The 1,105,996-nt window shown below is 38.3% G+C and overlaps 7 protein-coding genes and 1 long non-coding RNA gene across 16 annotated transcripts; 3 read left to right on the top strand and 5 right to left on the bottom strand.

Moving 5' to 3' along the window:
• The first annotated feature begins 169,006 nt into the window (after positions 1 to 169,006).
• On the top strand, positions 169,007 to 277,052 carry PRKG2 (protein kinase cGMP-dependent 2). Of its 2 annotated transcripts, XM_027598907.2 has the most exons (19): positions 169,007 to 169,137; positions 178,880 to 179,353; positions 207,121 to 207,287; positions 211,313 to 211,426; positions 212,839 to 212,944; positions 216,411 to 216,474; positions 223,136 to 223,213; positions 224,800 to 224,894; positions 228,806 to 228,874; positions 239,840 to 239,938; positions 241,301 to 241,454; positions 243,428 to 243,564; positions 245,694 to 245,783; positions 247,830 to 247,971; positions 264,013 to 264,176; positions 267,457 to 267,579; positions 268,524 to 268,586; positions 272,898 to 272,964; positions 275,099 to 277,052. In XM_027598907.2, the coding sequence occupies exons 2-19, from the start codon at positions 178,893 to 178,895 to the stop codon at positions 275,192 to 275,194; spliced, it is 2,289 nt and encodes a 762-aa protein (XP_027454708.1). In that variant the 5' UTR covers positions 169,007 to 169,137; positions 178,880 to 178,892; the 3' UTR covers positions 275,195 to 277,052. The 2 variants fall into 2 exon arrangements, with proteins under 2 accessions (XP_027454708.1, XP_027454710.1); XM_027598909.2 differs by lacking the exons at positions 169,007 to 169,137; positions 178,880 to 179,353; positions 207,121 to 207,287; ... (5 more) ...; positions 228,806 to 228,874; positions 239,840 to 239,938 and having other exon boundaries at positions 241,311 to 241,431.
• Positions 277,053 to 302,982: 25,930 nt separating this feature from the next.
• Positions 302,983 to 331,863, bottom strand: BMP3 (bone morphogenetic protein 3). The gene is made up of 3 exons (XM_027600045.2): positions 330,994 to 331,863; positions 314,783 to 315,693; positions 302,983 to 307,809 (listed from the first exon to the last, which is right to left on the bottom strand). Exons 1-3 carry the CDS (start codon positions 331,301 to 331,303, stop codon positions 307,618 to 307,620), a joined length of 1,413 nt encoding a protein of 470 aa, XP_027455846.1. The 5' UTR covers positions 331,304 to 331,863; the 3' UTR covers positions 302,983 to 307,617.
• A 55,905-nt stretch (positions 331,864 to 387,768) lies between these two features.
• CFAP299 (cilia and flagella associated protein 299) lies at positions 387,769 to 950,257 on the bottom strand. 3 transcript variants are annotated; one of them, XM_027600046.2, is made up of 7 exons: positions 950,027 to 950,257; positions 922,924 to 923,054; positions 745,572 to 745,662; positions 595,676 to 595,771; positions 465,166 to 465,308; positions 406,305 to 406,434; positions 387,769 to 389,955 (listed from the first exon to the last, which is right to left on the bottom strand). In XM_027600046.2, exons 1-7 carry the CDS (start codon positions 950,135 to 950,137, stop codon positions 389,860 to 389,862), a joined length of 798 nt encoding a protein of 265 aa, XP_027455847.1. In that variant the 5' UTR covers positions 950,138 to 950,257; the 3' UTR covers positions 387,769 to 389,859. The 3 variants fall into 3 exon arrangements, with proteins under 3 accessions (XP_027455847.1, XP_027455848.1, XP_027455849.1); XM_027600047.2 differs by lacking the exon at positions 595,676 to 595,771; XM_027600048.2 differs by lacking the exons at positions 387,769 to 389,955; positions 406,305 to 406,434; positions 465,166 to 465,308 and adding exons at positions 592,137 to 592,281; positions 592,612 to 592,675.
• On the top strand, positions 576,164 to 576,670 carry LOC113925362 (40S ribosomal protein S24-like). Its single transcript, XM_035726137.1, has one exon. It carries the CDS (start codon positions 576,176 to 576,178, stop codon positions 576,494 to 576,496), a length of 321 nt encoding a protein of 106 aa, XP_035582030.1. The 5' UTR covers positions 576,164 to 576,175; the 3' UTR covers positions 576,497 to 576,670.
• On the bottom strand, positions 785,526 to 786,232 carry LOC118356715 (60S ribosomal protein L9). Its single transcript, XM_035726136.1, has one exon. The coding sequence runs from the start codon at positions 786,205 to 786,207 to the stop codon at positions 785,629 to 785,631; it is 579 nt and encodes a 192-aa protein (XP_035582029.1). The 5' UTR covers positions 786,208 to 786,232; the 3' UTR covers positions 785,526 to 785,628.
• On the top strand, positions 950,218 to 977,920 carry LOC113925363. 4 transcript variants are annotated; one of them, XR_003520993.2, is made up of 6 exons: positions 950,218 to 950,338; positions 961,171 to 961,339; positions 969,363 to 969,477; positions 971,839 to 971,976; positions 977,187 to 977,290; positions 977,671 to 977,920. It is a non-coding gene; the product is annotated as an uncharacterized LOC113925363 (long non-coding RNA). The 4 variants fall into 4 exon arrangements; XR_003520992.1 differs by lacking the exons at positions 971,839 to 971,976; positions 977,187 to 977,290; positions 977,671 to 977,920 and adding an exon at positions 959,040 to 959,090 and having other exon boundaries at positions 950,286 to 950,338; positions 969,363 to 969,648; XR_003520991.1 differs by lacking the exons at positions 971,839 to 971,976; positions 977,187 to 977,290; positions 977,671 to 977,920 and having other exon boundaries at positions 950,225 to 950,338; positions 969,363 to 969,648.
• Positions 977,921 to 992,705: 14,785 nt separating this feature from the next.
• On the bottom strand, positions 992,706 to 1,012,861 carry FGF5 (fibroblast growth factor 5). 2 transcript variants are annotated; one of them, XM_027599529.1, is made up of 3 exons: positions 1,012,265 to 1,012,861; positions 1,004,742 to 1,004,845; positions 992,706 to 993,313 (listed from the first exon to the last, which is right to left on the bottom strand). In XM_027599529.1, exons 1-3 carry the CDS (start codon positions 1,012,623 to 1,012,625, stop codon positions 992,966 to 992,968), a joined length of 813 nt encoding a protein of 270 aa, XP_027455330.1. In that variant the 5' UTR covers positions 1,012,626 to 1,012,861; the 3' UTR covers positions 992,706 to 992,965. The 2 variants fall into 2 exon arrangements, with proteins under 2 accessions (XP_027455330.1, XP_027455331.1); XM_027599530.2 differs by lacking the exon at positions 1,012,265 to 1,012,861 and adding an exon at positions 1,001,321 to 1,001,392 and having other exon boundaries at positions 992,877 to 993,313; positions 1,004,742 to 1,004,802.
• A 59,428-nt stretch (positions 1,012,862 to 1,072,289) lies between these two features.
• On the bottom strand, positions 1,072,290 to 1,092,260 carry PRDM8 (PR/SET domain 8). Of its 2 annotated transcripts, none has more exons than XM_027597285.2 (6): positions 1,092,142 to 1,092,260; positions 1,079,999 to 1,080,248; positions 1,078,841 to 1,078,972; positions 1,076,350 to 1,076,570; positions 1,075,110 to 1,075,341; positions 1,072,290 to 1,074,696 (listed from the first exon to the last, which is right to left on the bottom strand). In XM_027597285.2, the coding sequence occupies exons 4-6, from the start codon at positions 1,076,566 to 1,076,568 to the stop codon at positions 1,073,060 to 1,073,062; spliced, it is 2,088 nt and encodes a 695-aa protein (XP_027453086.1). In that variant the 5' UTR covers positions 1,076,569 to 1,076,570; positions 1,078,841 to 1,078,972; positions 1,079,999 to 1,080,248; positions 1,092,142 to 1,092,260; the 3' UTR covers positions 1,072,290 to 1,073,059. The 2 variants fall into 2 exon arrangements, with proteins under 2 accessions (XP_027453086.1, XP_027453085.1); XM_027597284.2 differs by lacking the exon at positions 1,092,142 to 1,092,260 and adding an exon at positions 1,091,481 to 1,091,806.
• Positions 1,092,261 to 1,105,996: the final 13,736 nt, after the last annotated feature.

Genomic DNA, 1,105,996 nt, shown 5'->3' with positions numbered 1-1,105,996 from the left:
CTTGGATACGGTCACCTTACCTTTGCCTTTGAAGGTTTTCAGCTTTGCCTGTCCACTCGACCTGGCTCTGGCACCCCGGCCGGTGCCTCACCCGTCTTGTGCTTTTCTCCTAGCACACTTCTTTCTGTGCTTTTCTTTTTCTAACTGCCGCCCATCTGCCTCCTGCACTTAGAACCTCAAGAAACCACAGCCTACCACTGGGAGCTGAGTCACTAAACGATGAGGAATGTTGAGCTGTGGATTATTAACATCCTCTACCTGCTGCTGGGGTAGATTCTGTTTGCTTTGTGACTTGTCTCAACAAAAGACAGTGCCTGCCTCTTTTCCAAACATATCTTACTATCCTGACTGACAGTGCATAACTGGGGGTAATTTTCTTTTGGAGCTAAGCATTCCATGGAATTCCTAAATTTGTTGTCTGGGGAAAAAAAAAAAATGTGAGCTACTTGGAAACTAGTAACCAAACATAAAAAAAGATATTCTGAGAGCAACTCTGTCAGTTTTACCCTTGAGACTTTTTTTTTTAAGATTTTATTTTTAAGTAATCTCTACCCCCACAATGGGGCTCGACTTACAACCCCAGGATCAAGACTTGCACACTTGACCCCCTGAGCCAGCCAGCTGCCCCACCCTGGAGACATTTGAAAAGGAAAGACGTTTGCCAGATTTGGGCTTCGAGAGTTTTACTAGAAAATTAAAACTTCCTGGATAAGTCAAGCCATGGGTTTTTTTCCGGATTTGAATGATCAGATCATCCCCTCAACTGTCTGCTTCACGTAATCAAGATCACTGGCTCCACTAAATGCCAACAAAAGAGATGTTGGGGTTTGAAGGTTTATGCATCCGAACCTAGAAGGTTAGGGACCTATCATTCAAAACTAGCAGATAAGGCTCCATGCAAAAAAGCCACTGCCCTAATACTACATTAAAAAATCAACTCCTCCTAAAGGATGTATATATACTTCTTTAAAACTTAATGCAATAAGGAGGTTCCCAGGCAGCTAATTCCCTTTTTAGTGCTAGCAGCCTTCAACAGGCTTAATTCCCACTCTGAAAACCTAAAACCCTGCTTCCTTTCTCTATGATTTGCTCTATTAAGAGAAGAAACATCCAAATGTGTGTGATCACATTCTGGACAGTCTGAGAGATCTATCTTAGAATACTGTTAACTGTTAGCACACCTAAGTTTAAATATGCACAGAATCCAACCTTTTTTATTTCTAGGCAATGGTTTTGTAGGTCATAATTTAGGGCATTAAAGAGGAAGAAGGGAACTGATATTTCTTAGAGTCAAGAAGAAAATGATGTACTTCTCGAAGGGTGCCAAACCAATGGGTTTTCTACCATGAAACAAAGTTTGCATTCTTCCCTCTTTCCACCCTACACTGCTTGGAGAAAATGATAGCTTGAAATCATCTTTCTCTGGATGAACTGCTGTGGGAAAGTAAGTTCAGCACAGTATATTGTCAACTTGGTTGAAACGTGGACTTGGAGGACCGTGGGCATTGTTAAATTTTTTGCAAAGCAATTATGAAATCTCCTAAGGGCATGTGAGTGGTGTGGGGAGTTAACGTGTGCTCAGTAAGTGTGCTGAATGCACAGGCAAGCCAATTAATCAGTCTGGTTATTGGAGATTCACCGGTTTTTGCTTTCTTTGGGTTGACTAAATAGCGAACGTACCTCTAAGACATTTGGATTTTGGAAATAAGTATAACTTTAAGTAATTCCGGTCCAAGCTCATCAGTGCCCAGAGATCAACAAGGTAAATCCAAGGCATTGAGGTTTGTTTTTATTATGATGATGCTTAATTAGACTGCTAACATCCCCCTGTGTTTACTGGTACCAATAATCGTAATAAGAAATCCACCTTTAAAAATAATATTAATTGGGACCAAGATTGCTCAGGGTTCTAGGATAAGTTGGAAATCCACTCTGTGAGAGTATTAGATGAGCCACATGAGAACGGAATGCTAAACTGCACCGTGCTGAGATTTGTGGGACTTTGGGGAAGTCTCCCCACCTCTCTGAACCTCAGTGTCCTCCTCTGTACGTAATGGGTCTGGACTAATTGATGTGGGATGGCCATTCCAGAGCTAAGAGTCTGTGGTTTGGGAAAGCCCTTCTCAGCCTGCCCCACTGAAAGGTGAATTAGCAAGTAAATACAACATCCTGCATCTGTGCCTGCAACCTTCTCTTCCCCCCCTGCCTCTTTTGTGTTTTGTGTCATTGTGTTTGAAGACGGAGGGATCGGAGGCTAATTGCTACTCAGAGGAGACAAAGGAGTACTAGAGGCTCAAGTCACTCCTCCAGTGGTTCCCCACACCGGGAAAGAGCTCTCTATAGTGAAAAGTGCCCGTTAGACCAGAAACCAGAAAATATCCTTTGTGCAAGGCCAGTGGAATGATTTCAAAGGTGCTAGATTAAGAAAGCACAGTGTCTGAAGATGACAAGAATAGCTTTGCTGTGTAGACCAATCTTTGCCACAGCAGCTGCTGTAATTGTGCTTGTTTATGTAGATAAAATCATAAAGAAATTGCCTGTTCACACCTAGTCATTTACAAATGAGTCACGCTTTGGCTCAAAAGACCCAGATTCACACAAGTGATGGTCAGAGCCCGCTTCAGCATTTTGTCAACTTTCATGTCTTGGGCCAGAGGAGCCCTCCTCGGTGGTAAGCAGCAGAATCTGACTTACCTGTTAGAGGAAGTCCCACGCTGAAGGAGACAAGGAGGGACACACACCAGTCCCCTGAGGATGGACACCTTCTTCTTTCCTGAAGCTACCCATGCTCCAGGAATCCTAATCCAGGAAGACCTCTGCCATGGAGAAAAGATCAAAGGAAGAACACAACAGGCATGAACTCAGAAGAGGGAGAAAAAAATGTAGGGAGAGGGGGGATCTGTACATACAAAGCTTTTGGCAAGTTTAAGAAGAGGTGTGATATGAGCAGTGTCAGAGTTTCTGAGATGCTCAGAAGATGTAAACGCTAATAAAACAGTGAAGTTAGGCAACATGTGGGGAAATTACAAACTGCTTGCTATCAAAATAGGTATTCTATGAGTGAATAGACCTAGATATGTAGGAGGATTGCTTTTAATTATAGTCACTTACTTAACTGACTCCACACAATTTTATGAAATTCTGGAAAATGGGCGTCATCGATCCCTCTCCCCTTACCCAAAAATGATCAAGCGCTTTGTCGCAGGGCAACGAGAAGCTGGCTGGAGTGCTTGCCTCTCAGCCAGGTCGGACCTAGGAGGTAAGGCTAACCCGCGGGGTTTTGGGGTGCCCCCCAAACGCTCGAGCATTGTGAAATGCTTTCTCTCCTTCAGACTATTCTCTTGGCTCACACATCAAGCCAGCCCTGCTGTGCTGTCAGGTGCACAGTGGAATAAATGAGATCCCTTATCTCTGCCCTTAAATTTTATAAGGCGGTGAGGGTGCAGGCTAATTACCAAAACATTCTTATACGTGGAATGTCCTAGGTTCGGAGAGTTTAGGATATGGTACAAACAGTTCTTTGGTTTTTCTCCTCGAGTTATTTTTTCAACCCATAGCTGTCAATCTGGAACAAGTCCGAAGGGAGTTTTAGTCTGCCTCATCCAGCCCTATGTGGCCTTCAATTTCCAGACTCTGTCCTCAGTGGAACTCTGGGTTCTAGCAGAGATGGAAGGAATGAAGGAAAGTAGTTGTATTACTGCTAAGATTGTCCACCTCCTTTAGCACAATTCCCAGGTGCTTTTGTATGTATTGAGCCTCTCTTTTCTTTGCCTTAACAAAGAGTCCTATCAAGTATCTCTACCTGGAATGTGCCTGGGCCCCAGAAGGTCAGTGGTCACGTGGCTCAGCGGATTGCGGGATGAATGGAGGAATCTCAGCCTTGCCCATGACAGACAACACTGTTCCCAATAAGGCTGGTAAATTCCCAGCTCCCATCCTATGTCCTGAACTTGCTTTGTGTCCTGGAGCTTCCCCTCACCCCTCTCTCCAAAGCAAGGCATCGCTTTCATTAGGGTTTACTGGTCTAAGCTAGCAATTGGAAGGTTTAAATTTGTTAATCTAATTCATTCTATTAAGTGATTGACTAAGAATCATTCTATGTTAGCTTTCTAACTGGTAGAATTTTAGGGCATCCAGTAGAGGGAAATTTAACAATTTAGGCAGTGAGGGGAGACATGAGGACGAGGAGAACTTCTAAAGCCATATAATATAGGAGTTTTAAAGGTTTTACCAAGCAATTGATTAATTTAGCCATCAAGCTTGTTGGTGAGTGGCCTGGGACCCGAACCACAATCTGGGACTGTTCCCTTGCACTAAGCAGATGCCCGCTTAAGGCAGGCCAGCCTGCCTGGGACTCTGCCCAGGTTCCCGTCCTTAGCAATTCGTGCTGTTTTCAGCTATTCCGGCACTTTGGAAGTTACAGATTGTCTAGCTGTCAAGAAAACAAAGGGAAAATCTCATCCAAGATTTGGTGAGTTCCTAGGCACGCTTCACCCTGTGCAAAGTGCCAGAGATACCGAGGTGTGAATGAGACCCAGCACCTACGCCGTTGCTTTAAAATCCTCTACCAGCTCGGGAGGGCTCCGCTTCTCCTGAGAAAATCAACCTCTATAGTGTAACCGATGTCGGGAGCTCGTCTCTCCTGGACGCTGCACCTGAACGTTTTATTTTTATCTAATTAGTTTGGGAGATCAGAGCCCTTTGCAGGGCGGATGCAAGCCTGAGATTTTACAAATGTCTGCCTGGGGAGCTCTTACTCTGTGTAGGTCCAGGGCCACGTGTATCCTTGTATACCGCACGGGCAGAGGAGGACAGCTCCGGACTGAAATCCAACCAGCCCCCACCCACCAAGCTGTGTGGAGCCTCCGTGGAGGCAGCCTCCATCTGGAGGACAGGATGCTTTGGTGCCATCCAGCCTCCCCACGAGTCGCCTTTTCCGACCGGCACCGAGGCCCTTGATACACTGCCAGCATCCCTGCAAAAGGGGCATGGATGAAATGCTCTATTCAAAGAACCAACTCGTGTTTGTGACGGTTGAGGTAGGGTTTAAGTTGTGGCCTGAGAGGTAGGCGGGAGCCAGCTGGACGAAAGATTTGGGCTCTGTATTGAGAAATTGCACTTTTCCCTAAATGTCTATGTAGAGCCACTGAAGGATTTTCGGCCGTGAGGTGTCGGGCAGAATTTTTCTTAGAGGTGGATTCACCTTGAAGCTTCAAGCCCTCTCACTTGTACAACCCCTTTGAAGACCCTGGCCCTAATTTTATATTGAGTCTCAAAGTCCTTGATCTTAAAGAAGCTTCCCCTAAAATGATATGAACTCTAGGTTCCTACAAGCCTGGATCCACATCTTACTGTCTCCCGGACTGCAGACCTCGTACATTATACCTCTACTTGGATGGCCGTGTCCAAAATACAAAAGCAAAAAAATTGGGAATTTCTCACCAGTGGTGGTCATCGGTGCTAGTCACTGAGTCTTTCCAACTCTGATTTCCAGGCAAGTGGTAGGATTGCACTCCCCATCATCCCCTTTTGAAGTGAGGCCGAGCTCTGTGATTGCTTTGTCTGATAAACTGGGAGTGGAAGTGACTTCACTTCCCAGCGGGAGCTTTCAAAGCCAGAGTTCAATTCATGGCGCTCCCTTCCAACTGCTGTGGTGTTGGAGGAAAGGTGCCAGGAGGAAGCCTTGGCCCTTCTGGGTCCCCGAGTGAATGCTCCAAGCTGAGCTCCCTGCCAACAGGCAACAGACATGTACTATGAGTGGGAGAGAGTGTGTGTGGATTGAGCCAGGGAAGCCTGGGAGTCTGTTTGTTACCAGAGCAGCACCTAGTCTACCCTGATTGATGTACTTCCCAGATATGTCCTTCCTGTTTTTCCCTCACTGCAAACCTCAATTCAGTCCTCTGGGTCGCTCAGGCCAGATCCCTCGGCCACATCCTTGCTCTCTCTTTCTTCTAGTGCACGTCAATTGTCCTGTAGCCTGCACCTTCAAACAGCTAGAAACTGACTACTTACCACTGCTACCCCTTCCACCAGGTCAAGACACCATCATCAACAGCCTCCCCAACCCTGTGTGGCCTATGTACCCCATCTCAGCTAGGGTGGTGGTTTAGGACACAAGTCCATTTATGGCACTCATCCCAATGCCCATACTACCACAGTGGTCTCACATCTCACTCAAAGCAAAATTTTGAGGTCCTGTAAGATTTAAGCCTGTTGCCTTTCTGGCCTCCCCTCCTCCCCTTCTCCCCTCCTGCCCTACTCTGCTCCCCCCCCCCCCCCCCCCCCCCCCCCCCCCCCCCCCCCCCCCGCTCAGGCAGATCCAGGCACACACTCCTTACTAGTCCGTACACACATTGAGACTTGTCCCAACCATCCCCTTGGCCTGGAGCCCTCTTCTCCATCAGCTTTATGGCTCATTCCTTCTTCACCAGCTCTGCTCAGATGTTTCCTTCTCAGTGAGGCCTTCTGGTTGATGCCCTCTTGTGATACTGTGAATTATAACAAGAAATATATACTTGGTTTTCTTCCCTTCCTGGTTTCTGACACAGAGGTCCTAAACCCTTGGAATTTCCTAAGCGAGGAGAGTGAGCAAGGTGTCTTTTGTTATGTTAATGAGGTCATTTTTGGAAAGCATCTAAGGAAGGAGGCTGGTTGCCTGGAGAACCAAACTTGTGGTTAGAGGGTTGGAACTTTCAGTTTCACCTCCCCTGACCTGGGGGAGGGGAGAAAAGCTGGAAGCAGAATCAATCACCAATAACCAAATGATCTGATCAAGTATGCCTAAGTAACGAAGGCTCCATAAAAACTGAAAAGGAAGGGTTCAGAGACCATCCAGGTCGGTGAGCACATGGGGAAGCAGAGAAAGTGGTGTGCTCTGAGAGGGCATGGAGGCTTTCTCATGGAGCCCCGGCCCTACACCTTGCCCTGCATTTCTCTTCCAGCTGGCTGAGTTATATTCTTTTATATTCATATTCTTTTATAATATATTATTATATTCTTTTATAACAAACCGGTGATCTATTAACTGAAATGTTTCCCTGAACCCAACGAGGAGGTAGTGGAAACTTCAGATCTATAGCCAATGGGTCAGAAGTTCAAGTTACAACCTGGACTTGCGATTGGCATCTGAAGTGGGAGCGGCGGGCAGTCTTGCAGGACCTAGCCCTTAACCTATGCGATCTGACTTAGAATTCACTGAATCGTAGGACATCCAGCTGGTTTTGGGGAATTGTTTGGTGGTGTGCCACCCACATGTTGGAATTAGTGATCAGAATTATTTTCCCTAAATCAGCAGCCCCCTCCCAATGTATCTTTAAGTTGGGAATAACACATAATCAAGCTTACCACTACATGCTAGGTTCTCTATTAAACTCCTGGTAGAAATAAACTAAGTTACTTATAAATATCCTATGGCATGGAAACCATTCTTACTCTTATTTAAGGAGTCGAGAAAACGTGGCACAGAAACGTTTGCAAGTTGCTCAACATCACAAAACTGGTAAGTGACACAACTTAGATTTATCTGTGTCAGACCAGAAAAGCCATGCTCTTAATTGCCATGTCATTTTGCTTCTTCGATTAGGAAAATTCCAAAGATATAAGAAAACTTGATTTTAGCAATTTTTAAAATAAGTCTTTCTGTCATCCTATCAGTGCACAAATGGAGACCCTCTCATAGCACAGTACAGCAGAATTCAGAGCTTGCTGGGCAGGGGCTCCCAGAGTATGGCGTGAGGTCAATGTCTGCTCACATACAGTTGCTCAGGGAGTGACGGTGCTCCGACTCTGTCCTCATTTTGTTCTCATTTTTGTCATTGACCGGCACGACGCTTGAAAAGTTCACAAGACTGATGGAGTTTTCGTTTTGCTGCGATGACAAATTAAACCAAACCAGATGAAGCTTGACAGACTGACGTTAGGTTTAAAACTCACTCTTGTAAATTCAGGTGGAGGAAGATGGGTCTTAACAAAAGTTCATGTAAAGGGCGCTAGTGATTTTAACTGACATGTATCTTCATTGGACCAAAATGGGTATTTGTAGTAGCCACTCCAGTCTTATTAAGACAAATCCTGCATCCAGATGGAGGAAGACTAGAGGTCTATAGTCAAGGGCCTGCTAATCCACGTCTGTTTTAGGTCATCTTGTTGTTTTGTCACCCCATTGCTTTTAATTTTTTATTTTTTTAAAGATTTATTTTATTTAGAGGGGAAGAGGGGCAGAGGGAGAGGGAGAGAGAATATCTCCAGCAGATTCCACGCTGAGCACAGAGCCCCGTGTGGGGTTCCATCTCACAACCCTGAGATCATGACCTGAGCCGAAACCAAGAGTCGGCCACTTAAATGACTGAACCACCCAGGCGCCCCTGTCATCCTATTGTTTTTAGTTCTGAGTGCCAGGTTTGACGAGGGACATCGACAAACTTGGGAGCACCAAGAAGGCAGTGATAAGGATGGTGAAGTTTTAGAAATCAAAGCCATGTGAGACCCAGAGTTACTGAGCCAGAAGGGAAGACTTGGTGGAAAGGAACCACTGTCAGAAGTCTTCCTCTATTGTGTAAAAGGGAGGAATTAGGGGTCAAAAGGAAAAATCGCCAGGAGGCAGATTTCAAGTCAATGAGAAGAATTTTTTAATCAACAACTATGCCCTGTGTCTCTCATGGTTACGAGAGATAGTTCAGTGAATAGTAATGTGACCATACCCCTGCCTTCAAAGTGCTCACTGACCAGTAAGAGAACCAGTCTGCTGACTTGTTAGTGTTGACTTTGCTCAATTGCAACCACTGAAGCTGCTGGGGTCCGCAGGGCACAGAGAGAAGTGGTTGATTCCCTCCCCGTAAGTGGTCAGGGACACAACAGAAGCAATTATTAAGCATAACGTAGAAGCACAAGGATGCGTTCTGCAGGGGGATATGTGCTAGGGGTATGCTCCCAGGACAAAGCAGTAAGGAGGTTAGGGATATCATATAAGGATCGGAAGAAGCCAAGCAAAAGGGCAATTTCAGGTGAAGTCCCAGATTCAGACTGATCCCCATGCCCATGAGGAGCTCTGGAGCATAAACGACACTCAGAGTTTGTCCTTCTAGAGCGGAAATAGTGAGCCTTTTGTACTTTTACAAAAGGCTCTGTCACTGGTACCCTGATGGAGCAGGGGGTGGGGGTATAAAACTCCCAGCATATGGGCAAGAGGCGGGGCATCTCCAGTACAATCCTCTGAGGGGCATAGGTGCTGGGTGTGGGTCATTAGCAGAACGTGCTAAAGTTGAAGTAAGGGTACAAGATATGGAAAGGATCACATATAGCCAGGGGATCTGATTCCATACCAGCAGTGTCTGCCATTAAAGATCTGGAAGGGAAGGCCTTGTAACCAAAAGAACTCGCTGAGCAAAGGCACCACAACTTATGTGTGCTTAGAGAAATAGATGCAGCATCACTCAACATAAAGGGTGAATAGAAGATAAGGAGGAAAAATGCTAAAGTACTTTGCGGTACTAGGGAAAAAAATCTAGCAAGTTAGCTCAAGAGAGGCAGAAATCTCAAGGAAATCTAGGGGGAAAAATCCTGTAATATATTGACACTTCACTGACGCTGATTCAGGAAGGGGATTCAGGATTCAGGATGCTCTGGGGATCTCACATGCAGGAGATAATATCCAAGGTCGAGAATCTCTTGGCCTAGGTAAACATCACTGACCTTTTCTGAGCAGAACTTTTTGAATCAGCACACTTCTTAATCTGCTGTAAGCTTTGGGCAGGTACCAGACCCTGGTGCCCAGCAGCTGTCACTGGGAGGACAGGGAGAAATATCACAGGGCACATTTTGAGGGAATGAAAGCAGTGGTCCATGGTATCGATGCTGTGACTCCCCAGAATAAAGTCTCAGGAGCCGGGTCAAGAAGAAACTTGTGCCAGTCAGCCATGGCTGTATAACACCTACAAAGGGCCAGGACTAGGGCCAGGTGAGGGAGGCCAGTATGACATGTTGGGGTACAAGATGGCACCCCCTCTCAGTGTTGTGAAAAGGTAAGGGAGAGCCTCCTTACGGTTTGCACTATAGCTACCTCACTTACTTTACCCTCGTTCTGATCTTCAGCCACCCCAACATTTCGTGGTTTGACTCAGGAACCTATGGGTTCAGTGAGCCGAGCAGGGCAGTTCTGCTGGTCGAGGCTAGGCTTGTTCACATGTCTGTGGTCAGCCGGATTTGACTCGTTGGTGACGGCCCTGGCTGGAATGTCTAGAACGACTGGACACTCTCTCCAGGTGGTCTCTGGTCCACCAACCCACTGGCTTGAGCTCGTTCACATGGACTTCCAAAGGTCCCCAAGAAGAGCAAGGAGAGGGCACCAGTGCCTTTCATATCTCTGCATGTAGCAACTTAGCGGCTGTTCCATTGCTCAAAGCCAATCCCGTGCCCAAACCCAGACTGAAGGGGTGGAGAAATGGACTCCATCTCTTGACTTTGCAAAAGGGCATCCATCCGGGGAAAGGAAAAATCCGTGGCTATTTTTCAATTTACCAGAACCTCATGTGCCAAGGAAAGGAACTCAGTTTCTAATCAATAGTCAAGGGAGCCACTGAAGACTTTCAAGCCACAGAGTCCTATGATCAGATCGGGTGGTGAGAAATGTCACTCCAGCAGCAGCGAGAAAGAAGGAAGGTTGGCAGAGAGAGATGGGATGTAACGAGACCAATCGGGTGCGGGCGAAAAGTGACAAAAATCTAGAGAGCCACAGTGAGGAGAAAAGGCAGGATCAGGAAGATCTAACCAACAGAATGATACCATTGGCATGCTGGAAGAGAAAACGGTAGGGCTGTAGATGAAAGCCATTCCCAGATCAGGGTTCCCCCGTTTCAGCCCAGCTGTCAACGCTTCCTTCTTCCTGGGGTCCTTCCAGCCTTTAATTTCAAAACTCCTTCCCCCCGACTCCTGCTCACACGCCGCTGCCCATCTTGCCTCCTGATTCATCAAGGAAATTGAGGTCGATGGGAAAATCAACCCAATTTCCACCTCACTCCACCGACCACCCACCCTCCTTTCCGACTGGTCTGTGTGTTTGTACCCAGCGTGACCATCTGCCAGGGCTCTCTGGGGACAACCTCTTCCTGCCCAAGCTTCAGGGCTCTTCCTGCAACCTCCTCCCCTCTTCCCCACTTGCCTTAGGTTTTGCTCCATCTCCTTTTATGAAAGGTTATTGCCCCTGGTCTAAAATTTCGGTATTGGGGGACAAAGGACATTAAATGTATTATAACGTATGATGGATAGGCCTGCTTTCAAAATTTCCTTATGGGTACAGCCAGTAAATAGTCAAGCCCTTCAAAACCAGTTTAGGCATTTCATCCCAATAAGGCGGCCAATCGGGAAGTTCCTTTGTGCCCGGTTCCCACTTCGAAACTGTACGCAAGAGGGTTAACCCTCCCCTGAGTCCACACAACCCTATTTTTCTTCTGGGTAGCTCCGGTATTTTACCTGAGACCATAAATTGTCAGTGAGGTGCTCTGGGGCCCCCAAAAGATGGAAAGGCTGGAAGAAGATCAGAGAATAAGGGCAGACAAGACTGAGGGAGTGGGCGGGATTCATTTATGTGGAAACATGAAAGCAGAGCTAAGCAGGCAATGACTAATGATATGATAACTGTCTACAAACACCAAGTGCATATGATGTGGATGCCAAGAAGTCATTGCCTCACTCAGCACAAAGATACAATCTGGGCAGCAACACGGTACACAAAAGAGATAGGGCATCCTCATTTACAGTCACAGAAAAATAAAGAAGAATAGCGATCAAAATGATTTCCTGAAGACTACTTCCTTTCTGTGAGGACAACTACTCTTCATTCATTCATTTCTTTCTTCACTAAACTTTAAGTACTCAAGGAGCTATAAAGAAGCCATCTCCCCAGCTTTCCTGATTCCCACCTCAGAGGGCCTAGCCTCTAGCCTTTCCTTCATTTACCTCACGGCATGGCCTTCCTGAATCCTCTCCATTGTTTCTCTCCAACAGCGTTCAGCCAAAAATTATTGCAAAGACGGCCAAAGCAATAGCATCTTGATGTATAACTTAACTCGTCTCAGAAAAAACTCTACACCAGGCTTGACATTGCATTCAAGCCCACCGCCCATCCTGGAGGTACCCCAGCCTAGAGACATGAAGGTGCAGTGTGGGCTCTCACCGCTCCTGAAAGCTTGCCGAGAGTTGTGTCAGGGACTCTGGAGTCAGCACACTGCTCGCAGTATTCTCCCCTCACTCACTAATTCTCCCCTTCTTCTATGTGACACGGACTCCCCCCTACTGTCCTCATCTTCATGGATGCTCACATCACAGCAGAGGCCCTCCAAGGAAATTTATCATCAGCATCCCTGAAGCCAAGGAAATCACAGTTTCACAATTATCCGTTCTGCAGACACGGCACTAAGCTCTTTGCTGAAAGCTTAAAGCTGGCCTCACAAAGAGGGCCTAAGACGTGGTCTCAGCTTCAAGGAGCAATCTGAGGGCTGCTTCTACCATTAGATCCATGAGTTATGACCTACATTCCACAGAGTGTCCATGTCTAGGGGTGTGTGCGCTGTGACAGGTGGTGGAGGATCATGGGAGTTGCATGTGGAGACAGGACAGAGCTGAACAGGAAGAAGTTGGTTGTTTCAGAAGCTATTTGAAGGAGCAACCCAAATTGTGGCAGGCTGAAGCTTAGAGGTGGAAAATTATGAAACTTATTAGAGAAAATGTGAGTCCGTGAATCCCGTACTAGTGGGACCTCTGAGAGAGGCCATGGGTCGAATGAATGGTCAGGGCATCCCACTCACGGCATCTTGAACACCACACCACACCACACCACACCACACCACACCACACCACACCACACCACACCACACCACACCACACCACACCACACCACACCACACCACACCACACCACACCACACCACACCACACCACACCACACCACACCACACCACACCTGGGGATTACGGATAAAGGCCTAGGCTGCTGAACTTTCCAAACAGGATTCCCAACTTCCAAGAAAAAGAATGGGTTTTAGATATTCTCGGGGTCTTGATTGCCATCAGGTGGTGGAAACAAGGATAGCTCTAAAATAATTGTCACAGGAACTCATTTTCCTAGGTAGCAGGGAGGCTGGAAGGTCTTCAGTTTGAAAGTTACGATTGGGTTTAAAAGCTTTTACTTCGTTAGGGTGCCATCACAGTTTGGGAACTTTTCCTCTTTTTGTATGTCCTGTATTGGTTGTCTTTCGATTTGCACTTCTGGCTCCATCGTCGGATTCCTCCAGTTTTAGGTGCTTGGCCGCGGTATCGTTGGGGAAATGCTGCCACCCTGTGGCAGATATGAAAAGAAGCACGGAGCGCTCCAAGAAATTGTTGAACTTTGCGAGGAGAAATTTGGACCCGTTCAAGTGGGAACTTAGCCTTAAGCAAAAGTGTGAAGCCAGCAGGATAGACCTTTGATATTTCTATCCTCCCTTTTGTAGGGAAAGAACGTAGACTATTTTTGAATTATAGATTTGTCACTTTTGTGTGGCCATAAGTAAATGAATTCCTTAACCTCAGTTTCCTTCTCTGTAAAGTGGACACCATAATGCTTACAGAACACAACAAATATTGTTTCCCTTGATTATCTGCCTCCATTATCACAGGGGCTTCTTGTATTTTTCTATCCTCCTTCCCCCAGGTAGGAAATAAATGCCCTGCTTATATTAATTTACACCGAAGTATCTGTAACCGCTGTGCTGTTTTGGGGTTGTATCAGTCCATAAAATGTAGGATGGCAGAAATAAATCTTTATTTTTATAACTGAACATAAATTTCTATTTTTTCGAGGGCAACTCGGTAGAACTCCAGCAGAGCTGAAGATTCATTTAGCTGAGTTTCTGCTTCAAGCCTCTGGTGCCTCCCGCGGGTTACGCTGTATGGGTTAGCACTTATTCCGGTGTTCGTCTTATGCAAAAGGCAGATCCCGATGCAGGGGAGCCCACAGGACCCACAAAACACAGGTTTCCCAGAAAAGAGTCCAAGGACATTGTTTAAAGCCTATCTCCTTAAGGATACGGAACCCCTGCTTGTCTATTACATTTCTTCCTGTTTCTTTACAGTGGTAAGGGGAGAAATAGACAATAAAACTGGGGAAATGCTTCTTATGAAATCATGTTTTTAACGATTAAAAAGAAATAGGGCTACTGATTTTCATTTCCCAGAGTAAACAACTTGAAAAATGGTAACCCCATACATTGGAAAGCTAGGAAGTTCCAATACGACTTAGATTTCCCGGAAGATTTTGCTCATTTCCTGCAGGTGCCGCCCGCCCTCTTTAATGGTCCTGGAGTTAAGGAGAAACACAGATCCCCAAACTCGCCCTGCCTGGCGGATCACGGATCACGAGGGCTCTGGATTTTCTGGGGAAAGGCTCCCCACCTCACACGTGGCCGGCAGAGGGAGCCCTGGAGCTTTCTGGGCGACAACGCTTTGCCTCTACCAGGGATCTCCTTAGACCCGCTCCCTTTCCATTGGCCCAGGCCCTTTCTCCCCGCATGGTTCTTTCTTTACTTATCTTCAATTCACAACACGTAGGAACTCCTTTTCAGCTTGAGAGGGATCAGTTGTATTTACAAATATATCTCTTAGGAAACAGAAGGCCCCCCGCCTTGAGTTTTGGGTAAATGTAGAAGAAAGACCAATTACATACTAGAGCCATTTCTGCGTCAAGTGTGGTACTTACTGACAGGCGAGGAACGTGTTTAGATGGAATTTTCAAAGAGCCTCTGAAAATGACCTTGCAAAGTCTAGAGCAGTAGGTAAGGTGGGTGGATATCATGGGAGTGTGTCGCTACCTGTTACCTCATCGTGTTTTGTTAGCACACGTAACGGTATCACCTTCAGGGAAGGGATACCTGGTCTCCATTATTGCCTTGGATTCCTTCTTGTTTGCAAAAGATGTTTCCAAATATCTCAGCGGGCCCACTCTTGGGTGCTGCTTACCTTCAGCCTGTTACTCACAAGTCATATGGAGGAGCGTTCCTTAGATGATCCTCTTTCTTAGTGACAAATGTGGTTTGCCTCCCCCTCAAGGCTATCTCTGCACGCAAAGCGTCTTCCAGCTCCTTGGAAACATTTCAGTCAGATGGTCATTCACGCAGGTGGTATGGACAATTCCTTTTTTATGATGCTGGGGTAATGAAAAGTCAACCTAAATGAGCAAGGTATGTAAAACATGTACATATGTGTTCACATGCATCCCAGATTTTCGTCCCATGATCTGGCTCTGGGTCTGAGTCTTTCACCATGAACATGAGGGACCAACTCTCATGGCACTTCTCTTTTCCAATGCTTTGTAACAAAATTATCATAAACGAGTGACCCTTCCCTGAAGTTCATGGATAGGTTTCAGACGACCTATGACCTTCTGAAATGGAACGTAAACTGTATGTGTGTGTATATTTTGTGTGTTGTTATATATACTTTTCTGAGGAGAAAGTCCATGTATTTTCAAGAGTTCTCAAAAGGATTCATAATTCCCCAGTGGCCCTTCTAAATGGCGTTCCAGAGTATAAGAATGTGGTCCCTTAAACCAATGAGTTATCTTCTTGGGATCCAACTGTTCCCTCTGCTGACAGGAAAAAAATAAAACAAGTTAACCAACATCCATGGAGCATCAACTACATGCCAGGCATGTCCAGACAGAGTAGCTCACCTAACCCTCTCAACACCCACGCAAGGTCAGTGTCGTTCTCCTGTTCGCGAGCAGGGCAGCGGAAGCTCCCCAAAGTCACATAACTTGCCCAGCGACACCTGGCATTCAAACAGGCATTCCAGGCGCCAAGATGCACATCCCAGCTGCTACCCCAGGGCATTGATTATCCAGAGGCCTGAGCCTGGCTTGGCCTGCTCTCTCTCCTTATTCTTGTTTTTAGCCACCCTCCTGTTCTGTGAAAATCAACCCATTCCTATCTGATAGGTGTCTGACCCTTTCCTCACCTGTTCTTTGCTTACACGCTGGTCACACACAGTAGCTCTTGCATCAAATCTGCCCTGCAATTATTTTTTATGATGAACAATGTTTTACCAATATATAGAAACTGGAATGGTTCATAGGGACGTTTGGATTTCTGAGCGCCTGGGTGGCTCAGCTGGTTAAGCGACTGCCTTCAGCTCAGGTCATGGTCCTGGGGTCCTGGGATGGAGCCCCACTTCGGGCTCCCCCTGCTCAGCGGGGAGCGTGCTTCTGCCTCTGCCTCTCCCTCTGCCTGCCTCTGCCGCTCCCCCTGCTTGTGCTTTCTCTCTCTCTCTCTTTCTCTCTCTGTCAAATAAATAAAATCTTTCAAAAGAAAAGAAAAGAAAGTTTGGATTTCAAACCCCTTTGGAAAAATCAGAAGATCCAGCATTACCAAGCCCACGTTCTCTCTTGATAAATGCAAGGTGGAGGAGAGTAGTGGGGGCCATGCGTTCTCCATTCACGAAGGTCCTCACCACTCCCTCTGAGCTCTCCTCCCTGGCCTGAGCATCACTCTCCTGGGTCACCTGCTGGGGGCCTTCGGCATCTGAGTGTTCAACTCCTGGCCCCTCCACCCTCTCCCTTTCCTCCTCTTCCTCCCCCCACCTTCCATACCTGCCCAGCTAGGGGCTCTCCCTCCCCACAACACACACCTTTCAATTCTCCCTGGTTTCTATGCCCTCTTTCTCAGCTCATCTCTTCCTTCCTTCCCCCTCTATCCTGGTAAAGAACCAGAGACAGACAGAGACAAATGGAGACATAGAGCTAAGGTACTAAGAGGGACGAAGATGGCCCATGGCTCCTCTCTAGTTGATTAGTTTCTCTCTTCTAGTTCCCCTTTAAAAAGAAAAGGAACAACTTAACATACATAAGTATTTTAGATGGCAGTTTTATCTCAACTGTCTTGCCTCGCAAAGACAAACAAACAAAAAAGAGCAAACCGGTCAGGTTGGAGGTACTGAGGAAAGAGCTGTGTGAGTGTGGATGGTACCTGTGCCCTGCCCCCTCGCGGACACCGTGTGCCACCAGGGCACGGCTGGCTTGTTCTGGGACACTGTGCGTGCAACTCTTTAATTTCCAACATTCCACTCTTTGAGTTCGGCTTTCCAAATATGACTGGATATTCCACTGTGTGGATGCATTTAGGGATCTTTTATGTAGTATAAGTTGTGCTGGAGTCCCGACACGTTGCCCTTTCTCCTTTGCAAGTCTGGGAGCAAGAGATGAAGTAGAAGATGATTTGAGGCAGATGGAGACATAGTGGTACTAAGGGCCCCTCCTTGATGGCAAGAGTGCATTGATCAAGTTCTCCAGGATCAACATTCCCACCCAGTCCAGTGATGTTGAAACGAAAAGGTCAAGTCCTACAGGGGGGAGGGTGACACATATTCCTTGGGAAGAAACCCACAAGGCCCTGCAGGCAGCCGCCATCCCTGCATTGTCAACTTCACACACTGTGTGGCCTTCAGCACGCCCCTCTTTGTTCACGTCCTAAGTAGTATTTCATTCCAGTGGGTTTGGTGAATGGAAACATATTTTCCCATTGGACACAAGCACCCCACTTCAGAGACGGTTAATCAGAATGCCTGGGTGGTCTTTGGCAGATCGTGGCTCTTACCCCTAAGGTTATTTATCCATAACAATTTCTTCACTACCTTTCCCATCACTGATACACATCATACATTTAAAGAGACCAGCTAGTCCAGTGACTCCCAACTTCAGGACAGAGGACAGCTAAGTGAATGCGTGAGGCCAGAGGACTAGCACTGCCTGTCCTAATAGGCACTGACGATGTAATAGATAATATTTTAGATTTCAATGGGCTTGAGAACCACTTGGTTTGACCCAATGTAGCTTTTCACAAGTTTGAGCTCTTGGGTGGGCTCATTGTGTGCAAGAACCCAGCTGGGGAGCAGCGGGGCCCACGGCTCCCAGGCCTGAGCTCCTCGTGCATAGCCTGCTACCTGAGTCAGGAGGGGAGCCCTTGGGGAATCCCTCGGCAGTAGTCCCTTTAATACCTCTGCAGCAATAGCGATTGTGGTGTTTGTCTAAAAGCAGTTCTTGTTTTCTTTCTCTTTATTTTCCTGTGTGTTCTGAAAACGGAAGACCAAGGCAGAGAGGAGTCGGTGCGGGTGGGAACGTATCCATACTGTGGTTTCTTCTCTCTCTTAACCCCCTTCCCTGTGCTTGGAGGCCACAGAATGGACGTTATCCTGCTAGTTAATAAAATGTACCTTTCAGGTTTTGTGGAGTCTGTCTCTGTTCTCATAAAGCCTTTGACTGAGGCCACGGGGCTACGCTTTGGGGCCTTCAAGAATGGCATTAGCTCTGGTAAGATTTCCAGCCCTGCCACCTCCTTGCTCTGCCCTGTCTCCTCATGGACTGTTGCTCACTGTGAAATCATGCATTTACGGAAGGCTTAGATGACCTTGAAGAGCTCATCTGAGATCCAGGAGTCTTGATTTTTATCCTGGGACCTGCCACCAATGCTTTCTAGGGCCTTGGGCAGTTTATTGAGTTTCTCTGGTTCTCTCTTTCAGGCATTCATATATAGGATTGTTAAATAAAACATTTTCCCCTTTTGAAAATGTTAGCTGCTTCTTGTAAGGAATTCAGTTCACATATTTAAAATATCTACTGCATGCATGGAAAACATTCTAATAGACACTGGGTGAGGGTGAAGGCAATGGAAAGTCAAGAAAGGAACTGAGAACTTTATGAGGAGGGTGTTATCCCCATTTTACACATAAGGAAACGGAAGCTCGTAGAAGTTAATTAAATCACACGAGGCCAACCTAGGAAGATCTGGCATTCGAACACAAGTCAATTTAATATCAAAGGCTATGTCCTTTTCGTTGTCCTATTTTTGCCACAAAGATGGTTGGAATATGGCTTCTGTCCCCAAGGGGCTTTCCGTGTAGAATGGGTGATAATATATACACAGTAACAATTTAAAGAATAGTCTTTAAATTCCGCATCACAGCAAAAACACAGGTCCATGGGAGAATGATAAATGCAAAAACTACTTAGGGTTATGTTTGGGTCTTTGTTATTGGCTATGTTACCATAGTTACAGCCTGAGCCTCTTATAATTCTGAATTAAAAGCTGCACTGACGTATAAGAGGATACCCTGACGTTAACGGGTAAATCCATGCCACGGATGACAGCAGATGCTGGTGTCATAGATACTCAAGGAGCTGTATGCATTCCAACAGCTGTGAGGATCAGGCACAGGGGCAATTCGCTGACTGTACCCCATCCTCTCTACCCACAATTTAGCCCTCTTATGGCTCAGGGACATAGTCACCTCCTCTAGGAATTGGTGCTGATCTGGGCTTGGCCTGCTTATGCTACCTAAGGACAAGTTAACCCCATTCCCCAAATGTGGGAATGAAGGACTTCAGATGTCCCACTGCAACATTCTGGAAGGAAGCATTCAGGCTCGGCAAAGGTTAAACCCCAGGCCAGATTCCAGATTTTTATGCTCTGAAGCTCTATGAGAGAGTTATTACTGCGTTCAGAGAATAAGAATCTGGCCCAATAAAAACAAACCAATTTATAACTGTTACAGACACATTCCACTTGTAACTCTCCACTAAGAGGCATTACATGCTAGATATGCATGCAACCCAGTGACCATCGTTACTGCCAGACCCAAAGCAGATTCAGCTGAGTTTTAGATACGGCATTCTTGGGATCAGACCCACCGGGTTCTGGGTAACCAGAACACTGGGGATTAAGAAACACATGTCCCAACTATAAGCCTTGCCAAATGTTTCCACAGCACAGACATGGGATCCGGCTTGTGCGGAGGGCAGGAGGGGGCCCCCAGCTTGCATCACATTCTTCCAGGCTTAATCTACTCAGCAACCAAAGTGGAAACAACTTTCTCCCCACTCGTGGCCAACGGAGTGTGCAATATGGTCTCATGCCATCGTACAGCAAGCAGGCTTCGCAGTAACTAACTCTGCCCCGTGTTCCTCCTGGCAGCCATTTAGGACCTTGCTGAGGGCATGGTTTGGGGGACAACGGTTCTCTAAAAGGAAGGAGAACCTAATATGCGCCTGGGAAAAGGTAAAGCTTTGAATGCAACGACAGTTTAGTTAATATTTATGTTGAAATTGCTTCCTTTATTCAGCTGAATAGGGTAGACGCTATAAATGTGGCCCAATAATATAGTACATGGGGTTCTGGAGATTTTATTCAAGACTATGACCTTGTCCCTTCAAGTGTGGCCCAATTTGATGGACAGACACTGGCCTCTTCTCTGCCTCTCTCCATGACTTTATTTCCTGGAACAAGGACTGGGAAAGGCAGCTTGGGCTGCCTTCACGAAGCTTGACAACGTGAGGATTCTAAGTCGGTTCCAGGGATGGGGCCAGGAATGTGGTCTGCAATGGTCATGCTTTCTTGACCCTCTCAGCCAGCCCTAGAGGAGGTTTTTTCAAAGATGAGTAGCAAGTGTCAACTAGTGTTTGTTTAGTAGCTTTGACACTAAACCCATGGTTTCAAAAATTATTTCTAACAGGGGCCCCTTTGCCATCTAACTGTAACTTCTTATGTCCTAGCTCTTCTTTCTTCCGAGGTAATATAATGGGATATCCTGGAAGAGACCTGGACTTAACTGTTTTTCTAAATTCTAAGGAGAAACCAAACAAAATGTCATTTAACATTTTTAAAAAATATTTTATTTATTCATTTGACAGAGAGAGAGAAAGAGAGAGCACAAGCAGGGGGAGCAGCAGAGAGAGAGGGAGAAGCAGGCTCCCCGCTGAGCAGGAAGCCCATCCCAGGACCCTGGGATCATGACCTGAGCTCAAGGCAGACGCTTACCTGACTGAGCCACCCAGGCGCCCCATCATTTCACATTTTTAAAAAGTATTCTCTGCCTTATTAGAAAAGGCATGTTGAATTTACCTTTGGAGCATACTCTCCTTTTGTTCTGGACAAAACTAAAACAAAACTGAAATAGTTTGTAGGTAGACCAGTTTCCTTATGTAAAAGTATCCATCACTGTTTTGGATGAAAAAATAAATGCAGGGCATCAGCCCAAAAACTGAGAAATTAAATGTTCTGTCGATAATGCAGCCAGGGAACTTGAAGTTAGTAACATTGTCTCTCTGATTTCCTGCTGTCTCCGAACCATGGAGAATGAGAAGTGTCTGGCACAGAAAAGGCACTCAACATACCCCTGTTGACCAATGGACTGACCTGTTGTTACCACTTTGGAAGTTGTTTGGCTCCTTTGCTCCAGATCGGGGTGGTCTCTCATCTTGAACTGCAGTAGGGTGGGCTCTACCTTAATTAAATGGTATGTGTTCCTCAAGTCATGTGCAACATTAATTCTTATAAGATAATCATTTAAAACGCACCAAGGAAAAACCTTTCAGAGAATCCCACGGAGAAACTTTTGTGGTTATTATCTTAGAAAGATGAAGGTGGAATATACTTTATTTGTTTTTGCTTTTGTTTTTTTAAAGCAGGTTGTTTTTGCACTTAGGAAGGGCTACTATCGCTGATGTGATCCGTAGTCTCTTCCCTCCCCAAAGTCTTGTTTTCTTCTTACGTGTGTATTATTAGAAATGACTACCTCACCATACTACTTTCCCTGAATATCTCTCCTGAGTTCTTGCCTTATTCCCAGGAGAATCTGTTCTGCACGTATGCAACTTTTGTTCACGATGGGGAGCAATCTCTCTCCAGCCCCTCTGGAACATTGAGAGGAAAAGGTCCTGCAAAGAGATGATGAGTTTTGGGCTGTTCTGTTCTCTAATAGCCTCTATATGAAGGTAGTGAGAAACAGAGGGCAAGCAGGTAGAAAACAATTGTAAATTGGAAAAAAAAAATCATTCAGACCCCTAAGGAAGAGAGCCCAAGTAAATATAAAGCCTCAGGACAACTGAAGTCACTGTGTAGATTTAATTAATCATTGCATTCAGTGAAATCTTGCCATTTGCAATGACATGGATGGAACTAGAGAGTATATTGTTAAGTGAAATAAGTCAGTCAGAGAAAGACAAATACTCTAAGATTTCACGCATACGTGGAATTTAAAAAACAAACAAACAAAACGAGCAAAGGGAAAAAAGAGAGAGAGAGAAAGAAGAGACAAACCGAGAAACAGACTCTTAACCGTAGAGAACAAACTGACATTACCAGAGGGTAGGTGGGTGGGGGATGGGTTAACTCGGTGATGGGGATTAAGGAGTGCACTTGGTGTGATGAGCACAGGATGATATATGGAAATGCTGAATCATTATATTGTACACCTGAAACTAATATTACACTGTATGTTAACTATATTGGAACTTAAAATTAAATTAAATTATATTTAAAAAACCATTGTGGGGTGCCTGGGTGGCTCAGTAGGTTAAGCATCCGACTTTGGATTTCGGCTCAGGTCTTCATCTCAGGGTCGTGAGTTCGAACCCCATGTTGGGCTCCATGCTGGGCATGGAGCCTACTTTTAGCGTACTCATACCTAAAAGATATAATGCTTTACTGAGGGAATGTACTGCAGTCAAATATATGGCATCTCAAGTAAAAAGAAGAAGGAGGAGGAGGAGAGGAAGAAGAAGAAATCCTATAAGCCAAAATTAATAAAGTTGTTTGGTTACATAGTACTCATGGTTGCCTAAATGTGTTTGTTTTTAAGCACTGTTCTTTTTTTCAACTACAAAAGAATCTTCTCATAACAGCTATTGATTACATGGGTTCGATACCCTGTAGGTCTAATGTTTCCGGAATCGCTACAACTATGGATACCAATAGCCTAATGGATCACAATTGTTGAGCTCCCAAGTTAAGTGTGAATCCAGTTCCTTTGCCTGTGGTATCAAGGGTTTCTACTGTCTGCTGCTTAAAAATATTCAGCTCACAAAAAGCGGTAGCTAATGAAAGGTCGAACAAGATAGATAAAAAATGGATCTGTACCTCTGAAACAAATAATAGATTCTATGTTAAAAAAAAAAAGAAGACAGCAGGAAGGGAAAAATGAAGTGGGGGGAATCGGAAGGGAAGATGAACCATGAGAGACGATGGACTCTGAGAAACAAACTGGGGGTTCTAGAGGGGAGGGGGTGGGGGGATGGGTTAGCCTGGTGATGGGTATTAAGGAGGGCACGTACTGCATGGAGCACTGGGTGTTATAAGCAAACAATGAATCATGGAACACGACATCAAAAACTAATGATGGAATGTATGGTGATTAACATAACATAATAAAATACAATTTTAAAGAAATGGATCCATTTAATTCCTCTGGGCTCAACATCAACATGTTTTGGGCTGATAGGTAAATATTGACTAGAACAGACCTGAGAGCTAAGAGAAGCCAGACATGCCGAAAAATCTTTGCCTTATTCCCAGGGCAAAGGCCACAGTTCTTCTTTTTCTTAATGATAACACAAGGCTGTTGGAAGTCAAGCATCACATGGCAACAGTGTCGTGCTCCCTTTCCCTCTGTAGGACATGGGGATAGTCCTGTCACCTGCCTGAGACAATGACCCAAACTCATGAAAACGGGCAGAGAGAAAACTCAGGGAGGGTGGCGTCGCGGTTAAATAACATGCTATAAACAAGGACTGGAGCTGAATAACTATCCAGAGGTAACTTTTATCAGTAGGGTACATTTTTAAGCCAGGAACATGGAAAGTTAGTTCCAAGATGACTATCCTATACTCACTTTTAACAAATTTGGTTTTACAAATTCTGCTGCAGTATAGCGAATTGTCCCTCGTCTGTCCCTGAATATGAATTAATGTATGTGGTCTGTCGAATGGATGCAGTAAGTGGAAGGTAACATTTTGCAGCCAATTACTCTGTGCTCCTTCTCCAAATGAAGACCCGATTCCCTGACTGAAGAATGAATACCAGTAAGAGAGAGCCCTATTCAGCAACAAAGGCAAAACCCAGCGTACACAACTAATGAAAACAACAGCTAACATTTATTGCACACTTCTTATGTAACAGGCACTATTCTAAGTGTGTTACACACGTTGTCTCACTTCATCCTCATTTGGTCCTAGAATGGAGAGGGGCCAAGGGGAATTAGACCTCCATGCTATTGCTCACTGTCTCTCACTGGTCTGGGGCTAGACTGTATCCACTGGCCCCAGCCTCGTTCTGGAACACTTGGGGTGCCATCTACCTGGTCTGCTTGCCTTCACTGAACATGCCGTGTCCAGGTTGATTTTTCTGAAGCCAGCACAGGTCTTAGCTGGATTAGAAGTGAAGGCTCACTTAGAGCAGTTGAAGCAACTGAGCTTGTCCAGAGAGTAGAACCGGCTAGGGCAGATATTTGATTTTAGGCAAATGAGCAGGACTCAACAAAAAAAGATTCATGAGCAAAATTGGGGGCCAGAGTCAGAGCTCCTTTCTGAGGAATGAAGATGGTGGTTTCATAGGCAATTCAGGAGGACTGTGTGGACTAGATCAAAAAGTGCTTAGAGGGGAGGAGGGTGGGGGGATGGGTTAGCCTGGTGATGGGTATTAAAGAGGGCACATTCCCCATGGAGCACTGGGTGTTATGAACAAACAATGAATCATGGAACACTACACCAAAACAAATGATGTAATATATGGTGATTAACATAACAATAAAAAATTAAAAAAAAAAAGTGCCTTTCTCACCCAGGAGATAAAAAGGGGGAATATGGCTCTAAGGCTTGAGGTCTCACCTGAGGAAGAGCAAGTCTGAGGTGGGGAAAGAGGGAGAGTGTAAGGAGAAACGGCATGCCCTTGATGCCCTTGGCCCACATGTCTTACTTGTACTTTTCTAATATCTTTTTCTCATGTCCACACATTTCCTCAAAGCACTTTTTTGGACAAACGTGCCTCTCCGACTCTCCCATCCCACCATATACCTTCAATTCTGATGCCCAGAACCAAGTCAGAGAAAGCAGCTTCACGAATGGTCTGAGAACCTGCCCTCGCCTAGCGCTGTGTGAAATGCAAATCACCTGGCCCTGACGGTGAGCTGGTAAGAAGAAACTAGAATCTGTGCTTGAAAGGACTGTGAGCTAAAAACCACTTAGGGTCTGTGAACTTACCATTTCTCTGCTTTGGGGCAGGCTTTCCTTCCTTCCCTCCTTCCTTCCTTCCTTCCTTTTCTTCTTTTCTTTTTTTTAAGATTTGTTTATTTATTTGAGAAAGAGAGAGTGAGCAGGGGTAGGGACAGAGGGAGAAGGGTGACAGAATCCTCAAGCAGACTCCCCGCTGAGTGCAGAGCCCCAACACGACACAGGGTTCCATCTCATGACCTTGAGATCATGACCTGAGCTGAAATCAGGAGTCTAACGCTTAAGCGAATGAACCGCCCAGGTGCCGCTGGGGTTTTCCTTTCTTATCTCTGGTCATTCTCCCACTGTTGTTTTGTAGTGAAATTCTTTCACAGACATTCTAATCTTACCTCAGTTGAACTGAGGCACTGGGCTCCGGTGAGGGGAGGTCACAGAAAGGGAGCTGCTTCTGTGACCCCCGCCCTCCTCGCATTGTAGTGGGTGCTCTTGTACAAATAGGGGCTTGATGTTTATGGTCTAGGGAGTCCCCTGCTGTAATCTAATGTCTTTCAGGACCATTTTATTAGTCGTGGAGGTTAAATGTTGGTAGCATCAGTTAGAAAAGGTGAGGTCAAGGAAAATTGAATTAGCTGACTCTTGACTACTTCCTGGGTCGGAGGTCACAGGGAACGGCTTGGATCTAAAGCCAGACCTAAGGAGTCTGAGTTCAAATTTTGGATTCCTCAACCAGTGCACTAGACACAAGCAGGAGAGGAGAGTATGACAAAGGAGGTAAGAGCCCAAGCTTAGAGTCGGACAGGTGTCATCGGAACCCTGCCCTTAATACCTATATGGCCCTGAAAAAAATCCCTTAGTCCCCCTGCCTCAGTTTCTTCAATGGAAAATGAGGATAAAAAGTTACTATAGAACTATCATAACAATTAAATGAGGTAATATAGGTCAAAAGCTTAGCCCAGACTGTGGTCCATAATAAAAGCTCAGAAATGGAAATATTTATTTACCGTGTACCTAATAGAGATGTATTGGGATATACAATGGTTACTTGTTGAATTTAACTGAATCCTGGTTTTTTAGTGGACGCATTCAGCCAGCTTAGTGAAGTGGTGAAAATTTAATACAAGTTTCTAGACATGTTTAGAATCAGTCTAGAGTAATGAGAAGCTGTCGCTTGCTCCATTAAATAAGCTCATTAACAGCCCATGAGTCATCATCAGGGTTTAATATGTTTGCGTTTTGCACAGACAAATGGAACTTCAAACCAAAAGGCAGAGTAAGCCGAGGGCTTGATGGCTACAGTTGGTTTCCAGGCTCTTTGTGCTGCTAAGGATGTGCGGGCTCCCACCTTCGCTCTACGTGTGTCCTTCCGGAGAGCCAACTGCCAGCTCCAGGCTTTAATGGCAGGAGGGCAAAAACCACACAGCCAGGCTAGGGTCACACAGGCCTCGGGCCCTCACCCCGACACTTCTCTGCTCTTTCAGAAATAGTCCCTCCTTGCCTTTAAAGTAGTGACATAACCTGTTCAGAAATAGGGAAATCACTTCTTGGGTAAACTCAACAATCCAAAAGGACACAAATAAACTGCCAGTAAAAGAAAAAAATTAAAAAAACACTTAAAAGGGGTTTTCTTAAGAAAAAGAGACAGCTCAATCATCCAATTAATATTATTATTGTCTTCTGTGTGCTAGGAGCTCTGAATATGCAAATCTAGGTTAAGTGACAAAGGACTAAATAGACAATACATTCTATGAATTTAGAGGAGGGAGGAATGGTGGAGCAGGCAATGGCTTGAAAATGGCCCTACTTCAGCTCTGTTTTCCTGCCTTCCTGCTCCTTCAGTGCCCCAGTCAGTACACACTTCGGCCCGAAGAGCCAGGATGGTTGGGGAACACCTCTACGCCACAGCCAGTGATTGAAGATTGCTGCGGACCCTTAGTCCTGAGCTTGCAGTCCTGGAGGCCTCCCCAGTCCCTTGGGTGGGGCAGGGGTGATTTGCACAGGCTCCTTGAGCAAGAGAGGACTTGACGTGGGTTTTGAAGGATGGATGGCCTTTGGGAAAGGAGGAAGATGGAAAAAGTTATTCCAGCTAGGAGAAATGATCAAAGTAAGCAAAGTTGGAAAAGTGGAAATGATACATTCTGGGAACACTGAATAAGTAAGTTTTTTTTTAAAGATTTTATTTATTTATTTGACAAGAGAGGCAGAGAGCACGAGTGGGGACAGAGGGAGAGGGAGAAGCAGACTCCCCGCTGAGCTGGGAGCCCGATGTGGGGCTCGATCCCGGGACCCTGGGATCATGACCTGAGCTGAAGGCAGACGCTTAACAACTGAGCCACCCAGGAACCCCTGAATAAGCAAGTTTTATCCATGGTAAGTTCCAGTTAGGGAAGTAGTCTTGGTCTTTGCCCTCAAGATGTGACATATGAGGGGCATATGAGAGATTTGCGCCACCCGCCTGCCTCTGGGATCCATGCTTCTTGCCTTCTCAGTTTGGGGAACCCCTGATCATAAGGTGCCCTTGGTCTCAGTCTGGCCAGGCCATTCATGTGGGAGCAAAGAATGCAGAGAGCTTACTATGCAGAAGGGAAGAAAAAGGGGGTTATGGGAAGAAGAGCATATTCATCGATAGGTTTCTGTTGGTAATCCCCTTTTGCTCCCACTAACATATCCAACCTCTAGTTGATGCCTTTGTGTTTTAACGAGATTCTGACTTTGGTATTGGTGAAGAGACTCAGGAAAAGCTTAATGAGTCCACATCATACACACAATGATTTCATGAACTAAGAAATAAATTACTCCCCAAATTATTTTATCATGCCTTATTTGGTCATCATGAAGCTGTTGATGAACTTCCTTCTACGTGGGTGAGAGCAGAATGTTTGAGACACAGGTGGCCACAAAACCCGGAAGTGCAAAATTATCTACAAGGGATCTTATTTATTTCTTAAATGGTGGTTCTTTGTTTTAAAAGCAACGCATTTATAGGATTAAAAATTCAAAAGATATGAACGGGTATGAAAAATCCCCTTCATTTCTTGATCTTATGCCACCCAGTGTTCCTCCTCAAAGATAATGATGTTTCCATTTTTTTTGGTTCATGCTTCCAGATCCATTTTATATGTGTGTGTGTGTGTGTGTGTGTGTGTGTGTGTGTGCAGAATTTCTATCAAAATGATATTTAAGTGTTTTTCAAATATTTAAAATAAATTTTAAGAATATACCACTTAAAGGTTGAAGAATTACTAGTTTTAGAAATTTGCACTAACCAGATCTGCAATGGTGAAGGAAAATAATCAATATGAATCCAAATTGGACGAATTATGAGATAAGATTTTCAGCCTAAGGGGGGGAAATGTCAAAAAAAAAAACAAAAACCCAGCTATAACTTATTTCTACCCTGACAACTTCTTGACAAGTTAATCTGAGGAAATCCAGAAGATGCAGAGAACATTACTTTTTTTGTATACTGTATATAGTAAAGTTTATAAGGAGAAAATGTAGGGTATGGGCTTTTGGAAGATGCGGCTCAGCACTTCTCAAAAATAACTGAACATTATAATTGCCTGGAGAGGTTTTCTGTTTGGTTGGTTGGTTGGTTATCTTTTTTAACTCAGAAATTCTGATTTAATTGGGCTGGGATAATTTTAAAAACTGCCAGGTGATTCTAGCGTGCAGTCAACTTTAGTTGGAACAAAAGACAGGCAAAGGACCCCAGAGAAGGGCCATCTCCCCTGGGCTTAGACCCCAGGTATGGAGTCTACACCCGAGAGCCTAATGATCATATTTCAGTGACTCTAAGATGTACTCCACAGCCTCTACCCATCTCTGCCAAACTTATCATCTCTGAAATTACGATGCGATGCCATCAGCAGGCCAGGTGCCTGGCCAGACTGAACATGTCCATCACCGCCTGTGGCCAGGGTGAGAGCAGCTTGGGGGCAGATGCTCGGACCGGTATTGTACTCCTTTAAAAAATGCGGCAATATTGTGTGTAACACAGACTTTTACGACTGTCAATCAAAAAGTGATTCAGAAAAGTCAGTTCTGAAAGAGAAGGAAATTTGCAAATTACATCACCAGTTTCTTTTGCAGAGCTATTTCTGCACAAGAGTAATATATGATAAAATCTGTTTAAACAACTCAGAAAGAACTTTTTAAAAAATATAAAGAGAAAAATTCCAAATAAAAGTGTGAGTCATAATTTAATTGGTAGCAATTTTATTTCCTTTCTTAGTGGTGTATAATGTGATGGTATGTTTTGTAACCAATGGTAACTTAGATTGAATGAAATATGGTAACAATCCAATGTTGGAATACCTATGTTTTCAAAAGAAAAAGATTATTGATTATAAGATGGACAACACCCAAGAAACACCTTTATTTCTGTACTCTTCCCCCCTATGATAACAAGATCTTTATTTAAAAATTAGCTTCTCTCTTTTGTCTTGACAAGACTGTTTCTGCCTGCCAATTGGCATAGGACTCTCTATCCAGGTAGTGTTTTTTTTCCCACTCTGCCTTCATCATCCTTTGTCAACATTTGTTTTTGTTTTTGTTTTTTTAAGATTTTATTTATTTGAGAGAAAGAGAGAGTACAAGAGGGGGAGAAGGTGAGAGGGGGAAAGGGACAGAGGGAGAGGGAGAAACAGGCTCCCTGCAGGGAGGCTGACGTGGGGCTCGATCCCAGGACCTCGAGATCATGACCTGAGCACAAGGCAGATGCTTCACTGACTGGGCCACCCAGATGCGTAATGTTAACACTTGCTTTATGCAGAGGCACTAGCTGCCTTTAGGTGTCACTTGAAGAATGCTGAGAAGTTTGTCCTAAACAAAAACACTATCTCTCATCAATACTCTTTAGAGTAAAATAGAGTAAATCAAGAATAGAGTAAAATCAAGACTTTAATGATATACACTCTTTGCTTTAGGTGAAGCCATTACCATTGAATGCTGTTCAACATATGCTTGACAGAGGTAGTACACTAAATATTTCTTTCCCCACTAATAACTGAGCAAATTAGTTTATTGGAGTATTTCAAGTGTGTGGTTATTTGCAGATAGGGTTTGATACAGGAGAAGGGGAGAGAGAAAGAGCAGAGATGTGTCCAAGGCACTGGTATGCTGGTATATGTTTAACAACTGGCTACATCTCCAGAGAGAAAAACAACCCTGATCTATAGCATTTGCCAATTTCCATGATGTAAATTCCTCTCACCATGACTAATCTCTAGCTACAGTGTGATGTCATTGAACATGGAATTGAGAAGAGGTCCACAGATTTGGCTCACATGAGCAGATAGAAGGTGGTCCCAGCACATCCCTAGAACACCTGGGGAAAGCTTCTCTGATTATCTGGGAGATAGAAGAAACACAGGGAAACTGGGAAAGCTCTTCAAGTGGATAGAAAGATATAGAGGGCAAGTAGGAGAAGAGAAGGTTCTGTGGCTTCCTCAGATGTGTGGAGGGGAGCCATGTTTAAGGTATGTGCTTTCTGCCTCAGGAGACCTCCTCAGCCTATTCTTCGTCCCAGCTCTTCGAGTGTAATGGACACAGAGTTGGAGTCTCACCATTACTTTTTTTAAAATCAAAAAAAATTTATGGGGTGTTCTCATGAATTCGTAGTTCAATGGAGAGTGGTTTATTTCTCCAGCTAACATCTGTAGAATTGAGTCGTAAATCTGTGTATCTGCAGTATCCAGTTACCTCCACACACACAGCAGACATGCAAGTATTTTTGGCTTCTGATCAAATAAATTAGAAGATTCTCATATTTATGGTCCTTTTGAACATGTGATTCCTTCTTATTTATTTGTGGGGGAAAAGGCAGATTACAATTAAATTCAAAGAAAAAATATTCTGCACTTTTTCTCTTACTAATGGTTATTCCTTACAAGATAACATGTGTAACGCTCTGCTCTTCGAAAGAGAAGGCATCTTTGGGAGACTTAGGAGGTGCCAAACATTTCAGACTTTTGAAAAAAGTAATGAAATAGTACTTGAAATAGGCCTTCTAGACTTTAAAGAAAGAATAAAATTTTCCTAGAAAGAGACTAAGGTTAAAGCTGCATCAGAGATTTTGTTTTCCTAATTATTTCTAATTAGTTATGTGTCAATGTCATGTGTGTCCTGTGTCAACCACTTAGTTCTTCCCCTGAGATCAGGCCCCCAGTCACCCGAAGTCAGGATCCTCTGCTCAGGAAGAAACAGTCTTATTGATAATGATGTGATGGATTAAAAAAAAAATGAGTAATAAAAAAGGGTTTAAGTAAGAGATGTAGAGAAGTAATTATACTCTCTTTAGCATTTTTAAGCAGAAAAGGAAATTTTAAGTCTATAAATTTGTGATGCCACGTGAAACTTACATGTGGGCTCAGATTTAAAAGAGTAATTTTTGTCAGGTTTTTCTCATTTAATGCTTTTCCCTGTCCTTCGCATTGTTTTTTCTCTCCCAGTAGATAAGGACCTCTGGCCCAGGAGAGCCTCCTGGATGGTCAGTGAATGTTTCTGCACCTTTGTCTTAAGAGTAATTTATTCATTTAGACGTCATTAGGGCTGTTCACCCACCAAAAATTATTTGTTGAACTTGGAAAAGTGTTAGGATTTTGATGGGTCTCAAAAATATTTGTAATAGTTTTCCCCCCTTGGTTTTGTTTTTTAACAAAAATGTCATGCCCCAGCAGCCATTTGATGGAAAAAAATAAACAAATAACAACAACAAAAGCCTGAAATATAAATTCTGGTGGAAACTCTAATTTGCAGATTGTGTGTCTGGGTTGAGTGAATCTTTGTTTAGCTAATCAAGTAGAAAATATTAGGCTAGGAGTTTTCTGGAGATAAAATTCATTAATCTATGAATAAATAAGACAAATCATTTCTAGTATCAGAGCCAGATGACTATTTAAATACATATATATGTATGTATTTCATCATATGCGTTTTTTTTTTCTGTGAAAACTTCTTATTGGCTAGTTGCACTGGTGAGCACTCCATAGCCCTGATTTGCTAGGATGACCTTGTCCTCCACTTGGTAATTTTTGTCAATACTTTTGAAATACAAATATAGTTACTTGTAACTACATGAACATGAATGCCTTCTGACAACAAAGCAAAACTTTCCCCATGATGGCTGACTTCCTAATTCCCCAGGTTTCCTAGCACAATGAATGGGTGAGGGATATACAGACTTCACAGAAGGGCAGGGTTGACGAGTCTGGTTTGCATTTTTGAGCTGAGGTCAGTGTTTTATATTTCTCTGTCTTCCCAGGCCACCTCTTACTCCCTTCTCAAGTTACTACCCACTTCAGCCATGAGGTCCATTTGCCTCCAAAGTGTTTATGGGGCACCTGCACCTGAGAATTTGATAAGGAGTTCCTGCTGTGATAAAAAGTGCTCTTAGGTCAAATGTGTAGTGGTAAAATTAATTGTTCTGAGACTGTGTGTCTCAAGCCATCTATAAAAGCCATATTATTTACTGCCTAGGATACCACCTGTGTAATGCAGCTGTCTCAACCATTTCACACACACACACACACACACACACACACACACACACACACACAGAAAGAGAGAGATTGGGAGAGAGAGTAAGAGAGGGAAGGAGGGAGAAAGAGAGGGAGATTATATTCAAGGGGAGGTTTTATTTGGGTTAAAGCCATACTCTGTGGAGGTTTTGTTTTTCACCTAATTGAAAACATCTACAACTCATCTGCCAAAGAACCCCGAACAACCTGGAGATGGGGGCCTCTTGTCTCTAAACCATGAATCACTGATGATCTTGCCTCAAATCTAGGCCCATGTAGAAGGTTCTACTTATCAAATGAAAATAGTAGCAAACAGCAGGAACACTGAAGTGACAGCTACTTGATTCTCAGCCAGAGAATTGTCATTAGGCTTTTAGTCCCAAAATGTTTCATGGAAGTAGCTGAAGTGAGGCTAATTTTAAATATCTCAGGGAGCTCAGTGAAAGGTCTTTCCTACTTGTACTCCCGGGTGCATGGTTTACATTGCTATTTGTAATTTCCTTGCCCTCTATACCCCACCTTCATTCCTTGTTATAGATTTGAAAAGCAACAAGGACTTTTTCCATTAATTTATCTCTATTAATTTTTAAATCTTAAGTTAATTTATCTTTGAGATCTAGTTTCTTTCATAAGACACAAATAGATCAAAGATCATTCTGAAGCCAAAAGAACAGAGGCTGAGGAGGTTACCATTTCTTCAGCCCACATCAGGGCTTGGCAAACTGTGGACCACAGGGCAAATCTGTCCCTTTGCCTATTTTTGTAAATAAAGTTTTATTGGAACACAGCCATGCTCATTCATTTACATGGTATCTCTGGCTGCTTTTAAGTTATAACCGCAAAGTCAAGAAGTCGTGACAGTACACAAAACTGAAGATATTAGCTTTCTGCTCTTCATTTTTTTATTTTTTTAAGGTTTTCTTTTTTAGTAATCTCTACACCCAACGTGGGGCTCGAACTCACAACTCCAGGATTGAGATTTGCATGCTCCACTCTCTGAGCCAGCCAGGCGTCCCAACTTTCTGCTCTTTATAGATAGCATATGCTGACCCCTGGTCACTATGGGTTAGTGTTTGAGGACTTTCCTGGGTGTTGGAAACAAGCAAGCAAATGGTCAAGACTCCTGAGCCTCTGAAATAAAGTATAAGAGAAATCTCCTGGAAATAATGGCATCAGGACAAATCTGGCCTTATACATCAGTGGTGAGCTGTCTGTGAGAACTCACCTGCCTGGGTATATTTAAATGTGGAGAGGAGATTTTGGATGATATTTCCCAAACGTTGTTGCGTAGACCATTAACCTCCTTCAAAAGCTAAATCATTTCATGACAAAGGGATCCCCTCAGGGAAACAAGTTTATTAAATACTTGGGCTGAACAGACTTCAGGCATTTTCTACACCCAAAGACCTGTAATTCACTAACGTATTATGCGATATAAGAGGAGTGTCATGTGCACGGTATTTCTGAATCTTACCTGACCTTAGCAACTCTCTTGGAACATCTAGAAATATCGTACGGGCTACATTTTCTCATGGAATACATTTTAAGAATCCCCTCTAGGGTCTTAGCACACATGAAATCTGAGCATTTTTCTTTCTTCAATATTGCTCCCATTCTCTTCTCCAGCTGGCAGAGTTGATGTTCACCAGGTACACAATGGTACAGCCTGTCCAGTTGTTAAATGTCTTGCAATACTTCTGTACCAGTTGGCAAGTGACAGCTTCTCTGAGCCCTCAAGTATCCCCCGTGGCCCTGGCTGTCTGGCTTCTTCTTTAAGATCTTCCAGACTTCTGCTTATAGAGTCTTACCATCTTCTTACATACTCACCCGATGCTTTGTGTGTTGTATGAACTCTAAAAAAGTTTGTAAAACTGAGTTGGGAAAAGTCCTCATTCATTTGATCTGCTTTTCATTTCATTCTTCATTATCTGCTGGATTCTCTTGCCATATTCCTTTTGAAACTCTTTGAGAGAGCTAGGCAATGCCCTTTACGTGTTGGGCACAATGTATCATGCCTTTTAATAGAAAGTAAATGTGTTCTTGAAAGAGAAGTACTGTAATCATCTGCATCTCAAGAATCTGGTGTAATTTCACAGACTAAAAATAATTTGGGGTAATCTTATCATTGATTTTTTATATTTTATCCACGTTTGGCTCAACATCTTTGGCAAAATATGAATTTGGAACACAAGGAAGGGATAAAGCCCAAGTTGGATGAGTCAGCATTTCTCGTGATATCTTGTTTGTTTTTTATCATCTGAAAGATGTATCTCCATCACTTGTTTGGTGAACCCACCCTTATACCAGTAAAAGTGATGTTTCAGTTCTTTCTTTGGACTTCTTAAGAAGCTTCTTAAAAGATTCTCAAGGATTTCTCACTCGAAGCATACAAAGTGGTTGCCAAAAGAGTTCATTACCACTCTTTAGGTGTTACGTGCTGTCCTAAAGAGATTAAGACATGGTTTTAGTTAAATCTCATTTGACTGCCAGGTGATAGAAATCCATTTCCAACTATGTCATCTGTAAAGGGAATTCCATGTGAGCCCAGGAATTAACTGATGGTTCTTAAGTTCAGGAAGTTAGCGAAATATCACGAAGAACAGGGACCAGGAACTGGACAAGGACCAGGAACCCAGGTAAGGAGCTTTCGTTTTCTTCTTCCTTCTCTTTCCCTCTCTCTTTTCCTCTTCGGGCAGCTTCTACTGCCTTGGCATGCCCTGCTTTGGCATTTAATGGGGGCTAAATATCATTGCCCACTTTTATCTCCTCAGGTCAAGTAACCAACCTAGATTTCCTGGGGTTTCTTACTTTCAGGCCATGATTGTGGAAAGATTTGTTTGTGTAAGTTAGTTTCCATTCAGCAATAGAGTCAGGACTAATGTCACCCAGGACATATGTGGCCACTTTGAGACTCCTTGCTCCTCTGTCTAGGTGGCGTTGGCAGGAAAGTGCAAACCTCGTCTCTTACACTTATGCCGTTTAGTGTAATAGCAATCCTACAAGGTAGGTGTTATTATTTCTATTTTTATTGAGGAGGTAACTGAGGTTCAGAGTGACTAAGTGACTTCCTCCGGATCACAAGGTCGAGGTCCTAAATCAAGCCTGTCTGACTCCAAACCTGTTCCCCTCACCTGTTTCCTCTCAGTTCCTGACTAGAAAACAATGAGCTTCAGACAGGAGACAATAACATACTTGGACAAATAGACTGAATACTCATCTGATACTATAGGGGTTGTGATGGTAAGATCACCATTCCCCACTTTTACCCCCCCTTTCAACCAAAAGTAGAACCAAGGAAAAACAAAGAGCATTTTCTGGGACTTGTCTCAAGGGCAAGTGGCAGAGCCCTTGGTCCAGAGTGGCATGGACTTGGGTTATGCTTCTGAGGCGTCCACAACACCTTCTCATTTCAGAAGCTGGCTGTAACTCTCAGACACCGGCTGAATCATGAATCTATTCAGGACCATGTCAAAAACAAAAAAGAAAAAAACATATAACAAATTTAAAAAGATATTATCTGGAAGCGATTTTTTTTCTCATCCATGTTTACCACTATACCTTCATAGGTAGAAAAAGGAGAACGGCTTTGTATGGCTTACCAATGCAAATAGGCTCCTCAGATTGTCCTGATAGTACACACACTCTTCGGTCCCTGAAAGCCTGACAGTAGGGTTACATGTGGTCTCAATCATGGGTCTCACTCACTTGAATGTTTTGCTCCCTTTCACATAAACAGGATTTCAGCCAGTTTGTGACACTCAGCTAAACAAAGAACTACCCCTTCTTGCTTGCCTTCACCTGGCCCTCATTTCCCTCTCTTTTCCCATATTTCCCCCACAGGAATTTCTCATGATTTTCTCCTCTCTCAACTGGCAATTTTCTCATATTTCTCATCTGCCATGTTTTGTTCTTCATTCATTTTTTTTTAATCCAAGGGGTCCTAAGGCATGAGCTTCCGCGTAAATGTCACCCTTAGTTATTTATCCTCATTTAATTAGAGTTTGTATAAAGCGACTCAAGGATGTAATTTGGCCAAGCTGCTATTAGGCATGTTTCTGTCATTCCCGACTAATCTCCCGGCCTCCCTAGTGAGGCGTTTTTTTTTTTTTTTTAACGTGCGTCTGGAAGTTCACATTGGGGAATCCTCCAACGACGCCTCACCACTGCTGTGATAGCTCCAGACTCCTCATCTGCCTTGCAAAGCATGTAGGCAGCAAATCACAATCACCCAACTATTGAAAATACAGACTTTTCATTTGTGTGGTCTGGGAATTATCAATCGACAACTGTTGGTTGAACACTTACCTATGTTGTCCTCAGAACTGTGTGGAAAGCCCCTGGTGACCAAAAGGTGGGGGGTGGAGAATAAAACACGGTCTTGTTCTGAGGAAGATTACAATCTAATAAGGACACTACTAAAGGGACACAAAAAGACAACTCACGATATAAGGCAGCAAACAGCAGGTGCCAAAAGAGAGGTTGGATCATTAGACGTTTTCAAAGACCAGAGCAGGAGAGAACTTCTGGTCAGGGTGGGTAGGGAGGGCACTGGAGGACGTCAGTAAGAGTGAGGATTGAAGACAGAAAAGCATGGATCTTGTTCAAAAGAATGTGCTAAGTGCTTTCTCTAAAATGGATGGATCTGGTGGAAATGAGTGTGAGAGGAACCTATGGAGGTATTTGGAACCTTGGGAATAGAATTGAAGTTAAAAAAAGATAAAATCAGGATTTATCCTAAAGGCCACCTTAAATTTAAATTCATGAATATTGTGTGATATGATCTCTTGTTCTCCTTCTCTCTGCTACCTCTCTCTCTTTTCCTCTCCCTTGCATTTATTCTATATATGTACAAAGATCTGGAATAATATTCATCAAATACTAAAAATGTTTATTTTCAGGTGGTAAGATTTGGGATCATCTGTGGGATTCCTTTGTACTTTCCTTTTCTGCTTAAAATTATCATGAATGTGTATCGTTTTTACAAAAACAATGAAATCATCACTCTAAAAAAATCCTAGATGAAGTCACCTGCAAGGAAGTTGCCAAATGACATTCTGAGTCAAATATGCCACATAGAGTGCGGGCCACAGATGGATAATGCAGTCTGATTACATAAGCACAATGACCCCAGGTGGCAGTGGAAAAGTCTTCAGGCTGAATTCTTTGTAAGGGTTTTTACATTTCATCTCTGAGGCCAAGTCAAATGACTGAACAGGCTGGCTGAAAAGTGAAAACTGAAGTGTAATTCTTTAACATTGGGAAGTTAGGTAGGTGTCAATTGTCTTACTAATTTTCTAAGCTTTTAAAAACAGGTCTTGGATTCACCCATCTAAAAACTTTCCACTGGGACACCTGGGTGGCACAGTCAGTTAAGCATCTGCCTTCAGCTCAGGTCATGATCCCGGGGTCCTGGGATTGTGTCCCACATCGGGCTCCCTGCTCAGCGGGGAGCCTGCGTCTTCCTCTCCTGCCCCTCTCCCTGCTCCTTCTCTCTCTCTTTCAATATAAATGGATAAAATCTTTAAAAAAAAAAAAAAACAACCAACTTTCCACTTGGCCTCTTTCTTTCCAGGGGAAAATAAAACAATTGATGGGCAAACATTAAATGACATGCAAATTTAAAACATTTTTAACTACACTGCCTTACATGGGACTTCTTCATCTGCTCACTCACAGTAGTTTGCAAATATGCTTAAGAGGTCCTGGGAACCCCGATAGGGTGGTCAATGCAGATTTTGATTTCATGCCTAACTTCAGGGGAAGTGAAAAAATGTGATATCATTCAGCCCAAAACTGACAAATACTGCAGACATTCTACTGTGTGTTGACTGTTTCAGGTCAAAGGGAGAGAGAGATTGACATAGATTCATATATATTTTAAGTCAGAATTCATCTTAAGATTTTCTTCTTTGTTCTAAGGCATTTGTCATTCAATTGGTTTTTGAGAAAATGTATGTTCGTAACAAAGTCTATTATTGCACAATTTCAGTTACATTGTCAGTTAAACATTTCACAGAAACCTGCCTTCAGAGATTACTAAATAGGTAAAAGCCTGACACGCATACCACTTGACCATAGTCTAATTTGTTCTATACCTCAGTGCCAGTGTGTCTCGGAGCTCTGTAAATTTTAACACTTGAGATTTGTTCTGCTTTCTGATCAATATTAAATTTGCATTAGCCAAACAACACTTAGGTGATTACAAGACTAAGAAAGGAAAAAAAATGGAGACACTTTAGATCATGTACAGGATTGTCATATTTAATTCCCAAAAGATCAATATATAGAAGATTGAGTTAGTAGAATCAGTGGGTATTACATAAGCTTCACTGAAAACTTAATATAAACAAAAACTCTGAATACTAAATGATGATCTGGATAGTTTTTTTTCAATTCTTTGATTTGCTTTGTTAGTGAAAAGGGTCCCATCTATAAAATAATTGCATTTTAGACCTGGAAAGGACCTAAGAAATGATTTCATTCAACTTTTCAAGGATACATTATCTATGATGATTTCCCAATTCTCCAGTGAGAATTCATCTAAAAAATCTCATTGTTGATTATAAAACTATTAGATGCTTACTAAAGAAAATCAGGTAAATACAAACTCTTATTTAAATCTGGTTGATTTCCTTTCAGAAGTTTTCCATATGCCTATTACATAACGTCTTATCACAAAATCCTTAATCCTAAAATGTTTTTTAGGAGCTCTTGGGTGGCTCAGTTGGTTAAGGTTTGACTCTTGGTGTGAGCTCAGGTCATCAGGCTCCTTGCTCAGTGGGGAGTCTGCTTGAAGATTCTCTCCCTCTGCCCCTTCCTCCACTTGTGCATGTGTGTGTATGCGCTTTCTCTCTCTCTCTCTAAAATAAATAAATAAATCTTTTAAAAATCCTTCTAAAATTTTAGCATAGCTTTTCATTAGTTGGATGAATCATAATCAATTTAATAATTTCATTACATTTTTAGACATTTAGATCTTTTCTGAATTTTTATTATGATAAATGAAGCTGTACTTACCTCTCTTTGTATGCACCTTTGATTGTATTTCAAAGTTAATTTCTAGAGGTGGCATTCTTGTCAGAAGGTAGGGATTGTTATTCTGCTTTTCAGAAAATACACTCAATAGCTGCATCAAGGAGGTTTATCTCTCTTGACTACATAACTTTGTACTTTCCTGAACTTTCTTAGTCGTGTTGTTTCAGGTTCTATAATCAGCTGAGGACCTGCCTACATTATTGTAGAGACAAGGAAACCAAGATCCGGTCTGTGCAATCATACGAAACCAAGATCCACTGTGTATTGAATTGCCCAAGTTCACAGAATTCGTGGCAGAGCTAAGGTTAGAACCAGACTCTTTGACTTCCAATCTGGTGCTCTTTTGCTATAATTCTTTACCTATACTTTAACCAGCTATGTTTATCATTATGGTTCTAACTACATTTTTTATTCATTTTTTTTGTTTATTTATTTAAATAATCTCTATACCCAACACGGGGCTGGAATTCACAAGCCTAAGATCAAGAGCTGCATGCTCCACCAACTGGGCCAGCCAGGCACTCCTAGCCATTTTCTTTTAAGATGTTTCTAGATGGCCACTAAGATGCCATGGTGCTCACTGTTTTATTCTGTGCCTTCTCCTTTATATATAAAGGAGAACTTTCCTTTCCCCCTACTCATCCAAGTACCAGAGGTTCTAATAGCTTGCAACATCAGTATCATCTCATTAGCTTGTTAGAAAGGCAGAATCTCAGGCCCTCGCTGAGTCTAATGAATCAGAATCTGCCTTTTAATTAGAACCCAGGGTGGTTTGCAAGCACACTAAATTTAAGAACTATTGTCCTAAAACATTTGGGTCATCCTTCCTGCAACATGGCAACCATTTTTCAAAACTCTTATAATAGAGGGAAATGAAAACATATATTAACACCCTGAGTTGAATTGATGGGTGATAATACTTTTCCCCAAAAATATGATTAAATAGTTCCTGGACAGTCATTATAAGTTGGACCAGATGTAAAACATTTATTACTTATAGGACAATAATATGCTCTAGGATTTTTTTTTTTTTTTGGCTCTGGAAACCCATTTCTTTTATAAAAGCAGCACATTTGATCACAAAATAAAGGAACACGATACAAAACAGAAATAAAAATTTTTAGTTTATTAGGAAAATATTTTTTTTTTTGGTAAAACCAAGCATCTTCTGCCATCTTTTGAGGATATTTCTGTAGGAGCTGAGTTGACAATGTATCTTAAAATATACATTCGGTGAAGTTGGGGAACATATTTGCCCCCTGGCCAACCTTTGTATTGCAAGCAGAAGTATTCTTTAATGTTCCAGATCCTAAATTTTATTCAAAATTATGGCAATTGCTCTTTAAAAAGTTGTTGTCAATTTGATGATATAAATGAAGGAGAAAATCTTTGAATGGAGAGCTGCTGTCCTTCATTATCTTGCTGGGGCCTCCTTTGTTCCACTCAGTGATCACTCTTGAAGATGCATTTTGTTTTTCCTTCGCATGGCTTGTGTGTGACAGGGACACTTATAAATGGTTCATTGGTTTTTAATAGATCCGGATCTCTGTTTGACCCATTTCTAGGGGGAGGTCTAATGCCCACTGACCTCCTAGACAGTTCTCTGAGAAACACTGATCTGCCAGCTGAGGTAGAGAGAAAGGGAGGCAACTGCAGAGCGTACCAAGCCATCAACTAAAGTCTTTTCAAGACTTTCAAGGAGTGGGAAGAAGCTCTAAGTTCAGAGCTTTTGACTTTTAAAGATTTGGTGAAAAAAGATCCTTGAAATTTCAATCATAGAACACAAGATTGAACAGAAATTATAGCAACTCCCAACACTTAAGAAAAGTTTTTTCTGTTTTTTTTTTGAAGTATAAAGTCACTTTATAGGATTTAATGAAAATTTGCTGTACAAAAAAAAAAAAAAAAACTGCAACAAAAAACCCATAGTTGAAAAAAGAAGTTGTTTTCCAAGTATGAGTTCCACTAATTTGGACTTATGAAATCAAATAAGTCATGTGATGAACATCAAATTATCCCCCCTCCCCCGTCGCCCCATTCCCACCCCCGACAAATGTATCTTGGACTCAATCTTAGTTGCCTTTCTAGAGAAAAGCAAGTTAAACGGTTTACTCACAAAAACTAACTTTTCCATTGCAGCCCAAACTTCTTTAAAGTATAGAATAGTATTTCTGGCTTACAAAATACAGAGAAAAAAAATAATTCTAACATAAGTTTTTTTTATAATTAAAACCAAAGGGAATTTTTATCCCTCAATTCCACTCTTTGTAAAAATTGATTTCTTCTTTACAGTGTTGATAATCAATAAAAGCCTTTACTCGAACTCCCCAAAGTGCCGACAGTAACCCAGCCCTTTGATAAATCTAGGGACTCTCTCAAGGGTTTCCAGGCAAAACCACCCCACCACTTTTATGATGATATATGAGGGTCATATACAGGGACTTACCCGACATCCTCTAAATTAAAAGTCATTGGAGCAGGTAGTTTAAGGAACAGATTTATAACAAGTTTCAAATGAAACAAAGGTATTCCTCACAGCTGTGAGCCATCTGCAACCAATTTGCGCATACTTAGAGTATATTGAAGATAAATATTATCCCCATACCCCCCTCACCCCCTCAGCACATACGGAGACTCATATGATATGCCACCCAGAGGAACCTTAATGTTTCCAAAGCATACAGCTGTTCAGCCTCTCTTTGGCCTTTCTCTTGTAGTTCATATCAATTTCAAATTATTACTACACTTATTATGTAGACCCTCACATTGTTGTTTAACCTGAAAATGCTGGCTAGAAAATTAAGGATAATTTAATTGCCCTGAGTTTCACAACTATGACTGATTATTCAATGTGGTCACAAGTAATATTAGAATCGTAGTCTGGATAATTTCCCGTAAGGATGCAGAGAGAAATGTGAATACAGAGCAATACATCCTAGTGGTCCAGAGCAGGGCTTGGGGCTGACAGACAAGGCTTTCTTCTGGCTGTGCAACTTTGGCCTCCATTTCCTCAACTATAACCTGAGGGTATAAATATAGTTGACCCTTGAACAACATAGGTTTGAACTGCTCAGGTCCACTTCTACACAGACTTTTTTCAATAAATATATTGAAAAATTGGGGGAAGATTTGAAAAAACTTGCAGATGAACCACTGTAGCTTAGAAATACTAAAAATATTGAATAAAATGTATTATAAGAATACAAGATGCAATACATATAATATGTAAAATATGTATTAGTTGACTGTTTATGTTATTGATAAGGCTTCAGGTCAACAGTAGACTATTAAGTTTTGGGGGAGTCAGAAGTTATATGTGGGTTTTTGACTGTATAGGGGTTGGTGCCCTTCATCCTGTGCTGTTCAAGGATTAACTGTAGTACCTACTTCACAAGGTACTTGGAAAGATTCAATTATGATAGTGCATGGAAAATCTTTAGTAAAATCTCCAGAAGGTATTTAGCATTCAATAAAGATTAGTTATTATTATTATTATTTTATGAATGCTAATATATTCAAAGTTACTTTTATTAACCATGGTGATCACATAACAAAATATTAACATGTGAATAATTTTTGATCTATCACCTCAGAGCACTGCACAAACTAATATTTATTCCAGCATGCATTTCCCATGTTGTCCTTCCATAGAACATTGGCATCCTGTAAGATATAACAGGACACACACACACACACACACACACACACACACACACACACACACCTGTCTCTCTTGTTCTCTCTGAATAAACAAGATAGAAATATGCTAGGCTGAATATAATTAAAAAGTCTTTCCTGCAGAACCTCCCAGAGTCTTTAGTGTACTGACTGTCACTGTTAGATTCAGCAGGATAGGGGTGGTGACGGCAGTGGCAGGGGTGGTATTGATAGGAGATTAGTCTACGTTATTTCTCAATCTTATTAGCCAAAGAACACTTTTTTTTTCCTTCACAAAAATACTTATTTTGTGGTTTATTAAATGGTCTGAAGTTAGTCAGTTTGGGTTGCTATAACAAAAACAACCACAGCCTGGGGTGGTTTAAACCACAGAAATTTATTTCTGACAGTTCTAGAGGCCAGGAAGTCCAAGGTGAAGGCACCAGCAGATTCAGTGCCTGGTAAAGTTTCATTTTCTGGTTTATAGAAGGCCATCTTCTTGCTATGTCCTTGCATGGAAGAAAGGGTGAGGAATTCTCTGCAGTCTCTTTGATAAGGGCATTTATCCCACTCATGAGGGCTCCAGCCTCATGACATAATCACCTCCAAAAGGCCCACCTTCAAGTACCATTGCCCTGGAGATTGGGTTTCAACATATGAATTCTGGGAGGACACAAACATTCAGCCTATATCAGTGTGGTATAAACATGGAATACTTATTTTTTTTAGTTCCCTCCTTCAATCGCATACTCCAGGCCATAATGATATAGTGAGATCCCACAGCCTTCTGGTCATTCTAGTTTAATCTGGTCCAGTTTAAAACTTCAATCTCATACCCAGTGCAGCACCATTCTCTTCCCCAGCACAGGCATTCTGGTGGTCTGCCTTTTCACCTCTCCTTCTCGGTTCTATTTTATCTGCGTTGGGATAGGAAAACATTTGAAGGTTACAAAGTGCAATTTGGTGGCGGGGGTTGGGGTGGGGGAGACCTGGTTCACTGTGAAGCCCTATCAGTGACCTCACATGATAGGCATTCAAATGTGAATTCTCTCATAAAGCTCCAGTTTACATTCTCTGAGATGTGGATCTTCACTACATGATGTATTGATGAGCTCTTGGATTGATCTCTTCCAATGTTCCTAAGTTCCCAGCTGCATGGCAGACCCTACAGCCTCTCGCTTCTGGGGACTCCTCATCAACCAGCTGCCCTCTTAGATGGGGCACTATGGCTCAATCTAGTGATCTTCCGCGGAAGTGAAAGTTGTCCCACTACCCACCTCTCCACCATGGCTCCTCTCAGATAGCCACAGCTGGCTGACCAGCAAGTTCACTGCCTAAGTAGACATTTCGCTAGGGAATTAAAAGTCCATCTTTCCTTCTTAAAAAGCACTGCCAGTCTCTAGGGAATCTTAACTAGTACTTCCTTTACTTGGTTTTTGTGGTGAGGAGGCAACTGCTGTCTTGACAGGGAGGAGAGTGAAGAGCTATGGTACTGTGGGAAGAACTTGATACTTTAGGCTCTTGAACCTATACTTTCCCTCTTCGTCCCCTTCCCTCCGTATTCTTCACGCATAGAAAATGGGTTTGGGCTTGGATGATGCCAGTTATTGGAGGTGGTTCAGCGGCCACTTACTAAGCCCTAGAAATGGTGAGAATCTGGTCTCCAGTTGCTTATAATTCTCTTTATTCTTTAGAATGTGGATTATTTCTGGCTTTGGGTCCTGTTCAGCAGAGAAGTCTGCTCAATGTTCTGTAACAATTGTGCAGTTCTTACAGGACACCGGGGGTCTGTGAGACACAGTTAGTAAATGTTAAATTCGAAGTTTCATGAAGACAGGGTGATTGTCTTGTTTCTGTTTGTATCTCTTAGTACTTAACAGTAAATGTTTGTTGAATAAACAAATAAATGAATAAAGGATCCGACTTAGCCATTCTTTAGATTTTAATATGGATAAAAACTACTTAGGGATTTTGTTTTTAATACAGATACCCAGGCTTCCATGGCAGAGATTCTCATTTACTGGATCTAGGGAGGTAGAATATACTTTGAGAAATGCTGGCTAGCCCATGGGTAGGTTAACCTTGTATGGTTCTACACCACTGGGTAATGATTGCTTAAATGCACCTTTGTAATGCTCCTTTCAGCCACTCTCTCTTGAATGCATGTGAAAAAAATATATATACAGACATGCAGGCACAAATACACACATCACATGTAGGTAAGAGGGAGAGGAAATAAGATACAGGACTGATGCCCAAATCAATACTTTGGGACTCATGAATGTATAACTTCATGGAAAATGTCATTGGGAAACCCTATAACCATTTCTGACTTTTACATACGGGTTAAAGTTCCTTTCCTTACTGTGATTAAATCACAGGTTGGAATGCTACAAATCAAGATTCTTTAATTCCCAGGGTCCTTGTCTGTGGTGAAACCCAGGAAGGAGTCGTGGGTGGGGCTGGGGTGCTTCCACTTTGCAGGTGGTACCAGTTATAAGAATGAATTACAGATTTGACTCTCTAGAGTTTTCAGTACAATATATTTTATAAGCATGAAATAAAAATTGCAACCCCAATACTTCCAAGAAGTGGTTATCATCACTGCAGATAAAGAAAAATCTATTTAAACAATACACTAAGGGTATGTAAACCCAAAGAACCTGACTTAATCTGGAAAGATTTGAATAACAAGGGTAATATTTTTAACAGAAATGAACTCAATAGCTACAACTTGTCTTATTTCATATATTTCTTTTAAAGATGTTTTTATTGAAATACACATATAGCAAAATACACTTCCCATACTTGTTTTTATTCTCAGTTGCATAACTGAAATTCTTTTAGAAACAGAATAAATATTCTAAAAATATATTTGTTATTTGAAACAGTTTCCATCAAAACGATGTAATATGTAGTCGTAGAGGCTAATTTCACCAGATTAGGTTATTATTTTGTAAGTCATGCTGTTTTCAGGTGTTCTCTAGAAAGTGAGGGGACTTACAATATTTTACTATCAGATAAAACTCAGTATTAGGGAACAATCAGGCAAAATATAAGTAGAGGAGGGTATGATTTCAAGGGTTTAAAGTTATGAACTTTCCAGAGCAGGAGTCAGGAAGAACCTACAGTCTTCAAACTTACGAGTTATGAAACAGCCCCAATAGCCCTTTTGCCTCAAAGCTACTGCTTAGAATAAAAGCTATGACGATAAGAAATAAATTCAGGGGGGTTGATACCAAATCTTTCATAGATACAAAGAGAGATGCAAAAATTTATAGCATGACGTAAATTATGGGATTAAAAATACGTCTTCTTACATCAAAATAAAAAGCCTTTGCACAGCAAAGAAAAAGACCAACAAAACTAAAAGACGACTACTGAAGATGGGGAGAAGATATTTGCAAATGACAAATCTAATAAAGGGTTAGCAGCCAAACTATAAAAAGAACTTATACAACTCAACACCAAAAAAACAAATAATCCAGGTAAAAAATGGGCAGAAGACATGAATAGACATTTCTCCAGAGAAGACATCCAGATGGTCAACAGACATGTGAAAAGATGCTCAACCTCACTCATCATCAGGGAAATGCAAATCAAAACCACAATGAGATATCACCTCACACCTGTCAGAATGGCTATAATCAAAAACAAGAAATAACAAGTGTTGGCGAGGATCTGGAGAAAAAGGAACCCTCATGCACTATTGGTGGGAATGCAAACTGGTGCAGCCCTTGTGGAAGACAGGTTGGAGGTTCCTCAAAAAATTAAATTACTTTACGATCCAGTAATCATACTACTGGGTTTTTACCCAAAGAATATGAAAACACTAATTCAGAGGGATATATGTAGGCCTATATTTATAGCAATGTTATCTACAATAGCCACATTATGGAAGGAGCCCAAGTGTCCATCAAGAGATGAATGGATAAAGAAGATATGGTATCATCTCATACATATGATGGAATATTATTCAGCCATAAAAAGAATGAAATCTTGCCATTTGCATCAATATGGATGGATCTAGAGAGTATTATGCTAAGCAAAATAAGTTACTCAGAGCAAGACAAATACCCTACGATTTCACTCATATGTGGAATTTAAGTAACAAACAAATGAACAAAAGAAAAAAGAGAGAGACACAAACCAAAAACCAGTCTCTTAACTCTAGAGAACAAACAGATGGTTACCAGAGGGGAGGTGAGTGGGGGCATGGCTGAAATAGGTGATGGGGATTAAGAGTACACTTACCTTGATGTGAACTGAGTAATATATGGAACTGTTGAATCACTATATTGCACACCAGAAACTAACATAACACTGTATGTTAGCTATTATTAACTCTACTGGAATTAAACTTAAAAACTTTTTTTAAATAAAAATATTTTACATTAAAAATATTTTTCTACCAAGAAATAAATTGACAAAATTAAAATCTTCTATTGTAAAATGAAATGAGTCACTCGTAGTTGGATATTCTCCCGTGTCCCCTCACCCCTCAACTTCTCTCTCTTTCCCCTTCCCTCCCCTCTTCCTGCAATATCAGGTTATTAATTTCTATTTGGACAGACTTAAACCAGTGTAAAGGAGAGACTACAGTCTGCATAATCGAAATAAACCACTACTTCATCTCTAAGTCCCTAAGTCCTATAAAACAGGTCTTTTTCTGTGGAGAGTCTACATTAATACCTCCTGTCTCTTGGGGATGTGTGGGAGTGGGCAGGGAGAGAGAGAATTTGGGCAAACGGATGAGGCCAGGCATTTTCAATCACTTCTGAAATCTACCTAGGGCGGGTATGTTTATATGTTTATTTGTTTAAAGGGTTCCTGAACTTTTAATTCCTTTCAACATAGAGCTCCAAATTATTCTAGAGGGACTATAGAAAACCTAGTTTCATCTAGACTCCAAGGTTAGCCTTCAAACATCAGCAAGATATTTTGATTATCTCTCTAATGTTTCAGATAAAGAGCTGGGCCAAAGGAGAGGTATCAGAATCCCCATAAGGGCAGGACATAACTTCTAGAGCCACTTCTCTAGGACTCTAAACCCCAATGGCTTGCTAGCATTGTCCAAAGCTTGGCATTATTTATTGGCTCTAGGGGGTGGCATCTGGCACACCTCTGTTGTATATTTTATATTTTGACCCAACTGCTTCCTGAAAACGTTATGATAAAAATTGGTGGGGTTTTTTTGTTTTGTTTCGTTTTCTACTTTTTCAAAGAGAATGCAACATAAATGTTGTCAATCTCAAAAAAAAAAAAACAAAACAAAAAGAAAAACAAAACCCATCTCTCTGCCTGGGCATAATTTCTAATACTGAAACTAGACATATTCCCCACTTCATTACCTTATGCTGTGTTCAAATCCCTACCAGGATCCCAGCTGGGACTTACAGAAAGGTGTTAGCTTACTGAGTAAGGAAAAAACCAACCTCTTGTGGGCTATAAAGCCATAGTTTACAAACCTCAGGGATTCTTATATAATGCTGAGTGATTTATGAATGTGAAAGGGAAATTTTAAAGTGTATTCTATCTCTAGAGCTCTCTGTAACTGTTAGAATGAAAAAAATTCAGGAGCCCAGTGAAATGTTTCAAATGTTCACACTGCTTTTTTTTTCTTTGACTCGTTAATAGAAGTATTCATACAACAGAAAACATAAAAACACATAATAATGGAAGGCATAATTATGACCCAAAATTACAATTGTGAATCACTATTAGGCATACGTTTATGTGTCCCATATGATGCTAATAGCTTTCTCTCGATGGTAACCAGATACTTTTCTGCTGAATTAACACAAAGACATCTTGTCTTTTACTGCCAAATTTCTTTTTCAAGTGTACTACCCCAATCCATTCCTTTCTAAGTTTTCATTAATTCACAGTTTTAGGTCAGTTCCTAATGATCCAGTATAGAATGATGACTTGATAAGTATTCACAGCCTGGATTGTTCTTCTTTCTGATTCCTCAGATGAGTCTGTGTCAGTAAGAAATAGAAAGGAGCTAGAATTAGGCTGGATACTAAAATGAAATTGGCAAATAAAGATTTTAAAAGTCTGCCTACGTGTGTCTTTTTTTAAACTGATATATGTCTCTAAAGTTGATAGCCAAATGTAAATAATTTTTTGGTTATTCAAAACCTGAATCCAACAAAGAGACAAAGTTAAATCTTATAATTTAATCAAATAATCAAATAAATACACTTTAATTAAATATACTTTAATCAAATAAATACACTTTATCAAACTGTTTTCTATTTCTTCAAGTGGGCACAGCTTAGTAAGATAACTTTTACCAAATTTTCAAATGAGTCAAATGCTAACCTTTGATTCTTGGCTCCAAGTATAGCCTTACTTTTGTACGTGCTCTGGATGACTTAGAAGACAGTTTTGTATAACTCAAGTGAAAGCACAGGGCAGTTAAGGGAATATTGGTAAACTTCTATAATTTATATTTTGGTTTATGGATGTTTCTGTGTTACGGACTGAATGTATGTATTCCCTCCAAAATTTGTATGTTGAATTCTTAGCCCCATAGTGATCATATTTGAAGATGGGGCCTTTGGAGGTGATTAGGTTTAGATTATGTCATGAGGCTAGGACCGTCATGATGGAATTGGTGACCTTTTTAAGAAGAGGAAAAGAGAGAAATCTCATTTTCTTTCCTGTACCCTGAGGGAAGGTCATGTGAGGACACAAAAAGAAGGTGGCCTTCTGCAAACCAGGATGAGGGCCCTCACTAAACACCAAATCTGGTGGTGCCTTGATCTCGGACTTCCCAGCCTCCAGAACTGTTTAAGCCACCCAGTCTATGGTATCTTGTTATGGCAGCCTGAGCAGACTAAGACAATCTGTTAGGAATGTATTATTCAGTTATAACTAACTAGGAGAGTGATGTAGTCTAAGTGTTTGACAGTAAGGTTTTGATTGCCTTGCTGGGGTATCCATTTCAGAGACAGGCATTTTGAAAACACACATTGCCGGCTGTAAGACACAGCTCCTAGCAAAGCAATCAGGTAAGGAACTGGGCCAATCACACTCATGGAGCTCCCCTTTCAGAAAACCCTGGGTGACGGAGACAACGAGCTGCTTGGGTTACTCTGCCTCTACTCTCCTCTGCCCTAATTTCCCACTCTTGTTCTTCAAATTAGGCAATAACAGGTGACCTGGGGAAAATCTCAGACACCCCACCCTTGACCCTCATTAAGGCAGACTCCCATGTCCATGCTCCCTCTCCCACTCCCACAAGACGTCTCCTCTGTGACCCTTGGGTGTGCTATGTACCCTCCAGCACTTGTGAGTAATAAATCTTGTTCCATAAAGCACCCTGATAGTTTTTGCTGTAGTGTATCCTGCGATCATTATGAGCTATGGGGTCAGCCTAGCCACAACATCGGCCCCTGTCAGGGCTCTCTAGGAGTAATACAGTCCCAGATGAGTGCATCAGGTATTCTTAGCTGAGAGTGTTACCATCAACAGCCTGAAACTCATAAGTGGCTTCAACATTAGGGTTTATTTGTCTTACAAGAAAAAAAAAGGCCATCAGTGAGTCACTTCACCATCTCTAACATTTAAGTCTTCATTTCCATGCCTGTTACCTCACAGTCACAGGATGGCTGCCACACCACCAAGCCTCTTCTTTGTGTTCCAGGTGTGAGCAAAGGGGTAAAAAGATGGTTGGGGTCTATCCTGTCTTCCTGACGAGGCCTTGCCTTTCTCCTTGGGAAAGGGTGCCCTCACCAGGGATTTCTAGCTCTCATTGGCTAGAACTATGACACGTGACCACTTCGAGCTTAAAAAAAAAGCTGTGTTTACTTATAGATTCAGGAATCTTCTAGTAGGAAAAATATATTTTACCCAAGTACCCCCTGGACAATCTGCATCCATCCATGCCCTTCTACAAATAAATACATTCTATACTGAGTTCATTTATACCCTCTCCAAAAGAAAGAACCACAGGACCCCAGCTACCGCATTCCTTTTGAAGTTGGTGATCCTCAGGCAACATGTAGATCCGTCAGATCTATGTGTGACTCCACTGTCCGGGGAGGTTCCTCACCCCGCTTGGGTCGTGTTGACCCCCTGAACTTCGGATGTGCCTTGAATATGTGAGGTGTCCGCAAGCTACACCTACCCATTTGTATCCTTGATGTCATCTACAAACTTTGTACTGTTGTCGGACGCTCTGGTAATAAAACTGAAGTGAAAGCAACCTTGAACTGGGTCCAAATCAGAATCTTGCAAACTTAGACCAGACTTTGTGGTCTGGCCTAACTCGCTGGCTTGGTTTTGCTGTGTCTATGAACTGTCAAAACAACTGGTGGATTCAGTGAAGAAAATAATCAGTGAAACCTGCTTGACTGAACTGTGGGTTACTTCAGTCAACCTGGCCCATCTTGCAACGTCACATAGACACAACTTCAGAGGTCTTTTTGTTCTGATACACAAACTCTGGAAAAGCCACAACAAACAAGCAAACAGGTAGATAGTATCTCGAATCACTTACAGCTTTCACTCATATTTCCTTCTACCATGGGACTATTTAAAGGACTGTTACCAGCCTCTCTATTCCTCTGGCAAAGCCCCCACTTCTTCCCTTAGACTCAGAAGAATTCCAAAGTACTGGGCTGCATGCCACATTTATATTTCATTGTAAAAACAACAGTGCCGTCTAACTTACGCTCCCTCTGTGACCGGTAAAAGGAAGGCCCTGCCTATAGGGCACACATTCATTACCACCACTGTCTTCTCTGCATACTTTACTGCCTCTACCTAGTTCCTTATCAATGGCAAGAGAAGCAGTAAGAAATGCTTCTGCACCCAAAGCTGATAGAATGAACCCTGTTTCATTTGGAAATGTCTCTCGGTCATTTTGAACGCATATCCCAATCCGGTCACGAGGCAGAGATAGTGTATGGCAGCCCATGTGCGTTCAATAAATGCAGGAAAATTATTCTTAAAGGATCCACTGAGTGGAGGTTTGGCCCTACCTTTGTATGTCTCTGGGCAATGGAAGAAGGTGAGGCTTCTGGGTTCTCAGGACGTGCGGCTTGAGCAGAGACTGCATTTACTTGAACCACTAGGGGGCAGCACGGCATAGAAAGTGTGGAGCAAGTAGAGGACTCTTGTCTGGTCTAAGGGACGTCAGGAAGGTTTCTGGGGGCCTAGGGCCGACAAGGAAGGAGTCCTTAAAAAGCAAACAATCAAAAAATAACCTCTGCAATTAGCCCCGTGAAAAAAGTTAAACAGATATGCAAAGATTGCCACATTTCTTTGGAATTCATGCGGCCAGCTAGAGAAAAGTAGACGACCGTATTTAAATACTCATCCCCCATACCAGTAATGGAAGAAGGAATCAAACACTCGTTAAACTGAGAGCAAGGTACCAAAGACAGGAAGAAAATTTAAAATATAACTTTACTCATTTGGACACTTCAAAGCATTTAGAAACTTTTGAGCTAGGTTTATACGCTGATTCTATCATTTAGGAGTTTTGTGACGCCGGGCAGTTTAATTCTGTAAGCTTCAGTTAGTTTGTTCATCTGAGAAATGGGGATAATAGTAATAGCTACCTCATTGAGGGGCTGAGCATTTAAATGCAATAATGCATCAACTCAGCTAGTTAGTCCCCATAAATGTAGACTCTGTGACTAAGGTGATCCCACAGCTCATTGTGGGGAATACACTTTGCCCTTCCAAAGTCTATTAAAATCTGGAATCAGGATCCTATGGAAGATACAGGCAGGAATAAATGGGCCCGGCAGGAGAAGGAAGGAGAGGTGACAGCACAAGTTCCGAGGCCAACAGTCTTGTCTTCCGGGGAGTAGCGGCGGGAGCCTCTGGCAAGCTGCCATGCTCTGGGAAGGACCCTGCTGCCGACGCTGGTCGGTTAGCTCTGTCCTCCAGGCTCCTTGCAGGGAATGGGCAGGCTGGGCGCACAGTGCAGAGGCGGCCGGAGGGAGCCAGAGCTGCTGACTGTACTTCTCATCCCTTTGCCTATATGACGTTCTGCTGAAAAAAATACCCATTTAGTTCTTCTGCTTATTTTTTAAATTGGATTGTTTGTTGTTTTTGCTCTTGAATGGTATGAGTTCTTTATAACTTTTGACTATTAGCCCCTATAGGATACATGGTTTGCAAATATTCTCTCCCATTCTATAGGGTGCCTTTTTATTTTGTTAATTGTTTCTTTTGCAGTGCAGAAAGTTTTTAAGTTTGATGTAGAGGGAGGATAAGCCAGACAGAGAAAGACAAATACTGTATGATAGCCCTTATATGTTGAATAAAGAAAACATGCAAACTCAAAAACAAAACAAAACAAAACAAAAACCCCCAGAGACTGGGATGGTCATTTCCAAAGGCGGGGAGAGTGGGATGGATGCAGTTGAAGGGCTGATACTTGCAACCAGTAAATAAATAAGTCCTGGAGACCCAATACGCAGTACAGTGATTATGGACAAAACCATATTATAAACAATTAAGTTTGCTAACAGACTAGATCTTAATTGTTCCCACCACTGGAAGAAATTATAATTACGTGATGATGGGGGTGTTAGCTATTGCTACAATGGCAATCTGATTATAATATAAGTGTATCAAATCAATATGCTGTGCACCTTGCATTTACACAATGTTTTGTCAATTTTATCTAAATTTTTATTGTTATGTTAATCACCATACATTCCATCATTAGTTTTTGATGTAGTGTTCCATGATTCATTGTTTGCGTATATCACCCAGTGCTCCATGCAGTACGTGCCCTCTTTAATACCCATCACCAGGCTAACCCATCCCCCCCTGCCATGGAAATTGCCTCTAGAACCCTCAGTTTGTTTTCAGAGTCCATCGTCTCTCATGGTTCATCTCCCCCTCATCTATCACAGTTTTTTAAAAAGGAAAAAAAAAAAAAAACCCGTTCTGTTTAGTGAGAAGCTGCAATGACAGGAAAGGGAGAGTGGGCAGCTGTTTTTAGTCTCACTTCCCTTGGGACTCTTCTTCCTAACTCCTTTCTCTCTTGCTACTTTTAGTCTTGCTTCCAAGCTTGTCAAACTCCTCATCCTGCTGACAAGCCTTTCTTATTTATTTATTCATCCATCCAACAAATATTTGGGAATAGAGTGATGAATGGAGGTCAGAGCCCTGTTCTACTGAAACATACTTTCTAGTGGTTACATTGCAGGTAAAGGTAGAAGTTGAGGACACCTGGGTGGCTCAGTCGGTTGAGCGTCTGCCTTAGGCTCAGGTCATGACCCCATGGCCCTGGGATCGAGCCCCATATCCGGCTTCCTACAAGGTAGGGAGCCCGTTTCTCCCTCTGCCCCTCCCCCTACCTGTTCTCTCTCTCTCTCTCTCTCTCTGTCTCTCAAATAAATAAATAAATAAAATCTTAAGGAAAAAAATGTAGAAGTTGAGTGCATAAGCTGGGGCCATCCGGGATGGCTTCTCTGAGAAGGTGACGTTAATGCCAAGACCTGAATGATGACAAGCCATCCTCATGCAGGTCACAGCACTCCAGGTGAGTGCAGAGTCCCAAAGTGGGCTTGCTGCATTTGGGGGGTGGAAACAAGGCCCAGGGGGGTGGGGAGGTAGGCAAGGGATGACCTCAGAGGCTGGCTCATTGTGTCAGGCTTTAGAGGCCAGGATAATGAGTTTGAATTTGCTTCTAAAGAGAAAGAAGAGTGCTTTTCATGCCTTAGGAAACGTTTCCTCTTTCAATGTCATAGATAGTATCTTATGCTTTCTATCGGTTTTGCAGTTTGGCTTTCTACTGGCTAAGCTTCCTTTCTCTCCTGTTGTGCTGAACCTTGCAAGAGGCAGGACTCCGGTGGGTGGAGCCCATGCTCGGCAGTTGGGTCATCTGGGTCAGGAGCTCCCTGATGTCAGTGTGGTCCGGCTGAAGCTCTGGCAGACACGTTTTCCTGCTTGTGGGGGGCTCCTGGGATCCCACTCTGAGCACAAGGAAACATAAGAAAGCAAGGACCTTCTGTAAAAATCAAGCAAAGCCACATACTTTCTCTGTGACCAGTAAGATTTATTTCAAAAACAATTAAATTAACTATTTCTTATTAGTTAAGCAGTACTAATAGCTAACACAGGGGTTGCGAGAGGAAGATAGAGAGAGACATCTGAGTTTCCTGGCATGTGGAGCCACAACAAATGACTTGCTCAAATCTCAAGTGGCTGCATTTTTCTTTTATAAGGTGCAGAAGGTCACTTTCCCCTTATTAATAATGTATTATGTGCCCTGGAAGGGGGAAGCTTTCCAGACTCTGACAATAAACTCAGCCCTAGTCACTCTGGTTCCCTGCCCCACCCCGCCCCCAGCATGGTGCTAGTAGCTTTCGTCCAGAGTCAAGGCAGGGGCTGCGAGTGAAGCAACGTTACTGGGAACTGGGGCATAAAAGCCTCCCATTCTAGCAGAAATAGAATTCTTATAGCCAAGTATCTTATCTTGCAAACGACTAGGCTTCTGCTTCCTTTCATTCATTTAATCATATTCATTGAGCACTTACCATATGACAGGTACCGAATGAACAAGGTTAGACAAACATACTTTCTGTCTTTGTGAAACTTCCAGCCTATATAGGGACTTCGGCCATCAGGGACTAGGCAGCTCGAACAAATGCATGTGGGTGGTCGACTGCTATTTTAAGGACGGTATTAAGTAATGACACTGGGACCCAGCGCTGGGGGTCAATAGAGTGGTGGGGTCTGTGGCAAACTGGAGTACTTACCCAGTCTGAAAGAGTAGATGTTACTTGCTCTAGCACATGCTTGCTGTGTAACAAGGGCCCGACGTTGCCGAATCTTTAACCTGCAAAGAAGTAGGAAATCCATGTTTTTACACAAAACATGTTGTTTTAAAAATGTAGGCAGTTAATTTACGTTTCTGTGAGGAGCAAACAAACAATTTTAATTAGTTGCTTATCTTAAAAATTAGTAGAGTTTACATAATAACATGGATTTCCTACTTATATCTATATACATAATTCAGATTTTTGTCAGGACCCAATAAAACATATCTATATGTATATATGTACAGCTGTAGACAGATATAAAGATATATATTTTTATTTATATATTTTATTTTTATATATCTTTTTAAATAAACCTTTATATCAATATCTATATCTGTATAGTAAATATGACCATTGAGCCCCTAGTTGCATCCTCCGATTAGGAGGAATAAATTTTTTTTCTGATATACATGTTATATATATATATATATTTTAGAGGATATATATAGAGGATGTGCATATATAAATATATACATATATTTAGTTTAGAGGAATAAAATTTAATATCACAGTCTACTTCAATGAAAACACACTTTAATTCATCTTTGACTTACTGACTGCCAATATGAACTTGCAAGGCTCTGATGAAAAGTGCAGGGCAAGATGTGGCAAAGCAAGAAAAGAACAGCTAAATAGACACATTCATTAAGAAGCACGTGGGAAGCGTCTCTAGTGTGAAAAGGCCGTAAGGAGAAAAAAAAATCCCACCTACTTGAGTCATTATGTGCAGGAGACCGTCACAAATATGCCTCTCAATAGCATGGCCTTACCTTCTCTGTATAGAAATGGTCTAGCCACAAAAACAGACACATAGATCAATGGAACAGAATAGAGAGCCCAGAAATGGACCCTCAACTCTATGGTCAACTCATCTTCGATAAAGCAGGAAAGAATGTCCAATGGCAAAAAGACAGCCTCTTCAACAAATGGTGTTGGAAAAATTGGACAGCCACATGCAGAAGAATGAAACTGGACCATTTCCTTACACCACACACAAAAATAGACTCAAAATGGTTGAAAGACCTAAATGTGAGACAGGAGTCCATCAAAATCCTAAAGGAAAAGACAGGCAGCAACCTCTTCAACCTCAGCCGCAGCAACTTCTTCCTAGAAACATTGCCAAAGGCAAGGGAAGCAAGGGCAAAAATGAACTATTGGGACCTCATCAAGATAAAAAGCTTTTGCACAGCAAAGGAAACAGTCAACAAAACCAAAAGACAACTGACAGAACGGGAGAAGATATTTGCAAAAGACATATCAGATAAGGGGCTAGTATCCAAAATCTATAAAGAACTTATGAAACTCAAACCTAAAACTCAAACCTAAAGAACAAATGATCCAATCAAGAAATGGGCAGAAGACATGAACAGACATTTTTCCAAAGAAGACATCCAAATGGCCAACAGACACATGAGAAAGTGCTCAACATTGCTTGGCATCAGGGAAATCCAAATTAAAACCTCAATGAGATACCACCTCACACCCGTCAGAATGGCTAAAATTAACAAGTCAGGAAACGACAGACGTTGGCGGGGATGCGGAGAGAGGGGAAACCTCCTACACTGTTGGTGGGAATGCAAGTTGGTATAGCCACTCTGGAAAACAGTATGGAGGTTCCTCAAAAAGTTGAAAATAGAGCTACCCTATGACCCAGCAATTGCACTACTGGGTATTTACCCCAAAGATACAAATGGAGGGATCCAAAGGGGTACGTGCACCCCCATGTTTACAGCAGCAATGTCCACAATAGCCAAACTATGGAAAGAGCCAAGATGTCCATCGACAGATGAATGGATAAAGAAGAGGTGGTACATATACACAATGGAATATTATGCAGCCATCAAAAGGAATGAGATCTTGCCATTTGCAACAACATGGATGGAACTGGAGGGCATTATGCTGAGCGAAATAAGTCAATCAGAGAAAGACATGTATCATATGATCTCACTGATATGAGGAATTCTTAATCTCAGGAAACAAACTGAGGGTTGCTGGAGTGGTGGGGGGTGGGAGGGATGGGGTGGCTGGGTGATAGACATTGGGGAGGGTATGTGCTATGGTGAGCGCTGTGAATTGTGTAAGACTGTGGAATCACAGACCTGTACCTCTGAAACAAATAATACATTATATGTTTAAAAAAAAAGAAGAAGAAGATAACAGGAATGAAGGGGGGAGGAATCGGAGGGGGAGACGAACCATGAGAGACTATGGACTCTGAGAAACAAACTGAGGGTTCTAGAGGGGAGGGGTTGGGGGATGGCTTAGCCTGGTGATGGGTATTAAAGAGGGCATGTACTGCATGGAGCACTGGGTGATATATGCAAACAATGAATCATGGAACAGTACATCAAAAACTAATGATATAATGTATGGTGATTAACGTAACATAATTAGAGAGAAAAAAAAAAGAAATGGCCTAGCAAGAAGACCGCCTCCTGTGGGGGAGGAATGATATGCATTTAGTAAATAAGATAGATGGATAAATCAAAGAACGTAGCCAAAATAATTGGGACCTCCCTCCAGGCCACCTCCCCAGAGTGAATAATGATTAGATGGTTGCTTTCACTCTAGTCTAGAGCATCTTTATCAGGAGTCATTAGCTGCCTGGCAATTTCCTCACCTCCTAAAGAGAGCGGACCTGCAGACTAGCATCCGAAGGGTCATCTGGGCGGCACTGGGGCTGCCTTGGATGTGAGGCGGAGCAACTCAAAAGAACCTGAGCAGTACATATGTAATCATTGCAGTGCCCAGGTCTCTGAATGGAATCAAAGATGTCCCTAAAGCTCTCATACACGTGAGCTACTGCACCGAGGCATGGGCTCCTCTGGATCGGGTGGGTAATGTCAGGAAAGTACACATCTGGAAATAACATCATGGATGCTCCAAAAGTTAATTCTTTCAATGATAAGAGGTTGCTTTCTTCGGTAAAAGATGAAATAGTGCAGGCTTTTCAGGCAGACTCTTCACCTCCAAGAAAGGTAAGGAGTGTCCTTGTATAATCTCAAACAACAAAACAGGCAGAGAATAATCATAAAGAACATGTTGGAAATTCTCATATGCTAAAGTCCTTAGTCTGATTGTTTTGATTAAACCAGAGCACAGATGTGAGATGGGACTTGTTTTGAGTGTGTTCTCCTCATACCTTCTCGGGTCCCTTACCACTTCCGTGCAACCAGCCTGATTTACAATGGCCAATACCTGCTCTTGGACTGCTAGAACCCACTTTGCCTAATGAAATGCCTAGGAATTAATAAGTCCATCGGGCATCCCTACTTAATTGCTGAATTACTTCAGAGGATGGGAATAGAGCTATCTCTGCTCCCTCACCTCTTGGCAGGATAATTCTGATGTATATGTGTTTATGCCTTTCCCGGGGTCTTTCCATTGGATTAAACTCTGGTTTCCCCTTGAGGCAGCTAGCTAACGATTAGCTCCTGTTCCCTGCCTTATTTCTTCTACCTCATCTATCCCTGAACCTCACAAAGAAACTGTGTGCATTCAGCCTGCAGCTCAGGATATATGTTTTGCAGAGGAACCCAATGGATACACACCGCTACTGAAAAATTTCCCTCTCCTTAACATTTATAGGGGAAGGAAGCACCTTTTCTCACAAGTGAGGGGTACTGCAGATAAAAGTCAGCTGAAGTTTCCTAACAGCTGGGCAGCTGCATGCTGGATGCCACCTATGACTTCAAGATTATCGACCCTACCCTTACTTACTTTCCTGCACTTTCTTTTGTGCTCTGCTCTGCTAGCAGTGTAGGAGGAATTCAAGTTTAGAACAGACCGCTTAATACTGCCCCTTCCCATCTAATGAAGCATGGTGTTGTGGATATTACAAAATACTCTCAGCTAGAGGAACATAAGGGAAATGGAACTTTTACATTAAAATAAGAGGTTCCAAAATGATGTGGAAATCAAAGTTTGGTCTGCTTAAGAAAAATTTGGGTTGTTTATTAAAAATACATTCCCAGTCTCAAGCCTCAGAAATACTGATTCAGAGAGTCTAGGGTTATATCCAAGTATTTGCTTTTTTAATAAGTGTAGCAGTTTTAAAAACATGGCCCCAGGTTTTTTTTTTTTTTTTTTTTTTGACACTTCTTGCATTGAGAGCCGCGTTCTATGTCCCCTCGGTTTGACTCGGCACGGTTGCTGCTTGACCAATAGAAAACAGTGAAAGGGATGCTGTGCAGTTAGTTTTCTGGGCCTGGGACTTCAGAAACCAGTAGCTTTCACTTGCTGTCTCTTGGGACACTCATTGTGGAACCCAAGCCACTGCGCTGTAAGGAAGCTAAGCAGCTGTATGATGAGGCCCTTTATAGGCATTCCAGCCAACAGCCGCCGCTGAGGGCCCCGTCCACACCCAGCCGCTAGCCCAATACATGTGAGTGAGCCAGTGTTCCGAAGGTTCCAGTCCCTACACGTGGGCCACCTACTGACATCTCAAGGAGCAGAGATGAACCAAGCCTGCCATGTCCTGTCCAGACTGACGAATGATGGTTGTTGTTTTAAGTCACTGTTTGGAGGTGATTTGCTAAATGGCAGTACTAACCAAAACAATAAATTCTCCAGGTGATGCATAAGTAAAATGGCTCATGTACTTTGAAAAATATTTTTTCTGATAATCAGGTGTGTACAGAGACTGTGCAAAAGTGAATGGGGTAAAACCTGTTAAAATAGGGTGGTCAGTAGTTAAACACAGAGGAAAAATAGTTTTATGTGAGGTCTCTATTAATAACATGGAGATCATGGATCTCAGTCTACATATTCAGATACACTGGAAAAAAGAACTTTTTATTTTATTTTTATTTTTTAAAGATTTTATTTATTTGATATAGAGAGAGACACAGTGAGAGAGGGAACACAAGCAGGGGGAGTGGGAGAGGGAGAAGCAGGCTTCCCGCTGAGCAGGGAGCCCGACGCGGGGCTCGATCCCAGGACCCTGGGATCATGACCTGAGCCAAAGGCAGATGCTTAACTGACTGAGCCATGCAGAGGCCCCCAAAAAGAACTTTTTAAACTGTGAAAACACAACTTCATCTGTTTCCTTTCCTCATTCCGTTCCTTTGTGAGGCTGAGGCACTGGGGCTTGTGATCTTGCCCATGGTATATCTGTTCTTTGGCATCCACTGACACCTCCTCGGTCACATGTCTGAAAACACAACCTACTGCTTCGGGTTTCTAGTGATGACAACCTCAAGGCTAATTCATGTCCAGCCTTCTGAGCTACTTTTGTCCTTCCTAGGGATGGCATGGCAGCATCCCGTCTGAGGCCTTGTGGTCACACTTTGCAGCGATTCCTACTCTGCATTTTGCTGCCTTCCTGGGGCTCTAGTAAAGGCAAGTGGACCAGTTTTAAGATGGAAGAGGCAGCTGTTACTTGGCTCGAGCTCATGGCTGCCATGAGGGAATCTGTGGGGTACCAGACACCCTGATATTTCAAGAGGTTCCCAAAGTGAGACTTGTTAGGTAGACTTTCCTGATATTAACTGTGCATAACAAAGACAAAATTATAAAATATAGCAAAGGTCAAGCAGGACATGTCCACAGGCTGGCCTTACAGCCTGCTAGTTTGTATGTCCTGACTTAGTTAATTTTAGGTGTCTGGGGAATGTGGGGGGACAGGAAGGGAAAGCCAAGCAAAGAATTAAAAAAAAAAAATGATTGAAATCAAAAGCCTGTCTGTGAGGGTTTTTTTTTTTTTTAATACTATCCCAGTAAAAAAGAAGGAATAAGGAGCAATATAAAACTTGAAGAAAAAGAGATTTCAATCTAGTGTTAAAGAGGGAATTTTCTCTCTGTGTGGAAAATAATCAGCCACGCAATGAACAATGCCCTCCCTGGAGTTCAGAGTCCAGAGCCCAGGGCTTAGAGCATCAAGCCTGAAACGGAAAGGGAACTGGAGAAAGAACTCAATAGGAGAGGTCTGTGATGCTCACATAAGTCAATTTACAGAGATCTAGGCAAACAGGCTTTCTGATGGCCATTTTGAATTTTATGTTCATCCTCAGACTCAAAAGCAGAAGCAACTGCACTTTGAATATGATTCCATTGCTGGGTAATCATGAACCCTCCCACTCAGACATAATCACAGCTCTCTAAGACTTCAGCTCCTAAAATGATAATTAAAACAATATATTAAAATTAGGGGTACAAAAAATGGACAAGGGACAGAGAAATGCAAAGGTTTGCTAGATGAATATAGGTTGACAGGGATCCAATGAGGAAGAATTCAATGCAGATGTCCTGTGGGCGGCCAGGTCCCTAGATCAATGCTGTTGCTTTATTAGGAAAGGCCCAGAGGGAAGACCATTTACAAGTTGGGAAATAGACCAGAGAATTGGTCTAACGTTTCCCATAATACGATATATACCTTTCCTTTTGGAAGGTACAAATGAAGGCAGAATGTATTAGAGTACATAAGAATATAAGAATGCATAAGGGTATTTATAGTTAGGACTTCCATTGAAGGTGGCAAAACAAAAACCAGTTCTAACTGGTCTAAAGTAAATAGAGAAATATTTGCTCATGGAACCTACCAGTCCAGTGATAGGACCACCATAGCTCTCTCCAGGGCCTCAGATGATGTCAGGACTCAATTACCCTTCTCTCTTGGCTCTGGCTAGGCGCCAGCCCAGAAACTCCAGGTTGGAGTCCAGTGGAAAAGAAATCATCTCAGGTGCCTGGGTGGCTCAGTTGGTTAAGCAACTGCCTTCAGCTCAGGTCATGATCCTGGAGTCCCGGGATCGAGTCCCACATCGGGCTCTCTGCTCAGCAGGGAGTCTGCTTCTCCCTCTGACCCTCTTTCCTCTCGTGCTCTCTATCTCGCATTCTCTCTCTCTCAAATAAATAAATAAAATCTTTAAAAAGAAAAGAAAAGAAATCATCTCTCATTCTGGTACCTGAAGCCCATGCTCCAGGATTAGCCCTGCTTGCACCAACCTGAGTCACATGTCAGCTCTTGAGCTAATCATGTGGCCATGGGAAAATGAGCGCTCTGATTGGTTGGCATTGGGACAGGTCACGTGATCCAATATGGGCGCTTTTCAGTTTTGTTTTGTTTTCCCCAGTCCTTTTCCTCTTCTGCTTCTCTCTTGTCTCCGGTTGTGTCCCATCTGCTGCTTAACCAGTATGTTTTTGTTCTTTAGTATATTACATATTTCCATTGTAGATTGTCCATTGGATTCTTGTTTGTGGTGAGTCACCCAAAGACATGTAGAAGTATGTTCAAAGAAGCATTCCTTGTAATCAGTTACCAAAACCAGAACCAAAATAAATTCTATCAAAAGCGAATGGATAAATAGTGTTACATTCATAGAATGGGATACTTTATAGCAATGAAATTAATGAACTCTAACTATATCCAACATCATGAGGTATAAAAGTTGAAAACAAAATTAAGACAAAGAAGTTAGATGTAAAATAATGTGGGGTTACATTTATATAAAGTCTGAAGACAGACTACCCTACAGTAGCTATGGGTTAATATTTGGGCAGTAAAAGTATAAAGAAAAGCAAGGAAATAATTACTAACAAAGCCAGTATATGTATATGTACATTCTATTTTGCAATAAAGTATAAAAGAGAGACCCATAGGTTTTGGCAAACTCAGGAGAACATAAGCAGTTTTCTTATGTCTTTGACCTTTACAGTCATCGTCTCCCGCTGCCTCTTTTAAATACCATCACAAACTCTCCACAGTAATGACCTGAACGTCTGTCCTAGGAAAGTGATAACATTATGCCCAGAAGTCCTCTGTTACATTTTATGTTATCTAGTGAGTTAGAAAAGAAGTCAGCATGTACCCTATAAAGAGTTACATCACCTGTCTCTGTCATCAATAGGATAGGTTGAAGGTTCCAAGAGCAAACATGAGATAAACCTCAGCTGCAGGGAAGGTAGGAAATAAGTGGCATGAGACTGTACCCTGAGAGTTTAAATTATAAAATCCAATAATGGACTAAAGCAGAGATTTGCAAATTTCCACCAAATAACAGTTAAGATTTATTTAGTATTTTATTAAGGCTAATGTGCTAAAAGCATTATACGCATAATCTTTACAACAACCTTGCAAATTGAATGGGATTATTTTCTCTTTTCAGGTTTTAAAATTTTTAATTTACATTTTGAAAAATGTGCATTCCAATAATTAAAATCATTTGAACAACAACAAAAAATGGCACTCTGATTAAATTGCATTTTACAGCCTGCTGGACACCTTGGACCAAGCTTGGTTTTTACTCTCGATTTCACTGTCATCCCACCCAGCTTCTTCCTTCACCAAGATGCAAGCTTTTTTCCTTCCCTGACAGCCAGACAGGCAGATGGGAGAGGCAGGGCCAGCCTTCATTGTCAGTGGTTCTCAATTCTTTGGTGATAAGTGGCAGCACAGTCATTTAGACTTGATCCAACCCCTTTGTGTCTTATAGTTAAACAGCCAAAAGAAGTAAAATAAGAAGGCAATGCTTGTGGAATGTACAGAGCATACTGGTGGTGTGCGCCTCTGTAGGATGCGTCTGCTTGCTTCTCTTGTTTTATTGTTTCTTTTGAAGGCAGTGGATTTTTCTCTTGTGTTTCTCTCTTCTTCAATATCGACTTACCCAGTTTTTCAATCTCAGCCATATAGGGTTTGTCAGACATGGTGGCGGAGGAAGCAGGGCGAGGCACGCGAATGAGTGAAATCCGGGCTTTGCAGTGGCTCCAGCCGAGCGCCTAAATGGGATTATTTTCTTCATATTGCAGTGTTGGAATGATGTGTACGGCATTTTCAATCAAGCCCTCCAGCTCACATGGCCAAGAAGTGGCAGAACTAAGATACAAAATGAGATCATCTGCTCTCGCGCTCTTGTTCTGAACTCCCACATTATAATCTCTGTACAAAGAGGTATAGTGGCTCCCCAACCTGAGCAAGTCTGGAGGGTTCCATTGTACATGGTGTTATATAGCAGCAAAAGAGTAGAAAATCGGCCTCACTTGGGAGGGCCAATTCGGGCACTTCCCAGGGAGAGGAAGTCCTACTGATAGATTCTGGTTTTCATGGTCCCTTTTGTTTAAGGCTATTTCTACACTGAGGCTGGATGTATCGGGTTTTCTTAGCCTCATGATATTAAACATTTTAATCATGCAAATAATCTCTTGTCTTTTGAATTCTTGGTTAGTGAGCAGCTTTCTGATTATAACTTGGCTTTCCAACAAAACAAAACAAAACAAAACTCCTTAGAATTTATAGTCTGTGCCAATTTGACAACTAGTGTGTGTGTGACAGCTTTTATTTCTCATTGTCTACTGATGCATTGGCATTTTTATTTATACACTAGCTTCTTGAGCTATGTGCATGTGAATTTTTTGATTCAAAGTTGAGCTTTGAAAGGTGCATCTACAAAAATCTGATTTCTGAGTCTGAAAGACTGAGGACCAATCTGTGAATATTGGCAAATTCATCAAGGTAAAGTTTTCATATGAAATCTTTTGGGCAATAAAGCATTGACCTTTTCCTGTTCAGATCTGAAAGCTGGTATGGGGTTTAACTTTTTTGCTTAACTTCTATAAGCATATCAGTTCACTTTATCTGGTGAGTAATTGTCACACTGTAAGGCCAAATAAACCATGAAGCAGTTAAGTTTTAGTGAAGTGATACAGTAAGAGGTTTAGAGGAGAACTGTGGACCGAGTTGTGTTCCCCCCCCACAAATTCACATGTTGAGGCCCTAACCCCCAATGAGATGGTATTTGGAGATGGGATTTGGGGGAGGTAAATAGATGGGGTCATGAGGGTAGGGCTCTCATGATGGGATTCATGCCCTAATAAGAGGAGACACGAGAGAGCTTTTTGTCAATGTCTCTTTCTCAATCTCTCCTTCTTTCTCTCTTTCTCTCTGTACACAGAGGTCACGTGAGCACACAGAAAGATGGCAGCTGTCAAGAAGCCAGGAAGAGAGCTATCACTAGAACCAGATCACGCTGGCATCCTGATCATGGACTTTTAGATTCCAGACTGTAAGAAAATAAATTTCTGTTGTTTAAGCCACCCAGCCTATGGTATTTGGTTGTGGCAGCCTGAGTAGACTAATACAAGGAGGCCATGGAAAATAGGGAAGCAGCCCCTCTCTGAGCGAGTGAGAGATGCCTTGGCTGGGGTAGACAGGCTCAAGAAAACTGACAGACTATCCCAGGAAAATGAACAATCCACAGAACATCATCTTAAGGAGAAGAAATCTGAAACACTACCTTTGCTTCTTTTAGGACTGTCTTATACCCGGCATTCCTTATTAGACTTTTTGTATTAGACTTTTGGGGTTTGTTTTCTGCATCTGTTTTATTCAGTGAAAGAGTTGCACTAGTATTATCAGCAGTTAGAAGATATTTAGAAAGTGAAAAATTTGACTCACTAAAAATGTTTCATTACATAGTATTCCTTTCATAGATCATTCTTTCCTTTCTGGAAAAGGATAAGGTTATAAAACCTTGGGAAGCAGTTAGCAGGACTTTTAAATGGTGTTTGATTTTTTTTTTTTTAAAGCCTAAGCATCTGACCATGGTTTTTCCAAGTCAAACAGCAGTTTAAAATCTAAGAGGCTTTGAAGTCAGAGGCCTGTAATGCTGTGGGCTACTTCTTTCTCTCCTGAAATAGTAGGTGAGATCAGATGAGAAAATTGGTACAGATACTGTTTGTGTTTCTCTACATTTCTTAAGAGTCTACCCTACAAATCTTACTGAGGTTCTATAATACTCTGAGCCACTTTTTTGAAATGTGTAAGAAAAACGTGTGTGTGCTGAGGAAAACTTACTTAACCACACTGTTATTACTTCTGAACATGAAAAAGCGTCATTTTCCTTTTGCTTTTCAAATAATGAACAGAAAGACCCAGAGTTTCAGAAGGCCACACAGCAAGCCACGACCCAACTCACAATGATAGAGGTCCTTTTAAAGAACGCAAAAGTCTCAATAACAATAGCCATTCTTTACGCTGTACTTAAAACATGTCAGTCACAATCTTTGTTATGTTGCATTATTTTTTTGTTATTGCAGGACACCAGTAATGAAGATATTTGCAGTGGATGAAGAAAGTGAGTTCCAAGTGGTTGAGTAACTGGACCAAGATATATTACTACTAAGAGGCTGGGTCAGAACCCTTCAACTCCTTGACTCCAAAATCTACATTCTTTCCACTATTATGCTAGATGACACCTGTGATGATATCTACATTTCTGGAGAGACCGGATGAATATATTAATAATTTATTTTTCATTCTAGAGGAGTACAAAACTCTCATTTCTCTATTATCGAAATTCTTTCAAAGCAAAGCTGATTTTAAAAAAATGGTGGTCAGTGTGTGCAGGAAAGGAAGGAAGGCCAGATGGACTGAGGACTATTTTACCAGCAGGTTCTAGTCATGCCATGACGACCAAACATGAAAGTTTTGATCTACAGGGCTTACGATGAAGTAATCACAATAATTTACATTTATAGAGGACTCTACTTTTTAGGTCAGATATAAATTGTTTGGAAGAAGAAGAGATAACCAACTGGATCAGAAAAGGAGCCATACCATGTAAGTTAGGTTAGCTTTTTTGGTCAGCCTTGATTGGACCAAAGTTTCTGTAGAGTGTGGAGACTTGTATGTCACAAATAGTCACTGGAAGCAGTCAACCTGCAAAATACAATAAATACAAAGGAAGTTTGAAATTGGGAATTGATTCATTATAACAATGCATGAAATACAGAATGGTAATGAATTTGAAGTGGTTACAAATACCTGAATAGGAGGAGGATTACCCGAAAAACTAAGGGTGAAAGTCATGTCTGTGAGCAGTTTCTTGCTCTAAAGAAGGGAGGATGTTAGTCTGCTTGACAAATCTATCCCTGTAGTAGAGAAGGAAGGGGACTCATTAGTTTGCCATAACTTCATGATAATGCTCCCAGGATAATCCAACTCCCTGAGGTCTGATTCTGTACTCTCTAACCAACCTCCCAAAGGTAATTGAGTTTCTCAAATAGATTTCTCTCCTGGGAAGGAAATGAGTGGACAGACTGACATGCCTATCCAATCTGCTTGCCAGTGTGATTTCTCAATGTTCATTAAGACCCTGGCTCCTCCATATGATGTATTTTGTGATGTGAGTCAGGTCTCTTTGGGCCTGGCTTCTTGCGGGAAAAGAGAAATCAAGGCCCTGGGTCTGGAGAACTGATGACAGGAATCACCTATGTTTGTACAGGATTTATAGTTTAGAAAGTCTTTTCACTCATGCCATTTCATTTAGCTCTCACAGTGCCTGTGATTATTTTTGATCTCTGTTTCATTAAGATTTGGAAAGGTTAAGTGAATTTTTCAAGGTCACATAGTTAGAGGAATATGGGACACAAAGCCTTGGGCTTGTGACATTGAATCCAGAACTCCTGCACAGCCAGGGGCAGGTGAGTAAACAAATGCATAGAGACTCATCAGATGGAATTTCCAACAACTTACAGCTTACTGACACCTTGATACAGCAGAACTTGGAGGATAAAAGATGGACCTTTTTTTTTTAAGCTTTTTTAGCCATCACCCCCAATCTCCCCATCACCTCCAGCCCTGGGAAATCACAAATCTACTTTCTATCTCCATAGATTTGACTATTCTTGGTATTCCACACACATAGAATCATACAACATGTAGTCCTTTGTGACTGGCTTCTTTTTTTTAGCATGTTTTCAAGTTCATCCATGTTGTAGCATGTATCAGTATTTCATTCTTTTTTATTGCCAAATAATATTCCATCACCTGGATATACCACATTTTGGTTATCCATTTATCTGTTGATGGGCATTTTGGGTTGTTTCCACTTTTTGACTATTGTGAATTGTGCTGCTCTGAACTTTTGTGTCCAAGTTTTTGTGTGAACATAGGTTTATTTTTCTCATGGGTATATAACTATGAGCGGAATTGCTGGATCATATGCTAACTGTATGTCTAACTATTCGAAAGCTGACAGATTTTTTTTTCAAAGGAACTGCATCAGTTGATATTCTTACTAGCAGTATGTGAGTGCTCCAATTTCTCTCCATCCTTCCCGGCACTTGTTTTATCTGACTTTTTGAAGATAGTCACCCTACTGGGTATGAAGTAGTGTCTCACTGTGATCTTGGTTTAGAGTTCCCTGATGACTGATGATGTTGAACAGCTTTTCATGTGTTTATTAGTCATTTGTATATCCTCTTTGGAGAAATATCTATTCAAATCCTTTGTCCATTTTTTAAATTGGGTTATTTGTTTCTCTATTATTGAGTTATAATAGTTCTTTATATATTCTAGACGCAATTCCCTTACTGATAATTATATATAAATTATATAATTTTAAAATTGTATAATTTGAAAAAAATGTTCCGTTTTGTGGGTTGTCTTTTCTCTCTCCTGATAGTGTCCTTTCCAACACAAAACTTTTCAATTTTGATGATAACTACTGCATCTAGTTTTTGTTTTGTAGCTTGTGTTCTCAGTGTACAGATAAATCTTTTTGAACAACAGGAAAATCTGATTAGATGTCCAAATGATATTGTTACTGTCAGGAGATAAAGTATAAGAGTATCAGAGGATAAGTGCCTGTGTTCATGAAATTTACATTGTGATGAAAAGGAAAACTAAAAATGTAGAAAACAAAGGAAGGCTAGATTAAGGGTTGGTAAGGGATAAATATTGAAACTGAAACTTCAGCAAAACAATAGCTTGTAACTAGCAATGTTTATCATCCTTTGTCTTTGTAGTACAAACATTATATCAGCAAAGTACATCCATCAGACAATATATTTTAAATTTAATTTTTATGATTCTTTTTAGAGGTGGAAACAACCATCACTGTATTATACATTTGCTTTCAAAACTACTGTAAGCCAAATGAGTTGTCCATATATATTTGTATAAGATTTAACTGCTTATTTTAAACTAATTTACTTTTATTTATATACCATTACTAAAATAACACCCTGTTTTATACATAAGTCTTGAACTTCCTCTGAAATTTTCATTTAGCACAATATAGTCTCTTTATACCAACCAAGATATCTGTAGCTTCTACGTATTACACAATTAGATTTCCTTTCTGGTCTGCTGACAGGTATTTTATGAATAACATCTGCAATATCCAGTAATCTGCTGCAAGAAATAGTGCTGATTTCATTAGAAAATAATTTGCCTTTCAAAACATTTTTTATATACTCTAAGCACTCCCTAATAATATAACTTAATAATAGAGCATTAAGGAAAATTCTGGTTACAGTAAAGAAGAAAGTCAGTTCAGTGCTGGAAGGAAAGTGAGTGGAGAGGCTTGCCTCACCTGGGCTTTTGCAAATACACAGCCCTATGATGTTGCAGCCTGCTTTGTACTTAGCTTTATATCTGGGTGTAGGTTTATTTACTCATCAAAATTAAATTTAAAGTGCTGGTGGGCTGCAGACTCCAGGAATACTGCTCTGGTCATAGAATTCAAACAACAAGTGCTTAATTAAAGGCCTGACTAACCTGTTATTTTGAAAAAAGAAATCTCTTTATTAAATCATTTAAACCTAGGTAATATTAAGCAGACAGTCTATTTAAGAGTGAGGTTCGAAGCTAACTTTGAAATAAATTAAGTGCAGGTTGGGATTTCTTGCCTTCCCCATTTACTCTCAGTTTTTCTCTTTCAACTAATTCTAATTGTATTCTTATGCACAAATGTTTACCAGAAAGTTCTCCTATGGTTGACCTGTTTGTCTAATATGAAATCCAAATCTTCTTAGGATTTGGGCCACTTTCCCAGATTTTAGGATATTTTTGTAATAAAGTGACTTTAGGGTTTTTTTTTTCTCACATCTAACTGATTTATTTTTTTTAATGTAACTTTGCTGCCAGAAACACACACACACACACTGCACAGAAGGATTCAGCTTCTTCTGTTTATTGCTTTTCAGTGTTTTCTTTTGCTTCTGAAGAGCAGGGGCAAAGCTTATGATGCAGAAGAGGGCCGTCATGCCTTCAAAAGCATCCTGCAGGCAAACTAAGCCTGATGCAAGGAAGTCAGAACTCTCTTAAGGAATCTTCACTTAAGCTCGCTGGCTCCTTGCTCAGGTTTTCTGAAAAAGCACACTGACTAATATCCCCTGCATGATGAATGCTTACTGCCCTTGGGCCACTTTCTAGTTCACCCCCTCACTTCTGCTTCCACTGTTGAGTTGAATGCTTCCCCATAGTAAATCTTTTTTTTTTTTAAGATTTTACTTATTTATCTATTTGAGAGGGAGAGAGAGAGAGAGAGAGAGCACATGTGTGAGACCTGCAGGGCAGAGCAGAACCATAGGAAAGGGGAAAAGGGGAAAGAATCTCAAGCAGACTCTGTGCTGAGCATGAACCCCATTCAGGGCTCCATCTTATGACCCTGAGATCCTGATCTCAGCCGAAACCAAGACTGAGCCGCCCAGGTGGCGCCCCAGGAAATCATTTTTAAATTTAAGCCTATCCATGCCAGTTGCACTTGTTCTTGTCACTGTGTGATTTAATTGAATACTAGGTAAACCAAAGCCAAAGGAGTACAAAAAGAAAAAAAGGGTTTTGGTGTTTTTTTATGAAAATAAAATGAAATATTTTGGAAAAAGTCTAAAGCAAAGTCACCTTTTAAAATATTGCTGTTGAATTAGTGTGTAAGATGAACCATAAAATTTTTTAGAAAAGGGTAACAAAAGTTGAGTTATTTAACTAATGTCTGAACTAGAAAGTGTCCTGATTGCATTCAGTCATAAATTCACCCATTTATCCTGTGAACAATTATTACTAACTCTGTGTGCTAGATAGCTGAGTAGCCAGGAATATAAAAACAAATAAGTCATAGATCTTAAGAAAATAAAGTCTAGTAGGGAAAGGAGCTATGAAAACACATTTATTGCAAGAAAATGTGAAGACTGTATATAGGAGTGTGTTATAAGCCTAGAAATGTTTAAAGAAACATGTGCGATCTTACTGGTTGCCAAAGGACATTTAAAAATAATTTTCTCCCTTGATAATATGAAATGTGTTATCAATGTAGAACAGTTGGAAAACAGAAAATATGTAAAGAAAATAAAAATCATCCTTAATGCTACTACTCAGAGAATTTTTGTAAATTTTTTGGTGAAAGTTTTTCAAATCTTTCTCTGTCTCTCTTTATACACATGTACGTACACACACATTTAATATTATTTTCATTGTATTGTATTATTAACATTAATATTATGTAATAATATATACATACTCATATATAAGGTATACCTTTTTTTAAAAAAATAAGGTTTAAGAGCATATTAGTGCCAACACAGTATTCAACATTAAAGTATCTTTTCTCATGCATCAAATATCCATCCTGAGAATAATTAAGTAAGCAGTAGTAGACTGAACCAAAGGGGCCAGTCTAGGAGAAAAAAAAGAAAAAAACGGGTTGTCATGTTTTACATTCTCAGTGATAAGTGCCAAGTGTTTGATAGAGCGAATTCTGATCTTTTTCACATCCATTGACCCTTTTGAAGTTATCTGAGCCACAATGACATGGCAGGATAATGTAGATGGAGACAACTGACAGCATTTTAGGATTTGGGAGGGCGTCTTCACTTCCACAAAATAGATAAAATCTCCTAGGGAGGGAAGGTCCTGCGAGTCCCACACTTTATCTCCCATCCCGAAAGGAAGGACCGCGAACGGAGGAGAGGGAAGCTGCCCCCGCCTCCCACTTGAGGCCCATGAAGTTATGGCGACCGATGGCCGGGCTTCTCGCCACTTGTCTCCCCGAAAGGGGGCTCTGGATGTGCCCATGTGCAAGCAGCGTTTTAACGGAAACACAGCCTTCTGATTACGTGGGCACAGATACCGCGACCGTGAAATCACGACGCAGACTTGCTTGGAAAAGTCTGAAGCCCTATGTGTTTTGCTCCTGTTGGTGCACTGGGAACCTTCCCATCCCTGCTTCTTCATCAGACTGTGGGCAGTCCCTCTCCCTTTTTCGCATTGCTTTTCTCCACCCAGAAGATTCACCGGGGCTTTGACCAGGAACCCGGGCCCCGCAGGGAAACTCGGGCGAGTGTTGCGGGAAGACCGCTGCTCACTGTGCACCTGCTTGCCCCAGAGCTCGCCTCAGACCCCTGCGCGCGGCTTAGGGTACCGTGATGAATGAGTGGTTTTACTAACCAGCAGTGTCCTTCGAGTCTGTTTTTTCGGTAATCCTCAGCCGGTTGCTCCTAAAGGGCCTCCTTTCATCTTCTCTCCTCTGGACTTCGTTCTTAGCCTCCACCCTTGCCTGGAAACAGAAGCTCTAGTTCTCTTAATTTCCTGTCACACTTCATCCTGGGTTTGTTCTGTGATCGGAGCCAGCTTCATGGGCGTGTGATGGGTGCGGTCGCACGTCCGCGTGCTCAGAAGAGCCCTGCTCTTGATGCAATGTTCTGCTCTCACTGTCTTCGAATTCTTAATTTTTGAACCAGGATCCTGCATTTTCATTTTGCTCAGGACCCCACGAATTAGGCAGCCTGTCCTGTCCGTGACACGTGGTGATGAGCCAACATAACCCACTCCACTGCTTTCCCCTCATACACTAGAATGGTCTCAGACCTTGTGCAGGGGGAAGCCACCTCACCGTTGGGGGTGAGGCTCTCACCCTGTCCCTTCTTGCCAGAATGGACACAGTCGCTCCCATAGCTGAGGGTATCAGTGACTCCAGCTGAGGCTGCCACCGGGAAGGCAGGATTTGAGAACGAAGTCAATAAATGAATTTGAATGGAGATGTTGGGAGCTAGGATTGGCTTAATCTTTTCTTCTCCCAATGTTTAATTAAGAACAAGGACAGAAATAGAGAAGCAGGCAGTGGGCATCCTCTACCTCCGCAGTCCTGCAAACCTAAAGCAGACCGAAGCTGGTTACGGGGAAGATTTAAATTGAAGGTGAGTTTGGAGTTATGTGGTTAGTGGATAAGATTAAGTTTTCACTTATTCGATAGTGACTTAGTATTTCATAGGGACCTGGAAACCTATGAGACCTGCCCAGCATTCATCCAGGATAGAGAAAGAACAAGTTGAAAGAGTGGGTTCAAAGACACAGTGGCAAAAAGGAAAAAGCTGTCTTTTGCGTGTACTCTCTTGAATCCAGCATATTTAATAAATTAGTCATAAAAGCCTATTGCCTTAGGCCGGTGGGCGGATGAGCAAATGAGTGGATCATGAAGGCATAACTCATATTAAATCAGGAGGCCTACTCTTTTTATTCATGAGGCTAGCCCCAAAATCATGTAGGGACTTACCTTGTGCCTACTAAGGTAACAACTACCAATTTGTACCAAGCAAAGTGCTTGGATTTTGCTTTAATAATCCTCACTTACATTGATAGAGAAACATACATGGAATGGGCATTTGGTAGTTCACTCATTATATTTTCCACCCCCAGAGACTAGGCGTGTGTTTTCCTTACTCTGGTCCCTTCTACAAAGTTTCCATTTCCTTGGCTCTTAGCATCCTGTATAAAGCTGTGGAGGGCCACGCCCTCTCTGTCTGCCCCTCCACCCCACCCACCACCTGCAGGGAGTCTGAGGGCTCCTGGGAGTCTGAGTTTGGGCAATGTCACTTCCTACTCACCCTGAAAAGTGTTCCCTTTTGAGAAATACGTGGGTGGGGAGAGAACAAGCAAAGAAGTTGAAGGATGATCCCCCTCAGCTCTGATCCCAATACCAGCCCCCCCCCCAACACCACCTCTGCCTCTGTAGTGTCAGCCCTCTTTCTCCCCCGGCCGCCGGTTAGAGACATCCGATGATGGCCTAACTCTGTCCAATCACACATGAAAGACTGAAAGCCACAGAGGAAAGGAGATTTGTGAAAATTGATGTAGCATGTGGGAAAGCGCAAGGTATATGAACACCAAACATATAATGGTTCAAAATTGATTTGAAAACAGAGGATATTCCCGGAAAACGTATCTTGGGATAACACCGATTCACCCAACACCCAACTAGCATCCACTTGTCCTGGATCAGCCCTACCCTCATCTCATTAACCTTGTTGTAATAACACTCACATTTTACATGTTTGAAAGTTTTACAGGGTTGAGAGTTTTGGGAGCTCATTTCTCAAGACCATCACTGGAGTTTTGTAGTATTTGTTGATCTATCGATTAATTTTGTGGCCACCAAGTAATATTCCTATAGCATTATTGTGTCGGCCCTGACCTAACACAATTCTGAGCAATGTGTTTAAATTTAGAGATTGTTTTTCCCAGAGACCCCCAAATACGAAGGTTGGAATGAAGTGAAGGGGAAAACCCTATTGCCATGAGCCAGGCAGCTAGGTTTTGTGCTCCGCTTGACCCAGAGCCAGCTGTGTGATCTTGGACCAGCCAAGTCATCTTTGGGGATTTTTATGTCTTTACTTGTAAAATAGGAGGCTTAAACTATGATCTAAGGTTCTTTTACTACACTCATTTCATTACCATGGCTATGTGCCTTTTTCCCCTATTTAATTGCATACCTTGGTATATGAATTCAAAGTTCACATTTTATGGCATCGGTTACAACAGAGTACTGTATCTTCTCACTTGATTCTAGTCGTTCCCGTAACTCTTTTCTCTTGGCGTAATGGCCATGGTGGTTTATAGTATTGTTAATGAATTTATACACTAATGGATGATTTAAACTCCTTCATATCCTGATGTTTGTATATTATGCTTACCTCATCAACTTTCAAACTGTTTTAGGGATGTCTGCGCAAAAAAAGAGTTAACATAGCAGGTCTGACTACTCTCTTATGAATGGTTTGGCTGGCGTCTGGCAACTTGCATTTGGGGAGGGTTCATGCCATTCTGATGGGTAAGAGTAGCTCGCTGTGTTCACACTGTCTGCGCCAATAATTTGGTTTACGCTGAAGTCAAGAATTTCTTCTCCAAGCCTGGAATTTTGGTAGGTGTGAGGCAGAGGACACCGGTGTAACTGTCCCCTCAACAAAAATCCTGGACACTGAGTTTTTAATGAGCTTTCCTGGTAGACAACATTTCACACGTGTTGTCATAGCTTGTTGCTCTGGGACCCCGTTGGGAGAGGACTCTTGAGAACCTGCTCCTGGTTTCCTGCAGGTTCTGCTCCGTGGATCTTTCTCCTTTGTTGGTTTTGCTTTGTATCTTTTAGCTGTAATCATTATAACCACGTGTATGCCCATGTGCTGATCCCGAGAGTCCTCCTCTCTAGTCCTCCTCCTTCATCAAGCCTGAGGATGGTCTTGGGAACCCTCAGCCTTGTATCCTTGAAATGTTTCCTTGTCCTCTATCATTTCAGGGACTGGTTCATGTCAGAGACATTTCTGGTAGGAACAGTTCCTATATTACATACCACTTTCCATCCCTGCACGGACTAAATGGATGGAGTGGCCCTATTAATTGACCCAGGTTGTAAAAGTATTGTTGTCTTTTTCTTCAAGTGTTTTCATGAGCATAAATATTATAGGAAAGTGGTTTTTCAGACTTCATTTTTCAGTTACAGAGTCCTTTGTGGATAGGCAGAACTTATGAGAAAGCCAACGTGGGAAACATTTCAGAGTAAGGCTGCTCTGCCGGAGGGAAGTTCTCAGAGCTTTGCCTACTTGTCCTTTTTCTCTCTTCCTGACATCGAGGTAGAAAACATGACTTTTTTTTTTTAAGTACTATAACTATGAGCCTTCTACACGTTTACTTCCTTATGGAGGGAGGGAGATAGATGGGAAAGTACTTGCATTATTCACCAGTGAACTCATAAATGACATAAATGGAATGACAAAGTTTGGTTCTGATAACATCGTGTTTATCCCTTTGACCAGTAAGCGAAACAGGAGTGCTGTGGGGAGTCACAGACGCCGCAGCTTAAGCACAGCTGAAATCCCCCTCCTGTGCCTGACTGTTTTCCCTCAGTATATCAAAGAGAGTAGTGAACTATTTTTAAAACACCTATCATGAGCGCACTGTATTATTTAATTTAATTTTTAGAAAACCATAAGAAAGACTTTCTCTCAAAATCCTGGCACCGAGTTGGGATTTGAATCTACCCTTGACTCTTTTTTTGCCATAGCACATCCCATCCCCGGGCGTCAGCCTGTCACGTCATGTACCTGGTAACCCAACAGCCCGGCTCACTGGCCTCATGTGCTATATTCCTTTCTCTTGTGGCCGCTGACGTCCTTTTATCTGACTGAAGAGTGGCTGGGAGGCCTTACTTCTAGATGCCCTGTGAAATAGGGGGATTAGGAGATAGGCATGTGGTCACCGTCCTCTGAGGGGCAGCATTGAAATTTGGATGAACATGTAGCCAGAGATAACCTCACTTGTCCGGCAGTCCTTGCTAAACTGGGTGCACAGGAAATGTGCTTTAATTACCACTGGTCACAGCTATCGAAATGAGACTTTTCTGTTTGTGACTGTTTCCTGGCCCGCTCACTGCCTTTGTTTAAAAAGAAAAGCTGTGATTCAACAGTCTTGCACGATTCACAGCGCTCACCATAGCACATAACTTCCCCAAATGTCTATCACCCAGCCACCCCATCCCTCCCACCGCCCCCCCACTCCAGCAACCCTCAGTTTGTTTCCTGAGATTAAGAATTCCTCCTATCAGTGAATCACAGATCTGTACCTCTGAAACAAATAATGCAATATATGTTAAGGAAAAAAAAAGAAGAAGAAGATAGCAGGAGGGGAAGAATGAAGGGGGGTAAATCAGAGGGGGAGATGAACCATGAGAGACGATGGACTCTGAAAAACAAACTGAGGGTTCTAGAAGAGAGGGGGTGGGGGGATGGGTTAGCCTGGTGATGGGTATTAAGGAGGGCCCGTATTGCATGGAGCACTGGGTGTTATACGCAAACAATGAATCATGGAACACTACATCAAAAACTAATGATGTAATGTATGGTGATTAACATAACAATAAAAAATTAAAAAAAAAGAAAAGCTGTGTTTCTGATAGCTGCGTGTCAGCCTGATGTTCCTAACTGTCTCCAGTTTTTCTGTTTCTTGAAGTTCCACTTCAGTGAATCCATAAGGCATTTCCTTTTCCCTCCCAGCTCGTGATTATCCCACTTCAGCCTGCCATACAGCAGCTGTCTGGGATGCAGCTGTCACCCTCAATGCGCGTGAGCAGTCCGGCAGAATGACATTACTGTGTACCCTGGCTTCGCTCCAAGACCGATGCGAGGACATCGGTCCCCGTGGAGGATGGAGGATTGAAGATGAAGGAGGTTAGGACAAAATTCATGGACCTAAACGCCCAATCCATCAGCAAGGTGTGGTCACAACAGGTGATAAATAATTTGAACAGGGGAGAGCACTTGCATCCTTATTTTTATTCATTCACTCCCCCAGGGTGTAAAGACAACAGTGAGATAGGACATGCTTCTCAACACTAGCTATGACGTGTGCTGGGGATTATGGGGATTCAGCTCTAGATAGGAGGGGGGACACTAGGAAACCAGTCAGCATGGCAGGAAAGATGGGGTTGTAGGCAACAGAAGGAAGTGCACCACCCTTTGGCAAAGACTAAAAGGAAGTGGAAGCAAATGGATCTAGTTTGGGTTCAGATTGGGCGCAGGGAGGTGTGTGGAGAGATTATTAAAAGAATGACACATTTAGTTACCATTGCACATTTTAATCCTTACCATTTATGAAGTATGTATCATCAATTTTATTTTATAGACGAGTAAGTCATAGTTCTAAGAGTTTAAGAAATTTGCCCATGGTAACAACATTAGTGCCAGCATCATCAGAGTCAGGATATGAGCCTGGTTCAGCTGAAGTAGAAGTTCAGTACCTATCAACTACGCCACGCTGCTCAAAACCAGGGCAGCAAAATCAAGATGAAATTCCAAGACTGAAGTCTTTATCTTCTCCCAAATAGGAGTCCTCCTTGGTTCATTCCCTGTCTTGGTTAATGACACCACAATTCCTGAGCTTGCCAAGTGTGAAACCCACCGTTAGCATCCTATAACACATTATGTGCCTATCTTTCTCTTCTGCTGCTGTAACTGGGCATCTCTAGAGCTTAAGGATTGTGCTCCACACATTTGTATATCTCCAGTGCCTAGCAAATGACTGTCACATAGTTGGTCCTTTAAATGAGTAATGGAATGAACAAATGAACGGAAACCAGAATATCAAGGGAAATGTGTCCTTTTTATTTGTAACTTTTTCCCCCTTTTAGAACTAACCGGCGGATAATTTTTTCACTCAGGAGTATCTATTATGGTGGGCTTTGTCTTTTGTGGCAGTTTTACGAGATGTGCAGGAGGGAAATGTCAAGTGCACAATATATCGATGGTCTTAATAATCACTAATTAAGCACTCTGGATGAACAAAAGCCACCAGATATTATTAAAGAAAATCGCTTCTCCAAGATACTTAAAGAAGTGTTTGATTATGGAAAGCTACTTTAGGCATTAAAACAGGATGCCAAGATTCATACTGAACATCCTCTGGACATGATCTTTTTTTTTTTTTTTCCCTGACATTGACACTGGGTAAGTGTGCATCCTGGCTCCTCTCCCTTCATCTTTACATAGATTAGCAGAAATCAACAGGCAAGTTTAGAGCTGTATGGCTGATCCATTCCACCTGTTGGATCACAGCATCATACCTGGGGCCCATGCAAGTGTTGCTAACCATTCCACAAGCCTAGGGGATCAATATGGGCACAGCTCCTGCGTTTCTCCAAACAGTCGTTTGAGAAGACCCCTTCTCTGATTAACAGGAGGTCCAGAATCACTCTCTTAATGCCTTCTCCACCCCCATTAAATTGTCCAGCAACCATGAAGGTTTAATTACTTTGGGGAGAGGGGCTGGGATTCACCATGCCTCCAAAAGCCAAGTACACAGAAAATCGGAAAAGTAGATCAGTTCACTGCTGCTGCTGCTTCTGGCTGCCACGGTCCAGTGTCAGATGCTTGGTGAGAGGTTTGCTGTCTGGACGGGACCCCCTGGTGCCCTCTGCTTAGATTCTTGGGCTAATGCTCTCTCAGTTTATACACACGTGGCCAGTGGCTGTTACTCCAAGCACAGCCACTGGGCTAAGCTACAGAGTGATTTCTGGCTTCGGTTCCCTCTATGTTGGAACCAGTCCTCTCCCCAATTTCTGAGACCTTCGGTAGAGAGAAGGTCATTAAAATGAACTTCCCTTGAACAATGCGGAGTCTTTGGTGATATTTGCTGCCAATAAACCATAGTCAAAGCCACTCAGACCACTGGTTTCTCTAACTGACACTCTCAGATAACTACAGATTCAATCTTCCTCCCTTCTCGCCCCCAAATCCTTAGGCTCAGTATGCAAGCAAATTCCACCTCTTTCTCAAAAATCTATCAAGCTTTTCAGAATATTTTGAGGAGGAGTTGGCCCTGCTCCCTTCTCCCAGAGCAGTGGGTGTTTCAAATGAGAAGACTAACTCCAGTGCTATAAATAAATATATATTTAAAAATCATTCTGTTTTCCTCCCTGTCTTTCTCTCTCAGATATCACCTCATACAAACAATCCTCCATGACTCACAGTGAGGGAAATCACTGCATGCATCCATTAGCGCCTCTGTTCTTTGTCACAGCTTCGATCATCGGCTTCAAAGACCACAGAGGGAATGGTGCCAGGTGTCTGAGGATGGACTGAATCATGTTCTTGTGCTTACTAGAGAAGCCTATTAAACTAATTAAACTCCAGGTCTGCTGTTGATGAGCTGAACATCCATAAGAAGAAAATCTCCTAGATATTTTTATATGGCAAGAACTACATTTCCCCTCAACAGGTTATTATTTATCTTACAGACTTTATGAATGTAGAGTTTGATTATACCCTTCTTGGCTTGAAAATTCAGAAATGAATGGATAGGACTTTACAATATGCATGTTTCTTTTAATATATTCCCTGATTTACCAGAAATAGTTTACCTATATCTAACAAATTGACTCTGCATTCTTTATTCTACTGAGTGGATACATTTGCTGAATGTAACTTTAAACTTTTAAACATATTTGGATAGAGATTATATTTAAAAACTGAAGATGGATTTGTAGTATCTTCTCTCTATACAAGGGCAATTGTTAGTATTATCTAGTTCAGAAGCATTTCAGAAAAATAATCCGTGTGATTTATAACCTATGCTGATTTTTATTATATGGGATAATAATATATCTTAATGGACAAAATTCCACTGACGAGAAAGGTAATAAACTTATTTATTTATTTATTTATTTATTTATTTATTTATTTATTTATTTATTTTACATCTCAGAAGGAAACAGACAAGGCCATTTGGATTTAAATATGGAAATATCTTTTGCATCCATTAAAGAATATATTTTGAGGCTATTTAAAATATATTCATGCATTCATCAGAAGATGACGCCTTGTATGTAATGAAGTTCATTTGCTTACGTATTTCCTAGAACTGGTCATGAAGTCATGTCTACGACTTAAGCAATGTTAAATAAAGATTTGAGAAATTGCCCAGATAATTCAATACCGATCTCCCTCCCAATCCATATATTAGAGTTTGGCTAGCTCGTTTGTTAGAATATGGTTCATTTAATGTCAAAACAAAGTTCAATCACTTTAAGGGCCAGATAACTTTATAAAAAGAAACATTTGGTGCCTCAGCCACGGGCTGTCTCCCAGAAGCCAACAAGCAATCTCCCAAATTTGTGGCCCCAAATCTGGAATGAGGAGAGCAGGCTCAAATTTCCCTGGCATGGGCCTGTGTTAACTGGATCGTGTTTGAAGGACGGGATGTTCCCACACTGATCATTTAAGTACACGCCCAAGAACCTGAGTTTGTTTATCCTACATCCAAATTTCATTTTGTTTCTTGAGGGCTTCATCTGACCAGCCTACTGAGGTCTCTTGTTCTTTCTCTTTGGTGCATTATTCATCATTCCCCACTTTGTGCCATACAAAAATGCAAGGAGCTGATCTCCTGTGTCTTCCCTTACGTCAGATGGCCGAACAACCCGGGGCCAAGTAGAAATCTGTATGGCCAGCTCTAGGTATCTCCCTCTGGATTGATGAGGCAATCTCCCCCTTAGCTATAAATCCTCCTTTCTCCATCTACCTCACAAATGTATCTTGCATGGGAAGAACATACGAGGCCTTCTCTCTTTCCCCGCTGCCCCCACTCCAGGCTAACCTGCTGTCACACGTAACTTTTCTCCTTACTATTGTACTTGCCACCTCATTTTTGACAATTTTCTAGATGAGGGAATTCTCTAAAACAGTGTGTGTGGGGATGGTCATCTTTATGGAGATCGGGGTCCCAGTGAAAGAGTAGGCCTCAGCCTGGTCATAATAAGCGATGTAAACACATTAGGCACCGGAGAAATAGGGCACATGTTAGCCCTAGGGATTGCATCTCCAGGCTTCCTTTTTTCCAAAGGGAACTTCACGGAGGGTGATTATTCCCCTGAGGAGGGAGGGCTGGTCAGGGGGATTGTTGTATTCCAACAGCAGTACAACACAGGGGTTCTGGGGCCAGAATCCCAATGGTATTCTCATATGTCAGTACTATAATCATAATTGTTACTACCTATATCGAGCACCGATCCTAGGTGCAGGGCACTGCACTAGGAGCTTTATATATACGTTATCGTATCCATTCATGGACTCAGGAGGGAAAGACTAGAGGCCGGGGAGGGACGAACGATGCAAACTATAGGAACTTCTATGAACTTCTGTAACTTGCTCGTGTGCTCACCTGATTTCTGTTTACCTCTATAATAACCTTAATCCTTTAACCGCAGAAAGATTTTTTAAATTTTTATTTGTTTTGTTGTTTTTTGTTTGTTTGTGTTTTGTATTTAGGGGCCACAGAAAGACAGATGAGCCTTCCTTTTACTGCAGAGCCTGCTCCGTGGAGAAGAGCACTGGGTGGGGAAAGATCGTGGCGGTGAGGCAAGCCCGGAGGCAGAGGTGTGCTGGAAGACAGGTGCAAACTGGCTGTGGGGGTGGCACGTTCCAGTGCCCCCGTGGAGGTTTTCCCACTGCTGCCAATTTCAGTACTCCCACATGACGTCAGTGGGTGTGGGCCTGGGAAGACACGCATACATGTGGCTCCTGTGAGCTGGTTGAGAGCCAGCTTCTGCACTAGCCCCTGAAGAAAAGGTCCAGGAGCTCCCTTGGGCCTGGAGATAAGATAGCAGCCATCTGGGGTCCATTTACTCTCCCTGACTTAGCTTTGAGCTTCTAGAGCGAGGCTGTGAATCTTCATCTCTGTGTCCTCAACCTGAGGCACAGATTCTGACATTGCAGGTTTATGAATGGTCTGAGAGATGAGACCCTTGATTTCAAGTTAAGGCTCTGTAGCTGATTGAGTGCTTGACCTTGAGGATGTCACAATCTCTCAGAGCCTCAGTTGCCTCATTTGAAATATTGGAATTTAAGGTAATTCTTCTCTCCTGCCATTTTTGGCTCTGAAATGTTGTGAGGAAAAACAGTATTAATTTTCTTCAATCAAGATTTCATATTTACAGTTTTCCCCTGATTTCTTGGATTTCTTTTAAACTTTAAACAAATGGTGGCTAGTTTAATAGAAGTTACTATTTGTAAACTCATGTGGGCTCTTAGTGATAAATGCTTCCTTTTTAAGGTGCTTAAAAGACAGTGGTAAATTTATCAGGTATGAATTTTTAGATCGTTGTACATCACCAGAACATTAGTTTTTTGAAAACTAAGCTTCACTTCATCTTTGAACTCCCATTCTGCTCTCTAGGAGAAGATGTGAAATCAAGTAAAACGCCATTGAATTCTGCAATTTCTCAGGCAATTCAGGACATCTTCCCTCATCTTGGCACAGTACAGGCTGCGACCTATCATTTTTACCTCTGCAAAAGGAAGATCATTCACGCAACATATTTTAAGAAAAAAGAAAAAGAAGAAGATAGCAGGAGAGGAAGAATGAAGGGGAGTAAGTCAGAGGGGGAGACGAACCAGGAGAGATGATGGACTCTGAAAAACAAACTGAGGGTTCTAGAGGGGAGGAGGGTGGGGGGATGGGTTCGCCTGGTGATGGGTATTGAGGAGGGCACATTCTGCATGGAGCACTGGGTGTTATGAACAAACAATGAATCATGGAACAGTACACCAAAACAAATTATGTAATATATGGTGATTAACATAACAATAAAAAATTAAAAAAAAAAAGGAAGATCATTCAGAATTCATCGAAGCAGCATGAATTTGCTTTGAAGGTTGCTTACAAACACGTATTGGAGCAGAGCAGGTTATCCGGAAATAACCAAGTTAGCAATGCATGTGGTCTCTCTGCGAAGAGCCGCTGGGCCTTGGGCTTATCTCAGGCTGATTTTGACTCTGTGGACACTCCAGTGGCAGCCTGTCCCAGTCCATGTGCACAACCAGGCTGCTACTGGGGGGTGCGGTGTCCATTATTTGCCCCTGAGGCTCTTCTGGGATGATGTATGTGTGGAGCAGGAAGCTTACACCGGAAGATGGCGGATAGTGCAAATTCAAAATATAATCCCTCCCTCCCTACTAGGAAGGAGACAACATAGCCATTTTTAAAGGCCCTCTAAGGCTTAGGATCAACCTCAAGGAGGAAAGGGAAAGAAAACAACAACAACAACAACAACAACAAAACACCCTGAGAGAGGGTCTTAACTGTTCTTGAACTGTAAATCCAAATGATTGAGAAAATAGCTGAGTTGCATGGAATTTAAGTTAGACATGAACAGATTGTTTTCTTTATCAACTAGGATTATGGCTGATAGCCAGAAATCAAATTTGATTATTGAGCTAGTAATCGTTAAATTCCTACTTAATAAAATAGTAATCTATTCTAGTATTTTGCTAGGAATTGACACCAAGATCCTCAGTCTTGTGTTTTTCAAATACATCTATCTCCTCTTTTTTGGAGTGGACATCTTTTCCACTTTTAGATTCTCAGCATCTCTGTTTTCTGTAATTATGCAAAAGTTACAAAAATGAGCAGTGTTCACATTTGCAAATCCTCTCAGTACTTTGGGAAGGAATTAATGTCTGTCTGGAGACTTGTGTTTATTTAAAACCACTAAGAGCTTTATTTCCAACTGCTTTCCACTTATGCTGGGTCTCTATTCCCTTGCTATCATGTTCGTTCAAGCCTTTCCAGCTTGAGGATGACTTCTCCTTGTGGATTATGATGGCTTTATTCTGGATAGATAGATAACCCTTATTTACTGTTAGCGTCGGCTGTGGTTGATAAATGAAAGGTTGTGTTATAATTAGATGCAGCCCTTTAGATCATACGATACAAGTGAAGTGGAGAATTAATATAAATATGCAAATGAAGTTAGCAAAGAACACTTCTTAATTGATCTAGATGAAGTGGTTCTGCAGCTTAAATTATTTGGATACTCTAAGTGCTCCGGTTAGTCTCTTTACAGCCCAGTGTAGATCAAATTCTTCTGAGAGATGAAAGCACTGTGGGCAGATCCTTAGATAATTAGAATTTTTTTCAAGATTTTATTTATTCATTTGAGAGAGAGAGAAAGAAAGCATGAGCAGGGGGAGGGGCAGTGGGAGAGGGAGAAGCCGACTCCCCTCTGAGCAGGGCGCCCCATGTGGATCTCCATCCTGCGGGATCATGACCTAAGCCTAAGGCAGACACTTGACTGACTGGGCCACCCAGGTGCCCCTCGATAATTAGAATTTTGATTATCTCCAGACTGGCCAAAAAAAGTCCAAGTGGAAGAAGAAATGGAAGCTTTTAAAAGCCAAATTGTTTAATCTTCCTGCAGCTCTCTTCTCTACCATCTTTCTCACGAAGATAAAGATGGTTTACCATGACACTAATGAAGCTTACCCTTGCAGGCCCCTCAGTAGGACCAGCTCTTTCCAAAGCCCTGGAGGGTTCCAACTCTCGTCTTCGTATAGACATGTGTTATTATACAATTTGGAAAAATGTATGACGTTTAACTTCAATCTGTTCAGACCTCTGTCTTCTTCCCTTCTGTCTTCCTCTCTGTCATATTTACTCTCCTGTTCGGAGGCCTAGGAGCAGCTGTGAACATTTTGGGATCTTGAGATAAGAGTAGATTTAGGGTGGTAGGCAGCTACAGTCAGTTACATTATCGCTGGTTTTTCCTCTATGATGTTGTTTTCAGGTTGTGGTGGGTGGCATGGAGGTGCTGGGCCAGAGGTATACTGCGATACACCAGTGCCCAGCACTGGAAGCAGGTGGGTCACAGAAGAGAAACAAGGCTTGAAGTATGTAGACTCAAAACCTAATTTACAGACAATTATTTCAACCCTTGGACATGCACAATTGCAAGAGAGGATTCAGTTCTTGTTGATTCCTGGTCAAAACAGAAGTCCTCTCATGTCTGGAATATATTCAATAATGCAGGATGCACAATTATCATTCCCCCCCCATGCTGTTGATAGGAACTGCTGAAATAACATTTTCTGAGATTGTATGCTTGTAGGACATAAACCTGCAGTCGTTTTACAGACAGGGAGAGGGCCTGTGTATGAGGTCATGTGTTTTCTGCATCTCAACTCCCAATAATAAAAGACAGATGGCAATCAGGCATTTTAAAAGAGAGAATGAACTATCTTTCTATTCTCTCTTTAGCATATCATTTTAAAAAATCATTGTCATATAAAGATGTGATACAGAGCATGCAACCGAAAATTTGGCGAAAAGCTATTACAGAGCTATGTTAGTTTTTTCATAAAAATCTTCTTGTTATTTTCTGGATTTTTGCAATGTCAGAGGTATTTTTTAGCTTCTTTTCTTAAATATTTTGTTTATTTATTTGAGAGAGAGGGAAAGATCGAGGATGAGTAGGGGGAGAGAGGCGAAGGGAGAGGGAGAAGCAGACTACCCACTGGACAGGGAGCCCCATGAGAGGCTCAATCCCAGGACCCTGAGATCATGAACTGGGCAGAAGGCAGATACTTAACTGACTGAGCCACCCAGGTGACCCATATTTTTCAGCTTCTTAAAATTAGTAATTTATGGTGATCTGTTTTCTCATTCTGAACAAATACTCACTTTGGTGCCAATTTTATATCTGTAGTCATTCATTTTTTTTTCTTAAAAATATTTCTCACAAAACCAAGATGTCTCCTCACAAGGTACCATATTTCCAACTGATACATCCTTTATTGTTCTCACAGAACACATTTAAAGTATTACTTATTGAGAGGTTGTGATGTGCAAAAGTGTTTCATAGCTATGGTTTGACCTGCGGAAATTTGCTCTGCCCTCCTGAGCTGAAGATTCTTTATCTATAAAATAAAAACTACAGGCTGACTCACAGCATGGCTTTCCAGATCCAGTGAGGTTAAACAATGCACTTGGAGGTATGTTTTAAATTATCAAGTGCAATTTAGATAGTTGGCCTGACAGACAGGCTTTGAATAGGCCCCACCCCCTTGTTTTATTCTGGACCCATCTTACTAGTGATGTGTCCTTGGGTGTGTTCCTTTCTTCAGCTGTAAAATGAAGGAAAATGTACTCAGCTCATAGGGTTGTAAGCATTACATGGGTAATTACCATTTTTATTATTGAATTATAGCTGTTATTCATTACCAAGATCTGTGCTAAATAATACCTCTAAAGAACTATGGGGCATTACAGAGACCTTTTAAAATTAGCCTATTGCTTTTAATTAAAAGGTACTAATTATTATTTTTGTACTTTTATTTGTATGAGATTTACTTATTTTGCAGCCATGAGTATTATATAGCTTTTAGTTTTGTAATTGATAGTGTTTTGATTTTTTAGCTTAGGTAATATGAATAAAAAATACAACATGTAGCCAAGTCTTAAATATTTTGTCACATGACTAATATTGTGACGAAAAGTCAGGTCAAAGATACAATAACAGGAACTAGTAAATATCCAGGACCTTGTAGGAATCATAGGATGTTGCGCATGATTTAGGGAGACAAATTAATAAAGCATCTTTGTTTTCTTCCAGGTTGTAAGAAAAATCTTGTTTTTCTTTTTCCTTTCATACCTCTATCATTTGTTTCAAAAGAATAGAATTCAAGGGTAACCTTCAGAAAAAGAGCTTTCTCCAATTTATGCTCTTTTCTTTCCTTACCCCAGCAGGAGCGATTTCTCCTCTCATATTTAAAAAATTTCTTCCCACATATAGCTGCATCTCACATATAGTTCATCAGGGAAAGTGTCTTGGCATCTATGTTTTGGGGGTATCTAGTGTAGCAAGATGGAGGCAGAAGATTACGATGAAGATGAAGACATTGGCTAGCACTAAACAGACAAAGATAGGAGACGCTGTATACCTACACATTGAGTGCCTGAGTCTATTTCCCAACAACATTTCTCAAATGATGGTTGTTTTTATTCCCCTCCCCCTGTGAATTTTCATCTCTACAGCTTCCCTTGTGGTTCATGGTAAATGTCCCAGTTACTACTGCTGCGTAGCAAACCACCTTCAGTTGAGTGATATAGAACAACCACCATTGTATTGTGCTCACAGATTCTGGGGGCCAGGAATTCTGACACAGCACAGCAGATATCCTTTTCTCTGCCTCGTAAATCTGAGGTCTCCAGGTGCCTGGGTGGCTCTGTTGGTTAAGAGTCAGCCTTTGGCTCAGGGTTCTGAGTTCGAGCCCAGAGTTGGGCTCCCTGCTCAGCAGGGAGTCTGCTTCTCTCTCTCTCTCTCTCTCTCAAATAAATAAATAAAATCTTTTTTTAAAAAATCTGAACCTCAGTTGGGGAGAGTAGAACAGTTAGTGGCAACTTGAATGGTTGAGACCTGGAATCATCTGGAAGCTTTTCCACTCACACGTTTGACTCCTGGGCTGGGTTTAGTCAAGTTTGGCTTCACCTAGAACCATTGACCAGAATGCCTATTTCTGGCCTCTGCATACAGCTTGGGCCCTCTCTTAACAAGGCATTCTCTGGCAGTTCAGGACTCCATGAGGGAGTGCTCCAGGGAACAAGGTGGAAGATTTTAGGTACTAGCTTCAGGAGTAACATAATGTCACTTCTGTCATACTCTATTGGTCAAAGTAGTTAAAAGCTCACCCAAATTCCAAGAAAGTAAACAGAGACCTCACTTCTCAATTGAAAAGGTGCCAAAGAGTCTTCAGCTACTTTTTAAAACCACCGTCAACAACTAAGGATCAGGAGTGAATGCATGTAATTGATTTCCCCGGACCACATATCTCAAGATAGAGATCTTGGTGAAGAAAAGTAAGATGAAATGTTCTGTAATCTAAGCAAGGCAAGATTCCGTAATATGAAGGTCTTTGGGTGGTGAGGACTGAGGAGTCAAACTCCTGTAATTTATGCATGAGCTTTCTGACGTTAAGCATCAGCTTTCCTGTCAGGGTAAATAAATAAAACTTGTTAACCTCCATGGTTGGCAAGAGAACTACTCAGATAAGAAGACCAAGAATATGGCTTCTATTAGCATGGCAGATCTCCAAGGCAGAAAAAAGATAAAAATTCAATAATCTTTCAATGCTCAATCTTGTTTCAGATTAATGAATCACAGGTTACATCTAGGAGGGAAACTATAACAATCTGCTGGACATTACAAATTTAATTTTATGAGAAGCCTTGTGGCTGACAATTGGGAATATGTTTCACTGTTTTAAACACCTTTGCTACCCCTTTAGGCCAATCAGGCATTATGACCACATATCAGATTTATCTATGAGATAAAGGCATAATAATATAGCAGCAAATCTTTATTAAAAGCTTACTATGTGCCAGATATTATGTTAAGCACTTTACATGGATTTAATCCTAACAATTGTATTATTATTAGCTACATGATAGTATGGAGAAACTGAGGTTTATGGGATTATATACTTGATGAAGTTCTGGAAGCTTGTAAGAGATGAAGCTAGAATTTGAATTCAACTACTGTATATTATACTGATTAATGATACAAAAACTTGCCTATTTAATAGCCTTTTTTGGGTTGTGCCAACATGACATTAAATTGAGTTCTGATTCAATCTAGTTAATTTAACTCAATGAATAATTACTAGGCAACCCTTCAATCTAACTGAACTAATATTTAGTAAGTGGTTAAAATAACCCAGGCACTGTCATACAGAGTTGACAAGATAAAACTTCATTTTCTTTTTTTTTTAAATTTTATTATTTTATGTTAGTCACCATACAATACATCATTAGATTTTTTGTTTTTGTTTTTTAATAATTTTTTATTGTTATGTTAATCACCATACATTACATCATTAGTTTTTGATGCAGTGTTCCATGATTCATTGTTTGTGCATAATACCCAGTGCTCCACGCAGAACGTGCCCTCTTTAATATCCATCACCAGGCTAACCCATCCCCCCACCCGCCTCCCCTCTAGAACCCTCAGTTTGTTTTTCAGAGTCCATCGTCTCTCATGGTTCGTCTCCCCCTCCGACTTACTCCCCTTCATTCTTCCCCTCCTGCTATCTTCTTCTTCTTTTTTTTTCTTAACATATATTGCATTATTTGTTTCAGAAGTACAGATCTGTGATTCATCAGTCTTGTACAATTCACAGTGCTCACCATAGCACATACCCTCCCCAATGTCTATTACCCAGCCATCCAATCCCTCCCACCCCCCACCACTCCAGCAACCCTCAGTTTGTTTCCTGAGATTAAGAATTCCTCATATCAGTGAGGTCATATGATACATGTCTTTCTCTGATTGACTTATTTCACTCAGCATAACACCCTCCAGTTCCATCCACGTCGTTGCAAATGGCAAGATCTCATTCCTTTTGATGGCTGCATAATATTCCATTGTGTATATGTACCACCTCTTCTTTATCCATTCATCTGTCGATGGACATCTTGGCTCTTTCCATAGTTTGGCTATTGTGGACATTGCTGCTGTAAACATCGGGGTGCACGTACCCCTTTGGATCCCTCCATTTGTATCTTTGGGGTAAATACCCAGGAGTGCAATTGCTGGATCATATGGTAGCTCTATTTTCAACTTTTTAAGGAACCTCCATACTGTTTTCCAGAGTGGCTGTACCAACTTGCATTCCCACCAAAAGTGTAGGAGGCTTCCCCTCTCTCCGCATCCCCGCCAACATCTGTCATTTCCTGACTTGTTAATTTTAGCTATTCTGACGGGTGTGAGGTGGTATCTCATTGAGGTTTGATTTGGATTTCCCTGATGCCGAGTGATGTTGAGCACTTTTTCATGTGTCTGTTGGACATTTGGATGTCTTCTTTGGAAAAATGCTGTTCATGTCTTCTGCCCATTTCTTAATTGGATTATTTGTTCTTTGGGTGTTGAGTTTTATAAGTTCTTTATAGATTTTGGATACTAGCCCTTTATCTGATATGTCATTTGCAAATATTTTCTCCCATTCTGTCGGTTGTCTTTTGGTTTTGTGGACTGTTTCTTTTGCTGTGCAAAAGCTTTTTAGCTTGATGAAATCCCAATAGTTCATTTTTGCCCTGGCTTCCCTTGCCTTTGGCGATGTTTCTAGGAAAAAGTTGCTGCAGTTGAGGTTGAAGAGGTTGCTGCCTGTGTTCTCCTTTAGGATTTTGATGGACTCCTGTCTCACGTTTAGGTCTTTGAACCATTTGGAGTCTATTTTTGTGTGTGGTGTAAGGAAATGGTCCGGTTTCATTCTTCTGCATGTGGCTGTCCAATTTTCCCAACACCATTTGTTGAAGAGACTGTCTTTTTTCCATTGGACATTCTTTCCTGCTTTGTCAAAGATTAGTTGACCATAGAGTTGAGGATCTCGATTCTGTTCCATTGATCTATGTGTCTGTTTTTGTGCCAGTACCATATTGTCTTGATGATGACAGCTTTGTAATAGAGCTGGAAGTCCGGAATTGTGATGCCGCCAGCTTTGCTTTTCTTTTTCAATATTCCTCTGGCTATTCGGGGTCTCTTCTGGTTCCATACAAATTTTAGGATTATTTGTTCCATTTCTTTGAAAAAGGTGGATGGTGTTTTGATGGGGATTGCATTGAATGTGTAGATTGCTCTAGGTAGCATTGACATCTTCACAATGTCTGTTCTTCCAATCCATGAGCATGGAACAGTTTTCCATTTCTTTGTGTCTTCTTCAATTTCTTTCATGAGTATTTTATAGTTTTCTGAGTGTAGATCCTTTGCCTCTTTGGTTAAATTTATTCCTAGGTATCTCATGGTTTTGGGTGCAATTGTAAATGGGATCGACTCCTTGATTTGTCTCTCTTCTGTCTTGTTGTTGGTGTATAGGAATGCCACTGATTTCTGTGCCTTGATTTTATATTCTGCTACTTGACTGAATTCCTGTATGAGTTCTAGCAGTTTTGGGGTGGAGTCTTTTGGGTTTTCCACATACAGTATCATATCATCTGCAAAGAGTGAGAGTTTGACTTCCTCCTTGCCGATGTGGATGCCTTTGATTTCTTTTTGTTGTCTGATTGCTGTGGCTAGGACTTCTAATACTATGTTGACTAGCAGTGGTGAGAGTGGACATCCCTGCTGCGTCCCTGACCTTAGGGGAAAAGCTCTTAGCCTTTCCCCATTGAGAATGATATTCACTGTAGGTTTTTCATAGATGGCTTTTATGATATTGAGGTATGTACCCTCTATCCCTATACTCTGAAGAGTTTTGATCAAGAAAGGATGCTGTACTTTGTCAAATGCTTTTTCTGCATCTATTGAGAGGATCATTTGATTCTTGTTCTTTCTTTTGTTAATGTATTGTATCACGTTGATTGATTTGCGGATGTTGAACCAGCCTTGCAGCCCAGGGATAAATCCCACTTGGTCATGGTGAATAATCCTTTTAATGTACTGTTGGATCCTACTGGCTAGTATTTTGGTGAGAATTTTTACATCCATGTTCATCAAGGATATTGGTCTGTAATTCTCCTTTTGGATGGGGTCTTTGTCTGGTTTGGGGATCAAGGTAATGCTGGCCTCCTAAAATGAGTTTGGAAGTTTTCCTTCCATTTCTATTTTTTGGAACAGTTTCAGGAGAATAGGTATTAATTCTTCTTTAAATGTCTGATAGAATTCCCCTGGGAAGCCATCTGGCCCTAGGCTTTTGTTTTTTGGGAGATTTTTGATGACTGCTTCAATTTCCTTAGTGGTTATAGGTCTGTTCAGGTTTTCTATTTCTTCCTGGTTCAATCTTGGTAGTTGATACATCTCTAGGAATGCACCCATTTCTTCCAGGTTATCTAATTTGCTGGCATAGAGTTGCTCATAATATGTTCTTATAATTGTTTGTATTTCTTTGGTGTTGGTTGTGATCTCTCCTCTTTCATTCATGATTTTGTTGATTTGGGTCATTTCTCTTTTCTTTTTGATAAGTCTGGCCAGGAGTTTATCAATTTGTTAATTCTTTCGAAGAACCAGCTCCTAGTTTCGTTGATCTGTTCTACTGTTCTTTTGGTTTCTATTTCATTCATTTCTGCTCCGATCTTTATTATTTCTCTTCTCCTGCTGGGTTTAGGCTTTTTTTGCTGTTCTTTCTCCAGCTCCTTTAGGTGTAGGGTTAGGTTGTGTATTTGAGACCTTTCTTGTTTCTTGAGAAAGGCTTGTATTGCTATATACTTTCCTCTCAGGACTGCCTTTGCTGTATCCCAAAGATTTTGAACAGTTGTGTTTTCATTTTCATTTGTTTCCGTGAATTTTTTTAATTCTTCTTTAATTTCCTGGTTGACCCATTCATTCTTTAGTAGGATGCTCTTTAGCCTCCATGTATTTGAGTTCTTTCTGACTTTCCTCTTGTGATTGAGTTCTAGTTTCAAAGCACTGTGGTCTGAAAATATGCAGGGAATAATCCGAATCTTTTGGTACCGGTTGAGACCTGACTTGTGACCTAGGATGTGATCTATTCTGGAGAATGTTCCACGGGCACTAGAGAAGAATGTGTATTCCGTTGCTTTGGGATGGAATGTTCTGAATATGTCTGTGAAGTCCATTTGGTCCAGTGTGTCATTTAAAGTCTTTTTTTCTTTGTTGATCTTTTGCTTAGATGATCTGTCCATTTCAGTCAGGGGGTTATTAAAGTCCCCCAGTATTATTGTATTGTTGTCAATGTGTTTCTTCGCTTTTGTTATTAATTGCCTTATATAATTGGCTGCTCCCACATTAGGGGCATAGATATTTACAATTGTTAGATCTTCTTGTTGGATAGACCCTTTAAGTAGGATATAGTGTCCTTCTTCATCTCTTATTATAGTCTTTGGTTTAAAATCTAATTTGTCTGATATAAGGATTGCCACCCCAGCTTTCTTTTGGTGTCCATTAGCATGGTAAATGGTTTTCCACCCCCTCACTTTCAATGTGGGGGTGTCTTTGGGTCTAAAATGAGTCTCTTGCAGACAGCCTATCGATGGGTCTTGTTTTTTAATCCAATCTGATAGCCTGTGTCTTTTGATTGGGGCATTTAGCCCATTTACATTCAGGGTAACTATTGAAAGGTATGAATTTAGTGCCATTATGTTGCCTGTAAGGTGACTGTTACTGTATATTGTCTGTGTTCCTTTCTGGTCTATGCTGCTTTTAGGCTCTCTCTTTGCTTAGAGGACCCCTTTCAATATTTCTTGGAGGGCTGGTTTCGTGTTTGCAAATTCCTTTAGTTTTTGTTTGTGCTGGAAGCTTTTTATCCCTCCTTCTATTTTCAATGACAACCTAGCTGGATATAGTATTCTTGGCTGAATATTTGTCTCGTTTAGTGCTCTGAAGATATCATGCCAGTCCTTTCTGGCCTGCCAGGTCTCTGTGGATAGGTCTGTTGCCAATCTAATGTTTCTACCTTTATAGGTTACATATCTCTTCTCCCGAGCTGCTTTCAGGATTTTCTCTTTGTCTCTGAGACTCGTAAGTTTTACTATTAGTTGTCGGGGTCTTGACCTATTTTTATTGATTTTTGAGAGGGGTTCTCTGTTCCTCCTGGATTTTGATGCCTGTTTCCTTCCCTACATTAGGGAAGTTCTCTGCTATTATTTGCTCCAATATACCTTCTGCCCCTCTCTCCCTTTCTTCTTCTTCTGGGATCCCAATTATTCTAATGAAATTTCATTTTATGGTATCGCTTATCTCTCGAATTCTGCCCTCATGATCCAGTAGTTGTTTCTCTCTCTTTTTCTCAGCCCCTTTATTTTCCATCATTTGGTCTTCTATATCGCTGATTCTTTCTTCTGCCTCATTTATCCTAGCAGTTAGTGCCCCCATTTTTTTTGCACCTCATTAATAGCCTTTTTGATTTCGACTTGGTTAGATTTTAGTTCTTTTATTTCTCCAGAAAGGGTTTCTGTAATAACTTCCACGCTTTTTTCAAGCCCAGCTAGTATCTTTAAAGTCATGATTCTGAACTCTAGGTCCGACATCGTACTAATGTCAGTATTGAGTAGGTCCCTGGCAGATGGTACTACCTCTTGTTCTTTTGGCTGAGGTGATTTTTTTCGTCTTGTCATTTTGTCCAGAGGAGAACAGATGAATGAGAGAACAGAATGCTAGCAGGTTAACAATGTCTCCAGCAAATATACTCTATACAAATCAGAAAAGACCTGAAACCAGGGGACAAGAAAGGGAAAGAAAGAAGAGAGAAAAAAAAAAAAAGGAAAAAGGAAAAGATAAAAACAAACAAAAACAGAACAAAACAAAAAAAAACAGAATATGATCAAATATGATCAGGCTAGTGCATAGATCAGTGCCACACACTAGCTTTTGGGCATATTTTGGTCTGTTAGAAGAAAGTGCCTGCTAAAGTTTTAAAGGAAGAAAGACTTATATATGTACAAAATAAGGGTTGATACAATGAAGGGATGGCAGATGACTGTAAAGATAAAAAGTATAAAAGATTTTATAGAAGGAATTGATAAGATAAGAAATTGTTTTTTAAAAAGAAAGAAGGAGATTTAAAAAGAAAAAGAAAAAAGAAAAAAAAGAAAAAAAAAGGGAGAGAATGTGATCAGGCAGGAGAATAGAACAAAGCCATACACTAGGGATTTAGGGTATATTTTGATCTGTTAGAAGAAATTGTATCTCAAAATTTTAAAGAGCGAACAACTTATATATATATATATATATGCCAAAAATAAGGGTAACTACTATGAAGGGATAAAAATATGACTCTAAAAATGAAATATAAAAAATTTTTTTTTAAAAAAGGGATTGATAAGATGTTGTTTGAAAAAGGGAAAAAGAAAAATTAAAAAAAAAAACAGTTAAAAATTAACTTTGAAAAACTGAATTATGGTAAAAAAGCCATGAATTCTATGTGCAATATTCCCCTAGCGCTGGATTTCTCCCGTTCTCCTTGATTGGTAAACTTGGTCTTGGCTTGCTGGCTGTTCTGGCTGATCTTCTGGGGGAGGGGCCTGTTGCTGTGGTTTCCAAATGTCTTTGCGGGAGGCTGAATTTCCCCGCCCTTGTCGGTCCGGGCTAAGCAAGCTGCTCTGGTTTGCTCTCAGGAGCTTTTGTTTCCTGCAAGCTCTCCGTACAGACTTGGAGGACCAGGGCAAAAATGGTGGCCTCCCACTCTCTGCCCGGAGGAGCTGAGAACTCGGGGCCCCACTCCTCAGTGCGCCCACAGAGAAAAGCAGTCACTCCCGTGTCCCTGGTCTCCGGCCGCACTCCATGCTCACCCGGCCTGTGACCGAGTGTTTCTATCTCTGGCACCCGACCCCGTGTGGAGTCTCCAAACCCAGCAGATCCCTGCGGTGCGCTCCTGCGCCGCTCCTCCCCGGGGAGGAAGGGGAGTCTCCCCAGATCTGCCGCTTGTTGGGTCCCTGCTGGAGGAGCAGTGGCCCGACTGGGCCGTGGAGCTGAGAGCCCGCGCCTCAGCTCCGTCTCTGCAGCTGGCTTCCCCGCTCTGATACCTGGGAGCTCTGCCGCACTCAGGCACCCCTGGTCTTTCTGTGACCCCGAGGGTCCTGAGACTACACTGTCCCACGAGGGTTCCATTCCCCGCTTAGCCACTGCAGCGACGTCCCTCAGCGGAGCAGACTTCTAAAAGTTCCGATTTTGTGCTCCGTGGCTCCACCACTCACCAGAAGTGGTCGATGGAGGCCCCCTCCCCCGCCGTCTATCCTCCCGAATATTGCCTCGGATTCACTTCTCCGCACGTCCTACCTTCCAGAAAGTGGTCGCTTGTCTGTTAGGAGTGTTGTTACTATTCTTATCTTCGATCTCCTGTTGAGTTCGTAGGTGTTCAGAATGGTTTGATCCCTATTCAGCTGAATTCCTGAGACCAGACGAAATCCAGGTCTCCTACTCCTCCGCCATCTTGCTCCGCCCCCACATCATTAGTTTTTGATGTGGTGATCCACGATTCATTGTTTTCGTATAACACCCAGTGCTCCATGCAGTACATGCCCTCCTTAATACCCATCACTGGGCTAACCCAACCCCCACCCCCCTCCCCTCTAAAACCCTGTTTGTTTCTCAGAGTCCATAGTCTCTCATGGTTCATCTCTCCCTCCGATTCCCCCCCTTCATTTTTCCCTTCCTTCTCCTAATGTCCTCCATGCTATTCCTTATGTTACACAAATAAGTGAAACCATATGATAATTAACTTTCTCTGCTTGACTTATTTCACTTAGCATAATCTCCTCCAGTCCCATCCACGTTGATGTAAAAGTTGGGCATTCATCCTTTCTGATGGCTGAGTAATATTCCATTGTATATATGGACCACATCTTCTTTATCCACTTGTCTGTTGAAGGGCATCTCGGCTCTTTCCACAGTTTGGTTATTGCGGAGTGGACATTGCTGCTATGAATATTGGGGTGCATATGGCCCTTCTTTTCACTACATCTGTGTCTTTGGGGTAAATACCCAGTAGTGCAATTGCTGGGTCATAGGGTAGCTCTATTTTTAATTTTTTGAGGCACCTCCACATTGTTTTCCAAAGTGGCTGTACCAACTTGCATTCCCACGAACAGTGTAAGAGGGTTCCCCTTTCTCCACAACCTCTCCAACATTTGTTGTTTCTTTCCCTGTCCATTTTTGCCATTCTAACTGGTGTAAGGTGGTATCTCAATGTGGTTTTGATTTGAATTTCCCTGATGGCTAATGATGATGAACATTTTTTCGTGTGTCTGTTAGCCACTTGTATGTCTTCTTCAGAGAAGTGTCTTTTCATATCTTCTGTCCACCTTTTGACTTGATTGTTTGTTTTTTGGGTGTTGAGTTTGAGAAGTTCTTTATAGATCTTGGATACCAGCCCTTTATGTGTAGTGTCATTTGCAAATATCTTCTCCCATTCTGTGGGTTGCCTCTTTGTTTTGTAAAACTTCATTTTCAAGGAAAGCCTACAGTCTATTAGAAAAGAACACATAAATAGGTCATTGCAATACTGGCTGGTAAATTCCAACCTATTTGTAAACATTGTGTGAGTGTTATGGAGGCTAAAAAAATAAGCCAGACACAATATCTGCCTTCAAATACTTGTAATTTCCTTGAAGAATTGAATTCCATTAACACAGCCTCATCAGATAATCCAGGCAAATATCCACTCTGGGTCCTGATACATGGTTTCTGATGATTATTGATAGTTTCTTTAGATTTCAAGATGGTGCTACTTGATGAAACATTCCAATTTTTTTTATGAATGTAGCCAAAACTGTCAGATAATAAGCAATGATGCTCTTAATAACAGAGCAGCTAACAGTGCTTATATAAATAACTACAGCTATCACACAGCATGACTGTCATTGTGGATACATTGCCTTCAATTTTCAAAGTGTTTATTATAAAAGAGGAAAGCTATCCCTGAGAGTTGCCTTTTGGATGGTTAGTGTTTTCAGTTAGTTATGTTTTGATCCGTCCATCTGTCCCTCCATTTATCTATCCATCTAACAACCATCCAACTCCACAGGAGTATGATGGCATGTTAATGCTGAGTGACAGTTGTGCGCTCAAGCAGGTTCAAACAGGTTTACAAGTGTGACAATTGTTAAATTTCTAGAAATTTGCATGCTTTAAATACAGCCATTTAAAAAAATTAACTGATATAAACCGACAATTAAATGAATTAAAATAAAGGAATTAAATGAGTTAAAAATAAGGTTAATAAATACTTAAAATTCAACATTTCCTAATTATTTTACTACACTTAGGTATTATCTTTGTTTTTAAGGTTATTTAAAATTATTGTTTCTGTATAGTGGAAATACTACATAATGGTGAGTTGATTTGCATCTCTTCACAATTCTACATTCAGTAACATCATGTTGGTAGCTTGAAATCAACCATAATGGTGATATTTACACTTTGGGAATTAGAAAAAGTACCTTGGTATATGTTATAGAGTAGAGATGGATGTAGTCAGTGTTTTAAATAATGGTAAGTTCTGAAGGTGTTTGTTCTTCATTTGTTTTGTAATGAATATCTTTTATTTTATTAAACATTAAAAATAAAACACATTTGGTAGTTTTAAAAAACCAAACCATCCTAGGAGGCTTTATAATTTTTAAAAAACCCACAAAACTAGTCTAATACAGAGTCCCAGGGAAGTAGCAACCATTTCTAACTCTTAAGTGTTTCTTCTGGTAAGTTATTTTCATATTTAGAAACAATATTTTTTAAGTGTAAGGTGTAAAATGTAACAATTTAGAAATTGAGATATAATGGTCATATATTATTGTGTAAGTTTAAGGTAGACAGTTGATTTGATACGTTTATATGTTGCCTTATGATTACCACCAGTGTTGGCTAATACCTCCATCATTAAGTCACATAATTATAATTTCTTTTTTGTGGTAAGGACATTTAAAATCCAGTCTCTCAGCAATTTTGAAGTATACAACACCATCTTGCTCAACTGTAATCACCATGCTGTGCACTGGATCTCCAGAATTGACATTCATCTTCTAACTTCAAGTTTGTGCCCTTTAACCAACAATCCATATAAGAAACAATATTCTTAAAATTCTTAATATGGTAATATGATTGCTTTCAGACACCAAGATGCCAAAATTGTATTGTATTTTGACTGCTTTAAACACTTTCCACTTAAAATTTTTTTCAAATAGAAAATAACTTATTTTAACTTAATTTTACCTAATATTTGTAACTAATCATGATTTTGTGGACTTGCTTTTAAAAGTATATCCCTTCAAATCTACAGAGCAAAGGTTTACTACAATGAGCGCTTGAAATTCCACAAGCCACCTCCATCCACATTTGATTCTAGAATTTGAAGTTGGTATTATTTTCTCTTGGAATTTTGAACGCACCGCTCCACTGTCTTCTAGTAGCCCATGTTGCTGTTGGGATGTCTGCTCTCTTGTACCTTCATATTTGACCTTCTTTTCCTCCTTAGAAGCTTTTCGGAACTTTATTTTTGAGTTCTAAAATTTCAAAGTAATACTCCTTTGTGTGTGTGTTTTTTTTTTCAATTTTGTGGGCTGGGCATTCATTAACCTTTCATTTTCCTTTAGTTTTGGTATAACAGAGTTCTTCAACTTTACCTTCCAACCATATTGTTTATTATTATTATTTTTAAATTTCAGGAACCATATTTTAAACTTTCCAAAGTGTGTTCCCAAATCACTTTGTTTTAAATGTGCCGTATGCAACATTACATGGATTTTACCCTATATCCAGTCTGAGAATCTTTTTGTCATAATAGATGCCTTTCATACCATTTGTTCATTGATACGACATATACATATTAAGTCTTAAATTTGCCCTTTTATGTTATGCTCTTTGTTTTTCATTCATTTTGCTGGGCACTTGATGGGATTCTTCAAGCTGCAAATCAGTGCCTCATAGAAAAATACAGCATGATACTGAAGTTTGTTAATTTCATAACCTAAGGACTAAATCATCTTTTATTTCTATGTATCTTTTCTGCCAACCCTACAGTCCTAGAATAATGCTGAGTTCATATTGTGTATTTAATGGATCTTGTTTATTTGACATTCCACTGTGTGTTTGCTATACAGAGACTATCAGGGACTTAATTTATTCAATTCCTTCCAGTGTTTGGTGTTATTAGACATTACTGAATGAATAAGTGGTAAGATTAACCCACGTAGAAAAGTTTTTTAAAAAATAAATTATTGCCCCAAGTTAATTTTTATTCATGCACTATATGGTGCAAATATATCAGAAAACTCAAGCTCTTAGCCTATAACACCATGAGCTATAGTATATGAGAAAGGCATCTGTGGGCATCTCTTGGGTTACATTTTTTTGGGGAAGGAGCTACTATTCTCACTATCATACTGTTGTTTTTTCTCTGGGAATACTTCAATATATAACACAAGTCAGTAGGGGGAATTTCCTTTATAAAAACTTACTCTCTGATCTAAGTCAATAGAGCCTATCTGTTCCATAAATAACATGATGGCTACAAAAAACAATACCAAAAATATCGATTACACAATTTTCATACTTATAACATTATTAGATCTCTTTTAAACAAGAGAGACATTTACATAGTTAAATGACACAGCTTAAAGTATAGCCTAAGATTTTCCCAATTTAGTCCCATTTCATTTTTTTTTTTTTCTGGCTCCCCTTAATTAGCCTGGTTTCAGTCTCATTGTGAACCTAAACTAAGTTTCTAGCTCATTAATGTCTCAGTACTTCCAGTTTCTCATAATTTTCTTTTTAAAAGTAATGCATATCAAACTCTTTAGAAGAAGAGATCTAAGATATTCAGATTTGACTTTGGTGGATCCAAAATGATATGCTCTGTGGAGTTCATAGAGGCTTCTCATGTGAAAGTTGATTTGCACTTGTAACTAGGATGATTCTGGGCAAATTTCCACTCAGTTGCCTCCGGTGGATCTAGAGAACTTGCTCAGTAGTCTATCTTGTATTCTTTCTTTCACATTGCCTTTTTTCCTTCATGTTTAGATAGAAAAGACAAATTAACTCCTCTTAGGCTTTGACAATATTTCCATAGCCTTTCCTGGTTCTCTTGACATTTGCATTGTCTGATGGAGAAATAAGGACAGGCAAGGAAGTTGGCCAGGAGGTAAGAATGAGGTGAGGTCGTTGTTTGTATGCCAGTCCTCAAAAGAATCATCATTAGTCCATGCCAGTCCTGGCATACAGTTATTAGGAATTGGAGTGGACACTTCAGTGTTGGGATTACCAGCAGACCCAACACTGGACTAAAAGGGTCCTGAAAAGATCACACAGCTAATCACCCCATGTACCTTCCTTTCTTCCCTTTCAACACCAATCTGTGCCAGACAAAACATATGGGGGGAGACTGACAAAGAGAAAATATACACTCTAGATAATTTACTTATTGTGTATCTTAGCAGGTGATAAGTGTTGTGAAGAAAAGTAAAGCAGGGAAGGTGATAGACCATGCTGGAAACAGGGAATAGACTATAGGCTCTATCCAAACCTACTGAATCGGAATATACAAGGGTGTGAAGAGCCAATATCTGAACTATGAACAAACTTCCGAAGGGCTCCTGGTGCAGTCCAAAATTTGATCTAAGTAAAATTCCTTGTGCTGCCCTGCATCTCCTAAGTAAAGAAAGATTGTTACCATTCTTCTCCAAAAGTTTCACAGATTTTGTTATTCATTGAAGCTGTGTTTCTCCATTTGCATTTCTTCTGAACAAATATTGAAAATTTCTTAGCATCTTTGTGCTCTATTTTATGGCTTTTATGCTGATATCTGCAGGCTGGTTTTCAGAGGAGATGGTAAAGGCAAGAATACCAGAAATCTCAGTCTGTAAGGAGGATGCACTGGTTGGTTTCAATAAAATAACCCAGAGAAGATGATACTTAGACAATGAGTTATCATAACAAAATAATTAACTGTCATATTATTTTATTCAATTACATTGCAGTGCTTTTGTTTGGACTTGAGGATGCAATTCAATTTCCTTTTGCTAAAAACATGCATGGTCGTAAATTTTTATTATCTTTATCTATGGAAACAGACTACTCAGGATGACTCTAACATCGTATGACCTGTTGTCTAAACATTTGGACAGAGCAATAAATCTTGATGAACTTTGTCCAGTGCTCTTACAAGTGAAAGATTAGAAACTGAGATGTAAAGCAAATGACTTAATGAGTAACCCCTACTCTTCAGAGTCAGTGGGATTGTGGCTTGCTCTACGGAAACACAATGGAAGCACAATTCTTTCCTTTTAGCTTCCCTTAGAAACCTCAGGTTTCTGCCCTAGTGGATCCTAGAGTACTCACAGGAGCTAGATGTTTGTGCAGGACCCTAGAATATACTTTTCTTCTGACCTTTATCTGAGCCATGGGAAATAGGATAGAAATGAGGGCAGGAAATGAGTAGGACATTTCCCATTACTTTTACAGTACGAGTCAGTTATTAGTTTAACTATCTTTTAAAAAGACACCTTAAAAACATATTAAATAAAAAGAACTTGCAAAAGCCCAGGAGTAGTGTTAGCATATAGAACCAGTTCAATGATGCTAATTAATAAAATGGGCCATGACATGGCATGACATTTCGTCCAAGAATCAATGCATATTATTCAGTTGTTGAAGCTTCCTATGCCTGTAAGAGGGCTTTCATATGGGAAACAACAGACAATTTATTATCAATGATTTTAGTAGAAATTTTACACTTACTGGGAACTTTTGTATGCTGCACTTGTTGGAGATAACCACCAACCAAATGCCAGGACCTCTGGGGCAACATGCCATAAAATAGCATCCATTCATTTAAAAATGCTCTTCATAAAATGAAAATCTGCTTCAAGAGACAATCTAAGGTTTTGTATGCTTGATTCTGTTGGGTCTCAGGATAAAAGAAAATGTTGGTCAGTGTGTGTGGGTAGATAGTGAAAAAGGTGTGTGTGTGTGTGTGTGTGTGTGTGTGTAAGGGGTGGAGTTTTTTATCAGAACTCTGGGCTTAAATATGTGTATGAATATGTGAAGAACTAGAGCAAGATCACATGCTGACGGTGAGAACGTAATTGCTTTTTGTTAACTTACATCTTCAAGCATGGGAAACTGTCACTTGGGGCAGACTGGAAGTCTGGAAGTCAGGACTTCCAGAGAACGTAGGCCAGACATGCTCTCTTGTTTCTCCTCACAATTCAGGAATATACTCATTCCTGGGGCAGAGCATCCGCTTGCTTGTGTGGCTCACCTTCCAGACCAATAGCACCTAGGTGTCACAGTGACTCCCCAGCCATGGTGCATGCCTTTCCTTGCTACACACCACTAAGCTTGGCACCACACATGAAACTAAGAAGACAGAGAGTTTGTAGTATGAGGTCAATTTACAAATTGTTTTCTTATAAAACGGACAGTCTCATAGGGTCTTTCACAAAATATAATTCCTTTTTTAAGCCTTATTTTTACAGAGAACTGAGCCAGCAAATCTCTTTCAAAATTAGTCTTTACTTATTAAACGTTTCGTCAACCCTTTTCAATATGAGGGATATAAACTCTAAATGATTAAAAGTGGCAAATGAAGTAATATGATCTTAAAACAATAATATTATTCCCAAGTCAAATAATTTCAGAAATATCACTATGGTATTTTCTGTAGTCCATTAGTGAGACAGTATTGTCCACTCAGATTTGGTTTTTAATTGCTCCTGGAAGGAACTTTGTGTTACAGTGTGGCCCCTTTTAGAAAAATTTACCCATGGGGTTAGGATATACACTTCTAGTGTCACAGAACCAGTTGGTCTGTAGGCATTTTTCCCTATAAAGGAATATAGTCTTATTCAATAAAGTGGTTTGTTTCAAGGCAATGGACTCAAAATGTAGGGGGGAGGAAGGGGAAAAGCACCAACATAATCCAAGTTCTGGCTGCACACTTGACAGGCTCTCAGACTCACTGCGGAAGGGAAGGCGTAAATGGGATACAATTAAACAGTCAAGAAAGGCAGTGTGGCAGCACTCTGTGCTAGATGAGTTGTGTAGACGGAGGTTTAGGAACGGAAGTCCGGCCAGCCAGATCAGACTCATGTGTGAGCTGGGTTTCAATACCTTTTCCTGAGGCCTTAAAAATACAGAAGAATAGAATGAAGCAGGTGGAAAGTGGTGTGAGTTTTATAGACTTGGCATAGCAATAGTTCTAGGACTCAGAGACCCAAAATGCTATGGCAGAAGTTTTTCTTTTCCTTATTTCTTTTTTTAAAAAGATTTCTTTATTTATCTGAGAGTTGGGGGTAAGGGCAGAGGGAGAGGGAGAGGAGAGAGAATCTCAAGTAGACTCTGCTGAGCACGGAGCCCCTTTCGGGGCTCGATCTCAGGACTCTGAGATCACAACCTGAGCTGAGATCAAGAGTCAGAGCCTTAACTGACTGAGCCACCCAGGCACCCCAGAAACTTCCCTTGAGCTCTGCTTAATGCTCCTGAGTCTCCCAGGTGTCTGACATAGGCCCTTTATATGCCTAAGTGAAGACCTGTTTTTCTTTAAAAGGTCAAATTTGTATCAGTAGTGAACTGAATAGTACCGTGACTTTGTTTTCCTGCCTCATACTACTATCCCAGGATTTTGACTGTCATGTAGACTCTGCCATTGATTATTTCAGTCTGCAATACAATCTGTATTTTCTCTTTACAGAGATAATATTCATTACTGGAACCAAAGCCCATACTGGAGAATTGTTTCTGGCCCTAGGACTCATTATAACAAAATATGATAGTGTTTGGGGTAGATCTTGGGTTAGATCTAAGGATGACCCAAGTTAAAGAGTAATCTTAGAGCAAGCAGGGCAAATAAAATCATTTAATCTCAACCCTTTCACTAAGGCTTCCTTCACCTTCAAGTCCCCTTTTTAAAAAACCAGGTTTAATTACAAAGTATGGGAATGATTCCTTGGTGCATTCCTCCTGACGCCAGCCATCTGGCAGGACTTTTATTGGTAATAGAAGCATATTTTAGCTATTGTTGGTTAATGTTGGGGCCACATGTCACTATCTTCCAGCATTCTAGGGAACGCCAGAGCAAGGTAATAGGGCTGATTCTCATTTTCTTCCACCCCAGGCCTAAAAGCAAGTGTGTGAAGGCTTACATGGCAACACAATGTGAACCAGGAAAATTGATGTTCTGACAGAACCCTTTAAAATTAAACAGAGTAACCTGAAGTATTATCAAGGTAAAAGTGAAACCTCACTCACTTCTTCTCATATGAAAAGATGTTTCCTCAGACCAAACCTGGAAGAAATACTTCATTTTCTTCAACTCTGAAGTCAGTAAAAGATCTATTGTTAGATCCATTTCAGACATTGTGAGAAGTTAAAAAAAAATCTATAAAGCACAGAGGATCCGAACAAATTCAAGATTGTGTGGTTCGAACATCTGGGTCCTATAAGCTGTTGTGGCATGTGCCCTTCATCAGGTTAGATTGATTTTTGAAGCTTTTGGCGAGTTCATTCCTCTTAGCGTCACTGCCTACATCTCAGCCCAGGGAGAAAACCACAGGACCCAAAATATTTCGTCAGCTGGAGTCAGGTCAGATTATATGCCTTTCCATGTGACTGAGCCATTCTATATGGAGGTTGATGGCCATTTCTTTCTTAATATTTTATTTATTTATTTGACAGAGAGAGACACAGCAAGACAGGGAACACAAGCAGGGGGAGTGGGAGAGAGAGAAGCAGGCCCCCCGTGGAGCAGGGACCCTGATGCAGGGCTCGGTCCCAGGACTCTGGGACCATGACCCAAGCCAAAGGCAGCCGTTTAATCACCGAGCCACCCAGGCGCCCCCGATGGCCATTTCATAGATGAGATGTGAGCATGCCATGTAGCCCATACTCAGTCATCTGGAGGTTCCATTTTTATTTAACCCCTCCTGACTTTCTTCTAACTAATTCTTAGTCCATGGCCTGTGTTCCATGAGATGGCCAGCCATCTTACCTGGTGTTTTTGATAAGAGAACGTATTGATTATTTATATCTCATCTACTTCGAAAAATTTTTGAAACAGTTTTGGGACTCTTTCGATCTTTATAAAGACGGTTTCAGCTGAAAGAAATGGGCAGTGATCCTTTTTTCCCCCTAAACTGATGTGGTTTGCCTTGACCTTGATTCAGGAAAAAGGCCACAGGTTTTGTTGTTGTTGTTTGTTTTTTTTTAAAGTAAGGGAACAGGCAGCAACATCATTCTGGAATAAAAAACAAGGTGATCAGACTCATAGTCATTAGATACTAACTGAAACTAGTAGAAAGTCCTTTTTAATAAGCTGTTTTCTACATTAATACACAACTTTTATACACAGAGGTCACTATCCTTCTAATAGCCTAAAATGCTTTGCTGTTGTTTTGCATTCAGAACTTTCTTTTAAGCCTTCCTCCTTTCAGACATGGTTTCTGCTATTACAAAAATAGTCATCTCCAATTTATATTTATGTAGTACTTGGTACGTAGTAAAGAAAAAGTATTGCATTCCTGTGTTTAAAGAGATTTCCCCCAAAAGAAGAAAACTGAAAGGAATTTGGTGTTCTATTAGATTGAAATGAAAAAAATATATATATTGGAGTTTAGAAAGAGGTTGCCTGCAAGTAAGTTCCATTGCCAAGTTGTAGACATTGTATTTTGTTCACAAGATTTTGGGTAACCATGAGAGATTTGGAACAAGAAAAAACAAAGGCGGAGGGCGGGGAGAATATGTCACTCAGTAAATTGCCAAAAGAAAAATCCGTATTTCACATCTAGTTATGTGAAAAAACACCTATTCTCCCCTGTGGCCCATTGAAACAAATTGTTGGAAACAGGACCTTTCCTTTATAAGAGGAAAATATGCATTCCACACTTCAGGTAGAAACTGAGCGTGATAAACAATGTGTCTGGTGAAGAAGTGGGAAGGATTTGCTGGTGAATAGGAAGTGAATGCCCATCCATGCTGTGACAGATTGGAGTTGGGGGAGGGGAAGACACAAGAGAAAATAAATTCTCCTAGTATCAGGGGCAAGACAGCACAAAGGGTCCGGGCATTCCTTGGGTCTCTCTCTAAAGATGCCTATCAATACATATAATGAAGATGACTATGTTGACTCTATAAACTATGCTTTTTGTTGAGAGCAGTAAGGTTTTTTTTTCCCCGTGCATTTGTCCCTAAATTTCTGGAAAGCTTATATCCAGACATTAATGATCTATCACATAAGCTGTCAGATCAGTAGATTTATTTTGTAAAGACTTGCTAGTTGATGCTGATTTAAGTCATCTACCTAAAAACCTGGTTCACAGCCTTAGTTTTATGATTAGGATATACCCACTGCATTCCAAATGGCTTCACTGGCAACCTCCACAGAGAAGGTCTATAGGATCCTTTGCCCTTTCTTTGCTTCTGTGTCTACCGATACCTCTTGAGTGTTCCAGCCAGGTCTACCAAGGATTGATTCTCTCTTTCAATGATATATATTTCAAGGGGCTGTGGCTCCTCCCTGTGAACCCTGTGATACTTCAAACCCCTACCTGTCTTTTTATATTAAAAACATATTACACCATTGATGGGAATGCAAGCTGGCAGAGCCACTCTGGAAAATAGTATGGAGGTTCCTCAAGACGTTAAAAATAGAGCTACCCTATGACCCAGCAATTGCACTACTAGGTATTTACCCCAAAGATACAGATGTAGTGAAAAGAAGGGGCACATGCACCCCAATGTTCATAGCAGCAATGTCCACAATAACTAAACTGTGGAAGGAGCTGAGATGCCCTTCAACATTTTTTATTTAAATTCAATTAGCCAGCATATAGTACATCATTAGTCTCAGATGCAGTGTTCAACAATTTATCAGTTACATATAACAGCCTACATAACATAATATTAATGTATTTATATAGATTAGTAATAAATTAGTCGATCACTCAGTAAATGATCTTTGAATGCTCATTTTTTGCTAGATACTCTTTTAGATCTAAGAATAAAACTCTTAATAAAACCAACACAAATCCTTGTGAATGTAGAAAGTTACGTTCTACTAGGGGGAAAACAAAATGGGCAAGAACCATCCTAAATAAGTAAATTAAATAGTTGATAACTACTGTGGAAAAATTAAGAAGTAGAGCAAGACGAGGAAAATCAGTAGTGTTGGAGGGGAATGGGAGATAGGCTGCAATTTTATTTTTTATTATTTTTTTAAAATTCCAGTTAGTTATCATACAGTGTCATATCAGTTGCAGGTGTACCGTATAGAGAGTCAACACTTCCATACGTCACCCTGTGCTTATCACAGTACACTCCTTAGTCCCCATTACCTATTTCATCCATCCCGACACCCCCCATCAGGTTGTTCTCTATAGTTAAGAGTCTGTTTCTTGGTTTGCCTCTCATTCCCTTTCTCTGTCTCTGTATCTCTCTCTCTGTCTCTTTCTCTCCTTTTCCCCTTTGTTCATTTGTTTTGTTCCTTAAATTCCACATACGAGTGAAATCATATGGTATTTCTTTCTCTGACTTACTTATTTTGCTTAGCATTATACCCTCTAACTCCATCCATGTTGTTGCAAATGGCGACTTCTTCCTTATCAATCTATGGACACTTGGGCTGTTTCTATAATGTGGCTATTGTAGATAATGCTAATAAAAACATTGAGGTGCAAGTGTCCTTTTGAACGAGTATTTTTGTATTCTTTGGGTAAATACCTAGTAGTGCCATTGCTGGATCATAGGGTAGTTCTATTTTTAACTTTGAAGAACCCTCATATGGTTCTCCAGAGTGGCTGCACCAGTTTGCATTCCCACCAACAGGGCACAAGGGTTCCCCTTTCTCCACATCCTCACCGACACCTGTTGTTTCCTGTGCTGTTGATATTAGCCATTCTGACAGGTGTGAGGTGATATCTCATTGTAGTTTTGATTTGCATTTCCCTGATGATGAGTGATGTTGAACATCTTTTCATGTGTCTGTTGTCCATCTGTATGTCTTCTTTGGAAAAATGTCTATTCATGTCTTCTGTCCATTTTTTAACTAGATTATTTGTTTTTTGGGGTGTTGAGTTTCATAAGTTCTTTTTATAGTTTGGATACTAACCTTTATTGCATATGTCATTTGCAAATATCTTCTTCCATTCTGTAGGTTGCCTTTTAGTTTCATTGAATTTTTCCTTTGCTGTTCAGAAGCTTTTTATTTTGATGTAGTCCCAATAGTTTATTTTTGCTTTTGTTTAGATACGTTGCAATTTTAAATGTGGTGAGCGTCATTGAGAAGTTGAGTTTTGAGCAAAGGCTTGAAGGAGAAGAGGGAGTTATCTGCGGGACAATAGATCCAGGCAGAGGGAACAGTCAGTGCAAAAGCCTTAAGTCAAAGAGCTACGTGCATGTTCAACAAACAGCAAGGAGGCTACTGGAGCTGCCACAGGGGGAAAGAGAGGAAGGAGATGAGGTCAGGGACCAGAAAACAAGGGGTGCAGGGCTAGGGAGCTGATTATAAGTGCCTGTAAGACATTACGAGGAGATCAGCTCTTACTAGGAGTGAAATCGAGAGTTGTGATAAGGTTGTAATCAGCAGAGTGACATGATCTGATGAGCATCATAAAAGAATTACTCCTATTACCTGGGAATAGAATATAAGGGGGCAAGGGGAGAGGCTGTGAAACCAGCTGCTTCAGTAATCCAGTACAAGACGAGGTGGTTTGGACATGGTGGTAGCAGTGATGGTGGGCAGAGTTATTCTATTCTGGTTCCCAACAATAGGATTTCCTTCTGGGATCAGTCACATCAGACTCTGCAAGACTCCTGAGTGGCATCCTTTGGAGACCACTCCTCTAGTGCTATTTGGCTTTGGGTATGTCTGCCTGTAGCTCCGGTTAGAAAAGATGATAGCCTTATTCCTTTGCTTTCCCTCATTCCTCTTTCTGATTACACATTTGGTATGCATGTTATTTCTTGTTGATGATCTTCTTCCTTTGACACTTGAGGAAAAAATAAAAATTAATATTTGTTTAACAACTGCACAGATCAGGCCCTGTGTTGGGTACTTAAAATGTGTATAACGAGTTAAGTAACATCTATCGAGTGCTTAATAACTGCCAGGCATTGTGTCAAACACTTTTATACAGGTGATCTTATTCAATCCTCTCCATAATCATGTGAAGCTACAATTATCATCCCTTCTTACAGATATTATAACTGCACAAGACTATCTCATAAGCAGCAGAGGAGGGAATCAAACCCAAGTTTGTCTGGAGGTCTTAACTGTTTTGCTTTCCACTTAGTCCTCACTCATGAGCCCCTGAAAGGCTGTGACATAAGAATTATTGTCTTCATGTAAGTTTAACAAATTTCCAGTCAACATATTGTTATTTTCTATTACTAATATGTATGTATGTGCAGACTTTCTTCAATTGGCTTATTAGTTCCTTGCATTTAGAAAAATTGAGCATATGCCATAGCATCAAGTGTGATGCTTCAAGCATAGTGAGGGTTGAGTAAATACAAGTTGATTGATTTTGTGCTGTGTTATTTCATGACATCACCTTACACCACATGCAGGGTCAGATTCTACTTCGTTATGCTCCCCAGAGTACACATAGCATGGTGTGTGTTCCAGAAATGTTATTCACAGCATATGTTTGTTACTTAATCTATTTCTATCTGTGATTCTGCAATGACTCTTTCAGCTCTCACCCAGCTATTTTGTCTGCTATGACTCTTATGAGAAGAAACAAACAACATTTTTTTTTCTAGAACATTTTTATTGTACTCCCACTTGGGCAGATAAAGATGAAACTGACATCAGGCCTCAAACAACAGCAGTGTTCACATGGACTTACTTTCCCTATCTTTACTAATCTCATGAGATCTGTAGATTTATAGTGTTCTTAACTCCTTCAGTAGGTCCTAAAGGGAAGTTGGAAAGAGATGGAGAGTCATTCTGGTGAGGTCAAGAAAACATGGTATCACTGGCTGATGTAAAGAAGAGAATAAGCCTATTTGCTAATCTAGGGGTCAGAAACTTGGGCTCCTGAAGAAACATTGGCGATTCTATAAAGGATTATATGTCAAGATCACCCTAGCTTCTTGCCCTTCATTGACTAATCTGTTCTCAGACCATGTTGGGGATGTCCACTTCTGAAAAACAAACAAGCAAACAGTAACTGCAAGAAAACTCTAAAAAGCACATTCACCCACCACCTAATGAAGTATTCTTTCTTTATCTTTCTTTAAAAACATTGATTTTCTTCTCCCATCATAGGTCTAAGTTAGTCAGCACTGGCTGCCATAACAAAATACTATAGATTTGATGGCTTAAACAATAAAATGTATTTCCTACAGTTCTGCAGGCTAGAAGTCCAAGATCAAGGTGCTGCTTGATTCAGTTCTTGGTGAGAACTCTTTTCCTGGCCGATGGCCACCTTCTTCCTGTGTCTCCACATGGCAGAGAGAGAGAGAGAGAGAGAGAGAGAGAGAAAGAGAGAGATCTGGTTTCTCTTCCTCTTCAACAAGTATGCTAATCCTATGCGATCACGATGCCACTCTTATGACCACGTTTAACTATACTTACTTCAGTAAAGGCTCTACCTCCAAATAGAGTCTCATTGGAGGTTAGGACTTCAAGATATGAATTTTGGGAGTGGGTGCAGAATTTAGTTCATAGTAGGATCTTTGTAATTTATCTTAAGACTGGGATCTATTTATCAAATTGTTGAATATAAATTCTCTTTATAGTGCTCTCACAAGTGATTGCTTAGGAGTGATCTATTTCTGGAATAGCTGAGTGCTATATTATTCCTATTTTAAGATGAAATGCACAATAACTTTAACAGTGAAAACACATACTTAAAACCAGCTTGGGGGGCCAACTGCTATATTATTAGTGTGTCATCGAAAAATCTCATTAATGATTTAGAAGGCCCCCCAAATTATGAGACAAATCTATTCTACTATTAGCTCTAGGACACAGATCATCCTTTCCAGGCATACTAATTTCCTTCATTGAGCACAAATCATATAATAATAATATTCTAAGCTAACTTTTAGTATCTGTATTTTTCAAAACTATCATATCTTTGTTTTATAATTTAGTCAGAAAAAAATCATGTCATTAAACCAACAATGATAGGAGGAAAAAGAGTATTGTTGATTTTCACCTAATCTATATATTCTTGACTTTCTAAATGACAGGTTTTGGTAAGTTTATGGAAATAGCCGGCCAATTAAATAAAAGAGAATAAGAGTAGTCAAACTAGGTTTTTTTTTTTTTGATCAAATATAAATAGTAGTGACTGTGCTGTTTATTATTCTTATTGAATCAAACATATAAATTTATTTTTAAGCACCTTTAGAATATGGGTTGCCAAATGCAGATCCTTTTGCTAGAACTCGGAAAAAGAAAGGAGTTTTAGAGATCTTTCAGCTCAACCCCTTTTTGGCGGCTGAAGCAATTATTGCAGAGGGAGGTAGGAAGGTAAGAAAGAACCCACACGCAGCAGAACCTGGACTAGAATTGGGAGCCAGGTTTTATCAAGTTGTATTAAGCTTCTTACCAATATCACCCCATTCTAAATTTAGATTATTTCCAAACTATACCTCCATGTTCTTTCTGTACCCAATAAAACATCCCTAAACCAGTAATACCCGAAACATTTCCTGATGAAAAGAGTTTGAAAAGTATTCTTAAAAAAGCATGAGAAGTGACCTTCCCTTGATATCCTAAGAACTGTGTGGTCACGATGTCTGTAAATTATTATATCAAGTTTTTTTCTTAAACTTACAGGCTTTTTTTTCTGAAAATTATAATTTTTTAGATTTAAAGAATTTTCCTGAAAGATTGTTTTAAGTTTTTGTTTACTAGTTCCGTTCCTCCAACTCAACTATTTTACTTTAAATTCCTTTCTTGAATTTGTGAAACTTGCCTCCTTTGCTCACTAGCCCTCAAGAATCTATTCTTGTTAGGAAGATTTGGTGACTAGCATTAGGTGAGACTTTGTACATATCTTCAGCAAAGAGTTGGTGAACTGTCACCATTTTTTTGAAGGCTATAGAAGTACAAGGATATATCTGCATATCATATTTTTAAAAACATATTGCAATCATTTCCTATTTCTAAGTGGCATGTGATGTGAAACAGCTGAAATGTTTCAAAAATGTGGCAGATATATTAGAAAACACATGTACGTGAAAGACTTAAATTTGTACTGGGTTTGATAAATAGCATGAGACTCTCAGAAAGTTTGAATATTTTCCAATGTGTGATATACTGAGAGTGCTGTCATATTTATGTGGCTGTATGGTCAAACTCAAGCATGAGAAGTGGCTTGGTTTTCTCATGCAGAGTGGACAGAGTCAGATCATTGTGCTGTTGAATTGAATTCAGATATGGTAGATACTATATATATATATCTATATATGTAATATTCATATATGTGCATTATATAACTATAAATACAAGTATAGACACAGATCCACATATAAATATATAAATGATCAGGGCTCTGACAAGAGATGAGCAGACTTCAGACTTCAGGTGACAGAGTCTTGGAAAAGGGAAAAGAGGCACTGAGATCAGTTTCCAAACCAACAAATAAACAAACCCTGCAAACGAAACAAAACAAAACAAAACAAAGATAAATCCGCTTTGCCTCCTTCCCAGCTGACTTCTAGGACCCTGGACACACCTAGGTAAGTACATCTGCTAGGAGTCTTGAACTCAGAACCAGGTTGCATAAGCTCCATCTCTTACTAACTGTGACCTGGGAAAAGTTATTTAACTTCTTTGTGTCTTTGTTTCTTCATCTATAAAATGGAGATGATGACAATGTATACCATGTGGATTGTCATGAGGACTGAGTGAGTAAAATTATGTAAAATACTCAGAAACCTGGAAGTGACCTATCTCAGAGAGTGGGCCTGGGCAAGGGGGAGAGGAAGTGTTTTCTCTTGTTATTCCCTAAGTCAGTATATCTTTTAGTTTTAAAGCCTGTAAAAAAAAAAAAAAAAAAAAGAATACGGTGGAGAATATTACATTGGTAAAACGTAAAGCTTGCAACTTCAAAATTAAAAGGCTCTAAGAAATGGGAGCTCCATGGATCTCATTGTCATAGTCATTTCACAGAGGATCCAAGGTTGCTTTAAGGAAGATGGAAATTCAATCATTTCCCAATCAAATTACAGAGGACCAGATGAGTTAACATTGTTTTGTAGATCTTTCACTTCCTGACATTTGGGTCAGAAAAGAGATAACACTCAGCCTTTACTTTCTATGTTATTTTCTCCCCTTTATCTGAGAACAACTATTCCTTCTCAAATCAGTAGGGATCTCTGAGAGTGCAAACTGCTTCCTGTGCTATTGGTTGCTTTTAGAAGAGCATTTAGGTCATTACAGCAAGACACAAAGAGATGAAAACAAAACAAACAAACAAAAACAAACATACTTTATAAGTAACTGTCATAGAAGTTGTATTAAAATACTTTTCTCTTTAAGACATCTTGGACTGTTTTCCTTTCAAGATTTTTCTACAGAGTACTTTAAAAGATACAACAAAAACAACCACAAAACCCTCTCAATAATTTCCAGATAAATGCCTCCAATAATGTTTATATTTAGGTTTTTGAGGCTGCATCATTATACTGGGAATTCTTTTCTCCTTCAAAGATGCCTGGGTTTTGTTTCTCTCTCTCTCATTAACATTTCAGAATAAAGCAGTAGATAGCTTTATGCCCTTAAGGTACTTGAAGAGGGCATAGATTGTTTCTTTCCCTAAAAGCACATATTGGAGAAGAGGAAGACATTTTTTTTGTCAGAAGATAGAAAATGGCAATGCCCATACATTTCCTTCTTCTCCACAAAGGCCACCCATGTATACAGATGGGAGGAAATTGATGCCATAACAATTCTTTTGAGCCATAGTAACTCTTCCCAGTCTCTCTCTTTGGAACAAAAGGACCAGTGGTCTCAGGTGTCATTCAACTTGTCCTTCTGTGTTTAGTTGGTGGAGGTATGACTCAGGAGAGATAGCCAGTCACTAGACAGGATCCATAAAGGGTGGTGCAGCCCTCCTTCTCACAGCCAGGCCCACCACTGCTCAAGAGATACCCACTGACATCCAGCAAGCTGGAGATGGCTTCTGTTGCTGGAGTCCAATAGCAGAGACCTCACAGTCCTTCCTCTCAGAGCTCCGAGAAATCGGCTGTGTGGCGGGCAGGTCTTCACCTACATGCTCTCAGGCCACAGTCAGCCATAGCCTCCTCGCAGGCCTGTATGAAAGTTTCCTCCCTCTGTGTCTCCCTGAGGTACCTGCTGCCTGGCCATGAGCAGAGCACGATGACGCTGGAAGATGCCAATGGTCCACGTGATGTCAATTGGTCTCATCATTTCACTGGGTATTGATATTGTCACAGCCCAGAACTACTATATACTCAGTTTCTTTTTTCAAGATTTATTTAACTCAGTCGTTAAACATCTGCCTTTGGCTCAGGTCATGATCCCGAGGTCCTGAGATCGAGCCCCGCATCAGGCTCCCTGCTCCGCAGAAAGCCTGCTTCTCCCTCTCCCGCTCCCCCTGCTTGTGTTCCCTCTCTAGCAGTCTCTCTCTCTGTCAAATAAATAAATAAAATCTTTTTTTAAAAAAAATTGCTTTATTTATTTGAAAGAAGGAGAATGCATGTGAGTAGGGAGAGGAGCAGGGAGAGAAGGAGAAGGAGAGAAACAGACTCCCCACTGAGCATGGAGCCAGATGTGGGCCTGATCCCACAGCCCCGGGACCACGACTAGAGTCAGAATCAAGAGTCGGACGCTCAACCCACTAAGCCACCCAGGTGCCCTATCCTCAATTTCATGTAACTTGACAATTTTGTCTTCTTTTGATCAGGTGAAGAAACATTTCCCTTCTTTTGGAACTCTGGGTGGGCAGGGGTGAAGGAGACTATGCTCTTTTCCCTTCATTTTTCTGAAGTCACAAGCCACTCCTTGCTGCACTCTCTCATCTCTCCTCCTCAAGGGAAATGCTCCAGACTGCTCCACATCCATGCACACTTTCCTTCTGGAGTCCTTGGCAAGGGGGAGATCTCCTAGCCAAGTATGATGCTCAGAAGTATGAAGACTCCCCAAGAGTGAGAGGACAGTCATTCCAAAGTGTTGAGTCTGTAAGCGGTCCTAGGAAATATCACCTCTGTTTCCTGCATCCTAAACAAGTACAGAAATAAAAGGGAAATGAGAGAGACCAAAATACTACTTTTATTTCTGATAGAATTAGATGATCATCTTCCCTGCCGTGTAGGAATCTGGCTACCTTAAAGCCTCCACAATGGAGACATCATATAGGGATAGAGAAAGATGCTGGCTCCAGATGTGTGAATGAGCCAAACTATAGTTTATTCCAGTCTTAGAAATTATCTGACTGTAGCAGGGCAAGTTGCTAAGATAGAACCACCTAGCCAAGCCCTTTCCATATTCTTGACCTGCAGAAACTGTGACTGATGTTAAATAATGATTGTTTTAACCCACCAAATTTTGCAAGTTTTTTTGTTATTTTTGTTGATAAATAAGTGGAATCCTACTTTCTTATTTTGAAAAACAATTTGAGGGGCACCTGGGTGGCTCAGTCAGTTAAGCATCTGCTTTTGGCTCCGGTCATGATCCCAGGGTTCTGGGATCAAGTCCCGCATGGGGCTCCCTGCTCAGGTGGGAGTGTGCTTCTCTCTCTCTCCCTCTGCCCCTCCCCCTGCTTGTGCTCTCTAGCTTTCTCTCTGTCAAATAAATGAATAAAATCTTTTTTAAAAAAGAAAGAAAAACAATTTGATAACATCACTAATGGACAATACCTGATACAATTGCTATTAGCAGCCGTGAGTGTATGTGTACATGTGTGTGTTTAGATATTCCCCAGCTTGGTACATCTTTATGAATTAACACTATTATATGCTTCATAGTCCAGCTAATCAACAGCACTCACCAAAGGCCTGAACCAAGAAATGCAGAAGCATTTCTATCAATCTCCCAGGAGAAGCCAATGCTGATGGGCCAGGGACGACACTCTGAACAGCAAGGCCCTACCCTGTATTGTTTCTCATACCGGTTGCTGGCCTAGATTTTGCCAGTAGGTTGTGGTTGTAGTACTTTGGGGATAATGAATTCTCACTCCCTCATTGGACTACACTACTGGATTTACAATGGCATCAGAACCTACCAATAACCAAGTGGCTGACCCTGCACTGGTGGGCTTTTCAGATCCTGCTTCCTCCAGGTCTATCTGCTCTGTTGCTGTCACACTTTAGGCCAGGCCCAGTTATAAGGAATGAATTTCTAATGTGACATGGCTCTGAATTGTGGCCAATATGTTCTCCTGTCCTTATAGATGGCATATATTTAAAATAAATAGAAGGGTTCATGTTTATTAGAGTGTTTTCAGGCTTCTGGTAATTCCCAGAAATCTCCATCAGATGAAAGCTTTTAGGGAACTGAAATTAGGTTCTCCATACCCCTTATTAATGGGGGAAAAACTATGTTACCAATATCCAAGTAGCCAATAACCACATTAGATTGACATCCATTCTTTTTTGTCTTGTTTGATTTTAATTTTTTTGTTGTTGTTTTCTTAAAGCTAACATCTAAATAATCATGCATTCCTGTTTTAGGTGTTAGCTAATAGTGGGGGAAAGCTGGGCAAGATTTAAAAATATGGTAGCAATTTAATGCTTAAAGAATGACTTCCCTATGCAGGCAGGTTTGCAATGGATTATAGTAAAAAGGTAGGCTAGGCAAATTTCTAGGACACTGGGTCAGAAAAGGCTCTAGATATTCACTCAAACATAGAAAAAAGCCAAGACTCTAATTCATCTCTCTACTAGTGCATCATGGATGATGTTGCAAACCTCTCGATTTGAGCAGCCCCGAAATGCAATTGGAACAGCATTTCTTGAAGTGTTCCAAGGTATGATGAGAGCTATTGTGCAATAAAGGATGGAAGGAATGAAGGAAGAAAGGTAACTAAATTTGGGGAAATACTAAACTAAAGAAAGTTAAATAGAATTCTTTCCTGAAGGACACTCTATAGCCTTCAAGATCACAATGTGCAGTGAGTCCTCAAGTGGGAGTTAGCTACTCTATGCCCTTCCCAAACATTTTTTAAATAGCAAAACCTCTTTTTTGGGGCATGAGTTAGAAAAACATATGGCTTGGGGCAACTCTTTAAAATATACAACTTCCTTTGAATATCTGGCGAGAGTCTTACAGGTGTTTTCAACTCAAATGTCTTTATGAACTGCCTGAGGCAGGTAGTGGTAGAGTCTGTGACAAATTGGAAGATATTTTCCCAATCTAAAAACATTTCTTTATTTTTTAAAGATTTTATTTATTTATGCATTTATTTTTAAATTTATTATTCTTTTTTTTAAGTAGGCTCCATGCTGGGTGTGGAGCCCAATGCCAGGCTTGAACTCACAACCCTTAGATCAAGACCTGAGCTGAGATCAAGTTGGATGCTTAACTGACTGAGCCACGCACGTGCCCCAGTTTTATTTTTTTAACTAATCTCTACACCCAATGTGGGGCTTGAACTTACAACCCCTAGATCAAGAGTCACTTGCTCTATCGATTGAGTTAGGCAGGTGCCCCCCTAAAAACACTTGAATTCAAATTTCTAAAAGCATTCTTCTTCTTTTTTTAATTTAAATTCAATTAGCCAACATATAGTACATTATTAGTTTTTGATGTAGTGTTCAATGATTCATTAGTTGCATATAGCACCCACTGCTTAAAAGCATTCTTCTGGTCAGGTATACTAGTTGGCTACTGCTGCATAACAAATTGTCCTAAAGAAACTAGCATTTTAAAACAAACATATATTAGCTCACAGTTTTTGTGGTTCAGGAACTTGGGAATAGCTTAGCTAGGTATTCTGGCTCAGGGTCTCTCGTAGGATTGCAGTCACAGGGTTGATGTTACAGGGCTACAGGATCCCTTCCAACTCTATTTATATGGCTGTTGGCTAGAGGCTTCAGTTCCTTGCCACATGGGCCTTTCCATATGACTGCTTACAACATGGCATCTGGCTTTCTCCATAATGAGTGATCTTATAGAGACAAAGAGTAAGCAGGAAACTGTGGTGCCTTTATGTTGTTTCTAATTTTTTGCAATTATAAAATAGATTGCAGTTAACATCTTTACAATTAAATACTTCAGACATGCACATATGTTTTATATATTATTTTATATTTTTCGAGGTACGATTGTGTTCATTCTGCCATCATGACTCAGATATCATGTCATCTCTTCTGAGATGGCTTCCCCAATCTGTCTGAAATAGATCTCTCTCTTGTCACTGGTTATCTAACTATCCTGTTTTACTTTCTATAGGATTACCACTGTCTGAAATGGTTTAATCATTTATGAGTTTCTCTCCTGTTATAGAATATAAGCTCCACGAAGACAAAAATTTTGCTTCATTTGATAATTACTATATTTCTGGCATCTGAAATAGTGCTTGGCATGTGTTACATGCTCAATAAATATTTAATGCATAAATTAATGTACATAAGTCTTGTTTTCCCATCATTAGCCTTACACTATCATTAAGGAAAAGAAATCTTCAGATAGGTGAAAACTGACATCTTGTTAATGGTATCCTTTATGCCTTTGTTGACTGTTTAGGTTGACCTTTATTTTTTTCAAATGTTTACTGATGACTGTAGTTCTACTTTTAAAAACTGCTCTTTCACATTCTCTTGTGGTAAACATAGCATAGTGTATAGTTATCGAATCATTATGTCCTACACCTGAAACTAATGTAACATTGTGTGTCAAAACTACACTTCAATAAAAGAACTGCTCTTTCACATTCTTTTCCCAGTTAAAAGAATCATCCAGGGCATTTGTTCCTTTTCCTATAGATCTGTATCAGTTCTTGATATATTGACTCATCGCCTGCCACTAACGTTGCTGAGGCAAGTTGTGCCAAATTAATTTCTCTCTGCAGGCCAGATCACTTGCAGGCATAGACTTTTCACTTCCAAGATGACAGTGACAGACTGATAGTTTGAATAAGAATGGCTGAAAGGACTCACTCTGCTCCTAGAAGTGTGCTTGCAGCTGCTATTCACAGAATCCAAGGCTTTGGTTTCCTCTGCCTGGGTTTCTGGCATTAGCCTAAGGTCTTTGAAAGTACTTCTTCATCAGACCAATGTGACAAAGCTGGGCCTCATCATTTGAAGCTGTGCTTCAGGGAGTCCCTCAAATAGTCCTCCTGCCCCATCATGCTTGGGGCTGCCCTACTTTAGCTCACAATTATGAAAGTTCCTTGAGTGTCTCGTGGTCATCCATTTCCCAAATGGAGTCAGTTCCATAAAGCTATGCCAAGATGAAGGCCACTTTACTGTTGGAGTCCCTGGCTGCTCATTTGCTGTTTGATAGGTTTACACAGAATGCTGTTGGAAATGTTCAAGCAAGAAGTGACTTCCAAGGAAATATAACTCTCAATGTGTTCGGAGTTGGGCTTTAAGTTTTGAAGTCCCCCTCTGCCTGCTGGCTGAGATCTCAAAGGGGTTAGCCTCCCTGGTCCAGGTTTCTTCTTCGTCCATCTGTGCAATACTGGATCAACAATTTGCAGACACACTTTGGGTATTTCTTCCTCCCCCTTCTGCATGCCTGAAGAAATTCTTTAAATGGGAGTATATTCTCCTAGCCAGTGTAGTGTGTCTTCATCCTCTTTGTCTCTGTCTCTGTTTCTTTCTCTCTCCCTCTCTATGAAAAAGAGAAGAATGGATTAGGACAAGTGACAAAATATAAATAGCTATGGTTCTTTAATTCCGACCTATCCCTTTAGTGATGAGGGACTATACTATATAAACCTAGAATGGGTTTTAAATGAAACCATTACAACAGCCTCTTCCTCTATTTAATACAGCAGGAAAATAGTAAGACCTTTAAATTTCAGCTCTCTACTAAGCTTCTAGTTATTATAAAATGGGATGATTGGAGGGGGGCAGGGCAGGGATGGACCAGAGAGTGAAAGAAGGCCTTCATGTTCCCAGTTAATTGGGTTGACCTCATGCTGCTCACTGAACTTGATACGGGTGTAATTGGAACGTGTAAATGTAGCACCTCAAAATCAAAGTGAGTCTTCTATAAAACTTCTGTGTGAAAAATCAGAAACTCTTTGCTATGCTTTTTTTTTTTTAATTGACCTGACCTCTAAACATGTAATTGAATTAGGCCAGTGATAGAATCTCCTACTAATAGATGATTGCAAAATTGTTCTTCTTGAATTGTTAATGCAGATATGAAATTGAGGTCATGCTGTTAATTCTTGTTTTTGTTTTTGATTGAAAACTCTGATTTTTGGATGTTTTTTCTCTATGAAAGAGCAGTGCTAGTCATAATCTTTTTATTTCATTTTCTGAGAGAGCTCCTTAATTGGGCCATGGTCATTTTCATCTCCACTTGGGCTACAGCTGAGGATCTGAGTGGATGCAGATTATAAGTTCAGAGGCCCTGGTAGAAAACTTGTTTTGGAAACTCTAGCAGTAAAGGATCCCTGGGCTACTGTGGCTTGCTGCTAGTACACCCTTCTATCAGCTTGAGGGACACAACTCCTCCTTCTTTAGAAAATAATGTCTACCAACTTTGCAACTCTGGTTTTTTTCTCCTTGGCTGAGGGTAAGAACTGTGTCTCTCAGTGGGGCTGGGGAGCTAACTTCTAGTATGAAGGAAGTGCAAGAGGTACTTTATAAGCCACGGTGGCAAATGCACTCAAAGGCCTGTGCTTTAAGATATGCTATGGTAGGGGCCCTTACAGCCAGAATCCAAAACAAGTGGGACTTTTTGTCTTCTTAAATATGGGCATGGCACCTACCATGCTATGCCTAATGAGCTCCTTCATCTGTCAGGACTTCTCTGAAAAGCTAACATTTTTTTCATTTTCTTTTCTTCCTTTTCATCCCCATGCTTGCTTGTACTTGAGTACTATATTTGTCCTTTGTATACCATTTGCAATTGTTTGAGGAAGGACACTTAAAATAAAAATTAATAGGGGGCACCTGGGTGGCTCAGTCAGTTAAGAGTCTGACTCTTGATCTCAACTCAGGTGTTGATCTCAGGGTCGAGAGTTCAAGTCCTGCGTTGGGCTCCACGCTGTGTGTGGAGCCTTTTTTTTTTTTTTTTCAATTAATAGTATAATAACATTTTAAGTGAACTAGTGGTACAGATTGAGTAGATCTTACTATCATATTTACCAGTTCAGGGATGTGCTAGAGATGGCTTGTTAGATGATCTGTTCATCTCTTCCCAACCCCACATTTAGTGGCGTCACATTGGTAGCTTGAAATTAGCCATGGAAGCTAATCAAGCGTTTTTATACCTTTACAAATCAGTTGTATCCCCTGCCCCCCAAACATCACTGCCTATGGTCAACAAATGAAAGCAAGAGGGCAAAAGTGAGTCATGCGAATCCACATTGGAAGACTTCATGCCTGGTGGAACTATTATATGTACAACTACTTTGGTCACACGAAAATCCATGTAAACTGAGACTATAAAGGACTGAGAGCCATTCTTTTGAACAAGTGCAACAAAATAGGTATATCTAAATGTGTTTTCTTTCAAAATTACCTCTATGAAAAATGATGCATTTATTCTACTTAGTTGTCATTACTCAAGTTAGTTTTGAAATTGCCTCTTCTTGAAACCAGTTCTAGAGGAAAGTTTATGAAGCACGTACATGCCTTAGTACTTCGTAGTCTAATGTGTAAGATACAAAATGCTAAAATATCTTAATCCTTACCATAGTCTGACATGCAGCAGGTGACATCAGCTAGCGTTCCTCTTTTGGCTCCTCTTTGGCCAGATGCTGCTGTGGTTCCCAGCAAGACTCCCAGTGTTCCATTTTCCCAGCTTGAGAGGCATTGGGCAGAGGAGCCAGCCCAGTTCCTAAGCGGCTATACAACCAAAAAAATGAAACATCCATCTCCACTTCCAGCAATCACCCTAAACCTTACCAGAACTCTTGTGGGGCTCCCTCCCTTGGATTCAGGGAAGAAAAATCCTCTCTTCCCAGTAGGGGGAGCTGAAGGAAGGGAGGAAATAGTTCTTTTTCCTAACATACTGTAATCCTCTAAAAGACGGTCTTTCTGGCTCTCATTTCTCCTCTTACATTGTTGAGGGGTGACAAGATGGGGTCAGCAATACTTATCCTGACACCTCAGGCCTTGGAGAGGTGATTGGACCCAACTTCTGATGGTTCTGTTAGGAACTTGTCACCTTTCTCCTCAGTCAGGGCTGTAATTGTTTTAAAACAGAGAGTCTCACCCAGCACCTAATACAGGAATCCTGTTGCAAAAATAGATATTTTTTACAGCTTTTATGCTTGGGAATTCAGTGTGTGAAAATATGGAGGCCATGCAACACATTCAGTTTTTAAATGCTATGACAGAAGGGTAAACAGGGATGTGTGTGTGTGTGTGTGTGTGTGTGTGTGTGTGTGTGTGCGTGCACATGTGCGCGCACAGGCTTGCACACAGAGGAATCAGGACTTTACCCTGTTTTAGCAGCTCACAGAAGTCTCCTCAGGGCATTTATATTACTATTCATTCATTTTTTGATCTCTGATTTTATCTTTACTTCCTAATCTTTTGAGAAACACTCTATCATATTTTAGAAACTTATCTTTTAGTAGTCCTCTTGCCACTTGGAAAGAAAATGTGTAAGGTCAAGTAGAGAAGAAAAGCCTTGAGGAATTGTGTGATAAGTAACATCTACTCATTTTTATTCTGTTGGGAGAATCACATTCACTTAACATATGCCACTGATTCAAAACAGATGGACACAGTTTTAGAAAAATGGTAGGAATGTTCAAGATTCGGTTCTCGTCACTATTTCTCCCTCCCTCTCTGTGGGGTCATTATCAGCATGTGAGGAGATAGATGCATTTTACTCAGAACTGCCTTGAACTTGGGGGCTGGGATCAGAGCTTCACCCCAGAAAGACTGGAGTCGGGAAAGAATTAGGAGAGCAGGGAGATGGGACCTGGGGCGGATTCTGAGGACGGCCATGGTGAAAGCAAGGGCAGGTGAGGTGGACTTGAGAGTCACCTGGATCAAAAAGCAGGATGAGTGGGAGAAAGCCACTGGTAGGAGGAAGGTATTTAATTAAACGGAATTTGCCCGTAGCCAGCCCCTGGGAAGTGCTGACGCAGAAGGAAGGATGATTGGCTGGGGGCTGCAAACCACTGTATAAATTATATTAAATGAATAACACATGGGAAAGGGCTTAGACGCGTACCTGCCACATAATGGAAATTCAATTAGTATTAGTTTTCCTTCCCTTCCGGCTCTTGATGATGCTACCAGCTGGCACATAAAACACACTGTGTGAGTTGGGTCAAAGCCTCACTGTGACAATACGGTTTCGGCAGCATTTCCAGTGTAGGTAAAAGTGTGAAATGGCTGAGTGAGAAAAATAGCAGTCACAGATCAGGAGAGAAATAAAACTCTGCCCTTATCAGGAGTTGAGAAAGAAATAATAGGGGTCTGGTTTCCCTTGGGGAAAGCAGAAGTATCTGGAGGCTCAAGGCTCATATCCCGCAGGGCCAGTCCGTGAGCCAGTGACCGTGACAATGAGATGCACACTAAGGTTCAGGGAGAATATTAGGAAGTCATTAAAAAAAAAAATCGGGTGATGTGGGAGTCCATGGAAAATGAATCTTGGCATTTGGAATGCATTCAGAAATTAAGTCCAATTTCTAGCTAAGGAGGTCAGGGTGCATAGAGTAATAAAAAGGGCAGAGATAGGCAGTGCCTTCTGTGGGTCCTCTGTGTAGGGCTTGCAAGTAGAGGTTGGTCTTTTGAAATCTGCTCACTAACTGGGGTCTATTGTGTTTCCATTGTTTGCATTGTCTTTTAGGGTTTCCTTCCAGTTACAGTATTTACACCTATTTGAGAAAAACTAAAAAAACAAAACTTTCCCTTTTACTATTTAATCAATCCCTCAGTCTTTATTTAGATACCGCACCCTCACCATACACAATAAAAATTAAATTAAATTAATGTAATTTCTTAATCAATTATAATTAAATTATTAATTTCCCACTACCTAGAAAGCCCTTCCTATATACTTGAGCCTTTAGACCTGAATCAGATGTCACTTTATGAGGCCTTCTCTGGTTCCTTCCCTCCAGAAAGTTATGCTTTCCTAATGCACCATAACATTTGAAGACGGAAAACTTTGGTTTGTGTAGTGAGTCTGCAATATACTCTTCAACAATGTTGATTTGATTTTCTTTGTATTTATTTTCAGGAGGTTGTTTGTTTTCTGCCACCCTTAATCCATCACTCCCCCCCCCGCCCAACTCCTTTGTGTGACAGGGTAACTTATTTTCTTTTGGGAGAATTCTTCCTCTTGTGTCTACAATTTTGCTGGGAATGGCACTCAACATGTCCTGCCTTCCCCAAGCCCAGAGGTGGGTGTATGAACCACCACAGCCAACTGGACTCTAATAGAACGCTCTCCAGCTATTTAAGCTATTTAAGCAGGAGGGGATTTATGGGAGAGAACTGTACTTCCAGAAATTATTGGCAGCACAAAACTGGTCTACAAATGAATGACTGCCATCAGAAAGCCGAGGAATGAGGAAGCCAGGATGCCAACTGTTGGCTCCAGGAACATGCCGGCTTAGCTGTGACCTGGGGATTAGAAGCCATTGCTAGATTATTGTCCCCAGAGCCATCGTGACACATCTGCACCAACAGAATGAATGATCACATCACGCCTCTCAACACCTATTAGGCTAATGGCTGGATATTGGGACTTTGGCTAGAGCTTTTGCAGAAAAATCAAACACCCTGACATCCATGCTCTGGAACAGAAATCACAGAAGCAACACACATGTGGTATCCACCTCACTTCTGCCTTTCCAACCTCACACAAATGCATGTGACTAGCTGCATAGTTAAGTATCTTCTAGAACACTGTTCAGGAGACTGGCGAATATAGTTTTTAGCTGCTGAGCCTTTAGAGTGAGCGAAGGGACCCAGGAATAGGGTGGAATGGGTAGTGAACATCAATCCATCATCTAAGCAATGGTCTTTCCCCGACGCTTTGACTCTTGAGCCTAGTGACTACAGGGCAGAAGAAAAATGGTTGGAGCCAATTGGTCCCAGTGCAGTGTCCTACAGGTCTGCCACTTAGATCCCTCAGAGGTCCTGCTTCTTGTCCTTTCAGGCTTCTGCTTCTTCAAGTTTCCTTTTGGGTCTGTGAACCCCACCATAACCTTATGATGATTTCCCCTTTATGTGTCCTTAGCCAGAGTTGAATTCTGTTATTTACAATCAAACACCTTAACCAATATATTTATAATCACGGTTTCACAATGTCAGCACGCCTCAGAATCTAACCGAATGAATGCATTAACTCTGCATTTAGAGCTGGCTGCTACTCACTGGTTTGAGGAGCATTCTCAGAATTCTAGTTTCCTGGAACTCAAAACCGAAGAAGTCCTCAGAGAGCATCTAATCGAACCCCCCTCATCCCTTTTTAAGATGAAGAATTTGAAGCACAGAGAACAGCTAAATTCATTTCTTTTCTTGTCAGACACCATTCCTTTATTACTGATATTATAAGAATTCTTCCTGAAATAGTTCACCCATATAACACCCATATAACAAGTTCACCCATATAACAGTCCTTTTAACAACATGGAAATATCCTTGGAAGAAAAGGTAGATAAAAAACTCAATAAAAAAAAAGTTACAGCTTTTTTGTTTTGTTTTTCCTTTCAGAGAGAGAGAGAGCAAGCAGGAAAGGGCAGAGAGGGAGAGAGAATCTTTTTTTTTCCCCCTAAGATTTATTTATTTATTTGAGAGAGAATGAGAGAGAGCATGAGTGGGAGGGGCAGAGGGAGAGGAAGAGAGAATCCCAGGCTCCTAGCTGAGGAGGGAGCCTGACTCGGGGCTCAATCTCATGACCCTGAGATCATGACCTGAGCAGAAACCAAGAGTCGGACTCTTAACTGACACTTCGCCTACTGAATTACCCAGGCACCCCACAAATAGTAACAGGTTCTAAGTTGTTCTTGTAATTAGTTAATAATTTTACTGTAGAATTTGTACTCAGACTTGTGAAAATCCATAAACATCTTATAGAAGTTTCTTTGATAAGGAAAATCATGCCCAGTGGAATGCTTTGGGGGATTTTAATCCTCAGTGGAAAGGCTTTTGGGGTTTTTAATGCAGCCATTGATTCTCTACTTCTTAAATTTTAAAACTACAATGAGCCCGTCTGTCAAGGCCTACTGAAATATCAACTTTGGAAATGGTCCAGCCACAATCTTATAGCCTATGAAGATTTCAAAATAGCACTCCATGTCCTCCCCACAAAAATACTTTCTGATGAATAATGTTTAACTAGATTTTTTTTTATAGTAGTGGCCCGAAGACTTTGAAAAACATCCTCAAGAAGCTACTACAGGAACTTCTAACTTAATGAATTTTAACAGCTGTTTCTGCCTCTGGGCCCATAAGTGGAATTTGATTTCCCTTGAGGCAATTCCATTAATTTGTTTTTATTATTTTAGGATGGCTAATATGCTTTAGCTGGCTGGGTCCTGACACTGGGAACAGTGTGGGTGGCATGGCAATTCTGATCCTAATCAGTACTCCTCTGAGGGCTTCCGAGAAAGACCACCCTGATGAGGGGGTGGTGTGTGGGGTGCCATGCACTGCCCCTTGGTGCACTCAGTGGTGGAGCATTTCTGCCAAGAACCTTGGAGAAATTCTCAGGACAGGAGGACACTTGGCAGTTTCCTGAAGTGATAGAGAAATATTAGTTCCTCCCAGCTTTTAATCTACAGGCCATCCCTCAGGTGTTCAAGGCCATGCCTGTTGGAATGCCCTCGCAATATGAGTCAGGACTGCTGTGTTCACAAGGCAGCTGGACTTTTAAAAGAACATAATTGTGGCTTCAGATTCTACATCAGAAAAATAAAGATAATAGTGTCTGCCCTCTAAGTTCTCAGTGCTATTATATGTATAAGATGTGGAAATAAAGATGAACACATTTTAAAAATACATAGTGTAGGGGCCAAGGGTAGCCCCTCTCCCCAAAACATTCTGCTTTGGCATAAAGATTATTTCAAGTTGAAAAGCAGCCAAAACTGAGCAGATTCAGGAAAAGTTCTTTTCCAATCCCTGCAACTGCCTAAAAAGAATTAGGACCTGCTCCAGGAAGAGAGCTATTACCATAGATAACTACAGTATGATATGAACTAGGCACGGTAGACAGGGAGGAGCCTAGCAAGGCCTGTTTGATGGAAGTCCTCTATGTCCCATTATTTCTCAGTGGCCCAGCAAGCATTTAACAAACATTTACTCTTTATCAACTTCCTGTGAGTTGCATTCCTCCCCTTCGAATTCCCACACCCCTACCCCTTTCTCCTCCGTTCAGGAAGACATATATATACACACCTCATGTTGCCTGACTGTCTTTGGAATTTCCATGTCTGTGTGGATTCCCTGTATATACATCATTAAATTTGATTTTCTCCTGTTAATCTCTCTTGTGTCAGTTTGATTCTTAGTCTGGCTAACAGGACCTTGGGGGACAGAATATTCTTGCTCCCTGACAACTGCTATGCACTTAACAAAAGTTTTCTTTTAGACAGGAATCTAATATTATACTTACTTAAAAACTTTGTGCCTTGTGGATCATCTTCCTCTCCATACAGTGAGGTTAAGATCAGGTTTCTTTTTTATAATTTTACTGCCAAAGAAGAATTTCAAAGGGAAAAATTAGGATATTTCCTTGAAGAATCTGAGCAGTTTGGTCAATAGGAATTCTCTGAGTGATTTATTTCTGATTTAATAATTTTAGTCCATTTAAAAGATAGTTCCATAATGCATAGTATGGTCAGTTAAGTTCTTTCAGCCAAATTAACTTGTTACTTTCCAACATAATCAAACTAACAATGATGCATCTGAGTTGTTAACAAAATGTTCAAATTGTTGAATTGGTGCATTTTGTCACAAGGATATGGGCTTTGCATGTAAACTACATACCCACATGAAAGTGCTTAAGGAAAGGATCAAATTGTACAATTGAATGGCTCCCTGTGGTTTGTGTTGGGTTACATCTCTATCATAACAAGTCATTCTGTGAGTTTGTCTGACTCAGAGGATCCAGCTTTCAGAAGCAGATTACTCTGGAATTGACTGAATTGTAATTGATTCTCAATGAGCAAAACCAGTGTTATCATTTTTATTCCTCTGTATGTAAACCTACATTTTTATTTGATTATTGTTGCTGATTTTTGGAGTAGGCAATACTGGAAAGATGTGAATATAACTAGAGGCTTTTAAAAATACATTTGTTTTCTGGGGCGCCTGGGTGGCTCAGTTGGTTAAGCAGCTGCCTTCGGCTCGGGTCATGATCCCAGGGTCCTGTGATCGAGCCCCACGTCCGGCTCCCTGCTCAGCGGAGAGCCTGCTTCTCCCTCTCCCTCTGCCTGCCACTCTGCCTGCTTGTGCTGTCTATCTGTCGAATGAATAAATAAATAAAATCTTTAAAAAAAATACATTTGTTTTCTTATTTCAAAATTGTACATATTCACTGTAGGAAATGTGGGAAATTGGGGTGCCTGGCTGGCTCAGTTGGTAGAGCATACAACTCTGATCTTGGGGTTGTGAGTTCGAGTCCCACATTGGGTATGGAGATTATTTAACAAATAAATAAACTAAAAAAGAAAGAAAGAAAGAAAATGTGGAAGAATCAATGAATAGTGAAGAAAGAAAAAGAAACCATCTTAAATGGCACTATTCAGAGCCAACCATTTCTAACATTTTGGTGCAATTTTTTCTGTTTTTTTATTTCCTATATGCATATATATTTCACTTTTAGAAATATATACTACTCTGTGATCTACTTTTCTTCAGCATTAAACATTATTTATTTGTCCATTTGATAAATCTTATTGAGTATCTTCAGTTATATGTTTTAAATAGCTACAAGATATTCAACTTGGTCCATGTTTTATTAACTTATAATCATCAAAAGATGGGAAAGATGTGGCTTTTTTGTTCTATTGTGTGTGTTGCCCTGATTTGGCTCAGTGATATATCTGAATCATTCCCAGTTGAATTTCTAAAGACTTGAAAGTTTGAAGAACTCATAAAAATCAGGAAGTATTGTCACTGTAAATGAGGATATGAGCCAGTTTTTGGTAAGCCATTTTTTTATGTTAATCTCTTTCAAATTAAAGAAGTGCTAGCCATCATCACTGAATATGGAAAAAATCTACAGTACATTGAATAAATACTTTCTGGCAACAAGCTCTCTTTTCTACAATTTTAATAACCTTAAATAATTAAATATTTTTATTAAAAATGATGAAAAAGTCATGATGTCCACATTTTCCTTTATATTCAAGTAAATTCAATAAATATTTTATGGAACTTGTAACACACAAGACATTGGAAAAGAGGATATGAAGATGAATGTGACATGATCCCTACCCACGAATAGCTCACATTCTGGTTGGGGACCCCGTTATGAATGTAATTAACATTTACTTCGTGTTATACTAGAAAATTAAATAAAGTGCCATGGCAGCTTATAGGACTTTGAGATTAATTTTAATTGGGGAACTGGGGAAAGTTTCACAGAGGAATCAGCATTTCCGTTAGAATTCCCTAGACACAGATCCTGATATAAGGATTCATGTGCAAGTGATTTATTAAGGAAGTGTTCCCAGGAGGAACTAGTAAGGAAGCAGAAAAGGGAGGGAAAGCAACCAAGCATAAGGGCAAGATTTCCAAGTCCTGCAGAAGTGCTTCAAACTAATACTGGGGAGAACTTGGGAGTGTGACTTCTACTTTGGAATTGGCCTGATCCAAAGAAAGCTGGGTTTTCATGCTCTTGCACTGGTCACTCAGGGACTGAAGGCTGCCCTTACCTGAGGGTAAGGAAATGGGGCAGGACCTAAACTCCCCGGCTCTCCAACCTCTTCCCCCGCATGCACAATAGCTCCACTACTTTCAGGACAATCTCTTAAGAGTCATAGGATTAGGCTATTAGAGGCAAAAACTGAGAAGCCAAGAGAGGCACACAGAAGCAATAAAAGGGATCTGAGAGGCTCTGCGTGAAACACTGACAGTATTCACTACAGTGTTAGATATGGAAAGGAAGAGAGTAGAGCTGCAACAGATTTGGTAATAGGGAAGTACATTCTAGACCTATGACATCCAATAGATCAGTCTCTAGTCCCATGTGGCTAGTGGCTACTCTACTGGACCATGAGATATAGAACATTTCCATCAACAGAAAAAGTTCTTTTGGAAACATTGTATCTAGATGGAGAGCAGTATTCATAAAATCATGGAAACGTGAAGGGGTAAAGAGTTCAGTAGAGCTATAATGAAGAAAGATGGTTGGAATACAGGCTGGGCTAAAATTATAAAAAGCATTGATCCATTGATTGTAACATAGAAAACAAGGCTGTTGTTGGATGGGATCCTCCTATGATAAGGATGCATCCTGGAAACATATATAAAAGTTTGGCAGTATCCATGTTTGCATCCTGTTTCGACTGCCTCCAAAGCTGCCTTCTGTTAGGTCAATTTGTGACGTTAGCTGAAGACCTTGTCTCTAATTTGGTCTTCTGTCCTCTCTTTTCCTTTGGCTCCTGGTCCGGCCATCTCACCATCATGTGGTCCACTACCTCTTCTCTCAGATCCAGGCTTGAATCTTTAATCCCAGTTCAATAGTTTTGACTTCCTAACTAGCATTTTGAATTGCCTACCTTCTCTTATCAACTACTTCCCTGTTAGCCCCAACTTGTATGTAAATCCATAATTGTCTATATATAAAGAACTAAGAAAAGGTAAGAAGTGGATGGAGGCCAGTCAGGCAAATGGATTTCAGGAGTCCTGAGCATACTGAGTAGACTACGGGTAAAGAGTCAGTGGAGATGGAGAAATGAAAGAAACAAGACAGAGTGGAGAAAGTTAACAGAATAAAAAAGTTTTAAGGAACAACAAACTTTTAGGAAAATAATCTCTTCCTTGACTTCTGGTAGAAAGAATGTATTCCCCATCAACAATAAAAGGGAAACCAAGGCTACTGTATAGGTAAGTTCTTGTTGTTCTACATGCTTCCTGTAGAGTGAAATCTTAATTCCATCCTCTCATCAACCTAAATTTTTTTCTACATATGAATCTATAAGAGAAGAAAATGACCAAATTGCAAGCTTAGATCATAGAATTTATAATTTAAAAAGTTTTAAATTGTGGTAAAATACACATAACAAAATGTACCCTCTTGACCATTTTTTTAAATTTGTATTTCATGTTCACTATTTTTTTATTTTATTATGTTATGTTAATCACCATACATTACATCATTAATTTTTGATGTAGTGTTCCACGATTCATTGTTTGCATATAACACCCAGTGCTTCATTCAGTACGTGCCCTCTTTAATACCCATCACCAGGCTAACTCACCCCCTCACCCCCCTCCCTTCTAGAACCCTCAGTTTGTTTCTCAGGGTCCATAGTCTCTCATGGTTCGTCTCCCCCTCCAATTTCCCCCCATTTTTAAGTGTACATATGGTTCAGTCGTGTTAAATACAGTCCCATTGTTGTATGACCAATTTCCTGAAACTCTGTATCCATTAAGCAGTAATTCCTCATCAGCCCCTTGCCCCCACTCTTGTCAATTATCATTCTACTTTCTCTTTCTATGAATTTGACTACTCTCGGTTTTTTCTGAAAGTAGAATTATGCAGTATTTGTGTCCTCGTGAGTAGGGTTTATTTCACTTAGCTTAATATCTTCATGGTTTATCCTATGTTGTAGCATGTGACAGGATTTCCTTCCTTTTTAAAGCTGGATAATCTTCCACTGTATGAATAAGTTGAGTTTTATTCCCTTGTATGCATATACCACATTTCATTTATCCGGTCATCTGTTGATGGATACTTTAGGTTGCTTCCATCTTCCAGCTATTATGAATAATACTGCTACAGACATAAATCATGCCATTTTTACAAGTAGATCTTTTAGAATATAGACTTGGCTTGATATAAGTCATTATCCTCTTCAACATCACTTAGGATATATATATTTAATAATCATAATGGAAACTGAAAGCATATTTAGATATTTAAAACCATCGAAAGCATTTTTTTTGGAGGCAGTATTCCTTAGTCAGATATTTCCTTATTTATATTCTATTTCTCGGACCCTGGAGTCCTAGTGATTACAGATGCAGAAGGATATTTTTAAAGATAGTTAATATAGTACTCTGCTTTCAGGTTACCATTATTTAAGAAATAATCGAATTACATTCAGTATACTATGATTTCTAAAGTGGAGATAACCAATCAAACACATATTAACATGGTTTTCAAGAAATAAGCACTGGAAAAAAATGATTGTGGGTAACATTTTATCTAAGCAGAATATTCACTTCATTGTGTTCTGATGCTTATTGACTCTATCGCAACTATAAAGAATTGTGTTTCAAAGGATGTGAACCCTTGTCTGAATCAAATGTTGAGAGACTAAAAATGGCATTTGTGTGTGGTTAATTTGGGGTAGAATGTCCTCAGCCAGATGCAAGAACAGCATGATTTCAAATAGGCCCTTTCAGGGCTGAACTTAACCCCAATACACAGGGCAAATCTTTTTAGAAAGATGAAGAATTCCTCACCCAATTCAGCCAAGTTTCACCAACCATAATTTTTACTGTTATGAATGCCTTCTCTCAGGATTTTTGTTCCTTTTTTGGGAATCTGTTAAATTGCATGGTGAGGTCTTTTTTGCACTACACACTCACTTGTGGTCCTGAGCCGATGAAAGGCCTCGCAGCGCATCTGCGTAGCTGATAAACAAGCTCTCAAAACAGTCACAGTGAACAGCAGAAAGAGTCCCGACTTTCTAAGTTACAGGGGTCTTTTCAGTGTGGGGGGAGGAATGTGTGATATTGGACAAAATAGCAAATATCCAATCACTTAGCTCTATCATTTGGGGAAAGACATTTAGTCAATCCTGTTAGTTTCATTAACCAAAAATCAATCTCTGTATCCTTGATACACAATTTTATTTTTTCAGTCCTTTTTGGCTTGTTAAGGAATTTCTATTTGACCTGTACCTCCCCCTTATTTGTTCTCCATCAAGGAGTAAGTGGTTGTTATAATATCCTGATCTTCTACTTCTCTGTTTAAAATTCTCCCTGTGAACATCAGCAGAACTGCCTTCCTAGATAAAAAGACTTGGTTTTTCTGCTTTCTGTATCTCGGCACTCTTTAAAAAGGAGCATAACAGATACAAGAGACCAAAATGCAAAAATCCGAGCCTGCTGGCAAAGCTGGTGAGCATGGCCCATGGGCATCCTTGGTTTCCTACACTAAACCCCATCCCTGAGTGGGTAATATCTGTTCTCTTTCATTCCAGCTCCTTTCTGAGGGATATAATTTTGTCACATGGGCACTGTCCACCAAACCAGCCTGAACAGACGATGAGTTGTCCGATTGTGTACATGGGCAAAGGCCTCAGGCGGAATTTGAGGCTGTGGTAGACAGTGACCCCAAATGGGGAGAGATTTCCTGGAAACTGAACTTCAGCCGAAACCCAGGAGTTTAAAAAAGGTAAGAAAGTAAATGTCAGCTTCTACCACTGGAATAAGTTATTGACAGTGGATTAGGGCAAAAAAGAAAAAAAAAATCATAGTAATTATCTACACATCCCTATCAACTGTCTTTTTTGTAATTTAATAATATTTCTACTGAGTTTTAAAATGATTTCTCAAGGTTCATCTTTGTATGTGTATGAAAACAATACACTTTAAAAAATAAAACATAAAATATAAAAACTTTGATTGTCTGCTCATTTGATTTTCTTGCCTCCCTTTTTTGGGCTCACAAGTCTCAATGGGAACTCTGTAAATTGATTCTTACTGACTGGAGAACTGCAAATGAAAGATATTTACAAAAGATGAAGCACATCATCATGTTTCTTTCTTCTTTACTCTGGAACGATCTACTTGCTTTTAGGAAAGACTTTATTTCTTTGCTTTGCTTTGATTGATGTAACATATTTGGTGGGGGCATATATAACTTCTGGCCTACATATCCTGAGGACATTCAGGAGAAAGAAGGGGAACATGAAAAACTAGACCAGAAGACTTTACTCAGGAGAAGAACGGGATTCAAGTTCTAGTTCAATTACTTAGCAACTTTGTTAGCTTGGGTAAATCTCTGCTTTTCTCTGCAATCTAAGGGTAGTGACACCTGTCTCGCAAAGTTGTTGTATGAATGAAATGGATGTGAAGCACTGACTGAGTAAACTGAAACACACCACACAAACATAAGACATTATCAATAGAAGATCTGAGCAGGTGAACTCAAAAGACACCAAGCAAAGGAATTCCTATTCTGTGAGGTAGTTAGTATTCTCCCATTATACAGATATGGAAAAATGCCCACCTGGGTTACCCTGGCTCTATTTTTACTAGGTGGTAGAATCAGGGTTTCAACACTGGTCCGTAGGAACAAATGGCTTGATGGCCTGCTGTCTCAACCACTGCTTCATACTGGCTTTCTACTCGCTATTTCTGATACAGACCGTGTTCCTGGGAACCCTGTGAAATATCTCAGGAACTCCAAAGACAGTCTAATGATACTCCCATCAGTTCTGATAGCTAATGTTATGAAAAGGATTTACAGGATTTTTGAGATTCAAAACACAAGAAAATGAGAGGCAGCATGCTTTAAGTGCTTACTGTTTGTGTGTTGCTCATTTAATTCCTTTAACCCCACGAGATAAGCTGTTCTTTGAAGCCATCCCCATCTTATGAATGAGGAAACTCTCGCACGAGGAGGCTGAGTAACTGGTCTGCAGCTGCACCTCTGGTGAGAGGTAGATGGGGATTTGACCACAGGCTCAGAGGCCCGTCCGTGTTCTTACCCACTCTACTGTGTTTCTGTCTACCCACATCTACTGTGCAGATGAAAGCAGATGCTCAGGGTCCTTGATTCATAGTACTTGATCCTAAGCAACAGACTTCAGTTTTGATGTTATTCTTCCCAGTTATCATCTACATGTGTGGAAAACGTACATTCAGTGTCTCCACGTTCATGCTTCGCTGTCTTACACAACACGTGCATTGTGTTCCTAGGGCCCTCCCTAGTCTACATGGACTATAAATCGTGGAAGTATGATTAAGAAAGATCAGACTATAAATCGTGGAAGTATGATTAAGAAAGATCAGTCCGACGAACCATGAGAGATGATGGACTCTGAAAAACAAACTGGGGGTTCTAGAGGGGAGGGGAGTGGGGGGATGGGTTAGCCTGGTGATGGGTATTAAAGAGGGCACATTCTGCGTGGAGCACTGGGTGTTATGAACAAACAATGAATTATGGAACACTACATCAAAAACTAATGATGTAATATATGGTGATTAACATAACAATAAAAAATAAAAAAAAAGAAAAGAAAGATCAGTCCTACCTCCTTGCCTTTTCTCTTTACTCCTGCTGCTTGGGAAGCCATGTGATTAGAGGGGATAAGCAGGGTCTTTGGAGCAAGAGTTGGTTGCTGCCCCAGCTCTGACATACCCCCATACTAGCCAGGGCGTAACATGGCCTTCGGCAGGTAGCTTAACATCTTGAGGCCTTGGTTTTCTCATTTATAAAATAGAGATGTAATACTTACTTAAAAGACTGTGGTGAGGAACAAAGAGATCATTTGGTAAAGTGCCTCCCCTAAAGTAAATGCCTAATAAATATTGATTCCTTCCATTTTTGTTTCGAGGAATACATCCCAGTCATCGAAGTATTTTTACTTTCTGCCTGTTAAAAACCCTAAAACCACCCATTTGTCTGAATTTCTTGGAATATCTGATACATAAAAAGGTTTTTAGGATAGTCAAATATTTAGTGTTCTTCACATATCTAGCAATACAGGTGGTCCCAGGTGGTATCTGATGCCCCAGAAGATGGTCCCCTAACAAAGCCTACTTCAAGATTGTCCTGCCCATCTCAATGGCTGATTACTTTAGCTGACATGAGTTACATTTATCATTAAAAAACTGTCAAAATCATTTGTTTGGATTAACGTTCTGTGTTCTGGTCCCTGAAGTCACAGTGATCATGAACTCAGAAGGCTATTTTTGAAATAGCAAAGCAGAGGAATGTAAAGGAACAATTCTGGCTACTGTTTCTGGATGTGGGTTTTTTTTGAGTGTCTGTTTTTTAACAAGCTGATATTCCTGGACAGAGAAACACTTCTCTGCAGATCTCTGGAAAATTTGTTGAGGGTGAAGTGTTTTATGAACATGAGAGGCTGTCAGAAGCTTGAAGAAGAGGGATTCCCATGGTAATTTTTGCAAGAATATGGACATCAATGTCTCTTTAAGTTAGAAAAATCTGGAGAAAAAAAATTATCTAATATGGTCTAGCACATAGACTTTCTGTTTAGGAAATACTTCTTGTTGGTTCTGGCAAAGTCAAGGAAATTAAATGATGAAGTAGATGCCTGAGGGAACTAGAACACGTCGAGTGGGGAAGAAAACAAAGGGAGCTGAAGAACTCCCAGGCCCTCCAACATGTGAAGATTAAAAGACAATTAGGAAGGAGGGAAGGAGGGAAGGAAGGAAATGGTAGAGAGGTTGTTATACTTCCAGAGATGAAAGACAGAAAGAAGCCCTGAACCAAAGAAGTGATGATTAGATGCCAAACCAACTTTCCCCACCTACAGACTATGGATATGAAAGGTCAGAGCACCAAAGGGCTTCTGGGCAGCCTACTGTGGAGGTTAGGCTCTTATGTGGTATAGTCAATTTGCAAATAGAGATGAAATTGTCTAAGACTTAATCGATGTCCATAAATCAGATAAATTTTGCACATTAACAAACTGAAATAGAGACCAGTAAAAGCAGCAGGCTTCCTGGAACATAGGAAATGGCAGATGCCCAGTCACAGCCAATGCAAAAAGAAATGCAGTGTGAATTTCAAGGAGGGGCAAAACCTAACCATCTCCCCAGACAACCACAGGGAAAATGTTGACACTTTGAAGCAAAACAGTAACTAGCCCTCAGCACAGTGAGAACCTGTGGTAGTGAGAGCACAGTGGTACTTTTTTTGTTGTTGTTGTTGTTTTAAGTAGGCTCCACACCCCAGTTTGGAGCCCAATGCAACGCTTGAATTCACAACCCTGAGATCAAGACCTGAGCTGAGATCAAGAGTCCAACGCTTGACCAACTGAGCCACCCAGGTGCCTCACAGTGGTACTTCTGAGACTAGGATTGCCCATGATTTTTGCTGAAAAATCCCAAAGAAACTAAGTTTTCTAAAAAGTTTTCAAAATAAAAATTAAATTGACTTGGGTTTAAATTGCATTTTAGACAATGAGTAATGGTCCTTCAAAAGCGAAGCATCTCAATTCTCAGCATTTTCCACATACTGTTCTTAAATTCTTCATAAAATTGCTCAATAAGATGGGTAATATACGTGGTAGGATTTTAACCCAGTTAAAATTAGAATAATAAATTATCAGTTTCCCAAAGTGAGAGTAATAAGGCTACTTAACCAGGTAGGACTTTTAGAACATCCCTTGGTAACAATTTTAGCTGTGCTTAAATACATAGGAAAAAATTAAAAGAGATCAATATGGGATTCTAAGGTGAGGTAACTAGAAAAACTTCTTGCTAGGTGAAGAAACTGCCCTCCTAAGCAACAGTTGGCTGGGAGATTCATAAGAGTTTTAAGACATTGCCAAAAACATTAGGATATCCTTGGGAATACGAAGTCAATTTGATGACCAAATGCATTTAACACTCTGTCAAAAGGTAGAATTGCTCATTTTAATATTTATTCAATTGGTGAAATGTTTCTGACATGCATGAAATTTAACTCTTCAAGACTAAATTTATTCTGGTGAAAATACTGCTATTTAGAGAGGCAACATTAGACATAAAAGTAAATAAACTGTGATTTTTACCTATGTGAGGGTGCTATGAGGTGTACTTGATTTGATTTTTCAGGAAATAGATCAGATTAAAGTTGGACAAGGACATACTTCGAAGAACATAACTTTGACAGAGATATTGACTGGAAAGTACTAAATCTGAGTGTGATCTGAGTACTAAATTTGAGGTGATAGTGTAATCACTGCTATTGGACTTCCCAAAAGATCAACCGAAAGAAAAAAATTAAATAGTTGTGGTAAATGACATCTAGCTCATCCTTGGAGGGCTAGAGAGACTATGTATGTTTTCAGTGAATGTTTGTCACAGCAAGTTTTCCATGGAACCAGCAAAGCTCTTGTAATTCACTTAGTAATATCTAGAAAGTCTGCTGCTAGAGACTGAAAGTTTGTGTCCCTCCCCAAATCTACATGTTGAAACCTAATCTCCAAGTGATGTTATTAGGAGATAGGATCTTTGGGACATGAATAGATTAAAGAGGGGAGCCCTCATGAATCGGACTGCTTCCCTTATAAAAGACACCACAGAGAGCTCTCTCAGCTTTTTGTCATGTGAGGACACAGGGAGAAGATAGCCATCTTATGAACCAGGAAGCAGGCTCTCATTAGACATCAAAACTGCCAGTGTTTGGCTCTTGGACTTCCCAGCCTCCAGAAAGTTGAGAAATAAATGTTTGCTATTTAAGCCACCCATCTATGGTATTTTATTAGAGCAGCCCAAATGGACTACGATAGTCTACAGTCATAAAACCAAGTAGCAAACACAGTAAAATTCAATTAAGTCTGGCTGTATCAGTTAACCTTTGCTGTGTAACAAGCTACTTTAGAACTTAGTAACTTAAACAACAGTAGCTCTCTGCTTTGTAGGTCAGCAATTTGGGCTAGGCAGATTTGAGCTACACAGTTCTCCTTGTCTTTGCTGAATTTGGGTTGATGTTATGAGCCGAATTGTCTCACCACACCCCCACCCCTGACTTCGTCTCCTCAAATTCATATGTCGAAGTCTTAACCCCCAGTACCTCAGAATGTTACTATATTTGGAGATAGGATCTTTACAGATGTAATTAAGGTAAAATGGAGTCATTAGGATGGGCCTTAATCTAATATGATCGGTGTCCTTGTAAGAAGAGAAAATTTGAACACAGCCATGTGCAGAGAGATGATGCAGAGATAGAGGGAGAACATCATGTGAATATGAAGACAGCTGTCTATCAGCCAAGGAGGGAAGCCTGGGATGACAGATCCTTCCCTTATAGCCCTCAGAAGGCGCTAACCCTGCTAACACTTTGATCCCAGACTTTTAGCCTCCAGAACTTTGAGCACATAAATTTCTGTTGTTTAACTCAGCCAGTCTGTGGTATTTTGTTACAGCAGCCCTAGCAAACTAATACAGTTGGTCTCTCTTATGTATCTGAGGGCAACTTGTAATTTGGCCAGGCTGGCTGGTTATGATGGATTCAGCTGAGATATCTTAAAGAACTGGGGTCTCTCTCTGTGTATTCTTTCAACCTCCAGCAGGCTAGCCAAGCTAGTTCACGTGGCATTTGCAGATTTCTAAGAAGCAAGAGCAGAAGGTGTAAGGCTTTTTGAGGCTGAGACTTAGAACTGGCACAGTATTGCTTTTGCCATATTCTGTTGATCAAAACAAGTCCCAGGGCCAACAGGGACTCAACAATCAGGAAAGTAGACTCCCCCTCTTAGTGGAGGGAGATACAGGGTATTGTGGCCGTTTTTGTCACCTACCTACCACAGTAGCCATTTGACACTATGGCAGGAAAACTTCCACACAGCAGACATATGGGTCAAGATTATGCCTCAATATTAACTCTGGAAACCTCTTCACTGGAACTTTTTATCAAAATTACACTGAGGCCAATAGCCAAATTATAAGGACTAGGTTGTTATACATTATAGATGCTTCTGAGTACATTCTATCCCCATAAACAAATAGTTTGTTCCAAGCAGATGTTAACATACAAGACTGGATCACTGATTTAAAAATGAAAGTGAGGGGCACGTGGGTGGCTCAGTCGTTGGGCGTCTGCCTTCGGCTCAGGTCGTGGTCCCAGGGTCCTGGGATCGAGCCCCGCATCGGGCTCCCTGCTCGGGGAGAAGCCTGCTTCTCCCTCTCCCACTCCCCTTGCTTGTGTTCCCTCTCTCACTGTGTCTCTCTCTGTCAAATAAATAAAATCTTAAAAAAAAAAATGAAAGTGAAATATCTATCCAACAGGCTGGTTATTAGATTTTAATTTTTAATGTTATTATTAGAAGAGAGCTCATTTGTGTTGGTTTTAACACAGTGGATGGTCTGGACACTTTTTTTTTTGGATACTTGAATATTACCATTTTAAGTGTCTTCCATTGGTTAATAATTATTTAATACATTCACTTGTTGAATAAATAGATATTAAGGACCTTATTACTTGCAAGGTTCCAGTAAACAAAATGGACTTGATCTTTACTTTCCTAAAACTTTAGTAAAGAAGAAGATATAAAGTCAATACAAAGCACCCATAAAAATATAATTAAAACAGTAAAAATTTCTACGAATATAACATAAAACGAACGCTAAAGGATCACTCATTCAATAAACAGGTATCGAGTGGCTTATTATGAGCCAGTTAAAGTGCTAGGCACTGGAAATACCAAAATGAGTGAGTCAGAGATGTCCCTTTCTTTATGGAGCTCCATTTCTAGCATGAGAGAGAGCCCAAAAGACAATTAGCTAATTAATTAAAAATAAACAAAGACTAATTAAAGATTAAACAAAATTAATGCTATAAAAACAGACAAACAGAGGAAAGGACAAAAGTAGGGCCATCTTTAGAGGCCGAGAGCTGATAAGTTCTCCGAGAGAAGGTAATATTTAAGCTGAGATCTAAAGATGAAAGAAACTGTCATTTTGAGAAGTGGTAGAAAATTTCCAGGCAAAGGAAGCAGGAAGAGCAAAGCCCCGGGGGTGGAAAGATCTTGACATGACAGGGCAGATGTCTTAATGGAAGTCCAGTGACCTGTGCCGGGGCAGGGTCATGAGCCCCATGATATAGGAGCCAGATCATGCAGGCCTTCACGACCGGGAGAGGTCTGGGTTTTATTCTAATGAAGTGGGAAGCCATTGAAAGATTTTAAGCAGAATGTAAAACATCAATTCTAAGAATAGTCCACTGCTGTGTGGAAAACCGAGTCCAAAGTTTATACTTTCCTGGAGAGCAAGAGGGGAGTAGGGGAGTTCACTTTGGACCTCACAGCACTAACACCAGTGAGAAATGAATGTGGGTGGATTGCCAGGGTGGTTGGCAGTGGAAAAAGTTTTGCCATCAGTCCCAAATCAAGTCAGATGTTCCTAGAGGTCAATTCTGATCAGGAAATGGATAGCTTACCTACTCTACTATTTTTTAGAATACACTGATTTTTATACCGCTTCTCTATTTTGACTGGAGAAAAGCAGAGTTGAGAGTTACTTTAGTTGGTGCAAATAAAATGTCAAAAGCAATATATCAGTCTACTGACTTCTTATTCAAAAGAACTAAAAAATGTCATCATTTTTATATTTGGAAATTCACTCTCACTTTGTTCTGTTTTGATCTGTATGGTTTGCTTTAAAGATAATACTGTAGCTACTCTGGCCTGTGTGTCTTGCAGTAGCTTTTAACCAAACACATTACAATTCTGACTTGTAATAATTCATTTTTGACTGTACCAACTTATTTTTTCTTTTTACATTTTCATTTACCTTGACTCTCCTATTAGGCTGTAAGCTCCTTTTCAATGTCTGAATAATCCAATTCTTTGGTCCACAGGTTTCATAAACTTGAGAAGAGTAACCCATTCATCTTTGGATCTTGAGCAAAAAAAAAAAGTAGTGCATGAAATAAAATAGATGCTCTGTCTGTTTATGGGATGGAATTAGGGTGTCCTGCCCTCAAAGAGGTTGCTGGTGACTTGGGGGGTCAGCTGCATCAAAAATGACACATAGTGTTAGTAAGTATAACAGGGGAAGTGTGTCCTGATACAGAGGTGGGAGAGAGAAAGGAGGATGATTTGTGCACAGAAGTGTCAGGGAGAACATGAAAGGGGCCATGAGTCTGGGGGAGAAATTGGAGGAAACATCATAAAAAGAAGAAACGAGGGGTATTCAGAAGTTATAAAGTTCCAAAACCCTTAAATGTGCTAAAATGTGCTGAGAAGATGGGCCATACAGGAAGAGACAAAGTCTAGAGATCAGCAGGGGCCAAAGACTCTGACTCATCTAAACAAGCAATAAGGCAGGAGGCAGGGACAGGACTTAGCATGGATAAGCTGTCTCATAGCAATATGATCAGACTTGCATTGTGCAAAAAGCACTTTGACTGTATAGTTGGAATGAGTTCAAGTGCACTGGGGGATTGGCTTGGTAAGGTGCATCTGACTTGATTTGGGACTGATGGCAAACCTTTTTCCACTGCCAACCACCCCGACAATCCACCCACATTCATTTCTCACTGGTGTTAGTGCCGTGAGGTCCAGAGCGAACTCCCCTACTCCCCTCTTGCTCTCCAGGAAAGTATAACCTTCGGACTCTGTTTTCCACACAGCAGTGGACTATTCTTAGAATTGATGTTTTACATTCTGCTTAAAATCCTTCAGTGGCTTCCCACTTCATTAGCCAGCTTCTTTCTCCAGACCCTTGTGGTGATATCCTAACTGCTCTTTCTGCCTTTACATTTTCCTGGACCATTTGTCACTCACACTGTTGACAGATAGTAATGAAAGAAGGCTAGAACCTTCAATAAAGCAGAGACCATGGAAATGGAGAAGCAGCGTCGATTCAAGAGATTTGCAAGATGGAATGGACAAGCCTTGATGACTACATAATGAGAGTTTAGGAAGAGAGAGGCTTTGGAAAGTTTACAGATTTATAATTCAAAAGACAGGCAAATCATGGTGTCACCCACCAAGGTAGAGAAGACAGGACTGGCTGTGGGGGAATAGAGCAAGTTGGCAGTAAAAAGGAAAAATCAGTCCTTTGGGACAGTTTGAGCGTGTGGTCATTGCAAGCCTTTAGAGCAGAGGACTCTGCATCTTAGGTCCTTACATAACAGCCAAACGCAGTTTTTCCTAAATCTTTTTAATAACACTTATGCTTTTGTTGTCCCTGCATAGCATCTTCTGTACTGTAATTTCTTCACCCCTTAGAAAAATCTACATTTTTTCCTGAGCTCTCTGTCTCAGTTAATGGTGACATATCCCACCCACTTAACCAAGCTCATCACGCCAGAGTTAATACCAATTCCTCTGTCTTTCTTACTTGTCAGATATAATAGGTCACTCAGAATGTTCCTAACCCCTCTCCTTCCCTCCTCTTTAGGGTCACTGTTTTGTCCAGCATATCCGTCTACTGCCCTATATGCACATATCCCCAGCCCTTGCCAGCCAGCTTCTTTCTCCAGACCCTTGTGGTGATATCCTAACTGCTCTTTCTGCCTTTACATTTTCCTGGACCATTTGTCACTCACACTATTGACAGATCAACTTCTCTATAACACAGGCTGAGTCTTATTGCTTTGTGAGTTAGAAACATCAATTAACACCTCATTGCTTAAATGGTCATGTACAAATATCTTCATGATTCATAATTTGGCCCAAACTTATCCTCTAGACATAGCAAATTACTTCTCCCTTCACAAATTATAACTAAATTGTGATTCAAAGCCACTCTGATATCTTGGTTTTATGACCTTGTGTAATTTCAGGTAGGTTTTGGACAGGTGGGAAGAGGGACTCTGCCTCACTTCCATCACCACCAGCACACACCCACTGTGAGATTCTGTTCCAAAATTAATTAGCCAAGGATACTGTTAGGGGTTGAATTATGTTTCACCAAAAATATGTTAAAGTCCTAACCCCTCGTACCTATGAGTGTGACCTTATTTGCAAATTGATCTTTGCAGATGGGATTAAGTTAAAATGAGGTCATTAGGGTGGGGTCTAATCCAGTGATTGGCATCCTTATGAAGAGGGGACATTTGGACAACAGTCACACAGGAAGAATGCTATGTGATACTGGAGGCAGAGACCGAAGAGCTGTAACTACAAGACAAGGAATGCCAAGGATCAATGGCCACCCCCAGAAGGGATAAAGAAGGATTCTCCCTTTCAGGTTTCAGAGGGAGCATGGAACTGCTGACATTTTGACTTCGGACCTCTAGCCTCCTGGAGGGTGAGACAACCCATTTCTGTTGTTTTAAACACTGGGTCTGTGGTAGTTTGTAACGGCAGCCCTTGGAAGCTGTGATCAGAGTGGCCATGGAGCCCAGCTTCTCGAAGCCTCCAGCATTTTTGGCAGGTACAGCTGCTTTGATAGCATTACACCTGTGCGCCTCAGATGCCTCAGATCTGGAGAAAGGGCCACCACCGCACTTTTATGGATAAAACTTACAATTCCTCTCTGAAGAATTTACAATCTATGGCCTTATTTTTATTTTTTTAAAGACTTTATTTATTTATTTGACAGAGAGAGACACAGGAAGAGAGGGAACACAAGCAGGGGGAGTGGGAGAGGGAGAAGCAGGCTTCCCGCTGAGCAGGGAGCCCGATGCGGGGCTCGATCCCAGGAGACCTGGGATCATGACCTGAGCCGAAGGCAGACGCTTAACGACTGGCCCCCCAGGCGCCCCATACAATCCATGGCCTTCTGTTCCAGAGAATGTTTACAAACGTATTTTTCTGGTTCTTGATCCCAATTCAGTTCAAATTGACAAAGCCACATCTTCAATGCGAAGGGAGAAACGACAGTGGTCGTTTCTGAAGCATATCTTTGCCTCCAGCTCACTGCAATGCCCATTTCCATGCAGACTCACTTTTTGATATCAACTATGAAAAGTTATCTAGGCTTATTCTCAGAAAATCACTCCTCTGTCTTTTTTCAGCATTGCGATGTGCTTTGTCAATGTTCTTATATACTACTTTTTTCTCTGCAGGTGTTGCAGGGAGTGATATTTGAACAAAAGCAATAGAATTCTGATCTTACCTCAGTAAGGACCTTGTGATATTTTACTCTTCCAACTTTATCAATTTTGTTTAATTTCATTAATAAAATGATCCTTTATCACTCTCCCAAACCTTGTAAAATAGGATAACGCACACTCTTTCATGTTTCCTTGCTTTTGCATGTGTGGGTTTCCTCACCTAGAATGTAGGCCTGATTCACTTCCTCCTAAAGAATGCCATCACCTCTCTAATGATGATAGTCAACACTGTCCTGGGCACTGCACAGACGTGATCACATTTGTATCCGTGGCCCCGTGATTTAGGCTTAAGAGGTCAAAAACGGGTGGAGATGGTATTAGAACCTGGCTCTTTCAGATCACACAATGTGATCTCTTTTTTGGTCTCTTCCCAAGCTAGAAACCTCCCTTAACTTCCTTAACCAAATATTCATTTTTCTCCTCCAGATTCCTATAGAGTTTTGCACCTACTTTTATTGTGATTTAGCGTACCTTAACTACTTATTCAGGTTGTGGCCCCAGTTGGTTGAATTCCACAAGGCAAGAAATGGTTCTTCTTTCCACCTGCTTCAGTGATGGCACATAGTAGGTGCCCAATAAATATTTATTGAATGGATTAGTGCATGCTGAATGAATGCATGCATGGATTATAGAATTATAGCATATTCTATTTGTGAATTTGTAGAAGACAGAGACCTTGCCTTTTGAAATTTTGAATCCCCAGAGTTGAATAAAAGTCTGTTGGTTGAAAAAACAATTGGTCAATGACTGAATACTCGAATGGATTATTATAGCTGACTAGAAGTCCAACACGTGGCAGTTTTCCCTCCATATTTTATAAGGTTTGGGAGAGTGATAAAGGATCATACAAAAAGCCAAAATTTGTCTAATCTCTGCCAACCTCAGATTGAATGCATCTAATCCAGCTTCATGGTAGGGACTATGGTTTAATTTCAAGATCAAGTAAATGAAAATATTAAAATTGAGGAGCAGTTTAATTTTTTTCATTCATTTGTGTATTCATTCACTTACTTACTTATACTTGGGAGTTTAGAAAACACACCAGAGCTGAATAATTTGCAATTCTCCTTTTTTTTTTTTTTTTTTTTTTTTTTTGCCATTGTTGGAAACCAATGGTTGGGGTTGCCAATTAGGCTGGTCACTGGGCTAAATGTCAAAGACAGCCACTGTGGTAGATGGGACCACCAATGACATATAAAGTAGTATGGGGCTCATAAATTAAAGTAGTGGTTCTCAAAGTGTGGTTCAGGGACCCATGGGGGTCCCCAAGATCTTTTCAGGGAGTCACAGATAGAAACAGTTATTATGACAATACTGAGACCTTATTTGCCTTTTTGTTCTCATTCAGTGGACTTTCCCAGGCATTATGTGATATGTAATATAATACCAGATAGAATGCAAAAGTCAATATGCAAATCAAGCTATCTTCAATTAAGCCAAACATTAAAAAGATTTGCAAAAACATAAAACAATGCTTCTCTTCTGCATTTTTTGGGAAAGAGTTATTTTTCACAAAATGATATCTTTTATGTTAATATTTAATGGTTTTATAGTAGTTATTTTCAAATAAATAAATATTTATAAAATTTCTCAGTTTTAATTTTGAATATGATATTGATGGATATAACCCACATAAACAAAATATGTTGGGGTCCTCAAGAATTTTAAGACTGTAAAAGTCTTCTGAGACCAAAAGAAAAAAAATGTGAGAACCATGGAATTAGCCAAACATGGGCTAACAAGAAGTCTCAAAACACACTGCCCTCTTAGTTTGTGTTTAAGTTGGGTGTAGAGTCAGAAAGGGCTTCACTTATATAGTTTAGGACCTCCACCCTCCTCCTTACTTTATTCCTCTGAACGTACTCCCTCCACGAGGCCAGCTCGAGTCTGCTTCTCTGGGAATCTGTCCTTGGAACCGGATATTTCTGGCCTGAGCCCAAACTCTGGTGTCCATTCTCCCTACTGCAAATCTCTCAAAACATTCTTCTCTCAACACTGTGGAGCCTCAACTCCTACATAAAATCTGTTAAGGAAAACTAATTACAATCAGCTACTGGAGAGCCTGCTAATTATGTAGCTTCTGAAATGTTCTCTCAATACAGGAGCCATTCACTGGTGGGGAAAAATACAATAACTCAATCACAGTTGCAGAATCTCTAATAAAATATTTTTATTAAATTTTACATTTTTATTAATAAAAAATTGATCCTCAAACATTTTCACTTTTATTAACTTGTCAAAAATAATGTGGTGTTCACCTCTCTTCTTATGGCTAAGTAGCCAGCAACATTTGTACATCTACTCAAGAAATATTTATTGATCACCCACTCTGTATTAGGTACACTCTGTGAATGTTTGTAAATACACAGCCTAGGAGATGTTGTATATCCTGTGGCCCGCTTCTGATCAATAGTCCTTGAACCTTGGCTTTTATAACATGAACTGACTAGAGATCAGAACAAACTATGCATAAAATTTTTATTACACTTCATTCACATAGGTACCTGTTAAATGGACCACACTGACAATTAAATTGGTAACTCCCAATTAGGTCTTCAAAGGGAAGGTGAATGTATAAATTGCAAAGGCAGTAACAAAGTGGTCAGAGACAAGAAGAGGACCATGTAGTTTAGGTTAATTAATGGTTATCCCATTGGCAAGATCATGATATGGAAATAAATAGTGACATCTGACAAAGTGCTAAGGCAGAAGACCATGTAGTTGTGTTTTACTGGCTCCTTCATGGAACATTCTGGCTAGATAAAGGACCAAATTTGATTTATTATTTGATGTCTTTGAGCAGATGGTTCTGCCTGGCATTGTGGCATTAAATGGGCTCACTTAGTGGTACACTGTTTACATAGACTGAGCAAAGTCTGAAAAACAATTTGCCCCATTGAAGTACTGAAACTAAACAGGATTTTCAATTACTCTTATTTCAGGGAAATATCATTGCTGACTGATTAAATGAAATCTTTGGAAATCTTTGGAAGACTTTCTGGGAGGAAGAATCCATTATAGATATTCTGGCTTTGGGAAATAGACAACTTTATATCTCCAGAGAGGTCCTAATGGATTTAGTTCCCCTTGAATGGTTATGTGAAAAGATGAATGTAATATAGTTCAAGCCAGGTTTCTGCTGTTTAAATGCCAGGATGGGCAAATAATAGCCCACATCTACATGGCATAGTACTCAAAAAGCATCAAGCGAAAAAAAAATAACACCCAAGTTATTTTCATTTATCTTTCATTATTTTGGAGGTAAAGTTGTCACTACTTATAATACAAATTATTACATAACAACAACATAAACAACAGGCAAAACAAACCAATAAGCAAAAACCAGCCACCATTAACAAACAGCTTATGTTACCCTAGCTATTGCTAGATAGGCATGGGTGTTCTTTTAAAATTTATAGCTCGGGTTGCCATTTATAGAGCTGTTGCTATGTGCTATTTCCATTTGTTGGGTACACGGCATCTGAGTGCCAAAACAGCTAACCGATCTCTAGTTACTGTACACGGGTTGTCCTGTGGGATGGATTATTTCCTGGCATTCCAGAACAATGTTGCCTTCTGGCTGGAAGTTATACTTGAATAGGTATTAACATCACTCTTTTATTCATTGTTATCCACTGAATGATTACCATGGAGAAGAAGAGCTCATCTTGGCCACCTAGGAATTTATAGTTTAATCCTAAAACAGGTACATGAGCACATGATTATAAAACTGCTTGATAAAAGCTGTGATATAGGCAAAGTCTCAGCCAGACTCCGACGTTAGGGAAATAGGCTTGGGGGCAGCCTGAGGCTGTGTGAGCATATGTCCAGAATGTGAGCACATATAAAGGTAAGTGTATTTGTTTGCCTTTCCTGCTCTCCCACTCTGTGTACTCAGTTTCAATACTGCATATATTAAGTCTCTCATCTTCCAATTCTCAAAATCATCTTTTTCCTCTCATATTTTCCATCAGACTGCAAGTACGTCCTAGTCGTTGAACCTCCAAGCCAACTTAGACCCCACGGAGCTCTTAGCATTACTCGAGTAGCCAACAGAAAGAGGTAGGGCTGCCCTCTGGGTTCTTGCCACCAAATTTGTGGACCAGCAGCACTATCACCTGGGAGCTTGTGAAAAACACATTACAGCATCTCAGTCCTCTCCCAGGCCTGTTGAATCAGAATCTTCATTGTAACAAGCTTCCCAGGTGTTCAGATGGACAGTACAATTTGAAAAGTACTGGTCTGGGGCCTCCTAGGAGGCCGGCATATTCCTCCAACACGGACACATCCCAAGGCAAGCTACAAAATGTAGCTCTGACATGCTGGAAAGCCACATTAAAGATTTGGGACTTTATTGTAAGAGCAGCAAGAAGGCCTTGGAGGCCGAACTGTTTAAGGATTTTTATAGGCCCTACACCCTCTGACTTTCAGAAGCTCCACCCCCGTAACATAGTAAGCACATTCAAATATTATTGGCATCCCATTCAACATGCAGACATAAATGTTTTTAAAGAATGAATATTTTTTTATTATGTTATCTTAATCACCATACCTTACATTATTAGTTTTGATGTAGTTCCATGATTCATTGTTTGTGTATAACACCCAGTGCTCCGTGCAGTACGTGCCCTCTTTAATACCCATCACCAGGCTAACCCATCCCCCCACACCCTTCCCCTCTAGAACCCTCAGTTTGTTTCTCAGAGTCCATCGTCTCTCATGGTTCATCTCCCCCTCTGATTCTCCCCCTTCATTTTCCCCTCCCTACTATCTTCTTTTTTTTTTTTAACATATGATGTATTATTTGTTTCAGAGTTATAGGTCTGTGATTCAACAGTCTTACACAATTCAGAATAAATATTTTTTAAATTTAAAAGTTGAGTTTTATATGATGAAATTATTCCTTTTTCTCTGATTTAAAATTGAGTGTGTATATATATATATATATATATATGAAATACACATGTACACTTGAATTGCTAGTTGGTATATCACCCTTTATAGATATTCAGTCAAACATTTTGCAACTTTTTCTTTTGTAGCATGGAGGCAATAATTTTTTTCCAGGTCCCATGTAATTTCACAGGTCCTTGGTAACAATGGCCCAAAGCACCATGGCTATATGTTAGATTATATTAGATTATGTTAGATTAAAGGCCTTTGAGCAGAGAAGTGAAAAAGTCAGCTTTCTGTGTTTTTTTTAACTTTTTATTGTTATGTTAATCACCATACATCATTAGTTTTTAATGTAGTGTTCCATGATTCATCGTTTGTGCATAATATCCAGTGCTCCACGCAGAACGTGCCCTCTTTAATACCCATCACCAGGCTAACCTATCCCCCCCACCCCCTCCCCTCTAGAACCCTCAGTTTGTTTTTCAGAATCCATCATCTCTCATGGTTTGTCTCCCCCTCCGATTTGCCCCCCTTGATTCTTCCCCTCTTGCTATCTTTTTCTTTTTCTTAACATATATTGCATTATTTGTTTCAGAGGTACCGATGTGTGATTCAACAGCCTTGCACAATTCACAGTGCTCACCATAGCACATACCCTCCCCAATGTCTATCACCCATCCACCCCCTCCCTCCCACCCCCCACCACTCCAGCAACCCTCAGTTTGTTTCCTGAGATTAAGAATTCCTCATATCAGTGAGGTCATATGATACATGTCTTTCTCTGATGACTTATGTCACTCAGCATAACCCCCTGAGTTCCATCCACGTTGTTGCAAATGGCAAGATCTCATTCGTTTTGATGGCTGCATAATATTCCATTGTGTATATATACCACCTCTTCTTTATCCATTCATCTGTCGATGGACATCTCGGCTCTTTCCACAGTTTGGCTATTGTGGACATTGCTGCTATAAACACTGGGGTGCACGTACCCCTTCGGACCCCTACATTTCTATCTTTGGGGTAAATACCCAGTAGTGCAATTGCTGGATCATAGGGTAGCTCTATTTTCAACTTTTTGAGGAACCTCCATACTGTTTTCCAGAGTGGCTGCACCAGCTTGCATTCCCACCAACAGTGTAGGAGGGTTCCCCTTTCTCCACATCCCCGCCAACATCTGTCATTTCCTGACTTGTTAATTTTAGCCATTCTGACTGGTGTGAGGTGGTATCTCATTGAGGTTTTGATTTGGGTTTCCCTGATATGGAGTGATGTTGAGCACTTTTTCATGTGTCTGTTGGCCATTTGGATGTCTTCTTTGGAAAAATGCTGTTCATGTCATCTGCCCATTTCTTGATTGGATTATTTGTTCTTTGGGTGTTGAGTTTGAGAAGTTCTTTATAGATTTTGGATACTAGCCCTTTATCTGATATGTCATTGGCAAGTATTTTCTCCCATTCTGTCGGTTGTCTTTTGGTTTTGTGGACTGTTTCTTTGGCTGTGCAAAAGCTTTTTATCTTGATGAAATCCCAATAGTTCATTTTTGCCCTTGCTTCCCTTGCCTTTGGCGATGTTTCTAGGAAGAAGTTGCTGCAGCTGAGATCGAAGAGGTTGCTGCCTGTGTTCTCCTTTAGGATTTTGGTGGACTCCTGTCTCACATCTATGTCTTTCAACCATTTGAAGTCTATTTTTGTGTGTAGTGTAAGGAAATGGTCCGGTTTCATTCTTCTGCATGTGGCTGTCCAATTGTCCCAACACCATTTGTTGAAGAGACTGTCTTTTTTCCATTGGACATTCTTTCCTGCTTTGTCAAAGATGAGTTGACCATAGAGTGGAGGGTCCGTTTCTGGGCTCTCGATTCTGTTCCATTGATCTATGTGTCTGTTTTTGTGCCAGTCCCATACTGTCTTGATGATGACAGCTTTGTAATAGAGCTGGAAGTCCGGAATTGTGAGGTCGCCAGCCTTGCTTTTCTTTTTCAATATTCCTCTGGCTATTCGGGGTCTCTTCTGGTTCCATACAAATTTTAGGATTATTTGTTCCATTTCTTTGAAAAAGTGGTTGGTATTTTGATGGGGATTGCATTGAATGTGTAAATTGCTCTAGATAGCATTGATATCTTCACAATATTTGTTCTTCCAATCCATGAGCATGGAATGTTTTTCCATTTCTTTGTGTCTTCCTCAATTTCTTTCATGAGTATTTTATAGTTTTCTGAGTACAGATCCTTTGCCTCTTTGGTTAGATTTATTCCTAGGTATCTCATGGTTTTGGGTGCAATTGTAAATGGGATCAACTCCTTAATTTCTCTCTCTTCTGTCTTGTTGTTGGTGTATAGGAATGCCACTGATTTCTGTGCATTGATTTTATATCCTGCCACTTGACTGAATTCCTGTATGAGTTCTAGCAGTTTTGGGGTGGAGTCTTTTGGGTTTTCCACATAAAGTATCATACCATCTGCAAAGAGTGAGAGTTTGACTTCCTCCTTGCCGATATGGATGCCTTTCATTTCTTTTTGTTGTCTGACTGCTGTGGCTAGGACTTCTAATACTATGTTGAATAGCAGTGGTGACAGTGGACATCCCTGCTATGTTCCTGACCTTAGGGGGAAAGCTCTGTTTTTCCCCATTGAGAATGATATTCGCTGTAGGTTTTTCATAGATGGTTTTTATGATATTGAGTTAGGTACCCTCTATTCCTATACTCTGAAGTGTTTTGATCAAGAAAGGATGCTGTACTTTGTCAAATGCTTTGTCTGCATCTATTGAGAGGATCATATGATTCTTGTTCTTTCTTTCGTTAATGTATTGTAACACGTTGATTGATTTGCAGATGTTGAACCAGCCTTGCAGCCCAGGGATAAATCCCACTTGGTCGTGGTGAATAATCCTTTTAATGTACTGTTGGATCCTATTGGCTAGTATTTTGGTGAGAATTTTTGCATCCATGTTCATCAAGGATATTGGTCTGTAATTCTCCTTTTTGATGGGGTCTTTGTCTGGTTTGGGGATCAAGGTAATGCTGGCCTCCTAAAATGAGTTTGGAAGTTTTCCTTCCATTTCTATTTTTTGGAACAGTTTCAGGAGAATAGATATTAATTCTTCTTTAAATTCCCCTGGGAAGCCATCTGGCCCTGGGCTTTTGTTTGTTGGGAGATTTTTGATGACTGCTTCAATTTCCTTAGTGGTTATAGGTCTGTTCAGGTTTTCTAGTTCTTCCTGGTTCAATTTTGGTAGTTGATACATCTCTAGGAATGCACCCATTTCTTACAGGTTCTCTAATTTGCTGGCATAGAGTTGCTCATAATATGTTCTTATAATTGTTTGTATTTCTTTGGTGTTGGTTGTGATCTCTCCTCTTTCGTTCTTGATTTTGTTGATTTGGGTCATTTCTCTTTTCTTTTTGATAAGTCTGGCCAGGGGTTTCTCAATCTTGTTAATTCACAAAGAACCCGCTCCTAGTTCCGTTGATCTGTTCTACTGTCCTTTTGGTTTCTATTTCATTGATTTCTGCTCTGATCTTGATTATTTCTCTTCTCCTGCTGGGTTTAGGCTTTATTTGTTGTTTTTTCTCCAGCTCCTTTAGGTGTAGGGTTAGATTGTGTATTTGAGACCTTTCTTGTTTTTTGAGAAAGGCTTGTATTGCTATATACTTTCCTCTTAGGACTGCCTTTGCTGCATCCCAAAGATTTTGAACGGTTGTGTTTTCATTTTCATTGGTTTCCATGAATTTTTTAAATTCTTCTTTAATTTCCTGGTTGACCCATTCATTCTTTAATAGGATGCTCTTTAGCCTCCATGTATTTGAGTTCTTTCTGACTTTCCTATTGTGACTGAGTTCTAGTTGCAAAGCTCTGTGGTCTGAAAATAGGCAGGGAATGATCCCAATCTTTTGGTAGTAGTTGAGACCTGATTTGTGACCTAGGATGTGATCTACTCTGGAGAATGTTCCATGGGCACTAGAGAAGAATGTGTATTCTGTTGCTTTGGGATGGAATGTTCTGAATATGTCTGTGAAGTCCATTTGGTCCAGTGTGTCATTTAAAGTCTTTTTTTCCTGGTTGATCTTTTGCTTAGATGATCTGTCCATTTCAGTCAGGGGGGTATTAAAGTTCCCCAGTATTATTGTATTGTTGTCAATGTATTTCTTTGCTTTTGTTATTAATTGCCTTATATAATTGGCTGCTCCCATGTTAGGGGCATAGATATTTACAATTGTTAGATCTTCTTGGTGGATGGACCCTTTACGTAGGATATAGTGTCCTTCTTCATCTCTTATTATAGTCTTTGGTTTAAAATCTAATTTGTCTGATATGAGGATTGCCACCTCAGCTTTCTTTCGGTGTCCATTAGCATGGTAAATGGTTTTCCACCCCCTCACTTTCAATGTGGGGGTGTCTTTGGGTCTAAAATGAGTGTCTTGCAGACAGCCTATCGATGGGTCTTGTTTTTTAATCCAATCTGATAGCCTGTGTCTTTTGATTGGGGCATTTAGCCCATTTACATTCAGGGTAACTATTGAAAGATATGAATTTAGTGCCATTGTATTGCCTGTAAGGTGACTGTTACTGTATATTGTCTGTGTTCCTTTCTGGTCTATGCTGCCTTTAGGCTCTCTCTTTGCTTAGAGGACCCCTTTCAATATTTCTTGGAGGGCTGGTTTCGTGTTTGCAAATTCCTTTAGTTTTTGTTTGTGCTGGAAGCTTTTTATCCCTCCTTCTATTTTCAATGACAACCTAGCTGGATATAGTATTCTTGGCTGAATATTTGTCTCGTTTAGTGCTCTGAAGATACCATGCCAGTCCTTTCTGTCCTGCCGGGTCTCTGTGGATAGGTCTGTTGCCAATCTAATGTTTCTACCTTTATAGGTTACATATCTCTTCTCCCCAGCTGCTTTCAGGATTTTCTCTTTGTCTCTGAGACTCGTAAGTTTTACTATTAGTTGTCGGGGTCTTGACCTATTTTTATTGATTTTGAGAGGGGTTCTCTGTGCCTCCTGGATTTTGATGCCTGTTTCCTTCCCCACATTAGGGAAGTTCTCTGGTATAATTTGCTCCAATATACCTTCTGCCCCTCTCTCTCTTTCTTCTTCTTCTGGGATCCCAATTATTCTAATGTTGTTTCGTCTTATCGTATCACTTATCTCTCGAATTCTGCCCTCGTGATCCAGTAGTTGTTTATCTCTCCTTTTCTCAGCCTCTTTATTTTCCATCATTTGGTCTTCTATATCGCTGATTCTCTCTTCTGCCTCATTTATCCTAGCAGTTAGTGCCCCCATTTTTGATTGCACCTCATTAATAGCCTTTTTTTTATTTCGATTTGGTTAGATTTTAGTTCTTTTATTTCTCCAGGAAGAGAATAATAACTAATAACTAATTTTCTCTAATAACTTCCATGCTTTTTTCAAGCCCTGCTAGTATCTTTAAAGTCATGATTCTGAACTCGAGGTCTGACATCGCACTAATGTCCGTATTGAGTAGGTCCCTGGCAGACGGTACTACCTCTTGTTCTTTTTTTGAGGTGATTTTTTTCGTCTTGTCATTTTGTCCAGAGGAGAATAGATGATTGAGAGAACAAAATGCTAACAGGTTAACAATGTCCCCAGAAAATATATTGTAATCAAATCAGAAAAGACCTGAAACCAGGGGAAAAGGAAAGGAAAGAATGAAAAAAGAAAGAGAATAAAAAGAAAAAGAAAAAGATAAAAACAGAACAAAACAAAAAAAACAGAATATGATCAAATATGAGCAGGGTGGTGCATAGATCAGTGCCACACACTAGATTTTGGGTGTATTTTAGTCTGTTAGAATAGTGCCTCCTAAAATTGTAAAGAAAGAAAGACTTATATATGTACAAAATAAGGGTTGATACGATGAAGGGATGGAATATGACTGTAAAGATGAAAATTATAAAAAATTTTAAAAAAGGAATTGATAAGAAGATGTTTGAAAAAAGAAAGAAGAGGATTAAAAAAAGGAAAGCAAGAAAGAGAAAAAAAACAAGGCGGGGGAGAGAATGTGATCAGGCAGGAGACTAGAACAAAGCCATACACTAGAGATTTAGGGTATATTTTTATATGTTAGAAGAAACTATATCTCAAAATTTTAAAGAGAGAACAACTTATATATATATATATCTGCCAAAAATAAGGGTGACTACTATGAAGGGTTAGAATATGACTCTAAAAATGAAAAATAAATATGTTTTTTTAAAAAAAGGGATTGATAAGATGTTTGAAAAAGGGAAAAAGGAAAATTAAAAAAAAAGTTAAAAAAATTAACTTTGAAAGACTAATGAATCATAGTAAAAAAGCCATGAATTCTATGTACAGTATTCCCCTAGCGCTGGAGTTCTCCCATTCTCATTGATTGGTAAACTTAGTCTTGGCTGGCTGTTCGCGCTGATCTTCTGGGGGAGGGGCCTGTTGCCGTGGTTTCCAAATGTCTTTGCCAGAGGCGGAATTGCCCCGCCCTTGCTGGTCTGGGCTAAGCAATCTGCTCGGGTTTGCTCTCAGGAGCTTTTGTTCCCTGCAAGCTCTCGGTACAGTTTTGGAGGACGAGAGTGAAAATGGCGGCCTCCCAATCTCCGCCCCGGAGGAGCCGAGAACTTGGGGCCCCGCTCCTCAGTGCGCCCCCAGAGAAAAGCAGTCAGTCACTCCCATCTCTCCAGTCTCTGGCCGCACTCCGTGCTCCCCCGGCCTGTGACCGAGCATTTCTATCTCTGGCACCGACCCCGTGTGGAGTCTCCAAACCCAGCAGATCCCTGCGGTGCGCTCCCTCGCCACTCCTCCCGGGAGAGGAAGGGGAGTCTCCCCGGATCTGCCGCTTGTTGGGTCCCCGCTGGAGGAGCAGTGTCCCGACTGTTTCGCCAATCACAGTTTATGGCAACCCCAAGCTGAGAGCCCACACCTAGGCTCTGTCTCTGCAGCCGGCTTCCCCGCTCCGATCCCTGGGAGCTCTGCCGCACTCAGTCACTCCCGGTCTTTCTGTGACCCTGAGGGTCCTGAGACCACACTGTCCTGCGAGGGTTCCATCCCCCGCTTAGCCACTGGAGCGACGTCCCTCCGCGGAGCCGACTTCTAAAAGTTCCGATTTTGTGCTCCGTGGCTCTATCACTTGCCAGAAGCGGCCGACGGAGGCCCCCTCCCCCGCCATCTCTCCTCCCGAATATCGCCTTGGATTCACTTCTCCACACGTCCTACCTTCCAGAAAGTGGTCGCTTTTCTGTTCAGAGAGTTGTTGCTATTCTTTTCTTCAATCTCCTGTTGAGTTCGTAGGTGTTCAGAATGGTTTGATCCCTATCCAGCTGAATTCCTGAGACCAGACGAAATCCAGGTCTCCTACTCCTCCGCCATCTTGCTCCTCAGCTTTCTGTTCTAACAAGATCACTCAGACAGCAGTGTGGAGAATGCACTGGGGCTGGATGTGAGCCAAAGTGGCTGTAGGGACACAGGTAGGGGACTCTCAGAGCAGCTCAGGCAAGAGATGAGGCTGGTGGTGGTGATGGAGAGAATCTCATGGATATTAAAGATACATATGTGGTAGATTTGGCAGGACTTTGAGATGAAGTTCATATGGAGAGTGAGGGAGAGAAGAAGATAAAGATGACTCCCCGAATTCCAACCAGAAATCTAACTGGAAAATGGTTTATGCATACGAGTGATGCTGAAGGAACAGTTTGTTCTTGGGGAAAAAGATGTTCCTTTACTTTTGGACATGTTGTTACCGAGTGGCTCACATCTTGGTCCCTGAGTGGAAATACTAAAAAGACAGACGAACAATCTGTTCTGGGATCACAGAAGAGAAGCCTGATTTGGAAATGTCAACTTGGGAGCCACCATCATGCAGATGGTTGTTGAAACAAAGATGTCTCTATGCACCTCCTTCTTTATTGTGGGAACAAAAGGGAGCACTACCTTCAAGAGGATGGTCACTCTTAGCAACGAAGAACAACCTTGCCAGGACTTTGAACACTTATGGTTAGAGGCAGACCCATTGGCAAAGGAGCTTGAGAAGGAGCAGCTAGTGAAGAAGCAGAGAAACTCTGGAGAATATGTGCTCACGGAGCCTGCTCTCTTGTGAAGAAGGGACGTGGCTGCATGCGGTGCTGCTGAGAGGTCAACCCAAACAGACATATTCTAAGGAAACTAGAAATACAGAGGTCGTTGGTGACCTCGGGGAAAGTATTTTTGGTAGAGTGGTGGGAAACCAGATTACTGAGTGTGGTAGATAGCCTCCCCAAGCATACATGTCCTAATTTCCAGAACCTGTGAAGTTGTTACCTAAATGGCAAAAAGGACTCTGCAGATGGATTAAGTTAAGGGTTTTGAGGTAAGGAGATATCCAGGAATTTCTGGGTGGGCCAAATGTAGTCACAAGAGTCCTTATAAGTAAAAGAGGGAGGCAGGAGGGTCAGAGTCAAAGCGAGCTTTGAAGATGCTAGGCTGTTAGGTCTGAAGTCGAAAGGGGACCATGAGCCAAGAAATGTGGACAACCTCCACAAGCTGGAGAAGGCAAGACAACCGATTCTCCCTTAGAGCCTCCAGAAGGAATGCAGCCCTGAGGACACTTCGATTTTAGTTCAGTGAGACTGGTCTTAGAGTCTGACCTCAAGAATGCTAAGAAAGTAAGTGTGTGTTGTTAGTTGCTTTCAGCCCCTCAGTTTGTGGTAATTTGTTACAGCAGCATGAAGAAACTGATACATTGGAAATCAAAGAAATGACAGAGGAAATGAAGACAGTAAGTGTAAATGTTGGGAAATTTGAGGGAGGCCCTATATAAGATACAATGGAAGAAGCCCTTGCTTAAGGTGGGAGAAAGGTAAATATAAATATAAATATAAATGTGTGTGTGTGTGTGCGTATGTGCTATTAGGTGGGAGAAACTTAAATTTCTTTTTTTTAAGGTTTATTTATTTTTTTACTTATTTTTAAAGATTTTATTTATTTATTTGAGAGAGAGAGAGAATGAGAGATAGAGAGCACGAGAGGGAAGAGGGTCAGAGGGAGAAGCAGACTCCCTGCCGAGCAGGGAGCCCAATGTGGGACTCGATCTATTTATAAGAGACAGAAAGAGCACAAGCAGGGGCAGTGGGAGAGGGAGAGGGAGAAGCAGGCTCCCCACTGAGCAGGGAGCCCAATGCAGGGCTCAATCCCAGGACCCCAGGATCACGACCCAAGCCAAAGGCAGACGCGTAACTGACTGAGCCACCCAGGTGCCCTGAAACATAAGTTTCTAATATACATATTAGCACACACACACATATATATGTTAATGGGAAGATATCAGTAAAAACAGGAAGATGAAAGATTCAGAAAGAGAGTCAGGAGGTTAAGGAGGGAAGTGGGGCAGGGAGGGATAGAGAGCACAGATGGAAGCACGGACAGGATGAGGGACACAGCATCATGTGGGGAATGAAGGAGGAAAGAACACATACTGGTGCAGATCGGTTCCTAGATTTGGTGTGGGAGTGCTGAGGTAGTTCCTTACAGATGAGTGGTACCTACTTTCTCTGTGCTCCAGTTTCCTAAGTTAAAATAAAAATAATACTAACCATAATATTATCTCATAGGGTCAAGGGAATTAACTGCATTCATGCATGTCAGGAACAGGGCTCACATGTGTTGTGTGAACTCAACACATGTCACTATCATTATTATTATATTAGTTTTCTAGGGCTGTTGTAACAAAGTACCACAAACTGGGTGGCTTACCAACTGAGATTTACTGTCTCCAGAGTCCTGGAGGCCAAAATCTGAAATTGAGGCATTGGCAGTGTTGGTTCCTGTCAGGGCTATGAGGAGAATATCTGTCCCAGGCTCCTGTCTTTGGCTTATAGGTGGCCATCTCCCTGTGTCACTTCACATCACCTCTCCAAACGTCCAAATTTCCCCTTTCTATAAAGACATCAGCCATGTTGGATCAGGGCCCACGCTATTGGCCTCCTCTTAATTACATCTGCAATAACCCTAGATCCAGATAAGGTCATATTTGAGGTACAGGGAGTTAGGACTTGACCGTATGAATTTGGAGGGGGTGGACACAATTCAGTCCATAGCCACTGTTACAATTGTCCTTTCTCTGAAGAGTCAAGTAAGGCCAACTACCATGAGGGTGGTGAGATAAAGATTTGAAGAAAGGGGAGAAGATAAACTATTTTTATTATAGTAGAAAGAAAGGCTCACCCGGTAAATTCAGCAGGATTATCAGGGAGTCTTTAGTACCCAGATGACATTGGTATTAAGAATTGATAGTGGCATAAAACCCAACTCTTCATTATTGCCTATGGGGCCCTGTGTAATCTGACCATTTTGTAATGGGATTGTTTGTTTTTTGTTTTTTGTTTTTTTTTTGCTTTTGAGTTGCATGAGTTCTTTATATATTTTGGATATTAGCCCCTTACCAGATATATGATTTGCAAATATTTTCTCCCATTAGGTATGTGGACTTTTCATTTTGTTGATGGCTTTCCTTTGCTCTGCAGAAGCTTTTTAATATGATGTAGTCCCACTTATTTATTTTTGCTTTTGTTGCTTTTGTTTTTGGTGTCTGATTCAAAAACCATTGCCAAGACCAATGTCAAGGACTTTATTGCCTATGTTTTCTTCTAGGAGTTTTATGTTTCAGGACTTCTATTCAAACCTTTAATCCATTTTGAGTTAATTTTTGTGTATGGTGTAAAATAGTGTTTGAGTTTCATTCTTTTGCCTGTTGTCCAGTTCTCCCCAGCATCATTTACTGAAGAGACTATTCTTTCCCCATTGTACATTCTTGGCTCCTTTGTTGTAAATTAACTGATCCAATAAGGATGGGTTTATTTCTGTGCTCTCAATTTGTTTCCTTGATCTATGTGTCTGTTTTATGTCAATACTGTACTGTTTTAATTACTGGAATTTTATGATACAGTTTGAAATACTACATTTAGTAATATTTAGTATATATTCAGTATATAGCCCTGCATACTGAAGAGAGTAAGAAGTTGGGTAAAGAGAGAGAGAAAGGAAATAGAGAATCAAGGAATTGGAGGTCACTTTAAAGTCAAAAATGAAGAGAAAGTATTTGGGCAAATAAACCTGAAGGATGGAAGGCTGTGGTCATAGAGTATACCATCTTATCTTAGCCCGAACACTACATCTGAAACTAATGATGTACTATAAGTTGGCTAATTGAATTAAAGAAAAAGAAAATCGAGCCTGCGGCAAAGCTCACATGCTAATTCTTAATTAGGGGGTGCCATCCTAAGGAAGCAGGAGTAATGGAAAAAGGCAAATGAGGGAGAGAAGGAGAAAAAGCAGATTCAAGGTGGTATGTTACCACTTTGTCCACAGGTTCTTTAGAAAACAAAGTTGGTTGCTGAGTCATACTAGAGAAGCCAGAAGTACAGAACCACTGCATCTTTGAACAGATCCTGGGTGGGCAGGAAGGACGAGCAATTATCTGCCAGCTTCTTCTTGGCTCCTGTCTCTCAACGGTCGAAGTTGACTCCATAGGGAATTAATTCTACTATATTTCTAGGATATGTCTTGGGCCCCCTCCAGGTAGTAGCTAGGGAAGCTGGAGCTTCTGTGGGTCCAGACAGGTCAGACCTGGGAGTTGGAATAGTTTAGGCTACCTCGGTGGTGGGTGTCACAGAAGCCATGCTGGTCTGTTTCTCACTCTAGAGGAGACTGAGGTCAACGGCTGTGTTAGCCTAGGCTTTACAGCTATGGGAGCAGAATGAGGCACTGTTATGACCATTGTGTCTGAGAAGCAAGGCAAAGGGCTGAAGACTTGGGGGCAGGCAGGGCTGAGCTGATCTGGGGTGCACATATGCCATCTGGATCAGTGATTTTAGAAGAGATTCCAGATGTGACTCTGGGAGTGGATAGCTGAAGCTGACTGGAGATGAAGAGTATTTGATATGAGGAATAAGGAGTTGCAAGGTCAAAGCATTGGATGGATGGTGTACATTGACTTTGAAATAGCATAGGATGGTGGGATTCTAAACACTGAGTTTAGTGCATAGTTGATATACATTGGCTGTATTGTTTAATGAGCACCGATAACTAGAAAAAAATCACTGTTTAAGAAAGTCAACACACTATGGATTGAAATTCAGTATGTGCAGAGAAAAGCAAAATGAAATGTATTTATATATTAGTCTTTTATAGTAAAACTTACTATTATCTGATTGTCAACTAGGCAGATTATGAATTTGTAAATTAATTGTGCCATTATTCCAAACAATTGTTTTTATTCCAGAAGGAAAACCAAGACATATTTCAAATTCTTTCTGAAGAATTGTGGAAACAGGGCGCCTGGGTGGCTTAGTCTTTTAAGTGGCTGCCTTCGGCTCAGGGTCCTGGGATCGAGCCCCGCATCGGGCTCCCTGCTCAGCCAGGAGCCTGCTTCTTCCTCTTCCCCTGCCTGCCGTTCACCCTGCTTGTTCTCGGTCTGTCAAACAAATAAATAAAATCTTAAAAAAAAAAAAAAGAATTGTGGAAACATAGGCATAATTCTTCTGGGTAGTAAATCATAGCTCTCTCTGTCCCTAGGATTTGGGCTTGCTGTGGGTCCTGTGAGAGATACAGCAAAGATGAAGCAGATGAACTACGCCCTCCAGGTATTTACAGTGAATCTGGGGTGATAAGGAATGCCGAGAGATAACAATAATAAAGTAGAGAGTGACAAACATCATTAAAGGGCTGAGATAAAGTGCAGTCTTGTGGGAGTTATGAAGGCATACACCTAGAAGTAATGAGTGAAGCTATGAGGAGAAAGAGAAAGAGCTGGGGAGAGGGAGGGAAGCAGGGAGTAAGGACAGAATCCTGGGCAAACTAAGAATGAGTGGAAGTGGGATGGAGGAGGGAGGACTTTCAAGGAGAGCATGGGCAAGAGACTGGTCAGTTTCAAGTGCGGGACACATGTAGGCTCTGGCAGCTGCCTGGTGGACTGGGAAACCAGACAAATATGCTACGGGTTCATGCCCACAGGGTTCACTCTCCTCTCCATCAGGAATCAGCAGGGAGGGATTTGGCAAATGAGAGGCCACTGTCCCCTTGAGGACATGAGAGTGGAATGGAGAATGGTGCTCCCAGAGCTGGGCTTGGAAGATTGTGTGATATTGGTAATGAGCTTCCACCGAGGAAGGAGAGACACTAAGTACAGGGTTCCTTCTCAAGTCTCTAGTATCTTGGGAAGCAATTAAAGAAAAAAAAAAAATTGATTGATTTAGAAAATCGAGGCAGTAGGTTGAAAAGTGGAATGTTCTGATTTTTTTCTACATATTAAAGATTTGAGCTATGTATGTTCTGAAGATGTATGAATTGAAATTGCCAAGTCCCTGCGCTAAAGTCCAGTAAGCAAGACCGACAGTTAACAGGTATTTGTGACTTGGGGCAACATGCTGCTGTGGGATCCTAGAGGAGAGAGCCACTATCCTGCAGCCTCCGTGGAGACATCATGGAAGAAATAAATGGCTTTGAGGTGAAGAGTGGGATTGTTGGCTGCAGGGAGGTTGGAGACAAAAACTGCAATGCAATCAGTTGGCCCCATTTCATTACCATATCTAGTGATGCTGGCACTCTGGAGGGCAGGAACACCTAAGGCCAGCACTAGTTTGGTCCCAGGTCAGGGTTTGGCAAAGCTAAACTGAATGAATAGCACAGCGACCTAAGGTTCTAGCCTTAGCAACAGAAATGACTGCCTAGGGGGTCAGCACTTATTGTGACCCCAGCAGACAAATGAAAGAGGAAAGGAGGGAGGGGGGCAAAACAGAGAGATAGTGAGAAACTGGACGGTGGTTTTGACCCTATCCCAACCTCAGATCTTCTGGTGATTCATAACAGAGAGCTCAGCTTGAGCCTGGGCAGTCTTGGAGCAGGGGCTTACACGCAGTGAGCACCAAGGCTGGTTTGATGGGGTGGCCTGACAGAAAGTCTGTGTGCCAGGACAACTATGGAGCCTCCTGTGAGGCACTTGATCCCAAGCAAACAGGGATTCAGGCTGGGTGAGCTGGAACCAGAACTAAGTCATGCAGGGGCTTGGGAGCCTGTGTTCAGCACTACTGTGATCTGTTTTCAGCTCAGTCCCTTGGATGGAGTGAGAAAGTAGGAGAACTTTGTAAAATTCAGGGCTGCTTGGGTACTTCCCCGAACTGCATGTTCGTAAATGCAAAGACCTGCATTTTACCCTCCACATCTCCACAGGCTACCTCTGGGCTTGACACCACGGTAATCCTCGTGCTCTGGTGACAGTGTTTGGCAGAGACCATGATACCCAGTGGAACAGAGGCATACCCAGTGGGAGAAGGTTTATTCATGAATACATGTCCCGCACCACCAGCAGGCCCAGAGAAACCTTGCAGAGGAGTCCTGGAGGGGGCTGTGTTCCTCAGTCCATGACCAGGAAGGCCAGGGGAATCTGGCTTCTCCCTCTCTCAGTAGAAGGAGAAGTCAACATTTAGGCTCTGGAATTAGATAGATTGGCTCTGCAATTTAGTAGTTCTGTGAACTTGATCAAGTTATTTAACTCTCTGAGCTTGCTTCCTGAGGTTGGTTTACCTCTTCGATATGGTAAATGAGAAATTCTATGTATGCCTTTAACATGTGGCAGTCAGACCACACCTGCAATTACTTCTGCCCGAAGGCTCCTCCTCCTTGCTAACTCTTGCTCAGCCTACAATGAAATGTTATTTTTTTTCAGAGAAGTCATCCCCGAGCCCCTTTAGCAGACTCTAGATTGCCTACCCAACATCCATTGCCACTTTCTCCTTTTCGTTTGGGTATCAACCCCTCAAAGAATGCAATTCTGAAAAGTTCCAGGGCAAATTCTGAAGAGCCTAAGTCAATTTTGGTAGTCCTAACTCCATGGCCAGCATTTAGGTGTGGGCATGAGACTCAGTCTGGACTAAGGACAAGAGAGAGGAGGTTGGCTGGGAGCTTCCATGAGCTCTTGAGAAGAGACACACTCCGATACTACTGGGCATTGTCAGGATTCTCTGTCGTAGCAGCAGCTGCTCCAGCCATCCTGGGACCACGATGGGGTGGGGACAGACCCAGGTACAGAGTTGGCATGTTGGAGCCAGCAGGGGGAATAAGAAAACAGCCCAGGCCTACCCTGACATCACTGAGGTGCTGAATTTACCAGTGAGAGCCTCTCAACCTTGGGACTTCAAGCCATAAGAAACAGTAAATTTCCTTATCATTTAAGACATTTTAAACTAGGTTAATTATTAATTGCAGCCTCCTGCATCTAGATTATAACCCCATATTTTTTTCCTCTCCTATCATATTTTCTTTCATGGCACTTTTTACATATATATTACTTCTGTGTTTATGGGTGTGATGTCTGTTTCCCCCACTGGATTGTAGATTCTGAGTTGCCAAGATTATATGTTGATTTTGTTCACCACTGAATTTCCGGATTGTACCTGAGGCATAAGAGCTGCTTAAGCACAGCTGTTGAAAGAATGAACAAAGGCTCAAAGAATGGTCACTTTTCTCCTCCTCCTCGCCATCCTCCTTGTTTTTTTTTTTTTTTACAGCTCAGCATGGTATTGTTGCCAGAAGACAGGATCTCTGGGAAGGAGCTTACGTTCCCCTTCAAACTGACTAGATGGGTGACCCCAGGCGGCAGGAGTGTATCTGTGGTTTTCAAGCTTTTGCCTAGAGGAACAGTAAGAAAATACATATTACATGGTTGACCCAATATACACATATTTAACTGAAACGAAAGATATGCAGAGCATATTTACTTACTATGCATGATGTACTCCGATATTTTTATTCTATTTTATTAAAAATGTGGACCCATTAATTAGCAATCTACTATCTACCCCCCCATGGACTAAATGAATGAAAGGACTTTGAAAATCTGATTTCCTTCTTGTTGTTGTTACACTGTTCATAAAAATCCATTCTATTGATTTAGAAGTCCATGATTACAGTGACCTTAACGATGACTTAATTATTTTTCCTTTCCCTGTGGAATCCTTCCCCAGACCATCTCCTCTAGTTGGGCTATTTTGAAGGCCTGCATAAAATGGAAAGACTCTAGCATATGTTCATGAAAAAGTATTTTGTACTTCTGCTTTTTTTTTTTTCAGTTAGCACAAAAACAAACAGGACTACATTCTTCCTCCTCTGAAATGTAATGGCCCCATTCAACATATCTTCCATGGGCCTCATTTCTATATAAGTTTATGTATGTACTAGTGCAGACCAGTGTTACATGAGTCCCACTGCCACCATGTGGTTTAAAACCCCGGAGAGTCGGGTTCCGACATTCTCTAGAGGCACCGGGAAGAATAAAACCTCACTGTACTTCCCATTCCTCAACACACAAACTGCCCTTGTCCTTGGTGGACTTGCCAGTGAAATTCCTCTGGGGAGGAAAGGGGGGAAAGCCACACGAAGATCTTACAACTCCAGAGCACAGCAAATAATGTGGTGTGGATTATATATTTAGAAAACCATAATGCAAGCCTCAGGGTGAGAAAAAAACAAAACAAAACATGTAATCAAAAGGCGACTGAGAGAGCAACACCAGCCTGGGTGATCAAGAAAGCTCCCTGCTCAAGGACCTACAGATTCCGAAGGTATAATCTCTGTCCCTTAAAACCCGGTTCCAACCACTGCCCCGGCATCATGTGAATTGGCAGACTAGATGCAAGTTATGGCTCCAGAGTCCGGGAAGAGCGCGTCTCCTAGCCCCTCCGGGGTCACATGTCTTCTAGAAGGGCATCGGTGTGACCGAGGAGAACACGTCCAGGATGTGTGCCCCTGTTTGCGCTCTGGGAGGGAAGGCGAGGTGGGAGAGAGCCTGCAGGGAAAACAGACTGGAGGAGTGGGGGGGAGAGGGAGGGGAAGGAAAAGATGAACACGTCCCTGAACTTTCCTCTCCCCTCGTCCCACACACTTGAAATAGAAATAATAACAACAACAACAACAAAAATGCTTTACAACCACGATGTTATCTCCCTCCTTAAGTTGCCTCACTCTGGAGGGTATGGGGTATAAAGTGCAGCCTGCGGCTATCTCCGGAGAGCTTGTCTCCGGAGCAAAGGTTCAGGCCAGTGTGGGCGCGCGAGCGGGTGACCCCACCTTTTGGGAAGCCGGCTCCCTGCTCTTCCACGCAGTAGCCCCGCTGACCCTCCCCCACCTCCTTCTCCTCCTCTCCTCCCTCTTTCCCTCCCTCCCTCCTTGCGTGTCTGCTCTGCACCGGCCCCCACCGAGGAGCCAGGCGGCAGCACCCAAGCCGCCGCAGCTCCTGCCCGCAGCGCGCTCGCCCGCGCCCCCGGAGCCCACGTAGCCCGAACAGCGGCGGCGGCAGCCCCGGGCCTGCGCTGCGCGCCCTGCGCACGGCCCGGGCTCGCAGAGCTGCCCTGCGCTCGGCTGGGGCTCCGCAGGCGGCTGGGGAGGGCGACGCGGGAGAGGACGCGGAGACCCAGGGGCTGCGGCGCCAAGGTGACAAGCTGCGCACCTGGGAAGTTACCCGGCTGTCTGGTGAGGTTCGAGGGAGGGAGGCTTGGGCGCCGGGGGAGCGCAGGGAGGGACGGGGTCGGGGTGCGCGCGTGTGCATGCTGTGCGTGCACTGCGCGCTGTGCGCCTCCGTTCCACACCCCGCCGGTCTCGTGCGTGTGCTGTGTGTGGACGTGTGCTCGCTTTGCGTTCGCTTGGTGTGGCAGCCCTTTGTGAGCTCCTGGAGGCGAGGGAAGGCTACTCGATTTTAAGAAGCTTGGCTAGGGGCGGGAGGGGAGAGCTCGGCCCCAGTGGGGATTCCTCGGGGCTGTCACTCCTTGAGCCCCGAGCAGAGCAGCCTTGAAGACTGTCGCTCCGGGCTGGGGGCTTGGCGGTGCTGTCAGGGCTTGCGCTCCTGGCTTCGGCCAGCCCTGGGTAGCTGCTAGGAGCCGAGTACTCGCGCGAGGACTTCATGAGTCCTTGTAAACTTGTGTGGGTGTTCTGTAGCACTCCCAGCACCGTGAGGCGCTTTGACGTTGCTTGCTCTGTATTTCCTAGTGATGAAGAAACAAGAGCAAGCAAACAAAAACAATAAATCATCTACTTAAGGGATGAGAGAGAACGCAATGGGTTCAAGTTTGGGAAGAACTAGGTTGCAAATAGATGGCAGTTGAGGCCAGAGATGAGAATAGAAAGAAACAACTCAGGCAGAATTAACAGGTAGAAAGGTCTGATAGTAGCTTTGGTGCCCTGATCTTCACCTTGTTCTGGAAGTTCCTAGGGGCTTTTTTCATAAAGGAAGGGAGCAACATAAGCTTCTGGCCCCCTCCCCTCCCCAGTTCTTTAGAAATTATAGTCTCTTTTCTTTGCAAGTTTCTATTTTACTCCCGGACAAGGTGAGCATCCCACATAGCATACAGTATCTGTTGCCAGCACTCCTGTTTAGTTCACAGGAGAGTATGAGCTAATATGGTGGAGAATTCTCTTTGGAGAATTAGAGGCCGTTCTGTCTGCACTGAGACACTGTGTAACTGAGAATAAACGACGGTGCACAGAGATCTCTCTGTTCCATGTGAAATACTTAACTATAGTCCTCTGGAATCCATACAAGTGAGGCTAATTCACCACACAGTGAAGGCATATGTTGCTTGGATATTGCCCAGGTCTTTTGATCCCATATTGTCTTGCTTCCTCCAGGCCATTTTCCTATCAATTATTCCCTCTTCTCCTATGTTTTCATTTTCTTTATCTTCGCTGGTTCAGTATTCTGGGCTTACAAATACTCTCAAGCTTCCACTGTTCTAAAAATCCATTTCATGAACCAAGATACCATCTTGAAGGCTCTACTCTCAACATCAGCTCTTCCCACAGTCCTTTGTAATCAGATTTCTATCCCAACTCTTGTGTGAAAGGCTAAATTCCACACTCTTCCCTCTGATTTAATTTGCTTTGGTCTATCTGTGGGATGTGAATAGCAGCCTGCTCACTTCTTGAAAATCTTATCTTCCTGGTCTCTATGATACTCTTCCTAGATCTCTTATTTGTACAACTATTTCTTCCCCATCTTTATCTGCTTCTCCTCCTCCTCTTCTATGAATAAGATCCATAGGTATTATCTAGATGTACATATATAATGATGGAGGCATTCCTTTCTTTTCTTCCAGTGATCTCATCTGCAATGGGACTTCAAATTCTTACCTCTGTAAAGCAGTCTCTTGCCTTGACCTTTCTTTTTTGCTACTGTCTTCTAGACATTTCTACCTTGATGACATGTAGGCACCTCATACTCAACTTAGATAAATTCAGCTTCATTACTGTCTCCATGAAGCCCACTCATTCCCCTGACTTTAGTCAGTGTCACAGTACCCAGACCATAGACGGTGCTCTCTTCATTTTTGAATGAATGAATGAATGAGTTAATAGTACTACCTTCTTCCAAGCCTTCTAAAATCAAAATATTGGAATCATTCTTTTTTTTTATTTCCCTCTATGTACACCCATTTATTCACCACATTGAGGGATTTAGCCCCTGAGGGATTCCTCCCACCATTCTCATTTTTTACTCTGAATCCATTCATACCTCCTCTCACTTTTACCAAAGCAATAGCTTCTTCTTACCATATCTCTAGTTTTTCTTTCACATGTCATATAGGCCTAGACACTTTTCCTCTCCTCATTGCCAGTCTCCTGAGCGCTCTCGTCTACTACTTCAGCTTCAGCCTCTACTTAGGCTATCAAAGACATATTTTCAGCACCCTGCTCCTGATTTTCTAGTCCCTCATGTCTTACTGCCTACTGAGCTCCTCCATATTAATTTCCACAGGTCCTTCAAACTGAGCATCTCCAAAATTAAACTCATTATCTCATCCCTCCAATCTGCTCCTCCTTTTGGTTAATCCCATCACTTCTTACCCAGTTGCCACAATGGAAATTTCCAAATCTTTGTTCTCTTTCTTCTTATCACCACTCAAATTCCATCAGCTATAATCTACTGACCTACACTTATAAAATTACATTTCTCTCTCTTGGCCTGTCTCTCTGATACTCTAGCACCCAAAAATAGCTGAATGGAATGCCACCACATTTGACAGTGAAAATATAGGATATGTGTCATTTGTAAAATTCACCATGAACATTCTCTTGGGTGGAGAGGCACTTCAAAGGGATAGTCAACCTCTGGAGTAGCTGAAACTGAAGCTCATATGACTGCCTGACAAAGAAGATTACTCTCCAAACTAATATGCTATGGATAGAGAAAACAAGCAGTAGATTAAAAACTGAGCCCCAGGTCATCAGTCACAAGATGGGCAGATGCTTTTAATTGTGGCTTCGACAGGGAATTGAATTGTTCTCACAATGGCAGCTCCGTGTGCTTTGCTTCAGGGAGAAGAAGCAGGGATTTATATATTTAGTGATGGTTAATTATTTTATAAAAGAACTTTGGTGAAACAAATTAAGGATAGCACCAAATGCATCAGTTTCATATAGACTTAGAAGACGATAAAAATCTGTGTAATTCACTCCTCTGATTTCATGGTAAACTACCCATATCATAAAAAAAGAATCGATTATACTTTTCATGATTTATTGAAGGGAAGGAAATTGCACAGTTACCTATAGCCATAGCTTTTACCAAATCCCTGATGATCATGGTTTTCTCTTCTGGCTACCATGGAGTTGGTCCATGTAAACAGATTTATCTTGAGTTCAAGAAGCTCAAGACGCGAGAATGAGCTTGGGACTTTGGCCTTATCCTATCCTCATCACCTTTTACTTGGATTGGTGCAATAACCTCTTACTTTGTTTCTCTCCCTCTAAGCTCTTTTCACTCCATTCCATATTTATGGCCAAGGAAATTATTTTTCTCAGGGACAAATCTGACCATATAACTTGAAAAAAACTTGACCTACACTAAAATGCAGATACCATAACATGGCATATGATGTTCTTCAGCATCTTATTCCTGCACTACACTTTTCTATGCTCATCACTTTCTCCCATCATGCATTTCAGCCTGTTTCCTGGATATGCTGTCAGCTTTTTTGCATACACTCCTTAATACACGTTCTTTTTTTTTTTTAACTAATAGACTTTAGTTTTTAGGAGAATTTTAGGTTTATAGAAAAATTAGGTGAAAATTACAGAGAGTTTCCATATGCTCACCTGCCCCCTCCTCCTGTCCCCTATTCTTAACATCTTGCAACAGTGCGGCACATTTGTTATGATGAATACACATTTGTTGATGAATACATGATTATTAACTAAAGTACCTAGTTTACAATAGGGTTCATTCTTTGTATTGTACATTCTGTGGGTTTGTACAAATATATAAGATGTGTATCCACCATTACAGCATCACACAAGAGGTACACTGCCTTAAAATTCCCCTGTGCTCCTCCTATTCATTCCTCTCTTCCTCTCCCCAGGTCCCTGCAACCACTGATCTTTTTAGTGTTTCTAAGGTTTGTCTTTTCCAGCACAACATATAGTTGGGATCATGCAGTATGTAGATTTTCCAGATTGACTTATTTCACTTAGCAATATGTATTTAAAATTCCTCCATGTCTTTCCATGGCTCGATCGTTATTACTTTTCAACCCTGAATAATATTTCATTGTCTAGGTTTACAACAGTTTGTTTATCTGTCTTTCCACTGAAGGACATCCTGATTGCTTCCAGGTTGTGGCAGTTATGAATAAAGCTACTGCAAATATCCATATGCAGGTTTTGGTGTGGACATACATATTCATATCAGTTGAATTTTGTAGCTTTATAAGCAACTCCCAAACCATCTTCCAAAGTGGCTGGATCATTTCACACTCCCATCAGTAATGAATGAGAATTCTTGCTGCTCCACATCCTTTCCAGCATTTGGTGTTGTCAGTGTTTGGCTTTTGGTCATTCTGATAGGTATATGGTGATATCTCACTATTGATTTAATTTGAGATTCTCAAATGACATATAATGTTGAGCATCTTTTCATATCCTTATTTTCCACATGTGTATCTTCTGTGGTGAGATATCTGTTTATATTTTTGCCCTTTTTAAAAAGATTTTATTAATTTATTTGGCACAGGAGAGAGTGAGAGAGCACAGCAGGCATGGTGGCAGGCAGGGGGAGAGGAAGAGGGAGAGGGAGAGGGAGAGGGAGAAGCGGACTCTCGGCTGAGCGGGGAGCCTGACATGGGGCTCGATCCCAGGACCCTGGGATCATGACCTGAGCCGAAGGCAACCGCTTAACTGACTGAACCACCCAGGCACCCCCTATTTTTGCCCACTTTTCAACTGGGCTGTTTGTTTTCCTACTGTTGAGCGTTAAGAGTTCTTTGTATATTTTGGATACTAGTCCTTTATTAGATATGTGTTTTGCAGATGCTTTCTCCCAGTCTGTGGCTTGTTGTTGCATTCTCTCAATGGTGTCTTTGCAGAGCAGATGTTCTAAATGTTAATGAAGTCCACCTTATCAATTTTTTTCCTTTCATGGATTGTGCTTTTGGTGTTTTATCTAAAAAGTCATCACCAAACCCAAGATCACTTAGCATTTTGCCTCTATTGTCTACTAGCAATTTTATAGTTTTGTGTTTTATATTTAGGTTTTTGATACATTTGAGGATAATTTCTGTGAAAGATATAAGATCTGTGTCTAGATTGTGTGTGTGTCCAGTTTGTTAAAAAACTATCCTTTCCCCATTGAACTGCTTTTGTTCCTTTGTCAAAAGTCAGTTAACTGTATTTGTGTGAGTCTATTTCTGAGCTCTATTATGTACCATTGATCTATTTGTCTATTCTTTCACTAATACCACTGTCTTGTTTACTGCAGCTTTATAGTACGTCTTTTATTTTATAGTAAGTCTTGAAGTCTGGTTGTATCACCACTGACTGTTCTCTTATAATATTGTGTTCATTTAGTACATGTTTTTTGATCAGTAAGTTTTTCTACTAAGATGAGTTATTTTGTTGGGTAAATAATGGTAACAGTAATAATAATAATAATGTTTAATACAGCTTATCTCACTTGACCCTATGCATACATGATATGCATAGTGATTTTATCTGCCCATGGCTCTATCTATGGGTCTGTCCATCTATTCTATTATTGACATTCAAGCCCAAAATCATACCCAAGGGCAGATATATACTAAGTGAAGTGCTCGGATTGAGACTCTGGCTTTGTCACCTTAGCCAGCACCATACCATCTCCCATATTTACAGATAAATGTATTTATATAAGACTCCAGATGGGGAGAGAGAGAAATAGATATTATCTAGATCAGAGCCAAGATTTTGGATTCAAACTACTTTAGGCCTGGAGGAAAAACAAACAAGGCCTAATTCCTCCCATGTTGTCTACCAGGTGTTCATCCACCTGCAAGATCCTTCACAGGCAGTTCTGCTTCTCCTGTGTCTTTTCTAGTTACTTCTTGTATATGATGTTTCCGAAGTGGTGATCAAATTAATGTAATAATAATTCCAAATGGTGTGTAGTTTTCTTCTCTTCTTGCTCAATGCCACAACTCATTCTATTCCTCTTGCCTGTTTCTGGAGACAGAAGAATACTGCCTTCACAGTGAGCCATGTTTTTTGTTTGTTTGTTTGTTTGTTTGTTTTTTTATTGTCTTCCAAGATACTTAGGTGGGCCCTTTTGGTTGAAGGCTTACACTGCAATATGTGAAAATGGGTAGAGGCAGCATGAGGGAATTACAAAGCTTGCAGGGTCCTTCAGTCCTGGAACCTGGGCTGGGTCATTTATGAAGTTTTCTGGTCTCCATTTTTAGGTGGAGCTTCCCTTATCAGGGAAGGTTGCCCAGGCTGTTCCAGGATCATTTCTTTTCTTTTTTTCTTTTTTTAAAGATTTTATTTATTTATTTGACAGAGAGACAGAGAGAGAACACAAGTAGGCAGAGCGGCAGGCAGAGGGAGAGGGAGAGGCAGGCTCTCGCTGAGCAGGGAACCTGACGCGGGGCTCAATCCCAGGACCCTGGGATCATGACCTGAGCCACAGTCAGATGCTTAACCGACTGAGCCACCCAGGCGCCCCTGAATCATTTCTTTTCTTAATGGAAGAGATAAGCCAGGCAGAGTAAGGTTCTCCTCACCCCAGGGAATAATTGGCATCTTTAGAGACCTCTTGTCTGGAAGGCATCCAACATGTTAGACTCTGTCCAACCCAGCAGTGATCTCTTCTGGGAGTTTCCTCCCACCAAGGTACTCACTGCCTGTCTCCAGCCACACATTGTAAGGGCTACTTGGTGCCTGCTGTGTGTCAAACATTGTACAGGATACCTTATAAACATAATCTTCATAATAACCCTATGAGCTGGATATAATTATACCTGTTTGCTAGATTGGAAAACAGGATTCTAAGTTATTTGTAAAAGGTCACACAGCCAGGAAAGGGCAGGTTGTCTTCCTACCCTGGCTGGCCTGACTCCTTTGCTCACATTAAATTCTGATCTTCGTCTCCAAGCTCATTTCTTATTACATCATGTCTTGCCCTCTGATTCTAAGAAAGACTCTAATAACCTATAGTTGCTAGATCGATGGAGCAACATCCTATGTTTCTAACAATATATTCTCCTTGTGGCTAGTGATACATTTTTGAGAAATAGCTTATCTATCTTAGTGACTAATATAGGAAACAGAGTGAATCTAATTAGGTTTGGGGAAGCCAGGCACTTGAAGCCTTGGCTTGAGGGACAACAAAATTTAAATGAGTGAAATAAGAAATCAGACTTAGTATTGAGCCATTCAGTAACTTACTTACATATCTTAAATTAGTTACTTGAAAGATGAGTTCATTTCACCCCTCTTTAGAATTCTAAATAGCTTGAAAGATTTACACAGCATCTAAGCCATATTCATTAAAACCAGAGAAGAGTTGGTGTTTTGGGAGAATTTAACACCTGCCTAATTGTGTTTCAAGTTTGTAAAATTATTGGATTGAAACAGGATATTTTGAATACCATACATAGAGCAAAAATGATTCTAAGCCTTTTCATATTTAGAATGCTGGAACTGTTTTCTCTGTCCAATTTGATTGCAAATTCATGGAGTTATGCCCCTGATATAGTACACGACACTGAGTTAGGTCTTAGCAAACAGTCGTTCTTTGAATAAAGAACAAATTAATGTTATATTTTAAGTTTTTATGTTCACTTTTCTTTATAAGGCAATCCCTTTTCCTCTGATCATGCCCCTCCCTCCATCCTGCCTTGGTTGGGAATGCTTGTCCATGGACCTAAAAAACATGTCTAGGAGATGAGAGATCTCACTGCTGGATGTTAAAAACTTGTGCACACATTAATTTAAGATACCTCTGGGAGCCCCCATCTCATGCCTACCATGCAGAATTGCATTCAAGTTTATTCCTAGGTCCCAGTCTAACATCTTCTGAATTGCTTATTTGGATACAATGGTGTCCAGGGCCACCTCTTTGAATTCTAGTCTCCTCAACCTTTTTATATATTCTTAATATATAAGAATAGTAAATGCTGCCAAGTCAAGAGAAACTTAAAGGTTAAACCTGCCACATCTCTGCAACAGAGCAAGGCAGTTCTCTGGAGGCTAATGTTTATTAATGACTACTTTGAACCTGAATTCTACCAGGAATATCTAGGTATTGCAAGATTTCTTCTATAAGTACGTTTATTTTCTGTTTGCGCCATCCATCTTAGGCGATGTGCCTTGGCTATTTGGTTGCATCTGCTTGAGACTTAGAGGCTGTTTTACATCTTTCCATCTATGCCTTTATTGCTGTAGAGGTCACGATTATTCTGGGGGAGCTAGTGAAATCAGTCTGAGCATTTCATTTCTCCTTGAGTTTGAAATTTGGAGGGAGAGGGGGCAAGAATGTGTGGTTTATGTAACTACAAAATGTCATCTAGCTCTTTGGGTATTACATAACAAGAGATAATTTAAACTTAGTTTACAGGTATTGTTAATGCTTCTTGAGTTATGGCTGTTAAGAAGTATACACACGGAAGTACGAAGGTTAAATAGGTAGCCTGAAAAGACTTAAACCTTACGGGAATTAATCAAAGCAGTATTTTCCAAACTCACCCTTTCAAGTTCTCTTTTTTGGTTTTGCTCATGTGCACTTACTGTCTGCAGGTGATTTTTAAAAATTTTTCATTGAATTGATTCAGTAAACCTGATACCTAATTTATCTTCCACTTAAGCAATAATATCAACAAAATCACAATTTGTGGGGCCAATTATTTGTATTTATAAGGAATGTTAAAATAGCACATAACTTTGAACAACAACAACAAAAAATTTCTGAATCAACTAAAACCACTTTGATAATCCTGATTTATGTATCACAGCCTGAGATCTGCTCTGCTGGATTAGGGACTCACTTTGGGGCCTACATTGAGCATATTCTTTTTTTTTTTTTTTTGGTTTTGTTTATTTATTTGTCAGAGAGAGCACAAGCAGGGGGAACGGCAGGCAGAGAGAAGCTGGCTCCCCACGGAGCAGGGAGCCCAATGTGGGACACGATCCCAGCACCCTGGGATCGCGGCCCAAGCTGAAGGCAGATGGTTAACGAACTGGGCCACCCAGTCGTCCCTACATTGAGCATATTCTTAATAGGAAAAGAATGGAGCCTTGTACCATACATCATCATTTTCGTACAACCTTGGCTTTAGGAAGTAAAGTAAAGGATGTCAAAGAATCCCCATACCTCTGTTTTACTTTCTAGGAACTGCCACCCAGAACTTTTTAACAGTGAGCACTATCAGAAATACAAAACATAGTAGGTACACAGAGCAGGAGGAAAGAGTTAAATAGCAAGGCTCAGTCTCGTCAGGCGGAGGAATGCAGACGGGCTGTTTTCTAAATCAGGGAATGGTTTCTTGCTGTAGCTGCACGGGGAGCTGGGAGAGTGGTGACATGTCCGAGCCTCTGCCTCTGTAGCTGCTCCTTTGTGTGGCATCTTGGTCCTGCTGACATCCAGATCGCAGTTTTGTTGTGAGGCTTTTGACAGCTGTCCAGGGAGAATGACCAGAGAGAAGAGCAGGTAACTCGGGCCACTTGTGCGAAATGCTTAGGTGTGACACCTGTGCCATCAAAGAGACAGGGAACAATGAAACCAAGTGCCAACTCATGGAGAGATAAAGGAAATCAGTCGATAGCTTTCCTTCTGCAAGCAGGGGAATGTATTGCTTATCAAATAGTGACGACCTGCTGTGTTTCTATTTATGAAACAGATCGGAATGAGGAGTGGTGGGGGCTGTGAGGTGGTGAAGCTCCACCAGGTAACTCCCGATTCTCTGCTTTCTCTCAGGTCCTCGAGCAAAATGGGAAATGGTTCGGTGAAACCCAAGCATTCCAAGCACCCGGATGGCCACTCCGGCAACCTCAGTACGCATGCGCTGCGGAGCAAGGTGACAGAGCTGGAGCGAGAGCTGAGGCGGAAGGAGGCCGAGATCCAGGAGCGGGAATACCATCTGAAGGAGCTGCGGGAACAGCTGTCCAAGCAGACCGTGGCCATTGCTGAGCTCACGGAGGAGCTCCAGAACAAGTGCATCCAGCTGAACAAGCTCCAGGATGTGGTGCACATGCAGGGAGGAAGCCCGCTGCTGGCCTCTCCAGAAAAAGTGCCTCTTGAGGTCCACCGCAAGGCCTCAGGATTGGTCTCCCTCCACAGCAGGAGGGGAGCGAAAGCTGGGGTGTCTGCGGAGCCAACGACCCGAACCTATGACCTCAATAAACCCCCGGAGTTTTCGTTCGAGAAAGCACGAGTCAGAAAAGACTCCAGGTAAGACGTTCCCACACTCTCTGACTCCAAGAGCTTTAATATTGTGCCAGACTAGGGTGATCTAGGGTGATATTTTTTTAGGCCGCTCCCTTTCAGATCTGGAGACACAGGGACTTCTAAAATGGGTTTGGTTCGGAAAAGGGGCTCCCTCGAAGCGGAACTTTTCTTTAGATTCGGAATTGCGCTCTACCCGGACTTTGGTGTGTGAATCGTATAACGGAGGAGCTGAGTTAATGAAAGTCATTGTCCGTTATCTTGAAAACCCTAGGGGAGTGCAGAGGGTGTCTTAGGAAGTCTGCCCTTCTCTCCGTCTATAGGAGTGGATTTAAATGTGTACACAAAGCACAGTGAATGATGAATATGTGTAGCAAAAACTGCTTGCTAGCATTCAGAAAGGAAGAAGTTGGATCCTCAAAGGGGGACGAATTCATTCATTCATCCCACAGTTTAGGTTGAGCACCACCGCCTACCAGCCACTGTGCTAGGTGCTAAGCGGATAGTAGTGAGTAAATAAGCACAGAGCCTTTCTCGGGGGAAGACAGACAGTCTACACAAAAACAAGTAGACGTTGTGTAATTATTAATTGGGATCAATGATATGATGGAAACCAACGGTACAGTGGTGGTGTCGGCGATTAGGGGGAGAGAGAGGCAGCAGACAACAGAATTGGGATTGTCCTGGAGGCCTGGCTGAGGAGGTGACATTTACCTGAGGCCTGAAGGAAGAAAAAACGCATAGATGAGGTGGAAAGGGCATTTCAGGCAGAGGGAACAATGAAAAGTTAGAATTAATTTTGAAATTTTAATTAATTAAATTTAATTAATTATTCAAAATTAATTTTGATTTTTACAAGAAATTATGTGTTTGTGAGAGCATTCTTGTATGTGCATGCATGTCCACGTGTATGTGTGTGTACATTTCTTTTCTAACTGAAGGTTGAATTTCCTAACCAGGAAAGATTGACTAGAAACATCCCAAGTTAGGGTCTCTTTTCTGCATTATTTTTAAATGAATTATTTAAAAATATTAGTTGAAATTAGATCTTTTGCCTTGATAATGTCTTGGCTGAGCCTGGATCTCTCATGCAAAATGCAAGATTTGTGAATTTAAAACAAATTTTAACTTACTCAAACACAAGTCATATAAATCAACATAAAACATCTGACTTAAACAAATAAATGATTAATTTTGACAACAGACTTACAAAGGGAGGTTTAATTCATCAATTTGTTGACAGTCACATAGTGTATGATCAATAAATATTTGCCAAGGAAACAAGTCATGCTGGGTTATTAATCATAATACTCTGTGGGTGAAAGAAATCTGATTAATATTAGAGTTCAGAAGTTTGTTGTAAAAAAACAAAAAGAAGAGTTTGTTATAAGCTGAGAGTTTTATTATTAGTTGGTTTAGAAAGGTCTTATCTATTCTCTTTGCAAAAGTAATATTTATTTTTAATGGTGTGGATTTGTGCTTGTTTTACAAAAATTGGAAATCATCTAGTCTTCTCTTTTGATATAAGAGATATATGCATATATAGTAATACTACATATTACGTAGCATATTATTTTATGTACGTAAGCACAGTATATTATTTACCCACAAAAAAAATCTTTCAAATAAGAATGTTCTTGTGTATCTGAGAGAAGCATCGGAGAAATAGCAATTCATCTTCTTTGACCCTCCCTACATATTCCACCAGATTTCTCTTGAGCAAAAGTTATGTTCAATGATTTTGTTCCAAAGACTTGCCCATCTTGAGGCAGAACACCATTCTCCTGGTGTTAGGGAACTGAACCATCCAAGATAAACATATTCCTTTGTATAAAAATTGTTTTCTTTGTATTTCTTCACTAGCTGTATTACAATCAGGAAAAGAAAATCAGTAGTTAGGTACAGTCAATTTCTGGGCCAAACCACCTGTCTATAGTGAGTGGGACACAGGAGGGAAGACATTAGAGCTCTTCAATAAGGATTAGCAATGACTCCCCTCATCATAAAGGCAAGTCAGATGGGTACAAGGCTATATTGAGGTCATGATGAAGAAATAGGCTAATGGTTTTTTTTTTTTTTAATGAATAAGTCCTGAAGAGACCAAACTAGATCATTCCTGCCCTAATATTCCCCCATATATTTTCATAAAGCCTTTTGGTTCTAAATTGAAAAAAAATTAATTAGAACTTGGGGACCACTCATTTTTCATTGATTAGTTTGTACCTCAGGTTCCCTTACGGAAGTTTTTGCCTCAACTTTTCTTGCAATCTCCCTTGCAGATGTCTTTCTTCTTAAGTTTGGAATAACTGGCTAAACATAGATAGCTAACATCATCAAGTCAGAGATTTTAAATTTTCCAGTTTTTTTTTTAAAGTAGTCAGCATTACAAATCATTTTCCAGTTTCAAATAGTTCTAGTTTTAGAGAAAAGCCCCAAGTAAACTTTGGATATTATAATATATCTTTTATATAGTCTATAAAAAATTTTGCAAGAAACAATCTTCTAGAAGTTAGAGTGTTAGAAAAGATGGGAGCATCATTAACTGCTGATAAAAAGGATGATGTATAGCACTCATTGGTTTAGCTACTTTTCCAAGCAGTTACTGTTAGATATTAGAGAATTTAAGGTATCCGTCAAAATGGTTCCTTCATTTATTTTTAGGTTCTCATGACTTATTTGTTGAACTTCATTTATAAAGTTTCCTGGCTGAATTTATGACAAAATTTGTTCCTACTGATATGTGGCAACAGCATTTTGGAGTCCCTCCCTCCGCACTGAGTCAGAAGGCCATTGACTGGCTTTTCAGTCTTTTTGTCAAAAAGGATGTCTCAGATGAATACAGAACTTAACAGTGAGCAAGAAAGTGAGGGGAGATTTCCAGCCCTCTTGCAATCAACAACATTAGGGATATATGATGTACTGACAGAAACCATAAAATAACATTGGGGGATTGATAGATTTGGAATTTGAAGATTCAGATTCAGTAATTCATGAGAAACTGTAAAACCCTTCCACAGTACTCTGTGAGCTTGCTGGGGCCCCGTGCTCAAAGGTGTTATAAATGGCAAGTAAACTTCATCAACTGCCAGGCAGCTCACTCGTGCCAACTTTGTTGTCCTGTACCCATCAAGTATTCTCGTAGGGTTTGAAGGGGTAGCTTAAGCTGTATAGATGTACCTCCCTGGTTTATGTGGAAGAACATATATACTCTTAATGGCATTGGGAAACTCCTAATTCTGTGCTGTTCAATAGAACTTTCCACAGTGATGGACATGTTCTATAATCTGTGTTGTTTAGTGTGGTAACCAATAGCAAAATGGGGCTGTGAACACTGGAAATATGGCTATTGCCACTGAGGAATGGAATTTTTATTTTAATTAAGTTTAAAATTAAATAGCCACATGTGTCTCGTGGCCGCTGTATTGGATATTGCAGTTCTAGATTATGTGTTATGCTTTAACTGAAGTAGAGTTGACACACAATGTTACATTAGTTTTAGATGTACAACATAGTAATTTGACAACTCTGTAAGTAATGCCGGGCTCCTCAGAAGTGTCATTTCCGTCTGCCGGCTCTTTAGGATTATTACAATACCATTGACTATATCCCTATGCTGTATCTTTCATCCCTTACTGTTTCCAGAACTGGAGGCCTGTACCTCCCACTCCCCTTCATCCATCCCCCACCCTTCTCCTTTTTGTCAACTACCAGTTTGTTCTTTGTGTTTATGCGTCTGTTTGTTCTGCTTTGTTTTTTAGATTCTACGTATAAGTGAAATTGTGTGGTGTTTGTCTTTCTCCGTTGACTTATTTCACTTAGCACAATACCCTCTAGTTCCATCCATGTTGTTACAAATGACAAAATCGCTTTCTTTTTTATGGTTGAGTAATGTTCCACTGCATTCATATGTACCACATCTTCTTTATGCATTCATCCATTGGTGGATACTTTGGTTGCGTCCATATATTGGCTATTGTAAATAATGCTGCAGTAAACATAGAGGTGTTCATATCTTTTCAAATTAGTGTTTTCATTTTCTTTGGGTAAATACCCAGTAGTGCAATTACTGGATTGTATTTAATGATTTGAGGAACCTCCATACTGTTTTCCATACTGGTTGCACCAGTTTACATTCCCACCAACAGTGTACAGGGTCCCCTTTTCTCCGCATCCTCGCCAACACTTGTCATATCCTGTCTTTTTGATACTAGCCATCTGACAGGTGCAAGGTGATATATCATTGTGGCTTTGATTTGTATTTCCCTAATGACTAGTGATTTTGAACATCTTTTCTTGTGTCTGTTGGCCATTTGCAAGTCTTCTTTGGAAATAGATTGTGTGTTTTTGACTGGAACTTATATTTCCTGAGATGGGAATTATGACCTAGAGATGTTTGGGAAAACTATGCAGACAACATAGGACCTGTGTTTAGTTCTAGGACAAAGCCACAGCAAATGAGAATATACATGAGGTGGGCACAGTGTGGGATCACTCTTAAACGGCACTGAACCTGCAGTATGTCATAGCCTTTTGTAGTGACTTGGCTTTGTATCACTGACCATTTTGGATCTTCAGAGGCATAGAGCTATGTGGGCACATAGCCCGTTTCTATTACAGGTACTTAGCCTTACTGAAATGTCATAAATCATGATGAGTCAGAGCACTACAGTGTATCAAGTGCTCTGATTTCTGATTTAAATTTATTATGGCAAACAGCCGAGGATTTAGAGCTAGAAGAACCTTTACTGGAGAAGGGGGAAAACAGGTGCAGGGGAGTTGCAGAATATGTCATGGTAAGTGGCAGAGCTAAGATTAGGATCCAAGATTCTTGACCTTGAAACCAGTTCTTTTTCTCTACAATCCTAATGTTCTTAGAATTCCCCACAAAAATCAAAGTCCTCAAGTCAGACAGTGTGGGCACCAGTCTGCTTTATTTTGACGTGCCTTATTGATTGGTAGGAAGAACAATGGTGCTTCCTGGCTTCTTACAAGCAGAGTTGAGCAGAGCTTACCCACTGCATCAATGTTCACCAAGTGCTGGATCCTCAGAGCTCAGGTCTGTGTAATACAGGGAATGTGTTGGATCCACCTGATAGCACAGACTGTGATATCTATGGAGAGGCATAAATGGGTTCCCAAATGAGTACAGTGCTTCTCAAGGCTGAGAACTGAATATCAGTGACAAAGGAGAGCGAGGAAGAGTTCAGATAGCATTTCTGACCATGTCTGACCTGCCTTGAGCACTAAGACCATGGATTCAGAGGTCAGAACTTTCAGTGAAATTAAATTTTCTGTTTATGTAGACATTGTTTAGCAAACTTCAGCATTGGCAGAGCAAAATTACAAGCTCATGCTGAATGTCTGGTGGAACACAGGCAAATTAATCAGAGCCATCTGGCAAGTTGCTAGTATGACTGCCTTTCTCTAAGAATGCAAAAACTATCATTTGAAACCATTGTTCTTCCCTGAAAAGGAAGGATAAAACAAAGACTTGCCGTCTGACTTAAGATGTTGACTCTAGTTTTAGGAAGGACAATTAGTTTCATTTGTCACTGCCACCCCAGGAGCAGAATAGGTAAAAGTGGAGAATGCTAGTGAGTCATCCATGTAAATAAGATCTACATCAAGGGGTCGAGAAAGAGTATGGTTGTTATCATTTGTGTTTCCTTTCTAAAGTGGGGCCGAGCATTCGAATGTGCACTACAGAAATGTAGCTCCTTTATTGGGCAGAAGTGTTTGTGTGGAATGACTAGTAGAAGTAAAAGTAAAAATAATAGCATTTATATATCACTAATTATGTGCCGGGCACTGTTCTGAATGCTTCACAAATACTTAATTATTTAATTCTCACAACAAACCTATACACAGATAGTATTATTTTCACCCCCATTCTATAGATGAGGAAACTGAGGCATGCAAAATTAAATAACTTGCCCAAGATTACACAGCTCTTAATATCAGAACCAGGATTCAAAACCAGAAACTCTGCTATCTGAAGTCTGTTCTAACAACTCCTATATCCCACTTTTCCAAGATGAAAATTACATTTTAGCTGGGAAGCCTTTTAAAAAATTAAATACATAATTAGAAATGGACACTTTTCTAATGCTTTGGTTTTATGATTACAAACAGCTCCCAGCTATTATTTCTCCCTGAAAATTATGCTTCCAGAAAGTGCTGCCCTGCTGTCAGTTTGCAGGAGAGGAACATTTGCTGGGGATGGGAGGGAAAGAAACTTTTTTTTTTTTTTTTACCCTTCCATGAAATCATGACTTAGATGTTGCTGTTTGAGAGATTCTATATCTAGATTTCACATAATAGATTATGAAAGATTTGAAGGAGTATATGTACGGACTTTAATAATCAGTTGGATAGTTAAAAAATTTGTATTACAATTGCCTTCACTTGAGTCTTCCAAAAAGCAGGAAATGAAACTCCCTCTATAAGGAAAGAAAGAAGAGAAAGTCCAATTGTGTGGTGATCTGATAGCCAGAAGCTATGGGTGAAGGCAGCTGGATGATGTGTCTGGTGTAAGTGGTCAGAATGTTTAAGAACAGCGGTTATGTTTTACAGCAATGGTGTGCATTGAGACACCCCGATCAGACCCAGCTACATGGGGATGTGTGAGAAAACCGTTACCAGTTAACTGCTGGATGTCTGTTGTTTTCTGAACGTTACCTCATGGAGGCCGGAGACTTGCCTGATGTGGTGGGAGTTGCTTTTCCATGGCACCAGAGAAGGTGAAATGAAAGCTCAATCATTCAACAATTTGCTCAAGGTCGTGGTGTTGGTATTTCCCTAAACCAGGATTCAAATCTCTGCCTGCCTGATGCCAGGTGCGTGTTCTCCACCATGGTGTATGCGGGCAGCTCCTATAGGAAGTACAGTCTGCAGTGTGAATGGCTCACCTTGGAGGTGTGCATGGAGGGGAAGGGTGGGGAGGGTGGTGCTGTTTAAAAAAATGGGGTGTGGAGGTCAGGAGCACAGACAAGTTGAGGAACCTGCCTAAAATGATGTGGCAGCTGCCTGGACATCTTGGTGACGTTAAAGAGGTTTGAGGTTTAGGCAGACTTTCTGATGCCTGGCCCCAGTCCCTCTCTCTTCCGGCCTCTGACTTGTCTTCTTTCTCTTGGGAGACAAAGGCCCTGGGCCCCCCTTCACCGTGCACCCACCCCGGGGTCCTCTCTCAGCTTCTCAGATGGTCTTCTGCTTGGTTCATTGCCTCCCTTGGCTCCTTCTCACTTTATCCTCAAGTCTTCCGGGCTGCCAGTTGCCAGATGTTAGGAAAAATGTTTCATTAAGCCTCGGAAAACACTCGGCACCCGAGTTCTTACTGTTGCGAACAGTCCAGAGTCCAAGTCAGGGTGAACGTGCCCAGCTGCCTCAGAGCCATGCCTCCGCAGGTGGTGTACGCTCCCAGAGTCCTAGCACGCACTGTGCTGTTCTTAGACTCCACGAAAACCAGTAGCCTTGGCTAGCAGCTATGTAGTGTCCAAGATTTCCTTCAGTCCTCACGTCAACAGCTTCCATTCAACAACTCGTTATCGAATATTGATTTTCTTAATCAGCTCAATCTTTAATTTTGTTTTCTTCCTCTTTTGCTTCCCCTTTCTGTATGTCTGTCTCCTCTCTCCCATTTCTGTTACATGTACTTTTCTTTGGTTCCCTCCTCATTTTCCTCCATTCTCAGTCAGTGGCCACCAGTACCAATTTCAAGTACCTAGTACAGGCCAGGCACACTGCCTATGACCTAGGTTAGAGTTATCTCATTTAGTTTCACAACTAACCTGCCGGCTAAGTATTATTGTCTGAGGCTCAGCAGGCAGAAGTAACTAGCCTGGGTCACCATTCGCCGTGCCTCGAGCTCTATGACCTCCCCTGGATGTCAAGACACTGGCCACTTAAGCAGAGTCACTCCGAAACCTATACCCGTTTTATCTTACTTGCTGTGATACTAATGTATATGATATTTATCGCAGTTTGTGGATCTACTGGACTGCAGATAAGTTCCTCCAGATGAATTTAGCGGTGCTGGCTTTGAACCACCGTCCTGGAGGCCTGAGCAGGAACCTCCTGCTCCCCTCACTCACATCTTCTACGTGTCTTCTGAAATGGGCTACTCTGTTCTGACCCAGTTTTTTCTTACAGACATTGCATGCTTTCCTGGACACTGCCCATTTCCTTGCTAGATTCACAGGAAAGAGGATATTAGAAACAGTATAGTCCAGAAAACAGTGACCTTTCTCTCTGTGCTCGTTGGGTCAGAGGGAAGCATCACCATTGACCTTTGCCTCTTAAGAAGCAGCGCAGTCGGCTTGCAAGAAGCCTCCCTTTTCTTTCTGGAAGCCTGAGCAGCTCCGCTCCTGTCACCTGACTTTTTCTAGGTTTTAAACTGCAATGGAATTCTCAAGAAAGGGAACATATTTGAAGCCAAGGATAAAGCTTTTCAGTTTTTAGACTTTTTGGAAGTACCTTCTCTGTGAAAGATACATTTCTTGTATTTATCCTTTGATTAAAACTGTTTCCTTTTCTTAAAGTCTCATTTTAAAATAATTTGTCTCCTCCCCTCCATGTTGACTGTCCTTCAAACTACTTGCTAGTCATAGATACTTTAGTGCGGTCTCGTTTGACAGGTTTTTGTGAGGTTGGCTTTTTTTGTTTTGTTTTGATTTTTGGAGTATATAGCCAGGAATGGCCAGAGGGTATCTTGTTTATAATTCAGACTAAAATGTGAGCAATCAGGAACTCTCAATGTCCATTTAATCCTTCAAGGAATATATGTTTATCGTGTCCAATTAATTTTAACTAGTAAACTTCAAGCAGCAGTTTTGATCATCTTTTTGAGGTTTATAGATCAAGCTCTGGGAAATATGAAGGAAAGAAAGATCTGTAGCTTCCAGTCCCTTCTTTCCAGATCAAATGAGAAGGTAGGTAAAAAGTGAACAAGATTACTACCTGAGGGGCAGAGCAAGATGGCGGAGGAGTAGGAGACCTGGATTTCGTCTGGTCTCAGGAATTCAGCTGAATGGGGATCAAACCATTCCGAACACCTACGAACTCAACAGGAGATCGAAGAAGAGAGTAGTAACAACTCTCTGAACAGAGAAGCGACCACTTGCTGGAAGGTAGGACGTGCGGAGAAGTGAATCCGAGGCAATACTCGGGAGGATAGATGGTGGGGGAGGGGGCCTCTGCCACTTCTGGCAAGTGCTAGAGCCTCGGAGCACAAAATCGGAACTTTTAGAAGTCGGCTCCACTGAGGGACGTCACTCCAGTGGCTAAGCGGGAGGTGGAAACTCACGGGACAGTGTGGTCTCAGGACCCTCGGGGTCACAGAAAGACCAGGGGTGCCTGAGTGCGGCAGAGCTCCCAGGTATCGGAGCAGGGAAGCCGGCTGCAGAGACGGAGCCGAGGCGCGGGCTCTCAGCTCGGGGTTGCCATAAACTGTGATCCGTGGCCCAGTCGGGCCACTGCTCCTCCAGCAGGGACCCAACAAGCAGCAGAGCCGGGGAGACTCCCCTTCCTCCCCTGGGAGGAGCGGCGCGGGAGCACACCGCAGGGATCTGCTGGGTTTGGAGACTCCACATGGGGTCGGGTGCCAGAGATAGAAATGCTCGGTCACAGGCCGGGTGAGCACGGAGTGCGGCCGGAGACCGGGGAGACAGGAGTGATTGCTTTGCTCTGGGGGCACACTGAGGAGCGGGGCCCCGAGTTCTCGGCTCCCCCGGGTGGAGATTGGGAGGCCACCATTTTCACTCTCATCCTCCAAAGCTGTACTGAGAGCTTGCAGGGAACAAAAGCTCCCCGGAGCAAACCCGAGCAGATTGCTTCGCCCGGACCAGCAAGGGCGGGGCAATTCCGCCTCTGGCAAAGACGTTTGGGAACCACGGCAACAGGCCCCTCCCCCAGAAGATCAGCAGGAACAGCCAGCCAAGACCAAGTTTACCGATCAAGGAGAACGGGAGAACTCCAGCGCTAGGGGAATACTGCACACAGAATTCATGGCTTCTTTACCATGATTCATTAGTCTTTCAAAGTTAATTTTTTTAACTGTTTTTTTTTTTTTGAATTTTCCTTTTTCCCTTTTTCAAACATCTTATCAATCCCTTTTTAAAAAAATTTTTTATTTTTCATTTTTAGAGTCATATTCTATCCCTTCATAGTAGTTACCCTTATTTTTGGCATATATATATAAGTTGTTCACTCTTTAAAATTTTGAGATACAGTTTCTTCTAACAGATCAAAATATACCCTAAATCTCTAGTGTATGGCTTTGTTCTAGTCTCCCGCCTGATCACATTCTCTCCCTCCTTTTTTTTTTAAATCTTCTTCTTTCTTTTTTTCAAAGAACTTATCAATTCCTTTTATAAAATCTTTTATAATTTTCATCTTTACAGTCATCTTACATCCCTTCATTGTATCAACCCTTATTTTGTACATATATAAGTCTTTCTTTCTTTACAATTTTAGGAGGCACTATCTTCTAATAGACCAAAATACACCCAAAATCTAGTGTGTGCACTGTCTATGCACTAGCCTGATCATATTTGATCATATTCTGTTTTTCTGTTTTGTTCTGTTTTTGTTTGTTTTTATCTTTTTCTTTTTCTTTTTTTTTTCTTTTTCTTTTTTCTTTCTTTCCCTTTCTTTTCCCCTGGTTTCAGGTCTTTTCTGATTTGTTTAGAGTATATTTTCTGGGGACGTTGTTAACCTGTTAGCATTTTGTTCTCTCATTCATCTCTTCTCCTCTGGACAAAATGACAAGATGAAAGAAATCACCTCAGCAAAAAGAACAAGAGGTAGTACCGTCTGCCAGGGACCTACTCAATACGGACATTAGTACGATGTCAGACCTAGAGTTCAGAATCATGATTTTAAAGATACTAGCTGGGTTTGAAAAAAGCATGGAGGTTATTAGAGACACCCTTCCTGAAGAAATAAAAGAACTAAAATCTAACCAAGTCGAAATCAAAAAGGCTATTAATGAGGTGCAATCAAAAATGGGGGCACTAACTGCTAGGATAAATGAGGCAGAAGAGAGAATCAGCGATATAGAAGACCAAATGATGGGAAATAAAGAGGCTGAGAAAAGAAGAGATAAACAACTACTGGATCACGAGGGCAGAATTTGAGAGATAAGCGATATGATAAGACGAAAGAACATTAGAATAATTGGGATCCCAGAAGAAGAAGAAAGGGAGAGAGGGGCAGAAGGTATATTGGAGCAAATTATAGCAGAGAACTTCCCTAATGTGGGGAAGGAAACAGGCATCAAAATCCAGGAGGCACAGAGAACCCCTCTCAAAATCAATAAAAATAGGTCAAGACCCTGACAACTAATAGTAAAACTTACGAGTCTCAGAGACAAAGAGAAAATCCTGAAAGCAGCTCGGGAGAAGAGATATGTAACCTATAAAGGTAGTAACATTAGATTGGCAACAGACCTATCCACAGAGACCCGGCAGGACAGAAAGGACTGGCATGATATCTTCAGAGCACTAAACGAGACAAATATTCAGCCAAGAATACTATATCCAGCTAGGTTGTCATTGAAAATAGAAGGAGGGATAAAAAGCTTCCAGCACAAACAAAAACTAAAGGAATTTGCAAACACGAAACCAGCCCTCCAAGAAATATTGAAAGGGGTCCTCTAAGCAAAGAGAGAGCCTAAAAGCAGCATAGACCAGAAAGGAACACAGACAATATACAGTAACAGTCACCTTACAGGCATTACAATGGCACTAAATTCATACCTTTCAATAGTTACCCTGAATGTAAATGGGCTAAATGCCCCAATCAAAAGACACAGGCTATCAGATTGGATTAAAAAACAAGACCCATCGATAGGCTGTCTGCAAGACACTCATTTTAGACCCAAAGACACCCCGCATTGAAAGTGAGGGGGTGGAAAACCATTTACCATGCTAATGGACACCAAAAGAAAGCTGAGGTGGCAATCCTTATATCAGACAACTTAGATTTTAAACCAAAGACTATAATAAGAGATGAGGAAGAACACTATATCCTACGTAAAGGGTCTGTCCACCAAGAAGATCTAACAATTGTAAATATCTATGTCCCTAACATGGGAGCAGCCAATTATATAAGGCAATTAATAACAAAAGCAAAGAAACACATTGACAACAATACAATAATACTGGGGAACTTTAATACCCCCCTGACTGAAATGGACAGATCATCTAAGCAAAAGATCAACCAGGAAAAAAAGACTTTAAATGACACACTGGACCAAATGGACTTCACAGACATATTCAGAACATTCCATCCCAAAGCAACAGAATACACATTCTTCTCTAGTGCCCATGGAACATTCTCCAGAGTAGATCACATCCTAGGTCACAAATCAGGTCTCAACTGGTACCAAAAGATTGGGATCATTCCCTGCCTATTTTCAGACCACAGAGCTTTGCAACTAGAACTCAGTCACAATAGGAAAGTCAGAAAGAACTCAAATACATGGAGGCTAAAGAGCATCCTACTAAAGAATGAATGGGTCAACCAGGAAATTAAAGAAGAATTAAAAAAATTCATGGAAACCAATGAAAATGAAAACACAACCGTTCAAAATCTTTGGGATGCAGCAAAGGCAGTCCTAAGAGGAAAGTATATAGCAATACAAGCCTTTCTCAAGAAACAAGAAAGGTCTCAAATACACAATCTAACCCTACACCTAAAGGAGCTGGAGAAAAAACAACAAATAAAGCCTAAACCCAGCAGGAGAAGAGAAATAATCAAGATCAGAGCAGAAATCAATGAAATAGAAACCAAAAGGACAGTAGAACAGATCAACGAAACTAGGAGCTGGTTCTTTGAGAATTAACAAGATTGAGAAACCCCCTGGCCAGACTTATCAAAAAGAAAAGAGAAATGACCCAAATCAACAAAATCAAGAACGAAAGAGGAGAGATCACAACCAACACCAAAGAAACACAAACAATTATAAGAACATATTATGAGCAACTCTATGCCAGCAAATTAGAGAATCTGTAAGAAATGGGTGCATTCCTAGAGATGTATCAACTACCAAAATTGAACCAGGAAGAAATAGAAAACCTGAACAGACCTATAACCACTAAGGAAATTGAAGCAGTCATCAAAAATCTCCCAACAAACAAAAGCCCAGGGCCAGATGGCTTCCCAGGGGAATTTAAAGAAGAATTAATATCTATTCTCCTGAAACTGTTCCAAAAAATAGAAATGGAAGGAAAACTTCCAAACTCATTTTAGGAGGCCAGCATTACCTTGATCCCCAAACCAGACAAAGACCCCATCAAAAAGGAGAATTACAGACCAATATCCTTGATGAACATGGATGCAAAAATTCTCACCAAAATACTAGCCAATAGGATCCAACAGTACATTAAAAGGATTATTCACCACGACCAAGTGGAATTTATCCCTGGGCTGCAAGGCTGGTTCAACATCTGCAAATCAATCAACGTGTTACAATACATTAACGAAAGAAAGAACAAGAATCATATGATCCTCTCAATAGATGCAGACAAAGCATTTGACAAAGTACAGCATCCTTTCTTGATCAAAACACTTCAGAGTATAGGAATAGAGGGTACCTAACTCAATATCATAAAAACCATCTATGAAAAACCTACAGCGAATATCATTCTCAATGGGGAAAAACAGAGCTTTCCCCCTAAGGTCAGGAACATAGCAGGGATGTCCACTGTCACCACTGCTATTCAACATAGTATTAGAAGTCCTAGCCACAGCTGTCAGACAACAAAAAGAAATGAAAGGCATCCACATCGGCAAGGAGGAAGTCAAACTCTCACTCTTTGCAGATGGTATGATACTTTATGTGGAAAACCCAAAAGACTCCACCCCAAAACTGCTAGAACTCATACAGGAATTCAGTCAAGTGGCAGGATATAAAATCAATGCACAGAAATCAGTGGCATTCCTATACACCAACAACAAGACAGAAGAGAGAGAAATTAAGGAGTTGATCCCATTTACAATTGCACCCAAAACCATGAGATACCTAGGAATAAATCTAACCAAAGAGGCAAAGGATCTGTACTCAGAAAACTATAAAATACTCATGAAAGAAATTGAGGAAGACACAAAGAAATGGAAAAACATTCCATGCTCATGGATTGGAAGAACAAATATTGTGAAGATATCAATGCTACCTAGAGCAATCTACACATTCAATGCAATCCCCATCAAAATACCAACCACTTTTTCAAAGAAATGGAACAAATAATCCTAAAATTTGTATGGTACCAGAAGAGACCCTGAATAGCCAGAGGAACGTTGAAAAAGAAAAGCAAGGCTGGCGACATCACATTTCCGGACTCCAGCTCTATTACAAAGCTGTCATCATCAAAACAGTATGGGACTGGCACAAAAACAGACACATAGATCAATGGAACAGAATCGAGAGCCCAGAAATGGACCCTCCACTCTATGGTCAACTCATCTTTGACAAAGCAGGAAAGAATGTCCAATGGAAAAAAGACAGTCTCTTCAACAAATGGTGTTGGGAAAATTGGACAGCCACATGCAGAAGAATGAAACTGGACCATTTCCTTACACCGCACACAAAAATAGACTCCAAATGGTTGAAAGACATAGATGTGAGACAGGAGTCCACCAAAATCCTAAAAGAGAACACAGGCAGCAACCTCTTCGATCTCAGCTGCAGCAACTTCTTCCTAGAAACATCGCCAAAGGCAAGGGAAGCAAGGGCAAAAATGAACTATTGGGATTTCATCAAGATAAAAAGCTTTTGCACAGCCAAAGAAACAGTCCACAAAACCAAAAGACAACCGACAGAATGGGAGAAAATATTTGCCAATGACATATCAGATAAAGGGCTAGTATCCAAAATCTATAAAGAACTTCTCAAACTCAACACCCAAAGAACAAATAATCCAATCAAGAAATGGGCAGACGACATGAACAGACATTTTTCCAAAGAAGACATCCAAATGGCCAACAGACACATGTAAAAGTGCTCAACATCGCTCGGCATCGGGGAAATCCAAATCAAAACCTCAATGAGATACCACCTCACACCCGTCAGAATGGCTAAAATTAACAAGTCAGGAAACGACAGATGTTGGCGCTGATGCAGAGAAAGGGGAACCCTCCTACACTGTTGGTGGGAATGCAAGCTGGTGCAGCCACTCTGGGAAACAGTATGGAGGTTCCTCAAAGAGTTGAAAACAGAGCTACCATACGATCCAGCAATTGCACTACTGGGTATTTACCACAAAGATACAAATGTAGTGATCCGAAGGGGTATGTTCACCCCGATGTTCATAGCAGCAATGTCCACAATAGCCAAACTGTGGAAAGAGCCAAGATGTCCATCGGCAGATGAATGGATAAAGAAGAGGTGGTATATATACACAATGGAATATTATGCAGCCATTAAAACGAATGAGATCTTGCCATTTGCAATGACGTGGATGGAACTGGAGGGTGTTATGCTGAGTGAAATAAGTCAATCAGAGAAACACATGTATCATATGACCTCACTGATATGAGGAATTTTTAATCTCTGGAAACAAACTGAGGGTTGCTGGAGTGGTGGGGGTGTGGGAGAGATGGGGTGGCTGAGTGATAGACATTGGGAAGGGTATGTGCTATGGTGAGTGGTGTGAATTGTGCAAGACTGCTGAATCACAGATCTGTACCTCTGAAACATAATGCAATATATGTTAAGAAAAAAAAAAGAAGAAGATAGCAGGAGGGGAAGAATGAAGGGGAGTAAATCAGAGGGGGAGATGAACCATGAGAGACAATGGACTCTGAAAAACAAACTGAGGGTTCTAGAGGAGACGGGGGTGGTGGGATGGGTTAACCTGGTGATGGATATTAAAGAGGGCACGTTCTGCGTGGAGCACTGGGTTTTATGCACAAACAATGAATCATGGAACACCACATCAAAAACTAAAGATGTAATGAATGGTGATTAACATAGCAACAAAAAATTTTAAAAAAAAAGAAAAGAAAGAGGAAATTATTGCTCATAAAACAAAACAAAACAAACAAACAAAGATTACTATCTGAAATTTCTTGGAAACAGAAACTCAGGGAAACCCAGGTGTATTAACTTCTCTTGCTGTGTGATAAACCACCACAAACCTAGCAGCTTAGAACAACACATATTTGTTGTATCTCAGAGTTTCTGTGGGTTAGGAGTTTAGGCACAACAATTAGGTCATCTGCTCAGGGTTTCCACAAGACTGTAGTCAAAGAGTCAGCTGGCTGTGTCCTTCCTAGAGCTTTTAGTGGGAGAAGGCCTTCTCCAAGTTCAAGTGATTGTTGGCAGAATTCAGTTCCTTGTGGTTGTAGGACTGAGGTCTCCATTTTCTTGCTGGCTGTCAGCAGAGGCTACTCTTAGCTCCTAATGGCTGCCCAGAGTTCCTAGCCATATTCTTGCTCCCAGGCCCGTTCACAACATAGCAGCTTACTTCTTCAAGGCCAGTTGGAGAATCTCTTTACAGTGGATTAAGCTGAAATCTTGTATTACACACATGGGGTGACCCTCCTATCACTGTTGCCATATTGTGTTGGCAAGGAGCAAATCATAGGATCCATCTCTCTCAAGGGTTGGGGATTATACAAGAGCTTGACACCAGAGGTTGGAGATCATGAGGCCATCTTAGAATTCTGCACACTACACCAGGCCCTTTTGCTTTTCTGGTGTGAGATTCCCTGGCTAAGAATGTTGGCCATGCTGGAGATGTAAAGCCATACATAAAAAGTCCAGAGGCTTGTACACACGTGTTTGTAGCAGCATGTTGTGAGCTATTTATTGTAGCCCAAATGTGGAAACAACCCAAATCTCCACTGGGTTGGGATGAATGGGTAAACACAATACGGTATATACATACAATGAGATATTATTCAGTCTTAAGAAAGGAAGGAAATTCCTTCCTTTTACATGCTACAACATGAATGAACCTTGAGGACATCATGCCAAATGAATAAGTCAGACCCAAAAGGACACATATTTTATTAATCCACTTATATGGCATACCTAATCAAATTGGTAGAGACATAAGACAGAATTGGAGGTTGCCAGGAGCTGGGAAGAGCAGAGAATGGGAGTTACTGTTTAATGGGTAGAGTTTTAGTTTGGGAAGATGAAAAATGTTCTGTAGATGAATGGTGGTGATAGTTGAAAAACAGTGAGAATATACTTAATGCTACTACACTATACCCTTAAAAATGGTTAGAATGGTATAGTTTGTATAATGTATATTTCACCACAATTAAAAAAAAAAAAAAATCCAGAGTCCTGGGGCTTACTTGACAGCATTGCCCCCAATGTGCTAGGTCATGTTTCAGGTTCTATATGGTTTCCTGGGAGGAGGGAGAGACGAGTAATGATTTTCTTATTTCTGTGTTTATTTGTAACATTGCAGAGGAGAATAAGATATGGAAAACTCCTGCAACAGACATTAATTGATTATTGTTAATTAATCATCACTGTTAATTACTTAATAGTAATTGATTGCTCCATGAGCCTTCAGTGGAGGCCTGTTTCCAGTGCAATGGCAATAAAGAGGGAAAGGACAACTTCAAGCTCCCTTGCATTTTCTTGTTTACAGCTGTAATTCTTAACCTTAAATGCGCATTGTAATCACCTGGGGAGTATTTAAAAATACTGATGCTTGAGGTTTAACCGCCAGGGAGTCTTATTAAATTGGCTTGAGGTGAGTGCCCTGGGCATCAAGATTTATAAAATCTCCCAGAGGATCATAATGTGCAGTGATGATTGGGAGCCAGTATTTTGTTATAGGAACAGGCTTCCCTATAGCTGACTCCAGAAATGTTCAGTTTGACAATATAAGAGCAAAACTCATTACAGATTTTTAAGGGAACTATTTACCATTTCTACCTAATTACCATGCAGCACAATGATGATTATGCATATCATTGAGTGTGTCAGATTAACCTCCTTGTAAATTTTGGTTGTTTTCAACATTTCATTATTAAACTCTGTTCTTGGATGCTTATGGGAATAGGATCATCTGTTCACATTTAAGAAAGGGAGAGAGAAGTCTTTGTTGTGATCATGAAGTAACAGTAAACATGATTAAATTACAACCGTATTTAATTACATGAGCAATAGGGTGAGAGAGCTGACAGGAGAAGGTCATGCTCATTTTCTGATTACGCATGGAATGATCTCATCGTTCTCATGCTAGTTTCTCAAATTATAAACTTGTGCATTTATTAGGTTTTTTCCTTGTTGGTTTATCGCTCAAAAGATATTTGGGAAGAGGAAATAAAGAGATGCTTATTTAGCTTATTATCTGTGGCTTGTTTACCAAGTGGCTGACATTTCTCATTTCCATTCTTGTCTCTGTACCCATCATTTTTAAACTTGGAGAAAGAATTTGAATGTCCGTTAGCATTCTTAATCTTGTTGAGTTCCTCCTGGGCGCCAGGAGCACTTCTAGATTTTAGGTCCTAAAAGGGTGGAGAAAGCATGGCCATACACAGTTGGAGATCGCAGTCTCTTTAGGGAAACTAAAATGTACTGTAGTCTTGTGTGATTCGTATCCTAAGAGGTAGGTATACAGAGGAAGGAGGGAGCATACTTTGCTTGGTGGGATCGGGGAAGGCTCCATGGAAAAGATGATCTCGAGCTGGGTTTTGAAAGAGGAATAGCTCACAGGGAGACAGTGTCCTGGTATGTTTGGGGACTTGTAAGTCGTTCAGTGGGCTGTGGTGCTCTGAGCACCGGAAGGCCGAACAGGCAGGGAGGCTGAATTGTCAAGAATTTTACCACCATTGGGAAGGGGTCTCCCTAAATAAAATCAAGGCAGGTCTTAAGTATAGTTTTTAGGGCTGTTTTGACTGAGAGGTTTCTAAGTTGCTGGTAACTTGCTGACTTATAAGAATGATAGCTATCCCTTAGGTGTAATATATTTTACGTGCAGGGCGCTGTTCTTAGAGGTTTATACTGTGAACTCAATAAATTGTCATAGAAATCCTATGACCTGTGGACTGTGTTTATTGTAATTTTACAGTTGAGGAAACTCGAGATTAAGTGACTTGCCCAGGGTTCCACGGTTCATAAGGGACAGGATTAGGAATTAAACCCTGCGACATTGTGGCTCCAGATCGTGTGCCCTTGACAAATATGCTTTGCAATATGCTTTCTATCTGTATATATAATTAAGCTGTGAAATGTCACACAAGTTGCATGGCCTCAACCTCTAGGCTCACAAGAAATTCTTGAGAGATAAGAAAGAAGGCAGAGGCCACTGGCCCCTGCTTTGCACAGAGCTTTATGCAAAGAAGGTTGTAGGATACCTGCTGTTGCTCAACAAAAGGGAACAGTGAGAACAGAGGCCTCTAAAATTCAGGACCAGAGAAAGAAGATGGAGGACTCTAACATAACAAGAACTGTTGGTGGACTTCAACCAATTAAAGTTCCTGAAGCAAATTAGAGGACAGAAATTTATTGTTTCCAAGAATGTTGATTATGTAAGCGGAGGATGTAAAAGGATTATAGGATCACCGATGCTGCCGCCGATGGGCATGAATTCGAGATCCAGGCCGGCGGGAGGAACTTTGAGCTGAGTGTCTTGGCAGTACCTCTTTATTTCTCCCTGGTTTCTAGAACTTTTCCCATTCTACTCTCCCACCCCCCAAAAAGCATGCTGTGACTACCCCCATTGCCAACTACTACTAATGCCATTTTTAAAGTATTTACTGGCACCTTATCTTGGTTAATGCGCATAATATTCCTATGTAGTAGATATGATTACTACGCTCTATTCACAGAGGAGAAGTCCGAGATTCAGAAAGGTTCAGTGACTTGTCCAAGGTGACACCACTAGGATGTGGCAGAGCTGAGATTTGAACTAGGATTTTCTGACTCCAAACCCATTTACACATTTTAATTTTTTTATTTAACTTTTCATTGAAGCACACAAATCATAAAGTGAACAAGCCCATGTAAACAGACCAGATAATAGAAATTCCCAGTACCTCAGCCCCTCTTTCTCTCCTCTAATCTCTACCATTATCTACCTCAAAGGTAGCCAGTGTCTAGGATTATCACAGATTACTTTTTGCCTATTTTTGAATTCTTTTTAAGATTTTATTTATTAATCCGAGAGCGAGAGAGCAAGAGCATGAGTGGGAGAAGGGGCAGAGGCAGAGGGAGAAGTAGACTCCCCGCTGAGCAGGGAGCTGGACATGGGGCTCAATCCCAGGACCCCAAGATCATGACCTGAGCCCAAGGCAGATGCTTAATTGAGCCACCCAGGTGCCCCATTCTTTTTTGAATTTTATCTTAATGGATTTATAGAGTATCTATTCTACATAAGTCTAGCTTGTTTGTTTTATATAGCGAGATTCACTTATGTTATTGTATGTGGAAGTAATTTATTATTAATTAATTACTAATAATTAATAACATTAATTATCATTGCTATGTAGTATTTATTGGGTGGTTATACCACAGCTCATCAATTCTACTATTGTTGGGCATTTGGTTGATTTTGGTATTTGGCAATTTTGAGTAAGGCTGCCACGAACATTTTTGCATGTCTTTCTCTCTCTCTCTGTATATATTTGTCTGTATCTATATCTATCTATACATACACACTATGTCATATATATATGATTTATGATGGTTATATACCTAGGAGAGGAATTGCAGGGTAGTACGTATCTAAGTTCACATTTAATATAGAGTGCCACGAAATTTTCCATAGTAGTTGAACAAATATATACTCCCACCAGTAACCTATGAGTATTAAGTTGCTCTACATGCTCAGGGGCTCTTGGCATTGTCAGTTTTTTTTGTGTGTTTTGTTTTTTTTCATTTCAGCCATTCTGGTGTGTACGTTGTGATATCTGGTTATGGTTTTGGTTATCTTTTCCTTGATATTAACAAGGGTGACCCATTTAGAAGTATGTATTTTCCACTGATGTCTTTTTTTCCCTTTTCCCTATAGCTCTGTAGTACAACTATTGTCCTAAATTAAGTCTCTATGTATGTGTAGGTGGATTTTAGACTTTCTACTCTGTTCCAAAGGTCTTTTTGTTTTTTCTTGTGCCATGAGTATATTCTCTTAATTATTTTGATATATAATAATTCCTAATATCCATTACTTTAAGTCTTCCAACTGTGTTATTGTTCTTCAATGTTGTGAAGGCTATTCTTGGGCCTTTTTATGACCAAGAATTATATCAGCAGCTTGTTAATTTTCATAAATTTTTTATGACCAAGAATTTTGTCAGCAGCTTGTTAATTTTCATAAATTTTTTCAGAATGTTGATTGGGATTTCAATGAACCTGATCGATCTGAGTAGCATTGACATAAAAAAATTTAGTCTTCTCATCCACAACTGTGATATATGCTTCCATTTCTTTCTTTCATTTCTCTTAAAATTCTGTACTTCCCTCTGTAGAGGTCTTACACATTTTTATTAGCTATAATCCTGTATAGTTGATGTTTTGTTATCTTTTTAAAGTGATATAATTTTAAAATTTTCATTTTTAATTATTTGATGCTGGGATATAGAAATATAATTGACTTTGTTTGGAGACCTTGTATCCAGTTGTTGAAATCACTTCTTAATTTTGATAGTTTACTTGTACATCCCTTTGAATCCTTCACTTACCCAACATGTCTTTAGAAAGAATGGCAGGTTTATTTCTTCTTTTCCTGTGTTTACATCTTTGATGTTTTTTCTTTTTTTCTCTTTGTGTTTATTTTTTTCTTACCTTATTACATTTGCTCAGACTCCTGGTTCAGGGTCAGATTGAAAAGTCTCATTTCTGATACCTGGAGGAAAGCTTTCAATATTTTACCATGTGATATAATGCTTTCTGTTTCTGTTTTAAGATTAATGAAATTCCACTCCAGTCTATTCCTAATTTGCTAAGAGCTTTTTTAAAATTTAGAAATCATATACAGGTATTTAATTTTATTGAATACTTTTTCTGTATCCAATAAGATTTTGCTATTTTTTAAATCTTTTATTCGTTTCATGTGGTTAATCACATTAATTTTTCTTTTTTGTGATGTGAGTTTTGTTACCAGGCTATTCTCATACTCTAGAGTAAGTTGGGAAGAATTCTTCTTTTTTTATTTTTGGAAAAAGATTACATAAGATTAATGTTATTTGTTCCTTAAGTGTCTGGAAAACTTAATGCTAGGATCTGGAATTCCTTTTGTGAGACTGTTTTTATTTTTTGTTCAATTTTTCTAATTGCTAATCACTTTTTTACTTCTTCTTTTGGCGTATATGGTTTGTTGTATTTTTCTAGGAAGTTTTTCGTTTCATCTGAATTTTTAAGAGTGGTTATACTATATCCACTCATTTCTTTTTATATTTGTAATATGTACAGTGATGTCTCCCTTCTTATTTTTAATATTGATAATTATTCTCTCTGTCTCCTTGTCTTGCCATGAATTCCTCAGTTTTATGTCTTTCTAAAGAAACTACTTAGGGCTGTGTTGATTCTCTTCATTGTACTTTTTTCCCCCTATTTTCCTATTTTCTGCTTTCATTTTGTTTATTTCCTTCTCCCTTTTTTGAGCTCACTCTGCTTTTTTCTAGCACTTATTTGATTTTATCTTCTTCTTTCCTAATATATCTATTTAATACTGTAAGTTTCCCTCTTAGCATGATCATGTACATCTCACAAGTTTTGGTATGTCACATTTTTATCATTTATTTCAAAATACTATTTGATTTTCCTTATGATTTGATCATTGATAATGGGCTATTTAGAAATGTATTGCTTGGGGCATCTGGGTGGCCGAGTTGGTTAAGTGTCCAGCTCTTGATTTCGGCTCAGGTCATGATCTCAGGGTCGTGAGATCAAGCCCTGCATTGGGCTCCATGCTGAGTGTGGAGCCTACTTGAGATTCTCTCTCTCCTTCTCCCTCTGCCCCCCCAACGCCCCAGCTCATGCATGCACACTTTCTCTCTAAAAATAAAAATAAAGTAAAATATATATATATTGCTCAAAAAAAGTGTTGCTCGATTCTCAAACATTTGAGAATTTTTTTATTATTTTTTGTTATTGATTTCTAGCTTAATTCTACTGTTCAAAGAACATACTCTGTATTGTTGAGACATGCTTTATGGCTCACCATATCACTGATATTCATGAAAGTTTTTGTGTACTTGAAAAGAATGTGTATTCTGAATTTGTTGAATGCAATCATTTATTTTATTTTACTTTATTTTATTTTTAGAGAGGGAGGTGGGGAGGGGCAAAGGGAGAGGGAGAAAGAGAATCCAAAGCAGGCTCCATGCCCAGTGCAGAGCCTGATACCAGGGTCAGTCTTACAGTCCGGAGATCATGACCTGAGCCAAAAGCAAGAGTGGGACACTTAACCAACTGAGCCACCCAGGTGCCCCAAATGCAATCTTTTAAAATATCAGTGAGGTCAAGGATTTAAGTTTGATAGTCAGTTGTTTAAAAATATGTTCTAACTAATTTTTGTCTGCTTGTTCTATTAGTTACTTAAAGGGATGTATTAAAATCTCCCAAAACAATTGTGGATTAGTTTATTCTTTTATTGTTGTCAATTTTATTTTCATATTTTGATGCTATCTAATTAATTGCATATACATTTAGAATACTTATATTTTCTGATCATATCAATATGAAATATCTCTATTTCTAGAAATGTGTTTTTCATTAAAGTCTACTTTCCTCTATCAAGAAACATTTTCTTTATAATTGGTGTTTATATAGTATAAATATCTTTCTACCTTCTTACTTACAACCTTTCTATATCCTTATCTTTAAGGAATGCTTCTTATAAGTAACACACATTTCATATATCCTTTTTATTTTATTTTTCAATCTGACAGTCTTTTTTTTAATTGCAGTATTTAGTATATTTATCTTTAATGTAAATACAAATATTTTCATATTAACATATTACTATTTGTTTCTTATTTGTTATACTTCTTTGGTTTCTTTTTCTCTACTTTCTTGACATTTTCCAGGCTTAATTAAATGCATATTATTATTCCATTTTCTTTTCCATTAGCTTTCTAGTTAAACATTCTTCCGCTCATCTTATAAGGGTTACCCTAAATTATAACATGCTTCCTTAATTTATTAAATTTCTGATATAGATTAATGCTTTATGTTTACTGCCATCCTCCTGCCCCTACAACTTGACTGTTGTTCTCAAACATTTTATTTATCATACATTTTAAAATCCACAAGGTATTGCTATACTCTTTTATAAAGATAAGCTTCCTTTAGTCATCCACATATTTACTTTTTCCATTGCTCTTTCTTCCTTCTAGCATCTATTAGTTTCCATATGGGATCATTTTCTGTTTATCTGGAGCTCTCCACTATTATGAGTCTGTTGCCAATGGAGTGACATTTTGAAATGTATTCCTTTTGCTTTTATTTTTGAAGGCTATTTTCACTGGGTGAAGATAGTGGAAATAGGCATTTTAAAGCTCTTTGGAGATATCCCATTGTCTTCTGGCTTCTGTTATTTCAGTTGAGGAGTAAGTCAGTCATATTGTTGGTCATTTGAAGTAATGTGTCTCTTCTCCAGCTGCATTGTAGATTTTTCCCTTTCTATTTGGTTTTCAGTAATTTGACTGTAATGGTCCTAGATATGATTTTTTTGGATAAGGTTATATGAAAGTCTGTGTCTGATATCTACAATATATTGATCTATTAGGTCTGTTTCTATTATTTTTTTTCTCTTGGTCTTCACTCATTTGGTCTTTTCTCTTGGTATGTCTGATGTCATACCAGATACTCTTTAGGGAAAAGCTCTAGAGAAAATTTGAGTCTCTAGATTTTGTGAATATCCTAGAGAAAACACTTACCTTCGCTTATGGCAGGCAGTCAGGCTAGGAGCAAATAATTTTAACCAAAATAGGAATTTGTCATTTTGAAGTTAATGTTCAGTCTTTTCCAGAGCTAGCCTTTTTTGGGCTGGTGCTTATTCATAGGTTGCGGCCCTACAGCTGTCCCATCTGAAATCCAGGGTTTTTACCAGGATTCTTCCTTCACGGTGTGCCTTGAATATTAACTTTGGTCTTTCTAGTCCTTTGAGACTGCCAAAACTCTGCTCAGTGCTGGGTACAAATCAGCAAATGCCTTGAAGGGAAAAGCAGAGGTGAATGTCAAGCTCATATTCTCTTGTCGATCATGGCTTTTCAAGCTGTGGTTATGTTGATAGGTCTTCAGTGCTTTCAAACGGATCTGTAAATATATACTTTAATTAGCTTTTGAAGTTGTATTGTGTGAGCAGGGAGAGTTGTTTTGGTAATAGCTGGTCTATCATAGTTGTAGAAGGAGTGGCAAAGTTCATACTCTAGTCACTGTTGTGCACTACCTCTTAGACAATTCAAGAGAAGACCCAGTCCTTCAAGAGCTTATATCTAGTTTGGAGAAAAAGTCATAGAAAGAACTCTTTTCCAATAGTAGAATATTATAATAGGGTTATACACTCAATTAAGTTAAAAAGATTTGGGAACTCTTTGAGACCGTGGACCATGCTTAGTTAATTTTTATGTCCTAAGTAAATGTTTGATAAAATTTGTTGAACTGAATAGATGTGAATACAATAATCTAGGAGTTTAGAATAGACTTAAAGGATTGTGTGAGCTACAGCATCTGGGCAGGGTTGACTAGATCATAAAGGGAGAATTATAAGGTTTGAGCCAATTGAGGGAAGAAGAAATTAAGTTAGAGGAGAAAACAAGGACTAAGCCTAAAGAGAAAGCTGGCAGGCATAGGAGACAATGAGGATACCAGCCTATCTGAAGCAAAGGATTTGTTTTAGCAAGTAGGTACTGGATGGATGGAGTGGAGTGATGTGGTGGGAAATGGTGAATACCAGATTGTGGGATGTTGCTTTTCTTCTATGGGCAAAAGGGTTTTCAGACTACTTCCATGGAATGTTCATGGAAGTTAAGCCAAAAGAAGAAATAAATAAAAAAGACATTGAGGTTTGGAAACATTGGTTTAAGAGATTTGTTTACTGGAAGATTTCTTTGAACTCTGAAAGTATGCATTGTGAATTTCCAAAATTGTTCAAACTCAGCACACTTTTGCTTATAAAGGAAGAGCATTTCTTGGAACATATTTTGGGAAATTAGTCTATGTGGGCATTGATGAAACACTGGCTGGAATGTTAGGAGAGCATGAAAGGCCCATGAAAGCTGGGGATTTTTGGCATTGTTCACAGTTCTACTGCTTGCTCTGAGAAGAACATGTAACCAAAGTATCTTCTCAGTATATATTAACTGAATGAATTATTGGCTTTAGCAGATGAGTGGAAAATGAGATCAGGATGAAGTCAGTTTTTTAGCAAGAATAATCTGATATTAAAATATAAAGTAGACTACAGGGGAAAGAGGCTAGAAGCTGAAATGCTGAAAAGAAGCTATTAATGTTGTCCAGACCTAAGTTTTTTTCTTGGACTGTGGTGACATGCTTGAAAATAGAAATTGAAATGAGTAACAGTGATTTTTTTCTAAAGAGAAATGACAAGATTTGGTGATAGTTGCAGGAGGAAATAAGTTCTCAAGGTACTCAAAGAGTTTGTGTGGCTCTGAGGATGATGGAATCACTGTAGAGCAGGAGGAATTTCTTCATTCTGTTTTCTTCACATAGCCTAATGATCTGATGGATAGGGTCATGAAGGAAGTATCCAATCCATGAAGTTTTACTTTACATTTGAGAACTTTCTGTGTAGGAAAATATCTCAAGTTTTGAAACAGTAAAGGTAGTGATGGGAAAGAGTTTGAATGAAAGATACAGAGAAAAAACCCTATTTTAGAAATCACACTGAATTTGACTGAAAGCAAATATGTTGTGCAGAGATTCTGACTTAGCCCACAAGGCCACTTTTCTGCCAGCTCAATAATTCTATGATAGCTACATATAAAGTATGTTAATTAAAACCTTTGAAATTTATGGTAATGAAGATTGGGTTATTTTGAGCTACTTCTTTTCCAAAAGAAAACAGAATGTTTGAGGACTATCAACAAGAGGGCCTTGGATTTGGGTTATGAGATTGGAAATACATTTTCTGTCTAGTCTAGACATCCTGAGGGTCAAAACCTAGGTGAACCCAGTCTACCACCATCACCCTCTGTTTCTGGTCAAATCTAGCGAGTCCCAACGGAGCTGACTTCGTTAGCTCAGAAGAGGCAATAGATATACAGTCTTCAGACTCACAGACTTAGATTTAAATCCTAGGGGGATTAAGTTGCTTCTTACTTTTTAGTCTGTTTGTCCAGAAAGTAGGAATAGTAATTATCTCAGAGGATAGTGGTGAAGACTAAATAAAGTATAAAATAACTTCTATAGGCATTATGCATGCAAGTATACATGAATAAATGAGTACTGTGTGGTAGTCTCTTAAATACACCTTCTACCAACCAACCAGATTTTCTTTCTATCTAAAAAATCATGTATCCATTGTTATTATTAATATTAATATTATTTATGTTAACCTAGAGATCTTGAGAGATGCTACATTTGTGATGATGACAGCTAGGAGTGATAATAAAATTGATGTAATACCAATTACAGAAAATTATTCAAAAATATTTTCAAAGGTTTTACACGTGAAGTATGGTAATTATAAGGGTCAGTGCTGGTGGGGCTGGAAAAAAATTTGTCTCTCCCGGGAAAGTTGTAAGTACGTAGGTGGTAATATCAGGAATCTAAATGAAGTAAATCTAAATAGCAAAACATGCTTTCGTTCATGTAACTTAACATCTCTTTTCCATTACGCCAGTGAGAAGAAGCTCATTACAGAGGCCCTTAATAAAAATCAGTTTCTAAAGAGACTGGATCCTCAGCAGATCAAAGACATGGTGGAATGCATGTATGGGAGGAACTACCAGCAAGGGAGTTACATTATTAAGCAAGGAGAACCAGGAAACCATATCTTTGTACTAGCAGGTGGGTTTCACAGATTTTTCCAGTTATCATATAACAAATATTTTGCCTATTGTCTTATTATTTTTTGCAAATATTTATAAAAATGCAAAACCAATTGCTCTGTTTATACAAAACGTAACAGAATCTGAGTTCATGAAATAGTAACATTGTTGATCTAATCATACTGGTGATAATATTTACTGAATGCTTTTTATGCACTTAATGGAGAGATCTCATTTCATCGTCTCACCAACTCCGTTAGGCAAGTGCTATTTTCTCCATATTCCTAACGTGGACTCTGTCACAGAGAGGTTAAGTAACCTAAGAAAGGCCACAAAGCTCCTAAGTGGTGGAGGTAGAATGCAAATGTAGGCAATCTGACTTGAGTCAGTACTTTTAATCACAGTGCCACTTACTCAACAACTGCAAAAAGGTGTTTCTATTCAAAATATCACTGCTTCTGTTGACATTTTTAGGTTGTTGTACCAGGTTCTGTGAAATACTTGGTTGTATACGAATGACTTCAAAAGATAATTTAGGTACATGTAAGCACATAGGAATCAAATGGAATGCCTTAAGATTAACACTGGTGTTTTTAGAACCATTTAAATGGTTTTCTACATAGATGCTTATAAGGAACATATTTATATGCTGGATAGATTTTAAAAATTAGATAGGCAAATGATTTCTCAAAGCATATCAAGTACATGCCTTATAGTGGTACTCAAAAAATCATTTTAGATAGAGAAGCAAGAAATGATCTGAACAGGACATATGCTTATTGAACATCTTGTCAAATTCTGAATCCCCTACTTTTTTGAGTTATAGGAAGAAAGTTAAAGTGGCTTGCCCAGATGGAGTGGTAAATTCAGATTTGCTGTGGCCTTTTATTTTCTACTGCTAATTCCTGGCAATCTAAGAATGCTTTTATGATCCTTGTTTCCCTAGGGCCTTAGGTGTGGGGCAGAAGTTGCCTATCCAAGCAAATTAATAAACATGTATTATTCTATTTATAACCATATGAAAGATTGTTTTCATACACTTTGATTCTTCAGACACGCTAATTTCATAAATATTGGTGTTTATATGCCATAAACATCTTTGTAGACACCCTTAAAATTATACAGTCATTCTCAAGTAATTATTCTACCCAGGAAATGAATTATAGTCTGAATTTAGCCAGCCTTCCAGTTTTTAGGGACAGACAATCCAGAGCAATTTCCCCCTCTTTCAGCTTTTCTCTTGGCCATTTCACTTCTGCTTTAGCAACAGCAGAAATTAAGACAAGAAAAGATACATCATTAACCCAACAAATTTTTATGGAATGTGCTAGGAAAGGATGAGAAACTCATGTCAGCCCATCATGTTCCTTGCCAGTGACTCTGATGAAAGGCTAGGGCAGAGAAGAGTTAGGACAGAAACCAGTCTCAATAACAGTCGTAGAAATCAGGGCTAGAGTACACATGGCACTGAAAATTGGACAGTTTCTTAATTGAATTAATTACGGTGTTATCTAAGGACTGACTTGCCTGATGTAATTGATTGAGCAAATTAATTAAAAATCTCCCCTCTATAATATATGGCATGAATAGCCCATAATAAAAGCATATTTAGCTTAAACTTCTGATATTCCATATAATTCTTCAGTATTGCTCAAGTACCATGAGTCATAATCAATTAGGAAAAAAACTTGAAATGCATGACGATCCATGAGATAACTCAGCAGTACCGCTAAATGGTTTCAATGGAATAGAATTTAGTTGTAATGAGAAATTATTAAATTTCATATTATATCTGTAGGATTTGGAGCCAAAACAGTTTATTTCTCACTACAATTTAAGTTCCATCAGAATAAGTATCTTTTGTGCTTTGTCCATGCTGTCTCTCTGGCCGCTGGACCAGTTCCTAGTATAACACAGGTACTCAAATCCGATTTGGTGAATGGATGGCTGGAGAGAGCTGCTTAGCAGTGAATTAGGAGAAGGAAATAATAATTCTTCAAGGGAAAGAGAATAACCCCACCATTTTTCTTCCTCAAGAATGTAGGTCTTTTTAGTATATGACTGTTTGCTAGGTAAGGTTCTATTTGCCCTTGTTCGAAGGGAAAGGAAAAGAGAATCGCCAGGCCGAAAGAATTGTGAGGAGTATGCTTCTCTCCCTTCCCCCAGCTCTTGCCTAGATAAAGAGTAGTGTCGGGCACTCTTTCTCATTTTTATAAGACGTAACTTTTTTTAGAGCAGTTTTAGGTTTGCAACAAAATTGAGAGGGAGATACAGAGATTTTCCATACTCTCCTGTCCCCACACATGCATAGCTTCCACTGTTATCAACATCACTCACCAGAATGGTACTTTTTTTTTTTTTAACCAAGGGTGAACCTATATTGATAAAGCATCAAAGTCCATAATTTACCATAGGGTTCACTCTTGATGTTGCACCTTCTATGGGTTTAGGCAAATGTATAATGACATGTATCCATCGTTATAATACCATGCAGAGTGTTTTTCACTGCCCTAAAAATTCTTTGTGCTCTACCTGTTCATCTCCCCCAACCCTGTCCCTGACAACCATTAATCTTTTTATTTTCTCCATCATTTTCCCTTTTCCAGAATGTCATATTGCTGGAATCATAGAGTATGTCAGCCCTTTCAAATTGACTTCTTTCACTTAATAGTATGCACTTAAGGTTCCTCCTTGTCTTTTCATGGCTTGATAGCTCATTTCATTATAAACACTGAGTAATATCCCATTGTCTGGAGGTACCACAGTTTATCGTTCATCCACTGAAGGACATCTCGGGCATTTCTAAGTGTTGGGAGTTATAAATAAAACTGCTATAAACATCTGTGTTCAGGTTTTTGTATGGATCTGAGTTTTGAACTTGGGGTAAATACTAAAGAGGGCAATTGCTGCATTTAATTTTGTAAGAAATTGCCACACCATCTTCCAAAGTAACTGTCCCATTTTGTGTTTCCATCAGCAATGTAGGAGAGTTCCTGTCGCTCCACATCTTCACTAACATTTGGTGTTATCAGTGTTCCAGATTTTTGTCATTCTACTAGGCATGTGGTGGCATTTTATTGTTGTTCTAATTTGCATTTCTCTGATGACATATGATGTGGATCATCATTTCATATGTTGATTTGCCATCTGTATATCTTTCTTGATGAGTGTCTGTTAAGCTCTTTGGCCCATTTTTAAATCAGATTGTTTGTTTTCTTTTTGTTGAGTTCTAAGAGTTCTTTGTATATTTTGGAAAACATTCTTTTATCAGATGTGTCTTTTGCAAAAATATTTTCTCCCAATCTGTGGCTTGTCTTCTAATTCTCTTGATATTTTTTTTCTCAAGCACTTTTCTTAGCAACTTCCATTTATTAATTCATTTCAATGATTGAGATTTTAGACCACAGTGGTGGTGTAGTGAATTACTTAACCAAGGTTACACAGCCAGTGATTGGTCAGATCCAGGCAGTCAGACTCCAGAACCAGTGCATTTCTCAGTTAGGACAAGTTAGTCCTTCTGTTAGTATGAACAGCTCTGCTGTGTTTTCAAGACATACAGGGATTGTTGTGTTCCTTGCACAAGAGAAATAGTTTTGTGTGCTACATTTTCATGGGGTAGAATGATTTTTAAATATAACACTTGCCATCCACCGCTTCAGGGAAAGAACTTTGTAATAATGATAATAATATTAACAATAGCTAACACTAATATAGCATTTACTATGTGTTAGCCATTATTCTAAGTTCCCTACCTATATTAACGTATTTAATTCTCACAACAACTCTATGAAGTAAATATCACTAGTAGTATTCCCATTACTGACAAAAAACCTCCGGCAGAGTAGGTAACTCTTTCTTTCAAGATGATCAGCTGATATGGCCAAGTTGCTTTCAGTCTACACTCTCGACCACAATATCATAATGAGAATCATAAGACATCTTGCCGGTATGCTTTGTGTACTTTCTGATTGTCTTATTTTTTAATTTATGGAATCCAGATGGGTTTTGATTGTGTTTATGTTTTTCTTTAACTCTGACTGATAGAGGGCCGACTAGAGGTGTTCCAAGGGGAGAAATTTCTATCATCCATCCCTATGTGGACCACATTTGGGGAGCTAGCCATTTTATACAACTGTACAAGAACTGCCTCCGTGAAAGGTAACAGGGGATGAAATGTTGTATTTTTGAATTATTACCCAATGTTTATGACAATCTGAGTCACTATTGCCTGCTGAGTATTTTTGTCTCCCAATGTGCCCCATGTGTGATAGAAATGCTGTGCTTACAGGATTTATATTGAAAGTCCTTGTCTAAACAATTCAAATTAAGAGAACATTTCTATCAGGTACCTGCATATAAAATATGAAAATGGCTTCATATTGTTGAATTATTGCAATATTTGCTTTAATTGCCACTTCACTTTTTTTTTTTTACTATGTAAACATCTGCCTTTGGCTCATCCAGAATGTTTGCTTTTCATTCTCCATGATGTTCTGATCATATTATAAACCAGAAAAATTAATGAAACCAAGGAGAGTATATAAATATCAAAAGGGATGTGAATTAATTGACGAGAGTTTTCCTGAGTGACTTTTGGGATTAGTTTAAGGGCTTCTGTTTTTATTGACTTTATTCATGGTAATCTTGGGCAGAAATTAATTACGTGTGTTTCTCAGTGTCTAGGACTGGCTGAAGCATCTCAGAATTGCTGCAGGATTTGATAAAAATGCAGATTCTGGGGCTTCACTCCAAACCTAAATCAGAATCTTTGGCAATGGAGCCTAGGCATCTGTATTTTTAACAAGTATGTCAAGATAAATCTAATTCACTCTAAAGTTTGGTAAACCAAAGCTTTGGAGTTTGATTTATTTTATAGACTCTCATTACTTCTTTTTTTAAAAAAAAATTACAATTATAATTTCATCTAGATCTTTTAGAGCTGCGGCTTCTGCTCTTCTTCCTTTTTAGATTTTATTCTTGCTTTCCATGTCTTTCCTATAAAAAAAATTGCCTCAAAAGCTGTCTTGCATAATCTCCATGAAAATGATTTGTATGCACTTTATACAAAAGTAACCATAGAGATCCTTAAAATATATTAGCTCTCATTAGCTACAATGTCTGAACAACATAAAAAGACATAAAAACATACTCATACACTGAGAGATCTTTAACTTCCAATTATCGACTTGTGAATTCTTCACTCTCTGATCTAGCTACAAGCTGCTGGTTTTCTCTTGTATCACAGCACAAATCTGAAATACATCCTGATGATGTAGTATGTAATTAGGAATTGCAAACTAATTTTGATATCATCCTAAGCAAAACATAATTAGAGAGGAAATCTTTTGCTACTCACTTCCAAATCATGGTTCATTTCAAAGCCAAAGATGATTTTATAAAATTACCCACTATTTCTGTCACTACTTCCTTCCATTTGCATGTCAAATAATGCATTTTCCAAGAAATATCATTTTATGAGAATATATGAAAAATTTATTGATTAATATTTTGGAATGTTTTCTTAATGTGGGGCTAAACAATATTTTATTATTTTCTTGATTTTTCTAAAGCTATTACCAATGTTAAAACTTGGGCACTAGATCGAGAGGTATTCCAGAATATAATGAGAAGGACAGCTCAAGCTAGAGATGAACAGTACAGAAACTTCCTCAGAAGGTAAGAATAACACATTGGTGGAAAGAGTAGAAGATGGTGTAGCCAAATTGTGGATATGTTGGTTTTATCACAATAATTATTTTACTATAGCTTTTCTCATTTAAGCATTTTCCACATGACTAAACCACAAGAACAAAAGTATTCCCTTGCAGTAAATGCCACTATGTAAAAAAATTACATTTAATTCCAGTTAGCCTTGCACACTGATTTATTCCTTTCACTGATTTTGCCCTTGTATTGACAGAGTCACTGGATGCAGTATAGAAGAATGTGCAAAAAAATCCTAAAATATTCACCTGGGTTGCTCAGTTGACTTTGAAAGACATCCTATAATTTGGAAGTGGATAGCAAAAGATAATCTTCCTAATAATGCCTTGGTTAGAATAATATTAAAATTAATTTATTTTACTATCTGTAATTGCTTTACCTGAGACATTTTGTCTCATTTGTATAACCACCCCATGTTCTAAATTATTATTATTTGTAGCAAATTAACTTGCCAGAAATGTTACTATGCTTGTCATGATGACACGGATCCTTGGAACAAATTTTGTGAGCTATTTTGTACCCTTGCCCCAAATTTGGATGCATCAATTCATAGAGAAACAAATACCTATCTCACTGAAAAATCCAGTTATGAATATAAAAATATATTTTTTGGAGAATGTAAGCTCTTTATTTAAACTATTTCTGTGTTTCTTTGTGAGAGATTTGACAGTCTCTAAAGCCGTAGAACATACTGTAATGAAATGTTACCTATGGTAAGTGATAATAATAACAATAATGATAATTGTAAGCTCTTTTTAGATATAGTGAGTTTATCTTGCATAACTAGCCTGCAAAGTCAATGATTTTCGAGCTGTACAGTGCCTAGTATATAGTAAGGACTCAATAAATAGTAAATAAACACATTGTTAATCAATAGAACATTGTAGGTGTTAAGGGTTTTCCTATAGAATCTTGCTGATTTACCCTCCCAGAGATAACACTGACTCCTGGCAAAAAGCGACAGTAGCGATAAGCAAGTGCCTTACTGAAATGCAAACCAGCACCTCAGCTAACGTGTTGTGGGGCCTGTCCAGGTCTAGGTAGTCTAAAAATCCAACAACTGAGCAACACAGACCAGCACTAAAAGCGAATGAACTACACTCATGCAAGGACCAAGAGGGGATAAATAAATCAACCAGTGCTTGTGAATTGCATCTGAATGCATGAGATAAAACTTGAGCCACTAGATACTGCATTTCATTCCCTTGGAGTCTAGAGTGTTCTGTCTTAGTAGAAGGAGCTCAGAGAATTTACTAGTACATAAACCTTCTTTCCTTTTTTCTTCCTTTTGTTATCTCATTCATGCATTCATTTAACAAATTCTTATTGCTAGGCCCTAAACATCGTGGGTTCAGTGGCAACCCAGAAAAACCTATCTCTTTCTTTATGGAAGGGAAACAGACTAAAGATTTTTCCTCATATCAATTTCCTCACTAATCCCCAAGGGTGACAGGTTTACAGGAGAGAATTTTCACCAACATTATAGATCCCAGTTTGGACCAGAAGCAGAACTTTCACAATGAGCGTATGTTAATCAATGACAAGTTTTGGTTACCTTTTACCTTTTCATTCATAGGAAGGTAGATTAGAGAAAGACATTTCTTTTTGTTTCATAATATACAATAAGCTCTTTTTCCATTTACATCTTTTTATTATGAAGTATGTAATATATGTATAAAAGGTATATAGTACATATGTAAGTTATAAAACATAATAACAAAATGAGTGTCATCAAGCTACTTACTGCCCAGCCTAACAATTGGAACATTAACAACTTTGATTGTTGTTCTCGCATGCTCCCCATTCATTTCCCAGCCTCCCACATGCCTCTTCTTGGGAGTGGTCTATATACTCAAGCTTATATAGCTTCTATACTATAGTTTGATTTAACCTATTTTTGAACTTAAAAATAAAGCAAACGATGTTACTTTTGTGACTTAATTTTTTACTCAGTATTTTTTACTATTTCATCCATCTGGTTAGTTCAGCCATTTCTCCTGTTGTAGAGTTTGGTTATCTGACTCTACTACAGTGTGTTTAGCTGTTCTCCAATTGGGGCGTGCTCTAGTGTTTCACAATTACAAATGATTGGGTTATGAACATTCTCATCTACGTCTCCTTGGCTACGTGCCTCCCTGTGTGCACATGCAAGAGTCAGTGTAGAGCTAGCTATCTTTTCAAAAATTAGATCCAATCATGTATTTTTGGAGTAGCATCATTTTTTTTCCTTAGAGGTGTCAAATTTTAGATGGAACGAAAGAAGTATTTATCTCAACAGTCCTGAGTAAAAATGGGTAAGGTAGAAGAGAAATTTCTCTAAAAGAATAATTTAATCATTTGGTTAATCATACTGAGTGGAATTTCTAATTTTTATTATTATTTTTTTAAATTTTATTTTATTATGTTATGTTAGTCACCATACAATACATCATTAGTTTTCGATGTACTGATCCACGACTCATTGTTCTTGTACAACACCCAGTGCTCCCTGCAGTACGTGCCTTCCTCAATACCCATCACCGGGCTAACCCGCCCCCCCACCCCCCTCCCCTCTAGAACCCTCAGTTTGTTTCTCAGAGTCCATAGTGATTTTTTTTAAAGATTTTATTTATTTGAGAGAGTGTGAACATGAGCCGGGGGTTGGGGGGGAGGGCAGAGGGAGAGGGAGAAGCCGACTCTCCGCTGAGCAGGGAGCTGGATAGATGGGGATGGATGAAGACCTGGGGTTCGATCCCAGCACCCTGGGATCATGACCTGAGCTGAAGCCAGATACTTAACTGACTGAGCCACCCAGGCGCCCCTGATTTTTTTTTTCACATAATAATTTCCAGTATTCTATTTCATTCTTTGCATATCATTATCTGTAAAAATGTTCCAATTACATGCCCCTGGCTACCATTAATTTTAAAAGACAGTACAGTATGACTAATAATCAAAGATGATTTCCATGCTAATTCCTACATCCCCCCCTGGATTCAGCCTTTATTTAATTACAAGGATTTAGATGAAAATCTGATCCTCCTCTGGAAGCAGAGCTCCTCACTCATGCTAAAAAAAGAGATACTGAGATGTGGAGGGAAACACATTTCTGGATGTGATTCACTCTGAAAACCAACAACAAATATAAAGTGTTTTTTTTTTCCCCAAACAGAAAAAAATTTATTTTTTTCTCTTTATGGCATCTTACTATCTTTATGTATTTGCCTATAATAAATATCTGTGATTATATGTGGTTTTATAATTTCAATGCATTTGAAATTCAGTTGTTTATGTGTTACATATTTTGGAGGTTTACTTTGGAAAAATTAAGTGCATTATATTTTTTTAGGTGAAGGTAAAGTTTTTTTGAACTACATATAGGTGCATATTTATAGTTTAATTCAGGACAATAACTAAAGGTTTCTTTTTAATTTTGAAGTGTATCCTTGCTGAAGAATTTACCTGAAGATAAACTAACCAAGATCATCGACTGCTTGGAAGTGGTAAGAAATTATAAAGGAAAAAATACATTTCATTAAAAGACTGTAGAATCTGGTTGTTATTAGCACTGTAAATGAGTAACAAGGAAAAGAGGGTAGGTTGCCAGTTTACAGAGACCAGGAGCCTTTTTCTGTTGTGAAAAACCTTAGACCACCTCACATGGACTTGGGGAGACAGCATATTGGAATGTGTTCAAAAACTCATACGAGGTATCATCCAGATGGTTGGTTCTAGTCCAAAACTAGTCAAGTCTTTTTGTGAATAAAGCTTTTATAATGTGTACCTTAGATTCTAATGATATGCGTTATATGAAAACCTCTTCAGATTTCAGAGATTAAAATTCAACACAAGTAATTTCTCTCTGATTTTTGTTGGGGGGGAAACCAAAATGGCTTTTACGGAATTTAAAGGAGGTAAGTAACAGTAAAGAAGTCACATGCCAACTTTAAGCTTTTACAAAGCTATTCTCAGTGGGAGATATAAAAATCCCTCCAAGACTGATTGTTGACAGATTCATGCCTCTGTCAATCACAATATACAATGTAAACTAATATCTCTTGAGAAGGAGCACTGACCATTTTATCCTTAAGTGTAAGTGACACCAGTAATGTTTCCATTTACAATTCATGGAACCTATCCAGCAGTTTATCAAGGACAGGCCATGATGACAGTGCCTGGCCTTGTGTTCCTAGACTGTTCAAATATGAAGTTATTTTCAAGAGGACTGCTTGCCCTGCATCTCTTGGGGTTTTCCCAACGTAACATAACCCAATCACAGATGTTACAAATTAATAATTCATCCTAATTTCTGAGAGAGTGTGTGTGTGTGTGTGTGTGTGTGTGTTTTAAAGCTGGGGTAGCCCTATATTTTTTTTGTATACTGAGGAAATCTGTTTTTAATATAATACTAATAGAGTAGATTCACCAGAGGGGAATTCCATGCTGACAGCAAATATTAAAATTTAGTATCATTAAAAATAAATGGTAAATTAGACATATTTATTGCAGCCACAGGCAATAGCTACAGAATGTGTAGATGGAGGTGCAAATCCAGTATTAATTAACACACAATTTGAGTTTGGAAGTTCTCATCTTTTAAAACACCCTAGAAAGGCTTTATTATATCTCAGCATTTGCAGACAGCAGCACAGTTTATGAAGGGCCCTTTATTCAAACCTGGCAAACAAATGTGTCTCTATAGCGCGTGAAAAGTCTCAAATGCAAAAGTGATTAGCAAGGGAGTAATGGGATCTAGGTAGTGCTAAGAAAAACACATAATTTACCAGCATAGCTTGGACTAATGACCCATCAACAGGGTCCTGACAACAGCCAATCACTAATGCATTGGAGTTATAACAGAACGCCCGCTGAGTTCCAGGACCAGCTGCCCCGTCCCCCAAACTGGCTCCATAATCTTTGAGAAAAACAGGCTGAATCTGGCATGCTGTTTAGGAATTGATTTGGGAGGTTTTTAATTTTTGTGTGGGGGCGGGGAAGGGATACTGGAATTTCCCATCACCAAGCCATTGATCTGGAGTGTTTGTGAAGACTCTGACTCCTTAACATCTAGACCCATGGCTTCAATTGCTCAGTATTCTGATAGCATTTCTTGCTTTAGCTTAGATCACCCAGCACATGCAGTTCTAGAGGCAGAGACATCCCCTTTAAGCCTTTTCTTGTGTTCTGATGGGAAAGCAGTACTAACACATTCAAGGGTTAACTAGTGAACATCATGAAGCATGATACAGATTCCGAATGTAGTGTAAGTGTTAATGGTAATGAAAATGATCAGGTGAATTCTGCAATTGTGCAGTATGGAGCACAAAAGTGGGAGGAGTTTCTGTTCCCACACACAGGAAGCACAGGATTTGATGGTGGTTGACCAAAACGTCACCTCACTCTTTGTTACAGAGCTTTGGTACGTGACCCAGTGACCCTCTGCCCTGTGACTCTGACATGCCATCTTTCATGAAACTGAAGGCATAGTAGGAATGGGGTAGCGGTGGGGTCCTGTGGAAGGTTGTTGCCCTTACCCACATCACCTGTGCTGCTGCTCGAAAGGCAGATGCCCAGGTACCACCTCGCACTTACTGGATCAGAAACTCTGGGGTATCGGCCCAGAAATGCACACTTCAACACTTGATGCAATTCTTATGCTTATTAGAATTTGAGAAGCACTAGTTTAAAGTTATGAATAGAATACATATGTTTAGAGTTTGCCATAGTCTGTCTCTTTATTCAGGAGTTTTCCATTTTTCATAATTTTTTAAAAATCTAGTTTTCTTTCTTACAGTTCCTGCTAACACCTGCATAAGCCAGAGTGTTTTCTCATTTTAATGATTACATCCAAAGTCATAAGAAAGTTGAGATAATTGTGGATTTTGCCTATGGACCAGTTAGCTAAAGGTGGGGCAGCTGGGTGTCATAGAAAGTTCACTAGTCCAAAGTGTGGAGATTAGTGTTTATGGTCAAGCTCTGTCACTAGAAGCTGTCAATTAACTATGGTAGGCATCAGGGTTTTCTTATCTACAAAATAAGGGTGTGTCGGCCAGATCTCTACAGGCTCTTTCAGTGTTTCAGTAGCAGAATTCTAAACAGTTGGCTCACCCAAGTTAGAGGGATTTCTGTTGGTTTTCATTTTGTAGGCTCTAGTTCCTTGGAAATAAGCAATCAGATACTAAATTTTGCCTGAATGGTTGATGAGGGTCCACCTGATCCAGATGTCTTTGCTTTAAAATTTCTAAGGTGTTTAACTACCATACTTGGTCAAGCAAAAAATTGTTGGTAACAACCCAAATAATTGTATACAGTTTTTTAAACAACCAACTTAGGTACATAGTCACATGATTCCAGGAGTGTGTGTGTGTGTGTGTGTGTGTGTGTGTGCGCGTGCGTGTGTGTATGTATCACGCATCTGATTGTGTATCATCAATACTTCTTTGTAATGAAGATTTCTAGCCACACACTAAAGACTTTAAGGAAGCTATGGGCTTGCTTCTTTGTCTTTGTTCTCCATCACCTTGGGGTTTTCTTCTGGTTTATATATACTATTTATAGGCATTCAGGCTCTAGCATTTTCTAGATATCACAGAATGAGCATTTTCTTTACAGCTGTTTGTATCTTTAGCTACTGCTGTTTGTATAGTTTTCTTCTGACCTCTACCTCTTAGTCTGCCCTGGGATCGATTCCCTTAGTTTTCCCTTTTGCTATATACCAAGTAACTACTCTCAGGGTTTCTACACATCTTCTTTTAAAATATCTTTTTCAGACTCTGGGTCACAATTCATTAGTAGATCAGGAAATTAATTTGGAAGAACATTTTTTTAAAATATCAGAGTAGTAAGTACAAGTATTACTTAAATATGTTTCAATTTTATAAAATGTTTATATGTGTGCATGCTTGAATAGGTATGTTTGGGTATACATGTAAAATGTATTTTTCACTGTAAGAGTAAAAAATACTTGAAAATCATTGTTCCAGAGAATAGGATCCATGGCTTCTTGGTCCTATAAGGGACCCCTTTGCCGTGTAACCACAGGACAATAACCACACTGTTTGCATTTCTCTTTTTGGTCTTGGTGACCACCCTGGCTAGACTGGCTTCACTCCCCAGTCGACAAACACTGGCCAGTCTAGCATCATAGCCTGTACTTACCACTATATATTTTTGGTCTGACCTACATCCACAGCCTTTCTGATCTGTGAAGTTACTGTCAACCCATTGGGAGGTATTATTTATCTTCCTCCCATGGTTTTGGGTGACAAAGAACCATCCCTAGGAAAAATACCACTAGGAAGTTTGCCCCTTAAGAAACAATAAAGCTCTTTTTCAGTGTTCCCTTTCAAGCTTCCCTTTAGCCTCTCTGACTGAAAGGAATTAGAGCCACACATCTACACACACTGAAGGCTTTATAATAACTGAAGAACAGCCTACCAGCACTTTGGAAATTCTCCATGTTCTTTCTGTTCCATGTAGGTAGTGGTGGGGACTGAGATTGGGGTAGGAACAGGAGAGACTATAGAACAAACTGTAACAGGGACATCTAACAGGACACCAGCAGTCCCAGTGAAAGAGAATTGAACGGTAGCTGCATAATGAAAATGCTGAACTGTGTAGTGGGGTCACTCAAAAACCAAGGCTCATAGTCATCTCAACTGTAAAATTAAGCTTCTGTGTGATGAATGTTTGTGATAAAGATAAAACAGGAGAGAATAGAGAGTTGGAGTAAGCAAACTGGGATAAAAGAAACTAAAAATATCATTTTCCAAATAAAGTAGAGATTTGTCTCTTGCTTACATAACAGTCCAGGGAAGGTAGTCCCAGGTGGCTACCTGAAGTCATTCAGGAACTCAAGCTAAGGCATAGATGATCCTTCTCCCAAGATCTCTCTATGAAGACACATGCCTGAAACAGCTCATGGACCTTGCCCGGGGAAGGCACCCATCACATAGCTCAGGTTCTTTTAGCTAGAATTTAATCACATGCTACAACTAACAGAGAGGCTGAGGAGTGCAATCAACCAGGACAGCCATGTATAATGTGGAAGGCTTTGATGACCAGTTCACAGTCTCTTTCACAGGAATTCAGTCACCAGGTGCCCAATGTTTATCAAATGTGCTACAAGTTGCTTTAGATACACTATCTCAATATTAGGTGTGGTAGGTCATGCCATTTTAATTCAATAGAAAAGTAAACTTAGGCATAGAAAATTTAAGTAACAGTTAAGCAAAACATAATCATCTTCCTCCTCAACATGGCAATCATTAATTGAGTATTTACTGTGTTTCAGATGCTTTTAATGCGTCAAAACATGGTCTTTAATTGGCTTATTGTGGTAGGCAGAATGGACCCCCCAAAAATGTCCTAATCCCTGGAATGTTGTGAATATGTTATGTTACATGGCCAAAGAGACTGGGCAGATGTAATTAAGGTTCAGGACCTTAAAATAAGGAGACTATTCTGGATTATCTAGGTGGGATGAATATATTTACATGAGCCCTTAAAAGCAGAGAATTTTCTCTGGCTAGAGTCAGAGAGATGCAGCAGAAGTGGAAGTCAGGGAGCTTTCAAGTCTAAGCAGAATTTGATGAGCCATTGTTGGTTATGAAGCACAGGGGCTCTGTGCAAGGACCTCAGAGAGGTCTCTAGGAATTAAGGGGCTGACAGCCAGCATGGAAGTGAGACCCTATCCTAGAAACTGAATTCTGCCAACAGCCTGATGAAGCTTGAAAGTGGCTTTTCCCCCAGAGCCTCCAGAAGGGAACACAGCCTGCCTGACTGACGCTTTGAGTTCAGTCTTGGGAGACCCTTGAGAAAAATCCAGGTGACCCTGGACTCTGACACACAGAAACTGTGAGATAATAAATGAGTGTTATTGGAAGCCACTAAGAAATGTGTGGTTATTTGCTATAGTGGCAATAGAAAACTAATGTGCTTCTCTAAATCTTTGAAGGTAAATGTTCTTATTTGAACTTTATGGGTTGATGGATGTGAAATTCAAAGCAGAATTGGGATTTGAATCTACATCTGTTTGGCTTCAAAGGACTTTCTCCCCTAAGATATTATGCTCCTTTCCATGAGATGTTGAAATGTCTTACAAAATGTACATAGTGCTCTGTAAATAAAGGGTATGTTTATTTGTATTGGGAGTCATATTTATTTCAAAAATGTAAATAGGTTTTAAGCATAAATGACCAAAAAGGGCATTGAAATATAGCAGACACAAAAGTAGTTTTGTTTGGATTTTATTTTCAAATCTAAAAGAAAAATAAGAGAGAGCTATTATGTTGTTAATTATGCCTTTTTAAATAAATTAAACAGGCCCATTTTTATTTGTATAAATAATTAAGAGATCCATTTTGGTTCTCTGACTTTGAGACAATGTTAAAGTAAAGTAGAGGTGGACAGTTTAATCCATCTTTTGTTTTCTAAGAGACTGAAATGCTCTTTTGGTCTGACAAATGGATGAATTACTTTTCCCTTCCCAAGAATTCTCTGATTACAGACACATACATGAGGGAAACAAAGAAATAAGTGAAAATTTGAGATTTCATGAGGATAAACCTACATGGAAGAATGCAATTTACATGTGAAAAGTTCTAATGTTGATCTTTTATGATGATAAATTTTTTAAAAGAATCCATATGCAAGAGCTACTTACTATGTAGGTAGGATTTTCCCAGCATTTGCTCTTCAAGGAATTAGAAATTGAGGCTGATATTCCTACTGTCCACTAGGGCTAATATTTTCAGTGTATTAGATAATCTTTTTCTAAACTCTAGACCCAGATTCAGACTATTACAGATCACTGAACAGCTTGTATTTAGATTATTTAGGTGAAAGCTCCCTGTATATCAGTGATTATTGTTTTGCTCTCATTTCTCTTCATGTTCTTTAGTTGCCATGCCTGAAAGTGAGTCTTCCAGGTGAATTTTCTCTGGGAAAGATAAACATAAATGCACATAATAAAACAAAAGTCTCTGTACTTTTTCTACAGCTTATGACTGCAATGTTCGAGAAGATTACAGTGACAGTAAGCAACAAATAAAAGAAAGAGGCATAGGATGCTCATTTCAGAGACACGAAGAGTTCAATTTCATTTATGCTTCATCTATATGTCTCCACTGGATTTAACCTTTTCTTTCTCTCTCATCCCAATAGGAATACTATGACAAAGGAGATTACATTATTAGAGAGGGCGAGGAAGGAAGTACTTTCTTCATCTTAGCAAAAGGAAAGGTAAATATTAATTACAACTTACTTAAAGTAAATCTAAAGGTCAGTTCCCATTAGTTTGGGAACTAATGCTATGGAAAATCTCTGCACTGAACAGGTGAAGGAGCTTCTGTTCAGAAGAGTCCTGTGAGGTTTGGTCTGAACACCGAGTTTGGGGGTGCAAGAGACCTGTGATGGGTACTAGCTGAGACAGTAACTTCTTAGTGATCCTAGGCATGTCGCTTGACTTTCTTTGGACCTCTCTTCATTGTGCATAAAATAACTAGATTCTTTCTAAGATCTCTTTTATCTGAGATTCTCAATCAGCCCAAGGGTCCAAGATCAGGCTGGAAAGTTTTTCCATCCAATGAATGTGACAAGTGTGGGGAGAATGAACTCGGCAGTTGAGGACAACAGTGGCCAGCAATGATGCTATAGAACAATATGGCTCCAAACTTCAATTCATATATCATAGCACAAGTTGGTTTAGATGCTGAGGAAAATATTATGCCAGTATATATACAGTAGATCTTTTTCTTTACTTAGATACTGAGTGGATAACATGTTACCAGTTTATGTTGAATCTCTACAATGTTCCTCAGAGATAAAAGGCATTAGTGAAATATTGAATGACAGAGTGAAGCTTGAGCACCTACATCTATAACCTGCCTGGATTTTACAGATGTTCTTTCTTCCATGGAAAAGTTTGTCATCAGAGAGTCAGGCACTACCCTTTGTAAATTGACTTGTGGTTGAACTTTGACCTGGGCACCCAGTGAAGGAAAACAAGATTAACAAAATAGTTTCAAACCTCAGAAACTCTTCAACACTCAGAAACACTTTTTATCATTTCTCCCCAACCTGCCCCATGCTTTGAAAGCATTCCGACTAATAAACAAATTACATTTATTGTTTTTTAAAATTTTAATTCATTGCAACTTTGGTAAATGCTAATCAAAATGTCTAACCAACACAAAACAACCCTCGTTATTATGTTGAATTGGCGTAATTCTAGCCACAAACAGGAATATTTGACGTTTTTGTTCAGTTCTGCCGTGGGAATTCTTAAACTCTCCTGGGCCATGGGTCACACTGAGACACCCATGAAAGTTATGACCCTTCTCCAGATCCACATTTTGCATCCAGTTTTAGAGGGTAAAGGGATTCAACAAGTCAATCATGGACACCAGATTCAAAACTCCTGACACTTAGCCTTATTCTTGATTATTTTGTCAACTCTCTTTGGATTTTGAAATAATAGAAGTTCCCACAGGACCATATTATTTGCCTTGAATATCTCTAGGAAGGAATCGCTGGGTTCACATAAAAAATTTTAACTTTGAGAGGTAGGATTTGAATGGAGAATCTTTCTCTTACAGATGGGGAGTCATTTGGTTGTGTTAAATCACAGGATTTCTCGGTCCCTCCAAATGAGTTGACTGTAGCAAGATTGTCCTAACTACTACAAAGTTAAAGCAAAGGCTTGTCTATTTCCTTATTTCAGTCAAATTTTTATAGATCCAAAGGGTCTGGTTGAATGGATATGTGTTCAGATTCTCATTTTTTTCTTTTTTTGCCCCCTCTCTTTTTAATTGTTTAACATCGTTTAGGTAAAAGTCACCCAGAGCACAGAGGGCCATGATCAACCACAACTGATAAAAACACTGCAGAAAGGAGAATACTTTGGAGAAAAAGCTCTTATCAGGTAAATCTGTGAATTTCTGTACCATACGTAAATAATTCTTTGAATGCTTTGCATGTGCAACTACTCCTTTAGAGATGTCAAATTGAGCTACCAAATTAATATCAGCTAATATTCAGAAATTAAACAAAAATTTTAAGCTGGATACTAAAAATTTCATTTTTTTAAAAGAAAGTTTTGTTCTCCTTTCTTCTTTTTTTTTTAAGATTTTATTTATTTGACAGAGAGAGAGAGCACAAGTAAGCAGCGAGGCAGGCAGAGGGAGAGGGAGAAGCAGGCTCCCCGCTGAGCAGGGAACCCAATGGCAGGACTCGATCCCAAGACCCTGAGATCATGACCTGAGCCGAAGGCAGATACTTAACCAACTAAGCCACCCAGGCGCGCCCCTAAAAATTTCATTGTTATGCATGAAATAAGGGGACTAATTTTGAACAGGAAAGAAATGGGGAAAGCTTAAATTTGCTAGTGAAAATAAAATTGGTGTTCTATTAGAATCTTTAGTTGCAAAGAGTGTCAAAGAAAGAGACTAAAAACACTACATCAAAAACTAATGATGTAATGTATGGTGATTAACATAACATAATAAAAAAAAGAAAGAGACTAAAGACATGAGAATTATAATTTTCCTTTAAGAATAAGTTTTTGTATTTCCAAGTTTTGAAATATTGCCATTTTCCCCTTCATAAAAAATTATCGAATAATGACTACATATTTTGTGTGCTTTAAAATCATTATGCCAAAAGCAATATTTTCTAAAGAATTTTTATCAGCTTATTTTGCAAGTTTTAGAAACAACTCAAAATAGTGTGTATGAAACTTCTACCTGAACCTTACGTCTTTTGATGGATGAGTTTATCTACTCTTGATCTAACTTATGGAAGAAATATTTATAAAGATCAAAAAATGTATCAGGAGACACTGTGTACTTCCTGGGACTCAGAAAACAACCTCAAGTTAAAAAAAAAAACAACACATTTTCTTAAATATAAATGACTTTAGGGGCAACTGAGTGGCTCACTCATTGGGCGTCTGCCTTCGGCTCAGGTCGTGATCCCAGGGTCCTGAGATCCAGCCCCACGTCGGGCTCCCCGCTCTGCAGGAAGCCTGCTTCTCCCTCCCCCACTCCCTCTGCTTGTGTTCCTCTCTTACTGTGTCTCTCTTTGTCAAATAAATAAATAAAAATCTTAAAAAAAAATAAATAACTTATAAAAGATCAAATTAGAGTTTTGAATTGCTTCTTGGCCTTTTGACTAAGATCAAGTGTAGAGTTTTGAGCAATACTTTTTTGGAGTTACGTATGTTTTTAAAGGACTACTTGAAATTAGTTGAGACATCACTTAAACTTTATGTTATTACTAAATGGTTTTTATTTAAATTTGTACTTATAGAAACGAGTATTCTTTTTTTTCAACAAAGTAATTTATTTTTTCCTGAGAAACTAAATTCAGTACAATATTTGTTTTCAAAACATCCAACATGTCTTATGTCAAACTTAACCACTTTCTATGCAGTGAGTGTGGTGGGGCGATCTATTTTATTTGACTACCCTCAATGTAATTCATTTGGGTAGTTCTAAAGCATATCAGTGATGAAAATGTTTCTCCCTACAGTTACTCCTGCATTCTCAATCAGTTTCTTCCGCACATCATCTAAAGAAAATTTATGTGGTGTGATTACACTCTTTAAAATACCAAGATTTCTAAAACTAGAAAAAACACCAACATTTAAAAAAACGAGTATTATTTCTGTTCATTTTCTTTCTTTAAATTTTTGTCATGATGTGCCAGTTTTGCTGATTTGTATGTGATGATATTAAGTATAGAGCAAAGAAAAGGTGTTCATAAATTACTGGGAGACAAATTTGATTATTTAAAAATAATGAAGCTCTTATTTTTAAAGGAAAAACTGTTTAAACTTAGTAAATTAGATTATGGTTATTTTTAAAAATGGAATTTAATGACAAGCTAAAATGTTTTTTCCCATTTTCTAGCTCGTAATTAACTTGTTTCAACAACAGGGAAATTGTCTTTTTAAATTTTTTTGGTTGTAACAATATGAATAGGTTCATGTAATATAATTATGTAATATTGTTATTCAAAACTTCAATGTATTTGTTCTTAACATTACTAGATTATTTTTCTCATACCTTCAAAAAAAAAAAAAACAACTGAAGTTTGAAAGTGCAGAGAACTTTATAAATGCACCATAAGAGTCAAAAAGCTCTTGAAAGAAATACACTGTCTGATTTTGCTGGACCTGAAATAATTTATGCTATATGTTGCAGCCAGCCAATTATAGTGTTTTCCCATGAGAAACATGGGAATTTATATTTAATATAGATACCCAATTCCCCAGGCATTTGGAAGCATAAAGCTAAAATCAAGGAAAAGGAGCATTGGATACAAATATTTTTACATTTTTGTGCATTTCTTTGCTATCACTTTTTAGGGCCACTGATGGTGACTCAATATTCCTTATAGTCTGTGTATTTCTGGGACTTGACAATTAGTCCCAAGAGTTCTTGCAACATTTTATGGGCAAAAATTTATCCATGGCACTTATACAGTTATTATGAAAGAAACATATATGTATTTATAAACCCTAATATTTATAAAGTGTTTGCAGAGAATATTCCTAGTCAGTCTTGACACTGACAAGTGAAAGGGATGCCATACCTTTGTTTTTCTGAACTCACAAATCAAATTGGCTCATATCTAAGATCATATGCATATGCATACGTATGTGTATATGTATATCTATCTCTACATATAGATATAGATGTCTACACACATACAAGTTGAGTACAGGCTACCCAGCTCTCAGCTCAAAAGCTCATCAAGCTGGAATGTTTTTACTAATGTCTTCTAGCAAGGACCCTGTAAATTTGGGAGAAACTATGAGTTATATCAGAAGGACCCTGGATGTTAGCTATGTGGATAAGGGACTTCTTTGGAATGAGAAATGGGTCACCAAGTTTTTCCTATTCCATCACTAAGGGAAGAAGAAGGAACTATATATACTTTGTGTGATGCCATTTTTGATGAAGTTGCTTAGAGCAGTCTCAATCTCCTTGTTCCTCCCAGTTACCTTGACTGAATCTCACAGCACTGGGTACCATCTGGGTGTACCATTTTTCAGTATCTTTTGTTTGTAACTTATAGAGGAGGAAACTAATACAAATAAAGGTCTCTAAAGAAATACTTTACCCAGTGCTTGGCGTATTGGTATCCTTTAGGTCATTAAGTTTACCGTCATTAGATCATATGTCATAATTCATTGTATCTAGGATATCAGTTGTGAGATGCGCCAATTATATTATGTACCCTTGAGAAAGACAGTCCTATTAATTACACTGTGATTCATCATCAATTGTAGGACATGCTCTGATTTCAGAGATTTTAGTGGAAAATGTACATCTTAGGCTTTATGAAATTATTTTCATGTTTATTTAAATCATTGGGTGATATGGTATTCAAAACACTTTCTTTGGGCTTTATTCTTGATTTTTTTTATTCTATGTTAATTACTTGAATGCTTTCCCAGTAAATTTTTTTGATCCGTTAATTTCAGTTTTGGCTGCTTATAATTAGCAATTCCCACTTGATCACAGGAGAGGTATTTTATTTTGGCTGACACAAAGCCCAGAAGGAGATCCATAGACAGTCACAGTCACTGATTCCTCTCTGTTCCCAGTGCAGTTATCTTGTCTGAATTCTTGCATATGTAACCTTTATTGGGACACATTTCCAATCGTTTTTTGGAAAGGGATAGAGTATACGTTATGATGTTTAAAAAAAAAAAGCAGTCTTTGGAAGGTTTAAGTGATGGTGTTTCATAAAAAAGTAGATTCTCTAATAAAAATGGATGTTTAATTTCTAACTGTGGAAAATTGACTTCCCTGTTTCTGTCTGCAGTGAGGATGTCAGATCAGCTAACATTATTGCTGAAGAAAATGATGTGGCTTGCCTAGTTATAGATCGAGAGTGAGTATGCTGATGTTGTCAGAGAAGGTAGGCTGCGGCCACCTTTGAAGACTTGGCCTTCTGTTACTCCAAGGGCCCATCTGTCTTCTCATTCATCACCACTTAGAAATGCTGGCCAATCCTCAGCTGCGAGTACATTCTATTAAAATTCATGGGGAGGAACTGGGCCTTCTGATCTGAATCTGTCTGGGGCAGTGGTAGATGCTGCAGGCTAAATAGTTTGTGTGCAAAGTTTGTACATAAATATCAGTGATAGACTGATTTAAATTCTTCATCTTCCAGAGAAATAAGCTTATTAGTACTCTTGGATTTTTTTTCCCAACACAATATAGTGAACAATTCCATAATTTATTTCTAAAATGCTCTAAGCTGTCAAAAAATTTTTTAATAAAACATATCTCTCTCGAACATAATATAAAATAGCCATTAGCTCTATGTATTTCCAGAGAAGGTTTAATTCAACATTTGTAGTAAGTTGCAAGTGGTGTGTGTTAATATTAATCTCTAATTAATCTCTAAGGTTGTTTTTCAGAAAAAGTCTTACCTTGTGTCCTTAATTCATTTCAAATCATATTTGAATCTGGTCCTTCAGGTCTCTCATTAATCAGTTGTAGGTTTACTGATTTTCTAGATATAATAAAGGAAATTCAAATATACCAAAGCTAGGCCATTGTCTAAGAAATGTCTTAGTGTAGTCAAAGAAATAGGGCATACTCATATGAAATACTAGCAAAAAATAGTAAAATGACAAGAAGTATCACAAGGGAGTATGTAGTTGATTGCTAACTGAACATAACATTCATATTGAACATAGAATTATGGAGATTTAGAACTGGAAAGAACTTTAGAACATTTAAAAAATCTTTTTATTATGGAAAATTTCACACATATTAAAAAGCAGGCAGGATAGTATTATGAACCCCATAATGCAAGTTCAAAAATTATCAATTAATGCCTCATCTGTATCACTTTGCCACCCCCCCTGCCTTCTCCATACTATTTTCAAGCAAATTCCACATAAAATTATTTCATCTATAAATTTTAGTAGCATCTCTAAAAGATAAATATTACTTAAAATACATGACCACAATAACATTAACACACCCAGTTAGCAATAATTCTTTTTTATTTATTATTTGTAATCAAGATATAATTGATACATAACTTTAAATTACTTTCAGGTGTGCAACATAATGATTTGAAAGATGTATATATTGCAAAATGACCACCGCAATCAGTCTAGTTAGCATCCATCACCACACATAGAACAATAATTCTTAATATCACTTCAAATTATTTTAATCTCTCTCTCATGGATAAGAAGAGGAAGTCCCGTATTGGTAAAGAGTTGCCCCAGCATTGCCATCTGTGATGGAGCACAGATTTCTCTGAGTTCTTTCCACTGTGCCATTTGGCTCCCATAGCATGTGTTCAGAAAGAGGAGCAGTCACAATGACGTAAAGTGGGCAAGGTTTATTTTTTTTTTTTAGGTGAGGAAATGGGGCTTAAAAATTAATAGGAATTTTTCAGACAAATGGGAAGTGTAGAAGTCTCTCCAGGTGAAGTATAACTTAAAAACAAAGGCATGGGGGCCAGAAAGTGCAAAATATGTTCAGATAAAGATAATCTTTGGATGCCATCTGACAAGTGGAAAATATATTGGTACAGTATTGTCCTGATAATGCATTGTTTTGTGTATGAGTTCATTAAAAATATATGCATGCACTAGATAGCATTAGCTGTGCAGTAGAATCTTATAAATTGCTCTGAAATGCTGGGACTAAAAATATGACAAAAAGGAAGAACTCCTTTCCTTTTTCTTCATTGTAACCACACAAGCAAGTATTTATACAATATCTCATGTATTCATAATCCCCGAAAAGGATGCAAGGATTTTGTAGAGTTTATATATTATTTGGAAGTTTATAATTTTAAAATGTTCCATTTACATGTATACAGCTGAGATTCTGTAGTGTACAGAGTATTGTGTTAGGCTCAAGACTTAAAATATTACATGAATTTATTCTATGGGTGAGAAAAGCTGAATATCAGGTATGACCAGGTTGACCTACATCCTGGATTTCCTGGATAGTTCTTATTGTCCCAGCATATTTGTTATTGGCACCACCTTTCACTCTGAAAAGTATTCAGCTTGAATGGTGAGTTATATCATCATCATAGTTATGACTAATAGACTAGGTTAAGATCCCATGATTATTCTCCCACCGTACCCTATATACCCTTATATCATCATTCACATTATAATTGCTTTATTTAACATTTGTCTTCCCAGTCTTCTGTAAGCTTCATGAAAGCAGAAACATTTCCTTGTTCACTGCTTTTGCAAGGCCAGCAAATGACCTAGTCCTTGGCAGACAGGAAGGGCTCCACATGTTGCCTGAATAAAGGGCACCATCCTTGCAATGAAATGTAGTGACTGAAAGCCTTTGGCTCTTTATTTCTTCTTTCCTAATGCATTGTTTTCAAAATGCATAGAATGACTGCAAGGAGGAGAGTTAGTTTTCCTATTTTTAGAGTGTAATAAAATGTGCAAAATGGCAGTAGCTCTGAATACGTGGGAAGTGTGATTTGTGACATCTCCATCATTGGTTGTTGGGATAGCTCTCAAAGGAAGTGATTACACCTCATGCTGTACCATCAAAGTGATTATGGGCTGTTTGTTACAGCTAGCATGTTGTAGCTGTTTAAATTTGCTTTAACTTGAGTTTGTGAAGAATTTCTAGGGACCTGGGATGCCCCTGTAAGCCTACATTTTAAACATGAGATTTGTTTACGATACTTTAATTAGTTTAACAGCAGGCCAATAATGGTGACATAGAATAAATAAAAGCAAAATGAATTACAAGAAGTATTTCCCTTTTACTTGAAAATTTCAACTATTGGAAATTTAAAATTTCATGGCAATACTCTTGTTTCTTACTGTTCTACAGTCAATGAAGGACAGTCCACAGAGGAGGATAGAAAAGAGGAGAGAGTAGATCTGAAGGGAAAAATGGAAAATATCCAGCATGGTATATAAGATCTGCTTAATAATGGAAATGTAGATTGGTGGCCAATTCAATGTGGGTAGAGGTCTTCAGGGCTAGGCAGGCAACAGATGGCAACAGTACAGTAATGAGACGGGTCTGGTTTATTAGTTCTAGGTGTTTTGAGGTCAATTTTCATTCCTTTCATTTAGCTATGCTCAGGTGCTTAAGATTCAGCAAGAAGATTAAAGCACAGTTTCTAGAAGGGTACTATTTTGCAGTAAGGAAGAGAACTACTCTAAAAATCACAAATTGAGGTAGATTGTCTAGTGTAGGGATGGGGAAGCATTGAAAAGATAGTCAAGAAAATATATTTCACTTGGTGAGGAGGGCAATTCTTTATTTCTAAGGGGAAAGCTATGATTAAGAATTCCCGCAAACAATGTAGTGAAATTAATTGACGCCAAAGACATCTGATTTGTGGAGGCGAGAGTGGTCAAGGGAAGATGTTGACTGAGCCTCAGAGAACCAGAGATAAAGTAAAAAAAAAAAAAAAGGATTTAATTATGAAGGAATGTAAAATGAGGAGTATTATCAAGGGAAAAGAAAAGAAAAATTTTATCCTTGAGGAGCAAGATGGTGAAGGAGTAGGAGACCTAGATTTCGTCTGGTCCCAGGAATTCAGCTGGATAGGGATCAAACCATTCTGAACACCTACGACTCAACAGGAGATGGAACAAAAGAATAGCAGTAACTCTCTGAACAGAAAAGCGACCACTTTCTGGAAGGTAGGACGTGCAAAGAAATGAATCCGAGGCGATATTCGGGAGGATAGACGGCGGGGGAGGGGGCCTCCGTCAGCGGCTACCAGCAAGTGATAGAGCCGTGGAGCACAAAATCGGAACTTTTAGACGTCTGCTCCGCTGAGGGACGTCGCTCCAGTGGCTAAGGGGGTGGGGGGGTGGAACCCTCATGGGACAGTGTGGTCTCAGGACCCTCGGGGTCCCAGAAAGACCGGGGTTGCCTGAGTGCGGCCGAGCTCCCAGGGATCGGAGCGGGGAAGCTGGCTGCAGAGACAGAGCCGAGGAGTGGGCTCTCAGCTCAGGGTTGCCATAAACCATGACCCGCGGCACAGTCGGGCCACTGCTCTTCCAGCAGGGAACCAACAAGTGACAGATCCAGGGAAACTCCCCTTCCTCCTCCAGGAGGAGTGGCGTGGGAGCGAACCACAGGGATCTGCTGGGTTTGGAGACTCCACACGGGGTCGGGTGCCAGAGATAGAAATGCTTGGTCACGGGCCAGGGGAGCATGGAGTGCGGCCGGAGACCAGAGAGAGGGAGTGACTGAATGCTTTTCTCTGGGGGTGCACTGAGGAGTGGGTCCCCGAGTTCTCGGCTCCATCGCGCGGAGATTGGGAGGCCACCATTTTCACTCTTGTCCTCCAAAGCTGTACGGAAAGTTTGCAGGGAACAAAATCTCCCGAGAGCAAACCCGAGCAGATTACTTAGCCCGGACCGGCAAGGGTGGGGCAATTCCGCCTCCGCAAAGACATTTGGGAACCATGGCAACAGGCCCCTCCCCCAGAAGATCAGCAAGAACAGCCAGCCAAGACCAAGTTTAACAATCAATAAGAACAGCAGAACTCCAGTGCCAGGGGAATACTGCACATAGAATTCATGGCTTTTTCCCCATGATTCTTTAGTCTTTCAAAGTTAATTTTTTTAATTTTCTTTTTTTTCTTTTTTTTTTTTGAATTTTTCTTTTTCCCTTTTTCAACCATCTTATAACTCCCTTTTTAAAAAAATCTTTATTTTTCATTTTTAGAGTCATATTCTATCCCTTCATAGTAGTTAACCTTATTTTTGGTATATATATATATTTAAGTTGTTCTCTCTAAAATTTTGGGATACAGTTTTTTCTAACAGACCAAAATATACCCTAAATCTGTGGTGTATGGGTTTGTTCTAGTCTCCCGCCTGATCACATTCTCTCCCCCCCTTTTTTTATCCTCTTCTTTCTTTTTTCAACAACTTCTTAACTCCTTTTATAAAATCTTTTATAATTTTCATCTTTAAAGTCATAGTCCATCCCTTCATCATATTTACCCTTATTTTTGTACATTATATTCTGTAAGTTTCTCTTTCTTTAAAATTTTGGGAAGCACTTTCTTCTAACAGACCAAAATACGCCCAAAATCTAGTGTGTGGCACTGACCTGTACATCAGCCTGATCATATTTGATCATATTCTGGGTTTTTTGATGTTCTTTTTTATTTATCCTTTTCATTTTCTTTTTTTTTTTTCCCTTTCTTTTCCCTCGGTTTAAGGTCTCTTCTGATTTGTTTACTGTATATTTTTCTGGGGTCGTTGTTACCCTGTTAGCATTTTGTTCTCTCATTGATCTGTTCTCCTCTGGACAAAATGACAAGATGGAAAAAAATCACCTGAAAAAAAAGAACAAGAGGCACTACTGACTGCCAGGGACCTAATCAATATGGACATTAGTAAGATGTCAGAACTAGAGTTCAGAATGATGATTTTAAAGATACTAGCTGGGCTTGACAAAAGCATGAAAGTTATTAGAGAAACCCTTTCTGGAGAAATAAAAGAACTAAAATCTAACCAAGTCGAAATCAAAAAGGCTATTAATGAGGTGCAATCAAAAATGGAGGCTCTAACTGCTAGGATAAATGAGGCAGAAGAGAGAATTACTGATACAGCAGAACAATTGATGGAAAATAAAGAAGAGAAAAAGAGAGAGAAACAACTACTGGATCACGAGGGCAGAATTCGAGAGATAAGCGATACCATAAGATGAAACAATATTAGAATAATTGGGATCCCAGAAGAAGAAGAAAGAGAGAGAGGGGCAGAAGGTATATTGGAGCAAATTATATCAGAGAACTTCCCTAATTTGGGGAAGGAAACAGACATCAAAATCCAGCAGGCACAGAGAACCCCCCTCAAAATCAATAAAAATAAGTCAACACCCGGACATCTAATAGTAAAACTTACGAGTCTCAGAGAAAAGGAGAAAATCTTGAAAGCAGCTCAGGAGGAGATCTGTAACCTACAACGGTAGAAACATTAGATTGGCAACAGACCTATCCACAGAGACCCAGCAGGCCAGAAAGGACTGGCATGATATCTTCAGAGGACTAAATGAGAAAAATATGCAGCCAAGAATACTATATCCAGCTAGGCTGTCACTGAAAATAGAAGGAGAGATAAAAAGCTTCCAGCACAAACAAAAACTAAAGGAATTTGCAAACACGAAACCAGCCCTCCAAGAAATATTGAAAGGGGTCCTCTAAGCAAAGAGAGAGCCTAAAAGCAGCATAGACCAGAAAGGAACACAGACAATATACAGTAACAGTCACCCTACAGGCAATACAATGGCACTAAATTCATACCTTTCAATAGTTACCCTGAATGTAAAGGGGCTAAATGCCCCAATCAAAAGACATAGCCTATCAGATTGGATAAAAAAAAAAATAAGACCCATCGATATGCTGTCTGCAAGAGACTCATTTTAGACCCAGAGACACTTCCAGATTGAAAGTAAGGGTGTGGAAAACCATTTACCATGCTAATGGACACCAAAAGAAAGCTGGGGTGGCAATCCTTATATCAGACAAATTAGATTTTAAACCAAAGACTATAATAAGAGATGAGGAAGGACACTATATCCTACGTAAAGGGTCTATCCACCAAGAAGATCTAACAATTGTAAATATCTATGCCCCTAACATAGGAGCAGCCAATTATATAAGCCAATTAATAATGAAAGCAAAGTAATACGTCGACAACAATACAATAATAGTGGGGGACTTTAACACCCCCCTCACTGAAATGAACAGATCATTTAAGCAGAAGATCAATAAGGAAATAAAGACTTTAAATGACACACTGGACCAAATGGACTTCACAGACATATTCAGAACATTCCATCCCAAAGCAACAGAATACACATTCTTCTCTAGTGCCCATGGAACATTCTCCAGAATAGATCACATCCTAGGTCACAAATCAGGTCTCAACATTACCAAAAGATTGGGATCATTCCCTGCATATTTTCAGACAACAATGCTTTGAAACTAGAGCTCAGTCACAAGAGGAAAGTCGGAAAGAACTCAAATACATGGAGGCTAAAGAGCATCCTACTAAAGAATGAATGGGTCAACCAGGAAATTAAAGAAGAATTAAAAAAATTCATGGAAACCAATGAAAATGAAAACACAACTGTTCAAAATCTTTGGGATACAGCAAAGGCAGTCCTAAGAGGAAAGTATATAGCAATACAAGCCTTTCTCAAGAAACAAGAAAGGTCTCAAATACACAACCTAACCCTACACCTAAAGGAGCTGGAGAAAAAACAGCAAATAAAGCCTAAACCCAGCAGGAGAAGAGAAATAATCAAGATCAGAGCAGAAATCAATGAAATAGAAACGAAAAGGACAGTAGAACAGATCAACGAAACTAGGAGCTTGTTCTTTGAAAGAATTAACAAGACTGATAAACCCCTGGCCAGACTTATCAAAAAGAGAAAGGACCCAAATCAACAAAATCATGAATGAAAGAGGAGCGATCACAACCAACACCAAAGAAATACAAACAATTATAAGAACATACTATGAGCAACTCTATGCCAGCAAATTAGAGAACCTGTAAGAAATGGGTGCATTCCTAGAGATGCATCAACTACCAAAACTGAACCAGGAAGAAATAGAAAACCTGAACAGACCTATAACCACTAAGGAAATTGAAGTAGTCATCAAAAATCTCCCAACAAACAAAAGCCCAGGGCCAGATGGCTTCCCAGGGGAATTGTACCAAACATTTAAAGAAGAATTAATACGTATTCTGAAACTGTTCCAAAAAATAGAAATGGAAGGAAAACATCCAAACTCATTTTATGAGACCATTACCTTGATCCCAAAACCAGACAAAGACACATCAAAAAGGAAAATTACAGACCAGTACCCTTGATGAACATGGATGCAAAAATTCTCACCAAAATACTAGCCAATAGGATCCAACAGTACATTAAAAGGATTATTCACCCTGACCAAGTGGGATTTATCCCTGGGCTGCAAGGTTGGTTCAACATCCGCAAATCAATCAACATAATACAATACATTAATAAAAGAAAGAACAAGAACCATATGATCCTCTCAATAGATGCAGAAAAAGCATTTGACAAAGTACAGCATCCTCTCTTGATCAAAACTCTTCAGAGTATAGGGATAGAGGGTACCTACCTCAATATCATAAAAGCCATCTATGAAAAACCCACAGCAAATATCATTTTCAATGGGGAAAAACTGAGAGCTTTCCCCCTAAGGTCAGGAACATGGCAGGAATGTCCACTATCACCATTGCTATTCAACATAGTATTAGAAGTCCTAGCCACAGCAGTCAGACAACAAAAAGAAATGAAAGGCATCCACATCGGCAAGGAGGAAGTCAAACTCTCACTCTTTGCAGATGGTATGATACTTTATGTGGAAAACCCAAAAGACTCCACCCCAAAACTGCTAGAACTCATACAGGAATTCAGTCAAGTAGCAGAATATAAAATCAATGCACAGAAATCAGTGGCATTCCTATACACCAACAACAAGACAGAAGAGAGACAAATCAAGGAGTCGATCCCATTTACAATTGCACCCAAAACCATAAGATACCTAGGAATAAATGTAACCAAAGAGACAAAGGATCTGTACTCAGAAAACTATAAAATACTCATGAAAGAAATTGAGGAAGACACAAAGAAATGGAAAAATGTTCCATGCTTATGGATTGGAAGAACAAATATTGTGAAGTTGTCAGTGCTACCTAGAGCAATCTACACATATACTGCAATCCCTATCAAAATACCATCCACTTTTTTCAAAGAAATGGAACAAATAATCCTAAAATTTGTATGGAATCAGAAAAGACCCCAAAGAGCCAGAGGAATGTTGAAAAAGAAAAGCAAAGCTGGCGGCATCACAATTCCGGACTTCCAGCTCTACTACAAAGCTGTCATCAAGACAGTATGGGACTGGCACAAAAACAGACACATAGATCAATGGAACAGAATCGGGAGCCCAGAAATGGACCCTCAACTCTATGGTCAACTCATCTTTGACAAAGCAGGAAAGAATGTCCAATGGAAAAAAGACAGTCTCTTCAACAAATGGTGTTGGGAAAATTGGACAGCCACAAGCAGAAGAATGAAACCGGACCATTTCCTTACACCACACACAAAAATAGACTCCAAATGGTTGAAAGACCTGAATGTGAGACAGGAGTCCACCAAAATCCTAAAGGAGAACACAGGCAGCAACCTCTTCGATCTCAGCCGCAGCAACTTCTTCCTAGAAACATCACCAAAGGCAAGGGAAGCAAGGGCAAAAATGAACTATTGAGACTTCATCAAGATAAAAAGCTTTTGCACAGCAAAGGAAACAGTCCACAAAACCAAAAGACAACCGACAGAATGGGAGAAGATATTTGCAAATGACATATCAGTTAAAGGGCTAGTATCCAAAATTTATAAGGAACTTATGAAACTCAACAGTCAAAGAACAAATGATCCAATCAAGAAATGGGCAGAAGGCACGAACAGACATTTTTCCAAAGAAGACATCCAGATAGCCAACAGACACATGAAAAAGTGCTCAACATTGCTCGGCATCAGGGAAATCCATATCAAAACCTCAGTGGGATACCACCTCACACCAGTCAGAATGGCTAAAATTAACAAGTCAGGAAATGACAGATGTTGACAGGGATGCGGAGAAAGGGGAACCCCCCTCACTGTTGGTGGGAATGCAAGCTGGTGCTACCACTCTGGAAAACAGTATGGAGGTTCCTCAAACAGTTGAAAATAGAGCTACCCTACCACCCAGCAATTGCACTACTGGGTATTTACCCCAAAGATACAAATGTAGGGATCCAAAAGGGTATGTGCACCCTGATGTTTATATCAGCAATGTCCACAATAGGCAAACTATAGAAAGAGCCAAGATTTCCATCGACAGATGAATGGATAAAGAAGATATGGTATATATATATATACACACATATATGTATGTGTGTGTGTGTGTGTGTGTGTGTAATGGAATATTATGCAGCCATCAAAAGGAATGAAATCTTGCCATTTGCAATGACATGGATGGAACTGGAGGGTATTATGCTGAGCGAAATAAGTCAATCAGAGAAAGACATGTATCATATAACCTCACTGATATGAGGAATTCTTCATCTCAGGAAACAATTGTGTGAATTGTGTAAGACTATTGAATCACAGACCTTTACCTCTGAAACAAATAGTACATTATATGTTTTTTTAAAAAAAGAAGAAAATAGGAAGGGAAAAATGAACAGGGGAGAATCAGAGGGGGAGACGAACCATGAGAGACTATGGACTCAGAAACAAACTGAGGGTTCTAGAGGGGAGGGTGGTGGGGGGATGGGTTAGCCTGGTGATGGGTATTAAAGAGGGCACTATTGAATGGAGCACTGGGTGTTATATGCAAACAGTGAATCATGGAACACTACATAAAAAACTAATGATGTAATGTATGGTGATTAACATAACATAATAAAATAAAAACAAAAAATTTTATTCTTGATTTTTAAATAAATAGCTTAATTTGATGAAATCAGGAAAATCTGCAACCCGTGTAACCTGTTGATTCAGTAAATAGATTATATAGACTATTTTTTTCCACTATCTTCTTGAAAAAAATTGCTGGTAAACCTGAACCACAAGGCAGAAAACTACAGAAAGTTTTTCTCATCTTTGCTTTCACAGACTTGAAGGATTAGTTATGTAACTTCTAATAGCTATTCTACATTTTTTGGCAACTTTACTGTAACCTAAATTATTGAAAAACTATTTACAAAGCCATCAAAAATCATACACAAAGTCTTCTAAGAGCTGGGGAAATGTTAAATTGCAAAGATAACTATTTATTTTATTCACTTAGAACATTCAACCAAACAGTCGGGACTTTTGAAGAACTCCAAAAATACCTTGAAGGGTATGTGGCAAACCTGAACCGTGATGATGAGAAAAGACATGCAAAGTAAGTGAAGCAGTATTTTCCTCAGCCGCATGTGACTTCTGTCAAGTGTGTGTGAGTCACTCTGTGGTAACTTTCAGTGTATCAGCACTAGAAAACTGGGGGCAGTTCTTTTAAATTGTTCTTGCACAAAGATGCCACTTACCACTAGTATGGATGTTACTTTAGTCTGGAAGTAGCTTCTTATTTTGGGTTGATGAGTAGTAATGTGAGGGAGACATTTCCTGAGAGGGGGCATTGGGAAATGGTTGCTTGACATTGTCTTTCCAATGTCAAAAGGATGTTATTCAGAAATGAAGCCTATATTGCCCCTGGAAATCAAACAGGAATGCCAAGGCACTAGAGTAACCCGTTCATTCTGATTCCAGGTAAAGAGCTAGGAGGAGAGGCAGAATTATTTCAGAATATAAGGGAGCTGTTGCCCTGGGCTGTGTGTGTGTGTGTGTGTGTGTGTAGGAAGGAATTGGGCTGGACTAAATATAGTAATATTGATGAAAAATTTTTGCTTAAGAGAAAAACTACTTTGTAAAATTAAAATTATTTGAAAATTCTTTATAGTTTGTAGAGTAAATACTTAAGCATATATTCACCAGGTAGTACTAATGAAGCTGGAGTCAAAAGTTCTAGAAAACTGACATTTGAGTTAAATTAGAACATTCAGTCAGGACCTCCTAAGTTTTTTGTTTTTGTCTTTTTATGCAAGGAATATATTTGCAGTTTTTATGTTCTTAAAGATCTTTTGTAGTAAGAACAATTTATGAATATATATATGTGTGTGTGTGTGTATATATATATATATATATATATATAATATAGATCAGAGCAGTATATCTTAATTAAAAAGAAAAATGAGTATTTCCAAACAATGATACTTAGACATAAAGTAAGAAATGTATCTTTCATGTTTTACTAGGCAGTCATTCTGGTTCAACCATGGAAAGCTTCAAAATCTGACAAAAATAGCAAAACACGGCAAAAATTCTCAGTGTGGCATTCTCCTGTGTACATAGTAAAAGGAATGGCTCACTGGTTTTACTTCCTCTCACTGACTCTTAAAAAAACACACACGCATATTTATTGAGATAGACTTTAAATACTACACAATTCAGCTCTTTTTACCTCATTGTATCAGTTTGACATTTATCTATTATTGTGTATGTGTGAGAATTTTTTTGTTTGTTTATTCTATTGTTTTCCTCCCCAGATGTAACTAAATCTGATCCTATAAAAGTTGAGATAGCCTTTGTAGCAATTATGGGCAGTAGTCCTGGCAGAAATAAGACTATTGCACGAGTGGAATTTATGTGTGTCATGACTCTGGCTTGACTAAGGGGGTGTATGCAAAGTTTCACTTTTCTTATACAGGAGATCCATGTCTAACTGGAAGCTGTCCAAAGCACTCTCTCTGGAGATGATTCAGCTGAAGGAGAAGGTGGCCAGATTTTCCTCATCATCCCCATTCCAGAACCTTGAGATTATCGCAACACTGGGCGTTGGTGGGTTCGGAAGAGTTGAGCTTGTAAGGGGTTTACGTTTCAAGCATCTGAGAGAAGCCTTTTGACTTTTTTTGTTTTATATTCCAGTGTATCTTGGAGGAACATATGAATTGTTATTGCTGTCTTAAATGTTGCTTTGAACTGAAATTAAGAAAGTACATTTTTCACTGCGTGTTGTATAGTAGCAAGTCCATGCTAATAAGTCACTTGTAATAATATAGCTGCGATTTCAAGCTTCTGTGTCACATCCTTTTGTGAATTCTTTTCTTGACTATAATTATTGGAGAATGTACCAAGTAAGCGTTCCCAGAGGCTCTAAATCATTAAAAATGTATTTTCTAACAGGAAAATGTGTATACACACATACTCATGACACGTTAACTATATACTAAAGAAAAGAAGAATGTGTCCAGTGGAAGTTTATTTATTAGAAATAAAATCTTTAATATTATAGTTGACACAATTCCACTGCTATGTCCGTATTTGGCTGTCATTATCCCATCTTGGGTTGCTCAAGATTTTCTATCAGGAAAAAGAAGAAAAGAAGATGACTGTAAGGGAATATTTGAGGAGCAGCCTTCTGTAGTGTTGATCAGGACAGCTGGGAACGTACGGCCTGATTTTGGCTCTATTTTCCACATCACCACCTTTCTGAGCTTTATAACTAGCTTCCAAGGAGTAACAGAGCAGTCCTGTCGGATCAAGTGCTCCGGGGAAACCGTAGAATGGAGATGTGTGACCTTACTGGAGACAGATGGCTCTGAACCCTTGGCTATTCCCAAGCCCTTCTTCGCCCAGCAGATTTTTAACGATTCACTGTACATTAACCTTCGGGCAGTATGCTGACACCTTCATTTGCTGGATGGCCCTGGACATGAGCAGATCAGAAGTGCTGCCAGGAGACTCTCGATAATACACTTCACACCCATCAAGACGTCCTCTCTGATGGGGGGCAGTGAAAAACAATTTCTTCATAAGAAATAAATCACATTTTTTATGCCATATGGAGAGACAAGGGCAATATCTATCTGCAGTGGTATTTTTCACCAAAGATCCTGGCAAAAGGATTGAATTAGCAATGCTGAGATCTGTTTTATATATATATACGTATGTATGTATATATGTATATATACGTATATATATATGTATGTATATATGTATATATATGTACATATATATATATTTTAGTTAGTTTAGTTAGATAATAATAATTGAAACAATAATTCCACCATTGGTTTAAAAATCCTAAGCAGAGCTAATGGCAAATGTGAGAAAAATGAGGGGTGCAGCCAAATTTACAGTTTCATTATTTATCAAATATAGTCTGCTTATGGAGTTATAAGCCTGAGTACATATTTATTAAAATTTTTTATTTCCTTTCAAGGGAAAATTTTGTTTGTCCATCTAAAGCAGCAGGCTGCGAAAGAACTTTCTGCACTTCGGGAACTGTTCTATCCTTCTGCTGTCCGGGAGGGTAGCTAGCAGCTCACCAGCTTTTGAAATGTGGCTAGTGCAGCTGAGGAACTGAATTTCTTATTTAAATTAACTTAAAATTAAATAACCTCATGTGACTAGTTGCTGTCATGTTGGATAATGCAGCTATGGATTTTGATTTAATATGTTTTGTTTTGAAAATCAAAGAAGTGCATATTAAGAAAGAAAAATTTTTGGCAATTCTGGTCAAAGTTTTTCATATCACACACTCAAAAGTGAATAGATTTATAAACATTAAATCTAACTAGAGTTGGTTTTTCTTGTTATAATGCAAACGTTTTAAGAGCATGTTCCAGATATGTGAACTTTTTTGGAAATTACAATGAAAGGGAAGGGTGTGCACTTGAATAAAACTTAGCTCCCAGAGGGATACGTGGTTAAAAGGTTACATACTGTTTAAATGTGAAAGAAGTTCAACTCTTCATTGGTTAACATGTTTTATATAGGTATTATAAATCTTTCCAGTAAGTTAATTTTGAGGGATCTTTCTCTTCTTACATAGGTTAAAGTGAAAAATGAGAATGTTGCTTTTGCTATGAAGTGTATAAGGAAGAAGCACATAGTTGACACAAAACAACAGGAGCATGTCTACTCAGAAAAGAGGATTCTAGAAGAGTTGTGTTCTCCCTTCATCGTGAAGTAAGTGAGCATTTGGCTCCCAGAATTTAGGATTGTAGACACTTTTGAATGTTTCCATGCAAGATAACAGAAGAGGAAAAGGAGGCCGTACTCAGACATCCCTCCCTGTCACGGCAACAATACATAAAATGTTAGAAGTTTGAAGTCTGGAGTCAAGAGTTCAGATTTTTTATTCTTGAGTAAATCTCAGGAAAAGTGTGTGAGTGTGTGAGAGAGAGAGAGAGAGAATATAAAATTATTGTGGAATAACTTGAACTGATTATTTAATCCATACCTACTACAGAATTTGGGAAGCAAATAATTCATTTGAAACCCTCAGGGGACAGACTGCTGTTGAATTTCTGCAAGAAGTGGCATTTGGGCTCATGTCAGCTGGCAAGGACCTGTAGAGCCTGGTTCTAGCAATGCCCAGATCCTGAAAGATCCATCTCCTAATAGTCACTATTCATCCTTTCCCAGAGTTTGGGAGAGAATTATGTTATTCTAGGCCACCGCTGTCTTTACTTGTGAATTCATGAGTTAGTGGTGTAGGCCAGTTGAGACATATTTTCATACAGATCATAGCCCAAGAGTATAGTTTCAGTGATTTCCAGATGAGGTAAAGTGCCCTTATTAAAGTGGATAGAATTTATGTTTTTGGATCAGATGCCTTGAGAGAATCTTCCTGCCTATCCATATTCCCACATCCATTTTTTTCAACATTAAAAAAGTTGAACCCAGGCAATGCTAGCAATAGAGTCATCTAATTATTTTTATATTAATTGTGTTCCCAGAATGCCCCCCTTTTCATCAATAATTCATAACAAACTATCAGGAGCAGCTTCAGGGCAGGAATTAGGTTTTATTCCTATTCTCATTTCCAGCTCTCTGCAAAGTGCCTGGCATATAAGGAAATAATAATATAATAATAAATGTTAATGACATTTATTGAGAAATTTGCATGTGCCAGACACTATTCTAAGCAAAATATATATGTGATATATCATATATAATGTTTAATATATATTTAAAATATGTTATATTTATATTTATTTTATATATTATGTATACACATATATAACATATATTAAATTAATATATAATTAATAGAAAATCAAATGAATACTATATATTCATCTGATCTTTGTGATATAACAGTGAGGTAAATGTTATGCTTGTCCTCAAGAGCAATAAGAAAACTAGGCTGCATAGCTCATAAATGGCCGATCAGGGATTCAAGCCTAAGCAGCTTGGATTCAGAGCCCACACTAAGCTGCTTGGAACCAGAGCCCACTCTGAGCTACTTTGCTAGATTGCTTCTGCTGTCTGCGCACGATCTGGGTGCCCTGTTGTCACCCAGTGTTAACATAAGTTACCCTGCCCAGGTCCCTCCCACATCAGGATTGAGGCTGTCATTCCTACAGCTTCTGGGAGTGTTGCCAACTGATGACTCTAGCTCGGTCCTTTCCTGGTCATTGCTCTCAGGCGAAGAGAGCCACCTTGCCCAAGATCATATTCTGTTTCCAGGTACAGCCTGCATCCGATGATGGCAGAGCTCCTTGAAGCTGAGGCTTTCCCTGAAACTAGAAACTCGATCATAACCAACTTTCCTGCTGCCCAAGTGTGTCTGTGTGTCTTATTCCTCCCCTGGGGCAGGGGATTGTTCCCAAGTACACTACCTGCTAAACTTACTACTGATAGGTCTCCGTCTCACAGTCTAGTTTTTGAGACCAACCAGAGGATATAAGACATGGGCATGAAGGGAGCTCATAAAGGAGACTAATGCGGAGAACTCTGGACTTTTGGAGGGAAGAGAGGCCATATTTAGTAGGGGGAAAGATGAGCTGCTGTATCGGGCTCCTGAGCTTGGTCTTGAGGAATGGATGACACTGTTACAGTGAAACTAAGATAAAGAAGGTCAGTCTGTGTGGCAGGGAGGGCAGTCTAAGGAGGGCAGTCTAACATGTGCAAAAGCAAGGCAGGAAGAAAAATCAAAGAGCATTCGGTGAGAGGTCCCATGTAGCTGGAGGATGTTTGGAATGAGATGAGCACCAGTGTTCCAAATGATACTGATGATGTTTTTAAGCAACTTTAAAAAGCTTTTAAAACTAGATTTTTAATAATAACCATGTTTTTATGTGTCTTCACAGATTATATCGTACTTTCAAGGACAATAAGTATGTATACATGCTTCTGGAGGCCTGCTTAGGTGGGGAGCTATGGAGTATATTAAGGGACAGGTAAGAAAAAGGATTATAAGCATTAAGCTGTGTTCTCACATCTGGTCTAAAGGATGCTTTATTCACGATCATTTAAAGAGACATAATGAAAGTCATTAAGAAATGGTCCTAAGAAAATATTATCATCTGATAAAATAGTAATGGTGGTATTTTCTTAGCTAACATTGTACTTATGCAATAGACACCCTATAAGGCAATCTGTCATTTCCATATTAGGGATCACAGAATCCCAGGCCTCGAAAGAGAGTCACATGGTTAGTGCGAGGCAGAACAGCTGGAAACCCAAATGTTACTGATTCTGAATCTCTACAAGGGAAATGAAGAAAGGGGTATGGAGTGGTCAAGTGGAGTGAGACTCCTGCAAAGATTCAGTTTTACAAAAGGGGTGGTTTCTGCATAATCAAAACCACAGATGTTTACTGAGTACCACCAGTATGCAAGGCTCCATCGTAGACAGTTGCGGGGGGCAGGGGTTCTAGACAATGTAAACTTTCCTAACCAGAGGGGTAAAAAGAGTAAACTTTTCCTCCAGTGAGTTTAGATTTTAAATTTAGTTTTAGATTGGGTAGATAACATGATGTGCAGTTTTAAAACATTTTATTATTTAGTGTGAAAACTAAATATGATGGAGAAGTTGGCAATTTGTAATTAAATGCCAAATGAGTGTTGCAGATTGTAAATTCGGAGGAGAGGAAAGATATAAAACTGTGATGAAAAAGAGGAAGACTGGACCGAACTTCTAAAGATGATCAAAATTTGGAAAGGCAGAAAGGAAGGGAAAGGGATGTAAAATACAACAGGAAAGTTGAGATAGGATTATGTGTCTTTGGGGGTGTTTCATGGCAGGATTTGAGTAGAAGACAAGGCCAGCAAAAGAGGTAGGAAGTTAAGTTTGCACGAGGTTATGGAGGTTAATGCCAGGCCAAACATTTGGACAGTGTTACCTGGGCCAGTGGCTCTCAACCTTGGCTTCTCATTACAATCACGTGGAGAGCTTTACAAAGTAAAAATGCCTAGCCCTAATGCCAGAGGTTATGATTTGGTTCACCTTGGATGGGGTCTAGTAAATGACCTCTCCGGCAATTCTAATGTGCATTCGTGGTGGAGAATCCCAGACCTAGGTAATGGCAGACCTTTGAGCATCTGCGAAGAGATGGATGCATTGTGTCAGGAATATGTTGTTGGATGGATCTGAATGGGGAAAACCCAGCAGGATGCAAAGACTTGCATGATACCTACAGAAACATTTGCTTCCTCCACCTTTGCTTCAACATGCAGATCTGTTTAGAAAGGGGAGTTGGTACTCTCTGTTAGGCACTGTGTCTGACTCTCAAAACAACACGTTCAGGAAGTAGTAAACCCATTTTACCAATAGGGAAATGAGGCTCAGAACAGCCACACAACTTGCCCGAGGATACGGTGGTGGAAGAAGCAGGAGTCAAAGCCAGTTTCTCTTACTCCAAAGCCATACGCTTCCACGACTTCACGCCGCAAATCACCACCACTTTTTAATAACTCAGTGTGGAAACCCATATGCAGTGCCCTCACAGGGCAAGTCTAATATCATCAAGGTGCCCCAAACAGGAAAGAGTTATGACCCCATTTCTACATGGGTTATTGTTACATGCTATACCAACAGGAAATGAAAATGATCACTTGAGTCATTTTTTAGTCAGGCAATAAATTACAGAAGTCTGCTTTAAGCTCTCCATTAAAATAGTTGCATTTTCTCCAGTTTGCCATAAATATCTTAAAAAGTCTTGTTTTCTTATGTTTCTATTTTATGTATCCATATACGATTACCAGAAACTATTGGGATGGAGACATTTTAACTTGAGTGAAGTACTTCTCCATTTGCCTCAAGTATCCCCCTAAATTTCTTTACCATCATCAGTCTAATTCATGGGCAGTACGAAATACTTTTTAGTGTTGATGCCCTCCAAAACATTTATATTGTGTAAGTTTACCAATGCAATAACTGACACCTGGAATAGACAATAAATATATGTGTCTAGAGTATTAAGAGGGAAAATGATTTCATTGCAGAGGTAGCTTCGATGAACCCACCTCCAAGTTCTGCGTTGCTTGTGTGACAGAAGCGTTTGATTACCTGCATCGACTAGGTATTATCTACAGAGACCTGAAACCAGAAAACTTAATTCTAGATGCTGAAGGTTATCTTAAATTGGTAAGAAAAAATCTGTAACAGTATCATAAGAGATATTTCTAAATACAAAGTTGTGTCATATTTGCATGTTGCTTTTAATTTGGGGGTACCTGCTATTTTCACTGTGGTGGGGTAGGGCCTGTGACATTGGCACCCTTAACACGGGGAAGTGTTGCGAGCATATTCTTTTTGGCGTAGGAATTTAATATTTCAACCATATTGGTGACTGCAACTAAGGATTCACACAATAGAATGCCTTTAATATTGAATTTTGTTAATATTTTTGTTTAATATATTTAAATAGGTTTTAATGCATTACTGTTACATATAGGGACTGGCTATAATAAAGAATAAGGAAAGATGATAGTCTGTCTCCTGTCCCAAGATAGCCACTGTCAGTATAGGGAAGAAAATACACATATGAATGTTGGTACGCTTTTTTTTTTTTAAATCTTTCTAGGTGATTCTAAAGCACAACCAGGGCTGAGAATCACAACACTAGACTAGAAGCTCTTTGAGGACAGAGACTTTCCTTGCTATCCATCTTTGTAATCCTCTGATGCCTACCATGCATACCCTTGCGGTTATACTACCAGTCACATAAATTTACTTTCAGTGCGAAACTCTAAGAGAACTGGGCTGTCATGGAGGGGAGAAACCAAGGCACTTTCGACGGAACCCCATCCACATGGGGTGCTCAAGCTGAGTTTTCTTGAGTTTATCTTGTCAGTATGTCAAGGACATAAAACCATCTCTGAATGTAACATTTACAAAGATATTAAAAGTTTCTCACATCAGGACTTTCATACATGAAATTAATACTAGCTATCACTTCATAAGTAGTTTAGTGTGTTATGTGTCAAGATCTGTGCTAAACATTTTGCAATTAATATATTTAACAATTGATGAGGTAGGTTTTATCATCCATATGTTATAGTGGGTAATTTAGCTTTAGGAATTAAACTTATTATGTGTAATTGCCAAGCAATTTCTCTCCACGGTAAAGGGGTAAAATAAGTCCTTTCATGTGAAATCTAGTGAACTTCCAAGAAACATTTTGATCCATTCAAGCTTTATTTTATCTGTGAAAGGTAGCTCTGAGAACTGGGGAGGTGGTAACACAGGCCTCAATCCCTCCTCTTCTCAACAATGCCTTCTTTGGCTATGCCTCTTACAGCTATTTAGGGAAACCCTTTGGAATTTTCTAGAACTAAAACCATCATGAGGGATGCAGACTATCCATTAGGTTCATTCCTTTTTTTTTTCAGAGCTGTTTTTTAAAAATCGGATAGCATATTTATTATTAATAGCCATGGGGGTCCATAAATATCTCCCCTGTTAGCCAGTGGTTATCCATCCAGCTAACTCATTTGCCAATGAGCTAAATGAAGAATGACAACTAAAGCCTTTAGAGATTAAAATGTAAATGTTGAATCTTTCCATTTCTAGCTATATATCAAACTAGATATACTGAAATCCTCTCACTACCAAATGTCTAAAAATACTGGATGAAACATGAAAAAGCTGTATTACATGCATGGCTGACTTTATAAGACAACACTGGTATTCCTCCATGGTTGGGAACCATGCTTGAGGAGGAGTATAGCCTATAGATCTCAAACAATGAAGCTGCTGTCTTGTGGGCACCCAGCAATCCAAGATGGCTCGGAGGTCTGATTTTAGTAGCTGCACCTAGTTTTGGACCTGGGCAGTGTGGGAAGTTGAATCAGAGAACATTTTCCAGAGCCAGGAATCACACAGATCACACTCTCAGGAAAATGGAAAGCAAGAAAAAAGATCTAATTTATGAAGACAGAGTACTTGCAAGAAAACATGCTTTTCCCATTATTGGGCTCTTGGTAGAGGAGCAAAAGAGTCTCCTTTAAGAATTCTCGGCCATAGGCTCGTCTTCATGGAGGTTGGGTGTTCAGTCTTCAAAGATGGAAAGTTCTTCCCCACGCAAGAACTTGAAAATGGATTCATGTTGATAGCATGCCCAACTTCTCAAGAATCAGTGTATATTCTGTCTGGACGAAGGTACTCTTGACTCAGAATACAAAGAACTCCCAGGGATAAAGTCCCAGAGAACATGAGCTCACATTTAAAAAAAATAAAACAAAAAGTATATATGAGGGAAAAAAAAGTACCATGAGCATTATTTGGCAGGCAAATAAGTGCTTCATTATTGGAGTAATCAGATACAAAATGTAAAATAAATCCATCTAACACGCCTTTTAAAAATAAGAGAGGGAATGACAAATGAGTAATGAACAGAGGAAAAAAATCTAGTAGTTTTAGAAAAAAACTAATAAAACTTCTATTAAAGACTTAAGAATATAATAATTGAAATTATATATTTAAGGAAGTCTCATTAATGGAGCAGCTTCCATTGGACTAATCTTGCTGAGATTAATTATAATATATGTGTAAAAACATGTGAAAGAGAGCAACAAAAAGTAGACATTTAAACCTTGAGAAAAGGGAACCATGCTGGATGAAAAATCCACATTGCTACAGCTGTTTTAAACTATTCATTTCAAGACACACCTTATTGTATAAGGCATGGGGATAAGTCTTTAGTTAACATCATACCTAACAGTGAAATATTGAACATTTTCCCATTAGATTGTGAACAAGGTAAGAATATTTTCTTTCCACTTTTTTCAACATTATAACAGAGGTCTTAGCCAATAAAATAAACCAAGAAAAAGAAATGAAAGATGAGATGAGAAGATGAGAAATGGAGAAGTTACCTGTCTTTATTTTCAGACAACATGATTGTTTATGTAGAAAAACCTAAAGGATCTACCAAAGAAGTACTAGAAGAAATAAGCATGATTACCAGTACAAAGTTAATACATAAATAAATTTGTAAGTCACTTAAGTCAATGTATAAATAAAAACTGTTCCTCTCTACTAGCAGTAAATATTTATAAATGAAATAAAAATACTATTTATGATAACATCAAAAATTATAAAATAAATTTGAATACATTTAACGTGTAAAAATGTATAAGACCTCCACACTGAAAACCACAAAATATTACTGAGTAAAAATATATAACTAAATGGTAAGGCATACTGTGTTCACATATTGGATAACTCAATATTTGATAAGATGTCCATTCTTCCCAGATTAATTACAGATTTAAGGTCATTGTAATATAAATTAGAGCAGGTGCATTTTTAGAAACTGAGGCATTTACTCTAAAATTTACACAGAAACTCAGAGTTTAGAGAAGTTCATAACCACTTTGAAAAAAGAAGAACAAAATTGAGGAATTTATAGTATCTGATACTATAAACTACAGTAATCAAGGCAGTGTCATAACAGGACAAATAGCATAATCTAACAGAATAAAGTCCAGAGATGGACATAGAATCAACTGATTTTTAGCAAAAAGGGAAGAGCCAGTCTTCTCAATAGACGATGCTGAAACAACTGGATATGCATATGTGGGGAAAAAAATGAACCTGCTCCCACCTCACACAATATAGAAAAATTAACTCAAGATGGTAATACGGTAATATTTTCACAACATGGGGTAGGCAGAGGTTTCTTAGAATACAAATAGTATTAATTTGTATTAATTATAAAAATTTCAGGCTACTATAATAAAAATATAGACTGGGTGACTTAAATAATAAACATTTATTTCTCACAGTTTTAAACCCGGGGAAGTCCAAGATCAAGGTGCTGGCAGATCTGGTATCTGTCTGGTCAGAACCTGCTGCTGGGCTGACAGAGAGCTGCCTTTTCATTCCTTCACATGAGAGAGAAAGACACACACACACACACACACACACACACACACACAGAGTTTGGGGGGAGCTCTCTTCTTATAAGGGTTCTAATCGCATCATGAGGGCTTGACCTCATGGCTTGGTTACCTCCTAAAGGCTCTACCTCCATATTCCATCACACTGGGGATTAGAGTTTCGACATACAAATTTTGGGGAGACAGAAACATGCAGTCCATAATAATTAGACTTCATCAAAATTAAAAACTTCTGATAATTAAAATACATTAGGGAATGAATTGTCATGTCATAGACTGGGAGAAAATATTTGCAGTACATATTTATATGACAAAGGACTTGATTGTATTGGGAAATATACAAATAACTCCTACAGCTCAATAATAAAAAGACAACCCATTTAAAAAAAATGGTCAAAGATCTTGAAAAATCACTTTACAAAAGAAGACATAGGAATGATTAATAAGTCATTAATAAGTCATTTTCAAGGAAATGCAGATTAAAACCACAAAGAGGAACCATTTCATAGCCACTAAAATGACTACAATTTAAAAGACTGACAATACCAAGTGTAGGTGAGGACTTTTCCTAAATTACTAGTGGAGAAAGAAAACTGAAGAATAGTCGGTCCGTTTTATATTGAGTCAAACATACACCTAATCTAAAACAAAAAAATTCAACTTCCAGGTAGAAACTTCACTCCTTAGTATTTATTTAGGAAAACTGAAATCATGTCTTCCAAAATCTTGTTCATCACAGCTTTATTTCTAAAAGTCCCCAAATCAGAAACAGCCCAAATATCCGTCAGCAACTAAATGTATAAACATGGGGGCAGTATGTTCAGCAATGGAATTCTGCTCAGCAGTAGAAAGGAATGAATTACAATAAGCAACAATGTGAGTGAATTCTAAAAACTATGTTGAGCAAAGGAAGCCAGATACAAGAGTATATTCTGTATGATTACATTTATTGACATTCTAGAATCCATGGTAGAAATGAATACAATGGCTGCTCCTGGGAGAGGCATTCGACTGGAAAGGGGCATGAGGGAACTTTCTGATCGAATGAGCGTGTCTGTATCTTGACTATATGGTAGTTGTGGTTACATGTATAATCTGCATCAAAACTCAAATGTATGCCAAAAGTCTATGCACACTATTGTGTGTAAATTACACATCAATTTGAAAAATGTAGTAGGTTCAATGTCAGATGATTGACAAATAAAGAGAAAATCAGTTCACCAAAAGATAAATTTAAGTAATTTACACAGAATGTAGCATAGAGACACCAAAAAAAAGGTGAAAAATAAGAGAACAGAGTGAGAAGTTCTTAAAACTATAATTCAGAGTCCAGGATAAAAATAATATAGAAAATGAGGGAAAAGCAGTATTTAAAGAATACTGGCTGAGAATTTTTTGGGAATTACAAGAAACAACAATCATCAGATAAAGGAACCCAAACAAATCCCATCTGGGACAAATTGTATTTGTTGTGGCTCCTATCTTTGGGTAACAAATCACTCCAAAATGTATTGGCTTAGAACAACAAGAACCATTTATGATCTCTCACCATTTCTGTGGGTCAGAATTTGGGGAGTGGTTCAGCTGGGTGGTTCTGACTTGAGGTCTCTCATGAATTTTCAGTCAGATGTTGGCTGGGGCTTTAGTCACTTGGAAGCTTGTCTAGGGCTTGACCAGGACATCCGAATCCAAAGTCACTTACTCATATAGCTGGGAAGTTGATGCTGGCTGTTATTTGGGGGCATGATGGGCCTCTTTAGAGGTTGACTGTTTTCATGGCATGGCAGCTGGCTTCCCTCAGAATGAGTCATCCAAGGGAAAGCTACAATGCCTTTTAAGACCTACCCTCAGAGTCGCATCTCAGTGCTTCCACTATATCCACTATGTTGGTCACATAGGGCCAGCCCTAATTTACTGTGAGATTTATTGTGGGAGGGGACAACAAAAACAAAGTATTAAAAACTGTCAAAGAGAAAAGACAGTTTACGTATAAAGGAGTAAAACTTAGGCTTTCAGTTGGCATCACAATAGCAACAAGAGAATCCAGAAGGTAGTGGAGGAGTATTTTTAAAATTCTGACAGAAAATAACTAATAAGCTTGAATTGTAAACCCAGGGAAACTATCTTTCAAAAGGGCAAAACAAAGCCATTTTCAAACAAGGATGAAGGGTGTTTACCACCTTCATACAAAGGATGTGCTTAAGGGAGTTGAAAAATGATCTTCTGAGATGCAACCTTAGAAAGATGGTAAACATGTTAAATCTCTTCAAGTGATGGTGTACAGGGATCCTTCTCATTCTGCTATCTAGTACTGAAAATGAGAAAACGCTAAATAACTGAACAGCAGCGACATGAAAACTGGGAGTTGGTATAATTGGAATTAAAGTAGGAGAAAATGTCAGTCATCTTCAAAGGAGGCAGCAAGAGAGAAACAGAAAACCTAGGAAACAATCCAAGAGAAAGCAAACGCACCGAGAACAGAAACAAATCTAACATGCGTAGACAGCTCTCCAGATCGAAACCAAAGATTGTCAAATGTTTATTTTATTTAGAAAATAAAAACCAGCTATACGATGTTTACAAGAGACATACCTAAAGCACGAGGCTGCAGAAAGGTGCAAGTGAAAAAGGACAGAAAAAATATGTCTAGGAAATAGTCAACAAATTGAAATGCTGGTTTAATTATCAGGGAAGGGGTGTTGCTAGAGATACAAAGTGTTATCCTTTCATTCTGCCAACATGATATAAAAATCCTGATCTTTCATTTACCTACTAAAATGCTTCAAAAATAAGCAGAATTTGAAAGAACTAATAAGGAGAAATGAACCACTGTAGGAAATTTTAATACACCTCTCTCAGAAATTGATGGAACATTCGGACCAAATAGCACTAAAGCTTTAGAAGATGTGCACAACACAATTAATAAACGTGATCTAATGGGCTTATAGAATATTGTTCCCAAGAGTTGAAGAATACAAATTAACGACATGTGATCATCCATTAGGGCCATAAGCAAGTTTCAGCAAATATGAGAAATAGGAATTGGGTTGCCAGCTGGCGGCCCGGCCAGGCTGTTCCCCTGAGAGTTCCTGAGGGGACTGCAGTAAGGATGGGGGTGGTGGAGGTGCCTGGTGACAGCACAGCAAGAATGCACATCTGGGTGATGGACACTGGGCTGTCCAGCCTCAGATGTCAAGTCTTCAAGGGTGAAAGACTTCATGTAGGGCTGAACTTGGCCTCATTCACCAATTTTGATTAAATGGTGTTTTTCATCTTCCTACATCATTTCTTGGCAATATCTGTGAGGGATCAGATATCTAAGGACAGAAAGAAAGGAACAGTGTTTTTTTGTTTGTTTATTTGTTTATTTGTTTTGTTTTGTTTTACCAGCAAAGCATGACCAGTGAAACCATGGGGAAAAAGACCCATGTAAGAGAAAGGTCTGGGTTTTGTAAGTGTCTCTCTAGAAGCTGTAGAGATGTGCCTTTCTATGATAATTACAGAGGATGAGTTTGTAGTGTGGGGTGAAGACTTCATTCTACAATTCTTTCCCAATTCACAATTGAGATGGCCAGCCAGATTTGTTTCCCAATGAATCCTGGCTGGTCCAAGGTGTCTCTATCAGTAAACACGCTGAGAGGAGATCAAGGATTAGCAGATTACTAAAAGAACGTCACATTGCCATCTCTCACGCGCCCATCCAATAATTTCCTGAATCTTTCTCCACTTTCAAGGCCGAGAAAAGCTGATGTAGGAAATAATGGTTAAGAGTGTTTCTTTTGGTTATCATGAATGAATCAAGGATAATAATAAAGTGTAGGACAATACTTAAAGAGTTTAAAGAAAAATCCACTTTGTTCTCAACCCAAGCAGAATTAATGTAGTGGTTTCCCTTCTTGGGTTTGCTCAGCAGAAAACTTGGTAATAATCCAGTAAATCAATACACATTCTATATGGTCATGCTATTAACTCATCACTCATCAGTAAATATTCTATATGGTTGTTCTATTAACTCATGGGAGTAATACCTCTCATGTGGTAATAGAGGAACTTTTAATCCTATAGTGAGCATTAGGTAAGAAAATACAATGTAGAACATATTAAATGTTGATATTATTGCCTGCTTCTTCATGACCTATCTCCCTTCTTTTCTAATAGCCCCATGAGGGCAGAAACCATGCTATATTGTGTTTACTGCCAGACTTAGAAATTTGCTTAGCATATAAGAATGAATGAAAGGTCAGAGGGGCAGCTTCCTCCTTGCTCCCAAAATAGGAGCATAAAGGTTTTGTTCACTGATGTCAGTGTATTTAAGTTAGAAGTTAAAAATAAAATTTGAAAGAAAAAAAAACAGGAAGAAACCACTAACAAAAATCATAACTCATCTCACTGGAATTTTAAGGATATTTCAAAATAAATCAATCAATGAAGAAGGAATTTTCATATTAGAAAACTGAACTGCAGAACAGACACTACATATGAACACACGTGGTTGCAACTAAAATGATAGAGTAACATTTATAGTTTTAAATGTTTCAACTAGGAAATAAGAAAGGGCACCTGGGTGGCTCAGATGGTTAAGCGTCTGCCTTTGGCTCAGGTCATGATCCCAGGGTCCTGGGATCGAGTCCTGCATCAGGCTCCCTGCTCCGTGGGAGCCTGCTTCTCCCTCTGCCCCTCTCTCTCTCATGAATAAATAAATAAAAAGTTTTTTTAAAAAAATTTTAAAAAGGCTAAAAATTAAGGAGCTAAGCATTTAACTTAAGAAGATGGAAATGGGAGAAACAATAAAACCAAAGAAAAGATGGGGGGGAAGTTAAGAATATTAATTAATAAAATATGATGAAATAAAAGGAATACAGAGCCAAAGGTTGATGTTTTGAAAAGACTAATAAAAGTAACAAACTGGAAATGTTGTTCAAAAGAAAACAGAGAAGAGGTACAGATAAATACTATTATGAAGGAACATCATTTCAGTTAAAGTAGAGATTTATGTGGATTAGAAAGTATTTGGGCAACTTTACTACTATCTGTGAAATATCTATTTATTTATGTATATACTATACATGTGAGTATATATATGTGACATCATATACATCTTTAGGTTCCAGTGAGGGCTCTTTCTGGTTTGCAGATGGCTGTCTTCTCACACTGTCCTCTGGCAGACAGATCATCTTTCTTGTGTCTCTTTACATAAGGACACTAATCTCATTCATGAGGATGTCACCTTTGTGGCCTAATTGCCTCCCAAAGGCCCCACCTCCAAATATCATTATATTGGGGATTAGAGCTTTGACATAGGAATCTTGTACAGACATAGTCTATAGCTGAACATCCAGAGAATTCACTTCAAGGACTTATAACACTAATCAGATGTGAATTTCTTCAGAAAGCAGTAAGAGATAATTTCCATCTTAGTCTGTGAGGCTACTGTAAACTTGATTCTCCGAAGGAAACTCCTAGGGAAGGCCAATTAATGTCCCATCCAGCTCATAAATTTAGTGTAAAAATCATAAGTAAAATATTAGCGAACTGACTATAAATTGTAACAAGACATCATAACAAAATTGGATCTATCTCAGGAATTCAAGCATAGTTTAACATTTAAAATTCTATTAAACCAAATCACCATTTTAATAGATTAAAAAAGAAAAACAATTTTTTAATCACCTCAATGGATGCAAAGAAAATTTTGATATGTTTCTACATTCAGTTATGATAAAATCTTAGCAAACCAGGAATAGAAATAAATTTTATTAACCCAATGAAAGATACCTAACAAGGATTTGGAGCAAACACTGTACAACACGATGAAACATTAGAAGTATACTTTTAAAAGTCAGTGAAATAAGCACTTCTATATTTTGTTGGAGGTTCTAACCCAATGCAGGAAGATATAAATAAAATTAGAAGAAAGATGGAGACATAAACAACAAAACCTATCTTCCTATGTGATATGATTATGTAGGAATCCAAAATATAACAACAAATTATTAAAATTAAGTGAAGAGTTTAGTATGATTGCTGGATATAAGATTAATAATATAAGAACTCAGTGTATTTTTAAATATCAGAAACGTAGTTGATAAATAGGAATACAAATACCCTTTTAAAAAGCATACAGATATATATATGTTTACATAATAGAAATAAAAATACAATGTATCTAGGAATAAATCTAAAAAAATGTAAGAGTTTTATTGAGAAACGTAGACGAATTTATAGAAAGACATTAAAAACATGTAGATTAATAGGCTCATTCTCTTTTTTCTGGGCACAGAGCTAGACAACATACCCCATTCTTCCTTGTGGCTGACTGTGGCCCAGTGGTGCAGTTCTAGCTAGTGAAGTGTGAGCTGACATGCTTGTGTACCACGATCAGGCCTGGGTGATAGCGACCTCTGCAGATGATCTCCACCCAGTCTTTATGACTTGCGGCTTATAAATACTGAGATTTAAAGTTGGCAGAGCCATAAAGTGGAAGGAGCCCGGCAGGGGTGCCTGGGTCACTCAGTCGGGTGAGTGTCTGGCTCTTGATTTCGGCCCAGGTCATGATCTCAGCTCAGGTTATGATCTCAGGCTCCTGGGATTGAGCCTCATGTCGAGCTCTGTGCTCAGCAGGGACTCTGCTTGGGATTCATCTCTAGTTCTCCTTCTCCCTCTGCCCCTCCCCCTGATCATGCACGCTCTCTTTCTCTCTCTCTCTCTCTCTCTCAATCTCTCAAATAAATCTTTAAAAAAAGAAAATGGAAGGAGCCTTGTGTCCCTGACCCACTGCTTAGAGATCCCCCTACTGCTCAAGAAAATTCATTATGAGAAGAGAAGTAAATTAATGTAGAATTTAAGCTTTTATACTTTCTTAGATATGTTTGTTCAACAGTCACTGTAGCATAACCCTAAATCAGAAAGATGTAGACGTTTCAAAATAGCAAGACTCAACATCACAAAGATATGAAATCTCCAAAATCATATACAGATTAGATACACTTCAGTGGAATTCCAGCAAAGCTTTTCATGAAGTTTGGCAAACCGATTCTAAAGTTTATATAGACTAACCAAGAGCCAAGAATTAGCCAAGAGACATTTCTGAAAGCAAACAAGAAGAGGGTGGGAGGAAATTCTCTCAGATATCCAAATTATAATGCTATCCTTCACATTAATTACTAATGCGGGGGGAATGTAAATTAAAACCGCAGTGATTTAATACTTACAAATGGCAAAAATAAAAGTTGTTATCACTAAAGGATAGTAAGGATGTAGAGCAACCGGAACTCTGTGCATGACTGCTGGGGAAGGAGGTGGGTAGTGCAGTCTGATCCCTAATGAAAGTAATTTGACAATGTGTAGTAAAATTGAAGACACTGCATCTTTGATCTTGTAATTCTACCATCTTACATAAACCTCTGCTAGGTAATATGGAAAATGATATTAATAGAAGCATTTTTGTGATAGCATACAATTAGATATTAGGCAAATGCCCATCAACAGCATAATGGACAGAAAAAATCATTTCATGTTAATTCAGTGGTGTATGAAACAGCAGTGAAAATAAATGTACCCTGATATCAATTAAATTCACAAAGATAATTTTAAACAAAAATAGGCAGTTTGCCCAAGAATAGATGTAAGATTTATCTGAAGTTTTTAAAAACGAGAACTTATTTTACTTAAGGATCTGAAATATGTGGTAAAATTAGAAAGGAATGCGAGTACCCAATGAACACCAAAGTCAGGGGAGTGGTGACTCTTGGCAGTGTGCAGTAGGACGCCAGGGAAGGAGCACACAGGGCTCTGCATTGGCTCTGCTCCGTTAACCCGGCAGTAGCTATGGGGCGTGCTTTTATGCTCGTGCTTTATAACCTGCATATGGGTCACATTAGTTTATGTTTCAGGTTTTTTTCTAACTTGACAAATAAAAGTAATTATCAGCTCCCACTATATTCTTTCTGCTAGACCATTATTAGCTGTACTTATTAGCTTAGCTTTTCCCACCAATGTGCTGAATATATGTTGCTTCTTTTCTCTTAAAAATCTTCTACTTCCTCATCGATTTATATATAATGGGAAGGTTCCCTCTGGAACCTGGTTCAAGTCTCACCTCCCGAATCCACAACCTTACTAGACTTTAATTTTCTCCTCTTTAACATCGGGATAACAGTTGCTTGTTCCCCAAGCTGTTGTGAAGATCATACATATACATGTGCATTTACATATCTTATCGAAACTGATGTTAACAGTTATCTCTTCATTCAGAATTTTTTTCACCAAACAGGTGTTGGACATCTGCTGTGTTGCAAATGCTGTAGGGGTTACAAAATGAATAGGATATAATGCTTCTCCTCAAGGAGCTAGATTTAATCACACACAACTAGAGGATGCTGCCCCAAGGGACAACATAACTGTGGAATATAAACAGTGTTAAACACCTCAGAGGAGAAAGGAATTGGTTCTATAAATCCAAGGAAGGCTTCAGAGAGGTGGTGGCATAGGAGATGAGTGTCCAAAAAGTTTTTTCAGTTTGTGCTCTTGCATGCAGAGCTCCCCTTCAACTTGCCCACTTCCGAGTAAATGCACTAAGTATTTGGGTGAATAAAGAATGGGTTGTTGCCATGAAAGACGCATACCTTAGCCTCCCTCACTCCCATCCAGTGGAAGCCATCCACTGTTGCCCGTTTTAGTGGATGGACGTTAGTATCACAAGGACATGAAATCATCTTTGGTTGTTGCAGACAGGATAAACAGATTCCACTGTACCCTTGTCTAGACTTGGGCAAAGTAGGTGCTCTGAAAATTCCACATAAATATTTTTTTGGAATGTTATGTCCCCATGACTCACTTGGCTTAATTAGACTGGTCATTTTGTATCCATTTTTTTTTTTTATGTGACCAAGAGAACCAATAGCTGACAAATTTACTGACCCAGAGAGAAACTTCTGGGAAAAAGCTAATACTAACTGGACACAGGCTCCAGCAAGCCACAATGCTAATTTTTCTATTTCTGAATGATGCAATCACCACTGCAGATTTAGAAGCATCTTAAAAACCTTCTAGTTCATTAAAATCTTTGGAGACTTGATGTTTTTAAACTCTCAACATCATGTAAGCTGCTTTTCATAATGGAAATTTAATAGAGACAAGAGAAAACCTGTGTGTAACTTCTCTGGATATTCTTCCTGAAAGCTCAGTTTTGTGAGTAGAATTTTTTTTTAAAAAAAGTATGGGAATATTTTCTTGCCTTCTAGAATGATCCTTTAAAACATTATTCAGGACATGTATAACCTTCTCTTAATCCTCCAGTGGCCTCTTAGACAAAACAAAAAAAACAAAAAAAAAAACAAAAAAAACAAGTTCTTTCTGGGGTTTACCAGACCAGTACCTAACCTGCCTTCGCTTCCTGTCTCTCTTCCCCTCACACACAGTGGCCCAGCCACACTGGCCTTCTTGCCGAGCCTTGAACTTACCACGCACGTTCCCAAAGGCTAGGGCCTTCACGCTTCTCCTTCTCTGTCAGAATCACTCTTGCTCAGATTTTTATGGATCCCTTTTTCTTATTTCAGTCAGATTCCTGCTGAAATCTGCTCAAATGCTACCTCCTCAGAGAGCCCTTTCCTGGTCACCCTATTGAAAATAAAATTCTTATTGATTGCCGTACCCCACTCTGCCATGTGTTTCTGCAAGCATATGTCACTCTCTGGCATTATTATATATGATCTTCTATTTTTATGCTAGTTCTCTTTCTCTTGAATGCTATCTCTGAGAGGACTGGTGCTTGGTACATACTGGTATTCAATAGCTATTCAGTGAGTGAAGGAAGGAACTTACATTTCTGTGACCTAGAAGAGATAGTGTTAAAAAGGCTGAAGCTTGGGGCACCTGGGTGGCTCAGTCGTTAAGCGTCTGCCTTCGGCTCAGGTCATGATCCCAGAGTCCTGGGATAGAGCCCCACATCGGGCTCCCTGCTCAGCAGGGAGTGTGCTTCTCCCTCTCCCACTCCCCCTGCTTGTGTTCCCTCTCTCGCTGAGTCTCTCTCTGTCAAATAAATAAATAAAATCTTAAAAAAAAAAAAAAAAAAAGGCTGAAGCTTTGTGGTGGAATCCACAGTTGGTATAAGGCAGAGGTGATGTGAATGGTTATAGAAAATACACAGAACTTGACATCAGAAGATCTGGGGCTTTCTTGATTAGGCATGTGACTTTGGATAGGTCTGAGTGTCAATTTCCTCTGACCAAATGGATTAGACTAAAGTTGAAGATTAGACTAAAGAAAAGTGGTAAGTTCTCATAAATCTTAAAATCTTAGTATAATTATAGCCATCTGTGTGGGTCAGTATTTAAATACTACAAAAGCAAAACCAGCTATTCAAATTAAGATTCACCATTTTCAGAGCTAGAAAAACTCTCCTAAGCATCTAATGAACACCCAATCAGTTTTAAAAGGAAAACTTAAATGCAATGAAAAAAAAAAAAATGTGTTGAAAGGCTATTATAAAACAACAAAATATAATATTTCCATATGTGCATACACACAAATGCAATTATAAGCATTGCTTTCTTGTCTCTTAAATTTCAGTCTTTATAAAATTAGCTAGGATTTTCATATTGGTTCTTCCTCTGAGGAATAAGTATATAAGCTAATCTCAGGTGGTTACAAATTTTAATTTCATAGTATCCCCAGCCATCCCTTAGATAAAATCTTTATGAGTCATTTTGTATAGATAAAAGAAAACAGTAAAATCCCCCTTCAAATTAGCCTGCTTAAATTCCCTTTTTCTAATAAGGAAATCCTTGCTGCTGCATGATAAGTACTAAAAAGCATTAGTGGAAAGCTAAATTTCTAAGAGATTTATTTAAGATAAAACAAAGACTTTAAATATTAGTATTCGAATAAATAAATGAGGGCTGCATTTTATAGTTCATTGACATACTCTTTCAGGTGAGGGCCTGTTTTGATATGTTAACCTTATTTATTTATTCTTTTACCCAATATCATTGCCATGTTATTGTGATAGCCCATGTGCATAATGAAACTCTTAAAATGTGAACCTTGAGGCTCAGGTATAATTTGTGCGTTTGTTTACTTCAGGGAGGTGAAGGGCGGTTTTATTTAAATAATACCTGTATGTATTGGAGATGAAAAGTACATGCTAAATAACGCCTGTGGACAGAAACCAGCTGTTTGTTTTGCAGGGCAGGATGTCAGTCATGTACACTGCCCCCATTCAGTGAGTGAGTCTTCCTGTTGCTCCAGCCTTCTCGCCAGTCTCTATTCTGTGCACAGAGTTGGTTCATTGAATAGAGTCTCAGAGAAGTGGAGGGGCCTATTCTGAAAAGACAGATGAGGGTAGCACCAGCTTATTCCCCGAGGAGAGTTCCTGATCCTCGTTCAGGGCCAAGCTCAGATATCAACCTCCTAATGACATCTTCCCCAGTGGTCTTTTCCCTGGATCCTAATGTTCCAGAAGTATATGTTTTTTGGCCCTATGCATAATCTTCTACTCTATCATGTATCACATGAAATAATATTAATCGCATATGTGTAAGTATTCCCAACACTCTGAGTTTCTCCTAGGCAGCTCTGTATCTGTAAGCCTAGCACAGAGCCTGGCCGATGGTGGTGCTGATTGTGTCTTTTCAGGACAAATAAGGTCATTCAGGTGCTATTCACAGCTGACCTGCGGGAGAAGGATTCAAAGTGTCCATAGTCTGGCCAAAGTTGAGAAGAGGTGATCCTGGCTTTTTCTATGGAATGTCAGAATGTAAAGGATGCAGACATTGTACATCATGGTTTTTAAAGATGGATCAGAATTTTAAGACTCTCTTTTTCTCAACAATGGTCCCTTTCCCAAACTCTCAATTTTGGCTATTACTTTTCTTTTTATGATGGAGCTTAAAGTGCACCAGGGTCGATCAGTCCCCCTTTCTCTCCTCTTCCCAATGAATGCCACCATTGATTAGAGAATTATTTGTCTGCTTGCTCTGAGCTTTACATTTGTTGTAATGGTCTACGCTAGCCATTCCTCTCATCTTCTAGGTGTCATGGGCATAGAGGTGTGTGCATGGAACTTTCTCCATTGTAACTAGATTTATACCTGGTCCTGCAAAAGAATAAATGAGAGGGTCAGTGGTGTGTGTGTGTGTGTGTGTGTGTGTGTGTGTGTGTGTGTGTGTGTGTGTGAAAAAGGAAGGGTGGAGGTATAGACAGAAGATAGGAGAAGTTAGAGGGAGACGTAAAGAAGAACATGAGTTTTATGGTCTCTGAAAATGTCTTTGACATTGTTTTCCAGGTTGACTTTGGATTTGCTAAGAAAATAGGATCTGGACAGAAAACATGGACATTCTGCGGAACTCCAGAGTATGTAGCTCCTGAAGTCATTCTCAACAAAGGACATGACTTCAGTGTGGATTTTTGGTCTCTGGGAATTCTAGTGTATGAGCTCCTAACCGGCAAGTAAGTACCTTCAAGTTCACAGAAGTATGAAAATAATTTACTAATGATAAAAAATATATAATTTAAGAGTTTAATTTTTAGAAATGTTTTCAATTAAGTGTGATGACTTTTCCCCTTTGTATATTTTACATATAGCTTGCTTGCTGGTTTATAACATGGAGAAAACATTCCAGAAGGTACAGGAAAGAAGTACAGAATTGCTTTGGTTTACCTAAAATGGCAAGGCCTGTTATTATAGATAACATGTTAACTGTGTGAAGGTTTTGGTAATTCCGTTGTAAGAATAAGGAGAAGAATTGAGGCTGTGGGCTGTTATTATTTCCTCTCACATATATTTTTTGTAATGGAGAAAATTGTATTCATGTTCCAATTAAATCCATTAAACAGTGAAGCTAAATTTAGCTGCATTCTTCTATCTTCCCAATAAATCATTAACCAGAAAACCTAAGAGAAAGGAACATTGCTGGATTTAAATTTTAATCTTCTTGTCAACCGTCTTGTAGAGGTGCTAATGAACAGAGACCAGACATAGCAGGAGGTTTAGCAGTTCAAATTGAATTGTCGCCCCTGGAGGGATTAAAGGGCTATATTAATGAATCCAGGATCCCAAATATTCATCATGCGTGCATGCATACACATACGTGCACATGCATTTACACCTACACATGCATATACACATACATACATAGGCTCTATGTACTATTACCTCACATTGTAAAGCACTTTACAGTTTACAAAGCTCTTACATGTGTATTCTCTAGTTTAGTTTTTATGAATTTGTGTGGGAGTTAAAGAAGGAATTTTTTTATTTTATGACTTAAATGTTATGGAATTAGACAGCCAGAACAGAGAGCTACCTGCTACCTGCGTAAGGTCAGGGATTTGATCGCAGATCTTCTAACCCTAAATATGACACACTTTCCATTACACACCTATGCCTTATACATATGCATTTTCAATGTAATGCATGGACATCCCCACAGGATATAGTTCAGTTTTCTCCCTCTGTTTCTCATCAACTGTTTTGATCATCCTTACAAACCTTTATAAGCAAATATTCTTAGTCTTATTTTCAGAGCAGATTTGCTTATGGAATGGCATATGAAATGCTGGAATGAGCCCTTTGATGGGGATTCAAGTCTCAACACATACTTAAAAAGAGTTTCATAAGACCTGGAACTTTTATACCGCAAATTTCTAACGTTTGGTTACCTGTGGCTATATATTCAACTTCTTTGTCCATGTACATTGAGCAAACAGATATGAAAGATTATTTTATATTATCTGTATTCATTTTCAAATAGTCATTGCTTAAGATTGTGATGGATAGAATAGAAAATTCTCCAGACCGTCCTTCAGAGAGAAAGATGCTTACTGTCTTGGGACACAAGGAGTTCTGTTTCAAGAATGTGTTCCTCATCCCTGCAAAATTTGTCAGCTGCATTTCTAAGAAATACATTATGGATCGTGTGGTAGCTAGGGAATATAGAACTCAGTCTTTATCAGCTGGAATAAGCTTCTACAAGGAATAAGGAAATAAAGTGAGGGAATAAGGAAAGGAGATCCCCAATAACTTGGAGTTGTTAAAGTGGCTTTGAACTGTCAAGAACTTGAGAAATTGTTCTTATAAAGGTTTTCAGGGTAGGGCATGAGAAAAGTTAATTTTAAATGCCCTGAACTCTAGAGAGTCAGGAGGTAAATGAAAATGAGAAAAACAACCAAAACACAGCACAACACAACAAACACAACATAACTGTAAATACAAAAGTATTGAAAATAGAGCAATGCTTTTTGTTTCATACCTCATTTTCTTTTTTTATTTTTTCATATCTTATTTTCTTTACAAGCAAGACATAGATTGTTGCACCAACTTTATTTCATGTTTATTCCTGAGAGTGGGAACTCACTAGCAAAAGGTCTCAAGCATGGCCAAGATATAGCAGAGTAGTTCATGAAAGTCATCTTCAAATTAAATGACACAACAGAATAAAGTATTTTTAATAGCAAAGTATGTGAGTTAAAACGTTATCCAAATTCAGTGGTCAATTCCCAAAGCTTTCTTACTCACCTTAGCAATGCTTCCCTTGAAGTACTCTCTTCACATGCCTTCTAGGTCCTCCCTTTCTCTCATTTATTTTCGCATACTGATGGCTCCATCTCCGTCTTCATTGTTGAATCCTTCTTATCCTCCTGACCTCTCCACATTGGGCCACTTTAGTCCTTGATCTCTTTTCTGTCTACTCACTCCTTAGCTGATATCAAGTCCATGGCCAGAAATCCTGTCTGATGACACCCCACAATCACACCTCCAGCTCTCTTTCCTGAATGCCAGACTCACAAATTCAGCTGCCTGCATAGCATCTCTATTTGGACATTTAAAACCTAACTCCATTTGGACATTTCATAACATGCTCTGGACCCCCACTTTCGGCCCCCACTCTAGCCTTTCTTCTCTTAGTAAGCAATAGCTCCATTCCGTAAGTCAAAACACTTTGGCATCATTCTTGAATCCCTTCTTTCTCCTACACACCACATTCACAACATTGGCAAATCCTATTGGCTTTATCATCTAAGTAGATCCAGAATCCAACCACATCTCACCACCTTCACTTCTACCATCATAGTTCAGGCCACCAGGCCTTCCTTCCCCCACTGCTAGCACTGTCAAAGGTCATTTTTGACACACTTTTTCTTAAAAAGTTTACTCTGCTGTAAACTCCGCCGTCTGACTCAGAGTACGTTCCTAGGCCGTTAGCATCATCCACTAGCTTCACATGATATGGCCCTCATCACTTCCACCCCTCTCCTGCTTCCTTACTCATTCCCCCAGCAACCCACCCCTCCTCATTGTTTCCAGAGCAACCCATGCCACTCTGGACTTATGGCCTTTGTACCTGCTGTCTCTGAATCTTTTGCTTACAGATAATAGTGAGGCTCATTCCCACCTTCTCTTCATTGATACCACTGCTCAATTGTCAACTTATGAAAGAGGCTTTTCCCATCTACCAGGTTTAAGAAGATCACACCTCTCTCTGTCACTCTGTCCCCTCCTTGATTTTTCTTTTTAGTGATTATCACCAACTGACAAATCATCTGTATGTGTATGTGTGTCATTTGTTAAGTGATATGAAATCAATGAAATTATTTTCTAGCATATATCCAGATTTTTTAATACAATGACTAATGAGAAAGGAAGGAGGGAGGGAAGAAAACGTAAGAAAGTCAGTGGTAAATGTGTCTGACACATTGGTCCTAGTGTCCTATTTTGGCTTTTCTCCAGCCCTCCCTTTTCCGGGATTGACCAAATGATGACCTACAATTTGATTCTCAAAGGAATTGAAAAAATGGATTTTCCCAGAAAGATCACAAGACGACCTGAGGATTTGATTCGGAGGCTTTGCAGGTGAGAATGAAAATTAAAAACCCCTACTTCTTGGGGAATGTGTGAAGTCTTCTCATTTCTGTGTCCACACAATTTAAAATTAGGTATGCATTTACTTTTTGTACTTTTCTATGTAACTAAATTATATTTAAAGAAAATCATTTCTTCACTAGGAGTTTGAGTTTACTTCATTTTACAGAATCACAGTACCTACTTAGAGTTTAAAAGAGATCTGTAGTTATCAATCAGCTTATCTTTGGGAATCATCTTTATCTGTATTAGGGCAAAAGAACATTAGCTTAATAAGAGAGTAATTAATTAACAACCTTGTTATTTTGAGAGAAAACCAGTGGTGGTGACAAAGTGTCACTCCTTGCCCTCTGTCAGTCTTCATTTTAAAAAACAGTACCTCTCTGGCCTTATTTTAAATTGTTCCTAATTTCTATTTACCCTTAAAAATAATATATTGGAGAACAGAAGACTTCTGGAGTTTGTGTTTAAACTTTACTTTGTCACTGTTTTCTTTTCTTTTTTTTTTTTTTTTTTGCACATTTGAACTGTTTTTTAAAGCATTAGCATTTAGTAAATTTAGAACATGAAACCTAGTTGTGGGTTGCCAACAGAAATCTCTGCATGTTTCTAAGATTCCAGCTCAGATGTAAATGATTCTCTAAAGATTTCCCTGTTTTTTGTCAGCAAAGTTGGTAAGATAACATCCTTATTCATAGCTCATTTAAAGCACCAGTGTGTGTGTGTGTGTGTGTGTGTGTGTGTGTGTGTGTGTGTGTGTGTGTATACTGGAGAGGGGCATGTGTTTTTCATTTCCCTGTACTCAGCTGCTTGGCCTATGAATATTGTTGAACAAATGAATGAATACATACATAAAGAAAAAATGTTAAATTTTAATTTAAAATTCACCAAAGCATAATTATTATAAATTGCCTTTCAATAAATTTTTATTTTAGGCAAAATCCAACAGAAAGACTTGGAAATCTGAAGAATGGAATCAATGACATTAAGAAACACAGGTACATAGCTATTGCTTGGCCCAGAAAAATAATAGAAATTTATAGAAAAATGTAATCTTGAAGCTTTTGTTGTAGGTCACAAGAGCCCCTTTACAGATGCTCAATTTTTCCTTTTTGGTGTTTTATTTTTAATTTGTGTTTTACTAGGTGCAGTTAAAATAATCAGTCTCAAGGTGATTTCTCTAATGCTGAAAGTTCACATCAAGAATGGATGAAATTCTAAAACATCTTTGTTTTAGATGTGACAAAATCACATCTTTAAGTTATAGCAACTTAGCTTTTTATACACTGCTATTTTTATTTTTATGTTTATTTTTTAAGTAGGTTCCACACTGGGTGTGGAGCTCAGTGCAGGGCTTAAACTCATGACTCCAAGATCAAGACCTGAGCTGAGATCAAGGGTTGGACGCTTAACCCACTGAGCCACCCAGGAGCCCCTTATTATTTTTTAAGAATATCAACTTGGATTCTATAGAGAAATTAAGTTCTAATTTTGACCTTTGATTTGTGATTAAAGTACAATATAGTCACTGTTGTCAACATTAAAGAGAAATCAACTGTTACATAGTATTATATTTCAGTTTTAGTTAATAATATATATTTATTTTAAATACAATTTTCCTTTGACTAGCTCTCCAAATTTTGAGCCTAGTATTGTATTTTACATTTGGGATAAAGTACATTGATTTCCACAAAACCTCAAACACTGTTTCAGCCTTATACAATAATCTAACATGCATCTTTGCACTTCTGTGGATTTCTGAAGCTGGCCTTCAGAACCAGTGATAACTTCCATGAATCATCCTCTTTGATTTGATTTATATATGTAGAGTTCAAGCCTTTCAGATTTTTAAAACAACTGATGCCTGGCTAAATCCTGCAATCCTCAAAATGTTTTAATTTTGCTCACAATATACAAAAAATATCACCAACTGATAGTACTATTGATAACAGAAAAACTAAATTGGAGAATTTCATCATTGACAACCTGTGAACACACTGAAGTGTTTATGTTCAGAAACGAAAACACCTTTCAGTATTTCATTCCTATCTGGGTATTTTTTCCTGAAGAATTAGAGGCACAGAACACAGTGTGGAAATAAAGGGAGAAAAGCTTCTGAATAGAAACACTATTCATTTTGCTTAACAGTAGTGGTGCAGCTTCAAAAAAAAAAAAAAAAAATCCGCAGGCTGCCAACCCTGTTCTATCTATTCATGAACTCACTTGAAATAAAGCCATGTATTCAACATTGTAAATTCATATTGGGCTTTGCCTTAAGGGTGTGTTCGGAGGGAGGGAGGATAAAAGAGACAGACTCAGCTGTGCATTTTATAGACATGAAAATGCCTATAGTATTTTTATTATTCTTTGTCATCCTTTGGATTGCCTTCAGTGTAAAGCTCATTATTTGTCTTAGATTCCAATTTATCTTTCTTTCTCCATGCAGTTATTACAATTTCTTTTCTCATTATAAAATGACACATAAACACACTATTCATATTGAGCAAACAAGTATCCCATCAATTAAAGTCATCCCTCCAATGTATTTTCCTCCTTTTGCTCATTAAGGAAGCGTCTTCACGTTTTGCTCCCGGATGGTTGGGTTAACAGGCTCTGGTTTTATCTTTTCTTTCTTATTTACCTGAGGCTCATTTAAATGTAGCTGTCAAATTGTGATTGGGTGCGTATGCAAACTGAAGCTAAAGGATTTTCTCACCTCAGCATGGTAATGAAGATTTTTGAATTTCCTTCCCTGTAGGGATTAATTTGCCCACTCTTCTTAACAGGCGGGATGTTCTTGGCCACGTAAGGGTAGATTTGGAGTGCAGTGCATGGGGTAGAGTTCAGTAATAAGATGGACCAAATTTACACAGTGCGTTTCAGTGAGCTCAGAGAGCTCAAAGACATTATTTCATCTGATTTTCCTAGTGTTTCTTAAAATATAAAGCTGGGCGGGGGGGGGGGGTGGTTAAGAACCTGCCTTTAAGTAGGAAGGCTCTAAAACCTTCCATAAGTCTTCAAGGCTTATAGTTTCTCTACTCTGTATACTCTTGGAATTAAAAAGAAAATCTTTCTGAAATTTGCCATCAGATTTTCTCACTCTTCTCTAAAATAAAATGAACCATTCATTTTAACTTTGTATTTAAAAACAATACAATTTAACATAGCATATTGTTATGTTTGTCCATTCTGAGTTAAATCATCTTAACTAAACATGATCAGAGCTCCTCCCTCCCCTGTTTCTGAGCTAACGTATGAACTAGGCATCGATCATGTCTCCCAACACCTATCTGAAAAGAGGGATAATGTATTTGTAGGGTGCAATTAAATCTTTCCTGCTAGATAGAGGAATAATTTGTTTCGAGTGCCTTAATGTTACCTGTAATATTTCTAGCTGCTAAAATTACTCTCCAGAATAGCTTCTACCAGTCTTCTAAAAATGAAGAAGCAGTTTATGTGCCATTGCTGCTAATATTTCTTTGGTGAATATTTTTTACACATGAATGCATGCTGGCACTTGTGTTACTTAAAATGTGGTTAGTGTCAAAAGGCCAAGTGTTAAGTGAATGGCCACTCATGTTAAGTAAATATTGCCGTAAGTCAAATTGTAGCAAGTACTCAGCAAGAAATGTATAGGCTCTTTGATTCTGTAGGGTAACAGTAATGATTTTTATTAATATTTATGGAGTAGCTTCTGGGTAGAGAGCACTGTAAAATATGTTAAAAGAAATTGTGGCAGTATCTGGTGGCAAAAGAAAAGAATCCACACGACTGTGCACCTAGAAATCCCTAAAAATGAAGCTCAGTCTATGCCAAGAAGCTGATGGGTGGATCAAGGAGAGGACTCTGTGGTTTTGTAGCAAGGACAGGGGAAGCCTTACAGTTAGGGTTGCTGTCTGACTTTCACTCTTTGATTAGTGTCTCAGCAGCTTATACTAAAATGGCCCCTTGGGTTAAGAATGGCACCTGAAATGGAATGTACTAGAGCCTTCCCTCTGTTTATAGTATTTTTATTCTTGCTAAGCTTAGACTTGGAATGGGGGATCCAGTCAAGGACTGAATGAAAACCAACTCCCGCAGTGAGAAGAGATTAGAAAAGATGGAAGAGCATCATTTTTGGCGTGGGTGACAGACAGGAGTGTGACAGCCACCCAAATTCCCCAGCCCTCAGCCTCACACCTCTACCACCACCCTGCCTCCTTATAGCCCCCTGTGGTCATGCTCCACATAGCAGCCAGAATTATCTTTTGGAAGGGTGCTTAGATTCCATTATTTCCTTAGAACTTTCTAATGGCTTCCCATTAAGCATAAAATCCTGTGTTCTACAAGACCTGCATGGTCTCGCCTCTAGCCAGTTTTCAGATACCCTGGAGCACACCAGAGTCCTATGGGAATAGCTGTGGGAAACGAGGGAAAACACCCAAGAAAGTAGGATAACATGTCCTGGAAGCCAGTGAAAAAAGTATTTCAGGAAGTGTGAGTAATGAATGGTGGTAAATTCTCCTAGGTGAAATAATACAAAAACTGAGAATTGAGGAGATTCACAGGAGTGGAGGGGGTGGGTGCTGATTGTAGTATGGTCAGGAGAAAATGGGTAAGTAGAGTGATTGGATAACTTCCAATGAGTTTTCCTCCTATGGGAGGAGAGAAACAAAGTGAAAGCTGGATGGGAGCTCAGGTCAAGGGAGGGTGTTTTGTGGTTGGAAGAAGTAAAATGTCTCCAAACTGATGGGGATGATCTAGCAGGTGGGCATTGAGGATTCAATAGAGAGGAGAATGACAGGAGCATGCCTTTGAATCGAGGAGTACACAGGATCAAGTACACAGTGCAGGAGCTGAGCTGACCTTCCCTAGAAGCAAAGGCAGTGAACTCATGGTGCACGAGAAAAGGGATCCACAGATGTGAACAGGCAGGCAAATAGACTGGTGGAAGATTGTGACAGCTCAATTTTCTCAGTGAAATAGTAAGTCAGGTCATCATTCGGGGAGTGAGGATGGGGGTGGTTTCTGGAAGTTTGAGGAGAGAGGACAAAGTATGAATTATGGGTCTAAGGGAGCGTGACAGTGAGTGGGACAACAGGGAAATCTAGACCAATTGCTGGGCGGCATGAACTACCCCCTTGAGGTTAGTGGGCATGGATTTAAGGTGAGACCAGACAACCAGTATGGTTATGCATTCCCCCACCCGCCACACGTGCAGCTGCACTGTAGCAGGCAGGGAGAGGGCAACAAAACGGACTGACAGGTAACTCGACGGCTGATAGTTTATCGGGCAAGTAATATTCTTCTGTACTGTTTCTACTTCTCAGGTGGTTAAATGGTTTTAATTGGGAGGGACTGAAAGCACGGAACCTTCCATCACCTTTACAGAGAGAGGTATAGTATCTGCTATATTACTTTCTTAATTTTTTTCTAGTTTTTGTTTTCATAAACAGAATAGGGGTGTATACCACATTTTAGATTTTTTTAATACTTTTTAAAAGTTAAGTGAAAATGTCATAGCAATTGTGATTATAGGGACTAAATAGTATTTCTTGTTTGATGGAGATCAGCTCAGTTCTCAGGAACCAATTACATATAAATCTAAGTCCCCAGGTAGTCAATGTTGGTCAGGCTAACAGAGGGCTCTAGAAGTAAAATATGAATAATACTATGATTTAAAATTTTCTAGTTAGCCACAGGTAAAATGAAACAGGTGAAATTAATTTTAATTATTACAATATATCAAAAAATTGTCATTTTGATATGCAATCAACATAAAATATTAATGAGATGTCACATTTATTTTTCCATACTGTTTTTGAAATCCCAAATGGATTTTACAGCAGTCTCAATTTGGACTAGCCACCTTTGGGGTGCTCAGTCACCACCTGTGGCTGGTTGGACAGCATAGCTCGGGATTAAACAGAACATCTGCTAACTTAGGGTGGGGAAGGGTGGGGGCGTGGAGAATGACTCAGGAATGACCTCAGTCAACACCCTCTACACTTCATGCTGTGTTCTCCTTAAAGGAATTTTAAAACCATTTTTAGATTGACATCTTGTTTAAATTGTGGAGGATGTGATTTCCAGTATGTTGTAAATATTGACATTTTAAAGTAAAACATTACTCCTTTAAATATATGTAATGTAATCTAAATACCGGTGAGATTGGATGCCCGTTAGTCATTTAAAATCCATAGACAGCAATATTACATAATTCCTTTTCCTCTCTGAATTTATATTTTTATATTTCCATCCCATTTTCCCTAAAAAGTTTCATCTTATGTAAAAATATTTTTATGCCTGCTAGTATTTGATTATTCTTTAAATGGCTTTCAACTATAGTTTTCTAAATTTTAAAATTCCTATGACAAACAGGAATTTCTGTGACAACACACATATTTCTTCTGGATTCAGTTGTAATTACATTTTTATAACATGGAGTATCAAACAACAGAAATATGTTGCAAACTTTTAAAGCAAGTATTTAACAAATATTTCTTGAGAAGAAATTACTTATGTACCGGGGGAGAAATGTTACTTATTAAAAAAAAATGGGATCAGGCTCCACATCAATTCTATTCATTTTTAAAATTATATGGCTCTTAAGTGCTGAGAATTGTGTTCACATAAATAAGTAACTGGGAGTGGAGGGTTTTATAATAGCAATGTCACTTTGAATGCCTTCTGAGTGATCTCCCCACTCTCCCAAAAAACACATTATGATTTATCATAAGTAGTATTTTTACTGATCTATCAGTGGAGAATTCAATCAGGTACTTTTAAAATTTGTTTGAAAGCGAAGAATTGAAAACCACCTGCTTTGTAAAATAGTTTAATTCCAGAATCATTTCACTCTTTCAACAGGGACAATAATATTTTGAACTGGCCCTTTGTTTGGCATTCTGGAAACTTTATACGGGTCAATTAACCATGTAGAAATTCAAGGTTGGTGAGAAATTTTTATAAAGTGGAAAAAGGACTTAAAAGTGGCAAATTTTGACTTTTATCAAAGATTTTATTTATTTATTTGAGAGAGAGAGAGAGCAAGCACACAGGAGCAAGGAGAGGGAGAAGCAGACTCCCCGCTGAGCAGGGAGCCTGATGAATGGCTCCATCCCAGCACCCAGGGATCATGACCTGAGCTGAAGGCAGATGCTTAACCAACTGAACCACCCTGGTGCCCCAAATTTTGATTTTTTAAAAAAAATGTTTACTTTTAAAATGTTTTTCAATCTGAAAAAAAAAATAGATACCATTTCTGTCACCTTTTCTTTTGGACATACTTCCTCAAGCCAGGTAGCTTCTGTTGAATGTAACGCAGTGACTGGATCCATTTGGACTAAAGGGGAGATCTCAGAGGCTGAGAGTGTGACTCAAAAATGATACTTGGTCATCTTGTCCCCTTACATGTAACTTACCAGTGGTTGCAGTATAAAAGCAGTGTTCAGATATAAAAAGCATTACCCGTATATAACATGCTTAGTCAGCATTATCCTCACCTTTGGTTTAATTCCTCCTCTATTAGCTCAGTGGACCCACAGACCACAGCTACTTCGACAAGTATCCCCCTGAAAAAGGAGTGCCTCCAGATGAGCTGTCAGGCTGGGATAAAGACTTTTGACAGAAGAAAAGATGATTATTGCCTCTACACCTGGAAGAGGACTATAAGGACCAATAATCCAAGAGTGATCATTTCTCTCTTTGGAGTATTATAATGTCTTTGGGGAGACCATTAAAGAAGAGAACCCCCTGCCCATGAGCTGGGTGGACAATGCGAATATGAAGGTGGTTCTGAGTTATAATGTCTCATTTAGATGCTCTGAATTATTCATGTATTCTATTCTTTGCTCTTCTCAAATGTTAGAAGCAATTCTCTTCCCCTCTCCATAGTCAGAATAATTTTTGTTGAGGGGGCATAATTTTCTCTGCAATCTATTGCTCCATCCCAATCATACTTGTCTCCTTTGAGTCCTAGTAAGTTTTAAAAAGTGTCTTGCCTTTGAGCAACTAAGTCATGCAAATGGAAGGAAGAACACGGGTGAACTCTGGAAGACTTCCCCTACTCTCAACAATTCCATGTAAGCATTATAGCATCTCAAACCCGTGGTTTGCAGAAATCTTTGTAGTGGATAGAAACTCTTGATTTTCACCTGATTTAACCTAGAAACATATTAACATGCATCTGATACTAGTCTGGGGAAAGGCAAGTTTAAGTATTAGTCAATGGTACCACTTCCTAGCATAAATGAGTTAATTCACCCAGCCAGTAATTATATTCCATTGGGGAACTTTGAAAAAATAAAGGAAAAAATATTTTTGTTCTCCTGTGACGAGCTGTGATACCTCAGAGACTTTTCGAAAGCCTTGTTAAAGGTAGGTATAATGTGTGGTCAAGTGATGGGCCTCTGGTAGGGTTTTATCTTATATACTAAATATTTTCACAAAGTAGTAAACACGCAGGCACAAAATTGTAAGGCGTTTCCTTCTGATTAAATATAGAAGAGAATAATTTCTAATAGGTAAGGTTGCTGACTCTTTACAACTGAGATATTTTGGCCAGTTTTGTGTTTGTTGCCGTTAATGAATCAAGAGTATAGAATAACCACAGTTAATTTTTAATGAATATCTCCTTGGCTCATGTTGATGCCCTGTAATCACTATTGCATCAATAACTCTTTTTAAAGAGATTTGAGTCATGGATGTGTTTATAATTTTAGATTTGTAAGGTAGACAAGCCGCTGAGGAAGTGATGGGACTTAAGTAAAAGGGACATCCAGAATGTGCCCTCCTGTCTCCTCCTCACAATCTTCCAGATGATGAATAGACTAGTTTCAATGGCACTGGATACCAGCGCCGAAGAACTTTACTAGAGAATGTTGTCATGCATCAACCACGATCCCACCAAATGGATGGGAAGCAGACTTTTTCTGTATCTTTTTGATCTGGCAGAGTAAAAATAACATCGAAGTTCCTGCATTATTCAAGCTTCTGGTTATATTTTCACATGCTAATGTTCTATGGGAAAAGCAACCTCTACCCACTCTCCACCCATATTTTCAGCATTCAGAAAGAGTCAGCTATATGTTTCCTGAAGAGTCAAACCAGTTAAGTGAGGCCCAACCCAAGAGGGTGCATCCTTAACAAATTGAATTTCCACATTTAGAGAATCTTTTTGCTGAACCAAAGAATTTTTGTTTCTTGGAGTAGTATTTTTAAAGATTGTGTATTGTACATAGACAAACCATTTTTAATAGGATCAACATAACCTGCTTAATGAATTTCTAAGATTTTTAAAGATTTTTATTTGCATTTGGTTTGTAAGCATTGTATGTTTTTCCATGTATATATTTTTAAATTACCCACCTATAAATGTAGAAAATTTATGCATTGGATGGATATTAGAACTATACAGTTATAATAGCAATGATATTCTCAAAGGAAAACAATAGTTGTAATTCAAAAAAGACATATATACAAATAAAAACCAACTTAGAGTACTGCAGTTTTATTTTGCCTGTGATTGGCCATATCAGTATGTCATCTCCACGTGTGATTTTATTTTGTTTCCTTTAGAGTACTTTATAAAGATGAAGAAATGAGGGATTGAACCATCATATAATCCCAACTCCGCTCTTTCCTAGCTGGGTGACCTTGGGAAACTGAGTTCACTTCTTTGAGTAAAGTACTAGCTTTCTCATCTGTAGAAGAAGACATAGTAGAGTAGTAAGTACCTACTTTAGAGACCTGGTTCAGGGATTAAGAAGGATACCTAAAGAGTCCTTTGCTGACATCTGTGAAATAACACTGCATGGGTGGGAGCTACTGTTACTGTCTCTGTTAGAATTAAAGGGGACCTAATAACCATTTAGCCCTGAACCTATGTATCATTGGTATCTGTATGTACAGTTACTCCAATTAAATCCAGCATTCATCTTTTTCTTTTAAATCATGAAGTGAAGATGGTGGGTCAAACTTTACTACGTAAGATGAAGAGTTAATCCTCGCCAAAATGAAGCACTTTATTAAGAGCTCACCTACTTTTCTAAATTCTAATTTTTTATGAGCTAAGGTTATATATGTAAATATATTCTTCAAAAATACAGAACCCGTCATATTCCTAATCCCCCAGTATAGAAACCCATCATATTCCTAATCACCAAATCATTCCTGTTCTCATTTTTCCAAGTGCAAAGTTAAGTTTTCATTCTTGAGCCTCTTCTCTGTGGGGCCAACTTTTCATAGTCGTAGTTTCTTAATCTTTTCTCTAAATATGAAAATGTCTGGAGGGAGAGGAATGTAAAAAAAAAAAAGTGAGAGATTTGGAGTTAAAGAGACCTGGGTTTGAATTCTAGCTCTGCCCAGATGTGTGTGAACAACAAACCCCATCTTTACCCATCTGTAACTTGGAGATGTACATGTAAACCTTTGGAGCATTGGGCCAGAGTATTATTATTTGTAGGTCATTGACAATAACCATTTGGAAATAAATACATACATATATTTCTTTTGGCATGATAATAAACCCTTGTTCTTTATTGCTATAGGCATTGTGCTAGGAGTATTTACGTCCATTATCTCATTCACACATGATTCTAAAATAATTATAAACATACTCACTGTTGATTGCCCTCAAAGCTAAACACTGGCTTCGAATATGCATTTCCTTCATAATTTTGCTGTTATGGTTTTTCATGGCTTCATCCCAGTTCCTAGGACTATATAACAAATTACCCTGCAACTCAGTTGCTTAGAACAACCATTATCATAGATTCTGTGGGTCAGGATTTCAGACTTATGGTGAAGATGACTTGTCTCTATTCCACAACATCTGGGGCATCATGTGGAAAGACTCACAGCCCCAGCTGACTCAGTGGCTGGGGGTTAGAATCACCTACAGCCTTGTCACCCATTTTTTGGAGCCCAGGCTGAGACCACTCAAAGACTAGGACATCTGACCAGAGTGCCTACACATGTCCTCTCCACAGCTGGGATTCCTCCTTAAACTAGTCAGACTCCTTCCATAGACGCTTAGGATTCCAAAATCAAGTATTCCAGGAAACAAGGGAGAAGCTTTTAATCCTTTACTAACCAGCCTTGAATCACATGACATCACTTCCACCATAATCTGTTGGTGGAAACATTTAAAGCCCACCCAGATTTGAGGAAAGGGAACATAGACTTAAGGAAGAGAGTTTCATAAAACTTACAAGCAATTTTAAAAACTGCCACAATCCACTTCCTGGTCATAGATGAATAATATTAACTGCATATGCAAAATAAACACATTCCCTCCCAAGAGCCTCCCTAAAAATATTATTTTATTACAGCATCAGGCTCAAGCTTAAGATCTAAGATTTTGTCCATCTAAATCCGTTTGAGTGTAGATAAGGATCCTCAGCTGTAATTCTGTGGATATATTCTTTTAGTTCTGGAAGCCTGTGAACTAAGTAACTAAGTCATCTATTAGCACACTTCCAACACTGAATGGTAATAACCACAATGGATACTTGCATTCAGAGAGGGAGAAGATAGGAGGCACGAAGCAGTCACTAGTCCATCAAATTCTGGAATCTGGCCTGACACATAGTACCTTTTCTCTGCTTTCTCTGCTCAGTCATACTCCCCATCAGTCATTCTCCATAGCTCTTGGCCTCATTGTGTAGAATCCTGGTTCTGCCTTTCAAGTCATCCTTCCTTTTCTATAAGATATGGCTGGTATTTGCAGCTGGGTAGACTTCTTAACCTGTTTCCTGCCTGCAACTGTTTAGTGGTAGAAATGACTTTTTTCAATTTGTCTGTCTCTGTCTCTTCATTCCAAGCTGATATATTTTCTTTAAAAACTTTGTGAGCTTCCTATGTATAAATCTATGATTCACTCCATTAGACAAAGTCTATATTCCACATCTTCCTGTGAAGAAGCTATAGGGAAAATGATTCTTAAAAGTTTTTTTTTTTTTTTTAAGAGAGGGTGTGCACAGCACATACTTAAGATGCTCAGAAGGCCTTTTGATCTGAAAAGGTATGGTAGACAACTTCAAAGATGGCTTTCAGTTACCCCTGTTTATGGCATTCATGCCCTTTTATAATCTTCCCCTTTGAGTGTTGACTGAGCCTAGTGACTTCCTTCTAACAAACATTATAATCAAAATCATGGTATGTCACTTCTAAGAGTAGGTTACAAAGTGACTCTGCTTCTCTCCTGTTTACCCCCTTGCCTTCTCATTTGCTTGCTCTGATAGAAACCAGCTGCCATGATATGAGCTTCTCTATGGAAGGGCCCATGTGGCAAATAACTGAAGGAGCCTCTGGCCAATAGCCAGTGATGAAGTGAGGCCCTCAGTCCCACAACCCGTGATGAGCTAAATCCTGCCAATGACCACGGAAGTGAGATTGGAAGCAGATGCTCCTCCACATAAGCCTCCAGATGAGACTGGAACCTTAGCCTATACCTTGATTGTACCTAGTGACAGTGCATGAGCCAGAGTAGCCACATAAACAATTCCCCAGTTCCCAACTCAGAATCTGTGGATGCAAGAAGACACACTGGGATCCTTGAGGAAAAACTACAATTTGTGATGACAAACCAGGACTCGGGAGGACAAACTGGAACCGGTTTCTGTCTTTCATGGTTGCCGACTTGGTCATAGGGGTGACCTGCAGGATAAGCTGGCACCCTGCATGTCTACCTGGCTTGGCATTTGTGGACGCCGACCGGGCAATCTGGCTAGAGCTGGAGGAACCACAGACCTGGCTGCTAGGTGACCAGTGATCAACAAGAGTGTGTGAGCCGCCACAGTAGCTTGGTCTTGCATGACCTCCAGAGTAGAAATATGGCTGCTCCTCATTTCCGCATTTCATATCTTATGTGGATTTCTTCTGTGGCCAGAGCCTAACTCAAGAACCATACAGAGAAGGGACTCCTGGGAGACAGTCTATTTCTGGCTTAGCTAAATTGACAAAGTGTAAAGTCACTCAATTTCAAAACTAGTAAAATATATAATATATAATTATTCTTATATGATTTATTTAGTTTGGATTTTTAAGTAATGAGATTTTCTTCCTCTCTTTCTACCCACTAGTTATCAAAGGGGACATAGAGACAGGCCACACAACTCAGTTGAAACCAGCAATAACAATTTGTCTCGGGTGATTTATAGGCAAGTTCTGAATTGAATAAGAGCTGGAGCATTTTCAATTTTGGAAAGATATAAAACCAAGATATTTTTATTTTATTGTTGGTTACTACATTAAAAATGGTATAATGAAAAGTAACATGAAATTTGTTTCGAGGAAGGAGATGTGCATTGAGAAAATGAAAAAAAAAAAAAAAGGCAGAAGAAAATCTGATGTAATAAAGGAAAAACACCAGCAATGCATCAATCCCGGAAACTGAGTAGAGCAAATGGAGCTTCTCTCAAGGGGGATGGGAGAAAGCCAGGTGTCACACCAGAACACAAGCTGACTATGAGTCAACTATCCAACCCTACTATTTAAAATTCAGGAGGATGCTCAGATTGCTAAATGGATCATAAAATGCAAGATTTGGAAAGTTGCCCTCTTCTATATTCTGCTTGGCCTGTCTCTTGTAAAGTCTGTGCTCAGTTTTGCATTTAGGAAGGAGAGTCAAAAGATTACAAAGTGTGCGTAGAAATATTTAAAAATACAATCCATGAATCAAAGCCAAAGAAAGTAAAGAAGGGCTAATAAAAACATATAAACATATATTTTTCTTTTTGAGGGCCTATAAAGATCAAAGGGAGTAAGGGGAATCCTCTTTAATGGATAACGACTGTGAAGAAAACTATTTAATGCATATCTTAATGAATTCACTCAACAGTTATTTATTGAGTGCTGTTCCAAGCACTCATAGATGCTGGGGGTACAGCAGAGGGACAAAAATCACAGTCCTAATGAACACTCCTATTTATTAGATCACTAGGTTAATAGTGATGATAATATCCAGGTAATATGATCATGGATATTTTTCTTCTATATTTTCTAAGTTTTATACATTAGATTTATATCTTATGATAAGGAACAGATTTACTTTTAAAAAAATTTGAATCAGGTAAGCTAGATATCGGAAAGGTCAATGAACCAAAGGACTGCTGGACGCCAATGGCACATGTCACTCTGTCACATCACTTTCCAGCCAGGTGACAGACCGTGGCAGAGGCCTCTCCAGTATTCAGCACCTACTTACTTAAATCTTCAAGTCAAATTTTTACAGACTCTATTTGTTCCTTACCTCTCAATTCTGATATAAGGATGCAAAGTAAGCCTTTCACCCGATAGGGACAGGTAATTTACTTCTTTAAACATTTTTGGGGTGTTTTGGAAAAATATTTTGTTCTGCCTCTGCCAGAGTTTCAATGCCTTGTTTCTCTACTTCTTCCTTACCCAGAGAGTGTCTCCTGACACCAAATTCTCTCTACTAAATGACTATGCATGAATTAGTTAATTAATCAACTGATTGATTGATTTCCTCATCAAATATTTGAGTGACTACTCTGTTCCAGACACTGGTGTGCAGCAGTAAACAACATAGACAGGATCCCTCCCATCATGAAGCATATATTCTAATTGCAAGAGGCTAATGGTAAGTTATTAAACAAACAGAGTGCATTACATAATTGAACTCAACATTAAAGTTGAATGTACATAGAAAAAAATGTAAATTAAAAAATATATATCTGTAGTTTATCTCATCTCCTTTGAGTTTCCACCTACTGGGTAGTGAGAGGGACATTAAAAGTCACCTCTAGTTTAAAGTTAATCCAAACAAATAATGGGAACAGTCCCTCCAGGGGAAGTGGTTCCTCAAATTTTAGTGGGTATCAGATTGTAATAGGGAATGAAATGGGTATCAAGGCCTAGGCCCCATTCCACTTCTAGAAGTCTGGGCCTCCGTGGGCTTTCTTAACTCCCCAGATGGTTCTGATAAACCACGGGGTATGAGAACCATTATCTAGAAAATGTCTCTTAGACAAAAATGCTCAGATTCTCATTTAGCCTCTCTTCTAGTTATATCCCTGACCAAAATGGAGGATGAGTCAAAGCTCTAGGGCCAGGTAACTACTTACTAATTGTTTGATGTTTGGAGCAGAAGTTTATGGTGAGGGAAGCTCATCATCTGTTGTCTCTGGGCTGAGACAGGGCCCACGGTGTCCCTTGATGACTTGGGTTCCTCTCAGTTACTGCTGGTACTAGAGGCTTTTGGGGTTTGACCGTGGTCCCTTCCGGCTCTAGCTGAGACCTGCTTTTCAGAACTCACTACAAAGCCACCTGCTTCCTACGAAGATAATTTCCTCTGATAACCTTCCCTAGCCAGACCTTCAGAGTTACAGGTCTTGTTTTTACACTGTAGAAGGCAAGGGGACTCAGGATAACTCTAGCTCAGGGCCTCATACTGCGGGCTGTGCTGGGGCCCCAAGGTTACTATCTGTGCTTTGCTTGAGGGCAGCTTGTGATGAGACCCAAGTGTGGGAAGGAGGGGCTACCTTTCTTCCCTCTTCCTTCCACAGTTTCCAGGGGATAGAAAAGGACAGGCTTCCTGGTCTTTCTTTTCTGTCTGTATTTCCCTTATATACATAAAGTTCTCTGATCTCTTCCACAAAAGTCTGACCTTTTAGAAGCTAAAGGAGATAGAGGAATTTAGATAATCCTTTTTCAGGACCAAAGGGTGGCTTTTGAATTTCAAAAGCTTGATGTTACCTAAGACTTTGTCAGTACCCTACTGGAATTAATCCTAATCAGCAGGTGAATGATTCTAGAAAAGAACCAAGATTTATTCTTAGGAAGGCAAAAACAAAATCGCATTAATAATTTTTTTTAAGATTTGTATTTATTTATTTGAGAGAGAGAGAGAGAAACAGCATGAGAGGGGAGAGGGTCAGAGGGAGAAGAAGGCACCCCGCTGAGCCGGGAGCCCGATGCGGGACTCGATCCCAGGACTCTGGGATCATGACTTGAGCCGAAGGCAGTCGCTTAACCAACTGAGCCACCCAGGCGTCCTACATTAATAATTTAAAAGGAGAATTCATTTCCCTTTGCGAAAATAAAAAGTAAACTTTCATCACAGTGATAAACTCTATTAATATAATTAAACAGGCTAATGTGACAGAGCAGGGCTGAGAAGAGGGGAGAGTGACTTTGAGTAAGTGGTAAGGAGATGCTTTTCTGAGTAGGTGACATTTGAGCGGAGACTTGAGTGGTGAAAGGAAACAGGCTTGGGACAGTCTGGGAAAGAGTGTTCCGGGCAGAAAAATCAAACGCACAAGCCGTAGGGCTATTCGTGAATTTGGCATGTTTGAGAAAAGAAAGAGGTCTTGTAAGTTTCCCATAGAGTGAGCCCTCAGGGAGGTAGGCAGGACCAGATCAGGAGAACCTCATAGGCCACAGTAAAGAGTTTGGTTTTTCTCCCAAATGAAATATGAAGCCATTTGATTTTTTTTTTTTTTTTTTTCCCTTTTGGAGCAGGGGAGTGACTTGATCTGATTTATGTTTTCCAAAGATCACTTTGGTGGCTGCACCATGATGGAGCGTAGATTGGGGAATAAAGGAAGCAAGCAGACCTGGTGAGCAGGCAGTTGAATTATTTAATTCAGGGGGAAAACTAATGGAAGCTGGCTCAGACAAGAATGTCAAATGGGTCATGTACAAGGAGCCATGGGTGGGTCAGTGTCTAGAGAGAGGTGACAGGATTGGATGTGAGGAATGAGAGAAAGAGACGAAGCCAGCAAGGATGATTCTTGGGGTTTCCCCGGTTCTAGGTGAGCAAGTATCTGTATGCAGGTATATGTATGTGTGCATATATGTATATGTAAATGTAAGGATATGTATGTGTCTAGATAGATAACATCATCTTTAAAAAATATATCCTTTATTTTTTTAAGATTTTATTTATTTATTTATTTATTTATTTATTTATTTATTTGAGAGAAAGAGCACATGAGAGGGGGGAGGGTCAGAGAAAGAAGCAGACTCCCTGCTGAGCAGGGAGCCCGATGCAGGACTCAATCCCGGGACTCCAGGATCATGACCTGAGCTGAAGGCAGTCGCTTAACCAACTGAGCCACCCAGGCGCCCTATCCTTTATTTTAAAAACAGTTTGCAGCCTGTGGTCTCCATTATTTTTTAAGTAGGGTTGCTACATATTGCTGATTACACTGTCCAACGTAGAAAAAAGAAAGGATTAACATTTTAATCACTTATGTGAAAGGTGGTATGCTAAATACTTTGTACATGTTATCTCTCTTGAAATGTATGCCTCAGCTTTATGAGTTACTGTTTCTACTATTTTAGTGAGGAAACTTTACCCTGGAGGGAAAAGAACAGACTAACAGACTTCAAACATTTATTCAACCCATATTTTTAAAGGACCTACTGTGTGTGTTATATTCGTAGTCGAGGCTAAGAATGGGTACCTGCATTACCATATAGTATGGCACTCTGACCATTTCCTGGGAAAAGAAGTTTGAAATCCTCCTTGTTGGGTGATATGTTTTCTGGGTGCCAAATCAGTTAAGATGGAAGATCTTGCCTTTCATTCACTAATTTGAGCCAGACAGAGCACCTGTGGTCAAAAATATTCTCAAGCATACACCAGACCAGGGTGTCAGTTGGAATACGTATATCTTATACAAAACAATGCTGTTATGGTTTTAGATGGTGGAGTGTGACCAGGGTGGGAGTGTTTAAACTTAGTTTTGTTGTTGTTGTTTTGGTTTTTTTTTTTTTTGGTTTTTATCTCTCTTCATGCCCAAGTTCAACTTCTGCTGCCTTTGTGGTTTTCCCTGCCGGCTCCTCGATGTGGGTGCTCTAATAATTGTCCGCAGTTGCTACTGACGTCATGTCTTTCTTCTGCACGGTCCACAGCACCTCCCTTCTATGGAATAGACCCAACCCGCAGACGCCAATGTAGTTTCCATAGCACTCCTCCGTTAGCCTTTCTGCACTTTTACCAAACTTACATCCACTTCTGGTTATCCCCAGCAGGATTGGGCCATCAAATTTATCTCCTATTTTCATGTAGAACTTTTTTGGCTTTTTTTGGTTTTGCATTTGGTTTGTTGTTGTTGTCGTTGCTTCTATGCCTTGCATTCATGGTGTGCAAGTATGAAAATAAACAAACAAGGTTATTTTTAAATGGTAGCAAAGATACATTCAGAAGATTGTTGGCCATTCAGGGAAGTTGCCTACAGAATCATGTAATGAATCAGTTCATCCTTTACTCCAACTTCTCTCTAGATGGAAAGGGCAACCTAAGGATGTACGGAAACAACTTGGAAATCCACACGAGACAAGTCTGAAAATATAGACCAGAAGGAATGATAAGCAATACTATGTTGGTTCAGAATAATGTACTGTTATTAAGAGAAGAAATTTACTTTATCATAAACTAGGAGGGGGGGTAGGATGCCAAACATTTAGGACTAAGTGTATAGCCTCCCAAAGAAATTACTTCAGGCATTGAGGGCAGCACTCATATAAGAGAGTAAATTCTAGTATGCTCACTAGATACTGGGTCATACTACCCTCACACCTTCCTCTTCCACTGGCCAGATTTTATTTATCTGTTATGTTTTTTACTACCTGAATTAAAGCTCAGTACTACTACAACTCTTTAATCTGACTCTGGGCATCCATATTTTTTTAAAGATTTATTTATTTATTTTAGGGAGATTGAGAGAGAGCAAGAGTGCAGGTGAGCAGCAGGGAGGAGCAGAGGGAGAGGAAGAGAAAGAATCTCAAGCAGACTCCCCACTGAGAGTCAAGTCTGATGGGGGGGGGGGGCTCTTGATCTCATGACCCTGAGATCATGACCTGACCCAGAATCAAGTGTCATGTCGGACACCCAGACGCCCCTGGGCATTCGGATTTTCAACTTCTACAATATTAGAAGTTTTAGTACTCTATGCTAAACATGTCTAAAACACAAGTCCTCATCTTTCATCCTCTAAATCTTGCTTCTCTTGTCATTTCTCTATGGAGGAAGCTAAAGAGCTGTTAAACTCAGCCTCCATGGCAATACAGGCTAACTAGCTTATGTAAAGATTCAACTATAAATTCAACACTTCCAATTTAATACTCTGTTCAGGACTCCAGTATTCTCTCTCTTCATTCCTTACAGCTGCTCTATATGATCAAACCTTCACCACTCTCCTCAATTCCTTTGGCCCATCCCTCCTTACAGATGACTTTGCCTCCTAGTTGATTTTTCATATCACCTTTATAACTGACTCTAAGTCCCTGCCCTCAGACCAGACCTTACTGCCGAGCCCCCAACCAGCAGGCCTCTGATTGTATTCACCTAAATTTTCTAGTAACCAAAAACTCAGTTCAGAACTGAACTTGGCCTCCTGCATCTCCATCTCTGTTCAAGTTAACACCATCTCTTGCCAGGATTGTTTGAACTGTTTAGAATTGCTCTCCTTGCATCCAGCCTAAATTCGTCAGTTAGCATGTGTATTTCTGTTTTGTCTAAATTTGCCTAATTTCATTTTGCTTAAAAAAGCTTCATCCAAATTAAAACTAACTTTTATGTTAAATTAAATTTTGGATAAAGGACCTTGAGAGTCATCAAGGAAATGCTTATTGTGTTCAAAAGGACATTAGGAAAAAAAAATCAAGCACTCAATGCGATAAAGCTAGAACCAATAGTAAGGTAATCCCCAAACAACTATTCAGTAGGAAATGAGATACTTTGGTTTTCAAAATGACTCTGAGTTTTAAAGATGACTTTAAAATATAAGATTTCATGGTAGAAATTAATAAGAACATGAGCAATACATTTCAAACACCTGTGGGATATAGTGAAATAGTACCCAGAGGAAAATGGTTATTCTTCCATGAACTCATTAAAACACTGTAAGAACTGAAAATAAGTGAACTCTATATTCATTTCAAGAGGCTAGAAAAATAAAAAAATTAATCCTAGGGAATTATAAGAAACTTTTATTGATTAAAGCATTACTTGAGAAAAGAAAAAAAAAACCCTTAGATCTTTATTACAGACAAAAGCTGATTTTTTTGAAAAGATCATCATAACAGAAAAAAAAAATATGTACATTTGACCCAGGAGAGAAAGCATACATAATGATGCCAGGACTAAGAAAAGGACTAATGACAGATTTGAGTTCATGTAAATGAGAAAATAAATTACAAAGGTAGATAAAAAAATAATTTCCAAGAGCATGTAAATCACTAAAGATCAATTCCTGTAGAGGTAGAATTTCTGAATAGTCCAAAATGAAATGATAACCACCTCTCTCCACAAGGCAATCAGCTCAGATAATTTAATAGTGTTCAATAGATAATTCTATGATAGTTAAACTCTGTACAAAGAAAGAAAAGTACTTCCCAATTCATTCTCTATAGCTAGTATAATCATGATATCCAACTATCCAATTGTTTTTAATAAAGCAACAAAAACATGCACCAATCTGGGTTCTAGAGGGGAGGGAGGTGGGGGGATGGGTTAGCCCGGTGATGGGTATTAAAGAGGGCACGTACTGCATGGAGCACTGGGTGTTATATGCAACAATGAATCATGGAACACTACATCAAAAACTAATGATGTAATGTATGGTGATTAACATAACAATAAAAAATTTAAAGAAAAAATGCACCTATCTTATTTATAGAAATGGATATGAAGTCCTAAATAAGATATCACAAATCATATCCAAAAACAACATTACAAGACTCACTGTACCAGCTAGAGTTTAGCTCTAAACTATTTGGAAACATATTAATGTAATTTGTCAGATAAATGGATTAATGGAAAAATATATAATCATATTGACAGGTAATTTTTAAAAGATAAGATTTAAGATCCAATTGGGAAAAATCTCTGTAGAAAAAGCTAGGTGTTTTTCAAATGAAACTCACAAATTGTTTCTAAAGGTGATCTGGAATAGCATATGCAAAAGAATAGTCAAAAATTTTATAAATAAGAACATTATTACCATCTCATATTTGTGAAGAATGTACAACTTCCAAATCATTCTCATGTGAATTATTAAATTTGATTTGAAATCTAGATAGGACCCATACTACCACTCTCTAGCTAAAGTCACCTTATCTTTTTACCTTGATTATTGAAATCCTTGTCTTGCTGGTCTCACAGCTTCTGCTTCTGGCCCCATTTCATGTATTCTCAATACAGTAGCCCAAGTGATCTGTTAAATATAAGCCAGGAAATATTATGTCTCTCTATAAAACCTTATGATACCTTCCCATCTCTTTCAGAGAAAAAGCCAAAATCATTCCTTCCCTATAGCCAACCCACCCCCCCATTCCCTCCCTCACTTCCTGTCCCACTTATTTCTCTCGCTCTCCTCCAATCACATTGGCTTCCTCACACTTCCTCACATAGGAGGGTTATACTCCCACCTCAGGGTCTTTGCACTGACTCCTGCCTCTGACACATGCTTTTCCTGATACATTTGCCTTCTTTAGATTTTGACTCAAACCTCACCTTCTCAGTGTGGTTTTTCTTGATGACCCTACTTAGAATTTCAAGTGCCTTCTTTCTCTTCATCCGTCTTCTCTTTGTTACTTTATTCCATAGCCTTTCCTGCTCCCTAATACAATACACATTTTATATATTTGACTCGCATACATTGCTTCTCTTCTGTCTTCCCCAGTACAATGTAACCTTGATGAAGGCAGGGTCTTCTATGCCCAGTGTCTAGAACAGTGCTAAGCAGATGTGAGCCCTCGACAAGAATTTCTTGGATGAATGCATGAGTTACAGATGGAGTAATCGATCCCAGAATAGTTAAATAACCTACCCTCTGTTAGCAAGACTTCATTAGGGCCTCCATCTTCCGATTCTCTAATCCACTCTATTTTTCCAGCATACTCTTTTATCACTATGATATCCATATCATAAATTTGAATTTGCATTTATTTTGGTTGTCTGTTACTTTTAAGTACTTCCAAGTGAATAAATTTTGTTTCCTAACACAAGAACCACAGAATTTAGAGTATAGCTTGAATCTGTTCATTTCTCAAATATTTCCTTTTTAGAATGTGATTGCTTTGTTTTTTTATACCCTAACAAAGACCCTAGAATGTTCAAATTAGTATGTTAAATAGAAGAGCACATTAGACCAAGTTGTGTATAGATACACAAAATGCTATTGTTTATGAATGCGATGTGATGTAGATAAGATCTCTAGAGATGCCTTGATTTGCAGAAAATTCAGGGGATGACATCTTTACATTTTTATATAAAACCATCAGTATTATGCAACATTCTGATTTTCACATCAAGCTGCAAGACCCAAGCTGTCCTTGTATATTTTTGCCTGAGACTCTTAGTATTTATCAGGGAACTAGAGGGAAAATAAAGGTGTTAGATTATTTTTCAGCCTGAAACTGTATACATTAAAAGAAAACCTACAAGAATAGGCGATAATATATATATTTTTTAAAGCATCGAAAAACATACTAGGGGACCTTTTGTTTTAACCTGAAAGTTTCCTCTGTTTTGGAGGTCACACATAAGGCACTCCTCTACTGTCCGGCTAAATAATTGATTATTTTCTCAAGTTTGTCTTTAAATGTCTCAATCATTCTCAAGCTTAGTAACATAAAGGTTGATGCAGGGGAGCTCTGTCATAGTTGTTATGAACTGGAGCTGTTTAGAGGGGGAAATAGACATAGTAGTTATAAATCTGTAAGGTGATATTTTCTCTATTTCTAAATGAGGGTTAAGTTAATTTGACTCATGGTAAGCCTCCTGGGGAAGCTGGGGTGATTCATTTTTGTACAAGGGAAGCGAATGATCTTGAATTTTAAAAAGTGGGAAGTGCTCGGGTTATATTTGCCATTCCCTTGTTCTATTTGTCTTATTTTCATCCATGTCTCATTTGTGTTTATATTTGATGGTTCAGGGAAATTCAGGTGACTGCTAAAAACTGTGAATTTAAGAAATAAGGCATAGAATAGGATGGCAATTGCAAAATGTGCCATGTTCTCTGTGAAAACTGACAGAAAAATAAAGAATGTGACAAAAGCATTCCTGAATAACATTTCCTGAAAAGGTTTTAATTGAACACACGAGATCAAGAGGAATTCCATTCTGGATCCATCCAGCATTTCATCCTTTAGATAAAATTAAGATGTGAACCCATTTCTTGATTTTTTTTTTTTTTTTTTTTCCTATTTCAGTGCAGCAACATTTCCTCACCAGGTGAATCTATAGCTCAGGGTACTTTTGGGGCAGAAAATTTCTGACTGAGGACAGAGATGCAGAGAATATTTTTTGTCTTTAAAGATAATAAAGATTAAGGGGAGAGAGAGAATAGGAGGGGGAGAGGAAAAGAGGTCTAGGAACACCTAAAATGCAATTGCAGATTTTCACTGAGGAGCCTCACAAATGGATAATTAGCTCACAACGGAAAGTCAGATAAAACCTTTTGATCTCCACCTTTAACTAGAATTGTCCCCATTGGAAGAGCCATTTCTGCATAGTGGCGGGGTCACATTCTGGTTAACCCGAGGGTCACTGGGGACACTTGGAGGCTGGATGCTTGTAAGCACGCCTTTGTCTCTTCAGGCTAATAACTGGACTCCATCTAGTGGTCAGAATAACAAACTGGGATTTAGCTGCTTACATAAAGAGACCAAACCAAAGCAAATAGATGGATGCTGTTCTTGAGATTTAACTGCTGCTGTCGTCGGAGGGTCTGAGGGGACTAAATAAAACAACAACAAAGCACAGAGCCTCTAGGTCCCGGTATCGGATACCCTGATACCTCCTTTTAGTAGGAGCCTGTTGTGGCCGAGGCCCTGTAGGCCATGCACTGTATTAGCTCACTCTGATGGCTTTGTGAGATGCATTTTATTGTTATGTGACACAAGGGAAGACGGTGGAAAGAATAGTGGGTAGAGTGTCAGGAGAATTGTCTCTGCTCTGTGACTTTGGGCAGATCCCTGGGGCTAAACGTCTGTGAGACAGTTTCCTTGTATCTGAGAGGAGGTGAGACACAAAGCTTTCCTCCACTCGTCTATTTAATACCTGCCAGGCACTCTGCTGGGCACTTTGCGGGGCTCAAGGAGTTTCCAGTTGAAGAGAATAGATGAAAGCTTAATGTATGTAACAAAAATACATCATAGGAGGTACAAAGTTCCATACCAGAAGACCACGAGAGAGTTCCACGTAGAAATGTGAGGGTCAGGTAACTACTCAGAGGTGGAAGGAGTGAGAGGTGGCAGAGAATGTTGAATGTCTGTGACTGTCCGGGCTCTATCCATGTCCATACCTATTCTGTGTGTGTGCATGCATATAAAAAATATACACATACTTGAAAGCCAATTTTAAAATTTCACAATCAATAAAAAGACAGATGACCACCTGGCGAAAACATTTGGAACATGAACAACAGATAAAATTTTATATTGTTCACATACAAAGAATTTTTACAAATGAATAATAATAACTCCTTTTAGTGACTAAATGAGCAAAGGATATGAACAGATCACTCTCAAAAAAGGACCTAAACATGTTTAAAAATCCATAAAAACTATATTAAGCTTACCAGCAATTAGATAATTTTGAAATAGTTATATTTGAAATAATTAAATTAGTGTGAATTCCTGATTATTCAATTAACTAGGTTAATTATTAATAACAATAAATTACAAATTTCTTGTTAGAGCAGCAAAGTTTAAAAGGGTTAAGAGCCCCAATATTCAATGTACTGTGGAGAGTACAGGCTTTCTTGGTGCACTGATGATGGGAATGTATCTATCTGAGTAAAAGTTTGGTGACGTGAATCAACACAGAAAAGATTCAGTTGTTAGGAGTGAATCTAAAAAAAAACAACCTAATGGACAACTATACAGAAATATATGTGTAATAATCATCATGTAGGATTTATATAACAGCAAAAAAAAAAAACCTAAAAACAAGACACAGCAAACAACACCAACCGACCCGAAATATTTTGCTATTTGGGAATGATAAAAATAACTGGGGTGTAGCCACAGAGTACACTATTACAGTTGGATGAAAATTTGGATAGATCTACATTTATACCATAAAAATATTTATAATATGCTAACGAGAACATAACTTACAAAAGTATGCCACAATTTTATTGAAATAATAAATTGCGTTATGTACATGAATTAGCATTGAAAAATATCCGGAAAGATATACATTAAAACATTACTAGTGGTTATCTCTCTGTGGTGAGATTACAATTTCCACTTTCTTTTTATATCTTTCTCTATTGTCTGTATTGCCCACAATTATGGTAGATTACTTTTATTATCAGATAAACCAATTAAGTAATTTTTATTGAAGACGGGAATAAAGGCTGAGCAACTGGGACAAATTTCCATGAAACGCTCTAACTGTGCCTTCTACAATATTTCCTAATCTGAAAGTATAATTTCCTGCTTCGGTTTATAGTACTGCAAAGGTAAATAAAGGGACTAACAAAAGAGATGTATCTTTCACAGACCATAAAAGTTCCATTTCACTGGTGAAAAATTCTCTGTTCTCATATCCCTGAGGCACTATATTAAGTCTCCATGTGGAAGGAGGTAAAAAGGAAACTTGCAAAGACACAAAGACTGTCTCTGAAGGAGGCAGGCCAACACAGAGCTCGCATTGTCGGGACACATTCCCACCCCCTTCGCCCCGCCCCCACCCCCCTCTGCCATCAGCTGCCCATGCGCTGGTGCATGCACTGTGGTCAGAATCCAGGTGTCTGAGTTGAAGAAATGGTGATCGAGAGCTAAGCCTCGACAAGTAGAGGGTGGGGATGGGCGAGGATACAGGCCTTTCATGGGCTCAATGATGTCTGTAGACCTCCTGTCTCTACAGTGAAGGTCCGGGTCCTGAGTGTCTCGCACCTGATCAACCAGTATGTTTTCCACAGCCTCTCTGAGATTAGCCTTCTTCTCTGGTCCTTAATATTGTTGTCAAACTTAGTCCATCTGTGGCTACAATGAGCGAGACACACTTGTGTTTGAATCCTGGCATTACCCTTTAATATCTTGTGACCCCTGGGCAAGTAACTGAACTCTCTAAAATTTCACTTACCTCATCAGTAGAGCAGGTATAATACCATTGCAGCTGACTCTTGGGAAGGGTGAGGTGGCGATAGCACCCAGCACTAGGCTTGGCACATAGTCAGGGTTCCAGAAATGAACAGGAAGCCATTTCCTGTATGTTAAAGCCAAGCAGGTATTAACCTCCATTAGACCTAAGCTGGATGACTGTATCATTTATCAAACAAGCAAGATCATTTTTGAGAGTGAGAGGGGGGTACTTTAGTTATGCCGATGCAAGATGTGATCTGGGGACTGACTTGGGCAAATTAAGACAAGACCATTCTGGTTCTTTATTTGATTCTCTTGAACTGTACAACATTCATGATGGTTGGTGCATGATTTTAAGCACTGAATCTGAATGACTGCCTTATGGGATGTGGGGCAGGAGAATCTGATGATGCCCTGAGCACATATCTATGGTGCACTTATGTTACATTACTGTTATTCACTTGCATGTCAGTTTCCCCATGGTGTGTTGTGTGACTTTACATCCTTGGTGCCTAGCATACTGTATATGCTCAATAAAGGTTTATTAAATTTATGACTAGATGCTCTGGAACTATTAGTCTCAGATGCCAGGAAATGGCTCCTACACTATCCGGGTGGTTCCTGGCTGTAAGCCCAGCTTCCTAGCAGTTGGATAATTGCACCCTGATGGTCAGCCAGAGGCAGCAGCAGTCATCTCTACTACCTGTTGGGTCAAGAATAGAGTTGCTGACTTCTGCTCTCTAGATGATGTACTGGGACTTTCTGAAGGGGGTTAGGACCCTACCTGGCCTTCTTGACATCCTGTTGTGTCACTCTCCTTTACCTGCTGAATCACTTCTTGAAGCCATAAGACTGGGAGCCCTTGGGGAGCAAGCAGCAAGATTGTTTTGTTTAACATGTGTATTCCAGTTCTTATAGACTGTCCGCACAGATCTCAATTAAGTATTCATGAGATGAAAAATAAAAAAATGGTAATAATTAAGTAGTTATGAAATAAAGATCAAAAGATAAAAATTGGAAAGAGTATTGTAACTTGCCATATAAATTTGGGAAGTTCACTTATCTTTGGGCCTCATTTCCAATATCTATAGAATGGGAATAAAAATATCTCACAGTGTGAAAAAATACCTCACGGTGTGGCATCGGGTATGCCAATTATCACCAAAAGGTATAAGGTATAAGTAATATTAATACAGTAAGTCTGTAAATCATAGTGGCAATGCTAATAGCTTTGGGTTCAGACTTCCAGTGGAATCTATCTACATTTTATTAACGGTTAGAATTTGAACATTAACTTAGCTTTTCCAAGTCTCAGTTTCCACCACTAGACTAAGCTAGGGGCCACTCTGGAAAACACTATAGAGGTTTGAACTGGAGGGTATTATGCTAAGCGAAATAAGTCAATCAGAGAAAGACAATTATCATATGATTTCACTCATATGTGGAATTTAAGAAACAAAACAGAGGAGCATAGAGGAAGGGAGGGAAAAAGAAAACCAGATGAAATCAGAGAGGGAGACAAACCAAAAGAGACTCTTAACCATAGGAAACAAACTGAGGGTTGCTGGAGGGTGGGGGGTGAGGGATGGGGTAACTGGCTGATGGGCATTAAGGAGGACACGTGATGGAAGGAGCCCATGATGGGTATTATATAAGACTGATGAATCCCTGAACTCTATCTCTGAAACTAATAATACACTGTATGTTAATTAATTGAATATAAATTTAATTTAATTTAATTAAAAAAATTTTGTTTTTACTTTCCCATGTCAAAAGTAAAAAAAAAACAAAAAAACACTAAGCTAGGGGCACCTGGGGGGCTCAGTTGGTTAAGCGTCCAACTTGATTTTGGCTCAGGTCAGGGTTGTGAGATTGAGCCCCACATCAGGGTCTGCACTGGACGTGGACCCTGCTTAAGATTCTCTCTCTCCTTCTGCCCCCCCACCTCTCCTCTCTTCCCCTAAAAAAAAAAAAGTGCATTTATCAAATATAAATCTTTAGAAGAAAAGAGTAAGTTAGACACTGTGAAAAGAAATGAGTATTTTATGGGGCGCCTGGGTGGCTCAGTCGTTGGGCGTCTGCCTTTGGCTTGGGTCGTGATCCCAGGGTCCTGGGATCGAGCCCCGCATCGGGCTCCCTGCTCCGCGGGAAGCCTGCTTCTCCCTCTCCCACTCCCCCTGCTTGTGTTCCCTCTCTCGCTGTCTCTCTCTCTGTGTCAAATAAATAAGTAAAATCTTTAAAAAAAATGAGTATTTTCTATTGCTTAACAAATGAAAGATATTATTATCGATATTATTATTCATACCAAAGGTTACTGTAAGGTCTTAGAATTTTATGAACTTGTTTCTGTTATCTACATGTCTACTATATGTAAAATAAAAGTGTATTTTTTTGTTTATAAAATAAATATTAACATTCTTATTCACAGTTAGAAAGCCAGGAAGGTTTATTAGGCTTGGATTATTGGGAATTGAGGATGAATGGATAGATACAATGCACAGAAACTGATAAATACTGAAAGTTCTATGGTATTATAAGGTACACAAAATATTTCCACAAGATTCACAATGTTGGAGTAAACTATGAACCGTGGGCAGGTTTACATGCATTACTGTGGATTGCATTTATTCCTCAGCACAGTATTTGGGAGTTCCCATGAACACTAAAAACCATATGTAACTCATTTACCTGGCTGATTTAAGAGGAGTTTGATAGCTTCCAAACGTTTCCACTCTCTTTCCTAGCCAGAAAATCAAAACACAGGTGCATCAGAGAGACTGGAAGGAGTTTAATGTAGATCTGTTGGGTGGAGGAGAATACTGGAAGAAACGCTTCCTGTAAATGTGTGTGTAGTGTGTGGGTGCGCAAACACACGAGCATCTCTGTCTACACACCACACATGAGAAAGAGGTGAAAGAGTGGAGAGAGCCCTTCCCACATTCAACGGAAGAGACAAAGAATCTTAAAAACTTATTCTGAGCCCTGAAAGAGTTTCAGAGCAGGTGCTTAGAATTCTTTACTCTCTGGTTCTTAGGGTCTCTCATTTGCTAATAAGTCCACTTACTTCCTAGTGTCTCAGTCAGAACTTATGAACACTTCTTAACCTTAACATTTTATATATCCACATGATATTATATTACCATCTTGATTACTTATCATTGCTCACAGTTTCCGTTTAAAAACATCCTACTTCAGATATTAATTGTTTTACTCAAAACTGGCTTATGAGCAAGAAGGAATAATTCAGTACTCATTTTCGTTTATCCATTCATGTCTGTAGATAGGATACAGAGAAAAAAAAAAAAAACCCTAGAGCTACACACACATTCTGAAGACATAACTAAGATGTATTTCACACATATAATCCCATTCTAAGTCCAGAAACATTAACATGTTCAGTCAGTTGACCCAAACCCTTGTACCCTTTAAAGTTAAAAAATACTTTCTTGAAAGGGTTTTAGAGGAGCATAAGTCTTTCAGAAAACAGAAAGCAAGTGTGTTCTCTGGATTATAGAGACTGAAGTTTTCCCCTCTAAGATGAAGGCTTCTCTGGGCCTTGAAACTGACTGCTTTTATCTAATTTATACCCAGAACTTTCTATTTTAGCCTTGAAAATGGCTGCCTTTCTGACATAATTATTTTTAACTGTTTATTCCTTATTTTGATAGCCATCTATCTCAAAGGAAGGAGGACTGGTGGTATATTTGGGGAACACTTCACCTTTCGATAAGATACAAATATGTAATATAATTTTTTTAAAGATTTTATTTATTCATTTCAGAGAGAGAGACAGAGAGAGCACAAGCAGGGGGAGAGGCAGGGGGAGGGGGAGAGGCAGGGGGAGAGAGAGAGGCAGACTCCCAGCTGAGCTGGGAGCCCGACATGGGACTCGATCCCAGGACCTGGAGATCATGACCTGAGCTGAAGGCAGACTTGCGATTTTTTCCTATAACATTTCCATGTTTTAACTAATGCCTTTTATTTGTCAAGTCATTTGCTTGTAGAAAACTTATTGAACAGAGTTATTATCAAAAAGGAATTGAAATAACTGTTGATGAAAAATAGGATTGGGCGCCTGGGTGGCTCAGTCGGTTAAGCGTCTGCCTTCGGCTCAGGTCATGATCCCAGGTCCTGGGATTGAGTCCCATGTCGGGCTCTGCTCAGCGGGAAGCCTGCTTCTCCCTCTGCCTCTGCCTGCCACTCTCCCTGCTTGTGTTCTCTCTCTCACTCTCTCTCTGTCTCTCAAATAAATAAAATCTTAAAAAGAAAAACAGGATAAAATGCTTTAACAGTATTTAACTTCATTTACCTATCTACCTCTCATCATCATTTATTATGCATACGTATTCCGAATGTTCAGAAAGGGCAAAAGGGCAGAAGGGCAGTTACATGTAAAAGTGGACTTAATGAATTAGGAACCACTGTGGACAGATGTAATGTTATCACACAAAGTTGTTTAGAGTCCATGGAAAGGCGTGGTGGGAGCGTTCTGCCATGTGTAATGTAATGCCAGTTAAGAGTAGTCCAGCCGGGTTTGAGTGGTAATTAACATCTGTATTTTAAATAGCAGGTGAGTAAAAACTGGACCTTGTGCCAGGACAAATGACCTGAGGCAGCTCTTAGGTCAGAGAGTGATTAATATATAATCTTAAGGAAGTATGGATTAAATTACATTTTATAATAGTTTTTCAATTTTAGTTAACCATGAGGGCACTCACATCTTTTGTCAATTTTTAGAGGCTTGCAAATTGGCCAAGAACCTCCCTATTTGATAGTGTGCTTGTTCAGACAAGGGACATAAAATAGACAACATTTTCCTGAAGAGTCAAAGTGAAGCTACTTCTTGTTTATTCCTTAGATCAGCGCTGTCCAGGAGAAGCTTTTGTGATGATGGAAATGTCCTACATCTGCGTTGTCCAATCAAATAGCCACTAGCCATGTTTGGCTATTGAGCGTTTGAAATGTGGTTTGTTGAACTGAGGAACCGAATTTTTATCTTTATCCAATTTTAATTAATTTAAAGTTAAATAGTTACATCTGGTCAATGGCTACAGTATTCGTGCAGCTTTAGATTCAAGCTCTCCCAAGCTCTCTCACTCTTTTGATGGTGAGGGAATTTTTCTGGATGGTTTAGTGTTATGCTATGTTAGATCTTTAAAACCTTGGCCAAAACTAAAACTCAAGCTGCCCATCATCCAAGAACCTAAAGAACCTCTTATTTAGGGTCCCTCCACTTTCAGCCACTGGTTTGTGTCAGTTAATGAATAAATTACTATATAGGATCTTGTGTCTCTAGCAGTGGTCATGGTAACAGTCTTCAGATTCCCAGGGATTCAAAACAAATATTTTCCTTTCCTTCCCATTCCTTTCCATTCCTTCCCTTCCCTTCCCACCTCTTCCCTTCCCTTCCCTTCTCTTCTCTTTTCTTTTCTTTTCTTTTCTTCTTTCTTCTCTTCCCCTCCCTTCCATTCTCTTTTCTCTTTTCTTTTTTGAGTAAGTGGCTTTACAATCAAGGTAATTATTTTTCATCAGTTATAAATATCCAGGACTTGGCTCTGACATTTTCCATAAAGTCAATAAACTTAAGAGAAAACCCTTTCAGTAAGTAAATGTTCAATGTGTAGATTCAATCATTTCATTCTTCTTTGTATCCTAATGTGCCTGATAACCATGGTAGAGGCTATTCGGCCTTCTCACAAATTCAAACTTTATTCCAGAAAGCTATAAGAGACTTGAGAAAGGATAATAATGAAGTCTAACATTCATTAAGATTTTTTACTTTAAAATATGACATTTTAGTTTAACTCAAAATACTCATGTTTCTGTGATTTCTCCCTTGTTCTCAAAGCACTGGGTCATTTTCTTACGTGTCTCACGGGTGATTCAAAGCGGAATGCACTACAGGAGTCTGCTTGCTACAAGGCAGAAATATCTCATCTTGATGATGAATTCTGGGTCTTAGTTTCATAACTAGAGAGAGTGGAGTAAAATTTAAATATAACTTCTAGAATGTTCTGCTAGGAGAAATGGGAACTGCTAATGACATTACAGGCAACTATAACTTCAAAATGCTCTCAGCCCAACCTGTCACAGCTGAAATTTCTCTTTGCAACATGTTGCTATCCCTTGGAAGTATTACAAAGTGAGCTTCTAATGAAAGGCAGTAGAAAACCCAACTCCAAAGGGCTCAGTTATCCCTTGATGCACACCCCTAGCCAGGCAGGCCATGTACTTCTGCATTATAGAATCATCCAAACATTACTAACAGCTCTGGGTTTTCTAATCCATGTTATTGACACAGGAATACAGGCTCCAGATTCCACACAGCATTTGTCTGTTTCAACTGGCAAGATTTCGATATTGTGTCATTAATTTCTCCCATTTCTAACAAGATTATTTAATGAAACTACAAATGTTGGACCCAGTTTTAAGTCTATGCTCATATGTATGTAAACCAGTGTTTATAGTGATGGAAAATCTCCAAAAAGCCTGACTGAAGTCCTGAAAACACCAAAATGTTTCTCTGAAGTCCGTCCATTTTGGGAAAAGCTCTGTCACATGGTTCTTGCACATAATCGCCTCACCTCTGGACTGCTGCATTTACATCTGGCCTGAGCCCTCACGAGGTGGGAGTTGGTTTTCACTGTAACTTGATGGCATTTTGCCCATGTTTTGAGTTTGAAAATGTAGTTGGCTAATATTTTGAGCCAAGGGGTTGGAACATAACCATACTTCACTCCCTGCTTCGGTGACACTGCAGTGGAACCAGCATGTGTGTGTGTGTGTGTGTGTGTGTGTGTGTGTGTGTGTGTGTGTGTGTGAGAGAGAGAGAGAGAGAGAGAGGGAGAGAGAGAGATTAGTTATGGGGCTGGGATGAAGGGATTGTAGGGGAGGAAAACACCTGCTACTCTCTGATTTTAACTTCTTCTAGGACTGGATTTCTTATTGCCCTCAGAGCAGCATTTCAATGTCCCAGAAGGAAATGAGGACAAAATGAAAACCAAGTTATTGGAAACTAAAGTGGACAACATTAACAGCAAGGGGAGGAGTGTGCTTCATACTCTAACCTCGTTAATTAGGGCAACTTCCAACTGTTTCACAGAATAGATTTCTCTCTCCTATAGGCTGCAGCTCACATACCAAGACCACTCTGGCCTTGAACTCAAGGCTACCAAAGTTGGATTATTTTTTCCATGTCTTTTGATGGTCCTGGAAAAATAGGAATAAGAAACAGGGCAGAGGAATGCTCACAAAACCAAATCCCAACTGCTAACTGAAATGATTACCGTATACCATATGAGCTCCTTTTAGATTCATAATAAATGTTCATTATAATTTTAAAAAGTGATAGGAGACGGTTCATATCATAGTGTATATTAGGGGAGTCACTTTGATCCCATTCCTCACCTTTCCATAAGTGAGGTTCAATTTTACCCCCACTTGCCAAGGGGACACAGTGGTAGAAGACAATTCCTGCTTCTCCCTCCTCTCCTGGCTCTTCCTCATGGGAAGGGAGCAGTGCATCCGGATGTGAAAGAGTGGAAACGGGCCATCCACCACAGTCCACGTGGGGTCATCCACTGGGGCCAGGCTAAGATTTAAGATTACAATAAAATATTATAAACTTGTTCTTTCTGGTTCTTCATGCTTAGTGGGGTGTAAGGAAGGGCATAATTTCCCCCTGGGATGGCACTGTAGGAACTGGAGGAGGAGGCTCTTACGAATACTGGACTTCCAGGTTCCCCATACCGGGAACAAGAGTCCTGTGTATTCTCTTCCAGGAAAGTAATGAGGCAATATTTTCAGTTCCTATCTCTACCCTTTCTTTATAAGGGGGGCAACTTTTCTGATTGATAATGGGAAAAAAAATGGCAACTGTAAGTGCACAGTTCAGCCCCCTTTGACTTTTCCCTTTTCAGAATTAGCTACTCAGAATTATCTACTCAAAACACACCTTTTCCATCTTTCAGGATCTTAGCTCAGCAGACAGTCTCCACACCTGCTGGGGCTGGCCAACAACTGGGCAGGAAATTCAATTCAAGCAAACAGCCTCAGATCCAAACACTAATCAAATATTGCCCTTATTAAAGCTTAATTTTTGCTCCCTATCTGATGCCTTTGTCTATTTCCTCCATATTTCCCTGAACTTTGAGGGAATATTTACTCTGATGGCTTTCTTTAGGAAGAGGCATCAGAAGCAAAGTGGAAAAGAATAGCACAATCAGAGCAAGTCCACTACTACTTGAACCCCAGCTCTGACACCAACATGGCTTTTACGGGTAAGTCAATTATTCTCCTTGATAAATAAACTGGGAATAATACCTAAGCTCCTACTTCCCAGGTCAATGGAGGACTCATTCATGGAAATACATAAAGTACATTTAATACATCAAAAAGCTAATATAATAGAACATTTTACTTTGCACTGTGAATATCTGTAAGTGCTTCATATGTAACAACTCAAGCAATCCTTCCAACTTTGCAAGGGAGTTTCTGTGTTTTGTTCTTATTTTACACACGAGGAACATGGAAGCAGAGCGAGGTTTTATAACTTTCACAAGGTCACGTGGCTAGTGACAGAGTCGAGATTCTGATGCACAGAGTCTGACTCCAAGCCTGGGCTCCTAACTTCCATGCCGTACTCTCTTTACAAACAGTGTTAGATAAATCTAGTTTTTGTATGTTCTTTTAATTTTATTTGAGTATGGTTGACACACAGTGTTACATTACTTTCAGGTGTACAATGTAGCCATTCGACAAGTCTACACATTAGGCTGTGCTCACCACCAGTGTAGCTCCCATCTGTCACCATACAAGGCTATTAAAGTACAACTGACTATATTCCCTCTGCTGTAAGACCACCTACGAGAAAGTTGAGGCCACGAGGAGGTGAAGGAACATAGCACAACACACAAGCCCAGAGTTTAGCAATGCCAGGGCTAGAATCCAGGATTACAGCATATGCAACTGAAAAATACAAGTATTAGAACCAAAAAAAAAACCAATTTAAAAACTCAAGCTATGAGAACATCTATTTCTGAACAAAAGAGCATGAAGAAAAGTTTGATGGATTCTTAATTTTGTGTGTTGCAGATCTAAACGCATAAAAGCCTGTGGCATTGGGCTTTTTCCTATTGTATGTTTTAGTTTTACTGGTTGATATTCACTTGATACTAGTTACATAGAGCTAATCTGCAGTTCTGAGACTGTGGACAATTTAGACATTGCATGCCTGATGCAAGAGAGTTACAACCCTCCTGGGCAGCATTGCTGCTATATCTCCTCCCAGCTTTACCAACATTGGTCCAGCTTTTGTCCGATGCCCATGTTTGTCATGTGTCAAGGAAACCGTCTCTGTCTGTGGAAGTCAGTTTTTAGAGGACGGCACAACCAGTAGACATCCAAATAGGTGTAAACTATAACATGTCTACGTGTCCTTATTGGGGAAATGGGAAGACAGAATTAGACAACAATAATAATAATAACGATTGATAGTAACTAAGTTTTTATTCTGTTTCAAGCACTTGGCAAGGTAATTTGCATGTATTATCTTATTAAACCTTGTAACAACCCTATGAGGCAGGAAATTTATTGCCTCATTTTATAGGTGAGTTAAATGTGGCCCAGAGAGGCGGAGAAACTTGCTCAAGATGATCTCTAAAGTGCCTTATAATTCCAAAAAGCTATAGATTTTAGTTAAACCTCACAGTCTGAATAAATCTGAGATAGATGAAATGAGTGAAAATAATATGAAATTATGTTTTACTTCCTAACCTCGGGTCATTCTTTTTCTCAAAGGGAAGGCTAGAGCTTAAAAATAGAGCAATATACCTCAATGATCAGATTAATTACATTTAAATGCTTATCATCTAAAATGAACCTAGAATATGGTAACAACAACAAGTGATGAAACAATGTTATTGTCAAAATAGGGAGTCAGGTTCCCAGAAAAAAAAAATATCTCCAATTAAGAAATGGGGACTTTGTGGTTAAACAAGAAATACAAAACCAAACAAACACAAAAGAATTCAAGTTGTGTTCCTCCAGTTTGGAAGACAAGTGTTCCCCTTCCGGGTGTATTTCAGTATTGTTCCATGTCGTAATCTTGCTTTGTTGATAGTAGCTTATGATGTCCCACTCATGACACCATGTGAAAATGTTCAACTCTGTGCCCAACCCTTATAACCTCTTTTCAAATGCAGCACAGTGTAGTAGAGAAGAATGGGGAAGCGTTCAATTAAGCAATTTTTATTTTCATACTGTATAATGAAAAGCTCTCCTTTACTGGAGGAAAATGATACAAAGTCAGCAAAGCTTATCCATCAGTAGTGACGTGTCTTACACAGTTTCACTGAGACATGCCCCGTTAGTGGATTTGACTAAAGAACCAAATTTCATTTTGCATGTAAAAACTACAGTAAAAAGAATTTCCTCTCACCATCTAAGGATGAAAATTACCATTATAGAAAAGCAACAGTCATTAAATAAATTAAAAGCATCTTTAAAGTTTTCCCATATATATATATATAATATATATTTCTTAAATTGCCACCAACTGTACAAGCATTAAATTCTGGTCTAAAACATTTACAGAAACTAGTGTGAAAAGCTGAGGGAACGCTTGGTGTTTAGAAAAGGGGGGGTCATTTAATCACCTATAAACTACATTAAAATATGATTCTCAAGGGGAAACAAGCATTCTTATTTAATTTTATGCCTAATCTTACACACCACATGTGCATAGCTATTCTTTAACCCAACCTTGATACAACAAGAAGTCAATATCCAGATATTAGTTACTTGTTAGCACAGAGAAAAGTGAAAGCAGAAAGACTAAACTGAATCATGTAATTATAAAAAGAAATTTTTATGGGAGACTGATAATAGTATTATACACATATGATTGTCTATAAAAACATTAAATAGGTGACAAGAGTTGTTCCAGAAATATTAATGTAAAAAATCTTATCTCAGTGAATAAATGATCATCAGTCAGTATATAGCTAGGTGAATGTAAAAATGTATCTGGAGTATTGTAGTCCTGAGATCTGGGGAATCCAATCTTCCAGTTTAAATTCCACAATCCCAAATCCTGTAAATTGTATATTATCACACCGTTTACAATAGGATACTTTGAAAATACTATATTGACATCAGCAGCCCCTGAATTTGAATTTAAGAGAACAGCTATTGGAAAAAAATTCATTTTTTAAGTGACTCTGTGTGTGTGTGCGTGTCACATCTAGGAACTGGGGTGGAGTGGCATTTGGGAAAGAGAAGGGGGGAACAGGAGAAGGAGAAGAGGGAGAGACAGACAGAGATACATGATTTAGGAAATGGCATTTCTAAACATAATTTCTCTTCTCACACCATTGCCATTTTTATACCAGGAGATTTGTAAACAGTCTATGTAAAAATTATGCATACACTAGTACCTAAGAAATTGTGAAATAGTCATTCAGTTTTCCAACTATTTCAGTAAATTTTTATTAGTTAAAACATCATTTCATTTATTTCAACCTGTTCGACTGAAAAGAAATTTTCCTTTATTTTGGGGGGAATATAACTTTTCCTGTTTATAGCTTAACATGTCTTCAATATGGAGTGAAATAATGGTTACAAGGCCACCCAGAAATAACTAGCTACTGGTCAAAAAGTATTTTGATTGCTGAAAGACTACCAAGCTCTTTAATTATGTTGTAATTTTGTTATATAAACTGCTACTTAAAATAAAATCTTACTTAGTTTGTACTCATAAATTTTTATTGTTTAGAGGCTTTTCTGGCCATTGTGGGATTTAATCTGTAGTAAATGGTCATCAATTAAAATTAAGAAAGGTAACAAACAGACATCTGGAAAGAAGGCTGAAAAGTAATGCTGGGAACTGCTAGAGGAAAAAACTAAATGTAGAATTTCATTATTTCTACCAACGAGAAAGAAGTTTTCTTTATTGAAAGATGGTATACCCAGGATAAGGTGGTCACATACCGGCTCACTTCTATTATATAATTTTGCTTTCAAATTTTTGATAAAGTTTATTAAAAGTAATCCTAACACCTATCTCATTTCAAATATTTAACATAGTGCTGCCAGAATAAAAAAAAAAATGAACTATGAGAAACCACAGTAACTCAAGCACCAGAGCTTAACTTATTATTCAACGAGTGTGTCTCATTCTGAGTTAATATACACTCATGCCAACCTCCGTGTATTCCAAAAGTGTCAAAGAGCTTCTGTACGTGGTAATCTTCTTTAAATGCATTTCTAATAAGTTAGAAAGCTAGAAATACGACTGAAACCACAAAGAATTCCATACTCGCTCTCAAACACTGAAGATGAGCATGTTCTTGCCTTTGGTTTATGAACAGAGATACTTGCAGTGTTGTTATATCTATCGGTATCATCCATTCAACTAGCTCAATTAGTCAACCTCTTCATTTTACCAGTGAGGATGCTAAAGACATGCAGTTAACACAGTGCCTTTTACAAAATAAATGCTCAATAAATGTTTATTAATTGGTGAACCAAGATAGGTAGCTATAGGTAGAGAGAGAACAAAAACCCCATGTCTTCTGGTAGTTCATGGCCTCTGAAACAGCTTAGTCGTCTCTAATCAGGTGAGATTCAATTCAGAGGACTACTAACCACAGGTATGACATCATCACCAACCCATGGTCTGAAAATGTTTTTGTTTTTGCGAATATAGCAAGAGAGATTTTTGAAACAAGTTTTCAAGGGCAAAGTATAAGAGGATATTTATGACAAATGGAAGTGGGAAAAAACAAAGCGTCTATATTTGACTTCCTTTTTTTTTGGTGAATAATTTTTAGTGAGCTTTGCTAAAGTATAGATTTCATGGCTGAACCTTGATCCACGTAAAAAGGTGCCTGGCCCTGGATGTGGCCGAAGTCTGATATTCAACATGTGATTGTGATTAATTTGGTCATTTAAAGAAATCTCCAATATTCCGTCAGTTTTTGAGCCTCAGTATCTATGGATTACTTCACAGGAAGTCAAGCCATATCAAGAGAACTAAAATTTTAATCAAATTTTAAAAATTTAGTTGAATTTTTGAATTCAATTTAAAAGAACAAATGAAGGTACTTGTGACAAAGAAGTACAGAAGGGAATTCCAGCCGGGTTTTTGAAAATTGGGTTGCTAGTTCACTTTTCTAGGAGGCAATGAAATGAAAACAACTGTATTTCAAACTGAATGGCTTGCCCAAGTGGTAACTCTCTGCATATGCTCTTGGATCACTCTCTCCTTTTTGGTGAAGTTCTCATAATTGAATGGTGCTTGCCAGAATATGAAATGAAAAAAAAACAAAGAATCCTGCATAGACTGAATTATAAAACCATGCTAAGCAAACCTTCCTACAGAGTGGCACGGGCACCCAGCAACATACACACATACATACACCACCACTCAGCGTACACTCTGTGCTCATCAATTCACTCAAGTACACATGGAGGAAAAACACAGGTAAACAAGAGTCTTAAACATTTCTAAGATAAACATAGATGTTGATTGGATTATTTCGCACTTGCTGAGTCACTCAGGAATCTGTGGCAATAAGCCTACTTCAGAATATGAACTGTTTCTATTCTCTATGAGCAGAGATAAGTGATAAGCTGTTGGTGCTTTCCCAACTTATTTTCAAAGCCCATTACAAAAATAAATCAGTGTGTCCTCTAATAGCTCTAAACACAGTTTGAGTGATCATTTTTCTTTTATGATTTTTTTTAAAAAAGAAATAAATGTCCATATTTACTAAAATCTTGCATTGAGTTACATTCAGAAACAAACACAGTCCAGTTCTCCTTGGTGGAAATCATCAGTCTATTTGCTCATTCTCTTTGACTATAAAAAAAATCTTTTGGGGTGAAATGCATTGGCAGTGCAAAAAAAAAAAAAGGAGGGGGAAGTCCATTAAATAAAGTACTGATTGAATTAAGCACTCATATGAGTTCTCTGCCAGGTTATCTGCAAGCACACGAATCTACTGTCATGTTAGGATACACTTTAAGTACCACGTTCTTATTTTCATCAAAGAATAAGATACTGAGTGAAGACATCTTCTCTGGCACACAGCAAGGCTCAGGAATTCCAGGCACGACCCCCACGGCTCGCACTATACTCTGGATGGTAGCATGATTTGATGGCTTCAAAGACTAGAAAAGAAATGGGAGAAGAACATGGAAGTTAGGTGGAGCTGCTTTTCCACTCTTCACCATCCATCATTAAAATACATGGACAATGAATTCGTTTCAACAACTTAATAACACTCTGGCCTTGTTAGCCATCCAGCACAACCTCCTATCCCACCACCACCATAATAGTTATCAGGTATTGAGTAGCTGATATGCACCAGATGTGTTAGATGTAGTATCTTTAATCCTTACAACCACAACTACCATTTTTTATATTTTTCAAGTAAAGAAATAGGCTCAAAAATCTCAAATGACATGTCTAAAGTCAAATAACTAGGAAGTGATAGAGTGAAGATTTGAATACAGTTACCTAAACCAGAATCACTTAATTAAAAACAACTTAGTCCCCAAACAGGGGATTAATACTTCTTAGGATGTCTTCAACAACAGGATTGCAACAAAAACCATTTGTTCTAAATTCGATGCTAATCATAATGAACCCTAACAAACACCCTATTTACTATAGATATATTATCGCCATTGCTATAGTGATATTTACACTTTGCTGTTAAAATAAAACCAAGCACACCAAGGAACACTGATTTATTAATAGTTGGCACCAGGATGGACTGGGTAGTAACTACTCCGCTGCGTAAATTATTCACCGCTCAGAAGCACTCACGGAGGTTAAGAAGACCACCCCGTTGGCCACTGGGGGGCACTGTTGCTCCATGGGTTCAGACTTCAAGGTGGTCGTGTAAAAGTGTTGTAAGAGGTGGCCAAATCCTCTGGGAATAGGGGGCCTGAAGTTTTTCCATGGGTATCAGAAGTTTGACGAAAGGAGCGTGGGTAAAATCCTTTCCTGAGAAAATGCCAAGAGGAACCACTGGGACCCACGTGACACATGGGATTTTATTTAGAGCGCCACAGGACTCTGCTCAGCTTCGAAGGACGGCGGCCTCTTTTCCAAGCCCAGAATATTCAGGTATTTCCAGAGCGCTACAAAATTCTTCAGGAGAGATGCCATGCTGTGCAGCACAGTTTTCCCTAACGTCTCTTTTAGGCAGGTGAAACCAGTTTGGTTTTAAACATATTTAGAAACAGAAATTTGGCAACTTGCCAGAGATCACATGTCAATTCAGAAATGGGATTTAGGCCAAAACTCTGGGTTTTTACTTTCAAGACTTCAAGTTTCTAATGGCTCAGAGGCACCTCTGAATTGGTATTTTAATTTCATACTCCTAAAAACTCCCAGTATGGGAAGCGGGAACAAGTTAAATAAGGTTAAGATACATGCAAACCATGGGAGAAGCAAATAATATAGAAAGCTGGCATAATACTTAAAAAAAAAGAAAAAGGATTATTTTTGGCAGAGAAAGGGCAAATTGATTTGTCTCATCCCATCTTTCAACTTTAAAGAAAGAAATTATCCATATATTAGACTTTTAACTTTATTGTGAATGGGCATAAATTATTTAAAATATGGTCTTAAGGATGGGCGACTGGGTTTTTCCTCTTTCTTCCTAGAAACTTTAAGTATGTGTTGGAAAGGATTGTTAACTTTCAATCAATTAGCTTTGCAGAGCGAGGTACTCTCCCTCTAAGGAAAGGAAGTCTATGTTCTATTTTCCATTTGCCTTGCAGCATCAATAAAATCTGTGTAACTTATACAAACTGTAATCGGTATTGTACAATAGAGATCAATAGCCACTGTTCTTTATTTCATCAGTATTGGTAATTTCCAAAGAACATTTTTGCAGTCATCCACTTTTCTCTATTGATTTATTCTTAAGATTCAATGATCCAAACAGCCTATAATAATGCCACGAAGGGCTTTTTAAACCATAGATTTTCTGACATTATTCTGTTATTCTTACTGTTTTAATGACTCCTATAATATTTAAATTTCATATGAAGTGGATCTATTTAAGTAGATGAAGTCTCGATTGATCAATACTGCTATGCATTGCTATTCTCCAGAGCCTGGGACAGGGCATGCTCTGGGTATTGAATAAATACTTGCCTAAGGGACGAAACACTTACAAGAAATAGCATACTCTCCATTTTACCTATTTCTGTGGAAATAATTCCCATCAACAAAAATAAAAGTTTCTGTACAAATGACCCAGAGTTGATATGGAAAATATTCATGGGTGTTTCCTAGGAAAATTCCTGTCTTTTTTTTTTTTTTTTAAGCTCTAATTCACAAATGATAGATTCAGAAACTATGAGCAGTCTCTGGTGGGCTCGCTGGAATTCAGGCACGGGCCCTTGATTCTGGGTTGGTGTGTCTTATCACAAACCTTCAATTTGCTAGGGAGTTTCCCCCATTTTTTCTCACTACGGAATCCTCTGATCAAGCTGCCAATACCGGGAATCGTTATTTCATGCACAAAAGATCCATGCAGTAATTGCTCGTTCGAAGCAGGTTGCCAGTCTGTAATTTTTGTTTGTTTTCGAGTTCAGATCATCCTTCTCAGACTCTCTTTATAGCTTAAGAAATTTGTCAATCTGTGTTATTTCATCCCTAGTCTTTGGTTTTTTGTTTTGTTTTGTTTTGTTTTGTTTTTAGATTATTTTATTTATTTGTCAGAGAGAGAGAGAGAGAGAGAGAGAGCAAGCACAAGCAGGGGGAGTGGCAGGTGGAGGGAGAGGGAGAAGCAGACTCCCAGCTGAGCAGGGAGCCCGATGCGGGGCTCGATCCCAGGACCCTGGGATCATGACCTGAGCCGAAGGCAGAGGGTTAACTGAGCCACCCACGCGTCCCTTTCCCCAGTCTCCAGTTCCCCAGTTTTTAACGAGAGTAAAACATGACTTTAACATCAGCCTAGGGGATTCCTGCTTGGGTAACTTGGTGCATCGAGCTTTAGGATTTTTAGGTCATTTTTTTTATGACCAGAGGTTGGAATTGGAGGTTGGAGGGTGTATCATTTTGAACTCATTAAATGTGAATTTCTTCTTTACATAGGCTATTTGGTTCCAAGTGTTTCGATCCTTTGCTGCCTAATTCTGTGTCTTTGCTATTCTTAGGGTTCGCACCATTCCATGAAAAAATAACTCCATCCTCTAATCCTTATTGGTTCTCTCGCATCTCAGTCAGCAACAATGGCTCAATCATTTTCATTCCCTTTGCAATCTCTGTTTTCCATCTCCACTAAGGTGGTGAGGGGGAAGCGAAGTCATAGGACTTGGCTTGAGCTCTATGGGTATTTTTCATCTCATGGCAGAATTCCAGAGGTCTCTCCCTGGGAGAACAGATTGGCTGTAGGGGCTAGAAATCAGAAAAATCCACATGGCCGTGTCTGTGAATGAGATCTGCCGTGGTGGGGCCCGCACCTGCCAAGCTGCGCATGATGTCCCTGAGTTGAATTTGATTACGAATGCATTAGCAAGCGAGAGTGTGTCATCAGCTAAGAGCCTTCATTCCTGACCCGGGCCATGGGGTTTTGCTCCACACTCTTCCAGTCCAGCCCACATGGGTGTGATAGCCCAGAAACTATCTAATTGGAATCAGTGAAAGGGCAAAGCCTGGAATTTGGGAAAGGCAGAACACAGCTGTTCTGAATTACAGAACAGGTTGTCGACTTGTGCAGATGAAGAGCCCCGCCATGGAGAGCAGGCTTTTGCTCTCGAAGCCAAAGGGAAGGAGGGCCAGCAGGGGAGTCTGGCCTGGGAGAACTTCTCTCTGGGGCAAAATGTATATCTAAAGTCTGAAAGTTCTTTGGCGCCTCCGTGACTCCACATGTGTTCGTACTGATCTGGTCAGAGACCTTATTTCTTCCTCTGTTGCGTGGACTCTATTTTTCTTTAAATAGTTCGCTCTGGTTACCATGTTGGAAGCTGTGCTGATAGCAGTGATGCTTATTAATTACCCCTTAGAGGGTAGCAGCTTCGTATTGGTTCCTGTGTCCCATCCTTCTGGTCATTGTACCACCTGAAAGCCACAAAGCCTGGCAGGCCAAAAGGGAACCCCTGGAAAGGCTTAAAAGGGAAGCTGATCCACACAAGGTGATGAGAGACGGAGAACTCCATGTAACAGCCAAACTTCCACTCTCCACTTGGCAAAGGGAAATCTCAAGCTTGGAGAGAAAACTCCAGACTTCTCCCTGTTATGTCTCCCTGGAGTTCTGATGCCCTTCCAAGTTTTGACAAATATTAGGATGAGTTCAGTTGTTGCAACCAGTGCTGGCCTGATTCTATGACTCTCCAAAGAACTGTTACAGGCTATTGAACCTGCAGGGAGAATCCTATTTTAGGCTTTGTGATGTTTGAAAAGGGACTAGGAACATTTAAGAAACTTTTTCTTGTCTTAACATCTTTTATTCTCTTGATCCCTTTTCCTATTTGGGCTTTCTTCAGCCCCCTGCATTTAATTTTGTGTTCTCCTCAGTCTCAACAATGACCATTAATAATAATAATATCAATAGCAAATATTTATTGAGTGCGTACTATGTGCAAGGTGTTTCATTTCCCCACTGTTGTTATATGTAGATACTATTGTTTTTATTATGCGCTGTTGTACCCATTTCAAAGATGAGAAAACTAACATACAGTTGACCCTTATACAACACGGGTTTGAACTGCATGGGTCCACTTATATGTGAATTTTTCGATAAATATACTACTGTAAATGTATTTTCTCTTCCTTGAGATTTTCTAAACATTTTCTTTTTTCTAGCTTCCTTTATTGTCAAGAATACAGTATAGAATACATACAACATAGAAAATACTTGTTAATCTACTGTTTGTGTTATCGATAAGGTTTCCAATCAACGGTAGGCTATTCGTGGCTACATTATGGATCAAAACTTATCCGTAGATTTCCGACCATGCAGGGCATCAGTGCCCCTACCCCCCACGTTGTCCAAGGGTCAACTGTGTAGAGTATGAGTAACTTCTCCCAAAAACCTTAGCTGATAAGAGGTAGAACCAAGATCTGAGCCAAAAAGATTTAACTCGCCATGTGGCTACTCAAAGTGGGCTTTGTGGACCAGCAGCATCAGCAACACCTAGGAATTCTATTAGATACACAGAATCTTAGGCTCTATGCCCAGAGCCACTAGATCAGAACCTACATACCCCAGGCAATCTGTAGCCCCATTAAAGCTAAGAAGTCCAGCGATGAGCATGTCCATTTAATCATTCTGCTGCACTAACACACTTCTCTTCCTAAACCTATCTCTGTTATTCTTAACTTATCCCTCATAAGCTTTGAAATAATTATGCGTTGGATCTTGGAGAACTGTCATGAAGACCTACTGAAGCAACAGCAGGATTTTGAATAGTCAAGGCAGGCATAACCAACAGGAGATGGGGGGGGCAAGTTGGGGTAACTGGAGTGGAGTGGAGACCAGACCAGGTCTCCAGAGGGAGGAGTTGAAAACTCACTGAATAGCTCCACATGGTCAGGGATCCCTGCGTCCTAAAATCTGGAGTCGGGAAGGAAAACTCCTTCCCCAGGCTTCACAGAAGTTACAGTTTATGAGTGTGAGAGATTATTTGGAAAACTCAGTCATCCTGAGTTTAGGGACAGATTTTGAATTCATTTTCGCCTCTCAATGCCACAAAGCAACCCACACTATAAAAATTCATCACTGTTACATTCTGCATCTTTGTGGTGTGTTTTTAAATGCTACCCTAGCTGGAACAAGTTTTGTTTGATCAGTGATCTACCCTTTACGAATATTTAGACAAGATAAGGCTGTTTACATCATAGTAAATGTACATAATCCTTACTTAGTGTTCAGATTTACAAAACTTGGAATTGGCAAAAATCCTTGGGAAAGACAAGTCTTAGAAGATGTAGAAAGCTTGTCCTTCTGAGATATTCTAGTAAGAAAACGGAGACTTCAGTCGAGTTCCTTGCCCTGAGGCTGACCTGGCTTTGTTCAGTCAGACCTTATGCCTGTGTTCCATTTAACATCCCAATGATCGTGGGGCTGCTAGGGCAAGAACATGAAACTTTAAAGAGCTATAAACAGAAGTTGCTCACTCTTGGAGGCAAAAGATTTTTTTTTCCTCCATTATTATATAGCAGCAAAAGTTTATTCACTTCAAGTTTTGGTAAAAAGAACAACAACAACAAAAAACCCAACTCTATTCTGTCTCCAAATTCTATTCCTACAGCCCCATTTCACTGTATGTCAGAGGTTCTAACTGTTAAAAGCTAAGAATAGAATGTCAGCAATAAGCTTAACTGAAGGCCAGAGGGCACTACTCTATTTTACTAACTTAAAATTCAAAGAGAACAGTCACTTGGATTTGCTGTGCAAGGAAGAGGTGGGATTGGGGAAGCTTCCGAGAGTATATTCCTTAGGATACTGAGTACTGATATGATAAAGTACAGTCTCTGTTGATTTTGGAAGAGACACAGGCAAGCTCTGATTGGTTGGAGTAAGCTTTGGAAGAAACTCAGAGAGTCAAGGTATCCTATTTTGCATTCCTTTTTTGATGTTTATTAGGGAAGCAAATGAAAGAAGCATCTGGTGGGTTTCATGAGGCGAGTTTCCCTGGCCCAACCCTGATCCTGACCCTGGTGGGGCCAGTTCATCTCATGAGAAACTATTCATCAAAAATTATTCTGCACGGGCATCAGTCCAATTCGTCCTTCTCCCTCCTTTTTCCCATGACATCTAGTCATTCTCTGACTATGCCCTCTAAAATCAGCCTTCTGATCATTTGGGGCTTGCTGATTGTGGGCAGGTATAGATTCACACATAGCAGACTAGACCACATCACTGAATACACACTGTTGTTTGGAAGCAACACAAAAAACATATACGTTTTTCCTCATATCCTTCTTCATACCAATACTGACTTCATATTAATTTAACAACTATTAAAGAAAAAGCAAGCATAACCATCATTGCCTAGTACATGTCAGAATGCAATAAATAAGTGTCCAGATGGATTTTGTAAATGAAAACACACATTCAGTCCGTGTGTCTTTCTACCCTACAGAAGTAGGAAGGACAGGACAGAGAACAAGGGCTACCTTTGGCATGGGGAACTGGCATGCTCCGGAGCAATAATAGGCATCAAAGGACTTGGGGGAGATAATCCATTCACTCCAGCCAATATCCGCAAAGTCCACTTTAAGGTATCGCCTGGCACAATTCCGAGGTTCAATCCATTGCTTTCTTCTGGCCTTCTTCAGGGTCTGTTCATCAAACTGGAGCGTCTGGCTCTTCTGGTGAGGTCCCTTTCTCTGTTTCTTTTTGTTTTTAGTCTTCTCAGGGGCCTGAGTCTGAAGGGTCTTGTAAGGCTTTCTCTCTTCCCATACCCCATCCTCCCTATACTGATATTCTGCCCCAGGAAGCTCATTGTTCTGCAAAGGTAACAGGACCCCAGCAGAGCGCTTCTTCCTCCGCTCAACAGAAAGGGCAGCCCTGATGTGGCTATCCAGTTTAGGCACAGCTCCGGTGGGGAAATTCCGGTGTCCTTGGAAGCTTGACACCACACTCTCCGGCTCAGAAATGGCAGCATCATTAGCATACACCAAGATATAAGGCTCGGGGAAGGGGAACATCTTCTTTGGCAGCTGGTGTCCTTTGGAGGTAATGGTAAATCCTATGAGGAACTCCTCATTTTCCTTGGCCTTCCTCAGGAGTTGAGTGATGTCTTTAGACAGCCAGGATCCAAAGTCTCGATGAGATTTGGCTATATCTACTGAAAGATGACCCAGGAGTTGACTTTGGTTTCTGTCATATTTAAGGATCCATGCAGAGAGATCCATCTGTATGTGTTTCCTCTGAGCATGATGTGAGCATCCTCGGGACACTGGACAACTCAGGCTGATGTTTATTAGCTCCCCAACATAGAAATATAGCGTGGCAGATAAAATGTTTTCAGACTTGGTTAGAGAAGTCAGGTTAAAAATGTGCAGTCCCTTGCTTCCAAGGGTTCCTAGGAAGGAAAAAAAAAAAAAAGAATTAATGGGAGTAAACAGGACCCCTACCTGACACCACATAAAAAAAGTAACTCAAAATGAACTAGTGACCTAAATATAAGAACTAGAGCCATTAAGTTCTTAGAAGAAAACATACAAGTAAAATCTTCACAGCCTTAGATTTGGTGACAGATTCTTAGATAATGACACCCAAAATATGAGCAGCAAAAGAAAAAAAAATAAATAAATTGAGAAGATGGATAAGCTGGACTTTATCACAGTTAAAGAACTTTTGTGCATCAAAAGACATTATCAGTAAAGTCTATACAACCTACAGGATGAAGAAAATATTTTCAAATCATGCACCTGACAAAATGCGGTATTCAGGACATATAACCAACCCTTACAACTCAACGTCAGAAGGTCAAAGAAGTCAATAAAAGATGGGCAAAAGCACCAAACAGACACTTCTCTGCAGAAGACATTTAAAGGGCCAACATACACATGAAGAGACGCTCGACATTAATAATCATTAGGGAAATGTAAACCCAAACCACACTGTGGTACCATCTGACATACACTAGCCTGGAGTAATAAAAAAACAAAGTAAGTGTTAGCAAGGATGTGGAGAAACAGGAACAATTTTACATTGCTGGTTGGAATGTAAAATGCTTCAGCTGATGTGCAAACATTTGGCAGGCCCTCCAAAACACAGAAATATTATGTGAACCCACAATTCTACTCCTCCGTAGCCCAAAGAATGGAAAACAGATACTCATACAAGTGCACGCATATGCCTAGTTGCAGTTACACTATTCACGGTAGCCAAAGGTCGAGACAGCATAGAAGTCCATCAGTGAGTGAGTGGCTGAACAAATAATGCTATGTCCATAGGTGGAATATGTAATGAAGTATTGTAGGTGGAAAGTAATGGAAGGTGGAAAAGTAATGAAGAAATGATACATGCTACAATGTGGAGGAACCCTGACAAATTATGTTAAATGAAAGAAGCCAGATACAAAAGGTCACAGATTGTATGATTCCATTTACACGAAACATTCAGAGCAGGTAAATCCATAGAGACAGAATGCAGATTGATGTTTTCCAGGGGATGGAGGCATGCAGAATGGGGAGAAACCTCTTCTTGGGTGGGAGGCTTTATTCTGGAATTATAGAAATATTTTGGAATCAGGTAGACTTGGTGATCGTACAACATGGTGAAGGTACAAAATGCTGCGGAAGTGTCCACTTAATAATAGTTAATTTTATGTTATGTGAAGTTCACCTCAATTAGACAAACAAACAAATAAAGATAAAAGGAGTAATTTTAAAAGCTAGAGAAAGATTAAAGCAAGGATCAGCCATGTTTACTAATTTGCTTTTTCCTTTGCTGAAGCACTACGGATGTGTAGAAGTTGTAACACAACAGTGAACTTACTGGTGTGAGAGCTGAGAGTTCTGGCCTTTCATAAGACTACCAAGAACCAGTCCCATAAATTTGGCACAGGATTGTAATTGCTTCTTATCCGTGGCAGTGGATAGCCTACCGGTTATAAGTGTCAGTAGGTTTAGACTCACCTTGATTCAAGCCCTGGCTCAGCCACTTTGGGCAAGCCAGTGTTCTCATTCATAACACAGAGACCATACCTACCTTTCCTGCCATCAGAATTAAATGAGATGTGTGTAAAGCAGCTCATAAGGCACCCAGCAAGTGGCTCTTACATATAAATTATTATTGTTATTAGTGCTAGCAATGACCATATTACGGGATTATATCTTCTACCTGCCTCACAAAGTTTATGGTGCAGGATGAGGGTAGGTAAGCAAGACGATATAGCTCGATATTCAGGTAATTTATGTGAAATGATGAGCCACACATTCAAATTATCTTAAAGAATTAATGCCCTTGTAGAGTTGGCCCGGAGTTCATCACATCCCAAGAACTTAAGAGCTGAATTTCTTCCACGTCGTTTGTTGAAACTACTGAAATTGGTCAATTGTGTCTCAATTCTTCGAAAATGAGAGAGAGCAACAGAACAAACAGAACAAGAGATTGATTAGTAAGGGCAGAGGCTGGCCCCTTCTCTTAAGATCATCTACCAAGTTAGTGGTAAGGCAGAGGTTAGACTCAAGAATGCCCAGTCCCGGGATCCATCACCAAGAGCCCGGGCCCTCCTCCGTGCACTTGTTCCATATACACATTGGTTTCAGAAACATACACGCAATTGTGAAATTATGTTCTTGATCAAAAACATATTTCAGTAAAAACAAAACATTTTTATAAAGACGTGGAAACTTAAAATGAGTTCATTGAGTCCCCAAGCACAAGGGAAGTGCAATGGGAAACATATTTTACTCATTTTTAACACTATGTGAAGGCAAAAGAGGAAACTGCCATTTGTGCACATTTGTATAATCCATGACACCAGGATAATATTTTACAGACCTTTATAACAAAGCCATGGCATCAGGGTTGTTCAGAGACTCTAGCCTTAATTCATACCAGTCACCATAACATATACTTTTACCCAAACTTCTTGTAGCAGATGCAAGTTTAAAATGGAAGGAAGGGAAGTCTCTGTTCTAAGTATGTGGCAAGCGAATGGTTGCCAAACTGACATCCTGGCAGGGAAAAACATGAACTACAAGGGATCTGGGTGGTAGCGTCTTAACTGGTAAAGTAATAGTGCTCCTGCCCCCATTTTTGTTTCAAAATATTTCCTCCTCAAAAAAAAAAAAAGTTTCCTTCTTTCTTTCAAACATGTTTCCAGACACCTTGTGACCTGCTGTTAAGCAGGCTCCACCCCTGTGTCTAATCTTCAATATCCTCTTGTAAATTCTTCAGAATCTGCCATACTGCCTCTTGTGATGGCTTTCATTTTAGCTCAGTACTCTATTTTGAAGTCCCAGCCCTGTGGCCCAGGCCCAGATCCACCACACCCACTAGCTGTCCTTGGGCAAATAACCCAAGCTCTTTTTTTTTTTTTTTTTAAGATTTATTTATTTGACAGAGAGAGACACAGCGAGAGAGGGAACACAAGCAGGGGGAGTGGGAGAGGGAGAAGCAGGCTTCTCCCTGAGCAGGGAGCCGGATGCGGGGCTCGATCCCAGGACCCTGGGACCATGACCTGAGCCAAAGGCAGACGCTTAACGACTGAGCCACCCAGGCGCCCCTAACCCAAGCTCTTTAAGTCTGTTCGCTCCTTTGTAAAAAGACCCCAATAGCGTCAACTGCAGGGTTGTGAGAATTAATTGAGAAGGCGCAAGTAAAGCACATCGCACACAGAAGAAACTCCGGGAATGTTAGCTATCTAGCGCTGCGCTGTCCAAAATGATCGGCCATTTAAGGCTGAACTGAAAAGTGCTGTTAAGTGTAAAATACACACTGCATTTCAAAGACTTAGTCCAAAAAAGAATGTAAAATATTACATGAACAGAAGTTTACATTGATCGCATGCTAAAGTGATAATATTTGGATGTCTTGGGTTAAATATTATGGTAGTGTGATTTATAATAAATATATATATATTCGGTCTTTGTCCCGTGTCTGGCACAGAGTTCCTAAAACCCTTGGTATTTCCTAAGAGATCCGTACAGGTGCCTTTTGTTATGTTAATGAGTTGAATTTAGAGGACCAACAGGGAAAGGGGTTGGTTGCCAGGGGAACCAACCCACTTATTAGAGGGTTGGAACTTTTAGCCCCACCCCTGATCAGGGAGGAAAGAGGAGCTGGAGATTGAAGCCATCCCAATGATTTAATCCATCATGCCTGTATTATGAAGCCTAAAAAGACCCAAAAGAATGGGGTTCAGAGTGCTTCCAGGTTGGTGAATACATGATGATTTGGGGACAGCAACACACCTGGGGAGGACATGGAATCTCCACACCCTTGCTGTTTCTGAGTTATATCCTTTTATAATAAACTGGTAATCTAGTAAGCAAATGGGTTTCCTGAGTTCTGTGAGCTGCTCTAGCAAATTAATGGAAACCCAAGGAGGGGGGTTCATGGGAACCTCCAATCTGTAGCTCCCCTCCAGGTGACAACCTGGGCTGGTAATTGGCATCTGAAGTGGAGGCTGGTCCAGTGGGACTGAGCCCTCTGCCTGTAGGATCTGACGCTATCTCCAGGGAGACTGAGTTGAATTCTCAGACACCCTGCTGGTGTCTGACAATCGCTTGTTGGTGTGGGGAACTTCTGGCCCGCTTCACCCACATCAGAATTGGGTGCAGAACATTTTCAGTATAATAATATATGATTAAAATTAATTTCACTTGTTGCTTTTCATATTTTTAAGTGTGGCCACTAAAAATTTTAAATTACATATGTGGCTCACGTTTGTGGCTCAAATTACATTCCTACTGGACAGTGGTAATCTAGGATAACCACCACTTTTGTAGTCATATAGTCCAAAAGGAAAGAAAAAAAAGGCATTTATATATGTATTTTTTTCCAAGTGCAGAGAAGAATTAGGATTTTGCTAAACGTGAGCACTCAAACCAAAAAGTAAGTTGGGGAAAAGATTCCCTTCTTGGAACGCAACAGACTTCCCTTTACCAAGAACATTAGATAAAGATAATTTTGGTGATTGCTTTTTCATTTTCCCTCCAGCTGTGGCTAATGCGTTCAGTCTGCAGTCTGAAGTCTAAGATTAACACACTGCTAAAGAGTTAAAAGAGTGAAATGGGCAGGTGAGCAGCAGTGCTTTATGGTATAGTGATTCTATTCATAGCTTCCGTTGTGTTATTTGTGTAGGACACAAATACATCCACTACAGCCAACAAACAACCAGAACCAAAGCAAAACAAATGTTTCACTTTAACAAATATGAGTTGAACACTACTAGGGGCTGGCCCCTGGGCTGGGTCTCAGGGCTGCACAAACAGCCACTGAGGTCCACACTGTTGGGGGGGTTGGGAGGAGGACTGAGAAGCACCACGCAGGTAGATAATGCCATGCCATGACGATGCAACTTGCTGTCAAAGGTGTGAACTGTGTTCTTGGAGCAGCAGCGAAGGGGGCATTTAACTGCCCGAGTAAGGGGAAGAAGGATACACAGGGGAGAGTTAACCTTTGAGCCAGGCATTTGAGAATGAAGGGGGAAAGGGGTGTTGCGGGTGGGGAAACAGAAGGAGCCCATTCTGGCAGTATGCAATGCTGCATATCCGGAGGCTTTTGCACAGTGGTATTTCCAATATTTTAAAGAGAAATTTATTTAAATGTCCTAAATTAATCTAATCCTAGCAGACATCTAAGCTGCCTAAATTCAGAAAAGCAATGGCCAACTCACATTTAGCTCCTAACTCGAGGTCCTGTATTATGCCCAGCACTTGACCCTTTGCCATTTCTACTGAGACCAGGGGGAGCGTTTTCCCGGCTGTTCTGGATGACCTCCTCTCCCGCTCTGTTTTAACAATAAGCTAGAAGTCTCAAGCATTTCGCAAAAACATTTCTTGACTTCTCTAAGCCATATTGGATTTTTGCCTTCTTTCACCTTAAAATATTAAATTTCTGTGCAAGTTAACACTCTTTCCCCCCAAAGGACTCAACAAATACTTAGTATTTACAATGGATGAAAACAGGAATAAGGGAGTTGTGAGCAGTTGAGCAAATGAGTACAGAGGACTAAATAAGAAGATCGATACCTCCCTGCAAGTGGAAATAAGTGATAATATCTATTCAATTACTCTCATGCTTTTTATTTGATAGATTTTTAAAATTAATTTAACTTTTCAAATGAGAGTCTTCACATACGTAAGAACAGGAGTTTGCAGTAGGCTTCTCTCTCTTCTTTTATCTACAAAGATATATATGTTTATATGTTCCAATATCAGTGCACAAAAAAATGCTATCGTGCTCACCTTTTTTTTTTCTTCTGAAATATTCTGATACTTACCTATTTGGAATTATTGAATTAGAAACCTGAAGTATACCTTCTGATTAATAAGAACAAACTGACATAATAATAATATAGAAACAACGGTGGGTTTTATCAGGTTAAAAAACAATTGCTTATGCATTTTCAGGCTGTTTGTAGTCTTCAGGTACTAGGAGACATTAACCGCCACACCAGTCGGATTACATCTATAGCTACATGCTTCATTCTGGGTGCCCTCATTTTAACCAGTTCATTGATACAAGACAGAGTAGTAAGCAACATGTTGAAGGGTCTGGAAACTATGTCTTACAAGTTTGAATTGAATAAATGGAGAATACATGGCCTGAAGGAAGAAAAAAAATGGTTTGCCGATGACATGAAAATTGTTGACAACTACTCGGGGGGCTGAAGAGGGATCACAGGGTTTTTCTTTCCAGCGTCAGAGACGAGACTGAGGTCTAAAAGTGATAGTTGAACAGAGGCGGAATCCAGACCGGTATGTGTAAAGAATTACTTTCTAAGTGTCTGGTATGATAGTGAGACCCGTCTGGGGGACTGGGCAAACATAAGATAGTCCTAATTCAGGACGATTACGGGAGGATGTCTTTATGGAGGGTAGGAGAGATGCACTAGGTAAACTCTCAGATCCCTCGCAAAGAACAGCGCCAGGCTTTATTTTCAGCTCTTCCTAAGGAAATGTTTTGATGCTAAAATATAACTACCAATAGGTGGTGCTGTTTTCTTACTGTTTGCCGGCACTAGCACAAGCTTGGATTTTCCTTGCTGGGAATACATCAACTGCAGTCTAGTTAGGATTTGCCATTGGCATTATCATCTTATTTTGAGTTTTTTAGAGTCAAAAGATCTGTGAATCTAAGGAGGCTTCAGACATCAGGTGAGTTTCAAACTACACTTCTCTTTGCACACCTGTCAGAATGTGGCACCTGCCGCCGCTTCTCCCTACAATGTCTTCATCCGCCTATTCTCCTTGATCATCCAGACTTACTTTTTTAAGGCAAAGCGGAGGCACCACCTGAGGCACGCTTGTCATGCCAACACATTCCTTCAGTTGGAGCCCTGCCTCTAGTATGATTCTCATCATATTATTCCTCCTTCCTAAGACCATAAACTCTGTAAAGGAAGATCCTGTAGGAACTTTATCAGACTCTTCAGGCCCAAGCATAGGGCTTAACTCTAGCGCCGTGCTCAGTAAATGCTGCTTTCATGAACAAACAGACGGCGTCCAACCTATTCATTGTAGAAAAGCAAAAATGAGGCACCAGCGAGTTAACACTGATTTTGGAGAGGAGCCCAGCTCTTCTAATAACTGTACAGACATTTTTTGGAGTTTGATTCATAGCTAAGGCAGAAGATTTATTTGTTTTCATCTGAAAACAAAGCACCTGCGCCTAATGAAAGCAAGGACATAGTGGTGCCATCGCAAGGGTTTAGCTCCCGCCCCAAGCCGCTGAGGTGGTGCCCAGGGAGTGCTAAGTGGAAGTTCACCTTCGTGCTGGCCCACACAGAATGTTTTCAAAGGGAATTAGAACACACAATGGAAAACTTTCTATGTAAAGTCTGATTTAAAACAAATAGACTAAATGAAATCTTGATGATTAGTTAAATCCCCAGAAAGCGGGGGAAACATTTTAGTCATAGAGAAAATATGTAACTCGGGGCGACTTTTTTTTCCCCCCTTACTTCTCTCTCCAAAGTACAGCTGTGAGAAATGCCAAGGGTGCCTAGGAAAGAGCCATGTCCACCTGGAGTCATTGGCTGAATGCTTGCGGATTACCGAGTCTAGAAGGCGGTGTCTCTCGCCACCTTGAGCTCTCAGGCAAGGCAAGATGGAGACTTTCTAAATTAGAATGCTAAGTCACAGAATTTTGTTTTTCTTGCAGAGTGCCAGTCAAATGACTGAGTTTTATGGGATTTCAAGACAACCATTCTCTATGTCCAAAGTAAAACGTGGCCAGGGATGATTTAATGTATGTTTTTCTAGAATAGCAACATGTCCAGTAATCAGTTAACCTACTCTCAGCCTCCGCCTAAGGGCATTCCTAGACTGTGAGCTCTCGGAGGGCAGACAGACCCACGTCCCAATAAATCTTTGAGCTCCTAGTACTTGCACAGCCTGGAGTATTTATAACCTCAAAAATATCTGTCAGATTTGTTGAACTGAACAACTGTGTAAACTTACCAGATTCAAAAATGTTTCACACTTAACACCAAAGTGAAAAGACTTTCAAGTTGTTTCAACTTCCCAAAGTCAGTAGAAGCCTTTCTTGGGTAGAGGTACTGTATGGCGTTTCCTTTCAGTTCATCAGAAAAGAAGCATTATTAGAACAGTTGTATATAGAGTAGACTAGCACTGCGATCTAACATATACATGGTAAAATGCCTCGTGGGAACTTCATTCATGGCAAGTTTATTTTTAAAGGATCCTTTGGCTGGCTGATAGCTTTTCCACTATCTCTTCTTATCTAGTCCCCTGGACATCTAATTCAGCTCAACTGAAATATTTACTGAGTGCCTGCGACGTGGCAAACTACGCCAGGGCCTCAGAACCCAAGAATGAAATGAGATAGGCTCTTGGCGCTTCAGACTTGGCTTTATAAATCTCTGTCCCATATCCTCCTTCTACCAAATCTGTGAGGCCCCAAACTCTGTGCAGCTATAGAAGAAGGGTAAGAAGTCTTTATTAACTTCCTTTGAAGTCCACTCCGGAGAAAGAAACTGCCATAAAGACGGTGGTATACCTTCTACAGTGAGAGAAGAAGCTTACCATTATATAAATTAATAAACCATCTGTCCACAGAAAGGCCCACGAAAAGTGCCAGATGAGACCAGGACTTACACATTAGTCAATCCTAGATTTCAGACGCTGGTTATAAGATCCTCAAAACTTGAGGGACATGAGCTTGGCAAGTGTATCTCAAACGTGCGCCAGAATCACTTTGATGGCTTGTTAAAACAGAGATTTCTGCGTCCTGCCCCCAGAGTTTAATTCAGATGGTCCTGGGTGGGCTGGAGAATCCCCAGCAAGTTCCCTGGTGACGCTGATTCTGCTAATCCAGAGACTGTACTTTAGAACAATTCACCTAGAGAAATCACTATAAAAAAGGTGCAACTCTGCTCCATTCAGCCACCAAAGTCAGGACAGAAAGAGTAACTTCTTGAATGTGGGTTTGGGATATCACAGATTTTATTACAAGAGGACTATCACCTCCTTATATTTGCATTGCTGCTGAAATATTATCCTTTGTGTTACAAACAATTGCACTTGATGAATAGTTTCGGTATGTTTAAGGCTTGTGGGAAGCTAGAGAGAGATCCCTTTTAAGATATTGAGAATATCTCATTTATATAGAGCTTCTAACCATTTAACGCATTTTCACATTTATTTTCTCAATTGAGTTTTACCATCTTTCTTCGAGACTGGCACAGTAGGTATGACTTAATCATTTGATAAATGAAGAAACTGAGTCTAGCACTATTAGATATCTTTATTAGTTAGTAATTCAGCCAAGATTAGCCGTTAGATCTCTTAACTCAGCCTCAGGTAATAGAAAAATGAAAATACCAGGAATCTCTACTTGAAAACCATTTTCCTTAACCCACACCTAAGTGTAGCAGTTACACTTAATTCAAATAGTTTTAGCTTAATTCCATGCATGATTTTAATTTTAAAACACCCTTTGAAGGGAAAGCAAATAAGATCATGCTGGGTCTCAGTTGTTTTAACTATAAAATCAGAGGATTGGACAAAGGATCTCGCATTTCCACAACCATTAGATGCATTTATTTTATAAAAGGAATATTTAATAGAATTCACTCAGTAAAGTAAGAAGTACTTACTGACGATGGTAATTCAGTTTGTCAGTTTGTCCAAAAATTTTATTCATAGTGTGCCCAAATAAAATCTAGGCACTGCATTTACTGTGGTTCTGTTGCCAAGAAATGATGGTCTTAAAGGTAGGTCCATCATTGAAGGAGTCAATAAACACACCATGCTCAATGGGCTCTATGACTTAGGTGCACAGGTGTTTTAAATGAATAGAGACATCTGTGCCTTTAAATACACCATCCCTGAAAAGTGTGTCACCGGAAGTACTGCTTCAGGTACCAATATGCAGGGACACAGCCACTACTAGCATGTGAATAGACTAGCGACCTTACGCATTTCCAAATACATTCCCTAGATGAGTGCTCTTCAGTTACATTGTCATCGTTTACTACTGTCCAAAGGACATATTATCCTGGTATACTTGTGTCACTTGATTAATACTATGTCAATGTTTCCATTACATAATTCTGTGTTCATGGGTTCATAACATAATCATAACAATGCGCTCTGAATTGAAACTTGGCGTAGGAAAGTTCAAGCTGAGACTATTTGTGATGATGCCAAACTTATTTCCACTACTCCCACCAAAATCAAGTTATTAAGATACTGATTACTAGGATATACAAATTGAATAGATGGAAAGACCTTCTAAATTTGGGGAGGAAACTTCCGCTGTAGCAAAAAAAAAAATCCTGAGTAGCGACTAGAAAGTATATACAAAGTTGCTCAATAATTTTCACTAGGCTTTTTTATAGGTATGGTTTTTATTATGTCTCATAAATACAACAAACATTGGTGATTATAGAAGGGAGTTGATAGGTGTCTCGAGTGTGTCTGTCATCAAGATATTAATGGTGATAAAACAAAGTGATGTGTATGATCTCCAGTGAAGTTTTCTACAAATAAAGCAGCTTTTCTTTTAAAAGCATAATACTAGCTGTGAAATAATGAATATTAACCCTATAGAAGAAAACAGTGACAGAGAATTCATAAAGAAACAGGAAAAATGGAAATCTAATGACAGAGAGACTCTACAATTACAGTCAGAGGAGTTTAGAACATGAAAGCAGGAAGGTGGTACAGTGCCAATTGGACCCGAGTCCACACAGTAACAATGTAAGTAAACATCCTGAGATAGGTACTCGTTGGGAAATGAGAAATAAGACAGTTTTCTGTTGTGATATTTACTTGAATTTTGTATATCTGCCTTTTCTGAGAAATTAGGAAGGCTCTGAGCCAGCGTTTCCCCAACCAGATATCTTAGAACCACAATTCTCTAAAATGCTCTCTCAGGGAGAAAATGATCCACTCTTCGGGGGACTCGCTAGCATTTAAAGACCCTGAAAGTTCCCACAGCAAGTAAAAATGATAATTTTTTCCAAACCTATTTGACCATGGGACCCAATTTTACATAACACCTGTTAACATCTTCCAAAGACCCCCTTCTACAAAATTTTCTCCTAGGAAATTAGACTATTAGAAATAATAGGTTTTGAGATGAGCTCAGTATGTTTGAAAAATTGTCTGGTAAATACATCATGACATCCATTTCTTCTCCCATATAAGGGGGGGTGGAGCTTGCTTTCCTTAAAACCTCTTCTAAATACAAACTTGTAGAACTCCAAAACACCTGAGAGCAGATTTGACACTCATGTCTCTATTTAATTTTTAGAGATATCTGAACTGGGTCAGTCAAGTGCTTATAAACTTCCATGGCTTAGATAAAATGTATGTTACCCTCTTAATATATTCTTAATTATGTATATATTTTTAATGCATAAATATTTCCTGAGTGAATTATCTATTTAGGGGATTTTTTTTCATTGACCCTGATGGTCTCTTGGGTCTCTTTGAGTGTGGCTAACTATACTAAAAAGCTAGATTTAAATAATTTTTTCATGTAACTCATTCTCTTTCTCTTTTCCATTAGTATGGAAAATCAAGAATTCATGGTATTACGGATTTTTAAATGTCAGAGATTGTAAAGCTGTCTTGCCTATTACAGTAAAAACTTCATTAAGGGCTATCATGTATTCAAAGCAGTGTGTAATTCAAAGCAGCCGCACACCCAGCTCCCCTTCTCCATAAGCATGATTGTCCTTTGAATGAAAACATTAGATTACCTGGGTACTCGTTAATTTTGAGCCTACTTTCTAGATGCCAGAGATTTTAAGGTAACTATGTTTTAATAAAGTCATTATATTCCCTTGCCATTAAACCCATCAAAAACGATGTTCGCTCACTGGCCCATGTATTTTATAGGAATGCTCATTCTGCCCTTAACTCTACCTTTCCCAAAGCCTTATATTTTCGCCTTGCCCTTCAGAAACACATCAAATGATAATCCTTTATTTTTAAAGAGTTTTGGTCATCATAGGAAAGACTCACCCTTCCTCACTGAAGGACAAGTTTCACTTTGGGGCCCCAATTACCTCAATTTTCTTTTATCTATGAAGTCTGTGTGATATTTTTTAAGGGAAAGGTGACAAATATTCGCTGAAATACAATCTTTTTGTAGTTATATGTCATAAATTAAAGTAATGATACTTTCCTAGTAAGAACATGTGTGCTTTAATCACTTTTCCTAAAGAAGTTAAATTTATGAGTAAGAAAAATAAGAGGAAGTGACTATGGGAATGATGAGAAACTAATGAGCACAAAGTATGCATCTTTAAGGATCAGGCCAGGAGAAAACCTCATGTAAAATACTCTTCTTTTATTACATAGTAGCCAAGGACAACTTAAACTGAGATTAAAATAAAAGCTGATTTCATAGGCCTCTTGTCTTCCTTCAAGATGGTGTATTTTTATAAAGCTGAACTTCTCTGTCGTCGATAGTTTTGTAAATTACCTTTTACAAAGGGAAAGATAAAACCTATCTTTATGTAAACCCTCACACATCACAAAAAGACTTATGAGTGTTCCAAACTTATGGTTTTGGCACACCAAGTGCATAGCATTGAGGGAGGAGCAAAGGGGTTAGCGGAAAGTGTATTTAGGATGAATGCCACCCACCATCAAGTAATGGTTTAAGTAGAAAGTAATCAGAGGGATACCACAGCAGCTAAATTTCAACCAAAGATATTCTAGGTTTAGAACAATAAATAATTTTAATCAGGTATGTTCCAAGGAGCAAAGAGGGCTCTAAGGCTATAACTCAGCCCAAATCAGCACTTGGGAAGTCTGCCGGGTCAGCAACCACCCCATATATATATATATACAGCACACCACCTGACCGTCCACTAACATTTGTAACATCATTGCTACAGAGAAGCCCGTATGTTGTGAAACCTAAACACCATGGACTGGAAAACATATCTGATTTATTAAAGCAGACAGCATCTTTCACCTACATTGGAACATACGTCACAAGATAAAGAGTGTTACGGAAACGCTGATATGGATAAAGGAGAGGGACACACGTGAAAGCCTTAGCACCTTCCTGAAGTCGTGCCTTCTTAGAGCCAGACCTGCCTTATAATAAGGTCTTTTGAGTGTGCTAGTAACTAAACACTCTTGGAAAGGGTCCAACACGAACCACCTCTCCAGGAGTCTCCGTCCAATGCAGTAACATGACACTTGAGCTTCCACAAAAACCAGTGTCTACGTTTGATGAATAAGTCATTAAGACAGTCTCTAGGATGCTAAAGGGATTACTTTTCTTATCAGGGCACACAGCCTTGTATATATGCTTCAAGCCGCAATTCATCATTTCCAGGGAACTTCTGGCCTCCCTATCAGAGTTTATCATTTGCTGGTATAAGACCCGTGAGGCTGATAAGGGACACTAGAAATTATAATGCACAGAATGAGCTGAAGCCCCAAAGAACATGGGGCCCGCCTTTTTCAAATCCTTATCCATCTCCCACGCATGGTTCACTCAGCCTAAGACAAACATACAAACAACCAGGCAATGGGCGTGAGTGAAACAAACTGACATTCCACCTCCCAACCTTGTGATTCATACTAAAAATGAAACTTGTTGATACAAAAGATACTATTCGTCTCTTGGGTGCTTTAGCTATTCCCTAGGAATATCACCAAGAAAATGATGATCAGGATAAGAGCCATCTGAGTATCTTCATTACTGCCACCTGCCTTGCCCACCCAACTTCTTTCCAGTTCCTGTGGCTCCCACATTGCTCCTTCCTTGAGCTCTGCCCTCAGAGTTGCACAGAAATAAACAGGGCATTCACTGGTGTGGTCAGCTGTCAGGACAGCCTCCTCAAGTGGCTGGCATACTGTGCATAACCCAGAGCAGGTTTCTGTTTCCTTAGCAGAGGGCGGCAGCCCCTTACAGATTATGCTCATGGTTTTAAGAAGAAAGTGAAATCTGGTTCAGCTCAGACGCTAGCTAAAGATTTCTGCATTAGAAAGCATAATTCACATTTATTGTAAATGTCATCATGCCTACGAGCTCCAGAGTGTATTTACAGTGTCAACCTAGGGCTTTCCTTGATGGATGCTTTGGTTTTCCTTTTTTCCAGGAGTCCTACATATCAAAGCTCTGGGAGATTTCTTTCTAGTGATTCTGACAGAATTGATAGAGCATGAGGCAAGGCCTCCCCACTTGAAGATTCTTGGCTATTTTTCAACGGTTCACTGAAGACAGGCTTTGCAGTTACATTTCCCTTTATCATGAATGTAGTGAACAAAAATGCCTGATGTGTCTTCAAAGCATATAAACCGAGTCAGTGTCCAGGAAACTTTCCCTCAAGCTGTTAGCACAAGGGAGGCAGGCTGTTAGCATAAGTTATTCGCTTCACCACAGGGGACAGGAGAAACCTTGTTAAGCCATGAATTTCAGTCCGCAGTGATCTATGTGTTGAAAAATGGGATGAGCAGATTTTCATCCGCAGATTCCAAGAGGTGTTTACATCCACTGCTGTCCACCGCCCCCCCCCCCAGCTCCTCCCAGGGTGGAATAGGTACACCCCTATTTGCCCAGATGGGTTTTAAATATCGAAACACCGACCGCCTGGTTTAGTTTGTGTGTTTGTCACCAAGGGGCTATCAAATAGAAAGTGTCAAATACAGTAACACAGAGGACGGGAGTTAAGAGGGGGTGCAAGGTCTGAAGAGCGACGGTCTAAAAGGCGAGGGGAAGGCGTCTCGTTCAAGTGTGACTTTTCCCTCTGGTGCCTCAGGGTTGGCATAAAATGACATCTGCCTTTAGGTAAACATGGCTAAAGCCCAGTCTAAGGGAATTTCCGCCGGCTGGCTTAAGAAACACCAGCATGAGGTACCCCTGGGGTGCTCCAGACACTCAGCGCAGGAGGGCTCTGCTGGGCATGGGGGTAGCCCCTTCCCCCTTTCCACGCAGTTCCTCCAGACCTACTCGGTTGCTCAGCCCCCTTCTTCTCTCCAGATCTCCCTCTCAATTCGGGCTCTAAAACTGGGGTTATTCGCTGGCAAAATGCGGGGTGTGACGGGACCGAGGGGGCTCGGTGGGCAACTGCAGAGGGTGAGATAAGGTCTCTAGGTAGCATTAGAGAGCGGAGGGCAGACGAGGAAGCTGGCGCGGGCGGGGGGGGGGGTAGTCCCTGGAGAAGCCTGGGGCGGGACCGTGGAAAGGGGGCGCCTCGGGCACTCACCTGCTGTTCCGGCTCGAAAGCTGCGAACCGTGTTGCCTTCGCGCAGGGGCTGGGGGCGCAGGGGCCGCGAGCCCCGCTCAGAGGACCCCGGTGTCCGTTCCGCCTCGGCCTTGCCGCCGCCGCTGTACCTGTCATAGAGCCGCAGCATGTGCTCGGACACCTTGTCGTGCGGCGGCAGCACGGGGCCCGATTCACCACCTGACACGGCCTTGTGGAGCTCGGGCAAATCCGGCTTCAGTCCCTCTCCCCGCGCCAGGCTCACGCAGAAGCAGCCCAGCCACAGATAGAGCAGCGTGCGCGCCCCAGCCATAGCGAGGTCCCGGCGCCGCGCGTCCGCTCCCCGCGTGGCGGGGGGACACTCCGAGGCCGCGAGGGGCCCGCGACAGAGCGGAGGGTTGAACTTCGAATCGGCGTGGGGCGAGGGCGCCGGGAGCCCCAGGCACTGCTTGCGCAGGACGCCGGCAAGCCGCACTTTTTGCGCTGGCTGATCGCAGACGGGCAGGTGGGCTCTTCCCCGGCAGCCGCGCGGACCTCACCAGGGCAGGGCGCTGCAGGCGCCGTCCTCACTTGTACGCCGAGAAAGAGCTTAAGTCGCGGCGTGTGTGGCCGGGGTGTTTTCAGGATCTGTCTCTATCCTCCCTCCCCTCTTTATCTTCCAGAACAGCCGGCCGAAGCGGCCGCGCTCGGGAAAGGCACTAGCTATGCGTCGGGCGCAGGGCCGGAGCCGGGGTGCGCGCAGCGGTCCGGAGGGCGCTCGCTTGCCTTTTCCAGGGATTGGAGCAGCAGTGGTGCCGCAGGTCCGAGTTTTGTGTGTGTGTGTGTGTGTGTGTGTGTGTGTGTGTGTGTGTGTGTGAGAGAGAGAGAGAGAGAGAGAGAGAGAGAGAGAGAGAGGGAGAGAGAGAGAGACACTGACTACTTCGTTCTTTGGCTGATCTGTACAGCCCACAGCCAATCTCGCCCTGTCCCTCGCAGGCAGCCTGGACCCTGCTCTAGCCGGGACAGAAGGGAAGGGGGAAGTAACCAGCAAACCAGCAGGGGGAGAGAGAGAAGAGGAAGTAGGGGTGGGGTGATTGGGAGAGGAGGGGGAAAGGAGAAGATCGAGGAAGAAAGGGTAGGAGGGACGGCGTATTTTTTTAATCCCGTCACGAATATTAAGATTGTGTCCCGGCCTTCAAGAGTACAGAGGAAAATAAACTTCCTCCTAGTTTCTTTCTCCTCTGATACCAGACAAAATCAAGATGTGAACACCATCCTTGCTTCCTTGCCCGAGTTTCTTCTTATCTAAGTTGTGGACCCGGCTGCACCTGTGCGTGGTTACCACCCCTTCCTGTCTCTCTGAAGGCTCACCCATCACAGCTCCTTCTCTTTCGCATCTTCACTTTGCATCTCCCCCCAGGAGAAAAATATGTGTGAGTCAATCCTTCTTAAGAACAAATAAACAAGCAAACACACCACAACACCCACTCCACCACTTCATTCCCCTTTAAGGGGTTTCTCTGCAGGAGGGTGGGTGGCGATGAAACACAAGGGCTTCTGGGAGATCCAGGAGTCCAGAGCAAGCTCTTAAGGTTGCTAATTCTGAGATCTTTACTCACTCTCTCATTTTTTGGCTGTAAAATGGAGGTTAAACTATTAGTTAACATTTCACCCCACACGTCTCATGCCCTAAGCACTCGTTGTGCTTTATATTTCACATGTATTTTTTTAAAGCAACCTTCACCCCCAAAGAGGGGCTCAAACCCACAACCCGGAGATCAAGCGCTATAAGCTCTACCAACCTAGCCAGCCAGACGCCCCTCACCTGTATTATCTTTCAAGAATTTTCACAAGGAAGCCCATTTTACAGATGAGGAAACTGAAGAAAAAGGACCCTCCTGGATGGCACAACTGAGCTCCAAGTTCAGGGAATCTGATTCCTGGCCCTTACTATTAATAATGAAATCAGCATTTAAACTGACTTTTCAATGTGACAATTATGTAAATGTTCTCAGCAGGGAGCCTGCCCTGGTGCAGTAAAGCCCGTAGTGACCCTCTGTTGCAGCTCTCTGTCCCCTCTGTGGGAGCAGAGTGGGGCTTATTGAAAGGAAGTTAGGCTCCGGGGTCACCTTGGGCTTCCAAATCCCACTTTTTTCTTTGAAGGAGAATAAGAACACATCTCTTTGAGAGTTTTGTTTGGATGAGACTAGAAAGCAGTGCTGAAATGACTGGCACCCTGACTAGCGTTTAATAGGGGCTCAGTCCCTTTTTATCCCAAATTTATCCCAAAGGCAGACTACATTCTCCCTGCTCTGTCACTTCTCAACCCCTTGTGGTTTGGATTGTGCCCCCAGCCACCCCAGAACTGTTCTGCAGATAATAATGTATACTTCAAGGGTGGTTGTGTGGATTAAATGGGATCGTGTGTGTGATCTTTGCTTGGCATAAAGAACATAATAGCTTTTGTGATTAATAATGAAGACCCAATTGCCAAATTCAATAGGCCCTGGAAACTCTCTCCCTCTGATTTTTCCCTGTGAATCTTTGGTTCTTTCCCCCTCTCCTTTCTGCTTTGTTTCAGCTCTGTGAGCTACCTCCTCTTTCCAGGCCTGCCTCCGATAGTCCTCACATCTTTATATTCAGCCCCGGAAGATGCCAAATTGAGAAGAAAAATCTTCTGCTTTGGTGGTCACCTCTGACCTTTAAATTTATATAGTCTTGGGTCTCTACCAGCCCCTCTCTGCATTGCCAAAATTTCGCCCTTCTCCCCTTTGTCACCATCCTTGAGACTTCCCTTCCTTTCGCTCTAGTGTATATCTCTATGGTGACATTTGCTACTCTGCATTCGATGTAATTCTTCATTTGTGGAAACTGTGCTGTGGCTGCTGGGGTTGGCTGCATGTTTTCGATGTCTACCTTCACTTCTTCCTAGAAGTACATACTCCCCCCCCCTTTTTAAAGATTTGTTTATTTGAGAGAGAAAGAGAGAGTGCAGGTGAGCAGGTGGGAGGGGCAGAGGGACCCAGATTCCCCACTGAGCACAGAGCAGGACTCCGAACTCAATCACAGGGTGCTGAGATCATGATCTGAGCCGAAATCAAGAGGCAGACACTTAACCGACTGAGCCACCCGGGCGCTCCTTGCACTTTCCCTTTCTTTTGCTTCCATTTTCTCATTTGAGCCGTAAGTACAAAATAATAGTACCTGTTTCACAAAGTTGTTGTAGAGAATCACTGGGCAGTCCATGTCAGGAGGTGGGGACAGTGCCTACCACATAGCAAATGCTTAAGAAGAGTCAGCTATGAGCTAAGATAATTGCTTGAATGTCTTTGTGTAAAGCAGAAGTCAAGCCATATCCACCTTTATGTTTCAGTGACCAGCCATCACATTCAGAATAAACAAAATAACTAGGAGATGAGAAGCAGGTAGAATAATCCCTAGTGGGGACTCTCAGCTGTAAGAGCAAGGTTGGAACGGAAAGTGTAAATGAAAGCCAGCAAGCCAAGGAACACTGGTGGCAACCTAATCTTGGACCAAAAAAGGCAATTAGCCTACACCCAAGAAGACGGAGCAGGGATGAAACAGATGAAGCCAGCAGCATCATGTCCAGCAATGACAAGTAAATGGCACCCATGCCGGACCCTCTGAATGACCTGCTGGGGAAGTGAGAGCAGATTGAATTGGAATGAGTAGTTCCTTCATCAGAACATCTGGAGATACCGTCTTGTGATACTTTAAGACCATAGCACAGAGATCATGACCTGAGCTGAAGGCAGTCACTTAACCAACTGAGCCACCCAGGCACCCCAAAGAAAGACATTTTTATTTATTTTTATTTTTATTTATTTTCTTTTAAAGATTTTATTTATTTGACAGAGAGAGACAGAGAGAGAGGGATCACAAGAAGGGGGAGTGGGAGCGGGAGAAGGAGGTTCCCCGCCGAGCAGGGAGCCCGATGTGGGACTCGATCCCAGGACCCTGGGATCCTGACCTGAGCCGAAGGCAGCCGCTTAACGACTGAGCCACCCAGGCGCCCAAGAAAGATATTTTTATAAAGCAAACACTAATTTGGAGTTTTAGTGGATTCTGTTGAATTGAGCTCTACTTTGACCACAAAATCCTGTGTGTTTGATGTATATTCTGTGTCTTTATTAGTTCCCTTAAACACTATATACCTTTATTTCCTAAAAACTCCATCAATTATTGAGTATGTACATAAGCCTACATTAGTGGTTGTGGGGAGAATATGTGAGGAGAATGTGTCTTAGGCTTGGAGGAGTTTACCTTCTAGTAAGTGAGCTAAAGAAATCCACACGGGACAATGAAAAAATAGTGGGAGAAGGATTAGTTTGGTGTCCAACTATGCTTTGCAGACTATGTCACAATTTGCTGTGTCAGTAATAGGAGGAGATCAGTGGGAGATAGGATGGCCAGGGAAGATTTCCTGGAATAGGTGGGGCTTTATTTAGCCTTGAAAAATGGGTAACGTTTTAGAGTCAAACATAAAGGACTTGTAAGTTAGGAAAGAATAGCAGTAAGAGAGAAGGCATAGAAGTGACCATGAGCTTGCCATGTTACTGAGGCCGTGTCCCCTGGGACGAAGGCTAACCTGACTTTATAGAGTATAGATGCTGGAGAGCGCAGGAGAAGTAGAGATGGGCTGCAGGGTGGAATGAGTCTATGGCGGACTTGGAAAGCCAGGTCAGGGGAGAGGAGGCAACTTTAGAAGGTTTTTGAGAAGAGGAGGCTTTCTGATGGTCAAAACTCTCCAAAATGGTCTGGAAAGTTTTAGTGACTAATAAATGTCCTGCCTTTGGAAGTATATACACAATAAGGTAGACGACAACTTAAAACAGTTTGGGTCGATTCAAATATCGGCAGACTGATTGAAGATATTTAACACCTTCTTAGTTGCAAACTTATCTGGGGACAATAAATATATATCTGTATACAAAGTCTGTACCTATAGCTGTCTATCTATTTGAGTATATCTAATTCACAGTGGCTTAAACACATAAGGGTTTATTTTTCCTCCTGTTGTAGGAAGTCTGCAGTTAAGGAGCTGTTGGTGTCTGCTCAGTGGCTTGATGAATGTCATTACTAGTGTTTACGGGACTCACTTACATTTCCCTCTTTCTTGCTGCCCTAGGGTCGCCAGATGCCTCTTGCAATTTCAGCCATCAAGTGCTATTTCAAAGGAGAAAGAAGGAGAGGGGAGTCACCGGCTATATCTCTTCCTTTTCATCCGGAAAAGCAAAAGGCCTCTCAGAGCTCTGGCAGGTATCTCTTCTATCTCACTTGTCAAAATTTTGTCACTTTGGTCACCTCTACCTGCAAGAGGGACTGGGAAATCAAGTGTCTTGTCTGGGCCTCGGCACACTGCCATTGCAAGAAGAATCTGAATTCAGTTGTCAAGGAAGAAGGAGCAGTGAAAATGTAAAGTAACTAACAGGGTCTTGTATAAGGACACGTCCAACATGAACAGTCTATGAATCTTCAACCCATTTATGGGTTATTTTCTATTCTGCTTGTGAACTTGTTTAGCTTTTCTCCTGTCCCAAACCAAAGACACATATCAAAAAACTCTTTTCCTTATCTATTTCACAAACTCTCATCCTGTCACTTTCCTTTCTTTGATCTTTGAACTTCTTTAAAAAGTTCACCTAACATTTCACTTTCTCACTACCTCTAAGTCACATCACTTCATTTTATTTCTAACCATCTATAATGTGATCTTGGTACTCAGACTGTTCTTGTGTTAGGCACTACACTTCTAATCACCAAACCAACAGCTCCCCACCACCGAGTCTTCATCCTTCTTTATCTTGAAGCGTTTGACATTATTTACCACCCTCTTTTGGAAACGCTCTCCCTTTTTATCTTATGTATGTGGCACTACTCTGGTTCCTTCCTATCTTTTTGATTATTCCAATCTTTGTTTCATTCACTCAACAAATACTTAGTGTCTGTTGTGTTCTTGACACTTGGTTTGGTATTGAGAATGCAAAGATGAAATACGATGGCCCCTGAAGACTTAGTCTACTGGGGAGATAGGAATATTGTCACTTAAGAAACCTTAAGATAATTTTGAATGGTGGTGTAAGGCAGGGAGTGCTACAAGGAGGAGATGATGCTTGAAGTAGGTGGTTTTCCAAGACGATTTCAGATAGGATATTCCAGGCAGAGGAAGTTTCAAGAGCACAGAAGGGAGAGGGGCCTTTCCTCTGGGATCCGCATCCAACTTCATACCAATCATTTTCTCCAGTAATTTCCTCAGTTAACTCACTGTAGCTATGCATTTTCATTTATTTATTAGGAGCTCCAAAAATGACATTCCTAATCTAAGCTTCTCTATAGAATTTGACTCCCATTTTTTATAAACTTGTGGATATGCTGTTGGCATCACACATTCTGTGCATCTGAAATGAAACTGATCACCCCCGCCATATGATTCTTGGTTTCCATTCTTCTACGAATGGCACCATTATCCTTTCAGCCAACCAGGTTCCCCATCTCAGACTCACATTCCCCCCTCCCTCTCTCTGACCACTACAGCTAATCCATCACTAAGTCACATAGAGCCTATCTCTTTTATCTCTCTTCCATCTGTCCTCTTTATTTTTATTGCAACCTCTTTCATTAAGTTACTAGCTTATTCTAACCTAGACTAGTTATATAGTCTCCCAAATGGTTCTCAGTTCCTCTTCATTCCAACTGTATTTGACTTCTATTGCTGTATAACAAGTTACCACAAACTTAGGGGCTCACAGAACTCACAGTTCTGTGAGTCAGAAGTCCAGGTGGGCTCATCTGGCCTCTTAGCTCAGGGTCTCACATTCAAGATGTTAGGTAGGTGGTGTTCCTATTGGAAAGCTCTGAGTAAGAATTCTCTTCCAAGCTCGTTCACCTTTTGGCAGACTCCAGTTCATTACAGTTTTAGGATTGAGGTCTTATCATCTTGCTAGGTATTACCAGGGCTTGTTATCAGTTTCCCGAGGCCCCCTGCCATTTCTCCATCTTCAGGCCACCAGTGTCTTACATGTTAAATATAGTACTTCTAATCTCTTTCTCCCGAAAGAGTTCCCATTCTTTTAAGGGACTTGCCTGAGTTCAGGCCCACTGAGGATAACCTCCCTTTCTTAAACTCAGTTTTGCCATATGACATAAGCTAATCGCCAAAGTGGTACTCCATCATATCCACAGCTCCCTCTTATGCTGAAGATGGAGATGATTATGCAAATGACCGAGAGTCATTTTAGAATCCTTCCTACCCTAGTAATCATCTAAGTACTGCCACTAGATTGATCTTCCTAAAACTTAGTTCAGTTGTATTTTAAGCTTTCTCAAAAAAGCAATAAATAGTTGCTCATTACGAACTAAATTTGAACAAAACCCAACTTCAGTTGGTATTCATAGCCTTTCATAATCTGTCCTCGACCTAATTTTCGTGTGTATCTGTCTTCTTTCCCACATATCCCCTATGCTCCGGTCATACAAGATGGTCCTTTTCCGCTTTCCTCACTTGCCATTTCCATACGCCTGGTTTGTGCTCCTCAAGACCCATCTGAAAATGCTACCTTTTCCATGAAGTGATTCCTAATCAGTCTAATGGCTTATGAGCTCTTAATCCTTTAAATCTTCATAGCATTTAGGACCTCTCCTAGCACTTAAGAGACTGTCATATGCTGCTGTTGTTTACTTTTATAAAGAAATGGCTCCTTCTTTAATAAAACTGGGCTCCCCCAGGGTTGGCAGTAATGGGAGAACATCTACCTGGGAAGAAGCCTGGACCTCTTGTCTCACTCTCCGTCCTCAGAGATTTTCCATCTGTCTTATCCTTCTCTGGCCGATTCCAACTTTTACTATTGCACTGCACTAAATGATTCTGCTGCTCCTCTCTCAATTACTCTGGCCATGTTTTTGCACACAGCTCATCCTTAATGTTTGATTTTTGTCACATAACTGAGGCAAGCCATTAGAGGGACTTTTTCTTCCTGGCTCCTATCCTATCATCATTTTGCTAACAATTTTTTTTTTTAACTGAACATCCACTATGTACTAGTAATTCTTTCAGGTGCTGGAGATGCAGCTGGGAACAAAGTGAATGTTTGTTTTTTAAAAGAAAATCTAGGGTCAAGACAGTAAGACCCAGAGAGGCAGGTGTTTCCTCTCTCATTTGTTCATAAATATTCATTGAGTATACATCATAAGCCATATACTATTCTAGAAGCTGGCAACACAGCCATACAAAAGACTTTGAAATCCCTACCCTCATGGAGTTTATATTCCAAGAGAAATGGGCAATAAACCCAAACAAAAATATATAAGGATTTCACAGAATTACCATGGAGACAATAAAACAAAGTAATAGGATCAAGAATGGTGTGGGTATGGGGAAGAGAATGTTGGCAGGGGTGCTGTTCCAGGATGGTGAGGTGGTCAAGAGAGGCCTGAGGACCCAGCATTTGAACTGAGACCTGAATGATGGCAAAGTCAGCCTTAGAATCGTCTGGAATAAAAATGTTCCAGATCCTAGGAAAAAATTGGAAAGGAGAGCCTGTTGAGTGCTGTCCAGTGGTCGAGGATCTCCCATTTTCTTAATGGTTTACATTGAGAACAATTAGTCACTCAGAGGATTTTACCCCAGGCTTGGCCCTATTCTCTATCCTAAATAAGAAAAGCAGACAAGAATTGAAGGCACAGACCTGGCGTTAGGAAGGGCTGGAAGTAACATACTGATCTTACTTTTTATTGAATGCAAGAACGTTGAAGGCAGAGACAGTCATTCATCTCTTACCGCCATTGCCTTCCCCTAATATCCTTATACCTTGTTATGTGTTTAACATGTATTTGTGGAACTGAATTCAATTGAATAGTGATAAGCTGAAGGCATGTTATATCAAATATCTCCCACTAGCAAATTTGTTGTCCTATATAAATATACAGAATAAAAAATATGTTCATCTTCTCATTTGGTCTTAGCCTTTGCTTATTTCCTTCTTTTTCTGTATTCATATTAATTGTTTTTCAACTAAGACAGTCCTTAAAACTTTAATGATATTAAAATTAAAGATGACTAAACAAATATAATAAGGAATAAGAATTAGCTCCTTGAGGGCAGAAACTGTATTTTATGTATTTTCATATCACCTGTAGTCATAACAAGCAAACAAACAAAACCAAAATTAATATCTTGGGATATATCTTCTCAGTCTCCCTTTTTCTATGCCTAGAACATGATATTTCCATGTGTTAATTATATCTTTATGACCATACAGTATTTTGACCTTTCCTGTTTAATTACGAAGGAATTATATTGTGAGCTGACTGGATCCCTTTTTTATGCTATTTTATATTCTGCTTCATGATTAACATATCGGAACAACAAACACACACTAAGATTATATAACTCATTGACATGCCTAGTTCTATTTCTTCTTGTATTATTCAACTCCAACTATACTGAAAATTTTTACCGATAATGGTGCTGTGAGCATTTACCATGATACCTACCCACCTCCCCCCTAAAAAATGGAAAGAATTTTACTCATAACAACTGCTGTTTTTCTCCTCCGTAGAATGTTTTGTGTCACACTTGCAACACAGCATGAGAAATTTTGCAAGCCCACCTTGAAGGTTGTTCTTCCACTGGCTGTTAATTTAGTCCTTGTGATTTGATCATTGGGAGTGTCTCCTTAGGTGCTGTTTGGATTGTGTTCCCCATGTTGTCTATAGGATCTGCATGTGGAACTCTACCCGCCATCCTAATCAGTTCTTTCTGCAGGCAGTTCAGGTGGCATCCTTCTCCTGTAATTTGTGTTTAAATTCTCATGGCCTCCCAAAGCCTTCTTTTTTACCAGCAGACTTCTTTCTCTTGGACTTAGTCCTTTCTGTACATGGCAGTTTATTGAGTCTACTCTTGTGCTTTGGGAAAAATGGTTACTTTAAAAAAGACTCTTCTTCTTAAAATTCATCTCTCTTTTCTGCCTCATCATTTTGGTGATGGTTTCCTAAGTTGCATTTCTTTCTTTCTTCCTTCCTTCCTTCCTTCCTTCCTTCCTTCCTTCCTTCCTTCCTTCTTCTTTCTTTCCTTTCTCTTTCTCTTTCTTTCTTCTTTCTTTCTTCCTTCTTCCTTCCTTCCTATTCCTTCCTTCCTTTCTTTTTTCTTTCTTTCTTCTCTTTCTTCCTTCCTTCCTTCCTTCCTTCCTTCCTTCCTTCCTTCCTTCCTTCCTTCCTTCCTTCCTTCCTTCCTTCCTTCCTTCCTTCCTTTCTTTCTTTCTTTCTTTCTTCTCTTTCTTTCTTTTCTTTTTCTTTTTTCTTTCTTTCTTTCTTTCTTTCTTTCTTCTTTTCCTTCCTTCCTTCTTCTTTCTTTTCTTCTTCTCTTCCTTTCTTTCTTTCTTTCTTTCTTTCTTTCTTCTTTCTTTCTTTCTTTCTTTTTTCTTTCTTCTTCTTTCTTTCTTTCTTTCTTTCTTTCTTTTCTTCTCTTTTTTCTTTCTTTTTTAAGTAGGCTCCTTACCCAGTGTGGAGCCCAGTGCAGGGCTTGAACTCATGACCCTGAGATCAAGGTCTGAGCTGAGATCAAGAGTCGGATGCCCAGGGTCCCTGGGTGGCTCAGTCAGTTAACCATCTGCCTTCAGCTCAGGTCACGATCTCAGGGTCCTGGGATCAAGCCCTGCATTGGGCTCTCTGCTTGGTGGGGAGCCTGCTACTCCCTCCCTCTGTGCTCTCTTGGGCTCTCTCTCAAGCAAATCAATAAAATCTTAAAAAATAAAAGAGTCAGACGCCCAACTGACCGAGCCACCCAGGCCCCCCTAAATTGGGTTTCTAAAAGCGTAACACTTAGATGATTTTGTGACCAAGCAATGGTACCATACACAATTCAATGAACATTTCCCTTCCTATCTCCATAGCATTTTCCCAGGCACTCATGTCTCCAAACTCCCTCAGCTGGCAATGCTGAAATACACGTGGCTTCCTCTATCTCCTGCTCTCAAGCTCAAACCCCTCTCTACCTTCTCCCAATTTCCTTTTGTCCCTCTTCCTTCCCACCAACATTTCCCCTAAATACAGCCAAAGAGTTGGTTGGCAATGGGACACTGGACGGAAGAGGTTACTGACCCTCTAGTAACCTGGAGCTGAAAGTCACTGGCAGGAGGTGATCTCATTTGTCACCTCTGCAATCCAGGGACCCAATGATTGTCATGCTTGCAAGCATCTGCCTTTTCACCCTGTAGATTTCCAGGTGTAGCTGCTCAGATGGCCCATGTAAAACCTTAACAGGATCAATTAAAGTTGTTTAGGTATGGTGACGAATGCTCTAAAAATATGGACAGATGGGGTGTAGAAATGATAAATCTCACCACTGGGAACTAATTTTATTCTTTACTTTTGCTTCAGGATTTCCAGGTGTTTTTCTGGTATTTCTTCCTTGAGGGAAGTCATTTTAAACTGCCCCTGGATATCTGCCCACAGAAAAGCAAACAGCTTTCTTTGACCACAAGTGATCACCACCAACAACTCCTCCACCCTGTTTTTCAATTTTTGAACTCTAGGGTAAATTCTTGCCTTATAAAATTAAGATCTAGATAACTCCGGCAAGGAGCCAGATCCTGCAAACCAATTCTTTCACTGGGCAATGAAGAGTGATTGCATAAACGCTATATAAATATTTCAAGTATCCATGTTGTCAATCATAGTAACTATTGCTGAGCCATAAACAGAGCAGGAGTGTCTGGACAGTGCTGGGTGAGTTGAGTCGAATTTGGCTGGGCAGGAATTAAGACAGAATGGAAGCGGACAGATCCTAAGCTCTGTGAGACCAATGGTTGCTGTTTTCCATTTTTGTAATTCCCACATTTATACTAAGTATGCAACACATTTTTATTGAAGTACATATTTTGCAGGAAGTGTAAATAATTAAAAAGGGATTGATGATGACCTTTATAGCTAAGTCAGTATGTATTTTTGAATTCTGAGAAATCGGCAAGGAATGCTGTCCTGTAGCAGTTTTTCTTGCTTGAAAAGACTCTGGTGCAAATTTCCTCCTCACAGGACACAGAACCAAAACCAAAATGTTTATTCTTTCCCAATCAGCAAACTTCAGATTTTGATGTTTTCATAAAGCGTTCTTAGATGACTCAAGGCCATTATTATTTGATACATAAACACATGAGAAGTTAACTGACCATAGAAAATGGGCATTTGTGTACATTTGCATCTCCACTTAAAATACAGCTTCTTAAGGATAAGAATCATGCATAGCACCTGGGATAGCATTTTGCCTACAGTAGGTATTCATTAAATATCCTTTAGAAGAGCAGCTGAAAGAAGAACACATAGGCAAAATCAGTGACGTCCTAATGCTGTCACCAGGATGGCAGAAAGATGAAAAGAGAGGCTTCCTTTTTTTTTTTTTTTTTTTTTTTTTTTAACCTGGGCATAGTCCATTACATCTCTGCAGCCTCAACAGAGCTATACAGAGGAACTTCAAGTTGATAGAAATCTGTCTCCTTTTTGGATAGCAAAACACACTACTACTTCTCTTTCAATGGTGTAACAATTGGGTGGGAAAGAAATGTTCAATATTTTTCTCTGTGCATTCAGCTCTTGTACATAATGTGTGGTTGCCTTCCCCAGAGCTTTGAAATGTTGCATGTCATAGAAGATACGCAAGTGATCATATAGCAAACTTCATGTCCTAAGTTCCTAGTTCCCACTTTCCTCTTCAATCATGTGTAACAGACTGGCTCTGTGAAATTACAGAAAATTGGATATAAGTCCTAACAGAGGGCAATGGCAATCAGGCATTTCCCGGTGGTTTCAAATTATTCCATTCACCCCTCTTCACGTAAGGAGAGATCTTAAACGTTGTTGAACTTGGAAATGCTGTGAAAATGTCTATCCTGCTAGGTGAAAAAGATCCCACCTGGTGGCAGTGTTTGGATTGTATTCCCAGCACAGTTCAAGAGACAATACACTTGCTAACAATATTTGGACACAATGAATGTAGGTACAAAATGCTCAGGCAGGACCAGATGCGTCCTGATATCAGGTAGTTCTGGGCGGAAAGATGACTTTCATTTCTATTTCTGTCCTTAAGACAAAGCAAAACCTCAGTGTACTGGTTGATGTAATAAGAAGGGAGGCTTCTCTCTGGGGATGCAGAGTACTCTCTGGGTGGCAGAGTTCAGGGATTAATAACCCCAGGATAGTACACTTTGTGAGCTCTGAGGAGAGAGCAGACTCTCCATCAGCAAGTCAGAGAGCTCCTTTTGTGGGCTCTTGAAATTCATACAGCTTCCCAGAGCCCCTTGATAAAAGGTAGGTATTCCTGGGAAGGCTAGCACCTTGAGTATTATCAACTGGCATCAGTTAACACCTTGAGGGAGACTTAGGAGAGTTGCCGGTGTGGGTAGGGGAAGAAAGAGGGAGAGGAAATGATACCTGGGACACCTCCCTCACTCCTTCCTTGACAATCAGCCCTGCTTTAGTCTCTAGAATAAGTGGACTTCTGTCTTACTTCAGTGGCCTTGGGGAAGTCATTCAGCCAAGCTAGTTTCTAGTTGAACTGTTGATTGGAGAGAGTGATTATTCTTTATCTCATGAAAGATGTTGGGAGAACTTATGGTCTATAAAACACTTGAGATTTTCAGTGTGAGGCAGTTCATAAGTACAAAGTGTCATTATTGGTTTTATTATAGGATTATAAAGGAGATCCAAGTAGCATCTTATAGTAATATTCTGCGGAAGTACTTATCTCTACTTCTGCAGAGAGGTGGACCTATTTGTATCTATTTACCGGGCCATGGTAGAAGTCCTGCTAAATATTGATGAGTATAGATTAAGTCCTGATTAAGAGGAGATATTGTTGGCCTATATTACCTAACACAGGTGTTTTATGGTGTTTCTTATCAGAGAGTAGTAATAGCCGAATGTGTAACTAAGCCCTGCTCAAAGTCAGACTTGAGAGGAGTTTTTAAAAATCCTGTGAAAAAGTGGGAAGCCTTGCTTTTCCATCTCCACAGTCATACTATTATCCTCCTGTGCAGTGACAGACTGCACTCATATTCCTGCCACTTTAGAACAATCTAATTGCTTGCTTACATTCCCTATCTCTTTCCACACACAGAAAAAAGCCAAGAACAGCCAAGTATGGCTTGGTGTCTTTATGCTCCAGGAGCCTACAGTGATTGCCTAGGGCCTAACATATTTAACATTTGAACTCCTCAGTCCAGAGTTCAAGGACATCTATCTTTCAACAGTTTCTCCTCTGCGTACATTTTTCCATAAACTCGATACACCTAACCATTTTGCCGCTAATGGCCTGCCGTCTGTGTAAATGCTATGACTGTAGGGACAGTTATGGCCTCAAAACCATGAAAAGCATCTGGTTCATAGTAACTGTTCACTAAAGAGTTGCTGAACGCATGAATAAATGATTTAAATCCTGAAACACTTTTCCTCATTCTCTCTCATAATCTGTGTTCCTTGAGTTGTCAAAGTCTGGCTCAAAACTTAATTCCTTCAGGCAAACTTTTGGTTCAAAGTGATACATCATCAGGCATACACTACGTGCTTAACACTATGACCTCCTTAACTGAGCCCACCTGATTGCATTTGTCCTTCTTTTTAGACTCTGTACTTAAGTTTGAATTTAATTCCCCTGAGTTGCTATTTTATAAAAGTGAGTGGTCATGGTTTATTATATTTTTTTTTATCTGTAAGAGAATGGTCATAGGTGGCAGAACCAAGCCCTATCTAATTGGGATTTTGGGGTAATTTACTGAAACTCCTTAAGCTTTAGTTCCTCTATATATTACACATACACGCATTTGTATATAATATTACTAAAATATTTGGAGGATTGAATTGATAAAACCATTCTCTCAAATCTCTAATCTTCTTTGGTAGTGGAAGAAAGTTGCTAAGTGACTTCTGCAAAGATTTGTGCATGGGTGGCAAAGTATTATAGGGGAGCAACATAGTTAGGAGAGGATGTACTCCTGAATGTGGTCCTGAATGGAAACTTCAAAAATTGTCTTAATTTTTTTCTTTTTGTTTTAATTCTTGTTTTGTATACTCTTTTATAAGACCTAGTATACTCAGTAGTGTTTTCAAGGCATATACATGTCATAGCACATATTCAGTACTTCATTCTTTTTCATTGCCAAATAAGAGTCCTTAAATCGATATACCACATTTTATTTATCCAGTCACCTGCTAATGGGCATTTGGGTTGTTTCTATGTTTCTGTTATTGTGAAATAGAACGGCTATGAACATTTCTGTACAAGTTTAACCTTGTGCTGTATGATTCCATTTATATGAGATATCTAGAATAAGCACATCCATAGAGTCAGAAAACAGATTAACGCTTGCCAGGAGGCTTGGGAAGAGTGACTGCTTAACGGGTATGGGATTCTGTTTGGGGTGAGGTAACGATTCTGCAAGTAGATAGCGGTGATGGTTGCACATTGGTGTGCAACTTTATTTCTTTATTTTTTAAAGATTTTATTTATTTGACAGAGAGAGACAGTGAGAGAGGGAACACAAGCAGGGGGAGTGGGAGAGGGAGAAGCAGGCTTCCCGCCGAGCAGGGAGCCCGATGCGGGGCTCGATCCCAGGACCCTGGGACCATGACCTGAGCCAAAGGCAGACGCTTAACGACTGAGCCACCCAGGCGCCCCGGTGTGTAACTTTAAATTGGTTTAAATGGTAAATTTTATGTTATGTGTGCTTTACCATGCACAAACACAACCTGGTGCATTGCAAAATTAATATAATTTGACTTTGTTATTGGTTGGATAACTTGTGCCAAAGGAATTGGAAGGATTCTGCAAATCTGTGTAACAATAATGTTCCCTTTCACCATGCAATTTGCTGCAGGGGAGAGATATTTTAATGTAGGGTGACCAACTTGTCCTGGTTGGCTCAAGTCCATCCTGACTTTAGGACTGAAATGTCCATGTTCCACACAACCTCTCCTGGGCAAACTAAGATAGTTGGTCACTGGATTACTCAGAGTTCTCTGGAGAAAAAGAACCGATAGGACACACACCCACACACACACAGATCTATCATCTATCTATGTCATCTATTATCTATCTAACTATATATCTATCTATCATCTATCAAGAGGTTTCTCTTAAGGATTTGGTTCACATGATTGTAGGGCGGGCCAGCAGGCTGGAAATTCAGGTCAGAGTTGATGTTGCAGTCTTGAATCTCAGAGTCTTAGAATAGGGCTGGCAGACTGGGAAGCCAGGCAGGATTTTTATATAGTCTCCAGGCAGAATTCCTTCTTCCTCAGGAACTCTCAGCCTTTGTTCTTAAAACCTTCAGTTGACTGGATGAGGCCCTCACATAGAGAATAATCTGGTCTACTTCAAGTCAACGGATTGTAAGTGTGAATCACATCCACAAATACCTTCACAGCAACATCTAGATTGGTACTCGATGAAACAATGAGGCCGCCTAGTCTGGCCAAGTTGACATAAAATCAATCATCCCAATCATCTTACTTTAAATGCCTCTTGAAAACTTCGATGTCTACAGCATTACAGTCTTGAGGAAGCAATGGAGATAAGATATTTCAAAAAGAAATCAAGGAAAAATATGGATATTATTGGTATACTTTTCAGGTCACAAAATATGAACATGAGCTATTTTTTATCCAAATAACATAGAAATATGAATAATACTTCAGAGCGCTGACATGAACATATTTGCAATTAGAGAATTTCTGATTCATCTGAAATTGTATATAAAAGCACAAAGCAGTTGAAAGAGGATTGCATTTCAGACTATGGTGCATATAATCGCTGTTAAATAATTATTCTTCAAATACAGATCCTGCAGTGATGAACCAAAGAGGCAGTGGAGAAGGCATTAGGAAAAAACTGGCTGAAGTCAGAGTTGAGTTCAAATCTGGGTTTCTCTACTAAGCTTAGCAGTAAGTTTAAGCTTAGCTTAAACCTCTATGAGTCTCAGTTTACTCATCTATAAATTGTGTTTTAACCTTTGTCATAGGTTGTCAGAAGGAGTACATAAATACCATGTTCCTGGTTCAATGTATGACTCAGTTGGCATTCAGTATATGGTGGCTACAGAGTAATAGAGTCTAAGAAGTTAATAATCACTAAGCACTTTCACAGGCTAAGAACTAACTGTGTTAGTCATTTTAATCCCCACAACCACCCAATTAATAACAATTGTTGTCCCCACTTCTTTAGTGAGATCATCAGGCTTGGTGGGGGCGGGGAGGTGGGTAACCAAGATTCGAAGGTCAAACAACTAGTAAATGGAAGAAGTAGGATTTGAGCCCAGCCACTATGTTCCTAATCCTTCTAGAACATTGACTATATGGAAAAATTAGTTGAGGTTCAAGTCTCTAGATGAGGCCAATTTTGAACAATTATTGAGCCAGTTATTCCCCAACTGGCTGACCTTGGACAAATTTTTAAGTTCTCTAGGTCTCTACTTCCCTATTAAATAGGAGTAATGTAACAGTCATTACAATCAATCTTCATTATTTGCAGATTCTATATGTGCAAATTCACCTACTGGTAATATTTATTTGTATCCTCAAAATCAATATTTGGCACCTTTGCTGTCATTCATGGACATGTGCAGAATGGTGAAAAATGTGAATTGTCCAATGTGCACATTCCCAGCTGAAGTTGGACAAAGCAACACTCTGCCTTCTTATTCCAGCTCTCAGACCATAAACAGGTGTCCTTTTCACAGTCTACTGGATGCCATGTTTTTTTCACATTTTTGTGCTTTTTTGCTCATGACTTTGCCTCCATGATAGCATGGTGCTCAAGTGCTGTCTAGTGTTCTTATGCATAAGAATGCTTGTGTGCCTAATGGAGAAAACACATGAGTTATATAAACTTTACCAGGCATGAGTTATGCTTCAATGTTGGCCATGAGTTCAGCGTTAATAAATCAACAATATATAATAGATAAGGTGTCTTTAAACAGAAACACACATAAAACAAGGCTATCTATCGATCTGTTAATGAAAATAACTGTGATCAGAGGCTTGCAGGAACCTAACCCTATATTTCTTTCCCTAGAAACATTGGTTCCATATCCTCCAATACAGTGTTTACAGCGACTATATAGAAGGTGACTATTGTGAATAGCAAAGAATTCACTCTATTTCTTTTTTTTAATATTTTATTTATTTATTTGACAGAGAGAGAGAGAGAGAGCACGCATGAGCTAGAGAGACAAGTGGAAACAGCAGAGGGAGAGGGAGAAGCAGACTCCCCACTGAGCAAGGAGCCCGATGCGGGGCTCAATCCCAGGACCCTGAGATCATGACCTGAGCCGAAGGCAGATGCTTATCTGACTGAGCCACCCAGGCGCCCCGAATTCACTCTATTTCTTAAGACTATTACATAGATTAAATAAAATAATCTAATGTACTTGTCACAAAGAAACTCAGCAAATTGTAGATCTTTTTCTCTTTCAAGATACTGTGTCACTTCATTCTACTTTAAAGATCATTTAATGCAAATCTTACTATGTTGTTCCTATACACTACTTCTAAAAGGTATATTTCCAAATATTATGTTATAATGGAATACATTAAACAGGTGAAAGGTATTAAGAGGTACAAACTTCCAGTTATAACATAACTAAGTCATGGGAATGAAAAGCACAGCAAAGGGAATTTGGTCAATAATAGTGTAATAACTTTGCATGGTGACAGATGGTAGCTACACTTTTGGTGGTGAGCATTGCATAGTGTATAGAATTGTCAAATCACTGTGCTGTACACCTGAAACTAATATATTTTATGTCAACTATACTTCAATAAAAATAAAAATTAAAAGAAAAGTGCATGTTATATACTATATCTCAAAGAAAGAACAGGAAACATTTCTGGAATGTTAACATTGGAAGATATATGGCAAAAACTGTTGCCTGTTAGATCTACTGTGGATCCTTATGTGTAGATAAATAAAATTATGGAACAGGATCAATTAATTACAATTTCAAAAGACAAACTCTTATTGCCCTGATTCTCCTAATCATAGGAGCAAAACATTGATTTCAAAAAAAAAAAAATTAAGAAGCTTCTAAATACTCATACAATTGAACAGAATCCTTTACTTGGTGGGGTTTTGTGGGTTTTTTTTAAGTCATTAGGTCCTTTCAGTAGAACAAAAAAAAGAATGAAACACACTGAAAAAACCTGTAAGAACTTAATATATTTTGTAAAAACATTGAATTAATAAGTCACTATTTTAAAACATCCCTTATCTGTGTTACTCAGATAATATGAGAATGTGAATCTTGTTCACCTCTTTTTAAGACTTTCATAAAATTTCTTAATAATTTCCCTCAAGGAGGGGAGTTTTTCACATGCTCTTACTCCTTCTCAAAAGAATATGTATTATTGTCTGGAACAAAATACTTTAAAGTTTAAGATTTTTAAGATTCCTTTCAAAATGTAACATTTAAATGCCAATCCAGTGGGTTTTAGTTTGCTGAATTCTAGTCAGTTCTTTCTTCTAGGAAAGTCATCCTCAGCAGGGTACATGGGGCAAACTCCTGCTCAGCCCTTGAGAGAGTTCAGATTTTACTTCCTTCGTGAGGTCCCTCCATAGCCAAGGGGAGCCTGACTGTCTTCTCTGGTCGTACTCCCAATAAATTGAGTTGTCTTGTGTTTCACTGTTAGTGCCTTGTTTTCTTCTCAGTCATTCCCCAGGGTCATGGACAGTGCTTAGTACACAAAGGATGTTTAATAAAAGCCTGTTAAATGAATGAATGAATGAATGAATGAATGAGTCTTACCCAAGTTCTCGTGTGTGTGTGTGTGTGTGTGTGTGTGTGTGTGTGTGTGTATGTGTGTATTTAGCTATAATGCATGGCTTTTTTTATTCAAGGCATATAGCTAGTGGGGGTGGCAGGGTTAGGAAAAAAAATTGTTCTTTCTGATCCGAGGTTATTTACACTTTATCCTTAATCTTTACCCTCTAACATTACATTTGGGATCCTTAAGACCTAGTGTGTTCTGACAAGGAGATCCTCTGCTTTGTGAAAGGTGGTGAGCCCGTCAGTATGTCCTTAAGTCCTTAAGAATAAATAAGGGGTCATTCTCAAATGTGTTTTTCTTCCTCCAACACTTACTTTTTTGTGTGTGTAATGAAGGATATCTCCACGAATTGTAAAACAAACCATTGGCTCTAATGCAGCATATGTTAACATTAAAGATCTTACTGATGAATCTGAGATAAGTAACATCGAAGCCTAAGAACTGCTCTTGACCCCAGTGCCTGGAAAGCTGTGAGTATTCTGACATGTCTTATCAGTTACCACCGGTTTGAGGAAAATTACTGATTTCTTGGTTTTCTATGGTTCTTAGAATGACTTAGGTCATTTACATTCAGAAATTATTCTCTATCATGTAGACGCTCTTAAATGAAAATGTCTCATCATTTTGCAATCTTCCCTTCTTCTTGTATCCTCTGTCTCTAATTATTTCCAACTTTTGCCAGTTCTTCTGTTAAAGATCTGATCCATTTAAAAATATTCTCATCGACACGACTCTGATTCACATTTCTGTGTCCTGAGAACTAAGTCAATGCAGCAACCTCATGAAACAGTTTTCCAACCTTTCAAATTCTTGGTTTTTCTTCCCCTCCATCCATTTTGCATACACCTGATCCACAGTCTCTCTGAAGTATAAATTAATTCTGCCTTTCCTCTGATAAAAATACATTTAATGGTTCCTTGTTGTCCATCTGATTAAGGATAAAAGGCCTGACTAACTTAAGGTATGAACTTCAGGGGGGTGTCTCATCAACACTCTCACATTTCTATGATCTGGCTATAAAGTTTATGCTCTCTCCCATTATGGCTCTATTCCAGGAGCCAGTAGGGCACGGGGCATAAGGAAGCACTCATGCATCATTTCTGATAGAACAAATCAATTAAAAAACGGATTGTTAAATTCCATTTGACTTGGGTTTAACTTCTCAATGAAATATGTAGTTCTAGGACACTTCACGTCACCGTACTGGAATCACATATGGAGGTGCTTTGAGTCTAAAGGAGACATGAAGGTACGAATTTAGTTCCAGCTCTGCTTCCCAGCCAACCTATAATGGATTCAAGTTTCCTGAACATTTTGCCTTTATATATTAAGTTGTCTGGAAATAGCAATGGTGTTTGGTTGACTGAGTGCCTCTAAGTCCACAAATATATCTAGTTGTTTGTTCATTTGTTTTTAGTTGTTTTTATTTATATTCCAGTATGGCTAAAGTGGGGAAGTGCTGAAACAATGGGAGTTTGATTCTTTGAAATAGGGAGAAATCCCTATTTCTTCCAGGCCCGTTCCTAGTGAGTCTCTGGTTTTCTCTCCTTCCACCATTCAGTGGGCAAAAAAGGTGAGTGGAAAAGCTCTCCACTAAGTATTTCATCAACTCAGCTTTCTCTGTCTCCTCTCTATTGCATCTCTAATTGATTCTGCTGTTCTGCTCTACTTGGGTGCTCTAAGGCTATTTTATTTCTAAGCCAACTTTTACTATTAGGGGAAGGAATAGCTGGTCCCCATCTCACCAGGTGCAGTATCATTTCCCATTGTGAAGGCAGAATAGAACAGCTTTACCATATTGGCTTCTATTGGGAAGAGTCTTTCAATCCTCACCAGTTGACTACGCTACCCGTTAAATCTTGTGAATCCTTCCTTGGATTTGACAAAGACTGGGCTCAGCTGTGACTTCTTAATCAGCTCTTGCAGGATGTCCATGCTGGTCTTTTCTACTTCTTTCTGACCTTTTTTCCCCCTGCCCCTCCTCCTTTCTTCCCGGCCTCTCTGTGTGTTTGCGCTCTTGCCCAATGTCTGCCCTTGGCCCAGGGGGCAATTTCCAGCTCTGGGTTTTGTCTATTTTTTTTTTTTACAACATCTCCTTCAGGGCAATAAACACACATTTGCATTTCAATAGCAACTCCTGGCTATGTTTAAAAAAGTACCACCCACAAATAATTAATATTTTAACACAGGAAACTCTGTGGTTCCCCTTTCTGATCAGTCTTCCCTCTGCATTCAGAAGGGCGTGGGCTACATTTCTCACATATTGCTTGCTAAGAGTGCAAGTGAAGCTTGAAATAGCCCTGTTTGACTAATAGTGCTTTTCACACCTTGAACTTGTGATGACTGTTCTTCAACTTACTGTTGCAACTGCTATCTCTCACCTTTCTCCTCCAGGACCACACCTTGTTCCATACAAATCATCCAGTGCTTGGAGGAAAACAATGCTGACTTCCTTCTCTCACTTCACAGCTTCTGCAGACAATCCCTCAAGACCATCATAGGGAAAGATAACTGAAGATTCTCCACCTTCCTTCCATAGGAATACTTATCTCTCCCTTTTCCATTCTACCCTTAACTTCATCCCCACACCTCTAGATATGTAAAGGTAGATTTGAGAGGAACAAAATCTGTGTAAGCATACCAGTGGCTTTTCACTTTTTTCAAGGAAGTGAAATAAAAATTACTTAATTGTGTATAGCATTCATAAATTCCAGAGTATTCTCGCTTGAAATTTACAATAGCCCTTTGGGGTAGGAAGGAGCATTAATTTATAATATTATTACTATATATATTTTCCTAAAGAAGGAACTGAGGTTTAGAGAGGTAGGTTAATTGATTGCCATTATGCCAAAAACCAAACGAATAAAAAACACATATAACACATTATTTTGCATTTTCTACCTTCTTATACCTTCAGGATGAAACTCATTCATTACTTCTTCTTCATCCAGCTCAGATTTCTTTAATTCCTACTATGAGTGAGGCTTGTTGGCTGTATGACTGGGATGTGCTTATATTAGACTGTGTGGTTTACGGTTGTTCTTCATATATCTAAATGAAACTTTCTTTCCCCCCTCTTAATGCTTTGACTCTACTTCAGCATACATAGTTGGTTCCCGCATGTTATACCATCTGTCCTTCCATAGTGGACCCATGAGAACTGGTTTCCTACAAGCATCCGTTAGGACCTTTGTCTTTGTTTACTATGACAATTACTTCTCAAGAATTAATGGATTCTTAATCTGTTGGACTCAGATTTTCTTGCTCAAACATTTTTCCAGATTATTCCTTCTATTTAGATTGTCTTTGGGGGAAAAAAGTCATGTGTTAATATTTCCTATCCCAAGTTAAAAATATGCCATATTGACATTTAACCTTTTATTAGACATTGAAAATAGAATATCTGATATTAAATATGTATCAATACTTAATAGACAGACCAAAGAAGAGAAGAGCAAACAAACATATTTTTGATTTGGTATTTGAAATAATTTGGTCCTGGTGTAAGAGGCAGTTCCATTCATTTAAAAATATATGGAGAAAGATAACAGAGCAGATGTGATAATGCCATCCTGAAGGGTTTTCCTTTAATGAGCAATTAAAGTAATAAAATATTGGCAACATGAAATTGACACAAATGTTTTCTCAAATTGTTAAGGTACTTATACAACAATATAGTAGTTATATATTATAAAGTAAAAGCAAGGTAAAAGGTAAGATAATTTTCCAGAAATGGGTTAAATTATATCAACAAATCCATAGTTTGAGTACAAACTGTATACCCTTCTTATAGTATGAAGCCATTTTTTTTTTAATTTATGTATTTATTTATTTGAGAGAGAGACAGAGACATAGCGTGCATGAGCAGGAGGGGCAAAGGAAGAGAGATTCTCAAGCACTAAGTGTGGAGCCTGAGTCGGGGCTCAGTCTAATGACCCTGAGATCATGACCTGAGCTGAAACCAAGAGTTGGTTGCTTAACCGACTATGCCACCCGGGCACCCTTAGTATGGAGCCATTTTTGTTTGTTTGTTTCTATTGTTTGTTTGTTTGTTTTTATTATTATGTTATGTTAATCACCATACATTACATCATTAGTTTTTGATGTAGTGTTCCATGATTCATTGTTTGCGTATAACACCCAGTGCTCCATTCAGTACAAGCCCTCTTTAATACCCATCACCGGGCTAACCCATCCCCCCACCCCCTCCCCTCTAGAACCCTTAATTTTTTTCTCAGAGTCCATAGCCTCTCATGGTTCATCTACCCCTCTGATTTCCCCCCCTTTCATTTCCCCTTCCTACTATCTTCTTCTTCTTCTTTTTTTTTTTGAAGTAAAATGACAATATCTCTGTATTGGTCTCATCTAATGGTCAATTAAATTGATTGATAGCTTAGATAAAATACTGAATTAATTTTGACTGAGAAGTTAGTATGTGCTAAGGACTATTCTAAGAACTTAACAATTACTGTCTTACTAAATTATCTTAACAACCCAATAGGAGACCTATTATTAGTATTCATTTTGCAGTTGAGGAAACTATGCCTTGGTGGGGTTAAATTGCATTCCCAGGCTTACAGAGCAAGTAAGTAACAAATAGGGACTATGTTACCAACCCAGGCAATCTGGCTTCAGAAAGATTAACTCTTGCAATTGACTCCTTCAAGGCCAAATTCTGAGACATGCATTTTGAGAGGAAACCCTCACAAAGCCCACTGATGGTAAATGAAGCAAAAGCCTAGTCTGACCATATTTTCCAAACAAAAAAATTAGGATACATAGTTTGACAAATAGTATGGTGCACAGGAGCTACTCAGTAATTTCCTGGGGTGAGTCGGGCAGGATATTTGATATCAAGGTTGTCTTGGAAAACCTTGGGAGATTCAGTATCATATACATGCTCTTCAAGATGCTAACCTTATGCATAAGATGTATATTTGATATTCTTCCTCTACAATGAAAGACTATTTAATACTCTTTTATCAAGGTGGTATTGGTGTTCATCTAGTCATTCACCTAAAACTGAATCATTTAATCTTTTGTTGACATGGTTGTAATGTTTAATCTCTTGGTAATACATGAATTGATAGAATGGTTGACTTACCTGGTAGAGCAGGAAGTCTAAAATGGTCTTTGCACTATTTATAATTAACTTTAATCTAAACTTGATGCAGCATTATAGTGTGTTTTGCCTGTTCAATTGGGGTAAGTTTGCTGGAGATTTTCTTAAAATAAAATATTGTAGATTAGTTGTTATTTAGCAATCAAACATAAAATCAAAGTAATGTGAAGGGGAAAAGAGAAATTCTTGCTCTTTTATTTTTTATTTACTATTCTTTTTTTTTAAGATTTATTTATCCACGTGAGAGGCGGGGGGAGAGCATGGTAGGGAGGGGCAAAAGGGAGAGGGAGAGAGAAACTTAAGCAGACTCCACGTTGAGCGCAGAGCAGGACCGAGGGCTGGATCTCATGACTCTGAGATCATGACCTGAGCTGAAACCAAGAGTTGGACACTTAACCAACTCTGCCACCCAGGTGCCCCAATTCTTGCTCTTTTAATTTGTTTATAAAAATAAGACAAACATTTCAAGAAGAAACATTGTCTGGTTCCAAACTCCAATACAGTTATAGCTTCCTAAATCACTTTTTGGAAAATTCAAATAACTCTGTCTCTATTTGAAATTTCAGGATGTTGTTTAAGTTGTGTCTTCACACAAAAGGGAAGAAACAGCAGAAACAGAGCTTGTATCTGGCCTGTTATCATTCTTGCAGACCCTCATCTCCTGATGCCATTGGCTCTTCAAAGGAATCTTTTTAAAATAAATGTAAAAAGTATAAGTGAGTTCAGCTTACTTGGAAGCCATCCTCAGCATCACCAGTAATACAGTAAGAATAGTACAATGACGCAGAAAATCTAAATTCACTTAAGTTCTGGTGATTCTGAAATAATTTATCAGTAAAAACATCCAGACACACATCATGAGGGATGAGATAACTAGGGGGAAGAAGTGATACACTTACATCACGCTGTTTTATCCAGTTGGTTTTATATTCCCAGTGATAATTTAGGTGTAGAATTTATAGTATGTAATTTTAAGATAATCACTGAATGAGGGTGAGTGCTATGCTTATGGAAATATGACAAGTGGATATTATAAAGACAATTTCATTTTTTCCAGGTCATTCTCCTATGTATGTGACAAAACAAAAAAGTTGTACTTTTAATTGTTACAGTCACAATCTTTTCTTTAAAATGTCACCTAGATGTAGAGATCTGTGTTCCACCAAAAAGTTCAAGTAAAAATAAGCATATGTGATATTCTTAGAAGCAATGGCAGTGTAGATAAGAGCGTGATCTGGGGCTCAGCTGCATGTGTTCAAACCCCAGTTCTGCTGCTTACAGCCATGTGACCCTCAGAAATTTACCTAACCTCTGTGCACCTCAGTTTCTGCATCTGTAAAATGAGGACAATTAGCAGTACTTTCCTCAGAGGGCTGCTGTGAAGATTAATTAAGATGACACTAGTCAAGTTCTTAGAACAGTGTATGTAAGTGCTAGCTGTTTAAGTGATCTGAAAGCCATTCTAATCGGGTTATCTAAGCCATTTCTTCAGAAGCTAAAACAAGAACCATGGCCTAGTAAATGCTATCATACCTGATTGGTGAAGATTGTTTCAGTAGGAGATTGGAATTGGCCCCAGGGAGACAAAGATCAAGAATTTATCAGTGCAAAATTAGACCTGGCTGCCATAAACAGTACTGGGCAAACGGGCTCTCCTTGTCAGGTTGAGTCCCCTTGTGGAGACAGACTAACTTTACTCCTGAGTTCATCCAAACCCCTTTGCACTTACTCCATGCTCACTCCCTAGACCCCTTGCTGAGAGGAGTTTGGTTTCTCCTGTGTGGGGAAGGGGATAGACTGGCAGGTGAACTTGAGTATTACAATGTGCCCGGCATCGAGATTTCTTGTTATAACTATTTCTATGATTGCATTTTGGGTCATATCGGGTTCCTATAAGTTTTACTTAGGAAGGCCATATAGTATTGTGCAAAAGTTTTCAAATTTGAATGTATAAAACAATCACTCAAAGAAATTTGTTTAGGGACGCCTGGGTGGCTCAGTCGGTTAAGTGTCTGCTTTGGCTCAGGTCATGGTCCCAGAGTCCTGGGATTGAGCCCCACATTGGGCTCCCTGCTCAGTGGGAAACCTGCTTCTCCCTCTGCCTCTGCCCCTCCCCCTGCTTGTGCTCTCTCTCTATCTCTCTGACATAAATAAATAAATAAATAAATAAAATATTTTTTAAAAAAAAGAAACTTGTTTGAAAAAAAAAAAACTAGGTTTCTGCCCCTTTTGCCCTGCAACACACACACACACACACACACACACACACACACACACACACACACACACACGTGCGCGCGCGCGCGCGCGCACATACACACACAGATTTGGAAGATATGGCCTGAGGTCAAGGAACCTATATGTTAATAGACACCCCAAGTGATTCTGATGCAGGTAGTGCTTAGATGAGGCCCCACTGTGTACTGGACTATCAAGGAATATAACTTTGTAGTTAGTGAGATCAGGATTTGATACAAGCTCTACCTCCTTCTAAAATCTTATGATTTTAAGGCAAATTACTCACCATTTCTGAACTTCAGTTCTTCAGCTTGTAAGAGGGGATATATTGTAGGGAAAGTACTAACACTGTCCTTGTGAGGCAGTTATTATTACTTTATCAGTGTGAGGCAGGCTCTTGGAACCGATTCATCTCAAAGAGAAGCAAGGCATCTATCAAAATGCTCCAAACTATGAACGGTCAGGACTAGACCATAGAAGATAGTGACTCCACCAAGAGGCTGCTGTCTTCAGAGGCCCTGCCTCTTGTGTGTACTTAGTTGAAGCATCTGACCCACAGTGAGTGCTGAATGGATATCAAGTTCCTTCTCTCATGCATGGCCGGGTAGCATCCTTCCTGAGATCTTTTATTATGTATCCCTTTGCTTCAGAATTTCCAAGATGACCAAGTAAAGTTCCAAAGCACACAAACAGTCCCTCCCACTTTTTCTCTGTTTAGGGCAAACAGACCCCAGGTTAATTTTTTTTTTTTTTAATTTCTCGATTCCTCCATCTCATCTATGCAGCTAAAAAAGTAAACCCCAGCCTGGTGATGCCTTTATTTATATTATAGAGTTTTTCAGCTGGAAACAACCTTATAATCCTCTGGCTCTTGTCTAATGTTAAAGATGAAGAAACTGAGGACTGGAGATACTCAAAGCCAGGTCTTGAGTCCTGTTTCTTGTCCCTTCTGTTACTCCATTTTTTTAATGGTCCTCTAGATAGACGTGTCACAGCTACTCAGTGTGCTTTGTGCTGCGAGTGTGGGTCAGGCGTGGCAGGTTGCACATTGGCTGTGTTCTGTTCATTGTAAGGAGGTGGCTGTGCGAGTGACTTTAGACAGCTTTGCTGTGTTTCCCAGATGAGAATCTGACAAAGTCCAGGCACTTTGGATACCACTGCGTGCTGACAAATGGCTTGACAAATGGGAGATGTAAAGAGGGTGCTGGTGGGTGGGAGAGGAGGCTAATTCTCCCCTTGGGAATATTTTAGACAAAAGCTAAGGGCTACAAAGTGATCCCTGAGTATGTGACTTTTTAAAAGCCTCATTTGATTTAACTGGAATGTTTCTTTTTGTCATGAGTTGTTTTGTATTTCATTTGATGTGCACTGTCAACTATGAGAGAATTGGTCCTTTTTATTATGAAGGCTAAGTTTGAAATTCATTCTCGTGTTAAACGGTGTATCAGGAAAGATCATTATGGGAATAAGAGGAAGTGTACTTTGCCCATGGCTTATAGTATTATAATTCTTTTCTCTGTAAGACACTGGGATCTGAGAGTTATATGCATCAACATTTAGACTTAACCTTGGTTTATGCATACTGAGAAGAACCAAAATGCAGCTTGATACCCCAGAAATTAATTTTTCACTCCAAACTTTTAATAGGAGTGTTTTATATGCCTCTGGGTAAACCCATTTGACCCTCATAACACACTTTTGTCTACTCCATTAATAAATCCTGATTCTGGGACTACTTTTTAATATCCTATTTGACCCAATGACTTTCCAGACAATGCAGGATGAATTATGTGTGATGGGCAACACTGGCAAACAATGCCATGTATTATTTCAGAGCCTCAATGATGAAAGAACAGCAATAAAATAGTAGTGGGGGGGAATGACAAGGTAGGAAGGTTGGAAGGCAGATAGGAAGTAAAAGGACAGAAAGATTGAAGGAAGAAGGGATAAAAGAGAGTTGGAGAAAAAATACAAATTACAAGAAGTAATTAATTATGTGGCTGTGTTAAGGGCTAAGAAGTAGTGCTTTTGGTGAGAGTGAGGGCTTGGGTAAGTAGATGGAAGATCACGTGAGAAGCAACAGCGCTATTCCTGCTCATCTCTCTATCTTTCTGAGAATCATCACTAGGTGCTACCAGATATGTCTCCCCTATTGACATATTTTATTGAAGACCTGTCTACCACGTGACTATTCCTTTGTGTTTTGCTTCCCTACTCCTGGTAGAAGGATCAGGGGACTCAAGAGCAACTATGTTCAATTTCTGTAAGTCCTTGACACCATTCAGATAGTGTTCTCTAGCAGAAAAGAGTGGGATTTGCAATCTAACGGGTCAGACTAACGGCATACATCTCCCATATGTCTACCATGTGATCTTGCACAGGTTATAAAGCCTCTGACTCAGTTTCCTTATCTGCTGAATAGGGATAATAATTGGCTCTTAGAGTGGGGTGCTGGATGGGGCTTGTACCAGCTTATAAGAGCCCAAAGTGCCCATCTCTTCTAGCTCCATGATCAGAGATGTCACATTAGTAGGTTCAGATTAAAATGTTAGTAATGAAAATATTTACATTAAAGAAATTGGCAAAAACTAACAGATCAAGGCCCTTTTTCTTTCCAGAGCTTATTGTTAAACACTTATTAGTACATTCTCTGCTCATTGTAGGATGAGATAATAAATAGGTTCTTGTCATTTGTACATATGCAATATTAATTTCCCTTCACCTGAGCCATCTCCATAGTATAGGTGTTGATCTCAGCACCTCTAGATAAAAGAGAATGACCGTAGATTGTTACTTGGAAACTTAATTTCATATTATTATCTCCACACTTAGTTTACGGTATTTTATGTGACTCCATTTTCTTCTCTCTGTTTCTCTCTCAAGACAGCTCAGAAGAGATTTTAAAAAATTACCTCTTTTCTCTACTTCTCCTTACAGGATGCATAATACAATGTTCTGTGGAGATCATTATGATATTGCATTTTAGTGACAATCTTCAGTGTGAGCATACACGGTTCAACGTCAACTTTAATCGATTTTGATGAGCTACAAATTTAACATGATGAGTTATAATGGGTTTAACACATATAGAAGGCAGGAAAAAGGTTTCCTGAGAATGATGACCTCTGTGCTGATCTGCGAAATATGGTCAGATCTCCCTGGAAGGAGGCAAGAATAAAGGGTAAGATAGAGGAGTCAGAGAAGTCTTAATTGTAGGAGGAAGGGCAGAAACCTGGGCTATAGCTGGAGAGATTTGCGTTGGTAAGGAGTTTAAAATACAGTTGGAAGGTCAGGCTGAGACTACATCTTAGAAGGCAGACAGAGGAATTTGTACTTCGTTGGCTAGCCAGGAGAAGGGCCCTGGAGTAAAAACCATCGGAACCACATCTTAGGAAGGCTGGCCAGGTCGTGTTGAAGACGAAATGGGGAGAGGAGAGACTGGGAGAGGAGGATAAAGAGTAGCAGTCTCCCCTAGCCTCAGTTGACTTATCTGCCCAGCGTGAACAAGAGTGTTCTCCTCTAGGGGTTATTGTGATGATCAGATGCAGCTGTGCTTGTAAATGAATGACACGGAGCTGGCATAGGAGAGCTATCTCGAGGACCCTCCCTCTCCTACCAAATCCATCTTCCTACAGTGGACTTTTTATTTCCCCCAATAATAACATACTTCAGACATAACTGGGAGCTGATAACATACAACTAGATGGAAAAGATGCCAGTAATCTGCAAAGAAACAGATGGAAACTGTTTTCCTTTAAAACACTTAAGGGCCAGAGAAAGATGTGTGGGAGGCAGCCCTGCTATAGAAACACCGTAACACCGTCCTAGTATGTAGGCTCTGATTCTCAGCATTCACGCAATTAGCACATCTTGACAGGGTGAAAGCGGCCACCCAGCCTCTCTCTTTGAAGGGGCAGAGGTCAATGACAGCTGCTGCTTGGGCCATTGGGGGGATATTCTGCTTGAGACCAGCTGGGGTGAAATAGATCCCCGGGAAGAGTGGTCACTCAATGATGAGAGCTCCGTTCCTTTTTCTTGTAAACAGTGAACACCCTGGAAGGCCCATCTGCACTGTTCCAATACATTCTGCACCTGGGTTTTTGTTTTCTTTGCTGAAGAACTGTGGCCTGGTATGCATCAGGAGTTCCCATCTGTCTCACAGATAGTCATGGAGCTCTCGACTGTGCTCATTTTATCTGAGAATGAGAGACTCTGTTCATTCCTACTCCAAACAAAAGTCTCAGCCCGGCCCCAAATTGCAATAGTATGAATGTTTCAGTGGTAGAATTCTACTGTAGTGTAAAATTAAAAAAAATTATATACCTACCCATGATGTAGAAATGATCCACTACTTGCCTGGTCATTTAATTAAAGTTGCATACTTTTTCAGACTTCAACTTCAGATTTTTTGGCCAAAGGCAGTGTCTGCAAAAACACTGTTCCTCTGAAAATTCCAAAACACTTTACATTTGTCACTTGGTGAGAAATACTGAAATTTGTATTTTGTAAGTTAAAAAAGCAGGAAACCAAAGAGCAAAATACTTGCCAACACCCTTTATGAGAGCCAGAGAAACAGAAGGGCAGCTAATTTACGAATCCATTGGCACCCCGATTGTAGTTCAGCGTACTAAACTCTACAGTGTTTTTTGGCAGGTTGTTTCTGTGGCATACAGAAGATATGCCTTTCGCAAAAGGCAGCAGCATTTAACTGAGAGGTGCACTTTTGCCCTTTCCTCAAGGAAGGGAGAACCAAAGAGATTTCCCATCAGACCTAGAAATTCTGCCTACTAGCTTAGTATCATGAAAATGTGTCTGTCTTGATTATTGGAAGTAGCCGGGATCCCTATCTAGAGCTAGGAAAAGGACTGTTAAAGAAAGTTGTCTTAATGGAGAACAACAATTTTTGCTAAACTTTACCAGCAGGTGGCAAAGCCTCTAGATGGGAGGTAGCTGATCCCTGTTCCCTCTTCCGGGTCCTAATGGCCAATAGCATTGGCGGTGTGATATGGAAATCTAACTGAGCACTGTCAGCGGAGACACAGTGAGTCCCAAGTGCCTTTCCACAGTGAAGGGGCACCACTGAAAAACAGTTCAAAATAGCTTTTGACATTTACTGCCCAGTGTGCTTAAAGGGACAAACTAATTCCATGAAGACACAATGATAGAAAGCCTGTGTATGCTTTTGAGAGGATTTTGTTCGGTTTGTCCCTGTCCAAGCATCTTTCCCTTTAAAATGGAGGATATTATGTACCTCACAGAGTTGTAATGAGAGTGACATGGAATAACCCTTGAAAGTGACCTGGTGTATACTAGTTCCTCAATAAATATTTGTTCAAAGAGTGACTGAATCAGTCAACAACCAGAAGACAAGTACACAGTTTCCCTGAAATGCCATGAATTGAACATTGCCTTGCCCAAAGAAGGGGAAATTTTAAAATTATCTTACAAGAAAGTAAAGTGGACAAAATTGTTTTAGAAAATATGTATATAATAGACTCTTCCAAAATTTTGTGATAAAAGGTGACTCACTGTCTGGAAATACTATGAGAAGAGAGTGGCTTATCAGTCCTTTTTGTTTGACTGGGCTTCTTACACATCATTTTCACTACATTCCCCTTTTCAACATCCCTGTAAGGTGGGTTCATTATGAAGATGAAGACTCTGAGACTTTGAGGGGTTGTTTGTTCTCACCCACACAGCTGTAACTACTTGGCAAAATTGGGATTAGCACCCAGGTCCCCTGACTTCGAGCTCAATGTTCACTTACTCTGCAAGGCTGTAGGTCTCTCTGTGGCTTTAAGAAACTGAATTTGGTTATGAATTAAGTGAGTTTTAGCTATCAAGAGGAGCATTGCTCAAGTCCTATGTCAATTCAACTGCAGAAAGAGTAGAGGAATTAAGAAGGTTGGGGCAAGAGAAGAAAAAGGAAAAGAAAGATATCTGGAGTAAGATAAGAAAGAGGAAAGAGAAAGACGGAGGAGAAAATGGATGGAGGAGAGAGAAGAGAGAGCCACACATCACCTTTCAGATCACTTCCTTCGAGTCTGCTGCCTTCCACATCCACAGCTCCTATGATACCTTTAGTTGCTTTTTTTGCCATGTTCTTCCGTAGAATACCATGCCTCTCTCATTATGGCACTTAACACACTATGCTATATTACTTGATGAACCATTCCCCTGCTATTTGGTAAGCCCCACAGAGACAGGAGATGTCTTTCATACCATTGAGATGGGTATGCACTACACACTTACTATATGTATTTTGAATGTATTAATAAATAGGGAATAGTATCATACCTTGGACTGTTTGGATGCCACTGAATTTTGCCCACATCTATTCTGCAGGTAAAAGATCTTGAAGCTGGATCCTTGCTTGAAAGTGGATGAGAAGTGGTTGGATCTTCAAGGAGTTGCTATTTAGATTTATTAAATATTTGCTATTATTAAAAAATGTAACCTATTTTGAACACTTACAATGAATCGAGAGGACAAGTTCCTCTCTGTTGAATTTTGGAGCTTTTTGTTTTGTTTTTTAATGAGTGATCACTGATTCTATTCTGTTTCTTTATGGTAAGTTTTCAAATTACATAATTGGCCATGATTCGCATTACACCCAAATTAGAAGGTGAGTTTATCTCATAATACCGAATCTGTTTGGCAGTGGAAAGTTTATTTCTTTCTTCACAAATTTGATTAGGAAGCCCATTTCATTCTCCTATGATAATAATGGCTCTAATGTTCTTGATCTGTGCTAAAGGTCATTTATACCTCAAGAGCCTTTATGCATCTTTTCTGTCTTGTTTCACTTCCTGAGTTTAAAGACTATCTTTATTAAGATATTGGTAATTGAATAAGAAAACAGGTAAGGAAAAAAGGTCTTCCTGGGAAAAAAATTTCTTTCATTGAGTTTTACATTATAACTTACAAGAAATATTTGAACTTTCTAGAACCCCAGGAAAATTCTTTAAGGGCTTCTCTCTCTCCCTACTATTTGAATCCGACTTAAGCTGGAAAATAGGCACATGTTTTTAGACCACAGAAAGTCATAAAATGCAACTCTTCAGCTTACTCTATGTGTTAATTTCTTTGAATAAATTGTACAGTACGGATCATATTATTAACATCAAACTAAAGTAGATATTTTGTTTTTCTTAGATATCTCTTAGATATTTTGTTTGCTTAGAACCCATTTAAAATTCTGAATTTTTGAGATAATAATCCCAGTTCACTTGGTGAATAGTCCAGAAACATTTCTAGTTAAGGATTGTCTTTAAATTATATGAAATTTAAAAGACAGCTGTGTGGATGTGTGAGTGAGTGTGTGTGTGTGTGTGTGTGTGTGTGTGTGTGTGTGTGTGTGTGTGGATGTGACCTATTCTTTGTCAATACTTTTTGAATTGTAAAAATTTCTTTTAATGGACATCTTCTGATTGTGCTTGCTACATGGAGGCAGGACATTTGCTAGGCTGAGATAGGATCTGGGACTTCTGAGAAGAAAGCCAAATTTTAACCTAGCAATTAGCATACATGATCAGAAGATACCCATTGACAGACATTTTTACAACTCAAAACGTACTTACTTTGTTCGAACTTCAAAAAATATAAACAAATATACATTGAAAAGTGTTGTTCCATTTCCATTTATCCCATACTGACCCACTGTAGGTAACCACTTCTATTAGTTTCTGTTTTTCTATTTCTAATTTTTGCTTCAAGAAAGAGCATCTACTAACTGCTTAGTGTCAGGGATACACTAGGAACAAACACAAACAGCCCTTGGACATAACAGTTTAGAGAGAGAGGCAGGCAGTAAAAATACACACAAGTAGTAGAACCATTACAAATTATAATAACTTGCTTAAATAAAATGATAGGTACTGAGAGGTCAATGGTTCTCAAACCTGAATAGGCACCAGAAGCATCTTTTTTTTTTAAAGAATATGCTAATATATCTATATTGTAAAAATAAACTACATACTACAGAGAACTCTATAGTAAAAACACATACGTTCCCCAATGCTTTTCTCCCAAAGATTAAGTTGTAATATGTATATGTATTGCTCAAGATATTTTATATATAAATTCAAACACACTTACAGATACATACATAATAGGATGTTAAAATATGACTTGTTATCTCAGAATTTCTGCTGTGGCTCCAAAAGCCTAGAACAATAAAATAGGTGCCAAGTTCTCCCTTCATAGTAAAGCAGGATACTTGACTATCTATATAGGATGTACTTAGGAGCCACCTGTTGGCTCATTATCCATAACAAAGCTATAAAAAGAAACTTGGGGGAACAACATTTTTGGAGCATTGTTTTTCTGCTTATGGATTCCTTTCCTCACAGAGGAGACCTTGGGGGATCCTTCCTCTTCACATTAGCCCAAGTGGGAAAGGATGCTTCGTGAGAATTCCTGAGAGATTATGACCTGTGTCATCTGGAGTTTGGAGGGCACAGGGATCCTGACTCACATTTGCAAAGTCAAGAGCAATAGACTCTTGAGGGACAGAGCTGATAGAGGGCTGCAAGTGCTTATTTTCTGAGGGAAAAGAATGTGTACTGAGGGCAAATGTGGGTGGGTGGGAGAAATCCTACCAGCAATCATGTTAAAAGGATCTCATCTAAGAGGACTACTTGGAAGGGCCATGTAACCTAGATAGAAGACTGGACCCTCTGAGTCCAAAGGCTGAGGGAATGACCTAAGCAATCAGCCAGTGAAGTATCCAGAGGCCAGCAGCTGGAGGTCCCCTGCCTGAAAACTCTGACCTCAAGAGAAACCCACAGGAGAAGAGAATGGCAACTAGGCAGCCACCACAGTCAGGCAGAACCAATGGCAGATTACATTTGCACCAGCCTCTTAAAGCTGTGTCCTTTCTCCCTAACCATATCTCCTTTGAAGCCCAATCTTAGAAAGATCAGTAACAGCAGTACTAAGTGGGAGAGAAAGACTATTAGAACAAGAAAGGAGCGTAGAAGCTAGTCATGTTCCTCTGTTCCTCTCCCCCATTCAAGTCTTTGAAGCCTCAAGCTAGCTATAGTCCTGGGCTTAGAGAAATGGAGAGTTATTTTAACTTTTTAACTATTTTACTTAATATTTAAAAAACCTTTTTATTAACATCTATTTTATGTAAATTTCATACTTATAGTGCACAGACTTTTAGGGAGGGGATAGTTTTAAGTTAAATTTTTTATTGTTACTCCCAACTGGTATTGGTAAAATTGGATCTCCTCTCCAAAAAAACCCCCTGATTTTTAGCATTTGCCAATTTTGTGGTGAAATTACTCCCACTATGACCAAGTCAAGCTACCAAAGCTTTAATTACCAGTGTTAAGAATCTCTGAGTAGTAGACAAATTTAAAATGTAATTGAGTTGGTGTAAGCTAGTTGAGATTGGTCTTGAATAAGCAGAGAAGAGAAAAACTATAGGATAAGTTTCTCCTAATGGAGTCTTGGGTCGGGGTTGGTGTGAGCAAGAGAACAGGCCTACAGAATCAACTTAGCAGATAGTGATGAGAAACATACCTGTATTAGGGTTATCCAGAGAAACAGAACCAATCAAGGCATCTCCTTGTCTCTCTTTCTCTCTCTCTCTATTATAAGGAATTAGCTCAAACAATTATGGAGGCTGATAAGTCCCAAGATCTGCAGTCGAAAGATGGAGACCCAGGAGAGCCAATAGTACACTTCCAGTCTGAGTCCAAAGGTGTGAGAAACTAGAGAGCCGAATGATGTAAGTTTCAATCCAAATCCAAGTCAGAAGACAATAGAAGACCCATGTCGCAGCTTGAAGACAGTCATGCAGAGAGAGAGAATTCTTTCTTACTCAACCTTTTTGTTCTAACCAGGCCTTCAGTGGATTGGATGAGACCCACACACATTAGGAAAGGCCAATCTGCTTTATTCAGTCTACTGATTCTGATGTCAATTTTATCCAGAGATACTCTCAATGGACACATCAGAAATAATGTTTAACCAAATATCTGGGCACTTCCATGGCTAGTCAAAGTTGACACATAAAATTAACCATTACAATCTTTTTGTTATTGAACTCAGCTTACTGAGTTTAAATATCTATGGAACAGGGTATTAAAAGTGACATCCTGAATGTTGGCTAAAGCTGAAAGCTGAAAACAATAAAAGGTAAGTATTCCCATATTCTAAAGAGAATTACTAAATTTATCTCCTCTTTTTGCATGGTGAATGAGCTTGTCTCCCCAAGTAGCAGGATTTATCTCCAGCATATAGAAGAAAAAATTATAATTTAGAAAGATCGATTTTCTAAAGAATTTTATAGCAGCAGAAAATATTTTGACTTTTTTTTTTTTCCCAGAGAGAAGAAGAGGGTGATTCTTTTCTTGGCCAAATAACAGTCTCTAAGTCAAGAAACACTTGTAGAAATTGGGCAGGCATGTATTGGAATTGACTGGCCTGATGATTTATGTGCTGAAGTAGTCATGGGCCTTGATCAAATCATCAGGTGTGACCTCAACTCATGTTCCCTGGTGGTTGGGAGTCTACATTTCAGTAGGGATTAGTGATTGCTTCCTACCTTGAAAATTCAGAAAGTGGGAAGCTAGCAGGTAGAGGAAAGAAGGCCACTGTGGGGTAAACTGCCTATTGGCAGGGAAATAAAGCATGTCATTTCCTGAAGATAATGGGGCATTTAGGATGCTGGTAGGTCTGAGCTGTCTTAAAAGGAGCCTATCCCAGAGGGCTGCCTGCTGGGCCATGGCATTCCAACTAAAAGGGGCTCTTGTGTAATTTTTAATGACAGTAAATGAATGTGCCACTGCCTGAAGATCTTGATGCATGAGAGCTAGGATGCAGCTTAGGATATGTGCTTTTAAAAACTTTCCCACTTATGTCTAATATTGGGCCAAATTTAGGATCCACCAGATTAGTAGATAGTAACTTATCTGAATATCCCTCTACAACTACCTGCCTAAATGTCCTTATCCCTGCCTCTCTACAAAAATAAACAGTCTAGAAATAGCACACTTTTCAAGCTTCTTGGAAACCACATATATAAGAATGCAAATGAGAATATACATGCAATTATAGACATGAATTTTTATTCCCCTTACTGCTCAAACAAGTGCATCCTCTGTTACTTCCAAATATAATCTTTTTCTTTAGTATATTGCTGTTACATTGCTGTCTGCCCAGGAACTGACAATCAGCTACTCAGAGAAGTTTTAAGTATGCTCAGTTCCACCCTGTGTTAGAAATTAGAGGGATTGAAATCTAATAAAATATATTCGTTTTCTGATGTTTTCCTTTTAAGCTGTAAGTCGATTTTGCTGTCATGTTTCAGCATCTTCTATAATTTTCTGCAATCTCAGTTCAACTCACACAGAAATCATGTGGTAAAGCAGAAGACAACACGTAAATGGTGTACGTATATTATATTCTTTTGTCAGGGGAACAAGTTTTTGCTGCTGGTGCGCTTTCTTGTTTGTTTTAAGGTGTAATTCTTTCAAGTATTTCAAAATATCACTTGTACTGTAAAGAGAATGGCAGTGGGGTTTAGCAGAGCAAGCTGTTACAGATGGGAATAATCTCCTCTGGCCCGAGGACACATCTGCACCGAAGCCAGCTCAGCTCGGACGGCCGTCTGGAGAGCTGAGCTTCATTAGGTGCTTTGGGTTGAGTGTAATTCCTCGTCTTGCTTTTCCTTATTACCTATTTGGAGACACTGCCCAGGGAAATGGCCAAGATCTGTGCTCATAGGACACATGGCTGGTGTCAGGAATTTATTAGCTTTGATTTCAAATCTATTGTAAAGATCTATCTCTGAAAATTTGGAGGAAGTGAGGAGCTTTCCTAGAGTTTAGCCCATGGAACTGCCCTGCCCAGAGACCTCCTGCAAGACTTTTTGGAACTGTACCAAGTCTGGCTACAAGTTGCGTCCTTGAATATCTCCAGAAAGAAATCAAGGAACCAAAACCATCAAAACACACATAGCTCTATATTCCTTCTTTTGAATAAGGGAACGTCTTAGTTCTTTTTTGTTGTTTTTTTTTTTTACATGCAGAGATCTATCAGATAATGATCCCCCTTCCCTTATTTCCACACGCAATCCTTTCCCTTCTGTCTTAATACAAATTGCCGGCCAGCTGACACTGTTCTCCTCATTTCTTCCCCCTTAGATTCCTAATCTGGTGTCATGATTTCCCAAACAGATCAACATCATAAAAGATTCCAAAGATTTCCCAATTTGGGGGACAGTGACACATATTCACACCCAGACCACACCCAGTTCAGAATATGCTGATCATGTGTGGATGCGGCAGAATTATTGACGTTCACATTTTGTACTGGAACAGAAATTATTTGAATGTGCTCATATTCTTAATTTCACCATAAGAAAACTTAGTCCTTGGCCTTCTGGAGTTGATTTACTACATACATTGTTTCCATCATTAAGGATAATATGATTGACCTATTGCAAGCGTTTGGATGGACAGACTGGCAGGTTTAGCCAAATGGCCTTTTCTATTTTCTATTGGCAAAACAGTCTCCAAGTCTCAGAAAGCCAGGGACTAAATAGGATTTCAAAAATGAAGCTTTGTTATGCAAACCTTGTGTCACACTGGCCCCAACACAGGGAAGTAGATATTAGCCTATTTAGAATATTGCCATCCAGTGTCCAAAAGATATATTACAGTTTTAACTTATCACACGACACAAGACCAAATGGATTACCACTTTCCCGAAGATGTACAAAGCTAAGTGCCCTCAGAGTATGAAGTATCACTCTATGGCCTACTTTGTACTCAGAAATTAGTACAGAAACGAGAAATGCTAGTCTATGACCTTGGGCACAAAGAGCTTACAAAGCTGAGGTTTAGGCTACAGATGGCAGTCAGAGATTACTACCTCTGAGTTTCCTGAACTTTCCTGGATATCATTTTCTTCAAATTTTGTGAGTATTAGAGGACAGAATATGCAAAAATACTCTAAAACAGTTCCTGCACATAGTAGGTATTCTGTAAATAGTAATGTCTCTTCCTTTTGCCAAGTAAAAATATATAGAAGCCACTCTAAGGGGGTGGTACAAAGGCCACTTTCATGTGCCTTGTTTTATGTGTTAATGAAAAGTTTGGGCAAAATTTTAAAAAACATTTTATTTTATTTTTTGAGAGAAAGAGGGAGAGAGAGAGGAGGCGGGTGGGCAGGGGGAGCAGAGGGAGAGGGAGAGGGAAAATCTAAAGCAGTCTCCACACCCAGCACAGAGCCCAGCGCGGGGCTCAAACTCACAACTCTGAGATCAACCTGAGCTGAAATCAAGAGTTGGATGCTCAACGGACTGAGCCACCCAGGTGCCCGTAGGGGGCATTTTAAATGAACCTTCACAATTAATTATAAAGTTTTAAGCTCTTGGAAAATTTGAGGCTACTGAAGACACTGGGCTAATACGTGTGCATCAACACAATAAAACATGCTTTTTCCCCATGTCCACCATGAGCTCTGCACCACGTTCAGCAGGTTTGACATTGTTTCATGGATACCACACCATCCCTCTCCCAGTTTCCCAGGCTAGAGGTCACTGGGGCATCTACAGTTTCTTCTTCCCTCATTCCCAACAGGTCTCTAAATCATGTTAATCCTAATTCCAAAATACTGCTCACATTGGTTCCTTCCTTCCAGGCCTCTGTCACTGCCTTATGATTCCTGCAGGATTCTCACAGTTGCCTCCTGGGTGACTCCCTTGCCTCTCATTGAGTGATCCAATCACATCCCTGCAGAAGCTTAAACACTAACCAAGCCTCTCTTTTTCTCTCTCCAACCCCATGTGATCTAATCTAAAAACGAAAATGTCCTTTCTCCCATTTTATCTTACCTCAATCCTATTGATAGTTCTCCTGGGTTTGTCAAAAACAAAACACAAATGCATGGGTAGAATGCATGAGACCGTTTGTGATCCGACTTGTGTTTACCTCTCCTTCTTTAGCTCTCGCCATTCACATCCTACTTCAGACAGTGTGTGCCAGCAGGTTTGATCCCTCAGAGTTCCTTAGACAGGTCCTGTCCTCTCTCTAATCCATTTGTCGTAGATGCCTCACCTTTGCCTGGTTATTTCCTTCTTTAGGACTTAGCTATTCCCTCAGCCAGCAAGCCTTATAGAGGCTTCTTCTTTAGGCGATCAAGTAATCTTGTGAAAACTTCCGTCATACTCTTTATTCCACGTAATTAAAATCATTTATCTTCTACTATGATATTCTCAGTTCTCAGAAATTCTTGGAAGTTCTCAGAGGCAGGTCAGTTTCCCATAAGTCAGTTCACTGGACACAAATCATCAAAAACCAGTTAGCTCGTTGGTGACTTAACCAAGTTTGAATTGGCTTAGAACTTCAGCTTCTTGAGGGCGAAGCTTTATATTTTTAATTTTGGTGTGCCCAAGTCCTAGTCTAGTGCCCAGCAGAGCAGACATTCAATAAATGATCTCCCCAATACAATTTAATTACTACTCCCTTTATGCCTCCCAGTGTTTTAGTTCCAACAATAGTGATTTTTTTTTCATGAAAATACCATTTTCCAGCTGTTCCATTTTAGAAGTAGAATCAATATTCTTTAAGAATAATGCAGATATTTTGCATGTCGAGAAGCAATTCTCTTTTCTAAAAATATTGAGCCAGTTTCCTTATCCTTTTTCTTTTTATATGATTCCTACTTCAGCCCATACAATTTGCATTTTCTTTGGCTAAAAAGTCCCACAGCCCAGGAGGGCATTCTGAGAACTTTCATGTGGTTATCATTTCTGGGAAAATCATTCCCCTGTCATACATATGTTTGGCACATTTGTCTTACTCTGTCTGCCTAGGGCTCTGGGATGACATTGTTTAGAGACAACAAAGTTGTCATTTTCAAAATAAGGAAAATAAGCAAATCAGAGAATGGAGAAACAAACACTGGAACATCCTTAAAGAATCATATCAACCATAGGGAAATTGGTCAGACTACAAGTATGTCCATGGTCTAAAGATTATCTACAAGATTTATTGCATTATATGTTTTGGATAGACCCAGACAATACTGTTGCATCAGAAGATTTTTATTATAGCTGTCTTTCGAAGACCATAATATGATATTTACTCTTTAGTACCATAAAGATAATTCAATAAAATTCGTTTTAAAAATCTGAAGTGTCCCTTTTAAAACAGATCAGATGTATTATACCAGGTCTTCTTTAAACTGGTCAAGAGGAGATGACATAAAATTATTGTGTTTTTTACACTTACTTATGTATTCATTCTGTCATTGTTCCTTTGGTTCAACAGAAGAATTCTTGATACTTATTTAGTGCAATGACCTGAAATCAGAGTATCAGGGGATTCAAAGATAAAAGTCAAGATTGTGCTTGAGGGCGCCTGGGTGGCTGCGACGTTACGCGTCTGCCTTCGGCTCAGGTCATGATCCCAGGGTCCTGGGATCAGAGCCCCGCATCGGGCTCCCTGCTTAGCGGGGAGCCTGCTTCTCTCTCCCTCTCCCACTCCCGCTGCTTGTGTTCCCTCTCTAGCTGTCTCTCTCTGTCAAATAAATAAATAAAATCTTTAAAAAAAGATTGTTCTTGAAACGTTCATAGATGTAATAAGGACAATGTAACATTTTTGCATAAAGAAGACAGAAATTAAAACAAAATTAAGAGATATATACAATGGTAAAGAAAGCACACAAGAGAAAAATGATTCATTTCCAGCTAGAGAAATCAGGGAGGGCCACTTGGAGGAGATGGCGATGGATTTCAAATTTGAGAGACAACCAGAATTTTAGCAAGTGGAGATGAAGAGGAAGCACATTTCAGACAAAAGATGAGCAAAGGCACAATGGTGGGAAAGTAAAGAACTGATATGGGGAATGGCTTATAGACATTTCTCTGGTGTGTAAGGGTGAGGGGAAATAGTGGAAGATGTCTGCAATGAAATTATAAAGTCTTGTGTATGTAAGATAGAGGCATCTGATTTATACTTAGCAGGTAACAGGGCGCTACAGAGTCTTGAGTGGGAATAAGGCAGTAAGGATGTTCTTAAATTGATTAACCTAACAGTGCATGAGTATTCATTTTCAGTTGTTGCCACACCAAATAACCACAAACTGAGCAGCTTAAAACAATACAAATTTATTTTTATTTTTTAAAAACATTTTTAAAAAGATTTTATTTATTTATTTGAGAGAGAGAGAGAGAGACAGCAAGAGAGGGAACACAAGCAGGGGGAGTGGGAGAGGGAGAAGCAGGCTTCCCGTGGAGCAGCGAGCCGGATGCTGGGCTCGATCCCAGGACCCTGGGATCATGACCTGAGCTGAAGGCAGTTGCTTAACTGACCACCCAGGTGCCCCACAATACAAATTTATTATCTCATAGTTCCGTAAGTTGGAAGTTGAGGCAGGTGTTGCTGGACTAAAATCAAAGAGCAGGTAAGACTATGTTCCTTTCCAGAGGCAGCACAGGAGAATGCTTTCCTGCCCTTTCCTTGCCTTTTCCAGCTTCTAGAGGCTGCTTACATTCCTTGTCTCACGGCCCCCTTGTTCCATCTTCAAAACTAGCAGTCTGATGTCCCTCTGATCCTTTTCTTTCAGTCACATTGTCTTTGGATCACGTGAGAAAAAATTCCTTTGATTTTCCAAATCTATGCTTAGGTTGGGCTGACCTCAATAATCCATGATAATCTCCCCATCTCAAGGTCCTAAACCTTAATCACATCTGCAAAGTCCCCTTTTGCCCTGGGCGGTGACAAAGCCGCAGGCTCTGAGGATTAGGACATGAACATCTTTGGAAGCCTGGAGTCTGTCTTCCACAACGCAGACGGATCGAAGTCAGGAGGAGGCTTGTCCTGAGTAACGGATGAGGTTGCATTTGATCTACCCTACATAAGGGACAGTATAGAACTGAGCTAGGGCACTGGTAGTGAGAATGTCAACATGGGGTTAATACAGGAGACAAAGAAAAGGTTGATACAGAGATTGGAGGTATTTTTTTTTTAGATTTATTTATTTATTTATTTATTTATTTATTTATTTATTTGAGAGAGAGAAACAGCATTAGAGGGGAGAGGGTCAGAGGGAGAAGCAGGCTCCCTACTGAGCCGGGAGCCCAATGTGGGACTCGATCCCAGGACTCTGGGATCACGACCTGAGCAGAAGGTGGTCGCCCAGCCAAATGAGCCACCCAGGCGCCCTGAGATTGGAGGTCTTTGAGGTGAAGTTGAAGTTCCTGGGTACTGAAGGATAGCAGCAGGAATAGAAATGTCAGGAGAAGGACAAGGTTAAGAAAGAAAAATTATGTTTTTTGGGTGTTGAGTTCAAGACATACAGATGGCTAACAGACACATGAAAAAATGTCCATCATCATTAGCCATCAGGGAAATTCAAATCCAAACCACATTGAGATACCACCTTACACCAGTTAGAATGGCAAAAATGGACAGGGCAAGAAACAACAAATGTTGGAGAGGTTGTGGAGAAACGGGAACCCTCTTACACTGTTGGTGGGAATGCAAGTTGGTACAGCCACTCTGGAAAACAGTGTGGAGGTGCCTCAAAAAATTAAAAATAGAGCTACCCTATGACCCAGCATTTGCACTCCTGGGTATTTACCCCAAAGACACAGATGTCGTGAAAAGAAGGGCCATATGCACCCCAATATTCATAGCAGCAACGTCCGCAATAGCCAAACTGTGGAAAGAGCTGAGATGCCCTTCAACAGATGAATGGATAAAGAAGATGTGGTCCATATCTACAATGGAATATTACTCAGCCATCAGAAAGGATGAATACCCAACTTTTACATCAACATGGATGGGACTGGAGGAGATTATGCTAAGTGAAATAAGTCAAGCAGAGAAAGTCAATTATCATATGGTTTCACTTACTTGTGGAACATAAGGAACAGCATGGAGGATGTTAGGAGAAGGAAGGGGAAAATGAAGGGGGGGAATCGGAGGGGGAGACGAACCATGAGAGCCTATGGACTCCGAGAAACAAACAGGGTTTTAGAGGGGAGGGGGGTGGGGGGATGGGTTAGCCCGGTGATGGGTATTAAGGAGGGCACGTACTGCGTGGAGCACTGGGTGTTATACGCAAACAATGAATCGTGGAACGCTACATCAAAAACTAATGATGTATTGTGTGGTGACTAACATAACATAATAAAATTTAAAATAAAGGAAGAAAAATTATGAATTCCATTTTGAATTTGTTGAGTTTGATGTGCTATGAATTATTTAGGCAGAAAAATTCAATGGGCGGTTGGAAACATGCATCTGAATCTTGGGAGACAGGTTGAGGCCTAGAAATATTATAGTAAGATGTAGGCCCCTGTGTCCCAGGACTGCATATACTCCTATTGACTATATGATACATCAACTTAGATAAGACATCCTTACATAATGTTTATTATAAAAATAAAAAACAGATTGCATCTTGTCAAGTGAGTACAATTAAAGAAGCAAAATTGGTAGTCCCCATATCAAATTATAATTTACAATATACTCTTATTTTATGTTGTCAGCTCTCACACTGAAATGGAAGAATATGTCTTGGCATTTAATATTTTTGCCCTAAATTTCATTATGTTTAGTAAATTTCTTTGGCATTTTTAAAAAAGTAGTTACATTTATTTCAAAGCAACATTTCAAAATATCAAAGATTATTATCACAGTCTAAGATCAGGGTATTGAGGTTTGCCTCTCAAAATGCTAACAGTTGAGATAGGATCATCTGAATTTAATTTTGGGGTTTAGCCACCTCTTTCCTGGCCTTCTGCCTGTGTTGTTCTGCCATCGCTTACTGATGTTCCACTGAAGTTAACAGAACATCAAGACATGTTTAAATTGGGCAATAGGAAGAACTCTGCACTTGAGGGTGTTTTTGAATTGTTCAGTAACCATAAAGAAGACATTAATGCTAGGGAAAGAATGTATTGTTTGAAGATGACTTTAACCTTATAAATATTTTCTCTTTTTTCAATATTTTATTGCAAGGGATTGTTTCGGGTATTATATGAGTTTATGGATATTATTATCCCTATTTTTCATGTAAGGAAACTGAAGCTCAGAAAATTAAATTGTGATTTACTTTAAAAAATTCTGCTAAAATGGCACACGAAGGCAGGTCTCTTGAGTCCCCAGTCATTGCTTTACATATTATACTATAGTTGTCTCTCAATCTTAGAAGCATAGTTTAAAATTAGAGAATGATGCTATTCTTGGCTGTTTCCTTTGTCTGCTGTCCTCCTCACTGGAAGGTAAGGTCCCTGGGGATAGGGGCTTTGAGTGTATTCTTTGCTGCTTCCCTACCAGGGCCTAAGAAGATTGCCTGGCATATAATAGGTGCTTCATAAGTATTTGTTTCCATTTCTCTAGGAACTTCACATCATGTGGCAGTTTCAGATGCAGGCTTTCAGGTGCTATGAGCTGCATGCTGACTCTCATCAAAGGGATAATTAGAGGAGTGCTCACAAACCAGTCCTAAACCTATACGAGTGAGAGGCCCTGGTACAACACTCTCACCTGACTTTAGCCAGAGAATTGTGAAAGAGCTGTGCAACTGAAAAGGGGCTCAGCATAGGTAAAAAAAAAAAAAAAAAAAGTTAGGTAAATTGCATGGGGTAGAATATCAGAAGATGAAGTTGGATTTTGTAAGGCTAAGGTTTCTGCAATGCATTGGCATCTCTGGTGTGAGAGAATGAAGACACATGGTACCTTGTTTGCGTTATAGCTGTGGCTGAGCAGAGTTATGGTGAGCAACAACAGTTGCAGAATAATTTGGAAAATGTGCCTTTAGGTGCAGGTATCCAAAATCATAAGTTTTTATTACTTACATTTTGCCTCTTGAAGTTTTTTATTTGCTTGATCTGCCTCCCCTACCTCCCCAGTGTATATCTGACTTTCTAAGTTTTCAGCTTCCTTAGTACACTTTTGAACTTACATTGGAATTTCTCATCATTATAACAGCTAATCCTTCTTAGAGTGATAACTTGAAGGAAACAGTGACCGATTTAAAAATAATTGGCAAATTAAAAACTAAAAATTTGTTTTATAAGTTCACTGATCTTTTTAACTCTGACCTGTGGTTATAACTTGCATAGTAAGTGCATTTTCTTTTTCATTTTTATGTGCCAGTTATGGAATAAGTAAACTGCCAAGAAAAAAAGCAGAAATTATTTTTCACTTTTAAATATTACTTATTACATAATCAGATTAGCAAACACCTACTTACTTGATTTCCTGAAAGAAGTAACCACAATATATTACTGGCTGAATGTTTATATTTCTTAAGCAGGAAATTATTTCTGAGAAAAGGAAATCTTTTCAAATGTTAGCTTTTCTTGTTGTTGTTAAGAGCCATTTCAAAATTAAATGAAATAGTATCCTTCCTTAGAAATTGACAGTTGTGATCTGTAAAAAATATATTATTATAACAAGAATTATCCGTGACAAGGATTGGGAGAGCCAGAAGGAAGATTCAAAGATTCAAAAGCTGGTGGTATCCACTGATCCATTTTCCAAAGTGTATGAAGCGAGCAAATGAAATGTTAGAGAAATCAAAGATCCAAACTAACCAGGTAGAGAGAAATAAAAGTAAAGCCAAGACTGAATAAAAAGTAACATCACAGTGACCAGGTACCCACTTCTCACGCGTGTTTTGATAGGCTTCTGGAGACTGAAACCCACCAATGAGAGGACATTGCTTGATTGTTTTATGTTTATTTGCTGATCATCCTTAACTGATAAATAGTTTTCTTGTTATTATGCAAGTAAAGTACAATTTAAAGTCTTCAAGGAGGCTGGCATTAAATGCTTTCAGACCAAGAGGACCTGATGCAGTTTTTCTAACCCCACAAACACTAAAATACTAAATCTTACATAGTTTGGAGGGAACCCCTACTAATCAAAGTCTGATGAAGTGGATTGAGAAACATAATTTGTTATCAAAAGCAAACTTGTCAAACTGAAGGAAGACATGGAGGGGGTACATGCATCCACCATTATGGCCTTACTATACAAAAGCCTGACTTACACCAGTAGTTCTCAGTTGTGACAATTTTGCCCACCACGTGATTTTGGGCAATGTGTGCAGACATTTTCATTTGTCATAATTGTGGAGGAATTTCTACTAGCTAGAGGCCAGGGATATTGCTGAACATTCCACAATTCACTGGATACCGCCCCCCCCCCCCCCCCAACAACAACAGCAAAGAATTATCCAGCCCAAAACATCAATAGTGCTGATATTGAGAAGCCCTGGTCTAGACTAACTAGAGAGGTGGACAGGAGTCTCTCGGGGCGCCTGGGTGGCTCGGTCAGTTGGGTGGCTGCCTTCGGCTCGGATCGTGGTCCTGGGGTCCTGGGATCGAGCCTCACGTTGGGCCCCCTGCTCAGCGAGGAGCCTGCTTCTCCCTCTCCCTCTGCTGCTCCCCCTGCTTGTGCTCTTGCTCTCTCTCAAATAAATAAATAAAATATTAAAAAAAGGGGTCTGTCTACTGCGTTGTCCTCTCCTTCCCCACCTTTATTTTAAAAATAATGTCATCATTTGTCCAAATAAAGTATTTCTTGAAACAGAAAGCTGAAAATGCACAAGAAAGTTCACTAATTCTGGCTTCTATTGCCCTTTGAGATGGCCCCTAAGGCTTTTAAATGTAACTTCAAGATTCTGAAGAATACAATTTAAAAAGCACTGCTCTCTGAGATGGGTACCACTATTCTTATTCCTAAGTAACTGGAAAAGCAGAGGGGCTCCTTGTAGTGGTATGTATGTGTGCTTGGGCAGAGATAGGAATCATTTGGCAAAATTGCCTGCCAGGAATAACAACTGTCATGATATCCTTTGGTGTTGGACATCATGAGCATAAGAGAAAGTCCCACCTCAGTCCAGGAGAGCTGTGCGCATTCTACTGCGGTTGAGGAACAAGTGGGAGCAGAAAATCCAAGGAATATCCGAGTGCAGATGAGTGGAAACAATAGACATTTCACCCTCTCTGGTAGCAAGCACAAGATTTAGATAGATTTACTACATTGGAGAACTAATTTAAGAAGCTAAAATTTATTATTTACCATGTGACAGGTATTATTTTAAATGCTTATCTTAGTTGCATATTTTATCCTTATATGCTCTTGAGGTTTGAACAATTATATTAAAGATAATGTAAAAAAAAACCATCGTGTCAACTGTAAAAAAAAAAAATGGAATGAAGTTGAACTTGCCCTAAAAGATATTAAAAGCTATAAGAAAAAAAAATTAAAGCATGTGGTGACCCAGCCATACATAATATAGAGACACTAGAAATAAACTAAAAAAGGAGTGAATTTATTAAGATAAATTTGGGATTTAAAATTAGTCAAGAAAAAATGGATTATTTTGAAAAATACTGGGACAAATTAATAGTTATTTGAGAAAAAATTGTTAAATTCCTTTATCATTCTTTATATCAAAATAAATCTCAAGTGAACAAAAATCTACATCTAAAAATGATAGCAAAAGTATCAGAAGAAAATTTTAAAGTAATTACCATCTTGAACTGGGGAAGTCTTTCTGTCATGAAATACAACAGCTATTAATAAGAGCACAATTGCACTTGACTACTTAAAAATTAAATCCTTTTGCACAACCATAGAAAATCAAATAACAATAAACTGAGAAAAACATTTGCATCACATACTTCAGAAAAAAAAATCCCAGTATATCCCAAACTTTTCCAAATCAATTAGAAAATAAAGAACGTTAAAAAAATACAAAGAATATCAAACTAAAAAATAGATAATGACACAAAAGGATAATTAGGTATTTGATAAATACATAAAAATATGTGCACACTCACTTATAATTAAAGAAATACAACCTAAAACAACAGTGGAGTGCAACTATTTACCTATTAGAGAAACAGATAATGAAAAGATTGCTAATATCTATTATCAATAGGGGGAAAGATGCACCTTCATAGTCACCTTATGGCTATGAACTGGTGCGACATTTTGGAATGGCAATTTGATAGTATCTCTCAACATTTAAACAAACACACCTGCCTTTTGATCCAGCAGTTCCATGTTCAGGAATTTCTACATGGAAGAAAATGGTAAGAAAAATCATAGTCTGTGACAACCAATACTTTAACATCATCATACCAGAGTGGTTGAAAACATTATGGTACCTCCACACACTGGAAGAACATGTAGTTCTTTGGAAGACTGAAATATGTTCATGTTCATCAGGTCTTTGTTTTGTTTAAATGCCTAAAACAACAGGCACCCAGGAGGCTCTTAATAAATATTTGTTGAAGTGAGTGGATGACCCTATTCTAAGTGTGGAGCAATGGGGAACCATATGTATCGATGATACCAGATATGAAAAAAAAAAAAAAAAAAAGCCACGCATGCTCTCATGCACGCGCTCACACACACAGTTTTCTAGAGAGACAAACTGTCAGCAGTGATATCTTTTCTGCAGTGGAAGAAGTATCAGGAAGCGGGGCTGTATCTAGGTCAGGTGAAAAGGTAGCTAGTGTACAAATTTGAGGAAGTGGCCTGAGATTGTCTCCTTAAATTGTGTGTGCTAGGGATCTCGTTTGTCTCACCCTAGCCTTGACCTGTGAGGAAAGAACTTTACTTGCACCTATTTTTCAATTCTACTTGAATTATTTGCTATGAGACTGGAAACGTAATTTTGGAATTAACAAGAAGAATAAGCAAGAAAAACATTACTTGATAAAACTAGAATTCAAGAATAGGGATTTCAGGGTATAACAGGACTGATGGTGACACTGAAGCATTTTAAACATAGAACCAAGAATTATTGTCATAAATGTTGCTACAAAATTACTTTAATTTTCAATGAATATTATTGAAAGAAAGGATATATTAAAAATGACAATAACCCAGGTTTATGCCACCAGATTACATTAACAAACACTGAAAAAATGTTAGGAGTGGTAATAAGACGAGCACTTGTTTATCAGACAAATAAAAACAGAAAGAAAGCAAAGTTGATATTTTAAATTTCAGGAAAAAATTAGGATTCAAGTTAAAAAAAAAAAGGAAATCGAAGGTTCTTTTCTTTTAGTACAGGTACAGCCCATGCTGATAATGCCCATGAAAATAGCAAAAGAAGAGTTTCAAAATCAATTAAGCAAAACTGTTAATTTTACAAGGAGTATTAAACACTGCCTAGGGTAAAAAACTTGGCCATATCTCTGCTAGCCTTTGATGGGCCAAAACACATACATTCATACATATGTACATATGTACATGCATTTATGTATAAAACAAGAGATACAGGTATTTGGATAATATGTTATTAAAGTTGAAATACACATTAAACCAAACAATATGCAGTTTTTTTCCAACCATCTGTGGAACATGAAATTAAAAAAATAAAGCTAACATAAGCTAAGTTACAGGAAAATATCAATAAAATCCCCAAAGTGGGGATTGTAAAGGCAAGGTTCTTTGGCAACGATGCAATAAAATTAGAAGTCATCTCACAAGCCTAGATAAAAGTAATTAGGATTACTTTGAAATTAAAACAAAAACCAACTAAAATTTTGGGCTAAAGCCAAATGCAAATAAAGCAAGTATGGAGTATTTATAAAATAAAATAAGAAGAGCAATTCTCAGAATTTGTCGGTTGTGGCCAATGGTGTTCTCAGAAAGAATATTTTGTGTTAAATGGTTTAATTATTTTTATAAAGCAGAAATAAAAATAATGACTAATTACATTTCAAAAAGTTTGGGGAAAACAATAAAAAAGCCATGAAGAAGAATATGATGAAAAATAAAAATAGAAACAAAATTAATTCAAAACAGAATCTGAATCTATTCAAAAGCAAAATGGTAGGCCCTTTAAAGCCAAAGCTCTTATAAATATAATTAAGAAAAAAGGTATGAGACAAATTAAAAAAATAAAAATTACACAGTTAATATCACAAAAAGTACAAAGGGAATATATTACAACAGATATTATGTGCCAGTCTATGAGAATGTAATAAAAGATCTCAATGAAGTAGATTATTTTTCTGAGAAAAATTTAACATTCAAAATTGGCTCAAGAAATAGAAAACATTAATTTCTCTAATAAAAAGATAATCAAAATTTTTTCTTCTGAAAAGCTTTGAGCCATGTGGTTTTACTGTTGAGAGTTATCTTTAATAAAAAGTTAATCCAAATTTTTACATAAAAACTTTTCTGAAATATGGAGAAATCCAACTTCACTTTGATTTTTTAAAAAAGAATTTGTTAAAGATACTATTTAAAAACAACTCTATACTTTAGGAGAATGAAGGGAGAAACTACAAACTGGGAAGAAATATATGCAAAACAAATATCTGATCAAGGACTTGTGTCCACAATTTACAAAGAACTCTTAAAAAGCAACAGTAAGGAAAAAGTCCAGTTAAGAGGTGGGCAAAATATCGGAACAGATACTTTACCAAAAAAGCATATGAAAAGATGCTCAACATCATATGTTGTTAGGAAATTTCAGATTAAAACAACAATAAGAGAGCACTTGAAAGCATTCTCATAAATAGAATCACAAAAATCTCAACATCTGAGCAAACCAATTTGGACAATTGATTGAAGAAACTGCTCAAGAAGCAATTTTACCTGGAATGTATATCAAAATTTATATATGTACCATATCATCTAACTTGATTTTATTTATAATAATAATTTCCATTGATGGCAAACCTGCATTTGGAAGGACACATTGACTTCCATTCCTAGTCAGGTCTCAAAACAAATTTGGGAATAGTAGTATAGTTCCATCCAATATTAAAATATGAATATTAAATCAAGAGTCAACATCATACTTAATGGTTTTTAACAATGTGTAATATAGTACTAGTTTCAAGAGATTTCACAGGAGAGATTTCTTCCCAGCTCATGATAATCCCTCTTTCTCTAGAAACAGCCCTGAGACACAGGGATGGACCTTTAGGTGTTATGACTCCCTTCTGGCCTTGACCACTGCTTATTGCTCCAGAGATGGGCACCTGACCCTCGTGTGGCTGATTAAGTTTCCTCTCCTGACAGAGACTGGGAAGGAGTTGGAACCCAGCTTTATTACTGGTAGTGTTTACCAGAGAGGCTCCCAGAATTCCTCTTTATTTTTTCTCTCCTGAGTCTTGGTTTTCAACTCTTCCTTGGATTCTAGTACCTTCCTCTTCCTGTTTAAATGTGTGAGATGTTTTTGTGTGTGTGGCTTGCAAACAACAACAAAAAACCTCAAGTAACATAGGTGTTTCATGGTGAAAATGGGGAGATGTTGATCAGTGGATAATTGGGAACTTGGGTTAAACAAACAAACTCAATCACCAAAATTTTTTTTTTGGCAGATACTTTTTTTTTTTTACATTTTATTTATTTATTTGACAGAGAGCAAGAGTGAGAGAGCACAAGGAGGAGGAGCAGCAGAGGGAGAGGGAGAAGCAGGCTCCCCGCTGAGCGGAGAGCCCAATGTGGGGCTTGATCCCAGGATCCTGAGATCAGGACCTGAGCCGACGGCAGATGGTTAACCACCGAGCCACCCAGGTGCCCTTAGCAGATACTTTTAAAAGACTAGTATGCTATAGAACATACTTCGGGAAATACTTCCCAAGTGGTATTCCCAATAAATCAGCAGCAGCATCACCTGACAGTCTGATTCCAGGAAGTCTTGGCCAATTCATGTAGTTATCTATGACAATCTATTGGTAGCTGAGGGGAAAATCCATTCACAACAGCGGTAGCAGCAACAGGAACAATAAAAACATAAGATCCTTTAGATTCCTTCTTATTCCAAGCTGATGAATTCCTCGAGGGAAGGCTTATTCATTATTATGCCCCTAAAAAAGTATCTGGCTCACAATAGGTCCTTCATAAATAAATGGGTATACATTTCCTTTTAATTTCCTTGAGATTAAGAAAGTTTATGGTGATTGTCTATCGTTTAAAACATATTACCCTGGGAGCTACAATAACATTCAAGAGGTTGGTCATATGTCAGGTAGTTTTGATTATGTAATTGTTTATCCCAGAAAACTGTATTAGAAAACAGGAAGCACACAAAGAGAATATTCATCAGTCACATTGCCACTGCTGTTTTTTCTTCTGTTGCCACTATCAGTGAAAAGGGGAGAAATGAATTGCTGCTCCATGACTGAGTCCCTGGGTGAGCATCCCAGGCTTCTCCCTTTCCTCTCTCCTACACTCTCTTTCTGCTCCACTCAACAGGATGCATTGCTGCGTTCCCAAATTACCTGCTTTTCTGAAGATCCTCATTCATTTAAGATTATCTTGGTTGCTGTAATTGTGGGAAACATAATTCTGTACAGCCTGACCACTTTAGATTTTAAATTTTAGTGGCGGCTTTAGCTCCTGAGTAAAGCTGAGTCAAGCATCCCTTCTCTGGGATTCCGGAATGAGGAAAGAGAGAAGGGAGGGAAGGAATGAGGGCAGGGAAAGGAGACGGGGGCGGGGGAGGGGTGGGTGGGTGGGTGGAGAGAGGAGGGGGGAGAGAGAGAGGAAGGAAGGAAGGAAGGAAGGAAGGAAGGAAGGAAGGAAGGAAGGAAGGAAGGAAGATGTGTGTGTCTGTCTGCCTGCTGAAATAGAAAGGCTATTCTGTTGGAAGAGAATAATGATGTGCAGAGAGCAACGTACTCATGAGATAGAGCAGAAGTTCCAATAGTATTCAAGTGTTTGACTACGATTATTCCCGGGATGCAGACATATTCCTTTCTTTAGTTCTGGGAGACGCCTCCATGTTTTTTAATAAAGATTCAAATTGGATTTCTGTCACTTGCGAGCAGGGTCTTGGATAATACACTTGAACTGTCACTTGGAGAAAATTACACGTAACTCACAAGGCTATTCTATTCAGCTGAGGGAGTCTATAAATAGATTAGAAAAACAGCCAGGGAAATCAGAGATGTTTTGGATTTTGAAGAGACCTTCAAGAGCCAGAGTCTGGAGAGATAAAATGATTTGGCCAATTACCAACATCAGTTTGCCAAATAGTCTGGTTCTTAATGCTCTTTACTCTTTATTGCATCACTCAATTTCTTGTTTCATTTCCTTTCAGTCAGCTAGGCTCATTCTTTGGTCCTGTGTCTTTGGCCCACTGTTGTTCTGCTGATTCTCACATACATTTCACATATTCCCTTTCTTTGGCCCTGCATTCCACCATTAGTATCAGGTTAAAATTACTTTCTTAGTGTACCCTGTACTCAGGCATAACAGTTCTCTAATTGCTCTCTCTTTTTTACTGGGTGAAAGTCACCTTAATAAGCTTCCACGAAGGGAATTTCCAATCTGCAATAGCTGCATTAGTTTGGCCTTAGAACTGTGACCACAGAGCAAGGCAAGATAGGAAAAATATGCTCAATATAATGAGATACCATTTAAATATTTATAGGTGCCATGGCTCTGCTGGTAGAAAGAATATAAAAACAATTTAAAAGTAGAATGAAATCTTATATAGATTCACTGAATATCAATTGACCTGGGTGGATCCTGCAAACCCCAATCAGACTACAAAAGTAGGTAATATGACATGTGAATCCAAAGCTCTCGGACAGCAAGGCAGCACACGTTTGAAAGGCATGAAACTGGAACCCTTGGAGGTCTAGACTTGGCTTAGCATTGGCGGAACGGGTCTAATCACGAAAAAATATCTTGCATATTTGCAGTCCATATCCCATGTATGGGCTGAATTATGTATCCCTCCAAAATTCATGGTCGAGGTCCTATCCCCCAGGCCCTCAGAATGTGACTGTACTTTGAGACAGAGACTTTTAAAGACTTAAGTAAGTTAAAATGAGGTCACTGGGTGGACTCTAATCCAATCTGGTGTTCTCATAAGAAGTTCTGATACCTGGAAAGACACCAGAGACACCTGCACAGAGGAAAGATCTCTTGAAGAAATAGCAAGAAGACTGCCATCTGCAAGTAAGGAGAGGGGTCTCAAAAAAAAATCAGACTTGCTGACACCTTGATCTTGGTTCCAGTCTCCAGAACTTTCAGAAAATAAATTTCTGTTTTTGCAGCCACCCTGTCTGTGGTATTTTGTTATGGAGGCCCTAGCAAATGAATATATCCCTTAATCCAACTCAAATCCCCATTCAGTATTTACTATCCATAAATTCAGACCAGAAGCTAATGATTTTTTAGTGTCTTAAACCTTGGGATTAACTATAGGAATAATCTGTAAATATATACAGTATTTTAAATATTTTAAATACCTACACTTAAAAATATTTAAAATAGTTAAAACATTTATGAAAAACTGCCATATACTCTTCCAATTTAAAATGTGATAGTTGAATAATTAGTTCAGACATGATTGTCAATTAAAATTTTATAAATTCATAAACCATACTGAAACTTTTAAGAGAACATGAGTCTTTGTAGTTATACATTTAAATTCTTAAATTTATAAGAGTTATTTAAATGTATATGAAGGCTTATTTGCTAGTTAAAATTTTGAAATAATTAGAAAATCGAATGTAATGAAGATCACAAAATTTAAAATGTTTAAAGAAATGTAGTTAATTAAACTATAAAAAAACTCATAAAAATGATAGTAAAAATTTTATTAAATCGAGAACAATAAAATTTATACAAATACTTAGAATATAGAGTTTTGAATTTATAAATATAATAAATCAAATATTTTTTATTTCAGAACAATCACAGAATTACAAAAAAATTGCAAGTACAGCACAAAGACCTCCCCTGCCACTGAAATATTTACAATTTGCTGACATGATGCCCCTTGACTCCCAAACACTTTAGTGTAATTTCCCACAATCAAGGACATTTTCTAATATAACCACAACATAATCATCAAGATCAGGACATAAACATTTTTACATTACCACCATCTAATCTTCAAAAACGACTCAATTTTCACCAGATGTTCCCAGATTCCCTTTATAGGATAAGGATATAACTCAGAATCATGTGTTGCATTTGATTATCATGTCTCTCTAGTCTCCTTCAGGCTGAGACAGTTTTTCAGTCTTCTATTTTCAAGATCTTGACACCTTGAAGATCTCAGGACAGTTATTTAGCATAATGTGCATGGATTTGTTTTTTTCTGAGTTATCTCTTGATTATATTCAGGTTATGCAACTTTGGCAGGATTATTACAAAAGTGATGATGAGTTACTCTGTTGCATATTATTTGGTGGGGAACAAATTCAGTTTGCTTCATTACTAAACATATTCTCTTTGATCACTTGTTGAAAGTGGTATCTTCCAGTTTTTTCCATTATTCCCTCTGTAACTAATACATATTTTCTGGGAGATACTATGTAAATATCCCATTCCTCAGCAAACTTTCCATTTATTCATTTATGTAGTTGAGTATGGGCTCATGGTTTCCTACTGTCTGCCTGTGGTTTTCATTATTTATTTTGATGCCCAAACTGTCTCAGGTTTGACCAGTAGGAACTTTTCCAAAGTGGATTCAGTGTCCTTTTGATAAATCCCTTTCATTTTTCAAGAACTTCTTTGCTTTCTGGCACAAAAAGATGTTCTAGACTCATGTATTTTCCCTGTCTCAGCCCTGGAATCAGTCATTTTCCCAAGGATGCCTGCTTCCTTTTGGTAGAAAGTGGTGGTGAGAAGCCAAGATCTGGGTGTGATGTGAGCTCATTGATATTGGGTGTTGCTGTTTTGAGGCCCTCTTATTGAACAGAGCAAGGGCAGATGCATGCATAAAACATTAACATATATTCTGTATTTGTTGTACATATTGAAAATGGTGAGATCACACCAAATACATCCAATTCTAATTTAATACCACTCTACTCGTCTTGAGTGGAATCTCCCCTCTCATGCCAGGCCATCACCTCTCCTGTGAATACACCCTTCTCACCCCACTGGAACTCTGATGTCCTGCTCTGGGCTTTCCCACTCCCACACATTGAGCAGACTTCCACCTTGCTTGGCCCCAACCAAATGCCTTAGTACTGGATTGCTTAGAAAGAGAAGAGAAGAGAATAGGAATAAGAGGAAGAACCAAATATTAATTTTTAAATCACAGGTGACCTCTTGAATAATATCTTTTCTGCACAAAAGTCACCTGCAGGGGCACATGAGGAAAACATGTTCTTCCCTAATGAAGTCCTCACTTCTCTAAAATCTTTTGGTTTCTCTTAGATTTCATTTTCTCAGCTTCATGGTCATGGCATTCATATTGTCCGGGCACATAAACATATTAAACACTTCATTTTATACATCATCTCATGGGACATTTCAGATTTTATTTTCTCATATAGAGCTATTGAAAATCTTGTATTTATATCTTCTTACTCTTGTTCTTCAATTTCAGACTTCTTATCACTATTCAACAAATTTAGTAGATAGCACTGCCGCATGGTATAGATTTCGGTCCCTTATATTTGGCAATAGTAAGACGTGGAACATTTTTGTTTTGGAAAATCTGAGCTTCAAAATAAGTAGCGAGAAGATTCTCTCCCATGAACTGTTGCAATCAGCTTCAGCATTTAATGGGAAAATTTTAGAAAAACCTCAAGTCAGATTAAGATCAGTACCACACAAAGACAGTCACGATTATGGTTTTCTTTCTGATTTCTTTATCAACTTTATTATTCTAACCTGGCTTCCATCTACAAACTCATTTATTTTCTAAGTTGCTCCGGGTTATAGAATTCATTCAAATTTAGCAAGTCATTAGGGGACCACGTAACATGTTGGTACTTAAGTCTTTCTTCTGGAAATGTGGTCAAAAATGACAGCTTGAATGTAGAGTTCTGTCTGGATAGGGGTTCTAGTAGAGTTGTCGCCTGGGGAAACCTAAAGTACATAAATCATATCATTAATCAGTCCAGTACATCATGCAAATGATTGGCATCAAATGAATTTTCTTCTTGCTTCAATATTATAGAAACAGAACAAAAAAAATGCCATGGCCAGGAAGACATTTTAATGTTTCCCCTCAGGTTCTTTTTCTTAAGAGTAGTGATAATTCCAGTCAGAAGTTTTGAGGCGCTTGTTTATGACATTACTGAAAATATCAGTAATGGGTCAAACTGTCCCAGGCTCATGCTAAACCCCATGGGTCACTAACTCTGCAGAATTTTCAGGGGAGGACTTCATAAACACGTGTGATCACAGGTTAATAAATCTAAAAGAATCCTATCATAAGTTCAAGTTTGTCCAATAAAAAATGAACTTGAGTTTGGAATTGATGATGTCCATGGTGGGTTTCATTAAAAGCTTCTCATCAGTTTAAAAACTATTTGAACTGCTTTTTCCTCCCTTCAAATAATAATCTGTGAAAAAAGATTTGCTCCTTTTACTTTTATTCAGGATAATCTATCATACTTCAAGGCTCCTGGGGAGCTCCCGTGGGAATGAGTATTCACTAATGTGGTATTGATAAGCGAGAAGAGAGAGATTCTAAAAGAGCTGGTAATATCTCCAGTTGGAATATATTATTCGATGCACAAAAGAATGAAGTTACTTGCTCTCTCTTCTTCTTTTAGGAAGAGATGATAAGACATTTAGATGTGGGACTAGAGGAAAGCTTTGGTTTTGCCTTGTCCCCATGGTATTAATTTCTTGCTAGCAAGAAAATATAATCTATTTTATCTTTTATTAAGTAGAGTCAGCAAAACTGTAAGGACTGAAATGGGTAAACAGAAATAGTGGGTGTCCTGAGTGACTCACCCATCCAAGTTTTTACTGCCTTTCACAGTTTTTATGCTATTTTACAACTCTTTAAGTTGTGGAAAACTTGATAATAATGCAAAATATTCTTGTCAAAAAGATGCAAATTAATTGTACACAGTAGAATTCAATTAATTATTGCCCTGCATTGAGATCTACTCTGCATCTATTTGTAAATTAATTAATTTCAATTTTTCTTATTCCGTATATATGTTTTGCTTTTAGAATTCTCCTTTGAATTGTTTGTATCATCTTACTGGTTCCCTCTATAATTAGTGAATTAAATGAAATAGTTGGTACATTCATTTCATATCTGTATGAGAGTCATAATTATATCCTTTTATGAAAAATTATCTTGTACACAATTATTTTGTAAACAATTATCTTGTAGTAAACTATGATGCCTCGTGGATTCACCTGATGGCTGAGGAACCTGTGTTGTGAACAATGTCCACAATAGTTAAACTATGGAAAGAGCCAAGATGTCCATCGACAGATGAATGGATAAAGAAGATGTGATATATATATATATATATATATATATATACACATATATATATATAATGGAATATTATGCAGCCATCTAAAAAACCCCAAAATCTTGCCATTTGCAATGACGTGGATGGAACTAGAGGGTATTAGGCTAAGCGAACTAAGTCAATCCAAGAAAGACATGTATCATATGACCTCAGTGATATGAGGAATTCTTAATCTCAGGAAACAAACTGAGGGTTACGGGAGTGGTGGGGGGTGGGAGGGATGGGGTGGCTGGGTGATAGACATTGGGGAGGGTAGGTGCTATGGTGAGCACTGTGAATTGTGTAAGACTGCTGAATCACAGACCTGTACCTCTGAAACAAATAATACATTATATGTTAAAAAAAAAGAAAAAAGAAGATAGCAGGAGGGGAAGAATGAAGGGGGGGAATCGGAGGGGGAGAAGAACCATGAGAGACTATGGACTCTGAGAAACAAACTGAGGGTTCTAGAAGGGAAGAAGGTGGGGAGGTGGGTTAGCCTGGTGATGGGTATTAAAGAAGGCATATATTGAATGGAGCACTGGGTGTTATATGCAAACAATGAATCATGGAACAGTATATCAAAAACTAATGATGTAATGTATGGTGATTAACATAACAAAATTTAAAAAAAAGACTAGTGTAATCATCTTGTTTTAATAAAAATGGCTTGTAGTGTGATTTATCAGTGTTAGGTATAATACAAGCACATATTTTATTCTACTTGGGTTTGCTTTTCTTAAATTTATTCAAGAATACGGATCAAATAAGCTAACATTACTCCTATACAATATTTAAGACAATGAAAAATATAAATTTGTATTCAACAAAATCAGATCATTATTCTGATAACTTTATTTCAATAGTAATTATGTTTTATTTTTAATATGTCAGCTTGAATATAAGTCCTAAGGACTTTAGGTAACATAAAGCCTTAGGACTGCTATTAGGTTGAATTATATAATGAATATTCATTTGATATCTAGATAATTTCTGACTAAGATAGAATATTGGCCACTTAATGCCTAATTATAATGCATAATTTTAAATTTATATACTTTTGCTTATATTCCATGAAACATTCCTATCTTTGGGTCATGTTAATGCACCGGTTCATTTTGTCTCTTTAAAAAGGTATGTGTGTGGCTGGAGAAAGGTACAAGATAAACTTTGCTATTCTGTTAAAATGCTTTTGGAAGACAGGCAATTGTTAATTTTCTACCTCTAGTTTTCTCACTGAAATAGGAGTTACTTTGATTAAAAGTAAAAATTAATATGAATGGTTGAGATTACATGAAGTAGTAAGGACAGACTAAAACCACTGTCTATGTGCTTTTGTGTTCCAAAGAGAAAGTAGTTTTGTCTCATAGTGGAGGCTTGATAGTACTGGTTTTATATATACATAAACCTTATATAAATATATAAAGTAGTGTTTTTCAGGCCTTTATTTTCTTTTTGTTCCTTCTCAGAACCCTTATACAATCTTGAGACTTATTGAGGACTCCAAAAAACTTATGTGGGTTATAACCATCAATATTTGCCATATCAGAAGTTGAAACTGAGAAATTTTTAAATACTTACCGATTCATTTGACTAGAGCAACGATGAACATGAATTAAAATGTTACGAGAAATAACATCTTAATATAAAAATTACTTTGAACTCATGGATACCCTGAGAATTGCTGTGACAGAAAAAGCAAAATAAAGGGCAAATTTGGAAGTAAATTTTACTTGCCTTGATTTATAGCACTTGAGTTTGAAAAGAAGTGATGAAATGTACTAAAATTTTAGTGACATTTGCCTTATCTTGATGGGCTTCCAGCTTTCTTTACTTACTGGTTCATTCCTTTGCCTACCATATAAAATATTTTTTTTGACCTTCTGTGTCATCTGTCTAGGTAGCAAATAATGTATGTCTTATAAGAATATTTTTCTGTGCTTTATATTGAATTTATCACATTCCTGATTAAGAAAAAGAAAGAAATAAAAGAAAGCAAAGAACAAAGATTCCTCACTTATAAAAAAATAAGTTTCTTTACAATCATGTTAAAGTCTATATTGATTTAAAATATTTTATTATTTTAATTGCTTAATTAAATATATAACTCAGTATTATTTCCCTAGTACCCTGATCCTATCTTAATCAAATGTCCAAATATCTCTAACAGTTTTATTTTCTAATTTTTGCCTTCCCATAATTGGATTCTAAGTCTAGAAAAAATTAAGTGAAACTTTACACCTACTTTACACTTACTTTCCATGGTCATTTAGTTATTTGCATTGGTTCAAAAAGAAGCTGTTATTTTTTTTTTTTAAACAGGGTGTAATTGTACAACTTGAAAAACCAAGGCCTTACCTGGAATGTCATATTCGAGAAAAATACTCATTTAAATCAGGTAGGAACAGCCACTCTTCATGGATTAAGTTTGACTTAATTTATGGAAGCAGTGCCTACAAAGCCTTGGCCTATTTCTTGGCTTAGAAAGTCTAAGAATATTGTATATTAAATATATGTAACTTTAGTATATTTGGGGGACCTTGAGAAAAGAGGAATTTACCCAAATTTATGGGTTTTTCAGGTAAAATATGATGGAGAGCATTTTTTGGGGCTTCGTTTCCTAGCCTCAGGTCACCAGATAATAAAGGATTTTAAAAATCCAATTTGAGAATCCTTATGAAAACTTCCAGACATAATTTAATTTAGCATTTGTTCAAAATTGTATGGTTTTAGAGTTTACAAAGAAAACTTAAGGTGTCCTTTATGATAAAATAACACTTTCACTGCATCTATGTAAACAACTAGGCAAATCTAATGGGACCAACCTTATTTTATAAGAATGATCACTCTTTGAATCTATTATGATAAGAAGAGGAAAGGAGACTGTCAGAAAATAATTGTGAGAGACTTTGAAATGGGCAAAAATCAAATAGTGGCTGCCGTGACTACTCACTCATGTACGTTTTCTCATCTTTAACTGATACTACAGCTCTGTAAGTTGTAGAAATCCCATTATAATGCAAAAAATTCATGTCTGTATAAATGCAGAATAGTGTTCCATAGAATGCAACTGATTTTTGCATTGATTTTGACAGACTAGTTTTGCGTGTATTTGTAAATTCATTTCAGAATTTCTTCTTCTTCTTATTTCTTTTTTTAGAGAGAGAGAAAGAGAGCATGTGCACACAAGCACACTTGCATTTGGGGAGGGGCAGAGGGAGAAGGAGAGAGAGAATCTTAAGCAGGCTCCACACCCACCTTGGAGCCCAACACAGGGCTTGATCTCACGACCTGGAGATCATGACCTGAGCTTCAATCAAGAGTTGGACACTTAACCGACTGAGACACCAAGGTGCCCCTTCATTTCAGAATTTCCTATTCCCTTTATAGATCTCTGCCCTTTGAATTCTTCAAACCAATTGTAACATTTTACGGGTCCCTTATTAATTAATGACTTAAAAATCTTTGACACGTTCATTTTATGTCTGTATGAAAATCATGATTCTACCTTCTTTTAAAAATTATTCCTTAACAATAGATAATAAGATTTCTAAAAATAATCTTACATATACAACAACAACAAATGCCTGAAGTCATTACTAGTTATTAGGAGAGATGGGACTCCAAGCCAAACATAAAATATAAGTAAGTCAAGTTATTGGGGTAAGATCAACAGGTATACATTATTGAAAAATGATAATTGATGGAACAAAGTAAAAAGACTCTAACCTTACTCCACAAAATCCTAGAAAAATTATAGATTTAAATATAGAAAGAAAACCATAAACTAATGTAGAAGGAAATATAGGTCGATATTTGTCCAGTTTTAGTATGGAAATCTTTTTAAACATGGAAACAGAAGAAATCAGCCAGGGAAATTAATAGTTTGAACTATATAAAAGTTTAATGTCAAAAAACATTAGGTTAGGGGCGCCTGGGTGGCTCAGTCAGTTAAGCGACTGCCTTTGGCTCAGGTCATGATCCCAGGGTCCTGGGATCAAGCCCCATGTCTGGCTCCTTGCTCCTTGCTCAGCAGGGAGCCTTCTCCCCTGCCTGCTGTTCTCCCTGCTTGTGCTTGCTCTCTCTTTCTCTCTCTAGCTCTCTCTGTGTCAAATAAATAAATAAAATCTTAAAAAAAATTAGGTTAAAAAATAGATATCTAAATTATAGTGTGTCACTAAAAAGTATGATAGACAAAGATTTTCTACCTTTTATATATAGAATACTTAAAATTTAATTTAAAAAAACCCCACTAAAACTCTATACAAAAGTGTGTAGAGGACAATAACAATTACAGAAGAAGAAATACGTGTAGAGGACAATAACAATTACAGAAGAAGAAATACAATATACTAACATGCATGTGGAAGAAATGTTTATCCCTAATAATAATAACAATGAAAATGAAAATGACTCCAAATAAGTCTGAACTATAAAATTAACAAAGTTTAAAAAGTATGCAAAATAAATAAGGCATGGTGAATGGTCAGCCTTAAATAGTTCAGTAAATTGATACTAACTACAAAGTGATTTGACAGTATCTCTATAAAGCTTTATGATATATCTTTTGACTAAGCATTCTCCATTTTAAGAATCCATCTTTGGGACACCTGGGTGGCTCAGTCGGTTAAGCGTCTGCCTTTGGCTCAGGTCATGATCCCAGGGTTCTGGGATCTAGCCCCATGTTGGGCTCCCTGCTCAGTGGGGAATCTGCCTTCTCCCTTTCCCTTTTCCCCCTCCCCCTCTGCTCATGCTGTCTCTGGCTTCCTCTCTCTCAAATAAATACATAAAATCTTAAAAAAAAAAAAAAAGAATCCATCTTAAAGACAAAATCAGAAACTTGGTTATTTAAACCTGGAGAAAAACACAAAAACCAATTTCCATAAATAGGAAATTCCTATGTAAATTATGACTACTTCCTAGGATAGAATATTATTTACATTGTTTTACAGCTTGCTTTTTTCACTTAATAACGTATCTTGACCACTCTTCATACTAGTACATCAACTTCACTAGATATAGCTTTACCCTTTTTTTTTTAAGACTGTTGCATTCTATTTCACTATGTCAATGTATCATAATTTATTTAACCATTGCCCAGTCATGGGCACATAGATTATTTCCAGTATTTAACTATTGCAAGGAAAAATGATTCTTTTAGGACTTTCATTGTTCCTAAGTTGATACACCACAAGGAAGCAATATTCATTTTTTGACCACCTATTCAGTGCCACATTAAACACATTTTCTTATTTAATCTCCACAACAACATTTTGTGAAATGGTTGTTTTTACAGATTTTACAGATGAGAAAATAGAGGTAGAAAAGTGCTCATTGAAATTAAGCAGTTTGCCCTAATCACAAAGCTGATAGGATCTATTTAGGTCCAGCTCATTTTACCTACTGCCCCTCTTAAACAGCTCTAAGCTCTGGCCTAAGTCCTGGTAGCTATTCCCGACACTTTCCTACTTGTTCCATTGTTCACCAGCCCCTTCAACTGCTCCCAAGTATTCTGGAGAGTCCTTAGGTCTTCGTTTTCAAGTGGAATTCATTAAGAGACCTATGCAGGTCTTTCAATATCCTAAACTATTATTATATTACTTTGTGTATATGGCCATATGTGCATTTTTGGGGGAACAAATCCATGAAATTTTTAAAATAAGTTGTATTTCCCAAAAGATTAAGAACCTATCCTCTGGAGCGGCCTCATGTGCTTGTGAAGTAGTTTTCTGGGGGTACCAAGTTGAGGCTGCCATTTGTTTGATTATGTTTTATACTGAGATATCCCAGCCAGCAATAACAATTGAGAAGCTGTCGACATAATATTTTCCACTCTTGCCAATGGCCTTGATCACTGTTCATGCTATCATGTTCCATGTTCCAATAAATGTCAACATCCCTCAGTCTGCTTTGGGATTTCAGTGCCTCAGAAATTGTAAGCATCTGCTGGGGTGGTGAATGGTTAAGAAGGAACCATGGGAGTTGACTACCCATTCAACTGTTGAGACCAGAAGAAATCATGCTCCCTTTGAATTAGAAATAATCCCTTAACTGTGGTTTTGCAACTGCAATGACTCCATGCCTGATTCGTGGGTTTTCTGGTATCTGTTTTTTTGTCATTAGCTATCAGGTCTTTGAAATCATGGAGGAAACAATTCTTTTGTTTTTATTCATGCATTTCATTCAGAATGGAAGGAACCTAACCTTCCATTCTTTCTGATACTCCTTGCCCTGGCAGTGACAATAAATTTTGCAAAAAGGTGAGCATGAATTGAGGTGAAAACTCTCTTCCTCAAATTTCTCCTTTTTCATTTCCATGTTGGTCCTATTATACCTTTGGTATAATGTTTGATTATGCTGCCCTTCTAGTTAGAAGCTTAAAGCAGCATTTTTTGGTCATGTATGTTTTATTGGGATATTTACTTTTTTTTCACTGCATGTATTCAACTTGGATGGTGAAGGGTTATCATTTAGCACTAAGCACTGATATACAAATAATAATGCAAATTTTCTTAGCACTAAGCACTGATATACAAATAATAATGCAAATTTTTATATTTAATTTTTTCTTTCCTCCAGCTCACATTTCTTGTGCTACACTTTAGCTATGAGTTCATACATTGGACACTTAACAGCAATGTGCTTATCTCTAGGGGTTGTTCTGTAATACTGTATATAAAATCAAAATCAGTTTTTCAGGTCAAAAGGAGGGCACAGCATTTAAGTTTTAGGAGTTTTAATTCATAAAAGTCAAGCTCTGTTATGTAATTTTTAAGATACTCCTTAAGGCCATTGATTTTAGCAGCAGTTTGTTGAGTAAATACTTAATTTATATGTGGTAAACTTTCAGTTCAGGTATACCAGGTGATTGCCCAGGGGAGAAAATGTTTAAAAGCTTCTTAGTATGTGGGTGTTTTAGGGCTATAATCAACCAAACAGTCAGTAATTTGGGCAGCGAAACCAGAAAGTTGGCAAGGCCTCAACTTTACTTAATAAGTGTGCCTGTGCCACAGTTAAAAAGGAACATTTACAAGAGGCCTCCGAGGAAAATCTAGGAGCCAGAAGAGTGGTGTAGGTAATTCAGTGTCCTGTGGTTCATTAATTCAAGTTTGTGGGGTTTGAGGGAACACTGTTGGAGACTTTGAAGAAACCATATCTTTGCTTAAATGTATTCTATTCAGTATGGGCTGTTTGTTTGTTTTTCCTTAAATGTCCAGTAGGAAATACACCTGAACTCTGTAAAAAGGCAGATTGTAAAATTGAGAAACTTCACTAGAAGGGCAGAGCTTCAACAGATTAAATTTGAATCATCTGCAGAAAGGATGTAGAAATGGTATGGGCCTCCATTTTGAGAGGAGCAATTTCAATCCTCTGACAGGTTCTCTCGGATTTTAATGTAGTCAGTGAACTGGGAGGCAGCATTAAGGAGGCAATTAACACCTTTCCTACTAATAGTAGCAAATACTTGGGTGGGGGTTTCTTGGGAGGAACAAAACAGAGAGGAGATATGATAAAATACCACTAGAATCACTAGAATCAAAAATCACTAGAACCAAAAATTATGTTTTTATTGGTAGAAGTTATTTTTAATTTTCAATGTTGTTCACCTATTCTTTTGCTCATAGAAAAAGAAAGTAGAATTTGTCTTTCTTTGTATCTGCATAATATACAATGATGACTCTATATTTATTTTAAAAAATAATAAAAATATTTTTCTTGGGACACCTGGGTGGCTCAGTCGGTTAAATATCCTGGGATGGAGTCCCACATCGGGATCCTTGCTCAGAGGGAGCCTGCTTCTCCCTCTGCCTGCTGCTCCCCCTGCTGTGCTCTGTCTCTCTCTCTCTCTCCCTCTCTGACAAATAAATAAATAAAATCTTAAAAAAATTTTTTTCTCATTCATCCATGGACCTAACATATCACCATTACCCTGATACCCAAGGTCATCACTCCAAATTTCAGCAAAGAGCCCCCAGGTTTAATTCACCTACCAAGGAGGGAAAAGCACCACAGTCAATTACTCTGTTAATTTTCAGCTAAAAATAGCATTAGCTCTACATATGTTTATAGTGCCTAAGATTCTAAAATATTTTAAAGTTAACCTCAAAAGTTTCCAGGATTATTTTTGACCCTACTATTCATTTCTTTAGCAAATATTTAATATTCAACTTATTCATTCCACAGATGTTTACTGAGCATCTATCATATGCTAGCACTGGAGATACAATGGTAAAGTGACCAGAAAAGTTTCCTGCCCCATGTTTCAGTTTTTGCTTTATGAGTTTCCATAGTATATATTGTTTCATTTGAGTTTCTGGACAAACCTACCTGACAAAGTGATTTTTGATGAGACCATGATAGCAAGAAAGGATACCACCACCCAACTCTGTAATGATCCAAATAAGTGAGGAAAAAAAGCGGCAATTTACCCCTGGAAGCATCTAGTGTGGTCAGTCTTATTACTATGGAGGTTATCCAGAAGTCTTTGGTATACAGTCTATACTTTCTAGTCTGTATAGTCTTCGGAATGTGTAATTTAGACTACTTACAATTAAAACTGTTGAATTAAAACTTGTTTTAGAGGAGCGAAGTTTGATTACTTTATGGACATACATAATCTGTAAGGTGAAACCAACAGCTTATAAAGTATTACTAATTCACTAATAACAAAACAATAGATATCGAATCCAGCTAATCTTTAGGATCACCTGGGGAAACTTTTAAAAATACAGACTCCTGGGCCTCACCACAGACCAATTCAGCTTGAATCACTTGGGGGTGGAGTCTAGGGCTCTGTTTGGCCAGTGTGAGGAGAGAGGAAGGGAAGATGCTTTACTGAGTTGACTGAAATCACTCCTAATCAAGCCACTGTGGGTTGGACACTGATGAAGAGCTCTTATGATAACAGTTTTCATTTCAAAGTAACACATTTTTCTGTTTCAACAACTGTGATTTTCAAAAGGACAAGTCTAGATTGGGGGTGTCCTGTTGTACAGTCAGGAGTATTGATGTATAAAGAGAAAATAAATACATTCTGCTAAGTCAATGCACTGCATTATACATGCCTTCCAAGTTCTGTGACACTCAGGATGGATCCAGAAAGGTTTATTCTATTATAGTGTCTTTTGTTTCACCAATTTCCTACATTTAATAGAAACCATGTATCTTTAACATCTTTTAACATGTTTTTTGTTTGTTTGTTTGTTTGCTTGCTTGTTAATTATCAGCCACTTATCAAATGACTATATTCAAGCGGGTTTTATTAGACAAAGTAACAAAAAGGAGACTGTCTTATGGAATTTCACATTTTTCATACTGATTTTCTTTTGCACACCATTGAAAGTTAGCCAACAGAACATTAACTTCACCTCATTTCAAAATGGCTTAATCAGTTTAGTACTCAGAAATTCTAAGTCATGACACAAATGGTACAGATTCTCATTGAACTATGCAGAACAGCAAAAAACTTACTAGATTTGGCTTCCACACTTGGAGTTCAATTTTCTCTCAGAATTTCTCTGCTATTACTCTCCTTCCTACACTTTGATCTCAACCCTGGTTGCACATTAGAATCATCTGGGAGCTTCTGAAAAGTACAGTTCCTCAGGCCTTCCACCGGGACTAATTAAATTAGAATCTTTGGAGATGAAGATGGGCATCATATATTCTAAAGCTTCCATCTCTATGAGTGCAACTTCTAATCATTCTTCAAGTCCAGTTAAAAGATTACCTCCTCTATTATCACCTATCTATCCCCAATGCTATCCTCTCACCATTCCCTCTCCACTGGCTTCTACCCCAAATCAAAAATCATCTCTTCTTCCACTGAATTCCCAAAGCATTTCTCTTTTTTGCAACGTATCACTTTTTATTTTATACCGCAGTTATATTTTTTACATGCCTATCTCCCTATAAGTATTATAACCTTAATAAAGGGCAAAGGTTGAACTCTTGCTCACCTTTAGATCCCCTACGGTGTCTCATAATAGTTACATTTAAGCTCCATTGCTAGACTCTACTAAGAATGAACCATGTGACTTTGAGTAAGTCATTAAACATGTTTGAGTCAATTTACTCATAAATAAAAAACATTTTTTAAAAGATTTATTTATTTATTTTAGAGTGAGAGAGCATGAGTGGGAAGTGCAGAGGGAGAGAATCTCAAGCAGACTCCATGCTGAGCATGGAGCCCCATGCAGGTCTCAATCCCACAACCTGGAGACCAGGACTCAGAGACCACGATCTGAGCTGAAACCAAGAGTCAGATGTTCAACTGACTGTGCCACCCAGGTGCCCCTCAAAAACATGTTCTAATTCAGCAGTCTTAATTTCAGATGGTTTAAATTATATATTTCTGGGCTTGTACAAGACTTGAAAGCACATACCAAAATTAAGATTTCTGCATAACCTTTAAAAACCTAAAATTATGGCTACACTAACTGTTTTCACTGATAAATTTTTGTAATTATTTTCTGACTTACTCGGATCAATATAGAATGAGGTGGCTATTCCCATTCTGGCTATCATTGCTATACCAAGTATCAGTGATATAATCGGCTTCTCAACTTTTAATTAGTGTAGTATTATTTTTGTGTGTTTGGAAGAAATCGTTCATTTAATCATTTATTTCACGAATACTTATTAAGTGTCTATTAACCAGGCATTTTTCCAGGTGATGGGCTCTCGCATTTAGTGAATGGAAGAAGGGAGGGGAGAAAAGCTGGTGCCATTAAAGAAGATTTTTCCTATTTTTAACTGTTCTATACAAACTGTCTCTCCAGTTAGTAGAACATGGAGGTTTTAGACCACCCATATTATTCTAAGACTCAAGGAAACTCTCCCATGGTTAATGCTTCTTAAAAGCAAAAGAAAAATACCTACTTTTTCATTTGTCCAGATAATGTAGGGAGTGAGTGCAAAGTGCTTCCACTCAATCCTTCTAAAGATAATACACTGGAAACATTTTGGTGGGTGTGAATCATTCAGACAAGCATTCTTCACTCAAAAATAGAAACTAGCTTTATTTGTTCCAGATGTTATACAGCTGCAGGGAAGTTAAAGCCAGTGGTCCTGTTTTCAATGCAACCAAACTCTTATTGCATTTGGAATTTCTCAGCCAATGAACTCATATTACTCATTCTAAGATCTGCACAATTTTCTTTTTTCCACTGTTACCATTCACAAACAACTATGTTTCATGGGAACCACTTTTCAGAGTTAATGAGTCTACATCTGTGTTGTACAAAGGAAAGACATCCTGTTTATCACAGTTTCCACCTTTCGTTTATCTTGACCTTTTAAAATTTTAAGTGTAATATATATATATATATATATATATTTTAAAGATTTTACTCATTTATTTGAGAGAGAGAAAGTGCATGAGTGGGATGGGGAGCAGGGGAGAGGGAGAAGCAGGCTCCCCATTGAGCAGGGAGCCTGGCAGGGCTGGATTCCAGGATCTGATCATGACATGAGCCCAAAGCAGATGCCCAACCGACTGAGCCAACTGGGCACCCCAGTGTGAAATACTTCAAAGAGATTATGTGAAGGAAAGGAAAAGGAGAGTTGAGTTGTACTGTTCTTACAGTATTTGAGAGTACATTACGGTGTTATAAGTTATGGTGTTCATTTAAGGAAGAATTTCAAATAAAATTAATAAAAACATTAAGTAATTCTTATCATTGTGCATTTGTAATTTTAAAAACCTGACAGCTTATTTTTTTTATTCTTCTGTAGGTCTGTAAGAGATGCTGTACGGGTGCATGAAATATGAAAGGATCATGGCTCTTAGAAGAAGGTAAGTTATTATGTAGATGTACATGCTAATTTCATATCTAGCCCATAAAAATTAAAATATATGTGTTATATTTTGTCTGAGGTCAAATGTTTGAGAACACTTATGGTTTGAAAACAGAGTGCCAGATCTCTTGAGATTCTTGTCTTTGTAGGGAGAAGATTTTCGCCAATTGTGGTTCACAGATAATGTGTAGTAGAATCACACTGGCTGCTTGTGAAAATATGTACACCTGGGAGCAGTTGAGTCAGAATCTCTGAGAACTGGGGCTGTAGAGGGATCCTAGAGATCAGGAAACAGCAACAACACTCACATCTTCCATTTGTGAATGTGAAAACTCTGAGAAATTAGGTGAATTTCACCAGGCCACGCAGCCAGTTAATTGTAAAGTAAGGCATAGAATTTTGTTTATTGATGCTGAAACCAGCATTCTTTTCCAGTAGGTCAGCTATAAGTTTTTATCTTCAAAAAGATAAAATTAAAAGAAAAATTAAATGAATATAAGTATCTAAGTAATATCAAGTGTCCTACCCAATGATTCTTTCATAATTAATTCTTTTACTGATTTTCCTCTCATCAGTAATTAACTAGATGCTTATTCTTTCTCCAGGATTTGGAAATACCTTTCCTTCAGAATCATCATGAATCTTTTGAATTGTAAATGAAATTATAATCAAAACCCTTCTCATCCCCTAGGGACACCTGGGTAACTCCATTCATTAAGCGTCTGACTTCGGCTCAGGTCATGATCCCAGGGTCCTGGGATCGAGTTCCGCATCGGGCTCCCTGCTCAGTGGGGAGTCTGCTTCTCCCTCTGCCCCTCCCCCTGCTCCTTCTCTCTCTCTCTCTCTCTTACTCAAATAAATAAATAAAATCTAAAAAAGAAAAAACTTCCTCCCCCAGAGAAGAAAATGTTATATTTCATGTATTGAAAATTAAATCTTTGAAGTCTCATGATTAATTATTCAGGAAGTGAGTGGTTTAGTAGTTATTTAAACCATGTTCAAGGAACAGTTTGTATTCAATAATGATTCCACAAAGACTATTAAAAGCTGTAATTCATGACATACGTTCTTGAAGTATGTATATACCATTAGTTAAAACAGAGCCCTACAGTAGTTTAAGTGTGGTATCATTCAAAACTGATTCAAAAATTTATTTCACACCTCTTAATGAAGCCATTAATTATTTTATATCTTTAGCCTTCTAAAAGTCTCTGTGAATATAATTAAGTTTCCTGTACTTTGCCTCAATTTTGACACACATTTGTGAGGAAAGAGTCACCACTAGAGAAAAGGTGTGCTGATATTTATCAGTTCATAATAATTATGGACCAAATGATTTTCATGTTCAGTCCTTCATTTTACTAATGAGAAACCCGAGACCAATAAAAAAGTAGGGTACTTTTTTTCTTAATTTTGTTTATTTAAGTAATCTCTACAACCCCACATGGGGCTTGAACTCACAATCCCAAGATCAAGAGTTGTATGCTCCTCCTACTGAGCCAGCCAGGTGCCCCAAGAGTAGTGTTCTTTTGAAGGAGATAATGTTGTGTCAGAAACTGCTAGTTGTCTACCCAAATTTCTTTCTCCCTTTTCCAGAACTTCTGATTTCAGTGAGGTGTATGACCACCTGAACAAAGATTATATTTCCCAGCCTTCCATGTAGATGGATATGGCCATGTGACTAAGCTCTTGCCATGGAATATAAGTGAACCTTTGTGTGGTAGTTTTTGGGAAACTTCCTTAAAAGGCACTGGGGCAGGGGTGTCCTTTGCACCATTTGAACTCCGTCCATGAATTCTGTTTGAAATGTGGTTGTTTGGGCTACAGATCTGTTTTGGTCCAAGAGGATGAGGGCCATTTTGGCTTAGATGACTGTGGAGCTGCCATCCTAATTTTGGACTGACAATTGAGCCTCATACATGGGAAAGAAAGAAGCTTCTATTCTGTTAAGTCATTGTGTTGGAGTTGTATCTGATTGCAGACAACAATCCATTTCTTACCACAGAATTTCATTTATTCATTCTTTGAGCACGTAGTTTTGAGCAATTTTTATGAGCAAGAAATTATACTAAGTGGATATGAAACAAAATCATTTTATTTTATTTTTTTAAATTTCTAAAAAGTTTTGGAAAAGTTTTTATAACCAGACTCCCATTTTCCTTTGGTCCATCCTTGTCTCTATCCCAGGCATATCATAAAATTCCTATTTCTTTCACTGTGAAGGAATACTTTTCTTGACTTGGATTTTAGACTGTTGTTGTGATATGAGTAACATGTTTTCCAAGAGTTAAAAAAAAAATGCCTAAGCAACTCAAGCACATATTACTTTAAGTAAAGTTTTAACCTTTACCCCTAAACATACAAGTCATGATTAAAAGTCATGATGCAAACACAGTCATTGAAAATATGTAAGAGGTAAATATTTGTCCTTGAACAAATTCAAAATATCATGGGACATGTCTTTAAAATATTTAAATAAAATGTATTTTCTAAATTAACACTTAGAAATACACTAAGGGTAATATTATTTTCAGTGTTAGTCACATATAAAAAGGGATGTTAGAATTCTGGGAACATTTGTGAGGTGAGAGTCTCTCTTCTGTAAATGATTTATCTTCCCCTTAAGAGCAAAAAGTACCAGACATCCCCAGGATCAGAGCACACAAATGCATTGCTCACTGGCTCCCTGATCTAATTTGCTGGTAGGCTTGGAGAAGCAGTCTCACTTGTAAGTTCTATTTAAATTCCCCACAAACTCTTTCTTATTGATTTCTTTTTTATTTTTTTTTAAGATTTTATTTATTTGACAGAGAGAGACACAATGAGAGAGGGAACACAAGCAGGGGGAGTGGGAGAGGGAGAAGCAGGCTTTCCGCGGAGCAGGGAGCCTGATGTGGGGCTCGATCCTAGGACCCTGGGACCATGACCTGAGCCGAAGGCAGACGCTTAATGACGGAGCCACCCAGGCACCCCTTCCCTATTGATTTCTGATAATTGATTAAGTTTGGAGTTGTTTTTCTTTAAGAAAATGTTTCAACACAGTCTTTTATTTCTAGATTTAAATACTGAAGAGTGTCAAATATTTAACAGATTTTTTAATAATGTAAGAAATACAATAAAATTAGGTGTGATATATAAATGTAAAAACAGTCTTACCTTTGGATCTACATTGAGAATTTTTCTGTCTCTTTTGTATTTGAAAAGTAAGCCTTCTGGATTATCAGCAATCACTTGATAATTGGGAGTTGAATTCCAAACAGCAGTATGACTGTCCCAGTTGTAAAAGCTAGCAAAATAAATATTTATTAGAAATTAATATGTATGATAAAATGAATTGACAAATATATTTCAGAAAATATTTGGAGCAGTTCAGTTTCAAGATAAATGAATTGGATCATAGTCTGTATAACCATGTAAGACACATGTGTGATTAAAATTCTTGCAGAAGAGATTAGACTGGGTTTTTCTCAAATTATTTAAATACATATTTATGACGATTTTGCATAATTTCCTGGTTTGGACACTTTATGAACTAGGGCCTAGTCCAGTATTATATTCCCCAGGAACTCAAGAAGAAAATTGATGCAATTTGAAGCTATTTCTTCTAGCTCAGATTCTTCAGGGTCTTAAGAGTATTCAGGGTATTAAGAGACTGTTTACTAGAAGGAAAGGCAGGCTAAGTCACCTCTTTTCATTCAAAACAATTTAATTCATTTCTTTCAGGCTTTATTTTTCAATAATATGTTTCCCAGGGAGTAAGGAAACTATGTGAGTGTGAGAGGTTACCATAGGCCAGGCATGATGTGATGTTTTCTAGCACTACACCCATATGAAGTTCTCATTTCACAGACCAGGCAAGTAGGCTAGGGAGGTCAAATGACATGGATAAGGCCCTGCAACTAATATGTCATAGGACTAATATTTCAACCCAGATCTGTGCGTTTCAAGGCACAAGTGTGTTCTTCCTACTGTTCAACATTGCCTGCATTTTATCTTTTTTTTTTTTTTCGGTTGATCTGTGGAAACTTCTTATTTTTTCCATGTCTGGCTTTATACCTACTTGTCAAAAATTGATATAATACCATAATATGAGTTGTAAGAATTCTCAGTATATTAATTTCACATATCTTATTCTTATTAGCACATTTCTAATATCATGTTAATATGTTCAAGTATTAACGTGTTTCTAATATGTCTAATATCCTATTTCTGGGTTATTTTGTACTTTTTTATTCCCCTTATTCATTTTTAAAGAGTAGATTTCATTGATTAAACTCACTTTGAATTATAGTGTTTTCTGAGGCATCAATTTTTATGCTATTACCTGAAAATGTAATGTTTACCCTCAAATTTTTCAACACTTAGAAAAAGCTCACTACATCAATCATATATTTATATCACTGGGGACATATTAATGAGAGCTATTTTCTCTCTTCCCCTACTATTTGTTCTATGGCCAAGACATAGGAATATCTGCCCTTTCTGAGGCACAGAGTTAGGAAAAGTGGTTTTCTAACCACCTTTGTTTGTTGAGTATGTCCTCCCCAAGAGAGCAAGAATGACTATTTGGTGAATAGAGGAAAGGAGCTGAGCATTTCATGGCTTTCTAGGTCCTTACTTTAGCTAGCCTTCAAAAGTGGAGTTTATCATGGCAGGCTCAGCCCCCAATAGGGTGATGGTAAGGTAGCAGTCTATAGCACTGGTGATAAATTCAATTCAGTAGCGAAGGTATTAGGAGCCAATCTGACTGTGTACCCAAGCTTTTTCTCAAATTCACTTTAATCCAGAAAAGAATGGTAATTTGACCTCCATCTTACTGGTTGTTCAGTTAAAAGATTGCTAAGTTGGAATGAGGGACAATGGGTGTGATTCTAACCATAATTATTTATATGTCTCTCTAAATAATTATTTATGAGATATATAGATACAGATAATCCCAGTAAAATGCTTGAGTCATAGCATAGCTGTGCTTAGAGAGGCATGATTTATATCACACATTCTTATCTTGTTACTCATCTCAAATTAAAAAGCTTTATTAAAGTCCAGGCAGGGGGGAAAAATATATATATATATATATACATACACACTCTTTACATAAAAATGTAAATTTGTATAGCATGTGGTACTTTAGATGAACAATTTATTTTTTTAATTTTTAAAGATTTTATTTATTTATTTGACAGATAGAGACAGAGAGAGAGAGGGAACACAAGCAGGGGGAGTGGGAGAGGGAGAAGCAGGCTTCCTGCCGAACAGGGAGCCCGATGTGGGGCTCGATCCCAGGACCGTGGGACCATGACCTGAGCCGAAGGCAGACGCTCAATGACTGAGCCACCAAGGTGCCCCCTTTTGATGAACAATTTAGATTGTTTATCAATACTTTTGTTCTAGGCAAGGATGGGAAACAGGTTTCATTTCACATGTCAATTCTAAGAGCTGGTAATTATTAGTATTTAATAAGGACAACTGACAATAATTATCATGTGCTGGGTACTGTACTGAACCTAATGAATATATTATCTCATTTAATCCTATCATGAACCCCATGAAATAGGTACAAAATGATCAAATTTTATACATGCAGAGCCCAGGTGATCCTAATGTGTACTTGTAGATGAAAATGAGGAACTGGATTTGAAAGATACTAAAAAGTGGATTTGATGTTATGAGGGGGATGTCAACAAGATGAGATCCTAGGATTATTCTCAGATTTCTGGTGTGGATTCTTAAGTGGACAGAATTATTTACCAGAACATAAAATAACAAAAGAAGGAAGGAGGTGGGGGAAGAGGGATGTTCAGTTTTGGACATGTTGAACTTGAAATCCCCGTGAAACATCTAACTTTTATTGAATTTTTATTGTCTATTAGTATTCTTTGTTAGTTCATCTACACTACTGTTTTACCTTATTGAGGCCTTGAGTTCCTTGGCTCACCCTCATCCTAATTTACAATTGATTTCTTTACTTCTTTACTTACCCATGATTCACAAGATACTTGCCAGTAGTCACAACTTTATTGCTCATTTGACCCTATTTAAAAAAATACCAACTCAAAACTGATTCAAATATTTGTTGTCTCCATTCCTCTCTATGGTCTCTGGCAACTTTTGCTGAAACAACTGTACCACTGATATAATTCTAAGTTCCAAATCTCTAACCTCAGTTGGATTTCAAGCACTACAGAGCAATTTTTTACATGTCTCTAGTTATCTTCTTTGTCATTCATTGTATTGTTCATGCCTCCTATTCCTCCACTTTCCTCCTTAGTCTCAGAAGATGACTTTACCTCTTACTTTATTAAGAAAATAAAGGACACTAAATGGAAACTAATTATCAATATCTTGTTCCATCAGTAGCAAATTTGTTTATATTGACAATGTCTCTTACCTCCTTCCAGTCAACTCAGAGGAATAGGTGCCCCTTTTCTTTTCCAAGAAAACATGCATATCCATGTTATGTTCTAAATTCCATCCCTTATTGCCTCTTTAGTTACTTCAAATAATCATCTAAAATTTTCCTGATATAATCAAATTCATCTCACCATAAATTTTTCCCCAGGACCAACAAATGCATATCAACAATCCCAACTAAACAAAGAAGAGAAAAGAAAGAATGGAGGAAGGAAAGGAGGGAGGGAAGGAAGGGAGGAAGGAAGGAAAGAAAGAAAGAAAGAAAGAAAGAAAGAAAGAAAGAAAGAAAGAAAGAAAGAAAGAAAGAAAGAAAGAAAGAAAGAAAGAAAGAAAGAAAGAAAGAAAGAAAGGAAGGAAGGAAGGAAGGAAGGAAGGAAGGAAGGAAGGAAGAAAGAAAGAAAGGAAAGGGAAAGAAAGGAAAAGAAGAAAGAAGAAAAGAAGTAGAAAGAAAGGAATAAGAAAGAGAAAGGGAAGATGAGAAAAGAGATTTCAAAACTTACCCCAAATCAGATTTTCTCCAGGCTGTCACATTTTTCTCCTAATACATTATAATTAAACCCATCTTCTCTATGCCAATTTGCCCCATCCCCTGCCCTCCCTCTCAGTTCTCTCACCTGAGCTGATAATCCACATTACCTGCTTAATTGTACTTACTGGCATAAACCATAGACTCCTCTATCTCAAATACCAAAAAATAAATTTTCCTTTCCCACCCTCCAAATCTATTTATCCTTGCTGTACTCTCTATATGAATAAGTGGCACTCAATAAATGCTTATTGATTAAATAAATGATCTTTACCCATCTCTACTATTATTATTTATAACCCAATTAATATTATTTTCAGTTATTAAGAATTAAAACAAAGAAGATGCAAGAAAAATTATTTTAAGAGGAAATTAAAAGAATTGATCTAGAACATTGATCCAGGACTTAGGAAATCTAAACCCTGATGCAATGATTTCAATTTTCTCCTATGTGAAGTTCAGAAGTTGAACTACATATTTCAAAGGCTCTTTATAATAATAATATTCTATGATTATAAAAGCCTCTTTTGAGTCAGTGAGTTCTTACACATTATTTTGATTTATGTCTCAGTGTTCACAACTTGAAAATACTTATAGAAAAGTTTAAACATACTGTATTTATAACATAGAAGAACTTATGAGGTAATTTATGTACAATTATTTAAGCTTTTGGAATAAAAGAACAATTATCCATTTATTCCCTATGATAAACAACCTGGAAATTGGACATTGAGTGTACTTATGAGTGTACTTATACACAACTTATATAAATAAGTTGTAATAATAAAATGAAATCTGTGGAAAGTCTATTCATTAAGTGATAAGGGGATCTCATGTATGTTTTTGGAAACAATTACCTGTTCGTCATTTATTTTACATGATAATTGTTGATACCAGAGAAAATATTCTGATGACATCACAGGGCAACAGAGCTTTGGACCACCAGGGGGAGTAAATTTCAAAGCCATTCTCCAGAATACCTTATTTGGCCTCGTTTTGCTCACTACCTTCCTTCAAATGGAATGGAAGAGACATACTTACAGAAATTATGAAAGCATAAAATGGAGGATGTTATTAAAGATTTGAAAAATGCAAATAAAAATACATCTAAAGGCAAACTAAGGTCTTAGGGTGAAAATAAAATAAACATAATGATTGTTCAGTCACCAGTATATAAAGCATAGAGAAAAAATGAAATCACTACCACGTAAACATGAAATTTGACATCACAGAGAACACATCACTGGAATTGAAGCTATTATCATCTAAGGGATTTTCCCCATGAATACAATCGACAATATATAATAACTAGGAAGGAATTTTGTTCCTATCTCTATTAATAATGAAATCTTTTTAGGTTTTATACAGTTGGACCAGTAGGCTTTTATAGCACTTAAGACTTGTTTATGGTTATAAAATTAAAGCACATTCCCTTTGAGATAAAAAGAAAGAAAGTACATTTATGAAATATAATTTGTTGGACAGAGAAATACTCATATTTAAAGGAAATCTGTAAAAACAGAAATAAAATTAAAATCCTACAGAACTAGTTTTGTTAAATCAAAAGATTATATTGAAAAATGAAAAAATCAGGAGATTTCATACCAATCATAGGGACACTTAAGTGATAAACATTATCATCTCCTTTTTTAAATCTTTGTGTAGACAGCCCATAAGTAAGATGACTTATAATTTTACTGTCTGAACTGGAATGCTCTTGGACAAGATAGGGGTTGCTACTAATAATTATGCCAAGACAACGAGAGTAAGCTCAGATGCTGCTGGACAAACCGAGATGGAGATGTGTGGTCTACACACCTACAAATCTAAAAATTTAAACATTGCTGTTTTAGAGTTGATTTATCCAGTGCTTATGTAAAATGTTTCCAAAGTTTTGCCATAGATTTGCCAAAGATATGATAAAGATGTTTAAACAATGCTAAAGCATGTTTTCTTATAGTTGACCTTTTTTTTAAATTTTATCGCTGTGGAAAAATTATATTATATGGAATTGCAATTGTGGCATAGAGACATGAAATTTAATCTAGAATAATAAACATTCTTGTTCTTTTTTTATTTTTCAAATATCAAAGTAGCATAACATTCTATAATAACTAATTTTCTGGAATTATCATATTCCATGTAAAAATATATGTTTGATCAGTTATTTTGGGTGGTAAGAACATGGAATCTAAGGTTTAGTGTTTTCCTAAGTTAGTTAAGTTGGTTCGTGTTCATGGCTATATATTGTATCTCTAAATTCAATCAGCTTTTTAATAAATGCTTATGCCAGTTGGGAAAATATAGACAACTGTTGAACAATGCACTGTAACTATTAAAATAATTGAGAACATTAAAATCCCTGGTGACAGATAGGGTGGTCATTCAGTTCAATTCAACACAATTTTGAGCATCTATTTTGTGCCAGGAATGGTCCTGAGTATTTAACAATAAAACACACACACACACACACACACACACACACACACACCCCCCAGAAAAATGGTTCTTACCTTCAAGGAACTCATAGTCTATAGGACATCAGAAATGTGAACAAAAAATGATACATTAGAAATTTATGTAAGGTATTTTTGGGCTGTAGGGGTCAAAAATGAATATATGTCTTGGTCAAATGTATTTCTAGTGAGATTTTCCTGATGCAAAGCAGTAGAGCCAAGCATTCTAGGTGGAAAAGATAGTAACAAAGTAGATTTGATAATGGGGCGCCTGGGTGGCTCAGTCGTTAAAGCGTGTGCCTTCGGCTCAGGTCATGATCCCAGGGCCCTGGGATCGAGCCCCGCATCGGGCTCCCTGCTAGGTGGGAAGCCTGCTTCTCCCTCTCCCACTCCTCCTGCTCGTGCTTTCTCTCTCGCTGTATCTCTCTCTGTCTAATAAATAAATGAAATTTTCTTTAAAAAGTAGATTTGATAAGAACTGAAACATATACATACATCAGTGCTCACCATTATGAGAAATTTTCAGTCATACACAGGGAGGTAAGGCAGAAGATAAATTGCTGTGGGCTGAAAATTAAATATGAAATATGATTCTTAACTGTCTGCTACTAAAATGCAGAAACTGGATGTGCCTTCCCTTTGGGGACAGAGTGTGCTCAGTGAAGGAAGCAAGGAGAGCTAGTAAGCCTGGCTCTCCTATCATTCTAAGGCACAGGGATAGAAGGGAGAGCTCATGGCTGGCAGGCCATCACTCTTTTAATTTTCACTTGTGCAAGAAGACAGATTAGCACCTGTCTGGCATGCTCACTGTGGGGCTCTGAACCAAAAGTGTGGTGTCAAGGGGATGGACTGGTTGTAGAAAGCACTGAGGTAGTGGTGAATGGAATATAATACCTGGGATACTTGACTAATTATAATAGATTCTCAACGGTAGAGAATAATATAGCCCAATGAGAAGATTTCTTAGGTCACCACCAAGGGGTTCCTTGTGCAGAGGGACGCTTCTTACAGGTAGAGGTTCTGAGGATTTCATGCCTGTTTCCATACTCCTAAACTGTACACTGGCCTCCTCACTGGGGACCCCAGCCCCCTGGTAGGGTGTCTGGAATTTCCAGCCTCACACAGTGGGAAAGGAGTGGGTGATACTAACAGATGAACACATTACCAGATTTCCCCCCATGATAGGGCTATTGGAAATAGATTTACGAGTTACACAAGCTCTTTCTGATTTTTCAATTAGAGCAATTATTAGAAACATTTTGGAGCACCTCTCAGTTGCAAATCCTAGAGTGAGAACTTCACGGTCAAGCAAGAATGCTACTAGCTGCTCCTATAGCAATTGGGTTATGTGGCCATTTGTGGTAAACTGAAGAAGCAGCACTTTCTCAAAGCAGAATCTTGAAGGGATGGTGCAGGGATAGAGTGGGGGTCACAGAAAGCCCTCCCTTAACTTCATTCTTTTTCTGATATTATTGAAACAACTACTGTGAATGTTGTTTTGCACTGATGTAGTGCTTTATCAATTACAAAGAGCTTTTACCATTATACTCTTTTTTTTTAACATCCAAAACAATCATATAAGATAGACAGGGATATTATGTATGTATGTATTATTATTATTATTAAATTATCACTTTATAGAAAAGAAAATTAGAGCTACAGAATGTTCTGGATATTATGTAGCAAAATCAGCATTTAATCTAAGACTTTAAGATGATTATTTCATTGCTTGTCTGCTAACTATTACTCTATGTCAGGTTTCTCAGGCTAGGCAATAGTCTTATATCCCCTGCAAGTAGTAAAGATTCTCCCTTGGGAGCAAAACATAAGGAGGAAGGCAAGGAATAAACTCCAAAATAGGGGATTTTGAGCCAAATTGTCCCTTATGGTAAAAAAAAAAAAAAAAAAAAAAAAGCAGCTACAAAGAAGGAGTTGTTTCATCTCAGGAAGTGTACAGAGGGATTCCTCTAAAAAATTGGGCCTAATTTACCATATGTATTAGAGCAGGATTAGAAACCTCCAAGCTTTGCTTGCATTTACCATGATGGATATATGTGGGGTGGTGTGTGTTAAAATTCAATATAGGTTTCCAAACTATATATAAGCCAAACTAGGGTGATAATTGAAATAAAGCCTTTCTGTGCAGTCTGTTTATGTTTGAGAACCCCCTCTTGGCATGTTATAGATATTGTAATGAGTGGATCTTGTAGGAACAACTGCTTGTGAGTATCAGGGTTATCACCTGAGTGAGACATAGCATGCTCTGAGATGAACAGAACCAGAGATCTGGTCCAAGACCTCTGTAAATACATGGCATCATTCATGGAAATTTTGTCAGTTGTCCAGATTAAAGATGCACCATCTGCTGTCCCTCCTTCTACCCATCTAGGCCATCTAAGAGGTTCTAATAGGTAAATAACTAACTAAATAAGATCTTTGGAGGCTTTCTGGCTTCAAAGTAGTCATTTGTCCAATTTTTCCTGCAGGTCAAGAGGGAAATATGTTGTCTAGCTGCCATATGACTTAGAGCAAGGCAAGGAGATGAGAGAAGTGCCTGAGAAGTCACATTAATTAATTCACTTATTCATCCATTCATCCATCCATTCAGTTTTTAAAAGAACATTAATGGAAAGGATATACTATGCATCAAACACAATTTTTCATGTTTGGGATAGAATAAGGAATAACATACAGTTCCTGTCTTATGTGTTCACTAGCTAATAGGAGAAAACAGATAATCCAAACAATACAAATATGCTTAAAATTCAATGGGAAGACAGAGGAGAGAAATCTTACTCAGGCTGAAGGAAGAGAAGGAGAATTTAAAAATAGCTCCCTAGAGGAAGTAACATGAGACCTGAATCTTAAATGAGTAATAGGAATTAGCCAGGTAGAGGGACAGCATCAGGGATGGAAGAATAGCCCTCTAACTGGATAAGACAGCATGGGAAATCATGCTGTTGAGTACTGGAATGGAGAATGCTGGCGGTAGAGTGGCTAGCAATTCAGTATCAATAGAACATAAAGTTCAATTAGGTGGGTAAGAAATGAGACTGAAGATATACCCAGAGAACAAGTCACAGAAAGCCTTATTTATAACACCAAACAATACTATCTTCATCCTGTAAGCAATGGGAATATCTGAGGGTTGTAAATAGGAAAGTGGCAGGGCAAGATATGCAGTTTGGATAGATTATGCTGGTTATGAATGAAGAATGAATTTAAAGAGATGGCAGTAAAGAGTGCTAGAATCCATGTGACCAGTTTAAAGTCTGTTTATTACCCAGGCTAGAATTGAAAAAGTATTATAAGTTATGAGGTTGCAAAATATATATATATATATATATATATGTATATACAGATATACATATATAGTCTAGAAGTCATTAGTGAGAAGCATTATAGATGACTCTTAGGTTCCTAGCTTGAGGAATTGGATGGATACTGATATTAGCACTAAGGATTATTAGAATGAAATACTTTTTCGGCATGCCTCCATGAAGAAGAGGCATTTGCTTGAATACACCTGGCCTTTTGCTCTACTGATTTGCTGAGAATAAGAACAGTGGACTGTGAGTAGACCCTATGATCTTACATATATCCTAAATGTTTATAATTGTTATATTCTCTTGTTGGATTGATCCCTTTATCATTATATAGTGATCTCTTTTTGCCTCTTATTATAATCTATAGCTTAAATTCTATTTTGTCTGATGTAAGTATAGCTACCTTTGTTTTCTTTTGATTCCTACTTGCATGGAATATCTTTTTTTGTCCCTTCACTTTCAGTCTGTGTGTGTCCTTAAAGCTGAAGTGAATCGCTTCTAGGCAACATATAGCTGAGTCTTGGTTTGTTTTTTTTTTAATTAAAAAAATTATTTTTATTCATTCAGCCACTCTACATCTTTTGATTGGAGAATCTGATCCATTTACATTTAATTATTGATACGTCTGGACTTACTTTTGCCATTTTGTTTTCAGGCTGTTTGTAATTCCTCTGTTCCTTTCTTATTTTCTTACTCTCTTCCTTTGTCATTTGATGATTTTCTGTAGTGGTATGTTTAAATTTCTTTCCCTTTATATTTTGTATATTTATTATAGGTTTTTGTTTTGTAGTTACCATGACGCTTACATAAAACATCTTTTATTTATGGCAGTTTATTTTCAGTTGATAACAACTTCAAATGCATACAAAGGTCTACATTTACACATCTCCTCCATCCCATTTTTGTTTTTGATGTCACAATTTACACTGATAATACATAAATGAAGAGTGCAAGAGGAGACCGAGAATTGCATACAAATATAGGAGGAGTTAGGATAGGCAGCACCATAAGAACCAAGGGGAATAGAGGGTATGAAAAAATAATGGGGAAATCCTCATTGTCAAATGCAAGCCAGGAATGAGAAAATGAAGACCAAAATGTGGTGGTTATTATTGGTAACTTTCCTCTTAAGGGATAGCACATATTTATCTTAGGCTAAGGAGATTATGTAGATAAGTAATCTTTGTTGTTTCTATTGAATTATAAGATTAAAATTCTGTTCTTTAAAAATAACAAACATTCTCTGACTTATCATATTCTCTCTATCCTGGAAGGTCTTGGCAACTCAAATTTTGTGAATATGAAAATATTTGGAGCTATTGCATCAGCAACCTCATCATTCATTTTTACATTATAAATATTAAGATGCTCTTTCAGCTAACTGATCTTTCTATAAATAGTCACAAAATCTGTGTTATAATTACCATACTCTTCTTTCATATTTGTAGACAAATTTTGGAATTATAATTTCTTACTTATGACCATGTGGCGAGTAAAGGTTTTCAGTAAAAGACAGGTTAACATATTGGAAGAGATCAGATAGAGAAGTTAGGAAGAAAAAACTGGGTGTAAGTATGTTGTGAGGGATATTGAACATTCCTCCAGGCTCAGGCTGTGTAGGTGTGCTTTGAGGTGAAATGGCTCTGAGTTTGTGTAAGCTAAAAGAGATGTGCAATAGAGAGTCATTTATAAACGAGTATTGTGAAATAAGTTTTGGCAATGTGGAGCTGTGATGCAGCAGCATGAAGCTGGAGGTGAGAATTTGGAGCTATATTAGCCCTAGATCATTAAAATGCCCTTTTTAAGTGGACAGGAGTTTTACTAGGCAGATGCATTATCAAGTTTTGATGGTAGTGCTTGCCTGGGAAACAGGATAATTTGGTACTACAAGGAAGATGATTTTGAGAAGCTCAAAGTTCTTGGGTTTAAATCACAACCCTCTAGAAAGGAAAGGCACTTGAGCCAGTAGGGATAACTTGTTATATCAGAAAGGAGGTTCCTTCGTTATTAGAAATGGTTTTGTGAGTTTGTGTCCCTCAAAGGATGGCAACTAAGACTTACCTTTTGAGAACAGGTAGACGTGGCTGGCAGAATTAAATATATCTACCATGATCTCTACCCCCTTGGTGTTGTATCTGCAAATATGCTACATTCTGTAGTAAAAGGGACTTTGCAGATATAACGAAGTTTATAAATTATTTGACCTTAAAATAGGAGAAAATCCTGGATTTTCCAGGTGGGTACAGTGTAACCACAAGAGCTCTTAAAAACAGCAGAGGAAGGCAGAAGTCAGAGTAATTCAAGGCATGAGAAGGATTTGATGCACTGTTGCTGGCTTTAAGCTAAACTGGCAAAAAGGACTTCAGTCCTATAACTAGAAGGAACTGAATTCTGCCAACAGTTGAAATGGGCTTGGGAGAGGCCTCTTCCCCAGAACATCTAGAAAGGAATCTAGGTCTGCTGACAAATTAATCTCAGCCTTGTGAGACCCTGAACTGAGAATCCAGCAATACCATACTAGACTTCTGACCTACTAACAATGACATAATAAATTAGTGTTATTTTAAGCTGCTAAATTTGTGGTAATTTGTACTCAGCAATAGTAAGCTCATATATTAGACATTGGGAAGGTTTTGGAATTACCTTAAGGGAGTTGAGTTGAAGAAGAAATAAACATTTTATGACAGGGTACTGGGATGGACCACAGCGTCAAAATTTATTTTGAACGTTAAAAGGAATGTGACCTCATTTTGTACTCAAGATTGGGGAAACAGGAATATAAGTTATAATTAGAATGTGATCACAGAGAAATAACAAAAATAACACTGAAACAACACAGACAAAAGCATTGAGAATCCACATAATAGGAAAACAACCTGAGGCAGAAAGAGAAGCTAAACTTTTCACAGCCTTTGACTTTTTTCTCTGGACAACTTGGTATTTCTCCACATGATGTGGAAAGCTACCTTTAAAAAGTGTCTGTCTAGGGGCACCTGGGTGGCTCAGTCCTTAAGCGTCTGCCTTCGGCTCAGGTCATGATCCCAGGGTCCTGGGATCGAGCCCCACATCGGGCTCCCTGCTCAGCGGGAAGCCTGCTTCACCCTCTCCCACTCCCCCTGCTTGTGTTCCCTCTCTGTGTTTCTCTGTCTAATAAATAAATAAAATCTTTAAAAAATAAATAAATAAAAAATAAAAACAAAAAATGTCTCTCTACCTCAACTGTTGAGAGCAAAGCCAAAGAAAGATGTGCTGGTTCTTCTGGGCCAGAATTAAAATGGGAGCAGTTATTTATTGGGATCCATCATGATGTTGGTAGGAAGAATCAAAGAGGGAAAACATTAAGTAGAAAGAATTAGAGCTGCTCATCTGGAAGGTATCCTTCCTCAGCTGATATGTCTCTGTCTGAAGACCTTCTCCATTCAAATAATAAGGTGCTTTATATTTACAAGAGAGATCATTAACTTATACTTGTTCCATAAACTCTTATACCGGAACTCTTTGCACTACACTACAATGCTATGCAGTCTTTTCCTGCACAACTGATTCTGCTTCTCCTTCCTTTGCCAGTTTTTAGTAGCCAAACAGAAGAAGCAATGTCTTATCATGTTTATGAGTCATGATTTGATGAGTATGACTCATCAGTAAGTGATACTACTATCCATTTAATCACCTAGGCTAGGAATGTGGGTCATCTCAGGCTTTTCCTTCTACTTCACTGTGCATCCTGTCTCTCATCAAGTCTTATAGATTCTACCTCCTTAATCTCCCAGGTCTATCTGCTTCTTTCCAAATGCTGCATCATACACCAATTCTTAGCTGGATTAATACAATAGCTTCACAATCAGCCCCCTTTTGTCTTCATCTCTTCTCATCCATCATCCCCTTGCAATTACGATTATCTTTTAAAATATCACATCAGATATTACATCCCTGTTTAAAATACTTTCCCAACACCAATGGCTTTCTAAACACATTCTGTAGCTTAGCCCACAAACTCTCCAAAGCCTAGAAGCTGCCTCTCTGGCCACCCCATGCACTACCAACCCCAGATTTCTCTTGAGCTTTCTCCACTATGTGTCTCTCTCCCTCTCTTTTTTTAAATATTTATTTATTTATTTCAGAGAGAGAGAGAGAGTGCATAAGCAGGTGCTTGTTGGGGGAGAGAGGGAGGGAGAGAGAGAAAGTGAGAGAGAGAAAGTGAGAGAGAGAGATTCTCAAGCAGACTTTGCACTGAGCACAGAGCCCAACATGGGGCTCGATCTCACGAGCCTGAGATCATGACCTGAGCCAAAACTAAGAGCCGGATGCTTAACTGATTGAGCCACCCAGGCACCTTATGTGCATTTCTTTAAACATGTCATTCCAAGGTCCTGCCAGGACTTCTCTATCTGCAGACACGCTGTTTTCTTTGCCTGGACTGCTCTCTCCACATTTTTTTCTATCTAGCTAAGTCCTACTCAGTCTTCAAATCTCATATCACACAATACCTGCCATGGGAACCTACAACCCTCAGCTAGCCTAATTTATATTCTAGTCTCTGGGATGAATACTCTACTGTAGAAACTGAAGCTCTGTCCTGTAATAATTGATTCATCATTCTGACTTCTCAACTGAGTTAAGGGTAGGAACCAGGCTTTATCTCATCATTCCCAGAGCAACACCACCTGGCACTTGGTTAGTTTAACAAATGTTCAGGTTATTCCCCTGCTACCGTGAAACTGCCATGAGAGGTGTGACTGGACATTCATCTTCCGAATCCGCTTCTCTTTTGCTCTTGTGTCTGCTTTCACTTTCTTTCTCCTCTAGTCTTCTGCCCTGCTAAAAGCTTGGGGTGAGGACATTATCAGACACTTGTATATTAGTACAGAATAATCTGTCTCTCCTCTCATTTGCCAATGCCATATATCTCTAATTGCGGGGTGTATGCTCTGTCACTTTAAGAGAAGGTATTTTTGAGTAGATGGTGAGGCAGTTTCCTGATGGTCTTTCAACCATATCATATACTCAGCAGCCTCTTTTGTTTGTATAAAGCGTAACTCTCTGGTCATCTGGAAGGTATCCTTCCTCAGCTGATACGTCTCTGTCTGAAGGCCTTCTTCATTCAAATAATAAGGTGATGGATTCATCAAACATCCCATTGGAAGTTGAATAGTAGAGATCATTATAGTTGGTAAAACACACTGCACTTAAAAATCCATTGTTTCACCCCCAAGAAGCCAGTAAGATATGCCTTGACACATATCTGGACTTGATAACAAAACATAAAAAGGTAAATCAGCAACAGTTTGTTCAGGAAAGACAGTGGAAGAAATTTAAGAGAGAATAATATGTGCCATAAATAACCTTAGATTATAAAATTCTCTTATGAAGTAATTAAAAAAATTTCAATGGTCCTAACTCAAAACATCAGGAGAGGACAAAAATAGATCATAGAAAATAAAATAGCCAACAAATAATTGAAATGAGCACAAGCTTTGCTAACGGTGAAAGAAATTTGAGCAAAATAAAATGATTTTGTCTTTCGAAATAAGGAATAATTAAAAAGACTATAATACTCCCTACCAGCTAGGGCACCATGAGACAAGTATGCTCATTGATAGCTTGTGGGCATGCAAGTTATTCATTTTTGGAAAGCAATCTGGCAATGTGCATAACAAGCCTAATAAGCATTCATGTTACCTGACCCTTCAATTCCACTTCCAAGAATTACAGACAAAGATATATACACATAAAGACTGTTCACAGGATTTTTACAATAGTGATTGTTTGAAATTCACCAAACTCCCATTCTAAGCAATCAGAAGGCAAAATTCGAATTTAAGTTGGGTCTGCAACAAGCGGTAGAAATGATGAGTAAGTATTGATAAAAGGCTGAGTAAGAGGTGGAACTTGGGAGAACAGTGGTTTTTAAACAATGGATATTGTGGTCCTTTCTTGGATTGCAAAATGAGTTGCAGAATGAAAATATGGAAGAGTGTAGATAGAACAGAAATATCAGAGGGCACTTCACCAGATAAAGGCGAACAAAAGTTTCACAAAATACTTATTCAGTGTATTTATTTAGAGATTCAGTTCATTCCTTGTTCCCGTTTTTTAAAAAATGTACTGTGAAAAATTTCAAACATACCTAAAAGTAGAGAGACTAGAATAACGAATCCCCCTGGGCCCATTTGCAGCTTCAACACTGATTCAGAAAGCGCCCACTGATGTCATTTCTTCCCTCCCACAAACTCACTCCCATCAACTAGATTATTTTCAATCAAATCTTGGACATCATAGTATTTCATCCAGAAAAAACCTCAGTGTGGATTCTGTGATATTGTGATATAATAAGAAATGTATATCTGGTTTTTATCCTGTTCCTGGCACAAAGCTCCTAAAAACCTTGTAACCTAATGAGTGACAGGTGAGAGGTGCATCTGTTGTTCTTCACAAAGAACTTCTTCCAACCACACCTGAGTTTATGCTAATGAGATGACTCTCCGCGGGGCCCTAGACCCCTTCAAGATGGGGGCTGGCTGCCAGAGGAACCAACCATGTGATTAGTGGGTTAGAACTTTCAGCCGGATCCCCCCTGCCTCTGGAGAGGGGAGAGGGGCTAGAGGGCTAAAGATTGAGTTAATCACCAATCATTCATACATGGGACCTCCATAAAAGCCCTAACCAGTAGGGTTTGGAGAGCTTCTGGGTTGGTGAACACAACTGCGTTCCAGGAAGATGGTGTACCCCAAACTCCATGGGGACAGAAGCTCCTGTGCTTAGGGCCTTTCCAGACATTGACCTATGAACCTCTTTTTCTCTGGCTGTTTATCTGTATCTTTTATAATATTTTTTTATAAAAGCCCTGTAAACATAAGTAAATATTTCCTTGGGTTTTTTTTTTTATTTCAAGATTTTATTTAAATTCTAGTTAGTTAACATATATTATAGTATTAGTTTCAGGGGTAGAATTTGTTTTAGCAAATCATCAAACCTTAAGGTGGTGGTGGTATGGGAACTCCTGACTTTGTAGCCATTAGATAGAAGCATGGGTACCCGGGGGATCCGTTATTTGCAACTGGCATCTGAAATAAGGGCAGTTTTGTGGGACTGAGTCCTTGAATCTGTGGAGTCTTGCACTAACTCTGGGTAGTGTCAGAATTTAATACAAGTCTGACACAAGGCACCTACAATTATGACACTAACTACTTGGAGTCAGAAGTGTTGTAAGTAGAGAAACAATATTCCTTTAATCTTTAAAAGATAGCTTTAAAAATATAACTACATTTATTTATTTATTTATTAGATTTTTATTCATTTATTTTTCAGAGAGAGACACAGCGAGAGAGGGAACATAAGCAGGGGGAGTGCGTGAGGGAGAAGCAGGCTTCCCGCTGAGCAGAGAGCCCGACGTGGGGCTCAATCCCAGGACCCCAGGATCACTCCCCGAGCTGAAGGCAGATGCTCAATGACTGAGCCACCCAGGTACCCCAAAAATATAACTACATTTAAAAATATATATATAACTACATTTTATTATCGTACCTTAAAACTAATAATTCTGCAGTGTCACCAAGAACCCAGTTAGCATTCAAAGTTCACCAACTGTCTTTTGAAAGTATGGTTTGCTCAACTCAGAATCTAAATAAGATCCATATTTTGTAGGAGTCCTGGGACTTCAACCAAGGGAGGACAAAGAGCCCTAGTGGGCACTGAGATGGTTTCGAACCAGTGTTTGGTAACTGACAATTGGTTAACGAAAGAACAGCATAAAAATGAGATACTGGCAACTCTGATATTCATGCAGAATTTTCAGAGAGAAGATAAAGTGCTTAGAATATAATAGATTCAGTGTGGTAAGTATACAGTTAGAGAGCAAATGCATTCATAAACACACCTACATGTGCAGTTGACTACTTGCCAGGAAGCTTCTCCCTCCTTAGAGTAACATCACAGTGAAAAGGGGCAAATATGTCCCTGAATCTTGGTTTTCTGGCACTTAGAGCAGCATAAATCCTCTGTATGTTGTCTTCTGCATATCCTGAGAGACTGTAATTAAAGGCAAAAGTAAAAGGGCGTAGTGGAAGGGACAGTGGTCGGTGTGGTGACAGGATCATAGCGTGGGAGTGAGTTGGATTCAACTCCAACTCCAAACTGGGGCGGTGGGGGGGAGGCCTGAGAGTGTTGGGAAGCCCCCATCTCTACCTGGCTGGGGGCAAACTGTTCTGGGGGATGGGGTAACTGGGTGATGGGCATTAAAGAGGGCACGTGATGTAGTGAGCACTGGGTGTTATATGTAACTGATGAATCACTGAACTCCACCTCTGAAACTAATAATACAGTATATGTCAATTAATTGGATTTAAATAAAATTTTGAAAAATTTAAAAAAGGAAGTCCTTTGAAGGCAAAGCCCACAGCAACCGTGAGGGAAACCCTCCTTGAGCTAGTGATGCTTTCCTTTGGAGCAAGTTATTTAAGGAAAATGCAAATGTAACAGGCATGCAGCTGATGGCACAACATACATCTGACCTACAGCCACTGACCTGATGAACACACAGTTCTTCCCAATAGACAATCTCCTATCTCTTTAAGATATATTTGTGGATACATGCGTATGCTACATAAATGTATGTTATATATGTTATATTTATATGCCTACAATATTTATATTTATAATATTTGAAATATACTTACAAAATCTTATCTTCATAACATTTTAACATTTATAATACTTTAAAATTTTGAGTGGGGAGCTTAGGAGGGATTTCAATTTGCTCTCTTATTTATGCTTCATACTCCTCTATAGTTTACATATTTTCCACAAGAGTAGGCATTACTTTTAAATCCAAAAAGAACAAAAGTGTTTCTTTTTAAATGGAGGAAATAGAAAATCCTTTGTTATAAGATGTGTATCGAATAGATACATAAAATGCTTGGTTTTCTTTTGGCGCTAAGAGTCTGTGATGTGCTTTGTAAGATTACATGAAATATCTTGGAGTATAAACTGCGGTTGATTTTGAGAAACAGAGTATCCTTGAGGTTTTTATCTAGGACAATAAGAATAGACATGAAATCTATCTATAAATAGTAAAGCTATTGTTGTATGTTCAAGAACAATATTTATAATTACCCTTCCAGTTTTTAGTCATGAAAGCATAAAAAAAAAGAATTGTACCTATTTCCTTACCTTTTCATATTTTAATTTTCAAGTAAAACTGTAAGCCTATCTGCCAACTGTATATCTCAAAAATATGTGCTTTTCACATATATACAAAATAATAAGTCATTCTTCAAAAATAGTAAGCAAAGCTGGTACTCCTGTAAAAAGAATGTCTTCACTGCTAATGTTAAAAAAAATGCCCTCTGGGGTGCCTGGGTGGCTCAGTCGTTAAGCATCTGCCTTCTGCTCAGGTCATGGTCCCAGGGTCCTGGGATCAAGCCCCACATCGGGCTCCCTGCTCCGCGGGAAGCCTGCTTCTCCCTCTCTCACTCCCCCTGCTTGTGTTCCTGCTTTCGCTATCTCTCTTTCTGTCAAATAAATAAATAAATAAATAAAATCTTTAAAAAAAAAATGCCCTCCTTGGAAAATTACATCATCTCTCATTGTTTTAGTTACTATTTATATTTTAAAAGTTCCATATCTATTTCTCTGCCCAGTCATCTCAGAGATTGACATATATATCTATCTACTATGTTCTAGATATTCCATGGGCATTTTAAAAGCAACTCGCCCAAAACTGAGTCCTGGATCTGCTCCCTGAACTACTGATACCCTGAATTCTCTATTTCACTTTTGTTAATTCCTGTGTATTGAGACACCTGTGATTTAGATTTGGAATTGTGCTCAATTCTTTCCTCTTTGTATAGTCCATTTCCATTTAGTGCTCCATAAACATTCTCACGTCGCGTGGGCTCCTTATCATGTCTGCCTCCACCACTGCCCTAATCCAGGTCCAAAGCAGCAGTTTGTTTGTCTCCTTGCCTCCTGCCTTATATATATTCAATCCATCTTCCTCACAGCCTCCAGGGCTGTTTGTCACACATGGATTTAACCATGTTACTCCCTGATGCAAATCCCTTTCAATGACTCATCATCACATAAAGCATAAATTCCGACCTTTTTAATTTGGTTTGCATGGCCTCTTATGTCTTACCGCTTTGAGTTTGTTTATCCTCTAGCAACCCTGAACTGCTAATAGTTTCTTTTTCATAGATCTTGGTGTTTTATGCCCTTGTTCATGCTGTCCCCTTGGCCTATATGCTATTTCTCCATCTTCCATGCCTGGAAATACCTACGCATTCCTTATGAATGAGCTCTGTCAACACCTCTTCTAGCAAGTCTTGCCTTTCCCCTGCACTCATTCCTTCTCTAGTCTCCTTTATACTTGGATATGCTCTGGGTATATCTATACCATTGTATTTCCAAATTGTTTCATAATTACCTCTCTATGTTGACTAGACAATGTGTTCCTTGAAGGAAGGAATTGAGTCTTATTTATCTTTTGTCAAATCAATTAATATTCTGCCCAATACATAAGAGGTTCACAAGTAGGAATTTAGAAAATAAAGGAATAAATCACATGTGGAAGGATATACTGACTCTCTGGGGTTTAAGGATATGAATTTGGGTTTGGTGCTTGGCTTTGTCAATTAACGTGGGGACAACCGTCACAAAAATTTAGACTAGAGGGAGGCAAATACATCTATAGCAAATAAGAAAATGGTCTTTGAATCATGGGGAACAGAATAAAAGTTAAGAGAATGTTAATAGAAGGAATTTGAGTTTTTCATAAGGATTTGGTTGAGTAACCCTTAATAAGAAAATAGTATTTTATTGGTAAATTGGATTTTATTTCAGATGCATTTAGGAAATCAGCCACAAGCCAAAATAGAAGTTTTCACCTTTATTTAAGCATATCTCAACCCTTCTTTTCCTGAATCCTCCCTGGTCCCCCCAAAGTAGTAGAAAATGAGGTCAGAGCTCACCCCTTCCTGCTGCAGAAAGAAGTCATGGACATTGAGGGGACTTCTGGACATTATTAGTAAGGAAAAAAAAAGAAACTGGAGGTTGAGACATTACTATTTCGTAGTAGACATCACATGGAAAGGAGCTGAAAGGAAGTTGCATTATGGGAAGAGAAAGTAGGAGAGGGGGTTAGAATTTGAGGATAAGAGAGCATCCATGTGGCATACCTTCTCAAGACCTAAGGACATGGTGTGAAGACTTGAGTCATGAGTCTTGCCCCCTTCTGTGGTACAAGGAAGCAGGTTAGGTGCTGACACTACAGTCTAGCTTGAACCCTACATGACCTCACTCCCAGTGCTTTGTTTAACTTTGGTTCAATTTGGTTCAGCCAGGAAATGCTTCCATTTCTAACAGGATCCAACATGTATTCAATGGAGGGAAGACAGGTGAGTCACATGTAGACTGAAGAGCTAGTAGTCTAGCTCCGTATTAGTCTAGGATATTTAACAATCCTCATTATGAGCTATTTGTCAGGAAGGATTTCTGACCAGGATTATTTGTCTTGCCCCATAAATTTGAAAGAAGACATAAAAGAGTAGAAGTAACTTTAATGCAAGGTCCTAGGGTGGGGGTAGGGGTGGGAAACACATCATACAAGAGTGGTATTTTGAGGATAAAAGGTACAGCACAGGGAATATAATCAATGGTATTGTAATAGCATTGTATACGGACACATGGTAGCTACACTTGTGAGCATAGCATAACATATAGACTTGTGGAATCACTATGTTGTGCACCCAACATTGCATGACAACTATACTTTGATTAAAACAAACAAACAACAATGCCTGTGAAATCGGAGGGCAGCAAGATCATTTTGGATTCTAACTTGCAAACTTACAGTTATATTTTAACTCATTTCCAAATAGATTAATGGAATACAATGCAAAATGTACAATGATGTATAATATATAAATGATGTATAATAACAAAAAAAAGTAGTGTTTTTCATAAAGGAGGTTCTGAAAGTCCAAATTTTTACTAAGAATTTTTAAAAACAGGTCATATTATTCTCTAAGACAGAAGTTATATTTGTGGCCCATACTGTGGACCTAGGTGGGGTATTTCAGGAAGCTCATAGATAACAGGGGGCACATCAAAATGCTGACCATGCAAATGATCTGGAGTAGGCATCCAACTTTTGGTACCCAAGATACCTGTGTTCATGTAAGAAAATTACATCCACCTTTAATTCTATCTACCGTCTATGAAGACAGTGGTCTTCGTAATAGTAGAATCTGACATTGGCCTGGAATTAATAGACATTAATAAATTTTCCTCAAATGAACTCAATGTCCTGAGTCTATGTGAACCAGATAAATTTGGACTGAAACAACAGAAAATGATGTCCACCTAGTAATGAAATTCAAACATACTGAATTTGTGAGTCATGGACTCAGAAGAAAAACAGTTTCTTATGTAGCTTGGAAAATGAAAAAAACTGCTTAATTTTAAGTAATGGATAATTCAGGTTTACCTGAGGATCTCATACGGATGGTGGAAAATGGAAAACATTGCAATAGCCTGAAACTATAATAGAAAATTCTACCCATTTGAATTATAATGTGCTGAGAACTGCAGATGACTGCATTTCTGCCTTAGACATGATTGTGACCAGGGGCTAAATTCTTGAACTTCATGTACCACATTTGTCCAATAAGTTGAATTAGAGAGTTGCATGGTAATTCAACATGGTTATTAAAACATATAGAGGCTAAAATACTGATATAATATATTGGATTATAACCTGAATTGTGGAATCTAGAAACCACCTAACTAGGAATATTCTGTTTGGTAATCTGCTCAACTTGTAGCATGCTTTAAGAACTGGAATTTAGAACTAAATGAGCATTTACTGGCATAGTAAGAAGAAAATAAATTCAGGTCCTCGGGGTTTTGGATTTAGTGCCAAACTGTGCAATCTACAGATGGTCCCTGGCTTTTGCCCATTCACCTTATAACTAACTGTTACAGTCTGTTCTGTGGGGTTCTTGCTTTAATATCCTGATTGAAAGAGGGGCTGCTACTGTTGCCAGACACCTCAACTACCATCACAGTCTACAGATCTTTTACTTGGGTGTACTTATAGATGGACCCTGTAAATAAAACTTACATCCTCAGAAACATTTCCCTGAACCCAGAGTTTCCCTGAGTTAGCAGCTGCCCCTGAAACAACCCAAACACCATACTGTAAGATTTGTAAGATTCCATCATCCTTTCCTCCCTCCCTCTCCCCTTCTTCCTCTATTGAAAGTGTGATTGGGCAGCCTGGGTAGGGTGGGAAAATATCCCTTCCTTTTGGGGTGGGGGAAGATGTATTATTGGCAACAAATACTAGAACTTGTAAAAAATGTTTTACAAACCAGTATTATAAAGAAAAGATAGTTACCAGTTTAACATTAAAAGTTTATACACACACACACACACACACACACACACACACACACACACACCAGAAGTAATGGTATAATTGAATTTACCTAACTGCCATACATAACACTGTTGGGAAAATATAAATGTTTCTAACAGCCAGTTTGCTAACTTTTAGAATATAAATCTTATGTAAATTGGAGTCTACAAGGATAAGCTAGATATGATTAAGTCATAAATCAGAATCTATCATTTGTTAGTTTTTCCCACCACTTTAAAGTGGGAAGAGGAGGCCTGGCTGGCTTAATCAGTAAACCATGTGACTCTTAATTTTGGGTCATGAGTTCAAGCCCAATGTTGGGTGTAGAGATTATTAAAAAAAAAACAACTTAAATTATTGAACACTAGATCTGAAACTAATGATGTACTATATGTTGGCTAATTGAATTTAAATAAAAAAATAAAGAAAATAATTTAAAAATAAAAAACATGTGAAATGAGATTGGAAAAATAATATGAGAAAAAATAAAACTGACAATTGAAGTAAAGAAACAAAATTAAAAAAATAAAGTGAGAAGAAAATTTGCTTTGTTACTCATAGCCATGGAAATTAGAAATTTATCTCATAATTAGAGTCAAGGCATGTAGTAACAAAAGAGATATAAGCAAAATACTTGTTTTAGATGTGTTGTGAAATCAACTGAATCACTGTAGGCCAATTAGTAGATTATACAGTGTTACCCAGCTGCTTTATGAGAGGAATAGAAAACCAGGAAATAATAAGATACTGAAACTTAAGGTGAATTAATCAAGAAAATCATGTTTGATTGGCATCTTCTCGAGGCTTTTCAAAAATATTTGCAAGGTAGCAGAGCTAATGGTACAGTATATAGCACTGGGCAGAGTATCAAGAAATTTAATTCTAGTTCTAACTGTGCCATTAATCTGAACAATACCTTTCTCATCAACAATTTCTACATCTACTCAATAAGGCATCTGGAGTAGGTGATTTCTAATGTGCCCCAGAATGCTGTAATTTATGTTTCTGTCTAATGATTAATTCAGAATAGAATTAGTGAATGGGTTGCTAGGAAATTGTTTGTAGAGAACAGAAAATTGTGAGATGTATCCTGGAAGTTGTCTGTATCATGAAACAAACAAAATAATAATCTATTGTGTTTTTAAAGCCTACTTCTGCTGTATGAAATCTTTCCTTAAAACACAAAAGGCTCAGATTCTTTGGGAAATGTGCCATGAAGAGGAAATGAAAGCATTAGCCTGGCAACTGCTGGTAGTGACTATTAAACTATTTGGAGGCTTGTTTATATGAAAGTTAGCCAAAATTCTGGTAAAGAATATGGGCTGGAGTTCCCTCAAACACAACACTTTAGGTGAGGCTTCCAATACTTGTGTAAGTAATTACACAGAAGAATAGCTTCCCTTGCATTATTATGATATTTCTAATTCCTTTTCAAATCTAGAAACCAAAAGGCATTCAAAATCTAAAACAGAGAAAATATTATTAGTTTTTCTTTTACTAAAGTAAGATTGACATGAGGATAGGATTTTGGACAGGAATACCTTTAAAAAGCAACTAAACTCATCCATATTAACCATGTCTCTTTTGTCCAGACTTAGGTCTCCTGCTCAGATCTATTATTTGTGAAACTGTGTTATTTTTCAACAGCTTCCAGGACATTGTTACTTGGATAAGCCTGCCTTCATCATAAACAGAAGTCCAAAACTTACTCATCATCTCCCCTTGAAAGCTAGTTTTCTTTGCTCATTTCTTTTAGTATCATCCTGGCTAGAAAGCTTGGAGTCATCAACCTTTCCCTTTTCATTTCTAATATCATTCTACCCACTTTGTAACCATACCTTTCCTCTCAATTTCTTCCTTACAAATGTTTCTCATCTTAACCATTTTTTTTTCTCTTCTTACTGCTCCATGCTCATCACTACCGAGCAACACCTGGATTACTTATTCACTTCCTAGCTGGCCTCCCTAATTCTAGACTTTCTTTTCTTGAATAGATGGAATGTATTACCTCACCCCAGATTTTATTTCCTTATGTTGTACCGTCTATCTTCTAAAAAATCAATAATAGTTCTATCTTTACTTTTAAATTAAGTTGGAACTTTGCTGTTCAGCTTGACTGTCATTATCTTTTATTATTTATATTCTCCTACTACTGGTCTGGACCTGCCCAAACATGGTTTAAAAACAAGTATCATGGGATGCCTGGGTGGCTCAGTCAGTTGAGCATCTGACTCTTGGTTTCAGCTCAGGTCATGATCTCAGCGTCATGAGATCAAGCCCTGCATCAGGCTCTGCGCTCAGTGGGGAGTCTGCTTGAGATTCTTTTTCCCCTCCTTCACCCTCCTTCCCCCACTCACACACTCTCTCTCTAAAATAAATAGATTACTTGATTTAATCTTTAAAAAAAAGTGTCAGAAAGACTTTACTGATTCCAAGTAACTTAACTACATTTTAGGACAAAGTGAAACATTCTTTAAAGGAATACAAAAATATCAAGAACCCGAAAATGTAATATTCACAATGTCCAATATCCAATCAATATACTAGACATACAAAGAAACAGGAAGATATGATCCACAACCAGAAGAAAATATTGATTAATGGAAATAGACTCAGAAATGACAAAAAAGATGAGACTAGGAGACAGTTATAAAATATCTAGTATATATTTTATAAATATGCTAAAAATGTACATGGTAAGAAGAGAACATGGAAGGTATGAAAATAATCCAAATAAAATCTCAGAGAGGAACAAAATATCTGAAATAAAAAATACATTTGAGGGGATTGAGATTAGACACTGCAAAAAGAAAAAGAAATAGTGAACTTGAAGACATGTCAATAGAAAATACCTCCCCCCCACCCTGCAAATAACAGAAGCTTAGTGAGCTAACATACATATATTTGGTGTCCTAGAAGGAGAGAGAGGGGAGAACCCAGGGGAGTAGTAGAAAGGGGGTTCAGAAAAAAATACTTGAAGAAATAAAGGCCTAAATTTTTCCAAATTTAATGAAAACTACAAACCCATGGCTTTATAGCCTGATGAACTTGAAGTAGAGCAAACACTAAAAGAAGTCCAGCAAGGCACCAATGTATCCCAAATTACATCAAAGTGTGGAAAATTGATGACAAAAAGAAAAATATATAAAACCAGATAAAAAGATACATCACGTGCAGATATAAAAAATGGTAAGGATGATAGACAATATTTCATCAGAAACTATGTAAGCTAGAAAAAAATGGAGTGACATCTTTAAAGTAACTTCAAAAATCTTGCCACCTTAGAATTCTATCTATATTTAGTGAAAATATCCTTCAAAAATGAAGGTGAAATAAAGACACTTTATGAACAAAGATAATTGAGAGAAACTTCCAAATATTTTTAAATAACCCATGGGTCAAAGCAAAAATCACAAGAACATTTAGAAAATACTTGAAATGAATGAAAGTGAAAAAAATATATAAAAATTTGTAGGAGGATACTAAAGCAGTGCTTAGGGAAACATTACAGGGATAAATGCTCATATTAGAAAAGGAAAAAAAGTCTCAAGTCAGTGATCTAAGAAAAAAAAGGAAATAATAAAGATAAAAGTATAAATCAATAAACTTGAAGACAGAACACAAAAGAGAAAATCTATGAAATTAAAAAGTTTGTTCCTTGAAAAGATCAATAAAATTGAGAAGACACTGGTTGGTTGGTTTGATCAAGAAAAAAGAGAAGACATATCCTACAGATAGGAAAAAAGGGTAATGAGGAAATATTATGAGCAACTTTTCATCAAGAAAATTGACAACTTAGATGAGACTGACAAATCCTTTGAAAGACACAAACTGTCAAAGTTTAATGAGGAAATAGACAACCTGAAGAGCCTTATATATAAATTCAAGCAAAGATGTTTACTGCCATTGGTTATTAGAGAGATGTAAATTAAATCCACAACGATATACCACTACAATAGTGGTTCTCAGCAGGGAGGAGTATATTTACCCCCAGGGAAATTTTGGCAATGTCTGGAGACAATTTTGGTCATTATAACTGGAGGGTTGCTCCTGGCATCTAGTTGGTAGAGGACAGACATGCTTCTAAACATCTTACAATGAACACAACAAAAAATTCTCTGTCTGTGAATGTCAATAGTGCTGAGCTTAAGAAAGTTGACACACTCACGCACATGAATAGCTAAAATCAAAAAGACTTAAAATACCAATGTTGGCAAGAATGTGGAGCAAAAAGAACTTGTAAAACGCTGATAGAAGTGAAAAGTTTGCACTGTCTTTAGAAAACAGTTTGGAGGTTTCTTATAATGTTAAACATGAGCCTACCATATTAACAATCCCACTGATAGGTATTTACCCAAGAAAAATGAAAACTTTTGCCCACACAAGACTTGTGTATGTTCATATCCTTTTTATTCAGATTAGCCACAAACTGGGAAGAACCCAAATGTCCATCAACTGGTAAATGAATAAACAGACTGTATATGTATGTGTATATATATATATCATATATATAAACACTGCCAAGCAATGAAAAGGAATAAGCTACTGATACATGCAACAGCATGGGTGAATCGCAAACAACATTAATCTAAGGGAAAGAAACCCTGTAACCCAAAGACTACTTTCTATTTAATTTCATTTGAAATTTAAGAGAAAGACATACTATAGTACCAAAAAAGCAGATCAGTGGGGCTAGAGAGAGGGTGGGGAATTGACTACAAAGGGGAAAAAGTTATGTTTTAGTGGACGAGGAAAATGTTCTGTATCTTCATTGTGGTGGTATTTGCATGACTATAAATTTGCTGAAACTCATGAATTGCACACTTTACAATCAGGAAGTTTCATTGTATGTAGGTTATTATTAAAAATAAACTGACTGGGCGCCTGGGTGGCTCAGTTGGTTAAGCGACTGCCTTCGGCTCAGGTCATGATCCTGGAGTCCCGGGATCGAGTCCCACATCGGGCTTCCTGCTCAGCAGGGAGTCTGCTTCTCCCTCTGACCCTCTTCCCTCTCGTGCTTTCTGTCTTTCTCTCTCTAAGAAATAAATAAAATCTTTAAAAAAAAATAAAAAAAATAAACTGACTAAATAAAAAAAAAGAAAAAGACTGCATGCCAAATGAGGGGAACTCCTCTTACAGCTATCGGTTTCAGAATGACTCAGACTCTGTCAAAATTGGGAATCCTCCTTCCCAGGTAGGAAGCTGCATCTACAATTTCAGCTCTACCTCCTCAGCCTTGGTGCACACCTCCTGTCTCTTCTCCACAAAATCACCTCCACATTGAAGCAGGGAAACCTATATCTTAGTGAGAGTCCTAGCTGTCTGAAGTCTGAAGTCTGAGCAGTGTGTGTCTTTGTTAGCTATCCAGATTCCACCGTACATCAAGGCATATTAAATGGAAGTTGGAACTGAAAACAAATGAGCCATTCCAAAGGATCCACCATAGTTCCTCAGCTCACAGTTGAATAGTGTGACTGGCTAGTCTCTGCCCTGCTTCACATGTAGTGTTTATTTTCTTCTTTCTCATTTGGGATTTCTCCCTTGCTGCCTCCCGAATTTTCCCTCTTTCTTACCGTTAAGTCCTTCTTTCCTCCTATGTGGATCCTTACTATCTTTCCAAGCTTAATCCCAGCCCTTCTTTCTGACAGTTTTGTCCTTAGGTACAGGGAAGCAGGACTTACCTCTCAGGGAACCCCATGCTTTGGAGAGCCTTTCTAAAAAAAATGTCTAAATGCCCCTTCAGTGGCTCCTAGTGGTGGGGACCTCCTGCAGTAGGTAGTCCTATAGAGAATAGGGGAGACACAAACTGTCAAACTGTCAAAGAGGAAATAGATAACCTGTGGGACAATCAGACTGCACCAAGACCTGTACTATCCCTGGTCTCTGTTTTTCCCCTTCATGGTGCTCTCTGACACTTTTTCTCTGACTGCTGCTTGTGGAGTCTACCAAAAGATTCAAGGAGCCCCAGAACTCACACCTCTGGGTTCTTCCTGGACCCTTTAGCTGGGCCCCTATTCCAGGAGGGTGGTCTGGTTAATCGACGGCTCTCACTGGCTGTCGCAACATTTCCTTCAGAGGATCACAGAAGATTGTGCTGCCAGATAAGACTAAGGTTTGATTTTGAGTGATTCTCATGTCAGACACAAGAAGTGTTCAGGACAACAGGTACATCAGCTCTCCTCTGTGTTGGGACTGCACCTTAATCAGGTCTGTAGCATCTCACACCATCCACAGGCCCCAGGCAATGAGGGGTGTGGCCCTCATTGGGGTGGCCATGCCTATCTCTTCCGAGGACTTTTGACGGTGTTGATCGGCCATGGCAACTGGCTTTTCCAATTGATGTCCTCTCTGGGCTCTGATTGATATGATGGCATCGTATTCTTCTGGGTCTGTTTGAGGTCATGTGGGTGTGGGAAGGCACTGTCCTCACTCACTCTGCCCATAAGCCCCTCACCTGTCCTTCTGGTGTAATATGTAGAAGGGAGGGTGCAGTGGTAATTTGATGCCTAAGCATTCTCTAACTGCAGCCTAAATGTTAATTTTGCCCTGGAGACAGAATAAGATCTTGGAGAAGAGGCACTGTATCTTCAACTGATCTTTTGCCTTTTTCACTGCATCTAGCTCTCTCTTAGGCACTAACATGTAATTATTGTTTGTTTGTTTTTTCTCTGATGCATTGATTGAAAGACCCAGAGAATACTCAATATTTTTAATAAATCAAATATTCCATTGAAGGGTTTGGATGCTTAATATTTCCTCTCTAAAAAAGGAAGCCATTAAATAATGTTGGGTTATCATCTAAGGGCCAGTATTCCTCAAATAGAAAAGTAAAATATACATTTTTTTCTCTGGGCAATTGCAGACAAATTCTACTTTTGAAATTGAGTTCTAAGTCTGCTATAATGTCAAAAACTAAAGCATTTTTGCACTGTATGAAAAAGAAACAAGTCAATGGACAGGTTTCTTGAATGTAAAACAAGTGCCTCTTCCTTTTTTGTAAATCTTTCTTCCCCTGAAGTACTTCTTACAGCATTGTGCTGATTCTGACAGAAGCAATGCTGACTTTCTTTCTCTGATATGTGGTATGTTTTAAAGGTTGGTGTGATGTTCTTTAGTATGACATGGAAGTCATCATGAGATTTATGGAATTGATCAGAATCTTATTGCAGCCAATTTTTTTCCTAAAAAACTAAGCCAGATATCAATTTGGATGATGAATGTACTCAATTTAAATTTCCTCTTAGCATACAAATAAATGGTAAAACAAACAAAGAAACAAACAAATAAAAACAACAACAACAAAAAACCATTTGGAATAGATACTGGGCTCCAAATCTTTCAAAATACTTTTAGTGGTAAAATTAAGCTGGAAATGATTTTGATTCTCTTTCTTTTTTTAATCAACACATTCACTTGTATATTTGATGTGAAAATTTTTGTTAACTGATTTGTATTTATGTCAGAATAATGTCTTTGGATGTGGGTTTTGCAGAATGCATTGGGAAGAATGTGTGAATGAAGAAGGCGGGGAAGGGCAGAAAAAAGAATAATAGAGAAGAAGAGATATAGAAGATGCACTAGAAAACCCAAAGTTAAACAAAAACAAGATAAACCTTGAAATAATGAAAGAGACCACAGATAGAGGAACATAGAATGGGACAACTTATGTTTCTTTTTTTTTTTTTAAAGATTTTACTTATCAGAGAGAGAGAGCGAGCCATAGAGCACAAGCAGAGGGAGCAGCAGAGAGAGAGGGAGAAGCAGGCTCCCCACTGAGCATGGAGCCCACCGTCGGGGTCCATCCCAGGACCCTGGGATCATGACCTGAGCGGAAGGCAGACGCTTAAATGACTGAGCCACCCAGGCATCCCTTCATTTTATTTAAATACCTTGTAGTGCTCAGTTATAAATGCTTAAGTATTTTAAATATAAATATTTTAAGAGTAAAATGTTAAGTCTGAAATGCGTCAAGAAATTGAAAGCCAAAGATTAGGAAAAGTTTATTATGATAAAGGGTTATTGAGCATGTGTCAAATTACTCAAATTACTTTTTTTTTTTAATTTGAAAGCACTTTCGATAGTCTGTCTTGAGAACTAGAAAGGATGGCACAAATGTTGCAGAGAACTCTGAGTTCATATTTCCCAGGCTATTCTACTTAGAGTGGCCAATAATAACAATGACCTGTTTTAATGAAATTGATAACTTATATAAAATAAACTATTTGGAGATAAAGTTCAGTTGTAAACTTTGGTGTACTGATCTGAAAGTCTAAGAGGACTTTTTATGACCAAACATGTATTTCATTTTTCTGAACCTTTCCTTTGCATATTTAATTTAGTTGTAAATATCAATTGGTGAACTTTTACAAGCATGAATTAATTCAAGCAATTGTTATTCAAAATATAGTAAATAATAGGTTGTTTGAATTCCATTTATGGCTTCAAAAATTTTGATTATTTTAATTTGAGCCATTAAAAAATAACTGTTACTGTCGCAAGCCTGTTTCAGAAAAATACTGAAATTGAATAAAGGGTTTAAAGGATCCGGTTTTCTAAATTTTACATAACCCCTTTGTGCCTTTTAAAATCCCAAAGATTTTATTGTTTTAGAAAATCAAAACATTTCAATCTGTGAAAGAGAATAAGAATTTTAAAAATATGGTAAATTCTTTTTCCACCTGAAGTTTAAGAAAGGTAACGGATAATGAAAAAACTTTCTCAGAATGAAAAATTTGAAACTGCAAGGCATACACTGCATATTACATGTCTCATTTAAATGTTCTCTGGGACTCTAAAATTACATATTATTGATACATATTTCTTTGTAATATTAAGCCATTACATAATAGATTAATTTCCCGTATCTGTTTAGAATAGCTAATTATGAATTTACCATTAAAATTATTATAATAATTAAATTACAAATTTTAATCTGGTGCTAAAGCTGAAAACTAAGTCTTATAATAAATATCCAGATAAACTCTTGTAGAAAATACTGAACTCTTTTTTTTTACTGCAATTATGGACCACCCTAGACACCTATTGAAGCTTGGCGTCTGTTGAACCTAATACAGTTAATTTTTAGTATTCAAGTAATAGAAAAAATAAAGGCAATTGATAAGATAAATTTGTGAATTTAAATTCACAACCGCCACAGGGATGTTTATTTTAAGTAAGCGATTACAGGTTTTACGTTAGTAAAATTGGGGAGAATTGTGGGAATTACAGAAAGTTGTGCAGGTATTTTGGAGAGTACAAAGCCCTTACCATCCCGTGAGACTACCCAGAGTTTTGGGGGCATAATGTCAGTGTTAGCATATGACTCATTACCTGAGGGTCCAAATCAGGTGGAACTACGGCAAAATGGGCATATGTGTACATGTGTTTGAGTGCACATAGGCACATGTAGGTTTGTATATTTAAAATGTATTTCCAAACATCTGGATTAAATCCAGAGTTAGGTTTTTGGTATAGGTCAAACACAAGAGTAAAGCAGTAATGAAACAGGTGAGCATTAGTATCTAAGGGTAACATGAACCAACCTGCAATCTGCTGTAGCAAGTCTATCGACAATTAAACAACCTTAGCAATATTACCTGAGGCATGGTACACTAATACCAACAAGGCAATTTGATCTCGCACACTTATTTCTGAAGGACATTTCGACCTGGAGAGGTAATGAGAAGCAGTACTTAAGGAAATGCTTTTTCTCTGGTGACTCTAATGTGTAAGGACAGGTGCATCACCAAAGCAGAGTATGCGAGAATAAAATTCTGGCATGGAAGCAACTCTATCTTGGATCACTTCACTAATTTTTTCCAATCCTTGTTACTTAAGCAGGTAGGAATGTCATGCTAAATCCATAGTCTCAAGATATTAAATAAGAAGTGGGGGAAAGCAAAATCTGAACTCAAAAAAAATGTTTCTAAAATTTAAACTCTCTGGGACATCCTATCAACAGAATAAATTAAGCATTATTGACTTTGTGTTTTGCAGCCATTTACACAGCTTTGATAAATGTAACCCACAGGATTTGTCCACTACTTGCAGGCAGGCTGTTATCAGATACAGATGTACAGTGTCTCAACTGCAACACCACAGTTCATTACACACTGACTTAGTGGCTATCGTGGAAGAGTTTGTGAGTTGAGAAATTCAAACACCCACGAATAAGATATTTTAGGTTTCCTGAGCAAAGTTTGAAAACACTTTGCATTTTCCTGTTAATCTTGAGATGAAAAACACAAAAAACGAAAACAAAACAACACACACACACACACATATAATGAAAATTGCAGGGACGACTGCTTTGCCGTAGAGAAAATGTGCTGAAAGCCAATGGGAACTAAGAGTACCATTCTTCTATTGCAGCAAGGTGCTGGGACGCAGAGTCCCTTCAGCTTCTTGGCAGATTACTCTAGGTGGACCTGATGCTTTTTTGATACCAATTAAGGTGAGAGAGATGCAGAGTGAAAATACTGTCAGGAGATTTTCTTTATCTTACTGCTGTGCACATCCAAGTTCTTAGAATTCTAGTCTCTTTAAAACAGATATATTTTCTGATTTGAAACTATTTTAATGATTGGAAGGAACAATGGAAGTCAGTCCAGCAGTCTCAGTTCAGGAGCAGGAATTAGATGGCAGTCCATAGTTATGGGTCAACTCCCCAGTAAGTTTGGTCTAATAGCGGTTTTCTTTTTTCCTAGCTTTTTCACTGAATGGACTAGATTCAAATATATTGACCATTAACTTGATGGGTTAAGATGATCAAATGGTTGAAATAGTAAAAGTTGGCAGTCAAGTAATACATAGGTTTGCACTGCAACCAAAAGCATTCTGTTAGTTTAATTAAGCTTTTACAGTTTTTCCCAATCTTAAGAAACAGGGACTTTAAAATAAAAGGTATAGGGAGTGGGAATACTGTGTCTTTTAAAAATTGTTTTATTTTAACTTAAAAAATTTGCATCATGTTTTTATTACAAACTTTTTTCATGCAAAATTTCATTAGTTCACACACACTTTTAAATATCATAAAGCAGGGTATTCAAACAAAACTTATCATATTGCAAAATACTTTTTACTCATCTCCCAAAGTAAAATATTTTTTCCTCATATTTAGCACGTGCTTTTTATTATCTGTGACAAAGGCTTAAGATATTCGTGCTTGCTTCTTATGACACATATCACAGGGTTCCCTGGGGATCAATATCAGTTTCACTGCATACCAAAAGGTTCAAGTTCTTCTTGCTAAGATATATATACATGCATGCTTTTTCATTATTAGGCTTTTGTCCCAAATCCTAATGTGTTCTCTAGAGAGCTAGGCTGAACCACGGGGAACCACCAAGGATGGCTTTCTTTGGAGCAGGTTGACCTAAAGCCTAAAGAAATTTGCTGAACCACTCCCTTGTCCTTTTCACCTGGGTCCAATCTCTAATATTTGCCCCTCTAGAACTTATCACACCAACAGTGAGGAAGTCAAACCCCAAGGAAGAGTCCTTCAAGGAAAATGTGGGGGAAAACAGCATTTCCTTTGCCAGGGATGAAACAAAAAGATGAAATTATCCAACTGAGAGCCTCTTATGAAGGCTTTCCCATAGCAACCAAGCAAAAGTCACACACCTGCCAATCTGACCAGGACTTCGGGGTGGGGTGGGTAGGATGGAGAGAGGCAGATGTCTTTACATCTTTTCGCCAACAAGCCTCGCTCATTGATTTGATAATATGCACCCCAATACTCTTAAAAAAGCTCAAACTGTTCCCAGCCTGACTCTGAACCATTTCTTCAGAAGCACTGCTTGGATCCAGTGTTCCTCAGACCAAAAATGTTCATTCCTCCAGTCAGATCATAGCGTTAAGCCAGGAAACACTTAGCATCATGCTTGGCAGAGAGCAATAACCAAAAACAATATATTCAAAATGGGGAAACTATTCTATGCTACTTTACCTTCATAGATAACTAGCTAATTGCACCTCACATTTGTTGCTCCAAATGAATCTAAAGCATACAGGTACATTATGAGAATTATTTCAAAATAACAATGCCTTCATGAAGTGTATCATCAAATAAACAGTGATAGATTTTCTCCTAAGTGTATATGTCTTTGGGCAGTTCAGAAAATGCTTCTCCATGCTCCTGATCAAGTACAAATTTAATTTTAGTTTGATTTTCTATGACTCTCTATATAAATGAAGGAAATAATAAAAGTTTCTTGAGACTATGGGTTACATTATTGTGTCTGTTATAATCAGAATTATTTAATGGATTTCGTTGTGAATTGACTGATAGATACCTCCCAGATATGTTTGAGGGACTTCCTTACGGCAATTGAAATAATTATTCTAACAAAGATTTTCTTAGAGCAATTAAAATAATTTTGTATGACAGCGTGATTAAAATTTTGAAAAAAGCTATATTAGGATTTGCATATTTATCTATATTTGTTTCTATATTGATATCAATTTTAGTATTGCTAGTATTTATATCAATTGTATATATCTCAATATCTATCTCTGTATATATATATCAATATACCTATATTTGTTTTTATGTTGATATTAATTTAATACCAGTAATTATATACCTCCACACATAAAGGAATACTAGAAGGAAAAAAATCCAAACAACAGCAATATCTCAGAATAATAAAATTATGGGTGATTTTAATTTCCCTTATACTTTTGTGTACTTTCTGTATTGTCTTCATAAAGGTAAAGTATCCTTATAATTACAACCAAAAATGTTTTCTGATAAAAATTTCTTATGAAAAAGTTCTTTATATTTGATTCAATTTTTTTTTTTCTATGCAACTGATAAAACTAGAAATTTCCCCTTCTGGATAATAAGTGGAGTTAGCTTTCTCCCTTTTCCATTCCCCAAGTTCTCTGGCATTTTAGGCTCTTTGTTGGGCCAGTAGGAAAAATCTCTGCTTGGGCTATGCAGACTAATGATATGGGTGTGGACAACATCGAGGACTTCTTGTCTCTGACCCATCTGCAGACAAGACATGATTGGATTTCTAAGGTCAGGGTGTCCCAGTGTGGCAACAGTCATCAAAACAGAAGATGTTTGTCACATTCCATAGTTTACCCTCCCCAAAAAGATAGGAAACCTTCCAATATCATCTCACCAAAGATTTAGGTTTTCTCACTTTGTCTTTGCCAATCAATTAATTTAAAAGGCTCATCTTTGAGGATTCTAAGAATCAGTAAATTATAATGACCTCACTATACTTTAATGTTTCATAAGAAATTATACTAAAATTTTAAAAAATCTAACTTTTTTGCAGCATAATAATATTCACTGAGAGATATTTATAATATGGATGTATACATGGCATATTTATGTATGTATATAAGTCAACAAACCACTGCCAAAATGTCCTGCAGATTCCATTTTACTCTATAAAAATAATTTATTCTCTGATTTGAACAGTTATAAAATTGAATTGGAGGTAAAAAGGAGTTTATTATCTTCTTTAAAAATAACTTCAAATGAAGTCTGCACATAGAGAAATGATGTTCTCTTGAAATAATTTCTTCTGTGGTTAGCAAACCAGCCATTTCTTTTTTACTAAAGACTGATGATATATTGCAGTCTTAACTAGAGATTCCCTAAGTCAGTTTAAAAAAAAAATATTACTAATAATCAGGAACCATCCTCTGCCAGGAATTTACTGTAGATGTGCAGGTGGTTGGGACAGATCTTTCCATCCTGGCGCCAGAGAAAGAAAGGCCTCTGGGTTGCATGTCCTGCTGTTTCTCCTACCTTAGGAAAAATATTCAAATTTTTCTCACAGAAGAAATGTGACCTGAGGGTGTCTCATAATGATAAAGAGGGAGGCACCTGACTCAGATGAAAAATATCACAATTTTACTATTTAAAATCACCACTCTTGAACGTAACTTTTTTTAGAAAGGCTGTTTGTGTATTTTAGAGATGGGAAGATCAGAGTAGGCGGAGAGGGAAAACAAACTTTAGCCTAAGCCAAAAGCTAGCTGGCTAACTCAGGAGGAAGGGGAAGAATTCAACCGGCAATCCTTTTTTTTAAATTTGTTTTAAAGATTTGTATTTATTTATTTGACAGAGAGAGACACAGCAAGAGAGGGAACACAAGCAGGGGCAGAGGGAGAGGGAGAAGCAGGCTTCCCATTGAACAGGGAGCCCAATGCGGGCCTCAATCCCAGGACCCTGGGATCATGACCTGAGCCAAAGGCAGACGCTTAACTGACTGAGCCACCCAGGTTCAAGTCTGATTCTATAAGAACAGATCCTCTACCTGAAATTCTGTTTTACACTGCACTGCATCTATTTTGTTTACCTTTCCCATGCCTTCTCTGCCTTTATTCATGCCCCTAGGGAGAGTCCTGCCTCCAACAGGCGACTTTGCCATTTGATTTGTGCACAGCTGGTGGGGATTTGTAATTTTACTTATGGCGTTCCACAGCTGTCCATTGTCCAGTTTTAGGACCCATATTATCCTAGTACTTCATATATTTTTTCTCAAAGTATAGTTCACATTATAGATGGTCTGTGGAAATTTAGATTTTTACTGGCCTTTGTAAATTTTTTATCCCACTTTTTTTTAAAAATACCAACTTCACCCCTCATTGATACTCAATACTCCTTGATAAAAATGTCTAACAGTGTCTTAATATATTAAGCATCTACTTTGAGTTGATTTTCATGCTCGGTACTTTACATGCAATACCTTATTGATCATATGATCCTCTACCAATTGAGGAAGGTATTATCATCAATTTGTATAAAGATGTAGACAATACATAGAGGTCAAGATACTTGCCCAAGATGATACAACCAGAATGAGAAATGAGGTTTGAGTGATTCCAAAGCCCAGCCTTTTCAAACATAAGGTATACTACCAGATGAGGGCATTACTATTTTAATATCTTCCCTATTATATTCATTGTGTAGTTACAGGATGTGATAATAAGAGACAAATGTAAAAGAATTGATTTACAATGCCACAGGATGAAATGATTTGATTGCCTTTCCAATTCCTTTTTGCTCTTACATCTCTTATTTGAAAAAAAACCTTTGTCTTCATGTATCTCTCCTCCATAATGGACTAGTTTTCATCTACCCCATGAACGTGCACACATACTGTACGCGTACACACACTGTCCAAACACACACACACACACCGTTTATTTCATTTTCATTTAATTTTTCTCATCAAATTTCTAGAGTTTTCCACCTACATTGTTTCTCCTCCTCCACCTCTAAGTCACCTTTCAACCCACTACAATATAGTTTTCTCCTGACCCAATACCACCACCACATGACAGAAACAATTCTTATAAATGTCACTAATGTTCTCCACATATCCAGGTACAACAGACATTTTTAAATGCTCATCTTAATCAACAGATGGCACTTCTTCACCTTTCCTTCCAGGTTTATTGAGTTATAATTGACATGTAACATTGTATAAGTTTAAGGTGTACAGTGTGTTAATTTAATACACTTATGTATTGCAAAATGATTACCAACTATAGTGTTGGCTAACACTTGCATAACACCATATAATTAGTATTTCATTTTAAATGGTGGCGATAATCTTTAAGAGCTGCTTGACAACTTTCAAGTATGTCATACAGTATTATTAACTATAATCACCATGCTGTACATTGGATCCTCAAGACTTACTCATCTTACAGTTGGAAGTTTTTACCCTTTGGCCAACATTTCCCCTTTACCCCTCTGCCCCCACCCCCCGCCCCCGGCCCCTGCAGTCCCAGGTGATTACCATTCTAGTCTCTGCTTCTATCATTTGGCTTTTTGAGATTCCACCTGTAAGTGATATCATATAGTATTTGTTCTTATCTGACTTATTTAATTTAGCATAATGCATTCAATGTCCATCCATGCTCTCATAAATGGCAGGATGTTTTTCTTTCTCATGGCTGAATTCTACTGTGTATATACACCACACCGTCTTTATCCATTCATCTGTTCATGGACTCTTAGGCTGTTTCCATGTCTTGGTTATTGTGAACAATGCTGCAGTGAACATGGGAGTGTAATACGTCTTCCATATCCTGTTTTCATTTCCTTTGGACATATACTCAGAAGTGGCATTGCTGGATCATATGGCAGTTCTGTTTACTTTTTTTTTATTTTATTATGTTATGTTAATCACCATACATTACATCAGTAGTTTTTGATGTAGTGTTCCATGATTTGTTGTTTGGGTATAACACCCAGTGCTCCATTCAGTACGTGCCCTCTTTAATACCCATCACCAGGCTAACCCATCCCCCCCACCCCCCTCCCCTCTAGAACCCTCAGTTTGTTTCTCAGAGTCCATCGTCTCTCATGGTTCATCTCCCCCTCCAATTTTCCCCAATTCATTTTTCCCTTTCTACTATCTTCTTATTTTTTTTTAACATATAATGTATTATTTGTTTCAGAGGTACAGGTCTGTGCTTCAACAGTCTTGTACAATTCACAGCGCTCACCATAGCACATACCCTCCCCAATGTCTATCACCCAGCCACCCCATCCCTCCCACCCCCCACCACTCCAGCAACCCTCAGTTTGTTTCCTGAGATTAAGAATTCTTCATATCAGTGAGATCATACGATACATGTCTTTCTCTGACTTACTTCGCTCAGCATTATACCCTCTAGTTCCATCGCTATTTACTTTTCAATTTCTTGAGGAAATTCATACCTTTTTCTATTACTTTTTCATTCCTGAAATACTTCTCTCTCTTGAATTCCTTGATATGACAGTGCTCTGCTTTTCCTCCTGTGCCACTGTACCTTCCTTCTCAGTTTAGTTTATTGGGTTCTATTCCTCTTCCAAACATCTAAAATTTGGAATTCTCACATTATATCTCTTCTCTTCCCTAGTTAGTAACATTCCTTCTCAGAGATTAAAGCACTAACTTTCTGTTGAATACTTTCAAATTTGTATCTCCAGATTTTTCAACTCAGGACATATCTCAGAGATAACTCACATTTTACATATTTGAAAAGTTAGTGATAATAGAAACTTGTCTCTTGCACATACTATGTGCCAGTCACCGTCATAAGTGCTTTACATACACTAACTCTTGCAATCTTCACAGTAACCTTCTTGGGTTGGTATTATTATCATCCCCATTTTATAAACAAGGAGGATAAGTTAGAGAGTTTGAGTAATTTTCCCAAGATCATAAAGTAAGGAGCAATGAACGTTTTAGCCCAGTTTGGTTCCAGAGATCCTGCTCTTTCACTGCTAGACCCTGAATGATCTCTCTGCCTAAAATCAGTTTTTCCTTATTCTTCATGTGGGAAGGTAGGAAGCACTCTCATCATTTAGAAATGAACCTAAATTTTACCTACCCGGAGAGGCTGCCATTGACCATCTTATCTAGAGCTGCTCCTGCCCACTTATCCCCAGTCTTAGCCCTCTGCTCATTTCCTTGAAATTACTTATTAAAAGTTGTAAGTTGGGGTCCCTGTGTGGCTCAGTTGGTTAAGCGTCTGCCTTCAGCTCAGGTCATGATCCCGGGGTCCTGGGATCGAGCCCCGCATCGGGCTCCCTGCTCCGCGGGGAGCCTGCTTCTCCCTCTCCTCCCCACTCGTGTGCTTTCTCTCACTCTCTCTGTCTCTCTCTCAAATAAATAAAAATCTTTTTTAAAAAGTTGTAAGCCATGCAATTTACTCATCCCTTTTCTCAGATACCCTGGATTGTTTTGCTCAGTGCTCAGTCTGACCCCTTTCTAGTGTGCCTTCTGTACTGCAGAGGTGGGAGAGCTATAATCATCTACTTTTTCAAAGTTACCTTGCAATTGGTTTTTCACGTGATTTAATTTTCCCCAATCAGAATCTCTCACAGGAGAATTTAACTTGGAACTCAGTTATGTGGGGAGAGACACAGAACATGAGGAAAAATTTCGCTCAAATAGATTATGGTAGAGGAGAAGGCACAATGTTAGAGTGGTCAGGTGTGGCAGAAGATTCCAGATAGTGCAGCTACTGATTGTTGCACAAGGAGCGTGTCCCTGAAGTTGTCAACAGTGGTGGTAGCTTCCTGATAACATAGTTTCCTGATTGTTGTTGGAGGCTGTAGCTTCTCTGCCAGCTCAGTTCTGCAGTATGGCTTCAGTGTGGAAACTCAGTTTAGGGTGTTTCCTCAGTGCTCCTAGTGATTCTGCGAGCTTTTTATAGCCTCATTAAATCTCTTTATGTGTAAACCAGCCTCAGTAGAGACTGTTGTCTGCAACCAAGAACGCTGATTGATACACGTAATACTTTTGGGGTCTCTCTTACCTCCAGAATATAAGCACTCCAAGAGAAGTTAACCTTTTACTGTCAATTGCTGAGTTCTCAATGCCAGGCACAGTTTAACTTATAGTAGGTGTTAATATATAATGACCGAATTTCACGACAAAGTTTTAGAAAGGTTTAGCTTCTGCAATAATAGTAACTACTTTAGGATACCTTCTAAAGAACTTCCTGCCAGGCTACTTTGCTCTTTCTCTAGGTGTATTATACTTTATTTCAGCCCCTAGAATATGATATATATATATATATATATATATATATATATATATATATAGGGAATTGAGATAGCTGAATAGGTATCAGTTACTCACTGTTCCTAAATTTGTCACATTTGCTCATGTTTCTGCTCATAATTAGAAAACCCCATCCTCCACTCTTCTATTGGGTAGCCTCATACTCATTTTTCAAGGACAAACTGAATTATTTTCTGGCAGCAGCCTTTCTTATACTTCCCCAAATGTTTAATTAATCACATCTTAATCTGTGTTCCTGTAACACTTTGTAGATATTTTATTATAGCATTTTATTATTCTGAGTCATCGTGTTATAATTACTAGGTAAAATAAAATGTATGGGTGAAGATACTGAAAATGACATAATGCTTGTGAAAATGTGCTATGAACTCACACAAATGTAAGTTATTATCTTTATTATTACTGCAGGTGCAGGGAAAAATTATTGCTCAATTTTATTTATTTCTCTTTCCAGGTACATAGACTTCCAATTTATCCCATTTATCTTTTGTTTTGTGGACTTATTTGCCTTACACCTGACCTTTTTCAAGTCCTGGAAAGAAGGGCCAAGAAGCCCTGGGAGGCCACATGTTAATCTGTGTGGCTGACTCAAGGAGTAGAAGAGTAACACTACTCAGAGTAGGTGATCAGAAAATTAAGTAATAATTCATTTTGGAACTGGCTTCTTCCTTCATACAAACATTACTATATTGCTTTCAAACAAATAAACATAAGTGAATCATTTTTACTTCCTTTTTTTCTTTTAAATAAATTATACCCACTTTGAAAATCATACTGTATTGCAAGCATCACAAAATAACTACTCTGGTCATTTGGAGAGTTTTCCCATGGTATTTACTATATTAGGTGACTCATATTCAAACAAAATAAGTGTTTATTATTTCCAATATTTTCACTTTTCTTCTTTAAAGGCTTTGTTAGCATATGTTAGAAAGCAGGTAATAGTTTGTATTTTGAATATTTTATTTGAAATACTTAGCACTTGCAATATTAATACTGCATCTCTCCACTGATTTTTATTTTATTTTTGTTAACAAACCAACATTTACATCAAAAATAAAATAAAAAAATGAAATAAGTAATATTTACAATATAACACATAAGCCAGATGTGGAAGCATGCTTTTCCAGATGAAACATTTACTGGATTGGCAGGAAAAGACCTTCTTCCTCATCCATCCAAGTAAGTTTTGTTTGAATGGATTCTAATTTCGTACTCTTTTACCCTTTTCACCATCTTTCTGTTGCTTTTGTTTACCTAATAGTGTTTTTTTTTGTTTTTTTTTACCACTGCCTTCCATAGTTCTGCACAGCTGCTTCCCAGATGAGCTAAATTGCTCATTTTCATCTTTAGACAAGTTTAAACTATGGGCTAATCCTATATGGCTTAGGATCACAGAAATAGTGATTGAAATCTCTTTGTGACAGTTCTCATTGTTACCTTTTTTTAAGAGAGCATTCAAGGATATTGACTACAGAAACACCCTAACCATAATTATCTGGTTCTATAGCCTTCAAGTCATGTGTATTCCTTGAAAACTAATAGGACAAGCCTAGATTTATGAAGAACATAAAGGATGCATTTGGAAAATAAAGCAAATTAAGAAAGTTTCTAGTTTTGTTCTCATCTATTACAGGTAGATTAATTAACTTCTACAGAGTATTTCACCCAAATGCCTTTAAGTGGCTTTCATCAACATGAGTTAAAGAACCAAGGCAAAAATTCCTGTTTAATGGACTCATTTCATGTATTCACACGTTAAATTGAAAAGATTTGAGATTTCTCAAAGGTATCTCAATAAACTTCAAATCGTTCTTCCTCCCTCTCTTTCTCCCTTCTTTCCCTTTTCTTTCTTTTCCTTCCTTCTTCCCACGTTCCTTCTGTCCCTCCCTCTCTTTCTCTCTTCTTTCCTTTTTCCTTTCCTTTCATTTTGTTTCATTTTATTTTATTTCCTTTCCCTTCTTTTCCTTTCCATGTTCATTTTTCTGCACTTTCTTGATAGTGCTTCATAGTCAAAAGACTTAGGCACCCAGAATACTCTACAATTTACACAGGAAAATCCCAAATGTTTGACACTGCAGACTTCCAGTCAGATGGAAGATAATGAATTAGAAATTATGGGAACTAATAAGACAGTATGTTGGCATTCCCCATGACTTGCTTTTCGTTTTGGACTTGTTTATTGCTTTTTTTATTTGGGAGAGGGAAATGAGAGCTTGAATTCTGGATTATGACTAAAGAGGCTACACTACTTAAGAAAGTGACATTATTCTGTGTCATTAAATTTTGGCACAGAGGTGCATGCACATGTTACTGGATGGTAAGGTGTGTTCATGCATAGAATTATACAATGGAAGGGTTTATCTGGTTCATATTCTTTCTTTAAAAATTATTAGGCGGGCGCCTGGGTGGCTCAGATGGTTAAGCGTCTGCCTTCGGCTCAGGTCATGATCCCAGGGTCCTGGGATCGAGTCCCGCATCAGGCTCCCTGCTCCTTGGGAGCCTGCTTCTCCCTCTGCCTCTCTCTCTCTCTCTCTCTCTCTCTGCCTCTCTCATGAATAAATAAAATCTTTAAAAAAATTTAAAAAAATAAAAATTATTAGGCAAAAAATAAGTAAAAATGAAATATAAATATTGGTAGAGAATAAACATGCTGAGAGTTAAAAGAATAACAATGTTGGTATAGGGTTTTTAGTGTGTATTTTTGTGTGTAGTTTTGTTGAAAATGTATTTATTTAAACTCTTACATATACACACACAATTGTGTGTATATGTAAGAGTTTAAATAAATACATTATCCTGCCATTTCTACAGCTAAATAACATCTAATTCTGCTAAGGTGGGGAAGGCAGGCAAAGAATTATATTAATCATTTCTGAATTCAAATACTAAGGAAAACTCAGTTAGGTTTGACTACTTCAGTTGAACATGCTTAGGACTGGGTGTGAAATCTCCATATGTTCCTGGATCTTCCTATAGAAATAGCCAAGGATCAGACATAATTGAATCAGGGTTTCTGTTTCATTCTTCTCAAGTTAGTCCATGGATACAAATTGAGTTATCATCAAATTGAACTAAATTATTTAGTTCTTTTAAAATGACCCATTTTACTCCTAAAAGCAAGGGTAGGGAAAATGCAAAATAATACACAGATTGCTCTTTTTACAAAAAACTCTTTAAGATCAATCTGATTTTTCAAAATGCCCTGGTTTTGAAATTTATGTGACATTTTATAATATTTGAAAATGAAATCCTATATTGTTTGAAGAAACTGGTCTCACATTGTTTCATTCAATTTTTTAAAATTGGAGATGAAATGAATTTAATTTTATGAGTAGTTTGGCAGTTGAAGTTTTAAAGTTCAAGCACAAGCTCTTGTGTCCACTGCCCGATGCATTCCTTTTATGTAACAAACTAGAACCAAGTGGGAATTCAATAAAATCATTTCTATACTAACATCAAAAGGAAATTCAGAGACTGTACATATCATACACTATACTCTTGGAATCTCATGAAAACAATGAAAACAAGTTTATACTAAAATTTTAATTATTTTCAAACTTTTACTTCAGGCTGTGAGATGGAATTTGATTTGGAAAACACTTATGAAAAGGTTCTCATGTTATCTGACAGTTTCAAATCTAGTGAAAACTCTGTCCTACTATCAAAGCAAATTTTGTGAATCAATGGCAAAAATCCAGACTTAAAATACAATATAATAAAATAGTATAAATATAATAACGTTTGACAGAATTGCTATAGTATTAATAGCCAGTGCAGTTCCAAAATTATTGTGCCAGATACCCAGGGTTATTAAAAAATGAAAATCAACCCTAAGTAAAAGCAATCAATATACAACTTTTCTCTTTTACTGGAATTATTTTCCACAATTCTAAGATGGTTTTTAAGTAAATATTTTATTATTTTATTTTTAAGATTTTGTTTATTTATTCATTTATAGAGCACACGTGAGAAGCGGGAAGGTAGAGGGAGGGGGGAGAGAGAATTTTAAGCAGGCTCCATGCTCAGAGCCCCTATGCGGGTGGGGCTCAGTCTCACCACCCTGAGATCATGACCTGAGCTAAACCGAGAATTAGGCGCTTAATGGACTGAGCCACCCAAGCGCCCCATAAGTAAATATTTTAAGTTAAAACTTCATTCCTGAAATTTTTCAAAATTGGGTTAAAAATTTCCTTCGTAAAAATCACTCATTTCATTCAAATATTCATGTAATAAATTTTTAATAAGTCCCTGCCATGCGTCAGGCTTCAGATAGGCACCACGGGTACAACTACATTATAAACAGAAATACATTGCCCGCATTTCCACAGAAGAGGACTTCTATAGGAGAGGTCTGAATTGAACGGTGGCAACCTGACTTCTTTGAGCCGTACATTCCCAGGGGCAGGGTCCTTGCATTCAAAAGTCAGCACAGAGCTACTTGGAGCTTTTTTGCTTTTGCGCATTACCTTCTGAGGGTAGGTTAGTAAGATAGGGCTGCTGGGAACAGGGCCCAGAAATCTGGTTGTAACAAGCACTCCGGGTGATTTCGGGGCATGGTCAGGTTTAAGAACCACAGCTTGGACCAACTTTATCAGAAAACTCAGTGCTTGGAGTTGCCGGACTACCACTGACAAAGCTGATACTTTGGCTCCAGCAGCCTCTGTTCTTCCCTACTTATATCTTTGTTCTCTCAATTCTGCAGATAGCACGATTGGGTAAAAATTTAATACACATCAAATCTTTCCATGGGCTAAAAACCCTCCAGTGGCTTATTTTACTCGAAATAAAAATGGAGTCTTTACAACTTGTAACGCCGTATGTGATTGGCTCCTGTTTCCTCTCTGACCTCATTATGTAACCTGCTTTACGTGGCCTCCCCACTGCCGCCGCGCTAGCCTCCCTGCTGCTCCTCATACAGACTGCCTCAGAAGCCTTGGGTCCTTTGCCTACACAGGCCTCCTGCCTGGTCTCTCCGGGGCTCACTTCCTTCAGGTAACTGTGTGCGTGCCAGCTTCACAGTGCAATGAAGCCTTTCATGGTCACCTTGATTTCAAATGGCAACCAGAAATCCCCTTTCCTGCTCTGTTTTCCTCCATAGCACTTCATTGCTCTGACATTTCATACAGATGTATAGATGCTGAATTTTCTACTTAACTACTTCACATAAATCTATATAATATATATGTATATGTATACATACATATAGATGGATAAACATATTTGTGATTGATTTATTTTCTATCTCCTACCACCGAGTATAAACTCTATGAGAGAATGTTTACTTTTTTCTGGTAATTGTATCCCCAGTCCTAGAACTTGGTACATGGAAGGTGTTCTGTAACTACCTGTTGAATGACTCCCCATAGGGATTATTGTGTTAGTTACTTGGCAGTTATAGCCATGAGAAGAGAGGAGGTACAGATATTTGGCACCCGAAACATCCAACACCATGGTTGTTCCTGTGCTGAAGAGGTCACAGTAAACATGGCAAAATTATATTGTAATTGATGTAAAGGAAAAGAGGTAGACACAATGATACGGAATCACATTGGTGAACTCAGTTCAGGGAATGGAAGAGTTTGGAAAACAAAGTCACACTAGAATTATGTCTTTACAAGAAAGGGTTCGCTGGGTGGAGAATGTGGGTACAGGTACTTCTCGTAGAGGGTCATGAAAGAGCATGATGTATCTAGAAAACAGTGAGTGGTTTTTGGATTAAAGCGTGAAGAGAGGTGGGTAGACACATGAAACAAGACAGGGAAGCTGACGCGAGTTTTTCACATAATACTGGAAGGCTTTGCTTGCCTTGAATCTTAAAGAAATGTTTAAGTAGAATTCTGTCTTACTGAATGCTAATCTCAACTCCTGAAGTTTGAGATGACTTTTCTAACGTGGAGAATAGAATTTCTGGGTAAGTGGGAATCAGGGTGGAAAGAGAGCAGTAAATCTCTCCGTTAAGTTCAATTCCGAAATGGCTTCAGAATTCCCCCATTGGAAGTACTGTGGATAGATTTGGATTTAGTCCATGTGATTTCACTCTCCAGTTTCTTTGCCTGTTACCTCAGCCATAGACAAGGGAAAATGGCATGATTGGTATGGGATTATAATAATTAATTAGAGCAAGTGGACTAGTTTTTGCTTATCACTGTTAAGCTAGTACTGTTTTTAAAATAAAATGAAGTAAAGCAAAATACAGACTCTCAAGTCATATGTACGGGATAGATAAGTACACAGCATGCTGAAATCTTAGAAGAATCTGGACTAGGGATTAGGAGACCTAGGATCTAGTCCCACTTCTGTTACATCTGCTCTTCTGTGCTTAAGCAAGCCACGAGTCTTCTTCTCATTTGTGAGATTTACACTCAAGAATCCTTATATTTCTAGATTTCCAATCATCAGTAGATTTCTAGTATTCCCCAAGTTATAACTGTTGGACTTTTGAACAGAATCTACCTGGAATGTATTGACTTATATGTATTCCAAGAATAGAAACTGATTTTGCCTACTACTCCGGAGAGCAAGATGTGTTCTTCAAGATACCATGTTACCTTGCTTTTTGATTCCATGATGGCCACAGATATGGCATCTGAATGAAGGTGATCATGGTGAGTCCCTACTTACTTTATTAATCCACATGAGGTGGTTATTATATAGCTGAGACAGGGAAGGTGCAGGAGGGTGGAGATATTTCTTTGATATCTTCAAGTTTCTTTTTGTTACATACAACAAAATTACTTTTTAAATAGAAATAAATTTAAAATTTAAATTTTAAATAGAAATAACTTTGTTTTCCAAACTCTTCCATTCCCTGAACTGAGTTCACAAAAGGCTGGCATTTTGTAGAATGGTCTGGGAAGTGGATAGTTTCTCGAGGAACTATCTGGTTCTGAGTTCTGAACAATAAGCAAGTATAATTTTGGTGCAGTTTATTTGCACCCTGGAAGATGTCTATGATCCCTGATAGCTCTACACTATAACTTTAATGCTATTTAAATTCTGTTATGACAAATACCACCCTTCCTTCTAATTTAGTAAATTAAATGAAAAAAATTCTGAATATGAAGGTTAATTTGCTAATAGCCTTTCTTTTAAAAATGTAAATTTTAAACAGGAACAAGGGAAAGAGCTAAGTTTGTATAAACACATAAATGTTAGTTCATATTAGTTTAGCTACTATAAAAATTTTGCCAACAAATGAAAATCTTTTTAGAAAAGATATTTGGCAATTCTCCTTTAACTAGGGGTCAAACTGAGCATTACTAATAATGGGACAACTTGACTTCAAGTGCCTCCTGCTATGATGCAATATGTAGTTACTCACCAATAGAGAATTCTTGGTGAAAAAGTATTTACACTTAGTGCAATCAAGCCTTTCCACTTATCTCCCAATTTAAAGAAAATACAGGGACAAGAGAAACAAGTTAAAAGATACCACAGCAAACAATGAGAAAAATCCAGAATGCAGGACAATGTAAAAAGCAACTGGCCTTACCAATGTCATGACCAAGAAAAAAAAAAATCTTGTCGGGATGTGCCGGGGAAGGGGCTGTCTTAGAGTAAAAGACAGTCAAGAGGCATAAGCAGTGCAATTTTTGAACAGTCATTGGATAATGCTTCCCAAAACCAGTTATAAAACACATTTGAGGCGACAATTTGAATATGAGCTGGATATTAGATGATAGTAGGAAATAATTACTAATCTTCTTATGTATGATAATGGTGATGTTATATAGGGGGATGTTCTTATTCTTAGGGGACACATGGTGAAATGTTTAGGGGTGAAATCTGCAAACTATTTTAAAATGATATATACACAGCAGCATACTAAAGAGAGCTGAAGCACGTGTGAAAAATGTTAACAACTGTTTAGTCTAGGTTGTGAGTATACTGGTATTTATTGCACTGTTTTTTGGACTTTTCAAAAATTAAGATAATTTCATAATAAACTGGAAGTGTTGCGCAACAATTTAAATGTATTTAGTGCCACTGAGCAGTACACTTAAAAACGGTTAAAATGGTAAATTTTATGTTATATATATTTTACCAAAATTTTTAAACGTTGGAAAAAATCTTGTGTAAAGAAGCAGCCTGTCATAATCATAGTAATTGTTGTCAATAAACTAGGAGGTTGTCTCAGATCTCTAATTATTCACTCAAGGTTTACCCAGAGCATAATCTTCAGGGAAACACATTCTAGACAATTAAAGAGACTACCAGATGATTGTTCTGATTTTTTTTTTTTTTTAAGCAATGAGCCAAACAGGTTCTGAATAACATTCTACCATAGAATAATGCAGGCTGATATTTCAGTAGGAATTTGGTAGAAAAAGTTAGTTCTAGTATATTTGGGTTTTATATAGACAGGCAGGAGGAGGTTCACCTGAATATAGCTTTGGGGAGCTTTCTTCTCCACCCTTGAGTTTTCCAGGAGAGATAGTACTTTAATTAGCTTGGGATCAAGGGAAACTGAAATGAGTTAAGTACTGGAAAATTAAATTTATTTGTATAAGAATTCCAAGTAAATATTACAAAAATTATGTGAACCACAGTTCAGAGGATATGAATAGATTCTAAAAGTATCCTGGGACATAACTGAGGTTCAACAAGTCAGGGCCAATTTTTCCCTAAAGACTTTTAGGCTAAAGCCACAATTAAAGGCCACTTTTAGTTCTGTCCAGAGCTCTTCCACGCACAAAGCTGTGGGACACTGTAATTCTTACTCATAGTGACTGAAAATAAAAGCCTGGTTAAGTACAAAGGGCTGTTTTCTGCCAAGCTCAATGCAAGGAGGAAGTGGCAAGGGTGGGTACAGGATGGCTGAAATTCCCCAGTCTTAACTGTGGATAGTGGGATTGCTTCAAGTTCTGAAAAACAATCCCAAATTAGGTCTTGTCAAGTCAGATACACATCTGCAAAAGAAATACACAACCTGACAATGACAAGGATATGGATATGAGACCAAAGGGGAAAATGATATCTTTTTCACGACAAAGTCCTAAAGTAGAATCATGTAGTGATTTTTAAAAAATCATGGTATTTGGGGTTCCACAGATCTCTCTTTGGTCCTGAACTTCTAGTTGTGAGTGCAAATGTCTGTGTGTGTGACTTTGGGTTAAGCAAATTAATGTCTCTATGATGCACATTCTTTGATGTTAGAATGTGAAAAAAAAAATTCCTAAGCCATAAGGCAGCTGTAAAGAGTAAGTGAAATAATGAATATAAATTATTTAGCTCAGTGCCTTGTCCACGTAAGTGCTCAGTTAATTTTTATCAGCATCATAATTATCTCAGACTTTGTCTCAGTAGTATGGAGCAACCTGAGAGAGGCTGAAGGCTGAAATTAAACTCGCCCAAAGTGGGAGAACAACAAAGAGCATGACTGGGCTAATGGCAAATATAAGGTCTAACATCTGAGATGGTAATTTAGGCTAGTAGTCAGAGCCTCAGATGCTTGGGCGAATCCAGGAGTGACTTGAGGGGGACAGTGCAGATGCCAGGATGTGTGAGTGGTCAAGTCTGTGTCTATGTTAATCTGGTGAGAACATAGCCCATCTCAGGAGGCAGCTGCTATTTAATTCTAGATCATGGTTGTGAGGAGAGAACATAGGCTCAGTGTGGGAAGACCTTATTAGTTTTTTTTTTTAATTTTTTATTGTTATGTTAATCACCATATATTACATCATTTGTTTTGGTGTAGTGTTCCATGATTCATTGTTTGTGCATAACACCCAGTGCTCCATGCAGAATGTGCCCTCTTTAATACCCATCACCAGGCTAACCCATCCCCCTACCCTCCTCCCCTCTAGAAACCTCAGTTTGTTTTTCAGAGTCCATCATCTCTCCTGGTTCGTCTCCCCCTCTGACTTACTCCCCTTCATTCTTCCTCTCCTGCTATCTTCTTCTTTTTCTTTTCTCTTAAAATATGTTGCGTTATTTGTTTCAGAAGTACAGATCTGTGATTCAACAGTCTTACACAATTCACAGCGCTCACCGTAGCACATACCCTCCCCAATGTCTATCACCCAGCCACCCCATCCCTCCCACCCCCGACCACTCCAGCAACCCTCAGTTTGTTCCTGAGATTAAGAATTCCTCATATGAGTGAGGTCATATGATACATGTCTTTCTCTGATTGACTTATTTCACTCAGCATAACACCCTCCAGTTCCATCCACGTCGTTGCAAATGGCAAGATCTCATTCCTTTTGATGGCTGCATAATATTCCATTGTGTAAATATACCACATCTTCTTTATCCATTCATCTGTCGATGGACATCTTGGCTCTTTCCACAGTTTGGCTATTGTGGACATTGCTGCTATAAACATTGGGGTGCACGTACCCCTTCGGGTCCCTACATTTATATCTTTGGGGTAAATACCCAGTAGTGCAATTGCTGGATCGAATGGTAGCTCTAATTTCAACTGTTTGAGGAAGTTTTTAAGAGAATCTGCAAATCCAAAATACTTTATGTGACGTTTCCAGTTTCTAAAACACTGACACCATTTTTAAATACATCATGTAGGCCAAACAAAACATGTCCGCAGCCAGACACTACTAACTGGTGATCCCTGGTCTACAGTTTCTTACTTCGTGCCTATCTAAGATTAATACTGGTTCTAAAGATCAGGATGGGATTGAACCTCTCAGGTGAGGACAAGTAGACCAGATCGATTAATCAATCGATCAATCTATCTATCCAGAGAATTGAGTCATAAACATGAGCCACATATGTCATTGTAAATTTTCTAGCAGCCACACTAAAAAAAAGTAAAAAAAAAAAAAGTGAAAATAATTTTAATAATATATCTCATTTAACCCTATGTAGCCAACATATCATTTTAGCATGTACATAATGCAGATTTATTAATAAGATAGTTAATATTTTTATGGTAGGTCTTCAAAATCAGGTATGTATTTTATATTTTTAGAATATCTCTATTCAGAGTTAATCACTTTTAAAGTGTTCAACAGCCACATGTGGCTCTGGCTACTCTACTGGACAGCACAGGTCTAGAGTATGCTTCTTGAACTTTAATATACATATTGAAATTTTGCAGATCATGTTAAAAGGCCAATTCTGCTTCACCGGCTGGGGTAGAGCCTGAGATGCTTTACTGCTGGTGCTACTGGCCCACGGACCACACTTCGAATATCAAGGAGCTGGTGGTTGTGGAAAGTCTCCCTCAACCAGAATCCTTTTCCACCCAAAGTATTCCTTGTCTTTCAGATTCAGCAAAAATCTGTGGAAGAGACTAAACTGATATTCTACTAACTAGTCACCAAATTTAGATGTGGAACAATATCCATAACCTTAAATACAGGCAATATTTTATATACCCCGTGCATTAGAACTGAGTCATTTACTCTTTTTTCTTTTAAACTTGAGAACCGGATGCTTTCATGAGAACACACTTAAGCACAGGATAAACACAACTTTAAATTCTAACTTCAGAAGTTTGGCATGTTAAACATTTCAATAAAACAGACAATGGGATTGCAAGGGAAATTTGATAATAATATCTCAAAGCTTTAATATTTAGGGGCATTCGTCGGTCAAGGGTATGAATATTTCATAGACTCTCCAAAGAGAAACACAAAACTTCTTCATTTCCTACTGACGAGTCTACTTGAGGGATAGGTAGAACTCTACAGGCAGACTTTAGATCTTTGTGGAAATGATATGGATACATAAATATGGAAATGTAAGCAGCTAAACGTGGGGCAGAATATAACTCAAGGATTCTACAGAGTGCAATCACGGTCAAGCTACAAAAGCTTTTAAATTGAGAATAGTGTTCTGGAGGTGAGCAGTGAATTATAATTCCTAAGAATTTGTTCTCACTCTTTCTCCCTCGTGAACTTCAGCAAGTGGTTTTCTCTAGCTTCTCCTCTCTCAGATGGTAATAATGCTTCTTGAAACTATTTCACTAAATCGTTGTAGGAAAGTGTGAACTCCCTACACTGGAACATGCTATTCGCTTGTGAGATATTCATATATGCTGACAGGAAGGTACTGAGTCTTAAACACATGGTCAGAATGGAGTCTGAACTGACAAGACATCAAGTTCTCAGGGCCCTCTCTTCTGTTGTGTTGCATAATAGCCATAGCTGTTGCTACTTCTATTTTCCACATGACAGGCTTCCAATCAGAAAACTAATGTCTCTTCCTACACAAAATAGAATAGCACGTCAAAGGTAAGTGAATCTTTAATTTTAAAGTCTTTGTTCTAGTTCTGAATTGAACTAAGTAGGGAAATACATATACCAAAGATATTTTCTCCCCTGGTAACACTGTTTAGTCATTTATTGCTAGGAAGTCTCTTGAGTGAAAAATCTGAAGTTTGATTCTGATAGATGGCTTAAATTAAACTCATGTGGTAAAAATTACCCAGTGGGATCATCAGAATAGAGCTAACTTTGTTTAAAAGCTCTGAAATGATCTGGCACCCATGAGGAAAAAAAAAAAACAAAAACAAAAACAAAAATGATAAAACTCACTAATTAGGAAACTTATATTATTAAAAGAAATTTTAAAAGGTGTAAATAAATTAAGTAAATAAATGGAAGACTGAATTTCCTAAAGATGCCAGTTAATTGTACGTTGGCCATAACTCGAAAACAATTCCAATCAAAATTACAACATTTTTGTGTGTGAACTTCACAAGCTGACTCTAAAATTTATATGTTAGAGTGAAGGACAAGCACAGCCTAGAAGCTTCTGAAGAAGAAAAAACTGCCTTTATTTCAAAAACTATTACTAAAATATACCAAATGACCAAGATTCTATTATTTCAAGGAAAGACCAATAAAACTAAAGAGTGAGCCCAGAAATAAACATGTACCTAACTTAAGACACAAATGGTGTTGCACATGTGAGAGAGAAGATAGTGGACTTTTCAGTAAGTGTTCTAGGACAAATTATTAGTCATTTAGGAAAACAATAATACAAAGCCGACTCTTACCCTATCACTATATATGATGTTAAATCTGGGTACGTCAAAGATATAAAATAAAAAGCAAAACTACACTCTATAGGATAATATCTTTATGCCCTGTATAAAGGTAGAATTTGATTAAACAAAACACAAAAAATGCAAACTTCAGATGAAAAGATTAGTAAAATGTATTAATCTATCAAGACTTCTATCAAAAGTCAATGTAAAGGAAGTGAAAGGAGAATTGCACATGGAAGATGATATTTTTCAGTATATACAAAAGGCAAATGATTAGTCAATGTCCAAAAGATAAAAATAAAAAGAATTCACAATCTATAAGAAAAGGAGAAATAAATAACCAGCAGAAAAGATGAGGAAAAGTCTTAATAGATAATTCACAGAAAGGAAATTTGATCAACCAATGAAAGATGCCCAATCTGATAAGTAATTACAGAAATGAAAGTTAAAAACCATAATGGGAGTCACTTATAACTCAGTACAGTGGGGAAAAAAATGTTTGTTAACTAGAACACCTACTACTTCTGGTAGGTACAAATTGGTAGAACCACTTTGAAAGCAATTTGGCATCATCTTTGTACTCTTTTGTGCCTTTGGCTTTGCATTTTTTCCCATAAATTTAAGGAAATAATCAAATATTTATTTTGTCTTTCTGCATGCACTGAATTCTATTTTAGGGTAACCAACCAAGTGATGAGGAAAAGTTATTCTCTATGGAAGACTTCTAGCTAAATAATGCAGAATGAATTCTAGAATTAGAGAATTACCATTATACAACCCTTAGTAAAAACACTTAGGTAGCTTTTGTTATTGTATTCTAAAACAATTGGAGTGAAACAATGGGGAACTTTATAGTGGAGTGATCAGACTGACACCACCTGAACTCACTGATCAAGCTCACAGAGCTTCACTTATTAAAAATGGTTACCTAAAAAAAAAAAAAAAAAAAAATTGAAACTGGATTTTATCAAGCCAGTTGACAGGAAATAGAAGGATAGAGGTAGGATGTAAAACAACAGCGTGTTTTCAAGTGATCAGTCCCATTTTGAATATGAGACATTTCTTGGGATAAATGACATGGTTTCTCCAGCAAATCAACAGCATAAAAAAATAAAAAAGAAGGAAGGGACTGTTATATAGTAAAAGAATGACAGAAAACAGAATAAGAAAACACAATATTATTTGGATTTTGATGTGGTCAAATCAGCTGTGAAAAGATAACTTTAAAACAATCAATGAAATATGAATAAGGACTAACTAGGTATTAAAGGATATTAAGGAATTATTTGTTAGGTATTTTCTGTTAAAATGTTATCAGATAAAGATTCATACTGAAATATTGGTATGAACAATTCATATAGGTGAAATGACACATCTTACATTCGCTTGAACATAAACAAACATGTTAAGGTTATAGAATCTGGTATTTTTAGTAAATTATTAGTTACGGAGGGGTGGTAGAGAGGAAGAGGTCTAGAATAACATCTGGATTTTGACTTGGGTTGCAAGGGTGGTGCCATTTGCCAAGATGGAGGATACAGAAGCAACAGAAAACTACAGAGATTGAGGTGAGTTTAATTTTGAAAATAAGTTTTAGGTGCTCATGGGATACACAGAAGGTTCTCTGAAGTAAGCAGTAGGATAACTGAATATGAAATAAGAAGAACAACTATCTAGAAAAGTGTTCAAATCACCCAGGAGAATGTAGGAATGAATGGTAGGAAACAAAATCTAAGGATGAACTCTAATGAATGCCGACGTGTATGAAATAAACAAGGGGAGAGTTCAATGAGGGATTCTGAAAATAAAAAGAGTATTTGAATAGTTTTGAGAAGAAAGAATTACTCAGCATAATGATTAATCAACACTAATCAAATACTGTAGAGAAGTTAAGTAAGAGAAGAACTGCAAACAGTCCATGGGATTTTGAATTTGGCCGTCACTGGTGATGTTAGCAGGAGTCGTTCCATTTGAATAATGGTGGCACAGAACTAATTACCATGGGTTAGCGCCTACATGAGAAGTGAGAATTGGAGACACTTGTTATTTTGAGGAGCTTAGCTGAAAACCGAGAGAGGCAGTGCAAGAGTTGGAGGGCAAAAAGGGATTTTTAATAGAAATAATCTTTTTCTAATCGGAATGGCTTCTTCTTTTTTAATAGAAATGGCTTCAGCATGTTTAGAGGCAAGATAAAGGAGTCAGCTGAGAGTGAGTTTGGGAATTTTTAAAAACGGGGAACAGATGAAATATAGCTTCAGTGGAAAGACGGATGGAAAGCATCAAACACAAGTTGAATCAATTAGCTCTAAACAGAACAAGTAGTTATTTTTTCCCTGAATCTGTAAAAATTGTGTGAGACTAGATGCATGTATAAAGGAAATATTTCACTTGGTAAGAATGAACTATTATTTTCTTTTCAAGAAATAAATTAATTCTTTTTTATTATTGTTATGTTAATCACCATACATCACATCATTAGTTTTTGATGTAGTGTTCCATGATTCATTGTTTGCCTGTAACACCCAGTGCTCCATGCAGTACGTGCCCTCTTTAATACCCATCACTAGGCTAACTCATCCCGCTCCCCCCCTCCCCTCTAGAACCCTGTTTGTTTCTCAGAGTCCACAGTCTCTCATGGTTTGTCTCCCCCTCTGATTTCCCCCCTTCATTTTTCCCTTCCTGCTTTCTCCTCCTCCTCCTCCTCCCCCTCCCCCTCCCCCTCCCCATCCCCCTCCTCCTCCTCCTCCTCTTTCTTCTTTCTTCTTTCTTCTTTCTTCTTCCTTTTTAACATATAATGTATTATTTGTTTCAGAGATACAGGTCTGTGATTCAACAGTCTTACACAATTCACAGCACTCACCATAGCACATTCTAAAAGCAAAGGGTGCAGCCATCTAAGGTCAGACCTATGTTGTTTCAGAAATGTCACCGGAAAAAAGCACAAGTCATTCTTAGGGCATATATTCCTTCATGGTTCTTGGGGAAGTGTAGGTCTTGCTGTGTTAGAAGAATGTGTGCCAGTTTCCAGGAAATTGGCCCTCTGAGAGGTGGGCTAATGGACAAGATAGCATGGTGGTGTGCCAGGAGTCAGGAGAAGTCATATTCTGAACATGGATGGTGGGCCCAAGGGCCAATGGCTGCCAGAACAGAATTGTGACTGAAAATAATCAGAAGGGCACTCTGAGGGGAACTCTGGTTAGTGAGGAAGTCTGTTTTGGTTGACAAAGAGACAGATCAGTTGGTAGTTTCTGTGTTTAGATTCAATGTAATCTGTGATTTGTGAGGCAAATCACACATTGAGAGGAGTCAGTGTCAGCAGCTGACAACAAAGATCTTGAGGGAGTGGTGAAGAGTTAGTATATTTTTGGATATTTTTTAGAGTATTTTTGGATATCCACACCTTAGTGAAATTTCCTAAAATTTCCTCCAGCAGAACCCAGGAATTCAGTTACAGGTGCAGGGGGAAAAAAAAAAAAGGTCCCTATCAATCTACCTTTGAAGTAAGCAGGACAGATACAGCCAAAGCTCAAAAAGAGATTATTACAGAGAGAAGTTAAATGATGTGCCATGCATCTAGGTGGGGTCAGAAAAAGGGTAGGTCCATTAAGGTGGTGATGGGTTAAGAATTCTTTAGATAACAGCAATAAGGATGGATAAAAGACAGCAGGAATGTCGAAGGAGGAGAGCGTTGTTACAAGTGTCAAATAATCTGGATATAGAGGACAGTTCAAGGAGAATGCTGCTACCACTTCTGGATTCTATGGAAAGTAAAAGATAGAATTTAAAAATTAGCTTGAGACCTACTACCAAAGGGATAGAAGAGTTGATCTGTGAATCAACTGACAGTATAGAGCAGATCATATGTGATAGGATGAGGTCTCCAGAGAAAGGGGTAGGGGTCAATAATAAAAAGAATGATGAGTGGGAAGGAATCCCAGAATAGGCCAGTAATGAGAGTAAATGAGGGCATGCTAGTCAAAGGCTTGTACTTTGGTTGGTGGCCAAAGAAAAGAGGGGGGAGAATGTGTTAGGTGGACTGTTCTTGAGGCTCCTAAGCAGACCAAGTCCCAAGTGGTCCAAGACCCTTATGAGATTAGCCATTTTTAGGCTCTACTTGTCATTTAAAAGTAATGTCACTGGGAATTTACTTACCTCATCTCTGAAAAGTTCTCTTCCGCAGACTGTTGATGGAAAAAGTGCATCTCTGTTCATTGCCCATTTAAATTTTTTATTCAAGCCACTCTTACCACATTCCATATATATATGTCTCTTCCACTCGAGGCACGATATAGAACATAAAATAAGAATCTTTTACCATGCCCCTGAGGAGCTTGTTCTCTTACTGAAGGTGTGAGAAGTACATACAATTTACCTCATATCTGTGGGTTTTGGAAGAAGTCTTCTTTTTCCACTAAAGTAGACTTCAAAATCTTCGATCTTTAGCCTGTGGGCATAGTCAATGTATCCTGATATCTCCTGCCCATGAGAATTTCTGTCACGAATAAAGATCACGGTCTGGTAGCACACACAAAAAAAGATGGAGAATGGAAAGAATAAATGAATAAAAGTCATTTGAATGTATTGCATAAGATAATAAAAGCTACAGTTTTTGAGTGTTACATGTGCCAGACCCTATTTTAAGTGCTTTACGTTTCACCCTTACCATGATCCTATGAAGTAGGTATGATTATTTACTCTTGACAAATGAAGAAATTCATGAAAAGTTAACTGTGCAGGCGTATAATGTGCATTTACAGTAATTTTATATGACAATATCAATAAATAACTTACAGAGGTCTTCCAAAGGGCAGACATTATTTTAAGTGTTTGCAGTACATTCATTTATTTCCTTTTCTCCCAATCCTGTTGTCTTCTCTTTGTCATAATCTCTTTAAATAAGAAAACTAAGGAACAGAGAGGTTGAGTACCTCACTCAAGGTCTCACAGCTAGTAATGGAAAAATTGAGATTAAAACCCAGGCTCATATGTTTGTCTCTCTAATCACTACGTCATTTTTCCATCTCAACTCCTATGTATTTTCTGTTATAGAGATATAAATTGGTCCCTTCTTATTACCACGAGAGTCAAAAAATCTCTTTATAAAATTAAAATCTCTTTATAAAGTCACCTTACAAATTAAGTCCGTAAGTCAAAATAAACAGCAAGTACATATTTCTCATTCATATTAATTCCTGCACAAATATCATTGTGCACCTAGTTGCATGTTAGGTACTGTTGTAGGTGCCACGGATATAAGACAGCAAGCACCCTGGCCTCTCAGAACGTGTGCTTTGGTGAGGGGAGACAGATGAGATATGAAGAGGAAAAAAGTACTTCCAGTGAGTGATAAATGCCACAAAGCAAATAAAAAACATGGTTGACTAGACAATGAAGTCATCAGAGAGGGAGAAAAACCATGAGAGACTCTTAACTCTAGGAAACAAACAGGGTTGCGGGAGGGGAGGTGGGTGGGGGGATGGGGTAACTGGGTGATGGGCGTTAAGGAGGGCACGTGATGTGATGAGCACTGGGTGTTACATGCAACTGGTAAGTTATTGAATGCTACATCTGAAACTAATGATGTAATATATGTTGGCTAATTGAAATTAAATAAAAAATTAAAAAGAAATAAAGAACATGGTTGACTAGAGAATGAATTGGTGGTGGTGAAGCCTACTTTGGGTAATCAGAAAAGACCTTGAGGAGGTCTTCTTTTAATTTTTATTTAATTTTTTAATTTTTTTAAATTTTAATTTAAACCAAGACTTGAAGCTTGAAGGATGAGAAAGAGTCAGGCATGTAAAGATCTAGAACAGGGGCCTATCAGGTGAAGGGAACAACTGGCACCAAGGCCCCTAAGTGGAAACCAACTCAGGCAAATGGAAGAATTGTCGTCTTTTCTCTTTATCAAGCCAACAGACATTGATCTCGAGCTCTAAGAGAAAAAACGAAACAAGCAAACAAACAAAAGAAAACCTATTGTAACTGGGAAAGTTCTTAATGTCTTTATTTCCAGATCTAGTTCAAAGTGCAGAATTTCATGGCAAAGTTCTACATTTGGAAGAAACTGTCAACAAGCCTTCCTTTTCCTCTCCAGCAATCACTAGATGGTTACTTGCTGGGTCTCTGTGTAGTCAATTACAGGAAGCACTAACATGAGCTACCTACCTTAACAGAGCTTCCAAAAAGGTGAACTGAGAAAACGCAAAGAATTCTTTTCCCCTCTGCACCTGAGAAAACATGTTGCTAACAGTGTCCCAATTGAAAAACACAAGAACAAGCCACAAGGTACTGTTAGTTGTTATTTTGTTAAATTGCATTTTCCTTCCTCCTGTGGTTGTTTGGCACTGGGTGCTGAGGATACCGTGCTGGGAAGGATTCTGAGGCAGGTCCTTGGCTTAAGGGGAGGAAGGGTGGTGATAGCTTAGTACCATTTCCCACAGATACGGCTCAAGGAGCTAGCATTGTCATTCCTGTGCTCAGTCTTATGTAGATTTGGTCCTCGGTTCTTCTTGTTTCTACCACATAACGATAAGTTAAAATTCTATAGATTTCTCCATAGTTTTTAGCTTTTACAGCGCAAATTCTAAAGGGACAGTAACCCAGAGACTTCTTGAGACTCTTACACTATGAAACCCATACCTAATACTGCTATCCCGGCTTAATCAAGGCCACGTGCTAGAACTATCAGTGTTCCATAGGCAGTCCTAAAGGTACTTGAAATCTTTATTCCATCAAGGCTGCTCCTGATGTTAAGGCAAGTCACGCAGGCACATAGAGGAAAAAAGGTCCCAAATAAGTCCTCTACTTTTAAAATGGAACTCTATTTTTAAAGATTTTATTTATTTATTTACTGTTTAGAGTGAGAGAGCATGGGAGGAGGAGCAGAGGGGGAGGGAGGTGGGGGAAGAATTTTAAGCAGACTCTGAGCTGAGCGCAGAGCCCAGCACAGGCCTTGATATCATGACCCTGAGATCATAACCTGAGCCGAAACCAAGAGTTGGATACTTAACCAACCACCCAGGCAAACCTAAAATGGACCTCTATTAACAGAAAAAGAAAAACAAACAAACAAAACCTCCTCTGTCTGCCTCTGTCTCTGTCTCTCTTTAAATGAGATGGACCAGCCTTATTTTTTCAGCGGAATGGCATACCAAATACTGTAACTGATCTTCCTGCTGAAAGCAAAAATAAATTCTGGATAAAAATCTAAAAAGCAACTTGTAACATGCATTGATGCTCTGTCAAGAAAATGAGGAATACTTAAGAGTCTAAAAATGAAGTGAAAATAGATTCCCAGAAAGGAAAGCAGAGCCCTAGAGCCATCTTTGTCCTGCAGGCATTTGCCCAACCACAGGGAATCTTAGCAAAGGTTTCATGATCTTACGAGTTGCAGATGACAGGAGACAAAATCCAGCCTTTCAGGTAGAGAGACTAATAGGACTTGCTGCCTCAACATAGGGCAGAGAAATCAAAAAAGGATGAAAACAATCTGTAATGTGTCCGGAGAACAGAAGAATGATTCCAGAATTATAAACCCAGAGAAAATATCTTTCTAGTGAGCAAAATTTGGACATAGTCAGACCAAAAAATGAGAGCCTTGACTGATAGAAGACTCTCACTCAAAGGAATCCTAGAAGATGTACAGTTGACCCTTGAACAACATGGGTTTGAACTACATGGGTCCACTTACATGTGGATATATTTTTCAAAAAATACAGTATAGCACTGTAAATGTATTTTCTCTTCCTTATGATTTTCTTAATATTTTCTTTTCTTTAGCTTACTTTATTGTAAGAATACAGTATGTAATACAACATATAAAATATGTTAGTTGACTGTTTATGTTATCAGTAAGGTTTCCAGTGAACTATTAGTAGTTAAGGTTTTGAGGAGTCAAAAGTTTAATGCAGATTTTTGACTCTGTGGTAGGGTTGGTACATTTAACCCTTATATTGTTGAAAAGTCAGCAGTACTTCTGCCAAAACAAAGTGAATCTAACTGAAAGGTCAGCGATAAAGAACAGAATGATCATCAAAGAAAGTAGTTAAATATATAGGAAAATATATAATGTATTGATAGTGTTATGGGCTGAATTGTGTCCCCTCAAAATTCCTGTGTTGAAACCCTGTCCCTCAGTATCTCAGAGAATGTATTTGGACATAAGGCTTTTAAAGAAGTTATTAAGCTAAAACAAGCCCATTTGTCCCTAATCCAATCTGACTTTTATAAAGTCAGAGGATATTTGGACACACAGAGAGACATCAAGGGTTTGTATGCAGAGGAAAGACCATGTAAAGACACAGTGATGAAGGGGTACCTGCAAACCAAGGAGGAGGGTTTCAGAAGAAACCAACCCTGCCGACTTTGACATCTTGATCTATCTTTGACTAAAGGCTTCGATAACTGTGAGAAAATAAATTTCTGTTGTTTAAGCCACCCAGTATGTGGTTATTTTGTTACGGTAGCCCCAGAGAACTGATACACATGGTAATAAATTAAAATAATTAAGTATTTACAATTAGTGTAAATGGCCAAATGTTTAAGTTGAAAAACAAAGCCTCTTAGAGTGGGTAAAAAAAATATGATACAAAACTTAAGGTTGAAATTTAACTGATGAAATAATAAGCATAAGGAAATGTCCAAAAAAGAGGTGGCATCAGCATATAGGTATGAGACAAATGAGCTCGAAGGCAAAAAGCATTCCTAGAGGTGGAGAATCACTAGATAATGATAAAAGATTCAATTCACAGAAAGATAGAGCAATTATAAACTTGAATGAACCTTTGATAACATAGCCTCAAAAATTGATAGAACTACAAGGATAAATAGACAAGTCATCATCACCGTGGCAAATTTATCTCTCATTAAGTTTTAGGTCAATGAAAAATTCCGTAATTATTATAAAGTTAATATACATTGTAAAGAATTAAAAACACAAGCTTGAGTGCTTGGTTTTTACCTTAGCCAAGTACCCAAACATCTTTACTCTTCAGTGTCTTGTGGATAAAATGACTGAGAGTGTAAAATTATATGTATGTGTGTGTGTATATATATATATATATATATATATATAGCCACAATTTCACCATTTTACATTATTATATACAGCCTTCCCATATGAGTTAAAGCCCATTGTCTATGGGAATCTGAGTAAATTACCTCAAATCTCACTTCTCCAGCCTTGTGAGACTTAAATGGATGCTCTGTGATTTTTGTGAATCTAGGGGTTTCCTGAAGCTAGAGAACTTCAAGTCAGGCCAAACTGAGTATAAGCAGGGTTTCTTCCAGGTTCAATCTATGTCCTTGGGTGTGTTGTTCAAACTCTCAACTCCTCTCTATATTCATAAGTCCTATGCCCCTAAGTAGGTTCCTGCAAAATCTAGCAAGTTTCTGCCAAACTGAACTAAACACCTCCAAAACAAAGAAACAAACAAACAAAACCAAAATAAACAAGAGACCAAAATCCTGCTTGGACCTAAAGCATTTAGTTAGCTAAGCCTTCTTGTAGCCTCTCCCTTCTTCCCGTTTCTCCTTCAGCTCTGTAGAGCAATAAAATAATCTCTTTTGTCTTGCATGGAATCGCTCAGCTCATAGTCAGGTGTTTTCAGAGCCTTGCCTTCTGCCCAATGAACCCAATTTGGAAGCAACATGCAAATACTCTTTCTTTTTCAATGGGGAGAGTCTAGTAATCATTGTACCTATAATTTCTTTTATTTTCAATAGAAACACATTACTTCATTGATGTCTTTCCAAGTATGGCTACTTAGGTGTAAAAGTATATTGTGAAAGACTTTTTAGTAAAATAAAAAAAAAAAAATTGCTAAAATAAAAAAAAAAATTCCTAACAAACAACATGCTCCTTGCAACTTTTAAAAAAAATTGATTAAAACTATTGATGTGTAGTAATTGGTGATAGACTGTCAGGAAATTACAACTCAACATTTAACTTTAGAAATACATCATTATAAAAACACAGTGTAGGTGACAGGAAAAAATAATGAAACAGAAGAGGTAAGAGGTAGTTGTAAAGTATTTGATGGCTGGTTGAAATCTTTTTTTTTTTAAAGATTTTATTTATTCATTAGAGAGAGAGAGAGAGAGAGACAGAGAGAGCACAAGCAGGGGGAGAGGCAGAGGGAGAGGGAGAAGCAGACTCCCCACTGAGCTCGACATGGGGCTCGATCCCAGGACCTGGAGGTCAAGACCTGAGCCAAAGGCAGACGTTTGACCATCTGAGCCACCCAGGCACCCCAGCTGGTTGAAATCTTATTGTATCTTGTTTATATTTTATTATGTGGATTGTCCAAGAATTAGAATTTAGTTAACTAATACTCTTAATTAGTAAATTTAATATATTCATTTATCAAATGTATGTTTTCTTCTAAAGTGAATCCTAATTACCCCTACTATTAATACTACTAGGTATCATTTTATTAGGTAGCCATTATGTTCTGAGCCAAATATTAGGAGCTTTATATTCATTACCTTATTTAATTCTCTCAAAAATGTATAATGGTTAGATAGCATTATTATCCTCATTTTGTAAGTGTAGACGCTGAAGGCATTGAGAATAACCACCTCAAAAGACATGCAGCTAGAGAATGGGGCAACCACATTCACACCCAGGGTGCCTTCGCATGAAGTCCGTGTGTTTAACCGCTCCGCAATGGACACACAAACTAGGAGGCACATGTGGGCCCTGCCCTCTACTTACTTTGTGACACTGGTACATTCATTATCTTTTGTAAGATTCAGTTTCTTCTGTTACAAAGTGGACATAACACCTGCTTCTCAGGGTTCTTGTGTGAATTGAGACTATTTTTGCTAGACACTTAACAATGCCTGGCCCATGGTAAACCCTCAGTGAATAGTATCTATTGCTTTTTTAAATTTGTATTATTACTGTTGCTATTGTATTTATATTATGTTAAGAGTTTTATCAGTTCCTTAGGGATAAGGAAATGGAATACTCATATCAGAATTCCATTGCCTGGGTGTGTATAATTATGTTGCTGGACAGGGTTCAACTCATTTGTTACGTTCAGGATTCTCAGCTAAAACTTCGGATGTATTTTGAAGTTAAAGTTTAAACAATTTTCTGGGTATTATTGTATAAATCCAGGATGGACCCAGCTAGCAATAAAGTTATGATTCTGACATCCAGAATGGGCAGAATAGGCTAAGAGAGCCCTTTGAAGAATTAGGTTTATTTCAGCCCAAGTGTGACGTATTTTAGTAATTGCAAGCTTTCTTATTGTGTCACTAGGAATTATAAAATGTTATAAATAGTTGTTTTAAGTTTCTCTAATAACACCTGCTTTTTTAAAACAAAATAACAGCTTTATTGAGGTATAGTTTGTAAACATAAAATTTATCCTCAAGTTTTAAATGTATAGTTCAACGATTTTTAGTAAATTTGCAGAGCCGTGCAGTGCAACACAATCCAGTTTTAGACTATTTTTATCACCCCAAAGAGATCCCTTGTACCCATTTGCCGTCATCCCTGTTCCCACCCCCACCCCCACCCCCAGGCAACCACTAATCTACTTTCTGTCTCTCTAGATTTGCCTTTTCTGGATTTTTCATATAAATGGAATCATACAATATATGGTCTTTTTCATTCTAATAACATTTTTTTATCACAGTTAATTTCCCAGGAGATACATAAAAACTATAAAGGCTCTTTTAAATGATGATGTTATGTTTATAAAAAGGCAGACTTCCAAAATGCTCATTGTCCTTAGATAAAACCTTTTAATCCTCTCTAGAATAAGTCAAAGTATAACCAACACAAGTATTTCAGCAAATCAGATGATATTTATTTGAAGCCATGAATACTGGTTTACATTTATTTGCAACCTAGGCAGAAAATACTAGTTTTTGTAACAACAACAAAAACACAAGAACAAGCCTTTGATAGATATCAAGATACAAGTATTCCTGATATTGAAGCAGGGGCTCAGACACCAAGGAAAATGTGGAATCTGAGATTTTACTGAGTTGTCTAATGACCTCAAGTGTGAACCAGTGTTAGTTGAAAAGACTTCTGGAATGCCTAGTTAGGTCCACATTACTTCTCATGTGTTGGGAAAAGATGAATTAAAGTACAATTTAGACCATTAATATATCATTTGGATCTCTGGCTGCTTGTCTTTTCCCAGAAGTGGATTAAAATACAAATTCATAAACTTGTTATGAGTTGACTACATGTGTTGCCTGATTTTTCTTGCCAAACACTAATGAGGGGACATAAACCTGATACATTGAAATGGGACTTTTTCAACAGTGAAGCCAAAGTCACTTGGGGAAAAAAAAAAGGCATAGTTAGCAGTATGTTGCTAAAACTGAAACATCCATTTCAGGGAATGAGAGCTGTCACACAAGCTAAGTTCTTGTGCTGTCCCTCGGAGACTGTCAGTATGCTCCCTGATGGAAACAAACGAAGAAAGAATTTTTATCTCCTATAATTTTAAAACTTTTGGAATACTTTCATGAATCATTAGTTTTAGGGAATCCTCTTTTCCTTTCAGAAGAGAAATGATTTTGCAAATGGAGTCCAAGTTCTGACAATTTTTGTAACATTTCAAAATGTGTCCTTCTCCATTTCTCTAAAACCAGTTACTTTCTGAAATTCTTTAGGCTGATAATTATTTTAAAATTCTGTATCCTTTTATTCAATTGCAATTCGACACATATCTTTTTACTTATACACACAATTCTCAGGGTTATGTTTAAGAAAGTTCTTTGTCCTTCGTGTTGAAGGCTTAGTTGGGTTCAGAACCAACACATTTTTCCTTCTACATCCTGTTGGCCAAAGCAGGTCACAGGCCAACCCAGATTCAAGAGGCAGGGAGAGTGACTTCCCTTGATGGAAGGAGCTGCAGAAGTGTCATTGCAAAGGGGCTATATAGATAAAGGACAAAGTAGAGAATTGTCGTCTTTTTTCTATCTATAGTCACTTACCTTAAAGAACCTAGGAGTTATGCATGTAGCTGGGGTTTGTTCATTTTGTAACAGTTGGAGATTTGATTTCTGAGGGAAATCATGGACTAATAACTTTTTTCTCTCCCAGTTTATAAAACATATCCATATCTGAAAAGGCTTTTTTGCATTATCAGTGAGGTTAAGAATAATTTAGGAATATCTGGTCTCAGGGCGCCTGGGTGGCTCAGTCGTTAAGCGTCTGCCTTCGGCTCAGGTCGTCAGCCCAGGGTCCTGGGATCGAGCCCCGCGTCGGGCTCCCTGCCCGGCGGGAAGCCTGCTTTTCCCTCTCCCACTCCCCCTGCTTGTGTTCCCTCTCTCGCTGTGTCTCTCTCGGTCAAATAAATAAAAATCTTAAAAAAAAAAAAAAGGAATATCTGGTCTCACTGTTAAGTATCCAAAATGATCTGGCAATTTTAGTGAATGAAAATAATATTGAAAGTACGTATAAGCTTTAAATACTGGAAAGGAGAAAAGAAAATTATTATATTTTATATAAACTGTTAATTACTTAGAAAATCCAAGACAGATAACTAAGAAACTTCTAAGACCACTCATTAAGTTGATCCAATTCAAAATATCTATACCATGGTTAGCACTAGCAATAACCTACTAGCTACTGTGCTTTCAGTATTTATTTTTAAGTTATGCCTTTTAAAAATTAGAACATTCCTCCAAGCATTTTTAATAATTTTTTTCTAAAATAATATTAAAAACTAAACAAAGAGGCTACACTGCTGAAGGAAAGTTATTATTATAAAATAAATGTATTGAAATTCTAAGCAAAATACCTATAGGGTATTTTTTGATTACTTAAAATTTTACCTTGAAGAATAACTGGCTAATACTATCTAAGAAAATTTTAAAAAGGAAGAATAAACAGCAGAAGTTGCACTGTTAGATATAAAATTATAGTAGTTAAATCTTAGATCATTGGTACAGTGATAAATGGATAAGAGAAAGTAGTAACTTCAGAAACACACCCATACATACCAACACACACAGTATATATGTTTTTCTATAGAGTGATATTTTCTAAGTTTTCTACCATGAGTATCTATTTTTTTTCTTTAACTACATGTTCACAAAATCTTGTCTTCAAGCATACCACTCTCTGACCTCTATCTCCTGTCTTTCTAGCTCACATACTCTGGAAGCCCCAATTTAACCACGCTTTCACATCAACCACCATGTTTTACTGTTTATTACGCTCTTTATATACTCACTCCCCTGTTTATCCAGCTTAGATTCCATGGTGCAGCATCATAATTGTAACATTTCAAAATGTCTATCTTTATGCATTTCTCTAAAACAAGTTACTTTCTGAAATCCTTTATGCTGATAACTATTTTAAAATTCTATATCCTTTTATTCAATTGCAATTAGACACATATCTTTTCATATACACACAATCCATATCCCTTCAAATTCCTTGCCACATCCTTCCATTACACTCACTGAAAAAAAATCCAACATTATTTCAAGCCAACTTTCCTTTTATTCTGTTTTTGCATAGCAGCAACTGAGTTGGGCTAAGGAAAAAGAAAATTATGACTGGTCTTACAAATATTAGTGACTCTAAACTCGATTGGACCTATAGTCCTTGCATATTAATTGTCTATGATATGCTTTTCCTTCCTCCTACACTCCTGATTTTTTTCATCTTGTCTCTCCTTATACTTTCATCTATATCCTTTCTCACACTCAATAATTCTGTCTTTGATGATAGAAGCAATCAGACCAGAGCCACCTCATCTTCCTTCCATCAAATCAGTCTAAGCATCTTTGTGTGGATCTCTGTTCTTCCTTTTATCCTGTTTTAAGAGTTGGAATGTCTGGGTTTCTATCCAAGGCCAGCCTTTTCTTTTTATGCATTGAACTGCACTTCCTCTCTTGTTACTCTTGAATATTGATGTTTTACTTTCTGTAAGATTGCTGCCATTGACATATAAACATGCTGTATTATCTACTATTTGAAAAAGAAACAGCTAGTTATAGTCCAAAGTTTTTGCTCTTCTTTACAATTTTCATGATCTCTTTAGCCATTACAATCAGTCTTTTTTTTTCCTGAAGCACTCTGATAAATAGTTCTGTCTCTCACATCTACTATTCCATCTTTCCAAATCCAATGGTCAATCCTCATTTTTTATTTTACTTGAACTTCCTCCAGCATTTGATGTAATTGTTCACCTTCTTCTTTCTTGGAACTTTTTTTTCATTTGGTTTCAGTGACAATCATATTATTTCCAAGATTTTCTTTTGCTTCATCAATCTTTTCTTTATTGGCTTCTCCTTTTTTTTTTTATCCTGATGTCTAATTTTTGCAGCTCACCAATTGATCTTATCTAGTTCCATAGCTTTAAGTATCATTTCTTATTCTTTCATGAACTTTAGACTTATGTGGATAATTTTTTATCAAAATCTTTATCTCCATGTCCATCAACAGATGAATGGATAAAGAAGATGTGGTGTGTGTATGTGTGTGTGTGTGTGTGTGTGTATATATACACAATGGAATATTATGGAATATTATGCAATGGAATATTATGCAGCCATCCAAAAATGATATCTTGCCATTTGGACCAACATGGATGGGATTAAAAGGTATTATGCTAAGTGAAATAAGTCAGTCAGAGAAAGACAATTATCATATGATCTCACTGATATGAGGAATTTGAGAAACAAGACAGAGGATCATAGGGGAAGGGAGGGAAAAATGAAATGAGATGAAACCAGAGAGAGAGAGACAAACCATAAGAGACTCTTAATCTCAGGAAACACACTGAGGGTTGCTGGAGTGGAGGGGGGGTGGACACTGGGGAGGGTATGTGCTATGATGAGTGCTGTGAATTGTGTAAGACTGATGAGTCACAGACCTGTACCCCGGAAACAAATAATACATTATATGTTAATAAAAAAAAAATTTATCTCCAGACTCGGAGTTTCCCTGAATTTCATCATAGTATGTGCTATTGTCTACTACATCATTTTAATTGGACATAATCTAGGCATCTTGGTTTGCAAAACCATACCATCATTCTGCAAATCCACTTTTAATTATGTCTCCTACAAAAGCAAAGAGCTTCACCATCAAAATACCTCTGCATCAACTCTGATTTATCTTCTACTTCCCACATCTAACCAATCACCAAGTTCTCTTGATCGTACCTTTAAGATATATCTCAAACCATGCCTTGCTTTCTATGACCATTGCCAACATTGAATAAGATGTTTGAAATACCAAGCTTATTGTTTCCCTACTGACCTGTCATAACCACTTTCCCTGACACCATTTCTTCTTCACTCCAACTACTTTCAAAAGTATTCCAGAATTTCCTCTCTAAAGCAGAAATCTGAATGTATTTCTCCTTGTTTTCTTAGTTATTTGGAATTCCGAGGCATAACCTCTTTAATATTGTAGATTTCCCATTATCTGATGCCAAACAACGATGCCAGGGCTACTCACACCCCGCCCCCCCCCCGCCGCTTTCATGTAACCCCTTTTGTGCAAGATATTAATTTAATTTCATACTTGCTATTTATTTGTATTTAATAATGCATTTATGTATTTTCTGAGACTCAAATACTACCTCAAAACTTAGCTAGAAATACAGTTTTATCTTCATCACTCGTCTTTAATCTTGGTACCTATCGCTCAGAAGAACCTCATTTAACTTTTTTAGCTGTTTCTAAATAACATATTAATACTGCTATTCCTAACATTTTTTTTCTTTTTTACCTAATTCCTATTGTGGAAGATGATGATTTATCTCTTAATAACTGTCTCCTTTTTCCTCTCAAACCACTTCTAAACTTTTCTTCCATCCAGCCCCCCAACAGAGAAATATCTTAATTTTAGATTGATTATGTAGTGTTTATAATTGTAGTACCATTTAAACATTACCACAGCTGAGCCATTGAATCAGAGAGGTCAATGTGTTTATTCCCCCAGCTACGATTACTTTCCTTTCTTCAACAACTTTTTATTTTCTAGAAGGTTAATTGCTTTGGCTTCCCACCCCCAAAGTTTTCTATGAACCTATCATTAATCCCCTCCAAAATTTTCAACAAAACTACCACCATCTCCTCAATGCATTCATAATCTGTCAGTTTTTATTTTTCTTTGAGATGTACCTTTGGGAGTTCAGTCTTCTTTTCCCTATACTTAATTCTTTCTGGGCTTCCATCAGAATTAACTATTATTTTTTGGAAATTCTTTTCAGTATTATCTTAGGAATTTCCTCTGCTTCTCACATGAGCTTCCATAACAGCTTTTAAATATTTCTATTTTGTACCTACTACTTTATATTGTAGTTTTTGAGGTCCTTGCAGGCTGGAGACCGTATCTAACTTTGTATGCTTTATCTAACTTTGCATGCTTCATATCTCTCCTGGTTCTTAGTTCATGGCAGGTGTGCAACCAACATGGTTTTGGAATTGAGGCAACTAAATGAAGTCCAGCAAGATAGTCTGCCAAGGTGCTATTTATTTAATTATGCTTCACAGAAAGTGTCACCATGCAACAGAATAATAATAATGCTAAAACCTAACTTTTCATGAGTGTTTACTATGTGCCAAGGTTTTCTCTTATTTTTAATCTTAACAAAAGTTCTATAATGTAGATGCCATTATTAATCCTATTTTATAGATAAGAAAACGGAAGCACCAAGGAGGTGTTTGGGCCTAGGCTCATATGGTTAGTGTGTCATAAGAATTCCAACAGAAAACAATGGCAACATTTGTTTATTAACACAGAGACTAATGGATGATGCACAGGGTCACCTCAGGGGATACTGCATGTAGCTGGGGCTACTAGTAGTGGAATTGACACCATCCCTACTACTGGTCTTCCGCTTATCCTACCAAGTGGGAGAGTTTACCAGAATCCCAAATAGAGAGCGAGATTACAGATTGAGAGCATCCTGGAGAAGAGAAGAGACCTTATGTCAAGTGACATACAGAGCTGTAGGAAATCTTGCAGAAAGAGGGCTAAGGGAATAAATCCTTTCTGCTGGAGCTTCATATTGGCTAAATTTAACTGGGGATAGATCCCTGATACCATGCATAGAAACAGCCTCCCTGGGTAGAGAGGAGAGTGGTGAAAAATGGAAGATAATCTGAAGTAGCAAAACAAAGGTCCTAGGAAGAGTAGTGATAATGTTGGGATTTATACTCAAGTATTTGGCTGTGAAGCCTATGCTCTTCCTACTATGCTATGCTTGTGGGGTAGCAGGCAGGGAGGGAAGTTCTGTTTTCAATTCAGATTCCAAAACCAAAATGATTCTTATGAACAAAGGAATTCTTACTTCCTTTTCAAAATCAACATTGATGGGGCATCTGTTGCAAGAATAAATTTGCTTAGGAGAATAAGAGAAACCTTGGAACCTAACAGAAAAATGACTGCAACATTGCACAGGCAAGCAGATAGACATTGCAGAGTGCATTGCTTTGTTTGGATCAGAGGGCTTCAGGCACAAGCAAAGACTAAGCAACCAGAAATAAGAAAGGCTTATCCCAGTGGGATAACAGCATCCCTGCAACAGAACAACAGAGGATAGAACCAAACCAGAATAAAGGCTGATCAATTAACAGGAGCTAATTATGAGTTAAAAACACTTCCTTAGTAAGGGGCAACAATATATTGATATCTAAATCCCCTAGATAGGCTTTACAATAGATTGAATATGAATTTGTAGTAAATTATTTATCATTCTCATTAGGGACTGAATTTTGTCAATCTCAAGAAATCCTTTCATTGTCTCCATACAATTCTCAGTTTTAAAAAAACCTCATTTATGTGTTTTAATACAGACTTCTGAATACAGTAAATCATACTATGCTTTGGAGGGGCTAATTCAAATATACTTAAGAGAAACCAGTGTGTACCCGGTGCTGTCCTCGGTGCTGGAGATATAACAGTGAACAAAATAAGACCCTGACCTCATGGAGTTCATAGTCTAGTGAAGACAACAAACAACCTCTCCATCTGGAAATCTGGAATAAACTTCCTTTCCTTTGGCATCTAAGCATTTTCTTCTGTCCTTTGAAACTCATCTTCTTGGAAGATTCTGTGGGACAAAGCCCTATCATGCAGTGTCCTCAAACAAACCACTTCTTATCTCTTCCCTAAATGCTCACACTATCTTATTGGACTCTTGAGTGCTTTGTGCCCCTATTAGATTGTGAGCTGCTTCTGATCAGAAATGCTAACGTGCATCTTGGTTCCTCCACAGTCAAGCCTCATGCCCAGCAAAGATGACACACAAAATGTTTATTGATTAAATGCATAAATGAACAAAGGAAAAGAAACAGTAAAAATATCTTTTTTCTATCCACTTCCTATATGTTAACCTCAAAATGGGCATGAGTCATCTGCCTGCTTGATAGTAAAAGTGTAACAGTCACACTTTATTGATAATCCTCTATGAGACAGGGGCTTTACTTATATTTATGCCAAGTAAGTTAGTCATTTTTATTTCCATTTTTTAATCATATAAGAAAAACATTAAATATTTTGCCCAAGGACTCACAGTTAGTTAGGAGCTGAGTTAGAGCTTTGAATGATGTTTTATTAACTCGTATCTTTGCTCCCTCTAATACACCAGTCTGCATTCCAGCAAGATAGAAGAATGTCTCAAAATTAATAGTGAATTGTTGCTATGATAATGAGTACATTCTCTAGGAGGATGTCTTCAACCCTCAGCATAAATTAAAAACATAGTGGGGTTATGAAAACTCACACTGTCCTAACCTTCTCTTCTATACAAGATTGTGCAGGACCTAAAGAAATGACTCAAATTCTTATTTCACTTTCTTTGCTTGATCACTGGGGGCTTCCACTTGAGTTCAGGGTGACTGTTCTTCTTTAACCTATAGATAAAATATCAAGCTCTTCAGTTGATGGAAGAAACTTTTAGGGGCGCCTGGGTCACTCAGTCAGTTAAGTGTCTGCCTTTGGCTCAGATCATGATCCCAGGGTCCTGGGATTGAGCCCAGCATCAGGCTCCCTGCTCAGCAGGGAGTCTGCTTCTCCCTCCCCGTCGCTTGTGCTGTCTCTCTCTCTCTCTCTCAAATAAATAAGTAAATAAATAATCTTTAAAAAATAAAAAAGAAACTTTTAAAACCCTGTAATCTAATTAGGGTAGAGATCAAAGGAAGTGACTATTTTTCCCATGATCTTAAACAGACCTCTAAAATGTTTAGTCTTAGAGAAAAAAGACCTTTAAAATGATATCCACACATTTAAATTACAAATAGGAAGTGGCTGTTTGGGGTTGAGGGTAGGTACAATGGAAGAACTTAGATGTTCTCATTTTTATTTTTTTTTATTTATTTATTTATTTATTTATTTATTTATTTATTTATTTTTATTTATTTATTCATGAGAGACAGAGAGAGAGGCAGAGGGAGAAGCAGGCTCCCAAAGAGCAGGGAGCCCGATGCGGGACTCGATCCCAGGACCCTGGGATCATGACCTGAGCTGAAGGCAGACGCTTAACCATCTGAGCCACCCAGGCACCCGAACTGAGATGTTCTTGAGAGGTATCAGTATATTGATTACTTATTCAAGTTAATCCATTTTCTATAAGAAAACTCTCAAATTAAAAATGATGGGACATGCCGAACTCTTCTCATACTTCAGTTGTTACTGAATAAACTACAGTGTATTGACTAAATCATGATTTAATTAAGGCACCATTCAGAATTCATATATATCATGTCTATTCACAATGAAACAAAATTTTAAGCTTTAAGAATAAAGATGGACAATCAAAATAGATCTGTTGTCTCAACATATTATATGTGTTTATAATACATATTTTTATTTATTGCTGTCAACACCTACCAGAACATGTGCTACTTGAAGGCAGAGACTTTATCCTGTTCATTAGTATATTCCAAGGGTTTGAACAGTATATGACACAGTATACTAGGCACTCAATAAATAATTGTTGAGTAAATAAATGAGTGGCTACTTGAACTAAGGAAATTAGGCATGATAGAAATTCATGTTGATTGCTATATTTTCTTGCTTAAATTATTGGGGGATTCCATTAAGGGGCATAGAAAATGCAAATGAGAGTGGGAAAGAATAAATAGGATTATGAGGAATGGCATAGTAATGAACAAATGAAGAATGTAAAGGTAAAACAATGTGAAAACAACAGTTGTAGAAATTGCTTAAAGGGCATAGGAGAAACTCTAAGAATTTAGAGAAGTCTTCATGTTTTCTGGGACCAGATATCGCCAAGTGACACTGCCTGGAAGTGAGTTCCTTCTGGTGGGAGCTCTAGGGTCTATCTAAGGGTTACTAAGTCTCCCACCTCTCCCTCCCTCACCCAAAAATAGAGATGAGGGTGCTCCACCCCAGCAAACAGGGACCAAATGCACAAGGGAAGACTGTAGTGTTACCAGGAAGGTGAAATGCAGGGTGACCATCTCTGAAGTTAAAGGGTTATATAAAGGATCATTGCTATGAAGGTAGCAAAGTTCTAAACATTATTATTCAGTGCTGAATAAATTCTAGAGATATGGAAAGGGGAATAGGTGGAGAACAGCCTACTATTTTTTTAAAGATTTTATTGATTTATTTGTCAGAGAGAGAGAGACCACAAGCAGGGGGAGTGGCAGCCAGAGGGAGAAGCAGGGTCCCCGCTGAGCAAGGAGCCCAATGCAGGATCCAATCCCAGGACCCTGGGATCATGACCTGAGCCGAAGCCAGATGCTTAACTGACTGAGCCACCCAGGCATCCAAGACCGGCCTACTATTAATGGAAGATTTCAGGCCATTCATTCATTCTCACATGTAATGAATATTTATTGACGGTCCATGAGCAAGTCACTGTTCTAGAAACTGGTGATAAATGGTGAATAAAATAAGATCCCTGTTCTCAATAGATTGCAGTTTTTTTTTCTTATTTACTTATTTATTTTGATGTAGTGTTCCATGATTCATTGTTTGCATATAACGCCCAGTGCTCCATTCAGTACATGCCCTCCTTAATACCCATCACCAGGCTAACACATTCCCCCACCCCCTCCCCTCTAGAACCCTCAGTTTGTTTCTCAGAGTCCATAGTCTCTCATGGTTAATCTCCCCCTCCAATTTCCCCCTCCACTTCATTTTTCCCTTCTTACTATCTTCTTTTTTTTTTAACATATGTTAAGCCAAATAAGTCAATCAGAGAAAGACATGTATCATATGATCTCACCGATATGAGGCTTTCAATTTGATATAAAGGCAGTGGGAAGTCATTGGGTAGCTTTATGCATACCATGGTCAGATTTTTAATTTAAAGACATCAATGGAGAATCTGAAAAGTCTCCTAGAGAAGACAGTGTGGGGTCTGAGCAGATATGCTGTGATGAAATGGAGGATAAAGCAGAAGGGATGACCAAGATGCCCAAATAGGGTGAAAACTTGGCCCTAACCCTTCAGGGTAAGGACTGCTCTAGCAACATGAGCACAGTAGACATAAATTCTATTTGTTTGTGTTTTTCTCAGTGTGTTGACATTTAACCTACATTATGGCTAAAGACATGGTAATAATACTGTATTTAGCTAAAGAATACCCCAAGCCCTCAAACCTTATCCACTACCTACTCCTGCAAAGAGTCTGAAGGAAATACAAACTTAAGACTGGCAAACATTCGTGACTACTTGGAGGCTTTGTTGGCAATACCTGGTGTCACAGCCTAAGGACTTAGACCCATCACATGAGAACAGACCATGTTACTTAGATGCCTCAACTAAGCCTGCGTCTAAGACCATAGCTGGCTGAAAGGCCTCCACTTCCCTTATCCCATTTAAGCTCACACTTAAGCTTTGGCTCTTGTTATTAAAATCTAATATTTACTGAATGATGAAACTGGGTCATGCTAAACACTTTACATGCATTATTTCATCTAACACTCAGTGAACTTACTATAAGCAAGCACATTTATCACATCCACTTTACTGATTAGAAAACTGTGACTTAAGAGAAGTGATTTTCCAGAGTTATGTGACAGAGCTGGAATTAGAAGCCAAGTCTGTCTGATTCCTGAGCCCATTTTCTTCTGCATTTAAACACTACTGCCACTCTGTCACCCTCATAGCAAAGAAAGCCAGTGATATGAAAAAGGAAAGAGATGCCAACAGTTCCCTAGTGTCTTGGATAGAACTGGTAAATATTTAACTTGGTCAAGTTCACCCATACAGTAGGTGAACAACCAGGATTAGAACTCAGTAATCAATGGATATTACCCAAGAGCATGCTGCAGCCTCTTCCCATCTATGTATAATTTATTGCTTCTGTCTGGAGGAAGATTCAGCCAAAGTCCCCCAGCTCTCCCTCCTCAGCAATCATCTTCCTCATACCACCCCCAGACAAAGTGATGTGTTGGGTTCCAGGATGTGTGTCCAGCAGAGGAGTCATGGGCTGCAGTCTCTTCTCCTTGCCTGCACACTGAGAAAGACTGGGATCAATAGTTGAGGCTAGTTTCCTCTTGTCCATAGAAAGAAATCCTGGCTTGTTTTCTTGCCCAGACTTTCTTATCAGACTGGTAAGCAAAGATTTAGGAGAGGGCTTAGGTGAAGAGATGACAGGAAGAAGGCCTCTCAATCTACTTCAAGTGTCTTTGGTCACTTAGGACAAAATCTAGTATAGACAAAAAAGCACCTTTTATGTGGTTTAGCTTAGCTCATGACGGGTCTACTTTGGGATTTGGGACAAAAGTCTCATTTTAAATGATGGTGCCCATTTGCCTGAGAGTCCTATCGGCAAAGGTTGTTGTCACACAAGTTTTAGTTGTCTGGGGATCAAATATACTTTTTGGATTTAGATCAAAATATAGGCATAATACTGCCTTAGATGTGACATACATTTTGATTTTGTAATTTTTCAATTACTTGGTTTCTTAAAAATCTTGTTAAAGGACTCTATTGTGTTAGAAATTGCTGAGCCTGTGAGGACTTACCTACTCATCTAGGCAGCAGAACAACATAGTCAGGGCTGTGTTGGAATATTAACTTAAGGGGTTGTAAAATGAGAGCAGTATAGGGACCTTTGTATGGTCACTTTGAGCATTAGGATTTTTGAGACCAGTGTTCTAGAGGTGGTAATTTCCTCTGAGATAGGAAGAATTTGTGACCTTTATGCCAGTGAGACCACAAAATGAAAGCTAATTGAACAGCTAGGCTTCAGTTAAGATGTTTAACTCAGTCAAAGATGATACACTGCTTCCTATGCCATGTAATAGAGTTAAATGAGCACCGGTTAGCAACTCAATTATTCAACATATATTTATGAAGTGTTTCTTGGTATTGCATGCTGGGCACATGGATGAACAACACCATCCTTGCCTCTGGTGTTCTTACATTCTAATGCATAATTACATATTTATCCTTCTTGGAAACATTTAGTTGCCATGAGTGGCGGTTTGGTATAGTGGAAAGAATCTGGACTGAGTGGGACTGAAAACATCAGTGTTTATTCCCAGTTCTGCTATTAGCCAGCTCTATGACCACAGAGAAACAACCTGAGTTTTTCACGACTCAATTCTTCTGTAAAAGGAAGGTGGCAGGATTGGTTAGGCATCTGAATCTAAAAATCTAAAAGGCAAACACATATTCTGAGGCTATTTTAGTTTGGTATTTTCCAAAAACTCTGGAATAACTTGTGTGCTTAATAAATATTAAATAAAAATAAAATCATCTTAATCCTCTTCTTCCTTTGCTCATAAATCCAGAGAATTTTTGAAGAACTCAAAACTTTTATGTATCATGCTAAGGAAAAAAAAATCAAAACAAACCATGAGAATAAGCATTAGATAAAAAGAACTTCCCTTAATCCTAAACTCTCTGAAATCCAAAACACGCAGGATGTAGTTTAAGGGTAATGTGCAAATACAAAATTGTGATCTCAAGATTAAAAATAATAATAATAAATGTGTGTTTGTCTTTGTTATCTACCCTTGTAAAATACTTCTGTTCTAAACTATGATAATTATGCCAAAATAAAGTAGCATTTCCCTTTAGGCCAAAACACCAACTTGTCTACTTATATTGATGTCAATTTAAAATATCAAGTCATCCAAGTCCTTTCTGCCTGTAAGACTTGTTTAAGCATTTTTAAAGGTTTTGACAGACATAACCATACAAGTATTTAATGCTATATATTTTTTTTTAAAGATTTTATTTATTTATTTGAGAGAGAGAGAGAGAGTGCGCGAGCAGGAACACAAGCAGGGGGAGTGGGAGACGGAGAAGCAGGCTTCCCGCCGAGCAGGGAGCCCGATGTGGGGCTCGATCCCAGGACCCTGGGATCATGACCTGAGCCGAAGGCAGATGCTCAACCGACTGAGCCACGCCCTTAATGCTCGATCTTATTAGTTAATGGAGACTAGAGCATAGCACACACCATCTAGTTCAGATTACACATTCTGATTATGAGAAACAATAATTTGAATGTGGATCACTCAAATCTGAAGTGGCAAATTGGTGCATTTTTCATAAAATATATACTTCTTATTAACATCAACAAAAATAGATTAAGAGATGAACATTTTCAATTTTCCTGAGTTAAAAACCTAAAATCGTTAAGCTTTTGCATAAGGGTTTTCACAAAAGTTATCTCATTTGCAACTCACCACAATCCCGTAAGGCAGTTTTGTCACCTGTACTGTGGGGACAAGGATAATAATTAAGATACATTAAGCTTCACAGTGAGCTTGGTTTTTCCTTGCCAGGACCCTGATCATTCTTGAATGTTTCCCAGGGACTTCAAGGTCTCAGAAGCAAGGAAGTCAAATGAGTTGCTCTTGTGCAGCTCTGCAAAGGAGAGCAGGGGCTTTAATTACTTTGAAACACATTCAGGGAGATTTATAAAATGGGAATTCCACAGAAAATGTCTTTTAAAACCCAGTCCCGCATCGGGCTCCCTGCTCAGCAGGGAGTCTGCTTCTCCCTCTGACCCTCCCCCCCTCATGCTCTCTCTCTCGTTCTCTCTCAAATAAATAAAATTTTAAAACAATAAAAGTTATATGTACCCCTACAAACTATAAGAAAGGAAAATTAACCCAAGTGTCCATCAACAAATGAATGGATAAAGATGTGGTACACACACACACACACACACACACACACACACACACACACGAATATTACTTAGCCATAAAAAGGAATGAAATCTTCCTATTTGCAACAACATGAATAGACCTAGAGGGTATAATGCCAAGTGAAATAGTCAGAGAAAGTTAAATATCGTATTATTTCATTCATATGTATAATTTAAGAAACAAAACAAATTAGCAAATATAAAAAAAGAGACAAACAAAAACCGGACTCCTAAATACAGAGAACAAACTGGTGGTTGCCAGAGGGGAGGTGCATTAGGAGATGGGTGAAATAGATAAAGGGAATTGAGAGTATATTTATCTTGATGAACACTGAAAAATATGTAGAGTTGTTGAATCATTATATTGTACACCTGAAACTAATATAACACTGTATGATAATTATACTTGAACTGAAAAATTAATTAAAAAAAGAAAAATGAAGTAAACAATCCCTTTTAGAATTGCATCAAAAGGAATAAAATTCCTAAGAGTAATATTAACCAAGGAGATGAAAGATCTATAGACTAAAAACAGTAAGACAATGATGAAATAATATGAAGATACAAAAAAATTGAAAGATATTCATACTCATGGTTTATAAGAATATTGCTAAATTTTCCATAGTACCCAGAGCAATCTACAGGTTCAGTGCAGTCCCTATCAAAATTCTAATGGAATTTTTCACAGAAATAGAAAAAAAATCCTAAAATTTATATGGAACCCCAAAAGACCTCAAATAACCAAAGCAATCTTAAGAAACAAGAACAAAGTTGGTGGCATCACATGTTCTGATTTCAAGCTCTAATACAAAACTATAATACTCAAAACGGTTTAGCACTGGCATAAAAATAGAAACATAGACCGATGGCATAGACTAAAGAGCCCAGAAATAAAACCATGCATATATGGTCAATTAATTTACGACATAGGAGTCAAGAATATACAATGGGGAAAGGACAGTCTTTTCAACAAATGGTGTTGGGAAAACTGGACAGCCACATGCAGAAGAAGCAACTGCATCTTACATCATACACACATATACATATAAGTCAAAATGGAATAAAGACTTGATCATAAGACCTGAAATCATAAAACTCCTAGAAGGAAATGTAGGGGGTAAGCTCTTTGATACAGGTCTTGGCAATGATTTTTTGGATTTGACTCCAAAAGCAAAGGCAACAAAAGCTGAAATAAACAAATGGGACTACATCAAAAGTTTTTGCACAGGGTGCCTGGGTGGCTCAGTTGGTTAAGCAACTGCCCCCGGCTCAGGTCATGATGCTGGAGTCCCGGGATCGAGTCCCACATTGGGCTCCCTGCTCAGCAGGGAGTCTGCTTCTCCCTCTGACCCTACCCCCTCTCGTGCTCTCTATCTCTCATTCTCTCTCTCTCAAATAAATAAACAAAATCTTTTTTTTAAAAAAAAGTTTCTGCACAGCAGAGGAAAACATCAACAATGAAAAAGCAATCTATAGAACGAGAGAAAATAGTTGCAAATCATATTCTGATAAGTGGTTAATATTCAAAACATAGAAACTCATATACCTTAATAGCAAAATAAACAACAAAAAGCCCCCCCAAAAACAAAACCCTAAAAAAATTCAGTTAAAAATGAGCAGAGAAACTAAAAAGACATTTTCCAAAGAAGTCATACATGTGATCACCAAATACTTGAAAAGGTACTCAGCATCACTGATCATCAGAAAATGCAAATCAAAACTATAATGAGATAACACCTCATACCTGTTACAACGGTGAGTATCAAAAGGACAAGAGATAACAAGTATTGGTGAGGATGTGGAGAAAAGAGAATCATGTACTGTTGGTAGGAATCTAAAGTGGTTCAGCCATATTGGAAAACTGTATGGAGTTTCCTTAGAAAATTAAAAATATAATTATGAGATGATCCAGCAATTCCACATCTGGTCATTATCTGAAGGAAACAAAATCACTATCTTGAAAAGATATTTGCATTCTAATGTTCCTTCCAGCATTATTCACAATAGTCAAGATGTTGAAACAACGTAAGTGTCCACTGAATGAATGAATGAATAAAGAAAATGTGGTATATATGTGCGTGTGTGTGTGTGCGTGTGTGTATATAAATACACGCACACGCACACACACACACACACACACTGAAATATTATTCAGTCACCAAAAAAAAAAAGGAAATCCTGCCATTTGTAACAATGTGGATGGGCCCTGAGGGCATTATGCTAACTGAAATAAGTCAGACAAAGAAAGGCTATTACTGTTTGATCTCACTTATATGTGTAATCTAAAAAACCCAAACTTATAAAAACAGAACAGATCGGTGGTTGCCAGAAGAAGGGGGTTGAGAGTGGGCAAAATGGGTGAAGGTGGTCCAAAGGTACAAACTTCCAGCTATAAACAAGTTCTGGGGGTGTAGTGTACAGCATGATGGCTATAAGTTTTAAAATTATGCACCCCTTCTTTAGGAAAACAATAATTCCAGTATAAAAATTACCCTAACAATAATGATTCCTAAAATAGTTGAGAGCCTAGAATTGTATTTAGCAGCAGTATAAAAAGATAAAATAGTTGGATGAGTAATGCTTTAAATAAGAACTCTGAGTGACTTTAGAAAATACAGTTAAGGTAAAAAAAAAAAATCGGGCGCCTGTGTGGCTCAGTTGGTTAAGTGTCTGCCTTCGGCTCAGGTCATGATCCCAAGGTCCTGGGATTAAGCCCTGCATCGGGTTCCTTGCTCAGTGGAGAGCCTGCTTCTCCCTCTCCCTCTGCCCCTCTCCCTCGTTCACGTGTGCGCTCTCTCACTCTCTCTCTCTGTCAAATAAATAAAATCTTAAAAAAAAAAAGATTTAAAAAAGTCATTAAAAGGTTGTTTTCTAAAAGTAATGGGAAATATCAAAACCTCCATCATCAAAATTAGGTTGAAGAACGAGAAATACTATATAGCAGGTATGGTAGGCAAATAATGTCCCCCCACCCACAATGTCCACATCTGAATTTCTAGAATCCGTGAATACGTCACCTTACATGGCAAAGAGGCTCTGACTTTGTGATTAAAGTTAAGGACCCAGAGATGGAGAGATTATCCTGGATTGTCTTGGTCAACCCAGCATAATCACAAGGGCTCTTAAAAGCTGTCATCAGGGAGGGAGATGTGACTACTGAAGAAGGGTCAGAAAGATGTAACATTACTGCTTTGACTAAGGAAGAAGGGGGCCCTGAGCCAAGGAATGTGGGCAACCTCTAGAAGCAAGAAAAGGGAAGAAAAGTGATTTCCTACATGAGTCTGCAGATAGGAACTCAGCGCTCCTGATATTTTGATTTCAGCCTGAGACCCGTGTCAGATTTCTGACCCACACAACTGTAAGATAATAAATTGTGTTGTTTTAAGCCCTAGTCATTGAGATACAGAAATATCTCACTGCTAAAGATATAAGTGTATCTAAAACTGAAAAGTAAAATGAGAAAAATGAGTAAGTTATATCATGCCGTATGTGAGGATACTGTAAAAGGGACTTTTACCCATCTTCTTCAGGTTCTTAAAAGTGTTCTCAGGAAAGGACATGAATTTTAATGACACTAAAGGATGAAGGGTATTTGATTTAAAAAGGAATTAAAGCCTATATATTTGTTTCCTATTGCTGTTGTGGAAACGATCATCGATTTTATGGCTTAGAGCAACCAAAGTTTATTCTCCCCCCCTCCCCCGTTCTGGAGTCTGGAAATCCCAAATCAAGGTGTTGGCGGGTCTACACTTCCTCTGTAGGCTTTAGGGAGAGAATCCATTCCTTGCCTCTGCCAGCATCTTGTGGTTGCATTGCTCGGACCTCTGCCTCCATCTTCACATGGTCTTCGTTGTGTGTGTCTGATCTCCCTCGGTCTCTCTAACACTTGGGATGGCTTTTAGGACCCAACTGGATAATTCAGGACAACATTTTCATTTCAAGACCCTAATATAATTGTGTCTATCAGACCTTTACAATACAAGGTGCTATTCACGACTTCCAGGGCTTAGGACATATTATCTTTGGGGGCCACCATTCAGTCCACGCTGCAATTGATTTCTGGAATGCTGGTAATAAACCACCTTTTCTTTTCTTTTCTTTTTGTCCGGATACCATACTCAGTTGTATTTAGTTTATAAAATGTGTTTGACTCCAGACCAACTGAAACAGAAACTGCCTTTTAACAAGATCCTAAAGTGATTTATGTGTACATTAAAATTTGAGAAATACTACTCAAGAAATATTTGAAGGTAACATTGTCATAACTTGATGAGTGGTTGGATGGGGCAACTGGAAGTGAAGGTAGGCTCCACTCCTGCTATATGTGAACTGTGATAAGGGGCTCAAAGATTAGTAATAATTTATTAGCTTGATATAATGGACATGAAATGGCTACGCCCTTATCTGGAATATCTATGTCCCTTCCTCTGTCACAGAAGCCCAGATAGAGTCTAGTCCGAGGAAGCCACTGAATTTTTGGCTGAAAAGTGGCACAGTCTGATTGGACACTCAGTGAAAATCCTTTTAGTCATAAAACTTGGAGCTTCCAACACCCTGTGGCCTCACATGAGGTGTCAGCTGTTGCAGCACAGATAACAGTATAGTGACCTTAGCAACCATCCAGCGTCTGTTTGGTGCTGGACACTCTCTCGTAAAGAGTTGTGGTCTGGAGTAATCCTCACACCAACCCACAAGGTAGGGAGGCACTTCACAGATGAGGGGACCATTGCGTTCTTTGCGTTTTTTGCACACCTGGCCCACAACACTTCTTCCTCAGTACAACTCTGGCTCACGCAGCACCATCCAGTGCCTTTAATCACAAGCAAGTCTTAGAAATATGCACTGCCTCATCCATTTGGTAAATATTTATTGAGGGCTATGTAATGTGAATGAACTGGGAATACACAGCCACTGTGAGGAAAAGCAAAGGCAAAACAAAGCCAAAAATCCCAAAAATCTGAGCATTCTGCTTCTTTAGATACACATACAGTTAGCAAACAGCAACTGTTTCCCATCGGATGACTGAAGGAGCTATACCTTTGTGCTTCTTTTTTTCTGTGAATCTAACCTGTGAACTTACTACTTCCATTTGCTCTGTAATGTGCCACTGATTTGGGATGTTCTATACCACTTTCCATTTCTTACTCTAGTCTGTGCCAAAAATTAATTCTTGAGTTCATTGAGAAGTTTGACATGGAGTTGTCTTGTGTATCATTGTAGCAGTAATGTCAAGTGCTGGGGAGAACAAATGTTATTTCACCTCTACAAGGAAGCTTTTCCTTTTGTTAGAATAAACATTTTCTACCAAACATTTAGTCTACTAGAAATCTAGTATAAATTTTCTCTATAGGGTAGGTTCCACTGTTTACTTGTACTTGAAATTCCATATTTGTGAAAATATCTCCAATAATCAAGCAGTCACTCCTGTTCTGGGAGAATCAGAATGAATGTATGAAATACTGAGAAAAATCCCCAAGCATACTTTTAATCAACAATGTCATGTATTTCCTTAAGCCTATTAGAGCTGTCAAGCAGTAACAAAATTGTCTCATTTATGTTTTGCCTCTTCTCTTTCCCCTCCTGATTCCGTAAAAGTACCTGCTTTCACACTGTGTGGCACATAGTAGGGTCAGTACATGATATTTCTCTCCCCACTCATAGAATGGTTAATAACGTAAAAGTAACAATGGAGGGGCGCCTGGGTGGCTCAGTTGGCTAAGCGTCTGCCTTCGGCTCAGGTCATGATCCCAGGCCCCTGGGATCAACCCCCACATACACATACTATCCTCCTCCCTGCTCAGCGGGGGGTCTGCTTCTCCCATTCTCTCTCCCTCTGCCTCTCCCCTTGCTCATGCTCCTGCCCTTTCTTTCTCTCTCTCTCTCAAATAAATAAAATCTTAAAAAAAAAAAAGTAACAATGAAGCATGGTAGCTAGAGAGGGCAAGACGAGTGTGTGTGTGGGGGGGAGGTAATCTCATGGGCTAATGGTTCCCAAATAAGCAAGTGTTGATTTTAACTATCAATATTTAATATATTTTTGGGTCCCAAACCATTAATGTATTTGTCTTCACTACAACACTCTGAAATTAAAATGATAGTATTTCATAAAATAGGGGTTTATGGGCTTGTAAATTGTGCCTTTTATTATCCAAAATGTTTGACCCACTTTTGGTTACTATGTTCAGTAAATACTGCAAAATCTGTTTTGCATAATCCCACACTAATTGAATAAAGTAAAGTATTGTTAAAATATATGGTCAAGAACTTATAATTACTCTAAGCTGACAAAAGTTAAAATGTAGTACTCTCTTCCATTTATGAGTATTTCACATTCAAACTTTTATTTAGAAAACTCTTGTACTTAGAAGATTACAAAAGCAAAACAAGTCAAAAGTAAAAGAGAAAAACCTGCTTTTTTTTAAAGAATTAGAATTCTTTTAACTAGCTATTTCTAAATGGTAATAATATGTCAAATTTCTTAAAACAGTTGAGACATACCATCATCTTCTTGTTAGAATGTAAATATAAAGTGGTGCTTTTTATAGAGGAACCTGTTTGATAAAAACATTTACTTAATCCCACAACACATATTTCTGTAATAGAAAACATTCTCTAAGTAGGACCTCCACTTTTGTGATAACAAACATTATTGCTCTACAAATGAATTAATAATCATCTACTTAACACTTAAGCAGTCACGATTAAAATAGACAATCTTAAATCCTTACATTTTAAGTTAAAGCCAAATTAAGGAAAAATCAGAACTTTATATTTACTTTAGATAAATGTAATATTTTTGAAAATTGTATACAATTCTTTTGTAATCAGCAGACACAGTCTTTATCACTTTTTTTTTCTGAACCAAATTTCATTTTGGTGAATACGTTTCTTGCTTTTCTTTTATCTACCAATGGGCTTTTAAGTTATTTTAGTCAACAAATTTACATCTACCTTTTCAAGTAATGCCCATGCTTTCCAATGTGATATAATAGGAAATAGTACAGCAAGACATAATTTAGAATTTAAAATTCCCGTGGGGTATACGTATTGTCCCTGGGAATTGGCACCAGGTTGCACATCATAGACCACAATATGAATGGTGCTTCCTGGAGTTGTGCAGTGTGTATCCTGCATCACTGTACATACACGACAGCCCTAACGAATGGACATACAGGAGGCCAACTCCAGGGGGTACTTAAAAGTCTGTGAGCAGTAACCAACATATATTTTGGAGCATCAGAGGAGTAGAAACCCATTCATATTGTGCTCATTGTTCTGACACAAAAAAACAAATCTGACACATGTCTTCTGTGGAAGCCTTATTTGGAAAGAGATCCTGTAACCTTGCCATGGCCTAGATTTATTATGAATCGGCACAGTAGAGTTCTGACATGCAAAATTGTTTGGAACACTATTAACAAGCACCAGTTCCTGCTGATTCAAGGATTTGTGTTCTCTCTTTCACTCAATAGTAACTACTTCAGGAATGATGAGAAATGAAGTATTATACTTTTAAACAGTTAACAAGAAGGAACAGAAAACTATTTGATGCTAAAATGGTATGTCCTTCAATGGATAGTATCAGTGTTACACATATGGAAAAGTGATGATATAGTTTTTATTATTAAAATATCTCTAATACAAATGCAGATAAATACCATATACTAATGGTTGTCAAAGTTTATTGTATAGAAATATCACTTGGGAAGCCAGTTAAAATGCAGTTTTTGGGCCACATTCCCAGATATTCGGATTTAGACGCATGGGAATGTAACTGAAAATTTGCATTTTAATAAGCACTCCTAGATTCCTAATGCCAGCAATCTTGCTCTCCTATTGTGAAAAACACTGGCATAAATCCTGTATAATGGTGGCTCGCAGCCCTGGCAACTCTGAGAAGTTTCAGAAAAATACAGATACTTCTCCATATATTTACTACACAGGGTGAAGTCCGGCCATGTCTAGATTTTTAAAATTCTACAGGTGATTGTGATTTGTAGCTAGGCTGAGAAACACTGGTAAATAGAATTACCTTCCATTTGCTGTTTATTATTAAATGTTTTTAATAATTGACCTACTTAACCTGAGAGAAATAGTAAAACTTCTTTCAGCATTTAGATCACGAAACTAATAAATTATATATAACATCTATTTCCATTAAAGTGTTTTACAAATATTTTCATTATCTTGACCCTTTCCCAACCCATCCTCTCCCATTTTTCTCTAGTAAATGGCCATATCATCTACCCAGTTGAAGAGAAACTGCCTAAATAGTACTTGGGAGCATGCGCTTGGGAGCGAACCATCTTTGATTGAAGACTCATTTCTACTATTTCCTATCCACATATTCCCCAGAATTTCTAAATGAGTAAACACCTAATTCTTGTGATAATTAAATGAGACGACTTATGTAACATGTTTCGTGCAATCCCTTGGACGTGAAAAGCTTTTTAATAAGTTAGCCATTGTCATCCTTCTTAACTCCTTGTTCTTCCCACAGATCATCACCATTTTCTTTTCTTTTTTTATTAGAGAGAGAAGGGGGGTGGGATAGGGGTAGAGGGAGAGAGAATCTTAAGCAGGCTGTATGCACAGCATGGAGTCTGACGTGGGGCTCCTTCTCACGACCCTGAGATGACCTGAACCGAAATCCAGAGTAGGAAGCTCAACCCATTGAGCTACCCAGGTGCCCCAGTAGTCACCATTTTCTGACTCTTCCACTTGTTAATTAGCTGGAGTGATTGTCTACTTGTATCCATTTTTGTTTCCACTACATTAGTCCAGCCAATATCACCTCTTACCTGGATTACTACAGTTAGCTGAGTTCCTTGTTTTCAGGCTTGCTCCTTCTAAGTTGTAGCCAGAGACATCTAACATGCCAATTCCCCACTCAAGTCCTTCAATGGCTGACTGCTGCCCTTGTGAGGATCTGATCTTCCTAACGTGACTTACAAGATACTCATTCCAGTTCCTTCCTGAGCCTCCAGTCTTCCCTCTTGCACTCGAGTGCCACACTTCAATTTCAGACTACACTGAACATTTTTCATTCCCGGAATGTGCTGGACTCTCTTTTACTTCTGGGTCTATATACAAATATTCCCTCTGCTTTAAACACATATCCATTACTCCTCATCTTCTTTACCTTTCTCTGGAAGGTTATTCTGCCCTTAGACTAGACTTGATCACTTTTCTATGGACTTGTCCCCTTTATAATACACATCATATTTTATTGTGATTATTTATTTGAGTGCTTTTCATGCTATAATATGGGGATCTGGATAGTTCTCACAAACATTATTTGAAAACTGAGAATCCTGTAACATTTTTAAAAATTTGATATTTTACAAAAATAAAATAAGTATATTCTGGAATAGCTGGATGACTGCATTTCAGCATCTGTACTTTTAATTTTTTATTGTAAAATACACATAACAAAATTTGCCATCATAACAATTTTTAAGTGTGCGGCTCAGTGGTATTATGTATATTCATATTGTTGTAAGCCTTTACTACCATCCATCTCCAGAACTATTTTAATCTTACAGAACTGAAACTTTATATACATTAAACAATGATTTCCCATTTGCTCCTTTCCTCAGCCTGTGATAACTATTATTCTACCTTCTGTCTCTCCGATTTCACTATTCTAGGTAACTCATATAAGAGGAATGGTACAGCATTTGTATTTTTGTGGCTTCTTTCACATAATAGCTTCAAGGTTCATCCATGTTGTGGCATGTATCATAATCTCCTTCCTTTTTAAGAATAATAATATTCCATTATATCTATATACAAATTCATCCATCGATGGACACTTCCATTGCTTCCAGGTTTTAGCTATTGTGAAAAATGCTGTTATGAACATGGGTATACAAATCTCTCCTTGAGATCCTGTCTTCAATTTTTTGGAGATATATATATATATATATACACACACACACACACACACACTCAGAAATGGAATTGCTGGATCATATGGTCATTCTATTTTTAATGTTCTTAAAGAATTGTTGTCTACAGCAGCTGCACCACTTTAATTTCTCTTTTCTTTTTTAAAAAGATTTTATTTATTTATTTGACAGAGAGAGAGAGCGAGAGAGCACAAGCAAGGGGAGAGGCAGAGGGAGAGGGAGAAGCAGGCTCCCTGCTGGGCAGGGAGCCCGATGCAGGCCTCCATCCCAGGACCTTGGGATCATGACCTGAGCCGAAGCCTTAACCGACTGAGTCACCCAGGCACCCCCATTTTAATTTCCATCGACAGTGCACAAGAGTTCCAGTTTCTCTACAGCCTGTCAACATGTTATTTACTGTTTTTATTTGTTTGTTTTTGATAGTAGCCATTTTAATGGGTGTGAGGTTGTATCTCACTGCAGTTTTGATTTGCATTTCCCTAATGATTAGCGGCTTTGAGCACTTTTCATGTCCTTATTGGTAATTTGTATATCTTTTTTTGGAGAAACGTCTATTCAACTCCTTTGCTGATTTCTGAATCTGGTTGTTGGTTTTTTTTGTTGTTGAGTTTTGGGAATTCTGTATATATTCTGGATATTAACCCTTTATCAGATATATGACTTGCAAATATTTTTCCCATTCTGTAGGTTGCCTTTTCATTGTGTTGATAGTGTCTTTTGATGAACAAAATTTTTAAAAATTTTATGGTCCAATTTGTCTTTTTTTTTTGTTGCCTATGCCTTTAGAGTCATATCCAAGAAATCATTGACAAATTTAATGTCATGAAGATTTTGTCCTATGCTTTCTTCTGAGAGTCTTACAGTCTCGGCTCCAACATTTAGGTCTTTAATCCATTATGAGTTCATTTTTGTATATAGTGGTAGGTAAGGGTCCAATTTCATTCATTTGCATGAATATCCACTTTCGCCAGTACCATTTGTTGAAAAAAAAACTATCCCCACCGAATGATGTTATCATCCTTTGATGAAATGATGAAAATCATTTGACCATATATGTGAGGGTTTATTTTTGAGCTCTTTATTCTATTGCAATAGCCTATATGTCTGTCTTTGTACCACATTATTTCTTTTTATTTTTTTAATTTTAAGTAGGCTCTGTGCCCAGTATGGGGCTTGAACTCATGACCCCAAGATTGAATCACATGCTCTACCCACTGAGCCAGCCAGGCACCCTGATACCACACTATTTCTATTACTATAACTTTGTAGTATGTTTTGAAATTGGAAGTTCCAATTTTGTTCCTTTTCTAGATTTTTTTTTTTTTTTTTTGCTATTTGACGTTACATATGAATTTTAGGATGGATTTTTCTATTTCTTTAAAAAAACACTGTCAGGACTTTGACAGGGATTGCATAAAATCTGTAGATCACTTTTGGTAGAATGGATATTTTAACAATATTAAGTCTTCTAATCCATGAACATGCAATGTGTTCCCATTTACTTATGTTTTCTTTAATTTCTTTCTGCAGTGTTTTCTAGTTTTTAGTGTACAAATTTTTTTACCTCCTTGATTAAGTTAATTCCTAAGTATTTTTTTCTTTCTGACGTTATTGTAAACGGAATTATTTTCTTAACTTCCTTTTCAGATTGCTCATTGTTAGTGCAAAGAAGTGCAATTAATTTTTGTGTGTTGACTTCATATCCTGATACTTGGCTGAATTCATTTATTAGTTTTCAGAGATTTTTGCAGAATCTTTAGGGTTTTCAAAGTATAAGATCATTATTGCCTGAGAACAAAGATAATTTTAGTTCTTTTCCTATTTGGATGCCTTTTATTTCTTTTTCTTGCCTAATTGTCCAGCTAGGACTTCTAGTACTATTTTTCCCCACTGAATAAAAATAACATTTAATTTTTGAACATTCATGTTTTTTCAAATTTATGCCATTATCAAAAACTATATAACAAACATCTTTATATGTAAATTGTTACCTGTTTTTTGAATATTTTTTAAGTTTTTATTCAAATTCCAGTTGGTTACCATACAGTGTAGTATTAGTTTCAGGTGTACAATATAGTGATTCAGCACTTCCATACATCACCCAGTGCTCATCACAGCAAGTGCATTCCTTAATTCCCATCACCTATTTGACTCCACCCCTCTCCACCCTGGTAACTATCAGTTTGTTCTCTATAGTTAAGAGTCTGTTTCTTGGTTTGCCTCTCTCTTTTTCTTTCCTGTTGCTCATTTGCTTTGTTTCTTAAATTCCACATATGAGTGAAATCATATGGTATTTTTTTTCCAATTGACTTATTTTGCTTAGCCTAATACCCTCTAGCTCCATCCATGTCATTCCAAATGGCAAGATTTCATTCTTTTTTATGGGTAATATTGCATTGTATATATATACATACCACATCTTCTTATTCATTCATCAGTCGATAGACACTTGGGCTGTTTCTTTGATTTGGCTATTGTAGATAATGCTGCAATAAATACAGAGGTGCATGTATCACTTTGAATTCGTATTTTTATATTTTTTGGGTGAATACCTAGTAGTGCAACTGCTGGATTGTAGAGTGGTTCTATTTTTACCTTTTTGAGGAACCTCCATAGTGTATTCCAGAGTGGCTGCACCAGTTTGCATTCCCACCAACAGTGTAAGAGGGTTCCCCTTTCTCCACATCCTCACCAACACCTGTTGTTTCTTGTGTCATTGATTTTAGCCACTCTGACAGGTGTGAGGGGATATCTCATTGTAGCTTTGATTTGTATTTCCCTGATGATCAGTGATGTTGAGCATCTTTTCATGTGTCTGTTGGCCATCTAGATGTCTTCTTTGGAAAAATGTCTATTCATGTCTTCTGGCCATTTTTAATTGGATTATTCATTTTTGGGGTGTTGAGTTTTATAAATTCTTTATAAATTTTTGATACTAACCCTTTATCAGATATGCCATTTGTAAGTATCTTCTCCCATTCGTAGGTTGTCTTTTAGTTTTGTTGGTTGTTTCCTTCACTGTGCAGAAGCTTTTTATTTTGATTAGTCCCAATAGTTTATTTTTGCTTATGTTTCCCTTGCCTCAGGAGACATATCTTGAAAGAAGTTGCTATGGCCGATGTCAAAGAAGTTACGGCCTGTGTTCCCCTCTAGGGGGGATTTTTATGGTTTCATGTTTCACATTTAGGTCTTTAATCCATTTTGAATTTATTTTTATGTATGGTGTAAGAAAGTGGTCCAGTTTAGTACTATGTTGAATAGGAGTGGTGGGATTGTCCCTTCCCTTATTCCTGGTATTAGAGAAAAAGCTTTCAGTCTTTCACCATTGAGTGTGATGCCCACTGTGGGTTTTTCACATATGGCTTTCACTATGTTGAGGTAGTTTCTAACTATTCTTAGCCTGTTGAGTGTTTTTTTCATAAAGAGTGCTGCATTTGGAGACGCCTGGTGGCTCAGTCAGTTAAGCATCCTACTCTTGATTTCAGCTCAGGTCATGACCTCAGGGTTGTGAGATCAAGTCCCATGTTGTCGAATTTTGTTGAATGTTTTTTCTGCATCAACTGAGATGATTATGTAGGGTTTTTTTCTTCCATTCTGTTATGTGGTGTATTATGTAAATTGATTTTCGTATGTTAAATCACCCTTGTATCCAAGAATAAATCTTACGTATGGTCATGATATATCATCTTTTTAATGAATTCAGTTTAATAGTATTATGTGAAGATTTTAGTATCAATGTTCATATTTACATTTAGTAAGATTTGTATTTCTCCATATGGCTTCAAATTACTGTCTAGTGTCCTTTCATTTCAATTTGCAGGATGCCTGAGCATTTCTTGCAGGGCAGGTCTAGTGGCAATGAACTCCCTTAACTTTGTTTATCTGGGAATATCTTAATTTTGCATTAGAGTTTATAATGTGGCTCTAAGTGAATATCACATGTGTCATGATATGATGTATCAATGAAAGCTTCATAGGAATGAAAATAAAAGTGATTTTTCTCCTGACCTTTTATTATGAAAATTTACAAACAGGCAGAAAAGTTCGAAGAATTATACAGTGAACCCTCCTACACTTGGTGGCTAGATCCAATAATTAACATTTTTGGAAGAGACTACTCAAATATTAATTATTTAACTTCTTAGCTGGATAACCTTGGGCACCTCACCTAACCTCTGTGAACCTCAGTTTCCTCATCTAGAAAAGAGGGATAATGAAAGTACTTAATTTATGCATTGCTATAAAGCTGAAGTGACATAATCAATGCAGAATACTTAACCCACTACCAGGCACAAGACAGATCGATTCAGTCAGTGTAATAGTACTCAGTATTTGTTAAATGAATGAATGAATATATAATAAAGTTCCTGAAACTTCTTTTTTTAAGATTTTATTTATTTATTTGAGAGAGAGAGAATGAGAGATAGCACGAGAGGGAAAAGGGTCAGAGGGAGAAGCAGACTCCCTTCTGAGCAGGGAGCCCGATGTGGGACTCGATCCCGGGACTCCAGGATCATGACCCGAGCCGAAGGCAGTCGCTCAACCAACTGAGCCACCCAGGCGCCCAGTTCCTGAAACTTCTAAAGAAAATTTAATGTCTATATTTTGGCTGTTGGATGTAGAACAGGGGTATCTCTTTTTAAGGATAAGCATCAGATGAATAGGAACACAGAAATTTTTCTTAACAGCTGAACCAATGTACCTATATAAGAATTGTACCAACCCAGTTATTTACCACTTTAATGGCTCTGGTTACATGCAGTGAGAGAAGGTCTCTAGTATGTCCCTTGGATTTCTTTCATAGAAACATAAAAAGACAATATGGGGGAAATGCTATAGTTTCTGATTCATTAATATATAGCAGGGACTACTGGCCAAACTGATATCAGTTGTCTGTTGGAGCAAAGAGGAGAGGTGTGGGAGGCAGATGAAGACCCGAACGAGGGTGAAACAGGCAATAGAAGGGCCTTGGAACAATCTTGTTACCCCAAACTAAGACCTAAACCTCTTGCTTTCTCCAGGTTCCATCTCTATCCCTCAGGAGTCGTAAGGGCATGTGTTTAGGGTTAGGGCAAGGGAGGAGGAGCTGAGTAGGTCCAGGAGAGACTCTGGGGCAAACTGGCTTTTCTCCAGCTTCGGTTCTCACATACTTTCTGCAGCTGCATTGCTGCTTAAACCACAGCTGGTGTATTCTCTCTTGTCCAAGAGTTGTTTGGACAACAGGTTTCCCCTGCTATCTGAAAGTAGGACATTCCTATGACATCTTCTGTAAGCTGATATGGCCTAAATTGAAGAAGCAATTGCTGTTAATTTATAGGGAAACATTTTTGAGCATTCCCAGAAAACCTCTTCTAGGCTTTTCTAATACCTCAGAACACATCTTGCTAATGGGTGCTAATAAAGCACAGGTGCTTACAGACACAGCGCAAAGAAATGAGGGCTGGATGCTGAGGCACTGAGTGCAGTTTGGGGGAAGGAGCTTGGAGGGGCCACTCTCCTGCTCAGGGTGCACACTGTGTCCATAGCAGCTGGCTGCAAAACAAACACTGAATGCTATTCGCACTTTCTACCTTTTTCGGAAAGCGAAAAATCATCTTCAGATTTCTTTTGGTTAGCGCAAACGGGTACTAATGTAGGTCTTTTGTCAATAGGCACTAACGTAGGTACTAATGTGGTGTGATAAGGAACTTTCAAAAAGCAGAGGATATCTGTATTCCTAAGACTTGATGCAAGTGGTTTTAAAGAACATCAGAAAGATGCACTTTGCTAATGAGACAAAAGATTTTTATAATGCTAGAATCACTAAATTGCAATTTTAGAGATAGTACCCAAGTTTTTAGTCATTTTTCTCACAGAGGATTACTCTATCATCGACAAATTCAGAAGGAAGACATACACGAGATAGGCTGCACAATATTCTAGAAAGAGCATTGTGTTAGAGGTTTGGAATCTAGTTTCCATCCTCACTCTGTCCCTCTTATGTGGCCCTTGGTCATGTTATGTTACATCTTTGGGTTCAATATTTTTCGATTGTTATGTCCTCTCGTACATCTTATCCAGTTCAAAAATACTGTTAGTGAATTTAATCTCTGGTTTTTGAAGGTTCACAATTATAAAAATCAGCTTTCCTTTATTTCTCCTATCATGAACGAGCATTAGTCAAAAATACTGAGTGTACTGAATATTTTAAATCCCAAGCAGGCTCCATTTGAAATAAGTTACTTTCAGAACATGGTGAATATTATTATATATATTCCTATTGATCCGTTACCAACTTAAATCATAGTTTCTGAATTATTTAGAAAACTATTTCAAACTTGAATTCATGGAAGGAAAAAAGACCTTTGTTGTCAATTCCAAGAAACCCAGGTCTGAAAAGTTTTCAAATGCTAGTGAAGGTTTTTCAGGTTACTTGAATGCACCTGCTTGATCAGACCTTCAACAAAGTATTTTCATTGGCAAATATGTAATTTATGAATAAATAAGAAGTTGGATCCTAAGAAACTGGAATAATAAGCTCCATGCCTTTAAGTCTTTGTGCAAAGGCTTGCATGCAGCTTCTACCAAACTTTTGCAAAATTAATTTCAGCAAGTCCAAGTGCTTGGGACACAAGGAGATGACTGCATACAGAGGCCCTTTCACACGCTGCTCCCCACAGTCAGCGGCTCTTTTCTTTTAGCTCTCTTGGCAGTCCAGCAGGCCCTCAGGAGGGTCCTTGGTAAACTTCTTTCGTGCGCGCGCGCGTGTGTGTATGTGTATGAGGGTGTGTGTGTGTGTGTGTGTGTGTGTGTGTGTGTGTACTGAGCCAGTGGATGGCTACCCATCCAGCCCCTTGGATGAACAATCCGGCACTGTGAGTGTTCTGCAGGTGTCTCTGGGTGTCAGCCGGCCTCTGTTTATTATTGGTGTGCTGTGTGCAGGGAGACTGAGCCGGCCATCAGTAACAACTCTCTGCAAATGGGTCAAGGAAATGAAAATAAAGCCTGTGCAGCAGGAAATTTTAGGGTCTGGGGTTTTGCTGGCAAACCCTGCCTGAGTTCCTCTTTAGGTGCTACTTTAAAATTGCTACTTGTTTGACTTGGACGGGACTTCACGTGGCAAGGCTGTGTGAGCCATGTGAAAGGAGGGGACCAGCTGGGAGCAGGTGTGCTGCTTTTTCATTTCAGCTCTTACCAGAAGAACACATCCACTGCTTGGTTCTGAGGCATTTCTCGTCCTCAGAAGTTTGTATGACTTGTTTTCCAAACATGGGGGAGGGGGTCCCGTTAAAGGAGTTAGGAATCATTCGTGTGATTTTGAAGTATTTTGTTTTTCAAATCTATTGCTCATAGACAAACGGAAAGAAACAAAGATCTTCTCAAATTTGAAACCTTTTCCTCCTCAGCTTACATTTTCAGTGATCCAGGAATAGGAATGGAGCTTCCTTATCAAGACGCTCTGTGATGCATCTCCAAATACCACTTAACACACAGGAAGGTCACCATTTACCTACAAGGCTGACTCATAGTCGCGTATATAATATCTTAATATCTTAACTCCAGTATTCAAAAATGATTCCTGCCGAAGGAATTGCTAATTTATAGAAGTTGCCCAGCACACGTGTTTTATAATACATCAGTTCTGTCATCCTTTATTGCCATCTTTCCCTATAATTACTCTAGTAATATTCTGGACCCTATTCACTACACTTAGAGAGATGGGATAAAGTGAAAAGTGGTTCAGGATTATTAGCCTGCAAATCTTTTAACTGGTTCTCAAGGCTTAAAATTTTTCTCTCCCTTTTGACATATATTATCCAAAATTATGGAATATGTTGTTTGAGAAGTTGCTATTTACTATGTTCATAAAATCTAGAGTCAGTTATAAACATCTTCATTTATTCACTCACTCAGTGAGTACTGATTGAACCACCAATCTGGGCCAGGCAATGTGCCAGGCAAGGCAACGAGGACACAAAGGGAATGATCTTGCACTTGCATTTCCACACAGACCCACAGCAACCAGAGGGACCCTTTTAGAACATGACTCGATCACATGGCCATTATGCTTAAAACTGCTACAACCATCACTAAGGCTGGTTCCTCCCTCCCTCCCTACCCTTGTGTCCGACTCCACCTCTGCACTCACTCTGCTTCAACAACACTGGCCTTCTTGCTGTTCCTTAAACACAGCAAGCATGGGTCCCCAACTTCCTGTTTTACAAACTGCAGTTGTAGATTTCTCCATTATCTCCATGGATTTATCTCCTGATCTGATTCTATTCTCACTGGTCTCTACTTTGGTCTGATCTCCTAATTATTTTTGTTTCATGAGGGCTGAGTTTCTTTTGTTTCATTTTTCTCTCTTATATCCTCTGTGTCTGGAATAGTCCTTCATAAAGTAGAAATTGAAAAAATATTTGTTCAATGACTGCATAAAGTAGAAATTGAAAAAATATTTGTTCAATGACTGCATACAATCAATATATATATAGATTATATAGATCATATAATTGTCTATCTTTCTTAAAATGCAAATTTACTAAAATGTAAATCCACATGATATTAAGACGTGTTTAGAAATCAAGGAAAACTCATTTGTTTCAAGCTTTCTTATATTACTAAAATTTCTTTTGGCTACTGTAATATAGCCATTTCCATGTGTAATTCTCTTATAACTTCTCAAACGGTATGAAGGCCAAAAAAGAAAAAGAAAAAGAAAACAAAGGAAGAAAGAAAGAAGGGAAGGAATGGAAGGAGGGGAAGGAAGGAAGAGAAGAAAGAAGAAAAGAAACAAAGAAAGAAAAAAGGAAAGAAGGAAGGAAGGAGGGAGAGAGGGAAAGGGAAGAAAGGAAGGAAAGGAAGAAAAGAAAGAGAAAGAAACAAAGACAGAAAGAAGCAACTATTTTTGAAGAATTTTCAGCTACTTCTCAAGAAATCTGCCTACAATTTTGGAGCTAATCTCAGGAAGACTTCTCAGGCTTTGACTATCCATGAGAATGGAGCCCCCCCTTTTTTTTAAGATTTTATTTATTTATTTGACAGAGAGAGAGAGATAGCGAGAGCAGGAACACAAGCAGGGGGAGAGGGAGAAGCAGGCTTCCCAACGAGCAGGGAGCCCGATGTGGGACTCGATCCCGGGACTCCAGGATCATGACCTGAGCCGAAGGCAGTCGCTTAACCAACTGAGCCACCCAGGCACCCGAAAAGAAATGATTAAGGTCAGTGTTCATAGAGATCATTCTTGTCACCTGGAAATGAATAATTCTGTTGTTCCCCTACTTATTCTTATTGAGATCATAAGTTATGCAATTTCCTCCTTCAAACCAGTAAGCCGATTTTTCCCCTTTTTATTTGTCTGGACATCAAGTGAATTTTGGCCACCTACCTGGCTCATTTGTGAAAACTTACGTATTCCTGGTGGATGTGACTAGCTCATTAATGTAGCTTTTTTCTGATGCCATTCTCTTGACAGTCTCCAAAACCTACCAGTTGATTTGATCTCTTCCTTCAACTAAAATGCTCTTGACACTCCTAACCAGAAGTCCTAGGTCACCCGCACTCCAAGGCTGGGGCTTGCCTTTAGTTGGTATTTTTATACCGAGGCAGTTCTACAAACCTCTGGTGACTTCTCTGAGGCCTAGTTTGTTTTTACTCTGAATTCTTTGTTGCCACTTGAAGCCTTCATAAATCTCACATAGCTTCTGCTCCTAAGGAGGACTTAATTGCTCCATGTTATCACTTTCAGCATTTTTCTCGCCACATATTAAATCCATTTCATATACAATGACTTCCTAATACACCCAAATCAAAGAAAATCACATTCTTCCAGTTCTTACATTATGCACGTTCATCAGTTCCCCAAAGCAGTCTGTGTGACATGTCCACATTTTGTCAGTAATTTAGGGGTTTATTTTCTTTGCTTTAAGATTTTTAGTCGGTGAGTTTTATTTAATTCAACTGAAATAATACCATGATGATGTAATAAGCCAACATTTAAAAGGGTGGGTAAAAGGACAACATTTCAAAAGGAGACAATAGGAAGCCTGAGGGAGCAGAGGGAGGGAATGGCTCATCAGCCACTATTTGCCATGACGGTACATTTAATCCTGCTTGGTTTAGTGGCACAGACTTTTTTATGGATAATATATTTCCCAAACCCAAGTCAAGGGCTACTAGGTGATTTATTTTTTTTTTTTAATTTTTTTCTTTTTAGATTTTATTTATTTATTTGAGAGAGAGAGAGACAGAGATAGTGAGAGACAGCACAAGTGGGGAGGAGAGGGAGAAGCAGGCTCCCTGCAGAGCAAGGAGCCTGATGCGGGGCTCGATCCCAGGACCCCGGGATCATGACCTGAGCCGAAAGCAGTCGCTTAACCGACTGAGCCACCCAGGCGCCCCATAGGTGATTTTTTTAAATAAAAATCATTTACATTTAAGGTGTACAGTGTGATTTGATATACAGACACAGTGAAATGATTACTATAGTCAAGCTAATTAATATACCATCTCACATATTTACTTTTTATTTTGTGATGAGATCACCTAAAATCTACTTTGTTAGCATATCTCTAGTATTTAATATGGAATTATTAACTATAGTCATCATGCCTGTATGTTGGATCTCTAGAACTTATCCTACATAGCTTCAACTTTATATCCTTTGGCCAACACCTCCCATTTCCCCCACCCTCTGTACCCCCAGTCCCTCATAACCCACTGTTCCACTCTCTGTTTCTATGGCTTCTACCCTTTTTTTTTTCTTCCAATATTTCGTACATAAGTCAGATCATACACTATTTGTTTTTTTTTGACTGGCTTATAATTTAGTTATTTCTGATTTTCAAGCTTAAGGATTCTGTTTGGAGAACTCTAAAATCATTTCAAGGTAAGTGGTACATTTCTACAGTCCTCGGTGAGATTAATTTGACAACTCACTATTTTTAATTCCTTATGTCACAGTGTCATCAAGGCTGTCCAAATCTCTATTTTGATAGCTCTCTTTGATCTACTTTTTCAATTTCAGCAAATTATTGGATATCTAGATTTCTTTTCTTTTCTTTTTGCTCTTGGGGAATGAAGGGGATTTGATAAAAACAATTCCTTATATTACCTTGAAAGAATGTAAGAGAATCTAATGGTACTTAAAGAGAAGACTAATGAAGCATGTGTGGCTGACTACGTATAAGAATATTATAAAGCTATAATAACTTTATTATTCTATTGATAGCCAAGATAGTGTCTGAGCAACAGAACCAAATATAATTCTCCAAAAGTACATATAAAATAATTTCACAACTGAAAAAGTAGTGTTTCAAAGCAGTTTTAAAAAGATGGTTTATTTAATAAAAGCTCTCAGAAAAAAACTGGCAAACTATTTGGGCCCAAACAAAAGAAAATTAAAAACAAAATAGTTACCCTGTAAAATTGAAATAGATTGTATGTAGATTAAAGATGATCAAAATATAAAAGGAAAACTGTAAAACACTAGAAGGAAACAATGGCACTAGAAGAAACTTGGGATGGTAGTGGACATACTGAGCGTGCACAAAAGTCATACATGGGAAAATTATTCCATTATAAAAAGGTTTTCTTAAAAAATTGATTTTTTTTGAGAGAGAGCCAGAGAGTGTGAGCAGGGGTGAAGGGGCAGAGGGAGAAAGAGAATCTTAAGCAGGCTCCAGCCTCAGCGCAGAACTTGACCTGGGGTTCAATCTCATGACCCTGAGATCATGACCTGAGCCAAAATCAAGAGTCACAGGCTTAACCGACTGAGCCACCCAAGCACCCCTTAAGAACTTGATTTTAAAACATAGATAAAATTAAGAGGCAATGGAAAGTTTGGAAAAAAATATTTTGAACCTACTTACAAAAATCCTTTTGAATAAGAAATCATTCTAATTATATGCTATGTGCCAGATTTGTCCTAAATGCAAATCACTGATGGCTTCTACTCTCATAATGCTTCTAGTCTAGGGAAATTAAACAAAATTTTATTTTATTAAACATATATTCACTATATTTGTCGTATATATGAATATATATATATGGCTATACATACATATATATATGGTTAGAATCTGTGATAAGATCTGTGAAGAAAAATTGCATGATGATTTAAGAAATAATACGAAGGGAATCTAATTTGTCTTTTGGAGTCTAGAAGACCATATTAAGGTAGCTGCATTTATAATGTAGTTTTAGTATATTCATATTAATTTCATAAAACCACTTAATTTTAATTTATATAATACTTACAAACATATAGAATATGAACACTTCTATATCAGTCATATGATCAGTTATGTCAGTCCTTATATTAAATATTCTGTTATATTCTTTGTTTTTAAAAGATCTTATTTATTTGAGAGAGAGAGAAAGAGAGAGTGTGTGAGCAGGGGGAGGGGCAGAGGTAATCTTAAGCAGACCCCACACTGAGAGCCAGCCCAACACAGGGCTCAATCTCACAACGCTGAGATCATGACCTGAGCCAAAATCATGATTTGGATGCTTAACCACCTGAGCCCCCGAGGTGCCCCTATATTCTTAATATACAGGGAACTCTTCTGTTTAATAAGAAAACTACATTTCACCTGATAGAAAAAAATATAGGCCAGCAGATATGAATATGTAGCTCATCAAAGAAATTCACAAATACCTAATAAACATTATGAAAAAAATCAATCTCACTTATTACAAAAAATGCAAATTAAAACAAGATATATTTTCATGATTTAATAACGATACCTTCCAAGTTAGTATCTACTCTCAAAGATGTCTGGTTATGGAAGTAGTGCAATGTTTCTGGTAGTGAAATTGAGCAATAAGAACCTTAAATGTGTGTGTGCCCTTTGCTCCAGGAATTCTGTACCCTAAGGAAATTATCATGAGTCTACACTAACATGTGTGCACAAAGATATTTTCTGCAGAATCATTTTCACAGCTGAAGTTTTGCAACCAAAAGTCCATAAGTAAGCATATAGTGTACTCTTGCACTGACACGTTATGCAGCAGTTCAAAAGGATATAAAGATATGTAAGATGGAAAACACAATCTACTCAAGTAAAATACCGATTATGACACATAAAATGGTTTTACTTTCTGAAATATATAGAAAATGTCTTAAAAAGTTACTTTTAATGAAAATATTTATATAAATGAAGAAAACCGGAAAACAAGTAAACTGAATACTACTGAACGTAGAACGGGTTAGAAAGCTTAGGTTGGGTTCCCCTGTAAGCAGATTCTGAGATGAGTATTTGCCCGGAGGAGATTTGGCGGGGCGTGCTCTAGGGATCACAGCTTGTGAAGAGTGAGGGAAGCAGGACCGGGCAGAGGAAGTTGAACTGTCATGCAGTTGCAGTAATGTCTAGACTCATCCTCTGGGGAGCTCTGGAGCTGGAATGGTCTGCGGAGATGCCCTGATTGGGATAAAAGGTGTAGGCTTTTTTAACCCACATCCTTAACCTGGACCAGTCGTTGGATACAGGCTGCTCCCAGGGACAGGGTCTAACCTGGTACCAAGCAGCTTCTTTTGGTTGAGAGCATTCTCGGGAAGGGACTCAGTTGCTGGTAGTTGGGGGAGTGAGATACTTTGGACCCGATGGGGAGTGGGTTGGAGCACCATGGCATCTATTACACTGATGGTTTCCTATTGAGAATTACATGGTATCTGGAGAGTTATCAAAGGTCTAGAGTCTTATTCATTCTTGAATGTATCAGCTTCTCCCTTAATGATGAGAACAAAGGCAACGGATTTACATTAACACAATCTGTAAGAGTTATCAAAACCAATTCATTAATTTTCATTGAGATATATAGCTGACATGAGGACCAAAATACTGACTGGGCTGATAGTACATTCTATACTAAGTTGGAAAAAAAAAATCTCTTTTGAAATCAAATCGATATTAAAAGGTTTCTTGGTTTGTATTGGTCAGGAAAAAATGATGATATTAAAAGATATCCGCTTTCAAATGGAGATAGTTCCATTATACCATTTTCTATATTAGAAAAATTAATTTTCCTTTACTATTCAAGATACAGTGATAATTTCTTTTTGTCAAAAGTTTTTCCAGACTTACTCTAGATTCTACATTTTATTTTATCTTTCTTATAGTTTACATGTTGGTTCTAGATTTGGAAAAATCTTATCCACAACCATCTATAAATCATCTGCAGAATGAGTTGCTCTTGGGGAAATTTTGCATATATGTTTTATATGAATTATTATTCCAAAGAAGTTGTCTTTAAAAAAAAACAAACTAACCTTATTCTCAAATTCTGACATACTCTAATTCACTGACTTTCTAAGTGTTTTGTAGAAAGTGTCAAATAGGAGTTTTATGATTACATATGCAATAATTTTCTGAGTGTGGGACACCTGGGTGGCTTAGTCGGTTAAGTGTCTGCCTTTGGCTCAGGTCATGACCCTGGAGACTTGGGATTGAGCCCCACATCGGGCTCCACATCGGGCTCCCTGCTCAGAGGTGAGTCTGCTTCTCCCTTTGCTCCTCCCCCTGCTCCTGTTCTCTCTCTCCTTCTCTCTCTCAAATATATAAATAAAATCTTAAAAAAATATTTTATTGAAAAATTATTCACTGTATTTCTTTATTCCTACACTCAATTCCAGTTCAATTCCTATACCAGAGGGAAAAATTGTTAAAAATGTAATGTATACCTTTCTAGTCCTTTACCTATGCATTCACATTTATACATATACATATACACATTTATATATATATATACATATACACAATGATCAAATGTAAGTGTGACCATAATTTACATACTGTTTTACTTGCTATATTTTATTTTTAAGACTGGAGAACTTTTCAGGGCTCCACAGTGTGCTTATAACAAATTCATGAATATAGTATCTATTTTAATAGATAAATTAATTAATTCATGTTTATTGTGATTAGCAATATGTTTGCTACTTTATTTTTCCTGCCATCTTATTAATTTTTAACTAATGCCTCACCACTCCCTGCTATAAACATGTTTAATTTGATGTCTTCCTCTTTTCTTTTTTTTTAAAGGTTAGAGAGACAGAGAGAGCACAGGAGGAGGGGCAGAGGGAAAGAGAAACTTAAGCAGACTCTGCGCTGAGCACAGAGCCCAACGCAGGGCTCCGTCTTACTACCCTAAGATCAGGACCTGAGCCAAAACCAGGAGTCTAGATGCTTAACCGACTGTGCCACCCAGGCACCCAGTGCCTTCCTCTTTCTTAAGTTCACTTCACATTGTTGGTATGCAAACTTCTTGCTAGAGTAATTGTAAGTAATTAGAATTGAAATGGTCTTTAGTTAGTGACTTTCTGAAACCTGACTCTGAACATTGTTTTCAATATTGGAAATTTCTTCTTTTTATTTCTTTATTTCTTCCCCTGCATTTTCTCAGTCCTATCCTTCTAAAACTCCTATTAGACAAATGAAAGAACACCTAAATTTATTTTTTGTCCTTTGATTTCTCTTTTATATTTTCCATCTTTGGATCATTTTGTTACATTTTAGAGATTAGTTTGATCTTCCAGCTCATTAATTCAGTCTTCAAGTATGTCTATTTTGTACTTCAGCTTTTACATATGAAGCTGTACTATTTAGGTAATCACATATATCAACCACAGTTCAACTGTACTCTGGCTAGTTTAAGCAGAAAAAATTTAATAGATGGAGTTAGATGTGTACAAAATGATCTGAAGGTTGGGATGAACAGTCTGTATTTGAGAAATCTGAAAACAACTCCCAGAATGTGATAGAACTGGCCAGCATAGGGGCAGCTGCTTTTGCTAATATGGTGGATCTGCCACCACCATTGCTGGCAAACGCCTCAGCCACAACCCAGCTATAAGGTGCCATTACATCACATCCCTGCTGGCTACAAGACTATGCGACCTCAGCCCTGACATGTACCAGTAAACAGATGTCACATGCTGCTTCTGAATGCCCATGAAGCCAGAGAACAGACACCGGGACCTCTACTGGAGCTGCCACAGAAAAGTCAAATATGTCTTACTTGTATTTGCCAGCAGACACAAAAGCAGCTAAAGTATGGCTTCCACCTCAGCATGTTCACTTCTGCTTCCAAACCTCACACATTACATTCTCCTTTTAAGAAGCTAGCGAGGTCCCACACAAAACCTGGTAAGGCAGTTTGAGAAAGACAAACTTTCCAGTCTCTAGCATGCAATAGACTATGCTACAAAGGAGTTGGAAGAGAGCTGAGAGAAAAAATCTGCATCATTGGTTACATCATATTTTTCATTTTACAGATTTTTAATTCTCTCACGTAATAGCTTAACTTTATTTATAGATGCAATATCTTCTCAACTCTAGGTACATTAAATGCCAATTTTAAAGTTTTTCTCTGTTTTCACTATTAACTCTTTTTGGTTGCTAAATCTGCCATTTGTTGAATTTGGCACTTCTCTTTGGCTATCGGTTTTCATCAAATTTTGGCAAGTTTGGTTTATTTGCTTATATTTGTACTTGATAACTCCAGTTTGCCTTTGGTGAATTTAGAGGCTGATTGCATTGGCCAACTTCTTGTGATGTGTGTGTGTGTGTGTGTGTGTGTGTGTGTGTGGTGTGTGTGTGTGTGTGTGTGTGTGTGTGTGTGCAGAATATGTATCCATTTGAGGTGTATGGGTGGCATGTCTTCTGGATTTTACATCTCTTGGGGGCACTACCTTGATATCTGAGCAAGAGTTTTCAATGCAGACTTTAACCTACAACAAAGTCTTGTTCCTTAATAGTTTTTTCTTCCTTGACTGTCCTTACAGAGATAAGAGGTTACCTCAAGTTTTGCCCTGCTTAATTTTTTAGTGTCAGTATTCAGTTGGGAGTTCCTGTAAGCCAAACTGTTTAATTTATTAAGAAAGGAAACCAAGATTTTTTTAACTTTCATTTTAAAATTAATAGCTGAAAGCAAGTAAAAATAAATAATTTTGCTAAATACTCCGAGGAAGTATTTTAAATCACATACTTAGAGCTTAAACAAGTTGCAGACATCAGATTACCCCCAAATTACAAAGAATCTTAGGGAAAAAATATATGAACACAAAACTCACCAGGGAGTTGATTTCTTACATATTTTTCTATGGAATGTATGTTCTGGCTCAAGTATTCGTTTTTCATTGAAACTCTCTAAAGGCCTTCAAACTCCACTATAAATATGGAAAAAGTCTCTCTTATGGATTTACTAATGACATGATGACACTCATGTCTATCTGTGTTTGATACCAAGTGCCAACATCAAGTGCACTTCCAGAGCATGATATAGGCACGTGCTTTTAACAAGTTTGGGGGGTTGCTGTGGAACATGTGTGGATGTCTCAATACACATTTTAAAAGGAAAGGACATCATTAGCTCACTTGTTTAAGGGAAGTGATGAAGTGTAATAGAGTTCAACCCGTTCAAACACACTTTACATGGCTTTGAGCAGTAGAGTTCTACTTAGAGTTCTGGGAGAGAGCAATGACAGAAGACAGAAGGAGAAAAAGTAATTGTGCTAAATAAGTTTGCAGTATTTTTGCAAAGTAGTTAACATATATGCAAGCCCCACAAATTGGAATATCTAGAAAAAAGTATCCTAACTTCCTAAAACATACTTTACTAGAAAAGAGAAAATAAGATCAAATGCAGCCTATCTTTATTTAGTAATGCCAATAAATTCAGACAAATTGATCCAACTAATTTCACAATAAGCTAAGGACTTCACAAATACTTCTTCAAATATGCTGGGGTTTTCTCTTTCTTTTCTTCTTTCTTTCTTTCTTTCTTTCTTCTTTCTTTTTCTTTCTTTCTTTCTTTCTTTCTTTCTTTCTTTCTTTCTTTCTTTCTTTCTTTCTTTCTTTCTCTCTCTCTCTCTCTCTCTCTCTCTCTCTCTCTCTCTCTTTCTTTCTTTCTCTTTCTTCTTCCTTTCTTTCTTCTTTTCCTTTTTTCTTTTCTGGGTAAGAATTATACCAAATTTTTGCCTGCATCAGGTTTGGCCTCAAATTTATACTACAGTTCTGGCAATGATTTGCTGGTGTTATTTTTATTTATTTGTTTGTCTTACAACACCTGTTATAGTTACTCACATATCTATTCCCCCAACCCCAAAATAGATGTTTAAATGAACTCCAGTTTCTAATAGTCAGAATTCCGTGTGAATTAAATGAAAGTCTTAAGTCATATAAATTCTGTCTCATTTAGTACAGATATAGTTGATGAGCCATAGGTTTTATTTACCAACCCAGAAGGCTTATTATTTGGACAAGATACCTACCTCCAATAAATACGTTAGGAGAAACAGAAGATATTATTTCTGTAAATACATATAGAGAACTACTTTGCCCCATTGCTTACTATCTTATACTATATACAACTCCCCTTGATTTTCACAAAAATTCTTTGAATAATATAGATTTAAGGATAAACTTCTAAAGTCTACAACAGTTCCTTTGTTCACAGAAATCTGCCTTTCATAAATCTAGCTGCTGAGTGATAAAAATTGCTTCTCAATTTATTATGCCAAAGACCCAAGATAGTAATTTTTCTTATATATTTAATGACAATCTAAAATTTGATGATATAAACTTTTTCTCTGTTCTAACAAGTATACTTTAATTAAGTACATAGGTTTTTTTTTTTACATAAGTTGTCACCTTTATTGGTGTAGAGATTTAAAAAATGTTTTATTTTTGTAATTTCTACTACATCTATAAATTCTATTCTTTCTTTTTTTTATTATGTTATGTTAATCTTTTTTTTATTATGTTATGCAATCATACATTGCATCATTAGTTTTTGATGTAGTGTTCCATGATTCCATGATTCCATGATTCCATGTAGTGTTCCATGATTCCATGATTCATTGTTTGTGTATAACACCCAGTGCTCCATTCAATACATGCCCTCTTTGATACCCATGACCAGGCTAACCCATCCCCCCACCTACCTCCCCTCTAGAACCCTCAGTTTGTTTCTCAGAGTCCATAGTCTCTCATGGTTCGTCTCCCCCTCCGATCTCCCCCCCTTCATTTTTCCGTTCCTACTATCTTCTTTTTTTTTTTAACATATAATGTATTATTTGTTTCAGAGGTACAGGTCTGTGATTCAACAGTCTTACACAATTCACAGCGCTCACCATAGCACATACCCTCCCCAATGTCTATCATCCAGCCACCCCATCCCTCCCACCCCCCAGCACTCCAGCAACCCTCAGTTTGTTTCCTGAGATTAAGAATTCCTCATATCAGTGAGATCATATGATATATGTCTTTCTCTGACTGACTTATTTTGCTCACCACAATGCCTTCCAGTTCCATCCACGTCGTTGCAAATGGCAAGATTTCATCCCTTTTGATGGCTGCATAATATTCCATTATATATATATTACACCACATCTTCTTTATCCATTCATCTGTCGATGGACATCTTGGCTCTTTCCAGAGTTTGGCTATTGTGGACATTGCTCCTATAAACATCGGGGTGCATGTACCCCTTCGTATCACTACATTTGTATCTTTGGGGTAAATACCCAGTAATACAATTTCTGGGTCATAGGGTAGCTCTATTTTCAACTTTTTGAGGAACCTCTATACTGTTTTCCAGAGTGGCTGCACCAGCTTGTATTCACGCCAACAGCGTAGGAAGGTTCCCCTCTCTCCGCATCCCCACCAACATCTGTTGTTTCCTGACTTGTTAATTTTAGCCATTCTGACTGGCATGAGGTGGTATCTCATTGAGGTTTTGATTTGGATTTCCCTGATGCCGAGCGATGTTGAGCACTTTTTCATGTGTCTGTTGGCCATTTGGATGTCTTCTTTGGAAAAATGTCTGTTCATGTCTTCTGCCCATTTCTTGATTGGATTATTTGTTCTTTGGGTGTTGAGTTTGATAAGTTCTTTATAGATTTTGCATACTAGCTCTTTATCTGATAAGTCATTTGCAGATATCTTTGTCAACATTTGGGCATACTGGAAGAACAAGCATTTAATATGCTTGCTGGATGCTATAACTTAACAGGTGATGATCAGTTTTCACATTATTATTGTATCATGAAGTGTTCAGTTAAAATGTTTTAAAGTTTTAAAGCAACACGTTTTTCTCTAACATTTTCTGAAAGTTGACTAATAGAAAACTATGAGAGAAAATAACTTCATGTGAACTGTCAATAATCTCTTACAGAAATGTCCACAGGCTTCACTGAATATGCCTGTAAATAAATATATTAGTGATGTTGTTAGACTCAAATGTGAAATATGAAACCAACATACACTGCAATAATTAATACAGAATTTACAAGGATATTTCAGCCAGTCTTTAGGATAAAATGATATGAAAATTATACATGTGAATTATTATCAACTAAAGTATTTCCTCTGTAGCCTATCCCATTTTTAATATGAATGCTCTGTTTTTCCTAGGTGAAAGTTTTCATGAGTTTGAAAACAAGGTAACAACTATTCCTGCTAATTTGACCAGATTGATTGCCTATATTGGACTGAAAGGCCCAGATGAGATTATAAATCTCTGAAGGTTTTTCAAGCCCTCTGTAGTGCCTTGAAAATAAGTGGTTCAAAAAATACTTGGGAAGTTAATAAACTGAGTAAGTGCAAATTTCTTTTCATGATAAATTTTAGGGCTCCCACCACTTTTTCAGTGCCTCCTTTTCCAGTTTAAGTGACATCTCATCTGGGACACTTTCCTTGCTCAATTTCAAGATAGGTGAGGGAACTCTCTTATGTAATATGTAACCCCTCTGCATACAAGCCTCTTTCAAAACACTTGTCACTGATACTTTAGCGGTATCAGTGCATTGACCCACCTCTGCAGTCTCATGGAAGGTGGGGACTATGAGTCTAGAGAAGCTTTTGGCACCTAACAGGTGATCAATAAGTGTTGAGGAAAAAAGAAATCAAGGCAATGGAAAAATAGTTCCTTCAGCTGTGGCCCATTTATCAAGTTATCTTACTGGGTACAGATGACAGACACATATTATTCACCCTTTTCACAAGCTCTATTTTTGGATTTTGGGAATATAAGAATATATCACTCTTGGTCTCATTAAAAAGAGACTCCGTGTCCCACTGATGAAACTTTGTGGCTGCTATTACAATCCCTTTTCATATAGTCTTATTTTTCACCTACTTTGTATTGCATTTTTATGTATTCCCAACCTCCCATAATCCTGCTTTTATTTCGGATCTGTTGAATTCCCTGATCCTTTCCAAATTTCTGTCCTTGTGTTTTGTTATGCTTGAATATCTGCTCTCCTTTCCATCCATTTCTGACTCTAGGCCTTCAGTTTACACCCAGATTAACCTCTCAAGTCTGAAGTGCCAGATGCCTTATCTTCGATCTTTGAAGTCCTTTACAACGGGCTCTCCTGCAACGCAGCTTCTCAACTCGCTCCCCTTTGAGTACAAATGGGACACAGTGGACCCAGTGTTGGCAGGTCACTTCCCTTAGTGACCACAAATTTGTGAGTCAGCCAGTTCTGATAAAGGAGACAAAGCTGCAAAACCAACCAGGCCATAAGGAAAAGAAACCCCTCGCCTTAGCCAGGTCCTTGAAGCACTAATTATTAATGACTCAGTGAAACAGTCACCAATACACCCATCATATTAACTAGATGGCAAATTTGGGTTCCCCGTTTTCAAGCATGCATTTTCAGCAAATGAATAAAATATTTACACCAGAAACAAATTATCATAGCTGATAACAATTTATACAATTCAGTCATGTTTTAGTATATGTGCTGCCGAAGCGAGCACCAATTAAGTCATGTTTTAAAGAAGAACTATACTATGATAGCCACATATCACAACTAATATTTGTATTTGTTTTGGGAATATATTATATTTTTGTAATTGATGTTGGATACATACGGTTCTGGATATCACTATTATCACTGAAAAAGTATTTAAATATACACTTTGTAGATGTGGACTAACAATATCTTGGTGAAAGGTGACTGCGACTTAAGTGAATTGTTTTTATGGCATATTTTTCAACAGATGTAGAGAACCGTATTTGTCGTAAAGTTCAGAGGCAATTTGGATCAGTCAATTAACATTTATCATAGTCTATGGTATTGAAATTACTACGAGGGCATAAAAATCTGTGGGGCTCAGTTTTCATCCTTGTAAAGTTTATAGTCCTGGTGTGGAACCAAGGCATACACACATATAAAAGCAACAAGTAAGCGAAGCACCAAATGAAGGGGGGCAGATGGCTCATTTCAATGAAGGTTCAGCACAAGGTGTGTTTGTTTTCAGGCTGAAGTGATTTAAACAGGTTTCACCACACAGGTGGGAATGGAACTGAGACTTGAAAGATGGATAGAATGATGCTCACATATTAGTTTCCAGAGGCTGTCATAAGAAATTATCACAAACTGGTGGCTTATAACAATAGGAACTTTCCCCCTCATAGTTCTGAAGACCAGAAGTCTGAAATCCAAGTGTGGGCAGGATTGGCTCCTTCTGGAGGCTCGGAGTGAGAAACTGTCCCATGCTGCTTTCCTAGCTTCTGGTGTTGTGTGACCCTTGGTGTCCCGTGGCTTGTAGATGCAACCTTCGAGTCTCTCTTCTGTCTTCACAAGGTCTTCTCTGTGCCTTTCTGTGGCCACTATCTCCAAATAACATCACATTCTGGGGTTCAGGATGAATGTGAATTTGGGGGGAGGGACACTGCTTAATTCACCATAGATGGGCAGATTAGTGCTCACAGAGGCAGAGAACTCTGATGAAATTTTTGCCAAGAACCGGGTAAGTAACAAGTTATTAGTAAGATCAGTCTAAAGAGTATGAAAATTCAAAAAAAATAATCTGACATGCTTGCCAGATAACATACTTCTGGAGGAAAGATTCAGCCAGAGGATACACAGTATGTGCACTCCAATAAGCAACAGCAATAAAAGAGCCATCAATGTGTGAGTGCTTACTATGTGTCAGGCACTAAGTGTTTTATGTGTATTATTAATACATTAAATCTTCACAAAAACCCTAAAATGTGCATGCAATATTTATAGATGAAGATATTGAGCCCCAAGGTTGTTAAACCACTGGTTGCCAGTCACGTGGCTGGTAAGTGACGTGACTGGACCTCAAACCTAGACAATCTGAATTCAGGGGCCTATAGACAATTCTAAACAGGATAGTGATTTAGTACTATAGGAAGGGACACAAGCTAGGAGAAGGGTTCGGGGACAGTTTCTGAGGTTTGTGAAGGCCAGGTAAGGGAATGTGCAAGGAATGAGAGTCACTGAAATTTTTGAAAGGATGTATAACATGGTAGACACAGGGACATGGGAGGATTGTGCTAATGGTGAGTGTTCCTGAGAGACTAAAGAATGGGGATCTTGATGCAGTCTGATAGGAGACACTTGTACTAAGAAGCTTTTGCAATAAAGAGTCCAGAGGTGATAAAAGCTTGAACTAGGGCAGGGGCAATTAGGTATGACTCATTTCAAACATATGCTGGAGGGAATAATCCTGCTTATCTAGAGATTCCTCTTTCTGCCTCTCTTTCTTTCATAGAATTTAAAAAGTCTCCCTCTGCAGCTAAGATAGAATATGAACATTCTCCTAGAACACTTGCAGGGTTTAGTCTGTGGGTAGTTTTACTTCCTTAAAGGTTTCACTTTTTGTCACCTCCATCAAAACAATGCAATCCTCCTGTTTCCACCCAAAGGCTTTAGCTACAATACACTATCAACCAAATCATGAGTGATCCCTTCCCATGTAATTACAGGGTGTGCCACAGTACAGATGTCTCCATGCAAAGCAGGAGTAGCCTGCAATTAGCCCGAAGAATGCTGCAGCAAATGTGGTTACAGGCAAAAAGGTTTACTCTAAATTTGACAGCTTGAGCTGTAGCTATAAATAGTTTGTCGGGTTTTTTGTTTTGTTTTGTTTTGTGTGTGTTTTTTTGTTTGTTTTTTTGGTCTTTGTCAAAGACATTTTTGCTTCATTTGAGCATTTTCTGAGAAATAGTGTTACCGCTATGGATGCCATATGTAAAAGCTGTTTTTGCTTTGGATTGGTTTCTCCCTACTCAAAATGGTCTGAATAATCCATTATAAAAAGGTCTCTGCGTTTTCCCTGCATCTGGAAGGTATGGATATGAATTTATAATGCTTATGTGAGGCATAAGTCAGTGGCTAATCCATCTGATTGTAAATCATGCGACTATGTACCATGACCACATTAAAACTTAACCACAAATAAAAAAGGGAGAATGGGCTCTAACCTATAATTGTGGCTCTTAGAATCAAGACTCTCATAAGCATTTAGTCCTAAATGTGTCGTATGTAAGAGATGCTTGAAAAATCACATTAGTTAATGTCTAACATGTGTAGCACATAGAGTGGCAGGTTCACAGCTTTTGAAATGCTTCCTTTATGGAAAAACAGAAAGGATCCCGATATACTCAGTGCAAAAGCATTATGGTGACCATCTAACACACACTGAAATCGAAGATGTTCACTTCACACAACCCAGTGAATTCCCAGCACATCAGCATTAAGAATGTATTTTAGAGCATTATGAAACATACATTTGAATTCAAAATTAAGTTCAACTTTTTTTGTGTGAAATTTATGGTGCTATTTTGTAGGAAAATAACTTAAAATACAGATTGACAACACATAACTATGTTTGGGACTTCAGGTTAAACTATTGCTTCCACCCTTTTGCATGCAAATGCTTTCACAGAGGTCATCCAGGGTAGCAGCAGATTATGATCTATGAATGCCAAATTCCTTCTTCGAATGTAATTTTGATTAGTAACCAAAAGAACTCTGAACGAATATGGTTTTGTCATAATGGTAAACATATGCATCTTAGACAATTTTAACAGCCAAAATAATTAGCTTAACTCAACATTTCAGTATTTCAGTATCAAAATGGAAGAACTGAAATGTAATTTTATGAACTTTTAAATATTTCCATATAAAATCCTTTACGTATAACATTTTTTAAAGTTCCATATTTTAAAATATACTGCTTATCCTACCCCCCCCCCCCCCGCCCCATTTCCTTTGCTCCTCACTAACACTGTTTAAATTCCTCGTGGTCCATGGTCAAGTTCTCTTCTTGGTTTTTCCTGTTTGTGACATCTACATGCGAATTTTAGAAACAGCAGTTCAACCAGTGAGGTCCCCTCATTCCCCCTCAACACCCCTGACTTTTAATTATGACCCACAGTGAAACGGATTATGTTTTTATTTTAACTCCCAGGTACATCATTACTGAACTGAGGGTCCCTAGCCTATAAGCTGTGAAATGTCTGAAAAATGTCATCCATCAGGGGAATACAGTAAATTACTATCACAATGATTTTTTTTTCAAGATTTTATTTATTTGACAGAGAAAGACAGCAAGAGCGGGAACACAAGCAGGGGGAGTGGGAGAGGGAGAAGCAGGCTTCCTGCTGAGCAGAGAGCCCGATGCCGGGCTCGATCCCAGGACACTGGGATCATGACCTGAGCTAAAGGCAGATGCTCAATGACTGAGCCACCCAGGCACCCCAGAATGATTTTTTTTAAATGAATGTTTTTTATCATGTTTATGCAATGTGAAAGCCTTTTCTTTAAAGCAGTTAGAGCAAAAGAACAATGTCTTTTCAGTACATTGCCATGACTTAATGTTAATACCCAGGGACCTTTATTAAAGATCAGATTTTAAGTGTCTTATTTTCCTCCTAATGCATCTTTATTAACTGACTCATTTTATGTATTGTATTCAAGTCTCTGCCTTTTTAAAAGTATTAAATAAATGTCCTTTAAAAATTTCTGATTTTTCTCTGGTATTTCTTTGTGATAAACGAGTATACCCTAAAATGTGTGTGGTATGGCATAGTGCAATATCTATTAATTACTTCACAGTTGGCAGAGGTATGTATTAATTTTGAATCTAAACTAACACGGAAAATAATGCATTCGTATGTGGGTGATTCTTGAAATGGTTGTACTTCATCATAAAGATAATTCTTTATTTAAAATATTTGGCTTTACTTGTGGGCAAAATGTAATGCCAAAATGTATGGATTTATTTTTCACCCTCGTTACAAATAAATTTATAATGTTTAAAAAAATCCCTTCTTTAAAGTACAGAGCCTTGGTTCAGAGGGATAATTTGCTTCTAAGAAAAGAAGCACTTGTTTGCAACTTTGTATCCACAAACTATCATCCCTCAGTGGACAGTCGCAACACCTCCTGGATGAGTCCAAAAGTAATTCTTCCTTATTTTTAAAGCATACTTAGTATAATTGGGTCTATACTTCTACAACCATTAACAATAAAGCGAACATCTTCAGATGATTAAGAATTAACAAGATATACCCTAGAGATGTCATGATATTTTCTACCATCTAATAGGTTTTTTATTTCCTTAATATCTGACCATCCAAGAGGAAGGAAATGTTGTGTGTGAACAGATACCATCATACCCCTGCCTCCCTCAATGCCTTTGAAAAGTCTTGCACTTCCACCAGCAATGACTCACATCTTGTCGACCCAGCAAATTCTAGTTCATCCTTCAAAAGCCACCTTAAATGTCCCAGCTCTGTGCAGTTTCTACAGAATCTTTGCAATCACTGGAATTAATTATATCTTCATAGAAGGTTCAATGGCACTGGAAAATGAACTCCATAGGGCAGGGATTTTTCTGGTTTTGCTTTTAATGTTTCTCCAGTGATGTATCTCTAGAACAGTGCCTGGCTCATGGTAGGGAGTTCAATAAAATTTGTTGAATGAATTTATCTTTGCAAACTCCTTAACAATAGAAGTATTTTCCCATTATATTTTGGTTCTGTATCTGACTGCTTTGGAAAGTTCTTTAAGGACACCTTTACAAATCTAGACCCTAACATAAGGCTTGCCACATAGCAGGTGCTCAATATCTAATATCTAAAGGACTGATACTTAGTAACATGGCTTTAGAAAGCAAGCAAAGGGTCTTTTTCTGAAAATTTCAACAGGGGGAAGATAAGGACTTATGGTGGATTAATCTCTATAACAGGACCTGATGTTAAATGATAACATGTACAGTATGCTCATCAAGTGGCACATAGAATATATTCAATAAATCACTCATTTCAATCATTAAATCAATGAGCATGAATATTTAATTACCTTCTTTCTAAAAGTGCACAGAGAAAAGTGAGTCTACAGCCTCCCTTGGTTGCTATTTAGTATTTTATTGTTCTGATGTTTAGGATGTCCTTCTCATATCTAATTTATTATTTTATATGTTATTAACTATTATAATTTTCCCAAGTGTGTTACAGGATAGGATCCTTGTGCATAGAGATTATTATATTTGTTTGTATTCTCAGAACTTTTAGCATACTACTGTGCTCTGAATAGGTATTCAAAAACTAATTGCCATTTTATTTGCTAAATACATTTTTGCTTTAATTTAAAATAATTTATTTTATGAATTAAAGAGATGTGGAATCTACTTTCATGAAGCGTTAAAATTCAATGTAAAGATCCTACTTATATCACTTTCTCTGAAGGCTTGTGGTTCTTTCCTTTTTTAAAAATGTGGTGACATAAATTGTATTCTGACAAGAATTTTACAAAGACTGTAGTGAAAATTTGTAAATGTAATGTTTCTGTCTCTCAGTAAAGTCCCAAACAACCCATTCTCAAAATTTCTTTCAGATATACAACCTAAATATTACATCCTGATGTTTATGTTTGTATTTTAAAATGAAAATTTCAAAATGATAATGGACAGTTTAGCTTCTGTGTGCCTTAGATTCCTTGTCTGTAAAATCGAAATGTTGGTAATGGGATTAAAGATTGAATGACAATATAGTATACTCTCAAACACAGTAGTGATCATTTCCTTATTATCATGTCTTCTGTAAGTTTGACAATTTTTAATTTGTCAAGGTCATTTGGAATTTAATAGTACTCTAAGACATCATTGTTCCTTGAAATTATCAAGAGATAAGTTATGTGAATAAAAATAGATAAGAAGCACGGATAATAAAAACAAATCAGGAGAAATAATTTCTAGAGTAGAGAAGGGTGGGAGAGGCAATGGTTAAATGGTTAAAGAGTTAAATTTATGTGTCATCTGCATGAAAACTTCACAAACCACGACAGAAGTCTGTGTAACTACTGTTGACTCTTGAACAACACAGAGGTTAGGGGTACTGAGCCCCTACACAGTCGAAGATCCATGGATGACTCCTGATTCTCCCAAAATTTAACTACTAATTGCCTACGGTTGACCAGAAGCTTGCGGATAACATAAAGTCTATTAACACATATTTTTTATGTTGTATATATTACATACTTATTCTTATGATAAAGTAAGCTAGAGAAAAGAAGATGTTATAAGAAAATCATAAGAGAAAGTACATTTACAGTACTGTATTTATTTAAAAAACCCTTATAAGTGGACCTATGTAGTTCAAACCCATGATGTTCAAGGGTCAACTGTAAATGGGTAAGAGTAAAGTAAATTTTCTTAAGTTCAATCACATTTGCTAATATACTGACAAAATTATGCCTCCATTATACTCATAAAATGGTTTACAATACTGTTTTAAAGATACTTTCTTAATGTTTTTAATGATTCCACTATTAGATGTTAAGGTAAAAAACAGGTCAACAAATTCTCATTTATGTCGGTGGGATGTGGGTGCTCTAGGTAATTCAATATTGTAGTTATTAGTGTTATGACCTCATAATTTATACATAAATGATCAATTTTCAAGTGATTAAAATTATAGCTAACACTCATATCATTTAATAGTATGCCAAGCACTGCTCCAAGTGCTTCACATTTATTAACAACCCTGTGAGAAAGGTAAGCTATTATTATCTCAATTTTACAGAAAAGAAAACTAAAGCACAGAGAGGTTAAGTAATTTGCCCAAGGACTCACTGCCAGTAAGAAAACAGGATTCAAGCCCAAGAAGACTGACACTAGAATCACTGCACTTAACCCCTACATTATGTTGCACAGAGTCAAGCATAAAATACTTGGGTTAATGACACAACCAACAGTAAACCTCTCCAGATCAGAAACTGCATCATCCTCAGGACCCGTTGCTTCCTCATACCCATTTCAAAGTGATCAGTAACGTTCATTCAGTTCTACTATCGATGCACCTTTCAATGCCACCTGCATGATCACTACTTTAGTTCAAATCCTCATCGTTGCATGGACTGCTGCAAAAACCTCTCGGCCAGTATTTTGCCTCCAATCTTTAATTCACCTTCCAAACTGCCAGCACAATGGCATAAACTGGTTGTATTAGTCCCCTGCTTAAAATGTTTACTATTGTCTGTAGCCAAATTCATTCAGGATAGTAGCTACTAGACTAGTGTGCCTATTAAGCAATTGAAATATGGTTAGTCCTAATTAAGATGTGCCATGAGTCTAAAATACACATAGGAATTTGACAACTTAGTATAAAAAATGTAACATATCTCATTAATAATTTTGTTATATGTTGAAATAATATATATTAAATATATTGAGTTAAATAGAACATATTTGTATTTGGTGTAAGAAAGTGGCCCAATTTCATTCTTGGCATGTGGCTGTCCAATTTTCCCAACACCATCTGTTATTTCCATTGGATATTCTTTCCCGCTTTGTCGAAGATGAGTTGACCATAGAGTTGAGGGTCCATTTCTGGGCTCTCTATTCTGTTCCATTGATCTATGTGTCTGTTTTTGTGCCAGTATCATTCTGTCTTGATGATTACAGCCTTTGTAATACAGCTTGAAGTCTGGCATTATGATGCCTCCCCCTTTGATTTTCTTTTCAACATTATTTTGGCTATTCAGGGTCTTTTCTGGTTCCATACAAATTTTAGGATTGTTTGTTCCAGATCTGTGAAAAATGTTGATGGTATTTTGATAAGGATTGCATTGAATGTGTAGATCGCTTTGGTTAGCATAGACATTTTAACAATATTTTTTCTTCCAATCCATGAGCATGGAATGTTTTTCCATTTCTTTGTGTTTTCCTCAATTTCTTTCATAAGTGTTCTATAGTTTTCAGAGTACAGATCCTTTACTTCTTTGGTTAGGTTTATTCCTAGGTATCTTATGGTTTTTTGTACAATTGTAAATGGGATCAATTCCTTGATTTCTCTTTCTTCTGCCTCATTGTTAGTGTATAGAAATGCAACTGACTTCTGTGCATTGATTTTGCATCCTGCCACTTGGCTGAATTCCTGTATCAGTTCTAGTAATTTTTTGGTGGAGTTTTTTGGGTTTTCTACATAGAGTATCATGTCATCTGCAAAGAGTGAAAGTTTGACTTCTTTGTCGATTTGGGTGCCTTTTATTTCTTTTTGTTGTCTGATTGCTGAGGCTAGGACTTCCAGTACTATACTGAACAACAGTGGTGAGAGTACATAAAAATAAAATTAAAATGGATGAAAGACCTAAATGTGAGACAGGAATACACCAAAATCCTAGAGGAGAACACAGGCAGCAACCTCTTTGACCTAGGCACAGCAACTTCTTGCTAGACACATCTCCAAAGGCAAGGGAAGCAAAAGCAAAAATTAACTATTGGGACTTCATCAAGATGAAAAGCTTTTGCACAGCAAAGGAAATAGTCAACAAAATTAAAAGGCAACCCATGGAATGGGAGAAGATATTTGCAAATATCTTAACAGATAAAGGGTTAGTATCCAAAATCTATAAAGAACTTACCAAGCTCATCACCCAAAAAACAAAAAACCCAGTCAAGAAATGGGCAGAAGACGTGAACAGACCTTTCTCCAAAGGAGACCTACAAATGGCCAACAGACACATGAAAAAATGCTCAACATCACTCAGCATCAGGGAAATACAAATCAAAACCACACTAAGATACCATCTCACACTAGTCAGAATGGCTAAAATTAATAACTGAGGAAACAAATGTTGGCGAAAATGTGGATAATGGGGAACCCTCTTACACTGCTGGTGGAAATGCAAACTGGTGCAGCCACTCTGGAAAACAGTATGGAGGTTCCTCAAAAAGTTAAAACTAAAGCTACCCTATGACCCAGCAATTGCACTACTAGGTATTTATACAAAGGATACAAACATAATGATTCAAAGGGGTAAATGCACCCTAATATTTATAACAGTAATGTCCACAATGGCCAAAATACAGAAAGAGCTCAGATTTATGTCAACAGATGAATGGATAAAGATGTGGTATATATATATATATATATATATATATATATATATATATATATATATATATATATATATACAATGGAATATTCGCCATCAAAAGGAATGAAATCTTGCCATTTGCAGCAATATGGGTGGAACTAGAAGGTATTATGCTAAGTGAAATAAGTCAGACAAAGACAAATACCATATGATTTCACTCATATGTGGAATTTAGGAAACAAAACAAATGAACATAGGGGAAGGGAAGGAAAAATAAATAAGATGAAAATAGAGAAGGAGGCAAACCATAAGAGACACTGAACTCTAGGAAACAAATTGAGGGTTGCTGGAGGGGCGGTGGGTGGGGGGCAGGGATAACTGGATGTTGGGCAGTAAGGAGGGCACTTGATGTAATGAGCACTAGGTGTTATATGCAAATGGTGAATCACTAAATTCTACCTCTGAAACTAATAATACAGTGTATGTTAACTAAATTGAATTTAAATAAAGAATAAAAAATAGAACTTACTTTTTTAACATTTCTTTATTTATTTTAGACAGAGAGAGAGAGAGAGAGAGAATAAGAATGCATGAGCAGGAGGGGCAGAGGGAGAGGGAGAGAGAATCTCAAGCAGACTCCACACTGGGTGTGGAGCCCACAGCAGGGCTCAATCTCACAATCCTGAGATCATGACCTGAGCCAAAACCAAGAGTCGGAAGCTCAATTGATTATGCCACCCAGGTGCCCCAAAGAGAACATATTTTATATATTGTGCATAAAATACAGTGTATTATAATCTGTATATTATGTTATTAAAATTAATTTTATCAACTTTTTTTAACATGGCTTTAAAATTATATGTATACTGATATTTTGTTTCTATTGGACAGAATTGATCCATAGGATCCATAGGAAAAGCTTCCCCTTCTCTAGCTTCCCCCTTTATAACCCCTTCACTGGTCAATGAATCAGCCTGTGATCTTGTCTGTGACCCGTTTGGTATATACTTTATAACCCAGTCTGTGATACTATTACACACATGCAGATTTCTAAACACCCTAATCTCTTTGACAGGAGTCCTTTTTTTTTTTTTAAGATTTTATTTATTTATTTGAGAGAGAGCACAAGCAGGGGAGGGGCAGAGGGAGAAGAAGACTCCCAGCTGATCAGGGAGCCTGATGTGGGACTTGATCCCAGCACCCTCCGGGATCATGACCTGAGTCAAAGGCAGATACTTAACCAACTGAGCTAACCAGGCACCTTGACAGAAGTCCTTTTAATCTCTGATTTCCTTGGTGAAATCCTAGTATTATCTCAAAATTTATTTCAACAGTTTTCTCCATGAGATCTACTCTGACCTATCTAGGCAGCCTTGGACACTTCTTCACTGATGATGTTCCCACATCTATATGCATGTTAATGATCTCCCTTATTGTACTCTATCATAATCACTGGTATACACTTATCTCCTACAACAGACTTAGGTTCTCCCACAAACTGTAAACATACTTCATAAGTGTTTATCAAATAAAAGAACATAAATGGAATTTGGAATCAGATTTGCTTTGAATTATGTCCCCACCACTGATTAAATACATGAATTTGGAAAATTTATTTAAATTCTAATATGCAGATGGTATGAGGTTGTGTTGAATCTGTGCTTATTCTACTGCACACCACTTGATACTCATTTGCAAAATTTATCCTTTATATTAGCTTCCTTGCCATTTAAGTGGTTGTCAATAAGAGATGTTTCCAGGCTTGATAAATAAAGATGTTTTCAGGTTTTGGCTTAAGGTTAATGAGAGATTTCTGTAAGAGTTACATTAAAAAGTTACTGAAATCATACAAATTAATAATGCAGGTGCCATGATTTAGAATGGCAACTTCTTACATATTTTTAATCATGCATTTTTTTCTAAACTTATTAAATTCATTATAGTTAAATGGACACGAAATGCTTATACTAAAGAAAGGCCAAGTGAAAGACAGCATAATCTTCTCAAATTATACTCAGGGAGATGGAAAGAAATGAAAAGAAGGCATGGCGGGGCTCATTTCAAATATTGATCACTTTCCCAGAATTTCTTCTAAACATTGGAGGTTTCAAATATCAAAGACTGTTTCTGATGGCAGAGAGAGAGAAGTGCATCTGGGAGCTTCTAAGATGGTGGAGGGAAAGTCTCAAGTGCTCATAGATGACCACTAATGAACCAACATCATAGCAACTAATAATGAAACCATGTTAAAGGCATGTATTAGAGAACCCATAATTCTATTATTCTTTTAAAATGAAATATGACAGAATTAAAATAAGCACTGAAAAATAAACAATACCATAACCATATATACCACAACTCAAAGCACTCACCCACTTCTAAAAACATATATTTTGGGTAAAGCCAGGCCTCAAAATGGATAAAGCCTAAGTGTTGTAAAACTTCTGTTCCATTGCATTCAAAATGTATTTAAAATTATTTACTCCCTCTCCCATTACTATAATTTCTGCATCTAGGCTTTCTGTTGTAAAATAAGCCATGTGTTTGACATAAGGTTGTTTTCAAATTCTTTAATAAAAATGATGAATAAAACAATCATATTTTGCTAAGTTTTAGGCTAATTCATTTTGAAGGTTTAAATCATGTTTTTAAAAATATAGTGTTTTGCTCTTTATGCTAATTTGTAACTTCCTGCTTCCACAAAAAATGACTTTAGAGAGAGACAACACAACATGTTTCTCTGACATCAAAAAGTGCTTGCAAAACATTGTGCTGAATTAGTTGAAAATGAATCAGAAACATAAGGATTGCATTTCTACTGAACTTCACAGGAACTTGAATGTGAGAAACCAGAATGCTTTGGGCAGAATGGTTTTGAGATTTTACTTAACCCATTCTTGTGAAAGTTAGAGGCACCTCCTTCTGCATGAAGGTTTGCCTGCTTCAATTTAATCAACAATTTATTTTGCTCTCCTTTGTCCTTCTTCCCAGTTGATAATCTAACTAGGCACAAGTTGAGAAGACTGCAAACAATTTACAGATGATAAGTGGAACATGACTGACCCCCTTCATGATTTCTTGGGTTAACCATGATTCAGAAGCAGCAAGAGATTCTGGTTTAATGATTAATAAAACTGATTTGGAATGAATATATTAAAATACAGACTTTATTCTCTCTTACGTACATGAATGTAATAAACAGCCTATCAATCTCCTGTCAACCACTTATTTAGTTTTGGCTGTCAATGCATTTTTCTCTTTTTTTGAATTTTACTTCGTAGAAGGTTTCACAAGAATTTTTAGAATAAAGTGATAAAGATACATATTTTATTGATAAAAATCAATCCACTACTAACATTTGTTACTCATACATTCCATTTCATAATGCCTTTCTTGGGGAGTGGATGGTAATCATTACAGGAAGAAAACAGCATCAAATATCAACACTATGATTTCACCCAGAATTTTTTCAGTCCTTATGCATTTCTGCCATCTCTAAAGTTGCTCAATTCTTTCACTATCTCTAGGAGGTTTTTTGTATTTACCTGGGTAGTCTATCACTCATGGGTTAAAAATTAAATCCAAAAGTATAATAAATCTTACTGCAACTCAGATAACTCAAATTACTTATGAGACCAAATTAACCCAGATATAATTTTGGTTTAAAGTTCTATCTGATGCCTACAAAGGCTTTACTGTTAATAGTGTGGAATAGAGATCAGAGTCTTTTTTTTTTTTTTAATGTTATTAAAGGTCCAACGCAGTGCTACCAGGGAACTAGACTCTTAATTAAATTTAATTTTAATTGAATGTTAATTGTAATATTCACATGTAGTCAGTGACTATCATCTCGTCTGATAAAACTTTCAAGCTCCATATACAAAATTATACATGATAGCATGATAACACTACAGAAATTTCAGATAAAATGTACTGTGACATCAAGTTATTAATTTCAACTGATTTGGTATGTTTTTCATTTAGTAGCTCCCTACTGAAGTTGTTTATATTTTTGATAATCCTGATCCTCAGTGTTGCCTGCCATGCTTCTAAGAACACATATGCATAAACTAAGATTTTATACATTTCAAACATATATTCTGTGAGGGAATATGGTCTCAACTTCCTTTCCCAGTGAGATTCTGCAGCTTATATGAATTATATATTTATGTAGGTAGTAATATGGCAAAGCTCCTTGACATCTTCACTCATTGGTTTTTTAGTCGACTTGTTTTCTTTCGAAAGTCAGCTTGCACATATTGAAGGGTTTGTAAAGGTGTGGCAAATCATGTCTTAGTCTTAACTTCTTCACTAATGACATTCTCATGCCCTGATTTCAATTTTAGGTCCTAATGTGCATGGAGGGCTTATTTCTATCTTATCAAAATTTGTACTTTATCTCAGTAATTGCTGTAATTGCTGATATATATTCAAGACCTCTTGTGTTCAAGAACGGTAATAAATACTTTACATGGATTATCTCACTTAATTCTCACCACTACTCTTGAAAGTGTCATTATCCTGACAGCTATCCTTTGACTAGGAGTCAGCACGAGGTTAAATGTACCCACGTTCATATAGCTAGGAAATGACAGAGCTAGGATTGAAATCCAGTCTGTCTGACTTTAAAGCCCACAGACTTAAATATATTTTTTCCATGAAACTCTCAACTATAATAGGAAAATTTTATCTTTTATATTCATGAAATAAAAGACTTGTTAAGTAACATATTCCCTTTCTCTAGAATAATAAGAAAACCTTCAACCAGTCAGAAAATTTGACTTAAAACTTTGTTCATGTTTCTTTTAAGCCAGTTATGATCTAGTCATTGAAAATTTGAGAGTTTTTTTTTCCTCCTGAGGGAGGATGAATATATATTCAACATTATAAATTAGAAAATTGGAAAATCTCAGTTACATAGTCCCATGGCTTAAGATATATTAAAAAATAAGTGTCCCATGGGGCGCCTGGGTGGCTCAGTCAGTTGAGTGTCTGTCTTTGGCTCAGATCATCATCCCAGGGTCCTGGAATCAGCCCCACGTCAGGCTTCCTGATTAGCGGGAAGTCTGCTTCTCCCTCTGTACCCCGCCCCCCACTTGTGTGCTCTCTCTCTCTCTTAAATAAATAAATCTTAAAAAAAATTAGTGTCCCATTAGAATTTTATTATAAGGACCATTTCTGCTATTTAAGTTGCGTGAAATATTTCTGATTATGATTCATCATGAAATAAGTAAATGTTCCTTGCTCACATGTAATGGTTGTTTCAGTATATCACAGGTATTCTTTTTTTTTAATTTTTTATTGTTATGTTAATCATCATATATTACATCATTAGTTTTTGATGTAGTGTTCCATGATTCATTGTTTGTGCATAACACCCAGTGCTCCACACAGAATGTGCCCTCTTTAATACCCATCACCAGTTTAACCCATTCCCCTACCCTCCTTCCCTCTAGAACCCTCAGTTTGTTTTTCAGAGTCCATCTCTCTCATGGTTTGTCTCCCCGTCCGACTTACTCCCCTTCATTCTTCCCCTCCTGCTATCTTCTTTTTCTTTTTTCTTAACATATGTTGCATTATTTGTTTCAGAAGTACAGATCTGTGATTCAACAGTCTTACACAATTCACAGCGCTCACCATAGCACATACCCTCCCCAATGTCTGTCACCCAGCCACCCCATCCCTCCCAGCACCCCCACTCCAGCAACACTGAGTTTGTTTCCTGAGATTAAGAATTCCTCATATCAGTGAGGTCATATATATACATATCTTTCTCTGATTGACTTATTTCACTCAGCATAACACCCTCCAGTTCCATCCACGTCGTTGCAAATGGCAAGATCTCATTCGTTTTGATGGCTGCATAATATTCCATTGTGTATATATACCACCTCTTCTTTATCCATTCATCTGTCGATGGACATCTTGGCTCTTTCCAGAGTTTGGCTATTGTGGACATTGCTGCTATAAACATTGGGATGCATGTACCCCTTCGTATCACTACATTTGTATCTTTGGGGTAAATATCCAGTAGTGCAATTGCTGGATCATATGGTAGCTCTATTTTCAACTGTTTGAGGAACCCCATACTGTTTTCCAGAGTGGTTGCACCAGCTTGCATTCCCACCAACAGTGTAGGAGGGTTCCCCTTTCTCCGCATTCCCACCAACATCTGTCGTTTCCTGACTTGTTAATTTTAGCCATTCTGACTGGCATGAGGTGGTATCTCATTGAGGTTTTGATTTGGATTTCCCTGATGCCGAGCGATGTTGAGCACTTTTTCATGTGTCTGTTGGCCATTTGGATTGTCTTCTTTGGAAAAATGTCTGTTCATGTCTTCTGCCCATTTCTTGATTGGACTATTTGTTCTTTGGGTGTTGAGTTTGATAAGTTCTTTATAGCTTTTGGATACTAGCCCTTTATCTGATATGTCATTTGCAAGTATCTTCTCCCATTCTGTCGGTTGTCCTTTGGTTTTGTGGACTGTTTCTTTTGCTGTGCAAAAGCTTTTTTATCTTGATGAAATCGCAATCGTTCATTTTTGCCCTTGCTTCCCTTGCCTTTGACGATGTTTCTAGGAAGAAGTTGCTGCGGCTGAGGTCGAAGAGGTTGCTACCTGTGTTCTCCTTTAGGATTTTGATGGACTCCTGTCTCACGTTTAGGTCTTTCAACAATTTGGAGTCTATTTTTGTGTGGGGTGTAAGGAAATGGTCCAGTTTCACTCTTCTGCATGTGGCAGTCCAATTTTCTCAACACCATTTGTTGAAGAGACTGTCTTTTTTCCATTGGACATTCTTTCCTGCTTTGTCAAAGATGAGTTGACCATAGAGTTGAGGGTCCATTTCTGGGCTCTCGATTCTGTTCCATTGCTCTTTGTGTCTGTTTTTATGCCAGTACCATACTGTCTTGATGATGACAGCCTTTGTAATAGAGCTGGAAGTCTGGAATTGTGATGCCGCCAGCTTTGCTTTTCTTTTTGAACATTCCCCTGGTTATTTGGGGTCTCTTCTGGTTCCATACAAATTTTAGGATTATTTGTTCCATTTCTTTGAAAAAAGTGGATGGTATTTTGATGGGGATTGCATTGAATGTGTAGATTGCTCTAGGTAGCATTCACATCTTCACAATGTTTGTTCTTCCAATCCATGAGCATGGAACGTTTTTCCATTTCTTTGTGTCTTCTTCAATTTCTTTCATGAGTATTTTATAGTTTTCTGAGTACAGATCCTTCGTCTCTTTGGTTAAATTTATTCCTAGGTATCTTATGGTTTTGGGTGCAATTGTAAATGGGATCGACTCCTTGATTTGTCTCTCTTCTGTCTTGTTGTTGGTGTATAGGAATGCCCCTGATTTCTGTGCATTGATTTTATATCCTGCCACTTTACTGAACTCCTGTATGAGTTCTAGCAGTTTGGGGGTGGAGTCTTTTGGGTTTTCCACATACAGTATCAGATCATCTGCAAAGAGTGAGAGTTTGACTTCCTTTTTCCCGATTTGGATGCCTTTGATTTCTTTTTGTTGTCTGATTGCTGTGGCTGGGACTTCTAATACTATGTTGAATAGCAGTGGTGATAGTGGACATCCCTGCCGTGTTCCTGACCTTAGGGGAAAAGCTCTCTGCTTTTCCCCATTGAGAATGATATTCGCTGTAGGTTTTTCATAGATGGCTTTTATGATATTGAGGTAGGTACCCTCTATCCCTATACTCTGAAGAGTTTTGATCAAGAAAGGCTGCTGTACTTTGTCTAATGCTTTGTCTACATCTATTGAGAGGATCATAAGATTCTTGTTCTTTCTTTTGTTAATGTATTGTATCACGTTGATTGACTTGCAGATGTTGAACCAACCTTGCAGCCCAGGGATAAATTCCACTTGGTCGTGGTGAATAATCCTTTTAATGTACTGTTGGATCCTATTGGCTAGTATTTTGGTGAGAATTTTTGCATCCATGTTCATCAAGGATATTGGTCTGTAATTCTCCTTTTTGATGGGGTCTTTGTCTGGTTTGGGGATCAAGGTAATGCTGGCCTCAAAATGAGTTCGGAAGTTTTTCTTCCATTTCTATTTTTTGGAACAGTTTCAGGAGAATAGGTATCAATTCTTCTTTGAATGTCTGATAGAATTCCCCTGGGAAGCCATCTGGCCCTGGGGTTTGTTTTTTGGGAGATTTTTGATGACTGCTTCAATTTCCTTAGGGGTTATAGGTCTGTTTAGGTTTTCTATTTCTTTCTGGTTCAATTTTGGTAGTTGATACATCTCTAGGAATGCACCCATTTCTTCCAGGTTATCTAATTTGCTGGCATAGAGTTGCTCATAATATGTTCTTATAATTGTATTTCTTTGGTGTTGGTTGTGATCTCTCCTCTTTCATTCATGATTTTGTTGATTTGGGTCATTTCTCTTTTCTTTTTGATAAGTCTGGCCGGGGGTTTATCAATCTTGTTAATTCTTTCAAAGAACCAGCTCCTAGTTTCATTGATCTGTTCTACTGTCCTTTTGTTTTCTAGTTCATTGATTTCTGCTCTGATCTTGATTATTTCTCTTCTCCTGCTGGGTTTAGGCTTTATTTGCTGTTCTTTCTCCAGCTCCTTTAGGTGTAGGGTTAGGTTGTGTATTTGAGACCTTTCTTGTTTCTTGAGAAAGGCTTTTATTGCTATATACTTTCCTCTCAGGACTGCCTTTGCTGTATCCCAAAGATTTTGAACAGTTGTGTTTTCATTTTCATTGGTTTCCATGAATTTTTTTAATTCTTCTTTAATTTCCTGGTTGACCCATTCATTCTTTAGTAGGATGCTCTTTAGCCTCCATGTATTTAAGTTCTTTCCGACTTTCCTCTTGTGACTGAGTTCTACTTTCAAAGCATTGTGGTCTGAAAGTATGCAGGGAATGATTCCAATCTTTTGGTACTGGTTGAGACCTGATTTGTGACCTAGGTTGTGATAAATTCTGGAGAATGTTCCATGGGCACTAGAGAAGAATGTGTATTCCGTTGCTTTGGGATGGAGTGTTCTGAATATGTCTGTGAAGTCCATTTGGTCCAGTGTGTCATTTAAAGTCTTTTTTTCCTTGTTGATCTTTTGCTTAGATGATCTGTCCATTTCAGTCAGGGGGGTGTTAAAGTCCCCCACTATTATTGTATCGTTGTCAATGTGTTTCTTCGTTTTTGTTATTAATTGCCTTATATAATTGGCTGCTCCCATGTTCGGGGCATAGATATTTACAATTGTTAGATCTTCTTGGTGGATAGACCCTTTACGTAGGATATAGTGTCCTTCTTCATCTCTTATTACAGTCTTTGTTTTAAAATCTAATTTGTCTGATATAAGGATTGCCATCCCAGCTTTCTTTTGGTGTCCATTGGCATGGTAAATCGTTTTCCACCCCCTTACTTTCAATCTGGGGGTGTCTTTGGGTCTAAAATGAGTCTCTTGCAGACAGCATATCGATGGGTCTTGTTTTTTAATCCAATCTGATAGCCTGTGTCTTTTGATTGGGGCATTTAGCCCATTTACATTCAGGGTAACTATCGAAAGGTATGAATTTAGTGCCATTGTATTGCCTGTAAGGTGACTGTTACTGTATATTGTCTGTGCTCCTTTCTGATCTGTGCTGCTTTTAGGCTCTCTCTTTGCTTAGAGGACCCCTTTCAATATTTCTTGGAGGGCTGGTTTCGTGTTTGCAAATTCCTTTAGTTTTTGTCTGTCCTGGAAGATTTTTATCTCTCCTTCAATTTTCAATGAGAGCCTAGCTGGATATAGTATTCTTGGCTGCATATTTTTCTCATTTAGTGCTCTGAAGATATCATGCCAGTCCTTTCTGGCCTGCCAGGTCTCTGTGGATAGGTCTGCTGCCAATCTAATATTTCTACCATTGTAGGTTACATATCTCTTCTCCTGAGCTGCTTTCAGGATTTTCTCTTTGTCTCTGAGACTCGTAAGTTTTACTATTAGATGTCGGAGTTTTGACCTATTTTTATTGATTTTGAGAGGAGTTCTCTGTGCCTCCTGGATTTTGATGCCTGTTTCCTTCCTCACATTAGGGAAGTTCTCTGCTACTATTTGCTCCAATATACCTTCTGCCCCTCTCTCTCTTTCTTCTTCTTCTGGGATCCCAATTATTCTAATGTTGTTTCGTCTTATCGTATCGCTTATCTCTCGAATTCTGCCCTTGTAATCCTGTAGTTGTTTCTCTCTCTTTTTCTCAGCCTCTTTATTTTCCATCATTTGGTCTTCTATATCGCTGATTCTCTCTTCTGCCTCATTTATCCTAGCAGTTAGTGCGCCCATTTTTGATTGCACCTCATTAATAGCCTTTTTGATTTCGACTTGGTTAGATTTTAGTTCTTTTATTTCTCCAGAAAAGGTTTCTCTAATAACTTCCACGCTTTTTTCAAGCCCAGCTAGTATCTTTAAAGTCATGATTCTGAACTCTAGGTCCGACATTGTACTAATGTCCGTATTGAGTAGGTCCCTGCCTGACGGTACTACCTCTTGTTCTTTTTGTTGAGGTGATTTTTTTCGTCTTGTCATTTTGTCCAGAGGACAATAGATGAATGAGAGAACAAAATGCTGATAGGTTAACAACGTCCCCAGCAAATATACTCTATACAAATCAGAAAAGACCTGAAACCAGGGGAAAAAAAAGGGAAAGAAAGAAAAAAGAAAGAGAGAGAAAAAAAAGAAAAAGATAAAAACAAAAACAGAACGATACAAAAAAAGCAGAATATGATCAAATATGATCAGGCTAGTGCATAGATCAGTGCCACACACTAGACTTTGGGCGTACTTTGGTCTGTTAGAAAAAAGTGCCTCCTAAAATTTTAAAGGAAGAAAGACATATATGTACAAAATAAGGGTTGATACAATGAAGGGATGGAAGATGATTGTAAAGATGAAAATTATAAAAAATTTTATAAAAGGAATTGAGAAGAAGTTGTTTGAAAAAAGAAGATTTAAAAAAAAAAGAAAAAGAAAAAAAAGGGAGAGAATGTGATCAGGCAGGAGACTAGAACAAAGCCATACACTAGTGATTTAGGGTATATTTTGATCTGTTAGAAGAAACTGTATCTCAAAATTTTAAAGAGAGAACAACTTATATATATATATATATATATATATATATATATGCCAAAAATAAGGGTAACTACTATGCAGGGATAAAATATGACTCTAAAAATGAAAAATAAAAAATGTTTTTTTAAAAAAGGTATTGATAAGATGTTGGTTGAAAAAGGGAAAAAGAAAAATTAAAAAAAAAAACAGTTAAAAAAATTAACTTTGATGAACTAATGAATCATGGTAAAAAAAAAAAAAAGCCATGAATTCTATGTGCAGTATTCCCCTAGCGCTGGAGTTCTCCCGTTCTCCTTGATCGGTAAACTTGGTCTTGGCTTACTGGCTGTTCGTGTTGATCTTCTGGGGGAGGGGCCTGTTGCCCTGGTTTCCAAATGTCTTTGCTGAAGGCTGAATTGCCCCGCCCTTGTCGTCCAGGCTAAGCAAGATGCTTGGGTTTGCTCTCAGGAGCTTTTGTTCCCTGCAAGCTCTTGGTACAGCTTTGGAGGACCAGGGTGAAAATGGTGGCCTCCCAATCTCCACCCGGAGGAGCTGAGAACTCGGGGCCCCGCTCCTCAGTGCGCCCCCAGAGAAAAGCAGTCAGTCACTCCCGTCTCCCCGGTCTCCGGCTGCACTCCATGCTCACCCGGCCTGTGACCGAGCATTTCTATGTCTGGCACCTGACCCCGTGTGGAGTCTCCAAACCCAGCAGATCCCTGTGGTGCGCTCCCACGCTGCTCCTCCCGGGGGAGGAAGGGGAGTCTCCCCAGCTCTGCCGCTTGTTGGGTCCCTGCTGGAGGAGCAGTGGCCCGACTGGGCCATGGATCACAGTTTATGGCATCCCCGGGCTGAGAGCTAGCTCCTCAGCTCCGTCTCTGCAGCCGGCTTCCCCGCTCTGTTACCCGGGAGCTCTGAGCGCACTCAGGCACCCCCGGTCTTTCTGTGACCCCGAGGGTCCTGAGACCACACAGTCCCGCGAGGGTTCCACGCCCCGCTTAGCCACTGGAGCGACGTCCCTCAGCGGAGTCGACTTCTAAAAGTTCCGATTTTGTGCTCCGGGGCTCTATCACTTGCCAGAAGCGGCCGACGGAGGCCCCCTCCCCCGCCGTCTATCCTCCCGGATATTGCCTCGGATTCACTTCTCCACACGTCCTACCTTCCAGTAAGTGGTCGCTTCTCTGTTCAGAGAGTTGTTGCTACTCTCTTCTTCGATCTCCTGTTGAGTTCGTAGGTGTTCAGAATGGTTTGATCCCTATTCAGCTGAATTCCTGAGACCAGACGAAATCCAGGTCTCCTACTCCATTGCCATCTTGCTCTGCCCCCCTATCACAGGTATTCTGATTGTGGTTCAAGATGGGTCCCAGTGTTCATGACAAATTCATGCTGTGACCATTAAAACAGGGAGTTTCAAATCCTTTAAAGTCTGTGAAATCTGTGTTGTACTGTCACTATGACACTTTTAGAGGACAATGCAGAAGTTGTGCATGATTTTGCCTGGTAAACTTGTTTCTCAAGGAAACCAATGCAATTAAAATGGAACCTGGTGGTTTCCAAACTCTAAAATAGTAAATAAATTACAGTAATGCTTGATCTTACTTTATGTACAAAAGAACTATAATAGAAATTCACATGTAGAGGCAAGAAAATTTGGATTTGGGGGGAGAAAAGATAGTGTGGTAGATTCTGACTTATTTGTTGGATAATCTTGAGCAAGTCTCCTACTAATTCCTCCTATGGAAATAAAGTGCTAGTAGATACATTAGTACTTACCTTTATCTGCCCATTATAGGTTAAATATGTAAAGGTGGAAGGCACATTTGCAAATTAACCCTTGGGTGAGTGGTCTACATCAGCAGCGTAGCTAGATGGCTAACATACAGAAAGATTAATGTAGATTTAACATATGTGAACAGGTGAAGAGATTTTCATGCTTGATGAAAAGGACTTTGTTGAAATGTAGTAAGTTCTGGATTTGCAGTAAGAATTGGCCCCATATCTGCTTACTCAGAGTTATTTTCTTGGGCAAATTTCTCTTATTCAGAGCTTCGTTTGCCCATCTCTAAGGTCGTTGTGATAAAAATCAGTCATGTGATGAATAAATGAATGTCTAAGAGCCTGAAACATAGCAGATGCTTAATAATGTATGCTTTTTCATTCACAGATGGTAAAAGTAACTGAACATCAATCCATAAGGGTGTTGAGAGCAGAATAATTTATCAGAGTATTAATAAAATCATCCCCTAATAATCGTCTGTCAAGTAACTTCATGTCAGTATTAACTTTGACCCTAGTTAATGAAGGTCTCTAAAGTAAGTAGAGTAGGTTAGGTTCTAATTTAAGTCAATTGCCCTTTCTAAAAGTTTATTCTGCTTTCCTCCCTAACCCCCCACCTAAATGTAATTTAAAACTATTTATTCTTGGTACCTAAGTCTCTCTAATGTAGGAGTAAGATACTTCCAAGGGTATGCCCAGTTTCCAGGATTTTGGTGGTACTCATTGCCTCAATGACATCCCAACCACCTGACAGACTGAAGCACTTGCCCTCCCGTCCAACACTGGTCAGAAAAGAGCCAACTGTACACTTCTACTGGAAGATAGCTGTTCACCTGTATTTCCTGGAACTTAAGACTTTTTGTAGTTAGAATCCTTCAGTATCTTAGTGTGCACATATGTAAAATCTCCAGATGAAAAACTAACCTCATACTATATGCTAATCATTATTCGAGAACTTCAGCAGCCCTCAAGTGACTCGGCAATGTGCCAAGGAGAGCAGATACAAGAGATGAAGAAAGTATTAGATGTTTATGTTAAGTCAACCACATTTAATTTAAAGGCTTACCCATTCCAAGGAAAACTAAAGCTTTGAAAATTCAAGAACATATTGTCTAACCCTAAACCACTTTTAATAAACAACGACTTTCCAGTTACCACAGCAAATCATGTTTCAGGGGCCTATTATGTGTCCTCTTGTCTTCTATATAATGGCTTCTCTCTTCCTCCTGCTTCCCCTGCCCCCCCATCCTCTATAGAACCTGGCCAGTATAAACCGTGTGGTTAATATGGTTATAACATAAACAGAAGAGACTTTTTTTAAACAAATTTATTCATAATTCTAATAAGATACCACTTACTAAGTATTTGAGATGTACTAGCTAGTAAACTCATCATTACACACACACACACCCCACACACACGCATCCCAAAACCCAGAGAGAGGGTGACATTAAACACATGCGTATATATGTGACATATAGGTCATTATATTTAATTTAATCTTCTCAAAATAAGCAGATAGGGTGGATACTAGTTTTTAATCCTTAAAGGGAGATCAAGAAACTGAAAACGGTGGCAGTTAGAATGAGATCCCTGACAGCTAGTTCAGCTCGTTTATGGCACCATGAGGCTACAGGATCCTGCGCATCTCCTGAGCTTATTGGCTTTGATTTTTCAGCACCGATTGCTTACTGAGTGTCAGGCACGGTGCTCAGGTACCGCAAGTGTACGCAAAGACATGAGAGATCAAGTCGTTTGCCTTCAAAGACGACAGGTGGGTTGGGGAAACTCGACCCTGTCTTACCATTTCCTAGGTTTAATTAACACCTGGAACAGTGATTCTCACAGCGTCCTCCCTAGATTACCAGTCCCCAAGGGACTGTTAGAAATGCAAACTCTCAGGCCCCCTCCCAGATCTACTGAATCAGAAATTTAAGGAATCCGTATTTTAACAAGCCCTCCAAGTTATTTTGGTGTACCCCGAAGTTTGGAACCAGTGGTCTAAACAGACAGGTTGATGAGAAACACACAGCTTAACTTGGAGATGGGGGGGAAGGCTTCCGTAGGACCGGACAATTGAGCTGTGCCAAGGGGGATTTATACATTTTCTTTCCAGGCAGAAGGGACAACATTAACAAAAGCAGAAAGGGAAGAGTGCCGTGTGTGTGTGTGTGTGTGTGTGTGTGTGTGTGTGTGTGTGCGCGCGCGCGCGCGCACGCGCGCGCGCATGCGACATTCCTACAAACTGAAACTGAGAGGCGGGGATACATGTAATAGATAAAGTGAAATTAGGCTGGGACCAGAGTCTGTATGTATTGGATTATTTTAGGCCTTGTCACATACAGTGCTTGAAATAAGGGCTGTCCCAAATAACATCAGGGACCCACTGTGAAAAGGACCTGGAATTGATATTCCTGAAAAATCTGGGCTTCCTGTTGGTTACCTGTTCCTGACCATGGCTCCCTGGAGCCATCGGACTGCACAGACTGGTATCGAATGCTGGGAGAGAAGGAGAGAATCAGAAGGAAGCCCCAAACTCAGGTGCTTTTGGACGGGGGCAAAATCTCTGGAACCAAGCTGGGCTTGGACAAAATTAACCAAAAGTGAGTGAGTTGGAGTAAAGGGGGGGAAGAAAAGAGGTGGAAGGATGGGGAAAAGGTAATTTTAACTAAAATTCAGGTTGACTCTATTCAAAATAAAACACACACTAACAACGACAACAATAACAAAAATACAAAGGGAAAAATAAGATTAACCACATGGATATGTATGGCGATTATATAATCATTATATAGAGATACTCAATTTACAGGCCAGGAGATAGGACATTATCTTTTCTTCATCTTTATCTAAGATACTTCTGACAAGGACAGGGTCAAGGATTAGCTCTGCACACTCTTTTATTCCTTCCTGTATCTTCACAGCCATCGGCTATTTACAAGTTTGGGAGTATAATTTTATAATCCTCCAACCCATTTTATAGGAACAGTCTTTGAATATCGTACTTGTCTATTTTATTGATCAAGTGTATCAGAAGGATCACCTTCTTTGCACAAATAGTATAAACATTTTGAAAAGTGAAGGATTCCATTTAGAGTAAATATTTTGTATTAATCACTGGGGAATCTGGGTTACAGAATGTGGCCGGCTTCAAGAACCGGTAGCACTGTAGCAACCAAAAAACACTTTCGAACCCCGGGGCCTCCAGCAGCTGAGGCACAGTTACAAATTTAGCATTCTCTCATTTTAAGCATTCCAAAATATTTTAGTGATTGTCTTGATAGGATTCCAGTAAAAAACAGCTGTCAAAATGTATCATATATTTGCAAACCTCCGACACAGCACTGTTACTATAACTGGTTGAGGTTTGTTTTTTTTTCATTTGACTTTAAAAAGGTTGTGGAAAGCATAATTTAGGTTTGGTCAAACTTTTTATTAACGTTCACAGGAGAAATACAGTCCATAATTAGACTTCAGTTTTTAAAGGATTTTGTATTTGAAAAATAAGCAAGCACATAGGTGGCAGTTTTTCTTTATGGCTTCGTTAATCTAAGTCAAACCCACTTGGACGGTAGTCTGTGCATAGTATTGCAAATCACCACTTTTTAATCTGTTATATCTGCTCCATCAAATAGCCAAAGTAATTTGGTCAGCAGTGTTTTCATTGGTTTTAATATCTCCTTCCCCACCTCCTTTCCACTCCAAACTATGACTTAATTGCACCAGGGTTATCCTTTTAAAGCCGTGACACTAAAATAGCCTGGAATACTACAGTTCTTTCTGTAGAAACCATAGTCCACTAAACAGAGGGTCTATTTCACTACCCACACGTCTATCATGGGTGTCTTAGAATTCATGGTAACCTGTTTACTGGTTAAAATAGAGCCAAAAACAATAGCAATTCCACACTTCAAGATTTCTAGAAAATATGTGTAGGTCCTTTCTGACATTAGAAGGAAAAAAAAAACTCACAAGTTTTTTCATTATGCTGTTCTCCTTGGCCCTGAACATTGTGTTTTGTTGCCAGACTCAAAAAGGGGACCTCAAAAAATATTATTTTACTTCTCTGAATTACTCTGTGTTTTCAAGCAAGGCACTTTCCTATATTGATGAAACCAATTATAGACTCTTTCAATTAAAAACAAAAGTTACGCTGTGGAAAATATCAACTCCAGTAATCACCAGGGAAAATATCTGTTCATATGGCTTCAATAGGCAGCTCTACATGCCTCATGGATCAGAACTTCTATCCTGATCTCTTGCCCTCCATACAGCCTAATGATTCTTACTGTCTATAGGACATTGCTATTTCCTTGTTAGCCAAAACAAGTTTGTCTACATAAGCACCCTCAATTCCATATTTTCACTATTTTTAGTAAATAAATGTTTGGGGTACTTAATGAATGAGCCCAGCAGGGAGCTGCCAAGGTGATTATAATTTATATTATAATTATATTATATATAATTTAGATTATAATTATATTAAATTTTAGCCATGGAAATGAAGGGGAAATGGGGAATCCCAGAGATGCTCTGCAAGAATATTCTAGACTTGGGGCGCCTCGATGCCTCAGTCGGTTAAGTGTCTGACTTTTAATTTAGGCTCAGGTCATGATCTCAGGGCTGTGGAATGGAGCTCTGTGTCAGCCTCCACGTTCAGGAGGGAGTCTATTTGAGATTCTCTCCCTCTGCCCCACCTTCTCTCCCCCCTCCCCCGCCGCTGTGTGCACTCTCTCTCTCTCTCTCTCTCTCAAATAAAAATAAATAAATCTTAAAAAAAGAAAAAGAATTCTAGACTGGATGGTAAGAGAACACCTTAGCTCAAGGACAGTGGTAAATGGGATCCCTTTGGTAGGGGTGGGAAAGTATGATGTCATATACAGATATCCATGAAAGTATAACCTTATGTTTTCAGGAGGGAACCTTTAGCACATATAAAATAAGAATCTCAGGCTAAGGCAAAAACAAAAAATAAGTCACAGATGACAAGCGAACATGAAATGCTAAACCACAATAATACGGAAAATATTTAAAAGAGTTTTCTTTTTTTAAAAGAGTCACACGGAGTTTCTCACTGAAAAATGAGTAGCTGAAATTTGGTAGACTGTATCAGCCAACCTGATTCTGCTAAAATAATCTTTTAAATAAAATGGTTTGGTACAACTTATCTTCTTTATCAGTCACAAAGCATTTTCCTATTCTGCAATGTGGAACATGCCATGCTAAGACATTTCAACAGTTATTAAACACTTGACTTTATGAACGGGGCAAAGCCTTCTAAATATACTGTTGGTCTAAAAAAATCAGTATGGAAGATGAGGAAAGACAGGCTGATTAAAGCAAGAAAAAGAAGGAAAAAGGATGAAATATTAATTATTCAGGATATTTCGGTGAGCTAAATTTTTTTTTGAAAATCCCATTAAAAATGTACTCTGCACAGGATTATTTTTCACTTTACTTATAATTTGCTTCTATCCAAATAAATTATTTACTAACTAAAAGTGTAGGGATATTGAGCTTGTAATTCTCCTGTTTGCCTCTGTGGAACTTCTTTGCCCTTCTCTGTTTGGTTCCATCCCCTGAAGGCTGGTCCTGAAACATACACTCAAGGCTCCCCCACAGGCTGGCTTCTGATTGGCTTTGGCCGATGGAGATGCCAGCGATGTTGTTCCAAATGTCATAATATATGGAATCTCTTTAAAAAGTCTTTTGCAAGGATATGCTTCTTTAAGCCTTACTAATATTTGTTATAGTTTGAAAACAAAGACATATTTCAGTATTAAGTGATGGCGAGAAACATTAAATGAGTTTTACATGTTATAGTTTTATATCCATTTATGAAGGAAAATGGGTTGCTGAATACATTATAATTAAATAATGGGCAACTTTTACTGAGACAGTTAACTAAAAACATTGCACCGTTGTTAAGAGAGCATATTCTGGAATAAGACTGGCTAGGTCTCAATCTTGTTTCATCATTTAATAGCTACATGACCTTAAACAAAGTACTTAAATATTCTAAGACTTCATTTCTTCATCTATGAAATGGAGATGATATACTCTGTGTTTAGCAAGTCTCTAAAATGGCCCCATGGTCCCTGCCTCTTGATAGTCACGGCTTTGGGTAGTCCCCTCCTGCACTGAATAGAGCTAACTTATGTGACCAGTAGGGTGTTACGTAAGGGACACAGTGTCACTTCCAATACACAATTACAAAACATATTGAAACTTTTGTCTCTATCGAATCACTCACTCTTCCATCTTGACAATGGATCCTCCAGCCCCAGTCAAGCCTTCATACATTTGCAATCCCAAATGACATCGTAACTGAAGATTTATGAGAGACGATGAGCCAGAACCAGTCAAATAAGCTGCTCCCAAATTCCTGACTTAGAGAAACTGTGAAATAATAAATGTAAGGTTTTCTGTAATTTGTTATGCAGCAAGAGATAACTAATATGCCCTGCCTGATGAGGTTTTAAGGATTAAATGGAATAATTATGTGAGGCTAATACTATAGTGTCTAGAGTATACTGAATGCACAAGAGGTGTCAGTTATATTCCTGATTTATTATAATTTATATAAAATTTAAATATATATTTAAATATATAATATATATACATATATTATAATTTATATTATAATTTATGTAATTTAAACCTCATATAGTTAACATTCTTTATGTTTCAGGTATCAGAAAACTCAACTCAAACTGGCTTAAGCTGAACCCCTTCCTGGCACCCCTAAAACAAGGAATTTGTTGGTTCAAGTAACTGAAAGTACAGGGAGAGAGCTTGTTTCATAAACTGCTAGGTTTGGGGGCTTAAGCAATATTCTCCTGCTCTTTGGGCTTTGCTCTCTCCCTATGTTATTTTAGTTCTCACACTCTTAATGGACAGATGACTTTCAGCAGCTTCAGCTTCATATTCTTCTAGGTTCCAGTCCAGGGGGAAAGAAATGACTCTTCCTCCCAATGATCCCAGGAAAATTCTCATTGTATCACTTTTGTTCTGACTGGACATCAAACGTCTCTGACCCAATCACAGAGCCAAGGTAAGGAGACCGCAGCCGGCTAAGTTAAATCACATGCTTCCTCTTATGAATGCGGAGGCTAAAAGTGGAGGACAGGTTGGCTACCAGAGGGAAATTAAGAGTTCTGGGGTCTTCAGATTAGAAGGATAAAATGGATGTTGGACAAAAATAATAGATATCTCCCATGACACATATCAATTATATAAAGTAGTTGATAATATTACCACTTTCCACAGAGGACAGTAAAGCCCAGAGCTTGAGTGGCTTGTCTGGAATTGCACACCTATAATGTGGAAGGGCCAGTCAGATTCCAGAGCCCATGTGCTGTGCATTATTATATTACCACTCTAAGAAATCTTACGAGTTACTATTTTATTGTGACTTGGCAATTTGATTTATTTAGACATTTCACCTGTTCCATTCCCTCTATCCTAAATTATACTCTGGTCCTATATGAGCTGATCAATTGCTTCAATTATCCTATCTCCTCACCTATGAAGCCTAAATGTCTGAATCAGACAAAATACCTCAAATGGGCGGCGAGGCTATAGAGAATCAATACACAATCTCAGTATCTAAGCCTTTCATTATCGTTATAGGATGAACAATGAGTCTTCACAAATTCCCCCTCAGCCCTTGTAGATAGTCCTGTTCTCGACCCCCCACAGACCAGACTGAGGGCTGTGACAGGCAAGTTTTTATTGGCTAGCCTTTCTGCTCTTTATGAAATCTATTCCTTAAAGATTAAATGTCCAGGACAACCTGTAGTCCTAAACTATTATACAGGGATACAAGTGCTTACCTACTCATTTAATATATCAATATTGCATCTATCTCTTTTGTTTGGAATTCACTCTCATCCCAGGCTCTTTTGAAGTACCACTTGAAAATTGTTAGTTATTGTTCAAACCACTCTGCTAAGTTCTTCAGGATCAACAAGAGTAAAACAGTTCTGATGACAATGAAATAATTTCCCTCTCTGTCACCTTCTCCAAAACAAAGAAAATGGTATGATTTTTCACTCAAAACAGCAGTCTTTATTTATCAACAATAGCAGATATTTAGGGGCATCTGAATCTTGCTCTTCCCTTCCTTAATATCTCCTACTAGGGCTTCTTGAGCTTGATTAAATGTAAATCTTCTTTAAAGAAAAAGAGGTGGTATGATAATACATCTAAACATAAAAAGCATATAATTATGTATGTGATAATTATGCAATACACATTTTACATAAATTTCTTACAGAAGAAGGCTGTCACAAATAATCGGCACGAGCATGAGTTTGGGGTCCGATTCATAGGCATAGCATACTTAAGAAAAACAGCAACTCATCACCCCTTTTTTCTTTAGATTTTTATTTATGCCAATTATATATTTATTTCTGCCACAAATAGAGCTTCCATCTACCCTGTCACTGCCTGTGTAATCACTGACAGGCTTAGATATTATTATTATCCTTGTTTCTTTTGCAGATTCAGCTTTATAGGCATACCTAGGCTCAACTATTGAATTTCCATTAGCGTAAGTCATTAGCAATAACTCTATGCATGTGATCAAAGAGAGACATTTTTCTAACTGAAAGTTTGTTTTAATAGATCTGAAGGGGATTACTGATTTTAAGAGAACGACGAAGTCAGTAAGAATCATTTGCTTGTTTCTGAAGCTACCCAGAATTAAATGATGTTTCCCTTGAACACTGAACATACATAATTTCTATACCTCATGCTGTGATGCTATGAACATTTAAGTTATTCATTCAACAGAAACGACTGGGTGGGCCATTTATGTAGTATGCTGTACCACTTGTTATGGGAATACAAAGAAGAATTAAGATTATATAGTGGCAAAGATGAGACTCTGAGCAGGTGGCACTGTCATTCAAGAGCTTGCAGTGGCATCAAGAGACTATCAGTGGTGATAAATCTCAACATAAAGTAACATGTTATTAATGGTCACAATGGATGCACTGGTGCTGGCAAATGCAGCCAGAGATGCTGGTGAGAAATATACGGGGTTAGGGTGGAATGAGGCACGGAGACGGTTTCTTAAAAAAACTTTTTTTTAAGAAATGTATTTTAATTTAATTTAATTTAAAAACCCTTCAGAGTGTGTTTTAAGAGTGAATAGGAAATGCAAATGTGGAAGGGAGGAAGGAGAAAATTCCAGGTAAGAATAAAAGGTAGGAATCAAAGCAAAAAAATAGAAATGTGGAAAGGAGAGGGGGAGGGTCCAGAGGGGTGCAATGAGTAGGAAATAATGTAAAAATGGAATAAAGAGAAGTAGAATTGGTTTCAAGCTTTGTTCCACAGAGCCTGGAACTCTGAGTCATGCGGATTCTGGAGACTATTTTTTTTTAATGCCTTTTACACGCTGGGCTTTTGCATATGCTTTCTTCAGTGAAGAGTACTACTGCTTTATACACAAGTGAGTAAGTAAACAAACAAGCAAACAAATAAAAGCTGAGAGCCCAAGACTGAGGAGATACTGAGAGGCTGAGTAAGGGAGTGCCAAGGAGAAGATGTGGGCTATGGTGTGCCAGGGGAGCAGAAAGGAGGATATGGATCACTGGGGGCTTGAGGCGGGAGGCAGGGCTGGGAGAAGCCAGAGGAAGTCTGTTACTTCCTCTGTACATATATGTATGTATGTGAACAGTTCATACAGTCCATACACGTTCATTTCCTACAGCACATATATGAACAGTGTCTGAATATCTAAATTTATTATCTTGAAGGGGTTCAGGTGTGCGGTGACAGGGTCTGGACCTACCTGTGGTGACTTAGAGAAACAATTACAGATTCCAGGGGAAGAGAAGGCAAGTAACCCTAATGATCCCTCCAACACTGGGCCCGACAGCTGACGTGCCGAGGCTCCTTTCATCCTCATACCATTCCAATAAAGTAGCATATACAGCTAGCTAGGTGCTGGTCAAGCATCGACCTGCACTTAGAGTCACACAAAAAAATAGCTTTTCTGCGGCAGAACTAGAAAACAAATTGAATAGAGATGCTGGCTCAGAATATTCCCATTCCGTGCCCGTTCAGAAGATAGGGAAGCACAGAAAACAGGAAGTAATTTGTCAGGACACAGAGGGCAGAGATTAGGACCACAGAAACTGGGTCAGAATGCCTAGCTCCAGTTTCACCTCTGCCCCTAGTTTACTATGTGACAACAGGGGTGAGGTACTTAACGTCTGTGCCTCAGTATTTTCATCTTTAAAATGGAAATAATAGGGGCGCCTGGGTGGCTCAGTTGGTTGAGGGTCCGACTTGATTTCAGCTCAGGTCATGATTTAAGGGTTTAGGAATTGAGCCCCATCTTGGGTTCTGCACTCAGCAGGGAGTCTGCTTGAGGTCTTCTCTCTCCCTTGCTGCCTCTCGGCTGCTGTCAAATAAATAAATCTTTAAAAAATAAAAATAAAATAAAATAAAATGGAGATAATAAATAGTGCATACTTTCTAATCTTGTTCTGAGTACTAAGAGTTAATATATATATAAGATGCTCATGACACTGTTGGGCATATGTTAAATACTATATGTGTTAGCTATTATTCTTATAAACAATTCAGCAAAGACATAGTATCTGTACGAAAGCATGATAGTGTGGGTTAACTTATACATGTGGCAAAACTGCATTGACCTAAAAACACATACAGAAATGAATGCAAGTAAAATTGAGGAAATCTGAGTAAGAATGATGAATTGCATCATGTCAATATACTGGCTGTGATTCTGCAATCCAGTTTGTAAGATGGTAGCATTAGCGAAAACTGTAAAGGATATTATTTCTTACACTGCATGCAAATCTACAATTATCTCAAAATAAAAAGTGTAACTTTTAAGAAGTGTGGAATGAAGGGGGGAAATCGGAGGGGGAGACGAACCATGAGAGACGATGGACTCTGAGAAACAAACTGAGGGTTCTAGAGGGGAGGGAGGTGGGGGAATGGGTTAGCCCGGTGATGGGTATTAAGGAGGGCACGTACTGCACGGAGCACTGGGTGGTATACGCAAACAATGAATCATGGAACGCTACGTCAAAAACTAATGATGTACTATATGGTGACTAACATAATAAAAAAAAAGTGAAAAAAAAAAAAAGAAGCATGGGTTGGGTTGTTCTCTAGCCCCTTATAAATCTGTGGAAGAAATGGCCCTGTTGCTGTGCCCTGGTTTATGTGAAGGGAAGGATTTCATGTGACACAGAGAGAAGAGTCATCGATTACGGACTTAAAAGCAATTGGCACCAGCAGCGTGTGAAGAAAGGAGGAAGAAGAAAATCAGTGGGAGGAAGGGAGGATTGGAAATCAGTAATTTTCTATGGAAAAAAAAAATCACCTTAACTGCCAGTGGAGACTGGAAAATTGAGGAAAGATTTCATAATCCCAAGGTTGCCACAAAAGCTGGTTTAATTTGTTCAGCGCACAATAACACCCAAATGAGGGGTCAGCAAACGCTGGAACCCAGACCCCAAACATGTGGCCTCCACTAAAGGAAAGGATCTTTTTGTTAATGCACACAAAGTGGCAGCAAAGGCCGGTACAGATATACAGTAAGACTTGCTCCTTTCCAAACGGGGGTACAAAGCACAGTCTCTGTTGCACCTCAGCTAGAAAGTCTTGAACTGTTTCTACAGCATGAATTGGAAATAAAGAGAAAATTAGGAGAAAAAATCCGGACCCTCTATAAAGGGCCTGAAACTTTGGAATCTAGAATTATTACTTTGACTTTCAATGTTTCTGAGGAAATACCTGGACTTAGGTATAGTAAAATAATTCCTGAAATGCCTTTTTTTGGTATGAATTGTAAGCTCATTTTGTTCGACTCAAGTAGCTAACGGTACTTTTCGGTAATGGTTTTTCTCTTTTTAAAATTTTGCCTTTTCATTATAGAAATATTCTAAAACACAAATATAGATGTAACAGTATAATGGATTTCCTATATCCATTGCCCAGCTTCAAAAATTATCAAATGGTAAATCTTATCTCATTTATCCATGTAGCCACACCTCCACTGAATTATATGAAAGGAAATCATAAATATATTCCTAATGTGTGTATTAGTCAGTTTATGTCTCTAATAATTAAGGGTTTAAAAAAACATATTCAAAATAGGATTATCACAACTAAAATTCCCCAATTGGTTCATAAATGTATTTTTTTAAATTTATTGAAATCAGGACATAAGGAAGGTTCCAACGCTGCATTTGATTAGTATGCATTTCAAGATAATCCCTTCTTCTTCCTCCTTCTCTTTTTTTTCTTTTCTCTCCTTCTATCGCTTCTTCCCCTCCTCTCCTCCTCCTCCTATCTATTGGAGGAAGAAATCAGGTCATATGACCTTAGAAGTTTTTACATTCTGGATTTGGCTGAGTTATACCTGATGACATATTCCTATGTTCTTATGTTTTCTCTAGCTATACTTAGAAGTTTGATCAGATTTCATTTGGTTTCTGTAGTTTCTGATTAATAGTTGTCAGTCTTACTGCAGCTTCATTGAGAAAAATGTACCTTTTTCTTTACTTTCTGTTTTTACAATTTTTCCCTGTGTCTCAGGTTTTCAGAAGATTTATTGTAGGATACACAGGTGTGACTTCTTTTCATTCATCCTTTTAATAGGACTAACAGGATCTCATTAATTTGTGACTTGATATTGTTAGTTTAGCTAAATAAAACCACTCAGTTAGTATCTCTTCCAGTTTTGTTTCCACCCCTTTCTCTCTCTCCTATGTATAGGACCCCTATGACAGTTATATTAGGCTTTTTCGTTGGGTCCCATGTCTCTTGCGTTCCTCTATGTATTTTCCATCCTTCTTTCTTTCGGTGCTTTAGTGTAGATATGTTTTATCTGCCGCTAAAACTTATCTATTGCATTCTTAATGCCGTTAATTGTATTTATCACTTTTAGAATTTTCCATTTTTGCCTACATTATGGTTCTATGGTGAGTTATCAGTATTGTCATCTATTTTATTTTATATATTAATCAGCTACTTTAAGGTATACACCTGGTAACTTCAATATCTTGACCATTTTAGGGTCCCTTTCTATTATTTGTCTTTTTTCTCTTGCTTTTCCATCATTTGTATCCATCTCGACATTTCTGGTAGTTACTGATCAAATGTTAGGTGTTGAGTATAGAAAATTGTAGAAGTTCTGGATGAAGTTATTTTCTTCCACGGAGGATCTTCTTTTGTCAAGTTGTCAGTAAGAACTGATACACATCAATGACTTTGATCTAATCAAGGGCTGAGATGAATCAAGGCTGGGTGTTAGTTTTGTAGAGGTGTCTATTTTGAATTTTCCCTTAGAGCACAGCTTTTCAGAGGTCTCAACTGAAACACAGTGTTTTCTGGGGCCCCATTCTCACTGGCAGCTCTAGAATCCAATATTTATCCTTCCAGCTAGGTGAGAGGGACATTGATTCTGCTCCACAAGCTAGACAGTCTCTGCTAGGACTACTCAACTCTGCCATTGTCCTGCAGAAACAGCCATGGGCATTATGTAAATCAACGAGCATGACGTGCACAGGAAGCCAAACTTGGCCTGTAGGTTCTTTGCTAATTTCTGCTTTAGGTCATCATTTTCTGTTTCACTTCAGTGCTGTGTCTGAAATTTGGCTAATAGTTCATGGGGAAAAATGGCAGAGAAAGTTGGCTCACCTAAATTTTTTTCTGGCATGTGGGGCCCTCAAACATGTGGGGCTGGCTGCTTTGGTTGCTCACTGATTACTTTTACAACATTGTATTTATTTATTTGTCTTTTTTTTTTCATATTCTGCCTTTATAATTATACTCAGTAGAAGAGATGGTCTGATACAGATTACTCCGTAATAACCAGAAATAAAAGTTTCATCTACATATCATTTCTCCTTTTGATTATGAAACTGTCTTCAATACAATCTCAGGATTCTTTGATAGCTTCCTTGATTTCTAAACATTTCAGGATATTCCAGGTCTATCTCCTATGTGTGGAGGGCAACAGGTGTTGCAATCTTGATAGACTGGCTTTCCTTGAAAAATACAGACATGAAGGAGAGGAAATAACATTTTTTTTTTTTAACTGGGGGAAAGGTAGAAGGGAGTAGGGAGCAATCCAGATAAAGTGAACAGCCAACCAAAAGCCTTGAAATGGGAGTTTGTGTGAGATGTTTTAGGGACAGCAAGAAAGGCAGTGTGGTGAAAGCAGAGGAGTAAAGAGGCAGGAGGAGAATCGGTTACAGGGTAGACCTATGCATATGATGTAAGACCTAAGAATTTGCGAAGCATTCCTTAGTTTTCTAATGCATATAATACCATACAAATATACACAGTGCTAAAAACTGAATGTAGGGAAGAAGGAAAGAATAAAGCTATTCTAGAAAATTACATATAGATTATCTTTTTAATTCTTACAACATTGTGAATTAGATTTTATTTCCATTTCATAGATGAAGAACTTGATGCTTTGAGATGTTAGCTAAACTGCCCAAGATCATACAACTAATAAGTGAAAGAACTAAGATTTGAATTTCAAGTGTGTTGCATCTACACCACTTGGTAGAAATTGCCATTGTAATACCATTTTGTTTTTGGTTTTTCAGTTATTTGAGCTGTTTGAAAATGGAATCATCTATTTCTGCAGTGGTTCTTAATTTTTTTGAGGTCACTGGCACTTTGGGGAATTTGATTAAGTATGGAATCTAACCCACATATTCAAAAATTCACATATAATTTCAGGTGTTATCTGATCCCTGAAACTTACTTAGGCATTCCTATGTCGTCCATGACCTCAAGGTAAGAACCCGGGAGAGACTGAGAGTTTTCTGGTTCTATAAACATTCAAGGAGAGGCTAGACAACCAGTATAGCCTGCCATTGTAGAGAAAATGGAAGCACGGATTGATGAACTTCTGGCGATGGTCCTAACATAATTGTGAAAATTGCCAAATTAGCATGATATATTTGTATGTTCCCTCTCTTGATCACCTGTACAAGTATACCCTTGTATCTTACACAGTCGTGAAAGCCTCTACTACCTTGAAGCATTTCATCCAGTGCACCTTTTAAATTATTTCCATGGTGTTAGAGTTGGCAAGAGAGTGCTTTGAACCTGGTGGCAAGGATCTCCATCCAGTGGGGCGGAAAAAGGAGAAAAAGAGATGCAACCTGAGCCAGAACCACCATCTACTCTATAAGACAATTTCTTTTATAAAATGCCAATATCCTCAAATGGCATCGAATTGTCCTATTTATTTTGTTGACTCAGTTGGTTCCTAAATTGCAATTCAAATCACTTACTGGAATATTTCAACGTGTTAAAAATAATATCGAAGCAAACAAAGACTCATGCCTTTCTCACTTCATATAACCATTTTGTTTATAAATTTGCATCCTAGACAAACTTGCTTTATTTGGATGGTCAGTTTTTCAAAAATATTCTCCAAAACTCTCACAAGCCCAAGATTTTAAAAACATATTTGTGCTGATTTTTTTCACTTTTAGTGTTCTGGTGCTTGTCTTAGTTGATTTTCAAATTATTTTTTATTTTGCAGTGTTGTCTAGGGTAAAGGATACTTGGCTGGAATCTGAAGGAACGTGTTCTAATTTTATTCTCCAAACTGATTAACTAGATTATCTAAAAATACATCAACTAAACAGAGCCAACTAGCAAGATAATAAATATGGTGCATTACACATGGAAGAGGCCTCATCAGAAATTAGTAAATATGATGAATGAATACATGACATTGAATATCCATTATTTTTATTATTAAATTTTAAATCGCGTTTTGTTTATGGTTATTAAGAAAATGCACACTCATTGAGGAAAACCTGCATATACAGAGAAACATAAGGAAAACATATTTAAGAATCTGTAATTCTGGGACGCCTGGGTGACACAGTCAGTTAAACATCTGCCTTCTGCTCAGGTCATGATCCCACGGTCCTGAGATCAAGTCCTGCTTTGGGCTCCTTGCTCCGTGGGGAGCCTGCTTCTCCCTCTGCCTCTCCCCTCTGCTCTTGTTCTAGCTTTCTCTAATAAATAAATAAAATCTTAAATAAAAAAGAATCTATAATTCTATTACCCTAAAATATTAAAATTATAATTTCCTGTTTTCATTTATACCTTGCAAATATGCCTCCATAGTGTATACTCATTTTAATTAGAAGCATGTTTATACATTTGTGAAATAATTACAAATAATAATAAATGTGGTATAGAGTTTGGGGGAAAAAAAAGAATCATGTTTATATATGTTTTATATGTAAAGCATATCCCTAGCCCATTATTCTTTGGAACACAGTTCTTAAGGGCTACATTATGGTTCACCAAATGTAAACACTATTTTTTAATAAGTCCTTTCTTTGGATATTTAATTTATTCAAATATTTTGCAAGCATGACTGTGACAATCAATCACTCTTGTCCATAAATATTTAGAAACTGAATCACTAGATTAGAAACCATGGATAGTTTAAGCTTTTTGACACATATCACCAAAGTATCTGTCAGAGTCGGCCTGTTTCCAAAAGCATCATCCATGTATGTGAGCGCTCATTTCACTTCACTAATTTTTCCGACAGTGTTTATTAAACAATTGCCAAAATGAAATATGAAAATTATGTAGTTATCTTAATATATATTTACTTAATTGAAGGTGGTTTGAACATTTTTCACATATTTTTTGGCCATTTGTAATTTTTTTGAGAATTGGTTTCTAAGATTTTTGTCCAAATGTGTTTTTTTGAAAAAAATTAATTTTTACTATGTATACACACACACACATATATATACACATATATATGTATGTATATATTTATATTAGCAGAGAAAAAAGTTTAAAAGGACACATGCCACTGAAAGAGGGTGTTTGGAAATGCAGAAAGATTATTTAGTCTTTATATGTACCTTTGTTTTGTTTAAATAAGTATTACTTTTGTTTTTAAAAATATAAGGGTTTATTATGCTTCCCCCAAAAAGCATATTTATTGTATAAAATTTTGGTGATCCTGAGGGTAACTTCTGTGCCTGGAGAAATTAATTATAGCTATTTGGATTCCTGAAATTAATATTAAATTTGAAAAAATCACAAATTTACAGATCTGTTTACTTAAGGTTTTAAGTTCAAATTTTAAGCTATCTTGTATTTTTCATAAATTGAGTAAATTTTAAAACATCTTTCAAGAGAGCTTCTGATTAATGTGTAATCAGTCTAATGTAAACAAACTGGAAAGTTTTTAATCTCTACCATTTACAAACTTGGTCAATTCTTTGAAACCCCATCAACCATGGCTCAAGTATAAATTTAATATATTAAGTCTCTTTTGAGTTGACCTTTTTTTTTTTAAAGATTTATTTATTTATTTTAGAGAGAGAAAGAACATGAGTGGGAAGGGCAGAGGGAGAGGGAGAGAGAGAGAATCTCAAGCCGACTCCGCACTGAGTGCGGACCCGATGAAGGGCCCTGAGATCATGACCTGAGCCAAAACCAAGGGTCAGATGCTTAACCGACTGAGCCAAACAGGCACCCCTGAGTTGACCTTTGAATAATGCAGTGGTGAAATTGGCACACTGACCCCCCCAACACACACAGCTGAAAATCTGCTTATAACTTTTGACTCCCACAAAATTTAACTACTAATGTCTTAGAGTTGACCAGAAGCCATAACACAAAGTTGATTACCACGTATTTTGCATGTTTTATTGATTGTATACTAAATTCTCACAACAAAGCTAGAGAAAATGTTATTAAGAAAATCATAAGGAAGAGAAAACTGTATTTATTGGAAAAAATCCAGTGTAAGTAGACCCACACAGTTCAAATCTGTGTTGTTCAAGGGTCAACTTTAATTCAATTACTCCAAGTTAGTAATTTGCTAGAGTACTTAAATAACCTTAGTAATCCTAATATATTAAATTCTGAAATATAGTGACACATAAGACTCATTAAATACATGAAAAATTTTTTATAACTTTTGGTCTAGAAATTGTCAGCCCTAAGAATTACTCAGATACACATTTAATTGGAGTCTAAGGCTAACCTGCTAAACACTCTACTATTCCCAATTACTTTATTAAAATACTTAAAATATCAAATAAAACTATTTAACCAAATTACTACCAAAAAGTCTCCATTTCTAGATTTAACAAAAACATAGTAAGGCTATGAAGATAATTTACACTTTATCATCTATATTTGCAACTCTGATACTTCCAGAATTTGAAAGAAAATTATCCACCAAGGAAAAAAAGAAAATAGCAATCACCATTTCTGTGGAATGAAGGATAAAAATGGACTGCAAACATCCAGATGGACTTTTCCCTTTCTGTTGAGGAACACACTGGGCTACCTTTTCAAATGACTGTAACAGCCATGAATTCAAATCCATACCTTCTAAATAGAGTTGGCTAATAGCACCAAGCCTTTCAATTTGAGAAACTGTAACAAAGATTATCTTCTGTCTAGTCTGAGTCAACAGCCTCATACCCTAGTCACTTTACCACTTACTAGGCTTGAATGAATCTATTCCCTGCTTCATACTACCCTGAATTTGTGTCATATTCTTTGAGTATAGCCATGACACAGTTCTTAAGGATATTTAAATGATACCTGATTACATCCCTTATATGTCTCAGAGCTATGCTGATTTGGCCATTACCTCACTTAAGTCATCCTAATGACATTATAAAGAAAATAGTGCATATTAGGAAATTGTATTTTTCACGTGGTTATAGACAAATATTAATGTAATTCTATGTGGGATTTTAGTTTAATGATTTACATAGAGTCCTTATTCTACTTAGCATCAGAGATGAGTTTCCTAAAATGGAAGCATCATCTGAATCAGAGCTAAATAAAATTAACATTACCTGTTGTCCACACAACTGTGTTCCTGCGTCCTTATGTGGTCAATCATATCCTTCTTTTTCACATCCCCAGAAGCAATCTTGTGCCTGAACTATACTTTTTTCTGGCAACTCTTGACAATTTTGATCACTTTTCTTCAGGTTCCATTGATGTTTATATTGTCCTTCATAAAGCAAAGAATTTCCACTAATTTCTTACTGACCAATTATCTTTACCATCTGTTTATTTGGTTGGTACACCTTAGGTGCTTCTCTGTCCCAAACCAGTAAACCTTTAGATTTTCATAACTTGTGTGATTTTTCTGCCCTATAACTTGCCTACTTTTGATTAGTTAGAAATGATAGGTCAAAACTGGTCATAACAACTTGAAGTACTGGCCAATAATCACTAGTAATTATAAAACATGTGGCAGTCTTGTTAATGGTCCTCTGAGCTCCTTTTTTCTATATTAATAAAAGTTTTGGCTGGATCTATCATTGTTCAGCAAAAACTAAATTTCTTAGAGTCTTTTGCTGCTAGGAATTGCCATTTGACTAGGTTCTATAAAAATGGGATGTGAGAGGAAGCAACTTCTTTTAAATAGTTATTATCTTAAATACAAATGCCGATGACCTCATTTTCCTTCCCCTTGTCCACATTATTGCGAATTGTGGCAGGAGCCAGAGGAACCACCTTAGAGTACATAATGGAAGACATGAATTTAGGATGGCTGAGCAACAACATGAATGAGCATGAGTCCCCAGCACCAGCAGGCCAACATATCAAACCTAGATCCTCATAGTGAGTCTGTTACTGAAGGGAGATTAAAAAGCCTATCTTGTACTCTATCACTTATTACTAGTTGAATAGACTTCTAACTAATAATATAAGCTGAAAAGATGCACAGTGATGTGCCAAACTAGTTTTCATTGGTTGAGAGCACAGAATAGATTTTATTTGATAGAATTGATTGGATAGGAGAAAAAAAAATAGTTATATTGACTGCACCATTCACTACTTTAATGAATGTTTATACATATAAGATATTTCTGTACCAAACACCTATATTTCTGAGCAAATGTGGATTTGTCTCTTCACTGGTGAGAGGTAAATAAATTTGGTCTGTGCCTAATACTTCGAAAAAGCATGTACCTCTATGCTGGCTTTAACATATTAGATTAAGAAACATGCTTCAAAATAAGGAGATGGTGGTATAGCATAATACTAAGGGAAGAAACTTTAGAGCAAAAGAGATCTAGATGTAGGTTATAGCTATGCCACTGTGGTAGGCAGAATTCTGAACGACCCACATGATCCCTATCCCCTTCTATGTATGCCTATCGTATTCCCCTTTCTTTGAAAATAGATAGAATCTGAGAATATAATAGGATACCATTTACCATTCCTATAACTAGATATTAATCAGTTGACTTTGAGTTAATCAAAAGTGAGAAAATCCAGGTGGACTTGACCTAATTAGCTGAGCCCTTAAAAAAAAAATGACAGGACCATTTCTAAAGTTAGAAAGAGTGGAAGTGGGCGCCTGGGTGGCTCAGATGGTTAAGCGTCTGCCTTCGGCTCAGGTCATGATCCCAGGGTCCTGGGATCGAGTCCGACATTGGGCTCCCTGCTCCTTGGGAGCCTGCTTCTCCCTCTGCCTCTCTCTCTCTCTTCCATGAATGGATAAATAAAATCTTTAAAAAAAAAAAAAAGAGAAAGAGTGGAAGTGTGAGAGATCCTATGGTAAGGGGCCATGTGGCAAGGACCAGGAAGCAGACTCCAGGAGCTGACAGTGGTCCCCAACTGACAGATAGCAAGACAACTCCGATCTTAACTCTCACAACCAAAGGAAGTGAATTCTACAAACAACCTGAGGGACGTTGGAAGCAAAAATGTCCTCAGTTGAGCCTCCAAATGAAGAGGTACCTGGTTAACATCTTGATTTCAACGAAATGTGTTTTTGAAAGAAAAGATAAAATGAACTTTAAGTAAGTCTACATGTATTTGTATACATTTATATTAGCAGATAAAAAGTGTGAAAGGGTACATACCTTTAGAGATGTTTGGGAGTGTAGAAATATTAATTAGTTTCTATATGTACCCTGTCTTGTCTTAAAAAGAGGAAGAGAGATTCTTGTAATGGTAGAATGCTTAGCAAAACTGTGTCCAATGATGCAGAGAGATCAGCTTTTCTTGGAGATATAGTTGAGATTTCCAAGTAAAACAGTGAAGATGCTGCTTGGGTTCTACTCACTGCTTACAGTAAAATGTCAGAGAATTCAGTCATACAAAGGCTATTTCAGAAGATTAGGAGTTGCCTCACACATCTCAACCAAACCAGAGGGCTTCTAAGAAGAAGAGTCAAAACAAAAGAAGGGGTTATCTCAAAAAGATCTTTGGGTATGCCTTTTGTGTAACAGAGTTAATGCCATGGAAATCCATGGAAGGCCCACAGAATCTTTGAAAAAATTCTATCAGCAGAAACATCTTAAGCTTGGCCTGAAAAGGAAGAGAAAGTACAAATGAAAGGACTTTTCAGACACCACCCTCCCCCATTCTACTGGCAAGAAGCAGGCTGATAAATTACTCACCTGCAAATGTGTGCTACTTTTCACAAAAAAGGAAGGATGACTCAGGGGGTAAAACCAAGAGCCCAGAGGGTAGAACCAAGAGCGACAGAAAATTACTCATAATCTTTACAAACTAATCAAGAAACCCATTTGCTGGATGGATTACAGAACTGCTTTGGACCAGCGACTCCTTTTTACCTCCCATTTCCATTTTTTGAACCAAAATGTTTATAGCTACTATCCTAAATGCCTGTCTCACCATTGCATATTGGGAATGTTGTGGGCAATTAACTTTTCTCTTTACTTTTATAGGTCCACAGATGGAGAAGAATTGTGCCCCAAGAGTTAGTTGTATTTACGGATTACGGTAGGGCTTCATCTGCATCTCATTAAGATGATTTAGATGATGGGACTTTTTTTTTTTTTAAGCTAAGGACATTTAGATACAGTTTTGGACTGCACCTGATGAAATTATGAAATTTATAATTAGGTGATGAGATTTTGGACTACAGCTGATGATGTATTGGGAAGAGTCTTTGGGGGACCTTGGAAGGGGAGTGAATGTATTTTGCGTTAGGAAGGGCAGAGCACGGAGGCAGAATTGTGAGAGGGCCTCCACGACTTCTGCCCCCTGGTGTACACACCCTGTATCACCTCCCTTCAAATGTGGGTGGAACCTGTGCATATGAATATGATGGGATAGTTACTCATTCTTAGCTTCAATTTTATGCCAAGTGGTGATGGGGTTGTCACTCAGTGATTGCCTTCCATCATAGAAGACTCCAGCCCGGGAGTCTGTAGAGGTATTTAGAAGTCAGAAAGATCAGCTCCCGCTAGCTTGGAAGAAAACATTCACACTGAACTTCCCATGGGAATCTGCTGGAAGGGGACTATGGGCAACCTCTAGGTGCTAAGAGTGGACCCCACCAAGAGCCAGCAAGAAGACAGGGACCTAGGTCACAGTCACAAGGAAATAAATCATTTCAACAACAAATGAGCTCAGAAGAGGTCCCCAACCCTCAGATAAGAACCACAGCCCTGGTTAGTATCTTGATGTCAGTTTGGCAAGACCCTGATCAGGGGACTGAGCTAACGTGTACTTGTACTTATGACCCAGAGGACCATGAGATAATAAATGGGCATTGTTTCAAGCCACTAAAATGATGGTAATTTGTTGTACAATAATATAAATCAAATATAGCCACTAACACTCTCAGTACAATTCTATAGCAGACTCACTAAGCCTGTTTCTGCACCAGTAAAATAGGATAGTAATGCCTATGTCATACCATTCTTATTAAGTGGAAATAAAACATAAGGCACCTAGTAAATGCCTTAACAACATGTATGTATCGTTATTTCTAAGAAAAGTGTAAAAACCTTAAATGTTTCCTTCAACGGACTACATTGGCATTTATCAAAGTTTTAACCTAAAGTAATCTAATCTGCCCTGCTTACCCATCTACTCTCCACCTTTGAAAAGCACTGATGCACCTCACAAATCAAATTCAAATATCTCTTCCCACCTAAAGCTTTATCTGAATCCTCTCACACAGCCTTAATCAGTCCATCATCTGAGTGACCACAGTATATGCTATTTATAGTTTTTTAAGGCATACTTCATCCTACCCTGTATCTGGTTGTTTGCATGCCTGCATTCTCCTTAAATGGCAGGATGTTTTAAGTCAGTTTTATTCTTCTTGGTACCTATGTCTTGGATCCTTGACTCCAGAATCTTCCAAAATCTAACAAAGCGCCTGACACAGAGTAGAAACTTAACCAATACTTAATGAATTGCAATGAAACACCAGAAGGGAATTCCACATGATGTATTCCGTTAATGCCATACTTTCAATTTCCCACAATAAAAAAATGTTTTCCTGTATATTTTGTAATGGTTAAATATTGAACTTACTTAGGCAAATCAACATAGAGTAGGCATGGTGAACTAGAAATTTATTTTCATGCTTCAAATATGAATCTATCTTTAACACTGTACCAATTTTATACTAGTATTTATATGGTATGGAACACCCATATTAATAAAATTCAATTAAAAATCATGTTTTGTTCAGTATATAGAAGTATAGTATCTGCTTGATAGATTGGATTTTTTCATATTTCCACTGATTTTTTTTCTTGTTACTGTTGAACAGCCTCTTTGACTTTAGGGTAAGCCACTTATACTCAAACAGATACAAGTTACTATTAGCTGAAGACTTCTTACTTCTTACTTCTCAGTAACCACTTGAGAACATCTGTGGAACCCTCCGTGCTTTTTACAAGCTACGTTGCAGAATCTTAGGTGTCATTATTCAAGTTTGGCTACTGATGATTCATCCTTCCTAAAGGGAAGAAAATGGGTGCCAATAATGTTGATAGCACACTAGCCCTTACTTATTAAAATGCTCTCACTTGTAAAACTGAAAACACTAAATATATTTTTATATCCAAGGCAAACAAATGGTGTACAACCAGAAATACCCCATTTTATTAAAAAAATTACAGCATTGTTTTTTAAACATCAAAGCTAATATTAATTTCTTTGACAAAGATGTATATAGGGCAATTAAAAGAAAATGATAATTAACTAGTGAAACAAACAAAAAACCCAGTCTCTTTTGATAAAGAATTGTGTTTGATAAATAGTAAATGGAAATATTAAGTTCTTCAAAATAATGAAAGTTAATCTGATAGTAGAGCAGAAGTCAAGTGATGAAAAGTTGTAAGAAAGATACAACTGAATATTGAAAATAACACTAACCCAGTTATCGCCCTTATTACATTATTCAGGGTTTATGGAAATGCAATATGACTCATATTTGCTGAAAACTAAAATTTATTCTTTTAAACACACATACACACAATTTTAACAAACTGATTCTCCACTTAGAGTCTTAAATCAGGGAGTTAAATAAGAATGAAACAATGGCGTCTGGGTAAAAACAAAACAATAAAGCGATGGCTTCACAGCAATTTAAAAGTAAAATTTGATGAGATCTAGCCAAATTTCAGTTGCTTAGACTTCAAACACAAAACGTCATTTCTAGCATGAAATAATATTCCTGCCCAGGCTGTGTGGGGGGGGGGGCGGGGGGGCGGGTAATATGTCTGAAGGCTACATAGAAATGTTAAAGTAGCATATGAGCTACAAAGACCCCACAATTGTTACAAAACTAAGCTTTGGTCATTGCCAATGATTTCTTACTGTAACTATGTAGAGAGGATAAAATTCAATTATCTTAAGCATGTTAAAATGAGCAAGTCATTTCCTGTATATATTCTCCATCTGTTTAAGAAGAATCTTAAACAATTTAGCTGAGTCTAGAATTCTAGTGGAACATTTATTACCCTAATGGAAGTTGAACCTATTTTCTCGTTGTCTTTTGATCTCTATTGTTGTTGACATTTTAGACTATTGCAGACATTTTAACATCTTGCCTAATTGTTTTTCCTTCGCAGGCTGCCTGAGGTTTTTCTATAGTTGTTTTGAAGAGTTTCTCGTGGTCTCAGTGTTACACCTTTTCACTAAGTTGTGTCCAGGTGATGGCTAATTTTTATTTATCCTGCTGTTAACTCACTGTGCTTCTCAAGTCTTATGATTCTCGCCTTTCATCTATTCAAAAAACTTTCCAGCTATTGTTTTTCCAGTATTGCCTCACTGCCATTCTGTTTTGTCCTTCTGAAACTTAGAGTTGACGTGTTGCACCATCTCATTACACTGTCTGTGTGTCATAATCTCCTTCATAATTTTCAAGTTTTATATCTCTCTACTGCATTTGGGGTGATTTTTCCAATTCTATATTCCAAATTACTAATTTTCTCTTTGGTTTCTTTAATTTGTCCACTGAGATTTTTTTCTCCTTTAATTATAATGTTTTTATTTCATTTTAGAAGTTCACATTTGTTCTTTTACAATCTAAAGTTAGTATTTCATAGCATCTTGTTTTTAAAAACTAATCATTTTATTTTTAAATCTATTCATTTAAAAATACTGATTTAAAATTTTCCATCAATTATCTTGAAAGTTCTTGAAACTAATGCCCCGGTATATTTATGTCTACCAATTAATCCACAGTGAATTTTTCTGATTTGTTTTGTAAATTTTTATTGTGAATTCATCTTTAGTAGCTAACACTATTTCTTTTTTTTTTTTTTTTTTTTTTTTTGCTTGGGGAATCATTTCCAGTTTGGGTGGTGTTATTACCCTTGAGAGAGGCTTAGCACTCCTTTTTATGGCAGTGAAGTGCGGTGCTAGCTCTGAATAGAGATTTCATAATTTTTCAGCATGAGGCTTCCTGAACAAAGAAAGAGCAAATTTGGACCTCAGCATAGGCATGGCCACATATCCAGCACTTAGTTTTGTCAGATGGTTTTTTTCTTGCCCTTCTACCCAGAATCTTGAGAAAGACAGGCAGCCTTCCTGTGTCATGGGGCAGATTATCTCTAGGTCACTCTTTCACCAGATTATCTCTAGGTCACTCTTTCACAAGTCACGGATTGAGTTCTCCAGAAAAAAATACTGAAAAAAAGTTTAGAGTTCAAGCTATTTGTTAGAAAGTGTTCTTGAGGTGAACCCCTGTGGAAGGGAAAGGAAGGAAATACAAATGGATGGTGTGATGCAGTTGTATTAAATGCCTTTGCTCACCCTCTGTGTGGCTTTGGAGTTGGGATGGCCCTCTCTAGTTGTTTCCCACTGAGGAAACAGGGTCAGATATTTGTACTCCTGTCAGCCGTTGGAAGTTGGTCACCCTGAGAAAGGGGTGTGGCTTTAATGAGACATTTGTACTCCTGTCGGCCACTGGAAGTTGGTCACTCTGAGAAAGGGGTATGGCTTTAATGAGAAAGCTCTCTTTAGCTGAAATAATTTCCAAAGGGGGCTGGCAACAAGGGACCGTTTGCCAGTCATCCCTCACAACTGGAATAATAAGTCCTTTATTCCTGAAAGGGAATCCAGCAGCATATTATTCACCACAGTGGACTTCAAGGGCCCCAACTCTGTTCCTGCTCAGGTGGGCTCCAAACTCCACTTCCTGTTCCCATATGAGCATTAAACTTATGCTCTAGCTTACTGACATCAAAATTAACAAACTCCATTCCTACCACACTCCCTCCCCGCTACACCAGGACCAGGTGCATTAGCTTCTAGTTCCTGTTTATAATTACTGGAGTCATCCAAACCCAGACATTGTTGGAAGTCCAATTACCCTTGGGACAACCCAACTGTCCCAGGCAAAATGGGAAGACTATTATTTATTTCAAACATCTTTCTTCCTTGTGATTTTATTGAGGAGATCAGCTTTTTGGTTTTTACATTCTCCCTACACCCAGAGTTTATATATATATACATCGCCTTCCACGCACACACACACAGCCTGGACAGGAATATTATTTCATGCTAGAAATGACGTTTTGTGTTTGAAGTCTCAGCAACTGAAATTTGGCTAGATCTCATCAAATTTTACTTTTAAATTGCTGTGAAGCCATTGCTTTATTGTTTTGTTTATTTTTACCCTGACGCCGTTGTTTCATTCTTATTTAACTCTCTGATTTAAGACTCTAAGTGGAGAATCAGTTTGTTAAAATTGTGTGTATGTGTGTTTAAAAGAATAAATTTTAGTTTTAAGCAAATATGAGTCATGTTGCATTTCCATAAACCCTGAATAATGTAATAAGGGCGATAACTGGGTTAGTGTTATTTTCAATATTCAGTTGTATCTTTCTTACAACTTTTCATCACTTGACTTCTGCTCTACTATCAGATAACTTTCATTATTTTGAAGAACTTAATATTTCCATTTACTATTTATCAAACACAATTCTCCTTTATCAAAAGAGACTCTGGAACAAACTGAGGGTTTGGGGGGATGGGTTAGCCTAGTGATGGGTATTAAAGAGGGCACATATTGAATGGAGCACTGGGTGTTATATGCAAACAATGAATCATGGAACACTACATCAAAAACAAATGATGTAATGTATGGTGATTTACATAATAAAATAAAATTTAAAAAAGAGACGCTGGGTTTTTTGTTTGTTTCACTAGTAAATTATCATTTTCTTTTAGTTGCCCTATATACATCTTTGTCAAAGAAATATATATAAATTCCGGGTGTAGGAAGAATATTAAATATTATTATATAAATATATACATATAAAATTTTTCGTGTTACTTTAGTTCATCAACTTGCAGGAAAGGAAATGTATGTTTTCAATTTTTAAGACTTAACTTGAATTTATCAGCGTTGTATCAAATGTAATACATGTGTATTAATATATAGATGCAAATTAATATCCAGGGCTATTTATGAAATAAGTATTTATCCATTGACTTAAGATGATACTTTCATCATATTTGAATCCCCGATGCATATAAATTTGTACAAATTCAAACACTGAAACTGGTTCCTGTGTTTTCTAGTCACCTCCATTAATCTTCTTATCTATTTCTGTACCAGTGTCACATTGATTTGATATTTGTAGATTCATAATTCATTTTACTATACAAGATCCTATGCTCTGCTAACATAGGCTCCAACTATTACTTAAAACAAACATTGAGGGGCGTTTGGGTGGCTCAGTCGGTTAGGCCTCTGACTCTGGATTTTAGCTCAGGTCATGATCTCAAGTCGTGAGAAAGAGCCCCAAGTCAGCTCTGCTCAGCACGAAGGAGTCTGCTTTTCTCCCTCTCCCTCTCCCCACATCCCACGCATGCACATGCTCTGTTGCTCACATAAATAAATCTTTAAGAAACAAACAAACATTGAAATCACCTTTAAAACTGTGTAAAACTCCTGCTGGCAATTTGATTGAAACTTTACTACATAATTTAGACCTACATATTTTTGTTATTTGTCTAATTTGTCTAATTATTTTATATTTATTGTTGAATTTTTTCCCTGTTGATTATTGTAGATATGGAGGAAAACTTTCATTTTTTTTGGTATACATTGTGCAGTTACCTACTTTATTAAACATACCTTTTGGATTTTACAGGTTGGGTATTTGAATCTAAGGTGAAATACTCTCTTTTTTCCTCCCTCCATACAAATATGTCAATTTTTGAGTTCTGAATAGTGCAGCATATCATTGTACTTAGAGATTAACCATGCTGATAACAACCACAAGAAGGAATGCATGATTGTGGTTAGCAGTCTAATTCTGAGCAAAATTCTACTGTAGTTTGGTTTACAGGAGAGTCCTCCTATATTTTCCCTTGTATAAAAACAAAGACCACAATAGTGACCACCCAGAAGGAAAGGACTTGCTGCTAGAAAGATATGGAGAGAGAGAAAAACATGCTTAAACACATGTTCTTGTTTATATTCTCTTAGACAAATTTAAATTGAGAGTTTAAAATAAAATGCAGTTTCTATCTGACTTACATATTTCTAAAACATCTGTTGTGAGATAATAATACCAATTAAACACACTCTTAACTAGCATCAGAGGAACTTTTAAAGTGACAATCCTCAGATAAATGAATTACTATTGAAATGAGTATGGGAGCGGGAAAAAAATTAAATACATGTAACACAATTTACCAAAGAAACAGTAATCTGTCCATCACAAGTTACCCATTTCTTTTGAGAATTCAGCATTCTAGTTACCCTGAACTTTTTCCAGTTCTCCCAAGACACCACCATCTGTCTTGGTTCTAGGGCTTTTCGTGCTACTTTCCTTCCTCTACTTCTCTCCCCATCCAGACCTGAGCCCCTCCAGCAGGTATCCATTTTGATGTCTCCCTGCCTAGGAAGGCTTCACTGGTGAACTCTTTTAAAGGACCTCAACTGGGGCACCTGGGTGGCTCAGTCAGTTAAGCCTCTCTGCCTTTGGCTCAGGTCATGTTTTCAGAGTCCCAGGACGGAGCCCCGCGGAGGGCTCTCTGCTCAGTGCGGAGTCTGCTTTTCCCTCTCCCCTGACTTGTGCTCTCTCTCTCTCTCTCTCTCTCTCAAATAAATAAATAAAATCTTAAAAAAAAATAATAAAGAACTCAACTCTCCCCTCCCATTTTTTACCTATACTTCTTCTTACAATTTATTCTAATTGCTTCTTGTATTTTTGTCCCTGAAAAAAATTGAATTTTGAGGAGGGGGGGTGTTCTTTTTTATAATTTTATCTTCAATAATTAACAAGGAACCTGGCAAGTAGTAAGTTCCTATTAAATAACTAAATGAATGAATATGTAAATGATTTTTAAAATAGCAGTGGTTGTGTATTATGTCAACCTGGCCAGGCTGAAAACCATTTCTCAGAATCCCTTTCCAGTATAGTTCCTGGTTCAAGTTAGGCAAAAGAGAAATCTGCAGGTTTGGAGATTGGAAATTAAACAGTGGCCATTTGCACTTTGAATGCCACTGTGGCTGGATGTGGTGGAAGTAGGTGCGAAGGGGGTGGTGGGTCCGTTTGTCCTTGCTCTTCCCTTGCTCTCCAGCTCTCCTTCCTTCAAGACTCCTGGTTATTCCTTGGCTTCTTCCACAATTGCGTCAGGTCTCACAATGAGTCCATTATTCCATAATTCCCACACTAGTTCTGCTTTTCTGATAAAACTCAGATACAAAGAGTAATAGCCACTATTTCTCTCAGATTTCATGCTTTGTTAAAAATGCTAAAGATAAAAAATTAAGGTTATTGATTTCCTGTGAGATTTTCATTGCAGAAAAAAAAACTGAACCAATTTGGAAATTAAAAAGAAAACAGTCTATCCTTACAAAGAATTTATGAAATCCATAAAATTGACTAAATCAGGGTAAGCTAAATAAAGATTTTTCTCTGGCCTCGGACACATTTCTTAGACTTGTGAAGACGCTGTCTGCAGCTGTGTGCAAACTTACCCATAACATATTCTCAAATACTAAAATATAAATATGAAATATAGAAATATAAATATGAAATCTAGAGATAGATATATTTATATATGTTGTATATAAAGCTTAAGGAGCCTAGGCTCACATTGAGGTGAACAAAGTTATAGAAAATAAGGAATAAAATATGGAGTAAGTCATGGAATTAATTAGGTTACTAAATAAATTCAGTGCAAAAGTTATGTAAATCATTGTTATTTCTGTTTTTGTTAAATCCCTGTAACACTGACTTCAAATAATTCCAGTTTGTGATGTTTACAGGAAAATCTGTCTCGAACAAGAACAACAATAAAACAATTCCATAAAGAAATGAAATAATGGTCTCAAAATTGCACTGGATATATAATAGTCGATACTAGCAAGTTGATCTTTTTTCTCCCTATTTCTTAACATCGAAGAGAATAGTGGTTGAAAGGAGAAAAATAAAATGGAACAACATAAAACAAAAACAGCTTTGCTCATTTTTTTCCCCTTTGTGTCATTTAAGCACAACCAAAACATAACTGCCCTGTGCTCAAAAGTTTTTAAGGAATACAGAATAAAGTTCTAACTATAAAGATGGCATTCAAGGTTTTCTCTTTAATCAGATTGCAAACTATCACTTTATTTATTTTTTTAAAGATTTTATTTATTTATTTGACAAAGAGAGGGAAAACACAGCAGGGGGAGCAGCAGAGGCAGAGGGAGAAGCAGGCTCCCCACTGAGCAGGGACCCCCCCCCCCCAACGGGGGGCTCAATCCCAGAACCCTGGGATTATGACCTGAGCAGAAGGCAGATGCTTAACCAACTGAGCCACCCTGGCGCCCTGCAAATTATTACTTTAAATATTTTCTCTCATAACCTTACCTAACACATATTTTGCCATGTAGGTATTGTCTACATTCGACATCAACTGTTGGACTATGATTACCTTCAGAACTAGGTCTATGCATTCACCCACTTTGTATCCTCTTCAAAGTCTAACACTGTACCTGGCACATAAAAGGCATTTGAAAAGGGTTATTGAATTAAAGCGATTTGAACTGGGGGGGAAAAAAAAGCCCAGAAAGTTTTAGGCATGGATATGACACAAATCAAATTTTATGTCTTTTTGCAGTCATGACTCTTACTTTTTTTAATATAAATATATTTTTCAAAATAATTTCAGTGAGCTTCACTATTTCTTTTCCTGAGTTAATTTTAAGAATAAGAACCCAGGACGGTACAAAAAAACATCAATAATGGTTTCCTACTGTTTTAATATTTAGAACATTGTAAGAATTCCTTTTGGCCAATACAATTTACCCTGATTTTACCCATATTTGAGAAAGTTTACCTCTGCTTTCTGGTCATCTTTGACATAAAATTCTCTCTGTTTTGCTAGCCTTAGAAAATATATCATGTTTACATGACCAACATGCATTTTTTGGCAATCAAATTAAAACACTTTGGGAAGGGCAAATGGTGTTCTATCTGTATTAATCATTTAGACCCACAAACTACTGTTATTTAGACATTCTTTATTATCCTTCTGTCATTTAGACATCCCATATTATTATGTTTGTTTATATTATGAATATGCTATGAAACATGTGCATGAGGAAACATCAGTTTACTGTAACTGAGTTTAGGAAAATAAGAAACTGATTCTGTGAAAAAGTTAGAACTAATGTTTAACAGTGAAATAATGTCCACATTAACCTACTAATATGTAATACTAGAATAGCAAACCAAATAAAAGGAATCAGCTCTGGTCAGAGACTATAGAACCTTTTGGGATAGAAGCATTGTCTTGACATTAGAAAGACTATAAAGGAATATACATTTGGTATAAGTAAGTGAGCTATCAGTAAATGCTTTGAAAAAGTCAATATAAGTTAAAAGAAATTTTCTACTGAAATATTGGTGAAATATTGGTATCCTCATTGGTGACAGATCCAATTGTAGTCATGAGAAAAATAATTTTAAAATTATTTTTTACTGAATTTTGCACATTTAACAACGCTTTGGGTAATAAGGTATTTTAAAATAAGGTATTTTGGTAAATATCTTGTATTTCATTACTAATTATAATTTTGCCTTAAAAAAATTACTTCCAATGCCTCTTAAGTGAGATAATGAAGAAAGATTATAAAAAATGACTTACTGGAACACAGGAACCACCAAACATTGATAGGTTGTGAGAATAGAAAAATAGTATTGATTTCTGTGCGTGGTTTGAGTAATCATTCTCATTATCTTTTTGTAAGATTTTAAAATTTTATTTATTTATTTTAGAGGGAGAGAGAGAAGGGGGTGGGGCAGAGGGCGAGCAAGACTCTGTGCTGAGCACGGAGCCTGATGTGGGGCTCAATCTCACGACCCTGAGATCATGACCTGAGCCAAAACCAGGAGTCAGATGCTTAACCAACTGAGCCACCCAGGTGTCCCAATCATTTTCATTATTTTAAAACTGTCCTTCACATGAAATGATTAAATGATTAAAACCCCAACTGTGTGTGTGTCTTGGGGAGGTGTTAGTATTAGTTGCATATAACCACAAATGTCAAATGCATTATTTTGTAAATATCCAATATATTTAGGAAGCCATGAATTCTACGATAATGATGACAATATCCACCCCTCTACATCATCTACTGTTTAGCACACTTCTCTCTCTTTGAAATATTCCAGATCCTGATCAATCTAGACACTTCATATACAGCAGAGGTCAGCAAACCTTTCCTGTAAATTGGTAGATAATAAATATTTTAGGCTTTGTGGGCCATACAGTTCTCCAGCAACTACTCAACTCTGCCATTGTAGCAGAAAGCAGTCATGAATAATTCCAAAAATAAATGAGTGTAGCTGTTTAATAAAACTTCCTTTATGGCCACTGAAATCTAAATGTCATATTATTTTCATGTGTCATGAATATTATTATTCTTTTGATTTTAAAAAAATCATTCAACAATGATGGGTATGTGTTGTGGTGAGCACTATGAATTGTGTAAGACTGATGAATCACAGACCTGTACTCCTGAAACAAATAATACATTATATGTTAATAATATCAATTAATTAATTAATTTAACCTAATTTTAAAAAAATCATTCAGCAAATGTAAAAACCATTCCTGGCTCCTGAGTATACAAAAACGAGTAGTAGGCTGGATTTGGTCTATTGGACATAGCTTGCCGACTCCTGATATAGATAGGGTTTAGAGACGCCCCTGTCAACTGATTCCAGTTGCTGGATAACAATCTTGAGTTTACTGATGGTTGTCAGGCATAGAAAAATAATCAGCTTAAACATATTTTTATACTTAGAGAATAAACCATAATGAGCTTGTATAAAGATAAGTAGATGCAGTGACACTGTGCAAAGGCAACCAGACAAATATCTGAACTACACCTCCTTCACAGAGAAAAGAAAAAAAAATGGAAAAACGTGGGGCACAGAAAATAAAAATAAATAAATAAAATTAGCAAAGTCACACAGATGAATCTATCATGCTATCTGATTTTCTGTTGGAGAAGTACTATAATTTATTCAAGATAATGGTATTATTTTTTGTATTACAACTACCCAAACTACAAAGCAGAGGCATACTTGTTCCCCTTGAAAACCTAAAACTTTGGTGCACAACAGGGGTATAAGAGAGGACATGTGTTTTTCCCTTCACTCCACAAACTTGGCTAATTGATATTTTCTTGAAGAGTGGAGAGAACAGAGTCCACACAATATAGTTCTTAGATATGTCTACTGAGTGAAACTATGGGCAGGATGGTAGAACTGTCCTAAAACGGAGACTAGTCCTTTATTACCAAAAGCACCAAAGGAAAGAGAAAGACCCCTCTGAGCCCGTCTTTTTAATTTACTCTTGTTAAAGTACAAAAATACTTGCTAGTAAAATGAATGAAGCAGATGTTTCTGCTAGCCACAGTGTTCTAATGAAAACCCAACTGCTTCTTGCACAAGAATTACAGCTTAGGAAGGGAGCCTTCAAGTTTCTTAAGCAATGACAAAGACCTATCGAGGATTTACCATTAATTAGATTATGTTGGATTTACACTTTCCACTCAGTTTGACTTCTACTTTTATTATCCACTTATCACCCTGAAGAGTAAAGGATGAATTTAATAATTGAATGGTAGTCTTGTAGACATTCTTCTAAGTATTTGTTCTACATGATTTATGGTCCTTTAATTTCATTCCTAAAATACTTTGTCATAATATATAACTGAGAAAATAACAAAGAATGACTTCAAAATCCATCAAATGAAGTGGAAAGAAGTACTAAATTTTAATGTCTTACAGCAGCTTAACATTTCTCACCCATGAATTTTGTTTGGTTGTTTCTTTCCTTTTGTTACAGCTGACTCCAAAGTAGCCTTTTTTGCATTTAACCTAATGCCAATGGCTATACTTATCTCTCTTAAAAAGCAGGCTAAATAACATCATATCTTTCTATAAAGCAATCAGACAAAAACTGTAGGGAAATAACATGACTGCCCATTTATATAGCTCTCCCCTCTTTGGACTATTATAGATTCTACTCCATCTCATTTGATTATTACTGACCTAGAAAAATCTCAGAATGCCCTGATCTCTAGGACTAAGATTCTTGTTGCCTCTTGATGATTAAGGACTTAAAATTAAGCAGTATGGTTCCACAGAAAGTAGAAAGAAGGAAAGAGAATTGTTGCTACCCTTCCAACAACATCTTCAACATTCTGCAAACATGTAACTTTTCTTGACCTCAGGAGAGAGTTGAAGTCAGGGAGGAACTAACTAACATGAAATATAAGGCAGGTGGGCTCGACCAAAGACAGAATGCAACCACTTGCTTACCTGGAGTAGATACCAAAGAATGTCTGGAAGACGAACTCAGTTGAAAGTCTTAACAAATTCCTATAGGTTGACTGGGGTATAGCAAGAGAATATAGAATGGTTGGGAACCGCAGACACAAGGGAAATTTATACCAGCTCTCAGGCTCTTCTCTCAAAAACAAAACAAAATGAAACAACAACAAAAAAAACCAATGAGAGTCATGAGAGAGCCTCTTATAAGGTACAGGCCTATTTATGTCTAAGAGTAACCACTTTTAGAAAAGGCACAGACCCTGCCCAGATCCTTCCCCTCATTTATTCATGGGGAGAAAATGTCCTAAAAGGGTAGCTTGGCCGCCATCATGAACGACACAGTAACTATCCGGACGAGGAAGTTCATGAGTAACCGACTACTTCAGCGGAAACAGAGGGTCATTGATGTTCTTCACCCTGGAAAGGCAACAGAACGTAAGACAGAAATTCGGGAAAAACTAGCCAAAATGTACAAGACCACACCAGATGTCATATTTGTGTTTGGATTCAGAACCCATTTTGGTGGTGGTAAGACAACCAGCTTTGGCATGATTTATGATTCCTTGGATTATGCAAAGAAAAATGAACCCAAACACAGACTTGCAAGACATGGCCTGTATGAAAAGAAAAAGACATCAAGAAAACAGTGAAAGGAATGCAAGAACAGAATGAAGAAAGTCAGGGGAACTGCAAAAGCCAACGCTGGTGCTGGCAAAAAGTGAGCTGGAGATTGGACAACAGAAGGAGTAAAGATGCTGCAGTGGCTTTATCTGTGGTGGTTGTGCAGATTTTTCATGAGAGGATCAATAAACTAAAAATGTTAATAAAAAAAAGGGTAGGGGTGGCAACAAACATTATCACCTATAGGCACCTTGTGAAAACTCTTTGCAATAGGTGAAGGGAACTAAAACACACACACACACACACACACACACACACACTTCTTTGGGGAGAAAGAAGAGTACATGCAGGGCACAGTCTTAAATCTGGGGTTGGAACAGGTTCAATACCCACTGACAAAATGTTTGCCTAAGACTACGTCTTAATCAGTACAACAAAGAATGCCCCTGACCCCCACCCACAGTAGGATGGAAGGCATTGAGAAACAGTATTCTTACTACTTTTGAGAGAGGGACAAAGCTTATGGGAAGACACTCTAAGGAACAGTGCAAAGGGAAGACCTAAAGCTGAAGGTAGAGCAGCCTAAAATACATACATTAGAACAGGAAAAAAAAAAAAGGAAAATCAACAGTCCTAAGCATTCATCTCAGAGATACAGAAAAACAACAGAAAAATATATGAAAAAAAATATAATGTAGAGAATGTTAAAGATAAAAGCAATAGAGAGGAACCTTGGAAACAAGTTTGAATCTTTAATAATCACAAAAAATATCCTCTGGTGATACTGATCAAAAAAAAAGGAAGAAAGAATAAAAGCATAAAAAACCCCAATACCAAGAAGGAAAAAGGAACATTACTTCAGATCATAAAGCCTTTAAAACAATCATATGCCAGGGCGCCTGGGTGGCTCAGTTGTTAAGCATCTCCCTTCGGCTCAGGTCATGATCCCAGGGTCCTGGGATCGAGCCCCGCATCGGGCTCCCTGCTCTGCGGGAAGCCTGCTTCTCCCTCTCCCACTCCCCTGCTTGTGTTCTCTCTCACTGTCTCTCTCTCTGTGTCAAATAATAAATAAAATCTTTAAAAAAAATTAAAAATAGAAATACTATGCAGTTCAGTAATTTCACTTTTGGGTATTTATTTGAAGAAAATAAAAAGACTAATTTGAAAAGATATGTGCACCCCTATGATCACTGCAGCATTATTTATAATAGCCAAAATATGGAAGCTACCTAAGTGTCCACTGATAGATGAATGGATTAAGAAGATGTGGTACAAACACACACACACACACACACACACACACACACACACACACACTGGAAATATTACTTAGTCATAAAAAAGAATCGGAGGGGGAGACGAACCATGAGAGACGATGGACTCTGAAAAACAAACTGAGGGTTATAGAGGGGAGGGGGGTGGGGGGATGGGTTAGCCTGATGATGGGTATTAAAGAGGGCACGTTCTGCGTGGAGCACTGGGTGTTATACGCGAACAATGAATCATGGAACACTACATCAAAAACTAATGATGTAATGTATGGTGATTAACATAACATAATAATAAAAAATAAAATAAAAAATAAAAAAAGAATTTGAAATCTTGCCATTTGTAGCAACATGGATGGACCTAGAGGTTATTATGCCAAGTGAAATAAGTCAGAGAAAGAAAATTCCATATGATTTCACTTATATGTGGAACCTAAGAAAACAAAACAAATGAACAAACTAACAAAAGCCAGAAACAGACTCACAAATACCGAGAATAAGCTTGTGGTTGCCAGAGGGGAGGGGGGTGGGGGGAGATGGGTAAAGAAAAAAACCCAAAACTTTTGTACAACAAAACTCTGCCTCAATTTCATCAATAAATTTTACCAATTCATTTAAGGGAGAAATAATGACAGTCTTGGAAGAACTCATTCAGAAAATGGAGGAGAAAATACATCTAAATTTGTTTTATAGCGCTAAGATAAACTTGATGTCCAAATCTGAAGAGAGTATCACAGGAAGAGAAAATTATAGGCTGATTTCATTGACAAATATAGCTGCAAATATTTCTGTTAAAAAAACTGACAAACCAAATCTAGTCATATATAAAAGAATAATATGTAATTACCAGGTTAGGTTTATTAATATTAGAAAATCAATTGATGTAATTCAACACATTAAACAGAATAAAGGGGGGGATCAAATTCTTGTCTCAAGTAACATCCAGAACAAAGCATATCTACATTTGTGATAAAAAGCAAAACAAAACAAACAATTCAGTAAAATTAAGTTTGGAAGGGAATATATACTTTTCTTTTTTTGGGAATCAGGTCAATTTTATTGATTTGAGCCCCTAGAAACATCTGTGCTTAGAAGGAAATATTCTTAATCTGATAAAGAAGATCAACAACAAAAAAAATCTAAGCATATCTCATACTTAGTGGTAAATCTTTCCCTCTGATATTAGGAACAAGATATGGATGTCCACCATTAATACTCTATTCAAACTGTAGTGGAGAGCCTTATCAATAAAATAAATTAAAAAAAAGGAAAAAGAAGGCTACATCTATGAGTCTTAGAAGAAAAAAATATAGTTTATTTGTACATAAGATGATTGTGTATAAAGAGAATGCAAAGGAAAAATTTTTTAGAGTAAATAAGTGAGTTTAACCATTTGGTTTGATTATCAATATTTAAAAACATCAATTCAGATTTCTATTTATCAGCTACAGAGTTCAAAAAATGACACTTTCAAGTTACCATTTATAATAAATAACACCATCAAACACTTAGAAATAAATCTAGTTAACACTTTAAAACATTATCTTGAGAAACTAAATAAATCCTAAATAAATGGAAGGAAATATCATATTTATGAATTGAAAGGGCCACTTTTTATATGCCCCCAATTTTCTCCAAACTGTTCTATAGAGTCAATAAAATTCCAAATTCCATCAGATTTTTTTTGGTGTGAAAACTGACAAAGTGATTGTAAAATGGCTATGGATATGCAAATGTTAAACAGCCAAGACAACTTCGAAGAACAAGATTGGGGAATTTACTTTTCTTAATATCAGGACTTACTATAAGCCTAAATTAATTCAGACAGGTGTGTTTGTGCAAGGACAGACAAACAGATCAATGAAATAGGAAAGGAGAGAAACAGATCTATAATATACAATCATCTCATTTACAAGGAAGATGCCTCAAGTGCAGAGGGAAAGTGCAGTTGTTTTAACAAATGGTCCCAAATTCAAGCGACATCCATTAAGGGGAAAAAATAAAACCTAACCTCCCTCATATTATATACAAAAATCCATTCTAGGTGGTTGGTAAACATAAAGATGAAAGGTAAAACAAGATAACATAGGAGAATATTTTCATGTCATTAGGACAGGGAAACATTGCTTAAACATGGCAGGAAAAGGTCCCTAACCATAAGAAAGAGATTGATAAATTGGACTACAATCACACTGGAAGTTTTTGTGCATCAAACACACCATTAAAAGAATGAAAACATAAGCCATGCAGTAGAGATGAGAGTTTTCTTAAAGCTCTAATGGATTACCACAAACCTAGTGAATTAAAGCAACAGAAAGATATTCTTTCACAGTTCTGGATGATTAGAGTCTGAAATCAGTATCATGGGGCCAAAATCAAAGTGTTAGCAGGCCTTAAGGGAGAATCTTTTCCTTGCCTCTTCCAGCTTCCAATGGCTACATCAGTCGAGGCTCTAAGTCCTTGTTGCCTTATCTTTTGTGCCTGGGCCAAGTCTCCCTCTGCCTCCCTCTTAAAATGTGCATGTGACTGCATTTACAGCCCACCAAAATAAACCAAGATAATCTCTCCATCTCAAAATTCTTAATTTTATCACATCCAAAAATTTTTATCATATTAGGTGACATATATAGATTCCAGGGATTAAGACCAGATGTAGTTAGGGGGCCATTACTCAGCCTACCGCACAATGTAACCAACAAATGACTCAAACCTACATTATACAAAGACGCTGAGAAATCAACAAGAGAAAAGCAATCCAAAAAAATCAAACACACAACTTCATAAAAGAAGATATCCAAATGGCCAATAAACATATGAAAAAATGGTCAACTCCATTAGGAATCATAAATGCAAACTCAAAATACAATGGCTAACAAGGAGACTGACAAGATATCAAATCCTGCTCAGACTACAGAACTGCAACTCTCACACACTCCAGATGGATGTGTGAACCGTTAGAACTACTGTGAAGAACTGTTCATATCTTCTACTAAATGAGAAGCTAATAGCAATACACACATAAGGTCACAAAAAGACAAGTCAAAGAATGTTCACGGCAGCATGATTCATAATAACCCAAGTTTGGAAATCTACTCAAATGTCTTTCAGTAGTATCACGAATAAATAATGGTGCATTTTATACAACGGTATTCTATTTGTAATCGTTCCTTTAGTGCTCCACCCATATCTCCTTGTAACCCTTTGCCATCTTTGTAGGTGTGTTTTCATTTTCAACAACCAACACCTGCATCTCTAGATCAGAAGGCAGGTTCTGATTGCAGGAACCTAATTTACTGTGCATGCAGAGAGCCTGAAGTGCCTGAAAATTTATGTACCTTATAGGCAACCCTTGACCAATGAGTGAAAGAGTCTAGAGTAGGTTTCCCAGCTCCTTCACCCCTGATCCAGACACCTCGGACTTGAAGTTACACTGCATTAGAGCTCCCCTGTGAGAACGGACAAGCACCCCCCCTGAGGACTTTGCTTTATATCACACCTATCGTGCTTGCCCTCCAACCTTCCCGATCCCACTTCCACAGTGCCCTACCATTTTTTCCCGAGATTTTATTAGAAATGATAAAATCACGCTAACACAAACTGTTGCCTCAAGTTTTGCTTCCGGAAACACCGTTTAAGACATTTTCTTTTTTTTTTTTTTAAGATTTTATTAATTTGAGAGACGGAGATGGCAACAGAGATAGCAAGAGAGACCATGAGTGGGGAGGAGAGGGAGAAGCAGGCTCCCTGCTGAGCAAGGAGCCAGACTCAGGGCTCCATCCCAGGACCATGACCTGAGCCAAAGGCAGACGCTTAACCGACTAAGCCACCCCGGCACCCCGTAAGACATTTTCAAACATGAAAATGAACACACTACTGAAACACAATGGCCCAAATGATAATATTGAGCAAAATAAGCCAAACAGAAAAGAATACATACAGAATGTTTTATTTATATAAAGTTCAATACCAGGAAAGATTAACCTATATATTTAGAAGTCAGGATACTGGTTTGCTTTGCAGAGGAGGATTACAAAGAAAAATAATGCATCAGTGATGAAAGGGTAAAAGTGTTTCTGGGATGCTGATGGTGTTTTTTATTTCTTGGTTTTGGTAGTATTTATGTAGGTATGTTCACTCTGTGATACCCTGAGCCATAGTCTTGGGATTTGTGCATTTTTCTATATTTAATAGAATATTTAAATAAAGATTTAAAAAATTAGCAGCCACATATTTAACTGGAATAAAAGCTACAGCATGGTCAAAGCTATAAAGTTATCCATGAATCCTTCATTTTCTTTTTTATAGTACAGAAAATACAAATTTTAAAATTTAGGAATATGTATATAATTATTTAATATATGACCAAGTTATTGGACCATACCTCAATCATAACTAATTATTCAAATCAAAATAATAAGGTAGATGCACATATAAACTCTGAGATAAAAGACCAACTTTAGGAGGTGGTGTAATTTAGACACACTTACTTTGCTAGCCAGCCATTTTACCTAAAATTAACCCTAATGACACTCTTAGAAAGTTCTTAATGTCAACTTCAGTTGTGCTAAGAATTATTACCTTGGTAGTGTAACAGAATTGAGAGAGAGATAATACATTTAGATACAGGAGAAAGTATAGATGTTGGAAAGCCAGGTACTAGAGATAATGGGCTTCCAAATGTTTAGAGTTGCCTGGTTCCTCTAGACCAGAAGTAACAAAGGGGAAGCAAAGACAATTTGCAGCTACTTAATAATTTCGGTTAATGAAACTACAACTTCATCACCATTATCATTAACATTCTTGTCATAATCTTCAACTTTGTCATCATCAGTATAAACTAGTAAGTACTTCATATCCTTAAGTAAAGGCTCTAGATTAAATCACAGTGTGTATTTAAAAAAACCTATTAGATTTTATCTTTTGAGATTTACTTATTTAAGATGTCAAAAATGGCTCCCCCCGCCCAATGACAGATGCATTTCTTGAAGCTGTTCTTGGTATCCAATTGTACAGAGACATTGTCTGTAATACAACAGACTGGGTGGCTCATAAACAACATGAATTTATTTCTCACAGTTCTGGATCTGAAGCCCAAGATCAAGGCACTGGCAGATTCAGCGTCTGGTGAGAACCTGCTTCTTGGTTCACATACGCTGCCTTCTCACTGTGTCTTCTGGGTGGCAAGAAGGGAGAAGGGAACACTTGGGGCTCTCTTTTACAAAGGCACTCCTCACATTCATGAGGTCTCTGCCCTTAGGATCTGATCACCTCCCAATGGCCCGACCTCCAAATACCATCAAATTGGGAATTAGGGTCCAACATGAATTTGGGGGTACACAGATATTCAGTCTACAGCAGACATGTTACATTAATATGTAGAACAAGCAACAGTAATTATATTACAAACAGAATGCTTTATCTTTTCAGTATAGAAAGAATTGCAGACAATAGAAATGAAGGCTGAACTTGAACTGGTCTGATTACAAAAATATACCAGCATTCCTTCTTTAAAAGATTTAACATTCAACAAATATGGGACAGCTTAAATTAGAATGCTTGCATACTTTATAGTTTTTCATTTCTGGGTTTATAACATGTTAATTTTTTAAAAACTTAAGCATATAAATAATGGACTTTTGTTTTCATTTTAAATTAAACCTATCTCATTCTTCTGCATTTCAAGTTCTTATTCCAGCGGGGTAGCAAAGAAATAAAGCTACAGGGAAATGTATTAGGGCACATACATTTGGAAATAATTTTGGGAAATAACCCATGTATATGCTTATAACTAAAATGATCTTTAGTACAGAATATTTCTTTGAATTGAATGTTAATACAAAAGGCTTGACATGTTTCAATATTTCTCCTACATAAATAGTAGTTAAGGATAAAAATTAATCCTACTTATACATATGACATTACATATTCAATATATCAAAAATTGATTGAAAATGCCCAGAGCCCTGGGGGCACCTGGGTGGCTCACTCGGTTAAGTGTCTGCCTTCAACTCAGTCATGATCCCAGGGTCCTAGGATCAAGTCCCACATCGGGCTCCCTGCTCAGCATCAGGGAGTCCACTTCTCTCTCTCTCTCTCTTTCCCTCTGCCCCTCCCTAGTGCTCGTTCTCTCTCTCTCTCTCTCAAATAAATAAAATCTGAAAGAAAGAAAGAAAGAAAAAAAAAGAAAGAAAGAAAGAAAGAAAGAAAGAAAGAAAGAAAGAAAGAAAGAAAAGAAAAAGAAATTGCCCAGAGCCCTAAAATTCAAGCCTGTCACCCTATGATGACATGTATATGAATTTAAGAATATATACCCCCTCAGGACACCTGGGTGGTGTAGTCGGTTAAGCGTATGACTCTTGGTTTCAGCTCAGGTATGAAATCAGGGTCATGAGATCGAGCCCCACACTGGCCTATGCTCAGCATGGAATCTGCCTGAGCTCCTCTCTCCCTCTCCTTCTGCCCCTACCCCATGCTCTCTTTCTCTCTAAAATAAAGAAATAAATCCTTAAAAAAAAAAAAAAGAATGTCTACTCCATTTACCAGAACCTATCCCAAATTTCTTTGGCTAGAATTAATTTTTCCACTCTGTATTCTAATTTGCCCAAAAATTCACTATAGAAATTCGAATGTGTCCCCTCCACCAAATTCACATGCTGAACTCCTAACTCCAGTACCTCAAAATGCAACTGTATTTAGATATGGGGACCTTAAAGAGGTGATTAAGTTAGAATGAGGTCATGTGGGTGAGCACTAAGTCAATATGACTGGTGTCCTTAGAAGAAGAGGCAGTTAGGACACAAGTGCACAGAAGGAAGACCACGGGAGGACACAAGAGGAGGAAAACCATCCCCAAGCCAAGCTCGAGAGAAGTCTTCGAAGAAAGCAACCCCGCTGACACCTTGATCTTGGACTCCTAACCTCAAGAGTTGTGAAAAAAGACATTTCTGTTGTTTGAAGCCACCCAGGCTTCGGCAGCCCTACCAAACTGGCAGACCACACCATACACCATCTGTAGCCAGAGACCGCAGGACGTGCGGCTACTTTAGACACTGAGAGCAGGGCTCTCATCCTCCTTTTGTCCGACTTCTTGCTCCTCCTGTCTTTTCATTTTTTGTCCTTCCTTTTCGGCCTCTTCTACTCCTTTTTCATGGTGTCTCCCATGGTCCCTGTTTATTTGCCAATAAAGTTTTCAATGAATAAAAATTTGTGAACTAGCTACTGATATTTAGAGAAGGCATAACAGAGAAAGTAGTGAAGATACTAGAGGGAAAATGAAAGTATAATATTAACCTGAAAGTTCCAATGAGTAAATTTTAAAAGATGAGAAAATGAGAAAGGCAATTATGTCTCTTTTGAACAAAGCTCCTCACTTACTTCAACTTTCTCTTCTCTGAAGGCATGCTACTTGATAGACTTCTTGTTTGGAAATTTATCATGCTGCCTGGACACTGGCGTTCCTTTTCCTCCTTCCTACTTTCTCAGGGCTCTGTGAGAAGTTGACAAGTTAAAGGTATACCACACTCCTGGAACTCTGAACATGGTATTAACTTGCAACATTCTTCATGATTTTGTCTTCCTCAAAGAACAGTTTAAGCACAGCCTAGCATAATCCAAAGCACATTTTGTTTCTGATGTCTTCACTACATGATCAAACCATGATCTTGCCAAAGTAACTCACACATGGGCTGCAGCTTTCAACAAGACTTAAATCAAACACAAAGTCTGTCCTATAAACAACACTAATGGTTCCAAGCCCGTGAGATAATGAAAGAAAGAATATAATTAATGACCACTGTGTTTTCTTATCTGATAGACAGGTGCACTTTCACTGGTGTTGAAAAATTATGGCTCAGTTCCAAGATCATAAAGCCACAGGTGGATTCCTCTTATACAGATTTATGATTCTCATTCACAGATTTCATTGTTACCATGTATGTAATGAGCTTGAAAATGGCATTATTCCACACTTGACCCCAACAATTATACTTTCTTCTATATCAGAATGTTACAAAGTCTAGCAGTGCCTTGAGTTATCAGGAGCAGAATCCTCTTACCACTTTGCTCATGCAAAGCACTTAGCAACTTATGATTCAGATATGTCGAACATGTTATAAATATTTTACAGTGCTATCCTTTTTTAAAAAAATATTACTAATTTCAAATATAATTCCACAAGGGTGGTAGATTATCATAATACCATTTTATACAATTTGAATGATTAATGAAGTATTTTCATAACCTATTTATGCAATATTAGAAATATTAAATTTGAAAAAAAATAATTCTTGCCACATGTCAGATTCAAAATATATTTTATAGTACAAGCAAGAATTTCAAATGAAAGATTTATCTTCCTAAATTTTACTTTAGTAATGGCAAAGATTTATTCATTGCTTACCAAGTGCAAGATACTAGGAGTGCTTTCTATTTTAGTCTAACAGCCTTATAAAATATTTTTTTAATTTCTATTTTATACGCAAGGAAACCAAAACAAGGAGCCTGAATAGCTTTTACATGGTGCAATGAAGAGTCAAAACCGGACGGTAGATCTCAGAGCTTTGTACCTAATACTCAGCACTGCCTCACAATCATTGAACAGCATGTAGCATTATTATCATGATTCCCTAACTACTCAATAAATACCTTAAAATAAATGGATGAATGTTCTCTACCTCCTTAATGGCACATAAATAGACTCAAACATATATGCCTGTACAAATGTTGCCCAATAGTGAAGGTGAAATGGTTAAAGAGAAAAAATCCTATCATTCTATAGAGATAGAGAAAGTTAAAAGAGTTAAATAGGAGGTACTATGGTATTCATGGTGCTGCATTGTGGAAAGTTTACTTGTAATACTGGACCCCAAATTTTTGCCCAAAGGAAAGAAATAAACTTGCCCATTGTTGCTGTATGGCAAAAAATGCATAGGCTAAACACATGGGCAAATGATCAGAACACATAATCTTTCCCAGAGGGCAAAGCCAGTCCCTGAGCCTATAAGCAAATAGTGTCAGAAATTTTGCAGAGCATATTGATGAGATCTCTTTAGTGACATAATAAAGAAAAACACTGTACTTAAAATGAGTTTTTATTTTTAAAAAAATTTAAAGATTTTATTTATTTATTTATTTGAAAGAGGGAGAGAGACAGCATGAGGGAGAGCATGAGCAGGATGAGGGGCAGAGAGAGAGGGAGAGGGAGAAACAGACTCCCCGCTGAGCGGTAATTAAAGACTTGTTGGTGTCATCTATTCATGATCTGAGGGTAGATTGAAACAGAGAAATATTTAATAACTAAAAAGGTAAGATCAGATAACTTAGCAAATAGAGGATGATAAAGAAAAGTTGGGTGTAAAGGATGATTCCCTCGAACCTGGACTTGAGGATGTATGGTGTTATGATTTACCTAGCTAGAGAACACTGGAGAGTGGTAGAAAGTTTATGAGTTCATTTTTAGACATGTTTGATTTCAAGTGCCTGTAAGGCACCCAGGTAGAGATACTATTTGGTTGGGTCTATAAATCAGGAATTCAGAAAAGATGTTTGATCTGAAGATACAAACGTGTAAGTCATCTGCATACATCCATGAATATGGATAAGAATACCTGAGAAGGAATAGTGAGAAGAAAATCTAGGAGAGAGAACTTTATGAATTTAATCATTTCAAGTTAGATGTCACAGAATTTGGCAAAAAAAAAAAAAAAAAACAGAAGTAAGAAAAAAATCAGGTAAGATCTAGCTATGTCATGGAAGACAAGGGAAATAATAATTTAGTAACTAGTATGTAGTCAGCTATGCAGAATATTACCAAGACATTATAGAAGAGGAGGATATAAATAATGCAAAAAAGAAGCCACAGTCAGGATTATTCTTATCATTGTCCATAGCTGCCCACAAGATCTTCAGGAAAGATAAAGTCAAAACTTATTTCAGAACCCTACTGTATAACTATTATATATATACATATATATATAATATGTATATAATATATATATATCTCCAATAAGGGAAAAGATTAACAAATTGGATACATTCGTTTTGGGAAATTCTGTTCATTGAGACATCATTAAAGAAATGTCAATGCAAACTATAGGATGTGAAATGATATTTACAATCCATATGACTGACAGAAGGCTCAAATACAAAGTATGTAAAGACCACTTAAAAATTAACAAGCAAAGGAAAATCAAATAAAAACAACAACAACAACAAAAACCTGGCAATCACCTGCACAACCTCACAAAACAGATATCCAGATGTCCAGTAAACATATGAAAAAGTTGTCAACCCCCATTATAAATCAGAAAAATACACATTAATACCATAATGTGGTATCTCTATGAACCCACCAGAATGGCTAAAAAGGAGATCAACAATTGCAAGTTTTGGTGAGGTTACAAAGCAACTAGAAGTCTCACACACTTCCAGTGGGCATATAAAACATTAAAAACACTATGGAGAACTGTTAGTATTTTCTACTGAATGTGAAACTAGCATGGCCCATGGCCCAGCAATTCTACTGCTGGTTATATTTCCTATAGTAATGTAAGCACAAGTCCACCATAAAAGAGTGTTCATAGCGGCATTATTCATAATGGCCCAAACTGGTAACAACTCAAATGCCTGGTGTTTCTCCAGCTCTTCCTAATCCTAATATTTCTCTTTGTTTTCTCCCCGTTTTCTCCCAGTTTTCAATCATGTTTCGAAAGAATGATGTCATCTCTCATATACATCACATCAAATCACTGATATTAAGGGATCCATCCCCTCCTATCCAAATCAGAAATAACTTTAAGTAGGTAAAATATGTGTCAGAGTAGAACAGGCATGTGTTAAGCAACACACACATAGAAACAAAATCATCACTGCTTGGTCTGTAACTTGCTCTTTGCTATCCCAAGACAAGCTACAGGGCTGACACCTGTGGAAATCTGGGAAGTGTTATAAGAATGAATTAAGGAGATGTGGAAGAAGGAAAAAGAGAAAGAAGATGATAGACATCAATCTTTGCTTGGAATTTTTATTTTTTAGGGGATCCATATGCATGCCACTTATATGCCAGCAGCTTTATTCCGTGTGATATGTTCTTATTATTCTGTACCTGGGATAAATGTGTATGTTCTAGCCGCTGGGTACTAACAGACAGTGCCCTTAAACCACTGATAATCCCAACAGGCAGATTCGAGAGCCTTCAGCTAACAACTGCATAGCAATAAAGGCATACCACTGTGTGACTGAGTGCCAACAATTTGCATTCTTCTTTTTTCTTTTCTTCCTCCTCCCCTTTTTTTTAAGTGACTGTTCCTTGTCAAAGTAATTTGATTAGTAGTAAAATCATAGACTCTCCATTGCCTTGGCAATGTATGTATGAAGGCTGCTCTAGGGAAACAAAGCTGGATGCTTGGGATACTGTCCATAGATATGTTGATGTCATGGCATCTGGAGTGGAAACCGAAAATGGACTCTGTAAACCAGTAGGGCTCTAAAAATAAGGCTGCAATTTGGTTGTTCGTTGATTAATTTCACTGAGGCTTTCTAGTTTCACTATGCCTCTCCTAAAAAAATTAAAATAAAATAAAGGAGGCTTAGATCCAAGGATAATTGTCTTTTTTTGTGCATGTAGCCATTCTGTCCTTTTTCCTCCCACCTTTTCAAAATGTGTTTAGGAATACTGGCTATATTGAGAGCCTCAAAGTTTATTAACTTTGATGCTGTTTTGTTCTTATGAAGCAGTAAACAATGAGAACACCAAATGAGTCTACAGTTCCTATGATTATAATTACAATTACTATCTAGAAATATGTTCAAGTTTAAGGCTCAGTTGAAATTTGCTAACTTGGGAGGAGCACATTCCTTTAACATCAAGGATACTTGCTTTTTGTGCCAATTTACAACTTTTTAAGTATTTTCATTTGGAGCTTATACTAGATTCATTTAATCTACACAACAATATTGCTTATAGGTGAAACAGTTCCAGCTTATAGATGGTCCCAACGTGAAAACGTTTGTTCAAAATAATACAGATTTTAAGCAGTGAACCTAGCTAGACCTCAGGATTCTGGTCAAAATAACTTTTTTCAATTTCTAATTTTTATTTTATATGAGTAGTAATATTTTTAATGTGCCAAACTGCATTCTTTAGACCTTAATTATATAAGGATATAATAGGATATATCATTAGGATATAATACCACCTTTGTATCACTTGATTATTTAGTTCATTAATTGCATATCTTGTTATTTTTGGTTTCTCTTATTCTATTTGTGGGATCTCTTCTACTAAAAACTGGCAACTTAAACCCCTAGAGTTGAAAAAGAATTATTATGTGCATTATATAATTTCATTAATTATTGATTTCTGCCAAGTGTTTTAATCAATTTACTTCTGAGTCCATCTTAGGCATTGGGGTCTACAACTGATGTGATCATTGTTATGCCCTTACACTTAAAATTTGAGTAAGTTTAGTAAAAATAAAATCACTATCAAACAAGTGTTACATTTATTGAAAATTAAAGAGATGGGGCGTTCATTTGTAAATTTCTTAGTTATACACTCTGTGTATATTAAATTTTAACATTCTTTTCATGCCTGGTATCTTCTGGAACACTACTTAATAAAATCTTAAAGAACATTTGGCCATAATATAACTTCCATATATTGTTTCTATTTTAGTAAATAAGTAAATAAAAATAGTAATAGTAAATAAAAATATTTACTTATTGGATGTGCTAGTTATCTCTTTTCCTATTTTTCTCCCACAATAAATATTTATCCCCATTTGAATTTGCAGATCACTACCCATTTTCTTCATATTCACAACCTTAGAAAACAAGGTTGAGCTTAAAGCAAAATGAAGTAAGTCCTCTTGATATTTAAATATACTTTATGAGTACATGGAAACTGCTTCAATGGAAATATCTAGTAAATAAAACTAATCCAGTTCTTTTTTGAGATTATTATGATTCTATTACAATCATGGAGAACAGGTTAGCCAAACTATGAGACACAGACAATTGAATATTTAGGTCGCCCAGGCAAAAGCTATAAATCCTCTTTATGTTACAGGAGGATCGAATTCTGCCTGCAAAGACTTCCACAGTCTCTCTGACATGTGTCAGTGGTGTCCTCTCCTTTTTTCCTGTATCTTTCTTTGCATGTCCATCTCAGTAGACTTAAACCATCCACCTGCTTCAGATAAACTTAAAACTGTCTTATAAATAGAGATTTCTTCCAAAGCCAAATTAAATAGAAAACAGAAAGAAGAAGCAGAGAACATTAAATTTCCTTTAGGCTCCCTGCCTAATTCTTCTTGGGCTCAGAGCCCAATTTCCATTGAGGCCATTCTGGTTTCTTTAAAGCCTCAGACACAAAGGCCAGCCCTTATTATAATGATCACTCAATCTTATCTAGCTTGTCATATTCCAAAGACCATTTCTTAGTTTCTAGTTTGTTTTTTCTAATGGCCTTATTTGTGCACACAGGCTTTGAATGGGCTTGATTAGGTTACTTTTCACAGGCTAACTGAAAAATGCATTACAAATAAGACTACATATTATCCCTTGCTATTTTCACTATCCACTTGAATAGAAGTCTGCACAAACAGCTGTCTGTTCCAATACTAGATTATTTTCACTATAGAATTAACTATTGTTTGACTATGAATGTAATTTTAATCATTAGTTACTCAAGGGTGATCAGCTGATCCATCTCTGCTCCTGAAGGAAGTCATGTCAACCTGATTAATATCAACCTCTGAATTTGATGAACAACAAAACTTTAGCACTCAAAACTGAATAGATTTTTTTTTTTTTTTTTTACCCAGAGAAAGAGCTATGGTGTCATTCTAGTGAAACCATATGCAAAAATGTTACTTCCCTTAGGATAATAAATACTTTCAAATTAAATATTTTCACAAATTAAGTAGGCTTATTTCTCAAATCATTCATTTTAAATAGATTTTTATAAAAGCCTATTCTGTGCTCAGCTCTTCATATGGAGTACCGATAATATTTTTAAAGCTACTACTTTTTAATAGCTTACTATGTCAAGAAACTACTATATCAGAAACTAAGCATGCTTCATTCTTTCAATTCTTACAACAGCCTCTAAAGTGGAAGGTGGCCCTTACCTATGAGTAAAGAGCAAACTGGCTCTAGGAGATGAATTTATTTTGTACATGGCCCATATACAAAAATCTAACAAATGACTCAACCAGACTCAAGTACAGGTTCTTTTTACCTTCATTAAGATTCCCAATTCTTTACTTGCAGAAAAGCTCCAGGTCCTGAATTGTACCTCAGTGTGTTTACCTCATGACTACCTGAGCACACACAGAATTGATAGCCAGAAGACTGTAGAAAATTGGAGTAGAATTTGAATTCCTTAGGAGAGTTCTTAGTTTAAGACACATATATCAGACAAATCTTTACTGAGGGATGTTCTGACCAGTCCTCCTCAAAATTGTCAAGCCTTCAAAAGCAGGGAAGCCAAGAGGAGCCTAAGGAAACATGATGACTACAAGTAATGTAGTACCCTGGGTGGGATCCTGGAAGAGAAAAAGGACCTCTGGTAATACCTAAGAACATTTGAATAAAGTAGGGACTTTAGTTAATAACAATGAATCAATATTGATTCATTAATTCTGATAAATGTATCATACTAATGTAAGACACTAATGATAGTGTAAACTGGGTGTGAGATATATGGGAACCCTCTCTCTGCGCTATCTTCAAAATTTTCTGTAAATCTAAATCTATTCTAAAATAAAAAGTCTATTAAATAACTAAAACCAATGCTATTCTGTAACTCGTTTTTACTAAATGAGACCTATAAACACAATTCTCAAACGGAATGCAATATTTTGGTGAAAACTTACCAGAAACATGTAAGGGCAATTTTATTTGATGCATCATATCCATGTGCAATACCCCAACCTGAAACTTAAAATTAAGATTTGGTTCATATTTTTGGGGGTCTGGTGGTCATTTTAGTAATATTACTTTTATACAACCTACGCCATTAGTTTTATATTTATCAACAACATATGACCTTTCACCAACTCCCTAACTAGTCTCAGTCTGTTTCCTTATGTGTAAAGTTGGAAGAATAATAGATAACTCACAAGATTGAGGTTAGGATGAAATGAGATAATGATATCAAGTCTAGTCGAAGATCTTCATATATGTAAGCTCTTAAAAATATATTGCTATCCTATTCAAACATCATTTTTGAGTAGAGAACATCGACTTCTGCTTCCCTGACTATAACCATATGAAAACTTCCAGAGGGAATGAAGAACAAATTAAGAAATATCTCTTGAATATTTCTCTGTGAGATAGGCTGAGGCTCATCTAGATGGATCGCAAACATGGGTACTGAGGTGTTACAGCAGGGATATGTGCAGCACAATTTCTGAAGATTTGTGGTCTCACTGCTTCAAGGTCATGTTTTTCCCTGGGACTTAATGCCTGCCTATACCATGGAGTCGGTTTCGACACTTAGTATTTTTATGATCTCTGTTTTATTTTATTTTTAAAGATCTATTTATTTATTTGAGGTGGGGCAGGGCGGAGGGAGAGAGAGTCCTAAGCGGACTCCACGCTGAGCGTGGAGCCCAACGCAGGGCTTGACCTCACAATCCTGAGATCATGACCTGAGCTGAAACCAAGAGTGGGGTGCTTAACTGACTGCACCACCCAGGTATTCCTATGACCTTTATTTTAAAGTCAGTTTTTATCTGTATTTTTCAATTTTTTTAGCCAGTTGAGCTATTTGGTTTTGTCTTGGTTGAAACAAACAATGCACTGGAAACTCCTCTTTCATGGTGTGAGCCTTAGGTTCAGACTGCTTTTATTCATATATCACAAATGTTTTGTTATCCCTCTGGGATATACACTGCCACATATGAGGTGATCAACCCAACTCCCCAACCAGTGGAGTAGCATTTTACATATTTTTTTTTAAAAAAATGATCTGCATCTGAGATGGTTTGGGTTCTTGTCAATCAGGAAACTCACTTTCACAAGATGGGGAGAAATTTGTGGCTTATCATTTAAAAAGGTGGTCAAATTCTTTTAACAAACCAATGTACTTCTGTCAACTATATAAATGACTCCTAAGGAATAATTTATATGCAAGGTAGATCTTGTGTATTAATAAAAATTAACAAAATGAACAGCCGTTAGAAAGAAAAAACAAGAATACCATAAAAGGTAAGGGAGCGGAGGTGTTTGTATATAGGAAAAGCAGGTCTATTTGCCAAAAACAGTGCCCTGACATGCAAAATGTTAGGGCTGACCTGCATTAGTAAAGTATGTACATCAGGTTTTTCAAAAAATGGAGATGAATGTCTATCCATCTATTGTTGACTATTTTTTGCCCAGTTCTTGTGAACCACAGTAAATACCTCTGAGCTGGGCCATAAACTGAGATAGAGAATAATAGCAGGGATTCCAACCAGGACCCAAAGAAAGTACACTGTCCTTGGATTCTTCCTAGGACAGCAGGACAATGGAAAGATAGCAAGAGTACTTCTGTTAAGGTCATTGTATTGCTGTCTTTAAAATGAGATGTCTCTACTACGAAGAAACTGCCATCTTATTTTCCTACCCCTTTCTCCTATTATCTTCTTTTACAGAAAATCATGAACATTACTAACATGAATTATATAAGTAATGTCATATATATCTTGGAGAGATAAATTAAATAATCTAATCTACATTTTGTAGCAAAGTACAAAGATATTTTATCTTTATGGAAAACTCACATCTGTAAAGAGTTGCAAACAGATTGAACTAAATTTCCCAAGGAACAGCCTGGGTCCATATTTACAATCTGGCAATAATCATATTTACTGTAAATGATGAAAAAGACCATTTGTGTTGTACATGTAGGCATGAAAGACCTTTAGATTACACTTGCTTTTATGGCTTCTGACATGTGGCAAATGAAGTCATATTTTATAGATTTCAATTCTACTCATTCTCAGATACCACTGAACAGCTGAATAGTCTCTTTTTAAGATCCCTACTAGTTTGTGAAAACCAAGTCATTATATATTGTGGACTCAAAATTCAATTTAACATTATTTTGCATTTAAAGTTATTTATCCACATGTGTTAATGGCCATCATCAAATGCTATTCCTATTTTATCAGAGGCCAAAAACTAATCACAGGATCAGATAAACCTCTCTCTGTGTGTGTGTGTGTGTGTGTGTGTGTGTGTGTGTGTGTATGGGAAACAGTATATATAAACATGAATTTATCTAAAAAATTAAGTTGGGTTATGATGTTTAAAATTTTCCTTCCTCTTATTTTTTTGTCATTTTGTTATTTCAATAATTCATCAGTTGCGTATAACGTCCAGTGCTCATCACATCATGTGCCCTCCTTAGTGCCCATCCCCCAGTTACCCTATCCTCCTACCCACCTCCCCTCCAGCAACCCTCAGTTTGTTTCCTAGAGTTTTTTTTTTTTGGTCATTTCTAACAAGGTATAGGTCTATGAAGTAATAGGTCTACAAATATTTTTTGCTGAATTTTTTCATGCTGGCTTGAGATTGCTTCTTTAGCATCTACATGCCACGTTACAGGATTAGTGGAGGATATTCAAAGAATAATGTACCAAAAGTGAGCATTACTAGTGTGGAGTGAAGCCCAGTTTATGACCACATATGACAATATATTAATTAACTCTTTAAAGTCAAGTGCATTGATGAATTTACATGCATATTTAATAGTTATTTTTATGAGATTTGGGGCAAGGATTTAGATCTCCTTTACAAGGAAGAAATGAAATTGCTTTATCTATCTAGATATATGCTTTCAAAAACTAACACTTATTATTTCCTTGGGTTTTTAAAATCAAAACTCACTAAATGGAAATGAAACAGTTTGATTTAGTATTATGGGCAACATATCCCCTCAAATCCAACTCTTACCTGCTGGTGCATAGAACAAAATTCTATCTCATCTGAAAACATTACCAGCCACCTGAACTTGAAAAAGAAACCCAATGACTTAAAACCAACTTCTTCCTAGAAATAAAAAAAATAATACAGTATTGTTTGCTGTTAACTGATTACTTACAAATCTACTCCAAAGAAACACAAATACTTTAATGACCATTAACAAAAGAATGTTTGAAAATTGGCCTGAACCTTTCTATAAATGACACAATTATATAACTTAAATGCATTGTGTGTGTAAATGTACACATATATACTTATATAACTCCAATGACATAAAATAAACATTTAAATTTCACGAACTATATAAGCAGGTTGAGTCAATCATAAAATTAGTTAGATAAGGCTGTACATGTCAAATTAAATTAAAACAAATATTTTTTGGCTTCTTGGGCGTCCACAGCTGGTCTCCTATATCTCACTCTTATCTAAAGCATTATCATCTTTAAAATTATCTCACTTTTAAAATTATCTCCTTAGAAAACATGTTCAGATCTTGATTCATCATTCTGACAGATTTCTCCCCTTACCAACTACTAAAATAGCCTAGTCTCTGATCCCTCAGTATTCTTTATAACACTTATCAAACATTGATATTATTTTTTTTTTTTTTTACCCTTATCACATGCATGTTGACTTCTTAGGAACTAAATTCAGTTCCATTACAGAAAATTGTGGAATTTTTGACTCCTATTATATCTTGATAGTCAAATAAGAAAAAATTAAGAAATACAAATTCATCTAGTTACATATGTTTATAACTTATATAATTTGTAATCTGCTTTTCTGTTTTTTCATTTTTTTTTTTACTGTTGCTCAAGGTTTTAACATAAACTTTACAATAACCATTTTAGTGGTGCATATTATAGGTAAGTTCTAAATTTACTTAGCAATCCACTAACACTGGTTGAATCATTTCCAATTTTCCACAAATGTAAATAATGCTAAAATAAACATTTCCTGATGATACATGTCCCCATATTTTTATATTTATTCCTCAACATGGATATTCATAGAGGACTAACGGATAAAGTGTCTGCATGTTTTTATTCTTCTTATTATTGAAATATAGTTGATGCACAGTTACATTAGTTTCAGTGTACAACATAGTGACTTGACAACTCCGTATGTTGTGCTACGCTCGTTAGCTATGACATTATTCTATCTACCTGTTTATGTGTATGTGCGTCTGTTTATCATCAGGCTATGACAGATTTTTGTTTTTAAATAGGCTCCATGCCCAGCCTGGAGCCCATCGTGGGGCTTGAACTCATGACCCTGAGATCAAGACCTGAGCTGAGAACAAGAGTCGGGGGGTTAACTCACCAAGCCGCCCAGACACCCCTGTGACAGATTTTTTTTATGGTCTATCTCCACAAATAGAATTTCACCTCCTTACAGTACCTCATTAGTTTTTGATGTAGTGTTCCATGATTCATTAGTTGTGTACTATATGGTGACGAACAAAACATTAAAAAAAGAGAGAGAGCGAGCTATCCTGTAGCAGTAGCCAAGGAAAGATTATGTCCCCAAAACATCCCATCACATAGTGAATGTGTGGAGGGATTACTGAACTAATAATATAAGAACTGAGATTAGTGACCTGGTTATGAGCTGAGCCCAACTTATTTGTATTTAATTGATGGCTCTGTTATTGAGGGTTCCAACCTATAATCACTTTTGCAATTGTCATAATTTTTGGAAGGGCATGGGGATTGGAAGATGCTCAAGGTTTCTCTCAGTGCAATATACATGGCCATTTGCCATAGGGAAGTAATGGCGTCAATGATGGAATAAACCCACAAAAAAAAAAAAAAAAGAATTTCACCTCCCTGAGGGCAGGGAATTTGTTTTATCTCTTGCTACAACCTTTAGAAACTCAATAACTATTTCTTGAATGAATAAATAAATGTAATGCTCTTCATTAGAAAATACTTTTTCATAAAAACTCTATATACTTATTTTATTTCGTGTTTAATGCTCTATGTTAAGCTGTGAGAATATTAGCTGCTCATTAAAATTGGTGGGCGCTTGGGCAGCTCGGTTGGGTGTCTAACTCTTGATTTTGCCTCAGATCATGATCTCAGAGTCGTAGGATTGAGCCCAGCTTTGGGCTCCATGTTCAGCGGGGAGTTAGTTTAGGACTCTCTCTTCCTCTCCCTCTGCCCCTCCCCCTCCCCACGTTCTCATTCTCTCTCTCAAATAAATAAATAAATCTTAAAAAAAATTGATATAACTTCAAAGAGTAACTTAGTAGTTCATTAAAAGTTTATCTGCATGCCTTTCAAGTTTTAATTACATCCAGTACCCATTTGTAAATTTCCAGTTATAGCTCAGGCTGGTAGATTTTATATAGACTTCAAAATTATTATATGCAGAACTTATTATTGTCTCAAAATTATAGTCACATAAAGATGATAAGCAACTACAGTCACAATACTGATGTGGGCCCAATTAATACTGATTTAGTATTCTTGGGAGATTTGAAGGTAACCCATACCAAACACTTTAATAAGGCTTATTATTTATCAAGAGTTAGAAAACAATGCTAAAATTATTGTCATGGCCCTTGGCATATGATGATAAATTTATACTGAAGCTCTTCCTTTTTGCTTCCTTTCCTCAAAACATTTACTGAAAGCCTATCGCATAACAGACCTTTTTCTAACAAAGGAATATGGAGGGGAATGAATTCAAAGTCTAGAGGAGTACAGAAAAGTAAACAGAAAATCAGAATGCAATGTGATAACGGCTCAGTGTGGAGACTCTGAGAAGGGTGTCAAAGAAGACTTTTCTCAAGGAGCTGGAGTCGTCCCAAGGCTTGACCGGGTCTGAAAGATCTACTTTGAAGCTCCCTCAAGGGGACCTCTCTGCAGGTTACTCGCTTGTCAGCTTGTTTATCTTGAAGGTAGAAGAGGAATTCATCAGAAAGAAGAAGAATGGCCATTAGGAACAATTACAGCTCTGCTTCTAAAAGCTGAACTGAAAGTAGGAATTAAAGACTATATAATGTTTTAAAAGAATTTCTGCCCAGTTACTGTTTCTTTCCTTTATTGGCTAAGTAGAAGAAAACTCAGATGCATTTTCTAGCTCTCATGTATGATCTCACTGTCTTCTGTATTTCCAGTCAATAACGACTTTCTTTTTTTTTTAATTTTTTTTTATTTATTTATTCATGAGAGACAGAGACAGAGACAGAGAGAGAGAGAGAGAGAGGCAGAGGGAGAAGCAGGCTTCCCGCTGAGCAGGGAGCCCGATGCGGGACTCGATCCCAGGACCCCGGGATCATGACCTGAGCCGAAGGCAGACGCTTAACCATCTGAGCCACCCAGGTGCCCAATAACGACTTTCTTGATTATTAATAAGCTGAGGAATCAAGATTAACTTGTAATAGAGGAATAGGCAGCAGGTCATTCTGTGCATCTGGAAACAGTGAGCAGAACTCAGAGTTCAAGGTGTGTGATTCTTAAAGCAAACTTCCAGAGTACTTCTGGCTTTTATCCAAGTAAACAGCAAGATTTATGAAGGAAAATCATGAAACTGAATAATTTATTTCAAATATTCTGCCCTTTGTGGCACATTTCCAACTGGATTGGTCCTTTTCCTGCTTAGAGTGTCTATACTCAAAACACACAATACTGGGTTTTTTTTTAATTTTTTTTTTTAAATCCAGGGAAATCTTTGCACAGCACTTTTAAAGAGAAATCCCCTACAGTAAAGAGAGAAGTTTATGGAAGCTTTTAGTAATGAGGCAGTTAGGATAGCAAACACATGACAAGCTGATAAATCAAAAATTGTAAATTATGGGGCGCCTGGGTGGCTCAGTCGTTAAGCGTCTGCCTTCGGCTCAGGTCATGATCCCAGGGTCCTGGGATCGAGCCCCGCATCGGGCTCCCTGCTCGGCGGGAAGCCTGCTTCTCCCTCTCCCGCTCCCCCTGCTTGTGTTCCCTCTCTCGCTGTGTCTCTCTCTGTCAAATAAATAAATAAAATCTTTAAAAAAAAAAAAATTGTAAATTATAAAAATAAATCAGCAAAGGGCTGCATTGAGGGTTGATAGAAATTTAAAAAAAAAGTCAGGGTTTTTTTTTTTTTTTTTTTTTTTTGAATTCTAGACCTAGGAAACAAACAGGCAATAATCGTGACATCATGAGAAAAGGATGAGTAGCTGATGAAAATAAACCTGGCCAAAGGCTTCCAGTTTTAGGCCAATGAACTTAAGAATACAAGATCCCTCACTATTTGATCTTGGTGAAATCAAGGAATTATTTTTTCTTTCCATGGGCAAATTGAGCTTGCCATGGTTGAGTGAGACAATGAGGGCAAACAGGGCAGACACTGGGGGAACCAGCCAGTGATAACGGGATTAAGTGAAAACAAAAACAGGTTAAGAAACAACCACACCTGCACCCATTAAAGGTTGATAATGGCCACTGGGCCCTGGGAGAAACCAGAAGGCACGACTCCTTGTAATTTGAAAGTGATTTTACAAGCCATTATTGTGCATTTCTTCATGCGCGCCTTCCTTTTTATTGTCAGTGGAGGTTTCGAGGAAAATTGCCACAAGGCATTTTCAAAATGCAAAAGATCTGGAGACTTTACTGTCTCTTTTTGTTTACCCACATATTCTAAGTTAACATGTATTTTAACAATGTGGAACCACCTTGTACCTATATGGGATTTGAATGGCATTATAAAGCTTTCAGAAGTTAAAAATAAATAAACCAGATACCTACTACTCTCACAAAGATCTTCCTTTATATTTTTTAAGAGGGACAGGAGGTGTCATCTTTAAACACGTACACACAGAGAAAAGAGGCACATAGGATTAGGTTATATACTTGGGAGTCAACATCTCTCTCAGATCATGACAACAGAATGTGAGTGGTAGGTACAAAGCATAGAAGTAATGCAGAGGAAGTGTTAGCACCTTCGGAAATCTCAGAGGGAAACTAGAAAACAAGTGGACATGAAGGGTAGGCTAGGAAGAAGAAAGGCAGGTGCGAAGCCTGGAAGAGAGGAAACAACATGGTGCGTATGGGAATTTCAAAGTAGTTCAGTATTTTAGTTCCTGCAATTAAACTAATGGTAGCCAATGAATTGCATGAAGGTGTGTGAAGAACAATGTATTTCTTATTGACTGCCCAAATTACCCCTAAAATCTAGCAGTTTAAAACAACAAAAATTTATTATTTCATAGTTCCTGTGAATCAAGACTCTGGATCCAGCTTAGCTGGGTGCCTCTGACTCAGGGTCTCTTATGAGGTTATAGTCAAGCTGTTGCCTGGCGGTGCAGTTATCTCAAGGCCTGACAGGGTCTAAAGGATCTACTTCGAGAAGCTCACTCAAGGGACCTCTCTGCAGGTTGCTCGCTTGTCAGCTTGTTACCTCCCACCCCACCCCCACCGTGAGTGGTCTAAGAGAGAATCCCCAAGAAGGAAGCCACAGGCTTTTTATAACCTGATCTCAAGACTGGCATACCATTATGTCTGCTGTATTCTACCTATGAAAAGTGAGCCACAAAGCCCAGCTCACTCAAGGGGAGAAGATTGCCTATGCGCATGAATATGAAGAGGTGGGAGGAATCACTGGGAGCCATCTAAGAGGCTACCTACCACAAACACAGGTGAATTTAATTCCAGACATGGCTTAAGGTAGCACTGCTGAGGTTGAGGAGTTAGCAACCAGAAGAGCGTTGAACTGGCATTGGCGTAAGCCGAAGCCTTCACAGAGAACCTCTTCTATTGTTCTAAGACACCAACCTGGTGGCCTCAATTCTGCATATGGCTAGGAAATCTCTGAAAGATCTGTGGCAGTAACCAGAGCCACAGACATTTACTTAGGGTAAAGATGCACCTAGCTTCTATTTTTTATAATCTCAACCTCATCACTGAAGGGTGACAAGTCAACAGTATTGACCAGCAATCTTTTTTATCTAAGAAACTCTGTCTTGGTTAATCGAACTCACTTTTCCTGATTACAGGAAAAAGGAATTGATCTTGTCTGCTTGTATGTAGGTTGGGGGCAGTTTTTAGGTATTGCATCGGTGCAAAAGGCAAATCAAGACGTTGGACAGATAGACAGAAACCAGGAAAGATAGGCTTTGTCTCCGACACTAAGGAGCTTTATCTCACACTAAGGAGATTTATGCTTGGGCACCGTTTGACTCTGAAGAGGATTGAATTTTATAGAGAGCACGCTGATAGCTATGTGGAACAAGAGTGGGTTTAAGGGGCTTGTGACAAGGATGATCATTTCTTCAAAAGTCCTCATATTTGGGATTAGCACAGGAACTAAGATAGGAGCAGAAAAGTCAAAAAGAATGGAATTGAGAGATTTTTAAAAAGCAAAATGCATGGTACTTGGCAATTGACTGAATGTAGAGCCTATGAAAGAAGAAAGGGTTTAGGTTAGTTCCCAGTCTCCTACTTCTGTTGAAGAGATCAACTGTGAACACGGAAAGAAACAGAAATTTGAAGGAAATGATAATACGAAAGGATAAATAGAGAATATGGCTCTGAAAAGTTTCATAAATCTAAGCTCAAAATAAAATGAAGAAAAAACTAAAATCACATTTGTGCTACTGGAAAAAATTAGTATTATTATTTTTTAAAATAAAATCCATAGTAACATCTTCAGTCTACTGTTTTCTTGGCTTTTCTATATTTTTTAGTCTACTACGCCTTTGTCATTGGAATACGTGGAGAGTGCTAAGCCAAAGTTTTACAGACTTGAAATTAAAGAAAAAAGCTCTAAGATTAGAGAAAAGAATAGTCTACAGGTTTGGAAACATAAGGGGATAGAAAAAGGATATTACTATTGTGCAATAAGTCATATCAGTTGGAAAATTACTTACGGGGCTTTGAATATGGAAATATTGGTGTAGTTTTGTTTCCGAAACCAACTGGAATTTTTACTGCTATTAATTTTTTAAATTGTAATAGTTCTGAAGGAAACTCCCTGACCTTCATTGTTTTAGAGACAGAAGTTGGTTTTTGTTCTTCATTAAATGCATAACTGATCTGAGGTTTTCTTAGATTGCAAATTAACTGTGGCAAACAGAAATTCTATTTATTAATTTATTAATATTGCTATCACTTCAAAATAGTACAAGGAATTTCCTAACATATTTTATCAAATAGTTCACATTTGTTTTCTAGTCTGTTTTCTGAAATATATTTTGCTTGTCAGTGAAAGCCTAGGAGGTCAGGAATCAAGACCTAAGGTTTCTGTCCCAAATCTAACAACAGTTAGATATTTTACCTAAAACAGGGCAATGTTTTAAAATAAGCTTCCTTAACTTGATAATAAAAATATTAGTAACAGTTTATGATAATAATGACAAGTAGCACATAATATTTACTGAGTTCTTGCTAAGTAACTGACACTATGTGATGCTCTTCATGTATGTTACCTTTCTTTAAATTTCTTAACATTTTTATGTGGTACTATTACCAGCCCTTTTTTAAAAAATGAGGAAACCAAGGGCCCTACTTCCACAAAACAGTAAATAGTGGAATCAAGATTTGAACTCAGCCAGTCTGGCTCAAGTGTCCATTTACTCCTAATTTCCTCTACGTATTTTTCCAGGCACATTTTTGCTGCTGTCCTTAAAGCAAAAACACATGATAGTGGCATGTAAGTTGATACTATTAGTGTTCTAGGTTTGTCTGGGGGGCTGTTGGTTGACCCCTTAATAACAACAGCTTTCAACTCAGATTGTGATCTCGGGGTCATGGGGTCGAGTGGGGCTCCACACTTAGTGTGGAGTCTGCTTGAGATTCTTTTTCTCCCTCTCCTTCTGCCCTTCCCCTCCATGTGCTCACTTGCTCACTCTCTCTCTCTAAAATAAATAAATAAATCTTTAAAAAAATATAATTAGTGTTCTGCAATCTTTATCCTTTTGGAGCGGTAAAGTGAAGTATAGGCTGGTTGAATAATTTTCTGAAGATATTCTAGCTATTTTAAAATATTACAGTAGTAAAGCCGTAAATAAAATGTTCTAGAAGGAAAATAAGAACATGAGTTACCTTCCTTAAATGACCTGGAGTTCTGAGCTATGTCATATTTTACTAGTGATCAAATAAAAATATTTTTTTTTTCTAGAAAGGACACATAGATGTTCTTCCACATGGAAAGTAAATATTTTTCTTAAAATACTGAAATGTTATCTTGGGACATATAGGACATTGCCCTAACTCATGACGATCTGTTTTCTTTATTTTTTACCTTATTTTTGCTGGAAGGCTGGGGATGAAGTGTGGAAAGAGGAAAACAAGACTTTTTTTTCTTAAAGAAAAACAATACAATCATGAAAAGTATTCCTAGATGAGAAAAGACCAATTGATAAACACATACCTGTATCCAACTGCTTATATAATACCCCATGGGTGCTGCAGTAACACTGTAAAAACATGGTTTATATCTTTGAAATATCAGATTTAATTTAAATCAATTTCAAGCCAACTACTTTATTCCACAACTGGTGAGTAACACAGCCAGTCCCCACAATGTTTAAGTTAGTGAAGAAATGGAAAATCAGGGAAAGAACATATGCTAGTTTTGATCTGCTACGGATGTGAAATGCCAAAAGCATTACAAAGAAAGATAGCTCATAGTACATTTCAGCACCAGTGAAGTGTGGGGGGAAAAAGTTAATCTCTTCTTGATACATTCTGTTTTCTTTTCCTTTTCATTCTCATTATTTGGTGGTTACTTATTCAACTGTGAACACAGGTTGTACAAATATATTTGTTTTATTTTAATTTAAGAAGATTTAAAATAAGTACAGAATAAAATACATATGAAATAAATATATTTGGAGGCTTTTAAAGAGACATTCTCTTCTCTCTTCTAACACAAGTTAAACTTACCAATTACTAATTATCCCATCATATTAATGGGATATTTTTTAATGCAAAAGAAACCCCACCCAAATACTTGAAACTTACAGGCAGCTTCCATATATAAATTTTAATGTTATCATTCTAATTGTGTCATAGAGGAAGAGTCTAGCTTCCAGTTAAATAGGACAGATTGAACACATCCATTTACCTTTGCTCCCTCTGGAAAGCCTAATGAAGTAACAGTAAAGGAATACAAATTGTATATATTCATAATGGCAGTCAGAACTAGGAGGAAGTAGGGGAAGAAGAGAGAAATTGACAGAACCGTAGAAGATGTAAAGCAGATTGTTAAGCCCTAGTTAACACAGCAGAAGAGGTTCATGTCCAGGTGTTCTCGGCAGGCACTAGATGCTTGAAGGTGCCAGTGGATGTGGGCCCCAAATCAGAATTACATGAAAGCCTGTATGAGGACCAGTTAGAACTTCTTTCCATCCCCTCCCTGGCTTTGGCAGCCGGGAAAGTGTCCCACCATCCTTTACCCTGCAAAAAGTTTTTAAAAGTTGAAAAGCACAGGGTCTCTGTAACTCAGAAATCAGTCAAGCAGGAGGATCAGAAGCCATACTGAAAACAGGATCGTGAAGTGAAGGTCAACAAACACGAAGGTCTGAATAAGAAAACCCCAGTCCCTTCTTTTATTTAACTCTCAGGTTGGCACTGAGGTCTATACTTGCCACCTTTTTATCTCCATTATGGGCAGAAGATTAGAGAAGTCTTTGCTGGTGAAACTGACCTCTGAAGAGAAAGAATAGAACTTGGAAAAGGGCTTTTGTAACTAATTAGTAGCTTCTCCACTCAATACCTCAATGGTGAGATCTTTTACTTTTAGAAAAAGCCAGCCACAGGGATAGAGACCTTCCAAATGGATATTTAGTGCTTTCTTTTAAATATAAATGAACTGGGGCACCTGGATGCCTCAGTCGTTAAGTGTCTGCCTTCAGCTCAGGTCATGATCACAGGGTCCTGGGATCAAGCCCCGCATCTGGCTCCCTGCTCAGCGGGAAGCCTGCTTCTCCCTCTACCTCTCCCCCTGCTTGTGTTCCCTCTCTCGCTGTCTCTTTCTCTGTCAAATAAATAAAATCTTTAAAAAAAAATAAAAATAAAAATAAAATAAATAAATATAAATGAACCAAGGGTCTCTAGACATTGGAGGGTGGTTTCTAACATGAAACAAATATTATAAAGGAGACAAACAGAAAAGGAGACTCAGGAAATATAGTCAATGAAAGCAAAATAAAAACCTCAAAATATATAAAATTAATACACTCAAAGAGTTAAGAGAAAGTAGTTCATTCATGATATGAAAAAGAAACATTCAGAGAATAAGGCAAAATTTTGGGAAATTGGAAAAATAATGGAAATAAGATATTCAATAGGAAATATTCAGAAAGTACTTGGAGGTAGTGGTGTATCAAGGATGGGGCAATGGGAGTGGTTTTATCGGGGTGCAGGCAAGAGGGGGTATGCTGTGTGTGAAAAATTTAACAGTAATAAAAATGACTAAAAGTAGTATGCTTTTCATTCTTTTTTTTTTAAGATTTTATGTATTTATAAAATACACAAGAGAGAGAGCACGAGAGCAGGGTGAGGGGCAGAGAGAGAGATGCAGACTCCCTGCCGAGCAGGCAGCCTGATGCGGGGCTTGATCCCAGGACCCTGGGATCATGACCTGAGTGGAAGGCAGATGCTTAACCAACTGAGCCACCCAGGCACCCAGTATACTTTTTATTCTTAATTCTTAATTCACAGGTTTGTGTGCATGTAACTTCTAAACATTTATAGCAGTTGCTGTTGAGTCTAAGAAGAAATAAACCCGAGAAAACAAAGATATGAATGGTATTACAATTTCTGAAATCCATTGTGAAATAAAATTTTAATGTTTTAATTATATTTATGTCATCATTTCTTATTTTGTATAATTTTGCTTTCCTTCCCCTTCTTCTTTATGAATTAGCTGGTGGTTTGTCTAATTTGTTAATTTTTTTCATAGAAACAGATTTGGATTTATGAGGTGGACTATTTTTCCATTGTCTACCTCATTGATTGCTACTTTTATATTTAATAACTCCTCCTTTGGGCTTCTTTGGTTTCTTTTGTTGTTTTTTATCTAGGCTTTTTTGGGGGGTGATGGGTACTTAATTTATTTATTCATTTTATTATTTTTAACAGGTACCACTGACATACATTAAAATATGCACATATTTAAAGTGTACCATTTATGTTTTACCTGTGCAAAACCCATAAAATCATCCTGACAATAAGGATAATAAACATCCCATTACCCAGTTTTTTTTATCTTTTTTTTATTATTATGTTATGTTAATCACCATATATTACATCATTAGTTTTTGATGTAGTGTTCCATGATTCATTATTTGCGTATAACACCCAGTGCTCCACACAGAACGTGCCCATCCCCCCACCCCCTCCCCTCTAGAACCCTCAGTTTGTTTCTCAGAACATCCATCATCTCTCATGGTTCATCTCCCCCTCCGATTTCCCCTCCTTCATTCTTCCCCTCCTGCTATCTTCTTCTTCTTCTTCTTTTTTTTTTTAACATATAATGTATTATTTGTTTCAGAGGTACAGATCTGTGATTGCAAGACTGTTGAATCACAGATCTGTACCCAGTTTTTTAAAATTACCTTCTGTAGCTTTCTTCCTTTCTCTCCCAGCCCCTCATCCTTAGAGAATCACAGATCTGCTTTCTTTCACTATAAATTAGTTTGCATTTTTAGAATTTTGTAAAAATGGAATCACCTATGGACTCTTTTATCTGACTTCTTCCACTTGGTGTAATCATTCTGGGATTCATCCATGTTACAACATGTATCAGCATTCATTTGCCTTTTGCTAAGTATGTCTACACCACTGCCTCTTTATCCTTCAGCCTGTAAATGGACATTCAGGTTGCTTCCAATTTGGGGCTGTTATGAATCATGCTACAGTGACCACTCATGCATAAAGTTTTGTAAGGGCATATCTCTTTCATGACTAATTAGGAGAATGGCTAAGTGATATGGTATAAGTGTATGTTTAACCTTTAAGGAACTGTAAAAAAGTTCTCTAAGGTGATTGTGTATTTTACATTTTACATTCCCACTAACAGAATATGAGAGTTCCAGTTCCTCTACATCCTTGCCAACAGGTGGTATGGTCAGTCTCATCTATTTTAGACATATTAACATAGCTGTGTAGTGGCACCTCATTGTGGCTTTAATTTGCATTTCCCTAGTGAAACCAGTGATATTGAATATCTTTTCAAGTACTGATTTGCCATCCATATATTTTCTTTGGTAAAATATTCAAAATTTTTGCCTGCTTTTATTAGTGCATTGTTTAAACACTGAGTGTTGAGAGTTCTTTATATATTCTGGATACTAGTATTGTATGAGATACATGTTTTGAGAGTTTTCTCTCCCAGTCAGTGACTTGCCTTTGCATTCTACTAAGAGCATCGTTTGAAGAACATTCTTAATTTTTATGAAGTACAATTGATCAATTTTCCTTTTATGGGTTATGCATCTACATATGTTAGAAAACCCATAATTGGTCATTATTTTTGCTTTAAGCAGTTTATATTTTAAACATATTTAAATAATTTCAAAAAATCTTTCAATTTACCAATATACTTATCATTTCTTGCATTCTTCATTCCTTTGTGTAGATCCAAGTTTCTCTCTGGTCTTATTTTCCTTCTGCTTGAATGACTTCTTTTAACATTTGTTGTGGTATAGATCTGCTGGTGATGAATTATTTCAGCTTTTCTACATTTGACAAAGTATTTTGCCTTCATTTCTTGAACAGCAGTTTTGGGTAAAAAATTCTAGGTTGACAGGTTTTTCTTTCAATTCCTTAAAGATGGTTCTCTACCATCTTCCACTTACATTGTTTCCTACCAGAAATACTCTGTATCACTTATCTTTCTCTGTATATAAAGTATTTTCTCTCTCCTCCCCCTTTTAAAATTTTCTATCACTGGTTTTAAGGAATTTGATTTAGATGTCCCTTGGTGTCGTTCCTTTATATTTCTCATACTTGGGGATCACTGAGCTTTTGAATCTGTGGGTTAATAGTTGACATCGTATTTGGAATTTTTCAGCCATTATTTCTTCTTTTTTTTTTTTTTCTGTCCCTGTCTCTCCTTTGTGAATTCCAATTACACATATATTAAACTGTTTGAAATTATCCCATAGCTCACAGAATTGCTATGGATTTTTTTCATTCTTTTTTCCTCTGGGCTTAATTTTGGATAGATTCTATTATTAGTTCTTTGAGTTCACTAATCTTTTTTTCCTAAATGTCAAATCTGCTATTAATCCTATTCAGTGTATTTTTCATTACAAATAGTGTAGTTCTATCACAAGAAGTTCAATTTGGGGCAATTAAAAAAATACCTTCCAACTTTTCACTTAACATGTTCAGTCTTCCCTTTACTTTCTTGAATAGATGGAATATAATTATAGTAACCTTTTAAATATCATTGACCATTAATTCTATCATCTGTATCAATTCTGAGTTAGTTTTGTTGGTTGATTTTTCTTCTCATTCAATAAAATCTATTATGTGTAGAATTTTTCTGTTTCCTTGTATTTTTAGTAATTTCTATGAGATGCCAGGTATTGTGAATTTTATCTTTTGGGATGCTGGATATTTTTGTATTCCTGTAAAAATCCTTGAGCTCTATTATGGAAAGTGGTCAAATTACTTGGAATTAGTTTTATCCGTTCAATTCTTCCTTTTAAGTTTTGTTATGTGAGGCCAGAGCAACAATTAACCTGAGGTTGATTTTCCCTACTACTGAGGCAAAAACCCTTTTGAGTATTCTACCTGATGCTCTGTGAATTGTGAGATTTTCCACTCAAGCTAGAGGTCTCATGTTGGCTTTAAAGATTATTCCTTTTCATGCATTCAGGTAATCCATTCCCCTCGCTCCAGTAAGTTGCTCATGTGCATCACTGATACTCAGCTCAGTGCTTGAGGGGGACCCTCTGCAGATCTCAGATGCTGTCTCTCTGTGCAGCTCACTCTTCTCAAGTCTACTGCCCAGTGAACCACAGCTGTCTTGGCCTCTTGAGACAACCAGCTTCATCTCCTCAACTCATGGAGACTTCCACACCCTGCCCGGTTTCTCCCTCTCTGCATTGCAACCAAGACATTTTCTCCAGAAAAATCACAGGGCTCATCTCATCTATTTCCCATTTTTCAGGGGTTACTGCCCTTTTTCCCTGACATCCAATGTCATGACAGTGATTGTTTCATATGTTTTACCCATTTATTTAGTTGTTTCGTGAGGAAGGTAAATCTGGTCCCTGTTACCTTGGTCAGATGTAAAAATCCCTTACCTATTTGTAAACCACTCAAAGCTCGTGTTTCCTTCACCTGCTTTTCCTTCCACCTATGCACTAAGACAGCAGCGACAAAGGTCTTCATTGATTTTTTTAATTCCTTCACTTTTTGTGATTAAAAACATTTAGCAATTTGAAGTTTCTTCTAATTACCATTTAAATATGCCATTGGTCCTGATATGTGATATTTTTAATTTTTACCGTTTAGAAACTCTATTACTTCAGTTTATTTTTCCCTTTTCATTGGAGAATTGTTTAATAGAAAATTTTATTTTTAATTTACAGATGAAAGGATCTTTTTGTCTTAATTTTGTCAATAATTTCTAATTTTATTGCCTTGCAATTAAAGAGTTTTTTTTTTTGTTTGTTTGTTTTTTATAATATTTTCACTCCAGGAAAATAACTGATGTTTTATTTGTGACCTAATATATGATTAATCTTTTAAATACTAGTCTGTTTTTAAGTTCAATACTTTTTAACCTCCTCTCTGACTTCCATTAAATTCCCTAAAGTCCTCCTACCATTGTTTACTCTTGACAACTATCCCAAAATATACAGAGACATGGCTCCTATATGTTTGCATTGATGAAAATAACTGGTTTAAGTACATTCCTTATCGAAGAAATCATTTGTCTTCCAACTGTATATTCTTCAACTCACCAAAAATTTATTGAGCTTAATGTGGGTATGATAGATACCATGACAAAGATTTGGGTTCTTGCCCCAGAGGAAGTATGGTAATCTATCCTATTTTTGTCTTTTTGAGTTTTACTAGAATCCTGCACGGTTTTGTTTCCATATCTTCACATACAATATTCTAAGGACTTACTACTGCCATATAGTATTATTAAAATTATGGTAGATCCTACCTAGAAAAAATATACTGATGATCACTAATAACAAGATTGTGTCATCTTCATCTCTTCATGTTCTCTCTTCCCTTTCCTGGAGTTACAAAAACTCAGGCTTCAATAACTAGTAGGGCATTACTATTACCAAGTATAAAATTAAGAAAAAGCCAGAGAAAAACAATGTATATCAGGAAATTAATATACAATTTTAATTGTAAAACTTAAAATGTTCAAAAAATTAAATTAATTATTAATTTCATTAATAATGAAAAGGTATTTGTGAAATGGGGAAAGTCAAATGTTTCAACTAGCACATAGTTATACTCTTAATATTTTCTAAAAGTAAAATTTCATGATCAATAGACTAAAGTGAGATTTAGACTAACTTTACCTCAATTTTTACTTGTACAAATGGTGATAAAAATATTAACCTTAGAGCGTTGTTGGTAAGATCAGCACTAATGAATACAAAAGCTTTCCTGACACATAGCAGGCATTGGGTATATGGTAGTTCTTCTTTTCATTGTTATCATTTAATTCTTTTATAAAGATAGGAATTTTAAAAAAATTAAACAATGATCCTAAGACATAAATAATTTAAAGGCCTTTCCAGAATACATTTTAGGGGAACTGAGATGTTTTGTCTACCAGTAGTTGGAAAGAAAGAGTAGTAGTCATATGTGATTTCTGCTGACCTGAGTTTATTTCCAGTAACACACAGTGGTCACAACAAAGCATTCAAATATGACTTTGTATATCTAAAATGTCATGGGAGAAGCTGGAACTACATAGGAGAAAATCATTGCCAGACGTTCTGCTTCTCTTCTCTCATTTAAAAACAGCTAACTCAACTCATCCTTCAATTTTCTGCTTAAACATGCTCACTTCCTCAATGAGGCCATCATCCCCTTTAGGTTAGACTCCTGTAAGTGGTCCTATGCCCCAATCCCAATTTCCCCTATCATAATATTCATCACACTTTTTTCATAGTAATGTTTTAGTTGTATTTTTTCCCAGCATATTGTAAACTCCATAAAAAGGGGAGACATGTTTGTTTTATTCCTTTTAGCTCCACCACCAAGCAGATAGTTTGGCACAATGTGGACAATTCAATAAATATTTACTGAATAAATGAATGGTTAAATGAATACATTGTCTAATAGACTTGCAAATTTAAATTTAGGGCCAAAGATAGTTCTAGAATCTGGTTCTGATGCAGACACCAAAGAACATGTAAACACACTCCTACAAAGATTTTGATGAAATGAGAAAATATTATTTGCAATCCCAGGGCAACCTCTCTATCACTGGTAATCACAGACCCTCAGAGATCTTCTGGATAGTATTGTTTTGGAACCAGCTAGGACTACTTAATCCATAGCTACACCTTGAATGTATATATATTCAGATTCGACTAAACTACTTTGTAGAGAACTATGTACCAGGATAAGAGCTATGTGCTTTATCATATAATTTCACTCAATGACACAAACTTTAACGGGACAGGATAATCATTTCTATTATAAATAAGGAAAGTGGCTACAAAAGATCGTAACTTGACCAAAGTCATTTAGCTTGTTAGTTGAACCAAGACACATATACAAGATGTAAGCTTGCATGCTGGGAGTGAATGTTTTAGGGTAAGACACAGTAATGTGATCATGCTCCAGTCGTTTTTTCATTGGAGTAGGCAGGTTCTGCACATGTCATCAGTGAACTTAGATTAACAATCACAGCTATTCTTACTGATAGTCTCACTTGCTGTCAGACATTAGATAGTTAAGCATCTAAGCTTAATTTTCCTTATCTGAAAAGTGAAAATACTGTGTGCCTTGTTTCTTTCACATGGTAATTGGGAGGAACAATAAGATACCCAGATAGAAGTCACATGGTGTTAGTATAATACTTCAGAGTTTTAAAGGGATTGTTAGCACAACTACTATCTCGATTCTCTTACTCTGTTCCTATTTTACTGAGTAAGGTTTGTTCTTTCTTATTTTCGTTTGAAATTTTATAGACTTATAGGTTACTACTCCTGCATTCTTTTGGTCCTCAGAACATTATCCTAGTAAGTTTAAAGACAGAATTATTTTCAGATTCTGACATAATGAAAATCAAATTAGGTTCCCAGAAAAATAACAATTGGTTGTACTGAAGGTTTGTTATGTCACGGTTATCATTAAAATGAGCGCAAATTCAAGAACTTTGATGGAAATAACCTTGGACCTGACTTCTAAATATAGCTCTACCTTTATTACCATTGCAGAGATTGAATCCTCATCAATAAAATGGGAGTAATAAACTCAAACCTTAAAATCATCAAATTCCATCATATTGTGAATGGCAAAGTTATGAAGAGTTTATGCTGTACTTACATAGTCAATATTTAAGCAAGACATACATTCAAAGAAAATGTGTATTTTCTGTATTTAAAACCAATTTTACCTATTTTTAAAAACATTTTTCTTTATTTCTGAAAAGCACTTACCCATAATTGGTGATTAACTAAATTGATGAGCAATTTCTTTTTTTTTTTTAAGATTTTATTTATTTATTCAACAGAGAGAGACAGTAAGAGAGGGAACACAAGCAGGGGGAGTGGAAGAGGGAGAAGCAGGCTTCCCGCCGAGCAGGGAGTCCGATGTGGGCCTCGATCCCAGGACCCTGGGATCATGACCTGAGCTGAAGGCAGACGCCCAACTACTGTGCCACCCAGGCGCCCCTAATGATCAATTTCTTTGACAACACACTGTAGACTCATTTTGGCTTTTCGTAAGTGCAATATTTATGACAACCCTCAGAAAATTAAAAGGTATGCTATTTCCACATCAGAGACAAAAAATAATTTATGCCATCACAAAACAGAAAACAAACTTTTCTGTGGAAGAAACTGCTTCATCTGTTACTATCAGCAGCAAACATACCTAAGTATTGCCAGGATTTACCAGGACATCAAAATATATCTGAGGTAAGCCAACTTGTCACTTTTTTCTCCTCTTAAACTCTGGGTCATATAGAGGCAACAAAACGCTTTGTGTTTCTTTTACTGTGTTCCACCCAAACCACACAGCCAAGTTTCAGTACCATGATGTTTACATAGTGAACTTCAAACACCTATTTCCTAATTTGGATTGATCAGAACATCTTCAAAACATCTGCGCAGCTTGGTACACTGCCCAGGAGGCCTAATAACTTTCAAGAAGAGAAAATGTGATTTATTGACTTAGACGGGAAACTACCTGAAAAACTACGAGGTCTTAGCATGGCTATCAGTACTCCTCACTTTGCCAGGAGTCAGCCATATGGAATACAGTAAGAACTCTAGGCAGCTTTAAAATAAACTCTTTGATTAAATGCAATTATAAGAAATTGTCAGCTGTCAGAACTGATATTTTCCCTTGGGATAATGTAAAAGGTCATCAATGTTGAAAGTGTGATTAGTAGATTTCCAAAACTGGCTTCATTTTCCTACATGGTATATTCTGGAGGTATTGGGAAAGCCTGCTTTCTTAAAACTCTATCTGCCTTCCAAGTCTTGGGATGCTTACAATCTTTCTTAACAGGTCTTGTAAGATTTTCAAAGGTAAGGGTATAACATAGGAAAACAAATTGGATTACTGCCAAACAGCATTAAAGGAGAGCATTTTCCTAGATGGATTCACCATGACTCCAGACCCATCCTCAGTGTCTTGAACTTCAAAATGTGATTTGTGAGCATTCTGGAACCATTTGTGGAACTAACTCACATTAACCAAAGCTGTAGACATGTAATTAATAAATAGGACTAGATGCTTCTTTTAAGGATTAAAATGGAGAACTGTAACTGCCCACATATCTAGGTACTTCATCTTTTACTCAGGACATTCTCTTCAGGAAGTCCAACCACAGTGGAAGTCAAATTATAATCAGAAGTCTGCTTTGAAGGACAGAATCTCGATAGGATAATTTATTATGGGACTTGAGTGTTTAAATTCATCATACCAGATGTCTCTTTAAAAATTAGTCTTTTTAGGAAGCCACCCTTTCCAAAGGCCTCTCTTTACCCCGTCTTTTCCCTTCCCTTACTCTCTCTCTATGGCCCACTCTTCATACAAAAACATCTTCCAGGAGAAATACCCCACTGAGTCACTAACAAACATAGCTACTCAAATCAGTTTCTCAGATAACCTTTATTCCAAGAACTTGGGGGGGTGGGCAGCACTGGATCACAGATAACATAGCTTGGGTAAGAATCAAAGTCAACAAGAAATAGGGAGAAGATAAGAAGTGCTGAAGATACATTCCACTAATTCGCAAGTCGTGTTTATTTGTTTGTTCGTTGTGTGTGTGTGTGTTTACTACTTCATAAGTTTCATAGGGCCTGCTTTGTGGCTTACGACTATTTGGATATGAGTGACTTCCTTCTCTGGAGTCCAGGTACCCATCAAAATGACTGCAAACTTGGAAGTGAAGCGCCTTTTGAAGCAAGGGCAAAAGTCACAAAACCCATTTACTTTGATTACTGAGATAATGAGAAATTTATTCAGTTTTATTCTGAAAACCATTATTTCATTATTTTATGAAAACTTATAAATTAAATAAGCTTAATTGTATACCATAGTATATACATAGTAGTTAAGACCACAGCTCTAAAAAAAATCTGGCTTTGAGTCTCAGCTCACCTATTTCCTGGTTGTGTGACCTTCTCTAAACATGGTGATAATGAGAGTACCTAACTCACAAAGTTGCGGTAAGGATTGCCCTGGAGCATGCAGTCTTGGCAGTGCCTGGCACATAGTAAGTACTCTGTAAATTCTGGTGGCTACTAATGTTACCATTGTTCCTATTGGTGATGTCTTTTGCAGGATTCTTCTGATATCCTAAAATGCTTCCTATATCATAGAAAACAATTTATTCTCTATGGAGTAAGAACAGCCTCATTCACACCATCATCATCTTGCCTGGCCTCTTGCCTTGAAGTCTAATAGTTCTCTTCTCACAACTGTACATAACTGCCTGTTGAGCACTGAACATGCAACTCTTCTGACTTCAGCTCCTCAATGACTCCCTACAGGGGATCAAGCCTTTAACAGGGTTCTTGTAGCCAACCTTTTGCCCAACTCTCCAGTCTCTTCTTTTTGCTTTATGACCCACCAACACCATTAACCTTTAGTTCTTTATGTGTTGTGCTGCCTCTCACCTCCATGCATCTGCTCCAGTCTCTCTGCTCTCCTGGAATGCTCTCTCATCCCCTATCAGGTTAGCTCCTGCATATTCTTGAAGAGTCGGTTCATACATCCTCGCCTACCCCCCAACTCAATGGCTTGCTAACCACATCCCCCAGCACGCTTCAGTGCTTGGCACACCGTAGGCTCTCAAAGGATAAATGGATGAAAAGATACCACCTTTGATAAGATACCTAGCTACAGAAAGATGAGAAAATGGAGACACAAGAAAGTTTCTATGTTCGAGTTTGAAGTGCAATATTGGTCAGCCTATGAAAAATAGTCTTCATATACACAAACATAGCAAAACTTTTGGTACCATGTTTGTAAAAGCTAATGGTCAATGGATCATTTTAGGACAAACTATTCACAGATTTGTTAAATTAATCCAATTATTACAGAAAGACAAATCATTCCAAATCATTTCTATATCTGATTTTTAAAAAGGCCTTGGACTTTTTTATACATTTGGTTATTGATTTAAAAGTTTACACTCATTTTAGTGAAGGAAGTAATTGAAAATTGTTAAGTATGGATCACATAGTCAGTCACCACTACTGACATATATATTTAACTTGCTCAAGTCAAAACAAGATTTTTTATACAGGCCATCCTACAAGCTCAAGCTGGTAGCTAAGAAATGAAGATCGCCATTGTCAGTTGGTCTCCATCAGTTTCTGTTATTACGTATAACCTAGATTTGGGACTTGGTACTTAACTGAAGTTGTTGTTGATGCATGGGGTTAAATGAAGTTAATCTGCTCTATCCCTGCTGTACTAGCTTTGTAATGTTAAACGTAGGGTGTTTTGCTCAGTATGCTCAACAGTCATAATTCAGATAGCACTTAAGGAGCAGATATCGGCAGGTGATGGTTCCGGAGACAGCATGACTATTAACAAATCACCAAGTGCCTTAAATACATAAATGGGGTATGTTGCCAGAGACTTTTACCTGTAGTTTTCAAGAAGTGTGGTTGTCTCAGAACCACAGCCTCGGCATGTGTGAACCTCCCAGAAAGGTGGCTTAATTAAACTTCCAAGAATTTTTTTAAAAGATTTATTCATTTACTTTTTTTAGAAAGAGAGAGAGAGGTCGGGGAGGCGGCAGAGTAGGAGGGAGAGACAGAGTCCCAAGCAGACTCTGTGCTGAGTGTGGAGCCCGACGCAGGGCTCAATCCCATGATCCCAAGATCAGGACCTGAGCTGGAACCAAGAGTCCGACGCCCACCCGACTATGCCACACAGGTGGCCCAAACTTTCAAGAAGTTTTTGAATGACACTTTGAACTAGGTAAATATTGCCTTCTCATTCCTAACATTAGAATTTAACCACAGGGGATCCTCCATTTTAGAAATGTAAGCAAAGGGTATAACTTTAAACACTAGGATGATAACTCCAACTTCACATTTTAACCTGCTTTAAGAGAGCAGAATCAATTCACAGAACTTGTGTTCTATAATGTCTGGGTGAAGAAGTATCTCTTAACACTACTGGCAGGGTCCAATCTTAAAGTAGCCTTTTCTTGATGAAGGGTTAACAACTGATTTTTCTGGCATAATTAGAAAATATGTTAGTCTAGATGAGAACATCTCTCAGATGACTAAATATTTCTACTTTTGAGGTCTATAATTTTATTTTTTTTTTATTTATTTATTTTTTTTAAGATTTTATTTATTTATTTGAGAGAGAGAATGAGAGATAGAGAGCACGAGAGGGAAGAGGGTCAGAGGGAGAAGCAGACTCTCCGCCGAGCAGGGAGCCCGATGTGGGACTCGATCCCAGGACTCCAGGATCATGACCTGAGCCGAAGGCAGTCACTTAACCAACTAAGCCACCCAGGCGCCCGAGGTCTATAATTTTAAAAATAGCAATAGCAAACAGTAGTTGAAGGAAGTATGGTATAATGGGAAGACCTTCAGCCTTGGCTGCAGCTAGGTGAAAATCAGGACCTGGGCCCTGCTACTCACAAGCTATGTGGCCTTAGACAAGTCATTTGGCATCCTTCAGTCTCAGTTTCACCATTTGTAAAATAAATATAATGTTACAATATAACCTTGTAAGGTTATTCTGAGTGTTAGGCTCAGGCACATAAAAGGATCCCAATAATAGCCAGTGTTACTGTTCATTCTATCATTATGTGTAGAGACTGATGGAATTTTAGAGCTTAAAAAAAGGACACTAGAAAGGGAGGTAGTACGGAGATCTCAAATCCAAATGCTGTACAAGCAAGTGCCTGCATAAGGGGGATAAAAGGGTGGTATAGGGGAGCCCTGATAGAAATCAGGAAACATATAAATGCCCTTTTAAGGCTTTTATTCCAAATCATTTAGACATCACACACACATGCGCACGCGCGCGCGCGCACACACACACACACACACACACACACACACACACACACACACGCAAGCTCACTTCAGTTATTCAAATTTGTTCCCAGGCCATCAATCTGTAGTGCTTGATATTTCAACATAATTATTTTAAAACATTCTCAGAGAGACTATTAGTTGTCCTAATCACTCAGCAGCTTAGTGGCAGAGTTGGAATTAGAATCCGCTTCTCCAGTGTGTTTACTAGAATCTGCTTCTCCAGTGTGTTTACTTGAGCTTCTTTCTTTCAGTCTCAAGTTTGTCTCTCATCTGGGATCCCTAAGAATCTAATTTCCTTTTCTGGTTTCTGTATGTTGCTTTCTTTGGACAAAGTTAAAGCTATTTTCCTCAACCATCCTGGCTAATGAGAAAACAGCTTCGTCTACCTCCACACTGGGCCTCAAATACTGAGGCTCTGATAAAATGCTCTCCCAACTCATGTTCTTCTGATGTTTCAGTTCTGGAGATAAGGGTTTACAGAGTTTACTTCCCCACTTAAGCCTCAATTTCCAACTCCTCCAAGTGTCTTTCAGCTTGATTCAATCGTGATTTATCTTCCTCATCATTTTGAGATCAGTATCTCCAACTGGCATTCGGATGGATTTGATAGTTGCCTAATAGCCACTTATTTTAATTGCTTATCAGAGATCTGAGAAGTCAGACAGTTGGGCACTACTTATTGTACACGGGTAGCCATAAATAATAAGTGTACAGGTTCCCCTGTGTCCTGGGTGGGTAACAGCTGTGATAGTTGCAAACATTCATCATATGCTTAATAATGAATGGTCAGAGGGGCACCTGGGTGGCTCAGTTGGTTAAGCAGTTGCCTTCGGCTCCGGTCATGGTCACAGGGTCCTGGGATCCAGCCCCACATCGGGCTCCCCCGACTTGGCAGGGAGCCTGCTTCTCCCTCTCCCTCTGCTGCTCCCCCTGCTCATGTTCTCTCTCTCTCTCTCTGTCAAAGAAATAAAATCTTAAAAAATAATAATAATGGTCAGAGGGACTTACCATGTATTAATTCATTTAATTTCTACATTAGAAAGTAGGTGCTACTATTAGCCCCACTTTACGGATGAAGAAGTTGAGGCATACAGACATGAAACCACTTGCCTGAGGTCACACAGCTCTAGGACATGGAAGCCTGTTCCAGAGAGCACATGCCTTTAGTTATTATGGTCTGCTCTATCTTGAAACATAGTCATATTATTTAAGCAAAAGTTTTATCAAGCTAAAAGAATTTTAAGTAAAATGAGAGTCCCCATTACACATTGGCCCAAACTCTCTCCCTATCTTTCTATCTTCCTCAGCTATGCCTTGAACTAATACAATATTGAAACAATATACCAAGATTTTTGCACGTTGCCACCAACATAGGTGAAATCTGGATCACTGTATGAAGTGTTGACCTAACAAGACAAACTTCTCGATCAACCAGTCTGTTCAACCCTGTGCCTAATGACCCCAAGGACCCAGTCTGTGTTTGTGTTACATTTTACCTAGCTTACAGAGGACACAACACCACGGGCCCTTGCTGAATCAGAGTATCTGGATCTGAACTACTAGGGGTAAAGTGAAACACGGACCCATTCAGATTAAGGAAGCAACTTAACTTGGGAAGAAACTTGCTCAATAAATTTCTTAAACATAGGAGTGATTTATATCAAACTATGAATGAGAAGGGCAGAAATATATAACAGTGCTTCAGACAACCCTGATATTTAATCCAGATTATTTATAGGTACTACAGGCTTATACTTGTTTGCAAACTTGGCAACACTGTTTTTGTCTTTATGCTTTACAACAGCATCATTTGCTTTCATTTACCCCTCCAACAGAGAGGCTGTAAGTCACAATGTCTTTCAGAAGAGCCACATACTTTAACAAATATAAAACATGTGGAAGAGTAAAACAGCTAAGCTCTAAAAAGAAAAAATCAGTTTTTCTAGCTACTGACTGATATCTAAATGTAAAAGGATTTGGTTACAGGAATATATTTGCCTTAGTTAAAATATTTATTAGGCTCATTTTGGTTTAGCATACTTTTTCCAGCTAAAAGGAAGTGTTAACAGTCATAGTATTTATAATAGTAAAAAGAGAGTTGACATTTATTTTTTGTGTCTTTTCCAGTATTAAGGCTGATATTCTACAGATTGGATGGCAAATTAAACCATACCCTGGTTTCCTCTATTAATCTTTAAAAATGTTTTTCTTTACATTTGAAAACAATGCTTATAGTCATCTATTTCAATATTTGATGTTGTGCTTTTGGTTTTGGTAACCAAAAGTTTAAATTCAAGGGCACTTTCTCATGGTGCATCAGCCTTAAATGTTATTTGTTTTTAACTACACTATTTGAATTGTTTCTGTTTGTCAGGGATCATACAGAGAGAGCTTATAGTATAACAACTTTGAAAATCACCTAAGTGACTCACTCCATCGAAAGAAAGCTATTTGGACAGGTCCCTATGTACCCTTTTCAGTATGTTAAATGCTAAAGACATTTTATTCATAAATATTTTACACTAATTTAAAATAGAATCCTTGCAAACCTTATAAGAAAAATGCCAACTACCAGTCTCTCCCAATTGAATTTCTCTATGGTGAGTATAATTTGAACTGGAAATACTACATTGAATCTAATAAAGAAAATGCCAGGCATCATGTTGAATGTTAGACTCATTTTTACTTACATTCAGTAAAGTAGAATGAATCTAGAATACATTCACATAAGGAGCAAAAAGACAAAGAACGTACCTGTTTCCTACTAGGACTGAACTCTTACCTAGGTGGTCTGCCAAGGCAATCAAAATGCAAAAGCATAAATAGGTCAGTCCTTTCTTTCTAGCCAGTTCAAAAAGAGAACTGATTGAAATCTAACAGGAAAATCTTGTATGTACATCAAACAGTCAAACTGAAAATCACAACAAATGAAGCAACTTTACTGAATAACTTGCGAAGAGTTGGGTTTGCTGGTGAGTAGCTGCCACCTGGATATATACTAGTAAAGTTACCATTCCTGATTGCTATTGATACTGGGTCTAGATTTCCTGATTTGGAACCAACAGTCCCAAGCTTAAACTACCTACCTCTCATGGATGAGAACAATAGATAGTTCCTGATTTGTGTTACTTGGACCTTCAGAAAGTCCCTCACTAGATTCCTAAAATTTTCTTGCCTCCAAAGACCACTTAGTCTAATTCCCACCAAGAGTAGCTGTGGCAAATGACATGTACAATGCACTTTCTTCAACTATAAGAGAATACACTTTTACTATAATTTTGTATTTGTATAGATAGTTATAATTCGACGACATGTGTGACTCAATCCATGAAGTTTTTAAAATATTCAAAGTTGGAAATCATGGGATTACTGTCCAGATAAGATAAAGAAATAAAGTTGAATGAGACATTTGGGGCTCTAGAATTTATTTTCTATGCCTACAACCAGAAGAGTAGGAATTAAGAAGCATTGTGAAATAAATCAATAGTAGGCAAGGTGAGCTATTGAGTTGTAGTAATGGTGAGGTTGTGTATGTCCTGGACGTTACACAATTATAATCCTTCAAATGAATGATAACTAGGGCACAGTCTAAAGTAGAGGCAATCTAAATGTCAAAGTGAAGAAGGTAGATTATTGGTGAAAATAAAAATTGTCATTATAAAAAGATATGATAAAGGACAGTAGGTGTGTTAATTGAGAGCTTATTGTTTTACAAAGTTAGTGATACTGGACATGAAGCAGTTTTGAATGACACACAGAACAGCCCTGCCAGTGGGTAACTGCTGAAATTGGTGGGGAGTCTAAATGAGCTGGGAAGATCAAGAAATTATGAGATCAGACCATTTAGAATGTCATTATACAAATGTCAAAGTTACTGAAAGTAAACATAGCTGATGGGTGAAGAGAAAAACAGTATTTGCTATTAATTTACTTGAAGAAGATAGATTCAGTCACACTTTCATTCAACCATCTAATAGTTGATATAACTTAACTGTTGAGTTCCTTCTCCTTTTCAATGACACTGAATGAAGTGCAAGAAATATCATCTCTTTATATAGACTTAGATTAAAAGGTGGGGACCAAATTTATATGTGGATATTACGTGTACCAAAAGAAACTCATAAAAACTTAACTCTTAGAACTCTCCGTTTGACATAGAATTTTATTTTATAATATCACCTTTTATGTCTTGCTTTTTACTTTAAAATAAATAGAGCAGATATATACCACCCCAGTCCTAAGCCTTTCCTGAATATCTCCTCATTCACAGCAGAACTGCAGAACCGATTAGGTATTTTCTTACAAAAAAGTAATCTGAATTGGAATCAGAAGTTGGAATCTAAACTCTTTTTTTTTTTAAATTTTTCTAGCCAACTCTACTTATCCAAATTATTCTGCTTCCCACAGTGAAAGTGATTATTTCTTGTAAATCCACCAGAGAGTCTCCTGGAAATCATGGTTACTATTAAAAAGTAATAATAAATAAATTTTATATTAGGGGATAAAATGTTTCATGGTTTTATTCAGTGAACATTTTCTAAATAACTACTATGTTCCAAACACAGTGAAAGAAGCAGAGGATATACACATTAGTTAAGACTTAGAGTCTGTACTTGGACAATTCATGTTCAAGTCATTGAAAACAAATGTAAACATAGAGTATTGAGTAAATGGAATGCAATAATATCAGAGCTAACAGGAACCTGCTGGGATAGGAACAACTAAATCTGTTAGGAGAGTAATGGAAGGCTTCATAGAATAGCTAATAATGGAACTGGGTCTTAAAGGATATAAGAGAAGATTGCAGAGCATGTAAGACTCTTTCAGGTAAGAGAGAATAGTATAGGCATGGAATGTTGATAGTGCATGTAACGTTTAGAGAATGATACCAAGTATAGTTAGACCACTGGATTGCATGGGTGGTGGTAGGTGGTAATGATGCAGAAAATGACCTTCTCAAAAAACATAAATCTATAACGTTATCCTATAGTTAAGGCTCTTTAATGGCTTTTTTCACTTAAAATTATTCTTTCTTTAAATTATGCAATGCCTTGAGTATTATGTCTTCTCCCCCTCATCTTCTGCCACTCTTTTCTTTGTATGCCATGCTACACTTCAAAAAAAAATATTTACTGATCACCTACTAGGTGCCAGGCATGCTACAGTGAGCAAAACAGGCCCTGCCTCAGGATCTTTGCATGGACTGTTCCCTTAATTGGAACATTCCATTCTTTGCATGAATAGCCCTTCTTATAGATCCTGGATACTAGCCCTTTATCTGATATGTCATTTGCAAATATCTTCTCCCATTCTGTAGGTTGCCTTTTAGTTTTTTTGACTGTTTCCTTTGCTGTGCAGAAGTTTTTTATCTTGATGAAGTCCCAACAGTCCATTTTTGCTTTTGTTTCCCTTGCCTTTGGAGACATGTCTAGCAAGAAGTTGCTGTGGCAGAGGTCCCAGAGGTTGCTGCCTGTGTTTTCCTTTAGGATTTTGATGGATTCCTGTCTCACATTTAGGTCTTTCATGCATTTTGAGTTTATCTTTGTGTATGGTGTAAGAAAACGATCCAGTTTCATTCTTCTACATGTGGCTGTCCAATTTTCCCAATACCATTTGTTGAACACACTTTCTTTCCATTGGACATTCTTTCCTGTTTTGTTAAAGATTAATTGACCATAGCATTGAGGGTCCATTTCTGGGTTCTCTATTCTGTTCCATTGATCTGTGTCTGTTTTTGTGCCAGTACCATACTGTCTTGATGATTACAGTTTTGTAATATAGATTGAAGTCCAGAATTGTGATGCCCCCAGCTTTGGTTTTTGTTTTTCAACATTCCTCTGGCTATTTGGGGTCTTTTCTGGTTCCAAACAAATTTTAGGATTCTTTTTGTTCCAGCTCTGTGAATAATGTCGATGGTATTTTGATAGGGATCGAACTGAATGTATAGATTGCTCTGGGTAGCATATACATTTTAACAATATTTGTTCTTCCAATCCATGAGCATAGAGATATTCTTGATGAAGGTGCTGTGTACCTAGCCGTATTTAAGACACCACTTAGAAACAAGTACCAAAATAGATAGACTATCACTATCAACATGGCCCTATAGCAAATTGCGTGACTCTAAAGCAGAGTGGTAAATTTCTCCCTTAAAAGGAGAGAGAATAAATATTTCAGGCTTTGTGGGTCATGACACAAAATTGAGGAAATGATGTAGGTAATTATATAACAATAAAATACTTGAAATTCAAACAATAAGAATAGAGTTCAATTTTTTGTAAAACAGGTCTATTAACAAGAATGGAATTCCTTGTTGTTTTAAATAATATTTTGCTTAATTGGGGTTCAAATATATTGTTCCCTATCATCAAAATCAATTGCAAATGTTCACCTGTTAATGCTGATCTGTAACAAGATTTTATATATTTTAGGGGTGCCTGGGTGGCTCAGTCGGTTAAGTGTCTGCCTTTAGCTCAGGTCATGATCCCGGGGTCCTGGGATGGAACCTTATATTGGGTTCCCTGCTCAGCAGTGAGTCTGCTTCTCTCCCTCGCTTGTGCTGGCTTTCTTATAAACAAATAAATAAAATCTTTTTGAAAAAAGATTTTACATATTTTATATTTGAAAATGTCTTTTCACACAGATATTGCCAAATACTGGCATTAATGCAAAAAATATGATTTTAATTGAGTATACTCATTATTTGGAAGGCATTTATAGCATTCTGTTTTATTCTTCTTCTGATATTTTCCTTTTAACATGTTATTACATTGCAAATTAATCACTTTCAATTGAAAGTTATGTGAAAGCTTCTCAATTGCACAGTTAAATGGATTTTTAAGTATGATAATTTCCCCTGTCCTTACGTAGAAGTCTGAAAAACACCAGTGGGTCTATAGTTTGAGTTCATAAAATATATCTGCTGCAAATGTGTGGAAATGAAGATCTCACACTTCATTTTGCCTTCTGACAACACAGGAAGTGTATAGAGCAACCTGACATCACTTGTATCTTGTAGGCAGTATTCCAAGATGACTCCCAACATCCTCACCTTCTTGTATACGCACGCTGTATAATCTCTGGGACAGCGAATAGGTTGGATTTTACTCCTGGGATTAGGCCTGACGACATGAGCCCTTTAAACTTGGTCTAGAGGACAGACATAGAGGAAGTCCAAGATTTACAAGGATAAGAAGGATTTGGTGCACCGTTGCTGTCCTGGAGATGGAGAGGGCCATGTAGCAAGGAATGTGGGGAGCCTCCCCATGCTGACAGTGTCTCTTGGCTGAAATCATCAAGGACCCTTAATTTTCTGTCCTCTAACGGAAAGGAACTGAATTCTACTAAGGGCAAGAATGAACTTGGAAGTGGGTTTTCCCCTAGAGCCTCCACCCCTCCAGGAGAACCTGCCTGGCTGACACCTTGATTCGAATATACAGAACTGGGGGTTGATAAATGGGTTTTGCTTTAAGCTGTCTAGTTTCTAGCAATTTGCCACACAGCAATGAGAAAATAAAATACTCCATTCAAACAAGGTAGGTTATTGTGGAAATGACTTTATTGCATTACAATTTCACATACAAGCATTGTTTTGCTTGTAAGTTTAAGTTGAATCCCTTATGAAATATTATCAAGTCTGAAGCAAAGTTGATATCCAAAATCATTTAATATTTGAAACAGTGATTCAAAGTTGTTCTTCCCGTCACAAAAATTTCAACCTCAACCCTGATAAAAAAAAGAAAACTATAATAAAACATTAACACTGTTAAACCATTCAACTGCTGCATGGTGGGGCAACTCAGGATATTCAGTTTTTATTTCTGACAAAAATTCATGGAACTGACAATGGGTGAAGCCACAGAGTGAAAGAAGTTCACCTCTGAGCACTATTGGTTCAATAATACACTGTAGATTCAAGTATTTTCCACAAGGTATCCTGTAATGAGTAATACCTTAAACACATTTTCATTTTCACAAACTGTGAATCTGCACAACTTATCCTTTCTCTGCTCTATACATATCTTCGACACCATTAGTTATAATATCTTATCTAATTCCATGTCAGGCTGTACTGAATTAGCGTTTTCTAAACTTTTTTAAACATTTCTTGCCCATGGTTGTTCCATGCAGACTATTCACAAAGGCTAATTCTGCAGTCACTTTACACTTGGAATTGACTCCACAAAAAAGCAATACTGAGCAGTTATCAGTTAACATCTGTTGGCTGATCAATAGCGTGGAAACCACTCAAAATCACTTGCTTTGTTTTTCAATTGACTGTTATGTTGCTCCCAACATCCTCAATTCTTTCACCAACTGTTCTTAGAAAAAGGCTAATAGTCTTAAACAAGTTTATTTTCTCTGGGTAAATTTCTTCAGCTACTTCAAACACAATTCAATTAACTCAACGACAGCAAATACCTTCCTTTGCTTGACTAACAAGAGTGACTCAGGGCTTTACTGTGGTTGCAGGTTCATTTTCATTTTTTACTTTGGTGAAGAAATTCTGCTATGATAAGATATTGCATTTCAATTTTCTAATTTTTCTATTGTTTTCTTATGAGTTGGAAATATTGTTGAGGGGTACTTAGCTTAGTGATGTTGACATGTGTTGTATCACTTCAGCACAACTACAGAACCACTGCATAAAAAAGACAATGCTTTATCAGCGCTGTCTTATGACCGTATGGTAGCACTTGAAAGACTACAGCATTAAAACTCTGTCACTGTGATTAGTAGTACACTGAACAGCAAGAGGTAATGAGGGCACAGTATACAGTCTCTGTGATAACTACACAACTTTGTCACTATGGTGCATAAACAGCCATAGATAATATGTAAATGGACGAGCACGGCTATATTGTAATAAAACTTTATTTATGAGCACCACAATTTGAATACAATTTTCACGTGTCATGATATATTCTTCTTCTTTTGATTTTTTTCGACCATTTCAAAATGTAAAAACCATTCCTAGTTCCGGTTTGGCTCACAGGCCATTGTTGGTCAGCCCGTACCTAAAGCTTAGACATTTCACGCTCCAAAGCAAAACAGGGTGGATTATTGATCAGGGTCTCCAGGTGTCACTATAGAATTCAGATTAAATATGAATCTCAAGGGCACAAATATTTGTTTCAGAAACATCATTTGCCTAAACCTTCATATAAGATGCACAATAAAAGAGTCAAACATTGAAATATTCCTTGATGCACCCCTTTAAGACAGTGTCCCTTGACATGTGATCAGTGGATCAAGCACTTGGGGGGTGTACTTGTTATAAATGCATACTCATGCTCTTCCTCTAATTTTATTTCATTAGAAATTGACACTTTTAATAAGCTGTCCAGTTAATTTTTGTGTATACTAAAGTTCAAGAACAACTTCCTTAGGATGAAAGTATTTTGGCAAGTATTGTAAGTGACCAAATCAATGCTTCACACTCATGTGTGAAACCAGAGGAGCCCATGTATATATCTAATTATCTACAGAAATGCTACCAAAACTGACTGTGGCATAAACCCATTCAGTAAATATCACTTTAGAAACTGGTACTGGGGGGCGCCTGGGTGGCTCAGTCCATTAATGTCTGCCTTTGGCTCAGGTCATGATCCTGTAGTCCTGGGATCCGGCGCCACATCGGGCTCCCTGCTTGGTGAGGAGTCTGCTTCTCCCTCTGCCCCTTACCCCACTCGCAGTCTCTCTCTCTCCCCCTCTTTTTCTCAAATAAATAAGTAAAATCTTAAAAAAAAAAAAGAAGAAAAGAAACTGGTACTAGGACAAAGAGAAACAAGAAAACTCAGTCTTACATGTGTGCCAAACATACATAGTGCACACACAAAGACATACACATAGACACACACAATGTTCTGTCCCTCAGCAGGAGATGATGGAATGTATCTATAAAATTTGTATAATTCTCTCCTTATAATTATTCAGGCTATAATTTCATGTATCGATACCTACGATTATAAGGAATTTGTATGATTACATGTTGGGAAGGTATTAGGAGAGAGGAGGATAATAATTTTAGATCTGATTTGAATTCTTGTTTTACCCCAGAAAACCTTTCCTTTGGCAAAACCTCTATTCTTTGAAACTCTGAAGCCTATGTTAATGGGTGAGGCCAAGACTTAATATAAGTGATTTTTCATTTAATCCTTAGACAATACAGGGGTTCTGGAATATTCTCATGGGTCTTAAATAAAATTTTCAATGTTTTAAGATACGTTCACACTAACTCAACTCTCAAATATGAGAAAAAATAAACAATAGTTTCTTAAGACATAGCACAGACCACATAGTAACAAAGGCCAATAATGATAATTTTTTAAAAGAATGCATCTGGGTATACTTGTTTATGAGAGCCCACATTCAAAGTCAAGTTAGGATTATAAGGAAAGTACAATCTGAATTTTAAAAATTCCATGGCAGCCATTTAACGATAACATATACATTAGCATATCTTCACATATGCACTTAAACACATTTGAGAAATTTCTACTTTTTATTTAAAAAGTAAGTTTTTATTTATTGCCTAAACAGTATTGCAGCAGACATTTAAAATCTTTTTTTTAAATCATACAAATCAATATTCTCCTTCTCCCTCGTCAAAATGCACTCATCACTTTTACGGTTGCCAGTTATGGTGGAAATAAAACTTTGTGTCCTTGGAAAAACAAGACTTTTCCAAACTGCCTCATTGTCATCATTAAGGGTCATTTATAATAATGACATTGAGTAGGTGAATTCTAATTATCTTCCACAGTCTCTAAATGTTAGATAATACAGTTAACTGATTTCTTAATTTTAATATGTCTTCAAACAAGAACTATGAGGAAAGTAACCAAGCATCCCCCATCATGAAGTGGAGATGGGGGGTTAGGGTAGCAGAGAGTTTTCCCTATCAGGTCAATAGAGCAGTTGTTGCCACACCTCGTACTCAGCAGTTACTACGGCACTGAGTGTGACACAGAGTTGTTCCACACCTCTTTTCCCGGGCACACAACTAGATTACATTCTCAGCTTGCTTTGCAAATAGGATTGGCCACATGCCGGAGTTCTGGATAATGAAACATTAGCATCATCAATGTGCAACACTTCTAGAACTGGCCCATCAAACCTCCCATAAGCCAGCTTCCATGATCTTTCTCATTTTCCCCTTGGACGGAGATAACTACACAACAATCTTGAAGATGACAGAAGCTCCATTAAGCTGGATCCCTGAATGACTAAGGCAGAATAGACTACCCTCTGATGTGCACTAACCTAGAATAGCTCAGGACTGTTTTGTGAGCAAGAAATAAACTTGTAGCTGTCTGAGCAATTATAAATGTTGTGGTCAATTTTTTATGGCAATTACTATTACTCTATTATTATGAAATTGGGGATACAGGCAAAGAAGAAAGTGCATTTTCTCTCTTTCTTCTTTCCAAGACAAAACTGCTAGCCCTCCTGTCCCCACAATGCCTGCACTACTTCAGACTTCACTGTCAGCCATCCAGCCTCTAGCTTCTCCTTGAACGTGCTGTATGCAAGTGTTGAATCACTACATTGTACACCTGAGACTAATGCTAACTAACTAGAATTTAAATTGAAACTTAAAAAAATAAAGACAGTAGTTCTATGCTCCCCTATCTATAACAAAAACTGGGTGAGCCTTATCTAATTTCTATCATCACATCTAAAATGGTATAATAACCACTTAATCCTGTGGTCTTAGTTCTTAACTGACAACTCCAATAATATAAAACCATGTATATCAATACTTTACAAAATAGAAGAAGTTAGAATTGACTGAAATCTCCAAAAATTCTTAGTACACCTGCAGATATACTTTTATCTAGGACAGGCAGGTCTGATATTACATTAGATGGTTTTGGCAACCAATATTTATCCTTTTTATTAAAATGAAAGCCTTGAAGAAAGGCATGCTCCTTCTGCAATTTCAGGAATGTTTGATCTTTTGCCAACAATAACACTGACATTTAATTATGCCTGTTATCTGCTATATCTATCATGAACCTAACCACAGAATGTAACTGCCCTCTTAGAAATGAACAAAATAGGAGATTCCTTAAGGGCCACTTGCATCATCTCTATATGTATCTAATCTCAACTAGGTCTTCAATTTAACTTTGCATTCCTTAAATTCAGCTGACAAACTATCTTATTTCCTATGATAGCTCTTCCAGAACTTTTCTACTGTTCTTAAGGGTCCAACCCCAACCCTGCATTTCTCATTTTCAGCAGTTACATTACTGAGAAGATGCAGACCATCCTGATCAGTTCACTCAAATTCTTCACCTTTCCTCTATCTTCATCTCTATGTTCCTCCTTACCACGTAGCAGAGGAAGAACTTTCCTATATCTCTCTGAAGCCTTATCATCTGCCTTCTAACTCTAGATACACACCCATCCTTACCCTCGATTCAGTTTTTCACTTCCTCCAGATTTTCTCTCTCAAGCTTTCTCATTTTCCCAGTACAATTTTTTTCCTTCCTCTATTTTTTTTCTCAGTCTAAATCAAAGTTCTTTCTACATATCCATAAGGATTAAAAAAAAGATAAAGGAAATCTCTCTTGAGGACTCTCAATGTTATTCTATTTCTCTCTCTCTCTTTTTTACTAACATACATACAAAGAATAATCTATATTTTCTGCTTCCTTTCCTTCTCCAGCCACTGGTTTCTTAATTTTTCTCAATCTAGATTAAAAAGGAAGTGAGTTGGGTATCGTCCTCAGCCACAGAAATAGAAGAGCAAAAGCAAGACAAAAGGACATGTTTGGAGAGAAATATACTTGTTAGGTGGTAGAACTGTATACTTTCAGGGGAAGAATAGGGAAAAGAACTGGGAAAGTAGAGTATAATAGGGTGCAGAAGGCTCTGAACGTAAAGATCTATGTAGAATATTCAATGGTTTCACTGCAGTTATTTTTAAGCAAATAAATACGTCACAGCCTCTAAAACCACCAAAATATAGAATACACTTTAAATTCAGGAAAATGGGCAAGGGACCTTAGGTTCTCAGTCCTACCTCCTTGTTTTCTATTACTTCTTATCACCTATTTTTTGCTATTATATTCTTCTGCCTTTAGACCAAAGTTAATTATCAATGTCCTTATCACATTACGACAATTCACAGCTTTCTTCACCATTATGAGAACTGACGTTTTCAGGGCTCCTGGGTGGCTCAGTCGGTTAAGCGTCTGCCTTCAGCTCAGGTCATGGTCCCAGGGTCCTGGGATCAAGCCCCACAGCGGGCTCCCTGCTTGGCGGGAAGCCTGCTTCTCCCTCTCCCACTCCCCCTGCTTGTGTTCCCTCTCTCGCTGTCTCTCTGTCAAATAAATAAATAAAATCTAAAAAAAACAAACAAACAGACGTTTTCATGTTATATTTCACATAATATATGAAATACAGTGAAGAGAAATCTGAGTGGGTAAATAAGCCCCTGATAAAGGATATTCCAGCTAAAAGAATGGGAAGTAACCACTTACCATCACTTCTAAAATTTCCTATGTGCTTTTTGAGATATGATTCTTTCACAAGGTTATGGTGACTATAATAGGGAACTTACTAAACCAATTATTTGGCCCTACAAACAGATATGCTCTTTTAGGAAAAAAAAATACATATATAATTCATATGAATTCAAGATATATGTTCTCTCTGAGCTTTGTCATAGAGTTATGGTGTGTATGGTGTTTTAGGTGCCCGCTGAGGCAAAGTCGACGGGCTGACCTCATATGTGCATAACTATCCACAGGAATTGAAAGCTGACATTTATTGGTTGCTATGTTCTAGATTCTGTTCTATATGCTCTACTTATTAAGTTATTTAATTCTTAACATAAGAAAGGTGGCTCAGAGAAGGGTTTGGACTAAAATGGAAGAGGCAGTATCTGCACAGGCCGGTGAGTACCTGGCCCATGCTCATACCATCACACAATTTGGGCCTTTCCTGGGGTTCTAAAATCTGCCACTTATATATATATAATCTGTTAAATTCAGCAATAGTGTGCAGACAACAGAGGCAAGGAGCGTTTTTCAAAAAAAAAAAAAAAAAAAAAAGCTACAATTTAAGGAAAAATGACCTGAGAAAAGATGCTATATGTTTCCAATAACAAACAAATGTGCATGGGTCAGTTTCTGGTTTTTCAGATCTGAAAGCAGATGCTCTGTAACAGCCAAACAGAAATGAGATTGTTGTTCTGGACAGAAGGATAGGGCTGAGATTATTTATGCACTGGTGACTACAGAGGGACTGCTGGACAGCAACCGGGAATCAGTCTTACAGATGTCAGAGAACTGAGCAGAGCAAAAGAACACGGAAGAGAGGGGCAGAGACTAGAGAGAATTCTACAGATATTTCTTTTTTTTTTTTTTAAAGATTTTATTTATTTATTTGAGAAAGAAAGAGTGAGAGACAGCACGAGAGGGAAGAGGGTCAGAGGGAGAAGCAGACTCCCCGCTGAGCAGGGAGCCCGATGCGGGACTCGATCCCGGGACTCCAGGATCATGACCTGAGCCGAAGGCAGTCGCTTAACCAACTGAGCCACCCAGGCGCCCTCTACAGATATTTCTACAGATTTCTACAGATACTTCAATTTGTTTATAGGTCTTACTTTCTCAGAACTTAATTTAAACTCCTATTTCTTAAAATTTTCATCCTCAGTCATAGGAAAGATGCTATTATTCTGCACAGGACTAAAATTATGCTGATTATAGCAACATTTCCATAATCTAAGGGCTATATTAGCACTTCATTGTCTTTAAGGAAATATATAGGCCAAGCTATATTATTCTTTTTCTTAGGTCTTCCAGACACTGGCATTTCCTCAGAGACAACACAGTACTAGTTATAGACAGCAGCAGTAGGTCAGCAGATCTAGGTCCAATCAAAGACAGTCTGGTCAGAAAGATTTCAGTTTAATAAACAAGAATACCGTAGATGTTAATAACTGGGGTTAACCCATAGTAAATAAGACTATTAACTTCTTTGTTAAGTAGGCATACACCATGTTTATGTTAAGGGGTAGGTGTAGAATCCTCTCCAGTCCCACTAACTCAAGATAGGTAATGGAAAGTAAAATAGACTTAAGTAGAAAAAAGACAGCTGAGTATATGAAGGGCTGAAGGTTGACCTAACTATGAAGGATGGCATTAGCACATTTTCTTTCCATGGTATCTTTCCAAAAAGTTAAGCATTTTTTTCTTCTACTCTGTCAATTTTTCCAAGGCTAGTACAGAAATACTCCATGAATCAGAATACAGACTCGATTGGAATAGTTTTGAGTTTTTCTGATGAGGCTTATTTGTTACATGATACAAGATTTAAAACCTTACTAGCAATTAACTAAGATGAAATGCTTAATATAGGCAAATTTAACTGAAATGTCATATACTTATTTTTAAAAGTATAAAATGTAACATATTTGCAGAGATGCATTGATTTCTTAACTTACAGATATTGTGAGGCAAGACAGTCAAGGAAAAAAAAAAAGAAAAAGAAAACATTCAGTGAAGTTCCAGAATCTACCCAAATAGTAATAATTTTAAAAAGGATAAATAAAAATAATTGTGTGTTCTTATCTGAGTACAGTTTTCTAGAATGACCTAATCTCCACCACAGACATGCAGATTAGCCAACATTTCAGACATTTGGTAAGGTATTTTTCTCCACTCCACTTAAACAGCTCAGGGCTGTATATTAAAGCAGAGAAATAATTTATTTCTTCAGCATTTCCAAGAGAAATTTTTTGTGCCATAAGTTTCTTTAATTGATAAATGTCTTTTTAACAGAAAGGGGGAAATTAACAAACCAAGTATGGATTCGTGAAATATATCTAAAAGTGTTCTTAAAAATAAACATTTACAGATGCTAAAAGATGTCCTCTATATTGTATAAAGCAAAAGAAAATACCATGTATATAAAGAGAACCTCCTAAGCTTGAGATTCACTTGAGTAAATGAAAAAGGCTGAGGAGATTTCTGAAAGGACATTATAAAAATAAATCTATTTATGCATCTCTTCAAGCATCACTGTAGACTTGTTCTACTCCACATCATTCTCCCACCTGTTTGGAAAGATATGTCCTGGCAGTGTTTCTAGGACCTAATATCATTCCTAACCACATACAAATGGAATTCCAGCTTCATAGCATCAAATCTCTGGGGAATAAAATCTAGCCACATACAAAGAACACAAACTGTTCCTTAACAAGATGGCAGGTATTTGGCACACGATTTGGGTTTTGTTTAAACAAGCTGATTAGCAGTATCACGTTGGCAAATTCATTGTTTATAACCACTCTATTTCATTTGCCTATAAAAAGTCGAAGCACATATTCTGTTTTATAAGCCTGTATGAATCAATAGGGATTCTTTTTTTTCTCTCGAGTAAATACTGCATAGCTAAAAACAAGGGGGGGAGCCGATAATTTAAGTGCAAAAGATTTTAAAGCCCACCAACACTGCTGTAAGAAAAGGTTTCTGCTAACAATTACCCCATTAACCACACTCAAACTTTTGTGGAAAACAAAAGACACACCAGTAAATCTCACTCTATTTTCTGCATAAAATCAGTGTAGATAAATGGACTCACATCTAGGATAATTACTTTTAAATATCACTTTCAAATCCTTCTTGCCAAAGGAGCCTTAGCACTTCCTTCAGGACAATCAACACATTTAGGCATTTTTGAAAAGCAGTAAGTTAATTAAACTCACTTGGTGATTGTTTAACAACTTAATAGTAGGATTCAGACATTATTACTACAAATAATGTTATTTCTATTTTCACACAGGCAGAGCTATGAGAAATCTATTTTCTATAATCTCTTACTCATTCCTTTCTAACCCGATTCTTTTTTTTCATTATGTTATGTTAATCACCATACGTTACATCATTAGTTTTTGATGTAGTGATCCATGATTCATTGTTTGCATATAACACCCAGTGCTCTATTCAGTACGTGCCCTCTTTAATACCCATCACCAGGCAGGGGCGCCTGGGTGGCTCAGTCATTAAGCGTCTGCCTTCCGCTCAGATCATGATCCCAGGGTCCTGGGATCCAGCCCCGCATCGGGCTCCCTGCTCCGCGGGAAGCCTGCTTCTCCCTCTCCCACTCCCCTGCTTGTGATCCCTCTCTCACTGTGTCTCTCTCTGTCAAATAAATAAAATCTTTAAAAAATAAAATTAAAAAAAATACCCATCACCAGGCTAACCCAACCCCCCACCCCCCTTCCCTCTAGAAACCTCAGTTTATTTCTCAGAGTCCATAGTCTCTCATGGTTCATCTCCCCCACCGATGTCCCCCCCTTCATTTTTCCCTTCCTTTCTTTTTTTTTTTTAACATATAATGTATTATTTGTTTCAGAGGTACAGGTCTGATTCAACAGCCTTGCACAATTCACAGCACTCCCCATAGCACATACCTTCCCCAATGTCTATCACTCAGCCACCCCATCCCTCCCACCCCCCACCACTCCAGCAACCCTCAGTTTCTTTCATGAGATTAAGAATTCCTCATATCAGTGAGGTCATATGATATATGTCTTTCTCTGATTGACTTATTTCACTCAGCATAATGCCCTCCAATTCCATCCACGTTGTTGCAAATGGCAAGATTTCATTCCTTTTGATGGCTGCATAATATTCTATTGTATATATATATATATATATATATATATATATATATATATATATATATATACCACTTCTTCTTTATCCATTCATCTGTCGATGGACATCTTGGCTCTTCCCATAGTTTGGCTATTGTGGACATTGCTGCTATAAACTTCAGGGTGCATGTACCCCTTCGTATCACTACATTTGTATCTTTGGGGTAAATACCCAGTAGTGCAATTGCTGGGTTGTAGGGCAGCTCTATTTTCAACTTTTTGAGGAACCTCCATACTGTTTTCCAGAGTGGCTGCACCAGCTTGCATTCCCGCCAACAGTGTAGGAGGGTTCCCCTCTCTCTGCATCCCCGCCAACATCTGTTGTTTCCTGACTTGTTAATTTTAGCCATTCTGACTGGTGTGAGGTGGTATCTCACTGAGGTTTTGATTTGGATTTCCCTGATGCCGAGCGATGGTGAGCACTTTTTCATGTGTCTGTTGGCCATTTGGATTGTCTTCTTTGGAAAAATGTCTGTTCATGTCTTCTGCCCATTTCTTGATTGGATCATTTGTTCTTTGGGTGTTGAGCTTGATAAGTTCTTTATAGCTTTTGGATACTAGTCCTTTATCTGATATATCATTTGCAAATATCTTCTCCCATTCTGATGGTTGTCTTTTGGTTCTGGTGACTGCTTCTTTTGCTGTGCAAAAGCTTTTTACCTTGATGAAGTCCCAATAGTTCATTTTTGCCCTTGCTTCCTTCCCTTGCCTTTGGTGATGTTTCTAGGAAGAAGTTGCTGCAGCTGAGGTCGAAGAGGTTGCTGCCTGTATTCTCCTTTAGGATTTTGTTGGACTCCTGTCTCACGTTTGGGTCTTTCAACCATTTTGAGTCCATTTTTGTGTGTGGTGTAAGGAAATGGTCCAGTTTCATTCTTCTGCATGTGGCTGTCCAATTTTCCCAACACCATTTGTTGAAGAGACTGTCTTTTTGCCACTGGACATTCTTTCCTGCTTTGTCAAAGATTAGTTGATCATATTCTTAAAACATATCCCCAACTATTTGATGCACTTTATTTTCCCATTTGTGTTCTCAATCCTAATGTATACTACTGTTTTATTGTTTATTGTTTATTATTGTTCATTATCCCTTTTATTCCAAGTATGGGAAGCAAAACAGTAAAGAGTTTAGAGATGTGAATGCTTGAGTACTAAGCAGTCCTGGGTTCAAGGCCATGCACCCCAAGCAACCTCACCTAGTACCCATTTTGCTTGGTTCTGAGGCTCCAGTAAGATAATGCATGTAAATTCTTAGAACAGTAGGTGACACAAAATGAACACATCTTTTTCTATTAGTAAATAATTAATATTATTTGCCATTGTGATTTCTAATTTTAAGTATTTTCCTTTCCTTGCCCTCTTCTGGCTTTGTATAAATTCAGTCTATAAATACATTAAATCGAATCTATTTTCACTTAAAAGATTTTAAAATTTTATTTAAAAAACAATCTTGAAAAGGTTCTCCGTTTACTACCATACTATTTTTTTCTTTCTCATCTACAACTTCTTGAAAGAATATACTAGACATCTTGTCATCACATTCTCATTTCCTTTATTCCTGAACACACTGGTTTCTGTTTAGTATCTCAACCCTAGCTCATTTTTATAGAAGCCAATCTTACCTACTCATGTTCTTCTAGCCAGAACCCTTGCTAGAACTGCAGACTCATCTTCTGGTGGTACATTGCTACCTGGAAATATGACTGGCACATAGGGCTCCGTAAACCTGAATCAAAACATCCCCTTAGTTTTCAAATGTGCTTTGCCTCTTGTATTGCCCATTCCAGTTTGTGGCACCACTATCATTCATTTGACAATATTAAAATAATAAATATTACATTAACTACAAACTATGACAGCAATAACTAAAACTATCTGAAAGTTTACTGTGTGCCAAGCATTGTTCTAAGTTCACAAATATTAACTCACTTAATGTTCACAAAAATCCTATGAAGTAATTACTACCATTATCTGATGAAGGGCAGGCTTAAGTAACTTGCCCCAGGTCACACAGCCAGTAGGGGTAAAACCAGGTGTCCTGCCTTTGGAGCCTACACATTTAACCACTGTACCATACTGACTTCAGCTTGGAAGCCAGAAAGATGAAAGTCACCTTTAACTTGATAATTCACTTCATTTCTTTTATTTAGTACCAAATTTTGCTCATTTTAGCTCATCTGTACATAATAAATAGATCTCTTCTGATTCTCATTTTATCTCACCGATATGATTGCCACATTCTTTGTTTCCAGTCCTTTCCAATCCATCTACCCTAATCCTGTCCGAAGGATCTAATATTAAATTCTGATGAGTTACTTCCCTGCTTCAATAGCTCCCAATAACTTGGAGAATCAAAACTAAGTTCTACTATGCCAACACTGCCTACCTCTGCTAAGCCAACTCTTGTTGCTTTATCCCCACATAATAATGCTCCAGGACAAAAGGAATCACAAATTGAGTCCAGGGCGTGTCAGGGCTGAAGTTCAGTCATGTGTGATAACCTATCAGAGTCTATTGAGCAGAGGACTTTAGAACTTTCTGGGGAGAATTCAAACCTAGGGAAAAAAATAAAAATAAAATATAAATCATGAACTGGCCAAAAAAAAAAAAAAAAAAAAGAAAAAATGGGATAAGAGATTAGGAATCAGGGTAAATTTGAAAGATAACATCATGAGTTAAATTTTGGAAATACTAAATTTGAAGACATGGTGGCAAATCCATATGGCAATGTACAACAAATAAACTTGTACTAGTAACAAAGCCCTAGATTTCAGAGGTAAGGAATTGTTTCAAATATAGCACACTGACCGTTCTCTCTTCAACTATTTCCTGGAACTTCAGTAACTGTGACAACTGAAGAAACTGTAAAACATTAGCTAAACAGCATTTCTTGGAACTCTCTAATAAAGGATAAATCAGAGGAAAGAAAGTCACTTTCCCCTTGCCCATTCTGCCACAGATTGCTTCCCATCTTGGTACTTGGTATCTGGGGTACTGCCTGGTGGAATAGTACTTGAGCTCTCTGCATCTGGAAAAGTGTGGCAACTGAGGGGGAATTGTCAAGTCTGGAAAAGCAGCCACTGATAACGCGGTATCTGCTGGAACAGCAAGGAAGTGCTGCCACGTGAAACGCTGCCAGGCCACTCAGTGCCCAGCAGGGAGCCTGCCCGGCCCAGCAGGGCAAACACAGAACTTACCTGGAACAAAGTCTCTTATAACCACATTTGAGATAATATTGACTAATCTCAACCATAACTAGTTTTGCTGGGAGGTGGGGGAGCACATAATCAATTACACCCCTCTGGGTTCTGGGAGCCTAGGGCACCTACTATAAAGAAGGAAGAAGAAGCCAAATTTAAGTGTCACTGCTAAATTACCTCTTTGTATCAATAAGCTTATGGAGCCTGGGAAAATTCAAAATTATGCCAGAAATATTAAATACTTAGTAATTGCTCAAATAGACTTGACCTGCCTACTTGTTCTAACTCTTATCTGTGTTGGAATTAGTCTGCAGCATATGTTGTGAAGTCTCTGAGGGTGATGATTATCTCACCCAAAAGAATGGTTAGTATGTAGGCGGCACCTAAAAATAATTTTCTGCACTGGGTTGGATAAAAGTTGAGAAAAAAGTCCAATTAATATAACTTATTAAGAAATTCAAATTCAGAAAACTCCTTCATTTACTTATCCATTCTTTTTTCCATTCAAAAACATTCATTGACTGCTAGGCACTAGACTAGGTTCTAAAAATGTAATAGTTTGCTCTCAAGGAGTCCACACTGATAGAAAACAGGAGTGGCGACTGCTAATTTGGAGCACTTACTCTAGAGAGACATATGTTAGTGGTCTACAGATTAATCATCTCAATTACCACAAAATAATGATGGAATATGCATTATTTACCCCACTGTAGAAGAAATGTTCACTCAAAGATTAAAGTGATTTGCCAAAGCCACACAGCTAGGAAATCACAGAGCTGGAATTTCAATTTCAGGGTCTATGTTAGGTTAATGCTAGCATTACTCAACCTTCCATCATTTAGCTATGACATTGACAATTTTTGTCATATTAGGTACTATTTCCATTTAAATAGATTTGCCTGGACTTTGCTACGTCAATAACGTCTATGAAATTCTGAGTCTGAGTAGTTACTTATTTTTTATAATTACATTAAAGTACATATATTTCTATCAAAATAAAAAGTTTGTCCTCATATGATCTCAAATTATCTTGAATGTCACTTTGTATGAACACATCTTGGGACACACTGTCCTATGTTATGTTACCTGACACGAAATCAGAAGGTCAAAGTGAAGCCGAGGGGGGTGGGAGTTTCACTCATAAATCCTGCTCTTGTCTGTGGTCGTCATGAGAAATCTAATAGTTACAATAACTCTTACCCTTCACCTTGGTCCAAAGCCACTGTTCAACAAAACTAAGAGGTATCCATGACCCATTCCAGAGAGTGGTCCCCACTACTGCCATCCAATGTCACTGCTGAAGTTTAGCCTAAAGTGTGTAGTTTTGTAACAGCAAGTCCAAAATGCCAGGAGCCACGTGATTCTCATTTCAGTCTGTCTCTTGCTGTTACTGCTTTGTTTTGTTTATGTGTTTGTTTGTTTGTTTGGAGATGGGGTTAGTTGTGGTTCTGGTATCTGTTTGAACAGACTGGGAAAGTTGAGACAAAAGAGTTCTATTAGAAGAGTAGCAGGGATTAAAACAACAACAACAAAAACAGTGATTATACAAACATTCTTGCTTCCAGAATTACCTCCAAACCTTAAACTATCCTATCAAGAAATTCATCTTCTTCAAGGCCTCATTTAACCAGAATCCCCAATTCTGAGTTATTTCACGTAGGCCATTTTTCTGTTAACTAGAAACAGCTGCTTTAAAGGAATGACTAATTTTTAAAGATTTAACTACTTTGATTAAAATCTTGATGAAAACATTGGTCCTTTATATGTCTCAAGTGTACTAAACTTCATTCATCTTTTCCATTGACATAACAGAATGTAATCTGAATTTCTTCTCCATATAAATGGTCATATATGATTTGTGTCTGGCTACCTCTCACACTCCTCTCAAACTACTCTTCCCAGCACTCACCATAGTCCAAGCACACTGAACTTCTTACTATTCCTCATGCACACATTAAGCTCATATGAGACCTTATGCCTCAAGGTCTTCACATGCACCATTCCTTCTGCCTGGAACATTTTCATCAGTTCTTCCCATTGCACTTAGCCATTCAGACTCACCTCAAATATCACCATCTCAGGGAAGACTTCCATAAACCACCTTTTAAAAGTTGTTACCCCACTCTTTATCATTCTTCGATTTTATTCCCTTTTGCATTTATCACATGAACTTATCAAATTTATTTTTGTTTAGTGTTTATTGTCTGTCTCTCTGAACAGAACATAAATTATACAGGAAGAGGGACTTTGTTTTATACTCTGCTCTACATCATCAGTGTCTGCTATATTCACTGTTCTGTATCTTTACTATCTAGAACAAAAAAACCCCCAGCAATTATTAAAGAAAGAATCACTTTGGAGACCAGGTAATGAAGTTTGCAGATTCCCTGTATTTGTATAGATCTTGTGTGCTTTCTTTATCTATCTCTTATCTTGGTATCTGATTATTTGTCACTTTCGACTGCTATCAGAATGTTTTCCTTTCATGTGATATGGTAAGATCACACTATCCTTCATAAATACCTCTTCTCTTTCCTGAACAAATGACTCATTCGAAATTAGTAAATTTAAGACATGGTGAATCAAATGTTCTTCTACTTTTTTAAACATTCTATATACATATACATATATATACATATGAGGCTCTTGTCTGCTTACGCACAAGTTTTTGTAATATTTAAGATGATAAGATCCACTGTGTTTTCTACTCTAGTAGAGCATGTGTAGTCTGCATTGGTTGAATTCCGATGTAGTCAACTCTAACTATATGAAAGGAGAAGATCATTGAGGATGTCATGGTGGGAAATAACACATACAATACTTATACAGATGTTCACATCCATTTGGGACACATTCTAATTCTGAAAAAGAGCATGTCGATGAATAGAATACAGCTTGTCCCATCTGAGTAGTGAAGGTATTTGCTGAAGATGGCAGTTGGACTCACTGCATGTGAGAAAGTTGTCCCTGGAACAGGGTAAGTGGGAAGCAGCTAGCTGGTAAAAAAACAAAACAAAACAAGAAGGTCTAGCAGTCCATAGATTATCACTAGACTTTACCCAGAAGAGATGCTAACGGAACTCATTTTCTAATATATCTAAAATTATCCAGAATAGTCCAAACTGGCTATTAGTTAATAACACTTCAAATATTTCCCTAAATGAATAATGAGGTATGGATGTGCTACAGAAATATCACCCGGTACCCAAAAATAAGGAAACCATCTGCATACTTGTATTAACTTAGCTTTTATCACATCTAAGTGTATACTTAGTTTGTTTAATGATGCTACTGTGAGACATTTCCAAATACTACAGAGTATATAGGGTTTGTTAGCAAACCTTAATGATCTGGTTACCACTGGAACAATTTTAGCTCCCCAAATCTGGCCCCTGCATCTAACACAAGGACAAGTTACAGTGACTCATCTAAGCTATGCAAATGAAGATTTTGTTTCTGCCTTGGACTCTAAAACTTACAATGCATTTGTTCTGCACAATTCAATCCCAGTGCTTTTTTTTTCACTTTATTTTCAAAAGTGTCAAATTCAAGACACAACGGAAACAATTTCATCTAAATACAGGTTGCAAAAAACCTGAGATATCTTAAAAAGAGTAAACATGCTTTCCACCCCTAGCTGACACTCATAAATAATAAAAACAATGATTTCTACTGAAAGCTGAAACTTTTGAAAGAGCTATTGCCAAGTTAGAATTCAAGATATCAGTTAAATACCATTTTATCTGGCAAGTAGTAATTGAATTTACAAGCACTGTGTGGATATTGGCAACTCTTCTGCACACCTGTTATTACATATTACAATGAAATTTAAATATTCCGAGTATTTGGCAAGTCATATCTGCTTTGAAACTACGTTGATTATCAAAGTCGAAAGCAGCATATCAATATATACTGTTATTTTCTAAGAAAACTTTATAATATATAAAACTACTGGTGACCAGCATCTGGTTGTGCAAAATAAAAATAAGAAATACAGACTCCTCTGCCTTCAGTCAGGGGGCATGAATGCTGAGAGTTTTGCTTTTCATTAGAATCTGCAGGAAAAGAGCTGAAGAACGCCTGTCTTGTGAGATGTATGTATTGACCTCAAAGGGTGAAATGTGGGGCACTATTTATTCAGGTGAAAAAATACAAAGCTTTGTGTGTTGTTCAACAGTGATCAAACAAAGAAGATTCCAAAGAATGTACTCCATGTGTGACTTTCAGAATTCAACTGTTGTATTTCCAATATTAAGTGGCGAGGTAGAAACACCATGGTTATTAAGGCAGATAATATTATTTATTATCCATAATAAATAGAAGGTTTTTCAGATAGAAGGTTTTAATAATTTTATGTTTAGTCATAGAAATACCAGGAATGATTTCTTCTATAACTAAATTTAGCTGTTTATGACAGCTATGAGGGAAATAATCTGATAAATTGAATGAATGAATGTGACAAATTATTTTTGTTACAAAACTTCTAATGATGGAAGCTATTGTTTTACATTTTGGATAGCCTTTAGAAGACTAAAAATGTATCTATGTATATTTGGTCAGGATGCCACTGTCAAATTATTCACAAATCATCCATTATATACTTGTTAGGTGATGGGTATAAGACCCAAACTCTGATCAAAAAAATTACAATAGTGATGCCTTAATGTCAGGGCAAATCACTCCTGTGTGTATCTTTAAAGATTTCTGCAATAGCAAGCTAGTAATTTTATCTTTCCTGGGTCTCAGTTTTCTTACTTATAAAGTGAGGATATTAAGACAGATCATTTACCAAACTCTGTTTAGGTATGAAAATTCTGAGATTCTGTAATAACCAATTTCAAGAGTCCTGAGGCTGAGGAGATCATGGAGAGTGGAGCTGGAGTCTGAGATGGGAATGTGGAATATGGGACTTTAATAAATAAGTAGGTGGGATGCACATTCCAGGGGAATGGAATTGGGCAAGCACAAGTTAGAAGAGAGCTAATGTAAGAGTTTCAGAAGTCTAGTGATAGACTTGCTTGAGGGGAGACTTACGAGGAAGGGCAGCAGGAGAGAAAGTTGACTCTAGGTTGGGCTATAGTAGATGGTAGAACCACCTGATTAGCTAGCTAGGGCTTCAGATTTTATTATAGAGTCAAGAATATTTTCTAAGGCAAGAGTAACTTTTGTAAAGTATGCTTCATAGAGATTTATGTGACTGATACATATGGGTACATTAGAAGGGATAAGTCCAATTAGAAAGCCATAGGGACAAAGGAAAAGGCATATAAGGTGAATCACTCAGGTGGTTTTGGGTGGAAGTATAAAGGAAGGAACAGAAGTGTTTTACCATGCACATGATCTCCAAATCAGTTCCTTATAGGGTGGAGATCAGTTCTGCATGCATCTTTGGAGAAAATCAGTCCATATTTTCATTTTGCAGGACAGATGCTTTACATCACAGCAGAAATCCAGGCTGAGGAAAGGCCATATCCTGGTTAAGTTCATGACACAAAGACATGATCAGTAATCATACTTTCGAAAAATTTTCTTGCTCCTCAGAATTAGGGATGACATCCATGTGCTACCATTACACCATGAACCCCCACAGTTGCTCTACAGCAGTAAAACATAAAATAGTGAGAGCTGGGGCAGCAATACTGAACCCAGTAGGGTGACAAAATTTTTCTTCACATACATTTATATGATTATAATGAACCACAGAATTACTTAGCCCTAATAAATTTTTAAGGAAGAGAATAATATTTGCAATGCAAATAAAATGATTTTATAACAGTCTCAAAAAGGAGCAGAAGGAAAGTACAAAAAGCTAGAGAAGCATATGAGTAACTAGAGTCCAAAAGGTTGCAAAATGTGGATTTCACTAGATAGGGAAAGAGTCTAAAAGGGTCTCTTAGGGGTTGATTCTAATGGCATTCAAACAAAATTTTCATCAAAGTTCTCACGGATTTATTTAATCCTCAACACATTGACCATATTTGGTTGGTTAGTGCAAATGTGCAATTAAATGGTGAAAATGGTTTTTAGCATGTTACCTCTGGGGTCCTTTTCCCTAACTTAGTTCCCACAAGAAGATGAAAAATATTAAGAACCTGAATCACTCAGTACTACTTGTGCCAGACACACTATGTAGATCCCATGGCAGGCATATTTAATGAGGGAGTCAGTTGCAGCCTCAGTTTTAATTTGGCCTTTCCCAGTGTCCAATATGTTTCTCTCAGATGAACTGGTCTGCAGGGAGCTTCAAAAAGTCAGGGTGTGTGAAGAAAAGCAACAGGAAAAATTTCAGCATTATGACAGTTTTCTACAAGCTTTATTTTTTATAAAGTCATGTCGATTGACTTCCATGGTTTAAATTAAGCAGAGCATAGGCACCTTAATTAATCAAAAATTCCCCTTAATATCAACTCAAACAAACGCTACCATTCCACTGTGGAGTAACATATTTCTGCATTATCCTACATATGGTCCAAATTAGCACCTGCATAGTTCAGTTATTAAATGAAAAACAGCTCTTTACTTGACCTATGGAGTTCTTGTATACAAGAACCTATCCAACAGCATTATGTCTTCCCTTATCAGATGTGTGTGGTATGACATAATGAATGTAACACTTCAGTGCAATTGGCAAGGTTTCAGTTCCCAAGCATGGGGTCACATTTCCCTCTTCATTGTTTTGGAAGCAGACATTATGCATTGGGTAACTAATGGTGAAGCTCTAGATCTTTTCCCTCAGAGATCTCAAACCAAATCTGAGAAACTAGTAACCTAAATTTAATAACGGTCTGAAAATTCATTTGCTGAACAAGAGCTTCTTAGAATAAGTGATGAAAACTCCAGAGAAATGTTAGGTGAATGTGTGGGAGCAGTCCAAAAGAATCTTTTATCTGAAAAATTTTAAAGGACAATAGCATTACATAGAGTTTTTCATTTTGGTTTGGCAAAAACCTTGATAAAGCAACATCCAGACCCAAATTTTAAATAATTTTATGATATATTTTAAATTAAATATAAATGTGCAAATAATACATATCAATATCATTGTACTGTTTATGTGAAATTCAGTATTTTACCATTTCTATTTATTCTTAAAACACTTCTAGACTTTAAATTGGGACAAATATACACATGTCTAAAGTGCAAAGGCTTTAATAGAAGAGAAATGGTGTTTTGCAACTGTGCAAAAAGACCTAACAGAATCTATAGAAAGGTGTTTATCTATTTACTCAGAAAAAGAAAAGCTGAAGGGGTTGTAATAAGAGTATTTAATGATGTAAAAGACCAGTGGTCCTGGCAAATAGTAGCTAAACCTTATCCACTGGGTAAAGAATAAGAAAAATGGAATTCATTTGGAATAGAAGGGGTCTAGTTCAAATAATATTAATGACTTCCTGATTCTAAAGAATTAAACCAGCATATAATCATCAGAAAGGTTTAAACAAGGTAACTCCACATAAATGACAGAAATAAGACAAAAAAGTCTTCAGATGCCCTCAAGCAATGAACAATGGTCATGTATACCTGGAAGCTTACATTCTGATTAATCAGTTGGAGAAGAGGAAAGATATAACCAATCTGGCAAAGATTCAGAAGTGGACAATGACAATTAACAAGGATGTTATATAACTCCCATATAGGACTCTACTGTAATCAACTGGGACTTCAGTTTAGAGAATGAAATTCAAAAACAGACAGGATTATGAAATTCTATATTACAAAACATAGACTTACCTGACAAATATTAAGATACTAGAACTAATGAGCACTCCTTGGACATTTAAAGTTTTATAATTCAAAAAAGGAAATGCACTAGATTTCCATGACAACACAAAAGTTCTTTAACAAATGCTTACTGAGCATCAAGTATGGATAAGGCACTGTGTAAATAGTATACAAGCTCAATATCTCACAAATTTTGTCCTCTTCCTATTTTCCAAATCTAAAATTTAAAAAAGTTTTAAAATACTCACTTTTAAGCAGTTGAGCAGTAAGCACATGGAACTCATTAAGTTTAAAAGCTAAAAATACAGAGATATTTCATTAAATTTAATGTTGATGGATCCATATTAGGTAACTTGAAAGAAGGTAGAGACTTTCCAGGTATACCTGTAAGTTTTATGTTATAAAATCAATATCAGTTTCCCCTATTAAACATCTCTGGGTAATGACAGAATCAGAAAATATTAGGTTGAAAAATCAAGGGCAAGACGTATAGGACTTCTCACTTTACAAAAATTTAGATATCAGGGACTTACTAAGAACCTTGAAGACCTAGAGAGATTTAAGAATTGAATGACATAAATATTAATTTGCCAGTATGGAGGTAAATGTATTGAGAGACACTTGGAGATATTTTCCACTTCTGTGAATCTATAAATAATAGTTTATAGAGGCTTCACATTTACATTGCATTCTTCTCATCACCATCACCACATCATCCTATAGGACAGCAAATTCGTTCTGATACTATCTTTGAGATAGGTGTTATACTAGAGGAGGAGAAAGAATTTGACAAAATCTGTGGACCAGTAAAGACAAATGGGCTGAATGAGAGGTAGTTCACAACCTGTAAATCAGCAGCCCTCAGAGGATGCTGAAGGATGAACTGAGACAATGTAGGGAGGGCTCTCCAGCCCAGGACCTCAGAGCTCTGTGCTTGGTACCAATCTGTTCAACATTCTTATCAACAATTGGGATGATGAGAGTGGAGGCATTTTCAATGGCAGGCTTCAAGAGCTAAGAAAATGGTGTGGGATGACAGAAATAAGATTAGAGGGATCCCAATAGGCCAGAATTGATAGGGTGAAACTTGAAAAATGAAATCTAGATGATATGCATAAAATGCTGATTTGGGGTCTTAAAATAAAGGATGGGGAAGACCTAGCCAAAAAGCATTGAAAATGTGACCTTTGAGAAATGGACTTAAGCTTTTTTTTTTTTTTAAAAGATTTTATTTATTTATTTGAGAGAGAGAGAATGAGAGATAGAGAGCATGAGAGGGAAGAGGGTCAGAGGGAGAAGCAGACTCCCTGCTGAGCAGGAAGCCCGATGCAGGACTCGATCCTGGGACTCCAGGATCATGACCTGAGCCGAAGGCAGTCGCTTAACCAACTGAGCCACCCAGGCGCCCCAATGGACTTAAGCTTTTAACTCTCAGTCCCCTCATCCATGTGATGGAGGTAATACTAAGGTGGTTACAAAGAATAAATGTGCTCTGAATATAGAATACACAGTGCTAAGCATTTAGTGAGGGCTCAATAAATTTTGGCTACTGTACTTCTTATTAAATATTTTGTAGAGGATAATTAGAATCGGCTAAATGTCTTCTTGTGACTCCATGACAAACTATCAAGATAAAACAATGACAAATACCATGCCCCATTCAATAGAACACACTACTTCTCTTCTAGTCATTAAAATTGTATTACTCTTGAGAATACAGAATGGTAGTCATATTTCAGATCTTTCAAGGTGAAAGAGTTAAGCCAAATTTTGGGAGTGGAAACAGGGGCCTTGGCAATGTGACTGACTAGCGCTGTCACTAGCTACCAGTTTGATTTGGGGCATGTCATGAAGTATCAGGTCCCCGTGTCTTGGTTTTCTCACTGTAAAATGCGAATAATAGCTAAACCACAGGGCTGGTGGGAGGGAAGATTTCAGAGATAAAATGGGCAAAGCTCTTAGCATAACCCTGGCTCACAGGAAACGCTCAAAATATTAGCTATTGTCATCATTAACAATGTGTGCTTATCATCTCAATTAAACAATTCAAACTGAAAGAGAACTGAAAGGCCTTTGGCAATAGTTTGAAGATCTTCAAATTAAGCCTTGGTTTTAAACACAAAGAAACCAGAAATAAGTGAGAAAATATGTATTTTGCTTATTAAATGAAGTTAAATTTGCAATTAAATGAAGTTAAAATTTCATTATCTGTAAAACAGGTAATTGCAATGAATCATTCCAATGTTCAAGGCTCATATTAGATATCTTATTGACAAGAGATTGAATTGAATTAGTTTCACATTTTGATGATCTTATGATTAATACTGTTAATTAAAAACTTCATTTATGCAAAATCCTATGCTTGAGGCCTTCATTAGATATTCTTTAAATACTGACTTCATGTTAGGGCTGGTGTCTAGAAAATAGGAAAGAAAGTGGCTGATGTCAGTTCTCCACAACTGAGCCTCCTCCCCATCTGTCCCGTTCTGCTAACGAGTCTACTTTACAGCATTTTCCCTTCTCTTTTTTTTCACTTTTATTTATTATTTTATTTTATTAAATAAAAAGTTACACCTGTTAAAACTGTTAACATCTAATGAAGCTGTGATACTTTGGTTGTCTCATTCATATTTCCTTTCATCAAGAACGAAAATCTTAAAACAAGGGACTGGATCTATCAGCTTGGGTTCTCTGTTCAGTTCTCCAAAAATCATCCCACCCTGAAGTCATTTACAACTCTATCTACATATTTCAGTCACCAAAGATACAGAACGATATTAGGAAGAAGGAATCAAAAACCAAAGCATTTTCAAGGGCAAGTCAAGATACTCACTTTAAACTCACAAATCAAAGTAAAATATAGCCAAAAAATTTGAGAGTTTTAAGGAACTTAAGGATTATTGGACCTTAAAAATGATCATGCTCATTTCCCCTAATTTTCCCTGCAATTAGGCAAGAAGAAAATGAGGATGTTGGATAGACTAAACGTTCAGTAGATGGGGTGTATTTAATAGCCCCAACTAGGCTTCATATATTTGGAGTAAATAAAGAATACAATTTGAAAATTACCTTCTTCAAGACAGGCGAGGCAACTTGCTTCCACTTTTAAATTGTTTTTTAAATTAAAACTGAATCTATGTGTTTCTCAAACTTTCATACTCACATATTTAAAACTCATTTTTAAATGATTTGAGTATCTTTTAAAAATTTCTCCAATGGTTGTGGGAATGTGGGGTAAATGTCTAGGAAATAAGCTCCATTTCCTTTCCTCCCCGCTTTCCAACAATGTCCCCAAACAAATCAAATTCATGGAGTTGAATATTTAAAAAAAATTTTTTTTCTAAGCACAATAATGAGATTTATAACTATAGAATGAAAAATAAAACCTTCAAGAATCAACCTACTGATGAACCATGAGAGACTATGGACTCTGAGAAACAAACTGAGGGTTCTAGAGGGGAGGGGGTGGGGGGATGGGTTAGCCTGATGATGGGTATTAAAGAGGGCACGTACTGAATGGAGCACTGGGTGTTATAAGCAAACAATGAATCATGAAACACTACATCAAAAACTAATGATGTAATGTATGGTGATTAACATACTAAAATAAAAAAAAAAAAAGAATCAACCTACTGTTTGTGACAGAAACGAGGGACCAGTTAGCTGGACAGTAGTTACCACTCAAGGATTAACATGGCTTCCTCTGTGTTCTATAATCTCTGTTCTGGAGATTTTGCTAAACAGAATGTTAAATAAAGTTTTATGTCTGTTTCTCAGAATTTGGCTAAAGACTTGACAGTGAAGATAATAGTCGACAAGTATTCTCATATTCTGAAGAGAGATGCTAGACAATAGGATTTATGGGGTAGCTGGACAGATTCCTCCCTCTATCAAACTGTTTCTTTTCTCCACCACAGGCCAAGAGAAGGCTGGAGAGATGGGAAGTTCTGGTGGGTCAAGATTTCAGGTGGAAAGTTTGAGGACGGACCTCTCCTCTTGCCCAAACAAGCAGACTGTTGGCTAGGACAAGGGGAACTCAGCCCCAACAATAATAGACTATATTAAGTAGTATGTGCCAGGCATTGTTCTAAGCACTTTATACAGCTTTAGTTATTATGTCTAAGTGGAGAGTACAATTCCAAGTTTACAAATGAAAAGTTGAGATATTTAATAACTTGCCCAGTGTCACAGAGTTTGTTTTTGGTCCATAATTTTTTTTCTTTATGTCTGGTGTATTGTATAGTTAGAGAAAGAAACTGAATAGAAGTAGCAAAGAGATTAACCAGAAACCATCAATTATATCAGGACTCTGTATAGAGGGTATTTCCACAGTTGGGTTGAGTAGGAGGAGGTCCTCCAAAGAGCCCACAGGCATAATCTATGAGGGAGATCATCTTTTTGACGCCATTCATAACCAAAAGAATTAGTTGAAATTGATGCTGAATACAACAGCATCAATCACACAAGACCATTCTCCCCTCTGTCTCCAATCTCTCCTCTCATTCTCTCAACATGAGGAACCAGATTCAGGGAAAGACAGGTCCAAAGAATATAAAATGAACCACAGAAAAGATCATATCTCCATACCACAAATGAAAGGGAAGAACTTATTTGATAAGAATAAATGCACATGAAAGATTTGATTTAGACTGAAATGAATTTTTAAAAAACTGAAAGTGAATTTGAATTACCGTCAGACTATTTTTAGTGGGTTAAAAAAAAAAAAAAGTTATGCCTGCAGGATTGTCCAGGGAAAAAGAAGACGGGTTTCACAGAAGAAATCTGAAAGCAGTAGTTGAAAAAAAAAAAAATTAAACTTGTTTGTATATTCCACTGAATTAAGCCCACTCAATAAGCTAATTGCTACTTTTTTATGTGTATTCGGATGTCACCTTGTATCGCTATGCTCCACCAGTTTCTGACAATGTAAATTTCCAAGACCTTCCTCAAAACTCTGGAAATTTCTGGTGTGCTAATGTTCTCCAAGTTCTTGAATTCTCAAGGGCTGCATTAGGCTATGTGGATGCAGCATGAAAATTAGTTTTGTCATTTTCCACACACCAAAATGTTTCTCACACAAAGCATTCATGAGCTTAGAGGACTTTACTGAATATTTGGTAGTTATTGGTCAGGATCACCTTATGCATCTTGCACATTTTACCGTCTGTTAAACTACTTTTGGCTAATCCTATGCTATTTAAAATTACATTCTCTTACTAATTTCATCCTGTTTTTATGCTTCCTTCTTTCCTTTCAACACTTCAGGAATATTTCTCTCTTTTTCTCTACCTCTGTATCTCTAGGGTCCCTGGGCAACTAAAGAAGTAGGTAGCTCTAATTCTGGGTCAGACACTTGGGTAGAAATGTCTTCTGTTGCCCCAGTTTCCAGAATTCTAGTCTCAAGCTTTCCACTTCTACATGCTTTCCACTTCCTTTCCTTCACTGGCCTCTCATTTTTTGCCTGCAGCCTTAACTGCTTGTGATGGTTCTTACTGACCTGGCTCACTCCTTCTCCCTGCATACCTGGGTACAACTTGTCTTTCATCCTTTGTTAAACGGTCACCTCATCAATCTCCTGGTTGATGGAACATTAACAAACATATGCATGTACAGAATTCACAAGAGAGCCTTCCCTCTGTCACAGGACAGGATACACATAATACACATTCAGGAGAGAGAAGGGCTATTCTTCATAATCATAACATTAGCTAGGTATAGGCAGGGCAAAGGAACTAAAACACTATCAGGCAGAGTTCCCAAAGATTATATTCTCCATAAAGTTTTAGAGTCGGAACACATCTTAGAGATAATCTGTTTCAATAGCCTCAGAGTAAGAACGAGGAAACCGAGGCCCAGAAGGATTAAATAGCTTGTTGCCGACCACACAGCTAGTTTGAGGTTAGAACCAGCTTCTCAAATGCTTCTCAAATGCTATTCATGGTTGTTTGCATTATACATTACTGTCTTTCTTTGTAGTCTAACGGTTCAGATATTAACATCAAAAAATACACAATACTCTCCTGCACTAAAAAAAAGTGATGAAATCCTAATTGCTTTTATTCTTTTTTTAATTTAAATTCAATTAGCTAACATATAGTACATCACTAGATTTTGGGGTAGTGTTCAATGATTCACTAACTGCATATAATACCCAGTGCTCATCACATCACATACCCTCCTTAATTGCTTTTATTCTTACGGCCATTTGTGTGGCTGAACAAGAGAGGACAAAAACGTGGTTGAAACTAAAATTTATATGGAACGTCAAGGGACCCAGAATAGCCAAAACAGCCTTGAAAAAAGAACAAAGTTGGAGGTCTCACATTTCTTGATTTCAAAACTTACTACAAAGTAACCAAACAGTGTGGTATCAGAATAAAGAGAGACATATAGACAAATGGAATGAATACAAAGCCCAGAAATAAACTCTCACATGTATGGTCAAATGATTTTCAACAAGGGTGCCAAGACCATTCAGTGGGGAAAGGGTAGTCTTTTCAACAGATGGTGTTGAGAAAACGGATATCCACGTGCACAAAAATAAAAAACCCTTACACCTTACCTCATACACAAAATGAACTCAAAATGGATCAAAAACCTAAACATAAGATCTTAGAAAAGAAACAACAAGGGAAAACTCTTAAAAGAAACAAAAGAGGAAAAGCTTCATAATACTGGATTTGGCAATGACTTCTTCGATATGACCCGAAAAGCACAGGCAACAAAAGAAACATAGATAAACTAGATTTTACCAAAAGTACAAACGTTTGCACATCAAAGGACATTACCGACAGAGTAAAAAGGCAGCCCACAGAATGGAAGAAAATATTTTCAAATCATATGTCTGATATGGGATTAATATCCAGAATATATATAAGAGCACCTTCAGCTCAACAACAAAAAAACAACCCTATTAACAAATAAGGCAAAGAACTTGAATAAACATTTCGCCAAAGAGGACAAGCAAATGGCCAATAGGCATATGAAAAGATGTTCTATCTCCTTGATCACTAGGGCAATGTAAATCAAAACCATAGGGAAATACCACTTTACACCCATGAGGATGGCTACTATCAAAAAGAAAGAAACAGAAAATACATGTCGGCAAGGATGTGATGAAATTAGCGCGTTGCTTGTGGGAATTTAAAATAGTACAGTCACTGTGGAAAACAGTGTAACAGCTCCTGGGATAGAGCCCCGCAGCATCGGGCCCCCTGCTCAGCGGGAAGCCTGCTTCTCCCTCTCCCTCACCCCCAGCTTGTGTTCCTGCTCTTGCTGTCTCTCTCTCTCTCTGTCAAATAAATAAATAAAATCTTTAAAAAACAAACAGTTCTTCAAAAAGTTAAACATAGAATTATCATATGATCCAGCAATTCCATTTCTGGGTATATACCCAAAATAACTGAAAGCAGGAACTTGAACAGATAAGTGTATACTTATGTTCAGAGCCTCATCTTTACAATAGCCAAAAGTGGAGTCGACCCAAGTGTCCATTGACAGATAAATGGTTCTGGCAGAAAAACGCCATCTGTCAACAGTTCATTGACAGATAAATGGATAAGCCAAATGTGACATATACACTCAATAGAACATTATTCCGCCTTAAAAAAAAAACTGAAATTCTGACCCATGTGACAACCTGGATGAATATGGAGGACATTATGCTAAGTAAAATAAGCCAGTCACAAAAGGACAAGTATTATATGATTCCATTTATATGAGGTACCTGGAGTAGTCAGTTTCACAGAGGTAGAAAGTAGAATGGTAGTTTGCAGGGGCTGGGGCTAGTTAGGTAGAAAGTTTTAGTTCTGGAAGATAAAAAAGTCCTAGAGATGGGTGGTGGTGCTTGCACGACAGGAAAGTATTTAATGCCATCAAACTGTACCCTTAAAAATAGTTAAAATAGCAAATTTTATGTTATATGTATTTTATCACAATATAAAATGCTACCACAAAATAAAATAATTATGTTCATATCTCAGTAATCCTTACTCAAAACCATTCATTTCTTCAAAATACTTAAATAGTCAAGGTCAAAAAACTCCTACTAAAAGCTATAGGGTTACAAAGAAAATACAAATTATATCTTAGAAAGATATAAAATAGAACAGAAAACATCATCATATAAATAAATGAATTCTAGTGTAGAAAATGATAAGAGAAATAATAGAAAGTGAGTATCTAGGAACAGAAAGATTACATTTGTAGGGGTGAGGCTAAGTCCCTATATGGGAGGAAAATGCAGAGCAAAGGCATGATCACAGAAAATTATTGTTCAGGTATGAATAACAAAAGCAGTTCTGTTTGTGTGTAGCACAGAGCAGTGGAAGGATGGAAAGAATGTGAAGGCAGATGGGCTGATCACGGAGAGCTTTGAATACCAGACTATGGAAATTACAGGCAACTCAGTCAGGAGAAATGTTCAGTCGTTCTTCATCCCTTAGCACCTTTGATGTGAAGCTGTCCAGAAAAATCAGATGGTACCATCAAGGCTTGATAGGATGCTTGCTGAGCGTGATTACTGTTTCTTTTTTTTCTCTTCCCTATTTGGTGGATCTATGTTACATACAGAAACCTACCTGCAAGAGAGTTTGGAAACGTATAGTTCTGTTATTTTCCAGCTTTAGAATATAAGAAGTCAAGATCAAAGTGGGCTGGAATGGATGTTGAATGAGACAATCTACTTTGGTATTGAAAAGCTAAATCTGATAAGCCTTAATGTCGCAGGAATAAGGTGAGAAGGAAGAGCGTCTATAGGATGATGTCCATGTTCCTAGCTTTTTCAAGTGACGCTGTGCAAATATGGAGCTGGGAACAAGTTGGAATAGGGAAAAAAGAAAAATGATAAGTTCCATTTTGGATAAGCTGAGTTTAAAGTATCTGAAGAACAACTCAGTGGAGATTTCTAGTAGCACTTGATAATGTAGTTTTGGAGTTCAGGGAAGAAAGAGGAGATGAAGTGAAATCTGAGCCTTGAGCATGAGGTGAAAACCTGGAGGGCGAAACTGTACTCAGGGTAGAGTAAGCTTAGTAAGAAAGGAACATACACAAGCATGAATAATATACTGAGACATATTTAAGAGGTTAGCAGTGACATGAAATGATGCTATGAAAAACCAGTAGTAGGGCCAGGGGTGGGAGGAAGAGTTTGAAAGAGGCAAAAAGCATAAATGACTAATACCGTCAAATGCTACAAAAAGAATCCAATGAATAGAAGTCTTAGAAGGGAACAACAGATTTAGTCACAGCAAACAATTCTAACTCCAGATATCTCATAATTTTGAGACATACAAGTAGTATATTTTTTAATTATTAAAAATATTTTGTTACATGTAGAAAGTATTTTTAAAAATATTGATAAAAATTCAAAATCACTTGCCACTTCAAAATTCATAATAATAAGTACCAAAATAATGCTTACACTTTAAATATTCACTTTCCTTCCAAGGCATCCTTAAGCAGGTAGAATCCATAAGGCATAAACAAGATAACTATAGATGATAGATACGTTTTTAGCATTAAATAGTAGATGCTGACCCCAAATGCAAAAGATAACTAATATTTTTCTTTTTGTTTGGAAATTTTTTATTAAAAAATCTGAAGCTATATATTCTAGTTGAAGGTACGTTACAAATAATTAGTTAAAATTTAAGGCAATAATAAAGTACATTCAGAGAGGTAACATTTTCAAAAATTAAATAATTTCAAAAAATTTAAAAAGGAATGATTAAAAATTGAACAAATATATAGCTAGATAGACGCAAGAATAGAATAAAACAAGGAAAACTAATGAGAAGTCACCAAGTTCTAGCATTTATCCTGATAAGAAAGAATATGTGGATTCAACAGTCTTACACAATTCACAGTGCTCACCATAGCAGACTGTTGAATCACAGACCTGTACCTCTGAAACAAATAATACATTATATGTTAAAAAAAAAAAAAAGAAGAAGATAGCAGGAGGGGAAGAATGAAGGGGGAGAAATCGGAGGGGGAGACGAACCATGAGAGACGATGGACTCTGAGAAACAAACTGAGGGTTCTAGAGGGGAGGGGGTGGGGGGATGGGTTAGCCTGGTGATGGGTATTAAAGAGGGCACGTTCTGCATGGAGCACTGGGTGTTATATGCAAACAATGAATCATGGAACACTACATCAAAAACTGAAGATGTAATGTATGGTGATTAACATAACATAATAAAATTAAAAGATTCCAAAAAACAAAAAGAATATGTGGAAAGGAGCATATAGTTTTATGACTTTGACAAGTGCAAGTGATGATCATCGGCAACTGAAAAAAGTAGGATTAATAATTTCGAGGGATGGTATAAAAAAAGACTAAAAAGTTTTTAGAAAGCTTGAAAAGCAAAATTTTCTCTAGCTTTTGTCAGAAGTTGCTAAGAGTTTCCAAAGTATACAGGAAATAACTTAAAATGTATCTCAAAAGTCCCATAACAATAATAGTCCATTTTGAACAGTATCACACTGCAACAATAACGGTTCTCCATCGATTTTTTTAAAAAAGTCTTTAAAATGTTATTATTATGTTAATGCTATATGTTATATGCAAACACTGAATCATGGAACACTACATCAAAAACTAATGAGGTAATGTATGGTGATTAACATAATAATAATAAAAAAATGTTCAGCGAAAACACTGAAAAAGCCAAGAAGATAAAATTACACATTGCTTTTAATCTGAGCTGAGCGCTGGTCTATGTGGCTTCAAAGTGACGTTGTGCAATTTAGTGCAGCTGTTCATAATGAGCAGCTAAGAGGAAATCATTAAAGCAACTCCCAAGCATCTGACTTCTACCTTCAACTAGAGGAGGTTAGTGGTAGAGAGCACCAAGATGGCTTACATGCCAATAAAGGGAAGAAGATAACAAAATGTAAATTTCTTTGTGATATATGTGGATGTTGTCATAAAATGCAATTAGTTGGCAGCTTTCCAAGCTTTCCTTGAGGGGCCCCATATTTATAATTCCAGTAGCTAAAATTCACATAATTACAATTTCAATTTCACTTTGAGAATATTGTTGGGCTTCTTTTGTGCCTGATCAACTGAACAGCTGTGTCTCCATGTTGAAGTGTCTACTCACGGTTTGAAACATTTTAAGAAAACAAAATGAGGATCATATTTGGGACTACGATTAAAAGGAAAAAAAATGTCCTATGCCCTTGGAAGATGAGGGGATTGCTCTTTTATTTGCTTTTCAAGAACACATGCAAAGCATTTATGAGGCCAACACAGCTGCAGGACCCACTTACCATATCAATTGTCTACCCAGTATCCTCTCTAGCTTTTATAGATTCACATTTAAGACACATAACATGTATTTCCTGCCATGAGTCTAGAGTATTTGTTTTTAAAATCAGTATTTCAATGATATTATATAAAGCACCAATGGAAGATAGCTTATCTGAGTATTTTCCAGTGTCACCTTTACTTCATAGTAAAATCTTCCTTTCTACCCATCATGCTAGAGAGACAGCTTAGCAAAATTTAGATTACTGGAAATGACAAATGCACAACTGATATGTCATCAATAATTTAATGAATAAAACTCTAGTAAATCACTTTCACTGAAAACCCTGTCTTTCACTAATTCTGTACAGAATACAAACTCCTGGGGCATTATTTTTCAATAAAAGTAATAAGTTAATATTGATAATTAGGTGGCATCACCTAAAATTCACCCTTAATGTCTTTTACAAAAATATTCCATCTTTGGGGTCTGACTAAAGGGACTAGGAAACAGAAGTCTTGGAATATGTCTTACTAAAATAAATAGAAATATCCATTATTCTTTAAAAATAGTAACTTAGAATAATGAATATATAATCGCACAAATTAGTGCAATACAGGTGGTGTACCTGTTGATGCTCTTAAAGTTGTGTGCTTACACAATTTTCTACTGACATTTTGTCCTCAGATATTCATTGATACCAGAAAATTTCACTACAGATTAATCAGACCTAAAACACAGAGCGACCTAAAGGCTGAGAAAAGGGACCAAGAACCATAAGCATGTTATTTAGGATAGAGTTTGACAAAGCTTAATGAAAACTATCAGGACTTTGGAGCATTGCAGAGTTTATGAAAGTTCCATGAGCCACAAACACTTACCAATAAATACCACCTAAATACCTGCCATCGAACTTTATCTCTTTCTTTTTTTGTGCCCCTTTATCCTGAATGCCTAATGAATCATTAAGTGTGCTTCATTTTCCTTAAACACAAACAATTAAAAAGATACATAAAGTTTCAGAAAACATAAATCCAATAATGTATCGCTACTGTTGGTCTCATTAATCAGCTTTAAGAAGATGCCCTTCATTCCCCAGGTCTCCAGCATCCAGCTCTCTAATCAGATCAGCCATAATTTGAAGCAAATCTTATACCTGAAATGTAGTAACTCCAACAAGTGACCATCTGAAAATAAATTGGCTTGTTGCCTGCCAATTCATATCTAAAACTGAATTCTCCTTCGTTAACATGATATGTATGTCCACATATACATAACAGACATTACCAACACGTGAGCAAACTGGCCACAGACTTGATGGCAGTGAATAATTTCATTACACACTCTGGTGCAATGTCCAGCAAGGAAAGAACACTACACTGCTCTCTGATTTATTGAGAAAAAATAGACTATGACATCCTTTTCAGTACTGGAGTGTAATATTTCAAGTGATAAACTGAATAATTTTAGTGAAAATCAAAACCATTTACTATACAGATGAAGTCTTGATACCATCATGAGTATCTATTCTTGTATGATAAAAAGCACTGGATAATTGAGTATCCATCCTTGAAATAGTTTCTAATGTTTCTTTTGCTTTCAGGATGTCAGCTAACTCTTCACCCTTTGATGCCTGTGCCCACCTCATAAGTACTTTCCTGTTAGAGGACTGGGAAACCAGACAGTGAAAATAATAACACACTCTATTTAACTTAGATGGTCAGGATTGTGAACGGCCCTTTTTATCTTGTTAAAATTTGTAATTATAATTTTATCCTGCCTTCCTAAACATCCTATATTCTGTAGATATCCTAAGCTTATGTTAGAGTGTCCACAATCAGTAAAAAGAAAATAAAAAAGTGTTTTAAGCTTGTGCTTTTTTGTTTGTTTGATTTTGTTTTTGTTTTTAAAGATTTTATTTATTTATTTGACAGAGAGAGACAGCGAAAGAGGGAACACAAGCAGAGGGAGTGGGAGAGTTCGGAGAAGCAGGCTTCTCACAGAATAGGATCCTACACGGGGCTTGATCCCAGAGTCCTGGGATCATGACCTGAGCTGAAGGCAGACGCTTAATGACTGAGCCACCCAGGCGTCCCAGCTTGTGCTTTTTTTTATTTTAAAGAGATAAATATATACATTTTTATTTCATTTTCATGTATATATGTTTAAGCATCTATAAAATGTATTTTAAAAGAATGTGCTGGAGATGAAATATAGAATATCTGAAAAATGAACATACCTCATCCCCAACCCCCATTTATATCTAATACCTTGTAAAGCAGTGCTTTAAAAATCTGCTGTATATTTGGACTAGCTGCCTACTTGCTCTTGATGTGAGTCAGAACGTAAAAGAGATAACACAAAAACTTCCCTCGATGCAAGTACAACAAAAGCAACCTGAGCTACACTCACGAAATCATGATGCTCATTTTCAATCCCAACCACAAATTACACAGTAGTTTTGGTAAAATTCAGTTAGCAAATTTCTATATTCCCTAACGTTAATCAGTATTTTTTTCTGGCAAATTAATTGGGAAAGGTATTAGGTATTGTAGTTATTCATTCATTCATTCATTCATTCATTCATTCATTCACTAAATATCTTTTGTTTTGTTTCCCCAAAGGAAGCTTTTTTGTTCCCAGAAAATATTTTCAGTAATGTGTGGGAAAGACAGTGTTTAGAGAATGCAGTTTTTATTTTTAAAAAATAGTTTACGAAAATCACAAAAACCTCGTCATTTAAAAACAAAAGATTTAAAGATTGACTTTCTAAATCTTTAAATGCAAAGATGACTATTTAGAATTGCCTGAAAATTGTTTTCAGCAATGAATTAATGTAGTGGAAAAATTTCAAATCAATTTCAAATGCTGTCTACCATAGCAAGCAAGAGTGTGCTTCAAAAAGGGGTTTGCTTTTATGTTCTAGGTGTTTGACTTGCAAATCACTGGAGCTTCAAATTTTCATCACTAACTGAAGGCTCAGTACACAATTCTGGTAAGATTCACTGTTAGATAGTGGCTGTAAATCCGTATTACCAATCATCTTCCTAAAATATAATTTCTTGCCCAACTTCTTGTCATTCTAATGAGCTCACTGCTGTTTCTATCTCCAGTATGAATGATATGAGCCTGTACCACATGTAGGGGCGGCAGCTCTGCCACTTGTGAATTATCACTTGTGTTTTCATCATTAGTATTATTCCTAATCAGCAAGCTTCCTTTTTTCTACCCCACTCTTCCTTACCACCCTCCTCTTCCCTCCCTCCATTTCATTTTAACTAAATAGTTCTTAGTTCCTCGTTCATTTTCTGAAAGTTAGTTTAGTTCAAACTAGGTAATATAAATGGCAAATCCATTTAACCTGATGCACATAAACTGCAATATGTCAATACACATTGAAAGAAAGAGAATAAAGGTACCACTGCCAACTCCTGGAGGCTTTTAATTCCCACTCTCTCCTCAATACGTCTTGTCATGGCCACAGAACAGAGATTGAGTTAAAAAGCAGTGCCAACTCATATTTTAATACTAATAAAGATTACTTCCTGATTTTTTACATTCAAAACAAATGCAAAATGTTCTTAGCACAAAAAAGATAATTATTTGATGTGATAGAGGTATTAGCTAAAACTAGTCATAATCCTATTGAAATATATGTGTATCAGACCAACACATTGCACACCTTAAACTTACACAGTGTTATTCATCAATTATACCTCAATAAAAAATTATTTAAAAAAACAAATGAAAGTGCTAATGTTTTCTTTATGAATTCTACTGGCTCATCTTCCCCACCCCTGAGGTTTGTGCTTCAGAGACCACTAATATAGACACTGAAGAGACATCATGATTTTTGAAGAGGAGGATGATATCAACAGATCAGTATCCTAGAATGTTCATTCCGTGTCGAAAATAAATTCGAGTGGGCAAAATGACAGATCAATAAGGAGGCCATTTGCTATTTAAAAATTTTTTCTACTACATACACAATCTAGCTGAATAAAAATGAAGCCCTAAACTACAGCAATGAGAAGGAAGGAGAAAAAGAAACATGATAAAAGTGCAGTTACTGGAAACAGAGAGTGAGGGAGGGGAGGACTTTCAGGATACCTGCTTTGCGTCTTACCTGTACCACTTGGCAGTAGCTCTGCAATTCATCAAGACAGCACAGGAGGAGGAGGTTTGGGGTACGTGGGAAAATTATTCATTCAGTTTTTCTATATGTTTGATACAGAAGCAGAGCACGCAGCTGAATGGAGAGGTGTGGAGCTGAGGGAAGAGGTTGGTATAAAAATTAAACATCATCTCAGAGTTTTAAGAAGACAGCAAAGGCATGGGGCATTGTCTCTGAAGGCCACCGGTAATATGAAACAAGGAGAGAAGACGCTCCGTGTCTTACATTAACAAGTTTCATATATTAATTTTTACTCACCGATTCTCCATTTGGAAAACATGGCGGCATGAATCTGAGATTCTAGGGCACAGGTAAGGTGAAGAAATTGGAGGCGAGTCAGGTTTAGAAGCTCAAATTCATTTGTATGCTGCTTAGAGAACTTACCCAAAGTATTTCTGCAGAGAAGACTCTGGAGAGCCAAATAAGGGGGATGTCCACCAAAGAGGAGTAAAGGAGGACCAGAGGCAGAACCGAGACACAAGACAGGTAGGAGGTCATTAGAGTGTGGGAACATGACGGGGAAAAAGGTACCAGTATGAGGGGAATGCCTGGCACACAGGACACATCCAGTAAGTACTGACCATTACTGCATTCAAAATATCTTCACGATTTTTAAAATTAAGTAGTAAAATATTTTAATACCTTATTCAAGCAAAGCCTGTGTATAAAGTATATATAAGGAATAATTAAAAAAAAACAAAACTGTAACCGCCACCAGATTTAAACATTCTCGGTACCACTGCTGCCCCCTATTTACCCTCCCTGATCACATCCCATCCTCTCTCCCAGAGAGAATTACAAACCTGAAATTTATGTTCTTAATTTCTTGCTTTTCTCTATAGTTTGGCCAAATATCTAAATACATATTTTATAAAATATTGCTCATAAAACTTTTATACTTGGTGAAATTTTACCCCATGCAGAGAATCCACTTGATGAAATCTTTTTGGCCCGGTTGAAGTCCTACATCCACCACCAACAGTATTTCATCATGTAAAATGTACGGTGTCACTTCTAATGGGAAACATTTATTGGCAGCCCTAAAAGTCAGCTTTAAGGTCTCATCATCAGATAAAAATGCTGTTTGTCTTGAGTGTTTTGAGAGACTCAAACATAGCACTGGTTTTTATCTTCTAGCATTAATGTAGTTTTTATCTTCCTAGGAATTCTCTCTTCTGTATTTTCAAAACCACCCAAGTACATTGGTGTTGAGTAGCGTTCATCCTGGTTTCTGATTGTAAAAGTAACACATTCCTTTTAGAGGAATTCACTAGCCTCCACAGTACTTTTACGGCTCAACCTTGCAACTCAAGTGACTCCTTAAATTCATAAATATATGGGCTATCTTACATACCCTCTTTGACTTTAACCTTAATGAAACTGAATAATATATATGTAGTGGATTAATATTTCAAAATTTACCTGAATGCTCTTCCTTTTCTATATGCCCATTTACTACCACCCCCACCACAAGCACAAAAACACACACACAGAAACACAGCCCCACACACAAAAGCACATGTACATGCACCTAATAGCTGAGACAGGGAAGTGAGATCCTTAGATTAGACTCATCAAATTATAAATAGCTGCATTTCAAAAATGCCAGGAAGAAAATATCTAAACAAAAGGACAAGAGAAAAATACTTATAACCTAAATAACACAGGCATGCATATAAGTTTGCAGAAAAGTACATGGGTATACAATTCACACACGTACACATGAACACATAGCCAATAAATGTAAAGTATGTTCAATACAAAGAAATTATTTTTAAGCAGAAAATGACAAAAAATTAAAAAAAAATAACAAACACAAAAATGAAACAAAGACAGTACCCAGAATGGGAGAGTTTAGAGAAAGTAGTCATATAAATTGGATAGCTATTTCATACTATGAATCAAAAGCCTGAAGATGCTTATTGCCTGTATCCCTGTCTCCTAAGATATGGGCACAAATGTTTAGGTCTCGGGCAATTCACAACCATGGTTATTATTAGAGACAATCTGAACACTGCAAATACCAACCACAGATGACTGACTAAATAAAATACGACACATCAATCTGATAATGATTACATAAGTCATTAAGATCACATTCTTGAAAAATCATTTAGAATATTAAAAGATAATAAAGGGATGAGCACCTGGGTGGCTGTCAGTTAAGCATCTGCCTTCTGCTCAGCAGGAAGTCTGCTTCTCCCTCCCCCTCTGCCTCTTCCCCAGCAACCCCCTGCCCTGCTTGTGTGCTCACTCTCTCAAATAAATAAATCAATAAAATCTTTAAAAAAAAAAAAAGATGACAGGGACACCCGGGTGGCGGTTAAGCGCCGCCTTTGGCTCAGGTCGTGATCCCAGTGTCCTGTGATCGAGCCCCATGTCAGGCTCCCTGCTCAGCGGGGAGTCTGCTTCTCCCTCTCCCTGCCGCTCCACCGGCTTCTGCTCTTTCTCTCTCTCTGACAAATAAATAAATAAAATCTTTTAAAAAAAGATAATAAAGGGATATGATATGCTGAGTAAAGAAGTGAAGTTTAAAAATGATGTATCAATGTAATTTTATAAGAAAATAGTTTAAAACATAATTTTTATAGTTTACATATACAGGAAAGGAATATTTTATAAAGTATTATGGGATGGATGGTAACATACAGTAAGTTTTTTCTTATTGATGTTTCCAAAAGACTTATTCTTTAAGCATTAATTTAAAATTATTTTATCTTAATTTTTGTATTGTTAGGTTAATCACCATACATTACATCATTAGTTCTTTTTTTAATTGTTATGTTAATCACCATATATTACATAATTTGTTTTGGTGTAGTGTTCCATGATTCATTGTTTGTGCGTAACACCCAGTGCTCCACGCAGAACGTGCCCTGCTTAATACCCATCACCAGGCTAACCGATCCCCCCAACCCCCTCCCCTCTAGAACCCTCAGTTTGTTTTTCAGAGTCCATTGTCGCTCATGCTTCGTCTCCCCGTCCGACTTGCTCCCCTTCATTCTTCCCCTCCTGCTATCTCCTTCTTTTTCTTTTTTCTTAACATATCTTGCATTATTTGTTTCAGAAGTACAGATCTGTGATTCAACAGTCTTGCACAATTCACAGCGCTCACCATAGCACATACCCTACACAATGTCTATCACCCAGCCACCCCATCCCTCCCACCCCCCACCACTCCAGCAACCCTCAGTTTCTTTCCTGAGATTAAGAATTCCTCATATCAGTGAGGTCATATGATACATATCTTTCTCTGATTGACTTATTTCACTCAGCATAACACCCTCCAGTTCCATCCACGTCGTTGCAAATGGCAAGATTTCATTCCTTTTGATGGCTGCATAATATTGCATTGTGTATATATATACCACATCTTCTTTATCCATTCATCTGTCAATGGACATCTTGGCTCTTTCCACAGTTTAGCTATTGTGGACATTGCTGCTATAAACTTCGGGGTGCACGTACCCCTTCGGATCCCTACATTTGTAACTTTGGGGTAAATATCCAGTAGTACAATTGCTGGATTGTATGGTAGCTCTATTTTCAACTTTTTGAGGAACCTCCATACTGTTTTCCAGAGTGGTTGCACCAGCTTGCATTCCCACCAACAATGTAGGAAGGTTCCCCTTTCTCTGCATCCCTGCCAACATCTGTCGTTTCCTGACTTGTTAATTTTAGCCATTCTGACTGGTGTGAGGTGGTATCTCATTGAGGTTTTGATTTGGATTTCCCTGATGCCGAGCGATGGTGAGCACTTTTTCATGTGTCTGTTGGCCATTTGGATTGTCTTCTTTGGAAAAACGTCTGTTCATGTCTTCTGCCCATTTCTTGATTGGATTATTTGTTCTTTGGGTGTTGAATTTGATAAGTTCTTTATAGATTTTGGATACTAGCCCTTTATCTGATATGTCATTTGCAAATATTTTCTCCCATTCTGTTGGTTGTTTTTGGTTTTGTGGACTGTTTCTTTTGCTGTGCAAAAGCTTTTTATCTTGATGAAATCCCAATACTTCATTTTTGCCCTTGCTTCCCTTGCCTATGGTGATGTTTCTAGGAAGAAGTTGCTGCAGCTGAGGTCGAAGAGGTTGCTACCTGTGTTCTCCTTTAGGATTTTGATGGACTCCTGTCTCACGTTTAGGTCTCTCAACCATTTGGAGTCTATTTTTGTGTGGGGTATAAGGAAATGGTCCAGTTTCATTCTTCTGCATGTGGCGGTCCAATTTTCCCAACACCATTTGTTGAAGAGATTGTCTTTTTTCCACTGGACATTCTTTCCTGATTTGTCAAAGATGAGTTGACCATAGAGTTGAGGGTCCATTTCTGGGCTCTCGATTCTGTTCCATTGATCTATGTGTCTGTTTTTGTGCCAGTACCATACTGTCTTGATGATGACAGTCTTTGTAATAGAGCTGGAAGTCTGGAATTGTGATGCCGCCAGCTTTGTTTTTCTTTTTGAACATTCCTCTGGCTATTCGGGATCTCTTCTGGTTCCATACAAATTTTAGGATTATTTGTTCCATTTCTTTGAAAAAAGTGGATGGTATTTTGATGGGGATTGCATTGAATGTGTAGATTGCTCTAGGTAGCATTGACATCTTCACAATGTTTGTTCTTCCAATCCATGAGCATGGAATGTTTTTCCATTTCTTTGTGTCTTCTTCAATTTCTTTCATGAGTATTTTATAGTTTTCTGAGTACAGATCCTTTGCCTCTTTGGTTAAATTTATTCCTAGGTATCTTATGGTTTTGGGTGCAATTGTAAATGGGATCGACTCCTTAATTTCTCTCTCTTCTGTCTTGTTGTTGGTGTATAGGAATGCCCCTGATTTCTGTGCATTGATTTTATATCCTGCTACTTTACTGAATTCCTGTATTAGTTCTAGCAGTTTTGGGGTGGAGTCTTTTGGGTTTTCCACATACAGTATCATATCAATCTGCAAAGAGTGAGAGTTTGACTTCCTCTTTGCTGATTTGGATGCCTTTGATTTCTTTTTGTTGTCTGATTGCTGTGGCTAGGACTTCTAATACTATGTTGAATAGCAGTGGTGACAGTAGACATCCCTGCCGTGTTCCTAACCTGAGAATGATATTCGCTGTAGGTTTTTCATAGATGGCTTTTATGATATTGAGGTAGGTACCCTCTATCCCTATACTCTGAAGAGTTTTGATCAAGAAAGGCTGCTGTACTTTGTCAAATGCTTTGTCTACATCTATTGAGAGGATCATATGATTCTTGTTCTTTCTTTTGTTAATGTATTGTATCACGTTGATTGATTTGCGGATGTTGAACCAGCCTTGCAGCCCAGGGATAAATCCCACTTGGTTGTGGCGAATAATCCTTTTAATGTACTGTTGGACCCGACTGGCTAGTATTTTGGTGAGAATTTTTGCATCCATGTTCATCAAGGATATTGGTCTGTAATTCTCCTTTTTGATGGGGTCTTTGTCTGGTTTGGGGATCAAGGTAATGCTGGCCTCATAAAATGAGTTTGGAAGTTTTCCTTCTATTTCTATTTTTGGAACAGTTTCAGAAGAATAGGTATTAATTCTTCTTTAAATGTCTGATAGAATTCCCCTGGGAAGCCATCTGGCCCTAGGCTTTTGTTTGTTGGGAGATTTCTGATGACTGCTTCAATTTCCTTAGTGGTTATAGGTCTGTTCAGGTTTTCTATTTCTTCCTGGTTCAATCTTGGTAGTTGATACATCTCTAGGAATGCACCCATTTCTTCCAGGTTATCTAATTTGCTGGCATAGAGTTGCTCATAATATGTTCTTATAATTGTTTGTATTTCTTTGGTGTTGGTTGTGATCGCTCCTCTTTCATTCATGATTTTGTTGATTTGGGTCATTTCTCTTTTCTTTTTGGTAAGTCTGGCCGGGGGTTTATCAATCTTCTTAATTCTTTCAAAGAACCAGCTCCTAGTTTCGTTGATCTGTTCTACTGTTCTTTTGGTTTCTAGTTCATTGATTTCTGCTCTGATCTTGATTATTTCTCTTCTCCTGCTGGGTTTAGGCTTTATTTGCTGTTCTTTCTCCAACTCCTTTAGGTGTAGGGTTAGGTTGTGTATTTGAGACCTTTCTTGTTTCTTGAGAAAGGCTTTTATTGCTATATACTTTCCTCTCAGGACTGCCTTTGCTGTATCCCAAAGATTTTGAACAGTTGTGTTTTCATTTTCATTTGTTTCCATGAATTTTTTTCATTCTTCTTTAATTTCCTGGTTGACCCATTCATTCCTTAGTAGGATGCTCTTTAGCCTCCATGTATTTGAGTTCTTTCCAACTTTCCTCTTGTGATTGAGTTCTAGTTTCAAAGCATTGTGGTCTGAAAATATGCAGGGAATGATCCCAATCTTTTGGTACCGGTTGAGACCTGATTTGTGACCTAGGATGTGATCTATTCTGGAGAATGTTCCATGGGCACTAGAGAAGAATGTGTATTCTGTTGCTTTGGGATGGAATGTTCTGAATATGTCTGTGAAGTCCACTTGGTCCAGTGTGTCATTTAAAGTCTTTATTTCCTTGTTGATCTTTTGCTTAGATGATCTGTCCATTTCAGTCGGGAGAGGTTTAAGGTCCCCCATTATTATTGTATTGCTGTCAATGTGTTTCTTTGCTTTTGTTATTAATTGCCTTATATAATTGGCTGCTCCCATGTTCGGGGCATAGATATTTACAATTGTTAGATCTTCTTGTTGGATAGACCCTTTAAGTAGGATATAGTGTCCTTCCTCATCTCTTATTACAGTCTTTGGTTTAAAATCTAATTTGTCTGATACAAGGATTGCCACCCCAGCTTTCTTTTGGTGTCCATTAGCATAATAAATGGTTTTCCACCCCTTCACTTTCAATATGAGGGTGTCTTTGGGTCTAAAATGAGTCTCTTGCAGACAGCATATTGATGGGTCTTGTTTTTTAATCCAATCTGATAGCCTGTGTCTTTTGATTGGGGCATTTAGCCCATTTACATTCAGGGTAACTATTGAAAGGTATGAATTTAGTGCCATTGTATTGCCTGTAAGGTGACTGTTACTGTATATTGTCTGTGCTCCTTTCTGATCTGTGCTGCTTTTAGGCTCTCTCTTTGCTTAGAGGACCCCTTTCAATATTTCTTGGAGGGCTGGTTTCGTGTTTGCAAATTCCTTTAGTTTTTGTTTGTCCTGGAAGCTTTTTATCTCTCCTTCTATTTTCAGCGACAGCCTAGCTGGATATAGTATTCTCGGCTGCATATTTTTCTCGTTTAGTGCTCTGAAGATATCATGCCAGTCCTTTCTGGCCTGCCAGGTCTCTGTGGATAGGTCTGTTATCAATCTAATATTTCTACCATTGTAGGTTACATATCTCTTCTCCCGAGCTGCTTTCAGGATTTTCTCTTTGTCTCTGAGACTCGTAAGTTTTACTGTTAGATGTTGGGGTGTTGACCTATTTTTATTGATTTTGAGAGGGGTTCTCTGTGCCTCCTGGATTTTGATGCCTGTTTCCTCCCTCACATTAGGGAAGTTCTCTGCTATTATTTGCTCCAATATACCTTCTGCCCCTCTCTCTCTTTCTTCTTCTTCTGGGATCCCAATTATTCTAATGTTGTTTCGTCTTATCGTATTGCTTCTCTCTCGAATTCTGCCCTCGTGATCCTGTAGTTGTTTATCTCTCTTTTTCTCAGCCTCTTTATTTTCCATCATTTGGTCTTCTATATCGCTGATTCTCTCTTCTGCCTCCTTTATCCTAGTAGTTAGTGCCCAATTTTTGATTGCACCTCATTAATAGCCTTTTTGATTTCGACTTGGTTAGATTTTAGTTCTTTTATTTCTCCAGAAAGGTTTTTCTAATAACTTCCACGCTTTTTTCAAGCCCAGCTAGTATCTTTAAAGTCATGATTCTGAACTCTAGGTCCGACATCGTACTAATGTCCATATTGAGTAGGTCCCTGCCTGACGGTACTATCTCTTGTTCTTTTTGCTGAGGTGATTTTTTTCGTCTTGTCATTTTGTCCAGAGGAGAATAGATGAATGAGAGAACAAAATGCTAACAGGTTAACAACGTCCCCAGCAAATATACTCTATACAAATCAGAAAAGACCTGAAACCAGGGGAAAAGAAAGGGAAAGAAAGAAAAAAGAAAGAGAAAGGAAAGAAAGAAAAAAAAAACAAAAAGAAAAAGATTTAAAACAAAAACAGAACAATACAAAAAAACCCGAATATGATCAAATATGATCAGGCTAGTGCATAGATCAGTGTCACACACTAGATTTTGGGCGTATTTTGGTCTGTTAGAAAAAAGTGCCTCCTAAAATTTTAAAGGAAGAAAGACTTATATATGTACAAAATAAGGGTTGATACAATGAAGGGATGGAAGATGATTGTAAAGATGAAAAGTATAAAAGATTTTATAAAAGGAATTGATACGATAAGAAGTTGTTTGAAAAAGAAAGAAGATTTAAAAAAAAAAAGGGAGAGAATGTGATCAGGAAGGAGACTAGAACAAAGGCATACACTAGTGGATTTAGGGTATATTTTGATCTGTTAGAAGAAACTGTATCTCAAAATTTTAAAGAGAGAACAACTTACATATATATGTCAAAAATAAGGGTAACTACCATGAAGGGATAAAATATGACTCTAAAAATGAAAAATAAAAAATGTTTTTTTTAAAAGGGATTGATAAGATATTGGTTGATAAAGGGAAAAAGAGAAAAAAAAACAGTTAAAAAATTAAATTTGAAAAACTAATGAATCATGGTAAAAAAAGCCATGAATTCTATGTGCAGTATTCCCCTAGCGCTGGAGTTCTCCCATTCTCCTTGATCAGTAAACTTGGTCTTGGCTTGCTGGCTGTTCGAGCTGATCTTCTGGGGGAGGGGCCTGTTGCCGTGGTTCCCAAATGTCTTTGCCGGAGGCGTAATTGCCCCGCCCTTGTCGGTCCCAGCTAAGCAAGCTGCTCGGGTTTGCTCTCAGGAGCTTTTGTTTCCCTGCAAGCTTTCCGTATGGCTTTGGAGGACGACAGTCAAAATGGCGGCCTCCCAATCTCTGCCCCAGAGGAGGCAAGAACTCGGGGCTTCGCTCCTCAGTGTGCCCCCAGAGAAAAGCAGTCAGTCACCCCCGTCTCGCCGGTCTCCGGCCGCACTCTGTGGCACCTGGCCTGTGACTGAGCGTTTCTATCTCTGGCACCTGACCCCGTGTGGAGTCTCCAAACCCAGCAGATCCCTGCAGTGCGCTCACGGGCCACTCCTCCTGGGGGAGGAAGGGGAGTCTCCCCGGATCTGCCGCTTGTTGGGTCCCTGCTGGAGGAGCAGTGGCCCGACTGGCCCGCGGATCACAGTTTATGGCCGCCCCGAGCTGAGAGCCCGTGCCTCGGCTCCGTCTCTGCAGCCGGCTTCCCTGCTCCGATCCCTGGGAGCTCTGTCGCACTCAGGCACCCCCGGTCTGTGACCCCGAGGGTCGAGACCACACTGTCCTGCAAGGGTTCCATCCCCCATTTAGCCACTGGAGCGATGTGCCTCAGCAGAGCCGACTTCTAAAAGTTCCGATTTTGTGCTCTGCTGTTCTATCACTTGCCAGAAGCGGCCGCCGGAGGCCCCCTACCCCGCCGTCTATCTTCCCGAATATCGCCTCGGATTCACTTCTCCGCACGTCCTACCTTCCAGTAAGTGGTCGCTTCTCTGTTCAGAGAGTTGTTGCTACTCTCCTCTTCGATCTCCTGTTGAGTTCGTAGGTGTTCAGAATGGTTTGATCCCTATTCAGCTGAATTCCTGGGACCAGAAGAAATCCAGGTTTCCTACTCCTCCGCCATCTTGCTCCCAATCCAATTTAAAATTATTTTAAAAATAAATATCCTAATACACAAAAATTATAGCTCTTAATATATGCATGCTATGTATTCTGCAAATTCTTACAAATATTAAAATTCCCAACATACTTTAAGATTACATATATGATCTATATTCATATTTTCTTATACCATATGCATTATATAAGGTAATTCTGTGGTATGAAGCTATTTTTTTGCAATTTTGCTTATTTACAAGCTAACTTCTCCACTGACAGCCAGTACAGCACTAAAAAAAGATACAATTGTACTGCCTTTCCCTATTACTCAGATATAAAACTGAAAGTCCATTTTGTAAGAAACATTCTTCAGTGATTTATAGAAGGAAACTCCATAATGCCTAAAGACATTTTTCTTAAATGTACATGAAACTGAACCATATGAGAATAATTAGGAATCTTTCAAAACATTTAAAAATCCAATTTTAGTGGCGTTCTAATAAAAATACAATTTGAGCAAACATTTCATTTCTCTACACAGTAAAATTGTATCTTTATTTTCCCTTTCATTTTATTTAGGAATAATGATTCAGTTTTGATCTAGAAACTTTTTAATTTTTCACTTTATATTAGTCAAATGCTTCCAAGATACTAACTTAATGGTGGAATTTCTGAATTTAAGCAAAAAGGAATAATAAAGTAGAAGGAAATTTAATTTTCTTAATTTAGATTCCACCAACTTGAAATTTGTTTTTAAAAATCAACAGTAATTACCTTTAAGGGAGGGAAACTGTTTTCCTGAGTTCATGAATTATTTTACATTGCACTACATCAGTAGTGATGTGTCTGCCTCTGGTCTCTTCCCTCTTCAAACAATGCCCCGTAAGTAGTCCCAAAATATGTATCCATCACGTCAAAATGAAATGCCATTTTCTCTATGAAGAAGTTTCTCTATGAGAAGAAATATTGTTTCTCACAGGTTCTCTCATAATATTTTATACCCATCTTAACAGATGTTCCATTTCAGACTCAGGCAATGTCAGTGGCTCAAGTAAGTCAACTTACTTACAAGTTCCAATGCCATGGAACCTCTGGAGCTTGCTCCCTCACCTGACTGCAGAACCAAGAGCTCCTTCCCTTCTCCAGAAATATTTTCTGCTTCTCTTGAATTGCCTTTTGCTGGTCCAGTTTCCTCTCCGCGATTACCTTTCCCTCTAGCTATTTGTCATAAAACTATTTTTTTTGCAGCTGTGTTTATTTTTTTTTTTAAGATTTTATTTATTTATTTGACAGAGAGACACACGGCGAGAGAGGGAACACAAGCAGGGTCAGTAGGAGAGGGAGAAGCAGGCTTCCCATGGAGCAGGGAGCCCGATGTGGGGCTCGATTCCAGGACCCTGGGATCATGACCTGAGCTGAAGTCAGACGCTTAACAACTGAGCCACCCAGGCGCCCCTTGCGGTTGTGTTTAAACCACACTTCCTAGAAGTCTCCTTCAACCCCCTAGCAGGAAGTAAGCTTATCATCCACTGATATCTTTGTGTTAATGTGGTGTTGTCCTCATTCTTATTTCTTGAAAGCTCAGACTGGCCTGAATCACTTCTGCACATCTAAAATACAGCATTTGAAACACCTTTTGATAAAGAAACACTTGCCAGATGAAAATTTACATAGATCTCCCAATATATTAAAATGTGCTTTAGAATTTCTTGCTTACGTTTGCATTTATGATCTTTACTTACTTTGTAGTTAATTGGTGAAAACAATGAAGCTATTCTGAGAACTTTTAAGTTTTAATTTATTTTTTTTTAAGATTTAATTTATTTATTTGAGAGAGAGAGAGAGAGCACAAGCACAGGGGGAGCAGCAGGCAGAGGGAGAGGGAGAAGCAGGCTCCCCGCTGAGCAGGGAGCCCAATGCGGGGCTCGATCCCAGGACCCTGAGATCATGACCTGAGCCAAAGGCAGACGCTTAACGACTTTGCTCCCCCTGAGAATTTGAAAGTAGAAAATCTGAGTAACATTTATTTTCATGTATATTACTGTACTTTTCCACTTACTTCTGAATTTTCTTTAGGTTATACAATATCAAAACATCGTGACTCACACAATTAAGTTGCAGATGCTAACAGATTTTTAACACCTTGTCTTTCAGTCTCAAAATCTTTCAATTACTTTGCTGCAGATGCATAAAAGAGGAATGGAAGGAAATGTCAAAGTTGAATTATAGTAGATGTCATTTTTTTTAATTTTAATTTTTTGGTTCCAACTTTTTTTTTTAATTCTAGTTAACATATAGTATAATATTAGTTTCAGGAGTATAATTTAGTATCACTTACATATAACACCCAGTGCTCATCACAATAAGTGCACTCCTCAATACCCACCCCCCATCTAGTCCATCCCCCACCCACCACCCTCCATCAACCCCCCATTTGTTCTCTGTAGTTCAGAGTCTCTTATGGTTTGCCTCCCACTTTTTTTTTCCCTTCCTCTATGCTCATCAGTTTCACTTAAATTCCACATATGAGTGAAATCATATGGTATTTGTCTTTCTCTAACTGACTTATTTCACTTAGCATAATACACTCTAGCTCCATCCACATCATTGCAAATAGCAAGATTTCATTTTTTATTGTTGAGTAATATTGCAGTGTGTGTGCACGTGTTTGTGTGTGTACCACATCTTCTTTATCCATTCACCAGTTGATGGACCTTTGGGCTCTTTCCATAATTTGGCTATTGTTGATAGTGCTGCTATAAACAATGTGGTGCATGTGCCCCTCTGAATCAATATTTTTGTGAATTATAGTAGCTGTCCTCTTAGCAAATATAGTTAGACTGGTAATTAGACTATGTCAAAAGAATAGTTAAGGAGAAGCTTACGAAAGGTTACAAATTTAACTTAATTTTTTAAGTAAAACCTACAAAAGCTCACATAGTTGCCATTTTTAAGCTATGGATAAGGCCTTTCTACGTAAGTGACTGCTCCTTAGAGCTTCTTATAATCTTTCTTACACAAACTACTCCAAGGCATCATCTATAAAATCTAGTATTAATAATAGAGTAGGAATTTAAAGATATCTAAAATATAAGCAATTTGCACATGAAAATCATCTAGATTTTTATGACTTGCTTCCAATAATTTACAATTGGTTTTTCTATACCTAATTTAATTGTGATTTCAACCAAAACTTTCCAAAGCATTTAATTTATTTTTCTTAGGAACATTTCTTTTTGCTCCTGTATTTTATCTCCTTATGTAACAATTCAATTACATGAAAAATTAAATTTAATGTAACAGTAACTCAGAGAACAACTAGCATAAACAGGTTTGGAAACAAAAACAACTGGCCCTTGATTAGCATACAGCACAGGCAGAGGGAGATGGAGTACATGGGCATGCAACCAACTATCTCACTAACTTCTTCGAACAGCCATCCTGCCATCTGCTTTCAGAGGAAATGGGTTATTTCATAGTCTAATGAGTTACAAAGCATAGATTTAGAGGGTTTCTATTGTACTAATTACTTAACAATAATTGGACTCCCTATGAGAGATGCAGAAGAAACATTAAATATGTGTTAAATCTATCTATAATATCATCTTACCACTTGCCATTAAAATATTAGTTGAGGGGCGCCTGGGCGGCTCAGTCAGTTGAGCTTCCGACTCTTGATTTCAGCTCAGGTCATGATTTCAGGTGGGATCGAGTGCCATGATGGGTTCCATGCTCAACGAAGAGTCTGCTTCTCTCTGTCTTTCTTTCTCTCTTTCTCCCTCTCCCTTTGTCCTTTCCCCTCCTTGTGCATGCTCTCTCTCTCCCAAATAAAAAAATATTATTTGATATTGTTAGACTACACAGACAAGAGTATACACCAAACAGACATGTCTGAGACTCGCCTGGCATGTATTTGAGCTCTATGCAAGTGAGTTGAAGTTATCATTAATTTAATTAATATTTGACTCCCAAAACATGCAACAAACTGCATATTCTAGAAGCACACCAATAAAAAGATCCATTCCGTTTTTTGAACTTATATTTTTGAGTTGCAGTCTCTAAACTTTTTGTTCACACATTTCTACCAATACAAATATTTGAGGGTTATCTATATCTATTTATCAATTTATAGACACACACTTATGTATATACTTTATGTGTATATATACAAGTATATACTTACACATTTCATGTATGTACATCTGTACATATTGTGCCTTATGAAATATGCATAGTCAACTGTGGATTCAACGGTTCTTTTACTTCCACCATTTTACATAAGGAAACATGCACAGAAGTGAGTCTTTCTTTCTAACATGACCAGTGCAAAGTGCAAAGATACCACCATCTGTTTGATAAAAAAAATTGTAAGATGAGCCCTATGCACAGTGATTGAAAGAGACAATTTATTGCATGGTCTGCACCAAAATCAAATATACCTATCTGCATAAGTGAATAAATTGGTAGACACAAAATGTTTCACAACACATGTGAGAGTGTTTTAAATTATATTTTAAGGAATGTTTGTAGAGCCTCGGCAAACCCTTAGCATGTGAAGACCATCGCTCTCCGGTCTGAAGCATTAAGCGCAGCATGTGCCCAGATGCTCTCTGTGATATTTATTACTTGACAAATGTTATTTTAAGGAGAACTGTTCATACACTTGAGCAGCGAACTATACTCTTACACTTTATTTTCTAGTGCTGTAGAAATATTTATAGATTAAAAGAATGGGAAAACCTAGTTGAAATCCAGTTTCATTTTTTTTTCACTCTTTATGCTTTAAAACCATAGTGTCAGATGGGAGAATACATTATGAAACTGAGAAATGTATTAATCCATTCTGCATTTACATTACCTTATTAGCACAACTAAATATGGCTTACGATTTGGAAGGGAAAAGAAAAAAAGAGGAAAGACAGAAGGGGCAGGACAAAGGAGAAATGGGAAGGTAGAATGAAGGACAAAAACAATATCAAGAGTTCTCATGCTATCTGGTGTCTACGATTGGCAGGAGATGGTGACTATCACCAGTCAAAATCATTATATATCATTTTTGAAAAATGAAGACAACAAAGTGACACATGACTTTGTTTTTTTTTTATGAAACTTTAAAACTTATTTGGATTCATTTTTTTCTAATCTTTTAAAGACACTCAAAAATTAAAGTGGCTCACACAGGAGATAAGTAATTAAACACAGAATGTGTAGACATGAAACTGAGAATAAAGCTTCTATTGGAATAAATTGCAGAACTCTTGTTCACAGTAGATCTACTGTAATTAGCTGATTGAAAATCAGGATAATAAGTCATCAGCAATCGTCAATTTAAATTGGATACAGGAGGCAGGCACTGGTTCCATACTGTTTTGTGTCAGTAAAGCCAGGGGCATGGTGAAAGAATGTCCAGGCTGGCTAAATATTCCATCTGGGAGAAGCATGTCTGCTCGTTCTTTTTCTTTTATTCAACAAATATTGCATGGGATGAAGGAACGTCAAGGCTAAATTCTCTAATACAGATGTAGAACACATGCATTTGGGCCAGCTCAAAGCAAGATTACGGACACTGGAGGCACTGTTGTGGTTTGGCAGTTAAAATCATCCATTTCATTAACTTGTGGTTCAAAGATACTACCACATTTAGGAAAGGAGGCTGCCTTTTTGGTGACTAGTATGTTAAAAGCAAAGTCCTAAAAGCTGAAGAGTGGAAAGAACCATGTATTGGGGGATCCTGCTAAATTTCAACTATTTCAAATAAGAGCAATTCAATCACAGTGAAAACACAGGTTCTAAACAAAAATTCGTTGCAGATATTGTCTACCAAGCACCTTCTTCATTTTTACTTGCTATGGTTTAAGAAAAGGTACAATTGGCACCTGACCCTCCAAGTCATGAAGGCCTTTAAAAACATGCCAAGAGAAATAGCCTCACATGACAGCAATCAGATACCTCTTCCCTGCCTCAAAAATAATCCAAGTGATGAGAAGACATTCCAACTACCCAGAGAGCTGTTAGCTCTTCCTTTTTCCCTAGTTATTTTCACCCCAAAACTGAGATGGCATGCAACCCAAACATCCGAAGTTCTAAGTTCTATAGCTATTTTCCCAACTGACTGCTGCAAGAGGAGCTCCTTTAAATGAAATCATTCAGCTTCTGAATATAGTATTACATACTTTAAACCAGCTATAAATCTAGGCAGTTACTTGCATTATAAAAAGTCATACCTCTTGCTCCCAATGTTCACATCATCTGCTTGAATAATATTTCATCTATCCTCAAGGCAAAATAAAAGCCAGGCTACCTCTACAATACAGAGGGAAGTTTGCCCTGGCATTATGATTTTGGGCTAGCATTGACCATACAAATCATAAGGTTTTGGAGGTGGATGAGAACTTCTCATTTTCTAGATGGGGACATGGGTTATAATTTGCCCAAGAAAAAATGGTTTATTACAGGTGGGATTTGGGCTGGTGTCCAGTGCTACTCTGCTATGGACTGGTTCCCATTTGCATAGCTTGAGCTACACTGAATAGGTGTGGCATCAGGAGATTCACTATCACAAATAGCCTAGACATAAGGGAAGGGATAAGCATTAATTACCTCCAGTGGCCAATTTATTTTATTCTCTTAGTTTACTGTGTTTCCAAACTTGTAAGCTCTTATAAACTTATATACAGGTGTGATTTTATTGGAACACCTAAGAACACATCAAAGGAAGGGATATCCCTGACTCTGTAGCCACTCATGCTATTCACACCATAGCTGCTCTCACATTCTTCCTTCCCAGTTACTTTATAAATATTTGACACCCCAACTCTACTCTCCCTTTGTCATGTGTGTCTTTGTGTGGGGGAGTTAGCTATAATTTGCATACATTGTCTAGGGTGAACTCATGTGTTAGGCAGAGTAGTGGCTCCCAAAGGTGTTTCCATCTTAATCTCCAGAACCTGAGAAGATGCTGGTTATATGGCAAGGGGGGGGGATTCAGATTATGGATGGACTTAAGTTTACCAATCAGCGGACAATGAGTTGGGAAGACTATCCTGGATTATTTGGATAGACCTAATGTAATCATAAGGGTCCTTATAAGTGGCAGAGAGAGAAATAACAGGGGGACCCCATAAAATGACAGCATGAGGGAAACCCAGCCCAACACAGCTAGAGGGATCAAAAGTCAAGGAATGCAGGTGGCCCCCAGGAGCTGGAGATGGCAAGGAAACAGATTCTTCCCTTGAAACTCCAGAAGGAATGTGGTCCTGACATCTGCCTTTTATCCCAGTGAGACCTGTTTTAGGCCTCTGACCTCCAGAATCTTAGGATAATAAATTTGTGTTGTTTTAAATCATGAAGTTTGTGGTAATTTGTTAGAGCAGCAGTAGGAATCTAATATGGTTTGTAAGGAAACAGGCAAAATCAAAGTGGATCAAAGATCCTAATTATCAGACTTTCTGAAGCCTCACTGGAGGAGAATTGGCTTCTGAGTTCATTCTCAGGGCTCCTGGCAGAATGAAGTACTTCATGGGTTGTTGGATTGCAGGTCTCACTTCTTTGCTAGCTGTTGAAATACATCTTCACAACTGGATGAATGATAACTATCTCTCTGGTCCTCTCTTCTGCCTTTCTGTTCCCCTTACAAGAACTATGAAGATTTAGAAATTCATTGAGATGGCAAACACTGGAGAATAATGATGGGAAAGATGGGGAGTTCAGATTTGAATGTCATTGAATGTCAGATTTGAAGTGTCTTGATCTAATGAAGAGGATCTGTGACACAGTTTGGAACTCAGGGACGAAGTCTGAGCTGGAAGACATAAATGCAGGTAAGATTTCTGTGGGAGAGTGTTACATCACAGAAACTCAAATAGTCTTACAAGAAGGAGTCCTTGATTAAAAGTGACAAACACGGATGAAAAGACCACTAAGAGAGAAGGTGAAAAATATTTCTGCATCTAATATCCTATTTTATTGCTCACATTTTTTTCTAAGAATTAGGCATTTAAAAATTATTTCATTTCATATTGAAGCATAAGAAATATTGCTCTATGAGATTAGGCAACAGGCCCAGCATCACACACTGACACATTACAGGGCCAGCAGCTGTCTCTGGCATAAAATCCTTCCAAATGGGTACAAAATTTACTCAAAGAACAGAAGTTGGCATTCTCTAAACATTCTGCTCCTCTGAATTAGCCATCATAGAACACTTAGACAAATACTTATTATTGTCTCCTTCACCCCAATTACCAAGTGATCTGTAACTCCACGGGGATGTAGAAAGAAGAAAATAGTAGTATGAAAAGTCCAAAATACACAAAAAGTCAACACAGACTTTTATTTTTTATGAAAAGAACCACAAAATGGAATTGTTAAGTCTGGTTTTTAATGTTGGTTATGTTACTGAAAGAGGATATTGAATGATGCACAGTCTCTAAACTTGTTTGCTCAGTTAGTTTTTAAATAAAAAATATATTTTTTTCATTATATCACCAGTGAAAGGTGAGATCTGTAAAAATAAACCTGTTAATCCCTCTGTAACCCTTTCATTCTCAGCCCCCCAAAAGGCAGCTAATACTAATAAGCCTACTATGTATCTTTTTGCCTTGTTTATTCATAGTAATAACAGAATATGCAAAAATACACACAAGATACACGTTTTGTTTCTCTTTAAAAAATCTGGAATCACAATGAGCACGTTAGCCTGTAACTGACTTTTCTCACTTGACAAAGACGTATTGGAAATTCTTCCAGTCTTATAGCTACAGATCTGACTTAAATTTATTTTCTAATGGCTACACAATATTCCTCAGTGTAGATGTACCTTAATGTATTCAATCACTTCCCTACTGATGGACATTAGAGATTTTGAAACTTTATCTTAGAAGTCACATGATGCAGGGCGCCTGGGTGGCTCAGTTGGTTAAGCGACTGCCTTCGGCTCAGGTCACGATCCTGGAGTCCCGGAATCGAGTCCCACATCGGGCTCCCTGCTCGGCGGGGAGTCTGCTTCTCCCTCTGACCCTCTTCCCTCTTGTGCTCTCTATCTCTCATTCTCTCTCTCTAATAAATAAATAAAATCTTTAAAAAAAAAAAAGAAGTCACATGATGCAAAAATCAGTATCTCACACAGATACTAAAGAATCCTGTGCTATGCAATGTTACAAATATCTACCCTGAATGACCCCTTCATTAAGCACTCATCAAATTGTGCTTTGCTTGATTTCAGCTTAAACAGATTCTCCCTATCCCGTTTGCCTATCTCATCTGGTCCTTCTTCCCTGTTCAGCTCAATGATACATGATGTCTGCCACTGTGTGGCCATACAATGTTCTTTTAGGTCATATCCCTGTGATTCTTTCTCTTGGTTTTCTTGTTAAAATCATTTGTACTCTTGCATAAAATGTAAGCTTCAGGTAGATTTCTTATTCATGATTAAATTCTGTACAGCACCTAGTACAATACCTTGCACAGAATATGTACTTAATTTTAAAAGCTACTAATTTAAGGTGATAAACAGGGCAAAATGTTGTGCAATCTCCAAATAAATACAATTTTGAAATTAGATTTAGAAGAGAAACTATTTAGTGACTACACTTACTTTGGTGAGCACTGAGTAATGTACAGATTTGTCGAATCACTATGTTGTACACCTGAAACTAATATAACATTGTATGTCAGCTATACTTCAATAATAAAAAGAAAAAAGAAAAAAAGAAACTTTATTTTATATAGCTAAATGTGCTACGGTGAATATAATCTTCATAAAAATGACTCTTAAGTGATAGATATTATACCATAATTATACTATATTTCCCTAGATATAAAGATTTGGTTGTAAAAATATGCTTTGATGATCCAAAAAAAGAAGTCTTGCAAAATAATACTCTGTATAATAAAATTATTCAAATTCATGTAGTTCATCTGATGCCATATTTAGCAGATATTAAAATTTACATTTCTAGTGACAAATTTACCCAGAAAAATTTAATTCAAGGGCATAGCATGTTTATTTACATAACACTTTAATAATTGCACTGAAATGCAAAATATTTTCATCTGGGTTTTGTAGCAGAAAGTAACTGATGATATTCCCCAATGATAAACTGCAGAACTTGTCATTTTCTACACACAGGAGGACACTAATTAATCTTGAGTAACCCTCTGAGACGGAATATAAGCAATGCGCACATGGGAGGAAAATAATAATTTACCAGAAAATAGACACAGAGAAAAAACAGACTACATTTAAGCAAATACAGTGAGTATTACGGCTGATACCTGGTGTCACTATTGGAGTTCACTTTTGGGGAATTTTGCAATTCCCAGGACTAATCCTGAAACCTAGTTGCATGTTTCCCAACACTCCACAGAGAAAACTCTATGAAGATAAATTTGGGGCTGTTGCTAAATTAACCACGGGCAATGGTAGCACTCACAGTATTACTCCATTTTCATAGGCTAATCAGTATTAAGCCCCAAGATTGAGATAGTATTATCTGGCCCAAGGAAGGTATACCTGAACAAAGCAGGTGGCTTATTAAGAGGAAAGAAAACCTAGCTGGATAGGCAAGAAACCACTGTCTGTTAAAATGACCTGGTCTCAGTCTACTGTTCCAGCTCTCAGCCCCTGACAAGCCCTGATAAACCCACAACCATGTCCCTGCAATTCTAGCAAGATAGATGGACATACCATTTCCTGAGCATGCTGCAAATCAGAGATAGATTCATGAGCATACCTCCCAGCAGCTGTGCCACATCCTGGACTCACAAGGGTCCCATACTTGGTTTATTTATTTATTGTGGTAAACTATACATAACATAAAGTTTACCATTTCAATCATTTTTAAATGTACAATCCAGTGGCATGAAGTATGTTTACACTGTTGTGCAACCATCACCACCATCCATTGCTGGAACTTTTTCATCATCCCAAGATGAAGCTCTGTACCCCTTAAAAAGTAACTCCCCCTTTTCCCTTCACCCCAAACCCCTGGTAATTACTAGTCTACTTTCTGGCTCTTTGAATTTGACTGTCCTAGGTACTTCATACAAGTAGAATCATACAATCAATAGTTGTCCTTTTGCCCATACTTGGTTTAATGTTTTACTGTCACTTTCTTGAGATTTTTAATAATTTGAGAACAAGTGCCCTTCCATTTTCATTTTGCAATAGTCCTCTCACAAATTATATAGCTGGTTCTCCTATGAATATTTATAATTCCCTACCTATGTCTTGTCCACACCAAAAACATCCCCATGTCCTTCTGAGTTCTACTTAAATTTCATCTCTTCTGTGAGATCAGCAGATGCTTCTTAAAAGTGTTTGTATTTTGCTTACTAATGGCATTCTTCACATGGATCCCTTCTTTTTAAATCTGTCTTCCCAGCTAGAGGAAATGTCTATGTCTTACTTACACTTGTATCTTTCAAGTCAACTATAGCCCCTTATGCAATGGACTGATTTGTGTCCATCCAAAATGCTTATGTTGAAGCCCTGATCCTTATTGTGTTGAAATTTGGAGATGGAGTCTTTGGGAGGTCATTAGGTTTAGAGGGGTCATATTGGAGGTAGGGTCTGGCTCATGATGGGTTTAGTGTCCTTATACAAAGAGAAACCAAAAAGCTTGCTCTTGTTCTTTCTGCTACGTGAAGGCACACTGAGAAGGCGGCCATCTAAAAGTTTGGAAGAGAGTCTATACCGGGTATTGACCATGCCAGCACCTTGATCTTGGGCTTTCAGTCTCCAGAAAAATGTGAGAAAATAAATTTCTGTTGTTTAAGCCACCTAGTCTTCTTTTAAGCACTATAACCTAGTGCTTATACTCTCAAAGGCTTGTACTAGTGTTTCTGATTCTGGAAGTCTCTAGCTCCTTTTGTTTGAAATAACAAATAAGAGTAAGGCTACGTCACACTTATTTGTATCTTTCATGTCAATCTTGTATTCTCATCTGGGGACCTGGGACTAGACCCACGTAGGATGGCTAAATAGCCCTCAAAGCTTATAGTACACAAACACACTTATCAGTAAGCCCTTTAGCGTAACTTAACTCCTGTCACACCTCACGGACTAAACTGAATCAAGGTTCTCCATGTAGGAGAATTAGAGGGGTACTGTGCAAAGAGCCCATGACAGGAGGCTGGAGTCGTTTGTTTCTGGCCTACCAGCCAAGCTCCTACCCATTGCATAACTCCAGAAATGAGGCTCCCTGAGCCTGTTTCCCCATCTATCAACACAAGAGGATTTGATGAGGTGAACATGACAAGAACTTCCCTCCCATCCAAATGCTAAAGGCAACTAGAAAGTAAATCAAAAAAGAATTGTCTTTATTGCTAGAAATCAACTGTGATAATATAAATTAAGTATTTTAAGAGAGTCAACTATGTGTGACCAAAAAAACACATCGTACTGACTTTTTAACCATGACCTCTCCCGTGAAGACTAGGAAGTAAGGCACCATGACCTTTAGTTGAACTATTGGTTGGACATGTTATTTTTTAAAGGCATGATCGAGATTATATACTTTTGTTAATTACTCTTTTTGCTAGTCTTTTAAGTCATCTAATAAGCTTGTTCTAATGTTTCTCTTAGATTTTTCTATGGAATAAGACTACCTTACTTGTTTGTATCTTTCCTTTCAAACTTGTATTTTCATTTGGGGACCAAAGACAAGTAAACGAGCCTGGCTGCTGGAGAGCTTTACATAAAAGGAAATGCTATAGTGCTGGGAATTCTTCTTTAATTTTAACTTTAAACTTGATCTTTTGGTTGCTTGACTGACCACCTTATTATTACCTGTCCTGAAAAAGGTCCCATCGATACTGAATGTCTTAGGTCCACAGACCAAAGACAAATGCTGCCATTGTGCGGCATGGTATAATCTGTCAAGGAAATGCACAGGCACTGACAACCATTTCTTTCCAAAATAAGAGTTTCACAAGAATGAAAATGCATGTCTATCACTTCTTCTTTTACTGTACAGTATAGTATATCTATTATACCTTGCTGACAATATTTTTTCTAATTTTCCATTTTATTGGCATACAATTTAGAAAGTATTATCCATACTAACATTTTATTCTTTATTAAACATAATTCTTGATCATTAATAAATGAACAGAAGTAATTTATGACAGAACCAGTCTGTATGGCATCCATGAATGGCCATAATCTTTATTTTTGCCAATAAAGATTGGCAAATATTTTGTCCAAGAGGAAAGTTTCAAACTATTTCTTTGAAAGGCACATTGAACAACACTTTTTTAAAAAACTTCAATTTTTCTCTTTTCTAGCATATACTCATACCTTAATTCTCTATACCAGGGATTTACTGTAATGAGCCAAATAGTATATATTTTCTATTTTGTGAGCTATACGGTCTTTCTTACAATTAATCAGCTTTGCCATCTAGTACAAAAGCAGCCATAGACAATATGTAAATGAATGAGCATGGCTAGGCTCCAATAAAACTTTATCTACAAAAACAAACAGGAGGCTGGATTTGGCCCACAGGCCATAGTTTGCCAACACCTGCTCTATTTTATTCTATAAGTGATGTTGTACAAATCATAAATACAAGATGCCAAGATATGTTGATTTAGAACAACCTTCTCCATCAACCATGTCACTTTGGGCATGTCTCTTAATCTGTCTTAGCTTTTGCATTTGTAATCTGAAGATGTTTGGTCTAGGTGAATGTTATCAAACCCTAATATTTCTATAGTTACTTGAGCATGCCCTTGACTACTCATGAACAAATGCTAAGAAGCTAAATGCTAAAACTTATAAAATGTTTTAAATCTTAAAAATTCTTTTGCAAAACATTTTATTTTTTGATTGCTTTCCTTTGAAAAGTGAACTTTTAGAATCACTCAATAAAATTTCTGGGTGGTTATAAATGAAATGCACCATTCATCCACAGTTGAACTGTTAATGTTGAAAAGAAAAGGTCTGCGGATGATCTGGCTGTGATGTCTGATACCATTTGAACAGCTGAGATTAAGGCAGCTGTTCTGCCTAGCCAAGCAGATGCTCATTTTTGCCTTCCCTAATTCCTGTCTGTACCTCTGAGAAAGAGAGTGAACTTTCAGAAGAAAAATGGTCCTTTAGTTTCTGAGCCTTCTGAGAAATATTAGTGAACATGGTACATGACAACCAAGGTAGCACTTGAAAGGTTTGTCATTTTGGTAATTTTACAGAACTCCAATTAACTAGCAGAAATGCAGGTAACATTTGCTTTCTTCATGGTACATTTCCTTTGGGTGTTAGTGAATTTAGGTGAAGTTTCTTCCACAAAATATATAATTTCTATTCCTAACAGAATGTGAAACTACCCAATCATCTGTAGGGTCATACTTAATGGAAGATCTAAGATCTCCAAGTTCTCTGCAGCTGCCTAAGGTAGTAAAGTTGAATAAATGAGGGTCTACAGTTGTTAGAATACTACTGACAAATGAATGCTACTTTCCATACTAATATTGGTCATAAAGGTCTGCTTTCTAGCAAATTACTGCTGTATTACATGAGAGGAATCTGAGGGCAGCTGTGGAAATATAAATAAGTATGTAAAATATTGAAATAAACTGTCTATTATATCTTTACATTTCTCTCATTAATTTTAAGAATAAGCCACAGAGGATAGAAGAAATAACAGTCACCAACATATTAAACTTGTGATCAATTTTGTTTTGGAGAATTTATCTCAGCTTTGAGTAAAATGCTATATTTTGACAAAATTTTAAGAGGTAGTCTATTTTCTTTGAGTATTATTTACTTTATATATAAATTAAGTAAAGTAAAAATGGTTGTTAGTTATGGGATGCTTGTTTGTAGCAGGGAAGGAAAAGGCAAATTCTAGATCTTTAACTTATAGTAGGAAGATTTCATTCCAGATTCAATATCCTGTGGGGTAGTTTTGTTTCATGAAATCTACTTTCTGCGGGGAAAGCTGTATATGACAACCACTATTTTACCTGTTTCCAGCTTAGTTCTACTTACATTAAACATCAACATGAGCTGGAATGTCATACATAAAAATTTTCCATAAACATGCACAAAATTCATTCCCTGCTTTATAATTCTAAGAATTACAGAATTTTATAAAGCTAGATTAAGGATGCCTATATTAAGAAAAGTACAATTTTGTATAATTCATCATTTCATATATTAAATTCCTTTAGAAGATAACATAATGAATAATTTACAATGACCTCAGTGGAATACATAGTATTAACAGTATTTCATTATTCACATTTTGTTCATTTCAAGTTAGACAAAGGGTGTCCTACATCTTTCTTATTTTCACAGTTCTAGTTTAACTGGCATTCACTAAATGCAACTCTGTCAACCATAACTCTAATAAGACTATGATTAAATGATAGTAGATGTTCATAACGCTGTCTTCAAAGAACTAAAAAAAAAAAAAAATCCCTAAATGCTTTTAGAATCTTAGAAAGTTCAAATTAGAAGATCTGGTCTGGTTATACTTTTCAGTACAATTTGATGATTCAATTATAGTAGCCTACTAAACAAAAAAGTGTGTTTTGTCACACATATTCAACCTATCTGCTCTAAGGCCATGCTACTTTATGATAATTGCAATCAAGGTACAATGTTTTAAACAACTAAGTGGGAAATGTTAAAAATAATAGCTAACATTAGTATAGTATTTATAAAATAAGCAGGCACACTCTTTTAAATATGCCACTATATATATAATGAAAATGAGACTCTGAGGCAGATATTTTTTCTATTTTACACAGGAGGAAACTGAGGACCAAGGAGATGAAGTGATTCGCCTGAGGTTGGCCACAGAACTAATGTGAACTGAGCTCCATCGAGCTCTAGCACCTAGACCCCTACTTTTTTTTTTTAACCATTATGTTGTTTTGTCTCAAGAGTTTTCCTCTCAGTGAGCAAGACTTTACATTCATGTTTTTGTTTTAATTGTTCCATGGTTTTTATTCTGTTCTCCTTATTATTAAAAATGTTTAAAGACGGAAAATATTAAAACTCGAAGAAAAAAACCTGTATTTAAGACTAATTATTTTCAGGAAACACATAACACACTAATATAACTGGTATTATTGTACAAATTTGGTCTCTGAGTAAAGTATATAATCATTACACTTAAAAATAAATTATTCCCCCATGAAATTCAGAAGAAAGTAAAGGAGCAAGATTTTATTATTCTAATGACCAGTTTAGCTGTAATCTTAATTAGGTACAGAGAAAATTCAGAAAGGGAATTATCTACATTCCTGATAGTATCTTGCCATGTATAAAACCTTAAAGCTATGGCATAATCTAGTAAAATGTGTCTAAGAATGGAAAATTAAACCAAGTTATAAGGTTTATTAAAATTAGCATGGTAATTTTTAAACTGTAATTTAAAAGGTAAGTTAGTCATGTTCACATTTTTTTAATTATTATGTTATGTTAATCACCATACATTACATCATTAGTTTTTGATGTAGTGTTCCACGATTCATTGTTTGCATATAACACCCAGTGCTCCATTCAATACGTGCCCTCTTTAATACCCATCACCAGACTAAACCATCCCCCCACCCCCCTCCCGTCTAGAACCCTCAGTTTGTTTCTCAGAGTCCATAGTCTCTCATGGTTTGTCTCCCCCTCCGATTTCCCCCCCTTCAGTCTTCCCCTCCTGCTATCTTTTTTTTTTCTTTTAACATATAATGTATTATTTGTTTCAGAGGTACAGGTCTGTGATTCAACAGTCTTACACAATTCACAGTGCTCACCATAGCACATACCCTCCCCAATAGTCATGTTCACATTTTAAGGAGAAAAGAGAAGTCTACTAACATAATGTATATGATTTACATGTTTCTCAATTTTAAGAAGAAAAAATAGCGTTAAGGTAGACATTTAAAATTTCTTTAAAAATGGCATGTTAAATAGAAGAAAATGATGTTTAATATATATCCTTTCGGTAAATGTTTATAATGTCTTAATTGTGACCTCAAAAGCCACTCATATGAATTGTCCATTCATCATATGGTGAGTTTTCAGCATGATATGGACTGTGCTTACTGAAATTACATTATTCATAAAGTAGATAATTTTCAAGCTCTTTCCTTTTTTTTTTTTTTTACAAATCACATTAATGGGTAAAAAATTCTATCAGTGATATTTTAGGAAATATTTAAATTTCTTTACTTGAAAATACATTTTTTTAGTTCTATTATGTTTAAATGTTGAATATATGCAAAGAAACTTCCAAAAAAGCACCTTCTCATCAAAAACTGAGGGTTCTAGAGGGGATGGGGGTGGAGGGAATGGGTTAGCCTGGTGATGGGTATTAAAGAGGGCATGTATTGAATGGAGCACTGGGTGTTATACTCAAACAATGAATCATGGAACACTACATCAAAAACTAATGATGTAATGTATGGTGATTAACATAACATAATAATATAAAATTTAAAAAATGATTTTATTTCTCATTACATGCATGAAAAGTGATAAATGTATATATTCTCATATGTATATGTAAATTAGTCTGCCCACATAGCCATTATTCTTGATCTTTGTTTCTTTCAGAGTATTGTAGTTATCACTCTATTTTATTCATTTGTTCACTTGTTTATTGTCCATCTCTCCTATGGAGTATTAATTTCCATGATGTCAAGAGACTTGTTGATACTGTCCAGAGTTTCATCACCAGCAACTAGCACTTGCTCGGCACATAATAGATGCTGAAAAATGTAGATTTATCGAATCAATGAATGAATACACTAACACGAGAAAAGGGGGAAATAAATAAGTTTTAATAATAACTTAAGGCAATATTTCGCCCTTGTGAAAAGAAAACCACATTGTTTAAAAAATAATTTTGATACAAGAAAATGATTTTTATTGAAAAATGTTTGTGTTGTAATGAAATTATTTTTAAAAAAAAATGAACTACAACATGAATATACAGAGAAAATGGTCCAAATAACTCTAATTTTCCAAAATGCTTTCACTACTGCTAACACAATTAAAGCAATCATAATCCATGATAAAATGCACTATGTGAGCACCGTGAATTGTGTAAGACTGTTGAATCACAGACCTGTACTTCTGAAACAAATAATGCATTATATGTTTAAAAAAAAAAGATAGTAGGAAGGGAAAAATGAAGGGGGGAAATCAGAGGGGGAGATGAACCATGAGAGACTATGGACTCTGAGAAACAAACTGAGGGTTCTGGAGGGGAGAGGGGTGGGGGGGATGGGTTAGCCTGGTGATAGGTATTAAAGAGGGCACGTATTGAATGGAGCACTGGGTGTCATACGCAAACAATGAATCATGGAACACTACAGCAAAAACTAATGATGTAATGTATGGTGATTAACATAATAAAATAAAATTTTTTAAAAAGAGACTCTGGGTTTTTTGTTTGTTTCACTAGTTAATTATCATTTTCTTTTAATTGCCCTATATACATCTTTGTCAAAGAAATATATGTAAATTCCAGGTGTAGGGAGAATATTAAATATTATTATATAAATATTATATATATATGAAGTTTTTCATGTTATTTTAGTCCATCAACTTGCAGGAAAGGAAATGTATGTTTTCAATTTTTAAGACTTAACCTGAATTTATCAGAGTTGTATCAAATGTAATAGATGCTTTCCTTATTCCTCTATATTTTAACTCCTTCCACTTAATCTCCTAATGAGTTAAGTCCACAACCAAACCATAAAATAGTTCTTTCTTTATGGTGATACCAGCAATAACAGATTCAGTCACTAAACCAATGGGCAACTTGACTCATTTCCAATTTAAAAAAAAAGAGGACTTATTGGTGTTTTACCTACTTTGGTTTACAGTGTCTTACGAAGCCATAGTCCCAGGCTCATAATCACAATCATAATTCTAACCACCTTTTCTCAGTGGAATTGGATTAGGCAAGAGTCATTCCCATCTCAGACAAAGCAATAAGCCCACGCTCTCTAGTTTCAAGTATTGCATAGAGACTTTTTAGATGGTATGACTCAGCAACTGGACCCTAGCAGACTGTAGTTTTAGACTCACCCAAAACTTGGTATTTCTGACTTATAGAGATATCGATCTTGTTTTTTAGCCAGCTATTATCTTTTCAATTTTCTTCATTTTCATCTCTCACTGTTATTGTTTGGAGCAGAGTTGGTGCTTTAAACATGAACCTTGTGCTATCCCAAATAGAAATGCAAGCTATTCTAAAAAACATATTGATAAGCAAAAGAATAAAGGCCAATGAAGTTAACAGTGATGAATGAGGTACTTGTAGAAAGGATGCCCATATAAGTGTTGTTATCTAAGAATGAAAATTTTGGCATACTGAGATTCAAAACAGAATGTTGATCAATATTATTTCATCTAACACAACCTGGGATGGCCTGATCCACACAGCAGGGCCACAGGGCAGGGAAAATCATTCTGTTTTGATCTGAAGAGGAAAACAGCAGTTAGCTGTATAGTTCATATTACACCTGAACTACTGTATTTCTGTTCAATGTTACTGCCCTTTTTAGTTTATCTTAGGTCTTCTCCCACCTGGACTATCGCAACAGTCTCCCATTTAGTCTCCCATGTTATCAGTTTCTCCTCTTCCATGACCAGGAAAATTATTATTCTAATAAAAATAACCATGACAGATCTGTGCATTAAAGAACCCAACCATTTCCTGAGCTTAGAGGAAAGAATCCGATTGCTAAGCACAGCACTGACACTCCTGTACTATACGATATGACCCCAACTTACCTGCACAGTCTTAGCTTGTAATACTGAACCTTAAGTGCCTTCTTTGTCAGCCACAACGTTCCTAACACGACATTTCACTCTAAAACTCTAGATCTTTCTCCCTATTGGCTCCTCCACCTGAAATATTTTCTTTTTCCCTAACACATTCCTCTCAGAAGCCCCCACCTCTCCCAATGGCCTAAAAAATTCATACTTCCCTAAAAAGGAGGCCAAATGTCTTCCTTTTCTGAATGCCCCAGCACCTGATTCACACCTCATTTGAAGCATTTATCATGTGGTATTAATTACTGGTAAACATATAGTGACACTAAGATCTTCTAGTGAAAATCTGTCTCATTCAGCCCAGGATACTCAATGTTTGCCTTTAACTATTGAGTTTTTTACTCAGTGAGTCCAAAATAATTTTTAATGATTATGATATTTAATCTTTCCTAAATTTTCATAACATAACTACTCACTTAAGGGGTATTCAATAGTCCAAGCCCACTCCTAGGGAAAAGGAAAGATGTAATCTTCATGTGGCAACATTCACAGCACGCATTTCAAAGCATCTTAGAAACAATTAGGTCTGGCTTCAAAACTGTAACTGGATCCTAGGAAATATTTTTCATGATATATCAAATATTTAAGGCAATAATTAAAGGAGGGAAGCACTTTACTGGAAATACCCACTGGGGACCAGTAGAAAATGGTCTCAATGACTTTGTTAAAGGTCACTTGTGGATGATGAAGTGGATGGAGCTGTTGAGAGGGTGCAGAGCCTGAAAGTAGCAGTCACATAAATAGCAGCTTCAGTTTATTTAAATATTCATTGTAGGCCAGGTGCTTTACATACTTGTACTATTTAGTTTTCATTACCGACAAACCCCAAAGGCAGATATTGTTTCTCTTTTTATAGACCAGGAAAATAAGGTTTATAGAGGATAAATTGCCAAAAGTCTCACAGCCAGAAAATGGCTAAGCCAAAATTTGAACCCAGATCTATGTTATTCCAAAGCCAGTGCTCTCACTTCCTGTAGGGAATAGGTATAAAGAGACAAAAGAGACAGGAGAGATTATCAGTCAGTCAGTATAAAGCTGATTAAACATGACCTTGAAGAACTAATTAAGTCAAGCAATGAGAATGATGACAGGAATAAGGAGACCAAACTGAATTTATCAGGATAGCATCAGGAATCAAGCCATCACCTTGAAGCAATAGTAACATAGTTTAAATTCACTCAATTGTAGATCAAACACTAAGTACAAAATACAAATGAAAGATTTGTTCAATTCATTTCAAGCTGTTACATGGACGTCGTTGGAGAAAATCAGTGATTCTAAAACACAAAGCCTTTCAGAAACCTTCCTTGCTGTCTCTGAGAGTAAAACAACATCTCCTTCATCACCATGACATTCCTGGCACCTCCACCATCACCCCCTTTCCAACAAATGTTCTCTTCATTCTTCTCTGGAGACATCCACCAATGAGCCAACCATAAATAAAGTTATACATTGTATTACTGCTCTTACCAAAAGGTAACAGTAATGCGAAGCCCTGAACCCTAAAGATTCTTGTTTATAAATTTACTGCATCATCTCGATCACTGTGCTCTGCCTTCAGGTGTTCAGTCATATAGGTACTAATGGGAGCATTTTTTTTTTTTGCATCACTTTCCATAAATGTAACTCAAAAATATATAGCATTCAATAAAAAAAACAGTAACAATGAAACAAGTATGAACAAATGTAATGAAGTACACATGACATATATAAAAATTGTTTCCACAATTCCATATTATATTATTCTCTCCATGCTTCTGATGGTTGATGATATCATTCATTAATACATCAATATGTTCCTATGGAAATTAGAAAATAATAATCTTAAAGATTATTCATTTTCACAGTGAAAATGGACAGTTAAGAGCATCATGACAAATCCTCTCAATATTGCCCCTTGCAATAAGGAAAGAGATAGTCAAAATCACTTAATTAGACACAATCACCCTGGAATATATGCCTAAACATAAAATATATGCGTGGACAGATACTTGACATAGGAAGATCAAATAAATCATCACATCCAGCAACAGGAGGCTGGAAAGTAAAGAGTTTTAATAGGTGCTTAGTAAATGCCTATTTGCACTGTGTTTTTAGATGAGGCAAAATACACCACTGTATTCGGTCCTTCAAGAGTATTAAATATCTGCTGAATATTTAACTACATAATACACATAAGATATCAAGTTAGGTCACTGAGGCACATAATATATATAATAAATACATCATTGGGTTTTTTTTCTCATTGGTTCCTTTTTCCTTCTTTTAAAATTGCAGAGCATAATAAAGGTCATGGAAATGAGTCATTACATGTTTTCAACACTAAATGTATTCAGAAAATCCCATGTCTCTTAAGCAGGCAGTTCAATTATCAAAAATTTTAACAAGGGAATAGAATGTCAACTCTAAACGAAGGCCCCCCCCCCCCCGGTGGCCCTGCAAGGACGCCCCCTTGAGCAGGCCACTGCCACCTGGTGTCATTTTGATTCAATGAGTTTTGATAGGTGATCCATTCCTAACTTATCAGAAAAAAAACTATGAACTGGAGTGGGAATCCTTCACAGATATTCACTCAGAGAATAAACTAATTCTATCTGGACTTTAATGCTGTAGAAGTAATTCCCCCACACACACACCTTAGTTTGTATTTTCACACGGTCAGAGAAGTCAACCAATTACCTACTAGTAAAATAAAACATTCAATCACTGAAAACTGTCCCTGACTTTTGGATGATCTAAAAAGTGACAGGTAACCAAAGATCACTTTAGTAATTGTGTTACTATGATTTATAAGAAATATATTTATTTGGTCATTCAGATGACCAAAATAAATTTCTCTTATATATTTGGTCTTGACCCACAGTTCCTGGTTCACAGTTCCCCAAAGCCTTGGAATTTCCTGACCCGTAAGAGTAATGGGAGCATCTTTTACTATAGTATTTGGTCACCTGTCCTCAGTTCCTGAAAATGCTTCAGAGCCATAAAGCTGAAATGGATGTCATGTCATTCATACAAGCCCCTTTCCCACCGTAACTGGGTTTATGTTAAATGAAGTGACTTTTGGAAAGCACCCAAGCATGGGGGCTGGTTGCCCGGGGAACCAACCATGACTAGAGGATTGGAGCCTTCAATCCCACCTCAGGTTCCCAGGGAGGTAGTGAGGCTAAAGGCTGAATCAATCACCAATTGTCAATGAGTGAATCAATCACCAATTTTCAATGAGTTAATCAATCATGCCTCTATAAAAACCCAAAAGGAGAGGGTTCTGAGAGCTTCTAGTCAAGAAACTGGAATGCTTCCACCATGTCAGGTCCCAAGCTCCCAGAGCACAGAAGCCCCTTTGTTCAGGACTTCACCCTATATATCTCTTCATCTGGCTGTTCATTTGTATTCTTTAATATCCTTTGTAATAAATCAGTAATCTAGTGAATAAATGGGTTTTCCTGAGTTCCATGAGCCATTTTAGCAAATGAACTGAACCCAAGGAGGGGTCATGGGAACCACTGATTTAAAGTCAGTCCATCAGAAGTACAGGTAATAACCTGAGTTTGTGATTGGCATCTGAGGTAGAGGGCAGTCTGTGGGACTGAGCCCTTTGCCTGTGGAATCTGATGCTATCTCTAGGTAGACAGTGTCAGAATGGAGTTGAATTCTCCTGGTGTCCAAGAATTGCTTGTTGGTATGGGGAAGCCTACACACACACACACACACACACACACACACACACACACACACACACACACACACTGGATTTGGGTCCAGGACACACACACACACACACACACACACACACACACTGGAATTGGGTCCAGGAACCCAAAAGAGTAATAAATATTATATATATAGATGCCACACTTCCTCTATTTTTTAACGAATAATTTTATGTTGGTTTCACATGTGCTTTAAATTAAAATTTTATTCCATTTCTACTGGAAGGTATTTATTTTGAGTCTTTAATTAATAGCCTGTTTTATTTATAATATAGTACATCCTCATTACATCTACGTAAAAATCTACTTGTTATTAGCCAGCCACCTCACTCTCAACTGGATTGGGAAAAATTGATTTAATGCATTTTTTTTATTTACTAGTAATAAAAATCATGGAAATAATGAGAGTTCATGTGGCTGATTTGGCTGCAAGACCCTTCAAAAAGAACTCCATTCCTGCTTCCTCAATTATTTTCATATGATTTAAATTTATGTTTCCATTTTATCTCCTAAGATTCATTGATATTTACTTCATATCATCTTACCTCTAAATTATTTTTATATATCTCTTTTTTTTTTCTAACACGGTAGAGGTCCTCACCTTTTTTTGTATCATGGTAAACTTTTGATAAGAAAACTTGACCACAAACTTGAAAGAATTATATTGAAAAACTATCAAATCACTTACTTGGTTGTCCTTAAGTGCCATGTATCTGTTTGAGAAAAACTCTTCACTCTCTTTACTTACATGACATGAGAAAATTTTTACATGTTGTAGATTATATTCTTTTCTGTAAAAAAAACTTGACTTCATGCAATACCTCTTACTTCTTAATTCCAAGAAGTACACCTCACTCTACCTTTTATTTTTTTTCTTCAAAGACCTGAAAAAATAAAGCTTATTCCTTCCAGACTTGACTTTCATCCATGACCATGAGATGCTTCATATGTAATTCTTAAACCTTCATCATCATTTTATATGTCTGGAAACAGCCAGAGGCCTGGGCTCACAAAGAAGGACCACTCTGGTCTGGTTTCAGGCTTGGCACCCAAAATACACAGATGAAAGTTTACAGTTTACTTGGGAGGACACACAAATAAAACTTACATGGAAATAGGATTCGAAACAATACAAAATGACATTTTTTTATAATTTTATGTGAGGTTAAGATGTGAGATAACTGAGGTTGTATTGATCAGTTAAAAGAAATAGCTCCCCTTTCTGGAGAGGGTTAGTAACTAAGCAGTGGATAATTAATGTGAATTACCAGCTCCCTAACAGCTGAAGAAATAGAGTTGAGGGTGACCTCCAAGGTTCAATCCCTTGCTAAACTTTGAAGAAGGTATTGAGGGCCCAGATACCCATGCAGCTAAATCCTACTCTACTCCATGTCCATAAGCAATATTGTGGTTTTCTTCCAATAATGTCCTAAAGGTCTTGTAGAGGTTGCTGAGTGAAATATGGAAGATACACATTACTTCTAAGTTATTTTTGCTAGAGTTTCTTTTATTATTAAATTGTTTTTTATTTTATTTATTTATTTTGCTAGAAGTTTCAAAGTGCATGTCCACCTCAGGGGGACTCTGTGGTGTCAGTTTTCTCTTTCAAAATAGACGCATTGCAGTTAGGTATTAAAATATTCTTAAGCTTTATTTTGTAATAAAGTTTGAATTCCAATAAACATAATACTTTGTTATAAATAGATGGAAATATTAGAAAAAAGTAAACACATTGTTATTTACTTTGCACTTGTACAAGTTTGCTTCCATATCACTATTTACCTAGATAAATGAACAATGTTTGACCAGTAAATAGCCAGTAATTTCTAAATTGTGCACAGTGTTTGCAGTCCCCTAAGCTCAAACCAGAGTTCTCAAAGTCTGGTAAACTAATTTGCTCATGTTAGTAAATATTAGGAGCTTTGGTTCTCAGTGTTAGCCAAAATTTACTGGCTATACAGAGGACAGGAAAGTGTTAATGCAATAAAAATAGAGATTTTTCAATACATTATTAAAATACAAATGAAGTTTTAATATTCTTTACCACTGAAGAAATCTAAAATATAACATGGTATGTATTTTAAAATAAAATTAGTTGATAAATATTTAAGTATATCAATAAGGAAATGGGACAGTTGAGGCTATAATTATACTGATAAGGTTTTGTTATAAATGCAACAAAGTTGTATCTTGCACATTGACATGAAAATTATGTTTTTCTCCTCTGATCAGAAGCCATTTTGAAACATTTCGACCTCAAACAACACTTTAATAGTATGTGTATGCAATGCTTTTATAAAATTTTTGGTAAATGGGACTAACTCCTTGAAATTCAATACCTGTAAGCACATTTAGAAAGAGCCACACTGCAGCATTTGTCAGCATTGAATTTTCCAAGTTTAAACAAAAAAACATTATCCTCATCTTCTAATTTCTGTTAAACAAACTACATTAACCTTGCCTCCTAATCTTTCTGTAGCATAGCCAGAATTCCAAGAACACACAGACCACATGCTTCTCCAGCAGAAGACCTGCTCCCAGTTCTTCCCAATTACCCACATCAAATCAGAGCCATCTTCTCTAATTAGACTATCTGGGATGTCTATTACATCAAGGTCTCCTTTTCAATAGAAGTGACTTAACTGAGAGTCGGCACCTCACCAATGGCATGGACTGGCTGTCATCTCTATGAAATATAGAGCTACTGGGATCAGGGCATTATTAGTCACACAAATGCACCTCTTAGGATACTTTCTGTCAGGAACAAACTTTCCATTTGCTTTGAATGACCTCTTGAGACTTAAAATATTCTAAAGTAGCAGTTCATTTTAATCAAAACTCTCCCCGTTAGTATGGAAAGAATAGCATCATTTCAGTGCAAACTGACATTAACTTGACTTTGGGGTGAAATGAACTTGTAAATCAATATGTTATACACACAAGAGAGGAAAAATTGAATACAAATTACAAATGTACTTAACAGATAGGACAGGGACCCATGAACAATAGCATCAATGAACAAAACCCAACTTCATATTAACTGGGGAACAACTGTAATACTTAAAATAATTGGAGAAAATGAATCAAACATGTGCCTGCCTGCTTTTCTGTGGCAAAGGTACAGGGAAGAGCATGGCCAACAATGATCATTTATAAGCCGAAGACAGACTTTGGTTTTCCCCATCATTTTTGTTTCAGTCAACAGTGTTTTGGTCAAGCATTACTCTTTGCAGGTGCACATGGATTGTAAAATGCAGTCAGCGGCAAAGCACCATCATCTTAAAGTACAAAGGGAAATGATGTTGAAAGGCAATGGTTCTCAGACACCGTGCTCTTAAGCCCCAATCCCTGAGGACCTAATTCAGCTTTCTACAAAAGTAACAAGAGTGATTCTCATGCAGGTGATTTGTAGGTTGTTTCTGTAAAATACTACAATGTGGCATATATGCGTATCAGTAAAACATAAAAGCCAGCTGAAATTTGGTGGGTGGGGGTGAGGGATGGACAAGTGCTATTATTTGCCCTGATATTATATAGGTGACACATACATAATATTGGAAAGAAAATTTTAAAAATAATGTAATTTGGGCTTATTATAAATTGAGTTAAAAAATTGAGTTATTTAAATTTATTTGAGACATCATAGGTATGACATCCATTTCAGAGCTAAATGTTTCAAGCAAGGACAACAAAAATGTGTAAAATAATGTATTAATTATATTTAGAAAATGAGAGGTTCCACAAAAGACATGATGTCAATAACTTCAAAGCTCTGTATATTTTAACCATTTCTATGGATCTTCCTAAAATGGATTCTCTATTTCTTGCTCCAACAAATATACTAGACAACATTTAAACTTGTATAGGTGGGGCACCCGGGCGGCTCAGTCAGTTAAGCCTCAGCCTTCGGCTCAGGTCATGCTCCTGGGGTCCTGGGATCGAGTCCCACATCAGGCTTCTCCCTCTCCCTCTGCCACTCCCCCTGCTTGTGCACTCTCTCTCTCTCAAATAAATAAGCTTGTATAGGTGATGTACGTCATCTCTGTAAGCATCCACCACTGGCTTAAGGTAAAATACCCTGAGTGAATATCCCAATTCTGCTACTTCCTAGCCTTGGGGGAATTGCCTGCCATACGTCCTTTGCCTTAGCATACTTATTTGTGAAATAAGTAATGTGCCACATGAAGGGTTTGAGGGATTAAATGTGTTAACACATATGCAACTGCCTCAGAATATGTCCAGCACATCATTGTTACTTTTCCCTTCTCTCCTTGGCTATTAGTCTTTCTTTTCTAACTATTGTACATAATTCTTTTAAGTTGATGCTTATCTTCTAAAGGTGAATAAAACAGGGAAACAAGCTTGCTAAGAACCATGTATGAAATAGAAGACTTGGAGTGAGAGCCCAAGGCCATAATGTTAGGGTTTGGCATGGTCAGAGGCATTTCATACTTAATTCAGAGGACTGAGGGTATTAAGTTCAACCTCTATTTAAGTGGAAGTTATTAGTAGACACTTTAAATTGAACTACAGAAGATTACTCAGTATAAAGATTTGGGGAATAAATAGGGATAATTCAATTTTCACAAATCATTTATACAGATATAGATATTTCAGAAAACATAATTATTAAATAATAGTAATTTATTTTCAGCCTTACATATGGATGAAGTTGTTTCTACAAATAAGGATATTACTTGATTAGGCTTCACAGATACTTCAGGTTTTTTCTCATCAAACTCTAATGTAATCATTTCCAGCAAAATTAAATTCACATTGTGCTTTTGAGATAAATTCTTTGGTTTAGTAACAAGCTGGGTTAATCCATCCTTTTTACTAAGTTTTAGGCTCTGATTTTTAGTTTATTGTGTTATTTTTCTCCTTATGTGAAAGAAGGAGGGTAAAAAAACAAGATATAGAAATAGAGGAATTAAATATTTCCTGTATGTTCTATTAAAGATGTTTTGCTAGCAATTGTGGGTGGCTAATTGTATTAATGTATTCTGAGCTGTATCACTAATCTAAAAACAACTGGCACATACTTTCTCCTTGAGAGATATCACCACCACCAACAACAAACCTTTAGAGCATGACCATCATCAGCAATCTGTGAAATTCACACAATATTCATTTGTTCCTCTAGCTCAGTTTTGGGGCATTGAGTAAACCTTTTCCCCTCATACTCAGGTACATCAAGCCAAATACATTTGTTGTTAAAGCATTCTCTGCCTGGGACAGTGTATGGTGTGGGCAGTAATGACACAATTCAGTTATTTTCATTGCTTAAAGCAAGACCTACCATAGTGAGTACTAGCATTATGGGTAATGTATTCAGTCTTCCGGCTTTCATCCTTTGGTTAATGGGGAGTTAAGAGACCAAGTCCTCAAAACTTTCAAGAGAACTCAAAAGAGTTTGCTCAATGGAGTTCAAATATCAGGCTAAGAGCAAATTGCAACTTTGATTTGAACTCTGCTTCCTACTAATGTCCCAACCCAGGTGTGGCCTGCATTTGATAAAACATTAACTTTGTTCTCTGTGTAAATAAAATGGTGGCTGCCCAGGTGCACCTGCTGTATGGTATTACAAGCAACCACAAAGTTATCAGAGCGTAATGTAGAAAAAATAAACAGAACAAGCGTGCTAAGGGGCACATTTAGATTGCCGTTGTAGATTATGTATACAGCTAAGTCTTTCTGTCAAATAAGTTTAATATAGTTACTGAATATAATGTATAACTCACACAGAAGCTAATATCCCAATGTTTCGATATCATTCCTCAATGTAGGTGGATATTTTAAAAATACTCTCAACAATTACATAACTGGAAGGTATTTAAAAGTACTATAGAGAAAGGAAAAACAAAAGTATTGCTAAATAAAAATGGAATAGGCTATGACTTCCTTTTCATTTCTTTTGTGAAATGACAGAATGATAGAGAGTACTGGGAACATTTATTACTGACAGGTGTAATTTCACCCCTACTTGAAAGGCCATGACTTTAAAGGGAGATGAAAGCCTCCAGCTGATGAATGAGGGAAGAAAAATCTGACAGGAATAACATGACTGTCTCAAGGGAATTGAGTCATGTGGTCCTGCGGTTTACCATTCGGCCATGAAGTTACAAAGATTTACAGTGTGTTCCGAAGGGGTTTGGAACCCGTTTATTTGCATTGACTTCTGGAGAGCCGATAGAACAACTTAGTGAAATTACAAATAGTATGACCAGCTCATCCTGCAATTGATAATGACATAATGATTACGGGCTACCCAGAGTAATTTAACCAGGACTGATAAAACCCATCTGCCAGCAAGTTTTTAGGCTAATAACAAGATTTAAGATAGCAACCTGGGTATAAAAGCCTTTATAATTATCATTTAATAAGAACCACAGGTTTACATTGAGGCTTATATCACTTTTGTAGATTTTGTAGTATGAAAAATAAGGTCCCAAAGGACTTCTTAGCTTTAAGTCCATTCTGATAAAACATTAAAATATTTTTATATTTAATATACTTAACATTTTAAATTATATTGACTAATTAAACCAACAAACATTCTGTACTATTATTTTTAAGTTGATGGGCTTAGAAACTGAGTTAAATAATTTTAAAAGTGTAAAGAAGATAGATGTTAAATATTAATTACTACAATGTAAGGAAGTAGATGATGAGAGTTGTAGGAAATACACAAGATAGAATAGGAGATAAAATCAAGAAGTGGCTATTGGTCTATAGGCATTAAAGTAGCATAACAGTTTGTTAGAATTTACTCTCTTCTGGGAGAAAATATTTGAAAACCATGTATCTGATGAGAAGTTAATATCCAAATTATATAAGGAACTGATACAACTCAACAGCAAATAAATAACCTGGTTAAAAAGTGGGCAAAAGCACTGAATAGGCATTTAAAAAAATATACAGATGGACAACAGGTATATGAAGATGGGCTCAACATCACTCATCATCAGGAAAATGCAAATCAAACCACAATGAAATATCACATCACACCTGTTAGAATGGTATTATCAAAAAATCAAAAGATCATAAGTGTTGGTGTGGAGTAAAAGGAATCCTTGTACAGCTGTTGGTAAGACTGTAAATCAGTAAAGCCATTATAAAAACACAACATGAAAATTCCTCAAAAAATTAAAAATATAACTGCCATATGATCCAGCAGTCCCATTTCTGGATATATACATAAAAGAAATGAAACCTGAATGCGAAAGAGGTATCTGCACTCCCATGTTCACTGCAGCATTATTCACAATAGCCAAGGTATGGAAACAACCGAAGTGTCCATCAACAGTTGAATGGATAAAGAATACGTGGTATATATAATATTCCACTGTATGTGTGTAATGTACACATATATTACTCAGCCAGAAAAATATTATTATGGGATATCATTCATCCATTAAAGAGAAGAAAATCCTGCCATTTGGGATAATATGAATGAATCTCAAGGACATTACGCTGAGTGACATTAAGACAGACACAGAAAGATAAATACTGCATGATCTCACTTATTTGTGGAATCTTAAAACAATCAAACTCATAGAAGCAAAGAGAAAACGGTGGTTGCCAGGAGCTGGGGGTAGGGGGAATGGAAAGATGGTCAAAGGTCACAAACTCAGTTATAAGATGAATAGGTTCTGGGAATCTAATGTACAGCCTGGTAACTGTAGTTCATAATACTGTATTGTATACTTGAAACCTGCTGAGAGTAAATCTTGTGTTCTCACACACACATGAAAAGTAACTATGTGAAATGATGGATGGGTTCATTAGCTAGTTAATTAGCTTATTGTAGTAATCATTCCACAATGTATATTATATCAAATCATCACATTGTACACCTTAAATATATACAATGTTTATTTGTCAACAGTTTATTCCAGCTTTGGAATAAATGTGTATCTTTTCACCACTTCAGTACTATGTTCAGATGAGTTCAGGGCTATTCACTCCACTAAAATCAAAGTAATGTCTTCTATGAACAGAAACCAGACTCTCATTTCCCTCCACGCCTCACTGGTATTACTTATTTTTATTAGAGCATCTATTAAAGAAGTTCTTAATGTGATCAGAAAGAGGAGCTATAAAGGGAAACCAGAATCTCTTCAATTAATAAATTGCTTAGAACTACCTCATAAACTATAAAGATTAAATAAGTACACAAGCTGTCTGAAAATCCATAGACACTAATGAGTATTATTCAGCCTTTTTAAACTCTTAAGAAATTTCCCCTGGGCAAAATGGTGCCCAGATATGACTAACAGAAGGACAGAACTACTAAGATGCATTTGATTTGTTCAAAAACAGTTTAGAATTTTTGGCTTCTTTTCACTTTATCATTTTGAGGGTCATTTTTGACCCTCGAAAAGTTATTTTACCGGACAAATCCATTAGTAGGTACAGGGACACAAAAACTCAGAATGTAGCATACAAACATGCAAATATACAGACAGGCTAGGTGTTATGGAAAAGTGACCAACCATACTCCTACACATAAAACAGAAATTATAAAAAATGCTACAAATGCCAAATAAAAAAAGAAAACATTGCAAAATTAATTGCATCATGAAAAAAATCATTATAGCACTGCTTGATGTTTACCTGGAAACTTATGTCCACACAAAAACCTGCACACAGATGTGCTTTATTCATAATTGCCAAAACTTGGAAGCAAACTAGATGTCCTTCAGTAGGTAAGCAAATAAATTATGGTACATCCAGACAATGGGATATACAGAACTCAAAAGGAATGAGCTATCTAGCCACGAAAAGATATGGAGGGAAATTAAATGCATATTACTAAGTGAAAGAAGCCAATGTGAAATGGCTACATACTAAATGACTATATGACTATATTCTAACTACGTAACATTCTGTAAAAGGCAAAACTATGGAGACAGTAAAAAGATCAGAGGTTGGCAGAGATTAAGGGAAATGGATGAATAAACATAGCACCAAGGACCTGGGGGCAGTGAAAATACTCTGTATAATACTATAATGATAGGCATATGTCATTATATATTTGTCCAAATGCATAGCCTGTACAACACCAAGAGTGAATGGATCGTAAAACTCTGGATTTTGGGTGATTATGATGTGTCAAGGAGGTTCATCAGTTATAACAAATACACCACTCTGGTTGGGTGACATGGCTGTACATGTGTGGGGGCAGGAGGTATATGGGAAATCTCTATGGCTTCCTCTTAATTTTTCTATAAAACTAAAACTGCTCCAAAACACTTTGTAGATTTCATTATTACTTTGGCCCACTTCAAAAATAAACAAGAAATAAAAATAAAATTAACATTTATTACTCCAGATTGCTTAAAATTAATCTAATATTAAAGAAATATCCTTTGAAATAATCCAACATTAAGAAAAGTGAAAATCTTTAAACTTTAAAAAATAAACCCTATAAACCAAACTGTGAAACATTTCTAAAAGGATATTTTCCAAAACAACTTTTTACTCTCACCACATAGTTTCCTCACCTTGGAAATATTTGCATGGACAGACTGACAATTTTCTCAAGATTCCTTAACACAGTTAAATGAGATTACAGAAAATAGTACTTTGATAGCTGTGGATATCATTCTAATTTCACAGTAAAATTTTGCCAATGTGAATAATTACACACAAGGCAAGGGTCCAATTTATTTACAAAGTCACATTATTTAAAATAATGTAAACCTTTTTTTCCCCCCTGACACAACTATAAGTTTCTGGACATAGTAAGGAACTCAAATAGCAAATATATGTATCCTAAAAGCAAATATATGTATTTTAAGAGCCCTTGGGAACTTTTCCAGGAAATTCATATATACATTTCTTTATATTGAATTATAAGCCCTGATTTAAAACTCTCACAAAGCATGTGGACTTCAAATACACGATTAAAATAAATTTAAAATGTAGGTGAATCCCAAGTCATTTGAGAATTGAATTTTATCATGAAACATTTTCACCCAACATTTCCTTTTTCTCTCTCCCTTCCATCATCCTCTCTCTTTCTCTCCCTCCTTACACACATACATACACACACACAAACACAAAAATACACAAACATCATTAGCTTTATCCAGTTTTCTGTAAAAATTCTAACCCATTTCTGACTTCCAACATGATTATTGTATTTCTAACTCTGTATTATTAGTCATTAAACCTCTGGCTTCATCCCATTAGTTAACAACTGCTTTTTATCAATGCCATGGAAGGCAGGTTCTTTAAATAAACTTTCTTTTAAAAATAAGAATAAAAATGTAGGAGTTGTATGGATCTTCAAAAAATGGAAATCTAAGTTCTTTTATTATATCCAGAATGAATTTTTTCAATATGAAAGCCTTCCATTTACTCCAAGAAAATTGTGGAAAATATCAACAACTGTGCATTGCAATAAAAGCTCTACTTGTAACTGCCATTCATCAAACCAGTGAGTAATTCGGAAAACGGTAGCAATAGGCCTTGGAGTGCAGTATTTGTAGGATGAAGCCAAAATGTTTTTCTAACTTGTAAAGGAAACTTCCATGAGTACTACTTTCTGCCAGTTGCTTCTTCAAGGTATGAACAGCATCAAACTACTGTTGATTTCCAATAAATTGAGAGGAGCTCCAAGTGAGGCATCATGTTCCATATGTTAACAAATCTTCCTATTAAAGTATAATTTCAATCTCATTCTTTGGTATTACTGGAATTAGTCATCAGTCGGGCATAAGTGTATGCATGAGTATAAGAATATTGATGAAGTAAAATGAACAAAAAACACACAACCTTATTTGAATATTTGATTTCTTGTCCTTTCATGAACTCACTTCCTAATGTTGGTGAAAAGAGACACATGGCCCAAAAAGAAGAGACCGAGAGATAGTGAGGTAGAAGAAGCAAGAAGCTTATAAATTGACTAATCTATTTCCTATTTAGGTTTAACAACATTTGTAAATGGTATAAAATATAAGATTGTTTATTTCTTTAATGTGAGTGTATCCATACACTGTAATTATGTAAGCATATGTATGATGTATGTGTGTGTGTGTGTGTGTATATATATATACTATAGAAATATAAAGATACAGTTATAATGTAATAGGATCAAATAGAAATTTTAGCTAGAAAATGTTTTATAAATGTCTCCACTACATTACACTCTAATCTAAAATAAAAATAAGCAAAACTACTTCATAACGCTTTTACATTGTTACATTACATGGGCTCCTAGTCCAGTGCAATTTCCAAGCTTCCCTCACTATGATGGATTCATGACTGTAATTACATTTCCATTCCCACAGCATCAGGTAATAGAAAGTAGGTATTTCACCTCTACTTGCTCAGTTCTCTTTGCACAACTTAAATTACAAGACAAGCCCTTGAATAATCCTTATGCTAGACCCTCATAGTTTTTACCCTGCAGTCAAAGGCCTAGCTATGGACATCAATTTTGGTCTTCTAGAAAATGATCCAATGTTTCTCTGATTCTGAACTCAGAAAATACTGAGATTCTTGTAGCTTGGTGCTTTTTTTCCTTTCTCACCATTCATTTTTACGTATATCTCCTATATTTACAGCTCTAACCTTCTTGATCCCTTCCTTCCTCCCCTCTCTCCATCCCTCCTTCTCTTCCTTACTTTCTATCTCTATCTCTATCTCTATCTCTATCTCTGTCCCTCTGGCTGTCTCCCTATCTCTTTGTCCAGGTCTATTTTTCTATCTCTCTCTGTCACACTCTAATACTGTCCCTCCACTTTTTGCTTTTAACAAATGCTGAGCACCCAGACATCTTTGTAAAGTAGAGAAAGGCATGGTCTCTATTCTTATGGTTCTCCTTGTTTAGTATCCATCTGAGGACACAGACGGACTGAAAAAAACTGCAAGTGTGATTTAAAAAAAAGTTGAGGGTATGACAGAACCATATGATAAAAATATTTAACATTCTATTTGTTATATTCTTTCTGATATTTGTTATAACCTTCTACAACATTCAAGCTGTCCTCTGAAAGATACCAAAAGCTCATAATATTTTTTAAACTACAGAAATAAAAAGACTCAGAAGCACAACAGAGAGTCGGTAAGTAAAGGCAACCACAGCCTACACTGGGAGGGCCCTGTTCTCTCACTTAAGTAAAAGAGACTGTCCCCAAAAGATCGGCCTGCCTGACTCCCTTCCCTTTTTTTCTCCTTTCCTTCCTCCTTCCACAAACATTTACTGAATACACTATGTGCCAACAACAAGAAATTTCAAACTCTGATTATAAAAATTATTGAACAATCATTATCACAATTTACATGCACAAATAACCCTGCTAGAAATTTATTTTACAGGAGACCTCAGATAAGAAATGGATATACACGGCAAATGTTTGTTACTTTTATAACAGCAAAAGGGAAAAAAATGCTTAGGATATGGGTTAAACAATTATGGCATATCCATATAATGCAATATTATATTACTTTTTAAAAAGGCCAAGGCAGAGCTACATGAATTAATACCACAAGCTAGTTCAGGTATATTGTTATGTGGAAAGAGCACGCTGCAGAAGAGTGCATATAGTATAACCCCATTAGGCAAAATACGGGAAAGCATTTTTAAATCTATACCTGTAATTCTATTTACAGGTGTACTTATACTTCTACATCTCTCTATAACATTATACCATCACCATAGCAATGGCTATATATCATATATAAATATATATTATATATATATATGTAGGAAAGATTTATATGATACTGTTAGTTGCAGAAGAAACAGTGAGCTGAAAGAATGAAACTCACCATTTTGAAATATATACCATTAAGACTTATTTGCTTACACATTTGTTTATCATTTCTGGTTTATTCATTAGCTAGAATAGTTGGGAGCTTCCTTGACTCTTCTTTCAACAAGTGGAGTGGCCCTTCTTAGGATTACAAAAGAAAGATGATCTGGCTCCCCCTGCACTAAGGGGAGTTCTGTGGACTGGCAGAATCTGTCCTTCCCTGAAAACCATGGTAAACAGGGATGCTGACTATGAAACACACAAAACGATGTAGCCTAACTTTTGTTTCAGTACCCAGTACGCTGAAAAATTTGAAAAGTACCATTAAAAAAGATAACTAACAACACGTGAATCTGGGTGAGGGTTAATACAGGTGTTCTCAGTATTATTCTTATGTCTTTTTTTAGTTTGAAATTATTTCTAAATAAAAAGATCCAAGAAAGAAAAAAAAGGAAGTTATGATACACTATCAAGTAGGTAACAAACTATTTTTTTATAAAAACAAATGTTTTCTTTTCATTTGCAGGTTATATTTAGAGCCAGAATAAAATACCACAAGTAAAAAGCTCATTCTTGAAAACACATTCCTGACATTTGTTTCTATTTCTTTTACTTAAAAGGTGATGTAGTAATGTCAGTAAAAGTATTTCATAATGTTATTTCCTGTTGGCTATACAATCTAGTTTTTCAGTTTTCCAGTCTGTATTCAGAGTAAGATGTTATTAGTGTAACTTCCTTATGTTTAAGGAAAAACGATTATTATGAAAACACTTTAGGAAAACCATGTTGGTATTTTCCTTCTCCTCCCTTTAGGCCACCTTTTACCTTTGGAAAATGAAGTCACAGACATGCTTATTAAGCATTTGGTTGAAAAGTAAATGTTCAATAGGAAATATATTTGCAGAGAAGTATCTCTTCAATGAAAATCATCTAACTCCCACTTTCTAAAATATGAATAAATTATTTTAACATGACCTCAAGTAGAATTATGGACAAACATGTCTCTTTTAATTGAGGTATGAATTTTACATGACTCAGACATGAAAAATCTAGCTTTTAAAAAATCTTCTCTATAACTTAATTTACCTTGTGAGCTCCCCATTTTCACTGGTGGCAAAATATGTGATCTTACCAATGTAAAATAAACGCAATTATTGTTTTTTTCTAGTTTAAACATTTCTCTGAGGAAAGTATTTGGTTGGCTCAGAATTCTCTTCATTCCCATTCTCCTCATCCTCCTAAGGTGAAAATTTTCATTCTGATACCACTGCTGAGACTTCAGGGGACAGATATCCAAGCCAAAGTCATTGACATCTACCCATCTCGCCTTTCTATGTGATACACAATTCATAATTTTGTACAATTCATAGTCTGTTTTCAGTGCTGTCCTTGCATTCACCTTGAAACATGGGTGTTCCTCTTTACTTTCCAGTTGCCAATCCCACCCAGCTCATTGTTTCCTCCAAATGATGAATTAAAGAGCCCTTTAAGTCTTCAGGGTCTGCCCTCATACCTCCTCACCAAGCCCCCCCATCTACTCTTTGCTACTACCAGGTACCATGCTGGACAAGAAGCATTTCCATGAGGCTTACAACCCAGGTTATACTTTGGGAAGCTAGGTAAAGATCCTTTTACCCTAGAATTTCCTAAAACATGTACTGAGTTTCAATCATCCTGACTTGCCACTGACATATGTCAAGCTGTGCCCAGAGGGTGGGGCGCTGGACCGTTTCCCAGGGACCCAGCTGTGTTGACTAGTCAAATTCACTTGCAATTCTTCTCTTACTGTCAGCTGGCCAAACTTTTTTTGTATTATTGGGCAGAAGAAAGTGCATCAGTCCGCATTTACCTCCACTTTATCATTTTCTACATATGCCCTGAGTCCCTCAAGCTTTTAGCCTTTGACACTCAAATGACATTTCCTCCCTGCAAAAATCCAGCTTTTTTTGAAATATAAGCCCTTTTAAGATCATGTGTCTGACACTATAAATTTTTCTTTAGATTGAGTCCTCATTTCTCTAGGACAAACCCTCGAATTAAGTCTGCTGAGGATGAGGACAATGATTTCAACAAGTGAAATTCTTGGTTTAAATCTCTAAATTTTCTTAAAAGATTTTATTTATTTGACAGAGAGAGACACACCTAGAGAGGGAACACAAGCAGGGGGAGTGGGAGAGGGAGAAGCAGGCTTCCTGCCGAGCAGGGAGCCCGAATTGGGGCTCGATCCCAGGACCCTGGGATCATGACCTGAGCCAAAGGCAGACGCCTAACAACTGAGCCACCCAGGCACCCCCTAAATTTTTGTAATTTTACACACATGCTCCTTTTGCAGTGATCATTTTATTTTTGTGACCACAGCAAATAACACAGCAATAAATTTTGAAAAAAAAACACAAAGTAATAAAGAAAAACAAATTAAGTCCCCATAATTCTACCACCTGGAGATAATCAGACTTTTGTGAATAGCCTTCCTAGGTAATGTTAACAAGACAGATGGGGCTTTTTATTCTTTAACTACATATTGACAGCATTTTTAAGCCATTCTGTATTTTCCTGAAACTTCATTAATAGTTATATAATGTTTCATCATATGGCTGATTCATTATTTAAGCAATTCTCAACTGTTGAAATTTAGGGCGCTATCATTTTTTTCTAAATTAAAAAACAATGTACTGAGACTTCCAGTGAAGATGGTGGAGTAGGAGGTCCCTAAGTTCACCTCATCTTATGGATACAACTAGATAAAAATCACATCAGTGTAAATAACCCAGAAAATGACCCAAAGAACAGACTCTCCACAGCTAAATGTAGAAAAGAAGCCACATAGAAGAGGGTCGAAAGGGCAGAGACAGGTCCAGAGCTAAACAAATCATGGAACTGTCCATGGGAGGGAGGAATGCCTCAAGTTCAGAAAAGAAAGAGGAGCAGACCCCATACCAGGCACCCCAGTCATGGGAACCTATACTGGAAAGACAAATCCCCACAACATCTGGCTTTCAAAACCAGAGGGGCCAACCACAACCAGTGTGACTTAACACCTGGAACTTTAAAAACAGCAGGCTCAGCTCTGGGAGAGCAAGGTGGGTGATAGGGAACTGAGTCTGTGCCCTTAAAGAGACAACAGGACAAACAGCTACATGGAGATATAGTATAGAAGCAGCAGTTTGAAAAATGCCTGGACACTATACAGGACCAGGATTTCTTCACTAATCTCAGAGCCTGTGCTGGAGAGGAAAGGATCTTTGGGAAACTTTTCCAAGAACAGAAGAGCTGGCGTGCACCATTTCCCTCCCCCATCCCCAACCTTAGGGAACCAGTGTAATACAAACACTCTCCACCTAGCTTGCTAACAGTGCTCCCTGCCCCTGCTACTCTCCGCAGATATGGATATTCTCCTCCATCTTAGCCTGGGCAGAAGGTTTCCCTGGTGGCTGCAGGTCCCCTCCCACAGTGGACTGGCATGAGCCCTGCTGGAACAGGGTGCCCCGCCACAGGCTCCTGTGGACTGCCCTGTAACAGAAGCTTTCTAAAGCTGCTCTAAGTTCACTCCCACAGAGACTTACGCAAACCTTGCTCACATAGTGCCCCTACTCCCTGCCCTCTTCTGTAGACCTTCCCCCTCCAATACACCCTTGGCTAGAGCCTATCCAAGCACTGCCACAAGCCTGGCAGTGTGCAAGCAGCCCCAACAGGGGACAGCACCACTCCAAAGTGACTCCTGCCCTAGGGCAAGGGGAAGATAAGCACACACACCAGTCAGACTATGGCCGTAGTAGTGGGCTGGGGGCAGATATCTGGTCTGACTGCAGGCTCCGCCTACTAATAAAATCTTTTCAGGGAACATCATAGGAAAAGCTCCCTGTAGTTGGGTGCTACTGTATTTCTGGCAAATGTCTGCTCTGACTCAATTCAAGTCATGGTAACCCCAGACTGGCACACTAAAAACACAAGGATCAAACCCTGCCCATAACACACAAAGAGAGCCATTAAGTATGACTAGACTGAAGGCCAAAGAGGCTCAGCCACAAGAGTAGGGCACAAGCAACAAACACAGGAGGCACCCCTGAAGTGCCAGGTTCTGGTGAGCAGGGGACATTGCACTGCAGGGCAGTATAGGACCTCTTCTTCATAAGGCCACTTCTTTCAAGAGCAGGGGACATAGCTGACTTTCCTAACATAGAAACAAACAAAGAGCTAAACAAAATGAGGAGACAGAGGAATATGTACCAAATGAAAGAACAGGACAAAACCACAGCAAGATAGCTAAATGAAACATAGATAAGTAATATGCCTGATGCAGAATTTAAAGTAATGGTCATAAAAATACTCAGTGAACTTGAGAAAAGAAAAGACCTCAGTAAAATCCTCAACAAAGAGACAGAAAACATAAAACACAACCAGAAATGGAGGTGCCTGGGTGGCTCAGTTGGTTAAGTGTCTACCTTCAGCTCAAGTCATGATCCCAAGGGTCCAGGGATCAAGCCCCACATTGGGCTCCCTGCTCTGTGGGGAGCCTGGTTCTCCCTCTCCCTTTGCCACCCACCCCCCGCTTGCGCTCTCTTTCTCTCTGTGTCAAATAAATGAATAAAATCTTTTTATTTATTTTTTTTAATTTATTTTTTTTACAAGTATAACAGGTCTACAGAGAATTTAATGATCATAAAAGTCCTCTCTAGACTTGCAAAAACAGTGGAGGACAGCAACGAGACCCTTAACAAGGAGGTAAAAAAGCAGTCACAACACAATACAATGAAATTAAAAAATACACTGGATAGAGGGACGCCTGGGTGGCTCACATGGTTAAGCATCTGCTTTTGGCTCGGGTCATGATCCCGGGGTCCTGGGACCGAGCCCCGCGTCAGGCTCCCCGCTCAGCGGGGAGCCCGCTTCTCCCCCTTCCTCTGCTGTTCCACCCGCTCATGTTCTCTATCTCTGCGTCTCGAAGGAATAAAAAAAAAAAAACTTTAAAAAATACACTGGATGGAATAAACAGCAGGCTTGAGGAAGCAGAGAAATGAATTAGTGACCTGGAGGACAGAGTAAGGCAAAGTAAGCTGAGCGGGTGAGAGGAAAAAAAAAAATTATGCAAAATGAGAATAGACTTAGGGGATTCTGTGGCTTCATCAAATGTAGTAACATTCATATTAAAGTGATCCAAGAAGAAGAAAAGAGGGGGAGGGGGCAGAAAATTTGAAAAAATAATAGCTGAAAACTTTCTAAATCTGGAGAAGGAAACAGATGTCCAGATATAGGAAGCTCAGAGACCCACCAACAAAATCAACCCAAGGAGGTCCATCCCAAGACCTACATTAATTAAACTGGGGGAAAGTAGTGATAATTGATTTTCTTTAGAGAATTGGATTTTATTTAAAGATGAATAAAATCTTTTTAAAAGCAATCAGAAATGAAGAACTCAATAAATGAAATTAAAAATACAGTAGGGGGAATAAATGTAGGCTAGAGGAAGCAGAATGAGTGACCTAGAGGACAGAGTAATGGAAAGCAATCAAGCTAAACAGGAGGGAGAAAATAATAATAAATTAAAATAGACTTAGGGAATTCAGCAACCCCATGAACTGTGATGACATGCACATTAGAAGGATCCCAGAAAGAGATGAGAGAGAAAAGAGGGCAGACTATTTCTTTGAAGAAAAAAGAGCTGAAAATTTTCCAAATCTGGGGAAAGAAAGAGAAATCCAAATTGAGGTGGCAGAGAATGCCCCCAACAAAATCAACCAAGGAGGTCCACACCAAAGACACACAGTAATTAAAATGGCAAAAAAAGTAGTGCTAAAGGGAGAATTTCAAAAGCAACAAGAGAAAAGAGCTCAGTTACACACACAGGAAGCCTCATAAGGCTGTCAGGCGAGCTTTTCAGCACACACTTTGCAGGCCAGAAGGGAGTAGCATCATATATCCAAAGTGCTGGAGGAAAAATACCTGCAACGAACAATACTCTATCCAGCAAGGTTATCATTCAGAATAGGGGAGATAAAGAGTTTCCCAGACAAACAAAAGTGAAAGGAATTCATTACCACTAAACCAGTCATACAAGAAATGTTAAAAGGGAAACTTTCAGTGGAAAGGAAAGACCATAAGGGGGAGTAAGAAAAGTAGGAAGCACACAAAAGCAGTAAAATGAAATATATCTATAAAAATCAGTCAAGGAATTCACACAATAAAAGGAAGCAAATCATGACACCATATACCTAAAACGCTGTGAGTAGGAGTGGAGTAAAGAATGGGTTTGAACTTAAGCAACCAACTTAATATAGACTGCTATATGCATAACATGTTATACATAAACCTAATGGTAACAACAAATCAAAAACCAGTACTAGATATGCAAAAAAAAAATAAAGGAATTCAAATATATCACTAAAGGAAACCAGCAAACCATGAAAGTAGAGAACAAGAGAAGAATGGAAAAAAGAAAAAGTACAAAAACAACCATAAAACAAGTAAAAAAATGACAATCTGTACAGACCTATCAGTAATTACTTTGAATGTATTTGGATGCTCTAATCAAAAGACATAGGGTGACAATGGATAAAAAAGAAGATTCATCTATATGCTGCCTACAAGAGACTCATTTCAGACATATGCAGATTGAAAGTGAAGGGATAGAAAAGCATTTATCATGCAAATGGATGCAAAAAGAAAGCCAGGGTACCAATACTTATAACAGACAAAATAGACTTAAAAACAAGGACTGTAACAAGGGACAAAGAAGGACACTATATGATAATAATGGACAATCCAACAAGAAGTGGTAACAATTATAAATATGCACCCAACATGGGAGCACTCATATACATAAAGCAGCTAATAATAAACAAAAAGGAAGTAATCAACAGTAATACAATAATAGTAGGGGATGTTAACACCCCACTTACAATGATGGACAGATCATCCAAATAGAAAATAAACAAGGAAACAGTGGCTTTGAATGACACATTGGACCAGATGGATCTAACAGATATATTCAGAACATTCCATCCTAAAACAGCAGAATACACATTCTTTTCAAGGACACATAGAATATACTCCAGAATAGATCACATATTAGACCATAAACCAAGATTCAACAAATTAAAAAAGACTGTCACACCATGCAATTTTTCCTACCACAACACTATGAAATAGAAATCACGCACAAGAAAAAATCTGTGATTTTTTTTAACCTCCATGTACACAACTACATGGAGGTTAAATAACATACTACTAAACAATGTGAATCAACCAAGAAATCAAAGAGGAAATAAAAAAAAATACATGGAGACAAATGAAAATGAAAACATAATGGTCCAAAATCATTGGGATGCATAAAAAGAGATTCTGAGAGGGAAGTTTATAGCAATACAGGTGTACCTTAAGAAAAAAAAATCTCAAATAAACAATCTAACCTCACACCTAAAGGAGCTAGAAAAAGAACAAACAAAACCCCAAACTGGTTAGAAGGAAAAAAATAAAGATTAGAGCAGAAATAAAATAGAAACTAAAACAAACAAACAAAACAAAATGAAAAACCAATAGAACAGATCAATGAAACCAGGAGCTGATCCTTTGAAAAGAACAAAATTGATAACTTTTAGCCAGAGTCACCCAAAGGGGGAAAAAAAAAAGCTGTGTGTGTGTGTGTGTGTGTGTTGGTGTGTGTGTGTGTATGTGTGTGGTGGGGGGGAACGCAAATAAATAAAATCAGAAATTAAAGAGGAGAAATAACGACCAATGCCACAGAATTACAAAGGATTATAAGAAGATATTACAGAAATACAAAGGATTATAAAAAGATATTATGAAAACTTATATGCCAACACATTGGACAACCTAGAAGAAATGGATAAATACCTAGAAACATATAACCTCCCAAAACTGAATCTGGAAGAAAAGAAAATTTGAGCAGACTGATTGCCAGCAATATAATTGAATCAGTGAAAAAAAAAAAAACTCCCAAAAAACAAAAGTCCAGTCCAGGAGTTCACAGCTCCATAGGTGAATTCTAACAAACATCTGAAGAAGAGTTAATATCTATTCTTTTCAAACTATTCCAATAAACACAAGAGAAAGGAGAGCTTCCAAATTCATTTTGAGGCCAGAATCACCCTCATACAAAACCAGATAATGACACTACCAAAAAGAAAGAGAACTATAGGCCAATATCTCTGATGAAGATAGATGTAAAAATCCTCAACAAAATTTAGCAAACCAAATCCAACAATATGTGAAAAAAAAAATCATTCACCATGATCAAATGGGATTTTTCCCAGGATGAAAGGGGTTCAATATTCACAAATCAGTCAACTTGATACATCACATCAACAAGAGGAAGAAAAAACATGATCATTTCAATATATGCAGAAAAAGCAGAACAAAGGATAATATCCATTCATAATTAAAACCTTCAATAAAGTAGGTTTGGAGGAAACATACCTCAACATAATAAAGGCCATATATGAAAAATCCAGGATAATATCATAGTCAATGGTGAAAACTTGAGAGTTTTTCCCCTGAGATCAGGAACAAGGGAAGGATGTCCATGCTCACCACTTTTATTCAACATAGTATTGGAAGTCCTAGCCATAGCAATCAGACAAGAAAAACAAATAAAATGCATCAAAATTGGTAAGGAAGTAAAACTTTTACTATTTGCAGATGACATGATATTATACACAGAAAACCTAAAAGACTGCACTAAAAAACTACTAGAACTAATAAACAAATTCAGTAAGGTCATATGATACAAAATCAACATACAAAAATCGGTTGCATTTCTATACATTAATAATGAAGCAGTAGAAAGAGAAATTAAGAACACAGTCCTATTTACAAGCACACCAAAAATAATAAAATACCTAGAAAAAATTTGAACAAAGGGAGTGAATGATCTGTATTCTGAAAACTATAAAACACTGAAGAAAGAAACTGAAGATGACACAAAGAAATGGAAAGATATTCCATGCTAACATACTGGAAGAACAAATATTGCTAAAATGTCCATACTACCCAAAGCAATCTACAAATTCAATGCAATCCTTATCAAAATACCAATAGCATTTTTCACAGAGCTAGAACAAATAATCCTAAAATTTGAACAGAACCACAAAAGACCCTGAATAGCCAAAGCAATCTTGAAAAACAAGAACAAAACTGCAGGTATCACAATCCCAGATTCCAAGCTATACCACAAAGCTGAAGTAATCAAAACAGTATGGTACTGGTGCAAAAAACAGACACACAGATCAATGGAACAGAATAGACAACCCAGAAATAAACCCACAACTATACGGTCAATTAATCTTTGACAAAGAAGTCAAGAACATACAGTGGGAAAAATACAAGTCTCTTCAACAAATGATGCTGGGAAAACTGGAGAGCTACATGCAATGAATGAAAATGGACAACTTTCTTACACCATACACAAAAGTAAACTCAAAATGGATTAAGGACCTAAATGTGAGACCTGAAACCATTAAAATCCTAGAAGACAGCACAGGCTGTAATTTCTCTGACATCAGTTGTAGCAACAATTTTCTAGATATGTCTCTTGAGGCAAAGAGAACAGGGGCAAAAATAAACTATTAGGACTACATCAAAATAAAGAGCTTCTGCACAGCAGAGGAAACAATAAAACTGAAAGACAACCTACTGAATTGGAGAAATATTTGTAAATGTCATATCTGAAAATGTGTAGTATCCAAAAATATAAAAAAGTATACAACTCAACACCAAAAAAATGAATAATTCAATTAAAAAATAAGCAGAAGAGATGAACAGATCTTTTTCTAAAGAAGACATACAGATGGCCAACAGACATATGAAAAGATGCTCAACATCACTCATCAACGGGGAAATGCAAATCAAAATCACAATGAGATATCAACTCACACCTATCAGAATGGCTAAAATCAAAAATACAAGAAACAAGTGTTGGCAAGGATGTGGAGAATAATGAATGCTTATGTATCACTGGTGGGAATGCAAACTGGGGCAGCTACTGTGAAAAAAAGTATGGAGGTTCCTTAAAAAATTAAAAATATACTTACCTATGGTCCAGCAATCGCCCTACTGGATATTTAACCAAAGAATATGAAAACACTAATTCAAAGTGATAAATGCACCATGTTCATTGCAGCATTATTTACAATAGCCAAGTTATGGAAGCAGTCCAAGTGTTCATTGATAGATGGATGGATAAAGAAGAGTGGTATATAAAATATACAAGGGAATATTACTCAACCTTAAAAAAGAATGAAATATTGACATTTTCAACAACATGGATGCATCTAGAAAGTATAATGCTAAATGAAATAAGTTAGTCAGAGAAAGGCAAATACCATATGATTTCACTCATGTGTGGAATTTAAGAAACCAAACAAAGAAAGAAAAAGAGAGAGAGACAAACCAGAAGAGAGACTCTTAACTACAGAGAACAAACTGATGGTCACTAGAGGGGTGGTGGATGGATGGGCGAAATAGGTGATGGGGATTAAAGAATGCACTTACCATGACAAGCACTCAGTAATGTACAGAATTGCTGAATCATTATGTTATATACCTGAAACTAATATAAGACTGCATGTTAACTATATTGGAATTAAAATAAAAAAATACATATAGGGGTACCTGAGAGGCTTAGTCAGTTAAGTGTCTGACTTTGGCTCAGGTCATGATCTCGGGGTCCTGGGATCGAGCCCCATGTTGGGCTCCCGGCTCAGCAGGGAGTCTGCTTGTCCCTCTCCCTCTCTCTCTCTCTCCCCCTTCTCATGCACTGTCTCTCTCTCTCAAATAAGTAAATAAAATCTTTTAAAAAATCTGTATCTATATATCTATACAGTAAGAATAACAGTATTAACCTAAAAACAAACAAACAATGCACTGATAAATAGTCCAATAGCAAATTCCTTAATCACATACTTAAATATTTCCTTACAAATAATTCCTATAACTGGTTAAAGGTTGTATTTTCTATTTATAACCATGTGTTGCCAAAATGCTCCTATCAATAGTAATATGTGATCACCTCTGACTTCAGCACTAAATGACAGTTATTATCATATACATGTCCAATTTGAGAAGCAAAAATTTTGTCTCATTGTTGTTTTAATTTACATATTCTGCATCATCAGTGCTCACTGGACATCTGGGCATTTTTTGTTGGACATCTGCCCATGTATTCCTCTGTATTCTTAAATTGGCTATTAAGAAATAGGACTTTTTGAAACTGATATGTAAAATACACTACATACTATTTTCACACTTGTCCTTTTATATCCTCATTTTTCATTTTGAGACTTTTAACATACTAAAGCCTTATTTATTCAATTTTATAATTCCTTGCCTTCAACATTGCTGACATTCATGTCATCCTTAGAGATCTTCTTTACTCTAATAGCATATAAACATTTGCTTATACCTTTGTGAGCACAGGGATCATGGGCATGTGCCACCCGCTCTCCACAGTGCAGACAGAAATGGGGATTATCAGGGGAAGCTGTTAAGCAGAGAAGCAGTAGAGCACACACCCTCTCCAGCCCTCAACTCTCACTGCCCACTGCTCGTCTATGTGCACATGGCCAACATTCCAGCAGACAGGGGACATGAGTCAGCAATACTTCACATATTTATGAGTCTAAGGGGCAGGGGAAACTATGTGATCTGTAACAGTGAGACCACGTCATCAGGGGATGGCCATGTTGGAAAGGGGAAGCCTCTGGATTCCAGGAAATGTTCTGTTGACCTAACTCAGAGTTGCTGAGCCAGGTCTCTGTGAAGCAACTGAAACAGAAAGAGAATAGCCATTGGGGCCACTGGATTTGTCTCTCTTCAACCTAAATCTAATGGCTGATTTTTATGTTTAAATTTTATCCTGGAATTCTCTGGCATAAGGCAAAAATCTGATATTGGGTCTTCCGATCAAATTCTCTCAGTAGTTCTACTGATTTTTCACTTAGTTCTCCGGAACTTTAGAAGAAATGACATCACGGTCCACTGCTGAAACTTTGGATTCTTCCTTTCCATGTTTATATATTTTATTTATTTATGTATTTATGTATTTATGTATTTATTTATTTATTTATTATGTTGTTACTTAGGCTTGAGTCTCTAGGATGATCTTGCACAACTGCAGTGATTGCCAACATTCCTGCCAAGTATTGTAACTCTAATAGACATAAATTTAGGGTTCATCCCTCCCCTCCCCTTGTTTACATTTACTTAGACTTTTTGAATAAAAACAAAAGACTGTGTTGTTCTACCCCTTACACCTCCCTATAGAAATGGACAAATTAGTGGTCCGTGCATCTCTTGACTCGGTGGAGCTAATCAAGCAAAAGCTATAAGTATGAAGTCGTATAGTGAGTCTACGTTTAAGAGGCCACTCCATAGAACAAAATTTCTTGTAGACTAATTATTCCAAATTCTAGCCTGGAAAAAAAGACAGCAATAGCAAGCCCGTTTGCTTCCATCCTATGCCATTCTTCTGGTATAGATTTTTCTCTTTGAGAATCAATGTCATTTTCTCATTCTATCTCACTTTAGAATCTTCTCTCAATCAGTTCCAAATTTAAGTGAGGAACAGAAAAGTCATACATAATGTCCTCAAACTCCGACATTATTTATTGTTTATTTATTCATGCCACTTACACTTCAAAATGCACAAAACATCGTGTGTTTTCTATCATGAAAAATTCATCAAATGAAAAATTTTAGTAACTATATCTAAACCAGATAAACTTAAAATTTAAGCAAAAATAAATTGTAGTAGCATAAATTTTCCACATTAAATAATGCCATATGAGAAAATACTGAGATTAGAAGCTTAACCTGAATCATGATTTAAATACTTTATATTATTTAGATAATTGAGATGGTTATAATAAGCTGTCACCTCTTTGAGTCTCAATTTTATCATCTGTACACTAAAAATAATAGAACATTTTAAGTTTTTCCTAGTGGTTCTTCTCATCAACCATCTGAAAAGGCTACTTTCTATAACAAACTCAGGTGTAAATCTTAGAAATGACTAATATTTATTAAGGACTCACTAGGTACAGACAGCATACTAAACACATCACATATTCCATCTCATTCAAAGCACTCCATAAGTCAATGAGTGGGAGCCATTGTTACTGTCATTCCAAAGCCTGGGAAACAGGCCCAGAAAGGGCATATTATTTTCCCAAAGTGCTCCAACTAGTAACTATCAGAGCTCAACTACGAATCTGAAAATCTCACTCCAGAGCCTATTATCTTCACCACAGAGCAAGTCTAAATTTATTAGAAATCCTCTTCCTTATATTTTGGATACCCAGAACCAATTCTTTAGGAGATTTCCATTTAAAAAATGGAATTTCTCAGTGGTGAAAAGAAAGGACAAACACAGTATACAATTACTAGCAGGAGAACTACAGTAGAGACTTGATGAAACATTGTTAATTTTGCCATGTTTTACAGATATAAAGACTTTAAGACAAAGCTTGTTTTTCATTTCAAACCTCCTAATAGCCAGGGAGTCCAGTCTGTATTATCATACATGGTATCTGAAAAAGAATTTACACTGTCAAAGGAGAAAATGGACTTAAACAGAAGGTGATTAAATGTTTGAAAATAATTCAAGGCAGTATACTATTGAAACGATTCCAAACAGTGACATGGATGTAATATAAGAACTACATCAGAGCTCCAGGATTTAGCAAAAGAGTAAGAGGGGAGTTCATTCACGTAGAGGAAGAGAAAATTTTCTTTGGACTAGTTATATCAGATAATATGTTTGTTTAAGGAAAAATAAACAGGTGGGAAAAAGTTCTGCATGCCTAACGTGGAAGGAAAGCATATTTGTGCCTAATACATTGCAGAAACTGTTTTAATACAGCTCATTCTTTCAAAAATATTACCCTCCACAGTGGCCAAGGTCAGTCTGAATTTAGGTAATCTGCTACACGTAAGTGCAGATCATATACGTTAAACTAATCTCAGGGGTATTTGACACCCTGCCTTTTGAAAATATTTTCTCTGTTTATTATTCATGGATTACTAATTTTTCCCTTTGAGATCTGGTAATCTTTAGCTTTTTGTTTTGTTTTGTATCCCAATTGCAAGTGTATAACATCCAAGTTTCCTACTGATAATCAACAACGTTCATTCCTTCATTGCTAAAGGCACATATTATGATTTGGTCACATGTCTTATAAAAGCACTACTGTAAATGTTTCAGGAATAAACGATCCTTTACAACCTAAACACAAGTTTCAGACCTCAAAGACTTCCTGGGAGTGTAACAGTAGTACTTTGCAAGATCAGGAGAAGCAGTACCTCATTTTACATGAAATTCGTAACAACGCAATCACGAGGTGTGCCTAAGAGAGTTTTGAGTCTGTATTCATTGTTAATGGGGGTCCTTAAATTCAATACCTCTGCAATTTTAAAGTCACATTTTGTGGACTGTGAAAAAAAAAAACAGAACCAGAGATAAGGGAATTTATTTTCTACACCCCTCTGGGCCACTAACTGCATGGCTTACCCTCTAAAAGACCTAGTGTTCTTATCTCTCATTACCAATTCTATGTATAACAGCACAGAATCAAAGGTGGTTCACAGGACATGAATGTCAGGCATGTGACTGTAAAAAGCCAAATATTGTCACTGCTAGTTAAGAACTTAGAGAAGCATCTTGCAACAACTTATGGGGGGCTGTCTTAAGAAACAGTGTAATCACAGGATATGATTTGGGAAAAATTATTAAGGAAATGAAGATTATAGAGTTGTGGATTCAACAGCAATGTAAGGGACAGACCTAGAGATGATATATAAGGTGAGCTGGCAGGGATCCATAACTCACTTTATGCCCTTCATAACACCTAAAGCAGTGCATTGCATAAAATAAGCACTTTGTAAATGTCACAACTGAAATGAACATGTACTTCAGAGATTTTTTTCCTTTTTCAGTTCGGCTAAATAAAAACTGCTGTGCACAAAGTTTCACACAGTTGAGCTGGCTAGAGGCCAAGTATGACATTTGGGGATGCATCACACCATTTTGTGTACAGTCCTTTTTGCATAAGTGAGAGAAATTGACACTGGAAGTAATTTTTTCTGACAAGATTGAGGCCAAGATTACAGGATTCGGTGCCCACCTCAAGACTATATGAAGTGAGAATTCAAAGAAAGATGTGTTTTTTCAAGATTTCCTCCTAGAAAAACAGGAAATACGACCTGGGTGACTAAAGGTTAGATATAATTGAAGAGCTTTCTCAACAAGGTTTGGAATTGGGAGCAATGCCAGCTAAAGGAGAAAGGTCTCTACTGTACCTGTCAAAGACTTCTGGATATGATCCTATAGTATCCAGAATTTGCTATCAGCAACTTGTTTATCAAATCCACAAATGTTGGATGCAACAGAGAGACAGCAAACATGTTGAATTAATTATTTAGGATTCCAAAATATTGGGAGAAGCTAGGACAAATGACCTGAATAACATGAAAACGTCATAGAATGTTCAAGAAAAAATGTAAATTGCTGCTTTTATATGCAAACTAACCAATTCCTATAGTGCAAAATGAAGGGCTTGGCTTAATAATAATTCATATTAAAAATATGATGTTCTGGTTTCCCATAACATTTAACTAAGTTCATATTCTGACTTGACTGTGGCATAAGCCAATGCAATCATGGGATACACTACTATAGGTAGTACATAAATGACAGGAATCTACAGTACACTATTGTCTGTATTAGTATACTGTATCTATACTGTCATATAGCAAAGTAATGAGTCTGGTTTTGGGTCCCATATTGGAGTGTCCGTGGGCTCTCTCCTCAAGTTGTTCTCAACCTATGCTCACTTATTTAGCAATAGTATCCAATCTCATAGCTTTAAGTACCATCTGTATACTCAACACTCCCCAAACTTCAGCACTGATGCAGACTCCCACTCCGAAGTCCAAATTTTTATATCTATGCCTATTTAACATCTTTGCTAGGAGGTACAATAAGTATCTCAATGGAATTTGACCTCTACTTCACACCACACACACAAAAAGTAATTGCAGGTAAAAAAAAAAATACATCTAAATATAAATAATAAAACAACAGAATTTCTAGAAGATATAAGAGTATATATTTGTGATCTTGGGACAGCAAAGATATTTTAAACAGGATAGAAAAAACCCTACCTATAAAGGAAAACACTAATAAATTGTACCACATTAAAATTAGGAACTTCCATTAGTAGATCAAGTCAAAGTAGAGCTAGAGAAAATATTCCCAACACATATAATCAACAGTTTTAATCCTGCACCTTAGTTTTTAAAAAGACAAAAACACAGTAAAAAAAATGGACAAAAGTCTTGAATAGACATTTCTCAAAACAGGATACCCAAATGACCAATGAACATGTGACGACCTCATCAATAATCAGAGATATGCACATTTAAAACACAATGAGATAACATCACACACTAAAATATCTAAAATCAAAAATTCAAATACCAAATGTTAATGAGACTGTGAAGCTATAGGGGCTCTCATACATGGTTGCTGGGAATATAAATTGCTCAATTACTTTGGAAAGTGGCATTATCTACTAAAGTTGAACATAAACATATAAAACCACTTAACAATTTTACTTGTAAGTATATATCCAACAGAAAATCATGTATATATGCATAAAAGGACACGTATGAGAATGTTCATAGCACTACTATTCAGAGCAGCCCAAAACTATAAACAATCCACTCTCCATAAATAGTAAAACTGAAAAATGGTGTTATCGTACAATGGAAAATCTCAGAAATGAAATGATATTTACTACAATACACACAATAACATGAATGACTCTTAAAACAAAATATTGAGTTAAAGAAGTCAGACAAGGTTTTATTTATATCAAATTTCAAAAGTGACAAAACTATTCTATGGTGTTAGAAATTAGAATAGTGATTATGTTTGGGGGTAAGAAAGTAGTGACTAAATGGACAGGAACGTGGCTTATTTGATTATCTGTAATGTTCTTTTTTTGAAATTTGGGAGTACTAATCAAATGGTTTGTTCACTCTGGTAATTTATGTAGCTGCTCATTTATGAGTTGTGTATTTTTCTTTGTATGTTATACTTTGATTTTAAAATGTTTTAAGGGATATTGAAAATTGGGGAGTATCAAAAAGAAATTATTCAGAATACTGAAAGCTTACATAGTGATAGAAAAAATTTAAAAATTTAACTTCAAAACACCCAGAAAATTTAGAAGAAAAAAAATGAAAGCTATCTTCAAAAATCACAGTGTGGCAGCAGCATTATTTTATATTGCTCCAGAAGATGGGTAAGTCAATTATTAGAAATCTCTGAAATAGAAATAACCTACAAAGAAATGAGCTACCTATCATGAAAATATTTAAACTATTTTAACAGAGGCTGCATGGCCATTTGCCAGAAAAGCTGAAAAAGGAATTCCCAGTTGGAAAAGAGGCTAAACAAGATAAACTCTGCTCTCTTCAATTATAAGATGCTATGGTTGATGATGAAATTGGTGTTAAATGTATTTGTCCCTCCCTCTTTTCCATCTTTACTCCCTCTCTCCCTCTCCTGACTCTAAAAAGATAATACAAAATGAGATTTTTTTTAAAAATGAGATCTTTTACTTTCTCAATTCTTTTTCATCCAGGTGAATCACACAAAGACCTGAAAGTGTGATGGGCACACTCACCAGGGGCCAGATAGAGAGTGCTAAGTATTTCACATCCTGCCAACTCCACTTCCCCTAAAGGAGAAAGTATTTTGGAACTGGATGTTCTTCCTCCCCACATATTTTTCCAAGAATCTTGGAGAACTCCATCATCTCAGAAAACACACAAGAAAATATGTGCATAATTTCCCTTGCTAGATAACTATTTCATACCTGATTACAGATGCCAAAGGGGTATGCTTTATCCCTTCAATGAAACCTTCGTTTCTTAGGTCTACAGAAGCCCCCCAGAAAACAGCACTTTGTTGAATTTTATATTTATTTTGACACACTAGTTTCAAATGCTTGACAGGTCATTTTATTTGATCAGTCTTTATCCCAATCCAGTAAGGTACAAAAAGCATTTGCATCAGGGCACCTGGGTGGCTCAGTCGTTAAGCATCTGCCTTCGGCTCTGATCATGATCCCAGGGTCCTGGGATGGAGCCCTGCATAGGGACCCCTGCTCGGCAGGAAGCCTGCTTCTTCCTCTCCCACTCCCCCTGCTTGTGTTCCCTCTCTTGCTGTGTCTCTCTCTCTGTCAAATAAATAAATAAAAAATCTTAAAAAAAAAAAGCATTTGCATCATAAAGTCACCTTAGTACTGGCTTATCAAGTAGCATCTATTGCCAAGCAAGAAATACATATAACATGTTAGACAACCCCCTGCAAATATAATGCCCAAAGAGTTCCTATTATCATTTGGTACCTATGTTACTTCTCCTGTTATTCCTAAAAATCTTTAAAATATGGGAAAATCTCCTTTACCAAAATTTACATTAATAAATGACAAATTATTATATATGTACATATAAATTACACATATACATGAACATATTATGATTATATCAAACATTAGATTCTTGGTAATAAGCATATAGTGACATAATTCTGCTTTAAAAAATAAAGATCTGTAGCTGTTGAGAATTATAATATATCTAGCATTATTGGGGCACCTGGGTGGTTCAGTCGGTTAAGCGTCTGACTCTTGATTTTGGTCAGCTCAGGTCATGATCTCACATGTCGTGAAATCGAGCCCTGTGTTGGGCTCGTGCTGAATGTGAAGGCTGATGAAGAGTCTGTTTCTTCCTCTCCTTCTGCTTCCCCCCACCCCCGCATGGCTCTCTCTTGCTAATAAATAAATAAATAATTCCTCTAAAAATTAAAAAAAATATATATCTAGCATTATTAACAAAAGAGATGCAGGCATAGTTGATCTTATTCACGGAGGAAGAAAAGAAGAAGGAAGGCAAGGACAAGGGAAAGTACTGCATGGAAGAAGAAAATCAACTTTATCAGTTAATCCCTGGAGAAGCTCAGATCTCGGAAATTGCAGTTACAGAGAAGTCAAGGAGAAGTAGGGCCAAGAAGGTCAAACATGCACTTCACCTGCATGAACGGAATTATCAATAGCCCAACAGCCATAGCCCTCAAATACTTAAGATTAAAGATTACTACCTAGAGAAATTAAACCCCTGGAGAGAACCAAAGTAGGTGCATGCTGTCACAGAACAAAGTCTTCCTCATCTAAGAAGGTCTCTGCCTAATGCAAGTCTCCTGACCAATCATGCATAGGTTAATGCAAAATCTATCAGAGCTCACAGTCAACTTTTATGTTGCCTTTTTCTTAAATATGAACAAATAAACAAGGATTACTAGACATTTGAGAAAAATCTTGCAACAAATACATACAAAAAAAGATTTACCCTGGAAGAGACAGAAGTAATTTAGGAAACAGAAAATTACCAACAAAACAAAACAAAAAACTCTAGTCTCCTCAGAGATCACTTAAGAACACAATACTAGGGTGAAAGTATATCAGCTAACCATGATGTGTCTGTTCAGCCTGTTCATCTCAAATGATAAGACCATGACAGAAAAGGAATAAGAGGAATGGGTAATCAAAATGAATTTATCTCAGACACTGAGGAAATCTTAGAAACTAGAAAATACCCAACTATTTGAAAACTAACAAATTTTAGATAATTCATGGGTCAAAAAGAAATCAAAAGGGAAATCAGAAAGTAATTTGCACTGTATAAAAAATAAATTGCATGGAAATGAAAACATGACATACCAAAATATCTGGTGGAACTAAAACAGTGCTTACAGGAACAGTATAGCTCTAAAACATCTGTATTAGAAAAGAAGAAAACTCTCAAATCAAAAACCTAAACTTTCATCTTAAGAAACAAAAGAAGAGCAAATTAAACCCAGAATAAGGAGAAGAAAAGAAATAATAAAGAGCAATTATCAATGATATAAACAACACAAAATCAATAGAGAAGATCAATGAGGCTAATAGCTGGTTCTATGAGAAGATCAATAAAATTGATAAACCTAGGCCAGACAGCTCAGGAGAAAAGAGAAGATAGAAATCACCAATATCAGGAATGAAAGTAGGTATCACTATAGATCCTACAGACATTACAATGATGAGGGAATGCTATCAGTAGCTTTATGCCGAGAAACATGACAAGTTATAAGTAACAACACAAAGTCGGTATTCAACAAAAGACAACTATCTTAATTATATTGTAATTGTTAACACTGCCAAAGTTGGTTAAATATGAAGAGGAAAAGAGATTTCTAAAAAATGAGTGAAAGATAAACTGACCCATCTGAGATTTTTCCCCTCATCTCTCAAGAACTAAGACAGAATACAAATGTATTTGGCTCTTATGCCAAATCAAGCAGGTATTCTTGCTATCTTGACTGTAATGAAGACATTGGTTCAAATCTAGTCCCTCCCCTTAAACCTCTCTACCCAGGATGAGTAAACAGAGACCCACAATGGTCAGATAGGTAGAACTGGTCCAATGAAAAGCACCTGCCAACATATGCAGTTTTTTTTCATCTCCAGGAACACAACCCTTGGTGGAGGGAGGTGGGTGGGGGATGGTCTAAATGGATGATGGGTATTAAGGAGGGTATTTGCTGTGATGAGCACTGAGTGTTATATTAAGTGATGAATCACTAAATTCTACACCTGAAAGCAATTTTATCATATATGTTAACTAACTAGAATTTAAATGAAAAATTGAAATTAAAAAAAAAAAAAAAGGAACACAATCCTGTGAAGTCCCAGCTGTAAAATACACTGTTTTGCTGGGACTCAGGAGTGGGAGGGGAAAAAATGGGAAGGCTCAACCGCGTTTCCTTTCAGCTATAGCATCTAAACAGAATACTGCTTCAAAAGCTTGTCTGTCAAAAGCACTTAATTAATTCATGGCATACCGGAGTTAAGGAGGAAAAGAGAAATCAACATGATTGCTAAATTTCTGTTTGTGATACAAACTTTGCTGAGATCATACATACCAACCTCTTGAAGTACTAAATATTCACTGGGAAAATCAAAAGAAAAATCCTTTGAATATGATGCAATATAATTTTCTCCTAATAGTACAAACATTAAATTAGAACTGTTAGGTATTACAACTTTCTGCCAACTTCACCATCACGTTTTACAAATTAGATTGAGCAATAGTGTTCATAAAGAGTAATGAACTGCTCATAAAGAGTAACCATAGTTATATTCTTCTTATTGCTCTGAAGGTCAGCTCTGTTACTTATTATAGTACAGTCAACATCTTCTCTGAAGCTAATTTTCACTAGAATCTTCCTTATGAGGACCACCGTTAGTTTTAGGAAGTGAAACTATTTGTTGACAGAAAAGCTATTTAATTCACTCATTTCTAATAAAATATTTCATGTATTGAGAACTTTTTTCCCATTGCTTGCTTTGTATCATTCACAATTTGAATGCCATTGTGTTTGTTAACATTAGGCAGCCAGAAGTTTTTTCTTAAAATTTATGCACTTGAAGAAAAAAAATATTACTATTATGTTGCATCAAAGATCAAACACTCTTATGAATATACTTGGTCATTATTACACATGTCCAAATCCAAAACAATCTGTATATGTTCTTACAGTTATCTGGAGTAGCAGATTTTATAATTTCATTTACATGAAACATTTCAAAAGTTAAAGCCCTTATATAATTACCACAATCAGCACATCCAACAATTTTATACTTGACTGGACCCACTGTACTTTGATTTTCACTCTCCAAAATTTATAGCAATTTTTCAATAGTTCTTAGTTAACCTTTAAGTTCCTGTGTGAAAATAAAGTACATAGAAGTGGATTTAGAGGGAGTAATGGCTTTCTTAGATGCACACAGAGCATGGGTTTATAGGCTCCAATTCAACCAATGCTTTCTGTGGTTTCTTCTGGATGGAACTGGAAGCAATTGTTCTCACAAAAGGATTCTGCTGAATGATTATCCTCTCTGTATTAGAGATAAACCTTACTCATTTTAAGGTTGTAGTTAAGATTCCCTTGCTGTAAACCAAAAACTGGACTCTAAAGAAAACAAAAAAATTATTGGAGTGGTCCTGCAGTCTTTTTTTCTTTTAAGTTTTCGTGATGTCTTTAAGATGATCCACATTGATAATACAGAATACACCTAGTTTGTCACAGTGATTGCTGTATAGTGTGCCATTCTACAAATGGGCCACACTTGGTTCTCATGTTTAGGGACATTTAGGTTATGTTGCTATAGTCTAAGTAATGCTCCAGTGCACATACTTGTAATTACCTTCTTGTACATAGGAGTGACAGTTTCTCTCAGACAGGAACCGACTAGCTTAAAGACGACACACGTCTCTCTCTTCACCAGACATTAAACTGCTCTCTGAACTGTGCCGAACAATGTACTGAATGTTGAATCACGAACATGATTTCTTACTTCTTCACATCCTCACCTGCATTTGGCAAGAGCTGTCATTTTATTTTTTTCTGATCTTATGTATGCAAAATACAACTCATTTTAATTTTCATTTATCTGATACTAGTACAACTGAGCATTTATCTATTCATGCTCCAGTACCATACTGTCTTAACAAGGGTAGCTTTTTAATATGTTATTATATTGTGGATAACTTGTCTCCACACCATTACTCTTTTTCTGCAGTTTTCCCATTATTTTTAGAAATTGGAACAGGTTCACTAACTAAAGATCACTAATGGTCTTAATTATGACATAATTTTTCTGTAACTAAATCCTTTGCGACAATGACATAGTGATGATATAATGTGCACATACACACATGTGGCACATACTGTGACCAATTGGTGTTCATCAATCACACGCTGCTTTCCTCCTGGCACTCAGCTGGACTGTACTTTCCAGTTTTCCCAAGTAAGTGTGACCATATAGCCCTGGACAGAGTACTATAAACCAGATTTCCAGTCCTGGCCTAGAAAGAATCTTCTGAATGTTTCCCTTTTCTCTCTTCCTTGAGCGATTCTCAATATCCAGAGCATTTTCAGAAGCTACGTAATGAAGATAATAAGTCTTATCTACCATATAGGTCCTTGAATAAGTATATGAAACAGAAAAAGTCTTACTGTGAGTTTAACATGGACAAGCAACTGAGCTAAAAGTGAGAGAGCAATAAATTTTTATTATATTAAACCATTAAAATGTTTTGTTTTCTTATATAGCTCATTTTGCTTTAATGACTACTTCATATATTATATATACATACACACACACACTTTATCTGAAAACTGTGGAGCTAGAATTGTTTTAAAACTCAGAATATTTTTATTTTGGTAAGGTAATATGGTAGGTACACATATATAAATCAATATTCCCAGGTAATCCTAGGACAGCATCCAGTAACCAAACACATTAATTTTTCTGCAATGAACCAAAGGGACAGCCACACTGAATGAGATAAAATCTATAGTTTCATTTCAGATCAGGTTTCACTGCCAAATTACTGTATTCCAAACTTCAAAAAATCCTTTGGTTGTAAGAACTTTGTGGATTTTAGAATGGTAGTTAAAGGGAGTATGGACTTAAAAGTTCACATAAACTTTATTGGAGAATTTGCTGTGAATAAATCAGCAGGTCTTTTATCATTTTTACCTTATTTTTGTTTATGAATAGGAACAATGCATTCTTAGGTTATTCATACCTCTATTAATGTCTAAACAATCCTACTACATTTCACCATTAGACAAATAGCCAAGGTCACCTGTTGGCATAGACCTTTGGGAATATAATAACTCCATAGTATGACCGAACAATTAATTTTTCCAAATTTTGGAGACTTATATCAATTTTCTTTTTCCTACTCCATAAGCAACCAATAACATTCAAAGAGACAAATGCCATATGATTTCACTCATATGTGGAACTTCAGAAACCAAACAAATGAGTAAAGAGGAAAAAAAGCGAGAGAGAGAGGGAGAGGCAAACCAAGAAACAGACTCTAACTACAGAGAACTGATGGTTACCAGAAGGAAGGTAGGGGGTGGGGAATGGGTTAAAGAGGTGATAGGGATTAAGGAGGGCACTTAATGTGATGAGCACCCGGTGATGTATGGAAGTGTTGAATCGCTATGTTGTACACCTGAAACTAATACTATAGTGTATGTTAACTAACTGGAATTTAATTAAAAACTTAAAAAAATAAAGATTGCACTAAATTTGAAAATGCTTAGTGTTTAGAAAGTAATAAACTATATCTGCACTGCCATGACCACAATTATTATATTCACAAACATGTCTTTCATGAATGCATTCTGACATGATGCTGATTCCTGAATCAGGGATTCATTGGCTTGATTCTGCAAATCCATCAAAATAGCACCTATTATATGTGCGAACATGTACTAGTGAGTATAGGATTTAAATGGGAAAGCTTATTATATATGCAAAATTTCTGGACCTGAAAACATGTTTGGACTTGTGATTGTTTATAAACGAAGATGCCTTTGCAGTTAAATACATTTTATTTTAATTCAAATAACCATTCACATGTTAGAAACAGGACACTAAAGAAGTAATTAAACCTTTACACAAAAATCATTGATAAATTTAAATACCTTAAATGAAAATATTTTTTGACATATATACGATTACATATTGAAAGAGCAGCATCCTTTTCTTTCAAAAATGGCTAAAACTAACTTTTTGCATCTGCAGTGCATGTTGGCAGGGTCCCTCCTAGATCCCCTTTCCCAGACTGGTGCACCCAGCTCCAGATGCTGCAGGTGTTAATGGCTAATGGTTCACACCTGTTCTTTGCTCAAAAAGGACTGCCCTTAGCTGACCTGAGCCACTTTGCTCCCTCCTCCCCCAATCCTGGCGGCAGCTGATGATTAATTGATAGAGACAGGAAGGGGGAAGGGGAGTGTGTATAAAACACATCTCCCCCTTGCCTCAAGGCAAAACAAACTCCGATACAATTCATGTGCCAGAGCTCCTTGTGTGATCAGACTAAAGCTAGGTTTCCACTGAAATCACGTTTCTGCCTACCTTTCTCTTCTGTACTATCATGCTTCCCTCATGCCACTAACAGGTGTCACATGAGAGAACTTTCTCACCCAACAACTTCCACTAAAATCTGCACCTTAGGCTCTCCTTCTAGTGAACCTGAAATAACAGAACACATATTACTTTTTTTTTACAAAACACATATTCCTTATATTTTATTAAACACCTACTAAGTATTAGCTTATTTGTGCCTTAAACATTATATAATTTTAGTCTAGAAATAGCTATATGAAAATGATTATATCATGTGTAGGAACTCAGGCTTTGTAGAGTTGAAGACCTTGTGTTTAGCTCGTAATAAGTGGGGAATCTAAGAATCAAACTCAGATGAATAGGGCTCCATAACATCTACTCTTTCCAGAATTTCTCACTGTCTCTGTTTATACTTTTTATCTAGGAAATAAAAAATTAAAGATCTATTCAACTATACTTTTTTCAGTAAAATGTTAGTTGATGTGCATTTTATTTTCCAAACACTGATGTAATTTGTTTAAAATGAAGGTATGATTGAATGAGTCATATAATTTCCATAAGGGTTTATTAATGGACAGGCATGGATTCAATTAAAAAGGAAATAAACATCTGTATAATACCTTCGTTTTCTTGAAAGGGAACATTTTATAGAAGTTGGAAAATAGCAAGGAGGGAAAAGATCATGTCAGCACAATGTTACTGGTCATATACAACGCAATCTTATGTTTCATAGAGATTTCAACACAGGAAATGGGTATATTAGGAACTGCCTAATTCATAGGTTTTCCTTACCCACGTACAGTGGTTTCTTTGAATGACTCTGAAGGAAAAGTTGTAAGCAGTGCTTTTATACCAGCTTCAATAATGCATATTTCAAAGCCCAAACTAGTCAGCCATGTAACTGTTTACATAGTCAACATTCAGTGGGAAAATAAGTGTCAACAGGTTCCATTTTCTCAGCCTGGAACAGCGTGTGACCTTTCATTACAATCCTCATGAGTCTCTGATTAGGAAGGGAATATTTTATTTTTGTCTTTTCCATTCAATAAATCCAAGATTCTTAATTTACTACCATCTGAAAAAGAACAACTCACCCCACCCATCCCTGCTCTGCCACTTAGCCACTTAAAAGAGTTACATAATCCTATTATTAGAAACAGTGTTGGGAGGGTCCATGTCTTTTCTATGTTTATGGCAAATAGCATAGTGGTTTGCACAGAGTAGAAAATTAATAAAATAGACTGTGGTTTCCTATAACATAAAACAAAATCAATAACGTAAAGCATTTAATATTCTGATTTCTATAATATCTTGGTAATGACCAACAATCTTTAGATCCCTAATAAAATCTGTAAGTATCTGAATGTCTTAAGGAACCCTTTGAACCATCTTTTCTAAAGAGACTCAAAACCATTCCATACTTCCCTTGAAAACTACTGCATATTTTCTACTTTTTTATTCACTACTATAACTCTAACAATGTTATAATTTTCTTTTACTGCAGAAATCACATTTGTCAAATACTTGTCATGTATCATGCTGTGTGCCCAGTGTCTAAACTCCGTTTTCTTTTCAATAATCAATATTATGATGAGGGTATTCTTTTAAGCCCTATATGACAGAGCAGGGCATTGTGGCTTAGGAAACTTGGCAGGCACCTTTTGTGATCTGTAATACTGGGTAAGCAGTAAATCTAGAACTTGAGTGTAGTTACTATCCACCTCCAACTTCTATGCTCTTATCCACTGAAATGCAGCGTATCTTTTTTTTTTAAAGATATTATTTATTTATTTGACAGAGAGAGAGACACAGCGAAAGAGGGAACACAAGCAGGGGGAGTGGGAGACGGAGAAGCAGACTTCCTGCTGAGCAGGAATCCCGATGCAGGGCTCGATCCCAGGACCCTGGGATCATGACCTGAGCCGAAGGCAGACGCTTATCGACTAAGCCACCCAGGCGCCCCTGAAATACAGTAAATCTTCTAATGCTAGAATCACACTTCTTTTTCCATTAATAAAATTATCATCGACTGCTCACACCCTATTGAATCCCCCAAGTAGAAACACGAGAATAGTACTCAACTCCCATTCCCTAAATCAAAACGAGTAAGATGGTTTGTAGTTATCTCCAAAATTATTGAACTCCATCTTTTTCTACCATTTATCCTGTCATTTCTTTATCCCAGCCTTTTATTATCTATTGTCTAACATGCTACAATGGCCTTTCAGTTCGCTTCCCTGTCTCATCTCATTCCCCACAGCTACAGAGATATGTATCCCCACATACTGCTGCCAGTGTATTCTTAAAATACATGTCTGATCACATCAACCATTTGTCTAAGTCTTTGACAGTTACTCGTGACCTTCCAAGCATTGTCTCACGGTACTGAGCATAGCCCAACAGAGCCCTCTGAGATGGCTGTTGCCTACTTCTCTGGCTTCCCTGCACGCCCCCCCCCCATTTATTTGAGACATATTTACAAGGTAGAATTGACTGCGATTGGTGACCTCCTGGATGTGAGATCTGAGTGGTGGAAGAGGAAAAGAAAATTAATTTCAATGCATATAAACTTAAGTATCTGAGGTATAGCAACGTAGAGATAAACACTAGAGTAAATTTTAGGAGATCTTTTTTTTCCAGTTATCTACTTAACATTTCAACAACTTCTTTTGCCAAGACAACTCAAACTCAAAATATACACAATCAGATCTGTGATCTCTCTGCACCCCTTTCCTGATCTTTGAGTGCATCATGTCTCAAAGAGTCGCAGTGCCAACCATCCAGCTGTGGAGGCCAGGTATCCATGTCCACTCCCTTTGCTTCAACCCCGGTCTTAGCTATATCTTGTCACCACATCCTGCCTAGTTTACCGTAAGGAGCTGTCAAATCAGTTCTCTTCATTTCCCTATCATCTTCCAGATTCAAGCTATTATTTTATCTTCATTAATCTGAACTTGCATGTATTGGAATCTGTTTTATCCTCTCTGTAGTTTATCCTCTATCCTCAAGACATCCTATTTTTTCTGTCTGAAAATCTGATTATATGATCTCCTGACCATGTATACACAATCAAACTTGTGTTTTTCCTTCATAGCACCTGTCATAGTTGTAATTTTGCTTTATTTGTATGTTTACTTGATTATTCACTTTCTTTCCCAAGCAACTCTCAGATCCATAAGGCACTTGAAAATCCACTGTATCCCCAGAAGCTAGTACAATGCCTAGTATAGAATAGCTATCACCATTTAATGAATAATTGAATAAATTAATTAACAGATGCACAGCAAAGACCTAGGCCTCTGGTTTGATAGCAAGAAACATACTCAGTGGATTCATGGTGCTGGATGTACAGGGGCTGGGTCATTCCTAAGGAAAAATGTGTATAGTGGAAAGGATATAGGTTCAAGTAGAGATATCAGGTAGTCAGTCCAAGAAAGAGAATGAAATCTACAGTAAGAAAACTATAAGGTAACTATGTCATAGACACCAAGATAGGAGAGAAACATATTGATCAACTATGTAAATAGCTCAGAGTAATCTAGAAAGAAATTGAAAACTCTTGTTTCACAATCCATTTTACCTCTTTATTCTAATTTCTACCTAGTTTTCTCTTCATACAATCATCACATTTTTGACTTTTACACTTTTCTTTAGTCTCTATCATATACATGAAATGCTCTCAAGACATTACATCTTCATTCAAGCACCCTCTGTAATTTAACCGTTTCTAATAAGGTATTTTTTGACATTGCAAGGAAAACAATACCCTTAATCTCAACTTGATTTAAATATTTAATGTATTTAACATTCTCACTGATTTTTCTGAGAAAATGATTTTTCAATATCTCATATATTCACACAATGTGCTTAGCTCTCTGAATTTTTTTATGTTTTCATTTAAATTCCAGTTAGTTAACATACAATGTAATATTAGTTTCAGGCATACAATATAATGATTCAACACTTCCACACAACATCTGATGCTCATCACAACAAATGCAGTCCTTAATCCCCACCACATATTTATCCCATCCTCCCCTTCTGGTAACCATCAGTTTGTTGTCTATAGTTAAGAGTCTGTTTCTTGGTTTGCCTCTTTCTCTTTTTCCTCTTGCTCTTGTTTCTTAAATTCCACATATGAGTGCAATCACATGGTATTTGTCTTTCTCTAACTGACATATTTTGCTTAGTATAATACTCTCCAGCTCCATCTATGTCGTTGCAAATGGCAAGATTTCATTTTATGGCTAAATAATATTTCAGTGTGTGTGTGTGTGTGTGTGTGTGTGTGTGTGTGTGTGTGTGTGTGTGTGTGTGTGTGACTTCTTTATCCATTCATCAGTCAACAGATGCTTGAGATATTTCCATAATTTGGCTATTGTGGGTAATGCTGCTATAAACATCAGGGGGCATGTCTCCCTTTTAATTAGTATATTGTATTCTTTGGGTAAATACCTAGTAGTGCAAGTGCTGGATCACAGGGTAGTTCTATTTGTAGCTTTCTGAGGAACCTCCATACTGTTTTTCCAGAGCGGCTGCACCAGTTTGCATTCCCACCAACAGTATAAGAGGGTTCCCCTTTCTCCGCATCCCCGCCAACACCTCTTGTTTCTTGTGTTCTCGATTTTAGCTATTCTGACATGTGTGAAATGATATCTCATTGTAGTTTTGATTTGTATTTCCCTGAAAATGAGTGGTGTTGAGCATCTTTTCACGTGTCTCTTGGCCATCTGTATGTCTTCCTTGGAAAAATGTCTAGTCATGTCTTCTGCCCATTTTTTAATTAGATTATTCATTTTGGGGGTGTTGAGTTTCAGAAATTCTTTATATATTGTGGATACTAACCCTTTATCAGATATGTCATTTGCAAATATCCTCCCCCATTCCATAGGTTGCCTTTAGTTTTGTTGATTGTTTCCTTCACAATACAGAAGCTTTTTATTTTGATGTAGTCCCAATAATTTATTTTTGCTTTTGTTTCCCTTGCACTGAGAGATGTATCTAGAAAGAAGCTGCTCTGGCCGATGTCAAAGAAGTTACTGCTTGTGTTCTCTTCTAGGATTTTATGGTTTCAGGTCTTACATTTAGGTCTTTAATCCCCTTTGAATTTACTTTTGTGTATGGTGTGAGAAAATGGTCCAGTTTCATTCTTTTGCATGTTGCTGTCCAGTTTTCTCAACACCATTTGTTGAAGAGACTGTCTTTTTCCTGTTGGATATTCTTTCCTGCTTTGCAGAAGATTAATTGATCATTTGGTTGTGTGGGTTCATTTCTGGGTTCTCTTTTCTGTTCCATTGATTTGCATGTTTATTTTGTGCCAGTACCATACTGTTTTGATTACTACAGCTTTGTAATATAACTTGAAGTCCAGAATTGTAATGCCTCTAAAGAAGAAGATAACCACAACAAATATTTATTTAGAAGGTGTAGAATGAGGGGCTCCTGGGTGGCCCAGTTGGTTAAGCGTGCAACTCTTGATTTGAAGTCCAGAAAACTCACAGGTAATATCATCCTAAATGGGGAAAAACTGAGAGCTTTTCCTCTATGGTCAAGAATGAGACAGGGATGTCCTCTCTTACCACTTTTATTTAACACAGTAGTAGAAGTCCTAGCCACAGCAATCAGACAACAAAAAGAAAAGGCACCCAAATTAGCAAGGAAGAAGTAACACTTCACTATTTACACAGATCATGACACTATATATAGAAAAACCAAAAGACTTACGAAAAATCCGTTAATTTTCTATGTCCACCTACACATCAATGTGATTTGCCTCTGAGTTTCTGGATATTAGAGCCACACTTGCTCAATTATTTCCAAGCACTTGTCATAAACATACACTTAATGAATGCCTCACTGTGGTGGTGGTAAAAGCTTCACAACATAAGCAATCAGAAAAATACACTTTCTCAGGAAACAATAAATCTGCTTATAAATGAGAAGGAAATGGTTAATCATTTTAAGTTTTTAAAGAATCTTTAAATCTGAAATATATGAATCATACATGCACGGTACACATTTAAAATAAAATTAGTTATATTAGCAGGAAAACATACTCATTGTATCTGTCATATGAAGCACTACACAATTAATAAAAATCCTTCTAACATTTTTATACATGTATTGCACATAAGTCTCAATGTTTTGTCTAAACTAAGTGCACAGAACATCATAGTAACTTAAAACGAGTATTTTGGGAAAAATGTAAAGAAAGGAATGTGTGTGTTGTTGTATAATATGCTTACATAAGTGTGTATATATGTATGTATGCACATACATATATTATACATACACTTATATGAAGTATATATTCAGAGGCATTCATAAAATAATACTGATTCTTGAATTAAATCAAGTTACCTCCAGCTTAATATAAGCTTTTTAAAAAAGGGTTTATCTAAACAATATCTATAGACTTTCAGTTGTCCTAAAACCCTGCTCCCTCGCAGGGCACAGCCCTGAGACTACATGCTTAGGCAGTAGGTTTGGAGAAATGGTGCATATAATAAGCAAGTAATCCTATAACTTGAGCACCGAAGGATTGGGGTGGGGGCCCACTGGGAAGTGGAGCCAGACAGGAGGGCTGTTTTCCCAAGCTCTAGGCTCTTTGGCAGAGTAAATTCAAAGCCTAAATGGAGAAACCTAGTAAATCAATTTGCAATTAGTTGACCAGAGGGAGAAAGAGGACACCCAGAACGAGATTCAATTACACTAAACAGCATTTGAAACCTGGGATCACCCAACTTAAAAATAAAATAAAAAGTTGTGCGTGTGGGAAAGTAAATCCAATCTTCTTCTAATTTCCTAGTTACGTTTAAAGAAAATTACCTAGGAAAATTGCTATGGAATTAGTCCTTCAAGCCTTATTAGGCCACACAGATCAACTATGTCAGTTCTAAAACTATATCATAATTTTTCCAGCACGTACTTTCATTAAGATGAAACAAAAAGAGTAGCAAATGAGCCTCTGGGTTGAAGTTCTCCATTTATTTTGCACTCACTATGTAGAGAAATGCCAATACTTAGGAAATGGTCATTTCCCTTGGAGAGTTCAGACCTCATAAAGTTCACATACAATTTCTGTTGACAGCAAATTAATATAAATTCAAATCTCATGAATATTGTATACTTTATAGGACTACTTTTTAAAAAGTGCATCCATTTACTAAATGGCTTTTAAGTAAGCTTATGATCCTCATAATTAGATCTGTCTAAAATACGTTTATTCTCTTATAGTTTTCTATAAAACTATTTAGAGTCTGCTTTAAGACCAGACTAGAAAACAGAAAATTAAACCTTAAATGCCACCCTTGATACAATGATATGTATTCTGCTGATTATAATATCACAAATTCAAAGGCCCAAATAAATGAACGACCATGTTATTTTCAGAGTCAGCAAAGCTATGAGTCTGATAAGATTCCCATTTCTAAATCACTGACCACCCATCCAACATTTAATGTTAACTATTTAGTATACTCAGTAAAAGTTAAGTTTGGGACCTTTTCTAGGGAAAAAAACAAATCCATAATGATGTATTTAAAGATCATTCAGAGCAACAATGCAGAGAAAATAGATACGCTCATAGCAGAGCTCTCTCATCGTCCCAAACCTGAATTCACCAACCTACTCAGCAGATGTGCCTACAGACTCTTTCTTCTCTCTTGCTGTAAGTTTAAGGGTGGCTTCTGCCCTTCTCAAGGGCAAACCCTTTCCTAGTGTTCTACAGTCCATCTTCCTTTTAAGGACTTCTTTCCAGCAATTATTTCCTTTCTACCCTATACCATCAATAGCCCTCTCTGTCCTTACTTGATCATTCCCATTAACACAAAACATGGGTTAACTTTATCCATCTCAAATTAAAACACAACAAAACAAACTTCGGGGACCCCAGTCCCTAGTGCTCCAGCCGTCACTCAATGTCTACAGTATCCTTCACTGCAAAAATCCTCAAAAAACAGTTGTTTTTCCTCATTTTCATTTACTACATTTTTTTCCTTTTTCTACCTACCCCAATGAGACATTTGCCCATACCCCTCCTTGAAATAGCCCTCACCAAGTAACAATGCCATTTACCTACCCAAAAACAATGTCCAACTTTTTATCATTTGTTGTGGGTTGAATTATGCCCCTCCCCAAAAGATATGTTGAGGATTTAACCTTTGGTACCTATGAATATGACCTTATTTGGAAATAAGGTCTTTGTAGATGTAACAAAACCTAAGATTAGGCCATACTCAGGTGGGAGGAGGATCCAATATGATTGATGGTGTTATAAGAACAGAAGACAGAAACTCAGGTACAGAGGGAGAATCCATGTGATGATGGAGGCACAGATTAGAGTGATAAGTCTACAAACCAAAGAACACCAGGGATTTCCAGAAACACCAGAAGCTAAGGGAAAGGCATAAAAGAGATTCTCCTGTAGATCCTTTAGAGAGAACCCGGTTGTGCCAACATTTTGATTTCAGACTTCTGGCCTCCAGAACTGTGAGAAAATAAATTTCTGTTGTTTTAAGCCCCCAATATGTAGTAATTTGTTATGGCAGCCGGTGGGGGGGAACTAATGCATCATCTTATTTAACCTCTCAGCAGCATTTGACATGGTGAGCATTCTTTCCTTTGAAATTGTTTCTTCTTCCATGTTTGCAGCATGGCTCCCACCTGACTTTCCTCTTACTTGCTGCTTTCAGTATTAGTTGCTGGCTCTTTCACACATTCCAGATCTCTAAATGTTGGGGTACCCTAAAGACCTGTCATAGGACTTCACTCTTTTTACCTACACTCTCTACCTAATAAATATTTGCAAGTCCATGACTTTATATACCATTTAGGTATTGGTATCTTTCAGATTTATATTCTAACCAAGGCTTCTCCCCTAACTTCCAAAGCAATATATGTAAAAGACAATCAATATCTCTGCTTGAGTATCTAATAGGTGTCACAAAATTAATACTGCCAACACAGCACAATTTCATTATTGATGCCTGGAATCAGCATTCCTCAGGAGTTCTCCTGTTACAGTGAGTAGCACTGACATCTACCACTTGTTCAAGCCAGAACCTGAGTAGTCACCCTACTTTCCTTTCTTTAATATTCCACGCCAAATACATCAATGAGTCCTATCTGTTCTGCGTCCAAAACACAGACACAATTCAGTAACTTCCCTCCATCTCTACTAGTACCACCCTGTTGTAAGAGTTTCGTCTCTTGCTGGTTGATTATAAAAGCTCCCTATCTTACCTCTTTGCCTCTCTCTAGGCCTCCTTCCCACATCTTCCACCCTGCACAGCAGCAGTGAGATCAATCTTTCTAAAGTGTAAACAAGATTAGGTCACTTCTCTATTTAAATTGCCCATTGACCTTCTAGTTTAAAAATAGAAGAATATAAAAATTAAAATTAAAGAATAAAATCAAAATTCCTTAAAATCTCTATGATCTGGCTGCTGATTTCCTCTCTGATTTCACCTGTCTCTATAATCCCTTTCAATAAATATATTCCAGCCATTCTGGTCTTCTTACCTTCTCTTGAATATGTCACGACTGCTATTATCTCAGGAGCTTTTAATAGGCTGTTCCTTTTCCTTGGGATGTCTCTTTCTCAAATCCTTTTCTATTTGGGGTGTCTCTCCCTTCAAATTCTGTGGCTACCTTCTTCATGTCACTGAAGTCCCAACAGATGTCAGCTCTTCGAAGTGATTTTCCTGTCCACCTTAGCTAAATCAACCAACCACTCTATTCAATCTCTTTCTACTTGATTTTCTACTTTTATGTTCTCCATAGTACCTATCCAGAGATGCATTTAATTTTTCCACTTTTATTGCACTTACTTATTTCTTATCTCCCTCTCTAAAATATAAGCCCTTTAAGATCCTGGATTCTGTAGTACCCCAGCATCCCAGGGACTAAAACAGTTTCAGGCATGAGCAGGTGCACAAGATGTATTGAGTGATTGGCAAGTGGATGGGAGCTGGGTAAGAAAATACATAGGTGTATCATTTAGGAGACTATTATAGTAATTTCCTTAAGATATAAAGGTAGTTTGAATCAAAGTAAATACGCAAACAATGAATCATGGAACACTACATCAAAAACGAATTATGTAATGAATGGTTACTAACATAATAAAATATAATTTAAAAAATGATAGTTGAGATGGTGAAAAGTGAAGTAATTTGATTTACATTTAGGAGAAATTAGTGGTTCATTCAACAAGAGTGAGAGAGAGTAGGAGTCTACAGTAACTGACATGCTTCTATCTAAGTAAATGAGTGGATGAGTCTGTCACTCATTGTTAAAGGAAATACCAACAGGAGAGAAAGACTTAAAAAGATATTTTTGAGAGGAAGTATACCACTGTGGTTAAAAATGTGGGTTCAGCGTCTCTAAAGCTATTTGTATTTGTTGGTTCTACTGTCGAATCATGGGCCATTTTTTCAACCCTATGGAATCAAATTTCCATTCTTAATACAGATGGAATTTGTTCTTGTCAAGTGTATTTTTAAATTTATATGAATGCTTTCTTAATCCTTATCTTGTTTGATCACTAATGATCATTTGTTCCTTCCTTGAAGTCCTTATCATGGATTCCTATGACATCCCATCTTTTTGCCTTTCTTTCCACCTTTTTAGCCGCTCTTTCTATTAAGAGTAAGATAAATTTCAAACTTTCCTGTTGTAATTTAGAAGGTCTTCCAGAGTCTAGTCACTATCTGTACTTCCAACTTCACTTCTTTAATCTCACTTGTTCACTTCCTCCAAGAAGCTTTCCCTGATTTCAAGTCCAGGTTAATTCTATTAAATTATCTAACCAAAGTATGAATTTTTCTCTCTATGAAGTATATTGAGGATTTTGTCTGCATGTGAAATTTCCAAGAGCCCTGATAGAAAAATTCCAACTATTTTTTTGAGAAAACTTTGGCAAAATAGACCTCCTTATACACATATTTTTCTGTTGCTGTTTTAAATTTTTCATCACACTATTTCTGATCATTTTTCTGTAAGAAACTTATTACAGTTTGAGCATGAGTATTTACCTTTTTTTATCCATGACAGGGAACATTTTAAAACCTACAGAAGACTGTTATCACTAATATTATATTAACAAAAGGTAAAAGTAAATATGTATTCCAAATAACATTAAAAACTACATATTTGGGGCACCTGGGTGGCTCAGTCGTTAAGTGTCTGCCTTCGGCTCAGGTCATGATCCCAGGGTCCTGGGATCGAGCCCCGCATTGGGCTCCCTGCTTGGCAGGAAGCCTGCTTCTCCCTCTCCCACTCCCCCTGCTTGTGTTCCCTCTCTCGCTGTGTCTCTGTCTGTCAAATAAATAAATAAAATCTTAAACGAAACAAAACAAAACAATACATATTTGGTTTAACACACATTTTAATAAAGCAAGACCATATTCTCCTTGAATGATTAAAAATTATGCCTCTCCCTTATGTGGTTTCTATCACATCTCCCAAGGTAGGATTACAAGGCAAACTACAGGACTATCTTCTGAAGGTACCATGAAATCAGGTAGGCACAGGGCAAAACTTGGGGGTCAGTGGATGATGTGACTTGGAAGAGTGTACTAAGGAGGCTGAGCTGAAAAGAAGCAGCAAGTTTCAACATAATACTAGCACAACATTGAAAATGACAACCAGTCTACCAATGCATTTTCTCTACATAGATGTATGAAATCATTTTTTTCACCATGTGGATACTTTTACAGATGTAAGTGGGAATAAAATTTTTTTCTACATACTTTGTATAACATATAAGACAAAGAGCCATATTATATTCCTCATGAATTACTTCTCAGGGAAAACATTAAAACATATATTATTGGGACACCTGGGTGGCTCAGTCGTTAAGCATCTGCCTTCGACTCAGGTCATGATCCCACCCAGGGTCCTGGGATTGAGCCCCACATTGGGCTCCCTACTCCATGGGAAGCTCCTGCTTCTCCCTCTCCCACTCCCCCTGCTTGTGTTCCCTCTCTCTGTGTCTCTCTCTGTCAAACAAATAAATAAAATTTAAAAAATATATATATTATTAATACCAACTGTGCCTTTAATGTATACATTTTTAGTTGTTGGATGAAATGTACTCACGCTCACTTTTCCATTGCGATTGTCTTCTTCTCTCACTGCCAGAGCCTTCAGAAAATTATCTTGCAGGTCTTTACCAGCACTTGTTAACGTCCTATAAAAAGCAGGTCTTCAGTTGTAATACATTAGAAAACAAATATATCAAAAACATTCAGGGGCCACAAACCACACTTCTTTATTCCAAATGACAATGTCCTTTTAACACAAAAACTATATACACAATTATTATAAGTCATATACAATTATTATAATTTACTAAATTTCTCAAGTTATTATACAGTTATAGAATCTGTATTTATGAATAATTAGAATCAAGTCTATAAATATCATACATGCCTTTGTCAATACTCAAGCCAGATACAGCTAATTTCATTTACATGTCTGTTTTATTCTTTTTATCACAGCATGCAAGTTTATGTATACTTCTCATTACCTCAATAATTTTAGATTGCTTATAATTTAAGTACAATTTATTTATTTAATATAAGAAAAGTAAAATACTAGAAACCTAAGCCAATTCCCTTACTGGCATACAGCATTAATCTTACCTCTATGAGGATATAAAAAAGGCAAAAAAAGAAAGAACTAGGTTGAGTCATCTCTGTTAGATAAAAAGAAACATTAAGAATACGTGGTGCCTGCCTAGCTCAGTTGGTGAAGCATGAGACTTGATCTCAGGGTTGTGAGTTTCCAGCCCCCTGTTGGATGTAGAGATGACTTTAAAAAAAAAAAAAAAAACTTAAAAAAAAAATTCAAGAGAGGTTATAAAATAAAAAAATAAGTAAGTTCTGAAGATGACTCTTATACTGACAATATATTAAGATCATACTGTTCCTTTGTTTTTACTATTATTCAAGTCCTATACACATAGACTTATATCATTTCCCATAACCTCTATGAGAAAGATAAAAGTCTTTTTGTTATACAAATTGGGAACAGAGAGGATAAGTTCTAGAACTCCTAAGCTCTATGCAGCAGAGTCAGAAAGTTATATAAATAATCAATTATTATACCATGCTACATCTGAGAACCGGAAACTTCTCATCAAGGCGAAATATTGGGCAAGAAAGTTAATGCAGTGTGCGGCAAGGAGTTCTTAAATCTTTAACATGCATTACTCTTACTTAACTAGATTTAACAGTCAGTGACCTGAGAAACCTTGCTTAAATAAATATCACAAAAGGAGTCACTTCCTCAAGAAGTGAAGTAAGTTACAAAATATTGGGGTTTAAGTTTTATAAAGGCAAATACTCCATCTTTGTTGTTTACACTCCACTACACTTTCAAAATGGGGTAAAAGTTATATGGATGAGTTAATTTTTACCAATCATGTTTAATCATTAGCTAAAGGCATTTATATAATCCTACATGAATGAGTATAAATATATTCTTAATCCTCAACAATTAGACTTCTGGTTTTATGATTTAATTATGTTGTTTGTGTCATCACACATATTTATATTACTAGATTAACACTCGAAGAGAGTAAATAATGAAAGAGAAAAAATGGAAAACTGTTAAAATAGAAATATTTCCATAAGTTATTTTCTTAAGAGGTCACTTGTTTTAAAGATTACAAAGTCTTTCAGTAAATATTCATGAGTTATTAATCATCTCAGAATTTTAAATGTAAATTTAGGAGTTTTCTAATAGGCAAGGTTTGAATAATCATTGAGATGTGTTCTAATATGCAGTTTCTAAATAAACACTAAATCAAATTTGAGATTAAATCGGTCTTAATAGCAACACTTTTTTTTATCTATTGGGCAGTCTCTGTACTAGTCTCTATGCTAGGTATTTTGCAAATACTTTCATTTATCTTCAAATCAAGCCCTAAGGGAGGACATGCTTATTTCCACTTTAGAGATGAACTTAATGATAATCAGTTGGCATTCAGTTTTTAACTTAAATATCACTAACCCCAAGGCATTATTTTACTATACCGAAGCGTGACAATATATCAAAACAGCATTTGATGCAATAGTACTTTTACAGAAAACAATGAGAATTCCCTGGGAAGAGGAAACTTAAAGTAACAGGAGTGGGCGTACAGTGAGGAATGCAACCTTCATCAGGAGGTGGCCCTGGGAGTTATCAGAGGCTGGTGGTCTTGAAACCTCTGTGGAAAGCTAATCAGCCATAATCATCACTCCAGTCCAGAATAGAATTCTGATCAACTACTTGTTCAGGGGTAGGTTTGATTTCTAGCCAGTGAAATCTGGCATAGCCTACTTTTAATAATTCTAGAATTTATATTCAATTCATCTGCACTTGTTTGAATATGTAATTCAACTTCTCTGTGCCTCAATTACTTTGAAATGTTTTTGTATACTTACTTTGGAAAAATTTAGTGGAGAGTATAGTAAAATGTAGTGGATGAGTAAAACTTTATTGTAAAACTTTTATAATATTATCTTCTTAGGAAATAAGCACACATCTATGAAAAAGCAGTTTTCAGAAATAGCTTTATTTTCCATGGATAAATTTACTGACAAAACTATATGCATGTACTTGTGTGGTCTCAAATAATATAAATTTTATTTTTTGAGGCCAAAATGGAAAATTATCTGCAAACTTGATAAAAATATGATTTTATCACAATGTGTGCATTTTTAGATAATTTATTTGAGTATTAAATATGGGAGATATATTTCTATTGTACTTTGATGTAAGGCACCTGTTATTTTGTCTTGTACATTTTCTCCAGGACAATATAACATCTTTTATGCTTTGTTTTTTACATAAATTAGGAGGGAAAAAAAATCCTCCTTCTCCTCAAATAGTGTTTTATAAATTTCTCTAACATTGGTAAACATCTTCACATTCCTTCTCTCAGTCTATTACTGTATATGTGCTCTGTATAATCAATCTGGGTGCTATCACAAAACACCATAGATTGGGTGTCTTAAACAACAGAAATTCATTTTCTCACACATCTGGAGGCTGAAGTCCAAGGACAAGGTACCAGCACCATCTGCTTCTAGTAACCGCTCTCTTCTCTTAAGCAACTCACTATATTTGTACTAGTATCTCACTGTTCTTTTAATATCCATTTCTCTGATTACTTTTGTTTTTTTCTAAATTTTATGTCCTCCAAAAGCTACATGGATACCAAAAATTGTATAGAAGGAATAAAAGCAACCAGTGAACAATTTCAAGTCCTTTCCTTTGAGCATTAATTCAACAGGAGAATCTATCTTTAATATCTAAGGGATTATTTTTTAAAGATCTAAGAGGGAAAAATAGTGGAACTAAATCCAATGTGTGGTTGTTTACTCTCTTGTATTTTCTTGTAAACTATTCTTGGTGGCTTTTTTCTTCCTTCCTTCCTTCCTTCCTTCCTTTTTTTTTTTTAATTTAATTGAAACAATGTTCCTTAGGAGTTAGATCGATCAGGATTATATCTAGAAAGATTTATGGTTTAGGAATTTTTACACTACATACTGTGATTTCCATGGAATTTCCAGGAGGTCATCAATTTATATTCTAATCACTTTCAGAAAGGAAAAAGACTTCTTGAGAAATGAAATTCATTTATTGGTAGGGAGGAATGAGAATCAAATTTTCATTAAGATAAATGGCACCACTCCCCCCCCCCCCCCGCCACCCCTTTTCTATGTGAGAGTTTACAAATTACCAAATGTAGAGTAAAGCTATCAGCATCTCTGGGAAGAAGCTTCAACTGTTTGAAGCACACAGAAGAAAGACAAGAAGCGCTAAGATATACACTAGACAGCTGTTCTTTTTCATCTTCTATTTTGAAGAAAACCCAAGTGGGAGTCCTGAAATCTATGGTATCTTCCTTCAGTCAAACTCTACTCCCCCCTGGATGGAAAGCTGTGCTTTTCTTTGAAGGGACAAAATGGCCTGGCTTCTGTCTGAGAAAGTGTCCCTGAACTCCTCTTTTTTGGTACATCTGGAAAATTTCTCTAGTTAATTCCTAAACATGGTAGGTTAAGATGTTCTCACATTTCAAGGGGGACCAAAAAAAAAGGGTTGCTTAGAGAGGAAATAAACGTTCTTAGTCTCTAAATGTGCTTTTATTCTGAAAACACATTCAAATATAACTTTATTACTCTCTTCTGGGAGGTATCTAAATCTTTTACCTGATTTGAAATAGACTTCCTGATCTTCTGGTTGTATATGAAAGCCAATGAGAAAATAGAAAGCAAAGAAAGCAAGCTTTTTTTTGAGATGCCTGCCTCCAGACTCCTCTCTACCTGTGGGAATCAGCCTCATCGCTCCACAGAACACTGAGCAAAAATAGGCTTTAGAAAGGTGAAGGCCTTCAGGCTTAGCATCTTTAGGCTATACATGCCTAATCTCTATGTGTGTGTCTCTAGTTCATATATTTGAAAGATTCTATCTAAGGAGGTGAAGAATTTGACACAATGGAATTCCAGGGGGCAGCTTCTCACCAGCAAAAAGCAGTCAAAACAGAAGCCCATACTGCATTTCTCAACAACTACACAAGATGGCAGGGACGGTCACACATGAGGGTGGTGGGCTCAGAGCAGAAGAGTATAACGATGAGGGGAGGGCTGTAGGGAAAAAGAGATGTATCAGTGTGAGACACTGCAGAGAAAGATACCTGAAGAAGACTGTTGGGAAGGCTTGCTGCATTACCCCCTCTGTATAAAGCCCTGTTATTCCTTTAATAAAACTGGCAGTATTAAGAGGTTAAGTCTGACCTCTAGTGACAAGGAGAGTTTAGAAAAGATGAGGCAACATTAAAATGAGAGACAGAGACAGGGGAGGCAAGAGGGGGGTGGATGGAAGCATCCCAGATTTCGGTGCCATCTAAGGAAGGTTCAACAAAACCATGTCCTTGAACCAAAGTCAGCCAATAAAGATTCACAGGTCCACCTTAATATCCCTGTCACGCTCAGTCATTGAGGGAGAGCAGCCCATGGGAGGTGTGGCCTTGGTGTAAATGTACAACAGGTTTCAAAGAGCAGCTTCTAAAGGGACCCTCAGTTACCTACACTCTCTATATAAGATGTATTCTCATCACCACCACAATCTTTCACCCAAACCAAAAATCTTGAGGCTCAAAAACACCAACATAATAACTCATTTGTTTTATCACAAATATAGTCTCAAAATAAAACTGCCAATATTAGCGACACCAATATGCTTATTGAAAACACTTTAAGACTCTTTGCAGATCTTTTTCTCCTTAGCTTATATACCTCTAGGGATGAATGGCCAGACTACTATGCTTTAAAGCATTTTACTTGGTAAAAGCTCTTTATGCTATGATCCCAGCTAGATATACAATTAGGTTCATTTGTTGATTTTATTTCAATTTGAAAGATATTTCAAATTTGCCTTATAGTTATATAAAAATATGCATAGAATTCTAAAATAAAATCTATAATTTAGAAATTTAGAAAAGTCTAGTTTTCATCTCCCCCAGTTCCATCTACCCTATTCCATTCTCTCCCTTCTATATAGAGCATCATTTTATTTTTAATTCCAGTTAGCTAACATTAGGTGTTATATTAGTTTCAGATGTAAAATATATTGATTTAACACTTCCATACATCAGCCAGTGATCATCACAAATGTCCTCCTTAATCCCCATCACGTATTTCACCAATCCCCACCCACCTCCCCTCTGGTGACCATCAGTTTATTCTCTATAGATAAGAGCCTCTTTCTTGGTTTGTCTCTCTCTCTTTTCTTTCCCTTCATAGAGCATCATTTTTTTAAAAATATCCTTAAATTGCTTTATTAACTGTTACTAGTTTTAATACAAGCATATCTATTTGTCATCTAGCTAGCTAGCTATGTAACTTACTTATGGAAATAGTAGCCTCCTACACATATTTTCCTCAAACTTGCTTTTTCACTTAGCATTATATTCAGGCAATTATACCATACTAGTAAGAGACATTTTCACTACTTTTTTTAGTTGCACGGTACTCCACGATAGGAATATATCACAGTTTAGTCACTTAGCTACTGATGGTCATTGGTTTATTTCCTGTTATTTGCTTCGATAAATACTGCTTCAGTGCTTAGCTTTGTGTAAAGGTCATTTTCATAGTTTTGCCACTATATTTTGGGGATAAATTCCTAGAGGTGGGACTGCTGGTCAAAGACTATATGAATATTTTACTTAGGTAAAATTTGGTAATCTAAATTCCCCTTCAATGGGGCTGGGGTATTCTGCAGTCCTCCCTACAATTTATAATAGTGCCAGTTTCTGCACAGCCTCATTTACAAAGTATGTTCTAAAGCATTTAGATTTTTGCTGGTCTAGTACATGAGAAACTCAGCACAATTGTGTATTTGTCTTCTTATAAACAAAAGTGAACATATTTTCATATATAGAGAGACCATTTGCACTTCTTTTTCTTTAAACTATATATTGATACCTCATTTTTCTATACTATCGTTAGCCTCTTTCTTCTCTTTTTTCTTCTTTAAACATGAAGAATTTTAGCTCTTCTCTGTCATGTAAGTTGCAAATATTTTCCCCAGCTTCTCATTCGTCATTCTACTTTGCTTATGGTGCATTTTACCAAGAAAATGTTTCATTTTTATGTCATTAAAATAATTTATAAGTGTTACAAATCATTCCCTTACAATGGATTTTGAATCACCAGTTACAGAGGAATCCATCCATATTTTCTTCTAGAACTTGGAAGTTTTCCTATTTATTTATTAATTTGTTGTAACATTTATGTCTCTAATTCCTTGGCATTTACCCTGATGTACTGTGTGATAAATTGATCTTCTTTCAACTTTTTCCATTTGGATATTCAGTTATCTCAACGCCAATTATTTAAAAATCAACCTTTGTTTTTTCCACAGCTTTGAGATGCCTTTCCATATATACTTGGGTGTATTTCTGTGTTTTTCTATTTTGTTTCATTGCTTTGTCTGTTTGTGTATCAGTACCACATTACCTTGGTAACAGAAATTACATGTTTTAATATCTGGTAAAACTAGCCCCTCTCATTGTTGGTTCTTTTTCAGGGGTGTTGTGATTTTTTTTCTGTGGATATTCTTGGTTATTTGCTTTTCTCAAATGGATTTTTAAAATTTTTTTTATTTTATTGTTATGTTAATCACCATACATTACATCATTAGTTTTTGATGCAGTGTTCCATGATTCATTGTTTGCATATAACACCCAGTGCTCCATTCAGTATGTGCCCTCTTTAATACCCATCATCAGGCTAACCCATCCCCCCCACCCCTTCCCTCTAGAACCCTCAGATCGTTTCTCAGAGTCCATAGTCTCTCATGGTTCGTCTCCCCCACCGATTTCCCCTCCCTTTATTTCTCCCTTCCTACCAGCTTTTTTTTTTTTAATATACTGTATCATTTGTTTCAGAGGTAGAGGTCTGTGATTCAACAGTCTTACACAATTCACAGTGCTCACCATAACACATACCCTCCCCAACGTCTATCACCCGGCCACCCCATCCCTCCCACCCCGCACCACTCCAGCAAACATCAGTTTGTTTCCTGAGATTAAGAATTCCTCCTATCACTGAAATCATATGATACATATCTTTCTCTGATTGACTTATTTCACTCAGCATAATACCCTCCAGTTCCATCCACGTCATAGCAAATGGCAAGATTTCATTCCTTTTGATGGCTGCATAATATTCCAGTGTGTGTGTGTGTGTGTGTGTGTGTGTGTGTGTGTGTGTGTGTGTGTGTGTATACCGTATCCTCTTTATCCATTCATCTGTCGATGGACATCTTGGCTCTTTCCAGAGTTTGGCTATTGTGGACATTGCTAATATGAACATCAGGGTGCACGTACCCCTTTGGATCACTACATTTGTATCTTTGGGGTGAACACCCAGTGCAATTGCTGGGTCGTAGGGCAGTTCTATTTTCAACTTTCTTGGGAACCTCTATACTGTTTTCCAGAGTAGCTGCACCAGCTTGCATTCCAGCCAACAGTGTAGGAAGGTTCCCCTTTCTCAGCATCCCCGCCAACTTCTGTCATTTCCTGACTTGTTAATTTTAGCCATCCTACTCGTGTGAGGTGGTATCTCATTGAGGTTTTGATTTGGATTTCCCTGATGCCGAGTGATGGTGAGCACTTTTTCATGTGTCTGTTGGCCATTTGGATGTCTTCTTTGGAAAAATAACTGTTCATGTCTTCTGCCCATTTCTTGATTGGATCATTTGTTCTTTCGGTGTTAAGTTTAAGAAGTTCTTTACAGATTTTGGACACTAGCCCTTCATCTGATATGTCACTGGCAAATATCTTCTCCCATCCTGTTGGTTGTCTTTCGGTTTTGTTGACTGTTTCCTTTGCTGTGCAAAAGCTTTTTATCTTGATGAAGTCCCAGTAGTTCATCTTTGCTCTTGCTTCCCTTGCCTTTGGCGATGTTTCTAGGAAGAAGTTGCTGCGGTTGAGGTCGAAGAGGTTGCTGCCTGTGTTCTCCCTTAGGATTTTGATGGACTCCTGTCTCACATTTAGGTCTTTCAACCATTTTGAGTCCATTTTTGTGTGTGGTGTAAGGAAATGGTCCAGTTTCATTCTTCTGCATGTGCTGTCCAATTTTCCCAACACCATTTGTTGAAGAGACTGTCTTTATTCCATTGGACATTCTTTATGTCTTTGTTGAAGATTAGTTGACCATAGAGTTGAGGGTCCATTTCTGGGCTCTCTAGTCTGTTCTGTTGATGTCTGTGTTTGTTTTAGTGCCAGTCCCATACTGTCTTGATGATGACAGCTTTGTAATAGAGCTTAAAGTCCGGAATTGCAATGCCACCAGCTTTGCTTTTCTTTTTCAACATTCCTCTGGCTATTCGGGGTCTTTTCTGGTTCCATACAAATTTTAGGATTATTTGTTCCATTTCTTTGAAAAAAGTGGATGGTATTTTGATAGGGATTGCATTAAATGTGTAGACTGCTCTAGGTGGCATTGACATCTTCACAATATTTGTTCTTCCAATCCATGAGCATGGAACGTTTTCCCATTTCTTTGTGTCTTCCTCAATTTCTTTCATGAGTATTTTAGAGTTTTCTGAGTACAGATTCTTTGCCTCTTTGTTTAGATTTATTCCTAGGTATCTTATGGTTTTGGGTGCAATTGTAAATGGGATCAGCTCCTTAAATTCTCTTTCTTCTGTCTTGTTGTTGGTATATAGGAAATATAGGAATGCCACTGATTTCTGTGCATGGATTTTATATCCTGCCACTTGACTAAATTCCTGTATGAGTTCTAGCAGTTTTGGGGTGGAGTCTTTTGGGTTTTCCACATACACTATCATATCATCCGCAAAGAGTGAGAGTTTGACTTCTTCTTTGCCAATTCGGATGCCTTCTATTTCTTTTTGTTGTCTGACTGCTGTGGCTAGGACTTCTAATACTATGTTGAATAGCAGTGGTGATAGTGGACAACCCTGCCGCGTTCCTGACCTTAGGGGGAAAGCTCTCAGTTTTTCCCCATTGAGAATGATATTTGCTGTGGGTTTTTCATAGATGGCTTTTATGATATTGAGGTATGTGCCCTCTATCCCTATACTCTGAAGAGTTTTGATCAAGAAAGGATGCTATACTTTGTCAAATGCTTTTTCTGCATCTATTGAGAGGATCATATGGTTTTGTTCTTTCTTTTATTAATGTATGGTATCACATTGATAGATTTGAGGATGTTGAACCAACCTTGCAGCCCACGGATAAATCCTACTTGGTCTTGGTGAATAATCCTTTTAATGTACTGTTGGATCCTATTGGCTAGTATTTTGGTGAGAATTTTTGCATCCATGTTCCTCAGGGATATTGGTCTGTAATTCTCCTTTTCGATAGGGTTTTTGTCTGGTTTTGGGATCAAGGTAATGGTGGCCTCATAAAACAAGTTTGGAAGTTTTCCTTCCATTTCTATTTTTTGGAACAGTTTCAGAAGAATAGGTATTAATTCTTCTTGAAATGTTTGGTAGAATTCCCCTGGGAAGCCATCTGGCCCTGGGCTTTCAATTGCTGGGAGATTTTTGATGACTGCTTCAATTTCCTTAGTGGTTATAGGTCTGTTCAGGTTTTCTATTTCTTCCTGGTTCAGGTTTGGTAGTTTATACATCTCTAGGAATGCATCCATTTCTTCCAGATTACCTAATTTGCTGGCATAGAGTTGCTCATTATATGTTCTTATACTTGTTTGTATTTCTTTGGTGTTGGTTGTGATCGCTCCTCTTTCATTCATGATTTTATTTATTTGAGTCATTTCTCTTTTCTTTTTGATAAGTCTGGCCGGGGGTTTATCAATCTTCTTAATTCTTTCAAAGAACCAGCTCCTAGTCTCGTTGATCTGTTCTACTGTTCTTTTGGTTTCTATTTCATTGATTTCTGTTCTGATCTTTATTATTTCTCTTCTCCTGCTGGGTTTAGGCTTTACTTGCTGTTCTTTCTCCAGCTCCTTTAGGTGTAGTGTTAGGTTTTGTGTTTGAGACCTTTCTTGTTTCCTGAGAAAGGCTTGTATTGCTATATACTTTCCTCTTAGGACTGCCTTTGCTGCATCCCAAAGATTTTGAACAGTTGTGTTTTCATTTCCATTTGTTTCCATGAATTTTTTTCATTCTTCTTTAATTTCCTGGTTGACCCATTCATTCTTTAGTAGGATGCTCTTTAGCCTCCATGTATTTGAGTTCTTTCTGACTCTCCTCTTGTGATTGAGTCCTAGTTTCAAAGCATTGTGGTCTGAAAATACGCAAGGAATGATCCCAGTCTTTTGGTACCAGTTGAGTCCTGATTTGTGACCTAGGATGTGATCTATTCTGGAGAATGTTCCATGGTCACTAGAGAAGAATGTGTATTCTGTTGCTTTGGGATGGAATGTTCTGAATATATCTGTGAAGTCCATTTGGTCCAGTGTGTCATTTATATTGTCTAGGTCATTAAAAAAGAACTGAAACATTGATGACCATGTACCAGGATTACTTTAAATTTCTAAATGTCATAGCTTGTGGTTTTAGAGATGGTTGCCTTGACTAGAATGGTATAAAAGACTGGCATGAAACTGGAGTTGTAGCTTCTCTGAGTCATGGTAACCGATGTGCATACCAGCTCCTATAAGACGTTGTGAGCTTGAATTATTGCTAGGCCTTTCAAAGACAGGAAGATACTCACTCTACTTGCCATACCTCCAGTCCTAAGTTTTCTATTAAGCTAATTAAACATAGTATCAGATTAAAACCATGTGTTTGATGAGTCTGATCATCAAACTGAACTAATAAACTATCATACTGTGTACCACTTACTCTATTTTTGTCTATAATAGTTGATCTATTTAGGCAGTTAATCTCTACCCTGGCCTATTTTGGATAGTTGTGTTGATGTACAAAATTTATCTATATCATCTAATGTTTACAAATTTCATTGTGTTGCATAAAGTAGTCTCTTGATTTTTTTTAAAGTCTTCTGTTTTAATAGTTATACCCCTCTTAATCATTTCTCATTCTATGTATTTGTAGTTTTTCCCTTTTATCTTAATTGGGTTAGCTAGTAGTTTGACTATTTTTATGTTTTTTCCCCAAAGAACTAGCATTTGGATTTACTCTACATTTTTTCTTACTCATTTATTTCAGATTTTTAAATTAATGCCTTCCTTTTTCTTTTTTAGGGTACTCTGTAGTCCTTTTTCTACTTTTTGAATTGGGTGCTTAATTCACTTTCAGTTTTTCATTTTATTGATATAGATATTTAGTTGCCATTATATTTTCCTTTGAAAATTGCTTTAACTACTTCCCACAGATTGACAGTTGTATATTCACTATTCTTTTTTTAAGATTTTATTTATTTATTTGACAGAGAGAGAGAGAGCACAAGCAGGGGAACAGGGGGAGCTGCAGGCAGAAGGAGAAGGAAAAGCAGGCTCCCCGCTGAGCAGAGAACCCCATGCAGGACTCCATCCCAGGACCCCGGAGATCATGACCTGAGCCAAAGGAAGATGCTTAACCAGCTGAGCCACCCAGGCACCCCTCAGTATTCTTATTTTTAAGAAATTCTACTATTTCTTTATTTGCTTCCCCTTTGATCAAAGAGTTATTTAATTAGATGTTTTTTAATGCTCCACTTTAAAAGACTTTTTCATTGTTGTTGTTATTAATGTTGTCTTATTCAATTGTGGTCTCTTTGTCGTTATGGGAGGGGGAGTAATTAAGGGGATTTTTTTTGGTGTCTCTGTGTGGGCAAGATACAGTCCAACTTGGAGAATGTTCCATGTGGACTTCAAAGAGAAAGTCTTTGTTAACAGAGTTTAGAGTTGAATATATATTTCTAAAAATACCTAATTAATTATATTGTCTTTTATCTCTTTAGTAAATATTTGTCCATTTACTCTGTTTTAAATTGAGAGAATGTGTTAAAATCTCTTGTTAGCATTTCTGCTATTTATCATTTCCCCTACTGTGGTTTCTACTTTATAAATCTGTGTTATTGGGCAATTAATTGAGTAATTACTAAAACTCTTGTTTCTATAATCGTGAACTATTTAGCCTAAAGCATTATAATTTGCCCTTCATTGTCTGTTAATGCCTTTTCGATTTCAATGCTAATTTGTTAGATAACAAAATTGTAACTCTTACTCTTTTGTTTGTCTAAAATACTTGTGTTTTATTTATTTAGTTTTACATCTCTGTATTTCTTTAATTTAGATGTATCTTTGTATAAAATATAACTACTTTGTCTTTATGATTCAATTAAGTTCATTTATACATATTGATGATTGGTAAGTGAGGCCTTAGTTTTTTTATATTGCTTTATATTTTATATATCAATATGGATTCATATCTCATCATAAATGCACACACACACACAGAAAGTTTTTCAGTAAGAAGTCCATGTTGTTATATCTTCTTCTATATACTTCTTGGCATTAATATGTTTATATTTTGCTCAAATGATTACGTTTATATGAAACTCTTTTCCCCTTTTTTTAAACTGTTCGTTTTTCCTACTATGAAAAAAATCAAATTTCACTACCAGTATTTTTTCTTCTATTCTTTCCTATCCCTAAACATCTAATTTGAAATAATATGCCTTTTATTCTCACTTAATACCTATACAGCAGTTAGTGATCTTGTTCTATTTTTCACATACTTTCCCTTATTTTTGATAGTTACTGTATCTGTATTATCAATGCACATATCATTTTTATACCATGCTGTTTCCCTTATATCCCATTTAGTCTTAGTCTTACAGATAAATATATATTTAATGTTTACTACAAGTTCTTTGGTAGGTGTCTTCCTGGTCACTTTGGGGGTCTGAAATACATTCTCTAATTAATTCTTCAGGAAGGGCTCATGGGAGCAATACTTCCTGAGTTCTTGCATGCCCAAGATAGTGTGTTTGCAGTCCTTAGACAGGAAGTTTAATTTGGCTGGATATAGAGTCCTTGGCTCGTATTTTCTTTTCTTGAGTCTCTTAAATGTTACTCCATTATTTGCTAACATAAAACATTGAAAAATCTGATGACAACCTGAGTGTCTTTCCCAATAATTCTGGGCCTTTTTGCCTTTATTCCCAGGGGCTTTTCCCCCCCTTTTTCCTTAAATTCCATTTTTCTAGACCATGTCTTGTTGTTGGTTATTCTGCGTTTTTTTTCCCAGAAAAGTTAATGTGCCCTCCCGATATGTCATTTCAAGTCTTTCAGTTCAAAAAGTTTCCTTAAAGTATAATGCTTAGTTTTAATTTTATTTCTTTGCTTTGCTTTTCCTTCTCCTGGGACTCCTACTGCATATATTTGTTATCCATGTTCATTATCCTTTCATCTAGTCTTGATCTATCATCTGTTAATTCCCTGCAAGTTCCTTTTAAAGGAACTTCATTCTGTGTAATTTTTAGTTGTTTTTTTTTTTTGGCTTTTATCCCTCCTAAACCACTGTGTACAGCATTTATTCACACCTATGTTCTTTTTATTCTTTATTTAACAAAAGGTATTTTTTTCTTTCTAACCTTTCCTATATTCTGTTAGCTCTCTTATTTTTATAATAATGGGAATCCAACTTTTTTTTTAACTTATTAACACTGTCTACACAAGGTGTCACAAGGTGATCTCACTCTGACTGATGTCAAAATGCAGGCTAAAAAAAAAAGTAAAGAACACTAGACAAATTCAACATTGATAAAAATGTCTGACTGCTGCCAATTTAGCATTCTGGCAGCCCAGAATGATCCCAGAATTTAAAAAAGAGAGAGAGAGAGCAGGGATAACAGTCTACAATGTAATAGAATTGTTGTGGGCTTTGACACAATTCATGCAAGGCCCTTTGCACACTGCATGGCACACAGAAGGTGTTATCATTATCATTACTGTCATTAGATGGATCAAAACAGATAGCTGGGCTAGTAAATTTTGTGTTACGTACTTTAACATTGAAATTTTGAGTCTCTTTTGTCTTCACCTGTCTCTCCCTATGCGCAGATCAAGAACATATGTAAGCATCCCAAGTAGGCTAATCAAAAAATGTCAATATAGACCAATGCTTTCTAAAGATTTATCGGACATTGTACTAGATTATATTTTCCAAACTGGAAGCAATATTATCTCCCATTCTACATGCTCTTAAGCATTGGTCCCATGTCATCCCTCCCAGCAAGAGGACTAGTCTTTTTTCCTCTTCCTCCTTGAGTCTGACTACTTTGAACAATAGAATACAGGGAAATAAAACTGCGCCAGTTCTGGATCCAGCTTATAACTGAACTGGCATCTTCTCTCCCTCTATCAGAATCCACCGTCTTAGAAGCCAAATGCCACATAAGAAAAACAATTATACTGAGATCACCGTGCTGTGAAATGCCCAAGCTATAAAGAGGCCTTGGAGAATAAGCTGTCAGTTGGGGAAAAAGAGAGAGAGAGACTTGTAGAGAGATCACTGAGGTCCCAAACATATAAATGAAGAAGCTATCTTGGAAGTGAATCTTCTAGCTCCAGCCCCATCAGATATCACCAAATAAGCAGAGACCAGCTGTCCAGCCAAGCCCTGCCTGAAGTTCTAACCCAAGAGATGTGAGCAAAACAAAATAGATATTTAAAGCTGTGGTGTGTTTTACAGAATTAGATAATCACAACAAATATTTATTTAGAAGGTGTAGAATGAGTGGCTCCTGGGTGGCTCAGTCGGTTAAGTGTGTAACTCTTGATTTCGGCTCAGGTCATAATCTCAGGGTCATGAGATAGAGCCCCATGTTGGGCTCTACACTGAGCATGGAGCCTGCTTGGGATTCTCTCTCTCCCTCTCCCTCTGCCCTGACACCCCACTGGTGATCTCACTCTCTCTTAGAAAAAAAAAAATTGTAGAATGAAATATTATAAACCTTTATTTTTATGCTCAAAATAAATGATTTCCACATGCAATAACGAGAAAGCCACTTTTGTTTTAATTTAATTCAATCTTTCATTTCACAAATTTATCTAAAATTATCTATCATTCATAACTAGCTACTCATTAACACATACTCTAAGAATAAAACTACTGGATATAGTAATATAGTAGAGTAGTAATAAACTCCTGTTAAAATATATTTAAATCTTTAAAATCAGCTTTCATGTTAGCAAAATATTTCCCTCTTTCTATAACTCTTTTCCTCTCTACAGTTTCCTTTTAATATTATGGACTATACAAATACTTAGACATAGTAGAAAACTTTTAAGTCTAGGTAATAAAATAAACCACTCATTTCCAACAAAAAGCATTATGACCCATGATATTCTGGTTGAGAATTTCACCTGGTTGGAGCAGAGTTGGTGGCACAATTATATATATATGCTATGAAAACATTTAACAGTTCAGAGCCTCAGAGCCAGGGAAAATGTATTTTTCTTTTTCATTTCCACTTGACGACACTCTCCACTTCAGTAAGAGCAGAATCTTTTTATATTTTCCCAATTATAAAAGCAATCAAGTGTGGCAACCCTGATTAAGCCGTTAATATTTTAATACCCTTTATTAATTGATATTAATAATTATTATGTTGTCCCAATAAAGAAAACAAATTAGATTCTATTATTTGAGTGACTATTTGTATCTAAAAACTTCCTCTAAAGGTACGGAATGTCATCATGTTTTTATCTTAATGATTTCTGCTCCTTTAAAAACATTAATAAAGGGGCGTCTGGGTGGCTCAGTCGTTAAGGGTCTGCCTTTGGCTCAGGTCATGATCCCAGGGTCCTGGGATCGAGCCCCACATTGGGCTCCCTGCTCGGCGAGAAGCCTGCTTCTCCCTCTCCCACTCCCACTCCCCCTGCTTGGATTCCTTCTCTCGTTTTGTCTCTCTCTGTCAGATAAATAAATAAAATCTTTAAAAAAAAACAAAAACAAAAACAAAAAAAATTAATAGATATATTAATTAAATGAAAAACTTTTACACATAAAAATTCTAGTATTAGTCATGTGAAGAAATCTTACGTTTAATATTGGGGAATTATACACCTGGATTTTCATGTATAAAACTAAAACTCATTCTAAGAAAAAAAATTTTACCACATGATATTATTTACAGTACAGTAGTTGATATCTTGACTTAGAATATACATGAATTAGAAATAACAATGTATGTGTTATCAGAATAAATATATTTTATTTATGTATATTTTATCTTTCTATCATGGTTTTTAATTCTAAATTAAAGATTTTTAAAATGTGCTATCCTTTACAAGAAATAATTGGATTAGGAAGTCATTTTTTAAAGCTTAGACTATTAGTCATTTTGACATTGTTGGCAAGTTGTCAGCTGAAAAATCTACTATAAAAATTTGATTGCTACTTACATAATCTATTAGACAGGAAATGCCTTTGTAAGGACCTTAATACCACATATTTTATTGTTTAATAAAATGAAAAAGTAATTGTAAAAACTACACTTACTATAAGATATTTGAAACTCCACAGAGTAAATGATTTTAAAAATATATTATTATTGCTCACATACTTCAGTTGAATGGTTTTCACAGTCATCAGAATTTTGGCTTACACTGGAGGTGCACACCTGACCAAATATTGGCACGATTGTCTCAAACAGTTAACAGAGCTACCAGAAGCATGGCCCGTGTAACTTATCCAGCACTAACTATACATACATATATACATATATGTATATATATTTTCAAGTTTATCAGTTTTCTGCTAAGTTTATAAAACCCACCACTTCCAAGGGGGGAAAATATTTAACTGAGAAGCCCTCCCTATGTGGTTATAGCATAGCTCAGTATATATGATGAGGGAATTGCTGTCCTTCATATTTCATAATTTTAGAAATGTGCGTGTGATACTTTAAATATTTAGAGAATCTAAATTATATACTTTGCTATAATCTGAATCATATGGGAAGTTAAGTTAGGGACAGTGTTAATATTAGGATAAGAGTGGTAGGGATTAAAAGAAGAGGGATGGGGCCAAATTCCAACATTTTTGATATGACTAATTAATAATAGTAAATAATAAAACAGAATCTATTTTTAAACCACTTAAATAAGACGACCCTACCCAACCAAAAATCAAAAGATATTTGAGCATTAAACTGAGACTTAGCTACAAAAGTATAATCTGCCTATATCAGATCAACCAAACATATGTAGATAAATGCGTATGTAAATATAAGAAGGAAAGAGTTGGATATGCTGACTCAGGATTCAGCTGATTCAATCAAAGGATAAGGGGATAACCTGCACTTACTATCAATCGATAAATATTAATGTTGGTTAAGTGTTTACTAGATATAACTGTCATGTCTTTTTCATAATTTTATATGCCACACATGGCTAGTACAGGTTTAAGCTCAATTGACTGCTGAATAGACAAATAACAATTTTTTTAATAGATTTTAATTTGAGAGCAAGAGCAAGAGAGAGAGATTGAAAGAACAAGTGGCGGGAGGGACAGAGGGAGAAGCAGACTCCCCACTAAACAGGGAGCAGGACGTGGAACTCGATCCCAGGACCTGGCTGGGATCATGACCTGAGCCAAAAGCCGACACTTAACCAACTGAGCCACCCAGGCGTCCCTAGATAAATAAAACTTAATGTGATGGGCAGATTAGGCCTAGAGTGTGTGAAACTTTAAGTAGCTATATTTGTTTTATCCTACTATCATACACAGTCATTATAAAATATTAAAGCTATAATGGCATTTAACAGACTGTTAAATTCTGCATAATATAAAAATGACTATGTTATTTAATGAACTGATAATGTGTAAGGAATTTGAATGAACATAGAAAAAATTGCACAAAGAATAATTTGTGCGGATAAATTCTCATTTCTTTTTTTTTTACTTTGCAGCAAGTAGAAAGTGAATTTTATAATATACAAATATTTTTCTGTCTAATAAAGTTATTAAAAATTATATTGTGCTTTCAATGTTTTTTTTTCCAAAATCCCTTCTCCTCACAATTCTTAAAACACATAAATACATACTTTCAATCCACTAAAAGAATTCATTAAAATACAGATTTAATATGAACTATTAAATACATTTCTATGAAAGCTCATTTGCTGGTATCATGAGGTATGTTCAATAAGAGACTAAGGCTAGGGCACCTGGGTGGCTCAGTCTTTAAGCGTCTGCCTTCGGCTCAGGTCATGATCCCAGAGTCCTGAGATCGAGTCCCACATCGGGCTCCCTGCTCTGCGGGAAGTCTGCTTCTCCCTCTCCCACTCCCCCTGCTTGTGTTCCTGCTCTCGCTGTCTCTCTCTGTGTCAAATAAATAAATAAAATCTTAAAAAAAAAAAAAAAAGAGAGACTAAGGCTACAAGAATTCCATCAGGAGTTTCCGCTGTCACCCTGCTGAAACTCTACAATGCACATTACCATATTTTTAAAGGCACTAAAAAGTCTTATAATGAAGAAACCCTTTTTAACTTTGCCTAAACTCAGTGTTTTCAGAGTTTATTTAGCCACAGAATCATTTCTGTCATTTCATAGAACATTCATTAATATATGTGCAACAAGTATACACATAAACATCTATGTTTTTGGAAATTATGCTGGAAATTAACTCATGGTCTTTCTCTCTTCACCAAGTCTTGCCAAGTCACATTCTGTAACATAGCTCAGATCCATTCAATTTCCTCTGAATTCTTTGCCACTACTCCATATCCAACCCATCATTATCATTGATGTTAAATATTATGGTAGCATCTTAGCTGATATCTCAAATTTTACTCTCTAATTAATTTTCCTCATTGAAGCCACAGAACCCTAAAAATATGTGTGTGTATGTGTTGCTAGCATGATTAAAGCCCTTTAATTAGCTGTTTCCTGTAGAATTTAGAATAAAACATAAAAATAATAAACCTGTCATGAAAGGCTTTGCAAGATGTTTCTTGCCACTCTCTTCCTCTCACCACTGTCTGACCACACTGGCCATGTATGGTTCTTAAAACATGTGATGTCTTTCTCACCTTAGGTCTCCATACAAGATACTTTCTTTGCTAAAAATTCTACCTGGGATTTTTTTGTTTTTCTAATTCTTGCTTATCTATGCATATCAACTTAAACATCATATCCTCAGAGAGTCCTCCCTCACCTCCATTCTAATCTGGGTCACACAGGCTCCCATTACACAATTTCAATGAAAGATAATGACAGCACTTGGAAATACAGCAGATTAAAATGTTATTTCACCAGATAGCAATATGAGGGGGAGAATGAGTTAAGCAAATCATCATATTATTATCGAAATCCTAATTCACACAAACTCACACAGAGAGGAGATAGTAGGGTTCTCCTCACAGAGATAAGAAAAAAACACACTGTAGTCATACAACCTAAGCCTCTTGTATCTTAGAATTTCCATAATTACATAGATGGATATTTTTAGAGCCTAGCTCTCATGTTTTATAATGGATTTTTCTTATGACTACACCTTCTGTCCTTTTTCATCCCTGGCCAGTGGCTCAGTAGTGGCCTAGTACCATGGTAATATCTAAACTACTTGGAATGCCTATCACATTATTTTAGAATTCCCATAAATTTACATAGAATTCTTCTCTTTCTTTATCACACTTACAACATTTATTTTTGTGTTTGATTGTTAAATGTCTATTATCCTCACTGGGCTCAATCTAGTGAGACCAAGAACCTTGTCTATTTTCCTTAACTCTTTTCACCCAAAGAGTAGCAGAGTACTTCAATAAATATGAACAGAATGAATTATATGAATTACCTACTGCATCAGTACTTGGGCCAGAACTAGAAGAAGAAATGTGATAATATACAATCCCTTCCCTTAAAAAGTTATAAAAGCAATGGGGGAAGACAAAACACTAAACAGAAAATAAGAGAGTTTGATAAAAGCTATAAGGTACAGTGAGTACACCAAATAAACCTATAGAAATGGTACATACAATTACATCAAAAATATTCTAAGGTTCTCTTAACTAACATAATGCTGAGAAGGAAAATACTCATATATCTTTCACACATTTATAAATTTGATTGAACTAACCCATCTGTTTCTTTGAAGAAATGTTTAATCCTCATAATGATCAGAACTACCAAACACAATGAAGTAACATGGAAACGAAGAGTTCAAACAAACTTAACCATGTTTATATGGAATACCCATAAAAAGAGAAATTATATTTCTACAAAGTCTAAGGAAAGTTAGGGAAAAACTTCATGTATATTATTTTTCACAATTATCTTTCCTGTCATGTGAAGTATTTATTTTCTGTTCATACTATATCTAAGTATTTATTTTCTGTTCATACTATATCATACTATATCTATTAGATATAGATATACATACTATATCTAAGCATATAAAATAATTTCTGCGTCCTGTTCTTTGGAAAAGGCAAACTATATTACTAAATGTCTTAGGGGAAGCAAATTTCTCTTTTGTAACAAGGTTTTAATTTGACTAGCACATCAAGATCAGAGCAAGAATTGAATCATCTGCTGCTCTGATCCTTCTCTGTGGTTAGCAGCTCTGATAATTATCAAGTATAAAAATCCCCATCAAAGGAACATAAGAGAGCTTTGCAAAAGTTAAAAGGGTTTCTTAGATAGCTCCCCACCAATCACTACAAAAGTTTCTTATATGACACTGAAAAAAAACTACTTGGGGCTATTTGTGGCGTATTAAGAAATCTTCATTATTTCTAAGTTTCAAGTATACAATATTTACTTTACATCATGGAAATAAAATCTACATACCGAGAAAATATACACGCCAACTCTCTTATTTGAACCAGAGCTTTTTAGTTTGTTACCCATGTGTAGGGTGGTACTAGATACCCTGATGTATGATCACCAGCTCTGTCTTTCCTCCCTCTGTTACACACAAACGGACTTTGTTTTGGTTTCTGCTAAAGTTGCTCATTAGAGAGTCATTTTCCTCTAATCTCTTTGTGTCATCAAAATAGTCATACAAGTCTACATTTATAATTGCAGTTTATGAGTTAAGTTGCCTACTTTTTCTTCTGTCCTTGTTTGCGATATTAGAATTACATACTCTTATATTATTAACCTGCTTCTCCATTTCCTCATACGGTTCAGTAGCTGCTTATATTCAAACCAGAATTCTTTTATCGATATTCATACCTAATAAACATAAATAAATATGTCTTTAACTATTTATGTTTATGTTCTCTATTTATTAGAAAATTCAGAAAAGCGCAGACTACGATAAATTCACCATATATCTCAATGTTCTTAGTTGTATACAACAGAATCTATTCTGGCTAAGTTAAGCATAAATGCAATTTATCAAAGGATCTTAAGGAGCATACAGAACTTCAAAGAAGGTCAGAAATCCAGACTCTGAAACTACTGGAAAATGCTCAATCACAATGAATTGACTGCTTTGGCAAAAACAATGTTACCTCTGCTCTGCACTTGGCCAAGGCATTGCAGCTTTTACAGACTCTGTAGCTTATATCAAAATTACCTGGACTAAATTCCAGAAGATTCTCTACTGTTGCCCCAAGAACTGGATGCTTTACTCACCAAAAGAAGTATTCCCAATGTTCTTGCTTCCATCACCTCCAAATCCAAATCTCTTGCAATGCACTGATTAGTCAAGCTGAAGTCACATATTTATGCCCTAACAGCAAGAGAGGCTAGGAATATGATCTCTGGCTTCTACTGTAGGGAAGTGTTCTGTGTTTTCTTAAATTCTGTATTTTTCTATTGGCACCCATTAACCACAGAGCCAAATTAATAGCCAAAGTGTTTATATCTCCTCTATGATCCAGCTTTCATGGGCATATAGATTATATTACAAACCTTCCAAACAACTGGGACTCTATGCTCCCAACCACCTCCTTTATCTAACTCTTACACACCAAGCCAATATTTCTCCTGCTCTAAATCATCCAAAGCCACATACTGAACAACCAGAGACCACCCATATTGCCCAGAGCCTGCTGATGTTATTCAACCTAGTCAATCCTAAACATTTCCCTTGCTCTGCCTTGTCTTTCCCATGGAAAACACAATAAAGGCTCTGGTCCATTCTCTCCCCTTCACTCTTGCTTCTGCTTGCTGACAAAACCTGGTGCTTCTCCATGTGGCCCTGCATAGCATGTCATGCTCCCCTCCCTTAGAAAACGTAAGTAAAAAATTCTTCTTTCAAAGGCAGTTATCTCTGCATCTGTTACCTTATCACATCTAATTGAAACAGATTCCAGGGTACAAATTTTAGAACAGACGTCCAAGGCATATGAATCTGAAGAACTGTCCAAATACAGGACAGGTGTTCCAAAGATGTTGTATAGCCACAATTATGAAAAATGACCAGTATATCTCATTTGTAAATGAGATCACTTTATTAGTGTAAAGTCTTCAGTTAATTAAATTTAGCAAGAGAAATTGTAGACAAATTCTAATTTAGGAAAACCCTGGAAAACCACCAATATGTCCTTTAAAGTTGTCCTTGATTTGAAGATAGCCACAAAGCTGTGAAGCTGACTAAAAACCTACTAAAAAATTCACAATGGAGAAAGGTGAACTCTATTGCATATGCAACACGTTTTAAAGTACCTTAATTTAAGAGCTGTGGGAGATACAACGTTCTTCTCTTAATCTTTGTTAATAAAATACTATTCATCTGATGAACCTTAGAGTACAAATAAAAGATTTTAAATGATACAATATATATCATGATTCAGAGTTACCCGGTGGAATAATCAGCAGATTTGTTTATATAGAACAAAACTACAGAATCATAAAATCAGAGAATCTAAGGATTCCTACCCAGTGTAGGAATCCACTTAGTGACATCTTTGAAAGGCAGTAATTCAGATTCTGCTACAATATTTTCAATGGCAGAGGATTTCTGAAGGCAATTTATCCCACTGTTGAACAGTTCTAATGATTAGAAAATAGTCCCTAACACTGAGTTTAAATTTTCCTCCCTTTCGCTACCACCCACTGCTTCTAGTTTTGTTTTCCTAAAACTCATCATTATGTCTGTCCATCAGGCATATCTTCAACTATTTGAAAATAGCTTTTATGTGATCACCTTAGACCTTAGTTCTTTATGCTAAATATCAACAGTTCCTTAACACCTTTAACATACACAATGGTTCTAGAGCTCTCATGAGTTTGATGGCTCTCCTCTGAATGACTTCTAATTTGTAGATATTTCCTACAAAATTAAATTCTCCCAATTCAGAATTATACTCTCCAGGTGGTCAATTGAGAGTACAGTGGGAGACCATTTGTGATCTATACTTGTAAACGCTAACATCATGCTGTTGACATATATAGATCTTAACAAACCCTAAAGTCACTTTTAACTAATTGGCCAAGGTATTTGCAAGGTTCAGTCACATCCTACTAAAGCACAAGGCTAAATGAATGACAACCAAGCTAGTAAATTTATCAAAACAGGGAAAGAATTTGTTAAGATTCTTATTCCTGTGAATCGAGTTTCTCTTTCTGTGTTAATGTCTTTCCTTCACTTGTTCACCGATCAGTGGTTTATATTCAAAACACAGCTAGGGATTGACCTGAAGCTCCTCAGTCTAGAGTTTCTGAAATTGAACTCTTCTTCCCATTTGGAAAACTGGGATGGGGTCGTCTTGCAGGTCTCCCATTCTTAGAGATGACTCTGCAAACAGAATGACCACTCTGTTTAACCTCCTGTGAGTTGTGGGGGCTAAGAAATGAGAATTAGAAAACAGGTCTCACTCTTAACTTGTTATAATTTTATGATGTGTACTTTGCCCTACCCAGGTTGAAGATGATTCTCCTTAATGGGAAAGGCACACCCACAGGGTGGTTAAACTATGAGTCTCTTTCCCTGTCATGTGATTATCTCACATCAACTCATCCAGGACTGGAACAGGGATGGCATGAAAGTTCTCTTTCAGTCCTTACCATTTTTATTAATCAGAAATCAAGTGAAAAAAATCTGCTAATCTAGAATTTTAAAGACTTCTCAATATTCTTATAAATTTATCTCTAATTATTCCTATTGTCTAATGGTTTTAATCATTCTTACATTAAAAAGAGGGGGAATCCATATTCAATTAAAATGCTGATCAAGAAATTCATTTATTTTCCATAAACTAGGGGATGCCACTCATAAAGTTTCTTAAAATATCTTTGTCCCATAACTGTGTTAGTAAAAGAAAACGTCTTTATTTTAGTGGCATTTCTTTCACATGAACCCCTGGTTAACATTCTGAAATAAGAAGAAAATGTCTTTTTATTCCAGACATAAAAATTGTTATTTTTATGTTATTTTAACAACAAAATTGTTATTTTTTTTTATATTCAACTGACTGCTGCTGTTAAAATATCTAAATTTGGCCCAAGATAGAATTGTTCATGCTATGCCCTGTGTCAGCAAACCAAAACTTAACTAAGTTTCTATGCTTGGCTCTCACAGGAAAGGAGGGATTCGGTCAACCATTCAGCATGTCACCTGACCTGGCTCCCAGACTTCCCTTCGTTCCACATTAGGAAAGCAAGCCTGCCTTAGCCAATCAGCAAATGTCCAGTATAACTTCATTGTTCCTGCTCACTTTTGACTATAAAACCCTCTCACCTTATACAACTCTTTGAAACTCCTTTTTGTTTTTTATTTTTTTAATTTTATCTTTTTTACCTTTTATTTTTTTTTATTACGTTCAGTTAGCCAACATATAGTACATCATTAGTTTTTGATGTGGTGTTCAACGATTCATTAGTTGCATATAACACCCAGTGCTCATCACAACACATGCCCTCCTTTTTGTTTTTCAGACTAGATCCTTCCTGATTCATGAGTCACTAAATAAAACCCAATGAGATCTGTAAATTGTGGAAAATTTTAATACTACACTAAATCATCTTATTTCTACAGATTAAAAATAACAGAAGTAAATTTGTTGAGCTCTTAAAAAATCATCAAAATTTTAGATCATTTTCTATTTCTAATAACCAAGATTAATTATGCATTGTACTACTTAACTTTTTAACTACTGAACTACTTAAGACCCAGCCAGCGTAAACTACCAAAAGATAGATGAGATGGAATCACCTTATACAGAAATGCTATAAAAGTAATCTCAACTTTCTAAACCTTAATAAAAGTATAGTAGGAAAACTTTGGTTGATTTCTTTATAAAATTAGTTGTCTGCTTAACTTGTGGATAACTTCTGTTTTTAAGGAAAATATCTTTAAAATATTTTATTGGGTTATTTTTAATATCATAAAAATAACAAATTCATTTTCTCAAGATAGAAACAAAACCAGATATAAACAAAAATAGAAAAATGAAATCCCCTTTAATCCCACCTCCAGGAAATGTTCACTTTTACTGCTTTGGGCGATAATTTTAAATACACAGCATGCAGGATGTTAATACCCTTTCCTTTGCCCATGACATATAGCAATAATTATTCATGGTATTATAACCCAGTGATCATAGTATTTGCCTATGTACAGTACCCAATCCAATTAATATTTATGTATATTTCCATTATTTGTATATAATACTATGCAACATATTTGTTTTGGTTTTTTTCATCTCTTACTTAAGAAGTCAAGGACATATCTCCAGGTCATGAAACAGTTTTTTACAACACCACTTCAAAAGACAGCTTAATATTCAATTCTACATTTTACTGTGGGAAGCTTCCTAAGTATTTTATGTTATAAATAATTCTATGAGGAACATCCCTAGAGCATGTGTGCATGTGATGTGGAATTCATTTGCATTAAAACACATCATTGCATTAAAACACATGTATTGCTAAATTGTTGTTAGAAGGTTTTTTTAATTACCTCTCTGTTTGGAATATTGCAATTCTGTGAGAAATGACTGGATCTTACATATTTAGTCCCTAGAATCTTCCCCAATCCTTTTTTAAGGTTTCTCTGAGGCAGGAAACCCAGTAGCTTTGTTTTGCCAAGAGTTAATGCTCTTCTATAATTAAAATTGCAAAAGGTATCCACCCTAAGAAGGAAAAAAATATTTAGTGGCAAAAACTTCCTTTCTAGCCAGAAGAGTCAAAAATAAGGTTTAAAGAAGAGACCAGGACATTCCAGTAAAAGAATTTATAAATAGGAATCTTAGGATTCCACACCTGTGCATACTAATAAATTTTAACAATATTCATTCAACTTTGTAAAGAGTAAAAGGTAGACAGATTTAGGGAACCATCTTTGAATACAGTGTTTTAATCTTTTGTATTTAGCCAGGTAACCAGTGACACGTTCAATTACCCAGCTCCTATTATGCAAATGAAACTGAAGCCAGAAGTTGTGCACCTGTGCTTGCCTCTGGATTTAATATTTCTAATGAGTTCGTAAATCCTGTTCTACAGACAAGCCTGCAAGATTGCTCAACTCAGATTACAGTAGAGCAGGTGAAAAGCTTTTCAAATGGAGACAATACTTGCAAGGAATTCAATAAGGCATAGTATACATAAGATTTAGACATTGTCAGATGGGAAACAGACACAACAAAAGTATAGTAAATTATTAAGATGTCTGTTAGTGCTGAGATGCTTGGCTCAGTGACATTAAAGTAATGAAAAGAAAAAAAGGAAAGAACAGTACTTCGCTATTGACAAGGTTTCTCCTTGTGGGAGGTCCTTTATTCTCTCTTGGCGGCTACCGTTGGTGCCCCTCTGTCAGACCTGTGGTCCCTCTAGCTCTGTGTAGTTTCCTTCCTGCTTTATAAACAAAGTGTTTCAACTCACACTGCATTTGCAAAATGGTTCGCTGTGTTAGCCAAGCAACACATTGAGCTCTGAATATCAAAGGAAATAATAACAACAATGATAATAGCAGTTAGCATGAAATTAGCTCTTACCATCTACCAGACGTAGGCTGCGGGATTTTAGGGGATTTACAAAATACATTATGTCATTTAATCCTGAGAAGAAACTAGTGAGAAAATAATTATTAATCTTATTTTACAGATGAGGAAACTGAGGCTTAGCTGGATTAGCCAATTGGCCCAAGTCCACGTAATGACTAAGGGACACAGCAAGAAGCAATCCTAACTCTACCTGACACTACTGAGAAGTGAGCGAGATAAATATGGCTTTCTAATCATACGTGCCAGAATGTTGCAAAGAAATGAATAAAAGCCAGGAAGTTTACAATGGACTAATTACTATTTTTAATACCATGTTCCCCTCTGACAAACCTTTTCCCAACACTTAGCAATAAGCATCTAGAAAACTGCCTCATTTTTCCTTATGCTAATTTCTATTATATAACAAATGCAACCAGAGGGGATGCTGGTGGGGGGATGGGTGAAATAGGTGCTGGGGATTAAGAGTACACTTGCCATAATAAGCAGTGAGTAATGTATAGCTGAATTACTATACTGTACACACGAAACTGATATTAAACTCTGTATGTTAAACTATATTGGAATTAAAATAAAAAACTTAAAAAAAAGAAACGCAAGTATTACACAGTGATAAAACATTCCCCAAATAATCAGATCTCCAAGACATTAAATACTCAAATGAGATTTTAAAATATCTCAAATCTAAGCAGGAAGAGGAAAAAAGGCAGTCGGAGAAAGCGTCGTGTCACCTTTGTCTCAAAAAATCTTTCCTAGAACTTAATCCAGGAATTTGTGCACCTGTGCTTGCTTCTTACATCAGTAATGGCCAGAACTGGGTCACATGGTCACATCTGGTTGCAAGAGAGGCTAGGAACATATTTTTAATTGGGCACACTGTCACCGTGAATCACAGCAGAGATCTATTTTTAATGAAAAAGAGAACTGATATTAAATAGGTCACTATCAGTTGCTCCTCATAGACTAGTCTTTCTGGTTTTTCTCTGTAGATTTTGAAAGATGACAAAAGACTATAATTTAGTATTATAATTATAAATTGGAAAACTGTATCAGCTGAAGGTGGTGCCTAGTGTCCTGAGGTGACAGTTGAAAACAAATATTTGAGCCACGAGCTAAAATATTAAAAACTAGCAAAATTAACCAGACTTTGGTTTCACACTTAAAGAAACATTTAAAATTATGCTCTAAGCATTAAAAAAAATGTATAAACTGAAGTATAAAGGTAAAATTTTTAAATAGTTCATGATTTATTTCCTTCCTTCACATTTCACATCCATTTTGGGAAAGCCACCTTCAAACCCTGTCTGGAATGTGGCCACAGCTTTCTCCATCCATCCTCTCATCATCTTGGACCACGCCATACTCATCTTTTGCCTGGATTATAAACCTAGTCTCCTAACTGTTCTCTCCACTTCCCCTTTACCTCTCAACACAGCAACCAGCCATACTTTGTAAATTGTAAATAATTTATTTGCCTCTGCTTTAAATCATCTAAAAGATCCCCATCTTCTTCAGAACCAAATTCCAAGTTTGTACATTGACAGGCAAGGCTGTCATCTACCCACACACAATAGCTCTTGAATCTCATCTCCTATCACTCCCTCACTTATCCACTCTAGCCACTCCTTGAAGCACATGTGTCTCCCTCATGCCCTCTGCACCTGCTTCCACTCTGCCTGGGGCACTTTCCCCCAAATGTGCTTTGCTTTCTTCTTCACTTCTTCTTAACTGTATCAACTAGGCATTGCCTGACACACTGTGAAAAATGACACACACCCCCTCTTCTCTAACACACTTGACCTACCTCTCCTCCTTCCTTTTCCTGCACTGCATTTACCATCATGTAACACACAGTACATGGTCTTGTCACTCGTTTATTTTCTCTCTTCTCTCCACAGAGTAACCTTCACGAAAGCAGGGACTTAACTTTTTGTTACCTGGTGAATCCTTGTCCCTGCAACATTGTTGGCACATAGGAGACAATAAATATGTGCCGAAGGCCTTGATGGACATCGTTAAATAAAAACAGGAAAAGCCTTATAGTTGAGAAATAGCAAAACAAACAAACAAAAAAACCGGATCGTGGCTTAATTAAATAATTCTCTCTTTTGCATGGGATTTCTACAAATGATACTCTCCAGAAAATATCATCTTGGTAGCAGGGCACCCAAATTATTTTAAAGTACTTTAAAATCATTTCACTTGACTGCTTCAGGAAGTTTCTTATACAAAAATACAGATGGCCCCCAACTTATGATGGTTGGACTTACTATTTTTCAGCTTTACAATGGTGCAAAAGCAAATTACATTCAATTGAACCCATACTTTGTTTTTGTTTTTTACCCACACTTTGAATTTTGAATTTGTATCTCTTCCCAGGCCAGCAACATGTGGTACATCTCGTGATGCTGGATAGCTGCAGTGAGCACCAGCCATGCGATCCCCAGGGTAAACAGCTGACACCCATGCAACCGTTCTGTTTTTTTATTCATTTTGAGTATTCTATAAATTACATGAGATATGCAACACTTCAGTAACAAATGGGTTTTGTTTTAGATGATTCTGAGCAACTGTAGGCTAACGGAAGCTTTCTGAGTACATTTAAGGTAGGCCAGGCTAAGTTCTGATGTTCAGTAGGGTAGGTGTTTAAATTCCTTTGGACTTACTATATTTTCAATTTACAATGGGTTTAGGTGGACGTGACCCCATCATAAGTCAAGGAAGATCTGCATATACTATTTTTTTTTTAAGATTTTATTTATTTATTTGAGAGAGAGAATGAGAGATAGAAAGCATGAGAGGGAAGAGGGTCAGAGGGAGAAGCAGACTCCCTGCTGAGCAGGAAGCCCGATGTGGGACTCGATCCCGGGACTCCAGGATCATGACCTGAGCCGAAGGCAGTCGCTTAACCAACTGAGCCACCCAGGCACCCCTGCATATACTATTTCTGAAAGGAATCTCCAATATTTACATGGTATGTTTGCTACTCTGCATCTCAAATTCTGAAACACTATGATCACAGTTACAGATATATTTTCTAATATTTTTGTGATGTCATTGTAATCACATTCCAAGGAAAACATCTGGAAGTTCAAATTCCTTGTGTACTTCATGTAAATGTTTTTACCACACTAGTTGAATGTGTGATCTGCTCTAACCGACATGCATTTTAAAAATGAGTCTTCAGAGTCTATCTGGAGAAATATTTCGACTTAGGTGATTTATATAATTTCTTCCCTCAGGGTCTTCAAATACTGTCTTCAAAACAAGAAGTTACGCGTTTTAAAATTTTGTACCATATTATAAAAAGGAAAATCTGCTATCTTTTTAATATAGTGAATTTGTGTATAACTCACTTTGCTTCCTTTGGGTCCACAGGTCTGCTCTATTACCTCCTGTGTATGGAGAGGTCAGTGTTGCACTCCTTTGCCCCACTAGGTTTTTCTTACAACCTCCCTGTTTGCCAGGAGAAGGAGGGTATTGTATCTAGACAGTTAGCAAGCATAGGTAAACGAGGAGTCCTTACCTTCGCTCTATGCACACAGAAAACAAAAAAATCAAACATAAGAGCTCTAAAAGCATTCTTTAAAACAATTATCTGCTAAAATTCAGGATAAAAATGTGTTCATGGTAGTCACTGAGAGGACTGCATTTCAACACCATTAAACCCTATCAGTGAGACCCAAAAGCCAACTAACTCTATTTGAAATAAGCAAAACTATCATCGCAGGGGGAGAGGAAATTAACAAGCCGACACATACATACAAGAGCATTTAGTACTTTTTTGAAAGTCCACACTATGCCAGCTAATATTTAGAGAATAAGGACACAATTCATCTTATATGATGCAGTACATTCTAAAAAGGAACCAGTGAAGGCTTCTCAAACTGTTTATATGACTACACTGAGACCTGAGGCCTGAGTCGTGTTTAGTCGCAGGAAGGGAACTGGAACTGTTTTCTCTGAGGCAGAGGAAAGAGCGCACAAAGGACCAGACATAAGAACACATGGTCAGAGAGAGCGGCGAGTGACTGACGGGAGCCTGATGAACTCAGCAAGAGGGAAGAAGAAAGGCGAGCTGCCCCCAGATCACAGAGGGTCTAGGAGTCACTGAAATGCTTCATCGAGCTTTAGGGAAATTGTTTTGGCTGCATGTGGAGAGCAGACGGCAACGGAGAAATTCTGAGGGCAAGCAAAGAAGCTTGTGGGAGTAACCCAGACAAGGTAGTTCCACGGCCTGGAATAAGGCAGTGGGTGAAGAGAGAGACACGCATTTGAGATCAATAAGGTAGTAAAAGTGGTAGGACTTAGGAATTATTTAGGTAGACCCGGAAAGGAGAAAAAATGATAAAAATAAGGGAGGGATATTACCCTCTTTGATGGGACACTGGGCAGAAGGTGATGCCATTCCCTGAAATTTAAATATCACAAGAAGAGTGAGACCTGGAGAGAATTGAGTTTAGTTGAGAATATATTGACTCGGAGGCTCTCGTAGGCTAAAATCTAGGAAGAATCCTCGTCTCTTATCATTCAGTCCACGAGCAAATCCCATTGGCTCTAACTTCAAAATATATCCAGAATCTGACCTGACCACTTCTCACCATTTCCTCTGCTCTGATCCTAGTCCAAGATACCACACCTGCCTCTGGGATTACTGCACTGTCTCCTAAATTGGCCTTCTTGCTTTCTCCCCTGTGCCTTCACAATTGATGTTCAATGTGACACTCAGAGTGGTCCTTTTAAACTTCAGTCAGATCGTGTCATTGCTTGGCTCAAATCCCTCCCATGGCCTCCCACTTCACACAGAATAAAATCCGAAGGCCTTAGCATGGCCTCTACGGTCATCCCCACTCCCCCACTCCTGCACCTCTGACTCTGCCTCCCTCACTCTGCTCCTCGCCATTCCTCAAACAAGCCAAGCCTGCTCCCATCTTAGGGCTCCTTACATCTTCCCCCCTCTGTCTGGAACACTCTGCGCAGGAGATCTACATAGCTTGCTCCTGTACTCAAGTCACTTTATAAGGGAGGTATTCCCTGATAAACCTATCCTGAACCTATCTACAATATCACCCTGCCCCTTTCTAGCTGTTTAATTATGCTTCCTTTACTTTATAGTACTTATTACTACCTGAAATTATATTATGCATTTATGTATTGATTGCCTTTATGACATGAATGAAATGAAATGAAATGGAATGAAAAATTTGTGAAAAAAATTGGTCTCCTGATCACTATTCCTATCACTTAGAAAAATTCCTGGTACACAGTAGGTGCTTGAAAAATATATTTTGAATGAATTCAAGAAGAGATATTCAATAGCCAGTTGGATATGTGGGTATGACAAGATCCTAGTCAACTTGAAATATAGATTTGGTGGCTCCAAGATACAGTTATTAAGAACATGAGAGCAAATGTTTCCCCAGCATTTAAGTGCCTGACAGGAGAAAGTCTCCCAAATCTGGGAGATCTACCTTTTTCATTCAGGTTTTATACTCGTATTTGTTTTACTCTTTTCAAGTTTACACATACTGTTAACAAAACCAATCATAAGAAGCCACGGAGACCTAATAAATTCTGAAAGAGAGGGGTCACACCAGGCAAGGAGAGAGTCATGGCTGGAAGGGCAGAGTGAAAATGGGCATGTGGGGTCAGTGAAATGAAAAGTCAACCAGACCAGGCCTGCGGGCCATGAGGATAAAGGGAATAGTAATAGTAATCATTCCGTGAATATGTTAAAAAGAAGAAGAAGATAGCAGGAGGGGAAGAATGAAGGGGGGAAATCGGAGGGGGAGACAAACCATGAGAGACGATGGACTCTGAGAAACAAACTGAGGGTTCTAGAGGGGTGGGGGGTGGGGGGGATGGGTTAGCCTGGTGATGGGTATTAAAGAGGGCATGTACTGAATGGAGCACTGGGTGTTATACGCAAACAATGCATCATGGAACACTACATCAAAAACTAATGATGTACTGTATGGTGATTAACATAACATAATAATTAAAAAAAAGATTAAAAAAAAAGTGGGGAAGGGCCTAATAATCACCTCCTGATTCCAACTTTGCATGCTGTCCTCTGACCAACAGAAAGTCATCAAAGGCTTTTGTAAAAGGTGGCAAGTCATGAAAGTGGTATTTTAGGAAGACCAAAAAGGCCCTATGCCTTTCTTTTGCTTCTTCATTTCCAAATCCTACAGATACACAGACATTGTAAGGAAAGATGCAGTAAATCAAAAAAGGTCACAGATCAATTACTGTAATACCCACCTGTCTCTTTCTCCTTAATTTGTCATGAAAATTGCTTCCAATATGAGTAGGATATTTTTTACAGAAACAAATGTTACTGTTAAAATTAAAAATTCTTCCTAGCAAGTGCTCAGTGATTTTAGGACAAGCAAGCACGGTATGGCACTGAGGTGCACATTTCTGAGCAATGACGAGGAGTTTATGTCGAGAGAAAATAACAATTACTAATATTTCCTGAATATGCTTAGCATGACCTAGGTACTCTGATAAAGCACTTGTGTGGATTATCTTATTTTATCTTCATAATAATAGATGACAAGATATCAACTTTGAAGAAAATGTAGCTTGAAAATTTAAGTAACTGCCCCAAGGTCACAGAGCTGATGTCTTGCTCTCATACACTACACTTAAGAAAGAGATGGAAAAAGTGCAAAATCCTCTTTTTGCCTCATTAATTGTAACATCTTAAAATAAAAGCCTTATGTATATGTTTATTCAAGAACTAGATATTAGGCTTTTAGAATGTGCACAGTGCTAGACTGGGAACTAAAAAAGATATAAGACATGATACAATAGAAGAACTAAGTTAATCCATTCTACTTGTATGTCAGTTTATTTATGTTTGTTGATTAGTTTTCATTAGAATCACAGCATATGCCTTATGAATTGTAGAATAACCTTATTCATGGAAATAAGAGGACTAAACGCAGCAATAATGGAAATACCTCACGTGATTTGAATTTATAATTTGAAAATATAGGGTGGGTACAGATGTAAAAAATCTATACTCACTAAAAATCATTAGACAATTTAGAAGGTTTCACTTCCCTTTTAGTAGCTAAGACAAAGTGATATTGAAGATGATGTATAGATCTTAAAATTTAAATTTGTTCTTTAATAAGTACACATTAGAAACTATATCACTAGTCTCTAAAGATTTATGATGTTGATTTAATATGTATTAGAATTTGCATAAAATATTCTTTTTAACTGAGTAGTGGAAAGATTTGCGGTCCTAAGGCAATAGAGAATTATTTTTCACTTTGAACTTCTGTTCTTTTTTATATAATGAATTTTCTGCTTTCAATGGCAAAAAGTAGTCTTTCAAGCTACTTTCCAAATGACTACATTTTCTTATTTTCTAATCAAAATTGCTGAGCTACTCATCTCAGTTGAAGTTTTCTGAGTATTTAACTGCAGTCTTGTGAGACTGTTTTAGTCTATTTGGGCAGCTATAACAAAATACCATAGACTAGGTATCTTATAAATAAAAGACATGTATTTTTCACAGTTCTGGATGCTGGAAATCCAAGATCAAGGCACCAGCATGGTTATGTTCTCTGGGCAAGCACCCTCTTCCTGGTTCATAGCTGGTGTCTTCCCTCTGTGTCTTTACGTGTTGAAAGGGGCCTAGAATCTCTGGAACATTTTATAAGGCACTAATTCCATTGATGAGGACTCCACCCTCATGACTTAAGCACCTCCCAAAGTTCCCACCTCCTAAGAACATCATCTTTGGGTTTTAGGACTTCTCCATATGAATTTTGTAGGACACAACATCCAAAACATAGCAGACCCCAAGCAGAGGACCCAACTAAGCTATACCCAGACTCCTGACCCACAGAAATTGCCTGGTACAAAAATCTGAAAACAAAACAAAACAAAACTGGGGTGGTGCCTGGGTGGCTCAGTCAGTTAAGCATCTGCCTTCAGTTCAGGTCATGATCCCAGATCCCAGAGTCCTGGGATCGAACCCCACAACAGACTCCCCGCTCAGCAAGGGAGGGTCCCTCTGACCCTCCCACATCTCATGCACTCTCTCACTCTCTCTCACTCTGTCTCTCAAATAACTAAGAACCCTCAGAAGGAATTAACACTGCCAACACTTTAATTTCAGCTTTCTAGCCTTTAGAATTATGAGAGAATAAATTTCTGTTGTTTTAAGTCACTCAACTTATGGTTATTTTGTTAAGGCAGCCCTAAGGAAACAAGGAGGTCAGAGCAGTGGTATAGAAGAGTGGAATTAGGGAAACGGTATTAAAGATGGATAGGAGAAAATATGTTCTGGAGATATTTATGAGGTAATATTGGCAGATGTTGGCAATTGACCAGACATTGGGAGTGGGGCTGTGGAAAGGGTCCAAGATGACTCCCAGTTTTTATGGGAGATATGGGTGAACCCAAATAATAAATGAATATTGAAGAATCTACTTCAAGGGGTCATGTGCTCATTTCTCACTAGATTTAAATATTAAGGTAAAGGAAAAGTTGGGGGATTCAAAAATGAAATTCTGGGAACACTGGGCAAGTGGTAGATGTCCAGCAGAGTCACCCATCCAGGGGTGGGTGATCAACAATGAGAGTCTTAGTATCACCAAGTTCTGGGCAGACAGGCAGAAATCTCTAGTGGGAAAGCTTAATATTTTCTGGTAAGCAACAAGCCTTAAGAATCAGGGTTCCAGGGCTGTCTATGTCTAAACATAGACAATCAAGGTCTCACCCTTTCATATGCAAGGCTCACCTCAGTCAAGCCTTAAGAATCAGGGTTCTTTGGCCACATAAAAGTAGAACCTCAAATTGGGAGAAATGAAACCTGAAAAGAATATCAGTGTAGGACTTTAGCTTTTAGAATCTGTTCTGTTCTTCAGGGTTATATTCTTCCTCCCACGACCCCAAGATTCTTCACTTGCAAGGTACCATAAGCAAATACTAGAAAAAGCATTAGATCTGGAGATTTTAAATTTCCAAGATGTTTGTCTTTAATTATTAAACTGGTATTTAAGTATTACATAAAAGTCTTCAAAACCTAAAGTGATAGCGAGGGAGAGATTTTTGGGTAAGAGTTGGTAAGACTTAGCAGTCTTCAGTTCATATACTAGAAGTCGAAACTACTTTATCGACTTAAAAAACTCTTCACATTTATATTTCCCTTTCTCCAACTCCGATTACTTCCTGTGCTGGCTTTAAGTCTCATTTTAATATATTTGTATTAGTCTAATTTCTACTATTGGACTGTAAACTTCTTGAGGGCTGAAAATATATCATCTATAACTTTATTTTTGGCCCCCAAAATAGCACAGTGCTTTGGAGTAGCTGACATTTATTAAATGTTTGTTGAATCAATGGACTGGTTTTCAAGGTTACCCAGTCTAATAAGTTAAAGTCTCGGTCAGCAAATTATCTGGTGTCTTACCCAATTTGGATGAATTTCAGCTGCTTTAACAGTGACTTAGGGCATTTGCAGTTTGCTTAAAATGATAAATAGTCTCTAGTTTAAATACCCATAACTGGTATTTTTATCATTCTCTCTTTTGAAAATATCATGTCAGGCAAGATGGATTTCTACTGTATGAGCGTAAATTATAGTACAAAAAGTACAGATTTGTTCAAGGTTATACTGTGATAAAAAACAGAACTGGGAATGACATTTAAAATCTTAGGTCCACGTTTCTGCAACCACTAGATTATGGAATTTGTTTTCCCTCTGAATGTACTGTATCACTTATTTATTGTATTTATCTTTTATTTCAGCAAAAAGTAAGTCTTCAATATTTTAATAGTTTATCGTTTTCAGAAAAGCACATAAAATATTTGGCCCAGAATAAGAAATTTTATGCATGTTAAAATAAAACCATTGTTTTACTTTTGTCATAACCAAAGATTATATGTTGTAGAATTAATTTAAAGTATAAAAACATTAGTTTCATATAACCGAAATAAAAACCATTGCAATTTAAATCAAATAGTAAAATATTCAAGTGAATAGTCACATAAGAATTAAAATAAAATTTATCTTTTATTGTGTCTAAGGAAGATCTGTACCCAATTTGGTATCATTTGGTGAAAGTTTTACTTTGAGGCCCATGTTGGGTGTAGAGGTTAATTAAAACAATATATACAAGAGACTGCTTTTTGTCAGTGTAATCCCTCAGGAATGAACCTAAAATCTCCATCATTTCAGCTCTTAATACGTAACTTTTTTGTACTATTTGTAAGTTTCCAAGTGATCCTAAGATACTCTTCGATCTACATATTTGGTGTCATAGGAAAAGTTTTCTCTATTTCTTTCTCCACTTACATAATTCTTTTTTTCCATGATAAATACATCAGTTTACATTCCCATCAACAGTGCCTAGGGTTCCCTTTGCTCCCCATTCTTGTTAACACTTATTTCTTGTCTTTGATAATAGCCATTCTAATAGGTTTAAGGTGATATCTTATTATGGTTTTGATGTGCATTTCCCCGATGATTACTGATGTTGAGCACCTCTTCATGTTGCCTTTTGGCCATCTGTATATCTTCTTTCGAAAAATGTCTATTTAGAACTTCTGCCTATTTTTTAAATCAGATTGTTTATTATTATTATTATTATTATTATTATTATTATTGGGTTATTTAAGTTCTTTATATATTTTGGATATTTCTCCTTTATCAGATATATGGTTAGCAAATAATTTTTTCCATTCCATTGGTTACTTTTTCATTTTGTTGATTGCTTCTTTCGCTGTAAGAAGCTTTTTATTTTTTTTTAAGATTGTATTTATTTATTTGTCAGAGAGAGAGCACAAACAGGGGGAGAAGGCAGGCAAAAGAGGGAGAAGCAGGCTCCCTGCTGAGCAAGGAGCCCGATGTGGGACTTGATCCCAGGACCCCGGGATCATGACTTGAGGTGAAGTCAGACGCTTAACTGACTGAGCCACCCAGATGTCCCTGTAAGAAGCTTTTTAGTTTTATATAGCATCACTTATTGTCTTAATTGCTTATGTTTTTGGTGTCATGTGTAAAAAGTGTTGCCAAGACCAATGTGAAGATTTTCCCCTACATTTTCTGCTAAGAGTTTTGTAGCTTCAGGTGTTATGTTTAAGTCTGCAAGCCATTTCAAGTTAATTTTTGTGATGGTGCAAGACAGGGATCCAATACCATTTTCTTCATGTGGTTACCCAGTTTCCCAACATCATTTGTTAAAGAGAGTATCCTATCCCATTAAGAATTTTTGGCTACTTTGTGAAGTATTGGTTGACTGTGTATTTGAGGGTATACTTCTGGACCCTTTATTCCAATCCATTGTTCTATGTGTCTGTTTGTATGCCAGTACTATACTGTTTTAATTATTGTACCTTTGTAGCATAGTTTCAAATAAGAAAGTATAATGCTTCCAGCTTCATTCTTCATTCTCAGCATTGCTTTGACTATGTGGTGTCTTTTTCATTCCATACAAATTTTAGGATACTTTCTTTTATTTCTAAGGAAAATGCCATTGGAATTATCATAGGGATTGCACTGAATCTATAGATGGTTTTGGGTAGTATGGACATTTAACAATATTAATTCTTCTGATCCATCGACACGGGATATTTTTCCATTTGTTTGTGTCTTCGTAATTTCTTTCACCAAAGTCTTATAGTTCTCATCGCACAGATCTTTCATCTCCTTGGTTAAATTTATTCCTAAGTATTTTATTGTTTTTGATGCTGTTGTGAATGGAATTGGTTTTTCCATTTCTTTTTGAGATGTTAGGCTGTTAGTGTATAAAAACACCACTGATATCTGTATGTTAGTTTTATGCCCTGGAACTTTACTGAATTCCTTGATTAACTCCAACAGCTTTTTGACTGAGTCTAGGATTTTCTATATATAAAACCGTATCATTTGCAAATACAGACAATTTTACTTCTTCATTTCTCATTTAGATGCCTTTTATTTCTTCACCCTGCCTACTTGCTCTAGCTAGGACTTCCAGTACTATGTTGAGTAAGAGTGATGAGAGTGTCTTGTTCCAGATCTTAGAAGAAAAGTTTTCAAATTTTCACCATTGAGTGTGATGTTAGCTGTGAACTTTGCCTTATGAGGGCTTCACCATGTTAAGGTATGTTCCTTCTAACCTAATTTGTTGAGAGTTTTTATCATGAAAGATTATTTGCCATTTCTGCATCTTTTGAGATGATATGATTGTTATCCTTCATTCTATTAATGTGGTGTATCACATTTATTGATTTGCATATGTTGAGCCATCTTTACATCCCAGGAATAAATCCCACTTAATTATGGTGTATGATCCTCTTAATGTGGTGCTAAATTTGATTTGTTAATATTTTTTGAGGATTTTTGCATGTATATTCATCAGAGATATTGGTCTGTAGCTTTCTTTTCATGTAGTGTCCTTATCTGGCTTTGGTATCAGGGTAATTTTCCTTTGGTTTCTCATTTCCAGGTTCACACCATTGTGGTAAGAAAAGATACTCAGGGGATGCCTGGGTTGCTCAGCTGGTTAAGTATCTGACTCTTGGTTTCAGCTCAGGTCATGATCTCAGGGTCGTGAGATTGAGCCTTGTGTAGGGCTTCAAACTCAGCATGGGGTCTGCTTGAGAGTCTCTCTCTCCCTCTTCTTCTGCCCCTCCCCCTGCTCATGCACACTCTCTCTCTAAAAGAAAGACATAAAATCTTTTTATTTTTTTTTTTTTATTTTTTTTATTTTTTTTTTTTTCGGTATAGCTTTTATTGCATATTTAAAATATCACAAGTCTGAAAAATCATCCGGCATCTTTTGCTGTTTCTGTAGATGACAACTCAGATCTTATTCATCAGCCTGCTGAACTGTTCCTTTTTCAGAAACATAGATACCATCCAAAAATTTTCTGATATCCTTGTTTTTAACGGTTGTGGCTTGCTGAATCAAAGCAGCTGAGTTCGATACAAGTTCAATGTCATTTCCTTCAAGAATTAACTCATCTTTTTGGGCTTGAGATACAGAACAAGCAACACCTGGCCTCATCCGAACCCTGCGGATGTATTTCTCACCCAAGAAATTTCGGATTTCAACAAGAGAACCATTCTCCTGAATAACAACGTTGATGGGGAAGTGAGCATACACAGACCTCATCTTGTAACGGAAGCCCAGTGTAACACCCTTGATCATGTTCTGTACATGACTACAGATAGTGCGAACAGTAGCCAGCTCTTTTCTATTTCCCCACCATTTGTCAACTCGGAGCCTCTTCTTTTTCTTTCCAAGAAGACTGAGCTCTACATTGATGTGATTGAAGTCCCTTCGCAGGGTTCCTCTGGGTCCCTTCACAATAACTGTGCGTCCCTTCAGAGTGATGTCGACATTTTCTGGAATGTCGACAGTCTGATTGCTGAGAATGGTCTTCATTCTCGCAGGAGATGCGGCAGAGAGCAAATCTTTTTAAAAAGAAAGAAAAGATACTTGGTATGATTTCAAACTTACTAAGTTTGCTAAAACTTGTTCTGTGACCCATCATATGATGTATCCTGGCAAATATTTCATGTGCACTTGTGAAGAATGTGTATGCTGCTGGTGTTGGATAGAATGTCCTATGTATGTCTATTAGGTCTACTTGATCTAAAGTACAGTTCATATCCAAAATTTCCATGTTAGTTTTCTATTTGGATGATCTATCCATTGTTGAAAGTTAAGATATTGAAATTCTCTACTTTTATTGTATTGTTGTCTGTGTCTCCCTTCAGATCTCTGAGTATTTGCTTAATATTTATCTAGGTACTCTGATGTTGGGTATGTATATATTTATGACTATTATACCATCTGGATAAAATGACCCCTTTACCATTATACAATGACAATCCTTTGTCTTTGTTAACATTTTTGGCTTAAAGTCTATTTTTTCTGATATAATGATAGCTACCCTACTCTCCTTCATTTTCCACTTGCATGAAATATATTTTTTTCTATCCCTTCACTTTGAGCCTATGTGTCTCCTTAAAGCTGAAGTGAATCTCTTATAAGTAGCACATAGTTGAGTCTTGCTTTTTATCCATCTAGCCCCTCTATGCCTTTTGACTGGAGAATTCAATCCACTTAGAGTTACTGTTGATGTGTAAGGACTTACTAATGCTATCTTACTGTTTTGACTACTTTGTAGTTCCCTTGTTCCTTTCTTTTCTATTGTTGCTTTCCTTTGGGGGCTTAATTATTTCCTTTGTGAATTAATGAATTAATGATCAGTAATATGCACTAATTCCCTTCTCTTTATCTTTTGTGAATCTATTATAGGTTATTGTTTTGTGATTAGCATGGAACTTGCATAAAACACCCTATATAAACATAACAGTCTATTTTATACTGGTAACAACTTCAACTGCATACAATAACTACCCATTTACATTCCCTTTTTATATTTTCAATGTCACAATTTACCTCTTTTTACTTTGTTTACTTTGTTATTCATTAACAAATTACAGTAACTATAGCTACTAATACTCTCTTCATTTAACCTTTATACTATACTTAAGTGTTTAACACACCACCATATTATAATAATCTGAAGTTGACTATATATTTACCTTTACTCATGTGTTGTATATTTTCATGTTTTCAAGTTACTAATTACTGTACTTTCATTTCAATTTAATGAACTCCTTTCATTCAGCACTTCTTATAAGGCTGGTCTAGTGACAATGAATTCCCTCAGCTCCTGTTTGTCTGGAGAAGTCTTTATTTCACCTTCATCTCTGAAAGACAAGTGTGCTGGATATTCTTGCTTGGCAATTTTTTTTCTCTATCAGCTGTTTGATTATATCAACCCACTCTTTTCTGGACTGTAAAGTTTCTGCTGAGAAATCTACTGATAGTGTAATGGGAGTTTCTTTGTAGGTTATAATCTTCTCTTGATACTTTTAGGATTCTTTTTTTGATTTTTGACAGTTTTATTAAAATGTGTCTTGGAGAAGATCATTTGGAATTGAAATAATGAGAGAATCTATTAGCTTCATAAATGTGTATGTCTAAATCTCTCCCCAGGTTTGGGGAGTTCTCAGCCATTATTTCTTCCAATAAGCTTTCTACCCCTTTCTCCCTCTCTTCTCCTTCTAGAACTCTAATAACTCACATATTAGTTTTTTTGATGCTGTCCCTAAGATCACATAGGCTTTCTTCACTCTTTTTCATCCTTTTTCCTTTGCTCTCTGTTGACTGGGTGTTCCTATCTTCTAACTCACATATTCTTTTTCTGTTGGGTCTATTCTGAGGTTCATGCCCTCTACTGATTTTTTTTTTTTTTCATTTTCATTTCATTTCATTCTTTGAATTCTTCACCTCCATAATTTCTGTTTGATTCTTTTTTATGACTTCTATTGCTTTGTTAAATTTCTCATTGTGTTCATGTATTGTTTTCCTGGTGTTACTGAATTATCTTTCTGTGTTTTCTGGTAGCTCATGGAGTTTCCTTAGAACAACTATCTGAATTCTTTATCGAATAAATTGTATTTCTCCATATCTTTGAATCTAATTCCATGATAGCATATTTCCTTGATTTTTTTGTTCCTTGGACCTTTGTGTTACTGTCTTCACATTTGACATAGCCGTCACCTCCTCCAAACCTACCAACTGCCTTCAGGATAGAAATACTTTCTGTCAGTGCTGTTAGAAATATTGAGACTTTCTCAGACCTTATATGAATATACCTGCTCCATACCTCTTATCCTTTCTTGTGGCAGAAATCTGAAGCTTCTCTGTCTTCTCAATCCTACAATGCAACAGGCTGGTTGCTGATAACCTCTCTTTGGTTTTCCTGAGTTAACCATACAGCTCAAGTTTCTGGTTTCCCTCTGGCCTACAGACCCTGGCCTTCTTTCTGTGCATGCTCACTAGCCTTCTACTAAAACTCACTCTCCCTGCTCTAAACTCACTCTAAAAAGGCTAAAGAGTGGGGTGAGGTGCTTGTGAGGCATGCAGGTGCTGGGGGTGCCCAAGGGCCAGTAGGGGGTATTCACACATAGGCTTCCCCAGCATCTCATTGGTGGGCTTCTTGATGGAGTCCACTATGCAGTCAGCAGGAACTATATCCATGAGAATCTCCTGATCTCTTTCCTCCCCCTAGCCACAGAGCTCCCAATTTAGGACTCTAGATGCTGTAAGAGAGAAATGAGTCTCTTTAGTAGCATCCTACACAGCTGGAAAAGCTAGTTACTCATTCACCAGCTCTCCCTTCCCCCGCAGGAGAAATCTCTGGCCAAATAGGTCTCATTTAGTGCTAAGCTGTGTGATCTTAAGGGATGGGTAATTTGGGCAAAGTCAAGCTATTCTTCTTATCCACTACAATTTGTCCAAACATATATTTTTTTCTGCTCCAAGAGGGTGCTGAAACTTCTCTGGAAAGTTGGACTTCCACAAAGGCTCTCTTGTTTCTCTGTAAAAGACTGCCCAAGTTAGTGCTCTCTGGGTGTTCCAGACCACTGCCAAAAGGGACTGGAACTGGTTCACAGATACTGAGGTCTGTCAGGCTATTACCCAATGCATAGATGGGCAAGACTCTTTCCAGATCCCTTGGCATATGGTGCTAGATCCCACAACTTCCACAGAGGCACTTTTGTCCATGGATGAATGCCAAATTTTTGTTGTTATGGGAGGAGGGGACAAAAACAAGGGACATCTTATTTTGCTATGATGCTGACACTATCTCCTTGAGAAACGTCTTCATACTTACATATTAAAGGCAAAGAGGATATTTTAAGGAAAGAAAAGAATCTTAAACAATAAATATATTTTTGGGGCCAATCTGAGTAAAACATAACCCTCCCTAGTGTATGAAAGAAGGATATCACAGAAGAATGCAGTTGGAGAACAGGACCTGGTGAACTCTAAGATACTGCTAAGATATACGCCACCTGGCTGGTACAGTCAAATATTTTGGTGCTCAGAGGAGATAAAATGAGTTAAGGAATGCCTCTCCCAGAACAGTCAGTTAGCCAGGCTTTTTTCTTTCTGGTTGTGCTACATAATGCAATCAAACAATTAAACATATTAGGTACTCAAAACAAAGTAAACACATAGGAAGTTAAATAAAGAGCTTTTAAAGAGCTTTAGAAGTCAACATGTTCTTTTTTCATGCTGTCATCAAACATCTGTTGCTGGCTCTCCAGTGAGACTCCAAACTAGTGATTGCCTAGAATGGAGATGTGGAGGCAGGGAAGAAGTAGAAATTCTCTCTTCTATACCTCCCTCTGTCCTGGCCCATCCCAACACTTACTATATGACTCATAAAATTATGTGCTCAGGACTCAAAATGAGAATCCAGGTGTGGACTAAAATGTAGGTTACAGGGCTGTTACCCACTTTGCTGCTTTAACTTTTAGTATGCAATATACATTTGTGGACCCATGATTTTTGGCAGTTTCTGGTAGTATTGACATGTGTTTGGCTATGATCAACTAAAACCCCTACATTTTCTAGTCCTGAACTGTTCTTCAGCCTGACTCACCGCCATAACACCACTCCCATTCTGCACTAGGTGGCTGACTTTCACGACATGAGGCTAAGACTGCATATTGGGTCCTATATTACTTATATCTCATTGTTTTTGGCCCATTCCAGTCTGTCCTCAAATTTTCAGAATTCTAATTCAAACATGTTAATTATTCCTCAAGGCTTTAGGTCACTGCAAATGTATTCAACAATTATTAACACAGTACTAGTAACTACACAAGAGAGTGGCACTGCAGAGATGAAAAAATAAAACTGATTTTTATTTAAGCACCAGCATTGACAAAATTTTTGACTCCTTCACAATCAAGGTATTTATGGTCTACTACTATTCCAGCCCACATATCCTATTGCTTTAGCCACACTGAACTTTTCAGCATTCACTTTCTTTACAAGTATTTTCATACTTTTATGTAGATCTTAGTGTGCTATTCCTTCTGCCTATTATACCCTCCCTTGCTTCTTTTCTAAGCAAAGTCCTACTCACTTTTTCAGGACCTAGTTTAAATGCTAACCTAGGCCACAGATGACTAATACTGGGCAAGTTGAGGATCTCATACTCTCTCATTCACCTGGGTGGGGAAACCAATGGCCATATTAAGCCATCATGCCTCACACAGTCCCATTATTTTTCTTTGGTCACCACCCAAGGCACAAGCTTCTTCAGTCATTTTCTTCCTCACCTTTAGTAAACCTCACTTTTATTCCACATTACCATTCAACTCTCATGTCAATGCCCTGGACCTTGTCATCACCCATAAATGATCCACTACCAAACTCTGAAATTCAAATAACTGCAGTACAGCTCCCATTATCCCAGCTCTACCACTCAGCTTTTCTCCCTCTTGTACTAGGTCGTAGATCTCAGCAAAGCAACCAGTTCCTAAATGCTTCTGCTTACTCCCTAACAAATAATTCACTCATGTCTTCACTTGATCTCTTCTCATATTCAATTCCATAATGCAGTACATCAATCACTCTTACCATGTCCTGAACTCCCTTGCTTGTTCCTATACCACATACTCACTGATTTAAACTCAGTATCTGCCTTCTGTACCTGGACAGTTGAACTAGCCTGAGAAAATAAGCAATGCCTGCCAGTGTCACCACAGATCTGTGGCCTCCAACACCAACAGCTCACTCACTGCTGTCTAGAAATACTTCTTGGTTTCACTATTGAATACTCTCTTCCCATTCCCTCATACAGCTATTTCAAAATGCCTCTGCTCCTCTCAAAGCTCTGGCTACATCCTTGCTCAATATAAAATAATAAGCTTAAAATCACACAACAAAAATTAAAGCCAATAGAATTCCCTCAATTTCTGCCATCAGATCTATAAACGTAGCAGTATCTACATGCATGTTTTCTGTCTTCCCTCTTGTTACAGTAGGAAAGGGATTTGGCCACCGAGACACAGGTAATTTATCTTCTCATGGTAGGCATTATACCTGTGACAGCTTTTCATGGAGCCAGCTTTGTTAATTACATTGTCTATTTTCAGGAGGCTTCTCACCAGCATTTCAACATACTCTGATCTTTTTGATCTAAAACAATAGAAACCCATACTCAAACTAGTTTCCTTCCTACTCCAGAATCAAAATTCTGAAAGTGCTGCTGCCCACAGGCTTATGTTTAGATACCTCTCAACACATTGTGAAACTAGACATTTCATTAACATACCAGATCTTGCCAAAGTTGCAAATAAATTGATTGCTAAATCCAATGAAAACTCATCTATCTTTGTCCTAACCCACTCATTCATTCAATAAATATTTGCTGAACCCTTATTACATCAAAGCCATGAACTAGGTGCTGAAATAGAATTAGAAAGAACACAACTGCTGCTCTTGTGAATATGAGCTCTGACAGGTTACTCTGATAATATTCTAACTACACATTGAAAGGTGGACTTACTAAAAAAACTTCTTTACACTCCTTTCCCAAATGCCTTTTGAACATGATAATCAGATCCCTAACAAGCTTTTAGATGGCAACTATTTTCCTGAAGGTCAGGGATGACCAAATTTCCTGTTTTTCCATTAGGTATCATATATTGCTCCCCCACAGTAATGCATATGCTTTTGACTTGATCTTCTTTCTTGCATTATGATCATGTAAATTATCGGACACACTTAACCATAAGCTCCTTCAGCACAGGTTTTATGTTAAATTCTCCTTTTGTTCTCCCAGAGCCTTACACATACAAGATTTCCAAAATATTATTAAGTGAACACATTATCAGATACATGGATATGTATGTCTGCAAGAGAAAATGATTTAGCATTAAGTACACAATTACCACCACCCCAAAAAAGAAAGACAGTTGAGTTTTTTTTATGTTATGTTAATTACCATACATTACATCATTTGTTTTTGATGTAGTATTCCATGATTCATTGTTTGCGTATAACACTCAGTGCTCCATGTGGAACGTGCCCTCTTTAATACCCATCACCAGGCTAACCTATCTCCCCTCCCCCTTCCCCTCTAGAACCCTCAGTTTATTTCTCAGAGTCCATAGTCTCTCATGATTCATCTCCCCCTCTGATTTAGCCCCCTTCATTCTTCCCTTCCTGCTATCTTCTTCTTCTTCTTCTTTTTTTAACATATAATATATTATTTGTTTCAGAGGTACAGGTCTGTGATTCAACAGTGTTCTATAGATTCCATGAGGCAAAGGAATCATTTATATAATTTATGTTTTCACATCTTATTTACCTAACTCCCTATGACATATTTTCTTTTCATTCTAATTATAAAGTTAGCAGAAAAAAATTTAAACTTCTTGTGTCTTAACTGTTGGCACATAAACTAATCATAATCATTCTGATAAGAAACATAGTATAGAAATATGTAAACTTCTCAAAGACTTAAGCAGGTTATTATGAATGCCAAGTTTTTGCCCATTTTTTTTTTAATTGAAAGATTGTGCTACAGACAAAATGAGCTGAAGAGCATAGCTATTAGATCAATTAACACCGACAACTTGGATAATAATGTTAGACTTTTTGTGGAGGATCATTTGTTTCAACAACAATCTCTGCTTTTATCCTGATTTCATATTTAGTATCCTCTATGTACAGATATATTTCTAAATGTTTAATCCCTCAAGAAATTTTGTTTTTAATGGAAAAGCACTTGGTGGGACATTGCAATAACTGGTGTCTGGTTTAAAAACATTTCTTTGGATGTGAAAGTTAAAACAAATGGTACTAAAAAAACAAATTCAGATCATTTTCTTACTCTGTAGAATAAAATGCTAGGAAGTACTACATGCAGTTTTTGGTGTTTGTTACATTAAAAGACATTTAAGCAAAGAAGTTTGTTTTGCAGAACTCTTTCCTTTCTACTAGAATAGACATAGTCCAGAGCTGGTTGAAGTGATTCATTAATATTTTGTGTCTTTTGTATTAAGAAAACTATTCTTATCAAATTAAATTTGAAAATAAGACAAATTAGTCTTTAATACAATAATGTGAGTGAGATATTAAGTTGCTGTTTTTTCCCTTATTCTCCGCAATTTCAGTAGTAGTTATTGACTTTGAAGTGGCCATGCTTTTATTTCTACTAGGCCTCTTTCTTCCTAAAAGGACATAATTTGATACTATTTTTTAACAACTAGAATCTATTCAAAGAGGCAGATGAAACCAAAAGAAAGGAATGAGAAATGTAGGGAAAGTATCATCAAGTATACAAAGATGTGGTTAGGAGTGACAAGAAGCCTTAGAGCTTAGGGCTTTGATGTGATTCAACTGCAGCCTAAGGGACTAGTGGGTTTTAAACAATCATTTTAATTTAGTAGTGGCTTGCCAGTCACCTTTTGATAATTCACCTGAATTAGCCCATTTTAATGCCAATAATTCTCTTCCTATTGACTTAAAAAATTAAAGACTTTTAAAACTCTGATCCACTGTATTGTTCACCTTCTCTTTTCCCATCATGCTATTATGGACACTTAAAGTTTATTATAATTATTGCCTACCTCTTAGTTAAATTATAAAATTGGCTTAAGTGTTATTAAATTCCTGAGAGATTAATAACATGATCAAAGAGCAAAGCCCATCCCTTAAAATATAGTTTTCAAACCATGGTTTCAAATTACCATCTGAACAGTCCATGGCCTATTGGTGTCCTTAGCTCTCCCCCTCTTTAATATGGTGGTTTTTTGAACTGATATTAGGCTAAAATCACAAGCATGTCTCTGACCATGAAAGGAATTTATAAACATAATATGTTAAGTATATTTCTAAGGGGCTCCAGAATGACTGACAGGCTTTCAAAAGTAATTCTATAGCAGAAATTGGAAAACCATTCAACATGACAAGAAATTAAATTATTTCATGGTATTCTCTCCTCCATATTGTCTCTTTTTCCTCCTTCATATTTAAACATACGGGTTAAAGTTTCTCAGGTAATATCTTACATAGGGTAATTTAATTAATTCTCCTTTAGAGTACATGTGTATTGTGTTTAACCTAATAAATGTAGATAGTAGTGATCAGATATTCTTCAAGTGAGAATTTTATTATTCTCATTGTAGTTTGGATAACTAGGAAATCAGATCAATTAACACAGACAACTTGGATAATAATATTAGACTTTTCTGTAACAATACAGTGTGAAAGATCATTTGTTTTCAGAAACAATCTCTGCTTTTATCCTAATTTCATATTTAATAGCCTCTCTGTACAAATATATTTCTAGATGTTTTTATCCCTCAGAAATCTTCTTTTTATGGAAAAGCACTTGATGGGGACACTGCAACAACTGGTGTCTGGTTTGAAAACATTACTTTGGATGTTAAAGTTAAAACAAATGGTTTTAAAGAAAATAAATGTAGACCATTTTCAAATGCTTTTGATTTATAATACACTAGTTTTTTAAGTTAAGAAAACGATCATTGCTACCTAGTCACTCATTCAATAAATATCTGTTAGGTGCTTATTGCATATAGACATTATGCTACATCCATGAGACCTTTCTAGAAGCCAAAAGTTTACTTGGGGATGAAATTGTCTAACAATGGTAGCTTCCAAAAGATCCTTCTTCAGGTCTACCAAATAATGATACAAACTCTTGAGTACTGCACAAATTAAAATCAACAAAAATAAAATGTTAGAAAAAAAATGAATTTGCATTTTAGACTATCAATTGAATAAAATGTGCTATAAAGGAATAATACTTTTTTATCTTAAAAAGTATGGACTGGAAAATATTTGGAGGAATGCATCACAAAGCAGCACCAGTAAGAATGAGCAGGCAGAAGAACTGATACTTGCTAAGATTAGAAATAATTTTTGGCACAACTTGTGGCTCATAGCTGTTCCCTGAAAAGTTCCAGAATTTTTTAGGTTATAAGAGCACTTCACAAGCAAACTCCTTGCACTAGGTAGTATGTGCATTTGCTGTAGTAACTAAAGCACAACATTTTTGAAAGTCAGAGAATGTTAAAAATTATTATGCTAGGACAACTGATATAATCTGAGACTATCCAAAGCCACAGCATATAATCTCCCAAACATCAAGGGAATAAATAATGTATAATTCTCCCATACCTTCTTTAAATGGAAATTCAGCAAAGTTTTAAAATTTGAACCCAGCTCAGGTTATAATTGGAAATATTCTTCATCTACTATTTATTTTATACCTAATTACTTTAAAAACATGTTATGTAATTTATTTTAATCATTATCATTAATCTTAAGTGGAGCAAAATCTTAAATGGAGAGAAATGGAGCGGAAAAGGAAAATTCTAAAAATGCCAAACATGAAACCATATGTCATTGAAGTTTATCTTGTAGAACCAAGTGCAAAGCACTGTTTGCTCAATATCATTATCACTTAACATCAAATGCATTTTACTAAACTTTTCTTGGCCTTGATATCCAGAGATTGATTGACTGATTTTTTATTTGCACAAAGGTTCTGCTCTAATTTCTCTGCAGCTGGATAACGTTAGTTAACATACTGGTTGAGAATTAACTAAAGGGGCTCATCAGAAGGTTACATTACAACACCTGCTTCAAATTATTTATTTAAATATTATAGGCTGACTACTTCCCCCTAAAACAGCTCTTGTGAGGTTATTCTGAGTACTCTTCAAAATTGCTGTAAGTATTTCGTAGGCCTGGCTTTCCCAGAGAAGGTCAATGAAACACCTCTGGGAGAGGGAAACTGGTTACAAAGCATGTGTATTGCTCTGGCTTTATTCTGAGTTATAGCTGTGTTAGCATCCTTTTTTGGCCTCAAGAATGATGTAAATGCAATTAGTGCACATGTGTATGGCAGTAGTGTTGAAAATGCAGAAGCTGTGTTTGAGCAGATTTTGAAAACCTCTCTATTCAGTATCAATTCTCATTTAAAATTCACAAAACTTCAACTTTTATAAAACAAAACCAAAAAAACCCAAAAAACCCCTGTGTTGAAGCGAGAGAGCAAAAAGAAGTCAAAAAGAAATAGGCTCATTTCTAGTTCTTGCATTCACCTTGTATTTATTTGGCACATATACCACCCTGGAGATAGGGTGGGTAAAGACAGCCCACAAGATCTCTGTTGACGTCTCCTGTCCCCAGACAATTACTCAAACACGCAAGGTAATTTTAGATAGTGGCTTAGGAAATAAACAGTAGGAAATAAATAGTAACTTTGAGAGACAGTGACTCTAAATAAAACCACTGATGCTGGGTGCCTGGGTGGCTCAGTGGTTAGGCGTCTGCCTTCAGCTCAGGTCATGATCCCAGGGTCCTGGGATCGAGCCCTGCATCAGGCTCCCTGCTCAGCGGGAAGCCTGCTTCTCCCTCTTCCACTCCCTCCGCTTGTGTCTCTCTCTGTCAAATAAATAAAATCTTAAAAAAAAAAAAAAAACACTGATGTTTAGCTTAGTTTCTAGATTCTTCTCCTTATCTTTCTTTTTTTTTTTCAGTGACATTTCTGTACACTATTAGCTCCAAGGCTTTCACATCTTTAAAGTCAGCATCACTCAAGAAGGTGGCAAGTTACTTCTTCAATTACTCATACCCAATAACACCAATCAAAATGCACAATTCCAATTTCAATACTTCAGTAAAGGGACAGGTTTTTTCATCAAATACACCTCCGTGTATATTTGTTTATGGGGTGTGGTCCTAAATGCTGGTCAATGAAGAAAGGAATTTGAAACTGATGGCAAGGGTAAGAGGATTCAAGAGGATAAGAAATTCTTATTTTATTTTTTAAAAAATTTTATCTATTTATTTGAGAGAGAGAGAGAGGGCATGAGAAAGAGAGAGAGATCACAGGCAGAGGGGAGGGGTAGAGGGAGAAGCGTGCTCCCTACTGAGCAGGGAGCCCGATGTGGGACTCCATCCCAGGACCCTGGGATCACAACCTGAGCTGAAGGCAGACACAAAACCAACTGAGCCACCCAGGCACCCAAGAAATTCTTATTTTATTAGCACTTTGTGTCACAACAGACACAAGGCAAGTACTAGTGAGAAAGGCTCTAGACAGTATAGGTAGCTTAATTAAAGGCACCATATTGACAAAGGTGGCTGAAAGGAGAGTATCGAGTACCGGACCTGACAAGAGCACAGAAAGAGAGAGGGGATACAATAAAAGACAAATGTCAGCAGGCCATGCCAGTGAAGGTGTTACTGAACAGTGTTGTCTGGCTTCTCTCCCGTTATGCACAGAGAAAAGTGGCAAGAGTTACAATGGTTTCAGAGGAAACCACATATGGGGATGTGGATATTCTTCACATATGTACTTTGTGTGTGTGTGTGTGTGTGTGTGTGTGTGTATCTTTAATCTTCACATAAACCCTATGAAATTAGTACTAGATGAGTTGTTTCATGGATGAGGAAACTGAGGCACAGAGAGAATAAATAATTTCCCCAACGTCAAAGTCACACAGCCAGCAAGTAGATGAGCTGGGATATGAACTTATGCAGTCTGGCCTTGGTGTCCAGGCTCTTGACCACTACAATATACTGTAGGGTGTGAGTACTGGGGTTGGTGGTGGGGCCTGTAGGAAAGGCACAAATACATACAGCCTGTTAGCATTTAAGTCGAAAAGGTAATTTTCAAATTTGTACTTTATAAACTATAACTTTGAATGCTCCCTGATTGAATTTAATAAAATTTGTAATTACATTGAGTGTTTTACTTCATTTAAGCATGCGATTTTTAAAAACAAAACATGCAGTGCAAATCAACCAAATTTGTGTTTTATTTTCACTAGCAAACTCTTGGCATGAATTTAAATACTAGAATGTGTTAGGATGCAAAGTTGGCCTTCCTTCTGTGCTTTCTATCTTACTGTTACAGTAGTTCTGGAGAGCCAAATATTTGTGATTTGTATTTCAATTAGAAAATCTGTTCCTCATTCTTCTTGGGCAATGACTTTTAAGCTATACTTTAAAGATTCGTAGAAGCTGGTGCCTGGTAACAATTTTTCAGTCTTCCAAGATACATTAATGAGAAACATAATGAGATAAATTGGGTTTTTACAGAATTATGCTTATATATATTTTATTTGATATACTCACACGAGAAGACTATATATCTAAAAGTTATAAGGATTACAAAATATTTAAAATTCCACATTTTTAAATAATGTAATAATAAATGTAGAAAACAGGTACCAAAGGGCAAGGAATCCTAAAACGTTTTAACAATCCTAATCACTCCATAGTAGAAATCAAAATATGAACAATTTTTTCTTGAATTTTGTACAGAGTTTAGTAGGAAATTATCAAATAATAAAATTAAAAATAGTCAACAGTTTTGAGTGGTTGTTAAGTGCTAGGCATTGTTTTAAGTATAATAATTCACTTAATCTTTAAAACAGCCCCATCAGGTAATTGTACTCTACCCATGTTTCAGGTGAGAATACAGACACAGTGAGAAGTTGAGCAACTTACACAAGGCCCCACAGCTGCTACCTGGGATTTGAACCCAGGCAGCGTGATTTCTTGGGCTTCATGGCTAGCTGCCTTTCTATGCTGCCTCACTACTAAGTGGCTCTAGTTATCTTATTAGGCAGCTCATACACATAATGTAACTTCTCCATTAAAAGCCTTGAGGACTGGGGCGCCTGGGTGGCTCAGTCGTTAAGCATCTTCCTTCGGTTCAGGTCATGGTCCCAGGGTCCTGGGATCAAGCCCCACATTGGGCTCCAGGCTCGTCGGTAAGCCTGTTTCTCCCTCTCCCCCTGCTTGTGTTCCCTCTCTCACTGTGTCTCTCTCTGTCAAATAAATAAATGAGATCTTTTAAAAAAAAAAAAAAAAGCCTTGAGGACTGCATCCTTATCTGGATCCAAAATACGGTGCTATACTGAGTACCACCACTTAGAACTGTTTTCTAATGTGGTCCCTAAGCGTGTTGCTCCATAAGTTATTCTCTAAAAGTGAGGTATGATTTTCTTTTGTAGGACACAACCCTTCCTAGCAAAGTATGTTGCGTCACCTATATATACACACACATACATATAGGAAATATATATTATATATTACATATACAATATTATATATTATATATATTATACACACACACTAGTATATTATTATATGCAGTGTAAAATGTGTGTCTGTCACCACTACCACTGACCTTTTTATTATTTTCCTCTTCTATGGTTGTACTTACCTTCATTTATATCTGACTTCCCACATATATAAGTGTTGGGAATTAAAGCTGAATAATTTGACTTATCCCATTTCCTGAAAACACAAAGGGTAGGAGGGGGACTTTCTTTAAAAAAAAAAAAAGCCTATTATAAAAGTTGATCAATAATTTCCTAAATTTAAGAATTTTAAAAAACTTAACTTCTATGCCTCTATGAAACTTTCAGGATTTCATATGAACTCTTACCCTGAGAATAGCAATGTCTACAATGATTCCCAAGAGAAATTAGAATTAAGGTAATTCCTGAGTTAATATAACTTTAAAGAGAAGAGGACCTGTTATTTTATGCTTGGTTTGACTATAGTGATTAAACAAACCATCAAGATATATAAAGATTCTCTTTAGTCAACTTTTAGGTCATGTGATGGGCTTGAGGGTCAGTAGCTTTATAAATGCCCCATATGGTTTGTTTGAAGATTCTGGTTTTAAATAACATCCAAGGGAAAGAAGCACACCTTAAATGCTGTACAATAAACAATTTCATCATCACATCCACAACCACTACCTTCATTGTGAGTAACTACTGACTTACAAAAAAATGGACATTAAAGTATGAGTTGTATTCACTTCAGTGGAAAATATGAACAAGTACTTTTTTTAAGATTTTTTAAAATTTATTTATTAGAGAGAGAGAAAAAGAGAAAGAGCACAAGTGGGGGGCAGAGGCAGAGGGAGAAGCAGGCTCCCCGCTGAGCAGGGAGCCTGATGTGGGGCTCAATCCCAGGACCCTGGGATCATGACCTGAGCCGAAGGCAGATGCTTAACCAACTGAAACACCCAGGCGCCCTGTGAACAAGTACTTTTGAATACTTCAAAATATTACAGTTATATTAAACCATGATTTCATTCCCTCAAAGATTAGCCAAATTAATGTATATAATCATTCTATATATTCAGGAAATTTCATGTACACAACAGCACTAATTACAGCTATAATGCATGCAAACATAAATTATTAGATGTTATGGGCACCTCCTATTTTTCACACCAACAGTAACAATCACATCAACAATAATGCTTCCTATTGTGTCCCCAGTTCTAATCTTTTCATCATCTATACTAAGTTCATCCATGAAGTAGGTAGATACTTTTACTATGGATAAGAAAAGACACACAGAGATTGAAGAGATTGCCCCAGGTGATAGACAGTAAGTGAAGAGGGACTTGAACTCAGTCCAATTTAAGCATCCCTGATCATAACCACTGCATTATAGTGCTTCTCCAGAAATAGAGATATTAAAAATTAGGCCGAAGTATTAACATAGATGAGAAACATTAAAAAATTCCTATTAGATCTGAATAAGGTCTTCTCAAAGAAGTGTCAAATTCATCTCCACTAGCTAGCTAAAAAGGAGACAGAAATTTGGAAAGTTATCCATCATCCATCAGAAGACTGTGTTGAATGCCTCTTTTTCTAAGGCAGCACTAAACAGGACAGAAGTCTAGCAGCCAATGATTAAGCTCATGTGGAGTTTGAATCAAACATTATATATACTACAAAGAATAAATAGTTGGAGTGTTATATATTTTGCAAGTCTTGATTAATGCAGATTTTGTTTCCACAGATTTATTATGAAATCACACTTAACACTATCTTGAATAATCTTTCTACTTAGAATATATTGATGTTATTTTAAGATTGCAAGTTTTTTTTTCTTTTTTCTTATGGTGCAATACAACTAAAAAAAAAAAACAAAAAACAACTTCTCGGTAACAGCATTAAGTTAAAAAGAACTGAACACACACACTGTGGTATTATAGAAAGATGTTTGGTCTTTGTCTTCAGTTCCCGGCAAGGAGCATCAAAAACCTCACAACTTCCTGAGGAATAGGGCTGATAGGAGTGTCTTCTTTTATACCTAACAGCCACATTCAAACATATCTGAGTTTATGTTAATGATCTGACTTTTGGGGGCCCTTAGATAGCTTCAGGTGGAGGCTGGTTGCCAGAGGAACCAAGCACCTATTTAGAGGGTTGGAACTTTCTTACCCCCAGACCACCAGGGAGGGAAGAGGGGCTGGAGGTTATTTTACCTTCAATGGCCAATGATTTAAATAATCATGCCTACAGAGAAACTCCATAAAAAACCCTAAATGACATAGTTCACCGAGCTTCCAAGTTGGTGAAGACTGAGTCGCTGGAAGGATGGTGTGCTCTAAAAGGGCATGGGCGCTCTGCACTCACCCTACACCCTCAACAAACCTCACTCTGTGTATCCCTTCCATGTGGCTGTTCCTGAGTTGTATTCTTTATAATATACAGGCAGTAGTTAAGTAAAGGACTTTCCTGAGTTCTGTGAATTGTTCTAGTGAATTATGGAACCTGAAGCAAATTATGGGAACCCCTGAATTTGTACTCAACTGGGCAATATTGTGGGTAGCCTGGGCACCCCTTCTGCAACTGGTGTCTGAGGTAGAAGGCTTGTGGAACTGAGCCCTTAAACTTGAAAAGTCTGACTCAAATTCCAGGTAGTTAGTGCAAGAATTAAATGAAATTGTAGGACATTCAGGGTCAGAATTGATCAGGAGGGGAAACACAATTGGACACACACAAAAAGTAACAATAGTTCCATTTCATCAAGGAATTTTATAATTATAAAGTGGCCAATATATTTCATATCTCACAACTGGATGTACATCAAGAAACATCATATAAAGAAGCATCAACATCCAGTTCCCAAGTGAAAAATAAATTCTATAGGTAATTAATTAGACATTAACACTGCCCTATATATCAAATAAGACTTTAAAGAAAAAATATTTAAATTTACAATTGAAGCATTAGTTTTTGAATTTCTTCTGGCATATAACCAAGAAAATTTTTTATCAATTTTGAGAAAATTGTAGATTTACATGCGGTTAAGAGAAATAATACAGAAAGACCCCATGTGAATTTCATCCAGTTCCCCCCAATGGTAGTATTGTGGACAACTACAGTATAATATCACAGTCTAAATATTAACATTAATACAACAGACCAATATCATTCAGCTTTCCCCAGTTTCACTTGTACTTGTATCTGTGTATCTGTACATATGTATGTGTGTGTATTTAGTTCTATACAGTTTTATTAAAGGTAGCTTCCTATATGCAACACCTACTCAAGATACTGAATAGTTCCATCACCATAAGAACCCCTTCTCTAGTCTTTTATAACCACACTATCGCCCACCTGCCCCCAACCCTTCCCTTGTCCCTAACCTCTGAATTCACTAATCCAGTCTCCATTTCTAAAATTTTGTCATTTCAAAACTGCTCTATAAATGGAATCAAAGAATGTAACTTTTGGTGATTGGCTGTTTTTCTCTCAGCTGTTTTCACTCCAGTTCTTCCCTGGAGATTCACACAACTTGTATGAAACAATAGGTCTTTTCTGTTCTGTTGTAGAGTAGTATTGTATAGTATATAAATATGTACTATAGTCTGTTTAACCATTTACCTGTTGAAAGATATCTGGACTAATTTCAGTTTGGGGCTATTACAAAGAAAGCTGCTATGAACATTAGTGCTTAGGAATTAATGTGACCATAGGTTTTCATTCCTCTGGGATAAATGCCTCAGAGTGCAATTACTGGACTATATATATCACAACTACATGCTCAGTTTTATAAGAAACTGCCACTTTTCCAGAGTGCCTATACAATATTACATCCCTACCAGCAGTGTATGAATGGTCCAGTTTCTCCACATCCTCACCAGCATTTGGTGGTGTAAGTTTTTTTGTTTTTTGCTATTCTGATAGATATATACTAATAACTAATGGAGATTTTAATTTGCATTTCTTCGATTGGTAATGATGTTGAACATCTTTCCATATGCTTACTTGCCATCTGTATACTCTCTTCATTGAAATGTCTCTCCATGTTGTTTGTCCATTTTCTGTTTAAACTATTTTGTAACTGTTGAGCTTTGAGAGTTCTTTATATATTATGCATACCAGTGTTTTCTCAGATAAGCAACTTACAATGGGCTTTTACATAGCAAAAGTTTTTAATTGTGATGAAGTCCAATATATCCAGTTTCTTTTTCATGGATCATGCTTTTTGTGTCATATTTACAACTTCTGAATAGCCCTAGATCCTAAATATTTTCTCTAAAAGTTTTATACTTTTATTTTACATACTCCTGATCTTTCCATTGTTTCTCTTCTTTTTGCTTTCTGAGCCTCCAATATTTTTTTCTTTTATCAGTTCCTTTCTGAATATTTTCTAAGGCTTCTCTCATTCTAATATTCTACAAATTCACAATCTTTCCAAAGAAACAATGATTTAAAAGGCACTCAGAGAAATAAACATTTTTAGAAATCTGAGAGGGAAACCAAGATGTTCTGAAATAGAGGCCCTGACTGGAAAGACCACAGTAGGAAGCTAGAGGGAACTCAGTATCTATGAAGAAGGAGAAATGAAGCAAAATTTATACCTTCCACAATTATGTCTTGAACAAAACTACATTGAAAGAACTTTACCACTCAGAATGAACGATCCTAGGAAGTCTTTTACTCAAATATTATAGGACACCTACAATGTGCCAAGAACTGTGCTGGGTGGTAGAGATACAGAGATAAGAAATACATGGTACCTGTCCTAATTCATGATTGGCTTTGACAGGAGTACCTAGAAGCAGAGCCTGGCACAGGGATTTAGATAATTGTGTACTGTTAAGAGAATGTTCAAAGGAGAAAAACAGTGAGGAGACAGGAGGACAGGTCAGAAGATGAAGCAAGGCAAGGATGTGGGCTCAGTGATAGTCTCCGTTAGTCTGACTGAGGGAGACCACAAGGAGCTCTGCAGTACAAATGACATCACAGAGAGAGCCCGCCTTAAGGCAAAGATCAACCTTTTGTACCTCTATACATGCATAATCCTCTGGAGAAGGCCAGTGGTGGACCATTAGCAGTCAGCACTCAACAGCAACTAGGAGATTGGCAAACTGGCTGGTAAAAAAGATCTGAGTGGGTACCAACAGCATCCACTGTAGCTGTCTGGGAAAACAAGTAGATGATAATCAAATTATAGTGCAATTTGGTCTCATGGTTCAGACAGGTATCAAGAAAAGTATAAGAACAAAGAGGAGGAAAGAATAAACTCTGTCTTGGACAGCTGAAGAAGACTTCCAACATAATTTGTGGGGCCCAGTGGTAAATGAAAATGTGGGCAACTTTGTTCAAAATTATTAATCATTTCAAAATGATGACACGGCATTAAACCAGGAACGGGGCCCCTCTAAATGTGAGGCTCTGAGCAACTGCATAGTTCACTCACCCATGAAGCAGGCCCTGATGGTGAGGAATCTGTGAACAATGAGGAATCCACAGGGTTGTGAGAGAGATGAGTTATAAGCTCCAATCTGTATGTTTAAAAGCAATTTCTGGAAGCAGGGCAGGGGTTGATTATGAAATCAGTTTTGTGATAAATTCATGGTGTTTTCTCGGCAATTTAAATGCCTCATCACTCATCTCAATGGAACAAAATATTCAATCTTCAAAATGTATGGTGACTTTCTATTGCTGATTAGTTAGTACTAACATCTGTAACAGTCAATTCTATGTGAAGAAATAATTATATATCCCTAATGAATAATATTATGATGAATAATATTCTTCAAATTATTTATGACCCAATAAATTCTGGTGCTAGTGATGATTTTTCAGATACAGGCAACTTTATAAGAGAACAGTATAGAGTTCCAATATTCACACTCAGAGGTCAAGATTGCAGACATAACGAAGGAAAACTGAGTGTTTATAACAATCTGTTTTTGACTACAAGCCACATTCACATGTGAAGATAACAAAAAATTTTGGCATTTTTTCAGCTTTCAGTTCCTTTTAAGTAAAATCCTACTTCGTGTAAAAGCAAATTCATCTTAAAACTTCATTTCTTCTGTATGCAGAGTACTGTTGTCAATAAATACATTTAATTCTGCCTTCTCTACTCAAGTTTGTTCTAAAATGCTTTCATATAAACTCAAGATTTAACAATGTATTTTAACATGCTATAAGCTAATAAAATACAGAATGCCATTCTGTTACTCTGATAAGGTATTTAAAACTAAAATTATATAACTTCACATATTTAGAGTATATGGGCAAATATGTTTAATATTTAATTTACATCAGCTATTTTAGGCAACTACGTCCAACCACACTATATCCTGTGGTTTAAACATCTTCTTCCTCATTCCCTTCATTAGTTACCAAGATCAGCATGGAAACATCTGGGGTCAGGCAGTTATCTTCAGGATTTACATTCAAGAAAGGCTAAACTTCTAGAGCGATCTCTAGCTCTAGAAGTTTATGGTTGTCTATCTAAAAATTACTCCCAACTGTGTCCCATATTTCACTGTTGGCAACCTGTCACTTGGCCTGTTCTAGTGTCTAGAAAGCTGTGTTCCAGAGTAAACCTATAAACATTGAGGGAAGGAGACAATTTACCATGAACTTGGGAATTACTCAGTGTTGGATCTAAAAGGCTGAAAATCTCTGAGTGTGGCTTTTATCTAATTATTCTTAGGCACAACGGATGGGAACTTATTTATTCATGGTGCTTTTGTATATGTGATGAAGGGTATCTAGATTCTCCTCTTACATGGATCTCAAATGCCCTCAAGGTCAAGGAAATCTCAATTCTAGAGTCCCTGTAGAAATTATTTTTGCCAATCAAGGCCTTACAAAGTGCTCCATATGCCAGCCAAGTGACCCCTGGAATGTACCTAACTAAGTGATTATCACCTTTTATCATGTGATTGTGGTTGTCTACAGAGTCAAGAATAAATATTAAAATTTTCAATATATTTAAAAAAAAGAAATGTGTGAAACAGGTATGAAGCTCCAACCACAAATTCAGCTGTGGGGAAAAAAAAACTTTATTTTTTTTATAACAATTTCTAAACTCAAACTCCAGCTATTTTTGCTTAGGATTGAGTCTAAGTGCCAAGGGTCTTATGCAGTGTTAAAAAATAGGGATGGGAATACTCCTTGGTGTTATTTATCCATGCTCACATCCTCTGAACCTTACCTTTCTGTGTTCTAGTCCTTGGAAGATAGTCTATTGAGGTTACAATTCTGTCAAACCTAATAATTGTAATCTATGAGGTCATGTCCAGCAACTCTCTCTGCTATTTTCATAACCCCATTGGGTGCCTGAGAATTTTTCATCATTGCAGAACAATGTGGTCCATGGGAAAGTTGTAAGTCAGCCTCAGGGCAATCTGCTCAGAGTTGTTAGGTAGCCCTTTTGACTCTGGGGACTAGTCCCTCCTCCCCAGGTCCTGGGCCCTTCCACAGGGGTAAGCTCTAGGTCTCCTCTACTCCAGGATCTCAAAATCCTTTCTGAGGTCTCTATTGCTCTTCACCTGGGGCTCAACAAGTATAAGGAGGTAGGCAGGGGACAAGGCTCCTTTCTGAGGGATCTCCCAGACTAGGTCAAAGCCCTTATAACTTCTCCTTTGACATTTTCCCCATCCCCATCACTACACCCTCCTGAAGTAAAACATTCTCTTGCTTTCACTTTACTCACAACATTTTTCTGAGTAATCCCTCCCTAGCATATTGAATAGTGGACGAACTAAGAGCTACCAAAAAAAAATCTTGGAGAAAAAGTAGATTGTAATTTAAAACTATCAACTAAGAGCAAAAGAAATCTAGTAGTTGAGAAGATGCCAGAGTAAGAGGATCCTAAACTCACCTCGACACACGGATATAAGTAGATAACACTCACATCATTGTAAGAAGTAACTCCTAAAGTGGTCTGAAGACTGGCAGAACAAACTCTACTAAAGGTAGAGAAGAGACCCCTTTGAAGAAGGTAAGAGGGGCAAAAATGCAGTTTGGGAGTGAAATGGTCCATGGCCATCCTGTGGTGGGGAGGGAGCCAATGGCAGAGAGAAGGGTGAAAAACAGACTTTCACACTGGGGAGCCCAAGAACAGGAAGGATAAATCCCCATAATATTTGCCTTTGAAAGTGAAGGGGACTGAATTTCCTGTGTTCTTACAACCAGCAGCACTTAAAGCCTGGAATTTTAAAAATCAGGGAGCTCAGTTCTGGGAAAGCCTGAAGGGCAGTAGGAAGTAGAGGCCCTGCCCTTAAAGAGACAGAACAACAAACAGCCCATGCAGATACAGCGTAGAACTAGAAATCTGAAAAACACCAGGGGACAGATGGGAGGAAGGGGGTTTTGTTGATCTAAAGTTGGTCTGGGGAGAAAGGGATCACGGGGAGACTGTTCCAGGAACAAAGGAGCTAGCAGGTCCCATTTCCCTCCCCTGCCCCCCTGAATAAACAAAAGCCACCTGTGGGAACCAGCAAGGTGCCAACACTCCTTACCTAACTTACTTGCACTGAGCTCCCCTGCCTCATGTGTTTTGGGGGATCTACCCTTCCCAGTCATGCTTGCCTTAGTTCCAGAACTATGGGACCCTCCCCCAGAAGACCTGAGCAAACCCTGCCAACACCACATCTCTAGACCAGTGCACTCTGCAGGACCTCAGTTGCAGCTCCTCCCTCCAATTCCAGGTACAAGGTCTCATTTTGCAAGCAGACCAACACACATCTTGTTAAAATGTGTCCCACCCCTGCTAGAGACCAAATAGTGACCACAACAGGCAAAGAGAGCCTCTGCGACAACTGTACTGAAGAAAAAAGAGGCCAGGACTCAACAGCAGAGCACACACAACACACATAGGAGACATTCCCTGAAGGGGCAGGACCTGGGGAACAGGGGACACTGCACTGCAAGGCACTACAGGACCTCTTCTTCATAAGGCTATTATAATTAAGAACAAAAGAAGTAGCTGACTTTCTTAACACACATAAGTAGCTGAACAAAAATGAGGAGACAGAGAAATATGTCCCAAATGAAAGAAAAGGACCAAACCACAGCAAGAGACCTAAGTGAAACATACATAAGTAATATGCCTGATAGAGAATTTAAAGTAATGATCATAAAGATACTCACTAGATTTGAAAAAAGGGTGGAGAACAACAGTGAGACCCTTAACACAGAGATAAAAAAAAAAAACAAAAACAATCAGAGATCAAGAACAAAATAAATGAAATTAAAAATACACTTGGTGGAAGAGACAGCAAGCTAGATGAAGCAGAGGAATGAATTAATGACCTAGAAGACAGAGTAATGGAAAGTAACCAACGAAAGAAAATTATGTAAATTGAGAATAGTCTTAGGGAACTCAGTGATTCCACCAAGCCTAACATTAGCATTACAGGGATCTCAGAAGATGAAGAGAGAAGAAAAGGGGCAGAATATTTATTTGAAGAAATAATAGTTGAAAACTTCCCTAATCTGGGGAAAAAAACAGATATCGAGATCCAGGAGGCACAGAGATCCCCCCAAAAATTCAACCCAAAGACATCTACACCAAGACACATAGTAATTAAAATAGTAAAAAGCACATATAAATAAAAATTTTTTTAAAGTAGCAAGAGAAAAGAGGACAACTACCTATAATGGAAACCTCATAAGACTATCAGTGGATTGTTCAGCAGAAACTTTCTGTAGTAACCATATTTTTAAGTGACAGAAAACAAGGTTTTCAGTATATTAAATAAAAACAGTAGATAAAACTCACTCATTCAACAGATCATAAAAAAACACATCTTGCATACTATGTGGTGCTGATCAATATATTTGAGTATAATTTTTTCTAAAGTGAGAAATAATGAAAGGACTTGGATGCAAAAACTATAACTATCTCAAGTAGTTTTGCTGTAAAGGGGAACAGCGAAATGAGATGACATCAAAAATGAGGAGCACCTGAGTGGCTCAGTTGAGCATCTTGCTCTTGATTACGGCTCAGGTCATGATCTCAGGGTGAGATCAGCCCCATATTGGGCTCCACACTCAACAGGGAGTCTGCTCTCCTCCCTCTCCCTCTGCCTCTCCCCCTGCTCTCACTCTCTCTCTCTCAAATAAATGAATAAATATTTTTAAAAAAACTAAAAAAAAATGAAAAATGGACTCAAAATAGGGATTTATAAGATGAGAAAAATTACAGTATATTTTTCCACTCACATGAATGACCTAATAGTGAGAGAAAAGTTTATGTTGAAAGTATAGAGATGAGCCTGGAGCAATGTCCATGAGTTGGCAAGGGAGGATGGGATCAAGTATATCAGTGGAAAGATGCTTCAACTAAAAGCTTTTTTAGTTGAAGCACAGTGAGTTCACTGATAAAAACAGGAGAAAAGTCTAAATATACAGGTACAAATATAGATGGATTGTTGCAGTGGTGGTAGATTTTATAATTTGTTTTGATTGTTTCTATTTTCCTCAGTAAGATGGGAAGAAGGGTCATCAGCTGAGAGTGAGGATGGGAGGTGTTAAACAGATGGGGGGTGTTGTAGAGAAGGTATAAAAAAAGTCATCTAGGAGAGTGGGAGAGAAAATGGATAAGGTAAATGTAATAGGACTGCCAGGAAGCACTAACAAGACATCGGCTTGGTGTTCATGAAATTGGGAGTGAATTTCAACATAGCATGCATTTTCTAGGCATGCTCAGCACCAGAGGTACAGGCACATAGTAAGCAGGAATGTGTTGTACCAAGTCTGGGATTTTACCAGATGAATATCAAAGTGAGAAAGGGGCAAGGAATTGATAAACTGAGGTAACAGAAGATCCTGAAGTCACCTAGAAATGTTTCATAGAAACTGATGTAAACCATAAACTTCTGTGTGCAAGACCTGACTATCAAAGTATAGATGATGTCAGCTACTATCCACTGAATTAATAGCCAAAATGAAATTTTATTATAGAAGAAAGCTTGGAATTAAATGGTAATCCAAATCAACCTTTATCTCCCTAGTTTCTCTTTCTTTCTTTCATTTTTCTATCTTTCTCTGTCTCTCTCCCCCATCCCACCATCCTTCTCTCCCTCCTTCTCTCTCTCTCTATGTGTGTGTGAGGAAAAGAGACAGAGAGAGAGAGAGAAAGAATTATGCTTCCAGTAAATTTACTTTAGATAGTCAATTGAGTTGATCAGTGTTAAAAAGATGAAGATGGTGTGAAGAATATGTCCCCTTGATATAGTAGGATAGAGGCATTACAAGGTTTATAAAACTAAGTTCTTATTGCAACATTTCCTTCCTTATTTTTTATTACATTTGACAGTAAACAAAACAGAAAAAAATTGCTTCTTTTGGCCATCCATTCCATAGAATTGGTTGTCATCAGAAAAAATAAATTATCTCTTTCACCCACACTACAGAAAAATAGCTGTTATACATATCACAGAATAGTATTATACAGCCCTTCTCTGTGAAGCAATTTATATGGATGGTCAGTTTATTTGGATATTAATATTAAAAAGGCAAAAGTGTGGAAAATTTCAGAATGTAAGTAAATGAGTGGGGGGAAAATCAAATTCATCCTAACTACCTTCTCCTAGAAAAATAACACCTTTCTCTATACAATCTAAATATAATTTTTTATTTTGTTTTTTCCTAGGGTGCAGTAGACATGACATAATTTTTAAAGGTCTCAATTATGGATTATTCTTGTATACCAGCTGAGACCTATTTTAAAAATATACCTAGCTAGTATAATTAAAGTTATTTTTTGGTCTAATTATAGTGTATAGTATGAAGACAAAACTGTTATTTTAAAGTGTCATCTGTTTTTACATGGAAATCAGTTGTAATTTATTAGTTTTTAATCAACAATATACAACATAAACCTCCAATAAGAGAAGCTTCTGGAACCTAAGAGTCCAGAAAAAAAGAGGTCATTACAAAGGTTCCTGAGGTTTGGACTTTGGGACCCATACTATGTTTCCATTGTAAAAGCATCAGAGAGTGGGCTTGTGGAGAAGAGCAGATGTGTAAGCACCCAAACCAAATAGGCCAGTGTGGAGGTTGTCTATGGAGGAAATGATGTGAATGGGCCACAGCAGTGGCAGTGAAAATGGGCAGAAGCCAATGAATTTAAGATCTCTTTCTAAAGGGAAGCCAACATGATTTTGTGATACATTAAATTTCAATTTAAGTTGACTCTTCCAAAGAAGACTTTTAAAAGATCCAAGAAAGCAATACTTCTAAAGCTCCTATGATAAAATTAATGAACACTCTGAATGTACTCCTTGGAAAAATTGCTTCAATTCTTTTTATAGGATATAGTTCTAAAGGCTCCTAAATACACTAATAACATGTTCAAATGAGTGTAATTTTTTTTTATATTTATACTTTAGGAGCAGTTGGGGTAGGAAAGTGGTGTGATGCCACAAAGAATGCCTCACTCATCACACTGCTCAAAGTTTATTTCTCTGAATGTTCACTATGAACACTACCTTTAGGCATCTGTGGCAATGTGATGACCTGAATGGATGGGCAGCTCCTTTCCCCAACTACCCACATACAAACACATAGATGCATAAACATGAAGAGATAAACCTCCATGAAAGAATGTGTATAGATATAAGATACAGGAGAGTCAAAAGCTCTAAAACCAGAAATAAGAGAACCATCTGAAATTGGGTTTAAAATTATTCCATTTAACTTGGGAATAAATTCAGTTCTCAGTGAAAATGCAAATAACCCTGGAAAGTATAATATCTTTATCATGTAAAAATGGGAAATATTGTTAGAGAGACTTTAGCTCATAGAATTTTTTTTTAAGATTTTATTTATTTATTTGACAGACAAAGAGAGACACAACGAGAGGGGGAACACAAGCAGAGGGAGTGGGAGAGGGAGAAGCAGGCTTCCCACCGAGCAGGGACCCCAATGCAGGGCTCGATCCCAGGACCCTGGGACCATGACCTTAGTCAAAGGCAGACACTTAATGACTGAGCCACGCAGGTGGCCCCTAGTTCATAGAATTGGATTAATCACCATTGGCCATGCATGACCATCTTTTCTTTTCCTTTTTTTATCTTTATTTATTTCACACAGAACCGCCAAGAACTAAACAACTAACCCTAGAACAGAAACACTGATAATAATTCTCACTTACCGATGTGTTATTTTCTTATCCTACTGTCTTTAATTTCTTATCCGGTAAGTGAGAATTGAAGTTTATGAAAATGAGATAAAGAATAGCTGAGTTTAGGAATAGAAGAGCTTTGGGGAAATAATTAAGGAAAAGAAGGAGACAAAAGTCAAGTTTTATCTACCTCACAATTCAGTTACAGACTTCCTGGATACAGTATATAAACACAGGAGTCAATACACTGACACCTAATTCAAATGACAGGGAAATTAAAGTTCATTCTCCAAATTTTCTTTTCCTGCAAAATCATGAATAGAAATTAAAACAGGGGTGGGTAGTAAAAATTTCATTCAATGCATTTCTTAGAAATAGTAAAGCATAGACTTTAACTAGTCTAGCCTCAATGAGATTTCCCCTCAGACAAGTACACTATCTCAACCATAATATTATCTCGCATGTATGCAACCCCCACTGATTCAAATAATTATCGTCTGACTATAAAAAATAAGATTTTCCACATCCAAAAATCTCTTTATATAGATATATGTTTGAAATAGTCTCACCTAGAGTTACTATGGCCGATAATTTTTTTTCTTTTCTTTTTTTTTTAAAGATTTTATTTATTTATTGGACAGAGAGAGACAGCGAGCGCAGGAACACAAGCAGGGGGAGTGGGAGAGGGAGAAGCAGGCTTCCTGCTGAGCAGGGAGCCCGATGTGGGACTCGATCCCAGGACCCTGGGATCATGACCCGAGCTGAAGGCAGACGCTTAACGACTGAGCCACCCAGGCGCCCTTTAAGATTTTATTTATTTATTTGACAGAGAGACACAGTGAGAGAGGGAACACAAGCAGGGGGAGTGGGAGAGGGAGAAGCAGGCTTCCCACGGAGCAGGGAGTCGGATGACACCCAGGTGCCCCATACTATGGCCAATAATTTGTATTTTTTATTTATTTATTTATTTTAGGATTTTATTTATTCATTTGAGACACAGAGATGCAGAGAGAGAAGAGAAAGCATGAGCAGGGAGAGAGGCAGAGGGAGAGGGAGAAGCAGGCTCCCTGCCGAGCCAGGAGCCCGATGTGGGGCTCGATCCCAGGACCCTGGGATCATGACCTGAGCCGAAGGCAGACGCTCAACCATCTGAGCCACCCAGGCGCCCTGGCCAATAATTTTTAAAATGAGAACTGATGTTAAAATATATATATATATATATCTACCACTCAGTCTGGAGATTTATGAATGGCAGTGTTTTACATTTAAAGTCACAAGCAATTAAATGTCATTTTTATCACTTACATCTAAATGTCATCTCTCCTACACTGAGTTGAGAAAAAGCATAAAATAAGTATGTTCAAATTTATCCATCAGCAGAAATTTCCAAGCAGACATTTTTTTAAGAACACAAAGGTATGTATGACCCATAGGATTTTCTGCTGAGGTAACAGAAAAATATTTTTTCTCCACATAGTATAAACTTTAACCCTTGAGATAAAGTATCTTCTAAGACTTCCCTTTAAAAGAGGGCTATTTTCAGTTCACATACATAACCACAAATGTTTATACTTTAATAGGCACCTTCTTGTATTGCTTAGTATCCAAGTGTCTTGGTTGGAAAAATGAGATGGTGGTTGAACCCATTTTTGTCATGATTTATAACAATATTCACACTTTATGAAATGACTTCCACCTTTAAATTTTTTACAGTAATAGTCAATTTTGCATCATTAGTTTTAACAGTTTTATTCTATCATTCCTAACCTCTGTCAAAACAAGTACAATTGCACTTGACAGAAGGTGATGAAAGTTCACATCACTCTCCTGTAATAACAGGATGCCATTTCACACATCAATTAGCACCTACACGAGTAAATTAAGGGAGAAAAGAACATTACTTTAAAATGTATCAAGTTAGTTGCTCCACTCAGGAAAGAACCAGATTAAGTTTTGGTCACTACATATATAACCTAGCAGTACAATTCAGTAGTTTTCAAGGAGTATGAAAGAAACAGAAGTTGCAAATTCTAACCACCTAATCAATTACTGCTCTAGAAAAAATTTATGAACTAAGTAAATGTATTTCCATCACTTTTTAGGTATACAATCCTTTCTTCATCATATTTATATCCATATATATATAAACATATATATATACCCTAACATCAGATACATCCTTTATATATATACAAACACATATATATCCTTTCATATATATTATAGATATCCCTTCTACATCTTCCTTGTCACTCCTGTTCCTTTTAGATCCCATACTACCCTTTTCTAAGCCCACTTGCCTTGCCAAAAAATACTACATAATCCCTCACTTCTACAGTGCCTCCTTATACCCCATTCACCACAAACTCCCCAAAATTTTAGAAATTGAGGTCTTAAACTAAAACTACAATAGTTTCATGTTCTGCCTCTCCAGTGGTGCATATGTCTTAAAAACAGAAGCTTCATTTTATTCTCCCAATGGAATTTTAAGAAGAGATGATTCATTTCATTCTTCTAAAAAAACCATAATGATGGGATTTTAAGTAAAACTGAAGTAAATATTTAAAGATTAAAAGTAAACATGTAAACAAAAAACGTATTAACAATAGAGTACAGTGGGAAGGCAAACTGGTGTAGCCACTCTGGAAAACAATATGGAGGTTCCTGAAGAAGTTAAAAATAGAACTACCCTATGACCCAGCAACTGCACTACGAGGTATTTATCCAAAGGATACAAACAGAGTGACTCGAAGGGGCACCTGCACCCCAATGTTTATAGCAGCAATGTCCACAACAGCCAAACTATGGAATGAGCCCAGGTGCCCATCAACGGATGAATGGATAAAGAAGATGTGGTATATACAATGGAATATTACTCAGCCATCAAAAAATGAAATCTTGCCATTTGCAAAGGCGTGGATGGAACTAGAGGGTATTATGCTAAGCAAAATAAGTCAGTCAGAGAAAGACAAATACCATATGATTTTACTCATATGTGGAATTTAAGAAACAAAACTAATGAACATAGGAGAAGGGAAGGAAAAATAAAATAAGAAAAACAGAGAGGGTGACAAACCATAAGAGACTCTTAACTATAGGAAACAAACTGCAGGTTGCTGGAAGGGAGGTGGATGGAGGGATGGGGTAATTGGGTGAAGGGCATCAAGGATAGCACTTGACATAATGAGCACTGGGTGTTATATGCAACTGATGAATCACTAAATTCTACCCCAAAATTAATAATACCTTATATGTTAAATAACTTGAATTTAAATTTTAAAAAACCAATAAAGTACAGAATTTAAGTAAAAATGCCGGGCAGTTGTCTATTTGTATGTTTTTAAGGCTTTTCCTGGATATAAGCTCTAGGAAAGAACTTCCTTGTGTCCAATGTGATACTTCCTGTTTTTTGTTTTTTTTTTTTTTAATCTATCCAAGTCTGGTCATCTTTCTAACATTACCTAACCATCATTAAGCTAGTAGAAAGATCTCATCATCTTCCAAAGACATCAATTTATATCCTTTCCAGGCGTATCCATCTGCTCTCTGCACTGCATACAGAGAATTTTTTTTCTAAGTGCAAAACTGATAACATCCAGTACTTAAAATAATTCCCCATTATTCTTACAATATAAAACATACTCCTCCTCTACAAAGACCTACTTCTACTGCTCCATCTCCTATCACATTCTCCCCTGCTCTCTCTGTTCCAGTCACACCAGCATCCTTCCCTCATGCTCACCAGGTTCTCTCTATCACCCAGTTAATATTTACTCCTCTACCTCATCACAAAACATCTATCACTTCCTCAAGGATGCCATTCATAACCTCTCAAACCAAATCAACCTCATCCCCATGATAAGCACACACATGCACACACACAAAATACCACATGCCACCCCTTCATAGCACTAGACAGAGTTTGAATTATACATCTATTTGCATGACTATCTGCTTAGTATCTTTCTTAACCACCATTCTTTGTGTAAAGTTCACAAAGGCATAAGCCTTGTTTCTTTGCTCACCAATTCATTCCTAGTTCCTTCCCTAGCATTGTGCCCGGGACAGAGTAAGTACTCCACAAATATCTGTTGAATGAATAAATGGATCTAATGCATAATAGGAAATACCACCCCATCAATTAACTGAAGTCTGAACTGTAATGTTTTAGCATCTCTTTCACCTCAACTTAACAATATCTTTTTTTCATGTATTCTGCCGTCAGCACAAAGGTGAGTAACATAGCTTTTGCCCCCAACAGGCCTGTAGCCTGAAAGTGCCGGATGATGTATAATAAAAAAGTGACAACAACTAAGAAACTGAACACTTAATACAAATCAGCCACTGTTCTAAGAAATAAATATGTGTGACCCTTAATAACAACACTATAACGGAGGTACTGTCATTAACTTGTACAGGATCACACAGGTAATAAACAGAAGAATCAGGATCCTGACTGCAGGTGGGTCTGTGTCAGAGCCACTGCTTTTAGCATCTATACAACCGTGCCTTTTGTGAGAATGATATGGTAAGACCATAACAAAGTCATGTCAAAAGGTCTATGAAAACCCATTGGGTAGAAAATTTAACTTACAGAGCTACAGTAATATTTCACTGGGCTTTGAATGATGAGTAAGGGATGCTAACCAGGAAAAAGAAAATGTGGAAGAAGGAGGACAATCCAAGCAAAGAGAATAGTAGGAAATAAATTACAAAGTCTTAAATGTGCCTTACGTTTTGGGACCAACCAGGTACATCAGAGGAAATACTAGAAATCAAATGAAAATTTAAGAAAAAAAGAAAAGAAAGAAAATTAACTTGAGGCTAGGATATGAAGGACTTTGAGTCCTACACTCAAGGGTTTTAACTTCATTTTGTAAATGATGAGAAGACACTGAAGGATTTTAATCAGGTATTGCGATTATGAGAATGATGTTTGGCAAATTCAGTTTTAGGTGTAAGAATCATGCTTGTCTGCCTCTTCAGGACATCGTTTCCATCAGTGCCTTCAAATTCTACCTCAGCTATCAGTTCTTCCAAGAAGGCTTCCCTAACCACCTTTTCCAAACTAGGTCAGATTCTCCCTTTTATTTTTTTAAATTATTTATTTATTCTCATAGCTCCTCTAACACCTTTCACAGCTTGTAGTCATCTTTCATGGGTAATCCAGGGTCATGAGTTAAGAACAAGTTCGTACACATGCAAAACTGAGAGTCATTAGTAGCTGAAGGTGCAGGAATAAATGAGATAGACAAAAACATGCCAAATGGAGGACAAAGAAGCGGATGTGAGGTAGCAGCAGAACACCATCACAGTAAGGTCAGGCAGAAGTAGATCTAGGGGAAATAGCCCTCCCAAGGATCCATGAAGGCAAAAGGAAAACCAGGAGAGAAGTACAACATGGTAGGCAGGAGTTGAGATAGTATCAGGAGGTGTCAGTCTCAAGTGAGAAATGCTATATGGAGATCAGGTAAAAAAAAGAAGGTGGCGGCCTACAGCTTTGGCTTTCAGTATGAGAGAAAAGTCATATCATATCATCAATGAAAATACAAAGCATAATACTTTATTTTCCTCTTATTTTATTTAACAAATTACTCGCTGAATGGATATCTGCAAAACCTCAAAACAATAAGTTCCAAATGTTGATAAAATTAGATTCTGACCCATAATGGTCTTGAATTAAGTTGTGGTTTGCCAACACCACACAAATGTTGACTCATTCACCTAAGCATTTCATAATATAAAAATAATGGGAGAGGAATTATATCATGGCCTTTTATAAAATCAGTCATCCTTGATCGAGAATAATCAAAATGGACCACCCAAAACATGAAAGTATTTCAAATTATTTACAATGTGGCAAAATATAGGGCAGTTAAGCAGAACCAAGACAATGAATTATAACCTTAGCAAAATGATCAGAATAATTAAAAGCCATCCAGAAAAAGTTTTAAAAACGAAAGTGAAATAGGTGAAGGAGATTAAGAGGTACAAACTTCCATACGGTATTAAAGAAATAAGTTACAGAAGTGAAAAGTACAGCATAGGGAATTTTATCAATAACAATATGTAATGTTGTATGGTGACAGATGGTAATTACACTTACTGTGATGAGCATGAGTAATGTATAGAATTGTCAGATCACTGTGTTGTGCACCTGAAACTAATATAACACTGTATGTCAACTATATTTCAAAAATAAAAATAACAAATAAATTAAAAAATATTTTCCAAACTACTACACTTAATATACTGTGTTTTTTTCTTTTATGTTATTAATAAGAAAAAAATAAAGGGGATAAATATTACATCAAAAATAGTGCCATCTTTGAACACTATAGAAATTTTTTTGTTTAAAAATGTTGAGATAAGTTCAAACTCTTAGAACCCTATCCAAAGTCATATGAAAAGATATTTCTTTAATGTTTAATTAATTTTAATAAATTTACATGTATTTATATTGATTTATTTATATTTATATATTGAAATTAATTAAGAACACATTACTTTAATTATGAAAGTAGGTACCTACTGAGAAAAACTGAGCCCACCATTAATTCCATTTTTAGTAACTTTGTTACCATTTAAAATAATTTAAAATTCAATAAGCAATAACTCATGTTGTAAATACAAATGTCCAAGGGCAGTGATAAGACAGGTTGGAGTTATGAGAGCTCAAGCTGTATTATAAATTATCAGAAAGGCAGATGCTTAATGCACTGATCTGCACTTGCTATGACCACACATTTTATAAGTTTCAATGGGTGTTATTAAAAACCCCATTCTCAAAACAATCAGGCTTAGATCACTGTCATTTTACTTTTATTTGTCCACATTTTATTTAAGTAAGTAAGATCATATTCCATTTGTTTATCCCAGTAATTCTGAGTACTTAGAAGATCCAGGAAATTTAAAATGCCACAGTGAGCACGTAGGCAGCCTGATGGAGGGAAAAAAAGATTTTAAAAAAGGAACTAAAATCACTTCCTGTGGTTAACATTTTACAACCTAGTCCAGAACAGTATGTACCAATATTGTGGGTTTGTTGGTATCTTATTTATGAGCATAGGAAATAGACCTGCACCGGTGCCATGCTTTGAGTAGGACACACGTGTGAGACAGATGAAACTTGTATTTCTCCCAGATGTAACTGAAGACTCACTGAATATACTGCCAAATACCACAAATATTAAACCATTTTGGAATAAATTTACTATTGCTTTGACAGCAGTTTCAAAAAATAATAGCTGGTTAATCCAACAAATGAGAAGATTGAGTATACTGAACTAGTAGAATTATTGGAATTTAAAATATGGTGGTTTGGTGTAGTCTAATTTTATTAATACTATAGTACAACCTACACAGATTCAAACTTGAGGATTTTATTATAATAAAATACATCAGGTTCTTACACATGAAAATCAGGAAACAGCTTTTAAATGAGCTCTCCCTAGGAGAAATAAGTAAGTCAGAAGAGAATGGAGTCAAAGATTGAACACTGAATGAAACCACTGTATCTTCCCCATAGTGGAGGAAGGCCACCCAAAGGAGACTGCCTGTTTTTAGGACACCATTCTCTCATGGTTTCCCACCATATTCTTCTGGGAATCCATTCTCAATAATGCCAAATGCTTCAGAGAGATCAGTTGGAAGAGCAGTATTAAATGACCAATGGATTGATTAAATAGAAGTCACTTTTAGTGGCAGGGGCAGTTTCAGTTGAGATAGGAGGGGCAGGGGCAGTTTTAGTTGAGATAGGAGTTCAATCCCCACTGCAATGGTCTGAGGACTAAATAGAAGTTTAAACAAGAGTTCCCCCAAAAAATAAAATGTGAACTTTTTTCAAAACACAAATGCATAAGCCACTCAAACAACAACAAAGAAATGAGGTCAATAAAATAAATTCTGTAGAGCTAGGTTGGCTATTGATAGCTGTTTTACACACACAAAATATGAGACATAAAATGGTATGGTTTAGTGAAAAGTTATGAGAGATATGTTGCCACCATACTCTAGAATGGGGGTTTTAATCAGATAAATATTGTATGCCTATTATTTACCTTTTAAAAAAGAACTATCAAATGGGGATAGAGAAAACAACCTATGTGTCCATGTGTCCATCAGTGGATGAAAGAAAATGTGATATATATAGATATAGATCTATATATATATGATCTATTATTCAGCCTTAAAAAAAGAATGAAATCTTGCCATTTGTGATACCATGGAAGGACTCTAAGGTCATTATGCAAAGTGAAAGACAAATACCACGTGATCTCACTTATGTGGAATCTAAAATGACAACAAACACCACCTCACAGATACAGACAACAGGATTGGTGGTTGCCAGAGTGAGAGTGGGGAGTGGGTGAAATGGGTGAAGGGGATCAAAAGATAAATTTTCAGTTATAAAACAAAAGTGATGATAATATAATGTACAGCATGGCAAATATAGTTAATACTATTGTAATGCATATTTGAAAGTTGCTAAGAGAGTAAATCTTAAAAGTTCTCATCATAAGGAAAAATTCTGAAACTATACGGTGACAGATGCTAATCAGACTTATTATGATCATTTTGCATATATGTAAATATTGAATCGTTATAGTGTACACATGAAACTAATATGTCAATTACACTTCAATTTAAAAATGAGATAGAAATAAAATGGCCAAAGTAGCTCAGGTACCTAAACTCCTTCAAGAGAGGCACCCACTAAAATGAAAACATATTAAACAAAAATATTGAAAATGGGCTAAATTCTTAAACTATGAGACTTAAATTCTTCTTAAACTATGAGAAATTTTCCAAATAGATGGGTATGCAAAAAAATAAATATATATACGAGTAATAAAAGACACACATAAATCAAAATACAAAAAGGTAAAAATTAAAGGGATAAAAAAAGTATATGCAATAAATGCTAGTGATACGTACAGTAATGTAGAAATGTAAATGTCAGAAACATTAGATTCAAGATTTAATCATTACATGGTAAAAATAGTATCTATCAGTGGTCTCGAAAGCAAATTCAAGTCTGAAGCATATCATCATTATTATACTATATCATAAGAAGAAAATAATGTCCCTAATGAAATATAAAGTGTGTAAAAATCCCAGGGGTGCCTGGGTGGCTCAGTGGGTTGAGCATCCAACACTTGATTTTGGCTCAGGTCATGATCTCATGGTCATGAGATCAAACCCCGCATTCAGGCTCTGTACTCAATGGGAAGTCTGCTTGAGAGTCTCTCTCTCCCTCTGACGCTCTCACCACTCATGCTGTCTCTCTCTCTAATAAATATTTTTTTTAAAAAATTATGTTCCATGAAATCACTATCACCAAGAGTTATCTGTACTCCCATGTTCACTGCAGCATTATTCACAATAGCCAAGGTATGGAAACAACCGAAGTGTCCTTCAATAGATGAATGGATAAAGAAAATGTGGTTTACAGATACAGGGAATATTATTCAGTCTTTAAAAAAAGAAGGAAATTCCGACATTTGCAACAACATGAATGAACCTGGAAGCCATTCTACTAAGTGAAATAAGCCAGAAAGTCAAAACATATACTATATGGAGTTACTTATATGTGGTATCTAAAAAAAAAAAAAAAAAAAAAAAAAAAAAAGTCACTCAAACTCATAGAAACAAAGAGTAGAACTGGTGGTTGCCAGGGCCTGGCATGTGGGAATAATGGAAAGAGTATGATAAAAGGGTAAAAACTTTTTGTTATAAGATAAATGTATAACATAGTGACATAGTAGATATTGTATTGTATAATGGAAATTTGCTAATAGAGTAAAATTTAAGCGTTCTTACAAAAAAAAGATATATTTGTGAGGTGACGGACATGTTAATTAACTCAACAGTGGGAGTGTTTTACAATATATACGTATATAAAATCATCATACTGTACACCTTAAATATATATAACTTTTATTAAAAATATGTTTTATAAACAAACAAGTCATAGAATAGTATTTAACGACTTTGAACATTATCCATAATATACCTTTCATTAGGTTAAAAAGCAAGTTTCAAAATTAAATGAATGATATGACCCAAATTTTAACTAGTATGTAAAATACAGATTCACATATATGAAAAAAAATGAAGAGAAAGAAGTATATCAAAATATCAAAACCAGTTGGTAGAATTACAGGCAATCTTTATTATTTTCACTTACTTTTTACTTTCCATAATGAATATATATTACTTTTATAAAAGGGTTACTTTTAGAATAATGAAGGGGGGGAAATCGGAGGGGGAGACGAACCATGAGAGACTATGGACTCTGAGAAACAAACTGAGGGTTCTAGAGGGGAGGGGGCGGGGGGATGGGTTAGCCTGGTGATGGGTATTAAAGAGGGCACATACTGCTTGGAGCACTGGGTGTTATATGCAAACAATGAATCATGGAACACTACATCAAAAACTAATGATGTAATGTATGGTGATTAACATAACATAATAAAATGAAAAAAAAGAATAATGAGCACTGACTTTGTCTTATTTGATACTCTATTTCTTAACTTTAAAATTAGCATACTTCTAAAAAAATAAAATAAAATTAGCATCCTTCTGTTTTATTTCAAGTCTAGTAAGGAAATCTACATCAAAAGAAATGACCAAAGTCACTTCTTATTGGGGAGCCTGGATGGTGCAGTCTGTTAGGTGCCCAACTCTTGGTTTCAGCTCCATGCTCAGTGAAGAGTCTGCTTAAGATTCTCTTCTCCCAGGGTGCCTGGGTGGCTCAGCTGACTGGGCATCTGACTCTTGATTCCAGCTCAGGTCCCGATCTCAGGGTCTTGAGATTAAGCCCCACATCGGGCTCTGCGCTCAGGAGGGAGTCTGCTTGAGATTTTCTCTCTCCCTCTGCCTCTCCCTACCCAAATAAATAAATAAATCTTAAAAAAAAAAGTTCTCCCTCTGCTACTCCCCCTGCATGCTCTCTAATAAATAAATCTTTAAAAAAAGTCACTTGTTATCAACAAAAATTGCATTACTACTTTAAGAAAATTCGATATGAACTGTATAATTACTTGAATAGAAGATAAAGAAATTTTCTTCTAAATGAAAAGAAACTGACTATAATTTGGGTTTTTTTACCCACATTAAAAATTTCACAATGACCAAGAATTGGCAGCTAAATGTGTTTGTAATGTTTCTTTATACCATTTTCTAAAATGTTACTTTAAATATATTGGTAAAATTTGTTCTTGCTGCAGATACTTTTTGCTAGAAAAGCAAGCTATATAACTATACATTTCAGGAAGAAAATTAGAGTTTCAGCCAGATTACATACTCGTTTCTTCTCCTTCCTTTCCTACCTTCATTGTAAAACATAAATTAACACTGAATTTTACCACTGTGGAGGAACACCAAATCCATAAAATCTAGCCTACCTTTATATGCCTTAACAAAATGTAATAAAACGTAGCATATAAACTGCAATCATTTCCTTTAAAATTTATGAGGTGAAGCAGATACACATCTCTCTTTAGAGTATACCAGAGAAAGTGCTAGACTTGGAATCAGATATACTAGAATAAAGACTCTTCATTTCCATAGATGATCACTTTGATTCTTCTGAGTCTACCACGCACATGAATATATTTATTTATTCCACAAATATCAACCATGTATATGTTCTAGTCATGAGAACATAGGGGTGGGATTAGAACAGTAGGGGGGAGAGGGAGAGAAAGGAAGAGGAAGAGAGAGAGAGAGAGAGAGAGAGAGAGAGAGAGAGGCAGGCTATGTCCCAACCCTCTTGCGTGTTTCATTTCAACGGAATGGAAGACAGTAACAAATTCATGAATGACTAAAGATAATTATAAATTGTGGTTTAAAAAAAAAGCTGTGAAGGAAATAAAATTGACGGAGGGTCAAGGAGCAATGAATGGGTGGCTTAGTTAACTCAAATGGTCAAGGAACACTGCTCAACAAGTGACATTTGAGCCTAGACCAGAAGGCTGGGGAGTCACATACACAAAACGTGTAGTAGCACAATCCAAGCAAAGGGAAAAGCAAGTAAGTAATATGAGAATAGTCTTAGGGTGTGAGGAATGGAAAGGAGGCTAGGAGGGCCAGAGAGAGGGTTGTGAGCTCACGAGCATAGGTGGAGTGCTGTGAGATACAGATGGGAACCTAGAGAGCTGTCAGTTTGTGTAGGGACTGAGAAGCCACAGTAAAAAGTTTACATTTTGCTCTACATATAAGCAAAAGCCAAGCAGGGGTTTTAAACAGGGAAGTCACCTGATCAGATGTATATTTTTTAAAAAACCTCACTGCCAATTATGTGAAATACTAGAGGAGAGCAAAAAGTGTGACTAGTTTGATGGTGACTTGGTCTGGAACAGTGGAGCTGGGGAAAATGGGAAGAGGAGCCGATCTGGATAAAGAATGGGGCTAGGAATCAAGCAAACTGTTAACTTCAAGAATAAGATGCTCTTACACTTATCATGATGAGCACTGAGTAATGTACAGAATTGCTGAATCATTATTTTGCACACCTGAAACTAACTGAACACTGTATGTTAATTATATTTGAATTCTTGATCCCAGACATAAGATGCAGAAGGGCCAGTAGATGTACCACCTGCCTCAGGCTGAGAGAGAAACCAGAGTTGGATACAAATTTAAGAGTCATCAGCATACAAGTCGTTTTAAAGCCATGGGCATGTATGATGTGTGCACTTAGAGAAGACAGTTATAAATACTAAACCCAACCTAAGGGTTGGTGAGAGACTACAGTAAGTATACCCTGGAGAGGCTACCCCTCCTCAGGCTAGCCAATTCCTAGAGCTGGTAAAGGACTCCCCTAAGAGTGCACCTACCTTTCATATGCAAATCAACAGATTCAAAGCCCATACTCTCAACCATCTCTTTTATCAGGCTCTCACAAGGCTCAGACCCTCTGGGCTCCAAGCTTCCTGCCCTAATCAACCCAGCACAGGTACCAGACAACTACAGTCAGCCCTTTACTCCAGAGCCCAGTGAAACGATCGAGTTTTAATACTATACCAAGCTGTAGTGCTCTCTGGCTCCTCACACATACTTCCAAGTCCCTCCACTTTCTCCTACGTAAAACTCTCTACCTTTGACTTCCTACCAGTCATTATTTCCCTGGATATCCCAAAGAATTAGTTTATCATGAGGCACTATATGCTTATGCACTTTTCACAAACATCCCTATCACTAATTCTTCTTGCCAATGGATTGTCAAAGATATTAACCCATGAAATTTGGTGAGAATGAACAGAAAAGTAAAAGTTCCTCAAAGTAATTATACAAATATATGGGTTGTATAATATTCTGTTTACCTGAATATAATAAAACATTTCCTTAAATAAAGAAAATGGTTTTATTAACTTTATGTCCTTTATGTTAACATTTATGAATGTTAACTATTACACTTGTATGCATATGTGTTGTCCTATATAAGATACTTTCCAGATGAGTTCTTTTTTAAAAACTGAGCAAAGCTTTTAATCGTCTAAATGTTTATATCAAGCAGTATTCACGATTCTAAGTCCAATTTACTACCTTTATTTTTATGCACATATTAAACGTACAGAAAACCTGGTATCCAACCTGTATTAATTCTGTTTTTAAATAACGAGATTATCCTTAGAATTTTTTAAAAGTCTTGCTTTTTAAATCATTACATAAAATATGTGGTTCTTCCTGAAAAGCATACTGCAATTATTTTTATTACAGTTAAATAATTTTGATCCACAGCTTAATGACATCCATATTAGACAAAATTAAACATATTAAACAAAGCATTTCATGTCTGAATATTTTTACTCTTGGCAAACACTGTAAATTGTTAAACTGAACTTTTTGCTAGGAGAATCACAAGCTACTCAGGCACCACTGAAACTAAAAATCTGTCTTTCCTGGGGCGCCTGGGTGGCTCAGTCGTTAAGAGTCTGCCTTCGGCTCAGGTCATGATCCCAGGGTCCTGGGATCAAGCCCCGCATTCGCGGGAAGTCTGCTTCTCCCTCTCCCACTCCCCCTGCTTGTATTCCTTCTCTCGCTGTGTCTCTGTCAAATAAATACATAAAATCTTTAAAAAAAAAATTTGTCTTTCCTAAAATGGAGACATAAGCAAGATTAACCAAGAAAAACAACCTCTTTATAGAAATACTACAGAAAATTAAATTCACATAATAAAAAGTTATAAATGAAATGATGTCACTATGAAGGCAGTGATCACTTCTGTAGAACATTTTTCTGAGTCATTGGATATTTGTAATGATTTAAATATCATGTATAATGACTAACACACTGAATTTTAAGCTATGGGGCTGCAAAACAAATGTATTTGATTTTTTTAAGTGCTAATTTAAACCTATATATATATATATATATATATATATATATATATATATATATATCCAGAAAAATTTTGGTAAATGTGAAGAAGAAATTAGGTATTCTCAGGATATATAAATTATACTATTTCTAGAAAAAGAACAGAATAAGGCTCCACTGGTTTCAGACTTTATTCAACATCTAACATCTGCTATTATCCAGGAACTCTTCCGGGTACTAAAGAGTCACAGTGAAATAAAAACAGAATTTTCTGCCCCCATGGATTTTGTTCTCTATGAGATGGAGATTGATAAAATAGAACAAAAGTGGGTGGTGACTTGTACGATCAAAGTCAGGAAACGCTATAAAAGAGACAGTATATGCAGGCTGAAACAGAGAAAACCCAAGTGCCAAAGAAGCTAAGGTGTAGAAGAACCAAAATTAGAAGAAATAGGTAAGGATTATGAAACCCTCTGGGTAACAGAGCCTGTCATCCACCTGAAGCAAAAAGATATCCATACATTCACAGGTAAGAAACAGTATGAGAAGATGAATTGACCCTCACAAATTTCTCCAGAAACCCCTGAACGGGAAGATTATATTTAAGTTTCACAAAGGGATATTAAGTAGAACATGAAGAGAAAGGTCAGGAAAAATGAAATAGAATTTATATTACATTTTTTAAAATCTAAGTTGTCATAGTTCACAAAGATCATTGTTGATAAAGTAATTTTTGTACTGAATGTATCTTCCATTATTGCTAAAATAATGTACTAAATAATAGCCTGAAATTACAAAATCGATTATTTTCCATGTTCTTTGGAGACAGAAGTTCTGTAAATTTTTCCAAAGTATTTGACATAATCGAAATAACCCTACACTACAACGGCACTGAGAAATGGGGAGAAAAGAGGCCAACCCATAAAACAGACTTGGCATATATAGGAGATAATATAGATCTAGATAAATATAAAGTTGCAATTAGGACTACTAATGTCTGAAGTAGCTGACTGGTCACACAGGCAGGCTGTCCACAGGCCATCAGGCTCAAGGGATACTAATTTCTGCTAGAAATAAAGAGACTGATGTATAACCAGATAGCTAAATTACAATGGGAACTATAACTGCAGAGCAAACCAGTAAGGTTGTAGTAGCAAACAAGGTGATTACCTTGTTTCCTCAGAACAGAAAATTCTACAACAAGAGCAAGTTTAAAATCAGAAGGTTGCTTTGATGGCCATGAATTCTAACAAGAACAGCCTGCTGCAAGCACAGAATTTCTTTGTGCTCTACTGTTTTATCTTTTAATAATTCATGCAGATTTCACATTTTAGTCCCCAATGTATCTGTTTGTTTCATATAAAAATAATGATATAAAATTTTAAAAAAGAACAGTTAAATAATTGAAATGGTCAAAAAAATAAAGTTACAATTAGTAGCCCAAAAGATCATAACTTGAGCTTTTAAGTTTTAAGAATTTGACAAGTACCATAGCAAAGTCTGATGGAGATGGTAGTCATCAGAGGAACTTGTTTCAAAACTTCCAGGACAAAAGCAGTACCCTGTGACAGGCAGGTCAAGAGGCAGGGAGATGAACTCTGACTCCCAGAACCAGAGATAACAAGGAGGCCAGATGTTGGAAATAAATATGCAACCCTTGCGGCTCAGACGTTCTCCAACTAGATTAATATCTCAATGCCTTCTGTGATGTAGCCCAGCTAGATGAAGAGCTCTGTTTGCTTTCTACATTTGCCTTCCTTTTGTTCCATATTATCTCTTGTCTTCTGGTGACACTGACTAAAGTTGAAACTTTATCCAGTAACAGACTCTGAGTTTCCAGGCTGCCCTCAGGCTAATTTCTACTATGTTCACCCCTCCTCCCTCTTTGGTCAGCAGTTGGAGATAACTGCCCACGTCAGGGCTTACTTAGAGCAGCCAGAGAGTGAGCAGCAACCATGTGCCTAGAATTGTTAATAATTCTAAATAAATAAATAAATAAAAACAAAATAATAGTAAAAATATCTTTCAATGTATCTTGTTAGAGAATTAGGTCTATGTTGTCCAACTTACAGGGACCAAATCCCTGGACTCATCTCCAAGAAGAACACAGAAAAAGTAAAGAAGAAATATTCAGGGAGGCCACAAAATACTCCAGCTGACTCTTTCTGTTAAATCTAAATAAATATCATTGCTCTTTGAGGACAATGAACATGAAGTAATTAATGTTTTTTTTAGACCACCAAAAGGTGAATCCTAGCAGTACCAAGAGACACATTAACATTATCTTGCCATCTGATTCCAGAAGCCACCATGAACATCTTTGCTTTCAACAGTTTTTCCTTTGGAAAAGATACAATATACTAAGTCGGTTTAAGAGCAAGTACCATGCTATTTCGTTTGTTGATGTACCTCCCACCTAGCACATAGCAAGGCACACTCAATGAACACCAATGAATAAAAGAGTAAATTGTGTCTAAAATTTCTCAATTCCAATCAGTCTAGCTCCATCTTTCTGCAGCAATGTTCCAGTATCCTTGATTAGGATTTCTGAGTGGTTCCTAAACTCTTCAGGATTCATTTACACCCACAATCTTAGGTAACTTCCGCAGGAAGTTGTTGCAGGGAAGCATTCATTTTACTACTTAAACTTACAAATGCTTAATGTTATTTTCACAGGCTTAGAGGTGGCCATACAGATTCATCTATATACCAATTGGTAATAGTATTTTGTCTAAAACTATTATTTTATATTTTATAATGCTGATACATTATACTAGTCCTTTGTCCAAAATTATCAATTTTTTGGCATCAAGCTTATTTGGAAGTCATTACATTTAAAAAATTAAGATGGTTAAGACTTTGGAGGTGCTATTCGCTATACCATTTTCCAACATAGAGACAGAAAACAGACAAGGTACTGAACCATCATTACTTTATCCACTATCACTCTTTCCCATGACGAATTATTAGGCATAACAATGGGAAAGAGGAACTGAATCATGACCCTACGGACCTATGCTGGGCACCTCCCTTCCGTCAATATAAAATTTTTAAGGTCTTGATTGTTTAAACATAGGAAAAATACATAAGATTATCGATTATAAATGAAACAGTAAATCTGCATTTGATACCCTGAGCTTCCACACTAGTCTCCCTTTTATCATCTCTGCTATGCACACAACTTTATCTCCCTAAACCTCTAACCCTGTACTATACTTGAAAATCTTTGCTGATGTTAATTAATAACCAAGATGTTTAGCTAAATAGGGACACTTCTCTACCTTCTAGACTCAAAGGAAGAAAACTAAGGACCCTTGGATAAGCAGCCATCCCTTTCCCCCTCAACCATCTTCTGTTAAGAGCCAAAAATATGGCACAAGATACTAGAAAGAGATTGATGCTCCTCAGTCTTGTCTAATAGTCAAAACTGGTAGTCCCATATTTAAGTAAGATCTCACAAATAACATAATTTTTAAAAGAATTAAAAATACCTCTTGAGTAGTAAGATAGGCCTCTATACTTGAGGAGTAAAACCCATTCTGCATTTTTATATTCTCCAGCAAATTAAGTAAAGCAATTTCAATGACCTGAGGATAGTTCTCACTAGAATCAAGGTCTATAAAATTTCCAGATGGGAATTCTCATTATAGGGAGCTAAATTAATTTATTGCAAGTTTTTGAAAAGGTTAAGGAAGGAGTTGAATCCATTTTAAAAAATACTTAATTGTAAAATATTTTAAATATTATAGGCCTTGATTGCAGCTAAATATCACAATGGTCTCCAAGGAAGGAGAGGCTCTAAACCCAGGCACTACTATTAGAGAGACTAACACAAAAGCCTCCTTTCACTCTGGGTCCTGCCTCTGTGCAAGCCTGATATCTTATCTCATGACCAGCTGGGACACTGAAAAAAAAAAAAAAAAAAAAAACAAAAAAACTAATAAAGTCCCCAGCCAATGATGGCCAATGAACAAAATGCAGGTGGGTTTTTTTAATGGGCCAATAGATCAAAGTTGCCCCTACAAGGCTATATAAACTGGGGCTCAAAAATCTATTAGAGCAAGGCGCCTGGGTGGCTCAGTCAGTTAAATATCTGCCTTTGGCTCAGGTCATGATCAGGGTCCTGGGATCGAGCCCCACATTGGACTCCCTGCTCAGTGAGGAGTCCGTTTCTCCCTCTGCCCCTCACCCTGCTCATGCTCTCTCTCTCTCTCTCTCTCTCAAATAAATAAAATCTTTTAAAAAAATCTATTAGAGCTACCCAAGCAGAAGCACTGGTCTCTATGTATGCCTCTCAGCAGCCAAGACTTGGTCAACCCTCAGGTGAAGTATGTTCACAGAGAGACACAGTAACTGAGTCGTAGGACACTTGTGTGGCAAAGAAACACAAGAACTCCAACAGGATGAGAGAAGACATATTTTGTTTCATGATTGTACTGTATCCTTACAGATCATTAAATCAATGCCCTTTCTCTAAGAAAAGAATATTGGAGCTACAACTTTGATTTTTGGCAATCAAAGTAAAGTAAGCTTACCAGTCTTAGAAGGTGGGATACAAAACCAGACATCAGCAGCCAAACCTGGACAGGGGCTTCCCTGGATCCTACTTTGATGAACAGGGCTGAAGAAGAAACCCTGCTGCTATGAAATTTGCATCTGAGGAGTCTGACCCAGAGAGTATGGCTAGGATTTTGCCCCAAATAGGGCAGCCCTGGGGGTAGAAGCCACTGGTATTGAAGGCTTCATCTAGAAGACAAAGTTAGGGAGAGGCATTCAGTGCCTTTCTGGAGAGGAGACCACAGACATTGCCCCCATTCCCACTAATAGCTTGTGGACACTAAGTACCTAAATATTACTTAAAACCAAGGAAACACAAGTTGTTATTTGGTAAAACGTTATGAATTCAATTTAGTAAATACACACATATATACACACATATAAAATAGTCACCAATCTGCTTAGGTTAGAACTCAGTGGTTCTGTTCAAATAACAATGCTTTATCAAGAAAATTAAATTTAGAATATTAGTACCTAAGGCATTATAATAGACACCAAAAATGCATTAAAAGAAATGAAATTAAAAGGGATTTTACTATGTTATTCAGAAATGAATATTACTGATGCATTAATATGTATTAGGATAAAGGCTTAAAAATTACCAATATTTTGCCATATTTGCTTCATCTATCTTTTTTCATTCCATATTTTAATTTCCCTCTCTTTTTTTCCTATTATTTTCAAGTAGATTCTTCAAATAATGTCCTTTTGCCTTAAATATTTCCACTGGTATCATAGAAAGATATTTTCTTATATAATTATAATGACCACATCTAACAAAATTAACAAAATTCTATTAATCATTTAATATCAAGTCCATATTCAAATTTCTCCCAATTATCTCCAAAAAAAATCTTTTAATAGTTGGCTTATTAAAGTGGGGAATCCAAAAAAAATCCACACATTTAATTTTCAAATTCTATTTTATTTTTTTAAAGATTTTGTTTATTTATTTATTGAGAGAGAGAGAGAGAAAGAGCGAGAGCAGGGGGAGGGGCAGAGGGAGGAGGAGAGAGAAAAATCTCAGGCAGACTCCGTGCTGAGCATGGAGCCCAACACAGGGCTCAATTTCATAACCCTAAGACCATGACCTAAGCTGATATCAAGAGTTGGATGTTTAACCGACTAAACCACCCAGGCGCCCCTCAAATTCTATTTTAATCAAGAACCACCCCATTGCCACCCACCCATCCATGCCATTGACTTGGAGAAATTGGGCTGGTTGTCCTGAGACTACTTCATATTCTGAAGTTTTCTGATTGCTATCTCTTATAGTTCAGATTGTGCCTTTATCCCCTACATATCATAAAAATCATAGAGTTAAAGGCTCTGTCAGAGTCAGGTGTGACTTCTTTCTTTAGTAAGACTACTCCATAGGTGGTGCTGGGAAATACACACAGTATCCCATGAGGAGACACATAATGCCTAGTTATCTTCATCTAATGATGCTAAGCTTAGGTGATTACAGCCTGGTCTTTCCATTATAAAGTTACCTGTCACTCTTTCTCCGAATGGTTTCAGCATTCATTGCTACTACTGACTCTAAATTTTTCCAATATGATTACAAATGTTGACTTGCTAATGTTGTCATTCCTTCTATATTTCTTAGCTGGGATTTTTGTATAAAGCATGTTCTCCCATAAATTGAAACCATTTCTACTCTGAGGTATAATTTTCATAGGCTAAACAAGCTAAATATTCCTTTTCCTTTATGTCAGCTATATAAAAACATATGCACTAAAAAAGAGCAGGAATACTTAACAGTGACTGAATTAGCAGATGCTGAAATCAGTAACTTTTCTTTTTATTTAAAATTTTCTATAATAAAATTACATTCATAATGGACAGTCAAGAATAAAATTTGTTATACAAATTTTCCTGACAGAGGAAAGAAAATCTTATAAAGAAAGAAATTTCAGCTTATAGCACTGAGTTTAAACATCAGTATTCATTTCGTTTATACTCAGATAAAAGTATTAAGTTACATTTATAAAATGCATTAACACAATCGCATCTTATTAGGTATTTCAGTGAATACGATTTAGATGTTTTTAGTAGAAATCAATTTCATATATGATCTCTAATTACTCACTTTATTGGGGCATTATGGTTACAGAGAAACCAAAATTAATAAACTTAGCAATTAAAATCTGTCAAAGAAGCTCCATTTCACTAACTCTTTAGAAAAAAAAGAAAAAGATAAACACATGCAAGTTGAAACCAAGTCATTTGTTATTTTAAAAATCACTATCCTATTTTAGAGAGATACCATATGATCCAGTAATTCCATCATTGGGTATTTATCCAAAGAAAATGAAAACATTAGTTTGAAAAGATATATGCACATGCACCCCTGTGTTTTTTGCAGCATTATTTACAATAGCCAAGATACCGAAGCAATGCAAGTGTCCATCGATAGATGAATTGGTAGAGAAGATGTGGCGTGTGTGTGTGTGTGTGTGTGTGTGATTTCACTTATATGCAGAACCTAAAAAATAAAACAAATGAATAAACATATAAACAAAAAGCAAAAACAGACTCATAAATACAGAGAACAGACGGTTGTCAGAGGGAGGGGGATGGGTGGATGGGCAAAATAGGTGAAGGGGAGGGGGAGATCCATGTTTCAAATTACGGAATGAATAAGTCACAGGAATAGAAGGCACAGCATAGGGAATATCATCAAAGATACTGTAATAACATTGTATGGTAACAGATGGCAGTTACACTTGTAGTGAACATAGTGTAACACAGAGACTTGTCAAATCACTCTGTTGTATACTCGAAACTAATGCAACTTTGTGTTTCAACAACACTTCAATAAAAAAAAATCACTATACTATCTTAATACCTCTTCCATATTTGAATAAAATGATCCTTTCTTTACTATGTTTAACATAAAGAATTTGGTCCTTTAAAGGAAACTTTTGAGACTAGACTGTTACAAAAACTAATGCTTTCAATACCATGGCCAAAAAAAACAGAATTACAAATGGTACTGAACAGAACAGCAATTTGAACATTCAAGAGCCCTAAATATTTAAGTATAAAAGAAAATGTTTTCCCAAGAGATTCCAAGTTTATTTAAATAATTAACAAAAATAACAAGGGTCTTTGATCACAAAAGTCTATGTTTGGGACAAAAGGAATGAAGAAGGGGGAAAGTTTTAAGAATACTACTTTTTAAATATTGTCAACATTTGATGTAAATTCCTTAGAACTGATTACTATAAATGACTCCTAAAGATTTTTTAATATTTTCATTTATATTTTCAAAAACTGACCCCATACTTCATCTAGTTATAACCTACACTTTCATCTTGCTTAAAGACACATCATAAAAGATCATGGAGAAACTTGGTATAAGTATATAATGAAGACAAAATTAAGAATGACAAAAAGATTTTCTTAATATTTTTACCCATAATCCAATGATGAGAATGAAAAATAAGAAATCATCAATGCAACTCACCTAAAACATAATTAGAAAGAAAAAGAATGCTAGAATTACACCTGCTGTATTAGTTTGCTACTGCTGCTATAACAAATTACCACAAACTCTGTGATGTAAAATAACATAAATTTATTATCTCACAATTCTGTAAATCGAGGTTTTAGGAGAGAATCTTGCCTTTTCCACATTCTAGGTCACCCTCATTCCTAGGCTTGTTGTTTCCTTCAATATCCAAAGCTGGAATGGGCAGGATGAATCCTTCACTAATAGCATAGCACAGGACATACAGCAGGTGACACAGCATCACCGGGACCTCATCTTCTGCCTCTCTTCCAGTTTCCAAGACCCCTGTGATAACTCTGGTCCCACAGGGATAATCCAGGATAAGCTCCCTATTTTAATGTCAGTGATTAGCAATCTTACTTCCATCTACAGCTTTATTTCCTCTGCTATTTGGAAACATATTTGCAAGGTTCCAAGGATTAGGATGTCTTTGAATCCCCTGCTTTGGACTTTACATACACACTACTAAATATATTTAAAGGACAAAAGTTGAAGTGACATTATCATTCACTGAGAGCTAGTGTTCAGAGAGAAACTTGATTCAAATTTCAGCTTCGGCATATAATGCCTATTTGATTTAGCTTATTTTTTAAATTGTCTGGGTAATGCTTTCCTCATCTAAGAAAGGGAGACAAAAATACCTCATGGGACTGTTGTGAAAATAAAGGTAAATTAGGTTAAAGAGCAGACACAATGCTTGACTTAGTATAAGTCCTTCAAAGAAAACACTAGCTAATACAATTAGGTTATTTAAAAAGTATATATTACTAGATTATTAAAAACAATATGCCATTTGCTACCTCTTTGAACTTGTCCCCAGGGTTAAGACTGTTTTCCTTCACTTATTTTCTACTGCTTTGTTCCTTATTGTTTTACTAACTTGAACAATGCTAAAATGCATGTCACTACAGCCTGCAACCAAGATATTTTATTAACTTTATGTGCTACAACATTCTCATTTCTTGGATAACTTGATAAGAGATTTCTTAGGAGTACTGTAATCTTGAATGGTATCTTAATCTTTCCAAAAAGAACACTGTGTGGGTAATATTATTAGATGATAGAAATATCACCTAGACAAAAGTGACAGTCCATGGGATTTTACTCTGAAATGCCTCTCATTCTCTGATACCTGTTCATGGTCAGAGAAAAGAGAAAAGGCAGTTAGAGCCAGTACAGGTATTACTGAGTTTAATATGTACTTATTTATTGATCTAATACACATTTCTGGTAAAAGAATTTCAAGCATCATAAAATCTTTCTTTAAATTCTATATTCCCAGATAGTTGCCACCTGTGCAATTATAGAGCCATTTTACAAGATTCTCTGAGTCTTCCACTTCTTTTATGACTGTCCAGTTTTAGACAGTAATCCTTTCTCATTTCATCACTCAGAACATGTGTGTTCCAATATTTTCAAATAATGCCACATATAACATAACAAATATTCTGTCTTTTCTCTTCCTGGAATGGGATCCCTAAGTGAAATGTTTGATATTGAATATTAGCCATGGACCAGGTCCTACTGGAAAATTCTCAGATGAACAGAATAAGTGGGGGAAAAAACACATGGTAGCAGCATTATCACTGTACATGAACCGGTAACAATAAATATATAGTCCTTCAAATATATTTTCTATTTTCAGGTTTGGAAGTAGGAACACCTGCATTTTAGCCGCAGCTCTGCCACTAATTAGCATGTAGCTTTTAAACAAGTCACTTTTAAGCTCTCGGGATCATGCCCCGTTTCCTCAATCTGTAAAACAAGGGAAGAAAGACTAGGTCTCCAAGTTTCCTTCCAGTTTTAAATTTTTATCTGCACTGAATAGCTGCAGTCAGTAATCAAAACTCTCAAGAAAAAAAAGATTCATATTAACAAGATTATTTCCTATGTACTCTGCAAAGCCAGTAAAACAGATGAATTTGCTCTTTCAACAGAGTTTTTAAAAAATGCTTTGGGCGCCTGAGTGGCTCAGCCGGTTAAGCGTCTGCCTTCGGCTCAGGTCATGATCCCAAGGTCCTGGGATCGAGCCCCACGTCTGGCTCCCTACTCAGTAGGGAATCTGCTTCTCCTTCTCCCTCTGACTGCATCTCCCCTTGCTTGTGCTCTCTCGCTCACTCTCTCTCTGTCAAATAAATTTTAAAAATCTTTTTAAAAAATGCCTTAAACAGAGTGCAATATCTGCAGTGAATTTAAACTGTGTTAGTCAAAAATTCTACAGCCCACTAACCTATATATGTATTGATAGATATATAGACAGATCTTAAAATATTATGTCATTGCTATGAGTTTTGGGGGATTCATCTGGTGGTAATCTATAATTTTAGCACATTATTTTGTTTTTGTGGCATACAGAGATTTTCCAGAAACAATAAGCCATGAACTTCACAAGAGTATCCTCATTTCAGTGAGTTATTGACATCCGTGTCTGGACTATTTGCCTTTAACAAGTCAAACCTAAAATCCTCAGAACATCTGTTGACTGCCTCTATGATATTAAACTTTTTCAACAAAGTATTGCCTCCTCTTAGAAGTATCTACAATTGTGCTTTCCCAGCTGCCATACATGACCAAGCCATTATCTTAGAAATGTCATTTCTGCTTACATGGTTTAAAAAGACCAATAGTCTAAATATGTCTCTTGGGCATTTTGATGCTTTTCCAGGGATAATGAACATATTTTTGGCCATCAGTTAGTTGATCTTTAACAACAGCACTTACTTGTTTAGAAGAATTATGAAGTAAGCTGAAATAGAATAACTTTAAAAAATATTTCATGGACAAATGATTTTGATGTTGCAGTCTTTGTAGAAAGAGTTGAGCTATAAATAATGAGAATAAACCCAACATCAGAATTACACAAGTTTTTCTACAGATACTGTAATTGGAAATTCATTTTAATAGGAATATAGCATCTTGGAATGTAATTTTTTGAAACAATCAATCCAATAAACAACAACCAGCAACATCTTTACTCATCTACTTAAACACCCTTTATCCTTGGAGTACTATCCATAAGAAAGCATGGGGATAATTTCTGCAGAAAGAATGCTATTAAAAGCTTTGCATTTTTTTTAAGGAAAATGCCCTAGTACATAAGGAAAAAGAAAAGATCAACTAGGTATTGCCCAGGTCCACATTAAATTGCTACAACTGGGTATAACCATAAAAAAAAAAAAAAATTTAGAAGCGCCTAGGTGGCTCAGTCATTAGGCGTCTGCCTTCAGCTCGGGTCGTGGTCCCAGGGTCCTGGGATGGAGCCCCGCATTGGGCTCCCTGCTCAGCGGGAAGCCTGCTTCTCCCTCCCTCTCCCACTCCCCCTGCTTGTGTTCCCTCTCTCGCTGTGTCTCTGTCAAATAAATAAATAAAATCTTTTTAAAAAAAATTTTGGATCCAACTATTAGCAGATACTTGGCCAGCATAAATCTGAACATATGTTTTAGCTTTACAGCAATGGGCTGTTAGCTTTTTGTCACTTGGTTCTCTTAAGGATTCCCAAAATGTGTTAATGTTCCAGGTGTCCACTTAATTCAGTTAGTACCAATATAAAGATTTTTCAAGATGCAGTCTAACTTTATTGAACCAAACAAGTTTATTGGCCTAAAGTGATGTAGCTTGCTATCACGTTACAACAAGTTCTCCATGACTACTTAACATTAAAATATCTAGTTTGAATTTATTTACCTAATGGATTAGTTTAACAGTCTAACTTTATTGAACCAAACAAGTTTATTGGCCTAAAGTGATGTAGCTTGCTATCATGTTACAACAAGTTCTCCATGACTACTTAACATTAAAATATCTAGTTTGAATTTATTTACCTAATGGATTAGTTTACAGTGTTCTCTATTATTCAAAAGAGAACAATTGTCAAAACAAATAACTCATTACTTTACCAGTCTGTGGCAAATATTTGGACTTTTGACCAGAAATATGTCCTAATCTTACCTAAAAGTTGAAAAAACCAATTAACAATAGAAACATTTACTTAAAATCTAATTTGGTATTTTCCCACAGTATGTTCCACAGAATATGAAAGTATTTTATCTGCTTTTCTTAGGCACATTAGCATACTAAATCATCTGAGAAATCTTGCAATAAAAAAATCAGTTTGATTTTCCTTAACTCAGCATTTCCCAAATTTACTTGACTATGGAATCCTTATATTCCATAAAAGATACTAACCTCATGCAGAAAGTACCTACCTTGGGATGAAAAAGATACCTCCAAGTCTTCCTTGTATACTTCATTTCTAATTCTTAAATAATTTGTTTTCAAAATTTTCAAATCTATTTTTTCACTGTAAGCTTCCCTGTGTCTCATTCTTTTTTTTTTTTTTCTTTAACAGAGGCTGTTGATAAACTGGTAACTTTAACTTCAACTTTTATAGAATCCAACTCAATGCAATATTTAATAAGGTATTGTGTTTGGCATTATAAAATTGTTATATCATCCCTTAGTTTTCACTTTAGTAGACTAAAGAGACCGAAGCCCCACTATTTTTTTCCTTTATAAATCACATTTATACTCATCTAATTATCTTTCTGGAATCCAACCTTTCAAAGGTATCTATAATCATTTTGAATTCTGATCATCAACACTAAGGCATATTACTCCAATTAACGTAGCATACTCCATGAATCAGGAGCCACTTTAATCATCAAGACTTGTCTGATATTATTGCTGCACACTCTCTTGTTAGAGTGGAATTCTTTGAAAATTGCTCTGTCAATTAAAGATGAGTGTTGGGGCACCTGGGTGGCTCAGTCAGTTAAGTGTCTGCCTTCAGCTCAGGTCATGATCTCGGGGTCCTGGGATTGAGCCCTGCATCAGGCTCCCTGCTCAGCAGGGACTCTGCTTCTCCCTCCCTCTCCTCCTGCCCCTGCCCTCCATTTGTGCTCTCTCCTCTCTCTCAAATAAATAAAGTCTTTAAAAAAATATATGTAACAGATTTTTATTTGATCAAATGCTTACTAGAAATATTTGTACTGATAATAATTCATTATTTAACTGCTAGAGAATTACACGCTCAGAAATTAAGAATTTTTAAATTTTGATTTGTGTGCATTTTTCTTCCAGATAAGTATGACAGTAATAAAGGAAAGACTATCAAACACAAAAAAATTACATTAGAATAAAATAAAATTCCATGGGTGAGTGGACTGGAAATAAAGTCAAGAACAAAAATGAATGATAAACATTTTCAATCATTACAGAACAGCTTGTCCAGGTTTTTAAATGGAAAACAGTGGACGACGTCATCTGCTACAGTATTTGGTTTCCACTGGCTACATTTTAAAAGGTGACACACAGTACAGGTGTTACATCCTTTATAATAATTAAAATTATGGTGAAAATATTAGGCATAAATGTTAAAAATATATGAAGAGGTATATAGGTTTTTCAAAATTCTTCTAGGACATAAATGAACAATATGCTTGAAGATCACCAATTTAGAAAAGTGTTAAGTAAATGCACTAGAGAAACATAGCAGTATTTCTGGGGCACTCAGGGTCTGCACAGTCTAATTCAAAACGAAGTCAGTCACTTTTGCAGGTTTTCTCCAGCCACGTTCGGGTCTACAAGTGCAGGTGTGGAGGGAGAGGGAAGTTGGATTTAACCAGAATTGGAGTTTTGCCAGCCAACAATAATAAAGCAAGAAATAAAAGCAAGTGAGTTGATAGTGTTGGCAAGGGAGCGATTATAATGATGGACTGTGGAATCTAAAGTAAGTAGGAAGGGAAACGGGAGAATGGAAACTGAAGGGATAGTTTAAAAAGGTGGTAGGAACAGTGGGCTATCAGGCTCCTGGGAGTCAGAGACTAAATCTAGAGAACTGAAGAGAGAGCTGTGAGAAGCTCAGCGGTAGTCCCGGGAAAGTGGGTTGCTTGAAGTTGAGATTATGGAGGGTTTGCCGATACCAGTAATGCAGCATCTAGGGTCTGAGGATGGAATGAGACGGGTGTGGTTGGTGGGTGGACAAGACTGTTGGAGGAGAGCAAGGCCGCACGCTTAGTTCCTGGACCTGTTTTGAAAGCAAAAGCAGCACTATGGTTGTATTAATTATATTATTAACTTAGCTCCATGTTCTGTTTTGTTCCCTATTCAATTACATTTTAGGCACCTGTAAAGCCCTGTGCACAATTAACCATTAACTTTGCCCCTTTCACTCTACCCCTTGTCTGAAAACTGTCTGATGTACCAGGTCCAAGATTAGCGCTTCACTGTCCAGAAGAATGCAGACCTTTAGAGTGTTTGAAGGCTTTCCCTCCACAGGGTTTCAAGAAACTCATCACCCTCCTTTCATGAATTCACCTTCTTCCCCAATCACCCCATATAGACTGTACCCAGGCTCAGCAAGGCAAGGCAGCTTTGGGAACGATTCCCTGCCTTCTCTTTGGACTTCTGATAATAAAGCTTTCTTTGCTTCAAAACTGGTGTCTCAGACATTGGCTTACTGTGCATCAGGTGCAGAGACAAGTTTGAGTTTGGTAATAAGAGGAGGGCTAGGATCTTAGTAGACAGGCTGGAAGGTTTATCTCCATACTTACTGAATTCCCCAAGAGTTAGAGTAGACATTAGGATTGTTAAGTTAATTAAGTAACAGCCCATCAGACTGAGATGGCTCTGATGCCATGAAGACCTGCTTACTTGTGTAGGTAAGCTGTAAGTTCCTCAAGGTTACAAAACCAAGGGACAATGAATCACAAATAGCCAATTAGACTTTAAGCTACAGTCAATCAGTAATTTCCTTCTTTGCTTCTGCCTTTTCCCTCTCTAAATTCCTGTTGGTGTAGCACTTCTAACCACTTCCAATTTGGCACTGCCCAATTAAAATGGATCTCTGCTCAAAAACTTGAAAATTTTAACATGCCTTGATTTAACTTTCAACAATAGGAAGAGAGTGACAGATCCAGGAGCCTAAACTGAAGTCTACAAATAGTATCAAGAAGCAGGTACAGCCTGAAGACATGACCTTCAACACTGGGAGGCTGAGGGAGACAGAGGGAAAGTGTCCAGAACAGCAGTCCCCGGGGTATGAAGGTGTAAAACTCACCGCCACAGGAGAGGAGATAGTGTCCTTGATAAAGAGTCAGCTGGCAGAGAAGGAGGAGATCAGAAAAGCATTCCAGAGAGCACAGAACATGGGACCCAGAACTTGGAAAGAGATGGAAAATAGTCAGGAAAGCAGATGCACAAACGGAATGAAATTCCAGGGCATAAGGAATCTGTATAACTGACGCAAACAGCAAGCAGCGAAACAATATAACGAGATTAATCCTGGTATTATTGGGGGGAACTACTTGGACCCCCAGAGTTGGTATAAAGATTATTTTAAAGTGAAAAATTTTGAACTAAAGAAGATACTGAAAGAAATCTTATCTGAAACTCGTTTATATGATTAAAGTTCAGCCCTCCTCAAAATACAACTACCTTTAAACTCCCAGGAAGACAGACTGCCCATTATCATTAGCATCATAAAGTCCAGCAGAAAGTCCCATATATTCCCACTGAAGCTCTAAATCAAATCTCCCCTTGTTCAATTTCATATGTAAACCTTTTATCTATGGCTACTGAGTTACTCCTCACTGAGCACCCTCGCAAGGGTCCCTGTACCTGTGAACACATAAATAAAACTTGTCTTTTCTCCTGTTAATCTCTCATCAATTAATTTGCAGGCCCTCAATCATTGGGCCCTAGTTGGAAGCGAAAACGTTTTCATTCCAATATTATCAAGGAAGATAGTGGTGGTCGGGGAAGTTGTGGATGTTGTAGGGTAAGAGGGAATGGGGGAGAAAGAAGCTTACCAGGAGCTTGGAGAATTCAAGAATTTCTTTGTTACTCCTGCCATCGACACTTTAGAAGTTGGAGGAGGGACCGCCTTATTAGAGCACTACGTGGATCTTGTTTTATAGAATTCATCCATTAAAAGAACAGACCGCTTTGTCTCACCAGAACTACCAAGAGTTTAGCATTCTCTTTCTTCACTGACCTCTAGGGGATGACACTCTCCTGGTCTCCACCCTGCCACACTGGGCCTCTTTCTCAGGCTCTTTACTAGATCATCAACCTCTCCTGGTCCTTAAATTGTGGAGTGGTCCAGGGCTCTGGCCTTGGTCCTTCTTACTTCCATCCCTCTCTCTGGGGCCTCTCAATTAGTCTTCTGGCTTTAAACACTAAATATTGTTGAATGATTCTAATTACAATCACTTTCTCATATCCACTTTAGAAATAAAGAGCATTGGGCACCTGGGGGACTCCATCGGTTAAGCTTCTGCCTTCGGCTCAGGTCATGCTCCAGGGTCCTGGGATGAGTCCCACATCAGGCTCCCTGCTCAGCGGGGAGCCTGCTTCTCCCTCTCCATCTGCCTGCCTCTCTCTCTGTCTCTCATGAATAAATAAAGAAAATCTTTAAAAACAATTTTTTTTAAAGTAAAAAGAAATTAGGACCATTATCAGTCATATCACTAACCTCACTTTTCAGCTTTTTGAAAAGATTCCAATTCAATAAGTTAAAATACATATAAAAGCATATTTACCAGAAAAAATATGTAGCCAAACATTACTGTTCAAATAAACACATTATTTTCCTTATTCTTATTGCTTAGCATGTCCCTTTGCTAAGATGTGGGATAGTCCCCCTCCCTAAAAGAGCTGCATGTTGGATTTTTTTTTTTTAAGCATGGGACCATTTAAACATATCAAAAACTATAAAATTTGAAGTTAAACTTTAGAACCACTCTGGAAGGATTAATGATACTGGTCCTCAGCCTCATTTCACTCAGTGCGTTTTGTAGAAATATGTCCCTGGTGTGGGGAATGCATATGTGTTCTACCTTCTGTCTAGAACATTCTTTACCCTGATCCTTACCTGGCTGGCCCCTGCTCACCTGTCAAGTCTCAGCTTGGCTGGCTCTCCCCCTCTGTGCAAGCTTTCCTGGCCCCACAGCACCTGGGTTAGGGGTCCCTCCTGTGGATTTACAGGGTACTCTGAACTTCCCCTCTCATACTTATTACATATTACAAAGATCTATTTGCTTGTCTCTAACCCCTAATCAATTTTAAGCTCCTTTTGCAGCAGGAGCTGATTTTCTTCTTTGGCAACGTATGTGTTGCAAAGCATAGTAGTTTTTTCATGAATCAGTCAATTGAGTACCAATTAATCACCCGAGTCACACTCACTGTATTTGAAAACATCCACATTACCCATTATTTCCCAAGAAATCAAGAGGTGAATGCACTCCAGTATTCATTCATCAGGTCCTGACAGCAATGGCATAAACTTCATTGAACAGATTAATTTTGCATCCAATTTTTCATTTAAAAGGTAGCATCCAAAAACTTTATCACTGCAAAGGTGCATTATTATAGATTTCTTTTGCTTCATTATATTGCACATGAAACCCAAGAAGCCTCAGGAAAACCATCCTTTCCCCTCCCCGCTTGCTATCTGCTTTACTACATAACTCATTTTCAGTCCATGACTCCTATTTCCCAAGAGATGCAAATGCGGGAAAATATCTTAAGTCCGTATAAAAGCAAAAAGTTACATGAAAACAACCCCCCCACCTCTTTTTTAAAGTTCAACGGTATTTACAAGCTATAATCGATTCCAGTTTAGGATTTAAGAAAATGTCTGTGTAACATTCTAAAATGAGTGAGATTCAACAAACTGATTTATAGTAAATTCCAAGCTTAGGACTCCTAAGTCAACATTCTAACAGTGCTCGCTAGTGAAAGTGCAGGGACAACGTGGCTTGCCATGGCTGAAAGCAAACCAAAAGCTGTGGGTGAAGGATGGCTGCAGGGTCATGTGCTGCCAAGGCCTCAATGTAAACACAGGTGTGTGGGAAGGAGCGCAAGAGTTCTCCCATCTAGCAGCTAAAGAAACACTGGCAGTCACGCTGTGGAGTCTGAATGCTACATTTTGAAAATAGGTCATTTCTGTAAAATGGATACCTCTTATTTCACATGTTAATACATCCTCAACTTAAATGGTTCATGAAGCACACCTGAACCTCATAGCATTGCTTTCTATTGAAAAATTAAGAGATTGGAAAACAGATCTTTTTTTTCCCCTGCTGAGCATCTCCCTGCTGAGTAAAGTAGTTTGAAGTTATTACCACCTCATTTGCTGGCATTTTGCAAGGATTCTTTTTATGGTTGCATGGAATTAATGCCGCAAGAGGATTTTTCCTGCCAAAGTCTTGTTAAATGCCATAGCAGTGCTTTTTAAAGATACATCATGACTATGCCACACATTATTAGTAAGTTTACCAATAATAATAATACTTGTCAATAGGTTTGGGGGCACTTGTTTTCATTTTTTAGGGTTTTACTTTGTTGTAGCTGTTGTTTTAGGACTTGTTTTTGGCTTTTTTTGGAGGGGGAAGAAGTTGGTTTCATTTTCTGATATAACCATTATCAAAAATAGTGTTAAAAGAGTGTACAATAACCTGTAGGGTAGCCATTGGTTACGGACGTACGTTATAAAGGCAGACAGTCTGGGTTCATATTTTTGCTGAACAACCCACCACTGTAAGGCTTGAACAGATTATGTAAATTCTCAAATCTCAGGTCTTCCTTTGTAAAATGGAGATAATTGTGAGATCTTCCCGTAGGAGGTTATTTTGTGGATTAAATGAGTCAACATACAGAAAGCATTCAGTACAGTGCTTGATAATAGTGTAAAATAACTACTACCATCATTACCATTTTGTTACTAGTATCAACTTACTTCACTCAGAATTTCACTTCATTTGATATGGTTTCCAAACTGATTGTATGAGATGACTGACTACAAAATGCAAATAAATATATTTGTAATTAGTTTCTCTACCAATTATATAATCCTCATTAACAAAAATGAATAAGAGCATTTATTTCTTGGGAAAAATAAGAGCTTTTTCCTGGCATTAAATTTTTAAACAAAATGTCTCACCTACTAATCCTTTTGGTTGGAGACTCATGGATAATACGTTAAATGATGCCCTTTCCTAACATCCCAACCCCGCATCCTTCTGTGTATCATCAACGTTACTGTCAACATTATTATTGTTGTTATATGTATAACAGTGCATAAATTTTGTGTGTTTTCACATGGACTATCTTTTGAATTAGATACTCTTATTATCCCCACTTAACAGGTGAGAAAATGTTTGTACAAATGAGAAAACAGTAGCTTGCCCTAGGACAATAAATGGTAAACACCCATGCACTGTACTCATAAATACTCATGCACATTTTATTATCCAAATCCCATATTCTTTTTCAGATAAAAATATGGCATTGCACTGGTAGTCAACTCTATGGCCAAGGCCCAGAACAGCAGTTCTCAAAAACGTCAGCAGGCATCAGAATCTTCTGGAGGGCTTGTGAAAACAAAGATCACAAGGCGCCTCCCTCAGAGTTTCTGATTTAGTAGATCTGAGTGTAGCCCCAGAATTTGCATTTCTAACAAGTTCCTATGTTAGAAGGATGCTGCTGGTCAGGGACCACATACTGAGAACCACTAGTCTAGAATTTTAAAGCTTCTAAATATATACCACACTGAATTTGCTGATTGCTTTTTCTCAGTCATCCAAATTCATTTGACAATATAGCTGCAGTCACTGAGATAAAGAATAATGGAAGAGGAGCTCCAGGTGATATCTAGAAATATCATCCCTTCCGAAACCATATTTACCAATGAGTTTTCTAAAGCTAACAAAGAAACCAATGCTCCCTTTGGTTCTTAGTGCCTTCTCTTAGTAAAGACATCTCCAATGTTCACAGATCTCCTTTTTTCAATCTCACAAGTGAAAAATCTGGATTACATATAAGGGGAGAAGGGAAGGGAAGGGAAGGGAAGGGGAGGGGAGGGGAGGGGAGGGGAGGGGAGGGGAGGGAAGGGAAGGGAAGGGAAGGGGAGGGCAGGACTCAAACAGGTAACATTATACCTATGTGGTACCAACTTTTTCTTTCTGTAAGTTGGTTCTCATTCACACCTGTATCATATCACTTGGCACTAAGATATGCATTATTTTGTCTGTATTATATATTCCAGAATTGGAAGGCACATGAGAAAAAAACATTCTCCCACATGTTGAACAAGAGGGATGCAGGTACAGGAGACGCTGTGGACTTAGAAGCCTGCCAGGTTGAGACTAAGCAAGGAACTGGAGAAAGCTTTCTGAAAAGAGATTCAAGAGGCAGATGAGTTTACAATAAAAGTAGAGTGGGAAAAGCTGGAGATGGGGAAGGTGGGTTAGTCTGGAAAGGAAATCTAGAGCAAAATGAAGATGAGCAAAAAGGGGGGGAAAAAGGCAAGGTTTGCATTTTAGGAAATGGTTGAGTGATACCACCAAACAATTGGCTTAGAATGGCTTTAGCTGCCCTGTTCCAGTTACCATCAATTTGCCTAAACCTGGTTCGGGGGGGAGGGGCAGAGAGGGGAGAGAGGTTTCATTGTTCTCATTTGCCAGTATCCATGGCATGAATGTGTAAATTCTCCCACCTTGGCCAATTTCAAGCTATCAACAAATGGTGTATCTAGGAAGAGAGGTGTCCAATCGACTTGCTAGCTTGTGAAAGCTGGCTCCAGCACACCCAAACCCACCTCAACTGAAAACACAACCTAAGAGAAAAATAGTGGACTTGCTATTCAAACACAAGCTTCAAGGCAACTCTACAGCCTTCTCCACAGCTTTCAGCTAGAATGTTGACGCTAAAGTCCTCCTGGGTAGAATGGAGAGCCATCTCTTCTCTGTAACTGATAGAGAAGCATAGTTTCTTTGTTTAGAAAGACTTAGCATGCAGTTATTTCATCTTCTGGTCTTGACAGACATCTCTAGCTGGTCTCATTGTACCTGTACCCTGCAGTGCAGAGTCTGAGGTGATACAAAACTGCAGCAGCCCAGGATGAAAGAGCATTTGATAGGGTGGTAAAGACTACTTGCTGTCGACACGGCGGGGGGAGGGGGGAGGCAGATCAGTACAAACAGAATTCAGGAGCTGAGGGATGAAAACTGCTGCCTTCAGCTGATTCCCCAGGGTTTGGGGTGGCCTGGGGAGGAAGGTAAGCCTCTCTACCATGGTTGGTTGGTTTCAAGGAACTAGTGGGAAAGCAACAGCCCCAGGAGCAGAAAACCCTGGTGACCATGTACCAGAGTTCCAGGGCTGGTAAACACTCCAGAAAATGACCACAACTCAAAACTGAGCCCTCAGCTGAAACATTTTGAAATATGGTTCTGGATACCTTGCACTTATTTTACATAGTGATGCATGTTTTTGAAAAAATACTGAGAGAAACCTTCACAAATTTCCTTTCTTCAAATATTTATAAGCAATTCATGTAGAAGCTTTAAAACCCTTAGATACTGGGTTCCTTTTGTTTAAAAGAACATAACAACGAATATTTATGGTGGCATTTCCATGACTTGTACTTCTTATTCCTTTCCACAAAGAGGTTCTAGAAAGATGTTGGCTCAAAAAAAGCTTCTAATTTGTACTCTGTGCCATTTTTTTACATTTCTGTAGATACCATTCAAGTCTAGCAAAAACTAGATATTTTGTGCACAATTATTAGGTCATATGCGTTGTAAATGACCAGAAAAGGATTCAAGTTTTTTGAGATACCCTGAATTATTTTCAGGTTGTCATCATTTAAAAGTTAAAAATTGCAACTGAGGACTTCAGAATCTGGAAGTTGCGGCACTCCTCTGGAATTCTGAGAGATCTGTTTCTTCCCAGAAATTGTGGCTGCTTAACGAAAGAGTTTACATTCGTCTGTGTGTGAAATACAGCTTGAGTCGCCTGGCTGCAATCCTCAGGGTTGTGAATGTTAATCACACGAAGTGTTTATTCATTAGGCATTCCTTTTTTTGTTTTCTTTGGGACTGCCTGTTTCAGAAGCCCTGCTCATGTATGTTCAAGGAAAGAACAGCCTACGGTGGGTTAAGACATTGAGGAAAAGTTCCCAAATATGTGTGGGAGGGCTGTGATTTGTTTGTGTACTGGTTTGGTTTGTTGTTGTTGCTGTTGTTGTTGTTGTTATGTATCATTCTATTTCTTCCCTTAATTTTCCTTCTCTTTCACTCTCTCCCAAGAAGGGGGAAGGAGGACAGGGATCTATTTAAATGTCCTCCTAATATAGCAGCCCTTTTTTACACTGTGGAAGAGATGAAGAGGGTGTGGAAGGTATGGAAAGTTGAAGCAACTGATTCCTTCACCCCCTTCCCTGGGATCTGTGGGGGCATTTTAGAATTTTTCCCTCTGTGACCTTCTACCACCGCTTTCCTAATGCAGTAAATTTTGCTCCTTCCTGTCTCTGCCTTCATGGGGAATTATGACACCTCCACACCATCAACCTCCTCTCCTGTCAGCTTTGTCTGCAGCTCTTGCATTTTCGCCTGAGTGATCTAAATCAGGATATCAGATAAGAAAGAAGCCTCAAATTCTATTTTTGTCTTTTCTTGAATTTTGTCTACTGGAAAAGAAGGTCCAGTGGACAAGTAGCAGTAGTTTAATAATCGGGATCACTTAGGTTCCACACACAATCGAGAATTGTAACTTTTATTCTGCTATTGACTGTAAATAAAATTTGATCAATACATGAAAACAACTTAGTGATGAGGAAATAATTTTTAATTGGAAATATGCAATAATTTATAATTTTACTATTTTTAATAAAAGGATTATGCTCATTATAGAAGGAAAAACTTGTTCATTTTATCTTGCCTGAGTACAAAGTCAAATAACTGAAAACATAAAAGACATACATATTCTATGCAGTTCACAGGATCTTTGTTTTTCTATTCATCAGTAATATTCCAGGTACCTTTTTAAAATGAAGCTCACTAGAAGATGTCAAAATATTATGACAAGGTAGAAGAAACTTCAAAATTTCTTGAGTTTACAGATTTTATGTCATTTGGTCCAACTCACAGAAAGCTGAACACATTTAGAATTTATTAAAAATAATTATTTTAGTACTACTAACTTTATCTGCAAGTGGCAAATGCAAGAAAAAGTGTGTTTAAAAGGAAAGGTTAGCAAAATAACAGAAGTAAACCAAAAACGAAAAGTTTGCTAGTTTGTAGTTTATTTTTTATGTCTTTGAAGTTTGGAATCCTGGACGATATACCTCATCTATAAAGCTCTGAAATGCTGGGAGCAAAGTTTTAAATATTGGGAAATTGAAAGACACTCACTGTTTTTAAAGTTCTGCATCACACACTATGAGTGTTAACATTTAGCATTGCAATGTTTTGAGTGGCCAATGAATGTTACCTTTTTTTACTTCTGGGTAAAAAATCACCCATTTTCTTAGTAAATGCTGAAAAGAGTAAAATGCATAGAAAATACAGCACATAGTTCCGTGTGTCTTTAAGTATGCAGCTGCATTCAGTTTCCTTTAGCTTAAGTGCTAGTAACATAAGTAAATATTACAGAAAGCAATTGGCAGCACAGTGATGTTAAGGATCTAGCAACTTCCCACATTTTAGGGAGCAACATTGGCTGCAGGCCTAAACTTGGCATAGAAATTCTTGACTGGAGTGTGCGATTTTATTTTTATTTTTTATTTTTTTTAGTTTACAAAATAGAGTCAGAATTAGTGTTCTTGTTATTTAGTCAAAAGTGGCCAAAAATAACATGATCTTGGGTACATTTATATACTTTTAGGCATGTCTAATTTAAAACCAGTTTTAACTTTAAAAACGAAGTATTGCAGTATCTGTAGAGAATGAAGACCACGTCTGACTGGCAGAGCTTTAATGGATGTGCATGTAAGCCGAGGCATAGAGTAATAATACTACCTAGTAGGCAAAACATCACTTCACTGAACTCTACTCTGTTTAGTATAATGTTATTTACTGAACTGTGTCCCAGCAAAATTTATATGTTGAAGCTATAATGCCCAATGTGACTACATTTGGAGACAGGGCCTTTAGGGAGGTAATTAAGATTAAATGAGGTCATAAGGGTGGGGCCCTAATCTGAGAGGACTAGTGTGCTTTTAAAAAAGAGAAAGGAACACTAGATCCATCTCTCTCTCTCTCTCTCTCTCTCTCTCTCTCTCTCTCTCTCTCTCTCTGCATGTGCACTGAGAAGAAGGCAGCAATCTACAAGACAGGAAGAGAGGCCTTACCAGGAACAACCCTGAGGGCACTTTGATCCTGGACTTCTAGACTCTAGAACTGGGAGAAAATAAATTTCTGTTGTTTAAGCCACCCAGCCTGTGATTTTTTTTTACGGCAGCCTGAATAGACTAATACATGTAAGACATGAAAAACTAGAAGGACCCAGGATTATTTCAACTAAGTATCTATATTTCATCTCCTCAAGGTCATTTCCTTTTGTTTGTGAAATTCTTCAGGGAGTCTCCTTTGATCATATCTCATGTTCTTTCTTCATATAATTTTATAGTATTCGTTCCTGATTCATTCCTCTGACAGTATTTTTAAAACAGCCATTTGCTATATAAGTGATTTTCAAAGTTTTGTGTTTCTTCTGAGTCTTTCATCTGATGTTTCTTTCCCTCTGTTTTATAAAAGTTGTAGTAAGTCTTACGTTAAGAAGATTTTTAAAATTTTTAGTCATTTTGTTCTGACTTAGTGTTGCCAAAAGATAGGTTCTGAAGATCGTTCCTGTCCCACTCACTGTTCGGGGGAGGGCAGGTGGTTTCTTTTCTCAGATCTACAACTTGAAAATAACCTGATGTGCTTAGGTCCTGCTCTACTTCCAGTTTGGCTCAGATATTCACCTAGTCCTATTCTGTTGTCCTGAAGAGTCACCTTCTCCTGCCCTCACTACTGTATTCTCCAGTACTCTAGACTTTAAGTAGGATGTTGAAGAAAAAACAAAAACTAAACTAAAATTTCCAGTATATGCTGTTATTAGGATTTTGTTATTCACTGAAAAGAGAAATTTAGGAAGAGGAGGAAGGTTTCCTGGGTGATAGGCTGATGAGTGCACTCTGGACATGCTGACTCTCAGGGGACAGGAGACATCCCATGAATAGTTGAATAAACAGATCAAAAACTGGACAAAGGTGGGGGCTGTTGTAAACTGGGAAACCCTGGGTGAGACGAGATCACTTAGAGTCTAGAAAGAGAAGAAAGCAGTAAGTACCCACTAGCCCTTAATAGACAAATTGACGGTAGGAGGGGAATGGCAGAGAGAGAAGAAGAAAACCAAAACTATGTGCCCTCCACAAATGTGTCAGGGTGGGGATGAGGGAGTGGTAACAGTGTGAGATTCAGCAGAGAAATCAAGAAAACTAGGGCCTAAAGGGTGTGGATGTAACCTTAACTACAACGTCTTCGCAACCTTAGCCAAATAGCTTAGGGAGATAACAGGCACAGAAATCTAGCTCTCGTGGGTTGAGAAGACGAGTGCACACGGGCAGCTTCTCAGAAAGACCACTCATCAAGAGAGGAGAAATGGAGCAGGAGTTCAAGGGCTTAAAGCTTGAGGAAGTTTTATTTACTTGATTTGCTCTTCACAGGAACAGAATCGACTACACACTGAGGAGAAAAAGTGTCAGTGGAGAGGATGATGTTGAAATTACAGTAAAGGAAATGCATTTATCTTTTCATCCAAGAAACTTGTTTTAAGTATCAACTGTATGTCAAGTACCGTGCTTCGTGCTCGGGATCCGTGGATGGGTTAACTTAACATAAATGCTGCCCTGCAGAGAATCCCACATGGACCAAAGGCTCTACGAAGGTAAACGGGGTGAGGATCCAAATGGAGTCATTAGCCTCAGGAAGAAAGAGAATCCATTCTTTCACGGAAATGAGGTAAAGTGGGCACGATGAATGCAGATATGTTTGTAGATGGAGGGAAGGGGACAAGTATTTGAAGAAGTTCATACTTCAAGGTCTCCCTAATTCTATGACATAGGATACAAATCATATACCCAAATGAGGATGTTCATGGTAAAGACTTAATTATTGAAGGAAATGGGAAAAAGAAGCAATATGATACATAGCCTGATTGCTGAGCACAAGTAACAATCCAGCTGAGTTGAAGACGGTAGATTTTGGTACAAATCCACATGACGGTATTAAGTTTCTCTGGCAGCCCTCAGTGGCAGACCAAATATGGAAAGAGAAAAGGCAGAGGTGTGGATTTATCTTTGGTTATGATAACCCTCCCTGCTATACCAAATTAACTTAGAAAATTGCAATGATTTAACACAATAGAAGTTATTTCTCATTGATTTGAAATTCTTCAAATAGGAGAGATTTATTCATAAATTTATTTAGGGAGTCAAGCTAGTCAAGAATCACGCATCTTCGGCATGCAACTTCCAAGAACACTTTGGGTATTGTCATCCAACCAGCATATGGGAATGGGAGAGACGGTGGAAGGTCATACCAGGGGTTTACTTAGGCCAGACCTAGAAGTGGCACACATCATTTCTACTCACAACCCATTGGTGAGACCTCAGATACATGCCAAAACCTAACGCATGCCTGTGTGCTAAGAAGAAAGAAAAGAGGTTTTGGTGAACAGTGAGCCAGTTTCTGACACAGGGTGAGTTTCAAGAAGCTAAGATAAACAGAGAGAGGAAGGAAAGGAGGGAACACACAAATGAAGGAACAGAGGAAAAAGGAAAGAGGGAAAGACAGAGACAGACTAAGAAGTTGAGACCACAGGCAAAGGATGATTTAAGTAGTAAGAGAAAATGAAGTTATGCCAGAAAGGGAAGAAGAGACTTGAAGCAGTTAAGGGACTGAAGATTAAGACGCATAAGTAGGGGTGAGAAAACTGGAAATATCGGAGACTCTAACCAGAAGTTAAGACAGTAGAATTTTGGAGTCCAAAGACAGAAGAATGCTTGGAATGAGGGTCCAGGATGTAGCCACTAGCAGGTTACTGTAAGAACTGTGAACTTTCAGAGCTGTGTGAACCACAGCAAGTAATGATGAAAAATGACAGCACTTGGGGTGAAAAATAAAATTGTGACCTAAGCGCCAAAGTTTCTGACAAACACAAGAGATGAATTAATGTGCCACAGAAGGATGAATGGATGTCAGGAATAAGTCTCAAAGTAGAAGGAGGATTTTTACTGGAAGATGCAGGAAATGGTCCAGAAAACCAACAGGGAGTTACAAGCCCTGTGACACACAGGATGGATAAGTAGTCTCTGTTGTAGATGGTTGCCAGAAAAATCATGTCCTCAGCAGGGGGCCTAGTTTCAGTTAGGGCAAAGATGTTGCATGGAGCATTCCATGGAAAATGAGTATTATGGTAGAATGTGGTTACAGAAGGCCACGGAAGACATCTGAAAATGGCCCATGGGGCAGGGAAGAACTAGCAAAATGGTGTTGGCTTAGGAGAAAAACTATGACTACAAAACCTTGGGGCTGGGGGCAGTGGCCTAAGAATCAAGAGCAAGAAAAAGAGGTATGATGGTACCATACAGAACTCTGGCACATAAATTTAATCCAGTGCCTCCTGGAAGTCACAGAAGAATGGCATTTGCTGCCTCCAGCCACATAGGCCCAGGATGCTGAAGGCAGTTCCTGTGTCACACCTGAGGTATGAAAATCTGTACATTGGGACTCTCCACCGTTAGGGACCAGGCTTGCTAGGCCCACTGTGCCCAGTACTAATCCCAAGTGCGGATGGATGGAGACAGATCCCTTCCTCCCCAAAAGATGTGACAACCTCTAGCCTACTAAATTGGGAATAAATTCTGTTCTGCATCTTCCTTACTTTCAAAACAAGAAGAGCTCTCTCTCCCCTTGAGGACTCCCAGGGAGAAGCCCTAGGGAAATAAATGAGGTAAGGAAATGCAAGAACCAAGAAATTATATCTCAACAAGTTAACTTACCACATCTTGATATATTTATAATAAATGAAGTACTGACAGCACTCTAGGTACTCAAAGAATGTATTAAAAATAAGAGTATTTCCTGCTACTCTAACAATTCATCCAAGCCAAAGGAATTCAGTGGATAAACATCTGCCACCCATTCAATTTTGCATAAGTGTGAAAACTCAAAAGAATATGTTTTTAAATACCACCACCAAGGCAGCCTCTTTGACTCCCTTCCCCTAACTAGGGAAATTACCAAAAACAACTTTCCAACATACCCCAATAATGATTCCAGGTTTCAGAGATGCTATTAGGACATAGGCAAATAACAAAGACAGTTACTCAATTTCCCATGTGATTTACTGGCAGGGAGGGGTGGGGGGGTGGGTACGCTGCCTGTGAATCATCAAATAGTACGACCCTTGCCTTTCAATTTGTGGCTAACTGAATCATTTATTTCTACTCTGCTTACTTCAAAGTTGTATTTGAAGTGGCTACATTTTGGTATAATGCAAACTACTTGTGCAGTAGAACTCTTCCATTTTTATGTACTCTCATAGCCCTGTAAAATAATAAGAGCACTACTGCTACCCATTTGCAGATGAAAACATTTTTATAAAAGCATTTGGAATGACTGATCACTGCCTCCTCCTCAAAATACTTTCGTCTCTTGGCATCCAGAACACCACATCCTCTTTGTTCTCTTTCTGGCCTGTGCAGCTCAGTTCTTCCTCATTGCCCAAGCAAACCTCTACAGGTCGGAGTACTGCAGGACTTATTCCCTGTACCTTTTCTCTACCTTACCAATTCATAGGGCTTTAAATACCACCATACTTGCACGACCCACAAATTAATATCTCCAACCCAGAACTCTCCACTGAACTCCAAAATGTTTATCCAGCCAACGGAGAAGGCAGCCTCTCCATTGCACTTTGGATTTCTACATGGCCTCTCTAACTTGATATGTCTGAATCACAAACTCCAAATTCCAACTCTCCATAAAATCCTTCTCCCACTGTCTTCCCTCATTGAGTGGTTATTTCACCCTTCCAGATGCTCAGTAAAACACCTGGTCATCCTTGAGTCTTTCTCCTCTTCACACCTTACGTTCAATCATTGGAAAAGCCTATTTCTTCTATCTCCAAAATACATCCAGACCCCAGACACACCTCACCTCCTTCACCATTACCATCGTGGTCCATATGGCATCATCTCTTGCTTGACTTATTACAATATCCTCTCCCTGAGATCCTTGCTTCCATTCTTATGCCCACTACAATCTATTCGTATTACAGCCAGAGAGAGATCCTTTATATAAGTTCTTGTCACCCCTCTGAGCAAAGCCCTCCAATGGTTTCATATCTCAACAGTAAGGCCTGTCATGAATCTGCCCCACCAGCTTATTTCTCCGGCCCCAATTACCTTTAAATCACTCCACATGCCAGCCTCAGCAGCCTCTCACAAGTTTCCGAGCACACCAAGCTGGCGATTGCCTTAGAGTATTGGCTGGTTTCTCATCTGCATGTGAGTATCTTTCCTTATATGTTTATGGTTTCCTACCTTGGTTCCTTTTTGCCCAAATGTCATCTTCTAAATTAGGTCCTTCTTGATCATCTTTTTTAAAACTACAACCACACACCCAACACCTTTTTATCTCCTTTACATGCTTTATTTTTCTTCCAGAGCACTTATGACCATCTGTTCTATATCTTTGATTTTTTGTTTACTGTCTATGTTCCCCAACTAAAATATGAGCTCCATGGAGACAGAAATTTTTATATGTTTGGATCAGTTTTTATTACTATTTGGTGCTTAGAGTAATGATGGACATATAGATGTTCAATTAATTCTTGATAATGAATGAGTAATTCATTATTCATTCATCATATTCATTATTCATTCATTCATTCAATGAAAGCATAATTCATTGACATGTGAATCACTGAATATTATATACTGGTGACTACCAAAATTTATATCTGAAAAAAATTAACTTAAAAAACTTAAACATTAAAAAAAAAAAAAACCTTAAACATATTTCAAGGAGGTGCTTATTCCCTGGGGCTATATGTTACAAAAAGAAATAGGTCATTCAATATATTTTTTCTACTCTCCAGGACTTTTTCACAACTTTACTGGTCCTAGTTTTGAAATCTTTTATGGCACTATCTTTTTTTTATTTTTTTGGTTGTTGTTCACCAAGTGTTGCTATTGTATCATTGTTTTTAAGAACATTGAATACAGTGTAAAAGTGTGTACGAGTGCATGGTGGGAGAGTTCACTAAAATCCCCATGTAATTTGAATAAGTATCCAAAAACTCCATGTAATCTGAATAAGTATGTATGTGGTTCATTTGTGCCCACGTGTGCATCTGTGGGCATTTTTTTTACACATTTATCTTAGTTTTTTTTTTTCTTATGTTTCAAGTTTCCCCAAATACCTACTGAACCATAGTTGTCTATGCACATTCAAAAATGAGATGATAAAAGCTTAAATACATAGGAGTGTGTATATGGGTGCTCGTGGGATTTTTTGGTGATGAGCACATCCTTATGCTTGAGAATGCCTATATCCCAGAATGTTGAGATCTTTGATCTGGGCACCAACTCCCACACCAGCTGTCCCCATGCAACTTCTTCACTTTCTTCTGAAGGGAAGAATCCTCCAGTATTTTGCCTAAGTGGGTTGATAATCGTTGGTAGGTATTTGGTCCACCATGTGAAATACAAGATTATTGTGACCTTTCGTATGTAGATCTCCAATGTTCTTCTTTTTCAACTCACTCTTCACTCCTATGTTTCATCAGACCTAGTGTTCCTGAATCTTGAATTTCTTCAGGATTCCGCAGGGCAGATCAACCCTTCCATGGGGTCTGGCTCCTCTATTCTGTTTCTTCCAATACCTCTCCCCACACTGTTTTCTGTCTGCCAGAGAATTGTTGAAAATTGGCAACCATTAACACTCACCTCCCATTATCTTCATTATGATGTGTTTATATGTTTTAACCCCTTTAAGTGAGGTGTCTGAGATAGTAAAGGACATAGCCTCATGTGATTAATGTGCTATCATGAGCCAAAAATCTTTGATCTTTTAAGCTGCTGTAAAGCTAAAATGCTAGGAAAATGGCTAGCTGGGTAAAAATGAACATCAAGGCTGCAGGATTATTTGGAGGAATAGGTATATGAGAAGTTTTATAAATCAATCTTTAGAACATTTGGAAAGCTTGTTAAAAATTTAAATTACTGGGCCATGCCACTGACTAATTAAAGGTTTACGGGACAGGATACAGCCACACGAAAATTTGAGCAAATGACATATAAGAACTCATCTCTTAGTCTGGGTACTCTTACAGGAGTTTGTCTCTGCCTGAATGCTCAGAAAAATGCTCCTCTGCCTATTCAAAACTGGAATGTTTGTGATATGCAAGGTTCCAGAGACCGAAGCATGATCTGTTCTAACAGTCTTTATGCTTTCAAAACCTTGCCTTAAATATAAAGAAAAGGGATTGAACTCTCACTGCTTCCTCCAAAGCCCTGTAGACGAGTAGGTGGGTGCATGTTATGTCAATCACATGAAACTTGGTAAGATTGCAGTTTCTATGAGACCTACTCAGGGTTTACACTGACTCTCTGAGTCAGGCATTTTAATAATCTGTGCCAATTTTAGTTTCTTCTCTGTTCTCAAGCCCTATGGAAACACGAGGCGCTGCTTTAATATAAACATTCTAAGTACTAAGTGTATCATCCTGGCCATCTGTTTTTACTACCATTTCTCATGATGTCTCTGACTTCAACTAATAATACAAACATCATTTTTAAAATTAATCATCAACACAGTAGTGTGAATTGTTTTAAGTTAAATTAACATCTCTGAAGATGACTAATGGAAAACACCAATGTGGACAGATGTTTTCATTTGGGGAAATGTGTTATATCCCTTCAAACAAATCCCATAATCTACCCCCACAACTTCTACTGCTTAACAAGTAATCAAGTAAAATGTAATAATTTAATTACATTATTCTTATAAACTTATTGTTGTTATTACTCTATAAACTTATTGTTGTACCACATTGTTCTCATTCAGCTTAGTTTTATGGCCCTCTTAATGTTAACAATATTAACAATAATAGCTTTAGCTCCAAAAGGCATTAAATTTCCGTCATCTAAAATAACCAACTATCAAGTGTATTTTACAACAGTCTTTACCCAAACAGCAGCATGTTAACATAACTCAGCTAGTTCCATACAGGATACCCATGGCCTTTACAAACCTAAGAGACCAACAAAGTCTCCAAAGAGATTCTAAAATGAATTTTATCCCCTTTGCTCTCCCAGAAATGGCAGCAGCCAGAAAACACTAATTTGGATTCACATGTCCTATAATTTATTCTGTTGGGTATTCCTCTGTATGAAGAGCAACAAGTGGAGAATAAAATGATTAGCTAAGGCTCCTGTTTGCCCCAACAGTATGATACAGTTGACGAAAAGATACCCACAGAGCCATGTGAAGGCTACATGTTCCTTTAATGTCAAAAAAGGACTCAGGTTTCAACACACAGCTTACTACATACACCATTTGTGACACAGTAGCACTCCCAGGCAAAGGGCAGGCTTCCCATCCTCAAGGCCCCACAAAACATCTATCATCAGGATAATGTCTCTGTGGGGCAAAAATCTCCTAAGACCTTCTAGAAATTGCTTTTATACTTCTTCTGTGGGTTTATACTTTCTATCTCCATCAGCTCTTCTTGGGCCCACTAGGCACAAGTGAACAGGTAATATACCTACCACATTCCTCAGTGTTTACCACAGGATGTGGTCGAAAGTCAGTTTCCTAGGAACAATTTTCCAAATAACAAGCTCAGGCTTTAGGTCTGATGGAACTCATCTTTCATTGACTAGATCAGATCAATGTGGTCAGTCTTAAAGGAAGCTCCAACTTCTCAATAGCATAGTGTGTTTAGAGTAATGTATGAAGGTAAGAAAGAAACTAATCTAAGCTCATCTATCACTGGAACTTTCTATCCCTTAATTGTGTAAAAGAGTGAAAAGAGGAAAGGGATCAATTATGTTGTCAAAAGACTGAAAACAAACTCTGTATCAAGCATTTTAAAAAGTGAGTTTAAATGAAAGTAGATAATTAGATTAATAATGTACCAGACAGAACTGTTTTCTTTAACATTACTGATTAACATGAAAATCATTCCTACACAAAATAGAAACTCAACTAAATATTTGAAAATGAGCTCTTGGCAATAGTCTCAATTGCACTGCTAGACCCCTATTGGGGGGGGCTGAACCGCATCCCCCTAAAATTCCTCTGTTGAAGTCCCGATCTCCAGTACCCCAGAATGTGACTGTACTTGGAGACCGGGCGTTTACAGAGGTGATCAAAATTAAATAAGGTATATGGGTGGGCCCTATTCCAAGCTAACTGGTGTCCTTAAAACAAGAGGAGATTCAGACACACAAAGAGATGCGAAGGATGCTTGTGATGTGGGAAACAAAGGCAAAGGAAATGTAGGTAAAAGTAAATGTCCATATAACCTGCAGCCCAATGACAAATACTTAATGCAGGCAGAGTATAATGTCCCTCCAGGAAACTCCTAACTGTCTTAACGTGAATGCCTTGCTAGCGGGGAAAAACAACCTTAGTTTGACAATAGCAAGGCCTCCGGTATCCAGTGAGTCTTCTTTAACATATGAAAATCCTTTTGGAACTTCCCTTGTCTTTACTTCCCCCAACCCCAACATATATAATCAGTTGCTCCTCACAATTCCCAGGCAGCAGTAGCAGCTTCTCTTTCTAAAGCCCGTGGGTCCTGTCCCATGCTTTAATAAAACCACCATTTTGCACGTTAAGACATCTCAAGAATTCTTTCCTGGCCGTCTCAGCTCCAGACCCCACCAACCTCACCTACATTCAAAAACGACATCACTTGCACACAGCAAGAAGGCAGCGCTCTATAAGCCAAGGAGAGAAGCCTCGGAAGACACCAACCCTGCCCACATTTTGATCTTGGACTTCTAGGTACCAAAACTGTGACAAAATGAATTTCCATTGTTTAAGCCACCCAGTCTGTGATACTCTGTAATGGCAGCCTGACCAAACTAACACAACCCCCATTCACTCAACAAATAATTACCTAAACAAGAAATTGGCTGGGTGGGTGCTAGCAGCTAGGTTGGGTTCATCACTGGGAGACTGCTCCCCTTCCAAATGCTCAGTGCATTATAGAAACACTCCATGTGTTTCTCAGTTACTAAAAACCTATATAAAAATCGACAGACAAAGCTTTTTTAACTTCCATGAAGTTATCATCCTTAATCTACTTTAGATTTACCTCATTTGTTTTTATTCTGATGAAAATTATCCAACTTTTAGTAAAACTTTCTGCTACCTTCATCACTGCCTATTTTGAAAAATGCTGTTTTTCAGTCCTTATAATCCTGCTAATTATTGATTCAATAGTCTCCCCCCATTGAACTATATAGAAATGGCTCACAACCTTTTTTTTATTTTATTGATTTTATTTATTGATTTGTCAGAGAGAAAATATTCTTCCAAGCATTCATCTTCAGAGAAGCAGTGTGATATTAAATAAGTATTGTTACCACCTCTATGGAAATGATACACTTGCAATGAAACGTTGATGTACTAATTGATGTGGGAAACAAAGGCAACAAATGATTAAATTTCCTTACTACTTACAGCCCATTGACAAGTCCCTGAAACGCAAAGTGACCTTTCTCTGGGAGCTCAGCTGCCTCCATATTGTCACTTTCCTAAGAGCAAAATGCAATCTTAGCCTGACTCTCCAGGATCCTGTGAGTCTACGTTAAACCTATAGAAATTCCTTTGGAAGCTCCCTTTTTCTCTACCCCCTCTCCCCCCATACAGGTTAGGAATCATCCTCAAGCATATGGCGCCCTGATATACATCTGAAGTGTCTCATGACTGAGGGTTTACGAAACAATAATAAATGACCTTTCCCAACAAAAGCTAGCCCCCTCAGGGTCCTAGAAACCTTGTTTCCAAAATACCATGGAGGTTTGTTCTGTCTCTAACTCCCTCCTCAACTTGAAAGTATATAATGGGTCACTCCTCATGACCCCAATGCAGCTCTTTCTGCCGACGGGTCCTGTCCTGTGCTTTAATAAAACCACCCTTTTGCACCAAAGACATCTCAAGAATTCTTTCTTAGCCGTCAGCTTTGAACCCTAACATCTTTCCTACATCACTAATCATCCGGATTCATGTTGTCTCTCTTATATTCGATATGAATGTCAGTGTATTTACTAACAGCGTTCTTTGAAAAGGCAACTTTCTAGTCCCTTCTTTGATAGCAAATACAGTATTGATAAGTTTTTATTAAACCAAAATTTATAGAAGAAAAAAATAAATTTATATTGTCAGAGTTGGGATGACCTTTGGAAGCTGGACATAAAACAGGTAAGCATTTGTGTCTTTTTACTGTTCCTCAGACACAGGGGGCCAACTCGACTCAAGGCCTTGCATTTCCTGTTGGTTTTTCTTAGACCTCTTCCATTCAGGATACCCCAAATAGCCTCAAGATTTACTCACTTCCTTCACATTTGTATTCAAATGTTACTTCCTCAGCTTTTGTTCTCACACTGCAACCCACCCTAATCTCCCAACTCCCCTCTACCTTTTCTCTGCATTAATTTTCTCTTAAGCAGTTGCCACCATCTATCTAACATACTATGTATTATTTCATTTATTTATCTTATTTATTATCTAATTCCCCAATTAGCCTGAAAGCCAAGGTGCACTTCTCAGAGCGTATAAGACTACCTGTAGCTTATTACCTATTCAAAACATTATTTGACAAATGAACGGAAGAATGAATAAAAAGTCAAAGGAGTAAGAAAAAAGCCTCGAGAAAATGGTGTAAAGGGAGCCAGAATGGGGAAAATGACAGCGGTGCTATCAGCTGTAAGAGACCAGATAAGTGGACAAAAAAGGCAAGAGTTCTTTGGAAAACAATTCTCCACAGCTCTCCCATTTCTACAGGTATTGCTAGCAAAGATCCTGATTGTCCTTTATTCCAGAATATCTTTTCAAGTATGTGTGTATAGTGAACAGCCTTGGGAAGATATACCCAGCCCTGGAGTAAAAGGCAAGTTTGCTTCCAACTTTGTAAGATATAGTGTCTCCCCTCTGGAGCAAAAGGCAGGCATACTTACTGCCCATTAGAGAAAAATTGGGATTCTCTATACTCAGGATTCTTCTCCTGTAATAAAAGTCACTAAGTGTGCATATATCAACTCACCCTCTTTTGTACAGTTCCCTGGGAATTGGGACTCAGAACAGGTGCAAAAAATGCTAATATTGATGAGGGAACAGAAGACAAGTTGAGGACAAAGCAGAAGCTGACACCCCACAACCTCCCTCCCGCCACGGTATATATGTGACATTCCTCAGGCGCTCCTGGCTGCCCTAAAGAAAAAACAAATAGTTAATTTATAGAGATCACAATGCTCTGCAAGACACAGTCTCCCTCAGTTTACTTACAAAAGCCTTAGCAATAGCTTCAGAAGGAAATGTAAATACAATTAAATGTCTTTATAACTTGCAGCCCATCGACAGATACTTAAAGTGGGCAGAATGTAATGTTCCTCCAGGAAGTTCCAGGCTATCTTACTGTTAATGCCTTACTACACGGGTAAACAACCTTAACCTGACAATGGCAAGGCCTCTGGTATCTGGCAGGTCCTCTTTAGCATATGAAAGTTCTTTGGAAACCTCCCTTTTTCCTCACCTCCCGCAACCCCACAGTATATCATCAGCCACCCCTCACAACCCCGGGGCAGCAGCCCTTTCTGCCCCTGGGTCCTGTTCCCGTGCTTTACGAAACCACCATTTTGCTCCAAAGACGTCTCAAGAATTCCTCCTCGGTCATCGGCTCCGGACTCCACCCCAACTGAACCTCACCTATATTCCAAAACCCTATCAATACTGTTTGCTGCTAATGCTATAAATAATAAATTGCCCTTTCTCTCTGACTCAGGAGCCTTGGTCCCAGCCAGCAGGCTAACTTATACAGTGTGCAAATAGGGTAAAATGCCACACCGCTTACAGTCATAGAGAGATGGCAAAATGACAGGAATTTGTATAGTTACTCGCATTAGCAATGATACAGTCATTTACTTCAACACAATATTAAATTGCCCTTAGAAACATCATCAACTTCTCTTTCACCTAAATGATATTCATAAATACATAACATCTATGTAGGATAGCTCACTATGGTCATTTATCTCGTCATCATAATTCATACACACACACACACACACACACACACACACACACACACACACACACACACACACACACACACCCATCTATCCATACTTTGGGTATTTATATGGTCCCAGGAGAAGAATGAGAGATGTATGAAGCACAATTTACCAGACAACCTGAAGTATGAAAGAAATTTGTTCCAACCAACCCTTAACATCAAGAACAAGAACTAAATGTTTTATTTTTATAGGCCACTGAGATTTTTATATTGTTTGTTACATGGCAATAGCTGCATAATAAAAGACTCAAAATACCAACACTCTCAGTGGAATAAAAGTTTATTTCTCCCTTGTGCAATACTCTTGAGGTAGGCAATACAGGGCTAGTATGGTGGCTCTGTTACACAAAGTTACCCAAGGACAAAAGCTCCTATCTTGTTGCTCTACCCTCCTCCCCAAATCAACGTGATTTCTTGTTCCAAGGTAGCTCACTACCTTAACCATGTTCCAAAAAATGGGCTACAGGAAGGGTGACAGAAATGCAACACACTTTCCTTTTAAAGACATCTCAGATTTTGCACCCACCAAGTCTCCTTACATCCCACTGGCCAGATAGTAACCATACAGCCACACCAAATGGCAAAGAAGGTAAGGAAGCCTACATTATTTTTGGAAGTCCTGCAAGTAGCTAAAAGTCAAGTATCTCTGTTAAATAAGGAGAGAATGGAAATTTGAGTACAACTAGCATTATTTGTCACAGTCTATTCATGTGGCAACCCAAATATTCATCACCACCTCCCTACTTCACATAGAATATACTGATGACGAGGGAGAAGATTCTGAAGTCCCAATGGCTAATGCACCCAGCTAAAAGTCTCTCCTCACTGGATAATGCATAGGTCATTCCATTAAACCGAGATGTTGAGCCTCATGGTTTGGCAACCTGTAAACTAAAACATAGGTTTATCAGCCCCAACACAGTCAATACTCAAGGTTTGTGAAGAAAGTGGATATGGCAAACTAAACTGCTCCTACTCAGCAAAAGGGGATTGAGAAACACATAGCAATTATTGGGCTATGGCAATAATCAAATCCTACTATGTAGGAGTTACAAATACTCCCTGAGCCAATAATGGAGTAAGTCCCTTGGTTAGTCTCATCTGGAAGTCCCAGATTCTGCTTTCTGGGAGGAAATGTCCATTTTCCTCTAAAACCTTTGGTTCTACCCTCTGGAAGGTGCTTTCCTATCATTTTGTCCTCCCTTGCCATGAATCAAGTAGGTATTACAAAAATTGCTCTTCTTGGAGACTGCAAAGCTTTTGTAACTTGATCCTTGTTGGTCCAGATTGGGCAGCCCAGGGATTTCCTAAGGAGTTGAACAATTACAGGTTTTGCAGGCCATGTTGTTTTTTAGCCATACAATTCCCTCAAAACCTTAGCAAGCTTCCAGGCAATTTGTTTTGGATTAGTTCCATATGTAAGTAACTATAGCCAAAGATCTAATCTAGATGTAGTTTTTAAGCCTAAAGATGCTTGTCTTTTTCTTATTACTTTGTGTGCTTTGCTTATCCCCTCTCTGGATGGAAGCTACATCCAGACTATCCGAACAATTCTGTTTGGGTGGAAAAGCAATACCCTTAATTTGATTTCGCCTCTGGACTGGCTCCCAAATCTGGCAGGGCACTGAGCTTATCTTCTACTAGGGCACTGGCTTTGAAGCTACCCATTTTAATTTTGGTCTGGAGTACAGACGGAGTTGACTTTTTCAACACTTAAAGACCTCAAATTATAGGACTCTCAGTGAAATTATTTTATTAACCTGGCACAAAGAGTCTTTCTTGACAGAACTGTATTCCTTTTCACCTCTGCTTACAGACTGGCTAACTCTTGAGTTCATCTCTGTCCTAAGATTTTGCTGGGACAGCAAGAAGCAGCCAACACACATCAAGATTCTGAAGCTTTCCTATGATTTCCCCTAATGTTATTTATGGCCTCCGTTACCATCTAGTCTGCCTTCTAAAACACTGCAAGCAACAGTTATATCAATGCTCTGCCTCAGCATATCAGGAATTAATCCACTTTCCAATATCTGAGTCTCTGCCTCCTGCTTCCCAGTTGCCAAACATACTATCCCACGTATCTAGGTTATGTCACTTTATGCACCCTACTTCAGGTACCAAATCCTACCTTAGTTAGGATGTAGGTTTGGAATGTGTTAACAGAGGAAACAGAGTCCCTCTGTAGCCACATGTCCTGCTACAGAACAGGAGTCCTTTCATTATAGGAGAAGGGGAGCACAGATTTCAGGGAACAAAAAATAGTGCTTGCAACAACCTTAAAACAAGTGACATTATTTATATGGATCTAACATGTTGGTGTATTGTGAACCAACATTTATAACAATAAGAACTAAGCTGACCGGAAGAGTAGCTGCTGGCTTAATGATATTGATAATGTATTTTATAAGGTGTACCATCCAAAATATAAATTTTGGTACAAAATGTGTAAATTTACAACTTACCTTTTACATTAAATATCTAGTACATAATAGGCGTTTGATAAATAACTGTTAAATGAAAGAATGAATGAACGGACCAATTAACAAATATTGATTGAGCACTTGCTATAAGGGCCATAATTGTGTTAAGACACCAAAGAGATTTAAAAAATAAAAAAGTACAACATTTGGTCCTATGATAGAAGAAGCAGGCAGGATTTTACTTGATGATACTGGTCATGCAAAGCACTGGATACATCTAATAAAGGTATAAAATAATACACAAATAATAAATATAATAATATAATATATAAATGATAAATATAAGACAAAATGAACAAAATTCCTAATGATTGTACAGAAAATAAAGCTTTTCTAAATTAAAAAATTTTTCTTAAAATAGTTTTATAATTTCAAATAAGATATAAAAATTATCTTCTTTTTAGAAAGTCTAAAGGCAAATGAATTAATGAGCATTTATTCATGTAATTTTTATATTATACCAAATTGGTAATCAAATACTCCATACTTAAGATTTTAGTGAAAAGTTATTACACGTTTTTTAAAGTAATTATACATTTAGCATGAAACTGTGACATGTAATTATTTGCTTAAAATTGGAATGTTTTTCAAGTAAATTGAAGAAGTGACAAATAAGTGAACTATTTGTTTAAACCATCAAAACCATTTGTGCCTTTATATGAAGAATAAAATACTTCATTTATAATTTTGATAAACTGAGAAAAGCAGAAACTGAAACAGTACTTTTATAAGAGAAGACACTGTTCTCATTTTTCCACAAATACTTCTCTTTTCTACCTTTCCATTTCTAGAAACAGAATTTAGCTATCACCACAGATCATTTTTAGGAATACAAAGCCATCGACAGTGGGATATATTATTTGGAAGGCTGTCCATGCATCAAGGGAAATGATTTATCTACCTACATATAAAATGCTTGTTTTAATCACTCAGGTACATGACAAATCCGTATTGATTCCACAAAATAATACCTGAGGAGGAATTACACATCTTTAGCCTTTTTTAACTTTTTTTCTCTACAGTTTTGCAGAGAACTAACAAATGAACAGAATAAATGAAGGACAACAGGTGTAGAAAAACAACTGCTCAATCTTTGCCATGCCACACCGAGAGCAGATAATTTTTAGTCTCCTTGATAAGGGTAGATTTTTGTTCTTTGAGAGTGGAACAACATTTAGTGCTTTATCAGACCTATAAGATGAGTAAAAAAGCTGAGAAATATCTTTATTATAAACAAACATTGATGAAAATATTCTGGGAAAGATGGCAAGCAACACATACTTATTCCCCTCTGTACACTCCAGATTCCCATTAACATGAACAAAAGTATATTTTTTAAAATGGGATATACACTATAATAACCAGAAATTTTGTGCCAAAAACTACAAACACTCATTTAGAAATAGCACAGACATAACAAATTAAAAGAAGGACTCAGTGCTAAAAAAAAAAAAAAAAAAAAAAAAAAACTCAGTGCTAATTCTCGATATTTTATTATCATAAAATAGTTGCCATGTTTATTTGCTTTTAGATTTTTCTATCTATATAAGTGAGATTCAGACATTCCTTCCTTCATTCAACAAATACTTACTATGTTCTTTTCCTGAACTAGGCTCTGTTATAGGCCTTGATATTCAGGAAATGTCCTTAGCCTCATAGAGCTTACAATTTACTGCCATAGTGAACAATAAATGATTCTGTGAGTGTAGCACAGTATCATGGAAAGTAAGGGAGGGCCATCCAGAGCCACGTTGGTAGGCAGCAGCTGGAATACTCACTACAGGAATGAGCCACTCCCAAAACAGAAGAAATTTTGCAGCCACAAATCAATGGCATTCAATGGGTACTCTGCTGTCAGCAGCAAAAATCAGACTGTAGGGTTAATGGGCAGTGACCTTAAAGGTAAAGGGGCTTCTCAATGATGTCCAGGTAGCCAACAGCTCAGGAAGACTAGATACAGATTTTCCACATAATCAAGTGGCTACTAATCTAAACAGAGTTAGAGGGGGGAAAAAATGGCCCTAACTCAGTGGCTTCTCCAAGCCTGTTAAGAAAAATGAAGAAGAGGAGGAAGAAGAGCAGGGGAAGGAGGGAAGGAAGGAAGAAAGGAAGGGAGGAAGGGAAGGAGGGAGGGAGGAAGGGAGAGAAGGAGGAAGGGAGGGAGGGAGGGAGGGAGGGAACAGGAAAGGAAGTAGTAAGGATGAAGGGAGGGAGAAACCCCTGCAGTGGTGTGGTTCCCCTGCTACTGGAGCCCTACATCCCACTTAGGAGATACTGCCTGCCAGGTAAGATTCCAGGTACTGAACAAAACAGATAAATCCTGCCACTGGAGTTCACATTCTAGTGGGAGAGGAGCTTGCAGTAAGCACAGAGTAAGTAAAACATAGTATGTTAGGGATAAAATGCAGTGAAGAAAGACTTAGCAAGAAACATAAATAAGGAAGAGACAAGGGCTATAGGGGAAAGGGGGTGTAATTTTTAAATGGACTGGTCAGGGAAGGTCTCAACTGAGGTGAGTTTGGAAACAAATATGAAAAATGTGAAGGAGCAAGGCATGAGACTATCTGGGAGACAAGATTTCCAGCAAAAGGCCCTAAGGCTGAATCCTATGGGGAGTATTGTAGGAAGAGCAAGGAGGCTAGAATGGCTGAGTTGGGGAAACGAGGGGTAAAGAGATCAAAAATACTATGGATGAGAGATGTGTTAGAAGAGTAAGTGAAGTGAATGATAACTCTTAGAAACTGGGCTACAGAGATGGTTGGGTGGCTCAGTCCTGGGATCCAGCCCCACAGGCTCCCTCCTCAGTGGGGAGAGTCTGCTTCTCCCTCTCCCTCTGCTCTGCCCCCATTAGTGTTCTTTCTCTTTCTCAAATAAAGAAATAAAATCTTAAAAACAAAAACGAAACAAAAAAAGAAAGAAAAAAGGAAAGGAAGGGAAAGAAAAAAGAAAAGAAAATTAAACGAAACTGGGCTACAATTAGCTTTTAGTGAAATGGGAAAGCCTCAAGACAAGCTGATTTGGGAGGGACAATCAGTCTATATGTATCAGATATTCAAGAAGACACATGGTTAGGCAGTTTGATAATGATCTGGAGACCAGGGGAGAGCTCTGAGTTGGAGACTCAGGAGTAGGCAATTATCAGAGCAGAGTGTGGACTTTAACACCACATGAATAAATACAATCATCAAGGATGCAAAGAAGACAAGCAGAAAAAATTCAAGGACTTCAACAGTAAAAAATGAAAAGATGAGGAGGAACCAGCAAAGGAAATAGAGAATGAACAGCTAAAGAAGAAAACCTGGGAAAATTCCAAAGCTGAGTGAAGGCAGTGTTGCAAGGTGGAAAAAAAGATCAGCTGTATCAAATGCTGGTACCGGAAGTCCAGTAAGAGGAGGACTGAGAATTGGCCATTGGATTTGCTTGTTTTCTTGATTGTCCTCTCTCCTCTGTAATGTAAACACCAATGCGGCAGGAATTTTTCTCTATCTTAGTTAGTCATTAATAATTTCTGAGGTGCTTGCAGAGTGACTGGTACATAATTCATATTCAAAAAATTTACATTAATAAATGTAGTAATAATAAATCTGTTATGCGTATAAATATAAAAGTCCAAAATAAAATAAAAAGGAAAACATTTTCTGATGGTAGTCTTTGTAAACACTGTTAGTTGAAAAAAATGTACAACTATGCCACAAAGCTTCAGACTCTAGATGGCACCAGTTTAAATACAAAATGCAGAGTGTGACAGTATATACGAAAGAAAAACTTGTAAATAAAACATAAAAATTTACATTCCTAATTTCTGCTTTAGCATCCAGATTATTTCTTTTACCTAAACGTCGCACATTTACAAATATGGCCACTTTACATAATGTTATACAATGACACATTATAAATTACAACTCTTAATCCCAAATCAACTTCTTTCAAAAAGCAGTACTTGATTCTATTAAAAGCCACTGGAGAACTCCACTAGAATCACATTAATTATTCAACATTTCATAGTCTACTCACACTCCTAAGATCACATTTAGACTCACGCTATAATAATCAGAGTCTAGCCTATCTGAATGTGGTATAAAATTTCCATTAAGTAGAGTCTGTAGTTCAAAATGACATAAAATTTCAACACCATAGCCACCAAAATAAATTAACAACTGAAGAATGTTGACGGCATAAGTAAGAATGCACCAGTAACATGTCATTAAAAGACATTAAAGCAGAAATATTTATAGGAAGTTCCTACTTAGATTTTACATTGAGATGTATACATAAGGTATTTCTATAACTATATCTCACCAATAGTGTAAATTATAAAGATATTCCATATTCTCAGATACAAATTTAGCATGTATATTTTCGTGCCAATTTTTAGGCAAAACAGTACTTGAGACTCTCAGTTAAATGTGTCCTATTGTTTCAACAAAGCTAATGAAGACTCAGCTTATTCAGATAAATAACTCTGGAGCAATTAGTTAGTCCCAGCTGATGACTGATTTTATAGTATTAGCTGAATACTGGGGGGGATACATGGAAACCTAGCAGAATTTTCCTAGGCGATTTGCCAGAGAGAATTCTTGTCAAAAAAAAAAACAGTACTGTGATTTCAACTTTGAACTCTGAACTGTACATTGTGTGAACTTGTCAAATACTCATCCCACAAATAACCTCATGTTCCTTCTGAAAATCTTGCCAAATGCAATGAATCTGATTTAGAGGGGAAAAAAATGTTTAAGGCCAAGAAAAATATACACACTGTATAGAGAGTGTCAATAATTCTGAAAATATTAGTTTACCTCCATACATGATTTCACTTTAAAAGAATGCAGTATTGTTTCTGTTGAAATATTTTTACCATAATTAGGTCACTTTCCTCCCAAGGAAACATTTTCTTCATAGGTTACAACAGTACATTATTTTCCTAGAGTAATTCATTCAGCTGGTTAAAACATGATGCTACTCAGATCAAGGTTTCAGGTTCTGCACCGCCAGCCATTCCCCACTGCCACGCACATTACTTAAGTTATTAAAATTATACCCTGGGACCTAAGTCCTGCCCACATCACTTTAAAGAATACAGATAAAGGACAGTCCCTACCTGTTTTCGATGTACCATACACTTTTTTATAATGAGACATCGGATGAACAGGAATGGTCGCAGAATGAAAGTAAAAATGTTGTGGAATTAAAAAATCAAACTACCAATAAAAGAACAGTCATTAAATGGGAGTAATTGCAATACTGACCAAGGAACAGCATCAGAATCCATGTCAGAAGTAACAAGAGCAGGGGTCACTTGTGGGGCTTCTCAACTAACTCTGCCAAAATTTCATCCTTTTAACTTGTTATGTTTATTGGACCACCGGCTTCTGCAGTAGACAGTTGTCTCACATATTAACTTCACTAAGTATCGTCTGAGAAATGTCAAGTTCAAATTAAGAGCTATCCCATCACCTGATGGGCTTTTTTTTATGGTATCTAATATATGGCAAATAGTAGCTATTTAATAACCATATGTTAATTAATATAGATTGAAAAACAAACACATCAGGAACTTGATGTGATAAAGAAAAATAAAGTTTTAATCTGCGATTAAATATAAACAAATAAGGAGGAGGACTTCCTCTCCCCTTCTATACAAATTCTAAGCATTACAGGTAGCTGAAATAAAAATAAAATGTATTAAATGTCTTCACCAATATATTATAATGTATCTTCCTATCTTGTTTAAATTCCTAAATTGCCATTTAATGCAGTACCTTGATCTGGAAAAGGAAAAACGGTATTAATGGTGGCAACTTCTTCCTGAAGAAGAGTGGGTCTTAATCTTTTATAGGTCATGTAACTCTTTGAAAGATCTGATTTTAAGACAATGAGCCCTTTCCACAGAAATGCACACATCTTACACAAAATGCCATAACCAATTTTGGGACCTGAAAAGGGCCATGGGGCTTAGATTAAGAAAACTTCCTACAGAGGAGATGAACAGTAAAGTTAAAGGTTTGTTATTATCTCTAAAAAGCCTGGAAGATTAATTACATCCGTGCATACTATAATATCTTACACAGTGTAGGCACCAATAATTACTTTTAATTTTTATTTCCCAAGCTAAAATTGGTTTCAATAGGTATTAACAGACTAAGTTATTAATTGATGATATGCATAAAATAAAATACATTAAAGAGGGATGATGAAGTTAAATAAACTTGGAGTATTACATTATGTAGAATTATATGGCTAAGTGCTAGATTAAACAAAGTTAACCAGGTATTTCTTTACCTCATAACTTTTCAGAGTTGTTACTATATAAATACGCAAAAATAGGATAGACTGTGTAGCATTTTCTTAACTTCTTTTGACCATGAAACCTTCTTTTCCTCAAATACTTGTTACCTCTTGTCGAAAATTGCTACGATGAGCATGGTTAAGAGCTACAAGTGCTTTTATTAATACTGAATTTTGAATAGAACTAAATCTACATTGAATCTACATTTTATTCCTCTGGAAAGAAACCAGATATCAGAATAAAAGAAAAATGATGTATCTGAGCAGATGCCTTAGGAAATTTCTTTAGGACAAAACAGACAATTTTACATACTCCTACATAAGAAACATTATCTCTGAATTACCTGAGAGAATCTGGAGGGCAAAGCAGGGTCACCGGTAATAGTGAGGCAGTTTGAGCCCAGTAGAGAGGGATCCTGCTGAGGATGAGCGTAGAAAATTCATCCCACATATGGTGGGCTGTAACAGCCCTGAGAAATGGTACCTTTTTTTACAATTATTCCTTCTAATTTTCCTCTAATTTCCTCTACTTTTTGCAGACACTATGTGGTTAAGCAGGAACCCTGAAGCAAGAATACAAATATTAAAAAACAAATTTTTTAAATGTTTTATTTGTTTTTGGAACACATTTCATACTTTTTCGGTAAAGAAAGCCAAATTTTTCACAGTTCATACCCAAAGCAAAATGAGAAAGAAATTTTATGAGAAAAAAATGACAAAAACTAAAATATTGCCCTGATCCCCACTGAACTTGACCCTACTCCTATACCCCAGGCTCTACCAAGGACATTAACTATTTTATAGTTCCTGAGCTCAGCTGAGTGGCATTGGTATTACCCAATCTATAGCACTTCACCTGCGATTTATATATATGTATTTTTTAAGATTTTATTTATTTATTTGACAGAGAGGGACACAAGCAGAGGGAGTGGGAGAGAGAAAAACAGGCCTCCCGCCGAGCAGGGAGCCGGATACAGGGCTCTATCTCAGGACCCTGGGATCATGAACTGAGCCAGAGGCAGACGCTTAACGACTGAGCCACCCAGGTGCCCTGCGATTTATATTTTATAAGCAGTAAGTAGATTAGTTGAGTGCTAGTTACATCAGAATGAAGCAAGGAAAAGGTAAATCAGCTATTAGGTAACCGATGGTTAAAGCAAAAATCGTAACATTATCTGATGCATTTAAATGTATGTAGAGAAGATTTATAAAACAAACATATTATAAACAAAGGATAATCTCCTTTGTTTAAAAAGTAGGTAAGTTCTTGGGGCGCCTGGGTTGCTCAGTTGTTAAGCGTCTGCCTTCGGCTCAGGTCATGGTCCCAGGGTCCTGGGATCAAGCCCTGCATTGGGCTCCCTGCTCAGCGGGAAGCCTGCTTCTCCTTCTCCCACTCCCCCTGCTTGTGTTCCCTCTCTCGCCGTGTCTCTGACAAATAAATAAATAAATAAATAAATAAATAAATAAATAGTAGGTAAGTTCTATATTTCATTCAAACTGGAAAAATGATTGCAACAACAAACTGTGATAAATTGTGTATATATGGTTAATATTGAGAGCAACCACTAAAAAGCTATGTAAAAAGACACACTCAAAAACAATACCAATAAATCAAAATGAAATTACAAAAAATATTCAAGAAATACACAAGAACACAGGAAAAAGAATGTAAGAAACAAAACCACAAACAAAACAAAAAGTAAAATGGCAGGCTGAAACCCTAACAGATCAATATTGGCATTTTATACAAAATGTCTTAAATATATCGATTAAAAGACAAAGACTAGAAGAGTGAATTAAACACTCTGGACTAACTATACAAAATCTATAATAAACCTCTTCAATGATAACAATACAGGCCAGCTAGAAGTAAAAGAATGGAAAAAGAGAGATCATGCAACATTAATCAAAAGAAAACAGTAGTGGCTATATTAATAATAGATAAAACAGATTTCAGAGCAAAGAAATTACAAGAAACAGAGAAACATATTTTCTAGCGATAAGAGGGTAAATTGACCAAGACGACATAATAATTCTAAATGCACCAAACAACAGAGCTGCTAATTACGTAAACCCCAAACAACTAGAACTGAAAGGAAAAATAATTCAAAGGTATATCTGGAGACTCCAACACAGCTTTCTTAACAACTGATAAAAAAACCAGAGAGAAAATCAGCAAAGATACAGAAGAATTTAACACCATCAATAAACAAAATCTCAATGTTTATAGAACATTCGAACATTCGAGGCAACAACAGCAGAATACACATTTTTTCAAGTGCCTAAAAAATATATACCAAGATAGACTATATTCTGAGCCATAAAAAAAAATTTCAACAGTTTAAAGAATTTTAATCATATGCAGTGTGTTCTCCAACAAAAGAATTAAACTAGAAGTCAATAAGAAAGATAATTGGAAAATCTACAAACACCTAGAACCAAACAACACACTTCTAAATAATAAATGGATAAAAGAGGAAGTCTCGAGAGAAATTAAAAACTACACTGAACTAAACATAAATGAAAACACAACATATCAATTTGTGGGAGATTGCTAATAGAGTGCTGAGGGAAAAATTTATAGCATAAACTGAATACAGTGGAAAACAGAAATATTCTCAAATAAATCATTTAAGCTCCCACTTCAAGAACCCAGAAAAAGAAGACCAAAATAAACACTAAGGAAGTAGAGGATGGAAAAAGTAGAGAGCAGATATCAACGAAATTGGAATAGGATAAAGAAGCCAGAAGAGACCCACACAAATATGCCCAACTGAGTTCTGACACAAATGTAAAAAAAATGCAAAAAAAAAATTCACCTTTTCAATAAATGACATTAGAGAATTAGACACCCATAAACCAAAAAATGAAATTCGATCTAAGTCTCATTCCTTATACAAAAATTAGTTCAAAATGGATCACAGATTAAAATATAAAGTGTAAAGATATAAAACTTTTAGGAAAAAAAAACAGGAGAAAATCTTGGCGATCTAGGATTAAACAAAGCGTTCTTAGCCTTGACACCAAAAGTATAGTCCATTAAAAGGAAAAAATAACAAAAGGAATTTATCAAAATTAAAATGTTGCTCTGCAAAAAAACCATGTGATAAGGATGAAAAGACAAGCTATAGTCCAGGAGAAAACATTTATAAGCTACATATCTGACAAAGGACTAGTATGTAGAATACATAAAAAACTCTCAAAACTCAAGAATAAGAAAAAAAATCGAATTAGAAAATGGGCAAGACACAAAGAGGAATGCCAAGAAAGAGTATCTACAGGTGGCAAATAAGTACATGAAAAAAAGTCAGCATCATTAGCCAGTAGGAATGCCTTAAAACCACAATGAGATGTCATTATACACCTACAAAAAATGGCTAAAATAAATACTAGTCATACCACTATATGCTGTCGAGGATGCAGACTCTGGATCACTCATACTTTCCTAGTAGGAATGTAAAATGGTACAGGCACCCTAAAAAGCTTGGCATATTCTTTAAAAAAACTGAAATGTAATTACCATCTGACCCAGCAATTGCACTCCTGGGCATTTATCCCAGAGAAATAAAAACTTACGTCCACAAAACAATCTGGACACCAATGTTTATAACAGCTTTATTCATAATAGTCAAAACAACCCAGATACCCTTCAATGGGTAAAAGATTAAATAAACTGTGATACATACATAGCATGAATAACTACTAAGCAATAAAAAGAAAAGAACTTTTGACGCATACAGTAACCTCAGTGAAATTCCAGAGACTTATGCTGAGTGAAAAAGTCAATCCCAAAAGTTACATATTTTATGATCTCATTCATGTAACACTCTTGAACTGACAAAATTACAGAAATGAAGAACACATTAACAGTTGCCTCCCATCATTAAGGAGAGAGTTGTGGTGAGAAGAGGGTATGGCTATAAAAGAGCATTAGGAGGAATCCCCGTTGTGATGGAAATGTTCTATAGCCTGACTGTATCGATGTCAATGTCATGGCTATGATGCATTACAGTTTTGTTAAATGTTACCATTGAGGGAGATGAGTAAATGGCATATGAGATCTCTGTATGATTTTTTTTACAACTGCAAGTGTAAATATCTCAAAATAAAAGTTTTAATTCAAGAATATTCACCAAAAGAACACCAAGGATGTTACCAGTCTTTATTATCAATGGAAAATTAGGAGATGCTTCTGGAAACCAATACAGGAACCCTAGTTTCTTTTTTCTACTTTTTTTGCGGGGGGTGAAGTGTGGAGCCCCACGTGGGGCTTGAACTGAGGACTCTGTGATCAAGACCTGAGTTGAGATCAAGAGTCAGATGCTCAATCAACTGAACCAGCCAGGCTCCCATGAAGCCTAATGTCTATATTCAGCTCCATCATTTGTCTCAGTTATTTGGGTTTTATCTCTGAATTTTGTCTCAACCAACCTCTTCTGCCAAATACCCAGTCCAATTCTGTACTTCTACCTTATTGTATTCCACATCTTCTTCCAATAATGCAATGTAATCTGGAAGGCAAACAAGAAATGTAGGTGTTTTTTTAAGCATTTGTTAATTCTTTACCTTCAAAGGTACTATTCTTTTTAAAATCCAGGGCACCTGGGTGGCTCAGTCGTTAAGCGTTCTGCCTTCGGCTCAGGCCATGGTCCCAGGGTCCTGGGATCCAGCCCCGCATTGGGCTCCCGGCTGGGCGGGAAGCCTGCTTATCCCTCTCCCACCCCCCCCTGCTTGTGTTCCCTCTCTTGCTGTGTCTCTCTCTGTCAAATAAATAAATAAAATCTTTAAAAAATAATAAAATAAAAAAATAAAATAAATAAAATCCAGAGTCATGAGGACAGACCTGTCAGAATGAATACCAGACCATGAGAAGCCAGTACTTTCTCACAGGCAGTGGTGTGATGGTATATATTTAACAAACAGCTTTGGGGGGAATGGTAGAGGATTTTGTAGAGTTTGCCAACTTGTGAATATTCCTGCCATGTTCTATTTCAAGCTACCAGTGACCTTGGGAAAAGCTATGCACAATTGGCTCTTGTGAGTATATGGTACCAAAGACCAAAAAATGAATAGTTAACTTCCTAAGATTTTGACCCGCAAGCCTTAAAACTTGTGGTGAAATTAGCAGGTGTTTGTGAATTGAAATAAATTTATATGGCATTAAATTAATTAAACAAGAAGGCCACGAGACTGAGGTGGTGCTTATGCCTGGATGGCCTACATAACCAAACGAAAACCTAAACCTATAAATGCCTTACAGTTATAACACAAAACACCATGGGCAACCAATCCTAAACAGCCAACTAGCCTTTAAGCTATAGCCAAATAGTTTCCTTTCTTTGTATGTGCACCTTCTCTAATAAGTCTTTCCCTTAGCTCCTTGTCTGAGGAGAGTTCTGAATCACTTCTAGTTTGGCACTGCTGGATTCAAATTGATTTTTGCTCAAGCAAACTCTTAAAATTTTGTATATGCCTCAGTTTATCTTTTAACAGTGGTCACTCAAAATTGGTCACATTTTTTTCGAAGTATCACACACTTAATAGCCTCAAATGATTGAAGGTAGGTCCATGCTAAGAGTGTCCTTCTCTACAACTGACTAACAAAGTATGGAAAATATGAAAAACAAAATTAGCTCCACATTGAATTCTACCACATGTATAAACATCTACAGCAAGGAGGCACAAACCCAGTTCTTTAAGCTAGATGACGTCCTCACGTGCCCCTGGGTTCTCCAACAAGGGCCTCATATTACAGGTGGATTCAGAGATAAAAAAACATAGCATTCTGGAGGCAGGATTAGCAGCTTTGAGTATGTACAGTGGATCATGAAATGGCCCCTCTTTTTTTTTGTTTAATTTTATTTTATTATGTTATGTTAATCACCATACAATACATCATTAGTTTTTGATGTAGTGATCCACGATTAATTGTTTTCATATAACACCCAGTGCTCCATGCAGAACGTGCCCTCTTTAATATCCATCACCAGGCTAACCCATCCCCCCACCCCCTCCCCTCTAGAACCCTCAGTTTGTTTCTCAGAGTCCATCATCTCTCATGGTTCGTCTCCCCCTCCGATTTCCCCCTCTTCATTTTTCCCTTCCTACTATCTTTTTTTTTTTTTTTTTAACATGGCCCATCTTTTAAGTGGTAGGATAAAAGGACTGAAGGTAAGTCTACATATCTCTATTAGTCCAGCAGGACTATGCTGCTGGATGCTCCTAATTTTTCTGCCCCATGCATGCAAAAGTGGTGATTGCCTATAGTTTCTATCCAACCCACATATCTCGAAAGCTCCTATTTCATCAATGTAAAACTATGTCTAACATCACTTATATTAGTTAATAAACTCTCTCTTGCAGATTCAGATAACTGTCTCTTTCAAATGCTAACTTCCCATACCCTGTGGATTGCTTATTAGGTCATTTCAAATGTTAACAGATGCAGATTAAAAATAATTTACATATACATAACACACTTTCTATGCATAAGTATTTCAAAGTGTTTTTAAAAAAGAGACAACAGGACCAAAATGGAGTCATTTGTGCTAAGCCTCATGTCACCAAACTGAGACTTAATACCTAATTAGTCTCATACTCCCCCAAGAATGGACCCTTAAACCAGTCAATCTGGAATTTCCTGGTCAGCACTAGTGAGGTAATCAATCTGCTTGATAGATCCCTCCCACCTGCCAAAGAAAGATGATCTTGCTCTTTGCTAGTATGACTTCTGTGTCACACCTCCTTCCATCTACGTCTTTCATTTTCTATAGCTTGTCTAAGCTCCTTCTATTTGCTAGATGGGCTGCTGCTGGATTCATACATCACTGAATAAAGCCAATAAGATCTCTAAAATTTACTCAATTAAATTTTGTTTTTTTAACAAAACTGACTGATAGGTGGTATAACAAAAATCACTTTTTTAGATCTGTTGCAATATTTTACTACCTACTATTTCTATGATTAACAAGCATTCCAGGCATTCCATCTTCCTGAAAATTCTGATTTAGTAGGACTGAGGGACCCAAGAATCTACCTAAGTAAGGGGCCCTCCCAGAAGATTCTTATAAGCAGGCAAGCTTGGAAAATCCCACATTATGCTATGCTGAATCTCTGAAAATTCTAACATATATGTAACCAAAACTCTAACATATATGTAACCTAAATTCATACATTCTAGCTTTTAGATTCACTTTTTTTTTCTATGAGGATGAAGAACAGCAGATATTCTCTACCTTTTGGAAAATTGTTAGAGAACTCTGTACCCCAATATAAGGAAAATATCCAGAGTCTTCCAGAAAACATAGCAAACCATAATGTAATGATTATATTAAAAATAAATGGATAATAGGAATAACATCTGCTTTTCTCCCATAATTCCCTTCAAAAAGATAACTGAAATAATTTCTATTAAATAAGCAATAGCCTGTTCAGGGGAATAAATGCAGAAACAGTACGTTAAATATCAAACTAATATTTTTAAAAAGTCAAATTAAAAAAAAAAAACTAAAAGCTCTAGGAACTCTGTTAAACTGTCTTTGGTAATATAAGACAGAAATAATAATTTTTCCTCTACTCCTCTAGGTTCTTGGTTGAAACCCTACTATAATAAACGACAGAATAACAGGAGAAAAACAAGCCCAAGTTTAGTATCATGTAAACCTGCTATTTACATGAGAGATACCCAGGAAAACTGAGTACATTCCCAAAATGGCCCAAGCCACCACCTTAAATACCATCTCCAGCTAAAGACAAAAAAGGTGTTGGGCATGGGGGAAGCCAGTTATGGTAGGTTATCAGGCAAAATAAAACAAGTGTATGGTCGTTATGCAGATTTAGGTCGTTGCCTTCTCGCTGATAAAAGTCTCTAGAGGTTCTGTCAACCTCCTCTTCCTGTTACAAACGGGGGAGACACCCTTACAAATGAAGGCTGCCCTTAAAAATGTTAAAGTCCCATACAAAAGGGTAACTTCTACTTGGCTTTCAGAACTTTTCATCTGCTGTTTTTGTAAAAAACAACCAGCACAAGATAATTCTTATGCCCAAAGGGCATATTTTGAGTGGCAAATTCTGTTCCCCTTTAGTGGTCAATTTTATTAAATACACTGATGTTATCAAAATGTTAGTATACAAAGTTGTTGACTAAATAATCCCCTTCTGTGTACTTGGACAAAAAACCCAACTTCATCTATAAATTTAAACACACACACACAAGCATTTCTAGTGAGACCAACTTTCATCAAGACTGTTTACCAGATTTTTTCACTTTAACCTGATAATCTGCTATTTTTACACAAGACTATAATCATTCTCCAGTGTAAAATCACTCCCCAGGCCATTCAGTGGCTTAACTGGCAACACTGCCCTTTTACTAACAACTGCACGATAAAGTAAATGTTTTTTAACAGTGAATACGTAACAAGGCAACATGTGATTAAAATTCAGTACATTATCTCTTTGGAATTTTATTACTGCAGGTGCAGAACAAAACTGTCCAGAGGCTTGCTAAGGGCAAGGTTCCCTTTCATTGAAAACAATTCTATTTATACACCTGTGTTTACAAAGATTCTAAGTGAAAAGACCTAGGAACAGAAAATGGAATAAGAAAGTACCACTAAACATTACCTTCACAGAAGCATGAATCAGTCCTTCCCTAAGGAAAGTGTAAAAGGAGATTTCAAAATGGAACAAGCAAGTCTAGCTAAGAGAGTCTCCATGAAAAAAGGGTCGGGAAGCCATTAAAGGAGAGGAGGGATTTTTGCACGTCCTCATTGAAGGAACTATGAACTTTTTGAACTTCCAAGCCAGCAACAAAGCCCTCAGCCTGGACTTGGCATCCCCCTCACTCACCATGGCAACTGAATCATCTGCATTCTTCATTTCTAAAGGAGCCAATTCAGTTTAACAAGCTTCAATCCCTCATTTGCATATAAACCCAACCAATCCCCACTAAATTAATTTCAGTCCCTGTTTTGCACAGAGGATCTAAATGAGAACTACACTCGCACTGGTTAATCTTAATAACTCTGCCCCCTCTCTGCCTTCCTCAGAACACAATTGGGTTTCTACCTGAATCTGTCTCCCGAATTGCAATTCTAACCGCCCCCCAAAAAAGGCCCCTTTCCTTAAATTTCCAGTGATTCCTTTCTTGACTAATAAAAGGAAGGGGTGAGAATAATCCTTGATTTAGCAAAGCTATCCCCAGAATTACACTCTGAAAATTACTCTCAGAAATTTATATGCACTAACAAATGTGTTAGATTACATGGGGAAAATATATTTTATCATTCTCCCAATGGAGAAATAGTTACCAGGAGCAGAGCTAAGAATTTGCTCTATGTCATTTCTTATACACTTAACCCTTTCAATTCAAACAGGTATGTATTATCTATTATTCATTCAACAAATATTTATTGAGTGCCTCCTAGATGTGCTGAGTGTAAAATGTGAAAAACGATGTGAGAAATTATGGGCCTGGCCTTGCAAGAGATAAAAAATGAATGACTAACAAATAGGAATACTAAGGAGAGCTTACAATCCAATTATATTAGAAAGCATACTGTATATTGGCTATCCAGAGTAACACAAAGTGCTATAAGAACTCAAAGATGAGGAGGAGAGGTACGCTGATGCAGTAAAGACTTGCAGAGTGTCTTCCCTATGCCTGACACTACTCTATGTCAGTTGACTTGTTTAAATCTTTTTTTTTTTAATTTAGAAATTTAAACACCCAAGGAGAGAGAGTATATATTAAATCCCAAGCACCCTTCACTCAGCTTCCATAATATTCAGTGTTTTTTGTCAATCATTTTATCTACCATCTCCCATTCTTCCCCACCCCTCAAGTATTTTGAAGGTAATCCCACACATCTTATAACTTCATACTTATCTGGAATAGATAACAGACATAGCACACATGGACAAATACACATATAATACTATTATCACCCATAAAAATTTATTATAAAACTGAAATTCTGAAAATAATTTAAAATAAAATTCCTTTTTACCATACAATCCTATCTTCTTGCAAATGACTTTTAGCTACTTAATTTAATGCCATATTCTATATGGACTTTATTATGGAATTTAGTTTACTTTCCAGTTTCTCAAAACCCTTTTCAATCTTTATGTGACTGTTACCACAAGCACTGACACAAGAGTGTCCCAGATCTGGCAGAGATATCCAAGTTGTTTAATATTGTTTAGTTCCACACAGGGAAAGAGAAGGCATTCCTCCCCATATCTCCACCACCTCTTTAGGTGTCCATGTCGTCCATGTCCATACCCAGTGTCTTGGGTGGCTTCTAAGTCTTCAGTCCATTGAGAGAGGTACTGTCCCCCACAAGTAGATGGTGCTGGACAGTCTCCAGGACCAGATGGCACCATTCCTTCTGGACAATCCCTGGACAAAGTGCTGGCTCTGCCGGGCTGCCCCTAGAGTATACAGCACCCCTGTCATACAAACTATTTGATTAAATAATGTATTAAAAAATTCATGAGCCTATATGATATCTAGTGATTGATGACAATTTAGTATAATGGGTAAAGAAGATGTATTTTAAGTTGTTGTTTTGTTTTGACCAATTAGTGTATGACAATTCCTCTGAAGTCTAGGAATCATCTCTTCTTGAATAGATCCAGGAACTATCTCTTTGTGTTCTTTGTTATCAAGTGTGCTATTCTTGGTTAAATTCCTTTTCCTGTCCCCTTCAGCAAGAAAAAGGTGGCAATAGTATTATTACTCCTAATTCCATGGCTCTTCAGAAGTTGTTTGTATTGAAAGGACACAGATTTTCTTGTCTCTGCATTTCTCTAATACCAGTTCTTTCATGCTGATTACATCATTCCCTAAGAAACTGCCTCATCCCTGGTGCTACCATGAATGCTGCCATCCACTGACCCTAAAAAGATGTGCTTTACTGATGATGACCACAAAAACAACTCTTATCCAGAGCATGCAGGGAAGTGTAAATGATAATTCCTTTTCTGATCAGGTTAAATTTACCTTTGGCATTTTGTAACACAGAACAAACAACTCTTTACACTATAATCACTTCATTGCTAGAATGTGGTCACCGAGGTTAGGACAAGAGCCTAACCCACCGAGATTAGGACGAGAGAGAAGAGTCCCACTGGAGCAAGGAATGTCCCTCTGTCTTCCGACATGCCGTTAAGACTAATCAAGAGACCATGCATCCACAAAGGTTGGAGACAAGAGAGGGTATCAATCAGGAGAAACCACTAATACTGAAAAAAATAGTTTCTCAAGTCCAGAAAGAGCATGGGCATGACCGCTCCAGAGGACTGTTTTCAGAGGTGTGGGTGGACATCCTGGATGTCAGCAGTTGGTAGGGGGAGCAGTCACCTGATACTAGGGTGCTGTAGCCTGGAGGCAGCAACACAGTTGGAACACACAAGAAATGGCCTGCACAAGCAGTTCAAATCCAAGGGTCAGTCAAGTCTCCCATAGCCTTAAATTCATTCATTGTCCTATATGGGTGTTACCCATAATCTATGTGGCAGGACCTATTCAGCACCCATCAGAGAAAGAAATACTGCACCAGTCAGAAGAGGGATCTGCTCACCAGACTGCCTCCTAGAACTCCAGCCCAAACACAGGCTAAAGTGATCCCAAAAGTACAAATCCCATAGTTCCCAGGACATCTGATTGGCTTCATGTGCAAGGCAGAGGGTCAGAGAGCTCCCCCAGGGGGAGAAACAGGGACTGGAGCCCACACAAGAACTCACTAAGCACTGCTCCAGAACCTACCACTGGTCTTAGTAGGTCCCAAGAACCAGAGGGGGACTTAGAATATTTAAGGAAAGGGCTTATGCCAACCAAATTTAGCTGGGTGCCCTATATTTTTATTTGCTAAATCTGACAATCCCAGCTATTAGGTTTTACTCATTTCAGGAATACCTAATAGTCCATTTAGTATACCATGGTTTGTCCATTACTAATTCTGAATAATTTTTTTGGTCATCTAGAATACTTTTTTTTTTTGATGGTCTGAATGCTTTTAATTGAATTTGATCCCAGAAGCTCTGAGATTCTGACTACTGTAATCCTGTTTTTAAATTTTCAGGGTTCCTTTACTCCTTCCCTTTAATTTATTCAGCAAATATTTGCTGAGAACCTATTCTTGCCTGGCACTGGACCTCTTCTTTTTCTACTGTTTTCTGACTTATTTTCTTTTTTCCCCCCAGTTTTATTGAGATGTAACTGACACACAGCTTTGTATAAATTTAAGGTATACAGTATAATGGCTTGACCTTCATATACTGTGAAATGACTACCACAATAAGTTTAACAAATACCCATCATCTCATATAGATACAAAGAAAGAGGGGGAAAACGTTTTTTCCTTGTGATGAGAACTGAGGATTTATTCTCTTAACAACTGTTGAATACACCATATAGCAAGCAGTGTTACTACAGTCACCATGCTGCACGTTACATCCCCAGTACTTATTTATCTTAGAACTGTAAGTTTCCACCTTTTGACCACCTTCCTCCAATTATTCCTACCCAAAACCCCTGCCTCAGGTAACCACAAATCTGATCTCTTTTTCACTTAGTTTAGGTTTTTTTTTTTTTCTTTCTTTCCTTTTCTTTGGATTCCACAGATAAGTGAGATCATGTAGTATTTGTGTTTCTCTCTCTGACTCATTTCACCTAGCAAGGTGCCCTTGAGATCCATCTATATTGTTGTAAATGGCAGGATTTCCTTCCTTTTTGGCTGATTAAATACTCCAGTGTGTGTGTGTGTGTGTGTGTGTGTGTGTGTGTGTGTGTGTGTGTGTGCGTGTGTGTCTATGTGTGTGTGTGTGTGTGTGTGGTGTATATATACCACTTTTCTTTATCCATTATCTGTTGATGGACACTTAGGTTGTTTCCATGTCTTGCCTACTGTAAATAATGCTGTTATAAACATGGGAGTACTGATTTCTCTTCAACATAGTCTTATTTCCTTTGGATATATTCTTAGAAATAGAATTGCTGGATCATATGGTAGGTTTTTTTTTTTTCACTTTTTTGAGACCATATTGTTGCCAATAGTGGCTGTACCAATTTACATTCCCACTAACAATACATAAGGGTTCCCTTTTTTCCATATCCTCGTCAGCATTTATCTCTTGTCTTTTTGATAATAGGCATTCTAACATATATGAGGTGATATCTCAGTGTAGTTTTGATTTGTTTTCCCTTATTAGTGAGGTTGAGCACCTTTTCATGTACCTGTTGGCCATTTGAATATCTTCTCTGGAAAAATGCCTATTCAGGTACTTTGTCCATTTCTCTTAAAGTAAGCTCTACATCCAACGTGGAGCTTGAATTCACAGCCCTGAGATCAAGAGTCATATGCTTTAACTGACTGAGCCAGCCAGACACCCCTCCTTTGCCTATTTTTAACTGGATTATTTGGGGGGGTTCTTTTTGCTATTGAGTTGTATAAGGTCCTTATACTTCTTGGATATTAATCCCTTATGAGATATATGATTTGCAAATATTTTTTCCCATTCTGTAGGCTGTCCTTTCATTTTGTTGATCATTTCCACTGCTATGCAAAAACATTTTAGTTTAATGTAGTCTCACTTGTTTTTGATTTTGTTACATGTGCTTTATGTACCATATTGTTGCCAACACCCATATTAAGAAGATTTTTTTCCGATGTTTTCTTCTAGGAATCTTGTGGTTTCTGCTTACATTTAAGTCTTTAATCCATTTTAAGAAGTTCTTTTTGTGTGTGGTGTAAGACAGGAGTCAAGTTTCATGCTTTTACATGTGAATATCCAATTTTCCGAGAACCGTTTATGGAAGAGACTGTCTTTTCTCCATTGAGTATTCTTGGCTTCCTGGTCAAATATTAGTGGACCATATAGAATACTTATTAAAATAATGTTTTCAAGAAAGGCACATAGGTAAGAATGCTTTCCAAACTTTGGCATATGTGCATATTTACACTGTTCTTTACATACAAATGGAAGTTTGGGTTTCACAGAAATGACTTTGAGGCCCATCTTATATATATTTTTATAGAGAGAACCTGCTTTTCCTGCCTGGATACTTATACTGTACATGCATGCCAGACAAACATATTGATCATCTACGAATACTTTATTCTATTTAATTATTTACAGGGCCATGGCAGGGTATTGGCTGCCTGAAAACTGTCTTACTCATTACTGAACCCACAGAGCACAGTCCTGGCACAGGACACTTACTCAATAAAAAGTGGTTAAATAAATAAATTAGTTAACTCCACTTAAAGAAAAAATAACACAATGAAGAAAAGCAGGAAGTTGAAAAAGTGCAAGGCCCTGCAAAACTCTTCTGTAAGGAACTTAGGATCTCTATGTGAATGTCCTGGGAGATGCACTTAGAAATGCAACTCACTGCCATGGTGTGAAGGGCTAAACTGATGTTTTGTTTTGTTTTTATTTTGGGTAGCACTGGAAAAGGCAGTACTTTTAGATTAGTAAGGGAAATTACTTATTTCTTAAACAAAAGAGACCCGTTTCCCATCAGGTATGTTACACCGACAACTTTACAGGACTCTGAGTGGTGGTGCATAGTTACAAGCACACATTCTATCACTGAATTCTCTGTCTCCTCAAGCCTTGGCCAAGTTTAAGGAAGGCAGCACTTTTTTTCACTCTCTTAGTATTTAGGGAACAAATCACATGCTCTTCCATAACTGCACACCAGCCCTTGGGACTGCTGACTTAACATTTTTGTATTTTATATCATTAAGATGGGGAGAAAAAACTTTGACATTCACTTCTCTAAGTTCTACTAATGAATGGTCTCTTAGCAAACTATTCTAAATGATTATTTCAGTCTCATAAATGATTATTTCTAAGGCATGGAGATCATAATTTCTAAAATTAATTTACATATAAAATTTAGTTTCCAAAAACCCTTCTATATGTGGTGACATTCTTTGAAATGCTGGGATAAAGTAGAAAGATAAGAAGAGCGGATTTGTTATTTTTTATTGTTTTTGTGTAAAAGATGCCTTTGAGAATTAGATAAAAACTACTGATTTAACCACAGCAAGATCTGCATATAGTATCATGGACTTCCCAGACCCTCTAAAGTCCGTAAATAGAGTCCCCTCTCCAAGGCGTTTGGGGAACCCAGGCTCAAAACCTGATTTGGTCTACATTAAATTATATTCTATTGTTTTTTTTCCCCCACCTACTTTTCTTATCTGAACATCTTAAGTAAGGGGAAGACAAGACAGAGGGAAATAAAAATTCAGGGGACTATAAATAATCAGTAAGTGCTAATTTAGAAAGCTGCTGGACCAAGACCACAAAATGTCATAAAGTAGGTATGTTGGTTTCCTAATTTCTCAACATAGAAATCAGTTTGAATTTAAACTGGTTTAAAATCTAATTTTAGTTATTTATTCCACAAATGCTTACAACAATCTACAAAGTACCAGGCTAGGGATTACAGGGAAAGCAAAAGGACTAACACACAGTCTGTGTCCTCAGGGAGACTATAATCTAATAGAAGCTCTAAAAGCCTGACATAAGTAATGATAACCAAAATGTAATGTGACTGGTCATGTGAAAAATACAGATAATACAATATGTCATGAGATCCCAGAAGAAGAAAATAGGGCTATCATGGGATCTCCAAGAAAGATTTCATGAAATGTTTCAGCTGGGCTTTAAAGGACAGATAGGATTATGTATGAGGAGATTAAGAAAATGGTCATCCTAGTGAGAAGAACAAAACAGTGCCTAGCACAAAGAAGACCCCAATACATAATGATTCAACAAATGAACAAAGGGATATGCAAAGGCAAAAAGCAGGGCAATCCAAGGCCTGCATGAAGGCATGAGAAGCAGTTTATTTTGGTGAAAGTAAATATGAAGGGGAGTTGGTGAGGAATTAGATAGAAAAATAGGCTGGAGCAATGAGTGAGAGAAAACTATTAAAGGGTTTTGAGCTAGAAAGAAACAAAATTAGAGCTGCATTTTGGGAAAAGAGAACAGGACATGAAATTTAAGGGCATAGCCAAGGAATTGTGGGGCACATCATAACCAACCGAACAAAACCTCCCTACATTACAACGTATCACCCTGCATCTTGAGTGCAAAGCACTAGAAACACCCTCAACATGATGGAACATGAAATAGGATTGGATTTCAAATTGCCACGCAATTGTGAATCTAATTCTTCTGTAATAGTAATGACTTATTCTTGTCAAAATATAAATAAAATATAACTGAGTACCTCCTCCAGGAAAGAGCCACCACTACAATATCAGAGCATTTATCCTTGAACGCACATCCCAGAATGGGGCTATTTTACTGCTGGTGAACAGTTGTGATAGAACTCTTGCCCCAGGGCCTTCTTTTTCTGAATGTCAACGTTATGGGCCTTTATCAAATCCCCAGACTTCAACATCTATGCATGGGAGCTCATTATAAATTAATTTTTAAGTCAATAATTATAACACAATGATGCAATTTATAAAATATCTTTATTATATGGTTTGCTAATTATAATAGCATCTTTTGAGAATTCTCATTTTATTCAAAACAATAATTGGTAGAATGAAGTTACTGGAAAGACCTTCAAATGTTATAAAGAAAGTTGCTATATTTCTTTTATTTCTGATGGGCAAAAATGTGTAGTTTTACAATTCCAGACAAATAAGTAGCCCTGCCATTTATACATATGGTGAGAGTCTATATTATCTCTGTCTACTTTTAACACATTTTCAGCCAAATGTCCTAAATTATAAACTTTTAAGGAAAGAACAGTAGGTCCCTTGTCAAAACAAAACCTAACTAAAATAAAATAATGTAAAAATAAAAATAATAAAATATGTATGAAGTAAATTACAATCAGAACACGGAGTCTTAACAGATTTGTGATGTAACAAAACCAAAATTTTAAATGGCAAAGTCAAATAGACCATTATAAAGACAACCCATAATTAAGATTCTTCTGATAGAACTTTTTAATAACCCTGGGGTGTTAGGGTTCCTAAAATACAGGTATCCCCTGGTTTTCTAGCATTTATACTAATGAAAATAGGTATTTGCTTTCAGCAACTTTTTGAGAAAGGAATGTCTTTGGGAAACCAATAGAATAAGACGGGCCACAGACTGGGAGAAAATATTTGCAAAAGACGCATCTGATAAAGGACTGTTTTCGAAAACATATACACAACTCTTAAAACTAAATGCAAGAAAACAAATGGCCTGATTTGCAAAATGAGCCAAAGACCTTAACAGATATCTCACCAAAAAAGAAATACAGATGGAAAATAAACATATGAAAAGATGTTCTATATCATCTGTCATCAGGGAAATCCATGTTAAAACAACAGTGAGAGGGGTGCCTGGGTGGCTCAGTCGTTAAGCATCTGCCTTCAACTAAGGTCATGATCCCAGGGTCCTGCGATCGAGCCCCGCATCAGGCTCCCTGCTCGGCGGGAAGCCAGCTTCTCCCTCTCCCACTCCCCCTGCTTGTGTTCCCTCTCTCGTTGTGTCTCTCTCTGTCAAATAAATAAATAAAATCTTAAAAAAATAAAAATTAAAAATAAATAAATAAATAAAACACAACACTGAGAGACCGCTCTACACCTATGAGAATGGCCAAAATCCAAAACACTGACAACACTGAATGCTGATGAGGATGTGGAGCAACAGGAACTCTCATTCATTGCTGGTAGGAATGCAAAATGGCACAGCTACTCTGAAATACAGTTTGGCAGTTCTTTACAAAATTTAACATATCCTTACCATATGATCCAGCAGTTGTACTCCTTGTTATTTACACAAAGGAGTTGAAAATCTTAGGTCCACACAAAAATATGCACATGGATATTTATAACAGTTTTATTCATAATTGTCAAAACTTGGAAGCAACTAAAATGTCCTTTAGTAGATAAATGAATCAACAAACAAACAGGCACATCCAGCGAATGGAATGAAAAGATATGAAGGAAACTTAAATGCATATTACATAGTGAGAGAGGCAAATCTGAAAAGAGTACATACTGTAGGATTATAATGATGTGATGTTCTGTTCTGTAAGTGGCAAAACTACAGACACAGTAAAAAGACCGGTGGTGGCCAGGAGTTTAGGGAGAAGAATAAATAGGCAGAACACAAAGATTTTTAGGGCAGTGAAAATACTCATTGTATGACTATAATGATAGATACATGTCATTATATTTTTGTCCAAACCCACAGAATGAACAACATCAGAAGTGAACCATAATGTAAACTACAAATTTGGGGTGATCATGAGATGTCAATGTAGGTTCATCAATTGTCCCATTTCTTGTATGTTGTCTAATATACTGGCATACAATTTTTCAAAATATTCTCTTATGTATCTCTTTTGTATTTTTGTGGTTATCAGTTGTTACTTCTCCTTCATTTCTGATTTTATTTATTTGAGTCCTCTCTTTTGGTCAGGATGAGTCTGGCTAAAAGTTTATTAATTTTATCTTTTCAAAGAATAGCTCCTGATTTCACTGATTGGTTCCATAGTTTTTTGGGTTTGTTTGTTTGTTTGTTTTAGTCTCTATTTCTGCTCTAATCTTATTTCCTTTCTTCTACTGGCTTTGGTCTTTGTTCTTTTTTAGCTCCTTTAGGTGTAAGGTTAAATTGTTTGAGGTTTTTTTTTTTTTTTATTTCTTGAGGTAGATCTATATTACTATAATCTTCCCTCGTGGAACATCCTTTGCTGCATTCAAAGACTTTGGACTGCTGTGTTTTCATTTTCATTTGTCTCCATGTATTTTTTGTTTTCCTCTATAATTTTTCAGTTGACCCATTCATTGTTTAGTAGCATGTTATTTAGACTCCATGTATTTGTGTCCTTTCCAGATTTTTTTCTTGTGATTGATTTCTACTTTCATACTGTTGGAGTCAAGAAAAAGATGTGTGATATAATTTCAATCCCTTTTAATTTGTTGAGATGTTTTGTGACCTAACATGTGATCTTTCTGGAGTATGTTCCATGTGCAATTGAAAAGAATGTGTATTCTGCTGTTTGGGGATGGAATGTTCTGAATACATTGGTTAGGTCCATCTGGGTCTAATGTATCATTCAAAGCCACTGTTTCCTTATTGATTTTCTGTCTCAATGGTCTATCCATAGATGTAAGTGGGGTGTTAAAGTTGCCTACTATTATTGTATTACTCTCAATTTCTTTCTTTATGTGCTCCCATGTTGGGTGCATAAATATTTACAATTGCTATATCCTTTCATTGGACTGTTCCCCTTATCGTTATGTAGTATACTTTAAATTCTTTATCAGCCATATTGCTTATCTCTGTTTCATTTAGCTCTTCTGCTATGGTTTTGTCCTATTCTTTCATTTGGAACATATTCCCTTGTCTCATTTTTTTCCTAACCTGTGGTGAAAAACTGAGAGCTTTTCATGTAAGATCTGGAACAAGTCAAGGATATCCATTCTCACCACTTTTATTCAACATAGTAATGGAAGGCCTAGCCACAGCAATCAGACAAGAAAAAAAAAAGGCATCCATATTGGTAAAGAAGTAAAACTTGCACCATTTGCAGAAGACATGATACTATATATAAAATACCCTAAAGGTGCCACCAAAAACTGCTAGAACTGATAAGTGAATTTAGTAAAGTTGCAGGATACAAAGTTATACAGAAATGCTGCATTTCTATACACTAATAATGAAGTAGCAGAAAGAAAAATTAAGAAAACAATCCCATTTACAGTTTCACCAAAAATAATACCTATGAATAAAATTAATCAAGGAGGTGAAAGACTCATACTCTGAAAACTATAAAACATCGACAAAAGAAACTGAAGACAACTGACACAAAGAAGTAAAAAGATATTCCATGCTTATGGATTGAAAGAAAAAATATTGCTAAAATGTCCATGCTACCCAAAGCAATCTACAAATTTGATGCAATCCCTATCAAAATAACAACAGCATTTTTCACAGAGCGAGAATACTACTAAAATTTGCATGAACCACAAAAGACCTCAAACAGCCAAAGCAATCTTGAGAAAGACAAACAAAACTGGAGGTAACACAATCCCAGATTTCAAGATACACTACAAAGCTGTAGTAATCAAAATTGTATGGAAATAGCACAAAAACAGACATACAGATCAATAGAACAGAATAGAAAGCTCAGAAATAAACCCACACTTAACATGGTCAATTAATCTTTGATAAAGGAGGCAAGAATATGCAATGGGAAAAAGACAGTCTCTTCGACAAATGGTGCTGGGAAAACTGAACAGCTACATGCAAAAGAATAAAACTGGACCACTTTCTTACAGCGTACACAAAAATAAACTCAAAATGAATTAAGGACATAGATGTGAGATCTGAAACCAAAATACTCCTGAAGGAAAACATAGGCAATAATTTCTTGGACACTGACCATAGAAACATTTTTCTAGTTATGACTCCTCAGACAAGTGAAACAAAAGCAAAATTAAGCTATTGGAACTATATCAAAATCAAAAGGTTTTGCACAGTGAAGGAAACCATCAAACAAAACAAAAAATAACCTACTGAGTGGAAGAAAATATATGCAAATGATCTATCTGGTAAGGGGTTAATACCCAAAATATATAAAGAACTTATACAACTCAACACCTCCTGCAAATGGTGCGTCATGAGACCCAACTCTAAAAATGGGCTTCTGTTCCTTTCATCCAGAATCTCTAAGGCCTCCACTCTCCACAGTTCTCCAGTGTCTTAGTCCCTTCATTGTCCCAGATTTTTCTCCCTCTATTTTCACTCTTACAGAGTGATTTTCAGCCTCAGAAGTCTATGAGTACAAACAGGGTGAGTACAAACAGGGTTTTACTAAAGTAAATAAGTAGTAATAAGCTACATATGTAGGTGTTATCCCCTGTCTGTATAGCTGCAAACATCTCCAGCTCCTGAATCCCACCCTGGGAGGTGTCAAAAGTGAGCTCATACACAGTCTTTTTTTTAATTTGAATTTCATACTTTTATTGAAAAAGTGTAACACAATAGAAGATTTAAAGTTTGTACCTGAAACAATAAAGAGCAAATACGTTAGAAGAAAATGACTTTAGTGTTGTGGAGGAAGAACTTAGAAAATTCTTCTAGCATTTTTCTCAATGTTCCAAGTTTGTTTAAATTCTAGTTACTATTAGTTTCAGGAGTAAAGTTTAGTGATTCATCACTTACAGATAACACCTATTGCACATTACGAGTGCCCTCCTAATACCCATCACCATTTACCCATCCCCCTTCCACCTCCCCTCCAGCAACCCTGAGTTTGTTCTCTCTAGTTAATAGTCTCTCTTATGGTTTGCTTCCTTCTTTATCCATGCATCAGTGAATGGACTTTTGGGCTCTTTCAATAATTTGGCTATTGTTGATAAAGCTGCTATAAACATCAGGGTGCATGTGCCCCATCAAATCAGTATTTTTGTATCCTTTCAGTAAATACCTAGCAGTACAATTGCTAAATTGTAGGGTATTTCTATTTTTAACTTTTTGAGGAACCTCCATACTGTTTTCTAGAGTGGCTGCACTGGTTTGCATTCCCACCAACCGTGTAAGAGGGTTCCCCTTTCTCCACATCCTCGCCAATCACACACAGTCTTTATCTTCCCCAACTCTAGTCCCTCTTGGAAATGCCTACAGCTTGCATAATCATCTAAGGATGAGAATTCAGAGCCTGGCTAGCACCACAGTCAATGTCCAAGTAATGACACTAATGTTTGGATCTATACTTGGGTCTGTGCTTGCTGTCCAATTCCACTCCCCCCATTCTCTCTGAAACCCATTCCGATTAAATTTTAGCCATATTGTTGATGTCACTGCACAGGGATCTTTGGGATGAAACAAGATTATTCAAATTCCAAACCCTTTCTCTACCCTTTTAAATTCTGCTGATAAATCTTGGTTATAAGCCTAGAAATGTTTAAGGTTCTATTTAAACAGACTTAAACATATTAAAATGCATTCATTAGTTCAATATATTTAATTTTCTTTTTAAATACTTCAATTGTTTTATGGGAAAATCTTTCCAAAGTACTTAAATAATTTTTATATATTTAGTATGTTCAATATATAAAGGGCAATACTAACTTCTCTTAAGTGTTCCAAAATAGCAGATAAATTTAGAAACATTTACACATAAAAATCACAAGTTGAAACCCACTTCTCGACTATGCATTTTAACATGAAGTTATAGGCTATCATTCCAAAGGGCTGAAATTTGCTCATTTTAAGCAAATACAATACTAAATATAAGAAGCTCTTCCCTAATACACAAATATTAATGCTACAGTTTTGAGTTTTAAACACTTTTATACTCCATTTTAAATCTTGATGTTGAAAAATACATACCCATTAAAGAAGACATCACGATCTCAACTGAGATTAATCAGAGATTTGATAAGAGTTAATAGACAGATGAGTAGATATGTGTGTATGTCAAGGTGCCATTTCTCTATGCTCATAATCTAGCAAATAATTAAGATATATATCTACATGTTGCTGCCTTCCCCAGAATCCTCAATAGTCAAAAAGCTGATGAAAAGAATGCCCCTATTTCCTATGCTGCACATTGTTTGTGTCCACATGTCTCACAGTTATTCTGTTTAATACAAATCCTTTAGCTCTCTCTCCATGGCACCACACTTGCCAAATGAGAATGAATCTCTCCCTCCTCTGTGATTCTGGAATATGTTGTTTATACTTCTTTTATGCCAGTTAGCACCTTCTGTTTCAAGCAACATATTTAGTTGAATTTATGTGTTACTCTCCTCTCTGAACTGTGAATTCCTTAATGAAAGGGGCTGTTTCATGCTTAACTTTTATCCAAATATGTATCATGCAAAACACATTCATTTTGTGGTAGCTTATAACAAACATATATTTATTTTAATTGCAAGGATTTTATAATTTTCAGTGTTTAATAAGCATAAAGTAAGAACTGTAATGTTGATTCAGACTACTAATCAGAAATAAGGGGCAAAAAGCTTCAGACAGTTGAAATGATCATTATGTGATTTTGTACAGGTAAGTGGTCTCAAATAGAGAGGCAGCACAGTACAAGGCTAAAAGCAGGGTCATTCAATTTTCTGGGTATAAATCCTGACTCTTCCATTTACTACTTGAGTGACTTGTGTAAGCTACTTAACCTCTGTGTGACTCAGTTTCTTATTCCATACAGGGCCTAATAAAAGCCCCTGGGTGAGATATGATTATGAGGATTAGATGAGATAACACCTGCAGAGCATCTGCATTAATACCTATCATGGAGAAAGCAAACCATGGGATAGAACACACCTTAGATGATGCCCTCTGTGGGCAGACAGCAAGTGTTCAATAAACGTTACTTATTATTACTACATCAATATATAATTGTTCTCTCATGTCATTATGTGTAAAAGAAGCGTAAATTATGGAATGCAAAACAGAAACTGGGCAAAGGGAAATCTTATTCTAGAAAATAATATTCAAAGACTCTTAACACCTATTTGCCTAATAAGCTTGTTCCCAAGGATCAGATGGTATTATAGCAACAAAACAGTACAAAAAATGATGACAGAATTCACATTTCTATTACCCTCACAAATTAAGAGTGCACAGTACAAAGCCTCAGGTTCTTAAAATATTTTCCATTAAATAAATACAGTACCATTTTCCTAAAAACAAGATCAATGCTGTAGCATATTCTTAACTTTTAAAATTTTTAAAATAGACTGTTTCTATCCCTTTTATGTATCTGGATTTTCTCAGAAGTGATAAAAGTGATATGATAAAATTAAATAAAATAATGACCGAGGACAGTTAAGAATTAGTAAATTAAGTACCAGTTATACATATAAATTGCTATTTAAATTTCCTCCAAAATAGTTATATATTATCATTTTGTGTTTAACTTAATTGTGGAAGTTTGCAATATCCTATGTCTTTCATGCCTTTCAGGAGTCTAGATGCTCAAACTCCAAAGGTTATTTGAATTGTTAAGCTTTTACAATTCATGAAATCACCATTCGTTTGTCTTAATTATGGATCAAATGGCCAAAGGAAAGAATCAACCTTGGATACATACATTGCTGATTTGATGGAGGGTAGCAATTTATTTTTTTTTTCATTTTAATTCCAGTAGTTAACATACAGTGTTACATTAGTTTCAGGTGTACAATATAGTGATTCAACAATTCCAAATATCACCCAGTGCTCATCACAAGTACACTCCTTAATCTGGAGGGAAACAACTTAATTATGACATATATCACAAAACATCACCAAATTTTACCCCAAACCTAAGTCTCAGTTCATTCAACACATATTTTCTTATGTTCCCCTAATTGGGACTATTATTTTTTGAAGCTCATTCTAATTCTTAAAATAACAAAAGCTGCCAGTATCAATGGAGGATGCTTCTAAATGTGTGTAATTTCTCTTTAGAATAGAAAAAAGGGACAAGAAGGCCAAAGTTTGAATTCTGCCTTTTTCACTGACTCATTAAAGGACCTTAAGTTAATGACTAAATTCTCTAAATTTGTTTCTTTATCTGTGAAAGGAGAAACATACCACCTCCCTGTGACTGAAATAATTTAGTGCAATGTCCGACTTTCTGTATAACAGTAGCTAATATAATTTCCTGAGTTATCACTGCAGGTTCAGAAAGCTCTAAGGAAGAAAGATACCATATACTACAGTCTTTCAAATAAACAAGTGAGAAATACTTTCTCCTCTCTGGTCCAATCACTACTGTCTATAGGGTTAGGAGATCAGACATGCAAGGGCAACACCAGATGGCTCTTTCAGCTCTGCCTCTGCTGAATTCTAGCTTCTATCCTTGGATAAATACTCCTAACAGTCTTCCAGGTAACTCCACAAGAGTGGAAACAACATATATAGAATCTCAGAGTTGGATGAGTTTCAGAGAGAGACACAAGGTAGCTCCCTGCTCTGAGGTGGAAGGACACTTAAACCATCCAAGGCAGATGGCTATCTACTAGTTTTAAAGATCTCTAAGGACTGAACTTCCCATATTCCTTGGTTACCTGTTTCAATGTTTAATCCCTCCTTTATAGTTATGTCCACCTTTATGACCAACTGAACTTTTTCTCTTGCTACAATTTAAAAGTATTTCCTTTTATTTGGTCTCCTGTGCAAGGAAAGAACATCTGTTCTGCATCTTCCATATAATGACCTTTCAAATACTCGAAGACAGTTAAATCACCCCTTAGTTTTCCCTTCTCCAAGTCAAACAGTCCTGATCCCACTGAGCCTTCTCTTAGGAGCTGGTCCCCATTCCTTACATCACTTCTGCTGATCTTCGCTGGACCTTCTCCAGAGTCTCCTTATAAGCTTTGCCAAATGCAAAGACCAAAATCGAACACAGCAATAATGCCAAATAAAGCAGAAGGATTACTTTTCACTTCTGTATCCCTTTCTTGATAAAACATTCCAAGTGGTATGCTTGCCTTTTTTTAAAAATATATTGCTCTTCCTAATCCTCTTTGCTTTGTAATCATGTATGCTATCATCTTGGGGTACTTTCTCCAAAGCTTGTATCAGATTTCAGGGTGCTTCAAATAATCCCTCCCTGTCAGTAAGGACCAAATTTAGAAGAGCACAGCTTCAGAACATTTTCTACCTTCTATAAAAAGCTAAAATAAAAAAACTGTGAAAACAAAATCCAAATTTATACAGTTCATGAAATAACCATCAACATTTACATCTTGATGACATTTTAGAAACATGTTTTCTTCATATGTTCATTGAAATCCATTTTCTTTTAAGAATGATATAATCTGACAGACTTTGTAGGAGTAGCCTATAAACAAATAACAAAACAGGTGTGCCTGGGTGGCTCGGTCATTAAGCTTCTGCCTTAGGCTTGGCTCATGGTCCCAGGGTCCCCAGATCGAGCCCCACATTGGGCTGCCTGCTCGGTGGGAAGCCTGCTTCTCCCTCTCCCACTCCCCATGCTTGTGTTCCTGCTCTTGCTCTCTCTCTCTCTCTCTGTCAAATAAATAAATAAAACCTTTTTAAAAAAAAGCTTAAAAAATAATAAAAAGGCTAAAATTTACAGAAGGTTTTGTCAATAAATTTGAGATAATGGGGAGTCCCCAGTATATTTTTTTTATTTTATTATGTTATGTTAATTACCATACATTACACATCATTAGTTTTTGATGTAGTGTTCTATGATTCATTGTTTGCGTATAACACCCAGTGCTCCATTCAATACGTGCCCTCCTTAATACCCATCACCAGGCTAACCCATCCCCCCACCCCCTTCCCCTCTAGAACCCTCAGTTTGTTTCTCAGAGTCCATAGTCTTTCATGGTTCGTCTCCCCCTCCGATTCCCCCCCTTCATTTTCCCCCTCCTGCTATCTTCTTCTTTTTTTTTAAACATAATATATTATTTGTTTCAGAGGTACAGGTCTGTGATTCAGCAGTCTTACACAATTCACAGTGCTCACCATAGCACATACCCTCCCCAATGTCTATCACCCAGCCAACCCATCCCTCCCACCCCCCACCACTCCAGCAACCCTGTTTGTTTCCTGAGATTAAGAATTCCTCATATCAGTGAGATCATATGAGTCCCCAGTATATTTTAAATCTGGTTTAAGTTTTACAATTTTAATCTACACTTTATAATAATACACATTGTGACAGAGGGTAGCTATATTTGTGGTGAACATATAGCATAATATATTAAAAAATATACATTAAACATACATTTTCTGACACCTGTATTGGTTTAAATGTTTCAGTGTATTTCTTAAGAGATATGATTCTGAGGATTTAGAGTTGCCAATAACTATAGTGTTTTTTTTTAATTTTGAACTATTATATTTGAAACCACCTGAAATTTCTCATTTTTTCCTCTTTCTGTTCACCACCATGAAGACACATGACTACACACAAATTCTCATTTCACAAGCATGTTAAGCCGAAGTTATATAGTTCCTAACACATATATTTATCAGCTGCTTATATATTTCAGACATCAATTAACCTTGTTATTGTTTAGGAATGTTGAAACTGAAAGATGTAGAAAGAGAAGTATTACAATGATTTGAAGAAAAACAGTAAGAGTGTGTCATGACTTTAGAAATTCAATTTTTTTTTAAAGTAGGGAATTTTCTTCCCAATTTCTCCTATATCTTCAGAGCCTCTCAAATAGCAGTACACAATCTGGGGAACGTATGGAGGAGAGGACAATATCCATTTCTGCTTTACACATGAGCAAATGAGAAGGTGAACTTACTCTATGAATCCTAATAATCTCATACTCAAGTTAATTTCACATTCTATCAAAAGCCATGTTATGCTAAGGGAGAAGGTAAATTACAAACTGGGAGAAGCTACTTGAAGTATATAAAACTGAAACAAGTATAAATAAAATATTCCTGGACTATTACTCAGCCATAAAAAAAGAATGAAACCTTGCCATTTGCAATGATGAGGATGAAGCAAGAGTGTATTATGCTAAGCAAAATAAGTCAGTCAGAGAAAGACAAATACCATATGATTTCACTGATATGTGGAATTTAAGAAATGAAGCTGATGAACATAGGGGAAAGAAAGAAAAAGAGAGGGAAGCAAACCATAACTATAGGAAACAAACTGAGGGTTAGTAAAGATTGGGGGGAGGGCTAGATGGATAATGGAGGATATTAAGGAGGGCACTTACTGTGATGAGTATCTGGTGATGTTGAATCACTATGTTGTATACCTGAAACTAATACTACACTGTATGTTAACTAACTGGAATTTAAATTAAAACTTAAAATATTATTAAAAAAACAAAATAATATAAAATATTCCGACAAATAAGAAAAACACAAATAACCCAGTAATCTTTGATCAGGGAACACAAATCAAGACTACAACGAGAAACTAATTATAAAATATTCAAATGGTAAAAATAAAACCAATTCTGACCATACAAGTATGAGATGGGATATAGATCCAAAAGATATTTTAAAGATTTTATTTTTCTTTATTCATGAGAGACAGAGAGAGAGAGGCAGAGGGAGAAGCAGGCTCCCAAGGAGCAGGGAGCCCGATGCGGGACTCGATCCCAGGACCCTGGGATCATGACCTGAGCCGAAGGCAGACGCTTAACCATCTGAGCCACCCAGGCACCCGATCCAAAAGATATTTTATTAATTGGTAGTAGGAAGGCAAATTGGTTCAACTACTTTGGAAGTAAGGTTAAACACTCACATACCCTACAACTGATATATTCTACTGTATGGCCAGGAGACACTTTCACATATGTGCATTAGGAGACATGGTCTGTTCATAACAGTTCTGTTCACAATAGCAAAACTTATAAGCAACTCAAACCCCACCAACAAGAATGTTTAAAAGACTCAATGGTACATATTCAAAAGAATTATCACACAGAAGACAAAAACAAACTACAGCAACACACAACAACACGAATGCTTTTTAGTCGTAAAATATTATGTTAATATAAGTCTCAAAAGAATATAACTGACAATACAAACGCTTTGTAAAGTCAAAACAAACAAAATTTAAAATTTACTTTGTAGGAACATATAAATATAAAAAATTATATAAGATGGAAAGCAAGAGGATGATGAATACAGAATTCAGGATGCTGGTTAATTTCTGATTTAAAAAAATGACTCCAATTATTACAAAATGGGCTCCATCTTTCATCTACCATCTCCCTACATCTCCCTATAATTTTGTACCTTCTTTCATCAAGAGGTGTGGTCCATTTCTTCACCCCTGGAATCTGGACTGGCCTTGTGACTTGCTTTAGTGAACAGAATGATGCAGAACTGATAGTGTGCCTGCTCCAAGTCTCAGTCTATTAAATCCCTGCCTCTGCCAGGAGAACATGCCCAAGACCAGCACTTACTATCCCACAACCCTGGACATTAGAGGTAATGTGGAAGAATCATCCCAGCCAAGGCCATCTCAAACCAGAAAGTCCCAGACAACTCACCAGCTCACCAGAGACTGAAGAACAAGCCCAGCTAAGGTCATCTGAGCCACTTTCGCAGCAGCAGGACTGAGCCCAGCCAACCCGAACACTTGTGAGCTGAATAAATTATTGTTGTTTTAAGCCACTAATTTTTGAGGTACTTTTTAATGCAGAATTTTCATGGTGATACATAGCAGATATATCACAGGTTAGAAGAGTCAGGGCTCTACTCTGTATGTTATTATTTTGTGTTCTATTCATTTTTTAACCTCTATTTCCATTCACTGACATTGTACACATACTGACAATTTTAATTGTTCTATTGTATTTCATCTTAATGATATATCAATCCACTCAGCCTCATTATTCTCTCATTAGGCAGCACGGCAAAATCACTGATTTTCAAAATACTAACTTTTTTTCCACTATAAAGCCCCGTAGACACGGTCTAGCACAGACTTTGGAAACATACAGCCCCCTGCCACTAACAGGCTCTTTCATCTTGGGTAAGTAACTTAACTATTCTGCACCTCATTTTCATCACCTATACAATGGACATAAGTACACTTATCTTTCAAGATTGTTGTGAGAACTACATGAGAAGCTCACTCAGTTTTTACATAGTAGATAATCAACAAGTACATAGTCACATTATGGAGAGTTACACAAGTATTAAACTTTGAAAATTCTTCCTTTTCAAAAAAATTTTTTTTTCTTTTCACATTCTGATAAATAAGCTACTTGAACACTTAGTTTGATTTAGTAACAAATGGAGTGTGATCTGACAACCACTGGGAAACCAACACCACATTATCTTTCCCTGAGGTTAAGAGTTTGTGGAATTAGGTCTTTCAACATTTTGGAAGCAAATGTATAAGATCCATGAAATAATCCATGTGCTAACCATATACCCTGAATCAATATACTGACATTCCTATGTCTATCTAAAATCTGGGTCTGGTATGTGATGTTACCTCTTTTATCTTTCAATTAAGACATGGCATAACCTGATGACAGGTAGGTATAATAAAAAAAATTCACTCATAATGCCATAGTTTTTAATCAGTTAATTAAAAAGCATGTCAGTTGATACCAGTAAAAACTACTGTCAAGGCTATATACAATAACTATATCAAAGATATAGTTAATACTTTTTCAGGAGCTGAAGGCCCTAAAAAGAAGAAAAATAATATGCTCTTCAGAAAATCACAAAGGAAATTCTAAAACATGTTACAACATGAATCAATCTTGAAGACATTAAGTGAAATAAACCAATCACAAAATAGACACATACTGTATGATTCCACTTATATGAGCTATCTAGAGTAGCCAAGTTCAAAGAGACAGAAAGCAGAAAGATACTTGCCAGGGACTGAGGGAGAGAGAAATAGGAAGTTTTGTTAACTAGGTATAGAGTTTCATTTTGAAGATGAAAAAGTTCTAGAGAATGGAAGCACAATAATGTGAATATACTTAATACCACTGTACTGTACACTTAAAATGGTTAAGATGGTAAATTTTATGTAATGAGTATACCACAAATATAAAATTTATATTTTACATACATATAAATGCTACATAATCATTGACCTGGCAATCTAACATAGAAGCAATTTGCCTAAGCACATAATTACACATAGAATTAAGCTTTTAAAAGGTACATGTAGGTGTAGGTTTTAGTAATGTGATTTAAAAAAATTTTTTTATTAAAAAATAGTTGACACACGTTACCATTAAAGTATACAACACAGTGATTCAACTTCGTATGTTACACATTGTGCTCACCCCAAGTGTAAATACCACCTGTCATCATACAATGCTATTACAATACCATTTACTATATTCCCTATGAGGTACCTTTTAACCCCATGACTTATTCATTCCGTAACTGGAAGCCTGTATCTCCTACCCACCCTCACCCATTTTGCTGAACCTCCACTCACCTCCCCTCTCTCACAACCATCAGTTAGATCTCTGTATTTAGGTCTGATTCTGCTTTTTGTTTGTTTATTCATTTGTTTTGCTGTTTACATTCCACATAAGTGAAATCATATGGTATTTGTCTTTCTCATCTGACTCATTTCACTTAGCCTAATACCCTCCAGGTCCATCCATGTTGTCACAAATGGCAAGATTTCATCTTTTTCATGAGTATATAACACTCCATTGTGCATGTGCGTGTGTCTGTCTGTCTGTCTGTCTATCTATCTATCTCCATCCCACATCTTCCTATCCATTCATCCCCTGATGGACACTCAGGTTGCTGCCATATCTTGGTTATTGTAAATAATGCTGCAATAAGCATAGGGTTGCATAAAGCTTTTCAAGTTAGTATTTTTGTTTTCTTTGGGTAAATACCCAGTGGAATTATTGAATCATATGGTATCTCTATTTTTAATTTTTTGAGGAATGTCCATACTGTTTTCCACAGTGGCTGTACCAATTTACATTCCCACCAACAGTGCACAAGGGCTGTACTATGGACAATGTAGCAGTAAGGTGATTTGTCAAGGCATTTGTCAAGATGATTTGAACAAGAGAAAAAAGATCCCTGCATAATTATATGGCGCTTACATGTACCTGTGGGGAAAGATTACATATATTAATCAATCAGTACAATCAAAAACATATCAGGTAGTAAAACCTCAGAGAAAAATAAAATAGAGCAATGTTATAGCAAGTAAATTGGTGGCTGATTTAGACTGACAGTCTGGGGAGACTTCTATTAAGAGGTGATACATGGACTGACAGAAGGAAGCCAGTCACACGATGGTCAATCAGGCAGAAGAGCTTTCCAAAGAGAACAAAGAATGTAAAGTCTATGTCAGGAAGAAGCTTCAGGTTCACAAAGGAAAAAAAAATCATAACTCTTTTTAGAAAAATATTTTTTAAAAAAACGGGGAAAAGGATGCAAAAAAGCAGAATCATTTTAAACCTATGCAGAACAGCCCTGGACTCCACAAATTATTGCCTCTACTCCAGCCCTTCTGCTTAAAGATTATTAAGTTTTTACAAAGAGTAACAATCCTTATTAAAAGGAGATGTTTTGTTGCACCTATGTAAACAAATTTTATTTATTGCTGAGGGCTTTTCCAAAACTATTCAGAATTAGAATATTATAAAATCACAGAAAAAAATTTTAGAGTCCAAATTTGTTCTTAGGCTGAGAAAGTTTGTTATCACTGTCCAAATCCAGGTGCAAAAACATTTTTGCTAATGTTACAAATACACTATTTAGACAGAAAAGCTACCCAAACACACCTGCAGCTCTTCAGAGCTGATTTAATATTGTGTTAAAGTAAACATATTAAGGACACGAATGTTTAGTCATCAAAAAGCTCTATTGCCCAATTTGCTACTTAGAGTGAATGAAACAAGCTACTCAGATTCTGATAAAGATAAACTTGCATTTCGACTTCCTTTCCAAACTCAGTATTACCAGGTAGTACTCAGGGCTTATAAGGTCACTTTAAAATTAGTTTGGTCATACGACTTTCATGATTGAGAAAACACAGAATAATGTATAAGGAAGAGGTTATGTTCTAAAGATATGGCATTAATGCCATGTTTCATTTATGAGCCAAGAGAGTGAAGTAGTTATGAATCCAGGCTCTAACACCAGACCACTTGGGCTTTCATTCTACTCCTGTCTTACTGGTTGTTTAAACTTGTATGTAAACTCTATATACTCAGTTTTCCAGTATGTAAAATTAAACAAGTTAAAACATATAAAATGCTCTACAGTGCCTGGTACATATCAGCAAATGACAGTTAAAATAATATATACTAAATTATAATAATACTAACTATTATTATACACAAAATACATTCACATCAGGCTACTGTCAATCTATTCACTCCCATCAAAGTTTACATATCTAAATATATATAACATACAAACATAAAGAGAATATGTAAAGTAAAAAAGTACAAAATGAAAAAAAGTCAGCATTATTCCAACAAACACAGAAGTGAAATTTTTATTTTTAAAATCTTATAATTCTGTGATAATTCATTTCAAGGATGTGCCATACATTCTTTTAATCTTATGGCAAAAATAAATGAACAAATCCCTCTGGTTTAAAAGAAAGATATCTACATTTTTTAGAATGTATTAGTTATGTCAAGTCAAGAAATAAGCACACATCTGGAAACTGTTTCAACATTTAAATTAAAAAGGGTAATCATACTAAACAGAACACTTTTAATCACCTTGATTTGGATAATTCTACTCCTAAGATTATATACAGTAGAAAGAATTTAATGTATATCACCCATCTCTAAAATTAATACTGATACTAATAAAACTCATAGTACAAATTTTTAGATCTCATGATCTAAATGTTATAGATATGAAAAATTACATATATAAAACACATATTTTATTTTCTCAATGGATGTTTGCAATAACCCTTGAAAATATGTTTGAGGCAAACAGGGGTGTTTGATATTATGATGGACTGAACTGACTCACAAGAAACGAAGAAATCCTGTCTACCCATGCCCTGACACCTGTCCATAGTACCTACTGATTACTGGAAATGAATACCTCTAACTCCAAATGGAGCAAAGTACAATTGTGGTGGGATTTGCCATCTCCTCTTAGATCAAACACATGATTTCTGATTATATTTTAAATATTTTTCCATTAAATAAAAATTAAAACTAACAAGAAAAATAACTTGTCAACTAAGTTAATTAATCACTGAATGTGCTAAAAAAAAATTGAGAGCAAAATGTAGTATTTTGGCAAATATCTACTGCTCTGTTTACTTATTTTTCCCTCAGTAGTGGATCTAAACACATGAAAAGACAGAGGAAGAGGAAGAGAAAACAAAGAGAGAGAGTATATGTGTGTGTGCACATGTGCATATACCTGTGTGCCTATAGAACATAAGCTGTTTTTAGGTTTTCCAGGCTAAATCATATACCATTTATATGTTAACTGATTTTAATGACTACAGTAACCAGGAGTTAAAGGAAGTTATTAAAGTTATTAAAGTTAGAAGAAGTTATTAAAAATAATTATTACTATAGTTCTGATTAATTCAATGACTTGATAAAAAATTAGCGTTTGATAGGATTGAATTTAGTTTTAAATCTTCATTCAACTTGGTAAAAAGAGCAAAAGACTACATGCCACAGGTTTATTTAAATCACTCCATTTCCTTTATAAGATCTTTTCTCCGTTAATTTGTAATAATCAAGTTAAGATTCATTAAACATAAACTATAAGCTTCTCACTTAAGGCATGATCCTTAGAAAAAATTTTTAAATCTCTCTGGTAATAAATTCTTAAAGTAGAAAACCATTGTGGGCTCTGGAGCCACTCTGCCTGGATTTAAATCTTCAGCTAGGAACCAGTACATTTCTTAACTCTGTGCCTCAACTTTACCATCCATGAAATTGTTTTAAAAATTAAATAAATACTAATAAAATCATTTTAGTACTAAAAGTCTGAATTTTAGTCTGGGGTCAATAATACTATTTATATCATCAATTAAACAGTGGAGGCATAAAGTAAAAAGGCCTTAACTCAGTTAGCCAATATAGTACCAGAATATGAATTACCCAGTAGATCTTGATCTCCCAATGACTAAATCATCTTTGTCCTCAAATAAACATTTTCTCCCAAAGCCTTATCATTCCAGTCATCTCTGATACCCTGGTATAGCTAAAACCAAACAGTGTTCCACTTATCCTTCCTCCATCAGATACCGTTGAGTTTCTGCTCTGATTTTTGTCCACTCTTGCCTGGCCTATACTATCTAGAAACAGGTAGGTATTGCCCTGCTTTTTAGTTCCACGAGTGTAGGACCAGAAGTATGATAATTGAGCGTATTTTAATAAATCCTAGACTCTTACAATGAGGCTTATAAAAGACTGATTTAAACCCAGAGATAAGGCAGGGTAATGGGACAGGGAGCTAGTTAGAAGGTGAAGTCCAGGACCCTTGGGTGGCTCAGCGGGTCAAGTACCTGCCTTCAGCTCAGGTCATGAACCTGGAGTCCCAGGATCGAGTCCCATATCAGGCTCCCCACTCAGCAGGGATTCTGCTTCTCCCTCTGACCCTCTCCCTTCTCGTGTTCTTGCTCTCTCATACTCTCTCAAATAAATAAAATCTTAAAAAGAAAAAAAAAAAGAAAGAAAGAAAGAAAGAAAAGAGGGTGAAGTCCTGAACAGAAGAGTTGTTTGTTACGGTCATACCAGGTAAAAGTGATTAGCAGATAATATTGGTAGAAAAATCCAAGAGACAATCCAAATAATTTATTATCATTTAACCGTATCCAACAATGAATAATAAAAATAATAAACCAAGTTGCATTTATCCCAAGAATGCAAGGATAGTTTAGTATTAGAATATTCCTTAAATATCTCGTACCATTTTAATAAAGGGGAAAATACCATATGATCACCTATCTCCATTAACTGCATACAGAAGGGAACTCTCCACGTCAAACACACACACACACACACACTAAACAGGGAAACAGCAGACACTATCCCTTTAAAACCAGGAACAACAAAAGAAAGCCCACTATCAACAATTCCATTCACCCATATACTGAAGTACCTTACAAGTAAAATAAAAAAAGAAGAAATTAAGAAAATGATTGGAAGAAAGGTATTATAATATCATTATTTGTGAATAATATGACTACCTATACTGAAACCCCACTCACCCGAACAATCTACTAACAAATTATAAGAAATAGAATATATACAGTGCAATTCACATTTCTGTAAAAATTTAAATATTTTTCTAAAAAGCATTTATTTATTTTTTTTAAAGGTTTTATTTATTTGACAGAGAGAGACACAGCAAGAGAGGGAACACAAGCAGGGGGAGTGGGAGAGGGAGAAGCAGGCTTCCTGCTGAGGAGGGGGCCTAATGCGGGGCTCTATCCCAGGACCCTGGGACCGTGACCCAAGCCAATGGCAGACATTTAATGACCGAGCCACCCAGGTGCCCCTAAAAAGCATATATTTAAATAAATATACAAAAGGAAGAAAGCAAGGGAAATATATATTCTAGGGAGGTGTGTAAAGGGACCAAGGCAGACTGCCCCAAGATGGGGCCACTTTGGCATGAACATCATTTTGAGTTAAAAGCAATCCAACCCAGCAGACTCAGAAAAAAAACTCATTAACTCAACTGCCCGCTTTACCAGGAAGAAAGCTATTAATAGAGATTGCTCTTTAAGAAAATTATTTGCATAATAGGACAACTTCTGTTTTCCAAATATCTCTGTTCACCTTCCTGTAATGGTCTTTCTCCCCTTTGAATACTCAGACCCCTACCTCCTTCCTTAACTCATTTAAGCATATGTTGCCTCACTGTCTAGAATTTCCATGTCTGTGTGGATTCCTTATCCAGATGCTGTTAAATCTGATTTTTTCCCTGTTGTTTCATGTCAGCTTGATTCTTAGTTCAGCTAGAAGAACTTCAAAGGGTAAATTAAATTCTTCCTCCCCAACATGTGTGAAGAGGAAGAGAAATGTGAGTGAAAATGGGGGATAAAGAAGGAAAACACTTAAAATTTTTTTCATTAAAGAGGAGTATAGCAGGGATTCATGGCAATAGCATGCTATGGAATGAGGAGCACAATCAACTCAATTCTATGTTCCTGGGGTCCTTAAATTAAAAAGGAAGGGACAGGCATGACATCAACTTTGTTTTCCAAAACAAATACCTTCAGTGTTCTGGCTTCATGTGTTAATTTTTCTGAGTAATTTCCTTCCCTCCATCTACTCACATCTCATAAATCTTGTATGAAAATTTTGTTCTGATTGATCACTAGATAAGTGTTTTTCCTCTCATCACTTCAAATTGGTACTACAGCCAGTGCCTTTCTTTTAAGCTTACCCCAGTACCCAGAGGATCACAGTGGTTCAAAATGCAGACAAAATGAGTTCTGAGGCACCAATAGTAGTACCACTTGACAATTTTATTCATAGATTATGAATGAAACATTGCTAGTTGAATGCCAGACTCTTTTATAAAGATTGGTTTTCTAATATCAGCATCATTCAAATATTTATGAGTAATATAGAAACTAGAATAATTTTGCTTTTAATCCTCAGCATAATCCTCACCACAAAAATAGAATATATGTCCCTATGTCTAGCAGACACCTTTTATATTCTAAGAGTTAACTGTCCTGATCTTCTGGTTAGTAGAAAAGATAAGTAAGCAGGTAGTAGAACAGATTGATGTGCTTGGTGTGTGTGTGTGTGTGTGTGTGTGTGTGTGTGTGTGTGTGTGTGTGTGTGTGTGTGTACACCTGGGGTAAGAAGATTATAAGTAATCACTAAGGGAAGATGTGAAAGAAGAAAACAATTCCTAGAACAGATTGATGTGCTTGGTGTGTGTGTGTGTGTGTGTGTGTGTGTGTACACCTGGGGTAAGAAGATTATAAGTAATCACTAAGGGAAGATGTGAAAGAAGAAAACAATTCCTAGAACAGATTGATGTGCTTGGGGTGTGTGTGTGTGTGTGTGTGTCTGTGTGTTTACATTTACCTGGGGTAAGAAGATTATAAGTAATCACTAAGGGAAGATGTGAAAGAAGAAAACAATTCCTGGGAGGAAAAGAGTACTAAGTAGGTAAGGCGTTTTGAATAAAAGTTGAAGTCAAGTGGATTCAAGGTCTCTTGAGCCTTAATAACCCAATCATATTAAGAAAAGTTTTCTAGGGCACCTGGGTGGCTCAGTTGGTTGGGCAACTGCCTTCGGCTCAGGTCATGATCCTGGAGTCCCGGGATCGAGTCCCACATCGGGCTCCCTGCTCAGCGGGGAGTCTGCTTCTCCCTCTGACCCTCCTCCCTCTCGTGCTTTCTATCTCTCATTCTCTCTCTCTCAAATAAATAAATAAAATCTTTAAAAAAAAAAAGTTTTCTAAGATTTCCCACTACATTATACCAAACGTCTCACCAGATCAGACCCAAGTGGATAACCAAAGCAGCAAAAGAGCAATGTCAGTTTTTGAAAATCTATGTCATCCTGAATTCTGAGGGAAAGAAAACTAGGAAAAACAGAACGATTTGGATGAAGAGAAATACAAACAGCAACATTTCAGCTAATATTAATTTAAGATAATTGCCCAACATATTTGCTTAATAAGAAATAATAAAAGATAATATTTGGTAGATAAAATTATGCAATTTGGTAGGATTTTAAGTGTAAAGGATAAAAATTCCCATTGATCCTATAGGGCAAGAATGAATTACTTTTTTCTGTAAAATGTGGTATTATTATCATTATAAAATGTTGAAGGTGACCTGGTTCGCTCTTATACTAAGTTCTCATCATGTAACTCCTTAGAGGGTAAAAGAACCTCAGCTCTGATGGGGCTCAGGACACACTACCCCAAAATATGGCACCTTGGCATTCTGAATATTTTAAGCAGAAGCAGGAAGGTCACTCTGAACTCCTCCTCCTTCCTCATGTTCCTTCCTTGAAGTAATCATAAAACCCTCATGTGCCCTTCCCATATGCAAAGGAAAGGAGCACCATCATCTCTGAAGACAAAGAATCCTAACAAACAAGCCTTGTAAGTGTCCCCCAGTTTACTACAATTGCCTCATATTCTTTAATCTATCACATTCCCCCACTACTCTCCACTTTTCATCAAACCTAGCATAAAATATTCCGGTCTGCTTCTTTGTGTCTTTATTTCTTCTTGAAGGCTCCTGTTCACATAAAACATATTAAATAAATTTGTAATCTTTTCTCCTGTTAATCTGTGTTTATCAGTTTAATTTTCAGACCCATCCAAGGACCTAAGAGGATCAAGGAAAATTCTGCCTTCCCTACACCTCTTAGAACCGGGAATATCTACACTTCTGGTCAATGGTTGGTCCAGGTGGAATTATATAATGTAAATGTTTTCCCCTTTGGATAATCTTCCCAAACCTGGCATACATTTCAGGCACTAACCTCAACCTCAGCTTCACTGCATTTCTTCAACCTTTATATTTTATTCTCTCCACCTTTTAAAATCTTATTGCCAAGAGATTCATATTTCACTTGCAAAACAACCTCAAATTCTTCTGTAGGAATGCAGATATAGATAGTTGCTGGAAAGATAAAGGAACATAAAGGGGTAGTGTTGACAGGAAGATGTTTGAAAGCTGTTTCACAGAAGCAGGATCTGGCAACACGGTAGTAGAGGGTGAAGAAAACTGAGATTGAGCAATCTGGCAAGACACTGCAGTAAACCAAGTCAACCTAAAGAAAAACTGATTAGCAATGTATAAAAGGAGGGGCAGATGTATGAATGTAGGAGCAAGTATAAACAAGAGTCAAAAGGAATCCATTGTTAATTGTTTTTTAGAAATGCTCATCAAGTAGATTTAAAACATAAAGCCTCTAGACTAAAAAAAAAAAAAAATGGTATTTGTGTATGGGGAACAGATCTGAAAGAGAATAATAATGGGAGGGTTTTTTTTTTTTTTGTATTTCATTATTGTCTTGACATTAAAAAATAGACATGGAGCTAAAATCCCAGAACAGAAATCAGGACTGCAGATCTGACTCAGGACAACTGAAAACCTAAAAGTGGTTGAGATGAAAATAGTGAAATACAAGTGAGGAGAAAAAAACAAAGAATTGTCCATGGAGAGAGATCCAAGGTGCTGAAAAGAAAGAAGCAGAGACTGCAGAGATACAGCCAACAGCAAATCAGAAAAAAAATGGTAGGTTAATATGTATATATATATATATATATTATATATAAGGTAATATATAAGGTAATAAAATATAAAATAAATTATATATAAGGTAATATATAAGGTAATAAAAGTCAAAGGAAGGCAACATTTCAAGATATCCCAGTGTGTGTGTGTGTGTGTGTGTACACCTGGGGTACAAGAGATGCCTTTAACAGCATCTCTTCACATAAAGAGATGCTGTTAAAGGCATCAGTGGAGATCAAGCAAATCCATTCAATCTGAGAAGAGATCCTTAAATTTGCCTACAAAGGGATTATGAATGACGAATGAATTAACAAAATTTAAACCAATAGCTAAATCAACACAACAAAAACCAGAATTTAAATAATACTCTGAAGAAAAAATCTATGACTTTTTCAAAAATGTAAATTGTATTTGCTTTTTAATTTATGATTAACTGATCTATCATCAATATTGCATTTTATCTACATGGTTTTCTCTCTGACTATTTAGATTAATTTTATGCTCAAACAGGCTAAGATCTGTAACTAAATGTGGCAATGGTGACGATATGTCAAATACAAAAATAACCAATTCATCTAAGCAATGGGTCCATTTACTACTCCCTGAGTTAAAATTAATTGCACTTGTGAATATGTTCATATGTGTAGTCACCAAAAAAAAATAATAATAATATACATTTGTTGACAGAGATATGATGTTTCTTGAAAAGATCAATAATATCTGTAATTACCTGCTTGTTGGAGAGAGAGAGAGAGAGAAAGAGAAGGAAAAAAAAGAGTGAAAGACGGAGAGAGGATGAGGGAGGAAGAGAGAAAAATGTCAGTATGTAGGTCTCAGTGATTTAAAAATATCCATCCAATTGATAGTGAGCATTTATTGTTACCACATAATTTGCAGTCTCAGTGAGTGTATGTGAAATAATCTTTTGATTTAGTCACACCCTTAATTTCATGAGAGAAGAGCTCCATCCAGTATTTTTGTACATAGATCTTATTAGGAAAATGGTGCATTTGAAATGATCTCTCAATAACAAGTTCCTTACAAGCATTTATTTAGAATTATAATTCTAATAAACATGAACAAAACCGATTATCTCATAAAAACAAATGAAAAGAATTTAAGAAGAATTTCAGCTGATAGTATTTATGCTTATGTAAGTGGATATAGGAATTTAATGAGAAATTGTAAGATACTGCTCTTATAATTAATAACATACTACAATTAAACTGTACTTTATGTGCATAAAGAAGGCATCACTTATAGTATTTGATCCCTACCAATCTAAAGGATAGAAACAATCCATCTTCCTAGATGAAAACATTGAAGATGATCACTTGATCAAGCTCATAAAGCAGAAAATGGTAACTATCAGAACAAAAACTAAGTCAACAAACTATAAAACATTAAATTCTTAATAGTCATATGGCAGACACAGGTGCACTGCTGCTAGGAAAAGAGCAAGAGCTGGGAGACAGAAAACCCAACCTAATTACCAGGCACAGATGTGCAGGGATTGCTGATGTGCTGAAGGTGGATATGAAAACTAAATTCTATATCCAGCAAAAAATCTTTCAAAAGCAAAGAAAAATATTTTTGTCAACAACTGATAGGTGAAGAAAATTGACTGCTAGCAGACATGCACAATTAGAAAGCTTAAAAGAAGTTATAGAGTTAGAACTACACTTTCAAACTTTGATCTGTACAAGGAAATGAAAAGTACCAAAAATGATCAAATGAAGGTAAATGTAAAAGAATATATTTTATTTTGAATCACTTAAAGAGAGCAGCATCTTACATGAAATATTAACAATGTATTATACAATTTGCAACATACTTATAAGTAAAAATGTATGACAAAAATAGAACAAACATGGGAAAAATGAAAGGAACTGGGGCAAAGTTCTTACACACTACGTGAAGGGGTTGTAATATTATTTGAATATAGACTATTAGAAGCTAAAGTTGAATATTACAAATTCTTTAGCCTATACTAATTTCTTAAAGAGCAATCACTAAAAAAAAAAAGAAAGTTTAAAGAGGATAAACAGGTCAACTATGAAGATAAAATGGAATGATTTTTAAAAACTATATTTAAAGGAAGTCAGGAAAAGGCAAAATTTGACACACAGAAAACAGCAAGATGGTAGATTTAAATCATATATGTAATTACAAAAACATAAATCATCCAAATATACCAATTAAGGGCAGTACCTGAAGACTGAATAAAAAAAGGCAAAACTGTCCATAAGAAATCCATCTTAAATAGATAAATGTTGGTAAGTTAAAAGTAAAAGAGTAGAAAAACATACCATGCAAATACTATTTAAAAACTCAAGTAACTATGTGAGTATCAGAAGAAGTAAACTTCAGAAAAAAGAATTATTACCACAAATAAAGAGGATATTTAAAAAACCATACAGGAGTCAATTCTTAACTTTTCTGTCAAGAAACCATAGGAATCATAAAGTGCATGCATCAAAATACATATAGCAAAAATAGATAAAACTGAAAAAGTACACAGAAAAATCCATTATTATAGCTGGAGTTGGCAACACTCATCTTTATTTTATTTTTCAGATTTTATTTATTTATTTGACAGAGAGATAGAGAGAGAGCACAAGTAGGCAGAACAGCAGGCAGAGGGAGAGGGAGAACCAGACTGCTGAGCAGAGAGCCCAACGTGGGGCTCATGACCTGAGCCGAAGGCGGCCACTTAACTGACCGAGCCACCCAGGTGCCCCAACAGTCATCTTTAATTGACAGAGCAAGCAGACAGAAAATCAGTAAGAATACAGAAAGCCTGAAAACACAAGCAACTTGACCTGACTTTTTTAGAACATTCCACCTACAACAGTGGAATGTTTTCAAGTGTCCTTGGAACAGTCACTGATATAATCCATATTCTGGGGCAAAAAATATTTCTCAATATATTCTAAAAGAATGAAATAATACAGAATTTTTCTCCTTTCATAACAGAACTAAACTAGAAATCAGTATCAAAAAGATATTTCAAAAATCTATAATATTTGGAAGCTAAACAGCAACTTCAAAATAACTCATGCGGGCGCCTGGGTGGCTCAGTTGGTTGGGCGACTGCCTTCGGCTCAGGTCATGATCCTGGACTCCCGGGATCGAGTCCCACATCGGGCTCCCTGCTCAGCAGGGAGTCTGCTTCTCCCTCTAACCCTCTTCCCTCTCGAGCTCTCTATCTCTCATTCTCTCTCTCTCAAATAAATAAAATCTTTAAAAAAACAAAAACAAACAAAAAAAAATAACTCATGCATCACAAAGGAAATCTTAAAATCTTTTGAACTGAATGAAAATCAAAACAAACATCAAAATTGTTGAAATGCAGCTAAAACAGTGTCAAGAGGAAAATAGATAGCATTAAAGTTCATATTAGAAAGAAAGGTCTAACATCAATATCTAAGATTCTACCATAAGACACTAGAAAAAGAAAAAAACTAAACCCAGTGCAACCTGAGGGAAATGATAAAGAGCAGAAACCAATGAAATAGAAAACAGAAAAATACCAGAGAAAAATCATTATAGTTCAAAAGCTAGTTCTTTGAAAATATTAGTAAACTCCCATATAGTTAAATCAGGATCAAATTACTAATATGAGGAATGAAAGAGAAAACATCCCTACAGATTCTACATATATTAAAATGACTTAACACAGTAATACAAAATTTTTGTGCCTATATATCGGATAGACAAACGTAATGAAAAAATTATCTGAAAGATACAAACTACAAAATCTTATTCCAAAAGAAATATGTAACCTGAACTTCCCTATTATCTACAAGAAATTAAATTTGTAGTTAAAAGCCTTCTCACAAAGAAAATGTCAGGACTAGGTTTCATTGGTAACTGCTACCAAACAGTTAAGGAAGAAATAATATCAACTCTACACATAATTTCCAGAATATTTGAAAGAACAAGTAAAACTTCCCAAGACATTTTATGGGACCAAAATTACCCTGATACAAAATGAAGAAAATACATTACAAGAAAAAAAAATATCCATCAACTGGAGAATGCATGAATACACAAATTACTGTCCATCCATAAAATAGAATATTACTCAGAAATAAACAAGAACAAACATACACGCAACGTCATGATCTCAAAAGCCTTAGTGAAAGAACAGCTATATATGATTCTATTGATAAGACATTCTGGAAAAGGCAAAACTCTAGGGTCAGAAACTAGATGAGTGGTTGTCAGGAAATGGAAGGAGGGCATAAATATAAAGGGGTATGAGGAAACTTTTTGGACTTATAAAGATATTAGCATCCTGATTGTGGCAAGCATCTCACTACTTTGTATATTTGTCACAACTCACCAAATTAAACAATTTAAAAATATTGATAATCTGATTTTCAAAAATGAATTATAAATAAAGGACTTGCTGCCTGGCTTCAAGAGATATGGTTAGGTAATTGCTTCCAGTTAATTTTCTTGGTCAGCCTCAACAAATGAGCAGATGTCATGCTGTTCTCAGGATGGCCTCCGCAAATCACTAAGCAAGACAACGGTTCTAAGATCAAATAATCTCCACCAAATGTGAGATCCCTTTAACAGATAATCTGCTTTGCAAACACTCCACTGACCTGACAGAGACTTTGCCAGGTGAGCATCAAGGTCTGACACCCGTCCCTGTCTAATTTTGCTTCCACCCTTTTCTTTTCATGTTTTTTACTTTCCAGTTAACCTTTTGAATTAATTCCATCTTTGTGCCTGCTTCCTAGAAAGGCCAGTCTGTGACAGACTGTCCCTGGAATAATCTGAAAAAGCAAGCAGTAAAATGGGCTTTGAGGACTATATCTCTCACCATGAGCCCTTTAGTAATGAGGTCCACAGCCTTGAGGTAAGTGGTGTATAGACAACCCCAGCACAAGGTAGTGATCCAACTGTTAAAACATTCATTCACATGTGGAAAACCCCAGATCCTATACAATTAAAGTGGAATGCCCTAGCCAATGGGGATGATTCAGGCATTTGAAATGTATGGGGAATGATACAATGTAATAACAATGCAATTGCATAAATAGTTGTGCTAAATTGCACTGATGCCCTAAAGGTTGATAATGCAAAGCTGAGGTCAAGTAACCCAACAACTGTAACCAAATTAAAAAAAAAAAAAAAAAAAAAACACAAAAACAGTTTCTTTGCTAGCTTACAAAGCTAGCAATGGTCAAGCACAAGATGAATCCAGCACAGGATTTGTGAGTCTCAGTGGCTAAAGTCCAAAGACACTCGGACGGTCAGCAGGGGCAGGTCTGTTACAGCAAAATCAGAATTCTGATTAAGAAAACCCGGCATCCCGACACACAACTGAGTAGATGGTCCCGAAGATTCGGACCTCCCCAGACCTTTTCTGAATCTTCTGAGCATGAAGAAGTGATCTCAAACTCTCACCACCACCAGCAGCAAAACAGAAGGAAAATACAGAGGTCTTTCTCCCACAAGACAACATGTGTCTACCTCAGGAGATGTCCCCAATTCTATTTCTGACCCTCAGGCCTATAAACAAGTTAAGTCACAGCCAAGGACATGTTAGGGTCTGATAAGAGAGGAAAGGGACATTACCCCAAAGAAGCTGCAAGACCTAGATAGCACATATAAGCAGGACTGGGAGATAAATCTAGACCAGGAAAGCCAGAAATAAGACTGAATATATCCCATTTGTTGACTTGCTGCACCCTCTCAGAACACAAGACGTAGCATTTTGGTAAGGACCCCAGAAGATGGTGCTAACCCACTGCTAAGGTTGCTCCAAGAAACCAGAAACAATGACCCACAATGACTAGAGTTGAAATGCCTAAATTGCAGAGAGAGAATTTTGAGGAAGGGATTAAAGGCTCAGAAAATTGGGCAGGCTAGAATGGACACCAAAGGATTATGGTCCATGGAAGGACCCAGAAAATACCTAGTCACCAAGGCATCAGAAATACACTGGTCAGAATAGAACCAAAATCACTAAGAAAGAAATTCAGTGGCTCTCCTCTGCAGGCCAGGGTGAATATAAAAGAGCCTGTCAGGGCACCTGAGTGGCTCAGTTGGTTGAATATCCAACTCTTGATTTAGGCTCAGGTCATGATCTTGGACTCTCTGGGATCAAGACCCACATCAGGCTCCATGCTCAGCACAGAGTCTCCTTGTCGCTCTCCCTCTGTTCCTCCCCCGCCCCCTGCTCCCATTCATTCTAAGATAAATGGATAAATCTAAAAAAAAAAAGAAAAAAAGCATGTCATAGACATTAGCTTGCTGAAAGGAATGGAAATAATAGTGCCTTAAACTAATATTAATACACCTTAAGAACCCAATATTCAACCTGTGTCACAAATAGTTAAGGTCCTTCTCTCCATCACCTGTGGAAATAAACAGAATTTCTCACTGCAAATGGAAGTTCTCTGGAACTTATGATGGCGATTCTTCATTAATGTACCTTGGCCAGACCCTGGAGAGAAGAACATTCTGTCTTGACAAAAAGTTCACCAGCTAAACTATACCCCTTCCTTCTTCCCAACATTTAAAGCCTCTGCCTTATGGTTACTATACCAGCTGCCATGAACCTCAGTTCAGGACGGGTGAGAGATTATGTCTACGTGATAATAAAGCAGACATGGTTTTGAAGCAAAGGTTACGGGACCTAGGAAAATGCAGAGCCCACCCACCACTACCACCACCACCACCACCCCAGAAAATGTGGAAGTAAGTGGCACAGCTTTAAGGGAAAAAGTCTTAGCAAGGGTACAGGAATAAATTAAGACAAAGAGGTAGAGAGGATGATTTATGAAGGAGGGGAGTTTGTCACAGAATTGAGGCAAAATGGATGTGTCCATCTTCACATCCTTCTTTGCCTGATTAACCCTTATTTATCCTTTGAGAGCCATTTTAGCAGCCATGCCTTAAGAAGAGCTTTCCCTGTTCTTCACATTCCCTAAATCTTGACTTCAGGGTGTCACTACAGCAACTACGACAGAATGTGTTCTTTTCTGTTGTAACTGTTTTTATTGAGCTATAATTCACATACCATAAAATTCCAACTTTTAAGGTGTATAATTCAATGTTTTAGTATATTTACAAGTTGCACAATCCTCTCTAATATCTAAGTCTGGAATATTTCAACACCCCAAAGAGAAGCCCCATACCCATTAGCAGTCATTCTCCAGTCACCATTCCTTCCAGCCTGTGGCAACCACAAGTCCACTTTCTGTCTCTATGCATTTACCTATTTTGGACATTTTATATAAACAGAATTATACAATATGTAGTCCTTTTGTCTGGCTTCTTTCACTTAGCCTAATGCTGTCAAGGTTTATCTATGTTGTAGCATGTAACAATATGTACTCTCCTTTTTATGGCTGAATCATATTCCATGGTGTCTATATACCACATTTTTTTACCCATTCATCACATGATGGACATTTGGATTATTTCCACTTTACGGTTACTATGAATAATGCTGCAATGAACACTGGTGAACAAGTTTTTAAGTGGACCTATGTTTTCAATTCTCTTGGATATATGCCTAGGAATGGAATTGCTGGGTCATATGGGAACCCTGTGCTCAACTCTTTGAAGAACTGCTGAACTGTTTTCTATTTTATATTCACACCAGCAATGTAACTGTCTTTCATTTATCTAGCCCTCAAATTTCTTGAGGGCAGGGACTATCTTATGTTCTACCATATCACCAGCATTTAGCAACAGTGCCTAATGCAGTATGGTTGTGTATGAGTATTTGTAAAGTGAATGACTAAATTAAAAGCCCAACAATTTTTTTCCACCTTATGCCTTCTTTTGGAGAGATACTTATCAAAATACCACTTCATCACAATGCTCCCTCCCAATACCTTTAACTTTCTTCTCTCCAGACTCCTTTCCCTCTGAAACTAATCTAAGTAAATAACATACTCTTAGGTACCAGCACGTCATGAGATGGGTGATCTATGATCACCAAACTGGAGAATTGGGATCTACTCAGGACTGCTCACCTGCACATTAGAGAAGTTAATATAATATAATCTGATGGTAGAATCAAGTGTTTCCAAATTGGCACCAATTAGCAGACAGGCAGATATTCATGTATATTTAGGGAGCAAAGTGACTCCCACATGGGGCCAGAGGCAACATATGGGGCCCATCCCATTACAAAGGCAGCCAGAGAAGCTCTGCAGATGAAAGGGCCTTCCAATTCTAGCAGCTCTGGGTGGGGATTAGCCTCCCATGATTGGTACTTAAGTAGCCTGATGATTTCCAGCTCTGGCCAGTTAAAGAGATTATTGCATAGAGTAAATACTCACTTTGATCCTCAAACACAAAGTGGACATGTGCACTTACACTTTAAACATGACCAACTTCTCTTGATATGAAATAGGGACACATCTCTAAGAAAATATGAATATACATTAATTCCCCGTAAAATCTCACAAAAATCTCTCCACTTCCGTTGATAAGCATTTACTGATACAGAAAGAGAAGACTCCCCTGATATTTTATATAAGACACATCACATTGTACACATATACTTTGCATCGTTTCATTTTTTTAAGAATAGAAGTCATGTGTAACTATGTTGAATAAATTCTCAAACTTTTATATAAATGACCTGCGGTAAGCAGAATGCCTACCCCAAGGATGCCCATGCCCTAATTCCTGGAACCTACAAACATGTTACATTACATGGAAAAAGGGACTTTGCAGATGTAATGAAGGTTATAGACCCTAAAATAAGGAGATGATCGGAATAATCTAGATGGATTCAGTGTGACCACATGAGCCCTTAAAAGGAGCGATCTTTCTCTGGCTGGAATCAGGAAAGATGTTGCAGAAGGAAAAGTCAGAAATGTGAAGGGTGAGAGAATTTTGAACTACTCTTGCTGGAAGGGGACGATATGGAAAGCATGAGGACAAATGTGGGCAACCTGTAGGACCCACAGCCCAGCCCCCAAAATGACAGGAGACAAGAAAATGGGGACCTCAGTTCCATAATCAAAAGAAACTGAATCTGGCCAGCAACCTGAATAAGTGTGGTAGCAGATTCATCCTCAAAGCCTCCAGATCAGGACTCAGTCCAGCCAACACCAGGATTTCAACCTTGTGATATAGTGAGCAGAGGACCCAGCTGAGCCACTGTCCTCTTGACTTCTGACCCAAAGAACTATGAATAAATACATTCATGTTGTTTTAAGCCACTGAATTTGTAATAATGTGTTATGGCAGCATCAGATAACTAATATATTACCAAATGTCAGTATATTAAATTCCAAAATTCCAGAGTAATGAAACACAATAACCACTAGAACAATCAATTAAAATTGCACACTCCTGGAACCAATTCACATTCCACTACCAAACGTTATTTGTTATGATAAATACATAGGAGATTTCTACCCATAATTATGGGGTAGTTTTTAATATTATATCTAAGAATAATATTCCAATTTCTAAGTAATTGTCTTCTCCAACATGTATAACTTTAGCATTCATTTTTAAAAAAGTAAATAGATAATTGCTTTGTCCCATTTTCATATTGGCTTATCAGTTCATACAGTTCACTATAGGTGTACATCTCTTTTATAATATATTTGATTAGATTCCTATTTCATGTAACCCTATATTAGTCACATTAACAAAAGCCAGTGACTGTTAATAAAGTTGAAGGTATCAATGTTTTCAAAAACCTAAGTACATAAATGATGTCAAAGATTTATAGGTCTCAAAACTACAAAGAATTCTAAAGCAAAAGTCACTTATATTTTTAGTATATAAATGCATAAAGCCAATAACATTGACTTACTTTTTAATAAGACTTTATTAGTCCAATGACCGTACTTTGGTATTTGTTTTTTAAATTAGTAGCTCCAAATTGCACGGGGTTTCTTGCAAACATATCACAGTTCCTCCAGGTCCTGATCTAAAGAACACACGCTTTGGATATTCCAAGTTCTACCTGCTCCAGCCAATGTTTCCAAATTACAACAATGCCAGTGAAATTGGACTTTCCCAGAAACTCCATAACATGATATAAAATCGAGATGTGGAACACAGACACTTACTTTTTCTGAGTTCTTTCAGCCAGCCTTGCAATCTCTAGCGCTGCCTTCCTTGCTTCAAAATCTTCCCTTTTAACCACCTCTCCAGTCCCTCGGTAGCCTAGCTCCACCAACTGGCGGGCCAGGCCTTCATCCTAAAGAGAAAAATAAACTTTACGATTTGCACACGAATTAGACACCTTATTTTATTGGCTGTATACTGAATAACTTTTAAATGAAACTCAAACTTATTTTTTAAAAATGAGACATATGAGGTATGAAAACTTAGAATTCTTTCTAACAATACTTTCATAAACACCGGATTTATCACCCCTTTCCCACAGATGTACAATAAAGAAAAAAAAGGAAACATCAGTCACTAACTTTTCTCTAAGGGATTAAAGGACAAAAGTCTGTTGTTTTTAATCCATTTATGAGAGCAGCTGTAGATAATTAATAGAATATCTTTAAAACAATAAGCTGAGACAATAGTACTCATACAAGAAAGACTTTTAAAAACCAATTGCACAAAAACACAATTGGGTTGCTCCCATACAGTGCAACATTTCAGAGACTTACTTCCTTGAAGTCAATGAACTGATGACACAGAGCATTAAAACTTCAAATACAAAATAAATAGCAGATGCATTTCCTATTTAACGGGAAAGATATTGTTTCCATATAATGTTGGTACCAATAAAGACAGCAAAGTAGAAACCCAGAAAGATGACAACAAAAAAGCTTCAAGCTGAAAAAAATTTCCCCACAACTCTTTAGCCCTTTTATATTTCAGCTACTTTAGGAAATGTCTCACACATTTGTGTCGCTTGCATAGCATATTCAAAAAAGAATACTGCTTCCCCATAATCTGAAGAGGTGTTGTTTTATATGAAGTTACTGATAGGAGGACTAAAGTGTTACATAAAAATATGTATATATTAATAATGTTCCTTATATTATCATCTGGGTTAAATATGAAATATCTGAAAGACAGTGAAAACAGCATACATTTTATTGTTACAGACACTTACTTAATACATCACTGTGGAATGCAAGAACCATCTGACAGAATTAAATGAGAAAATGTAAGATGCCTGGTTAATAATCGATTCAGCCCCTAGAGGCTAGTTTAAAATTCAAACCAATGGGAAGAAAACATTTAGACATTATCAGCCTAGAAACTTGCTACTTTCCTTTGCTAAAAATTAAAAGTAAATACAGTTGACCCTCAAACAACAAGGGTTTGAACTGTTGCAGGTTCACTTACACACATTTTTTTCTCAATAAATATACCGGAAAATTCTTTAGAGATTTGCAACAAATTGAAAAAAAACTCACAAATTAATTGTGGAGCCTAGATATAGTTAAAGAATTAAGAAAAAGTTACTTGTGTCATAAATGCATAAAATATATGTAGACACTAGTCTATTTTATCATTTACTACCCTAAAAGATACATAAATCTATTATAAAATGTTAAAATTCATCAACACGTACAGATTGTACACCATCTTTTCATTTCTCATTCTGATATTAGTAATACATATAACATCTACAGCAATCTGTATCCTATAAGACAATATTGATGTAGGTACTGACAGACGATTCGTCTTGTAAAGAGGTGATGTACACTTACTTTAGATAAAACACAGCCCAGGACTGTAAATGTATTTTCTCTTCCTTCTGATGTTTTTTTTTAAGATTTTATTTATTTATTTGAAAGAGAGAGCGAGCTCGTGAGCACACCCGCATGAGCGGGGGAGGGGCAGAGTGCGAGGGAGAAGCAGATTCCCCGGTGAGTGGGCTCCATCCCAGGACCCCAGGATCATGACCTGAGCTGAAGGCAGACGGTTAACCCCCACCCAGGCGCGCCCCGCCTTATGATGTTCTTAACATTATCTTTTCTCTAGCTTACTTGTAAGAATACAGCATATAATACACATGACATACAAAATATGTTTTATGTTATCTTTTCCACTGTTTTATGTTCTCAGTAGGACCTCTGGTCAACAGTAGGCTATTGGTAATTAAGTCCTGGGGGACTCAAAATTTCTCCACAGATTTTCAACTGCTTGGAGATCATCGGTGCCCCTAATCCCCTTGTTGTTCAAGGGTCAACTGTACAGAACTCTGTGTAGCAATGGGGATGCATTTGCCAAGCTAATAGAGTGCAAAGCACCAGGCCTTGGGAGGGCTATGTGCCTTTTTTCTGGCTCATTTCCCTGCTTATTACACGGGTTATTCTAGGCTCTTTAGTGAGAAGCACAAAACTAAGCAAATGCCTCCACCTAGTGGAATTAATATTTAATAGAAAAAACAATGAAGATTTTGGATTTGATTTACAAAAGAGAGATGATTTGAGTGTAAGTTTTCATAAATACATTGTTAAAAGTGAGCATATGGGAAGAACTCTCAGCTAAACTCTGAGACTGTGGGGTTTTTCTAGAAGAATGTAAATGACTTGTAGTCAACACAGTATTTGATATAATGAAAGCCATTAAAAAAAGTTGCTGTATTAATTCCATATATGGAATGAATGGTGCATTTCCGTGTGCCTTTCCTGGGCCACACAAAATAATCTGGATAGCTCTTGCACTCATCTACACTAATGTATATTGCAACAAATAGCAAGATCTACTGAGAAAATAAGTAGAAAGCTGAAGTTGGTCACCAACTTCATTACCACTACCTCACCAACCATTACCACTAATAGAATCAGAAGTCATCTGTCCACTTTAAAGGGTCAATTATCTTTAAAGAAATTATCCTTAAAGAAACCTGAGAAACAAAATATTTTTACTTATTCACATATTTAGCACTTCTGATGCTTTATTCCTTTGTGTAGATCCATGTTTCCCGCTGATATGATTTTCCTTCTACCTAAAAAACTTTCACATTTCTTGTGGTGTAGGTCTGCCAACAACTAATTATCTTGCCTTTTGTTTGACTTAAAAAATGGATTTCACCTTAATTTTTGAAAGATATTTTTGCTGGGTTAGTGCTCCAGATTGACTTTTGACCTTTCAACACTTTAAAGATGTTACCCCATTGCCCCATGCCTCATATTACCTCTGAGAGGTGGTTAGTCTTTTCCATCTGTTTTATTTTACATAATGTGTCCTTTCATTTTAGATTCAAGATTTTTTTTATCATTGGTTTTCAGCAATTTTAAGATAGTCCTTGGATTGGTTTCTTGTGTTTATTCTGCTGGGAATGCACTGTACTCCTTGGCTCTACAGATTTATAGTTTTCACAGAACGTGGAAATTAGCCATTATTTTTTCAAATATATTTTATTCCCTACTTCCCTGGGATTCAACTTACATTTTTTGGAAGGGCAAAAAGATTATCATTTTCTATAAAACTCTATGGTTTTGACAATAACAGTTCATCTTAGTAAAAAATAGATGATTAGCCATGAATCCAAGTATATAAATAAGGCAGTAATCTTGTATTAATTGTCAATGCTTCTTCCCTCATATGACTGAGTCATTGATGTTTGGAGGCCAGTGGTTTAGAGCAGGTTAACTATAAAGAGGCATCATGCAGAGCAGAACCCAGAGATGGCTCGCCCTTAAAGAGGCTTCCTTGCTACACATGAACCATAAAACATGTGGCAAGGCAGAGGCCACCCAAGTGGGCAGCAAATGTCTGTACAAGACTTAATTCTGACTACATGACTATTCTTCTGGGACAGACGTTAGACATCTCTCAGCTGCTGGGAGAGATGTTTGGCCCCAAGGATGCGGACTGGAACAGTACCTTCCAGTTGCTGTGGTCTTGGACCTCGGCAGAGTTGGACTGGGACTCCAGGGTTCCATCCCAGAAGCCCGCAAAACTGCCCAGGGTCATACTGATTTCTGGAAGGCTACAGATCTGTGGTCTGGCATGTACAATTCACTCCCCAAACAGATTTGGGACTGTACTGTCGCCAGTCTCTGGGCAAGAGCTCATGCCCACCCCCAGCCTGGCTGTACCCCTGGGGCAAAGTGCCTCCCACACTATTCCTCTAGTGGGATAATGGTGAGGGGTAGACGAAGATTGGAATTTGGTGTTATGTGGGATGAGCAAGACCCCTAACAGGTGAGTCTGGAACAAGGGGTAGCCAGGATCTGGAGCACCGAGGTATTTCTCATCAGAAGAGAGAGAGATAGAGAAAGAAAGGAGGAGGGAAAGAAGGAAGGAAGGGGAAGGGGAAGGGGAGGAGGGAGGGAGGGAGGGGAGGAAGGGTGGGTGGGTCTATGGCCACTAGAACACTTGATGTTGCCGACAGGCTACTGAGGCTCCCGTAGCTTTTATGTCTTTTGTTATTATGTTGTATATTGCTGGAAAAGAGTTATTATTGTAGTTCAATCTTAAATTTCTTCAACTAAACTCACTGATTTGTTCTAAAAGGATTCCAGTCTAATTTTCTTGTATTCTCATGGCAGATAATCATACTGCCTGTATAATAATATTCTGACTTCTTCCAAGTATTTATGACATATTTCTTTCATCATAGCATTGCTGTGGTCAGACTACCAATAAAAAGTTAAAGAGTACTCACAAACATTTTTATCATGTTTCTATTCCAGTGCTAAACTTTCCAAATGTTTAACTGCTGATTATAAAGTTTACAAGTGATTGCTATATACTCTTCATCAAGTTATGACATGAGTTTAGAATTTTATCCTATGCTTTTTCTGCAACTATAGAGATTATATTTTTTCTTTTTAAATTTAATGTTGGGAAAATATATAAAGAATTTGCTCAAGTTGCAAAATCAGAAAAGACCAGTAGGTGGTTTTAGAAGTCCCTGATTTCCCCCCAACAAAAAGACTTTTTCACTCTCATTTGAATGCTAAATTACCTACTTTAGTCAGTCCAGGCAGGAAACAGATGACACACTTAAATGGAGTAAGTGAAGGAAATTGAGTGGCTGAGTTAATTAACAAAGGTATAGTCAGGGTTAAGAAAAATCCTAGAGAGATAATGAAGCACCCTGCAGCTCGCTACAGCAATAAGCTATTAAAAGTCACTAGTCCAAATGAGGTAAGAGGAGGGAGCAGTTAAAAGAACCCAGGGAAACAGCTGTAGGACTCAACCCTAAATTGTGGCTTTTTGAAACAAAATATCCATTGCTAACCTACAGCACTGTGTGGAAGGAATGGGGTTGGGGGAGGGGACGAACTACTTAACCTCTCCCTTTTGGTTTCTAATTTCTTGCTGGTGTCTCTTATTGGATGAACCCAACTGGCGAAAGGGAAAGGGGGCCCAGTTGAAGCAGTCAACAGAAATCAACCTCTTGGGACAGAGAGTAAGCTGGGGTAGGACAGAAGGTAGATCTCAAGTACCAAACAGAAAATATCTAATACAACCAGGGAAAGAATTCTAGGTTCAAAATAAAATTTTCCAGAACTTTAAAGATACTACTCCATTTTCTTTTAGGAATCACTCCTGGGAATGCAGTCTAAGTTCAAGCTGACTTATAAGTAAGTTCTTGACACTCTAAATTATTTTTTTAATTTGGATAAAATAAAATGAAGAGGATACTGAAAAGATGGCAGAGGAGTAGGGGACCCTATTCCAACCGGTCCCCAGAATTGAGCTGGATAGCTACCAGACCACTCTGAACCCACGAGATCAGCCTGAGATGTAAGATAGATCTGGATCTCTACAAACAGAATATCGCAGGCAGTTGGTTTTGAGGTATGAAGCGGGGAGCCGTGATTCCACCGGCACATATCTGAAGATAAACAGAAGGGGTAGGGAGCCGTCGGGATCCTACATCACCAGTGAGCGACAGCCTCCCATGCTGGGGACAGGGCACAGACTCACAGACCTACAGCGGCAGGGAAAAGACTTTAGGGGCCGCAGGTATGAACCGGGGGTGACTGGCGGTTTTAGAAGCACAAAGGGCAGGGATGCACCCCCAGGCCCTGACCTGAAGGTGAGGACTGGGAGCCCTGATGAGAAGCGCACAACCCAGGACGCTGCAGTTTATAGAAGCACAGACAGAAACAGAGATAGTGTGGCCTGGAGAGCTCATTGAAGAACAGACTGTGATCTCTCTGCTCTGAGGCAGAGGGTTGGAAACGGTCTCTTCTGTTCTCTTGGAAGAGATGTGGAAAGCTGCCAGAGAACAAAAGCCCCAAAAAACCGGTTTTCACTGAGCCCAACCCCCCACCTACAGGGGGCAGAGCAACTCTGCCCAAACAGGGCTGCCTGAGTAACACCACGGCAGGCCCCTCCCCCAGAAGACAGGCTGGGAGAACAAGAGGCCAACAATCCTAAGGTCCCTATAACACAGGTGCATCTTGCTTGGGTTATGGACAATAATTTGGACTCTGTACCCTCAACCACCCCTCAACAGAATGACTAGGAGGAGGAACCCCCAAAATAAGAAAGACTCAGAGACTGTGACTTCTGTCACAGATTTACAAATGGATACAGATATAACCAAGATGTCAGAAATGGAATTCAGGGTAGCGGTTGTGAAGACAATAGCTAAAATGGAGAAATCGATTAATGGCAACACAGAGTCTCTAAGGGCAGAAATGAAAGCTGAACTGGCAGAACTTAAAAATGCTATCAATGAGATCCAATCTAATGTAGATAATCTAACAGCTAGGGTAAGCGAGGCAGAAGAGCGAATTAGTGATCTAGAAGACCAAGTGATAGAAAAGAAGGATAAAGAGGAGGCCAGGGAGAAACAACTCAAAATCCATGAAAACAGAATCAAAGAAATAAGTGACACCATGAAACGTTCCATTGTCAGAATTATTGGGATCCCTGAGGGGGTGGGGGGAGAGAGAGAGGACTAATATTTGAGCAAATATAATAATATATTTGAGCAAATCGTGGCTGAGAATTTCCCTAATCTGGGGAATGAAACAAACATTTGTGTCCTAGAGGCAGAGAGGACGCCTCCCAAGATCAAGGAAAACAGGCCAACGCCCCGGCATGTAATAGTAAAACTCACAAATCTTAGAACCAAGGAAACCATCTTAATGGCAGTTAGGGGGAAGAGATTCCTTACCTACAGATGGAGGAACATCAGAATAATGTCAGACCTATCCACAGACACCTGGCAAGCCAGAAAGGACTGGCAAGACATATTCAGGGTACTAAAAGAGAAGAACATGCAGCCAAGAATACTTTATCCAGCAAGGCTGTCATTTAGAATGGATGGAGAGATGCAGAGCTTCCGAGACCGGAAGCAACTGAAAGAATATGTGACCACTAAGCCAGCCCTGCAAGAAATATTAAGGGGTTTCTATAAAAGGAGAAAGACCCCAAGAGTGATATAGAACAGAAATTTACAGAGACAATCTATAGAAACAAGGACTTCACAGGCAACATGACAATAAATTCATATCTTTCAATAATCACTCTCAACTTGAATGGCCTAAATGGTCCCATAAAACGGCATAGGGTTGCAGTTTGGATAAAAAGACAGGACCCATCAATATGCTGTCTATAAGAGACTCATTTTGAACCTAAAGATACATCCAGATTGAAAGTGAAGGGATGGATATCCATCTTCCATGCCAAAGGACCTCAAAAGAAAGCTGGGATTAACAATTCTTGTATCAGACAAATTAGATTTTAAGCTAAAGACTGTAGTTAGAGACACAGAAGGACACTATTATCATTCTTAAAGGGTCTACCCAAGAAGAAGACCTAACAATTGTAAATATCTATGCCCCCAACATGGGAGCAGCCATCTACATGAGCCAACTGTTAACCAAAATAAAGAATCATATTGATAACAATACGGTAATTGTAAGAGACCTCAATACTCCACTCTCAGCAACAGACAGATCATCTAAGCAGAAAATGAACAAAGAAACAAGAGCTTTGAATGACACACTGGACCAGGTGGCCCTCATAGATATATACAGAACATTCCACCCTAAAACAACAGAATACTCATTCTTCTTGAGCACACATGGAACTTTCTCCAGAATAGATCACATCCTGGGTCACAAATCAGGTCTCAACTGATACCAAAAGATTGAGATTATTCCCTGCATCTTCTCAGACCATAATGCTTTAAAACTGGAACTCAATCACAAGAAAAAATTTGAAAGAAATTCCAACACTTGGAAGCTAAAGACTACTCTGCTCAAGAATGTTTGGGTCAACGAGGAAATCAAAGAAGAACTTAAACAATTCATAGAAACCAATGAGAATGAAAATACATCGGTCCAAAACCTAAGGGATATTGCAAAGGGGGTCCTAAGGGGGAAATACATAGCCATCCAAGCCTCACTCAAAGAGAAAAATTCCAAATTCATGAACTAACTTTACACCTTAAAAAACTAGAGAAAAAACAACAAACGATGCCTAAGCCACGCATTAGAGGAGAAATTATTAAGATTAGAGCAGAGATCAATGAATTAGAAACCAGAAACACAGGAGATCAGATCAAGGAAACTAGAAGCTTGTTCTTTGAAAGAATTAATAAGATCAATAAACCACTGGCCAGGCTTATCCAAAAGAAAAGAGAAAGGACCCAAATTAATAAAATTATAAATGAAAGGGGAGAGTGACTAACTCTCTCATGACTAACACCAAGGAAATAGAAACAATTATTAGAAATTATTAACACCTACATGCCAATAAATTAAGCAACCTGGAAGAAATGGACGCCTTCCTGGAAACCTATAAACTGCCAAGACTGAAACAGGAAGAAATTGACAACCTGAATAGGCCAATACCCAGTAACGAGATTGAAACAGTGATCAAAAACCTCCCAAAAAACAAGTGTCCTGGGCCTGATGGATTCCCTGGGGAATTCTACCAAACATTCAAAGAAGAAACAATACCCATTCTCCTGAAGTTGTTTCAAAAAATAGAAACAGAAGGAAAGCTTCCAGACTCATTCTATGAGGTCAGCATTACCTTAATTCCCAAACCAGGCAAAGATCACATCAAAAAGGAGAATTTCAGACCAATATCCCTGATGAATATGGATTCCAAAATTCTCAACAAAATCCTAACTAAATAGGATCCAACAATACATTAAAAGGATCATCCACCATGACCAACTGGGATTTATCCCCGGGATGCAAGGGTGGTTCAACATTTGCAAATCAATGTAATAGAACACATTAATAAGAGGAGAGAGAACTATATGGTCCTCTCAACTGATGCAGAAAAAGCATTTGACAAAATACAGCACTCTTTCCTGATTAAAATTCTTTAGAGTATAAGGATAGAGGGAATATTCCTCAAGTTCATAAAATCCATCTATGAAAAACCCACAGTGAATATCATCCTCAATGGGGAAAAAAAGAGAGCCTTTCCCTTAAGATCAGGAACACACCCAGGATGCCCATGCCCACTCTCGCCACTACTGTTCAAAGTAGTACTAGAAGTCCTAGCAACAGCAATCAGACAACAAAAAGAAATAAAATATATTCAAATTGGCAAAGAGGAAGTCAAACTCTCTCTCTTCACAGATGACATGATACTTTATGTGGAAAACCCAAAAGACTCCACCCCCAAATTACTAGAACTCATACAGCAATTCAGTAATGTGGCAGGATACAAAATCAATGCACAGAATCAGTTGCTTTCTTATACACTAACAATGCAACTGTAGAAAGAGAAATTAGAGAAATGATTCCATTTACCATAGCACCAAAAACCATAAGATACCTCGGCATAAACCTAACCAAAGAGGCAAAGAATCTATACTCTAGGAACCACAGGACACTCATGAAAGAAATGCAAGAAGACACAAAAAGATGGAAAAACATTCCATGCTCATGGATCAGAAGAATAAACATTGTTTAAATGTCTATGCTGCCCAGAGCAATCTATACCTTCAATGCCATCCCGATCAAAATTCCAATGCCATTTTTCAAAGTGCTGGAACAAACAATCCTAAAATTTGTATAGTATCAGAAAAGACCCCGAATCACCAAGGAAATGTTGAAAAGGATAAACAAACCTGGGGGCATCACATTGCCTGATTTCAAGCTATATTACAAAGCCATGATCACCAAGACAGCATGGTCCTGGCACAAAAACAGACATATAGACCAATGGAACAGAATATAGAGCCCATATATGGACCCTCAACTCTATGGTCAAATAATCTTGGAAAAAATATGCAATGGAAAAAAAGTCTCTTCAATAAATGGTGCTGGGAAAATTGGACAGCTATATACAGAAGAATGAAACTCGACCATTCTCTAATACCATACACAAAGATAAACTCAGAACAGATGAAAGACCTCAGTGTGAGACAGGAATCCATCAAAATCCTAGAGGAGAACATAGGCAGTAACCTCTTTGACATCAGCTACAGCAACTTCTTCCAAGATACATCTCCAAAGGCTAGTGAAACAAAAGCAAAAATGATCTTTTGGGACTTCATCAAGATAAAAAGCTTCTGCACAGCAAAGGAAACAGTCAACAAAACAAAGAGGGAACCCACAGAATGGGAGAAGATATTTGCAAATGACACTACAGATAAAGGGCTGGTATCCAAGATCTATAAAGAACTTCTCAAACTCAACACCCAAAAAACAAATAATCAAGTCAAAAAATGGGCAGAAGACATGAACAGACACTTCTCCAAAGAAGTCATACAAATGGCTAACAGACACATGAAAAAATGTTCATCATCATTAGCCATCAGGGAAATTCAAATCAAAACCACACTGAGATTCCACCTTACACCAGTTAGAATGGCAAAAACTGACAAGGCAAGAAACAACAAACGTTGGAGAGGTTGTGGAGAAAGGGGAACCCTCTTACACTGTTGGTGGGAATGCAAGTAGGTATAGCCACTTTGGAAACCAGTGTGGAGGTGCCTCAGAAAATTAAAAATAGAGCTACCCTATGACCCAGCACTTGCAGTACTGGGTATTTACCCCAAAGACACAGATGTAGTGAAAAGAAGGCCCATATGCACCCCAATGTTCATAGCAGCAATGTCCACAATAGCCAAACTGTGGAAAGAGCCAAGAGGCCCTTCAACAGATGAATGGATAAAGAAGATATGGTCCATATATACAATGGAATATTACTCAGCCATCAGAAAGGATGAATACCCAACCATTACATCAACATGGATGGGACTGGAGGAAATTATGCTAAGTGAAATAAGTCAAGCAGAGAAAGTCAATTATCATATGGTTTCACCTATTTGTGTAACATAAGGAATAGCATGGAGGATGTTAGGAGAAGGAAGGGAAAAACGAAGGGGGGGAATCAGAGGGGGAGACGAACCATGAGAGACTATGGACTCTGAGAAACAACCTGAGGGTTTGAGAGGGTAGGGGGGTGGGGGGATGGGTTAGCCCGGTGATGGGTATTAAGGAGGGCAAGTACTGCATGGAGCACTGGGTGTTACACAAAAACAATGAATCAAGGATCACTACATCAAAAACTAATGATGTATTGTATGGTGACTAACATAATAAAATTAAATTTTAAAAAATTAAAAAAACAAAATTTATAAAATGTAAAATTAACCATTTTAAGTATATAGTCCAGTGGTATTAAGTACATTCCTACAATTGTGTAATCATTGCCGTCAATCACCAGAACTCTTTTCATCTTAAAAAACTGAAACTCTGTACCAATTAAACAATAATTCCCATTCTCCCTTTCCCCCAAACCCTGGCAATGACCATTCTACTTTCTGTCTCTATGAATCTAACTCCCCTAGGTATCTCATAAAAGTGAAATTACACAGTATTTTTCTTTTTGTGGCTGGATTATTTCAGTTAGCATAATGTCCTCAAAGTTCATCTATGTTGTAGCATGTGTCAGAATTTCCTTCCTTTTAAAGGCTGAATAATATTGCCTTGTAGATAGATAGCACATTTTGTTTATGCACTGATCCATCAACAGATACGTGGGATACTGGTTATTGTGAATGATGCTATGAACATGGGTACACAAATATCTGTTCTAGTCCCTGATTTCAATGCTTTTGGCTGTATACTCACAAGTGAAATTGCTGAATCCTATAGTAATTTTCACTTTAATTTTCTGAGGAGCTGCTCAAACAGCCAACTGTTTCCACAATGACTGCACCATTATATCCTGCCACCAGTGGTGCAGTGTTCCAATTTCTCCATATCCTTGCTAACACTTGTTATTTTCTGTTGTTGTTGGTTTGTTGTTTTTGTTTTGAAATAGCTATCTTAATAGATATGAAATGGTCTATCATTGTGGGGTGTTTTGTTTTTTTTTTTCAGTATAGTCAAACACAGTGTTACATTAGTTTCAGGTGTACAACTTAGTGTTTTGACAAGTTTATACATTATGCTACATTCACCACAAGCATACCAATCATCTCTCCCATTACATTGCTATTACAATATCATTGACTATATTCCTTAGGCTGTGCCTTTTATTCTCATGACTTACTCATTTCATTACTGGAAGCCTGTATCTCCCACTTCCCTTCCTTCTGGCAACCATCAGTTTATTCTCTGTATGTATAGGTCTGATGCTGTTTACTTCTTTTTTTTAGATTCTACTTACGAGTAGAATCATATGTTGTCTTTCTCAGTCTGATTTATTTCACTTAGCATAATACACTCTAGGTCCACTGATGTCATCTCAAATGGCACAGTCTCATCCTTTTCTATGGCTGTGTAATATTCGTGTGTGTGTGTGTACCACATTTTTCTTATCCATTCATCTAATGATGGACACTGAAGTTGCTTCCATATCTTGGCTATCGTAAATAATGCTGCAATAAACACAGGGGTGCACATTTTTGAATTAGTGATTTTTTTAAAAGATTTTATTTATTTGACAGAGAGAGAGAGCACAAGCAGGGGGAGCGGCAGGGAGAGGGAGAGGGAGAAGCAGGCTCAATCCCAGGACCCCAGGATCATGACCCGAACTGAAGGCAGATGCTTAAACGACTGACCCACCCGTGCGCTCCTGAATTAGTGTTTTCATTTCATTGGATAAATACCCGTTAGTGGAATTAAGGGACTATATATTCCTATTTGTAATTTTTTTAGGAACCTCCATACTGTTTTCCACAGTGGCTGCACCAATTTACATTCCCACCAACAGTGCAACAGAGTTCCCCTCATCTCCACATCCTCACCACTTGTTATTTCTTGTCATTTTGATTTTAGCCATTCTGACAGGTATAAGGTGGTATCTTACTGTGATTTTGATTTGCATTTCCCTGGTGACTAATGATTTTGAGCATCTTTTCATGTGTCTATTGGCCATTTGTGTGTCTTCTTTGGAAAAATGTCTATTCAGGTCCTCTGCCCACTTTTCAATCACACTGTTTTTTTTTTTCTTTTTGATATTAAGTTACATAAATTCTTTATGTATTTTGAATATTAACCCCTTACCAGATATACCATTTGCAAATATCTTCTCCCATTCAGGAGGTTGTCTTCTTGTTTTGTTGCTGTGCAAAACCTTTTTATTTTGATGTAGTCCCAAGAGTTTATTTTTGCTTTCGTTTCCCTTGTCTGAGGAGACATATCCAGAAAAATGTTACTGTGGCTGATGTCAGAGAAATTACTGCCTGTGCTCTCTTCTAGGATTTTAATGGTTTCAGGTCTCACATTTAGGCCTCTAATCCACTTTCAGTTTATTTCTGTGTATGGTGTTAGAATGTGGTCCAGTTTCATTCTTTTATGTGTAGCTGTCTAACTTTCCCAGAATTCTAAAATTCTACCACTATCTATGTAGGTATGAATTGTTTTCATTTGTCCAACTACATAGCTAATGGACAGTACAATTTTGTGCTTATCTCCAACACAGAGAAAAATTTATTATTCAATATTATTTTATCCCCCTCATTTTCTATATAATTTCTCTCTGGTAATTTTATTAGATAGATACTGAGCCTCCTAGAATTATTCTTTCATATTTTCTTTCATATAATTATTTATTTTCCTCATTTTTTTTCACTATATTCTGGGTAATTATATCACCTTTAACTTCCAGAAGATTTGTCCTTTAAAAAGTGTCCATTCTATTAGCCCTTTTTGAAAATGTTATCAATTATATTTTTAATTCCTAAGAATTCTTTCTTGCTGATTGCTCCCTTTTCATGCCAATCTATTATTTTGTTTATAGATTTTATTGATACTAAAATATCTCTGAAATAGAAAATTGGAATTTATTTAAAGTTCTCTCAGGGTTTTAAATGTTTTGTGTTGTCTAACATTAGTTATTCTCCTTATTCACCCTGAGCTATATCTTTTATGCTATTATGTTTCCTCAAACATCTGTAGATACATATGAATAGAGGACTGGATTGACTGATACAGACATTAGTATGGACTCCCTCCACAATTGTACAAGTCTAGTTCCCTAACTGGACTCTCCTCTGAATAGGTGAACTGTGGAAGTTATGTGTAACAGAATATGGCAACATACAGACTCCACTTGAGGATATGTGGGCATGAAGAAGGAAGGAGAGTTGGGATATATCCCACTCTCTCCAACCTAACTGCCAAAATAAGAAGGGCTTGGCATAGTAAGTATAACTTTTTCCAGATTTATTCTCCTCTTCAGAACTTCTAACATTATTTCATCACTTTGTGCTTAGTTCTTATTTCTCAGGCCCTTTTACTCCCTCCAGGTCTCCTTGTTAGGCATGTACTTCACTTTCCTTAGAGAACAGTTCTCTCATTCATTCTTGGGTTAAATACTGGGAGTGTATATGCTATGTATAGGGTGTACGTCTGGCTTAGCTATGTAGAATTAACTTCTTTAATCAGTTACAGGTTCTCTCCGGCTCTTTGTATTATTATTGACTCTGACATTTCTCTAAATCTGTTTTATTCATTTTGGCCTATGTTTTTTCTATCTTGTCAATCTGATACTACCTGCTTTCTAATTTACCAAAAATATGCACAATTTCTGGCTCCCTAGAGCGGCATCATTTCTTGTTTCCTAGTGCTTTTATTGATTTATTCTCTTTCATATTGACATAGAAAATAGGTAGACAGATGATAGAAAAATGGGAAAGGAGGAAGGGAAGGAGGAAGAGAGGTTTGATTGATTATATCCAGGACTCTACAAGTCTGCTGTGTCCACTTTAGTTCTAGTCACACTCTTCTCTTTTTTGATATACTAAAAAAGCTTCAATAAACGCCCTCCTGCCTCTATTTGTACACCAATACAAGCCATTCTCCCAGTGGAAGATTTGAATGATTAAATACAAAGTGTCTGTTGAATTTAGTGACACATCCCTCATTTGAGACCATAGAAAAAACAATTTCTATTAAATGATGAAGATGGGAACCAGCTTGCAGTGGGTTAAAAAGTGGAAGATGAGGAAATGAAGACAGTGATTATTTTACAATTCATTCCAGAAAAATAACTATAAAAAGGAAGAAAAGAAAGATATGGTAGGGCAAGATAGAGAGAACTCAATGGGCACAGAAAGGGACTCTGGAATTAAAGGTGAGAGGAACTAATCAGTACAGACAGTTCCCTAAAAGCATAAAAGGGAAGGGTACAGAATGCAGGTAAATATCATCAATCAAGGGTATTAGCTGCAAACAGCAGAACTTACTGTCATCAGTCCAAATACAAAAAGAAATTATTAAAATACGATGCCCCCAAATCCCAGGGAAAGTTGAGTTAAGCCTACAGAGCCAGAAACAACACTCACAGCCACAGGAACTGTTTCAGCAAATATTCCCCTGCTGCCACCACGGAAAAGAGATATGGCAACCCACCATTTGACCGAGGACATTAGACCCCAGAACTTCTGCCACTGCATCAACTGAAAGCCAAAATCTTCCACACCTCATTCAATACAAAATGGATTCCACATGGTGCTTTCTTCTTCCTGTTACTCTTTTCTAAAGAGTGGTCTCATGTAAGTGTATGTGATTAGCAGTGCCTATGTACCTGCAAAGATAACACCAGAAGCAAGGGAAACTGAGAAGGTGAGTTTCTGAATCCACCTTAGGAAGGTGGGACTCAGAGTTGGGAACATTCTCAAAAACATTATAATGATAATGAGTGTTCAAAATGAGGACATATTCAGGAAGCAGACAGATAAGCATTACAAGTGGTAGACACTATTAACACAAGAGAGAAGGAAGAGCACATGCAAAGAAATTAAGGTAGTTTTATAAGTTTCATGGTAGAAAACTGAAGAGGATTCCAGCTCGATTACCTTTTCTTTGTTGACTTTGAGGGGTGGAGGTCATCTATTAAGAGTCAGAAGTCTAAAGAGAGTAGAGAAGGTCTGAAAGAACAAGTTGTGAAACAAACAAGGGTTTTATCAACAGGCAATTCACAGAAGACATGCAAATGGCCAGGAAACATATAAAAAGATGATCAACCACACTAAAAATCAGGGAAATTAAAATTAAAACCATGAGCTTTTTTCCATATGTGATATTGGCAAAAAATGACAGGGTTGACAATATCAAGTACTGGTGACAGTCTGAGGAAAAATGTGTCTCAAACACTGCTGGTGGGAGAGTATATGGCCACTCTGGAGGGCACTTCAACCATGTCCATTATGAGCCATCAATTCTACTTTTTGATATATATTTTTTAAAGATTTTATTTATTTGAGAGAGAGAAAGAGAGCGCACAAGCAGGCAGAGGGGTGGAGGCAGAGGGAGAAGCAGGGTCCCTGCTAAGCAGGGAGCCCAATGCAGGGCTCAAGCCCAACACCCTGGGATCATGACTTAAGCTGAAGGCAGACACTTAACCAAAGGAGCCACCCAGGAGCCCCTCCACTTTTTGATATATCTACAACTGCACAAAAAGAACATGTACCAAAGATGCTCATTTCACTGTTGTTCATGAAACCGTATAAGGAAAACAAACTTCTAAAGAACCAACCTTAGTAAATAACAGATTCAATGCAGCAACTTGAATCTCAAGAAATCAAAAATCACCAGAATCTCAAACACATTCCTTCATTATTGATTGTATAACAGCCCCAACTTTCCTGACAGTCAGGGTCGATTATTCTTGCCAAGATAGTGGCTGTCTTCTTGTCTCCCGATTCCTAGACAAGGAGCCTAAAGATTCCAGGGAAGAGTTGTAACTTACATTCAGTGGGACTCTGACTGAGTCACCTGATGGGAGTGTTTCCCCATTCAGTGCTGTAACAGCACTCCAACCGGTCATAAGGGTTAACTTGCTTCAAGCTTATGTACCTCGGCTTGCTGACCTAAGTCCCTTGATATGTAGCAGAACTAACACGTTCCTTGAGATTTTCAGTCCACTGGCCTTGACGAGTGAAGGACCAAACTTTCCCAGAAGATAAGGCCTGACTACATTAGAAAACAGCGGCCATGGATGCCAGCAAGTCTGCTCAGGGTCATGGAGGCAGATGACTAACTGCCTGCACACTGCTTCTCCTGCACACAGCCCCCACCCCCCGGTTTACAATAGCCAAGACATGGAACAACCTAAGCGTCCATCAACAGGTAAGTGGATAAAGAAAATATATATGTGTTAGAATACTATTCAGCCATTAAAAAAAAGGAAATCCTGCCATTTGAGACAACATGCATGGACCCTGAAGGCATTATGCTAAGTGAAATAAGTCAGAGGACAAATACTTCATGATATCACCTATATGTGGAATCTAAAAACAAACGAAACAAAACAAACTCATAAGGAAATCAGATATACGGTTACCAGAGGAGAGATGTGGGGGAATTGAATGAAAGCAGCCAAAAGGTACACACTTCTAGTTATAAGATAAATAGGTACTGGGGATGTACTGTACAACATTTTAACTAAAATAAATACTGCTGCATGGTATATTTAAACATTACTAAGAGAGTAAATGCTAAAAGTTTTATCACAAGGAAAAAAACTTTTCTTGCATCTATACAAGATGATGGATGTTAACTTACTGTGATAATCATTTTGCATTATGTGTCAATAAGTCATTACTTTGTACATCTTAAACTTATATAGTGCTCTATGTCAATTATATCTCAGTACAACTGAAAGGAAAAAGAAGAAAATATTCCATACGGACTTAGACAGTATAGCTGGCATGTGACTATACCACATATGTCTATTCCTATCAGACTGAATTACTCGCCCTTTCAAATTGGAAGGGGTCCACCATGGTCAATCTTCCACCAAGTGGTTGGTTGGTTACCTTGAGAAATGGTGCTCTAGCAGAGGACTGGCCTGGATTGCTGACAGGTTGGACATTCAGAGGTCTCAGTAGCTAGATCACCTTGGTAAGTGGGAGCACATGCTGTGAGGTTCCTGCAGAGCCCCACCTCTGCTACCGTAGTCCTTTCTTCCATGGGCCCATCATGCCAGCACTGAGGTGGTAAATGAAGAGGCAGGCTGGCAGCAACTGGCCACATCCCTCTGTCTACCTGGTTGTGTATGCCTCTTCTGTGCTAGGCACATTGTGACCACTTCCACATGAGCAACCACATTTGCTTCTGGCTTTTACTACTGCCTATCTGTCCTTATATAGTCTGTGAACCACTTCTGTGTTCACAGAAAGTGGATGACCTCTGAAAGGATTCTGCCTTCTCACAATCTTTAAAGACCTCACCTAGATGCAGCGACAGTGCAGCTACTGTCCATTTTCAGTTTGCACCCACATACCAAATGGCTCAATTATACAACGAGCTCGGACTTTTCCCTCCACATAGCCATATATGTAAGCTGAGGAAAAGGTGCATATCTAATAGCCATGAAAACCTGGGATCTAGACTCCTGCTTACTCAGCTGGCACATCTACTTTGTTCCCACTCCTGCTCTATCCCAGATGTACTACACCTCCATCTAATCATTGTTGCTGGGCCTGCCTGACTGTAGGACTCGGTGGTCTGAAAGAACTCAGCTCATTATGGGCAGTTCCAAGTGCATGGCCCCTTGCTGATTCCATGAACAGCTGCTCTATTTTTACCAGAACCCAGTAGTATGGCAGGAGTTTCTGGGATATAATTCTCTTTCTTAAGGACATGTAATTCTCCTCTGCTTATAGCACAGACAAGCACTCAGCCTCTCCTGACCCTGTGCTTGCTTGGCTATGATGCACTGCCTTACTTTAATGCTGTTGCTAATATTGTGTCCCTTTACTGTAATAAACTCTAGATTTGTAAGCATTGTCATCGTGGGTCCTGTGCATCTTTTAGCAATTAAATACTGCTCAACCATCACTGTTAATGTAAAAACCTAGAAAGGTGAATACTCAGAACAGATAATTAGCTGATTATTTACTGATAAATGTTGCTGAGGTTTTTCAACAAAACTACCACTTTGATTAATATATCATTCATTCAGTTTTAAAGATTTCTCTTATAGTTGTTTGGTCAATTGGTAGCCTTTTAAAACTTTTTTTTTATTGTAAAATAAAACACAGATACAGAAACCTATACAAAAGAGATGTGACAGAGTTTAATGTTATTGTAACATACACCCTTGTAACCACCATTCAAGAAATAAAACTCTGCTAGCATTTCAGGAGCTCCTTCATGTACCCCCTTCCTAACTACCACTCTTTTTTTCCCCTAAAAGTAGCCACCCTCCTGACTTTTATAGTAATCACTTCTTGGCATTTCTTTATAGGTTTATCAGCCAAGTGTGTATCCCTAGTTACCAGTTTAGTTTTGCCTACTTTTTAAAATTTCATGTGTCTTCTAAATTTCTCTAAATTTACACCTACCCCCTCCATCCCTTTCCTTTGTAATGAAGAACGTGTGTGGTTTGATCTATCGTTTCCTACCATCTGGTTTTGCTGATTGCATATCCATGGTGCAGTTCAATGTGTTCCTCTGTCTTCTCTCTGTCCTGCGAATTAGCAGCTGCATACAGAGACCTGACCAGATTTAGGTTTGAGGTCTTTAGCAAGTTGTTAGTGGTGTTTTGCTCTTTCATGCAACGATGTGGAGTTTTCTCCTTTGTGACATTAGCAGCTGTGGATGCTCAGCGTTACCAATCCCTACGTTGATATCATCTTATTTTTTTTCTAGTGTTCTTTCTATAACACATTAATTAGGAAGGACCTATCATAAAACTGGGTTATTGCATATTGATAACAATTTGTGCCCTTTACATCTGAAAGTCAGATTTGCTGGATATAAAATCCTCGGTTCACCATTTTCTTCCCTTGAGCATCTTAAAAAAGTGATTCCAATTTGTTCCAGCATAAAACATATTAAAAAGTCTGATGATAATTTCATTTGTTTTAACCCGTAAGTCATGTGTTGTTTATGTCTTGAAGTACAAATGACTTTTTGTCTTTTTCTTTAAAGTTCATATACTTTTTTGGAATGCCTGGGTGGCTCAGTCAGCTGTGTCTGCTTTAGGCTCAGGTCATGATCCCAGGGTCCTGGGAAGAAGTCCTGTGGCGGTGTTGGGTCCCCTGCTCTGCAGGCCCCTCCCCCTGCTCGTGCTCTGGCATGCTCATGCATGTATCCTCGCGCGTGTGGGCTCTGATAAATAAATAAAACCTTAAAAAAAAAAGTTATATAATTTTACTAGATACATCTTGGTCATACCTGGTTTAAATTCTTAGATACAGACTGTATTCTTCCAATGTCATTTTGAATCTTTTTTGTTGTTTATTTCAAGAGAGTTCTGAATTATAGTTTCTAGGATTTCTTCTGTTCCCTTGCTCTCATTTACTTCTTCAGGGACTCCTATTATCTATATGTTGCACATTCTTTCTACCTTCAATAATCGTCGATTTTGCCTGAATCCTTTATCTCTTTTTTTTTAAAATTTTTCCTTTTTTTAATAATTTTATTTTATTTTGTTATATTAGTCACCATACATTATATCATTAGTTTTTATTTATTTTTTTAAAGATTTTATTTATTTGACAGAGAGAGACACAGTGAGAGAGGGAACACAAGCAGGGGGAGTGGGAGAGGGAGAAGCAGGCTTCCCACAGAGCAGGGAGCCCGATGTGGGGTTTGATCCCAGGGATCGAACCTGAGCCGAAGGCAGATGCTTAAAAACTGAGCCACCCAGGCGCCCCACATCATTAGCTTTTAATGTAGTGTTCCATGATTCATTGTTTGCGTATAACACCCAGTGCTCCATGCAATACGTGCCCTCCTTAATACCCATCACTGGGCTAACACATCCCCTACCCCCCAAAATTTGCCTCCTTTTAACTATCTATTTCTTTAGGATATCATCTACTCTGTTTATCCATTCTTGTGTTCCTTCTAGGTAGTTTTCATTTCTAAAGGTTTCCTTTTTTTCTTAATTATCTCCTGAATTCTGTCACATCATCTCTGAACTCTTTCATGTGTATGTCATTTTCTTAATGTCTTTTAGTTTGTACTCAAAAAGGTCACAGTTTTGTTAGGGAGGATAGGAATGCTATTCTCCTTACCCTCTTTTCTCTTATAAATTTGAATGGGCTTTGACTTCAATGCTTTTCTATAGCTCATTTTTGGTTCTTCTGAACTTTTAGAAGAAACTGTGGCTTATAGAACTTCCCTCTTCTTTTGTTTCCATATGGTCAATTGGCACTTGCATTCTGGGTTTTTTTCTTTTACCCTCCTGCTTTTATCTTATCTTTCTCTTTCAAATTTTATCTCTACTGTCCCCATCTGGCTCAATGTTGATTCCACTCCTAACAGCATCTCCACAGTGTGGAGCACTGTGGAGCTGACTCAAAAGTCAGCTATGGAAGGTAGTTTCAAGAGTTCACACCGGCTACATTGCTGTAGGTCCTTCAGACCTTGCCTGGGAACCTACATACTCACCTGCTACTGAGTGGCGAAAACCCCTCCCACTTTCAGCTGCTGTTCTCAAAGTGGACCATTCCACTACCAGTGAATAGCTGTTGACTATTTTGCTCTTTCTTGTTTAGGGGTCCTTTAGATGCTCCATTGTCTTCTCTACTTTTCTACCACATGGATGCCAATACCTTTTAGATGTTATGGCTATGGATGATTCCTCCCCATCTGCTTTAACGTTAGGGGTCACAGAAAGAACTCTCACCTAGCTTTGTGTAAATGTTGTTCAAGGGTTTTTGGTTTTGGTATCCAACAGCTCTTGGCTTCTGAATCATCCTATTCTCCTTATTTCCTCCTATTTTTCTGAACCCCCTTATCATTATCCTTATGAGCACCACCTCCATGCCCACACCTTAAGTAATGGCTGTTCTCCAGCATTTTGCCATAAGCCCCCTGTCTTCTCTCATTCTCCACACTCAGACACCTTCCCTGCCTCCACTCATCCCCCCCAGCAGTAGCTTTTGAAGTCAATATAGTACCAGATGAATGGAACACATTTTAAATACAAAAATATAGATTTGGGGGGGATTGTTTGAGACACTGAGGATGATACTAGGCTCACAGCATTTAAAATTTGTCATTATGATGGTTTCAGAGGTACTGTGGATGTGGCATTCTAGATTCAGTTTCACCCCCGATCATCAGAACTCATGTCCTCGAAGAATTAGATATTTTTACTTAGAGATAAGCACCTCTGTGAACCTACTGAAGGAAAAATGCAGGACTCCTCTTAAGCAGAGAGTAGCTAATTTATGCCAATTTTTTTCCTATTGAATCAACAAAAGAATACAGCTGATTCTGAAATATATGAAGTAAGATATTTCATAGGAAACATCATCTACTCTGTACCTGATCCAATAAGTACTAGAAAAACACAGGAAAAATGCAATAAATACTGGTTGGTTATTGGCTGGCTTATTGTATAATCATGGTAAATTGTGCTACTGGATTTTTCCTGGAATCTCAATCAGTGTCTCCCAAATAATTTTATGTCCAAAGGTTTAATTCGTGTGATTTATTTCTAGTTTCCAAATAATGGGAGGATAATCTCTAAATAAAACTTTCACACTGCTAATCTCTACAAGTAATTTAGCCACAATTAGGATGCATTAGTCAGGGAAATTTAAAAACAATTCTAAAAACACCCCTTGATTCCTTACCTGGGAAAAGCAATTCAGTAGGTCTTTTGGTTCTCTAGTGGCCACAGATGGCCACAGCTGAAATGAAGGGACTGTGTTTATTCAGCATGGAAGAATTACCCAGAAAGAATCTGGAAATCATAGTGCAAAAATTTTGCTAAAATTTTTCAAGTATTTTTATATCAATTTAGGGGATTAGTTTATTTAGTTTAAGGTAACACTAACTCCGAGAATAAATATTGTTATTTGGTTTAGCAGAGGTAAATTTAATTGCTGATACTGTTATAAATGTCCTCTCATGAATTATAGGGAGCATCCAGTAAAATGAGCAAAGCACAGTGGACACAGGATGAAGAGCCTTTTTATTCTCCTTAACCATCTTACCCTTCTCCATCTCATCAAACAGTTGACTGGTGCAGGTCTTCATTTTTTCTCTCCTATGTCCCTTCCTTCCTCCTCCTATTTTAGTATATGTGCTGCCAAAGCGAGCACCCTTCCTTCCTAATCTTAATCATATAAAAACACTGCAGTTAGTATATACATATACTACTTGTATACTTATAGTGGTCTGAGATGTTGAATGATGATATAGAGGTCAGGGTTGCGGCAGCCAAACTCAAAAGAGATGCTTAAAAAGAATAAAAGCACAATTTACAAAGATATCCCAAGATTAATGGAAACCAACATAGGATGATGTAGTATTGTAGGCTAGCAATAGTGGGAGGTCATTAACACCATTAGGCCTAAAAGGAGACAGGAGAGGAAACAGTTCCTAGAACAGAGAGCGCTGCCAGCACCAGGAAAGAGTGCTGTAGTTGATGGAATGAGAAGCCGGCCAAATCTAAAAGATGCAGCCACTTCCAAACCACAACCAGTAGGAAGATGAGAGGGAATAAATTCTCTAACTCCTCTTCCTGCCCTCTGATCCCCTATTGGCTGAAACAAAGCCAAAGCCAAAAGAGCCTGGTTAAAGACTGCAGAGGACAGTTTCTAGGGACACACATACAGGTGGAGAAGAATAGAGAATGCATCCAGCAAAGATAATATGGCCACTTTGTCTGTGAAGCACTGGTACTTTTACTGAAATTAATTGAAAACTTACAGCCATAGAATAATATTCTACATAACAGAAGATTAACTGGAAGATAATAAAAACTTGCAAAATGTTTGCTGAATAAATAAAACTTAGACTGAACTGTAAGCACAATACTAAAGTTAGGTGACTATGGGGCGCCTGGATGGTTCAGTCGGCTAAGCTACTGCCTTTAGGTCAGGTCATAATCCCACGGTCCTGGAATGGAGCGCCGTGACACCAGCTCACTGCTCAGCAGGGAGTCTGCTCCTCCCCCTGGCTTGTGCTCTCTCTCTCTCTCTCTCAAATAAATAAAGTTTTTTTAAAAATAAATAAAAAATAAAGTTAGGTGACTAGAACTGATTCTTACTTAAATTTCTAGCAATTAAGGCGCTATCTACTACAGTAGGCTCCTGCTGAAGGTTTATTAGATAGTTGGGTGAATACATGGATGCCTGGATGGACAGATGAATGTATAGATGACTCATAAAATTTTACACACATAACCTTGAATGTTATCTAGTATAGCCCCTTCACTTTGCAAATGAGGAAATGGAGTTTCAAACTGTTTAAAATGCAATACAGAATTAGAACCCAAATTTTATGACTCTAGGCTCTTCTGACTAAAATATGCCATCTCTCATTTACCATTTAAAACTTGCTTCAGGGTGCCTGGGTGGCTCAGTTGGTTAAGCGACTGCCTTCAGCTCAGGTCATGATCCTGGAGTCCCGGGATCGAGTCCCGCATCGGGCTCCCTGCTTGGCAGGGAGTCTGCTTCTCCCTCTGACCCTCTTCCCTCTCATGCTCTCTCTCTCTCATTCTCTCTCTCTCAAATAAATAAAATCTTTAAAAATAAATAAATAAAAAAATAAAACTTGCTTCAGTCAAATCAAAGTCAACTACTGATGACAAAAACACACACACACACACAGACGAAGAATCATCTTACAAAGTGGGATTCATGATCCATGGCACATGCCTTCTGTACTAGCCTTACTACTGAACCAATTAGGAGGAATCCACTTGTCTCTGTGCAACCTAAGCGAGAAATGAACTTGCATCCACAGGAAGTATTTGAGAATATAAGTCCCCAGGGGCACCTGGGTGTTTCAGTCCTTAAGTGTCTGCCTTCAGCTCAGGTCATGGTCCCAGACTCCTGGGATCGAGCCCTACAACGGTCTCCCTCCCCAGAGGGAAGCCTGCTTCTCCCTCTCCCACTCCCCCTGCTTGTGTTCCTTCTCTCACTGTGTCTCTCTCTGTCAAATAAATAAATATAAGCTTTAAAAAATATTTAATTTAAAAAGAGAATATAAGGCCCCAGAGCAAATGACACTTAAAAATTTTCATTACCCAATCTAAAATATACATACTTGCCTTAATATTATTCAATTAAATCTTTATCTTATTTTCTATGAAAGTACAATAAGAATAAGCTAAACCATGCCAAATTATAAGTAAATTTCTTTATCATTTCCCCAAATACATAATTTTCCATTTTAGAGACCTTTAAAGTTCTGATTGATGAAACACAAAGTATTAATTTCTCACTCCTAACATTAACGTTTTTAATTCTTACATGAAGAACCCAACCCTAAAAAAAATTTTGAAACCCTTCTTAATGATACTAGGCTTAAGCTTAGCAATTCTCCACATGTGGTATAAAGATGATTTTATCCTATTGGTATGTTTATTATTTCTATCTCGTTGTTTATTTAAACACGCAAAAATGTTGATGCAAACACTGTTTAGTACCATTAATTTTCAGTCTTCATTTTAGTGTTTTAGATGCAACGCATTCATGACTTTAAACATACTGTGTAAAATATTAAAAAGCTTGTTTTGAAGCCAGAAGCTATGTTGTAAATATCACCGGGATGTATTTTTTTTTTTAACAGATAATTCCAGAAAGATCAAATTACTTGTCCAAGGTCACACAACTTGTTTGTGGCACATATAAGACTAGAATTATATGCTTCTACTTCTTAAAAACTATGTTCATGCCTAGCACATGAATGTTTTTAATAACAACAACTTTCCAAACCTTGCAATTAACATTTAAGTAAAATCCTGCTTAAGGTGATCTCCGGAGTCCAAAATTTCAATCCACTAAATTGCAGAATTATGTTGTTGCAGATATGAAATTTGGGGAGCTAGCTGCAGGTTCCAAAGCCTTCCCAAGACTCCGCTGTGATCTGGCGCCCACAGGGGCCCTTGTTCCGTCTAGCCTAAATAAGGAGAGGTCAATTTTTGGGTTGTGTCTTGGCCCCAGGCCAGTAGAATCTCCAGGGCAGAGCCCATTCGGTCAGCCTCCGTCTGGCAATATCCCAGGGCTATAGGGATCCACCTTTCACCTCCTGCCTCTCAGGACCGGTAGCCTATTATTTTCCCGCCCATCCTGGCTGGCCTCACGGAGAATGCGAGAACTCTATTCCACCGCCTCCACCCTATATCCCCATCAAACACACACCTTTAAAGAAGCAGGGAAGAAGACGGTTGCTGGGTGGAAGCCAGTAGCCAATCCCATTACGTCCAATTTTCGGTAGAGCAGGCTTTTTTTTTTTTTTTAAACTATCAACATTAGTTGTGATTCTCGACTCGGTAAGTCTAAGTGAGGAAACGACCTGTACTGCGTATCCGTAACTGAGGGGCTTTCTGCGCCAACTAGTATGGGGTGGAAGTTTATGGACACAGATGCCCAATATAACAGCAGATACACACACCAGGTTGGTGTTGCCACGTGCCCTGGAAGGGTACTCTCTTCTCCGCTTTAATACAAATTGGCAAAGCAAAGAGAAACGGCGTGCCAGACCTGATTTACATAGAGCCCAGTGCAAGGGTCTCCGCGGGTCTCCGAATCCAGCCTCCTCCGCAAAGGCAGTGATTTGCAAGGAGTGGGCCGGGAGGTGCACGAGAGGAGGACACACAGATATTGAAGGCTCCCCCGCGTGCGTGCGTGCGTGCGTGACTGCGCACGCGCGTTTTTCCGCACCGCCCGCCACGAGGGGCGCGAGTTCCGCAAGGTCTGAAGCCCCCATTCAGCGATTTAGCTCCGGCGCTTCCCTGGCGCCGCTGTCGGGAAACTGCGGGGCCTGACCTCGCCGGAGTCCACCGCCAGGGGGCGATCACCCCACGACGCGGGGGCTCTGGAGGGACTGAGAGGGAGGAAGGCGGGGGAGGGGCGGAGTTCCAGTGGGGCGCCGCGACCCTTACCTCCAGGTAGTACAGGTCCACGGTAGTGATCTGCGAGTCGAGGAAATCTTCATAGGTGTTGAACTGAGTGACTATGTTGTCCACGGCCGTCAGCCCCTCGTCCCGATCCATCGTGATGCCCGGGCCAAAGCGTCCCTAGCGACCGAGGCGCGAGGGCCGGGTCCGGAGGTTCCACCCACTTCGTTTCTTCCAATCAGTTGGGAACCGGTGCGGAGCCCTGTCCGTTAATCCCGCCCCTGTGTTTGTGTCTGAGTTTCAAGTTTCCCTCTAACTCCTGGGAACGCGGTCTCAAATGACCCGCTGCAAATTCAGGTCTGGCACCAGTCAGCTGACTCAAACCTTGGTGAAATATGGAGCCACGTGAGAGATGCAAATTACAATCCAAAATTAAAAATTATGTGACTGCCAAGATGTGTAGACAAAATATTATAGATCGTTGCTATTAATCTCGTTCCAAAACAGTGTTATGCAGGGCAAAAATATCGAGATATAGATATATATATATACAGGTGCCTGAAGGTCTGTTTTTGCAAGAAGTGTATCTCAAAACAGAAGTCTTTGGAAACGGTCTTGTGTCCAAAAACAATAACAAAATATTTAATGATTTGTTAAAGTATTTTAAAAATTATATCTTAAAGGCAAATTATTGCTAATGCTTGGATATGAGGAAGAATTTATGAATTTACCAAATTAAAGGAATTCAATGAAAATATCTTTGAAGACCTCTTTTAGCCCCAAGTGCTTGTTTTTTAAACTTTTTTAAACTTTGTTTCAATAAGCACACAATGAAAGACCTTTGCTTTTGTTTAAGCTGCCTTTCTTAAAGGGCAAAATACCTGTGGAAAATTAGAAAGTAAAGATTCTTACTAAAGACGTTTCCTTTAGAACAAGTTTTGCATTTTTAAAACGGATTTAAAGTAATCCAATGTGAAAGCTGGCAAAACTTTTTAGAATTCATATTTAGATTTTAATATTTTACAGATCATATTTGCAAATTAACATATAGTACAATACTGAGCCTGTGGTAGTTGCTCTTTAAGGACTTCTTGAATTGATTTTGAAGATTTTCAGATGTGCTAAAAAAAAATTAATGAAAATATCTGGTAAGATACTTAGCGGTCAGTTAGCTTCCCCAATTTAAAAAGGTCATCTCAAAAATTAGGGTGTCACAGATGTGCAAATTTTAAGTGATATAGATACAATAATCTCTAAGATATCACTGACTTATTTTTTAATTAATGAAAATATCCTGAAATATTTTAAAAGGCATTTTGGACTTTTTTTAATGCAATTTAATCATTGAATTCAGAAGAACAGAAAGGATAGGGAAACGCTGAACACTCAAAATACAACAACAAGAAAAGAGGGAGGCCAGCTGGCTCAGCCAGTAGAGCATGCAACTCTTGATCTCAGGGTAGTGAGTTGAAGCCCCATGTTGGGTGGAGCCTATTAAAAAAATATGACAAAACAATATTTATTGAACCCTCCCTGCATGCCAAGCACTGTCATAAGTGCCACAGATTGGTTACATCCTTAACTAGTATTTGTGCTACAATTAACAACCACCAACAACTTGACATCATCTCATATCTAAAAAGATAATGAAAATTCAAATAGCCCAAGAATGAGAAGAAATCCATGTGACTTAAGATGTTCTTAAGATGAACATAATTCTCAATATTCTTTGTTGTCTATAGAGAATAGAGAAGTGACTTCTTGAAGTCAGTCCTGAAAGAAGCATTATTCTGTGTGAACTGAGCACACAGTTCTAAGCAAAGGCTTAGAAAAGTCTCAGCCACTTACTATAAACAGAAAATACAAGTATTTGCTTTAGTGTAATAATATTTATTAAGACTGCCATGTGCCAGCTCTGTTCTAAATACTTCCTATGCATTATCTTGTTTAATCCATGACAACAAATCCACTAGGAAAGTAGCATTAGCATTATTCTCAATATAGAGACAGAGTGAATCTAAATGGATTGGTGGAAATCTTAAAGATAAAAATAGCAACACAACTTATTACTCCTGATTGCCCACAAAGGAGAGCCGAGGTGAATAGAGATTTGAAGAGCCACATGGAATTAATTATGAAAGTTGGGGTTTTTTTTTTGTTTATTAGAAAAAAATACCAAATTATGAAAGGAAGCATGGACTTAGCATAAATAACAGGAGAAAAGGGATGGTATATTCCAAGACGTGGAGGCAAGAAACATTAGGTTCTGTGTAGGGGAAATGCACATTGTTTTGATGTTATGAGGGAGCAGGTAAGAAGAGTAGAGAAAAAGAAGCTTCCTAAAGGAGGAAACTTGGTAGGAAGGCTTTGAATGCTAGATTGAAGAGTTTGCAAAAAGTAGTCATCATGTCCTTGAATAACGTAGGATACAATAAAGATAGCTTTGAGTGATGATCACGCACTATTCAAAAAGTAGTGTCTTACTGTCAAAGCCTCCAGGGTGCTTCTATTTATATTTATATTTGCTTTGAGGTCCTCCTCCATCAAGATTGCATCACTTTCAAGAAACAGTAAAGCATCTAGAAAATCTTGGGTTCATTAAACTATAGCACTTTGATTATAAGGACCTATATTTTAGTAAAATGCAAGGTCATTGCTTATGTATTATACTGTTATCCATTGTGAGGGCGCATTTTCAGTGGAAACCTCATTAAATTTACTATTTGGTAAGCAACTTGATGAAGTAATCTCTAAAGCATCTAAATTTAAACAATTATGTAAATATTTTCAGTCAATGAGTCTGGCTGTATCTTCTAATTCAAAAAGGGTGATTTTCAACAAATCGGTTTCTCTATGAATATTTAAAGAGAAAAAGAAAAGTTACAAGTTTAGACTTGTTTCTCACAGAAGGGCTTGAATTATTGTAAGCCTAATTCAATTGTGTTTTGTTTAACTTTCAATTTAAGTTCAAAACCACTTTTTGACTCGTGCCTAAGAAAAAGATGGCGACAGAGAAATTAATGAGCTTCAGCAAGTCCCTATTTTCCAATTGCAAAGTCTTTGTTATGATTTGGAAATACTTTATTTTGGATAACATGCATTCCTACTTAAAGTCCAGGATTTTTGAAGATTGAAACTTGGAATTTAGCACCAAATCCTAGAAATTTGATTCCCTGCAAAAGGACCAGCAAGGATTATGTATATTCACAGCAAAATTCCGAAATGTAAAAGAGAATGGACATGAGCTGTACAAGAATAACAGAATATATGCCATATTTAGCTTAGTTCTGAGTAAAAAACAAAAATAAAACAAAAAGCAAAAAAAAAAAAAACCAAGGTAAAAACCAAGGTCATAGGAATGTAGGCAAAATCTAAGTATAAGTATCTCTTGAAAATAAACAGGCTTTGGTACTGTACTTACCTGGTGGAAGTACATAAAAGAATTTCAAATTAAACCCTACACTTTTCTCTTTTTTTTTTAATTTTTATTTATTTGACAGAGAGAGTGAGAGCAGGAACACAAGCAGGGGGAGAGGGAGAAGCAGACTCCCCACTAAAGGCAGATGCTTAACGACTGAGCCACCCAGGCGACCCAAACCCTACACTTTTCAGTTTGCCAGATGTTCACCAGTATACTATGATGTCTGGGAAAGTGAATAGGAAACATACTTTTGGTATGTTGACAGTTTCAGATGGGGAATGCCTTGCTTATTATGCTAATGAGATGCTAAACACTCTGAGTAAGAACTTGTGGCTCTATTAAAATGGACTTAACACATTACCATATCATAAGAAAGAAAAACATATGCTTGCTCTAATAAGATAAGAGATTTGTGTCTGATGTTGCCCAAGTGCTTATTAAGTTTCTGTGGATTGCAGATGAGGACTATTGCTTAATCATCAGCCAAGGAGAGCTCTTTTGTGCTTTGTAATAATGATGACATTGAATTTATTTAAGATATTTCTTGTGATGAGATCACTGGACTTCCACACTGTCTCAGTTATTCTAAAGTGCTAGAGTTCTGATTCCACAGCTTCTATCCAGAGACACAGTGTGTTCATGTGCCATAACTCCCGAGTTTTATCCTCTCTTGACTATATCTAATCGTGCATAAGAGGAAGGATCCAGAAGACAGGAAGACAAGTATAAGAGTAAACTCCCAGGTGTGGGGCTGATGGGTGTTGACAGCTGATAAAAGTTGAAAAGTACTCCCATGCTATGGGATAGATGATAGCTATCATAGCTACAACCATCTCTTTGGAACAGAAGGAAACTTGGACTCTCAATGGCTCTGTAAGGTTTTTCTAACAATTTCACTGAAAATTCCCTCAACTTGCTTGTCTACATGGAAATCAGGCCCTAACCTAAAACACCACTTCTCTTGAGTGGCCAAACACTCTTAGAAAACATCACATGGAAAGAGATGGCCACCACTATGGATGCAAAGCTGCCAATTTCAAGTGGGTACTCAGCTCTGCCCCCACAGGCTTACTGTGTTTTTTCCCTCGATTCACTCTGATTTTCTTCAATGAATTTTCCTATTTTCTCTTCTCCCTTTAATCCTATATCCTCTTGTCTATAAAGCAGATAATCCTAACTTCTCCACAAATGAAGTAAAACTCATCAGTTGAGATATTCTTTAGTCAAATATGCAAGCTTACTCACACATCAGTTCTTTACTTCTTCCGTTTGTTTCAAAGGAAGAGATTTACCTCCTCTTAGATCTCCATTCTACACTGGTTCTCTCCTTTTGCCTTCCCAGGATTTCTTATTTTGATTATACCCTCTATCATGAATGTATCTTCTCCCTTCTTTCTCTTCTTTCAAAATCTCTCCAACCGCCCCCACCTCTGTCCCATTTTAAAACCAGCAAAAAAAAAAAAAAAAAAAAGACAATAACAACAACAACAAGCAAATGAACTTAAAACCAAACCTCTCAATTCCACAGCCTACTTCAGCAGTAGGCCCTGCCACCTTTTATAACAAAGCTTCATAAAAGAGTTAGGTATAATCACTCTCTCCTGTTCTTTTAATCCACTTTCTACCCAACACATTTCATTGAGTTTTACGCACTGTCCCACTGAAACTTTCTACCAAAGTCAGTTATGACCTCCTTGCCATTAAGTCTCAATAGACATTTTTTTCTGTCTTCCTACTACTTGACTCTCAGGGGCTTTAGGTCCTGTGACCACTCCCTTTCCTTCAAAACTCTCTCCCTTAGTTTCCCTCGCATTACTTAGCCCTGAGATTAGCTGGTTGGTTTTCCACTGGCTTTTTTGTTTGTTCATTTTTTAATCTTTTTTATTAGCTACTCTTCCCCTGAACTAGTTTTTGAAATTGGGAGAGTCTCAGTGTTCTCTCCTTGAGACCTTTTTCTGCCTCTTTACTCTCTCAGTTGGAGACCATATCCACATCCATAACTTTATGTATGTCCTACATGCATATGTTTCCCAAATCTGTATGACTAGCCAGGTTACCCTCCTAAGCTCCATACTGAACATCCAACTTCCTACCAGATACCACTGGATGTATAAAGTGTATAAAATTGGCTTGTTTCTCTTCCCCTGCCTCCTAATCTTGCTCCAACCCAGGGTTCCCTCTCTCAACATACGGCCTCCTCACCTTTTGGTGGTTCATGGCAGAAGCCTAGAAGACAGTTGGGAATCCTTGCCTCTCCTTCACCCCTGAAATAGCCTATTATTTCAGTCTCCCAAGTGCATCTCCTGTAGGCTTCAATTTCTCTCCAGTCTCATTCCCACTGCTTCCTAGCCTAAGCCAGAGACTGATACCTACCCTCCAGAAATAGCCTCTTTTCTGGTTTCCTTATCCCCCACTGGCTCCATTCTACTCTTTCCAGTGTAATCATAGTAATGGTTTAAAAACACTGATCCGATTTCATCACATTCCTCTGACAACCTCAACTGACTTCCTATTGTCCTTAGAATAATTTTTTTTATAACGTGGCTTACAAGGCCTTCCACATTCTGACTCTCCTCTGACACCCTCCATCTTACACATGACATGTTCCAACCACACTGTATTATTTTCAGTTTTTAAAGAAGCCATCATTTCTTTTGCCACTGCATCTTTAAACATTCTGTTACCTCTACCTGGAACACTCTTTCAAAGTACACATTCTTTTTAACTACAAGTTCCATTGTATAGATAGAAGTCTAGAGATCTAGTAGTTCATTTTCTCTTACATATTTCCAGAGCAGTTTCTACTCCCCTCATTGTTATGAACATCTCACATGTAATAAAGTATTTGCAAAATGCCTCCTGTACGTTTTACTCATTCATTTTTGGAAACTACTAGGTGAAAGGCACTATACTCAGTGTGAGGAATATAAACAACCTAAACTTTAGCACCCAAGTTTGGGAAAGGTGCTTTACAATACAAATATAATAACATAAGACAAAATGATATTTTTGAAGCACTATGCAAATCCACAGCAGCTAAAAATCACTTTTACCTGGGAGAGCCAACAAAAAAATTAAAGTATAACACAGACTTTGTAGTAAATTTGAACTATTGAGACAGGGATATGGGGCTCTAAATAAACGTCCATGTGTATGAGTCACATGTGCTAAAGTTTCAAGGTGAGAAAACACAGGTTTGTCCAAGTAAATTTGATTACAGTGCAGGATATGTGTAAGAGTGGAGAAAATAGTATGCTAACTCAAAAGCTGACCATGGGGTGATTTGTCAATTTAATAAACGTCAACCATATTCTCCATGTAAAGGAGAGTCGAAAGAAATGTTTGGAAAGAAGTGATAATCAGAACTGTACTTTAGAAAGATTATCCTAAGAGCAGCAAATGATTGGAGGGGTGGCAGAAAGACCTCTTAGATCTAGAAGAGAAAAAGGAATGGGAGTCTGAATTGGAGAGTATGTGTAGGGAAGACAGATTCAAGAAACCTGGGGGGAAGGAATTCTACAGAGAAGCAACTGAATTCAAGTTTAATACACACTCTTTACACCTGAGTAAGATTCAGAAAATTTTCACTTAAGATCAAACTTTCTACCTGCTCAAAATAAGAACTACATCAATATAGTTGGTTTTTAATGAAAACTTGCTGGTACTTAATAAATTCAAATAATGAGGCACTGATGTGAAGATAAATAAATTCAGATGAATTTTCAGAAGAAAATATAAAGTGACATCTTTAAAACCCCAGATACAAGGTGGAAACAGGCTGTTTCTCTGAGGAGTATATTTAGCCCCTCTAAAATACACAATGACCTCTATAGAATTCCTAAGAGGAGAGGCTTGATCTATTTTAAACCACCATCTTCTTTCTAGCCTTTGAGGACAATGTCAGAGCTCATTAGATATTCAAGTATTTTTGCAGCCATGGCAAAAACACAACCCCAGTTACAACTAAGCCAATACAGAAAGGGGAGCAGGGGGGAAGGGAAGATCACTAGACTTCACTAGCCTCTCTAGAAGAGGCATTAAAGGAAGGAATGCCAATTCCATTAAGAGCTAATTAACTCATTGTACTTGGCTCTGCTTCTCCAGGATATCAAACATTCTCTGACTACAGATAAATTAAGCACAATAATCACAATAAAAGACATTTTGATCCATCTCTCCCATTAGCTCTTACTTAGCAAAGGTAAAACTGATCGACCCAGCAATAATTTAACATAACCCAGTCAGGCTCTGTACTAGGTAGGCCCTGAAAGTACAACAAGAAATAAAACCTGGTCCTTTTCATCTTCAAGGATATTAAAATTTATGGATGGGACAAGAGACCCAGAGGGCCTGGACTGGTAGTTGGTTGAGTGAAGGAAACAAAGATGAACTAAGCAGATTTGGGGAAACAACTTTGTAAATAAGTGAGGGAAATAAAATGTTATAGAACTCATAAAAATGTTTACAAGGTACAAAGTGGAATTATGGGTGGAAAAAAAAAATGATTCCATGTGTGAAGAACAGACTTAACAGAAAGAATGCAAGCACATTGTATTTTTTAATAATTTTTTATTGTTATGTTGATCACCATACATCATTAGTTTTTGATGTAGTGTTCCATGATTCATTGTTGCAAGCACATTGTATTTTAAGAAATCAGAACGTAATTTTGTCTTCTCTAAAAGAATGGGGTAAGGTTGGATGATCTCTGTGATCACATCTAGCTTCAAAATTCTGTGATACTCTATTGTACTTTCATTAAGAGTTTGGGTCTAACCTGAAGGAAGTCTCAGAAGAAAAGGGAAACAGTAGAGCTGTTACCCTCTAACGCACTTTGCTGGAAGAAAACACATATTGTTCTAAATTATTTGATGACCACAAATATCAACATGCTTGGCAAGACTACCATATTGTCACAGTGTGTCTGATCTCTTATTCAAAAAAAAGTCTGTTTCACATCTTTTTTTCCTGTTCAAAATTGTCACCTTCCCTCTCCCTCTCTTTCCACCGCATCGACCACCACTCCCCACCTACCCACGCGGGACATCCATCTCTACGTAGCAGTTTCACTTTTAAATATAAAGACAGGTAAAAGGGATATTATTTTTAGGAAAATTCAGACATCACTGAAGCTCACCCTAGCTAAATAATCTGAACACTAAATCTATTGCTATCTTAGAAACTATTTTTGAAGAAAAATTAAAAGCTTTTATAAATGGGCACTACTGCCATTTGCCAAAAAAGATGTTAACATTAGGAACACAAAAATATTGATTTCAATAACCAAGAGTGAATATTTCTGGTGTTTCAGCAGTACTTTAAATACACACTTACTTTAATGGACGTAACACAAATGTATACCTGTGGGACCATATTAAAGCATCCCCGGGCATTGTCTTTCCTACCAGGACCTCATTAACATTTTTTAATTATCAGTTTTTTTTAACCTTTCTCCTAAAATGTCCCCTTTTCCATGTTCATTCAGAATATCTACTATCCTATGAATATTCAAATATACAATTACTAACCCACATCTTTATTTTTCAAAATTGTTGCTGTCCTCAGAATTTCGAATTTCTTTGAGAATTGTTTTCTCCCAGGGCACATCAGTGTTAACGTCTCTAATTTGTGTTCTAGAACATTAAGACAGAGGAGGTGATGGGAGCAATACAACTGGAATGGCTATGAGTGAGTCTGTGATAAAATTAAAGTTTGAGTAATGACCAAAACTTGAAAACGTGGCTCTGTATGCATGTTTATCCACAACAGAATGCATTAATCCTAACTTAAGCCTCTGTTTCTGATACCATGCATAATGAACCATGCTTCTTAATTTTTCCCCTTTCCATTTGCTATTTAGTTTATGAATCAATTATCGGATTTTGAGGGTTTTTATAAAGGACTGATAATAAAAATCGATTGCAAAGTACTCTGAGAGCCTCTCCTGCTAACTACTCTGGAGAGAAAAACAGGTTTTTTTCTTTCTGTTCCTTCATAACTTTTCCCAGTAGATTATTTATTCCAGAAAGAGTGACATGTAGCATACAGTAAATTCCTAAATTTTCTTAAAATGGAGTTTAAGAATATTGTCCTTTACTCCAATTAAAAATCTAGTATTTGCCTGAAGCGTTACTACACTGGCAGCTATCAAAAACAGTAAGACTGGGGTGCCTGGGTGGCTCAGTTGTTAAGCATCTGCCTTCAGCTCAGGTCATGATCCCAGGGTCCTGGCATCAAGCCCCGCATCGAGCCCCGCATCGAGCCCCTCATTGAACCCCGCATCGAGCCCAGCATCCAGCCCTGCATCAGGCTCCCTGCTCAGCGGGAAGCCTGCATCTCCCTCTCCCAGTCCCCCTGCTTCTATTCCCTCTCTCGCTGTCTCTCTCTCTCTCTCTGTCAAAAAAAAAAAACCAATGTTGGCAATCATTTTGATTAAACTAAATCACTCCAAGTTTCCAAATAATTACTAATACACAGGGGGCAATCTAATTTTTAATTTAAAAGAGACTAAAAATAACCTAAGTATTTCAAAATAAAATTTAAACTCCTACTGATTTCTGGAAGTTTGGCCTGTGTAATTATTCAAGAGCGAAGTATTATCATAAAAATAATACTTGCACACTTTCTATTATGGGCCTATATAATTTATCAACCATTATAGCATGTGTGATCACATAACTAATTTGTTCCTCCACGTGTTAATCAACCTTAATTAATAGCTTTCTTAGGCTAATGCAATTTTTATTTAGGTCTTTGAATACTAACAGAAAAAAGTAGTTAAGCCTTTTGTTAGGTCAAGAAAAACTAAGACAATTTTCCTGAGAAGCCGACATATAATAATATAGCACTGATTTAGATTTTAGAAAATCAAGGTCTAGTTATGTGTCTTTAATTGGGAACCATTATCAAAGCCTGTAACTCCTCTGTATCTTACATGGTCTATTGAGAGACGCTGGTAATAAATTACAGCTTCCTTCAAGTCATAGTTAAACAGTGAAGTTAATTGAGAGAAATGAGCTACATAAAACAGACACCATGTTTTCTACTTTTCATTTTAAGTCCACGAGCTCCTAAATCCATGAGGTCTGTACCCACCACATCAGAGGACAGCTGTTTCCAATCATTGTTCAGGTTCTTGGTCCCGAACCAACTGCCCTGATTTATACACCGTGTTCCAACCAGTTTCTAACCTTTCTATTACTGATGACGTTTGTCATTCTTCAGTTTATAATCTAACTTTTCCTTTCTGCCAGATATCTTGCCCTGTTTTCCAGGATGACCTTGACCATTGTTTCTGGCCCGGATTTTTCTTCTACGTTGCTTCCTTTCCCTGAGTAATGCATTTCGCCCAACCTCCTGTGGGTGGCGCTCCTGCCCGAGTCTCCCCAGCCTGAAAGCAGGCTCCAAGGGCTGCCTCTTTGTTTGCCAGCAGTGCCCTGAAGGAACAGCTTTCCCCGCTGGCAAAGGCCATAATATGGTGTGGTGGGAAGGGCGTTAGGCTTGCCAGACAAAAACTACCCCCACAGCCTACCTGAGATTCCAGCCAAGGATCATTAGTGTTGCTCCTTAAAATAACTTTGTTTTTAGAATCGGTATCCTCCTAGCCCCCACGCCTACCTTTTCCTATTGAAATTATTGTTTTCCTACACGATTATTGAGAACTCAAGGTTTCTAAAGATTTCAACAACTATGTTATAGCAGAGCAGACGGTGCTTGATAAACAAGATTTTTGTTTCTTGTAATCTGTCTCCCTTTTATTCTGTTTTAGTACAGAGAAAGAAAGAAGGATCTAAGAAAGTTTTCCTCTCACCAACAAGGGATTGTACACACACCAGAGAAGGGCCCAGGACTGATGGTAACAGAAGTGATGGAAACTAACCAGAACGAGCAAACTCCAAAGGGACACAGGCAACAGTATCAAGACTGATCCTCACCAGGTGATTTGAATTCCTAAAACCTAGGATGTACTGTTTTTGTTTCACTGTGGAGCAGAAGTAAGTTTTAACAAGATTAAGCCTTCTTTTTTTTTTTTTTGCCTGCAAAAAAGAGCACATTAATTGGTAAATGGATCATCAAAGATACATTTAATTAATTAAACAAGCTACTTACAGCAGCACAGCACTTTCTAGAACCAAAGGGGACCTAGCCATGTGATTTGGGGTAGGGAGGGATGAGGTGCTCAGGAGAGGGCCCAGTCCAGGTAGGCAGCCCATGGCAGTGGAAGGACTAAGAACAGCCAGTAATAAACATGGGGATATGTTGGGAAGAAATCACCAGTGAGACCAAGAGATGAATAAAGAAGGGACAGAGGAGATCTTAACCAACTTGACCATTTTGGCAGGGTTTACAGTTAATTTGTTCTGCAAATGTGTGTTCCTTGTCGAATAGAGGAAGCAACCATGGAAACGTACACAGAGGAGAATGTCTTATAAAGAATAGTTAATATCTACTCCCAGGCCCGCAGCCTCAAAATCTGCATGGCCTGGAGTCCACTCTCCCTTCTCCTCCCATTCCTGGTGCACACGCTGTGGTCGCCCCAGCCTGAAGGTTTAATCTGACCAACCTCACCACCCCGTACACCTGCAGTGGGAAGGCCCTGTTAATGGGAAATTCTGGAATCCCAGATAGCTAAGAGGAAGGGATCCAGTTCTGGGTGGACAGGTTCTTTTGGCCACTTAACTCCTCAAGTTGGGAGGGGCAAGAAAAGGCAGGTACCCTTAAGAGTAAGGAGCTCTGGCCTCCTCTCCACCCCCACCCCTCACCCCCGGCCAGTGACATTACAGTAGGGCTATGTACACATGGGCACAATATTCATTTAGAATGACTTTCAGTTTGGTTCAAGACATGTATGAGACTTTACTGACAGCACTTAGAAAAATAGGGACCATCTCAATGAACGAGAAAGCATTGTATTAAGTGTATAAATATCGGTAAAAATTGTGATTTTTTTTGGGAAGAAAAAGGTCAAATGTGTTAACGTCTGCTCTCTGGATCATAGAATAATCAAATTTATAGCTTAAAGATCATGTTTCATTCTACAGATGAAAAAAGTGAAATCGAATGAGTTTCGGCACCTAGACAGTCTCTTGCACGTAGTATCAGTTTATAAATATTTACAAAAGGATGGAACTATTACCCCAAACCAGAGAAAGAGAGCCAGAAGACTTTTGATTCCCACTCAGTTGTTTGGCCCTCCTCATCCCCATGTTTCCCTGGCAGCACTCAACAGCGCGTTGAGACATAATCATAGTCCTATAGGTCCGAAAGCAAGTATGTGAAAGGAGGGGGAAAAACGAAAAGACTCCCCTCTCAATCACAGAAATGTGTCTTCGTGCACTTCTAGTTAAGAGAACTCTAATGCCAATTCTTTGTAGGGGTATAACAAAATGGCCCTGGAAAAATGAAGCCATTCTAACCGTCTGCGTAAAAGAGATTAGAAAAAGTATTTTAGCTTCTTTAGCCCAGATACACAAAAAAGATACTGAAGTATATACAAGCGTACCTGAAGCCCCTTTCTTCTAGAGAATTACTAGACAAAAATCTGGCCTACTACCGCTTCCTAGGTATCTCAGCAAATGGCCTGCACTGATTTTATTTTACAGTATCCAGTATTTTATCTAAACACAGTAGTTACTTGAGACAGAGGACTGGATTCAGTAAGTCTTTTATTAACAGTCCATTGTTTTTAAAAATAATACAACTACAGATCTGCTAAAAGCATGGAGTCATTCTCTACCAAACCAGTGTTCCAAATGTAATTCCATCTGCTTGATACTTTGACATTTTAGGTCTGGAAAAGCACAGGGTGAAAGATGGCGAAGAGCAGGGAGATTTTAGTTCAGAAGTGCAACAGCTCACTTAGAAGAGAGCTTTAGGAAAGCAGAACACAAAACCACTGTGACTAATACATTTTTTCAGATTTATTAAGTAGAAAGGCTCAGAGGCAAAAGAGAGACAAGAGGCAAACACAATTGGCTTTTACACCAGCTCTTCGGGATTCTGGTGTGATGCCCTAAGATTATTTTCATAGCTGGGCAAGAATGATAGGTTGTAAATGTATAACTCGCTGGCAAGACAATACTTTTTGAAAACTTTCTGAAAATAGTATTTTCTACTGAGATATCAACAAAAAAATGGATATGACAGTTAAAGCAACTGTTTCTCTAGATAGGGTGCACCTGTTTAAGAAAGAAAAATGTCTAAAGAATTTGTTCTCCAGTTTCACATCCCTTGACCTTTGCAACCGTTAACTTCACAATGCTAATAAGGGACAAACCATAGTTTAAATGAATCTGTACTTTGAAAGTATATTGGATGTTTCTTCATCCAGACCAAATAAAGTTCTCTTCAAAAAACAGTCAAAAATATTTCCTTATTTTGCACAGATATAACTGGAAAATCCAAATTGAAAGGGCTAGATACTTAATATTAAAAGTGTGTGATTGTTGCTTCAGAAATAATACTTTTGGTACCAGCTTTATTGAAGTATAATTCACATACCATACCATTCACAAATTTAGAGTATATAACTCAGTGGTTTTGAGTATATTGAGAGTTGTGCAACCAATAAACACAATCCATTTCAGAGCATTGTACCACTCACCAAAGAAACCATGTAACCTTTAGTTATCACCCCACCCGCCCAGACTCCTACCCCAGTCATAGGCAACTGATAATTTACTTTCTGTCTCTGTAAATTTGCCTATTCTGAACATTTTATATGAATGGAATCATAATATGTGGTATTTTGTGACTGACATTTTGCTTAGCATAATATTTTTATGGTCCATTTATGTTATAGCATGTATCAGTACTTCACATTTCTAGCTTAATAACATTCCACTATATGGATCACACTGCATTTTGTTTTTCCGTTCATTAGTTGATGGACAGTTGGGTTGTTTTCACCCTTTGGCTATTATGAATAATGTTTCTATGAAAATTGGTGCACCTATGTTTGCATGTATATGTTTTCATTGCTCTTGAATGTATAAAAGGGTAACTCCATGTTTAACTTTTTGAAGAACTGCCATATTGCTTCCCAAAATGGCTGCACCATTTGACATTCCCACCAGCTATGTAATGAGAATTCTCACTTCTTTATATCCTTACCAAGACTTGTTATTATGTGACTTTTTGATTAGAGCCACTCTAGAGAATGTGAAGTGGTACCTCAGTGAGGTTTTGATTTGCGTTTCTGCAAATCAAATTATACTGAACAGATTTTCATGCACCTACTGGCCCTTTGTATGACTTCTGTGAGAAATGTCCATTAATATCCTTTGCCCATTTATTAAATGATTGTCTTTTTAGTACTGAATTGTAGGAGTCCCTTCTATAGTCTAAATACCATCCACTTATCAGATATACTATTTGCAAACAATTTCTCATTAATGAGTTGTCTTTTCACTCTTTTGATAATGTCGTCTGAAGTACAAAAAAATTTAATTTTGGTAAAGTTTTTTTGTTGTTGTTGTTGCTTACATTTTTGTAGTGTATCTAAGAAACCATTGCCAAATCCATGGTCATGAAGATTTATCTCTATGCTTTCTTCTAAGAGTTTTATAGTTTTAGCTTTTATACTTAGGTCTTTAATATATTTCAAATTAATTTTCACATGCAGTATTGAAGTAGTAGCCCAACTTCATTCCTTTCAAGGTGGATATAGAGTTGTTCTTGTGCCATTTAGCCAAAAGACTCTTTTTTCCATATTGAGTCGTCTTGGACACTCATTGAAAAGCAATTGACCGGGCGCCTGGGTGGCTCAGTTGGTTAAGCGACTGCCTTCGGCTCGGGTCATGACCCTGCTTGGCGGGGAGTCTGCTTCTCCCTCTGACCCTCTTCCCTCTCATGTGCTATCTCTCATTCTCTCCCTCTCAAATAAATAAATAAAATCTTTAAAAAAAAAAAAGAAAAGCAATTGACCATAGATATGTGGGTTGATTTCTAGACTTTCAATTCTATTCTATGGATATATATGTCTATCTTTATGCCAATACTAGGTTGTCTTGATTACTGTTGTTTTGTAGTAAGTTTTAAAACTGGGAAATGTAAGTCCTCCAACTTTTTCTTTTTCAAACCTGCTTTGGCTATTTTGGATACTTGGTGTTTCTATATGCATTTTAGAATCAGCATGTCAGTTTGTACAAAGAAGCCAGCTGGATTCTGAAAGAGATTGTGTTGAATTTATAGATCAGTTTGGAGAGAATTGCCAATTAGTAACATTAATTTTTCCAATTCATGAACATAAAATATCTTTCTGTTTACTTAGATCATTAGTTTCTTTTTAAAATATTTTGTAGTTTTCAGAGTATTAGTTTTGCACATATTTTGTTAAATTTATTCCTAAGCATTTTATTCTTTTTGATGCTATTTTGAATGATATTGGGTTTTTAAAGAATTTTTTAAAAATATTTTATTTACCCATTTGGAGAGGTGGGGGAAGGGGCAGAGTAAGAGGGAGAGAGACAATTCCAAGCAGACTTCACGCTGAGCAGGGAGCCCATTGTGGGGCTCAGTCCCACAACCCTGAGATCATGACCTGGGCCGAAATCCAGAGTTGGATGCCCAACCAACTGAGCCACCCAGGCACCCCAAAATTGTTTTGTTGATTTTATTTTTGAATTGGTCATTGCAAAGGTATAGTAGAATATAAGCTCTCATACCCACAATATATTGATTTTTGTATCTTAACCTTGTTGCCACAACCTGGCTGAATTTGTTCTGTAGTGCTAATAGTTCCTTAGTGGATTCCTTTGCCTTTTTTTTCCATATACAAAATCATGTCTTCTCAAATAGAAATCGTCTTACTTCTTAGGAATGATTTTTAAATAATAATTTACAATATTTTAGCATTAAATGAGACGGCTGACTGTATTATGTCCAGGGGTAAGGACTTAGACAATTATCTGGATTTTTCATTTTTGTCAAAATCCACTTTTCACTAATGCATGATTATCTTTAATAAAACATTCCTTTTCTCCTCTTTTTGTTTTCTGTTCTTCAATATAAATTGCTTGGACAATTGTTTCTTCTGACCTCTTTACTTCTTCACAGTAAAACTGCTTTTCTGCAAAAATAGAAATGTAATACTTATTTTGAAAGGATTATATGACTTAATCACAGGGTCAGTAGTCTTTGATTCAATAAAATAAGACAAATTTCTTTTTTTTTTAAAGATTTTATTTATTTATTCATGAGAGACAGAGAGAGAGAGGCAGAGGGAGAAGCAGGCTCCCAAGGAGCAGGGAACCTGATGTGGGACTCGATCCCAGGACCCTGGGATCATGACCTGAGCCGAAGGCAGACGCTTAACCATCTGAGCCACCCAGGCGCCCAAGACAAATTTCTTTATAAAATGATTTTACACAGAGATCAAAAGTACAGAAGACCGATGTCATATCACTGTGTAGCAAATGTGTACTAATATAAATAAGGCAATAGAACATCTGTCCACAAAAGACCAATTAAATTTTTAATGTATGTATCCCCCCATATTTCAAAATGTAAATGCCTGCCACTATGGCTACTTTTCCCTTCTACATGGGAAACTGCTCCCACGATCACTTTGCAATGCATTGAGTAAAAAAAAAGGAACAAAAAACCAAAAACCACAGCATCTGGCACAAGACTGATAGCAAAGCAATAACAATTAGTGAAGAATGATATAAGGGATCCTGAGGTCACTGAGGCTTTCAACATGTCTCTCCGTCTCTGTACAAAATCCAGCTCTGATTCACATATGGCTGTCTTCACTAGGATCACGTTTCTGAGGCACTCATTAAAGGAACTCAGCTGAGGGTTAGAGTGTGTTACCACAGAAGGGACTGAGTTCAGGGCAACCCACTGACCCCAGAAGGTAGCCTCTAGAACCAAGGAATATTGCAGGGAGAGCGACCATGACGTTTCCCTAAGAAAATATTATCTCTTCTAAGGAGTTCTATCTGGAAGTTAGGAGAGAGACAGACAGAGAGAGAAGCCACGCTTAGGGCAAGGTTAAAATCCCTCATCGGAAAGAAACTGATGAATCTGTGACATGTCAGCACTGTGCAGAGATCGCTTGTAATATGTGCTTGTATAAAGAAATATATGTAATTGCAGGGAAAATTTAACTAATTAGTCTTCTCGTCTGGCTGGCTGTATTTCATATTTTTGACAATTACCCACTCACACATTTTTTAAAATTTTTTATTGTTATGTTAATCACCATACATTACATCATTATTTTTTGATGTAGTGTTCCATGATTCATTGTTTGTGCATAACACCCAGTGCTCCACGCAGAATGTGCCCTCTTTAATACCCATCACCAGGCTAACCCATCCCCCCACCCCCCACTCACACATTTTTTAAGACCAAGGTTTAACTGTTATAAAAACAGTTATTGAATGTATATTAAAATTTGGCAGAACTGATAGCCTATGTTATCATTAATTCATAATAAAGCAAACCACAAGAATGCTTACTTACAAGTGACGTATCCGAACATGCCCCCATAAACTGTATTGAAATGCTGTTGAGTTTAATCTCCATGAAGCACTGGAGCATCCTTATTAGTAAAGAGGTAGGAAAATCAATCTAGAATTGACTCCAGAGCTTTAGCGATTATCCAGAATGATCTGAATTTTAATCTTGATCGGACTTTTAATCTTAGATCTACTCTTTTGTGACTATGTCATATGGAGTAAATCACAAAGTGTCTCTTAAGCCTCTTTTTTTTAATTTGTAAGCTAAAAACAATAAAAAGTACTTAGTTTATGAAGTATTTTAAAGGATGAGATGAGAAAATGAACATAGAAAAAATTAGCACAATGCTTCGCACATAGTTCTCAAATAGACTTTGAATCTTTTGGGCGGTGGGGCAGTCGGGGGGCAGAGAGAGAATCCCAAGCAGACTCCATGCCCAGCACAGAGCCCTACAAGTGGCTCTATCTCACGACCCTGAGATCAAGACCCTAACTGAAATCAAAAGTTTGATGTCCAACCTACTCAACCCCAGGTGCCATGACTTTGAATCTTATTCCTGCTCTTAGCATATCTGAAAATCTTAATAATTTATATGTCTTATACTCACATTTAATTATAATTAAGAGCTAATAAGAAAATACTACAGTTTCCTCATTTATAACATATGCATTGATACTGTCTACTAGTAACATTAATGAAACACTTTAAATTTAAAAGATAAATATATAATATAGATGTTTTATATATACAATGTATGCTATATAGAGAGCATATATAAAGCACATATATATTTCATATATACTATATATTTTTATATATAATATAGCATATATATTTGATGCATATACATTTTATGCATATATACATACATAAAATTTCCAGCTTTTATACATTAGCTTTTAGTTTATTATCTCCTTTCCTTCCAGGAGGGCCATACTATCCGGATGGAGGACTAGCAGGTAACAAACCACAGCCTATATTGAACCATATGCCCACATTAATTCAAAAGCTGCTATTATATCTAGGGTGTATATGTCTTTTTCCTGAGGCACTAGGCACACACTTGATGAGCTATGACAAGCCCGATTTTTCTATGTATAACGTAGAGCTCTTAGCATAATACCGAGGAGGTCGTAAGAACTCAAAAGTGTTCAGTGAACAAAAATTACATCCCAGATCTGATGAAAGAGAGGGGAAGATGATAAGGTAAATTAAAAACCTGACTAATACGAGGAAAATGTCCCACTGGAATATGCTGTAAATCAATATAAAATATTTTACTTTATTTTAGTACATATTATTGATAATTATATTGGTAAAATAGTAATTTTATGCAATTTATAAAGAACTAAAGTTAGGGGTGCGGACTCAAATAAGTTTTTATTAATAGGGTTGATTTCAGAAGGTATGGAGACTTTGAGGGGTGTTCAAGTATTTCTCATCCATATACCTATACTTCTATATACCTATTAATACATCCGTCTTTTCTTTTAGCTTGGAATTTCTCCCACTTGAAATTTGTTTATATCCGGAAATGATGGAAGAAAAGAAAACAAGAGGAATGATTGAGTGTCAGTGGGCATAAAATGGAATTTGAGAAGTCTCTTAGGTATCTAATTCCCCAAGTCTCATAGGAACCGCACAAATTATATCATAAAGGAACTCTACCTGTCAAACTCTTAATATGTATTCGAAATACTTTGCAACTCATAGTTGGAGAACTTATCTTGATATATACCCTTTGCATCTCTCTCTTGCTGAATTAAAGCAATCACCTTATAAGTACTCAATAAGATTTGTAGGGGTTTTCATTTGTCTGTTTTCAAAAAAAAGGACTGTAACTTCCTTTGCTTGTGGATAAACCCAGTACCCTAATTCATCTACTTAGGATCTTTTTTGTTACTAGTTTTCTGTTACAGATTGTCTCCTACATAGGTGGTCTTCCTTTATCAACATGAAATATCACTAGATTTACATAAAATAGATTATATATAACATACAATACATTATATATAATAGATTATATAAAACTTATATATAATATATACATATTATATAATATATATATAACACACATTATAAATATACATGAAATGGAGATTGAAAAGGAGATAAAATGTAGTTTACAATGTGTTAAATAATATTTATCAATACTTCAAATAATTTTGCTCTCACTGTTATTAATATTTTAATTGAGAGCAATAGGATTTTTTTTAACTTGGTTTAACACTTTGTGGTACAGCAATTCAAGGCTATGGCTTTAAATTCAGTGTGTTTCAATATATGATTTTAAATAGCTGTTATAACTGAAAAATAGTCTTCACAAGCCACATAGACCCAAATGAGAGAGGTGCAGTGTAGGCTCTGCTTACTGAATCACACTATCATTTTTCAATCCCATCTGTCAATTATATAAGATTTTTTTTTGAAATCCAGTATTATATCTCTATGTTCCCTGAGAACAATCGGTTATTCTTTCGTGCTAGTTAGAAAGCGCTATGCATCTTTAACTAGAGGAGGTCTTGTTTCCTCCAGTCCGGTACTTCCTACTTCACCGTCTAGTCCTGGCCCACCTGACTACCTCCAAGACCATGTATCAGTGAAAGAGAAGGAAGTGGTTTTTCTTTTGAGGTTGCAAAGGTGTGTGTGTCGGCGTGGGGGGGTATGTATCTGTGTGCACATGCGCATATGAGTTGTATTGATAGACACATATATGTATCAAGGTTTGTTAAAAGCATATGAATGAAAACTGGCATTATTGGTTGACCTGTGTCTCAACAAAAATGAAAGTTTACATGAAACTCTCAAATGAGCTTTCTGATTTAATAATTCTTGGAGAACCTGAGTAAGAGGGAAAGAGGGAAGGTAGGGAAGAGAGAGACGGGAAAAGGGCAAGATCTTTTATCTACAGCAGAAGGAATATTTACAACACTAAAATGTAAAAAGGATAGAGTACAGAAGCAATAAAGGTAGAAGCCATATCTACCTCCTTCCTAAGTACTCCATTTAGAATCTGATCCTTGTATGGTTTCCAAACCCAGCAGTTGAAACCAACCATGATGAATGGACCGTAATAATTGTGTGATACGCTTCATATGGTACCGCTCAGAATTGCGTATGATCTGGAGCATCATTTATGGGAGGAAAGGAATGTTTTTCAGCCAAGCCCTTCTCAGCTTATACTTTGGCTCCTAAAAAAGAATCATGAAATCAAATGTAAGCACATCTAACAGTAGTCTAAAAAAAAAAAAAAAGGCAGCCAGAGAAGCTGCTAACTTTCTATGACCAATTCCATTTCTTTCATCAAAACTTGATTTTACAGGTAACTTAACAGATTGCACCTGGTGTCATTTGTGATTTTTCAGCTGAAAGAGGTAAAGGGGCCATTCCCAGTTCATAGTGTGAATGCAATTCTGGCAATTTCTGCATTTCCCTTAGAGCATCCATCTTATTTATTGAAAAGGGAAAGGTTAACTTTAATAAATGAAAAAGTCAAAGGAAAAAGACGCAAGGATTGAGATCTGTGGGCCATTGGATTATGTAGTCTCTTAATACCGTATAAATGTACAAATGTCCATTTTTCATTTAACAAAAGGAACTATGAGTAAAGCTTTTATTTTAGAGCTGGAAGGAAGCTTAGCAGCAAGGCAGGTGCTCCAATGTGGATTTTCTCACTAGGACACCAAAATTTTGCCCATGGGCTTCACCACCTTCCCCTCACACAGAGGATAGTTACAAAGGGGCAGTGGGCTCGGCTGAAGGGTGTGCACCACTACTTGTGCGTGACCCAGCAGACTGTAAAGGCTGCCAAAGTTCACACTAGGAACAATGGCAGTGGCTGTGTGACGTACAGGGTCTCCTAACTGTGACAGGTCTGATGACTCAGCTACAGGGTAGCTGTTGTCATCCAGTCCTTAATTACATTGCGCTTTAAGAAAATATCACTAACTTTCTCTTGTGGTATTTTCAGTTTTGCAGTGTTCCAAACTTGAGTCTCTACAACGGTAGTTCTGAACCCAGGCCACAACATTAGAGTCATCTAAGGAACTGTTAAACATCAGCAACCCTGGGCCCCACCTCAGGACAATGAAAGAAGAATGGCCAGAAGGTAGCACAGAGTGGGGAGGTTTTGTGTGTTGTTTTAAGGGCTTGGGGTTTTTGTTGTTGATTCTGTGGCATAAACCTCCTCGGAATGGCATTTTTTTTTTTTTTTTAAGATTTTTTTATTTGACAGAGAGAGGGAACACAAGCAGGGGGAGTAGGAGAGGAAGAAGCAGGCTTCCCTGTGGAGCAGGGAGCCCGATGCGGGGCTCGATCCCAGGACCCTGGGATCATGACCCGAGCTGAAGGCAGACGCTTAACAACTGAGCCACCCAGATGCCCCCTCAGAATGGCATTTTTTAAGTGTCCCCAGGGATCGCAATGTGCAGCCAGGGTTGAGAATCACCTGGACTTCTGCCCTCCTGTTGCTTTTCATCATCCTTAGGAATGACTACAGTGGCCGTGTGACAGACCCGTCACAGCTAAAAATCTCAGGCCAATGTACTGTCCACACTTTTTGTTCCTTTCTTGAAAAAACTTGCTCCAGGCCAGGGTTGTCAGCCTTTCCGGTTCATCGGAATCCCCTGGCACGCTTGCTAATCACATATTTCCAGAGGTTTCTGATTCAGGAGTTCTGGGGTGAGACCAGAGAATATGCATTCTGTCAAGCTCTCAGGTGGTGCTGGTGCTGCTGGTCCAAGGATCACACTTTGAGAACCACTCCTCTGAGCAGTTGGTAAAAACCCACCAGGTTCCACCCTCCATACCGATCTTTCCCCACCAAAGGCAAGATTCTCTGACAACTAGCTCTCTCAAGTCCACACCTGCTTCCCCTCTGATGGGTGCCTAACCTAACCTCTAGCAAATGTATTTGCCTCTCACTAGCTACAGTAAGCTTCTAGCAGCTTTTACCAGCTGGACTCTGCCATTTGCTTTCGGTTCTTAAAGAGCAGCTCTCTCTTCCTCGAAGCATTTCCAAAACATTTGAACTGAGTCATTTTCTAAAGAAATGATATTTTCCCATAAATGATGCACAACTGTGGTTACACTACAATGTCTTTTGTGCATGCCACGCAGACACGAGAGGGCACAAGTATCTTACATTTGCTTTTTCACACAGTACAAATAAAGGGGGTAACCCCCCACTCCCAGGACTTTTTTCCCTCTGAATGCATTATTAATTCAAGGAACCTACTGCTGGTAAATAGAAACTGATGCCCAAAGCCTGGGGAACACCAGGATAAACTTAAGTCAGGAAAATGGAAGATCATTTACAAGTCATAATAAAAAAGAAGACATTTACTGAATGTCTACTATGGGCCTGAGCATTACGCATTTTTAATTCACAAGACAGCAGTTAAGTAGGCCAAGAGATTCTTACGCAGACTAACATTTTGAGAACCACTGACTTAAGGAAATAAATGTTTGAATGTTGGCATTTGGGAAGAAAAAAAGCACTCTGGGGTCTTAACAGGTCTGAGGAAGGTCTCCCCTGGAAGAGAAACACCTGATGAGGGAAAGGAGGTAGCTGGGAACTTGGGGCAAATAACCCTGGGGGGCAGGAGCAATGTACAGAGGAGAGATGGAGCAGTCACCTGCCTCAGGCAAGCCCTCTGGTGGGTTGTTCAGACAGAATATGCTAGGGGACGCCTTCTGGAGCAGGAGAAGAGGGATGTTTTAGACATAGCCTTAGTGGTGACTTCCAGGAGCCTTCGTACCCCTGGGATTCCACCGCTCTGAGTGTAGCCAGGACTGCCTCGCAAATGTCCAACAGATAAATGAATTTATAGATGGAGTTCAGAATAAATCAGGCGTGTGGGAGAGGTGGGTGTGACAAAGCAGGGGAGGGAGGGAGGGTGCTGCCTGAGTCAGACAGATTCAGACTTAATTCTGATAGTCACTTCCTAGCTGGTGATCTCAGGCAAATTACTTAATCTAACTCAGGTTTTGTCCTTATCTATAAAAGGGGATAATCATACCTACCTCAGAGAACTGTTGTGAGGATTAAAAGAGATAATGACCTGCTTGGCGCCCAGTAGGAGCTCAATTGTCCAAAGGCGGCTGGCAGACCCAGCTCTCCCTCCGGCATAAGGGAAGCGCCCTACCTTTTTTTCTTAAGTAGAAGCTTTTCTCCATGGGTTTTTGCTTTTCATTATCTGCTTTGTCTTGTGTGAATAGAAATGACCAGCGTCCGCCCCTGAGAGTAGGTGGGAACTGGTTACATTTCAGCTTGTTCTCTCATCCCGCTCCCCAATCTTCCCAGTCTCTCCCCTCCAGCCCGTGTGTGGGTGGGGGTGGCGGTGGGGTGCTGCCACAGGCGTGTTTATATACTCCAACACTCGGCCAGCAACGCTTGCACATCAGTCTTAATTACTCATTTACCTAGCATAACTCAGCAAATCTGTGTTTTCAGTAGAACTATCCTCTTTAGAACTTAATTTCTCTATTTCCCATTGGGCCTCCAAAAGGCGAAATGGACGATTCAGGAGAGAGGAGTTTAGGTCTCATTTTTTTTTTCCTTCCACCCTGTTTTAGATTTGTGAATTTTAAAAGTAAATACTTATAACGCAGGGATGAGTATAGCAAGAACTCAGCCAGCTACTGCATTAGGTTTTGGTTTAAAGCCACTCTAAATGATTTATTGTTTTTAAATTATTTATGTGGCATTATTCCTTGTAAAATGCAAAAGTGCTGTCAGGAAGAGCACAGCAGCAAGGTTATGAATGGTACTACAAGTAAATCAAGGTAATTAGAGGCTTCAAGTGGCAAATACTGACAAGTCCTCCACCAGCCACCGCTTCACTGATGATAATAAAATTTGCATGATTTCCTGACATTATACTCACCACATATTTTCACTGCACGCTCACTGTAATTACTTAGGGCATGATCTCACACTCATGGCAAGCAGAACTCTCACTGAACCCAGCTGTGACTATTATAGATGCTCCGAAATGAAGCGGATGGAATTAAGGGAAGAGTTCCCTACATAGCTTTAGGGATCTGTGATGTATCAACTGAATTTTGACAGCTACGAAAAAGGAAAATATTCTCAACTACTCCTAAGTTACAATCAGATCAAATTAGAGTGAGACTAAACTAGCTCAAAGGCAGGATTTTGGTTTTTGTGACTACTGATTTCTACAATTGGTTTTCTGTTTCTTTGATGTAATAAAAAAAAAAAGTCAAAGGTTATTTTAATCCCCGATATGACAGGACACCTAGGCCTAACTCTAGGTGTAATGATGGAAAGAAAACTTCTGTGTTATTCATCAAGGGTCAGAAAGGGATTCGATACACTGAAGATACCACGGGGGCCTCTAAAAGTATACAGTAATTAAAGCAGGTCAATTCAATATCTGGAATCCATATCCAACTTCTCATTTTGTCAAGTTATTCCTCAGTGCTTGGTCCATCTCTCATATATGCCAGCTCACGAATTCATATACTCTCCCTGCATCGGCTCAGAGAAGCAAATTTACATCTGACCATTCCCTCTTTTCTAAATCCTATAGGACCCCCATAGCTGTCTCAATAGAGAAGGAAAAATTTAGGTTTTAAACTATGTCATGCATAACAGAGTTTCAAGGATGAATATACTGTATAAACGAAAGCTTGGAGTATGGGAAAGAAACAAACCCAATTTGGTTCTCAGCTTTGCCTTGTGATCCGAGGAGATTGATATTATCCCTCAGCGTCAGTTTCATCCACTTGCAAAGGGGGACATTCCTCATTCACATGAAGCGGTTGTGGGGCCTACAGAGATAAGGTGAAATCACTGGGCCTATGAGAAGTAATGGTCAATTATGAAAGAAGAGATAAAATTAATTATCCAGGAGCATCCTAACCTATTTCATAGATTTTTTTTTTTTAATAAGTCCACATAGAATAGAAAGCGCTACTATGGAAAGTTAGTGTCTGAGTTAAAAGAAAACTAGGAAATAGCAAGAAAAGGAACTTTATTTTCTCAGTTTTAGTAACACTGTCTCAGACCGGAAAAGGAGAATTTTAGGAATGGACCATGGTCTCTCCACACCATGGAAAGCAGCTAAGTGGTATAACAGTAAGAGCAGCCTTAGTTCAGACAATCAGATCTTAGACTTTGGAAGTTATTGCTCCAAATCATACTACGAAACCCAAAGTTATCTACCGGTAAACCCTTAAAAAGTCGTGAAATTCGTGAAGGATTCCTGTATCTTCGCCTGGCTCGGGTCAAAGTTACAACCGTAGTTACTGATCTCACCTCCTGTAGGACAGTTACAATGCAGGTATCTCCTTTCTTTGCATGAATATGTTAGGGAGGGGGTCACTTTTGTAATGGTAAGCTATATGAACTTGTAGTAACATATATGCAATCTTTAAGAAAAGTAGAATAAAAGTCCATTGTAAATAGTTTGTGTTAATTACCCTAAAAGATTACATCAAACTCTGCGGTAGGTTTACTCATCTTTAATTATATCCATTTTTAGACCAGTAGTAACTTACGAGATTTCTGGAATGTGTTTAGTAATCCACTGAGGAGACTGACTCAGAGTCACAGAAGAAAGATATTCAGTATGTCCAATTGCCGTGACTGTTGACTTGTATCATTTGTTACCCACACTTGAACATGAATAGGGAATGCATCAGAAGAACATAGTTCAATTAGCACAATAGCAAGCATGAAGCTATTATGGAGATGTGACATATTTCATGTTGAATCACATGAGTGGTCATAACTTCTGCTAAAAATATGCGTGTCATTTTTCTTAAAGTGCCCTTTCCTTTGCCCCCTACTGTCTTTTGAAGACAAAACAGACCATCTTTTGTAGAATTCAGCAGTTTGCTCATTTGGTTGTTGTTGTTGATAACAATAGTGTTCTCATTTCTTCAACTCAAGATATGTGGACAATTAATTCTATCAGCTCTCCCAGAGGCAAGATCCCGAGCTTTCTGAATGAGTACCTCACTATTGAGTGTGTGGCTTATCACTGCAATATTTAAGCACATCTTAAGGTCAGTTCCTGTGAGGGCTATTACCATGGTTTTCCACTTCAGCAAGATTTTGAACAAATGACATAAATTCTAATTTACAATGTAGCAGCTGGTCAATCCACAGGTTTACAACTAGTAAGTTTTACGTACTTTGTAAAAGCTTAGATTTGGATGGTGCCTTAGAAGCAATTTAATCCAACTTGTCATATCTTAGTGTATACATTTGTATGTATGCATTTATTTGCTTTTTTTTGTCATGTTCGTGTTGATAGCTGTTAGATTTTTTTCTCCCTTTCTTTTCAGAAATTGGGCCCTCAGTGGATTGTGTGATAGAGGGTTGTCTTCTCTACTCAGTAAACGCAAAGAATTCACTCTCAGAAGGAGTAAAAAAGAGTCTTGAAAGAGAAGTGAGTTTATCTATCAGTAGATTAATGGGAGCTACACTAGGATGTGTGATCTATTTTGAGGGAGTCAAGTTGGGAAAACAAGATTTAAATCTAGTAGGAGTTTAAAGGTTTTGCTTATCTCTACATTGGCATAATCTCATCAGCTCCTTCAACTCCAGAATGGAATAATGTTAAAAGAACCCTTGACAGCTGACCTGGAGTAGCAAAGTAATGTTCGTTAATTTTTGTATTCACTCAATTAACTGTACTGATTAAGCCAGCCATGTCTTACTGGCATCCTCTCTTCCCCTCAGTAGTCTGTAACTGTAAGATTGTTAATTCCTGGGTACACCATGTTCAAAAGTTTCAAGAATGATGTGTTCTTATTCCTCTTTACCCAGTAGGGTAGCTTGCAGAAGTCTCCAGAGTTTTGGTGGAAGAACAGAGTTCTCCATGATACCATATACGGTCTGAGCAGAGGACACCTCCAAATGCAGCCCATTTGGAAAGTGGGCTGAAGGGGAAGCAGCAGAAAACCCAGCTATGATGGTTAATTTTATCTGTAAAATTGACTGCTAAGGGATGCCCAGATAACTGATAAAACATTATTTCTGAGTGTGTCTGTGAGAGTGTTTCTGGAAGACAGTAGCGTTTGAATCCATAGACTGAGTAGAGAAGACAGCCCTCTATCACACAATCCACTGAGGGCCCAAATAGAACAGAAAGGTGGAGAGAGTGTAGATTCAGTCTCTCTGAGCTGGGGTATCTGTCTCTTGCTTGCAGATGGCAGATTATGGGACTTCTCAGCCTTCATGACTACATGAGCCAATTCCCGTGATAAATCTCTTAGATAGAGATAGAGACATATATGTATAGATATTGATATAAATATCCTGTGTTCCGTTTCTCTGGAGAACCCTGACTAATGCACCGGCTCACTTTGCTGAGGAACTTGACAAATCACCAAGTTAAGCTCCATGAACATGTTCAAGCCCTTGCGGTTAATTCATGGCAAGGCTAATGTCAGGACGCCAACTTCCATCTGCCAGTCTCAGTTCTTCCCATTACAGAGCACTGCACACAAATGGCTCCCAGTTTTGGAGAACTTATACAGTGAATGAGACAATATACATGAGACAACCAAAGGAAGAACTAAGACTTCCTTAGTCATTTTTACATATCAGCACATAATACCTGTTTGAAAAATATTATCTAACCATAAAAGGCACGGTTCCTTAAAACAATAATAAAATGGGTGTTTAGATATTAATCAACTTTATTTTTATTTACGACTGACCCATATTATTTGAAACTGATATTATTTAATAATGAATATTTTAGTTTATTTTTTTATTTGGACCAACAAAATGAAATAAATCATGGAGATCAAGCAACTGTCAACTCAATGTATTAAGTCCAGTAATAAGGATATACTATTGAAAATTTCAATCCATTCCGCATTGTTGGTGGGGGACATGGGACCTAAATTATCTAAGTCATATCCTTATTTCTTTTTGCCAAGGCAAATATCAACACAAAAAGACAACTTCCTTTGAACACGATCAGATTAAAGATGGTTGTTAACACTAAAAATAAGGATTAATATCAGAAGCTACAAGACAGAAGTGTGCGGGGCACAGTAAATAGGAACACATTGTGACTTACACATAATGCTTCAATCTTTTGCTTCATCTGTAAGATAAACTTTTCTAATTCTAATTTTCTGTGAGGATAAGAGTCATTTCTGATGTAACCCACCATATGCATTTCTTTCTTTTTTTTTTTTTAAAGATTATATTTATTTCTTTGACAGAGAGAGACATAGCAAGAGAGGGAACACAAGCAGGGGGAGTGGGAGAGGGAGAAGCAGGCTTCCCGTGGAACAGGAAGGCTTGATCCCAGGACCCTGGGATCATGACCTGAGTCAAAGGTAGACGCTTAACGACTGAGCCACCCAGGCGCCCCTCAACATATGCATTTCTAAAAACCACTGCAATATGCAGAATTGTGCAAGAAAAACCATAGGACCCATGAGAAACTGGGATCGGGAGCATAACACTCCAAACTTCATGAGGAACACATAAAAGATGATAGAAACCTAACAAAAATGACAGTACAGTTCATACACGGTACATGGTTAAGAAGCACTGAATACTATAATAAACGCATCATTTTACCTTTCAAAAGGTCTTACAGTTGCTTGTACTTAAGCTTCCACTGTATCCGGTATAACAGAGAAAGAGGAGAAAGGTAGAAAAAAAGTGAGACAAAGCTTTTAGCATAAAAGAGATGAAGAAAAAAAGATTAGAGAACAGAGAGGAAGAGCAAGAAAAAGGCAGAGAGGAAAGGAGAACGTTAAGGACGGAGGGAGGGTGCTGGCTCTGGGAAACAGGGTTGTAGCTTCTGAGTTACTGTAAAGTGGTTTGTGTTAGTCGGCTCGGGCTGCCATAATCGGTGGCTGAAACAACAGAAAATCCGTTTCTCACGGATCTAGAAGCTGCAAGTCCTAGATGGAGGCTCTAGCGGATTCGGTTTCTGGAGAAACTCTCTTCCTGGCTCACGTGCTGTCAAAAACTGACCTCTGTGCTCAGGAGCCGACATATGCAACACGGAGGCAGAGTTCACGGGTAAAGGAGGAAGATAGTTTATTGCTTTGCTGGGCAAAGGAGGCTACGGCAGGCTAAGGCCTTCAAAAACACCTGCCAGCCCGCCCCAAGGGAGGGCCTGGGGGGTATATAGGGAAATACCGGATCTAGCCGGTTTTGACAGGAATTGTGTAGGTGCTGCCAGCCTCCTTAGTTAGTCATTTTTGGGGTGGTTCGGGGTTCCTGAAACAAAAGGCTAGGAAGGGAGGAGGAGAGGTTTATGGAAGAGAGGAAAAAGGTTACTTCGTTTAAAATCGAGCCTGGCTGAGGCATCAGTGCCGCCATGTTGGTTTTGTTCAACTTTATGTTTCTAAGCAGTTTCATACGGACAAGTGCCTTCTCACGTTGTCCTCCCACGGTCTTTATCCTCTGTGTATGTGTGGGGAGAGAGAGTGAGCTCTGGTGGCTCTGCCTCTTCTGAGGAATACCAGGCCTATCAGATTAGGGCCCCACTCTTAATGACCTCATTTAACCTTAATTATCTCCTTGAAGACTCTATCTCCAAATACAGTCACATTGGAAGTTAGGGCTTTGACATATGAATTTGGGAGGGAGACACAATTCAGTCCATCACAGGGTTGAAAGAGGGTTATCTGAAATCAGGTGGAAAGTCGTAAAACCAGATGAGGACAGGTGTGGCTCACTGACTTCATGAGGTGTGTGTAGTATGTGTTGTGTATTCCTATGCAGCCTGGCTCAGCTGAAATGCCTAGTATTTCTGACAGATGAAGCTGCATGTAAGCAAACCCAAAATTCACATCATGCTCAAATTGTTCTCTTCTATATGAATCGAGTTGCAACAAATTAGTATTTTACAAAACAAGCATTATAGCAGAACTGACTTGTTTTCAGTCACTCAATCAACATTGAGTGCCTTCTATGTGCAAGGCACATTGCTTGGTACCAAAGAAACTGTAGTGAATAAGCCAAACAAGGTGGCTTCCCCTGAGGTGCTTACATTCTACTGGGGGGAGAGTTCAATATTGTGATTTATAAGAAACACATACATATATATATATTTTATAAGATTTACAAGAAATATTTATATAAATTTATATATTTGTAACAAAGATTTATAAGAAATAATGTATATATATCTTGTCCATGGTTCCTGGCTCACAGCCCCCCAAAGCCCTTGGAATTTCCTGAGCAACAAGAGCAATGGGAGCATCTTTCATAACATTTGATCTCTTGTCCTCAGTTTCTGAAATCACTTCAGAGCCATAAAGTTGAAAGGAATGTCTTGTTGTTCACAACAGTTTATGTCAATGAGGTGACTTTTGGAAAGCACCTAGAGATGGGAGCTGGTTACCAGAAGAACCAACCAGGACTAGAGGGTTGGAACTTTCAGTTCCACATCGTGATTTCCAAGGAGGGGAAAGGGACTAGAGGTTCAAACATCCCCAAGGGCCAAGGAGTTAATCAATAATGCCTATGTAATGAAGCCTCCATAAAAACCTCAGAAGGAGGGGGTTTGGTTTGCTTCCATGTTGGTGAACCAGAACGCTTCCACGTGCATTGTTCTGGGCCCCAAACTCCACAAGGACAAAAGCTCCATTGTTTGGGATCTCTTCATGTACATCTTCTATGTATCTCTTCATCTGGCTTTTGATTCATATCCTTTAAAATCCTTTGTGAGATAACCAGTAAGCTAGTGATTTAACTGGTTTCTGAATTCTGTGAGCTGCTCTAACAAATTTTAGTATATGTGCTGCCGAAGCGAGCACAAGCTGCTCTAACAAATTAAGCCAGCTGGAGGAAGGGAGGCATAGGAACCTCGGATTTTTGTTCAGAAGCCCAGGTAACAAACTGGGCTTGTGATTAGCATCTGAAGTGGAGGGCATCTTGTGGGTCTGAGCTCTTTACTTGTGGGATCTGATGCTATCTCTGCTCTGGGTAGACAGTATCAAAATTGAATTGAATCGTAGGACAACATAGCTAGTGTCAGAGAATTGCTTTTCTGTGAGAAAAACTCCACACACACACACACACACACACACACACACACACACCTGCCAACACACACACTGGAATTGTTGATTCCAGAAACTGTATGTGTTGTATATATCTGAAAAGCAGGTGGAAAGTCATAAAACCAGATGAGGACAGGTGCGGCTCACTGACCTCATGAGGTATGTGGTTGTATATATTGTATATTCCTATGCAGCCTGGTTCAGCTGAACTGCCTAGTATTTCTGACAGACGAAATTGCATGTAAGCAAACCCAAAATTCACATCATGCTCACCCTGTTCCCTCGTATACCAACCAAGTGAGAACAAATTAATATTTTCAAAACAAATGCTATAACAGAACTGACTGTATTCATTCATTCCATCAATAAGTGTTGAGTATTCAAGGTGTTTGCTTTCTACTTCGGGGAGACAGACTACTCACATCCTCCTGGGGAAACCAGTGAACACAGAGGTATACAAGATCATTAAGGAGTGTGAAAAATGAGCTAAAGAAGATAAGATGGGGACGGGACAGAATAACTTGGGGAAGAGACTTTACACAGAGTCATTAGGAAAGGCGTCTCTGAGGAGAGAGAGTGGGGTCAGTGAAGAACTGGAGGGAAGGCAGTCCAGTCCACTGTGGTTAGAGCAGAGCCAGCGAGGTGGGTGGAGAGGAGAGAGAAGGAGGGACCAGATCCAGTCTGGTGGGCTGGGAAGCTAATGGAGGGTTCTAAGCCAGAGAACGGCACGATTTCTGTTTTAAAAATTTCACTGACTTCTCTGTAAAATCCACACCAGCAGGAAGAAGGGACACCAGTTAGGAGGCTTTGGCCGGGGATCGAGGTAGAGATGAGGGTAGCTTGGACTAAGGTATAGAATAGAGATAGTGACAAGTGGTAAGATTCAGGATTTATTCTGACGGTTTAGGCCAAGGAGCTATGTACTGGTGGATTGGGTGAAGTTTATGAGGAAAAGAAAAGCACAAGAATGATTCCTAGATTTTGGCTCAAGGCACTGAATAAATAAATCATCATGCTGTTTATTAACCTGTGGAAGTCAGGAAGCTTAACCGGTTTGGGAACGAGAGTGGAGCTGTGGACATGCTCGGTTTGAGATTCCTGTCAGACGTGCAAGTAGCGTTGTGGAGTAGGCAGCGATCGTGAGAACCGGGAACTCTGGGAGAGGCTGAGGCTGGGGATTGAAATTTGGGAGTCATTAGCCTGGAGATGGCACTTAGAGCAGAGGTGAGGTCACAGAGGGAGTGAGTTTAGAGAGAGAAAAGAGCCAGGAACAGCACTGGGATCCCGCACGGTTTAGAGGCCAGATAGAAGCAGCGTTAGCCAAAGAGACAAGGAAGAAGCAGCCACTGAACTGTCAGAAAGACCAGGAGCTTGGGGCACTTTGGAAAAATGTTCCATGAAAGAGGGGGTGATCAACTTTTAAAGAGACTTTCAGAAATGTGGGTAATGAGTCACAGATTGATTACAGTCCCTGTCTAATTTGAAGCAGTACAGTCCGTATGCTTTGGTATAATACATACACAAACCCACAGACCCATAGCCAATATCCTGTGTGGCAGAGCAAAGAGTTAAAGCCTCAGTATCACACTTGGGATAAATAATCCCAAGGGCCTGTGTGGCCACCAAAACGTCTCAGTCTGTCTTTGCTTCTAAGTATAAAGGTCTTTTATACTTGAAATATGTGCCCCCCAAACGTGAAAGAGATCTTTCTCGATCCTCTTCTTGTTCCCCTCTGAGTTTTCCATTTAGTTCAGGGTTCTCCTGGTTGCTTACTGACTATATACCTTTTCCTAGTGAATGCGTTTCCCAGAAACAATCTGTGGCTGAGAGTGGCACACGGGACATTTATTGGGGAGTGCTCTTGAGAGTTACACCTGTAAATAGGGTTGCCAAATTTGATAAATAAAAATACAGGATGCCCATGAAATATTTAAATATGCTAATACTAAAACATTCTGCATTTTTTACTTGGAATTCCAATCTAAGTGAGTGTACTGTGATTTATCTGCATCCTTACCTCTAAGGAAGTGAAGAAGGCAGGGTAGGGGGAGAAGATGATCCTCTGTACGGTGACAACAGAGGCTTCAGCAGATCCTAGTGCTTTGAGACTAGTACGGCCCTATATGTATGACAAATTGTAGCAGGTGGGCCAGGCCATTGTATCAGAATCAGCCAGTCATTGGCCTCAGGGTGCCTCTGGGGGTAAAAGTAACCTCAGACAGGGCAGGGTGGTTCCCCAAGGTCCAGGGACACAGCCTTGAGCAGCTGCATCTCCAGTAGCTGGGAATGAGAGTCCCAGGACTGAAGAGCAAATCTGCACAGAGCACTGCAATACCCAAGGTTTAATGCTAACACCTGAGAAGCTATTCATTTCTTTTTAGGTGATTTCCTTCTGTATCTAATTAGATAAGGTAGTTAAATATATTCTGCAAACAAAAAGTGCTAAACTAAAACATGCTGTTCAAATGCAAGGTGGTTGTAGTAATTATCGTAGTCAAGTTACTAATACTAGTATGATTGCCTACAGAGCCCAGCCCCTCCACCATAGGATGAATGGGGCTTATTTGTTTAATTTCCATCTTCCCATCTAGACTTTAAGCTGCTGCAGCTTCTTTTTTTTTTAAGTGGGCTCCACGCCCAACGTGGAGCTTGAACTCACCACCCTGAGATTGAGTCACATGCTCTACCGACTGAGCCAGCCAGGCATGCCTAGACTTCAAGCTTCTTGAAGAAAGAAACCCTGCCTTCTTTATCTCTGATTACCCAATACTTAGTACTATGTTAGGCATACAGTAGGTACTCAACCAATGTCCATAAAAAACAAGCAGGAAATAGATAAGTAAGCCATCCAAATTATAATGATAACACCCAGATCCACCCTCCATTAGGTGAGCCGTCATTTTCATGTTTCCTCTTATTTTCTTTAGTGACGTAAAACTGGCTCTACTTTCTCTGGCCTTTGAGTCTCTTTGTCAGATAGTTAGAAACTTGACCAAACCCTGAATCTTCAGTTCATTAGATATTTACTTGGTGCTTTACTGTTTTGAGGCACAACTCATGGCATGTTTTAAAGAGTTAAGGAGTCATGGATCCCTTTCCACTCGGGTCCCTGGCTTTTGGGAATTTTGAGTGTCTTTCCTAAACAGAAGACAACATTGTAGTTGCCTCAATGATGAAAGCCTGCTGAGAAGTACAAGAGGCCTCTATTTCTCTCTTAACCTGCAACCTCACCTCTTATGAATGCTTCCTTCCATTAACCCTTGAGTGAGTCACGCTGATGCTTGATGATAATCCTCTGGTGGACATGCTTCTCCTCCCAGAATGAGTGTTGACATGAAGAAGTCTCCAGATCCCCTACAGCCAGACCAGTGATCCCAAATTTTAACCACATTGGATCCTGCCTGTACATCCTGCTTCTGGCTCAACACCCACCTTTACGCCCACAGCGTGAAGCTGTGACCACAGAGGCAGATACTTGCAGGGTGGTCCTCTGAGCACACCCTCGGGGCAAGAGACATGAAATACTTATTGACTGCAGGCCAACGTTACAGGCACGCTGTCTGAAAGCACGGCAAGGGTGCCTCTATAACACGGAAGGTAGACACAGCAACATTTGCCGACCCCCCTCATTTGTCCTGGGGGCGGTTCGCTTGCACTAATCCTAGCAGCCCCCAAAGCAGCAGCTGTTCTCAAAGGGAGTCTGATATAATCCTTTGCTTAAGAAGAACAGTGGGAGGTAGTGGTTTTTTGTTTTTTTAAGTGCTAAATTGTTAACAGTTTTCCAGCTTCCTGCAAACAGGTAGAAAGACAGCTGAAAAGTTAGGGGGAACTCAGGACCACATTCGCGCCTTCATTTTTTAATCCACACACTGGTTTCTATCCTGTGTACATCTTTGTCTTGGAAAATAAATCAGACTTCGAAAGCGCAAGTCAGTTTTTCCCATTTTTGAGCAATCCTGAAATGAGATGGTCACTGATCTTCCAAGCCTAGCTATCAGGCTACGGTTGGTCATAACTGATCGAATTTGATGTCTCCCTAGAAAAGCCTACATTCCATTTTCCTATGTTCTATCAGACTCCTAATTATCTCTTAATGAACATAGAATTATCTTGCATCTTTGTCAATAACCAGTGGAAAACATGCTATAAGTTCTCGAAGGGAGAGCCAAAGAAACTGATGAAATACTTCCAAAGTGTATTAATGTAACCTATGGCTTAAGCTTTTGAGTCTATTGTGGTAAGTAGTGTCCTAACATATTAAATTCCTTTCACAAGAATAAGTGTCATTTTTAACTAACTGAGAACTGGCTGTAACACACAAAAGATAGGATCCATTACCCTGATAATAGAAGCAAGAATATAAGTACTCCCCCCTCCCAAACACAGATCCTTTTAGTTTTACCCCTAGAATTCAGAACAATGTCAGAGTACTGTAAGGGGTTAAATGAACATTGAATGTTTTTATTAGAAATGTATTAGAGATTTCTGCCATAAATTATTAGCAACCAAGAAATTGTTATTCTTTTAGTTTGAGTAGGCTCCTTTGGACGGAGTTTGTAAGACGGAGTTGATTTCGCATCATTAAACATTAAACTCCCTTGACTAGTAGAGAGATCTTGTGGTTTGTGCTCTAGGCCAACAAGCTGGGATATGTGTCTCTTTCTCATTTGGGCTCTTGCTCTCCAGATGGTAAAGGCTGAGAATCTCAGACAACATGATTTCTAAGGTGAAAAGGGACTCTCTCGGAGCTGACCCAATTTTATTATCCGGTGATCCAACTAATGTGGCAACGCCAATGGGCATGACTTTCCCTCCTAATCATAACTGACAAGAACTGCAGGTCTCAGGGGGGATTTCGAGTGGGCATTGCGATGACTGCTTACTTTGCTTTTCTGCCATTATTTCAACAGACGACACGTGCTCACCTCTTTGTAGTGCATCCTTTATGCACAAAAAATCACTGGCTGAGCACATACAACTTTTATGCTGCTTTTTGTGTCTACAATTTAAACCTATTCTGTCCCATGCTCCATTAGGATGGGACCGTTAGGGAGGTCTTTGTATACCCTTGTGGTCCATTTAATATTCTAGTATGCAGTTGCACTTACTCTCAGGGGCCCATTATTGAGGAGAATGTAGGACAACCAGCGAACTTAAAAAAATGTAAATATATCACCTGTGTCGAAGTATGGAGACAGGTTATGGAAGACACACATCCTACAAAGAGAGCCCTGTGGTAAAATGAATTACTGTTGGGGAAGCAAAGACATAATTGCACTCTAGAGAGTAAAAGACATTGTGTTGCCTCCTCAGCAGAAATTCACCTCCCTTTATGAAAACCTGATAAATTTCCCAGTTTCCCACAGAGAAAATGACAGAGAATTTAATGAGAAACACATTGGAACCAGACCTGTCACCGTGTGATTACGTATTCACTAATCTCTCTGTAGGGTACAGAGAAAGTCGGTCTTCTCTGAGTTTATCTGAGTGAAGGGAAGAAACAAATTACCAAAAAGAAATGTCTTCACTCTCCCACTGATACCTACTGACATCCCACTGGACTGCTTGTTTGGCCTCCAAATAGCAAGAGCATCAGGATTTGCATAGTAACCTATTTTTATGGTGACCAAGGATGTTGAAGTTTCATATAATGGGTAATATATTGGTACTTAAATGCAGCTCGCAAGTGCCTGATATTTTTAGTTTGGACTCAGGATTTGTGTTTGAGAAGTCTGAGTACAGTGAGAAGGGTAGCAGGTGTTCTTACTCTTGTAGGAGTGTGTGACATTTCATATGTTGCATGAACTTCTGTCATCATTACTTTCATCAAACCTTACTCAGCCACCTATATCCATTCTATAAACATTTTCGAGTACCTAACATATGCCAGGAAACTATATGTAAATACAATTATATACCAGTTATATATATATATATATATATATATATATATATATATATATATACCAAGTTCTGGAATAAGTAGACTATCCCATAGGCTCCACAAAGTCTTTAAGTCAGAGGGACATGTCATTCAAAATTGCTATCAGCTAAGAGCATTTCTTAAGTTCTTTCTATTAGCCTGAACTTGGGTTGGGCAATGTATAATGAGGGCAGATATATTCCCTCCAGAAATTCAAACTCTGGGTGTACACTGATGTTAACATTCACAAAGAATTAACCGAACAAGTATTAAGCAAATAAAGGACTATTTCACTAGTTGAATGCCTTGTGCAAAGCAGGATCTCAGAAAATACTTACAGAATAATTGGAAAGTAAGGGAATCATGTATGTCATGAGCTATACTTATTTGGAGGAGTGGTGTCAAAATCAGATTATTCATATTCGTGAATTTCTAGAAGGCTTCATGGAGAAAGTGGGATTTCAGTCAAAACAGATATGTGCAAAAATTATATGTTTAATAAGGTCCTAGAACTATTATTATCAACAATGATGCTACTCTGACCATTCCTCTCTGGATTAATTCAAATTTGCAAAGTCCTTCATAAAATGCGAAGCCCAGAGTTGATCCCCATTTTGTAAATCTCTTGATCCAATCTCACACTTAGTTTATTATTATTTTTAAATCCCAGACAAGGCCTTTAAAAAATATCTATGTTTGGGGCACCTGGGTGCCTCAGTTGGTTAAGCGTCTGCTTGTGGCTCGGGTCATGATCCCGGGGTCTTGGGATCAAGCCCCAAGTTGTGCTCCCTGCTCAGCGGGGAGTCTGCTTCTCCCTCTTCCTCTGCCCCTCCCACCCCCACTCGTGCTCCCTCTCTCAAATAAATAAAATCTTAAAAAATAAAAAATATCTATGTTTATCACTTCATTGACCATTTTTTTCATGTGATTATCCAGTATAATCTGGACATCAATTTTTAGTGTTATCTGAGAAGGAACCATGTCCTTTTTTTGGTACTTCAACGTTTTAAGACTCATTCAATCGATGACAAAGCTGGAAATGATGTTAAAGATCATATGGTGGACAATGAAATGAGGCCTAGAGAATGACTTGTGGTAAATATATGGCAGAGTCAGAAAATATGATAATTTAATAAAATAGAAAGTATGTAAGAGCTCTTAATTTTTAATCTACTATTTTTATTACATAAAATTGCTTGAAAAACTGGTGGATGATTTGTAGCTCAATTGTCTCATGGTGTATCTGAATGTTGTTTGTGGTTCTTAGATGTAAAAGTGCCTGCACCAACTCAGCTCAGGCTGGGTTCGCCTCCCTTTTCTCCCCTGAAACTTTCCAACAGGCAAAGTAAGATGGAGGAGCTAACTCTTTTCTTTGACTAATAAATTATATGATAATCTTATCTCAAAAACTGGCTAACACAATTGGACTGACTACTGATGAATCATGTTCTTTTATCTAAAGTTTCCTTCTCTCAAAACTTTTTAAAAAGATCATTGGCTTGGGGTGTCTGGGTGGCTCAGTCGGTTAAGCCGCTGACTTCAGCTCAGGTCATGATCCCGGGGGGTCCTGGGATGGAGCCCCACATCTGGCTCCCTGCTCCGCGGGGGGTCTACTTCTAACTCCCTCTGCCTGCCACTCCCCCTGCTTGAGGTCACTCTCTCTCTCTCTGTTGAACAAATAAATAAAATCTTTAAAAGAAAAGAAAAGAAAAGAAAAAGATCATTGGCTTAAAAATAGATTTCACATGATCAAAATTTAGATGTAGCAATGAAATAAATCTTAGAGGAGGTGTAGAATTCCTTTGACAAATTATTTTTCTTTGCTATCCATTGCAGCCATGCCAGCAATACTGGTTTTATTTTAAACATTAACTGTACCAGCAATTTTCTGCACCTGTAAAAATGGTGCCAGGATTCAAGGTTTCGGCTTGTGCAATATTTTCATTTTGTTATTGAAAATGTGGGAAGTCCTAGCTTAGTTCCTCTGTCCTTTGGAAGGGTAAAAAATGTTAATGGAAGAAAATTATTTAGTTCTCTATTTCAAGATCAATTTTATTTTATTTATTTATTTGAGAGAGAGAATGAGAGAGAGCACATGAAAGGGGGGAGGGTCAGAGGGAGAAGCAGACCCCCCGCTGAGCAGGGAGCCCGACGCGCCCAAGATCAATTTTATAGCAAATTTGCCTACCAGATTTACGGTGTTTTATTTTCAGTGATAAGAAAGAAAGGCATCTAAAACAATATAATTATTATATTCAGAAATAACTTTTGGCGTTATCCTTTATTGTCATCACATGATTTTGAACTGCTGGCCCACTATAACTCAGCAAAAGAATGAAGATAATTTATATATACCCACACTCTCAAATTAGTTTCTTTAGAAGGAAGTGACGGTATCATTTGTGAAATAAAATCCACCAGTGTTATTACATCTCATTGGAAACCTCTGTTTACCTCTATAGATGTTTCAAATAAAGAATTTCTTAAATTAAACTAAACATAATGTAACTAATAAAACTGAATTGTCAGTCGGAAGGTATTTGCCATCTCTCTTCTAGGCAAAGTAGGTTCCTAAATTTTAATACCAAATGCATTGACGTTTTTAGATAAATATAATCACGATTAAACAACGTCATTTGATGTTAGATGGACCAAGTTACTTAAAAATTATCAAAAACAACATGAGCAAGGACTCCCCCATCAAAAGTTCTAGGTATTAGTAATGAGTTCTATTTATACATGTTTTCTGTACATGAGTTTATTCAATTACTTAATTTAGGTAACTTTAAGCTTCAGTGAGCATTAATTAAATGTAATTGTGTATGGCCAGTAAACTGAAGACAAGTGTAATTTACATTTTTGAAAAATTTTAGCTTGCTTTTAAATTTTGAAATTAATGAGTCCTGACTTGCATAATATATATTTAGTAACTATCCTACTTTAACTTTCATATACTAATCAAATCAGACTAGGAGTACAAGATAAGCTATTATGTTATGGTTTAACATAAACTACCAGCAGCATTAGCCTAACATAATATATGCATTAATTTAGTTTGTTGTTAATCATCATTAATATCATCTTTTCCTTGCCCATTTAGCAACACGTGTCTACTGTTCTGTTTTACAATTTTAATTTTTCATGTGTACTAAGAACTTGATACACGGCGCACAAGTCTTAACAATATATTAGAATAAACTAGAGGGTTATTTTCAGCTGTCTACTGTGCATATAAGGTGATATGCCAGTTGGACAAGAGTCAGGCATATTTTGTCTCCAAAATCTTGTTTCGTTTAACCCAAGAGAATTATAATGTATAAATTAAAGAAATTTTTGTAGTATTTCATTTTATATTTTTTTTAAAATCATGCATTAAATGCAAACAATAGTCAGATTATTGGCTTTATAATAAAACATAATACTAGAGTATAGGCATGATGTTTTTGTCAATGGGTGATTTCATATATATTATATGTGCATAGTTTGTTTCCATTTAAAAAAAGCAAACTGCTTAAGTAGTAGTAAGTTAAATTGTGATAAATTTCTACTTTGCCTTCGTGCACCAAAATAAACCATACTTTAAAAAAGTTTGTCAATATCCTTTAAAAGAAAAGAAGCATGCTTAAATATAAAACACAAGCTTTCTGTGAACTCTTTTGCTCTTCCTGTGAAAGACATACTTCTAAGCTGTAGCTGTACCTTTTTTATTGGCACATTTCTGAATATAAACACTTACATTTTATAGAACTCCATAGAAATGATTGGCCAAGAAAACATATAAATTATGTAAATTCTCTTAAGTTAAATTTTCTGTGGTTCGTGCCCAACATTCAGTATTCGGGTTGAGAATTAAGTGCCCTTTTCAATGATTGAGTTCCCAAATTAAATTTCCTATACCGCATGGCCAGCTTTCTAAAAATCTACATCAGAAAGTATCTATTCTAAAGGGCTATCTATTCACCAGAACGGTTACCTTCAGGATAGCAAACTCAAAGGGCGTTAGGCTGAGTAATAAGAATATTTTTGACAATGGGACTCGACGTGCATAACTGTTACACGATTCATCTCCTTCGGGTCTACATGTATTTCTGCTGAGTGGGTTGCTCCCCGTGGATCTATACAGTGGGGAGAGCAGAGGATCATACAGGAGGTATTTTAAAGCATTCTGGTTTCATAGTGTGTGCTTGACGGACAGAATAAAATGTATTCCTCCAGCTATTCAAGCATGAGGGCAGGAGGGGTTAGATAAAAGGAGAAACGAAGGCGAGGCAGAATTAGATCCCAATAAATGCTGCAAACTTCGTGTACTTGTGCCTCGAATCCTTTTCCTTATCTCCAATTTATAATTCCATCAAAAAATCCTTATATTCTCCCCTTAGTCCCAACCCATTACAGCCCAGCCACCAAAGGGTTAGGATTCCACATACTGTCATGAATTTACACACACGCACACACACACGTGCACACACACAGATCTAAGCTGAGCCTTTGGTGCCATTGAAGAGAATTTAAGCATTTTAAGATGAAGAACTAAATTTACATTATCTGAGGTATGGTAAAAAAAATAATAAAAATTAAAAAGTGCAATGAATAAGAAAAATGAAAAAAAAAATCCACCTGTTACAAATGGGCTATAAACACATTTATATTCATAAACTGCATTCAAATGGTTATGTCATTAATTAAAATAATAAAAGTAAGAAAATATGCTCAATGCAGAGGTACTTTAAAAAACAAAAAAACAAAAAACAAAAGTTAATAAAATATTTTATCTGCATCAAAATATTCTTTGGAAACCAAAAATAAAAATGTATCATGTATGTTCTTTCAGATTGAGCTGTAAAAGTCAGAAAAATACATGGTCCGCACTGTTTAACTTTCTGAAAATACCGAGTATGCACTAAGCATAAAGCAAGAGGCTTTCCCCGTCTTCCAGACCTGAAGCAGTGTGCCCCCCATACTGGACAGAGAATTCCAGTTCAGTTCCTATCAGAAAACATCTTTGTTTCAGTCGCACTGAAACCCAGGACCTGACTTCGAGACAGTGTAGTCCAGCTGGAGTTGGATCGAAACGTTTTTCTTTTTCAGAGCTGTAAAGACACCCCTGGAAACTCCTGAGGGCAAGGCCTGGTTTCTCACAAGGCCAAGATGAAGATTATCCAAAGCGAAACTTGAGTCTGTATTTCACGGTGTTGGGACTCTTCCGAGGGGCAGACACGGGCACCTTTGGCTTCCCAGGACTGGGTGGCTTTTTCTTCTCAGGAACAGTAACCGTGAAAGAAAGTTCTGGCTGCTCTAGCTGCCTGAATCTTGGCAGAAAGTGGGTGGAGATGTGCTGGGGTTTGACCCGGGGGCTGCAGCCCCGCTTAGCTTTCCCTCTCTTGTTGAGGGCCACATACCACTCCCGGCCCGCTGGCTCAGTTCTGTGTATTGCTGAGGCATAAGTATTATAGCTGTTTTCCTGAAATCGTTCCCTGAACTTGCAATCATCTGTAAATTTGGCCTGGGGGGAGAAAAGAAGAAGAAATATAAGTGGTAATAATATTTTCAGCATGCAATAAAATGAGGTCTTTGTAATGCTGACTTCGGTTTACTATGTACTTTAGCAAAATGATATCAATGTATATAAAAAGGATAACAAGGAACTCTTAATATATTGAACTTCTGTTGTGGTTTTTAAATTACTTTGAGATTGCAGTGAAAAAAATTAACTTTTAATATTTTAAGATTTTTTTTTTCCCCTCTTAAGCCATCAAGAAAATAAATAGAACTGAATTACTACGGAACACTTGCCTGGCAAAACATGAATTCATGTTCAGAGAAATGGGGTCATATTATTCCTTTGAAACAAGGATACATTTTTCAATGTTATCAGTGTGATTCATGGTGCTGAGAGAGGGGTAGCATATGGCCCTATTAATATTGCATGTGTTAGAGTTCTTTAGGAAAAAATATATCTTCACACAGAGATACGGGAGAGAATATTCGATGCCAAGAAGAAAAAATTACTTTTGGAGTCACTAGCAATACTTCATCCAGATCTCTCTCTGTCTCTCTCTCCCTCTGTAGACACAGACACACACAGACACACACACACACACACACACACAAACACACACTCAGACAAACACAATGTCTGCCCTTGAAATGCTCCCAGAATAGTGGAAAAAGCAGACAAGTAAACACCCATCACGGTGCAGCTGCATACAGGGACTTATGACAGTGCTATGCAGAGGGTACAGCAATAGCATAGAGGAAAGGAATCTAAGAGGATGGGGGTGGCCGGGCAGAGGGCAGGAAGTCTTCCCACAAAAGATGACATTGGAACTGAGTCTTCAAGTACAACAAGATTTTAGCAAGGCAGGTGACATGAGAAAGGGTTCTCAGAGGGGGAACAGTGTGTCCACAGGTCGGCATGACACTACTATAGGTAGTAACTTTCCTATAGGATGTGTGGTGGAAGGAAGAAGAGGTAAGGCTGCCAAAGTTGGCCAGGAAGAGCTCTGAAGATGCTTATTTTGCCACGCTTGTGATGCTGATGATTTTCTGTTTACTGTGTACTTAGTGAAATAATATCAGTGCATATAAAAATAACAGGAACTCTTAATATATTTAAATTCTGTTACTGGTTTTAAATTACTTTGATATTTCCAGGTAAACAATTAACTTTTAACAGAAGATTATGTTGAGGAATTGGGGGCGCCTGGTTGGCTCAGTCGGTTAAACAGCTGCCTTCGGCTCGGGTCATGATCCCAGGCTCCTGGGATCGAGCCCCGCATCGGGCTCCCTGCTCCGCGGGAAGCCTGCTTCTCCCTCTCACTCTGCCCCCTGCTTGTGCTCTCCCTCTCTCTGACAAATAAATAAATCTTTTTTAAAAAAGATTATATTGAGGAATTAAAGGGAAGTGTATGGGGGAAGAGCATGAGCATAAAGTCAGACCTCAGATCAAATACCAATCCTGCCAATCGAGGTCTTAGCTTTAGGCTCCTTATCCACAGTCCTTATTCATAGGGCTATTGTGAGTACCAAAGTATTTTTCTAGGGAAAAGATGGGTAGCTTTCATCAAATGCAAAAGAGGCCAAGAGTCCCCAAGAGTAATAATTCCTGTCTTAGACCAGACCACCACGTTTCATAGTATCGGTGAGCACCATTATCTGGAATTCCTGGGTTTGCCAATACCAAATATGTTGATGTCTATGGAGAAGAACACTACTTATGAGATACCCTTTTCATATCAGACCAAGAGGTACTATACTGGAAATAAGAGTTCTTTTTTTTCTTGCTTTTTCTAATAGTGCCAAGCTTTTCTCTGCACAACACTGTCATCTGAAAGTCAGAACACCGCAAGACAATCTACATAGATCTACTGTTGATGGTCACATGAATTTTTTGACTTGTGCAAAGTACTGACAATATTGGAAGGCAACCAATTTCAGAGCGCTTCCAACAGCACATTGACGTTATGTATGACAGTTTACCCAGGTTATTTACATTCAAGCATAGTTCAATCAATAAGGCTCTTTATTTGAAGGCTAGCAAGTTATATATCTGGAATTTCCACAAGTCTACTGGTGATTCCCCGGATTTGATCTCTAGCAGCTGGAAGCAGGTGTTTTAAAGAACCACCACCTATGGCATTCCTCTCATCCTGTCATACCCTACCAGCCTAAGTCTAGGCCAAGGTCGCTGTGCCGATGTCACTATAGAAGAGTACACATTTACTGTTCCTATTTTTTTTTTAAGATTTTATTTATTTATTTGACAGAGAGAGACACAGCGAGAGAGGGAACACAAGCAGGGGGAGTGGGAGAGGGAGAAGCGGGCTTCCCGCCGAGCAGGGAGCCCGATGTGGGGCTCGATCCCAGGAGCCTGGGGTCATGACCTGAGCCGAGGGCAGACACCCAACAACTGAGCCACCCAGGTGCCCCCCTGTTTTTTATTAAAAAGACTTTCTCACAAGTCAAATGTAGATTTTTTTTGTAGTCGCTTAGCTTTTAAAAGACTTAAATGCTCTCCCATTTCATTAGATAATCCTAAAGTTTTATTTTAAAATAAAAGCTATAGCCATCTGTAATGTTTTCTGCTGCATAAAAGGATGAGCATTTTAGAAAGATATATGGGGTTTCATCAACGAGAGTAGCAGGTATGTTTCTCTGCCTCATATTTTTTTTCTTCAAATGTACTTGAAAAACATTTTTAAAAATATATACATTATACCTTGACCTGACTTCTACTCTTGTTTGGCAAAAATCCATTTTCCTGAAAAAGGATAGCAGTGATTGCTTTATTCAATTTTGACAGGTTTTTTAAACGTACTGTATTATTTAACCTTTTCTTTACTCACACACACACACACACACACGCACACACACACACACACACACACGCACACACACACGCACACACACACACACACACGCACACACACACACACACACACACGCACACACGCACACACACACATCATGGTGAATTAAACCTATAGCAATTCCATCTTAGATTCTTCATATGGGTGAAAGCCCACCAACTCTACCTGCTAAAATTATTCCATCTAAAACCTTTCTCTTCTCCTCCTTAAGACTGATGTTCTTAAACTCTTTCTTAAGAGGAAAGAAGGCTCTTTGGGCTCTAGATTTTTCAAGGGTCCGCTAACTGTCACCTGGGGCAGAGGTGCCCAGAACCTAAGGACCCACACACTACGTGAAGCCCTGTAGCCCTTCCAGCTCCCACGTTAATTTAGGAGTAAAGGCAGTCAGACTGTTTTGGCTTTCTTAATTGACTTCTAAATTAATGTTTTGTCTGAAAAATTCTTCCAGCTGTGGTGGAACAGAACCATTTGAAACAAACATTTCAATGAATTGTTTCATCAGGAGATCTAGTTTCTTCTTGAGGGACTGATTGCCTCTGTCACTACTCCTGGCCTTGTTCAGACAAGATGGTGACCCTAAGCATGAATTTCTGTCCCTGATATCATGCATGAACCATTTTTATAGCAGAGAGTCAGTAAGCAATATAGGTCTTAGCTACAGGTATTCCAATATATATACGTTTACCATTACACCATTTTGGATGATAAATTTTCCAGGCTTCTTTTAATTTTTTAAATCTCCTTTGAATTATAAGAAGTCCTTTGGCAAAACACATACTTTTTCAACAATAGGACTACATTATTTTCCTAGAAAAAGTGAAGTTGCCAGAAAGACTTTTTCTACAGTTAAGGTGTGAAGTAGAGAGGTGAATGAAATTTCCAAATAAGCTACTGAATTCTGGACCCCCATCACCGCATCGTGCTGGCACCATCAGCCATTACAAGACCAAATGCGAAAATGTTCCTAAAGAATCCATATCTCTGTTCCAAATTCATTTTTTACGAGTCTATTCAACAGATGCTTATTGACTATGTACCACATGTCAGGCACTGTACTAGCTGTCACTTTTCCAATGAGGAACAATACAGACATGTCTGGTCCATGCTCTTTGTTGAGTTAAATTATATGTTTTCCTCCTTAATTTCTCCTTGATCTTGTGCATGTAAAAACAAGGTACATTCAACACACCATAATTGCAAAATTACAATGAAATGTTTGGCTAATTTTTATGTAATTTAATACAATCCTAATGTAATTTAATATAGTCTTAATGGACAAAACAAATGAAACTATTTTTTGCCTGAATAGCCTAATTCTTCAGAGGAAGGGAAAGAGCGCAATTAAGGAAAACAAGAAATTTTTGATTAGAACGACGCTGTGCCTTGATTCTACTCATCTCTTCCCACAGTGAGAACACACAATGGATGTTTAGAAGAAAGGTCAAATTCAGTTCAAAGAAAGTAAAACTTTGATTAACTGGGATATTTTAGAAAAGACTAATTCTGCTTAATTGAAATCTGAGGGTCAAGTAAGCCAAACAGAAAATTCTGAAACGTTATTTTTTAAAAGCTTTCTAAAACCTCTTAACATAGGTTTGTTCCTTCGTAAATATCCTGTTGTATCATGATTGAGGATCTTGCAGTGAATGAGTTGAGGCCATGCAAACAAGCACCAGTTCTCACGTCGTGCAACGACAGAAGTACATATGCAGTATACGGAAGGTGGATGGAGAGAGGAGTGAACTTGGACCAACACCGGTATAATCTTTGGAGTTTGTGGGGTATTCAATCAATTTTAGTTCTTTATTTCACTTTGATTTCTTTGATTTGCCTCCCTCTTTTGAAAAGCCTTGTGAAGAAATAATTAACCAAATACAAATAATTAGAATGTTATTATGGGCTGGAATATTATTAAATAATTAAAATATTATTATAGACTATAATAAAAACAATTATAAACCAAATTGTACTTTAAGCAAAGTTCCCTTGCTGCATGCATCCCTGCTTCTGGTTCCCCTACCTCCTTTTAGTGCTTCTTGGGCTCCATCCCTATTCCCACATATGGGGCTGTCCTGGCCAGGTGCCCTTAGCCTAGGCCATTTTGTGTGGTTGTGCTGAATGTTCCCTGACCAAAGGCGCCCACCTCTGGTGGTGATTAAAGGCTAAAAGGTAGACCCTGTTCCAATTGCTTCCATGCAGAGTACCCCAGCACAGGGCAGCGCACACCCAAAGGGCTGCCCTTTACTCCTGACTACAAAGGCTTCTTAGAGGTCAGCTGGGGCCATACTATGCTATCTCCAGGGCATAGCCTACTTCCTGCTTGGCACTGAACATCTGTCCATTCTATATCTCGGTTCTTCATCCTGAGTGACCAAGGGAATATACAAGTGGGATTTAATAATAAACCAACCTGACATAATGTAATGAAGAATACCCACCACAGGACTTCTCCCCCTCCAAACTTTATGAATTGACCTAAAATTACTCCAGGAGCCAGTTCAAAATGCAGAATCCCGAGGCCATATCTCCAGAGGTTGTGTTTTAGTAACTCTAAGGTGAGACCCTGGAATTGCATCATTAACCAGCGTCCTGTGTGATTTGATGCAGGTGAGGTAAGAGTTTTCACTCTGATGCTCTTAATAACTCAAAAAGCTGAGCTATCAAGGGCTCTTATGTGCCAGGGGGCTTTACATCTCTTATTTCACCCTCACAATAATCCCGTGATGAGCAGGATGCTATTACCTAATTCTCCGGTCAGAGAAGTAAAGACAACAATTCACTAAAGCCCCATGTTTACCAAGTGCCAGGGTAGGCACCTGTGACTTCAAGCTCCAATCTTCCAACTCCTAGATACCAGCTTCTTAACACCACACAAACCCAAGGGCATCTCCTAGACTTCCGTCTAGTCCTACCTGTCTTAAAGTTGCTCCATGTTAAAATACTGATGAAAAACAATGCCATTCCCCAAACCATTGCAGAAATAGAACACCATCTCTCGCTTTTGGCTGAAATGGATCTCTGAAGCTACAAGTCAATTCATCACACCCAGATTTCCTCAATAAAAGAAGCTCCCTAGCTAGAGTCACACAGTGTGAAATCAAGGGAAAACTGGCATTTACTGCAAAGGCAGAGCCCTGAGCCCATTTTTGAGCTTGAATTACTGGACATTTGGTTTTACTATGTAAATTGAAAGCCCTTAGAGGGCAAGGGGAGTTTCTATTCAAATGCCTTTATAGAGCTCATGGTCTTGACTGGGAGAGTGGAATGCTTAATAGGTTATTTTTTTTTTTTATGATGATGCTGACTATTGCCCAAGCCTCCATTTCCCCTTTCAGTAAACATGCCGAGCTCTTGGGGCTGCTGACTCCTCCTCACACTGCCCCCAGCGAAGGAAGTCCAGTCCAGACTCCCATCCCGGGCAAGCCAGCTGGCATCCTCTGAAACCAGGAAAGGAAGATGTTCTAGTCCTTGCTTAGGTCTGATCAAGCACACATTCCATGCCTGTTTCGTAAACTCTGCAATTAGCTTTCCTTCCAAACATGATCCCCTAAAACCCTGAGAAACAAAAATAATTCTACCACATGCTTCTCTCTGGACCTTTAAAACAAGCTAAAATGTTTTTTCCCCAATAAGCAATGCGCTATCATGCATACTTTATGAAAAGGCTGGAAAAAAACATGATAACCATCTTTTCCAGGATTTCCGTTTTCTTTAGGGAAAAAACAAGATGCAACAGGGCTCTAAAAGAATTATGAGATTATGATCGTAAGAAATCCTTGTCTCCTAAGAGCTTGAGCCTGAGAATTTTGCTTTCCCAAATTTACGTTCTTTGAAAAAAGGAAAACTCTGGAGATAAGGGGCTACTATGGACACAAAAAATTTGGACCTGAAGAAAAAAAGGTTAATGATAAATAGGATTGGGCGCTGGTCTAAATATCTGAGGGGTCACAGCTGCCTGACCCCCAAAGCAGAAAGTCTTTTCTGAGAAAGGAGACAGGATCATCATACAGCTGCCTCAGAGCAAATTAAGGAAGATCTTTTTAAAATTAAATACTGAATACTGGGCGCCTGGGTGGCTTAGTTGGTTAAGTGTCTGCCTTTGGCTCAGGTCATGATCCCAGGGTCCTGGGATCGAGTCCCTCATCGGGCTCCCTGCTCTGCATAAAGTCTGCTTCTCCCTCCTCCCCACGGCTTGTGTGCTCATGCTCTCTCTCAAATAAATACATTTTAAAAAAATCTTTAAATGCTGAATACTTTCCAGGCACTGTTCTAAGTCTTTTATATGTATTATCTCATTTAAACTGCTCAACTATCACAATAGATTGTTACTTTAGTTTTCCTCCTTTTACAGCTGATAAAACCACAGAAGAGAAAGATTAGGTAAAATGACTAGGTTTAATTTAACTAGAATGACACAATCTAACTGGTCCTACATCTGGACCCACCTCAGATAAATCTAGAATGGCTCTCTATGGGGATTTTGATAGAGATAATAAACCTGAGGAGAGAGCAGGAACAGAGTGAGGAAGGAACAGGAGCAGACAAGCAGGCAGAGAGACAGAGACAGAAAGAGAAGGGAGCTCATTTCCACAAGTACCTCAGCCTAGAATGAGCTGAGAAGGAGAGTGGAGCTCACAGCGAAAGCTCTGACTAACCCTCACGGCTCTTGGGGAGGCAGACATCTACTCCCACCCTCAATGATTCCTAGCACATCTTGAGAAGGAGAAGACCAGACACCTTCATCCTTGTAAAGAATGTTGAAAAAACCTGCATGGTAGGAATCTGGCTGCACTGTGTATTTGGAGTATACTCGTAAAGATTTTAAGGAGAGCTGCATGTAGGTTGCGACGAGTGTGTAGGTTGAATGAGTGCAGGAAGAAGTGCCCACAGAGATGACTGAAGTTCAAACAAAATTTCTCTTACCGAATTAACAAACTTAGCACAAGAAAAACAACAGCACAAATATTGCCTAAGTGTAACCCGTTCTCGGCTCTTTTTTGTCTGCCATCTTTGTGTCTGCTGATAGTGAAGCATTTTCTAAATGAAAAATTTCAGTGAACAAAACAGAGGTCTCTTCTGCTTTGAAAATTCATCCTGAGAGGCATTCCCTATGCAACACATCATCACATTAAATGACCAACCTGTGTAAAACTCTGTGATAAGTTCTGCGGCGAACACATCCCCTCTGCTTCTCTGGACTTTAAAGTCAAATACTAGAGACACAGAAATAGATGGGGGAAAAAAGAGTCCAAAGAGAGCGTGGGTAAGGGGGTGCACAGCACAAGCAAAATATCGTAAGGATGCACCACAATATTTATTCTTTACCATGTAATATGAAAATACTATTAAACTCTGTGATTATTAATTCCTATAAAACAATAGGTGAAAACAATGTAATTGGTTCCAAACAAAACTTAGTATCTTCTTTCAACTAGCTTTTACCTACAAAGCAGTATAGCATTTACAGAGAAAGAAAATTTTAAAAGGATGGTTCTGGTTCACTCACTTGTTACTGCGTTAAGTTAGGAAATGATTTAACATTGCTAAGACTCTGTCCTCACCTAATCATGTGATGACATAATGTGAGTAAAAGAGTTTTTAAACAACTATGCAAATACATTGTCTGTGCCTAGCAACTAATTTTTAATATTCTAATTGTTACTGTGAAAACTAAGTTGAAAATCTACAATTATCCATGAATATTTCTCAGTACAGTATGGGCATTACTTTCTCCAGAATTATATGAATGCTATACATTTTTGGTTCATATTTACTTTATAGATAAAACCTGAAAGTACTCTATTAATTTAAAATTTTTACCAGTTTTGTTGCGATATAATTGACATATAACATTGTGTAAGTTTAAGATGTACAACATGATTTATACATATACACATATATATAGATAGCAAAATGATTATAAAGTACTCTTTAAATGTCTCTGCACAGTTATTAATTTAAAGCAGCTCACGAATTACACATTTAATCCTAAAAATATAAAGGTTTTTTAGCCTTTTTAGTGACAATGCAATTTTGTGAAAATCAAACTAAATCAAATAATTATATCTAAAGTTACAAGAATAATTTTCAATGTGTTTAACTAGAAGAAAACAAGAAAGAAACCATCTGGGCATAAAACTGATAATTGCTAGGATTAATACTATTTCTAAATTCAACTTCCTTAAAAATAAATCGTTTTATAATTTAATTAGGTTTCCATCTAGAGAAAAAGTGCTAATAAAAGCTCAGATAAGAGAAAGTGGGATTGGACAATTGGTTTAAAAAGAATCCACATAATCGTAGGGCTTAATTTTTTATCTACACTTCAGCTCAAAGTCATTAGAATGACTTTTATATCAAAGAGCTTCAGTGAGTGACAAGAGCAAGACTTGCTTTGTACTGTTTAAAAGTCATTATTCCATGAAATAACTTTAGCCTGCCAAGATGAGAAAGAATAACAGATGCTGTTTTTGCATTATCTGCATTATTTCAGCCAGCCATCCTTAGACATTTGGGTCAAATTTCTGGAAATTCGTTACTTGTGTTTGACAGGGGAATCATGTATCCTCACCTCTCGGTATGACCTTTCTAATTGGCATCCATTTGTAATAGTCTGAGTTCTGCGGCAATTATCCTTAAGCTGGTCCAAGTTTAGTCTATTTTTTCATGTACAAGAGCACAAATCAGAACAATTTAAAAGTTACGGTGCTCACCCAAAACAAACCAATAAGAGAAAGTTTCTTTACATGCACTGCACTTTATTATGATGCTTAGATTCTGAAAGTGTTTCAATTTTTTACAACCTTAAAGTAGACTGGGGAAAAGCTATTGTGTTCAGATGTCTTTGATCATTGTCTTCTATTCTGCATGTGGATTTTTAAAAATCAAATTTTTTTTTTGATTAAATGGCATGTCCATGAGAGACTATGGACTCTGGGAAACAAACTGAGGGTTTCAGAGGGGAGGGGGGTGGGGGGATGGATTAGCCCGGTGATGGGTATTAAGGAGGGCACGTACTGCATGGAGCACTGGGTGTTATACGCAAACAATGAATCGTGGATCACCACATCAAAAACTAATGATGTATTGTATGGTGACTAATGTAACATAATAAAATAAAATTTAAAAAAATGGCATGTCCTACTTGTGCACAGTGATGCAGAACTTTACCCCTTAAAATAATCAAAGAGCGATTACTTTATGAAAACTATATTATAGCTTGCTAGATTACAATAACCAACTCAGAAGATGAAGTAGGTAAATCTTTTCATAATTCTTGTAATCGGTGATTAAAGAGGTTAGCAAAGGTTTTTCTTTTATCTCAATCCACTGAGATTTCTATTATATTTAGTATAATAATAGACAGTATTTATTGAGCACTTACAATGTACCAAATACTGTTTTTAAAAATTTTAAATGTATTATCTCATTTAATCCTCAAGTAACTGTAGAGATAGCTTGAATTCTGCTACCCCCTCCAAGAGGTATTAACAAGTCACTTTTAGAAAAAGGAAAATTGAAATTCTTACACATTGAAACAAGTGAAACTCTCAATGAATTTTTTAAAGAACTGTAAGTAAACATCATAAATAGTAAGCTTCAATTGATTACACTCTTAATTAAAATTTCCTATATACTTCAAAAACCAGAAAAGTGATATTTCTCCAATTCATTTAGTAAAAATTAAAGAGAATACAAAGTAAAGGGCTAATGTTATATAATAATGGCTTTGTAAAAATGATATAATGTGACAAATCTTAGTACACTGCAGAAAAAACATAAATCACTTTTAAGTGCTGTGCATATGTACTGATATAAGTAAATCAAATCTGTGAGTAGAAAAACCAACCTAGACATATCTTATTATCTTTAAAATGTTTTAATGCTTCCCAAGTAGTGAGCATTTTCAGAAAAAAACACATAAATCTATAATTCGTAAACTGATTATAAAAGTGGCTTGCAGAAATTTTTGAGTGCACAATTAGTCTTTGTAATTTTAAGAAGTATTGTTTTTGATGCCACAAAAATACAAAATGAGAGTCCTCAAATGGATAAATTAAATTTCTCTCAGGAAGATCAAAGTCTTCTCATTATTGGTTTCTCCCCGTACTTATTGATGTGAAAATATGTTGTATTACTTAGACCTAATTTTTGATGTCACGCATGGCTTGTAGAACCAAATAAGAACTTGATCTACTAGATATGCACACACAATCCCCATAAATATGTGCATTTTAACTGTTATGCAGCATTATCGTTTCCATACTTTCCCTCAGTTGAGCCAATTTTAAGAAATAAGTAAGGGCGATCACTTTGAGAGCGCGACTTTCAAATGCGTTCATCCTTAAACATTTTTTGTGGATTCTATATTATCTTTTCAAGTAAATTGAATGTGAAAACGATTACTTACAAAGACATCTTGGTTAGAAGTACATACAATTTAGCAAAATTACATCCTTTGAGCAAATTTTTCATCTACCAACGTGGAAAATCACTTCACTCCATTCTACAAATGTAAAATCTCCATAAGACCTTTAACAAATATAAAGTGGGTCTACTTACACTTGCATGGAGTTTTCCTTTTTTTGACATCGCTAAAAATTTGTTGCTGAAAACGCCTCGAATTCCTACAATCCCCTGAGACACAGCAAATATTTCCAAAACACCTAGGATGACAGAAATCCCAAAATAAAACACAGACTCTTCCACATATCATCGTGAAGAATTAAATTTCTACACAGACTCTTTTCATTCTTCGTAGCTGTGATAAAAAAAAAAAGAATGGTACTTAACATCCTTATTTTTCATGGCATTCATCATGTTAGAAAAAGGGAAGCCCGGCCGTGCAAGTGTTCACTTCAAAGAACAAATTGTAAGATTCAAAAATTTATGTCTGGCTCATTCGTAATCCTTTTTTTTCCCTTACAAATAAGTCGCTTTTCGTAAGCGACGTTCAACAATAAAATCTTCTCAAGCTGTAAAGGAATCGAAAAGAGTTTCTTTAAACGTTTTTCAAAATAATTCTCATCCACTGTTTTCTATCCGAGATAATGCACTGCTTTTAATGTTAAATCTCGTAAAGTCTGGCCCAAGACTAGTATAAACCACTGAAAGCCAGAGATAAATTCTACTTATTTACATGAAATAAATCCCTCTTCTCAAATTATAATAACTAGACAAGGACAAATCAATATATACCATATTCAATCATTCAGTGAGTAGTTCATTTAAAGACTACACATAAAAAGATGTTGAAAGCATTATAAATAATTTGGGATTATTGGCTCAATGAGTGTTTAATGCATTATGGTTTGAGACATCTTGCATTTTAAATGGCTTTTCTGGAAAAAAATATTTAATGAGGTATTTTATAACATTACTGTTTATATTTAGTATTTCATAGTCAGCCTTATTAAGTCAATGCCCCTCTGTCTCCTATAATAATTTGAAAGTCCACATCAACTGCGTTAAGAGAATCACATACCACAGTTCATAAGAGTATTTTAAGAAGACGAAATTCATAGTCTGTATATAATTGGAATGCCTGCCTGTTTATCATAAATTCATATATAATGTTATACGAACATGAGAAAAGCATAGTACTTTCTGTTAATCGCCTACATCAAATTGCCAAAAAATAGGTGGGGGAGGACAAAATAATATATTTCACTAGAGCTAAAAAGGGACCTATTCTAGAAAGAAAGGAAGGAAAGAAGAAAGGATGGGAGAAGGAAAGAAAATCTCAATCTTTCAATCTATATTATTCTGAATATACACACTAATTAAGATATCTCAACCATATTCTGCTGAATAGAGAAATTTACCAGAAATTAAAAAAAAAATTGTAACCTCCCCTTGCAGTATTTGAAGTACATGTAAAATTATTCAATTTACCAAAAAGGCAATACTGTGGATACATATATATGATAAATACAAATACATATATATATGAATATATTAAGCACTTTTTTGCACAATGTGAGTTAATACCTATAATTGTAGCAAATGCTGCTGCTTATTTATTCAACTTGATTTCTTAAAAACACTTGAGCAGAAAGCTCATGGGGGGGGGAAGGGGTAGCCGAAGAACTATTGTCTTTGTTATAAGCATATTTAGTCCAGAGTAAATAAAACACATCTCCAGGAAACTGTCACTACCACTTTATTAGTGGATGTTTCCTGAAAACAAAACAAAAAACTATTTGAAAGGAACTACTTTTGCTTTTAGGAAGAAACTCCTAAAGAAACTGTCGTCTCATAAGTTATTTTCTTCAGAATGTTTTCAAAATGCTCTTTTCAATAGATTTGGCTGTACAAATTATTTGACTGTGATGCACACCCAAGGATTTAGAAGCATTACCATTTTATCGAATAGTGACAAAGCACGCAGAATGCTTTGTAAAGTTAGATACAATACACCAGGTAATATGCTGTGATAATTTTATTAATAAAGCATTACTAGAACATGATACAAAGTTATATTTCTATCACAATTACAGAATGATATTCAAAACAGCATTAATGATTTTAGATATTTGGAAGATGGGGAAGTAATTGTGAATGCTGCATAAATGCGTTAAAAAACGAGACATAGAAACATGAGAAATTGTCTATGTGTGGAACGAGAGACTTGAAAGGGACAGTATGGTTTGGTAGAAGAGGAGAGTTAGTTGTGTTTTCCCCCAATTTACTCATGGTTCTACATTGTTAGTGTTTTTATTCGATTCTTTGGCAGATTACTTGGTTTTGTAAATGCAAACCTGTGTGTTAGTGAAAAAAATACAAGGTAGCCTAAAAGATAAAATTCTTATTAAATATATCTGTTTACAGGTTAACATTTGAGAGGTCAAGACAAAGTCTCTAGAAATATTTGTTTAATGGGAGCACTGCTTTGCCTATGTAAACTATAGCTTCTGACAAGTAACGTATTCTATTTTTAGAAAAACCCATTTTGAGTCAGTTGTTTCCTAACACACTATATGTACATTCTGTGTATATATGCTATGTAAAATTTGCATCATAACAAATTACATGGGGAAGATAAATAATATATGTAAAGGGTTATTATTTTATTACATACTGCTTGGTTTCTTTTCTTGCAAGTTCCAGTGTAAAAATGATATACTGCCTGGGAATAAATGGATTTTATAATTTTTAAAAATTTTTATTTAATTGAAAGATTAAAAATATACTTTTATTACATATATTATTCTATTTAAAAGTATGAAGAATGCAGGAAAGATAAAGATGAGATCAGATGAAATAATTATTTTTTCACATCGGCAACTTTGGCGTGATCTTCTAAATCTTCATGTAATTATGATGTAATATTGAGAACGGTATTAAGATCATAATTTCCAATGTAATTCAACAGTAATTTCACAAGTCTTTTTTACTAGAATGTTGGAGCAGATTCTACAATTCAACTCTCTGACCTCATCTCCAAGAGATCGCACAATTATTGATTTTACTATGCCAAATCTCAGCAACGCACTAAAGAATTCTATATAATATTTTAAATCCACATGCATTAAATCGCACATATATAAATCCCAGAAAACATTTCTCTAAAGCTAAATTTTTCTCAATTTCAGTTATTTCCTGACTCTTAGTAGAGTCGAGAATAATTAATTTTATGAGAATTTACAGTTCACATTATGGATGCCAAGATGGTATCCCTAAGCAAAATTGTGGAAGGCCAAGTGTATCTCACAGATCAGAGAGTCAATGAAATGTCTGTTAAACTGGATTGTTTTCTTTGACCTTCTCACTACCTCTCTTCCCTTTTTCAGGACACCCCATGTGCACACATGTATGGACACACGTTTACTCTGCAGCGATTTTGGCCTTCTGCTTGGGGAGTCAGGCAGGGTAATTATTTCCCATTAGAGTGCTGATGACAATGTGTTATCTTTCCTAGGGTGTTAACATGTAAGAGGATCAAAAGAAAAAAGCAGTGCTTAACAGAAAAAAACCTATTTTCTCTTGGTGGAATTTGGGGGTTGACATCTAGATTGAAGGAGGCAAGAATTTATACACACATTGTTTAATCTACCTCCTTACAAGCATAGGCATGCATTACAAAGTAAGTTTATTTCAGTAAGAAAATATATGTCTAGATTTTTTTACCTTAGTCCTCTCCAGATTTTTTAATACAACAGGACTCTATTAATGATGGTTGATAAAATCATGTAGACTTTTCCCTTTTCTCTTTTCTTAGTGAATGACATAATAGACACAGATATCCCATGTATTCAGAAGCCTTCAACAGCTCATCTGAAAATCCTCGAAGAAAAATAATTTGAAACTGAAGTTTCTCTACTTGCGTTCACACAGCAACAGATATGCTACATCACTATCAAATCCGAGGCTTGAAATACCCAGCTTAGCAGTTTTCAGTGATTAAATTAGTAACAGAAATCTTCCATTTGAGTTTTTCTATTCAGTAGATACAGATTCTGATTTAGCTAGGCTTGGGAGACTATTTAAAAGGTTGACTCTACATGAAACAAAAATTGATAGTGAATTTTCAGATGTTTAAAAATTAGTAAAATTGAGGGTTTTGTTTGGTCAGAATATATGATTGGAATTTTCATATTTTATGTGAACACTTTGGCCTTGTGCAGCCACAGCCTTCAACTTTTGCTCCCTGAATTGATAATTACTTGACTGCCTATTCTTCAATGGCCCGACGTAAGTCAACAGAAGCACTGAAGCTGAACTTGAAAGCATACACACTAAAGCAAAACTTCTTTTTCTATTCAACAGTTAGATTATATCATCTGGGTTTTCTTGCCCGTCTTTCTTCACCCTTCCCTAGTATTTCTTCATAATAAGAGTATATCTGCAATGCGCTTTTTTTTTTTCTGTCTCCAAACTTGGGATAACTACTGTATAAGTGAAGCTAAGAACACATTAAGTGGTATGCTTTAAGTAAATTGTGTTTCAAAAATCTATGGCCAGAGTACACTCTGGATGGTAAAACTAGAAAATATTCAGTTTGCAGAAATGTTAATGTCAAATGATAGTTGTGAGACATATATTTATATATACGCATCCCTTCTGACAAACATTACAGAAAATTACTGAGTTTAAAAGAACCTGTTAGAAGGGAGTTTGATGGCAAAGTTTTGACTCTTTTCTGAAGTAGCATGCTATAACCAAAGAAATCTAAGTTTTTTATCATTGCTAACTTACAGACAGTAAAATGAGATGATGAGGTAAAACTCTGGTGTATCCTCTATGGTCCTCTCTGGTCCCAGCTCTCAGTGTCTCTTGTGAGACTTAAACAACAAATGTTTCTTTATGTACTCTAACCAACAGCCCATGACGAACACCTTAGTTTACATACGTGTCAGGAAACCGTCAAGCGCTGCTTTCAAAGAGGTATATGACCACCCAACAATTAGCAGGCTTCTGTTTCTCTTTCACAGCTCTTTAGGGCAGAGGCTTATTTTAAATTTTTAAATTACATGCTTTCCCACTAAACATGACATATTTCATAAATTCTTCATCCAGTAGTGGTGGCAAAATCATAGTTAGTAGTATTGGACACTCCAGACATCACAAAGAAGAACATCACAATGATTTAAACATTTCAGTTACAGTTTCCTCTGTGAGAAAAATCTATGGAAGGCAAAAACAAACTAAAATTCCCCCAACTCCCAAAAGTAACCAAAATATCAATCTTGATGATGTAGGTAGCCTATTATGGGTGCATGAATGAATGAATGAATGAATGAGTGAGTGAATGAGTGAATGAAGGCAAGCCATATGAAAGATACAGACTAAACTCTGAAAGGCTATTCTATACTGGAATGAATTGGGAAAAGTGTTAAATCAAGGAAGTTTTGTTTAGGCTACTTAGGTGCTGTTTAGTAAACATCCCTGTTCTTTTTTACGTATCTTTCAAAGTGGATTTTAAAATAAACTGTACCTTGGAAATAGCAGATATTGGTCAATTGGTCAATTGGTGAATGTATTCTTTGTTGATCTGTTCTCATTTTCCTTCCTATGCTTTTCTAGAACTTCCCTCTGGCAAGGCCTAAGCAGCAAAAATCTTTGTCTTTTCCAAGGGAAGAGGGTGGATATATAGGGAATGAGTCTGGTATTTCAGAGATCCCTAGTACACCCAAACCCTCCCCCCTGAGATCCAACCAGCAGCCTGTTGCATGTTAACTTTGGATCCTCCCTTGGGAACACAGAAGTTACCTTGTGTTGGTGCTGATTTCCTAGATAAACTACAAGAACAGAACAGAAAAAGTTTTCCTGTAAAAGAAAGGTGGAAAGATCACTAGAAGTGCGGAATGAGCTCTGTCTGGTATCTGAGGGAGTAAAGAACTGGGTGGGGGGAAATGAGAAGGACCAATGGCAGTACTGAAGTAAATGTGACTCTCGCTGTCCCTGAAATCTCGGAAAATTCCCCTTCACCCTAACACACCTTGCCCTTTCTCACCAAAGAAGGTGAGTTGTTGGATGAGGGCGAAATGAACCTTAAAACCTAGAAACAGGCTCCTGCATGGAGCGCGTGGGAGGCTCCCGGGCTCGCAAGGGCAGACTCGAAGAGCCCTCTCTCCGGTTCAGGGCTCCAGGCCCCCTAAACACGTGAAACACGGCCAGCTGGAGCAGCACAGCTCGCAAGGCGAGTCTGGGGCACGGGCGGGCGTGGAACCGCTCCTCCTCCGGCGCGAACCGCCAGGTCTTCCACAGCCAGCCTCCTGAAAGCCGCGGGAGGAGCGTCGCCAGCCGGCCACCCCACCGACGTGCGCACCTCCAACCCTGCTTTGGAGGCGGCTGCCAGATTGCCAGACCCGCTGTGGCGCCCGCGCCCCTCCGGAGCTTGGGTAAGTAAGAAGCTCAGTGGCCCGTGGTGTTGTTGGTTTTGAAACGAAGCAAGTTAAGTACACTGACACTCGACAGCCAGGTGACCGTCCGCAGCGCAATCTCCTGGCCACGTTCCCGCTCTTCCTGAATACCTCACAGGCCCGGCTGTGGGTCTGTCTGTTGGATTAACCCCTGCTGCATGAGCGATCTGGCCCTACCGAGGAAGAGTCTCAAAGAGATCGCCCCAGTTCCGCACGCACCCCCAAATCCTCTCTCCCCTCAGCTACCTAGAGGCAGTGAGAGGAATCAGAGGAGCGCTAGCGATGGTCTGGAAACCCAGATGGGGGTGGCAAGAGTGGGAGAAGAGAGAGAGCTAAAGAGAAAACCCAGAAAGAAAATGTAAAACTTTCTTTTAAAAAAGCTTACACGATGTGCACCTGTAAGGAATTGAACGTCCTCTGAGTTTCTTCCAAAATAAAGAACTTTCCCTTAATTGTCCTTGGGGACCAAAGGTTGGCCACTTCCTAACAAGGTGCTGTCATGTTCTCAACATACTAAACGTTGCAAACCCAACTCTGAAATTAATCATTCAAATGTCCATCACGTATCTTTCTCTAAACGTGTCCAGTTTTCCAGATCACTGTCTTCTTCCAAGCAGGGCATGTCTGGTCTCCCCTAGAATATACGTATATATTCTAATGCATATAATGTGCAAGTATGTATATACAATAGACACAAACACGGATACATAAATGTATAATATACATTACTCTGGGGTTTATGATGGCAGTTGGAGGGGCGGCATGTGAGATTTGATTCTTCTAAAATAACTGTTCAGTTATGGGCAAGGAATAGGGATGCACTTTGATGCCTCTTGAAAAATGGTAGCCTCGTAAACAGAAGCAGGAGGTAAACAGAAACCAAACGAGCAGAAAGATTTTTGTTTTTTCTCCAGGCACAGGCTGGAGGCTCCTCTTTGGGACCCCAGCAAACTGGAAACAAGGTCTACCTGTCTTGTGCACCAGCCTCTGGTAGCCTACACCTCAGGAATCGCCATTCCTCATACCCGCGAGAGGGGTGCGCGTGTGCGTGCCATACAGACGCACCTCCACCCAACCCGCCCGGCCGTTTCGAGGGCCAGCTGGGTCCCAGCGGCCAGGGTTCCTGAAGGTGCTCCCGTGGGCCAGGGAATAACCGCTGTCCTTCCCGAATCCCCCACTGCCCGCTTAGGACGCGCTTGGCCAGGAGAGCGAGCAACTTACTTAACATATTGGCTTCATGGGAGCCATTGACTTTGCCATCCGGGTAGATCTGCAGATGGAAACCGATGCCCACTCTGCAGTAGAGGCTGCCGGTCCGGCGCCCCGAGGGGCTCCACTGGAAACTGCTCTGCTCCAAGCCGCTTCCTTGGTTGCCCAGAGAAGCCCCGGGGGAGGAGGAGACGGAGGAAGAAGAGGAAGACGTCGTGCCACTGCTGCTCCGGCTGCTGCTGGCGCCCCCCGGGTTCCGACCGGCGGCAGTGGGTCCGGGTTGCCCTTTGGGGGCGAGGTGCTTCTCCCCTTGAGCCCAGGCGCTGAGGATTAGGTGGCTGAGGAAGAGGAGGAGGAGGAAGGACAAGCTCATTCTTCCAGCCGCGGGGTTTCTAAGTGCATCTTGTAGGGCTGGTTCTGGGCTCCGTAGCCCCCGCGCGGCTGCGTGCCTCTGGCGCTGCCCCCCTCGCCGCACCGGGTGGACATAGCCTCGGGGAAGAGAGGGAGGGAGAGAGAGAGGCCACTCGAACGGATCTCGGCTCGGGTACTGGGATATTTATAACGCCAGTGATCTCACTGCTTGGTGCACGCCTGCGAAGCTTCCCCTCACCCGCCGCTTTGTGTACTCTCTGGCCGGTGCGGGGAGGGAGCCTCGCGGTCCCGGGGGCGGGGGGTGTGGAGGAGGGAGGAGATGGGAGAGAGTGAGTGGGAGGAGAAGCCGGGAGGAGAGGCGCTGCACCCCGACGCTGGGCACGCGCAGACCAGGGCCACGCACCCCAGCAGTTCTCACGCGCCACACAGCCGGCTACCCTCCCACTAGAGCCGACGCTGCACGGAATTGAGCTGGCGCGAGCGTTTGAGTCCTCCAGGGACAGCAACCGAGATGGGGGGGTCTAAACGTGGAAATGAGTTCGCGTCCTCGCCAACCGCTGCTGCACGCCTGCGTCCCAGCAACGCACTCTTGCCCACCCAGGACCCAGTTTCCAGGGTCCCCTCCCGTCGCCCAGCAGACTCCGCAAGCACAACCCAAGCCCCGGGAATCCCTCGGGAACGAAGTCCGGCTGAGAGATTCCCAGCGCTTCAAAGTGCTTGCAGCCGGGAACCAAACAAGGATTCGCAGTCCAACTTGGGAAGCCTTTGGTGTGGCGCGGCAGGAGGAGAAGGCTCCTGTTGTTTGTTGTTGTTTCTGATTTATTAAACAGCTAAGGAGTGGGTTTATTCGGCATTTAGAGAGCCACTTAGAGCCATTAGGCCACGATTCGAGCCGCTTTCCTATTGGAAACTCTGGGTTGCGCTAAACATTGTGCCGAATTTGTTTTCCCTTATGGGAAGCTTTCGGTCTGTGTCCGCGAGGGTGAGCGCACACGCACACCGCGCTCGGAGCGGGGCATGAGGGGCAGGTCTGGGCACCAGCACATGTGGCTGACTGTCCAGTTGTCCTCTCTCACCCCAGGATCCCCTTGGCAGGAAGGATTAGCTAAGGGCTCGCTTCGGCTTACTCAGAGCTGCAGTTGACTGAAGGACCGACCCCAATGAATGATTAATGATGCGCGCGCTGGGTTTCAGGAAACCTGAGAACCGAGAATTTCCGTGTATGCAATGCTCCTACTGTCATTTATCTGAGAAATATACCTGACTTGCATTCTTGTAATATTTCTGTCTGAAAGCATATTTGGAGCTTTAAACTACACTCTGATACATTATTCATCGGTCATTTTAATGAAAAGGCTGTTAATTTTGACCGATAAGGTCAATTCACAGAAGCCAAGGTTGATGTTAAGATACAGCTTTATTCATTACTGAATACCCATTTAAGAGTTCCTATCTCAATAATGAAAAGCTTATAAAATGCATGTCGATTTTACAGGATTGGAAATATTCCATGACTACAATACTTAACATCAAGGCAGCTATAAAACAGAAAGTCACCCGTACAGTTCAGTGAAGCCACTGTGGGGGAGAGAGGTCACACCACACATGGATGTGCATAGCTTGGACACATGCCCCTGATACACTATGCAAGATGCTATCCTGGACTGAACACCCCTTCTCTTTACACTGTTCTAGCCTCAGGCTCTGTACTTCTGGCTTTAACTAGTGTGGGCAGGCAGACCCTTACAAGGTGATCCTGAAAGTGGACATTGAGAACAGACAGCAGTCCCTCAAAACAGTGTACCTGTCTGAAGTTGTCTCTTTCCTGAGTGAATGATGGTGAGATGCTAACCTGGGCACTGTGCCTTCTGCAGGTGATGCCCTTGGTTCGGTGACAAAGCTGTCAGAGTTAAAGGCCCATAGGTAGGTGCCACTGGATGCCATCAGTTAAGTTCCCTTTCGTGTCACAAGGTCTATCCCATGCCTCATGGGGCACAGATTTTCCAAACAAATCCAGTTTCTCCTCTTCCTTTTCCCTAGGAGTCTGCTGAAGGAGCAGGAGTAGCTCCTGCCCCAGACTCACTATCAGCCTCTTCCCCAAACTTGGGAAGCCACAGACCACTTGGCTGAGCTTCTGGAGGCTGAGATTTGGCCTCATGTTTTTTCCCTTCTTTCAGCTTCTCAAGTCACACCCCCACTGAAACAACCGTTTTTTTGGTATCCCTCTCTTCAGCTGCAAGAGTCCAGAGAGGACCAAACTTTCGTCTAGAGATGACCTAGGAAGGCCAAGACATCTGCCTGGGCTTTAGTCCACCTCAACCTGAAGGCTGGCTAGGTGCACTTAAGGCTTCCTCAGGGATCCGAGGGGAAGACTTTAGGAAGAGCCGAGCATTCACTAAGACAAGAGAAGTGACCAGCTCTTGTGGGCAGGGATTGAATTTGGCAAACCGGACCCCAAGTTCCTTTTCAACTCAGATACTGGGGCGGGGTGGGGGGAGTACTGTGTGCTTAGAACAGAATCCTCGTGGTGTGCGCAAGGAAGTAGGTTGGAGCCCACTAAACTTTTAAAATCTTTAACAAGAGGGTTAAACATGCATTTGGTTATTTAAAAAAAAAAAAACCTGCAGAAGCTGAACAGTGAAAGAAGACACTGCACGTGTTTCACGCGAAGCCTGCAAGCCTGCTCCCTCCGCAGCTTAGCAGAGGCTGGAACGGTCGCCCTGCGCTCCCCGGCTGCCTGCCCTGACCCGCGCCCTGCCTAACCCACTGTGCAGCCGGTCCCGCTGAGCCTCTGCTCACCGCAACTGTGCAGTCGGAAAAATTCTCATTTCACCTTCTCGGCTAACCCAGGCTATATACGCCCCTAAACTCCACTCAAAGAGAGCGCGAGCCACTTTTCTCTGGTTACTTCCGGGATCATCGAAAACCACCCCCCCACGCCCTCCACCCACCCCCGGCTGGAGACGTCCCCGCAGCCCACCCGCAAGCCGCAGCGCGGGGTCAAGGTCTCCTGGGCGCGGTGCTGTTCTTAATTCCCGCACTCTCCCAGCCCTGGACAAGAGGACCGGGAGAAGGTGCATGCCACTGGCTACCTGCAGAGGTAAAGCAAACAGTCCTCGAAGACTAGTTTCCACTCCTCGCCACCCGCCACCCGACAGCCGACATGGAACCGAAAAATGAATCCACAGGTTAGTGGGTCCCACCAATCACCTAGGTGCCAGGTTCCAAGTGCGCGTGTGTCGGCTCGGTCCCCCCACCCTCTTCGAGTTTACCAGCCTCTGCCCGCATCCGCTCAGACTACCCTTCAGCGGCTCTTCAATCCCTCGGCGGCCTCACTCTCGGTGGTCCCACCTCCTCAGGCTCACCTCTCCTAGCTCCAGCACCTGAGCTTTCTTTCTAGACCTTTTCTAGTTCTGTCTGGGAAACCAGACGGTGAATTTCTCTTACGTGTTCTGGAGCTATAGCTGTGAGCCAGTCACTAGCGACAGGACTCATAACCTGTCTCCTCAGGCTGGCACCCAAAAGCCTAAGGAGAAAGAAGTCAGGGCAAAAAAAGTCAATGCCCAAACTTCCCTTCACCAGAGGGAGAGGCTCATTATTTATAACCTTCCTCTTGTTGTAAACAGAGGCCAGAGTTTCCAGAGGCCAGCGCTCCAGAGGTAAGGCCATTGCCTGGTTCATCTTACGCGCATCGTGCTGGGAATATCATGCTGGGAGGGAGGCTGAGCAACCCTGGGCAGGGCAAGCCAGAGTCTGGGGAGGCTCTCCAACCTGGAACCCTGGCTGCTACTGAACCAGGAGATCTCCCCCAGGCTTTTGTTCAGAGAGCCTCAGTGGCGCCAAATCTCTGTTCCTGGCGGGACCACACTCTCTGAGGTTTGCCTGGTCTAAGGCTTCTTACACCAGAAGGCAAGGACGGGTTTTCTTTGTCTGATCCAAGCACACAGGGGTTTTCAGAATGTTTTCCTGAGTGAATTGCTTGAACCTGGCCCTAAAGGACCCTGTGGCCCTCCCTTCCCATTCCAAGTGTGCCACACTTCCACACACAGGGAGGCTGTATCCAGATGGCAGGACCACTTTCTTGGTAACGAGCTCCCTTATGACCTGGCAGTGATGTCTCCTTCCGTGCAGTCTGTAATGGAGGCACAGTTGTATTGTGGGAGGAGTCAGGAGTTGACCCTGTTGGGGCCTTCAGTCCATGTTCTCGCCAGGACCCTCTGTTTCCTCCAGGCCTGGCTCCTCACCAGCCAAGTTGGCAGCAACTATATAACAAATAGCCTGTGGCTGAAGAAGGGCTGAGCAGGCTGAGCAGGGTGGGGAGTGACTGTGTGAGAAAGAAACAAAGAGTGCACAAGCGGGGTGGCAATGGTGTGATCAGAAATTCCACAGGTCCTGATGTGAGCGCTCTTCCTCGGTCTCTGGCAGCCATGACTTCTCTCTGAGGAGGGAGTTGTTTTGAAACGGCCACAAGCAGCTGGTCTTCTCTATTTCATGTGGAGTCAGAAAGCAAAGCAACTTTTGCTAGTAGAAGCGAGTCTTTTGTGACCCGAACTGACTCAATGAAATCAGTTATCTTTTCTTTAAAAAGTAACTCAAAGCTCAACTATAAAGCTCAATTCGGGTGCTTTCCAACTAACCTAGTGACTATTTTGGTTTTAGCTTCTGATAAATCCAGGCACTGAGTCCCACAGCACTACAGGCCTCCAGGCACCTTAGCATGCAATATCCAATTCCAGGGAAGTCACTGCTCTTCAAGTGCTAGAAGCCCCTTATCCTGTCTATGGCTTGTCATAGAAGATGAAGATGTGGTTCCTAGTGCTTGTTATAAATGAGTACAAACAAATATGTATGTTTTTAAAGATCATGTCACATCCCTTCCCCAAACAGAGCCTATTCTGCCCTTAAAAAAAAAAAAAAGATTTTATTTATTTATTTGAGAGAGAGCACAAGCAGGGGGAGGGACAGAGGGAGAGGGAGAAGCACACTCTGCTGAGTAGGGAGCCTGATGCGGGGCTGGATGCAGGGCTCCATCCCAGGGCCCTGGGATCATGACCGGAGCAGAAGGCAGACACTTAACCGACTGAGTCACCCAGGTGCCTGACCATTTTGCCTTTTGTAACAGGTTTTGTGCCTGGCACATTCTGTATCTAAAAATGTTTAGGGAGCTCATTCTGAGCATATGTGGAAAGATGTAGGTACTTGCAGTCTTAATTCCCCATACCAAGTGTGTCTAGTGGTAAGAAGAGTGGGGGAATCAGAGACTTTTCTCATCTATGAGAGGAAAAAAAAAGGTTGAATTAGAATTACTGCTATTGGAATAGCTCTAGCATTCTGGATGTTTGGTTTGTATCCAGAGAGACAGGCCATAAGCAAATGGGCACTCATTCAAGAAAAATGAGGGCGGGGGATAGAGAGAAAGAAGGCACAGTGTCCTCTTCTAGGACATCCTTCTTGTGCCAAATGAGACAGGAGGGAAGAGAACAGAAGTGAGACCAAGCCTAGTACCAGTGATAAACAGATAGGAAGCTGCTGAAACCCAGGGTACATGGGCTATCCATTCACCAGCCCAGTCAAAGGCCATTTGTTCAGAAAGTAATTTGATCAAAACTGATTTCTCAGACTAAGTCTGAAAGCCAGTCCACACAGACTAAGTTTTTTTCTCCAATAATAAGATGCTTATTTTTTTTCAGTGTTAAAGGGAGAGGGGGACCAAAACTGGAGATGCAGCTGTTGGCAGGGAAGTACACAAAACTGTCAAGATATCTTCAGCAATAGCAAATGGATGTTGTGCTTTTTTTCAATTTTTTCCAAGAAAAGTGTGGGTATCATATTCTAGAGAAATACTCCTTGCATACTTTTTCTAAACTCTGGAATTTTCTGAGAAGTCCAAAAAGTGATTTCAGCTTAACCAAAAGCTGTTTTAAAAAGACAAAGCAAGGGGCACTTGGGTGGCTCAGTGGGTTAAGTGTCTGCCTTTAGCTCAGGTCATGATCCCAGGGTCTCCCTCTACCCCTCCCCCTGCTCCTACTCTCTCTCTCTCTCTCTCTCTAATAAATAAATAAATAAATAAGTAAAATCTTAAAAAAAAAAACCCAAAGCAAATAAATAAATAAAAATAAAAATAAAAATAAAAAATAAAAAAAAGCAAAGACAATGACCAAAAAATTGCAAAAAAGGTATCCCATTCCTATGACCTCTAGGAGAATTATTTGGTTTCAAAAGATGGCTTACAATCATTTCCATTTATCACCAAAAGAGATAAAAATGTTAGGATTTAAAAGTACATTGTATGTTCATTTGTTTTGTGGTTTTATTTTTTAGATTCCACATGTGGTATTTATCTTTCTCTGCCTGGTTTATTTCGTTTAGCATAATAACCTCCAGGTTCATCCATGTTGTTGTGAATGACAAGATTTCATTCTTTTTTGTGGCTAAATAATATTCCACTGAGTATATATACCATCTTTTCTTTTCTTTTTTTAAGATTTTATTTATTTATCTATTGTGGAGAGAGAGAGAGAGAGAGAGAGTGAGAGATCATAAGCAGGGAGAGAAGCAGAGGGAGAGGGAGAAGCAGACTCCAAGCCAAGCACGGAGCCCGACTCAGGCTCTTTCCCACCACCCTGAGATCAGGACCTGAGCTAAAACCAAGAGTCGGATGCTCAACCAACTGAGCCACCCAGGCGCCCCTATTCCACATTTTCTTTATCCATTCATTGATCAGCGGACACTTTTAGGTTGCTTCCATATCTTGGTTGTTGTAGATAACACTGTAATAAATATAGGAGTGCGTATATCTTTCCAGATTGGTGTTTTCATTTTCTTCATTTATTTGGATAAATACCCAGAAGTGGAATTACTACATTGTATGGTATTTTTATTTTTAGTTTATCATGGAACCTCCATACTGTTTTCCATAGTGACTGCACCAGTTTGCATTCCTACCAACAGTGCTTGGGGGTTCCTTTTCTCCACATCCTTGCCAACACTTGGTCCTTTTCTCCACACCCTTGCCAACACATTGAATGTTTCAATCTTATCTTGAAACATTCTTATTGGCTTCGGATATATCATTTGCAAATATTTTCTCCCATTGAATAGGTTGTGTTTTTGTTTTGTTGCTGATTTCCTTCACTGTACAAAAGCTTTTTATTTCAATGTAGTCCCAATTGTTTATTTTTACTCTCGTTTCCTGTGTCTGAGGAGATAGATCCAGAAAAATATTGCCAAGGTTGATGTCCAAGAGATTACTTTCTGCCTATGTTTTCTTTGAGGAGTTTTATGCTTTCAAACAAACAAACAAATAAATAAATAACAACAAAGAGAGAAATAGACTCATAAATATGTAGAACAAAGTCATGGTTGCGAAAGAGGAGAGAGGTGGGGGTGGGCAAAATGGGTGAGGGGGATTAAGAGATACAAATTTCCAATTATAAAATAAGTTACAGGGATGAAAAATACAGCCTAGGGAATACGGTTAATAATATTGTAATACATTTATTGTGGTATGCATTTCAGAATGTATATAAGTGTTGAACCACTATGTAGTACACCTGAAACTAATTTAACATTGTTTGTCAACTATACTTCAACGACAAATTTTTAAAGGAAGCAAAAGCATCCGAGAAGAAATAAATGAAGCTTAAAAAGTTTTTTAAAGTACATTGTAACGCGTAGTCTGTGATTTCCTCTGTCAAAGGAATGGACGACTCTGGAGAGTGTGAGTGTGAATGTGTATGCATTTTCATCGTTTGCATCACCATAGCTCTTAATTACAGTAATCATTTTCACAAATGGACTTTATTTTCTACTCTGGCTCCTTGGCTTTTGGCAGGCGGCACCAGGCAAACACCTGTTGTCTGGTTATACAGAGAAACACCTGTTGGTAGAGCCTCTAAGTACTAACATAGGGGCTGTCATCGGGAGTCTTGGGAACCTTTGCAATTGTGGGCAGAAAGAAGGAGCACCTGCTTAGGACCCAGAAGGACTGAATGATTGCTCGTTGACCTGTGGCAGAAGATGTCGATGAATCCGGTCCCCTTCCTCTGCCTACTCCCAAGAAATACAGCCTATGGCCGCAACATCTGTTAATTAGTAAATGAAGGTAGTCAGATTCAAGGAAAATTCCTTTTTAAAGGGAACTGTAGTTTAACAGATATGAGGGCTTTGAGGCATCAAACTCGAAATGGCTTCCATGGATGAATTTCCAGTTGATAAGAATGGAGGAAGGGAAGCAAGAAGAAAAGAGAAATGATAGAAAGAAAAAATGGGACAAAGAAGATTCTTTTTTTCCATATGATAATCTCCTTCAGAAAATCACCATTTTGAGGAGTGCCTGGGTGGTTCAGTTGGTTAAGCGTCTGACTCTTGATTTTGTCTCAGGTCATGATCTTAGGGTCATGATATCGTGCATTGAGCTCCCTGCTCAGCAAAGGAGTCTGCTTGAGATTCTCTCTTCCCCTCTCCTTCTGCCCCTCCCCCCACTCTCTCTCTCTCTCTCAAATAAACAAACAAATAAATAACATCTTTAAAAAAAAGAAAATCAATATTTTGAGTACATTGGTGGTATGAGCCCTGGTTCTATGTAGAGACAGGTATATCTATTCTAATAAGCATCACTGGAAAAAGTCAGTGTCAGTTCCTGAAGTAATCAATTGTTCTTTGACAGTTTAGGTATTTAAATGTGGCTTATACCCATACATGGAGAAGGAAGAGAAAAAAAGTGATGAAAAGTTCTGGGAAGAGGAGACAGGGGGCGGGGAGATAAAAATCCTACATTTTTTTAAAGATAGATTTTTTAGCACCAATATTTATTTTTCAATTTCCTAACCTTCTGTTCCCCATGTCCAAGATACATAGAAATCCATACCAGCTCAGAGAGATGTCTTGAACCTGACTCATCCCATAGAAGATTACCCACAGAGCTGGGCATTCTAAGGATGGGGCCATTGAGCATCTCCATATATACCTTTTTCCAGCTGGGACTGTTCCCCACGGTACTCTGTGGGAGGGGCTGCCAGCCTGAATTCTTCCTCCAGATGGAGTGTGCTTCTCTCTTCTACCCCCTTGTCTCTCGCAAAACCACTCTCCTTCCCTTACATTATGATTTTTTCTAGACTTAGGAGATCTCTTGGCATGAGATAAATAATGCCAAAGAGTGAAACAGAGGAGGGGATGGAAACAATGGTAGGCAGGAAGGAGGGCAAGGGGGAGAAGTCATTAAGAGGACTTTTAATATTGGATTCATTCTTGGTTTTTCTTTGTCCTGCACCCACTAGATGCAGTTTACCAGGAACTCCTTTTGGCTTCATCTTCAAAATGTGTACAGAATCCAAACATTTCTTACGACCTCCTTTGCACCCAGCCAGATTTCAGCTGTCATCACCTCTCATCCGGATGGCTGGTCTCCCTGCTTTTCGCCTTGTCTCCCTACAGATCATTTTCAGTGCAGCGTTGTAATCTTCCTAAAGAGAAAAGTCAGTGTATGCCACGCTTCTTCTTAAAACTACCAGCCACTTCTCATGTCTCACCTAACATAAAAACTAAAACCCTCCCAGTGGACTCCAAGCCCCTAATTGATCTCCAGACTCACTCTCTTCGGACCCTACTGGCTTCTTTGCAGTTCTCCCAACTCAGCAGCCACACGCTCAACTTAGGACATTCACAAAGGACATTCACAAAGGTTACTTACTCTGTTGGGATTGCTCTTCCCCGGCATATTTGGCTGACTAACTCCTTCGAGGCTTTGCTTGTATATTTTCTTCTCAAATGTCACCTGAGCACCTGTATAAAACTACACCCTCTACAGACTCCCTAACACCCATGCTGCTTTTCTTTTCAGTGTTTTTCACAGTAATTATTTATCTAATTAAGAGATAGTTCTTCCTGTGAGTCAGGCATTCTTGCCAGGTATTAATTCATCTAATACATGTAGCAACCTAGTGGAGTAGGCACTATTGTCTTGTCCATTTTACAGGTCATAAGAAAACTGAGGCCCAGAGAAGGTAAGTAGCTTACCCAAGTCACACAGCTTGGAAGTGATCGGGCTAAGGTTTGAACTCAGTTAGATTCTAGGAGCAGTACATCAACAACCGTGCTTTCTGTACTCCTCGCTTTCTAACATACTATAGGATATATTCTGTATTGTGTTTGTTGTTTACTGTCTCTTTCACCTTGCTAGTACGTAAGCTCCATGTGGTGAAGGATCTTTCTTCTGTTCATAAGTATTTACCAAACGTCTAGAATGACGCTTGACATATTGTGGCTGCCCAATAAATATATGTTGAACAAATAAATGAACTTGATGATTGAGAGTCTGCTCCCCAGTTTGAGATCCCTTATTTCAGGCTCATTACCAAAGATCTGCTTCTCAGGCACCCCACTTTATCCTCTATGAGACTTCACATGGAGTAGAAAAAGGAGAAAGGGCATTCTTGTTCAGGAAACTTATTTCACTCTACAATTTGTGAATGAGTGAAACTGCCTCAGGGACGCTATCTTTATTTCACTCTGAATTTTTTTCCACCTTAAGTTCCCCTTACAATTCCCCCTCCCCTTCCCACCCCGGATTTGGAGTGGGTAGATGTGGGAGGACGTAAACATGGAAAAGAGCAGGGGGCTCACTCTTGTTCCTACACATGACTAAACACCAGCTAACCTTTTCAACCTTGTTTGCTGTAAGAATTTTGTAGTAATAACAACACACAGATAGAGGGGTTTGATGCCAGCAAATGGGGGGCTCTGTGACAGAAAGGCACCTGGTTCTTTGTGGTGCCCACACTTAACAAAAACAAAGCAAACCTTATACATCCAAATTTCTTGAAATCTCAGCACCATGGCATGGAAGCCTGCAGTGCTTCAAAACTTAGCTAATTTTGTAAAGACGCCAGGGGAGAGGTGGAAAAGACCCCCTAATGAGAACCAGTATCCCTGAATTCTAATGCTGCGGCTCCCCTCTGCATATAAACACACACAAACTGAGTAAAGGGTAGCCTTAGTTAAACCTGAGAGCCTCATTTTCATTCTAAAACTAAGGGTGATCATTTCTGTTTGATGTCCGTCATTTTGAGAAGGAAATAACACAGGTGTGACTATGAGTGTGAAATCCTTACACAAATTTAATTTAAAATTAAAATTGCATAATTATAAAAATCGTAATTGTTTATGTTAAATTTGTCAAAATAATGTATTTCCTTAATATACCAAAAAGGTCTAACTAATGTCTGAGTACAAAAGTATTTTCATCAGGGGCCCCAGTGTGGCTCAGTAGGACTGAGCGACTGGCGCTTGATTTCGGCTCAGGTCCTAATCTTAGGGTTATGAGACGGAGCCCCTCCATCCAGGAGGCTCAGCACTGGGCTGGGCGCGAAGCCCGCTTAAGATTCTCTCTCTCCCTCTCCATCCGCTCCTCTCCTCGCTTGCACTCTCTCTCTGTCTCTCTAAAATAAATAAATAAATCTTAAAAAAAATTTTTTAGGGGCGCCTGGGTGGCTCAGTCGTTCAGCGTCTGCCTTCGGCTCAGGTCATGCTCCCAGGGTCCTGGGATCGAGCCCCGCATCAGGCTCCCTGCTCCGCGGGAAGCCTGCTTCTCCCTCTCCCGCTCCCCCTGCCTGTGCTCCCTCTCTCACTGTGTCTCTCTCTGTCAAATAAATAAAATCTTTAAAAAAATTTCTTTTTTAAATCAGGGGCGCCTGGGTGGCTCAGTTGGTTGAGCCTCTGCCTTCGGCTCAGGTCATGACCCAGGGTCCTGGGATCGAGCCCCATGTTGGGCTCCCTGCTCAGTGAGGAGCCTACTCCTCTCCCTCCGCCCCTCCCCCTGCTCGTGCTCTCTCTCTCTCAAATAAAAAATAAAATCTTTAAAAAAAATATTTTAATCAGTTCATCTTGCCTTTGAAAAATGCAGATAGTAAAAATTAATGCTTGTATATGTCATACTTTGTGGCTCAAGAGCTTGGTTCTGTCTGTGTTTACAAGGTTGGATTATGACCCCCTACAGGTATCTCAGCAGTTGTAAGACAATTTCAGTGAACATTTGTGAATTATAGAAGGAATGAGATTTATCTGCCTTAGTCTGAAGAACATGAAAGGAAAGGAAGATAATCTAAGTCAAGAAGCACATCTGCATTTTCAGCTGTCTTCTTCAAATAATAGTGATCCTTTTTATTGTTAGAATTACATGAAGGCAGCAGTAGTCCCTGGTGGGTCATCTTTTCTGACTCTGAGGCCTCCAGCAGGTGCAGCACAGTTTGCAGGGTGTAAGGATCTGTTCGGATAAACTCACCCCCCGCCCTTAACAAGTAAGTGATTTTGCTTCAGATTTCCGTATCAGAATACCTTTGTAGCAGCCACCTGATGCCATAGTGGTTAAAGCTATGTGTCTTAAAATCAAGCAGATAATCTCACATTGACTGAATTGAATAATCTCACGGTAGCTGAGGGGCTAGAGATCACTTAGAACAAACTCAAACCCATTTTCATCTCTTTTTCCCCAATAGCAAAACTAAGATACAAACTGGTCAGCTTTAAGAGTGTTTCTCATACATGATTAAATTTTAAAGTTAAAAAAAAAAAGTATTTTAGGGCCTCTCAACTCCAATAAGTTTCATCTATAATGTGCTTTGATTTGTTTGGAGAAAGATGAGCAACAAGATTGTATGTTTAAGATAACAAAGCATTATAATGAAAGTTTGGGGGACATGTCTAAGATTAAAAACTTTAAATGTATTGTAAGGAAATGTCAATGTATTGTAAGGAAAATAGAATCATAAAGGAATCATCTATTTAACAGCAAAGTTTATGCTGCTTTGTGACCAAAGTAAAGCATTTTGAAACATTTGAAACTATAGTTAAAAATACTGGCTTTGTGTGAATTAATAAGGAGGAAGGAAACTCTTGCACTTCCCACTGCAATTGTTTCATACCTAATCTCATTGCCATTGAAAGCAGGATTGGTAATGAACCAAAACCCTGGGGGACTCTAATAGCTCTTAGAACGAATCACAGGAAGCTACCTTCAGTGTGAATGCTGGCAACCATGTCTGAGATCTCAATAAGAGCTGACACAAGACACAGTCATCCAACAGTAAGAAATCAGCATGCACCTAAACATCAGAATTAGAAGATGCTTGTTGAATTACTCAGCATTACTCCTCTCCACAAGCACACCTGACCTTGGCACATAAAACACACAATCAATCTCCACAAGCAGAACAAGGCTTAGAGCGCTTCCTAGCTCTGCAACCTGGAGGAAGTTTCTAAACCTCTCTGGGCCTCACTCTCCTCATTGGTACAACAGAGTCAGTAATAACCTCTTTTGTTTTAATGATTGCTGTGAAAACCAAGGAGCTAATGCATATAAATAGGGCAGTATTGTCCTTTCTTGGCACATTGGGTACCTCGGGCATCATTAACCATCAAAATGTAATCCCTTTTTCTCCTCCTATGGAATCTGGAGAAAACTCATTTTGGAGGAGAGGGGGATTTACATTCTGATGCAAGTCAGCAAACGCATCTAAATGGGACTTAGTTCTAAGTCAGACTTCTTCAATTCTGTAAAAGGTAGAGAAAATGCTATTTTACCTGAGTGGTAAAAATCACAAGGGATTTTCTTTGTCATAAATATCAGAGACAATGTCATCAGAAAATGACAGGCTTCCAGTTTAACAACAGCGGTACACAAGTTTTGTGGACTATGAAATAATGATCTTTCATGTCTTCCCATTACTGGAGTGCTGACATTCAGGCACCTATATCATATGTTCTCCCAGTGAATATAGCCATATCTCTTCTAGATAACAAAGACCCCTGTCATGTAATGTCAGAATAAAGCCTTCAAATGACACTCTATTTGTCAAATCAGTATGCTACAAAACATATTTTTCTTCTAGGGATTTTTCTAACCTGTCTAAATATTAAAGCCATCGTAAAAGAGTCCTTCTTGTGTTAGAAACATAAAATATTCAGACAAAGACAAAAAAATAACAGCAAACATTCCATTCACAAGGGGAAGATTAGAATTTCCAGGAAGCACACATAATCCTGTGCACGCTTTTATGTTACTTCTGCTTTTCAACATGAAGCCGAAGAAGCGACGGGGCAACAGTAGTCAGTCAATGCTCTATTTAATTTATATCTTGTTTTCATTCCTTTTAAAAAATTTACATACAATAAAAATTCATTCTTTTTAGTGTACTGATCTAAGTTTTGACAAATGAACAGACATGCAACTATCACCACAGTCAAGATCTTAATTGGGTTTTAAGTGGCCCTGAGATATATGTAATGTAATGCCGTTTAATGACAAGGTGTAAGTGATTCTGTCCTTTAAATGGAAAACAGGAAGAAGGGAAGGCAGCATGCTCCTTCCACTTCCCACAGTTTTCCTTATCTAACTTCTTTTTTATTCCTTTATTTATTTTTAAAAATATCGCAGCCTCAAAGCTGCCTCCTCACTAGAGCCTTCCCTGACTTATCTCCCACACCAAATCCAGATTAGGCCTTTCCACGATGGGCTTTCAAAGTATTCCATTCTTTTTGAAGTATCCCTATTACCACAACTGTGTCTATACAGCTTTTTTTCTACATAGCTTTTTATGAGATAGTTAGTCTAATGTCTGTCTCCTACACTGGGTAAGATAAAAAAGGACTTGAGTTGTGTGATTGGTCCTGCTAGTCTCTCCAAAAACAGCATTTGTTTCAAAACTTTTTTCAGATGCTAGGTTAAAATAAGCCTAATTCTTTGATCAAAATCTAGACTATATTGTACCAACCTTCCTTTAGGGGTTAGACCTGTATGAAAGTAAAGATCAGTGCGTACAACTGAAAGTCAGCAGTGTGATTTATAAAGTACATAAATAAAGTTTAATGTGGAAGCTTTCTGGTAGGAACTTGTTTCCAACCAGCAAATGGCATAAAGAACTGCCATTAGACTCTATGGTTAGCTACACTTGGAAGTAGCTTTCACTGGACAATAAACTCTAAACCAGGTTGGTCCACAAAGGTTGATCTGGGTTCAAATACTGGCAAGAAAGGCAATCTCGATCACTTTGCTTTACTACAGAACAAGCAATCGAGGGGAGTAAAGGTTACACACCTCAAGAGTTTACAAGGGAGTGCATGCACTGATCATTTCTTCTTAGTTCCTCACACTTGTGTGTGCAAAGTGGTTGGTTTATTCAGTCCCTTAAAGAACCAATCAGGTAAGAGGACCCCAAACACTATAAGCCTTCTGCCTTTTATACTTTAAAGCTGAGAGGAATAGGCCACATAAGCAGCCAAGATCCTATCAACTAGGAATTCTTGCTATTCCACAATTGAATGTTCCCAGGTTCTCTTTCTTATGTCATCATCGGATATATAGCAACCCAGCGAGGGACTACCATGAACTCCTTGAGAGCAGGAACTGTGTTTATTTTAGTCACTATTTGAATTTGCATTCCCTAGCATGATGCCTGCAACGGAGAATGCACTCAAGAAATATGTATTGCATGAGCAAAGAAATGAGTGAATGAATAAATGAATGAATGGGTTCTGGTTCTAGCTCTGCCATTGGTTAACCATGTGGTTAGCCAAATTACTTACTTTATCAATGTATCAGGCTTTCCTCAGCTGTAAGATGTAAAATCTGTAAAAGCAATTAGATTAGATAATCACTAGGATTCTTTTAAAAACAAGACAGGTGTCATAAAAAAAATCAACAAGAAGTCACTTTACTCTTAATCTCGGACTTTACTGACCATATTGGAGCTTATTTCAACTAAATTACATTAAAGGACAGAAAGAGTATGTTTTAGTCCTGACAATGCTGATTACTGGACTGTGACTCTGAACGTCTCACTTAAACTTCATGGACCTTCATTTTCTTATATGTAGCTTATATATAAGAAGAATGAGAATATTTCTGACCCTTTTTTTATCACCAACATTTGATTACTCTAGTTTATTTAATAGGTTTTGTTTAAAGTTCTTTTTTTCTGTGAAAATCCTTCAATTAATGTCTTTTGAATGCCCAATTTCCAATGATTTTCTTTAAACTTAAGTCAAATTAACAAGTCCTCTAAACCTTATGAAGAGGATAAATATCATGGAAAAAAATTACTTTTGAAAAAGACAATAGAGAATACGTATAAACGCGGGAGAAACAAAGCATAGGGGGGAAAATGATACCCTAGGAGATGGGGATCATTGTGCCTGCCGAAGGATTAGGGTAAAGAAACATGATCATAGCATCCTTGCGACAGGAAGGGGAAGAGTGCTCTAACTTACAAGAGTGGATTAATCATCATTTCATCTCCCAAACTTTCCATTTTTTGTTCTCTTTGAGACAACAATTTTGATTCAAGCAGTACAATTTTACTTCTCTTAGGACAAATAGCTTTCATTTCTGCAAGGATTTCTTTTAGTCTTTGGAAAAGTGCCAAAGATCCAGGATTTCTCCAGATTTCAACCACATTTCTGACACTGTACATCCAATAAGATGACACATGGACATAATGGGTTCTTAGAGGTATTTTTTAAAAAGAAAGGAAATGGAACATCTTTGTTACAGCTCTTGGAGACTGACAAAATCAGGCAGGATTAAAATATCTTTTATTGTGTATCTTTCACACTCTTTTTAAAGAATGTTATTTTGCATTTGGTGAAAAAAAGGCACAGAGAAGGTAAAGGAACGTGCCCTTACTCAGTGCAATTAGATTGGGGAAAAGATTAGATGTGGCCTTCAGGCTAGAAACTCAAGAGGGACAGAGATTCTCTGAAAAGAAATTAGACCTGCATATAGTCACATATAATCCATTGGAGGAAGAAAAAGGTGAAGCATTTTATCTATTTTTTTTAAAGATTTTATTTATTTATTTGACAGAGAAAAAGAGAAAGCACAAACGGAGGGAGAAGCAGGCAGAGGGAGAGGGAGAAGCAGACTCCCCGCTGAGCAGGGAGCCCCATGCAGGACTCGATCCCAGGACCCTGAGATCCTGACCTGAGCCAAAGGCAGGTACTTAACCGACTGAGCCACCCAGGTGCCCCAAGGTGAGGCATTTTAAATGAACTTTCTCTTCAGTGAACTATTTTTTTAAGATCTCAAGGTTTAAGAAAACAACAACACTAAAATCAGAGAAGAAGCACAGAACAATATAAAATATAAATGAGTGACAGAACAATTTTTGGAAAGAGAGCTAAGTAGATCAAGACAATGGAAAAGAAGTTATTTTTGAAATGACGCTAATTTCTAGCTTTCTAAAGGACATCTTCAACTAATCTTTCCAAGATTCTAAAGATTTATTTGTCCTAAATGTCATTCAGTATCTTTTTTTCTTATTTATTTATTTATTAAAGATTTTATTTATTTCTTTGAGAGAGAGAGAGATAGAGAGCACGAGAGGGAGGAGGGTCAGAGGGAGAAGCAGACTCTCTGCTGAGCAGGGAGCCCGATGTGGGTCTTGATCCCGGGACTCCAGGATCATGACCTGAGCCGAAGGCAGTTGCTTAACCACCTGAGCCACCCAGGCGCCCTCTTTTTTATTTTTTTAGAGAGGGAGAGAGAGAATCTTAAGCAGGCTCCATGGCTGATGTGGGGCTCAATCTCATGACCCTGAGATCATGACCTGAGCCCAAATCAAGAGTTGGATGCTTAACCAACTGAGCCACCCAGGTGCCCCTCATTCAATATCTTTATCTTAGATTTGATGAGAGCCTGAGACAAGGATTGGGTCTAGATAGTTTATTTGGAAGATGATCTTAGAAAGCAGAAAAGAGAGATTGGAGAGAATGAAACCAGAAATGGGGAAAAGGAAAAAAAGGGTGGGAGGGGGTATAGATTACTGAATTGGTTACCAGCATCAGTAGCTGGGGCTCAGACCCACTGGGAGCATGCTGGGCACACTTTGAAACCTGGAACAAAACTGTCTCACAGAAAGATGGGTAAGATGGAGCAATTATTCGCTGATTCTTCTTCTTCTTCCTTCCAGGCTGCATCTGTGCCCTGGTTGAGAGTGCCTATGCCTTAGAAGAAAGCCCTGAGGTAGAAAAGCAGAGAGATACAATAGTTCCTATTTGAGATGTGACCCTGGTGATACACAAGAACTGCTTTTTCCAGCAATGCTGAAATCATCTGGGCAAAGAAAAGATGGTGCAAAGTATCTTTTTGATTAGTATTTTCACTCCAAATTGCTCCTGCTCATATATATATTCACTTTTTCCATTAAATGCAATCACCTTCTACCAAGGAGAATGCTTTGAGTAATAACGTACTTCCCCATCTACCATACTTAGTATTGAGTTTTGTTCTTTCCATATTTAAAAAAAAATTCTGATAAAACACACATGACATAAAACTTACCATCTTAACCATTTTAAAGTAATGTTAGTTCAGTAGTGTTTAGTCACATTGTTGTGAAATGGACTTCCCGAAATTTTTAATATTGCAAAACTGAAGCGTAACACCCATAAAACAACAACCTTTGCCTTTTATATTAAAGGTGGAAGAACAGGCCACATCAGTAGCCAAGATGCTTTCAGCTAGAAATTCTTGCTACTCCACAATTAAATGTTTCTAAACCCTCTTTCTTATATCATCATTGGATACATAGCAGTTTGTTCAAACAAACAAGATGAAGGTCATCTTAATTTTTTTCCAGTTTTATTGAGAAATAATTGACATACCTCATTGCATAAGTTTAATGCATACAGCATGATAGTTTGATTTACATATATTGTGAAATGATTACTACAATGGTGAAGTTAGCATCCATCTTTTCATATAGACATGAAATGAAGAAAGGAAAACAATTTTCTCCTTGTGATGAGAACACTTAGAATTTACTTTCTTAACAACTTTCCTGTATATAATACAGTAGTGTTAGCTATTATCAAGTTGTACAATACATCCCTAGTATTTACTTGTAAGTGGAAGCTTGCACTTTTTGATCACCTTCCTCCAATCCGCCCTCCCCCCACTGCCACTCCCCCCACCCTTCTGCCTCTGATAACCAGTCTGATCTCTTTCTCTATGAATTTGGTTTTCTTTTTTTTAAGATTGCACATGTAAGTGGGATAAAAAGTATTTTGTTTTTCTCCATCAGACTTAATTTTACCTAGGATAATGCCTTCAGGATACTTCCATGTTGTCAGAAAGATCAGGATTTCATTGTTTATGGCTGAATAATATTCTACTGTATATGTATACCACAACTTCTCTATCAATTCATCCATTGATGAACACCTAGGTTGTTTCCATGTCTTGGCTACTGTGAACAATGCTGCTAAGAAGACGAAAGTACAGATATTTTTTTCCCAATCTAAATTGTATTTTATTATTATTATACTTCATCCTGTTAACAGGCTGGTTCAGGGTAACCTAGAGGGCTTATTTAAAATACAGATTGCTGGGGCGCCTGGGTGGCTCAGTCGGTTGAGGAGCTGCCTTCGGCTCAGGTCATGATCTCGGGGTCCCGGGATCGAGCCCCACATCGGGCTCCCTGCTCGGCGGAGAGCCTGATTCTCCCTCTCCCTGTCTGCTGCTCTGCTTACTTGTGCTCTCTCTCTCTGTTAAATAAATAAATAAAAATCTTAAAAAAAATAAAATAAAATGCAGATTGCTTTAATGATGTACTGTATGGTGACTAACATAACATAATAAAATAAAAAAAATACAGATTGCTGGGCCCAAGAATTTTATTTTTAACGAGTTCCTCAGTAATTCTGATGTTGCTGGTCCAGGGACAGTGCACTGATATCCACTATGCTACATAAGAATGTGACTGGTCAACCCCTGGAAATGTTTTACATGGCTCCTAAAACATTGTCCATTTGGTCAAGTAGCCCCAAAAGACATATTTAAACTATCTTTGGAACTCCAAATCATTCCATATGCCTTTTAAAAGATTTTATCTATTTATCTGTCAGAAAGAGCATGCGCGCACGAGCGGGGGGTTGGGGGGGCAGAGGCAGAGGGAGAAGCAGTCTCACCACTGAGCAGGGAGCCCGACACAGGACTCGATCCCAGGACCCTGGGATCATGACCTGACCTGAAGGCAGACGCTTAAAGACTGAGCCACCTAGGCGCCCCTCGATATGCCTTTTTTTCTTTCCTTTTTTTAAAATAATTTTATTTTCTTATGTTATGTTAATCACCATACAGTACATCATTAGTTTTTGATGTAGTGTTCCATGATTCATTGTTTGCGTATAACACCCAGTGCTCCATGCAGTACGTGCCCTCCTTAATACCCATCGCCAGGCTAACCCATCCCCCCGCCCCCTCCCCTCTAGAACCCTCAGTTTGTTTCTCAGAGTCCACAGTCTCTCATGGTTCGTCTCCCCCTCCGATTCCCCCCACTTCATTTTTCCCTTCCTACTATCTTTTTTTTTAATTATATGTTAAAAATATGTATTATTTGTTTCAGAGGTATTTGTTTTTTTTAATTATATGTTAAAAATATGTATTATTTGTTTCAGAGGTACAGGTCTGTGATTCATCAGTCTTACACAATTCATAGTGCTTCCCAAAGCACATACCCTCCCCAGTGTCTATCACCCAGGCACCCCATCCCTCCCACCCCCCACCACTCCAGCAACCCTCAGTTTGTTTCCTGAGATTAAGAATTCCTCATATCAGTGAGATCATATGATACTTGTCTTTCTCTGATTGACTTATTTCGCTTAGCATAATACCCTCTAGTTCCATCCACGTCGTTGCAAATGGCAAGATTTTGGTTTTTTGATGGCTGCATAATATTCCATTGTATACCACATCTTCTTTATCCATTTATCTGTTGATGGACATCTTGGCTCTTTCCATAGTCAGAAATTTTTTTGAGTTAGTGTTTTTCCGACCTTTGAATATATTCCCAGAAGTAGAATTTCTGGATTGTATGGTAGTCCTATTTCCATATTGTTTTCCATAGTGGCTGTACCAATTTACAAACCCAGAGGTAAATTCCACTTGATCATGATGAATGATCCTTTTAATGTGCTGCTGAATTTGGTTTGCTGGTATTTTATTGAGAATTTTTACATCTATTCATCAGTGATATTGGCTTATGATTTTCTCTTCTCATAGTGTCCTTTTCTGGTTTAGGTATCAAGATAATGCTAGCCTCATAAAGTGAGTTTGGGAGTGTTTCCTATTTGATTTTTTGGAAGAGCTTGAGAAGGATTGATGTTAATTCTTTAAATGTTTGTTAAAATTCACCAGTGAAGCCATCTGGTCCTGGGCTTTTCTTTGTTAGGAGATTTTTGATTACTGATTCCATCTCCTTACTAGTAATTGTTCTATTCAGATTTTCTATTTCTTCCTGATTTAGTTTTGGTAAGTTGTATGTTTCTGAGAGTTTTTCCATTTCTTCTAAGTTATCCAGTTTGTTGGTAATATAGTTGTTCATAGTAGCCCTTCACAATCTTGAATTTCAATGGTATCAGTTTTAATGTCTCCTTTTTCACTGATAATTTTGTTGATTAGGTCCTTTCTCTTTTTTCCTTGGTTAGACTAGCTAAGTCTTTGTTAATTTTGTTTATCTTTTCAAAGAACCAACTTTAAGTTTGGTTAATCTTTTCTATGGTTTTTCTGTTCTCTATGGCATTTACTTCTGCTCTAACCTTTATTTGTTTCTTTTGTTCCACTAACTTTGATCTCAGTTTATTCTTCTTTTTCTAGTTCCTGATGGTGTAGAGTTAGGTTGTTTGTTTGGGATCCTTTTTACTTCTTAATGTAGGCATTTATTGCAATGAACTTCTCTCTTAGAACTGCTTTTGCTGCATTCCACAGTTCTGGTATGTTGTGCTTTCATTTTTATTTGTCTCAGAAAACATTTTTTACTTCTCCTTCGATTTCTTCTTTGACCCATTGATTGTTCAGGAGAGTGTTGTTTAATTTCCATGTGTTCATGAATTTTCCAGTTTTCCTCTTGTTCTTGACTTCTAGTTGCTTGAAAGTCTTTTTCCATCCCTTCATTCTCAGTCTATGTGTGTCTTGAGGTTAAAATGAGTCTTTTGCAGACAGCACATTGTCAAATCTTATTTTTTATTCATCCAGTCGTCCTATGTCTTTTGATTGGTGACTTTAATCTGTTTAAGTTTAAAGTAATTATTGATTGCTAAAGACTTACTATGGCCATTTTGTTCATTGTTTTTTAGTTGTTTGGTAGATCCATTGTCCCTTGTTTCTTATTCTATGTTTATTTGTGTTTTGATGTCTTTTGGTATCAGTACACTTCAACTTTTTTATCGTATTCTTTTGTGCAATTACTGCAAGATTTATCCTTGTGGTTACCATTAAGCTTACATAAAATACCTTAAGCTTATAACACCCTGTTTTAAACTTATAACAACTTAAGTTTATTTTTTTTCTTTTTCTTTTTTTTCTTTAAAGATTTTATTTATTTATTTGACAGAGAGAGACACAGCGAGAGAGGGAACACAAGCAGGGGGAATGGGAGAGGAAGAAGCAGGCTTCCTGCAAAGCAAGGAGCCTGATGCGGGGCTCGATCCCAGGACCCTGGGATCATGACCTGAGTCAAAGGCAGACACTTAATGACTGAGCCACCCAGGCGCCCCTAACAACTTAAGTTTAATAGAATTAATATACTTTAAACTTTTACTTCTTCTTTCCCCACACTTTAGGTTATTGATGTTACATGTTTTTATTTTTTATTTAAATTTTTTTTTTTTAAGTAGGCTCCAATGTGGGACTTAAACTCACAACCCTGAGATCAAGCCCTGAGTTGAGATCAAGAGTTGGACACTTACCTGACTGAGCCATCCAAGTGCCCCTACATGTTTTTAGATTGTGTAATTAATAATAGATTATTGTATTTTTGGCTATTTTTGCTATGCTCTTTTTTTAACTTTTCAACTAAGTTATGAGTTATGCACCACTCTTACCATATCATAGAGTCTATGGCTATATATTTACAATTACTAGTGAGATTTACACTATTTTTTTGTGTTTTTTTATGATGTTATTTAGCATTCTTTTCCTCGCACTCAATGAACTGCTTTCAGCATATCTTGTAAGGTAGATCTGGTGGTAATGAACTCCCTCAGCTTTTGTTTGTTGGGGAAGATTTTATTCTTCCTTTGTTTCTGAAGAACAGCTTCACTGGGTATAGAGTTCTTGGTTGACACTTATTTTATTTATTTCAATATTTTGAATATGTCATGTCATTCTCTCCTGGTCTAAAAAGTTTCTTTTGAGGAATTTGCTGTTAGCTTTCCAGGGATTCTCTTGTATATAACTTCTCTCTTTTCTCTTGCTGCTCTTAAAATTCTTTCTTTGTCTTTGGCTTTTGACAATTTAATTAAAATATGTCTTAATGTAGCTCTGTTAGGGTTCAACTTGTTTGGGATCCTTTGGGCCTCCTGGATCTGGAGATCCATTTCTCTCCCTGGGTTCAGAAAATTTCAGCCATTATTGTGTTAAATATACTTTCTGTCTCATTCTCTTTCTCTTTTTCTAGAATTCCCATAATGTGAATATTATTTCTTTTTGTTGTGTCCCATAATTCCTATAAGCTTTCCCAAGGCTTTCCTCACTCTTTTTCATTCTTCTTTCTTTTTGCTCTTTCAGCTGGGTAATTTTCAATATCCTATCCTCCATGTCATTGATTCTTTCTTCTGCATGCTGTAGTCTACTTTTGGAACTCTCTTTTGGATTCTTCAGGACAGTTATTGTATCTTACAACTCTAAGATGGTTGCTATTTCCTTGTTATACATCTTGTTTTGTTCATGCAATGCTTTCCTATTTTCATTTAGTTATTGGTTTGTTTTCTTTAAATTCACTAAACTTCCTTAAGAGCATCATTCTGAATTCTTTGTCTAATAGTTCATAGATCTCCATTTCTTTATAGTCAGTTATTGGAACTTTATTATTTTCTTTCAGTGGTGTCATATTTACCTGATTTTTCATGATCTTTGATTCCTTATACTGGTATCTGTGCATTTGAGTAACAGGACTTCTCTTCCAATATTTACACATTTGTTTTGACAGAGACAGTTCTTCACCAGTCAGCTCAGTTTAGGTTTCTGGGTATGTCCACTGGTAATGTCATTGGGTAAGTGGGGCCTGGTATCATGGCCTATTTCGGGTGAGGTAACTGCTTGAGATCTGAGGACAGGGGTGCAGGGGAGATGCCACTGGCTAGCTAGGACTGCTAGCTTGGTTCCCTACCAAGTAAAACTGTAGGATGGGCTCCACAGTTGCCTGGATTCTCTAGTCAGGCTTGCTAAATGGTTGGGACTGAGTACTATATTCAGTAGTAGGTGGAGCTATGGGTTAGCTTTCCTACCCTGACAGTGTCCAGGGCCTGCACAACTCATTGTTTAGGGGCTTAAATCAGGCTTGAGTGTGCAATGAATTACTGGTCAGGTGAGTCCACCGATTTTGTTCTGCAGATGGAGGAAGTCATGGATAATGCTCTCTGTTCAAGTGCCACTGCAGGTAGAGCTGCTGAATGGGCTACATAGCTTCCCATGTGCTCTGGTTAGTTTTCCTGGTCAGACAGGCTAAAGGTTGTATTCAGTGATGAGAGGGGCTATGAATTAGATTTCCTGCCTGGGCACAGTTGGAGAAGAAGCTCTAAAACTGGTAAAACTTTTTGTTGTCTTTTTTTTTTAAGATTTCTTTTATTTATTTATTTATTTGAGAGTGAGCACACACAGGGGCAGCAGCAGGCAGAGGGAGAAGGAGAGGCAGCTCCCCGCTGAGCAAGGAGCCTGGTGTGGGACTCGATCCCAGCACCCCGGGATCATGACCTGAGCCAAAGGCAGCTGCTTAACTGACTGAGCCACCCAGGCACCCTTTTTGTTGTCTTAACTGAAGCTGACCCACACCTTAAGTTCTCTGGCCAAACAGAGTCACTGGCTTTGCTCTACAAATGATCACTCTGTCTGCCCTTCTTGACTTGAATGCTGCTAGGCTACACAGCTTCTCGGAGCTGGTCAAATGGTACTGCAAGTCCTTCCCCACAGCAGGTGGTGTTATGTCTCAGCCCCTTGCCTGGGTAGGTGGTAGAGGGGATGGAGGACTAGTCTCAATTTCCCCAACAGGCTGTCTTTTTGGAAGGGGCTAAGAGGTACCTTCAGCCTTAGCTATGATCTAATCCCCCTGCCTGTGCCTAACATGGGAAACCTCCATGCTCAGTACTAGCTTTGCTTGGGGAGCAGTCTGCTTGGCTTGTCCGCCTCTTGGCTCAAGCACTGCTGGGCTGCACAACTTCCAGGAGTTGTTGCTGCCCCTCTGGTCAAATGGGACCAGAAAACACTGTCCACAGCAGGTGGGGCTGTGACCCAGCACCTTGGCTATGCATGGGCAAACTGGGCTCTTGGGCCAGCAAAACTCCTTGTTTGAAGATTCAAATCAGGCAGATCTGCACACCACTGAGTTCCCTAGTCAGAGTGTGCCCCCAGCTTGGCCCTACAGATAAGCAAAACCACTGGTGGGGATTACTACTTGGGCACTACAGGTATGAACTCAGTCTGCCAAGATCCATGTGCAAGTTGTTGCAAGCCCTTCTCCTCTTCTCTGTCACAGTCAGATTCCCAGCTGTTGAGCCCTGCAGATTCCTCCACAATCCCAATGGTGTGGGATCAGAGTAGGGGCTGCTGCCAAGTGACCACAGTGCTGGGGGAGACTGGTTGACATTTTTCCCCACTGCAGGAACTGGAGGCTCAAAGGAGACTTCTCTGAGTGGTGCTACATTGGCCTGGGGAAGGGGCAGTGGGGTCATTGTATAGCAGCTTCTCTTACCCTTTCTAATACAGTCTGTCTGGGTCCCTGAGGTATGGGAGGACGCGGGGACACTTCAGCCTCACGCCGGTGTTCTAGGATTCCCTCACTGGTGTCTTATTCTGTAATAGCTGCTGTTCTTGTGAGAGGGAGCAAAGTCAACAACCATCTCTGTTGCCATCTTGGCGATGTCACTATCCCCCCCTTTAATTTTTTATTTAAAATAATACAACTTTTCATTTAAATATAATTAAAGGAAATTGTCAAAAAGCAGAGGAGGTCAAATCACTTATGATTCTAACACCTAACCATATTCATGGTCAATAACTTTAGCTTGTTTATTTTATTTTTTATTTCTTTTAATAAGTAAGTGTATTTCTCACATAATTAAAATCATACTGTATGTACAATAGAGTTCTTTTTTAAATTTTTACATGGCAAACACAATCAAATCGAAAGTGGGTAATGATAAAGTCTTATATTTAGGCTAAAAAAAAAAAGATCGCTTGCCCAAGTACAAGACAGATGTTAGAGGATCTACATCATTTCTATTAAAACATTCACAAACACAACACACAAGTAAAAGATTTGGGACTGTTAGTTTGCCAGAACCTCAGTGTAAATCTCTATTGAAATAAGCCTTCTAATATCAATTGCAATCTTGGGATACTTTCAGAAATATATGGATAAATCTTTCCGAGGCAGGATCACATAGTTTAAAATAGAAACAGAGAGTTACAGCCAATATGGTGTGAAAGATCTGAAAAATATTATCATTTGATCAAAAGATCTGGGGATGTCTAGCATAGAAAATAGAATTGGAGGGCTATATCTTTTTTTGGAGTTAAAACTTTTTGACAACATTTATTTGGATATATTTCCAATTTCAACCCAAATATAAAAGTTGAGTACTTAAAAAAAATAACAGTGGCCTTATTGCCATAACTTTATTAGAGTTGAACAACTCATCAAGATTTTTAATGATTCATGTATGAAAACCAGGGGTCCCTTAGGTATGTTTGTTACTGTGACTGGGAAAATCAACACAGTGCCAAACCAAATGAAATCCTAGAAACACATACAATTATAGAACAGCGTAGATTGAACTTTACAAAAAAAATATGTTTTGTGTTTTTAGATACTGGATCATTTACAGTAAAAGAAGAATGCAAACCTATTCAAGCAAAAGAGATGTATATATGCTTTAAATATATAATTAATGTTGATAAGTAGTATGTTCTTCCACGCTTTTTTAATGCTATTTCAAACATTTATCTTCATATATATACTTGGATTGTTTCTTGTTTGTTTTAAGAAATGAGACCTTAGGGGTGCCTGGGTGGCACAGTCAGTTAAGCATCCGACTCTTGGTTTTGGCTCAGGTTGTGATCTTGGGGTCGTGAGCTAGAGCCCCATGTTGGGTTCCCAGGTCAGCACTTAGTCTGCTTAAGACTCTCTCTCCCTCTTCCTCTGCCCCTCCCCACCCTGTGCTCGCACGCTCACTCTCTCTCAAATAAATGAATAAATAAATAAATAAATCTAAAAAAATAAAAAAGAAATGAGACCTTATAATACACATGGTTGTGCTTCTCTCACATAAAAATATACCAAGAGTAGCTATATATAGATCAACACGTATAGATGTAATTCACTCTCTTAAATATTTGCTTTATGTTCCATGGACTCCTATACAATTAATACATATTTTTATGGTTATTTAAGTTGTTTCCAGTATCTTTTTACCATAACTACTCACAATACAAAACATTCAAGTGTACCTCTGATTATATTTCTGTGAGATAGATTCCCAAAACTGGAATAGCTTTAGATCATATGTTATGTGCAATTTTTATTTGAATAAATATTACTTTCCAAAAGTAGTATAGGTCCCCAGAGACCCCTCTAACAATGCATGAGACTCTTGACTCTCCAATGCTACAGGAATATGGACATTCCAGATTTTACATTTTTGTAAAGTTGCCTTCAGTTATTTAAAGGGATCTGCTAATGATATAGAACCATTTTGTATAATTCTAGAGCATAGAACTAGCATAAGTGAAATTAGCTTTTAGCTTGGTATAATTTTTTTGGCAATTAGAGCTGTTCACAAATGAAATAGATTGCCTTATTAAGAAATCAGTTTACTATCTCTGGAAGCTGTGCTTTAGAAATAACCTGGTTAAAAATCATCTTTATATTTGCATAATAGTTTATAGTTTACATAGCATATTCATATCTTTTGATTTCCATTAATCTTTGGATCTCTATTAATCCATTCTATGCATACCTAAGTTTTTTAAAAATCCCGTTTTCTGAAAATTTTTATTATTCCCAAATATACTGTTTCATTTACCCTCTTTCTCTCATCCCCAATTTTTTCTTTGGCATTTGGGAAAAACAGAATATTATGGGGTACATCGTTCATCCAGAAGTATGTGGTTTTTCATCAATATCCTCACTATGTATCTTTTACAGGTTATATACCAAATTAATATTCACTTTAAAATCAAAAAGTTCAACTCAGACTTACCCATAAATATAATAGGGCCCTTTGATTTAGACTTATTTCTATGCCGTGGCTAATGTCAGTGATACTGAAAACAAACTTTTACGCCTTTCCTCTCCCCCTAACTAAATTTTGATATGAACATCAAGAAGTCTTTAAAAACAAGCTTACTAGAGTAGCTTCAATTAACAGATTTTTTTTTTTTTTTATAGAGCCTGCCGTTCTTAGAAAGCCAGGGAAAGAAAACATTCTTAGAACAGTAAACACCACAGACCTCAGAATTTGGTGGTTAAATATCTTGGCAGCAATGAGACGAGTACACCGTCTCAAGGACAGGTGACATGGTATTTCCCAGATGTCACTGTTTAGTTGTGTCACTGTCCAGCAGCAGCCATCGATTAGGAAAAAAATCCTTCCTCCCCATGAAGGAGCGTGGCCAGCAGCGAAGGCAGTAGGGGAGATGCTGGCAAAGTACCGGAACAGGTGGCAGCAGCAGGTGTGATAGGTGAGAGATGACAAGGGCACAGAGTGTGCTGTTGGCAAGCTGTCGGTAACCAGAGTTCAGGAACTACTGAGAGCAAAGAAAGAGCAGAGATGGTGGCATGGGGACAGAGGAGCAGGGCAGAACAGACTGTCGTAGCAGGATGACAGGTACCCCCTGAACAAGCACAAACAGGGAAGGTGATGAGAGTGGAAGTGGGGGCCGGCAGCCCCAAACTGGCTTGGGAGGATCACACCGTGCTGCCCGGGAAGCCCACGGTACCCCAGCAGATGTGCAAGTCACCCCGAGCTCACGTGCCAGAAGGCAGCCCACACGCTGCAGCCACCGTGGAGAGAAGAAAACAAAGGGAAAGGAAGCTTAGTGATATTTTATTCTTCATTGATTGTTGATGCTGCTTTTTTTTTTCCATTCGAGGAACAATGATGTGAGAGGAGCATCTGGGTATCCCCAAATACTCTAAGAACCCAGAGTCCTTAGCTTCAGAACATCTTGTTGTGGCCCCAATTCTATTTGCTCTAAAGCCCTTTGAGACCACGTATCACGATGGCTAATTATACATGATGGCAAAATGCTTCTCTTATATGATTCAGTTGGATAAATATTACTGATGCCAGGTTACCACATAAAAATTCTGTACAATAGAGAACCACTGAGGACTACTGCTCTGCCGGATTTGGATACTGCCTTGACACTATGTAGCTATACAGGGTGAAGACATTTAATTCAATGTGATAGAACTCCATCAATATTTTACTATGTTTCCTTTGACAAATTGTCTCACAAAAAGAAGATATTCCTGGAGGAGGAATATCTGCAGGAGTGTCAGTCCTGCTCAAGGAAGAGTTGAGTTGCAAAACAAAGTTTAGTTTCAGTAGCTTACCATATATATTATGTTTTCTGATACACTGAATCATTTTAAAGGTACTGGTTTTAAAATGGCCAAATTGTAGCAATGACAAAATTGGTTTATTCATTCAGAAAAATTTCCTTAGTGCTTACTTTCTGCCAGGTGTTATTCTGATTGCTGGAGATGTCACGATAAACAACAAAACAGCCGTGACCTTTATTGAGCTTTCATTTCAGTGAAAGGAGGCAAATGATAAATAAATAAGCCACTAAAAAATATTAAACATAGTAAGCAGGATGGAGATATTAGATTGGAGGATAGAATGTTGCTATTTTATATAGAGTGGTCAAGAGCAACAGTTTTTGACAAATTGCCATTGGATGGAGACAGAAAGTGAGGAAGCAAGCTGTACAGATACGGAGTGGAAAAATATTCTGGAACAGACAGGCTTGGTGCAATTCAGGAAGAACAAAGAGGTCAATGTGATGGAAACAGTGAAAGAGAATGAGAGTGGTAGGAGAAAAGGTCCAAGGGGAGGAGGGTGCTTACCCTGTGTGACCTTGCAGCTGATGGTAAGAATTGTGAATTTTATTCTGAGCGATAAGGGAAACTGTTGAAGGTTTCTGAGCAAAATCATATGGTCTGAATTAATTTTCCAGAGAATCACTCCGGTTGTTGAATAGAAAATAGGTTGTAAGGGAAACTGGAAGTTCTATTAGGAGGCTATTGAAATAATCCAGTGCTGGGATGATGGGTCTGATGATGTGTCTTGGACTAATATATTTTCAGTGGAGGGAAATGAAGGGGTTGGTTCCTGAGTACATTTTGAAGGTAAAGCAACAGAAGCAACTGATGGATAGAATGTCTGGATTCTATGGGAAACAGAAGAAGCCAGAAAGCATGCCAGGATTTTTGAACTAAGCAACTTAACAGAATGGATTTGCCATTAACAGAGATAGGGAAGACTCCTGGAAGAGTAGATTTGGAGGAGAAAATCAAGAGTTCTGTTTTCATTATCTATTGGGTAACCAATTGAAGATATTAAATAGGTATTGATTATAAAAGTCTGGAACTGGCGCCTGGGTGGCTCAGTCGGTTAAGCGGCTGCCTTTAACTCAGGTTGTGATCCCAGAGTCTTGGGATCAAGTCCCACATTGGGGTCCTTGCTCAGTGGGGTGCTTCTTTCTCCCTCTGCCACTCCTCCTGCTTGTGCTCACCCTCCCTCTCTCCCTCCCTCTGACAAATAAATAAATAAAACCTTTTTAAAAAAAAGTCTGGAGTTAGGGTGAAATCAGCTCTAGAGATATAAATTCAAAAACCATGTGCATATAGATAACATTTAAAGCCCTGGAACCAGATGAGATCACCCAGGAAACTACTGTGGAGAGAAAAGAGGTATAAAGACTTCAAAGTGAAGCTATGAATAAAAAGAGAGCAAAAGAGATGGCCAACCTCTGGCCAGTGAGGTCAAAGAAACACTGAGATAGGGGCGAGAAACCAGGAAAGAAATGATTTCAAGAAAGGGGAAGTGATCAGTCATATTAAATGTTGATAGTTCAGTCGGATGAGAAGTGCAAATTGACCGTTACATTTGACAACATGATACTCATATCAATGAATGGTGAGAAAGCAAGCTTGATTGCAATGGGGATAAAGAAAGAATGAGAAAGGAGGATTCCAGAAACGTGCGCTCATTCAAGAATTTTGTTTTTCAGGGGACCAGAGAGATGGGGAGGTGGTGGGAGGGGAATGCAGGAATGAGAAAGAAGTTTTTTCAGATGGGAGATATGAAGGGTATGTGTATGGAGATGGGAAAGACCAGGTAAGAGGAGTAACTTGGTGATATGAAAGAGGGAGGGGAGACATTCATATTCACAGCAGGAAGGGTGTGTGTTGGGGGGGCAGGCAAGTAGCCCAAAGTTATAGGATATGACTATGCTTCCTCTTTCTCCTTTTTGGGAACTGACAACTCCCAGTCAAGCTACACCCGCCAGAGGGCGTGAAGAGGGCAGGGGAGGGAAGGACCTGCGTGTGAGTAGGGAAACTGAACACCTGTGAAAGGAAAAGGAAGAAAAGTGAGAACCACCGAGAGAGGAAGTGTGACCGTGCAAAAGTATTCCAAGCATTGGTGTGTCCCCACTGAAGGAACGGAAAGTGAGCAGAAGGAAAACAAAGTGGATTTAAAATAGAAATTGGTCATCAGAATAAAATTTAAAGAAGGCAGCAAGGAGTGCGACCTTTGTTAAAACTGACCTAAGAATAGATACCTGAGAGGCTCATCAAAATCTTACAAATTAGAGAGATATGTTTATCTATTAGATATTAGATATCATATAATCATAAATATCCTATAGCATATGTATAAATAATTTCCAAGAGAGTTAAACAGGTGATAGAGTCAGAATAGGAATATGTTTAGGATTCGACTAACTGTGCTGCTATGTGAACAGGGATTGTTGATGTGTTCGGCCAGTGGTTAAACCTGAATGGTTTTCCAAATTCTTATATGTTACCATGGCAAGAAAAAATATTTGGCAGCAATTCTGATTTCAAGAATGAATATGTGTCATTTCAATTTTGAGGAAGAAAATCGATGCAGTATTTTCAAGGAAATTGGGGGCTTGGGTTTGGTTCTATGATATGTTTGTACCCATGTTTTGTAACAACTAAATGCTCTGCTCAACAATGGAGACCATGACAAAAGGGCCAGGCCTGATTGCCCAGCCCCTTCTTCTACCACATGCTACATTTGACCTAGAAAAGAAGCACCTGGCAAATTTAAAATGAATAAAGAGTCACGAATTTTAAAGTTATTCTACTGTGATTTCATTTTATTTTTTTATTTTTTTAAAGATTTTATTTATTTATTTGACAGAGAGACACAGCGAGAGAGGGAACACAAGCAGGGGGAGTGGGAGAGGGAGAAGCAGGCTTCCTGCCGAGCAGGGAGCCCGATGCGGCGCTCGATCCCAGGATCCTGGGATCATGACCTGAGCCAAAGGCAGACACTTAACGACTGAGCCACCCAGGTGCCCTCTACTGTGATTTAGATTGACTAACTGTAATAAGACTACAAACCCAGCTGACTATACTGACCCTCAAAGGGCTATTCTCTGTTTTCGATGAAGGCCTGATATTCCCTCCATTAGAGACTTGGCAGAGGCAGGGAGGGGAGAGGCTAATGTATAATTTCCAAAGAAATTCTTATACAAGTTTAAACCTAAGAATAGGGGCATCATATGCTAATATGTTATTTAATGTACTATTTGTTAATCTTGAGATGAAAAATACATTTGTAGATCATTCCCAGAGTTGCCATGAAGATCAAATGAAAAGATATTTGTATGAAAAGTATGTGAAATGCTTTGGTAAATATAAATACTACAGCAGTTTTAACGCTGTTATTACTTATAGTGCTCCTGTAATAAGTCATTGTAAATGTGCATTACTAATAGTTCAGCTAAATGAAAACATTAAATGATAAAATACATCTGAAGAAAGATAGTTCAGTTCTGTACATGTAAAGAGAAATGAAGTTTGGAAGACACTACAAATACTTAAAAGCGAAAACCAAGGAATGTTGACCAATGTTTAACTAGGCAAAATATTTACTGCTAGTACTCTTCTAAGGAGATAAATGATCGTCCCAACATGGAAACTTATTGTATTTACTCATGGGGAAAAATCTGTGTAGAAATGCCTTGTATCTGTAGGACATATTTCAGAAAGAATAAGAAAAATCGTCACACAATAGTTTTGTTATAATGTGCAATGTTAATAATAAATGGTTTTGTAGAGATGGGGTAGGGTGGTAAGCGGACACAGTGCCTCAGATAATTTATATGACTGGCAAATAATGATGCTAAAGATAAATTAAATTAAAACAAAACAATATAAAATAAAATAAAAGGTCAGTTGGCAATGGAAACTCTGTAGAAGATGAGTGTAAGCAGTGAAGGAAGAGTTTCTGAAAAAAAGCTCCTTGAAGGAATGAGAGAAAAGAGGAAGAGGGGAGATAAAGCAGAACAGGTTGGTCCCACTGCATATGCAAGGCAGGTAGGTGTCTGCCTGATTGATTTCAGGAACATTTGAAATAGGGTCAATCTCATGGGCATGACCTGTACAGTTGCACAGGGCTCAAGACAGAAATGACCCACTCGGTTTAAAGCTCTGCTTTTGCCATTGTGAAATTCTTTTTTTTTTTTAAGATTTTATTTATTTATTTGACAGAGAGAGAGAGTACAAGCAGGGGGCGGGGTGAAAGGCAGAGGTAGAAGCAGAATCCCCACTGAGCAGGGAGCCCAATGCCCGACTCAATCCCAGGACCCTGAGATCATGACCTGAGCCAAAGGCAGATGCCCAGCTGACTGAGCCACCCAGGCACCCCAACATTGTGAAATTCTTTTTTTTTAAAGATTTTATTTATTTATTTAATTGACAGACAGAGAGAGAGAGACAGCAAGAGAAGGAACACAAGCAGGGGGAGAGGGAGAGGGAGAAGCAGGCCTCCTGCAGAGTGGGGAGCCCAATGAGGGACTTGATCCCAGGACTCCAGGACCATGACCTGAGCCGAACGCAGTCGCCTAACCAACTGAGCCACCCAGGTGCCCCATGAAATTCTTTTTTTTTTTTTTTAAGATTTTATTGATTTATTTGAGAGAGAGCACACGAGAGAGAGCACAAGCAGGACAAGCAGGGGAAGGAGCAGAGGGAGAGGGAGAAGCAGACTCCCTGCTGAGCAGGGAACCCAATGCGGGACTTGATCCCAGGACCTTGGAATCATGACCTGAGCTGAAGGCAGACACCCAACTGACTGAGCCACCCAGGCACCTTGCCATCGTGAAATTCTTAACTTTATCTTTGAAATTATGTTTTGGAAATGAAGTCTGACATGACAATGGAGCATGTGAGAGAGCGGAGGAGACATTCCCAACACGAGTGTCCACCTCTGTCCCTTGCTGTGCCATTCACATATAGTGTTTGTGATGCCCATGAGCATAGAATTACAGTGGCCCCATGACCCATGGGAGTTCAGGGAGGCTCAAAGCCAGTAGGGGGGTGAGTCTGTTACATCTAAGACTAAGTAAAGCTGACAGGCCTGGAAGGCCCCGCTTTCTGCGTGAACCAGAACTTGCTTTCAATGCAGAAAGAAGGCACTGTTAGTGCATTACCTTCCTGTATTAGCCGACCATTTGTGGTGAAAATAATGAAGTAGAAGAGAAAGGAAAAATAGGGCCATTAGCAATTCCTTTGGCTTTCAGTCTTCGTTACTTATCAGTAAGACAAGTATGGTGAGTATTGGTAGGATGTGTGCCTATCAAGAAAAGATGGGGTGCCTGGGTGGCTCAGTCGTTAAGCGTCTGCCTTCGGCTCAGGTCGTGGTCCCAGGGTCCTGGAATCGAGCCCCGCATCGGGCTCCCTGCTCAGCAGGAAGCCTGCTTCTCCCTCTCCGCTCCCCCAGCTTCTGTTCCCTCTCTTGCTGTGTCTCTCTCTGTCAAATAAGTAAAATCTTAAAAAAAAAATAAAAGCAGTTAATTTTGTGGAGATTTCCGCTCTTCTGGTAAGAACAAAATACACACACGCATGTGTACGAAGTACAAGACAGACTTGTGTAATGTGGATACTTCTGCATACAAGTTAAATGTTCTTATATTTACATTTAAAACTGGCATTACACAATTCAAAGATAATTAATATTTCTGCAATGATTGAACATTTTAATTTTTCTTTACTTAAAACATTAAATAGCTAATTTAAAAAACCCTACAAAACACCATGGCAGAGTTGAGAGAAGCAGAAGGAAAGGGAAAACATTATATTTTGGTACGTTTAAGGGCATTCTTTTGCCATTAAAAATTCACATTTTCACTTTGCACTGGGCCCTCACATCATGTAGCCAGTCCTATCCCGGTCATCTGTACCACCTCACACCCATCACCCTAAATCCCCCTCCGTGTCCTCACTGGGGCCTCAGTTCTGCTAAAATAACAAAAAACTGTCATTCAACAAAGACAAAGAAGCTTATAATGCACAAAGAAGTGTCCTAGGGAGAGCCGGGGACTCAACTGGAAAAGAGGAAGTCCTGTCTTAGCAGTCCTAGCACTGTTACCACCTGTATTTGGGGAAGTGGTATATTTCGCCCCCAAATTCCTCAACTGCAACATGGACTAAATTATCTATCTGTAAGGCCACTTCAAGCTCAAAGGCATCTGTGATCGAATTCATCAGAAGCCTGTGTAAATGGCTAAATTATGGAACTCTGCAGATCTTGAAATCGCTGGAGAAAGACTCCCTGAGAGCTGAAAGGGACAGAACAGACCGTTGTACTCTTTGTGGGACCTGCTCTGGGAATGCAATACTCCAGTAAAGGTTTTACAATGAAGTAAATGAAGGACCGGAGACACTGCTGTGTGTAAAACACCTGCTGTGTGTGGCACTTCTCAGGTTGTTCCGCTAATATCTCAAGCCCATTTTGTTAGTAAAGGGATAAGGTTTTGCACTTTGAGGGCCAGTGAAGACTGCACTCTTTCCACCATAAAAGAAAAAAAAAGGTTTTTGGTTAGACAGTGAAATTATAAGAAATAAAATACTCAAGTTAAGTGTGCAAGTAACGTGGGGAAGGAAACTTATGTGCTCATTCCACTTTAGCCTTCCTAGGTGATCAGTCATGAGTGATGACAGAATTAATGTAATTTTAATGTTTTGAATAACAATTGAAATGGAAATATGTAAAAAATGTAAAATCTGTATATATTTTTAGATATTTTACAGTACTCATTTTATGTATATATTCATATTACCTTAGGAGCTGTCTTAAAATTTAGAGTTAACTAAAATTTAGAGTAATGGCTATAGTCATCTTGAACTTACTCAACAGTGTTAAGGGGCGCCCGAGTGGCTCAGTCGGTTAGCATCTGCCTTTGGTTCGGGTCATGATCCTGGAGTCATGGGATCGAACCCTGTATTGGGCTTCCTGCTCACCGGGGAGTCTGCTTCTCCCTCTCCCTCTGCCCCTTCCCTGCCTGTGTTCTCTCTCTCTCTCTCTCTCTCTCTCTAAATGAATACAATCTTTAAAAAAATAAATGGTGTTAAAATACCATGATTGTGTTGATACTCTTTTTTTAAAGATTTTATTTATTCGTTTGAGAGAGAGAGAGACAGAGACAAAGAGCACAAGCAGGGGGAGAGGCGGAGGGAGAGGGAGAAGCAGACTCCCTGGCTGCAGGGAGCCCAGTGAGGGACTCGATCTTGGGACCTGGAGATCATGACCTGAGCTGAAGGCAGACGCTTAACCATCTGAGACACCCAGGCGCCCTGATACTTTTTTCTAATATAAAAGAAATTCTGTAATCCTACAATCATTTCATTAGTATTTCTAAAATAGGTTCTTTGTAAACTAGCCTGAATTAATTCTGCTTATTTCCTAAATTAATTTCTTTAGAATATTGGTTAATGGGTTTTTTTTTTTCCTAGCCTGTCAATCCTATAATCCATGGCAATCCTGTCAATCCAACTGGAAAATTTAAACTTTCATTTTAAAAACACCCATAATTTCTTCATTTGGTCTAGTGGGAACTGAAGACAGAGGGCACTGCCTGCCTAAATTCTCAAAGCAAGTCAGGAACACACTTCCAAGTTTTATTCTTCTTGTATTACATTCTAATAATTATTTCTGCTTGCTCATTCCCACCCCAACTCGCTCTATAACTTGTGACCCAAATTAGCAAAGATGATGTGATGGTGCACCTACATATCCTTTGACTCATTCATTCCTTGTCGTCCGCAGCAACACAACCATGAACACTGGCAATGCGATAGTTACTTATGTCTAAGTCAAACAGCTCTACTTAGGAGCAATAACTTTTTAAGACTGTGAAAGAAAAATATTTTTGGCTCCCTCATTTGTAATATAGAGCGACACTACTTAACTAGACTAACTTGCTGGGTTGTTTTGAGGTTTGAATGAGATAGTACGTGAGAAAGAGCTTTGCAAACTCCAAAAGAAGCATTTACATGCAAAGTAACCTTATGGAAAAGAAAATCACAAAGCTTATGGTTACATATGAAACTGTCGGAAATGATAAAGTTTCTGTATTTCATTGGTTTATAGGAATAAGATAAAATTTGGTATTGTCAGACATTTTCAGAAAAATAAACTTGGATAAACATCTCATCATATTATTTCCTGTGGTCACTGAATGGTTGCTATTACTCTTCAATGCTCTTTCTCTCTGTCTTACAGCTAAAAAGCTCCCAATCAAGAAATACATTATTTTATTTTTAAATCTTCAATTGACTATTTTATCTCTTCAAGCTAGCATCTCTGTTGTATTTCTTTCATCTTCTGGATTCACTATCTCCAGGATTAGAGAGAAGAATTACAGCTAACAATTGAGGAAGAAGTGTTAGAATGGTACCATTTTCCAGCATTTAATGAAATAATGGATCAAGGCTATGACCATCAGTGGTCGTTATCATTCCTAAATAAAACAACCTGAAGAGTGACAAGCAAGTCCACAGCGCCACCTATGAAGAATTCTGGCCAAGTCTCTAGATCTAACTGCCAGTTTACAGGAACTAAAGGTGACAGAGAAACATAATTTAATGACACCACAATGATGCAATCAGAAAAACCTAGAGTGCATGACATTTTATATGATAAATGGCCCAATTTTTTCACGAAAAAAATTGCAAGAAAAAAAATAAGGGATTTGTATATTTTAAAAGGTTTAAGAGACATATAAATCAGGTGCAGTTTAGACCTTAATTCAAACAGATTGTAAAAATTGGTATGAGACAATCAGGGAGACTTGAACACTGATTTTGGTACTTGATGATGTCAAGAAATTATTCCTAATTTTTAAAATGTCAATGTTTGTTTTAAACAGATCCCATATATTTTTGGATTATGTACTGAAATATTTATGGATGAAATGATTTTCCATCTGGAACTTGCTTCAAAACAATCTATTAAAGGAGTGAGTGAAAAGTTATAGATGAAAGAGAATCGGTCATGAAGTGATCATTGTTGAAGTTGGGAGACAGTTACATATGGGTCCATTTTTCTATGCTTCCTACAAATGCATATGTTTGAAATGTCACATAATGAAAAGCGCCCAGAATTTAATCATTTACTGCCACTACTTCTACAACCACTGGCCCAGGTAGAGCTGCAATCACCTCTTACCTGAATGATTGCAAGTCTGCTAATTGATCACACTGACCCCACTTTTGCCCCCCTTTACAGGCTATACTCAGGCCAGCTGCTAGAGGAATTATTTTGAAAGTTAAGTCAGATCAAGTCACTGAAGATGGAAAGGGTTTCAGCAAGGAGAAGCCCTGGAAGGTTATTATATTAATCCAGGTTTAAAATCATTGTGGCTTGGACCAGGCAAGTTAGGAGTAGCAAAGATGATGAGATGTGCGTTGTATTCTGATACACATTGATGTAGAGCCAACAGGATTTGTTGATAGATTACATGTGGAATAGGAGAAAAAGAGAGGAATCAAGGATAATTCCAAGGGTGCATGGGTGGCTCAGTCGGTTAAGAGTCTGCCTTCGGCTCAGGTCATGATCTCAGGGTTCTGGGATCGAGTCCTGCATCAGGCTCCCTCCTCAGCGTGGAGCCCACTTCTCCCTCTCCCTCTGCCACTCCCCCTGCTTTTGCTCTCTCTCTCTCTCTCTCTCTCTCTGTCAAATAAATAAATAAATAATAAATAAATAAATAAATAAATAAATAAATAAATAAAATCTTTATTAAAAAAAGGGAGAACTCCAAGGTTTTTATTATGAGAAATTGTTATAATGGAATTGCAAATATTTTATGAAGAATAATTACATTTTCCACAACCAAAAATAATTTAATAGGGAGAAAAGCATTGTCTTACATTTTTAAAGATCTCTTTACTCTCTAGATTAAAAGAGAGCCTGGACTCTCATGTCTGCATTCAGTCTGTTGAGATAGTGCCCATCCTGTAGCCTCTGAGACACTCCAATCCAGTGTGAGAGACTGACATTATCTGGGATAGTGTTGACATTGCAGACTCCCAAAAAGTGTCTCCGGGATCTCTGAACATTTAGAACTGCCATTGTACACCATTGGTAAATAGTTAAGTTCAAATGTCTGTTTCTATTTCTAGACGATGGGAATGACAATTGAATAAATTCCTCAGATTTTCAGAGGCATGATTTTCCTCTGAATTTCAATATTCATTTTCTATGCCTGATACAAAATAAGCAACTTTTAAATGTTTGTGGATTACATTTCAGACTCCCTGTACTCTCATTGGTTTTACGTATTCATTAGAACAATGTCAAGACCAGTATTGGACTACCTATTAGTTGGTAAATCTTAAGCACCAGTGTTCTTAGGGAAGAATTGGACAAAGTATTTATTGTGTAGTTTAAAATTGTTTTGTACTTGATGTTTTAACCAACACCAGTGATATATTCTTTATATCTTTGGCAACAGATTTCACCGACAAGCAGCCTAGAAAAAAGGAGTTTTAATTAAGAGAAAATCTAAAGGTTAGCTGTTTTGGCTGCCTCTGAATATTTTTCTGGAATTAGCCCCAGCTTCACTCACTTTGGATGTCTAATAGACTAATTCATATTGTATGTAATTTATTTGGAGTTCTAGGCAACAAAATAACCCATTATAGCTCAACACTTTGAAAACAGTAATTCTACATAACAAGAATAATATTTTACTATGTTATACTCAAACTTAAAATTAATGCTGTGTTCCCTAACTTAATAAAGGGTGACCGTTAAAAGCTTTAGCAAAATCATAATTACATATTAAAATTTTTCCCATTAAAGTCAGTAAAAGACAGAGATGCCCAATATTCCTTCTATTCAACATTTTCAAGATCCTAGTTAATGCAATAAACCAGAAAGATAAATAAGAACTATATATCCCAGGAAGGAAAAAACAAAACGTCATTGTTTGATGATGAGATGATCACTAAAGTAAAAACCACCCAAGAGGATCACCTGACAAAATCTTAGAACTAAGAATCCACTGAGGTAGACAGACACAAAATCAACCTTTAAAAATCTGTAGCTTTCAGGCTCCTGGGTGGCTCAGTTGGTTAAGTGTCTGCCTTCGGCTCAGGTCATGATTTCAGGGTCCTGGGGTCGAGCTGCAGCCGCATGGGCTCCCTGCTCAGCGGGGAGTCTGCTTTTTCCTCTGCCTCTCCTTCTGTGCTCTCTCTTGCTCGCTCTTAAATAAATAAATAAAATCTTTAAAAAAAAATCTGTAGCTTTAAGCACTGGGTGTCATATGTAAGTGATGAATCACCAAATTCTACACCTGAAACTAATATTACACTGTATGTTAAGTAACTGGAATTTAAATAAAAACTTGAAAAAAGAAAAAAAGTGAAAATCTGTAGCTTTCTTTTTACACAAGCAATAATCAGAAATGTCAAAAGAATTAAAGGCTCCATTGATAATATCAATAATTATACCATGACCGGGATTAAGCCTGGAATGTAAGTTAACTGAAGGACATAGATGACATAAAATTTCAGTGATACATGTATTCATTGATGAGAAGACTAAATATGCCATTTCTCCTCAGATTAATGTGTAAATTTGGTGCAATTCTTGCTTTCAATAGAATTTTTCATTAACTTGAACAAGCCAATTTTAAAATGAATATGAAAGAGTAAATGAGCAAGAATAACAAAGATAATTTTGATAAAAATGAAGAAAGAAAAGTGTTGATATGCCAGTTTGCAAAATATGTATTAATTTCTTAAATGTGGTGTTACACGGGAATACACTAATTAATAATAATAATAAATTAATGTAAAGTGCCCAGAAATAACTCTGTGAACATGAGGAAATTTACATTATCACAAAAGTAGCATTTTAAGTCATTAAGAAAATATGAACTATTCATTCAAATGGTGTCAGGATTGTTATTCATTTGGGGAAAAAGAAGAAATGAGATGTGTACCCCACACATGAGAATAATCCTTAGAAAATCCGAATACTTAAATAATAATTATAACAATAAAACCATAAAAGAATGAGAAGAAAATACAAGATATTAAATAAATGTATAAGGTATACATTTGTTTTGAGGGTCAGAGCAGTCTTCTTAAGCAAGATACTAAATTTAAGTCACACAAGAAAGAACTGATAAATTGACAGCATAAAAATAAAAAATCCTTCATGACAAAGAAATCATAAACAAAGTTAAAAACCAAGAGATGGACTGGAAAGATATTTGCATGAATATAACCAACAAGCACTTTATATTCAAAATATAGAAAATCTCCTAGAGATTAGTAAGAAAAAGCAAATGATGTAATTGAAAAATGGGCAAAAATTATAAATAGGAAATTCACAGAAGACATACAAATACCCAGTAAGTGTATGGAAAGATGATACAGCTAAATAGTATTAAAAAGTAGGCAAATACAACTTCAAACATGAGATGCCAAAGAAATGACCAAAACATGTAAAGTTTGATCTGGAATGCTGACCAGGGTGCAGGTAGCCTGCTAATCTCCAGTTGTTGCTAGATGAGAGGACATCTTTGAAGACACTGGGAGAACTAGTTGGTGGTGTCTATTAAAATGGTCAGTGACTCCTTTTTATCATTTAGCAATGCTCTTCACAATCCCCACTCCAGTAGAACGCTTGATCATGCACAGGAGGATAAACACAGATCTCTTCTAAGAGGGAAAAGACAGAAACAAACTAACAGTACTTCCCTAGGAAAATGGGTAGTTAAATTATGGGTATGTCCATTCTCGAAGACACTGTGCCCTAGTTCAAAAGAATGAGACAGAGTGATAGAAACCAGCACATAAATAATTTCAAAGTCTATTATTGAATAGAAATCAAACATAAGTGACAGAACAAATTGTTTAATGTTACATAACATTTATTTTAAAAACACACGTATACATAAAACTAAATAGTATGGTATATATTCTAGGGGTACACACAATTTGAATGTAAATATTTATCACAAGATCTGGGAAAATACACAAAAGGAGTTACCTTTAGGAAGGTTTGGAGATTAGGGCTAGTAAGCAGAAGCCTGCAGCTTATCTGCAATATTTCAGTATTTTCCGTGGGGAAATTATTCACATTATATTTGTGCATGAAAATAATTTCAACAAATAATACTATTAAAATTGGGTATTACATGTACGGTTTAAAGCACACCTGGTGTTTTAACTCTTTTATTTTGTTTTCAGATATTAAATATTTTCTTTGATAAAATTTTCTCATAAGTGGTAGAAATTATGTTGAAGTGACCTCTGTTATAGTCTATTTGGACAAGTTAGTGGTACACGAAGGTATAAAGAGCTAAATATTCTTTTGGAAGGCAAGAATAAATCCTTATGTGATTTCTTTATAAAGGTCACCATTTCACAGAGAAATGAGATATCACACTATTTCTGAGTTTTAAAGCTGCTTTTTTGGAGTAAATTTTATTTATTTATTTTTTGTTTTTTGTTTTTTATTTTATTTTATTATTTTTTTGCAGGATTTAGTTTGTTTTTTTTAAATTTTTTATTGTTATGTTAATTTTAAGAATAGTTTAAAAATGTTTTAAAATCAGTACAGTTACAGATATAGGCATTTTTTCAATGGGAAGCCAGGAAATTGTAACCTTATGCCCAGTGGTTTAATAGGAAATACACAAGACTATAAATACACAAAGATACATACATATATATATACATATATGTTTGTAATGTTACTTATTGTCCACGAGTAGTGAGACTAACAACATAATAGCAGCTTGTGAACATTTTTATGCTACTCAAACCCTCAAGTATAAGGAAAGATGAACCAACATATATTAGGCATTCAGTTAGATAAACTGTAGTATATCAGGCATCATATTTTAGAGTCATTGCTTTTCAAAAAGTCATTCAAAATATAGCTCTGATGGATTACAAGAGAAATTAAATCAAGAAAGATGAAATTCAGAGATTCATCAACAAGTATTGATGCTGAATGTTTTTCATCAGTACTAGTCTTTGTGGCAAGGAGCAGAAATTGAATGGCTGCTGAGAGTCCTGAGAAGGTGTCCATCTCTGCTTCTTTCACACTAATACAGCATTATAAAGACCATTAAAACTTTAGGAAATAGACACATGTTGCTAGTGTTCAGAGTGACATTTAAAAATCAAAAATAATATAGACCTAATTAGGTATCTGAGAAAGTCATTAGAAAGTCACAATAGAAAATATATTTGATATGTAGGAATATATGAGCCTAGTATCAGAAAGATTTCAGAAAAAATATTTGAGGAATAGCAGAAATTTTTCTGGGAGGAAGCAAAATATCCAACAGTGGAAACAAAGACACGACAGAAGATTCAATGATAGGAATCAAGGCTGAATTTTTCCGTTTTTAAGGGAAGTAAGTTGAAAAGTGACCCCTAGTGGACTCTTAGCTTCATCTATAAAGCTGGCTTTTTTCATTTTGGGGGAAAAAAAAAGTTTCTGTTATGAATGTAAGTTGCTGAGGACATGGAATCTGGACAGTGTATTTAAGAACCCAGTTACATTATGTATTTATTCTGATTGCTTTCAAAATTTTAAAAGCATTATTTTAAAAGAAGTTCACAAATTCCCCTGACATGATATCATAGATCTAAAAATAACATAAACTTTAGAAAGTACTTTTCACACATGGAATAGCATTTACAGGCCAAAAAAAGCATTTCCAGTCAGGCTAGGACAGACAGTGAGTGGTGAGAGCTCACCAGCTCATGCATCTGGGGGCCTGATTGTTGATTTCTTTTACCTCCCACCTTGCTGGTCAATGGCGCCCCTCTGCCAGACTGACCTGGCTGCGCATTGCTGGTTTCTTATATTCTGAAATAAGGCTAATCCTCTGCAGAAGCCGAGACCCTCTGTTGAATAAGTGCCAAAAGCCAGCACCAGCTGTTTCCCGACTTCGAGATCTTGAAGGAAATTTGTTAAAATGCACATATTGGAAACAAAACGTTGATATATAGTAGTGTAGCGAAATAGTGAAAGTAGAAGAGGTCCTCACCAAGGTAAAAATGAGATGTCTCTTTGAAAAGCACCATGAACTATGGTTTTTTATATATATATATGAAAAAAGGAGAGAGAACCATTTTTTAGAGAGTGAAAAAAATTAAGATGAAATTCATTGAATTAAAGGAAAATGTATTCAGAAACCATATCTCCAAGTAAACATAGAAATTCTGTACAAGTTCCAAGGGGGCATAGAAAATTCCCTGAATAATCCTTTTACTCTTTCTAACCCAAGAAAATTGTCAAAGCGGTAATCATCTTGAGGTTAGGAGATTTTTGGAAGCAGAACTTTATAGGTCTTCCTCAACAATATAATATAATTTTATAGGACTAAGGAGATTTCAGTAACTGTTGAAAATCTCTGCTAGTTCAACCCCACACTCATTCAGAGAAATAGTAAATGAAATGAGGTGTCTAAGCTTACTATAACTTTCACCTACTTTTCATATACACTTCAAACTTAATTCGGGCTGAAACTGAATTAGACAAGGATTGAATTTTACCCTCTGATCTGTGTTTTTTTTTTTTTTCTCTCTCTCTCTCTTTACTCAACTCTCTTAGAACGGAAATGACAGAACCTTGAGTTTTCCATCCATACTGGCTCAAATTCTTCCAGCACTTAGGTAATTTAGTAACAAGGAGGCCTGAAAGGCTATTTAAAGAGATAGGATAATTCTTTTCCAAAGTCAAACACAGATATTTGAAAATGTCCTATATAGAATCATTTTTTGGGGCTCTGATAGGATAATATGTTAATAAAATTCATGCTTTTATTCTTTTTGTGAATACAGAGTTTGTAGTGGTCACTTGGCAATTTGTCTCACGAGTGTGTACAAGTGCTCAGAATGCATCCTACGTCCTTCAGTAGCCAGCTTATCAGGACCTCCCATGCTGTTCACTCCAAGCATGAGTGAGCAAACAGGTCTGGTGCTGTGCCCTACAGGCCAGCATTCCTGGGCTCCACCAGACCACCAGGGAAGGGAGCTCTCTCAAGTGGTGAGCTTCCAAAGGAGTCGGGGGGAGTGGATTCCCTTCCCCCCACCCCCGAGATGTTTAGGGGAGATAGGCAATCTATGCTGACGAGGGAGGAGTCCATGCTTCAGACTCCAACTTCCTTTGTCTTAGTTTCTCACCTGCGGATCTCAGGAAAAGTCTGTATCTCAGGATATCTCCTTTCCTAGTTTCCCAGCAACACCCTTTCCTCACAGAAAGAGGAGAGGAGATGCCTCCCTTATTCACAAAAGGGAGAAGAGAGTTGATATCCCTGAAGTTGAGAAAGCACAAGATAATGGAAAATTCCGAAAGGCCTATAAAGGGTAATTCTGAAAATGATAATTTTTATGTATCTAGTGCCTACAGTGTGACTTGGACCTCCACACTTTCATCTGCAATCTTTGTAACAACCTCATATGGTTTTCAGTCTTCCAGTTTACAGGTGAGAAAACAGGTTCAGAAGAGTGAGGTGACTTGTCAACAGTGCACTTTGCGATGGTGTACTACCACCGAGTGGTAATGCCAAGGCCTTTCTGACACTCCTTGTTTTTGCTCTACTTCCCAATACAGCCTAGAAAAGCAAGGAAACGCATCGGTCATTCCTTAAGTCCTCAGTAATCTCAGTATCTGAATGGTCATCCTTATTAGATGCCTAGCCCATAATTCTGAACCGTGACTTAAGTTTTGTTTCACCAGTGAACTAAAAAAAAAAAAAAATAATAACAAAACGAACTAAAACAAAAACTTGTGACTTTTCTCAGGCCGCCTCGAAACCCACTAGAATACACAGAGGTATTAAAGATATCAGATATAAACCCCAAGTAAAGGCTCCATCTCTAAGGTACATACGAAAAACACTGAGACACCTGGTAGAGCCTGTCAGTCAATACACTTTTTAGAGTGCAGCAGTAACAGGACGAAAAAAAGTTCATGATTTGAGATATTGAAAAGGAAACGAAGACTTTGAATCTCTGAGGCATTTGTTTGACTCTTAGAACACGAGAATATTCTAGGCTGCTTGCTAAAGGAATGGTTGAATATAAATAAGCTTATTATAATACATATGTATAAATATGTACAATAGAATTGAGGGTTAATAAGACATTTTACACCTAAACAGACCAATATTTTATCTGAAAGAATCATTGTCAGTTTTGCCTATATTTCTGGGACATTTTTCCCCTCTTAACACTCTGAATTCTAAGTACCAGCCGTATTTCCAAATTATTTCATTATACTGCAACCTCTTTCTATTATGAACCATAGAGAATGTGCGGAATGTAACATGTATGACTTTAGAAATCTCTTTCCATTTATTGTGGCAAACACCTTTCACTTTCTTAACTCAGCTTCCCTGGGATGTATATCAAATGAATGTGCATTTGGATAATAAAAAGAAAAAAAATCAATGCAGTCTAAACAAAGTTACCCTATAAAGTATCCTTTCATGGGGCTGCACTTAGGATGCCTTCATTCACTGAAATGGAATATTTTAATTTTAGATTACTAGAGAAAGCATATCTCACTGTTACATATGCTATTTAGTACTGTTCCACTATGATACGGGGAAAATGCTACCTTAAAGAGAATAATAATAGTAATCAGTTGACAGATGTATGTGATCAAAAAACAGATATATTAAATTATGCTGAAATTTAAGTGGTAGCTCAATCTTAGAGTTTTTTTCAAACCTACAGAAATTGCTTCCTTAATGACATGTGTCATGACATTTAATTTGTCCTTGTCACATCCAACTGTTGTTTCAGGCATGCAGTAGCCTCTTCCATATTTTATTGCTAAAACTACCTAACTGAGGAATTAGAAAATACATAATAGGCTGGCAACATTGATAATGAAAGTGATGTGAGGCAGCCATATAATCTGATAGAATAAAGAATGTCTCACATTATTAATTGAATTTTTTACCTCTGAAATTAGGTAGGTCTGGTTCCTAAACTATTTGTATATTTAAAAAAAAAAAAGCAATAGGGGAGAAACACTTGTTCATTCTAAGAAGGCAGGTAATTTCCAGCTTTGTATTTGAGACTTAGAACATTATTTTTCTACTGTTTTGCTTATTTAAGAAGAGGGTAAGTAGGTAAAATGGGCAACAAATACCACAAAATGCATCTGAGAATAAATATTACTAAACAGAACATACAAAGAGTTTCTAGGAAGAAAAAAATGAGACCCTAGAAGTCTCCTCTGTTCCTCTCAGTTGTCAAAGAAACTCTCCCAGATTTTATTCACAATAAATGTACTCTGGAAAATTAACCATTGCTCTCTCTCTCGTTCCTTTTTTTTTTTCCTTCTTCCTTCCCTTCTTTCCATCCTTCCTTCCTTCTTTCTTTCTTTTTCTCTTCCTCATTCTTCTTCTCCTTCTCCTCCTCTACTCCCTTCCTCTTCCTCTTCTTCTGTGGGGATGGGATAGAAGAAGAGAGAAGGAAGGGAATTTACTAGAAATCATATAATGAGCCTTCCTGAGTACCTTATCTCTGGATAAATCTCAAACGGAAGTTTGATATCAGTCTTCCTATGTCCTCTATCTTATTAGTGCTTATATGAATGCAGTTTCTCACAACTAGTTATTTAAAAGTTGAGTGAGTATAGTGGACTACCTACCTGTAGTATTTCATGACACCTACTAATTTAGCATACTTGTTTCCTTATGCCCATAGACATATTGACATTTTCACATGAAGCCCATCTTATCTGAGAGGGAAAGACGTCTGTCTTAAGGCTGTAGAGAAAGAAATTGTATCCAAGAATTTAAGTCTAAACGATGTGATAACTTAAGCTCCCTAAATTAAATTACATCATTTGAAATAGGACCTTCCCAGAGGGCATGCACGTAATAGGGTTAACTACTTAAAGCTTGTGGCATTCTTGGGACATACCAAAGGCTAAGAAAAGGGAAGTGTCCTTCAACTCTCCTTTCCTTCCCCGGCTTATGGTAAGAAAGACTTACAGAATTACCAAGTTGTTAATATCATCCTTCATGCTTATTAAAGGTCAACAACAGCCCATCAGTTAATAGCAACCTTCTAAAAGTTTAGAACAGGAAGCAATAAAGGATGCTACCACCACATAGAAGCAGCCAAGATAACTTAGCTGGATAGAATACAATTGCTAAAGTTAAAATTAGCCAGGTCACCTTCCTCTTAGGGGGAAAAAAAAACCCCTGGGAACCTGGCAACGAAGTAAATAGGAACTTCCTTTCCATTAATAAGCTTTTAGTTCTATGCTGAAATGTTACTCCAAAGACATACACCTATTAACATCACCTAACTATTGCAAAGATCCTGGGCTTGATAACTGTAAGTGTGTATTATAGATATATAATCTGACCATATTAGAATTGAAAATATCGAATCAATTAATGTAGTTCAACACCACTTTTTCATATGAGGAAACAGGTCCAGAGCTGTGACTTGCCCAAACTCAGTCAGCTATATTTACATTAGTTGTCTACTATACTGACCTGTGGATAGTAGTCTTTATATTTGCTTGTAAATACTTTTTTCATTTTAGCTAGATGTCCTTCAGAAAGATTATGTTCAACTTCATCACTCAGCATATAGCAGTAGCATATGTAGATGAGGAGCTGCTAAGTAAAAATAAAGAATACATAACTTAAAAGCCAAAAATGATATGGCGGCTAAACATGGAAGACATCATTTAATTAAAGCGTATTCATGATCGAAGAACATTTTTAAGCATTTCTTGTACTAACCATTTTGTGGTTTAAAAACTGAATGACCACCAAATGATTCTGCTTATTGTCCACTAGGTGGCAATATATCTTTTTCTTTATAGTCTAAATATGTTTTTCCAGGGTATGATGAAAATACTTGAATAGTTTCTCTTTGAGTAGATCCAATTGAAAATTAAGATTAAAGACATCTTAAGAAAGAGGCATGAGAAATTAGGGATGTATTGGATAGGTGACAGGGTTGTCTTATAAAACCCAGAATTAAAATTTAAATAATAAATTCTATTTCATGCATGCTCATAATTAAAATTTACATTAAATTTACATGACCACATTAAAAATTTGGTAGTAATTTATTGTTTAATTAAAATCAGCCTTGCTATTTATGATTGGTAGCAAAAAGCCCTCAAAATTTTCTTAGTCCTGTCAACTTAAAACATCATCCTCAAAATTAGGTCACAGTATTTTAAACTCATTACTTATTTCCATAGCTTATCTTTAATCAGGACTTTGAAAAAAAAATGCTCTTTAAGTCATTTTCTTTTTAGTTTATTTGTGTCCATACAAGAGATAAGTTGGTTCTGAACAATAGTAAGACAAGCCATTTTCTTTAAAGTCAGTCAGGTTTCAGAAAACTATTCGACTAATGTGTTAGTTTGCTAGGGCTGTCATTAACAAAATACCACAAACTGGGGACAACGGAAATTTATTTTCTCACAATTTTAGAGGCACAAAGGTCTAAAATAAGATGTTGACAGGGTCAGTTTCTTCTGAGACTATCATTTTGGGACCACAGATTGCTGCCTTCTCATCGTATCCTCGAGTTGTCCCTCTGTGTTGTCTACGTCCTAATCTCCTCTTATAAAGACACCGGTTATACTGGATTATGGTCCACCCATAAGACCTTATCTTACCTTAGTTACTCCTTTAAAGTCCCCATCTCCAAATGCAGTCACATTCTGAGGTACTTGGGGTTAGGACTTCAACAGATGAATTTGGGGGGAACAGGACTCTGCCCCTAACGGTAAGTCTGTATACATGGAATGCCCCATATTTCTAAACTGAGGTATTGTGGTAGAGAACCAAGCATCCCAGATTAAAAGTCAGAGTTCTAGACCTAAGGATAGATCTTAAAGATTATATAATCCGCTGATTCTCAACCCCTGATGCACAAAAGAACTTGTAAAACACACGGATGCCTGGTCCCACACCCAGATATTCTGATGAATTTATTTATGGTGGATCCAGTCAAGAGTATTTCTTAAAACTTTCCTCATGTTTCTAATACAAGAGTAGAGTGAAGAACCACTGATTTAGATAAATATTTGCCAAAGGTGGATAGTGAATCACCCAGAGAGTTTATTAAAATGCAATTTCTTATACACAGGCCACTGCCTCTTCATTCTGAATCTCCAGAAATGGAGCCAAATCCATTTATCAAGTGTCCTAGTAATTATAAAGTCTGAGAAGCTCTGATCTAGTCTAACCCTCTGGTTTTACAGGTGAGAAGACTGAAGCTTGAAGAAATTAGTTCATCCGAGGTCACACAGCAGGGAATGACAGAGCCAGAAGGAGAGTAGATGTTAGGTCTCCTGAAATCTGATCTCATTTTTTTTAAAGCAGGATTCTCTGTGCTAATGAAGAACTGTATGGACCTAAAATGATGTTGTAGCTCTGGCCCCAGTATTAGGCTGCACCTACCCTTGAATTCAGGCATGTCCTGACAAATCTAGAAGCCTAGTAGAACAAGATTGTTACAGTTATGTTTACATTTGTAAACGTGCATTTCAGGAGCCCATATCCTGTTCAGGGATAATGGGCAATATCAGAACTGACGGGTTACTGTGAATGCTGGGCCACATCCAGTGCCGCCAGTCTCTTCCGGCCCCACTCTCTCAGATTCAGATCTGAGTCCCTGATGGAGACGGTAGTACCGAGTTAGCAATTCAGTGAGGTGAAGCCAGTGGAGCAGCGGTCTGTTTCCTGGCACCAGTAGCTCCTCCAGTCAGAGTTGGTGGCTTAGACTCACTCACCATCAGAAAGTGGCAGTCTCTGTGCAGACCCCAGCAGTGGTTGATGGGTAAGCTGGAACAGGGAGCAAACTGATAGCTTAAGAGGTTTTCAATTCTGTTGCTATGATTCATCGAAAAACTGTGGGTAAAGCGAGCTCTTGGGAGGTTGGTGTCACAGGCTGACTGGTGAAGGCCATGAACACACAAATGCAAAGAGGTTGTGAAGCAATTTTAGAAAACCCAAAGTATCCAAACTCAAAAAAAAAAAAAAAAAAAACCCAAAAAGCAAATCCCTCATGGGGTGATGATCCATGAACATTTAAAAATCTTCCATACAGATTCAGCTTAAAGGTTCTCTTAAACAGAGGCTTCCTGGGGCGCAGTCAGTTAAGCGACTGCTTTCAGCTCAAATCCTGATCCTGGAGTCTTGGGATCGAGCCCCTGGGATCGGGCTCCCTGTTCAGTGGGGAACCTGCTTCTCTCTCTCTCTCAAATAAATAAATAAAATCTTAAAAAAAAAAAAACCAGAGGCTTCCTTATGCATTTATATATTTTTTTATTGTTGTTTATACTAATGATCCGGCCTGAATGGGAATGAAAGAGCAAAATGTTGACATATTATGAATCACCAGAAATTGAAAATTGATCTGAAACAAAGATAGAGCATCCCTGAAGATACTTAAAAACTTTTACTGTATATTTACAACACTGTAATTCAATTTAGGCTCAGTATTTCAGACACATAGCAGGTTTCTAGACTGAGGTACTCATATATTTTAATTTGTTTCCATAGGGCTAATTACTGCTCTAAACCCTTCACAGTGCTTCTCAAAGTGTGGATCAAGAACCACCTGCTCTAGAATCACCTAGGATGATTGATTAAAATACAAGATTCTGGGCCCATAGTAAGATCTACCCAATTTCTGGAAGTGCATCTGGGAATCTGAATTTTTAACAGTTAGCTAGGTGATTTAGAGAGATCGCTTCCTCAAGGACCTTTATAATGTCCTACAGATATTATCGCTTTCCTGGGCAATATTACTTTTCTACTATTACTGCTCTGTGAGCTCTTAATATCTATCATTTCTAATGGAAATTTCTGAGAAGGGGAGTTTGGGGGAAATTATCTCCTTTTGGAGTTCTTTCCTTAGAGTCAATGAAATTGTGAAGTCATTATCAGAGGTCCTCTCTTTTCAGTATCTTTATCTGTTCTTCCAGTTGATCATGTTCCTGGATCCCTGAGCAGGCTGTTGTAAAGAGTTGCTATGACAGAGACTCAGAAACTATACATATTAAGCTTTAAACTTCTTCTCCTGAAATGTGTTCAAAGGAAAGCCACCAACCCCGAGAAGAGAGAAGTTTGTGCTATCCGAAATCCCAAGCCCCTCTTTCTGAGCTGGTATCAAGTTGACTCGATGCTGGGTTGCCTGACTTGATGCTGGGTTGCCTGGCTGGTTCAGTAGGTTGAGCACAGGACTCTTGATCTTGCAGTTGTGAGTTTGGGCCCCATGGGCTTGGAGCTGACTTTAAAAAAAATTGGCTTAATGCCAAAATAAATGCATTTTGAATATTTAAAGGATTTAAGAAATTCAGATGTGAGCTGCTAGCGATCATGTAACTTGATGAAACTTGTCTTACCATGCTATTATCTTTACTATGCATGGAATTCAATTTTTGAGAGGTAAGTTTTCTAAGTATCTCCCTGGTTTTACGTTTAGGCATGTTTGGAAGCTTAATAAATGCTTTCAAGGGCAGCCTCAAAGTCAAAGACTTCTGATTTGGAAGTAGTTTTAAGCATGGTCACCCCAGGAAGAGAAGTACCTCTGCATACCAATGCCTCATCCTTCTTTAGACTGTTCCAAAATTAGAAACAAAGCTCAAAGAAACAAGTGGAGGGGAAAATGCTTTCATGTACATTCAAATGCTTTTTTCCTTGCTATTTATTCATACCAGTGGGAATTTTGTATAACACCCCTTTGCTGGAGGGGAAAGGACTAAGGGAGATCTAAGAAAGCCTAAAGGCAGAGGCAACTGAAGAGGGAAGTTCTGAGATGAAAATCAGAGAGCCGATTAAATGTCCACGAGGATGAGCTTCGTGGCATTCACTATTTACCTCTACCAGCCCAGCTAAAGCAAATAGTTTTACTTGTACTCTCTCCAAAAGCATTTTAATGGGGAAGACTAATTTACCCCTCTTTCTAAGAGGGACTCTGCGGTAATATTCCCTTTATTTTCTTTCCTCCACCCTCATTTGGCTCCGACACCTAACCTCTGAGCCTAAAGAAGTGTATGGATACTGCGATTTTTTAACTGCATGATTTGCATCGATTTCTGGGCTGGGTGTCGCTGTTTGGCTATGTTTGTCTTTCTCAAAGACCCAGTGAAATCTTGCCAGAGGGTAAAACAGATCTTAATTCATTTGTTTGTGAGAAAAGAAGCCATCAAAAGCTTTTTTTAAAAAAAGTTTCACACTTCACAGAAAAGTAACTAAACACAGAAAAAACTACTTTGAGTTCTAGGAGCGATGGTGTAACACTGCCACACCCATCCAGAGATGAATCCCCAGGGAAGAGAGTAATCCTGCTGTATTTTTTCCAGATTTCAACCCCCAAAGCAGGTGTGTGTGCTCTGGGATGCTGGTCAAGGGTGGAACTGTTTTCTGGATTTCTTCCCTGGAGAAACCCACCCACTCCCACACTGTTTCTCCAGAGAAGATGGGGGAAAGAAAACGATGAGAAGAATTTGAAATTGGTAGCTAGCTGAACATCTGAAGAGAAGTGAAAGAATACAGAACTGATAGTTAAGTTTGTCCCATGATTTTTTTCTTTCAAATCTCATTCCTTCTCTTGGTTTACAAAAAGTCTTGATGTTTCTCTGAAGAATTTATTCCCTCAAGAATTTGGGGAAAAGAAGAAGATACTGTATGTCTTCTTCAAATCTCTTTTAAAGACAGGAAATAGATAATAAAGTAATTCATTGTAGCTTAAGGTCCATTTAAAAACACTAAAAAAAACTGAGCCGGAGTCAGGGGTCCCTGGCGGATGAAAAATCAAAATCAAACCAGCTGTTACTCCCACCTCTGCTTCAAAATGAACAAAGATCACTAAAGGAAGTTAAGATCACAGAAGATTTCTTATAGAGGTAATAGAGCATCCTAATCACCTGAGGAAGGTAAGTTGAGGCTAAAAGCATATCTCTTTTACCAACAGGGAAGACAACCATGTGTGGGAAGTGAGAAGTTTCTATGTGAATGGTTTGGTTTGCTTTTCGATACACAGCTGTGTATAAGACCAGAGGTGGTATTATTCACACGTTCAAGTAAAATAAACTGAGACCTATGCATGAAAAGGCCACAGATTTTGGAGCAGGCCTCTGACTTGGAAGCCACTATTCTTTCCATTACCCTATATGATATCCATCTTTCTGTTCCAAGATGACAGCCATACCAACCACACAATCCTAAAACACAAGGGAGTGGGGCCCTTTGTATGCTTCTTCTTGGGTAGGTTGTGAGCATTAAGCCGAATCAACAAAAAGTATTGAGAATAGTACCTGCCAAGTTGTGTGCCTGTGTGTGTATACTAAAATGGATATGTACACTTGTATATATAAATATATATGTGTGTATGTAATATATAGATCTATATATGTCTATATATGTGCAAACATGCATACCTATATACTTCAGTACACACACACATACACACATGATTTGACAAAGGATAAGTATGGGGCACCTGGGCGGTTCAGTTGGTTAAGCCGCTGCCTTTGGCTCAGGTCACGATCCCAGAGTCCCGGGATCGAGCCCCGCATCAGGCTCCCTGCTCAGTGGTAAGTCTGCTTCTCCCTCTCTTTCTCTCTCTGTGCTCTCTCTCTCTCTCAAATAAATAAATAAAATCTTCAAAAAAAAAGGGATAAGCAAATAATCATTAGTATAACCAGGTCAGCTATTTAAGTAGGATATTTTACCAGACTTCTAACCCTGCAGATTAAAAAAAAAGGATTTTGTTTTTTAATAGAACTTTTTCTTCAGTTTCTTCATCCACTACTACTGGAGAATAGACGTGTTTCTGAAAAGTTTTAAGTTCCAATTTTAAGAAAGGAAAGCAAAAGTTACCTTAGGAATGGGATCGGTGAAGCAGAGAGGCAGAGCATCCTTTCTCCCTGCCCAGGCAGATTACAAAGGCCCACTAGCCTAAGACATAGCTTTCTGCCTCAACATTCTAGGCCTCATGGCCTGCCTGCCTGTCAACCAAAATGCATGTAGAAGAGAAAAAAGGAGGTAGCCCAGCGTCTCACTCCATTCCCAGTTCAGCTTCTGGGCAGGCTAAAATTTTTACACCTCCATGGAGGTACTTTTTTTTTTTTTTTTAAGGTTTTATGTATTTGACAGAAAGAGACACAGTGAGAGAAGAAATACAAGTAGGGGAAGTGGGAGAGGGAGAAGCAGACTCCCCGCTGAGTAGGGAGCCAGACGTGGGGTTCGATCCCAGGATGCTGAGATCATCACCAGAGCCGAAGGCAGACGCTTAACGACTGAGCCACCCAGGAGCCCTGTGTGGAGGTACTTTTGCACCTTCAGGAGAAGACAATGACATTTCCGAGCAAGGCCAAAAGCAACATCAGTTCAAAAGCCAGGCTACCTGCTTACTTTCCTAGGAGGAACTGTTTTAGAGGTGGCTTTGTGTGTGTGTGTGTGTGTGTGTGTGTGTGTGTGTGTGTGTCCCCGTCTGTCTGTCTGTCGGGAACTGGCACTTGCTCATCTCTAAATCCCTGGGTCAGGTATGGGGTATGCCCAATAACTTGACAGTGCGGTATCCTATTGGGCTGCTGTGGCCACCGTAAGGGTCGGTTGCCTGGATGGCTGAGAATCCAGGGCCGGTTTCTTCATAAAACTCAGAAATGATCTCAAATCTTCAGAAGTGCTTAAGAGACGTGCTGGTGAGGAGGGATTGAGGGAATGGGGAGCGGGAGATACCACGGAATGAGCCAACAATGATTCCAGAACATGGGACTGGGCAAGGAGAAGACAAGAAAGAAACTCTAAATGGAACCACCTCACCCCCCCCCAGTCCTCCGCCCCCCAGCGGGACCCTTGCTCCCCGCGCTGCCCAAGCTCTGTCAGTCCGCAGTGGTCGGCTCCCGGGACCCGTCGCAGGCTCTCCGCACCTTCCGGGCTGGCGGAGGAGGGTCCGCGCAGATCGTGGGTGCAGACAGAGAGACGGGAAGCCCCTGATCCCCACCCCCACCCCCCGCGCTAGACCGCTCTGGGGCTCGGGCCCTCGTGATCCGGAGGGGCGGGGCGCACTTCCCGGCCGGTTCTGGTATGACTGGTCCCTGGTGTCCAAGGTTTCCCCGCTTGCAGTCACGCTCCCTTAGGGAGAAGCTGCCGGGAGGGGAAACTTAATAGAGGACGGGAAGCAGGCGGAGCACCGCGGTTCGGAGATCGATGGTGGGAGGAAGGGAATGAGGAGCCGGGCCTGGAACACCTGTCTCCCAACCCCCACCCCAATCACTGCGGCGCGGAAGGGCTGCAGCAGATCGGTGCTTGCAACTGGCCGCGAGGGGCTGCCACTGCAAAACGCGGGACTTTTGGGCTCGAGGACCGCAGAGCCAAGGAGCGGGCCCGGGACCTTGGGAACTTTTCCAGGGAGGGTCAGGTTTCGGCCTCCTCTCGCCAGCGCCCGCGAACAGGTGCAGAGACGAGTCTTCTGCGGCCCTCCAGTTGCGCCGCCTGTGAGCGTAAGCTATACCGTGCAAGCAGATCCTGGGAAATGCAGCCGTCCTCCCCCCCCCGCCCCCTTAGCCTACCCCCTACTGACCAAAGCCAAATGAGGAGAGGGATTCGGGATTCGGAATTTGCTCCGAGAGCACGCTTGGAGATCGAAGGCGCTAGACACCCGGTAAATCCCAGGTATTCTGCTCCGACTGGGACACAGCAAATGCTAGAGCAGCAACCGGTTGGTTTTCCATTTCCCCAGTCTTTAGGACTCGCGGCTTTCAGGGCTGTGAGCTCAGGCCACCTGTCTTAGACTTCACCTGACCAATGCAGCCGCAAGCCTGCATAACCCTGTGACCTTGTTACCTCCGCAGCTGTGTGCAGACATCTATGCCCACGGCCTCAGCCAGCGACCTCAGTTAGCTGGGTAGATGGGTGGGGTTATGGAATCTTAGAAAGTCTCATCTGAGAAAGTTCAGACATGGAGAGAATTAAGATACGTCCGAAAGCTTGAAAATGCAGCATTAAAATAAAACATTTCTCAGTTTGCTTTGGCTGAAGACAAAACTAGCCTGGGGCACCCTTCCCCTACTAATTCCCGCCAAAAATGTCTTCTGGGCAGATTGATCAGCACAGGGGCCCAGCCCTAAAGTGTCTGCCACGAACACACCCACCTGGATTGCCTGGGCAGTAGCTCAGCCAAGATTCAGCTTTCTTCCTGATTGTGTGATTAAGTTAATGTCCATACAAAAGAAAACAAGGGAAATCTTCACATACCCTTCAAACTATATGATTCCAGACTTTACAAAAAGGAGCATCTGCTTACCTTTTTTCTAGACCTATGTTCATCTCTGAATCCCCAACAGGTAAGGAAGCCACCTAGTGAAGAAGACATTCTGGACAATGGGGTTTTGTTTGTTTGTTTTGGAAAGTTAGGCCCAAGCAACCTGTGTTGTTGGCTGGTTGGCTGGTTTTAAAGACACTTTTGCTCCAGAGATCCACTAGTATTCCAGGTATGGACAATTTAGTTAGCCTCTCAAGCATTGTGATTTAAGGATCTCTTGAGGCCCATCTTCCATTTGCTACCAAATATCTTTCTTACTTCTTGCCATCAGATTTTCTTCATGACCAATCTTTGTCTTTTCTCTACACATCTCCCTTTAGATTTTATTGGGGCCTGATTAACCCATTGCAAAAAACAATTCCCCAGTGCTGGAAGTAGTTTAAAGATAGCAGCACCCATCTCCTTTATTGTATAGATGAGAAAACCATAATGCAGCTAAATCAAATGTTGCCAGTGATGATGCAGAGTCTGCATCATGAAGAGCAGTTAAAACTGAAATTTTGTACTGTTCTCATTCTACTTTGCTGGGGATTAGTGTTTCAGATCATCCAACTGTTGCCTAGGAAAACTGAGAGCAGCCCTCAGAGAAATGTGGCACAGAAAAGTCCTTAGATGATACAGGAGTCAACCTGCTTTTTCACCCAACAGGGGTCACACAGTGGACATATCTCTTTACCCTACCCCTGGTCTTTACTTGCTCCCTGCCCTAATCATAACTTGTTCTGTAGTCACCTTAAGCTAATAAGGCTTTCAGATCCTTTTAGAGGGGAAGCCATTGAATGTCTTCAATGAGACCGTGCAAGTTTCTCATTTCAGACTTTCTCACGGGTGTCCTCCTTCTGACATAGTGGAGGACTGACCAGATGTGGAGGACAAAGTGGGAAAGAGTACCTCCTGTGACAGATAAGCCAGGGTGGTGTCTGTTAGTAGAGCATTTCTAGAATGACTCTGAAGAGAATAGATTAAGTGCAGGCGACCCTGAGACCTAAAAGGTCATCATTTTTATGGTTTTGCACTTAATGGTTGCTGAACAACTTAACTAAGAATTGTTGTCAGTATATGAAGAGTTCAGAGAGACTTTTCATAAGAGGAAGATCAGGAAGGGGAGGAAAATTATCAGGTTCTTCTGTATCATAATGCTCTAGGACTGGCTTTTTTCCAGAGGCTGTGCAGCTGCCCAAGGCTTTAGAAAGAAGGCTGGGCTCAGCAATACATAGACTATCATGGTCATTTCACCTTGGTTTGTAAAGAAACTCCCCATGGGGTCTCTTAATGGATAATGACAGAATGCTGAAGGGTTCTAGAGCACAAGATACTCCTTCACGTAGGCATCACTCGTAGAATTAAAGTGGGCGATTCATCTGGCTTCTCTGATCAAGGCCTGAAAATTGTCTCTGGTCACTTGTGAAGATGCTGATTATCCTGCTGCTGAAAAAAAATGCTGACATCCCACTGACAGGTTAGCTTCATGGCAGACATCTTTGTCTGATTTGTCTTTTGATGAAGAAGCCCAAAACTTTCCAGCTAAAGGTTTTACAAACAATAATCAAACTTTATCTTCTCCCTTTTAGGTTCAATATTGGCTTAGAGTAAGTGAATGTAAGTGGGACAGGGTTTATTATCCCTCTCTTCTGCTATCTCTTCTCTTCTTTTCAGAGACTCAATGAAAATAGATGGTATCTACTCAAAGTGTAGCCCTTAGCTACACACACACACACACACACACACACAAAACCTTAAAAACACTTTTCAAATAATTGCTTTGAAGAAAATAGTCATTTATTGTCAAAGCATCCAACAATACCTGGATAATCTATAAAGTTTAATAAATCTTTCCAGGGATAAAAGAAACACATAACTATTCAGACTCCATTTCACTGGCACAAAATTACACTTTGTATTAAAAGGAAATACATATTTACATAATGATGACATTCTTCACTGAAGTCCATAATCATTTCATGATACATGCACTTCCCCCTGGAAACTTAAATTGAATGGTGACCCCTTTTTCTTCATTTTATTTATTTTTGTAAGAACACAAACTGTCATTAAGAAATGCAGAAACCATCTCACCCTCCTCCTTTACTTTATATCTAAAATAAATTTTGCCCTTACATATAATTATTACATCTAAACCGTAAGTGCTTAATAATTTAAGTAGAAACGTATGACAAATGCATCAATATGTTGCAATATATGACATTTTTAAAAATGTACCTTTGTTTTTGGAAAGTGAAAATGCGTGCATTCAAAAGAAAACCCCTTGAACAACCCACCCAAAAATCCACCATCCTGTCTTGTGTGTGTGTGTGCGTGTGTCTGTGTGTGTGTGTGTGTGTGTGTGTAATGTAGGTCGCAGGTAAACATGTAAATGAAAAGGTTGGGGGGGTGGTACGTGTATGTTTGAGTGTGTGTGTTTCTGTCTCTGGGTGCAACGTTTCAGGTCACAAGGAGGTGGTGGATGTCCTCGCGTGTTTTTCCTGCAGGTGGCTTGACTGTGAGTGTGCGCGCGTGGAAAGCTAGGGTCCTTTCCGTGTCAATTATGCGAGGTCATGTGCCTGGAGAGGTGGTGGCGCTCCCTGAAGGACTCATTGCAAATGGGGCACTTGAGTTTCTCCTCCCGCCGCCGCTTCACCAAGGGCTCCATCGCGTACTCCTTTTTGTGATGCGACCGCATGTGGTACACCAAGTCGGAGGTCATGCGGAAGGAGGCATTGCACTTGGCGCACCAGTTCTGCGCGGGCAGACACAGCGAGGTGAAGGAGGGCGGCAGCAGCGTGAGCGCAGAGGGCAGCTGCAACTGCAGGGGCCCCGCGGCCGCCGCCGCCGCCGCCGCCGCCGCCGCCGCGGAGCTCTTGGGCCAGAAGGCGGTGGCGTAGAGGAAGGGGTTCTGTTTGGGCAGGCCGCCGCCGCCGCCGCCGCCGCTCGGCAGGGCCCCGCAACCTCCGTTCAGGTCCGCGGCCCCCTGCAGCTTCACGGCCAGAGGGTCGGTGGCGGCTGGGTAGAGTCTGGTGGGGCCCACCCCGTCGCCGGGGTGGCACGGCTCGAGCGCGCTCAGCTTCTGGCCCAGCACCAGCGGGGACAGCTGTGAGAAGGAGCGCGCCGGCTGCGAGAAGGCGCTCTTGCGCTCGTCCGAGGCGGCACCCTGGCCGCCGCCCGCGCCGCCGGAGGCCCCCGCGCCCGCGCCGCCGCCCGCGCCGTTGCCGCCCGCGCCGCCCAGCTGCGGCACCGAAGTGAAGGCGCTGCCCCGCGCCGGGCTCCCGCCCTCCAGCCGGCTAGGCAGAGGGCCCCCAGGCCGCGGGGCCAGCAGCTTGTCGGCGCCTGCCGGCGAAGCGGCCACGGGCGTGGAGGAGCCGCCGCCGCCGCCGCCGCCACCGCCGCCGCCGCCGCCCGCGTCCTGGTCCTCGGCGGCCGCGCCCCCGCCGTCGGTGGCCGCGTCCTCCTGCAGACCGGCCGCTCGGGCCGCCTTCTTCACCTCCACGAAGGCGCTGCGCTTCGCCTCGCCCGTCTCGGGGCTGGGCGGCGCGAAAAGGCGGCCGTTCTCTTCCAGGCTGAAGTAGCTGCCCGAGGCGCGGTACTGCTGCGGCGTGCACACCAAGTCCTCCTTGGAGGCGGGCAGGGGCCGCTCGGCGAAGCGACCCCGTGCCCCCGCCAGTCCCACGCCGCCGCCCCCCTCCGCCGCCTCCTCCGGGAATTTCCTCTTCCCCTTGCCGCCGCCCGTGGCGTTGCCGTCGGGACTCAGCTCTGCCTCCTGGTGGCCGCCGCCGCCGCTGCCGAGGCTCCGGGCCGGGGAGCAGCTGTTGCCTCCCCCCGAGTTTTCGAGCTCCCGGGCCAGGTTGTGAAAGTCCGTGGAGGGCTTGGCGCCGCCGCAGCCGCCGCCAGCCGCAGGCTGGTTACTGCCCTCGGGGGAGGGGGCGGGGTAGTGGTGGATGGGGCCGGCTTTGCCGAACTTGGGGCCGGGGCCCAAGGGCGCCTCTTGCTGCTGCTGCTGCTGGTCCTTGCCCCCGCCCCCGCCCCCGTGATCCTTGGTGCCCACGCCGCCGCCTTGCTCTTCTTGGGGGCTGGCATCAGCGCTGTGAAGTCTCTTGGGGCAGCGGAAGCGCAGATGCGCCACATAGGGGAACTCAAACTGGAAACGTTGGCTGCATTCCAGGCATGTGTAAGGGGACGACCCTGCTTAGTGAGAAAACACCACACACACACACACACACACACACACACACGTACGCGCGCGCGCACACACGCACACCACATGATTACTAAGCATCGTCTCCAGACCAGTTTGCCATCACTCTCTTCACAAATCCACCTTCATCTCTCAGGACCTGAGCGCCTGAGAAAAGAGTATCCTGTCCGACCTGATCTAACTTCCCCTCCAAATCGGGGGGGGGTGCAGTAACCAAGCCAGTGTCCCCCGGTTTATTCTCATCTATCGGTCCCAGCTGCATTGCGGACTATACCTCCGAAGTTTCCCAGCAGACGCCCTAAGGGAGGAAAGGCGCCAGTGCGCCAGAGTGAGCCCCCGCCTCCCGCCGCGTCTCCCCCCGCTAGCGAAGGGCCCCGTCGCGGGTCGCGAGCCAACCTACCATTCATTTTGCTGTGGGATCTAGAGGGGCAGAGCAAGAGTAACTCAGTCAGTTCTTTCCCATACCAAACTAGTAACTCCTCGTCTTTGGCAATCCTGCGGAGAGAGCGGTAAAACAGCTGTCCGTTTTTTATATAGGCTTCAAGGTTCTGCTCTTCTTTATCTCTGGCTGACTGGACAAGTCGCAGCCACATGAGACCTTCTGAAGAACCATTTGCCGCTGAGGTGTCTACCTACAGTTTAGAAAAAAGGAAAGAATACAAGAAGGTAGGGGGGTGGGGGGAGGGAGACCCTTGTGAGAGAATGAAGCCAGAGGAACCAGGACCGTTTCCTTTTTGTTATTCTTTTCCGAAGAATTATCTGAGATCAAGATTAACCGTGACCCAAGTTGGCACCCATCTTTGTGTTTGTAACCAGCAGGCAAGATGACTGTCTTTTGAAACACTGTGTCAATCATATAGATTAAGCTGTGGTTTTCATATACTGGTTGAATATCAAATGGGGGAATTTCTCCTTACAATTCAAATCAGTATTAACCTCTTGAGAATTCACTTCTCAATTATCCCACATTACAAAACTGTGAGGAATTTTGTTTGCTTCGGAAGTTAAAAAGCAAGCTTAGATCTTAGAAACTATTCCGTGGCATTCATTCATCTTCCTAATTTTGCCTTAAACAATTAATAGATTTTCTTTGTAAAGAAAGAATAGAAAGTGGCAGGACTTATATCTTAAAACTCAAACATATGAATTTAATGATGTTTTCTTGTCAAGCCATTAACATTTTCATTAAATACAAATTCTGGGACTAGCTAGCTTCCTAGAAAGAGTAACCTTTAGAGGAAAAGAAGGCCTCCTAGGTTGGAACACAAATGCACCCAATACTTATAATAAAAGTCCTTACAGAAAGTACTTAGTATGCAGATAGGTTCCACCCTAGTTGAAATCTCCCGAAGAGTTAAGGAAGTTGTGTTCATCACCAGGAAAGCCCAGAACTGAGGCAGTGATTTAGATATACCTGGCATTCCAAATCAAATTTTGTCATTTATTCCAGAAATCAGTTGACAATAATTTGAGTTTAATATTCCTTTTCTATTTTTTTTTTTGGTGTGTAAAATAGGATGTCTTACATTATTTTACTTTCTACATTCAGAAACTATCTCAGCTTGTCATTAGAATGATCCTTGGTCAGTTTTCAACATGGGATTACCCTCATACCCAAGGCAGCACTGGCCAAGACTTACCCGGAAGATATAGGGAACTGTTCTCTTGTCCGTGGACTTGAGAGCTATGAAAGCTATGCTGTCATACAGGGAAGTATGGCTCAGGATGCAGGGACCGAATATAGCATTCTCAGGGATGTCGCAGGTGGTGTAAACACTGGTAAAAATATCTGTCAGGCATTGCTGGACAGCCTTGGCATCTCCATCCCAGATGCCTCGCTGGATGCCTGAATCCTCCATCACTGGTGACAGATACACAGGGTAAGGAAACAACTTATATTACTCCTTATTGACTCCTTTTGCCTCTATGAATCCAGGCAGAACATTTTAACTATAGACATATTTTTCTTGAATTTGCCTGATATTTTGCATAGCATTGATTTCAAAAATAAAACCAGTGGCAGATTAAATCTGGCATATTTTGGAAAATGCCAACTGAGGAGTACTCCGCCCCCCCCCCACCCCGCGCCTTCTAAAGATAATTGGAATCGTGGGATCTCAGAGTGGACCGCTTTTGAGAAGGACAACAGAGCTAGGAAAGACAGTTTTTTTGCATTACCTTGGGGGACAGGATTTGGGGGATAAAGGTGGGGGAACAAGAGGATTTCTTTTTTTACTAGCCTATAGACTTTTCCCGACTGAAAGAAACTTCCAACCCTTGGGAGAAAGCTCCTCTCCTCTCTTCTTATGTATTGAACTGGGTGCCCAGGAGTTGATTTTTTCTTTCTTCCAAAGAGGGGAGCAGCCTTAGTGAGCAGGCAGAGACAGCCGAGCATGGCGAATGGATTTCAAGTTGAATGTCAGGGCCACTGATTCTGTGTCAGCTAACCTTTCTCTGCAGCCTACAAGAGGGGACGTATGTCTGTTCATTACCATAATCCAACACTGTCCCTCCGAGGCTTTAATTAAAAGCAGCAAGCGGAGGTAATTATTTTTTTCTCGACATGCTTATTTATGGATGAGGGTGAATCCCAGTTACCTTGTTATACAAGGGGGTGGATTGAGTTGCATGTGCCTCATGAAGTGAGCAGGTACAGGGCAGGCCTGAAGTGTCCCCTGATTGAAATACTGCAGGTGTAGTGACTGGTGAATTCTCACTCCCCCAGATATGACCCTGTTTGGGCAAGAGGGGGCAGCCCCACTTGGGTAGACCTCTGTGGGCTCTCTGACTGTTTAATCCACAGCAATTTAGAAAGTTTAATACCCTGATGGAGGGCTCTATTAAGCTATCATGAAGAGACATTTTCCTTCCTATGCCACTGGACACCCCTACAAAACTTGTCATTTAAAAAAAAAAACAAAGCAGGTATTCAAATTTTAAACTGGCTTTGAACTAACTGCATTGTTAGCTCTGACTGATTAAAAGATTCCCCCAAGTTGGATTTTCCCTATAACGTCGCCATAGGCAGTAATTTATGAACGCTTTGTATAATTTAAGTAGCAGGAAAGAGTAGACCTAATTCTTTTCCTGAGAAGCTGTTCATTATGGAATAATATTAGTAATGTCCATTTTTATCTTAATGCCTATTAACCAATTAATCTTGCAAATGTGATTACAAGGTAGAGCTTCTTTTTTCCCCCCCTTTCCCCCCCTTTCTAGCTAACAGAGCATGAAACTTTGGTCAGCCTCTTTTTCCATTCACTCTGCTACATCCTCCAAATGTCAAGTATTAGGCTGTTTCTGCCAGACAGAAATAAGAGGAAATATCCATAAAGTAGAAACTTACTTTACTATATTACAGCATCTGTCTCTGGGTATTTGTACCCCACACAAGGTAGCTTTCTGATCTCTAATTGCAAATTTAAATACGTTGAAAAAAAAAAAAAACCTTCAGAATCTCTCATCTCCTTTTCAACGGAATCCTATTCTCTCCTTTTCAGTTTCCTCAATTCAGCGTTTTATGCCTCAATTTCTCTCTTCCCTTTAAAAGTCTCTTTCACACAGGCGTTTCATTGTGCCGGGAGGTCGCCCCGTCACTTCGGGCAACAGCAGGGACGCAATCATTAAAATGCAGTTCTACCTAACAATACGGTGAAAAGATCCTTGCTACGCCGCGCTAATAGGGGTTCGCGTCGCCGCGGCGGCCGCCACGAGCTGGCCACAATAACGGCTGGGCGAGAGCTTGGGTTCGCCCGCCGGCGTGCGGTCGCCTCCGCCACCCAGCCCTTCCGAGCTCTGCAGCCTGCTCTAGGCCCCAGCTCCCGTCGCCCGGGGGATCCTCCCCAGAGCCCGCGGGGATCGCCGAGAGCGCGTCGCTGCAGCCGGCCGCTCGCCCTCCCCGTAGGCAGGCATTGTCTGGCGGCCGCGCGCTCCCCAGTCGCTTGCTTCTCCCGCAAAGTGATCCCCACCCGCTCCTCCCTTTGTATAATCTTATTGCCAGTAGAGATGCCCTCAACAATTATGTTTCCCTCTCTTCTGGTGGATGACGAGACGGACGACATAAATTTCCACTCTCCCTACCAAACCTGCCTTCCTCCCCATCCCCCTCCCACATCTAAGCACAAGACTTACCAGGAATAAGGTCAGGAACGAATCGCCCAAATAAGGCCACCTGGAACCGGGAGATGGAATCGAGTGGTTTCTTTTGCCTATTGTATCAGTGCATTTCCATGTCAAGAGGTGTTGCTCTGTGGTAGGCTATGCCTAAAGAGGGGGGAGAGAGAGAGAGAGAGAGAGAGAGATGGAGAGATAGGGTGAGAGAGATGAGGAGAGAGTAAGAGGGGAGAGCGAGAGAGCGAGAGCAAGACAGCGAGAGCGCGCGGAGAGAGTTGTACAGATGGACCCGATGCAGTGACTGACTGGCACGCAGACACACACTTTTTGTTTGCTGCACATAATCTGCCCAATGACGCGTGACAGCCCACGTCCCCTCCCTTTAACTCTTTGCTGGGCTGGGCGCTCCCTTCGGCGCCGCCTGCCTCGCAGCGGTCTCTCTGGCCTGCCCGCGCCCCGCAGGTCCTGGGCACCTTCCCCAAGTGGCAAAGCCTCTCTGAGCGCGGCCCGGCCCGCCTCCTCCTAAATTAGCTTCGGCCCGCTGGGACTGTGAGGAGGGAAAAATCAGTTTCGGGGTCGGAAAGGGAAGTACCAAAAGAACTGGAGCGGGCTTTTCTCCGTTTCTCTCGGCACTTGGGGAACCTCTGGCAGAGAGCTGGCCACCCAGCGCGCGCACGGAGCCCGCGCGCACTTCCCGAGTCCGAGTTCAGTAAAAGGGTGGGGGGTTGCGGATTAGCCCCTGGGGATTCCCTGGCCATTGAGCGCCCGCTGATTTGCTCAGCTAGTTCCCTGAGGGTGATAAACCGGCGCCCGCTCTCTCTTGGAGCGCTCACCCTACCAAGCCTTTCCGAGCAAGATTCAGAAAGGATGCGCTTCGGTGAGAACTTGGCTCAGTCTTCCCGGGGACCCAGAGATGGGGTGAGGAGGATGGAGCGAGGACGCCGCCAGACCACGGCAAGGGATTTACTGGGGTCATCTGGTCCCAGAACTCGAGCACCTGGGCAGGGGAAGGGTGAGGGGAGATCGGTGGGAAGAACCCCGGTTACTAGACTCAAGATGTTCCTGCCTTTCCGGTCTCTGCCTGGCGCGTTTTTCGTAGTCCCCGAGGGGGTCCCATGTTGCGGGCGGCCCGTATTCTAAGACCTCGGAGGGGGTAGTCAAAGTAAAAATTATTACCAAGATGGGCTCCGGAGAGCAATTTACATCCAGCCGGTGGTGGAAGAGCGGTTGGGGTTGCCGCGGTGGTCTCGGGAGCCTCGTTTGTGCGCTAAGCCACTTAGAGGCGCTGGCTTGCCCCTCCAGTGCCGCAGCTGATGCTAATGACTTGAGGACTTTAACAGCCTGAAAGTTGACTCCTTCAACAGGGGCCGCAATACATTTTCGCTGGGGATCTCTGGGTTCTTCTTCGCCTTTCAACTCTCAACTCCTATGGGAAGAAAGACCTTTGAGTGTATAGACGGCTCCACTGTCTCAGCCCCACCCACAACACCGCTACTTTGAAGAGGACAATCTGTTAGCTTCAGGATAAATCGGATTGTGTCGTCGGTTGAAGTGGACCGAGCAGAACCATGACTTAAGGAGGAGACAGTCTCGTTTTTATCCAGTGTTAAAATAAGGTAAGTGGTTTGGGGGTTGGCAAAGAACAGCTTAAAAGGAAAAGGTGCTTACAGTGTTGGTTTCATCCGCTCACGACTGTGAGATCTCCCTCCGGAACCCAGTGGGGCAACAAGGAGCGCCCGCAGTCCAAGGAGGCCAGGGAAGGATTTTGCTGAGCAGAAATAAAGATGTGGGAGTAATTTTCCACTACGTGAGTTCTCTTCTTGATCTCTCTCTCTCCCTCTCTTCTCTCTCTGCCTCCTTCCCTCCATTTTCACCTGGCCTTGGTTAGCTCCCTCCTCCCCACGTAAGTTCTAAGTTTTTCTGGTCAGACGGAGCTGCTGCCTCGGTTTAAATCGGGACTCGGCAAAAGAAGGGTTGCAAAATCCCTATAAATGAATTTCCCCCTCATTTCCAGGTTAGCTACTAAATTTTCAAAGCTTCTTAAGCTGAAAAAGCTTCTTTCACCTTAACCTATCATTTCTCTTATGCATGTGTGAACACTTTTAAACAGTTTGGCAAAGGGCAACTCTGACCAAAGCTAAATGCTGAGGACTCTCACATGTCTGTATATAAGAATCTTCTAGTGTTTTGGCCATTAGTTGTCTTATGACTGGATGCTTCATTCATACAACCCTACTCTCTCTCACACACAAGAGAGCATCCTCCCCCCACCCCGCTTCTTTAAAGAAAAGGTGAGAGAATTAGAAATGTCAAAAGAATTGCCTCAAACATCTGAAAAATAACAAGCAGGGATGAAGAATCGTGGTCACTTAAGTAAATTCAGAGAAGAAAAGGAAAAAGAAAGGGCAGGAGAGGCACAGGTGTAAACAACAGCAAGTTAAGATAAAGAATTAGCCATAAGACAGTTGTGGTCCTTCAGAAACTATAGCGTGATAAAGCGACGTGTGTGTGTGCGCGCGCGCGCGCGCGCGCGCTCGCAGTGCCCCTGACTCTAATTCCATTAAACTGTTGAACAGAGCAATCCTTAAAGTCTTCTTTTGCTGTTATTTAGAAAAGTTTGCCTTTCCCAGAAAAAGTCATCTGTCTATTCAAGCCACTTAAAAAAATCCTCCTACATATTGTAAATACAAAAGCATCCACTTCAGGGTGTGGGCATTTAGATAACCTTAAACTCTAAATGGAACACATTTTTTCTTTCCCCTGGCCTTTCTTTTCTTAAATATACAGGACATTTAGACTATGTCTCCTTTGAAGTTCTGAAACCTAGACTCCAGTTTGTATAAAATAAAAAATGCTTCTGATACTTAAGTTGGGGGTGGGGGAGTTTGACCTTCCAAATTCCAAGACAGAAAATAGCTAAGATTCAATACATCAATGAAGGGAGAGATGTATGGAGAATCTGACCATCAGATATTTACTCTCAGTTTCTCTTTTCTGCCCTCTACTTAAGATTTCCCCTGCTGATTTCAGGCAAAAATCCCCAAATAAAAGAATTTCTAACATGCTATGAATCCAACCAACTCTTTGTCTTATGTATTGAATGACTGCTATAACAAAAAACAAATATGGGTAAGATTAAGCCTGACATTCCTACTTTGAGGGTTTTTGAGTATTTTAAGTGATGCACATTTTGCTTGGTAATATAAATGGTCTTAATGACAATTATTAATAGGATGTAAAGAAGAACCTACTAAAATTACTTTTATTTCCCTAGAAATTTATGGGATAAAATGGTGCATAAACTACTTTGAAATCACTCTGCATTATTACTTACTGGAATTCACTGATACTAAATGAAGGATTGAGGCATTTATTCAGTTTCAACCAGTACTATAAAAATGCATCTCAGTCAATAGTTGTGTCTAATTCACATGGAACAATGGGTTTATATTTGGAGGACTTTTCCATGGGATTTTATTTCCAATTAAATGATTAGAGAGATAACAATGAAGAGTGAAGGTACGTTCACCTTGCTCCCTTTAGCAAGGCTTTGTGCAGTTATGGTGAAAAATACACATGTAGACAACTGCAGTATTGTTTTGGAAGAGAAGGCTGGAGAGAGGTTGATGAATGATTCCCGAGGTGGTGCCTTTTATGAACTAAGTGAGAGGGTGGAGAAAGGGGAAGAAAGGAAATCTGATTCCTAGTGAGTATTAGGATGGAAATGTCCTTTTTCCTCCCAGGGTAGAGAAGTGGGGCCCAAAATACTTCAGCTTCTGTGATAGGAGGCTGGTGAAGTCTCTAAGAATAACTCACTTAGAAGAATTATTACCCTTTAAGAATGAAAACACATTGTTTCTCTTTCTCTCTTCCTTTCCAGGTCCTGGTTCATCCCCTTCTAATCCTACCTCCAAAGCACTACACCAGCAAAGCCTCAGTTGTCCAATTAAAAAAAAAAATCAATTCATGGTGAAAGGGAGAATACACTGGAAGACAAGAGGATGGCCAATGAAACAGTGTGTGGAAACTTTTTCCTAAGCTTATCAATGTCACATAGGGAGGTCTCAGGACAGGGCTGCGAGGGCTGGGGGAGATAAAGAATGGAACTTCACAGTGGGGTATTGCATTGCACAGCCTCACCTTGGACTTGGAAACTGTCTAAGGGATAACTTAGAGACAAGAAGAGGCAGACTTGCTGAGCTGGAAAAAGTTTACAGGGATTGGGGGGCACTTTGTTTTTTATAAGTGTACATGGTAATCTCAGTTTGGGTCTATTCCTTGCGTAAGTATTACAGTTGTTCATCAGGTGATAAATGAAGGTTTCCCAGGTTGGTCCTGGCATAGCCAGACCCTCAAAGGATGGATAATTTTGTAGCCTGGGAGAAGGGACTCCTGTTCAGGGATCATTACTCCTGACTCACACTGTTCTTGTTTCAGCTTTTCCTGTTTCTCAATAAATGGTAGCTGTTTTTAATGCTGCTTCTATACTACAACTATTGTCATTATGATTATAACCTACCTTTCTCAAGTTTATAACCTTCTCTGTGAGGGATCTCAAGTTCCACTCACCTTTCTTTTTGGGAGTTCAGCTGTGAGCTGAATAATCTTTGAGGACTTTGTGTAATTCATTTCCTCTCCTGGATATGAGTTGTAGTTAACTGGCTTAATGGTTTTTGAGTATGACTTCTAGCAGGGCTAGCAAACTGATGTGATATTGAAGACAACTACCACAAATATGAAATCAACACCTCATGCTCACCTGTGTGAGTGTGACTTGTGGACCAGATCCAATATCCAGCATCCTGACCCCTTAGATTCTCCCAGCTTTGATACCACTCTCCATACAATATCTAGAGAGCTGGCGGGGAATATCGTGGTTTTGTCAAATCTGTGGGTTATGATATCCTTCCCAGACTCAGACACCACAGCCCTTGAATAGGTCTCAGCAGGAGGAGTAAGGTGGACAGAAGGAAATGTAAGCAGGGCCACAGTCAGCCACTCAGAACTTCCTCACCCCCTGGGCCAGGCTTTCCAGGCAAACTGAGGATGAAGGGCTGTCCAGTAGTCTCAAATGGGAGAGAGCATCAGATTTAGAAAGACTGTGTCTAGGCCTTGGGAGTGTCACTAAGTTGAGAGGTTCACAACCAGGAGAAGGGACATTATCCCAATAGTACTTGAGTTCCACCTCTTTTTCTCTCTGTTTTAGGCTGTGTATAATTCCTGAGTTAAAAAGACAGGTGCTGATTGACATACATTGGATTCATAATAGGGAGATTACATAGCATCTGATCCCAGCTAGTTCTCTGAGGTATGGACTTTGATTTTAAGTTGGGCTGCTGGGGGATGAGCAGCATAACGCACTCCTCTCCTGGGAAGGGGGGGTCTAGGCAGAATGCACACATGCCCAGGACTTTCTAGCTTGGAATCTGTCCATGGCATTTGTTCCTGAAGGATTTATCTGATTTTCTCTAAGGAAAAGGGAGACAAAAAAGAAAAAAAAAAAACATGAAAAGGATTTGGGGAATAGATATCAATCAGTAACCACAACAGCAGCGATTCATATTGCTTTGTTAGAGCCTTGAAAATATAGTTTGATTTCTTCACAAATTATGCTCTCATACCTAAACTGCTCCCTTGGTCATATCACATATTGGACTCTTTGAGTGAAAACCATCTTTCATGATTTCAATTCAAATGAACTGCAGGTGTTTCACGATTTAATCCAGGCATATTAATTCAGCATCGATGAGGGAATGTCTCCCCAAGCATCATATGGAAAGCCTATAGCTTTTAGTAGATTTTCATAAGCACTTAAAAACTACCAATGTAAGTCTTTCTTCAATTATAATAGTTGAAAAAGTGGTCTCTCAGGGAATTCAAAGATCAACTTGTCACAAACAACAGTAACTGCATGACAACTATAAACAGTACTACTGTATATACATTACAAAATGTCAGAAATAACAGGTAAGGAGATTGAAAGTTACACTTGTTCTCTTGAACTTGCTGACTGAAAAACCAGTTCCCAGATTGACTTGATAGTCTTCTGGTAATTTAATATAAAGGTAACAAAGATATAATTCATAATCTCCTCTAAAATTCTGAGGAAAATTCATATTTTAAAAAATAAATATCCAGAAGTATCAAACAAATTATTCACAAAGTCCCAAGAAAAATAAACATGTTGAATATGACCTGGATGTTGAGATTTCCTGAAGGCCTAAAATTCAGTTTAGGTCTGAACAATTTTTATACCTAATCAGATATGGTCCTTTTGTGTGTGTGTGTGTGTGTGTGTGTGTGTGTGTGTGTGTGTGTGTGTGTGTGTTTACACAGGTTGGGAGTGAATACTGTTGAGGGTAGCAATTTAAAAAAACTTTCAGGATTGTCATTTTTCTTGGTTCCATGTTCACAGAGTAGTCAGTGCTCCCTGTTGCATATTTTCATGTAGGATGGTTTTGAGAAAATAGCCTGTGTGAAGTCCTATAGAAGAGCAATTGTTCCTGGAGGAGCAAAGCTGAATAGAGTTCTAAAGAATATATTTCCCACAGGATCTGAGTATCTACTACCTTCTATGTGTGATCAGATGCCTCATAGCATAATCTACATTCTAGACTCAGTTTACCTGGGTCCCTAGGAAGTTAATGTTTCCAGACAAGTGGGAATCATCTGAATGTGTGAAAATATCTTGAGGAAGTCAATGTACTGAGAGTGTAGCTGTTTCCATTCTTATGTCTGCTATAGGCAGATAGTTTCTGATGTCTGGAGTCCCTGGTGTTGATGTCTCAGTAAAGAGCTCAGCGACAGAGCTAAGAGTGCAGAGAAGGCCAAATGACAGAGATGGGCTTCATTGTGGGGCTAACGAGGTCTCCCTGAGACTTAGGAGGTCACTACCCCCACAGTACCGGGAAGGGCAGGTACAGCTCCCACTACGTTTGGGATGAGTCACCAAAGAGTATACAGCCCCAACACTGGATGGGACCTGGGAAGAACGAGACTTGCCACCTTCACTGGGGGTGTCTCTTTTAGAAGCAGTCAGCGCAAACTCTGAACGTGGGGGCCAGAAGAGACCACGCGGTGTGCTAGGTGTGCTCCCCATACGCCCTGGACTAAGCAGGGAGGAAGCACCACGTTTTCCACGTTCTCCAGCCTCCTGCCGCCTCCCTGGAATTATTGCCAACTCTTGTCTCCTGCTAGGCGCCGCGGGCAGAAAGGCGTCCTGAAGTCTGGGCTTGAGGGAGAAGCAGTGCTCTTTTTACCACTGCCACCACCCTCCTCGCCACCCCCTTCACAGTCCTCCTGCAGTAGGTCTCCTCCGCCGCCTGGTTTTCAGAGTCATGGGCTTATGTTCTCACCTCTTACGGGCTGGGTTGCCAGTGACCTCGCCCAGCCTTGGTTTTCCTCCTCAGCAAACTAAGGCTGGAAAGGGCTGCCTCCCGGGTCGGGTCGCGGTGAGGACTGAGAACGAGGGTGAACGCGTTTTGGAAAGCCAATTCCTGAGCAGATGGTAAGGGATTACTTCCGAGAGCCGGGGTTAGTTTCATTGCAGCCTTGGACATCCCAGAGAGGTCTCAGTGCCTCTATTAAGGAGCCTTCTTCTGACTCAGATGTCTGGAGAACTGACCGAAGAAGGACCTACAACTCAGGTTCAGGCCCCACCTCCACCAGGGGCACGAAACTCCCCGGGTTTGAATCCTAACCCCTGACTTTGGGCAGGTAATTTAACCGGTCTGTGCTTCAGGCCTTCATCTGAGAACCGGGAGTGGTAAAGGAAATTCTCCCCGTAAAGTTATTGTGAGGGGTGAGGTGATATTTAGCGAGTGCAGAGAACAATGCCTGGTACATAGTAAACAGCTCTTTCAGTGCTGGCTATGGCTACTGTTAGTGACATTGCCTTCGCTTCCTTTTTAGAAAATTTGGGAATTGTATTGTGCACCCGCATTCGAAGCCACTCAGTGAAGGCTAAAGGATTTCTCGAAGTTTCTAGGGAAACCAGAAGGAGGTACTGGATGATAAAGGAGGCAGGAGCAATCCGTTCAGGTGTTCAGCGATCCCTTCTACTGCCAAAGGAAGGGCCCGAATGTTCCAAGCACAGGCGGCAATCCCCGTTCCCTCCTCCCCTCTGTATTTCGGAAGAGGTAGTTTTGTGCCGGGAGGCCTATTAGACTTCTATCCCTCTTCCGCCAGGGAGTCCTTCCGTTAGAACTGATAGCGGCGCCACGTTGGAAACGCCGGTTAGTCAGGGCAGCAAGGGCTGGGTTGTGCGACCCCATACGTAGGACAAGGAGCATGTGAATGCCTCGCTGGTTAATTCAAGGGCTGTGGCCAGAAAGCCAAAGTCTGGGTGGCCAGGGAAACCTGGGGAACCAGGCCGCCGGCCCTGACCAGGGCTCAGGGCCTCCGAGCCGCGCTGCCCCTCCTCTCCCTCGAAGGGCGGCGGCTCCGCAGCGGGAGGCCCCGGGTTCGAGTGGGAAGCTCCGGCCCTCCCCTACACACCCGGCGGGAAGGTGCCCTGCTGCCCTGGAACTTCGAGCAGCGCGTGCTCCCACTCCGACTATCTCCTGGCCCCGCCCCCGACGCCCGCACGCGGGCTGCGCGCGGAGCATTGTGGGCCGCACGGCCGACGGAGCCCCTATCCGGGCCAGGGCTGCGGGGCTGAGCTTCCTACCCGGGCCGCACGCGGCTTTTGGCGCAGCCGCAGCCCGGAGCGGGCGCTTTGTGTTCGCCGCACGCCTACAGCCTCAAACTCTGCGAAATCTCCCGCCCAGGCAAGTTCCCGGCCTCAGAGGTCAGCTGTGGCCTCCTTATTGCTCTTTCTTGTGAAGGATCCGAGAGGCAGTGGTTAAGAGCCCGGAATTTGGGATCCTAAACACTTATGTTTGAACCCCAGATCTGCAATCTACTAGCTGTGTGTCTTTGAGCAAATCACCCAACCTCTCTGAACTTTAGTTTCTTCACTTGTAAAATAGCAAAAACAACATTTATCTCATAGGGTGGCTATGGATATTGCAAGAGCAAGCCTGGGTTCAGATCCCAGCTGGACTACTTGCTTGGGTTAGTTAGCCTCTCTGTGCTTCTGTTTTCTGTGAAGAAAGGGGATCTGTGAACTAGAGAGAATAGTGTTTGGCTCAGAGGGTCATAATTAAATGCGATAAGCCTGGCAGAGCATTCAGCCTAGCACACAGTAAGAGCCCAAAAAGTTAATTATTTAAGGTATCTCAGTGCCTGCCACTTTGAAATCTAGGTAAATGTAATTTATAAGTCCTGGTTTTTCTGCTCCACTTTTTCTCCTCTTCAGAGAGAAACAATGCACAAGGGTGTGCGTGGCTATGTGGGGTGATAGTGCCTGCAGAATTGGGAAGAACTAGCTTGTGGCAGAAAGTTAGACGACACTTCCCGAAGCTGCATGCCTTTCCTTCTATCTAGCCTTTCCTCTTCAGTTTCTAGGGACAAGGTAAAAGAATAGGAAAGGCAGGGAAAAGGAGCTTAGAACATGAAAGATTCTGAACAAATGTTTCTTTACTAGAAAATGTCATTTCAATATTAAGGAGACAAGGAGTCTGTATGTGGAATAGGGGACCTAGGATTGGAATTGGCTTCCATGTCTCTGTGCCTGGCTGCCAGTACCTGGCTCCCAATGTTGGGAGTATTTCGGTGTCTTTAGTCATGGCCCCTGGGAGGGGAAGATCTAAGGGAAGAGATGGAAGAGAGGGTGGCACTGCTCTAGGGAACAGGTTTTGGGAATAGGAGGAGCAAGGGGGTGCAGCCCTCTGCATATGGAGAAGGGATACATTCCTGCAACAGATGTAGGGCATATCTGACTCAAGAGAAGTAAAACTTAGGTGAGGGGAAGAAAAGAGAAAACATGCAAGGATCAATTATCTTGGGGTGAATTGGACCTTCAGTGGAGTGTTGGAATCTGTATATTCTCCAAAGCTTGAAAATTCAATTAGGAGTCCAAAAACTGACAGTCACAGACATCCCTTAATCATCCTTGCAGCCCAGACCCTTTCAGAGTAGAGGAGCATACCCGCATCACCATATGCCTCATCAGGGCCCCACTCCTTCAATACCAGTGACCTTCTCTGATTTTTCGGATGGGAGCATTTACATCCCTTTTTGTTCTCTACAGATAATAGGATAATGGAGGATGATGTTTTACCCAGCAACTAACAGGACATCCGGGAAAACATGGCCCCAGACAGCATTCAAGACCGTACCCTTCTGCTTTTTCCCTGAGGGCAGAGAATGCTGATGCAGCAATGGTCACCTAAGGTATTCCATAAACTTCTGGCTCTTAGTCTGCTCTCCTCTCAGACTCTGACTAAAAAGTGCTGTTAGCAGAAAAGAGAATAAAATAAAACTAATACCTCGGTGTTTCCATCCCCCCCCCCACCAGCAAAAGAGACAACTGGTGAGAAGGAGCCACAACTTGGAAAAGATTTATTTTTCCTGGCCATAAATCTCACCCCCTTGTTCCTCTGCCCAGTGAAGCATGATAAAGTCCTTTTCCATAAAGTATTCAGTATTAGAGCCACAAAGCTCCCCCAATCAGTAGCCATCTGCTTCTACCATAACTGCTGCTCCCGAAGCAGGGAAAGCAGCAGCAGAGAAAGGGCACCACTGTTAGGCTGCTGGACAAATGAGGAGACTGAATAGCTTTGGTTTTCCTTGTGTATCTGTATCTATAGAGACAGGAGAAGAAAGGCCGCATTATATTGATACAACAATTGTAAAACAAAACACGGAAGAGGCATCTAAAGGGCAGTATCGCATGCATCAGGGGTCCCCAGATAAAAGGGGAGCTAACAGATTTATAGAAACCTTTAATTGGTTTTCAATTGAAAGCTAAAGAGGCTGGAGCGAAGCTGTGAAGAGTGGCAAAGTGCCCTCCTTCAGCCGTCTGGGAGGCATGATCGATTTCATGGAGGGAGAAAAACAATACGGAACCATCCTGCACCTCTTCCGAGAGCAGAGAGCAACTCCGTGTTACAAAATTTCTCCTTGGCCAGGGAGTTATGATATGATCATAATAACAGAGTCTCTCAATCTCTCTTTTTCTTTCTCTCTCCCCCCCTCCCTTCCTTCTCCCCTTCCTCTCACTCTCCCTCAGACTAGTAGGCAAGTGGAGAGGGAAGGAAAGGATGCAAAAGTAAATCTAACTCTCCATCCCCGGAAGAAATAGACCCCAGCCTAAAAACACCCGGCTTTAAATCTGTTCATCTGCCAGGAGGGAGGCCTCTTTGACAGAAATAGGAGTCCCATCCTCCCCACCCAGATCCTTTCCTCTCTTTTTTTCTAGACTCAAACAGGAAAAGCTAAAAATCACCGGAGACTCTACACTTAGTACAGTGAGAAGTCTTTGCTTGCGCCCACTGGGGTTATTTCAGAGCAGACACTCCACTCAGCGCGCACCCAGCGCCTTTTCTCAACCCCTTCCTGCGCAGCCGGCGGCGGCCCCCACCAGGCTTGATTGGCAGTGCCCACCCACAGCGCCCCGTCTGTCTGTCTGTATGTCAGTCCGTAACGCTAATTTATAGGCCCGACCCTCCTTTGTCTTTATCGATTTCCTATTTAATCACAGATAAAAGGCAATGGTGCAAATTACGATTATGAAAGACTAGAAGATGGTTTTGAACAAAATGGGAGAAGGGAAATATGATTAATTGAACATGATAGTGAAATCTCAAATGTGAGGAACAGGCCTCAGGGGGGGCAAGTGCTGAGTGCCCTGGGTGGGCCCCTCTGCTTCTCCTAGCGCCTTCATAAGGAGGCATCCCCCCAGATGAGATCACTTGGGTCCCAAGCCTGCAGAGGAGAGAGAACTGGGTTTCCTCTCAGGCTCCCAACCTCGCTAGGTGCCTGCCACCCAGCTCACTCTCCCTTGCCCCTCTCACCGCCCCCCACTCTGCTGCAGCCCCTGCAGAATTTCAGGACCCCTGGCCAGTGATTCCATTCCCCAACAGGTGCACCTTTTGGCTGAAGTGCACCCCATTATTGCATTAATGCACCACAAGTCTCTCACAGTTTTCCTGTCTTTGAACATTCCTCTAGTGAGTCTAACTCTTCGTGAAATTGCAGGAAAACAAGTCTAGTAGGTCAGAGATTGTATTTGTTCGTGTAAGGGATTAATAAAGCCCCTTTCTGATGCTGCTTTCCAGAATTACATTCGGGATTAAAAAGCAGACACGGCACGGGCACACATTTTGCATTCACTGGTAGTTGTGATTAATGTTTCTGAGGGGATTTGTGCTGGGAGCTTACGGGAACGTGCTCTCGGGGGTCTAATGCCCAAGGGCTGCGGCGCAGCGGTGAGCAGAGGGTCTGTGGGCACGCGCCAGAACACGGGGGATTAAAGAGGACCTCAGATGGGCGCCGATGCCAGGCGCGGTGGCCTTTTAGTGCTTCCCTCGCGCCCCCTTCCCCCGCACCCAGGAGAACTGCTTTGGAGGAGAAAGCAGTGAGAACTGTCCCGAGAGACAGACTTTTGGTTTTTAGGATATGTGTAAGGGGAAGATGCCCCTGAGTGGTCCGACTTTTGGGTGGAAGAAAGAGGCTTAGTACCTAAGGCTCTGAGCTTAATACATGCATCCTCCAAGAGGAATCAATTCCGAACTACCTGTTCAGGGGAAGCGCTGCTCCCGAACGCGTCACTCACCGGCAAATAAAGAGTCGCCGGCCCCTGGCCCGTAAGAGAGTGAGCACAACCCCGCGAGCCGCCAGTCTCAGGGCTGCTTACTCGGCACTCAGAGAAGCATCTGTGGAGAGGAGCCGGAGCCTAGGCCTGAGATCCATTCCCCTTCCATCATCCCCCGGTGGGCAGACAAACCCTGAGCCAGTGAAGGGATGAGGGAAGGAGAGGCAAGTTCCAGAATGATAGGAGGGAGGCGGAGGGTAGGAAGGGAACCTGGCAAGCAAGAAAAAAAGGGAAGCAAATAGAAAATGAGAGAGAGGGGTAGGAAGAAGAGAGGAGAAACGGGGAAGGAAGTGGTCACAGCTGGTGGGCATTACCGTTCTCTAGCAGAAGGGGGCACCCTTCCGGCCAAAGCAGCCTCCCACTGGGCTGCGGGCGGGATCCCCTGCAAAGCCCGCCCTACAGCCCCGGCTCGGGGGAGCTGGGCGCCCCCTCCTGGCGGCTGCGCAGCCGCTCCCCGCGCTCCCGCGGGTGCTCCGGCCCAGCTACTGCTCCGCCTGCAGCGCCGGGTACTGGAAGGTGGTGAGGGAAGGAAGGTCAGGGGACAGTGAGGGGGTGTGAGGGCGCTATGAAACTGGTCAGGCTCTCCCTTCTTTCCCTGCACCCTCCGACTCGGCTTCCTCACCTGGGGCCTGCAGGGCTCCTTCCCCGTGCGCACAGCTCCTGCGTGCCCCTCGGCTGCCGGGCTCCTGCCCCTATCAGAGCCGGTGGACGAGCCTGCCCTCTTCGCAGAGCGGTCCGTCCCGGTCTCTGCCGCAGCAGCTGGGAGGGAGGGAGGGAGCGACCGCCGGCTGCTGCTGGGCGGTGTCTGGGGGCCTCGAGCCCAACGCGAGGAGCCGCCATCTGGAGCCTCGGCAGCGGGCGGGGTGCGGATGCAAGGGAAGGGGCCTGGCGGCTCAGCCCAAAGGGGGCAAAGGACCGGGGTCTGCGGCGCGGGAGCGGCCCGAGTGCTTGAGTGTGTGTGAGAGTGGGTGAGGGGGTTTGGCCCTTGGGGAGAAGCAGAAGCCTGCCCTTGTCAAGCCCCCTGAATTTCGGGGCTGTTCCGATTGGCAGGTCTAGTGAAAGAGCAGGGGACCCACTAGGCAATTCTTTCGTTTCTACCGGGATGGGTGTGGAGAGCTGGGCAGCGTGGGGGTGGGGGGTCCCAAACACTCCGAGTGCTCACACCCGCTAACTGTCAGAAGTGGTTTTCTCATTTCCCTTTCCTCCCACTTTGTCCATCCCACTTCAGGAAACATTCCTCTCCAACGGCATGGATTTTTGGACACCTACACACTAAGACAACTACTCAGCCAGAACGTGGGACAGGCACTGACAGGATATACACACTAGTTTCCAGGGGACGGTGGGGATAAACACACTAGTTTGCAGGGGACTGTGGAAGAGGAAGGGGGTGGGGTGAAGAAAGCTCTTGCACATTTAGCATAGGGAAGGAGAGATTGGGGGGAGGGGTAGGAAGTATGGTTTCTCCCCCCGCCTTTTCATTTCAGATCCTGCCAGTGTTTTTATATCTTTAACTTAAAAAAATAACATTCCCTTTTCCTGAGTTTGAATAGGAGAGGGGAGCAAACTCAAGGAAGGAAAAAGGTGCGAGAATATGGGAGAGAGCCAAGGGATCTATCTGTTCAGGGAGCTCAAACTCTCCAGAGATGCCCTCAGCTGTAGGTTTTAGCCTACTGTAAGGGGAGTTGATTGGGTGTATGGGTGGTGGCGGGAGATCTGAAGTAAAAGCTAACGACAGACCCACTTGCACCCCAAGGCATTAAAATATACTCCCCTCCCCCAGCTGTCTCCTGTCCGGCAGAATGGCATTATGTAAAAGATCTGGCATGTCACCCAGTGGCACATCTGGTAGGTGTAGATGGCATTCATTAGCACAGGGCTTCTACTCTGCAGCATGCCAAAGCCCTGACAGAGATACCCGCTGCCAATCATTCATTCGCTGCCAATCCCTGAGTGCGTCCGGGCGGGATGGCTCCCTTCCACCCTGGCACCAGGACTGGAGGAAACAATGTGTTGCGATATGAAGAGATGAAAGCAGAGCTGAGGATGCAAGGCACCCAACAGATGTATCCCGTGAGGAGATAACGGTGCAAAGAGTCATTTAGCAAGAAAGCATATGCAGGATCTCAGGAGGGAGGCTTGGGCAGGGGTCTGCCTGCCTAGGACTGAGCTGAGGGAGGGGCAGGGGAACCCCTTCGGAAACCTCAAAGTTTGTTCTCTAAATACAAAGACCAACCCCCAACCCTAACTGTAAGACCTCCTCCACATCCCGTGTGTACCTCTGTTTATCTAACTAGCTCTGAAAAGATGAATTGTGGTCTTCCTGAAGTCTTTTGATTACCAATATAAAGAGAAGTTTAAAAAACTTGCTGATTTTAATGTTGCACCTTTCTCTTTGCCTTGTTATTTGAGAAGGGAGGGAAGCTGTCAGGCTCTCTCCTGAATTTTAAAAGATAAAGTGTGTTGGGACCAAAGTGTTTCATGCATTAGCAACATGAATGGAGAAAAAAAGCTAAAGGTCTTAATTCCTAGCCTTTCAAAAGGGATAAATATGAACAAAAGAAAGCAAAGGGTATTATTAAAATGGCAAAAGATGGATAAACATAAAATCTAGGATAAAGCTTGCCTCTGAAGTTGTCCTTTTTCTTAGGCTGGGTGGCAATTACCTAGCTGGTCAGTGTATTGTTTTTCTTTATGCCATGCATATATTTTATAAATATTCTTTTCATCCATCTAATATTTAATAAAGCAACAACAAAACTCAGGCTTGAGAGTTTGCAGAATGAAGTTTTTAAGCTAAGTCTAACAGCTCTTTATTGAATATGTACTTGTATATAATGTATAAAATGATAATACTCTTTTTAGTATAAGTATATACTATGAAATATTTGGGGCATTCTTACACTCGTTCATGGTCACAAGATGACTGCTATAATTCCACACATCACACCATTATTCTAAGCACGAAACAGGGGATGGGGGCGAAGAAAAATAGTTCTTTCCTTTTATCAGTAAAGGGAAAACTTTCATTTTTCATTAGCCAGACATGGGTCACCTGACCACAGATACCTACCAAGGAGTCCGGGGGAACTAGCCTTTAAAGTGGAAAAAGATAGGGATAAGGGATCTAGGAATGCTCATTGAGTTGTAGCCCTGGGTGTCTGCCAAAAAATTGAAGACAAAGAAGACTTAAGTTTAGCACCAGGCAAAAGCAGATTCTCAAATTTTATCATTGTTTTAAATAAGAGTCTTTTGTTCTCACTATAGTCATTAAAACTTATCAGTTAGGGATACTGTACTTGAGTTTAGCAATTTCTTTGTGAATTTCATCAAATTCTATTTCAGAATAAGGGCTCAAGGGCGCCTGGGTGGCTCAGATGGTTAAGCGTCTGCCTTCAGCTCAGGTCATGATCCCAGGGTCCTGGGATCGAGTCCCGCATAGAGCTCCCTGCTCCTTGGGAGCCTGCTTCTCTCTCTGCTTCTCTCTCTCTCTCTCTCCCTCTCTCTCTCCCTCTGTCTCTCATGAATAAATAAGTAAAATCTTTAAAAAAAAGAAGGGCTCAAGCTTAACATAGTCATAAAAGAGGTGACATAAAATCTGATATTTAAATAAAGTCTTGGGGGCGCCTGGGTGGCTCAGTCGTTAAGCGTCTGCCTTCGGCTCAGGTCATGATCCCAGGGTCCTGGGATCGAGTCCCACATCGGGCTCCCTGCTCTGCGGGACGCCTGCTTCTCCCTCTCCCACTCCCCCTGCTTGTGTTCCTGCTCTCGCTGTCTCTCTCTCTGTCAAATAAATAAATAAAAATCTTTAAAAAAAAAAATAAAGTCTTGGGAAAAAATATAAATAGAATTTGTTTACAACTTTTTATTTATTTATTTATTTAAAGATTTATTTAGGGCACCTGGGTGGCTCAGTCGGTTAAGCATCTGCCTTCGGCTCAGGTCATAATCCCGGAGTCCCTGGATCAAGTCCTGCATGGGGCTCCCGGCTTAGTGGGGAGTCTTCTTCTCCCGCTGACCCTCCTCTCTCTCATTTTTTTCCCTCTCTCTCTCAAATAAATAAATAAAATATTTTTAAAAATTAAAAAAAATAAAGATTTATTTACTGAGACCCCTGGGTCGCCTGGGTGGCTCAGTCAGTTAAGCATCTGCCTTTGGCTCAGGTCATGATCCCAAAGTCTTGGGATCAAGTCCTTCATTGGGCTCCTTGCTCAGTGGGGAGCCTGCCTCTCCCTCTGCCTGCCACTCCGCCTGTTTGTGCATGCTCTCTCTTGGACAAATAAATAAATAGAGTATTTTTAAAAATAAAGATTTATTTACTTATTTGAGAGAGAGAGAGAGAGTGTGTGTGGCATGGCGGGGGCAGGGCAGTCAGGGGCTGAGGGAGAGGGAGGGAGAAACTCAAGCGGACTCTGCACTGAGCACGGAGCCTAATGAGGTGCTCCGTCTCATGACACTGAGATCAGACCCCAGCAGAAACCAAGAGTCAGAGGCTTTAACAGACTGCACCACCCAGGTGCCCCTGTTTACCAATTTAAATAAATAAGGAAAATGGCTTTTGTTAGGACTAGAGTTTTAATCCCAACTGGTTTACTAGATGTGTGACTTTGGGCATTTTACTTGTCTGAATCATGTGTTCTTACCTGTAAATGTGTAATAATGTTAGTGTAGTCTTGAAGGGTTATGATGAGGCTTAGAAATAATGCCACACATAGATTTTAAAATGTAGTAATTATTAGGGACCCAGAAGGAAACAGAATTCAGTCCAAGTGAAGAGACTATTTTCAAGGATATGGGCATGGTAATGGGAATAAATGAGATGATGAAGCACATAGAAACAGTAAGAAGCTCTTAGGAGAGCAATTAGTGTTTCTGGAGCTAAGTAAGAACTGGAACCTTGAAGGAGGGGCCCAGTGAGAATCATAGAGATACAGCTAATGCCAGAGAGGCTGTGGTATAGAAAGGAGGAGGCAGGGAAGAATGCCAATCTCTTTCTTCTCAAACTTTCCAGTTTCATGTTGATATCTAACATTGGCCAAACCCAACTGGAAACTAGGTGGTAAGGTGTTGGAACATGATGATGAATCTGCATGGGTCAGCTTCGGAGGACATAGAGCTAGGCATAGAAGGATGGAGGATGGATCTCAAGGAGACAAATGGAGAATAACTAGCATGCAACTATTACTATTCATAAATACGATTCTCCAAGAACCCTCTCTGCAAACGTCTTTTCAATTCACAGTTCCAACTGAAAGTAAAATCTTAGCAGGCTTTGGGGCGCCTGGGTGGCTCAGTTGGTTAAGCGCCTGCCTGCGGCTCAGATCATGATCCCAGAAGCCCTGTGTTGGGCTCCCTGCTCACAGATGGAGTCTCTTTCTCCCTCTGCCTCCTCCCGACTGCTTATGCCCTGTCTCTCTCTCAAATAAATAAAATCTTTAAAAAACCCCCAAAACAAAAAACTTAGCAGGCTTTGTAAACCTAAGCCTCCAAGTTTTGAAGAATCGTCTCTCAGAGCTCTTTGGCTGAAAGGTCCTGACTAACACTCATGAGAGATTTCCAGAGGTCTTGGCAGCCTTTGTAAGCCAAGACCTGGAAGAATTTGAGAGTACGCCCTCTTAACTTCCTTTGGGCATCCCCAGGTCTTTCATCATTTTGTGGCTTCCTGTGTCAGGATCAGTCTTGCTAGGCCTGGTTAGTCACTTGCTGACTGTTATTTTCGAGGAAGCCACCCAGGCTTCAGCAAAAGGTGACTACCTCATAACAAATCAACCCCACAGCAACAGGAAGTCCTACTAATGTCTACTCTTGAGTTTAGAGTCTGTGTGGACTTCAAACTGAAGTAACTTCTCCTCTTTCTAAATTTGCTGTCCCAATCCTTTCCTCACAAACCTGAACTACCCCACAGATAAAATGATGAACGAGGACAGTGGTGGAGAAACATGCTTCTTCCCTCGTTTCAGATAAATATTGTAACTAGTATCAGAGTCTTGCGTGTTCACTCTAGATGCTAACAAACAAAAGCCTCATTTCTGAATTTCTAGAAACGAAGAGTTTGAGAAGTTGAGAGTACTGATATAAAATTAGCAGCCACTGTTTTAATGGAGAGAAGCAAATTAACTCTAGGAAAATTAGTAAGAAGCAAGGATGAATACTTTCAGAAGTCCTGTATACAACTAAGCAATACAGCTAACTGAAACAGATCAACTTCTGGCATGATAGCATGGGCGGTGCTGCTGAATCACCCCCATGAAACTAGTGAGAATTCACTAGTTTAGGGGCACCTGGGTGGCTCCGTGGGTTAAGCATCTGCCTTCGGCTCAGGTCATGATCTCAGGGTTCTGGGACTGAATCCCACATCAGGCTCCCTGCTCAGCGGGGAGTCTACTTCTCCCTCTGCCTGCCGCTCCCCTTGCTTGTGCGCTCTCTGACAAATAAATAAATAGAATCTTTTTTTTTTTAAAGGTCATTTAAAGCCTCTGGAAGTGGTCCTAAAGGCAAACAGCAATTAAGAAAGGTCTATGCACGAAAATCTATGAAATTTTGATAAGATGGATGAAACTGTGGTATTTGAACCAAGACCACTTCCTTCCTGCCTCTTCCCAACTCACTGGGCCGTGGACTCAACTCAGACTGCTGCAACCAAGAACACAGGGCTTTGCTATATCCTCCAGGCCCCAACTGGAGGATTTTCTTTGCAATAGGAGCAAGACTGCTGCTTTTCTAATCCTGCCCCTAGCTGTCTGTTGCTGAGGCTAGGTCTCAGGTGAATGTGGTCAGGAGGTCAGAGCTTCCCTCTTACCGCTAACCCTTACTTGTGGAAGAGAGGTTCTGCTTTGGGTGTGGTACACTGGGAATCCTGGGGCCCCCGAGGGCCCTTCCCTCAGTCTCTGGGGCAGAGATTACATAGCAGAAGAAGTTGAGAGGACTTCAGGCTGCTGCCCTCCAACCCCCACCAAGCACTTGCTTCCTGGAGTAGGAGTGTCACTCAGAAGCTTGTCATTGTTCCTACCCCCAGAGCCCTGGCTCAGACATTTTGCCTGTGGGTGGAGGGGGAGAACCAGGTCATGAAGCAGATAGCTACTAATCTCTTCCTGAAAAAATCGATATCATTTGCAACAGAGTGGTTGAAGTTTAAAACCTAAGGGTTACTTTCAAGAACAGTATAGGTTGTGGGGCACCTGGCTGGCTCAGTTGGTAGAGCATGGGACTCTTGATCTCAGGATTGTGAGTTCCAGCCACATATTAGGTATAGAGATTACTTAAAACAAAAATAAACCAGCAGTATAGGTTGTGATGAAAGGCAACTGGGAGGGGATTTAGTATAGCCTAGACTGTAAGCCAGCTAGTTTGTATGAATGAACTGCAGAATAAGAGTTGGGAGGAGTTCTCCTGGGGTTAGTACAAATATCAAACACTGATCTCAGCAACAGTTCTTTCCAAGGAGCCACAATATGATTGGATTAGTTTGTGGAGGAATTCTGCTCCTGAGAACTGTTTGGTTTTTCTTTTTTTCCAGCTTTATTGAGTTATAATTGATGAATGAAATTGTATATATTTATAGCATATTGGATGATGATTTGATGTACATATACACTGTGAAATGATTACCATAATCAAGGTAATTAATATATCTGTTTCCTCTTATACTGGTGAGAATACTTAAGATCTACTCTCTTTGCAAACATCAAGTATACCATACAGTATTATGAACTATAGTCACCATGCTGTACATTAGATACTCAAAATGTATTCATCTTATAACTGTAAGTTTGTATCCTTTGACTAACATCTCCCTATTCCCACCTCCCCACTTCCCCACCCCAGGCCCTGGCAACCACTGCTCTATTCTGTCTCTATGAGTTTGACTTTTTTATTCCTTTAATTTTTATTTATTTTATTTTTTAAAAAAGATTTTATTTATTAGAGAGAGAGTGAGCATGAATGTGGGTGGGGAGGGGCAGAGGGTGAGGGACAAGCAAACTCCCCGCAGAGCAGGAAGCCCAATGTGGGGGCCAATCCCAGGACCCTGAGATCATGGCCTGAGCCAAAGTTCAGACACGTAACCAACTGAGCTACCCGGGAACCCCTATTTTTTATTTTTTTAAAGATTTCATTTTTAAGTAATTTCTACACCCAGTGTGGGTCTTCAGCTCAAAACCCAGAGATCAAGAGTCGCACGTTCCACTGAATGAGCCAGCCAGGTGCCCTGGTGTATTTTTAAATGGTCTAAGTAGAATTATGTAGTACTTGTCTTTCTCTTCTGGTTTATTTCACTTAGCATAATATCCTCTAGATTCATAATTTCAAAAATGACAGGATTTCCTTCTTTTTATGGCTGCATAATATTCTGTGTGTGTGTGTGTGTGTGTGTACCACATTTTCTTTTTTTTTTTTTAAGATTTTATTTATTTGACAGAGAGAGAGACAGCTAGAGAGGGAACACAAGCAGGGGGAGTGGGAGAGGGAGAAGCAGGCTCCTGGGTGAGCAGGGAGCCCGATGCGGGGCTCGATCCCAGGACTCCGGGATCATGACCTGAGCCAAAGGCAGACACTTAACGACTGACCTACCCAGGCGCCCCTGTACCATGTTTTCTTGATCAGTTCATCCATTGACAAGAGACTCTAGTTGTTTCCATATCTTGGCTATTGTGAGTAATACTGCAGTAAACGTGGGAGTGCACATTATCTTTCAAGATACTGACTTTGTTTCCTTTGGATATATACCTAGAAGTGGGATTGCTGGATGTTATTGTAGTTCTATTTTTAACTTTTTGAGGATCCTCCAGACTGTTTCCCATAATGGATATACCAATTTACATTCCCACCGACAACATACAAGGATTGCCTTTTCTTCACATCCTTGCCAATACTTGTTATCTCTTCTCTTTGGATAATGGCTATCCTAACAGGTGTGAGGTGATATCTCATTGTGGTTTTGATTTGCATTTCTCTGATGATTAGTGATGTTGAGCATCTTTTCATGTGTTTGTCTTTCAGCATCTTTTTGTGTACCTGTCTACTCAGGTCTTTTCTTCATTTTTAAATCAGATTATTTATTCTTTTGCTATTTAATTGTAGGAGTTCCTTATCTTTTTGGATATTGATCACATATCAGATAGATGGTTTGCAAATATTTTCTCCCATTCCATAAGATGCCTTATTATTTTTTTGTTTATTTTCTTTGCTGTGCAGAAGGTTTTTAGCTTGGTATAGTCCCCCTAATTTATTTTTGCTTTTCTTGCCTCTGCTTTTGGTGTCATATCCAAAAAATCATTGCCAAGACTGACGTCCGGAAGCTTCTTCCTTATGTTTTCTTCTAGGCGTTTTAAAGTTTCAGGTCTTACATTTAAATCTTTAATCCATTTTGAGTTAATTTGTGTGAGTGGTGTAAGTTAGTGGTCCATTTCATTCTTCTATATATCTTTTATATATATTCTTTTTATATATAGTTTTGCCAACATTATTTATTGAAAAGACTGTCCTTCATTGTGTGTTCTTGGCACCTTTGTCAAAGATTAATTGGTTTATATCTGGGCTCTTTATTTGGTTTTCTTGGTTTATATGTCTGTTTTTATGCCATTGCCATACTGTTTTGATTCTTATATCTTTGTAATATAGTTTGAAATGAGGAAGTGTGATGCCTCCAGCTTTGTTGTTCTTTCTCAAGATTGCTTTAGCTCTTCAGGGTCTTTTGTGGTTCCATACAAATTTTAGGATTGTTTTTTCAATTTTTATGGAAAATATGAGGACACTATTGAAAAAATTAGGACACTATACTGGGAATTATTAGAGTTCAACAGCTGTGGTCAGGAAAGGGTGGAAGAGAATTTTACTAGTACCACTGTCATCCCAGAGTGACTCTAGGCTGTGCCTGCCTGATCACAGAGCATCAGAGGCTTAATATTGTGTATGTGTATGTATGGGGGATAACAATAACAAACCTGAGGCAGGGGACTAATTCCCAGAGTTGCTACAATATAGTATGTAAACTGTTTAGTTTCCAATAAAAAACTATAGGGCATGAAAAGGAAGAGGGAAGTATGACCTACATCCTGGATAAAAGGCAGGCACCTGAAAATACCTGTGAAAATGACCAGATGTCAGATTTAACAGAAAAATATTTAAAATAGACATTATAACTATGTTCACAGAACTGAAGGAAACTATGACTAAAGTAAAGGAAGATACAATGACAAAGTTACATGAAATAGATAATATAAAGAGAAAGAGAGAGAAATTTATTAGAGATAGAAAAAAATGGAAATTTTGGAGTTCAAAAATGAAATAACTAAGGTAAAAAATTCTTTGGAAAGGCCTAACTATAGATTTGAACTGGCAGAAGAAATGATTATTAGACTTGAATATAAATTTATAGTCTATACAAGCAGAAGAACAGTGAGAAAAAAGAAAGAAGAAAAATGAACAGAGCCTCAGAGAAGTGTTGGATACCATGAAGTGTACTAACGTGTGTGTAGTAGCAGTACCAGAAGGAAGAAGAAAGGGGAAGAAAAAAATAGAAATAATAGCTGATAAATCCCTAAATTTATTGAAAATCAATAACCTACACATCCAGGAAGCTCAATGAATAAATGAGAAGAGTGGAATAAATGAAAAGAGAACAATAAATAGATACATCATAGTAAATATGTTAAAAGGCAAAGGAAAGAAGAAAATCTTGAAGGTAGAAAGAGAAAAATGACATGTCACTCACTTACTAGAGAACTCCAGTAAGAATAATACCTGATTTCTCAGCGCAAACAGTGGAGACCAGAAGGCTATGGGATACCATATTCCATATGTTCAAAGAAAAATATAAACCTGGGGGTGCCTGGGTGGCTCAGTTGTTAAGTGTCTGCCTTCAGCTCAGGTCATGATCTCAGGGTCCTGGGATCAAGCCCCGCATCAGGCTCCCTGCTCAGTGGGAAGCCTGCTTCTCCTTCTCTCACTCCCCCTGCTTGTGTTCCCTCTCTCGCTGTCTCTCTCTCTCTGTCAAATAAATAAATAAAATCTTTAAAAATAAATAAATAAAAGCCTGCTTGGTTAAGCCAGTTCTCTGGGAGCTACTTCCATATAGCCCCCTGAGTGGTGTGCCATGTCTTCTTCTTCTAGGTTTGTGAGTATAAGTAATCTTTTTCAAGTTTATACACCTCTCCATGGTGTTGTTTTGTGTCTGCACCTGATTGATCATCAGAAATACACATTTTGGGGCACCTAGGTGGCTCAGTCAGTTTAGCGTCCAACTCTTGATTTCGGCTCAGGTCATGATTTTGGGGTTGTGGGATTGAGCCCCATGCTGGGCTCTGTACTGGGCATGGAGCCTGCTTGAGATTCTCTCTCTCTCACACTCAGCCTCTCTGTCTCTCATTCCTTCTATTAAAAAAAACGAAAACAAAAACAAAACCTTCCAAAAACCAAAAACCCTTTAAATAACATAATTATTCCTTACAGTATAACACCATATACAAAATTTAACTCAAAATGGATCAAAGACCTAAATGTGAGAGCAAAAACTGGAAAACTTTTAGAAGAAAATATAGGGGTAAAATTTTTATGACCTTCAATTTGGCAAAGGATTCTATGACATGACACCAAGCAACTAAAGAAAAAAAATTAATTGGGAATTTGCAAACCAATACCTGGTAAGGAAGGGTCTTGTATCTAGAATACAGAAAGAACTCTTACTACCTAGTAGTAAAAAGTTGAATAACCCAATGAAAGATTGGCCAAATGACTCATAGAATGGAATAATATTTAGCCATAAAAAGTAATGATGTACTGATACAAGCTGCAACATGGATGAATCTTGAAAACTTATGCCAAGGGACAAGCCAGACATAAAAGAACAAATAGTCTATGACTCTATTTATATAAGGTAATTAGAGCAGTCAAATTCATGAAGAAAGTAGAATAGTCGGGGGTGGGGGAGGTAGGGAAGTTACAGTTTAATGGGTACAGACTTTCATTTAAGGATGGTGAAAAAGTTCTGTTGATAAAGATTGCACAACAGTGTGAATGAACTTAATTCCACAGAACGGTACACTTAAAAAGGGTTGAAATGGTAAATTTTATGTTATGTATATTTTACCACTACTCAACACACTGGAAGTGAGGAAATGTTTTTGATGGGGTTTTCATTGTGGAAAAGTAGACTGTAAAAAGATAACTGATTATGTTATAATCCTTAGAGCAGTTGCTAAAAAAGCTATGCAAAGAGATGTAGTAAAAAATATAATGGATGAAATGAATGCCCAAAAATCTTAACAAAACCCCCAAATTTTGGGTTACCAAAATAAGTCAGGAAAGGGAAAAAAGAGGAACACAAACCAGATAAATGAACAAGAAAGAAATAATGAAATAGTAGACCTAATGCAAACATATCACTCATTACATTAAATGCAAATGGTCTAAACATCAGTAGAAAATACAGAGATGGTCAGAATGGATTAAGAAAAAAACCATGAACCAAATTTATGCTGTCTACAAAACAGTCATTGCAAATATAATGATATATATAGATTAAAAGGAAAAAGATAAAAAATAATGCCTGAAAACATTAATCAATAGAAAGCTTAATGGCTACATGAATAGCTCACATAGATTTCATAGCTAAAAAAGAACCAGGATAAAAAATGATCATTTATCATAATGATAAAAAGGACACATTACCAATAATTCATAATAACCTTAAATCTGTATGCACCTAATAACGGTGCTTTACATTACATAAAACAAAACTGACAGAATTGAGAGGACAAATATGCAATTACTACACAATTATATTGGAGACCTAAAAACTCCTCTCATAGTAATAGTAGAATGAGTGGAAAGAAAATCAACAAAGTTGTAGAATAATAGAACATCACCATCAAACAGTTGGATTTAATTTTAACTTATGGAACACTTGACCAAACAGTAGAAATATTTCTTTCCACATGCACATGAACACTCACCAAAATATACCATATCCTGGAACATAAAACAAAGTTAATAAATTTAGAATAATCAGAATAATCTTAAGTATGTTTTCTGACCATACCAAGCAAAAACCAGATATCAGAAAGATAGTAAGCAAGAAACAGAGATTAGAAAGTTAATAGGAAAATTTCCAGACACTTAGAACTTAAATACATGTCTAAACAGTCTATGCATCGAATAGGGAATTTTAAGAGAAATTAGAAAATGTTTGAAATGAAGGAAAATAAAAATACATAACAGAAAATAAAAATACATAACAATTTGTGGAATGTAGCTAAGGTAGATAGGTAGATAGATAGAAATTTATAACATTAGATGCTTATATGAAAAAAGAAATAAATCATCTAAACTTCCATTTTAAACTAGAAAAGGGAAAATAAACCCAAAAGAAGCAGAAGAAAATAATGAAGATAAGAATAGAAATAAAAGAAATAAAAAAACCCAAAATATAACCGATGAAAACACAAGCTGGTTCTTTGAAAAGATTGATAAAATTGAGAAGCCTATAGCAAGACTGACAAAGAAAAGAGAAGACACAAATTGCTAATATCAGGAATGGAAAAGGATTATATAACTACAGACTCTAGACAATAAAAGGATACTAGGCTAATACTATAAAAAACGTGACAAATCCATGAGATTAGATGAAATGCCAATTCAATGACAACCATAAACTACCAAAGCTCACCCAAGATGGGGATACCCAGAATGGTCCTATAACTCATAAAGAAGCTGAAATCATAGTAACAGTAAGAACAAAAAAGTCTTTCTGAAAAATCTCCATGCTTAAATGGCTTAACTGGTGAATATACCAAATGTTTAAAGAAGACATAACAGAAATTCTACGCAATTTTTTCCAGAAAATAGAAGAGAGGGAAATATATCACAGTTCATCTTATGAGACCAAGATATGAAACCAAGACAAAGGCAATACAGAAAAAAAAATTTCATAGATCAATATCCCTTATGAACATAGACATAAAGTCCCCAGTAAAATATTAATAAATTGAATCCAGCAATATAAAAAATGAAAGTGACACTAAAGAAAAATGGAGTTTATCCAAGGAATGCAAGGCTGGTTTAGTATTTGAAAACTAATCAATTTAATCTACCATATTAACAATCTCACAAAGGAAAACCCACATGATTGTATCAATCGATCCTGAAATAGTATCTGATAAAATTCAACATACATTCTTGTTAAAAACTCTCTGCAAAGAACTTTTCATAAAGAACAACTACAAATAATCTATAGTGACATTGCTCTTGCTGGTTGATAAAATGAATGTTTCCTATGATTTTTTTTTCCTGTGCAAATAAAACAAAAAAGATGGTTTTATTAAAGTACAGAGACAGGACCTGTGGGCAGAAAGCTGCACTGGGATTGTGAAGAGTGATTGGTTATACATTTTTAAGTTGGGAAGGATGAAATGAAGTTTCCAAAAGGATTTTCATATGTTAACGGAGACTTAGAGGGTCATGGAGGCCTGGTTATTGTCAAG

Source organism: Zalophus californianus, chromosome 2 (genome assembly GCF_009762305.2).
Source record: "Zalophus californianus isolate mZalCal1 chromosome 2, mZalCal1.pri.v2, whole genome shotgun sequence".
NCBI lineage: Eukaryota > Metazoa > Chordata > Mammalia > Carnivora > Otariidae > Zalophus > Zalophus californianus.
The sequence above is the reverse complement of the archived record's forward strand: the minus strand, read 5'-3'. Positions and strand labels throughout refer to the sequence as shown.

Coding starts and splice junctions, on each gene's coding strand:
- LOC113925362 (XM_035726137.1), top strand. CDS start 576,176: ATGAACGACACAGTAACTATCCGGACGAGGAAGTTCATGAGTAACCGA.
- LOC118356715 (XM_035726136.1), bottom strand. CDS start 786,207: ATGAAGACCATTCTCAGCAATCAGACTGTCGACATTCCAGAAAATGTC.
- FGF5 (XM_027599529.1), bottom strand. CDS start 1,012,625: ATGAGCTTGTCCTTCCTCCTCCTCCTCTTCCTCAGCCACCTAATCCTC. Junction 1,004,846..1,012,264: donor CCATGAAGCCAATATGTTAA/GTAAGTTGCTCG, acceptor CTGTCATCCTAG/GTGTTTTGGAAATATTTGCT. Junction 993,314..1,004,741: donor AAGGAAAACTCCATGCAAGT/GTAAGTAGACCC, acceptor TTCTCCCCCCAG/GCCAAATTTACAGATGATTG.
- CFAP299 (XM_027600046.2), bottom strand. CDS start 950,137: ATGGATCGGGACGAGGGGCTGACGGCCGTGGACAACATAGTCACTCAG. Junction 745,663..922,923: donor GCTGAAAGAACTCAGAAAAA/GTAAGTGTCTGT, acceptor TGCTTTTTATAG/GACGTTAACAAGTGCTGGTA. Junction 595,772..745,571: donor ATCGCAATGGAAAAGTGAGC/GTGAGTACATTT, acceptor TTTTATTTCTAG/GAAGAAGTTGGTTTTAAGTC.
- PRDM8 (XM_027597285.2), bottom strand. CDS start 1,076,568: ATGGAGGATTCAGGCATCCAGCGAGGCATCTGGGATGGAGATGCCAAG. Junction 1,075,342..1,076,349: donor CAGTTCCCTATATCTTCCGG/GTAAGTCTTGGC, acceptor TCTAAACTGTAG/GTAGACACCTCAGCGGCAAA. Junction 1,074,697..1,075,109: donor ATCCCACAGCAAAATGAATG/GTAGGTTGGCTC, acceptor CTCACTAAGCAG/GGTCGTCCCCTTACACATGC.
- PRKG2 (XM_027598907.2), top strand. CDS start 178,893: ATGGGAAATGGTTCGGTGAAACCCAAGCATTCCAAGCACCCGGATGGC. Junction 179,354..207,120: donor CGAGTCAGAAAAGACTCCAG/GTAAGACGTTCC, acceptor CCATTACGCCAG/TGAGAAGAAGCTCATTACAG. Junction 212,945..216,410: donor TACAGAAACTTCCTCAGAAG/GTAAGAATAACA, acceptor TTAATTTTGAAG/TGTATCCTTGCTGAAGAATT.
- BMP3 (XM_027600045.2), bottom strand. CDS start 331,303: ATGGCTGGGGCGCGCACGCTGCTCTATCTGTGGCTGGGCTGCTTCTGC. Junction 315,694..330,993: donor CTTTCGAGCCGGAACAGCAG/GTGAGTGCCCGA, acceptor TTTCCTTCCTAG/GAACCCTTGGAAGCAAGGGA. Junction 307,810..314,782: donor GCCAGTTCCCCATGCCAAAG/GTAGCCCTTGTT, acceptor TTTCTTTTCTAG/TCTTTGAAGCCATCAAATCA.